Here is a 993,643-nt window from a genome sequence, read left to right on the forward strand (position 1 = left end):
AGTCTTGGTCCTGGGTCTGTTTTGCTCTTCTGTGCTCCTGCCTGTTAACCTTCACTCGAGACTCGACCCAACCTAAAAAGCTCACCACGTGGGTCTCGTCCCGTTGTCACTGTGTCTTTTTGGTTTTTTGTTTGTGTGAATGCTACTATTTATTTTTTTAAAACTTTATAAGGACAGTGAGGGTTCTGCTAAAAACAGAACCAAATAAAATAAAATCCTGGGTCAGACTGTCACAGATATATTTTCGTAAGAATCCATTCATTCATTCTTTCACATTTATTTACTCCCTCCATTCATTCACACCTGGTTGCGGAACAGCCTTCTTGTGCTCAACCTTTGTACTCCAGCTGGCGTTGCGATAGAGGTGAAATTTTCTTCCATTCTGCCCTTGGTTACCTGACAGGAAAGCATAATTCCATTGTGGGATGAATGCTACAATGCAGTTGTAGAGCAGGCCCTCCAGGAGCCCTGGGGGACATACCATTCCGGAAGGGGAGGGATGCCTTCCCAGACACAAGTATATTTGTGCTGAGCATGGTGGGTTCTATAGGGTTTGCATAGTGGGAAGGACAGAGTGGCTGCTGGGAAGACAGGATGGTGCAGGTTGGGGGGCAGCGACGTGGTTCATTGGAGAAAGTATAAGGAGTCAGGAATTGCCAGGATGGGGGATAAGGGAGGCACGTTGAAGCCAGGATCCTGGTCAGAAACAGGAAGGGGAATGTTTGCTGAGTGAAATGCTGTCCATTACAGAAGAGGCTGGAATTGGGGAGAAGGGCAAAGATGGAAGATCCTAGCTAAGACCTAATGCAGAAAACAGTTAAAAAAAAAAAAAATCTGGGGCCTGGGGTTTGGGAACTTAAAGGCAATAGTTGGCCATTTGTTCACTTATTCTCTAAGTTGCTTGTTAAATAGGTATTTATCAGACATCTGCTGTAGGCCAGTGATTGCTCTAGATGCTGGAAATACCACAGTGGATAAAGAGGCAAAGTTCCTGCTCTCGTGGAACTAGCATTCCAAGAGGGGTCGGACAAACAGTGGGCAAATACAAAAGCAAAGGAGTTCAGGTAGGAACAAAGAGTGCAAAAATAGAGTAACGTAACAGCGAGTAGCCGGATAGCAGGGCTGAATCAGGTTGTCAAAGCAGGCCTCTTTGAAGAAATGTCATTTGAGATGGAGCCAGAAAAATGAGAAGAGCGAGCAGTGCTGAGATAGTAGAAGATTATTTCAGGCCTGGAGAACAGCAGAAGCAAGAGGAACAAACCCAGCATGCTGGAGGGACAGAAACAAAGACCAGTGGAACTGGAGGCCAGGAGATGAAAAGGAGAGAGGACAGGGGTGAGGTTGGTGAGATCAGCAAGGACCAGGTAGGAGAAGGCCTTGTAAAATAGAAAGGCATTGAAAGTTCATTAATAAAGGGGTGATGTCACCCAAGCTGGGACTTTCTACACACATGGACTCCTGTACATGCCCACAGACCATCATTCAGTTGTCTGTGTTCCAACTTGCCAGCTTTATGACTATGGGAAAGCCATTAAGCATACTTACTCTACACCAGGCATACAGCCTAGAAACAGACATGGTTCTTACATCCATGCAGCCTTATCTCTCTGAACCTTGGGCGCCTGCCTCCCAAATGGGGGCAATGATAATTCTCATGTTGTAGATGTTATAATGACCAAACACCTAGATCAGTGCCCCGTACCTGAGTCTTGAGCTCTTCCGCCTTCCCTTATGGAAGCATCCTTCATGAGGCTCAAGGTATTTTTCTATCTTTAACTAGTGCTGTCTTAGTTCAAATCGGTTTCACTCTCCAGTAAAAGATCCCCCACTTGAAGAAATGATGCATCCACACTTGGGAATGCCCGTTAGTCCCTTAGACGTCCCGGGGCTACTAATTCACTCCCAAACCCAGTCCTGGTAACCCTAATTCCTTCTTTTAAAGGGCCTATTGCCAAGTTAGAAAGACAGTGAGGATGATCAGAGGTCAGCATGTCACTAGATACCCCTGTACTGATGGCCAAAAACAGTGGAACACAAGAACGTTCAGGGTCAAAGTTGAAGCTGTGGCGGGTGCCAGACGGAGCGTCTCTTTGACTATTAATTTTTGTTTATGCAGCCTCTGCTTGCTTCACTCACTGGAACCAGCATTATGCAGGGTCATGCTCCATATACCAGCTATTGGGAAAGGTTACTTATTACCAGCTCAGTGGGCAAAGAGGGGCATGTCATTTCCGATGGAAGCCATCTGAAGGCTTTTTCTCCGCTTACTTTCCCATGTTCAAGAATTCTTAGAAAAGTGAATGATTGCTGATGCATTGCAAGATTTCTTTGACTGGAGCAAGCTCCAAAGGCTTTTGGACGTTTCTCCCAGCCATGCTGGCTCCCAGATTTGGAAATCAGGGATCGTCAAGCAATCCCTTCTCAACTCCTACTATGTGCCAGATGTTATATGCCAGGAAGTGGTTCACAAAAATAATGTGAACTAGAATTCTGTCCTCAAATCATTGATATTCCGGTAAGCATGGCTCCCCACTGCCTTCAGGCTAAAGCATAAACCCTAGTAAGTCCCAGGAGGACCTTGGCGGGCTGTCTCGCCCCACCTTCACACTTCCTCTGGCCAAATGAAGGCGTTCCGTCGTGGATACTTCTTGTCCTTTACAGCTCCTGCCGTCATGCCTCTCTTTGAATTTGTCCCAAATGATTTCCCAGAAATAATCAGACATAGGGAAAGAAATGCCAGTATCAAATCCAGGCTCTGCAATTCACTTGCTGTGTGTTCTCCAGCAGGTCAGTTTCCCTCTCTGAGCCTCTGTCTCTCTAGCTGTTAAATGAGTGGGTAGGGCTACATAGCCTCTCTCCTCAACCTTCTCTCTCTTATCGTCTAGGATCCTGAAGCTAAGTGTAGATAGAGTGAACTAGACTTCTCAAGCAAGACCAAGAAAGAAGAAACGTTTTTCTTCTGCTCACTTACTTCTGTGTGCCCAGCGTAGCAAGGACGCCAGCGCCCTCTGCGTGCTATCTGCCTGCTTCGGCTTCCTGGTGGACACCCGAATACCTCTGATTGAAGGGTCACTAAATGTTGTCCACCAGTTCACACAGCCTCATGCTAATCCTGAGAGTGTGGATTATTTCCAGGTTACATGCATAGGGATGGAGCCTTACACATGACACTTCCATCGGAAATGACATGCCCCTCTTTGCCCACTGAGCTGGTAATAAGTAACCTTTCCCAATAGCTGGAAAGTGTCCCGTTACGTGAGGCCACGGGATCAGCAGGCAAACCCAAGTTCAGGCCCCTTATGGGAGAGTGTGAAGCCTCTCTGCTGAATCCCGGGGGCCTGGGGCGCAGAAGCTGCTGCAGGCGGAGAGTAGTCCGAGTCCGGGGCTGAGTCCGAGTCCGGGGCCGGGGCTGCGTCCGGGTCCGGGGCTGAGTCCGAGTCCGGGGCTGCGTCCGGGTCCGGGGCCGGGGCTGCGTCCGGGTCCGGGGCTGAGTCCGAGTCCGGGGCTGCGTCCGGGTCCGGGGCTGAGTGCTGCGCCAGCTCACGTTCACTCCGACTGGCTCCCCTCTCCACAGGGGGGAGCGGCGAGCTCTGTATGTGATATAGGGAAACCACAACAAGGCAATTCCCTGGAACTATAAAATCAAATTAAATCAGGGGTTCTGGCTGGGGATTTAAACATCTTAGCCGCTCTGATTTCTCTGGAGGAGCTGGGAAGCCGAGCCAGCTGCGGTCATGCACTCGCACTCGCTCTCCCCGCGCCTTGCGTGTTTTTGGCCCCAGGTTTTCAATCTGGTTTAAGTTGGTCATTTGGAGAGCACTTCTCAGGCTGGAAGGAAAAAAAGAGCTTTCTGGGCTTGAGGAGGACTCTCGCCTGCTCGGCTAACTGTGCTGGGAAAGGTGACAAGCTGGTGGGCTGCGAGGGTGAATATGGCCTGTGGGTCCTGTATACGGAGCACGGATGGCACCCCAAGCCCTGGGCACCTATTAATTCTCACGGCGGAGCTCCCACAGCATCTCCCCAAGCTGGGTACTGCCTGCCTTCCTGGTTTAAAGATGAGAGAACCGAGGTTCAAGGAGGTAAAATAACTAGTCTGCCATCAGGATGGCAAAGATGGAGCCATGTTTCAGATTCTGGATTGGAAGCCACGGACCACCTTTTGTCTTAAATTACATGAGGGTATCACCTCCACACACTGCCCATCCTAGAATGTTCTCTGGATCCCTGAAGAGGAATTAAAAAAGAATATAGTCTAACCTGCCCCAAAGGAGGTATTAGTTTATAGCTGCTGAATTTAACTTTCCGTTTCCTTTTCTTTTTCCTTTTCCGTTTTCTTAGGAGGAGGGAGTGCACACGGGTACTTACGACAGATTTTCAGAATGGCACGGACACTCCCATAAATAAAAACAAATCCATTGGCAGGAGAAAGTGTACAACCACAGCAGAAGGAAAGTGGGAGGAAGGAGGAAACACTGAGGTATGACATGAATTTTATAATTGATAAGAGGTGATGTAGCGCAAGAATTAAGCTTAGGGATGAGACCGCAATCTATCAAGATTAGAATCTCAGTCCTACCATGCCTTGTATAATCTTGGGCAAATTATCTAATCTGCCATCCTTTATCTTTCAAGAGAAAATAATAATATGGCTACCTAACCGGGTTGTAATGACGATTAAATAAATTCCTGTCTTATTAGATAAGATAGAGCTTAAGGGCACCTGGGTGGCTCAGTGGGTTAAGCCTCTGCCTTCAGCTCAGGTCATGATGTCAGGGTCCTGAGATTGAGCACCCCCATCAGGCTCTCTGCTCAGCAGGGAGCCTGCTGCCCCTTTTTCTCTGCCTGCCTCTCTGCCTACTTGTGATCTCTCTCTCTCTGTGTGTCATATAAATAAATAAAACCTTTAAAAAAAAAAGGATAGAGCTTAGAATGGTACCTGAGAAAGAGTTAATGGCATATATTCTGCTATATCATTTTTAATAGGATTGTTGATATATAATTCATATGCCATACAATCCACCTCTTTAAAATGAAAATGTGCTGGCTTCTAGTATATTTGCAGGGCTATGGAACCATCACCACAATCTGCGTTAGAATATTTCATCATCCCGAGAAAAAACTCTGTGCCCATTAGCAGTTAGTTCCCCACAACCACTAATTTGGTTTCTGTCTTTACAGATTGGCCTATTCCAGAGGTTTCCCTAAAACAGTCATACAATATGTGGTCTTTTGTGACTGGTTTCTTTCATTTACTCTACTGTTTTAATGGTTCATGTTGTAGCATCTGTCAGTACCTCATTCTGTTTTTGTTTTTGTTTTTGTCTTTTAAGATTTTATTTATTTGACAGAGCGAGAGAGCACAAGCAGGGGGAGCAGCAGAGGGAGAGGGAGAAGCAGGCTTCTCTCTGAGCTGGGAGCCTGAGGCAGGGCTCGATCCCAGGACCCCAGGATTATTACCTGAGCTGAAGGCAGATGCTTAACCATCTGAGCCACCCAGGCACCCCCTCATTCAATATTTTATGGCCGAATGATGTTCCATTGTTTAGCTCTATCCTATTTTATTTATTCATTTGTTAGTTGATGGACATTTGAGTGTCTTCTACTTTCTGTCTACTATGAATAATGTTGCAGTGGTCATTTGTGTACAAGGTTTTTTATGGTCAAATGTGTTTGTTTCTCTTGCGTATATAGCTAGGACGTGAGTTTCTGGGTCCTACAGTAACTCTGTTTTACGTCCTGAGATGATGCTAGACTGTTTTTCAAAGATGTTGCACCATTTCGTACTTCTACCAACAATGCATGCAGCCTCCAATTTCTCCACATCTTCACCAACACTTATTATTGTCTCTTTTATTTTAACCATGCTGGTACCCATGAAGTGGTAACTAAATGTGAATTGTCTTTCTCTAATGGCTAATGGCATCAAGGATCTTTTCATGTTGCTTAGCTGCTATTGTACATCTTCTTTGGACAAATGCGTGTTCAGAATCCTTGCCCATTTTTTAAAATTCAGGTTGTCTTTTACTCTTGAGTTTTAAGAGATCTTTCTATACTCTAGATAGGAGTTTTCTATCAGCTATATTATTTGCACATATGCATATTACCTAAGAGCGTGAGTTGCTGAAAGGTAAGGAGTTGTTCTTCCTTTGAATCGTGAGCTTTTGAGGCAGTTCTGAGTTTGAATACCCAAGATCACCAGTTGCTAGCGGTCTGACCTTGAACTGGCTAATTTGGGACTACTATTTCTGAAGCTTCAGGTGTGAGGATTAAAAGAGCTAATGTATGCATGGTGTATGGTGCAGTGCCAAGCATATAGGAGGCATAGAACCATCAATATCTGTTGCTCCTGTATTTTATCAGAATTCAAAGCACTTTTTGATAACTGTTTTATCTTATTGGGAATAAGACGATTGGGATATCTGATATCATTTTATAAAATAGATCACCTGCTTCAGGAGGTTAAGTAATAAAGCCTGAGAAAGATAGTAGTTACGTGATAGATCCAGAACTCAAACTGTTTTTCTGACTTGAAGTTTAACATGGTACTCAAAGGAGTTGGTAGGATGTATGTTGTTTTTATGCATAATCAGAAAATGAGAATTTCTGGGAATTAAAGCAGTCATCTAAATGTAAATTAATACATAATCAACCAATCAGATACCCTCTGGTCACAAAAATATCAACCACCCCTGTATACAAATTATACAAAGATATACAAATTCTATCTTGTAGTATAACCTTGCCATTTCCTCGTGAAGAGGGAGCATTCATGTCATTCCATTTACATCTGAACTGGCTCTTGAATTTGACCAAAACAGTTGATGCTGTGTAATTGCTATGAAGAAGCATAATTGGCCACATATTGCAACTCACATGAAGGAGAACCATGAGCCTTGGCTGGTAGCCCCAGATGAGCTTCTAGCCAGCCATCAGCACCACCTGCCAGCTGTGCAAGTGAGGCCATTTTGGACCAACCCCAGCCAATGCCAAGTGATACAAAAGAATCTGATCATGATCAGAATCATGATCAAATATTTGTTGTTTCAAACCACTCAGTTTTAGGATGAATTGTTACATGGTAATAGATTGACAAAACCACCTGAAAAGTCTCAGGTAAGGAAATAATGTCAGAATATTATTTATTCACAATTTGATTGAAATACATACATTTTCTGCTTTACTTAACTATAAAGGAAGGCCTTGTTTTTCTGTATCTCCAGGAATGCCCAAAGAAAATCGTATTCATCTAACCATACCTCCTTGCCTTCATTTCCTCCTCCAACAAATAGTTAATGAGTATCTACTAAATTTCTGACACTTAAGGTATAGAAGTGAGTGAGGAAACACAATTCCCTCCTCTTGAATATGACCTAGGAGACGGGGCAGACATCGAACAAGTAGCATAAGCTCACACACCGGAAAGAACCAGGGAGCAGAAGAGTCCATAAGAGAGAATTCTAGGCTTTTCTGCAGACCAGGAATACTTCCCCATATCCAGGGCTACCTGCTGCGCGTGCTGAGAGGGTGGCTATTTCTATTTTGGTTCCTATTACTGCGTGATAACAACCTCCTTCCTCATCCCTCCACACAAAAATAGTGGCATAAGACAAAAATTTGATTATACTCATGAATTCTGTGGGACAGAGCAAAGGGAGGATGACCTGTCTCTGCTCTACGATATCCGGAGTCTGAACAAATCTGGAGACATCGTCGCTCCTCGATCTTGCGTTTGTTGCTGTGTTGCATTTGTCAGCCAGGACCTCAGATGGGTTGTCAGGCACAACCCCTACCCATGGCCTCTCCACGTGCTCTCTCCTCATGGGCTAATTTACGCATCCTCCCAATATGGCAGCTGGATGTCAAGAGTAAATATCTTAAAGGAGAGCTTGTTAGCTGCAAGGGAACTTGCCTTCTGTGTCCTAGCCTCTGCCATGACAGATGTCACCTCTGTCACAGTGACATGCCACTCAGGTTCAAGGGGAGAGAACATAGGCCCACCAGTTGATCCGAGAAGTGTCACAGTTACACTACAGAAGAGATTTTAATTTGCAGAATGGGAGAGATTATTGTAACCGTCTTTGTTAAATATAGTCTGCCTAAACACATACCAAAATGATGCTGTTTTAGATACCCGGAGATTGGAAAAAACATATACGGTCCTTAACTTGAGTAGCCACTCATTTGCTGCAGCCACCTGAAGTTTTGAGAGCGTCCGTATCTCTAAACTCCAGAGTGCCTCCGGAGGAGATTGCAAGAGCAGTTATCAGTAGAGCCCCTTCCTGAGTTGAGGACAGAAGAAATCTGCCTCTTCATTAATGGGGAGATGAGAGACAGTTACAGATTCTTCTAACTGACCGTATCTCCCAAAAGAAAGCAACCACCCAAATTAAATTAAAAGAGAGAAGATCCTTGAAGATGTATGCGTACTTTGGGGGGAAAAAAATCTCAAACTTTATTAGATCAAGAGGCCTAAACGGCTTACTATGGATGTAAATTCCTCAAGTTGTTTGGCAGATTTACCTGTAAGAAACTCTTTTCAGTCTAGATTAGGTGACTCTTCAGTCCTCCCCTCTAATCCTTGGGTGACCTACACCCACCACAGCTCCTGCTCAGTGTGGTGTGGTTGTCTGCTTCTTTGTTTGCTTCCTTCATTAGACTGGGAGCTCTCAGAGAGTAAGTAGCACTGGGTCTTAGAAACTTCTGTATCCCCAACCTCTAATTATCTCACTTCTTGCAACATAGCAGTGTTCAAAAAATATTTGCTGAATAAATGCACAAAATTTTTAATATTAAACCATCAAAATCATAAAGCTATGCCTGTCTCTCTCACTACTTACTGTTCCTACCCATGACTCCTATATACCAGTGAGATTCCCACCAAAACTAAGACTGTGCTAGTCATTTCAAAATTCCCAGGGGAAATTACAGCTGATTATAGGACAGGAGAGGAAATATACAAGATGAGCTGGAACATTTGTTAGTGCTGGAAAGTAAGGAAATGTTCAATAAATAAGCAAACAAACAAATGCCTGAATGGTGACAGGATGTCCAAGGGACACAGAAGCCAGATGAAAGAGCCCCCAATGGTAGAGATGGAACAATTTGAGCAACAAAACAGAGTGGTACTGGATTACAACCCTAAATATAAAATATCCATGAAAATTAAAATAAAATATGAATAGCCATGGCCCATACTGATGCAAATAAATAGTTGCTAAATCAGTAAATTAGGGAGAAGAGACAAATTTTCCACGCAGGAGAATTTCAAATAATTTAAGTAGATCGCTAGGCCCTCGAGGACGTGGATCCTAATTCCCACTTTCTAAATGTGTGCCGATCAGCATGACTTCTTCTCAACGAGAACAGTATGAAGAGAGTAAACAAAGAGTAAATTACAGTGGAGAAACCCTGCAAACACTGCTTCAGCTTGGTGTACTGATATCATGTTGATAGCATGTGCCCTTAATATGATGGGATGGAATGGGCAACTTAACGCTCTGATTTTTCTCTCCAAAATATACAAGCTCAGGGTCTTATCATGAGAAAAAAAAAAATCTGATAAATCCCAACCAAGTAACGTTCTACAAAATACATTACCAAGACTCCTTGAAACTGTCAATGTCATCAAAAATAGAGTGAATGAATGAATAGAGTGTAAGAAACTGTGAAAGCCGGGGCACCTGGGTGGCTCAGTGGGTTAAAGCCTCATGCCTTCGGCTCGGGTCATGATCTCAGGGTCCTGGGATCGAGCCCCGTGTCTGGCTCCCTGCTCGGCAGGGAGCCTGCTTCCCTTCTCTCTCTGCCTGTGTCTCTGCCTACTTGTGATCTCTGTCTGCCAAATAAATAAATAAAATCTTAAAAAAAAAAAAAAAAGAAAGAAACTGTGAAAGCCAAGAGGAACCTAAGGAGACAAAAATCACTGAATGTAACTCAGTATCCCGGCTGAGATCCTGGAACAGAAAAGTATAGGGTACAATCTAAGAAAATTTAAATAAGGATATTCTTTAAAAGAACAAGTGTTGGCAAGGATGTGGAGAAAAAGGAACACCCGTGCACTGTTGGTGGGGATGCAAGCTGGTGCAGCCACTGTTGAGTATGGTATGGAAAACATTCCCAAAAAATGAAAAATTCAACTACCAGATGGCCCAGCAATCTCACATCTGAGTATGTTCCCAAAGAAAATGAAAGTACTAATTCAAAAAGATATATGCACCCCTATCTTTATGACTACGTTATTTATAACAGGATATGGAAACAGCACAAGTGTCCATCCACATGAACACATAAATAACACACACACGTACACACACAGAGATATTACTCAGCCATGAAAAAGAATAAAATCTTGCCATTCGCAACAGGGACGGATCTAGAGGGTATAATGCTAGGCGAAGTTAGTAAGAGAAAGACATCTGCTCTCAGTTATGTGGAATTTAAGAAACAAAACAAACCAATAAGCAACAAAAAGAACTCAACAAGCAGACTCAAATAGAACAAATCAGTGCTCTCCAGAGTGGAGGTAGGTGGGGGAAGGGTGAAACAGGTGACAGAGATGAAGAGTATTTATTGGGATGAGCACTGAGAAATGTATAGACTGTTGAATCATTATATTGTACACCTAAAACTATGTTAATTATACTTCAATGAGAATTGGAAACAAAGCACGGATTCTAGTCAATCTTAGTATGTCAATATTGGTTCATTAATTATAACAACTGTACCATATCCATGTCAGATATTAATAATAGGAGAAACTGGACATGGGCTATAAGGCAACCCCATAGTATCTTCATGTTCTATAAATCTCAAACCATTCTGAAATTTAAAATTTATTTTAAGAGAATTCGAAAGAAACATATATATTTTAAAACCCTGAGTTTCTCAGTTGCAAACAGGACCAATATAAACCACCATCACAGCAAAGCCAATAGATAAAGGACTCTTAATCGTCGAACACGCCCAAGCACAATTGGGCTACATTCTGATTCTCATGAATGAGATTGCAGCAGGGGAGTATAGGAGCTGGGCATGAAATTGTCTGAAAACTTTTGCCTGCAGGTCTAATGCAAAGGATCGTCTGAAGTCTGGAGCAAAAACCGTTTCCATCTATGTAAATATTAGGAAACTAAAGTCCATATGTTGCGTGCCGGCTGCTTTCAGCTGCCACAGCTGTGCGCAAACGGTGAGCAGACAGTGTGGATTGTCAAGAAGAAGTGTCATTCTTTGCCAAAGGGAAGGCTATGACTGCCAGTTGGAGGTCACGGGGTCATATGTATGAGTGACTTGATTCCAGCAATCTGACAAGTTAAATCACTGGACAGTTGGGAATTCCTTGTGAGGCTTAAAAGTTGGAAGGACTTGTTAAGGATGTCATAGTCTTTGGAGCCAGGGATTGTCTTTGAAACATGTTTATTCTAGAAGCCCCATTAAAAATGCACGTGTGTGATGAGGACAAGGATGGGGGGAAGATTTCCATTGTAATTAAATATGATTGGTCCTTGTAGGAAAAAAAAACCCATGAAATATAAAAAAGATCAAGACAATGAAGCATGATCACTACAGATAAAACTAACTCATGTGGGATAGCTTTACAGCTTTCAACAGGTATCCCAATCCTCTCTAATGGCTGTCCATTGGGTTTAAAATGCTTTTTAAATCTGCAGATAGCACAAAACCTGGAGCTGACTTATATTTCAGAAATGAGAGGGAGAGCATGAGCATTTAGGGATCAGACACATGAAATGATGTATAGGAGTTCTGGGTCCAGCCGTCTGGTGGAAGTTGAGGAGCTAGGGGAACCTAAGAAAGGTATTGCTTCAGCAGGAGTGCTCAGAATCAAGAGACATGAATTCTTCTTGGAGCTGTTCCGCTGGACTTCTAGACACGTTTCTGGGCTGTGGAGCCTAAAGCAGAGCTTAGGCATTGGTGTTTAAATTACTGAATTTGAATCCCATTTCTGTGCCTTGTTGAGTCTGACACTTGACAAATAACTTCATCTCTCAGTGCCTTGGTTTCTTCCTGTATAAAATGGGTACCACGTCTCTCTCAGGTGTTGTGTGGAGAATTCAATTAGTGAATGCATTTAACTGGAAAGCTAATCCGAAGCCAACAAGGATTTTTAAAGATTTGGGGACTCTAAATTTGATGTACAACTTATCAGTGGCACAAGGTGGGAATGAACTTGTGAATTTAGGTATGGGTTTGTGAACCAGGAAGCCTAAATCAAAGTCACATTTTGGAAGTTAATGCCACCCCCTTAGTCTAATAAGGTGTCCAATCATTTATGGAATCCAAACATACTTAGAGCTTGGCTCTGTTTCTGAACATCTCATTTTAGGAGGGATATTGACAACCTGGAGCTCTGTAGAAGACTGAGTAAGATCATAAAAATTTGTTACATAGGGTAGTTGCCAGAGAAGTCAGTCACCACATTGAACAGATGATTCATGAGGGACATGTCATGAAAGACATGAAGTGAGTGACCCTCTTCAAATATTTGGACAATACCTAGCTGGATAACTATGAGACCCAATGAGTGGAACTTTGAGTGACAAGTTTTAATTCCACACAAAACATTTTTCATATTTATCCTCTCCTGAAATATCCAAAACCACTTCCTCCAACCCTCACTCTCAACAGGCGGCCTTGGTTGATATTTCATGAGAAAATGGAACCAGAGACCATTTTCTCTATCTCCCACCTCACACCCACCAACCTCCTTATTTGTATACTAACAGTGTACATTTTGACCTATTATAGACTCCATGTTCTCAGATTTCATAGCCAAGGCCAACATTTCTCTGCCCCTCAGTACACCTTATTGTCTCTCATCCAATTGAATACTGTCTCAGGCAGTTATCCCCTCCTTCCGTCTCCATCATTAATTTTCCCTCTCACCAGGACTTTTCTTTTGAGTGTGCAAAATTGTTGCTATTTCTCCCAATACTTCTGTCAAAAAAAAAAAAAAAGCACAACAGTTTCTGTTTTTCCTTCCATCAAGGACCACATTTGCCCCTCCCCCTTTCACGGAAAAATGTGAAAGAGTTTGCAAATTCTCTCTTCCCATTCTCTCTTGAACCCACATCAGTCAAACGTTTACCCACGTACTCCGCCAAAGGCACTCTTATCAGAGTGACCCATGACTGCTGTCTTGCTAACTCCAGTGGTCAATTGTACACCTTTGTCTGGTGTGGCTTATCAGCAGCATTTGATCTCTTTGAAAACCCTGAGGCTGACCTCTTTGAAACCCTTTATTGTCTATCAGGACACTCCGTGCACCTGGTTTCCTTCCTTCTGCCCTGGCTATTCCTTGGTCTCCTTTGAAGATCATCCTAATCTCTTCCATTTCTAATCATTGAATGCCTAGGACTCAAATCTGGAATGCTTTTTTTTTTTTAAATCAATACTCACTCAGGAGTTAGGCTTGTCCCATTTTAGAGGACAAGGCCTTTAAAAGGCCATCCCTAGGATCCCTCTGGGACTTTACCTGCACCCTGCTGATACAGCTCCTAAACTGGATTTTTATAACCAGTGGTCAACCCAACATCTCCACACAGATGTCTCATTTGGCATTAAAATTAACCTGTCCAGAACTGAACTCATAATATTTCCTCACCATACCTGCATCATACCTGCCTTACTCATAATTTTCCACATTATAAATCATAGAAATGGCATCCTTGTCTTTCCCGAGGCCCAAAATACTCTTCACTTTATGATCTTGACCTCTCTCCCTCTCCCCATCCCTGCCCCTCTCTCTCTCTCTCGATTGCTCTACAACCCATCAGTCCTTATAGTTCTACCTTTATAATATAACTGCAATGAGATAACTTCTCACCATGTCCACTGTTATCTCCTTGGTCCAAGATTTATATCCTTTCAGTTGAGTTATTTCATTACATGGGACCTGTTAACCTGCCTCCACTTTTAACCCCTTCAGAATGTTCTCCCCATAGCAGCTAAAGCCATCTTCTTATGCTTAAGACAGATCAAGCCCCTCCCTACTGGGAATCACTTAAAAATGAACTCTCTCACTCAGAGAGTAGAAGCCAGTGTCCAACCATGACCTCTGGTTCTCTACATGGTCTGCTGCCCCAATGGCCCTTTGACCCTCTACCCTAATACTCTTTCTCTCTCTGTTTTCGTCATATTATCCTCTTCAGCACATCAAGTATCCTCTTACCTTTGAATCTTTGTGTTTGTTGTTCCATCTACTTTGAATGCTTTTCCTCCAAATAGTTTTATGGCTCACTTCCCTCAGGTATGAACACGATGGCATCTTCTCAATTTGACCCTCTCTGGCCATTTACCTCCCACACCTCCTACAATTCCTGTTCTCCTTTCCTGCTTTCTTTTGTTCTCTTTGATTTTTTTTTTTTTTTGACATTAACACATTATGTGTTTCACTTGAACATTTCCCTGGAATATAAATGCCCAAATGGGTAGCATTCTTTGTTGTTCACTGATATATCCCCAGCACTGAGACCAGCCCCTGGCAGATAGTATGTATTCAATAAATATTTAACATGTAAATGACTGGCTAGAAGGATAGATAAACCAACCTCTTATAAAACTGGTAGGCCCCCTGTCATCAGGCATACATCATTCAAGAAAGCTAATGACAGATCTGTAGTAGTGGATAGGTTATACCCAACTCTATGGTTATAGAAATGAGTTACAACTTAAGTGGTTCAGAGTTTTGGGTTCTACTCTGTGATGCTGACATAGAGGATAAACCAGCATGACATATGTTTACATTTTAAAATAACCAAGAAATCATGAGATGGGTATAACTCCATTTTATGGAGGAACGACTTGTGTCTGAGATGTTACAAGTAATCTGCTACATCCACATCACATGGCTGGCAAGTGACAGCAAAAAGAAGTAACGGAAATAGCTCTCTTCTCCAACAAACGTACTTAACCCTGGCTTAAAGTCTGGATTTATATAAAATCTTGTGGTAAATATATATATATATATATATATATATATATATATATATATATACAGTGTTTCTTTTTTTTTTTTTTTTAGATTTTATTTATTTATTTATTTGTCAGAGAGAGAGCGAGCGAGAGCGAGCACAGGCAGACAGTGGAAGGCAGAGTCAGAGGGAGAAGCAGGCTCCCTGCAGAGCAAGGATCCCGATGTGGGACTCGATCAGTGTTTCTTAAGAAAGAGGAAACATGGATCTGAAAGGAATGTTGTACTTTAAGTTAGTTTATATACGGAGGTGGGTAGAGCTTTTGAAAAACATTCTGCCTTACTGCCTGTAGTTGGAAGGTAAGCACTCAGTCCCTTTAGCCAGGGTGATAGATATGATCATAAGAAGGTGAAGCAGTGAGGTCTAAGGTGGCGGTAATTCAGCAGCTGAAACACAAACAACCTTACATACTCCTGAATGTGGCGACAGGGGAGTGACCTGGGGTTTGGATCTGAAAACCCTTGTCCTTTGGGACCTTGTGAGGAGCACACACAGCGGCAGTCTCTGAGTACCTGAGCCCTGGCGGGGGCAGAGATAACAATTAAATCCTCAGGTGGGGGTTCCTTCCCTTAGGTACAAAATACATTCTGCTGATGCTTTGAAATGGAAAGCAAACCACATCTTCAGCTTCCGAGGGAAATCCAGTATGTTTAAGGAACCGTCACATCCTGAGTATAGCCCCCAAAATCTTTAGGGGATTCAGCCAACCCTCTGGCCCCTGCTCCAGCCCCTCACATCTGGCTGGCAACATTGCTGGATAGAGCCAAGCTGGACTTGTACTCCAATGATAATTTAAGAATCACATCTCAACCTACATCATCCACGCTGAGACACTGACTATATCTTGCCCTGCTCCCTTTCCTTTTTATTTATTTTCAACCAACATGGATGATACTTTCTCTCAAAAAGGGAAATATCATGGGCCTCTCACATCATTATGGATCAGTGCAGGGGGGTGGGGGGGTCATAGTGTAAGGATTGTGATGCATTTGCTTACAGAAGTTTGGGAGGAACGAGAGGCGTGTATGTGAATCACTCAACACAAGGTGAAAATATTGGTGGAAAAATCCAGCCACCTGATGACTCTGAAATTTATTTAAATATAGTATCCATGACCCATGTTTCCAGGGAATTTAAAACAGTGGTTTCCATTGACCACACAATCCAAATTCCAAAGAATCACATACTTAAGTGTTCTTTTATGGACTTGACACCGGAGGAGGAGAAAGAGGAGGAGGAGAGAAGAGAGACCAAAATAGTTCAGAGTGATATGTAAATAGTTTAGGCATGCTTTGCATGTGCGTGTGTGTGTGCGTGTGTGTGTGTGTGTGTGTGTGTGTTTGTAGAAGCTTGTTGGCCTCGAGGGGAATACAAAATACTTGGGGCCTGCCAAAGTATATGGTTTCTTTTACATTACTTTATCATATTGGGAAATCTCTCGGCCTTCCCCTAGCATCCAAGACAAAAAGAGCTTAAGACACAACTTTGCCAACAAAAACTACCGTTTCCAATCTCACTCCTGTGGGGCCTAGATCAACACCACTTGTCAAAGTAGCTTCCTGCACCCATTGCTCACCAAACGGCCTCTGTCTTTGTTATGTGCTTGGCTCACAGTTTTGGAAGCCAGCTTTTTCTAAGGAGGGGCTTTCTGCTAATACTGGAGAGCAAAGGGGCCATACACCAAGGGAGGTTTTCTAAATGACTCAGAACTTGCAGTCTGCACTGGTCACAAGACCTGGGATTCTTCATCTCTTTTGTGCTACTTTGGAGTTTTACAAAAACCTTTCTTGGCCCTCCTCCAGTTTTATCTCTGTGTTGTTGGATGGGGGCAATCTGTTATTACAAAAGTTCCCAATTTCCTCTTCCCCCACCATCTTCGATGAATAGCCTAGTAGTGTTTACCTTTTGTATTTACCCCTTATATACCAGATCGGATTTATGAGATTTTTGGTTTTGTGGGTTCAGCTTTTTAGAACCCATTTCTTTTTTCAGTCAGGTGGTATGATTTTATGTCTGGATTTTTAAGAGTAATTGAGGTGGGGCTGGTGTAGTTGATCTCTCTGGGGGAAAAAAAAAAAGAAGTCATACTATCGTGGTCTACAGATTACATCCATTACCTTTTCTCCCTTCTGTTCAAGTTCTTCTAGAAAAGTTGATCCTTGCTTTTACTCTAACTTAATTATATGTAAAGTTTTATTTATCCATTCATTTATTCATTGGGATCCTATTATGAGTTTAATTTTTATTCTCCTTTGATGGTCCTTCTGCCTTGAACAAGTTTCTGTCTCAAATCTATTGCACTTAATAAATCTATATTCCTCCCTTCCCCCCGAGATAACCCATATCCCTCCAATAAATCAATATGTTTCTAGTTTAGAGTACTGAAATGTGACATTTGAGTTAATCTTGGTAACATGACTGAGAATGAATGTCTTATTCCCTAAGGCTTAGAATAATGAAAGTAATTGGTAAATCTGATATAATCTTCAATGGCCGCTGGCTTTCCAGCATGTCTAGGGGTAACTCTTGCAACATTCGTGTATTCAGTTATAGCATAAGGAAGTTTTAAAGGTGTCAATCCAAATTAAGTTCAATGAACACTTCTGTCTTGTCCGAATTGAAGTTTCTCACTCTGCTCTTTTGTATGAGTTCCAAAACTACACAGTCTCCTGTTTATTGGACAGCTCTAACTTGGATTCCCACAGGAATTTCTGACTCGGGATGTCTGAAACTGAGCTCATACTCCTCCTCCCTCTGTTCCCTATCCCATTGGATTTCCTATCTCAATGACTATCCACAAACCACTTAACCAGAGACCAGGAAGTTATTCTTAATATACCATTATCCCTTACCCCTCGTGCCCTACCATTCCCAGAATCCTATTAAGGCTACCTCTTCAAGCTTCCTTATATCTGGTACTTCTGCTGCATCTTGTAGGAACTGTGCATTTTCTACCATTTGCTTTTATTACACTGACCTCCTTACTGGTCTTCGCACTTACGGTTAATGCTCTTCTGCCGTATATAATAGCCACGGTGATATTTCTTAAGCACCAACTTGACTCTGCCACTCTACAGCTTAAAACCCTTAACTGAGAAGTTCTTCATTGTCCTCAAGAGAACTTCAAGTGATTCTTTGTATTAGATATAGACCCATCCGTCTCTTTGATCTCACTGCTTTCCATAATCATTCTCATTACCAACATACTAAACGTCTTTTAATTCTTTGTATCAGGCATGCTTTTTCCCATCAAAGGTATCCATACCTTTCCATCTACTACCTCTTTTGCCTTGGGACACTTTTCCAGGACACCACCCCTATCATCCGCTTAATACCTATGCGTTGAATTCATTCATCAGAAGATCACTTAGTCTCTCCTCCTTGTCAGGCACTAGGCTAGGCACTTGGGATAATGGATCAGATGTCATCGTTTTGCTTCCAGGTTCAGAGTGTAGAAGAGAAATAAGAGATGAGCATAAAAATTTTAATGGATAGTAAGCTGGAAAGAAGGGGCTGGCATAAAGAAAATACTTATGGTTGATAAAGAAATTGGCTTTTTAATGAACAAAGCTAAAAGGCACAAGAGACAAAAGGTTTTACAAGTTCAAACACAGGTTGGTCTTACACCCGAGGTAAATGCATCCTTGTTATAGTAACAGTTGGGAACATTGGTCCATGACCACAGTGTAGACATTTGTAGCAAGGGCTATTAAGGATTTTCTTGACACTTAGAAAAATAGGGAATCTTGAGATTAGACCAGAACTTGAAGTTCAGCTGTCTCATCTCCCAACAAATGCTTTAATTTCCTCAATACAATTCTCTCCATGTGGTCTTTCAATCTTTGCTTGAATATCTTCTATTAAGAGAATCCCACTCTAACTTTGATGAAACAGAGTGCTAGATGAAGAACCGATTGAATGTGTTCGTACCCTTTTCATGTGTTGTTCATCAGAATGATCAGTTTACCTCTCTATTTGTTCTTTATCTCTATATTAGAAATGAATGCTAGGTTACAGGGACACTTACTGAACAGCAGGGAGATGAAGTAGGGGAAATTCTCAGCAGTGCAACTGACATATAGTAGGTGCACAATAAACAGTAGTTTCTTGCACTGCGTGATGTTCTCTCCTTCAGAAAATACCTGTTAAGACTTCATTTTTGCATGGGATTTCTGCTTTCATATGTGGCTAGTAGCTATAAAGTTTGCCATCTTGCTTATTAAATCTAACTAACACCTCCCTGGAGATGCATAATCGAGTGATTTTGGCATGTGAAATAAAATACAGCAAATGTTATTGCTATGATCACTCAGCTGCCAGGATGTTTTACAGCGGTATTCAGATGATAGGTTACATAGGAAGCTCTGGGGTAAATAAAATGAGTTTTTGCAAACTTGTAAATGGTTCATTTAACCTTATTCTTTAGGGAGAGAGAAGAAAGCCTTCACCTTTCTCCCTTTTGAAAGAATGAATGTTAAAACACCCTGCCAAATTTTGCATTCAACAACTCAGGAAGTGGGTTTTTTTGGTTTGTTTTTTTATTTGACTTTTTAATAAAGTATATTTCTTCCTAGCCTCTGGACACATTCACAGAGATAAGAGAAAATAAAAATGTTGAAGTATTTCTATTGTCTTTCATAGATCTTACACTCGCTAGAATGTTAGCTTTGTAAAGATGAGAACAGTCTGTATACTCTTCAACGTACTCCTTCCAGCAGCCTGAATGGTGCTTTGCCTAGAGTAGCTGCTTGAGAATTCTTTAATAAAGCAATTCTTGTGAAATTGGCTGTCATTCTTATGCCAAGTGACTACTTTAACAAAGCAGTCTTCATTGTAAAAATGATTTAGATGGGATGGAAGGAAGGACAAGTGTTCAGACCTATGGACGAGGCTTTTTGTCACAGCATCTTGTAGTAAACAGAAGCATTTAAAAAGCAAATTGAAATGCCCAAATCAGAAGCTCATAGTGAACCTAGAAGATAGTTTTCAACGTTTAATATGAGGAGGTAGTAGATTCACAGACATGAAAGAATGCTGAAAACAGTTTTTTTTTTTTAAAGATTTTATTTATTTATTCGACAGACAGAGATCACGAGTAGGCAGAGAGAGAGAGAGGAGGAAGCAGGCTCCCTGCTGAGCAGAGAGCCCGATGCGGGACTCAATCCCAAGACCCTGAGATCATGACCTGAGCCGAAGGCAGCGGCTTAACCCACTGAGCCACCCAGGCGCCCCTGAAAACAGTTTTGATGGAGGAAAGGTGTTTATAGAATGGCATACCACATTTTCGTTTTGAGATGGTGGGGTGTGGATACTTTTATTTCTTTGCCTTTGATTATGTATAAGATTTATATTTTTAAAAAATATTTTTAAAAATAAATAAATCTTTTTACATGATATTGATTAGAGAAGGCTTTTCCATTGGAAGGAGAATGCTCTGTCTTTTGAATCTGTTGATTAAATACGAGTTTTGCGATTTGCAAAAATACAATTTTTGCAATTTGCACTCTCCCACACCAACTTCCCCCCAAACATTTTATTGACATATACCTTGTTAGACTACCCCACTTTTGCAAGATGACCTCAAAAACTTTTAAATATTTAGCTATTAGTAATCAGTTGCATTGTGTATAGTTGTCTTTGGAAAACTCTGTTTGAACACATGAGAAATGTCTTGGAAAATGACCTTTAATTGCCCTGTCCAAAACAGAAAAAAGTCATAAATTCCATCTCTCTCCCCACCTCAAACCACCCCCATTCTTTAGAATGGTGTTTGCATAAAACCCACATTGATTCTAAGGGAAGAAAAAAGAGAAAATTAGCTATTCTTTGGCAGAATGAGATACATATGTATTATGAAAAGTATCTCAAATTGTGTTTTCATCATAGAAGATACAGAAAAAATTTAGGTACATTTTTTTCTGGTGGCAGAAATGAAGTGTGACTTTTATTATTGGTGACACTCCTAAAAAAGTCAATTCCAAATTGAATGCTGGGGTTTGTGGGGCACATAGGGACAAATGTATCCCATCCTTGTTTCTAATACACTCTCATACTTCCTCCAGCCCTGGGAACCACCATTCTACGCTCTGTGTCTTTGAGTTTGACTCTGAGGTAGTTCCTGGAAGTAGCGTCATACAACATTTGTCCTTATTACATCCAGCAGGATGTCCTCCAGATGAATCTATGATGTTGCATGTGGCAGGATCGCTTTCTTTTTTAGCACTGAATAATATTTTATTTTGCTTTTTTTTTTTCCTAATTCATCCATCTGTCGATAAACATGTAAGTTGTTCGATGCTTTGTCTATGGTGGATAGTGCTGCAATGAACAGGAGAAAAAATGTATCTCTCTGAGCTCCTGATTTCAGTTGTTTTTGATACATACCGGGAAGCAGGATTGCTGGATCATATGGTCATTCTATTTTTTAAAAATTTGATGAATTGTTATACTGTTTCCTAGAGAAGCTGCACCACTTTACATACCCACCAATGGTGCACAAAGGTTCCAAACTCTCCATACCCTCACGAGCACCTGTTATTTTTGGTTTTTGTTTCGATAGTAGCTGTCCTAACACGTGTGAGGTGCTATCTCATTGTGGTTTTGATTTGCATTTCCCTGATGACCAGTGATGTTCAGCATCCTTTCATACACCTGTTGGCCATCTTTATGTCTTCTCCAGAGAAATGTCTATTCAACTCCTGTGCCCATTTTTAAAGTTGAGCTATTTGTATCTTTTGCTATTAGCTGTTAGGATCTGTTACATATATTGGATCATAACCCCTTATCACATACATAATTTCCAAATATTTTCTCCTATTCCATAGGTTTCCTTTTTCTCACGTTGATCATTTCCTTGTTGTGCAGAAGATTTTTAGCTGGATGTAGGCTCCCTTGCTTGTTTTTCAGTTCTTGCTTGCACTTTTGGTATCATCTCCATCATTGCCTAGATCAGAAGTTGTTTCCCCATGTTTTCTTCTAGGATAATCATGCTTTTAGTCAATAAATGTTAAGTGAGTCATCTGGTATCAGTTCTGTCCTTGATGGGTCATTATGGTAAGTATGGAAAGGGGCACTGTTATCTGACTCACACTGCTCAAGGTCATCTAGGATTTAATGAGATGCTGTCTGTAAGAATGTACTATAATCTGTGAAATGTTAGGGCAACACCACACTGAAACTAAACTGTTTGCTTTGTTGAAAGGAAGATAGCTTGGCTCCAGGGTGCTGTTAATGGCTGCTGCTTTTTAACTTTATGTTCGTGACAGTTTTTCAATAGTAAATTAAATCAGTTACCAAACTCAAGATGCCCTCTACCCCTCCCCAGTCATTCCCTATCAGACCACTCCTTGGTTTCTCTTCTCACACTTTTCACTCTGATGTTTCTTATTTATTCTTTTGCTGTGTCTATCTCCCTGCATTGTAATGTAGCCACCACGCAAGGGGCAACCCTGTGGAACATACCAGTGACACACCCTCAGTTCCCGAAGCAGTCATGGTCACGCAAAGTCAGCACCTCATTTCCAATTACAGAATATCCAAACAGGTGCCAGAATATAGAAACTCAGATTTTCAGGGCACTAAGAAAATCTGAAAGAATGAGGTTCTTATTTCTATTTTCCAGTTAAAACTCAAAGAGGATTAGTAACTTGCTCATCTGGGAAACTACCCTATCTCTCTTCTCTTTCAGCATTATCAGGAGAAGTTCTCGCCTTGGGTAGTATGTTAGTCTGTCAGGCCTGCCCTAAGGAAGAACCACAAACTCAGCCTCCTCAAAAACAAAACAAAAAAATTATTTTCTCAACATTCTGGAGGTCACAGGTCTAGGCCAATGTGTCAACAGGTTGATTTTTTTCTAGAGACTTCTCTCTAGTTCCTAGATGTGCCTCTTCTCCTTGTATCTTCACAAGGGTCTTCTCTCTGTAACTTTCTGTGTCCAAGGAAACCAGTCATAATGGATTAGAGCCCGCCCTGATGACCTCATTTTACCTTAATTACCTCTTCAAAGGCCATATCTCCAAATGCAGTGACATTCTGACATAGTGGGAGTTAAGGCTTTAATACATGAATGGGGGAACAATTTCATCCATAACAGGTGGTGATTTAAAATACTCTTTAAGAACTCTTTGATAGTCCTGGTCTGTCACCAATACACCTTACATGCTGATGTCTGATCATTTTGAAAGACTTTCTGAAAGCATGAGCATCCATGTCCCTTGTACCTATCATCTGAATATCCTGGGAAGATCTCCTTTTGAAAATGGAGCCAACTCTTCTTTCTTTTAAAAATACTACTGATCACCTGCTTTATTCCAGACATTGTCCTGATTAAGGGTCCAAAAGAATGAATAAGACAGGAAGAGCACTTCTTTCAGGGAGTATCCAGTCTAGTAGAGGAAGCAGGCAAGTTCACAGAGAAGGACGATACAGGGTTTTCTCTGCTGCAATAAAAAGAAACTGATCCTCTATGGAGCACAGAAGGGCAGCCAACATGGACTCATGGTGAGGTAAGCATTTCAAAAGAAAGTATTCCCTAAAGAGATCTAAAAGTTAAGTAGCCAGTAGGAAGGCAAGGGTAGAAAGGAATACGTATAGTGGACTGATTGGTCACCCCCCGCCAAATATATGTCCACTAGCAGCTCAGAATTTGATCTTATTGAGGAGAAGAGTCTTTGTAGATATAATTAAGGTAAGCATCTCAAGATGAGATTATCCTCAATTAGGGTGGGCCTTAAAATCAATGACAAATGTCCTTGCAAGAGACAGAAAAGGGGGAAGTAGAGGCAACAGAAGGAAATCCCATGTGAAGTCTGTGCAGGGAGATTGGAGTGATTTGTCTACAAGCCAAGAACACCAAGAATTGCTGGCAGTCACCAGAGGCTACGAGAGAAGCAGGAATGGATTTTCCATAAAAGTCTACAGAGGGAACCAGCCCTGCCAATAGTTTGGGTTTAGACTTCTGGATTTCTAAACTAGGAGAAAAATATATTTCTGTTGCTTTAAGCAATATAATTTTATGAGAACTTTCTACAGCAGCCCTAGGAAGCTAATACAATAAGCATTCTGGGTGGGGGATAGCATTGACAAGTCTGAGGGGGTAGAATCTTGTATGGAACTGTAAGTAGTCTGGAGTGACAGCGCAGTGTGGCTCAGTGGCGAAAAGTGACCAGATCTTGATCAGAAAGGCACTTGGAATAAGTCGTTTTCACTTTGCGGGTTGGGGGGTGGTTCTCAATTTCCTTTTTGATAAGGTAAGATGGTTGGATTCAATATACTTTAAGAACTCTTCAAATTAAAGTAATAGCAAAAAGTCAAATAAATACAGTAAATTTAGGTTTGGGGGTTTTTGTTTTGTTTTGTTTTGTTTTGCCTCCAGGAAGAGCATACCAAGAAGTCCAAAATAAGTTAAAATCTAAATTTTTACTAAGAAAATGAGACAATATCTGAGGCCTCTTGCCTTTCTTTCCTTTTCCATCTACCCACACTTTCCACTCCACCCAAATCTTCATTAAGACAAGCACTGGAATATAACAAGAGGAAGGGTAGGGGGCTGAACCAGCCCTCCCGGAATCAGATTTTCAGTTGTGCAGTGGCTCTTGAGAGAGCATGCATACTCCTCCGCTAGATTGCCAGACCCTGGGGAAGAATAGCATACCATCACTGGCTTGAAGGAGCTCAGAGTCTAGTAGGGAAGACAGGCACAGAGAGAGAATTGCAACCAAAAGGCGTACACAGGGTGCCATGGAGTGACATAGAAGGGGCAGGAGCAATCCAAGAAAGCTTCCCAGTAGAGGGGTCCCCTGAAGCCTGCAGTAGCATGGTGACTTGCAGGAACATTCAAGCAAGTGCCTTTAACAAGAAGACACAGCCACAGTAGGAAGTGGGAGACAGAGAAAGAGAATGGTTTTTCATGACTTCACTTGGCTATTGAAGACTTTCTGACTTTCTGACAACTTCCACACCATTAATGAGGACACTCTTTGTTCCCAGGGACAGAAAACCAACTTGAATTAACTTATGCAAAAGGAGAGAGGTGCTTGTTTGTTTTTGTCTGATGTAACTGAGAAGGACAGACGTTGAACTGGAAAAACTAGAAGAATGGTTTCTCCATGAAGCCACTGGAAGCTTTCGGGATCAAATCTTCTCAAGAAAAGAAAGGGAGGGGTTTTTTTTGTTTTTTTTGTTTCTTTCCTGGTTTCAGTTAGGGAAAAAAATATATATATATAGTCAAGAACCCTCACAGGCTCAGCATAAGCTGTGTCATTGTGTTGAGGAGCATTTCCTCTGGAGTGTGTCCTGTTGTGGGGAGGAAAGGCCGGAGCTGGGAGAAAGGAGGAATGTCAGATAGCCACATAAAGGAGGGCAGTATAGACACGGACTCTGGCATGATTGTTGCGAGCTGGGAAACCATCTTGATTTGTGTCGCTGTCCTGCTCCTACTCCCGCCCACAGCCAGTGTCTCTCTCCTCCTTTCTGACAGTGTAGTCTGTGTCTAAAGGCTGTAAATCCTGGCTGTAATTTTGAACATGGACTTTGAGATTAGGCTTGACCATAGTTACTAATCTGGAATGCTAGGAGAATAATAACTTAGAGGTACACAAGACAATGTCAGCAGTCCACGTACATTTTAATACCTTGGGTCCTCACAAAAAGCCTACTGCAAAGTCCCAGGAACCTTACTGAAGCACAACCCTAATGCGCATGGAAAGCTGCCTTTGTGGCCCACAATGAGTTAAGAGAAGACAACTAGAACTGGAGGTGAAGAATTGGGGGCGGTGGCGGGGAGGCAGGCAGGGACAAGGAAGAGAAGAGGAAACCACTATGGAAATGGAAACACCAGATCCCTATGAATAACTCTCTGCACCCCTCAGTAAGGTCCCACGAGCATACCTGTCTACTCTCCCTTTAAGACAGGACACTCAGTGATGCAGGCCGTGTTTGCAATTACAGAAGAATCTGTAGGTTCTGAGAAATCTCTTTGACCAAGGAAGTGATCATTGCCATCATTGCTGGCTCTGACAGTACCCCCACCTACACAGCAGGTAATCAGAGTCAGAGATGCCCTTTCTGGAGGGCAACACAAGGACACCCTGGCCTGCACTTGAGTTTAGACTGGGTTTGGGGAGTCAGATGGGCATATGTGGATATTTTTAAGCTACAAGACTCCCCATCACCGAGAGAGCCAAACACCTGAGCCTTTCTTCCAGTTTTCCGAAGGCACACGTCAGCATGCAGGTTTCAGTGAGGAGTATGTTCCCTTGGCCCTCAGCCCAGGCCCCTCTACGGCTGTGCCAGAGGTGGGGATGCGTGGGAGGACACAGCTCATTGTGGCGAACCTCAGCTCCCCGGCATGTCTGGCTCTGGCAACCACCAAAGGTTAAAATAATTTTAATAAAGTCTTAATGAACAGCTCAAAGCCTCAGAGTTATTCCTAGGTCAATGGAGTTTAAGGCAAAATTCTGGGATCTGTCCATCTTGGTACAGCCATTTACCGTCATGGTTCATGTCAACCACTCACCCATGAAACATTTCCAGAGCACTAAAATTAATATTAATAGTAAGTACAATCTTGCTCCCCATATGCCAAGAACTTTGCTGAGCACTCTGCCGACATCATCTTATTTAGTCCTCAAAGCAGTGCTGTGAGGATGTCATCATCCTGTTTTACAGAGGAGCAAACTAACCTTCCCCCATTGACCTACAGGGTAAAATGGCAGGGTGTGGACTTAAATCCAAGTCGCTCCAACTCCAAGCTTGTGTGTCTGGCCCCTTGTTAATTGTGAGGACTCCAAGATAAATTATATTTCTATCCTCAGATTGCTCACAGACTAATAGGATAGATCAATAAATAAATAATAAGAGTACAGTAGCATATGAACAATGTCCTAAGACGAACTTGGAGAGGCTGTGAACATATCGAGGAAGGGCAGTTACCCCAGTCTGGGGAATCAGAGGAGTTTTCCTGGTCAGGGGGTGATTCTTGGTAGGGTTTTAAGAAGAGTAAGTTGTTCCCACAAAAAAGAATGGACTGACCAAAGCATAAGGCATCAAGAATTTGGTGTAGTTAGGGAACTTCCAAGTAGTGTAGTGAATTTGCATTAAGCAACAGGAAGCCACTGGAAGAGTTTATTGGGAGAGAGCTCAAAGCTCTCATTTGGAAGCTCGCTCTGGCAGCACTGTGGGCCATGGGTTGACAGTGAGCAAAGGGCTGAGGGTCCCATTAGGCGCCAGGGAGCAGTACACAGTCCATCTGGGCATCTGTGAGCACACGGCCTGCGTGAGAAATGATGCTTGTGGGCCAGTGTTTTGGTCAGAAGCTACCTGTTTTCCATCTGCTCGTTTGCACCTTTGAGGGTCTGACTGGTCAGTAGGTAGATCCCTTCGAAGTTATTCAGGCATGGAAGCTGAAAAAAAAGTAATAATAATAACCTATGGTGTGGTTTTTTTGTTGTTGCAGCTGATTGAAACCATATTTGACAGAGTGTAAGGAGGGAAAATACCCCTTTATTTGAAGGCAGTGTGTCAGAAGGGAGGTGAGAGATTGGGTGCCCTTGTCTATACCCGTGTCCGGTGCTGATCCAGAATCCGGCCTGCTGCAATTCTCCATGGTGCTGGAAAGATAAGGACATATCCTTGGGAATCATGGGACGTCTCTCCCCAAAGCCATCCCTACCTCTGGTGGGACAGTTAAGCTCCCTGCATCTTCCCATGAGCGGAGCCCTGGGCTTTCCCCCACAATTCCATGACTGCAGTGGTGCCACATGCTACTTTGCCTCTGTTAGGGGAACAAGTAAAGCAAATCATTGTGATTGGTTTATAAGGATAGAAAGGTTAAAGGAACCATACATATATTTAGTACCTAGTTGGACAAAGACTTGAGGCAAACGACATAGCAGTGCACAGCTCTGGGAGCTGTTGGAGGAGGTAGTACAGATGACTGGAGACACGGAACTCAAAGATACATGGAGAGAAGTGAGCAGGCACTCCCCGTCTGCAGGGGGGACTTCATGTACATTGATTCTCTTAGTCCTTGTAGCGTGCTTGTGAGTGAGTATTATATTGTATTATTTGTGCCTTTTGTGGGGGCCGAAACTGACATGCACGGGCATTAAATTATTAGTCCCCCAAGTAAGGTAGCTATTAAATGACACAGGTGAGTTTAGAACTCAGGTCTTTCAGACTCCCCGCATCTTATTCTTGAACTTACCACATCATAAACAGGGAATCTGTATTTTTGAGGTTGGCTAATGAGTTATAGATCAACTGCCAAGTCAGATTTCAGAACTTTAACATTCATTCTACTTAGGAAACCAGGATTGAGTCCTTGCTCTGTGTTCAGCGAAATAAAATAGAAATGTCATTGAGGAATCATGGCAAGAGGGGAGTAAAAAAAAATCATCCTTCTCAAAGGCTCTTTATTGCCGAACAATGAAAAACAGCCTGGAAATCACCAGTCTCATCGTCTGGAAGAGGAAGTGTGATTCAGGGGGGGAGAATATCATATTGGCCTGAGCTGATGTCGAATCACTTCCCATTTTCAGGCTGGGTGATCTTGATCATGCTATGTATCTGTTTTTCCTCTCTCTCAGCTCAGTGATTTCATCTGTAAATGGAGATCATGTTTCCGGCCTCATGATTTGGCAACTAGAATTAAATGAGATAGTTTTGTAAAGAAGAAATGCTTGGTACAGGGCCTGGCATATAGCAGCTAGTCAGTAAATTCCTGGTGTCTTTCAATTGTCCCTGACAGGAGTAGGTGATGTGATGATTGTATTGTCACAATGACTGTTATCCCTATATCCAGGGCTACTCTTGTTGCTGCTTCAGAAGTCTTTTGCTTGTAGTAAAGAAATTTCCTGATTACCTCTAATGGAAGCTGAATGGCTAGCTCTTTCTTTGATTCTCCCCTCCCCCACACTCATTTGGCTTTTTTCCATGGAAACAGAAGGAGACCGTCGGAGAAGAAATACACACACACAACACACACAAACGTGCATGTGCATGCGCGCACACACACACACACACACACACACACACTTGACAGGCAAAATGGTAGAATGCATCTGCCAGAAATCTACAACTTTACTCCAGGGGCAAACATGTGACTTTACTTTCCCCCACCAGGGTGGACTTGTGCTGTCACAGCAAAAATTGATCTTCTGTTTGTGGAATATTATCCACAGTTCTCTCTCCTCTGTACTGGGAAAAATTCAAGTCCAAATCCTTGCTCACAGATTCTGCCAGAGGTTTCCTGCTTCCTGCTTTTATATCCGCTGATTTCGTTTCTCCACAAGTATTTACTGAGCACTTACTATGTATCAGGCACGGGGTTAGCCACGAAGAATGTCACTGAGAAGACGCAGGCACAACCTCTGCCTTCATGAGCCTTATAGTCTGGTGTGGGGAGGAGAAGATTAACATGGATCCAGTACTCATATGGAAATAGGACTATAGGGGGCATCTGGGGGGCTCAGTCAGTTAAGCGTCTGCCTTTGGCTCAGGTCGTGATCCCAGAGTCCTGGGATCCAGCCCTGCGTTGTGTTCCCTGCTGCTCAACGGGAAACCTGCTTCTCCCTCTCCTCCTCATTCATGGTTTCTCTCACTATATCTGTCACTATCTCTCTGTCTCTCTCTCTCACATATAAATAAATACTATCTTTAAAAAAGAAAAAAAGAAAGAAAATGGGACTAGAGCTGGGGATGAGAAAGACACGTAGGTCTTGAGTCAGTAATGGGAGAGAGGAAAATGTCTCAACCACAGGAAAATCCTCTGCTCTTTGCCCCATTGTAAAAAATGCTATATGGCCGAGAAGCTAAAAGATTGACAAACTAAGGAGAGGGGCTCTGGACTAGAAGGGACTTCAGGCTTTGATGTTGGCCTTGGGGCCCAAGCCCTATGTTGTTATCTATGGCTGAACTCAGTCTTTCTGAACCTCAGGTTTCTGATCTGGTCAATGGGAAGAATCCTGCTTTCTCTGTCAGCATAACTTCCACCCCTCTGCTCCATGGTTAATTCTCTTACACCTATAAGGTTTCCTTGTTTTGTTTTGTTTTTTTTAAGATTTATTTATTTATTTGAGAGAGAGAGAATTGGGGGAAGGGCAGAGGGAGAGAGAGAGAGAGAATCCCAAGCAGACTCCCTGCTGAGAGCAGAGCCCAAGGCGGGGCTCCACCTCACAACCCTGAGATCATGACCTGAGGTAAAACCAAGAGTGAGACGCTCAATGGACTGAGCCACCTAGGTGGGCCCTGTAAGGTGTAAGTTTAAATACTTCTTTTTCGGGAAAGTTTGCTTTGACCCTCCCAGACTCGGCTGGACCACTTTAACCTCAAAAGCACCATGACCTTTTTCCTTCCCCATTTACCTCAAATACAGTTTTATGTAGAGAACAGTTTAGTGTCCGTGGTACTCAACTTTATGTTGGGGACCTTGGGGACCAGGGACTGGGCCTGCTTTAGTTATCATTTGTACTCCCAGGTTTGGGTATACGGTTGGGCCTCAATAAATTTAAGTTTGGAATGAAGTAGAATAAAGCCCCTAACCCATGTCTGGCATAGAACAGGCCTTTGGTAAATGGAGCTTATAGTTATATATTCTTTGATGTCAGTGGTAGAGAATAATTTTCCATAATGAAAATCACTGTTAATAATAACTAAGTGTAACCCCAAATTAGGTTTATAAGGATGGTTCCCATATTCCCTTGCCATTTCCAACTTTTCTGCCACTGTCACCTTCTCAGAAGCAAATACTACCTGAACTTGCACCATTTTTACTGTGCTGTCCCCTCTTTCACTGGCCTTGCACCGCTGAATGGACCCTGAGACCCCTGAATGCAGAGGGTGCCCTGTTTGTTCCCATGCCCCGAGCACCTGACTCAGTAGCCTTGTGGGATGGAGTCTGAGTTACCCAAACTCACTGTCAGAAGCTGTTATAACCCTGGCCCGGGCTAGCACTTACACTTTCCAAGATACTCATACCCACCCTTTTACCTCACCTTCATACTGTACACATTGTGTTGGTAAAAGAACTGAGCTTCATCAATGAAGGCAGAGTGACTGTACACAAATCCCACTGCCATTGATTTAAATCAGGGATCTCGAATGAGATGGCTTTGGAAGCCCGGCAGGTAACTGAGAGGAACACGGTGTCCTGGGAGGGACTGGGGGACACACATTGGAAGAAATGCATTTCCCACTAATTGCTGGCAAGGCAACATTGCCAGATGCTCCATTTAAAAAAAAAAAAAACAGCAAGGAGAAACCTGGATTTTTCTATGAATCTCACCACTATTCAGTGTTGGCGTTCAACCCAGATTCTTTTAAAACACATTGTCGTCCAAACAAAACAGAGCCACGGGTCAGATTCAGCCTGTGGACCACCAATTTACAAGCCATGATTTCAACTTTAGAATCTTCAAAACTGTTTACACTGCCCTTCCGAACGGGGAGAATCTCAGAACCTTGGATCTTGAGAGTGGCTTCTAGGTACAGTTTACTGACGAGCAGAATGAGAATGGAATGTCGTGGGCATTTTAATGTCCTGACTTGGCAAAATTAAAAACATGCCACACTCCACTCTTACTTTTCTTAAATTGTGTTAGTGCATGAAATCTGGAAGTCTGGAAATGAGTGGTTTAGCACAACCCCTACACTTTATGGGGAAAAAAAGGGGGAGGGGGGCAAAAATCCCATGGCCATTAACCTTATGAGCCCAAACGTCAAGGTCAGGAGTGTTGGTCTTCTGTGTGAGACATTTCTAAACATGTTCGAGGCAGTCTCTGCTGCCTGCCTCTGACAGAAAAACTGTCACCTCCTTAGGGGCAGGAATCCTTTGCTGCTTGCCCAGTGTTTTCACACAGTAGGTGTTTTCTCAGTGCCCCTAGCACACATTTCTTCCCGTCTATGAAGCCCTGCTTCCGTGATCAAAATTTTACTGAAAAACTCACATCGTCCACACAGATTCTCAAATCCTCCGGTCAGTTAAAATTGTTTCTCTACCCTGAGCTCCTACAAAGTATTTTTGCCTCTTTATTATAAGCGCAGCCTTGTGCTAGAGGTACCGTTGATCTGTCTGTTCCCACAGAAAGATGGTGAGCCAGTGGAGGACAGCAGTCACATCGTACTCCGTTCTTACATCCCTCCCACTTCAACAAGATCAGAGCCCTGTCCGGGGAAGGGACTTAAAATATCTACTGACGTACGTTCCTTGCAGTGGCCTGGCGTAGTGCAGGCACACAGTGGGTGCTTAATAAGGTCTTTTGGGGACATCTGGGTGGCACAGTCGTTAAGCATCTGACTCTTGGTTTTGGCTCAGGTCATGATCTCAGGGTCCTAAGATTGAGCTGGGCATCTAGCTCCCTGCTCAGCATGGAGTCTGCTTGAGATGCTCACCCTCTCCCTCTGTGCCTCCTGCTCCTGCTCTCTCTCTTTCTCCCTCTCTCTCTCTCTTTCAATCTTAAATAAATAAGAAGTAAATCTTTAAACATATAGATAAGGCCTTTTTTTTTTTTAAGATTTTATTTATTTTTTTGACAGAGAGAGATCACAAGTAGGCAGAGAGAGAGGAGGAAGCAGGCTCCCTGCTGAGCAGAGAACCTGATGTGGGGCTCTATCCCAGGACCCTGGGATCATGACCTGAGCCGAAAGCAGAGGTCTTAACCCACTGAGCCACCCAGGCGCCCCTAGATAAGGCCTTTTGATTGCTCTTCTCTTTTAGAAGCTACCACAGTGCTCGGAACATGATAGATACTCAGTATAATTCTTTCAATGTACGAATGGGAAAAGACCCATCAGGCTAAACACAGATGTCTTTTGTGAGAAACTTCAGGGAGTTCCCAGAGACTTCGAATTCAGTGCAAATACCCTCATTGTCAGGTTTGAAGGGGGAGTTTGCTACTGCTAGGCAGTCTCTTGAGAGTTGCTGGAGACGAGCCTGGGACTTGGATGAGGCAATGAAGAGGTCTGAGGTAGAAACTGAAGAAAGCATCCATTCAGGGGGCTGTGCAAGCCCCAGTGGGGTCCCTGTGGTAACAGAGTGAGGCCTCACTTGCCTTGAACTCCCTACCCCCAGCCTCAGTCCGAGGTAAATCACTGGCCTCGGTGTCAGTCAGCAAAGATGATCAAAACAAAGGACTGCAGACGGCATAGCTTGAGCAATATTCTCACGATTCTGGAGGCTTGAAGTCCAAGTCCAAGACCACGGTGTCTGCAGGTTTCGTTTCTCCTGAGGCCTCTCTCCTTGTTTGTAGGTGGTTGTCTCCTTGCCACGTCTGGACACAGTTGTATGTCAGTGTGTTTTCTGTGTTCTAACCTTTTTGTATAAGGACGCCAGTCATATAGGATCTGGGTTACCATGTCACCTCCCTCTAAAGACTGTCACATTCTGAGATCCTAGGGGTGAGGACTTCAACCCATGGACTGGCATAGGGCACAGCTCAGCCCATTACAGCCCTCCAGGTGCCACAGTTAACAACTTGTTTGATTCTTGGAGATATTCTACCTTGGGAAAGCGGCAATTATAATAAAACCACTCACACTGTCCATAAAACAAAACAAAACAAAAACATACCAGTGTGTGGATTTTCATGCAACTAAACAGTTCTTACTCCTGCAAGAGATAGCAAAATCCTTTCTTGCTCTCATCCATCCTGTACTACAGCAGCACCCTTTCTAACATCCATCCCCTACCTACAGCATCAGGCAAAGAAAATTTACTATGGACTAGACATCTTTGGTGATGATATATGATTTGTTTGTGTGTATAAGATGAACAGAGAGGGAAAGAAAAGAAAAGACCCACAATCATTTATGTTGCCCATAAAGTATGGCTACAGACAGGACCTAGGTTTAAGTGCTCATAAATTCTTATAAAAATGATTTAAATTATTACAACTCCAGAAATAACTTTAACTGCAGGATGACCAAATGTTTAATTCACTGGTCAAGGTTGTCTGTGGATCCTGGCAGGTTGAAAGAGACAGAACGATTTACTTGGATCACTTTTAACTTGGACAATAATAACTATGCTAAAAAATATGTTTTTAAGTGGAAGGAGAGAACAGGGGACACTTTGAAGTTAAAGATTAATAGCTCTGTGTCATTCAGAATATTCCAGAAATGTGCTGGTGTGCCTCTTAGGACATGTATTACTCCCTTGCACTGTTGGAATATTTCTTGGACTCTCCAATGGGCCTGCTGCATTTTTGGCAGGAAGGATGGATTGGGCGAGCAGTAAAGGCAGTGTTAAGTAAGAAGAATGGCCAAAGAAGGGAGGTATTAGTTGCATAAAGAACATGGCAGCATAATGAAGCTGGGGGCGGGGGACGCTACCAAAGAGCTCACCTGCAGAGTTAAGCCTGTCGGGAGAGCATCACTGAGACAGGCCTTCCATCCGACCAAACCATACAGGCTCCCTACCTCACAACATTGCTTGCCTATTTTCTCAGTCTTTGAATTGTTGTGCTACATTCTGAAAGATTTTGTAAAATGTATTTTCTGTTTTACCATGTCTTTCTTCAGTTATGTCTAGACATCTGTTTAAAACTTGCTATTGGCTTTATACATTCAGATTATGTTTAATTCTCAGACTCTAAGTTCTCCTTTGAAAAATTCTTTTGCTTTTATAATACCAAATATAAAACACTGTGATCAAATGCTAGGATGTGTAATTACACACACACACACACACACACACACACACACATTCCCATGTACTCTCTGGGATTCATAATTATGTATGTGTGTGTATATACTTAAATTCAGACTGTTTTATTACCTTGTGTACTTGGGGTTCTATCTCCTTGTTTGATGTCTTTTATAGTGAGTGTTTTCTGCACAGTATTTTTAATACCTCACTCTCTGTGGAGATTTGTGCTTGTGTCCAAGGGGAAATTTTGAATGGTTGTTCTCAGGGCAGTGGAATCAAACGTAGTTTTGCTTTACATTTTCAACAACAATCTAAAGGAGGGCGATTCATAATGCTTCTCAGGTTTCTGAGATGGAAATTGGATAGGACTGGACTAGTGTTGGGTCCCCGATGATCCCCTTGGTCAAGTTCAACAAAATATGAATCAGCAAGAATACTTCACTCTAGCTGGGAAAAGCTGCCTGCCATTTACTAGCTTCTCAATTGCTTTTCTTCCTTTGGAGCTTAGCACATGTTTCCCTGGGCAGCCTTTCACCTTCCACTGGGTCGCTGCTGCTCAGCCATCAGGTCTATCCATTGCCAATGCCATTTGCATTGGATAGTCTTCTCTCATTCTCCCCCAGACTGGACTGGATATCTTTCATTACACCCTGCTGCAGGGGGTCCTCTTCCTTCCGCTGTCATAGTTGTTCATTGCTCTCACTGATCCTTTCTGTCTCTCCTATTATTCAGTAATTTCACGAGTAAGTAAAATTCTGAAGGCTAAGGATTATGTTTTGAAATGATGATTTAATCAGAGCCACAGCACTGAGCACTCATTATATACCAGAAAGCTAAAGCAAGATTTTCATATGTATTTTATTATGCACAACAAACTTGCAAAGTTAGGCATTTTTATCTGCACATCAAAGATGATTCAAAGGAGGCTCAGAAAGGTTAAGAAATGTTCTTAATATGAGTCAGCTGATTAAGTGGCAGAGACAGGATCCGAATCATGGTCTGCCCTTAAGACTTGTATTCTTAATAATGTCCTGTATTCTTAGGGTGCCTGCGTGATTCAGTTGGTTAAGCATCTGACTCTTGGTTTTAGCTCAGGTCATGATCTCAGGGTCGTCGGATCAAGCCTGGCATGGAGCCCTGCATCAGGCTCTGCACCTAGCACAAAGTCTGCTAGAGATTTTCTCTCTCCCCCTCCACCCCTGCCCATGCTCATGCGTGGGTTCTCACGTGTGTGCGCTCTCTCTCTCTCTCTCTCTCTCTCTCTCAAATAAATAAATAACATCTTCAAAAAAATAATGTCCTATATTCTTTCTTCCATATCTGTATCCCCAGTACCTCTGGAGTAGGTGTAAATCCATGTGAATTCCCGGGTCCTGAAATAACAAAACTTTCCAAAGGGGAAAGAATGCAGGGGAAATACAATGCTCTGGTTATATATTCCTGCATGTGAATCTACCCCCTACCACGACTTAACAAATAACTCTTCTATTACTTCTCATCATTTTGTGGGTCAAAAAATTTGCAGGGCTCAGCTGGGAAGTCCTTCCCCATGTGGCATCACTTAGGGTCACTTGATGGTGTTCAAGGGATGGCTGGTCTACTCTGCAGGACAAGCTGGTGGGAGTTCTGAAGGCTGGGCTCTGCTAGGTTCCTCTCCCTCTCTTTGTAAAAGACTTGAGAGTCTTTCCTGTCTGATCTCTCCTGCAGAGTAGTTAAACTTCTTACATGGCAGCTCAGAGATCCAGGAGACCAAGGCATCATCTGACAGTCATCTGCAAGGCTAGTCTTGGCATTAGTATAGCTTTACTTTCACTGTATCCCATTGGTCAAAGCACCCACAGACCAGTCCAGATTCCAGGGGAGGGAAATCACGTGATGCCTGGGTGGGAGAAATGTCATAGAATGTGTGGCCGTCTTTATTTAACTGCACATAATGAATTCAATGGCAAAAGTGAGTGGTATTGGACCGTTTAAAAAAAAGCTTTGAATTAGTGGTACATGGTGCTTATCTCTGAACTAAATCAGGTCACTTATCCTTCTTCACAAAACCCCAACCTTTTCTTCTGTTGTCTTCAACACAGACCGTAGTATGTTTTACTTGAGATTACTTACCTAGAGTCTGGTTCCTGTTCTAGACTGTTAGCTGCATGAGGACAGGGAGCCTTTCTGTTCTGTGTATCTTTCTGTTCTGTACACCCAGCATTCAGCACAGGGACATACATGCAGTGGGCACTCAAGAAATATTTGTTGAATGGATGGCTGGGTGGGTAGATGGGAAGAATTTATAGATGGTTCTTCTACCCACTGGACTAAGTGACTAGACCTCAGTTTCCCCTCTCTCAAAAATTATCTTTGAGGTTTCTTATAGACCCAGCATTTTGCAATTCACCAGCTTAGGGATATAAGATGACTGTAAGGAAAGCATACGCCAATGGCAGGATAATGCTGCCAAGAAAACTAATGGGATCAGGCTCTTATGAATGAGAATGCCAAGTTCAGGACAGAGTCCACTGTTCAGTGTTCTGGCTCTAACTGGAAACCACCTCTGCTTCCGACCTCAGCACTTTCAGAAAGCTATTAACAAATTGGAAACTACCTGGGGGTCACTGTATGGTAGGTTACATGTCATAGAGAGGTTGAAGAAACTGAGAATAGTTTGCTAAAGAGGGGGAAAAAAAACAACTTAAGGCTCATCATAAATGTATTTAAATGTTCAAGCTGCAACCTCCAGGCAAAGAAGCGGACTTGTTCTCTGTGAACCCCAGAGGACTATGACTGGTTGACAAGAGTTATATGAAAGGAAAGTTCTCCAGCAGAAATTTCTAACCAGGGAGCTGCCTGATAAATGCTATAATGTTTGGAGAAAGTTGTGAGTTCTCTAACACCAGAAATATTCAAGGAAAGACTTTCCATGTCTAAATATGGATGTAGAAAAAAAATCAAAGCACAACTAATAATGGACCAGATGACCTATATCGGCAAAGTACAACGCTGAATGGTATTTGTGGATTTGGAATCAGAGAACCAGAATTGTAATTGCAGCTCTAGCATTTTGATGTGATGTCAGGCACATGACTTTACCTCTCCAAGAAGAGGCTTGTGAAAATTAGCAGAATAATCCATATGGTACCTACCCCATCAAGTGGGGCATCGTAGACAGCTGTGGAATAAGTGGAAATACCCTTTTGTTACTTCTATAGTATTATTACATGAAGGGAAGAACACAGAGAATATTTCCTTGACATCTGTCTTAACCCAAACTCTACAGATAGAAGATAAATAGATCGATATCTCTCTCTCTCTCTCTCCTTATGTATATATATATATATGTACCTATATCTATATATATATAAATATGTAGACATATATAGGTATCTCTCTATATATCTAAGATAGATAGCTATCTCTCTATATTTCCATATGTACCTAAACTTCTTATCCTTTCATGATCCTATTATGTAATTTGTTCTTAAGATTCCCCTTTTACAGATGAGGAAACTGGGACTTAGAGAGTAGAAACAAGTCACCCAAAGTCACACACTTATTAAGTGGGTAAACAGAGTTTTAAATCCAGACATTCTCACCTCAATGTCCAATCTCTTTGCAAATAGCTGAAATAACCTTCTGTAACTATGTTCCTTTATTCTAATGATGCCATTTTTGTTAAGTGTTAAACAAGCATTTGTCTTGTTTTCTCCACTCGGCCAAGACCCTGGGGGCCAGGAACTGTATTTGTGTGCTGTATATACTCTGTTATTTCTAGGTCGGTTCATGGTACTTAAGAGAGCTCAGAATTTCTCATACACTGTTATTCTGCTGCAGATTTATTTCTGGAGAAAATGATTTCTTATAGTATTTATTTGGGGTTGTTGGATCTGAGACATCGAAAGTATAGAGTTCACATCCATAAATACTTTTTTCTTTGGGTCATCCTCAGCCCATCAACCCAACTCGAGTATCAAAACTGACCTCCCTCCAAGTTCATCTGTTTGTGCTTCCAATTCAAAGCATGGATAATTCAAGCTAATATGAGGAACACAAGCTTGTCTCTTGAGAACTGTGTGACTTTGAGCAAGTGACTTAAGAGTGCTCAGTCTCAGTTATCTCATTTGTAAAGTATGCATGATAAGCCCTCTCTTACAACATTTTTTGAAGATTAAAGGAGATAATATAGCACAGGAAAAATGCTGTGTTCAGCAAAATGCCTCATTTTTCTTCTGCAAACAAAAGTAGTCTTCCAGCTCTGTTGAAATGTAAGTAAAGGCATTGATGCTTAAATCTAAACAGAAGGATAGATCATTTGTGATGAAGGTCCTTTCCAGCTTGGGATCTCAGAACCTTCTACTCACTAATTTTTCCCTAGTTAACAGCTGGATATAAAAAGATTCAGTGGTAGACTCTGAGTTTCTAGAGACTAGAAACTCTAGAGGAGGTTTGAGATGAAGGATGCCATTCTGTAGGTGAAAAGTCACACTCAGCTGTGATAATAACAGTATATATAGCATATACAATAATTATTTGGGGATTGCTTATTACAGCAACTAGATTTACTTGCCCCGACTTATACAACTAATAAATGCACCTGGCACATGATAAGCACACTGTAATTGTTATGTCCTTATCTTCCTTTTCATTTAACACCACAATATGCCAGAGTAAGGACATTTTCAAATAGGAATATCATTATAATTTGTAAGGCTTCTCCCCTGTATGCAAAAATATATATTTATTTGAGTTTTACAACTCTCTAGAACTGGCAAAGAAATACTACCTTAATTCTTCAGTTAAAAAAAAATCCAGAAAAATTAGGAGCAAAAGAAAACTAGTCTTGTACGAGCATTGTCTGTGGACTTGATAGCTAAGGAAGTGTTTTGTCCAAAGTTCCTCATACCTGGTAACACAGGTGGTCAATACTACTAAAACATTTCAGATGAAGACACTGATGGTCAGAGCAGACCCCCAGTTTGTGAACCTGGTAAGTGGTCAAGTTGGAAATTTAACTTGAGCCAGCGTGTCTCCATAATCTGTGCCCTTCTGAACACTTGCACATTTTAGCTTCTCAAAGGTCACACAACCAGACTCCCACTAAGAGCACAGAAGAACAGAAAATTGTTGACACCTAACCCCCATGTTGCCTTCCTCTGCAGACACCTGATCTGCTCTGTTGTAAGTGGTTTGCCACCTATTCAAAAGAGCGACATCTTTTCTGTGTCTCTTTTCAATGAAAATACTGTAGCAGTGGTTGAGTGAATCAATCGATTTCAAATATTTAGAGTTAACCATGACTGTCCCTTAATGAAATCAAATAAACCAGAAGAAATCTGCTTTTTACAGCCCCCAAAATAAATGTATTTTTCACAAGGGAAAATATGGGTGTCATTTGCCATTGAGTAACATGGCAACAGATGGAACTCAGTGTGAGGCACAGAAATCCATGGGTGTTTCCTGGTGGAGATGCTGTTTGCCAGAAGAAAGCTGAATTGTGAGGCTGTTTTATAGCAATAAAAAATTGTTTTAAAAGTGATTCAAACATAATTAATCTTCCCCAAAATATTCTTCCTTCCTTGGTGTTTTTGTTCTCACCAGTGTTTGAGGAATCTCTCCCTAGGTTTGAGTCATCAAACACCTATTTTGATTTTTTTTTTTAATGTTTTATGTTTAGATACAGACATGTCATTACCCACTGACAGCTTAGTCATCCCTTTTTGGGGTCACATTAGTGCCTCCACCCATCCCCAAGTCTAGCTTTTCAGCCTCAGTTATCCTATACCCACCTTCAAATCCCGCTCCCCCAACTGCCAGCCAGTCCCCATAGATGGCTTAAACCCTCTCATCTCCATATCTTTGTGTTCCCCCCATTCTGGTTTTCTCCCCTCCATCTCCCCCTTCAAAAATCCTTCCATCTTCCCACATCCAGTCTCCTTTCTGCAAAAGCTTTTATTTTTGTGCTTGTTTTTCAAGTAAGCCTTTACCTATGATATTGCTGTAGAAGCTCATTTACTTTAATCCTTCCCATTGCATTAGTTTTGGACATGAGAAAAAGAAAAAGACACTTCTGAGATTTTCTGAAAGTCAGAAGGCAAGAAAGCAGGAAACCAACATCCTTGGAGTACTTATTCTGGGCCAGCACAATGCCATGCACTTTACAGACCTTACGTATTGGCTGCTCATGATGATCCTGTGAAGTAGACGGGAATGTTTCTATTGAAAAATTAAGAAACAAAGCTCAAAGAGCTTAAGGAGTTTCCCCAAAATTACCCAGCCGTGAAATAAATAAGAGTGTGGGAATTGAACTGAGTTCTCTTTGTCTCTAAATCCCTTATATCTCCCAGGACACTGTTATATTCAGCTTCCTTCACTGAGTAAACCAGGAACATAAATACTGTTAGGGTAGGATTGTTAAGAAAAGGAGAATCATACATGCATAACTCTCTAAATTTTATTATGAACCCCAGTGTCTATGCTTCATTTCATAGAGATTTGGATTCTAAATAGTGTCTGTGTGGCATATCTCTGCAGCTTGACAAGGCAAGCATCCATTTGTACCAAAAAAACCTGGAAAAGTTGGTGAATTCAGTGTCTCACAGAAAAACTGGCCAACTGCTTCTGTTACTTTGAAGTTTGTGTTTCATTAAACCCTAAGTAAATTCTTAACACTCAAACCCAAGAAGAAGAAAAAAGGAGGAATGGGAGAAAAAGCAGAGAGAGAAGAAAAACTGTACACTATTACTAATTTTCCTACAGCCAACAGGAACCTGAAGTATGTATCATCGAATAGAAAACAGACACTATGTAAGAAAGCATTGCCCAGTCAAAATGATAGAGACCCTGGAGCATAAGACTATTTTTTTTTTCTTCTGAAGCAGAGGTTTGCATTTCTATCTAGGAAAAAAAAATGTTACCAGTTACTACCTAGCAAGGTATTGCCTTTGCTGCTCCTGGCACTTATTAAATAAAAAATCAATTTATTTTTAAAAAAATTTTTAAAGGATTTTATTTATTTATTTGAGGGAGGGGAGAGAGAGAGAGAGAGAGAGAGAGAGAGTGTGTGTGTGTGTGTGTGTGTGTGTGTTTGTGTGTGTGCAGAGAGGGAGAGGGAGAAACATAGTCCCCATGCAGCAGAGAGCCTGATGCAAGGCTCGACTCCAGGACCCTGAGACAATGACCTGAGCCAAAGGCAGATGCTTAACTAACTGAGCCACCCAGGTGCCCTCAAACAATCAACTTCTTACCAGGGCCGTTGTTCAGGTAACTCTTGCACTGGCAAAGAATTAGTTTAGATGGTCTATCATTCTGTCAAACTCTGATAGAGATATATGACACAGGGATATCAACTCTTATGCAAAATCTATATGCCAGGTATGGTGCTATATGTTAAACATGAATTAACTAATCTCTCTCTCTCTCACACACACACACACACACACACACACATGCACACACACACACACACTAAGAAGCAGATATCTATCATGACCCTCATTTTAGACATGGAGGAAACTGAGGCTCAAAAAGTTTGGACACTTGTCCAAAGTGACAGAACTCATGAACAGAGGATTGAAATTTGGTGTTTGTGGTGAAAATTTCTAGGCTATACTGCTTAACATCCTCCAAAATACATAACAATCTTCTAGGCTATACTGCTATACAATTTCTGAACTATGCTGCTCAAGTTAACATCTCCATAAATGGTAAATGCATATATATAACAAAAATTACATATAAAATAAAACTATGTTAAAAATGTAAATGTATATAACAATATATATTGGCCCAAGGCCACCCAGCCACTAGATAACTAGATGATGGAGACAGAGGTTTGACCCAAGCAGTCTGATTGAAGAGACCTAACCTATATTCACTCCACTGTGAAGCTCTAAATAGAACAGCCTCTGGACCCCATTTTCCTTGTGAAATCAGGGAAGCATAACTCCGAAACGGAGAACAGAGATGACTAAGTAACGAAAAGAATACCTGGGAGTTAAGTGACCTCAGTTCTTATTCTGGTTCAGAAACTAGATTTCTGCATAACTGGGGCAAGCCATTTTCTCTTGATTCTCACTCTTCTTCAGTGATTTTCAAACTGCAAAGAGAGTATTAGGGGCTCCTGAGCTTTAGGGTCCCTGGAGGGGTAGGAGTGGAATCCATTAGATAATGCCATGAGAGAGATGAAGAGGGACTAATTAGCACTTGGTGAGGTCCCCCCCCCCCCCGAAGGCTTAATATCACGTGCTTCATGTATATCTCATTTAATCTTTTCATCAACCCAATGAAGAGGGTGTCAGCTTCCCATTTTACAGATTAGATAAGCAAGGCTTATGGAACCTGAATAAGAGTGTATCTGCGTCTTACTGACTTGAAAGTCATTTGACCCATGCCACTGCTGTGGAAGAGGATTCCTTCTTTCTGAGGAGTCAGAGGTAGAACTCTTCTGAACTATGAGAAACGGGCCTCCTGACACTGCATCCGTCATCTTAACAGTGCAATTCCTGGGTCCCACCACAGTCCTGCTGATTTGGGGCATCCTGCGTTGTGTCCCAGTGATCTGAATCTTAATGAGTTTTTTGGGTAGTACTTACCAGTACTGATCTTGTAAAACAACTTTGTGAGAGAACGGTTGAGTGGAGAACTGGTAGACTCATGTTGTGAATACAAAAGCAACCAGACTGATAGGGCTAAAGGAGGAAGGTAGGATGTGTGTGTGTGTGTGTGTGAGAGAGAGAGAGAGAGATGCACATATGTGTGTGTGTGTATAAGTATGAAGGTGGCTTGCGCATGTGTGTGAGTGTGGTGTTAAAAGATGCTGGGGAGAGGAGAGAAAAAGAAGCCCTTTGTCTCAAGGATTTCTTTTGAGGAGTGACTTTACTGTCAGGCCCTCCAGGGGACTTCCCGAACCATTCTATTCAAAGGTCATCTGCCATCACTCCCCATCCCTTTGTCCTGCTTTATTTTTCTTTCTAGCTCTCACCTCATCTTTCTTTACTTGTGTGAAGTCTTGGTGCATTTACTTCTTGTCTCTCTCCCTGTAGAATGTGAGCTGCATGAGGACAGGGATTCTGTTACGCCCGTGGCCCTACATCATGCCTAAGCAGAGCCCGTATGTTGTAGATTCTCAATAAGGGCTTGTTAAGTGAGTGAATAGTAAGACAAGCTTCCAAAGAGGTGTAATTCTGTGAGTTTTGAAAATCATTTGGAGTGGCCGTCAGAGAAAGATTAGGAAAATTTCCTGCCAGATCAGTGGGAGGAAGATGACGAGTAGGGGGTTCTGGAAGAAGTAGCCCAGTGAAAGAAAGCATTGAAGTCTCTCCACCGGGGAATCTTAACAAGTTGATTCTTCTCTCTGAAAATGAATTTTACCGTGAGAAACATGTTTACCCCCAGGGGTGATTTGGGGGGCGGGGGGAGGTTAAAGGTAAAAATGCCATAAAGGATCTAGTTCAGTGATAGACATGAAGGAGATACTTAGTACAAGTTCTTTTTTAAAAAAAAATTTTATGAACATATAATGAATTATTAGCCCCAGGGGTACAGGTCTGTGAATCACTAGGTTTACACTTCACAGCACTCACCGTAGCACATACCTTCCCCAATGTCCGTAACCCAACCACCCTCTCCCTACCTCCCCCCCCCGCCCCCCGGCAGCCCTCAGTACAAGTTCATTTTTGAGGAGACAGTATAATGAAATAATCAGTAGAGTATGGCTCTGGAATCATGCTGCTGACATATTTGTTCTGGCTTCCCTGCTTCTTTACTGTGGAACCTTTGGAAAGTGACTCAACCTCTCTGAGCCTTTGCCCTTTTATCTGTGAAATTTAATTAAAATGGTACCTACCTTACAGGTAATTGGGAAGAGTAAATGGCTCTGGCCAGGGAAGGTTTCCTTGACAGGTTAATAATATCCACTGAACCTCAAATGGTGAATTAGACTGAACCAGGTGAGGGGCTATAATATATTGCCCTAGGCAGAGATCACATTGGGAAAAGTATGGTTAGGAGAGTGAGGAGAAGCTGTTTGCCTAACCAGAAATAGTTCAGTGCAGTTAAAGCATTGGATTTAAAGGAAACACTGGTAGGATGTGAGGCTAAAATGGTGAGAATGGGCACAAATCTGAAGGACCTTTCTAGTGAGTCCAGCCAGGGAGGGAGCCTGCTCTATTATTGTAAGATCGGTGGAGTGCTCGTTGAGGTTTTGATGAGGAGAGTGATAGATTTCATTTTGGAGGACCACTCTGTGAGCAATGTGGAGTTACTAAAAAGACTAAAGGCTAAAGAACAGTTAGGGAGCGGCCATAGTGATCCAGGTGAGTGATGGACCATGGTGGCTAGAAAGAAGGTAGATACACTAGGGAGAAAGAAAGATGTGGATAGAGCCAGAAAGCATTTAGGAAATGGAATCGTAATCAAGATAGGTTGAGGACCACCTCTGTAGAGCTTACAGGGTCTTCCCAGAGAATTAACAACTCAAATTTTATCAACAAGACTTAAATGTTGGCAATAATTTGACTTGTTCAGGAGGAAAGATAAAAGAGCTCAAAAAATTCTTAGCGTCTTTTTCATGCTTGCTGAGGCTATAAAGTGCACTTTATGCAATATTCACTGCAACAGTATGTGGTAAAATATTCTTCATTTTACAGATAAGTTTGAAACTCAGGTAAATTAAATATAAATTTGCAAGATATGAATGGGGGAGCTGAAATTCATCCCTAACTTTCTTGGGCTCCAAAGCTTGTATTTTTGTGTTAGTGTCATATTTCAAAACACATTATAAACACCTTCAAGTTTCTAAGGTGCCAGTCATTTAACAAACATTATTAGCATCTGCTCTGTGCCAGTCTTTGTGCTTCATGTGGGTGTAGATAGTGATGAACTAGATAAATCCCATGACTTCAGAGAGCTTTTGAATGTGTACACATACAAAAAATAGGTGACTTAATATCTAAGAAGAATCGTGGTAAACAAAAGGAACAGATTGAGTTATAGGAAAGTCATGAATCGGTGATCTGCCATATTGAATATGAAATGCCATTCTCTGTGAGGATCTCTAGGATGTAGGAGTTATACACTTAGAAGTAAGCTGCATATCTGTGGCATTAGAGACCTTAAAAATAGATGGGTTTGCCAAGGGTAGGGTCTAGAGTAGTAAATTTCAACTTGCTCCAAAGTGTTTGTTGAGCTTTTTCAAGATAAGGATAGATTAGGTAGTGTTTTCCAGAGTTTGTTCACCATAGAATCCTCTTAACAGACAAACTCTCAGAACTAGTGTTCCAGACCACACACTCTGAGAAATTACAATCTAGTCTAACAAAGACTCCATTAATCAAAACAACTAGATTTTGCTGCAGTAACGACTAACCTGCTTCTCTCAGTGGTTTACAATAACAAAGGTTTTTTGGTTTTTTTTTTTTTTGATTGCTTATCCCTCATCAGTTGTCAAGGGGAACTTACTAAATGTTGTCACTCAGGAAGCCAGATTGATGGTACAGTCACCATCTTTAATGTTGTTGGTCTCTGCATGAGATGGAGGGAAAGAGCAAGAAAAGGGAGCTCTGGTGGGTTCCAAGTCCATCTAGTAAACGTCCTGGCATGGTAGAGATACCTATTATTTATCTTTATAACTCAGTGGCTAGGACTATTCACCTTTTCCACTTGAGCACAAGAGAGATTGGAAGTATGATCTTACCGTGTGCCCAGAAGGCTCATCCTATCATGTGATCAGAATTATTTAGTGAGCACAAGTTACATCTGTCCTAAGAAGACAATCTTAAGGAATTTCTCTACTTACAAAGCAAGAGAAAGAGTCTTGAACAAAAGGTAATGAAAGAGGTGATGAAGTATTTCAGAGTATTCTTTAAGACACAGGTTTCCGATCATTGAAATATCTTTTCAGACTTCTTTTTCAGAATCTTTTCAGACTTCTTTTTCAAATTTCTTTCTCTTTGAAGGTGGGATGAGGATTACTGGAAATTTTGTGCTGGCCTAAGTTTCGCTATGATATTCTAACTTTTCACCGTTACCCCTCTTTCCGATCTAAGGTCAGTTTATCTATTTATTTATTTATTTTGGATGGACTATTGATTCACCATGTCTGGGGCCATCAACCTGTGTCACTCTTTCTTCCTGAAATCCTTCCTGTCTCCTGACATGTTTCTGGTTGGTGATCAACTTTTCCTTTCTTTCATGGCTTAAGGAGGTTAGACAAGAATCATCCCATTTGACCTTTGTGGTTTCACTCCTGGTGTTCTCTTGCTCAGACTTTGGTGCCTACCTTTAAGGAGCCCCACCCCTGGGTGGGGAGTGAACTTTCCTCCTGTCTCGCCTACTGTCAATTCTTCTCTCAAAGGCAGCCACCCTGATCAACCCATAAGCCAACTTCCTCATCTTAAGGTAATACGACCAAATGAGATGTATACAGACAGGATTTGGAGTCTAGCAGACTTTGTCAAATCCTGTTTTTACCAATTCTAGCCATGTTGCCTTGCGTGAGTTACTTCTTACCTCACTCAATCTGCCTTTCCTCATCTCTAAAGGAAGTGACGCAAAACCTCACAGACCAGTTGTGACAGTTACAGGAGAAGATGGTAGGTAGTACATGAGTGTGGCTTCTTGTATCATTTGCATACGTTACCACCCAAAAACTTAATGACTCAAAACATAAACAACATGTCATGGCTCACAAGTCTTTAGATCTCTACGAAGTTCTGATGTGGCCCGGCTTAGATAATCTCAGGTGTGCTCACTTTTGGGCTAATAGCCTACTGGTGGGTCAGCTGGGGCTGGCTAGTCTAGAACAGCTTCGCTGATGGTTTGGCAGTTTGCTAACTGTGGGCTTGGGCAAAAAGGTGACTTGACTGAGTGTCTTTCAGCATCCAACTAGCTAGGGTGCATTTGCCTTCATGGAAGCCGACAAGGATCCAAGGGAGAAACTCTTAAGTGTTCAAGGCCTCTTGGACCTAAGATCAAAACTGGCACAAGGTCTCTTTTGCCACATTCTATTGGCACAGTCCCCAGGCTGTCTTAAATGTATGGGTTGGGAAAATAGACTCCACCTCTTGATGGGGGAAACTCCCAAGGAGCATCACAAAAGCTGTTGGGAGAGGAAGTTTTGGTACCTCAGAACCATTTTTGCAATCAGTCTAACACAGTTCCACTTTCTTTCTTCTGCTCTCAAGTCTTTCCTAACCTGCTTTAGTTCTGGTCCCACCTATTGCAAACTTCTTAAAGGCAGGGTGTTATACATCTCTACAGTCCCCATTTTCTGCGCACTGAATGAACACAACTATCATCACAGCATTCATTAAATTCTTAATTTATTCCAGACTGTTTTAATCGTTTTTCAATACATCATGTTGTCCTAACAACTATTCTCTTTATAATTGCAACTCTTAACTGTCTTCCCATTCTCATGCACTTAGTAGGTGCCCAGTAAAGAACCCATTAAATGTACGTATTTTTCTTCTGCCCCTGGCTATTTTGCGGGATTAACACCTGCTTTGTGGTTCCAGGAGATGGATCCAGAGTGAGACAGTGAGTCAATCATTCCCAACTCTGACTTCTCCCAATACCCACTTCTGGGGCTCACCTGTCTCACCTCCAGTTCACCCCACAGACTTGTTATCCTGGGTTGAATTCAGCCTCCCATGAACTCCTGTAATACTTCTCAAGCCCCGCAGCGCCCGTATTACTCATCTTGCTCACCCACACACCTCCCACTCCCCTCTGTTCATGTCTTTGCCCACAGTCCTCCCAGGCCTTTGCTTATGGGAGTTTATTACAAGTTATTTTTCAGAGAGAGATACCATAAACCTTTATGCTTAGTCATGGAGAGCAATAGTAATAACAAGGTCTTTGTGGTGCTAAGTACTTGTCCTGACATCTCATTGAATTTCTGGAACCATCCTGATAGAAACGTGATACAGGTACAATAGTCCCCATTCACAGACATCACCACTAAGGCACAGAGAGGGTTAGCAGCTTGCTCAAGGTCACATAATACAGTGATGTTTAAGGTGGGAAGAAAACTAAGGATTTATGATTTATAGGCCAGCAATAGCTCTGTCCTCTTCACCAAACTGATCTATTTTAAGTTTCATACATTTCTCCAGCTTTCTGGTCTGTTGTCCAGCTATGCTAACTGAGTAGGATCAGGGAACATCTAATGGGCGTCAGCTGTATGCCAGGCACAATTCCGAAACAGAAGGCATGCGTCTGTCCATCTCAGGGAAAACACTGTTGTGTTGTATAGGAGAGTGCTTTTATTTAAGTCGTCCTGGTTTCTAGTCAAGTTTCTATCCCTTCCTTGTTTTGAGATCTTGAGTAAATTTTATATACAGTTTATTTTCAGTTTCTTCATCCCCTACAAGTGTTAACCTTCACAACACAGGTTTCTTAGGACAATTAAATGAGATGATGGAACTAGAGCTCTGACACATAGAAGCCACTTCACAGGGTTACTGTTATTGTTGTTGTTATTAACAAATATAAACACGGTAAGAATGAGTCATACTAGTCACAATTGCCCAACCCTCCCCTATTAGATCTTCATCACTTTTATGTCTCTATTACTCATTCCTTGTTTGTCAACCGGAGATCTAAACCCTTTTTGTTTTATGTACCTGGTTCTAGGATGACTCTCTTAGGTCACAGTGGACATTTGAAACATTTATGACCTATTTGGGCCCCTTAAGTCTCTTTTTTTCCCTTATGCAAAGGTACATATGAGCTAGAATGGTAACCTTGGAAAGTAACTGGTATCCAAAAAAAAAAAAAAAAAAAAAAAAATTCTAGGGAAATGAAACAAAGATCTTCATGTCTAGACTCGCATGGGACCCATTTCTGAATAGTAAACATAGGAGCATGGACTATGAAGTTAAGAAGACTTGGTTCAAAACTTTATGATATACAATTCTTTAAAGTCAATTTTACATGTCTTAGAGCTTTCTTATGTTCTGAGATGTATTAAAAGTCCATAAAAGTTAAAGACAAATCAGACAAATCAGAATATTCTTCCTTCCAGTGTTTCATCCACTGTAGTGTTCTAATAAGAAGTGAATCAACATCTTTGCTGGATTCATTTTGTGCTTCTCTGTTTACAAGCATGTTTGAATTTCTTTCCTTCGACTTAGCCATCTCAACACCCACACAAGTTAAAGTTGTAACTCCTTTGGAAAGCTGGAGGTGAAGACCTTGGACTCAGAGGGCCAAAGTGGCATGCCCAAGTTTGTGAAGTTAGTGATAGGAAAACTGTAAACCATACCTCAATAAAGAAGTTAAAAAACCAACCCAGGAAGGAACTCTGATGCACGTTCCCTGGCACTGGTGCTTTCACCCCAACCCAGCCACCTGTGTACCCCAGTGGCTGTGCTGGCATAAGAAAAGAGGGGACCAAAGCTTATCTGATCAAGGCATTTCCTTCCACACTCAGCTGTGCAGGAGCACTTGTAAAGCATGACTTTCCACTTGAGATTGGAGAATTGGAAAAGAACTGAATGGAACCATAGGAGACAGATCACTCTGTGAAGGAGCAAGGAAGGGACTGAATTATTCAGTGAAATTTAATGGGCTTTTCAGAATATGCCAGCAATCTGTTCCCATTCTCAAATCAGATGCCACCGAGCCAGCACGCTTCCTGTCTGTCTGACCCACTGGAGCAGTCTCATTGGGGGTACAAATAATGGTTCCTCCTAGAAGGTGGAGGGCTGTCCTGATAAAAGTTGTCTTTTGAGAAACTCATTGTAGATGCTCGGGGTTGATATGTGTGGATATTGGTGGGGCTAAGTGAGGTAGTAAGATTCTTGAGGATTCCCTCTCTTTGGACCAATTGTTATACACTAGAGCAGCAGAGATGTACTAGGTAGAAGTTCCTGGCCCCGTCACAGCTAGCTCACTCCTGTGATGTAACTCTCCCAACAATCATTCTGTCAGCTTACCATCTGTAACATAAGGAGTTCAGACTCCTCCCAAGCATCCTTCGAATTATGAAATTTCATGGTTTTTGGTCACTTCGTAAAGAGCTTTCCTCAGGACTTACTTGGATGAGACAACCCCGTTGTATCACCCGCATTGGGCAGATTCATCTACTTGAGCCTCAGTTTCTTCATCTGGACAATGAGCACAAAAGATGGCACATCTTAGAGACTGTTGGAAAATGTTGAATCAGATCTTGCATGTGAAATTCTTTGTTGCTGACTTTAGCACCTAGCACTCAAATTTTAGCTGCCATTGTTATCATATCTAGTATTGTCTTTGTTCTGATTTTTCTTCCTGTCTCACTGACCCATGAACCTCCAAGGCCAGAGCAAGACGTAAAGTGAAATTGCATCCCTATGGATGTATTGGGCCGCCAAGAAAAATGAACACTTCACATCCTCAGGGCTATCAATTAGTAACATTTGCTATGGAAAATCAACTCCTGCAAAGAAAGAGAAGTATTCAGTTTCAAGCATGAGAAAAGAGAAGGAAACAAAGATTAGTCACAGCCCTAAAATGTTGAAATGCCATCGTGTTATTATCTCAGCGGCCAGGTATCTGGTGCTTCCACAGCTACTTAGCATAATGGAGAGTTGCTGACAAGCTTCTCAGCAGAGCTCTCACTTACAGGTGTAGAACCACAGTACTAGCCGGGACTCCATTGGAACAACATACTTTTCTCATGACTAAGTTGAAGGGCTTTTGCTCTCAGGGCACGCCAGCTGCTTAATATAGAAATGCCGGCTTTGGGCTGCTTATATGTCTGTGCTTAGATTACCCAAGAAGATTCAAGCTCCCCTTCTCCAATCCTTGGGATTGGAGCGGAGTCAGCCCCCCATTTAGGTTGGTCTCTCCTCTTATTCTGTTGTACTTTATCACCACATGGGTTCAGTTTCTCACTTGTCTCATGTCCTTCTATTCAGATGGTGGAAATAGTGAACTGAGATTGTGTATCTCCTTTTTCCATTTGATTACAAACATAAAACATACTCTATAAGAAAATTTAAGTAATAGATACAGTCATGAAAATGTGAAATTACTTACCCAACTATATACCTCAGTCTCTACAAGCTCATACTCTGAAGATCGGAACTCTTAATGATATAGATGCTTTTGTCTGTAATTTATAATTTAACTAGATGGGGAAAAGAATTCATCCAATGGAATTCATTGTATGAAGGGCATTTGTTTGTGAATATGAATTTCAGTTAGAAAATGAGCTCCTAAGCAAGAAAACAAGAGCCCTAGTTATGGTAAGAAGGGTTTTGGAGGGAATAAACGCAAGAGTTACATTGTTACTCTGGAGGTAGAGAAAGGGAGAGGAGAGGGCAGGATGAAGAGGCAGGAAGTGATGGGGAAGCCAGCAAGATGTCAGGAGGCCATAGCTGTTTTGATGCCACCCTAGATGCTTAAGAAAAACTCTACAAACCTTCAGCAGTGTCAACAAAATTAAGAAAAGACTTGGATGTGAGATAATTCTTAGAGAAACAGCAAAAAGGATTCAGTTTGGCATCACTTTCAAATGAGCTATAATGGAAGCAGCATAGAAACATGGATATGGAGTAGAACCTAAGGGGGAAAGTCCTGAAACCTGCAGATGTCACAGGAAGTCTTTTCAATATTAAGAGTAATTTGGGACCAAGATTAAGTAAGGTTTCCAGTGTGAAGATCCTCAACTACTGATAATCATATCTATCTGTAGGCTTTATTATTATGTGTGTGTGTGTGTGTACGTGCACATGTATATATATAAACATGTATGCACTTCCATATAGGCATATGATATATTTACACAACCATAAAAATATATACGCTATTGTTTTTGCAACTTACTCTTTTTTACTCAGACATATGTTAGGACATCAACTCATTGTATTTCAAAAATATCTTGTGATTATCTGCAATGATCCAGGCACTATGCTACAGGCACTAGAATCAGCCATGAAGAGTCTTTTCATGTCAACTGACCTATCATTTTTTTAATGACCACATCAAATTGCACAGTAGAAAGTTTTGTTTTGTTTTATTCTCTTTCATTTTGATAACAAGTCCTTCAGGGATAGACATTCAGGTCATTTATAGTCTTTGGACTATTACACAGAATGCTCCAGTGTACTGGTATATCTTTGCATATGTGCAAATACTTCTGGAGGTAATAGCTTCCTTGAAGAGTTTTGGAAGAGTTGGGGTGCATACATATGTTCAAATTAAATCTACTGCCAAATTCACCTCCAAAAGGCTAATGTCATGAACACTTTACTATATTAATTCTCAAATAACTGAAGACTATTTTAGAAGCAGAACCCTACCAGATCCTGTTGAGAATATTGACGATGATGTTAATAATGATGTTGGCAAGTATTAGGCTCAGTATCTTTCAAACCTTGCAGATATTACACATGAGGTAGACCCAGGAATGAATGTAACTGGTCCAAAGATACATGGTTAGCAAATGGTAGAGCCAGGATTTGAACACTTTTCTGTCATGCTCCAAAGCCCACTCTACTACTTCATTATATGCAGGGTTTGCCGAAAACGGGTATTATGAGGTGTTCCACTAGGAAACACTGCACAATAAATCTAAGGATTCTATGACCAAATGACTTTGGGAAACACTTTATAAAATCTGTACATTTTTGGAGATTTACAATATTCATTAACTAAATAAGTCCTCCGGGAAGATATGTAACCAAGCTAAGGAAACATTTCTCAAAGTTATTTGACTTAGGAACCCTTACATTAAAACAGGCCTTTTCTGAGGAACACACTTTGAGAAGTGCCCTCGTTGTATGGTATATCTCTGTGATTTATTCCTAGAATTACAGGCATTTTTTTGAAGATTTTTAAGTATCACCTACACTAAAAGTTTGATACGGATAACCTCCCTCCTTCCATTGTTGCTAGAAGATGTGCAGAGATGGGAACTTACTACTTAGCGGGAAAGCTAATTCCATTTTAGGACAGCCCTATTGTTAGAAAATTTTTTATATATATATTCAACCCTTATAGCCCTGTGAAACTTATTCAGTGACTCTAATTTCACCCATTTGCAGTTCCACAGAGTATGCTAAATCTCAAATTTCCCTTTAAATTTTTGAAGCCAGTAATTACATCTTAGTCCATCCATCATCATCTTATCCCATGTTTCATGGTCCAGATTTTCCTTTCACCTGGTCTTATCTCCTTACTCTCGAGATTGTTCTCTCTTTAATACACTGCTATGGGTCTGTATTGGGATCAAAGTGGGATACCCGGAACTAGACACTCCACTCCAGCCGGTTGACCAGCAAGAATGAGGACAGAACCTGTCTTTCCCTTGCTCCAAACATTCCATTTCTATCCACACACCCAAGGTTGGAACAATGTGATTTTGTAGTCATGGCATATTAGAACTCCAACTGCACTTAATAACAATTCAGTCTTCTAAACAGCTACTGATTTGGAAAGGGAGGGGGTTGTTGATGACTACAGCTTTTGAAGAAAGCAGACATACAAGTGATGATGAAGTTTTGTTCAGTGCAGCTCTGACTCCAAGGGAATATTTAACTTTGTGCTCCCCCTGCTTGACGTGCTCTCTCTCTACCCAGAGAAGTAGATAAGTTAAGGGATGTGGGCAGAGGGGAGCAATAAACAATATGAAGACTAAAGGATGAATTATAGCAGTTATTTGGCAAGTTTTGAAAGGAAGATAAAAATCTTTAAAGTATAGACCAGAGGAAAAGAATTAAAAATAATAGTAGGACGAAGGTATGACTATTAGGACAATGTTTTGCATATATCTTCTCTTGTTTGTTTTGTTCTGTTTTCTTTTGTTTTCATACATCTTTTCTCTTAAACTTTATAACATAAAGGAGACTATGACCCCTATCTTTAATAGGCAGAAACTAAGGATTTGAGAGATTAAAAGACTTGTCCAGTTCTAATCAGCTAGTCGAGTATAGAGTCAAGATTTCTGCCCAGGTATATTTGATGCTAACGTTCTAGAATTCTTTCATGCTAAGACTTCTCCCTCAAAAGCCCGAGATGAAGCCTGGTGGTGTTGGGATGGAGCAGCAAAGCCCAGTGAGCTCTGCTTCTGAGATGGGCTGGTGGGGAGGGCTGGGTGAGCAGCAGCATATGGGGACCCAAGACAGTCACAACTAACTGCCCAGTAAATTGGGCCCCCTTCAAGGCCTGCCAGAAAGAAAAAACAAAAACAAAAACAAACAAACAAACAAAAAAAACACCAACTCTCTCTGTTCCCCAGTACAAATTAACTATGAAAACCAAAATTCTTATACGAGAACAGGTTGCAGACCTCCTGTTAGGCTACCATGAACTTCATTTCTACCTTTGAAATTTTTTTATGGCTGTTTGTGATTTCCTCTGATCCTGAGGATACTTCTGCCCTGATGGAGAAAGAGTGAAACAGGCTTAGCTGGTATCCTTTTCCTGTGTACAGACTGGGGTTGGCCAACTTAATTCGCTTATGATTTTGATACTATCAATACAACCAATAGATATTAGTTATTGAACACTCATTGTGTTCCATGCATGATGCTAAGTGTTCTATCCACAACATCTCTTCCAATTATCAAATCTCCTATTTGGAAGTATTTTGTTATTTTAAACAGTTTTAACACAACAATAACAATTTAAAAACCAAAGGGGTGGGAGGAAGCTTTTGGAGGTAAATTTCTGTAGCACCTTGACGGAAGTTAAGTATTATTATCTCCATTTCTATCCATAGGGAAACTACAAAGGCAACTTGCCCAGAATCCCAGAGTGACTAGGGAGTGGAGCCAACATTCAAATACAAGTCTGTCTGAAATCAAAGCCTAGTTAACCCAGTCCTTAAATTGAAGCTGCTCAGGCTTTGGAATGTGTTGTAATTTCCTAAGTCTTAAACACACATCTCAGTCCAGATTCTGATTTAGTGGGTCTGTAGTGGGCCATGCACTCTCCATTCCAGTAATCACCACCAGGTATGTCTGAGCACCATATTTGCAAAGAAAGTTTTTTGAGACTGCAAGTAGTGCCCTTTCTCAGAATGAATTCCTCCCCTCACCCCAAAATGTGAATACAGTGTCCTTGTCATCAGAAAATAGTGAAAAGCCGGCAGGGAGGGGGTAGACCCATGTCTGAAGAGAGGAGGAGTGAGTGAGGTTGGAATGATGAAAGAGGATGAAACGGTCCATCCTGAAAATCCCGATCCTCAGTGATTTCCAGAAGTTTGATTTACACCATGAGTTCTAAGCCTGGTGATCTTCCTTCGCTTTGTCTCCTGGCTTCCTGAGTTACTGGTTAGAACGTTCCCTAGACCACAAACAACACAGCCTCAAGAAGGAAGGAAAGCAGTGACTGGGCAAGTGCTCGGTTTACAGATCGATTGCCTCTCCCCTCCTGCTCCTACCAGACCCCTGCGCCCGAGAGGAATGGACAGGATCATGCACAAAAGCGGCCAGAAAGCGAGCAGTTTCCAGAGGGATATGAAATGTATAACTTATGCATTGCCTGGAAATGCCATAAGAAATTAATATTTGTTACAGAAACAGTGGGGCTGCATTAATATTTTAATGGTGAATGAATATTTAATCCAAAACTCTGGATGGAAAGCAGACCAGACAACCATGGCAGGAACAGTTACAACCACCCGGTTAGAGATGTTAATGAATCATTGGCTCTGTCAGTAGTAATGTTGCCAAACAGTGTAGCCATTATATAATTTCTTTGAAATATTGGTAATTGACTCCTCAGAATCAAAATCAGAACTGTTGTTTATTCTTTGAGAGGCAGCATGAGGCGTTGGACAGTGTGAGTCTGTGGAATCACTTGGGATACCAAGTCTATGGTTTACGGGCTATTGCACTAGAAAGAAGTTCATTTACGTCTTCCAGCCTTATCTTCAAGATGAGACTAGCATTGACTTCATGGAGTTGTTGGCAGCATCCATTATTCACTCAACTGATGTTTCCTTTGTGGTTTCTCCTTATTTTTATAATGGGGGAAAAGGTGACTAAAACGTCTCTTAAATTAGTCCCGTAGCTATCTCTCAAAGGAAGACTGACATTTTTATTTTCCTCTTTGTTCTTGATAGTTGTACCTGTGATCATTTTACTTCAGTGGAGATTACTATGACTAGTTTGGAGAAAACTATTTATCTAATTAAAAATCCCATTCTAGGGTTGCCTGGGTGGCTCAGTGGGTTAAGCTCCTGCCTTCGGCTCAGGTCGTGATCTCAGGGTCCTGGGATCGAGCCCCGCATCGGGCTCTCTGCTTAGCAGGGAGCCTGCTTCCCTCTCTCTCTCTCTGCCTCTCTGCCTACTTATGATCTCTCTCTGTCAAATAAATAAATAAATAAATAAAATCTTTGGGAAAAAAATCCCATTCTATCCCTGACCCTTAAAAGTTCCTGGGATGCTTGGGTGGCTCAGTCAAGTGAAGCGTCTGCCTTCGGCTCAGGTCATGATCCCAGGGTCCTGGGCCGGAGGCCCATGTTGGGCTCCTTGCTCAATGGGGAGCCTGGTTTTCCCTTTGCCTGCCAAGCACCCTTCTTGTTCTCTCTCTCTCTCTCTCTCTTTCTCTGACAAATAAATAAATAAAAATTTAAAAAAATACGTTGATGATATGTTTAAATGCAGTGAGGTGTCTCCATATGGCCCCACTGTTAATGGTCCCATTTATAATATAATTGCAATAAATCAACAAGCTTCTCCTAGCAGGTAGTTCTTTTTCCTTAAGGGCTAGAATATAGTCTTGTAGTGCATGGTCCCTCTCATCCCTCCTCTGTGGTCCCACTATGCTTTGTTAGCTTCTTTATCCCACCTCTTAGAACTTCCTATATTTAAGCAGCTACACACACTGGCTTTAGAATCCAGTTAAGAGTAACTTAGATAATAGTCTCCGCTTGGCCTGTTACTAATAGCATAGTCTAGAGCAAAGCCATTAACCAACCTATAGGCCAGGGGCTCCTCATTTGCAAAACTGAGACAATAGCATTTATCTCACTGAATTACAAGGATCTGTGAAATATGTATAGAAACTGAAATATTTTTGACCACTCCCATTTTTTTAGATGAAGAAACTAATATCTGAAAATCGAGTTACTTACTCAAAGTCATTCTCTGAGGACTAAAACCATGTCTTCAAATGAAGTCTTCTCTTTTTTTATTAAGATTTTATTTATTTATTCTAGAGAGAGCACAGGGAGAAGGGGCGGAGGGAGAGAATGTCTCCAGCAGAATGCGCGCTGACTGAGGAGCCGGCGTGGGGCTTGATCTGAGGACCCTGAGATCATAACCTGAGCCAAGACCAAGAGTCAGAAGCTTAACCAATTATACTGCCCAGACGCCCCCAAGTGAAGTTTTCTTGAATCCAAACTGTGTGTAATAAACCTCTGTAATATGCTAAGACATATTTTTTAAAATTTTGTTTATTTATTTGACAGAGATCACAAGTAGGCAGAGAGGCAGGCAGAGTGAGGAGGAAGCAGGCTCCCTGCTGAGCAGAGACCCTGGTGTGGGCCTCAATCCCGGGACCTTGGGACCATGACCAGAGCCGAAGACAGAGGCTTTAACCCACTGAGGCTTTAACCCACTGAGCCACCCAGGCATTCACTAAGGACATTGCAAAAACAAAACCCCAGTGACTCTACAGAGGAGCTTCTGGAACTCTTAGCAATTTTGCAGGATACAAAGTCAACAGAAAAGAAAAATCTATTTCTGTATTCTAGCAATGAATAATTGCAAATCCCAATTCACAACACAATACTGAGGACCCCTGAGTGGCTCAGTTGGTTAGGTATCTGCCTTCAGATCAGGTCATGATGCCAAGGTCCTGCCCTGCTCTGCGAGGAGCCTGCTTCTCCCTCTCCCTCTGCTCTTTCCCCTGCTTGAGCTCCCTCACTCGTTCTCTCCCTCCCTCTGTCCAAATAAATAAAGTCTTCAAAAAATTTTTAAAATCTAAAAACACACTACTGAAAAACTTGATGTTTTACATGAGGTATAAATCTAACAAAATATTACAGGATCTCTATTAGAAGCTGAAAACTAAAAAACACTTGTAAAAATTTTTGAAGGAAATTTGAAGACGGTAGTAAGGAATGCCTTCAATAGAGAAACATGCTATGTCCATGTATTGGAAAACTTGACAAAGTAAAAATGTCAGTTCTTCCCAAACTGATCTATAGATTTAATGTAATTCCTATCCAAAGGAGAATTTTTTTAGATACGGACAAGCTATAACCGAAAATTTACATGAAAAAAACAAAAGAGGAATGCCTGGGTGGCTCAATGGGTTAAAGCCTCAGCCTTTGGCTTGGGTCATGGTCCCAGGGTCCTGGGATCAAGGCCCACATCGGGCTCTCTGCTCAGCAGGGAGCCTGCTTCCCTCTCTCTCTCTGCCTGCCTTTCTGCCTACTTGTGATCTCTGTCAAATAAATAATTTTTTTAAAGAAAAAAAAGAAAGACAAAAGACCTAAAATACCTAAAATCATCTTGAATAAAAGAAGTAAAGCTGGAGAAATAACACTACTTGATTTTAAAACTAACTTAAGGATAGCTCTATTTTTAACTTCTTGAGGAACCCCCATACCGTTTTCCAGAGTGGTTGCATCCGTTTGTATTCCCACCAACAGTGTAGGAGGGTTCCCCTTTCTATGGAAAGAGCCAAGATGTCCATCGACAGATGAATGGATAAAGAACAGGTGGTCCATAGATACAATGGAGTATTACTCAGCCATCAGAAAGGACGAAAACCCACCATCTACACTGATGTGGATGGAACTGGAGGGGATTATGCTGAGCGAAATAGGTCAGTCAGAGAAAGACAATTATCATATGGTTTCACTCATATGTGGAATATAAGAAACGGCATAGGAATGTAGGGGAACGGAGGGAAAAACTGAATGGGAAGTCATCAGAGAGGGAGAAAAACCATGAAAGCATCTTAACACTAGGAAACAAACTGAGGGTTGCTGGGGGGGAGGTGAGTGGGGGCAGGGATGGGGTGGCTGGGTGATGGGCACTAACTGATGTGATGAGCACTGGGTGTTATGTGCAACTGATGGAATCTTGATCACTACATCTGAAATTGATAATGTACTAGAAGTTGGCTAATTGAGTTTAAATATTAAAAAATAAATCTAACTTTATAGTTACCATAAGCTTTGCAGTATAGCACTAGTGGAGGGATAGGCACCTAGATCAATGGAACAGAATGAAGAAACTAGAAACAGAGCCACACAAATACGCTCAACTCATCTTAAACGAGCATGCAAAAGCAATTCAATAGAGAAAAGATATATTTTTCAACAAATGGTTTGGGGACAATTTGGGCATCCATAGACAAAAATAAATCGCACTTCACATCTTACACACGAATCAACTCAAAATGGAGTATAGCCTCTAAAGATAATAATGCAGGCGACCACAAAACTCTTAAAAGAATACATTAAAGATCTTTGTGACGTAGAGCCAGTTCAAGGATTCTTAGGTGTGATTCCAAAAGCACAATCCATAAAAGAACAAACAAATGTTAAATTAGACTTCAGAATAGTTTAAACGGTTTACTCTGTTAAAGACACAGTTAAGAGAATAAAGAGGCAAGCCACAGACTAGTAGAAAAGATACGTAAATCACTTATTAGACAAAGAAATTGTACCCAGAATATATAAAAAATAGTCCAAATGGAACAGTGAGAAAACAAGCAGTCCTCTTAGAAAACGACTAAAGACTTGGATAGTCATTTCCCCAAATAGGATATCTCGAAGACAAATAATCACAGAAGAAGTTGTTCAACACTGTTTGCCGTGAGAGAAGTGCAAATTAAAAACACAATGAGATGCCTCTTCACACTTATGAAAATGGCTACAAAGTCTGGTACTACCAAGTGCTGATGAGGTTGCAAAGCAAGGGGACATCTCATTTATAGCCGATGAGAATCTAAAATGTTCAGTCATTCTGGAAAACAGCTTCGCAGTTTCTTACAAAGTTAAACATAAACTTACCTTGTGACCCAGGAGTGGCCCTCCTGGGTATTTGCCCCAGAGAGATGTCTCCTTATGACACAAAAGCCTGCATATGAATGGTCGCAGCACCTTTGCAATTTCAAACCGCTGGAAACAACCCAGAAGTCCTTCAACAGAATGGAGAAACAAGCTGTCAGACATTGACACAGTGGAAAAGTAGTCAGCAATGAGAAGGAACATACTCTTGATACAGCCAGCAACTTGGATGAATCTTGAAGACATTAGGCTGAATTTTTTTTAAAAGTATCCTAAGATACTGTACATTGTACGATTCCATTTCTATACCATTCTCAAAGTGACAAAATAATATTGATGGATGGCAAGTCAATGGTCGCTGGATCAGTGTGGGGGGAAGCATATGCCTACTAAGGGGTAGAATGGGTGTTGGAACAGTTCTGTATCTTGAGTGTGGTAATATATACATTTATATATATGTAAAATATATGTATACCACATATATGTATATAATATATACATATACATATGATAAAAATCTCATGAAACTATATGCTTCAAGAAGTACATATAAAACCTGATGAAATGTGAAGGTCAGTAGTTTGGGAGTGCTGGGCCAACGTCAAGTGCCTGGCCTTTTTTTTTTTTTTTTTTTTTTTTTTAATATACTATGGTTATATAACGTGTAATCATTGAGAGAAACTGGGTGAATGGTATATCAGAACTCTCTGTACTACTTCTGGAATTCTGAAAATACAAGAATAAAGGCAAAATCAAGTATCTTTACTCATTGTCATTTTAAGTCCAGTTGATTTTTCTGACATCCCTGGCCCATGAGACCATGAGCTACTGTCCTTCTGAATGCCTCGGCAGTTTTCCCATCCTTTGCCAAATCGCTATAGAGAAGGCTTTTGTGCTTTTTAATATTTTATTTATTTATTTGACAGACAGAGATCACAAGTAGGCAGAGAGGCAGGCAGAGAAAGAGAGAGGAGGAAGCAGGCTCCCCACTGAGCAGAAAGCCTGATGTAAGGCTCGATCCCAGGACCCTGGCATCATGATTCGAGCCGAAGGCAGAGGCTCTAACCCACTGAGCCACCCAGGCACCCCGAGAAGGTTTTAAACAACAACAAAAACATGTTACTTTAGATTAAAATTCACTAGTAGCTAAGCTAAGAGCAAGAACAGTGCCTTATACCAATGGTGGCTCCTCTTCTTTGGTAAATCTTCACTGAATGTTTATTCCACACCTAATGCTATACCTCTGTACACTCGTACAGAGGAGAGTGAAGGGAGGCAGGAGGTTATCTAGATGAAGAACCACGAAAGTGCAATAAGAAAGAGCACAAATTACTGTAATACAAAGCAGGCAGTCATTTTTGGCCAAGAGAAGAATATATTGCAAAGCAGGGATAGAGTAGTAGCAAAGCAACTTTTAATTCCTATGTTGGGGTTCTGTGTAAGATTTCACTGGGAGAAGAAACAATGTGTCCACTGATAAGAAACAGGAACAAAGCGGGTGGGGCAAAACCTACTATGATGTCAATGAACTGTAACCAGACTTACCTGAAGAATGCATGACATATCTGCGGGAGAGAGGGCTTGGTGGATAGCTGCAAGACAGAGAAAAAGCCCACAGCCTGCACTCAGCATTAAGAGCTGCAGTTCTGTTCGAAAGTTTCTGCTTTGTCAAGGAGAGGAAGCAACCCTATGATTCCCTGCAAGGGGCTAAACAAAATTCCTTGCGTATCTAATTTCATTTACTCCCCACAAAAACCTTAGGTGGTGGGAATTGAATGAGCAATGGCAGAAGTAACCTCTCCTTGTCTCGAGCAACAGTCTGTTGACTACAGACGTGGAGGCCTCTATAGGTCCCCCACCAGCGGTGGATATCGATTCTTCGCCTAGATACTTCTGCTGCACCTGAGAATCCCCTCCCTCGTATTTTCCTACCTGAACTACTCACGCAGCTGCCGAAGTCCAAGTCAGGAGCCCCCGATCAGCCAGTTCCAGGTGTGGTCTTCCAGACCAGGATACCCAATGGGATACGTATCCCCACCCTTACCCAGGCTTTATTACTTTCCTTCCGGACTGACGGTGAAGTCCCCAAATTGGGAACAAGTCCATATCCACGGCAGACCAAATGGCAGTTACTTATTGTAGGTACCATCATACCAGTTTGATAATAAAAGCATCAAGGCTCAGAGAAGTATGAATTAGCCTAAGAATGCATAACCGTTTTTTTAACCCTTATCGAGGTATGATTGACATGTAAGAAACTGTACATGTTGAATGTATACAACTCGATGAGTCTGGGACTTACATATGCATCAGGGAAACTCTCAGCACCCTCAGAGCCATAAACCATAACCATCACTTCCCAGAGTTTCCTCTTGCTTTTATTATTATGATGATGATTATTTGTGGTAAGGATGTTTAACATAACACCTGCCTTCTTAGAAATGTTAAATATCTATTACAGTATTGTTAGCTATAGGCCCTATGCTGACTAGTAAATCTCCAAAATTTATTTCTTATGTAACTAAATTTCCGTACTCTTTGACCATGACTTTTCCATTTCCCCCCACCTCCAGCCCCCGCTAGTCTCTGGCAAGCACCATCATACTCACCTCCAATGTGAGGCTGGCTATTTTAGATCCCACAAGTCAGGGAGAGCATGCAGATGTGTCTTCTTGTGTCTGACTTGTTTCACGCAGCATAATGTCCTCCAGGTTCGTCTGGGCTGTCCCCATTGGCAGGATTTCAGTCTTTTTTAAGCCTGAATCATACTCTGCTTTGCAAGTATGTATATGTATACACACACACACATTTTCTTTATCCATTCATCAGCGTTAGACACTGGATTGTATCCACATTTGGTTATTGTGAATAATACTGTTGTGAATATGAATGTGCAGATATCTGTATCTGTTCGGGTCACTGCTTGTGGTTCTTGGGGATATATACCCAGCAGTAGAAGTACCGAATCATATAATAATTTGATTTTTCATATTTTAAGGAATTACCATACCATTTTCCCTAGTGACTGCCTCATTTTTACATTCCCACCAACAGTGCCCAAGGAGCCCAATTTCTCCACCTCCTCAACACTTGTTAGTTTCTGTTTTGTTTTGTTGTTGGCAGTAACCATCCCAACAAGCCTGAGCTGGGTTCCCTAGGAAGACTTTTAGCTCATGTTCAAAATGAACCAGAGTTCCACACCGGTAATTCGTTTTACTGGCTTCCCTCTCTTTGTTATCATGATCTCCTTTCCTCGGTTGTTTCCTCGGCTAACCTCCCAAATAAACTACTCACACCTCAAACTCGTGCCTCAGGGTCTGCTTCTGGGGAGCATGAACCAAGACAAATCCTTGAGATCATTCCTTATCCCCTATAGAATTTATTGACATCACCTACCTAGAAAAGTCACGCTAGATCAATCTGCTTCTCAGTCTTAGTTTTCCAGATTTATCTGTCCACACAAGCATCATGGGTTCAGTAGTATCCTAAACACGAATCAGGTCTGTGAACAGAATCCACACTCCTAAAGAAATACAGGATTCATTGAGCCTATGCCATGGATATCTTTCTGTCTTTGGTATACTCAGAACTTTTAAAACTTGACAACCTCAGAGGTACGTGGGTGTCATGGATCTACAGAGTCCTTGTTTTAGAACCATGTTCCATGGATCCCCAGTGTTCTGGGGACTCTGCACATGTTTACTATGTACAATATAATAAATGGTTCTACACCAAATCTTAATATGTTTCAAATGGTCTAACTTGGGTTGCCAAGGTCCTTGTTTTTGGTACAGAACTCTGGTCACAATTTCTACAGTCATCTCTTTTAATTAAAAATTATGCAGACTCTCCAAGGCAAGTTTTTATTTATTTTTTTACTGTTGTTATAGACATCCACATATCTTTGTCTATCAAGACTTTATCAGTGCCATCATATCATAACGGCAGAGTTTTAAACATTTTTATATGAATCAAAACAGTGAAAATATTTAATCATTTCCAGGAAAAAAATACATTGCTGCCTTTTTTTCCTATTTATATGCTGGGGATTCTAGTACAGTTTGATTAAGCATACACTAACTATCAGTTAAGGTTTCCATAGTCCTGCAAGTTTATAAACCATAGATCTGGGTCGAGCTCTCACCCAACTCCTAATTTCCCTCCACAGCATCTTGACATGTGTGCTTAAGCATGATGAGTTAAAGCTTCTATCTCCTGAGAAAGTCTGCTCTATTTCCGGGTCTTTCTAATTGCCATGAAGATTCATGGTTTTCCCTTATTTTTTTTTTTAAAGATTTTATTTATTTATTTGACATAGAGAGAGAGAGATCACAAGTAGGGAGAGAGGGGGAAGCAGGCTCCCTGCTGAGCAGAGTGCCTGATGCGGGGCTCGATCCCAGGACCCTGAGATCATGACCTGAGCTGAAGGCAGAGGCTTAACCCTCTGAGCCACCTAGGGCTCCCATGGTTTTCCCTTATTGAGCTGAAATCTGCCTCTCTGAAATTTCTACCCTTCCATCTAACAGAAATGAGCTTCTAGACCTTGGTGGAGTTACCTAGTCTTCTCACACAAGCAGGCAAGACCTTTGCAAGCATCTGAACTCCTGAATCTTTTGGCACCCAGCAAGGACAGGGTCCCCCTTCTTCGCCATTGGTTGGCAACAAGCCTTCCTTCTCCAGCCCATCTATAACATATAGGAAAGTGACGGCAAAGATATGGATTTCGCCAAACTTAATCAGAGCCTTAAGTGAATCAACAAGGGCAGGGGTGGGGGGGGGAGGTAGGGGTGCAGAGAAGAGGTGGGCAACTCTCCAGCCCCACAACATATGGCAATAGTTTCATTGAAAGCTCAAAACAGTATTTATTTCATGCAGTGACATTGCCTCAAGAAAGCACGCAGGCCAAATTTCTAATACATGAATCCTAAATCCAATTTTTCAGATCTCCTCCTCTTCCTCGGATTTTTTCCTCCCCCCCCCCCCCCCCCCCCGCCCCCAACTCAGTGCTAGTCCCTCCTCCTTATTTTTTGAAGACTCCCGGCTCTCCTTGAAAGCTGGGGCAGTATGAATGGAATGTTTTGATTTACTACAGCCCCCAACCCGAATTCTACTTTCGCGAATCAATTAATTTCTGCACATTCTGACAACTGAGCCATAGGAGCAAGGGCTGAGGTGGGCGACGGTTGGGTGGTGAGCTGAGCGGTTAGGGTATAGTCGGGGGGTGAGGCCAGTGGGAGATCAGAGCTCCCTGGAGGGGGTTGGCCAGGGGAAGATAAATTACCCTTGTGCTTGGTGTTGAGAGAAAAGGGCTGGGGGAGAGCTTGGGATCTGAGATGAGCACTGGGGGCAGGGGGATGGGCCGTCAATCAGAGGGCCTGAAAAAAATAGAAGAAAAAGGCAACTTCCTTCCAAGAAGAGAGGGAACTGGGGAATTCAAAGGCCTCCTGCACCTACAGCCTTGGGTTGCCTGGGGCCATCATTATGCTCTGTTGCCTGCCTCTTTAGTCCTGCAGCTGTATCCATCGGAGGTGGGCAGGGTGGTATTTCTCTAGAACAAATATTTAAGAATTCTGGAGGGGAAAAAATGAGAAGAGGAGCCTTTCCTTTTCCATCTCCCTTTGTTTCTCTATTTTAATCTCTTTTTTATCGTTCCTCCTTCCTTCTTTCTTCCCTTCCATTCCCTTCCACCGGCTCTCCCATCCTCCTGTCTCCCCCCCACCCCGGGCTCTCCCATCCTCCTGACTCCCCCCCCCACCGGCTCTCCCATCCTCCTGTCTCCCCCCACCGGCTCTCCCATCCTCCTGTCTCCCCCCCACCCCGGGCTCTCCCATCCTCCTGTCTCCCCCCCCACCGGCTCTCCCATCCTCCTGTCTCCCCCCCACCCCGGGCTCTCCCATCCTCCTGTCTCCCCCCACCGGCTCTCCCATCCTCCTGTCCCCCCCCCCCACCGGCTCTCCCATCCTCCTGTCCTCCCCCCCCCCCGGCTCTCCCATCCTCCTGTCTCCCCCCCCCCCCCCGGGCTCTCCCATCCTCCTGTCTCCCCCCCCCCTCCCGGCTCTCCCATCCCCCCTGTCTCCCCCCCCCCCCCCGGGCTCTCCCATCCTCCCTGTCTCCCCCCCCCCCCTCCCCCCTCCTGTCTCCCCCCCCCACCTCTCCATCCTCCTGTCCCCCCCCCCCCCACCGGCTCTCCCATCCTCCTGTCTCCCCCCCCCCCCCCCCCCCCCCCCCCCCCCCCCCCCCCCCCCCCCCCCCCCCCCCCCCGCCTCTCCCATCCTCCTGTCTCCCCCCCCACCGGCTCTCCCATCCTCCTGTCTCCCCCCCCCCACCGGCTCTCCCATCCTCCTGTCTCCCCCCCCCCCCCCCCCCGCTCTCCCATCCTCCTGTCTCCGCCCCCACCGGCTCTCCCATCCTCCTGTCTCCCCCCCCCCCCCCCCCCCCCCCCCCCGGGCTCTCCCCCCCCTCCTGTCTCCCCCCCCACCGGCTCTCCCATCCTCCTGTCTCCCCCCCCCCTGGGCTCTCCCATCCTCCTGTCTCCCCCCCCCCCCGGGCTCTCCCATCCTCCTGTCCCCCCCCCCCTGGGCTCTCCCATCCTCCTGTCTCTCCCCCCCCCTGGGGCTCTCTCCCATCCTCCTGTCTCTCCCCCTCCTTCTTTGCCTCCTTCCTTCTCTCCCTTCCCTCCACCATCCCCCTCCCACCCTCTCTTCCTGGATTCCTTCTTTCTTCCTGCAACCTTGCTTTTTTCCCTCATCTCTCTCTTGATCGTTCAGCCGTTCATTCTTCCAAGATGCACTAAACAGATATTCTGTGTGAGACTCTATGTTAATTATGATAAGAAAGACCAGACTTCTAAGATAGGATGCAATTCAATTGAAAAGACATTGACTCATCAAGCTTTGTGCTAGATGCTGCACATACTGGTTCTACAAAGAGGAGCACAGCCCTCACTGTGACCTCAAGAAATGCATTGCTATGTAGAGAGAGGCAGACATATCATTACTCATCTGTTTATTCATTGAATCCCTATGTGAGGTGCTAGAACTATTGACTATTTTTAAATCTGTAGCATGTAGGACGATGCCTGACCTCTGGCTGATGTGCAGTAAATATTCATGGATGGAAGCAACTACATTTATTAGAACACCTGTGATGTGTCAGATATTTTGCATGCTTTGCTGTTAATCCTTTCTCCAACCTCATAACAAAGTTATGGCTATTCCCATTTTATAGAGAGAAACCAAAGTAGAAGGATTAGGGTGCATAGGAGGCTTAGTTGGTTAAGTGTCTGACTCTTAATTTTGGCTCAGGTCACAATCTCAGGGTTGTGAGATCGAGCCCCACTTTGGGCTCTGTGCTGGGCATGGAGTCTGCTTAAGCTTTTCTCTCTCCCTCTCTCTGCCCTTCCCCTTCTCTCTCTCTCTCTCTCTCCCCATCTTGCCTCCCTTCTTTCTCTCTCTGGAAATATTAGACAATTTGACAATGTTAAACACCACTTAGCAGTAAAGTTGAGTTGCTTATTTAGGTCTGCCTGATGCTAGTGCAGAGTATTTTCCTGTTCTTCTGTGCTATTTGCAAAAATAGGTGAATAAAATACCACTAGGCATTTTTCAAGTTGATGAGATTAAAACCTTCCTAACTCCAGAAAGAAATCTTATCCTAACTGGTAGAAAATCTAGCTTGTATCATATTTTGCAATGTATGACCCAACACAGACAAATATGTAAATAAAGCTGGCATGTTTCTTGCTCTACCAGCCTGAGGACTCCATAGCACAAACATCCAAATTTTGTTCCAAATGCCCACCTGCATGATTATAGAACCTCAGCACCATCCCCTTAAAGTCCCTTTCCAATAATTTTTGGTATCACCATATGCTTGGTAGTAAGTTTACTCTTGTCCTTCTATCCTGGTGTCTTAGTGAGTTCTGCTCAAAATTACTTGGGACAGTTGGTCCTCATTGACATGGTACTTGGGACCCTGAAGGGAATAATGTGCTTCTGCTGAGGGTGCTTCATCCCAGGGTCCCTAAGAAGCACACTGCCAAAGATTATGTATATTCCTACCACATGCCCAAAGTAGAGCATCAAGGAGACTCTGCTCATGGCGTAACTGACTCTTCCCATGCTTCCACCACCATTTCAACAAGGAATAGAGAGCTCCTTGAGTTGCCAAACCCTGCTGCTCTTTCTACAGTGTCCATTGCATCAGAGCCAAGCTATGTTCTGTCAGCAGTGAGAATGCTTCACTCCTCAACTCCGCATGACTTTCTCACTGGAGCCTGAAGTTCGCTTATATACAATAGATTGCCAGCAAAAGCTTTCACTCCTCCCTGAACCTGTATCCTTTGATAGTAAGCCCACTGACTCTGGGCATAGGCTGGCTTTGTCCAATGAGATACTAACAAACAATGTAAGCAGAAGCTTGAAAAAGTCCTTGCAAGGGCACGCCTGGACTTGCAGACTGCTGGAGGGTGAGACATGTGAGACAGAGGTGGCTGGCCCAGCTAAGATCAGTGTAGATTTTCCAGCACTCAAGTGATCACATGAGTCCCAGGAAGACTGGAAGAACTGCCTGGTCAAGATCAGTTCAGTTCAGCACAACTGTCTGATCATCTTACAGACTTGTGAAAAATGGCCTATTGTTGTTTAAAGCACTACTTTTTTTTGGGGGGGGGGTAGTTTTTGTTATACAGCTGTAGCTAACTGACCTATTTATTGTAAGTCTCACAAATGATCTCATGAAAAGAGGTTGTTTAGTCCTTGCCCCAGCATTTCTCTCCAAAAGGTCAGAATCCACCCGAGAAAGAAGCATCATTTTCAACTTTCCATTCCCTATGCTCCTCCTTCCTCGCCGCCTTCTCCCTGAGAGCTACTCACAAAACTAATCTGTGGGGCTCTCGGGAAGCAGAGGACCTCTTACCCATTCTACTCTTCTGTTTTAACACCTCTACCTTCTTCCTGTCCCCTCTTTCTGAATTCATCAGGATGCTGACCTGCTCCCTCCTCCTTCACTAAGACAAAAAGCTAAACAGAAGGCTCTCATATAAATTAACTCATGCAAATAGGTGCCTCTGGGTTTACCAAATCTATTGCTTCATTAGGCATACATAGAGAAGGCTATATTCCCTTTAGATTAAGCCAAGATCTCACTACAGAGAAAAGAAATGAATGTAAATGTAATTGATACATACTAGAATATCACACACATGCACGCACACGGAGATGTGACTTGTGTGAATTACGCACCGAGATTAAATCAACGAGAATAAGTAAAATAGATTGTGAAGAATAAAGTCAGAGAAGATTGCATTATGTAATAATACATTGTTACCACTAAGAGCAGATGTCATTACTATTTTGGCCTCTATCATACATTAGCATCACACGTAACATCTCTTAATTATAGCAGATTAAATTAGCAGGACATGAATTAAAAATGGTTTTGTGCCTGCATCCTGCCTTCTGATTTTGCCAAGCACACGTGATGAGTCTTGACCTTTCAGAAACCCACTGTTGGTAGCAGGTAGCAGACCTGCCCCAGCTTTGCTAGGTCATCTTGGTGGCATCAGAGTAAATCAGTCCTGTGCTTTCTGGCATATTTCTAGGAAGCTCTTTCATATCTTCCTGATGCCTACTGACAGGCCCTTTTTTCCTTTGATCCGTACTTTCATTTTACCTATTACAACTCTCAACATCAAAAACAGCCTATCTTCTTTCTGTCAGCCAAAAAAAAAACAAAAAACAAAAAACAAAAAAACAGGTCTCTGCATTTCATGAGCAATGCGTTGCTTATGAAATACTTGACAAGGACCAACTCTGAGCATGTGAGTGCAGTGAAAGAGTCGTGAGCTACGTAGGGGCCAATAGATACAGGTCATAATCACAGCTTTGCCCCCGGCTTACTTGATGAACTTGGACTCCACACTGGATTTTAGTCTTCCTGTCTTATTGTCTCCGAAATGGAGAGTTGTATTAAATCATCTTCAGTATTCTAGCTTCAGAAACTAAATGGATTGGTCTTGAAGTTCTCAAATTGTACTATAAGATGAAGCTACAAGCTCGAGCGATAGACATTGAACTCTACCCTTGGACTCTCAAGGCACCGTGATCTTTTGCCTGGACCACTGCAAGAGATTCCCATTTGGTCTTCCTGTTTCCACTCTTGTGTTACTGTAATTCACTCCCCAGATAGAAGCTAGAGTGAGATCTATGAACAAGCCCCTTCCTTGCATCAGTGCTCCAGTTACTTTCCATGGAATTTAGAATAGAATTCAAACACCTACAAGGTGTGACCTGGCCCGCTTCTCTATCATCTCCAACTTCTCCCAACACTCCCACTACGGGCAGGGAAATAGGAGCTTCAGTCTTTCAACCACAAGGACCTAAATTTTTCCAGCATCTTGAATGAGACTGGATGTTGACCCTTACCTGACAGACCCAACAAAAGGATCACAGCCCTGTTGATCCCTGGATTTCATCATTGGGAGACCTTAAGCAGAGCCCACTGGGCTTTGTCTGAGACCCTGCCAGGCCAAACTGCACTTCTGACTTACAGAACTGTGGGATAATACATTGTGCTCTTTGAAGGCATGAAGGGAGTAATAATTTTTTTTATAGCAGCAACAGAAAACGAATATGATAACTGGCAGAACCCCATCTAGGAAGACTCCATGAAAACATCTATTCCCGCAGTCTTCTACCGTTTCTTATGCCTGGTTTTCCTCTCTTAAAGTCCATTATCCTTCTCTCAACTAATATGAACACTAAGACTCCAATTACTCCCAGCTTCTGGGTGAAGTCTTAATTGATAGTACTAAGCAGCCATCAGACATAGAGCTATCAAACTTGGGTTCTAGATGTGTCATGCTGATTTCCCCTGGAGTCTGCACTTGAAGAAGGTACAGACAGAGTTTGGAAGCAAGCCCAGTACAGAGAAGAGTCTGAGAATGGTGAAACAAGGAACTGGGTGGGTGTTGGTCCTTTTTAGCTAGGGAGAGGGGAACTCAGGGGAGACAAATGCGTGCAGGTTTCTTGGAGGGGTGAGCAAACAGACATCGTTTAGTGCCAGAGAAGTTACACTGAGGAGTAAATATTCTAGACAGTTTAGTGCTCAAGAGGAAAAAAAAAAAAAAAAAAGAAAGAAAAAACAGCTTCCCAAAGAAAGGGCTTCAGGACTGCCTTAGAAAGTGCTTATGCTGAGGATGTTGTGTTAGGGGGAGCTCAGCCAAATTGGCAGAAACTGGAGCAGCTCAGAAACGCTGGTCTGACATTTATCAATGAGTAAACCAAGGCCCAGGGAGCAAGACTTGTCACATGACCTTTAATCCTTTGCCACTCTGAAATTTTGTTTAAATCATTCTTGCTTTATGGAATTATGAAATAGGAAAGACTTTCCCCCTTTATCTCTGCTGCAGACTCTGGCTCGTGGTACCTTTGCCGTGACCTACTCCTGCTGCTCATTTGCTGAAAGGAAAACATTATGGGAATTCCAAGTTTTTGCCTTATATTTCCTTTTGTACTGTGTCCAAATCCTGCTTTTCCTACTGAGAGACATTCAAACTTTCCTTCCTTCGTTCATTTGAAAACCATTAGTTCCTTCCATGCTAAATACAAGTACTGTAGAAATGAATAAGATAAAATCCCCAGTATCTGGTAGCTCATAGGGAAATGGTATGGGAAGAGACCATATAACATATTGTATCATAAGTGTTGGAGTGAGGAACTCTCTAAGGTGAAAGTGGAAGGAACAGAAAGTGCAGAGCCCGAGGCATCAAGGGTAGAGCATGTTCCAAGTACAGTTTGGTTGTTACACAGGGAGCTTGGTGATGGACAGACTGACAACAGATGAGGCTGGGAAGGTTCATGGAGACCACGCAAGCCATGTTCAGGTACTTGTAGTTTATACTGAGGCTCATGTAGAATGGAGGGTATATTTAAAGGAGAGAAAAGACGTGGTTATATATATATATATATATATATATATATATATATATATATATATTTTTTTTTTTTTAAGATTTCTGGCACAAATGAGGACACCAATTTCCCAAAATCCCCTTAGCGACATCCAATTTCATGTTGTGCCAAAAATTATTCTCCTTATTACAATAGATTCAGTGGGTTCCTCTTTTGGCTTCATAAGGTAAGCTACTAATCCTTGCTTTCAAAAGATACATGTCAGCAGTGATTAAAAAACACTTCTTTAATATTTGCACATCCATATTCATAACAGCCGTGTTCACAATAGGCCAAAACTGGAAGCAACCCAAGTATCCATCCACAGAGGAATGGATAAACAAAACAGGATATATACATACAATGGAATACTATTCGGCTTTTAAAAAGGAAATCCTGGTACATGATGTAACATGGATGAACCTTGAAGATATTATGCTAAGTGAAATAAGTCAGGCACCAAGGGACAAATATGGTAAGGTTCCATTTATAGGAGCTAGCTAGAGTCATCAAATGCATAGATACAGAAAGGAAAATGGTGGTTGCCAGAGGTTGGGGGAGGGAGAAATGGAGAGCTATTGTTTACTAGATACTGAGTTTTAATTCGGGAAGATAAAAAAGTTCCGGAGATGGTTGGTGCTGATGGTCACACAACAAACAGTGTGAATACACTTCATGCCACAGAATTGTATGCTTGAAAACAATTAAAATGGCCAATGTGGTGTTATGCATATTTTACCATATTGAAAACCAATTCACAGGCACCTGGGTGGCTTAGTCGATGAGGCATCCAACTCCTGATTTCAGCTCAGGTCATGATCTCAGGGTCATGAGGTCAAGCCCTGTTCCCATCAGGCTTCATGGCACTCAGCAAGGGACTCAGATGAGATTCTCTCTCTCCCTCTGTCCCTCCCCCTGCACACGTGCTCTCTCCCTCTCTAAAATAAAGAAATATGTCTTTTTTAAAAACACAATTCAGTGAAATGAAGTAAGAGGCAAAATTCAAATCCAGTGCTGACAGAGTCCTGAGGAAGTGTTCTACACCATCCAGCCTGTGGTTGATTCTGAGGTGCTGCCTTCATTCCGTCTTCCTCTGGATTCCTTCTCAGATGCATGCCTTTCCTTAAATGGGATAGACTCATCCTCTTCTGGCCATATAAAATGGAGACCAGTTCTACTGCTCATCAAACCCAAAATGACAAGGGGGTTTATGAGATCATTCCATCCATCCCACGTCTTTATTTGTACCAGGAGACAAACTCAGGCCAACTCTTGTCCATTTCGTTCTGCTGAATCAGGGAAATTGCATCCCTCTTATGGTATATGATCACACGGTTAGAGCCTCAGGTAGTGGGACAGCCTGCCAGAAGTCTCTTTGTCTCTCGCCTTCTCTCTCATATTTGGCATGTAACCAGGAGCTCAGACATTTTCAGAGAGAGGGGGAGGGAACGCTGGTGAGCTGAGCCAGCCCAGAGATCCAGGTTGACAACTCTTAGTCAGAAACCAGAGAGGATCTTTGCTGCAGAATAAGACTCCAGAAACCCAGTGCCTGAAGATGAACCCCCTTTGAAAATGGGAGGTGTGGTCAGAAACAGACATAATGAAGAGTGAGAGGTCGGTAGAACGGTCCAAGTGCCACAGAAGAAGCGCTAAATGGGAGTTGGGTGGCCCGGGGTCAAGTCCCGCTCTGTGACCTTGGCCACTTCTCATCACCTCTCTGCACCACAGAAAATTTACTTATGAAAATGAACACATCACTCCATAGAGTTATGATGTGTAGTAAATAGGATAACAGAATGTAAACTGGTAGGTATGGTGTAAACACCCCGCAATGTTACTTCCCCTCCCTTGGACATGCTATCCAGAGGTGGTCCATTTCTACGACCTATATGGGTCTCCCCTCGACATGCATTTCTGCATCTCTCCTGCAAAAGATGACACTGAGCATTTCTCCTCACGCGTGTTGCCATCTTGTTAATGCTTACTGGATGCTGGGTGTTGTACCGACAGCATGTCTTAGATCTCATTCTAGCCTTTACTTCTGATGCCCAAATTGCTTTTGAGACTTTCCTCTGACTCCTTTCACACCCATCTTGCCTTGCTTGTTTTGGACCATACTTTGGGGGATGAATCGTTGCTAGAACCCTGACTAGAGCTAGGTGGTACCAAATGATGCTTTCAGGTCTCTCAGAGCTTGTCCTTTCCTTATTTACCTCAGTGAGCTTGTATTCCGAGTTTTCCTGCTACTTGCTACTCTCAGTTATCTGGTTCGTGGATCACATGGAGTGGGGAATAGCCAGGGCCTTGAAAGTCAGACAAAATAATCACTTAATTTTGCCACATGATTCCAACTCCCCCTTGAAGATTTCTTTAAGAGATATTGTCACAGGATGATTTTTTTAAATTTATATTTAAAAAGCATTTGTCCTTCTGTTTTTTACAGAGAGAGAGAGAGAGTGTGTGTGTGTGTGTGTGTGTGTGTGTGTGTGTCTGTGTCCCCAGGAAAGGAAGGGACAGAAGAGAGGGAGAGAGAATCTTAAGCAGGCTCCATGCCCAGTGTGGAGCCCAATATAGGGCTCGACCTCATGACCCTGAGATAATGACCTGAGATGAAATCAAGAGTTAGAAGCTCAAGCCACTAAGCCAACCCAGGACCCCCAAGCATTATCCTTTTGAGGAAAAAAGAGTCAATGGGTGATGTTTGCTCCCCATTATGTCACATAACCAGGGGCTGGCCTCCAGGGATTTTAAATATGAAAAGGCTCTTTGAGATCATTTGCTTCAGAGGTGACCAATGCAAATGTGCACCCAGGCCAGGGAGAGAAAGTGAATGAGTGACACCAGTCAGGATAGTGAATCAGGGAGGCTCAGCTCCATGTAAAGGGGAAGTTGCTTCTGAGGTCCCAAGATTGATGCCCTCTGTGATTAAAGAAGGCTCTCACACATCCGGATTTTAATGTATTAGCAATTAGGCTTTAAAAAATATTAATCTTGGCACTGAACCTAAGTGTTTTAAAAAATACTGCATAGGCCAAGCATAGCATGTTGGCACAGCCATGGACTACCAGTCTGTAGTTTCAAACTTCGTCCAAACCCATCATTTTATGAAGGTCCAGGAAGTAGAATTGAATGGCCCAACATTGCACCAAATCCTTCTGGCAGAACTGGAATGAGAACCCAGCTCTGAGGCAGAGCCAGATCTTTCTACACCTCCCAATGTTTGGCCCTGATGGTCCCTTCACCCCATTTGAGAAGCGCATGAAAAGAAGAGTGAGTCACGTTTAGAATGGAAAAGCAGAAGAGTCACTATTGTAGGAGATGCGATCGCTTTCTCAAAATTTCATGAACCCAACACATTTTCACTGAACGAATGCAGTCTGCTGACCCCATACTAAGCCTGGAGGACTCTGGGAGGAAATGGGGAGAAAGGGTCTCACCTGGTGGACCTCTCTCTTTAAAGAGAAAGAAGTTCAAGTGTTCAGGCAGTTGCAAAATGAAAGGATTTGTGAGACTGCAACGGTGGGACCCTACGCCCTCCTGGTGGTCACAAGTCTGAGGAAGGGAAGTCCAAAGGAGCACCAGGGACTGATGGGTACCAAGGAGGACACCATTCTCTGGAACATGCAACCCCGACAGCTGTCAGAGGAAGAGGAAAGGTATCACTCAACCACCCCAATGGGTGGCATTTTAATAAATTCCAGCTTGGAGTATCAGGAAGGGGCATTCCTCCCAGTTTATTTGCAACCTTCCTGTCTTTACATACATTGGAGAAACTGAAAGCCCATTTGTTGGGGTTATTGGGGTTGGTGTTGGGGGAACTCAGTCTCCAAATGGTGTTCAAAATGCTGTCACGGTTGACAGCTTTTTGGAAGCACAGACTTTGGAGCCAAACTCTGGGTGTGTGATTCCTAACTCTGCTACTTACCAGTTACGTGTTCTTCAGTGAGATACTTAAGTTCTCTGTGGGAATCATAATGGTACCTTATAAAGTGGGAATCATAATAGTACCACTTATAGGGTTGTTATGAGACTTAAATTGTAAAAATCTCAAAAAGCACTTAGAACGGTGCCTTTCCACCTGGCAAGCGTTTTAAATACTCACTAATACAACTATTAGGGAGGTGGGATTCAATGATCTTTTAAGTCTTAGATTTCACTTCCTCCAGGAAGCCTTCTGGGAATCCCCCTGAAATAAACACTCAAACACACTGAGACTTCTCAGTGCCCTATACTTCCCTAGTAAAACAGGAATCATAATGTATTCTAATGTCTTTGTCTCCAGTAGACACTAAGTGACAAGTGGGCACATACCATGACTGTCTTCTTCGGCACTTACTGCCAGCATGTCTAGCATGAAAACTGGTACTCAGAAAATGTTTGATGCCATGCCCCTCCTTCTAGGAATGGTGACAAAGACCGTATGAGCTCCCCAGTACAACCTCTTTGATGAACTTAGCACTGTTCCCCACCCCTGATCTCCTGAGAGTCCTATCTAATTCCCCTCCTGTGACACCCTCCTTCTGCCCAGATCTTTCTCTCTCCCTCTTACTCTCTCTCTCTCTTCCCCCGCCCCCAGTCTGTTTCACCTCCCATCAGTTCTGGAATTGGTCCCTGCTTCATTAGGCATGTGTTCACTTTGAAGCCGTGGCTACACATGGCCACACAGACTCTGGCATCTAGGCCTCCAATCATCCAGATCCTTGGTGACCTGACAACAAAACATCTGGGCGACTGACTCATCTTGGTTTTCTTTTCATCCACATGGTTTGGCATCGCTTAGGCACTGCCTGAAGGTTGGGCACTGAATCCCTGATGCCGTGACAATTTTCCTCTGGTCTCTTGAAGTCATCAAGGACTTGTATACATGGACAAGGCTTTTTTAATCAGGGACCAGCTGGTTGTGGTAGGGGATCTATTTGTCGCACCCACTATTAATTAGTAACATTTTGAAAAGCAGAACAAGTAATGGGAAGAAGGAAAGTTTACGGCTGGGAGGGAGAATTGGAAGCCATGTGTAAGAACGGTGGGCAATGAATGTCGGACCGACATGGCACGGTTGAGGATTCTCAGATGGAAGACACAGATTTCTCCTCTGTGGCTTGAGAGAGGGAAGCCGTGGTCAGAAGTTTCAGGGGTGATGATCTAGATGATTTCAGATATCGTCCTTTCAACAAGAGGGACGGAATCAGGAGATGTTCTTTTGTTGTTGTTTTTCAATAAGCATTTAGTAAACACCTAGATGTTCTGGGCCAGCCCCTGAGCAAGGCATATGGTGAGCAGTCATATAGCAAAGTTGTGGCTCGTAAGATTATAGTCAAGTGCAGGGGAAATGACACAAAATCAGGAAATCCTGGTGATGTGGTGTTTTCGTACAGCAGTGCATGTGGGCCTGTGGGAGCAGAGGAGCAGGGCACTTTGGGGGGTGTCAGACCAGCTTCTGCCACATCCTGCCGAGGTGGTCTTGAAATCTTATAACCTACCCAACATGATGGTAGCGAACCAGGAAGGATTTAACATAGGCAACAGCATTTCATAGATTGAAAATGGATTTATGTGTGTTAATGTCCACCTTGAACGTGCCCACAGTCTTATAAGTGATGGAGCTCCTAGCCATTGGCAGCATTTAAGGAGGTCAGATGGCTTCCTGGATAAGGAACATTTAGAGGGAGAGTCCTGCCCTGAGAAATACCTGAGGATTCTTATTTACAGCATTTAAGACTGGTGAACTTGATTCTTGGTGTAGAACATAGAGAATGTGTTGGAGTCAGGAAGCTATCAGCCATCGGGCACTGAAGAGTAGTTATCCACCCCGCCAGTGGGGTAGGAGAGGGCCGTGCCTGACTCTGTCATGGCCTTGGTTTCCTTATTAACAATATACAACCTAGGCCACCAGCAAGGATGAGGGGTGAGTTCCTCCTGCTTCCCCAGTGCCCCTTACTCTATAGTTTCTTCTTCTAAACTTTTACAATTCCTTCTCTGTTTCATCCTTCTCCTATCACCAAGTTCCACTGATCTTAATTCCTAAACAAATTTAAATTGTTCAACAGGCATTAGCTTTGTGCAGGGCTCATCATCCCTCATATCAGCCCTCTGGCCTCTAGCAATCACCATGGTCCCTTCTCCAACCAATAGCCAGACTGATCTTGTAAAAATGCAAATTTCATAATAGCAGCCCCTTATATAAAACCATTTATTGTCTCCCGCTGGCTTCAAGTTCAGGTCCAAGGTTGCTGAATGTCTCATAGGGGCACTTCTCCAGCTTTGGGATCAATGTGCATGTGACATTGGTCAGCCAAACCAACTGTACCTTTCAAATTGGCTATCTCAGACCTTCCACAGGACCTTTGCACATGCTGTTCCCTCTGCCTGGAAATGCCAATCCTGTCTGTATGATTAAAATTATGTTTCCTTCTTCTTTGAAACTTTCTCTAACTTTTGCCCTCTTTCCCCTCATCTAAGTTAGGGTTAATCATTTGTCACTAGAGGCCCCACAATATGGCACGTGCACCTCTTACAGAGCAGTTTTAATGCTGTTTTGTACTCATTTCTTTACAAAATTGTCTTCCTCTCTATACTGTGAAGTCTTTGATGGCAAAGACTGCATCCCAGTCTCTTGGCATGCAGTATTTTTAAACTAAGAATCTGAAACGGCCCAGATTACCACTTGGTGTTAAGAAGAAGAAAAAAAAATCAGCGAACTTATATATTCATTCTTAGGCTCTTTCATTCCTTAGGAAGTTCTAGGCACTGAGCATTGAGCCAGAGAAAATATCAAGCAACTTTCAAGACTTACCCTCATTCCTCAAGTAGTTCACAATCTCCGGACAGGAGCCTACTAATTAGACATATAATTAGTGTCATCATGGAGATCTGAAGAATAATCAAGTGAGGTGAGATTTTTCATTTTCTTCCACCACCTGGGGACATGGAAAGCATGACTATCAGAAGCCATATCATGAACAAAACACTTCTTCAAGCAGGAGATGGTCCCATTCCTGTTTCTGTGGCACAAGGGCACAGACTAAGGATTAGCTGTTGACCATTGACAAAATCACACACCCCCACCACAATCAAGGTTTGGATGGTGGCCATGCCCAGTAGCCAGGGCTCCCATCCTCCTTGGTGGAGGCTGTGAGCCAGTGGTGGTCTGTCCCACCGGGGACCATGAAGGAGGAAGATTTAAAGAGCATGTTCAGTCTCCGATGGATCGCCATCTGGAGCTGTCAGACTTCTTTCCCCCAGGAAACAAAGGTGTTGTTTGGAGCTTATTAACCCAGAAAAATAACAACAATGAAATATATAATTACCTCAAATTTTATCTGGGTGGGCAGGACCATGTATAACTTTCCTGAGAACATGACCATACCTTGAGAAAAATGCAAAGGGCATTAAGAGTCATCCTTCAAGGACAAGGAATACTAATGAGTACTTTTAAAATGGCGTGTTAGTCTGCATGGCAACATCTCTTCTGCGGGGTGGGGGTATACAACACCTTGGATTAGAATCACATCATTTTCAGAAGTCATGGAATTCTTCTCGGTGCTATTATTAAGGTAGACAGCCTATTGGGCTTTTTCATTGTCCTAAAAAAGTTTTAGACTTTATAAAATGTTTCATTACCATATCCCACCCATAAGATTCAGCTAAACTAGTGCTGTGCACAGGAATTATGATAGAGGGGGATTGGGCACTTATGTAGGACTCAGGAGACCAAAATCTTATCCCAGGAGAGCCCAGAGTAAGTTGACACCCACCTCTGTCCTTTTATCACCAAAATGGGGGTGGGAGCTACTGAGCAGGGTAGGCTTCTTTCTTGTCCTATTTCTCTCGGCACATATATTTCCATGGGTTTTATTAAGTCAGCTGCATCTCTCCCAATAATAATATGACAGTAGAATATTATAAAGAATTCTTCAGAGAAATTTCATTAGAACAAAAACTTCTCTACCGGTGAGAAAGAGATCTATAGCTCTAGGTTCTCGGGCACTTCTAAAGACACCGTAGTCAGGCTTAGTGAGGTCTGATGTCCACTGAAGTATTTGTAATGTCCCAGAAAGTACTGACAACTGCACCAAGGAGGTCATAGAAAACATCCACTGCACAGCTACCAAGACTGTAAAGTATCCAATCAAAGTAGTTCACTCATTGTACTTAAGAGGCCCACTGTGGCCTGGGTCAGTACTCAGATGGTTCATACCAAAAATAATAATAAGAGGTATCTAGCTCTGTGTTATGTCCAGAAAACTTTTAGATTTGTACATGGCCCCCTCTTATTGGCAAAAGAGCGCACGCTTCTCAAGGCTGAGTCCTCATCTGACGGTTACTGGCTCTGTGGCTGCAAGGGATAATGGTTTCGGGGCTTACAGCATGGTATCTGGCATGAAGTGAGTGGTCCCTAAGTGTGGGATTAACTGTTATCATTCCCATGAGACCTGTGAGGTAGGCACAACAGGAATGGTGAGCTCTGGGCCCCTAGTGGCCCATTACCAAGTCTGCGTTAGAGAAGAGGGCAGTAGGGAAGGGAAGGAGACGCAGAAAGGGGAGGGAATGGAAGGGGGAAAGGTGGAATCCAGTGGCATTCCTTGCCTGTGCTTCTTAAGGAAGCAGAATTTCATTCTTCAGATCTGAATGTCAGCCCCAATGGCAAAGGTCCTTCTGCCGTTATCGAACTAATATTTTTTAAAGATTTTATTTATTATACATTTGACAGACAGAGATCACAAGTGGGCAGAGACGCAGGCAGAGAGAGGGGGGAAGCAGGCTCCCTGCTGAGCAAAAAGCCCGATGCGATGCGGGGCTTGATCCCAGGATTCTGGGATCATGACCTGAGCTGAAGGCAGAGGCTCTAACCCACTGAGCCACCCAGGCACCCCTATCAAACTACTATTGAGCCTCCCTGAGATTAGCAGGGAAAAGGACAGACTTGTATATTGCCTTGGTATGTGTGATGCCTGGGCAGGGGCTTTGGGACCTATAGTAGTGGACATATCGAGGAGGTGACTCAGTTTCTTTCCCAGTTGCCTGGCATGGCAGACTCAAGTGATACGGCACACAGAGAGAGTGACAGCTAGAAATGCAAAATTTGCCTGTATACTTGCATCAGATCTTAGCTTCCCAGGTTATGTTCCCTAGTCCCTCAAGAGTCTGAAATGTAAGACAGAGAGAAAGTTCCAATGAAAATAGAGAATGTCATTTCTCTTTTTCCCTCATGAAATATAGACTGAGGATGAATGAGTCCATTTGGATAGAATGGGATCCCTTGGAACAAATCTCTCCAGTTGGAATCACTCCTTTAAAAGTTGTGTAACTCTGTCATTCCATGGGTTCCAAGCATTGGCAATAGGCTGGGTGTGGCGTGAGACACAGACACCTAACGCAGACAGCCACGTCTTGAAGCACGTACTCGGGACCAGGCACTCTGCCAGGGCTTTGAGTGAACTATCTCATCTCTGCTTCATAATAACACTGTGAAGCAGGTAATTCTAAGCCTATTTACAGATGAGGAAACGGAGACCAAGAGAGAGAGAGGTGAGGTAATTTGCCCAGGGGCATGCATCTTGTAAGTGACAGAGCCAGGAATCACACCCGTGCTTGCTTCCAAGACCTCTTCCACATCCCTGCATCATACTTGGCCAGAGAGGACATTTACGTAACACCACAAAGCCACGGAGCTGCTTCTGCAGGGGTGCTGCCTTGTGCGGGCACTTTGGCTGCCTGGGTCGCCTCATCTTTGGAAGCATGCTCTGTGAAGTGAAGGGGGCTTTGCTGCTTCCATTTCTCAGATGGTGAAACTGAGGTGCAGAGGGATCAAGCGATTGTCAGGCGGGGAGGGGCAGGACCACTTGCACAGGGTGTTCGAGGACATTTTTCCCAGGAGTCAGCCTTGACACCACGGTAGTGGGGATCTGTCTTCTCCTTCGGATGACTGAGGTGGACACATTATCAGAGAGCAGTTGGGAGCAGAGTCTCTGTGGTCTGTTGGCTTTGGCTGAAGCCCTCACACAACCTCCAGTGAGTTGCCTGACTTCTCCTGGAGAGCCTCAGGATCCCCATCTGGAAAGTGGGACTAAGAATAGTGCTGGCTTCAAATGGGTGTCGGGAAGATTTGATGAGTTAAAGCTTAGCAGAATTCATTGCCTTAGCACCCTAGCAATGTCAGCGACTGTAACCTCATTGTTGCTGTTGTGTTTTGCTGTTCAGCAATGATAGGGACGTGCTTTAGCCAAGATGGAGTAGCTCAGGGATCAAGGTGCACGTGAGAAACCCACAATCACCGCCTCTTGGCTGTTTTATTTCCCAGCAGCCCCTGGGCCCCCTGAGCTTCAAACTCCTCCCCTCGCACATGGGGCTAGTAAAAGACCCCTGTCTTCTCACCCCCTTTGCAGGGAGGCCCCGAGTCTCAAATGAGACCATGCAAGGGAAAACCTCCTTGCAAACTCTGAAGGGGCCTGGGTACAGAAAGAGCCCGTGTTTCCAATTCACTATTGTCCTCCTCTTTTTCATATCTAAAATTTCTACACACATATGGCTCCCTTGTAAAAGTAGAAGCCAAACAATACAGACAAAGCAAAAGTCCCCTTGACTCATTCCTGTTTGTCGGCCCGGGGCTCTTTTGATCTCCTCCCCCAGAGGTCACTCAGTGTGCACCATCCCAACCTGTTTCTATCACACTTGTTTTGTTTTCTAGTTATGTAATGTTTCGCCTCTCCGATGAGCTATGCACCCGAGTGGTTGAAGACTATGTTCAGAACCCAGACTGCCTGGGTTTGAACTGTGGTGCTCTCATATTTTAACAATGCAGCCAAATTGTTGATTCTTTCCGGGTCTCAGTGTCTTCCTCTGTTACGCGAGGGCAGCATCGGTACCCAGCGTGGGACTCTTTTGTGAGAACTGAAACAGGTTACTGCAGCAACGTTGTGAACAGCCCTTGCCATATGTGGTTCTCCATGTACATCGCTGGTGTTCTTACCAGACAGGCAAGCTCACAAACACATGTGTCAGAGTTGAGTCGTTGGCACTTAGCTCGTGCCTGCTACTCCGTGGGCAACTGGTAGGTATTCTTGAATGTGTGAAAGAATTCTACGTTCATTTTTCTCCGGTGAAGCTGGGAAGGAGGGGAAAGACTACTGAGCTGAGAAGAGCTCGCACTACTCGGGCATTCACTCTGCACCACACTAGCCCTTTATGCTCAATCCGTGTTGTCTCATTTAAGCCACAAAGAGAACCTACAGAGTAGATCTGACAGTTGCTGGCCTCCTTTTCCTGGTGAGGGAACTAAAGCACAGACATGTTAAGTCTCCCACGCACCGTACCGCCATGAGGTTTCCAGCCCAGCCCTTGTGGGCTTACCCAGAGTATTCCTTTCTCCTCCACCTTGCTTCTCTCTCCAAAAGGTTTGTTCCCTGGCTTCTCCCGAGACACTGCATGCCTCGGGCCGGTAACAATCACCCCATGGTTCCCCTGCTTATCTTTCTTGGCTGACAGCACTCGCGCCCCCGAACCATGAATGGAATGATGGAGGCAGGACATGAAGATATGTTAATATTTTCTTTGAGATCATTTGGACCAGAGTAGTCCGGGCAGTGTCAGAAAGGCATGGAGACTGTTTGGTGGCTTGAAACCTGGCAGGCCAGGTCAGGCTACTGTCCAGAGAACCATTCCCAACCTTAGAGTCTGTTTGAGCCCAGACACTGACGCACCCTTCTGACCTGCGACAAAAGGTAATGTGAAGTGAGTCCCGAGTCCTGATGAGAATCCAGGAAGAACTGAGTGGGCGGGACCACCAGGGGTACACCATCCAATTGGCTCTTAGCAGGATCCCCACTGGAATCAATAATGATGACGATCAACCCCCTGAGCTCAGATGTGAATTATCCACCTGGGGTGATGCTCAGAATCATTTACCAGCTCCTAGGTCAAAGACACCAGATAATCCGAAAGAACGTTGGCCCTAGATGATAGAATGGACAGTTGTCCTGGAGCCCAGCTGCGCCAGGGCATAATCCTTGGCTGTGAGACCCAGGGCTGAGTGGGTCTCTACTTCCGCAGTTTCTACAGGTTCTCAAAGGGAGAAAGGGTGAGCACTTGTCCACAGCAGGACAGGAGTTGGTGGCCTAAGTGAGAACAGAGTCTGGATCTTGGTCCCTAGGAGAGCTCCTGTCTATCTCCTTGTCCTCACTGAAGACCACAGGAGCACGGCCAAGGGGAGACTGATCATTTCTTTCCCTGCCGCTGTCTCTTTCTGCATGGGAGCACACAGCTCTCCACATCTCTAGATCTCTCCACATCCTACACTATGGTCCAAGGCTGTTGTGGCTGCCCTTGTTCTTCTTCTTAATTATTAATTAACTTTAAAATTAGCACTTTCTCATGTGGCCCGAGTCAGTGCATGTCTGTCTTCTCCCAGAACTGAATGGCGTCTTTCTCAAAGTTCATTTACGGGAGTTGCCCATCTATTTCTCGGGGAAGGGCTGGTCTCTGCTGCCTCTCTCCATCTGTGCGCTTAAGGACAGGCATGGAGCACTGCACAGCACATTTCCAGTTGTCTGATAGGAACTTCCAGATTTCCCATTGCCATAGTTAAGGTTAAGAAGTGGGCTCTGGGGGCACCTGAGTGGCTTGGTTGGGTGAGCGTCCAACTCTTGATTTCAGCTCAGGTCATGATCTCAGGGCTGTGAACTCCAGCCCCACATCAGGGTCTACACTGAGCATGGATGGAGCCTGCTTAAGCGTCTCTCTTTCTCCCTCTGAAACTCCCCACTTGGTGTTCTTTCTCTCTAACAACAACAACAACAACAAAACACAAGGAATATCAGTTCTGGAGGCAGGCATACCTGGTTTTTGGTTGTTATGAATTCATGCAGTGTTCTAAAGCTCTTTTTCTCCTCTGTAAAATGGAGATAATCACATTACTTGCCTCTTAGAGTTGTTATAAAGATTAAATGATATAATGTATAAGCACTCACCATGTAAAAGCAAGCAATAAATTTCAACTATTAGTGACAAAGATAATAATCTGGAGAGTGAAAAATCCTGTGAGGCATCTAGATAGACCTTGACACAGTACCGGGCGCGTAACTGAAAATTGATAAATAAGTGTTGAATGAACAAATGAAGTATCAGCACGTGCAATAAGAGAGGTAGCGCTATAGAAGAAAGAATGGTTTGGGTGGATGATTTTGGGAGAATCCCTTTCTTTCTGTGAGTTTTCATCTGCAAAGGGAGAGTGCTAGATTTAGCAGGCTATAAAGCACTTTCTACTTAAAACACACACACACACACACACATCGCACAACAGGTTGGTAGGGCACAAGCTGACATCATCCCCATTTAACGTCTACATAGGGTTATGTCCATATGACATGGTAAGTCAAGGCTATGCTGATAGTGTTGGTTGAATGACTTGAAGAGAAGACATGAGAGAGTTGTAGCTGTTGGGGAGATTAATTCTGACTGATGGAGGGCATGAATGAAGTTTCCTGGAAGAGCCAGAACTTCCTTTAACTGGGTTTTAAGAAACCAAAGAACGCAAGTTCAGGTGAAATCAAAGAAGCTGAGCATTATTCTGAATGTCACACCTACCTCGGAGCTACACAGGTCTCAAGGAGTTCACCAAATGTTCACTGAGCTCCTAGTCAGCATAAACCATAGAGGGTTAACCCCAAGGGGGAATCTCAAAAGGCAGAACACCCAGAGCTCCTCCTTAAGATGCTTAAGATCTGGCACAGAAAAGAAGACAAGGACATAAATCCAACAGTATAGGAGAGGAAAGAAAGCTAAATAATCCTCAGGGAATGATTTATTTTAATGTTTAATAAAGAATAATGTTATGGAGAAGGTGACATTTGCACTAGATTGGAGAAAAGCACATAAGTTAGACTTCTGATCTGGACGTATATCTCCTAGCTAGGTAATTTGGGGTAAATTGCTCCCTCTTTCTGAACTTGAATTTCCTTTGCTTTTAAAACAGACAAAGACCAACCTAATCAAGGTGTGGTCCCCCTGCATACCCATGGGTCCACACATAGCATTGGCAAGACAGTCAGCAAGTCATGTTGCTCTTAACTGGTATAAAGGAGGTTGGTCAGAAAACACCACTGGATTATTTCCCAAGGGAAGGTCTTCATTGCATACCTTCATTCTCAGTTGATATAAAAGGTGGCCAACTGGACAGTGATTCTGCAATTTCTGGGAGAATGAGTGTTGAAAGCATTGGCCATGACGTGGCTCAAGCCTCTTCTCAAAGAAGCCACAAGACACATTTGTCCTGGAAGTCAGTGGAAGGGGTTATCAAGCACTTTGCTTTCCATCAGGCAAACCGTGGTGATACGAAGAGAACACCCACCATTGCCCATTTCTGATTTCTCACAAAGCTTCCTCTTCCACAAGATTATGGAGATATTTTATTCCCATTTAAAACAATAGAAAGCTTACAGGTAGATTAGAGGCAGGCCAGCCAAGGAGTTAAGAATGTGGACTTTGGAGGGAGATATGCTTAGGTTCAAATGTGCCATAAAACCCAACCTACTGAGACTCGTTAAAAAAAAAAAAAAAAAAAAGCAAAAAACAAAAAAATGCAAAACAGGGCTAAAAAAAACTACCGATGATGGTTTTGTGCATGAAATGGTATTGACTATCCATAACCCCTGAAGGTTGACAAATCATAGTTAGTTATTAGAATTACTAGGATAAAAATAAACATTTATAAAATCATGTTTTGGTGCAAATTTAAAAAAAAAATGCAGCTTCAGTCAGTGATCTTCATCTTCAACTAAAACTCTAAGCAAAGAAATGTCTGGGGCACCTGAGTTGGGCAAAAGAGCACCTTGGCACGAGTCCGAGGACGAGGTCGGATGATGGAAGCTGCTCTTTTAGCTTCCAGTCACAAGCCTGCGGGGAGAGTAGGAGAGGACGTTCACTTTAGAGCCACCCACTTACAGACACAAAAGCTTCAAAAAATACAAAGGAAAATACCTGGAGCCCAGCCAGAGTGGTCCCTAACCTTGTCGTCTGCAACCCCACCTTGGGAAACTGTAGGCTCCCTTGCCCCTTTCCCCCACAGCTTTGGAGAACAGGCAATCATTACACCGCAGACTTAATTTTTTTTTTTTTCAGACAGAGCTTGGAGATGCTAAAAACAAGAAAAATTCAGGCTGAAAGTTATTTTTTTCTAATATGAGTTAAGACAGAATGATAGAAAGCTGAGAGCAATGTGGATATAGACTGGGTTAAAACCTACCTCTTGGTCTTGTGAAGAGAAAAGTTAAACCTTGGTGTCTGACACACAGTAGGTGTGCAGTACGGGCGGGCTGTTATTCCTGCCAGTGTCATTTCTTGCAGTTGTCAACTCTGGTCTGTGTGCTGAATTAATATAATCCAACTATTGTTGGGGAGGAAGTAAAGAAGCTAATATTTATCCAGCACCCACTGACATATGTACTAGTCACTGTGCAACATGATATCTTTCGTCTCATTTAATCTACCAGATAACCCCATGAAATCTATAAAAATGAAAAATGAGATTCGAAAGGTTAAGTGATTCTTCCTAGCCCCTGGAGCTAGAACACGGAGTGCTAGATCCAGATTGGCTGGGCTCTCCACTGTTTATTTAGTCTCTGAGATTCAGGGGTTTTTTTTGCCTTTTTTTTTTTTTTCTCCTGTAAAATGGGATGATTATTGGACTCCTCCCTAAGCTTATTATGAGCATTAAATAGAATCTTTCCTATAAAAATCATTTAAATACTGCTTGGAACCTACTGCACATTCAACAGAGGTAAACTGTTGTTAGAATTGTTCATTTAAGCAAAAAGAGAAGATTTGAATTGGATTTCTTTTACTCCAGATATATATGATATATATATATATTTCTTTTACTCCAGTCCCTATATATGGAATAATTAAATTGAATGGTTCAAAAGCAGCAGCTCTGTGCAAAGCGCTGGGCTAAGCATCATTTGGGGAAACAAAAATAGGAATGCAACAGAGTCTCTGTCCCACAGGGAAAGGGGAGACCAGCAGATGTGCAATTAAGTGTGATGGTTGGGTTTGGGGAGGTGCCCGGAGAAATTTAGAGGAAGTTCTCTGGAAGCCCAGAGGAGGGAGCCCTTCAGACTGGTGGGGGAGGGGTGTGGTAACAGAAAAGCTCCTGAAGATCCTTGCCCCAGGTGGGTTCTAATCTTGAAAGAAGGACATAAACAGGACACCAGGAACAATACAAGATCCTATCTCAGGGAGTTCCAGATTCCACCACACAGACAATGCTCTTGCCTAGGAATTCTGAGAAGAGTGTAATCCTGGCTTGGCCTAAGGTGGGGCTTGGCTGGAGATGAGAGGTGACACAGAAGGTCATAAAATGCAGAGCCCTGGAAAGGAAGAGCGGGTGTTCATTTATGGAGCACCTACTATGTGATATACAGCCCCTGGTCCTCACCATAGCTGTGTGATAAAACCACTGAGACTTAGGGAAATTCAGCACCATGCTGACGGTCATAGGAACCCAGGTCACAGTGATGTGTACTTTAAAAAAAAAAAAAAGATTTTATTTAGTTATTTGTCAGAGAGAGGGTACAAGCAGGGAGAGCAGCAGGCAGGAGAAGCAGACTCCCCACGGAGTAAGGAACCGCAGGTGGGACTCGATCCCAGGACACTGGGATCATGACCTGAGCCAAAGGCAGATGTTTAACTCACTGAGCCACCCAGTCATCCCTGAGGTATACTTTTTGATGTGTATATGAACCACTCTCACTCATTCAAACCCCTCCCAAACTTTAGGATGCCACTTAGATGTGACTCTCCTAACTTCCCATAGACCCTTACACCCTCCCTGGCAAAATATCTTGCTTTTAATTATTACCAAATAAAAGGAATAGTGAAGGTGTGTATCCTAAAAGTGAAGGAACAGAATTATTTTTGTTCTAAAAAGTAGTTTTTAGAACAAAACTTTTCCCCAAACAAGGAACTCCTCGAGTGGGAATTGGAATAGAATTGACTAAATATGGGATGATCCAATGGAAATTACTAGCATACTCTAATAATTGGCAGCCCCATTACATTTCAGATTTGGAAGCGATCTTAGGTACCTATCTTCAACTCCTGTTCTTTCATTTTATGTAAGAGCAAAGAAGTCAAATGTCCATACAGGTCAGAACTAAAACCCGAGTCCCCTAACTGTCCAGTGATTGCTCTTGGACTATAAATGATGAAAGGACAGGGGACAAATCTTGAAAGACCAAGGGATGTAGTAAAAGAGGGATAGTGGCAGGTGTTATGTTATGTATCTCATATAAAGAGATAAGAATGGCCTGCATTGACAGTGATTAGGGTGGGTCATAGACCAAGGGTTATAATTCATTCAGTCGTATTCACTCAATTAAAAGCAAACACATATATACATGCATGTATAAAAGTCAAACTGGCTAGGGTGCCTGGGTGGCTCAGTGGGTTAAGCCTCTGCCTTTGGCTTAGGTTGTGAACTCAGGGTCCTGGGATGGAGCCCCGCATAGGGCTCTCTGCTCAGCAGGGAGCCTGCCTCCCTCTCTCTCCCTCTGCCCGCTTCTCCATCTACTTGTCAAACAAATAAATAAAATCTTAAAAAAAAAAAAAAAAGTCAAACTGGCTTCTGAGACCGGTGTGATAGAATAGTAAATATTGTGCTCAATGAAAAGACAGATGAAAGGCTTTGCCACTTGCTCCAAAGCGCTTAGGGACTGAGAGCAAGACGCTCTGAGGTTGTGACACTTGGATCTGTCTCTTCGTCTTCATGTCTGCCACAGGAGAGAAAGGAACACTTGGCCTCCTGGATCTTCATGTGTCTTTAAGAACCCAAGGGCACTTGGCACTTGACAACGGCAGTGGATTAAATGGTATTCACAAAGCATGTTTATAGTTTACAAAGTATTACACCCCAGAGCTTATTTTGTTCTCAAATTGAATTTGTGAGATATTCCCATTTTAAAGGTAAAGCAGTGGAAGTTTCATGAAGCACATGGCTCACGCAGGGCAGAGCCCCGACATGTGTTGGAGTGACTGGGGACTTAGAACTGTGTCTTGTGTCGTGACTCTTTGCAGGAAAGTTGACAAAGTCCCAGACGTCTAGGAATATTCAAAATTATTGTATACAATGACTGAGAAGCCCCTGGAAGAAAGACAGTTTTCCAGTGCCTAATTGCCACAACTGAAGTGAATTCGTAGTCATGTTCCAACCTCTGTTGGGGAAAGAGGGGGTTTTTGCAGGATGTAATTTACGGAGTTCACCATAGATCTTTTTTTTTTTTTTCTTTTTTTTATTGAATGCCAACCTCCTGACTTTCATAAATGACTTGGAATTGCAGAAAGTGAATGATTTGCTCGGGCAAATTCCATTATCTATGCCATTGTACCTCCCAAGACCTTTTCCTTTCAGACTGGAAACATATTTAATATAATGTCATTTTCATTTCATAACTGGAGAAACTGAGTTCAAACATTTTTGGCCTTAGAGCCTATGGCAAGTACTTCCCAAACCAAGAAGATCTGAATCTGGGATCTCCTGTTTTCTGAATAATACCATAATCCCTGCATACCACATTCCGGCTTTTATAGAGGGGATGTCTGAGTCATTTGCTCATTCTACAAATCTGCATACTTTCACCAACACATATTCTCCACTGGTGTTCACTCTCCCTGAAGTGTCCAGGAATGATCCCAGCTCTCCGGAAGGATCTGGAGCAGCCCTGAGGACAGGAGTGTGTGGGGAGGAAAAGTCCCTGGTTTGTGGAGCAAATTTCGCCTCAGGCTCCTTAGCATGCTGTCCACACGCAAACCTCACACGGCATTTTTTTATCATGACATTATTTGAACATACTGGTAATTAATAATTTGTAATACCACTACTGCTAACTCATTTTGAGTTATTAAACACTTGGAAGGACCAAAAAAAAAAAAAGAGAGAGAGAGAGAGAGAACTATTTTGCCATAAGGGGGAGCTTTTGAGTTCCATAAAGAGGGGGGGAGAAAAAGAGCAAAAATATATTACATATATGTCCCAGTTCAAAACAGATCCACAAAGCAGCAAATGGTCAGATCCTTACCTGTGACTTGAACAGTTTCAGAAAACCTGAATTTCTTGGGTTGAAAACGGGCAAATTAATATTTTTCTCTCTCTCTTTTTTTTTAATAGAAAACTACAATCATTTCCAACAGCCATTAGAATATTTTTGAGTATTCAGGAGTATTTAAGAGACCTAGTTGTGCTGAGTGTAAGCTTTGGAAAGGCAAATGCCTTGGAAAATGCCTTTTCCCTGGTTGTCCCTGGTGATTCCGTGAGGATTTGGGGGACAACATTTGGACTCGCTGAAGCCAGCACCACTGGGGGCTCAGGGAGGAGAAGGGACATTCACCACTGCATAACTTTAAGGGAATTCTGAGCTGGGAAAAGGATAGGGAAGGCAAAAGACAGGGGAAAGGAGGAAGGAAAGAGGAAGCGGGCGAGAAAGGGAGTGGAGAGAGGGAGAAAAGGAAAGGGAGAGAGAGGGAGGGAGAGAGACGGAGGGAGAGAGGGAGAGACAGCACTACAACAAATTCAGAGAATCAAGTTTCAAGACCCTTTCTGTGCTACAGAGAAGGATGAGGTTTACCAGCAGACTGCAAAGGGGATCCTGAGTGAAGAGAGAGATTTTTCTCCCGCCAGGAGGAAAAATAATAATAATAATAATTAATAATAATAATAATAATAAGGGGGGGTGGGTGCTGAAGGAGGGGGGAAGAGCAAGCAAAACAAAACCAAAACAGGAATGTGTGTTTTGAGCAGGAATGAGGAGAGCTGGAAGGACGGAAAGGGGGTGTGTACAGAATTTCATTAAATTGTTACTTTAAGATTGTCTTCTTAAAAAAAAAAAAAAAAGAAAAAGAAAAAAAAAAAAGGAGGGGGTGGAGAAGCGGGAGCGAAGGAGGCAAACGGCGAAGTGGAGGAAGGCTGGGTAGCTCGGCCTCTCCAAACTGATTGATTAGTCATGATCCCCGCAGTTTGAACAGGGACTCATTCAATTGGGAAGGTGGAGCGCTCGGGAGCAGATTAGCATACGCTTGTTTACTCATCTTCTGAGGGCTTTTTTCCCCCCTCTTTCCTTTCATTTTGTGAAGAAGGAGGGAGGGGAGGGGGGACTGAGGGGGGGGGGGAGAAGGGGGCTGTGGCTTGTGTTATAAAGGACGCAAAAAATAAATAAATTAGAGCATCTTTTGGGGGGAGGGAATTCAGCGGATCAGTGTCTTAGAGGAGCTTTTTTTTTTATTATTATTTTTTTGAAGAGCGAGAAATCATATAAAATAAAATGAAATAAAACAAGGAGGAAGGCAACCAGCTGTTAGAGGGGAAAAAATAAGGCAGATAAAGGAGCGGGGAGAGAAATTAATTGCCAACCAGGAGGAGTTGGGCTGTATTTTTCAGAGGTGGGGGGAGTGGAGCACACACCTTGAGGAGGGAAGCGAGAAAGAAAAGAAAAAAGCAAGTGGAAGGGGGGGCTCGCCCAAGAAGGGTGAAGAAGCGAAGAAAGTCGAGGCGCCGAGGCTCCCAAAGCTGGCAGCTCCGGGCGGCGGTGCAGGGGCGAAGGGGGGGCGGGGGGGACCGTCGGACATGCGGCTCTGGAGTTGGGTGCTGCGCCTGGGGCTGCTGAGCGCCGCGCTGGGCTGCGGGCTGGCCGAGCGCCCCCGCCGGGCCCGGAGAGACCCGCGGGCCGGCCGCCCCCCGCGCCCCGCCGCCGGCCCGGCCACCTGCGCCACCCGGGCGGCCCGCGGCCGCCGCGCCTCGCCTCCGCCGCCGCCGCCGCCGCCGCCGCCGGGCGGTGCCTGGGAAGCCGTGCGCGTCCCCCGGCGGCGGCAGCAGCGGGAGGCGAGGGGCGCCGCCGAGGAGCCGAGCCCGCCGAGCCGGGCGCTCTATTTCAGCGGGCGAGGCGAGCAGCTGCGCCTCCGGGCCGACCTCGAGCTGCCCCGGGACGCGTTCACGCTGCAAGTGTGGCTGCGAGCGGAGGGGGGCCAGAGGTCTCCGGCGGTGATCACAGGTAGGCGAGGGCGCCCCGGCGGGTGCCCGGGCTCGGGTGGCGGGCCGGTTGGGGGCTTGCGGGTATGTCTGGGTGGGAGACTCCCTGACCGGAGGCACTGAGGCGCCCGGGCGAGCTGCGAGCCTCACTTTGCCCCATCTGCGGAATGGGCGCACTGGGAAAGCTTTTTGCCTAGCCCCCGGGGAGGAACTCAGGGAGTGCTCCTGGCGGCCCGAGACCGGGCTGGGGCACGCAGTGAGGGCTGGTCCCTGAAAAGCCTTGTGCCCGTACCTCGTATATTGTGTTCTAGATGGTCCCAGGGACCATCTCTGTTTGGGATGGAGGGGAGGGTGACCCAATAGGGAGGCATGAGAAAAGAGGCCTGGGGGTTATTGATTTCTTTGACTTTTTAATGGAGATGAGGTCCCCCCCCAACCTTCATTTGGGCCCTTTACCCTGAAAGCCTGCAAGAACGGGGTGGTTGTGATCAGAAGGACTTAGAAGTCCTCGAAGTGCCCCAAAGTTGCTTTCTGCTTGATGCCTGCCTGTGGGATGCACCCCCTTCTCCCCTGCCTCAAACACACATGCACACACACACACCCCTGCATCCCGTCCCCAGGCTTTTAAAGCCCAGTGCCTGTCACTCCGGGCTGGGGCAAGACCTTCCTAACGCACACCCAGCCAGTCTTCTCCAGGCTCTGCCGCGAAACGGGGCACTTTCCTCATTTGGGACTTTTAAGAGCCCGTAATGAATTTGAGTTCCCCTCTTCACCCTCCCCTTCCCTGTTCCACAGCAAAGCCCATAGTGAAACCGGACACTTTGCAAGGGTTGCAAACCTTAGAAATGCTCCAATATCCATTTTTCCCCCCTCTAAATGAATCTGTGGCAATGCTTTTAATTCAGCTGGGGTGGGGGGGACAGGAGGGGCGGCGCGGGTGGAGAGAAGGAAAGTTTGCCTCTTTGGACTGAGACTGGGAGATTCCCTTCCTGCACAAACAATTTTGCCATGTCCTAGGACGTCTTAAAGTGAGAGTAGGGGTTCCCCCTTTGCTGCAGCCAGGAAACATGTGGAGGCGGTTCGCGATCCCACCCCCTTAGACACACACACTTTCTTCGAAGGGAAAGCTGTGAGTTCTTCCGGCAGTTCTGCCTCATTCTGTCTTGCTGTGGACTTTCTCAGACGTTGTGCTGACGCTCTTCTCCTTCTGTGAACCCCATTTCGGGGGACCCAAACTCTGCTGCTATACCAAGAATCTAGCCCCAAAGCTCCCAGTCTCCGGATCCCAAACAGAGAGCAAGAAAGTCACTTTCCCCCACACCTGACGTCATCACATGCTATTTTTTTCTCTCTGACTCCCCCCCCCCCAAAGAGAGGGAAACTGAGCTCATTCACTCTTAGCTTCCAGGTCCTAGGTACCTGAAGTGGGGTATACTGTAGAATGGAGGTAAAGTGCTATTTATAATAATAACAATGATGGTGATTATTCAGGGCTATATGATATGTTTACTTCTCTTTCGGAACATCGGAAAAGCATAGAGCCTGATGCTTGGAGAGGATGGAAAAAAAAAAAAGGAGTAGATCTGATTTTTCCTGAGCTTTACCTGTCACGCTAGTGATTTGGAATGCTTTTCCTCAAGAGGGGAGGGCCCAAGGCTGTATAGGTATCATCAATGAAAAGATAGTAAATACATTTGTTTTTTTTTTTTTAAATAATATATATATATAACACCTGGGATTCCACAGGAGCCTGGCTTTATAAATGTCTGTAATTCAGACAAGGAGCCTCTCTTCACACGCGTTCTCTTGAGCACTCATTCACTCTCTCACACAAAGATTGTGCAGTAAAATATTTTAATTGGATGGGGGACGTTAAGTTATTATTGCTTGTATAAAATGCCTGGCCCATTTTATGTGTGGAAATAACATTCCTCTCAAAATGCAAAAAAAAAAAAAAGAAGAAGAAGAAGAAGAAAGAAAGGAAAGAAAAGAAAAAAGAGAAAGAAAGAATGGAAAGGCGCAGCTCTCGTATAGTACCAGAAAGCCAGGAGCTTTTCTCCCGAGGATTCTGGTGGATTTTTTTTTTCCCTCCCCTCCTTGAGTCTGAGCCAGAATTGGCGGTGTGTAAACACCTGGCCCTGAGCCAGAAAAGACTCATTCTGCGTATCCTCCACACGGTACAGACTGTTGGACTAAAAAGAACCTGCTTCTCCTTGAATTAAAAAGCAAACAAACAGAGGTTCTTTGCAGAAGCACTTTTTTTCGGCTTCTTCCTTCGTCCCTGTAAGTTCAGGCAGGGAGAGGCAGGGCCTAGGTGGGCAGCCCGGACGCCCAGTGCCCAGCCACGACCTCCGGACGCCCAGTTTGCCGCCTGACCTCCGCCGGCCACCTTTGGCTGGGCGTCGCCGTCACTTTAGTAGGAATCCCTGGTCCCCTATCTTGAGAGAGCAGGCGTTTCTCAGCGGGGAGCGCGCTGCTATTTCAGGCAGAGGGTTGCTGCCTGGCTTTCAGGCCAGGCTGCCTTACATCACTCTTTGCTGCGGGATTCAATTGGGTTTCGTAAAGGTCTAATTTTACGGTGCTGTTAACCGGGTCTGTCGTCTGGCAGAGGCAGGCCTTGCTGCTCCTGGTAGGCGGGCTGTGCTCCCAGATCCGCCCGGGATGCTATTTCTGCGCCGGTTCAAACTTCACTGACACCAGTTCAGACAGGCGTGCTCTGGAGAGGCAGGGGGAAGGAGGGAAGTAGCAGCGTGCTTCTGAAGCCCAGAAAACATGCCTTTTATTTTTCCAAAAGGGAAGAACAAAAAAAAAAAAATATATATATATATATATATATATATATATATATATTTATATATATAAATAAAAAGGGAAAAGCTGATGCAGAGAAAAACAAAGCCAAAGTTAGAAAGTGCTTGTGTCCAGGCTTCTCCTGTGGGCCCGCCAATGATGGAAGGTCTTGAGAATTGAAGAATCCTTTAAGACTACAGGGAAAGCGGTCCTCAGGGGTTAAACACACACACACACACACACACACACACACACTGTACGCACCCCAGTTCTCTCTGTAGTCAGGTAGGGAGACAGGGATGGGAGGGAGCGGTGCTGCTAGCTGACACAGCTCCTGGATGGCAGGAACTGGGCTTTAATCTTAGCCACGCGGCCTTCCAGGGCCTTCCCCCCCCCCCCCACGGCGGAGAAAATATGCCTAGTAAACAGCATCACCTCTTCCCTGTCCCTGGACCCACCGCCCGCCCAGGCCCAACCTTGCCTTCATGCACAGCCGCTTGGGCTCCCTTTCAAGTCCAGGACGGGGGGCTTTCTTCCACACTCCTTTGCTTTTGTCCTGTAGCAGCCAGGATCCAGACCCCTGCCCCTTATCCCCAAAGCCCCCCCCCCCCAAAAAAAAAACCCTCCAGTGCAAAGAAAGAGAAAGGAGAAGAAAAAGAAAACAATAGACTCAATTTGCTCCATCCAGCAGAGGCCCGGAGCAGCCGTTAATCTTGTTAAAGTTTCTCCTGACATGTTAGATAAGTGAAATGTGGACCCCACAAGTGGTGCCCTCCCCCCCCATCCCTTCCTGATCCAGAATTCCTGCTCTGAAGGCGAAAGGGATTTACCTGAATCCTGTCCAGCACCTCTGCTCGCCACACTTTTTTTCTTTTGTTCCAAATGCTGGGCTGTTGAGTGTGCTGGCTAGTTAGAGGAATCTTTTTGTTTCCTCCCTCCTCCAGCCCCCACTTCCTACTACCTACCCAAACCCCCCACAAAGAGTGCCTGAAGTTTCCCCACTTCAGAAGTGCTGGAAGAGGGACGGCTGGGTTTCAGGGAGTCCCTCTATTCATACAGCTCTCCCCTGGACTGTCGTAGTTACATGCGGAGTCTAGAATATTGCAAGGGTTAGAAGCCAGTTTCAGCCGTCAGGTTACCTACATGAGAATCCACCTCTGCCCTGAACTGGCTGGGTGACCTGGGGCAAGCTAGTTGACTCCCCTGGGCTTCAGCTTCATCTACAAGGTGAGGACAGCAGAAGTACCTGCTCATTAAATGAGCTCACGCAGGGAGAGAGTTCAGCATTGGACTTTGGTGGATCGTAAGTTCTCCATAAACTTCCCTCTTAGTATTGGACGTGATTTCCCAGAGCTCAGTCTTCCCCTTATGGACTGAGGACACCGAAAGGCAGGAAGGAAAGCCGCTCTTCCTGGATGCCTCCGAGGGGCCACACACAGCGGAGGTGACTTAGTGCACAGACCCACAGGCCGTCAGGCAGGCAGAGCCCAGATGTGAACTTGAGTTTTAATCATCCGTTCCCTCTTCAGCAGTCTTTCTGGGGAGAGGAGAAATAGCTCACATTCCCTTCTTTAGCCCTGCTGCAGAATGTCCCCATTCCTTTCCGCGTTTCTGGGTGCTGACCATGCCCCTACAGATTTAAGAGGATAGAAAATGAGTCTAAGTCTCACTGGGAACCCTGGCTTTGACCTAGCAGTTCTGTTTCTCCTTTTGCGCCAGATTAGGCAGACGGGCCTTGGACTATCTGTTGCCGGTTCTCCGCCGTGTGATTTGAATCCGGTCATTTTTTCAGCTCGCTATCCTTTCGTTTCCTCATCTGTAAAATGGGGATAGTGATCCCAGGACACTGTAATGCAGTAAACATGCAGAAAGTACCTGGCACAGTGTCAGCTCCTATTAGGGACTCGGTCAACGGTGACGGGATCCAGTAAGTAACCACATTCCCTTTTCCAGTTTGCTAACTTGGCCTTCTGCAAGCTGGGCCTGTTTGCACTGTTAGGGTGTCCCCTCTGGAGTTACAGGGGATTTTATCTAGAGTAGACCCCGTATCTCAGGGGACAGTTAGATAACCCCCCCCCCCAAATCCCTTCCTTGCACTTTCATTTCCTCTTCTTTGACCTACTTGGATGACCCCTTGGTGGTAAGAGCCAGAGGAAGTCTAGAACCACTGGACCAATGAATAAGAAATCCAGTTAGCACTGAAGAGAGTGTGCACCCTGGGGAACAAAAGGCAGACAGTGGTCATAGTGAGGTCCAGGTCACGGATCCAGTCACATGCCTCTCGCTCCTTCCCCGGATGCCCTCAACTTCCCCTTTTCCCCAAGCAGCCATTCACGTGGCCGGCTGGGGTGACAGAGTCTGCATCACCCTCGCTCCTCTGCAGGGAGGGGAGCAAACTTGAGGCTCAGAGGTGTGCAGCTTGGGAATGTGGGTCGTACGCTGTCAGCCTAGCATGGACCGGGACAGGCAGCTCATTGTGCAACAGGGAAACTGAGGGCCAGGGTTATACAAGGGCTAAGAATTAAACTATATTCACAACAGTGCCTTCTCAAAGGGGCCCGGGAGACCATATCATCCAGTAGTTCACGACCCTGGCAACACTTGGAATTATTAACCTTTCAAACATCCCAATGCCTGGGCCATATCCCAGGGATGCTGATGTCAGGGGTGTGGGGTTGGCCTGGGTGCTGGTGTATTTCAAAGCCTTCTCAGGTAACTTGGAAGGACCACCAGTGGGGAGAATCACTGATCCAGTTCAATGTGTCCTTGCTCTGCAGGAGGGGAAACTGAGGCCCAAAGGGGAAGCAGCATTTCCTAATTACTGAGATGGTTAGTGGCTAAGACTTCAGAGAATTTTACCTGTCTCCATTCTGAGTTGCCAAACGTGAGAAGCGACCCTTCATTCGCAGTTCCCCTCCCCAAACCCCTGGGTGCCATGGCCATGACATTCTTGTGTGTGAAACTACACTCTCTCCATCAGGGGTCACCTCTGAAGTGCTAACACACCTGTAGGGAGGTAATATGGAGTTCTGTGCATTTGAGTTTAAATGAAACTCCTCAGGTGGTTGGAAGGGGAGCCTGGCTGAGAAGGAACGGAAGCTCATTTCCGAGGCATTCTCCACTTTGCGCTGGGCTAGTTCCATAGGAAGGAGTATGTTCCTTTTGTTTCAGAGCCTCCCCTTTGAGACTACTCTGAAACCTGTACTGTCTGTAGCTGTCTCGAGGAAGAGGAGGGAGGATCCCTAATGCGCTGGGTAGGAGGACCCCATTGACAGCTGGCTTGTGCCTTGTGAACCTAAGGCCAAGGGTTCAGGAATCCAGCAAGTGCCTGTCTCCCCACTCAGCTGGTCCCCTTCCCTTCTCTCACTGAGCCTGTCTCTTCTTGCTGCACAAAGGCTCTGCTTCATGCCTTGATGCACTTACTGGAAATACTTAACTGAGAACTGACCTGTGGATCTTGGCCCCTTGGCTCCTTTGAAGACCTGAAATGGGGCCTCGGGAGCTCTGAGTTCAAGTACCGGTTTGGCCTCCTGAACTGTGGGACCCAGGGCTCAGGGGACAGAATTTCCAGTGTGGTTACATTCAACATCCCCCTGCCGCGGGTTGTCACAGAAACCCGGTGTGACAGTGGTGGCAGAAGCTCTTGGCCAAGATCCGAACCTGGTCCACATGTCTGCAGGAGGAGGAGGGGCTAGAAGGTGAGAGAAGTGAGGAATTGGTGCCATCCAGGTCATTCCTTCATTATCCTCATTCCCACTGCACATGATAAATAGTGATCGAGTTAGCAGATCTTTTCATACCTGTGATCTCACGGGAGCCCTTTGACGTTGGACCTTCACAGGTCCATGGAATCCTACTGCTTACTCGCTGCCTGACCTTGACAACTGCTCATTGGGCCTCCGTATTCTCAGGGTGCACAAGGCAGGGCTGGGATAGAACAGGAGCTTTCAAACTGTGCCGCACAATCTTAGGGATCCCCTGCAGAGATGCTGAAGGGCAGGTTTCTGCCCGTGCCCTCCCACTTTCCCTTTAGATTATTCTGTGTAAACTGCGCACTTCTACAAGATTCCATTTGAAGGACTGGAACAGAGCTGAACGGACGGGGAATGACATGGAAGAATTATTGTTAGTTCTGTTCATGTGTGATAATGGTAATGTTATTATGTATACTTAAGGCCCCTAATCAGTTAGAAATGCATCCCAAAGTATTTATGGGTTAAACTACATTATATCTGTTTTGTTTAAAATGTTCTAGAATGACCCAACCTCTCCCCCACCAAAAAAAAAAAAAAGGTATGGTGGTTGTGCTGGATGAGAGGAAGTCAGCAGACTGATAACAATTGTTGAGAATAGGTGATAGAAACAATGGGTTTCAGTACATTTTTCGTGTGTCCCTCCAGGTATGGTTAAGGATTTCCATAATAAAAAGTTAAAAATAAATTAAGAGTTTGACTGCTGTAGGAGGTGTTGAAAGTTGTAGATCCCTGCGTGTTCTGTGAGCTGATAGGTGTCCCAGTTCAGAGGTGCCAGCTTGGGGATGGTCAGGGACACTCCCAAGGTCACACAGAAGTCAAATGAAAGTCCTGATGCAGTCCAGGCTTTGGATACTAGGAGCTCCCTCTGCCTTCCTCTCTGCACTCTCCTGAGCTCAGGTGGCTGGCCATCCTGGAGAGCTCAAGGGGGCGCTTCCCAGGTGCCTCTAGGTGGGGCCACTGGAGCCCTGCTGGGCAGTAAGAAGCTTCTGAGTGAGGACATTCTTGGTTGTATAGAACCATCTCACACACTGGGAAGCATTTAGCGTCTTGATACCATGCCCAAGAATCCCCCAGGATCTTTAAGTCACTGTGACAGTCCAAAGCATATTGTGGCAATACACATGCATACACACAAACACACATTTCCACATATTCCTATTTCTCACTTTTCTGGCTCCTCATTTCTCTCCATCTCCAACTGCCCTGGGAGCCTTCTAGAAACTCCTCGATATCTGGGGGAAGGACCTATCTCTATCAAATCTCAGGAGAAGTTGACACTATCACGAAATAGGGGAAAGGAGCCTAAATTTACCAAGGCAGTATTTTGTAGTGCTTGATTGTAGGATGCCAGAGGAAGATGGCCTGAGTTTGATTTCCCAACTCTCCCACCTGCTAGATGCATGACTTTGGGCAAGTTACTTAACATCGCCAAACTTTTCCCACCTGTGAAATGCGAATAACACTGGCTCCTACTTCATGGGGTTGTTTTGAAGATTAACTGAGCCTCCATGTGGAAAATGCTTAGTAATGGAATCTAGACTGTGGGTAAGCCCAGTAAACGTTAACTCATGTTGGTGTTATGTGTGACCGACCCTTGCCACCTTGCCACACGTTAGTTCTAATTCTCTCAATAACTCTGAGTTGGAGGCTTATCTCCTTTGACAGAGCCTAGGATTGTCTTTCCCTTCCTTACCAAGCGGAAAGATATGTTACTTTCAGTCTTAACATCAAACATAAAGTTAAGTGAAAGGCAAAACTGTAAACACTCTATTGTTTTGTATTACGAAAGCATGTGTCCTCCTTATAGAGAGTCTAAGGGATACAGATCAAAGCAAGGAACACAGTAAGAATGTGTCCATCCCCTGCCCAGGCATCAGTCAGCAAGTCGTTATTGAGTTCTTGTTACATGCCAGGTTCCGTGTGGGGCCCTGCATCCAGAGCACTGAGCATATGAGGAAGATATAGGGATATCTCAAGAAGTTTGTGTTCAGGGATGGGGGAAGGAGGTGGACACAGAGTGTAAATGAGTGAGTGACTATATCACACATCGACCTGCTCATGAAGGAAAACAGAAGGAAGCCTGGGGCACATTGTAGGAGTGGGGTTACAGGAGGAGTGAGATTTAGTTGGGTGGTCAGGGGAGACGGTAATGAGAAGTGGCATTGGGGAAGTCTTGAGTAGACCCAAGGCTATCTAGAGAAGACCATGGTGTAATGGAGAAGGAAGAGCCATGGGCTAGGAGCTAGAAGGTGTCAGTTCTAGACCTGCCCAGTCATGAGCTCACTGTGTGACTTTGGACCAGTCACTTTCCCTCTGGGGGGCCAATTTTCCTCATCTGTACAGTTGGAGTAGGGATGAATTTATCTTTGCCATAGAGACCCTCCTAGCAGAGATCTCATAGGCTTCTATAATCCTAATCAGGACTGACCTAAGACAAAACTGTGAACTTGGCAATAATTTCAGTTTTCTTCCTGGTTTTGGTGCGTTTTCCTCCACTAGGTGGTGCCTATCCCCCTCAAGGCCCGGGTGCCCACACACTTTCTGCTTCCTCGCCCCTGGCAATACTCATTCTTGAATAATGACCCGGTATTCCTTCTTGCTAAGGTTTCATTGTTTCATTGACTGACAACAACTTAGAAGGTTGCTCTTCCATGGACATATATGCACTTTGATGTGTCCCCAGAAAGCTTTATATCAAAAAGCAAGGTACTGATGAGTAGAATTTTAGTCAAAGACTGACTAAAGACATTACTGATCTAATATTGGTACTTCTGAATAGCTGGAAGGCGTCTCAGTCATTTTGCTAATAATCAGTGCCACAAATACCCAAAAACTCACTGAGTCACCTTTCCAGTGGTCACTTACTTGGCTCATGGTTAAATTATTCACATTCCATAATTTCTTCCTATGCAAAAGCCATTTCAGATAAGTTCCTGGGCATCATGGTGGCTACTGACCTGTTAGTCTTGCTTATCATGTTAATCAGATTATTCCATGAAGTGAAATACTAAAACTCTGTGCTCCGTGACCGTCTGTTAGCCTGCTTTCCTTCTGCGAGTACCCAGCTGTCATTGATGAAGTACCTCTTATTCCTTCTTGTTCCCCTGCTTCCTCTCTCTCTTTCTCTTCCACACACCTAATGCAGTTTCTTTGTCCACTTAGATTTTTCTTAAACAAGAAAAATAGCATTTGTTCTTCAATATTATCTGCTATAGACCCAAGGTTCATGGGACCTAGAAGAGTAGAAGTGACCCTCTTTCAGTTTTAGAGAACCAGAAAAGGTCTCAGGTTTCAATTCATTTGGAGGAAACAGAGACAGAGAGTCTAGAAGGTGGGAGGTCATAGCTTGGCATCCATGGATATAATTATGGGGAGTATGTAAGGTCTTTTGCCTTCAGGAAATTCATGGGTCTAATGTGGACCTGTCTCCTTGGTCATCAAGAAGTTACTTCCGTATCTGTCGCATTCCATCTTAATTCCTGTTGCTCTGTCAACATGAAATGTGGCTGGGTAGAATATGACCATATATGTTCGTAAGAACACATGTGACATTGTAGATATTTCAGCTACAAAGGCTGATTTAAAAAAATGGAAAATGATACGATAACAGGTCAGTCAGGTACAAGATGGCCTTGTTCTAAGAGATGCAAAGTTCTTGAGAAGAGAACCCAAGAAATGAATCCAGACTATACTGTTTTGTGAACTAACAGTTGAGGTAGTCCCAAAAACCAAGGTTGGTGAGTCAGAAGGATACATCAAAGCCATTCTTTCCATAGATGAGAAGCTGAGGGTAGGTAGGGGAAAGACTGGTCCAAAGCAGTGGGCAAGCTGGGTAAGGTCCTCTGTCCTCTGAGTCTTAGGCCAGGTCTCTGTCAGCTTGTCCCCTGGCTTTGCATCCTTTCCCATCAAGTAATCACCATCTCTCTGACGATGAGCATCATTTATCTGCCAGCTCTTCTGGAGTCCAGACTCCTAGATTCACTAGACATGTTAACATGCTCTTCCAACTCAACGTGTCCAAAGCTGAATTATCATTTCTCCAAAATTCCTTGTGTTCTCATCTGGTGTCACCCACTCTAGATAGATCACTCACCATACTCGGTCATCCATTTCAGTCTTTCCTACCTCCTTAACGTTTTTATAGCCAACCTTCTGTCTTCCTGGCTTAGGTCTCCCTGCACCTTTTGCCTTGACTCTTTCCCTAGTATTGTAATGCCTGCCTCTCTGAGCCTCAATTTCCGCTCTGTGCCCCTTCAGTCTGTCCCCCATCATCCAACAATGTTTCGAAAATGTGAATCTCTAGCTAGAGGCCCTTTGATAACACTGGCGTTATCTGCAATTCACCCCAGATACCCTAGGCTTTCCCCACAACATCATTTTCTTTAGTTGGTGTGTTTCCTATATTCCCCTGAGCCGTTTTACAGACTTCTTCTGCCTCTACGGGGTCCTGCTCAAGGTTTTCTTCTTCTGCGAAACCCTCCCTGACTCTTTCCCACCTCTAATCCATCCGTCCCCGCTGTACCCTCTGCACACATATACTAAAACACCTACAGTTCTTTATTATATTGAATTGTGTGCCTATTTGGGGATATCTCGACGTCTCCACTGCCTATAACAGCCTCTGGCTTATAAAGGTACTATGTTCATTTCTGTTTAATGAATGCACAACTGGATTGGAAAACCAGCTACATGTCTAAAGATTCCGAGAGAGAGAACTCGGGAACCTCAGGCATGTTGCATTACGTAACCGAAGCACATGACCTAACCCGTGCGTCATACTCAAAAACATTACACAGTGGTTAATTCCATTTCCCCTTGAGCGAAGCAGTCAGAAAGGAAAAGAAATCTGGCCTTTCAAAACAGAGGGGGGAGGGGGCAGTGCATTTCAATGCCTCCTCAACTCACATTTCGTCTTCTCTAATCCAAGCCACATTTTAGCCTTGGTCTTCCCCCTCTCAGCCCCTCGCCTGTTTGCAAAGGATTTGTTTTGTGTGTGCACCGCAGCCCATAATCCCGAGCTTTGCTCTCCTCTCAGATTTCCCCCTCTCCCCCTTATCAGGTTCTTACTGGGCCTTGAGTACCCTGGAAGTCATATCTGTTGCTTGGGTTTTCATCCATTTCCCTCCTTCCTGATGGGGGGGACCTTTCCATCTGCTTCCCTTGATCTTGTGAGACCTTGTGGTGACCTCAGGATCTGGAATCCTCTATCTGCTGTTTGTATACCCTTGGGAGAAAGTACACATTCTCAGCGGTAAGAACAGTAATAAAAGCAGCAAGCTTATAATGAGCACTTACTATATGCTGGCCTGTGCTGAGTGCTACACTCGGAACCCTCTGAATTCGGTTGAGAGAGTTACAGGACTTGCTCAAAACCCCACAGTTAAAGGGTGGTGGGACTGGGGTTCAAACTCAGGCCAGTTTAATTTTATCTTTATCCACAGGCTTAGAGCATGGCGTGGAACACAGTCGTTGTCCAGTAAATGTTCCATGAGAGGGTAGATATGTGCATGGATACATGCATGAAGGAAGGAAGGAAGGAGCCAAAGGGGTACCCCTAGTGACTAACGAAAACATTTCGAGATTGGCTGTAGAATGAATAGGGCAGGAATGAAGGGTGGCAGATAGTAGGAGAATCTGAATGAACATTGTAAGGTTTCAAAGACAGTGGCTAAGAAATCTCTTTGGGATGCAAAATATATTTTATTTGCAGGTGACTTTTGAACAAAAGGCCATTGGCATCCATGAGAGCATTTCTCACCTATTAGTAGTCTTCTGGGAAATAGACAGTGACTTCAAGGCTGCTGCCTGCCAAAAACTTTTCTGAACCCCTTGTTTGGGAATCATAGCTTAGGTCCTTTCCCCAAGCTCTGCTCGACAGAGGCCCACCGTCACCCTCCGAGGAGCGACCTGGTACACCCTGAGCTGAATCTGGGCTGTATGCAGGTGATCATGCTACATGAACTATGGGGTTCTGAGTAGGAGAATGACCCTAGATTGTCATGGCTGATTTTGTGGTATGTTCTCACTGGCGCCGATTAAGGCTCTCAGGATGATGCCTTTATAGAACAGTCCCATTGCACCGATAAGATCTGATCCAGTAAAAACAAACACCACCTTTGGTTCATCCCTTTCCCAGTGATGATTACATTCTGCTTTATCAAATGTGCTCAATATATAGATGGAGATACTGAGGTCCAGGCACGGTAACTTGTCAAATTAAGCTGATATGATTAATGCGAGGCAGCAATTGGCAGCAAAATCTTAACTATAATTCAGATCTCTTGACGTTCAGATCAGTGCTCCTTGCACTGAATCACTTTAATTTCCTTTGCAGGAATGGTGGGGGTGGGAAGGATGACAGTTACATCTGTGGGTTCACATTAGTGACGTATTAGAAAACATCATACAGCTGTTTGGTTCCTTAAGCACTTCTTAGGTGCCAGGCTCTGTTCTCAGCATTTTAAGAGGTTCAGTAGGAAATGGCATTTTATTAGAAGTAAACCAACCAACCTTCCTGCCTGCCTGCCTTCTGTGCACCTATCCATCCAACCATCCATCCAACCATCCGTCCATCCATCCAACCATCCATCCATCCATCTATCCAACCATCCATCCAACCATCCGTCCATCCATCCAACCATCCATCCACCCATCTATCCAACCATCCATCCAACCATCCGTCCATCCATCCAACCATCCATCCACCCATCCATCCAACCATCCATCCATCCATCCATTCATCCAACCAAACATCCATCCATCCATCCAACCAAATATCCATCCATCCATCTATCCAACCATCCATCCAATCATCAATGGATGGTTGCTGTATATTATACATTGAACCAGGAGGGAGGGACGAAAACGAAGTACAGGGAGGGCACAGTTCCATCCCTTGAGGAGCTCCCAGTCGTAGCAGAGGAAGCAGACAGGTAAACAGATACATAACATCATGGTAACTGCTATAATGAAGCAATTAATAGCGTCCTGGGAAAGCAGAGAGGCAGAAACACTGTGTTCTTATACACCTATGTTTATTACAGGGCTAGAAAGTGCTCTGTGCTTCAGAGGCCTACGAGGTTCCTTCCATTGGGAAGGGGCAGAGACTTTCTCGTGAAGTAGATGGCATGTCTGTGTATGTGGAGTGTGTGCTTTGCCTTGCATGTGGGTCTGTCGTGGATGCCATTTTAGATGTAAAACCTTAAATCAAATTAGAACAATAAGCACTTTTTGATTCATGTCTCAGCTGAAGACATTGGCCCGGAGCAGCTTTGAGGAGCAGGACACTAGGAAATGATTAGACAATTCCATCCATCACCATCCGAATCAAGTCTAACAGCCCCTTACATCTGCCCCTCATCGCATTTATCACTCTGTTGTGTTTGCCTTCCTATATGTCTGCCTCTCCCCTTCTCTCCCCAAGCTCCTTAGGAGCAGAGACCATTTCTGTCTTCGTCTCTGTTTATTCTTTGCTTTAGCACAGCACCAGCCCCTCCCACCCATGCTCAGAACTTTGTTGAGTAAACTGGAAATGGCTCCCAATATGGGAGAAGATGAGGTGACTGGAAGTGGGTGCTGTGAAGGAAAGGAGCTTTGAGAAATGACCTCACGCATCCTTGTAAGGGCCAAGCAGTGAAGGCAAACATGTTTGAATGGCACCAGCCATTAGGTATTTCCTCATCTCTCTGGGCTGACCAGTTACCTGTGTGTGTTCTTCCCACCCTTCCCTACCACTCTGTCTCCCTTTCTGTGTGCTAAGCCAGCGTACCATTCTGTTAGCTTGAAGGACTTTTCCCCATGGTTTTCTGTCAGCTTCTCCATCCCTGGAGAGGGACGAACTGTGTGGGATGTGCCTGTGCTCCTCCTGCGACCGTCACCTGTGCTTTGGAGAGCTCTGCGATGGGAGGAATCATATCTGCTGTGCTCAGGGCACCTTCCCAGGGCCTGGCACATGGCAGCAGTTCAATAAGGATTTGTGGGGACATTTCTGGATGTGTAAATGATGTGAATTGAGAACACATCTGGGCCAGTTCCCTCAAGTCTGAGAGGAAGAATCAGGTGTCCAGATGGGGCAAGAAAATTATCCCAAGTTCTGTCCCAAATTAGAGCAGAGGAGCAGTCGAGCCCAATTTTCCTGACCCTTCCTTTCATCCTGTCATATTGTGCTGGGATTTGAGCTTGGCCCTCTGGAACTTGGTCACACAAGTTTCAGACCACCAAATCCTGCAGTTGGATAGGACCCAAACTATCCTTTTATGCCTGAGAAGTCTGAAGCCCAAAGAGGGGGAGAGATTTGCCTAGGGTCCCACAGCTGTGGTAGTGATAACACCAAAGCTTCCAGAAAACCTCTGTGTATTGCCACATAGTCAGTCAATAAAGAATATGTGCTTGACGCTGTTAAAGATACAGTAATGAGTAAAATAGAGCAGGTCCTTGCCCTCATAGACTTTATAAAATTGTAATGTCTTGTATACTAACAATGTTGAGTGATAAAAGTGAGTCATTAGAGAAGACTGGAGTAGAGAGACTTTGGTTTAGGTCTTCAGGCAGATGTTTGAATAACAGATGAGAAAGAAGTAAGCCATATGAAAAGATACATTAAGACAGTTCCAGAGAGAGGGGGAGAACACAGCTAGCAGGGAGACCATGAGGCAGCGAGAGTCAAAGATGCCGAGGGAACAGGTGTGTAAGCCACTGGGAGATAGGTGTCTGTGGTTTGAGGCAGTACAGGTCATGGAATCTGGATTATAATCCAGTTGAACTAGGAAGTTACAGGATATGGTGATCACTCTAACCTTGAGGTGGAGAATAAATGGCATGAGGCCAAGAGTAGAATCCCAGTTATATCACTATCAAGGTGTACATTTATTATTGGTTGTATTATTTTAGTAATGACTTAGTATTTTGGTTAATATCATTGCCATGCATTTCCTTGCTAATACCATTCCCAACTAAAATATCTGAATAGCACTGATATCTTAGATCAACAGAGAAGCAGGGTTTTCTTGAACCGTCTGGGAGAACTTGAACAGATTTATGAACCCTGAGACATTTTCTGTAAAAATTTGAAGGTGTGCATTTTTCTGGGGAGAGGTTGTCATCAGTTTCATAAAGGGGTCTACGGTGCCTAAATGATGACTTAAATGACTAATAGCAGGGGACACATGAGGTCATTTCCTGAAACCTGTACCCAGCTCTAAAATCTGAACACTCCAGGATATCTGTGAACATGAGAATGTTGATGTTGAGTTGTCATATCAGACTGAGGAATTGCACTTTCCTTCATCTGTATCCTTGTTGGTGTAAATAGAATTTAGGGCTTTTTTTTTTCCCTTGGAGAAGAAGTCAGTCTATTCCTTCGAAATATAATCTCCAACTGTGTTTATTCAAACTCTGGTCTGAGTTTCTCTGAGTTCTAAAATAGGCAAGTACACTTCCAAATGTAGCCTGAGGTGGCCCTAACCATAATTATTCACTGTGGACTTCACCCATGAGTCTGCAGATCCAGATAGCCACCCACCTTCTGTCCCTGCATCCATCCATGAATCCATCCATGAATCCATCCATCCATCCACCCACCCCCTCTTCCTTCCTCCTTCTTTTCCTCCCATCTGTGCAACCATGTATTCAACCACTCACCCAACCATCCACCCACCTCCCTTCTTCCCGTCCGTCTGTCCGTCCATCCATCCATCCCCCCTTCCTTTCATCCCTCTAACCTTCCATCTGTCCACACCCTCTCCTCCATCTACCCTTCTTCCCATACAATCTTCCATGTACCAGGCTGTGTGCTAGGGCCGGGGCAAGAGTTAGAAGACTCCAGTTCTTGCTCTTAGGCCACTCTGAGTCCTTGAGGGGGTAAAAAGAAAAAAAAAAAAAAATCCCCAGAGATACTTCCAGGGAGTCCTTTGCTTCTATTGGACTACAATTTGAAAACTCCACTTTAGCAGTTGAAAACGACTTTGAAAAAATTCAGCTGCTCTGCTTGCATAGTTACATAATTATAAGTATTCCCAGTCGTGCTCCGGATCTGCTTCTCGACTACTGGAGGCTCCTTTATCAACACTAATATTTTAGATCAATAACAGCTTCCACCCATAGGTCAGCAGGTGGTAGAAAACCAATAGAGAATGTGCAGTAGTGTCAGGGATCTTTGAAAAAGGGTAGGCTTCATAAGGGGGACAGAGAAGGGAGCTGCCAGTCACTTCGCACCTGGGACTCTACTTGCCCACAACCCCCAAAGCCCTTGGATAGTGATTCTGAGCCTTCAGCCTCCGCGTGTGCCCCTGGACGCATGAGGGAGCAGGAAGCCCTCGTGGCATGGGGTTGTTTCAGTTTCCGAAGCATTTTCGACATGTACCTATCATATTCCCACTCGCCTTGTAAAACAAGCATTCTCATTTAATACAGTGAGGTCTTTGTATTCTGAACAACAAACACATGCTCTAAGGCTCTCGGACACAACCTGCCTTTCTCTCCAGCACCACCCCCCTCCCCATTCTGTCCGCCCTTACAAAGCCCAGTGTCAGCAGAAATATCTGTTTACAAACAAGGACTCCAAGAGCACAGTATCAGGAGCTCAAACGAACCTCTAAAATATGTCTCCAACTCTGCCCTTGGCGTCCCTGTGAACAGTGTGTATCACTGGCAGCCGCTTTCATGGAAGGCTTTTCTGCCTTTCCATCTTTCCAACTGTCTTCGTGTCTGGCTTTCTCTGTCTCCTTCCACTTATTCATTAAAACCATGAGGAGCCTGGACTGGAGAGGCAGTCGGATGCTGGCCCGGGCTTTGTGGATATCTGGAAAACAGAGCCCAGACAGGGAATGCTCGCAGACGGTGAGATGAGCTCGGACACCTCTAGCCTGTAGTATCATCGGAAGCAGAAGCTGATTGAAGAAGGATTCTCAACTGGGTGGATGTAACAGTCACATGATCATGCAGTTCTAGGTCCTTTTTCAGGGAGTATTAGGATTATCAGTGGCTGAAGGAACTATTTTGCCTCTCTCTTGAACTTGAGTCTACCATAGCTCCCCATCACCTATACATAGTAAAGAGAATAGCTAATACAGTGAGCGTGTAATATGTGCCAGCTACTATTCTGAATACCTTCTGTGTTTTGTCTTTAGTCTTTGCAGTGACCCTCTGAAATAGATACTATTCCAGTGCTAGGGTTCCAGCTGAGGGAACTGAGGTACAGGGAGGTTAAGTGACCTGCCCAAGGTCACAGAGCAAGTAAAAATTGCAGAATCAGTTCTTAGATTGCATGTTCTAGCTACTCCCCCACATACAATTCAGATCAGGTCTGAATTTCTTAGCCCCACATTCAGCTTCTTCCCTAAACATTGTTGCTTACTGTAACTTCTGCTTGTTTCTAATATCTCCGTTTCTCAAACTCGGCACTATTGATGTCTTGGAACAGATAATTCTTTGTTGCAGGATGTTTGGTACTGTAGGACACTTAGCCTTGACCCACTAGATGCGGGTAGCGGCTTCCACCCCCACCCCCCCCGCCCCAGTTGTGATGATCAGAAATGTCTGCATAAGTATTACCAAATGTCCTCTGTGGGGCAAGATCTCTGCTGGTGAGAACCACTGGCTTACATGGGTTTTTTTGATTAAAGAGAATGTGTTCCTAGAACACATAGCACCACCTCCACGCTTTTTCACATTTGGTTTTCCCCTTGACCTTTCAGTGTCCTTAGCCTCCTCACCATCAGTCTTCTCTGTTCCAGAGTCTTTCGGTACCTCAGCATCTTTTATAGCCAGAGTGGAAATGCTAGCCTTTCTGGGTGACGGATCTGTTTTGTTTTTATACTTTTTTGTTTAAAAAAATGATCACCACCTCCAAACTTTCCATTTAAAATCTCCTAACACATGCACAGCAGTCTTGACTTAAAAACTCAATTCATTTCATGCGTTCAGTGATGTTTGTTGGGTCAGCCATGTGTCAGGTCCCAGGCTAAGCACTCAGAGTATGAAGTCAAAGACATAGACTACCTGTATGTGGGGAACTTATGTGGTGAGCGAATCTGAGCAGAAGGGAAAATTCAAGATAACTCTGTGCCTTCTCCCAGGGAAGAAGCTGGGGAAACAAAACCCCAGAAGGTTGATGGTATTTGATCAACACCAACCAGAGACCAAGCTCAAGGCTGAACTAGATCTTCCTGCACCTAGTGGAACAAAATTAAAATTTGGAAGTCCCAGGGAGATCTAACTACCATTTATCCTTCTAGAGCCTTAAAGAGGTCCCTTGGGTTCAATCATGAGGCACAATTTTCTGGTGGATATTAAAGCAGTAGGGGGAAAAAAAACCACATACAATAGAAAATTAGTATCTAAAAAATTTGTCAGCCTTCTCTCTTCAAAAGGTTGCTTACACTCCGTGCTTTCCAATATAGGTCTTAAGTCTGAATAACTCCAGATTGCCCCATGAGCACTGGGCAGGGAAGCATGAGGCATGAGTCCTGGCTCTTTCCTCAATATGACCCTACTGAAAGGAGCACCATATCCCCAAGCTAATGAATGCCCCCCAACCCAGCCCCACGCATGGACTCTTTTTCAAAACCACCAAAGATGCCCTGTTGTCCTTGGGATGAACTTCAGGTCTCTTGGCATGCCCTTCACAGTCCGTGGCGCTGTAACCTCAGGCAGACCTTGCAATTTCATTTCCCCCTGCTACTCTGAGCACCTTCAGCTCCATCAAGAACGGAGGCCTTTCCCCTTTTTCAGAGCCCCCTTCCGGTGACAGCGCAACTCCCAGTCTTTTCTCATGTTCCGCCTTCTCCTGGAAGGTCTTTGCCCGGCCTCTCCCACCCAGTTCCTTTTCCTCCTGCAAGGCCATTTCTGTGCTACTCATCTAGGAGTGGCCTTCTAGTCTCTAATGTTCCTTCCGTTGAGCTCTGTTTGCTCATACTTCTATGAAAACTTACTCTGTTATACTTCATTTATGGAAAATTAAGAACTGCCCCTTGTCCTCACACAGTCCGTTTTCCTCGAGCTGGGAAGCTAATTTAAAAGTTATGAACACAAACTCTCATGTCCGATTACCTAGGTTCCAGTGCCACCTGTGTTACTTGCCACCGAGTTACTCAGGCTTAGGCAAGATATCTGTGCTTCTCTGAGCCTCTGTTTGTTCATCTGTAAAATGGGAATAATAATTCTGCCTCCCTGCTTGGACTATTGTGAAGGCTGCCTGAGCTAATCCACGCAGTTGACCACAGTGCCTGGGACAGAGCAAGTGTTAATCCTGGATGACACCGGCCATGCAGAGCGGAGTGAAAGTCTGCCCGTCTGGCCGCGTCTCATTTTGCCATCGTGCGCCCTGCCTGAAAGGCTCACCCCTGGCTGTGTGGGCCAGAATGAGATGATGGCAGGCTCACCTGAGAGAGGAGCTTTTGTTTCCAGAGTTCAGCCCACACTGTCTGGGATGCATTTTTACATAACTTGCTGTGGGTCTGCGTCAGTTGCGAAATGTCTATCACTTGGCTCGTCCATGTGGGAACCTTCTCCATCCCTCTCAGCTCCTTAGGTTTGGCTACAGGTACTCAGAGACCCTCCTGGTGCTGTCTTGTAGATGAAGATCTAAGGTCCAGATGTGGACCCACAGCTGACTCTTCTACTAGGTGCAGCTGGCAGGGTGCCTGAAAAGCCAGGGACTTTTAGGGGCCAATATTTTCACAAGAAAATAGTCAATAATGTGAATAATGATGAATCCAGCCTCTTGATTGTATACATCTTTCTGCCACTATAATTGTAAAATATAATTCTATATATTTACGGAGGGAGGGAAAAGTGCCCAGGGCCAGAAAAGTCATGATGTGACCCTGGATGGAAAAGCATTTGCCCAAGATTACTCATATGTTAGTGGCAAACCAGGGCAAAAGTTCATGGCTTAATCACTCCCAACTTAGAAATCTTATCCCTGCATTGTTAACAAACTCCCTAGAAATGAGTTCACCATAGTCTTCTCTTTTCCCCGATGAGAAAGTGGACCAGAGAGGGGGCACAACTTGCCACAGGTCACACAGCTAAGTTATGCTCTCTTGACCCCACATGGTTACTTTTAGTATTTCACACAGCCAAACCTAGTGACTACGAACGCAACCTCCCATCATACAGGTGGAGAAGTTGAGGTCCAAGAAGTAGAAGGGGCTTCTGCCCAGTATCACAAAGATGCCGCTCCTGCCCCCAGCCACAGCTCTCGTTTCAGGGCTCTAATGATGGTCTGAAACTTCAAAATCTACTCAAACGGGGTATCCTTACAAGCCTGGGGCATATTTTTCTTTCATTCTTTCATTCATTTATTCATATCTACACTCATACATTCCACAAATGTATACTGAGTGCTTATGTTTTGGGTATTCTACAGAAGGCTCTAGAGGCAGAGTTGGGGAACAAACACGGACTCTCCACTCTCTCAGAGGCTCACTCTCTCCATCTGTATGAATAGAATCATAGTTTCTATCTTTCTTCTTTTAGCGAGTTCTGAGAAAAGCAAATGAAATAATTAAAACTCTGTACTCTTTGGAACTTCAGGGAAAAATGACTGTATGAAGAAATAGTCAACTGATTTTAAAAGAATGTTTTCTTATATTTATTCATCAAAAACATAAGGCATTGGTTAAGCAGTTGACTTTGGAGTTGGAGCTAGGTTCAAATAACCTTATTTATGTGATTACAAGTCAAAAGACCTTTGCCAAGTCAAGGAAGCTGAGTCTCATTTTCCTCATCCATAAAATGGGACCAAGAGAACTTATAGTCATACTAATTCAGTGAGATGATGCCCATAAAGTCCTTGTCCTTGAACATGACACATCATAAATGTTGGCTTTCTATTTATCGGTAGGTTCATGTGGCTCCAAGTGGCATTAGAACAAATCAGAATAGTGATCCTAGGGATAACATAAGGAGGCAGGTATGATGATAATAGATGTTCCTGACTGCATATTATTCTTAACCATAGCCACATTGCATCAATGGGAGGACAGGTACTACTAGCATCAGGGATTAGCGGTCTCTCGCAAGAGGGTATATCCTGTGTCTGGTCATGCTCCATACCCTGAATGCCTGGGTTGAACTTGCTACAGTAGATGCCCTGTGAAGATGTGTTGAATGAATCAGTGAATGGCCAAGTGGATGAACCAGCCAGGACCAGGGGACATTAACACGGGGCATAGAAGAGCCAGGAATAACGCAGTCAAATCCTCAGACCTCTTCCCAGCTGTCCTAGAGGGCACAGAATAACTCTGTGGGTCCCTGGAGACCAGATCCTGGAGCAGTGGGTGGCAAGGAGAGGGAGTTGATTTGGCTTCACCAAAGGAGAGCGTTGAGAAATGCTCAAAGGTACAGAGGCCTTCTTCATGTGACACAGAGTTCTCTAGTTTTGAAATATGAATGCTCTCTTGTCAAGACGTTGTACAGATGATTCAAACTGGGTTTGAATGGATGATATAATGCCCTTTGAGGGAACCTCCAGCCCTGACGATGTCCGATTCCACGAATGGTGAAGGGTAAAGGGCCTGGGAGTGCTGTGAAGAATATGGCGGGCAGGATGGTAAGGTCCTTGAGACCTCATGGTCCCTGAGGTTTGGTGAGTAAGCAGGAAACAGCCTGTAGGTCCTCAAGTCCTTAAAATGACCCAAAGTGGGCTCTCTTCTCCAGGATGGCTCCAGCATCACCACCTAAGTGTGCTAGGGCCTGGTTTGTGCTAGGGGAACGTTTCAGAGCCAGCAAACGGACAGTGCAGAGACCCCTCTCTCTCCCTCCTCCTCCTCTTCCTCCTCCTCTTATCTCTTTGTCTTTTTCCTCTCCCACTTTCTTTTTTAAAAACTTTGTATGCTCCAATATCATTGAGAACGTGTGAAAAAGAGAGCCAGGCACGTGCCTTTCTATTTCAGAGAAGACTGTCAGAAAGGATAAAGTTTAATAGCACAGAAGAAGAGGTGGGGAAAAACAAAACAAAAAAACAAAAAACCTGGTCCCAGTTCTGAGGGAAAGGAACAGACATTCTTATCAATAAAAAGTGTAGCTCCTGCGTCACATGCTATGCAGATGAGTGTTTGCATTCTCTCCCTAGATCCTCAAAATGGTACTGTGTGTTAAGTACTGTTATTATCAGTTTACAGTTGAGAAAACGATCAGGTGGGCAAAGGGATTTTGCCCACGGCTACCAGCCAGCAAGCAGCACAGCTGGGATTCCCACAGATAAGACTTCACAGCACACACGTGCTTAAGGCCTGTTATGACGCCTGTGCTCATGGGCCAAGTCCTGGTATGTTCATTATCTTATCAGTTCCCCCTACAAGGGGCAGAGGAAGACAGTGTGACTGTCACCCCACTTAATAATGGGAAGACTAATACTAGAAGAGGTGCCCTGACTTTCCCAAGGCACATAGTTAGTGAATGGTAGAGCCCGCAGTGATGCTGGTTTACTGCTCTGTGAAAGCCCTCCCCTTTTCCCATGTCCACAGAGCCTGCTTACGTAGGAGCAAAAGAGGCAAGCGGGAGAGTCAAGAACCCGAGGCAGACGCAGGCACACCTGGAGCCCCCAAGAGCAGGCTGCCAACCCAAACTCACCATGAAGTCTGTGTGTTCATAAAGCTTATGGGTTTCAGGAACCTGTAAGCATACTCTTCTCAACCTTGCCTTCCCCCTGGATAGTTTACAAGGAAATATGCGTTCATTGAACTCCTTTCGTTCTCCAATGAGTTCTGTGTGGGATATAGGATAAGGCTTTTTAATCCCCGAAGTACCTGTGGGAAGCCGAGGCTCAGAGAATTGAGCTCCCCCAAGGTCACCCAGCTAGTAAAGAAGGCCAGCAGACCCACGGAGTCAGAGGGCTTTCCGGTAATGGTTTCTAGAAAGAAAAACGAGTGCAGGTAGAAAGCAGACCTACCTGCCACGGCGGGCACTCTTCCCACTGTCCCGTGCCACCCTGCAAAGGCAGATCTGGTCCAACAGGCTCATGTGCATGGCCGACACATGGGGGACCCCTGAGAGAATCCTGATCTTGTGAATCCCTCCAGAGGGCTACTCTGGGTTCTCTTGTCTCTTATAGTAGGAGATGGGATGTCTAGAACTCAGTATAGTTTGGGATAAGCCTCCAGCCAGATACGATATATTTCAGACATCCTCCTTTTGAGCCTAAAATCAATCCTTTGAACTGAGGTGGGCCCGGAGGCAGGAGGATGCTGAGGAACGTTCCCTGGGGCCCCCACCTCGGTGATGTCCCGGCTCTCCTCTGAATGCCTGGGACCGTGGAGTCCTCTGGGCTCATTTTGGGGGTCCTCCCCCCGGCCGAACCAAGTGCAGGGACCATGGGTATACTTAACCCAAATCTGTCTGTTTTAATCACTGTCCTCTGGACAGATAAAAGCTTTCCATAGGATTGCTCTGTCAAGCATTTCTCTGTGGCTTTGATACCAGCCATTAAATCATGGAAGGGAAAACAAAACAAAACAAAACAAAACAAAATAGAATGGGGCCATCTCCAACCATTGGCTTTTAACTTTTTTAGCCTCCCGAAAAAAACAAAAAACAAAAAAACAAAACAAAACAAAAAACCAAGAAAACAAAAAACAACAGATTGCTGACCTGATTCTCCCCCTTTTGTACCCCTTACCTCTTACCTCCGCTTGTCTTCCTCTGGCAGTTGTCCCACAGCGAGTAGACATCCTTAAGTTGGGAGGTCCTGAGGCTGCCTTTCTTCCCTTTACCTCCTTCTCGATGACCATACCTCTCTCCACAGGATCCAAGGCTGGACTCTCTGAAGGACCTAGGATCTCAGAGTCACGGGGAGTCTAAGAGAGGGGGGTCCCTGTGGTCATCTGATGTAGCCCTCCTACTTCATAAGGCAGGGTTTGAGGATGCCCAGAGAGCGGGGCTGCATTCCCAACAACCCACAGCAGAGCAGTGGCAGATGGGACCGTGAGAACCTTGATCCCAAGCTAAGAGTTGTTCCCACCAAAGGAAAGCATCCTGGAGAAGAGCTCTGGCTTTAGAGTTAATCTGGCTGTGATTCTGCTACCGTCTCGCTGTGATCCTTGTGGGGAGATCACATAGCCTCTCTACACTTCAAGGTGCTTCTCTGTCAAAGGACTGTCAGGAAAGCCCACTTCATGGGGTCATTATGAGCACCGAATGGGATCTCTGTGCCTGGTACAGGAACTGCTACATAGAGGCTTTCAGCAAACATTCCTTATTCTTCTTATTATTTAGCTGAAAATGCTGGGTTTTTTTCCAGCCAGAAGGACCCAGGTAGAGTATCCATCTCTTCCCTTGTCCACTCACCCAATGAGAGAAAACCAATTAGTATAGACTTGATATACTTGCCCATGCGGTGCTAATAGTCCTCCCTGACAGTGCTGAAAGTAAAGTGTTACCACACCTCAGTTTGTGTTGGCTTAAACCATGCCCTGAGAACATCGTGGGTGGGGGGCGGGGGCGCACATAAAATGAAACAAAACACATGCACAGCACGGAGACATAGCTGAGGTCCCACTCCTCTGTGGGGGAACTGAACTTGAAATCAGGAGTCCTTAATTTCAATCCCTCCAACCACTTAGTGCTGTGTGACCTGAGGCAGGGGACCTCACCTCTCTGAGTCTCAGCTTCCTCAGCTATAAAGAGCATCTGTATAGAAGGTGGTCACGAGCATAAGACATCTTGGCGCAAAAGCCGCAACCCATCTGCTCAGCCCCCCCCCACAGGGCCTACGGATTTGCACATTCAGGCTGAGACACAGAAGCATCCCTCCCCCGTGAGGCACGTTTCCTGCACGTAGTGACCGCAACACCGTCTTTGTGTCCTCCTGATGCACCTCGCTTTGCTCCCTCTGAGAACTGAGTAAATTGAGGCGTATGTCCTAACCAGAAGAGGACTCTGAACTGGGCACGAGGCAGGGGACAGTGTGATTTTAGAGAATTTCGATGGGATTGCTTAGAAGATGTATGGAAGGGTGGTGTTCTAGACTGAAAGGGCTGCCCTAACAGAGTGCCGTCGAACAGACGACAACTTAAACAGAAATTGATTTTCTCACGGTTCGGAAGCTTGACATCTGAGAACCAAGTGGCCACCTTGTGGATTTCTTTTGAGTCCTCTCTTCTTGGCTTGTAGACGACCATTGTTGCCTCTGTGCGTGTCTGTGTCTCAGTTCCCTCTTCTAACAAGGACACTGGCTCTGCTGGATTAGGGCCCACCCGAAGGGCATCATTTGAGCTTGATCACCTCTGTATAGACCCTACCTCCAAAGAAGGTCACCTCCTAAGGTACTAAGAGTTAGGACTTCAACATACAAATTTTGAGGGGACACGATTCAGCCCATAACAAACAGAAAGGAAGCTGATAGCCAGCTAAGAATGTGACTGCAGCCTTGGGGATGGAGGGGGGGACAACATTTCTGTATAGACCCTGCAGGTTGGAACAAACCTGGGTCAGAAACAAACAGGTGGGAAAGCTGGGCATGGAAGTCCAAGTGCTAGAGACAAGCTCCAGAAGGTTCTCTGGACTCTGGAAAGACAGCAAGTTCCTGGCACGTCTTGGGTCCTGGGGAAGTTGAGTGAGCCAAGTGGAACAGATTAACCCCTGTATAAAGAATCATGGATTCTTAGTCAATTTTTTAGACCAGGCAGAAAGACATGAAAAGCAGCCTCCTGGCTTGCAGTTCAATTCAACATCCTTGTGTTGGCGCTGTGGGACTTACGGAAGTATTTTTGGTGGGGGCTGTGCCTTCAAACAGCCCACTTGGCTCTGGGGTGATGAGGCATCTGGCTGGAGGGGGGGGGATCCTATAGACTGGGATTCTGAGCTTTGTTGCCTTGGAATTCCTCTGAATTCCTTCCTCTGAAGAATGGGCAAAGCTGAGAGTTCCGTCGTGAAGGTTAAGTGGAAGAATTACTCTCGAACACACAGGACTTAGCGAGTTCTAAGTAAAGGGTACTATGCTCTTGTAAAGAACACACCAGTAGGGAAAACTCCCCTCCCTTCTTTTCCTTCCTTGATTTTTAATTTGCCATGACAAAGTCTCCAGAGCACCTGCAAGGTACCAGGGTCTGCCCTGCATGCTGGGCACTTTGAAATGAACCAGACAGACACACAGGTGGGAAACACAGACACTGGATGAGTCATTACAGAAGGGGAGAGTTCTCAGATAGGAAGGGATGTGATGGTTGGATGGAAGATTGGTCTGTTCCTGGAGTGGAATAGAGTGTGGTTGGACGGAGCTGCCCTGGGAGAGTGCCATGCAAGTGATCCCAAGAGGGTGAGCCCAGAGCCCAGTGGACACCTGGTAACAGCCCTGGCCAGGGTTTCTGGACACTCTGTACAAGCCTTCTGCCTTTGCGCTAGCCTCTTTTACGTATGCTCTGTGTCTCCAGGGTAAGGTTCAGTGGGTAGATGAGAAGAAAGAGCGTAAAAAGGAGGCAGCAAGCTTCTTGGGGGCATCTGAAGCCCTTTTCAAAGCAAGCCTAGCTGCGGGAGGATGACGGCCCATTAGAAGAGCTGCAGGACCAGGGTTCGAGGGGACCAGTGATTACCATGAGGCCCAGAGCAAGCCCTTTCCAGGTCTGGGGCCAGACCTGTCCATCTGTGCGTGCCCAGCACACCTCATGGGCTCGGCACATTTTTGGTGTCTGTTTCCACACGCTCATGGCCTTGAGGCGGGCTTATGCTAATTAGATGTAGATTGTGTGCAGGATTGCCCTGTAGCTTTCATCCTGTCACATGGGGATATGTCCCCTGGGATCAACTTCCAGCACCACACAGATGGTGCAGACTGCAGACAGCCTCTCTCTCTTTCCTTCACTACATCTCTGTCTTCCTGGACAACTATGGGGAGGGACAGGCTGGGCGTGGGGGTTCTCCCATGTCCTCTAGGGAACACCGTTCTTTGTCCTCTATGGAGATACACAGCGCAGAGGGGACCTGAGCACGCGAGCATCAGTAATGACACAGGGCATCCAACATTCAAATCAACACTTGTGCTGAGCTCCTTCTGCTTAAAAGGAACCCTTCTAGCAGTGAACAAAGGAGCTCTTCAATTGTAGGGGTAGGGGGATCATTTAATCCCAACCTCTCCTTTTTCCAAGAAGGGAAAGGCGGCGGCCTGGCAGCAAGAAGGGGTGGTGTGACTTGCTCCAGGCAAGGTCATCCAGATCTCTGGTTCCAGATCCCTGATTCTGGGCTGGTGGCAAAGCCCCCCGAGTATGACTACTGTCAAGTAGGTCATTTCCATACAGAAATAAGTCCCTGTCACCATTAGCCCCGCCCCCATCCCACCCCTGCTGAAGTTCACAGATTTCCTTTGGCCGCTTATACTCCAGATAAATATTTCCTTCTGAACTTCTGAAGCCACTGCTTCAAGGTTCTCATTTCCCTTAACGCGTTTCCTCTTGGTTCCACTGAAAAGTCTCTCTTTGCCCTTCCCCTCTGCCTCTGGGGGCGAAGCCAGCTCTTAGTCCTCGGCTCTGTGTGGCAGAGTCTGGCCTTTCTCACTGTGTCTCTCTTCTCTCTCAACTGCAAACAGAGGGGGCTTGAGCCGGGTCCCAAGCCCCAGGAAGGTTCTGAACTGAGGGCACCCTACAGATGTGTAAACATTTTACCTTGCTCACCCAGCTAGCCTCCTTCCAAAGGCAACAGGAAAACCAGGGATGGGAGAGCCCCTGGCAAAATAAAAAACCTGCAGGGAGAGAGAGGAAAAGAGAGAGAGGAAAAGAGGATCCTGTTTCAGATGTTAATTTTCTCATTAGAAGAATTTTCTCTTTAAGGGGGAGGCTTCACCAGGGGAGCGAGAGAAGGGGAGCTCAGAGGTGGGAGGGGGAGAGCAAGCCTGGTGGCTCCAGGAACTTTGCTCTCACTGATCCTCCTGGCAAGGAGCAACACATAGAGCTGGGGTAGCTCGTTCCAAATCTGGAGTCACAGGTTCCGCTTTGGAAGGGTCCATGGGGAGGTAGCTTTTCACACGCAGTGTCCTGACAGCAGCTAAGCAGATGGGGTTCGTGATTTCTAAGGAGGCTTTGCCAGTGGCTCTGGGGAGGACTCATGCTTTCTTTGAGCCTTCATCCTACCAACTCTTGCTGTGTTAGTCAAGATGCCCTCAGGATGCCTGCTCTCTCTGGCCTTTCTGTATTTTGTTTCTTGTCATTTCCTACTTGGTATCATTGACATCACTCCCAGACTCACCAGCGTCTTAAAAATGAGCTCCCACTTGGACGGCTACTGTATGCCAAGGATGGTGTACCCTCTGTGTCTCCTGAGTATGACAGCGTGCTGGAAGGGAGATCTAGGCAAGAGAAGACCTGCAGAAGTGAAGGGAGGTTGCCCCAATGTTCGACTTAGTAACACTTTCATCAGAACGACTCCTAGTCCAAAGATCCTGCTCTTTCTGTGGTACCGAGAACACACCCTCTCTTCTGACTCATAAAGACCTAAGTTAAGGCCTTTGATTCTGTTTGTCCTTTTTCCTTCTCTGGCTCTATTTGGAATCCTTCCTGTACTCCTTCATGAGACACTTGTTGAGCGCCTGCTGTAGGCAAGGCATGGTACAAGGTCCTAGGCAGGGGACAGATGGTCTAGCCAGAGTTTTCCCTTTCAAGAACCCTTCCATCTAGGGGGACTCCAAAACCAGAGAGCAAATGTCTAATTGCCTTCCAAGTAAAATGAGTTGAGAGGAAAGATGAACATTCTTTACAGGGCTATCATGGAGAGCTTCTTGGAAGAGGTGGTTTCTGTTTTAGGGGTAGAGAAAACCTGGAAATGCAGAGAAGCAGACTTCTACTAGGCATGCAAGGGGAACCTCATTCAGTCCCCTCCATCACCAGATAGAGAACCAAGACCCCAAAGATGTACTTAGTGCTTCACCAAGATTGCCCAGCCAGTGAGAGCAGGTTGACTTTGTGAGGCGACCCCAGCCATTGCCTGAGGGACTGTTGGGCAGGGAGTGGGAGGAGGGGTATAGGCGAACTCAGATGCCAGGCCAAAACTGCCCTCTGCATCAGATGCTAACAAAGATTTACACAAGTTCTGAGGCCCCGGTATAAAGGAGCAGATATCCTATGGGCCTCCTCCATTGATTTTGCTGGAAGCTGTCCATGCTCATTGATGAACGCTAATTGCAGATGCACGCTCAAAGTTATGGTGACCGCAACAGGTCTCCAGCTCAGAGTAGGGACTGTCCTCCTAAATGAGCATCTTGTATTCATTCTTATCTCCTTCTCTTTCTCCTCCCACCTGGCCTCGTACATCATCCCACACTTAAAACACACTGTTAATTAGAAAGTCCTCTTCCCCATCCAACAGCCTGTCTGTGCCAAGGACACTGGGTGTATTCCAGAAAAGCTGAGGAATGGGGGTTGGTGATTATAAAGATAATTCAATCCAGAGAGAATCTGCTAAGTGATTTCCTGGGGTTCCCAGAGTAAGTCTAGAGACATCAGCCATGGGACCTTCCTGAACACCCAACTTGTCCCCCACCCCTCACCAGTTGGAATGTTCTAGATCCCTGGTGGCTTTGGTAGGGGAGAAGGAAGCACCCACAGAGTTAGTGCACAGGGTGGTGAATGCCAGGGTCTGATGGATGGAGGAGCCACTGACCAGTCCGTTGACCTTTAACCCATCCACCTCTTTGCTTTCTTGAGAATCTCGTGTCTGTTAACATCATCGCCGTAAGGGTGTTACGTGGATTAAATGAATTCATACACAGACCTTAGTACAATACAGAGGCTTGGACGATTTTAAGTAATGAAGGAGTCCCCCACATCTTTTATATTAAGAGGATGCTTTTCATTTCATTCTTTTGAAAATACTAACATTAGTGTTGGAGAAAAGCAAGCTGAGTTGGGTCTCAGAAACTTGTCATCGACTCTGTGTAACCTGACAAATGCCTTTCATTTTCTGGGTCTGAGAGCCCTCACCTGTCAAGTGAAGAAGCTGGAAGCAGTGATCTTTAAAAATCTTTACAGCTCAGACAGTAAGCATGTCTGCGTTTCTCTGGGGCTAGATTTCAGGGCTAGCCAGGAAGGCCTCCTGTTAGAAGGTAGAAGCATTAGCTTTGTGGCCCCTGACTCTTGCTTCTCTGGGCCAACTTTGCTAACAGTTCACCACCACTGGCCATCTGATGACGGCCAGCGGTGATGTGTGCCCAAGGTTTTGGTGGCCGTAATAGGGGTGCTCCTTCTCAATGAACATCTTTACTCATTACTAACCCCATTCTCCTCTTGCCTCGTATATCTTCCCACACTTAAAATGCCCTCTTGGTTGTTTTTTAATGTTGGGGGTGATTTATTTATGTATTTGAGAGCGAACGAGCATGTGCACAAGTTGGGAGAAGGACAGAGACAGGATCCCAAGCAGACTTCCTGCTGAGCACAGAGCCTGACATGGGGCTCAGTCGTACCACCCATAAGATCATGATCTGAGTCGAAACCACCAGTTCGATGCTTAACCAACTGAGCCACCCAAGCACCCCTAAAATACCTTCTTTTTTTAAAAAACATTTTAAAAATCTATTTATTTGACAGAGGGAGAGATCACAAGTAGGCAGAGAGGCAGGCAGAGAGAAGGGAAGCAGACTCCCCACCGAGCAGAGAGCCCGATGCGGGGCTCCATCCCAGGACCCTGAGATCATGACCTGAGCTGAAGGCAGCAGCTTAACCCCCCCGAGGCATCCAGACGCCCCTAAAATACCCTCTTTATTAGAATATCCTCTTCCCCATTCAACAATTTTGCAAAATCAAAGGTGTTCAGATTTCCATTGTTGTTACTGTTGGTATTTTCTTTAGCCCAAGTACCCATTCTACAAACCGAAATCTTTCTCGTATGTTCCATGTTCAGAACCAATGGAAGTGAAACCACTTGGGCTAACATAGTGGGGAGAACCCCCCACCAAAACCAGCTCCTCCTGTTCCTCTTGCCCTTACCTTGTCCTAAGTCTGGTCCCAGAGGCTCCATTAAGAACTAGAGGACCCTGCGGGGCACAGTTTGAGAACCGCTGGTCTAGGACATCCTCATACTAATTTTAACAGAGAGAAGTAACTGAGTGCCCTCTTCCATCCTTTACTGACGCCTCTCTCTCTCTCTGGGCCACATAGGGCTGTATGACAAATGTTCTTATACCTCGCGTGACCGAGGATGGGTCGTGGGAATTCACACCGTCAGTGACCAAGGCAACAGAGACCCACGCTACTTTTTCTCCCTGAAGACAGACCGAGCCCGGCAAGTGACCACCATCAATGCCCACCGCAGCTACCTCCCAGGCCAGTGGGTGCACCTAGCCGCCACCTATGATGGGCGGCTGATGAAACTCTACATGAACGGTGCCCAGGTGGCCACCTCGGGGGAGCAGGTGGGCGGCATCTTCAGCCCGTTGACCCAGAAGTGTAAAGTGCTCATGTTGGGGGGCAGTGCTCTGAATCACAACTACCGGGGCTACATCGAGCGCTTCAGTCTGTGGAAGGTGGCCCGGACTCAGCGGGAGATACTGCTCGACATGGAAACCCATGGCCTCCATGCGCCTCTACCTCAGCTCCTCCTCCAGGAGAACTGGGACAACGTGAAGCACACCTGGTCCCCCATGAAGGACGGCAACATCCCCCAAGTGGAACTCAGCGGTGCCCACGGCTTCCTGCTGGACACGAGTCTGGAGCCTCCCTTGTGTGGGCAGACGTTGTGTGACAACACGGAGGTCATTGCCAGCTACAACCAGCTCCCGCGGTTCCGCCGGCCAAAGGTGGTGCGCTACCGTGTGGTCAACCTCCATGATGACAACCATGAGAACCCCACGGTGAGCCGTCAGCAGATCGACTTCCAGCACCGGCAGCTGGCCGAGGCCTTCAGACACTATAACATCTCCTGGGATCTGGAGGTGCTCGAGGTGAGCAACTCCTCCCTGCGCCACCGCCTCGTCCTGGCCAACTGCGACATCAGCAAGATCGGGGACGAGAGCTGCGACCTCGAGTGCAACCACACGCTGACCGGCCACGACGGCGGGGACTGCCGCCACCTACGCCACCCTGCCTTCGTGAAGAAACAGCACAACGGGGTGTGTGACATGGACTGTAATTATGAACGGTTCAACTTTGATGGCGGAGAGTGCTGCGACCCCGAAATCACGGATGTCACCAAGACTTGCTTCGACCCCGACTCTCCGCACAGGTAAGACCTGCTGGGCAGGCGATGCCCAGCTGTGAGCTGACTCGGTCCCCTCAGCATTGCATAGGCAAGGTGCCTGAAAGCCCTAGGGGTTCCAGAACTTTGCAGATTTTCTGGCTTGCACCGTAGCTTGGTGACTGAGGCCAACCTCTTACGCATCTCTTATGGGGACGATACACGGAGATAGTCCACCAAAACAGTATTCGCTGAGCCTCCGCTGTGGGCTGTGAGAGAGGACAACCCCGTCTTCTTAAAGAGCTCAGAATCAAAACTGGGTAATGTGAACCACATAATGGGTAACTGTCATAACACACGTGGTAGAGTGGGGTACAACGCGTTCCCTAGTCCACTGTGACTGTTTAAATTAGTTGAGATTAAATAAATTTAAAATCTGGCCTGAGTCCCATGAACAACATTTCCCGGACTCAGCAGCCTCATGGGCTGTAGTGGCTACCGTGCTGGACAGAGCATTATGGAACACGCTTCCCGGCCGAGTGTTCGTTCTGTTGCACTGTGCTGATAAATCCAGGATCAGCTGGGTCGCACAGCCTGAGTTCGGGTCTCAGCCGTACTGTTTCCTCGCTCTGTAACCTCTTAGAAGCCATGCCTTCCTCTGTAAAATGGGAGTGATAACAGCACCTGCTTTGTGAAGCTGCTCTGGAGTTGGAGAGGGGGTATATAATGCATGGTCTTCCTGCTCATGGCTGGTGGGCCATGAGGTCTCAGTAAGCATATTTGTCCTTACTTGTGTCAGGAAGGTGCTGTGTGCTGTACGCTGTGTTTAGGGAGTGCCAAGGGAGATCAAAGAGAAAAAAAGCTGACTTGGCACTCAACTATCTCCAGAAAAGCTCCGATCTGGTTTGGACATCCAAGATTGGGTTGGGGGAGAGAGGAGGGCACTCCGGGCAGAGGGACGTGTCATCCACTGCGGAGAAGAGGGCAGAAAGGGGACGCTTCTGTCCAAGGCTTCCCTTAGCCTCTGCTTGCACTGTCAACTCTAAACAGCACCCTCCAGGAAAAGCCCAGAGGTGAACCTGGGGGTGATCTATATTCAATATGGGACTCAGAGGAACTAGTTCCAAGCCAGAGAGACAGGCAGCATCCACTTTCCTGATCTCCCAGATTCACGCTGGACTTTTCCATTCTGTCCAGCGCACAGGACCCTGGACTTGCTGATAGCTCGAGCACATTTGCCGACCTCTGCAGGTTTTCTGCTGACTCTTCTCTTTATGTCTCTCTCAAAAAAGCAAGGGCCTCCCATGCACAGACAAAATACCTATGTGCAAAGGAATGGCGATGCTGGCAGGAGAATGTCGTGCCTGGCAGCAAGCCAGAAAGCACGTCAGCTCAGCCTGCTGGCACCAGGCGGGCTCTGGACTCCCACCTTGTTCAGAGACACGAGCGGCCCAAGTGGGAAGAAGCCTTGCTGTGTGGCTGGTTCCTTCCAGGTCACAGTGCACTTTCATCTCTGCTCTCCTTTGGGCTTTGACAGACTTTGGTAAGGCAGGCAAGACCGGGGTTAGTATTTGCATTTGACCGACAGGGAGCTCGAGGAGCTGAGGGGAGGCAATGACTCCGCCAAGGTCATGGGTCAGGAGAGCCATTCAGCTAAGTCACAAATGCAAGTCTCTGAGATTAAGGCAGCATGTGCTCTACAGAGCTGGACTCCCGGGACGTACCCGCGTGCTCAGGCAGAGTGGGCACAGAGGAGGGCAAAGTGCCGCGGATAGCCTCAAGTTCTTCACCCATTTCCATGTTCATTTGTTCCTTCGTTCCTGCTTTCATTCATTAGTTCATTCATTCATCCATTCCTACAACAATTGCTTCTTCAGCACCAGGAGGGTGGGTACCCTTAGCCCTATTGGGCCACAAGAAATTCAGGATCCAGACTGACCTAGGGATTTAGTCAAGGTCACTCAACTAATAAATGGAGAGCTCGGACTCACATCCAGGTCTGTTGACTCTAAAGCTCCCACGGAAGAGAAGGATTTTTAAGTCTGAGAAGCAGTAAGAGGCAGAGTTGAAGGGCAGGGTTGGTAGGCAGGGCGGCTTCACAAGGCCTTGGGGGAAAACTGCTGAGCTGATTGGGTCAGGACCGAGGGCAGCGGGCACTGTCCTGGTATGGAGGGGCCGTGGGGCCCCATCCCAGATACCTCACCATCAGCAGACAGAGTTGGCAGCCTCCAACGGCCTCCCCTTTTCTAAGTCACGGGACTGCCTGCCCAGAATGTCCGGGAGCAGCTGTGTGCCAGCTCTGTGACCACTCACGCCGGGGCACTTGTTGGCCAGCTGCGAAGGTCATGAGCCCCGGGTGAGCCCCATCAGGCAACGTGTCATCTCCTGATGGGGCCGGGGATGACGGTGTCCAGGCTGTTTTGGCTTTCCAGTGTGCAGAGAGGAACCTGGGGACGTTTGCAGAGAAATATTGGCTTTGTGACTTTAAGAAAAGGGAGGGAGGGGAGGAGGGAGGAAGACAGACAGAAAGGAGGGAGGGAGGCAGGCACCTTTAGTGGAAGCAGTGAAAATTTGATTGACGTTATCTAGGTGATTTTTAATAAAGAGCTGAACTTCATTCTCATCAGGGTCCTCTCTCTCTCTCTCCCCCTCCCCTCCTCCCTCTTTCTCTCCCCTCCTCTCTCTTTTTCTCTCTTAATGGGTAAAGATAATAAAACTATTGAATACTTCTCAGTCTATGGTAAGGCACCAGTTTTGGGTTTTTTTTCCCCCCCCTGTATATTGCAAACCAATACCTTTGAAATATACAGCACAAAATGAATCCATATAAAATGAAATACCACCAGAGTGTCGGTGTCAGAGTTCTTGAAAAGTTTCTCCATTCCTGCATGCACTGTGCCATAGCAGCCCGTGCCCTGCCTGCCTTGAGCGGCACTGATTAAAATTCACTGTTCTGACAATTTACGTAGCGAGTCCCTTGAGTATAATAAGATTCCTAGTAATGGAGCTGGACAGATTGGTGAATTCTGTCAGAGAAGTGTATCTTTTAACATGTTTGGACTCCAGGAGAGCACCTCATCCTGCGTCAAATGTTGGACCTAGAAACATCCTCAGAGATCATTGGTCCAAGCCCCTTCTTCTCTATAGAGGGAAACCGAGACCAGAGCTCACACTGTCCATTAGTAGTCACACTGGAGATAAGGTTGCTCTGGATTTCTGACTCCTGGTCATCTGCGGTGACACAGCTGTCCAGGACTGCCCTGACATTCTGGACAGTCACACATCCCTGCCCCTTCATGTTCTCTTCCTAATTATCCCTAAGAGCTTGGGATTATGGAGTGCCTGAATGAGTGAGTTTGGGTAAGAAGCTGATGATGGCCTTAGGCTTCCATGAACCCCTGTAGAACCATCAGAGCTATCTTGGCAGCCAGTTTTCCTTCTTAAGGGTCTAGAATAACAGCAACCAGTGGAGGAGGCACAAAAAAAGTGGGGGGGGGAGGGTAACTGGACAGTGAGAGGCAGGAGCTTATATCATAACCACATGAAGATGTTTGGCATGATGAGCAAATTCTCCTGGAGCCAAGACTATAGGGCAGCGGTATACACACTTCAAATCTCCAAAGGCCTGTCCTATAGGAAAGGGAGCAGGATTCCTTTACATGATTTCTAAGTCCTGCTTGGAACCAGAGTGTCAGAGTAACAGATGATGTCATCACCCTTCAGAGTGCTGCTCCCAGGGGAGCACCTCTCTGCGGATGAGTGAGCACCCCGTCACCTGAAGGAGGCACAGCGAGGACCGTGGCAATGCTGTAGAGAGTAGCCTTAATGGGCTTGGGGCTGAGCCCAGCACAGCCTGACTTTTTGCTGCTATCTTCCTCCAGTCATGTTAACGGAACCACACAGTAACATTTGCAAACAGACATTTCTTGGGTCTGTGCATCCTTGCCTGGCCCTCTGCTCTTCACTGGGGATACCGGAAGGGGTGGGAGGCACTCCTCACCATTAGGGAGCTTTCATTTTGGTGGGGGAACCATATTCACCCAAAAGAAAGTCTGATCCCATGACACACAGTGGGACAGAGCTCTGGAAGGCAGAGATCTGCTTGGACAAGGAGGACAAGGTGTGTTGGCTGGCAGAGGCATGCTTTGAGGGCAGCTGGAGATGGGCAACACTTTCAGAGGTAGAGATGCAGGCTCCAGACGCCAGGGCCTGGCAGAAAACAGGTGATACATTCAAACGGTACAGTTAAGGAGAGTTGAAGGAGGGATACAAGGGAAGGAGAAGCTATCTACAACAAGGTAGGCAGACCTTGACAATCGCCAAGGCCAAAGTCAGCAACAGTGGAGAGCCATTTGTATTCTTGGTCTAGAGGGACAAGAAGAGAGAGTGGTTCGGGAACCTCGAGAGTGACTGTGCGCAGAGGACCCCTGGGCAGTAGCGGCGACTCTCTCTAAAGAGGGGTGACCAACCTCCTGTAGCCCCCAGGCCAGAAGGGAGCCTGGAGAGTAAATGCTACATTGTCACTCCCTTCTGCTTCCCTGTCTTCTTCTAGAAGCCACAGGACAAAGGAACCCACAGACGCACCCCAATGAGGCCAGCCTCCGAGGGGCACGGAGCAGGGTGGAGGGGGATGGATGGTGGATGTGGATGGGCAGAGCACGGAGATAGACAACCCATGCAGAGAGTACAAGAGAAGCAAGGGCACAGGAGGGGAGGAAGCGCTTGGAGAACGAGTCTTCAGTATGGCCGGGACCCAGACATAAGCAGGGGAGGGTCTACTTGATCTCCTGGCAAACGAATATCAAGCTAAATCCTTCCTTCCTCCTCCTCTCCCTTTCTTTATTTCCTTCTGCCTTTTCCTCCCCTCGTTTGCTTTCCCCTCCTTGATTTCCGTCCCTTTCTTTCTTCTTTTCCTCTCCCAGTAAATGTTTGTTGAATGCTCCCTCTGTGCCGGCCCAGCCCCTGCCTTTTGGAGCTCACCATCTAGAGGAAAAGACAGACAAGAAAGCATGCCATTGTGATCACGGGAGTGAAGGAAGGCTCCCCAGTGTCAGCCAGGAGGACCCGTCTGTGTGAGCAGTGAACATTTTTCTATCAGACTGGCCATTTAGGAAAAAAAACAAAAAACAAAAAAAACATTCCAATGAACTTGGCTGTTCTTTACAAGTGGTGGAGATGAGCCAGGTAGGCAGAATTTCATCTGCAGCCATTAGAGATGTCTACTAACAAGTTAGAATGCACTTCACATGCCTTTCTATAGATAAAAGGGAAAACCTGGATATTAAGGGAAACCCCTGGCATCAGGAGCTCAGGGGGCATTTGACACTTTGGGCTGCATGCACCCCATTGCAAGAATACATTGCAACAAACTCACCAAGCTTCTGTTTGGATCCTCCAAACGCAAGCTAGGGCAAGGTTGGGTGAACTTGACCTTTATCTGTGAATATGTTCTTATATGCAATTGGAAGATAGAAAAAGACTTCCCTTGTACACTGTTGGCTCATAGGAAAACATTTTCTTTGTCTTCCCTTTATTATTATTATTTTTAATGGAACAAGGGCATTCCCCGGGGGCCATGTTATTTTTTTTGGACCCAAGCTGACATTGCTGGAAGTCTTTGGAAAGAACTGCAGTAAGCCTTAGGCAGGCTCCTCGACCCCTCTGCTGGCACTACAGCTGTCCTCAGTGGCCTCCCTGACTCCTTGTCAGAGACCATTAAATGGTTTGCCTTTGCATGTTGGGGTCTCTTCTTTTTTGGGATGATCTCATGAAACATACACTTCCTTCTCCCGAGTTCTCCCCAAATCGGGAGTCAGGGACTTTCTGAGCTGAAAGGGGTAGTGGCCGTGTCTGGCCTTTTCTTGCTATAGATCAGGAGGCCGAGCTCCCAAGAGGGGCCAGCACTGACCCAGGCCTCCCAGCGAGAGTGAGGCCAAGCCGAGGGCAAGACCCAGGATCTCATTTCTTAATTTCAAGGCCTTTCTACCCTTAGAAGCTTAGGATTTGCAACTTGGAAACTTTCTGTCAAGGATGGTCATGTTCTTCCCCATTGTCCATATTTTGCTAAGACACTTTCGTGCCCAGGAGACTGTGGTCAATGTCCTGGGGATCCAACATGTGATCTCTGTCCTGAAGGTGCTTATATTCTGTAGTTCAGTGACATTTTGTTACAGTCATTCAAGAGGTGGTGAGAAGGCAGATGATTAATTTCCCAGGGAACCACACGGACGATCAGGCTTACGTGAGCTCTGAGAAAAAGGCAGGATCCCTGTGGCGTGAGAAAGTCAGAAAAGGTTTTCTGGGAGAAGGAGGCACACAAATGGACCACCAGGATTCACAGGCTCTGTAATGACAGAAAGGAACAAAGAGATTGAGGTGGGAACGGGAGGGGAGGGTTCCAGAAAAAGGTAAGTCTACTTGGGCCTAAGCGGGGTTGAATGCCACGGTTTGTTTTTTCCGGCTGTGGAGCTCTGAGAATCAGACTAACACAGAATGGAGGGAGGATTCAGGGGGGATCGATCGGCCACATCTTAGCTGTGCAGTCGCGGACCAGTCTCGTAATCTCCTGGAACCCCCATTTCCACATCTGTGGAAAGGGAATCCTAATAGTATGTGACCGGCTGAATCACGTGATTGCCTTGAGGGTCACATAAAATACTATCCCAGCAAGAGTTCTGGGAAGAGTTAAGGAGCACACAGATGAAAGAGGGCTTTGTTATTTGTTCAGTAACTTTGTTCATTCTTTTCCAGTAATCGTGTAAGAGAAATTGCTTGGAATTTTATAATCAGAATATCAGAGTTTATTTAATGTGACTAATATTCATTAAAGCAATAACCGGAGTCAGGCCTGGTATAGTGGAAAAGTGATATGTGTTGGAGACTGACCAGGGTCCGTATCCTGGTTCCACTCTTCGTTAGCTGTCTGACCTTGGCTCATTTCTCAATAAGAGTTGCTGGTTTCTCTTCTGTAAGAATTGGGCAAGGACAGCTCTACGACCATGCGTTGTGCAATTTAGCCGAAGTCATCTGTATCAAGCCGCTGGTCATAGTGTGTGGCACATAGTAGGTCTAGAGTCCCCTCCCTTCTTGGGTACACACAGGGACCCCTCTAAATCAGCATTGTTTTCTGGAGACTGACTTTCTGCAGGCTCATTTAAAAAAAAAAAAAAAAAAGGGCCTGGATGGAACAGCAGGACACACACTGAGGGCATTTACACAGATTACTTTCATTCTTAAAATACTGACTTTTTTGTTTTTTTAGGACTAGCCACAGAATTGGTATTTTTAAATAAAGACCATATAACATATCCAACCCATTGAGCTCGCACACTAGTTTATTTTTGAAATGACCCAAATGCCGAACTGTGTTCGAGGACATATTTCCGCCTGAAACGATCCCAGGCGGTGTTGGCATTGGTCACCAGGGGTGGTGAGCCAATTTGATGGAGGGTCTTAGATTTTTTGACCGTCCCCAGCCTATGCGCCCGCTTGCGTGTGGACGCAGAAATACCTCTCTCCAGGCCACGCGTGGCGGGGTCCCATTCTCTGCTTCCGTCTGGATTACCTTCATGTTATTCATCTCAACAAAGTCCACCTCCCCTCAGAGGTCCCCTCTGTGACTCTGCGCAGGTGACTGTGGTCTTTGAGATCAAGATAGAGGGGGGAATGGAGCAAAGAGAGCGGTTGGTGGTTTCTCCATGCCAGGTTCAGGAGCTCAAAACAGGGACCCGTGAGAAGCTGTGGAGGATGGTGATAGTCTCGCAAAAAAACATAAGAATGTGAGTTTTGGACACCAAGTGTACTTGAAATCAAGCCATATAAACATGTCCATGACCTTGAGCAAGTCTCTAACTTTATCAGAGGCTCAGGTGCCTCTTCCTAAAGTCAGGGATGAAGGTATTGCAGGCTTCTGCCTTGAGGGGCTCAGAGGATTCGGTGAAATGTTGCAGGGGTCAGCCCTTTACCCCAGCGCCGGCCATTGAGTGAGCACTCAAAATAACAGTGGTGGTTGGGGATTTTCCATCGCTGGGAAATCTTCTGACCTCTTACACACATATTCCCTAATTCCCAGCCCCCTCTGGATCCTGAGCCCCCTCCCTGGAACCTTCGGGCTGCAGCGGGGGTTGTAGACAAGCTAGTCCTGCTCTTCTACCAAAGGCCCTTTGATTTTGGCTCCTGCAGGTTCCATTTTAAAAAGATTGTCCTGACTCCGAAAGCCCTGTGCATGCTAAATGATACCATACTCATTGTCCCAAGCAGCACGTTGCTGTGAGTTTAGGCATCCCCAGCATAAAGCCAAGGCGTGTCCGGGATCCCAGGATGGGGCTGGCTGTGTCACTCTCACACATCCTAGGGAAGGAGCTGGAAGCCAAGTGGGCACCCCAGGGGCTCTCGGAACCCTACCGGGCCATGTAAGAGGCAGCACAAGACGCCTGCTCATGCCTGTGACTCTGACCACAGCAGGATCTCTGTCTCAGAGTTTGTAGGTGAAATTTGCAGGTGCTCCCTGTCTCACCCTTTTTCCTGGAGGTGCATTTCCATCTCCAGCTTTCCGGATGGACGGATGGATGGGAGCGCTTGGTGCCCTCTCGGCCCCAGAGGGAGGCAGTTGGGGTTTTTCCACCCCGGTCTGACCTCATCAGCACCCTCCGGTTCCTTCCACCGTCCACTGGTGATGCTGACTACTCATGACAGCCTCAGCTGGGCCAGACGCCCATCCAGGGTGGGAAACAAAGCAGTGGGGGCTTGGGAGGGTGGAATGGGCAGACGCAGGCATGTTTTGCTTTAGGGAAACACATTCCCCTAAATTGTTTGTGGCTCAGCTTGTACCTGCGGACTCCCAGCTACCCAATTCTCCGTCTCCTGTGAGGGGACTTCAGCACTTTCACTTTCTGCTTTCACTTTCTGGAAGCACAAAACCCATGTGTGAACGACAGTGCGTTTTGCCCAAGTCCAACAGGCTTCCATCTCCCTGGTTTCTTTGTTTTGTTTTTGGAGCTGTGACTTCTTGTCTCCCTCTCTCTGTGCCTTTCTTTCTTTCTCTTTTCCGTGTTCTCAGTTAGTGGGTGATCTGGTGGTATAGGGCAGAGGGCGAGGAGATTAGGGTCTCCACTTCAGGGGTCCAACATTTGTGATGCCAGCCTTTTTCGAATTCAGACAAACAGCACAGCCCCCAGCCGTGAGCTTGAATCCCAACTCCCAAACTATGTTTGGCCACAGAGGGCAACGGTGGGTGACCAGAGCTCCACACAAGCATGGACAATCTCAGGCTCTTCCAGAGGGTGGTAGAGAGACTTGAGAGGGAGACAGCTCTTTCCCAGGAGGATTCATGGTAGAAAAACATAGTTTGCCCCGTGGCTTGGCAAAACATGAGGAAGGAAGTGACTAGCTATTTCCAGTAACTTTGTAGCCAGCATGGTTCAAGTCACTTCTTTTATTTTAAATTCTTCATCCATAAAATGGGAGGATTTGCATAGGATATTTCTAAGAGCTGTTACTATTCATACATTTTCAGATCAGATGTTGTAACGCAGTTTCCAGGCCTATGGGGACTGCAGCTGGAATACAGGTGCAGGGAGATTGATCCCGGGAAGGCATGAGCAAGGCTGTGTGTTGACACTGGGGACATCCAAGGACATAAGAGACCATCCCCCTGCCTTCAAAGTATTTGCCAGCCCCTCTGACCAATTGAGTCCGATGTGTTCAGTGTAGCCGTGAAGGAACAATTCTACTCTGACAACTGGAAAGATTCTGACTCCTGACTCTCAGATCTCTGTGACCCCCTGATGGTGGCAACTTGTCTTGGGTAGTCTGTGTGTCTGCCATCTCATTTTCCCTTAAACCTCGAGAGTGGCATCCTCTTTCCAAAAATCCATTTGAATTTCATTCTACTTCCCATAGCCTGTCAGACGACCTCATCACTCTTCAGCGTTATTTCCGCATGCTTAAACTCCTCCATCGTCACACGACCCTTCGAGAGCTCTCAGTTTTTAACCCCGGTCTGGACCCAAATTTGGGGACGTTATTAGACTTGTTCAGGTCATCCAGAGAGATCTCCACCTACTGTAGTGACCATATAGTTGTGTCTGTACATGATTCTGCTATTTGCCTACAATCAGGCAATTTGTATGAGGCCACAGTTCAGGCTAAAATCTAGAAATTGTCCTACGGACACACATCAGTGACGATGTTGAAATTCTTGCTCAGTCCTTCCCAAACACAATATTAGTCAGTCAGTCGTCACATAAGTTCTATGGTTTACGTGGCTCAGAATTAGAGCCAAACTACACAGCCTGCTGAAGTGTCTCCTGTACCCAGGACGTGGTAGCTGTTGCAACTTAGGAAAAGGGGTGACTTGGCTCTGTTTTGTTGTACTTCAACTGGATGACAAGCCGTAGGGCCGCTGGTGAGCTGTGTATTCTGCCGAATGTGGTCAGTTCTATTATTTATCAATTGTGGTTTCGATCCTCTAAGAAGAAAGGGAGGTGGCGAGAAGAGCTCACTTGTGGGCTCGGGAATGGCACACTTTGTGTTGTGAAAACAGTCGTTTGACGTGGGATGGTCACGTTACTGTTCTGATACTTCTGAACACACCGTCGTATTTTCTTATTTTCCTTGCTTATCACGGTGTTCTTCATGTTTCTTGGCTTTCTGAAAAGATGTTAACTCTGAGAATATGGGGCTATCAAAGCAGAGGTTAGAGAACCCCCAGAAAAGATCTTAGGGAGGTGACTGTTCCTTCCAGAGTGTTTGTGTGTGTGTGTGTGTGTGTGTGTCCGTGCACGCACGTGTGCACACACATGGGCGGGTGCAGTGCTAGGTGCTGGAGTTCCAGCAATGAATATTTCACAAGAAAGGTGTGATCTTGCACTTGCAGAATCTCCTGCAGGTAGATAAGTAGCTAGCTGGATAAATGCTTTATAGAGAAGTCCAAGGTCTGAGGGACGCAGAGGATGGGCACTTGACTCATCAGGGGTCAGAGTCACTTCTAGGCTGAGTCATGCTAACCAACGGAGTAGAGCGGTGCTTGCCAGGAACCAGGTGTTCTGACTCTTTGCCTTCTGCCCCAGCAGTCTCTGAAAGCCATTTCAAAAAGGCAAAATGAGAAAAATAGGAGCTGAGTGGATCCTAGTGAAAAGGTATTCATTGATCACTGGCATCCTCTCTTCTGACATTATCTTGTTCTTTCCTTGGGAGGACCACTCCACTCCAGGACAACTTATTTTATTATGTGAAGGCCATCTTAAGTGGTGTGGGTTTTTTTTTCGGGGGGTGGGAGGGCTCATCTTCACACCCTCTTTTACTTGCTACTTCCTCCCCATTTTTTTTAAATGATCCGGAGCTCTGAGAACCTCTCCATTGGCCTACTTACTTCTGAGTCAGCACCTTCTCCTGTATTTGAACTCCCAGGATTCTCCATCCCACTCCTCTCCAGGTCTCATCCTGATCCTATTCCGCAGAATGCTGCAGACCAGTGACTTTCCTGAGAGCTGACCTTGCACGTGACTCAGCAGAGGGCACAACCCCAGCGAGCCAAGTCTCCTGCGGGGCCTAGAGATTCAGGCAGCAATATGAGGGACTTTGATGTATAGAATCTGAACCTGATAAATGAGAAATGCTCCAGTGGCCCAAATGAGAATCCATCCATACCCATCATTTCACCTCCTCTTCCTCTGCCCCCACCCAGCAAGCACGTATGCGTACCTGTCTTTCTTCGATAGTCTCAGACCCATCTGCTTTTTTGTAAGCCACCACCAGGGCCTCTATTGCCATCCCTCCCTTGGTCCATCTTCCACATTCCTCCAGAAAGGAAAGAAAGGGTCTGCTCGGAGCCGTCAGGACACTATCCATCCTCTGTAACCTGGTATATAAGACCTGTCTGATGTGGCCATTGCTGAGCCCTCCAGACCTGCCCTGTGGAGTTGCTCCCATGTTCCCAGCTTTGCAAGGGCACCAGCCACCTTGCAAGGTTCCAACCTTTCCCTGCTCTTTCAGGCTTCCTGGCTTTCTGGAGCCTCTGCCTTTGACCCTGTCTCCTACACTTGGTCTGACACCCAGCCAAGGTTTTTTCTTCATCTAAAAAGCCCAGCGATGTCTTCGCCACCTTCAGCTGGGTAAGTGTCATTGTTCTTCTCTTCTCTCCCATTCAGCTCCTCCTCTGTGATAACACACATCATAAGAGAAGGTAAGACATTAATGATAGGGATGTGGTCTGCGGTAACCAACAGATGAGCAGCCATATCTCACCTCCCACACTCGTAACCAGGTAGAGGGACCTTGGAAAAATGGCGTCACCTCACTGGGTCTGGGTTTCTTCCCCTGTCAACTGGGGATACTCCTCCTGGACACATAGGGTTTTTTGTAAAGCTTCAAAGAGATCATTTTGAAAAGTACTTCAACGGTGCCAGTGTGTCATGAACTCCCCCAAATGGTGGGCTTTATTCGTATTATCATATTATGTTGTGATCGTCTGGTTATTTGTCTCATTTCCTTCATCAAACTGCTAACCCTTTGAGAGTGAAAATTGTTTCGATTTCATATTTGTGTGCCCAGTTGCTAGCTTAGGGCATGGTTATAATAGAATCTCTGTAAGGATTGGCGAACAAAAGAAGAGCCGACTGAATGAATGATTTGCAGAGGGGAGAGAAGAAAGGAAAACCAAGGCGAGCAGGGAGGGAGGGAGGGAGGAGGAGGGGAGGGATCGAACGAGTGACTTATTCAATAAATGAATGAAAGAATGATCGATTTTTCAATTGCTCTTTCATTGGTGCTGTTACATTTTTCTTAGACTGTGTGTCAGACTTCTGTGCAAGAGCTGTTATTTTGGAAACCAATCATTCAGGATTCTGAGAATTTAATAAACTCTCCAAAGCACTCTATTTTTTTTTTTTTTTCCGTGCCTCCTCTTACAAGAGAGGCAGATTTAGACATTTCTGACAGTGAAACTAAGCAAGAGAATAAACTCCAGATCATTAGGACCCTTGGGATAAAGACACAGAATCCAGGGTTCAGAACTGGCCACAGCTTGGGGAATGCTTGTTAATTGCAACAAGGATATGGATGCAATAAACATTCTGAGGTTTATCTTGCTTTAATGACTTGCCTTGAGTGGCTTTGATCTTTATATTTGATAATCACTTTCAAATGGTCTGGTGTGTGCTGAAATTGGAGTAGTGGTTCAGGGACTCAAGACCCTCCTGGGGAATGACAGGCTGCAATCAGAATTTGGAAATGGGCAGTGCTACAGGACTTGCCGTGTGAGTCATAGGAACAGGTCAACCACCTGTGGAGGAGAGAAGCACCCTGGTCCAATGGTGGGAGCAGGGTCCCCTGATGGGAGAGAGACAGCAGGCATTGGGAGCTAAGGGAGCGAGGGCCAGTTTCATGAGCAAGCTAAAAAGAGAATCATGCTTCTTGGGCCCTTTCTGTGAGTTGGGCTCACTTGTTGTTTTCTCACATGTTACCTCCTTAAGTTTTTATATTCTTCTGCCTGGGTTGAATTTTATAATCTGCATTTTACAGGTGAAGACAGGTTCAGAGAGGTTGAGTCCCTTCCCTAAGGTCACAGAGACACTTCTTGGCAGAAGAAATAGGACTTAAACCCTAGACTGTCTCTCTCAAGATGAGGTTTTTGCAAAAAATAGACAGTGATTACAACAACGAAGTATTTCTTGGTGTGGTAATGTTAGAATAAAATGGTAAATACAAAAACATGTACCATAAACATTGACGTACTTGTGCCCCGCACTTTTATATCAATTGAATGAAGAGCAGACTGTAGTCCAGAACAATTCTTTCTAGAACTGTCCCCAAGGATATTTAATTATGAAAGTAAGTAGCAAAGAGTCTCACCATGTAAGACGGTCTTCTATACGAATTACAAGTAGAATACGGTTCTAGGTCACTCTCTTTAAGTGTTATGCTGTCATATGTATGTATGTGTGTATGTATGTATGTATATGTGTATGTATATATATACACATATATATACGTGTGTGTGTGTGTGTGTGTGTACTTTCCCATTAAAAAAAAGACATTCGTGTTTCTATGGCACTCTGCTGCCTTTTCCTTTAATCTGAAAGAACCCTCACCAGCCTCTGGCTTGGAGATGGCCCACTCACAGCCAGGTTCAGCTCAAACAAATCTTCCTCAGGTGGAGGGCATCAGCACCTGGTCAGCACCATCGCCATGCCTGCACCTGTCAAGAGCCCAGGGGATGGAACTTGGGCAGGATACTTCTCAAAAATCTCCTTGGCTCTCACTTCAACAGTGGGCATGTCATTTGGCTTTAAGTGGGAGTAGAGACAAACACTGGGCAGTCTTGATCTGCACGTGCTGTGAGACATACCTCTGACCAACCGTCTGTAAAACAGGAGAGCCCGTGTATTCTGTTTCTAGAGCTGGAAAAAAACTTGAGCCTTCCATAATCTCACTTAAGGGATCTGTTGTTGCTCTCAGTTTTGAATGTAGTTCCCTTTTGCTTCCCTTTCAATAAAACAGGCCCCGACAGCCCCCTCATTGAGATTATTACAGAGTTGTACCATCTCAGGCCAGTGCATTTAGGAAATATGTTATTGGCACTCAGCAGTGAGTGAGATGCATAAAGAAAATATTCTAATGACAGTTGAGTTGAGAGAGCTTTGATCTCCCTCCAGAGCTGCTCTCATGGCTTTGAAATGCTGTTCTGGCAGAGAGGGAAAGTCTGGGCGCCTTGGCACTCTGGGGCTGGGCCTCCCTGCAACTGACATTCCAGGGGACCCACAGCCTTCATGGTAGGACCCAGGGGCATGGGCTGTGGAGGAAGCAAAGAGACTCTGAGACACCTCTCTTGAAAGGCAGCTTGGGGAGGGGGTCTAAGTTAGGAGGGGTTTGACAGTTTAGCCCAACATTTCCCCAAATCTATTAGTTGTGCTGTTATTTGATTTTTGGCAGAGCCAGAGATTAGGGTCGGGAGGAGTGGGGAGGATTATGGTCATGTGTGTTTGGGAACACTCATACCCTATCTGCTCTACTCCCATTTTGCATGTTAAAGGCTCTGATAACGCTTGCAATTAAAAAACCATATGTATTGAACATTGTTTAACAGAGCGTATCCTAAACCCATTTGAATCCAAAAAAATCTTTTCCTTTAAACATGCATCTGCTTCTTGTGGATTTAGCCCTCTGTAGACTGTGATTTGGAAAACACAGATCTGTGCTCACTTCGGCAGCACGTATACTGGAAAACATGGGTCTAATTCACATACTCACTAAACAGCTAGGGATTCTGGGCAGCAGAGTGTAGGGGGAGAGGCCAGACACTCAGGCAATACAGGCTCTGCACAGGGATGCTCAGCCGAGGAGGGTCCCTCCCGGGCTTGACTCTCGAGCCACATACCTTCACAGGAACTGTGTCCACCTGAATGAAGGGGCGACTTTACTGATTTGTGCAAAAGCGCTGCTACACACAGGCTGGTAAATGGAGGTTTGCTGTCAGGCCTTTCTGTGTCCCTCCTTTAATGCCTTGGGCAAGTCACTTCATTTCCCTGAGCCTGGACTTCTTCATCTTGTTTTGAAGTTACACAGTTTAAGTGGGTCATACTCCATGACTGCTAACCCGTGGTCCATCTCTGGATCGCTCGCTCGCTCTCTCACTCAAGTTTTAGGGAGCACGGAGATGTGAAGTCTTGGTCCCCACCTACTTGAAGCTCATAGTCTGATGGAGAAGACAGGGGCTCATGGAGAAGATAACACAAAGCAGGGTGATTAGTAGAGTCAGAACGGAGAGGCTCTGAGGACAGAGAAGTCGTTGTCAGCTAGAGGCGATGATGATCTTGGCCCTGCTAATAACTAGCAGTGTAATAACGATCATGTGACAACAATAGCCTGTGCTAATCAATGGGTGCCTTCTACCCATCAGGCACTGCGTGAGGCACTGTCTCTGGGTGGCCTCTAGACCCCCTGAGAGGTGACTGTCATCCTCCCATTTTACAGGTGAGAGTGGTCAGGAGCAGAGGCGAACTGGACTTTGCAGGGATGATAACATTTTAAGAGGCAGAGATGCAGGAAGGAAAGTCATGAGGCGGAGGAGAGAGACTGATGGGCATGTGTAAGGGGTGGGCATAATCTGGGGAACCCAGAGGCTCCAGGAATGAGGACACCATCAGAACTTGAGGTGCAGTTTTCTGGAGGGAGAAGAAGGTTGGGTGGTAGGGATGATACGTGGGAAGCTGAGTCCCCGAGAACCACCCAGAGGCAGACAGTTTAGGTTTTTTCCCAGTAGGAGAACAAAGGAGGCCAGGACCTGGAGGGGATGGTGTGCGCAGGCTGTACTGAGCTGTCCCATTGAATCCTGCTGGTCTGCTGGTCTTTCTGTCAAGAGAGGTAAAACAACTTGCCCATGGACGTGGTTTCTCCATCCAACTCTGAGTAGTACTGGGACTTAAATTAATAACACACTGAGATTTTGATTTGTATTGATTTTCATAGAGCATGGGTAATGATTTTTTTTTTTTTAATAGATTCGACTAGTCTGCAGTATACACATGAGGCTAATCTTCCCTAGGGGCAAAACGGAAAGCCGAGGGGCCCTGAGCACGTCTTTTTCCTTCCGTCTTTACCAGTCTCCTTAGACTCTAATGACCCTTTTCTTTTTGACCTTATGTGCTTTCACCACCATTCGTTGACAGGAGGGATTAAACATTCTTGAGGCAGGCGAAGAGAAGAAAATACCCACATGGAGTCCTGCCCCTGAGGAGACTTTCCCTTGATGCATGCAGGAGACACCCAGCTTGGCTCTGAATTGGTGGGAAGACCTCCGCCCACAGAAGGAAAGTTCTTAGCCACAGAGCTGTTTTCCTTTGGGTGGGTTCCCCCCCCCCACCCCCCAAAAAAGGGAGGGAGAGAAGAGAGGCCCAGGGGGCCAAAAACCTGGATGGCTGCCCTGGATTCTTCCTCTTGGGGGAAATGGAGGCTTCTCAAAGTGTGAAAAAAAAACCCACATACAAGCAAGGGAGAGGCTCCAACATCCCACATGTCTGCCTTGGGCCAGGATGAGTACCACCCCTTGAAAAGATTGGCTTCTGCAATTACAAGTGAATAAACAACCAATTAAAATGTCTCCCCCGCCCCACCTCACCCCACCTCTTCCTCTCACGAAGCTTTTCTCAGCCTAGAGCAGCAGGGCAGAGAGGTGACTTTGTCTAATAACATCTGTGTCCTCTGCCTGAGAGAATGCTTGATGGAAATGGACAAATCAATTAGAAAAAAATAAATAATGTGGAAAGGGCTGATCCAAGAAAATCTCGGCTTCTCTTTGTTTTCCTTCGCCTCCGCGTTGTTTCCCTTTGCACCGTGGCCCTGCGTGAGCCTGGAAATGAGGGAGAGGCTGTGGGAAGAATTGGACACATTGAGATTTGCGCTTGGCTTTGTCACTATTTATGTGATCTCTGAACCCTGTTCCGTCATCTGCGAGATGGGGATGAATGATGGGAATAGCTAAACGCGAACTGAGCCTTTCTACGTGCCAGGTGTTGTTCTAGGTCCTTTATACTTCCTTTATTACGTCCCCAATCCTCCGGGCAACCCGATGAGATAGATCGTTTTGTGTGTACAGACACACCGGGGCCCAGGCAGTGAGGTAAATTGCCCAGGACGACCCACACATCTGGTGGAGGAGCTGGATTTGTACCCAGGACTCTGGCTTGAGAACAAGGCATCCTACCCACTATGTTGCATGACTTCAGATACTGCAGAGATGGGACGAGAGGTGTTTGCTAGCATGGGGACGGGCATACAGCAAGCGCTTCATAAATGTTGATTTTCTCTTTCCTCTTTCCTTCTCTGATCACAGAGTAGACTGGCCAAAACTCCTTGTGCAGCTTCCAGGCTAAGAAGGTGAAGGTCAGGATTTCCAGGGAGAGAAAGCAAGGCAGCAAGATTGCGGGTCAATATCTGAGCATGTGGTCATCCTTGAAACTGTTCAGTTCAACCCAGATATAGCTATGACCTCTCTTGGCCTTGTCTGTATCTCTCACTCAAGTTCACCTTTTTTTTGAATAGCCAGGAAAGAATTATGGTCACATGATCAATTATAGGCTCTTGATGCTGTAGGGGATGAGGAGGGCTCTCTGGGTCTCCTATGTATCTATTCCCGTAGGAGCAGAGGTGTGGGCCCGTGACCCGTAGGAATGCTCTTTGGAGCACCAGGTAGCTGCTGCCAATCCCAGTGAATTAGCAAGGAAGCTGAGGCCTCATACAAAGGAGACTGGGACCCCAATATTTTAGCTTTGTTCTTTCCCAGGATAAATTTAACCCCTTCGATGTCTGCTGAGTGCTGGCTCCGGGGGCAAGCCCTATGCTGAGAACTGGGTAAACAGAAATGGATAAGGCATGTTCCCTGCCCCAGGGAGCCATGGATGGTGGTGGACATAGACAGGTGTCATGATGATTTGGAACAGTGTGAGGACGTTTACTTATGGGAGGTGGGTGAGTGTAGAGATGGCAATGGAGGTAGACGAGAAATGAGAGTCAGGGAAGCCTTCCTTGAGGAGCGGTACCAGTGTGGGCTTTGGATTTCTTCATCAGAGGACAAAATGCTAATCAGAGTCCCTAACAGAGGGAACCTCGCAAGTGAAGGCACCATGGATGGTGCATCATGGTGGGCGCCCCCAGCCCACAGTGGGAAATTCAGGAGAGGGAGCTAGGAGAAATGGTGCTGGAGAGGGAGGCAGCATATTGGAAGCCATGCTGGGGACCTTGGACTTATGTTTCACATACAGGAGCCCTTCTAAGACCCCAGGAAGGAAAGAGAAGGGAGCTATCACAAGTGTTCTACCAGCCAGGACTGTGTCAATCCCTTACGGACAGATGGACAGATAGCATTATGAAAAAGGAAACCACTTCCAACTCGCTGTGTGACCTAAGCAAGGTCTGAAGCTTAAGTCTCCTTTCCCTCCTCTGGAATAGAAGCCTCATAATACGGCCTACCTCAGTTTTGTTGGGGAGATTAAAGGAGATCATCCGCATAAAGTTGGACCACATAGAAGGGCCCATCAAACATAAATATCATTAGTCAGAGATGTCATCTTACCTGCTACATCAAGCTGCCTACTTGTGTATTTATATATGTTTTCATGCCTTTATTCATTGATTCATTTCCAACCTTACTCAAGAAATGATCTTCAGCTGCTCACAAGGGTACATGACAGCAGACAGAAAACGGAGGCTGAGACACTCAAGAGAGGGGAGCCAAATGCCTCCGTTATTTAGAAAATGATCCGTTGAGTAATATGCCTGTGACCGATGGAAAGCTTTAGCATTTCAGTGTTGATAGGGGAACCATACTCTGTGGAGGAGGAGTTCTTACTTACTGAGTGCCTAGGATGTGCCCAGCCTCTCACCAACATGCGTTCATTCTATCTGTTAAGGAGCTGCTGATGATAATGGGGAGTCGGTTCACTTTTCTGATCTGTCCGTCTAAAGTGGCAGCCACTCCAAATACAACATCCCACTCTAAGGGATTTTAGGTTCATTTTACAGGCAAATAAATAGAGGCTTACTGAATACTGAATCACCTGGGTGTAGGGACAGCATGATGCCCAGTGACAAGAGCGTAGGTTTCCAGGTAGACAGAATTGGCCTTGAAACCCTGTTCTACAACTTTGGGCAACCTGTTTAATCACATGTGGGCCACAGGTTCCCTATCTTGAAAACAGCAATAATGTGTCTCTGCATGGTTGGTACAGAGACACAGCGCAGGCCCCTAGTGCAGCTCTGTATTTGCCTCCCATAGTGAATGAGTGAAATAGAGAAGGAGCCAGGACTAGAATACATGTTGTCTTTTCCATGGTCGGCGTTCTTGATTTGCACCCTCATTATGTAGCCTCATCACTAGGCAAGATAGCAGAGTCCTTAAGGGCAAAGATGTTGACTTTAAGTAAATGTAGGTTGTGAACTGTTATAAGCCGAGGAATCTTGTTATGTCTCTTCAACTTACAAGGACTTGATTTTCTTAGCTGTAAAATGGGATCATCTCCACTTACCTTATATACTGTTGGGGGAAGTCATTGAGGTGATGTGTATAAAGTGTTTAGCAAAGTGCGTGGCACACAGTAGCTCTTAATCACTTGGGGGAATAGCTGTTATTTGAATAGTACCTTTTCTGGATGGTGATGACAGCCAAGGTTCTTTTTCTGTTACAGAGCATACTTGGATGTTAATGAACTGAAGAACATTCTTAGACTGGATGGATCAACACACCTTAATATCTTCTTTGCAAACTCCTCGGAGGAGGAATTGGCAGGAGTAGCAACTTGGCCATGGGACAAGGAGGCCCTAATGCACTTAGGTGAGAATTAGAAACTTCTTCAGGAGGAATTTGGATTAGCACAGGATTAACTTTAGTGATGATGGTAATGGTGGTGGTGATCATGACCTTGACAATGGTGATGGTGAATGATCTCTTCATTGCTTTTTTGAGTATAAAACCCCTTAGCATTTCTTATCTTATCTCATCTCAACCACCAGGCATTTCTCTGAAGAAAAGAACATGGTATCATTAACCCTGTTTTGCCAGTGGGGAAACTGAGATCCGCAGAAGGAACAGGGCTTATCCAAGGTCACAAACAAGTCCGTGGCTGGGCCCCATTTGGAGTTCAAGTCTCCAGCTGTGTCCCTTGATAGCTTCCTTCTTTTACCCCTTGCCTCTTAGTGCATGCTGTTGTCTTCCCAGCCTTTCAGCCACAGGGAGCTGACACAGCCTGTCAGAGCTTGGCTTGAGGGATACCAAAGAGACAGAGAGAGGGAGTGAGCTTGCTGAGAACTCCTTGTTCCTCCGTGGTCCACCAACACCACCAGGAACGCTTCTTACATCCAAAGTATTCATATCCATAAACCAGACATATGTTTATAGGAACCCATCACCAAGAGTCAGAAAAGACAATGGTTTCTGAACCAGACCCTGAAGTAAACAGCGTAGCTCTTTAATTTTCATTTTTCCGTGCTCTCTTCCAGCACATGTCTGTATATGCACGTGTGTTTCTGTAACTTGTGCATATTTGAAATCACAGCATAGATAAAAATTTTACATTTTGGGGGGGGGGTTTTGTTTGGGTTTTTTTGGGGGTGTTTTTGTTTTTGTTTTTGTATTTGTTTACTTCATATTATGCTACCTACGTTAGGAAGACTGGTAACAGTCTTCCTAATCACTTCCCATCCAACTCTTTCACTTAATATCACAAGAAAAAAAGCATCCTTCTGAGTCATTTCTATCTCTCTATAGGTGATGTTTTTAATTTCCACACAATATTCCATTGAGTGAGGGCACTACAATGTACTCAACCTTTTTTCCTTTGACAGAATGTTCTCAGTGTTTATACCCGTGGAGAGCAATGCCTTGCCTGTCGAGCATCTTCATCTGAGGAGGTTTGGGCTCAGGAGAGAGACAGTTTTCAGTGTTTCCTGAGGCCCCCTGCTCCCCCAGTGGTACAGCCCGGGTCCAGTCACCGTTTCAAATGGTGGTATTTTGGAAAGGACTCTGCAGCTTCACAGGACGGAGACCTCAAACTCTAAGAGTTAGTTCCCGCTAGACTGCTTTCCTTTTCCACTTGGTTTTAAGACAAGGAGACCAAAATATGGTGCATGCGTGTGTGCACGCAGGAGTGAACATGTGCAGGTGTGTGGTTGTGGTGTAAACAGAGCTGGAGAGAAAGAGGAATCTTTAGTAGTTCCCAACTGGGAGAATTTTATCCCCTAGGAGACATCTGGCCATGTCTGGAGATGGTTCTGGCTGTTACAAATGGGGGAATGCCACTGGCATCTAGTGGGTAGAGGACAGCGATGCTGCTCAGTCTATGGGTCTAGCAAGAATTATCCAGTCCAAAATGTCAGTAATACTGAGGTAGAGAAACCCTGAGATAGTTGATGGACGCATAAACAGACAGACAGAGGTTGGGCAGAAAAGAGCATGCAACTTAGACACACTTGAACGTAGACAATTTGTTTCTGTCACGTGCCTGGTATGACGTATGTGAGTCCTGCTGGCCCAGAGCGATACCTATGTTTGTTCTCAGCTGTGATTCTGCTTGGCCATATGGCCTTAGGCAAGTCTCCTTCCCCCTGTTTGCTCAGATTTTAAATGAACAGGTTAGACTAGATGGTCTCCAAAGAAGGTTCTCCACACTGAAATGCTGTCCTGTTGGAAAAGCAACAGAAAGGCTCTTGATGAGACTCTTAGAAGGAGTCTAACGTTAGAGAAAAATACTCCTGATGATTCCGTGAATTTCCGAGGCTGGCTCAGGGCCAGGAATACAGAAGGCCATAAATCCGCAGCATGTTATAGTGTTTCAGAATGATGTCAGGCCCCAGCTATTTCACCTTTTAAGAGAAGCAGTGAAACAAGACTCGGGCTCTGTGCTGTGGCTCCGTGCAGAGGGGTGAGTCGGGAGGGGATGAGGTAAAACGAACCAAGCTGGCCCGGACATTAAGTCTACAATCCCATCATTATCCCTGGAAATACCTGTGGGGGTCCCGCACCTTCCCATCCCCCTGCCCGGCACCTCCATGTTGAAGCCTCCTGGAGAAACAGAATCACTGGCGCTGTCGTAGCTGTTTATTTTAGAGCTCACCAGAGACGCAGAGTCACTGTTCCAAGATCACACAGCCGGGGTCAAGCGGAGTGAGGGTTGCATCTGATGTCAGGCTCACTGTCCCGGGCCCCTAGCCCCCAGCCTGCCATCTCCCCATCCCGAGACATGTTGGCCAGAAGCAATTTCTCCCCACTAACCCCAATCAAACCTAACTTATTAGAACCATACATATATTTTTACCGTCTTTTCCTGCCGTGATGCCATGATCTCTAGAAAAAGCCTTGGGTGGGAAGGGGATTATGTTTCATATTATGACTGACAGAAAATAATTGAGAGAGATTTCCTGTCTCAATTTCTCTTCCTCCCTGCCTCTCTGCCTGCCCCTTCTCACACACGTGCGTGTGTGCACACACACGCCCACACCCTCTCTCATACATCTTTATCTCTGTGCTAGAAGGCTCTGAGCAGTTCAGAATTAATAGACTCCGTGAGCCTCATGACTGAGCAAGCTCACCTCCCAGCAGTTCAACCCAAGATAAAACTCCCCCTCCACGCCCGCCAGTTCAAATCAACAAGGTCCTGCCTTATCACTATTCTTTAGAAGACCCTGCTCCGCACTTAAAATCACAACTTGCAGAGTGTTCGGACCTGAATGTTAACCTTCTCTTAAACACATTTGGATTTGTAAGTATAAATGTCTCCCCACCAGCCTATATCGTTTCTCCAGTGCCTCAAATGAACGTGAAAAATGCCATCCAGTGATTCTGTGGAAATCTGTTCCATCCATCTCCCTAGGCTAAGCCATACACAGTCACTGAAGACCTGTGGGGTAGACCATGGCTTCTGCAACTTAGAATGTACAGAAGAGCCATCTGGGACCCTTGTTAGAGCACAGATGCTGATTCTGTAGGTCTGTAGGGCCCGGGAGTGCATCTTTAATCTTTTCCAGGTGATGGTCATGCTGCTTATTCTCAGGACCTCTTCGACTCCTAAGCAGTTAGATACCCTCTGACCCACTTGGAGTCATGAATAGGGCACCTGCTAACTGTGAAGCTAGGCAAGGCTGCTTACGTGTGCTCAGGTGGACCTCAGAAAATGGCTTTCATTGGGTTAACGTTCAGCAAAGATTCAACACACTTGTAATGAGATGCCACCTTCCAGGCCCTGCGATTGGCACTCGTAGTAGAAGTCATTAAGAGGCCTGGCTCCGGAAATTAAGAACCTTGGGTTCAAATCCCAGCTTGTCACTTTCTGAACTCCCAGTCATGAGCCTGTCACTTTACCTGTCTGGGATTCATTGTCTCTGCTCTTGGGTTGTGAGTTGAGGAAGTGTGATTATACACAGGAAGCGCCAAGCACGTGGCCCGAGGACACATGCTAAGCACCCACAAGACGTTGGCTGTGATGACACCGTCATCATGAGATGCTCAACAGGATGATGGCCTCCATGAGAGCTAGATGAAGAAGTGGGATTCAGGGAGGGCAGTCAGCTCACTCAGCGTCCTAGTGTTGGGGAGGTCAGAGTGAGGACTGGCACCAAGGTATCTGATCACGAGGGCTTTGGTTGGACTAGACAGTGCGGAGTGTTTGTAAACCAGGGTGTGCCTTACTATTGAAGGACAAGGTGGCAGCAAAAATGTCCCCCAGCCCAGAAATCATGCCTGTTTGTAATATAGTTTGAGATCAGCTCAGTCAGGTTGCCTTGGTTCTTCAGACAGTAGGGTTTTCATCTGAAAAAGGAAGGGATTGCCCAGAATGACTCTTGAGACTCCTTCCTACCCAGTCAGTGCTGCGTATCACAAGTCCTAAGAGTTCTCAGAGCAGTGGAGCCCCAGCGTGGAGAAGCCTGTGGTTCCCTGGGGCAGCACCCCATTTGCCTGTGATTGGGGGATTTCTGCAGCAGGAAGCAGAGTGTCCCCACTTGCTTACGGCTCTGGTTTTCCCCTGCAGGTGGCATTGTCTTGAATCCGTCTTTCTACGGCATTCCTGGGCACACCCACACCATGATCCATGAGATCGGGCACAGCCTGGGCCTCTACCACATCTTTCGAGGCATCTCAGAGATCCAGTCTTGTAGTGATCCCTGCATGGAGACGGAACCCTCCTTTGAGACAGGAGACCTCTGCAGCGATACCAATCCAGCCCCAAAACACAAGTTCTGCGGTGATCCGGGACCAGGGAATGACACCTGTGGCTTCCATAGCTTCTTCAACACCCCTTACAACAACTTCATGAGCTACGCAGGTAGGGTTCCCCCGCCTGGCAGGATGAACACGGCTGGGTGTCCCACATGGGCTCCGGTCCTGGCTCAGAGGAGCCTTGGGAAGGCTGCTTTCTTTATCTAAGACTTCTTCATCCCAATTGTCCCTCATCCCTGATAATCAGGATGTGACAGTCCTTGTGTAAGATATCAGGGCTTCATGGGAGCTTTGTATCTGACGTCTCCTCAGAAAGACACACTTGAAGGGGCTGGCTGGGGCCCAAGGTCAGGAGACCTCCATAGAAGTTCTAGATCTACCACTGGGTTACCCAGTGCCTTTGGGTCAGTTAAACCCTATCTCTGGGTCTCCCTTCACTCAAGAAAATGGAATCTTTGGATCCGAGGAATCTTAGAGAAGTTTCCTCTAATTTTGCAGTTGTATTTTTCTAAGCTGGTGGTTACTGCAACTTTTTCTTTATCTTTTCTTTTTTTATTTTTAACTGCACCTTTTTCTTAAATATAAAGCTATTATACTCTCCTTTACTCTTTTATTATAAAAAAATAGAATGCTTTTGGTTTTGCAAATATGAAATTATGTGAGAGGGGTGCATTCTTTTCCTAACTGCATATATCCTGTCAAAGCCCTTTTTTATACCATCGGTAATAACTTTAAGGACTCGTGCTTTGGGTTCAAGGATGTCGTGTACTTCTTTTAGAATATATCAAGTCCACTTCTAACTTAGAGCATATTTGGAAAGTTAAAACAAGGCGTCCTTTTCTAAGGCAGTCTCAGCCCTCACCACTGGCCATTCAGACCAAGAACCCCAGTGTAGGACCCAATCTACAAACTGCACATGTTAGCCCAACATCGAATTCTATTATAATATTCTCTATAGGAGTCTCTTGCCCCTATAAAAGTAAGCGCGTTCTGTGAAAGCAGAGACTGTCTCTAATGAATCATTATATTCCTAGTGCCTAGCTCCTAGCACAGAGCTTAGTAAGTTTATTTGTTGAGAAGAAGGAAAGGGATGGAGGCAGGAGGGAAGAAAATAAATTCTCATAAAGATAGAAAAAGGTGATTCTTATCAATAGTAATATTTCTCCTTGTATAAAAGTTTATGGTTCCTAAAGGACATTAATACACACTATCTCATTCAACTCGCAACAGATCTGTAGGGTAGAAAGTGTCCCCATTTTACAGATGGCAGTACCGTGACTCACTAAAGTCATTTGCCCCAGATCACACATCTGACTCCACGCACTTTTTTTCTTCTACTCCTGTGTGGGGCTCTATGTCTCCATCTCTGCTTGAACTCGGAAAGCCCTCTTCCCACAGTTTTCCATTTCTTCTTTGACTTTGGCCTCAGACCACAGTTTTTTAATTAACATATATTATTTGTTTCAGGGGTACATGTCTGTGAATTGTCAAACTTACACATTTCACAGCACTCACCATAGCACATACCCTCCCCAAAGTCCATCACCCAGACACCCTGTGCCGACCCCCCTACCCTCCAACAACCCTCAAGTTGTTTTGTGAGATAAGAGTCTCTAATGGTTTGTTTTCCTCCCGATCCCATCTTGTTTCATTTCCACCCCCCACAGCCCCCCGCCCTGCCTCTCAAATTCCTTATATCAGAGAGATGATATAATAATTGTCTTTCTCTGATTGACTTATTTCACTCAGCATAATACCCCCTAGTTCCATCCATGTCATTACAAATGGCAAGATTTCTTTTCTTTTGATGACTGCATAGTATTCCATTGTGTGTGTGTGTGTGTGTGTGTGTGTGTGTGTGTATAAAACATGTCTTCTTTATCCATTTATCTGTTGATGGACATCTAGGTTCTTTCCATAGTTTGGCTATTGTGGACATTGCCGCTATAAACATTCAGGTGCACATGCCCCTTCAGATCACTACATTTGTATCTTTAGGGTAAATACCCAGTAGTATGATTGCTGGGTCATAGGGTAGCTCTATTCTCAACTTTTTGAGGAACTTCCATGCTGTTTTCCAGAGTGGCTGCACCAGCTTGCATTCCCACCAACAGCATAGGGGGTTCCCCTTTCTCCACATCCTTGCCAGCATCTGTCATTTACTGACTTGTTCATTTTAGCCATCTCAGATCACTTTTGAAAAGATTTTACCGCTGAAACCGAGTGAATCTGATAATCCCCATTAGGTCTTCCTGCTTTCCCACGTAGGCTGATGACCTCTGGGGGTTTCTACAGTTTAAGGTTCCTACTGTTCAAACCTGAGGTCTTTGAAAGGGTCAACAGCCCAACCTTGGCACCAGAAAGAGGTCATCAGGTTTAGGTCTTTTAAAAAGACCACAGTTCTGGGTATTTCCTCAAAAGCAGATTTCCCACTGGATTCCCATTTCCAGCCAAGCCGACATCCCACATCCGGTGCCCTGTCCCCTCACACAGCCCTGCTTACGTTCCATTTCTGTAGCACCTTTCCTTGGCCAGCTCAATGCACATGGAAAATAAACAATAACATGAATTTGGAAGGTTGCCGGACGCTTAGGAGCCTCGGAGCTGCCACTGGCTACCAGACCCCCATAAACTAAATCTTTTTTTTTTTTTTTTTGTTCCCTTTTGTACAGATCTAAAGGGTGATTGATTTACTGTTGTTTTTTTAAAGGAACCCCTCAGCTCAGTGACCCATTAACAGCAGAACTAATTCACTGAGCTACGATAACAAACTTACACCCGCAAAAGCATATTCAAGGCGACCACGAGCTTTGAAATGTTTGTTTTCCTTAGGATCTCTGATAGATGAGGTGACAAAAGCAGCTGGATGAAATTCAAAATGCAGAAGAGGATGGGGTTCTCAGGACCGGGAAGAGCTATGCACAGGGGCTGTGCGGTCAAGGCCAGAGGGTAGAGACCCTGCTGGGTCAGCTGCTCGGAGTTCCTTCCATCCTTCCTTCCTGGGTGCTTCTTTCTCGGGCCTGGCCACTCACGGAGTGAAGAGTCTAGAGCAGTGCCATCCAGTAGAACTTTCTGCAAAGATGGGCATGTCCCGTGTCCGTGGTGCCCAGTGTGATCACCACTGGTCTGGTGTGGCCTGTGAGTGCCTCGAGTATGGCTAGTAAGACTGAGGAGTTGAATTGTTCATCATTAGTAACTTTAATTAGTTCAAACTGAAATAACCCCACCTGGTCGGTGCTGCCATGGCGGTCAGCACAGGTCCACATTTTTTTAATCAATTGCCTGGGATACGGCACACACTGCAGGGAACACTTCATAGGATTCTCTTGTAGAATCCTCAAAGTGACCCTCTGAGGTAAGGACTATTCTTACTGAACCCATTTTACAGATGCAGAAAGTGCGGTTTCATGTAGCTTAGGCCACTTGTCTAGGGTCACACAAGAAAAAGGTAAGCCTTTTTCACTGCAGAGCCTGTGCTATTGATCGGTGAACAATCTGGCTCTCTCCCTCTCTCTCTGATGCTAAGGCAGGTGGGGAGGGCCCCCAGTGCTCAGCTCCAGCAAACACTGGACAGGTGACGGCGTTCAACCCCACATGCATAGGGTCATCTTGAGCCACTGGATAAGCCCCGGGCAGATGAAAAGCAGAAGCCCAGACTCTCCTTCCTGAAGATGATAGGCCACCCTCTAGTCAGGGCTTCCTCAAGAGTACGAAAACCAGGCCTTGTCCGGGCCGCAGGAGCAAGTGTCTGGTTACCATTGTTCTGCACGTTGGGGTCTTTCCAAATACACATCTGCTTCGACCGTGCAATCCCAGCTCTTAGGAATGTATCCGAGGGAAGGAAATCCATGCACTTGTTTCAGGACTCAGTCCTAAGGGTGTTCTTAGCAATGTTCATTGTTGAAATATCAAGGAGGTATTTACTCTCTGCCAGGGATGAAGAAAAAACGCTTATATGTGTGAAAAATTAGAAACTGCTTGCAAGTCCAATGAGCATGGATTGTTGAAATAAATCACAAGGCACCCATAGGATAGAATGTTGTGTGGCCACTAACGATAATGCAGAAGATGAAAGAGAGGAATAAACAGAAGCTGAGGGGCACAGGGGCACAGAGCACGAAGTTTGGGAGTGCGGCACCGAATGCGAATCCTCCATGCATTAGCCTTTGACGGTAGGTGAGATGCCTCTCCAGGCCTCCCTGGTTTCCTGCATCCTGTGGAGAGTCTTCCCACCGACCTTGTGTGATAGCAGGTGTACTCACACAGATAAAGGACTTAGAACTGTCCTTGGTACCATAACTAGTGCTCCGTAAGTGATAATTCCTAGGAGTATTTAACTCTTTAATGTGAAAATGGTCACAGAGCCTTGTACGGTGTAAGACCTGGCATATATACGTGTGTGTATATGTATATATATAAATGTATGTATATATATGGTGTAAATGTATTTCTGATAATGAGAATTATAAATATTCACATGCAAAATACATATATACACATAGATCTATATGCTAAATACTCATTGTATTATCTCTAGGGAATGAGTTTAGGGGGTATTTATTTCTCTGTAACATTTTTGGACATATTCTGCATGTTTTACAGTGAATAATCATTTATTGCTATTACTATTAGTATCACTATCATTATTTAATAAAAACCAAAAAGGCAGGAGCTCTTACAAAGGGCAGCTCCGTCATCCCTACACTAGAAACAGGTTTGCTTGTTAAATGCCCTTATTAGCTTTAGGAGGTGGTTACATCATTGTTCCCTGTGTTTCCGTGGGTGAAAACGAGGCTGGCCGGGGAGACAGCATCATGCTCCCAGTTCCACAGTACACGGCAGCACTGGCCCTGGCCTGACCCCCTGGCCTGACCCTCTGTGCTCTGTGGTCACCATGCTCCAGAGGGGAATGTGTTCTAGAGAACCAAGTTCAGTTAGCAAACTCAGGGCAGGGCCCCAAAAGCATGGGGCTGGTGCAGGCTTCCCCAGTGATGAGATCCCCAAAGTCCTCCCTGCTGAGGGCTAGGATGAGAACCGCAGAACAAGAAGGGCTGGTTGGTCCTGGAGCTCAGATGTCAGGAGGGGAAACATGTGGAGGCAGGAAGCCAAGAGGGGCTGACTCTAGACATGAGCTAATTGAGACAGCATTTGTGATAAACGGAAACCCTTTTGCCCCTCCCCCCAGGACTCTGAGAGCAGCTGAGTCTTTAAGCGACGCACCGTGGGACAGACGTTCACGGACTTCCGTGCTCAAGTTTAGATACATTTCTGTTCCCATACCAAGTTTTGTCACCTATCTGTTTTTCATACTCCTTTTTATTGACAAATGTAGAAATGGCTAATTTTTAAGTCGCCAAAGGAGAAATGCACTTCTTGGGGAAAAGAAAGAAACAAACAAACCAGAGTGGATGAAGGGGGAAAATGCTGATTTCCTCCTCCATTCGTCTTGATAAATGCTCTGTGTACTCCAGCTCACCGAGTCCCCACAGCAGCTCCATGGAGTGGGGTTGATTAAATGTTCCCAATTGTACCTGCGGGACCTGAGTTTGAGTTACTTCCTTCTTTTGAAATGACTGATTAGTATTCTCTTCGGTGCTGTGCCTTAACGTACATGGCCATTCCCCTCCTAATAGAAGGATGTGTTATTTCAGATATTTTTAAAAAAGATTTTATTTATTTATTTGACAGGCAAAGATCACAAGCAGGCAGAGAGGCAGACAGAGAGAGAGGGAGGAAGCAGACGCCCCACTGAGCAGAGAGCCCGATGCGGGGCTCGATCCCAGGACCCTGGGATCATGACTTGAGCCAAAGGCAGAGGCTTATCCCACTGAGCCACCCAAGCGCCCCTATTTCTGATATTTTTACCATTATAAATGATACTCCAAAAAATATCCTCATACCTCTATTTTCCCCATATTTGTTCATGAATATCTGTCTATTGCCAAATCAAAGAGAATGAATATTTTACATTCCGGTTATTATTTTTTTTTCCTGCTTCTGGTTCTCTCTCTCTCTCTCTCTCTCTCTCTCACACACACACACACACACACACACTCACACACACACACGCAGGCACTGTCCTGGTCCTGAGGCAGTGAGTCTTGACTGAGCATTACGGTTCCTTGTGCACTACTGCCCTTAACCTTCAGCTGAGTTCTGAGAGGAACATTCTCGATGTCCTCATCATCTCCATCTACAGTGGGAAGACAGAGACCCTGAGGGCATGAATTCACTTGCCCACTCGACTCTGCAGCCCTCACATGTTGGTCTAACTCTTTAGCCATACTTATTAGCCATTGTCTCTTCCCCTGCCTCTGGCCTATTCAATGGCTTTCCCAGGGGTGATTTTTGCACTAAGAATGCAAAGTTCCTAGGAACAAAGAAGAATTTACCCAATGGGCTGGCCCTTCTTAGGCTAGACGTTTGGACTCTATTCTCCAGGCAGTGGAGAGCCATAGAAAGTTTGTTATCCAAGGAGTTAGATGACTGCATGTGAACTTGAGAGAGATGTATGTGACTAAGAGAACTTGTTAAGGGAAGTGGGCTCTTCCAGTTTGTCCAGACCTATGAAAGATGTGCCTGGGTGCTGGACAAGGGACCAGCCTACAAAAATTACTAAGGGGATCAGAAGGAGCGTCTGTGTATAACTTTCTTTCACTCCTGTCCCTTCCCCAGACTGGATTCTCAAGGTCCCATCCAGCTAGCCAGCACCTGCTCAAACTTATTTTCTGTTTGTTTGATAAGGCGAAGTGAGTTTATGCTGCAGGATTCCCAGGGGCGGGTTTATTTTAAGATTTGGTGAGCCCCGTGCTCCTCCGTCTGGGGCCCAGCTGCGGAAACCCCAACCGGGCAGACACCTCTGGGAAGTGATATTTTTGGAAACCTATCCAAAACAGTGCCTTGTTCTGCCTCCAGGGCAGCCGAATGAAGCGGTTGGAGGGGTAGACAGGAGGCAGCCTCCTTCCTTGGGAGGTGAGTCTCAGACAGTCTTCAGTCCACATGGTAGAAAAGAGAGTAGGGTTGAAGGTCATTCGATCTAAAGACATTTAAGAGATTGTATTCCAGCCCACTCAGACTTGGGCTCACATTCTATTTATAAAGCACCTGCAGGATCCTTTTTCCATGCATGGTCTCACTTAGGCACAGAAAGAAGTTCTCACGTTGATTAGAAATATGCTCTTGGAGTCCAGTCTTGGTGCCTTTCTGAGCTCACGTGTATCCCTGGCATTGTGATCACAGAAAAGTTGCTTGGCCTCTCTCAGTCTTCCTTCCCTTCTCTGCAAAATGGAGCAAATGGTCTTATTTCCTCCCCAAACAGTGGGAATGTTAAATAGGTCCAAAGCACAGAGCACCACGCCTGGCTGATACTAAGCACTCAGTGAGTAACCAAGTGGCAGTACCGTCCTCGTTCCCAGGATGGACACTGAGCCTGGATTGTTCCTGAGCCTCCTGCCTCTCTAGCTGTGCTCCCTGCGAAGGACTGCAGCTCCCTCTCCTGCAGTGCCTGACCTTCTTCTCCCCATCTTAGCCATGCGGTCTGATTGACCTCAAGTACCTCCTTCAGGGGCCTCCCTGGGTCCCTCTCTTTGCCCACGGTGCTGTGTCTTGGTCTTCAGTGGTCAGCATCACAGACTTTCACTGTCTTCTGGTAACCTTGGCTCATATAAGAGGCTCGCCTTCACTCTCTAACTAGACTGGTCGCTCCTCGAGGGCAGGACCCTTTTTAAATTCTAATCTTCCTGTGGCCTTTGGCCCAGAGCAAACAACATGGGATAGATGCTCAGGGGTTAGTTTGAAGGACAGTATCACTGCCTCCGTGGACAGTGGAATGAACGAGCAGATGAGTGAATGGGAAGGAGTGAGGGAGTGACCGAACAAAGGAATGAATGAATGAATGAATGTCAAGGAATGAATGAATGTCAAGGAATGAATGAATGAATGTCAAGGAATGAATGAATAAGAGATTTGGGGTGACTGTTGAGGGAGGGACAGAATAAGGGAATGCATGGCTTACTCACCAGGGATTGGGGTGCCTGTGGAAAGGCATTTGTCTGGCCCTTGTCCTTAACTGTGACCTCTGGGCTGCTCCGTCCCATCCACCCTCCCCTTCCTCCTGTTCCCTCTTACCTGTCTCCAGAAGTGACGACTGCACTCATTTCTTCACAGACCATTAGCTCTTGAGCACTGGAAGAGGCCAGCTTTGCATTGGCAAGGGCTGGGGTGCTGGCTGGCTGGCCCCCGGGAGACGTCATGCAGCAGTGGGTTCTTATCTCTCCCTCTGCCCACTTGCAGATGACGACTGCACAGACTCCTTCACGCCCAATCAAGTCGCCAGAATGCACTGTTACCTGGACCTGGTCTACCAGAGCTGGCAGCCCTCCAGGAAGCCGGCGCCCGTCGCCCTAGCCCCCCAGATCGTGGGCCACACGAGCGACTCCGTGACACTGGAGTGGTTTCCGCCCATCGATGGCCACTTCTTTGAAAGGTGAGTGTGGCCTGTGCAGTGTCGATCCCTCTCTCTCCTGCCGAGAAGAGGGGAAATTCCAAAGGGAAGCTGGTTTTTCCGTCCCTGTTCTTGTTCATCTGGATCCCCTAACACCTAGCCATGACTAGTCTGTATAGACACAGGGCAGATTTGGGAGTCAGGGGGTAAATGAAGGAGTGCTCATTGGAATTAGTAAGTAAAGATGCATGCTTTCCATGAATGGATATTTAGCTTTATTTTCTTATGAAACACCTGGAAACTTACTGCCTCTGTCTTCTGGGAGAGAGGTACTGGCCTCATCTCCATGAGCTCGCAAACTGAAATTGCCTCTGGTCAATGCACAATTGTGATAGATGTATAATCTATATTATATATGAAGGTGGCTATGTGTGTATGTACATATTCATACATCATATGCAAATACACGTACTTGAATACACTTGAATATATAAATACATATCATTAGAATCTTTGTGCCTAGAACTTTATTGTAGAATGGAGGATAGGATTTTTAGAAGATCAGGGATGATAAACTGAGGCATGGGAGTTCTGCTCCCCGGTCTTTCACTTACTAACTGTATTACCTTGGGCAAGTCATTTTCACTCCTTAACTGGTCCTCTCTGGCAGCAAAGTGGGTCTAATAATGCCTCAGTGGCCTGAAGACGGGGGCATGAATCCGTTGGTCTCTCGTGGTGCCTTTCATCATTGACACCCCCTGAGGAGCTCAGGCTTTAAGGGAACAGATTCTGAAGAGTCAGGAAAGATGATGACAAGTCAAGATTAAGATGATGACATCTACACTTGCCTATAATTTAGGGCTTATTAGTGTATTACCCCCCCATCCCAACCCTTCTTGGCATTTTGTCCAACACTGATGATATACCATTGGTGATGGTGAAAGGAATAACCAGCTAATGATTAACTAATCATTCTCTGCAGTTGCGGTTGTTGCCATTGATAAAGTCCTTCCTCTAAGCCATATTCCGTATTAAGGCTTTATATGGAGAACAGAGATAACTATGAAAGGGAAATCATCAAGGAACATCTGGGTGGCTCAGTCGGCTGGACATCGGACTCCTGGTTTCATTCAGCTCAGGTCATGATCTCAGGGTTGCAAGACTGAGCCCCACATTGGGCTCTGCAATCAGCGCGGAGTCTGCTTGGAATTCTCTCCCTCTCCCTCCTCTTCTGCTCCCTGCGTTTGCATGTGTGCCTTCTCTCTCGCTCAAATAAATAAATAAAACCTTTTAAAAAAAAATAGGGGAATCATCTTCCTCATTTTCCAGATGAGGCATGAATTAGAGTGGAAGACACTAAGAAATTTGACCAAGAGCCTCACAGACGGTGCTGGGAGCCCAGCTCTGACTCACATTTTGCAATGTCTTGTCTCGGGCCCCCATGTGCTTTCATTAAGTCTTTACAAAACTTAATTTATGAAGGAGGTATTACCCCTCCCCTCAAAAGAACCAAGAAAGGTGGTAAGGAGCTCTCATTTGTGTATGTGTATGCATAAATACATATTCGATCACGGTACCACATTAAATTTAGGCTCCAATTTTCTCCACTACCAACAGTCCCTGAATCTAGAACCTTTATTTGGTAGCTGGGTGAATGTGTTCATGGTGGAAGGAAATGCATTCCCCGGCCTTCTATAAACCACCACACACACACCCCCGCCCCGCCTTCCCCTGCCCCAGCCTCCCTCACTGGGAGCTCAGAGCTGGGTTTGGGAAACGTCATGTGACACTTCAGAACAGACTTTCCAGCAGCCTGTAGATTTATTTATTTTTTCTGTGGCGATGAGAAGTATCAGACTTTTGGTCAAGCCTTGGCCTCAGTTCCACTTAAAAATGGAAGTTTTGTAAATGAAGCTTCCCGTGTATGTATTTAATTTGTATTTCATAAAGCAGTTATTGTCCATTAAATAAATACCATCTGATTGTTGGAAACCTATTGGAGGGTTAATTGTTGTGTAATGAGATATGTCTCTATTACATAGTACCCTCAGCTTCAATCAATATGTTTTTAATAACCTATAGTCAGTTGGTACTTGAGGCTCATACAATAGCTATTCTGTTCGGTCTGAAATTTCATAACGGAGTTATCATATGTTAAATTAAAACTGACATTTTAGAAACATGTCTAATTAGGGTTAACAGCTATGTAGACGATAGTCTATGGCTAAAGGAAGTCGATCCACAAGTTCTATAAATTGCCGTAAAGAAATGGAGCGATCAGTCTCCATACCCTCAGAGTTTGTACTCCTACAGACTGGCTTGGTACAAAGGGCACAAGTTTGCTGGCAAGTTGTCTGCACTCTGTCCTCAGCTCCACCACCCCTGGTCTTCCGGACCTTGCACAAGCTGTCTCATCTCCCTGGTTCTCTCTGACCTTCTGAATCTTCTTTCATAATTGTGCCCACTTCACGTGGAATTTGTGGGGAATTCAAGAAATGTGACATCCGTGATATGCTCGCACACGCACTCTTGTTCAAGAAATACTAGCTCCCCTCTTGTACAAAGTTTCCCTGAGCTGTTTAGCTACTTGAAAATTCTCTTTCCCTGCAAAATCTCTGGTGTTTTCCACTACATCCATCAATGCCAACCTCTCGCCCCTGGCCATCCTTACGTCCTCCTGCTGTTCCTCACATCTGTGGTCTAAGAGAATACAAGGGTTTTCCTTAAGAAAACATATTCAGATCCTCCCACAGCCTGTGTCCTCACACATGGGCAACTGAATAAATAATTCAAGGCCACCCCTGGCTTTTCTAACTCCTTTATTTTTATCTGTCTTGCAAACATGTGTTGACTGAATGGTTTCAGTTATCTGAACAATTGGCGGTGGTGTATTAGAAAGAATTCTGGACTCAGACCCAAAAGACCTGGGTCTGAAGTCTTTGCAACCTCATTTGTTTTCTGCTCCTCTTCAGCCTCAGTTTTCTGATCTGTAAACTGAAGGCCATCTGGCCTTTCTCCCTATTCCAAATCTCAGAACCCAGAAAATGACTTGATTAACCATTTTCTTAGTTTTCCCAAGAATGGTGCATGACAAGTACCATGCTAGATGCATGGGAGAGAAGTTAACTCATCACACACGGTAATCTAAAGAAGCACTGTTCATTAGGACTTCTGCAGTAATGGAAATGTTCTGTATTTCTGCTGTCCAATATGGTAGCCATTAGCCAACTGGCTACGGAACATTTGAAATGTGAAAAGTGTGAAATTGAATTTCTAAATTTATTCAATTTTCATTAATTGAAATTCAAAGACCCACATGTGGCTGCTGGGTGCTATATTATTAGCACAGACTTTAGGCTTTGATTCTGATAGAAGGTACGTAAGAAAGATGATCTTGTCCAGCGTTAGCATCTTGTACTACTGTGGTTTCAATGTGTGTGTGTGTGTGTGTGTGTGTGTGTGTGTGATTGTGTGTCTGTGTAGATACAGGCACAAATAAAAATCAAATAAATGCCAAACCCAAGAAAACATATACTCCCTGGATGTGTAGTATACTGTCTACTCTATGACTTTACAAGCTATAATCTCGGTATGATTACTTTGTTCTCATGATCTTCTATTTCTGAACCTGTGAAGTGGGAACATCACCCACTGCCCAGAATCACACCATTGCATTTACTTTGGCTTTACTTTTATCCTTCTTTTCTGAATCCATGTTTCATTCAGCATGAAGACCAGTCTTTTTAAAATGTAAATTAGATCATGTCACTCCCTGACTTAGAGTGACTCCAGTGGCTTCCCACCTCTTTTATGTGCAATCTGCGGGTGGTCTACTGGACCTCCCATGATCTGGTCCTTGCCTTCTTGTCCAGCTGCCTCTCTTAACACTCCTTCCTTCATTCATGACTCCTGTCACTCAGACTTGCTCTGGGATCCCTATAGACCAAGACTTTTCCTGTGCAGGCCCTTTACATACCTGAGATTACCCCTGGAATGCTTTATATCCACTCTTCATGTCATCCTTCAGCTCTCACCATAGATGGCTTCCCCTCACTAAGGTCTTTCATGACTGTTTCCATTTTAATTATCCCAGTGCACCTCCCCCACCAGTATTCTTGCTTACATCATCCATTTACTTTCTTTCTGGAACTTAATGAACCCATAATTTTATATCTGTTTACTTATCTGTTTAGGCACTATCCATCTGGCTGCAAGCTCTATGAGGTGTAGGTGGCATACCTGATTTCCTTCCCCTTGGATAGCTGAAGTCTGGAACTTGTACAGTCCTGGCAACTAGAGGCGGTTCAATGACTACCAGCAAAATGAACAGATGAAACAGTGAATGAATATGTGAATCAGTGGCTGAATATGAGGGAAAGTTCTTTGTGGAGCTCTGTGCAAACAAGGCATGTTTACTGTCAGGTGGATGATGGTTTAGTCACTCATCAAAGTATCTATTAGAAACCCAGGATGTGTGAAGAACTGATGTATAGGGGACTATAGGACTATCCTCTAAAACAAAGTGTCTAAAGAAACAGAAAGAAAGTCTCGGTGGCCATTAAGGTCCATGTGGTTCCTGACTCCATCCCAGAACTTTTATAATCTCATTGTCATCATAGAGCCAGTCATGTGACCCTGAGCTGTCATGCATGGGTTGTGGTTATTGTAATGGAACTCTGCCCTCAGAGTGAGGAAGTCTCTCTCTGCACTCCTCATTCCCTGCCTTCAAGTGTATTTCTGTAATTCTTACTATTGCTAGTCCAAGAGTAATTCATAGATATTCAAAATATATAGAAAGTTCAGAAAACCAGAAGGAATAAAAAGGAAGGGGTAATCATCCTATATTCATTCCACCACCCAGAAATTCGTGTTGATATTTTGTGATGTCAACGTTATTTGAACAGCATTGAGAAGCTGCTGTAAAGTCAGTTTTGAATAGGATTTTTCTCACTGAACATTGTAGCTTATGCATTTTTCATGAGATTTCATGGAATATTTTTGCAACGACTGCTTACCATTTCATTGAACATATTAATCTTGGGCTATTTCATCATTCTCCTTTCACTGGATATCAGTGTGCTTGCAGAATTTCTACCTATGTATGATTTCACATTAACAGCGATAAAGCAGGATGAAAATCCACAGTTTGAGAATCTAGACTAGGTTAGTTAAGAGTCATAGCAACATGTCTGAGTGACTGGTCTTCATCCATCTATCTACCCCCCAACCCACCACCCACTCACCTGTCCACCCATCCACTCATCTATCCATCATCCATCCCTCTACATACATTGGCCACCATATAAGTAGATAATCAGGAGAGTGATCTGTTCAGTTATAGGTTTGGGGATGAGCTTCCTGGCAGCTGTGTGGAAGAGGAATGGGGAACACCAGCAGACTGGGGTTCGCCAGCATAGTCCTTCTTACCAGGTGAACCCAAGAGCTACAGAGCTTCCCTTTGAAGGGAAGGCTGTCAAGCTCCCCCATTGCATCTTTCAGGTAGCTAAAGGATAATGATCCTTCTAGGAATGATGAAAGAGGTATTGGCAGGACCATTGCATTTTGAGAAATAATGGGCTGATCCCTCTCCCCTCCTGGCAGCTGCCTCCTAAACAGATGCCAAGTCTGGAGAACAAGCAAGATCCCAGAGGCCGTTGTGGCTAAAGGGAGATTGAATCCAGATACATAAGACACTTGAGAGTAGAGTAATATTCCACTTCTGGGGCTCTGCCTTTCAAGGGAAGGCTTGCCCTTTGGAAAGCTGCTAAAATGAATTAGATGCCATGGTAAGGAAGCTGCTTTTGACTGTTAAGTCAGAGGTGATTCATCCATCCCCAGAATGTCAGGCCTGGAAGGTTCTATGGGTGTCATCTGGGGGATCAGCCAGCTCATTTTCAGATGAAGGAACTGAATCGTGCCTTCTTTTTATTTAATACCTAGGACACAGAATGGTTCCTGGCACATGGGAGGTACCTGATAAACACTGTTCAAAGGATACAATTTGAGGTCAAATGGAAATAAAGATTTTTTTCACAACCACACATCAAATCCTTGGTAGGGCTTTGGATGTCTGATGAAACTAAGATTAATATGGGTGTGTAAGCCTTTGGACTGTTGATTCTGTACTGCTTGAAATTAAAGATGTGTCTACCAGTAGGACAGAAGCCTCATAAGCCCAAATAAGATCTTTCTCTGGGCCGTGGGGTAGAATTTCACTTATGGTCATAATCTGGAAACTTCAGCAAGGATAAGGAGGATAGGGGTAGCATGGAATTGTTGTGTCTTCTGCCCTGGTGCCTTTGGCCAAGCCAGATCAGGAGCTCCTTCAACTGTTCCTAAGTCGGTGCATCTCCCTTCTTTCCTTGGCCTCCTAGAGAATTGGGATCAGCATGTGACCTTTGCCTGGAAGGGAGAATCCTGGTGCAGTATGCCATCAACGCCTCCTCCCCAATGCCCTGTGGCCCATCAGGACACTGGAGTCCTCGAGAAGCAGAAGGTAAGCTAGCCTGGAAGTTCATTTACAAGTTGGGGGTGCAGAGAACAGCTCCTTTAATGTGGCCAGAGCCTTAGGATGGTAACCGTCTTCTCTATATACTGTCTCATTTGATCTTACAATAGCCTTGCAAGGCCAGTTTATTTTATTTTTGTCTTTTTCCTTAAGCTTTACTGAGACCTAATTAACATATAACATTGTATAGGTTTAAGGTGTACAAAGCGCTGATTTGATACAGGTGTCATGGCAAGTGATTATAGCACAATAAGGTTAATTAACACAACTGTCATCTCATATTTTTTGATTATCTGTGAGCTCACGTACAATCTACTCTCTGGGCGATTTTCAGGTATGTGATTGTTAACTACAGTCACCGTGGTGTAGGTGAGAACCCCAGAGTTTATTCATCATACAACTGGGAGTTTCTGCCCTCAGCCCAAGATCAAGGCCAGTATCCATGCATCAGTTCAGCACATGTCCTCTGAACTCCTGCACTGTCATAAGTATGTCACCCCACTTTACATACGAGGAAACAAAGATGCTGAGATACGGAATGAGTGCTTGAAGCCACACGCCCGATAAAGACATGGCGTGTGTGTCTGTGTGTTTATGTGTGCCTCCGGACCCTGGCGGCCTACTGATGCACAGAAAATCCCCTTACAGAAAATCACAGGTACTTGGGGAGGCGTCGAGGTTTCAGTAATCTGTGTCCTCTTCATTTGTTGTGGAGAATATCCAGGACACCCACACACACGGCACGACGGTCCTTCTCAAAGTCTTTTCGTCATGTACCCTCCTTGTTGAGATCTATCTGTCAGCAAGACACTGGAGGGAAGCACCTCACCATTGCTACTCTTGGTGGGCTCTCCCCATGAGGGAGCCCTCCTCTGCCCCGGGGGTCTCCCACACCCTCCAAGGGACCAGCAGTCTCTGTGCTTTCTTATGGCCCGGTTTGCTGCCAGACCTACTGGGTTTCCTATAGAATTTAAGAGCGTGCATTTCGCCCAATGCTTTGTTCCACTGGCACTTGGCCCTGACAGCCGCCACATGGAACCTAGAGAGTCTCGTGGAAAGTTGCCTTCTCAGTTTCCTTCCACGATCCCTATCCTTCTTTAGGGCTCAGTCCTAGTGCCCAAAGCCTGGCCAGCAGAAACCCTGTGTTCTGTGCCTTCCCTAGCCCCCAGAGACGTACTCCACCCATTGGACTCTCTTGCCCCTGTGCAGGGCAGCTCTCGTCCACGGTTCCTGGGTGGGGTCACCAGCCCATCAGAGAGGGCTGAATCGGATTCCTCCCTGAGGTTCAGCAAGAACTCCCCCCCCCCCCGTTTTCTTTTATATTTTTAGAAAGAAGGTTGAGAAGAAAAAGCCAGAGAATAAAGCAAGGGAGAGGGATCAGAGGAGAGTGAAGGAGAAAAATGACAGCACTGTGCTTTGTTATCTTCTAAAGTAGCTTAAAATAAAAATGAGAGAGCTGAACTCAGGAACTCTAAACAAATCCATCTGGAATGTAAAGCGAGAGGGATGTCTGGGAGAAGCCCTCAGGTCATCCCCCCACCCCCCATCACAGGCTGTCGGACTTGGAAGGGGGGCCTGGCTCATCTAGCCCCAGTTCCCACCCAGGGCAGGAATCCCCCTGGTGCCCTCCGTCACCCAGGCTCTCCTAGCACCCGCGCGTGCATTCCTGGGCCTTCCGTTCTAACTCCATTTGTTAGAAAGTTCTTTCTGACATCTACAGTCGTGACTTATCCATCCCAGAGGAACCCACGTTGGGTTCTCACAGAAGAAAGGGCATGTCCCTGCCAGCAGACAAACTGTGTCCGTGCAGGGTGACCCAGGCCCATCTGCGGCCACCGTAGGAGCTGTGTGCCAGACACTATGCTGGGTGTATGGCCAAGACAGAGCCGAGCATCTAACAGGGGAGTCGGATGAGCAAAAGGGTGGTTACCATCTACCATCGCGTGCAGTGAGGCCCATGATAACTGAAACACAGAGTGCCAGGGGAATCAGGAAGAAGCTGACCTCGTCCAGACCTGAGAATTTATCACTTTTATCACTGCCCCAGTGATTAAGGCACATTTGAGAACATGAAAGAAGTTTGGTAGGTTTAGAGCAGTGTTTTGGGGTGTGTGTGTGTGTGTGTGTGTGTGTGTGTGTGTGTTTTCCAGTGTGATCTGAGGGCTTATGGAGTTCCTGGAGACTTTTTAGGGTATCCTCAAAACCGAAAATTATTTTCATAATAATGCTATGGTAATTGCTTACCATTGTCACTCTCTTTCTCTCCCGGGAGAGCAGTGTTGCTTTCCAGTGGCTGCGTGGAATGTGATGTTATTACTGCTCTGATGGCTAATGGAGCACATGCTTATGTGTTCTCATGTTTGAAGTTTCTCAGTGTTCATTTGTACCATGATAACTACCAGTAGACGTAACCCACGTAAATGAAAGCTGTTCAGTAATGCTGAGAGCTTAAGTGGGTTTGGAGCATGAAACGTGAGGTGTGGAGTAGGGGGAGGTTGGACTGGGTGTTCCCTAATGACTGGATGAGGATGGGTTTATGCAGAGGGCAGCAAGGAGCCACCACATGTCTTGGTGGGGGCCTGGGCACACGTGACACACACATGGCACAATGGGTGTGTTATGAAGATTGCACGGGCTGATGTGTGGTGAAGAGCCTCGGGACGGCTGTGCTGGAGGAAAGGGAGCCACTGGGTGGCTGTTGCAAGAATCCAGGAAAGGGATGGTGATGGCCCTGGTGTGGCCCATGGCAGTGAGAGAGGGAGCGAAGTCAATGGAATCGAGAGATATTTGGGAGGTAGGATCAACAAGACTTTCCGCCAAGACTTCTCTGGCTAAAACCATCCTGGTTTGTTCTACTCGCTGCATGAATGAAATAATTTTCAGACGTCTCCCCACACCTCCATCCAACCCAGCTGTCAATTGGCTAAGTCAGTTCTTGGTTTGCTCCTGACCCTCTTAAAGCACGAGATGCAGAGTCGAGTTCATCGGGAAGTGCTGAGCCCCCCGGCTCCCTGAGCTGACTCAGGCATGCAAGGAAACCCAGCAGCCATGGGTTTTCCTTCAGGATATGTAAATTTAGTGCAATGCAGGCCAGGAAAAGACACTGTTCTTTTTTTAGAGCATCCTATTACAGGCTCTGTGATCCTTTTGGCTCAGGCCCTTTTAATATCCTTGAAGAAATAAACTTTTCCATGAGCCAAACTCTGCAATTTATTTCTCAACTCATTTTCATCCTATTTATCTTTGCGTGTTTAAGTTTTCGGACTTCCCAAACTAACATAAAACTCCCAAATCCATGAGCGATGCCAGACATATCTTTGGGGTTGGGGAGAGAGTATGGGATGGGGGGTGGGGTTGAAGAGGACCGGACCTTGGTTCGAGCCCTGCCATCAACGTGCTCTGTGCCCTTGAATGAGTCACTTAGCTTCTCTGAAGATAACATCTCGTGTACAGAATAAATATCCTCTGTAGCTCTAATATTCTGTGGAGCTGTGAATTCTTGAACTTCATATTAATAAGATAGAAGGTTGGGTTTTTTTTCTCATTTAACAAATACTTGCCGCACACTCACTATTTACTCCATTAAGCCCATTCCATGAAGTTCAGGTAAATACAGCCACAGAAATTCTTGCCTTTGGCCACAGAAAGTGGTTGGATGCAAAATAGACCCTGTTTTCCTATCTCTTGAGCAAAAACTCTTATTTCACAGATGAGTATTTCCTGAGGTGTTTGATACCACGGACACTCGTTACCTAGGGGGTGGGTAGCCAGACCTCATCAACTCAGATCTCAATTAAGATCACGTGCACAGGGGCGCCTGGGTGGCTCAGTGGGTTAAAGCCTCTGCCTTCGGCTCAGGTCATGATCTCAGGGTCCTGGGATCAAGTCCCGCATCGGGCTCTCTGCTCTGTGGGGAACCTGCTTCCCTTCCTGTCTCTCTGCCTGCCTCTGCCGACTTGTGATCTCTGTCTGTCAAATAAATAAATAAAATCTTTAAAGAAAAAAAGTCAAATTAAAAAAATAATCACATGCACAAACATATATAAAGCATTGCAAGGGCTGGGTTTTCCATGAGAGAGGAACACGTGGCACTAGCTATTTTCATTTTTATTATTTGTGTGAGGCCTTTCCCCCTTTTGGTGCCCAGAATATTTCAGGTGTGCTCAAGTATTCATCTGGAAGAAACTTGGCACCAAGGTTTTACAACTACATTTGTGTCAACAGCTGCAACGTCTGTACACAAAGATATGTGAGGGCTGTCTGTATGGATTTTCATAAACGTAAATCTGAATCAGTGTAAGTATGTCTAAATACATTTCACACACGTAGATGGCCTCACTTCCAGTGGACAGCTTCTATAAACACGTAACTTTTCATTTAGTTGCCATATATACAGAAGGGTATGTGTTAACAATGAGGTAACAGTCCCTTAGCGCCTTTCCTCCTTCCCGCTTCCTTCTTACTTGTCCCCTCCCTCCCTCTATGCTTCCCTTCCCAACCCCCCCCTCCATGTCTCCCCTACCCCTCCGTTGCCCTGTTCCCTGCCTCACAACCACACCATCCTTGTTCTCTTTTCCTCCTTAGTCACTTTGGTTAGTCCTCATCCCCTCTGACGTTCCCTTGTCTAAGCCACAGGTGTGACAAGCCATTTCTCCCCTGGTTTCAGTAGACTAGAAGCTCCATAGGGCCAGAGACCATGTGTGTAGAAACCTGTTGCCCCAGGGACGTGCCTAACATTAGACACAGACCAGGCAGTCAATAATTATTTTTTGGATGGATGGATGGATGGATGGATAGATGGATGGATGGATGGATGGATGGATGGTTGGACAGACAGATGGACAAATAGATGGATGAATACATAGATGGATAGATAATGTCTATGACTTTCAACAGTGGTTTTTCTAAAAGACAGTTCTCACTTGTTTGCTTACAGTTTTTCACTAGCCAGTCCCCCTTGGTATAAAATGCTGATTCCTTAAAATGACCCTGGAGCCCTTTGTGACCTGAGCTCTGTTTAGCTTGCGGGCCTCGTCTCCTGCCGCTGCCTCGTTGTGCTCAGAACCACAGTCATCTTCTTCCCCCGTTCTTTCTCAGCTCTTCTCTGTCTTGGACTACCTCTTCCTCCCAAGCTTTTCCCTATTAATTCCTCCCGATGTTTCATAACAAAGCTCAGTATTCATGAGCATGTGCTAATACCCCCCCCCATTCAAGTTCTACAGCACCCCTGTGACGTCAGTATCTTCAGAGTAGGTGGTACCATGAGAAGCTGTAGAGCTGATCCTCTAGCCCAGCCTCCATTGCTTCAAAGTTTGGCACGCTGCCTGGACCGCTGCTCCCCATCCGGGGTGGACTTAGGCACCGGACTCTCAGTTCCCCCTTTTGTGAAATGATTTTTGTTAAGACCTGTGTCCTAGACTCACTGCCAGGACCAACAGAGCAGAGGCAGGTAACGTGCTGGGCGCGGCGCCGCGCATGAGGGGATGGTCGGTTCGTGGAGCCTGGCATGGTCAGAGGGGTTGTGGCCTTGGTGATGGTTGGACTCAGCACACCCCCAAGGCTCTTTTTCACATGCAAGCTTTTATCTCTGATAGGCAGACAAGCACACACTTTGCTAAGATCTCCATTCCTGATTATGTACTTGAGTGTAATGTCCAGGCTCTTGTTCCTGTCTTTTGGAAAGCTTTTGGTCCCTCTGTTGCTTAACAAGAAACCAGGGAGAAGGCAGGAGCCAAACACGTTTGTCGCTTTTACTCTCTTGCGGCTGCCACCACTGGTAGTCATTTTCTTCAAGGAAGGGAGAAGGGTTCCTCCATCCCTTGACAGTCCCGGATAAAGAATGCGGAGGGGGAGGAATGCTCGCCGGGCACTCCCTACCAGCAGGCATCAGCGTTCCATGAAGCTCTCACTGTTTTAACTCCATATTAACAAGATAGAAGATTCTTCATTTCACAAATAGTTAGTGAATGTCCACTTTGGTTACTATCTACGGCTCAGGCGCTGTATTAAATAATGGTGCCTGGTATTGAGTGAAATAGAGGTCTAAGGGGCAAAAACAGTAACCATCTTATGGGATCTGGGTGACAATCAGGGGAATAAGTTAATGGCCAGGGAATGTGCTTCCCATGCATTAAAACGCTACCCTCACTAGAGCCCAGTGAGTAGGAAAGATGTATGTGCCAACAACCCACAAAGCTAAGAGAATCAGGAACTCCACTGAGTTGGAGAGTCTCTAGGAAGAAAAGCTTCAGCCTCCCTAAGGAGTCTTATTCGTGCCTTTGACTTAAACCAGTGGTCACTTCTAATCAGCCTTTGCTGCAAATAATGGATGAGCTTTGCCAAGGAGTACTAGAAGAATCCTGTAGTTCTGTCCATCTCGTCCTGCTCTGATGTGTTCTATCTAAAAAGCCTTTTGAATTTTCCTCACACTGTTCCCCTCCCTTTCTTTCCTTTCTCTTCTCTTCTCCATCTCCACTTGGTGTCTTCTCCCTTCTCCCTTGGCTGGGCAGAGGCACAGAGATTACAGGCATTGTCATAGCCTTCACTGTAATACCTGCCCCACCCAAAATCGTTTTCTGGTTTTCATATTTTGAATCCTGTGATGCTGTAACACTACCACAAAGCCATTTTAGACAGAGATTGCCTTTTCCTTTTTGCTTTACAAATGCCCAGTGCCCTACCTCCCACCAACCAGTGATGCAAAAGAAGAAGAAAAAAATGTGGCTAATAGGACAATTTGAGATCTTCCATGCTACCATCACCAGCTGATCTGTATCTCTTGCTAGACTCCCCTAAACAAATTAGAGCCAATGGCTGCACTGAGTCCTGATTACTTTCCTCAGCAGTGCAAAGGAGAGCTCTCTGAGGGTCTAGGGCTAATGATCTCAGCAGAGAAAAATTCAGAAGTTGCTGCAGGCTGAGATCAGTGGGGATGAGGCATTGTCTCCCCAGGGAAGGAGTAGAAGAATCCCTCCTTCCTTCTCCCCCCCCACCTCACCCAATACTCCTCTTCCTGAGTCAGACTGGACAGAGCTCTGAGGAGCTCAGTGGTATGGAATGACCTCATGTGGTGAAGAGGAGGAGAGATAAGATGGCTCCAGGACCGCCTTCCAGCGCTGTCATTCATGGTTCTAGACAGTTTCCTCCCAGAATCCTCAGTCCAAGGGGAGAAATGGTCTGTGCTCACCTCTTTTTTGCTGAAGGTTTCTGGTTCTTCTGTCATTTCAAGCAGGTTGTACTGAAAGCAGTACTGCAGGGATCCTAGTTTATTTTAGTGGCCTCTGCATGCAGTAGGGAGAATAAAGAGTATGAACTTCAAGATGACACAACACTGGGTTCTAATGCTGACCTTCACATCAAGCTGTGAGACTTTGATCAGTTCACTCCACATTTCTGAGCCTTAGTTGCCTTACCTCTGAGATGAGTCTTTGCAAGAAGTAAGCAAGTTCAGGGGATGTATGGGTATTTGGCAAATGTGTGTCCCTCCCTTCTTTCCATCTGAGGCAGCAAAGCCTACAAGTAGGATATGAAGAAAGAAAGTTGGGGCATTGACTCAAGAGTAAGGTACTCACTTGAATGTAGTTTTGACCAAATGTTTGGTGATTCATCCAAGAATGTATCGCAGGGGTGGAGACGAACTCTCTGTTGTCCCTATAGCTGATACACTAGAACGCTGAGAGTCTTCCTTCTCCTTCCCCTTTCTCTGAGCTCAGGTTAGGCCAGTCTCTCCTAGCGTCTACAGGGCTTTCAGGAACTCATACCCTCATCTCTTCTCCATAGGTCATCCAGATGTTGAACAGCCCTGTAAGTCCAGTGTCCGCACCTGGAGTCCAAATTCAGCTGTCAACCCACACACAGTCCCTCCAGCCTGCCCTGAGCCACAAGGCTGCTACCTTGAACTGGAATTCCGCTACCCCTTGGTCCCTGAGTCTTTAACCGTCTGGGTGACCTTTGTCTCCACTGATTGGGACTCTAGTGGGGCTGTCAATGACATCAAACTGTTAACTGTCAGTGGGAAGAACATCTCTCTGGGCCCTCAGAACGTCTTCTGCGATGTCCCACTGACCATCAAACTCCGGGATGTGGGTGAGGAGGTGTACGGCATCCAGATCTACACATTGGATGAGCACCTAGAGATTGATGCGGCCATGTTGACCTCCATTGCAGACAGCCCTCTCTGTCTAGAGTGTAAGCCACTGCAGTACAAGGTGGTCCGGGACCCTCCTCTCCACGTGGACGTGGCCTCCCTCCTATACCTCAATAGAAGATTCACGGACACGTAAGTGTGCTCTCTGGCTAGGGAGATGGTCAGGTGGGTGGGCTACAGAGAATGTAAGGAGGCTCAGAGAGGCCTACCCTAGAAGGAGGTCCATGACTTCTAGGGATTCATAACCTGGCATTGACTGTAGTACTGTCCTAACATGGCAGGGGCGATACGGTGGGAATCATAATACACAAGGAACCAGAAAGCCTGCCTGGGTTTTTGGTGAGAGCTCTAATGTAACGCTAAGACTCCCAGACCTCTCTTAGTTGTCTCAACAATAAAATGAAAGAGGATGAGTAAGATTAGCCACAAGAAAGCCATGTATTACTCATGAAATTGGAAGAGCTGAAGTTTGAAAAATACTTCCTTTTTATATTTAATTGAAGAAGATTTGTGCATTGTGATTGCTTTTCCAGTGAGTGAGAAGGGAGTGAAGTTATACCAGGATACCTAGAAATTGAGCATGTTTCCATGTATTTGCATGAGAATGTTCCTGGAAGGTGAATATAACCAGTCACAGTCTTTGTTTGGTTCCCTTTTCTGAAGTGGGAGAGAGGTTCAGACTCATTTGATCCTAAAGAGTCCATAAAGCTCTAGGTCTCCAGGAGCCTTCGGGGATACACACAACTTCTCTGTGAGATAGTGCTTGTCCCTAATATTCATTTCTCAAACCACCTCTTTCTCAGACTTCCTGGGATTTGTTTTAGGAAAGAGACCACCTTACGATGACCTCATTAATGCTTTGCTTATATGCCAGACAGTGGGCTGAGATCTTCACATCTTTTACTCATTTCGTCCTCTCCATAACCACAGCCCAATTATCCTTCTTGTTTTACAAAGAAGGGAATGACAGCTTAGAGATGTGAAGTCATTTGTCTAAGATCACATAGTTAGGGAGTGGTGAGATCAAGGTTCTATCCTGACTCCTAACCCAGTGTCTTCAACCAGTATTCAATTAAAGATGTGATTTCAACTTCAGCTTTAATCTAACCGACCTAACTTGGGTCCCAAGAATCTGTGAAGTTAATCACCAGACTTTGGTTGAACATCTACTATGCACAAGGAATATGGGCAGGGAACACTTGAACACTTGAATACTGGCAAGGACAATAGCTCAGAAGTCAGATACCTTGTGTTCAGCTCCAGCCAGTCCACCTACTAATTTTAGGTAAATCCGTCAATCTCTTTGAGCCTTGCTTCCCTCTTCTGTGTGATGAAAATGCTCAAGTCAGTGGCTTCTCTGCACCTTTTGTGGCACTTTCTTTGGTCCTAAGACGATATAAGGCCCAATCTCTGCTCTGTCTACTTGAATATACTCACTGAGCCAATCATTAATAGAAACCAAATTTTGGAGGAAACTTTTAATCTTTTTAAGAGACAGAACCACTTTCAAACACTTTACCAGCACTCCCTTTTACATGCCAGCAATTAACGTGCACATCACAAGCAGACCCGTGCCCATTCATTGACTCAGAGATGAAGAACATCTGGTCAACAACTCAGAGGGAGCACTTGGTTTGTGTTTGAGAATGTACTTAAAATTTAAAGGATCATCTTGCCTTGAAAATATTCCATAACTCTGTCTCTTTCATCTTCTTGCTCGTCTAGAGTGGTGAAGCTCTATAAATATGCATCCACTTAAAATTTCTTTATAAAACAATGGAGAGAAGAAGTCATAGATGCCTTAAACTCTCAGTTGAAACACAGCTTTCGTTTTCTGCCTGGAGTTGTGCGCCTGTAAGACCCGACATGGGCTGGCACGTGTGGAAGGGCAGAAATTCAACTGAAGACATGGGGGCCTCCTGAGTTCCATTCCCAGATCGTCATGAACTTGCTCTACAATCTTAGGCTAGTTGCTTACTTACCCTTTCCAGCTTACAGGGGCCTTAATATATAAAGAAGTCATACTAGACTAGGGGTTCTCCAAGTCAGTTGCATGTCATGGGAACTTGGAGCATTTTTAAATCCCTTGTGTTACCCAGCATCCCCTCTCTGACCCCTCCCCAACCCCCATCCCTCCCCCAGGTATTGAATTACCTGGTAAGGGGGATAAAGCCGGGCCATCAGAACTTTTAAAATCTCACTGGATTATTACAATGTGCAAACACGTTAAAGAGCCACTGCACTAAGGCAGGTTCTTAAAGTAGAGCCCCAGACCAGCAGCAGCAGGACCCAAGAACTTAGCGTAAGTCCTTAGATCCCAGTCCAGACAACTGAATCAGGAACTCAACTGTGGGGTCTTCCCAAACCACTCTAATGCAGGCTCCAGTTTAATAGCCACTGTTGTAAGTGATCTGGAAGGCTCAGGGATTTCTAGAGTCTCTTTCCCAGTACTTACTCAGTCTACAAATGTGTTTTGAGAACGTTCTGTGTGCCACAGTGTTCCCTGGGAGCTAGGCATTTCAGGGATGACCTGACCTCTTTCCTGTAGACATTCACTTTGGTACTGAGGACTTTAACCACGTGGTTAAAAACACCCAGTCCTGTGCCACTTTGCATCCAGAACCACCACTCTTCAGACCCACACTATCATATCCCATTCAGTCTTTCATTCACTCAACAAGTCTTTCTTAGGCCCCGCTACGGCATTTCAGACACACAGAGTAGACTGAAGCCTTCATGGACTTCCTCTATGTCTTTCTCGAGTCCCAAGGAATTTACTAGAGACCTAGACTGGACTACATTTCCTGACCTGAATGTTCTCTGAGACTCTAAAAAGAGTAAAACATCATTCCAAGTCAACCTACCATTTCAACTCCTTTATCTCTTGGTAATTTGAGTTCTGAACTCCAACACAAATACATCTGTGTGTGTGTGTGTGTGTGTGTGTGGTGCGGTATGGTGTGTGTGGTGCATTTTGCTGCTTTCACATTTTTTCCATATCAAATAAATTGGCTCTTATACAAGTTCTATATAAAGACTGTTTTGGAGAAAAAGAGGAGAGAGGGAAAAAATGCTTTCTTTTTCTTCCCTGACTCAACCCATTACATGGTTCCCTTTGACCTTTGTCTTCATTTTTTTCCCTCAACAAAAATATTTATTCTTTCCTTTATCTGTGCTGGAGATAGTTTCCCAAGGTATGACATTGATGAAGGGAGAGGCTTCTGTGCTTACCCAATGGACACTTCTAGAAGAGTGATTACTTTTGGCCAGGAAGAGGAGGAAATGTGGAACTTCTCTGTTCTATGGAAACCCATCCATTGAATGAGAAGGGACACTGGTGGAGGAAAAGGGGACCAGCATTGACTCTGCTACAAACTCACTATATGTTGTGCAGACACATTGTATCATGGCTTTGGGCTTTAGTTTCCCTCTTTGTAAAATGAGGGGGCAACACACTAAACTTTTCTCTGTGGGTAGACATTGTTTTTGGGTGACAGGTGATTCATTCACTTTTTGGTAGTAAAAAAGACTTAGCAGAGACTGTCTATAAGAATCAGTACCCAGAGGGCACCTCACTGATTGACTGTGATGGCCTAGTGCAGTGTGTAGTGTGTGGACAATAATAATAAAAATAACAATACCGCCAAACACTTGCTGAATATTCTCTCTGCTTTATGTGCCTTGCCAAATATCTATGAGGCAGCAAAGCTCAGAAGAAAAGCTGAAGCTCAGAAAAGTGATTTACTCGACCTAATACAGCTGGTAATGACAGAGGCAGGTTTAAAACTCATATCTAATTCCAAATAATACCCTCTCAACCATAGCACCATACTGCCTTCTACTTTAATAATGCAAAGGCAGAATTCTGGAGCTCTGACACTCATGCAAGCTGGCTCAAGTCTGAGATACAGCAAGTGGAAGAGAGGGTATGACTCACGAGCCACTCCATCAGCTACTGTGACCCACTCTGGGAGTGCAGCAATGCAAGTTACATAGCCAGTTCCTTATGCCTCTGGCTGGGAAAAAAGAGCAGAGAAGCTTCTGTTTCTCAACTTGACTGCCAAGTGCTTATGTACTGGCCACTGTGCAACTTGGGTCTATATGGAATCTTTAAATTACTCAGAGAAGGAAAAACTATGGGTAAAACTAAGACTTTTTTGTTTGTTTGTTTGTTTGTTCTTAGAAAGTGAGGTATAAAGCAAACCAGAAACAACAAATAGCAGTTCACTGTCTTCCGTTGTGCATCTCTCCATCTCTCCATCCTTAATTCATTCAGCAGGTATTTAGCCGTGTCTATCAGATAGCATACACTGTGTTAGGAAATGATGATATTGTGGTGCCAGGACAGGCATGGAGGCTGAGCTCTGGGTGCTCACACTGGGGGAGAAGAGATAGGGAAGCAGTGTCACCACAGGACAGTAGTGCCCTGAAGGCAGAGACAGAGACAAAAAGTGGCTTCTAACTCAAACTTGGAAGAACCAAGGTACAATTAAGGAATAAAGAGTGAGTGGATTTTTTTTTTTTCCTGTTGGGTCCGCTAGTGCTTTCCAAGTGCCTAGAACAATTATAGGCACCAAGTAGACAGTGAGTATTTTTGAGTGGCTGTTAAATGAAGAAGGGGAAGGAGTTTAGTGGTTGAAGAGAAATGGAGAAGCTAGGACTTACTCAGCACCTACTATATGTCAAGAACTTACTAAGGGTGTTACTCAAGTAATCTCATTTGATTTGATCTGCATAGCAGCTCCACAAAGTAGGTGGTCTTCTTCCCAGATTATAGATGAGGATCTGGCTCTCAGACTTTCAACAGCTGTCAACCTGCCTGCCTGGGGTTGTGTGTAAATCCATCAACTCCAAAGCTAGTGCTCTTAGTCCTTCATTCTCTGGTTGAACAGATATGTGTCTGTGCCTCTCTCTCAGAATTTTTGATGCAGAACTAGGAATATTCTTAGAAGTCACTTCTCCCAATTGGTTGTATGTGTATCTCAATTAATTATTCTACTGATTTTTCTGTCATGCTCAGACTTGGTAACCTGCAACCATAGTCTCTGTCTGTTTTGCCTCAGCTTCTTGGCATTCTTAATATAACTCTTAGGGGAAATGAATAAGCAAAAGGAAAGGATTCATTTATAAGACCTGAGTGGAATTTCTTAGGAATATGAGTCCAGATTTTACAAATCAGATCTCAGATCGGACTCTGGGCTCTACGTGCTGAGAACCCCACCAATCAGCTCAGAAGCTTCATTGAGCAATCCATTTACTCAGCAAATGTTTGTTCATTCCCATCAGGAGCCCAACTACTTCCTAGGCATTAGAGATGCAGTAGTGAACAGAGCAGGAAAGGTCCTTGTTCTCCTTGATTCCTGTAACGTAGCTAGGAGACACAAACCAGAAATGATTTCATCGTAACCAAGTTGGGTAGGATTTAGTGACTTCAGAGAAGTGGTAAGGGAGGGCCTCTGATGAGGTGATATTTGAACAGAGACCAGAAGTGTCTCTTAGTGCTTCATAATAAAGACTAACTGAGCTGCCATCACTGAGATTCGAGCCTGTTTGGAACATGGGGGTCTTATAAAGGATCCTTGGTCCTTGATCATTGTTTGGCTTGTTTTATAATTGACTGTGCTTCTGTATTTGTTCCTTTTCTCTCACTTGGTTCAGATTCTTAAGTACAAACTTTAACACACTCATATACGACAGAATCAGGGTTCCATTATTGGATGAATGAGTAAAGAACGAGTCAGCAGTAACACAAAGTGGAACCTCTTGGAATATGGGTCTCATGCTTCCAGATCTTAGCCATAACATTGACATGGGATCCCATATTAAGCCTCAGAGGACTGGGAAAGTTCAGACTAAATCAGGGTCAGCTGAAAGCACATGTGGCTCTCTCATGCTGTTTCTATGGCTCTCAAGCTGAGTCACCACTTCATTGTTTTTCTTAGTCCTGCTTCTTTTCCTGGCTTTCTGTATGTCACCCAGGCACCCATTCTTTGTTCTTATATGTGTCCATTTGTTAATTCATTCATCCACCAAAGAGTGCAAATCAAATATAATTGTATTCAGTAATGCTTGTTGTTTGGTTTAACAAGTATTTACAAGTGTCTGTTGTGTGCCATAGACTATGCTGGAATTAGGAACAGAGTCCTGATTCCTGGCTTTAGGAGCACCGAGTCTAAAGGGAATGAACAGGCAAAGAATCAGGTAACTATTCTGCAGCGTGGAAAGTTCTAGGGCAAGGAGCACAGGGGGTTGTGGGAAGACATAGGAGAGGTACCTCTCCCAGCTTGAGGTGGTTAATGAAGCTTCTTAGGAGAAGCAGTGTCTAAGCTGAGACCTTAAATGTGATTAAGCGTTGATCTTTGAAGAGGTTTGCCCTAGTACAGGTGATTGAAACTAGGTAGATTCTCAGCATACATTGATAAAGGAATGAATGAATGAATGAATGAACAGACCAACATACTACACTTTATGGGAGCAGTACATGTTCGGTCAGAGACCAAACGGAGTTTTGAGGGAGGAACATAGTAATCTGGGCTATTATCCACTTTGGTTCTTAAATCTGTTTCATCCCTTTTAAATACCGTAGAGTACTCCATAGTGGGAATGTGCTACAGGTTGTTTAGCTGTACCCCTAATGCTGGGCATTTGCATTATTTCATATCTCATTCTATTATAAGCCAGTGCTGTAGTCAGTATTCTTAGAGGAACCTCTTTGTGGGCACATGTGAACATTTCTCTAGAGTTGATACGGAGAAATGGTATTACTGGGCTGTAATACTGGGCCTTTGTCATTTTAAGGGGTACAACCTCTGGTATTCTGAGAGGGTGAACTAACTCACAGCCCGCCAGCAGTGTGCAGCAGCACCTACCATTCCTCAATGTCCCCCATGACCTGACAAAACAGAAGTGCTTTGTCTTGTCCATTTCATGATTGAAAACATGGATTCTGATCCATGGTCTGGTGACTGAACGTCTTGAGTGAGCATCTTTTCAAATTTATTGGATATCTACACTTCTCTTCTGTGACTTGTCTATGAATGCCTTTAATTGTCTGTTTTCCCATCTGTTAAACTGGGAATTTGATGTCAGCCCTCCTGCTTACCCACAATGGTATTGGGATCTAGGGTAAAATAGGTAGTCAAGAGAGAACCAGCATTTATGAAGAAGTTACTCTTTGTGTAATCATGTATACCTTGATATATTTTTCAAATGCTGACTTAGTATGTTCCCTGCCTGGGAACCATGTCGCTTTCTGAAAATACAATGGATAAGGAAATAAGGAACACCAAACCAGTTTCTCCCCTCTGTGGGGCCGAAATTTAGTCCCTGTGTTAACCACCGTCGCATATGCAGATAGCACCTAGTACTAGTAGCACTAACATCCCTGCTACTAACTAACATGTAGTGAATACTTCAGATATGCTTAGTATTATAAACCTACCAATGAGGTATAGGTATCAATAGGCCTTATTTTTAGATGGGGAAGCTGAGACTCCAAGAGGTAAAGCCATTTATTTAAGTAAGATCTCACCATTAATAGATGGTAGAGTCAAGTTTTACATCTCCTTGCCTGACCCCCAAAGGCTGTTCCTTGCAAATTACTGAGCACAGTTATTGCTGTGACAGGCAGAGCATAAGGTGGCATCTTGATGGATGGAGAAAGTCGATATTTCAATTAGCTTTTCTTGTTTCTAAGGTGCATTAGAATAAGTACACAAAAGAGAACAAACACAGTCCTTTGTGTTTTGAACATTTAAATAGATGAGGAGGGGGAGACTTGTTGAGTGTGGAGAGTGTCAGACCAGTGTGGTTTCCAGTCATGTTCTGCTGAAATGCACGCTTCAGGTCAGACCTCTTCCTGAGTAGGTCCTTCTCCCATGCCAACCCAAATGGTCTCATCTGCATTCTGATGTCCTGCCCACCAGTTTTGATGAACAGCAACAGGAGTAAGAGCTATCTCTCCAAACCCAGAGCAAATACCTCTGTTCCTTGCCCAGACTAGCAGGCTGTTTGGTCAGCACAATTTTACTCTATTTCTAGAAGCTGGGCATCATCTTCCTATGACTCCCTCTTGTCAGTCTTAGGCCAAGTACCTCTCAGAATGAAATATGGGTTCCGGGAATATTAGAGTAAGCAAAAGGTTTAGTAAAATCAACAGATCTCCACGGTCAGCAGTAGTGTCCATGGAGGTGCTGTCTCCATACCTTCATGATTTTGAAAGTGTGAAGGGTTCCTGTTTGGTGCTAACAGCACTGAAATGACTTATATGGATTTCTATGGTTCAGTCTGATGCACCACTGGACTTTAAAGTGAGTTGTTACAGTGTCTCTTCAACAGATGTTAAAAAAGACCCACAGAGGTTAAATGATAGACACAGGTCTCCAATGATAAATTTATTCATTCGCTCCTTCGAGAAAAGTGCCCTATTGCATTCGAGTCTCCATGCTGGTGCCGGGATTCTGAATCTTACAGCTGGATAGGAGGTCTGGACTGAATAATAGCTCAAATTAAAAGAGAATTATAAGTTAAAGATTATTATTGTGAGGTTATAATATGGTATAATCCCTCCTTAAATTAAGGGGGGGTATATAGAAGTCAAGACGGGAGAGGTAATCAGAGGCCAGATTATGAAGAAGGTGTGGTCAACGCTACAGAGTTTAGGTTTATTTGTTGGGAAATAAAGGAACAAGCCAATCAGACCTGTGTTTTTTTAAATAAAATTGCTCTGGGTGCTGTGTGAAGAAAGGACTGAGGGAGAATGAGAAAGTCCATCTAGAAGTTATTGCTAAGGTCTAAATCAGAGATTATGTTTATTTGCATAGTGAAGTGGATGGATTGGAGGTTTTGTTTTAAAGGTAGAATCAACAAAATTTGATGATGTATCAGATGCAAGGTTTCAAGAAGGAGCTGTCCAATGACTTTCAAGTTTCAGGTTTGAGTATTCGGAACGAGGGAAATATTATTTCTGGAAATCAAAGAACAGATTTTCATTTAGTATGTTATTAGAGGGCGGGGTAAGGTATGAGTCCCTTTGGAAAACAACGAGTTAGTGTAAGGGGATTTTGCAGTGGGTGTCTTGATAGCACCTACTCCTTTGTTCTTTCGCTGTTCGCCCTGAGGGTTGGTAGGTTGGAGTGGACTTAGTTGTACTGCTCTAATTCCTGATTTTTCAGAAAACAAATAAATGAATAGGAAGGAGAAGGAAAATAAGAGCCATCAGAGTAATTACAGATGTGGAAGGAATGGAGGAATTTATCGCGCACTGGACATTGGCAAGAAAAGTGGACAAAATCCATCCAGTCTGTGCTCAGAGATGATGAGAACCCTTAGGGCAGGTCTTAGTGGGTTTCTGTTGTGTCTGTTCTAAGGGGAACCTCAGACATTACTTTAGAGAGGCTGAATTCAAAATTAAGAGACCTGATTCCCAGGCCAGAACACAGCTGCTTTGCTGTGTAACCCTGACTGGGTCCTTCCAGTGGTTTGAGCCTCCGCTTCTTCCCCTGGAAAAAAAAAAAAAAAGGGTGACATTTCCTGTCCGTGCAGTCTCGCAAGGGGTATCCTGAGAAAACCAATGAGATAATGGGCATGCCAGAACACGATGCAACCCAGGGAACCGTAAAGCTTTAAATGTTCCTGATTCTTCCTATTGTTTGGTTTTCATTAGGCTTGTTCTTGGCCAGGGCCGGTCTGGAGAGTATGTGTGAAAGGCAAAAGCACAGGCGTGCACAGACACACACATGAAACAGTTTCCCATGAAACTCTAACCAGAGTTGCTAAGGGTCGATGTTGGATTAGAGGAAACGAAAGACAAATTGCACTATAATCTCTGTAACTCAGCTAAAGAAAAAAAAGAAAAAGAAGAAGAAGAAGAAGAAGGGGAAAAAACATCTCCCTGAAGTGCTGGCCATGGAATCAGACCTGGATTCCAGCACTGATCTCTTAAAATTTTTGCTGAGACCCTGGCCTGCGACTCCCCCTCTGTGGACCCAAGCTGCCCTTCTGTGAAATGAAGGCACAGGTAGATGACTCCACAGTACATTTTTGGCTCCGGCATTCTGTTCAGACCCTTCTTGAGCTCATCTGCCTTGAATGCATCTAATTCAATGAGGGTGAAGGGAGCAGGTCACATGTCACATGAGCGAATGGGTCTGCACTGTGAGCTCACAGACTGGGCATCTCTAGAGAAAGCCTTCTAGACACACGGGGCCTCTCAGAACTCCTCACAGACATCCTGTGTCTCAGAGCCTGCCAAGCTCCCTCTGCGACAATTTCAGAATGTATCCATGTGTTTTTCCTGTTTGGTGGCATTTTGACTTGACTGTGAGACCCCAGAGGTGGGGACTAGGTCGTACTTGTTACATGATCCTCAGCTTCTGTGTATGAGGCCAAGGCATCGAGTAGATGGTCAATAAATGTAGGTAAATTCGATGCATGTACGTGTGAGTCAACTCTGTGACAGATCGATAAATCAGAAGTTGGTGATAATACAGATGATGGACGGTCTAACGGAGGCCTGTCTTTTAACTTCTGAGGTGGATTAGTTACCAGAGAATCAGAAGGACAAAAGAGAATCTTCTAGCAGCGTCCTTTTTTCTCTTGGGTCCTCAGGTCCCCTATCCTTAAAGTGAAGGTCTTGGCCCAGATGATGTACGCCAGCCTTCCATTCATCCAGCAGGTGTTGATTGGGCACTGTCTTTATCACAGGCCATGGGCTAGGCAGCGGAGATTAATAAGCCAGTCAATGAAGGAGTCCTAGCCCTCTAGAAACTTCATCGAATTAGTATAAGACGTGAACACATCAACAAGTGGTCACAAACTAGTGAGAAAGGTGGTTGTGGTGAAAGAAGGAGATGGGTAGGAGCTCCTGACTGTCTTAAAGGGCTCAGTGAGCACCTCTGGGAGAAGGGTAGCACCTGAGCCAAGGCCGGGGTGTTTAGCAAGGGGTAGGAGTTCAAACTGCTGGCTCCTGGCAGGTTGGGGGCAGGGGAATGGAATTTGAGAAAGGGAGATGGGGAGAAGCCAGTAATGATGGCTCTAGAGTGCCCTGCCAAAGGGGTCTGGGCTTCATCCTGAGGGTGCTGGGGAGGGGCAAGAGGATCCTGACCAGATTTGGTTATAGGACAGGTCTTTGGGGTTGTGTGGCTCTCACGGGAAATGTAGGGCTAGAGGCACAGGTTGGAAATGGTCAGAGAAGTAAGACACTTGTCGGAACTGGAACAGTAGACCGGCAAGCTGGGCGCGGAGAGAACCGGACGCGCTGTGTACTGCAAGGGCAAGGATGTACCTGGTGACTGGCAGCGGGAGGAGGGGGGAGGGCGGGTCACAGCAGATAACGCTGGTGCTCACACCTCAGAAACCCGGAAAGCAGCGGAGAGGCATTGTTGAGTTGGGATGAGAGGAGACGCATTTCAAAGGACCTTCCCGTTGCCAGCGTTGAATCAGTGACAGGAAAAGAGCTAGAGTTCACTCTGAACCGTAAAATCTCTTCCCTGTGGAGAGAGGCAGGAGCAACTGAGGTGAGCTTGTGTGTGAACATGCATGTGTGAGTGCACATGTGTGAATGCTTGAGAGAGAGAGGTGTGTGTGTGTGTGTGTGTGGTGCCGGGGCCAGATAGGACCTGTGAGTCCACCTGTTTTCATCATCCACTGATTCTCAAAGTGTAGTCCGGTGTTCTGAAAAGGTCCCCTGGGGGGGTCGTGGGGTTAATCTTCTGTAGCACTAATACCTATAACATTACAAGGCATGGGCTTTGTTTTCTACCCGAGATTAATCATTCACTCATGGGCTTTAATACAAGCCAGACGCCACCTCACTGTGCCTCACGCAAAGCAGTGCCAGTCCCCACCCCACCCCCCATGCTACAGCTGGCTTTTGCATTCTTGTTGTCGGAGTGGGTAGTGGATTTGTTGTTGTTGTTGCTGGTTTTTTGGGTTTTTGGGTGTTTTTGTTTTTGTTTTTGTTTGGACCCGGCTTCAATATACTGTGAACTGAAAAGTTTGGAAACTTCCATCCAAGGATGTTAGTCCAAAATACCAGGAAAGCTGAACTCTGCCATTAATTATCTGTATGACTTGGGGCAACTCATTCCCCTTCTCTGGGCTCTAATGGCCATCCCACGATTAGAAACTTGGAATAAGTGATACCCGAAGCCATCCAGCTCTGTTCCTGCATTTTTGTGTTTCGTTCTTGAGCTAAGCTCCTTGTATACAAACCCAGTCTCCGAAAATCTGAAGCCGAGAACATTCTGAAGTGCTCAGCCCCACTGCCATCTAGGAGGTGGACTCAGAATCTCTCAGACCTGGAAGGAGCATCGAAACACTGACATTCTACCAGAGAGAGAATCGAGCCCAGAGAGGAGAGAACAGTTTCTTAGAGGACACTGTCATTTGACGGCAATTCAGGGAATTGAAACTCGGGCTCTGATTCCCAGTCCAGGAGCTCCTTCCCGCACGTAGCAGAGTGCTGGAGTTTGGCCAACCAAACCTGGGGACTCCACTTTGAGTCCGGCTCTCTGTGATCACGGAGAAGTCTCCGATGAAGCTCGGAGTGAAATCGTAGAAAGCTGACATCAGTAACGTCATGGCAGCTGGTGCTGGTGCGGGGGGTGATATAGGAAATGAGAGAACACATTTGGCCAAGCTCAGGGTCCATGTGACCGTCCGAGAGCCCTCATTTCAAAACAAACTCAACCTTTTAGGTTCAAGTTCTCCCTCTCGTCAGAAACGTGACTTCCTGCTTCTAAGAAGCCAGGCTTACAAAAGGGCTTAGGAGGCTTCGTGGACATCAAATAGCTCTTACAAAATAGCGTTTTGATGAGTTAAGTGTAAATGAATCAGAAACATAAGGATTACATTTTCCCCAAGTGCACATGGGTTTCAAAATTTGAGGGGAAATGTAGTTTGCTAACTGCACGCCGGCTTTCACCGAACCCAAAGCATTCATGGGGCGGGCGGGGGGGGGGGCGGAGAGAAAAAAGAGAAAGCCCAGCCCCCAAATGGTTTTAGATGTGGTGCCAAATTCAAAAATGCTGTTGGGCTTGCCCTCTGTCAGTAATAAAATTGCTGGCCACCCAGAGAGGCCACAGGGAGGAGAAAGGAGATTGCTTTCCCCACTGGCCCCTGGTCCTCAACAACTGTGTTCTGTTAGTGCCCCTCAATCACCAGCTGTCACTGGGTCCCTACTCTCTCGACTCACTGGCCCCTGCTTGGCCTCGATTTTCACACCATGCCGCATGCCTTGTTTACCTCCAGCCATAGCTGGTGTTTCAGCTCCCAGAGGCCTTGGCGCCCCATCAGCTTGTCACAGACCCCCAGCTCTGTAATCAAGAGACCTGTCCGTCACCAGCAGGGGTGTTTGGGGAAGCTGTCACACATCGCCTTTGGTTGCATTCAGGAAAAACAAGAGTCCCTTGTAGATCTTTCCTCTCCCCTCTCTTTAATGTTATCCAGGTGTGGCATTTTCCCCAAACTGGCAAATGTCTTCCCTTCCAGTCTATGCCTGACACAAACAGCCCGTTAAATCTCAGCACCTCTGTTACCTTAGCCCAGGATTTGAGGCTCTGGATCTTTTATAATTTCCACATTGTCCCTCTATTCTTTCCCTTGTATTTTATTTCATTGCACCAAGAAAGTAGAAAATCATTTCAATTGGTGGTAAAAGATGATTAAAACAAAATAACAAAGGCCTTGGCTGAAAACTGTTAGTTTTATTAAATTTGCTACTGTGTTTTAAATTGGTACCAGGGCAGCTCTTTAGACAATTATATCAAAGGCTGCTGGAATTAATCGGTTGCGTGTATGCATTTGCTCCTTCCTGAGCTGTGGACAGAGTGGAGGCAGCGTTGCAAGCAGGGAGAGAATGAATTTTGTGTTACCTGGGTGTGAGGGGCAGAGTCCGGCCCCACTGGGAGGGATCCGAATGCCCAGTGGACTTCAGAGCCCTGCCAACATACTCCCATTTGTTTCGTCAAGGCTGTGGGTTGGAGCTAGTAAATGATGGATGTTGTCCCCCAATAGCAAGACCAAAGTCCCAAGTCTCCCCCAAGCCTTTGGCATCCTTCCAGACACTACTTGGTCCCTGCTCTGTGTTGGGGCTCTGAGAACCCTACCTCAGGTACAAGCACCATTCAGTACTTGATTTATCCTTCCTTTTGCCCTTTGAACTCTTTGAGACCAATGATGTTGTCTTCCTCTTTGGGAATGACTCCTACCAGAAACTCCATACATGCTTTTTTTTTTCTTCCTTTTTCTTTCTCTTTTTCTCATTCTCTATCTTTTCTTCTTCCTTCATCCCTTCCTTCCTTTTTTCTATCCTTTCCTCCTTCTCTTTCTTTCCTTTTCTTTCTTCCCTTTTTTCCTTCCTTCCTTCCCTGCCTGCCTCCCTCCCTTTTTTTTCTTTCTGAATAGAAGAAAAATAGTTTGGTCCAAAGAGGAGAATGGATTCATCCAAAATCACTACCAAACTCAGGGGAAGAACTGCAGTCATTTCCTCTGACATGTAGTCCAGGTGGCCTCCACAGTGCTCCCAGACTCTGTCTTGCAGGCTGTTTTGTTCCCAAGGGCATGGGATGCTGTCCATCCCAAAACCTTAACAACCACTTTTGCCCATAAAAAGTAAAACCAAAGTGCCTCTCAGCCTAGAAAAAAAGTTAAGTGTTCTCTTAAGAATTCAAGGTGAGGAGTGCCCGGGGTGGGGGGGCTCGGGTTATGGTATCAGGGTCCTGGGATTGAGCCCTGAATGGGGCTTTTTGCTCAAGAGGGGGCCTGCTTCCCCCTCTGCACTTGCCCTGCTCGTGCTCGCTCGCTCTCTCGCTCTCTTTCATAAATAAATAAAATCTTTAAAAAAAAAAAAGAATTTAAGGTGATTTAAAAAAAAAAAAAAAGAATTCAGAGGGATACCCAGACAACACTGGGATTAAGGAATATATTGTTATGTATGACTGTTAAGGAATGAACTCTAGCACTCGGCTCCAGAGGCATTTAGTGAGGAAGGATGTTTTGTTGTAGGTTTGGTTCTCTTTAAAGAAAACAATATGGTGTCTCACATGGGCCAGAACTTGGCAGGGACTCATCTTGTTCCTGCCTCATGCACCTCAGGAGCGGCATTTGCTCTCCCTACCACCATGTACTCCATTTCTGCCTTTCCCCTTAAACCAATTATCTATACGGCTACCAAAACGGTCTTCCACAGAACAAATATGATTACATCATTTGTCTAGAAAGCCGGTGTTCTCCTCCTGTTCCTGAATTGGTTTGTCCTTCACTTCTCCAGTCAAGCCAGAAAGCCTTCTTTGGGAAGTCTTCTCAGATGCTCTCCTTCTCAGCCTGGGTCAATATCACTCCTCGATGCTCCCATAGCCCCTACCCTTTCTAGGCTGTGTTGAAGACATCTATTTGGATGTCTCTCTTTTCCCCCAGTGGCTTATTTGCATCCACAAGGCAGGACCATAGTCTTATTTGCATCCACAAAGCAGGACCATAGTTTGTTGGTCTTTGTGTCCCAGACCTGCTAGAACCTGGGAGGGCTCAGTGCTGTCTGCACAAATCAATGGATGAATGAATGAAATGATATAAACACATTTAGCCAGAATTTGAAAAATATAATTAGCATAAAACTAGCTAGCTGAATGTGTTTCTCCTATATCCCTTTTTCATGGACAGTAAAGATGGAGTGATATACACAGATTTGTGGTCTTATATTCATGGAACATAGTATGCATTACCGTTTATACATACAAAGATACAGGGAGGGTTGCCAACCAGCAAGTTCTTTGTAGCTGCCTCAAGGTAATAGAATTTGATATGATTTGACTTGATTTTCACTTCTTTTTTTATAGAGCTCTAACTTGTTAAAATAAACATGAGTGATCTTTATGGTTAGGAAAAAATAAAGCAATTATGATAATATGCTGTCATTTCTCAATTAAGAAGAAAGGTCAGCTCTCACCCTAAAAATATGTTAGAACTGAAGTGACTTTCCTCTACAGCTCCACAGAAGAAATAAAATATAATTTAGTCTGAGTTGCAGCTTCGTGAAAGACTTTAGGAGTATGAGGAGGAGCTTGACTTACCTTCATGTAGTCTTAGCCTTCTGCTTTTGGATTGGGTATTAATTGGATATTAATGTCTTGTGTACTAATGTGTGCATATCCAAGGAGTCAGCTCAGTGTCATGGAAAGGTCAAATGTTCCAGAGTCAAACAGCATGGTTTAAATTCTGCTTTATAATCTGTGACCTTGGACAGATCACTGCATTATGCTGGACCTCAACTGAACAATGTGAATAGTTTCTACTTTTCAAGTTTATATTAGAAATCGCATGCAGAAATTTGGCGAGATGGCTAATCTAAAGATATATCCAGTACAGAACATCTATCCAGATATTCTAGATGAAAACATAACTGATATTACAGTCATCCTTTAAAATGGGTGACTGAGATCAGAAAAGCAGAAAAATATGTGGCCAAAGACAAGACATAAAATGAAACAGAACTAGACAGGTAATTCTGAAGCTGATGTTTTACTGTTGTAGTTGGGATAAGGGAGAACCATCAGCTTTGGCAACCAAGTGGATTGAGATTTGGCCCTGTGAGTTTTCAAGGTGAGGAATGGTAACTACGGCTTTCAAAATCAGACAATTATATCAAAGCCTGCATGTTTAGTCTACATGTTTAGTGAAAAGGTTTACTAGAGGAGAAATATACATGTGTATGTTCTAAACCTCATGAAGATTGAGGTTTGAGTTTATACTGTGCAGTATGGTCTGGAAATGCCTGAGTTGGGCAACTACTGAGAAGAAAAAGAGACAGAGAGAGCAAGGAAAAGAGAGAGAGAAGAGAGAAAGTTCTAAATTAGTGACATTCCAGAGGTAGCTAGAAGTGAATATGAAATCACTCTGGAGGAGGATATAGATTTGACCCAGGGGGCATGGCATTCCCCCTGATTAAAACCTAAAAGGCATGAGGTCACATTTCAAAATTGAAAACACAAAAAAAGTAAACGAGACATCTAGAGAAGGGTCAGCAGTGAATACCAAGATTCTTATTAAAGTTAGATCTTGGTAACAAGTATGAATGTTAATTAGTACTTTAGGGTAAATGAAAAAAACAAATAAAATTAGGAAATATTGGTCTCCAAAGATTAGAAGGACTGAGAATGGGAAGGAAAGAGCAGAAATCAAGAAATCCAACGAATCCAGAAGAAGGCAAGAAAGGGAGAAAATAAATATGCAAAAAAAGAAAAGGAATGATAATTGGAAAGCACAAAGAAGATGTGAGAAATAAATCTAATACAATAGTCATTCCACTAATCAGATTAAAGTACCGATGAAGGTTTTCAGGTTGGAATTAACTAAAGATAAGTTCACTGAAAGGTAAAAGGTAATGGAGTGGAAAATATTTTCCAGGCAAATACTCAGAAAAATAAATTAATATTCATCAGACAAAGGAAATATCGAAGCAAAAATATTACTAAGATAAAGAGGTCACCATTTAAATGATGAAAGGAAATTATATAATAATTTTGAGTTTAAATATTCCAAATAACATGACCTGAAAAATGTATAAATCTGCTATGCTTCTTACCTAAAGTAGTGATAAATCCATAATGATATTAGGATATTTTAACACACCTTTCTCAATAATTAATAGATTGAGCAAACTAAAATAATGATCTGGAAGATTTTGAATAATACAAAAGTATGTTTCATCTGATAAAAGTATATAGAACTTTGCCAGTGAATTAAATTATATACATATTTATTTCTGAGATATGTAGAATATATTTTTTAAAAATTTTCCATATCATAGGCCAGAAGACATCAAATATTAAAAGAATCAGTATCACATAGAACATTATTTCTTTTTTTAAGAACATTATTTCTATGCTGCAACACATACATACATAAATAAGTTAATAAGAGAAAACTTTTTGGTAAATTAAATATATAACCAAGAAGCAAAGTCTTGTGTGAGATATTAGCAGACAGAATTCAGGAGTGTATTAAAACCCCCACACTAATGCAGACACAAACATTGTACGTAGTCTAGATTATCCCAGAATGAGAAGAGATTCTAATGTTAGAGGGTTTCTGGATTCCATTAATTCACAATACTAGCATATTAAATGATTTTTTAAACAAGGTTGTCTTAGTAAGATGCCAAATTTAAGTCTCTTGTTAAAAATCAGTCTCCCTTATGATCAAAACAAAACAAAGCAAACAAAACAAAATTATCTAGGAACATAAAGGAGCATCCTTAACCTGTTCAAGGGTCTGTACTGAAATACGGTTAGGTACCATGCTTAATGATAAAATGTGAGAGATATTCCTTTTGATCCCAGGGTCAAACCAAGAATGCCTAGTAACACCATTGGTCCTACCTGGCACGGGTGGACAAGAAATATAAATAAAAATTCTGAGCACCGTAAATGAAGAAACAGACTATTACTATCCTTACCTATAAGAGAATACATGGAGAAATTAATAAGGATCAGCAAAGTATCAGCATTAACAAAATAATCATGAGGACATCTAAATAGAACACCTATTTACAAAACTTAATTATTTTTATCAGCCCCCAAATAGGACAGTACAATTATAGAAATGCGTGTACAGGTGTGTATGTATGTGTATGAGTAGATAGACAGAGTAAAGCTACCATTTATTATAGCTCTGACATCTATAAATGCTTAAAGTTAGGAATATATTCCTAATAAAATATCGTCCCCATTTTTATGAGGAAGGATTTAAAACTTTACGGAAACCATAAAAGGAGACCTAAATAAATGAAAAGATAAACTCTATATAAAAAAGGGAGGACGCAATAAAATAAAGATGTCTTTCCTCCTCAAATACATCTATAAATTCAATGAAATTAGAAACGAAATCCCAACAGGCATTTAAAAAATGAAACTTTAAATTCACGTGGGAAGAGCATCGGCTTCTTTTGAAGGAGTAAACCAAAGTATAGAATGGAGTTGTAGCATAAATCAAGACTTTTATAAAAGTATGGAAATTAAGACAAAGTGCTGTTGATAAGATGATTAGAAAAAAAAAGTAGACCAATTAAACAAGATAACCCAAAAGCAAACTTACCTAAGTACAGAATGCTGTATGGGAAAGGTGGTATTACAGTTTAGTAATGAAAGGATTAGCTATTATATAAAAAAATGCTGGACAAATGGCCCATCCGTATTTGAAGGGAAAACAATCATTACCACACATCACTTTTTAAACTGTATTGTTTATGATCAAAGCCATATATGTGAAAATAAAACCCATAAAACTATCCAAATGAAATAGAGGTGATTATTTTATGACTTTGGAGAAAAGGAACATTTATTCAAGAACACATGAAAAGTGCAAATCGTGAATGACATGATTTAAAATTTCTATTCAACAAAGCAGCATAAACAGAATGAACAAAAGAGGAGTCCTAGACTTGGAAATGATATTTTCAATAACTTTAATTACAGAGGATTAGTATCCATTATATCTAGCAGTTAAAAGAAAAAGAACCCAATTTTATAAAGGCAAAAGTGATGAACAAGCAGGTAAGCTAGGAATCTACATGGTCAACAAACACATGAAATGATACTCAGGCCTGTTAGTAATCAGGGAAAGGGAAAAGGTCGCAGTAATTAAATGTCATTTAATATCCACTGGATTGGCAAAAAAATTAATATTAGGCAGACTCAAGTGCTGACCAGGACCTGGAGCATTGGGAAGTCTGTTGACAGTGTGTTAATTGCTACAACCTTTTGGGAGAATAATTTGGCAATAACTATAAAGTCGCAGATGCAGTTGCCTTCAACCGAACGACACCACTTTAGATAGATTTCTTTCGAAAATTCTTGCTCTCTACACAAAGGAAAATGAACACAATGTTTAAAAGTAACATTATTGGAAATAAACAAGCTTAATAATAATAATATTTGTATGTCTTCTTTGGAGAAATGTCTGTTCATGTCTTCTGCCCGTTTTTTTACTGGATTGTTTATTTTTGGAGTATTAAGGAGTATTAATTGTATTTGGAGTATTAATTGTTTATTTTTGGAGTATTCTTTATAGATCTTGGATTCTGGCCCTTTATCTGATATGCCATTTGGAGATATCTTCTCCCATTCCGTAGGGTTGCCTGTTTGTTTTGTTCACTATATCCCTTGTTGTGCAGAAGCAAGAACTTCCTGTGGTCAAAGTCAAAGACGTTGCTGCCTGTGTTCTCCTGTAGGATTTTGATGGATTCCTGTCTCATATTTATGTCTTTCACCCGTTTTGAGTTTATTTTTTGCGTGTGGTATAAGGAAATGGTCCAGATTCATTACTCTGCATGTGGCTGTCCAATTTTCTCAACACCGTTTATTGAAGAGACTGTCTTTTTTCCACTGGATGTTCTTCCTGCTTTGTTGAAGACTACTTGACCATAGAGTTGAGGGTCCAATTCTCGGTTCTCTGTTCTGTTCCATTGATCTCTGTTTTTTGTGCCAGTACCATACTATATTCATGATTACAGCTTTAAGTCTAGAATTCAGATGCCCCCAGCTTTGGCTTTCTTTTTCAACATTTCTTTGGCTATTTGGGGTCTTTTCTGGTTCCATACAAATTTTAGGATTGGGGGCACCTGCGTGGCTCAGTGGGTTAAGCCTCTGCCTTTGGTTCAGGTCGTGATCTCAGGGTCCTGGGATCGAGCCCCACGTCGGGCTCTCTGCCCAGCGGGGAGCCTGCTTCCCTCTCTCTCTCTGCCTGCCTCTGTGCCTACTTGTGATCTCTCTCTTTCTGTGTCAAATAAATAAAATTTAGGATTGTTTGTTCCAACTGTATGAAAAATGCTAATGGCATTTTGGTAAGGATTGCAATGAATGTGTAGATTGCTTTGGGTAGCATAGACATTTTAACAGAATTTGTTCTTTCAATCCATGAGCATGGAATGTTTCTCCATTTCTTTGTGTCTTCCTCAATTTCATTCATAATTGTTCTATAGTTTTCAAAATGTAGATACTTGACCTCTTTGGTTAGGTTTATTCCTAGGTATCTTGTGGTTTGGGGAATATTACTCAGCCATCACAAAGAATGAAATCTTGCCATTTGCAATGACGTGGTTGGAACAAGAGGGTATTACGCTAGGCAAAAGAAGTCAGTCAGGGAAAGACAAATACCATATGACTTTACTCATATGTGGAATTTAAGAAACAAAACACATGAACATAGAGGAAGGGAAGGAAAATAAAATAAGATGAAAATTGAGAGGGAGACAAACCATAAGAGACTCTGAACTCTAGAAAACAAAGGTTGCGGGGAGGGGTTGGTAGGTAGGGGGAAGAGATAATCGGGTGATGGGCATTAAGGAGGGCACTTGATGGAATGAGCACTGGGTGTTATATGCAACTGATGAACCACTATATTCTACCTCTGAAACTAATTTAAAAATTAATAGTAATAATAGGGACAACCTAGGTATCCATCTAGAAAAGAATGGTCAAATAAAATATGGTATATCCATACAATAAAGACATCAGTGAAAATAATGAGCTAGATTTGTATGTATCAATATGTGGGATCTCAAAAGTAATGCTGGGCAAAAGATATGCCAGCTGCATACTGATAAATATGGTATTAAAACATTTATGAAATTTAAAATAAGTAAAATGGTGCCTATGTATAAAAAGTACAAAAACATTCATGATAAAAAGGGAAGAACACACAGGTGGATTGAAAACAATTATATAGAACGGTGTATTTTGTTTCTTTTTACAACAGAAACAAGATGAAGAAAATAAGGCAGTGTTATAATTTGACAAATCTGGATAGTGAGCCTTCCAAGGACATTTTTTATAGTGTTTGCTCTGCTTGACTATATAACTGATATATTTGCTAATTAAGACAATAATAATGGTATGTGTAAAGTCATTTGGCACATCATCTCAGGTCCAGAAAATGACTGTTTTCCATCTCGTCCCATTCTTGGCTGGAAGTTGGCATACAAAGTGCCTGGGTATTACCCTCTGATTCACAGCCTAAGGCAGAACTGGAAGATTTGGGCTCTTCCTGAGCCAGAGGCATCCTAGGTGGTCCCCCCACCATGTCTTCCAGCTCAGACAGTCTGGGTGGTAAATCCTGAACTACACCCATTCTCAGTGCACAAGTCTAACTGCTGAGGCAGCTTCTAGCTGGTAGAAATGATGCTGCACTGCATTTCTCATGAAATTAGAACTGTGCACTGCAGAGCTGGTCATCTTCCCAGACTTCCATTTCACAGAAGAAGTGGATTGACAGAGAAAGGAAGTGGCTTGTGGTAGTGGTAGTGTTTAAAGCAGTGTTTATCTTTCTCCTAACTTTTAGAGCTTTCCAAATGGTCTTTGTATGTGGACTCGACTTGGTTCAAAACTAGGTCTTTTAACTTCTGTTCTGTAGTATTTTCTCATTCATAAACTCTAGAAGTGCTGTCTTGCAATGGAGTTTGATAGACCTGGCTCAGGTCCCTCTCCCCAAAGCAGTGTCACTGTAGGCCATAGAGTAACCTTCCCAAATAGGACTTTCTTCATTTGAAAGGGGCGATCATCATCATTATTCCAGAAAATGTTGTTTCGATTAAATGAGATGATTCACAGGTAGTACTGAGCTTAGTGCCTGGCATATGACAAGTAGGTAACAAATGGAAATGACAGTTGCTCTCATTATTGCAGAAGAAGGAGCTTCAAAACAGCATGACACAGTTACACAGACTATGTGGGGAGATAGTGTGTGATCAGTGAATGGTATGATATGGAAACAGTAGGGGATCAATAATGAGTGATGAAGAGGCTTTGGAGAGTGTTTCCTAGAAGTTACAAAATGAGATATTTCCATATTGCAGTGAGGTTCTCCATCCCTCTTTTCTTATATGGGACAGGAATCATATATCATAACTAGAAGGTAGAAAAACAGACCCAGAGAAGTGAAGTGACTTGCCCGTAGATTTCGGAGGGGCTTTAATGGACCAATTACAATACCAACTACACACCAACTCTTTAAGAAATATGCATTTTTGCCAAAAGCAAGGTCAGGTGGTCCTTATCCTCCTTATGGATATTTATGTGCAAAATAATATTTTTTAAGATAACGATTTTATAATCTGTAAGTAAATTTTACTGAAAGATTGGGCTCTAGGCACCACTGGCTGGCTCAGTTGGTTCAGTGTGTGACTCTTGATCTTGATGTAGGTTTGAGCCCCACATTGGACGTAGACATCACTTAAACATAAAACCTTTAAAAAATAAATAAATAATATAAACGTTTGGGCTCTAGATCGCATCTGTTACCATTAAGGTGACATTTCTGGGGATAAGTACTGAAAAATCATAGCACCTAAAAATGTTATATGTTTGTAATTGTCAGAAATGGAGAACTAAGGCTGATACATCACTTGAGACATTTGTGGAAGAATAGTTGTTAACAATTGTTTTTTTAAGTCATGCAAAAGATACATAAAACAACCACTCAAAAGTAGCCAAGCAATCTCACCCCATTTCAATACTGCAATTTAAGTTTATTAGCTGGACGTATGAAATTAATCTGAGAGGTAGTTTGAGGAGTTGACCAATAAGTCCCAATGGAGGTTTGCTTAAAAAAAATAATAATGAATAATGCTCAAAATTCTTTAAAGGTAACCGGAAGTGGTACAATTTATCATGTTTCAGATGAAGTGGTAACATTTTAGTTCCCCCCCAAAAAGAATAAATAGGGAGTATGGGCTTGGTAGTGTGCCCCCCATCACTGCTCTAGATGAGAAGATTTTGAGCTGGGGAGTGGGTTTGGACCTCAGAATATTCTGATGGCGTTGGCAAGCCTGGAAAGGGGAGATACCAGGGGCAGGTTCAGACGTCAAGGCCGAGATATTGGCAGCAGCAGGGGTGTAGAGGAAATGACATGGGAGATTTGGGGGTAGGGAAAAGTGACGCGGTTTAGGGTCTGCATGGAGGCAGGAGGTGCAGGAGAGGCAGGAATTCAAGTGACAGCGTAAGACTGTCCAGATGGTTTTAGGAGCAGCTAAAAGGCACAATTTGACATCAATGTCCCACTTCTAGACCATCCACAAAACAGGTCCTAACCTCCAGCAAAGCCTTCGGAGGCCCCTAGTGTGTCCTTCTGAAAGAATTGTATTCTCCTGAGATGACTGAGCAAAGAGATCCTCATTTGGCATTAATTTTAACTTCAACTTGAAGAAAATGTAGTTTTAGCACAAGGTTTCTTCAATGGAAAAACATAATATTTTTAATAGCAGTCGTACTGTGCCCCGTTCTCTGCCTTTTTACCAAGGGAGTGACTTGGGCTTCTATTGTCCTATCTGAAAATTTGGGGTAAAAACCCCTACTTCAGAGAGCTGCTGCCAGGCTTCCGTGAGTTAAGGATGCATAAGCCATGTGCACACAGTTGGAAGAAGGAAGCTTATCAGGGTCTTCCTACCAATCAGAGTGTTCTGTGTGATGCTAGTGGGTGAGAAAGAGGTGTGGGTGGAAGTTATGGGGAGACAGATTTTGCCCCAGGGTAAGTCAAACCTTCTGGGATCCAGAATTTTCAGAAATTGGAATAGCCACGTGGAGCGTGGAGCGAGAGCAAGCTGCAGGCACAGAGGGTCTTCTAGACAAATGACGTGGCAGGATGGAGACTTTCCACTCAGCTGTGGCGCACACCATAGGTGGTGTGGGCTTGGCTCACCGAGGTTACATGTAGCTATCTGTCACTCCATCCCTTCTACTAAAGAGAGCGTAGCTTAAGTCCAGTGAATGAGAATATTCATTGAAGCATTCGTTGTAATGGGTTAATATTTATTGACCATCCTAGGCTGGGCACGTATGGGCTTTCTCTGTGTTCTCACATTCAGCCTGGAGGAAACTGCTGTGAGGTCAGGTTGATGACGAATTTGAAATGGGCTCAGGGCTGTGAAACACCTGCCTGTGACTTCTCAGCTTGGCAGCGAAGAAGCCAGGTAGAAACACATGTTGGCTTGCCTCAGACTTGTGTTTATCGAGACACAGGAGGAGGATCAAGGAAGGAGGGAGGGCGGATGCGGGGAGGAGGGAAACATTCACAGATCTTAGCAGAGCACCTAAATAGGATCAGCCATAAATCATCTGTGACACGCAGTACAAATGAAAAACACAATGTAGAGAAGTACTTTTCACACCCTCCTGCGACCCACAGAAGTGCTCCATCTGCTTCAGACGGGGGCCATATGCCCCCGGTGGCCTGCGACATAGCCTGAAGAAAACGTCTTATTTTATTTCATAACACGGCCATATTTGTTTAATACAAAACATGCCTCCATATTTTAGAGGAAAATGAATAGACAGTAGAATCCACATCGTCTTTATCTTGGGCCTCTGTGTATCCGCCGGGAAAACCACTCTTCCCACTGTCAGGGTATTTCAGTTTTAGAAGAACCACCAGAAAAAGTATCCGTGTGCTAGTTGAGAGGTGGATTAAAATATCTAATAAACGTTTTAAACAGAAGAAAGCAAGCCTGTATCCACAAATTAACACCCCAGAAGTTTACAAGCCCACAGTTATTCATACATTCATACATATAATATCTCGAGATTTGTGTGCATTTTACATACTGAACTGTCATTGACAGAAGACTGACGGAATCCACAGGGACTTCTGGTCTACCCCCCAAAATTGCTTTCTGCTCCAGCACTGCCAAAACAAACTCTCTTGGGGGTAACAGGTCCGGCATTCTCCGGCAGGTTATATTCCTCCCTGGTGTCCTTCAGCGTTCATAAACTCGTACTCATCGCTGTGTTGAGAGTCAGGAGACATTGGCTGCCCATTGCCTCTGCACCTGTTACCTTCTTGGCCTTATCCAAACAGCCCCAGCCCTAACAGCAGCTGAAACCACAGATGGGTAGGAGAACTTGAGATTTTTTGACATCATCCTTTTGTGTATGAAATCCCACCCTCCCCCCAACTCTGGAATCGAGTAGGAATTCTCTTCATTATCATTTTGTGGGGTTTTTTTGCCCCCCATGGTACTTTTTTATTATTAAAAAGTAAATCATTAATGCAGAGGGAGATAAAAAGGGGAATAACATCACCCTTTGAAAACGGTCAAAAAGGAAACGGGCATTGTGATTTCGTGATGTGGAACTGACATAAATATATCTCTACCTTGGAGGATGATTGACAGCAGCCAGGGTTGATGGCAGGAGGGTTTCAAGCAGGGAGCTGAGAGGCGCTGAGGAAGGGGAGGGAGGAAAACAGGAGGAAGGCGGAGCATGAGGAAGTGGGAGCAGGCATTGCACTGGGGGGTCTTGTGAGCAGAGGGGAGATGCAGACTCGGCAAACTGAGGGTCTGGCAGCCACCAGCGCCTGGAATTGTAATTTCAGAATCCCTCTTTGCAAGGGATGAGATTATTAAAACAGGCCTAAACTAGGGATTAGGGAGGCAGAGTGCGGGCTCTTATTCAGTAGTGTATGATTGTAAGTTGATTAACCTTTCTATGTCTCAGATTTATCATCTGTAAAATAAACAGGAAAACATTAGGGCACATGTAGGGTTGCTTTGATTCTCGAATGAGAAAATACATGGGACGTGTGTCACCCCAAGCCTGACATTCAGTTAATAGCTGCTGCAATTGTTACTATTTTAGTCAAGAGTGAGAGACAGAGAAGAGCAGGGGTGGGGGACAGTTCTGGATGTGCAGCATAAGGAAGCATGGGGTTTCTGTTCATTGCGTGCAAAGCAGGGAAAAGATCAGACTGATGCCCACAGAATCTGGCATGGTACTTTCCCAGCTCTGTCTGCTTATCGCATTTTGTTTTCCTGGTTGACATTCTCCCAAACACCTTCATTATGGGCTGCATACCATCTGGTTCTTATCCACCAGGGTTATTATAAAGGTTAAATTAAAGATAAAAGTACCTGGTAATATTCACGGCTGTCTGTCATTTGATGCTAGTCATTATTGCTGTACATTTTGGTGTGGTCCGTCATGCATAGGAGAGTGCCTTAACCACAGGAGACAATTCATATTATTGGATAACTTAATGTGCATGTGATTTCAAACGCAAGCAAGACTGATAGAATGTACTTCAGGGGATCAGTTTTGTCTACCCCCGGGCATTGTGTCCGTATAGCTAATCGTCTTTGTGAATACCCTTCTTTGTTTTCCAGGGATCTCAGTCTTGGCAGTGTGTACCAGTACTGGGTCATCACTATTTCCGGAAGTGAAGAGAGTGAGCCATCGCCAGCTGCCATCTACATCCATGGAAGTGGATACTGTGGCGATGGCATTATCCAGAAGTAAGTAGGTGTGATTAAGGAAGGGGGAGGGAGTGATGCTTGTGAGGTCAAGAGATGGCCAGGAGAGCTTACAGGAGGTCTTCAGTGTGGGAGCTGTGAGCTACCAGCAATCGCTAGCAATCTGTCGATTTGTCTGCAGGTAGTTGCTGGCCTCAGAGGAAACGCAGTGGTTCTTTTTCAAACATGTATATTTCTCAAGTATGTAATACAATACGTGATTCTGACAGAACGACCATTGTGCACTTACGACGGGTAGGCTCTTTCTCTTCATCGTTTTGTGGGTACTGCAAGGATTCTGTTTGGCTTTTCCACTCCAGCCGACGATCCGTTAATGGGACCCAGGGCATCTGGGTCAAAACACTTCTACGTTCTTTGCTGGTTAACCATTTCGAGTTGTTAAAACTGCGTATTTCTTTGTTATTTCTGTTGTATCGTCTTATATGAACAATTTACAACATGGGTTAAAAGCTCATAAAGATAACAAAATACTCTAACTCACGGTAATGTTGAAGCCATAAATAGCAAACAGTACCCCAGAGTGAATACTGACTGTGAACATAAATAAGTACAGGGAGGCAAATGAACCAGAAAGTGAAAGACTCCACACGAGCAGCCGAAGAGGGAAAGTGTGAGTGGAGAATAGGAAGCTGTGTGTTTGCACCGTGGATGTTACTAGGACATCAGTCCATTTATCCCCTTGTCCACAGGGCAAGATATTGCGCAACTATGAAATGGGGGCAAGAAGCCATCCAGAGTCTTGCATTGTTTTTAAAAAAAAAAATTTTTTTTTTTTAAAGTAAACCTTTGGGTTCTTTCCTCCCAAATTAGCACAAAAATGTTGTCTGGCACAAAACAGAATAGTTTTGTCCCTGGAGGTGAAAACAAGACCAGAAACTGTTTGCAGTTAAGTTTCTTTTTGCTAAAATTGCGTTCCTTATTGCCCACGTGGTTGCAAGTTACACTATTGCTAAGAGACTTTTAAAACTATGGGCCGATTTAATGACGAACATCACACGTGGAGAGGGCAAACCAGCTATTGGCGAAATCCCTTCATTAAATGGCGCTGTTGGGTGTCGTATAATATCTGGGCCACGTGGCATTGCAGGGACTGTTTCAGGAGGGGGAGGGGTGCTGTAAAGAGAATCCGTTTCACAGTTGGATGGAACTGCTGATGTGTAGACCGTGAATCCTACAAGTGGTACGTACATGAAAGAGAAGTGGTCGATGACTCTTTCTGGTGCTGGATGGGAAGAGCAATTTCATTTGGTAACATTGATTTTGTGGCATGTGATATAAACTGGAAACCTGCTTTGGCATGAAAGGACCGGCCAGGAGTACAGCAAGGATAACACCGGTTGTGCAAGTAAAGCGTTGGCACGTGAATACCCGTCCACGCAGACGTCCAGAAGCCCTTTGCTTTCTGGTCCTGACTTCACATGGAAGGAGAGATCGAATGTTGCATATATGCCCAGGAGATGCCCAGCATGGTACAGCTTTTGAACCTGGCTGTGCAGAAAGGTGGTATGTACAAGTTCCTGCTGAGTGTGGAATTATGGAGCGAACCACATGATGGCCAAGAATCTGACTCGCCAAGCATAGAAGATAAAGCTCTTCCTTTGTCAGATAAGGAAACTCATGGTGTGCTGTTGTGTGCAGTTAAAATCATGTCCAGATGCAGCAACCAAACAGGACGATACAGTTTCTGGTGCTTAAGATAACACGACTGGGGAAAGGGGAACCACTCACCATTCTCTCCCACATGAAGACATCACCCTCTGGCTCTGGACACAGCTGTTGTCTGATGGAATACTGAGCAGCAGAGCAAGGCAGTCTCCAGGGAGCGTGCCCCATCATTTGTGGGCCCAAGACTGAGCTGCATGTCCAGAATATCCAGGAAACATTTGCGGTCATTGCTGACAACCCATAATTGTGATTTGGGATTTTCTAATTTAGCACAAAGAATACAAAAAAAAAAAAAAAAAGAAAGAAAGAAAGAAAGAAACGCACCAGATGTGGAACCTGACCTACAACTCAGTCTGTCCATTTTGGAGCCAGATATCGACGTATTGGTAGAACGCTGCAAACAATATCATTCTTGCTGATCTAGAACTATTCTTATTATTTTTTATTTTATTATTAATATAAGTAGTGTTTTCAACAAGGTTTTTAAAAAATTTTTAAAGATTTTATTTGTTTATTTGACAGATAGAGATCACAAGTAAGCAGAGAGGCAGGCGGCAGGGGGTGGGTGGTGGGGACAGGCTCCCCGCTGAGCAGAGAGCCCCGTGCAGAGCTTGATCCCAGGACCCTGAGATCATGACCTGAGATGAAGGCAGAGGCTTAACCCACTGAGCCAGCCAGGCACCCCTCTATAAGGCTTTTTTAGTATTTTACCTAGAGTTGGTATCCTACACAGAAATCACTTAGGTTTCCAAATAGTTGTTGACATGCTTTATAGAAAACCAAATGCAGCTTATGGGTGGTTCCCTCGGCAAAAACAAACAAACAAAAACTTTGAGGCAAAGGACGAATGTCATCTTAGCTAACTGGATTCTTCACGGGATGACATGTGCTGATTCGCTCTATGTATTTAAGGGAGTATACAAATATTCAGGATCAAAACTTAATGAGTCCCCAGTGGAGAAAAGCTTTGGATACATATGATGATAATATTCATAAATGTTTGTTGAGCCTTCACTGTGTGTTAGCATTGGGCTACACTATTATCTCCTTGGGTCCTTCCGACAATTATATGAAATCGGTTCTATTACTGCACTTTACAGAAGAGACAACTGATGTACAAAGGCTGATATGGCTTTCTTGAGCTCACACACCCAACAAAGCAGAACCAAGATGCGAATCCGGGGTCCCTGTTCTCATTTGGATACCCCATTGCCTCACCGGGTCACCAGTAGCCCTGCAGGACTGACAAGTGAAGGAGCAGCTCCATGCTTTCTGCCGTATTCCAGGCACTGTGCCCGGCATTGCGCTGCTAGGTTGACAAAGACTATCATTTCCTTTGGCATCTGGAAACCTGGTATAGGGAGCTGTCAGGCAAACACGTGAAGGTGGTCCGTTTGACAGGTGCTGGGGTGGATGGAGCCTAGTGTCTTTGATCGCAGAGAAAATGGCCACCCACTCCAGCTTGGGAGGTCAGAGAAGGTTTCTCAGGAGCTCTCTGTGTAATAATAGATCTGCCATACCTAGAAGATATTTGTGGTGACACTAACGTTTTGCTTGAACCAATACAACATACTGTTTGGCGGGTTAGATGTGTTCTTTGTGGCTTTGGGAAACCAGCTCAGGTTTAAAAAAAAAAAAAAAAAATATCCCTAGATAACCCATGAGATAGCTAAGTAACACAAGGCTATCACCAGTTTCCAACACTCGAGGTTCACTGGCAGAGATTGGAAATATGGGCTCAGCTTGGAATATGGACTTCTCTTCTCCTCAGTTCATGCATTTGCAGACAGGAGAGTTCAAAAACCCCTGCACTGGCAGGATTGATGGCGAGGCCCCCTCCTGCTACTCTGACATCTCCTTAAAGCAACAAACATTGCCCAGTGTTAATTGCCCGAGTGAAAGGAAAAGTCTTAGGCCTCTTCCCTGCTTCCACGGGTCCCAGCTGGTCCCTGGGGAGGGAGGGACAGCTGCCACACACTCTGCAGAGACCTCCTAGGACTGAGTGGGAACGGGAACCCTGACTCCCTGAGCATCTTCTATCTGTCATGCACCGTGCCCACCACGTCAATTTCCATTCCGTTCTTGCGCCGGCTCTAAGGAGCGGGTAGAGTTATCGCCATTTGAACCTGTGGGAACGCGGACACTTGGCGTCTGGAATAGCGTGGTCTGGGGGATTCTTCTGCCGGGATGGAAACCTATTCTGTGCTCTTCTGTTCAGTAGCCACTTGCTCCTGATCGCATACAAGGATCAAGGGCTTATGTTGTGGCGACTGCGACTGAAGAATGGAAGTTTACGTTATTTTTAGTCTTTATTGATTTAAATGGTCCAGTTGAGATTAGGAGACGTGTCTGAGATCATGCGGCGGGTTTGAAATAAGGGGATCTGCACCCAAGTTTTCTGTTTCTCAAAGGTTGGGTGTTTTCCAGGTCGTGATCATCTATTCGGTCTTTTCAGCACTTTCTCCTCCTCCTCGGCTCCTCGGTCCAGCATTGCTCAGTTTCTGTCCATCCCAACCTCTGCTGAACCGCCCTGAGCTGATAGGAATAATTCCTATCTAAACAAAACAAACAAACAAGAGAAGACACTTTAATTTCCTGATAGTGTACTTCCCATGGGCTTTGGAGTTCCTCACACCATGAAATGACACCCCGGATGGAGAAAGCAATACTTTCTCGTGAAAGGAAGACCAGACCCAGGCATGTGTCTGGGGGAAAAAAAAGAAATCTTTATTCTTAAATTCACGATTGGGAGCAGGGAGGAGGCTTAAGGTAAAGAACAGGATTTATGTTTCCGAAGCTCAGAAATTTCCTTCAAGTCCACCCATTTAAAACGGCTGAGATCTCCCAGACACGCCTGGGGTGGGGGGCCAGAGGGGGGGGCAAGGTTGTTTCCTTCATCCCATCCTCCGTGCCTTTCTCCCGTCTGCCTTAACCGGCAAGATCTCGGACAGCAGGTTTGAGGCGTGAACTCTGCTTCGTCGTGGCAAGCACAGGATAAGGCAGGGGTTGTAGGATTCTTACACATGTCTATCTTTATAGGTCTCATAGAAGAAGAAGAAATGGACACTGGGGCGTGAGAGACTTGCCTGAGGCCTCTTGGAAAGTTCCTGGCCTGGGGAGGGACTCTCCCATGGTCTGCTGTGGTTCTGCAGTTGCTCCCTCTCTCTCTCTCTCTCTGTCTGCCTGACACATCTCTCTCCGATCTCTTCTGCAGAAGCCAAGGGGAGGAATGTGATGACATGAACAAGCTCAGCGGTGACGGCTGCTCCCTCTTCTGCCGAAGGGAAGACTCCTTCAATTGCATTGGTAAGTCTGTGTCATTTCTTGGGGCTCAGCTGGAGAAGGGGACAGTGCGGCATGGTCAAGTCAACAACAGCAGTCCTGAGGACTGATGATGGTTTACTCCTTAGTCTTACAAACACTGACAGATCGCCTCCTGTGGGCCAGACCTTGTGGGGAGCACCGGGGCATAGAGCAATGGGAACCAAAGGAAAACCAGCAAATGCTCCTGCCCTCCCGGAACTTAGAGTCCCTCCCGTGGGTGACAGCAGTGGCTGCTGGTAACTTTTAAGCTAGCTTCGCATTGCTTACACCAACGCTCTTTTTCAGGCCAGCTCTCCAGGAGGGTGATTAGTATAGAATTTTAAAGGCTAGTATTCTCGCATTAGAGATAAGAAAACATCCCAAGCCAGAGAGATGATGACAGTAATCAGAAACTCTTGGGTTAGGGAGTGATTGGAGACAGAACCAGGGCTTGAACCTGATTCTGTCTGATTCTTAAGCACGCGCCCAGCTCTTTCTGCTGTACGACCTCCAGCCAAGGTCCCAGAACCCCCGTGGTCCCCTTCGCACACTCAGAACCTCTGGCCGCGTCTCTGACGGGAGAGTGGAGGAAGAGCAGACAAGCCTGTGTTGAGAAAGCAAATGTCCTTTTCCCACCTTTACGGAGTCAGATGGGAAATTTGTTTTCCTCTGGCTTCTCACTGGTCTTGTTGTTTTAGTCCCACTTGGGAGGCCCTGACCAGCCCGGGGCTGGTAAACAGACAGGGGTTGGGGGGCAGGGATGGAATTTTGAGCTGGCTCAGATGAGATCATACTTCCTTTAAGATGCAAATCGATACCTGAAGATCAAAGGTCCTCTGGCTAATCCCCTGGGCTAGAGGTGAAAAATAATCACAATCATTTGCAAGTACAAAAGACAGAGGTGCTCTATCCAAGGAGGGAAGGGGCAGCTACTGAGGGCATGAAAACACTGGCGGGAAGATTTCACCCTGAAAGGCAATTTTCTAGGAAGACTAAAGGGAAGGAAATGTCATCGGGTCCTCACATTCACAGTGCATTACAGGGAATGCATTTAGACCTTCCTTCTCCTGGGGGACTGTGAACACTGTGAGCTCTTCAGCCTGCACCCTTAGTCCGTCCTCAGCACACACGGGTCGAGCATCTCCTGTCTCCTTGGCACTAAGTGTGGGCTCAGCAACACAATAAGAGGTGTCCCACAGCTAACTGTGAATAGAAGAAAGGAAGATGTGGAGGAAGGAGAGAGAAGAATTTCCAGGCAGGACCTCGGGTTTTTAAACGATAGAAGGCTATTTTCTTGGCTCTGCTGATTTGAGCACGGTCCATGGTAAAAAACATGATGTTCACCTAGTGGTATGGCAGAAGGATTCTGGGCAGAAAGTTAGAAAAACCAGGCGTTGGTCCTCACTGTGCTGAGAAGTTGCCGTGTAACCCTGCCCAAGCTGCTTGCCTAGTCTGGGCCTCAGTTTACCTGGTGGAAAGGTCAAAGAATTGGGTTAGGTGGTCTCTAACAGCATTAGCTGTACTCGACTTGTGTTCTTTCCAAGGTGTGTAGCTGTTTGCCATTCCCACGAGCTACTTGCCTTTGTCTCCATGCTCGTGATACCCAGCAGCACTCCCAGATCGTGCTGGAAAATATCTACCTATTTTGCTTGCGCTAAGGTGGCATGCAACGGAGGTGCTTCTGGAAGGAAGGGAGGGTGTGGCGGTGAAGGTAGGATAGGGGACCTTCCAAGAGATGCTCGGGTGGCCTGATGCCTACATTCTGGGGTGCTTTGGAGCTGTGCAGCAATTCACGAAAAAAAGGGTCCCTCCTCCAGGGGGAAGTTCATCATGCACGGTAGGGGTCTGCAAACTACAGTCCATGGGCCAGACTGGCCCACTGCCTCTACTGGAAAGTAAAGTCCTACTGGAACAGAGCATGCTCGTTACTCTACCTATTGTCTGTGGTTGCTTTCCTGCTACAAGTTACTGAGCGGGTACAGCAGAGGCACTATGACCCAAAGAGCCTAAAATATTTACTATGCTGGCAGATCTTTGCTGGCCTCCTGGCTCATGGATTGGAAGTCTTTCATACTCTTGGTTTTCTGAGTCTGGTGCAGAGAGGAGGTGACAGTTACGACATGACTCGCCATTTCTAAGAGAAAGAACTGACTTTTAAGCAGACAGCGGTGGGGCCTGGGAGACTCTTAGATAGAGCACTGGGCAGCGAGTCCAGTCTTAGTGGGTCTAACTTTCCGCCTCAACTTTGGCCAGAATGACTGTTCGGGACTAGATCAGTGATTTGTTAACTGTGTTAACCGAGATGCTTAAACAGAAAGAGGCGAAGGTAAGGGAGGTGTCACAAAGGTGAGATCTGGGCCCTCCTAGGTCTCCTTCAGACACTATTGTTCGGTACTAGATGCTAAGTGTTCTACTGGCAATGACAATATTTATCAAACCCCCATGATGCACCCAGCACATTTATAAATTCCAATTTTCATAACAGTCTTTTATGGTCCTGTTTTTATGCAAGAGGCAGCTGAAGCCTGAGGGGTGAACCAAGGATACGCAGTTAAATGGTAGAACCAGGATGCAAACCCAGAGTCTGACTTCAGACGGTGGTGAGCTACCTGCAAAAAAAAAAAAAAAAAAAAAGTGACTCCTGGTCTTGTAGGGCTTTGAGGCGAGCAAGGAAGACTGTGCCTTAGAACAGTCTGTCTAGTGAATGAATGGACCGGGATACAGAGTGGCCAGTGGTGTGGATGGTGGATGGCGTCCAGGGAAGACTCTGTATTACCTGGTATGTGGAATATGGTTTGTGTTAGAGAAGCAACCTCAGCTACACCCCCGCCCTCACCAGTGAGAATTCCATTATAGAGACTCAGTGAGACACAGGACATTCCAAGAATTACGGAGTCTACCCGGAGATCCCAACTCCCGGGAACTACATTCCAAGGACAAACTCCATGCCTTTGAGTCTAGAAAACCATCGTCCCTTAAGAACAGCTGAAGAATAGACAGAGTCTTTTGGCTCCCACCGCAGGCAGCTTCAGTGAGTCAGAGAAATGGCACTGGCGTGTGGGAGGCTTTGCTGAGGTGGACTGGTTTCATCATTATGTTTGTCAAGACAAGCAGCTGAGGGAACCGGCTCGAGTGAGGCTGTCTCGGGCTCACGCTGTGGCTTAGACGTGCGACCTTAGCTGAATGTCGGTGTTCTCATCCAAAAACAATGGTGGAAGTCCTGGGACTCAACTGTGGAAGATATTAATCAATAATTTTGGAAACTTACTATCTGATTCTCCTTCCTAGATTTAGGAAATAACGCTCCTTGATGGAATAATAATGGGGCAGAGCCCAAGCCCTCTACCAAAGTTGAAAATCCAGAAGTCTCCTTCCCGGACTCCCCTTTACAGCTTGAGTGTAAAGAGCCACACTTTCCCCCAGTCATTCTGATAAGGATGGCTGTCATCCGTGTGTTCCCAAAGTACCAGTGACAGCATGTGGCTGGAGTGTGAAAGTGACCACGTTCTAATATCTTCACAAGACCAGTCTTGGGACCTGATCTTGAGCTTAGAATTGGGCTTCAGAGTGTGCAAGCCTGGCTCTCTGCCCCCCAACCCCACCCCCGAGAGTGTTCTGTAGCCTGTCAATATTCTCTGAATAGCTTTTGTTTGCTTGTTTTGCTTCAGTTGGCCAAAGTTGGTTTCTGTTGACTGTCACTTAGAATCCTGACCGAAAACTGAAATTGTCATAAGATGCTATAAGGTTTAGCCCCATTCTTAGCAAGTCGGATGTGCTTGATGTACACGAACTGTTACTTACGCCGTGCCTGTGGAAGTGTGGGGGTGGGGGTAGGGGCTGAGTAGCAGCAATGACCACCACTGACAGTCACCCATGAGGTGGGGTGTATGTCCTGTGTCAGGCCCCCTTTCGTTAGTGTGAGCCTGTGAAAGGACTCTTATACCCAGATGAGGGATCTAAGACCTATTATCGTGTCTTAGCCGGACCAAGGTAACAGGCCTCATAGAGGTGGGACCCCATCTCAGACTGCGTGGAGACCCCCTGCTTGTTCTACTCTGTTCCTCTGCCCACCGTCTAAATGGATGACTTCCTTCTCTCCTCCCTCCCTTCTTCCTTCCTTGCTCTTCTTCCCCTTCATTATTTTTTTGTCCCCGACTGTTTAGTTGGGCCAGTGTTTTCCCTGGGTTTGGTGACACTAGTGTGAGGGTGGGTGACAGATTTATGGTGGCATTCCCATTCACTTTTCAGAAGCCCACACATCCGGAAGTATTCCCAAGGTGCCGATGTGTGATTAGGCAACACCCCGGGACTTCCCTTTCCCACTTTCCCACCCCGGCGGCGGCGCCCTCATCCCCCAGCACATAATGGCTTGCTTGTTAAAAGGAACCACCCACAAGACCTCTTAGGCAATGTAGGCTGCATCCCCAGCGATGTGGAAATTATCTTGTCCTTTTCCCCCTTTTTAAAAAACATAGCATACACCAGGCCTTAGGTTTCAGTTAAAAAATGCGGTATCCGTCAAATGATAACTCCCCCCCGCACCCCCTCACCCCCACCCCAACAGACGCTGGCTGGAGGCAGTGTTCGGCAGCGCTGGGAATTCTGTTCCTACAGCACTGAGTCATAAACTACAGCCAGGCTGCTGATAAAAGCTGAAGGCGGGAAGGTAGTGTTCAAATTGGACAAAATGGGAAGCATCCGCAAAAGGGGCTCTACCCAAGGTTACATCTCAAGCCAGCCCTGGGAGTGAGCTACCTTCTGAGATGACACGCAGTCCCCTGCGAGAGATGTACTTGTGGAGGATTCCTCATGCTCCGTTTTCATTACTGCCCCTGTGTCCTTCAGGATGGCTGGTCCCAGGGAGGAATTTAGATGCGGGGGCCTGGGCTGCAGCTCAGCATCTAGCAGCCTCAGTTTCCCCCTCTGTGACAGGAGAGTGATCGGACTGAAGACTAGAGTCTTCTCCTAGGAAAAGGCTTCTTTTCCTGTCTTACATTGGCATCCTCTGTGTGTCCTTTGTTTAAAGACTTTGGGGTTTCAAATCCTACTTGATGCTGATACACAGTTAGGAAAACAACCCCACGTTGTTATTCCTGTATGTCTCTTTTTCTCGCTCCTTCCTGATTCCTCTCCTTCCCACCATGCCGGGGGCTGCCGTGAGCATGACGTCGTCTCTGGTCCCTGACATAGCATCTCCAGCCCTGTCCCGGAGCCAGGGCCAGTAACTCAATTATCTAGGAGGCAGCTGAGGCGGAGGAGGGGAAATCAGCCCTCCTCCCCACTCCCCAGTCCCTGGGAGGGGCGGGGGGTCACAGAGCCTTGTGGCCCCTGTGTCAGGCTGCCCTGGCCCGCTCTGAGCCAAGGCGAGAAAGAAAAACAAGAAGATGAATCGACATGTCTTTTCGGTGGATGTTCTAATGATACTTTAGAACAACAGTGACTGAAAAGAAAAACAGCATCTGGTTGGGGGGAGGGGAAGTGGAAAGGGGGGGGCAGAGAATGGGCTCTGCTGGGAGTTGCATTTATTATTATTTTTCTTTCTAACGAAGTGAAATCATAATAAGATGATCCACCTCTCACCTTACAAAAAAATTAAAATGAAAAAAAACAAAATTAAACCTTCTCCTGGATGCAGGTATTTCTTCAGACTTCCCTCTGTGGGAAGCGTAAGTTTCACCAAGTGACCCTCCTGAAATAAAGCTTCCCTTGACTTGAAGCCGTGCCTTGAAAAGAAGAGAAGAGAAATATGAGTGGTAGTCACAGTGGTGGTGGTGGTGGTGGTGGTGATCAAGGCATGAAGACAATCACTGTCAGGCTGGGTGGCGTGGTGACGTGGATTCTAGGCGCACCTGGGTGGCGTAGTCGATTGAACCTCTGACTCTTGGTTTCAGCCCAGGTCGTGTTCTTGGGGTGATGGCTCTGTGTTCAGCACAGTCTGCTTGAGATTTTCTCTCCCTCTCCCTCTCCTGTGTTTGTTCTCTTGTTGTCGCTCGCTTTCTCTCTCTCTCTCAAATAAATAAATCTTAAAACAAAAACAGAACATGGATTCTGGGTGACAAGCCTGGCTCAGCCACTTTGTAATCTGAGTTTCAGTTTTCTCATCAGTAAAATGGGCTATAATAGATCCTACCTCTTAGGGCTCTTGTGAGGATGGTATGAGGTTATATATGTAAAGATCTTTAAAACAGTAGCACATGGTAAGTGTTACCTATGTGTTTGCTACTACTGTATTTTTCCTGCCTTTGTTAATGCCATTGATTCAGAAGTTGTATCAATCCACCCCGGAATCCTATGAGATAAATGATGTTATTATCCCAGTTGCCTACAAGAGATCCTCTGAGTTTCAGAAAGGTTAAGTAACTTGTCCAAAGTCCCACAGTCAGAAATAGCAGAGGAGGGTGCACCTGGGTGGCTCAGTGGGTTGGGCCGCTGCCTTTGGCTTGGGTCGTGATCTCAGGGACCTGGGATCGAGTCCCACATCGGGCTCTCTGCTCAGCGGGGAGTCTGCTTCCCTCTTTCTCTCTCTGCCTGCATCTCTGCCTACTTGTGATCTCTGCCAAATAAATAAATAAAATCTTTTTAAAAAAAAAAAAGAAGAAGAAAAAGAAAGAAAGAAAGAAAGAAAGAAAGAAAGAAAGAAAGAAAGAAAGAAAGAAAGAAAGAAATAGCTGAGGAGGGGTTCACAGTGCTCCGGGACAGGGTCTGCACACTGAACCATGAAGTCATGTCATATGTAGGCACCTAAATGTCCTGGCTTCTGGGCTAAAAACCCTTTTCGTCCATGGTTTCATTCATTTTCCCATCAGTTCTGCACATTTGGACTCATAATGCCCACTTCACCGATGAGAAAAGAGAGGTCCTGAGAGTATCAGTGGCTTGTCCTAACTACCCCAGTGGAGTGGATCAGAAAAGACCTCAGACCCCATCTGCCTGCCTCTAAAGACCGTGTCCAGTATCCAGATGAACTCCCAAGAAACCACTCTTTCTGCTTTGGTGCCATTGGCACACGGCAGGACGTGAAAGGGAATGCGTAGGTCTTCTGTGCCTTTTTCATGAGTCATGAAAACTACAACTTTCGGTTATTATCACCCTATAAACATTCCATGGCATAAACCCCCTGCCCCCGACAAAAGGCCCTCCTCTGTTTCGGGCTATATTTTCATTTTTAAGAGCTCACCCTCCATGGACAGAAGCTACATTGTTTTTTAGCTTAGGAGGACTTTGACACTTAATCCTGTTGTCATGGCCAAGTGGCAGCGGCACAGGAGCCTGAGTTCAAACATCCCGTGTCTGTAATTACTCCCTAGGTCATCCTGGGCATCTCGCATGCTCTCTGTGGGTCTCGGTGCCCTCTCTGGAAAACGGGCATGATTATAACCCCCCGCTTGTGCTTAGAGGAAGATGGACATGACCATAGGGTGTTTAGCACAACGCATGGCAGTAAGTAGACCCTTGACAATGTCAGTCACTGCCGGGTCCTCTTCCCCTTCCTCACTCCCATGTCAGTAGTGACTGATACAAAGGCCTCTGATCCATGGGGTTGGGGGCGGGGAATGGTCCTGAGCCTGCCATAAAAATGTGGTGGTCCCTTGTGCCAAGGGACCGCCCCCTTGATCTCAGCTCCCCCAGCTATCAGGTGATGGGATGAGCCAGATGAGCTCCCAGGGCCCTTTCAACTCTGACTTCCAGAATTTAAATCCGGGATCATTATTGTTTTTAAACTGTGCATTTTAAAAGAAATGGAGGCTTGGGGAGGAGAAAGGAATTCCTTTAACCTGCAGGGTCAAAGAGGGTCACTAAGGGGACAAAGGAGCAGGAAAGGGAGGCGATGGGGCGGAAGGCTGCTGAGAGGGGCAGGACTGAAGATCTGAAGTCCTCAACTGGGAGGTCTGATGGATGCATTCAAACAGCCCAAGTGGAGTCAGCACCGGTTAGGATCAAGCTGACCATCCAGCCTCAGACCTCGCTCGGCTCGCCACCTCCTTCGGAAACCCGGGAGGCCTACCCCACAGAGAGGCCAGGCTGGCATGAAAAGAAACAGGACCGCTCTGACGCCAGAAGGGAGGAATTCTAGCCCTCAGCCCAGGTCGGCTTCCTGACTCGCGGGGAGGGGTCAGGCTCAGAAGGGCTTGGAGCTTGAGTTTGAGGAATCAACACCACACTTTGATGTGCCCCTTTGAAAGGCAGCCTGACTTCCAGGCAGGTGAATCCGGGGAGCCAAGAACAAGGGCTTCTTTATGGCCTTTAAAGTGTGACCAGAGACCTGCCTCACCTCCCTGTGCCTCACTGTGCTTCTGCGCCACCATCGTGGCCGAGGTCGCCGGGGAGAGCCAGAGAGAGACAGAGGCCTGGAAGGCCAGGTGTTGGGGCATTTTTCTAGCTGCTGGCTTTCTGCTCTTTCTTGGGGACCATGTTGTGTTGGAAGATACACTTAATATTCATGAGCTGTGATCTCCACTTGAAGGGAGTGCCCCGGGGGAAATTGAAATATTAAGCAAGTGAGAGATATAGACCTAATTGTATCCTCCTTTGCTTTTTGGGCAGAGAAGTAATATGCTTAAAATAAAATGATGGATGAGCAGTCAGGATTGTGTGAAAAGCCCAGTGCTATAGCCGGCAGAATAAATCCACTCTAACAGCCGCAGTCAGAACCAGGCAGGAGACCGTGCGAACTGGCTGCAGGATCCCACCACGTCATTCATTCACACGTGACTTGATGCCTGCTGTGTGCCTAGCCCGGTGCTAGGTGCAAGTGGACAAGGAAGCAGTGGTCAAGGAAGGCCAGGGGGATGGCACTAACAGTCATCTGAATGCGGTTGTTGCAAGTGCCTGTAAGTGGATGTGCTTGAAAGTGTGTCCATGAAGGGCGTCCTTTACATGGGCTAATAGTCAGGAAGAGCCTCCTTGAGAACACCTACATTTATGCTAGACTTGAAGGTCAAACAGGAAATGGACAAATTAGGGAGATGTGGAGCAGGGTGATGGGGTAAGGATTGCAAGAATTTCAGACTGTTAAATCCTCAAGGCAGAAAAGGTCATGCGAGGGGGTCAGAGAAAGGCACCATGGCCAGATGGGAGTGAAGGAGGGAGTTGAGCCTGGAACCTTGCAAGTTCTCATCCTTTGGGCCCTTGAAGCCCTCGGTGAGGCCGTTGCTCCTGGTCTGACGTTCTGTGTCAAGCCCTGAACCAGGCATCTGAGGCAAGTGCCTGCTTGCATCACTCAAGGGTTAGCCAGCTGCTGCCCTTGACCAAGCCTGACCTGCAGCCCATCTGGGTACATACAGTTTCATTGAAACCCACGTATACTTCTTGGTTTTGGTATTTGCCAATACAAAGACAGAGTTGAGTAGTTCCAACAGAGACCTTGGAGGGCCCACAGAGCCAAAATATTTACTGTCTGGCCCTGTCCAGAAAAAGTACAGCTTACCGCTGGCATAGACAAATGAGCATCTAGGCAGGTAAAAGGATAGCCACTTGGGGAAATCAAGGCACGGGGGAAATGAAGAGGTAAGGGTATCACCTCATTTCATCTTGCTCGTGGGCCTGGAGAAGCTTAGCTGTAATTGTACTGACCGCACATTTTCCCATTACACATGGGTCTCCCTTTACCCTTCGTGGAAGAAGTTAGCCTGTCCATTCTTGTGTACCCAGCATTCAGCTCCAGCCGGTCATTAACTGATGCACTGAACTGAGTGACACTCTGTGACAGAAAAGAGTGCCCAGATGAGCCCGAACTGCTCACCACCTCAAGGCATCCCTTGAGGGGCTGCAGAAGGGAGCCTGTGGATATTGACAGAGAACCTTCTACATGGTCTCATTTCAAACCAACAACACCCCCGGCAACCAGGCAATATTATCACCACTTTCCAAATGACACAACAGAGCCCCCAAATGTTTAAGTGACTTTTGAGAAAGTGGCCTTTGTTCAGTAAATATTTATCGAGCTGGAAAACCACCACACGGGGAAACAAACCTTCAGGAGCGATGCATCCCATGGCTGCTGGTGGCCTCACAGCCTACTTGACCTTGACTTTGGCTCTCCAGGAGGCAGCGGGAGGGCGGGGGTGGGGTGGAGTGAGGTGGGGTGGGTATTTGCTCCCATTCTACCCAAGGAGCAGCTGAAGCCTGGGGAGAGGAAGTCACTTGTCCTAAGCTGGTGATCCTTAAACAGCAGAGCCCTGATTAGAACCCAGATCTAATGTCTAGCTCTGCAAGCAGAGGAGCTGGGGCTGTCCTCCAAAATACCAGACTCTCAGAACAAGTAGGAGTGGCGAGACCTGTCTGTATATTTCCACTCTTCTTCCATCTCACCGTCCCTGACAGTAAACGTTGTAGTAGAAGTAGCTCATGATTAATTTCATTCGTTTTCATTAATTTAATGCTTTTTCTCTATTAACTCCCTTGATTAATTGCATTGACCCTCTGTGGTAGTTTTAATAGTATGCCAGCTAGAGGTGGCGGGATAAGAAAAAAGCACAGAGATGTTAAGTAATTTACTCAAGGCTTCCAGTAAAGGGAAGCCTGATTCTCAAGCCCTCGGGCTGAACTATTAATTTACACTACCTCTTGATCATTAAGGTTATCTAATAAAATGTGTCCTCTTGATCAAGTGTTGAACAGCCTGCCCGCAAACACATAATGAGAAGGAGAAACAATGCGTGTGCTGCAAAGGAATCTTCACATAACAAAAGGATCCCAGGGTCTCTTTAAGAAACACTATCTGAAGTGTTTGTTTACAGATCATTAAATACTTAACAGAGGGAGAAACTAGAAGCGACTTTCTTTTGGCTGCTACCGATTCAGTACCGAGAAGAAATTAAGATAAAGCAAATCTGAAATTATAATAATTTTTAAGGGATTGGGTTTTCAGTGTTCATTTGCCAGACGGAAAGATAAAACACTCCACACCCGGGGTCTAGTTCTGCTTACCCGAGCTAAGGTTCCCTTCTCCCCCGCCCCAGGCAGCAGCCACAGGGGTCTCCCAAAGACAGCTGGAAGCCAATGTGACCAATCTCACACTGGTTTTTGTTGTTGTTTGGGGGGGGGGGCGTTCTGTATTAAGCGCCTGCGGCATGCAAAGCTCTGTGCTAGGTAGCATGCAGATGGGAGTGACAAGTGGCAGCAGAAGTCCTTCACTGGAGGACTTCATAAGAGCGGTGTTGTTAAGGACGGGCAGAGACTCCGGAACGGGATCACAGGAGGAATGTGAAAGCTCCCTGGCTTGGGGGGAGTCTGTGAACCTTCCTGGGCACCTGGGCTCCTTAAGACCAGGTGCACAGCTCTGCTGCTATAAAGGTCCAGAATGAGGCTTCTTTTGGAGGGTGCAGTGAGTAAAGTGGTTCCAAAAAAAGCTACTCAGAGGAAGTCACTAGATAGGTGGGTGTCTGGGTGCGATTCTGCAGCAAGGCGTGGTTTCTGGGCAGAAGCCTAAGGTGCCTTGAGCAGTTTTGTTAGACCAACCTCCCTGCAGTGGGATACTCTTCAAGGGCCAACCAAGTACTCTTGGCAAACTGATCTGAAGAGAAATTAGAGTGAGTTTGGCTTTCAACACCAGTCAGAAACCCAGCCCAAGTTACCCATTAGATTGAACTACAGTTGCAGGCCACTGTGGGCAGGGCTGCAGAAGGTCCCAGCTGGGGCCGATCCCTCAGTCCAAAACCACGCCTATAACTTGAGCTCAGCCTCATTACCCGTGAGAGGGCTGCACAAGCATCCTAAACCCCTCTACCTTCCCATTTGTCGGTGTGCCCTTGGCCACGAGAACTCCTAAATGGAGAGAGAGAGAGAGAGACTGAAGAGACTGAATGACCTGACCCAAGAGCACAGGGGACTGCGTCTCTGCGCCATGCTCTGTCCACCAAACATCTTTTTCCATCTGTGAAATGGGAGTGCCGTTCCTCAGGTCTCCGGGAGCTGGGATGTATCCTTTCCATCCCTGATGAATGAGTTCATCCCAGATTTGTTGAGTGCCTTTTATGTGTCAGGTTCACGCTAGGCACTGAGGACGCCAGGTTGGTTTTTGTCCTTCAGAAAGTGTTCAGTAAATATCGATTACAATGACTATGAATAATCTAGTTCTTATAGGTATTGAACGCCCTGCCCCTGAAAGAGATCAAGCAGAAAGTTAAGAATCTTTACGCAGGGAAGCCATGAAGGGGATTCTATTAAATAGCATGATTTAATAAAACGATTTCAGTCTGTTTCTCCCCTAACTTATCTGGCTCTTTCTTGAAGTGTTGACATTTCCTCTGAAGTGTATCCCTTTCTAGTTTTCCTTCACCCCTCTGGCCACACCTACACAGTCCTTCTGTCCATGCTTTAAAATATTAGAGCAGTCCAGAGTCCCAAAAGGAGCTAGTTCTCATGCTACACTGTCTCCTTGAGCTCATCCTTACAAAACCAAAGACCCCAGAGTCTCTGTCTTCAGTCTGGGCTTTTCTCTGGACCTATGTCTGGACTTGTAGACCTAGTTGCTCTAACTGGATACCCCCACGGTACTCAAACTCATCGCATCTGATAGCAAGCATACTGATTTTTCTCCCCAGACCTGCTGCAACTCCTGTTTCTCTCCTTCTCAACTGGTGGCGCCACTCGCCAACCAGACATTTCCCCTAGAAGCTTGGGAAACATCCTTCTCTCTTCCCTCTTAGTCATTCCCCACATCCAGCCAATTACCATGGTGCCCATTTTACCTTGAAACCTAGCCCCCTCCCCAAATCAGTCCCTCCTCCCTCTCCCCACCTTCCTTGCTCTGCCCCAGCCCACACCACCCCCTCCCCCGCCACCGCACCCCCACATCCAGCTCCTGCCTGGACTTTTGCAAGAGAAAATGGTCCCAGGTTCCCCATCTCTGGCTTGCCTTCACCTAGACTCCCCTGTAGTGAGAGCAGACTTCCTAAATGCCTTACTTGGTCCTCCATCATTCAAGGTCGGAAGCAGGCATTTGTACTTCACGCCCCAGCGTCTTCTGTGCTTTACAGACTAGGCTGTTTCCAGCTTCTGTCCCTTGGCTCCCAGAGACTGGCAAGCATCCCCACTCCCTGTCCTAGGACCCTGCAGAGTTTCAGCCCCAGCGTTCCCTCCCAAGGGAAGCTTTCTCGAATCTGAAATCTGGGCAGCACTGAGGCTCTGTGTGTGTGGATGGGACGCCTTCCTCTGTGCTCCTGCAGTGTCTCCTGCCGCAGGCATGGACTTGCTGCCCCCCCCCAACCCCGAGTCCAGACTCTGGGCTCTTGGGGTGTTGAGAGCCTGTGTAATTCATCCGACTCCCCAGGATTCAGTCCTGGGCCTGGCAAAGAGTTTGCGGCTCAGTAAATACAGAATAAACGAGTGAAGGAAGGACATGTTTCTCAGCAGACAGTTTTATTATTCACGCAACAAAGCGGAGTAGAGCTTTGTTGGTCTTTAGAGGCAGACAAACCCCTGTTTAAATCACAGGCCCTTCTGGCTTCTGGGGATCCTCTCCGGGCCGGCAGGATGTCTCACTGTGATGGCCCCGGAGCGGAGTTGCTAGCGTTCCAATCCTATTTCTGCCTCAGAAGTGGGACGGAGGCTGCTACAGTTTCTTCATCTATAATGGGACCACGTCACGGGATTGACACGTCACGGGACTGACAGGCCACGGAGCCACAAAGCACTATTACAAGTGTTCGCCAATACTGTTCTTTCGAGCCTCTTTTTCCTTTGGTATAAAGGAGAGGAGGGCTCCGTGGCGGCAGCCCTCCTTCCCCATCTCAGTACTGACCGTGGCCCTAACTCTTTGACAAGGTCCAGGGGTTTTAGAACCTTAGCAGAAGGGATGTGCTGATCTGGGGGCCTTTGGTGGTTACTTCGATTCCGCCCCCCCCCCCCAGAACTGTCTGATAACCCCAAACTGAGCTGCTTTTCAAAAGCCAGGGCCAATGCCAGCTAGCTTCCTTTTTGGGAGGGAGCCTAATTCACCAGTAGCTGGAAAGGATTGCAGGTAGGCCACCCCCCAGGCAGAGAATTCAAAGGAAAGTGGATAGCTGTGTAAATCGCACTGCTTTACCCCGGCATTTAAGCCGGCGCTCTTTGTTAAGGAAATTGATGGCTTTGTAAGCACTGCCTCTGAAGGGAGTGCTTGAGTTGAAGGCTCCCCATCTGTCCTCGTAAATTCCCTAATGGACTGTGGGCCCGGAGGCTGGGCCCCGGTGTGTCCAGTCACCTGCCAACAAAAACTCAGATTCCATTTAAAAAAAAAAAAAATTAAAAAGGTTTAACCAAAACAGAAGTGATTGAGCCCATGCCATGTAACTGGCACAGAGTAGCAGAAACAGATCGCTTCCTTGAGGGAAAGAGGGACTCCTGATCCTTCACGGAATCTGTTTCCCTGCTGGACTCCACGCCAGGTGTTTTTTTTATACAGCTTCTCACTTCATCCCCTGCATGTCTGAAAGGCAGTCGTTATCTCATGAATTTGCCCAGGAGGGAACCGGGACTCAGAGGGGACCTGTGTTGTGTGCTGCTGGGGAACACCCAGCTCCTCAGCAGGGCAGGGATGTGGTGGCAGCCAGGCAGCTCCCTCCCCCAGACCCCGCATGGACCACAGCATCGCAGTCTAGGGCAGCCTCTGAAGAGCTTGTCTCTTTAGATCCCCCTCAGTGTCCACAGCCCCACAAAACACATAAATTAGGCAGCGTGGGTGGGCATGGACTATGGAATCCAGCTAGCCGGGATTGGATTCCAGCTTCAACTTGTGAAACCTCATGTGAATCTAATGACTTAACCTCTTTATACACAATTTCCTTGTCTATCAAGTGGAGATAGCAATAGCACCAAACACACAGGGCTCTTCTCGGATGGACATTGTATACTGAAAAATATTTAACATTTAACAAAGTACCCAGCATGTACCAAGTCATCCCTTTATCCATTCAGTCAATACGTTTATACCTGGTAGCTAATACTGTTATTGGAGACCTAGCGGATGCTATGGGAAGGCATAGGAGGGGGGGCAAGCAGGCTCCCAGAGTGGGGCAGAGAGAGGTTTTTTGCAGAGGAGTGGTTGGTCAAACTATGGGTAAAGATGATTGGAGACTAGTTAGAGGAAAAGCAGTGTTGGGAATTTGGGGCAATATGGTCCCTTTGGGAAGCAGCCATACTTGGAGGCTGTCAGCTGAGACTTGAGTAGGCTAGAGAAGAAAAGAGAAGACTACAGAAGCAGCAGGGACACGATTATGCCTTGTCCATGGTCATCGAGCCTCTGCTGGCAAATGTTGAATGGATACCAGTATCTTCTGAGGCGGCCAATTTCACTTTCAGCCCAGATTCTGTTGGCTAGAGGGGTTCTGATTGATGTTTTTAAATGTTCCAGGTTAACTCTTCAAATTTAGGACCAGTTTTCCCCTCCTTCCCTCATTCCTCCCCCTACCCTTCCTTCCTTCCTCTCTCCCTTCTGTCCTTCCCTATCTTTTTCCTTATTGGGAGGAGAGAGACACATACACATATATGCATTTCTGTAAGAACAAAATATCGTTCAGCAATACAGATCAAAGAGCATATATTCTAATTAACAGAAAATCCTCTTGCAAGGGCACAAGAGGAGCCCTGCCACCATGTAAGGTAAAGAAAACTTACCCGCGTACAGCTCAGCCCGCTGACTTGGCTTCCGCCCGTGAGCGCTGTGTTGCCCACCTCACCAACTTGGAGATGGAGGACACTGTGGCGTGAATGCCTCATCTTTCTGAACTTATCTGAACCATATGGCAGGAGGATGGTCTTTGAAGCGGGCCAAGCCAATCAGGGCTCGGGGGGGAGGGCTCCATTTGGACACTCTAGTTGCTTGCATGGGAACCCCACCAAGAACCCAAGCACACTGCGGTCACCTTAGTCATGACCAGCTGTGCCAGACTGGGGTGACTGGCTTGGTTTTCATGTGGTGCCCTGATTCATCCTCGGTTCCTTGGCGACATAGCATCCACTTGCCCAGAAGTCTCTCTTCTCTGGAAACTTGAGGACACCCTAACGGATTGCTAGGTGGCTTGTTTTACTGCACTGAAGAACAGACATGCGTATGTGCCCAAACTGCCTTTGTTTGGAGGCATGGTGTTTTCCTTATGCTTACGTATACACATTCCTCACAGACTGATTTCTATTTGAAATTGTATATCCCCGATATTTATAGAATGAGCCAGCCCAAACCCTTGGCCTGAAGCAATGAACCATACAGCTTTCCGCAACTTACCTAACCTTTCTGAATCTCTGTTCCCACATCTGCAAAAAGGAAGCACGTGGACTAGATAATTTCTAGAGACCCTTGCAAGGCTGACCCTTCATTTGTTCATTCATTTGGTGCTCCGTACTGACTGCCCTCGGTGTCCTGAAGTTAGGCGTGGAGTAAGTGGGCAGAACAGCCCATGTTTCTGTTCTCAAGAAACTGCCCCTCTGTGTTAGAGAGAATGCAGTCATCAAGGCCACTGATAGAGAAGCAATGGAATGCTCCAGTGAAATTGGTGAGTGCGATGCAGTCCGCAGAGATGGGAGTGGAGGCGTGTTTGGGAAGAGGCCCCACTGAGCCCTTGACGTGAGGCTAAGGCCAAACAGTGAGCTGAGCAAGCCATGTGATGGTTCGGGAGAGGCGTTCTGGATTGCATCTGCACCAAAGAAACGTGCAAACAATCACTTGTCTGAGTATTCGCCATGATATTTTATCTGATCATTGCAGCCACTTTCTGAAACGGGTGGGAGAAGCAGTCTTGTCATTTCCTTTTGACAGACACAAAGAACGGAGCCCAGAATGGCGATGTGTGTTACCTGGTCTTGGAGACCTGAGGTTCAGATTTGGATTTCCTGTCCTTTATTCCACCTGCTGTTGGCCAGAGTCCTCTCCTGTGTTTCTAGGAAGAGGTTCAACTGTGCCATTCTCAGGTTTCATTTTGCTGATGTTTCCCCATCTTCAGACTGAAAACCTGGTTTCATGATTAAAGAGTGGAACCTTAAGATCCAAATATGTGAGGTGCATGGGTGGCTCAGTCATTAAGCATCTGCCTTCGGCCCAGGCATGATCCCAGGGTGTGGGGATTGAGCCCAACATCAGGTTCCCTGCTCGGTGGGAAGCCTACTTCTCCCTCTCCCATTCCTCCTGCTTGTGTTCCTCTCTCTCAGTTTCTCTCTGTGTCAGGTAAATAAATAAAATCTTAAGAAAAAAAATACATTGTAGAATGACTCCTTGGAAGGGGATCCTAGTGCTACTTGGTGTAACTCCATCTGGAGAAGGGAGATCGCAGCCCAGAGAGGGGAATGAGAGAGCATCTCTTCTCGACTCCTGTGCGCTCTCTCTCTCTCTCTCTCTCTCTCTCGTTAAAGATTTTATTTATTTGAGAGACAGACAGTGAGAGAGAGCATGAGCGAAGAGAAGGTCAGAGGGAGAAGCAGATTCCCCATGGAGCTGGGAGACCAATGAGGGACTTGATTCTGGGTTTCCAGGATCATGACCTGAGCTGAAGGCAGTTGCTTAACCAACTGAGCCACCCAGGTACCCTCGACTCCTGGTCTCTTGACCAAGCTGCTGATTTTGAGAAAGAGTCTCATTCTCTGTCCTTTCTTTTTTTACCCCTTTATTTACTTATTTATTTTTGGTATGGGGCGACATTACATCCATGGACACCTGATTTGCGGTTGTCTCCCTTCATCACCCTTTTATGCCACTTTTGTACATTCTCTGCTTATGACTCCTTCAGATCCCTTTTCTCCATTTATTATTAGCTTATATTATCCCAGACAAATCTCATTCTGTTATTTCCTGCTCCTACTTTTAAAGGCCTTCGGGTCCTAGGCATCACTCTCCCTCCTGTCTGTGCTTAGAACGCCTGCCTGTTTCGTGGCTGCTACGTAATTCATTGTGGGACTGAATTTTACCTCCTCTCCCATATCATGAGATAGCACTGGAATCCAAAAGAGAGCCACCTGAAAATCATTCAGGGCTTTGAGCATTCTGCTCTATTGAATGCCTTGTCACTTATTAGGATCACTATCTTTGTATATCATCTTCTTAGGCCATTCAAATAACAGTACTAAATTCAAGGTGATGCAAATGTATCTCCAAGTTCTAAGTCATAAGACCATCAAATTTCTTTATTAAATTTCAGTCCAGTAAGCACTACCTTTTCTATTCAGATGTTTCACTGCTTTGCAAATTCAGTTAAGGAAGAAAATAAAACAATATTTAGGACAGATGGTGAGGCCTCATGTCTCATGGGAGGAAAATATTATGGGATGGTTTAGATAGAATTGGATTTTTCCCTCTAATATGTGCTTGGATTTATAATAGGATCTCATTCTAATTAATATTTTCATAAAAACCTTTCTATCGTACAATCTGATGAAACAGATTCAAGTCAGGTTTGCGGTCTCTTCAGTACAATCAATAACAGACATTCTGAAACTGCAAAAGATCCTTGTTAATTCATCATCTACTCAGCACCTGCTACGAGAATGGCTTTGTCCTAAGAATCAGAGATGTGAATAGAAGTAACACTGGAGACAGCCCAGAAATGTCTCACACAATCCAAGAACTGTGCATAGTCCACTCATTCATTCATCCTCAAATGTCAATTCCATAAGATGGTGAGACAATTTTCTTGATCCTAACGACAGGTGTCCACTTGGAAACGTGCTCCTTTGAAACCTGGGTGACATGGGGTGGGAGGACAGTGGGGAGGAGAAACAATAATACATAGGATTTAATTTTATATCATGAATAATGATATGAAGGAAATACTACAAGATGGTATGGATGCTCTGATGGGGACGGTGGAATGAGATGTGAGCTTAGTGTAAGTAGACGAGGTTGGTATTTGAGGAATTTATATTTTAACTGGGCCATAAATGATAAAAAGGAAGAGATTGTGAGAAAAGACAAAGAAGAAATATTGTAGGTAAGTGAACAGCAAGTTCAAGTTCCTGGAGAAATAGCAAATTTTGCTCATTTAAGAAATAGAGGCATGTGGGACGCCTGGGTGGCTCAGTTGGTTAAGCAGCTGCCTTCGGCTCAGGTCATGATCCCAGCGTCCTGGGATCGAGTCCCACATCGGGCTCCTTGCTCAGCAGGGAGCCTGCTTCTCCCTCTGCCTCTGCCTGCCATTCTGTCGCTCTCTACCCCCCTCTCCCTCTGATAAATAAATAAAATCTTTAAAAAAAAAAATAGAGGCATGTTAAACAGGGGGATGGGTGGATGGATGGATGTTTGGTTGGTTGGTAGTGAGCAAGGGGGCAGTAGTAAGAGAGTAGCTAGGGTGAGGACTTGTTGGCTGAGATAGAGACTGAATCTCATCTCACATGTTATGGGAAACCACTGAGGAGTTTTAGGCAGGAGGATGGCCTGAAAGTTTACATTTTGAAAAAGAGCACTCTGGCTGTGCTCTGGAGGAAGGGGGGTGGATCAGGAAACAGACTGAAGAAGCAAAAAGCCTTATTCGATGAGCGGTGGAAGAGTGACTGTAGCCTGGGTTATGGTGGCAGCGATGGAACAGAAGTGGATCTTTTGGAATACCCTGAGATGAACGGGTACACAGAACGTGCTCATGGGCTTTATGTGGGGTTGGAGGGCTGGCTGGAAAAATGGGAGACGTGACTCAGACAGTTTTGGTCTGGCCATTGTTGGGCAATGTTGTCATTTACTGAGATGGGCAAGAAAGGAATGTGGGAGAAAACATTACTTCTGCTTTAGAGATGATGATTTCGGGATGCTTTTAAGTAGATATTGAAGTAGGGATGTCACTGTAGGCTGTTAGGACTCAGAGAAGACGTCATTTCTAAAGAGACACATTGACACATAGATATTTTAACATTTTTATTATAAATGAGGACTGAAGGACCGAATGTAGGTAGATAGGAAAGGGGACCTAAGGCCTGTCCCTGAAGCCTGGCAACATTTAGCAGAGGTCTAGGGAAGCAGAAAGCAGCAAATAAGTGTATGTGGGATAAGCTGGGAGCCAGAAAGAAATGGGATAGCATGTGCCATGGAATCCATGAGAGAATGCTTCAGGAAGGAAGGAAGGGGCTGCTTCTTTATATGCTTCAAGGCAGTCTAGCAAGACAAGGATTTTGATGTTATGGTTTTAGCCACCTTGAGGTCAGTGGTGATCTGGACAAGACTGATTTTGGTAGAGTGGCGAGTACAGAAGTCAGATTGGAGAGAACTCAAGAGTGACTTGTAGGTGAGAAGGTTGGCAGTGTAAGTAAAGGTAACTCTGAATAAGCTCCATGAATTGTGGAAAGAGAAGAATGAAGGAGGAGACATGGTGGTAAGGAGATGTGGAATGAAAGGAGGTTATTATTATTTTTTTCAATTTTCATATTTCTTTAACTAACATCTTTATATAGGCCATATCCTGTTTTGCTGGTTTGGAAGGAGAGAAGAGTGATGCAGGAAGGAAAGCGGGTCAGGTTGTACTGGACAGGTAGCAGTATGAAAGAGTGACAGGTGAGGCTTCATAGAGTTAAAAATGTCTGAGTCAAATCCAGATGGGAGATTCAGACAGAGAGTAGCCTTCTCGGTTAAAGAAAAAAGGACAGAAGCTCTGAGCTGTGAATTCTGGGAAGAAACTCTGCATTTGAGGACAGAGATATGGTTGGGAATGAGGATAGACAAGACAGTGGAGCTAGCGTACGGAAGGATTTGAGTGCTAGGTGGGAGGTTCACATTTTGCAGAAGTCAACTAAGTATTCCAGACACCCTCATAGTTACACTCCTCATTGTTTAATCACTTTAGGTCATAACTCTTGGGAAATGGAGGAGACCCAAACCAGTTAAGAGAGTATCGTAAGGGCCAAGTGGACAGAGGACCAGGCTGTACCCCAGAGGGTGCTCTCCATGATAGGCCTGGGTGTGGGATGGGAGTGTTAATGTGAGACTATATGCACATCCATTCTTGTTTTCCTAGTTCTTTCTGTTCACTCGATGATGCCTGGTTGTCACAGTGAAACACGGGAAGGCATTTCTGGCCCACTTTGGTATATGGCCAACCCTTGGAGGAACCAGAAACCAACTTAAGCTCCTCCGATTCAGTAGACCTAACCAGCATCTGAAACTTGTTAGCGGATTCATGGTTCTTTAGAAGCCTTCACCACCCTGCCTTCTGTAGTCTGGATGGACTGATCCGGTTGAGGAGGTTAAGAACAAACCCTGGGTTGAATAGAATTAAATGAGGTCAGCAGTCTGGGTTTGCCATGAAGCCTTTGAAACATAGGCGATATAAAGTCCAGATATTTCTATTCCGGAGGCAACATATGCCAATATGCCACCCCCATCTCCCTGCCAAGCTTCGCCTTTGTAAACCTTTGGGAGTTAAGCACTCCAGTTTCCTATGTTCCAAGAAACTATTATTTGGATACAAAGATTGTGCATTTTTTGGTCGTTTGTTGTTGTTGTTTGGATGAACTGTTATGTGGCATGAAGCTTGTTGTGGTTGGACCCATCCCTAAACAAACAGCTGAATTTAAAAATACAATTTTTTCTGGTGTTTAAAAAAAATACAGAAAATAGTAATCATTTGGACTAACCGAATATCCTAATCCCAATCACTGTTCCCTCAGCTGGAAATAGAGATATGTACTAATTTCTCAAAAGCTGACCCATCTGCACAGACAAGAAGTTTAGAAAGACAGTTAAATCCTACCATCCTTTGGAAGGTAGCCCATATCACGAGAGCATGCATTCAAATTCTTTGCTTACTCCCTGGGTCTTATATTACATTTCCTATTTCTTAAAGCTCTCATCTGTGGAGAGCTTTGTTTTGTTTTTTGTTTGCTTGTTTATTTTTTTTCCTTGATGGGCTGGAGACTTGGTAACCCCCAAAGCTTCTTGGACTACTAATATTTGGACCACACCAGGGATGTTGTGAAAAGTGAAAATGGAGATTCCCAAAAGGAATACTGAAACTTGGTTAAGGGTAACAAATTATTTTGTTACCAGAATTATATACTGAAAACACGGTCTGGTAAATAGACATAGTGTAGTTGAAAGGCCATTGTGCATTATGAGTTCAAGAACCAATGATCTAGTCTTGTCTGTACTAGAGACATTCTCTAAAGGCTTCAGCAAATCACTTCAATTCTATGAACCTCAGCTTTCCGATACAGGAAATGACATTGCTTTCAACTCCAAGATCGTCATCATTGTCCTAGACCATTTACTGATCACCTATTAGGTCCTGAGTGCTTCACCTACATTTACACTAGACTATAAGTTCCATGAGGTGAAGGTCATGGTTGATTTATTTACTGCTCTGGACCTACAGTTTATCACAGTACCCAGCACACAGAAGAAACTAAGCAAATATTTTTGATTGTTATATAATCATATGTATTATTAGGTGATCTGAGCATCACAGTAAACATTCCTTCCTTCAACCGTTATTCAAACGGAGAAAGCAAGATCTAGAAATTCTAAATAATTTCCCCCAAAGTCATATAAGTAGTAAATGGCACATCTAGTAAACCAAATCAGGTCTTTTACCTCACTGCCTCTAAGAGTGTGAAAATCACAGGTATTCCTGTCAGAGAAACCTTCAAGTCTCTCCAGTTCTAAACAGTAAAATTCAAATGCCTCAATGTGGCATTGCCTCAGGTCAGCTTTTCAGATCATCAGTCCCAGGACTCATCCTTCTAATGTAACTCTAACCTTGACAGCTTCCTCATATACACACAATGATCCAGGCTCATCTGTTGCTCATACTCCGCCCTTCACATCCCCCAATTCTTTTCTTCCTCCAAGACGCTGCCCCAAACCGTCTTCTCAGGAAGCCTTTACCTGTTTTCCCAAGCAGTATTGATTCCACCCAGAAGGGAGGAGCCCAGTCTAATTTGTCAGTGTATCCCCAGTACCAGCACGGACACAGAGCAAATACTGAGTAGATAAATACTGATAACGAGGATTGACTCTCTTCTCCATTTCTCATCAGGCAGTGAAAAGCTATCTTAGCTGGGAATAATAATGACCCTCCCTTCTGAATCTTCAGAAAGCCTTAGTGCGTCTTGCTTGTTGTCTGCTGAAATGACTGTAAGAGGATTACTCCATTCGTAGTCCCACTGGATATTATGGATACATTTGTGAGACCACCCCTTGGGGTTTGTTTTAGAAAAACTGCAGTTAGTCCCCAAGTTTGAAGATTTAATTTCAAACTTTAAGAGTGAAGCTAGTTAATCTTTTTTTTTTTTTTTAAAGATTTTATATCTTTATTTGAAAGACAGAGATCACAAGTAGGCAGAGAAGCAGGCAGAGAGAGAGGAGGAAGCAGGCTCCCTGCTGAGCAGAGAGCCTGATGCAGGGCTCAATCCCAGTACGCTGGGATCATGACCTGAGCTGAAGGCAGAGGCTTTACCCACTGAGCCACCCAGGCACCCCTAGTCAATCTTTTTGACAAGATATGTCATTCCCCTGGAAGAAGATACCTCTGATTTGATGAAATCTGGTATGTAGTACTCTCATGACATCGCCAGCAATCACATCACAGAAAAGTATGCCAACACCTGGTTAGTTGAAGACATGCCTAAACTGGTAATAATCGATAGTAAATATAAAGCATCCATCGCTTTCATTTGTCATTCATCCACTCCTCTATTCCTCGCCCATTTGTCAGGCACCTCCTTTGTTCTAGATCCTGTGCTGTGAGTTGGAACTACAGGCATTAGGGTCAGCAATTTTGTACCCAAAGATACCTCTTGTCTGCTGGGATGGCTGAAAGAGGGTCTTGTTCACAGACAGGTTGGCCAAAGCTAGATGAGGTGAGTCTGGGAATTGTGAAAAGGGGCACAGAGGAAAATCATCTGATTGGGCTAGGATAGGAGCCAGTGAGAGAGAAGGGAGGTTGGAGACAGCCTGCCGGCGGAGACGCTCTTAGCTGTATAATGAAGACCCAGCAGGAGTTAGCAAAATGAAAAATGAGAAATAGATCCTAGGCAGAGGATTCTTCCCATGTGAGGACATGACGGAATGATGGGGAATGGCTGCTTTGGAAAATGGGAGGGGTTTGTTGTGGAGGATTGCATGCCAAGCTCGGGAAGATGATCTCCCTAAGCAGGGGAATCTGTCACAGCATTACATGTGAAGCACAGCATGGGCAGATATGTATTTGGGGTTAGAATAGTTACCCTTCAGTTCTACTAAATTATCCCACCATCCTGAGGAATATCCACTATCTCAGGTCTTGTTTGAAGAACACATTGGCTTGAGTTCCTTTTTGTGGTAGTTAATAGCTTATGATTATCTGGTCTTCAAGATTCTTGAGATGAGGGCTTGTGGAAATCCTCTTAAGATCTTGTACTAAGCTGACAAGAGCAATTTAAGTACCTGCTTCCTTTTTCAGCAATGAACTCTCAAGCTTTTTCTTTTATTCATTCACCTCAAGGATTCTAGTGGTGTTGCAAATTCACAATTTTCTAATCAAGCTGAAGTTCATTAGTGTCCCCCAGTTGGGTTGAAGTCATTCCACTATAAGTAAATCGATTCAAGATTACCTGGTAATCATGGACAGATTGAATCCAGGGTTTCTGACTTTAAGGACAAGAACTCTTGACAAAAGCCTAAACCCCAGGCTGTGCTTACATGCCAAGGTAAACTCATCTCATTTTCCTAAGACTTGGCTTCCAAGCTCTCAAGTAGGGGTACTAATCTCTGACCATCTCAAATAGTGTCCTTCAGACAAGCCTCAGGAATGCAGGGGCATAGCTTCATCCTGATGCTCCAGACAGATGGAAATTGAAAATTAAGTCAATAAGAAGCAGCATCATCTGTGTCTGTCCACTTAGAGAGAGCCCATCTGCCTCAGGCTCCTGGAGCTGAGTGCGCTTCTTCCAGAAGGAAAAGAAAGTAGCACAGGAAAGTTCAGCTGGGGATGACAGATTTGGCAATGCCTGCGCCCCACGTCAGGTCCTCTAGCTGGATAGAGCAGTTTCTAAATGTGTGACTGCCCAAGAGGGACTGAGTCTGAGACAAGTTCTCTTATGTCAGGGGAAGAAGGGGTGAGGTGGGGAAATCATACTGCCCAGCGCAAGCCCATTGTAAGCCAGTTGCCACCGGCATCTCAGCCCCTTTCCCTACACCCTAAGACCCTATCTAAAGAAACTTCTCCAAGGGTGTAGAGTGTGAACCATGCCTGGACAGGAACATGTGCATTGGGAGTGCTAGATTTTAGTCATTCATTCATTCAACAGTTATTTGCTGAGCGCTCCAGGGAACTGTATGATGATTAGTGCCACCTAGCTACTACAGGGAAGGCTGGTGGCAGGGTGATCATTTGACCTTGGTATTGACTTTAAACTCTTTTCACTATAACCTGCTCAGCTACCAGCATAAAGTATTCAAGGAGCACCAAGTCAATGGATGTAATGAAAACGGGAGGGACAGTTTTGTTTTATTGTGTTGTTGTTGCTGTCTTTGTTTTTCCTGGCCACGCATTTTTATTCCGTTCCTCCCTCTGTTCTCTACAGTGCTTGGGGCATGGGAGTAGAGAGGAAGAGAAAATTCCCCAGATGAAGACTGGCAGATGTAGCTGAAGGGCCCCCGGGACTCCAGTAGCAAGAGAAAACGAATAGCAGAGTACAGGCTGTTATTTCAAAAAGTGGCTCATGGTAGCCACTTTTTCTCCCTCAAGCAGAATCTTGAGGGAGAAACCAGGCATATTTATTCTGTCTCTCTCTGTCTCTCTCTTTCTCCACCACCTCCTATCTCTCTCTTAACTCTGTCTCTGCTTGCCTATCTATCTATCATCTACTGGAATACCTTCCCACTTATTTACCTACTGTGTCTACCCCTACCTCTCCTTCATTCCCTGGTTCATCTAAGTCCCAGAAGACAGAAATATGGAGGTCTTAAACATAATCAGGGAGAAGTTGGCCTTCATGAGAACTCAGCCCTAATTCCTAACTTAGCCCTAATTCCTGCCACTCTTGAGGTCTGTTTGCTGAGAATGTGAATTAAGTCATCTCAGAGAATAGATCTTCCATGATCTTATTATAATCTTACGTTCCCTGTCTTGGTGTTGGAAGGGAAGAATGTAGTTCCAGCAGGGAAGCAACCCCACGACCTTATCCTGCAAAGGACGTGGTTTCATTATTCTGTAGCTTGAACACGGGGCAAAGGGGGCATTTCCCTCTGAGGTCTAAAAAGGCCAGGCTCCTACTTCTAGCTCTGCCCCCCTCTCCCTCTGATCTGGAAGCAGGCTCCTTACTGCCTCTGGCTCTCAGCATCCCCTTAGCTAAAATGGGTGAAGTTGCTGGCATTGTACACATCATCTCGTGAAATCGTTGCAATAACACTGGGTAGATATGTTATTACCTCCCTTTCTTTGCTTGGATGAGAAAATAAAGTTCAGAGGGGTTAGGTTATTTAAGTCCTGTACAGCTTATATATGACCGAGCTAGGATCTGAACCTGTGCTTTTTGCAGTTCCCTTGATTGAATTTCAAAAGAGTAACATCTGGGTGAATGGCTGGTCACTCTGGGATCCAGTCTACATTTTATCATATATTAAGTTGGCCCCGTTCACCAAGAGGTTGGAGCTACTGAGAAGTGCTGAGTCTGTCTTCTCTTCATCCTTGAGCTGCCGGGCATGCTACTGGCCACTGGAGTCCTCAGCTGGCTCAGATGTATCCTTAAATAATTGAATTATAATGAATTGATTTATTCTGGCTCTTTTGATAGTGTTTCACTATATAAACTGTTTGCTGAAATAAACAAGGGATTTTGGAGCTTGGAAGGGGCTCAACATTCTGCTGCCCCTGAATTCACAGACTCCTTTTTCAGATAGTCAGTATCCTAGAATTCCAAGTTTTAATTCTACTTGACCCTAGCTCTTTCTCGGGTTGGGGGGGGGAGCGGGTTGCCACACAGAGCGTTTTAGGTGAATACTGATTTCACAAGGTGAGTTCATCCAGCCAGCTAGAAAGAAATTGACCCCTTAAAATAAGAATATTTTTTTTTCTCTTGACTGTTATTCTAGAATGTACAAAGCATGTTTATGTCCACGTCCTATGAGAGTTTTGTGGGTATCCTGAGAGGTTTTTCCTGGCTGGGGCAATCATTCCTTTCTTTTTGTTTTGTTGAAGTATAATTAACATACAATGTTATTTTAGTTTCAGGTGTACAACATACTGAGTCAACAATTCTGTACGTGAGTCAGTGCTCACCATGATAAGTGTAGTCACCATCCGTCACCATACAACATTACTACAGTGTTTAGGACCATCCTTTCTGTATTACAGATGGAAAGCCAGAGGCTGAAAGGTGAAGCTAATTGTGCAAGGTTAGATAGCCAGTAAGAGGGACAGAAGTCAGTTCCTGATCAGAAACGGGGCTCCACTCTATGGTTTTTGAGTATATAGGGGAAGGATGTCCTAGGCCAAGCAGTATCCTTAGGTTGACTCTATGTTCTGATATGCCTGGTATGTTCAGATTTTCCCTGGAAACGTACCTTTTACCTGGACATAGTTTCTCATAGCGTCTCCATCACTAGTTGAGATGATGACTTTAGGTTCACCCAAAGACACCGCGTACGAAGATCCATCTTTCAGAACAGCTGTAGAATGTAGCTAGGTTGGCACAGTTAAGTGTTGGACTAGGGATCTTCACAAAATAGAGGAGCCCACACAGAAAGGGGTATTTAATTTTTCCCAAAAGTATTGGGAAAAGAGCACAGACGACCTGACATTTGAGTTATTAACGGATGAGCAGAGGGCTCTCTTTCAGACAGCTGCATTCTGATTTCTCCTGGTATTGATCAGTGCTAAAACAGCGAGCCATGTGCATGGCTCCTGCCTCCTTGGAAGGCACCTGTCAGCTGCAGGCTTCCAGGATCTGTGTCCTGGCCACCAAGAGTCACAGTAGCCAGCTGCAGCTCTAAGTTGTCCCTGCTGCAAGAGAGGGAACACAAGTAGGGGGAGTGGGAGAGGGAGAAGCAGGCTTCCCACTGAGCAGAGAGCTGGATGGGAGCTCAAACCCAGGACCCTGGGATCATGACCTGAGCTGAAGGCAGACACTTAACGACTGAGCCACCCAGCCGCCCTTAGATTTGTCTTAAGTACCAGAGCAGTTGAGTTTACAGAGCTGGGAATGAAGCCAGTTAGGTTACACAGAACTCTCTTTGGAGGTCAGTAAACCTCAGTTTGCCACTGTGAAGTTCTGTGGTGTCAGATAATGTACCCAGGACTTGGAAGGTGAAAGCCTGAATTTGAAACTACGATCTGGCATGAAAATACCATGGGCACGTTATTATTATTTTTTTTAAGATTTTATTTATTTATTTGAGAGAGAGAGAGTGAGTGCCCATGAATTGGGGGGAAAGGCAAAGGGAGGGGGAAAAACAGACCCCCTACTGAACAGGGAACCCAAGTGAGGCCATCCCAGCACCCTGAGATCATGACCTGAGCCAAAGGCAGATGTTTAACCCACAGAGCAACGTGGGAGCCCCAACTTTGGGCAATAGTCTTAATCTGGAGGACTGAAAAAATTAGAACAGTAATGCCTTTGTCACTCGGGGTTTGTGTTTGTGAATGTGTGTGCTCGAATATATGTAGTACAAGATAGAGGCTCTAAATTCGCAAGTATGTATATACTCAATATAACCATATATTGGTATATATGCATATACTCAATATATATGCATATACTTGGTATAACCCTAAGCACAGGTTCGCCAGCAGTTTAGTGGTGTTTTACATCATCTTGTACAACGGCAACCTCATACCCACTGAACAGTAATTCTCAATGACTTCCCTTTCCTCCCAGCCCCTGGCAACCACCTCTGTAGTCTCTCCTCCTGTGAGTTTCACTACTTTCTAGTCCTCATTCAAGTGGAATCATCCACTAGTGGACTTTTTGTGTCTGGCTTACTTCACTTAGAATCATGTCCTGCAGGTTCATCATCTCGTCACAAATGGTGGGATCCCCTTTTTTAAGGGTGAATAATAATCCCTCGTGACCACTGAGGACAGGCTTTACAGTGCTGATAATTGTGCTGGTTTCATCCCACTACTGTGGATTTCAGCTGAGACCAAAGAACAAATATCTATCTGTTCTCTTTCTTCTCTGTCCACCTCCTGCAGATGAACCCAGCCGCTGCTATTTCCATGACGGTGATGGTGTGTGTGAGGAGTTTGAACAAAAAACTAGCATCAAGGACTGTGGGGTCTACACGCCCCAGGGGTTCCTGGATCAGTGGGCATCCAATGCTTCAGTTTCGCATCAGGACCAGCAGTGTCCAGGCTGGGTCATCATCGGTCAGCCGGCAGCCTCCCAGGTAAGCTCCCAGCCAGGTAGGACATTTCCTACAGATGTTCTGTGTCTCTGCTCTGTCCTGCTGGGCTGCCATCCTCAAATGTAATGTCATTGGATGTGGCCCCCTGACTGTATCTCGAACCAAATGTAATCCCCAGACCTCACGAGTACCATTTGTCAGGGATGAAACATGGATGGTTAAATGCAGGGACCGTGAGCACAGTATGGTAAAGCCTGTCCTCCTGTTTCTCTACCTGTTATAATTCATATTTGGTGAAGGAATTCCATTTTGGATACACTGGAATTCAATGGGGTAAGACCAAATTCTTTTGGGGGAGGGTCCTGCCTTTTTTTTTTTTTTCCTCCCTTGGAGGAGGCTGCTGAGTTGCGTGCTCTTTGAGCACTCACCTGTTAATTAACTCTATCATGAATATGCTGTGTGGCCTTGGGTTAATCTCCCCACTTCTCTGGGCCCCATTTTTAATTTTTTTTTTTTAATTTATTTGACAGACAGAGATCACAAATAGGCAGAGAGGCAGGCAGAAAGAGAGGAAAGAAAGCAGGCTCCCCCCTGAGCAGGGAGCCTGATGCAGGGCTCGATCCCAGGACCCTGGGATCATGACCCGAGCTGAAAGCAGAGGCTTTAACCCACTGAGCCACCCAGGCGCCCCCTCATTTCCCCCCATTTTTAAGTTAGAGGGTAGTTGAGCTTAATGATCTCCAGGGACCTCCCCACTCTAAAAAGCTGTGACTCACTCCTCAGTGCCCTAATGCACTATTTATGTTCCAGGATTTTTGCCCCAGGGGTCTGCCAGGTTTAGTTGAGGGAACAAGAGATTGGGGCCACCAGCGCTTGTGTGATTCTAGGGATGGCCGTGGTGTCCCCAGAGCCCCCTTTCCAATTATCCTGGTGAGCAAGCACCTGCCTTCTTCCGAGACTCCCATTTCCCAGAGACACGACCCAGTGCTTCCAACTGCCTGGCCCAGTGGCCATCTCAGAGGCGAACCTGCTCTTGGCCTCGCAGATGAGTCATGATTCCCAGCCATTCCTCTCTTGTGTTGTTTCCCTGACTCGGGCTGGATGGGCGAGGAGGGGTGGTGGTGGTTCTTTAGATGAAAGAGAGATGCGACCTTCCTCTGGAGCCCAGTGAAAAACCCCTGGACAAGGTACAGGATAGGTGCACCTCGTTTATAAGTCACAGTGTTTCTTTGGCCATTTTCTCATTTGTCTGTTTGCTTGTGTTTACACACATTAGATTATTTACGTGTTTGCATTCGTTTCTGATTGCCCTAAGTCAGGTGGAAGGGAGTTTGGCTTAGTGCCAGCCCGGTGAATGAATGAATCAAGGAACGAATGAAGAAGAGGGTGTCTAGGGTTCATCCTCCCCGTGCCACCTCTGTACTTGCTGAATTCTTCTTTGGTTGCACCTGTCACCTTGAACCTGAATTACCTGTGTGCACGTCTCACTCCCCTTAGGCTGCTTGTTCTTGGAGAACAGCTTTGGGTTACATTCATTTTTGTCTCATCTTCAAGCGCGAGCCTGACAAGACTAGATGCTCCAGAAACATGTGTTTAATTGACTATTGATTGACTGTTGATGCATGCATGCATGCACATGTGTGTGCGCGCACGTGCGCGTGTACACACACACACACGCACACACACAGGCAAATGAGCACCACCAAGCGAAGATGCTAGAGCATCACCTCTCTGTGGCACAGAAGGTCCTGCTCAAGAACAGCAGGGCCTGCCAGCAATAGCGCCAGGAATTCCCAATTCAGCACTAGCAGCCGGTTCTAGAAATGTTTAAAAAACGTCATTCAAACAAGGGAATTAACACGCTGGGAATCTCACATGAGCAAGAGCTGAGGTAGCAGCTGTGTTTCAAAACCACCCAAAGTGTTATTATGGCCGCTGAAGTAAGAGAAAGGAGAGAAGGAACTGTCCAGCCTTAGCATTCGAAAGCAGACTTCACCGGGCAATTATTCCAGTCCTGTAAGGAGGGGCTGTCAGGAATTATGGGTGATTATCTCTTCCTAAACAAAAATCCAATTTCAAAAAATCATTATAAATACTAGCTCTTCGATCTACAAAGAGGAGATGAGGAAACAAAATCATCCTATTGAATTATTCATTGTAACCAATTTTATTTTAATGAAATCGACTAGGTTCCATTACTCTGGGCTTGGACATAATCTTTGTTACAAGGAGACTTCAGCTGTAACTAAATTTGCCATAATGAGATCAGCTCGCTGGAGAATACAGGGTCAGGGGAGGGGGTATGTTGCTGGCTGGGTGCAGGGCCCGGCAGGCAGCCTGGAGGGCGGCAGAACAAAAGTCTCCTGAATTCCCCCGACTGAAAGCAAATGCCTAGAAGTCACTCACGCACTGTCCCCCCCCACAACCCCGCCATGCATAGTCATGCCCGTGCACCGGTGCACAGACAAACAGCCTGTGTGATTCTGGGTGAGGTTCTCCCTGGAATGTAAAGGCGGCTCCCTTCTGACCGCATGGAAGAGGAGGACATATGACCGTGGCCTTCATTATTACCCTGGGCACTGATTAGAGGGGGCTGCTGGTTAATTTTCACCCAGTCAGGGCGTCCAGTGAAGAGGTTGATGGCTTGAAAGAAGGAGCTGCAAGGTTCTTAGAGGCACCACGTGCCTCTTGCCTTCCCCCGATGGAATTAACCATCTCCTTTTCCTCTTCCTCCTTTCTTTTTCTGTCTCTCTTACACACACATGAATGTGCTTGCACACACACATGAAATTCCGATGTAGGGCCCTGGGTCCCAGGGAGAGTGGAAGGCGGTGCAAGTTCATGGGGGTGTACTGGCCATTACACTGGATCCTTCCATGCTCCACAGCCAAGCCCCTCTCTTGGAGACACTGAGAGACAGAGCGCCTTCCCCAGAGCCACACAGCCCAGAAAGGAAGACTCTAAGATTAGGATCTTGTAGAAGATGCCAGTGAGATTGGGAATATGCAGTCATCTCTGTAAATCAGAAGTCAGTGGACACCTGGGAAACTGCACTGGGAAACAAGCAGGGAAAAATGCAGCTGGGTAGATCCTATTATTGGTGTCACTGCAAATGCCCTGAGGCACTTGGATTCTCCTCTAGCAGATGCCTGAGCACTGCCCATATCTCTGAGTTCAGGCTGTTCCACTCCCTTCCAGGCAGACTGTTCTGAGGTCCCCTGGTGGGCATTCACTAGGACACTCCTTTAACTTGGGGGGAGGGATGAAGTGACCACAATTGTTCTTTGTTCCTCTTTAGAAGCTTTTTTTGTCCTACTCTCTGTCACTCCCCCTGATGCTATAAACATGGTAAAGGCAGGTGTTTGTAGGATAGGTGCCTACCTCTGTGCCACAGCCTTCAGGAGAAACCAGAGAGTGGAAGAACCAGCCCCTGGGCTTGTGAGGTATGAGAATTCTATCAAGAGGAGTGGCCCCATCAGAACAAGCTGGCAGATTCTCCCTGGAATGGCCTCAGAGCCACACTCATCATGCTTCGTGAGTCTTCAGAACTGCTAAAAACTTGAGTTTCAATTCTGTAAAAGCTCTTAGCTTCTAATAATTTCCAGTCTCTCGCATGTCCATTCTCCTCCAAGATCCCCAAATTTGGTTAGGGCTACGCTACTCCACCCCAAGCCCTGAGTCGTGTATCCAGACGTTATCAGAGCCATCAGAACTTCCAGTGTGCAAATTGGGCTGAACACCCTCTCATAAGAGACATTCTTTGGATATTTTGGCCATGCACCTTCCCGGCCCAGCTGGAATTCAAGAAGTCCCTGAGACAGAACAAAAATGGAAATGAACCGGAGGAATCAAGTTATCTCTCTTCAGGGAACCTCAGAAACAGTTTGGGTTAAGTGCTTGCAAAAATTTCATCTTGTCCTAATTTTGTGTCCATGTTTTGCATTTCTCTAGTGCTTTGCACCATAGGCTGCCAAAACGAGATGTAGATATTGCTTCCTCCTGCCCCCACCCCCAGCATTTCTACCCCAGCCCGTTTCCTCCTATCTGGACAGGCACCCCCCCTCCTGCAGTGGCCCAAGGAGGAAATGGAAATCCTGACTATCTGGAATGCACAGGGCTCTCCAGGGATTACAGACGATCAGCCATCCAACCAATTTATTTGGTTAATCCTTTGAGGGTAAAGCTTAGACCAAGCATTTCCAGGGCAGTAGTTTCAAGGCCAAAATAAAGAAAACCTTTCTAAGAACGAGAAGCATTCTACTAAGCTTCACCACAGTAAGGTGAAGGCTGTGCTGGTGGTCGAATGGGAGATCCTGGCCTTAGAAGGCCTGTGAGAGTCTAGACATCTCTCCTTCTTTTGAGATCGATTCTCTGACTTTCTGTTAATCATTGGGTCATTGGCCACATCGGTCCTTTGCCACTTTACCTTGAGTTGCTGTGACCAGCTTCCAGGCACGTTCATAATGCTTCAGGCCTCCATTAAAATAACAAATCATAATTTGTCTTGAATTATGTATGTATTCTCTTATTCATTGGCCTGAGCAGGAATCTATTTGACTCTTACACTGTGGAGCACGAGTAAGTAAGAGGGAGGGAGTTCATGGAAAACATGGGACTGTGGCTTTGCCCTCTTCACCTCTCCTCTGACTTAGGAACCTTGAGCAGATGACTCTTTGGGAACTTTAGTTTCCTCTTTTGGAAAGTGGGAATGACAGCGTCGACCTGGTGGACATTGAGAGAATAGATGTAGAGAAGACACCTAGCACCTCCACACCCCCTCCACTTTCTGGGTAGTTCAAATGTTAATTCTCTGTCCCACTCATGTAAGGCTTCTCCCCTTCCCCCTCCCCCAGAGGCCACAGGGACCCACCCTTCTGCAGAAGCTCAGTCAACATTCCCTTAAGTTAGACATTGCTGTGTTAGCACGTGTCTCCTGCAACCTCAGGACCATACCAGGCATGTTAAGAAACTCCAGAGAGGCGCTGGTCCTTTTGCTGCCCTCAGAGGGCTCACCATTTCATTGGAGGGGTGTGTCCGACTACAGACAGCAGCCAAAGACCCAGGAGTGGGAATCAGAGGGAGTTTCCCTGAGGAAGAAACCACAGTGCTATCAGCTTACTCAGCCAGCAGGGATGAGAGCCAGCAAGTGGGGAAGGAAAAGTCCTTCGCCCACTTTCTGAAGACCTTGCACAAATTATAAAAATAACATTTATCAAGTTCATCCAGCTTCTGCATCCAATTCCTTGAATCCTACTGAAACTGCTACAGACATAGGAATGAATCACTGGTCTCACTTTCCTGGTTCCGACAGCGAACCTCAGAGGGTCGGATGAGCAGCTTCGGGATTCACTCCCGAAGGGGCCAGAACTGGGGTGCTGGCCCCTGTGTTTGTCGTACGAGCTCAGGTGCAGGACGGAGCCACTCCTGCCTGCTGCCACGAGCGACCCTGGAGAAGCAGCCGGGAGAACCGATGTCTTCTGCATCTTTTCATACATAGTGTGCATTCAAGGAACACCCAGAATATGGAATTTGCTGCACCAATACCCGTATTGCTAGCCACCATTTCTAGCCTGCTGTGCAGACCACCCACTGTTTCTGCCATGTGGTGTAGACTCCGCATGTAGACACTCATCCTCTTAGGTGAAGCATTGCTCTCTCCAGAAGGTCATTTAAAATGTGTTTACGAAACTATGGGGGGTGGCTCTAGGACATGTCCTAAGTTGCTGACCCCAAAGTGTAAAAAAGATTTCTCAGGTCTATGCCTAGTTATTTCTAGGTTGTAGGTGCAAGCAAGAAGAAAGGCACAAAGAGGACAGCTGTGGATGGAAGAGGTAATTTTGCTCAGTTTCCAGGGTTGTTCCCAGGCGTGTTGCAAGCCCTGCGCTCTATGCAGGAAACCCAGCAGCTCAATAAGAGAATCACAGAGTAAGAGCTCTCCTCAGTGGCCACCAAGTCCAAGCCAGGAAGCAGGGGGCATTTCTCTGTGCATTCGCTATCCTCACGTTCAGAGCAGAGAGCAGATAACCATTGGGTTCTCTGAACACAAGAGTAACGGATCTGCACGAGCACTTATGATGCAGTATAGGGAGGGTGGGGGGGGGTCAGGAGATTGACACTGGAAGGAGGTGGAGACAGACAGACACCCAGCAAACCAATAAGAAATAGAAGGAACGCTGAGAAATGTGCTTATAATGGTGTGCAGGGACATCCTTCCGATGCTTGGATTTTAGATGTTATCTTAAGTGCAGGGGGGAGGTTTTCAGAGGCGAGAAGCATGGAGCTAACAGAATCAGATGTCTGTTTGAGGAAGAGGAGAGACCTCTGCCGGACACCTCCCGTGTGCGAGACCCTGTCCTGGGGCTTTAAAGCACATGGTCAAACTGAGAGGTTTCCCCTCCCTTTCGCAATGAAGAAACTGAGGCTTGGGGAGAGCTGAAGCAGCTCACCCATGGCCCTCCTCCCCCTTCCCTCTACCTTTCCATATACCACCCTATGGGCCCTCCACTGAAACAGCCCTCCCCGCACCCCCTCCCCGCCCCCAACCAGGACCAGCAGTTTCCAGAGCTCCTCAGATGATCTGATTTGCAAAGCACAGAGGGAAATTCTGGCACTCACCCCCAGCGGGGAGGTCACTTCCAAGAGTTCTCCTTTCCTAGCACGTACCTTCACCAAAGCGTGCCTGTCTTCTCGCTGGTGAAATGCGATGGCCTCTGCCCGTGGTGGCAGGAGGAGGACCAGCGGAAGGAACACACTGACATTTCAGAGAAGATTCCAAGCAGTTTCCCCAAATACCGATGGGATGTGCTTTCTCCCGGTGGTTTATGAATAATTTTTCAAGAGCACATGTGCAAGTCATCTAAGGAGACAGAACAGAAAGTCCCGTGGCTCGTTACAGCCTGGCCCATTGATGTGGGGCACCAGAATCCCCTCCAGGAGAATAAGAAACAGTGCCTGCATCAGAACGGAGCTCCTGGGCTGGTCGCTGTGACCGCCCCGAGTTTCTCATGGCAGCCTCGGCCTGGCAGGGACTTGAAGGCAGCAGAATTACTCACGATCCCGGCAGACGGGTCCACCACCAGACTCTCTTCCCCTCCCTCCTCACTCCTTCTCTCTGTTGGTATTTATTCGAACTTAAGAAATGCCAGGCATCATGACTGACCCTGAAAAACTTTGGATGAGGAGAGTCTTCAAGGAAAACAAGGTGAAATTTCGGGTCAGTTTCATGGGATTTCCAGCTCCGGGGCCCACCGCCTACCGGTCCCCTCACTTTGGGCAAGCCGGTTCTCTTGGCTTCTCCCCAGCTTCCTCCCCATGAACGAGGAGTAATAATACAGACACGACAGGTGCCTGTCAAGAGTGACCGTGGATCCCGAACTGTGGTGTTTCCTTCCAAGATCAGCTGAAAGATTTCCTAATGAAATGCTTCTTTCTGTCAATGAAGTTTCAGTGGTTGATGCATCCAATTAGGAACAACCAAGTTTGGTCTTTATTATTATTATCTTTTTTAAGCACACTCTTTGGGGCACAAGGAGAGAGAGACTTTGAGTCTCTCGGTCTTACTCCACTTAACAAAGATTTGACTTTGCTTAAGCAACTTCCCCTAAACCTCTCAAGCCCCTGTGTGCTATGAAACGATTCTGCTCTTCGGACTGAAAATCGGGAGGGGTGTGTTGCCCACCTACAACGTCCGAAGCATTGTGTTCAGCCGTGGGTGGAGGTGGAGACAAACCCGTGAACTTCAGCCCCGCCCTTGAGCAGCCTACGTGGAAGAAAGGACAGGAATCCTGAAATCTGAAATCGGGCAGAACGGAGGTCAGCAGGGTGCTGTGGCCCACGGACAAAGGCAGCTGGCCACGGAGAGCCGTGCACAGAGCAGGGTCCGTGCCCAGCCCTTGCAGGCACACACTAGCCACGTCCTCACCAGCCGGGACGGTGCCACGTGGAACATAGGGGGCCCGGTTTGGGGAATGAGTCCTTATTTCTTGCCTGCTAGTGGCCTCCTGACTCGGAGCCCAAGAACAAGCACAACTCTGTGGTTTAGGGCTGCTTGCACCGGTTCTCCGGGGAGAGCCGCTCTGGCCCTGCCAATCTAGCCCACTGCCCCTCTAGGAAGATTCTTTTTGTCTTCCCCCAAGCTTGCCCTGCTCGCGCCTCATTGGGTCTCCACATCTTCTTTCCCCACTCAGAATCAGGCCCAGACTCCTTCCTTCCGTCCCTGGCATTCACTCAGGACCCCTGAGGACCTTCTCCATTCCTGCTGTTCATTTTCTTTTCTTTCTTCTCTTCCCTTTTTTTTTTTTTTTTAATTGTTTCTGTTTTAAGTGGGGGCACCGGCGTGTAGCCAGCATGGCCTTTGCTGTGTAATTTAGTTTCATGTTCTGTACCCAAGAAACACGTAAAAAATGTAAACAGCGTTCACTCTCCGGGGTTGCAGTGCACTGAGGAAGCGAGAGCCAGTCCGGCTTGCTGAGCCCGCTGCTTTGGCGGTATTGAATTCTGTCCCCAAAACCACATGCTCATTTGCCTATGTCTGAAAGTAAACTTTCTCAAGCCAGGCCCAAAGGATGGGGTTCCGAGGAAAGCTGAGGTTTGGCTCCGCACTGGGATTTGTTTTTGTTTGTGTTTGTGTTGCAAGCCCCCTGCTCCCACCCCAACCCACCAGCCTTACTTCGTAAAGTCGCCTGGGCGGGTTATCTATAGACCTAGACCCAGAAAAGGCCCTTCCACCCTCTCTTCCTCCCCAGCCCTGGTTCTCTTCAAACTCCCCTGATGTTTCCACCAAATCCAAGTCCCAAGAGGTCCTAAGTGCACTTACACACAATCCTTTCAAGGGAGGGACGGGCTCCTTTGGGCTTGGGAGAGGTGCCCCTGCCGAGAGGCATGCTTTCGTGCCAGGCCAGTCCCGCAGAGATTTCCTGGGGTCCTGCCCTCCCCGGGGCCCTTGCCCACACTGGACTCATCTATGCTGTTGGTGAACGGGCACGCTTGGCTTGTATCTGCATTTCTCTCCAGCCTGGGCCTGGGATACAGCAGTGTGGTGAGAGAGCTGGTCTGCTGGCAGGATACAGCTTTCAGGAATGTGAGTGCTGCCTAAGTGATGTCCCTCCAGGTCTGTGGTGCTGCCTGGGAGCAAGGAGTCTGGGGAAAGAATACCAGTCCCGTGCAGTGCGAGCAAGCAGAGAAACTGGCAGGTGTCAGGGAGCTCGGGGCAGGGCCTTGACGTCCCAGAGAAGGCAGAACTGTTAGGAGTCCAGGCTTTAGAGCAGCTGTCCAGAGGAACTTCCAGTGAGTAGAAGTGTTCTGTAAATGCACTGTCCAACAGCCTAACCTCTAGCCGCCTGCTGAAACGTGGCTTGCAAAACCGAGCACCTGTTCGTTTCATTTAATTTCCACTGAAGTAGCCCTATGGGGGTAGTAGGCTACCTGTTGGACAGAGCTGATCTAGAGTCTGTCCCTTCCCAGAGCTGACACTTACAGGAAGGTCTCAGGGGGGTTACTCAGCCTTCTCATCTGTGCATTGGGGACAGTAAGCAGTAATTGTAATTCCAGAAAACAGCACAGATAATACAGTTGGAGCAATGCTTGACCTACAGTAACTGCCACCTAAATCTGTTCAGTTCAGTCATTGCATTTACCTCTTTTTAGCCAACCTGGGTAGTAGGAACCACATTCCCATTCCACAGAAGCCGAAGCAGAGGTTCACACGTGGTGGGACAGGGGCCAATCCAGTTCCTTCAGGGTCCACACCACCTTTCCAATCAATTGTTTAAAGATAGTATTTCTCTTTTCCAGAATGACCTAGGACACGTTAATCTTTTTTGTGAAAGTGTCTTAAATTCTTTTAAGTGTGCATATATCTTCAATGGAGAAATTTGGCCCTTAGTGTACATCATTCACCATAAACATGGATCCCTGTGGTCTCTCACCTGCCAAGCTTTCTCACCTGTGTGTCTTCCTACTTCCTTAACATCCAAAGGCCTGAGCAGGCAGGGCCATACATGGTCCTTGTCAGACCCTCTGCACCACTCACTGCTGGACGGGTGCACCCCAGGTAGAACGAGTGACTGGCAGCCCCCGGGCGGGTCTTGGGGTTTCCATTTCTCCTGCCCAAAGGAACCGTCATGCAACTGTCCACCACTTGGAGGCTGAACTGTCCTTCAAGGTCCAGCTCAAATGGCACCTGGCCATATGGCCCCCTCTGACCACCCACCCATGTGCAGTCTTAACCCTCCTGATAACACATAGCCCTTTTGGAACCATCCAGTGACCTACAGCGCAAGCTGCCTTCTACTTTGCGTTTCCTGCGTCCACACCTTTTCATACCAAATGCCCTGTGAGTGGCTAAGGATTTGGGCTCTATCTTTTAACATTTAGGGATTTTCTGTGCTGACCATAGGGTTTCCTGCCTGGGGAGAACTCAGAGGGTGCTTCTGACTTCATTGAATGAGGCCATTGGAAACAATGTCTGCTGAGCGATGTCTGATTGGCTTGAATGTACAAATCAGTGTCTGTAAGTGATTCCCTTGTGGAGCAGGGCAGAGTCCCCCTGATACATGCGGTGGATGACCAGAGTAAGCAGGGCCTTCTTAAGTCCCCTTCTTTGTCCCCTCCATGGCAGACAAGGTGCATGCCATCGTGTGAGTCGGGGAAAAGGGGTCCTGAAAGCACATCCTGGGCCCCAGCCTGACCTCTCTCCAGAGGAGGTTCCGGCATCTCATTTTGCAGTGGAGAAGTGTGACCTTCCCAAAGGATTCAAGGTCATCCTGTCAGCATGGGCCAGCAGCTGAGGTCCCAGCCCACATCCCTTTGACCTTAAAATGTGTGTGACTTCCGCTGCTCAGTGGAAGGTTCGGCGACGTGGCAGGTGGAGGGATGATCAAAGAGTTCACATTGTGGGTCCCAGATCGTGCTGCTGCTTCGACACCCTGCTTTCCTGCAGATGTGTGTTGCCTCGGCCAAGGGCACCCCCGGGGGCGGAAGCATCACTCTGTAAGGTCTGTGTCCCTCAGCAGAATCTGCCCGTGATGTGCTGGACATGTAAGTCAGCCATGCCCATGGGGCATTTGGTGGGCAAAGGCCCCAGATTACATGTCACAGTCACTAGCCCTGTCTCTGAAATCTGGAGGGACAGGCTGGAGAGCAATGCTGCCCTTGTCCTTGAGAATGAAAGCCCTTCTTTGCACTTCAGGCTCAGCAGGCCACTGTTAAAAGGCTAAAGCAATCCTTGTCCTCTTGTTCCTTGCATAAGTCAATGCCCCACATCCTTTGGGGCCTCTTTCTAGGAGAAATCAAGTTTGAGGCTGCCTGGGTAAAGAGCACTTCCTGCTCTTCCAAAGCAAAGACATGGGAGCCAATCCCTCCCCAGTTTCCAGCCCTGGCTCTCCAGGGTTCTAGGAAGGGATGAGGGAATCCTGAGCATGGCAGTGAGACCCCAAGGACAGTGCACTTGGCGTGGCCATCTTGGCACCAGGTGGGAGGGTTCCCTGCAGGGCACGTGACTCGGACATCTTGGTAGATGCAACTTGGAACACACAGATCTTCTTTGGGAAAGCTGGAGAAGAGGAGAAAGGAATGGGGAACGTGAGGAAAAACAAAAAGGGACAACCTGGAAACCCCTAGTTTTATGAACTCGAGAAAGTCTGGTTCTTTCAACCACAGATGTTTTTAAGTGAAAAATCACTCCTCTGACCTTTCGTGAATTGGCCTGTGTGGTTAAAACGGCCATTATAACCACTGTTCAGCTAGCTTGGATGTAGTCAGCACTTTTCTGGTTAACCCGTGAATGTCTCAGGACTCCCAGAAACAGAGCAAGAAGAGGTGTACGGGACACCTAAGACGCACAGCTTGGGTCCGTGCGACTCGGAGCTGAATGATGGAGCCTTCCGTGTCCCGGGGGTTAGCTCCAGAGCTGGCTGTGTTCTCCACTCTAGAGCCAGTGTAAAAGACTGGAGGGACTCTAACTGGAGTTGTGTTCTTCGGCTTTAATGTCTGATTCTCCGCAAGTGGTTTCCAGATGCCTGATTTAGAGCAGACAGCATTGCCTGGGCGCGCTCTAGAGTCACAGCAGCTCAGTATTCTGGGCTAGCGCTGGAAGGGTTTTAGTGCTCAGTGTGCTTCTCCAGAACTGGCGCTACCACTGGGCTCTGAAATAGAAATCGTGGTGTTTCTGGATTCCTGTCTAGAGTCAGCAGTGTCTCAAGATTTTCATCTTTCCGCCGGCAGCATCTCTGTGTTCTGATCTCGGGTTGAAGGAATGCTTCGGTTGAAGTTCACAGTGCCCTTTGATCTGATCCGGAGTCTACCCTGCTTTTATAGATCCTGATCTAGAATTCATGAAATTGCATGAGTGGCTCTCAGTACAAATGCTGAAAAGAGAGAGAGAGAGAGAAGGAGGTTTAGCAACTCAAAAAGATAACAGCGTGTTTTTAAAAAGCCATGTGCTCAGAACTGTGCTTGCAGCAAGAGATCTGCATCTCAAGCTTTGTCCTTCATGCCTCTGCTGTTGACATCATCTGGGAAGCCAGGGTTGTCGTGGCTCAGCTCTGGCCCGTTCTCTCCCTTCTCTCTTCTCTTCTCCGGCCTCCGCTCTCCAGAGCCCAGGTGATGTTAAGAGTTGGCGGCTCAGACCTGGCCCTCAGGCAGATTGCCCTGGCATCCTTTTTCTCTGTGCCCCTCCCTCAGCCTGAACATACCTCGAACCCAGATCCAACCACGCTGCTCTCTGGTGCTTCTAGAGCCTTTTACCTCCCCGCTCCCCCCACAGGGGGCTCCTTGTGAGAAGGAGCTTTACCTTTATGGTCTTTTACATCTGGGATCCATTTCCACCCTGTAGACCAAGGTGAATAAGGAACGTACATATAAATATAAATGGAATAAGTGAATGAATGAATGAATCAACGGACGAATGGAGAGAGAAATAGAAAAATTCGAGGTTTGGCTTGAAAAAAAATCTGAGTCTCCCTAAAGGAAAGAGATTTCTGGGAGCCCTTAAACCCCTGCCTCTCACCCTTAAGAATTTCCAGAAGGTCCCAGCACGCCCTCTCCCAACCCCGTCAGCATCTTACTGGGCTGTGAAGTCACCCACGGACCATCTGGTTGGGGATCCCGTGTCCCTCCTCTGTGCGGGGAGATCACGTAAGCTGGACAGCAGCCTCCAGATGTTAGCAGTTTCTGCTCATTTTCCCCCCCTCCCTTCTCAACAACAATAATAATAATTAAAACAAACAGAGGCCTCATCCCCTACCCACACCCCTGAAATTACAAACAGGTGGGCCTGATGCCCTTCCCCCTTCCAAAGGCTTCCCGGTCCCTAAAGCCCAGCCGCTGACCCTCCGCGAGGCCTGCCCTGGGCCGAGCTGGACAGGACAGTCAGGACAGCCGCCCCGGGGCTTGGGCCGCGGGCGTCAGGAAGGGGGACGTGGGCCATGTCATGAGAAGTCCCGGTGCTGGGCTTTCCCTCTCCCGGGCTCCCACCCCCAAAGCCTTGGCCTCCAAGTTAAATGGATGTATTTTGGAAGACTAGGTGGCTTAAGAGATTAGTAATGAGATCCCAAGTCTTTCACTGCTGGGTCAGGAGTTCAGAGGCGGGCCTGGGTGACTGGCGAATGGCATAATTAGGGAGCCGGGGGCAGGCCTACGGAGGGCCCGTGTGAAATGAGCCCAGCCAGGCCTTTCAAGGGAGGAGCTGTCAGCAGCACAAAAGCCGACCGCCACATCCGACACTAATCACTCTCCCTTGTTAGAGGATTTACTGGCTGGAGAAGCTCGAGCCCCTGCCCAGTGCCTCCTCAGAACGGCTGTCTGGGCTCCAGCGAGGGGCACGGCCTAACGCCTGGCTCCCCTGTGTGCGAGGTGGGGAGATGCCACCCACCCCTCCGAGTGGGATGGTGTGAACCGGCCCCTCACTCTGTACGAACCGGTGACCAGTGTCAGCATTCAGAATGATCATTGCTGCTGTGCTGATGATGTCTCCCTTGGCTGCACCTGGAAGCGGGTGAACGGGATTTTCCCCTGCCCGGTGACACAGGCTGAGTTTAACAGAGGTGAACGCAGCTGGGCCATCGCCCTCAGTGCCTCCTGATCGACGTCTGTGCTCTGGAGCCCTCCGTGTCCTCCCCTGTCCCACCGGAGATAGATGTGGAGTAACTGGGGCCGGCGGGTGTCCAGCCTGGACCTCACCGGCCTCGACAGGTGTGGCTTTGGCAGGCTCCGTATCTGTAGAGTGAGCGAGGGCGGAGATGCCAGCCTCCCAAGGATGCACGCATCCTTAGGTCTGCACGCATGTGGTTGCTGGTTTCAGCTTGGCCCTGCCACCTCTCCCAGATGCTTTCTCAGGTCTCTTGAGTACACTTCACCTTTAAAAGAAGGTTAGGGCATCCAGTCGGTGTCCCCTAGAACCATAGAATTGATCGTGAACCATTTCTCCTCCAAGACATGTAGTTTCACTGCAAAAGTGTTAATGTGCTTCAGGACACCGACATCTTCAGTGAGCTCCTTCATCTGTTCCGCTCCAAAGCCTGGCTGCTTCTCGGTGGTCATTTGGATTGGGCCAAGGGTTAGGACCCCAAACCTCAGGATTTTGGACATGTGGGGAGGTGTAGGCCTGAAGATCTTAGACCCTGGTAGAGTGTGGAATACTTAATGTGTTAGGGACAGACCTCGGGGGCATTGAGAGGCTCATCACCCCAAGACAGAGCCCCATGGCTGGAGGGCATCAAATGCCAAGTGATCTTATCTAGAAGTGTCTCCTGGGTGGGGGCCCTGAGGTCCGCAGCTGGGTACAAGGAAGTAGGCATCTCTCCGCTCTGCACACCTGCCCTTGTACACAGGAAATACGTCTTTGCTTGATTGTCTGTCCATGCCAAATAATAAGTCTCAAAATTGAAAGAAAGGCAGTCCATTTCTCCCCCTCCTCTCTATCTCTAGAAGGCAGGCATCAAAGGGGAAGGCTGTTTTGGAGGCCTGGGAAAAGTGATAATTGTTTCTAATGGTCACTATGAGAAAGCTCGGCTTTTCTTCCTCTCTGTGTCTCTTTCTGCGTCTCTCTGTTTCTATCTCTGTCTTTTCTCAGTGCTATTAAGTGTGTAAAAAAGAGGTCGGCGTGGAGGTTGGTGGTGTGTGTGTATCTGTCTGTCTGTCTTTCAAACCTCAGTTGTCCTTAAAGTGCTGTGTGTTCAGGGCGTCAGTTAGGAATGAGAGGCACAGGGAGAAGATGAAGACAGACATAGGAGTGAGGAGAATCCCGGGGTGGGGCGGGGGTACTCCAGGACTCCACAGCCAGGCAAATCTCCACATCTGGGTTTCCAGTGTCTGTATATGCATCGACTAAGACCAGGCACGTGAAACACTTGTTAGAATGTGAGAACCTCCGACAGGGTTCTCTCATGACATCTTTCTTAAGCTATATGGCATCAAGCAAAGGAGCAAATGCTGTTAATTTATAGGACAGAATTTTTGAGTGTTCCCAGACCCAAAAAATAATCTCTCTTTGGCTTTTCTGATACCTAATGAAGGCACTAAATAAGTTGAGATCAAGCACAGATGCTCACAGGCACGGATCAGGGAGCGCTGGTGGCCTGATACGGAGATGCTGAGTGTAGTTCTGGGGAAGCCGTGAGCGGGGTGCCTCTTGCTGCTTGGGGTACACGCTGCCTCTGCAGGACTTGCCACAAACAAACATTGAATGCTGTTTTTGCTTTTTGCCTTCTTTCATTAAAGCAGAAATCCTTCGATTTCTTTCAATTAGCAAAAATGGGTACTAATTTAGGCCTTTCGTTCATGCAAAGGGGTGCAAGATGAACTTTGGAAAAGCAGGGGATGCCTGTATGTAGTAGAAGACCAGTAACATTGTTATTGTTGGTAATTCATTCTTGTATTCAACTAGTCTTGGCTTGAGTGCTGACTTTTGGCTTTTCATCGCTCTTGATACCGAAGAGATCAGAAGCAAGTCCCCATGCTTGCCCTCAGTGAGCTAACAGCCAAGTTCAAGGATTGCAAATAGGTTCCTCTCCTGGGCCATTCCTGACCGATAGTGAGTGGCTTGTCACAGTGTTTTATTAAGATGGATTCTGAGGTCTATACTCAGAGGAGCAGTGTGCACCGCTTAATTAATGATGTCTGTCCTGAGCAAGGGCTTGGGAGGCAACACTGATGTGTGCCTCAACTGTTCCAGTGATCTTGAGGACCCACGTCCTCCCCATGAGCGACCAGCCTGTTTCTCATCGAGGAAGTAGAGGTAATGTTAATACCTTCCTCAGAGGGTGGTTGTAAGACCTAAGCGAAATAATGGACTTGGACAGATGCTGGTGGGCATGAAAGTAATGGGAAGAACCACTGCGAATACCAGTGACTACTCCCATCACTTATTTTGTTGTCCATCAAGCGCATGGGAGCCTGGTGATGGACGGGTCCAAACTTTCGGTGCTTACAAATGAATCCAAGGTCTCCTGGGGCCTTCTCTCTACCACGTGGCATTCTCATGTCCACACCCTGGTCTTTTGGATCAAATATGTCAACCCTGAACCACAAGTCTGGCCTTGGATAAGCCACCCTTAGTTCAATGTGGCAGCATTGCTGAGCCACAGCTGGCGACCTGCACTAGACACTGGTGAAGGGGAGAGAGAAATCGGATGCGGGCACTGCCCTTGATGCGTAAGCATGGAGACAGATGGACAGACAGGAAACCACAAGAGGGGTGACGAGAAGCTACTGGAGAGTCTCCACCCATGGGGTAAGAAGGACCACTTGGCTTTGACTCTTAAGCTGTGAGGAAGTCCCAGTGCCTTCTAAACCTTAGACTTCTTACCTCTAAAATGGGGACAAAAACTGCTTATTCCTCCTAATTATGGTGAGATGATACCTGGTCAGCACCAGTACTGTGGGCTGTCTGTGAGAGTAGGTGCCCTTTCCCTTCCCTAGCGGAGCACTGAGGAGGGAGCACCCTGTTCTGGAAGGGAGAGCCACGCCAGCTTCACAGGGGTGACTTTATTGCATCTGGCCCCTCGCTTGTGGTCTCCGAGGCTTGACCCATGGTCTCCCAACTGGGTTGCCCTCCCAGCGTCTTCGTCTCAAGGAGTCCTGCCTGTCCCTCTTACAACCTTGCAGCTCTTGGGGAAATACTTTGGCATTGGATCTGCATTGGATCTGCAAGCTTGGAAACTCTCCCTGGGGTGTGTGTGTGTGTGCATGTGTGTGTGCGCAGGCGTGTGCGTGCCCTGCACGTTTATGGGTATCATTAGTATCAGCGTGCTCCCCCACACTCCCCCTCCCCATTCCTTTTCCTCTTTTTTTCTGTGAGACCCATTCCCAGGTCCCTTTGGGTTGAAAGAGGAAATTGGAGAGGACGGGCCAGAGACTTGAAGAGCGCTCCCTCCCTCCTGTGACTGACAAGAGGGCAGGGAGATCTGTGAAAACGAAATTCAATAGAAACCTCATGGCATCTCCCCTGTGTGGGAAAATACCAGAACTCCCGCCCCCCCTCCCTCTGTCTCCCCGCCTTTGTGTACGACGTGTGTGGGTGGAAGATAAACTGGATTTAAAAAACCCTTTGAAAGCAAGACATCGTTAACTCCTCTAATTGAAAGCAGTCTTTGGCAAAGGAGGGGTTTGGAGGCGGGTGCTAGATGGGGTGGCAGGTGGTGCGTGGAGTGGATGGGAGCCCCCGAGTCCTGGGGCCACCGAGGCCACTGTGTCTGTCAGCCCATGCCACCCCAGTCACCGCCAGACATCCTGGCCCATCCCACAGGGGCTTACGGCCTGTCTCTACCATCCCCAGTGGGCCCAGTTCCTCATCTATCAGATGTGATGGCCAGAAGCAGATCGCTGAGGATGCCCCCAGCGCAAATATCCGATCTCAAGGCTTTGAGGGGAAGAGCTGCTCTTTGTCACATGCGTGAAAAGAAAAGAAAACAGAAAACACATTGCTGGAATGGCTACAGTAAATGTTTCTGTTACCCCTCTGGTGTTTGTGAAAAGGTGGCTATGGAATTAGCCTTCCAGAGACCAGAGGCCTGGGGTCCAGGCGTGGACTTGGGGGCTTCCAGAACAATCCCACTTCTTGATAGAGTCGACACTCTCTCCTGCCTCGTTCACCAGGAAAAGGCTGGGAGTGAAACGCTGGCAGATGGTCAGAACTGAAGAGCCTTTCAAGGCTTCATCTTCCTCTGTCCTGCACACGGGAAGGAGGAGTATCAGAGGAAGTCAGCAGGGGGGTCGGTTCTAGCAGGCAAGACTCTCGCTTGGCAACCCAGGACTCTTTCCACCCATCACCCGCCCTGGGGGCAGCCCTGAGGGGGCCTGCTCTGGGCTGCTGAAGCAGCTTCTGTTCAGGCAAAATCCCACCTCCATCCTCCCGGACAGTCCTGAGAGACAGGCGGACGGCCCTTTCCAAGGCGGCCTTCATCTACCATTAAGAGTGTGGGCTGAGTTTGAGCCTGAGAATTGAATCCTGGTTCCACTAATGAGCTGTGTGACCTTAGGCAAAGGACAGGAGCCTCAAGTCCTTATCTATAAAATGGGTATAATCCTAGTACCTCCCTGACAGAGCTGTCCTGAGGCCCGCATGATTTAGTGCACACGGAGACCTCAACGAAGCACCCAGCCTAGGACAGGGACCCTCTAGGTGCCACCGCTCTGGCTGTGACTCCTGGTCTTGGGGCACCTGCTGTGTTCTGCCGCCGGGTGACAGGAGCTAGGATTGATGGGAGCTTGAATAACGCACGCTTCTCACCTTGGAAGTCTTCAGAATTCCAAGGGAAAGACTGGGTTCTAAACAACCATTGTCCAACCTGACGGGCGCTGTAACTGAGGTACATAAAGACTGTGTGGACACAACAGAGAGCAGTTAATTCCGCCTAGGGGGGGAGCAGAGTCTCTCAGAGGAGGGGTGATATTTGAGACCGGCTTCTAAGGGTGTGTCACATTTCACAAAACGGGCAGCCAGTGCCTTGGAGGGAGGTGGCGGCGGGGGGGCAGGGGGGAAGTCCGGGCACAGACATCGTGGTGGTGGAGTCCAGGACCTGCAAGAGAAAGTGTCTCCCGGGGAGAAGGGAGCCCCGCTGTGCACATGTGGGGGTACCCACCAGCTGTGTGGGGAGGGGTGAGGCGGGGCAGTGGCTGGTAGTGAAAGTAGTGACAGGGTGGAAACCGGCTCCCAGAGGCCTTTGCAAGCTGTGTCCGGGAGACTCCCCATCCCATGGTCCGTGGTGGCATGGAGGGGATGGTAAGTAGCAGGGCCATGGGCTTAGTTCTGTGCTTTGGCAGGTGAAGTCTGAGGACCGTAGAGCAGGGAGAGCAAGAGGAGGCAAAGACAGTGGTAGCTGGTGCCTTCTTCTCCGTCAGCCAAAGGGGAGGTTTGAATGAGACCAGCACCAGCCCTGGTCCATTGTGACAGAACGCACAGAACATGGCGGCGGAGGGATCAGAGTCTGGCTGCTGACTGTCCTGCACGGCTGGGTAGATGACCTTAAAGGAGTTATTTAAAGCCTCTGTGCCTTGTTTCCTCATCAGAAAAATGGGACAATGATTCCAAGCTCTCAGAGGCTGACTGTGGGATAAATGATATTGTGACCTTGAGACCCGTGGTGGATGCTCTGGCTGTGGGCGTCCTCAAGCTACTTGAGGGCCATTCCATACGACCGCTGCATTTCACAGATGGGGAAATCGAGGGTGGGGGAGAGGTCCAGCTAGTAAGTGACGTAGCCAGAACTGACCCAGCTCCCCTGTTTCCTGTGGGGGTGTTTAGTGTAAGCCCATCCCTGAACATGACGGGATGTCTAAGGCATTCATGTTAAAGACCAAGCAGGAACACAGTCTCTAACCGCCGCCCTCCCCCCCACCCCCAGGTCCTGCAGGTGTTAAGATGGGACTGGAGGACAGTGGCTGCTCAGCTTCCTCAAAGACCTAGAGCTGGGCTTCTCTGGGAGAAAGGAGGGACATGGGCACCCCAATTCCTGTCTGCTCTTTCTGCCATGCATGCTTGGGGAAGAGGGAGACATCTCACTGGAGGTGGTCCTACACACAAAAAAGTAGGATTGAGGGGCTCCCAGCTGGCTCAGTCAGAAGAGCATGGAACTCTTGAGCTCAGGCCCATGAGTTTGAGACCCACACTGGGTATAGAGCTTACTAAAATAAATAATCTTTTTATGAAAAAAGTAGGATCGAGGGGGTGCCGAGCACAGGTAAGGAAAAAGCATCAGTTCTCGGAGCCAAGAAAAGTCTGCATTTAAATAACAGTTTTGCTACCTACTTGCTGTGTTATGTTATACAAGACAGCCCACTCTTCCTTGAGCCCAGCAAAAGTAATGGTTTCAGTAAATTACTCTTCAGTCCCTCTAAGTCTGGAACTCTAAATCAGAAAGCTTATAGACATTGTTGCTTAGAGGAAAAAGTAGGAGGAATTAGAGCCAGACATCTTCTCCTAGCTGTTGGGAAGAGCTGTCTAGAGTCCATTGAATTGCCTATAAGGGGGAATGAGTTCTCTGGTTCTGAAGTAATCAAGAAGATACTGGGTAACCCTTCCTCCAGCCCTGAGAATACCTAAGGGAGGATGCTCACCATCCCAGCCACATCTGCTCTTTGCCTAGCGTCATTATGTGACTTTCTCTCCCCCCACCTGAACTGGATCACTTCTTTTACTAATGTACACATTCGTTCAATGAATATCAGGATTTTACTCTTTCAAAACACTACTGTATCATGCTTTACTGTGACAAAAGAAGCTGCTGAAAGATCTACCGTTTTTTTAAAGATTTCATTTATTTTGGAGAGAGAGAGAAAAGGAGTGGGGGAGAGGGAGAGGAAGAGAGAATCCCAAGCAGACTCCCTGCAGAGCGGGAACCCTGATGTGGGTCTTGATCTCAGGACCCTGAGATGACAACCTAACCTGACCCAAAATCGAGACTCAGACTTAACTCACTGAGCCACCCAGGTGCCCTGAGACCTACCTTAACACACGTCTGGGTGTACAATAAGCTGGTGTTGACTACAGCTACAGCAGACTTCAGGAACGTCATCTTCTGGCTTACTGGAAACTTGATGTCTGCTGATCAGTAGCTACCTTTCCCACCCTCCCCCGGCCCTTGGCAACCACTATTCCACTCACTGATTCTGCGAATTTGACTACTTTAGATTCCCCATGGAAGTGGAGTAATATAATATTGGTCCTTTTGTGGCTGTCTTATTTCCCTTGGCTTGCTGTCCTCAGGGTTCATCCTTACCGTCACATATGACAGGGTTTTCGTTTTGAAGGCTGAGTGATATCCCACTGTGTCGATAGATCCCGTTTTGCTCACCCCCTGGCCTCTCGACGGACCTTGAGTTTGTTTCCACATCTCGGCTGTTGTCAGTAAAGCTGCACTGGGCATGCGTGTGCGCAACGCAGGTGCTAGCTGGGGAACCCCGTCTTCATCTGTCTAGAGGAGGCTGAAGTCTAGAGGCTGTCCGTGTTTTTAGAGCCCCCAGATGTGTTGTACAAAGTGGAATGAGTCAAAGGGACAGATCACAGAATGGCAGAGAAGGTAAACGGTTGCTGCGTCCAGCAAGGGTTTGTCGGCATCATCAGAAGGACCTGTGCCTAACGCATCATCGTGGGGGAGAGAAGAATGACTCACGTGGGGTCTGAGAGGCGCTGACTGGGAAGAGGGGGAGGTTGGGAGAGACACGGAGCTCACTGGAGCCAACGACACTGGAAAGACGGGAGGAATGGAGATGATGCGTGAGACGGAGCTTGCTTCCTGGGGCTGCTGGGGGAGCTTGAGGCCCCAAGGAGTGTGGGATGTGAGTTTCCTGCTTGTTCCCCCACCAGTGTTCAGGGAAATCTAAATTGCTCTGTAATCCTTCATGCGATCACACTTGCTTTTCTTGGAAGGTGCAAAGAAGTGAGTGGATGAAAACAGAGCATGCCCATCGAATCAGTCACCTTGGGATCACACTTGTATCCCTAGTGACCAATCTTGCGGCCAAGGGCAAAGCTCTTTCTCTCAGGGATGCGGAGTCCGGCGTACCACACCACATACCCCCAGTCAGTGACTGCTGAATGAGCAGAATCTGCAAGGTCTATAAAAGCAAGAGGCTTGTGAGCGTTTCCTTCAGCTCTCCCCTGCAACCCGCCCTCCCCACCCCCAGCCTCCCCCCAGGAACATAGATGGTTTTAAGATCAACTGGGGCTTTGGGCAAAGGTTCAGCTGGTTTTGTTTGTTCCTCTCTGATCTGCTCTGACTGTCCCTGGTCAGGATCGCAGCCCGCTTGGAACAAGCGCAATCTAAATAGGAAAACAGGAGAATAAAATAACAGCAGTGTGTACCTCTAAAACCCTGTCTAGTGCTGATAGAGCCGACGAGATAAGAGAAAATTGTATTTAAGCAATAAGAGGGCTTTGTTCATGTCTTAGACTTCTCTGACCGTGAATGTTTTAGATGCAGAGATAAGCCCTTGCCCTTCCCCTCTCCTCCCCAGCCCCCAGCACTCCAGAGATGCACTCCACCCCACTCTGCTGGGATCAGGCAGCTCAGAATACAGGGGAGAGAATTCCAGAACGATACAGGTCCAGTTGCTGGCCTGGGTTTCAAATGCCATGGAGAGTTTATGCAAAGTCTCGCACTGTTGTCAGATGTAACACAATCCACTGGCAGATCTGCCTGAGCTCTGTCCCAGTTGTTTTGTAGAAAAATAAATAAACTGGAAGACATCTTCCAGCCTAATAAAGTGGCTGCTTTGCCCATACTCTCCTTGGTATTAGGCTTCTAGAGATTTGAATAGCAGAAGCCTTCACCTGCTTCTGGCCAATGAGATGGTTGAATCTTGGCCCCTTCTTGTGCTTAAAGAGGTTACCTGTGATATTCGGGAAACTCATACCGTGTGCTCAGAACCCACTGGTTTCTCGGGGAAGGGTGAGGAATTTTGGCAATAAATAGGTTTCAATACTTTTCAGTGTTCTTCATGCAGTAAAGCTCTTTTCTTAAGGTAAACATTACATGGCAGCTGGGTATCTAAGACAGGTGAATGGAGATGCTACAGGTAAAGCAGTAGAGAGAGAACAAAGCAGATCTCACAGCCTGACTCACAACGGACACCTCCAGGGAACGCTGTGAATCCCTCAAAACCTATGACCTAATCTGACATTCAGATGTCAGAGGTAAACCAGGCTCTCCTTCAATGAGGCCAGCATGCCACCACAGAACTTTTGGGATGACTGATCTGTGATTCTCCAAAGCTGACTAAGCAAATCATCTTCCTCTGGGGTTTCGAGAATGAATTGATGAAAATATTAACAGTAAGGGACACAGGTGAAGCATACGTACAGGACTCCATGTTACTTTTGCAACTTTCCTGTAAATATAAAATCACCCCAGTACAAAAAAGAGCTCATTAAAAAAAAAAAAAAAAAAAAGCACTGAGATTGCAGTTGTAGATTACAACATAGGCATCACGTATTTTGTCTTGAGTTTGACTAATGAAATTGATATATGACTTTTCCACTCTGTGTTTCATCTGCACTCTGCACTCCTCTATAGGAATCTCTGGGCGATATATGGTCTTGCTTTGTGTGATTTTTATAAATGACATCATATTGTACCTGTCCATTTATACCTGGTTCCTTTCTCTGTCTTGTTTTTACTTGGTGTTAAGTTTTTACAATCTCTCCATTGAGGTCTTGAACTCAGGAGTAGGGCTTCTGTTTTCAGTGGCCGGGTCCCACACTGGACCTGACATTAAATATTTCTAGTGTCCTCCCTATATATGAATCTAATTCAGGCCTCGTAAGAGTTTTTTGCTATATAGAAAATCTGTCACGTGAATATTTCTTACCTGATGCATCCCTTCCCCAGCAGATGAACGTGTAAGCTAGTCCCAATTTTTTGCTACTACAAATATGGCTGGAATAGGTAGCCTTGATTCTTGTATATATATATATTTTTCCCCTCTTTTTAAATTTGTTTTACATGTACATGTGTTTATTAGGATTGATATTAGATTATCTTTCGGGTTTTTTTTTTTTTTAATAGCTTTCAAGAGTCTTAGAGTCGCTAGGTCAGCCTTTCTCCGATGAGTGTAGGGAGACCTGCCCAGGTATAGGATATAGGGAGACCCAGATCCACAGGGGAGGGTAACAAGAGGGGCCACATTCAACGTCAGAGGAAAAACACGAATGCCGAATGGCCTTCTGCGGAAGGTCTGACCAATCTCAAGAACAAGCCAGTTGCTTCTGACCTTTTCCATTGTAGAACTTTTCTGTTTTCTGCTGTACAATTTACAGTAGTACGTGCTGGTGTCGTGCCTCCATGGGTATCTATGCTCAGTGTTCCCTGCAAGTTCCTCGGCATCCATCTCGTCCCACAGTGCTCTGCAAAATGCTGTCTCCCAACAATAGGACTTGAATAAGTGAATGAACTGAAGGACGGAATAACATTTGGATACACAGTAGGCACACATAGACTCAGTGCGCGTGCATGTGCACACACACACACACACACGCACACACACACATTCTGTCTCTGGAGGATATGGTCATCCTGTCTGAGTCTTTTCTCTGTCCTTAATACAGCTCTGAGCACAATGCACAGATCTGTGCTAAAATGGTCTGCTTGCAGTTCAACACTCGGTGAGACCCCACCCCTTATCCTGCCTTTTCTGCCACCTTCCCCAAGCTCTAATAATACCAGGCAGCTTAGCACATTCTAGACTTCTCCGTTCCCCTGAGCCTTTGCTCCTGCTCCCTGCAACTGTACTGCCCTTCCCCTGTGTCCGCTCTGTTCTTCAGGATCCAGCTCAGAGGTTACCTCCTCCAGCATCTGTCCCCACGAGCATTTCTCTGTCACCTCTGCCGCCAAAACATGTTGTCTGTTCTGCCCTTCATGGTGTTAAGGGCTCCCTGTGCTACAGCAGAATGTGGGCTCCTGGGGCAGACTCCCGTCTGTGCACCCCTGTGTTCTCCTGTGGTGCTCAGAACAAAATAGGTAGGTAGGGAAGGTGCATCTGATTGAATTTAGTTTAGCTGTGGAGATCCTCTAAAACATTTGTTTTTTTTCTTTCTCTCTCCCCAGGTGTGTCGAACCAAGGTGATAGATCTCAGTGAAGGCATTTCCCAGCATGCCTGGTACCCTTGTACCTTCAGCTACCCATACTCCCAGATGGCTCAGACCACTTTCTGGCTCCGGGTAAGCCAAAGCCTCAGGATCTCCAGGAGTGGGCCCCAGGAAGCACCAGCTCCTGTGACCCTTTCGCAAGATGGTTTGTCTCCCCACCGAGGGTGTTAATTGTAAGGACAGAGAACAAAACACTTAGCAGTAGGAGGCTCCCTGAAATAGAATCCCTTTGATGCGCATGGAATGCCCCTCATCCTTCTTGTTTTGGCAAAGACTTTGGATATCTTTTGTCTGCCTGGAACCTTCTGTTCATCATTCAAGGCCTTTTAAGATTGTCTTCTCCTCCTTGAAGTCTTAACTGATCCCCACAGAGAAGTGACTGTTCTCTCTCTTCTAGTCCTGTACATGTCCGGTCGTCTGTCGGATGACGCTTGTCACGTGGTATTGTATCGCTGTCATTGGGTCCATCTTCCTGACTAAGGATTAGGGATTGTACTGACTTTTGATCTACATATCACTGACCCACTTTGAACTCCATGGTCTGCAGAAAGGCAAGGGCCACGTCTTCCTTACCTTTGTCTCCTTGATGCTTTGCACAGAGGCTAGGATAGAGAAGGGACAAATAATAATAATAATGCCTTTTTATGTGGTCTTAGGGTATGCCAGACCCTTTGTTCCCATTATCTTACTGGAGACTCACAGCCACCCTGCGATCCAGTTCTTTTACTTAATATATCACTTCGGAGTGAGGGAACTTAGGCCCAGAGAGGCAGAGCTGCCTTTCCCCATCACACAGCTCAGCAGGTGCAGAGCAATGTTGGAGCAGTTTCTGACTTCAGAGCCTGGGTTCCTCACGGCCTCCTTGTTCCCATTACGGACCCATGCCGAAAGGCCCAGGCCCTGCATGGAAGATGCTTCTTGCAGTCCCCGCCCGGTGGCCTGAGTGCATGAGTGACCCTCCTGTGCCTTCTGCATTTCAGGCATACTTTTCTCAGCCAATGGTTGCCGCAGCTGTCATCGTCCACCTGGTGACGGATGGCACCTATTATGGGGACCAGAAGCAAGAGACCATCAGCGTCCAGCTGTTTGATACCAAAGATCAGAGCCACGATCTCGGTGAGCACTCTATCATGCAGGTGGCTCTCGGGACCGTATCTGCCTAGGGTGGTTCAAGGAGCCACCAAGAGCTAGTTCTTCCTTCGTCTTTCCTCTTTCTTGCTTCTCTGTTTGAAGTTCTGCTTACCTTCAAATCAGGAGGCTTTCGTGTATCCCGAGAAGCCTGGATGTGGCAGATAGGGGGTTTGGGGGCCACAGTCCCAGTCCTCCCTTCAAGAGCTCCTTTCTACCAGGCATCCTTAATCTTGGGCACCCCTCTGATCCTCAAAAGGCCCTAGGATGGAGACTAAGCAAAGGCCCTTTCTGCAGATATCAGCATCTGAGGCCCCAAGAGAGGCACTGAAAGACCCCGGGTCACATGGCCAGGTCTCTGGAATCCTAGCCATGGCTCCTTCCCCACCCCAGCCCCCAACCCCGTACAGGGAGGTGTCCCGTAGCGCCCCACTGCGGCAGCCATGCCGTTCCTGCCGGCACCACCTGAGGAACTCCCCCACAGGAGGAGGAGTAAGGAAAGACCAGGAATGGGAAGGCAGGTCAACAGCCAGGTCCTGCGTGCTGAGAGGCTGCCTCCGCACCGGGCTGGGGTAAGGGACAAGGCCAGAGTCGTCAGGCAGTCACTTGCACACCCGTCTGTGCACCCATGTGTGCATGGGGCAGAGGAAAGAGCGCCAGCTCCAGGGCCGACAGCCTGGGCTTCCGTCCCGTCCCTGCCATACCCTCGGCTCAAGAAGGTACATGCTTTTCTTGACCTCAGAGCCCCTCATGTGGCATCTTGCTCTCCTCATAGACACAATGGGGCCAACGGTGCCACGTCATTGTCAGAGCGAGAAGGATTCCTCAGGGCTGTGGTGACAGTGCCCCGCGTGAGCGCCCGCACTGGGAAAGCCCTGTTGTCCCTCCCACATTTCCACTCGAACTCCGGGTAGCCATTGCCAGTGTCTGGAATCCCAGGCCAGCCCCGGAGGCCGGCCTCCCCAGCTATGGCTGCGCCATTCCACAGAGAGCTTGGTTCAAAGACCCGTATGAAGCCAGCAGGCACGGGGTCATCTCAGGGTCAAGCAGAAGCCCAGGGAGCAGGGAGAGGATTTTATTTTGTTTTTATGTTTACTTATTTAGTTAGTTTTAGAGGCAAGGGAAGTGATGGGGTTGGGGTGGGGTCGGGGGGGGGGGGGGTCATATGAATAAGGAAGAGAAAGAAAACCCCTCTGGACTTATCTGGATTCCAGAGAAAATTCCCTAAGTGAGAAGCAAATATTTTCCTAGCTGTCGTGCCATTGCGGCGGGCTCTGAGGCGTGGGGAAAGGTCTGGTTCCACAGAAGCGGCTGGGATCCCATGACCCAGTGTCTGAGGCTTCCACGTGTCCCCGTCCCTCCCCGCAGTGTCCCCCGGCCTCTGTCCTCCGATCCTGGCACCCCTTGGGGAGCCTTTGCTGTTCTGAGGGACCAGAGAAGGGCGCCTTCTGGATGGGGAACTGGACGTCCCCAACAGTGCAGGCCTGCCGGGATGCACACGGATTCAGCCCTGAGTTTGGTTGCAGGAAGTGAGTTTTGGGAGCTTGCCGGACTCCCATCATTAGGTAGGCTCAGCCGTGATGTGAACCGAGGTCCATCCGACCCCAGAGCCGGTGTCTGTTTCTCCGACTGTATCCCACACGCCAGCATTCCCTTCCCTCCTCTGGGCATGCCCTTCCTCTCTGCCTCCTCCCTTGCTCCTCGAAGCCTGGGGACCTGTTCCCCATTCTAGAAAGAACTGAGGGCTTTGGGATGGGGGCAAGCCCAGGCTCAGCACGGACTGTACATGGCTGGCTGTTGGGGGCCACTTCCTGTCCCTGGTTCCCAGGGTCACCTCTGCAGCCCGGCTACTGCGGTCCGGACCTTGCGGGACTGCTCTTGGGTTCCTGGACTAAAAATGAGGGCAGCCTGCTGCTGGGGCTGGTGTGCACCATCTCTGCGGCTGACTGGGAAGGCAGCCTGGAAACTAGCAGCTCGGACCATCCAGCACAAACTGCAGCGTGGGAGGGTGGTGCGGCCCGCCATGCTTCTGTGAGGGGTGGCCCCTGGGGGAGGGAGAGAGGCTGTGGGCGCTGGGTGAAGGGAAAGCTTAGGGGGCAGGGAGGCAAAGGGATTGGAAAGATTTGGAACCAAGAGAAAAAGGCAGACAAAGAAACTTTCAATCAAACTCAAAATCCCCACTGGCCACCCAATGGTGCTTTTGTGCAGTGACATGAAAGAGTCTGGGGGCTTCGGGAAGGGCCCGTTGGGGAGGGCGTGACTGGCCTTGAGTAATGAGCCTGGCCCCTCGGCCCTCTGTCTCTCCTGACAGGCCTCCATGTCCTGAGCTGCAGGAACAATCCCCTGATTATCCCTGTGGTACATGACCTCAGCCGGCCCTTCTACCATAGCCGGGCGGTTCGTGTGAGCTTCAGTTCACCCCTGGTCGCCATCTCGGGGGTGGCCCTCCGCTCCTTCGACAACTTTGACCCCGTCACCCTGAGCAGCTGCCAGAGAGGGGAGACCTACAGCTCTGCTGAGCAGAGGTAAGGGACCCTGTGTCGGAATACCCTGGGCCGTTTGCTAGCCAGAAGCAGATGGAGGAATTCCGGAACCGCGTAGACATGCGTGTGGCTGTGAAAAGTCTGTGTGTTTCTCCCTGCTCCATCCTCTGGCCTCTGGCCGGCTCTGCCTTTGGGCCTGGGAGGCCCACACGTGTCTCTGGATTCCAGGGGTGAGGGAGGGAAGCAGGAATGTGCGCTGGTGGAAACATTCCCTCACCTGGCTTGCAGTCCCAGTGCTGACGATGGCTCGCTTGCGAGGTAGACATTGCTTCCCCTCTCTGGGTCTCAGCATCCATATTTGGACAAAGAGAAGAGAGGTGGGTTAGCTGTCCTGCAGCTCGGAAATACTGGACTATTTATTTAGGGGATGGAGGGAGCCTGTATTTTCTGTGTCTCCGTTCACCGTATTCCAGCATTACCCCCACCCGTGCCTCTGATCTGGTGTCTGCTAATGCCCCTTGTCTGAGCTGAGAGAGGGTGGAATTTCCTGGAAAGAGTAAGAGTTTGGGGGATACTCTTATGTGGGTCTGAATGTGTCCCTTCTTGCGTGTGTGTCCATGACAACTTTTCTGAGTCTTGCTTTCCCATTTTTGGATAAACAGACGACCATCTCTACCCCACCGGTGGGTCATGGGGGTTCAATGGTGCGCCAGAGAGCAAGGCCCTCTCGTGGACCGTGAGGCACTATGCCAAGCTGCTCTATTAATACGGGGTATTTATGGCCACTTGCTGATCTGACAGGGGTGCTTCTCTGCCGAGAAGGCCCCATGAAGCACTTAAAGCCAAAAGAAGCTCTGGAGATCATCTAGGACATCCAGAGTGTCCACACTCCTGCATTGCCCTCTAGAATTCCAGGGCCCCCAAGGGAGAAAGAAGAGCTGGTCCCTGCTCCCACAGCAACTCTCACGTTTGTTTAATGAGATCCAGAAGGAGAAAGAGAGATTGAGGCATGGGGGGTGGGGGCCGTGGTCTTGGTGGGTTCCCCCCAGAGTGAGGCCCACTGAAAGGCAATCGCCCCCTGCCCTGTGTACCTGGGAGCAAGGAAGGGAGAGGATTGGGGGCGGGGCGGTGGGGGCAGAGCACAACACCGGCTTTCCCACGCCCCTGCCACCACAGGGGACACAAAAGGTGGTTGCAAAACCCGCATTGTTTTGCACCCACTGTCTCTAGCTTCTGTTGTGCAAAGTCTGTTGCAATCGTGCGGAGGCAAAAGAGCTCCTTAAATATCCCTCACTGTTCTATTTCACACTAAAGGGGCTTTTTCATCTCTGGCTCTCCAGACTATAAAAATAAGTCAATTCTCAGAACCCAGGGAAACAGTGTTGATGGGCAGCGTCAACCCATTAGACCTTTTCTGCAGCGCTTTCTTTCCCCGTCCTTAACCAGCCACCGGGACCACGGACGGGCAAGCTGACGGAGGCCAGCACTGGCTTCTTTGAATTCTTAATTAACAGTTCCTGTGCCCGAAGTAAACAGTTCAAAGTGTCTCAGCTCAGAAACAAATCAACTTTTTTGCAGCTGTTGGGTTCTCTGACTGGTGGCAGGAGAGCACCGGGAAGGGACAAAGGGTCTCACTGGTTATAGGACTAGGAGCCCGTCAGTCCGCCTCTCTGGGGCTCAGCTTCCCCACCCATGGGATGATGGCGGAGGATGGGGTATTCCAGTTCTGACATTCCGTGCTTTCCACGAGCCGGGAGGGAGAAGGAGGGGGAGGACACCGACAGGCACTTCATTACCTGAATCCATTATTTTATTTCATTATCACACCTGTCCTGTGAGGTGTGGACAAGAGACAGTGAGTCAAGGCCATCCGGGCAGTAGGAGGCAAAATCTTGCTTCGTCTGCCCCTGAAAGCCACGAGGTACTCATCAGAGGTACTCATCAGAGTCAAGCACGTCCAGGAGAGAAGGGGACTGCTCACGGGTGAGCATTTAGTGAGGGGAACAGCTCGAGGTGAGGGGCCCGTGGCCCTGAGGGCCTCCGTGGCTCCGCCCTGAGCGTGGACCTGGCTGAGATGGGCCGAGCCCCCAGGGCCACCGCTGCGGGGCTGGGGGGGGGGATGCTCCAGAGGCCAGGGGCTGGGGAAGGAGGCAGCGGCTCCTGTAGAGCTGGAGAGGCACTCACCCAAACAGTCAGGACCGCACAAATGTGCAAGTGCATTAAAACAAACAAACCAGGAGGCGAGAAAAGAAAAATAAGCAACAACTGTAAAAAGCCACGGGATGTTTTTCTTCATTCTCAAAACACCAAGGTAAATAGCATCACTTTTTATAGCCCGCGCTTCAGCTGGCTCTGGTAGAAACAGCCCACTTGACTCTCAGCTGGTTCCCGGGTCCTGAGAGGGGCCCGCCTCGCCTCCCCCGCCGCCAGCCCTCCAGCCCTCGCGTCCCCACGGATCCTCTTTCTTGCCGCTGCTGGCCCTTCCCCAATGTCCCCACCCACTCGGCCTCCTCTCCCACCCTTTCCCCTTCCCGTGCTCATTCTCTTCTCCGGAGAGCAGCGCGGTGCCTCGCGGGCTGCCTGGAGAGGAGCATCCCTAGAGCAAAATCAATCCGGGCCGTGGGTTCTGACCTAGAGTCAAGGCTCTCCAGTCCCCGGGGCAGCACTTGCACTGAATCCAGAGGCCCACGAAAACAGGATCGGGTTTCCAGGGAGAGGTCCAGTCCTGGAATTCTAGCCAAATCGCAGCACCACACCTAAGGGGAAGAGGGAACGGCGGGGGGCTTAGCCATGGCGGTGGGAAGTTAAGAGGCTAACTCCGTGAGGAAAGCAGCACTCACGGACTGAGGCTCCAGTGTGTCTGACACACACACACAGACACAGACACACACACACACACACACACACACTATCCTATGGTTCTAAACAGAGACTAACCAGCTTATTATAAAATCCAGTGGGCCATGTGCTTACACAATCAGTAAACTCCCGTCCCTCCTTCCTTCCTACCTTCCTTCCTTCCTCCAACCCCCTTTATTGTTTGTTTGCATTCTTTCTCCCTCTACCGCAAACTCGTCCCACTTCCCATGCCAGCCCACCCGGAGGAGGACAGTTCGGCCAGGGAGCTAACTGTGAGAAAGGCAGCTCTAGGAGGACATACATTCTTGAGTCATTTCAGCCCGCAAGGACTTGGATTGGGCGGGGTGGGGGTGAGGATAGGTGCCTACAGGAGCCCACCCAAGGAATATCCATCAGATAACCATATAGGAAAATCACGTGTGAGATTCGGAGCCCAGGAAGAAGCTTCTTGTGGCCAGAGACCACAGGCTTCCCTAAGTTATGCAGCCCACGTGAGGATCAGCCCCTCTCAGAACACCTGTTGGGAGTTGCTGGTCTGGGGGATACGCCTCATGGATGGAACTGAGCTGCCCGAGCCTGTGTCTCTTCAACGGGACCAGTTGCTCCTGATTCTTCTCCAAGATGTTGTTCAACTTCTGCTCCCATCAGAGGTCCCCTGGAGTTCCTCTGCTTCCACATCCTTGTCAATAATCAGGATTATCAAAATTTATTCTCGCTCTCCCCAAGAGCTCAGAGATTGTATGTCTCTGTTGTTTTGTCTTCATAAAACTGTGGTGGCTGAAAGCTGGGAGGCCTCCACCAGGTTCTCTGGTTCTGCATTCTCATCTGAGGTCCAAGCAAGGGACGTGAGCTCCCCCGAGCCACCCAGCCGCTCAGCAGCAGAAACGGCATTGGAATTCACTTCTCAGGCCTCCTGGGGCAAAGCACATTCCTCTTCATCAGAAGTTTCAAGACCGCTGTCGAATAGGCCAGAAAGGACCACACATAACTTGTGTCTGGCCCTCTCTTCTTTAATAAGTTGCCAACATTTAGCTACCAGGAGTGTTCGTAGTAAAGACATGGGTAGGTCTGGAGACACGACAGGGTCGGTGCTGTGGGCCACCTGAGCCAGGAGTGACCTGCTGCTGCTCTGCCGGCCCCCCTCCCTCCCTTGGGCACCCCAAGAGCTGCTCGCTGCCATCCTGACCCTGCAGACCTTGACTTTGCCTCATCACCATTGGGCCAGCGCCTCCCTGGCTCCAAGGATTCCAGGGTGTGAGACCCTTTCAGGGTCAGCAGCCGCTGCATTCCTGGGCAGAGAACCAGGAGTCCTATCTTGATCATTCTTTCTCTGTCTCACTTCCCAGGGACCCTGCGGCCCTCCTGCCAGGAGCATCTTCCCTCCCTTCCCAGCATGGACATGCTGTCTTATTCGCTGTCTCCATCTGAGCAGCCCAAAGTGACTTATAAACCCCCTTCGGGGGCACCTGAGTGGCTCAGTGGGTTAAGCCGCTGCCTTCAGCTCGGGTCATGATCTCAGGGTCCTAGGATCGAGTCCCACGTCGGGCTCTCTGCTCAGTGGGGAGCCTTCTTCCCTCCCTCTCTCTCTGCCTGCATCTCTGCCTACTTGTCCTACTTGTGATTTCTCTCTGTCAAATAAATAAAATCTTTAAAAAAAAAAAAAAAACCAAACCCCTTCTGTTACTTACTGTCCCCCACCCTGCCCCATAATGTAGTTGCAGCAAAGCAGCAGAATATGGGAGCTAAGCCAAGACTCAAGGGACACAGCCAGGAGTGGGACCCTCACCAGCCCTTTACCGCTGGTCTTCTGTATTCTGCCTGAGCAATACCCACCCATTCTGCTGTCTGTGTCTGGAGACCAGTGCCTTGGGCTGCCACTTCCAGTCGGTGATGGGAAAGAATTAGGCACAACCAAGTCAGCTGCAAGAGACTGGGAGCAGGGGACAACAGTCGAAAAGGACTGCTGCCACGAGCAACTCCACAGTCTCACTTTTATTAGATAGAAAACAATAGCGAATAGGAGGATTGATGAAGGTCAAACATTAATCCCGTCTTGCAGACAAGCAAGAAGGAGGATGAAGTTTATAGTTAAACACATTCAAAGGACTCATCTAACTAACACCGGGCGCTTCTGGGAAGAGAAAGGAGCACTAACGGATAAGGGGAGCAGGTGGTTTTCGTTCTACCCTGAGCTGACCGGGCATTCCCGGCTGCCCGGCTTCTGTGAAGGGGCAACCTTCCGCCCTGAGCAAGCCGGGCATCCCCAGCTGCCCTTCACGGGGCATCGTCCTTCTCCCCAAAGACCTGTTGCCAGTATATGTATTTCTTAAGGCCATATCTAAATGTGCTTGGTAACTAGCAAAATCCTCCAGGGGTTACAGTTTAAGTAACAAATTGTTCTGAGGGGCAGCAGCACTGGGCTGTGGGAACAGCAGTGGGGGGATTGGCTATTCAATCACTTAAGGATATGCCTCTATGTGGAACTTGAGTCTATAAAGAAATAAATATATTTATTTACATACAGGTGCACATATAAATATATTTGTGTGTCTATGTATGTGTGTGTATATACGTACATATATATACATACACATATACGGAAAAAAGACAATTTCTAAATATCTGATTATCTTTGTGTGGGGGGAGGGTGTCCCCATCTTTGCCCAGGTGTGAGAATTTCATTGACAAAAGCATCTATGTCCCCTCCCCCATCCCTCAGATCAGCCAGCTTCCTCCCTCTGAGAAGAGTCTTCTTTTTTTCCCCTTCCTTTGTTATTTTTTATTGCTCATCACTGGTATTAAATCCCCCCCCCCTTTTTTTTTAACGAAGCCAGAGGCTTTTCTTTTGTTCCTTGTTTTTGTGTTTCAGCAATGACAGGGCTGTGTCAGGGAGGTATTTGGGAGGGGCACGTGGGGGTAATGTTTATCATTTTTGGACAGTGTGTTCCCACCACCCTTCCAACTTCATTGGAAAGCAAAGAGAAGAGCAGGGGCTTGGAGGACAGGCAGGCAGACCTTACTGGTTTCTGTCCACACACAGGGCCTTTGGACAGGCAGCTAAGCTCACGGAGTCTCACATTCCTCTTCTCGAAAATGGGAGTAATTGTACTACCTCAAGGAGTTATGGTGAGGATGCAAGCCAGGTGATGCGGATAAAATGCAGTGGCTGATAGCTGGTACCCATGACCTTCCTTCCCCCTATCCTCCCTATTTTCAAGCCTATAAGCCAGGCACACACAGATGTGCTGAGCAAACAGGGATGTCCCGGTCCCCACAGTGTGTTCTGGAAGACACTAGCCCAGAAATCTCCTATTGGAAAAGGTTATCAGAGTTTGGAAAATCATAGCCCCTTTTAGAAATCCAATATGGGTATCAGAATATTGAAGGTTCTGAGAAGTCCTGCAATTGTGTGTGTAGGGTAGGGGAAGCTGATTTATTAATCCAGTACTACCAATTCTTTTGACTGTGAAAACTTTTGGTCAGATAATTCATGTGACCAGGAGATACTTTCCTTCTACAGCCCAGAGAGTCAGAGTAAAGAAACTACATTCTCTTACAGCATCATGGTTTCTAAAGTATTTCTCACCCATGGGCCCTTTGATTATACGAATATGCTGAGTTCCATTCTGTCCAGGACTTTCGTGCGTGCTCTTTACCCTGCTGGGGATCCCTGCATGGCATATCCCTTCATTTCATACAGGTTTTAGTTCAGATGTCCCTTCCTTGTGGAGGCTTCCTTCCATGACCCATCTGCACTTGGGTCACGGAAGTCATCTTCCAACAGTCATCCTCCATGATTTCACCTTTAGTGCCCTCTCTGTGCACACAACTATCTGAAACAGGCTTCTTTATGGCTTTTCTGGAGCGCATGTCCTTTCTCCTCAAATTTGCAGGTGGCAGGCATCTTCTATATAGTCCCATTGTCTAGAACAGTATAGCAAGGTTCCTCTTCAAGGTCTGTTGAATTGGTGAATGAGTGGCTGACATGCTATCCCGTTAACACTCCTGAGAGATGAATTGGCTTATTGCTTCCATTTTGCAGATGGGAAGACGGAGTCTCAGCATATGATGTAACTTGCCGAGGTCAAACAACCCATAAATGGCATTGCTGGGATAGGACTCTGATTTGCCCCGTTGCTAAGGCCTGTGCCCTTTCCACGTCAACAAATCCAGTTTTGTTTCCAGTCTATTCTTTTTCTTAGGAAGAACATTAACGTGCAGAGAAATGGGGGTGGGGAGCAGGCACATGCTGCTTTTCTCTTCATGGCCCCCACAGCCCAGGACAGCCCGGAGCCTCCCAGTCTTCATCTCAGGAGTGTAGAGCAAGCATGGCCACACTGGAAGGCATAGGTCAGAAGACTGGCTTGGGAGCTGGTAACTTGCGGAGTAAATCTGTTTAAATTGGAACCATGTGGCTCTTGCCCCCAGGCCTTACACATCATGAACAGATGCATTGTGTGGTGTCAGAGCCCTTGCTCTGAGTCCACAGAAATGCTCCTGGAGGCTTCCCCAGGGCACCGGACGCAGTTTGGGCGAGGCCATCAGGACCAGGAAGGAGGACAGAGAACTCAACATCTCCGCAGGTGTCACTTTTATCCCTCTCCGCTTCCGAAAGGGGGTATGTGGAGAGGCAAAGCCCACGTTGGTGTGGGACCAAGACCTTAATCAGGTGCTCCCCTCTCCTGAGTTTTTTGTTTTTTGTTTGTTTGTTTTTAAAGGCCATCTGTGATGTTTGGAGGCTTTTAGCTCCATGCCACTCCAACTGTGACTCTCAGCAGGCTCCTGAGCTAAAGCCCCCAGCAGGGTCTCCTGAAATGGGCACCATGAAAACAAATGGGGACTTTATTCTGAAGCTGGTTTGCCCAGCAATGGCTCGCTGTCCCCGAGCTCTGTGCGCACACCGTGTGCCAGGCGTTGGGGTAGACAGAGTCAGAGAGGCAAAGGTTAGCGAAAACTGGCCCCAGCACACTCTCACTCTTCCCAGTCAATGTCTCAACCTCCTCAAAGTGCTTTAAGTGCAAAGCGCTGCTGCCGCACACTGCCACCATTTAGGAAATCCCGACAGGAGGCCTAGCTGCTTTATTGCAATCAGAGGACAGGGAGATGAAACAGACATTATCTCTCTACCCTCAGGGAAGTTCTAGTCCAGGTGTGGGGCAAGGTTAACAACAAGGACTTTGGAGTCACACATCTGGGTGGGAGCTTAAACAGGTAACTTGATCTCCCTGGTCCCCGATTTTTCCAACTATAAAATGAGTAACACTTAGCTCATAGGGGTGTTGTAAGGACTGAGTGAGCTCATGTACCTAAGCGATCGGTGAACAGTCACTAAAGTTACTGCGTGTCTGTGTAACAGGAACAGGAGGGGAAAGATCATCTAGCTCAGGGATTTTAGATTTCCATTTCCTTAAGGATTAGCACACATTCTGGCACATGGTGGGCACCCAGGCCCTGTGCTTTCAGTGCATGAAGTGTGAGGCCATTTAGAGAAAGGAGGGCAGGAGGCCTGCCAGGGAGCCCCCCCCCTCCCCGGGGACACGGGGAAGCTTCCTGTAGACATTTACATGGGGCTGGGACTGAAGAGTGGGTAGCATTCAAATTGGCAGGAAGGTTAGAACGGCAGCCACAGCAAGAAGTAAGGCGTGATCTCTGTACGACCTTACTAACAGTTCATGCCTTGCTTTACAGTTTATAAGAGAGTTCTACCTTCAGCACGTCCGTTGAGTCTCACAACCCTTTGGTTTGGCCCCATATGAGCACTCTCTGAAGCTCAGAGAGGGGAGTACCTTGCCCAACGCCACCCAGGTGCTAGGTACTAGAGCACAGACTTGTTTACACTATGAGCGACCGCCTGTTGAGTGTTTCTGTGGGCCGGGAATTGTGCTCTGTGCTTGTCCTATGCTCTCTCTGTTTTCATGCTCACTGCACCCCTCTGAAATGAGTACTGTCACCAAATACAGAGGCTGGCGTTCAGCTTGGTGCCAGACGCATCAGCTTTGACCTTCCCGCCAGCGTGCGGTGGGTATGAAAGCCCCCACTTACCCTCTTGCTGCTTCCCCCCCACCAGCTGTGTGCACTTCGCATGTGAGGCCTCCGACTGCCCGGAGCTGGCCGTGGAGAACGCGTCTCTCAACTGCTCCAGCAGTGACCGCTACCACGGCGCCCGCTGCACCGTGAGCTGCCGGACGGGCTACGTGCTCCAGATACAGCGGGACGACGAGCTCATTAAGAGCCAGGTGTGTGCAGGTGCTGGGCTCGGAGCCCCTCTCCAGCCCCCAGGGTGGGGGGTGGCTGGCCTGGAGTGGAGCTTCTCGAAGAGTGCCCCCCACCCAGCAAAGACGCAATAAATACGTGTTGACAGAATGCATCCACCCGTGAACCTGGAATTTCCAAGACCACAGTTCCCGTGTGGAATAGTGTCCCACACAGCACGTGTCAGTCTTTGTTGGGGGTTGCAAATGTGGAAAGGCCCATGCGGAGCCCTCGGGAAGGAAACCCTCACAGGCCGAGCTCCGCTGCAGGGGAAGGAGCCGCGTTAGAAAGAGGGGAGCCCTCTGTCAATGAGGTGCTCACTCATTCACTGTCATCATAAAACAGATTGCAAAGCATCTGTTCGCCAGGAACCAGATGCCGTGGTAGGTGCTAGAGCAAAAAACAAATGTCACTGAGATAAACCCGCGTCCTCCTCCCAAGGAGGAGGACCGTTGCCGGGAACGGGCAGGGAGTGAGTCATGATGGCACCGTGTGATGAACGCCGGTCGAGGCAGGTGCCGGGTGTGGTGGAAGCCCGGGGGGACTCACCCTGGAAGTGACTGGGAAACAGAGAACCAGACGGATGGATGGGCACAGGGGTATGCCCTGAGGAGGGGCAAGAAATGGGTTCTGGGGGCACAGGTATGGGAAGGTATGGGAAGTGGTATGGGAAATGGTATGGGAAGGCCTGTGGCTAAGAAAGAGTATGCCCCAGACAGATCTTTTCCCCTCCCCTAAACTCACCCAAGCAGTGAGGCTGGCGGGGCAGGCAGGGTCTTCCGGTCAAGGCCTGGTTCGCTTGCCCAGGAGGTTTGGGGTCGATCTTTAGGGCCACGGGGAGCTTTTGAAGACAGTGACGTGGTCGGATGGTGGTGGATCAAGGTCCTTCTGGCTGTCCGCTTGGGTATGGCATGGCGTCCGGCGGTGAGACCAGCCACGGGAAGAGCCGTCACAAGCCATAGGAGTTGCTCATGGACCAGGGCAGTGTCAGGCACAAGGGGCATGGTGGAGTACTGCTGCAGCCAGACGCTGCCGTGGGGTCTCAGAGTGGGCACTGGGGCAATGAATCCCAGAGATCTGAGGGTTCCAGAGCTTTGCCACTAGAGGCAGCCTTTCCTGGGGCCCTGCCAGCAGGCTTCCCCTTCCTGCTGCAGACACACAGGGACACTCCTGTGGCATGGAGCTTCTGCGCTGAAACAGAGTCCCCTGTCGAGGCAGCCCCAGGGTCCCCAATTGCTTGTCTTAGACACCCACTTCCTTGTGTCGGACATGGCAGGTCTGAACTCCTGTGGAAACAATTAGGCTGTTTTGGCACGGAGGGACCTCTGCTGCCTTTGATGTGTGCTTAAGAGGGGAAAAATGTCCTTTGCTTTTAAAACCCCGGATCAACATTTGGCATCCCCCGTCCCCTGGGATCTGGCGGCTTCCTCCTTGAACAGCAGGCTGTGGGCTGCCCGTGGCGGTCCCTCCCTTGGCTCGGAAGCCCGGCCTCACCCTTCCACCCATGCACCACTGCCATCTTCTCCTTTGGATCCAATCCCTGTCGACCCTCATTGCTTTTCCCAGGCTTGTCCCAAGCTCACGTCTACCTCTCTCAACGATCTCAGAGCAGGGAGTGGCTCCTAGAGCAGCCCGGGGTTCAGTGCCAATGCAAGAGCTCAAGGAAGGAAAGGGACTTTTCTGTGGTGTCCAGCACAGGGGACAAACATATCCCATATCCCAGGGCACTGCCCACTCGATGCCAAACACTGAAGCAGCTCCCTGTTGCCTCCTGCAGAGCCAGGAAAAGGTATGATGATCAAGAGCCAGTGAATCAAATGTTGTGCCATTTTTCATGGGCCAGTTCATGAAAGAAGTCATCAGGCCCCAGGAGTCTGAGTCCCGAGATTCTCATCAGCACGATGGGAACGCTGATCTGGGAGACTCGGCAGGGAGCGGTTCGGAGTGCAGCTGTTAGGTTCGGTTCCCACGTACCCTCTTTACAGCCATGTCACTTGGAGCTAACCAGTGTCTCTGCGCCTCAGTGTCTGCATCTGAAGAATGGGAACCGAGACACCTAATTCATTAAAAGCCAGTTACAGTTCAGCATGGGTTTCCAGGAGGAGACTCCCAAGTTGTTGCGTGGGGTAGAAGAGGTGTCCCCCACATCTGGCGGCAGTCTGCTTATTATCCCCACCTCTGCCTTCCAGGTGGGACCCAGCGTGACGGTGACCTGCAGCGAGGGCAAGTGGAACAAACAGGTGGCTTGCGAGCCAGTGGACTGCGGCGTCCCGGACCAGCATCACGTCCACGCTGCGTCCTTCTCCTGCCTTCAAGGCACCACCTTTGGCAGCAAATGCTCCTTCCAGTGCCGTCACCCTGCGCAGCTGAAAGGTATGGAGGAGGAGCCTTCGGCTCGGTGGGCCCTGCTTCCTCTGTGGGACACCCGGAGGCTGCTCCCAGGCACTCCCCCAGGTCTCCGACACCCGGGGTTGGGCGGGCTTTTATCTGCCCTTCTGGTTTCCCTCTACCAATGGAGGGAACGCATGTGCACTGTTTTGCTCTGCAGCCAAGGAGAAAGCAGTGTGTGGCTAAGACGGCAGTGAATTCTCCTCCAGGGTCCTTGCAAGTCTTACAGAAGAGAGAAGGGAAGGAATGAAGCGGGGGAGGGAGGGAGGAATAAAAAGATTAGAAGAAGATTTGGAACAGACACGACTGGCTCACTACATAGGATTAGGGCCCAGTAAGCCTAAGAGATGCGTCTTATTATTACAGCCCTGTTCCCAGGGGAGGACACGAAGCCTCAGAGAGGTTAAAGAACTTGCCCAAGGCCACTCTCTCCACAGTGGCATCCACGTGGGGGCCCAGGTGTGTCTGTCACCAAAGCCATTGCTCCTCTTTAGGAGGAAAGAGGAAATGGGCAGGAAGCCCTTGCTGGAGAGCTCCTGGGCAAGGCCCCAAGGTGTTGGAGTGAGTGAGGCAGAGTCAGACATACGGGAGAAGAGGCCAGCCTGGCTGACCGAGGACGTCAGGACCAGAAGGGTTTTCAGAGCTCGTGTTGAATAACTGATTATTTGGAAACATGGGGAAACCAAGGTCCAGTGAGAGAGGAAGGAAGGAACATGGAGAGAATCACAGAGCAAGTTAGTGCTATTTCCAGAAAGAATGCTCTTGGCTTCCAGTCCAAACACTAGGGTTTGACATGACGTGACATGATCTCCAAGTTACAATGGTTCAACTTAACAAGTTTTTGGTGGTGTAGAAAGCGGTGTGTCTTCAGTCGACACCCGACTCTGAATTCTGAGCTGCCGATATGTGGTCCAGCACAGCCTCGGGGTGCTGGGCGGTGACCCTTCATAGCAGATACCCACACAGCCATTCTGTCTGCCACTTACAGTAGAGTAGTCCATAAATCACATGACATATTCCTCTCTTGATTATAACATATGCTTTGCATGAGACAATTTTGCCCCACTTTGTAGGCTAATAATGTAAGTCTTCTGAGCACGTTTAAGGTTCGCTGGGCTGAGCTAGGATGTTTAGTAGGTGAGGCATACAAATGCATTTTTGACTTGCAATATTTTCAACTTAGGATGGGTTTATTGGGAGGCCACCCCATTATATGTCGAGAAAGATCTATATCCTCTTTTCTCAGAGGTGCGCTCTCCTTTCCTTGTTTTATCAGAGGGACTGTCATCCCTTTATCAGACACCCCAGATGATATCTCCCTCAAGCAGGGGTCCTTCAGATGGGTCCAGCCACCAAGCAAAGGTCCCGCCGTCACTCTACTGTGTGGGAATAGTGGACTCCCATGGGGTTGGGGGACAGAGGGGAGGTCTATGAATTCTCTTGAACTTAGATATAATACTATGTATTCATGAGTTTCAGGCATTTTGATGATTAGAGAGAGTCCGTTGTTTCCCCAGATTTTCAGGGGGAGACAGAACTCCCAATGATTACTGGACATGAGTTCCTAGAAGGCAGTGGCTACATCTAATCCATTTTCCCATTGCTGTCAGCAAGCCCAGAATCTTCACTTAATAAGACTCAATAAAGTGTTTTGACTGGATGGCTGGATACATTGATAAAAGTCATACCACAGGAAATGTTTCTTTTGAGAGGTGAATGAAAGACCAAGTTATCTTCTTAAACAACCCCAAAAGAAAAACAGGAAGCACTCATGGGATGCAGCCTTTAGGTCCCCTCATTTTTAACCCAGTATGACTTGAGTACAGGAGCTATAGATGTTTCTGGTGAGGTACCTTAAAGATGCAGGCTCTGGAGAGGTGAAGACAGTGGGAACTGTTTTCCACCTTTCAGGCTTTCCGAGTCCTTCTGTTGGCCCAGAGGTGGGGTGTGTTCATGACTCCAGACCAAGTAATCACACTTCTCTTCTCAGGAAGAGACCTCTTGGAAGGAACAGTGTGTAAATTAGCATTGATTATCATAGACCCCATTGTCGCTAAAGGTGATTCTTTAAAAAAAATAATTATTGGGATGCCTGGGTGGCTCAGTTGGTTAAGCAGCTGCCTTCGGCTCAGGTCATGATCCCAGCGTCCTGGGATCGAGTCCCACATCGGGCTCCTTGCTCTGCAGGGAGCCTGCTTCTCCCTCTGACTCTGCCTGCCACTCTGTCTGCCTGTGCTTGCGCTCTCTCTCTCTCTCTCTCTCTGACAAATAAATAAATAAAATCTTTAAAAAAATAATAATAATTATTTATTTTGGAGAGAGAGAGAGCACATGCATGTGCTCATAAGCTGGGAGAAGGGGCATAGGGAAAGAGAGAGAGAAAATCTCAAGTAGACTCCACACTGAGTGCAGAGCCAAACACAGGGCTTGAACTCACAACCCTGAGACCATGACCAGAGCTGAAATCAAGGGTTGGACACTTAACTGACTGAGCCACCCAAGTGCCCTGTTATTAATGATTCTTTATCAAAGTGATTGAGACCCTTCTGCTGTTGCTTCTCTGCTGACTATGGTGGAAGGGGGGGTGACCCCGCTGTGGAGACGAGGCCCCAGGGGGATCATCATTTTGATAGCTGTTGATCTCAACTTTGTTCTTCCCTTGAGAATGCAGAGAAGCCTCATTCCAGTGGCCACGCTGACCCACTGGGACCCACTGGCATTTTTTTTTAAATTTTTAATTAATTTTTTAATTTTATTATTTATCTGAGAGAGAACAAAAGCAAGAGAGATCACAGAGGCAGAGGGAGAAGCAGACTACCCACCGAGCAGGGAGCCCGATGTCTGGACTCCATCTTAGGCCCCCCGGGATCATGACCTGAGCTGAAGGCAGTCGCTCAACCAACTGAGCCACGCAGGCGCCCCCCACTGGCATTTTGTGCACCTTGGCTGTCAGCATCATCCAGTGCTCGGATGCTTCTCCTAGGGTCTGCAGGCAGTGAGGGCTGGGTGAAGGCCCCGCCAGTGCTCTCTTGAGCTTGTTAACGCCCCTTCTCAACCCAGGGGTAAAGAGGTGAACAGTACAACTCTTTCCCTCCATTTATTGTTTGATTTCCTTTCCTCCCTTCAATTTGCTTTTCCTAGCAACATGATTGAAGCCAAAGAGCACTGTCTTAGAATCCGACAGACTGGGATTCCACTCCTGGCTCTGCCCTTGCTGTTGAGATTCAAAGAGCTAGTTCATGGCTCTGAGCTTCAGTGCTCTCATCTGTAAAATGGGTGGAGAAGGGCCCACTTTGAAGGGTCAAGATTGAGGCCTGAAAGAGAAGGTATGTGTAAGATTCCAGAACCAGAGAAAGTGCTTAATAAATACTGACCTACCCCAAGGGGCGCCCTTGTGAGCTGTGCCGCGGCCTCTCTCCCAGCCCTCACCTCCGTCTCATGGAGCCCTTAGTCCTGGGGGCTGTGGAGACACATTCCCTCCTCGGCACTCTGCCCAGGACCCAGAGGCTAAATGTTGGCAGCCAGGTAGCCAGCACCCAGGACAGGCAGTAACGTGTAGCCCCCAGGGAACTGGTAGACTGTGGGTAACCCCCCAAAATGACTCCCCCCTTCTATTTCCAGTGAATTTTTCTTGAATATCCCTACTTTCACTTAAATTCTGAGCCCTCTTCAAGATGTATGTAAAATATCCTGCTAACTCAAAGCCTCAGGGTCCCTTCTGCCAGGACCCTTTACCTAGGGAGCACTACCCGTATAGACAGAAGCTACAAAAACAGAGGGAAAATATGTTCTCAAGTTCAACAGCAACAACAAAACTTCAAAATCATAAATGTTTAATTAAAAGGCTGAATATACCACATTACTTACATCACTCGTCAACCTCAACTCAACTGTGTTGGGTGCACTTGAGTGTGGAGTAGGGCTAAAAGCAAGCATACCTTGGAGCTCTGGGCTGGCTCATTTGGAAGAGCAAGGAGCTCTCGGTCTTGAGGTTGTGAGTTTGAGCCCTGTGGTGGGTGCAGAGATCACCCAAATAAATAAGTAATCTTTAAAAAAAATGTAAAGTAAGCACATCTTCCTCCTTCAAAGATCTTTTTAAAAGGCCCACTGTGTGCTTCTGGTTCTTGTTGCCTTTTCTGTCTGCTTTGCCTCTCCAACCTCAGATTGAAAACTCAGCCTCTCCACTTGTTTCCAGAGGATACCCAACAGCAGTGGGCATTTCTTGGTTTCTCAGACTTTACCGAAGACAGGAATGTGAGCTGGGGGAACGCAGAGAGTGGCCACATCCCACAGTGCCCTGTGGGGAACCTTTGTGCCTGCTCTCAGCTCCTTTCCTCACCCAGCACTTCCCCCTGCAGAAACCTGTTATGACTTTCCTCGCTGCACATTTTCTCTTCTGTTCTTTCTCAAAAGCAGATAGCCAGGCCCTGAAGGTCCCTGAGGCATCTTCCCCACAAAAACAGGGTCATCCCTTGACCCCAACAGAAACTCTCGTACGACTCCTAAGAAACCGCTGCTTTCTCCATCTGTCACTCTAGTCTTTGGGATGGTGAGGGTCCAGGATGGTCTAGGATGTCACTGGGACCACAACACTGCCAAGTACTGATGAGAGACCACTTCTCAGATTATGCCAGGGGACCTGAGGGTCACAGTAGAGAGGGGGCTTGTCCATTGTGAGGCCGCTTTTTGATGTAAGCAGTGCTGAGATGTCATCTCTTAAGTAATTCTTCCTGTCTCTCTCACTCCAATCTTGAGCGATTGCTCAGGTTTCGAGAGTGGAATCTGTTCTTACCTGCTATCTCAGAAGCCCTTTAACCTTTCCTAAAGCCTGTCCCTGAACCCAGAACTCCATCAAAGTCTGGAACATCAGAGTTGGGAGGAGCCCAGGGTCATCAAGATGAATCATTTAATTTCGGGATGGGGAAACTGAGGCCTGAGAGAGGAAGACATTTACACAAGGATACATAGGAATTACCATTAGCACTGGGGCAAGGGTGCTTACTCTAGAAACGGTACCCCGTAGCTAGGCCTGCCATTCCCGCCAATATGGTGAATACACAATCATGTATTTGTGTCTCCCATGTGCATTCCCAAGCCTCTTCTTCGTGACAGGTGTCCAGCGTTGCAGGCACCTTTCTCTCTCTGCTTGGGAAGGTTTCCGTCACTTATCCCTGTCTGTGACTGTATCTGACAACAGCCACTTTCTCTTGAGCCTAAAGAGGAATGACAAATTGGGCCCCTTGGTAAAGAAATTTAGAAGTGAGAGGCACCATTCTGGACAGTGGGGAGGGGGTGGAGGTTCTGAAATCTTATTGTATGACCAGTTCTTGGTTTCGAGATTCTCCACTCATCCAAATTCTCCTGATTCCAAGAGACATTCTCTGGCTGTGCTCATGGGAAAAAGTTCCAAGAGAGCACTTAGGAGTCAGGCAGACCTGGAGGGAGCCCCGACTCTAGATCAAGCGACTCATGTTCCCTCCTACGGACTCAGTTTTCTCACCTACAAAATGGGGTTAATGACAAATTAGGTTATTAGGAGGGTCAAGGTGGCCCTGCCTCCTGGGCTGAATTATAAGCAGCTATTGGTAGCCTTCCTTTCAGACACTTAGGGGAGAACTGGACGATTAAATAATCAAAATATAACCCGATTCACCTCAGCTAGAGCTGGAAGAATCCAGTTCAGCTGAGCAAACGACATGCTTTCCTGGACTGCCAAGCCCAGCTCAGATTTTCTCTTTGACTCTTTGGCGTCCCGGGATCCTAGCAGTGTGCTTTCAGAACTAAAATCGGCAGAGGCTTTGCTTGCTTCTCCTGATGACTCCATCTCTTCTGCTTCGGCTTTCCCCTCTGAGTGCTGGGTGAAGGTCCAGTTGGCTATTGTTGGGAAAACAACCATCCTAAAATCCTCCATGGCCTCATTTCCTGCCTCACTTAGCCCAGGACCTTGTACACAAGGACTTCTTTACATGTCCTGTCTTTCTTCCTCTTCCTCTTCTGTAACTTCTGTTCAGGTCTATTTCCCATCAAGAGCAATGAAACTGAATCTACTCCCAGTTCTTGCAGTACTAGCCTTTGGCTGATGTAGCCTCCCGAGGGCTTGCATGTCCACTTCCAGTCCCTCTGGCTGCATCTGTGTTTTCTCAAAACAATACAGTGGCCAATGTTCATTCCCATCCTAAGATGTTAGAGCTGCAAGAACTCAAAGACCACTTTGGCTTCACGCCAGAGAGATTAGGTGACTTGTTCAAGGTCACATGTAGATCCATAATAGTTCATGCATTTTACAAATGGGTATTAAGGACCTATAGTGTGCTTGGCACTAGGCTAGGTGCTGGCACTAAAAGAATGAACTTAGTCCATTCCCTGGCCTTAGGATGCAGGCACACTGTGTACGAGGTATTAACAGAACCAGACGTTAGGTCTCCTGGTGTTTCTCTCCTTCTAATCTGCCCTTGGTTAATTTCTATCTTCAAGGCACTCCAAAGAGATTTGGTCTTCTGGGTAATCTTTTGAATAAAATAATAAAAATAGCCACATCTCTTTGACAGCACATTTACAATTATGTTAATGCTTGTTAGAGACCAGAATTTCTTGAGGCACATTCATAGACAGGCTGAGCACAATTTATTTTCCTGACTTTAGAAGATGAACAGATGAAGGTTCAGGGTCACATAACCTTTTGGAACCCCGTCTGTGACATCAGCACTGTTAGCCCCAACCAGAAACCCCGGGCTCAGAAATGTCTGCCCCTGTTGCCTGGAGTCATGTTCCCCCAGGAAATGCAGGTAGGGAATGAGGTAGGGAAGCTTGGACGTGACAGAAGCATCCAGAGTCTCTTTGAGAGCCAGGTCCTGCTGTAGGCAAGCAGAGCTCAGTCCCTTTGAGGAACTATGGAAGACAGGGTAGAATCTTACTCAGAACTAATGCCACTCCTGCAGCACTGAAGCCCCAGCACCGGGAGCTGTCCCTTTGGGACTACAGCAAAAGGCCTCTGGCACAGGGTTACAGGTACGGGGACCATCCTTTGGGGAAGAGAGGTCAGTGCCAAGGGGATGAGGGCAGGACATGGATAGCGTGTGGCATACCCGGCTTTCTTCAAAGCCACATGGTGAGTATAGAGTAGTGACTGTAGCTGGATCATGGAAATACCGATTCTGTGCAGCGAGGCGTCTGCATCTCCGGGATTTTGTTCATCGGTGGGGTGAGGGCATGTCCATGGTCCTGAACCACCAGAGGCTCCATTAGCGTGATTCTTCTGTGGACTGTGGTACACAGCCAGCTCCCACGTACCCTTTCCCAGAATTGACATTCTTGGCTTGCGTTTCCTCTCTCGATGACCATTTCACAATTTTTCTGTTCTCCTGCCACCGGAGGACCATGACTTCCACTCCACAATGTATAATTTGCGTAGCTGATGGGGTATGCTTTCAAGAGTCCTAACACATTTTCCACCGATATTTTATCCTTCTTGGGGAACTCAGAGAGGGTATGCACCCTGTATGTTTCATAACTTCTTTCCCCCTCTCTCTCCCTTAGTTTCTCCCATAGCTTTGGCTATGCCTACACACCCCAAAACACTACCCCAATCACAAAAGCAATTCAAAAATCCATTTGAAGTCTCTGGTGTTCTAGAAGCCTCTCTGCTTCTATGGAGCCCAAATGAATCATCCTCCATTTGACGTAGAAATCTCTGTAGTTTGCAGCATCACTGTTTATCAGCACGGAATCCTCTGTGGGGTTCACAGACACTAGGTTGGCTCGTGCTCACCAGATGGGTCACACTGACACAGAAGGAGAAAGAAGACCGTGAATGGGGTCAGGGAAGCAAGGAGCCTACAGGGAAGGGCGCAGCACTCCCTGCTTCATCTTCGTCCTGCTGTCTCTGTCTCCAGAGACCCTACTGCCTTCTAGCACACCCAACAGTGTATTTCTTTGTGCAGTTTCTTGGGTGTCTCCCTAGCATGCTAGAATCGAAGCTGCAAGAGGGCAAGGTCTGGGGGTTTTCTGTTTTGTTCATCGCTATGTCCCAGCACACAAAAGAGCCGCTGGCACATAGCCGGCATGCCTAGATGCTTTTTGGATGATAGTTCATCATTTTACTAACTACGAGGACTTGGTCAGGTCACTTGGCTTTCCGGGTCTCTGCTCCCAAATATGCGTCATCCAGCTATGAGCCCGCTGTGAGACTAACTCAGAGGACTAACTCAGAGGACACAGCTCATGTCAGCTTCACCCCTACCCCTGCACCCTTCCACTCCTCCCTCCTTCCCGTCCCACAGCCTCCCACGTGAATACAGCCCCACTTGTCAACACCGTTCAGTCATAACCGCGGAGAGGAGCGTTGGATTGAGAAAGGCAGGCTTTGGGTCCATCTCTGATTGTCTTGGGGCAGGGTTTTGGGGTAGGCTGCACATCGATAATATATGACCTGGCAATGAAAAGCCCCATGCCTCCTGGTTTTCTTTCCTTTGCACCATCCCCCATCAAGCTAGCTTCCCGGGAGGCAATCAGCATGTCTGCTGCAGCTGGCACAGGCTGCAGGGGAGCACCCGCTCTCAGCTGCTCCGGCACAACTTCGCTGAACACCGGGCCTGCAAAAAAGTATCAAGCCTCCAGATACCACGGTGCCATCGCTTCCAGGCACAAGGGGGGCTGGGAGCAATACAGGGGCGTGGGGCACGGGGAGGAGCAGCTGGCAGCTCCACGGCACACGGCATCCTGATGTCAGAACTCAGAGTTGATTCTGATGGGCGCCTGCTTCGTCAATCACTAGACGGAGTATGTACTTTCCCCTCCAGGCTCGGGCCCCCACCTGGCAGAGCCAGGAGGATGGATGGAAGGAGCATGAAGGTCTCTTTCCTATGCAGTAGAAGAGATTCTAGATCGGGAGTTGGGATCCTGGAATTTTAGTTTACTGCCTGTGGGGGGTGAGTTCCTCCCCAAGCTAGATCTTCTCTATGTCACAATGCCCTCCATCTCCTGGAGGCCCTCAGTTGTAATCTGAAGGGGCTGGAATTCCAAGAGCAAGACCCTCTGGCTTTTTCCAGTTTAGTGAAGCCCAGGTAGCTCGTAAATTAGCTTGGCTGTCCGCCCTGCCCCATCTGCTAACCCTGCCTGCCTGTGTCCTCTAGGCAACAACAGCCTCCTGACCTGTATGGAGGACGGCCTGTGGTCCTTCCCGGAGGCCCTGTGTGAGCTCATGTGCCTAGCTCCGCCCCCGGTGCCCAACGCCGACCTCCAGACGGCCCGGTGCCGTGAGAACAAGCACAAGGTGGGCTCTTTCTGCAAGTACAAGTGCAAACCTGGATATCATGTGCCTGGCTCCTCTCGGAAGTCAAAGAAGTAAGTTGGCTGGAAATACACTCTCACAGGTTCTGCCAGCCAGGAGAGCCAGGTCTGGATGTCTGATTATAAGGAAACACTCTTTCTTTTTTCTTTTCTTTTCTTTTCTTCCTTTCTTTCTTTCTTTTTTTTTTTTTTTTTTGCTGGAGGCAATACCTACTGTTCATCGTATGCAGCCCTGTAAGAGTTTATAGGGACATTGTTAGTAACTGCCTACTGGCTGTGTGACCTCAGGCAAGCGACTTCACTTCTCTGGGCCTCTACTTTTCAAGGATAAGGTGGGGATGATGATACCAGTTACTGTATAGTATTATTGTAAAGAACAAATGACGGTGTGTTTGCAAAGTGTTTGCAAAGTGCCTGGCACATAGTAATTGTTCAATAAATGGTAGGTATGATTATCATCATTAGCCGAGTAGCTACCATCAGAACACTCTAGAAGGAAGGGAAAAGACAAGAGTTTGCCGGAGTTGAGTTTATTTCAGCCCACATGGAACTGAGAGAATGTCTGAAACTCTTGCTTGCCCCAAGTTGATGAATTTTCTTTAATCTCTACGCATGGCGCTTACCAACAGATAGGGCGGTTAGGGGATCAGGAGTGCGAAAGAGAAATGAGAGGCCAGCTGGCTCAAGAAAACCTTGGGTGTTTGCATAGGGCATGAGTCTAGCCATCTAATCCTTAAGACATTTTTCTTTGATCTCTTCTTTGAAGACGGGCCTTCAAGATTCAGTGTACCCAAGATGGCAGCTGGCAGGAGGGAGCTTGCGTTCCTGTGACCTGTGACCCACCTCCGCCAAAATTCCATGGGCTCTACCAGTGCACCAATGGCTTCCAGTTCAACAGCGAGTGTCGAATCAAGTGCGAAGACAGCGATACTGCCCAGGTAAGACTCCTTGAACTTGAGGTTGGTGCTTGGGCCCTCTCCTGTCTGCTTATTGAAGAATAATATCCTTCAGGAGACTCTGCAGATATGACAGCCAGTCGCACCAGTGCGGAAGCTAAGAAACTGGGTTCTGATCATCTTCTTTGGGAATCTTCCTGAGCTTTGTTTTCCTCCCTAAATATCCTATTTTGATTCAGAGATTCTTAGCTTTGCGAAATGGTTAGTGTTAAAACTCTTACGAAGGGAAGCGTATATGGAGTCCCATGGCAGGAAAATGACCCCAGTTGAGTTACTGTGATAGGAGTGACCAGGGTGGTTTAGCCAACTTCCCACCACCATCAGCTGCGGTTGTTCCTGGAGTGTTTAAAAATGCAAGGTCACCATGTCCTCCAGACATCAGTTGACTCTGCCAGCATGAAGCAAAGGGGAACCACATTGTGATTAGGATAGAGTCTGGAGAACAGTAGGAAAGTATGGGAGACCAGAAGGAGATAGCAGGGTTTGGATCTTAGCTCCATCCCCTGGCATCTGAGAGGAAGTCTGGCACTCCCACCCATTCCTGCTGAAGGAATCCATGACTAAAGTTCTCTTACTCCTTCTAAGACAGGTAGGGAATCTTGAACGGAAAAGGGAAATGATAAATCCACCAGTGGTTCCACAGTGATAAACCAGCCATTTGGGGTTGATAGGCTGAGCCCTATATTTCAGGGGTATGCAAGGACCTTCATCCAGGTGGGGCTGGGGTGCAGCTGTGTGGGACTCAGGGCTGGCTTCACCTGCAGCCGGGCCTCAACCGTCTTTATTAACCCTGCCAAGGCCAGGCCTTGCCAAACAGCCACCTTTAAGCCCCCTTCACCTGCTCCTCACATGCAGACAATGGTCAAGTTCTACTCATTGTGCCTCCAGGATGTCTCCCAGAGCTGTTCTCATCTGTCCCTGGTATTGCCACAGTAACTCAGGCCACCGTCATCTCCTTACTGAGCTGCGTGCAGTCTTCCGATCACCTCCCTGCTCTTGCTTGGGTGGCTCAATCGGCTAAGCGTCCAGTGGACTCTCTGCATTTCAGCCCAAGCCATGTGTTCAGAGCACACATCTTATCACAATTCTCCTGCTTAAAGCTCCTCATGAACCAGTGACCCCTGTCTCCCGGGGGACAAACTCCCAACTCCTTGGGGTGGATCGCAGGCCTCCCGTGCAATTGCACACCATCTCACCTCTGCATTGTCAATGAAAGAGCCCCTCCCCCTTTGGTAGCTGCCTCGGTCCTCGTCTTCCTTCCCAGACCAGCCTGGGCACCCATTCCTCCAGGAACCCCCTTTTTTATTGAAAGATGGTCAACACACGATTCGTTGCAGGTGTACAACACAGTGATCAGACAAGTCTGTTTATATGTCGTCCTGTGCCCACCACCCGTGTTGCTACCATCTATCACCATGCAGTGCTGTCACACTACTGTAGACTATCGTCCCCGTGCTGCACCTCTCATTCTTGTGGCTTGTTCACTCCATAACTGGGAGCCTGTACCTCCCACTCCCCTGCACCTGTGTTGCCCATCCTCCCTCCCCTCTGGCGCCATCATTTTCATGAACTCTTTCCTGAGGTCCCTTCTATGGTTGGGCTCAGTGCCATTTTCCTGAAGTCTCCCACACCCTAGCACGGGCCACACTGCCCTGTAACACATTTCAGGTGCTCCCTTCCCCAGGCTGTGAAGTGCTTGACCACCTCTTTCATCGGCCCTGAGTTTTCAGCACTTGGGACAGTGCCAGACACCCAGTAGGTGCTCAGGGAACATCAAGCCGTGAGAGCCATGGGGAGTGTCCAAAACAACCTCATTTTCTAAATGAGAAAAACTCACACTCAGAGAAGTCACTCAACCACCCGAGGTGACACAGCTGGTGTCTCCTGAGTCAGAATCCGGATGCTCCCAGCTGTGGATGGACTGAATCCAACAGACACCCCCTGAAAACCCTTCGCCACGCACACTCGTAGATGTCTGCATCCCCCAGGTCACTGCCATCCTTGCCCGCCAGGGAAGCAGAAGCCGGTGTTGGGACAAGCAGAGGCCGGAGGTTACCATGGCCTCACGCAGGCTGCTCGGCTTCCCTCTTCCTCCCTTACATAAAACTGTTGCTAACAGTTACCCAAACTGCTGAGCCAAATACTATTCTGGCCGCGGTCATGTTATCAAACGAAACCCAGTCTGCCTGGGGCCTGCCAAGTACCTTTCATGGCCAGTTTGTATTTAAAGGAGAGGAAAATGTAAATTTATCAGACGACTCAAGCAGTTCTGTTTGGCAACTGGCAGAGAGGCTAGACGCAAAGGAGCGGGGTATTGCTTGTCGGCTCAAAGAATGAGGGGACGTGTGCCAAATGGGCTCCTAATACAATTGACGTTTCTAGTTTGTACCGAAAATGAATTTCTTCTACCCTCAGACCAGGGGCCTGAGAGCCAAATCTAGTATTCACCTCAGATCCCCTCTAGCTGCCTGTAAACACAGCAGAAATGTACGGCCCAGAGCATCTTGAATTAAACAGCTTGTATGGAGCCGGAATTCTTTGCTTTCCAAACAAGTTCCAGATCCTGGCAGAAGAGGACAGGGACTAGTCTAGGGGAAGTTCATGTACTCCCTCCCACTGCCTCTAAAAGCAAATTGACGAATGAAACCTCCAGTTCATTTGTTCCTTGGGAGCCAGAAGGATGCTGGATCTGGACTCTGAGTTCAAGTACTGACTTCACCACTTACCAGTGGGAGGACTTGGGCAAGTTGTTTAACCCTTCAACTTTCAGTTTTCTCATGGTGGGGGATATACTACTTCCTGCCTCATGGTTTGTCAGGATTAAATAAGGTAATGAAAGTATAGATAGGAGTATGCCTATGAGTAACCCCTGAAATTGTACAGTATACAACCTGTGCCACCATGCATGGCAGCCCTGGGGAAGAAAGACATAGGTGAACTAGCTTTCCTTTAAGGTCACTTCTAGTGGAGAGAATCCCTGATCCTCCACATAGGCTCCTATAGAAATAAAGGCAGTGGCCTGAAGGTTATCCCTCTGTTGGTGGGTAGCCCCAGAAAGTTAGAAAAGAAGGCATCTGTCATGTATGAAGCCACAGTGTGGGATGGAGAGACCCAATGTGAACCATAAGGAAACCTGATTTATTGCTCAAGGAAACCTGTACAATACAGGAACTCTCTAGTCTAGCAATGCCCAGAAGAACTTTCTGTTGGGATGAAAATTGTCCTGATCTGTGCTTTACAGTATGGCGGCCTCTGGCCACATCTGGCTTAGGGAATACTTGAACCGTGGCTGGAGCAACTGAGCAATGAGGTTTTAACCCTTTATTTAAAGCATTTTTTTTTTTTAAGATTTATTTATTTATTTATTTGACAGAGAGAAATCACAAGTAGGCAGAGAGGCAGGCAGAGAGAGAGAGAGGAGGAAGCAGGCTCCCTGCTGAGCAGAGAGCCCGATGCGGGACTCGATCCCAGGACCCTGAGATCATGACCTGAGCCGAAGGCAGCGGCTTAACCACTGAGCCACCCAGGCGCCCACCCTTTATTTAATTTTAAACAGTTCAAATTTAAATGCAAACAGCCACACTGATATGGTAGCTACCATACTGGCCAGTTCAGCTCTCGAATTTAGAGTGTTAGTATTTCTGTAAACCAAGATAGAGAACCTGGGTAATAATAGCTTCTTTACTTCAAGTGTTTCCGGGACTCCAGGCTGGTGAGCCAGACTTTCTCTCATTTTGACAATTCCCAGCAGACATTTGAAAAAGAAACCAACATCCCCTTTTCCGAATGAGGGAAGAAGTCTTGGAGGCTCAGGTCTTGCACACGGTTATGAATGAGCGGGTGGCGCTGACGGGCCCCACAGCTCCGCTTTTCCTAGCCCCTGAACACTTCCAGGGCAGGCTAGTGGCAAAGGGCAGGAGCTCTATCCCCAGATAGCCAGGGAGAAGTGCCAGTTGCCCCAACAGTTAATCCAGCTGAGATGCTTCTGAGCTGTCTGAGGCAGTAACTCAGGCTCAGTTCTATGCGAGAAGCACGGGGGCAGGTGGTATTTGTAGGTGATATGGGAACAGCCATCTTGTGATTGGGATGGAGTCTGTGGGGGATGCACACATGGGGACTGCAGCAGAGGAAGAGACTAAAGGTGCTTGTAGATGAAGTAATGCTCTTAATGGGGATTCCAGCTGCTCAGCCAGAGCAAGACAGAAAGGGTGGGCGCAGAGTCAGTAATACACCCAGGTGAGTGCACGGGTTGCACAGGTGGCCATAAAAGCCCTTCTGAAATGAGAAAGACTTTCTGCCCGTGGCGTGCGTCTGGCTCATGCCTTTAGGGGCTCTGCTGTGGATATGGGGAGTCCTCATACGCACGACGCCTCTCCAGGCAGGGGTGACTTCTGGTTGCAGCATTGTCAAGGGCGAGAGCCAGTTAGAAACTTGACAGGAGGTGGGCTTGACCGAGGAGATCCCCCCCTGCCACCCACTTGTTTTATAGATGGGACCTCTGGAGCCCAGAGAGGGGAAGAGACTCGCCCCAAGTCACACAGCAAGGCACCAGCAGAGTCTGATCTCCACACCTCTAATCTCCTAACCAAGTCATTGCCCACTCCCGATTTTCAGCCATTCCTTCCCCATACACGAAGGCTACATGTCACTTCGTATCTTACTTGGAAGATGCAAAGTGCATAAAGGGCACTGCCTGGGAATTACGTAATTAATAGCAGCAGCGACTTACTGAGCGTTTTCTACTTGCCAGTGCCTGGGCTGAGTGCTCTGCACAGACCACTTTATTTCAGCCCTGCGGCATCCGTCTGGCATTACTGCCCCATTCCGTAGAGGTGGAAGCTGAGGTTCCCTGAGTTAAGGTGGTTCGCCCCACGCTATGTAGCCAGGGGTGGGGGCCCTGAGATTCCTGTTCCTCCGTTAGCCCGCGTCCAAAGCTTAGCCCTTCATGTCCCGCTCTGAGGCTGCCATGGTCTCTCTGCCATTATTTTGTCTATTTCCATTTCTGCTAAGGAAGAAGAAGAAATCTAATTCTCCCTCTCCCCGCCTCTCCCCTCCAGTGTAGTAGAGGCACGGAGGCTTATGGTCAGAAGACCCGCCTCTAGCATTGGCCCTCCCCCTGTCACGGCCGTGCTGCCTTCCCACACCAGCTGCTGCCGTTTCTAAAATGTGGGTGTTCCTTGAGTGGATTCTAGAGATCACAGCCGCGGAGTGGCCTAGCACCTCCACTGACACTGGGAGAGCCCTCATGTGTGTTGAGCTCTTACTTACTTACTTATTCGGTCCTCGTGCCGACTCTGCAGGCAGTGCACCCCATGCCCATGTAACCGGGGAGGAAATTAAGGAACACAGAGAGGTTGAGAAGCCTCCCCAGGTACTCACAGCTAGGAAGTTGCAAGACCAGGATTTGAACCTGTGTAGTTTGGCTCGAGTCTATGCTTCTATTATAGTGGCATCTTTTTTTTTTTTTTTAAGATTTTATTTATTTATTTGACACAGGGAGAGAGATCACAAGTAGGCAGAGAGGCAGGCAGAGAGAGGGGGCGGGAAGCAGGCTCCCCGCTGAGCAGAGAGCCCGATGTGGGGCTTGATCCCAGGACTCTGGGATCATGACCTGAGCCGAAGGCAGAGACTTAACCCATTGAGCCACCCAGGCACCCCTACACTGGCATCATTTAAAAAACTCACTTGTTCACTTCCCAGCCGAGCCTCAGTTTCTTAATCTGCAACAAGGGTATGATTTCTACTCTATTGTGTTAATCAAAGGGGTTTTAAATGCCTGTAAAACAGTTGGCACCTAATGGGTATTTGATAATGGGATTATTATATGCCGTTAGCGCTCTGTGGATCTTTGTGACTAAAGAGAGTTTGAGAGAGTGCACATGCTTTTTTACAGACGGACTCCCAGGCACAGAGAGGCAGAATATTTTGGTGAGGGATGCTTAGCCCTCTGGGGTGAGATTTCACCTTAGCATGCAGAACCGTGCATTCAGAGCCACGTGTACCCGGTGGGCTCCTTGCCCAGTGCTCTTGGCTTCTCTCGGATGGCATCCTCAACATCAGGTCTTCGTGGTCACCCTAGATTAACACCAAGGGTTAATTCTGAGGCTCTGTACTAGCTGGTAGGTAAGCCCCGAGTGCACCAAGATCTAGTCTTAAAGGGGAATTCAGAAATCCAGACAGGCTCTGGAAAGTCTGCTGTGCGGAGGGCACAGCGAGGGCAAAGGTGCAGAGCTGGGAAGCAAGAGAAATGTGCAGGAGAGACGAGCTAACCGAGAGACTAGGAGGAAGGACAGGTGCGTGGCAAGAGATGGGGCTAGACTTGTCATCTGGGCTCCACTGTGGAGGCCTTGGAGGGCCAGGCCACAGATGTGACTTGTTTGGAAGGTGGCAGTGTCTTAGCAGAAGGGTGATGTACTTGTTTAAAGAAGATTTAATCAGCAGCCGAGAGTGCCTGATGAACTGGGCAGGAAGGAGAGAGGCTGGAGGCAGCAAGACCGGGCCCTTTACTCCCCTCTTCTCCGGTGGAACCTTCTACAGTGGATTTGTCTATGGCGAAATTCCCTGAGCAGATTCCAGCTAGTTCTAATACGTTCTCTGCTGCAAACCGAGGTCCCCAGCCAACTCTGGCCCACGTAGTGCTGAGGTCTGCAACCCTTCAGGGGCTGGAGGCCAAATGCATCATAGGCCCAGGCCAAGGCTCCAGGAAATTGGGGTCAATTTCCTATTCCCCCGAGGGCCCAGCAGAATCATGGGGCCTGGGGCCTGGGGCTCCAGGAGGGAGAGTCGCTTCTCTGAAGCCGCATGAAGTGGCCTGAACTCTCCGTGAGCTCTCACAGAACCTCGGGGGGGAGGACCGTGTAAGATGTCCCACAGCTTCCCGCGCGGGATGGACCACCCTTGTCCCGTGGCCACCGAGGCCCCCGCCGCAGACGGACAGGCGCGCGAGAGGCCCAAAGAGGGCCCCCCTTTCCCTTCGGAACCCTGTCTCCTTGCAGCTGTTTTCTCAGACAGGGCAGCTTCCGCCTCATCAGCCCTGTCGGCGGGCTGATTCACTTCCTCCTGCTTGCACTGGTTCTCCTAGTCCCTCGTCCCCCCGTGTCACCCTCTGCTCGCTCACGCGTGTGTCCCGTCACCCACACGTTCGTTTCTGCTCTTGCTTACGGAGCAGTCTCCGTCCATGACTCCCTGTCTGCTCACCCTGTCTTCTGTCAAGCGGTTCTTGAGGGAACACAAACACCTACCGAGTGATGAGTGAGTGGACCGGGGGGTCGGGACCTGTCATGTGCTGTGGCCCTGAGGAGGCGGGGCGAAGGGGGCACTGTCTGGGGCCTTGAGCAGTTGGTCCTCTAGGTGGGAATGGATGGGAAACAGAGAGGCAGAGCGTGTAGAGACCTGATGCGTGCACCCTGCGGTGCATCCTAGCAGGACTAGGACGGGGTCCTCTGGGCTAGGCAGGGGGTCTGGGCGGGGAGGGAACCCAGCAGCCAGGAGGAGCGGGTGTGCGGAAGCATGGCGGCAGGGGAGCACCTAGGGTGCACTTGAGAGTGTAGGTGGTTTAAGCCGACGTTCAAGGTTGGTGGTGGTGCTGTAGGGAGCAAAGCCATGGAGAGGGAGCCAGAGTTCAGGCCCTGCGGGCTCTGGAGGCCAGCCACGGGACTTTGGATGGAAGCTGCAGGGCATGGGAGCCAAGGCATAGATATTCGTCCTGGTGGAGCCCAGTCAGCGACTCCTATAGAGTTTCTCTGCTTATCTAAAAAGCTTGAAAGAGGGAGAGAATAGACAGCTTGTTCTGCAGTGGAGGGCCCCCCATCCGGATACCGCCCAGCGTTCTCCATTCTCAGGGGGTTGAGTCCAAACTCCATACGCTGACAGTGAAGGCCCCACCCTGCGTCTGCCCTACCAGCTCGTCCTCCCTTGGTTCGCCAGCCAAGAGCCCCTGGGAAGCTCTCTGCTGCTCACTGTACTTCCTTGCATTTGCCCATGCCCTTTGGCCTTCCAGAAAGGTCTTCCTATCCCTGTTCTGTCTGTGATTCTGTGCATCCTTGAAAACCCTTTTACCATTTAGCACCTCCTCTACGGGGCCTCTCTGCTTGTGCCTGACAACCCATTACTCTCCCCGTGACCTCCCAGCCCAGCACTGATGACCATCGTATTGACGTGGCTGGCTGGCTGCTCACGTGACTGTCTTTCTCACGCGGACCCATACTTGACTCCGATACGGCTCACTTGACTTTTGAACCCCACAGAGCCGGGCACAGACTGGGCACCAAGAAATGGTCCTTGGATTCAGGGGCTGGTCCGCAGAGCGAGACCTCCCATTAGAAACCCAGACTCTGGAAGTAGGCTCAGAGCAAGGACTGAACCTACACGTTGCGTGTGCCTACTGCCTTGCGGAAGATGGAGAAACTGTGTAACGCCTGTTCTAAAGAACTGGGGGAGGGGCACTGAGACAGCTCCAAGACCCATGTTCTTACCTACTGTATGAGCTGGGGTGCGTTTGGGAGTGTTTGGTCACCTTCTATCTCAGTTAAAAAAATAAATAAATAATCAACACAGAAATCTCTCTGACTGAAATCTCTGAAAGAGCTCGAAGCTAGGGTTCAGAAAACATGGGAGTTAGGCTCCCTGGAGCGCTCTGGACACGTTTCCTGACTTGAGTCCTCAGTTTCCCCATCTGTCAAGCAGAAATGTTAACAGTGCCTCTATTTTTGGATGATTGGGTTTCTAGCTAACACTTCCAGTGCTCTGGGGAGATGAGGAACAGTTTCCTCTGTTACTCTGAGGGGCTGATTACGGTGAGGGTGGCAGTCCCTCCAGTTCGCGCTGACTATTCTTCTGTGGTCTGTGCTGCTCAGGGACGTGGGAGCAACATCATCCACTGCCGGAAAGATGGCACCTGGAGTGGCTCCTTCCACATCTGCCAGGAGATGCAAGGCCAGTGCTCGGCCCCGGACCAGCTCAACGGCAACCTCAAACTGCAGTGCCCAGAAGGCTATGCCATAGGTACGGTGGGCGCGTGAGGGCGGCGGGGTGGCACAGGTCCTTCTCAAGCCTGGGGCCAGTGCTTCGCTGGCTGACGGGGCACCACTCCCGATGCCCTGTAGGAGGGAGACAGAGATGAAGGAGACTAGGTCCTGTGCTCCCAGAGAGAGAGTTGAGGGTACACGTGTTGGAGAAGAAATTTCGGGGAGTTTGGAGAGTCCCACGGGAGCACAGAAGAGCTGACCGCTGTGTCGGGGGACCTAGAAGGTTCCCAGGGGAAGGGACACTTCTATAGGGATTCGAAAGAGCTTGTTGGGCAGGAGATGGGCTTCCGGACAAGGAACCCTGTGGCGTGGAGGGGAAGAGCTGCAAAGGCACACACACCCTGTGTCAGAAAGCAGTGGTGGTCCCCGGTTCATCTTAAATTGTGCGTCCTACTAATCCTTCATGAGTACCTACAGCGGGCTAGGTCCTGCAGCCAGCACTTGAGAGGCACCTTCTCGTATCTGCTCAACGACCCATGACAGATGAGGAGATGGGCACGTGAAGGGATAACAGAGTCTCCCCGAAGCCAGACAGCGTTCCTCCTCTGGAGCCCCAGTTCTTCCTCTGGCGTCTCAGTGGCCTCCCACTGGGAGGATAAAGAATATGTTCAAACGGCTCTTTGTGTGGTGACAGGCTAGCTCACAGAGTGCCCACAGTGAGGGGAGACAACCTGGAGTTTGATGCCAGGGATTTGCCTGGTCGAAACCAGGCATCTGGACGGAGGCATTAATCACAGGCTCCGAGGCTTTCTGGGGGAACTGGGCGTGCATTGAGTCTGACCTCAGTGGAGGGCAGTGGTGCTGACCTCTTGGGCTGATTCCCTAATTGACCATGATGAAAAGCCCAGGGAATTGGATGTTCTTTCTCATGGCCAGCGTGATTTATGGGATAATCACCAGGGATGTCTGGAGCGGGAGGTTATCACGCACACACTCACTCCCAGTCACACAGAGCCAACAAGTTCTGCATCCAGCAAAACGGGAGCTGTCACTTCTTGTCCAGAAGCAAGGCCTGTGCTTGGGGAGGGGAGGTGTAGGGGGCCCCTGACCACCTCCTTTCAAAGACGGAAATGTAGAGCCTGAGAGCACACATGCGTTCTTCACCTAAAAGCAGACCAGGAATCGGTGCTCCTGCATTGAGCCCAGAGCACCAGCTCCTGTGTGGGTGAGAAAAGCTCTCTCTGATGATTCAGAAGGGACTTCAGGTTCCTACAGAGCCGCCATCTGAAGGACCCTGGCCCGACGTTTGCAGAGAGGGGTTATCTTGCGTGATCTGCCAATATAGGCATTCTAGAAGTTTAGGGCAGCAGGTGTCGCAATGGTCAGTAACATTGGATGCTCTATCCCAAAGCCAATGCTTTCTTCTGCCATCATTCCTGACAGGTGGTTCTAGACACTTAGGTCTGTGATAGGGTCCCTGCCCCCAACTCAGCCAGGATACACAAGTGAATATTCAGTTACACTCATGACTGGTATTAAGTGTTCCTGGGAGGGAAAACTTTGATGAAGTGACTTCTATTTAAAAGAAAAAAAAGAAACTTTTAGAAACAGACTTCCTGCCTGTCTACCTCCACGGATCTACTCAAATATATTCACACATGCAAAAATAAACACAAGCACAAATGTTCAATAACCGAACAGACCCAAATACATGCAGCATAAACTCATGCCTAGCACGTACACCTCAGCCAAATACTGCACAAACACATCACTTAACACGCACACACACATACACACGTGTGACATAGAGTCACACACGTCACAAGCACAGATGCATCTGAGGCCCTGAAACATGTTACATAGGCAGGAAGGTGCCCAGATACGCTGTGGGGCCCCCGGGTGCATACACCGCCCTCACAATCTTGCAGCACACGGCCCTGCTCTTCGCTCGCCCAGCAAGACAGAGGCACACGTATGGCCGTACCGTAGCATCCCTTTGCCCACTGAGCTTTCTCAAAGTCAAGCAGGAAGGGAAAGAAGTCAGTACGACACAGGAGCCTCAATGTCCTTCTCTTCCCTGTGCCCATGTCCCGTTGCCAGACAGATGTCCCTCTTATGGATATGGTGATCCGTGCATGGTGGTGGGCCTCTGGGGAAGGTGGCAGAGGTGGTTGCTAAGAGGGAAAAGGCACTGTGGGACCCTGGGAGGGAAGGCGGGAAAACAGGTTTCCCTCCTGACCTCCAGGTCCCTCCCCTTCGTCACCTCCAGAGACCCCCAGATCAGAAGCCCAGGCTGGGCCCTTCCCTGTGCACAGCCCCCCTCACCAAGGAGGGGATTTGACTCAAGGCCTTATAATCGGGGTGAAGTCCCTTCCTGTGGGCTCAGAGGCTGGAGGACACATTCTGGAGCCGCCCAGAGCAGTCCCCTCTGGGCTCCTCCGCCGGGCAGCACAGGCCAGCTTCTGTGGCAACCAAGAGCGCTCAGAAAGTTGCTACTGTCCCCTCTGCACCCCCGGGGCTGCCACCCTCCCTCCTTCTCCCAGGGAAGGAGAGGCAGAGGCCCGGTGAGATCACCCTCTGTAATGATGCCAGTTCCTGCTCATATATCACAACAGGGCAGCCTGGGCCTAAAGCCCCAGCCCTGTGTGTGTGGCGGGGGGTCGGGGGAGAGTGCAGGGGAGGGAGCTGCGGGGAAGGGGGGACAGGACTGCTGCTGAGCAGACCAGGGATGGCCTCACAGGCTACCTCCTGCTTTTGCAAAAGAGGATTTTATCATCACAGCCTTGTTTCTACCTCGCTCCCTAAATACTCCTTTAGAACTGATTTCATGATAAGCACGCAGCGCTGACTTTCTCCAGCTGCTTCGTGACTCCCCCCGCCTTATTCCCCTCACTCATCTTTTTGGTGCTTTTGCAGCGCTCCCCACCCCCGCCACCTCATTTCTTTTCCTTCCTCTATCTTCCTTTCTCTTTCCTCTGTTGGGCTCCCCTGTATCCACTGCTGGGCTCAGAAGGCAGAGGGACGTGGGTTTTAATTGATGGGGCCCAAGTCGTCTGCTTTGTAGCCTGAGCTCCGTGCACATCTCTAACCTGAGACATGGGTGTGATGGCAACCCGTCACACAGCACAGGGTATTCCAGAGAATGAGTGACAACCACCTGCAGGGCCAGGGGTCTGGCCCCCACCTTTTGGGCTCGGGGGCCCTGTGTTTAAAGTGAAGAGGTTTTAAACACTGTCCTAGGCCTGCCACTCCACCCCTGTCCCTCTTCAGTCCTGGTGAGTCTCTCAGAGGCCAAGATGGCAACAAGCAGGGCCCTCGTAGATAGACAGTGTATGTGTGTGTGTGGGTGGGGGGGTGGATATACACATAGACATCACACACACACATGCACACATGCGTGCACCTGGAAGGGAACCTTTGAATGGCTACTGGAATCAAGTTGGCTGTCTCTTGGGACTCACTTCATGTTCAGGGGTGGTCCTGGCATTCAGGCAAGGGAACGGCCTCCTTAGGGCCTTGGTCAGATTCTGTCACATCTGTCCTTTGCCCACAGGAATGAGCATGGCTTGAGAGTCCTGGGGACACCTCATGGGATAGGCTTGATTCTCAGGAGACTTCGCAGTGTGTGAGGGCAGGGTGGAGAGTGAATGCACCAAATTACAGTCAACTTGCCAGCCCGCAGCTTAAAGTTGCTGTGCCTCATCAAGGGCTGCTGTGTACCTGCCTGTCCCCGCTTATCATCAATGCCTTCATTCTTCCATTTCTTTATCCAAGATGCAGTCTTGTATTCATTCACTCCCCCATCGCGGTACGCATGTCCTCCTGCGCATTCCCTCACCCCTCAGTCCCTTGTCCACGGATGCATTCGCTCGCTCCCTGTCTCTCTCACTCGTTTCACAAATGCTTGCTGCCCTGCATGGTGCCAGGCTCTGGGTGGAGAACGGGGAGCACAGAGAGGGCTGGCTTCAGGAGTTTACAGTCTGGCAGGGAAGTGAGCCATCGAGAGAACCATTCCCAAGCCCGTGGGAAGGGGCTAGTGCCCTGTGACAGGGCCTGGTCTATCAGGAAAGCAGGGAGGGCTCCTCGGAGCAGGCACTTGGCAGCACTTGGGTGGAGGTCTGAGGGATCATTAATAGTGCGTTAGTTGAAGAAGAGTAGGAAGGGCCTAAAAGCACCGGGGAGGCATGTGGGGAAGCATCACGCAAGCAGGAAGTGAGGGGCTAGGGGGGGCTGATGCTTCCTGCACCGTCCCTGCATATCAGGCACCAGGCCAGGCTCACAAATGAGTCCCCCTCATCCCTGTCCATCTGGGGCATCACTGTAACCGTGGGAAGGCAGGCACAGGGAGGGCGTAAGGCCAGCCCTGAGAGACTCCTCGTTGCTGAACACTGCTCTCACTCAGGCGCAAAGATCAGGGCAGGCTTCTTGGAAGATGTGAAGTGGGCCATGAAGAACTGATAGGATTTGACCTTGAGAAGGCAGATGGGGGTGATTCTGGAGAAGGGGTGAATGGGAGCAGAAACATAGAGGAAAGGGGTTGTGGGACTCGGGTGGCAAACCTACGGCAATCTGGCTGGACCACCCAAAGCGTGAAGATGGTTAATGGGAGATGAAACTGACTAGACCATGGCAGCCCATGCATGCTGGGCGAAGGGGATTACGTTTTGTCCTGCTTTTGGGGAACCTTGAAAATGTTCTCAAGCAGAGGAGGGGCGTGACCAAAAGGGGCTCACGGCAGACGAACACGGTGATGGGTGTGGCCTGGACTAGAGACCGGAACAGAGTCGTTGAGAACAAAGGCTGCCCCTTTGGGAGTTTTCTTCTTTCCACTGTCTTCAAGGCCAGGGTGGCCTGGCCCACAGGGGACCAGGAGCAGGAGGGCCCTCGCTGTGCGAGAGCAGCCCATGGGCATCGGGGGATTGTGGGCTGAGCTGTGGCCTCACACTGTGCTTGCCCTCAGGGTCGGAGTGTGTCACCTCGTGCCTGGACCACAACAGCGAGTCCATCATCCTGCCAGTGAACGTGACCGTACGGGACATCCCGCACTGGCTGAACCCCACACGGGTAGAGGTGAGTGACGGGGCCGACCCTGGTGGATCGGGGAGGGAAATGACCCCCTTGGACACTTACTATGCCCTGGTCCTGAATTCGTTCTCTCACACATGATGCGCGCGCGTTACGGGTCACTGACTCATCACATCTGTTCGGGGGGGGGGGGCGGAGAGAGGGGGCTCTGTTCACCATCATTTCTCCAGGCCTCCAGCATGTCACACTTCCCCTTGACCAGGATTCACTGTTCCACTGAATCCTGATGGCAGGCCAGGAATAAGAGGACTGTTGTCCCCAGTTTAGAGGCGAGGGCACCGAGGCACTGAGAACACACAGAAAAACCTGTCTGTCTGACCGGGTCACAAACCCCTGTCTGTCTGACTGGGCCTGTATCTGTGAGTATAGTGCGATCTGGCTTCTCCAGACCAGCTCTTAGAAGGCCCTCCGCGTCCTATGGCCTAGATTTCTGGTATCCTCCCTGCTTTACTTGTTGGATGGAAAGCAGCTAATAGTGATCTGGGGAACACGTAACACCCACTGCTTAGGAAGCACCCACGGTGTTCCCGTGCCCAGCACTCAACACACGAGATAGTATTTAAGCCCCAGAATTATTGTACGGAGCAAGGGACATCTCCTGCAGTCCCTGCTTGGGGACACGGAGATCTTAGGAGTGAGCGACGGGCCCCAGCGCGAAGAAGGCTCGGGCCCAAGCCTGAGTCCAAAGGGAGTGCTTCTTCCGCAGAGTCAAGCTGGCGTGGCCCTGGCCAGAGACCTTATAGGCTCTGCCTCTCAACATCTGCTGTCCTTGCCCAGGTCCAGCTGGAGGCTGGCCACTCTCCTGGTCACCTGGTCCATCCATGACCCTGTGGTGAAGCAGGACCCCACTCTTGCCCTCAAGGGCAGTGTGGACCCTGGGCCTCATGTACCCATTCTGGGCACTGGCTCAACCTGGAGAATGTGAAACAGGGAAGCAGGGCACGCAGGGCACTGTTCAGCGATGTCCCTGTCGGCCAGCCTTTCTGCCTGGGGTGCGGGGGTGGGGCTCGCTGTATGCCCTCCTGCTGCGGATCGCGCTCCGGATAGCCAGGCAGAACCTGATACGAGGTGTACTATTTCTCAAATGAGCTGAGGGCATGATCGCGAGGGCTTACTCAGCACTGGCCCATGGCGCTGGCGCTGGCCTTGGACACCCACTCCGCTCCCCTGTGCACCCCAGCATTCTTCTTCTTCCCTCCGCTCCCCTTCCTCCTTCTCCCCGACGTTCTCTGCCCCATCTACCACTCGAGCCCCAGTTGCCTGCTTCTGTCTCCGCTGTTTCTCTGTCCCCTCTCCTAAGACCCCGATCACCTTGTCCCGCATCCCGCCCACCCATACGCTTTCCCCTCTGTCTGCCCCTGATTCTTCTGTGCATTCCCTAGACAGCGCTGTTTCCCCGACCTCGTGCTGCTCGTCTGTTTTCTGCCTTCGGCGCGCCTTACCCCACTGCTAACCCAGAGACCCACACAGACTCTCACGGAATAACCCCGGCGAATGCAGTTGTGCTGTCCACACCCAGGGGCACGCACAGAACCCCATGTCAGAAGCTCAAGGAAGTTGGAGATCAAGTATAAGCCCCTTATTGTACAGGCAGAGAAATGGAGGAGCGGCGAGGGAGGGGGTTAGGCCAGGGTCGCCCAGGAAGCAGAGCCAGAACAGTGCCACGCCTCAGCTCCATTCCCCTCCCTCTCCCCTGCCCTGCTTCCATATACCCGAAGGCAGGGGCATCACACTCCTACACAGAGCAGACACAGGAGACCTCCCTCATACCCCAGTAGCGGAGGTCTTCTCCGCCTGGGACTCAGACCAGTTTCCCCTGGCCCAGCTCCCACTCAGGCCTTTTCTCTGCGCCCTGGATGCATTCCTGCCCTTCCCTCTGCGAGCCCTGGGCACTATAGAGTTCAGTTATAATTCACTGTGAAATAAATCCAGGGATTGGAAAGCCCGCGAGCCCCCCTTCCCCAATTGCCCACCCGCCGCCGGCCCGTCCCAGCCCCCACCCAGTTCCCTGGTCTGCCGACCCTTTATTGATGCCGGCCTACGGAGAGAGCCATAACGAGGTTCAGACCTCCACCGGTCTCCGGAGGCCTCATTATCCAGGAGGAAAAAAATGTGGTAGAAACAGGGAGGAGGGTGAAGGGCAGAGATTGATGATTTCCAGGAATAAGGCAGAATAGCTGGCCTCTGCTGCACCCTTGCCCCCTTGGGTGGTGAGAGCTAGGCAGAAACAGAGCGGCCAGAGCGGCTAGAGCAGGCACAGCCCGGCCAGGCCAGAGCAGAGGCCTGGGGTTGGGCGGGGGCAGGGGAGTCCTATATTCTTAGGCCTGCCTCCCACCGGGGCCAGGCGCAGGGGTGGAGAGGTGCGGGGGTGGGGGCCTGCTGGGCTCTAGCTCCCCTTACCTTTGTCCCCAGGGAAGGAAGTGCGGGGTCCGAGCTGACATTTCCTGGATTCTGTGAATCTGGCACTGGGTCATGCTTCCTGCACACACACAGCCCACACCCCGTGAGTGGGTTTCAGTCTCTCCCCGGTTTACAGGGGAGGAAGTGGAACCTCAGCGAGGGGAGCCCCTTGCCTGAGAGGAAGGGAAGAGAGCCCCTGGGCAGTCTCATGGGCAGCTGTTCCTTTTTTTTTTTTTTAATTGAGGTATAATTGACATATAAAATGCAGTTTCTGCGGGATGTAGGACGATAATAATAAAAACCAACTGTTCACTGACCGCCTACCAGGGAGCATGCTGTGGGATAGTTCACCACTGGCTCTCTGCGCTCCCCCCGCACCCCCTCCCGACCCCACCCCCAGAAAACAGCCACCATCTAGAACTCTAACTTGTAGCATTTGCCAATTACCATGGTGTCAATATTCCCCCCATGGCAGATGTCCAGCTTCCCAAGTTGCCCTCACTGCACACACAGCTGGGACAGGGCAGGCACCGCTGCCTCTCCTGGGCCCACGTGAGCCGGCCGAAGCCCACAGTGGCACATGTCACACGACAGCCTGTTTTAAGTACTTTGCACGCATCGGCCTGTGTGACGAGAACAACGCCTACTTAGATGAGTGGGAGATGGACACGGAGATCACATGCCATGATGAGCGCAGCACGATGGTGACCTTTGTGCAGGCAGGCCACGGTGCTCCCTTTCGTGCCTAGCCCGCGGTGGGTGCTCGCCAAATACTTAGGGCTGCGGGGTCAAGTGACCAAGGTCCTCATTCAGGCTCAGGCATGTTCTTGCTGTCTGTCCTTGGGCAAATCCTATCAGGGCTATAAGCTGCAGTTTGCCTGTCTGTGGAAGGAGAGATAGTCCTGGATCAAGAGTCCCGAAGTCGGATCCCCACGGGAACCGGGCTGGTGGGACCAGTGCGTGAAGCAGGCCTGGGTGTCATTCTGTATATCACACACCTCGGATATTATTGATAATAGTAGCAGGATTTACTAGACATATTTCAGACACTTAAAATGCAATACAAACACCCATGTGTGTTATAATACAAACACCCAACTTAAGAAATGAGTCTCTAAATTTTCTTCTTACTGAGACTTAATGCACATGCTGATCTTCCGTGTAAGGTTGGATCCGTGTTTATGTTTGTGGCCACTCCTGAAACCACTCCCCAGGTCGGGATCTCTGGCTCCCCAGAGGTCATTCCCTCCCCATGCCAGGCAATGGTTGTGCCCCCAAGATCATGTCTATTGGGTTGGCTTTTTTTTTTTTTTAATTGAGGTATAATTGACATATAAAATTATATTGGTTTCAGGTGTACTAAAATTTTTAGGCTTAATTTCATAAAGAAAAACACTCTGTCCCTTTATTTTTTTCAAAGTTCTCCCCCTTTGAAAGCGCCCACTCCCCCCACCCCCGTCGCCCCACATGCACTGTTGGAAGCAATAGGGACATGGAGGAATCTTCCTCACATCTCATAAAGGATATGATACAAACTCAGTGACAGGTGGCAATATCTCTCGGGCTCTGAGCTGGAGAGACTGCAGGGAGAGGTGGAGACAGCGGTGAACTCTGGGAAGCACATCCTGCTTCCCAAGAGGGCAGCTTGAGCCCCGTGTGGCAGTATGGAAATGTGTGCTTAGTATGGCTAGAGTCCCCGCTTTGTCTTGAATATGAGAAATCTGGAGTCTTTAAAATATAAAATCTCTAATTTTTTTTTTAAAATATTGGCAAATAATTTTGAGGCCTGTCAAGCACACTGGGTGCTAGACTGAACATTTCTGTGGGTTGTGTAGCCTGGAAGCCTGGCTTGTAACCTTTGAATGAGGCAGACTCCTAGCCCCGGCATCTGGAATTCAGGGTAGCAGCTTCTCCATCCCCAGCTCCAAGGGAGCACCCCAGTCTCCCCTTTATCTCAACTTGTGCGTGGCAAAAGCAGCTCGCGGCCTCAGAGGCTTATATGATTCCTCTAGGCATCTGGGATCTTGGATTTTATAATGGCTTCTGGGAAGAGGATGAAAGCAGGGAGGAAAGAGAGGAGAAGAAAAAGAAAGGGAGGGAGGTATTTAAGGGGGGGGGAAAGGAAGTCCCCATTTACTGAGTACCTATGATATGTGGGCACCGATAGGCAGGTCCAAATGCTACCTCACTTTATCTCTACCATACTCCAATGAGATCAACAGTATCACCATTCTATACACGAAGCTGAAGTTCTCACTGGGTGTTCACTGCCCAGTTCATGTAGCTAATACATCTGAATCAGAATTTGAACCCAGGGCTAATTCTCCTGCATTTCGTCTTGCAAGGTAACCACCTTCTATATTATAAATCATAATGCGACACTTGCAGACAAAGGGTGCAGAATTCATTACTTGAAAGGAAGGCCACTCTGTGGAATGCCCTGTCAAGGGTCTGGAGTCAGAGGTAGAAGGGTTCTGAGTGAGCATGGAATCCAGTCTATCCGAGGTATAGAGGCGAGACAGCGTGTGCCCTGCAGGTGAAGCCCATGCCGGAGAGATGGGTCCAGAAGCCAGTGAGATCTCTCATTCACTCATTTGGTCACTGGTTCATTCGCTCACTCAGAAACACTGATGAGGTCCTTCTAAACGGCAGGCATTCTTTAAGCACAAGGCATTCAGGCTGAAGAGTGCCTGGGCTTTTCAAAGATTTTATTTATTTATTTGACAGAGATCACAAGTAGGCAGAGAGGCAGGCAGAGAGAGAGGGGAAAGCAGGCTCCCCGCTGAGCAGAGAGCCCGATGCGGGGCTTGATCCCAGGACCCTGGGACCATGATCTGAGCCGGATGCAGAGGCTTTAACCCACTGAGCCACCCAGGTGCCCCGAGTGCTTGGGCTTATAAAGAAAACCCCGAAGCTCTGTACGTGATAATGAATGGCAAACATAAGTTAAACGATATCATTCATTCACCGAAAGCCCTACACATCAAAGGGAGGATTAAGGAGAAGAGGGCTCATCGTACATGGCATCTGAAGGGGTGTTCAATCTGAGTCTTAGGATGGGGAGGCTCTCTTATGATGCTTTCTCACAGGTCTTAAACTCTGCCTGGGACCGCATCTTTCCTGGGATTCATCCTGGAATCTGGAGACACTCTGCCCACTCCCAGCCCCCTGCCTACTTTCCTCTGAAAGCCCTTCCACCTTCCTGAACTTTGGTCTTTCCGTCAGGCCAGAGAGTAAACTATTTTATATTTCTAGTTTTGGGGGCTAGGGGAATGTGAAGGAGAGCGTAGGGTTTAAATACAGATCTGGTAATCAGGGAGCTGCGGGCCTACTTCCCGATGGTCCTTGCCTACGTGCATGGCTTAGAGCAGGTTGGTCAATGCTCTGCGGTCCGTTTCCTCCCGTGTAGCCCAGACTCAAAAATAGTACCTCTCCTGTAGTTAGGGTAAGAATTAAATAAAGATCTGAGGACAGGGCGTGTGCGGATGAGGATGAGGATAATGATGACAGGGTTGGTGACGGTGCTGTGATGGTGATGAAGATGATGGTGGTGCTGGCCATGGCGATGCTGAAGGTCACTGCTGCTGGGAAGAAAGGACAATGTATTCTTCTTAGGCACCACGGCAGGAAACGAAAGCCGCCTTACAAAACCTGGCCTGAAAGCACTCTCACTGGGCTAGAGGTCTCCCTGGCACCCGAAGGAACAAGGCTGACATTGGAGGGCCCCCACCGGGGATCTCCCAATCTGCGGTGTAAACAGCCTAGCAGCTCTCGCTGCTTGCCCTCTGCCAGTTCTGCTCACATACAGAGGGGCCCTGTCGTAGGACAGGTAGGGCATGCAGCCCTAAGGAATAGTGGAAAATCCAAAAGCCTTGGAAAGATCAACAGGCTCATGCAGATAGTATAAAAGTCCTTTCTCTGAACTCACGTCCAGGTAAACCTCAGCTGACAGAGCCTTGTACAGCCACACCACAACACTCCTACAGGCGGATTAAATTAGCTCTCTCGGATAAACAGGGGGAGGGATGGGCATCAACTCCCTTGTGGATCCTGACCCTGCTGTGTTCGATTACTTGAGCCATTACCAAGGGCCCCTCCAGCACCCCTGGTTTTTGGCTGGGGACAGACTCTCAGAACCAAAGATGAAACCCTGGGTCAGGTCTCACAGAGGATGAAAGCAGGTGATTCTCTCCACCTCTGGCCCTGTGGCTGGGAAGCAGAGGGCACCAGAGTAGCTAAGCTGGAAGAAAGGAGCACCGGAAGCCACTCACACTCCCTCATCTGGTCAACATATACTTGTTTGCTCTGCTCCAGGCTGGATCCTGGGGAGACACAGAAATGTGTCAAACCCAGGTCCTCAGTTAATCAGTCCCGTACCATTTATCTCCGTGGATCATCACGACAAGCCCATGAGGTGATTTTCGGGACCCATTTCACAGACAGGAGAACCCAGCCTCACAGTGGAAATCCACAAAGCAATTTCAAGTCGAATTGCATCCACACCTGACACAGCCCATGCCCAAGGTCTTTCCCGCATGTCACCTTGTCTAGGTGTATTGGGAAAAGGTAGAAAGGGGCAGGGTGTAGTAGTGATGTAGTCTACGTAATAGACTTCCCATGGCAAGACTGGTTGGCAGATCTTCAGCTTAGGTTGGTTGTTTAAGACTCTAATTCTGCCTATGCTAAACCGGTTTTCTAGACATTGTGCTAGGCATGGTAAGGGCTCTTCTGATGTTCTAGAACAGAGGAATTCAAGTAAAGAAAACCCTGCCCATTGATAAAAATCATCTCTATTTTGATATGTCTTTATTCATTTATAACAAAAACATTTATGAGGCATCCTCCACGTGCCAGACGCCATTCTAGGCATGGATGACCCAAGGGTGAACCCCAGATGCTGTGTGGCAGGAAAGAAAGGCACCAACCCATCTTAGCCCGCTCTTGGAGTCACGTGATTCCCTTTGTTCCAAGCTCGCCAAGAAACTTAATTATGGTGGGGCTCCCATACAGGTCTGCCTTCGGGGAGAAACTGGGTTGGTCATGTGATTTTCCGTATTCTGACCCATATGACTGTTCATTTCTTAATGAAAATTAATCAGCTGGCAGTCATCCAGGAGAGCAAGACCTGATCACATAGCCCTCTACGGCTGGTCCCTGACACTAACTTTCATTGCAGATCTAAGCATTTGCCTCCAGGTTGTTTTCATTTTATTTTTTAAAGAAATCATTATAATTTTGGCATGACATGTAAGACATAGAGAAAGGAGCTTCTGGGAACATCACATTAGCCCCAGTCCTGATGCTACGGACCTTCCCAGTTTCATCTTTCTCTTTTCACCTCCTTTAAAAATTATCCTCCTATTGGATTTTATGTTATGAGCTTCCTTAAATAATTTCTAAAACGAGTGCTCAGTCTTGAGTCCTGGTTTCTTCCCGAAACAGCTACGGAGCCTGGGGTATTCATTCTCCATATCACCCAAGATTCGTGCCCAACTCACTGCATGGTAACGAGGAATAAATAAGATAATGCATAAAGTAATTAGCACCACAAATGAACTCCATATATTTTGGTTGTCATTATCATAGTAACAATTATTATTATTAAAGGAGGTTATAAATAAATACACACATGCAAACCTAGATGCTCCGAGGGGGGTTGGGGAAGGCACCACAGGGGAAGGAAGTCATGAGCAGCCAAGCAAAAGAGAACTAAATGTTCTCCAGGAGACAAGATGGGGAAGGGCATTTCAGTGAAGAAGAACAGCAAGGACAAGGTCACAGAGGTGTGGCAGTGTGGACAGTGTCAGGGAACTTGGAGTGGCCCATAGGGCATGGTGGCAGGTGGAGGCAAGAAAGGTTCTCTGTGTCTCCAAGGGTTCGGAAACAGGCCACTGCTCTCACACTGTAGTGCGTATCAGAGTCATCTGGCAGGCTTGTACTGCGGAGTCCTAGGCCCTGGCCTCAGAGATTTGGATGCATTAGATCCAAGGTGACTCTGAAGTATGTGCCTTCCTCATGAGCTCCCACAGGGACCCCGATGAACGTGGTCCTCAGCCCATGTGTAGGAAAACCCCGCTCCACACTATTCTCCCTTCTCCCTGCCGCAGCCGTATGTATCCTCTGCCCTTCCTCCTTCTTCCCACCTTGTTCCTAACTCCACCCATGGATCAAACATCAGCCAAGAATCTCCTGAAGGGCCTTTCTGACCGCGTCTTCATCCCCCAGTTCTGCTTTTCTTCAGCCCTCATTCCTGCCAGGGAGATACAGGATCATACCTACAGCAAACACAAATACTTTTGTAATCTTATGGCTCCTGTTACTGCAAGTACAATTATCCATGGGCAAATTATCCATGTAAATGCCAGGGTGAAGACAGGACTTGGAAGATCCAAGAAGATGTGGGGTGGTTGCGTGGGGTGCCAACAACGAGATGGCTTCCTCCCAGCCCCAAACCCATCTGACTGCTCTCTCCCTCTCTCTGCAGAGAGTTGTCTGCACGGCTGGTCTCAAGTGGTATCCTCATCCCGCCCTGATTCACTGTGTCAAAGGCTGTGAGGTGAGTCCCTAGAAGTGATCCTCTTGTTGTTAACATCCTGATCACTGGTCTTACATTGATCATGGCTTCCACTCACTTTGCCTACAAAGTGCTGTGAACAGCCCTTTAATAGGCTGATTGAGCAATCCCATTTTATAGATGGGGGAGTTGAGGCACGGAGATATCAACAAACATACTCAGAAATACATTTCATGGATAACAAAAGTAGGATTCCAAGGCATTCCTGCTCCCTCAGCTTATGTTCAACATGATGCTGCCTGTGGGAGGGACGGAGATCATCCTGATTTTGCATCTATAACATACCACGCATTTGACCCAAATGATCAGATTTAATGTTTAAAGAACCATAGGAGGCTTTTTTTTTTTTTTCCCTTTCCAGTTCCTACTTTACTGCTGACCATTACTTGCAGGTCACTTCCTTTTGCCACACATTTGTCATTCACTCATTCTTCAACCCGGGAAGCAGTATGGCTACTTTAGACCCTACCACAGAGCTGAATGGGAAGATCCTCTCTGACTTCACAGTTGAACCTTTCCCTGGCGCTTGGCTTCATGGAGATCTGTCTCTCTGTCTCAGTGAGCAGCCTGGGAAGGCACAGGGGCAGAGTACTTAGAAAGTCATCTGTATTCTCAAGGGGTCACACTGCCTCTGGAACTAGGAGATATTCTGTGCACCCCATGCACCCCGTGGGTCTTCTCATCTGACAATGAAAAGGAGGCCCCAAATCACATCCAGGTGGAGGCACAAATATTTGTGGTCTGCTCCCCGCTCCAGAGCCCGCTCAGGAAAATGCAGGTGAAAGGGACTAGTTTGCACTCTAGAAAACTTTGTATTTGATGAAATTCTTGGAATGTCAGAGTCAGAAATGCTCTTCAAGATGATCTAAACCTGACTTTTTAAAGCTGTAGCCAGATCTGAAATTTGATGGAATACTCAAACGGGAAGGATTCTTAGCGTGATCGAATCCTAATCAATGGTTATACGGAGTGGGAAAGGAGGATCAGAGAGGCGATGGACTGGCCCAGGATTGCACAGCATTAAAGCCACAGAGCCAAATTATGAACCTGGGTCTCCTGACTCTAGGCTGGTGCTTTTTCTCCTCCATGAGGCCACCTCCCACCCATGAATCACCCCCGTCAAGACAGGCCCTGGATCAAACTTTTCATTCTGTGTATGGACTAGGGGCTCCACGTGGCATCTTCTAAGGGCACTCGACACTGTAGTCTTTAAGAGCTCCCCCCCTCCCCCCGCCTTCTCCCAAGATTCAGCTGGGAATGGCCAAAACCAAGGCCAGGGCGCTGTGGCTATTGCTTCCTTCCATCTCTCTGGATCAGTCCAACGCTTGGAGGAAAGGAAGCTTGGATTACCGGGGCCCTCGTTCTGCTGAGTCGGCAGTCTGGGCAGCCAGTGTGACAGCAGAATTCGATCCCTCCTTTGACTCAGCACCGGGGCCTAGGAGCCCCTCACCTGTCAGGCTCTGAGTCCTGCCAACGATGCTTATCGCCTTTGCCCTTGCAGGTGATCTCCTCTCCTCCTTAACTTAAAGCTCAGAGTTTGCCTCATGTCTGGGGCGGAAAGGAATGCCTGGGAGAGATACCAATGCTGGGTGGAGGCAGGAGCCCTTAACCTGGAATGTCTGGAGTTAGCCAGGACTGAGGAAGGGTTTTGGGACTCTCGAGCGCTCTACCCCAAGCTGTGTCCAAAGTGGTCCCTTCACTCTTTCATACATCAGAGCCTCACTGATGCCTCTTAGGGGCCTGACACTACTCAAGGTTCTGGAAACACAGTGATCTTAGTCAAGTGAGAACAGTCACTGTGCCCCTCCTTCTTCCTGAGTCCAGACGTACGGTGTCTTCTTGCCCCTTGTGCATCCACGTGTCCACATATCTGTCCATGAAGAACTGAATTGTTTGACTGAATGAACATAAATGGTGAAGTTTTGCTCAAATCACCCCACGTTTTGCTAGGGAGTCCAGGCTACAGATATGGACAACACGCAGTCCTGTCCCTCGGGAACTCCCAGTCTAATGAAGGAGGTAGACAATTAAAGAATTCTAAACTATGGACCAAGAGCTGTAACCAGACCAAGTACAAGAAGCACAGAGCATCCTGGGGGGCTCAGAGAAGGCATTTCAGGGGTCTGAGATTGGAACTAGATCCCGAAGGGTGAGCTGCTCGCCCAAACACAGTAGTAGGAGCAGTAGCCATGAGAAGTACCAGGGATGGGAAAAATCCCTTCAGTGGCGGAGCTTTTCACATGTCACTCGCTCCCTCTCGAAATCCTCCGCTCTCCACCTTCCTCTAATTAACCCCTGCCCATCTTCCTGATCTCTGCTGAAAGGTCATTTCCCAAGGGACACCTTCACGGAGCTCCCTGATGAGGTCTAGTCCTCTTACTCTTTAACAGCCTCGTGATGCCTGTCCTCTGTCGCTCTTATCAGAGATGAAATTGGCCAATTAGATGTGTGACTATTTGATTAAAGTCTCCTCACTGAAGTGTGAGGTCTGAAGGAGTATGAGCTCCGTCTCACTGTCCTATCTTTGTCTGCGGTGCAACATGTGACCTGTACTAAGCGTTCAGTGAATGTGGTTAAGTACAGGACGGATGGGTTGAGGGGCGGATGGAGGCAAGAGTGTGGCTGCAGGAGAGGGGTGAAGGGTAGCTGGTGAGGGGACTGGAGGGTTTTTTTCAGGGGGAAAAAAAAGTTTCATTTATTTTTTTTCTCTTCTTCCTCACCTTTCCCAGCTACTCCTTTTACCAAGCCAGTTCCTTTCATTCTGAGGGACATTTGGTTTCCTTCCTTACTCTGTTTTATAGGATAGAAGAAAGATCATGAAGAACAGGTCCCACAATCTCCTCGGGCACAGAGCAAAACCAAGAGCTTATCCTTAGTTGTTTGTGCCTCTCTGCTCAGATATGGATGTAATAATTCCATTACGGCAAATACCCATCAGAGTCACACTTGTGTTCACAGCCATGCACGTATGCACATAGACACTTGGGCACAGCTGTTGCCTGTTCTTGGTTCTGCCTTGCTAAGTTATTTTTTTTTTTTTTTAAGACCCTAATAGGATAGTGATGAAATGGAATCTGGCATTGTGAGTTGGGAGCACAAAGCCTGGGTGAATCTGATGCAGAGATGAAAAAGCCAGGGATGCCACATGGGAGGGACTCCTTGTGAGCTTGGTTCTCTCCGTGATAGTCCGGATGGGAAGGAAAGACCATTGGGTCGCAGGAGTTGTGCTGAGATGCAGTGGTCTTAGCCAAGTGATGACATCTTTCCCATCAGTGAGTCAGCAAGTATTAGAGAGCCCAACGTGAACTTTGATCAGAGACGTCTTACCTTCCCTGCCTTCTATATTAAAGGGTCACACTGTATTGCTTTTGGTGGGTGAAGGGGTATGCTTATTGCTTTGAGCAACCAATGGACTAATCCTGTCTCTTTATTTCACAACTGGGATGCTCAAGGCCCAGAAAAGATAAGCTACTTAACCAAAATCACCAAGGAACCCCTCCAATTGGTTGAGGTTTGTTAGACTAGACCCCAGATTTTCTAAACCCCCTCACAACTACCTTTCCACTGTGTCAATACAATATGCCCCTATGCCATTTCAAAAACATCACTAAGAATTGTACCCAGCATTAAATTAGGTTGTACCCAGCATTAAATTAGGTAATAGGGAGACCAAGAGGAACTGGATATTGCCCTTGTGTTCAGCGAGCTCACAGTCTTCTACCAGCTGGAGGTTCATAAACAAACATTAGAATAAACAGTGTGCTTAGTGCTTATAGGGACAAAAAGTATCAGGGGGTTTGCAGACACTCCTGACTTTCCCATATGATTACTCTGGGTTCAGATCGGTAATGACTTAACTCTGTCATCTTTTCCTCATCTTTGGGGTACCATAGAGTTGGAGGGGCATGGGGAAGAAAAGCAACACATCTGTATGTGCTAGCTGTGGACCAGAATGGCAAAGAAAAGATAGGACGTCAACTTAGATTTAAATCACTGCTCTGGCCCTGCCAGGCTGATCTGGGCTCAGTCCCTGTCTCGCTCTGAGCCTCAGAATCTTCATCTGAAAAGTGGGAATATCAGTGCTTACCTCACATGTTATTTGGAGAACAAAGAAGATGACAAACATGTAAAGCATGTGACCTCAAGCACCTCCACTCCAGTGCTAGAGAAGAGGGAGCCCAAAGACCATTGTGTCAAATTCTGATGAGTTCTTACATTTAATCTTGACAATTCTTGGGCAGATTACGTTGTTTATATTGTACCATAAATTATGTTTTTCATTACCTACTACTGGGAAAAGTAGGGGAAGTCTGCTCAGATTTTCTCCTCATTTCTTCAAGTAAAACTGAGCCCGACCTTAGAGAGATGTAAGTGATCTCTCCCGTGGCTTTGCGTACCCCAGCCTACAAGTGTCCACCGGTGCAGCCCCAGCTGAGTTAGGGAAAAGTTGGCTAGGTAAGTCTTTACAAATGGCGGAAGTGATAACTTGGCCAAGGGGGTGTTGGCATTTGAAGCCAGGTAGGCGGTCTACAGGGGTTTTCAAAAGGATGAGAGATAGCTGAACAATGACCGGGCTATCCCCCCACCTAATATAGGATGCTAACGGGCCACCTTCCTTCTGCCTGTCTCCCCCCTTGCAGCCCTTCATGGGAGACAATTACTGTGATGCCATCAACAACCGAGCCTTCTGCAACTACGATGGTGGGGATTGCTGTGCCTCTACGGTGAAGACCAAGAAGGTAACACACCACCACCACCCCCCTAACCCCCGCTGGCAGCACCACCAGCTGGCCTCTCCCACTTCCCAGCCTGGAGCCACTGCACAACCCATTGTCCTGGCAGCGTCAGCATGTGCCCCCAAGCTGTGAGGCATTACGTTTTTTTTTAATTCTTTGAGGCAGTAGTTGAGCTAATATCATGGACTGATCTTTGCAGATGTTTCCTTACCCTCAGAGCTTGGGGCCAGACATGGAAGCAGACAAATATAAGTATAATCAATACTTTTAGAAGGAGAGGCTAGAGCACTGGGAGGGCCCAGGCCAGGGGCTGGAGAAAGGCTCTACCAGAGGATCAGCATTGAAACTGAAACTTAAGGGAGGAGAAGGAGCAGGAAGGTGGCCAGGAAAAGCTTTGGGGGCAAGAGACTTGCTTGTAAAATCCTAGAGAGAACTTGCATCTTTGGGATGTATGGCTAAAATATAGGGGCAGAGAGAAGATGGGACATTGCTACCAAGGTAAGACGTAGCCTTTGATTATTTTATAATCTCTCTGTAAAATTAGGGGGTGTGGTCTCGGTTGTGATTTTCTTCCTTTGCATATTAGAGTTTAGCAGGAGTGAATCAGGTGTCTCGAGTAAAACATTGGACTAGGGCACATACCCACTACTCATGGAAGAGTGACCACCCCCACTTTCTTCCTGATGAGAGCTGGGACCCCAGCCGAGAGCCGGGGAGAGGTGGTCAGACTGGCTGCCTGGGTTGAGGAGTGCTCTGGTGATGAATGAGTTAATGGGGAGCTATTTCTGGTTTTGTAGTCATCTACAATCTGAGCCAAAAAGTCTTTTGAGCTAATATCTCTCTCCTTAAAGAAAGGGGAACGGTGTTCCCAAGGCCGGTCATAGTCTGTCTTGACGGGAGTGCTGTCAGTGATTATCGGGTCCAAACTTCTCACTTCCTAATGGGGTAACTGAGGCCCCTAGAGGAAAACTGATTTGTCCATGGTGGCAGAGTGATAGAAACAGAGCAAGGTTTCTGGCTTGTTCAAAGTACCTTTATGTCGCACCATCCTTAAAAGAGTTAGTTCCTTAGGAAAGAGGTTCTGGCCTTAGAATACGGGGATGGACAGGGCAAGACCTAAGGAGCACAGTCAGACTGCATCTTTGATGACCAGGGCTGCTGGGGCTCCCTGGGGTCAGCTGGTCTTGTATGGGCAACCCTTCAGCCCACTTGCCCCCTCCCTTGATTTATGTATTAAACACCGAAAGTCAATACTTTCTGCTCAAATACAGTAGAATAAAATTCATTTCCTATTAATGAATTTTATCTTTCTCCCAATTATAAAACCACACAGACTCTACTTTTTGGAAAATCCAGAAAGCAGAGAGAACAACAGAATCGTTGCTTTTCTCACATCCCAGAAGCAGCCATTGTTTTTCCTTCTGCCGTATCTTACTGTGTGTGTAAGCGTGTGGGTATTTGTGCCTGTGTGTACCTCGCAGCATTTCTAGTGCAGGATCCTGTGTTGTTCTGTTTTGCCTTAGCACAGGAAATCGTATACAGAAGAATGATCTGATATTATTATAAACTTTCTGGTGATCGTTTTTGCTCTGTTGTTATTTATTAGAGGGTTGTGATGGATCATGATCTGTGGAACAACTCACCTTGGGCCGTTCTTTCTAACTTGTGGGTTATTTCAGTTTCTCACCATGATAAATAATCAGGCTGGTGAATATCTTTGCAGGTAAATATTTCTCCGGCTCTGTTCCTTCACAATTGCTATTTAGAACTGAAATGACTAGGATAAAAGGTGTGAGCATTTATAAGGCTCTTGACGCCTGGTGCCAGATGAATACAGAGTACAATAGCGTCAGTTTCATTTGTCGGCGTCTGTTTTCGAAAGTGAATGGACAATGAAGTGTGTGTTTTAAATAGAAGTTTGGGTAGAATTATGACGAAGTAGTCATGTGACACCATCCGTTGGAGCAAGAGCAGCTCCGATTAAAAGAATTTTCCTATGAACTATAACTTTATATACAAAAACATTAAAAAAAAAACTAATTTATTTTTATTGGGAGACTTCCTTAAATGGATTGCTGTTTCTACAGAGCGCGTGGTAGGAACATGAAGTCATGAGACTGAGCTTCAGGTGCAGATTCCAAATGATTACAGTCACTTGAAAAAACATCTATGTACACCAAATGGCCATTTTGACCCTCTGCTCCTTCTGGGTTCCGTTGCAACAATTTCAGACGTGTCCCGGCCCTTAGGTGCTGCCTCTTTAGGAAGGGACCCAGAGTTGTTCGTTCTTTGCCAGTTCTGAATATGCTTCCTAGTCTTTTTTTTTTTTTTCCTTTCTTTCCTTTTCTATCCACATTATGTATGTAATTTTGGCTTTGGGGGTGAAAAGATCCCCTTCTTCCACTTTACATTGGTGATCCTCTTTGTCGGCCCTGGCTGCGGAATGCAGAGAGCCAAGCTTCCTTCCCGCAGTAAGATGCGTGATCCTTGAGCGTCTATGAGGGCTCAGCACTGTACCGAGCTGCGTACCCGGGGCCCCGTCCAGACAGACTTGGCACCTGCCCCTGTGAAGTTCACGGGCTGTTAGGGGAGCCAGGCGTTAAGTGATGAGGTGTCCAGCCAGGCACTGTAGTGCCTTTGTCCAAGAGCAGTAAAGGAAAGGTGCGGGAGGTTACGGAGACCCGTGTGAAGGTCAGGAAAGGCTTCCCTAAGGAAGCGATGTTTACACTGAGCCCTGAAGAGTGAGTAGCTTTCCTGGAGAGGGTGAGTGGTGGTTGAAGACAGGCCGGGGAGGCCTGTGGCACTGCGTGGGAAGTGGGGGTGACCGGGCCTCCCGCTTCTCTTCTGGTACCTATGGCTTTGCCAGAGTTGTTCGTTACTCACAGCGTTGGAGGCTTTCTTCGGATTTGAGGTTCCTGGGAGTCTGACTTCCGGAGGAGAAAGGGATCTCAGATTAAGCTCATACTTCCTACCGTTTAAATTCCCCAGTTTAATTTCTAAATAGGCTCCCGCTTCTCGAATGCTTCAACACACTCTCTTAACACCCGCCCAGCTCCACTTCCCACCGTAGCTGGTTTACTGAGACAGAGACGGCAGGTGGAGAAACAGAGAAGGAAAGAGTCACCCCTCCGTGAGTTGCCGTGGCTCTCAGACATCCTGCCAGACAGGTGTCCTCCGTCAGCTTCTTGAATCCCCGTGGCCTCTCCGACAGGTCACTGTCAGGCCCCGTGCCCCGGTGAGCCAGTGTGGGCTCAGAGCTCTTGCAGGATGGGCTTGAGTTCACTTGGCCGCCAGTGCCGAGGTCCAAACGTGAACCCCAGGCCTGCCTGAGGCGAGAGCCCAGCTCGCTCTTGTGCAGGGGGCTGAGTCCTCTGTGTGCCTGGGCCTAACCCTCCCAGTTCTGGTTGGAGACCATTCACCGCAAGCCCCGACTGCCAGGGAACCTTGGATAGGGGACCCCTCCCCTTGGCAAAGGTGGAAGCAGCTTTTCCCAGCAGCAAAGACAGGGTGGGGAGTCGTTGAGGCGCCCAGCCTTGCCAGCCATCCCTGACGCCCCAGACAGCAGTTTCCTCTGAGTGGAAAAAAAGTCCTGGTTTCTGTCTCCAGCTTCCCCAGCAGGAAGCCTCTTAGCGGCAGGAGAGGGGCCAGAGGCTGGCTTCCGTCCTCTCATTCCCTGGTCTGTACTGCCGGGCCTGGTCAGTTCCTGCCTGAACTCTTGGCCCCGGGGTACCCGTCGTGGGGAGTTCCCTGCCCGTGGGGAACACAGCCTGGCACTCAGAAGCTCACTGAGAGGGCAGATTGGCTTCATGCACCTTCTTCAGTGACGGTCATGTCACTAGTGGAGCACATACTATGTGCCTGGCCATGGTTGGGAGTCTCTGTGCCTGTTGTCTCACTCTGAGACCCCAGGAAAACCCGACAAGGTAGACTCAGTGGAGGCTCAGAGAAGTGAACTCACTTGTACAGGGGGGCAGAACTGAGTGTAGGATTTAGGATTTCCGGGCTCCGAACGACGATCACTCCCGTTCATGGAGGGCTCGCGATACGCCAAGCATCATGGTAACTGCCTTTGCATGTGTCATCTCTCTTCATATTACAGTCGCCCTCTTGTAGGTGGTGTCTTATTGTCCTCATTTTATAGCCAAGGCCGCTGAGGCTGAGAAGGGCTGAGGTCCCACGGCCAGCAAGTAGTAGAGCTGAGAGGGGAACCTTGTGAGCCTAAGCCACGAGGCAGTCACCTCTAACCCCCATTGTAAACATCGAGCTGTTTACAGCTCGACATAAACCTCGAACTTGCATCTTGCCCAGGCATTTTGCCCTTCCCCTGGTGGGTGGACTTCTCCCTTCCTCGTTCGCCTGAACAGGAGTCGCGGGTGTGAACTCAAGGCTAAGGGGCAAGCACACAGCATCTTCTCCCAGACGTCCTTCTAGTCAACTCTCCCAGTCTCCGGGGCTCGGGCCTCCTGGTCACTTGGCCCAGAATGATGTCTGTCTGCTCCCTTCATCCTTCCTTCCTTGTTTGTCCAGACACCAGCTGTTCCCCACATCTGCCCCGTGGGGTGACCTGGGCCCGGCTGGCAGACAAGAGCAAGACAGTGCAGGAAACTCCGTCTGACAGGGGTGACCGTTTTCCCATCCAGACACCTGTCTGCAGCGCGAGGCAGACAGGAAGGGGCAGGACCCAGCTTCTCAGCATGTCAGTTTATTATTTTCCTGTTGGAGCCTTGAGGAGTCTCGAATACAGAGCAGATTTCCAGAATGGTTGCTTCAATGATTTACCCTCGTAGCAACAATGAAAAAATTCATTCACAACTGGAATCATCCTAAGGAAGCATGTGTTGGAGCTTTAAGGGAAGAAGGGGAAACAGCCTTAATCCATTCAACATAGCAAGATTTTGTAAGGCGGGGTGGCCTGGAACACTACTTTTGGTCATGTTTTAGACAGCTGCTAAGAGACTGATTCTGGATGATGTCTGGGAAGTTGGGGTGTAGTCCCAGCTCTGTGACTTAGTTCTGTGACCCTGGGCAGGCCCGGCTCACCTATGGCTTTTATCTGTTGACATTTGGATGATACTGATGTCTAAGGATTCTCCGTGTGGCATTGGGGAGAACCTGAAAGTTATTTGGGGTCAGGGGCCAGTAAAGATTAGGGAGAAATGAATCCCAGAAATGTCTCAGCACAAGACGGCATGCCTAACTGATGACATTAAGTGTAGGGTTGTAATATTTATTTGCTAAATCTAAGTGAAAACGGGGTTTATAGGAAAGGACATTAGACCGCAACATAGCCCACTGGTCTAAGGAGTCTGATCATTCTAACAATCGTTAGGTTAATGGCAGCCTTCCACACTGCTGGCTGGTCCAAACTAAAGGGTTGTGTTTTAGGCTGCAGAGCTGGTGATGTCCATCATTGCCTCTTAGACCTTAAATTAGCAACCAGAATGGTCCTCCTAAAGCAAGTCTACCTCCTAAAGCAAGGTGGTCTCACACCTCTGCGGAAAGCCCTTCAAGTGTCTCCCCATCGCACTCAGACTGAAAACCAGGCCTCCCCATGGTCTATAAGGCCGTGTGTGTTCTGCCTCCCCCCAACACTTCTCTGACCTTACCCCCTCCGATCAGTACCTTCCCTCACTTAACTCCAGTGGTCTGGCCAGGTGTCCTCCTATCTTACAGACTTTGTCACTGGCTCCTCCCTTAGCCGAGAACATTCTTCTCCATTCATCCACATGACTCATTCCCTCACCTCTTCCAAGTCTTTGCGCCAGTGTCAAGTTCTCAATGAACTGCATCCTGACCACCCACCTTACATTTTCCCTGGCACTCATGTACCCATTTGTTTTGGATTCCACTTTTCTTTCTTTTATAGCCCTGATCACCTTGGCTTATACTAGAAAAATGTATTTATTATCTCATAATCCCTACCCCCTTGCTGACCAAATGGAAATTTTGTGAGGTCAAGAATGTGCATCTGTTTGTTCAATACATTATTGAACAAACAGATGCACATAATGTATCCCTTGTTCCGAAGTATCCCACTGTTGAGCACTTGCTATGTGACAGACACTGTTCTAGGCCATAAGCAAGATGGACCTGGTCTCAGCCATGCTGTTCATGTCTTATGAACTAGTGGCCACATGTTTACAGTATATTAAGTGCGAACAGAGATAGAGCCAGTGAGGAGAGTCAACAAAGCTTCCTGCAGAAGGAAACACCCAAGGTGAGACATGAAAAGCATAGTAGGTCTTAGCTAGGTAAAAGGGGTAGGGGGGTGGAGGACCAGAGATTAGGATGCGAGAGAAAAGAGTGTTTCTGGCAGAGGGCACAGGTTGTGCAAAGGCCCTGTCATAAGGAAGCATATTCAAGAGACCACAATTCCCTGCCTGTGGCTAGAGCACAGAATGAGAAGGGATGTAAGTAGTAAGAGGTAAGAAAATGAGCCTTGAGCAGGCTTTTTAAACCAAGCCGGGGAATCTGAGCCTTATCCACAGAGCGCAGGAGTGTTCAATGATTCTAAGCACTGAACTAGTCTAGAGGATCCTAGAAGGCTTCGTGGAAGAGGGGCTGGACATATTTACCTTGGAAGATTAGTAAAAGACAACAGGAAGATGACTAAACAGACTGCACTAACTCTTCCTTGTCCCAAAAAATCACTGACTTCTGGAGTGTTGTGATTTTCCCTATTTGAGGTGTAGCTTTGACTTTTCCATGTGGCTGAATTAGACACTCGTTTTCATCTGACCCAGAGTTACCTTCCTCATAACCATCGTCAACATCATCATAACCACCGTCACCACCATTTCCTGAGCATACATTATATACCATGAACCATGCTAAGTGCTGTCTTTCAATTTTATGCTTTATCTCAAATATTTCCAATGGGCAGGACTATTACTACCTTCATTTTACAAATAGAGAGACTGAAGTCCCCCAAAGGAAAGGAACTTGTCTAAGAGCACACACTAAGTCACCAACAGGGAAAGGAATCAAACCCAAATCTCGTTCCTTTTTCTCCACCTTGCCCTCCCCGATCCACATTGAAACAAGCTTCTGCACTTACGGACTCCTCCATGCCCTGTGCCAGGCTGGTATCGATCCTACCTCCAAGGAGCTCACAAGGAGTCCTTGTACTTGACATCACACCTTGATCTACTTGATCTCATTAAACCTTTCCATTAATGTGATGAAGTCCCTGGGACTCAGAGTGGTGGAATGTCTTGCCCAAGCTCCCACAGTGGGCGGACGGACAGTCAGGCTTTCTGACATTTGGCATAGGATACATCTTGCTCCCCACAGGGCACATACTCTGCTTGTGACCTCCCTGTTGAGTCTGAGTCAGAGTCCCGCCCCTGCCTGCCTCCCAGCATCAGAGGACCTGCAGCCAGGTCCTAAGGTGGATTTGCCTGGGCTGCATTCCTGAGCTGCTCACACACACACACACATACACACACAAACCCACAGATGGAGGTGTTATCCTGGGCAACTCACCCAGAGGAGAAACCCCTGTGCCTGAGCACCATCTCCAGCACAGAGGGAAAAAAAGGAGAGAATCCCAGCCTTTAGTCATTGACCTGGGCTTATTGACAGAATCCTAGAGTGGGTGGCCAAGCCATTTATGGGATAGCCTAGCCGCATGGTGCTGGGAATCCCAGATGTAAACCGGCCACCACAGCGTTTGTGCTGTGGGTGGTAGGTTTCTTTGGGAGGCCATCTGGGGGAGATAGTGGGAAGCTGCTTGGGGAATCAGGGAATCTGGGAATTGGGCTCAGAGCTGACTTTACCAGGATGTGGCCCTTTTTTCTGTGCCTCAGTTTCTTCCTCTGTCAAAAGGGGACCCTGGCTCCCGGGGGATCAGCACCAAGAAGTGGTTACAAACAAGGATTCAGGTCACAGGCCACCTGCCAGCCGAGTGACTTACCTCCATGCCTCTTACCTTCCTCCGAGAATGGAAAAACGGGGCTAGCAGCTAGTAGCTAGTAGAATAGCTACCTTATTAGGGCTGCCGAGAAGAGTGAGTGAGATAATGTACACTGGGTTAACTCAGCCAGGCACATAATAAAGGGATAAAAGGCTATTGGCTGTAAAAAGACAAAGCCGCAGTCAGCCCAGCCAGGTTGTGAAGGAGGAGCCTTCTTACTCTCGCTGGCTGAAAAGCTCTCAGTGTTTGGAGTGGACTTTAGAATCCTACATCAGCTAGTTACTGATGGGTAATGAGGCCTGGGGCAAGTTCGTTTGTTCTAAACATTCTGAATCCTCAATTTTCTCATCTGCAAGATGGGTCGCTAACAACAGTAGCCTCATGGGGTTGTGCACAGCGGAATAGCTAGCAGGTAGGAATTACCCGGCACGTGGAAGGCCCTTGGAAGTGCTAGAGAGAGAGAGAGAGAAAGAGAGAGTGTGTGTGTGTGTGTGTTTTAAAGTGGTGTTCACAGGTGTGCACCTGCTTCTTCCAGGCCAGACTAAGGAACACCTGGGAAGTGGCTAGAGCTGCTTTAGTCTCTATCCTTCTGCTCCCACTCACAGGCCCTTGATCAGGGAGGAAGCTTGTGACAAGAGGAGGCCCTGGGGCAGGCTCTGAACAGGCACAGTTTGCTAAGACTCAAGAGGCCGGCAGGCGGCCGGAACAAGACGCTGTCCATCTCCTCTGCATGAGGACTTCTGTGAGCTGTTTGGAGACATTACTGCATTGGCTCCTCACCAGAATGCAGCGAGGTTTTTCCAAGGACTCTTGCCTTCCAGGTGGGGAGACCGAGTCCCCAGCGGGCCAAGGACTTGCCAAAAGCCAAGCAGTGCCTGTATGGAGCCCCCACCAGAAGCCAGGCTTGTCTCCCCAGTAAACTCCTAGCAAGAACTCAGGAGAGGCGGCTGCGTGTACAAGCAGGCGGGGAGGATAGGGAGGCTGCAGATCCACCTCCCGAGACTGGACCTTCCAGACTCTGTTATATTCTGATTTGGGGTTCCTTCCCTCAGTTTCCAGACATGTTTCTTTGGGAGAATGTTGAAACTGCCTGGGTTAACCGAGGGAGGGAAGAGAACGGTCATATCACGCACACTTGGCCAGGATGGCCAGACCGGCCAGAGAAGCTCACTGGTGGTGTGGCCTTCCCTGCTGATGACTTTGGAGAAGCTGAAGGAACTGGGGATGGCAGAAAGGGGAACACGCAAGACAGGGTTTGTGAGAGAAAGGCTCAAGTCCTGTATCCTTTCTGGCCAGACCTTTGGTCTTCTGCTTTTTTTTTGCTCAGGCTGAGAAGACCATTAAAATTAAATCTTAGTGTACAGGTAGGGAAACTGAAGCCCAGAGAAAGGAAGTAACCTATATGTAGTCACACAGTAAGCAAGGGCAAGAGCGGAGGCTCCCTACCTTGTGTTCTGGGTATGTGTGCTTGCGTTCATTTGTTCCTCCGTTCATGGGTCCACCGAGTGCCTGTTATGTGACATATAAAGTCCTGGGTCAGTAAGAGATAGGCTCCCTGCCCCCAGGGGAGCTGGCATCCAAGTACAGAGCATTCTAGGACAAGAAGGGTTTCCATGGGATGCTCTGAAGTGGCACGTAGGTGACGGTGCCATCTTTGGTCAGACCAGTGTGGGGGGAGGTGACATCTGAGATGAGACGTGAAGCGTGGAAGACGAGCTGCCCAGGCACGAGCACTGAGGGTAGAGGCATGGAAATGGCTGGACACTTGCCAGAGGGTGGTTCTTTGTGTGGGCTGGTCAACAGTGTCTGGCCAGCCGACAGAGGAAAGGCCAGACTCACAGAAGACGAAGCAACATTAATGATCTACACAACCTCCTGAATGTGGGTTCTATCCCAGAAAGCTTTGTCAGTTCAGTAATTCCAGTTAAAATCCCAACATAATGTAATTATGCTTTTGTAAGGTATACAGGAGTGATCTCTTACTTTGGTGTCAGTTTTTCAATAAAGTTTTGATTATGCCCCCGCCCAAAAGGTAGGAAAACACTTGGAGTATTTGAGGAACCAAGAAGTAAATAAGCCACAGAGAGTGAGAGGGAGAAGGGACCAGGAGAGGTCTGAGAAGTGGGCCTTGATTTCATGGTAAGGACTTTGGGTCTTATTCTAAGAGATCTGTTCAGTTTTTGCCTGTGTGCGGCAGAGCAGACAGCATGTGCACCAAATCAGAGTGAAACCATCTCTGAGGGGTCACGGAGATGGAGAGAATTGTGCACAGGACGTAGGAGGTGACTGGATCATTCTAATGCTAGAATGTGGGCAAGGGCAGGGGACGAGAACAGATACAGTGATGGGTTGAGTTGAGGACAAAGAAGCTGCTAAAGTCAGGGACGTGGAAGAGAAGGACAGCAGGCAGCAGAGGTGTCCCCAGATGGCTGTCCCCAGATGGAAATGAGAGCTGATTCAGCACATATGTACTCCGTGTCAGGCATCTCCTAGGGCTTCTGGATGTGTATTCTTGTTTGATCTTCGCAACCATATGAAATAGTGTTTTTTTAAAAATCGCCCTTTTATAGATGTAGATGCGAAGGATCAGGACAGTGGAGGGATTTTCCCAAAATTGTTCAGTGACTACGAGTCAAGCAAGGATCCCCATCCAGGCCTCCTGGCTGCCATGATGGTACCCTCCCCACTTGAACTTAGTTACTGGATTTAGACTTGGCTCTGCCATCGGTGTCCCCACTTGGACCAGGGGATTTCCTTCTCCGTCTCTTCCAATTCTAACATTCTCTGCTTCTCCTAGAGATACTGAGGTTGTGGAACATACTTTAGATCGGTAGGCATAGCCTCCGCCAAGACATGATGACTGGGAAATAAATGTCCTGAGCAGGGGATAGCAAGTAGTCCTAAGCAGAAGGACAGGCGTGGCATAGAAGGAGCATCTGTAAGAATGCTCCCTGTTCTTGTGAATGCTGTACTTTAATGCGAGGGAACACAGTTGTGCTCGTCATGTGTATAGTGAAAGGGTCAGTAAGAGATGGAGAAATGAACAGACATTCATTCATCCGATGGCTCAGGCCCTGAGAAAACAAGAAAGAACAAGACTGATGTGGTTCCTGCCTCACTGAGGGAGAAAGGAGGCGATATCTGTCGTTTGATTGATCTAAGTGAGGAGCCTATGCCAAGAACTGGGAGCTACATGGTTTTCGTCTGTTCCCTTACCCTGGATCACAACCTCAAGAGGTCTTTGCATTCATTATTCCCATTTAACAAATGAACTAACTGAGGCTTGGGGAAATCCTTGCAGGCTCAAGGTCACAGGAGTAGGTGAGAGAACTGGGGCTTATACTTTAATCTTCCCCTTTTCAATTATTGCAAAATTGCAGGACAGGGAGGGAGGGAGGGAGGGAAGGCAGACCGGCCAAGAAGCAGAGAGAAGAGTTCGATACAGAGAATGAGTCCACAAGCTTGGAGAACAAAGATGTTCTCAGGGATGGTGTGAGCACTTGGAGACCCTGGCCTAGGCAGGAGGCGAATGAGGTCATTAAACCCATCTGCGCAGATGGGGGACCCTCTGGGAAAAGTGATATGCAAATATCATGATGCAATGAGGTGAAATCTGAAATCCGCTTGCGTTAGCTCAGGCTGGGGCTCAAGCAGGGACTGCAGTGTGCTCTTTGGAAAGGTCATCGGCTGTGTGGAGAAGACATTTATTCTTTCAGTTTCTAGAAAGGAAAGCCAGCTCAAGGTCACAGAGCATGTGAAGGGATGGACGGGGACCAAAATTCAGGCTTCTTCCCCCACTGGTTTTTTTTTTTTCCCCCCCTTTGAGAGCGAGAATGAGAGTGTGCGCTTGAGGAGGGGGAGGGGCCGAGGGAGAAGCTCAAACAGACTCCACGCCCAGCACAGAGCCCTACCTGGGGCTGGATCCCAAGACCCTGAATCAAGATTCAGATGCTCAACTGACTGAGCCACCCAGGTGCCCCTCCCCACTTAAAAAAAGTTTTGTGTGTGTGTGTGTGTGTGTGTGTGTGTGTGTGTCTGTTTAATTTTTCCCCAGCTTTCATAACATTAGTGGATACCAAACCACATTGTACACTTCTAACCCTTTCTTACTCAAAATCGGCTCCTGAGAGCCTTCAAACCAAACCTTATGCAAAATCTCTACGTGAAACGTCCCCCACCCAGAGCTCAGGCTCCTGGAAAGCAGTCTGAGCTTGCTGGGACATGTTCTTCTTGCTTTCACCCTTGCCTCCCCAAATCAAAAATCCCAGCACACGTCTGTCTGTCTTTCTTTCTTTTTTTTTTTTTTAAAGATTTTATTTATTTATTTGACAGACAGAGATCACAAGTAGGCAGAGAGGCAGGCAGAGAAAGAGGGGGAAGCAGGCTCCCCGCTGAGCAGAGAGCCCGATGCGAGGCTCGATCCCAGGACCCTGAGATCATGACCTGAGCCGAAGGCAGCAGCTTAACCCACTGAGCCACCCAGGTGCCCCCACGTCTGTCTTTCTTAAAAGACACTTTCATATACCTTCTTTCACTTGACCACCCCAACGGCCCTGGAAGTTAAATATTCCATTGTGCTGATCTCACCAACCAGCTCTGGCACAGCGTGTTGTAATTTTTCACCCATGAGTTCCTTCAGCCCTTAGAGTTCCCAGGGCTAGGTAGGGCTGATAGATACCCATTCTACAGCTGGGAAGCTGGGGCTCAGGAGTAGCTTGCCTATACTAAATACCATGTCTGTCACCTGTTACTTTGGGCAACTGCCTGCTCCTTTCAGAGAGCCTCAGTTTCCCTGTCTGTAAAAGGTGATTGTTTTAGTACCTATCTTACAGAGTTGAGTGACCCATCATAAATGCCCTTGAAAATGAAAGTTGCTGTTCTAATGATTTTTATAAAAGTTATGACAGGGCTAGCCAGAAGCAGAGGTAGGACTTGAACTTCAATCTGCTGCCCACCCCCACCCCCTAGTCCAGTCACTGTCCTGCTCTGCCCTGCTTCTCTGAAAATTACTGTATCAGACCCCACCCTCTGGCTCACCTCTTTTTTCTTTGTCTCTGCAGGTCACCCCTTTCCCTATGTCCTGTGACCTACAAGGTGACTGTGCTTGTCGGGACCCCCAGGCCCAAGAACACAGCCGGAAAGACCTCCGGGGGTACAGCCATGGCTAAGGAAGGACAAGGAGTTGACAAAGAATTCCCAGCGCCAGGACCCGCATCCCTTTGGTATTGATTTCACAGTCAGCTGCTCAATGGAATGGCCTCCCCACACCAGGGATCCTTAGCACCCAACCGGTCTGCCTTTAATTTCACCCAGGAAGGACTCATAGTAGGGGCGCATGAACCAAGTCTCGCCATGTTGGATGATGAAATGGAATCCTATCCCAAAGTCTTAGAAGGATTGCATATACAAGTGTGCAGTCCCAGAGCCTACAATTCTCATCATTTGTCACACAACCACAGCAAGAAACATGTTCTATATTTAGGAGTGTGCACATATGTGGTTAGTACACACGCATGCATACGCACCCAAACAAACATCTGCGTTGAGGGAAGTTTGGGAGACTGAGCAGAGAGAGACTGGAACATACTCAGTCTTTCCTTTCCCAAGCTCCTAGCCAATACTGTCCTTGGGAGAAGGAGAGTTGCAGAAACTGCCAAGGCCAAGTGTTGAGATGTCAAGATAGCTTGCACTCGGAGGCTTGGAACATGTAGGGCATGCACAACCGTGCAGTCCTTTGGGATTAGAAGTGAAATGGTCTCTGACCACCTACCTTCTAGGGAAGTAGAACCCAGGACGAGGTAAAGAATCCAAGGTAGGCAAAGCCCCCTAATTCTTCTGCTGCCATGGGGGATTTTACCCCAACTCCAGGGTTTGAGGCCAAGCTGGAAATGGCATAGGGTTGCAGTGTCAAGGTATTATAACAGCCCCCTGCTTGAGGCCATAATACCCCTCCAGAACCTACCCATTCCCCCAGTCTTGCCTTGGGACCACATTCGCTGCTACTTTTCCTGCTGCTCTATCCTATACATTGAGTACCCCCAAGATGGTAGGACCAGGTTAGAAAAAACCCCACACAACCAAACAGTCTGCCTTAAAAGTGACCCACGGTTTCCCACAGCTCCTCACTTCTTAGCCCTTCTGCAAGAAATAAATCCTCATTGGCCCAATGGTGAGAAGTTAAATCCCCCATGGGTGGGCTTCTCATCCTGAAAGGGAGTAGAGGGACTGGAGATGCTGAAACCCTCACTGAGAGTCCAGAATGTCTGAGCCAGTGTTAGATGGACCAGTGTTAAATGTCTGTGATGCTGGGGCCACCCAGAGACTGCTGGGATAGTGCAGACTCTGGAGTTATTATTTTTATCCAAGCTTCCCTGGCCCTCCGGGTTAGATCAGGCTTTGGTGCTGAGGACGTCACTGTGGCCCTGAGAAGCTATAATTCTCGAACAGAGAATCATCTTGAGTAGGATCCATCTAAACTGTATTCTCAAGCGCCGTGAGAGGGAAGCCCAAGAGTTCACAGACTCAGTCCCCACCAACCCAACATGGTCTTCATCTTCTAGCTACCAGGACACCCAGCCAGACCTATGGTTGGTGAATCCGTCCCTCTTTCCCATGTTTAGCCTCTGAAAGTTGAGAGGAAGGTAGTCCAGTGCACAAGGAAGCCCCTCCCTCACTGGGGTCCTCTTTGCCTGTTCCACCAGTTGTCTGTCCACTCCTTTCAAATTAATATGGGAAGAAATTAATACAGAATGAGGTAGCAAGAATGGTCAAGCTGGACATAATCTCTGAGACCTGGAACTGAGACAGTGAGGCAATGGGAGGGTATCACACAAAGACTGCTGTAAATCAAGTCATCTCAAATCTCATGAAAACAATCAACCAAAACAAAGTCTAGCATAGGACTGGGGAACCCCAGGCATACATGCTGACCCTCCTCATTCCTGGCACATGAGGCAGGTGCTGTTTGTCAGTCATAGTCCTTTTCCCTATGGGGACCAAAAATAATTTCAGGACCCTTCTTAAAATACTCCCAACAGCTGCTGACCAAGAACACTTGAGAAGCCAACATACCAAGGTGCTTTTTGCACAGGTGCCCACAGATTAGGATGTAGGGCTTAGATTTGCATGGTTCATACCCTATTCGAAAACCCTGAGATCAGGTTCCAGAATGGAGAGGCTGCCACCATGGTTAAGGACAGGCTCAAATCCTTTATGTTTCTTTTACACACTCCTATCTCATGTATAGCCAGAGCATTTTCTTGTAGTTAGAGGGTCAATCCTAGCAAAATAATCATAAAAAGTGGAAGAACTGATTCCATTTTGTACTCCTTCCAGTACCTTAGAAATCTTGCCAACTAGTAATGCCCCTCTCTTGCCCTAGCTGAGTTACCAACGTGTGTGGGTAGCTGACAAGACACGAACTGAGAAAGGTAACTGTGGGGGCCCTCCCAGTTGCTCTATCACAAGAATAAGTAGTGCAAAAGCCCTTGGAGACCCAAAGATGCCATCGCTGATAATAGGGTTGCAGGAACCACAGAAAAACCTCACCATCTTCCCTTCAGTTGACCCGACCCTCACCCTTTTCTCTCACCCGGTCTGTGCCCACACTCTCCAGCTGAGCAAAGCTTCCTAGAGGCTGACTTCTATCTTCCGACTCAAGGACTGAGTCAAGTAAGGAGCCACCCAGTCTCCTCCTGACCATCATTCAAATCTGTTACTCATAAATTCATATTTGCCAAGGATATTAGTCAAGACAGGCTACTTGATGAATGGCCAGCCTCATGCCCACAGGGAAGGCCCTTCTCAAAACTTAGTGAAAGAGACTTCATTCTATTCAGGCAGTGCACTGATTTCTGGCTTCCTTTTCATTCTGGGAATAAACTCATTGTTTTATCCCTTCAATTCTCTCCTGTTCAGGATCATGGAGTACTCACAAGGAGACAGGTTGACCTGTTGTCTATCAGCAGCTCAGGGGCCCTAAAGCAGATGGGGGTTCTGGGTCTGCAGAAGTATTAGCCTGTTGGCAGCAAGAAAGAAAAGAGGAGGTAGACGGTTCTCCAAACCCTCGCTTAGGGAGCCTTTCCAAGCCACAACCCTAACTGCATGCCCAGAGGACTTGTACTACCCCCATATTCTGTGCCAACCACCTCTTAAGGGAAAGCAGTCCCTGGGAAGTCCATTTTGATGGCTGAATTAGGGTGTTAAGAAAGGGAGTGATCGATGGTCATAAAGAGCAGGGCTGTGAAGATGGAGGGTATCAGCTGCTACTCCTGCCTTCAGCATGTTGAGTTACTGCCTAGACAGTTCTCTTGGTCTTTTTCCCACCTTGGCCCATGCTTAAGTGCTATTTGTTGAAAATAATTCTTTGAGACAGATTTCAGCTACCTCCCTTCCAGGTTCAGTTTAACTTGGTTGTAACTGTCAATTTGTGATAGGTCTTACCTGTGTTTTAAAAAGAAAAAGAAAGAAAGAAAGAAAAAGACAGGAAGGAGGAAAGGAAGAAAGAAAACCATAAATCCAAGTTAACCGTTTTAGGTTTTGTGTTTTGTGTGTGTGTTGTTTGTTGTTTCTTTGTTTTCTGGAACTACTTCAAGTGGGAACATAAAAAGGAGAAATTAATGGTAACAAAGCTGTACAGATAGAGATTGATAGAAGACAAAGAGATGAAAAGGAAATAAAAATGCATGATTTAAAATAAGAATTAAAAAAAAATATGTTTGTGCTTCCTAAAGGGTACTCTTTATTCTACAGGCTGAGTAGGTAGACACAAGCACCAAAATTTCCCTAGCAGGAGAGATAAAGCAGGATTTTATAATGCTGGTATTTTCTGTGCATTGTGGTAGAGTCCAGGAAATAAGGCATCCTCTCCCTTGATACGTAGTTGTGGTTTGGGGAGCATTTTGTCTATATGTTTGGTGGCAATCGGTAGTAGTAGGGCATGGGGAGGGCTTGAAATCAGTTTTACCTGATATTAAGGGGACATAGTGTGTTGTGCTTTTCACGTTATAAAATGTTTGTATTTACCAGTAGAGCACTGGGCTTTCTAAAGACTGCACTTAGAATCACACTGCACGGTCCACTTTCCTAAAAAGCTGCTACATGACCAGACAGGTAATCCCCCTGGTTTTTGAGAAACGACACAAAAACAAACCAAGCAAAACAGCAACCATAAAAACTAAAGAACCAAGGAATAAAAGCCTATTCTTTTAACTTATTCAAGTTTTGCCAAATTCCTACCGATTGTTTGATCTTTCAAAGAACTGTAAAGATAGCCAAGAGAGGAGTTAGGTCTCCAGGGAAAGAACCTGGAATTCTTGATGCCAGGCTGCAGTTGGCTAGTGATCTTGAACAAGTCAACAAAGAGCGTCTCCATTTGCCTCAGTTTCTCCAGCTGCAAAATGGGGATGATATTACTTACCTACCTCACAGTGGGATGACAGGGGATGGTGAGGCCCTGAAGTTCTAAAGGGGCTGTGGCAATCTGTGAGAGACACAAAGTCCGTGGGTTACTTTTCAAGAATGCACGGGCCCAGTGGCCATTTACGAAAGACACGGAGTGCTCATTTGCTATTTCAAGGAATAAAGCTGGAATTCCTGGATTTTATAATCCACCTTAAGAGAGAGGCTTGTGTTTGGGAATATTTCACCCATAGGCAAATTGGATTTTCTCCCCCCTATTCTGGCCTTTACCAGTTCCAGAATTTGATTAAAAGCCAATTACATCTTCCAGTGTAAAAGTCAGTTTACTGTGTGGTCTATTCAAGACTTATGGGCCATTTCCAACCTCACAGAGGAAGGGAGTCACTAAAATCCCTCCTCCTTCTCAGACTTAAAATTCCACATCAAGTGTTCGATTAAAAGAAGATATGGCATTCTGAGTGCAAACAACTCGGGGCTTCTTAAACTAATACACCAGCAGTCAGTGAGGAGAATTTTGAACAATTCTTGAGTTGCTTTCTTGGGTCTCTATAATCAATAACCTGTCCGCAGATATCTATCTATATAAAGATATTATATATAAATATAAATTTACATATATATGCACATGTATATATAGTTGTACATATATGTGTGTATATATATACTTAAATGTAATATTTACAAAATAAAACTGTGATCTCGTCTAGAGAAAATGTATTCATATTACAAACTGCTCTTCCATATTTATGTATCATATTATGCCTTTTTATCATTGTTATAATTATTATGGGTATTTCTAATTATTATGATGTTGAAATCTGTTTGGCACCTTCTGGAAACAACCAAAAAAAATGACTCTCTATTGAAGTGCTTAAAATCTGTTCTCATGAGAATTCTACTGGCTTACTACTATAAAAAAAAAAAAGAAAAAAAATCTAAACACCAAAAACAAAACACGATTCCAATCCTTTTTCTGTACCTCACGCGCATAAATTTGCTGCTCCTATTTTGGGTTTTATTTTTTTTTCCTGTTTATGTGTTTTTATGGATCTAAGTTAAGTCTTTCAGCAATATATAAAATTGTAAATAGTAAACTTTATTTATTAAGAATGTCATCTTTTTTAATTTATATTTACACAATTGTTCATCTAATTTATTTTTTCTATACGGTTTTAAATACTCAGACATATTTTGCTGTTTGTGATATTTTTATCCTGTTCTTGTGGATTTGTTTTTCCATACTGTTTTCTCTGGTCTCAATTACAGGTTGGATCTCACAAAAAAAAAAAAAAAAATGATGTCAAAGACAAATATTTTGCCACTGTTGATTACTATACCTTAAAATTCTATATTATGAAAATATATAATAGCTTGTATGCTTCAATATGTAGCACTGTGGTTTCTGTCTGTTGGGGAAATTGACTCTCCTATGGGCACACTCATACAGAGGGAATCCCCAGGCCTCGAATGAGATCAATGGTAGCATGAGGTTGAATTCAATATACATCCAATCTTCTACACAAATAATAACTGGAAAACATCTATCTTTGCATATGCAAAAACTGCAAAATATTCTCACATGTTAAAAAAAAAAGTTCTGTCTTCAGGGAACTGAAATAAATACCACTACCAGCTTTATCCATCCTTTTGGATGTCTTCAACAGTGTACTTCCAACATATTCTTTACTTTCATTTTTTTTTTCTTGATCATTGAACTCTTAGTCATCCAGTCCATCCAATGAACCTGCAGCTCAAGTAGAAGTTTTGTTGTTTTTGATCTGCCTACTGGATCTCGTTTTTCATCTTATCACCACTTAGTAGCCATGTGATCTTTGGAAACTTATTCAATTAAGATCTAGTTTTCCCGTGTGTAAAATGGAAATAATAAAAGGACCCATCTCATGCTGTTGTTGATGATAGAATTAAATAAATATGTAATGTTTTTAGAACTAGAGCAGACAGAGTATATTAACTCCTGTTATGATGATGATGAGATGGGGGTTGCTCATGACAACTATTTGTAATACACAATTTTTTTTTTTTTTAGATCTCTTTATTTTTTTAAGAAAATAAAACCAAGTTGCATTAAAGCAGTCAGGCACTCATGCATGCATGGCCACGGAGTAAAGAGCTTCCCAAACACTGAGCTATTGGCCAGTCAAAATATGTATTGATCTGCTGGTACTTCAAAATTTTGAGTCTTCACAAAAGGGCAGTTTGGGGACATCAAGGTGAATATATGAAAGGATACGAGTAGAAAGGTCAAGAACTACCCCTAGTAGGTTTTCTGGACTCTCTGCACACAGTCCATTGAGAGACAGGAAGGAAGGCATTAAAGAGTAAAATCAAAGTCATTGCTAAATGCTGCCAGGCAAATGGTTATTTCCAAAGAGAACTAATGATTAAAGAGAACATTTTCCTCAGTTCTTTTCAATTCACTATGAAGACTGAAATAAGATTTAAGAATAGTTTCATGAAAAGAGGCAAATATTTTCCAAAGAGAGAAGAGAGAGAAAGTCTTCATATAGCTTTTTGGACTCCTTAGATTTGTCTGCAGAGATGAAGTCATGGGGCAGAGATTTCTCTTGGTAGACAGAAGATAGGAATTCTAGTGTCCTCTCTCCTCCTCTAACCCTAACACAACACACACACACACACACACACAGTAATGGAGATAGTTCACTGGGTTTTAGTTGCTTCATCTGTCAAATGGGAAAATGACTCCTTTCTCACTTCAAAACAGACAGGGACATTCAGCATTTACATCCTTTTATATTAACCCAATCAAGAAATAGGCAGAAGACATGAACTGACATTTCTGCAAGGAAGAAATCCAAATGGCCAATAGACACATGTAAAAGTGCTCAACATCACTTGGCATCAGGGAAATACAAATCAAAACCACAGTGAGACACCACCTCACATCAGTCAGAATGGCTAAAATTAGATAGTCAGGAAATGACAGGTGTTGGCAGGGAACTCTCCCACACTGCTGGTGGGAAGGCAAGCTGGTGCAACCACTCTAGAAAACAGTATGGAGGTTCCTCAAAAACTTGAAAATAGAGCTACCATAAGACCCAGCAGTTATACCACTGGGTATTAACCCCAAAGATATAAATGTAGTGATCCAAAGGGGCACGTACACCTGAATGCTTACAGTGGCCATGTCCACAATAGCCAAACTATGGAAAGAATCTAGATGTCCATCAACAAATGAATGGATAAAGAAGATGTGGTGTATATATATATAATGGGATACTATGCAGACATGAAAAAAATGAAATCCTGCCATTTGCAACAACACAGATGGAACTAGAGGGTATTGTGCTAAGCAAAATAAGTCAATCAAAGAAAGACAGTTATCATATGATCTCACTGATATGAGGAATTTGAAAAACAAGACAGAAGATCATAGGGGAAGGGAGGGAAAAATGAAACAAGATGAAACCAGTTTCATCAAACAAGATGAAACCAGAGACAAAATGTAAGAGACTCCTGATCTCAGGAAACCAACTTGGGTTGCTGGAGTGGAGGGAGGGATAGGGTGGCTGGTTGATGGACATTGGGGAGGGAATGTGCTGTGGTGAGTGCTGTGAATTGTATAAGACTGATGAATCACAGATATCCTATCACGGAAATGAAAGGGTAAGTGGCAGTATAAATGTTCTAGTTGCTTTTCTGTGTTTAGTCCAGTTTCTTTATTTGTCCAATGTAAACTGAAGATTGGGTGGGGGACAATACTCTCCAGGGCTACAGCTCATGGTAGACATAGAGCCCCCTCTTCTGCCTCCCTGGTCAATAGTCTCTCCTTGACCAGGATCCTCTTGTCTAATTTGATGAGAGACATCATCATCTTTGTACTATCTGGATCCCCCTGAACAAGTTACCAATTTGTATCATGATTGGTGCTAAGTGAGCATTTTTTTCCCAGAAGTTTCCATCCATGTCTTGTAGAGTCTTGTTTCTTGGAATGACACTGAGCTTGCCTCAAACCTATGAGAAGAACAGGTTATGTGTACTTCTCTAGCTACCCTATTGTCTACTGAGCAGTTAGGGTGGGGAAGACGGCCTATATAACAATTTTTAAATAAGGTTCCATTTACAGAGAAATAACCTTTATCCATTCTTTAATTTACTCCTAACACCAATGCTGTAAACACATATCTTTAAATCCATTTTATGGATGAGAATCTCAAGATCCATAGAAATGAGACACTTTGCCCAAATACACAGTAAGCAAGTAGTAGAGCCAGGATCTTGGCCCACACATGTCAAAGTTTTAAACCCACAATTTTATTTCTTATGTTATCCTTTCTTCCTATCATAATACAAATGGGAAAAGATTTGTTCCAGTATTTATTCTAGCTAGAGAAAATTTCTTTTCTCTGGTGCTTAGACTTCCCATTTCCAAAATGATAGTGTGAACTAAGGGCCTTTCTACTTCTTACAGTTAGTGATTCTGTGATGGATAGTCTGGAAAGTTCTGGACATAAAAGTACAGTTTATCTGAGGTAAGAGGAAGGGAGTACTTAAGCCATTCCAGTTCATTTGTAGAGCTGCTGCTTTTGAGAGCATAATTTATGCCATCTTTGGAAAGGATCAGTGTTAGTTTGTAGAATGAAGAAGCACAGTCGGCAGTTCAGGGGAATTGGGCTAGCAGTTAAAGCACTTAGTGGGGAAATGTTAAGTTTATTTCTAGCTCCCTCAATTTCCATATATCTTCCTTTTCCACTGTCTTACTTCCCATATTCAGTAAAAGTAGGTAGGGTGCCTATTCATAATTAGTATTTTCCTAATCAAGAAGATGTTATGACCGTATCTAATGCCAAAGAAAATGCCCTAAGACCTAGCAATTCCACTTCTAAGAGTACACCCAAAAGAAATGCATGCCTATATTCACCAAAAACAACTTCTAGAATGTTTAGAGTAGCACTACTGAACACAGCCCAAACTTGGAAACTCACCAAATGCCCATCAACAGTATGGTGGGCAAATAAGCAGTACATATTAATGCAATGAAATTCTATACAGCAATAAGAACAAATGATCTACAACTTTATGCAATACAAATAAATCCCACAAAAATGTTGTCAAGCAAAAGAAGTATGACATGAAAAATACATACTATGGGATTTCCATTTTATGAAGTACAAAAAGAAGCAGAGCACAATTAATGGTGCTAGGGCAACTGCCAAAGAATGAAACTGGACCCCTACCTCATACCATATACATGAAACTGACTCAAAATGGATCAACGGCCCAAATATGAAAGCTAAAAGTATAAAATTCTTAGAAGAACCCAATGACTTTGGATTTAGTGATAGATTTTTAGATATGACACCAAAGTACAAACAACCAATGAAAAAATAAATTAGACTTCATCAAAATTAAAAACTTTTGTGCCTCAAAGGACACTATCAAGGAACTGGAGAAAATATTTCTAAATCATTTATAAAGAATATACAAAGAACTACTACAAAAAGACAAAGAACCCAATTGAAGATGGAAAAAAAATAACTTGAGTAGACATTTCTCCAAAGATTAAAGACAAAGGATGGATATAATGAAACAATGGAAAATAACAAGGTTGGGTGATGATGTGAAGAAATTAAAACCCTTGTACACTACTGGTGGGCACATAAAATGGTGCAGCCACTGTGGAAAACTCTTTGTTGGTTCTTCAAAAAGTTAAATGTAGAACTGCTGTATGATCTCAAAATTCCCCTCTGTCCAAATAATTAAAAGCAGATACTCAAGAAGTACCTGTACACAAGTTTGTAGCTGCACTATTCACAATAGACAAAAGGTGAAACACCCCAAATATCCATCAACAAATGAAAGGACAAGCAAACTGTGGCAGACACAAACAAAAAGGCATTATTCAGTCATTAAAAAAATGAAATATTGATGTGTGCTGCAAAGTTGATCAGCCTCCAAAATATTGTGTTCAAAGCCACTAACCAAAAGGTTACATATTATATGATTCCATTTATATGAATTATCAGAATAGATAAGTTCATATAGAAAGACAAAGATTGTTGGTTGCCAGGGGCTTAAGGAGGGTCAAATGAGGAGAAGCTGATTACTGGGTAAAGGGTTTTACTTTGGTGTGATGGAAATTTTGGAACTAGATAAAGGTGGTGGTCTCCCAATCTTGTGAATATGTTAAATGATACCAAACTGTAGATTTTTAAAGTTGTTAATTTGGGGCACTTGTGTGGCTCAGTTAAGCATTTGCTTTCATCTCAGGTCATGATCCTAGATCAGGAGAAGGAGGAAAAGGTGAAGGAAGAGGAGGAGGAAAAGGAAGAGGAAAAGTAGGAGAAGGAGAAAAACTTCAGTGCCCTTAGAAGTCAGGATAGTGGGATCCCTCAGAGAGGCAAAAAGGGGGCTTTCTGGCAGGCTAGTAATGTCCTATATCTTGATTTGAGTGCTGGTTACACATTTCTAAGTTTATGAAATTCATCAAGTACTTATACTAAGTGTACATAGTTTTCTATATGTGTATTATGTCAATACCAAAGTTTTTAAGAAGATTCACTGGCAAAAATGCTCCCTTAGAAAGAAGATATTTTTCTAGAATATTTTTCTGAAATGGAGGAAGGCCCCACTTCGGTTCAGCAGCATGCACTGACATCCATATTTCCCCCCAAATTAGCAACAACTCTTTAAAGCACAACAGACTATACAATGGGTAGGGAGGGGAAGCAGTGCGCTGGTATTGTGGGAGAGTGGGTAGTCATGAGCCCCGAGCTCCAAAGCTCAAAGCTGTTCTGCTTTCTAGCACTATCTGACCACCAAGAAGCCACTTCAGGGCTGAATCTCAGGCTTCCTTCCTCATTTGGGCACTGGGCATAATAATGACCAAGAAGAAGATGAAATGAGCTGGTCTGAGTCTATTGCTCTCAAACTGAATAATGTGATAGAACTGATGCAAGAAATATCATGGAGAAGTGGGTGCAAAGGAGCCAAAAGAATGGAGCTTATTCCCTTGGGAAACACATCCTATCCCAAACAGAGCTAGAGGGGTTTGTAATCTGCTTTACCCAAGGAGATCTCCATATAACAGTAATGAACCTATGCCACCATCTATTCTGTTTGGATCTGCCTTTCCTTCCCTTGTCTCATATCCTTGGGAGACTGTCTAAGAAGAAAGCAGGTAAAAGATTCTCAAACATTTTGGCCAAGTGCAATATCACACGAAATACCGACAAGTCAAAAGAGCTTCTTTAATCAAAGAGAGGACGAGTGATTCCCCTAGTTGGCCCATGCCTATCTTCTTTAACTAGCTTTAACTTCCTAAAGCTTTGGGGTTCCAAAGAACCTGATGTAAATAGAACTAATCTAATCTAGTCTATTTTGCAGACAGGGAAATTGTCAGAGGCTCCATCAGAACTTGGACTTGTCACTTCCCCAGAGCCCTAGTAGAGGACAAAGTAGCATTGTTGTCTAACTTGCCCTGCTGCTACTTGGATCTTGAAGGGAGGCAGTCATTGGTGGGCTCTTGAAAGCCTGGGTTCCATGCCCAGAGACAAAATGAAGAGGGGTCTTGAGATGCTTTGTTTTTCCTCTCCTTGACATGCATGCAGCCTGGCCATTGTCCACTCCTGGGAATGAGGGATTTCTTATTCCCATATCGCTTTGAGGCTGCACCATGCATAACCCATCCTCGGCTACCTGCCTGGCTGAATGCTTTCATTTCCTTCTTTAACCTGTGGCTCCCTAAGCCCAGCAGAACTCCTCCCAGAGGATACAGCAATGGTGACCAAGTCCCCTGGACAAAGTCTGAATGCCATGTTGCTAAAGTCATTGTACAAATATCTCCTTCTACATATGCACTACTTAATACTTTACAAAATACATTTACTAACTTTTAAATATCATCATTTATCCAATTAAATGTTGAATAATTGTTTTATTAAGAATTACTATGTACACTGCATTAGACTGAGCACTGATAAGTCGGTCAAACCAGACAGCCACTGTCACAGCCCTGAGTTTATCATCCAACTATAGCCAGAGGCAAGCAATCAGCTCTTTGGAGTGCAGCACTATAAATGGGGGAAATCATTCCAGAAGGCAAATGACAATTGTTGCAGGCACAAGCAACAGAGTGTGTAAATACTGTGGGGGTAAAATGGCGCATGGCTTGTTTGGGGAATGCAAGTGTTCAGTACTGGGATCTGAACTGGGACTAAGGGTTAACCGAGAAGTCACATTCATGAAGAAAGGTGCCAGCTGATACCAGGGAGTTACACAGATAACAAATTGTCAAAACCTCAGTCAATGTGTGTCTTCATTTGGTTCCTTTAGAAGCAAATCGTGAATCAAGGATTCCAGTACAAGTAGTTCATCTGTATCATGATCCCGGGAACCCAGCAGAGAAGAGGGGATGTGAAACAACAATGGGAAGCCAACTGAAGGGGGTAACAAACATGTTACTACTGTGAGCAACTGAAGCTCAAGCCCCCTGGGAACTCCGAGCCAGGAGAGCACCACCCCTCAGAGTTACCATCCTTGAGGTGCCATGGGGAGTGAGGTATCTATCCACTCACTCCCATCACTCACTGGCTGAGGGATTCCCCTAGAGCATTAATCCTCCAACACATCCACGACAGCACTAACATGTTTGGACGTCATTCTGATGGTAATGGAAAGACATGGATATTTTCAGGGAAAAGGAGGTCAGGAACAAATTTTTTAATTCTGAGGTAGAGTTCTTGGTGTGGAACAAGAGTTACAGGAGAAAACTTGGACCAAGAGAGAGGCTGAAGCAGTGGTCCAGGTGAGAAATGACCTGGTGGTAGTGGGGCAATGATGGAAAATGCAGTTAGGATCAATAGGGTTGTAGGAAATAGTAGAAAAAAATTGTTGATTAATCTGATACCAAGGACTGGGGGAAAAAGAGCATGATTTACTCAGAATACACACATTTGGTGTGGACAACTATATATTCCAGGGTGTTTAAAAGCTAAAAAAAAAAAAAAAAAAAAAAATAGCCAGAAGAGATATAAGGACCATGAGGAGTCAAATACATAACAATTCATTTTTTATAGAAACAGGGAATTTAGTGCAGGGAATATGACAGACATGGATTTTACAGGAATCCTTTTAACAGTTTAAATCCATAGAAAACTGTCCAGAGTTCTCAGGATTAACCTCCAAGGAGAGTAAAAAAATTTTTGTCCCTTGAGTTCTACTAAAGCTAGGGTCAGTGGAACCTCTTAGGAAATACGCCACTCTTACCACCATTGTCCACGCCCCTCTTCTGATCAATGGTTCTCAAACTTCATCATGCATTAGGATCCCCTGAAAGGCTTTTTACTGGGCCCCACCGCAGATTTTCTGATTCAGTAGTCTGGAGTAGGACCCAAGAATTTGCATTTCTAAACATTTTCCATATGATATGGTGGGGCGGGAGGCAATCACCAGAGATAGAGCTGGAGAAGAACCTACGGGACTTCTTAGCGGAGGTAGCACTTGAGATGAGCCTTGAAGAACCAGCAGGACTTTAGAAAAAAGAAGGAAGGAGAGAGAAAACCTCATGTCCACCTGACTTTAGGACTCTTATGTTGTCTCCCTCATTTCTTCCTTCTCCTTCAAATATATGAAGAAGCAGACAAGTAGCATCCTTTCACAAAAGTTTGTCTAAGATTTGGTGCCCTCCCCTATGGCTCCTGCCAGGAGCCTGTCTGGGCTTTGCATGGAAAAGGAACAGCTCATTCTTGATACCCTGTGCCATAGGGAACACGTTCATTTCCAGGACTAAAAGCACATTAAGGTAACACACACCACATGTAGAAAGGGAAGTGACCAGACACCCTATTTTCTCCAATCTTTGTGGAAATAGATATAATTCATCTATCCATCCACTCATCTGTGTGTACACTCACATGCATACACACACACACACACACACACACACACACACACACATTCTCTACCACCACAGGTTAGGGAGGTACAATTTCCAACCTCAAAACCTCTTTCCAAGGAGCCAAAGAAGAACTTAGTCTCCAGAATTTTAGTGTACCATCTGAGACCTAAATCCAAACCCTGATATTTTTCCTCTGCTAGAAGAATGGCTTTTGGTTATTACACATTTTTCTCTGTGTTGATCTTTTTAAAAAATATTTCCATAAAGCTACCTGCCAAATGTTTTCATCTCAAACATGTGTAGCTTTCCTGTAATTCATGTTGTGGTTACATCAGTGGTTAGGACTCCATTCACCTGTTAATTTATGTTGTCTTCAAAGCCTGAAATTTGTCAACAGGCTCAATTCTTAGGAATACAGCTGGTCAAAGTTTAGCTTGCCTAAACCCTATACTGCAGATTCTGTCTGCCTTGCCAGACTTGTCTTTTGTTAGCATCCTTCCCATCACCTACCCACCCCTCCCTTTATGCTCTTGCCAATCCGGACTTCCTTTTGTTACTTGAGCGTGCCATGTTCTCTTAGGTCTCAGCTATGGACTTAGGCTCTACTCTTTACTTAGAACACCTTCCCTTAACTATTCATTGCTTACTCTTACTCATTCTCTACGTCTCAGCTTAGATGATCAGCATATTAATAATTATTATTATAGCTTAGATAGATGGCAGGCTCACTATGTGCCTGACACAAAAATAAGTACTTTACATGTAATCACTTATTTGATATATATATAAAATAACCCATAGAAGTAGATGTAATCATCAGTATTATCATTTCATAAATGAGGAAATCAAGGTAAGAGATTGTAAATAACTTCCCCAAGGCCATAGTGACTAGTCAGGGATAGAATATGAATCTGAACCCAGGCAATCTGAATACCCTGAAAATAACTGTCTATGTTCCTTAAAGCATTCTCCAAGTCCAGCTAAGCCTTTCACTAGACTTCACTGTGTGACCACTCCTGTGGGTCCCCACCAGACCCTATTACTTGCAAAACTGTCCTAAATATACACTAATTGTCCATTAATTTCTTCCATTCCTCAAAATCACATAGAAGCTGTTTTCCATTCAACATGTATCTCCTAGCTTACAGTAAGGTCTGTGATTGTTTAAGAAAGATAGGAATACATTTGAACAAGACAGAACCTGAGTCAACTTCCATCCATAAGAAAACATATGCTAATCCAATTAATCATACAAACCCCAGGTTGTAACTAAACCAATTAAAATTTAGAACAAAAATTTTCAGCACTTTTGACAATGCCTGCTAACATAAAAATAATACATCAATTACCAATCTTTTTCATTTATTCATGAAAGGAGGTGTCCCAAAGAATTCCTATTGTTAAGGCTTCCTATTATGGGCAGGTGCTTAGAGATAAGAAAGCTTAATTTAAAAAATAACAATCAGTAATTCCAATACTTAGTACATCTCAATTGCTTATGTTTAAAAATAGAGTCAGATCTGGGTAGGAGTTTGAATGACTGAATAGGAAACTATGTTAAAAGTTTGATGACAGGTGGGAAATTGGGCAAACATAAGGACATCTGAGACCAGGGAAAGGGGTTGGTAAAACCAAGACTACAGCCCACCAACCTAAGAGCTCTAGTGAGTTTTATATGAAGATGGGTCTCAGCCTCCCTAGGTTCAGATGCAAGGGATTGCCAAAGTCCTCTGCCTCCAATAGGGCGGGTTTTACAGCCTGAACATCCAACTGGCAGCAACAAAAATGAGGTGGTATCCTGGATTCACCTGCCCTTCCTTGCTTGACACCCATGGGTTCTGAAGGAGGGGGCTGCTGGTTACCACTTGGTTCAGAGAGCTGATGATTTCCCAGATTCCTAGGCTTAGACTTCACTGTGTGACCAGCTTTCCCCAGACACCAGACCTCCTTACCACACTCAATCTAGATCAGTTAAAAATCTGATTCCACCACAAAAGACACAGGATAGCTAAAGCAAGCCTGAAAAAAAAAATAAGAATCCTGGGTGTTCAGATGGTTAAGCATCTGCCTTCAGCTCAGGTCATGATCCCAGGGTCCTAGGACCTCCTCCTACTCATAGTCTCTTTCTCTCTCACTCAAATAAATAAAATCTTTAAAAAACATATCTTAAAGATATTTTTAAAAAAGAAAGAAAAAGAAACCTGGAGGCATCACAATTCCAGACTTCAAGCTATATCACAAAGCTGTAGTAATAAAAACAGTATGGTACCACAGAGATATGAAAAGATGTTCAACATCACTTATCCTCAGGGAAATGCAAATCATGACTACAATGAGATATCACCTCACACCTGTCAGAATCACTGAAATTAACACACACAAAAAAACACAAGAGGTGTTGGCAAGGATGTGGAGAAAAGGGAATCCTCCTGTACTATTAGTGGGAAAGCAAACTGCTACAGTCATTCTGAAAAAGAGTATGGAGGTTCCTCAAAAAGTTAAAATAAAACTACCCTATGATCCAACAATTGCACTACTAGTTATTTACCAAAGGAATACAAAAATACTAATTCAAAGGGATATATGCACCCTGATGTTTATGTCTATAGCAGCATTATCTATAATGGTCAAATTATGGAAAGTGTCCATTGATTGGTGAATGGATAAAGAAAATGTAGCATATATGTGTGTGTGTGTGCGTGTGTGTGTGTGTGTATGGACCCTGAGAAACAATCTGAAGGTTTCAGAGAGGAGGAGGGTCGGGGGAGGGGGTAACTGGGTGATGGGTATCGAGGAGGGTACGTGCTGTGGTGAGCACTGGGTGTTATACTTAACTAATGAATCACTGAACACTGCATCGAAAACTAATTATGTACTATATAGTGCTAACTGAACATAATAAAAAAAAAATCACATGTGACTCACACTGTATTTCTACCAGAAGTTCAGCCTCAATTCCTGTCACCCTTCCTACCATAGTCAAGGTTCCAGGTACACCGAATTCCTTTTAGTCCTTCTAACCTTAAAAGTGTCTGTCACTCTCCAGCCTTTATTCATCTAGAGCAGTTTTTTCACTTAATCTACTCTTACTCAACTTTTATGCCAGAGTTCCCATATCACTTCCTTGGAATAGTGTGGTATGTGGCTAGCCTTCCCAAATTTGAGTCTCTGCAATCTCATTATCCCATTTGTTTCCATCTATCACAGCACTGGTCCCACTGCTATAATGGATTCTTAAGCAACAAGAGTGAAGAAACTGTCACTGTACATGGTACACAGTAGGTGCTCAATAAGTACTTAGGAAGGAAGGAGGGAGATCTAATCTGATTGAACTGCATTAATGTCACCCAACACCTAACAACAGGGATTGGCAAACTATAGCCCACAGGCCAAATCCAGCCTACCATCAATTTTTGTAAATAAAACCTTACTGGAATAGTGCTATGCCCATTCATTTCCACACCAGAAGATAATAGTTGTGCTAGAGACCATGTGTCCCACAAAGACCAAAACCTGTACTCACCTGGGTGGCTCAGTCTATTTAGCGGCCGTCTCTGGCTCAGGTCATGATCCCGGGTTCCAGGGATTGAGCCCCACATTGGGCTCCTAGCACAGTGGGGATCTTGCTTCTCCCTCTCCCACTTCCCCTGCTTGTGTTCTGTGTCTCTCTATCTCTCTCTCTCTTAATAAATAAATTTTAAAAAGAAAGAAAGAAAGAAAGAAAGAAAGAAAGAAAGAAAGAAAGAAAGAAAAAGTTTGCTGATCTCTGTCCCATAAGACAATGTCCAACTCTTCAGCACACATCACTGCTTACCTGTCCAGCCTTATCTGATGGTACTCCACCTATAATACCTGTTTCAGGTGTGCTGAGCTACTGCCAGTGCCGGAAAACCTCCCACATTCACGCTCATCCATTCCATGTCCAGACCACACTGTAGCTCCCAACATTCTGTAACATACATAATATGTGATTATCATTATATAAGATATAATAAAAAGGAATATAGATCCCACCCATCAGTAGGTCTTCCTTAGACTGTCAACTAACTGCTTGCAAGCAGGGACAACTTACTCATTCAACACATATTGATGAAGGGTGCCTAGAATGAGCCATTAGGAGCTAGAGACAGAATGGTCACCATGCTCACGTCACTTACAACCAACTGGAATGGGATAGGAAAACCACTTTCCCTCAACTGTGTCCTCATGGTCCGACCTAGTGCCAGACATGCTATAGTCACCCAGCATATGTCTGAGTAAGTGGTTGTCTCTTATCAGAACCACACTTTGATCTTCATAAAATGCTACAAGTAGTGAAGTAAAATTAGGAGTCAGAACTGTTTCCCTTCCTAGCCTTAGCAGGCAGGAAGGCAAGACATGAGAGTTGAGGACACTGATCTGGGAGGCAAACTGCCTGGGTTTGAAACCTGACTCTGCCACTTGCTCTCTGTATGATCTTGGGAAAACTGCTGGGTCTTGTATAACTCATTCCCCTTGTCTCTAAAGTGGGGGTAAAAACGCCCATCTTGGAGAAATGCCATGTAGATTCAATGACGAACACTAGAGAGGCAAAATGCAACAGACCAGTACCTATCCCACAGCAAGTGCTTTGTAAGTACTGGCTACATTATCACTATCATTGCTCTTGTTATCATAGCCTAAAGCAAGGGGATTCAACAACTTTAGGAGCTTCATTGATCAAATGGGGCTAATGATATCTGCTCTGCCCACTTTGCTGTGGGAATCTGACTAGGGACATCAGTGGGAGGACTCCATGACCTGTAAAGTCCTCTCCAGATGTGAGCCGTGGTAATGATTAGCTCCCAGATGTGTGGGCCAAGCCATGTCTGACACATCTGCAAGGCACAGACATCTGGAGGCCTGGCATTCCATCATCTCAACCCCTGCTGCCCTTTCCTCTCCTGCTCTACTTTCTTTCCTCACACAGCCCCTTCTCCCACCCGGGGGCAGTTTGCCAGTTCCAGGGTTGGAGCAAAAGGAATAACATTCTTCTATTTTCTTTCCGGTGTGGAAATTCCATCTCTTTGCAGTTTCCATCATGTCAGGGTTTCACAGAGGGTCCATTGAGGCTTCTGATGGGAAGAGAGGAGGGTGTGGAGAGAGGGAGGGAATGGGAATCCCTTTCACTAAGATTTTTATAAGCACCTCTAGATGAAATCTTTCCATCCAGTCACCAAAGCCCTCGGTGGGTCACGGCTACTGCTAGAATGTGATTTTTTTTTTTAAAGGAGGCCAACAGCAAAAAAATTCTTCATTGAACCAAAACACACAACCATTGCAATTTTTTTCCCAACCACTTTTTCTCTTTGCTTTCCCAAACACAACACCGTCTGGGTTAGTTTACAAAGCAGTTTTGGATTTAAGGCTGAGGCTGTTTTGTAAGGAATCCCCCAAAACAAGTCAGTTTAGTTCAATACATATTTATTCAGCATCAGGCACCATGCTGGGCTCCAGAGGCCCAGAGGTGGGTGGAACACTGCACTGTTGTTGGAGACAGTGCAACCTTTGGGAAGATAGTCATAAAACCCAGACCTTTCTGATATGCTCTAGTAGGGCTAACACAGAAGAGATCCCCGGCACTTGGGGGTCAGAGCAGGGGACAAGTATCCATCCTTTGCATTGACTAACCTCAGCATAAAAGCAAATACATCCTAAGTCTTCCATAGCAATATCATGAATAAATAAGCCCTCTATGTGAAAGTTCAAGGAAGACTTCCCCTCAAAAATACTCATGGGGGACCTTCATAGCTCAGTGGGTTAAAGACTTTGCCTTCAGCTCGGGTCATGATCCCAGGGTCCTGGAATCGAGCCCTCTCTGCTCTGCAGAGAGCCTGTTTCCTCCTCTCTCTCTCTCTCTGCCTGCTTCTATGCCTACTTGTGATCTCTGTCTGTCAAATAAATAAATAAAATCTTTAAAAAAATACTCATGGACCACAGTTAAATATTTGTGCCAGGATTTGTAGGTTGCAAGTGACAGCAACAGAATTTGGCACAGAGAGAAATCACTGCAAGCACTTGGAAGAGCATGGCACATAAGTTTCTATATGTGAGGGAAGGCTGGAAACTAAGACCCAAAAGATTCTGAATGCCAGGCAGTTTCAGGGGCTCAGTGGCAAGAAGAGCTCAAAAATTGTGCCCATCAGCAAAGGAAACAGTCAACAAAATTAAGACGCAACTGGGAGGAGATATTTGCAAATGACATTACAGATAAAGGTCTTATATCCAAGATCAGTAAAGATCTGCTCAAACTCAACACCCAAAAACCAAGCAATCCAGTCAAGAAATGGGCAGAAGACATGAACAGATACTTCTCCAATGAAGACATAGAAATGGCTATCAGACACATGAAAAAATGTTCAACATCACTGGACATCAGGGGAATACAAATCAAAACCACAGTGAGATATTACCTTACACCAGTTAGAATGGCAAAAATTAACAAGACAGGAAACAACATGTGTTGGTGAGGGTGTGGAGGAAGGGGAACCTTCTTACACTGTTGATGGGAATGCAAGCTAGTGCAGCCACTTTGGAAAACAGTGTGGAAATTCCTCAAAAACTTAAAAATAGAGCTACCCCACGACCCAGTAATTGCATTACTAGGTATTTACCCCAAAGATACAGACATAGTGAAAAGAAGGGGCCCATGTATGCCAATGTTCATAGCAGCAGTGACCATGATAGCCAAACTATGTAAGGAGCCAAGATGCCCTTCAACAGATGAATAGATAAAGATGCGGTTCATATATACAATGGAATACTAATCAGCCATCAGAAAGGATGAATACCTAACATTTGCATCGATACAGATGGAACTAGAGGGCATTATGCTAAGTGAAGTAAGTCAAGAAGAGAAAAATAGTTATCATACAATTTCACTCATATGTGGAACATAAGGAATAACATGGAGGACCACAGGTGAAAGGAGGGAAAACCAAATGGTAAGAAATCAGACAGGGAGACAAACCATGAGAGAATCTAGACTCTGGGAACCAAACTGAGGGTTACAAAATGGAGGCAGGTGGGGGATGGGGTAACTGGGTGATGGATATTAAGGAGGGCACTTGAGGTGATGAGCACTGGGCGTTATACACAACTAATGAATCATCGAACATTAACAAAAATTATAATAATAAATTACTTTTTTAATGTGCCCAGGCTCTACAAACTCCAACTGTTCCTCTCTAGTACCACTCTGCTCAGGACTCGGAGTCCTGGGAATGAGACTCTAGTTGGTACCTGCAGGTCACATGTTTCCATCTTCAATGGGAGATATAGTGGGTTTTTAAAAAATTTTTTTATTTTTTATAAACATATATTTTTATCCCCAGGGGTACAGGTCTATGAATCACCAAATTTACACACTTCACAGTACTCACCATAGCGATATAGTGGTTTAATTCCACCAAGACCATACCCAGTAGGGCAGAGGTGGTTTCCCCCTTCTCCATGAAAAAAGAAGGGGAGATGTTGCTGAGGAGTAATTGCTGCTGAGCAACCAAAAAATATATTGCAACCACCTAACAGAGTTAGGCAGGGGGAAAAAAAAAAAAAGACGTGTTGAGAGTATGCCCTGATCATGGACACAAGATTAGCAAAAGTTATAGAGGTTTAGAAAAATAAGGAATGGACAGAGAATTTCCAGAAACTTGACATTATTTGGGTATAAAGCATGGGATTAAAAATAACATGTATGAACAGAGGCATAATATGGTAATATTTAAATTTGAAATTGCACTATGGAGTGCTTGGGACAATGAGAGAGGCTAGTGAGTCCAGTGTCAGTGTCACCTTTGCCTGTGTCACTGCTGCTTGGAAATAGTGTGTCATTTTTGCCCAGCATCAAGGGCTGTAGCCTGTTGCATGTCTGTTACATATCCCACTGATACTGGGACCAATAGATTAAACACATCCAAATATCATTAACCCAATTACAGATGTGCTGAGCTGGCTCTGAGCTTAGCCCATCCCCAACTGGAAGTTCCATTTAAAGACTTAAAAGGAATCAGGGTAAAAAAGTCTCATCTGTGGCCCATGCCCCAAGCCCCTAGCCAACCACAGAAACCTCTGCTGCCCAATAATCATCCTTTGCTAGTTTGTTTGTTGATTTTGTTAGTAGAGGCTCCAGTGTCTTATGTAACAGAACACATGGCTGGGTGAGAAGCTTTTTCCCTGAAGTTAGGTTTTCTTGGAGCTAATAGTGATGCCAAAGGAATGACCAATTGAAAATTCAAGGGGGGGAAAAATAAACCCACAAGACTTTACTGAGCACCTACTGTGTGCCTATGCCAGGCCCTTTATTATTTATTGATAAATGCCTTCTTTACAATGAATGTCCCAGTGAAGTAGATGAAACTGGCGATTCCTGTTTTTCTGGTGAGGAAACAGAATTCCAGGTCTGTAAAGTTCCCATGTTTGGGGAAGTTAGAATTTAATTCCAAGTTTGTTTGACTCCAGAGGCCAATATTCACTCCTCAGAATTACTTGATCCTTTAACAGTTCTTTCTGTAATTTTGTTCCTTGCCACAGGGACCCGAACCTCAACTTGGTTAACTGTCAACTTGTACATCTCTAGTGATGGACAGTTCACCCCCCTCACATACAAAAAACAGCCCTTTTTAAAATAGGGAGACAAAACTGGTCTCTCTGGGAAACCCTCTTGTCTCCATTCTGTTTTCTTGAACCCCAAAAAAAGGAGCCCATTCCTTCAGCTGCATGTTTACCATGACAAATCTGAAGGTGACATTGAGCTTCAGGGTATTCTCCATATAAACTCAAAAGGTCTCTCCCTTGGTTGCAAATGTTCTTAAAAATCATCTAGATCTATAGGTCTTAAACAAGGCAAACATCAAAGTCACCCTAGGAAACTTGGAAAATATAGATTTCCAAGCATCTCCCAAGACTTACTCAACTGGAGTCTCAATGAGTGGGGCCAGCAATCTGTATTTCCCCCAAGGTCCCAGGCATCCGGATGTTTCAGTCCAATGCTCCAAATTATATCGCATGGGAGATCAAGATCCAAAGAGGGGAAGAAATTAGCCCAAAGCCACGCAGTCAATCAGTCATGCTTTTATTTTCTGATAGGGCAGTGCCAGCCTTCCTGATCCCTGTAGACAGCCCCTCTAAACACATGCTTTCCCTCTGCCCTGGAGAAGGCCGATCGTGGACTGTGGAGTAGAATAGCTTACAAGTGAGTGAAGAAACTACGTCATCCCTGATCATAAAAGCTAGTGAACTGCAACCAGGCTGGTATTTGTACTACAAAATCTCCTGGGAAGGCTAGCTACCCTTGGCACTGGCCTTGCTTCTTGAGCAGAGGTTAAGACTTTCTTCCCTGGCCCTCCCAACCTGCGCAGATGTCAGGAAAGAGGATGTGCCTCAGTTGCTCAGGGGTCAGGAAAGCACTAGAGATAAAAATCAGGGAATATTTCACTCTTGGTTTTGCTAGATGCATGACCCTGGACAATTACTTTTTTCTTCCTGGTCCTCAATTTTCTTATATCTAAAATGGGAGAATTTTAGAAATGCTCCAGAGTGGTTCTAAGAACAGAGCTGCAGAGTCATGACCTCTTAAATGAGAACTCCATCCCAGTTCCTTATTAGTGGTATCACTCCAGGCACATCACCTACCTTCCCTGCACCTCAGGACTTGTTCTGTAAAATGGGGATGCCAACAGCTGGGTTACGGGACTAGAGTGACACCTAAATGAGATACTACAACTAACACGCTTGGCATAGAACCGAGCTGTGGAAAATACTCAAGAAATGGTAATTATTGCTCTTGTTGTTATCATAATTGGTCATTCTAATCCGAACCTCCAAGAGCCCAGCCTTCCTGACCAAATGTGAAAGCCTTACATTTGAACAGACTTCACCAGTTCTGTTCCCACATGGGCTCCTCAGATACCTCAGCCCCTCCCTCCAGGGCTTCTCACCTACCCCATGAGTGGACCTCTTGGTAGAGCCCAAAGGGGATTTCTCTCAGGGTCAGAAGAAAGATGCCCAAAGACCTGCTCTGGAATGAAGAGCCTGTGTGAACACAAGTCTGGGCTCAGTTTTCTATCTCCGAAGTACAAAGTGCATTGGACAGGCTTCATGAACCCTGTACTAGAAGACTCAAATTGGCACACAATTCCTGAGCATCTAACATCTGCTTCAACCTGACCTGGGCACCAGGGATATAAAACATGGCCCTACCAAGAAGGCAGTGTCTTAAGGGAAAACAGAACTTAAAGAGATAATTAGAATCCAATGGGTTAGGTAGAAGCATCGCAGATGTATAGGGATCGTAAGAACCGAACAGAGGAAGCCCTATCCCGAATTTGTGGTGTTTGGTCAGAGCAACTTGCCTGAAATAAATAACACTTCTCCTCTGGGAGTGTGTTTGGTAAACTTCAGTGTCTTCTACAAATATACAGGAATGTTTATTCCCTCCATTTCCAATTGTGGGCCTTGAGGACTGGAGAATCCTGGAATAATAGAGCAGAAGGATTTTTTGGAGAAGTCCTAGTCCCACCAATCTGCTTATGAAAAGATCCTGAGGGTAAGACCGAGGGGAGACTGTCCCAAGATACCCCAGTGTCAGAGCTGGGTGCAGAATCTGAATTCTTAACCTCCCATGGGACATTCACTGCTGCGTGAACTGACAACCTCCTCCCTTGCCTCTTGGTCTCCTTCCTCCCTCCCTCCCTCCCTTTTCCCCTCCTTCCTTCTCCTTTCTTTTCTTTCTTTCTGCATCTTTTTCTCTCCCTCCCTTCCTTTTCTTCCTTCTCTCTCTTCCCACCCTCACACACTTGTCCCACAGAGCACACCTGTGGTCCCTCATTCTCCCCGGCTGCCAACTCCTGTAAAACAGGAAAACAGAGCAGCCTGACTTCAGCTATAGCATGTACAAACACATGCAGTGACGTTTCCAAACGCAGACAGACAGTGAGAGCCTTTCAGGGTCTAGCAGTTTTATGGGCAGAGGTCAATTAAAAAGCACACCCCCACACAAAACGCATGAGTTTTGTTTGGCTGCAGTCTTCTCTCTGGGCCCTCAGATGCTGCAGTGATGGCAAATTGGAAGGTCACTTCTCTCAAGGGATATGCTTCCTGGGAGCCTCCTGAAGGGTCCCCTCATTCTAGGTATCAAGCTCAATTTTGACGGATGCTAGCCATGAACCAGGCCCAGTGCAAGACTCCAGGTAACAGAATCCTACCCAGACCATGCCCTGTATTGTTCATTGTCCTATGAGGGACAATGACATTGAGAGAGGAAAATGCTGGAATGGAGGCACAAATGCTGGAATGGAAGTCCTCACTATAAGACCCCAGAGGAAAGAGTTATCAACTCCTTCTGGGAGAGGCAAGAGGTATTAGGGAGGCAGTGAAAAGCATTTTAGCTGGATCTGCTTAAGCCGGAAGGGCATTCCCCACAGTGAGAACAGCACATGCATAGGCTAAGAGGGAAGGTGTGAGGGGATATTGAGGTTTTCTTCAGTGTGGCTGTAAATAGGATGTTGAATACAAGAAGGACAATAAGAACACTTGTATAGTACTTGTTATGTACCAGGTACAGTTCTAAGTATCTGACATATGTTGGCCCATCCTCACTAAAAGCTTATGAGTGCTGCTATTCTTTCCCCTAATTGGCAGAAGACAACACCAGGGCACAAAAGGGTGTCACTTGCCCAAGGCTACTGGACTCTTAACAACTAGTATCTTGTATGTTCTGGAGAGGGACTTGAGTTGTCTTTAGGCCAGGGAGTTGGCTGGGGATCCAGACTCTGCTCCAGACTTGCTGGGACCTTAAACCACTCCAGACTGGCCAGATGGAGCCATTCAGTCTCCCACTGTCAACTTCAATGGAAGGTAGTGAAGATAAAAGAAAGAGAGAAGTGAAAAATGTTATTCATACCTAAGTTATCATCTAATATAATCTCTCATGTCCATGATACATCTTCCTCTGTGTGGTGGGGGCATATGGAGAACCCAAGGCCCACAGAGAACAGCTTGCTAAAGGCCACACAGCCACTCTACCATAGAGGCAAGACTAGAAGTGAGAAAAAGGAAGAGGAGGAGGAAGAGGAAGTGGAGGAAGAGGAGGAGGAGGAAGAAGAACCAAGTACTCTTAAGTTTACATTCTTTTCCACAAATGTCTACACTGGCTTTACACAGCCCCTCAGTATGGTTCATAAACTGGCATTTGGAAGTCATTACACATTCATGCAGTTACACATAGGTCCATGCACGATTTCCACATAAAGCCAAATACCTTGGCATTCTTCTATTCTGATCACCACGATCTATATGATACAAATTACTACTCTTCCATGTACTGTCCATTGAGCCCAAGTGCATTAATTACTACTTCATGTCCCATATTCTGCCCCTTATAACACTCAGATACCAGAGAGGAAAGAGAAGATCCAAGTCCCCAGGCCTCTTAGTTATCAAGTTCTATTGAGCCAAGCTCCTTAATATCACTCATATCCAGCCTTACGATTGCAATGATCTAGCTTAGTCATCCTCATCTTCCTCCTAAACATTTATGAATTCTCTGCTCCCATCCCATTTTATCCTACTCTACCCTACACTACCCAGTCTCAGTGCTATTGGCATTTTCCTTTCTATTTTCTTATTCTGCAGCCAGAGATATCTTTTCAAAATGCTTATCTGCCTGTGTAAAATCCTGCTTTCAATCCCGTGCCTTCCAATGGCCAATATATTCTGCTCTGCCAACCTCTCCAAACACCCATCTTTCAGTCCAGAGTAGTTACTCGCAGTCTCTCAAATATGGTACACTCTTTCATAGATTGCTGTTTCTTACACATCCTTTGACTGTGAAGGCTTTCCTGATGCCTGCCTTTCAATGGCAGAGTTAATCTGGTCTATCCTTTCCTGTGTACATAAGCTGCTGTAATAACTATTTATTGAGAGCTTTTGTTTTCAAGCACCTACTGGCTACATTAGCCAATATAATCTTTCCAACAGTCCTTTGAGGCAATGTATTTATCTCCTTTATAGATGAAGACAGTGGGGCTTAGAGAGGTTAAGGTAATGTCAGTTAACTTCAGCTTCTTAATTAGCAAAACCTGTTGAGTTTGCCTTAGAAATTTCTCTCAACGTCCAACCCCTCCTTGCTATAAACTGTACAGCCAATATTTAAACCCAGATTGGCTTGACTCCAAAGTGTCTGGTTTTATCATATTATATTAAATTAGTTAAGTTCCAAGAGTTTCTTAAAGGCAGGCTCCGGGTCCTGTTCATCTCAGCACTCCAAATCTGGAAATCAGTCCTCGGGCAGTGGCTGGAAGGTAGAAGGACATAGCTTTCTACTTAGGATGTGAAAGAAGGGCACTGTATCCATTTGTTCTAGGAATCACAGTTATCACTGGTTTGAATTACTCCATCTGTCCAAGTATAGAAGGAAGTAACTCAGTATCATCACTAACTATGGGAGTTGGCACAGATTATTCAACTGTTTTATACCCAACTGGAAAATGGCAATACTAGCACATGGCTCTTCTGCACATGGTTACATGAGGTCAGTGTATAGTCCATGATGTGATGAGGATTCCCACATAGTAGTTGTCTGCATTTGTCTACGCAGATCCCTCTTTATCAGAACCCTGCCTGGGGAAGTACCTCCTCACCCCTACCAGAGGAGAAAGTCCTGCAGGGGTGACTTTCTGTGTACCTCTAACACAGGCTTTCTTTCTTCAGAGATGGAGACCACACAGAAAGTCCCATCTTTGTCAGCACAGTAGGGGCGGGGGCTCCCTGGGCATTTTCCACAATGACACATGGGTCAGTCCAGCCATGTGGATGCCAGGGAGCTCAATCCAGCAGCCTCATTTGCACTTCAAGAATTTTCCTGTTTCTTTTTCCCATGAAACATCTTAACAAATATTGGTCTGATCAATTGCCCTGACATGGTAGGGCACAAACACATGAACCTGTCTCTCCAAGCTTCTAGAATCCCACTCTGGAGAGACTTATGGTGGCTAGGAAGAACAAGGCTCTGCCAGGAAAAGGGGGTCAAAACCAAAGAGGGCATGAGCAGCTAAGTGAGTTGGGGATAGGCTGCTGGCACATATTCTCATGTGCCAGTCAACTTTAGCCAAATGGGTGGCATCCAGAGGCCAGAGCTGTCTGTGAGAGCCCTGGAGGAAGCCCCACACCTCTCCTTCGGGCTCCTGCATCATGTTAAGTTCTGCCATCACAGCCGCTTCTGATTTGAACCTTGGATACTATTTACAGTTCATGTACCACATAGGACTGTTAATCATTAATTCCTTCTCTTAATCAAAATTCTCTAAACCTCTCCCAGACAGAACTCCCATGTCATCTCTCTTAAGATCCAAAGCATGATGCCTATTGTCTAATAAAAGGAAAAAAGACCCTACTGTTTATTTTGCTGAACACATTACAGTTCCTATCTTGTTCAAGACTCACAATACCCCCAGAAGGTGGGACTATTACTAATCCCATTTTGTTGATGAGAAAACTGAGGTCCTGATGGCAGGTTACTTACCCAAGGTAATAGCTGGTGAATGGCGACAGAGACAGAGTCAACTTAATCAGGCTCAGACCACAGACCCAGCACATTGGGGAGTTTAATTTGCTGCAACTGTTGAACTAATTTTTTCCTCAGGATGGGCCAAGACAATGGAAAGCTACAACAATGGGGTAACTCAGCGAAGGCCAGGGACCTAGGGTTCAGGAAAGGGTATACATGAGAGGAATTTAGAATAGGGTTTGGCATGTGGCAATGATATATATCGAATATTGATGTTCCCCTGAAATTCCTATGTTGAAACCGAATCCCTAGTGTGATGGTATTAGGAGGTGGCACCTCTGGGAGGTGACGAGGTCATGAGGAGGGAGCCTCTTGAATGGGATTAGTGCCTTTACTGGAGAGACCCCAGGAGTCCTCCCTCCTCCCTTTTACCACGTGAAGACACAGCAAGAAGACAGCTGTTTATGAATCAGGAGGTTCTCACCAGACACTCAATCTGTCGGCACCCTGATCTTGGGACTTCCCAGTGCCAGAATTGCCAGAAACAAATCTGTGTTGTTTATACCAATATTCTATCATACCGAAACCAAGACAGGCAAGTAACAAAGATAGGCAAGTGTTCAATGAAAAAAAAAACTATTACTTTTCTTTCTTTTCAAGAAGTTGGTTCCTCTCTGACTATATTATGCCTAGGAGCAGAAGAGTCAGCAAGACTATAGGAGAAATTTATTCATCTAAAGTCTACCTCCATACTTGCAGAAATGTCAATCCAATAATAATAAAACTTCTTGAAAGAGTATCTTTGAGTTTAGATTGCTGGAGGTTGAGCAGATCTCTAGACACCTGACTTGTCTGGAAGAGGGTTCCTATGCTTTGTTTCCCCATGCTTAATAGAGTCGGGGGTGAGAGGGTGGTGGTCAGGACTCAGCATGTACATTTTCAGGAAGGGACCTTCCTTAAAGGGATTCATCAAAACTGAGAAGTAGGCATATTTGTAACTGCTTATATTTTACTGGTATTCAGTTTCTCTCCTCTTCTGAATTCCCACAGTGCCTTACTCTCTTCTAACAGGTGTCATCCTTGCATTATGGAATACCTAGACCTACATCCTTACCCTCTCAACCAAGCTAGCTCCTGGGATTTATTACCAGAATGCTAAGAATCTATAATGCCTCTTTGTACTCATTACCCTCTCAGGTAACACACTGGAAGCAGTTCATTCGCCTTTAAAAGGAGACTCCAGTGATGGAATGTCTCCCCATGACCTCAAGATCAAGCTGCCATCACTTCTTGCCTGGAAAATAACAACAGTCACAGTTCCGGGGAGCTTCTCCAGCCTCACTTCCACCCCTGTGGCCAAAACAACTTCTCTTTAAGAGCAAGCGTGGCATTTCACTCTGTTAACATCTGTGGTGGTGCTCAGTTACTTCTAATACCATCAAAGTTCCTGTCGAAACTTCCAATATCTTCCCTAGCTCCAGCTTTCCTTCCAGCCACTTGGGTCTCTATTGTCATTGATTAGGGACACCTGGGTAACACTTCGTTGGGTGGCCAACTCTTGATTTCAGCTCAGGTCATGATTTCAGGGTCCTGGGATTGAGCCCGTGTCAGGCTCTGAGCTCAGCGTAGAGTCGGCTTGAGGATCCCCTCTCTCCCTTCGCCCCTCTCCTGGCTCATCCATGCTGTCTCTCTCTATAGAGTAAGTAAACAAATATTAAAAGGAAAAAAGAAAAGAAAAATTCTGTCAGTCCATGGTGTCCCTAGGTGTCTCAGTTGGTTAAGCCTCGGACTCTTAATTTTCAATCAGGTCATGATCTCAGAGTTGCCAGATCAAGCCCCATGTAGGGCTCCACGCTCAGTGAGGAGTCCGTTTGAGATTCCTTCTCCTTCTGCCACTCCCCCTGCTCACACTCTCTCCATATCACTAAAATAAACAAACAAACAAACAAACAAACAAATATCTTTTTTAAAAAGTGCTTTCAGCCCTTCAATGGGTTCTTTTTTCTCTTATTTCTGGACTTTCGTCCATGGTGTCCCATCTTGTCTTTCCACATGCTCTCTGGTTGATTCCTCCCCATCTTCTGGGCTTCAGGCATCCCTTTCTCAAGGAGGCATTTCAGAGCTCCTATGGTTTGTCTCATGGCCCAGCGATGAGTGTAAATAACCCCCGTTCTTCCCCTACTACAGCCTGAAGTCGCTGAACTGCTTCTCTACAATTTCCATGGGACTGTAAGCTCCCTGAGAGCAGGGAGCTTCTCACTCCTCAGCTGCATGTCCGATGTCTGGTCTACAGTAAGTAATCAATAAATACCTGTGGCGTGAATAAACTGAGGTCCGCCAGTGGCAAGAAACACTCCCCAAGCAGAAAGAGAGACAATAAGAATTTTTAATGCATGGAAAGTCCTGCAGGGACTCTGGGCAGACCCACAGGTAGCAGGAAGAGGCAGGGATCCTGCAAACTCAATAACGTCTGGGAAAAAAAAAGTCATAAAGACCCAAGCTTCCTCACTGCACCGATTCTCGGGGCCTCCTTCCTGATGCTGAAGAGGTCAGATTGTCTCTCCAGAGGTTTCCTCCAGGGTCCATTGCAGGAAGGAAGCTGAGTGTGGCAGGAGGAAGGAAGAAGAGCAAAGGCCGCTTGGTCTCCACCTGAAAGCTCCTGCCTCGGGACTGACCGCCACCCATAAGAAAAAGTTTAAAAAGGAGAGACTTTGATAGAGTCAAATAATATCTTAGAAAAAATAAAAGAGAAAAACGGATAATTCCAGTGGTTACAAAGTTCTCTGTCGGCTATCCACAAGAGAAAGAGTTTGCTTTGGCCTTGCTGGCAAGCTCATCGGCCAGGCCCATCCTCAGCTGTCCCCTAGCCCCCCCAGGCCCCAGGATCCACGAGAGTACTGCTCCCCCTCCCACGGAGAGTCTCTGTGCTCACGGAGGGTGGCACCCTCCCTCACCGGCCCTTGGACTCCCCATAGGTGTTTCGGGCCATGGACACCATCTTCTCCTCGCATGTGATTTTGGTGTCCTTGAGGATGCTGTACCACACCATACCCGCGGGCCGGACCTCCTCGCTGCGGCAGAAAAGGTAGGGTACGGTGTCCACACGGCTCTGGATGTAAGCGCTTCTCAGGAGGCTGGAGCAGTGGCTGCTCACCCTGTCCAGTCGCCGCAAGATCAGGTGGGCCTTCCTGAAAAGGAAGATGAGACAGTGAGGAAGAATGAAGCCCAGATCAAGGGTTAAGCCTTTGAGTGGGGAATAAAAGTCAACAGAGAAATGGGAACTTCCGGCTCCAACAATCTCCTATCCGTTCCTGGCCTGAATGCGGTATTTCAAACACCTACTCAAAAATCACCTCCAAATTTGTCCTCTTCCACTGTCCAATGTGTAAAAACTGAAAGCGACGTATAACCTTTGACCCAGCATTTTCGTTTCTAAAATACGAAGAGTCCCAGGACTTACAAGGTCACCAGCCTTGGGACTCTGACCAAGAAGAAATCATTATAATAATGATACACAGCAACAGCAATCCCAGCTAAAATTTACCGACACCTGCCACACTAGACAGAAAATAAACGCTTTACCTACATTTAAAGATTTCATGTGCTGTCCATAACAGCCCTGGACATACTGTTCTTTCCACTCACACAGACGGACGTGGAACCCGCGGCTCAGAGAAATGACGTCGTGTGACCAAGGTCAAACAGCAAGGTGACCACTGGGGCTGAGCATTTGGATCTAGGTCTGAACGTCCCCAAAGTCCCTCTCTATGAGTGTTTTTCTCATCTATAAAATAGTGATGATGGTCTCAGCTTCATAAGTGGTGGTTAATGTCTAGCATGAGAAATGCCCAAGCCTGGCACAGAGTAAGCTCCCAATAAATGATACCTGTGATTATAAAGAATTGTTATGATGGTACCTTGGGGTTAAGGTCATTCAGAACACTGGTCTGAGCAAGAATCACCCTGTCCTGTGGTGATCATCATTAGTAACTTATCTAGATCCCTTTAACCAGTAAGAGAGAGGACCCCTGAGGTCATCTGATGGCTGCACAGAAAATTAAAGCTAACAAGGATCTCGGAGACCCTTGGGTTTCCCAATGATGGCACTGTTGACATCTGGGCCAGATAGTTCTATGTTGTGGGGAGTGTCTTGTAGGAAGTTCAGCAACATCCCTGGGCCTCTGCCTATTAAATACAAATAGCATTTCTTTGTCCTAGTCATAGCAGTGGAATTGTCCTCTTGGGGGGAAAAATCACCCTAACTGGGAACCAGTGACCTAGTCTGACCTATTCTTATTAAAGATGTGAAAACTGAGGCTCGGAGAGAGAAAGGGATATCCTTTTCCTGGGTCACACCACACGGTAGACATCATCGTCAAGGTGCTAGTCACCATGTGGAATCCAGTTTTCTCTACATTCCAGCATATTCAAGATACCCAAGGGCTAAATGAGCAGCTCTCTCCTGCTGTCCTCTCCATGCCCCTCTGAGACCCCAGGAGGGAGGGGGTTTTACAACAACAGACCCCACAAATGGGACACTGTGTTAGGCACCTGCATGACGGCTGGAAAAGGGCCGGGCTTCTATGTATGTTTTGTATGTTTTGTGGGCACGATTTATGAGGTACCTTTCAAAAAGTCCTCTTTGTATAGTTCACCACTTGGGTGGAATATTTCCTGAGGTGCCAAGAATTCATAGCTTCAGAATCGCACTCGAGTTGCCACTCTGCCCACAGTCCTCTCTCCCTGCCGGCAGCACCTCCCAACCAGAGGCTTGAGGAGTTCATTTCTCTGTCCTCCCGGTTTGAGCCCTTGCTCTGTTCCTTAATAGCTCTGTGTCCTTGGGAAATTTTCTTAATGTCTCTAAACCCGTTTCTTCTCTTGAAAAATGGGGCTGCTGTAAAGTAACAGGAGATAAAATCATCGACTGCTCATTTACTGAGCACTTATTTTATGGTAGGGCTCCCTCTTCAGTGTGAAAGACAGACAGATGGAAAATTACAGCACAGGTAGCTAGGGCAATGATAAGAGGTGTGCTGGGGAGGTGGGAGAGAAGAGGAAGGTAGGAATGGGAATATCCAAGAAGGCTTCCTAGTAGAAGGGCAGCTTGTGTTGAGTCTCAGAAATGAGTAGGGGTTAAAGATGACAAAGGCAAAACAGGAGGCAGAGGTAAAGGCATAAAGATATGGGATTATATAGAAGTTCTGAGGATTGGGGCACCCAGGTGGCTCAGTTTTTAGGTGTCTGCCTTTGGCTCAGGTCATGATCCCAGGGTCCTGGGAGGGAGCCCCACATCGGGCTCTCTGCTTGGCGGGAAGCCTGCGTCTCCCTCCCATCAAACATGACCTTTGATGTTCCCTCTCTTGCTGTCTCTCTCTCTGTCAAATAAATACATAAAATATTTTTTTAAAAAAAGAAGTTCTGAGGATTTATGGCAGGAATACCGGGACTACTGTGTGTAAGTGGGCACACAGTGGGGGACTGGAGAAGTGGCAGGGGCTAGGCCGTTGGAGCTTAGGAACTGGGGCGTGGGTTGTACAGAATAACGGTACAGCACCCAGGCTCTACAGCCTGACTGCTCAGGTTCAAATCCTGGCTCAGCCACTTATTAGCTCGGTGATATTGAGGGAATTGTTTAAGCAGGTGTGACCCAGTTTCCTTATCCATGAGATGGAAGTAACTGCTGTATCTACCACAAAGTCCTGTTAAAAAACAAAAAAAAGCCAGCATTGATGAATCTGTAACAAGCCTTCAATAAATGTTATCTACGAGAGTGGCCTGGAGGGCAAACCAGGGATTGCTCAAAGGGTTTCAAGCAGCAACATAATGGATTCAGAGCTGGACTATTTAAAAATGTTCCCGGCTGCCTTGAGGAGAATCAAACTGGGGGAAGGGCCAGAATGACAGCAAGAAACCTGGTCGGGCACACATCCAGGTGTTAAGTGTTTCCTATCGTCGTACTTAAAGGCGCTGGTTTGCTTTTTCGCTCTGTGTTTTTGAAAGCAATGTCCTCCTTCTGCTTCCTCATTTATAAAAAGGGAGTAACATTCACCAACCTCATAAAGTTATAGTGAGGATTATGTAAGTTAATACATGCAAAACTCTTAGAAACATGTTTGGCACATCCTAAGTCCTTGACAGAGGTTAGCAAGTATCACTACCAACACCTGTGCCCCCCCCACCCCCCACCGCCCCATCATCAGCCTTATTTGTGTTCTGGTGTAAGCCCAGAGCACATTTGTAAGTCAGTGGCAGGCAAAAGAAATGCTAACAGCCTCTAACTTGGGGCCAGAGTGCTGGGTTGGAGACATGCTGTGTACTCTGGGAATATATAAACTGAACACCTAATCCTGAATTTGGGAGCTCAGAAACCTTCCCAAGGGATGTAACATCTGCACCAAGACTTCACTGATGAGACAGGTTTTTCAGGTAGTTGGGGAGGCAGAGGAAAGTGCTCATGGGAAGTTAGATGAGAGGAAGCATGAGCACCCAGTTCTTTGCAATGGTTAGCACAAAGAATGGGTAAGAGACTACTCAGTCTGGCAGATATCAGGCCCCTGGGGCTCTTCAAAGTCATGGTGAAGTATTATATTTTAGGGGCAATGGAGAGTGATCACAAAAACAAACTATGAATATAAAATGAGGTGGGAAAGGGGAGTTCTTCCAACATTCCCAAATGCTTTGCCTCCAAAGTCCCAGCCATTTCCTCAAGAAGAATCTTAGGACTCAACTGAACCAAGTCTCCTTTTGAATGGATGGGGAAATGGAAGTTTGGAGTGAGAAAATAGTTAAGAGAACACTTTAAGTTAGTAACAAGGACAGAGCAAGAACCAGAGCTCCTGACCGTAGAGAGAATGAATTGGAAGTCACAGATGCAGATCTGAACTCTGTAACTCAACAGCTGTGTAGATCATCAGCAAGTTCTTCGATGCTGCTCTTAGTTACGGCCTCCATGAAATGGAAATAAGAGCGGTGTTTTGAGGGAGAGAGAGAGAACCTGGCTAACTGGCTCAGTACATGTTAACCAAGATTCAAAATAGCATACTGTGGTAGAAAGGACATAGGCTTCAGAGCCCATTAAGGAAGTCACTTCTCTGTAGTTCTGTTTGCCCATTTGTAAAATGGGATTAGAGATGCTTGTTTTGTAGGGCTGTTGTTAGGCTGAAATAAAATGACTGCCCTAGGCATCCAGTACAGATGTCTGTACACAATAGGCACTAAACCAGCGTCAGTTCACTTAACTGTCCCTGTTCTTTTTCCAACGCACACACTATCTACGACCTTGGCTTGCATTTAGCCAACAAAGACAGGAGAAGTCAGAAGGTGACGCCAAGGAGAGAAGGGTTGGAGATGCTTAAAGGCCTGGGAGGAGAAGGAGGGAGTGAGAGACTAAAGGCAAGAGTGCTGGGTAATAAATTTGTAGGCAACGGAGATGCATAAATCAAAGGCCAGGCATAATCCAGCTTTCCCTGTAGAGGGAATCATAGGTCAGAGTGACCACTTCTCTCAAATACTGGAAATGAAATCTTCCTCATTGGAGACAGGACCCAGAACCGCTGGCATAGGAAGCCAGAGGTGAAGGAGCCGCCACACATTAATTTATGATTGTATTAGCAGGCAAGACTGAGACAGGAATGGCTTGTGGAGGAGTCAGGGGCTGAGTTCTGATGCCACTTCTCCGGGAACTGTAGAACCTTTGACTGACCATTCTATTCCCAGCACCATTACCCAATCATCTGTTGACACAGTTAGTGGACAAAGACCTAATTTCCAGGGGGGCCTTGGAATGGAGGAGGGGAAAAAGAGGCAGTAAGGAAACATTCCTATTGGCCTCTCCCCCTCCTCCCTATCTCCTTGAGTTGAGCTTAAGTGTCTCTGTGTTAGCTGACCTCAAGCTTAATGAGAGTCGAGGGCATGACGTGGTTGCACAAAAATGGGACACAACCTCCAGAAGTAGACAGGGCAGATTAAGAGAAAGAATGACTTCATTCATATTGTCCCGGTCAGGCCACATCTGGAGTACCCCAGTCACTTCTGGTAAGAGGGACATGTGCAAACTGTAGCCAGATGCTGCTGCTGAAGGTTGTCTCAAAAGCAAGTCTTAGGAGGAAGTGTGGAAAGCAGGAATGGAATGTGTCCACTGAAGGGGGGATACTCAGGCAAATGGTTATGTTGTTCTAATAAATGAAGACTGGGAGGGGGGTAGGGGCTGAAACTAAATATAATCCTCGCCACAATCCTAGAGTCCGTACTTCAGTCCTAGTCTTTAGGTAGTAGAAGTGAGCCTCAGGCTGGTCATAGGTTTTGACCAGGGTTAACAGTGTGAGAATAGCATCTAGATCTCTGTTGCAAGGCATCCCAGTGTTATCAATGGTGTCACTTTAAAATTAACAGAAGGCAAATTTTGACTCAACATAATTAGAAAAAATTAAAACTAGAGTCCTCTATCTACAGAATGGATGCTTCCATATCTCCAATGGGCTTCCTTCACTGGGGATGGCCAAATCAAGTATCTTTTAGAAAGGAGTCTTAGTCTGTTTGGGTTTCTATAACAAAATACCACAGACTGGGTAGCTTATGAACAATATGGATTTCATTCTCCCAGTTCTGAAGGCTGGGAAGCCCAGGATCATGGCACTGGAAGATGTGGTGCAGTGGCTGTGAGAGCGAGCTTCCTGGTTCAGAGATGGTACTCTCTTGCTGTGCCTTCACATGGTGGAAGCAGCAAAGGATCTCTCTGGTCCCTCTTTTATAAGACTACTGATCCCATTCATAAGGGATCCACCCTCATAACCTAGTCACCTCCCAAAGGCCCCATCCTTTAATGTTATTATCTTGCACATTAGATTTTGGACCTATGACTTTTAGAAGATACAACATTTAGACCAAGGCAGAGCCTAATGGATATAGAAAATGGAGAAGATTTTTGTTGTTTTTGTTTTTAATCTAAAAGGAATTAGAGGCTTCATTCAGAGAAATACCACCTGACGGGCATCTGATGAGCACTTCACAACAGAACCTGGTGTGACACAACTGCCAAGGCATGGAGTTCCTGATGTGAGAAGTTCTACTCATGCTTCAAAGTCATGCTGAAATGTCATCTTCAGGAAGTCTTCCAGATCTCCCCAGGTATCATAAGTCATCTTTCCCCTTTGCTGCTAAAGCCTTTTATTTCTCTGTTGTGATATATATTATATTCTGCCTTCATCATGTATAAATCTTGGGATGCAATGTGTTACAATGGACAGGATATTGGTTTGGATTTTGGCATTTTTGAGGTTATTTTGAATTTGGCCTCTGATAGTTACTAGCTGTGTAACCTTCAACAATTTACTCAATTCCACTGATTCTCTGTTGTTTTATCTTCAAAATAGGTGGTTCAGGAGATGAAATGACCTATAAATGACTGGGCCCATAAGAGGTGCCCGTAATACCTCCCACCTGCTTCTAAGATAGTAGAGTACCCCTGTTGTCCAGCTCCTGACTGTGCAAGAAGAAGGAACTAATAGGGGTAAATTAACTTGAACCAAGGAAATCTCAGTCCCTAGCATTCCAAATCCAGTAATTCTCTAGCAGGAATTAATAAAGGGAATGAAATGGCATAAGAGCATCAATGTGGACCAAGGGAGATAATCTGGCAAGTGGGCAAAACATTTGTATTAATTTCTTTATAAGAGCATAGCATTTGGAAGAAACCTAATTGGATAAAAGACTCAAGTAACATATGATACATTCATATAATTGTATGGATAAAGGGCCCTCCCAGATAACATATCTACATATGCATCCACGAGAAAAGACTTGTTAAGTGTAAACAGGTAGATAACAGAATATAGTGTATATATTTACTGAAAATAGCAGAGTTGGTGGAAACAGGGCTGTGTCTATAGATGCACATGTATTCTTAAGCTTATATTGAGTCCCCATTCATGTGTATATCCATGTCATACCTGTATTTATATTTGGAAAGCAACCTAATAATGATTTTATCTCTGGGTTGGGATTATGGATTCAGAAGTGCAAAATTTTCCTTTCCATTTTATATACATCCACATCATGTAGATGTTATAGAGTAAGAATTACTTATAGAACAAAATACAATCAAGTAATTCCATTTTTAAAAACGTGAATTTGGGTGCCTGGGTGGTTCAGTGGGTTAAGCCTTTGCCTTCGCTCAGGTCATGATCCCAGAGTCCTGGGATGGAGTCCCACATCAGGCTCTCTGCTCAGCAGGGGGTCTGTCCCCCCCCCCAACCCCACCTGCTTCTTTCCAGACTTGTGATCTTTCTCTCTCTGTCAAATAAATAAAAATAAAATCTTTAAAATTTTTAAAAATGTGAATTTTTACACATATATTTTATAGTTGGTGTGATGATTTTGTGCAATGAAGCCATGGTTTTATGGCTTCCCAGTAGTTTCCTGGGATTATTTTCAGAATAAATCCACATCAAGTCTAGCCGTGGACAATTCCCACAGAACAGAAACCCAGCAAGTCAAATACGCCACCTGGATATTTATCTTCAACACCGGGTTTGACATGTAATTTGTAAGATAAACAGTGAAAATATTTACATTTTTTCTTCTTATTCTCTCACAAGAAAACATAATACCTTCCCAAGAATTCATTCCTTAACTGATGGTAAGTATGACAGAGTCTCAGCTAACCCAGTGATTTCAGTGCAGAACTGATACAGACTTCGAGATAAGAGCTAACCTTGTTATACTATCAGTGGGAACACTGATCCTTGGAACACTTGTTCAAAGTCATACTGTGTTTTGTTTTTGTACTTATTCACCCTAAGACATCTTAAGTTATAAGAATGCCACTGATTAATAATAGCCTTTTAAGAAGCATGTAGCACTAATGCACACATCCATTTGCACTGTCCATCCTGATTTCAGGAATGTCAAAATATGCAGAAAATTAAAAGTGCATCTGAGGTCCATAGGAATATGGCCCTAGAAGCCTAAGTTTGCTTTTGTTCTTAATATCCTGGAAACTCCAAAAGGATTAAGGTTTTTGGCATGATAGTTAAGGAAAGAGCTAATATATAATCTTGAACTGCAAGAATATACAGGGACATCAAATTTGCTTACTTTCATTCTGGATACAGCACAGGATATGGATACAGTTCACACCTGAGAAGCGTAGGAAAAGCTTCTTGCCTTGCTGTGGTGAGAAAAATCCCAGGCTAAACCAAGCCTGGGATGATTTCTGTGATCTATTAGTAATGTCTGCCATGGAAGCAAGAGAGGTTGAGATAGTACATATACAATCACCAGTCCAGAGAGATGAATTCACCAAAACAAAATCTCTTCAGTGCTCCCTCTCTTCTTCCTACTCTATCATTTCAGCCAAATGAAGCTGAGAGGATGGAGAAGCCCAAGAGTAGTCAAGGGTGTACTGACTGAAGCAAATTCTGGTCCTTAGCCACCTATGAGATCAGCTTCTCAGGTCTCCTAATAGGAACCATATGGCTGGGACAGCTGGGTAGCAGCAGGTCTTCTCTGAGCAGCTGTTTGCGGCACCTGTGGCTGTCACGGAAACTAGGCTCTGGAGGACAGTGGCCTCATAGACTCATGAGGCAGACGTAAAAGATGCCCTTTTGTCACTAAATTTTATGGGGGTATGTGACTACAGATACAGGGAGAAGTACAGAACATTTTGGGGTTTGGTGATTAGAGGAAAAGAGAATCCTAATAGAGTTCATCCCACGGTATGAGTCCTCCTGGGAAGAGCTCTTAACACCCTGGCCACCCTAGATCCTTGGGAATCAGGACACTATGAAGGAGAAAGGACAGTCAGAGCATGGCTGTTTTCTGGTCTTTATGAACTTCAGGGCTTTTTGGCTCCCTGGCTCCCCAGCTGGAAGGGACTTTGGAGTCCAGCCCTTTTATGCTACAGATGGGGACCAGAATGGCAATGGAATTTGTCCAAGGTCATGGCAAGTGGATGGCAAACCTAGGCCAGGAACCCAAGGACAGTGTCTCACTCTTTCTCCTTTACCATCTGACGCCATGCCCACTTGGGAACCCTTCAGAGTCATGGCACATTTACTCCAATGGCTCCTCTGGGTTTTGGGAGAAACAACAAACTCCTGGACAGAGCTCACAAGAGCCATCATGCTCTGCCCTCTGTTGAAGTCCCAACCTTGGTTTTTTTGTTTTGTTTTGTTTTCCCCTCTCACCTTGAACTCTGTCCCAATGAGATTTGTACTTCCTGACTCAAGTGTATCCTCTTAGCTACCCACCCCAACACTCATCCTTGCACTGGTTGTTCCTCTGGATGAGAACACCCTCCTCCTTCTGCCTGGAGGACTCCCATTCATCCTCTGATGCTAGGCCAAGACTTCGCTCTCTTCTCCACGGATCCTCCTTTGAGGTCCAGGTCTGGATTAGCTGTGACTGCTAATCTCATCTAGAACCTTGTCCCTCAAACTGTGCTTTTGGGACCAGCAACATGGACATCACCTGAGAGCTTATAAGAAATGCAGCCCATCCTAAACCACTAAGACAACTTAAATTTTAGCAAGACTCTCAGGGGGTTCTCATACACATTCAAATTGGAGAAGCACTGCCGGAAAACAAACTTCCCACCCCCCATTTTTGTAGTATGCTTCTTATAACATGTTTCACTGTAACTGCCCATAGACTTTCTCTCACTAGGTGCTGCCCCTTGTAAAGGCAGGATCTGTCTTCTTCATGCATACATTTCCAGCCCATAGTGCAGAGCCTGGCCCACAGTAAGAATATTAAATGAACCAATGAATAAATAAATTAATGAAATGTGGTCTCCTGGGGTCTCTTAATATTTGAAAGGACAATGTATTTTTTGATTATTATCTTTGAGCTGGAAAGAATTAGTTCATGGAATTCAGTTGTCTCTGTCACCCACAGACCTTTATGAGCTCAGAGAGACCCAAGAGTCCCTTGGGAATGGGGGAAAGGGGATTTGAAATGGAGACCCAGCAGGTGAGGCCCCAGGTCATCCTCTCTAGCTTCTTCCAGAACAACTGTGCACATCTGAGCCACACATCCACTCATCCCATTATCCAGTTATTTAACAAGTATTCAGCACCCACTTACAAGAGTGACTAGGACCTAAAGAATCACTAAGTACGCATAAGCTGATATTATAGTGCAGAAGAGAGATAGCACAACAGTAAATACCTAAGACACATGAGATATTGAAACTAGTAGGTACAATGCATTAAATTAAAATATGATGGTGTGATTGAGAGAACAGGTAGAACTTTTAGAGGATTCTCTGAGAAAGTAGCATTCTAGTTAAGACCTGCCGTTCTACTTAAGGCCTATTTAGGAAAAAAAGAAATCCACTGCTAAAAAGCTAAAGTACCACTGCCCTAGTTCATCCTGTTCATTTTATAGATGAGGAGACTGAGGACCAGAGAGAGTCAGAGCCCAGGGTTACATAGGTGAGTTCATTAGCAGTGTCAGGATAGATTAGGATGCAGCTATCTTGATTCCTGCTGACAACAGTGTGGGATGTTAGAGGAATATCATATCCCTCCAGAGACTAGCAAGACTGAGGAGGGAGGAAACTGGGTGACACCAGTTGGAGCTGGTGGACAGTGACTGGTGACGGGTTGGCTGGAGATTAAGTGGGTTATCACAGTCCATTACCAAGTGGGTTTTCCTGCCTCTGCGGGAGGCCAGGCAGGCTTTCCAGAAGATTTATGTCCTGGAAGGTCATAAAGGAACCCAGAAGGCTGTAAAGACAAAGTCAGGAGTGGAGCTCTGGTTTAGCTTCCACCCAAACTCTCTGAGCCCTGTGGGAAAACCCAATAAAGGGGGATGCCTTTCCCAGTCCATGGGCAAGATGGCAGCCCCAGTGACTCACACAGTCATCTGGGGCTTTCATCTGGGACTCTGTGCTTCTGCCTGTCTGCCCTCTTTTAGCTTTTATCTAAAGAAGCTTCCTTTCATGTGAAAGAGAAAAAGTTATAGTCCAGGACCCAATGGGCAGATAAGGTCTGTTCCAGGAAGAGATTCCTTTTATCTCTGACCAAGCTCTCCTCTGTTCCCCTGATGGCCTCAAATTCTCGGAGGGATATTGCAAGTGTTCTAAGGGCTCAGGGTGAGAGATCAGGGCAGAACCAGCCTCCATATCACACTGTGCAGCTATGTGCAGCTCATTTAACCTCCTGAGGCCTCTAATTCCTTATCATCCACAAAATGAGAGTACCCTACCTTGCCCAGTTTACGGTGTAACTTTAAAGCCTTTCAAAGCACAGAGTGCCTCCAACTAAGTATTTCAGGAAGTCTGGCAATTCTCTACAATGCTATCAGTACCACCCTGCTCCAGAACTGCCACCCTATCTCCCCTGGATTATTAAAAGAGCAGCCTCAAGGACCTCTCCACCTCCCTCCTGTCTTGACTCCTCTTGATCAACCCAGAGTCTTAAGCTTCCAACTGAGGTCAGAGGGATCTTTCTCCCCCTGAAGATCTGCCAACATCACCCTATTCTGAAAAACACTTGAAAAGCTTCCCATTACTCTAGGGAGATAATCCAAACTCTTTAACCCTACTTACAGGGCATTCAAGATTGGCCCCTGTTGACCTCTCTCTTCTTATCTCTTACCACTCCTGCTGTCATACACTTTGCTCCAACCACAGGGAAATTCTTTCAGTTCCTCTACACAATGTTTACCAAAGTGTGGAAGGAGTTCCCCAGGGGCAGGAGGAAGGATTTTAGGTGGTACTCCAGATGATCACAGACCCGGCATTAAATAACAATGAATCACACTGGGAAAGGCAGTCAAGATTCTCTTTTTCACGCTCTTCCCTTCCTCCAGATTACTTTAAAAAATAGTGTCCCTTTGAGACTGCGTCTTCAGTACTTCTCTAACACTTGCTAATCTCCTTTTTATTTATTTTTAAAGATTTTATTTATTTATTTAACAGAGAAAGAGAGCGAGGGGGAAAGCACAAGCAGGGGGAGCAGCAGGCAGAGGGAGAGGGAGAAGCAGGCTCCCCGCAGAGCGGGGAGCCCTCTCAGAGCCTCAGGCCTCAACTCGGATTGAAGAGCATTGTTTTCTGGTTTTGTTTGTTCTTCCCCTTCCATTGTATCAAATGTTTACATTTAATTGTCTATTAAAGGTAAATGGTGCTTATTTTCCCTTTATAAAATAATGCAGTGTTTTCAAATAGATTTTCAGTGAGAAGTGAATCTGAGAAATGCCAGAACGAAAAGTGTGTAGGGTATGGTGATATGTCAAAAATCATAAAAGTGGGGCGCCTGGGTGGCTCAGTGGGTTAAGCCGCTGCCTTCGGCTCAGGTTATGATCTCAGATCTCAGGTCTGCTCAGCAGGGAGCCTGCTTCCCTCTCTCTCTCTCTCTCTCTGCCTGCCTCTCCATCTACTTGTGATTTCTGTCAAATAAATAAATAAAATCTTAAAAAAATAATCGTAAAAGTGGCAAGCAAATGATGAAAATTTGAGGAAAACCCTGCCCTAGTAGAACATTATCTCCTCTGTGCATTCCCCTGGTCACTCTGCCCCAAACCCTCCGGTTCTCCTGTCCTTCCTCTTGTCTGACCTCTGTTCATTCTATCCGCCTCAGTCTCAGCCCTTGGGAAGGCTTCACTGGGTTACCTAGACCAGGTGTCTATGCCCTGCCTCCCCAAAGGGCCCTATTCTGTTATTGTTGATGTTGTTATGACTATTCTTTGCAACTGCTTGTTTAATTACCTCTAACAGTGAACTTCCACCTTTTTGTTACTGCATGGTTAGTGACTAACTGGTAAGAGGGACTACTAAGTAAGTGATGAGAGATAGAAAGAAAGAAAGAATGAATGAATGAATGTTGTTCCGTGCAAGGCATGAAACAGAGTCACCATCTCATATACTACTTTATGGAGCTTTAGAAGATAGTGATGTGTCTTAGTTACATCTGAATTCATGGAGCCCTGCACAGTGGTTGGTACAGTCATTGCTGGTGATAAAAATCATGTCTTAATACACACTGAATTTAGGAATGTATTTAGTCAGGGTCCCTAATGGACTTAACTCTTAAAAACCCCAGATTTCTTTCTTTTCTTTCTGTCTTTCTTTTCTTTTCTTTTGGAGAGAGAGGGAGAGAGAATGGAAAGGGAGTGAGTCAGGGGGTGAGGCAGAGGGAGAGGGAGAAAGGGAATCTTAAGCAGACTACATACCCAGTGCAGAGCCTGATGCAGGGATTGATATCATGACCCTAAGGTTATGACCTGAACCAAAATCAAGAGTCAGACCTTTAATAAACTGAGCCACTCAGGTGTCCTTAGAAAACCTCAGATTTCTTATGGAAGAATGGGAATAGCCCTAGATTTGGGGCCATGACCCTGCCACTATACACTTCCATGATTCTGGTTAGGACACATCTCCAGGAGTCCAAAATTCCTGTATCTAACACTGAAGATGGAAAGTGGGTGAGGGAAGTGATGGAGGGAAAGAGCGCTTATTCTCTCTCCTCTGACATTCCAGGAGGCCAAGAGCTAAAATTCCAAGATCCTGTCATTCTCCCTGCCCATTTCCCATCTCTAACCCTGACATGATTAAGTGTATGACACACTTATTAATTTGACAAAGCCTATTCCCAGTCTACGAAAAAAAGTGTCCAGTAAAATCAGATATAAGCAAGAAGAATCCATGACTCCACTCACACTCACACACTCATTCATACCTGGGCCCCAGCTCATCCTCACTCCTCCAGACAAAGTCGCCGAACTTCTCGTAGTGAGAGTTGTAGTGGTGTTGGACTCGGAACAGCATTGAGGCTGAGACTTCCATCAGCGTGTTGTAGGCAGTCTGCTGCTCCTTTCCACTTGTGTACCCATTGTACAGATTGTAGATCTTGTCTGCTATTTCTGAGGGGAAGAAGTGCAGGCACAGATCACTGGACAGCAGGAAAAAGTGAGGATGGAAACATGCCTTGCAACAGGAAAGGCACATTCATGCTGGACACACATTCATGCTTGGATACCACAGTCATGTGTGGTATCCAAGGGCAGACAGACCTAAATTGCATCCTGAACATCAATTGACTAGTTGGGTTCAGTTTTCCTAACCATCAGCTGAAAATAATGATGTCTATTCTGGAGACACACTTGGGAGGACGAAATTAAACAGTGACTGTAAAGCACTCAACACAGGGCCTGACACAAAGCTAGTGTTCATAATTTGCAGGCATCTTTATTAATCTATATTTGGTAACCATGATTTAACATAAAATCACAAAGAAGTACAGAGGCTTAAATCAACAGTCTTGGGCTCATCTCAAGAGCCTACTTCTGTCTCTCCTCCGGAATACTTCCAACACAGCTCTGTGTTCAGGTCTGCATTCAAAAATATATCAAAGAAAACCATGGTAATTCATGGCAATTTCTAGTCCTTCAATTATTTCTAGTAATCGATACAACTTGAAGTCATCATGGGTTGCTCCCTTGAATGGAAGGCCCATCCTTTCATCTGGAAAGACTCTAATCCAGATTTATGTACACCCCCAAGTCATTGCTAACAGTGATTGCCTCCAGAAGAATCTGGGGGACTTGGGTTTAGGATGGGAGGAGCATTTGGTTTTTCTTTTTTTAAACCACATGCACATGGTTTTTATTTGTTTTGTTTTTTTGTTGTTGTTGTTTTTTTTTTAATATGATGATGATAATAAGGAGGAGGAGGAGGAGGAGAAGGAGGAGGAGGAGGAGGAGAAATGACCAGGAAACCATCTCAAACTCTCTCACCTTTGAGACATGACAGTTCCACAATAAGAGGACTGTCTCCTCTTGTCTGATAGCAGGCAAAGTATGTATTTTGGGGCTTATTACTGAGCCATTCATAGAAATGTCAGTCTCTCTAGAGAGACTAGAATGTGAATTTCCGAAAGGTAAAGAGTGTGTCTCTTCTGCATTGCTCGTATACCAGTGCTCTTAGAAAATACTTGCTCAACTTGAAGTGAACCATTAGGACTCATGATCTATCACCACATTTTTGACAGTCCTGATGTAGAAACTATAGCTACATGTTGGCTAAGAACTAAGTACATGGTAGATCTGATTTATTGGTTCTATTTTTTTTTTTCCAGATACTTTGCCTGATGTTTACAACTTCATGGGCCAGGAGCATCAGGAACGTTTAATCTTGCACACTAACTCTGATAGTCACTGACTGTAGCTCTGTGCTGAGGATTCTGAGGCCACCCCGGGGCTAGATGGGGACGAATGATATGATGAGCTAATGATATCTGCCCTGGGCTTAGTGGTGGAGTGGTCTCCTCCTGTCACTGATATGCCAGCTCTAGCATAGACTAAAGTGGAAAAAAAAAGTGATAGGTCTCTGAGAAGTCTAGGCTACGGGGCAGGATATAGTCACGGGGCTCTGACCCTCTACTATTCCTTTCCTCTATGTCCGAGCATAGACAGATGCTATGAAAGAGGAACAAGTCTTTCCACTGGCTAAGGTACTGCTGGCCCATCTCAATTTCGTTCATGGCTTTGATTAAGTTAGCTCCGGCTTCCTCCTGTCCCCTTAGTCCCTTCACTTTCTCCTCTCAGTGCACATAGGTTTATGAGGCAGGAAAGGGGTCGTGGTTGGTGACTTCTGGGTACAGAACTTAAAGGAAATAGGGGAGTGACCTAGGAAGGGAGGAAACAGGGCACTTACCTTCTGCCTTGTTGTCATCCACCAGCGGACAGGCCGTCCTCAGGGTCACTGTGCTGAGCTCCGAGTGCCTCCCCCGTGTATCCACAGCATACAAAGTGAACCTGCCACACAGCAAGAAAACAGGGCACTGGGTTGTGACTTCAGCGAAGGTCCTGGAACTTGTAAGGTGGAATACAAAAGCATAGTACAGGAGCAGGTGTTAAAGGAAGTCAGGGATGCTTAGGCTGTGAGAGAGAAGATTTGGAAAAAAAAAAAAAAAAAAAAAAAAAAAAAAAACAATGGCAACAGTAAAGCATTTATTGGGCACCAACTGGCTGCTAGGCACTTTGCATTTATTCTCTTACTTTACCAGTACGCAAGCCTGGAAGGCAGGGATTTTGATCAGCTGCACTTCACCAATAAGGAAACTTAGACTCTGATTTTGTATCTTTCCACCAGTCTTGCAGTTACTTGGGGACAGAGCAGTCTGAGTCCTGGACTTCACAAGTGAACCCCAATGCTATCTGGCTTGGCTGAACATACTGATTTATATGTTCTTCCACTCATCCACTTGACAAACACTTCTTGAGCATTAAGTGTGTGCCAGCAGTTATTTTATTCATATTTTATATGAGCTGGGTACTACAAATGCATTCTCCAATGAGGACACTCATCCCAAAGCGGTCAACTCATTGACCTATTATTATATATTAAGTAAGTAGCAACGGGGGAATAGAACTTAGGTCTGCCTGAATCCAAAGATTATGTCTTTAACCACAATGTCAAATCTAATTTTACCTTTTGTCTTTCATTAGCTGGCTTGGAATGCTGGCAAGGGTAAGGAAATGTGGGTTTATACATAAAATATATGTCTTAAGAGGCCTAAACATGGGGTATATTGGCCCTATCTTCAGAAGGAAGCTCATCCATCCATCTGCTTTCTGGGGATTTTGGCTTCTGCCTTTGGTATAAGAGCAATAGGACTGTGATGGGAGTATTCTCTCTCTCCTTCTCTTGTATCTCAGCACTGGGAGTGGAACTCAGTTCCAGTGCTTACTCCATCCAGTACTGTTATGGTCAAGAGAAGCATGACAGAGGAAGGAGTCTGGTCTTAGAGGTGGAAAGGCTTGGGTTCATATTCTATTCTACTCCCTTGCTCTGTGACCTCAGTCACTTCACTTCTCTGTGCTTACTTCATCTCTCTGCATCAGGCATCTCTAAGTGCTATACAGGGAGAGTTATGATCGAAAAGCCTTGCAGAAGTGTTAGAAATAAGATCACAAAGAAACTCCAAAATGGGAGAAAAAGCAAGAGGCAGAGTAGGAAGGTAAGGACAGTACTGGGTATGCCCACAACCCATCTAGAACACGGCAGAGGCAAGATCCAAACCCTAGCCTGCAGATCCCAGAGGACCTATACTTCACAGCTTGAGTGCAAAGATCTCCCAGCATTTACCAGTACTGGGTACAGACAGTAGGCACTTCATAAATATTTGAGTCAATGAATGAACCTAAGTATCATATCTCATTTCTTAATCATTTCTCCCTCCACAAAATGGGGATACTTGCAGATGGAATGCATGACTGTCTCAAAGATTACAAAGACTGATACATGAGAAGTGGCTTAGAAGCTGCAGACTTTATAAAGACCATGTAAACAGCACTTATTTATACAAGAGTACACATTTTAAAAATGCTTTCTTGGAGAAGAGGAGATGCATTTCAACTGACGGAAACATGGCAGGATGCAGCGAATGGAATATGTGAGTTAGCCTCAAAACATGAGGAGCTGGAAAATTTTTTTAAACACTACCTTCCCATTGGCCACTTCTGTTTTCATGGTACTTCTGTAATACATTTCCTCCACCAAGAGGGTGTAGGGTCACCTCTCTGCTTAGCCAAGCAGCATGAATAACAGCATGCTGGGGAAGAAGCAGCCTTAGACTTTCAAGTTATAAAATCGAGGTAGAATCCTTGCTTTCCCCAACTGTTGGCTGAGTATTCTCTGGGACTCAGTCTCTGTAAATAAGATGAAATGATCCATCTCTTACAAGTTTGGGACCAAGACTCAATGATCCAACAACAGAACAGGCCTGACTCCATCTTTGCTCCCTCCAAGGTAGCTTCTATTTGTGTTATTAGAGGAACCAAACATGTCAGGGGAGACCTCGGGTTGGAGGAGGCCTCAGGCCACCCTGCCGGTGGGGGTGGAAGGGTGAACAAAGAGGAAGATGTCAACCTCACAGGCTTGGGTCAAAAGTCAAAAGGCCAAGCGCTTTCTGCCCGTCTCAGCTGTAATTGTAGAACTGTTCCAGAGACACATCTGAAAGCTGTTAGAGGACCAGGCAGGGCTTGAAGGGGCTTTTTGTGAGGGGAAGAAAGTGGAGACCCCTAATGTGGAGAAGTAAGGGGCGAGGGGGGAGCCTGAGAAGCAGACACAGGGACATACCCATAGAGCACAGTGAGAAGTGGGGACACAGAGAGAGACTGAGAGAGGGCAGAGGCAGACCTCAGTGTTCCTCAGGGAGTTCAATTTGTTGTTCAGTGTTCATTTCATGGATGGGTGCCAGCTACCTCCTGCTTGGTTCTTCCATCTTCTCTTTGCCCACTGAAGCAAAGATGCACTGATAATTTGAACTAGAACCCCTGAGCCCACACCAAATTCCACAACCTTATTTACAGGTAGGGAAATAGAGGCCCAGAGAGGAAAGATTCTTCATAAGTTCAGAGTAGACACTGGCTCTTCGAGCTCCTCCCCCAGTGCTCCTTCTCTACACTGCCCTGCTTCCGGTACAACTGGCTGATTTTGGTCCCCCTGCACCTATCAGATATTTTTATTACAAAAGAGGTGGCTCCAGGGACATGGTGCGATGGAGTCTTTAGGAACCTGAAGCTCCAGGCTCAAACCTTTGCTATTTCTTCCTCTGACTTTATTTTAGGAGAAAGAAACCTGGCCAAGGTGTCTGAAACAAACAAACAAACAAACAAACAGGAACACCAGTAAGTACACAGAACAAACCAGGGGTTGCCAGAGGGGTGGAGCAGAAGGGGATAAGCAAAATGGGTGATGGGAAGCAGCTGGTGGAGCCTTCCAGTTACAAACAGGTCAGGAGGGTGAAAGGTACAGGGACTATAGTCAATGGTTCGATGATAGACTTGTGTGGTGAGAAACAGTAGCTACACCAGTGTGAGCAGGGCACCAAGCAGAAAGTTGTCTAATCACTATGTCAGAAACCTAAAACTAATGTAATATAGTGTGTTAACTATACTTCAGTTAAAAGAAAAAACAACTGAGTTCATGTTTTCCAGGTTGTGGCCTGTGAGATTCTGGATGTCTAAAGCAATATGCTTTAGTGAATTGCATTTTCAATGTGGAGGGAAGTGCCTTGGGATTGACTGCACAAATGCAAACTATTTTTTTTAATTAATTTATTTTTTTCAGCCTAAGAGTAGTCATTGTTTTTGCACCACACCCAGTGCTCCATGCAATCCGTGCCCTCTCTAATACCCACCACCTGGTTCCCCCAACCTCCCACCCCCCACCCCTTCAAAACCCTCATCATCCTCAGGACTCAGCCCTTACTACCGGCTCCCAGTGCAGCTCCTTGACCGTCACTCACCTGATAAGACTGTATCACCGAACCTCAAATTAGCACTGGCCACACCTCCAGCCTGGTTTACCAATCTTTGCTTCCTATTCTGTTTCATAGTAGAAAAATAGCCAACTGCTAATGGTCCCCCTAGCAGTAGAACATGGATTCTACTTCTTGGCCTTTGCACATGCTATACCCTCTGCCTGGCTGGTCTTTCCCCTTCTCCACTTGACCCTCCCTACCCACCTCATCTGTGGAGGACCAGTCAAACCTCCTCTCCTCCAGTAAACCTTTCTCCACCCACGGTGCTCTGTGACTGCATATGCCGCACGACTGGGTCAGTGCTCGTACGCTTCTCTTTCGCCCCTGTGATATGTATATATCTTCAGAACCAGAATCTGGCTCTGCCTCTATCCACCCACCTACATCTGGTGCTCAGGCACCTAAATCATTCAATGCCCAGCAAATACTTTCCAAAATGAATGACAGACTGAACGAATGACTCAGTCAAGTATGAAGTAGTAGTCCCCTTGTCTGGGAATCCGCTTCCCCATCTGTGCAATGAACAAGAGGGGATTTGGTTGAAAGGTCATTATCAGAGATGGAATGACAGAAAGGCTAAAAGCATGAACCTAGAATTAGGCGATTTGGTTTTAAATTCTGGCTTCCCATTTATTGACTGTTTGAGGCCTTTTTATTCACCTGGAACATAGGAAGCATGGGATTAAACCCCAACGGTTAAGGTAGTTATCGGAATAAGGAGAGATGTGGGAAAGTGCTCGCTATGATGCTTGGCATGAGCTAATAGCCAATGAGAGATAGTCGTGGGTATTATCAATAGTATTGTTCTTATGACACTGCACAAGGCTCTAATCACCCCCCTCCCCCTGGACCCCCAAACATCCAGAAGAAGTTGTCCTAGTGGAAATCAGAGGAGAGTGGGTGGAGAGGAAGCTGTCGCTGGTCCCATCCAAGACCCCCAGACCCCCTCGCAGCAGGGGTGAGAGAATGAAACCGAGAAGTTAATTGGCGGTGAGAGCTTCTCACGGATCTGACAGGGGGTAAGAAGAGGGACAGAGCCCCAGAGGCCCACATCAGGACCAGGTCCCCGAGAGTACGGGAGAATGCATTTGAAGTCTCCAGGCCAACGCCTGCTCTTCCCCAGCCGCCACATGATTTAGGCATTCTGGGGAGGCAAAAGTCTCCTCGCTGATTTGAAGGGAAACAGATGTTTCCAGGCCAGAGGCCCTGGTCTTGTAAAATGCTCCTTCCCCCTACACGGCTTTGGCAAACAACTTCCCCTTAATTTAAACCCCACCCCCACCCCCCTGCCTGACACCCAACCCACCATCAGTCCCCTCCCTGCCATTCCCAGCATGATGTGGCAGCCAGCGTGGTGGGAAAACATGGAGTTGCAGCTCTGGCTCTGCATCTGAACAGCTGGGTGGCCAGGGACACCTAACTGCCCTCTCTGGCTCTCAGTCTCCTATCTCTGCAGTGAGGAAACTAAGCCAGTATCGCTTCTAAGGACAGGCTATATCTGACATGTTAGGGACTGAAGATTTTTTTTTTTTTTCCTCTGAAAGAGCTGGTATTATTCATTCCAGAGCCTTCTCCATTGCAGTCTATGGCAAAGAGCATGGGACAGCATATCGAACTGCTCTTTGAATCTAGCTCAACTCTATCAGCTACTGGGCAAGTAGTGACTTAACCACAGGTCTTGGTTTCTTTATCTGTAAAATGGGACAATGGTTCCATCTCATTGGGTTGTAAGAATTAAATAAGAATTCATTCCCCTCACCCACAGAGTTTAGGTTTCTTATGAATGAAATAGGGTGTCATACCTCTTCCCTTGGATTTCCCAAAAGGCAAAGAACAATTTGGATGCAGAATCGATGTACAATAATGTTTCTAAGCAATTATTGGCAGGAAGACTAGCTAGACACTGGGCAGTCCAAAGCCTCAGGTTCTTAATTCGGCTCTGCTCTAGCAACAGAAAGAGCATTCTCATTTTTGGGATCGAAATAAAGCAGAGTGTTTCATGGCTGGAGTGGATTTGGGAGCCCAACTCCTTAAGTTCAAATATTGGTTGTGTAACCTACTCTTTTTGACCCTGTGCGAGTTAGTTAACCTCTCTGTTCTTTAGTGTATCTTGTCTTTAAAATGTGGGTGATAGTAAAAAAATAAAGTGTGGATGCTAATATTACCACCTGCAGAGGGACGCTGCAGGACTGAAGGACTGCCTGGCACACTGTAAGTGCTAAGGAAATATTCACCACTATTTGATGTGTGTTTCACATTATCAATCTCTTCCACAATGGTTTTGAAAGGCGGCCCCCTTCCCCCGATTCTTTAGCATCGCTCTCATTGAGATTGTGGGGGTTCTATGTCCCTTGACCTTGAATGCTGATGGCTTCAGGAATGTTTTGACTAACAGAGCCCAGCAGAAGGATGCTGTGCAACTTTTGAGTCTGGATCATAAAACGTTATGCAACTTCTATCGGGCTCACTGAAATGTACTCGCTCACAGTCCTAAGCCCCCATGCAAGACATCCAGCTGCGCCAAGGCCGCTGCACAATGAGGAAGCCAGGCCACCTGGAGGGAGAGGCTACAGCAAACACTCCAGTCATCCAAACCCAGGCCCCAGTTGGGTAAGTAAAGGAACCTTCAGGTAATTTCAGCCCAAGCAGTCAGGTCACTCGTGCCGCAGCTGATGCTTCAGACTCCATGAAATAAAGAAAGCCAGGTCCAATGTGCCCTGCCTTGGTGCCTGACCCACAGAATCGTGAGCGTAATCAAACAGTTTGTTTTAAGCCACTCAGTTTTAGGGTCATTTATTACGTCATCAACAGTAACTCTAACAACTTCCAAGCATCTCCAGCCAGGGTCAGCAAACCACGGCCCATGGCCAAATCTGGCCGGCCGCATGTTTCTGTCAATAATGTTTTAATGGAGCACAGCCACACTCATTTTCTTAAAATGTATTTGCTGTGGATGCTTTCACACTATAGTGGCACAGCTGAGGAGCTCCAACAGAGACCCTATGACCCAGAGAGCCCAAAATATTTACTATCTGGACCTCTAGGGAGAAGGCTGTGGACCCCTGAGCTAAAGTTTTGCCATCAGTTCACATAAAATAGTTTGTTTAAATTATTCCATTTGATCCTGGGGTTAGATACCCTTCCTGTCTTACAGATAGGCTCAGAGAGGTCAGGTGGCCTACCCCAGCTCACATAGCTCTCCTGATCCCAGGTTTCCTGCCATGGCAGCTTGCAAAGGATCTGGACTCTGGTTTGGGTTCTGCCACTGAGTAAGCAGTGTGACCCTGGGCAAGTTCCACTGTGCTCTGTGCTCAGTTTCCTAGCCTGTGAAAAGAGGGCACTGGTGCAAACTGGCGGACGTAATTCCGATGTCCAAAGTTTTCCCCAGCCAGGTGGGGGCTGACAGGATCCATCAAAGTGAGACTTGAGAATGACTAGTAAGGGGCTGCTGTGGGTCCCTGATCTGTTCTGCATGCAGCCCACCTATTCCCCAGCACCAAAACCCAACCTTCATAGTGCCAGTAAATTCATAGTGCCAGTACCACTGGGGACTCACCAATGAACGATTATAGTAATGACTTTTAAAATTAAATAAATATAAATGGACTTAGAATTAAAGTGTGTTGAGCATGTCTTCAGTATCCAACTGAGGAATGAATGAATGTCACAGCTGCTCCACCCACTGTGGACAAAGGACTAAGCTTTGGATAAGTATTCAAGGACTGTCTGGATCCCTTGTCAGCTTCAACCCACAGGGAATGCCAACTACCTATGAAAATCCTATTTTCTCTTACTAAGAAAAAAACACTTCCCACCCTGGAAGCCTTAGAGGAGTGCATACCCAAGGATTACCCAAGTATTTGCACATATAAAACTAGGTAAATGGTCCATGTGAACTCACTCACCCATCAAGTATAACCTGACTTCTCTTGAAAGGGAAATTCAGGCTGGCCCTGGTCTTGGCTTCAACAGTAGTTCTTCTCTCTCTTCCTTCTCTTCTTCTTGTCTGTCCCTCACCTTTCTCCTCCTGCTCTTTTTTTTTCAGTGAGTGCCCTACATGGTCACACACAGTTAGACTGACCTTTGTTCTCAGTTGGAGGATGTTCACATCTTAACAGGTTGTTTTAGGGCAAAGCAGACACAAACTAATTTTCTGGTTTCAAATAAAGGAATGAATTAAGAATGGAATGCCTTAATTATTCCTTTTCAATTTATATTCCTGGAATCTTTAAAGCAAACTGTGCCCTTTTTCTTATATCTTCATTATACACTGGATAGCCGCTCTAATACCCAGATAAAATCAATAACTTTTAATTGACTTCAGTTATAGGAATTTTTTGCAGGAAAGTGTAACTTAGAAGTATGTTGCATTGAGAGCCAAAGGGCATGATTTGGAGGCTTGACCCTGTCTATAGCCAGCTATGCAGGCTTGGTCAGATTATTTGACCTCTCTGTAGTTCAAATACCATTGATAAGCCCACATGGAGGCCAAGAGGATCAAATGTTAATTATGGATGTGAAAGTGCCTTAGGATCACACACACGTTTCCTGGGCACTCACTCTGTTTCAATACACTGTATTGGGGGCTTTTACACAGCTGTCTTCTGTTTTCTTTAAATCTGCCTAAGGGGTGTGTGTTATTAAATCCATTTTACAAGGAGGCAAATGAGCCATGGAAATTTGAATTGACTTTTTCTGAGGCCGCACAGATAGTTCAGCCGGACCCTAGCACAGGTCTCCCAACTCAAAGTTCAGTGCTATTATTTCCAAATAGATAGGACTGGTAGGTATTCATTGGTCCCAACTGGGTCTTGAGTCACAGTTTGGAGGAAGTTAGAGTTAGGAGGATGAACTCCGTGTTCCCAACTTTTGACAAGGAAGAGCTCTTAGTACAACAACACCAACACCCATCATCCCCTTTCAACACTGACATTACTCCTCTTCCCTTGTCTGACTCTGGAGTCTTTTTCTTCTTCCTTGGTTCCTTTTGAAACTATATTTTGCCAAAGTCAAGCTCCGAGGAGAGGAAGCCAAGCAGAGTTCCCCAACTTGGATTTACCCTTGGACAGTAAGTCAGAACACATTATAGGCAGGATGGTTCTTAACTACTTCAAGTTGAGCTCAGTCTCCACCTGATCTGTGAGCAGTGTTTTCCCACAGGTGGGAGGACTGGGTGTGGACCAAAGGACCAAGCTCTGCACTTGGGAGTCTGAAGGACTGAGATTTTCTCATAGCTGTCTATTTCCTATTCCTACTTCCTTTGAGAACCTTGGTTTCCATACCTGTAAAATGGCGTTCACAGTATCTGCCTCCCAAAGATTGTTGTAAGAACTAAATACCAAGGAAAATACCTGATACAGTGAATATTATCTTGTTCATCTTGCTTATTTATGATACCTAAATGGACTAAAGTGGAAACAAGCCTTCTGGAAATCAAACCCCTGGGCAAAGGCAATCTTTTTGGAGGGTATTATGGCAATCAGACCACTGGCTTTCATAAGGTCTGGTTAGAACTCCAGCTCAGTTGCTGGGTGTGTAGGTAAATTACACCATATCTCAAGCTTCATTTTCCTCATCAGATAGCTGCTTTCTCTCCCCCAGGCAAGGGAAACAAAAGCATAAATAAACAATTGGGATTACATCAAACTGAAAAGCTTTTGCACAATGAAAAAGATTATCAACAAAATGGAAAAAAAGCAGCTTACTAAATGGGACAAGATATCTGCAAATGACATATCCAATAAGAGGTTAATATCCAAAATATCAAGAACTCAACCAACTCAACACCAAGAAAACAATCGGATTAGAAAATGGGCAGAGGACCTGAATAGACATTTTTCCAAAGAAGACATACAGATGGCCAACAGACACATGAAAAGATGTTTAACATCACTCATCATCAAAGACATGTAAATCAAAACCACAATGAAGTATCACCTCACATCCGTCGGAATGTCTAGTATCAAAAAGACATGGAATAACAAGTGTTGATGAGGATATGGAGAAAAGAACCCTTGTGCACTGTCAGTGGGAATGCCAACTGGTACAGACACTGTGGAAAATGCTAAGGAGCTTCCTCAAAAAATTAAAAATAAAACTACCATATAATCTAGTAATCACTTTTCTGAATATCTACCCAAGGAAAATGAAAACACTAATATGAAAGGATATATAGTACCCCTATGCTTATTGCAGCATTATTTATAATAACCAAAACACAGAAGCAACCTAAGTGTCCCCTGATAATGAATGGATAAAGATGTGGAATATTACTCAGTCATAATGAAGAACAAAATCTTGCCATTTGTGACAACATGAGTGAAACTAGAGGATGTTATGCTAAGCAAAAGAAGTTTGACCAAGAAAGGCAGAAACAAAACCAACCAACCAACCAATAGAAACAGACTCGTTAAGTACAGAGAATGAACTGGTATTTGCCAGATGGAGGGGATAGGGGGATGGACAAAAAAAGGTGAAGGGGATTAAGAGGAACAAAGTTGTAGTTATAAAATAAGTAAGTGATGAAGATGGAAAGTACAGTATGAGAAACATAGTCAATGATATTGTAATAGTGTTGTATGGTGACCGGTGGTGACTACACTTATCATGGTGAGCATTGAATAGTGTACAGAATCACTAACTCACTAAGTTGTATACCTAACTAATACACTATACTTCAATAGTGAAATTTAAACATTTTTGTGATAAGAAAAACAAATGATACTTTTTTTTTCCTTCTTCTTCATGGAATTGATCGCTCTAGCTAATCAACTGCAGTTTATTTTTAAAATTTTTAATTGAGTACAGTTACAACAGTATATTAGTTTCAGGTATACAATACAGTGACTCAACAATTTTATACATTACTCAGCGCTCCTCAAGATAAGTATACCCTTAATCCCTGTCCCCTGTTTTACCCATCTCCTACCCACCTTCCTTTACTCCGATAACCATCTGTTTGTCCTCTAGAGTTGAAAGTCTATTTTTTGGTTTGTCTCTTTTTTCCCCCCTTTGTTCATTTGTTTTGTTTCTTAAATTCCACATGTGAGTGAAATCATATGGTATTTGTCCTTCTCTGACCTATTTTGCTTAGTATTGTACTCTCTAGATCCATCCATGTTTCAAATGGTAAGATTTCATTCTTCTTCTTCTTTTTTTTAACTGCTGAGTAATAGAGTCAATTGATTTTCAATAAGAGTGAAAGAATAGTCATCTTTAACAAGAGCCTCTTCAGCTAATGATGCTGGGATAACTGGATAGCCACATGCAAAGGAATGGAATTGGACCCCTATCTCACAATATATATTTATAAATATATATGAATATATTTATATATATTCCATATATATATATTCCATATATATGTATGTGTGTGTATATATATACACATGGAACTTCAAAATGGATCAAAGGCCTAAACATAAAAGCAAAAACTAAAAAATTCTTAGAAAAAAATAAAGGAGAAAATCTTCATGACCTTAGAGACGATGATGATTTCTTAGATATACCCCCAAAAGTAAAACCAAAGAGAAAAAAATAAAAGACAAATTGGGTTTCATCAAAATTAAAACCTTTTGTGTTCTAAAGGACAATATCAAGAAAATGAAAAGACAACCCACAAAACAGGAGAAAATATCTGTAAATCATATATCTGATACAAGACTAATATTCAGAAGATATAAAGAAGCATTGCAACCCAACAATGAAAAGATAAATAGCCCAATTAATAAATGGATAAAACATCTGAATATGTTTTTCTCAGAGAAGACACAGAAATGACCAATAAACACATGAAAATGTGCTCACATCATTAACCTTAGGGAAATGCAAATCAAAACCATAATGAGACACTGTCTCTTACCCATGAAGATGGCTATAACAAAAAAGACAAAAAATAACAAGTGGCTGGCAAAGATGGGAGAAACTGGAACCCTTATACATTGTTGATGGGAGTATAAAATAGCACAGCCAGAGCAGAAAACACCTTTGCAATTCCTCTCAAAGTTAAACACGGAGTTAACATATGACCTACCAATTCTATTCCTAGGTATATACCCAAGAGAACTGAAAACATATGTCCATAAAAAAACAAAGTTTCATCGCTGTCTTATTCTTAACAGTCAAAAAGTGGAAAATAATTCAAATGTCCATCAACTGATGAATATACAGGATGTCCATACAACTGGATATTATTCAACCATAAAAAGAAATGGAGTCCTTATTCATACTACAGTATCACTGAACCTTGAAAAGATCAGGGGAAGTGAAAGAATTCAGACAGAAAGGCCCTATATTGTATGGTTCCATTTCTGTGAAATGTCCACAATAGGCAAATTCCTAGAGACAGAGATTTGTGGTGGCCAGAACCGGGAGGAGTGGGCAATGGGAGTGACCAATGGATACGGAGTTTCTTTTCCAACTGATTAAAATGTTCTGGAATTACTTGTGATGATCACACAACTTTCTGAATATCCTAAAATTCACTAATTCACTGCATTGTATATTTTTAAAAGGGGTGAATTTCCTGGTATATGAATTAGACCTCAAAAAAAAAAAAAAGCTGTATAAACAAACAAAACCAATGGTATCAATCTAGAAGAAGCCTGCGTCCATAAAGGTGGCCAGGCCATGAATTTGGGGCCTGGGCCTCTAATACCTGTAGCTTTCTGCTCTCTGAGTTTGAGCAAGCACCCCCTGCCTCAAGTCCTGTCCCATAGTCACTCGTATATGCAGAAAGGGGACACAGGGGACCTTCAATGAAAACATAAGTGGAGAGTATGGCTCTGGTTCACAGGTAGAGGGTCTGTGGACTGTAGCAGAAATGCTCAAAACTCCAGTGTGATGCGGCACTTAGGGACGCGGACTTGGAAGTGGGGAAAGTCATGCTGTTGCTTACAGGCTATGTGACGACCCTGAAGTCTTTTACCTCCTCCAGCCTCAGTTTGTGCTTGTCAATAAAATAAACATGGTTCCACCTGCCTCACAGCATTATCAGGAGGCGTCCTCCGGGTAGGCAAGATTCCCTTAGCTCAATTCCTCACAGATATTAACAATTCAATCCATAGTTAGAATTACTTTTTTAATGATCACCCCCTGTAATTCCTACGTCTCTGATAAAAAAAAAAAAAATAACTACTTTCAATCCAATGCAGCTTCACCTTGAACCTGGGGCTTATTCCCAACAACCGACCCTGGTTCCTCTCTCTGCTTGGAACGTTCTCTCCCCAGCTCCTTCGCTCACCTCCTTCAAATCTTTGTGCCTATGCCTCCCTCTCAATGAGGTCCTCTTTTAAATTTCAGCGTCATCCAAACGGCTACACCTAGAAGTGTATTGGAATCCCATTTACCCAGTTCCATTTTTTTTCTTCGAATCTATACAGTCTTGTAATATATTATATGATTTCCTTGTGTGTTATGTTTATCGATTTTGTCACTCCTGCTTGAATATAAAACTAACAAAAACAAGGACTTAGTCTGTTTTATTTACTGATATATCCCCAATGCCAAGTCACCAGGTAGGCCTTCAATAAAGGTTTATTGAATACGTGGATATGCACCTATGAATGTGTGTGTGTGTGTGTGTGTGTGTGTGTGTGTGTGTGTAGTTTAAGTAGAATGTGAGACATTGCATGTGCACTGCTCAGGGCAAGCGTGGGTCCTTTCTCCTACACTTAAGCACTGGAAAGCTAGGAGAAGGAAGAGGTAGAAAAAGAAGAGGAGAAGGGATTACAGTTTTCACAAACTCAGAGACTTAGGAAGGCTAGTCCCTCTGTGGCTATTTAAGCAGCTGTTTGCTTACTTTACCATAGTGTTAGAGACCTATGTGCACCCAGGTGCCTTGGCTGTAGCTATTATAAAAGGAGGTGCAGCCCAGCAACTCTATGCACCAATGGACATTATGTAAAACGAGATTAAAAAGAAATATAAAGTCATAGTCCGTGCCCATCAAGGGCTCCCAATTTATTCAACTCTGCACACACACACACATATTTCATATATACATATCATTTTTGCCAATCATTGACTATATGTTATCTAATTTACTCCTTATAATATCTTAAGTAGATTGAATTATCTACATTTATGTTTACAGATAAAGAAACAAGGTCTCAGGGATCAAATGAGAATGCCTGAATCACACTGGGAGTACTTCCAGAACAGGGCCCAAACCCAGAGCTGACCTGACCCCAAGTCTGCATTCTTTGTATTACACAATATGACCACCATGAGTTAACAACACTTCAGTCTTCATCCAAAAGGCACTAATAATCCTACTTGAACAGATATAACATGCCCTCACCAACCAATGATGAACAAGACAGTGTGGAAAGTTAGGCACTGGTAGAACTAGTCAGAGGGTGTAAGGGTTTGGCAAAGTCCTCCCCTATAGGGGAGCAATGAAAGCTATTCCCCGTCACCAGTTTGGGAAGGCCGAGCAATGGAGGGTGAAGTTCAGTGGTACGGACAGCATGGCTTAAAGATCGGTTCTTCAAGCCAGGCTGCCAAGAAACAGGTCAGAGATGATGAAAGCACACTAGACTTGGACGTGCAGTATCTCAGCAGCACTCCCAGCAGAGATGGCAGGCAGAAGAGCTGGCCACAGCTGCCCAGAGAGCCCTGAGGGAAGCCTTGCCTGTGTCAGTCCTGAGCTTTGCAGTGCACTCAGAACACTCTCAGGCTGTGAAATGCCTAGCGCCCGGACAGTCTTGTCAAGTGGCTTGGTCAACCTCCTGGTTTAACTAAGCCTGAGAGAGAGCAATCAACTTGTCCTAGGTCACACAGTAAGGTCAAAGCAAACCCAAGGTCTGAACCCAGACCGCCTGCCTCCAAGACAGGATGCAGTGTAGACACTTAGCAGAGTGAGCAGATTCACAGCGAAAACAGAGAACACGGCTGAGAGTGGGGTGCCTTCCCCAAAGGTGTCCTCCTGCCTCCATTCTACTTAGCATTGACCAGCCAGCAGGGTCCCCACACAGCCTTAACACTGGACCGTTTTTGCTCTGTTTTGATTTTATTTTGTCCTCTTCTCACTCCACTGATACTAGCTCTCTGGGCCACACTGCCTTATTCTCTGCTTGCCCATACAGACTAACTTACCGCTTCTTCCCAGCAGCCATGATGTCTGGTAAGTCAGTGTCAAAGACTATAGGCACTACAGGACTGATCCCTGTTTTCCCAAGAAAGGGATTCTGCAAATGGGCTTCAACCTCCCCCTTTGTGCACACTGCAATGCCAGGCTCAGGGTGGTGTGGTTCCTCTGGAAGGATGTGTGCCCCAGATAGAGCAGAGGCTACATCTGCGTTCAAACCTAGGGCCTTCTGCCTCTACCACTAGGACCACACACTCCCCAGCACGATGTCCCTCTTTGTTCTAGCCAGTGGGTCTGATCACTGCTGTGCACTCTGGCAACCTCACAGAGCCTCTGTTTACTATCTCAGAATCCCAGCCACCGTCCGGCTCCCTTTGCCCTGTAAAGATAAGCCTCTTTGGTCGACTGGACACATCGGCCTTAGAATCCTTGAGCTACTAGAATAAGGGCAACAGGCTGGCTGGGCACCGTGGGGGCATCCGGGCCTGATAAGACCTCGCCACGGCTGGACAAGCGCTCAGAGACGTAAGGCTTTGCGTAAGCACGAGATTAGAAGGATACATTATTAAAATATTTATTTTCTTATAGGTATTGACATAAAAAGTGGGGTGGGGGGGGAAGGTTCCCAGGAGAGATAAGACCCAGTGAGATTTTCAGTGCCTTGGTTTTGAATATACAGTTGTTACAGAAATTAAGATGATTAATAAATAAGAAATAACAAAAACTGTGTTGGTTGGAAGCTGCTGTACTTTCAATTTGCTCACACAGGAAACTAGGGATGCCAGTGGAGAGTAAAAAACAAAAATTCGAGCAAACAGATAAACATAAACTCACTTTGCTCTGTAGACGAGGCTGATATAGACTCAGGAGAGTGGTTGTATCTTAAGAGGGTTGGGAGAGCAGAATCAGGCTGGTGACGGGAAAAGGGTAATCATCAAGTCCATTTTTAATTTTAATTTCTTTTGGGATAAAAGAAAGAGCCCTGAAGCAAGTGCAGCAGGGCCCCGGCCGGTCTTAATCCTGTATGGTGGACACCCGGTGGCTTATGGAAGCATCTCCATATTTTCTGCATTTTATTTTCATTTTCATGATTAAAGCAAACAAATGAATACATCCCTGACACCTATCAATTTACACATTGCAAAGCTTATTACACAAATAACCTTGAAAGCAAGACAAAGCAGGGTTTATTGCCCACATTTTACATTCAGGGAATTTGATGTTTGCAGGGAGGGTGGAGAGGGGACGTTTTAATCAAGGACAGACACAGAGTGGCAGTGTGACAGAGCTGGCGCTTAACTCAACTCCTGGTGGAGGGCTCCTTGTGCTACATTCACCTTGACATGGAAGACACAACTACTCCCTCTTGCAAAAAAATCTCTACAAGGCTTGGGTTGGTCCAAGGACAAAGACGGCACCAAGACACTTCTGAGCTCCGGCTTCCCGGCCCGTCCACCCACCTTCAAATCACTCTGCTCTCCAACAATGAATCTTGATGTCACTGGTCCAGTAAATGTTTCCTAAAGCCAAGATAGAAGGCTGGGGCTCCCAGGCAGTTCTACCCAGCACCCTGCTTTGTAATCACACCAGCCCATTCTCCCCGTGAACCTTCTTGTCTATTTCCTCTTTGTGAGTTGGGGTGCTGCCCCCTGAGCAGGGTTTTCCATCTTCCCACCTCTCTGAGATAGAGCATAGACTATGAGGAAACACAGTATAAGTGCAAGACTGTGATTAAGAATCCGGGTGTTGGCATTAGAAAGACCTATACGTGGACCCTGGTCTGTTTCACTTCTGTGAGCCTCTATTTCCTTGACCGTATCAAGAGGATAATATTTATTCTTCTCCTACCCACTTAAGCCCCCATGTTGCATCACCAAGATGGGATTGGGAGGGAGACAAACCATAAGTGACTCTTAATCCCACAAAACAAACTGAGGGTTGCTGGGGGGAGGGGGTTTGGGAGAAGGGAGTGGGATTATGGACATTGGGGAAGATATGTGCTTTGGTGAGTGCTGTGAAGTGTGTAAACCTGGTGATTCACAGACCTGTACCCCTGGGGATAAAAATATATGTTTATAAAAAATAAAAATTATAAATTTCTCAGTTGGTAAAAAAAAAAAAAAAAAAAAGAAAGAAAGAGGATAATAAAACTCAAAGGACAACAGGATATTTTTGTTGTTGTTTTCAGTTTTGTTTCCCGTATTTTTTCTGGAAGCAGGGTGTCTGTGTCCACTTAAGAGACCTCTTACTGTAATTTGGATAGGAGCATCCATCTCATGTCCCTAATGTGGGGATATCACCCAAGCAAAACAACTAGAGTCCTTTCCTGGGGGTGGAGGAGGATGTAGGGAAGAGGTATGGCCCTCTTTTTCCAAGATCCCAGGCATGAAGGACCATCCAACCCTATGCCAGGGTCCACCTCCATCCATGCATGAGGAAAACCCAACTCAAAATGCAGCCCACACACATCAAGGTTAAGACAGAGACAGAATCTGTGAATATCACCTACACTTAGATTCGGCTGGGTCCGCAGTCAGCACGCCTGTTGAACTTCCCAGTTACGTAAGTCAATACATTCAATTTTTCCCATAAGCACTTCTGAGTTTCTGCTATTTGCATTCGTAAGTCCAGCTTCTCATATAATCCTGAACTATCCCTTAGAACATTATTATGACGATGAAACAAGATAACGTTTAATCACATACTTAATGTAGTATCTGGCGCATTCCTAAATGTCCCAGCAGTGGTGATGGTGACGGTGGGAGATCACCATTATTATTAATCAAACTGTAGTGGACCCTTGTCCCAGAAGGAGGACTGCCCTTCTGCTCGGCTCTCCAACTCAGCTTAGTGACGGGAAAATAAAACTTCTGCCACTGCCTGGTCATGTGACCTTGGCCAGATCTCTCTCCACCTGGAAGTTGGGAAGAACCAAACTTCGAGGCTCTGGGAAAGATCCATACCTGTTCTGATGGGGCCAAATGCTTCTTCCTCTGAGTGTCTCAGTACCTAGGCCATGAAGCTATAGCTGACACTGTCCTCTTCTGCCCTTGATCTTCTGTCCTTTACTTGCTGCCATCCCCACTGGGGCGTGAGCTCTCTGGGAGAAAGAAACCATATCCCGTTCTTCTTTCAACACTATCAGCCCCTCCTATGGTAGTGACATCCCTAAAGAATTTCATGCTATTTCACACACAGATGAGAACCAAGTACTCTTAAAAATTAAATGGGGATTTTTTTCCAACTCACAGAAGCTCACTTATTTTTTATCTTTCAGAGGATAGTTACAATTCACAGTATGGGCTTGGAAAAATGGTTTCTGGTTACCCACATTACTGCTCTCCCCGGGGCCAGCCTAGGAAGCAAGGGAGTGAAGTAGAGTTCTTACCAATAAGCATCAGACAGGACAAATTTGTGTCTGCTGAGGAGCTATGTCTGGCTCACCCCTCACCCTGTCTCAGTCCTGTTCATCGGACACTGTAAATTTCAACCACCCTCCTCTCTTCCAGTTCTAGTTACCACTAGAACTCACTGCCTCTCATTCAGGCCGTGGAAAGAGCTTCCTCATTTGCTTCCTACAGTTCTCTCCCACTTCCAACCTACTGCCGTTTTTATCAGCCAGAGTGAACTTTCTAAAGGGCAAATCTGACAATGTCTACTAAGCATCTGGTTTAAAAACTTAGTGACTTCCTTAAGATAAAGTCCACCCTTCTTAGCCTAGAAACAAGAATCCCTTTATGATCTGACCCCATCAATCTCTTCGGCCTCACCCACCAAAACCGTCCTGTTGCCTGACGGGAACTTGAGCAGGGCTTGTAAATTGCTCTGTTGCCTTGCTATGTTGCCTTCTTCCTATGTCGCCTTCAATAGCTTTCACCTATGACTCCCTCTCCATGGAAGATCATTCTCCTTTCTCTCCCTACCTGCATCGCACTGATCCTGCTCATCCTTAAAACAAAACTAAATTATGGCTCTTCCTGGCCAGGTTTCACTGGACTGAGAGGCATTCTCTCATCTGAGTTCTCACATCATGGGCCACGTTTTCTCATGGGCTCCATGGTGGCAGGGACATTGTTCATCTCTGGGTCCCCAGAATGCATGTCAGGGCCCTTCAGAGATGTAGAGACTCAAAACCCAATGGAATGATTAAATACCAGTGCTAACAAGGAGGATGTTACATTGGAGCACAGCCTTGGAGACAAAGTGTGCGCTGGCTAAGTAAGGAAAGGTTAAAGGACATCCTTCCCGACTGCCTCCCCAAATTCCTGTTTCTCCCCACCTTTTTCCATAGCTCCTAACTGGTACAATATCGTAGACCCAGCTCACCAATTTTAATTGCCTTTTGTATGGTGGTTTGCATACACACCCAGCTCGTCCCAGCAGAAGAGGGAGGTCTGATTCAGGGCAGCTGCCCCGCCTCATTTCTCTAGATGTCCCTCCTAGGGCTTCTCAGGAAGGAACACAGTATGCAGGTTTAGAGCATGAGCTCTGAGATCAGAAAAGACCTGTTTTCAAATAGTAGTTCTGCCATTGACTCCCTTAGTGACGTTGCCCACTTTACTAAACCTCTGCAAGCCTTCATTTCTTTACATCTAAGGTGAGGGGAGAAAACTGTCTGCCTCATAGGATTATAGCTTAACCTTACAGATTAAATGTAATATTACAAGCATTCATGTATCCAATGAATATTCACTGAATGCCTCCTGCATGTGTGCCATTGAGTATATGGAAATAAACACTATGTTGACTCTCACTGACAGTCAAGTCTCAGAGGTGACAGACCTTAATGCACACATAAATATGTCATCTCCCAGTTTAATAATTGCAATTAGGGAAAGGAGTAAGGAGGCATAATTTAGATTATGGGTTGGGGATGCCATTTGAAGAAGCAACATTTAGGCTGACGACTGAAGAATGAAAAAGACATGCAGCATGTGCCAAGGCCCTGTGATGGGCGGAGGGCACTATCTGGTGCGGAGCAGGCTCATTCAAGGCTGATACGACATCAGGAGAGTCTGGACTCATGAGCGATGAGGAGCTTGGGCTCCGGAACCAGCTAGTCTGAATTGAAATCCTGGCTCTGCTACTGACTACGGCATGACTTTAGGCAAATTTCTTAATTCTCTGGGCTCTGGTCATTTCATGTGTAAAATGGGAATAATAGAGCTCTGTCCTCATTGAGTTCCTAAGAGGACCAGACGAGGTGATTTATGTAAAGCATTTACAACAGCGTCTGGCATGTCGATAGCACTCTTTCAATAACAGCCATTCATATCACTGATTCTTCCTTTTTTTCTATGAAGTATTTACATGGATACTATCATAAAGGAAGAGGCAAAGGTCTTGTCTGAAGAAGACATATCCAAGCTAGGAAATGAAAAAGAATAATGGGAAATTATGGGAGGTTGTCCAATAAAATACCAGGAACTGGGGTTGCCTCTTTGTAAACGGCTTAATCCATGCCTCTAGGGTCAGCACATTTTATGTGCCAATGGCACTCCTGAGATGCCTCCGGGGGACTCCCTTTGGCCTGACATGCTTAGCTGGATTTGGACAAGGTTACTGAGATTCCTGGAAGAACGTATGATTCTGAGACAGTGCCTTATTTAAAAATTCACAGGATTAAAGCAAAAACAAACAAATAAAAAACCCTAGGGATTACCTCTTTTTTTAAAAAAGATGATTTGTTGATTTAATATCTATCTAGAAGCCAGCAAAAATTGCCGGTTTATTTATTCTGTAGCTTCTGAGTGTCTTCCTGGCCTGTGTGCGCTCTCTTTCTTCTACTGTTACAGGCCATAGATACAGTTAAGAAATAGCTATTTAGGTCTTAAGTTACTACACTCTTGAAGGAGAGAGTTCTGGGGCAGGCTTGTGATAAGGATGAGAAGGTTGGATGCCGTCCGTGGGAGTCAGGCAGGCAGCTCACCCAAGCACCGACTTCCCCACAAGTCAGACAGGCCCCTGGCCTTCCTTGCTTGTTTCAATCTGTGAATGTTTCCCAGAAAGAAATAGTAACTTCTCCTTTTTCTGGCAGGGGTGCCTGATGAAACTCCTTGAAAACAGGGCCTCTCCCTCTCCTTCAGGCCGGCCTCACACATGCTAATGCAAATGAGTCCTGACCCCGCCAGGGGTCTGCGGGAAGGCTGCCAGGAGCTTTAGAACAAACATGCAAAGAATGTTATTTCATTTCTGGCATCCTGGGGAAAGAGGGGTGCAGAGAGGGAAGTTGGGCAGTTGTGGGGGGGAGGGTAGGGAGGGTGGGGGTGGGGGGGTGTGCGGTGGGAGGGGTGGAGCGGGAGAATTAATGTGAATGCTTACTGCCATAAGACTGCAACAAATGGAAAGGATGAGAGGAAGTTAGTATAAACAAAAGGTCTATCGGGGGCAGGAATTGACATATAGAACAATGTTTTTCGTTTTTAATTTGACAGACACATTGTGAGGTTGATTTTTTTTTTTTTTTTTAAATTCCCCCTTTCTGGACAAAGGCTTGGTCTCAAAAGTTAGATGTATTTTTTCAAAGGTCACCTAACGATGAAATTTAAGGCAGATTTTAAAATGCTGAATTCTGTGCTGGATCCTCTAAAGGAGGCTGGCTTACAGACGTCCAAAACACCTGTGAGCACCACAAGCCCACTTCCTAGGACCTCCCCATCCGCTCCTCCCTTTCTGCCTCTCTTCTGATTCCAGATTCCTAATCTCTTACACCAAAACGATTACAACAGCTCTCTCAGCGTCCCTCCTCTAACCCACACACCATGGAGACCATTCTAGATCCCAATGTAGCCTTCTCACGGCTGCTCAGAATGAATCAGTCACTGGTTCCTTAGTCTGCCTTACAAGGCCTTGCAAGTTCTGCCTCTCGAACCTCATACAGTAAATATCTCAACTGTCCTGAACCTTCTGCTGTTCCTTTATGTGTCCCTTTACTTTCCAACCTTCTTGTCTTTATTTCAGCTGTTCCCTCTGTCCAGGATGCATTAACTTCCCTAATTCTAAATGGTCAACGCTATCCACTCGTCCAGACCCAGCTCCGACGCACTTCTCCCGAGGTACAATGCCTGTGAGAGATCACCAGGCCCTCAGAATTTCCGTGCCTTTATTATGGGGAAATCACCCCCCACCCCAGAATAACTAGCTGCTCACAAGTTTGTTTCCAACACTGGACAAAGCTCTCTTAATCTGAGCTGTAAGATTTCAAATTTCAGCCCCACCACAGCCTCTAAGAGGAATGCATAGGAACATGCCAAAGGGGACTCTGGAGCCAGGCATCTTGTGTTAGACTCATGGTCCTGCCATTCACCAGTTAGGTGGCCTGGAACAACACACTTAGCCTTTCTTAGTGTTCTTAGATATAACACAAGGATCCTATAGTACCTGCCTCAGAGAGTACCATATTGTGAAGGATCCAAGAGTTAGTGACAGAACTTGATAAGTGGTTGGTGATGACAGTGACTGGAAGGCTGTTATGCCATTGCTCTGGTCTTGACTAAGTCACGAATGCTTATGTGAAGTAGTGACTCCATCCATCTAACCTACAGTAGCCATTACTGTCCTTTGGTGTTTGCTGAATGGATAGCCTATTAAATACCTGGCCTTGTGTTAGGGGCTCACAGACTCCTAAAGCATGGGTTCTAAAACAGGTCCACTCTTGGAGCCCTGACAGTCTTAGCTCCCTCTCATCATGAGAGCTGTATTTGGGATGGGTTCAAGGAGCAGTAGAAGAAAAAGAGGAAAAGGGAAGGCGCCTCTTATTAGGTCAGATATCTGGTGAGAACAATCCCAAATTTGTTGCATCTTACATCCCCAAGGCTCCTGAAAGATGCTCAGAGAGAATAGAGAAAAGTGAGAAACTTCCAGGACAGTTAGCTGATCATGAGTCCCCTTTATGGTCATCCTTGAAGAAGATCTACTAAAGAAACATCTTGTACGCACTTGGTATATACTTGACAATGAGCACCTACTGTGTGCTCAGCACCCACGCCTGAGAGCTAGGCATGTGTTCCCCACTCCCTACTTGCCTCATAGTGAAACTAATGTAGTAAATAACAGTATCCTCACCTTACAGGCATGGACACTGAGACCCAGGGGAAATAAGTATCTTATATAGCCAGAAACTACCTGACATTTGAACTGACCCTAGGGCAACCTGACTCCAAACCCTAGGCTCTCTGCCTCTCAGACACCCCATTCGATAAGGGGCACGAGTATGCTTGGATCCAGGACAAGAAAGCAGCAGGTGGTCTGCATGGGAGTTGAGAGCCCTGTCTAGCCCAGCTCTGACACTGATTCTCTAAGAGAATCAGATGGACAGGCCTGGGCCCTCCCTGATCTTCAGTTTCTCCCATAAAAAGAGAAGGTTTAGGTCAATGACTTCTGAAGCCTTGAGCTCAATTATGTTGTATTTCAAATGTGAAAGCACGACGGGTTGTTGGTAAATGGGAGAGACTGTCCTTGGGGGAAAGAAGAACAGAGCAGAAAGAAAAATGCCAGAAATCTGGATTGTGTCTCGCGGCGGAGTTTCCACACATCACTCACGTGATCCCCCGCAGTCTGCTAACACCTTTCCAGCGAGGACTGCTCACAGCAACAGCCTCCTTTACAGGTGGAGGTGGCAGTCAGGGGGACAGACAGCCCTTTGGCATGCAGTGATGGACCCACACCTAAGACAATGGGAGCAGGGAAATGTCAGGATGTGCAGCTTCTAGCCTGGGTCCACTCCTCTCGTCAGTTCCTAGAGTCCTAGAAACCAGAGCAGGAAGGGGTTTCTCCATCCAGTCCCTTCCTTGTAATCAGGAAGAAACTGAAACTCAGGAAAAGGAAGCTCTTTGTCCAAGGTCCCTTGTGGATGGGCAGCAAAGCCGAACACAGAACCTAGAGTGGTGACTTGTGACCCCATCCCAGGATCCCCTCACATGCTGAACTGTCTCTGCACTTCCCGCTCCAGCAAGGTGAGCCTAAGGTAGAAGGCGGGGTCAAGGCTTGTTGGAAAGAATCCTGGATCAGCCCTCAGGATCATTCTCTCTTACTCCCGGCTCCTCTTTGATGGTGAAGTCTATGAGTCTCTCAGGGCCTCCGCTTCCACATCTGTACAGTGAGAGCGCTTACCTAGATTAGGCATTCTGAATTAACAACCTGCAGGCGAATTGTGACTTACAGAATTGGTCTCCGTGACCAATTTTAAATTGGTTGCCAGCAAGTACTAATTCAGAGATTTCACTTAAACTCCTAGATTTATGGCCTGGAATATTTTTTCAACACTGGGTCTATACACTCACATAGTAATAACTGTCTAGAGTTAAGTGTTCTCTGCTCCATTTCTAGTTTACCACAGTCCCCACCACTCCCTATTATAAATAACCATCGCTGACCCACTGACGTCACTTAAAAGTGCTCCCTACAAAGCCTAGCTGAGAGTTCACCCCATGTCCCTTAGCCTCCTGATACTCTGAACACGAGGCTCTCACTGCACCCGCACCCCCTCCCGAGATTACCATCTCAGTGAGGGCCAGCATTAGAATGTTTGCGGATAGGGCCCTAGCAAAATTCTAATGTCTGCCTCTGTCTTCACATGGTAGATACCAGAAACCATGCCAGATTTAGGAACCAATCTAATCCAGCATGAGCTCATCTTGATCCTTGTTCCATTTACAAAGACTTTATTTCTAATAAGGGCATATTCTGAGGTTTTGCACAGACACGGATTTTGGCAGGGGGATGGCGGTGGGAGCAGAGGTGGTGTACTCCTCAGCCCAGTGCAACCCCTCCTCTTACTTCCTCAGGAAGACTTGGCAGTAATCGGCAGAGCAGGCCTGCAGGAGACCTGACTGGATTAGCGGCCCTTCCAAGGGGTTCTCACAGCCCCTGGACATCTCCGTCAGAGCATGAATCATCATGGAAAGGTCTCGTCTCTTCTGCTTCCCCACTGTACCTGTGAGCTCTGTGAGGACAAGGCTGTATGTATTTGGCCTATTGACTTCTGCATCCCAAGTACCCAACCTAGTGTAAGACACATTGCAGATGCCCAACAAATACGTCCTTTTCCTGAGCACTCTGACTGTTCTTAGAGGTTTCTGGGACTGAGCTGAGCCCCTACTGCTTCAGTATGGCCCAACACATGCCCTACTCAGGGCACCACTCACTGGTTCCCCAAATGTGTGAGAACCCCACCCTCTCCCTTTCCACACATCAAATGTCACCTACCCCCGGACTCTCTACACACCACAGTCAAAGGGTCAGAGTGGTCATCAGAAAACACAGGTTTAAATATAACCTGCCTCTCCTCAAGCTTTTCTTCACTCCCCACCACCTGCAGGATAAAGTCTGGCTTCTCTGCCCGGCATTCAAGGCCTAACTTTCCAGCATGGCCTCAGTTCCCACCCACCTGCCCTCCATGAGTTCACACAAGCAGTCTGTGCCCTGTCCCTCCAGAGCTCTGGCTAGTGTCCCATTCCTGGATGAAATCTTGACGCAGATTCAGAAAAGAAACAGCCTGCCTGAGAGTCCCCAGCAGGTTTTAGGAGCCTCACTGTCTGTCAGCTGAAAAACAGCTTTATTTTTCCTCTACCGAGTCTCTCTTGGCTTGAGATGCATGGCTGTATATGCTTCTGGCTTGAGGACAGCCCTTCCCCTCTCTAGGGCCCCAACTGTGCACTGTGGAGAGGTCAATATGACCTGATGCTAGAGGGAACTGAGTCTTGAATCGCTAGGCTGCCTCTGTCACGACTCCCCACTCCACCTCCCAACCAACAGGACAGGGCACCACAGCCATGGAACGTCACATTCCATTCAGGTTTGGCGCATTAGAAGCCCTTGGCCCCTGCTTGGCTTTGAGACCCTTGGCCATACCTTGGCTGTTGGCTCCAGACCATATTATGGGCTCAGACTCTTGTATTTAGGCTGGGGTGGGGAGTCTATGGAAGGATGAAAGAACAGAGATCTTGGGACTGAGACAGAGACTGAAAAGTGGTAAGTAAAGGAGAAGTGACAAGACACGCACGTGCAGAGATGACAAGTAGAAGAGAAGGACACACGGACTGGTTAAAAAAAAAAAAAAAAGACAGACAGACAATGGGAAGTCCGAGTGACACCAAGAGAGAGGCAACATCTGTGACCAAGACAGAGAGAAAAGTAGAAAGTGAGAAGGAAAAAAGAGGGGGAAAGGAAAAGAGTCAAAGAATAAAGAAATGGACAAAGGGGAGGGAAAGATGAGATGTTAGAAAAACATGAGGGGAGAGCAGAAGAGACGGCGATGGAAGGAAGGTGGGTACGGAGGGAGGAAGAGAGAAAAGTCGAGAAAGCGAGGGAGAAGGGGAGCGGTGGGAGGGGCGGAGGCAGGGGCGGAGGGAAGAAGGATTGAAGAGGAGAAAAAAGAACTGAGACAGTATCACACTGGGAAGAAAAAGCCAGTAAAAGAGCAGGACAAGAATTATCAGGCCTGTCTTGGCTCTTTGCCTTGGTGTGTCCTGGATCAACCTTGGGCCTCCGCCTCAGCGTGCACTGGTCCAGGGGCTGTGGCCCAGGGCCCTGGTCAACATAGCAGGCTTCTTCCGTGCCTATCTTCCTTCTCCTAAATGCTGAAAGTCCCTTAAAAATTGGGCCTGGTCACACTGGGGACTTGGCTCAGGAGGCCCATTAATCAGACAGGGTTACTGAAACAGAGAGAGAAGCCTAGGGCCTTAAAGCTGAATGAAGCTTTTCCATTCAGACTCAAACTCTCCAGTCACCAGGGGCTTGAGTCTCTCCCTTTGCCTCCATTGTCTCTTAAGACACACAGCCTGTAAATTCACAAAATGGTTTTTTTGGGTTAGCCTCATTCAATCCCTCTTCTACAAATGGAGACCCGGAGGCCTCCAAAGGAGAACATCCTTGCCCCTGGCTTCACAGCAGCCCAGAGCCAGAAGCAAGATGACCCTTGGGTCTCTCGCCTCCCATCATCTGGGCAAGTACTTTTGGAAGCCAGCCTTAGAGGGCTCCTGATGACTTTCATGCTGTTTCCAGTAAAGTCTGTGCTGATTCTTGGCACGAAGAGAGGAAATGAAGAGGGTAGGGTAGGAATGTAAATAAAGGGAAACTTTGGGATTTCATCTAATATATAATTATAGTATTCATGGCGGTGGCCTTGGCTACTTCTGCAATGTGCTGCCCAAGCTGTGCCCAAGCAGGGGTGGTGTCCTGGGGGCATTGGGGGTCTGGCAATGCTCCCTCCATCCAAAGTCTCCAATCTCTCTGGGCTTTTGGAACAGCATCTTTGGGCCAGGAGTCTGGACTTGTTTGCAGAAACACATGGCAGTCTGGAGACACTGGGAAACGACTCGGCAGATGGGAGCTGGAGATCCTGGGTAGCTCCAAACGGCATGGGGAGCACATGGCTAAGAGAAGCAGAGGTCCCTGTACAGACTTGGAGTTCACCTGGGGCTGTGGCCACGCCAGGACTGCAGAGGCAGGAGGAAGTTTGGCCTTCGGTGGTTGTAGCCAAGTAGCTTTTGGTGTGAGGACTGCAGATCTATTTTCCATATTGCTTCCAACTCATCTGGGCACACATGGGTCTTTGCACAAAAGATCCCTTGGAATAGATTCTACCCCTTAACCCTCACCATTTCTACATGGCTAGTCCTTCTCATGATCTAGTGCAGAAACTTTGAGCTCAGGCTCTGGAAATAAATGAGCTGAATTCAAAGCTTGGCTTCTCCTCTATTACTGACTTTGAGGCTTTGGTCAAGTTACCTTAACTCTCTGTGCCTTAGTAGCCTAATCTCTTGGATAAGAATAATAGTAATTGTCTTAGAGAGTTCTTTGGAGGATTAAATGAGCTCAGGTTTATGGTAGGTTTGTAGGTAGATAGGCAGACAGACAAATCTCAAGGTAGATACAGAGACAAAGACATAGGGCACGAGGATGACCTAAGTACTTAGTACTAAGACAATGTCCCCTGCATATCTGGTAAGAAAGGCAGTTAGAGGTTGTGAGTGAGTGAAGGGGAAAAGTCAGTGTCTCTAGACTTGAGCACCGACTTGGAAACATATTCAAATCCTTCAACAACCATTTATGGGCTTCTTCATGGGCATCCGTCACTGTTCTAGGTGTCAGGGATAGAGGATAAAAAGGCAGACGCAGATCCTACTCTATGCAGCTGACAGTCTGGTCAGAAAAGATAGACAACGAAGGAGCAAACAGATACCAAACCATTAAGCTTTATAGTAAGTACATGGCTTTGTGTGTCTATATGTGTGGCAGGAAGGATCGACGGCGATCATGTGGTCAAGGAAGGCCTTTGTAAGAACATGACATGATATTTAATTGCAAACATGAAGGAGAAAGGGAACCATCATGGGAACCATCATGGGGAAAGCCAGGAGAAGTCCACCCTCAGAAAAGGGAAGAGGTAGGAGTAGAGACCTTGACGAAGGAAGGATTACTGCTACTGCCACGTTCTACCAAGTGCCTGGGGATGATGAGTAAACAGCCAGCGTGAGAGATAAAAGGTTAAACGTGTTCTCCCACTGGAATGCTGTGAACACAACAGGGTCAACATGCAACCCAGGCTCAACCGCTTGGGTGAAGACTGCTGTCACCAATGGTAATGACAGTGATGCTCCTTGTTCTGCCATTTATTAAGTCCCGACAATGAGTTAGACACCATCTTGTGCTCTTTCCCTGTTTCTGTCTATTGAATCCTCACAACCCTATGGAAAAAGCCCTCCTGTGATTCCATTTTACAGTTGAAAACCTGAAACTCAAGGAGGTTAAGAAATTTGCACAAGGTCACACTATGGGTAGGTGCTGGAGTGGAGGTAGAAACTTCCCTCTGCCTTAGTTCAAAGGCCTAATTTAAAAATATGGACATGAAGTGGGGAGTGGAGAGAGGCATGTGGATTCAAAATGCCTACTGCCCTCCCCATTGTTGATCTTTGACAAATGGGGTGACCGAGAAAACCCTTCAGGAAACCTTCGGAAAAATTCAAGCACTTCCGCATCTACTACTCCTTTTAATCTTTGTGACGACGCGAGGAGGTGGAAGTAATCATCTCGTTTTACGGATCAGATTACTCCGTTCCCAGATGAGACGGGTGAGTGTGAGGCATCCTCCCCGGGAGTCTGCAGGCTGCCGGCGGCGTCTGCCTGGCCCCAGTGGTCCTTCCACTGCAATCAGGGTTGCTTACAGCTCAAAGCCCCTCCCACTCCTATGCTCGGACAGCTCTGCACGTGTGGTGGACAAGGACCGGGAGAGCATGTGGGCGAGGGGAGGGGACGGTGGGTCTCAGAGTCAGCCTGGGTATGAATCTCAGGTCTATGTCTTCTTGTCATGTGATCTGGGGTGGAATGTGAACCCCTTTAAGGCCCAGTTTTCCCCACAATGAAATAGGAGGTGAGGAGGAGGAGGATGACATCAGCCCCACACGGTTCTGGCGAGGATTAAATGAGATAGCACATGTAAATCCCCACTGTGGTTCCTGGCACAGGGTGAATGCTCAGATGACTACTATTCCCCCCACTACTGCTATGATCCAGGGAGGAGGCACTGGGTATTAGGGTGTAGTCCACATCCCTGCCTCGGTGTGCCCGTCTCAGAGCACAGAGTTGAACGTTTCGATTTCATAAAAAACAACATCAAAGCCAGGGGAGAGGGAAGAACTGGCCCCAAGTCTCACTTGGGAGTCAGTGTGGGAATGGCTGTCTGACTCCTGACCTCAGGCTTTTTTTTTTTTCTTTTTTTCCCACAATGCCTTCTCTCCTCTAGGGCCCTGGTTTTTCTTTTCCTCATCTCCTCCGACTCCACCCATCCCTGCTAAGAAAGAGCCCCTCCTCCCCCCTTCCCTCTGGTCCCACCGTGGATGTTGGCACATGGTTGTAGTACCCAGGCTCCCTTGGCATTCTTTTCGCAGAGCTGAGGCCAGGGAGGTGAAGGACGGGCCCGGGGCAAGCCTCTGAGTGTGTGGGAATGCACCCCCCCTCCCCAGGAATTGGGCCTGGCCGCTGCTGCATGTTTGCTCAGGACCCTTTGGCAGGCAGCCACGATTAGAGAAAGGCAAGGCAGCCAAGACAAGACAGAGGCTAATTACCTTGGGTAATAGGAAATTGGGGAACGGCGACAAGAAGGGTGTCTAGGCCTTTAGTCAGGCAAGGACAGGGACCATGAGTGCCGAGCCTGGCCTGACCCATCCATCTTCAGTGGGAGATTCCTGCTCGGGGGTCACTCTCCAGTTCCAACAACCCAAGGGTGCAGGAGCTGGCCACACTCTCAGCCCTTCTGGGGACCCTCTCTCTGCTGTTCTTTGTTTGTTTTCATTCAAAAGCAAAACAAATGGAAGAAATAAGGAAATTCAATTTAAACAGGGCCCCAATGCTGATGTTTCTGTTTTGCTACACCCGGGTGAGCTTAGGACAGAAAATCGGCCTTGACTTTCACTCCTCCAATTGGTCTCAATCCTGTGGTGCTGTGTAAAATTACACGGATGGAGGGGCTGCAAAAGAAATTTGCCTTCCTAGGTGAAGTAGTGAGAGGGTTGGATACTCAGCACAAGAAAGAGAGCGAGAAACAGATAGAGAGGAATCCAAACTTAAGTAAGAAATAGGATAGAGACACTGAGTTAAACACAGACAAACAGAAGTTAAGAGAAAAGCAAATGGAAAGGCAAAGAAGAAGAATGGCTGGGAGAATGGCAGATAGACAGAGACCGTGAGCTACGCAGAGCAGATGTACACAGAGAGGCAATGAAAGGCATGAGAGCTGTCCAGAGACGCAGGGAGGCACACTGGGGTAAAACCAGAGAGAGAGAGAGAGAGAGAGAGAGAGAGAGAGGTAGAAGAGTAGGAAGAACAGGAGCCCAAGAGGAGAAGGAGAGACAGAATGAGAAGAAATCTTACAGCATAAGTATGCATTTTCTGAACCCTCAAGCTGGGACAGATCTAGCACATCTTCACTTTGAAGTGTTGAAACTGCAGAACAAGGAGACGACATCAATGTTTAGCCCAGGGTCCCAGAGACAGAAGTGGCAGTAGTGACATGTGAACTCAGACTACCTGCCTGAGAGACTGGCCCTCCATGCCTGGGTCACCTGAATCCTGTTATATCTCTGGCAGTGTCCGTGGGGGATCTGGTGCCCTGTGCTTAATGCAAACCTAGAGGTCTGGACCCATGATCTCTTTGCATACTATTTCCTTCCCAAAGGATCCTGAATGGTCCTTTTTTCCAGGGCTAGCACCACCCCAACCTGCCACACAGGGAATGACTCCTCTAGGACAGTCCTTGTCAAAGATACAGATAACCATCAATGGAGTCAGGGAGAACAAAAGAGTATATGCAAGGCATTCTGGTAAACCCTGTCCATGGAGTTTCTCCCTTAAGGCTTTCCCCTTTAACCTCATAAGACCAAAACAATTACCAGCTCCCTATTTCCAGAGAAGACCCTATGGGACAGAGCAGTGAGAACTGGCTTTCCCCAGGGCAGGTTCTGAGGACAGGGAAGAATCAGGATTTGTACTCGGCTCAGCCTGTCCTCCTCCTATTGCCACACACAGCCATTTCAACCCAAGAGTTAGAAAACTAATTTTGGTAAGGAACGAGCACGGAGAAAAGGAGAAAACCCAAGAACTGACAATGCAACTATTTTAAAACTCAAGACTGAGTTGGTCAGACTTCACGGAAGGAAAGCCACCAGCAGGATGAGAGATGGGTCCAAACCACACCCTGGGCTCCTTGTCAGAACTGCCCAGATTCCACAGCCATTAATAAAATCAATTTCAAAAATAAAATAAAGAAGTCTTCAGAGTTAGCGATGACAAGCTCATGACAAGCATATTTCCAGGACGGAAGAAGAAAGGATGGTCCTACTTCAAGAGGTGGGAAGGGGGGAGGGGTGTCAAGCAGAAGGAAAAGAGGTGAGGGAAAATGACATTTTAAATGTCATTTAAATGTCAACTGATTTGTCAGCTCTCATTGCTCTCTACATAATGGGCCTATAGGATTTCAGACTGGCTAATGTCAAGGCTCCACAATGTCACCCAGAGACAAGCTTACAACTTGTGTCTCAGTGGATAGGAACCACCTGCCAGGGCTCTGTCCCTCTCTGCTAGATGCTATCCCAGTAAGTTGGCAAAAGGAGGAGAAGGGAGTTAAAGTTAATTTTTTAGCCCAACAAGGACAGCAAGAACAACAGTGGTAATAGCTTACACTCTCACTGGGAGTTCATCACCAAGTAGAGAACTTTTGTGCACTATCTCGTCAAATCCTCTTGAGGTCCCAGTGAGTCAGACACCATCATTATCCCCATTTTCACACAGGAGGAAATGGAAGCCCAGAAGGTTGAGAAGCTCACGGGGTCACACAGTTGGTAAGTGCAGGATGGAGACTGGAACCCAGATCTGCCTCCCTCAAGTGTATGCGCATAACCGGGAACAGAGGAATCAGAAGTCAGCCATCATGAAACCTTCCAGAAATGCTACTTTCTTCACATAATCATAGTTTTTAGAGTTGGAAAAGACCTTATAGCTCTTAATTCAGTCACGTACTTGTATTTTATAGACGGAGTGATCCTAGAGCCCAAGAGGTTAGTGTAGCACTCACGGATTAAGAAGCTAGGGAGTCATGATCTCAAGATCTGGATCCCAAGTCACCACTTAAGGGCTAAGGCAAATGCTACCTTCTCTAGGAAGTTTGTCGAAATGTCTCACAAGAGAGATCTGATAGCCTGTGGTATTTTGGAGATTCCATTCCTGGAGCTCTCCGTGTCCCCAAATGATTTTGCGATTCTGACAAAATAAAATTCGGGCCTGCACATCTACGACACGGTCAGTTTCTAGCTTACAGTGATATTCCTGAGTTTGGTGTGTAATCTGTTGAGTGTTAACCAATGAGCCTGAATATGCTGGGTATTCAAAAGAGTGCCATGGTCTTTAGAAAAAAGTTTTATCTTCCAGAGGAAGTAGGGACAGGATATGGTTTGGAGGTGAAGGAGATTCACATTAATTCTCATGCAACTCTACAGCCTAGGTTTGATTATTACTTTTTTTACTGAGGCTTATAGAGGTAAAGGAACTTATTTAAGGTGACATAGCTAAAAATCTCAAAGCTCAATCTGATCCCACAGTCTGTGGTCTTTCATACGAAGTTATAAGTCATTGGAGAATAGAACCTTTGTCTTCATCACATTCATATGATTTCTTAACTTAGGACCAAGTCACAGAAAGTCCTCAGAAAATGTATGCTGAATAAGTGAGTTATGAAGAAGCAAAAATGTGAATGAATGAATGAATGAATGAAGAAGTGATGAATAAGTAAGTGAATGAATGATGGAGTAGAGGAATGAACAGATGAATGGATGGTTGGAGAAAGAGAGCAAAGGGGAGAGCAAAGGATAGGAGGAGGGAGGGACTCATGATTAGGTAAATGGGTAAGTAAGAGGATCACTGAGTAAATAAAAGAAAAACAAATGGTTTCAATAACTGGGGAAATTGGTTGCTAAGGGAAGTGGCCTGTAGTTTCATAATTAGGATACAAGAAGACAGCTTGTCTCTAGAACCCTATGTAATAGTTTATGATGGGTGCAACACAATGCAACCATACTCGCTGAGCGCAGAACAAAAGAAAGATGAGGCCCCTTTTCCTCTGAGATTAAGAGCTGAGCCTTGGAATGACTTCCTTTTGCATCTCTAGAAGTTCGAATGCAGTGACTCAAGTGTACTCTGTGAAGCATTGATAATGGCATCATTGCTAAGGGAAGCAGCTGAATCTAGTAAAACAAGCTAACAAATATATACACACACACACACACACACCCCATATATAATATATAACACACACACACACACACACACACACACATATATTTCGGATCACTAATGTAATCTTTTTCAGAGGAGATACCATAGAATCGAGAAAAGAACACCAGGCAGGCACTCCTGTTCCAGCCCTCCTTGCTAACTTGCCACGTTCCCCCTCTGGGTTACAGATTCTTCATCACTGGGAAAAATGATTTTGTGGGCCCTAGTCTCCCCGGACCCTTCAGCACTAACCCTGTATGATTCTCTGGCTTATTGTGGCCACACATCTCCAGTGGACTCTTCTAAACCTCAGATCTCAAGGAGCACATATAGGCTGGCCTATCAAATATCTGGTTGGCCTGGACAGATGACTCACACTTTGCCTCCCAGACTTAAAATCATCCTGTTTCACACTCCCCGCACACACAGCAATCTTACTTGTAGAGACCGTCGGGCTCCAGACACTTGAAGATGACGGAGTAGATACTGACTTCAGGGACCTCTCCATGGCTTCGACCAGCCGCTACACAAGATGTACCCAGGCCAGAGAGCAGGTCATCAGCAAAACTCAGGAACTCTCCTAGAGGGAGACAAAAAAAGATGAGCTCTCCAGCTCCAGCCTTGGTGAACAGACATTCTTGCTGCTGTCCAAACCCATGAAATGTCTGGATATCATTATCAGGAGGATTAGTGGACAAAACAAGCATAGCACATGAACATGACACAGATTAGTATCTAGCCCTAACGACTCTGTTTAAATCTATGCTGGAATCTTCTCAACTGGAGAGTGGTCATATCAATACCTACCTTTTTGAAATTGTAGCAAGGCTCAAATAAGGTAAATTACTGTGTACTAAAAATGCATGAAAAGACAACAGGGGAATAGTACTTACTGTCCAGAGAAAATTCCTGGTCTTGTTCCTGCTGTTAACTTCCTCTTAATTACTTGAGCAAGGCCCTTCCTTCCTGGGATTGCATTCTCCTTTCTGGTATAACAAAGTAGTTGGGCCAAGGGTGTAAGGTGGGTTTTCTATCACATGGTCACTCTTAATGCAGTGATATTAAATTCATCAAGTGTTATGTTGAGATGGACAGAAACCGGGTCCAACTAAGGAGGAAAGAGCTCCATGACTGATGAGTGATGAAGACTACGGGACAGGAAGGAACAGTGGAAAAGCAAGTGCCTTCAGCTCCATGATTTCTTTTTTTTTTTTTTTTTAAGATTTTATTTATTTGACAGACAGAGATCACAAGTAGGCAGAGAGGCAGGAGAGAGAAAGGAGAGAGAAAGGAAGGGAAGCGGGCTCCCTGCTGAGCAGAGAGCCCGATGCGGGGCTCGATCCCAGGACCCTGGGATCATGACCTGAGCTGAAGGCAGAGGCTTTAACACACTGAGCCAGCCAGGCGCCCCCAGCTCCATGATTTCTAAAAGTCGATTTAGCCACTGGATTTTTAGGAAGCAGCTGAAGTTTACTAGAAATGGGCCTGACTAAAAAGAATAACTGAATATTTTTAAATCTTGGGATCTAGTTTCAAGTCTGTTAAGAATTTGCTTGATATCTTGGGGCAATTGAATTTCCATCTCTGTGTCTTAGTTTTTCCTCTGCGGAATCAAAGGGTTAGAAACACTATTAGAATTTGAAAAAAAAATTAAATAAAAACACAGATGTACAGAAAGATTGAGTTATGCAGACAAACATTATGGTACTATTTAAACCAACAAGAATTTAGAAACAACTAAATGGTAATGATATAGAAATAGCAATATCATTTATGGTTCAATGATGCAATGGAATATTTTGTAGCTATTAAAAACAATATTGTGGAAGAATATGAAATTATATGAAAAGATATTAAGCTAAAAAACAGGCTATGCTATTACAGATTAATCTAATGTTTGGTGGAAATTTTACGTTTATATCCATTTCAAAAGAGAAGGAAGAAATTATAGCAAATACATAATAGTGGCTTTGTAAAGTGAGATAAGCAAAAATGAGAGAGGAAAAAACCCCCATTATTTCTGTTTTTTTAAAATTACCTACAATGAACATGTATTACTTTTGTAACAAAGAAAAAAAATCAATAAAAAATTACTTAAAAATAGATAAAATAAATGAGCCAGACTAAATGGCTTCTAAGTTCCCTTCCAGTTCTAAAATTGGATGATTTAGGGGCAAAACAAGCATGAGAGTTATTTTATACCACACAGTAAGGAATAACAAGAGGCCTCCGTACGGTTCATTCCTCCTCCTTCCTGTCTGATATGGAATGCTGCATACTCTCTCCTCACTTATTCTTAGTAACAAACAAGAAGAAGATGCCCACTCAACTAAATTCTCTCTATTTGACGTTAAGGGCAATCCAATATAATGGAACTAGCATGGAACAGTAATATTGGCCAAGCGTCCAAGAAGACTGTGACCCAAGGAGGCACTGAGAGGGCAGAATATACAGATCACCTCCTCTGGTCTTTCAAAGAAAAGTTTCATTCTGCACTCACAAGTAAATGAGGTTTAACACTTCTCTGACTGAACCATCTGGATGGGCCTGGGATTTCAGGTAAACAACAGTTCTACAAAGCATTTCTTCCTACGGTCCAGTATAGCAGAGCTGGTGTGCAGTGTTGTTCTCCACTGTTTACAATGACAACTACAGTTCATAGACTTGACCCATCGTGCCAGAGGAAGGGTCTGAATCAGGCTGATGTCAGGTTGACACACAGGTTTACCTGCTATTGTTGGGACAGACTTGGGACTGAATTCTATTTCCACCATTTACCGCAAATGTCTTAACCCCTCCAAGTCTCAGTTTTGCTTTCTGTAGTACAGGGTCAATAGCTCCTACTGAGTTTGGAGTCTAGGAAGAAAGGATGAGTTTCAGAAAAAATTCTTTGTCTTGAACCAGCAGTTATGCTAGAGAATGAAAAGGTAAATGAAAACCTGATTCATCAAAGATTTTGGTCTCCCCATTTCTTTCAGAGGCCCCTTATGTCAGCTTCTTTCATAGTAACATCATAAATCAAGAAAGTCACTCTGCCAATAGGTACTAAAACAGAACAATGTATAGGGTGAAAAAATGAAGAAAGGGGGAAAAACATGGAATTACTCACAAGAGGGAATAAGGGTTTTGTTTCTCTTGGTTTCTTAGGATTTCAAGTCTGGCAGCTTGCATTTGTTTTCTTTGAGCGTGGACCCATGTCTGTCTGCTTTTCAATTTGTTTCTAGATAGCCATTGAAAGAGTTGGCCCCTCATGAGGGAATTCAGTATTCCTGTGGCCTGGATTAACTATCTTCAAGCCAAAATATGGTTGACATTCATTTACAAATGGGCATAGCTTTCCAGATATTTCAATCCATTTCAGAATAATTTGGACCCTGGATAAAAGCCTCATAATATGTCTGAGAAGTCAGTAAGATAGGCACACTATCCTAAGGTTTATAGGTTTAGCTCAAGTGAAGAAACTGGATAGCATGGTGTATACAGCTAGTCATACCGGGGGCATTCTAAAGACATGTAGTGACCAGTTGTATTTGGGACTAAATACACATAATAATCTTCAAATGAAAAGAGTTAAAAGAAAGAAAACATTCTGTACCACATTTTCTTTTCTTTTTTTTTTTTTTCATTTATCACAATACTTAATCCTAATGAGTTAAATGTTAATATCTCTGTTGTAAAGCAGAGATGAAGCACGCAAATTTAGGGAGGGACCCAGCTGAGATTTGAACCCAGATCCTCCTAACTCCAAAGCCATACCTTTTCTTTTACACTACACTGCCTCCTAGAGAAAGTTCAAAAACAATAGTGTTAGAAAGTGAGCTTTCTCAGTTTTGTTCAGTCTGCAGCTGAATTCATGCCACTTTGAGTTCTACCGGCTTGGGGAATGAAACCATAAAAGAAACGGTCCCGGACCTTCTACAGTTTGTAATCTGACAACAGGAAGGATTCTGAAATACAAGAACAGACCCATAAAGTAAAATGTAAGAGTGCTTTTCTTGGCACTCTGTTCCAGAAGGTTTGAATGTAACTGAGGTGGAGACAGGTGATGAGGGAATGCTTCACTGTCCTTGCTCACTTAGGGAGGGGGGTCCTGAGAAAGGCCTGGAGGCTTCTCTACACACACATGCAAATCACTTACAATTCAACATATGTGTCAGGGTCCCACAATACACCATACCTCGAGTCTGGCGGTGGAACAATTCAACGAACAGTACCACAGTACAGTGGTGAAGAGGTTGAGCTCCGAATTTACGCTCCCTAGGATTACATCTTGGTTCACCCCCCTTTACAGTTTGCCTTGGACAGATTCTTTGACTCTACATCTACTTTCTCACATGTAAAACAGATGTGATATTTGTACCCAACCTACAGCATTGTGAATATCATATAATAATTGCATACACTGCTTACAAATCCATTAGCACCATGTCCGGCATACAAGAAGGGCTCAAAAAGATGTTAGCTATCATTACTATTTTTGTTATTATTTCATCGTAACAGAGAAGAGAGATAAGGACCCTTAGTTTTTGTTTTTGCTTTTGACCTAGGCTTTGGATAAAATCCTGTCCTTTTCCAGGTGACTCCTGAAGCCTAGAGAAGGAAAGCGGCATGTCCGTGGCCACATACAAAGCAGGAGGTTGACTTAGAACAAGAACCTCATCTCTTGACTCATAGCCTATGTGATGTTCCCCATCAGCCAGCCTATGAGAGAAAGTCGCTGAAAATTACAGACGTTGGTCTTGAATTTCTGGCCAGCTACAGTTGACACGAATATGAGCTTTATTTATTTACTATGTGCCAGGTGCTATGCGAGACGCATAGTTCCACCCGGCCACATCTTCTTAAACCTGGACTCTCTGAGAAAGATGAAAAGCCCCAGAGAGACATAAGTAGTTCAGTGGGTTTCCACTATGAAATATATTCTAGCAGTGGTCTGTGAAGTAGAATGTGCAGGACTCTGGGTTGAGAAGAAACGACAGAGGTGGTAGGTAGGGGCTGAAATCTGTCTCCTTCACCCACGCTAACGTTACACCAGAGCAACACCAACTAGTTAGATTTGTTTTATATACGGATGGTCCATGTTGTATTTAAGTTGGGAAAAAACTGTTTTAAAAATGTTGGCTCCTAAGTTTTATTGCTAAAAATATCCGAGTCCGAAAACCCTGCCACATTCCCTGATAGGAATACAGAGGTTCAGGAATGCTGCAGCCCCCCTCGAGGCTCCCTAGCTTCTCAGGGCAGAGTCCAGAATCAAACCTATCTCTTTTGCTTCCAAGTTGCATGCACCTTCCACCAGGATGCTGCCTGCGCTAGCTCTGTCCCCTCCTCTCTGGCATATCACGGCCCTGTGGCAGAATCCGCCCAGACCCGGGCTGCGGCCGCACTGCCTCGCCCATGCCTGTCCAAGAATCTAACATTCTTTCTCTGTTTTTCTTTCCTTGAAAACAGATAGGGAGTTGGGAGTCGCTGTACAGGAATGTGCCTGTTCCCCATTACGGCTCTTCTGGGGCTGTAACCCGAGTGGGCTCGGGCCAGACCCCCACACATTTCTTCATCCACTCAGACGCAAGCCTTGCTCTCATTACAATCCACAGAAAAGCTCAATCACGATTCTGGTGACGCTTCAGAACCGACCCAACAAAACAGAGTAATTTTCTAAAGGCTCACCCTCTGCCTCAGTTCCCTCTCCTTTTAGCACTCCATCAAATCCCCTGCCTCCTTGTTCTCTCTCTCTGTCTGTCTCTCTCTCTCTCTCTTTAAGCTTTCTCCCCTCACCCTCTCGCTTCTGATTGAGTTGAGGTCACAGTCAAAGCTGGCCACAAGAGAAAATTGAAAACAGGCTGGGAAAAAAGCAGCAAAGAATTCCAAACTACAAGAGGCAGGAGCAGTGAGTTATTCAGCCCAGGTGGGGAGAAAGGTCCCCGGCTCGGGCCTCCGTGCTCTTTTGAGGAAACACCAAGGGGATGCGGAGGCCACTCTGGGCCTGGCCTCTCTCTAACCTGTAGATGCTCGCTGCCGTGGTGCCAAGGAGAGGCAGGGCTCTGTGTCGCCCACCTTTCCTTTACGTGGGCAAATGCAGACTCATTCACAGACCTTGTCACGGGCGAGATGCATTTTTTGAGGGCCTCAGTGGCAGCCGGTCTGTTTCTGCCAAAACGCGTTATTTTAAACCTGAAGAACCAGTGTCTGATTCTCACCTTTGACGTGATGGCAGCTTGAGGTGGAGGAAAGAGAGTGGGTTTGGGGGAGTGGATAAGACCTGGTTTTGAAGCCGGCCTCTACCACCTGGGAAGTGTGCTATCTAGGGATGGATGATTAAACTCTCCGAGACTGTTGCTTCATCATCAGAAAAACAGGTAAGGGATCAATAAGTCATGCAGGATGCCTGCTACATGGATGGTGTACCGGTGTGAGTGCCCCCCCAACCCCGCCACCACATTTCTACCGGGTCTCATCCGTTCGTCTGATAGCGAAGTTTTTACTGCTGAAACTCAGCAGCTTTTAGATACATTATGCAATATCTAAGTCCCTAGAACTTTCTTTTTTTTTTTTTTCCTGCAAAAGGAAGTACTTTTTAAAAAGAAAGGAGAGAATGGGCATCTAAGTTACTCCGTGGGTTAAGCCTCTGCCTTCGGCTCAGGTCATGATCCCAAGGTCCTGGGATTGAGTCCCACATCGGGCGCTCTGCTCAACGGGGTGCCTGCTTCCCTCTCTCTCTGCCTACTTGTGATCTCTTTCTCTGTCAAATAAATAAAATCTAAAAAAAAAAAAAAAAAAGGGAGAGAGGACAGATGGAAGGTGGGCAAAGAGGAAAGGAGAGCAGGAAAGGGAATGTTTATTTATGGGGCGCCTGAATGGCTCAGTGGGTTAGGCCTCTGCCCTCGGCTCAGGTCATGATCCTAGGGTCTTGGGATTGAATCCCGCATCGGGCTCCTTCCTGGCAGGGACCCTGCTTCTTTCTCTGCCTCTGTCTGCTTCTGAGCACTCCCTCTCTCTGTGACAAATAACAAAATAAAATCTTAAAAAAAAAAAAAAAAAGAAATGTTTATTTCGTTCTTATCCTATGGCATCACACTTGTACTTATATTGTCTTGATTAAACATTCAAAAACAACCCTATCTTGATTCATATTTGGTACAATTTAAAGACTTAGGTTAACTGTGCTTTTACAAATGAGGAAACAGGTTGAGGGAAGGCTAAGTGACTTATCTACTGGGATCCCATGCTTCTCGTACTGCACCTGTACCCACAGACTGGGAGATGCTGTATCAGCAGGATTTGTGTTCTGGTCATGTCTGTGTTGTCAGGACCCAACAGAAGGCTGGCCATGCAGATATATGTGGCATGCTAGGAAACTGAACTTCAGCGGTCGAAGCCTAGGTTCACCCTGTCTCCCCTATACCAACACCATCCGCGAGAACACTCTTTTGGAAGAGCCAGGCTGCCTCCTGTGTGACCTCTTCGAGGAGTGCATGGTATAAAAGACAGGGGACTGCCAAAAACGACACAAAACAAAACAAAAAACCCTCCCCAAGAGGCAATGGTGTTCTAGCAAACACCTAGTGAGAGGTCTTATGTGCCACAAGTCATGCAAAAGGACTTCTGGCTCATCCACATACCAGTCCTCAAGTAGACATGTGTTGGTTGGACCTGCTCTGAACCCATGCCTCCTTCTACTGAGAGCTCCACAGTTTTCAACCAGGGAACCAGCTCTCCCCTGATTTTAATCTATACAATTTTGCTGAAGGTGAGGCCTACACCCTCTTCCAGAGATACATATGTGGTCTGCGACCTTCTGTGCCATGTCAGAGGCCCATGAGAGATGAACAAGAGACTCAGGCCTGATCAATCATGCTGACTGATGATGACATCATCGAAGACTTGGACCAGCGGGGTCTGAAGCTACATATACCCTTGGATATTTCAAACGCGTGAGTCAGTCTTTTCCCTTTTCTGCCAAAGGGCTTTCCATTTGTTTTCTGTTACTTCCAACTACGAGTCCTATCAGATTCAATTCCTATGAAGTAGATTTTATGATTGTTATTTTATAAATGAAAAAAAAATGCTCACAAGTCTCAAGCAGATTGCCTAAGGTCACACTCCATCTAAATAACAAGTCTGAACTTCCAATCCATGGATTTCAGACTCCAAAACCTGAGCCTTCCCATTTCCCTAGGGCAAGGGATACAAAGATTCTATTATTCAACAAAAACCACCAAGAATTCCCAATTCTTGCTTTCTTTAGCCCAGTCTTTTTACCTCCTTGCCTACCCTATTTTCCTCACTCACTCATTCCAGTGAAGCTGGCATTCTTCCTCCTCTTCTAACGTGCCACGGATGTTCCAACCACAGGGCCTTTGTACCTGTGGCTTCCATGCCTGAAGAGCTCTTCCCCATATTTTTGCATTATCACTCTTTTTCCTTGCCCAGAACATATTCTCTGTCCTGTCCTCAGAAAGGCCTTCTCCAGCTACTCAGTTTCATCTAATCATTCTCTAGCCTCTTTTTCTATTTTATTTCTCTTCATAAAACTTCTCAATCTTGCTCACATACTGATGAATGTGATTGTATCGCCCACTATGAGCTCCACAAGGAAAGGACTTCGTTCACTCACCACAGTGACTATGCACAGCAGATTCTCCATAAATATTTGTCTAGGGAGTGAGTGTGTTTACCGGGTACTGTAACCTGAGGTGAGGGCTGGGAACACAACATGAAGAAGAATGTCTTAGTTTTTGTTTCCTGAAAAGCAGAGGCTAAGAGAAGGGCTTGGGTACAGATGGTTTATTTGGGAGCTGATTCCAAGAAGTGGGCATGGGGGACAGGAAGGAATCAAAGAAGGAAAAGGAAACATCAATACAGAAGTGCGTCATGAAGTTTGCCGCCACGAGTGATGGGAAGTGGGAACTCTCTTCTACAGGGATCTTCTAAGAAGTGAAAGAGAGGTCTCCTAGAATTGTTTGGCTGAGAGCTAGGAGCTAGAGAACATATTCTCTGATTCCCGAGGACGACTGGTTGAGAGCGTCCCCACAAGTAAAAATTTCCCAACACTTTTTTCCCCCCCCAGCTGCGCATGCACATGGGTGTAGGTAGCTCTTAGTCTTGTACAATGTCCTGGGGCAGAAAGGGGAAACTTGCTTTTAAGGTCCCTGGCAGTACCAGGTGAGCTTTGGTAGCCCTGGGCCAAGAGGTTATGGCCTGGTCCAGACATATCTGCTATAGAGACCCAATCTCTGCCTTGGAGAAAGTCAGAGAAAGAGCAAGAAAGCAAGACAGCCCTGGTAATGCCACTGCTGAAACAGTCCACAAACAGTTATTAAACACCCGCTGGGTTTCAAGGAAAGGACTGCCCACTGTAGACGCAGCACAAAGCCACCCTTTCCCTGTGGAGCTCATGACGGAGCAAGGCAGAACTGCATGGTTGCTTTTATGAGCGACCCACCAAAGAGCCCTGCAACTTATTATTAATACAGAATTTAACAATATTAACCTCGGGATTAGTAGGCCCTTGGTTAATAGAGTCTGCACTTTGCTCCGGTTGGATTACTCAGGGCCGTGCAGGTCCTCGTCATCCCCACCAACCCGAGGACAAATGATGCTAATGTATTTGGCTGGCGTGGGTATTGCTAACATGTGTGAGGAGAGCCGGGCTCGGGACCGGCCGGGCTGTGCAGGAGGAGCAAGGTGGAAAGACAGCCAAAGCCCCCTCCACGGTCACTCTCCGAGAGCCCCGCGGTGTATTTACTGTCCTAGCCACACACATCTACGGAGGGTTCTTTTGTCTGCCTTTCCTTGTTTGACTTGCATTCCTCAGTGGTACACTATGGTGAACTGGAAAGAACTGAATGTACAAAATGTGCTTCTCATCAGAGGCTCAGTTCCTCTAACACTTCCAACTTTGTCTGGGCCGAGCGCTTCCTCCAGCGTCTCCCTCCCCGGGGAAAGAGGCAGGAACCTTGTGTGCCAGCGTTGGGCCTGTTGGGCCCCGCTGAAGGTGTGAGGAAACAGCACGCGGGCTGGTGGAGCCGGGGTTACTATCCTCACATCGTCCAGAAGAGAGGCTTGGAGAGTTGAGGCAAGTTGCCCAACCCCACAGCTACTACACAGTGAAGCTTGAACCTAGGCTGACCCCATTCTAGAGCCTGTGGGGCTTTGTCACCAGAACACACACTTCCTGATTAATCCATCTCTGTGGACCTCAGTCTCCTTGTCTCTTAGAGGAGGAGGTCAGTATCTACTCTGTAAGAGGGTCATGAGGGGTGCATTAAATTAAGTCCATATAAAGAATATAAAAGTGCTTTATGATCTGCAAAGTGTGGTTTAGGGATTGTTGCTGAGGTAAATCCACAGAGTGCCAGGCAAGGGGATTGAAAACGTCACATGGATGCTTCCACAGTTAGGAGGAGGGATAGGAGGCCATCCTTTGGGAGGAACTCGAGTATGTCAGTGTTCAGCCCCGAGGACATACAAAATGGGGTGATGAAGAACCTTTATCACCCTGGAAACATACCCATCCAGGGCACAGAGGAATTCCAGTGTCATAGGAAGGAGAAAGGCATGGCGGTCTGAGGATGCTGTAACACAGAGGCATTTAGGGCTAGCATCCTGGGACTGGAGCTTCCAGAATTCTTAGCTCTAGAAAGCCAGCTTCTCTTCCTTTAGTTCAGCCGAAGTCTACACCTCCTTGGAGCCCTCGCACTACCCTATCTAAAGCAGACCTTTTTGCCACCTACTCTCAGTTACTCCTCATCATAGGATTCTGCAAAGCACCTAGAGTTACCATGTTTATTAATTTACCTCCTTATTTTCATTTCGTTACTAAAATGTTAGCTCCGTGAGTTCAGAAGCTTTATCCATCGTGTTCCATCTTGTTCGTGGTTTCGTAGTGTCTAGCAAAGAGTGGGGAGGGGAGGGCACTGTAGCCATTCATTAAAGATCCACTCAATGAATCAGGGAGGGGTAAGGCCAGAGAGGTAACCAACTAATGACTCAGCCACGACTGTGCAAACTTGTGGAGACGACTTGTGTTTTCCCTCATATCTTTCCAAAACCTTTCCTTGGCCACCCTTTCGTCCAGCAGGGGTTAGGTACCACATGATGTGTTCCCACAATGCCTTCGCTTCCCACCAACGTAGTCCTTAACTCGCTGTCCTATAATGACCTGTTTAGTGTCTCCCTCCCCTAATGACCAAGAGGACTTATGGAAGGGCACCTGGCCTGGCTTATTCATCCTTTGAGTCCTGTGCCTGAATGTGTAGAATGATCAAGTAGATGAGCTACCATAGCTTCCTTCCCAGCTGGAAGAAGGCCCATGACGGAAAAGGTGGACTAGGGTTTCCCTGCGTACCAACTTGTGAATGGTGTTGGGAAGGGCAATCCCAAGAGGCCAGTGGATCTTGTATGAAAGAACACTGAATCCCTGGTCAAGGGGCATGAGCCGCACCCCATCTTCCCATAAGACTGTATAAATCTGTTCACATCTCTTCCAGAGGAAATGGCCATAATAGTGCATCAAGCACTTGCCCAGCCTTTAACTGACTTGGTCTTGTAACTAATCCCAATGTTGAGACCCTTTTTATTTTCCTCCATATTTGCCTATCACTTTGCTTTCTCAGTCTGAGCCTCCCTGGGCTTTGTCTAGGTGGCAGAGCCCCACACCTAAGGAAATTTCCCTCATTAGTAGTATTGCTTCTTGATCGCTGCCCCACCCTGGTGTTTCTGCCCAGCCAAGCCTTCTGCTGCAACACCTTAGCATTCACACTGGCTGCCCACGAGTCCTTTGACTCTTTTTTCTCTTTCTGATGAAGATTACCACTCTCTTCTTACGACCCTCTCCTCCGGAAAGCCCTTCACGCTTTACGACGTGTGCCCCAACCTCCTTTGCCTTGGTAGTTAGGCTTCACCAGTGCTCAGTGAGGTGGGCAAGATGGCATAGAAGTGAAAATTCCCATTTTACAGAAAGGAAAACTGAAGCTCAGAAAAGCAACGTGTCGACCAGAGAGGGACTGGAGCTGGATCCCCCATTTCCTGACTCATGATCCCATGTTTTAGTAGCCGGGCCATGGGCTCTTGTCTCCTCAACCAGACGGGGAGCCCAGCTGGGACCCTGAACTACCTCGTGAGGCAGTCGCCCTTACTGAGCCCTCCACACATATCCCGGGTGAGAAATTACATTTATGAAGACGTCGGTATCAAATCCCTGTTGGCGAGGAGAGGGTAGCAGAAAAGGCCACACTGTGCTCCTGGGTTTTAAATCCTGGGTTTGCTAAATGACTCCTCTAAGCAAAGCAACTTAATTTCTCTAATCCTTGTTTTCTTCAACTGAAAAATACATATGAAAATGCCTTCTTCAGCAGAATCACGCTGAGTTATTTTAGACAAGGTATGCAAATCACTTAGCACAGTGCCTGGCACACGGTGCACACTCAGTAAGTAGCGGCTTTATTGCTGTTATTCCTTTTATTATGGAAAACACCAATTCATAAAATATTTCATTCGAGGCTAGTGGAGAGGAGAAAATCGACCATCCAGGGAAAGTGAATTACCCTCCTGAATTTAGAACCTCTCACTCTGCCCCAAACCAGAACGGCATGAACTATGTGCCCCTCTGATTAAAATTTGCTGACTGCCCAAAGTCCCTCCCTTTTCTAAATATAATCGTCAAAGACTGCAGTTAGCAGATGGCCGGGGTATCTTCCATAGATAAGAGAGACTGTTTGTCTTTCTTCCTCTCTCCTGGGGTGGGACCAAGCTTCAAACCCAAATCTGACCCAAACTCTCCAAAGGTAGCCTCTGGGGACCCCAATAAGGCACCAGGAATGAATGAGTTTCCGAGGCCATTCCATACCCCCAGCCAACTTCCCCCAATACACACATTCTCTTTCTCTCTCTCTCTCTCTCTCTCTCACACACACACACACACACACACACATGTACATGCACAGATGCACATCTCTCTCCTCATCCCACCCCTGTGCCCAGCCCAATGGCAAGGAGACTCCAGGAAGGTGGAGAGAAGGCCAGCAAAGATGAGTCAGTTTTTCTAGTCGTGCAAGCAACACCATTCCACCAGGCTGAGGTGAATCACTGAGAATAGGTGGGGCCTGGGAGGTGGCGGAGAGAGGTAGATTTCCAAATGGAAGAGAGAGAGAGAGAAATAGGAAGGAACAGAGAAAGACTCAGAAAAAGAACCATAGCCAGGAAATACTCAAAGATAGAGAGGCTGAAGGAGAACTAGATAGCAATAGAAAGGGAGAGAGAGAGAGAGAGAGAGAGAGAGAGATAGATACACAGATGGAGAGAGTAAATGAGAGACAAAGAGACAGAAATCAAAACAAAGATGAAAAGAGATAGAAGGAGACCAAGACTGAGAGAAATGAGAAGGGAGGGAGGGACAGTTCTACCCCAAAAGGGAACGGGCTAATATGAAGACAGAAAAAAGCAACACGAGAGAACGAGGTAGAGAGTGACGTAGAGAGCGAGAGAGCTGGACACTGAGAACCACCCCTGCAGAGAAGCACCTCTGAGGAACACAGGACAAGTCCTGACCGCTGCTGAGGCACCATCTTGGCTCTCCCAAGGGCTGGCGAATGCTCCTTCTCACTCCATCCCCCCCGGCCTCATCTGGTCCCCTTTACGGAAGAGACAGACCCGAGGCCCCGAGGATGAATGCTGGTTCCTTCCCTTTCGGCTCTGAACCGGAAACCAAGACAGTCAAATGTCCCATCACTCCATAACCTGGCCAGAAGGGGGGCTCGGGGTCCCACTGAGATCCCACAGGAAGAGGCGACTTTCTGGAGATGCCCAGAGGCCAGAGGGGCCTCCACAAGAGATGGTGGCGCTCGAGCATTTGACGAGGGCAACTTGAGTGGCTTCACCTCTCCCAGGGGCAATGACCTGGGACGTACAGAAAGGAGAGTGCACCTCCCCTCATTTACCCCTCCCCCACACATACAGCACTTTTTTTTTCACTCTCTTAGAATGACCGCCTTGCTTCCCAATTTATATTAAATTTTTCCTTTAAATAGAGAAGGGGAAACAAGTTCTCTCTTCAACCCACAATGAAGGCTATAAAAGGGTTTTTAAGCTTGGAAAATTTGGCTGGTCAGTTTTTCCTACTGTTTAATACATGCCTTAGGTTACACTGAATGAGTAAACATGGTTTATAAGCTTCTAATTCATAACTAGCCTTGCAAGTTTACAGCACATATATATATGGTAAGTATGTGTGTATAAATAAGGTATACACACATATACACACACACCCATCATAGTATAGTATACATATGTAGTATTCACATATATAGCACACACATATAAATATATATGTGTATATATGCATGTAGATACATACATATATTGACATACACACACATTTAAACACTCACATATGTGTGCGTGCCTGTGTGTGTGTATGTGTGTGTAAGTAATCTCTCAAATTTGACATCTCATTGGGGTTTTACAAAACCTTCTCTCTTATTTGATCGCCCTAATAACCCTGGGAGGTAGGCAGGGTCGGATGTCGTCCCCAGTTTGCAGGTAACCAGAGTTAAGACAGAGGCTCCAGTGGCCCACGTATCTCCAAGGGGCCACACACAGCCCAGGATTCAGCTCTCCTCTGCAGCTCACAGACTGATTATTACATGAGCACAGGTCAGGCAATGCTTGCTTCTGGATTTTCAAGAATGAAAAGCTAAGGAGAGCACAAGGCATCATTTGCTTCATTTACAGACCAGAAGACAATCTCAGTGACTCTCTGTTTCCTTAATTGGTACCTCTGTATAAATCAGGAAAAAAAAGAAAGAAAAAAGACATCCCTTCCTTCCTTAAACACTTTCTTTCTACATATCTGAAAACTGTCCTAACATCCCAAGTTATTAGAACAAGAAACCTGACTGATGATTAACACATGACTATGATGTCTACAACTGGGATGATGAGTTTTTAGATGCAGTGTAAAGCCTATTCAACTGTACATGGGATTCCTGGGAGGGAGCTCAACCAAGGTCAGTGCAGAGAGGAGGACTAGAGAGAGGTTAAGGAAGGTCAGATGAGGGAGGAACCTAGACTGCTGAGGTCCAAGAACGTAACGCATTTCACTTAAAGTATAACAGGGGAAAAATAATAACTAGTGTTTATTAAGCACTTAATTATGTCTGAAAATTACAGTAACCCTTGAGTGGGACACATCTCTCTTGCTGCCTTGCCCTCTCTTTTCTTCCTCCTCATCTGAGCATTCGCGAACTATTAGTTAATATGCCTAGTATTTCATTGACTTCACCTCATTTCAGCTTCACGAGAACTCTAAGAGTGATCTCCCCACATTTAGAGATGAAGACTTCAAGACCAACAGAGGTACAGCAACTTGGCCAAATTCATGCAACAACCTTTGTTGCTGAGATTGAGTTTTGTGAGGAAAGGGTAGAGGTCAGATTCCTCCACATTCTCTGATGAGAACTGCAAGCCTCCACCTGCTCCTTTAGCATGGACTCTTGTAACACACCACGCACAACTTTGCATACAGGACATCAACATCCAGCAAGGGGGGTCTGATTCCCCAAAAGCCACATCACATGAAGCACCAGCTGAGATTGAAAGTGTTCCTCTGACTTCTCGCTCTGTGTGTCTGACAGTGTCCCACCGTCAAATCATCCCTTTCCTCTCACCAAGGCTGCTGAATAGAGTCACGTGGACCATGGACTCGTGGTCGTCTATGCTCTGAGGCCAGGATGGTGGCTCTGCCCCAGCTTGCCTCCTTGTTTCCACCTCTCCCTTACTAGCTTCCCAGTTTGGATGCAAACAGATGTGGCTAGTCACCAGAAATTTAAAAAAAAAAAAAAAAAAAAAGGCAAGGCAAAACAAAATTAAATTAAAGCCAGGAGTCTGCCATAACAAGCAAAGCAGAGTCTTTGGATACCAGTGGAAATGGGCTTTCTGTCTTCAGCATCCTCTCATATAAATGGGAACAAGTACTCCTGCTTTAATGAAGTGTTTTAAGGATTTAATGTGATGCAAAGCTTCTGGCCCGATGCTTGCCCGTGATGCATTCAGAGCTTCGTTTTACAGACGGGAAAATAAGGAGGAGTGGTTATGGCCAAGGTCACTCACACTGGACTAGAACTGTACGGTGCATACGGTACTTCTACCCGTCAACGCCTTAGCATGGTCTGTAAGACCGAAGTGATCCAGGGCCTTACGACCACTGCAGCTAGAGCCTGTCTGCTGGCCATGCTTCAATGACTTGGGAGTCACATCATCAGGGGTATGCCCTGATCACTTAACGACAGCGGCATCCCATAACCCCGATCCCCTGCCACGGAAACACAAGCTCAATGATAAGAAGCATTTGGGGGTTTTTTCGATGCTGTGTCTCAGCTTCTAAAACAGGTTTTTTGTTTTGTTTTGTTTTGTTTTGTTTTTTATTTATTTACTTGACAGAGACAGAGAGATCACAAGTAGGCAGAGAGGCAGGCAGAGAGAGAGGAGGAAGCAGGCTCCCTGCCTCACAGACAGCCCAATGCAGGGCTTGATCCCAGGACCCTGAGATCATGACCTGAGCAGAAGGCAGAGGCTTTAACCCACTGAGCCACCCAGGTGCCCCCTAAAACAGTTTTTGGTGCATCATAGGAGCTGGTAAGTGTTATTAAATGACTTAACTCATAATTCCTCACAAAACACCAAGAAGCTAACTAGGCTGAGATTCTGATTCCCATTTTGCACATAAGTACACTGAGGCCCAGGGAGGTAGAGAAATGTCTCCAAATTTCAGCTGCTGAGTGACAGAGGTGGGACGGGCACACTGAGTCCTCAGACTATAATCCAAATTTCTCTCTATCCCACCAAACCGAATGTCCTATCATCACTCCCCTCCATCTCCAAGTGTATGCTGGGGAGCGGCTGTTATTGGAGATTCCACTGCTGAAGTAGGAAGCCAGAGGAGATGGAGATGTTAGGAGTGATTTCCCCATGTGTTCTCCACCCAGACACAGGCCGTGCCAGGGCCCTGCTGCAGACAACCAGAGCACTGGTCCTCAGTGGGAAGCAGGCATCACCCATGGTCTAGAGCAGCCACAGCAGCCAAAAGGAGGAGGGGCTTGGTGTCAAATTGGAGGATGGTGTCACATTGGGAGAATGGAGGAAGAGGGTCGGAAGGGATCATGTAGTCATCTTTCAGGCTCCAGAGAGACAGAAGGGAGAAGTCCAATTTCCCTTTCGGAGCAATTTCCGCTCTGCCGGGAGGCGATGACTTTACTTCATTGCCCCAAGGTTTCTTTCCATTTGCCTCCTGGGGGCAGCCAAGTCCTGCAAGGGGAGGGAGGGCCACAGCAGCTCTTGGGTTCTCTGGAGAGGAAAAGCCTGGGCTGGGCCTTGGTTGGGATCTGACTTCCTCTGTGACTCACCTGCCCCCTCCAAACATTGGCTCACTCACCTATTAAAAGAAATCTTGGGCCTAGAGGAACGCTGGGGATTGGTTTGCAGAGCTGGTGTTGGGAAAACATGGGCAAGCTCTAGGCCCTTGTTGTGCTCCAGGCTCCATAGATGTGATCTCCTTCATTCTTACAGAAACACATGATGTTGGCATTATTGTAGTTGGAGAAAGAGCGGTGCAAGGTCAATGATTGTGTCCAAAATCTCACCAATAGTGAAAACAGTGTGGGGATCAGAACCAAGAGCTGCCCAGGATCTTAACAATTTGTCCTCCTCAAGTGTAGAGCTGGGGTATTGTCATTCTGGGGACACATATCTCCCTCTAGACCACAATATTCCCCCCGCCTAGCACAGTGCTGGTGCCTGGTGCATACTCAAGGTATTTTTGAATGAATGCATTCACCAACCAGAGTCACTCCTTTCATCTTTCCACAGCAGTACTTTGGTTCATACTCAACGACTTGCCTGAGACATTCTTCCTTTCCTACAAAGTCAATTTTCATGACCCAGGTTGGGCTCATGCCCATCCCCAATGCTCCCACTGTCCACATTTCACTTGAATTCACAGGGACCCTACCAGCATATAAACCTGGGCACTTGTGAGACTCAGTTTGCTTGCCTACACAATTGGGATGGGAGCAGAGTCCCCTGAGAGCTGCTGTGAGGATCCACGACATCGGGAGAGTTCTGTGAGGCAGACATGGCAGACTCGCTAACACGTGGTGGTGCTGTCATAGTCACAGCCTTTACCGCCTCACCTAGTCCTACCATATGGTGGGGTTTCAATACATTCCATTCACCTTCTAGAACCTCAATTTCCTTTCAATGCATTCATCCATCAACAGGACCATCAGCTGCCTGTGAAGTAGGGGTGTGTGGGTACACGTGTGCTAAACACCCTGTCCAGGACCCTGCCCTGATTCATGAAGGCATCATTGACACCCTTGCCCTCATGCAGGTCACTTTGTGGTTTACACAACACTTATCTTTTCTTTTTTTCTTGCAATCCTTACAGCGACACTTCCAAGCAAAGGATGTTACTTTTACCTTATAGATGAGGAAAGGTGAAGATCAGAAAGGGGAGTTGATCTACCACAGCAATAAATGCAAGATGGGGGGTTTAGGATCTGGACCCAGCTCTGCTAACCCCCTGTCAAGTGGCCTTTCCTTAGCATCTCCATGCACAAGCTACAGGCATGATTGGAAGACACAGAAGGGAGTGTTTCCATGGAAGAAAGTGCTAGGAAGATCAACAAAAGGCAGGGTGACAGCCACGGAAGGGGCAGTTTTGAAGACCTGCGCAAGATGGTTTCAGAAGACCCCGGGGGCAGTGAGATTTGGAACTCAGCCTCTAGAGCACCATTTCCATCCCACAGCCCTCCTCTACCTCTGAATTTTTTTTTTAAAGATTTTATTTATTTATTTGACAGAGAGAAATCACAAGTACACTGAGAGGCAGGCAGAGAGAGAGAGAGAAGGAAGCAGGCTCCCCGCTGAGCAGAGAGCCCGATGCAGGACTCGATCCCAGGACCCCGAGATCATGACCTGAGCCGAAGGCAGCGGCTTAACCCACTGAGCCACCCAGGCGCCCCATCTACCTCTGAATTTTTAAACACATCCCCTGGTAAGCTGAATTTTTAAATAGTTCCCATTTGGGTATTAATATGAATCTTGATTTCTCCCTTTTATCTAGGGACAGAATCCTGACTCTGACTAGAGGTCAGCCCCTCAGAAGACAGCAAAGCCTACATCAAGAGCCAATGGATATTTGGAAATAGTTGCTTTGGTGGGGGCCACGTGGGCCAAATGTAGTGAAAGTGTGCTGGAGGGCTTCTAGGAAAGGTTTCCCTTTCACTCTTAAGATGGAAACATGGGAGGAGAGTCCATTTTCTCTTTTGAATATATCTGAATATAATGCTGAGAAGCCTTGCAGCCATCTTGTGATCAGTGCCAGGTGGCCATTTTGCTAGGATCCTGAGGGAGGAGTCACAAACAAGGGCACTGCAGAGAACCAGAGCTGGATCTCTGTTGTGCCACATCTCTGGACTTCTGGTAACACAAGATAATGCATTCCTTATTGTTTAAACTGACTTCAGTTGAAATTACTGTTCCTGGCAGCCAAAGTCCCCCTGACTCCACCAGGTGGCTCTTCCGTGCAGCCTGCTTTGTGACCCAGTGAGGATCTCACCAGTGGGTGTTGTGACCTACTGAGTCAGATAGTCAGAAGTTATTAGTCACAAACTATAATGTTAAAATGTTTGAGAATGCTTGGCTTTTTAGATAATCTAAACCAATTTTTCTCAAACTTTATCATGCATCAGAATCACCTGTTGGGAAGTTGTTAAAACACAATTGTGGGACCCCCACCCCCCAGAGCTACTAATTTGGTAAGTCTGTGATGGGGTTCGAAAATTGAAATTTCTTTCAAGTTCCTAGATATTGCTGTTGCTGCTGGTCTGAGCACCACTTTTTGAGAACAAGAGATTTAGGTAATTTAGTATCTCTCACATTTGTCTGGACATAAATATGATTTCTTGCATAGAAGAAAAAAGAAGTGAAACTACAGCTAGTCCTCTTATACCTGGAAACATCTAGGGAAGCGTGTCTTGCATTGACTACATCTTTCATGGGTGTCATGTGGAAATGAAGTTTGAGATCTAAGGTTCCAGATGCCTAATACTTCAGACCCAGAAAGCCTAGGACATATGGTCAGTGACAGAGTGATAACATGGAATGAGATTCCTATCTTCACCTCCCAGCTAACATATCTATGAAATCAAAAAGGTACTACAGCTGTTACCAATGCTGTTATTGTCACCACCTAGACTTTATAAATTCCTTTCTCATCCATGATCTCATCTAATCTCCATAATGACACTGTGAGAAGGGATCTATCCTTATGAATATAAATAGGAAGAGAAGGAAGAAGGAGAAGAAAAGGGGGAAGACCAGAAGGGGAGTGAAGAAGATAACTCCCATTGTACAGATGTGGAAACTGAGGTTGAATGACTTGTCCTTGTCAAACAAGTAAATTCCTGAGCTAAAAATCAAACCTAGGTTGCTCCACCATTAAGTTGTGCATTCTTTCTAGCAAAGTGTAATATCTTCAGTAAGTTGGTACAGGATTTAACTAGGGATAAGAAACAGAAAGTTCAGGAATTCTAGAGCTATCTCACCTTCCGAAAGAAGGCTATAGCTTCTTGCTTCAGAAACACTAGCAAAGCAGATTCAGCCTATTGGGAGGGCATGATGTGGAAAAGAGCACGGTGATCTCGGGTGGGTGACCAAACTTCTCCAAGTATCAAGTTCGTTGGCTTTAAAGTTCAATGTCCTAACACGTTCCTTGCAGAACTCTGAAGACTTACAATCTTATACAGAAAGATCCTGACAGTTTGGGGCTCATAGTAGGCCCTAAATAATAGAAGGCTCTTATGATTTTGATAATGATGATTATTCAGGGAGATTCTCAGAATGAGCATGTATGAGGCAAGGAGGAGGCTCAGATCCATGACAACCAGGTTCAGCTTGGGTAGACACGGCACATCTTATCAAATCAGGCCTTGGGTGCCAGCTTCAAATATTAGCTTCCAAAGCTGTAATTGGCTAAACCAACCAGTTCACGGGCCTTACTTCACAAATGACTTCGCTGTTTCAAAGGCCTCTCATAACTAGAAGCAGCCCTCCACAAAGCAGGCAGAGAGTTGAGCTGAGTTCTACGAGGAAAGCATTGTCTCAGGGGCTGTAGATGTCTGGAATATATATTTTTGGCCAGTGCTGGCGGTTGGATTTTGAGCAAAGGGAGAAGGGCCAAAATGTTTTTTGTTTTTCAAGATCACATAGTTTAAATGCTTAGATTTGGACTGAAGTCTGTCTCACTCAAAAACTCTAAACATTATGGATACTGCCTCTGTTTCACTGCCAGGATATGTCTAACAGGGGAAGACACCTTGGTGGAGGTAAAAGAAAAATGATTCTGGGTGGGAGAAAGGCTGAGGGTCCTATTTTTGAGTGGCTTCTGCAAATGTCTGCATTCTCCGCCAGAGCAGGAAAAAAAAAAATTTGTTCTAGTTTTACCTAGTAGGTGCTACGAGAAACGTAACTGAGTTGACTAGGAGGCAAGTGAACTCCTGGAACACAGGGCTTTACTATTCGAGCCATAGATCTTAACCACCATGGGTAAACATGTTTCCATGGGAAAATGGGATCAGAGCTCCCTTCCGAGCTGAGGTGCCAGGAACACCTTTTCCTTGCAGCCTTTCACGGATTTCTGTGGGGCTGCACTGTGTAATGGAAAAGAGCTCTATATTTAGAACAAGATGACATGAGTTCCAGTCCCAGTTTTCCTGCTCTATTAGTTGAATGACCCTTGGACTCTCAGTCTCAGTTTCTTTATCTGTCAAGCAGGCATGAAATCTCTGACTTCTCTGGGGTCTTTTGAGCTTAAAGGAAAAATAATGTTTGCAGAATCACTTTGAAAACTGTAAAGCCCCTGTACAATTTTGAAGAGTTTTTAGTGACTCTCCGGTCTGTTAGGATGTGAGCCCCCCTACACACCGACACAACTTCGACATGAAAGCGGGCATTCACTTCTCAGGGCTTCATGGCCAAGGCCCCACTCCTCTCTGTGGAGACGCGCCCGCTTCTGTCTCTGTGCTGCCCGGGTATCTCTAAAGCCTTCAACTTCTACAATTCAGAAGCTCCTAGCTAAAGAAAACTGAAAAGGAGCTATCGCCGCAACACATGTGGACACTATGTGGTATAGATCATGCTCCTGCTTGGGTTCCTGCTGACAGAGCACACAGAAGAGAGTGGAAGGGGTGGCATAGGAGGGAGCATCAGAGTGAGGGCACAGGGACCACCCAGTTCAGGGGGTGGGATTTCATCACATTCTCTACCCTCATCCAGCCTGGGAACCGAAGTATCACTGACAGCTCCTGCCCTCTATGGCCACTTTAACAGATCTTAAGTAAAGTAAGCATCGGGTTAAAACTTGCATCCAGGGGTGCCTGGGTGGCTCACTGTGTTAAAGCCTCTGCCTTTGGCTCAGGTCATGATCCCAGGGTCCTGGGATCGAGCCTCACATCAGGGTCTATGCTCAGTGGGGAGCCTGCTTCCTCCTCTCTCTCTCTCTCTCTCTCTCTCTCCCTGCCTGCCTCTCTGCCTACTCGTGATCTCTTTCTGTCAAATAAATAAAATCTTTAAAAAAAAAAAAAAAAAACTTGTATCCAAAAGGTATTCATCTCATCTCTACCACTGGTTCTCAGATCGAGTGATAATGTTAGCACAGAGCGGTAAGCATAGGACAGTTATTAAAACAAGCCATGGCTGCATTCAGTAGCAGAGACAGAAGGAAGGCTTGAGAATTCCCGAGGGAGAAGGCAAGGCGGCCGTCTTGATCCTTTACCCTGCAGGTGCCAGCCCTAAGCAAAGCTCTTACTCTACTGCTTCCCTGCTGAAAGTTCTTTAATTATTCAAGGGCCTCAGAAAAAGGTCAAAACTCTTTAGAGTTGCCCTAAATGGAGTCCCAGCCACCATTCCAGGTCCACTTTTTCCACAATCCCTTCCGAATTTGTTCCCAAACGAGTCACAATTTCATATCCCCCTGCTTTAGTGCTGGCTGTTCCCCCCAACTTGGTAGACCAGTTCTCCCCATCTCCTTGCCTTTTACCAGCAGTCTTATTAAAACCCTACTCACTTCCAAGTCCCACCTGATTCAAAACCCCCTCCACAGGCCCCTCCATTCCTCCTTCTCTAATCTACAGAGACCATGGTGCTAATTTTATTCACACAAAGGACGAGACATCAGAAGGCTCAAGCTTGTGCACAATGTTCCAGCATCTCCTATATGCATGCCTGCCACATCACAGAAACCTCTAAAAGCCTCTCCTTCCTTATCGCTAATGGGGAGATAATCCTAATACCTATTTTGTGGAGGTGGTGTAAGCAGCAAAATAAATGGAAGTACGTTTCAATTTTGGAAATAGGATAAATTTGTCATTGTGATTTTTAGTGTGCCTCCTTGAGCTGTTTTGTTTTGTTTTGATTTTTAACTTCAGGGAGGCCAGTCTAATCTCTGTATGCTAGGTGCTCAGATCCAATTTTGACCCAGCACAAGTTAGAAATATCTGATGAACGAAAAAAATGAAGAAGCAACCCCTCCTCCCACACACACACACCCATAAACAACCTTGAATGAATCAAGTAAGAGTCAGGAAACATGACAGAAGACTCCTTTCAACTTGAGAATGACCTCTTTCCCATCAATTAAGTTAGGGTCCTCTGATACTCTTTTTCATTACACCAAATTGTTCTCTTCCCATCACCTACAACAACAGGAATTGTCTCTCTAGTCTCTTGATCTAATTCATTTCAGTTGCATTTGACAAGTCCCCCAGTGATGGGGACCATTTCTCTCTTGTCCACTGAACCCCTACCACCTAGGACAGCACTAAATAGTTACCTGTTAAATGAAAGAATACCTGTTAAATGAAGTGTTTGTACTTATAAAAACAGAAAATATTGTCCAGATGGAAGGTGAAAGCTTTCATTCAATAACTTCTAATAGAAGCAGAGATACCTTCTGTCTTGTCCCCATCCCATTCCCTAGTTGGAGGTCATGACGCCCAGTCTTTGTACCGATTGCCTCTTCCACTTTCCCCCATGGAAACACTTAGACTATACGGCATTTGTCATTGTCTGTTTTCCTTCTAGACCATACTCTCCAAAACAGAACCATCTCTCATTTGTCTTTATGTCCTCGCTACACAGCAATGAGTGCTGAGACACAGTGACAGGGCATAACCACAGCTGTGAGCTCTGTCTGACGTGTAGCTCAAGGCCCCTCTGCCCGCTGATGCTCACGTGCTGTTTCTTTCTTTTTTTTTTTTTTTTTAAAGATTTTATTTATTTATTTGACAGAGAGAAATCACAAGTAGGCAGAGAGGCAGGCAGAGAGAGAGAGAGAGAGGGAAGCAGGCTCCCTGCCGAGCAGAGAGCCCGATGCGGGACTCGATCCCAGGACCCTGAGATCATGACCTGAGCCGAAGGCAGCGGCCTAACCCACTGAGCCACCCAGGCACCCCGTGCTGTTTCTTTTATTTGCCCTCTCTGTTTGCCAGAATTTTCCACGTTTATACACAATGGAGGGACAAAGAGAACAGAAACATTGGTTTTATAATTTACATGAGTAACTTCATGTTCACTTGACAGTTCTACCATGATGGACTGGCGCACCTGACGGGTACATGTGGTAGGGACACTGAGAACTGCAGACACACAGGGAAGCCCAGGGAAGCCCTGGGAAGCCCAGAGAAGCCAGCAGGGACTCTTGGAGAAAAGTTTTAAAGATGTCTCGGGGTTTGGAAAAAGTGTCCTCTGCAAATGGGAGGAAGCAGAGAACTTCACCAAACATGATGGAATCAGAAGACCTGGGGCAGCGGCCGCATGGGGAATAGGATACTAAAGGAGAGGCAAAACATCAAATTTCAAGTCGTAGGTATGAGGGATAATGGGTAAGGACTGAAGCCAGAGAAGACCGGAGCCAGGGCAGCCGGGAATGGGAGAAATGTCACCTGTAAACATGATTTGCTGTAGTTACCGTGATAACCCTTCCCGGCCGCCACCGTCATACGGAGGACGCAACAGCGGATCAGGAGGCTTAGCACCCAAAGTCACACTGCTCCTGAGAGAGCCTGTCAGGACTGGGACCCAGACCTGTATCTCCCAAATGCATGACTAACCCTGCCCTATGACAATGCCTCCTGTTTGATGCTTGGGCTGCCTGGGGCTGATCCCTCCGGAATGAGTCAGAGCTGTGTTCCCATCTCAGATTAGCGTCTGTGAAAAATAAAAACAAAAACAAACAAAAAAAGGCAAGAAAGGAGGGAGGGAAGGGGCAAGAACGAAAGACAGGAGGGAGAGAAGAAAGACAAAGAAAGAAAAGAGTGAAAAGGGCAAGGGAGAGAGAAAAGGGATTCTGGCTCAGGGCCAGCCCTACTGAGAAAGGATAGTCCGGGTGGTGACCTGGTACTGTATATTTGAAACATTCTCTAGGTAATTTTTTTTAAGGTTTTATTTGTTTATTTGAGAGAGAGAGAGAGAGACAGAGAGTAAGCAAGCAGGAACAGGAGGAGCAAGAGAAGCAGACTCCCCCCTGAGCAGGGAGCCCAACACAGGGCTCAATCCCAGGACCCTGGGATTATGACCTGAGCAGACACTGAACTGACTGAGCCACCCCGGCCCAGTCTCCAGGTGATTCTTGTACCCCGGGGGACAGACAACCGTGGATCTGGAGGGGATTCCTGCTCTAGCTGTGGTGTTTGACTTGTGACCTCTAACATCCTTCCCAGTGTTTGGGCTTTTATGGCCCAAGTCTCTCTGCCTGCTGGTGCTCAGAGTGAAAGCTCTTCATATCAATTTAAGGAAAAGTACTGAAGATACATGCTTTATTAATTATAAAATGCATACTTTTCTTTTTGTCTTTCAGTATTTCTGAAATGGAGATGCGTCCTACAAATGATGATGACACACACACAGTTTCCATGAGCCAAGCACCAGATGTCACTGTGCGTGCCTTGGGTGAACTTGGCTGTCATTCCGGGTGCTAAAAACTGGATATCGACAGCCCTTGACGTTTCAGAACGCAAACTAGTTAAAAACGAATTGTGAAAGAAACAGGAGTTCTGACTATTGTCTGACAGCCTTCATTGACAACTGCCTGTAAGATCAGGAAAACACCAGCATGAAAATTGGAAGGATAATCCCAGAGACAATAATGGAGTCTTCTTTGAAGAAATGCATAAAAAAAAAAAAAAAAGTGACATATTCTATAGGCTGCACCACAGAAGAACAGTGAAAGAACCCCAGTCACGAAAGACCACTTACTGTTTAGATTTCATTAACCTGCAGTGTCCAGAACAGGCCAACCCATGGGGACAGAAAGTAGATCAGTGGTGTACGGGACTAGGGAAAGGAGAGGAAGAAGGGAGACGGTAGGAATAGGGATGGGGTTTATTTGGAGGGTGCTGACAGTGTCTTCAATATTGTGTTGATGGGGCACCTGGGTGGCTCAGTGGGTTAAGCCTCTGCCTTCGGCTCAGGTCATGATCCCAGGGTCCTGGGATCGAGCCCCGCATCGGGCTCTCTGCTCTGCACGGAGCCTGCTTCCTCCTCTCTCTCAGCCTGCCTCTCTGACTGCTTGTGATCTCTGTCAGATAAATAAAGAAAAAATCTTAAAAAAAAATATTGTGTTGATAGTCATAACCCTGTGAATGTACAAAAAAAAACCCCTATTAAATCATACACTTTATATAACAGTGATATAGTATGGTATGCAACTTATACATCAATATTGCTTAAAAAAAAAACCAAAAAACTATGGGGTGGGATGAGGAAGAAATGCAGTATAACCAATCCTCTGCCTGTCAAAGAGAACAACAGTATATGGAAAAACCCAGACTTCAATGACCTTGCACCAGAAAGTGATTCAGGAAAGTCAAGAGCTGAAGGTAAAGGAATTTTACGAATATCTGAACATTTATTTTACTCTTATATCACAGAAGTGAAATATAAAAACATAATCAAAATAAATGAGCTCTTTTAATAAGTCTAAAAATTTAATTGGTAGGAAAGCACTGGGTTAGAGTTTAGTTGGCAGCATTTTCTTTCCTAATGGCACCCAAAATAAAGTGATTCTTAAAATCAAGGACATGACAATGATGAAGATACAGTATTTGAGTCTCAGCCACTGGGGGCTGGTTTCTCTAGTCAGTGACCAGCTGTGAAATACTGGAAAGACCTTCCTCTATTCCCAAGCTCTCACATCTCTAGAGTGGATTTATGTCCAAGGATCCTCCTGGCTCTCAGTTGTTCTAGCTCTAATTTAAATTTCTATTCATGTCTGGTGGAAAATTCACCAATCATTTGATCCTGCACCAGAGAGCAGGCTTGAAATATAAGGAAGAGTGGAAACCATCACATCCACCTAAATTTAAATTTCCTTCTACTGAAAGAGAATATGCTGGAAGAGAAAGGTAAAATGACTTCTTGTACTTTTCCCTTGATTATCTGCAGAATTTCATTTCTTAATCCTCTCTGAATCCCAGGATCCCCAGAGATCTGACAGTGAATGGAATAACACATTAAGAGGGGAAACTCTGGGCCTGTGGTCAAATTGAGCTCACTGCGGCAGCCAACTGCTTGGGCGGCAGCTTTGGCCCCTGGATGAGTTCTTGGCGTGTGACTGTCCAGCCTGTAGGTGGCTTCCCGATGATCTGTGCACAGGGCAGCCACGAGGACACCTACAGCACTAACCCCAGCGGGAGCTCACATAGAGACAGGACTTTTTAAAAAGAAGAGAAACACGATGGAAGAGGAGAAAAGCTTCTAGGTGCCATCAGGGAAAATCGGTTCAAGAACTCCTTTAGTTACCAGACTGCACACTTGAGATTATTTTTGTCTAAAATGCAAAGGCCCCTCTTTATTGCAGCAGTCTTCAGAATAAGTGACAAAATGGAAAGGCCTAAAGGCCCAACACGGGCAAAATGGCAGATAAAATCTGGGCTATCCATATTCTCAAACTGTATACAGACACTAACATGTTTGCAAGTAGTTCGCAAAATTTTTTTTTTTTTTTGAATTTTCAGGAAAGGTTTGGATTCCACCATTGAATTAAAAAAAAATGTAAAATACATTGTTTTTCACTCTATAAAGAATATGCCTTGACTGGAAAGGAAATATATGAAAATTCTGATCATCTCAGACCTGTTTAGTTCTGAGAGCTTTTTTTTTTAAACTATTTCTGCATTCCCATTCTATAAGGAACATGAAACACCACATTTTTTGTTTGTTTGTTTTTAAGCAGGTTCCATGACCAGCATGGAGCCCAGTGTGGGGCTTGAACTCATGACCCTGAGATGAAGACCTGAGTTGAGATCAAGAGTTGGATGCTGGGGCACCTGGTTGGCTCAGTCAGTTGGGTGTCAGACTCGTGCCTTTTGCTCAAGGTCATGATCTCAGGGTTGTGAGATCAAGCAAGCATACTCAATCTGGAGTCTGCCTGATATTCTTTCCCTCTCCTCCGCCTCTCCCCCTGGTATGCATGCAGGTGTACACTCTCTTCTGTCTCTCTCAAAATAAATTTTAAAAATCTTTAAAGAAGTAGGGGGCACCTGTGTGGTACAATCAGCTGAGCCTCTGACCCTTGGTTTTAGCTCAGGTTGTAATCTCAGGGTCATGAGATTGAGCCTCTGTCGGGCTCCCTGCTCAGCGTGGAGCCTGCTTAAGTTTCTCTCTCTCCCTCTCTCTCTGCCCTTCCCCCGCCCCGAATAAATAAATAAATCTTAAAAAAAAAAAAAAGAGTTGGACCCTTAAAAAAATTAAATGCACTTATTATAGATAACTTAAGGAACGAGGAAGATATAAATTGCTAGAACTAACACTAAGAAAACAATTTATGGTGACCTTTTGGTATATACACTTACAGTCACTGTTGCTCAGATCAGGACACAGCACACACACGTGTATGCACGCACAGGGTAGTATGAACCACTGTGAAGTGCACCCGGCCTGTAACTCTGCTTTCCAAGAACTGGCCCGAATGCACACGGTGCTGAGCATGTTAGCTGTGGTTTTCCCAGGTAACCCTCCCTCTTTAATCGTAGCTGACTGAATCAAGAGTAAAGACTTAACCTAAGGTGGCCCAATCTGACTTTTTCTCCAAGGACCTAAAGCTGGCAAGACCAAGGGACTGGGAAGACAGGTGGCTGGCTAAGACCCTGAATCAGGGCAGTGACCCTACAGCACTACTAGAGGCAACAGATGATGGGCTTCTGGAAGAATGAGAGAATAGCACCCAATAACTCCCAGTTCCCAGGTCTTTTTGAATGATAGGATTCCCCTTTCAATTCTCAGTAAAGACATCCACACCCCTGCAGCCAAAAGTGCTTTAAAACATACCACAGAATAGTTTGAAACTGGCTTTCTTCAGTGGTAATATTCAGATGATTTCCTTTGTAGTTAACATTGCCCTGAATATCCTCACATGTAAATACTTTATGAGCATTTTTCCCAAATTGATAATTTGCCTTTAAGTTTTATTAATTTACATTACAATTACCAAACTATAATAAAGTCTAATAAACTTTACATAATTTTTAATAAGATAAAAAGGTGACATAAAATTTTAGTGGTTTATAAGGTCCTCTAAGATACATTGTTCACAAGAGAGCCTAATAAATCTTGCCACCTCAACTGAATAAACTGTCTTCAAATATGAACAATTCAAGTTGACAGGTTTATCATTTATGGTCAGAGATCATTGGAAGGGTGTTTGGAAAAAAAAAAAGATAAGTTCAATGTGAACTTTAAAAGTAACTTAGAAAAATCTGAACAAAGCCAAGTTCTAGATTCTTGGGAAAAGAGATAACAGTTTGGTGTTACTAAAGAGCATCATCAGTTTGCTCACCAAAGTGTTGCTTTAAGAATATTATTCTTGGAATAACCTTGATGTTTCATCTTTTGAATCATTCAATCCCCCTAAAAAGTCCTATAGAATGTGTGCTAGACAGCCATATAGCTTTCTTAGAACTATTTCATTTTTTAAATTTTTTTTAAAGATTTTATTTATTTATTTGACAGACAGGTCACAAGTAGGCAGAGAGGCAGGCAGAGAGGAGGAGGAAGCAGACTCTCCGTGGAGCAGAGAACCCGATGTGGGGCTCGATCCCAGGACCCTGGGACCATGATCTGAGCCGAAGGCAGAGGTTTTAACCCACTGAGCCACCCAGGCGCCCCCTGGGAACTATTTTAAACGGAATATTAATTAGCTCTACTATATAGGCATCCTAAGGAACACCTGGCAAGTTTTTTGATGGAAAGGAAGCTAAGGAGAAAATGCGGGAAGTTCTTCATCCTCATGGGTTTCAGGATTATAGCATAAAGGGAGATTACTACTCTCCTGCACTGATTATGACACAATTTTGAAACAGACTGTCCCTAAAAAAAAGAAGCTTAAGTGAATTAGGAGTTTTAATGTCTCTTCAAGATCCTGATTTCAACCCTTCTGGATATATAATCAGACATGAGATAGCTGAATAATATGGTATTTGAATTTTTAATTTTTTGAGGAACCTGTGTACTGTCCCAAAGTGGCAGCACCATTTTAGATCCCCGTGCACGGGGTACAAGACTTCCTATTTCTCCACATGCCCGCCAACCCTTGCTTCTTTGGTTCTTTTGATAAAAGCCATCTTAGCAGATGTGAGGTGATGACTCACTGTGGCTTTGATTTACAATAGCTGAGATGCCACCCCTGGGTAAAAACATAAGGGCATTATGGAATATACAAACCATGGAGTAGTAGTTTTAAAAAGAAAGAAATTCTGACATATGTGACAACATGAATGGGCCATGAGGACATTATGCTGAAGGAAATAAGTCAGTCACAGAAGGAAAATACGACATGATTCCACCTACAGGAGATACCAAAAATAGTCAAACACAATCAGAGAGGAGAAGGTGGTTTTGAGGGGCTCTGGGATGGGCTAATGAGGAGTTGCTAATCAACAGGCATAATGTTTCAATTTTGCAAGGAATAAGTTCTAGAGATCTGATGTACATCGTGTCTATAGTTAATAATATTGTATTGAACATTTAAAAATTCCCTAAGAGGGCAGAGCTCATATCGAGTGTTCTTACCACAATAAAATATTTTAAAAGACAAAAAAAAAAAAAAAAAGCTTAAAATTGCTTAAAAGTAAGGTAAGCTAACAAAGCACTAGGTCATATAATATTTGCTTAGTTGAACCAGTGCTCCCTTTTTAAATCATGTTCCCTTAAGACAATAGTCATTATTTTCCCTGTTCTCTTCTCCAGTGGCCTCTCTTGAAAAATCCTCCTCATCCACAGATGGTCAACATTATGATGGAATTTTGTTTTCCTCTCATGTGCATTTGGAGCTGATAGAAGCTTCTCAGCTCCTTGCTGGGACCCGCTGACAAACCCGCTGGCCCCAGAATGATCTGTGACGTCAGGATGATGCTTCTGAGGTTCCTGTTGGTACCTTCTGCTGAGCCACGGGGCCCAGCTGGACAGGCCGTGATGAGGACTTAGAGTTCACACTTTGTCACTGCTCCCACAAAGACCACATGACCTGGAATGGCTGACTGGATCCCTCACTGTCTTTTCCTCATTAAAATACGACAGAATCCAGTTATCACAGACAGAATTGGGGAATGGGTTAACAGTTTTAAACTCCCTTTGGAAGCCCACAGGAAGGAACTCCCAAACAAGATCTCTTTTGTATACGAAGGTGGTGGCACTCAGAGCTCTCCAAGGGCACTTCACGGCGGACGTTCTAATACTTGAGGAGGAACCCCACCCCGAACCTGTGCTGCGGCGGTCATACTCAGAATACAGCATCGGGGGGAAGTGAGATATCTGCATGAAAAATGGGTGACCCCAGACACTTGGGAGAAGGACACAGGAGACAACCTAATAGCCCTCCGCGGCTCATCAAGTGACTCAGCTGTGAGTGACAGGACCCCTCCCTCCCTCCAAAAATAGGTTTATCATCAAGATCATCACAGACCAAAAAACACAGATATCTTAGACAGGAGAGTGGTAGCCTTTCTCGGAAATGGTCACCTCCACCCACATTTATTTTTAAAGATTTTATTTATTTATTTGACAGACAGAGATCACAAGTAGACAGAGAGGCAGGCAGGGGGTGGTGGTGAGAAGCAGGCTCCCTGCTGAGCAGAGAGTCTGATGTGGGGCTCGATCCCAGGGCCCTGAAATCATGACCTGAGCTGAAGGCAGAGGCTTCAACCCACTGAGCCACCCAGGTGCCACTCTACCCCCATTTTTATGGATACTTTGCTACACTGACACATGCTAGAACACAGGAGGGGGTGGCTGCTGGGATTCCTCTATTTACACAGATTTGGAGTGACTTGGACCTTTCTATCACATACCTGGCAGTCTCATTTTTGTTCCTTGGTTGTTTGGTTAATCCATTTTTAGGGGTTTCAGAAGTTTACGCTGGCACATGGTACAAACACAAAGACCTATACTTTTGACATGAAAGGTCACACTTTGGAATAGGTGCTGGGGGCCAGGCCTCTAGACCACAGGAGCAAACACAACAGCAATTTTCCAGGAGCCAAATCAGTGGGAAACATGGCAAAGAAGATGAAACCAAGAGCTATTTCTGTGGCTGTCTTAAGGACATAAAAAGTCACACAGCATAAAAAGGTCTCAGAGGGATTTCCCCCATCCTTCTTCCCAGCTGCGGAAACATTCTCCCTAGCTTGTTTTGGAATCTGAGCCAGAAGACCCTAAGTGAGAATGCCAGCAGCCTCCTCCTAGCCCAGCTACCTGCTCCCTGGATGCCTGAGCAAACGTGGATGGGCCATGCTCCTCTGCAGGGTCTGGGACAGCTCCTTCCAGCTTCCCAGCGATGTTCTTGGACTGCACTAGTAGCTCCTGGCCCGGAGTTAGGCCAGGCCCTCAGATGTGCCAACTCACAGCTAGGGATGCCAGACCTGGCATGGGGGGCCGCCTGCCTGGGGCCATGGGCTATCCTCAAGAAAACAGAGAGCTTGAGAGGGCCTAAGGTTTCAGCCCTAAGCTGTGGTCCGATGCCAGTGGATTTCTGTACCTATTACACACCGTCTTATGGAAGGATCCTAAAGACTTATATAGAAAACCCTGCTCCCAACATTGGAGAAGGAAGTGCAGATTGGAATCTTCATATGTATCCCACTGTTCTACACTGAGTGCCTAATTTGCGATATCCCCAATTCCTTCTCATTATCTGAAATCATTCCTTTCTCAAACACTTCAAAGCAATAGACTCCGCCTTTTCAAAAAATCTTACCCATATAATCCCGTATAAACCCCAGCGAGAGTGGGGCCATCAAATTATCGGCAACACCTCCCTCAACCCACCATCTAGCCCACTCCGCAGCTTGTGGTCCCCTGAGGTCTAGCCACAGATCCCTTAAGCTCTGAGAAACATATTTGAAAGCCATGGTTTAAGGATTTTTATAAACAACTTAAATCTTTCTAAAATCCAATTTCAAAATTGCCCATTTTTAGCAAGGGAAAAAATGAAGTAAGTTTGCATGTAGTCAAGTGTCAGAAGGCACTCAACAAACATTTCCAGAGTATAGGGTACAGACCAGGCACTGTGCCAGGCAGTGGAGATGAAGAGACAAGTAAGACAAGATTCTGATACCGAATGGTTGCCGAGTGGCATTAGGAAAGCTACTTGCATCCTTTGTTTTATGTCCTTGGGAAGTAAATGCGCGAACAATGGGAGAGCTGACAAGCACCGTCATCTGGAGGCTCTTCAGTTGTCGCTAGAAGCAGCCGAGGTCGAGGGAGGGATATCACACTGAAGGCCAAGACTCCACTTCTGGTCTCCTGGCTTCCAAATGAGCAGTGTTTTCAGATTCCCTGACTGTGGAGTATGGGAGAGGTCAGCAAGGAGATACCGATGAAAAGGACTTGGGAAGAGCAGGGGTAGTGATAATGTCTGGTCACCCGAAGGTAAAGTATGAAAGAGAGTCAGTCTTAGATGATGCTGTGACTCCACGGGCAGGGTACCAGAGCCTAGCAGAAACGACATTGCCAAACCAAATATATCCGTGTTAAGAGACCATGACTTCCCAGTACAGATAACATTCCTTCTTACTTTCCAAATGTCTTACAATTTGCAAAACATCTTTCCTGGTAGAATCGCCTCTGATCCTTCTGGCAAGGATGTAGGTGCACAGGAGGGTTACCGTCCCCATGTCAGAGAGGCATAAGCTAAGTCTCAGAGATCGAAGAAGACTTCGTAAGGTCAGGCAACTGGAAAGTTGAGATCCTGGACATCTCAACAAGTCGGCAGTCTCCACACTTTCTGTTCCAGCTGAATAATGTACTAAGTGGAGAAATGGGATTGGGTCAAAATGTTGGCCTGGGGGTATGAAGATGGGAGGGGCTTTGAGAGAAGGAAAGAAGAAAGGGATCGACATTGAATATAACCATCACGTCAAGATGAGACCAGTGACTGCCAGGACCTTCGCAGCAGAATGTGAAAGGCAGGCATGTCGAGAGGTAACAGTATCCAGTGGGATAGATCCTAGACCAGAGATAGGTACAGGAGCTAGTTGAATTACAGCAGCCAGGGGATAGGTGTATTGTATTCCTAACTCGAGGAGGACACTGAGACTCAAAGAGGCTAAGGAACCAGGCCCCCCCAGTCATGCAGCCAGTACCTGGGAGGGAAAGGAGTTGAACTCTAGTCATCCTGACTCTCTTTTGGACTTCACTAGCTGCCCTTACCTTCCATGAAAGCATCTGCAGGCATCCTGGAGGGAGGGAATCAGGATAATATGATTTCATTTATGTTTTATTTATGTGGCGCTGTGATATTTATCTAGAAGCTTTCATCTGAGAGATGTGACGTGTTTAATCAACAGGTTCCTTTATTCCCTCTCTCCCCTTCTACTCCTCCACCTGAGTCCTTGGGAACCAAGAGGTTGCCAGGGATGGCCAAGGTCACAAGTATGGACAGGTGTATGTGTGATGGTAGCTCCCCAAGTGGGGACACAGCTGTGTTTGGTGTTAGCAGCAATAATCTCTTCCTTTGTATGCCTGTTATTTACTAACCTCTTTCATGTCCACCTCGGACTGGATCCCCTCCTCAGTCATGTGAAGGAAGCAGAGCCAACAATGTACAGAGGCCCAGAGACACCAATCTGTCTGAAGACACACAGCCTGTCATGAGAGGAGTGCAGACGGAAACCCAGGTCTGCTGATTTATACCAGAGTGGTGCTGAGTACTGGCTAAGAGGCTGAGTTTTGCAAGCAGGTAGACCTACCTAGAGGTCTGTACCTACTGTGTATGCCTGCCGTGGTAGACTTCACCTCTCCAAGGTTACTTCTTGATCTGAGAAGTGGACACACTCATTACCCCTACATCAGTAAGCTGTGCAGAATACATACACATGGGGACGACACGTCGAGTATAAGGAACTTACCATAGTGGCTGGCTTGAATGAAGATTCCAACTAAGACCTCCTCCCGCTATCACCACTGTCTGGAAGGAAGGAGCAGGGCTTGCATACACCAGAAGGGGTCTGTCTGGAGGCAGGTCAAGGTGCAGGGCTTACCTCCAGCTGCCACCCCAGCTGAGGCTCCCAGCCCCTTCTCCCCTCTCCCTCAGGCATCAGCCCGTGTGTGGGGTGCTTCTCAAGCACGTACTGCCTGGCTCACCCCCAAAGTGGCTCTGCCCACCTGTCTCCAGTCCTCCCCAGCTGGCAGCCCCACTTTGCTTGGGAGAAGAGCAGCAAACCTGCGTCCTCAGGTGCTCTCCTCCTAGCTCCCCCACCAGCAGATACAGCCAAAGAAAACCAAAGTACTCTGTTTGTTTTCTAAGCTGGAGCCAGGAGCGATTCCCGTAAGGCACGCCTGGCTTAATGGGGCTGTGTCTGGGCCTTGCCTCTAAGCCAGGCTCTGGCAGAGGTAGAAGGCGGCTCTCCTGCCTGGCCCCACTGTAAGCAGTGGCATTTGCTTAAGGTGATTCAAAGTCCAGGCCAAGGGGGTGGAGGGGGAGGGAGGCTTGGTTCTGGTTTTTTCTGCGATGCCTTACCACGTGACACCAGACATGCCCCTGTCTCTGCTCTAGACCTTAAGTTTTTTCCCTGTACCAAAAGTTGCTTCTTCTAAATCAGTAATTCTCTCCACCCTGGCTGCTTAACAGAAGCACATGGGGAGCTTTTAAAAAATAATTCCTCAGCCTCTCCCCCATAGATTTTCATGAGATTGGTCTGGGCAGCACAGTTTCAGAAGCTCAATAGGTGAATCCAGCAGGCGCCCAAGGTCCTGATCCATATCCCTAAGGAAACTTCGAGAGCCCTGTGAACTCTGCCACTCAACTGTTCTACGGGAGAGGGGAACGAGCACACGCAGAGAATTCTAGAAGGAGAAATCCTGATGGTTCTTTGTCTTTCAACCTCCATCTAAGCCAACTGCCTCATTGGACAGATGTGCAAATTGAGCCCCAAAGAGAATGGATAGGTCTAAAGCCATCTAGTGAGTCACTGGTAGCCCAGTTGAAACCTGGGCCTCCTGAGTCACATTACAAATACCACCATAAAGATAATAAAAGGATTCAAAGGAGGGAGGAGAAGAAGCTGCAAGTAAAGAAAGGAAAGGCGGAGGAGGGCAGATTTTCAAAGGGAGCGAAGGGCATAAAAGAATAGGAGGCCAGGGAGGAGAAGTGCGTGTGTAGAGGAGGAAGAAAGTGAAATGAAAGCGGCGGCAGAGGCACGAGCCACTCGGAGAGTTCCCAGTGAGTCAGGGCAGCTCTGAGCCACACTTGGCGGTCCAGCGCACATGCGGCAAATGCAACCAGGGCAAGAGCTCCAATCCCAGCTGGGGCCCCAGGCCCAGGCTGGAGCCTGCGTGGGGGCGGTCTGACTCACAGCTGCTGCTTCCTCACCCTGCTTCCAGCCTCTTGCTCAATCCAGGCAGCAGGCGGAACGGATGCTCTTTTGCAAGGTGATCCCAGCAGAGAGGGCCTTGAACCTTTAGGGAAGAATTCTGGCTCGGGGCAGCGAACAGATGGGACAGGGAGACCCTGGGCAACTTCCACAAAGGCCTACCCTTTTCTACTCTGAGCCGTTATCTAATGCGCACTTCCACTGGAGTGCCCTTCCCTAGAGACATCCTACTTAGCATGGTAGTCAAGGCCTCCGACCTCTGGTCCTGTGATAGATTTACTCAAGTCCTCCTCCATGCTTTTGACTTTACCTGGAAGGCTGGTTCTTCCCCCAAACATGAAGAGAAGTGCCTTGTCTCCATACCTTTTCCTACCATGTGTTCACTCTCCCGTCCTAATGAATCCATAGGCATCCCTCACACTCCAAATTTATAAAAATCTCACATGAAATACTCCTGTCTTAATTTCACTCCTTCCCAATGGCCTTCTCAAGATCTCCACAGTCAGAATCACTCTCTTCCTCCTCTGCATTTCCACATCAAGTGTCCTGTCCCTCTTCTGCAACACCCTGGGCTATTGGATCAGACCACAGAACTGAAAGTTCCCAGGAGACCTCATTATGCCCACATGATGTTTCTGGATAGTGGCACTGGACAGACCTCGGTGTCATTGGACTTGGACAGGCACCTGCTCTACGTGTGTGTTTGAGTCACAGCACGCTCATCTCCAAGACAAGGGTGTCAATTCTTACCTCCTAGGGTAGTTGTGGCCAGCACCAGCAGTGGTGTGGGTGAGATCAGAAGAGGAGAAAAAGAGGAAAGTAAAGATGAACTCTAAGAGTAAGGATGCTGTAAATATCTTTTAGTGACGAGGAAACTGGCTGGCAGATGTGAAGAAACATTCGACTCAACATTGAATGCTCTCTTCCTAATAGTACTGTGAGATGGGCAAAGCTTCCTGTCCCTTAAAATGGCAAAAGAATCTACGTAAGGTCAGAAAGCTTGGGCCAAGCCAGATTAGAACTTGGGCCCTCCTGACGTCTAAGCTGCCTTGTCTTGCTCTGTGGCTCTGCTGCCTGTCAGTAAGACAAGCAGGCTTGGCCCCACTGTCAGCAGATGTCAGCCTTTGGGCACAGTGGGACCTCACTGAGAGCCTAACGGAAGCAAAACACACTCAGGGAAACCTTGCCTGCTCTGCCTTTCACAGGAAGCCAGGATGTGGAGTGGGGAGAGGAGAAGGCACATTCCAAGGGCCTGCAGAACCCTTTGGGGAAACATTTCTTTGGTTTCGTCATCCCAAGTCAATTCTCCATCATGGTGACTCTCCAACATTATTAGACATGGAATCACTTGTGGGGGGCAAGTGAAAAATAGAGATTCCCAGAAATTCTGATTCAATAGCTTTGGAGTCAACCCTGTAATTTTCATTATTAACATGTTCTCCATGGTGATTCTGATATAAATGGACCACACACTACAAAACACTTTAGCCCATGCTCTGACCTAAACCATCTCTCCTTTCAGGCTAGCCTGCTGCCCGCTCAGAATTATCTTTTAGTGAGAACATTATTTAAATCAATATGTATATTCCCTTCCCTTTCTTCTCTTATCCTGTTTCGTCTGGGCCTGGACTAGAGGAAAAGAATATGATGCCCTCCACCTCAGTAAGGCCAGACCCTACCCATAGGCTTCAAGTCCTTGCAGCCCCGTATCTTGACTCTTTCGGGATTTATTTCTATCAGTTACTGTAGTTCCCTTCCTCCAGAGTTGTTTCGTCTTCTCTATACCTTTCCTCTTGGGAGACCGGCCCCAAGCTCCGCATAATCAGTGATCCTAGCTCAACCTTCAATGTCTAGATCCACGCTTCCCACTCAGGCTTCTGCTCCAGCAACCCTTTACCGAAACACACACACACACACACGCGCACCCCTCACCACCACCATCACCGCTACTGCTGCCACCTTCATTGTCCTGTGGGTTCTACCTCTCGGTGTCCTGCCCGCTCCACCCTCACTGCCGTGACTCTAGTTTAGTCCTTCTTTCTCCCAGGAGCACCACCGTCCAGTGAGACTGGAGAAGAGTATGGGGGCTGAGATCAAGGCGGGAGCAAGGGAGCCGGGTCTTCTCCTCTCAGCTTCTCATGAAATTGGAGGAGCCGTGGAGAATTAGGGGGGACTCAGAGAAAGGTAAGATGGTGTCTAACCAAGTTTGAAGCCTTATCCATAAAGATAGGGCCAACAAATGTTAAAATAGCTTGCCATACTGTACCTATATGTTATGCATACACATATACACATACATTGACATATGCATACACACAGAGATAATGTATACGTTAATATGTGTGTATACATACATGTGCACACATATATACACAAACATGTGCACATAAGATACATATGTATGTTTACATATACACTTTATTGTAACAAATTTTAGAGAAACAGAAGCATCCTCCAAGACTTTGCTCCCTTTCTTCCGCAGCTCCCAGAGTCCAGAGCTGGCCCACTGAACTCCTGTAACAGCAAAGACCCCAAGATTCTTCCATCGTGGGGTGTGTGAAGGTGTAGGTGAATGAACGAAGCAGTTTTTTAACCAATTTCCATGCCATGCCTCACTTAATCCATCTAAAATAGGCATATTATTAGGGAAATCATGTGTTTTGTTCATTTTTACTTCTTTTCTTTGGGGGTATTTGTGTGCTGGGGGGGATGTGTGCTTATCTTAGTAGAAAGTGAGTTTAGAAAGAAAAAAGGAGTGTTTTTCAAACTCCTTTACTTAAACAGTAAAGCACTTATTTCTAATAAGACTTTATGGGGAAACCCACCAGGTTAAGGCAAGGCTCTCCTGCCGGTAGCAGCAGGTCAGTGGGTACAATTTCCTCTCTATTCTAGTCTGCCTCCCTCAGGGGTTCTTGAGGTGCCTCAACGGACCCCTCAAGTTCTGATAACATAGTTTGGGAAACCGCTGATCTGGTTCAAACTCCTTATCTTGAGAATGAGAGAAAGAGGGAGACTTGCTGGAGCCACACAGCCACCGTAGCATGAGAACTGGAATCCCTGCGACCAACTCCCACGCCAGCGTTCCTCCAGCACAGTAGTTCTGCTATGTGTGCTGGGGTGACAGACCCAATTCAGGGGTCCCAGGAAAGATGAAGAAGATCCAAGGCCCGGTGCCCTGAAACTTGGCATCACCCGGGACTAAGTTTGGGTCCAGCCCCTCTGGTCCAAGGCACCATGGCCACAGCAAATGAACATACCCAGCCTCTGTAGGGAAGTCAAGGGCCTTCAGAATCTTTCAGGTTTCTATGGAAATGCATGAAATTATTTGCATCATGACAAGAATGGAAATGTTTGCTGGAGGGGAGGAGCATTAGGGTTGAAAGCAAGAGGCCCGGTATAGAGAAGACTGAGGCAGGGTCAGAGAATAAGGCTAAGTGACACGGGGAGGGTTTGAGGGATCCCCCTGGCTAACAGTCTTAAGAGACGTCTAAGGTCCTGTTAGGCAAATCCCTTCTCGAAGAACAAGTTTTTCTTCCCTCTCTTTGTTTTTTTGTTTCATATTTTTCTTTTTTTAACGGTCCGCAAATCTACAGACATGCCAGGGAAGAGGCCAGAGTGTCTACCTTTGACTCTAAAACAAGACTGATCAATAATCAGTCTTACCTCAGTTCACTTTAGTTCCCAAATTAAGAATAAATAAGAAGGATGCAACTTTAGATGTTTACGGCGTTTATCTACGAGGGACCCCAGGTGAGACAGTGAAGTGCAGACAGCAAGGGGCCAAAGGTCTGGGCTCATTTTCCTTCACTTTTCTCTTCTGAGCCTCAGCTTCTTCCATCTGTTTATCCCATTTTCCTCAGCACATATGTACTGAGCAGTAACTATGCGCAAGGCACAGTGGTAGGCCCTGAGAAATGAAGAGCACGTGAGAAAAAACAACAACAACAAAACAAAAAGCACAACCGTTCTCAAAGTGCTTACCAGCACAGAGCTCTGCAAAGCAGCAGAAAGAACGCTGGCTTTGGAATAGAAAAGGCCCGAGCCCGAGTCGAACTGCTACCTGCAACTGCTACCTCCAATTGCTACCTCCCCCTCTGACTTGGGCAGAGGGCTTCAGCTGGACCTCCACTGCTCCACGCCTGAGACAGAGCACAGCTCTGGGCACTCAACAAAAGTTACCATCTTTCCTCCTTCTCTTTGGAAAATCTGGGGAAGTCAAAGTTGGAATAAACTTATCTTTCAGTTCCTCGACCTTGAGCAAAAGTTGGAAGTTTAAGAAAGTTACTGTGGAAAACAGAACACCTAAGCCCCTACTTACATTTAGTTTTGTGCATTGAGCCTTTCTAAGTTATGTTTTAAGGAACGGTTTTGCTGGTATTAGAAGGAGGCAGCCGGGGGACGTAGGTGGCTCAGTCTGTTAAGCACCTGACTCTTGATTTCGACTCAGGTCATGATCTCAGTGTCGTGGGATTGAGCTCATGTTGGGCTCTGTGCTGGGCATGGAGCCTACTTAAGATTCTCTCTCTCTCTCTCTCCCTCTGCCTCTTACCCTGCTGGTGCTCTCACTCTCTAAAATACAATGAAATAAAATAAAGTAAAATAAAAGGACAAGGAAGGGGGGGTGGAGGGAAGGGAGGGATAGAAAGAGATATCAAAAAGAAAAGAAAAAGGGAAATTGAGAAGTCAAAAAAGAAAGAAATCAAGGAGGTTGATAAGCAAAGGGCCTTCTACTAGGGATAGATGGACATATCTAAAAGTGTAAGTTGTGGGCACCTGTGGGCGCCTGGGTTAAAGCCTCTGCTTTCGGCTTAGGTCATGATCTCAGGGTCCCGAGATCTAAGTCCCGCATCCTCTGTATCTGGCTCTCTGCTCAGCAGGGAGCCTGCTTCCCCCTCTCTCTCTGCCTCCCTCTCTGCGTACTTGTGATCTCTGTCTGTCAAATAAATAAATAAAATCTTTAAAAGTGTAAGTTGCTCCAGAGCACTGAATGATGGGTGAAGAAATGATTATTAATTGTCAGAGTTCAGCATGCCTGTGACTGATTTACTCTCAAGTTTTTATGATTTAGTACAAATTACCTTCTCACTAAAATAATCACTTAATTCCATTTCTTTTTTTTTTTAAAGATTTAATTTATTTATTGGACAGACAGAGATCACAAGTAGGCAGAGAGGCAGGCAGAGAGAGAGAGGAGGAAGCAGGCTCCCCGCTGAGCAGAGAGCCCGATGTGGGGCTCGATCCCAGGACCCTGGGATCATGACCTGAGCCGAAGGCAGAGGCTTTAACCCACTGAGCCACCCAGGCGCCCCTTAATTCCATTTCTTAAATAGGGTAGAAAAATACTCAGTAATAACCAGGAGGCTGAAAACCTAATACTTACCTTAATACCATAGACACAGAGTAGTGAGGTGGGAAAAAAAAAAATGACATAACCTTTTTCTCGACAAAATCCTTACCCAGTGAGGTCTTGTTCCTGAAAAGTGAATCTTTCCCTTCATAGAGGCAACCTAGTGTGTGTTCAGGGGGCAGTGGAAAACCCACTTTGGAGCCCATGGTCCTGGGTCTAATCTTGCCATTGTCACAGACTTACTGTGTGATCGGCAGCCCGTGGCTTCCTTGGTTGAAACCTTTCTACTGGGTTACATGGTGTTTACCAAAGTGTGGGACATAACTGAATTAAATCACTTAAGGGGAAAAAAATTTTTTTTAAGTTTTCTTTCAGTCCTTTTAATTCAGTCACGGAGCATGGCTTGGTTTCATACTGATGTTCTTTTGAAAATTCTGTAACATGTGGGAACCTCCCTTCTTTAAAAGAACAAGCCTCTAGCTCAGAACCTTCTAGAGGCAATGCTGTCTGTCCAGAATTAATATAAAATTGTTTTGTTTTCACTATATTGATTTTTAGAGTTAGCTTCTATTTATGGCACATAATCCTGGTTTTCCCTTTACCGGTAGTGACATAAATATCCATTTTGAAATCATTGATTTAACCAAAAATAAAAATAATAACAAAAAGAAAGGAGTCAATTTCAAGAAGAGCACATCAGGTTACTAATATCTCAGCTATGACAAAACTGTGACGGCGACGCTCAAACGAGGGCGGGGAGAAAGTATGCTTGGTGATTTTCTAGTGTCCTTTGAGGAGGGAAACTCTGGGATTATAGGAGCTCTTCCAACTCTGAAACTGCCAGCCAGGACGCTCTGAAGGGGATCAAATGAACTTTGGTGTTCAGGGAAACCAGGTTTTGGTTTCCTGGAAAACAATTTTGTATCAATAAAGTGATACCCGGGATGTTCAGGAGTATCTCTTCTCCTCAAACAGCCGCCCATCTGGGAGAGAAGAAGGGCTACAGAGGCCCTGGGAAGAATATAGGGCTCCTTAACTTTAGAGGCCACAGAAAACAGCCCCCAGCTGCCCAGAGGCCATCTCAGCAAGCGGCTGAGGCCCTGTGATTTCTCTGAGCTCCCCGGCCTGGGCCTCTCTACTCCCTGGCCAAGACGAGAGGCAAGGCCAGCTGCACAGGCCGGCCCACTCATGCACAGCTGGAATCTCAGAGCCAAGGCCAGTCCAGGGCCCGGATACAGTCCCCTTCTCCTGCACAGCTACCCCACCTCGATTTGAAATCCAGCAGAGCAAGCGGGTAAAACCAGGACAACCCCACACCGCAGAGAATGGGTTTCCGTGGGATGGGGGTGGGTTCTCCCCTCCCCCCTCAGTATATTCTGCCTTCCACTCCCCCCACGTCCCAGGCCATCCGAGTTCACCAAGACCTCTGGCTGGAGCTGACCTCAGAGAAAGGTACTGGATAGTGCACTGGAGGAGGAGGAGAAAAGGAAGGGGATGGATTTCTCCAAAGATTTAATATTCACTAAAGGATAAACATAGTCACCTGAATTTAAAAAAAAAAAAAAAAATCCCAATCCTGGACCTGACATTGAATGACAGAAGCAGCTGGTTATGGAATGAGGAGAGAGGCCTCAGGGTGTGAGAGCTTAGGGAGGGATGAATGATTACTCAGGTAATCGAGTTGGGGGCTGCCAGTTCGGTAAGTACATCGGCCCCTCAGTGGACACATCACAAACGCACAGCCTGACAGCACCGGGCGAAAAGGATCTCCGACGCTCGTCCTCCAGATCATCTACCCAGCAACACCAAAGTCGACACCTCCCGGCTGCGGGGCTCAGAGCTAGGTACTGGGAGGACAGCAGGGAACAGTCCAGATGCTGCCTCTGCCCTCCAAGTACTTTACCTTCCAGCGGGAAAAAAACAGAAAATTGGAATAAATAATTGCAATGACGTGTGGTGAAGAGAGCTCTGGGGTGAGCCAGCGCTCGAGTCCCACCTCACCTCTGCTGAGAAGTTTCGGAGAGACCTGGAGAAGGGTCTCTGCCTGCCTGGTCTGGAGTTTCCTTGCTGGTGGTAAGCATGGGGGTCTAGATTCATGACTTTCAAGTCCTAGAGACTCGAGAAGTGCCCAGGGCAGCTGGGGAGGAGGGGGCAGCCTGTTAGCCCTAAGCCCCTGCTTACATGTGGTTTTGTACATTGGGCCTTCCTAAGTTGTGTTTAAGGAAGGGAGGGTTCTGCTGCTATTAAAAGGAGGAGGGGGTGCCTGGGTGGCTCAGTGGGTTAAGCCTCTGCCTTCGGCTCAGATCATGATCTCAGGGTCCTGGGATCGAGTCCCACATCGGGCTCTCTGCTCAGCAGGGAGCTTACTTCCCTCTCTCTCTCTCTGCCTGCCTCTCTGCCTACTTGTGATCTGTCTCTGTCAAATAAAAAAATAAAATAAAAGGAAGGGGAATAGAAAAGGAGGGAAGGGAAGGAGGGAGAGACAGAGAGATCAAGAACTAAAGAAAAAAGAAAAAGAAAACCTGAGAAATCATGAAAGAAAGAAATCAAGGAGATTGGTAACTGAACAAGATGGTCACCAAGATTCCCTCCGGTTTTGGGTGTCCAGTGGTGACACAAATGTCCCAGACTGTAACTTAATGATGCTGGGTTCTATGAATATCTGTAACTATGACCAACTTCACACACTGAAAGAATTTTCTACCCAATTTATTCATTTTTTGGTAAGCACCCAGAAAGCTGAGGTCATCAGTATGTACGGACATACACACATACACACGTGACAGTTATAGCATACGTGTAATATATACACACCCCCATGATGAAGCATTGTTCAATTCAGCAATGTCAAAAGGCACAGTGTTTTGTGTCTAAATGACTATTTCCTGGATATGTATGTGACTTGGGAAACTGACTTAACTATTCCAAGGGTCAGTCTCTTTTTCTGCAAGGCAGGAAGAATACTATGTAACTTTGCAAGATTCTTGGGTGGATTGAACAGCAGCATAATTACAGCACTTGCCATAATAGGTATCAAGTAATAAAACCTGCCTCTTCCTCAATGTCCAGGCTTGGATGGCCAGCACGTTTCCTCTGTACTCTTCTTGCTCTCGATTCAGACAGGAGCACTGCTACTTGGAAATTGTCCTTAAGGAAACCCCAGGTTGGAATACAAGTGAAAGGACTGTAATTTGAATGATCTTAGCTTGAGTCCCTTCACGTTCCTACATAACTCATCTCGGTAATGCACGGTCCTCTTCTGGAATAGTGGGAAGCATATATAAGCAAAGATATAAAAAAATTAAAATTACCTGCAATCACTCCACTTCAAAATAACCACTGTTGCCATCTTGGTGTGCATTTCCCATACTTTTTTCTAAGTATATATAAACAAACGTAATATTTTCTAGGTCTCTGAGCAATTATCAACCCCCAGGATGAAAGAGGCACAGTGATGACACAGACAAACAAAACACCAAAACAAACACACACGCCCCTCTATTTTGTTCTCTAGTTCAACAGCTCTGAACTTGCATTCGCTTCAAGCTCTGTCCACATTCCAAGAGACTATGATTGAACATATGTTGCTAGATTTCTGCTTTGTTTTTTGCAGAAGTCCCATTAAAGAGCCCTAAACACAGAAACAGAATGACTGTGCCCACTGCACTGTGGATTAGTCTTTTAGCAAATGAGTCCTGGACTCTCACCACGAGCCATGTCCTGCATGATAAAGCCTGAGATGAAGGCCACCATCTCCATCCCCCCCCAGAGCTCTGAGACTGATGTCTGCACACAGCCACCACGCATCTTGGGTCCCAAATTCAGCAGGTGACATGGTGAACCAGCTGGACACCCTCAGATAAAGTAGTAACGTGAACAGCAGAAGTAAGGCACCTGGGTGGCTCAGTCGGTTAAGTGTTCAACTCCTGATTTCTGCTCAGGTCATGATCTCGGGCTCACAAGACAGAGCCCCAGGTGGAGCCCCACCTCTGTGCTAGGTGCATGGGTTGGGATTCTCTCTCTCCTCTCCTTCTGCCTCTCCTCACTCCCACTCTCGTGCATACGCACTGTCTCTCTCTTTCTCTCTCTCTCTGTCTCTCAAGACAACAATGACAGTAGTAGTGGCAGCTGGCACTTACGAGCTCATCACTCTAACAGAACTGTGCTAATCACTCTACATTCACTGTCTCCGAGTCTCTTTATACCTCTACAAGGGAAATAACACTCACCCCTTTAAGAGCTCTACTGAAGAGAAAAGCAAAACATAACTTGCCCCAGGTCACACAGTGAGTGAGGAGTTGAGCTGGAGTCATGGAAGCTCCCCTCCATCGCTTCTGTAGAGCAAAGCCTGTGCAAACACACTGGCCATTCTTCAGCAGGATCAGAGCCCACAGTCACAGGCCAATGATCTGGTATCCCTCTGGCCCAGGACACTCACCTCCGGGAGGAAGAATGAAGCAGCCCAGGGGTATCGGGTCTGAGGAAGTCACATCTCCTCAACTCACATCGCCAAGCCAAGGGTTCTGATTGGGCTGAACTTTCTCAGACTGCTCAGCTCAGCCTGCATATCAATCCTGAGCCTCATTACCCGCCCTGGTCTGCTTTGGCTGATGGAAGGCACCTGCTAGTTACCAAATTACCCTCTCTTTGTCAAGACGCCTCCTATTGTGGGACACAAAAGAATGAGCCAAGGCTAAGGCCAGGATGTGGGCCCTGATGATGTGAGCTTGTCTGAGCCTCAGTTTCCTCAGCTGTAAAACAGATGAAAATGCTACCTGCTACGGAAGACTGGTAGGTGGCTCAAACAAACTCTTTAAGATTGCCTGGCTTGTGGTAGATACTTAATAAAGGCTCATTTTTTTTCATTTAATTTCTTAAATTAAATTCTTGCAATTGCTCAAAATAGACCAGTCAACCAAACAAAGACAATAAAGTAAACAACAGATCGTTGCCTTTGTGGAGGTTACACTTGGGGAGTAGGGGATGCTCTTTCTTGCCAGCCAGGGACAGAGGACCTTGCCTCCTGGGGGAGGGCCTCCTGTAGGGCAGGCAGAGAGCCCCCTTCTCTTAAGTGTAAAAAGCTGCTCTTACACAGACCCTTGGAAACCCCCCATGAGACCTTCGTTCCAGCATAAGTCATTTGCCCTACCCTGACTCCGTTTCACAGACCAATACAGAAGGCTGAGACCTTGGAAATCTCATCAGACCAGATGGACAAGAAAATAACTTAGGGAGAGAGAATTCTACAGACACATGCTGAACACATCTTTCTGCCAGGTCCTGTGCTGCTGGTACTGAGAATCAAGCTGGAGCATGAGCACACACCCAGGGGTTGTTCCCCCCGCCCAATTTATTTAGGTGAAAATTCTGATCTGAATTAATTGTGAGCTATTTATGGTCTTTCCCCCCTGCCTTAATTCTACTTAACATGTTCATGTGTAAGTATATGTACAGCTGCAGAAAAAAGTAAGTTTGATGATAGGGGTGCTGTCGGAGAACCCAATCAGAACACTACAAAATATATGACATAGGCGCTGTGCTAGCTTTCTAAAAGTTCAGAAAAAAAAAAAAATCTGAATCCAGAAACACATCTAATACCAAGAATTCTTGATAAGGGATGATGGACTCGTAGTATTATTTTCTCTAGGATACAGATTTTAAAAGCTAAGCTGCAGGGAACCTAAGAACTTTGTCCAAGGTTACACAGCTATAACAGAATCAGAATTTGACCCCCTGGAAGGCTGATTTCAGAATGCATATTCTTGGTCTCTATACCATTTGACCTCTTGACTCCCTAAGTTATTTATGTGTGCCAGGCAGTGTATACTCTTTTTTTTCCCTCATTTAGTCCTCATGACAATCAACAGGTAATTATTACTATTGTCGGTACTTTTTTTATTGTGTTACATTAGTCACCATACAAGTACATCATTAGTTTTTGATGTAGTGTTCCATGGTTCATTGTTTGCATATAATACCCAGTGCTCCGTGCAATCCATGCCTTCCTTAATACCCATCACCAGGCTCACCCATCCCCTCAGCCCTCTTCCCTCTGAAACCGTCAGTTTGTTTCCCAGAATTCAGAGTCTCTCATGGTTTGTCTCCCACTCCAACTTGCCTCTCTTCATTTTACCTTTTCTTCTCCTAATGTCCTCCATGCTATTCCTTATGTTCCACAAATAATTGAAACCACATGATAATTGACCTTCTCTGCTTGACTTATCTCACCTAGCAGAATCTCCTCCAGTCCCCTCCATGTTGATGCAAAAGTTGGGTATTCATCCTTTCTGATGGCTGAGTAATATTCCATTGTATATATGAACCACATCTTCTTTATCAATTCTTCTGCTGAAGGGCATCTCAGGTCTTTCCACAGTTTGGCTATCATGGACACTGCTACTATGACACTGCTACTATGAACATTGCGGTGCATATGCCCCTTCTTTTCACTACATCTGTATCTTTGGGGTAAATACCCAGTAGGGCAATTCTGGGTCATAGGGTAGCTCTATTTTTAATTTTTTGAGACACCTCCACACTGTTTTCCAAAGTAGCTGCACCAACTTTCATTCCCATCAACAGTGTAAGAGGGTTCCCCTTTCTCCAACATTTGTTTTTTCTTTCCTTGTCAATTTTTGCCATTCTAACTGGTGTAAGGTGGTACTCAATGTGGTTTTGATTAGAATTTCCCTGATGGCTAATGATGAACATTTTTTTCATGTGTCTGCTAGCCATTTGTATGTCTTCACTGGAGAAGTGTCTATTCATGTCTTCTGCCCATTTTCTGACATGATTATCTGTTTTTTGGGTGTTTAGTTTGAGTTCTTTATAGATCTTGGATACAAGCCCTTTGTCTGTAGGGTCATATGCAAATATCTTCTCCCATTTTATGGGTTGCCTCTTTGTTTTGTTGACTACTTTCTTAGCTGTGCATAAGGCATTTTGTTGATAAGGTAATTAAAGCCAGCATATTTAAGGTCATGCTCTTAATAGGTGGCAGGACTGGGATTTGAACTTAGGACCATCTGGTTCTAATGCCCTTACTCTTTATCACCGTGTGTGTGTGTGTGTGTGTGTGTGTGTGTGTGTGTGTATTCTGCCATCCACATGGGCTAATTACATATCCCTGCATGTTCCTTTGGTTTATCTACATCTACTCTCTTGCTTCCTTGCAATTCATTCTCCACATAAGAGAATGGTAATATTTGTAAAATAAAATCTGATCATATCACTAATTCACTAACTCATTCATTCACTCAATAAACATTTGTTAAACTTTCATGCCTGGCATTTTTCTGGTCACCAGGAAGACAGTGACAAATAAAAAGAAGTCCAGCCCTTTATGAAGCATCTAAGTCTTCCCCATATTTCCATTATATTTAGAATAAAATCCCAAAGTCTTAACATTAGATCTGAACCTCCTCATCCTTCCTCCTCCTCTCTTGTTTTTCCCCCTCACTGTCTCTACCCACAGTTGCCTTCAGTGAGTTCATCTATCATTCCAGCTTCCCACAGCCTCAAATTTTTGGTATGTGAGAGTTCTCTTTTTTGGAAAATTTTTTCCTTATTAATGCATTAGTTTTATAATTCAATTAATGTTTTTGTCTCCCACTAAACAATAAGTGCCATGTGGGGATGGCTATGCTTTTTCTTGTTGACCTATATAGCTCTACCTCTAGCAACACGTATCTGGGGCTGAAGGGGCACTTAATAAACACTTATGGAATAAGTGAAGGTATAAATACTATGTTAGAGGTATGGAACTTTTTTTAATGCTGATCCAGGTGGTGTACTATTATGACTTTTCTTTTTTTCCCCTGTAGAACTTCTTTTAGTTTCCTGGGGCTAATTACTGATCATTTTTTTCTCCCAAACTTTGTTATTGACATACAATGTATGGAAGTTTAAGGTGTACAATGTGACAATATGATAACATTCATATATTGGGAAATGAGTAATGCAATAAGGTTAGTTGACAACCCCATCCCTCTTCAAAATTACCTTCTTGTGTGTGTGGTGAAAACTTTTACATCCTACAGCTGGATGTTTGTGACCTTTGACCAACCACTCCCCATGTCTCCCAACTCCCAGCTCCAAGCAATCTCCATTCTACTCTCTACTTTTCCAAGTTCAGTCTTTCTAGATTCTGCGTGTAAGTGAGAACATAAAGTATTTGTCTTTTCTGACTTAATTTGCTTAGCATTATGCCCTCAAAGTTCAGCTATGTTGCTGTAAAATATTTTCTTCTCCTTTAAAGCTGAATAATATCCCTTATAAATATGTATAAAGGGATATGTAGCATCAAGATATATATGTTATACATACCAGTATCACATATACATATACAATACACACACTCATACACACACATCCCATATTTTCTTTGTCCATACATCTACTAATGGAAGCTTAGGTTGTTTTAGAGGCACAGAACTTAAGTATTAACATTTGCACCTAGACACGAGGCAGAGAAAGAAGATAATAAGAAAGTTTCTTAGAGAAAATAAGACTGGGAATCATGACTGGGAATCATGACTGAGAATCATGACTGGGAATCATGACTGGTGTTTGACGGGGAAAGGAGGAGGGAAAGGACTACAAGAACAAAGAATGGGATGCTGGGAGGGCTGAACATAAGACTGTCTAGATGAATCCTGGGTTGTTTATAAAAGTGGAGCTGAGATAGTTCGGGAAAAATAAGTCTGAAGGCATCATACATGTTGAAAACCAATGCTCTAAAAAGAGAGAGACAGAGAGTATCTCTGCTTCAAATCCATCCCTTGAGCACAAATCCTCCAAACACTCCTGTCTCCCCTCCAGCCCAAAGTGCATCGTGATGCATTCAGTCGCCTTTCTGTCTTCCCCTATTAGGTGGGAAAGTTCTTGTGAAAAATGGCTCCAATTTATTCACCTTAGTTTCCCTAATGCCTATTATAGGGGCACTGGTAGAAGTTCAAGAAATGTTTGTTGACTTCAAATGAACTGAAGTAAAACAAAATAAGCTGAGGGAAAATCAGTTGCATTTTTCCCATCTCTCTACTGTACCAGCTGTCACTCTCCACTTACTAAACTTTAGCTCATCAGGTTCCAGAACAGAAAAAAGTCATTCCAACTTTAAGAGATGAGGAGACCACCAAAGAGAAAAACAGAAACCAAGAACGAATTTGAGAAAGACACAGACAAAATGAATCTGAGAAACCACAGGACTCTCCTTGTCAAAATCTGGAAGGGCCTGTTGGCATCTCCCATCAGCCCCAGGGAGTGAAGATAAAAATCCTATCCCTGTGGGTATCAAACTGCATCTACTACATACCGCCAGTAATTTAATTTTTACAGCATGGTCTGACTTGCCAAACTATTATTGTTGAGACTCCTTGAGAAGGCAGCTATAGAGGGTAGGAAAGAAAAAGCCATGCCCTCTTCTTCCACAGGCCTGGGTCATCCCCTTTCCATTCCCTTGGCTTTCTCCCAATTCTTGTAATTGTGACTCTTTATACTTCATTAGGGGTTCCCTATGGCCAGGAAAATTTTAAAGTCTGAGGTCATTTCTCCTTCCTGAACAGCCTTTTTCTCAGCAGGCAAGTAGGAGGTAGAAACCAAAACCAAGGTGGCTGCCTTGGGCCATGAAGCTAGAATGACAGAGGTCAGCTGAGGTTAAGCCAAAAAATATTCCAAAAGCTGGGAGAGCCCAACTAAATTTCAATCCAGTATTTCCCAGAGAGGGTTTCTGAAGATGGCTCCTTTAGGAAAAGGTACATCATAGTCAAATATATTTAGGAAACATGCCTTGTCAATCCCTCAAAGATTCACAATACCCTTATCATACTAAAGTCTCTGAGAAGTTGCTGAATACAGAAACTCACTTAGATTTGATTAACCAACAATTCTCCAAAATAGCTGATCCCAGAACTCTCATGTTCCATGTGGCTCACTAATTTGAATTCCATCAGACTAGTGTTCTCCTGTGTAGACTCTGTGGAGTTGAGGTCCAGGAGAGGTGAACATGACCTTGACAATAAAAGAATGCTTCTTAGAGAATGCAAGGTTTATGCAGGACCTTAAAGATAATGTATGAGGAGTCATTGATTAGGCAGAAATGGCAGGGAAAGTTCAGAAGGCCCATTTGTCCATTTGATAATGCACTTGGTAAATATCCATTCAGTGCCTATTCTGAGTCAGAGAGCATTCTTAGTGTTGAAGACAGAAATGAACAAGAAAAACATGAACTGTGACTTCATGGAACCTGTATTCTGCAGTGGAAGGAAAGATGTAAGCAGACCATTATAGACCAGTTCCTCTACCAAGATTGCCTAGGAAAAGGATCTAGGACCTGAAGGTTAATTAAGAATTCTCCCAACAGAGTGTCAGAAAAAGGAATTTAAAATAGAGCAAAACAAACAATGGTTCACTTGCCATCCCTCAAATACAGGAGGCACACTCCCACCTCAGGGCCTTTGCACTTGCTCTTCCCTCTGCCAAAACCCCTCTTCTTCCAGGTTCCTCACCTCGTTCAGGTATTCACTCAAATGTTTCCCTTTTCTGACCGCCTCATTTGAAATTATGTAGCCTCTCCTCATGCTAACACTTTTTCTATTTTACCCTTCAGTATCACTTATCAAAATCTGATAAATTATAAACACTTATATTTATTTACTTATTTTTACTCAGACTTCCTCTTCTTCTAGAGGGATATGTGAGGGTGACACCAGAGTTATGTGACATTGTGATGCCCCCACCCTCCAGAATGTTGGCTCTATAAAAGCAAGAAGTTTTGCTTCTTTGGTTCACTGCTATGTCCCCAGCACATAGTATCTGATACAGTAAGCATTCAATAAGTATTTGTTGAGCTAATGGATCGATGAACAAAGTGTGGGGAAACCTGAAGGACAAAAATGGGAGGGAGAGAATAAACATTAAGCATAAACTCTTTGCAAAGTACATGGATCATAAAAATACTGTAAAATCAAGGTGCCCAAGTGGTTTAGTTGGTTATGCATCTGATCTTGATTTCAGCTTGGGTCATGATCTTGGGGTTGTGAGACTGAGCACCACGTCTGGCTCTGCACTGAGCACAGGGTCTGCATGGGATTCTCTCTCTCCCTCTTCCTCTGCCCCTCCCCCTGCTCTGGTTCACATGCATGCTCTCTCTCTAAAATAAATAAATATTTTTTAAAAATACTATGAAATCAATATCTTATTCATTTTATAAATGAGTAAAATGAAGCTCAGAAAAGAAAAGTGATTTACCCAATGTCACACAGCACATAAAGAGAAAAGCCCAGATTCAAACCTAAATCTAATTCACATCATTAAAATGACTTAGACTTCCTATCTTTTGTGATCTCAGATGTTTCTTTGGATTCTTGGTCTTGACCTTAATGCACTTCTACTCTGAACTAAATGTACAGCTTTCTGAGGTGGCCCAGAATACATGGATCTGGTTGGCTCCTAGTCATGGGACCAATGAATAATGGCATGGCAGCCTTCAGGGCTGAGGATGACTCAGCAGACCAGAGCTGTAGAGCCCATCTCTCCCCACCCCAAACACCTCATTCATTCTGTGATGTCAGGCGCCTGACTACCCCCATGCTGAGCCAGTTAATAGCTCACCCTATAAACGGGTGCGTAACAAAGTCTACTGCAAGGCCGTCATCACTCGGTCAGATTTGGCTGATCTCTGGGCTGGCCACATGATTAATTCTAACTGGCTGTGGTCCCCTGCCTGGGGTCATTCAGAAATCCTTCCTTCCTTGGCTGGGAGTCTACAGACTCATAGTGTTTATTAGGGGATTTGAGAATTTCCTTTCTTCCTCCTTCATTTCCTCCCACATTTTTCTCCTTTTGTTAATTCATCCACCTAGTTTTTCACGCAGTTATATATTCATCTAGTCATTCATTCATGAATTCCTCTATTCTTTTATTTATTTACTCACATACTCACATACTGCTACTATATAATTTATAATCAAGTGTTCATTCATTCATTCATTCATTTATAAAGGCATACATTGATCCCTCATTCTCTTAATGAAACTGGGTATTGTAAATGATATGAGATTCATTTGATCTTGGAGATCTGACCTCACCTCTTCAAGCATCATTTTCTGACTGAAAGAGGCAGAGCAGGGGGTCTCAATAGCCCAAACTTCTAAACCAGTTGTGACCAAAGCCCTCCTCCAATTCTCTAATTCCACGAGTTTAAGATGTATAAGATACAAGCCCAGCTCTACAAGAGTTCAAATTTTTTTGACTGTGATTTGTGTATTTTACATCCCAACTTAGCTATACAGATTCATGCATATATGATTGACACAAAGATTTATGAAATAACACTGACGCTTGCTACACATGTAATATAATATGATATATTCATTTTTTTAAATGTTGGCCACAACCCAGTAAGTTCATTTCAATGACCCACTAACGGGTGACAACCTGAAGTTTGAACACTGTAGTCTAGAAGGTCTAGAGAAAGAGTCAAAGAACATATAATACCAGATTGCTAATTGAAAACCACTGTAGACTCTCTGCTCTCATAATCTTCCAAATCCAACAGCCATATATCTATTTGGATAGGTCCCATCTCTTAAATGCCTCTTGACTGTCTTTCCTTCCCTGCATACACTGTGCCGGCCACTGGGCCTGACTTCTTGCCTTCAGTCTTAACCCCTCTCCTCCATCCTCCAAACCGCAGGCAGGGATCATTCTAAAAGAAGCGTTTGATGAAAAGCCTGTAATATTCTTCACTTACCTGCACTCTACAAAATACATAAATGTATCTAATTCCTTAGGCTTCCCTGGCCTTGATTCTTTTGCCAGAGTCATTTCTCAGTAATTCCACTCTTGTATCTTATGCTGAATCCATGTTGAGTGGCTCACAACTCTTTGAATCTTCCATGCTCGTTCATGCCTCTGGGCCTTTGCTTTTGAAGATTTCTCTGTCTTCAAGAAGTCCCATTCCACTCAATATCAGGCTTATTCAAAGATTATCAGATCAAGTTTTTTTTTTTTTTTTTTTTTTTTCCTATTTGGTCTTTACTGAAGGGCCTCCTCAACCATCCTCTTTCTTTTACATTATCCTGAATATTTGTTTACTTGGCAGTCTGCCCTGTTTGGGTCAAGGCCCATGTTTCTCACTTCTCTTCATCCCCTTGACTCAGCACAATTTTTGGCAGAGAATGCTTAGGTGCTTAGAAAATATTTTTTAAGGTGTATGATGTGCTCTTGATTAGATGGGATTTGATGTGTTAATGTCCATGACAACCCTGGGAAGGAATCTTGGAAATCCAAATATAGGGGGATCAATTAACCAAGATCCCAGGTCAGAGTGCTCCAAATGCCATCATCACATTTGCACTAAGGCCACATTTCTGAGAGGCCCCTGCCAGCCAGTGAGAGGCCCATTCCCCGGAGACAGAAGACACCCCCCTCCGATGGTAGATGGTCTTCAAGACTCCTTGACAGCCTTGCCAAATATTACTTAAACCTCCCTTCTCTTTCTCTTCCATTAAGGGTCAGCTTTGCACCATAGTCTGATAGCTCTCCTAGCCTTTACAGCAATTGCCCATCTTCTCTCATACAGGTGTTTCCCCTAATAAAATCTTTGGTTGTTCCAGCCCATCTCAGTATCTACTTCCCAAAGGACCTGAACCAACATGCTCTCCTCAGTGTTTATATGAGAGGTGACATGACTTCTGAACAACTGATGTGACGGAGGTTCACTAGTGTGTGGTAAGTGCTTAACAGGCTCTCTGGAGGGGGAAAAAGGTGTTGGCTTGTAGCACTGGCTGATCTCAATAGCATAAATACTTTCACCATAACCAGTTTCACCCTGCCATTGTGGCATCATTGAACTGGACTTGGAAAGAGATGTGCACCGTTGTCTTCAGGACCGACTGCAAACTGCCTCCAGAGCACCAAAGTTTCTGTCTCCTTGATAGGCCTCTTTGGATAGTCCTCTGCAGTTCTGATCACTCCTGAGTTCCCTGTAGACAGCCCATTCCAGAAGTTTCTGTCAGCTCCCTGGGCTGGAAAATTTGTAGACCTGCAGCTTCTCCATGAGTCCAGGAGGTGGATGAGGGGGGCTCTACTGTTCCTAAAAGTGTAGGCTTTGCTAGGCATGCCTGGGTGGCTCAGCCTGTTAAAGGTCCAGCTCTTGATTTTGGCTCAGAGTGATCTCAGAGTCTGAGGATTAAGCCCTACGCCAGGCTCTGGAGTTTGCTTGAGATTCTCTATCTCTCTCTCTCCCCCTCCCTCCCTCTGTGCCTCTCCCCACTCATGCATGTGCACTCTCTCTCTCTCTTTCAAATGAATAAATAAATAAAATCTTTTTTAAAAAAATAAAAAGAGGGGCACTTGGGTGGCTCTGCCTTCAGCTTGGGTCATGATCCCAGGACCCTGGGATGGAGCCCCGTGTTGGGCTCTCTGCTCAGCGGGGAGCCTGCTTCCTCCTCTTTCTCTTTGCCTGCCTCTCTGCCAACTTGTGATCTCTATCTATCAAATAAATAAATAAAATCTTTTAAAAAAATAAAAAATAAAGAGAAATGTAGGCTCTGCTAGGTGGGAGCAGTCATGTGCTGTATTCTTTTTTTTTTTTTTTTTAAAGATTTATTTATTTATTTATTTGACAGAGAGAGAGATCACAAGTTAGGCAGAGAGGCAGGCAGAGAGAGAGGAGGAAGCAGGCTCCCTGCTGAGCAGAGAGCCCGATGTGGGACTCGATCCCAGGACTCTGAGATCATGACCTGAGACCAAGGCAGCGGCTTAACCCACTGAGCCACCCAGGCGTCCCCATGTGCTGTATTCCTATAGAAGACCTGTGACACAAAAATGGCCTTGGATGACCTTTCTAGTTGTGATGTGGAAGATGGTTTGAAGGAGAGAAGACAGTAAGACCAGTAAGAGGGAGTTTGAATGAGAGCTGTAAAGCTTGAATGGAAGATGGTGTTGCAGGGATTGCTTCATAAGGAAAATCAAAGAAGGAAGAAACAGAGGGAAGGAGAGAGGGAAAGAAGAAGGGAGAGAAGAATCGAGGGAGGAAGAAAGGAAGGAAGGGATGGGAGGGACAAAGAGAGGGAATAAAGACCAGTTACTAGTTCTTGAACCTTTATTACCTGCCAAGCTCATATTAAGCTTCCTATTTCACCACCTCCCATGCCAAGGTTTGTCTCCCATGTTACAGATGTAGAAAGTGAGCCTCAGTAATGAAAGAGATCACAGAAGTAATAGCTCACATTCCTGAGCCTTTACCGCATACAGTATCTCTCAAGAAACTCTAGGGCCATTGTTCCATCCCATTTTAAAGATGCCACTGGACTATGAACAAAAGCAAGAGCTGAAATTGTAATCCCCGTACTTTATCTCTTGACCAAGGTCTAAGTACCCTGCTCTAGATGCCATTAATAATGCAGATGAAGTCCCGCAGATCAGAAAATGCTCTTTTTCATTTCTCCTTCCTGAATGAGCACGGAGTTTAGGAAATGCGCAACATGAAAAGGGAAGATTCTGAGATCTGTCTTGCAGATGGCAAACTTGGGATGCTCTCCCTGCTGTGGTTAAGGATGCTTGGCATTTCAGCATAGGACTGTACAGTGGACCAGCCCACAGTGAACTCATCACATGAAAGAAGATTTGGAGATGTTTTATGCTAAGTAGACGAAAGACCAGGAATGGCTAGAAAGAAAATTAAATATATTTGAGAACAAAAGCAGCTACTGACCTCCCCATCCTGGGAATTGGAGTCTGTAGCCAAATCTCAGCAGACACAGCTGGATAATTCCAGTATAAATCCCCTTGCTGAGTAAGAGATCCCACCAGAATAAACAATAATTGAACACTATGGCCTCCTGGCTTTACCAGTCAGTCAGCCATTCTCAGCACACAGAGCCTTTGAGGGAAGACTCTGGGCCAGTTACTTTACCAGATGAGTCTGGTTGCCCTCTGAACATAGGGCCAACTACCACACAGTGCTTGCAAATGAAGACAGGTAATACCACCTAAGATGGAACAGAAACCCAACCAAAAGGAGCCAGGCAAGATTCAAGGGGTAGAGCGTCCCCCCTTCCCAAAGGAGCCAACTGGAAGACAGTAGCTAGGTGATATGCTAAAGAGAACTAGGACAGGGGGGATTCTACTTTATACTATGCCAAAAAGATCCCTTATAGACAAGGTGAGACCTTTTTTGACCCTGACATCTATTGCTTTACCAATCCAGAGAGCAGTAGGAAGGGAAGAGACAGGTTAGGGGCTCTGGGTCTTGATAATAAGCTCTGTTGACCTTGGACATGATAGTCTTCTTCTCAAACCTGAGTTCTTATCTCTCTAAATCAGAGGTAACTGCTCCTGACTGTGTTTCCATATTGGTCAGGAAGGTCATAGACCAGGGTAGTTGGGAGTGACTGGGAGTCAGACAGGCCTGGTTTGCATCTCAGTGCTGTCACTGCTAACTGTGCAACCCCTGGGAGGCCACTGCATGTCTCCGAGCCTTGGTTTGCTCGTGTGTGAAAATGACAAATACTTACTGTGGCACAGGGAGCATTTGATGAAACAACACATGCAAAATGCTTGGCAGGACATTAAATATTTTTTTTTTTTTTATTTTTTTTTTTTTTTTTTAGTAATTTAGTAATTGTTACTTTCTTTTTTTATTATTATGCTCAGTTAGGATGACATTAAGTATTTAATAAACAGTTGCTAATAGGATTGTTCACCAAAACACAGCAGTAGTAATTAAGATGTGTTACCAGAATTCAGCATTTCTACCCGTAAAATGACCAGTGGATCCCAAAAGTTCTTTCCACCCCTGCTGCTATCTGATAACCCACAACAGACATGTAGCAATATGAAAAAGAAATACATGCTCCAGACCATGCAAACTGGAGAACAGAATTCTGCTCTACTTCAATCCACATCCAGGCTCACGAATTTTCCCACCATTTCTCCTTTTCTCGACCTACTGACACCCAAGAAGCCAGAGATCCATCCCTGACACCCAGCTCACATACAGTGGGCAGCACGATGATGGGAACTGTGCGACCCAGCATGGCAGCACCCGTGTTGAGACCTGGTGCCTCGCCCAGACGCTGGAGGACAGAGGCCCTTGGGGAGTGAACAAAACATCACAACACCCGGGATTCCTCTAACTGGCAGGAGAGTCCAAACTGTGCCCTCATGCCATCTAACTCAGAGTCTTTTTTGCTGTGACTGTCTCTCTGTCTTTTCTTTTGGCTCTTGCTCAAGATCTGAAAAGCCAGAGGAAATACTTCATTATTACCATGAGTAGAAAAGACAGGGGCTTTGAAGTCAGACTGCTTGGTTTGAATCTGGAATTCCTAACTGTGTTGCTTTGGGCAGCTGGCTTCACATTTTCAGCCTTGGTTTCTTCATCTGCAGCAGGAGCTGTTAGTCCCTATTTTCCATAGCTTATTTTGGGAGCTCTAACTGAGATAACGGGCATCCGGTGCCCAGCACAGTACATGTAGTAGGCTTTCCATTAAGGGGTCGCACCCTTGACCCCCTTCCCTTATCAATGTAAAAAGAATCACACTCTATATATTAATGTAATCTTTTGCCCTTTGTTTTAAAAGTTTTACATTCTAGATCTCTGTCCCTCATTAGACTATATTTTGGAAGGTGGGTTTGGAGTCTCTTATTTCTATACTCCAGCACCCTGCGTGCGTCTGGACCAGGACAGTTGCTCAAGAGGGTTTGCTGATGAGAATCTGTTTCACTGAAAATCCTATGATTCCAAGAAGACAGTTTTATTTGCTTAGTTACATAATAAGCAAGCTTTGCCGAGTCCTGTACCTTCCTGACCTTCCCCATCTTCTCTGGAGGCACAACCCGTCTGAGGTTTCACTGACGTTTTCCCTTCTTATTTTTTTTAAAAAGTACACTTTTAAAAAGAGAATAGAATATATCCTGAGAGTTTGAGAAATAGTTTCTTTGCGATGCTGTGGCCTGGAGAAAGTCGGACTGTGGACTGCAGGCGATGCCCAGAGCAGGATTAAGTGAGAGCATTTGGTGCCCTATTGGGACTGAGGCCCCAGCCCTGGCCCCAGGCTGGTGGCTCACTCTCCTGGGGGCACTACCCGCCCCCACTGCAGATACCACATCTGTATGGCCTCCCCACAGGGGCCACCCCCAACCAGCTTTCTCTCTGCTATAGCGATGAGCGTGGAGAGGGGACAGGAGGCCATGCTGAGGACCAGCTCTGGTGTCCAGCCCTCCTCCCCTAGGTCAGCTCCTCACTCTGTCTGGCTTCACTGTGCTCATTTCCATCTGCCTCAACCCTCTCTTTCTTCTTCCACCCTACACTGGCCTCTCTCTGTTTGCTCTTAGACATTTACGAATTCCAAGTGCTTCTGATGTATGCGGACCCGTGCCCACACGGTGAGCGTGTGTATACGTGTGGCGGGGTGTGTGCTGTTGCGAGCAGATGACATGTCACGTGTTATGTGTTCCTGTCTGCATTGGGTGGATGGAGGCGGCACGTGGTACATAACGTTTGTCTGTGCAGTATGCCTGTGGGGACCCGACTCTGTCTATGCATCTTGTGTGTTTCTGTTGCTTATCTGCAATACGCTTCTGGGAGTGTCTATTGCGTGGGGTGGGCCATCCCTAAGCCGTGTGTCTCTGTATGTGCTGCGGGTCCGCTGTGTGTGTGGCACACTGTGTGTGACTGTGTGCTTACCGTGTGTGTCTTTGTTATCTGCTTTGTGTATACTGGACATGGCTGGCAAGTCCCTGTGGGGCAATGTGTTTACATATGTGTGTGTGTCTGTGTGTTCTCTCTGCTGTTGCTCAGACAGGCGAGATGACTTGTATTGTGTGTACTCGGGGGGGGATGAATGGCATTCATGTTGTGGTTCTGCACCCTGTGTGTTGCTGAAAAATCTCTTGGTTATATGCTATGTGCATGTCGGGTATGTTGTATGTGCTCCTTGGAGTTACAATGTGCATGCACTGCGTGCTTCTCTGTGTCCCTGTCTCTGTGAAATGTGTCTGTGTTTCCCCCGCCAGCTCTTCCTCCCCTTCGGGTGCCCCAGCCTCCCTCCCTCCCATCTCCTCCCTAGGCTGTGACCGGTCTCAGCTGACACCTCTGCTGCTCTGGCAACCCGAGAACAGCCTGGAGAAAGGTCAGCTGGCCACCTTCTCCCTGGGCCTGCCCAGAGCCCCAGACTCCAGTATTGTGTGGTGTGGGAGCGCCCTCTGTTGGCCGTGTGGACCCCGGATGTCCTTGCAATGGGGGCTTCATCTTTCCCTTCCAGATCACCGTGGAGAGACTTCCAGCCCCGTTTATAAAGGGCCTTAGAAGAGGGTAGGCCCATATAACTTCTCATTCAAAGAAAGACACTTGAGATTGAAAGAGGATGTTATTAAGTGCGCTGAGACACGGGTACACACCAGACGCATCCTGTAGATGGTAAAGACTTCGCTGAGCACCTACAGCAGGTCATAGTCCCACTGAAACAGGACTGAAAAATGTGTGCTGGCCCTCACTGGTGAAAGTAATAGCTATTTCCAACTTATGTTCAAGCAGGTGAGACTCTCAAACCTACACTTAATTGATAACATCATGCTTCCCCCCACTTTCCTAAGAATAATTTCCCAAGGGTTCAATTTCTTCTTTATAACAGGACCCGAGGTTGAAACCCAGCAATTCTGTTGCAGAAGGAGGGAGAGGCTAATGGTACAAGATAAACACTGAAGCTTCCAGTGGCGTGAACATAAGGAAGTTAAATATAAGGAAAGACACCCTTGTGAGAGGGTTACACTTAGTGGAAGAAAAGGGAATAGTCAACGCCCCAGGTATGTGATAATAAGAGCCTCAACAGGAAGAGGAAGGAGCCATAGGCATGCAGGCATGAATGCAATATCCACACCAAAATGCAGAATTTTCCAACAGCTTTTGTGGCAAATATCCCTGGGGTTTGGGGGCATGCGTATTTACTACTTCTTGACTTAGAGAACAGACAGATCTCAAGTGCATTATTTTACACAAAACCAAGAATTTTCACTGCATTCCTCGTGCTGGTGATTGAAAGGATTGCTGATAAGCAATGGTCATTCCTATAAACTCAGTATGAGAAGGTTGCAAGAGAACCTAAGGACTACATGGCCCAATCAGCCTAAAGTGTGTTTTTCAGAATATTACTTCTCATGAGATATTAATAGTTAGTTTCAAGGTGTAGTAAAATATATTTGAGGGTTAGGGATGCCTGGGTGACTCAGCTGGTTAAGTACCCGACTCTTGATTTGGACTAAGGACATGATCTCAGGGTCCTGAGACTGAGCCCTGTGTTGGGCTCCATACTCTGCATGAAGCCTACTTAAAATTCTCTCTCCCTTGCCATCTGCCCCTCAACTTGCTTGCACTCTCTAAATGAATGAATGAATGAATGAAAAAGACAGGTTTAAATAAAGACCAACAGATGTCTTCCCCACATATTTTCTCAGAGCCTTTAATATGATAATATATCTTACAAATTTCTGAAAAGGGGGGATATACATTTACTGCTTCTCAAAGTACAAAATAATAGAATTTTTTTTCTCTCCTAAACATTTAGAAAAAATTTAAATGTACACACTGGCAAAGCAAGATCCCAGATAGCATAAGTCAATTACTACTAAATTCCCATTTGCTGTAATAATGTGCTTTGTGTTTTCTTTTTAAATGTTTGTTTTAATTTATCTCTTTGGATCTTATAATGACTTGGGCAGGTAAGTACTATGTTATCACGCTAAAATACAGATGAGAAGACAGGCTCCAGGGGGTGAGCTGACTTGCTCCCAGTCAAGACGGTGGTCAATGATGAAATAAGACTTGGAAACAGACATGTCTCTTTCCAAAACACACACACTCCCACTTGGCTTCTATACTGCTGAGTACAACTTTACAGAAAGTTTTAAATGTGGTCCTTGTCCACAAGAGCTGGTCCTTGTCTTTCGACTGCTTAGTGCAAGAAAGGCACCTGAGTGGCTCAGTTGGTTAAGTGACTGACACCTAATTTCAGCTCAGGTCATGATCTCAGGATGGTGAGACCAATCCCGGGGTCGGGCTCTGTGCACTGGATGTGGACCTGCTTAAGACTCTTTCCATCTCCCTCTGTACCTCCTTCCTCTCTTTCTTAAAGAACAAAACAATAACAACCAGAACAAACTTTAAAAAAAAATATATATAGTGCTAAAAATTATGAGATAATGATTGGCATCACCTATGGGCAGTAAGGAAAAGAAAGAGACCTGGGAAGGTCAAGGAAAAGCTTCCTAGAGGAGGTGAATTTAAATCGTGCTTTGAAGGATGGAGAAGGCTTGGCTGGATCAGAGTCCAACAACTTTTATTCAAGGGAAAGGGCCATATAGTAAATATTTTCTGCATGTGAGCCATGCAATCTCCGTTATAAGTACTTGACATAGCCCTTAGAATGTGAAAAGAGCCATAGGCAATACATAAATGAATGGACACGGTTGTGTTCCAATAAAGTTTATTTGCAAAACAGGCAGCTAGTCCATGGAGCCTCGTTTACCAATCCCTGAGTTAGATGCAAGGAAGAGAGGAAGGAGACCTTTCCAGGCTAGGAAAAATCTCTTTAACAAATGAAGTCAGCAGTACACTCAAAACTGACCAGCTCAGAACTGTCCCCCCACCGCCACCACTCAATTGTGTTCTAAGCCCTGAGGGTGAGCTTCTGCAGCGATGCAAAGAGAAAGCTTGTCTGCATTTAGGATAAACTAAACAAATCACTAAACAATCACTAAACTAAACAGCTCACCCATCCCAGTGGAAGGTGCTTGTGAAATGTGTGCCTGGGTTGAGTCTGATGGGAAGGCAGAGGAAGCCAACAAACCTAGTCTCTTCTTGAGAAAAGGACCAGTGTTTTCTCCTTCCAAAAAGTCTAGGCTAATGCTTAAATGCTTGCCTTTTTCTAAATACTAGGCATGGACCACCTGCCCCTTTACAGAGAGCTAAGCTAATCTGCAGAGGTCCTAGGATTCATCAAATATAATATGACAGAATAATGTCTCTGTTCCTCTATCCCTAGGACAGGCCCAGTGGTGTTACTCCATTCACAATAAACTTTAGGAGCTCTCCACTTTGCGCAGGACCAAAATCAAGCACTCCCGTCTGGCCTCAAGGTTCTGTACATGTGACCTCAATTTAAGACTCAAGCCTTATTATTTCCAGCAACCACTCCAGCTAACCTTGGTTTGTCTCTGTGCCCTTGTGTGTGATTTATAAGCTCCACCCTTCCGGCCTTTGCACTTGTACCTGGAATGCCCTCCTTCTTCCTTCCTTTAACTCAAGTCCTATCCTGACCTGCAGGGCTCTACTCTTAAACCCTCCTGCTTGGTGAACACATCCCTTCTTCCCTCTAAATCACCACAACTCAGAAACTTGAGCTTATTATGAGTAGTATCACTTTCCTTGGCTTGTTTTTTGTTTTCCAAATTGAAACTAACTTGTTAATGATTATAAAAAAAAATATAAATCTACTGTTTAAAACACCCAAGCATTCTAGAAACTATAACGCCAGGGGAAAAAAAAGAAAGAAAGAAAGAAAGACGCTTAGAAGTGTGATAAAGTCTATAGAGGTGGGAAGGTGTAATATGGCACTATCTTTCAGGGAATGCAGCTGTTTTGGTATAGCTGAATAAAGGGTCTCTACAGTGGAATGACAAGAGAGAAACCTGGGAAGATGACAGGGGCCAGAGCACCTTAAGTTCTTTTTTGTTGTTGTTGTTATTTCCATAAATTCTACATTTCATTGAGTCTTGATATAGAGATTGCTGGAGGAAAAAAACAAGAAAACATATGGCATATCCCCAACTAAGCACCTAGGTTGACACATAGTAAATGATCAATAAATATTTGTTAAGTTTATACAAGACTGGATTTGGGGTCTTGGGCTGAGAAAACATCTCTAGCTGGATTTCCTAACACTATTCATATAGGAAAGGCACGGAGTGAGAGAGGCTACAGTAAAAGCTCAGGGGACCTGGCTCCCACAGGTGGTCCCATAAACTAATTCCTTAAGCATTTCCCCCTTAAAACACCAACTGCCTCCCCATCTATACCAGCATGTGTGTTGAAGCTAGGCAGGAGAATATGACTGGGTAAGTTCCACAGTGAGACACTGAGGGAAAGCAGAAAGACACAAGATGGCTAGTTGGCCAATGAAAGGGCTAATCTCTGGTGCCATGCTAGAAGGGGACAAGCTCAGGGCACCGGGGGTTAGAAGAAGTAAGGGGAACTAAAGGGGGGAAGAATGAGCATGAGTAGCCCCCTTGTCTGCACACTGACCTTTGCAACCTGGAAAGTATTTTACAGGGTAGCAGAATCCTAAGTTTGGAAGATCCCAGAAGTTTACTGAGGCCAGCCCCTCGGTCAACAATTCAGTGCCATTTGGCCCCACTTTGAACCCTTCCAGTTACAGAAAACGAACCCACCTATATCCAGGAAGCTGGTGCAGAGCAGTGTCTAGGAGGAAAGTGTAGACAATACAAAGAGGAAGGGGGACTAATCCCCTAAGAAGCACTTACTATCTGCCAGGGGCTGCCTGGGCATCCTACCTACATTGTTTTGTTTAACCCTCATGACAACCCCGTGAATGGGGATTAACATCCCTGTTTTACAGGCAAGAAGAGTGGGGCTCAGAAATATTGAGTCATTGGACCGAATTATAAATCTGGTAAGTAGGGAAGCTGGAATTCAAACTCAGTGCGGTTCACCATCAAGGTCCACGGTATTCTAGACAAAAAGAAGATTTTGCTCGGAATCAGAAAAGGCCAGATGATTTAGGTAGCCCCCAGAAAGGCCAGGATAGAGGGGGCGATGACCCAGTCAGTTGGCATGACTCTGGGGTGGGGGAGGGCACGTAAGAGGATTCCAGGCTGGGGCAGGAATGCAGGAAATGCTTCAGGACAGGATTAGGGCACATTGGCAAGTATGGCGCCAAAGGCTCACATGTTTTTGGTTCTGTGTGCCTGTGCCTGCCCCATGGTGAACATTTGAGCACTTTCCTCTTCTTGTCCCCTTCCCAAGCTTCAAACAAAAGAGGAAGAGAATAGGGCTCAGGGGAACAAGAGTGCCCTGGCCTGATGCCATAATCACATAGAATAAGCCCCACCCGGGATCTGTTACCAACTCTACTCTGAAAACCAGCAGAGAACTCATCCCACACTCTGCCTTGCTTATAAAGCCCTTTCATCCTTTCAGTAAGCGGTGCATCATCTCTGGGCCTGGCACGAGGGATACAGAAAGAATAACAGTCACAGCTCCAGTTCCTTCTGCGTGCCAGAAGCTCTGCTAAGTGCTTTATGAGCATTTTCTTACCGAATTCTACCGACAACCTTGTGAGGTAGATCCCGTCATTGTCCCCACTTTACCTGTTGGGTTGAGGCTCAGATCGATCCGTCCAAAGTGACAGACACTAGGTGGGGGAATGGGGATCTGAAATCTTGAGCATATGCAAGGTGCCCAAGGACTCTCAAGGAACCAGCTCACCGTCCAAAGAGAGGAAAACACAGGAAAGTGCTGTGTGTCCAACACGAAGCTTGTGAGCAGAGAGAATTTTAGTCGGAGGTGCTGTCTAGGAGGCAAGCAATGAGAAGAAAAAGAGGGAAGACTAACCCTATGGAAAGTACTTAATATACGCCATGCCAAACAATGCTAATGATGTTGGCTGTCTCGTTTAGTTCTTCCTTCAACCCTATAGAGAAGCAATTAACATGCCCATTTTAGAGATGGGCAATCTGGGGCTCAGAGAGTTGAGTTACTTGATCTAAGATGGAAGTCCAGTTATTAGGGTCTTGTACGTGAAGCTCCTCAAGCAGTTCCAAGTTGGGGGTGGGCTCTTCAAGAGGGTAGGTGTGGCATTTTTCACAGAGCTAGAACAAACAAACAACTAAAATGTGTATGGTACCATAAAAGACCCACAATAGGCAAAGCAATCTTGAAAAAGAAAAGCATGGGGTGTCTGGGTGGCTTGGTGGGTTAAGGCCTCTGCATTCATCTCAGGTCATGGTCTCAGGGCCCTGGGATCGAGCCCCGCGTCGGGCTCTCTGCTCACCGGGGAGCCTGCTTCCCCCTCTCTCTCTGCCTGCCTCTCTGCCTACTTATGATCTCTGTCTGTCAAAAAAACAAATAAAATCTTAAAAAAAAAAAAAAAGAAAGAAAACCTGGAGGCATGATGATTTTGGACTTAAAGCTGTATTACAAACTGTAATAGAGAGGGTATGGTACTGGCACAAAAACAGACACAGAGAGCAATGGAACAGAATAGGAAATCCAGAAATGGACCCAAAACCATTTGGGCAACTAATCTCCACAAAGCAGGAGAGAGTATCCAATGGAAAAAAAGACAGTCTCAACAAATGGTGTTGGGAAAACTGGACAGCCACATGCAGAATGAAACTGGACCAGTTCCTTACACCACACACAAAAATGAATTCAAAATGGAGGAAAGACCTAAATGTGAGACAGGAAACCATCAAAATCCTAGAGGAGAACACAGACAGCAACCTCTTTGACCTCAGTTGTACCAAGTTCTTACTAGACACGTTGCCAGAGACAAGGGAAACAAAAGCAAAGATGAACTACTAGAAACAGTCAACAAAACTAAAAGGAAACCTAGGGGATGGGAGAAGATATCTGCAAATGACATATCTGATAAAGAGTTAGTATCCAAAATCTATAAAGAACTTATCAAACTCAATACTCAAAAAACAAATAATCCAGTCAAGGAATGCACAGAAGACATGAACAGACAGTTCTCCAAAGAAGACATACATATAGCCAACAAACCCATGAAAAGTTGTTCAATGTCCCTTATCATTGGGGAAATATAAATCAAAACCATGATGAGATAACACCTCATACCTTTCAGAATGGCTAAAATAAACATAACAAGAAGCAACAGGTGTTGGTGAGGGTGTGGAGAAAGGGGAACCCTCTTAAACTGCTTGTGGGAATGCAAGCTGGTACAGCCAATGTGGGAAACAGTATGGAGGCTCCTCAAAGAGTTAAAAAGTAGAACTACCTTATCATCCAGCAATTGCATTACTAGGTATTTACCCAAAGGATACGAAAGTATCCTTTAAGGGGTATAGGCACCCCAGTGTTTGTAGCAGCATTATCAACAATAGCCAAACTATGGAAGGAGTCCAAGTGTCCACTGACTGATGAATGGATAAAGTAGATGTGGGGGTGTGTGTGTGTGTGTGTGTGTGTGTGTGTATACATACATAATGGAATATAACTCAGCCATCAAAAATAATGAAACCTTGCCATTAGAAATAAGGTAGATGGAGCTAGAGTGTATTATGTTAAGTGAAATAAGTCAGAGAAAGACAAATACCATATGATCTCACTCAAATGTGGAATTTAAGAAGGAAAACAGATGAACATGTGGGAAGGTGGGGGGAGGGTAGAAGAGAGAGGGAAACAAACCATAGGAGACTCTTGATAGAGAAGAGAGGGTTGTTGGAGGGAGGTGTGGTGGGATGGGCTAGATGGGTGATGAGTATCAAAAAGGGCACTTGTTGTATGAGCACTGTAATTGATGAATCACTGAATTCTACTCCAGAAACCAGTATTGTACTGCATGTTAACTAAGCAAAATTTAAATATTTTTTAAAAGATTTTATTTATTTATTTGACAGAGAGAAATCACAAGTAGTCGGAGAGGCAGGCAGAGAGAGAGAGAGGGAAGCAGGCTCCCTGCTGAGCAGAGAGCCCAATGCGGGACTCGATCTTAGGACCCTGAGATCATGACCTGAGCCGAAGGCAGCGGCCTAACCCACTGAGCCACCCAGGCGCCCCTAAATATTATTTTTAAAAAAGGTGGTGGGTATGGCGCAGTATCTCAGCAGAGGGATTACAGTGTGCAGAGGCTGAGGTAAGGGTATCAGGGCTGGATCGGGCAAATGAGGAGAGATGGGGCTGGAGAGACAAAACAGGATAAATTTTGGAGAACCTTATAAACCACACTAAGAGATGAAAAAAAAAATTGCTTCTCAGCCTGAAGGCAAAAGAGAATTATGATGGGTTTTAGCATATTCCCACTAACTACAAAGTGAAAATCAGAAGGATAATAGGGGAAGGATGGATGGAGATAGGGAGACTAATTAGGAAAACATCACAATAACCCAGGAGAGCAATGATGAGGACAGGGCCAAGGCTAAGCGTCAGTGTGCTCTGAAATGATGGCCATAAAATAATTTTATTAACGGGAAACTGAGGCTCAGAAAGGTAAGTCCTAGCCACTATTGGAACTGGGACACCGACTCTGGTCTTCTGACTTTGAGGGACTGTCCTACAATTGTATACATCCCTTTCCAAGAGTTCTCTCAAATAACGTGAGTATATTTTTTCATTACAGATATGACCTTTAGAATTCCCACTGTAAAAACATGAAATCATGAGCTCAGAAAAGTAAAGAAACAATTGTGTCTGAAATTATGTAGATAGAACATACCAGAGCAAGGATTTTAATTCAAAGCCTATACTTTTCCTCCACTCTGTCATGCTGATCCCCCAATACATTACCATTGTTTCTTCCTCCCCTCCCCTTACCTTCCTCTCCATCAACATTTTAGGTTGGGTTTTCTCAAATGGAAAAAATACACCAACTAGGAAATATAGTATGTAATACATTCTTGGATAAAGTTGTTTTTGTCCACGGTGATTTCTCCCCCTCAGAAAAATTACAGAAGGTTCAGATCAGCAGAAAAGCAGCCTGGAAATTTCATGCTTTAACAAGTTCCAAATATTTTTGAATTATTATTTACTTATTTTCTTAGGAAGTAAATTCCACACTTGGAGGAAGGGGGGGCCAAGAAATGGCCACATACACAGGTTTGGATTCACTCTCAAGAAGGAAAACACCTGGAAAAACCATAGCCTGCAATTATTGATCCCCTATTATGGGTCCATTATACCCACCTGCTCATTTAATTGTCCTGACAATCCCAACGAAGTGGTACTACAATCCCTGTTTTATAGAGGGAGTAACTGATTTCTAGAAAGATGAAGTCACTCGCCCATTCTCTCCTACATGGAAATGGAAGGACCTAAGACTTGAATACAGGATCTATTGCAAATGTTTTTCTCTTCTGATTGTAACTAACCACATCTACCTCGAGAGCCTAGCTCAAATCTTTGTTCTCCCATGACTGATTTTAAGAGAAGGTAGCAGATGTAAGCATCATCAGATTTTAATGTAAGGAAAAGGGCACATACCACTCCTCCAACCTAGAACTTTCTCTCCTACCATCTTATTTTAGAGTTCTCCCAATGAAAGATTGGAAAGATCATTGGGCTGAGAGTCAGGCACTGAGGTCTAACCCTGGCTCTGCTAGGCTACAGGTATGGAGGGGTCCATGGACAAATGGTCTCCCTAACTGGCCCTAGTCAGGCTCTACCTCCCTAACTGGTCTCTCTACTGGTCATCACCTGTAAAGTCAGGCTGTTAGAAGGCAACAAGTGGCCCTTTGTGGTTCCATATTCTAGGATGTTAATATCTCAGAAGAAGTGCAGTGGATCAGTTCTCAGAGCAAAGATGACCATACAAAGGGAAGAAGAGGCAGAGATGGTTCAGGGAGAAGCAGCAAGAGGGATTGGAATAGGAAGGAAGTCTCTAATAGTACGGGCAAGAGGCATCCACACTGACAACTCTGCCCCTTCCTCTAGATCCTTGCTAATAAGCTTCATCCCAAATCAAGGACCGATGGCCCTAGGAAGAACTCTGATCTGGGGGTGACTGGAATCTGGGATGGAGGAAAGGGAGAAAAGACAGCCAGTGACAGAGCCATTTACTTGAGATGCTATGCAAGACCAAGCTCTGTTCTAAATCAGCTCTTTGCTGCGGGACAGCTGAGTTGGTGGCATAGAAGGGCCAGATGTAATTGCAAAGCCAGCCTGGTCTTCCCTCTCTCTTTTCCCTGGTTGCCATTTTCACATGAAAACCATAAAAGATCCCAGAAATGGGAGGTGCACTTAATGGGTTTTTTTGGCACCAAGAAATTAATCTTTTTTAAAACCAAGGGGATTTTTTTTTTCTTTCCTAAAGATCTTTGGCAAACAGAAGCTAAATTGCTTCCAGACCTCATGAAAGGTATTTTGTGCAAACGAGGTGTGATTTACACTTCCTTTAATTAGTCTGAACCCTGGAAAAAGAGAAATAATAGAAAACAAGAGCTATGTAGAAAACAAGTCCAAACAGCCCTAAAATAACAGTTTTGTAAAAGCATCAGTTGAGGGTGTTAGAAGGAGACCAATAGCAAAAGCAAAACAAAACAAAACAAAAAAAACCCAAAACCACCACCAAAAAACAACACAACAAAAAACTCCTTCTAATCCTGGGAGTGGAGCAATTATAAGTGAATTGAAATTTTGCTGGACAGTTTTGCTGGACTCCTTTCCCTAGGGGTGGGTGAGGGGAGAAAGTCTGGCAGAAAGGAGCCTTGGTGTTCTCAGAATAAGTTTCAAGGGCTGGTTGACCTTCCTTCTGTTAAGCCTCAGTGTTTTCTGAGGGCATCTGGAGTCTAGGGAGCCAGAAAGTCAGGGAGGGAGAGGATAGTTCTGCTTGCAATCATGGATATTTTACCATACAGTCCGTCTCCTAGCTGAATTACAACATATGGCATCTGGGAACGGGATGGCTTCTGGAATCACAGACTTGCTCTCAAGTTTTGGCTGTGCCGTTTACCAGCAGAGTGATTCCGGACAACACCAGTCCACAATCTGTTGACCACTCCCTGACTTCTTGAAGCTCCAATCTCCTGGTTGCTTGATGCACCCCCACAACCTTCTTACTGTCCCACTGGGTTGCTCCTGCTTAATATCTTTCATGAATTCCAGCTCATCTACCTAGAGTTAACTGCCAGGGGTTGCTCAAGGCTCCGTCCCAAACACACTTCCACTGGTCAAGTGACTTTATCAAAATAATGTATCTACTTGCCTTGTTTCACCTCCCATCTGATGAACGTTCAGAGTCCTATTGCCTGGCCGCATCTCCTCCCTTGTTGGGTCCCCATACCCAACTGCGTTGCTCACCTTTATCTGAATGTTTCCGAGTATCTCATACATAACATACCCAAAACCGAACTTGGGATCTTGCACCTTCATCAGGTCCGTTCCCCAGAGAAGAACATCCCCATTCATGCACATTTTATCCGTGGCCACATTACCCTTCTTCACCTTCTATCTGGTGCAATGCCACATCCAGGTGATTTTTATCTCCGTCCCGTCATGGCATGATCTGGACCAATCTTGCTCCATCTCTGTGCAAAATGGGAAGGATGAGCGAGCTGGTCCCTGAGCAGGTCCTGGCTCTGACACTGTGCAGCAACTCAGTGGCGATCCTTCCCTCCTCAGCTCACCTACAGTCTATTACTGTCTAGTACTGTCTCTGGGTCCATCCACAGCAGGGGCCCAAGTGCCCTGAAGGGAGTTTAAGTTTAATGAGACCAGCAAGAGCAGCCCCTGGTGTGAATCTTCTCTTTATTTTCACTAATCCCATCCCTTATGACAACTCATGTCCCTCAAGGGGGGAAAAAAAAAGAAAACAAAACAAAACAAAAACAAAAATTATCACAACACCTTTTGGGTAAAAGGAATGGAATGGCCAACATGATGTACTGTACAAGCTAAAAGAATAATTTAATCTTAACTTGAGAATGCTTAAGGGCCTAAGGCTCCACTCTACCACTAGAATACTGTAATATTAAGGCGAGTTTCTTTGATAACTGCACTATCCATATATGACTGAAGAGTCAGAAACCAGAGGGAACTGGGCTCAAGTTCAGGTTCTGCATCTAACTCGCCACAGGGCCTGGGATGATCCCCTGCTCTCCAGGGCTTCCTCGTCTCCTCTATAAATAAAGGGGTCATACTGGCTGATTTACATGGGCTCTGGCAGCTCAAAGATTTACACTGTTATAAACTGTGCAGAGAATGAGAGTGAGGTCCAGGGGTTCTCCTCTGTAAATTCCCTATAAAATCATGCATCTTCCCCATGAAAGGAATGATACAAAAAACAACAGATAAAATTTACTGAGCACCCATAATATAATGTCCACAATTAAGAGACAAACGAAGAGAGAAAACAAACAAAAAATGTTGAAATAGTACAGTGGGTGGGAATGCAAACTGGTACAGCCCCCATGAAAGACAGTAGGGATGTTCCTCAGAAAGTTAAAGGAAGAAGTACCCTATGATCCAGCAATCATACCACTGGTTATTTACCTAAAGAATACAAGAGAATGAATTCAGAGGAATACATGCACTGCTGTGTCTACAGCAACATTATTTATAATAGCTGTCTTGTGGGAACATCCCAAGTGTCCACAGATTGATGAATGGAAGTCGCGGTATATACATACAATGGAATATTACTTATCTACAAAAAGGAATGCTATCTTGCCATTTCCAATAACATGGATGAAGCTAGAATGTATAATGCCAAGCAAAATAAGTCAGAGAAAGACAACTACCATATGATTTCACTCATATGTGGAATAAAATAAACAAAAAAATAAGCAAAGGGAAAAAAGAGAAATCAAGAAAAGGACTCTTGGGGCGCTTGGATGGCTCAGCTGGCCAAGCCTCTGCCTTTAGCTCAGGTCCTGGGATGGAGCCCTGCATTGGGCTCTCTGCTTAGCAGGGAGCCTGCTTCTCCCTCTGCCCCCCGCCCTTCCCTCTAACTCATGAGTTGCTCACACTCACTCACTCTCTCTCTCAAATAAATTAAAATACAATAAAATAAAATATAAAGAGACAGGGGCACCTGAGTGGTTTAGTCAGTTAAGTGTCTGCCTTCGGTTCAGATCATGAGGCCAGGACCCTGGGATGGAGCCCTGAGTCAGGCTCTATCCTGCTCGGTGGGGAACCTGCTTCTCCCTCTCCCTCTGTCTCCCGGCTTATGCTCTTCCTCTCTATCTCAAATAAATAAAATCTAAAATAAAATAAAATGAAGACAAGAAAAGAAAAAGAAAGAAAGGAATGGACTTTTAATTACAGAGAACAAGCTAAGCTGATGGCTACCAGAGGGGAGGGGAGTGTGTGGGGTTTGGGAAGCAATAAATGGGTGAGGGGGATTCAGGGGAAGACGTGTCGTGATGAGCACTGGGTGATGCACAGAATCGTTAAATCACTCCATTGTACACTCAAACCTAATAGAACACTGATGTTAATTGACTGGAATGAAAGTAAAAAACTTAAAAAGCCAAAAACAACAACAACAAATTGAGTATCGTACCCAGTGTCACGAACCTCATGGCGACTTATTTCGAGCCCCTGCTAGGCGCCACGCTCCCTATCTGTGCAGCCATATTTGTTGTTGTGCCTTTGTTTGTTCACTCATCCATTCGTTGGTGTCCCAAACACTCCCCGAGTGCTTTCTCTGTGCGTGGGACCATGCTAAGCATGGGGAAGCATGAGAAAAGATCCAACAAGAAGTTCACAGATTGGCTAAAGAAACAAGAAAGTGTGATCAGGACATTTAGAAAAATTCTTTCTTTCCAAAGTGCCACTCTGGTCATGCTTATGATCTTTCTCCAAAGGCTTCCAGGACTCCTCTCAGCCTACAGGATGAAGTCCAAACAGCTTAGCCTGTTGTTGAATCCCGCTGTGACCTGGCTCCTGTTTCATCTCCTTTCCAACACACTCATTCAACACTGGTTAAATAGTAGCCATGTGCCGGACATCGTAGTAGAGTGTCTGGAAGACAATGCAGAGTGACAAAGACGGGGAGGCCCTGCTCTCTTGGTGCTTACAGATATTAACCAAATTATCACATTCATGCAGACTTGGGCATTCCTTTAAGCTTCCTGCGGTCCAGCCTCACTAGATACAAGGTCTCCTATCCCATTCGATACTTCCTGCCCAATAAGCCTTATAAGGATGTAGTTCTCTGACTCATTCAATGATCAGATGGCCTTTGAACAATGTGATTTGTCCTACTCATTATGCATAAATATCTATACTTAAGGAGAGATTTTGTGTGTTTGTGTGCATAATAAATACATTTTTATTTTACCTCAAAATGGCTTTTCAACAATAGGTTAAAACTTCCTACTATAGGGATGCCTGGGTGGCTCAGCAGGTTAAGTGTCTGCCTTCGGCTCAAGTCATGATCCCAGGGTCCTAGAACTGAGTCCCGCATCAGGCTCCCTGCTCTGTGGGGAGCCTGCTTCTCACTCTGCCTGCTTCTCCCTCTTCCTCCGGCTCACCCTCTCTCACTTTCTCTCTCACAAATAAATAAGTAAAATCTTAAATAAAACAAATACCATAAGATGCTATGTTCGCCTCCCCAGGGGTTGCTGTACTTCAAGTCAATTGTTAGTTCTCTGTCTCCCCTGTCCAACTCTAAATTTCCAGGAGGCAGAGTTCTTGCCTATTTTTGTTCACCAATGAATTCCCAGCACTTAGCCCAGTGCTTGGCACACTGCTGACATTCAGAAAATATGTTGGTTACATTAAATCATCCTTAATAATTCTTAAAATCTTAATTCAAAAGGACACTGTGGCAGATAGACTCTTACCTATTTTTTTTTCCCCAGATCAGGAAATAGAACCTGAAATGAGAAACAACTTTCCAAAGGCTACAGAGTTGGTAGCTTAATTGAGGCCAGAACCAAAGAGAATCTGATGTCCAGAGCTCCTTCCATACCACACCCATTCATGAACCATGAGTCTAAAATGGCCAGGAAGATACAGCCTCAGGGGGAAAGAGCACATAACTGGAGACAGACACAATCCTCCAGACTTTGCTGTACATGTATTTATCTCAGAGTCCGTCACTGAGTGGGTTGTTCCAGGGTAAGAGGAGCCCATCTGTGTGGGAGAAACTCCAGTCTGCCCCCCAAAACAACCTCTGAATGAGAAAAAGAGTGAATCCCTCCCTCTAAACCAAACTCTCCAAAACTCTATTTTTCTATTATGTCTCAACAACCACACTTAACCCACCCGCATCTCAAGATTACATCTGTGAGCTCACAAAGGCTCCATCATTCAATTAAGAACAGGGAAAAATCTTATCCTCTCCAAACAAAGTGAAAGGTGACATAACCCAATTGTTAGAATTATGTCTCATCCAGGAAGAAGGGGAGGAGGGACAGGGAGAAAAATGGGTGGGTCATTCAATCTGGGGAATTTTCCAGGGTAATTTGAGTAGCATGGCCCTTCACATTTCAGTGTTCCAGTCCCTAAAACAATGGTGAAGTCAAGGGCCGGGCTTTAGGAGAGCCAGAAGGGGAAAGTGGCTCCTCTGCTCTTGCCCTGAAAACCTGAGTAATCTCTAGGAACATTCTGATTCCTCCTGGGATGACAGGCCTGGTGTTGTTGAAGATCTTTATACCCAGGCCCAGGGAATCCTGGAGGAAAGTTCCAGGCTCTAAAACCTACTTGATCAGGCCAATGCAGAATAAGAGACAATTCCTCTTAATATCTTAATGAATAATCCTTTTCCTTATCTAAGCCTTAACCTGCAACATCCTGAAAGTTGATAGAAGTTGACTTTGATAATATCTAAAGTCCCTTCCAACATCTATGGTCAGTGGTTCAATAACTGAAAGATGGTTTGTCATGCCAAAAAGGGCAGGGACTCTGGCCTTGTTCAACTCCCAATTCTGCATTGGACAAGTGGTTTCACTTCCTTGAGCACCTGCAGCTCACAGAATTGCTTTAAGGATAGGAGAAAATATTTTCAATGTCCTTAGCCCAGTATCTGACCTATAGACATATGCAGTAAATGGTAGTGATCATTCAGAGCAAGTCTTTGTGCTTTGACTAATTAATGACACTTCAAGATTGAGATACCACCTTACACCAGTTAGAATGGCCAAAATTAGCAAGACAAGAAACAACATGTGTTGGAGAGGATGTGGAGAAAGGGGAACCCTCTTCCACTGTTGGTGGGAATGCAAATTGGTGCAGCCACTTTGGAAAACAGCGTGGAGATTCCTCAAGAAATTAGAAATAGAGCTTCCCTATGACCCTGCAATTGCACTACTGGGTATTTACCCCAAAGATACAGATGTAGTGAAAAGAAGGGCCATCTGGCCCCCAGTGTTTATAGCAACAATGGCCACAGTCACCAAACTGTGGAAAGAACCAAGATGCCCTTCAACGGACGAATGGATAAGGAAGATGTGGTCCATATACACTATGGAGTATTATGTCTCCATCAGAAAGGATGAATACCCAACTTTTGTAGCAACATGGACGGGACTGGAAGAGATTATACTGAGTGAAGTAAGTCAAGCAGAGAGAGTCAATTATCATATGGTCTCACTTATTTGTGGAGCATAACAAATAGCATGGAGGACAAGGGGAGATGGAGAAGAGAAGGGAGTTGAGGGAAATTGGAAGGGGAGGTCAACCATGAGAGACTATGGACTCGGAAAAACAATCTGAGTGTTTTGAAGGGGTGGGGGGTAGGAGCTTGGGGGAACCAGGTCGTGGGTATTAGAGAGGGCACAGATTGCATGGAGCATGGGTGTGGTGCAAAAACAATGAATACTGTTATGCTGAAAAGAAATTTAAAAAGAAATTTTAAAAAATACATTATTAAAAAAAAAGAAGAAGAAGAAAAGAATGAGACCTTTATGAATAAAATCTTACAGGAGACTTTGACTTTAGACAGGAGCCATGTTCTCAAGTTAAAGATCCTTCTGATTTATCAGCAACTGCTTGTGTACTAGAGGCTACCCATTCACAGCTGATGAAACCTGCTTTCCTCAAATCAACTGGTCATATTAAAAAGAAATACAGTTACAGAGCATCCAGGTCTCGGGCCAGTTTGGGAGGCAACCATTCTTTCCATATGGAGGGTTACTGAGAGGCACACTGGTGCCATCTGGAATAATGGCTGCCAGGGACTGAGCCATGTAATTAACTTCGGACCACCCACATTATCATGCCAGATTTCAGTTTTTCCCACTTACATGGTAGGGATGATGACAGAAGCATCTAGGAGCTGCTGAAATGACCGACTGTGATAAGCCCAAGTCCTTACATGGCGGATGGCTGGCAATAAGAAGAGCAGGAGCCCTTAGTAGTCCTGTACCTCTTACCAGTTATGTATCCTTGGTCAAGTCACCTCCCCTCTTTGAGTCTCCATTTTATTATCTGGAAAATGAGTCCAAGGATACTCCACATCACAGAACTATTGGGAGCAATTGATGAGGCATGGTATAAAAAGGTTTTCCTGAAATAGAAGGCATTACCCAAAGGCAGAAGATGTTCATGGCTATGCCTGGGCCTCTTCAAACAAGCCTTCCAGCATCTCCCTTTTCTTCTTCCAGGTTGAAAGTGATTGTACTTCTATGTAAACAAGAATCTGAAGGTCCCATTTCCATCCGTGCCCTGTGAAAATGTTACCAGTATTTTTTCTTGTCCTTTAGATTGACCTGAGGGGAAATTGGCCAGACTGTTGTCCTAGGTCCAGAGTCTTACTACAAAACTAAAACTCCACCCAGAAACCTGAGTCAACTGAAGAATGAGGCACTGGGCATAAACCAGGCCAAAAATATCCACCCTCTGCTTTCCAGGATCCCAAATGACACTGGTCATTGAAAACCCATCCCTCTAATCCAGAGGGAAAATTCGTCTCTGCTTGAGATGAGTTTAATGCCCAGCATTAGTGTTAAAACCCAAAAAGGCCCTTCCAAAACTGTGACCTTCTATTCAAAGGCCTGCTTTTGTTTGGTTGTATCTTGTAAAACACTTTAGCAGCAAATTTAGGACTTACAAAATGGGGCCAGTTCACAGCCTCGGAAACCAAGAGTCTGTTTATTCACTGAGTACAGACAGTGGGGGCGGTAGCAACAGACGAGATGGTGCCTGTGCCAGGTTTTCTGGGGCAAAGATATCTCAGAACCCAGAGTCGTAATAGGTCCTGGGGTGAGAATGAAAGCCTTCATAGAAAAGGTAGAGCTAGTTAAAATGGCAGTAGGCTTTGCAACAACCGTGGTTAAAACCAGACACCACTTGACCTTGGATATGTTACTTAGCATCTCAGAACATGTGTGTCTTCACCGGTAAAATGGATGATACACTTCCTACTTCATTATTACTAATAAATACTATGATGCCAAGGATGCTATAAAACCCTCTCACATTGACTTTTTTTAAATTGAGGAATGTAATTTATATGCAATAAAATTCATGGATCTTAAGTACACAGTTCATACCTCAACGTTTTTGAAAAATGGTTAGTCTCCATTTTACATGGGTGCCTAACCCATGTCACAGACCCTGAGGCAAGACAGAGGAAAAGATATTATTTCCCTGGGTTCTAGGAAACACAGACCTATAAAGGAATTTATATATGAACTAGTGTAACAATTTTTTCTTTTTCTTTCAGTAAGAAAACTGAGGCATAGAGAATTGATTTGGGTAGGTGAATGTGGTAGAAGGTCATATACTTCTATGGTGATAAAAATGACCCCGATTATTAGCAAGTATCTATTCAGTGCTTAATAGGATTCAGGAAGATAGCTCTCCTCACTAAACGTTTCATCATTGGCCATATCAGAATTGCTGAGCAACAAGGAGACTTCTAACCATAGGATAACCTAACCAGTTACATTAAGAATGAATACTGAAGGGGACGCCTGGGTGGCTCAGTCGGTTGGGCCACTGCCTTTGGCTCGGGTCATGATCCCAGGATCCTGGGATGGAGTCCCATATGGGGTTCCTTGCTCAGCGGGGAGCCTGCTTCTCTCTCTGCCTCTGCCTGCTTGTGCTCTCTCTCTCTGACAAATGGATAAATACATAAAATCTTAAAAAAAAAAAAAGAATGAATACTGAAGGGACAGATAGATTGCATTAGAAGATGTATTACTTACATGAGTGCCAGATATACTGAAGAGACAGCTAAAAGAAACTCAATAAAACAAAAGCTGAATGAATGAATGACTTATAGACCACTTCCTCAACTTGGACTGCAAGCCCTTCTTTTAGCGTTTGGAATAATTGCTGTCTTAGACCCACATGCACACATTCCTGAGAAATCTAGTGTCTGCGTGAGCTCACTCCTCTGCCCTTGGATTGTAAAAGAATTGGAGAAAGAGAAGGGAGAAAAAGATCAGGTCCCCAGGAGGCCCCCTTCCTTCCTTGCCTGCAATTCCTACCACCACCACAGGATGCTACTTTGGAAAGCAGGTGTTCAGTAAGGCTCTATGCCAGACCACGGTGGGGAGGAGGGAGACAGACACATTGTCTGACATGGACCACTGTGGTCTTCCCTCCACCATACTCTTCAGCCACAAGAGGTCTGGGTGTGGGGGCGCCTGGGTGGCTCAGTGGGTTAAAGCCTCGGCCTTCAGCTCCGGTCATGATCTCAGGGTCCTGGGATCGAGCCCCGCATCAGGCTCTCTGCTCAGCGGGGAGCCTGCTTCCCTTCCTCTCTCTCTGTCTGCTTGTGATCTCTGTCTGTCAAATAAATATATAAAATCTTAAAAAAAAAAAAAAAAGAAAAGAAAAGAAAAAGAAAAAAAAAGAGGTCTGGGTATGGGCTCCCAAGTCTATAACTCTTTAGACTATGTTTCATTCCTAATTCTCGGGTCATGCCTACTGTGCCAATGGGGCTGCACATGCTGTGACTTTGAACCTGACACACCAGATTGGTCTTCCCTCATGCAGAGCTCCCCTACATGCTGAGACGATCTCACCTCACCCTGTAGGTTCTACACGGCACAAGGGGAGGTGGTCAGGATCTTCCACTCATTTCCAGCAGCGCTCGATTTAAAATCGCTCCTCTTGAGTGCTATGTATGAAATGTCACAGAAAGGGTAGCCTTTTTCAGGCCACAAAATGTCCCCATTAAATCCTTCCCCTGGAGTAATCACAACCAGACTTAGCTTCATATATTTAAGAGACACCACCTACAAGAGCTTTCTCGGACAGAAAAGTTCAGCTCCAATGTAACTTATGGTCTGTACATATGAAAACTGCTGCCAGCTTTTACAATGGCAGCTTCCCTTGAGAAGAAGATGAATGATAATAAACTACAACTCCCCCAACAGTATGAATGAATCTCACAATATGAGCAAAAGAACCCAGACACAACAGAATAGATATTGCATGTCTTATATATAGCTTTAAAAAAAAAAGCGTAAAATAGTCTGTAGACTAATAAAATAAAGAAAAAAATAAAATAAAATTCAGAACAGAGATTTACCCTTGAGGAGAGAGTCAATGCCTCAATGGAAACACAGGTGAGCTTCTGGGAGGATCACAATGTTCTGTTTCTTGATCTGGATACTGGCTACAGGACTGTGTTCACTTGTGAAAACGCATCAAGATACATACTTATGATTAGTATACTTTTGTGCATGAATGGTACACTTCCATAGAAATTTCGAAAAACAAAGGTACTCTGCCAAAAGTGAATGAAAGAAGAAAGGATAGTATATACATTTAATACCTTAGAGGCATGAAATCATAAAACTTCAAAGACAGAAAGGCCGCAGAGGTGATCAGTTTCAACCACCTCATTTTAGAGTCCCTACATCACATAGGACCTCAGTGTCAGATCATTTCTCCTGCAATCCAGCCATTGGCAACGTTCCTTTCTTTCTTCAGCTGATAAAGGGCGGGGGGGATATGAGGGAAGTCTAAAAATAAGGCATGCATCAGGATATCAAGGTATAAAATTTTTCAGACACTGATTAACATCTGCTTTGCAAACAGCCTCAGGCGGCTGGGACAAGGCAGACGTGGCCACATAAATGTGCTGGTTGTGACACAAGGGTTGGAAGAGTGAGGCAGAAGCAGTTCTAAAGGAACAAAAGAAAAGCTTGTCTGCCCAGAATGCACTGGGAATGAGAATTCCAAAGAGGTCATCTAGGGAGAAGCTGTGCTTGAACCCTAGAGAAGGCTGGGTGCATTTACTGGCATTCCAAACATCTGTGCTTTTGCAAGAAAGATAAAAGGGAGTCTGCTTCCCTGACTCGAGGTATGATATATGGGCTTCCGAGGCGCTGGGTGTGGGCTGCTGTTGAAGGCATGATGCAGTGTTTGATGGATGATGGCTGAGGAAACTCACTGGGCCACACATTAATAAAAATTATCAAACTGTCCTGGTTGGTGGAAGAGAATGCTAATGCCATTCTCCATGTGGACGTCAAAGGCAGAGAATGTCTGGAGGGAACTAACCTGCTTTGGATCTTTACCTTCATCCTACTTGTCCAAATTAGAATCTCAGTTCTGCTGCCAACACCTTGTGTAAGCCCAGACTGGGGGGAGGGGGGCAGTTGGCTCAATACAACCACCCATGATACCTCACCTGCACCTAGCCAGTCTTAACTGCCAATGAGAAGGTGTATTTCAATCACAATTTAGACCCATAGGTACTCTCCATCACTCTCTACTGCCCAGAGAAGAGAGTCCAAATTATCAGCCTGGCCTTTAAGGCACTCCTTCACTTGACCTCAAACTTCAGTCTCTGTCATGTTCTCATGTTCCTCAAGGCACCCTTCTTTCTTTCTCTTCATGTCTTTGTAACCACTCTTTCCTCATCTGGATTTCCCCTTACTCATTTCTACTACTGAAACTCTTCTCATCCTGCCAGGCTGAGGTCAGGGGCCACTCTTTTTACGATGGCCCCCTTGATCTCCAGTTCCCCAACCCAAACTAATTTTTCTTCCACTGTAACTTTTACTTATTTCATTTTTACCATATTATCATGTGGTTGTCCATTTTTTCATCTCTCTCCCCAGATGGAGCACTCCAAGAAAGAAGGAACAGTACTTGCTTACCCAGCACTATGATTGGCGAATGTGTTGTCCAATACACATATTTTCTGAATGAGTATAGAAAAGGTTCCTTTTGGGGTGATCACACAACCCTAGTCTCTGATTTTGGCTTCGAAAGCAAAAGACAGTTCCACTCTGAGTGCAGACTCACCGTTTGGTGCTCCCCCTCGAGTACACAGCAGGTGTACCTTTCTGCTTCTGGCCCTGAGGTCCTCCCTGATGCCACGGGCATTGGCTCATCTGGGCAAGCACAGCCCAGAAGTGTAACAAATGGAAATCTTCAAACAACAGGTAGGGAGCCAGAGCAGACATACTCCTGCTTTGCATTCTTAATTCTGGCAGCAATTCCGGGAGACATTTGTTTCCTCCTCAGGAGGTGTCAGGGAACTAGAGCCTCAATAACCTTGTGAACACACCTGTACTGGTTTTCTCTCCTTCGAGTGTCCCTGTCCAAGCTCCATCGTAAGTGCTTCCTGTGTGTCCCTACCTAGTAATCTACCTGCTCCCATTCCTTGGTCAGGCTCTGTTTTTAGGTTAATCAAAATGAAAAACAAAACTAAACCCAAAACAGGATGGATACATGTCCTCTACTCTGAATTACAGTTAACTAATACAAAACTATCCGTCTCTAGCATTTCCCTAGTGCCTGGAACCAACTATGGCATACGATAGATTGATCCATAATTATTAGTTAGCTAGAAATAAATTTAAAAATATGAGCCACTAGTGTCAAACTTAGCATGTGGAGAAAAGCCGTACCTACAAACATAATCATCAAGGCGGTTATCTATGTGGCTAATTCTGGGTGAGACATACGAGGAGAATTCAATCTCACTGACATTTGATTTTGCTCTCTCTTTAGGTTCAGTCAGCTGAGCGTGTTCACTGGATCTCAGTTTCAGTACCCCTGTTTCCTTGTGCTACAGGCCCAAAGCTCCCCCGGAGAGGTTCAGCTGCTGCAGAAGAGCCAGATCTGACCTTCCTAAGGTGTGATGCGTCATATGCACATGATGGCAGCACATCTGAACCCAATGCATAAAACAGGTCAACCCGCAGTCCCTGGCCCAGGATATAATCCAAGTAGCTCAGGGCTTACATTGTACCATGACTTCTGCCTTGAAAATAATGCTCAATCCTCCTCCACATCTGTAATAAAAAATTTTTATTTCTTTTTCATTACATATGCCTTCCCTTTCTTTCATTAAAATAATAATTGTAGTAGTAGTAGTAATGATAATTATCATCATCATCCTTCTCCCTTCAAGGATTCCTTGGAAGGTATCTCTACCAGGAGTAGAGATAAAGAACATGGACTTCTGAGCAAGAAAGAATTAGATTCAAATCCTAACCTCACTTAATAACTAGATATCCTAGGCAAGTGCTTCTGTCCCCATGAACCTTGAATTTCCTATCTGTGCTATAATGATAACTATTTTTCAGAACAATTCTGATGAGTAATATTCATACATGAGTCCTTGGTATATAAATGCTCCGCTGATGCTGGTTCTCTCTCCCTTTTGAACTTCCTACAACACCTGCAAAGTTCCTGGTGTAGAAAAGGTGCTTAATAAATGCTACTCCTCTTGCTTCATGCTTGCTTGGGCTCTCTTTATATTGGATATCTTTCTACTTCACTTGTGATTTGATTGTTTTGCTTTATGACTTCTGATAAGTGCATAATTTCTAGTTTTGGCACTAGGAATATAGCCTAGAATGAGATAGCTGAGGTGAGGTCCTCAGTCTTATACCATGTGCCCTTAGAAGTCTCCAGGCTCGGATTAGTCCACCAATTCCATCCCCAGTCTACATGAACTTCCTGCCATTGACCTTCTTTGCCCTGACTCATTCTATCATGTCTCTCAAGGTAAAGATTCGGGGTACATCTCTGGAGTCATGTAAGTTGAGATCAAGGGCTTGGGTTCACCTGACTCCAGACTCGCCAGGGAGAACTCAGTTATCCTGGCTTCTTGCCTCTAACTGATAATACACTGGCAGTGAGAAATGGGAAAACAAAAACAAAAACAAAAACGTAGATTAAATGATCAAAAGTCCAAAGTTCAATTCATGATCCCACTCTTCTTAGAAGTTGGACCTTCAACTACCAACTTCACAAGCCTGATCTTCAATTCCCTCACCTATAAATGGAGATAATTTCCTCCTACTTGGTAGGATTAATTTGTGGATAAGATAAGACACTAGATTTCAAGGTGGTTCAATTCGTCTTCCATTGAGCAGCCAGGGTAAAAAAAAAAAAAAAAAAATACATTCTTTAGCATGCCTTAAACAACTCACCATAATCTCACCCCTTCTGTTGTCTCCTTTACTTCTACCACTCAAAATTTAAACTCCAGCCACATCACCCTTTTATTCCTTCAGGCTATGGCACATGCTTTTCCCTATACCTGGAATATTCTCCCCACTCATTGTCCCCTCAATCTTCACTTCATCTCACTATTTCCTGCTCACACTTCAGGTCTTTAGGTGCCTACTATACATTTTACTAGGCCGTGGGGATGGAGTGATGAAAAAGAGGAACATAATTCTGCTTTGGAAGAGCTAATATTCTAGTGAGAAAAGTGAATGCTAAGCCCATCCCCCCAGTCAAAACGCATTCATTATAATTATAATAAGTGCTAGCAAGGGAATATTAAATGCTAAAAGTTCACATAATCAATGAGAGGGTCAAATAGGTTCTAAGGATTTAGATAAGTGACATTTAAGCTGAAATCTGAGTGTACAGACCCCAGTGGGAAGGAAAATTGGTGATATCAAGAATAGATAGAAGACTGGAGAAGGAGGTAAGAATAATTATTCATAACCTGGTAGGCCATGTCATTTTTTTTTCATTCGGTTAGAAGAGTTATGGAAAGCTCTTAAAGGTTTAAGTCAGGAGAGTAGTATTATAAATCAGGTATCTGTTCATCAAGTGTTAATTGAACATCCATGGTAAGCCAGGCACTGTGATAGGTACTGACTATGATCAAAAGTTGTATTTTGAAGGGTAGCTCTGGCTTTAGAGCTGAGAACTGAAAGGGATAAAAAGTGGCTAATATGAAAACTAATCAGAAGGTAGATGGATGGAGGAAGAGATGACGGTGGCTCACAACAGGCGGTAGGAAAGGAAGGAGTGTACTAAGAGACAACATTACAGGTCAATTATACCTCAATAAAGGTGGAAGAAAACACTGGAAATCAAAGCAAAATAACTTGGTTATGAATTGAATAGGAGGATGAACAAGAGAAAAGAATTGAACCTTGGAGTTCTGCTTCAAGGGATTCAGTTTACAGTGGTAGGAGTTACAGAGAGTAAATGAACACTGGGACAGGAGCACATCTGTGGGGAGATGGTAACAAGCTCAGTTTTGGATTGGTTGAGTTTGGACTGTTCGTGAGACATCAAACTGCACATGCCTTAGTTAGCTAGATATGGGTAGAGAGCTCAGAAGTATGAGGTGGAAATGCAAATGTAAGAGCAGAAAATGTACTGATTTTAACTATAGAGTGGATGTGGTAGCCTAGAGACAGTTTAAATTAAGAAGAGAAGATAGAAGACCAAGGTCTAAGGACTGTAAGATTTAAAGAGTAAACTGGAGGACCCAGCAAGGCAGGCTGAGTTAGAGTCAGAGAGGCTAGTAGAAAACCAGGAGCATGGGACCAAGGAAAGTAAGAAAAGCCAAGGTTTCAGAAGAGGATAGCCAACCCCAAAGAATGATTGAAAATATCAAGTAAGTTTACGACAAAAACAAAAAACAAAAACAAAAAACCAAGTCCTTGGACTTAATGACATGGGAGTCACAGACCTTTGCAGAGAAAAATATTTCAGTAACTTGGTGGTAGCAGGAGACAGAGTGAAGTGAAGGGAGGTGAGGAAGGAGTAGAAAGTAAAGAAATGGGGTCAACCACTACAGACTCTACTTTCAGAAGTATGTTTATTAAGAAGGGGAGAGAAACATATTGTATTGATCGTGTAAGATGGACCATTTTGTTTCCTTAGGAAGAAAAACCTATGAGCATATTTAAATTATGGTAAAAATAATCTACTGAAGGAAGAGAGACTGGGAATATAAAATACAGGGAGGTAATTAATAAGTAAAGTTTCCTAAGAATTTAGGAAATGCCATGTGAATAAATGAACTAATTCTAGAGAAGTAAAAGAGTGTCTCTTACCCTGTATCATGAGGGAAATGGAACAGTATGCAGAAAGGAGCATACAAATTTAAAATTGTTAGAGAGGGAAGTGGAAGTACTCCCTCTACTGTTTTCCCTGTGAATGAGGGAACAAGATCATCTGCTGAGAGAGGCGGGGAAAAGAGGGTGTCATGAGTTGAAAGATGGTTGAGAATAAAGTCAAGTGACAGAAGTCTAGTGGGATTGCGTGGTAGCATGAAGAGTCCAGCTGAAACTGGTGACAGATGATATACTGGTGACAAATATTCTCAACTGTGTGCTTTTCTCTAGCTGTTTGACTGTATGTACAAACAGCAGCAAAGAAGTAAGACCCAAAGAGCCGTCTTCTCAGCCAGTGGATGAGCTCCACATGGGAGGCTGATAGTCTCGAGTAAGATGGGTTGATCAGTACAATCAGAAGTGGGGCCAGAATCTCAAACAGTTGCCTCACTTCCTCTGGTCAGCCTTTACTGGTACCACTGGACTGATTCTGAAGCCCCTATTTTGTGCTCTTAGAGCATCTGAATGATCTCAACACCTAGCACGCTCGACTCTTGCTATATTCTATCTCTATCTGAATTGAGTAAAAGATCCCTAAGGACAGGAATCACACCTGTCTTACTACCCTTCCATGCCCAGCATGGTCTGCAGTACCTGGATCCCTGTAAGATCTCCATATACACCGATGGGATGAACAAGTGTACTTTATGAACTGTAAAATACTCTGATACAGAAAGCAGGCTGGGTGGCATATGGGAATGGAGAGAACTAAGACCCTCCAAGTACCTTTTCCCTTTGGAGGTGCTTGACTTTAGAAAGCTCTCATCCAAAAAGCAGCTGGAGTGACAGAAACATTTTCTGAGGACCTAATATCAGTTCCAGATGTTTGCAGTCATGTCGGTTTGTACCTCACCCTGTAAAACATATTTCCTTCATCCCCCCCGCCTCCACCACTCTAGCTGAGGGAATGAGGCCCAGTCTCCAATGACATCACCTTCCTCAAGCTGGTCCAGGGCCGGCAGAAGGCAGACGGGTGAGGGCCCCTCTAGATTCTCAGACAAAGGGTATGGCTAAGCCATGGCTCGCGCTGCTTGAGGAGCTATAAATAATTTCCCCAGTATTTTATCAACAGTTCCATAACAGCTGCTGCCCTCACGGTCCTCTCAGCTCCTAGGGAAATTGGGGCCATGCTGTCCCTTGCCTTCAGTTATTCCCCAACACAAATCCACCTCCCTAACTGTTTGCCTTTCCCTGAGAAGATCTTCAGTCTAAGGTCTAAGATGGCATGAGGTGCGTGTGGGTGGGGGTGTCTATCATTTGTAGATTAGACTTAATGGGAGCAGGGAGGAAGACGATACAGAATTGGTTGGGGTGGACAGAGGTGTCTTCTCACCATTCTGGACATCATCCTTGGCCCAGATAGATGACTCTAGATGAGCAGCTCATACCTAATTCAGTTCAGAGAGACAAACACAAGAGAAGATGGGGTGAGAAACAGAAGACACAGAGAGGGAGGAAAAAAAGGAGAGAGAGAGAGAGTGAGTCAGAAAGGACAGAGAAAGGAGGAGACCCAGACAAAAGCTGAGAGCTGGCAGAAGGGAAGCCTGGTATTGATCAGCTGGGGAACAGCCCAGCAGGCTCCCAGATGCCAGGGCAGAAAGGGGCACTGACCAGCTCCACATGTTGCTGCCTTCCATGAGGAGGTTGGGGGGATGGTGGAGAGGGCCTGCTGCCCCTGTGGGGGTCAAGAGAGTCCACTGGGCTTCCAGCCCTGAAACAAGTTGAAGTTGGAAAGCCCATGGTAAGACATAAGTCTCTGATTTTCAAAAGGTTAAAAAAAAAAAAAATTCCAGCAGATTACCAAAGAAAATGCAGGGGAGTGCGATGGGAGATTATGAGAGTGAGTGAGACCCTTCTGCTTCTTCCCTTCACTCTTCTGATCCTTCTAATCAGACTCAATGTCTGTGGTCCTACTCTCAACTTTCAGGGTTTATGGAAGCCAACATATATGAAAGTAGCCAAGAAGTGAGGAGTCTGAGGGGCTGCATTCCCTAGAAAGTCAGAGCCTTCCAGCTGCCATCAGGTGGCTAATTACTTCATCTTGCCCAGGCAGACAGATGACCTATATACCCTAGTTTCCCTCTGACTCTTGGTTATGTTTATTCTCAACAAGAGCATAGGATACTAGAGATAAGATGCACTGGGAGAAAGATGTCTGTATTTGGCAGAGAACGCAGGAAGAGAAACCAGAGTCTCCATTCTATCTCTAACTCTACCACTAACTCATCCTATGTGTGACCTCCAGGCAAGTCCCCACCCCTCCCCAGCTGGTTTCTTCATAAGTCAATCATGGGATTTGGCTTTATTAAATCTGCTGTGTCTCAGCCCCCACTTCATATTCCCACCCCCTGTCTCTACCCCTTCCCAAAAGGCTGAAACCTATGCCAATTGCTCTGATGAGGCCATGCGGGAGAACCAGACGTCTGTTTTTAATATCGATGACAGATTAGCATGTGGGGAATTTAGTCACCCCCCAAAACAAGCCCCATTTCTGCTCAAAACAACTGGAATAGGAGGCTACTTATGTTTGGCTTTCCCAATAGAGTCCCAGAACCGACAGTGCAATAGCTTCTCTGAAAGACACAGAGAGCGCCAAACTCAGGGATGGGGGGCAGGGAAAGAGCTAGTTCAAAAGGATGTTGAACAGATGGCAGCAATAAAGTGTGCGCGTTTGTGTGTGTGCAAGAGAGTGAAAGCGAGAAAGAGAGAGAACAAGTATGTATGCATGTAGATCTGTACATACACACGCTTGTGAGCCTGCAAATAAATAAACAATTCCAGCCCTGGACTCAGTTATTGGCAAAAATCCAGAGATCAAAGGAGAAAACCCACATTTCCCCTTTCTGGCCTCACCTGGCCAAATCTGTGAGTAATCCTCACTATTCTATCCAAAACAAGTTTTAAATACCTTGCTGTTTTCTTCCTAACATTTAATTTTCCTTTCATTTTATTTTAATTCATGGAAATGAGAAGTGACCAAAATTTATTAGTACCTATACTTTCCCAAGAACTATACTAAATTTGACCCTCAAGGCAACTTGTTAAGTGAGTGTTATCTCTCCCATTCCATGGATAAGGAAACCGAGACCTAGAAAAGATTATGACTACCCCTAGATCTCTCCGTGCTGAGTGGTGGAAACTGAAAGCAGAAGTCATGTTTTTTCAAAGCCCATATTCCCTCATAGACTTATAACTTCTAAGATAAAACTCAATCAAGTGAACAGATTTACTTATTTATTTATCTGGACTGTATTTCCTTGTTTCAGAGAGAGAGAGAGAAAGAAAGCAGGGGGTGGGGCAGAGGGAGAAGAAGAGAATCTCAAGCAGGTTCCTGGTGAGCATGGAACCTACTGATCCCATGGACACAAGATCACTACCTGAGCCAAAATCAAGAATCGGGCATCCAACCAACTGAGCTGCCCAGGCCCCCCTGTGCTGAAATACTTAAATATGGGCTGAGTGAACTTTTTAGATGTCTGAGACATGGTAAAGATGGTATAGTGGCAAAAATAAATAAATAAATTTTAAAATGTGGGTTTTGCTTCAGATGGGTACCCCCAATCATCCATAGCCTCAGTTGATCATCATACTTTTCAGAAGCCTTATGATGTATTCAGCTAGCCTGTAGGGCTACATAAGACCCTCTTAGGTCACACAGCACTTAAGGAGCTAATGTCATAGTCGTACACTTAAGATAACTATATCTATATATCTATATACTTATATATACAAATGTAGATTTCAATAGCTACCCATAGACCAATTCATTCAACTTTGAAAATCTATGTATGCCAGGCCTTGCGGGAGGATTGCAAGTCCTAAAGACACAAGGCCATTGCCCTTTAAAACTGCCCTTTAAAAAATTTAAGCATTGAGCAGTGGAAAGAATGAAAGTCAAGTCATACAAGAAAGGATTACAATCTGTAAAGATGGAGGTAGCTATGTCATCACCTTCAAACTTTTGAAAGAAGAAGAAAAAGAGGTGATATCTGTATGGGGTGACCTCAGTATATTACCTAAAAATAAGTAAATTTTATCTCTATTAAAAAAAATAAAAAAGGTAATGCTTGGATCAGAGCTCTGGTTCCTGGGTAATCAAGAGAAACAAGAGGAAATCAAGAGGATTTCCATTTCTGGATTAGATGGAGAAACAGGGACTAGATTAATTTCTCCAACTTCCGAGACAAAGAAATTAACAAAGAAAAGAGAATAGTACTTAAAAAAAAAAGTTCATACTGGAATTCAGGCAACAAAGGACAGAACAGAGATGCTGAAAGATGGGAAACAAATTATGTGAGCCCTAAAATTTCCCCAGATTATTGCTTTTAAAGGGTTTCTAGGTCATGGTGCAGAGAGAGGGATATTATAGATATACTCATGTACAATTCTCTACACTGGGAAGACAAGAGTTCTCAGTCTGGAGAGACCACAATGACTGTAGGGATAGAGGAATGAAGAAGAGAGAGCTACACAAAGAGAAAACTGAAGAGATCTGTGGAGGGTCCTGTTTCGATATTCAGCACAATACAGACTGATGAATTTTAAGTGAGGAAACTACCACCTCAAGAGGATTAGATGGAACAGTGCCAAGTGCTCATGTAGGGGCCAAAAATAGTGCCTGTTCCTACCAGTCATACTGGAAAATCTCATAATTCACAGGCCATTGTGTGGAGCACATAGAAAGGTCTAGCCTCAGTAGTAGGAAATAATTAGCCCTAGACTAAACACTGCTCTGGCTCCACCTAACAAATCTTAAAAGTGAGACCCAAAAGAATAAATCTATTTCCAAGAAACTTAACTGTGTCCCAGAACAGAGTTCAAAAATATTTATAGGAATACAAAAATACCCAGCACCCAACAAGGAAAAAAATCAAAATGTCTGGCATTCAGTCAAAAATTACCTGGCATATAAAGAAGCAGGAAAATGCAATCCATAACGAGGAGAGAAACCAATCCATTTAAACCGACCCAGACGTTAGAATTAGCATATAAAGACATTAAAACCCTTCTGACTCCATTCCATATGTCAAAAATGTTAAGGTGTGTGATATATTAACAAGATCCAAATTGAACTTCTAAAGATGAAAATTATAATGTCTGAGATGAAAAATTCACCAGATGGGGTTAACAACAGGGTAGACTTTGCAGAAGGTACTGAAGACACAGTGCTAGAAACAAATAAAGAAGAAATAATTAGATAAAATTAAAAAAAAAAAGAATCACTTCACATGGGCAAAAATACATGTAATTGGAATCACTGAAGGAGAAGAAGGATGGTCAGGAAGAAAAAAAAAAATATATATATATATATATATTTTTTTTTAATAATGGCCCCCAAATTTCCAAATATGATAGAATTACAAATCCATACAATCAAGAAACTCAATGAACCTCAAGCACAAGAAAAGAATACAATTACTCAAAATTGATATTAAACAGAAGATCTTACAAGGAACCACAGGACAAAAATGGTATGTATGTACAGGGCAACAAAGACAGGAATAAAGCAGATTGTTCTCAATGCAAACCATGCAACCAAGACAGAGGAGCAACACTTTTAAATTACTAAAAGAAAAGTCTGTCAAGCTAGAATTCTGTACCCAGCAATAACTTCTAAAAGCAAAAGCTGAAAGAATCAATCACTAATAGATCTAAAATACAAGCAATAGAAAAAGACATTCTTCAGACAGGACAATGAAATCACATGAAAATAGGTACGTGAAGGAATAATGAGCAGCAAAAATGGTAACTACCTGAGTAAATACATAAAATTGTTTTTCTTAAAAAGTAAAATTAATTTTCTTAAAAAAATAGTTTTCTTATTAAACATCTTTTAAAATATAATTTATTATTTAGGGAAAAACAGTAACAGAATTATGAAACACACACACACATATATAATGCAAAATATATGACAATACAGTAAAGGCTAGGAGGAGAAAAATAAAAGTATACTATTATAAGGTTCTCATACTATAAAGTGGTATAATAGCTTTAAAGGTATACTGTCATAAGTTGGATATGCATAGGTAAACACTAAACCAACCACTAAAATAAAATTTTAAAACATTCATAGTTAATAAGTCAACCAAAGAGATAAAATGGAATCATAAAAACACTCAATCCAAAAAAAAAAAAAAAGATAGAAAAAGAAAAAAAAGGAGCAAAGAAAGATGGGACAAGAGAAAACAAGTAGCAAGACGATAAACTTATATTGACTACAAAAATAACACGTTAAATATGAACAGTCTAAATATAGTCCAAAGTTAAATGTAATAATATCAGACAGGATTAAAAAAATTAAAAAGATCTACAGATATGTTGGCTATAAGAAATACATTTTAAATATAAAGACACAAATAATGCAAAAGTAAAAGAATGGAAAATTTTAGAACCATCTAACGCTAATTGGAAGAAAGCTGGAGTCGTTGTATCAATACCAAGACAGATTTTAGAGCAAGTAACAAGGATACAGACAACATTTTCACAGTAATAAAGGGATCAATTCATCAAGGGGATCTAGTGTTTCTAAATGTTTGTGCCCTTAATAACAGAGCTTCAAAATACATGGAGTAAGAACTGATAGACCTATAGAAAGAAACAGGTAAATTCAGAATTATTGTCAGAGGTTTCAATACCACTCTCTCAAGTATTGATACAACAAAACAGAAGATCAGAAAGCGTTTAGAAGACTTGAGAAACATAACCAGTTTGATCTGGTTGGCATTTATATTATTATCCCATTCACAAAGAGAAGAATATATGTTCTCTTAAAATGGACAGGCCAGATTCAGGTCCATAAAAGCAATCTCATTAGATTAAAAATGATTACAGTCATAAAAATTAAGTTCTTTGACATTGTGAAATCAAACCAAAATGCAAGAGCAAAAAGATGTTTGTAAAATTCCCAAATATTTGGAAAATAAGTACCGTTAAATAAATTACAGTAAAGAACCCATAAATCAAAGAAGAAAACAAAAGGGAAATTAAAATGTATTTTGAACTGAATGAAGATGAAAATGAAAACTTAACTTATCAAACATAGGTAAACCACTAAAGCAGTAGTTAAGGGGAATACTTATATTACAAGAAAAATGTCAAATCAACAACTTCACCTGCTACATTAAAAATCTGGAAAAAAAGAGGAGTGAACTAAATCCAAAGTCGGCCAAAGAAAAGAAATGACAAAGATCCCAACAGAACTCAGTGAAACAGAAAACAATAGTGAAAACTGATGAAATGAAAGCTGATTGGTTTGAAAAGGTAAATAAATTACATAACCTTCTATTCAGATCAGTCAGAAAATAAAAGAAAGATAAGTTAAACTACCAAAATCCAGAATGAGACAGCGATATTACTACACTTTTCACAGATATTAAAAGAATAATTATAGAATGTTACAAACAACTTCTTGCCAGTAAATTCTGTAACTTATATGGCAAATTCCTTCAAACATACAAGTCTCGACCTGAATAAGTCTGTATCTAATCAGACAATTAAACTGGTAGTTAAAACCTTCTGACAGGGAAAACTCTAAACCCAGATATTTTACTGGTGAATTCTACTAAATAATTAAGGAAGAAATATTATTAACTCTACCCAAATTCTTTTAGAAAACAGAAAAGGGGGGAAATATTTTGCAATTTACTTTCTGTGGCCAGAATTGACCCTGATCATGAAAACAGATAAAAGAATCACAAGAAAACTCAGAATCTCTCACAAACACAGATGCAAAAATTCTAAACAAAATTTTAACACATCATATCCAACAACGTATTAAAAGAGGATAATGCATCATGACCACATGGGATTTATTTACTCTGGGAATGTAAGTTTTTTTATCATTTGGAAATCGGTCAATGCAATTTATGACATTTTTAATGCAATTTGCCATATTAAACAAACTAAGAAACATAAATTGTATGATCATTTCAATAGACTCAGAAAATTCAAAATCCACTTCTAATTAAAACAAAACAAAAATCTCTCAGCAAACAAACATTCAGTCTTTCGTCATTAAGTATGATGGTACCTAAAGAACGAGCAGCACTGTGCTGGGAGTATAACCTGATTGTAAAGCCTGGCTTTACCAGATACTGGTTGTAGGACTTTGGGAAAGTCACACACCTCTTTGGGACTCACTTACTTGATCTCTAAAACCAGGCGAAGTTAGAAATCTGCAGAGCAAAGTTAGAAAAATAACGGCACTTGTTCCTTTGCCCCTCATTCTCCATAATCAATTTCAACAACTATCCATGCACACAAATACTTCCACAGAACTAAGGTTTATGGGTAAGGGATTATATTATAGCACCTGGGTGAAGCACAAAAAGTAGGAAAACCTATGGTAAGCAGGTTAAGAAAGACAGATCCACTATCCTAATCCTCCCTGTGGAAGGAGAGAGAAGTGTGTGCCTGACTTCCCTAGAAACCCTGCAGCTGCCCTGTTCTAGCACCTGGCCAACACCCTTGGATATAGGTGGCTCCCAGCAGACTCTTAAGATGCTAGGCCCCCAGCTAGGACCACCAGCTATTCAGGCTCCAGAAGCTTTCATGGCACCAGGCTCCCATGAACTCAGGTTCCCAACCCATCCTGGTGCCTGCCAGTTCCAACAGGCCCAGGGGGTGTCGCTGTGGCCTGGGCTCCCCTTGGCCCCAGTGCCAGACTAACTACCACAGACCCAGATTCCCAGGCTGCCTTAAAGCAACACCACCCCCCCCCACAGACTCCAGCTCCAGGACGACATAGCTTCTTGGCTATGTCCGACATCAGAACTTCTCTCAGACATTCTCAGACTTTCTCCTCAGGGAGAGCCCTCAGGAGTTACAACCTAGCGGAACTCTCTTAAAAGTCCCTTTTCTCATCTCATCATGATCCAGTGTGCCTGAATCATTTCCAAATCCCTCTTCCTCAGCACTGAATACGAAACCATCTCACTAGAGATAACAGGTCTCACTCTCACTAGAAAAGGCAATTCCTTCATTTTCTTGACTTCAGTCCTAGAGAGAATATATTTCAGATTCAGGTATTCAAATATGTGACATCTATGCCTTTCCAAGCAGAAAAGGTTAAATCCTCTTCTGAATTAACTAACCCTTTGATCATGGACTTTGAGGGTTGAACTCAGAGAATCAGAAAGTTTTTCAGTTACAATTTACTATCATTCCCTACTGAAAACCATAAACAAACAAACAAACAAAAAGAACCCCAGAGTACTGGGCATCAGGTGACCATCACTAAACAATGAAACCTCAAATGCCTTCCCGTGTCAGATGAGACTAAGTCTCCAAAGTCATTTGGAAAATCCATTTCTCTCCTCTGTCTCACTATCCTAACAAAATGGGAAGTCACGGGCTTCCTACTTACCTGTGTAGAGGTCCGTATCTGTGTACTCATCCACTTTCTTGTGCTGCAGAATATAGTCCGAGACCTTGGTCCCAATTGCTGGCTGAACGTCCACCCACTCCAAGGAGACAACCGTGCTGGATGGCTCTACTGTTGGGGACAGACGAAGCCTAGAAAGGGTGACAGGGAAAGCTGGTTGTTCTCTAGCAGTATGGTCTGCTCCCTCAAAGAGCCTGCATATCTCAAGATGAAAAGCCCAGGATTCAGGCTCACGTCCTGTTTTGACCCACCAACAAGCCTTTGTATGGACGCTGGCAATTCATTATACCTCTTTCAGCCTCCCCTTCCTTGTCCATAAAGCAGGGTTGAGAAGAGTTACCTTTCAGGATCAATGTGGGATCCAATAAATTAATCCAAGCCCATAATACATGCTCACAGAAAACTGATTAACTTTCCATTTGTCTAAACTGTATTCTCAGCAGTGCTTCATCATCAATTAAATTGATGATGCCTTCAAACACAGTAGCCTCAACCCTCTTGTCATTCTTTCCAATCCAATAGAGCAGTCACTCTTTAATATCCTTAAATCAATACTTCCTCAGAGAGGGTCGGAGTCCCAGAATATCCTTTTACATGCTAAGACAGAGCAGAATGATTGAAGGTTATAACTGGAAAGATGCTTCGAGGCTGGGACGTGCAATCACCTCATTTCAAAGATGGGAAAGTAAGGCCCAGAAAAGGAAAATTATTTGCAAAAAATCACCCAGCAAGTTGGGGACAGAACCATGATGGTAGTAATTTTGCTTTGCTTATACCCAGCCCAGATTCCTTCTCTGTTTCCACTACACATTATAGTACCTCTTCAAGAACTATCTTACAGTGTAATCTCCCCAACACACACACAGAGGGGTGTTAAAGGACTCTGGTCCCTCCATATTGGCTCCTGCCTCACTCGCCTATGCTCCTCGCAGCATTGTCTGTCTTAACCCTGCTCCATCAGTCCAGATGGCCTCCTTTACTGTCCTCAAATGGTTCATTTACTCAGGGATTTCACATGGGCTCTTCCGTTTGCCTGAACCATGACTGGTGCCATTTGTCATCTGGAAAACTACTCCCATTTAGGTCTTTTTAGAGAGACTTCCCTAACTCCCTCCCCTCCAGCGAACACCTATTCTTCTCTCTTCCAACACTTCTTTTTTTCTTTCATATTTTTATCAACTTTTTAAACTGTATCATTTTTTCCTGTTTTTGCCCAGCTGTCCCCTCACTAAATGGTCAACTCCCCAAGTGCACAGACTATCTTGCTCACTGATGAATTCTCAGTGTCTGACACATAGCAGGTATTCAAAAATTATGTGTTGAATGAATAAATGAAATGACATTTCTTTGAAAAGGTTCTACATTCTCTTTTTCTCAGTGGCCCCAATTTCCACCAGTAGTCAGTGCCCAGTAAACCCGTTCTGAACAGATGAGTGAAGAAGTAAACATAAACCCAGGGCATCATTTAAAAAAGCAGATTTGTATTCTGCCAAAACTTCCTGCTTTCTCAAAGAGGTAGGTTCCAGAGACTTTAGGGATCTGGTGACATGCTCTGGAAACAGAAGCAAGTCATGGCCTGGGCTGGAAGGATAGAACTGTGAGTCCATGGAAAAGGGTGGCCAAAGGAAGAGGGACCATACATACGTACACGGGCTGCGGGAGGGGGCTGCAGTTGGGGAGCCCATTGGCATCAAAGGCGCTGAGGTCACATCTGCACCAGTCATCGATTACGTCCCCTTTCCCCGAGCACCAGTAGGAGCTCATCAGTGCACTCTTGAAGGCCTGGAAAAAAGGAGGGCAGAAGAGATGATGATGACCATGGTGGAGATATTCAGAGTGAAGGTCCCAGCAACCATGACAGCAGCTGACCCAAACTTCACAGCGATCCACCTAGGCACAGGACACCAACTCCTGCCCAAACACCTAGCACTCTACCACCAGGTTCTCCCATTCTGGACCATTCTCTCCCCAGTAGCCGGAATGATCATTGAGGCAGGACGGTAGCAGCAGCAATGACTGAAAACCTCCTCTGGGGCCTGGTACTCTACCTGAATTAACTTTAATTTTCTCCACTCCCGTGCAATAGGTATTATCATTATTATCATCATTTCCCCTTCTACCAATTAAGACACATGGAGGTAACTGGCCTGAGGGTCACAACCAGTAAAGTGATGGTGCTGGGATCTGAGGAAAGCAGTGTGGCTCCAGAAACTCCCTCAAACTCTTTTTTTTAAATTGAAGTATAATTAACAGTGTCATAGTAGTCTCCAGTGTACAATAGGAGTATTCAATGATTCTATATACGACTCTGTGCTTTCATACCAAGTGTAGTCACTGCCTCTTGCTGTGCTGACCACACGCCTCCCTGCATAGAAACCTTCAGAGGTTCCTCGTGGCTCCCAGAATACAGTCTAAGCTTCTTACTTGAGCTCCTGACCACTTCTACAGCATCATCAGTCACCACTCTAATTTTTCCTTGCGTGTCAGCCCCTCCAACCTCATGCAACTACTAACATTCCCACCAACAGTAAATTCCTGCTTATGGAAACTGCGCTCTAAATTAGGACAACAGATGCTTCTGTAAAGGGCCAGATAGCAAATAATTTTGGCTTTGTTGCCAGGTAGTCTCTGCCACAGTTACTTAGCTCTGCCCTTGTAGCATGAAAGCGACATAGATAATACTTCAGATGAATGGGCATGATTGGGTTCTGATAAAATTTTATTTATAAAGACAGGAAGCAGGCTAAGTTTGGTCTAGGTCCACCGTTTGCTGACTCCTGCTCTAAATGATGATCAACATTCAATTAATGGCTTTTTTCATTAAGTTCAGTTAGCTACTGTATAGTACATTATTAGTTTTTGATGTAGTGTTCAATGATTCATTAGTTGCATGTAATACCCATCACAACACATGCCCTCCGTAATACCTATGCCCAGTTAATCCATTCCCCTACTAAAAACAAAACAAAAAAGTCCTAACATTCTATATAATTGCAATGTGTCTCATTGTCTTTCAAAAAAAAAAAAAATCTTTTCTCCCTGCTGGAATATTCCCTGCCTCCCTTTCTTATCCTCCATTTCACTCTCCTGGTCTTAAATGATACATGCCTTTGCTCCAGGAATCCGACACCTTGAGTTCCTTAAGCCTTGAACCACGCTCCTCTCCTGGACATCATAACACACTAGACCACGCCTACTGTCCCATTCTCTTGCCTGTCTCATTCAACAGATTCTGCTCACACCAAGGGTACAGGCCAGGCCTTATTCCAGCAAGTATTCTCAGAGGACTTGGCACAATTATCCAGTCAATATTTACTGAATAAATAAATGGACATTGAAAAACATCATTAGGCTCATGCTCGGGTTCAGGTGTGCGTCATGCTTTAGTCACTCCATTTATGCTGATGTTCAAGGCACTGGGATTCAGAATGTTTGACAGACCTTTCTTTGAACTTAGGGACATTAGAGAATATTGATCTCTTACCCCTTTATCAGGTAACAAACCCTAGGTCCTTTCTTTTTCTTTTATGTTTATTGCTGTGTACTTTTTTTTTTTTTTTAAGATTTTATTTATTTCTTTGACAGAGATCACAAGTAGGCAGAGCAGCAGGCAGAGAGAGAGGAGGAGGAAGGCTTCCCGCTAAGCAGAGAGCCCGATGCGGGGCTCGATCCAAGGACCTTGGGATCATGACTGAGCCGAAGGCAGAGGCTTCAACCCACTGAGCCACCCAGACGCCCCGCTGTGTACTTTTTAAATGAGAGTTTCATACTGCCTATATCCAAGGATACCTGGTTAGCCAGGTGTCACTTTTTCCCTCCGCCATTGTCAAGTCTCAGGTGTAACACATTTGTGCAAAGTGGGTCTGGGATCAACATCCTTAGCGACCCAAAACACAGATGTAGGGGGAGGTGTGTATCAAGAATGCTGTTACAGCAACGCACCCAGCCATCTTGAAAATGTCTTGCTTCAATAATGTTTGGGCAGATATGCAATGATGTGGAATGAACAAGAGGGTATTATGCTAAGTGAAATAAGACAATTAGAGAAAGACAATTATCATACGATCCCTCTGATATGAGGAATTTGAGAGACAGGACAGGGGGTCGTAGTGGGTAGGGAGAGAAAAAATGAAACAAGATGAGACCAGGGAGAGAGACAAACCATAAGAGACTCTAAATCCTGGGAAACAAACTGAGGGTTGTGGGCCGGGGAGGTGGGGGTGGGGGAGAGGGTGGCTGGCTTATGAACACTGGGGAGGGTATGTGCCATGGTGAGTGCTGTGAAATGTATAAGCCTGATGACTCAGACCTGTACCCCTGGGGGAAATAATACATTATATGTTATTTTTTTTTAAATGTGAAAAAAAAAAAAAAGTGGGCAGAACAGACCCAAGGACACCCCTCCTTCCAGCCTCTGACCACCCTCCAACCTCTTCCAGTCACAACCTTCAGAACCATCTGCTCAGCCATTCTCTATCTCCAGGACCAGCCAACACTATATTCTGAGCTTCGCTCCTCATTGCTGGTCAAATACGAGTTCCTAGACTCGTCAGTTACTGCACCAACGTGCAGGCTGTCATTAACTACCTGGTCAACCTGCGTCTGTGGGCCTCCGACACCTACCTCCCTCTGGGCTTCTCTTTCCACCTCGACAATGTGGCTCTGGAGGGGGTGGGTCACTTCTGTGAGTTCACTGAGGAGAAACGCAAAGGTACCGAGCATCTCTTGAAGGTGCAATACCAGCCCAGCAGCTGCGTCCTCCTCCAAAACATTCAAAAGCCTTCCCAGGATGAGTGGAGTAAAACTCTAGTGCCGCAGAAGCCACGGTAGTTCTGGAGAAGACGCTGAACCAGGCCCTTTTGGAGCTGAAAGCCCTGCGTTCTGCCCAAGAGGCTCCCAGCTTGGGGACTTCCTGGTGAACCACTTCCCAGATGAGGAGGTGAAACTCATCTAGAAGATGGAGACCACCTGACTCACCTTGTGGTTCTGCTGCCCCGCCCCTCCCCCACTGGGCTGGGCTCCTATCTCTTTGAAAGGCTCACCCACAAGCACAACTAGAAGCCTCTGGAGCCCTGCAGCCTTCGAGGACCCTCCATGGCACTGCACCCCCCCCCACCCCTGCAGGGGCTTCACCCTACGCCTCAACCTGTGGTTCCTCTCCCTGTGGCCACCAGGCAGCTTTTTAACCACCCCAGATCCCTTTCCCAAACTGTGGGCCAAAAGGAAACAAGAAAGGTTTTTAGAGGAAAAAAACAAAAGAGAATGCTATTGCGTGAGGAGCCTTCACCACTTTTCTCTCAGTGCCCCGATAAGGAAGCTCCAATATGCCCGCTGAATGAATAAGTGATCTCATTTCTCCTGAATTAAGTGTAGTGACGAAAGACATTTAAAAAAGAATTATAATAAAAGCTAATGCTCATGAAGCACCTATTACACAAGTGTAGATGCTTTAAGGCCATTAAAAAATTAAATTAAAAATCATGGTCTTCATTTACAGGTATAAGAACTAGGAATTAGAGCAGTGAAACGATTTTCCCCAGATGGCACAGCAATCCAAGTACTGGAAGCAGAATCCCAACCCAGATCTCTGTGACTCACAAACACGGGCCTTTTCTGTTAAACCATGTGAGGCAGTGGGGGAGACCCCAAGTAAGGCTGCCAGATTCTGTAAATACAAATACAGGAGGCCTAGTTAAAATCAAATGTCAAGTGAACAAGTTTTTTTTTTTTTTAAGATTTTATTTATTTGACACACAGAGAGAGATCACAAGTAGACAGAGAAGCAGATAGAGAGGGGTAAGTAGGCTCCCCGCTGAGCAGAGAGCCCGATGCGGGGCTCCATCCCAGGACCCTGAGATCATGACCTCAGCCGAAGGCAGAGGCTCAAACCACTGAGCCACCCAGGTGCCCCAAGATTTTTTTTTTTTTTTTTTAATTTAAGTACATCTCTTTCAGTGTTTGCATAAAGTATGTAGGCCAGAGTCTGGCACAGAGTCATAGCACTATTCCTACCACAAGCCAGAACCTATGTTGGAAACAAACGTCTGTTATTCAGCACTGGGGGGGGGTCCCATGACGACAGACACCAAATGGGATCGCATGAGGTCATGCTGACTGATGGATCTTCCTCTCCCTCCACATGCAGGTTCCCCTTGACTAAAATTAACGTGCAAAATGGCTCATGGCTTAACATTCTGTAACCTCTCCAGGCAGCACTAAGGGCTTAATACTATGTTGGTGAAATCCAGGGCCGTGGGTGAAAGTGACCCAGATGGTAAGAGACCGCTTTGACTCTAGCAAGGAGAGGAGAGAGAACATCCTGTTTTGTGTATGTGCTTTTGTTTTTGTGTGAGTGTATGTTTTGTAATCAATAGTCGCTTGAGCTTGTGGAAAACAAAACAGGAAATCTCTCTGGACTCTGTGAGTTTCACCATCCAAGCTGCTCTTGGGAAGAAATCCTGCCTGGGAGTCTCCACATCTACTGGCTCTTTCCCAGGCCAAGAGGAACAGAATGGGGACTGGTGCAATGGCCAGGCAAACCCTGGAGAGAGCACAAACACACCCTGATAAAAGGCCTACATCAAAGCAGGGGCCCTGGCTAGGCGGCAGAAGCCAGCATTGTGTCACGGCAGGATCACTCTTTCCTTCTGTCTCCAGCCCTTGCAACATCCCATCTTGAATCCAATTAGATCCCAGGGGAGGAGAATCATAGAATGTTCCAACTCCAAGGGACTCTGTAAATCATCTAATCTAATCCATTGGGCAGATCAGAGACAGTGGCTCAGAAAGGCTCGTGGGCTGGCCCAAGGTGAGAGAGCAACTTTGTGATGAAATGATTCTATTCCTCCATTTAATCCTAAAATTACCCTTGGAGATGGATGTCCGATCCCCATTCGCAAGTAAGAGTGGAAGAGGAGCGACTTGAACCGAAGTCCATCTGAATCCTGGCACCCTGGACCTTCCTGGGTCACACAGGAATAATAAATGCCAAGATTTCATCCAAAACATCCTTTTCAGCTGGTCTGTTTGGATCATGTGCTCATGTGTTTTTTGTGTGTGTCCATGAGTGCGTATGCATGTGTGTGTGTGTGTGTGTGTGTGTGTGTGTGTGTTCTCAGAGGAAAATGAAACCCTACACTGGAGGCATTGTTGACTCCTGGCTTTGGAGTCCGTGAAGGGACTTAAGAAACAAATGCTGTACTTAAACAAGGGTAAGGACTGCATTTGCATGATCATTGGTTTTCATAACAAAGAAATGCTTCCAACTTCTTGCTAATTAGCTAGCAAACCAAACTGGTCAGGAGGAGAAAACAGCCACAAAAATGTTAAGCAATCAAAATAAACTAGGATTTATTTCTGACTGGATGGTTACTTCCCTATTTGAACTTGCCTAGTTTAAATTATTGCGTTACTCCTTTCTTTAAGCCTTAGTTTCTCCATCTGTAAAATGAGGACAAGAAAGATGTATTTTTTTTTAAAGATTTTATTTATTTATTTGTCAGACAGAGATCACAAGTAGGCAGAGAGAAAGGGGGAAGCAGGCTCCCTGCTAAGCAGAGAACCCCATGTGGGGCTCTATCCCAGGACCCTGGGACCATCTGAAGGCACCCGATCTGAAGGCAGAGGCTTTAAACCACTGATCCACCCAGGTGCCCTTTTGAAAGTTTGGTGAATCTCACTAAACATTCACTGATCTTCCCACTCCACACCAACTGCTGCCTAGATGCTAAGAAATGAGATGAACAAGACACAGCAGCTAACTTCAAAGGGCTCACGGTTTAATGGTGAAGACACAAATAATCACCATGATGATTATGGTTCAAATGCTATGAAATAATTCACACAGATGGCTGTGGGAATACCGAGGAAGGGGTTCTTCCAGCTCTAAAATTCTGACAATGTCTTCAGAATGTTAAATTTAATACTCCTGTATTTGATTAAGAGAGTTGGGACCATCTATATAGAATGTCACTAAACCTGTGAATTAAATTCCATACTCCCATACTTACAATGCCTTAATTTTTACACTAAAAATCATATTCAGAGGCTGACCCCACGTCTGTTATTTTTGATATTGAAATGATTCTGGTCTGTCTGATGAAAAAGATGCCCTGAAGTCTTCATTCAAAGCTTAATGGATTTCGTTATTTCCACGGTGCCATTAGGGTTGGTCTCAGAGGCTGTTCAATCCTCTTCTCTAGGCAATTGTCATAGCCTCTGGACTGGCCTTGGAGCTCCAATGTCACCTTTTCCAGACCCTCCTTTCCCAGCTTTCTGAAACACTAATACTGATTCCACCCTCTATCTCCACCTCCTTCAAAGTCCCACCTCCTTCCGGTTAAAGCCTCTGCTTCTTAACCTGACATTCAAAACCCTTTGTTGTTCAGCACCTGGCTCCTCTCCAAGGAGAGGAGTGGCTTTTCCCACTGTACCCACTCTAGGGACCTGTACATACTAAGCCTTCTCTTATGCTGTGCTTTTGTTCTAAAATGCCCTTTCCCCATTTTTTCTCCTTGTTGAATTTGAGGAAACTGTCCACCAGGACCCTGCCACACTTGAGAAATGTTGTCTCTACCACCACTCAGTTTTGGCCCATTTCACATTTCCTTGTGATTTGCTTATTTCTATGTCCTTCTTGATTCTTATACTCTGAACTCCTCCAGTCCGAGGTAATGTATTTGACGAATATCTGTGCCCCCAACACTAAGCAAAAGAGCAACACATAGTAGGGTCCCAAAAATATGTGCTGAATTCCATAGATATGTAATAGGATGCTCTGCCAGGTATTAAAATTATACACTTGCCACTGTTATTCTTTTCTAGCAAAAAAGATTACAGAAATGCAACTGGTCACCATAAAAAGACTAAATATCCATGAAACCACTGAAGGTACATCGGGGTGGGATATGGAGGTAAAATCTCTTCTGAAGACATTTATAATTACTGCTTGAAGGAGGGTAGGTGGAAAGCTTTTCTCCAGGGGGTGCTTGGGTCAATAAGAATCTCTTGGGTCTCTAGAGAAAGATGATAGGAAGAGAGATGGGCCTCGCTGACATCCCCGTTTTGTAGGGAGACTAATTCCTGAGCCCGTGCCATACGTCGGATCGGTCCAAAGGGACTAGGATTGATGACCATAGGAAGGACTGAAGAGGACACCATGGCAGTGTTCATGTGGAGGCAGAACTAATGGTCTCCAGCTCAGCCTGGACCTCTGGGATAGACCCTACCTGGGTCATTTGCCATCCACACTCCCTAGCAGTGGCTGTAGGAGATGTCAACCACTCATTTCCCTGGTAGTTACAGGAGCTGGAGGCCAGGGACTGGAGCCCCCATTCTTTGAGAATAGAACCAAAAATATTGGTGTGCCCGGACCTTGAGGAGATTAGCTGGTCATTTTGTTGGAAATCAGCGACTGCATAATTAAGCAGCCTATGTCAGAACACATTTGGAAAGAAGTGAATCATGTTAGTTGACTTAAGTCTTCTTATTCTCAAACAGAGGAGGAAGGCAGGGATAGTGACTTTAAAACATGGCTCCAGACATCTCTGACATTTCCATCATCATGAAGTGTTCTAAGTTCTCTCCCCTTGGGTCCAGGCTCTACAAATGCAACCAAAAGAAGTACTACTGCTTCAACTTCTGGCCCCAAGCCTTAAGAAACTGGCAGCTTCCCCATCAGGTCACTGGGGATACTCACTCTTGGAGCCCAACCACCATGCTATGAGGAAGCCCAGACCACATGGACAGACCACATAAAGGTATTCCAGCCAAGAGACCTAACAGTCCCCAGCCAACATCCAGGGTCATCTGTTGGATATGTGAGCACAGAAGCCTTTAAGATAACTCCAGCCGTAGCCACCAACTGATTGCAACCACATGAGAGACCCAGGTAAGAACTATGAAGCTCAACCCATAGAACCATTAGAGAGACTAATAAAGTGATCACTGTTGTTTTAAGTCAACAATTTCTGGGATTACATGGCAATAAGTAACTGGGACAGGAGGTAATTCACCTCTGAACAATCCTGAAACATTGCTTAGAGGAGGTAGCAACTGGGGAAGAGCCCAGCAAAGAGATTTAGTAAACCTTAGATTACATACATATCTCAGGAGCTAGAGGGCTCATGACGTGCATACACACATGCACAATGTCACAGATCCCCAATATATCAGATCAGGAAGAGCCCTGAAAGGTGATACTAACCGTCACAATTTTGCAGACTAAGAGGCCCAAAGAGGGGAAGAGACTTGTCGAAATTTACATCACAAGAATCTGGCAGAAAATAAACCAAGTTTTTCGTATCAATAACATTCACTATATGAGGCTGCCTTCCTTTGGACCTGGTTTCAAGCCACTAATTGCTATGCTGCTGGACAGGAAACAACCTTAATAAAAATACTTACTGAGAACGTACTGAGCACTTTAATACACGTTATCTCATTTCATCTTACTGTTACCTTATGAGGCAGATTCTGTTACCATTCCCATTTTACAGATGAAGAAACTGAGATTCAAAGGGTACAATGGCCTATTCGAAGTCACCAGCTATACAGTGGTAGAACAACTTGATTTCAGGTTATTGGATCCTGAAGCCCAGTCTCTCAGTCTTGACCATTATGAGCAAGCAATATTCTCAGCAACTAGAGGATATCAGTAGTAGTACTTAACATTTACTGAGCGCTTACTCTAAGCCCAGCACTGTTACACTTTATCCTCACAATAACTCTAAGTATGTTAGATAAATTGGCTCATTTAATTTTCCCAACAACCTGTGACATTCCACTTTACATTTCTGCCCAAGGACATAGGGTTGATCAGTGACACAGTCAGTATTTGCACACAGGAAGTCTAGCTCTAGAGCCTGTGCTTCCAAAGATAACCTTTGATGGACACAACCCATGTTTTTTAATGTTATTTATACCCTGATTCCCTCCACCTTTGGTGTAGATTGTGATCTCTCACTGGATCCATGTGAATAGACCAGTGAAAATGCCATATGTAATTTCCATTTTTGTCCGTCAAATGTCAGCAATGTCTTATGGTTTAATGTAATAGGAGCCACAGGAATGAATACAATTCCACAGGAGGTGGATATAGAGCAGGAAAAAAGTCTAAGACAGCAGAATCCCAGGGACCCTAACTTTTCTGAATAACTTGCTATGTGACCTCAGTAAGTTATTTACTCTCTCTGGGCCTTCCTGTCACCTGGAATGTCTTCAGCTTGTAGAGCAGAGGAGACTCTGCATTTTGGAGGGGAGGAGGGGGCATGGGAACTCTTTGTACTTTATGCCCCATTTTGCTAGGAACCTAAAACTGACCAAAAGAAAATGAAGCCTATATTTAAAACCTCCTGCCAGCTAACATGCTTTCTGTAGAAGAGGTCTCACAGACTTTGAGCATGCCATGAATGGCTTCTGAAGAAAAAGCATTGTAGCATGAAAGGTAGAGACGCCTATTAAGCATATCCTAATTCTAGCCTGGTGCTAGGGCATCCATCTGTTAGCTCTCATAAGCCTCTCAACAACGTGTACCTGCTGTATGTGGCTCTTACTGTCTGCAGTGATCCTTACAGATGAGCCAGTGTAGAGTCAGAGAAAAGATGGCAGCCCAGTGTCCCCCAGATAGAACACAATAGAGCAGAGTCTCTAACTCTAAATCCCAAGCTTTGGCCCCTGACTTCCCCTGTCTCATGCATCATTTTCACCTGCTAAGTCAAATCGCTCTATGCACAAGGCCACACAGTGAAGGGACAGTAACTGGGAAGGACCCATTTCCTATATGAGAAATTGTGCAGCTCAATCTATGGCTCCATAAATCACAGAAATGACACCTAATTTCCCCTGTCAGGGTAAACTTCTCTTTGCAAGCCTTCTCCCCTGAATGATGAGAGCCCAACCGAACAGCTTGTTCATCTGGGTGATAAGGGAAGACATTTGAAGGCAGCCAAACCCCCCTTGTGCCACACTATTTCTGCTAATGAAAAAATATTAGAAAAATAAATAGACACCCCACTGAGATGCTCCTGTGTGGGGTACTGTCAGCTGTCTGTTTCTCACAATGTACAGAGACAAGATGATAAGGTTACATGATCCTCAAGAAAGGAGCTGTTTTTCTTGTCAGGTCACCACATATTTCAGTTCTCATCCATCTCATCTAGATGATGAAGCGCTAGGTTTCAAGGCTTCAATGCATGAAAAATAACAGGAAGCATTTTTGAGCGGTACCAATACACCAGACACAGAGCTCATTGTTTGCCAGGCAGAGAAGCATTTTATCGGTACTGCAATGCCATGATTTGGGTTCTCCTATCACTCTCCTTATACAGAGGACGAGACTGAGGCCACAGGGAATTTGGGCTCCTTTCCTTTGTGACATAAGTCAGTATTCGCCAAAGCAAAATTCAAACTCGAGCTCCTCCCATTCCTAAATGCATCACCACGATGAGGGAATTTAATCCTCAGACAAGCCCCTATATTACGTTGTGCTGTCTCCATGAAATCTTTGAAAAGGTTGAAACTTAAAAACGTTTGTGTCACGTAGGACTGAGGGACTTGAACAACGTCACAAACCTAGGATAATTCAGAGTTAGGATTCAAACACCAGACTGATTCCCAAGACTGAATGTCTCTTTTCTGCCCCATTTTTCCTAAAGGCTTAAGATAGGTGGGGCTTGAGGTGCCTGGCATAGTCTCCGAACAAGCCAGGGTGAATGGTTAACCTTGTTCTGTTCAGTCCTAAATCCTTACTGACCCAAACAACACTCCAAAGTGTGTTTCTAGGAATATGAATTCAATGGGATGTTAAATGATTTTAAAGTTTTTTAAAAAAAGCAGTGGAGAGTATTTGGAGAGTATTTGGAGAGTATTTGGTCTTTATGGTCAAATAATTTGGAAAAGACTATATTTAAAAAAAAGAAAGAAAGAAAGATTACTCTACATAGAACTTTCCAGAGCCATTCATATACTAATGGTTAATGGGAGACCCTAAGAAATGCAAAAAATACAGCATTTCCCAAACATCTGTGTCCGTGGAAATTATTTTCCCCCCACATGGCACCTGGGGATCTGGTGCTTGGCAGAGTCTTCTCCATATTATGCTCCTCTAGATTCTAGGCTGGACACAATGCTCTCTGCCAAGAGCTACTCAGGAAAGAGAGCTCATCCCAGCTCTGTCAGTAACTGCAACTTTGGCCAAGTCAGCCTTCCTCTCAGGGACTTAGCTATCTTGTCTATAAAATAAGGGTGTTGAATATTTTTATTGCAGAGGCTCTAACCTTCTGGCAATACTATGAGTGCTAGAAGTTTTTGTAACTCCCACAGATGCTACTCCAACTCCTGCTAACTCTTCCCCAGGCATGCAGCTCAGGTGCTTGCAGACTAAGCCCTGGACCACTGATGACCTGAGCCCCCCATGGCTGGCCTCCTGGCCACAGATTCGGCCACATCCCCGTAGGTGGCTAGGAGTCATTTGGAGGTCTTCATGCCCTTCACATCTCTGCTTCTCATTCCAGCATCACCTCTTGCCACCACTATTTTTAGACACTATTCTCCAGCCGTGCTATCTCACCTTTAGCCATTTATATGCTATTTCCACTCCTGGAACTCTTCCCCCATCCCATAATTTCCCCCAGTGCCTAATCTGTCAAGTCTCAGTTTGGAAACCACCTCCTTGACCACCACCCCCCCCCCAGCCAAAGCTGGGATAGAACTCTTCCTTTGTAACGCATCTTCGTCCACCTCCCCCTACCATAAAACTTATTTTACTGTGTGGAATTTTATTGTCTGTTTCATTGCTTATCTGTCTTTCCTTATAGATTGTGCACAAATTGAGGTTGGAGCCCTCCTGTCTGTTTTGTTTGTTATTTAATCCCTAGCACCTGACACAGAGCCGGAGCTGTAATTGATTAATCAATTGGTCTATCATAAAATAATGAATGTTAAGAAACTTAATCTTGTTGTATATCTTGTCCCTTTTGGCCTTAGCTTAGAAGATTCCTCTTCTGCCCAGGGCCTTAGGATAATTCTGTGTTTTTAACCTTTTCCATGCTTTTATCACAGGCTAACTTTACTTCTAAGACCAGTCCAGGAGATCTAAGAGCCAAAGCTCTCAACTTTTAAACCCCTCCATATCCTCCTGTAAAATATGGAAGGGTTTTTATCAGCTTTTCACACAAAACATAGCAAATACCAGAAGGGACCAGTGCAAAATTACTTTGAAGTATCTTTGTTAAATATTTATGCAAGCTGCATATTCTACTCTACAATACACTTGAGTCAGTTTTAATATTGAAACAATGAAATTTTCCCCCAAAAAATGTTTGTCACGTTTGATCTCTGGGCCTCTGCCTTTCGTAATGACCTGAAGTTCTTACCAGAAATTCAGATTCCCAGGCCAAACTTGGCCACACTGAAACAGAATCCTGGGAGTGCTTATCCAGAATTTGATTTCATATACTCCCAGGTGATTCTTATATATATTATTAGTTCAAGAATCTCCTATCTCCTTATCTTATGGCTTTGGATATATCTTGGCATATCAGAGTATATCCCCCTGGGTTAAGGTACTCCAGTTTGAGAATAAAAACCTATGGGATTTTATTTCAATAGATATCTTTCAGGTATCGGATACAGCAAACAGTTTGGCAGGCATATTTGAACAAAATAATCCTGTTGCTTTAGCCAAAGGTGGTGGGACCAAAATTCATTACTTGGCCTAAATTGGACCAATTAGGTCCATTTTTTCCCCTAATAATTAGATTCAAGTGGCTGTTCGTCTGTAAGTGCTTGAACGGGTATGAGATAAAAAGCTAGACTTGGCTATGGGGTTTTGACATCTTAAACTACATTCACAGAGACCAGAACATGTAAGGAGCAGAGAGTTAAAGAAAGAGAGAAAATCAGAGATGGCAGGCTCTGGAGTTACTGCTGAGAGTGGCTTCCTAGATCTTGGGAGTCTCTGTTTGTTCTCTGTTCTTGGGTTACATGAAAAATCAATATATCATTATAGTATTTTCTCCATTTGTTGCTTAGGATGTTTCAGTGGGTTTCTGCTTCTTACCAATAAAAGAGCCTTGACCAAGAGAAGTATACAGGCATACAGGGCCCTTCCCACGAGATGTCCAACAATCCCTCTAGCCTCATGTCCTACCACTGCAGTCTGCCCCAGTCCTATGTGCCAGCTACCCTAAACCACTTACAACAAGGACCAGACAAGCAGCAAACTTATGTCAGCCTAAAATGCTTTTCCTTCATCCTATGTTTGGTCAAGTCATACTCATACTTTAAGACCCACCACAACTGCAATCTTCTCTGGAAACTCGTTTTTTATTACCTTTCCCACCCCCGCAGAACTGAAGGCTATCATTGCACCTTCGACAACATATCTGCTAGTAAGATACAATATTTTACTGAATTATTGATCTGTATGCCTATTCACTCCACTGAACTTTTCCTTGCCTTATTTTACCAGAAGATCCTTGCACCAGACCTGGCGGAGAGTAGGTACTCCATAAATGTTCATTGCATGACAAAGTGTGGATGAGTGGCGAACTCTGAGAAACAGAAGATTGGGAGCTCTTCAGATGTCTAATCTGTGTTATCCTAGCAGGCCCTTCTCAGTCACCAGGGCAATAGATTCGCTTACATTGTTCTAAACTATCTCCAGATCATTTGTCCTGCCTGTCACTGAGCTGATAGCAGTTGTGAAAGTGATGAATAGCAGACCAATTATGAGCAACAGGAAACATCAGTTATAACTCCAGGGAGAAGACACAGCCATATCAGTAGCCTCATCCATCTAATCATGAGTCATCTTCCCAAGGCATCTTGCCTTGTGACCTTGAACTGCCAAGGGCTTCTTAGTCTTGTACAAATCCAAGTTCTTCAGAGAACGGCTCCGCCTCTCAGCCTGTCTCCTACAAGGCTTTGCTCCTGGCCCACTTAGTCTTAGAAGGGAAAACCTGGATGGAACTCACACTTTTCCTAAGGGAAGCTTTTAGCCAAGGCTCCCAGCTCCACCCATCAGGCAAGACCTGTCTTCTAAGGCCTGCTGTCCTTTAACAGATAGTAACTCCTCTCCCCTGTGGTGAGAACATCTGGAGATGAGAGGCGGGTGGGAAGGTTTCAATTGGAAGATTTGTCCAAAATTGTGGAGTTTATGTCACTAAATGTTAGCTTAAGTTAATGGTGAGAAAAGGACTGCAAAGTTTCCCTTCTGTGGCCACTGTGACCTCATTTTTCCAGTACGCCCATTTTCCCTTAGGAGGCATCTGAAGGAAGTAGTTGCCCCAGCTGCTGAGGCCTCCATTTTGGGGCCTGTGGGTGGGGGCAGGGAAAGAAAGGTCAGAGGACAAGAGGGGACATGCTTAGTCTAGACTCAAACTAAGCCCATCTTTGCCTTTGAAAGGGAGACTTGGAAATTTAGCTGGGGGGGGGTTATGAAAAGGGGGATACCTATCCCATTCACTGTAGTCACATTTCCATCATGGTATATTGGGACTCTGACGTCTAGATCCCTTAACCTATAAAATGATGTTATACATGCTGGAGGGACAACAGGACATGGAGGTTAAGAGTATGGTCTTTGGAACCAAACTCCTGGGTTCAAATTTGAGTGTTATCCCTAAGCAAACTGACAAAGTGACTTCAACTCCATGTTGCATTTCCACAAGTATAAAGTGGGGGTACATTAATGCCTACAGCAGTAAGGAATGTTTAAGGATCATTTGTGAAGTACCTAAAATGATGCCAGAGCTATACATGTCTCTACACGTGCGCACGCGCACACACACACACATATTTGACAATCATATGAATGTTGATAAAGCCCTAAACTTGGATATTCTCTACATGGAAGCAACATACTTCCTTGTGAATTATTATTATCTATTATGAACATAGTAAAGTTATTATTTACAATTACTTTTGGACAAAAGTTACTCTAGGCACATCTATCCTCAAAATAATTTTTATTCTTTTTAATATTTTTTCCATGGGGAAAAATAAATTACTAGAACTGCCAAAAAGACATTAAGATTATCTTTGCTTTTGGGGAGGTATGCCTTTCCTAGTTTCTGTGAAGTAACTACACGTCTGGTTTTTTAATCAAGGATGTCGGAGGGTAAGGCAATTACTATTAACTGTAAACCTACTCTGTGCTGAATGTTTTATCAATGGCAAGAGCAGAAGCAGAAGAGACAAGGAGGAAAAGAAAGAGAAGGAAGGGGAAGCTGAAGATGTAGAAAGAGGAAAGAAGCTGGAACTAGCATTGATCAAATTTTTAATCGTACTAGGCATTCCTAAAGTGATTTATATACATAACATTAGCTAAGATAACAATAATTCTATGAGTTACATCATCCCCAGATTATCATCATCGAGATTTAGAGTAATTAACTTATATCTCCATAGTGTGTGACAAAATAAGAATGTAAGCCTAGGTCTATCTCATTCTTGAACCTTCTTTCCTTTGCATCTATCATCTTATGTAGTATCCAGAACCATCCTAGGAAGCAAATCTTCTTATAGACTGGACACTGGAACTCAGGTAGGATAAGCTACTTGTACAATACTATCCAATAGGTAAGCACAAAATCTGAAAATCCAATCTAGATCTAGTTGACTCCTAAATGTGAACCTTCTCAATGACATTTCACTAAAATGCCTAAAATTTCAAAATTTCACTGATGTCTGTTTACCCCGAATATAGATAATACCACCTGAATATAAAACACATATTAACATATATACACACACACACACACACATACATACATACACACACCAATATATAACTACTACGTGAACATATCTATATCTATAGTTTCTCCAGATTCCTTCAAAATAAATATCGGAAAATTTGAGAAAAAACTATTAAAGTAACAATAGGGAGGGATGAGCAAAACCTCACTAATGTGTACTCCTCAATCCCAAAGCAGCGACCATGCTTCCTTTTCCTTGCATCCCCTCTATTATTGAAAGGAAATAATAACTTCTGGTAAAGATTTGGACTGAGCAAACTAAATTTGAAGGAGTCAGGCCCAAGCTCATTTAAGAGTAGACTGATACTTCTAAGAAAGAATTAAGAACAGGGTTTTGGATTGAGTTAACAAGGTCTTTGTTGAATCACTCCATAGCTGTCAGAATGGCTATTATCAAAAAAGGTTAAGAAGTAACAAGTGTTGGTGAGGATAGGAAGGAAAGGCAACACTTGTGCACTGTTAATGGGAATGTAAATTGGTGCAGTGCCTATGGAAAAAACAGTATAGAGTTCCCCTGAAAAACTAAAAACAGAACTACTGCATGAGCCAGCAATTTCACTTCTGGGTATTTATCCAAGAAAGTGAAAACACTAACTCAAAATAGATACGTGCATCCCAATGTTCACTGCAACATTATCTGTAATAACGAGATATGAAAAAAACCTAAGTGCCCACGATGGGGGAATGCATAAAGAAAGTGTAGGGTGTGTGTATATACAAACACACACACGAATATCATTTAGCCATAAAAAATAAAATCTTGCCAGACGAGCACGGATAGACCTTGAACACATTATGCTAAGTGAAATAAGTCAAGGAAAGAAAGACAAATACCATATGATCTCACTTGTATGCAGAATCTTAAGAAAAAAAAAAAAGCTCATAGATAAAAAGAGGCTGCTCAGAGGCAAGAGACTGGGGTGGGGAAAATGGATGAAAGAGGTCAAAAAGTAGAAGCGTGCAGTTATAAAACACTTAAGTTATGAGAATGTCATGTATAGGTTTGTGACTACAGTTAAGAATATTGAATTGTATACCTGAGAGACACTAAGAGAATAGATCTTAAAAGTTTCCATCACAAAAAAAATTATAACTATGTGATAATGGATGTTCATTATTAACTAGACTTATCATGGTGATTATTTTGCAATGTGCACAAATGTTGAATCATTATGTTGTGCACCTAGAACAATATACTGTTATCCATCTATTACATCTCACTGGAGGAGGATGAGGAGGACGAAGAGGTCTTTGTTGAGTTCTGAGACAAGAACTTCAATTAGGTAGTGGAATAACTTCCAAGAAGCTGAGAAGTGACTAAGAGTTGGAACCAGAGCAGAAGTTTCACCACCCAAGAAAAGTGAAGAAAAAGATAGTGACAGGAAAGACTGTAGAATCCAAGAAAGGTTATTTGATGACACAATAGGCTGGCCTATGTCAAAGTGCAGAGAAAGGAGCCAATGATGAGGCAGTCTCTACAGCCTACATATTGAAACTGCAGGCTATAGAACCTGAGAAACATGTTTAAATCCTGGTTCCAGAACTATTGGCTGTGGGACATTGACAAGAGATTTCTCCTTCTGAACCTCAGTACTTTCACCACTCAGAAGTTATGCTTTGTATGCTTACTATATACATGACACTAAAGACAGAAGCTATTGTGACCAAGACAAATCCAGAAGTCTGGAAGCAAGAGACCTGGATTTTATCCTTAATTCTGTAGGCAACTGAAGCAGCCTCTTGTGTTCTAACTTCTTTCTTCATAAATCATACATCATTAAGAAGGACAATAGACATACCGGAGTTCTTTCAGAGGCTAATAACCAAGATGGCTGGGGTAAAGCTGAGTCAGATTTAAGAACAGACTGATTTCATGGAAAGTTATTGAAGGAACAGAGGATGCTTACCAGAACTAAGACCTAAAACATCTCCAAATACCCAGAAAACTGTCACTTAGAACCAGGAGAGAGGACAGATTTTTACTGATCTACTTCTGTGTGCTAAACATTGCTACTAAGTAGCAATAGATTATTTTTCCTTAATAATTTGTTATTTTAGCTACCTTAGAAACAATTCTATAAAGTAAACATTGTGAAGCCCATTTTACTGGTGAGAAAACAGAATCCTAAAAACTTCAGTAATGTGACAAAAACACAAAGGAATTTTGTACCAAAGCTATTAGAACCCTCATCTCTTTGATTCTTAAGTATATGCTCTGTTCAGTAAGTCAGTGGGTAAGTCTATTTCAGTATAGTTTTGATGAATGGAACTAGAGACAAGAATAGGAAATATTTAGGAAAGTATTTTTACTCAATAAACAAAACATTCTAGTAGCAAGTGAACAAGCTGCTTAAGGGTTATTGGGCAGGCTTTACTTGGAATATTCAAATACAGACTCTTGTAGGGTCTGGTAGCAAAGAATTAATTGACTAGGATAGGACTAGATGCCTGGATAATCCCTTCCACTTCTGAGCCCACCTGCTCTTTCCTTCTTATAAGCATTATTTTGATCATAAAATAAAATAATGGAATGTGGAGAAGGAGAAAGGAAAGGAAGAGAAAGAACAGGACAGGAGGAGAAGACAAGTAAGAACTTGTCTATATTCAGCACTTACCATGTACCAGGCAGAAGGCTAAGTATGTTAGATGCCCATCTCATTTAATATAATAACCTCAGAAATTAGGTATTATTATTATTATTAACCCCACCTCACATCCGAGGGAGCTAAGGTTCAGAATTCCTTGCCAAAAGTCACATAGGAAACAAAGAGCAGCCAAGACTTGATGACAGATTTGACCAGCATCAAAAGCAAACTTTTAACTACTAGATTAGAAAGTTCAAGTTATTCTATTAGATCACATAGGTCTATGGGTATATCAATACTGGCTGTGGGAGACCGCCAAAAGATCAAACCTAGTCAACCTTCTAGACCTAACTACCAAGTTACAAGAAATACAGGAGCAGAAGAACATGTTAGATGATACCATAGGGATTTAATGAGCAAAATCTAGGCTGCGGGGATCTCCGCTGGACAAATGATGAGTTTCCTTAATAAAATAACACAAGGAATAAAAAGAGAAAGATATAAAGGAAGGAACGTATACGTTAAAAGAAACTTCCTTATCAACCAATGACAGTGTTTGTATCTTATTTAGATCCCACTTTGAACAAACTAGAACAAACTTAAAAATAATTCAGTAAATATGAACAATGATTAGATATTTGATGGTATCGAGGAGCTGTTAATTTGGAGAGCATGGTAATGGTAATGGTATTGACGCTATTTTTTTTCAGCCCTTATCTTTTGGAAATGTCGACTTGAACATTTACACATAAAATAACAATATCTGAGACGAGACAGAAGGTGACATGTTTTGTGTGAGTTGATCACTGTTGCAGCTGGAAGGTGAGAGGTATATGGGAAGTTCATTTCACTAGTTTCTCTGTTCTTGTATGCATTATAGTTTTCTAAACTGAATTGTTTTGGGCTGGGTAGCAGAAGACCCAGGGAATTTAACAGTGTCTTCCAAAATGAGAATATGTGGAGATGAAGCTGAACAAGGAAAGAAACATGTGGTCCCAGGAAAAGCCCTATTCTTCAAGGTTTTCTCTTGCTCCCTGGACCTGAGATTATAGACTGGAACCCTTTTACTCAGAAACACTAGGGATAACATCAGTCTGTTGACCGGAGAAGGCACTGCAGAGACGGACTCTGTAACCGTACAAACTCAACACTGCTTTCAGCTGCATCTGCCTGGTGAATTGGGAGACACATCTGGAACAACTTTTTGGTTCTTCGAGAGAAACAGAGGAGAGAGTAGAACTGTTTGTGAATTCTTTCTGGGTCCTTTGCATCACTGCTGACTGAAGTTGTCTAATGACCCAAGAGGAGCCCCCAGTGAACAGGGCTAAGCTCCAGAAGGGATGGGGCCTACAGCTTGTTCTGTTCCTGGAAGCCCAGCACCGCCCTGGCTGGGGCAGTCTCTACATGATCATGTGATGGATGAGTGGCTGTGGGTGAACTAGAAAGAGATTCCAGTCCTGGTTCTGATATGTGTTAGCCCTTTGAGGCTTCAGGGGGTACCTGTCCTTTATGAGCCTCAGTTTCCTTATCTGTAAAGTGGAAATAAACACTGCTACCATCATAGGCCTCCTGAGAGGATTAAGGGGGCCAGTGTATATGAAAGTAAATTGGTAACTCATTCACTTTTCACTCATTCATTCATCTATTCTCATTGAGAACTTACTGAATTTCTACTATGAGTCAGGCACGATATCAGAAGATGTTGGTGCAATGCTGAGCAAAAGTTTCCCCAGACCCTGGTCTCATGGAGTTCACCCCCGCAAGGTAGAGGACAACCATTTGACTCAATATCAAGAAGGATATTCTAGAAGTGAGGGAAAAGGATGCCTGGGGTCACAAAGCAAGCTGTTACTGGGAATGCTCAAACACAGAGTCCACTACCTTAGCAAAGCGAAGCAGAAAGGAATCAAGAAGTAGACTATGGTTGCACTACATGCTTGTCTAAATGCCTTCATCTCTGAGTTCACCTGCTCTTCCTCCCTCACTGGCAATCTGTCATCATAAAATAAAATAACAAAATATGAAGGAGGAGGAGACCCAGGCATTAATGAATTACAAAACATAAAAGTATAATTAGAAACTGAGGGGCTCCTGGTGGCTCAGTCGGTGAGGTGTCTGACTCTCATTTTTGGCTCAGGTCCTGGTCTCAGGGTTGGGAGACGGAGCCCGAGTGCGCGTGCATGGAACCTGCTTAAAATTCTCTCTCTCCGCTTCTCTCTTTGTTTCTCCCTCAACCCCTACCCCATTCGCAAGTGTTCACTCTCTCTAAAAAAATAATAATAAATAATAATAATAGTTAGAAACGTTGATAACCACTATGGAAGAAAGATAAAAAAGGACTCAAAGTACATAAATAAATGGGGAGCTTATCAAACCTGGAAGCTTCCGTGGCATTCTGGTATAGGAGTAGCAGTTAACTCAGAAAAGGAGGGGGATGGGTGACATGCATGCCAATTAGAGGGAATAGCATTTGCAAAGACTTTTTGGCATGACAAAGTATAGCCTTTCCAGAAACTGGAAGATTGCCAGTGACTAGAGAACAGAAAGCAAGGAGGGTAGAGGTAAGATGAGTTTTAAGAAGTTGGAAGGGCCAGTCTAAGGAGCTCCATGCAGGCCACAGTAAGCACCTCTGTCTTGATCCTAAAGAACTGGAAGGCAGTTAAGTGTTTGAATGAGAAAAGTGATAAAAGTATGTTTTAGTTTTTGAAAATTTCACTCTGGCTACAAGGAAGAAAATTAACTAGAAAGAGCAGGGATCATTATTAGCCCGTAGGGAGGCAATTACAATAGTCCAGGCAAAACCTGAACCAAACTGGGTAAAAATGAAGTTATTTGAGAAGTTCTTAAGAAAAAAAAAATCTATAGGATTTGATAATGGGTGGTAGTTTTGGGAGGATGAGTGCAGGAAGGAAAAAAGTATCAGGTATATCTCACTGGTTTCAGAATTACAAAAACTGAGATAGAAAACACTATCAAAAAAGACAGTCTTTTATGGCAACTGTAGTGTCTGCAAGACTTATAAATGAGAAGCCATTCTACTTCCATCACATGAAGGGATTCAACCCTGGAATGAATGCAAGTGAATCAGTATAGACAGTAGAAGTAGCCAATTTTTTCAAAAATTTTGGAAATTAGATAAAGAAATGAAGACACCGTAGCTGGAGAAGGTAATACGTAGTGACAGTGTCTTCAATATACATTAGACTTCTGTTTATGATCATTTAAAAAGCTGAAGGGAAGTAGCTAATAGAGAGTATAGCAAAATGAGAAAAAAGCTCAGGTGCACAGGTCAAACCATGGTTCTACCAGTTCCTATTTCTAGGAACTAGGGGCAAGTAGTCTAACTTCTCCATGCCTCAGTTTACACAATGGGGAAATAAAGACAGTAATAATACCCACCATATGGGGTTCATGAAAGGGTTCAATGAGCTAAGTAAATAAAGGGCTTGAGCTGAGTTCCTGGCACAACTGAAGTGCTCAGTAAATGATAGTTATGAAAAGTACAAGGGAAAGACATTATACCATTCCCTTTTTTATCACATTTGCTAACTGAATTCAATGTCCTATAGGGCACGGGTAGGGAGAGGACGCCCTGTGCTCTGACATGCAAAAATGTTTGCATTTGCTAAGTCTGTATGTCTCTGATGTCTTATTGAAGCTGGTAGTCTTCTGGTCGCATGAAAGAGCTACGTTTTCCAGCTTTGCAAGTAGGCAAGCCAAGCATTAAGTTCCTCTTTTGTAATTGACCATGAGCGTGTTGAGTAAGACATGGATTATTTCTCCCTCTTTTCTTTGATCTTCCCTCTTGCCAAGGACTGCCTGACAGTCTGGTTTCTGGCCAGGACACCTCCTCAGAATGCACAGAGATGGAGAGGAAGTGGCCCCACAATAGCAGAGATTTAGGCCAGATTAAAAGTACTTGACTTTCCTAATCCCTAAACAAGGAATTCCCTGAAGGAACTTCAGAATGAAAGGGATATATGAACCATGGTTTTAGTGAGTGGTTCTCAAGCTCAGAGTGTTTCAGAATCACCTAGGAAGCTTGTGAAAATGAAGATTCCCAGCCTCACCCCACCAGAGAAAAATAATCGTAGGATGAAGCCAGGAACCTGACTTTTTAACAAATGCCTCCTCCATCTCCATCCTGAGGGACTTGGCGATCCTCTGAAACCCAAGTCCCCACATCCCACTAGGTATCTTGATCTCACTTGTTCTGCTTTGCCTTTTTTCTTTTTTCTCTTCAGCTTCTAATATACAATATTATTTACTATTCTGATTGCTTTTTGTCTCCCAACCATGCCCCCATAGAAATTAAGTCTCCAGGTGGTGGAAATATATGCCTGTTCTGTTCTCTAATGTATCTCAAATGCCCAGAATAGTGCCTGACCTAGAGGAGACCCTCATAAATATTTGCTAAAATTATTTGAATTGAGTCCCCACACTCCCAGCCATCTCATAGATAAACTTCTGTAGTGGGAACCCTAACTGGTCATCTTATATAAGTCTTCTACCATGTTTGGGTCTAGAACATTTAGGAAGTGTGTGGATGCCATGGATCTTTTTTGCTGGGAAAAAGAATTTGAAAATATATAATTTGGCATAATTTTCTGAGAAGAGATCCAAAGACCCTTCAATATCAGAGACCTGCAGTCCCCAAATTAATACCCTTGGTTATTTTTTTTAATTATTATTAACATACAATGTATTATTTCTTTTAAGGGTACAGGTCCGTGATTCCACAGTTTTTCACAATTCACAACGCTCACTGTAGCACATACCCTCCCCAAGGTCCATCACCCAGCCCCCCATTCCGCCCTCCCCCTCCACTCTAGCAATCCTCAGTTTGTTTCCTGAGATTATGAGTCTCTTCTGGTTTGTCTCCCTCTCTGGTTTCATCTTATTTCATGTTCTCCTTTTTTCCCCTATGATCCTCTGCCTTGTTTCTCAAATTCCACATATCAGTGAGATCATATGATAATTGTGTTTCTCTGATTGATGCATTTAGCTTAGTATAATACCCTCTAGTTCCACATAGCTCTAGTCGCTGATACTCACCCTTCAATGGTTGTTGCAGTCAATCACCTAAAGTCACATTTATTTTTATTTTTTAAGATTTAGTAATCTCTACACCCAACACGGGTCTCTGAGTTGAGATCAAGAGTTGCCTGCTCCACTGACTGAGTCAGCCGGTGCCCTTCCAAGTCACATTTAGTGATGTCTTTCCTTTGATCCATATCTTGAAGGTGGACTCCCCATTGTTTATATGGTTCCCAACTCCCTTGATGCAGCATTCAAAGCTGCCCACAGCTCCGCCCCCTGCACATCATTTTTTCCAATTTGATCTCTTCCCAATTTCTCAGACTTTGTGCTACAGAGTAACTGATGAAACACATAAGCTTTAGAGGCACCTGGGAGGTTCAGTCAGTTAAGTGTCCCACTCTCAATTTCAGCTCAGGTCATGATCTCTGGGTCATGATATTGAGCCCTGAGTCAGGCTCAGCACTGAACGTGGACCCTGCTTGAGATTCTCTTTCCCTCTCTGCTCCCCCACCCCCACTTGCACACACACTCTCTCTCTTAACAACAAAAACATGCACATAATCATTAGGGACAGTCATTCCAAGCTTGAATTTTGACCGCACAAGTCACTAGCTAGGTGATCTCAGATAAATTACTTATCTCTGTAAAGCCTCAGGTTTTGCTTTCTAATTTGTAAAATGGGCATTAAAATACATACTCAAATGTGTTAGGAGGATAGAGTGAAATATTACTGATACAGAGAGAGTGCATATTAATACACACACAGCCCTTAAAAATGCCAGGCACAGAGTTAGCATTCAGGAACTGTTGAGTTTTGATCTTCTGTTCTATATGTTTGGCATATAGTATTTGACATAACTTTCTTTCCCCTTCCTTTCCAATATTCTTTGGTCTAGACCAAGGTTTGTCAAACTTTCTTGTAAAGTACCAAAAGTAAATATTTTTGGCTTTGTGTGCCATACTCTGTTCTGTGGCTCTTACTGTACCCTGCTGTTGTTGCAGAAAAACAGCCACAGATGATATGCAAATGCATAGCTACATTTCATAAATGTTATTTATAAAAACAGGTGGCATGCTGGATTTCACCCCTGGGTCACAGCTTTCCAACTCTGACCCGGGCTAGCTTTGGAACTTCATAGAACTGGGTTCAAGATTCTCTGAGTCTCAGTGTCCTTGTCTATTAAATAGAGATCATAATAGTACTTTCCTCATAAGGTGTTGGATGATTAAATGGGATAAAGCATATAAAGCCCTCGGCGCAGTGTTTGGCCTGTGATACGCATCTCATCTCATAGATGGTATTATTCTCCTTATCAACAGACTTGCCTCAAGCTGTTCCATGATCGGCCCATATCCACCTTGCCTGCCCCAAGAATCTTTTCCAGACTCTCTCTGAGTTTCTTTCTCCCACTTTCCTAACACTGTTGGAATGTCAATTGTATTATTTGAAAATAAGTCATGCATGGATGTAACATATGCAAGTAATTATAGTTACTTATGTGGCTCTTCTGCTTCATCCACTAGACTATGAGCTCCTTGAAGGCACAATCTGTGTCTTATTCCCCTTCTCTATCCTGTCTCCTAGCACAGAATCTGGCACACACCAAGCACCCAAGGCCAGGAGATGGTGGCAATGGTGCTACAGTAATGGTGACAGCGCTTGTGATAATGGTGGAGGTGACGGTGGCGGTGGTAATCATGGTGGGGGGAGGGGTGATCTTGGTTGTTAATTTCTTTTCAAAGAGCAGTCATTTGGAATTCTCTTCTCAGTGAGAGCCAAGAAGTGTAAATAGAGCAAACAAGTCCTTCTGGCAGAGAGAGAGGATCTGTTGGAAGGTCAGACAACCACAACAAGACCAAAATTATACATGGCTCTTCCTAGAGCAGCATGAAAAGAAAAAGAAAAAACAAAACAAAACAAAACTCACATGATTGGAAGTCAGGAGATCCGAGCACTAGGAATGAATCCATCTGTAGAGTATTTCACAGTGCTCAAGTTACCAGCAAAGGGTGTCTGGGTGTCTTAATCTTTCTGTGTGAGAGCCCTGTGGGGAAAGTTATGACTACCCATTTTACAGATGAGGAAACTAACTCTCAAGAGAGATGAAAGACACTGCTGAGGACAAAAACTGTGCCTAACTACTTCAAATTCAGAACTGGCTTTGTGACTAAGGGCAAACCATTCCTCATGTTTAGGTCTTATTTCTACTATTTGCAAAATAAAAAAGCTGGTCTGAAAAATAAATAGGATATGATTTTAATATCCCCTTTTACTCATAAATGTTGTCACTGCCCTAGTACACCTTCCTCTTCCTAATATTAATTTAAGGATAAAACTGTTACTGTCTCTGGATGGGAAATAAATTGTAGGTCACAGGATGATTCTTCTAACCTCCTTTCCCTTATTTTCAGGGTAAAAGTTAGGTCTGACCCTATCACAGCACCAAGAGATAGTAAGGGGATAAAGTGAAACCAGAATTCTCATTATACAGATAAAGAAACAAAGACCAAAACACAATGCATTTGTGTCCAATGTCATATAAGAGTCAAGGACAGAACCTAGTTCAGATTCCAGGTGTCCCAATCCTCTAGTTCTTCCTAAGAGAATTCCCAACCCCAACATGGATAGAGATTTATATGCGTACTCTACAAATAAGTAAAAGTAAGGTCACCCAGTAGTCAATGGCAGAGATGAATTTCCAATCCAGCTCTGTCTGGCTCTTCACCTTGACACCATCCTGTCTCCCCTACCGGAGCCTCTTCTTCTCCCTCACCCAAAGGCTAAGTTAATAGCCACACAAAGTCTTCTACATTAAGCACTAGCTGCACTATAGCTTTGGGCTATGTGGGGTCATTTAACAGGTGGAGGAGGAGGTTTATGTATTAATCAAACTGTCCATCACAAAGAATTTTTTCCTGCTTTCCTTGTTCTTTAAATCACAGCATGACATGTAATGAAGTGCTCCTTTCTGACTGGTACAAGGCATCATGTCTTGCATGCATTTATGGAGATGGACCCAAGGAGATCCCAACTGTTAAAGGATCTAGTGTCTCATGGCCCCCAGGGCTAGCCAGAGCACATTCTAACCCTGGTCCAGAATCAGAGGCCAGAACTGCCTCATAGACCTCATGCAAGTCACACCCCTCACCAACACTCCCTAACCATGCCGTAAAATGGGACTCAAGTTGAATGAGCACCTCAAATAACCCAAAGAGTCAGGAATTTTTACATAGAAAAATGGTTCCATTCTGCATCAGGAGGTCTGTAGGAGAAGAAAATCCTTTTACACATTTGTAACTCCACCTGTGGTATCCCTTACAACAGAATATGAACTCCAGCAATGTTTATAAAGTAATAAAATTTTCTTATAATCCCTCCATTCATGATCTGCACTTTTGGGTTAACCAGTGACCTTTCCCATGCAAAAACACAGCTCTTACTCTAAAATGTCATGTCCCTAGCACAGGGCATCTGTAAAGTTATTAAGTACTACTTAGAAGAGGACATACCAAAGGACTCATTTAAAAAAGAAGGGTCAAGTTTATTTTATTATTTATTATTTTTTAAAGATTTTATTTATTTATTTGACAGACAGAGACCAGAAGTGGACAGAGAGGCAGGCGGGGCGGGGGGGGGGGGGGCAGAAGCAGGCTCCTGCGAGCAGAAAGCCCAATGCGGGGCTTGACCCCAGGACCCTGAGATTATGACCTGAGCTGAAGGCAGAGGCTTTAACCCACTGAGCCGCCCAGGTGCCCCAAGAAGGGTCAAGTTTAGATAAACATCGTTTTTATCATTGTCACAGAAAATGTTTGTCCATCAGATGCTATGTGCCAGGTACTATGCATTTATGAACTCATTTTATCTCCATAAGGACCTCATTTCACAGATGTGGGAACTGAGGTTTGGAGAAATCACTCAGCATCACACAGGGAACAGGAGACTGAAGCAGGATTCTAAGTAGAGCACAAAGCCTGAGCGGCCTGCTTCCACTTAGAGAAAGTCTCTTGCAGGAAACTCAGAAAGTAACTCACTCAGCCTCTCTGCCTTCTCAGATAGGAAAAGAAAAACCCACACAGGAAACAAAGACTTGCCCCAGCCTTGTGTCTCAGTGTCAGAGCCCAGGCCAAGATTCTTTTGTGTTTTTATCCACATCCACTTTTGTGTTTGTGTCCACCCCTGGCTTCAGAAAAATGAGAAGAGATGGCGGAGCCATGGGAGAAGGAGTGATGGGGTCTGGGGAGGAGGCAGAAAACAATGATCCCAGGGACAGTGGCCGCCTTCTCATCACACCAGCCTCACTCAGCGGCCATATTGCCCTCCTCCACATAATTTCCACACCTACAGTTGGCCTGTCCCACCCACTCCTACCTTAGCCTTGCTCTACTGGAAAGGCCTAATGTAGCACAGCCCCTAGGCTGTCATGCACCTTTAAAAGGACCTACCATTGGGATCTGGAGCCAGGGAGTAGAAGCTGGAGCCTCAAGGAAGCCAGCTCATCAGCCAGCTCTAACGTTTCTGAGTGGGGATGACCCAGAGGAGGACAGCCTGTAGCCGAGAAGATGGCACTCCTGCCTGTCTACCTGCCCAAACTCTTCTCTGGCTTCCCACTGCTGGGGCCAAACTCCTCACCTCCATAGCCTCTGCAGCTCTGCCTCGCCGGGTCCTGCCTCTTGGTCCTCAGTACTGCTCATGGAGCTGCCCTTTAGTCTGGCCCCTGCCCCCATGGGATCTCAGTTTTTCAGGGAAATGGGCCATGCCTGCTCACTCTTCAGGCCTTCGCAGGAGTTGGGTCTTCAACCTTACTTGTGCTCTGGCTCCTCCCCCTCTCCCGTGACCCCCGCCAAATCTAGTCCTCTACTTTAATTTATGTAACTCAGTTACATAACTGACCCCTCAAAACTCAGTTTAAATGACACTTCCTCAGAGAAACCAACCCTAACTCCACAAGACCTCCTAACACACGCTTTTCAACCCACTGACCTGGCCTTCTCTTGGTACTTCACAGTCTGTCTTGATTTGTGTGATTGTTTCACTAATACCTGTCTGGTCCACAAGTCTGTAAACTCTATGAAGATAAAGACCAAGTCTACTCATCATCCACTTCACTTCTCAGGGCATGACATAGTAGCGGGCATATAGTAAGTTCTTACAAATACTGAATGAATGAATGAATGAATGACTAGTGCTCTAAGAATTCCAAATCTCCCGTAAGGAGAACAGTGACATCTAGTGACTGCATTCACACTGGGGCTTTTCTGATAACATCCCACCAAGTGGCCTTGAAAACATCTCCCTGGATTTCCGTAGAAATGGATGTTTTGATCATGCCGAGGAAGCTGGCATGGAATCCAGACATGGGGGAATCTGACTCCTACACAAGGAGGACGAGAACCGCCACTCCTCTTGCTACCACATGGGCCAAGAACACATCACAAAAGTCCTGTGACTTAGCTAGGCTGGTGCCATATTACAGATGAGAGGAGTGTGGCCCAGAAGGGCAGCACTAGGCCAAGATTTTGAAGCAGTAAATGAGGATTTTCATTAACTTCCCCCACCGAGTCCTGGAGAGCTCGGCCCCATGCAGCTAACCAAGAGGCTTTGCTCATCCACACTAACAGAACACTGGTCAGACAATCTTTGGTATTCATTGGAAGTTTCAACAGCCTCCTCACAGGTCTCCCTCTTTCCACACTTGCATCTTCACAGTCAACTCTCACCCTGAAGCCAGAGCGGGGAGATTTATTCATATTTGACTTTTTGTTTTAGTTAGCGTGGAGACCTCTGACGCATCGGATTAGATCATCCATGAGGCTTAGCTCGTGACTCAAGGTCATTATAGCACCATGCATGGTTAGGCTTTATATATTCATCTACTTTGTGTTCATTAACTAGCTAATTTTAATACTTCAAAAAAAAAAAAAAAAACCTCCCACAAATCCACCACCCAAAATGCCGGGTAGGAACATGATACCTCCATGTGATGAGGGCTCCCTCGTGCCATTGTCCTGCCTCCCCAACTCAAGACTGTCATTATCCTGAATCCTATGTTGACCATTTCCTTGATTCCTTTTTTAAATAGTTTATAGCACCTGTATTCATTCAAAAAATGTAGTTTATTTGGCACGCATCTGTTTTAATTTAAAACAGGGGAAATGGTTGGGAGGGAGACAAACCATAAGTGACTCTTAATCTCACAAAACAAACTGAGGGTTGCTGGGGGGAGGGGGGTTGGGAGAAGGGGGTGGGATTATGGACATTGGGGAGGGTATGTGCTTTGGTGAGTGCTGTGAAGTGTGTAAACCTGACGATTCACAGACCTGTACCCCTGGGTATAAAAATATATTATATGTTTATAAAAAATTAAAAATTAAAAAAAAGACAGGTGCTTAATGGATTGAGCCACTCAGACACTCCTGTAAGTCATATTCTAATAGTACCTAATAATCAGTTATATATACTAAAACAAACAAACAAACAAACAAAAAGCAGGGGAAATGGTATCACACTATATAAAATGTATCTTCGGGATTTACATTCTTCATTTAATATTATGTTCATTCATCTCATATTTAATGATACTGTAGTTCATTTGTTTTTGTCTCTTGTAGATTATTCCACTGCATGTATATTCCACTGTGCACTTATTTAACTGCTCTCCTACTGACAGTCATCTGGGCTATTTCCAGAGGGCTCCTTCTGCTGCATGAATCTATCCCTATCGAATCTGTCCTGCATATCCTAAGCATCTCACTCCCCTTCAAATGGGATCCACATTCAATGAGGTAGTTTACAATAACCCATATGAGCAGGTTCCTTCTGACCTCTCTGGCCTCATCCCTGCTTTCCTTCTATCTCTTCATCTTAGTCATGGAATGCCTTCCAGGCTTTGTACAGATCATGTTCTCTTCTGCTTCTGGTCATCTACCTGACACTCTCCCCAGGTCCTTACTCTCATCCCCCTCTCTCCTCTAGGAAGCCCTACCTGACCATTTACCACCTTCTAGCACTCAGAACACTATGGTAGGAAGGCATAATCCATAGCAGCCTGATGGTATTGGTCAGGGATCTACCAGACCATCTTCTTTGGGCCAAGGGCTATGAGAGATTTGCTGCAGAGGGAAGACTGGGGACAAAGTGGAGAAGCTTTATCCACCTTCCTCTCCCTAACTGAAGGGGTGGCATCACTATTCTTGGCTTTATGGATTGGGATTCCTGAAAGACTGCATTTAGAAAAAGTGTTCCATGAATACAATTTTGCAAACCAGTGAACAAATCATTTATATGGTCTCTTCAAGCCCAGACATGCTGCCATGGGATATGAAGCATGCAGGAAGAGGAAAAAGAGGAGATATAATTTCACAATTAAGCACCTAGGCTCTGAAGCAGACCAACTTTGAGCAAATCAGTAAACATCCTCAAGGTTTCCTCACTTGTAAAGTGGACATGACATTAGGATGAACCATATGGAATTACCATTTTTTAAAAAAGTATTTATTTGAGAGAGAGAGCGAGAGAGAGCAAGCAAGCATGTGCACAGGGAGGAGCAGAGAGAGAGTTTAGCAGACTCCTTGCTGAGCTCAGAGCCTAACACGGGGCTCCATCTCGTGACCCCAAGATTATGACCTGAGCCAAGACCAAGAGTTGAACAGTTAAACAATTGCACCGCCCAGGGGTCCCTGGAATTATCATTTTTTATAAATAAGAAAATGATCAAATGCTGGCAATTTCATATATGTTAAACCAATATTTATACATAAATCAGATCTGGATGGAAGATTAAATGAGATAATCCAAGTATAATATTGAGGCAGAGACCTTTAGGTTTTTAACAAACCCATGTATCTTCTTCCCCAGACCATCAGATAAAATATATTTCCCTGTTTTTGTTTGTAGACAGGTGTGCCCAATGAATGAGTTCGACCCAGTGGAAAGGAGCTGAAATGATATTTGTCACTTTCAGGCTTGGTGCATGTAAACTTCTCACATACGATCTCCCATGTACTTTCTTCTTCCACAGCAACTGTGGAAGCATCAGGTTGATGAGGGCACAGGATAGAATAATATGGGTCTTGAACCCCTTCTCAGAGTAATAACTTCAAGAAATAATAAGAAATAACTTCAAGAAATAACTTCTATTATATTAAGCCATTGAGATTAGAGGATTTATTGGTTATAACAGCTATATATGTACTTAAAATATGGTAAGGGATCAATAAATGTCAGCCATCACCATGACGGTGATGAAAGACAATCCCAATGGACAAAGGGCCCACAAGGGCAAGAGGGAGGAAGACTGGTACTTAGATGTGAATTAGTGGCTGTATCAGGGGAACTCACCTCCTTGGTACCATTGTCTTGGATCAGGGTATAAAGTGGTACCACACGGTTGATTTCCAGCAGCACTGGTGTGGGGCTCAGCTGCTCCTTGCCTGGTCGGCGGCAAAGGTGGCAGGTAGATGGACAACGGCCTTTCTCCTCACAGCGGATCTCCACACCTGAGATAAGCTGGTCATCCGACAGCATTTGGGCGGTCAGCAGCCCTGAGAGGTAGGTGATGAAGGGCATGGACTTGAGTTCCTTCTTGCTGCCCAGCTCTGTGGTCTCTAGAGAGAGAGAGAGAGAGAATTCAACATTGTTCAAAAGGGCAGACTCTTGAACCCATAGGGTCCAATGTGCCAAGGAGGTAGTATCCCATGGAAAAGAAAAAAGATGATAGAGTGGTTTACTCATGATGTCTTGGAAAGAGCACTGGCCTGATGACTCAGATGTCAGAATCGTGTCCTTTTTTATTCTTCCTATTAAGCAGTCCCTTACTTTCTCTGGGCCTCACATTTTCCATATTTAAAGTTGACTGGTTAGATAAGAGGACTCTTCAAGGACCCCGCAAGATGTAACAAATCAAAGATATTTTCTCAACAAGAAATTCCTATCTACTGTCAATTTAAACAAATTCTACCCTTCTTTTGAAAACTTGCCCCAGTCCTATATTTTCCATGAAGTTTCATGTGATGGGGGAAACACCAGCTAAAGTCAATTTCCATTTAAATCCCAATTCTGGGACGCCTGGGTGGCTCAGTTGGTTAAGCAGCTGCCTTCGGCTCAGGTCATGATACCAGCGTCCTGGGATCGAGTCCCACATCGGGCTCCTTGCTCCGCAGGGAGCCTGCTTCTCCCTCTGACTCTGCCTTCCACTCTGTCTGCCTGTGCTCGCTCTTGCTCGCTCTCTCTCTGACAAATAAATAAATAAAATCTTAAAAAAAAAAAAATCCCAATTCTGCTTGATAATAGTAAGCTACCTTGGGAAGGTCTCCTCATACCCCAAGGTCTGTGAGGATTAATTCTGTAAAATGGGGTTATAATACTCACTAAAACAGTTATAAGTGGTAAATGAGACAGAAGGAGGTGGACCTATCTGGAAAATCATTCATGAATTCCCCTTTCTGTCTGAGTTCATCTGTCCCTTGTTCAAACTTCTTTTTCTGCCTTCTTCATGTGCATGCTGAGATCTAATTATCCATGCTCCATTTTGTGCTATCTCTCTTGATCCATACCACCAGCATTTCCCACTTCTGTCTTTGCTCACCTGTCTTATTCTTCTCCTCTGCCTCTTCAAAGGTTCTCCACCCATCAGTGCTCCATTCCATCGTCACCCTCTTCAGGAAGTCTTTTCTCTCCTTGCTCTAGCCATTCTTCTCTGATTAAGTATTTCTGTTTATAAGACCTAATCTTGTTAAGCTCTTTTCTCATCCCATTTTCTGCTGACCTCTCCGGTGATATAATCTACTCTTGGAGATGGGACCATGTCTCCCACTCCTGCTTCCCACTCCCCAACCCCTGCTTCAGTGTTTAGCATAGTGCTAGGGAAGTACTTGTGACTCAATCAGAGAGGGAGATTATAGAAACCTGAATAGCTAGAATAACATTCATGATCTAGTCTAGAGGTTCTGAAATCCTTCTGGGGAATTCTGTGGATCTCAGGCAGCATTTCAACAGATGACTGCCGAGGGCAAGAGGGAAACTAGGTGGATGGAACTCAAAACCCACATTTCAGCTTCAATGAGAGCAGTTCTACTTATATCTCTTTTATTGACTGGCCTTCTATGTAAGACTTCGTAAGAAGAGAAGGGTGTATGACTATATAAAAAAGCTTGAAAAGCAAAGGGATTTGTACAACCCAGAGAGTTCCATTTGCACCAAACACTGTTTGAATGGTATTCTCAAACTTGTGCAATGCATAATCTGAGTGGCAAAACGGGGGGGGGGGGGGGGGCTGTGATAAGGGGCAGAACTTGGCCCAGACATCAGCTTCTTTCAAGGCTGGTAAAGTTAAGGCATGCTCCTGCCTCGGTGGAAACAGGGGTCCTGGGCACCAAGGCCTGAGAGAAAAAAAGTAGGGTTACCTCCTGCTCTAGCTCTCAGCTTGCAGTGACATGCAGCTGATCTGGAAATGGGCTTGCCAATGAGAAATACAAATAAATGCAGCCTTCATTCATTACTCTCTGGGCCCTCGGGCCTGGGATCTGGGCTCCACCTTTTCTGTCTGGCTGTCAGCAAATGCTTATGAGCATCAGATCAAAGGCTCTGAGGGAAGAAGACAAGGCAAATTCCAACTCACCAATCCTTCAGGGGGATTAAAGAAGGGTAGTTACTAAGATAAACAAAACAAAGCTGTGAAGAAGGCATCTCAGCAGCCGGGCAGACAGAGACAGTCCTGCATTCAGACAAGTTGAAAGAAGAAGATGATGATGACTTTTGGAAGGGCAGGCTGGAGGGACAGTTTTGGAGAAGGGTGACTTCGAACTTGGGAGAGAATAATCATTGAGGGGAGAAGCTCAGAGGGCAGTCAGAGATGCAAGGACATTAGGGGGGCAGTTAACTCACACTCTGACCCAGACGTCAGTAAATTAACTGGTCCATGAGTCAAATCCAGCCCTCTGCCTTTTTTTTGTAAAGAAATTTTTATTGGAATACTGGCATCTTCATTCACTTATGTATTGTGTATGACGATGATGGCACAATTGGGTAGTTGCAAAAAAAGATGCTATAGCCCACAAAGCCTAAAATATTTGCTACCTGAATAAGTTTGGGGACCTGTGCTCCAGGCCCAGGTTATAGCTGGGGCAGTGGAGCCTCAGAAGGAAAATCTATCTTTGGTCACACAGGAATGTGGCAATATAATAGATTAAAGTAAAAACACTGGAATCAATTAGGCCATTGATACACTTAAATTGTGAATCTCCAATAAGAAAAAATAGGGCGGGGCATCTTTTCTCCCTAAACCATCTTTCAAAAACTATTGAAAAAGCATATATTTGGAAACGCTACTCTGGTACAACCCTCCCATTTAAAAAATTTTTTTTCAGTGTTCCAAGATTCATTGTTTATGTATAACACCCAGTGCTCCACGCGATACATATCCTCCTTAATACCCACTACCAGGCTCACCCATCCCTCCACTCCCTTCCCCTCTAAAACCCTCAGGTTGTTTCTCAGAGTCCATAGTCTCTCATGGTTCATCTCCCCCTATAATTTCCCCCATTCACTTTTCCTTTCCTTCTAATGTCCTCCATGTTACTCCTTATGTTCCACAAGTAAGTGAAACCACATGATAATTGGCTCTCTCTGCTTGACTTATTTCACTCAGCATAATCTCCTCCAGTCCCATCCATGTTGATGCAAAAGTTGGGTATTCATCCCTTCTGATGGCTGAGTAATATTCCATTGCATATATGGATCACATCTTCTTTATGCATTCATCTGTTGAAGAGCATCTTGGCTCTTTCCACAGTTTGGCAATTGTGGCCATTGCTGCTATGAACACTGGAGTACAGATGGCCCTTCTTTTTACCCTGCAATTGCAGGGTCATAGGATAGCTCTATTTTTAATTTTTTGAGGTATCTCCACACTGTTTCCAAAGTGGCTGTACCAACTTGCATTCCCACCAACAGTGTAAGAGCGTTCCCCTTTCCCACGTCCTCGCCAACATTTATTGTTTCTTGCCTTGTTAATCTTTGTCATTCTAACTGGTGTAAAGTGGTATCTTAATTTCCCTGATAGCTAATGATGATGAACATTTTTTCATCTGTCTGCTAGCCATTTGTATGTCTTCATTGGAGAAGTGTCTGTTCATGTCTTCTGCCCATTTTTTTTGACATGATTATCTGTTTGGGGGGTATTGAGTTTGAGGAGTTCTTTATAGATCTTGGATATCAGCCCTTTGTCTATAGTGTGATTTGCAAATATCTTCTCCCATTCCATCCACCCTCCTATTTTGAACAAGGGGAAATAGTGTCCCAAAGAAAGACCTTCCAAAGTCGTATGTTGAGTTAGTGTTCCTTTCGGCACACGGTCCCAATCTCTTCTGTTAGCCAATTTATCACTTACACTACTATTTCAATCTCATATTTTAAAACATAGATGGCCTACTTCTCACAGAATCTTGCCATATGCATATAATTTAACTGGGAATGGAATGTGGTGCTGGGAGTAAAAATTCCCTTGATCAAACAAACATTCATAGCTACCGGGTTAAAGATATAACTAGCCATTTAACAACAAAACAGGCTATAGATCTTTGCTGTTCTGTTTTTTTCCCAATAAATCTTTTTTTTTTTTTTCAGTCTATCAATTCAATTGTGTTAAAAGCCCATAGTCTAGGCTGCCAACTGCCTTGCAGTAGCAATCTAGAACTCATAGCTGAACTTAGGGCTGGTTTTGCAAAAGGAGGACACTTGAGAGTCACCTGGTCTAACCCCATTGCTCAACAGTTGAAGAATCTGAGACCTAAACAAAGAAATTGATTTATGTCTATCTTCCAAGCATTTAATAACAATGATCCTTTTTGTAAAGATTGTATCATGCTTAAATTATGGTCTGGATGGGAGTTACAACAGGGAAAACCATTAACCATTCCATTAATTATTCCTCTGTAGACATCACAATTGTGAAAGTTAATTATTTCTGATCCAACCTCACTCTGTGCCTAAAGTCATCTTTAGTTCAATTGCCAGTTCTTCAGAAAAGGCTTCCCTGAACTCCATCCCCATGCCACCAATCTATATAGGGCTTCATATTAAAAAATCTTGTAGCATACTGTTCTGTTCTATCCATCATCTCTCAATGTCTTCAGACTATAAACTCCAAGAGGACAAAGACAGTATTAGTTGTGCTGATTTCCATATCCATTGTACACAGAACCTGGAACATGTTTAGCTTTCAGTAATAGTTTCAATAAATATTTGTTGGATATATATTTAAAGACCCTGATCACCAAGCTATCTTATCAGAGCATTGATAAGTCTAAGAGCCAAGCTTTGTGAATTTCAAGACTAACAATTAATTGATGGCTTGTAATCAAGTGACAACCTCTTCCCAAAGTAAAATTAGCTTTCTCAATGGGAAGGTTTACAGATGAATAGCTGATCAATTTGCCAGTTGTTCTGATCTCCTCTGGGTTTTCACATAGGCCCTTGCCATTGAGGGGATGGGAGAGTTCAGTTAAAACAGGCTGTCTTTAACAGGCAAGGATAAAGAGCATTTTTGAAGAGACTTATCCTCTGTTCACATTCCCCATCCCTCTGAACAATGCTTCCAAAATAGGATCATGTCTGGTTTTAAGCCCAATTCAGTTCCAATGACACTACAACCCATTCATTTGAGAACCTGCCAACTGAACTCTCTTTTTTCTCCTCCCAAATTCCTGCTGGGTATTATTTTGTTGCCACCAAAAAAAAAAAAAAAAAAAAAAGGCAGCCTCAGTTGAAGTGACAACTCCTTGTTGGGAGGGCAGCCAGGGCTTTCCGGCAGGAGGTGATGGCACCGCTTGCCCTCATCCAGAAAACAAAACAAAGGCAGCAGACTAAGGGCTCCTGGGAGAGCCAAAGCTGTGCGAATGTTTGTTCAATATTCGGCAACAGTGCAGGGCGCTGCCTCCCAAGTCAGACAGGCTTGCCTTGGCAATAGGCTTGCACTTGAAGCATTTAAAGGCTCCACAGGGACCAGAGGGGCTCAAATTAGAAACGTTAAGGGTGGGGGAAAGAGGGTGAGACTTTTATATCATAAAGAATGGCCTTTATTACAGCCATGGCCTCCCAGGAATTGCTGAGATGGGATCATTTCTTAGGCGGACTTACTGTCTCCTGCTGGAGGAAAGCGACTGCTCTGAGGCCTGACTCAAGGACCCACACAGATATCCTTAACAAAGGGAAAGTAGCCAGCTGAGAGGCCATCAGCGAGGTCTGCCCCTGTGCAGGGTCCAATCCAAACTTCCCAGCCTGACAGTCAAGGTCCTGCATCGTCAGTGCACCCTTCGTAACTCACGGCACCAACCCGACTGAGTAAGTTCTTGTGCGGATCAGATAAGGTGCCTGGCAAGGGTTAGGCACTCGATCCCCATTAGTTGTTGCTGTTGTTGCTGCTGCGGTAGTTATAATTCTTAGTCCCACTGTTGTGACAGGATGTTACAACTGAAATTTCCACTGAGACACCAAGATGGAATAGAAATGAAAGCCCCAAACCGAGCCCCAATATGCAGAACTTACAAAGGAGATGAATCCTAACTGGTTTCATAACTCCCAAAACCTCAGCCAGAACAAGGAAATAAAACAAGGTCAGAGAATAGGCAGGAGGGATTTAGGAGAGATTTGTCTGAGGCAGGCAGTGAGTTCCTGTTTAGGGTTTCCAGCACCCCAGGTGAGACACGTAGGACATGCTACCTTCTAATCCCGGTCTATAAGAAGGAGCCTCAAGATTGCCTCTCGGAGAACTTGCTATGTGTGCTTCTCTCAGTTTTTATTTTAATGGGCTAGTTCAATCAGTATCTCTCTTCCCAATGAAACTGTAAGCTCCATTAAAGTGAGGACCTTGGCCTGTTCTAAGCGATCATTTGCATCTCAGCACAGGTTTACTCTCTGATGTAGAGTAGATGGCTTGCAGGTAAATATCTGAATTAAGGAATAGATGGACATGAGCCTCTTGCCCTTGAATCCTTTCCATTCCTGTAACACTTATGAGACTTCAAACTCACTCTCTCAATTTATCACCATAGCCTCAAAGGTAGATGGTCTTAACCTTACTTTACTGATGTAGAAATGATAGCTTGTAGCACTAATTCTCACTCTTGCACAATGAGCTGTCTCTGTTGCAAACACTTGGCCTTTCTCTGTTCCTGCCACTCCCAGACACCACCTCCAGGCTCCCCCACCCCTTTCCAATGGGCTAAAGCATCTCAGGGGTAAAAGGCTTTTAAAGGTCACCTACTCAGAAATCCCACCTAATGTTTCCTTCAGCACCAAATCATCCTCTAACTTCTTCTTGGAAACTTCTAATGATGTAAAACTTACTATGTTTTTAGGCCTCCCCTTCCATATGGGACAGCTCTGTTAAGTCTAGGCGGCTTCCCATCCTGAAACTGCATTTCTCCTCCTAAGCATCAGACCCAGACTCAGAGCTACGCACTTCATGTTATTTGGACGCTCTATCTGAGGTGCTCAAGCCCGCTCCCTACCTGACAGTCATGCTAAGATTAATGCCCTGACAAGGTGCATGAACTCCTGATGCCAGGAAATGTGGGACAGTCTCAAGTGGCTTCTGATAAGGTTTATGTGTCTCAGTACGGATAAGTGTGTATGTGGGGGTGGAGGGTGCACGTGCACACATGTGCAGGCATATTTAAGGCACGGAAGGGAGGGCAACAGTGGAGACTCTAAAAAGAAGACAGGTCGGGGTGCCTGGGTGGCTCAGTGGGTTAAAGCCTCTGCCTTCGGCTCAGGTCATGATCTCAGGATCCTAGGATTGAGCCCCGCTTTGGGCTCTCTGCTCAGCAGGGAGCCTGCTTCCCCCTCCCTCTCAGCCTGCCTCTCTGCCTACTTGTGTCTCTGTCAAATAAATAAGTAAAATCTTTTTAAAGAAGAAGAAGAAGACAAGTCTACAAAACTGCTAAATCCTAGGACAACTGATCTCTTGATCTAGCCTAATTCACAGCTTCCCTCCCAAGTGCACAAGTTAATAAGCCTGATTGCAGAAGGGCAACTCTAGTACAGTGACTTGCCTGGGTTTAAATTTCACCTCTTCCATTGCCAGGTGGGTGACCTTGGACAAGTGACTTAACCTCTTCTCATCTGAAAAACATTGATAATGTTTGTATCTATATCTTGGAATATTTGGAAGATCAATGAGAAACAGAACCAATGAGGAATTTACAAATTCTAGGGTGTCCAGAGCATCAACAGAATCATTTGTTCTGGGGCACCTGGGTTGCTCAGTGCTTTAAAGCCTCTGCCTTCGGTTCAGGTCACAATCCAGGGTCCTGGGATTGAGCCCTGCATAGGGCTCTTTGCTCAGCAGGGAGCCTGTTTCCTCCTCTCTCTCTGCCTGCCTCTCTGCCTACTTGTGATCTCTGTCTGTCAAATAAATAAATAAAATCTTAAAAAAAAAAAGAATCGTTTGTTCTACTCTATGGCCAACTAATCTTTAACAGAGTAGGAAAGAATCGCCAATGGAAAAAGGATGGTCTCTTCAATAAAGGGTGCCGGGAAAACTGGACAGCCAGATAAGGAAGAATGAAACCGGACCTGTTTCTTACACCATACACAAACATTAAAATCAAAATGGATGAAGGACCTCAATGTGAGACAGGAATCCATTAAAATTCTAGAGAAGAACACACGCAACAACCTTTTCGACCTTGGCCACAGCAACTTCTTACTAGATAAGTCTCCAAAGGCAAGGCCAAAAAAAAAAAAAAAGTAAAAATGAACTATTGGGACTTCATCAAGATAAAATGCTTCTGCACAACAAAGGAAACAGTCAACAAAACTAAAAGGCAACCTACGGAATGGGAGAAGATATTCATAAATGACATATCAGATAAAGGGCTAGTATCCAAGAACTATAAAGCACTTACCAAACTCAGCAATCCAAAAGACAAATAATCCAGTCAAGAAATAGGCAGAAGACGTGAGCAGACATTTCTCCAAAGAAGACACACAAATAGCCAAAAGACATGTGAAAAAAATACTCCACTTCACTTGGCATCAGGGAAATACAAATCAAAATCACAATCACTAGTCAGAATGGCTACAATTAACAGGACAGGAAACAACAAGGATGGGAGGCAAGGATGGCGAGGATGCGGAGAAAGGGGAGCCTCCTACACTGTTGGGGGGAATGCAAGCTGGGGCAGCCACTCTGGAAAACAGCATGGAGGTTCCTCAAGACATTAAAAACAGAGCTTCCCTATGACCCTGCAATTGCACCATTGGGTATTTGCCCCAAAGATACAAATGAAGTGATCCAAAAGGGCACCTGCACCCCAATATTCATAGCACCAATGTCCACATGAGCCAAACTATGGAAAGAGCTCAGATGTCCATCAACAGATGACTGGATAAAAAAGATGTGATATATAGATATAGATATAGATATAGATATAGATATAGATATAGATATGACATATATGTGATATATATATGTATATATATCAAATAGCAAAAATATATATTTGCTATACGATAGCAAGAACCACATGAGATCATAGGTGTAAACCAGCTAGGGCTGCATCTTTTATCTGCCACTCAGAACAGTTCAATGAGGAATTAGTGTCCCTATTTTACAAATGAGGAATATTTTACAAATGAGAAATCACACACACACACACACACACACACACACACATACATGGGACTATTGCTCAGACATCAGAAAGAATGGATATTTACCATTTACATCAATGTGGATGGAACTGGAGGGTATTATGCTGAGCAAAATAGGTTAATAAGAGAAAAACAATTATCATATGATTTCACTCATATGTGGAATGTAAGAAACAGGGCAGAGGACCGTACAGGAGGTGAGGGAAAATAGAATGGGAAGTCATCAGAGAGGGAGAAAAGCCATGAGAGACTCTTAACTCTAAGAAACAAACAGGGTTGCAGAAGGGGAGGTAGTTGGAGGGATGGGGTAACTGGGTGATGAGCATTAAGGGGGGTACATAATGTGATGACCACTGGGTATTATATGCAACTGATAATTTATTGAACACTGTATCTGAAACTAATGGTGAGCTGTAAGTTGGCTAACTGAATGTAAATTAAAAGGAATTATCTGTTCTAGCCCTTGGTTTTCACCTCAGCATTATTCAATTCTTATGCAAGTCTGGATTTGTAAATGTTCCCTGGTTACCTGCTGGTGATTTAACCACAGTCAGGAATTCCTCTTCAAACTACCCACTTCCTAACTAGTGGAACACAGCAGACCAAGGTAGACAATTCAGTAGACAAAGGTAGAACTGCACACTTAAATCCAGAGCTACTGAGTTAAGCCTACCTGATTTAGGATCCTTCTGGGCAAGCCGCTACCTCTCCAAACTTAGTTTCCTCATTTGTAAAACAGGGACACTAATTCCTCATTGAACTGGGTGGCAGTAAAAGATGCAGCCCTACCTGCGTCTGAGAAATTTGATCTCATACGGTTCTTGCCGTCACGCTACAAAGTAGGGATCATTGCCCCCTTTTACAGATGAGGAGACTGAGGCTCAAAGTGACGTAGTATCACCTTACAAGTGACAATATAACCTTACCTATTTCTAGCGAAAGCTGTTAAATCTCTGGGGAAGCAGTTAAATATTCAGAAAGTCATACTCTCTGCCTGGCAGGGAGAGGGACCCCTGGATACTGCCTAGTACCCCATAGTAGTGGCTGATGTCATTTGTTTGCAAATTAGAATTCTTTGGATGATTTTTTTTTTTTTTTAAGTACTAACACACCAGCATGGCTCTGTTGTATTTGTCTTAAAGAAAGTAAAGGGCAGAGTGAAGAATCCCAGTATAGCACAGGGGACCCAGAAGTGGGACTTCCCACAGACTAAGGCATAACCAGGCATACCCCTCCCCTCCCCGACTTTTATCTTCTTGATGTTAAGGAACTAGTTTGCACCGAAGTTTATAATTTATTCCTGTCTCTAGTGAGATAAGGTGGGCTGCTGCGGGAAACGAGAAACTGGAAAAAGAAAAAAAAATAGTAAGAAGAAAGAAAGAAAGAAAGAAAAAAGGCCATGTGTGATCTCCTGCTGCCCTCTAGTGCCTGCTTAAGATGACTGCTCTTGGGGGGGGGGGAATTGTTCTTCCATGCCAAAGAATGATTACCGTGTGCAAAGTAACCTTCTAGGCTTTGAGGACAGTGGGTAGAACAGGTAACGGTTTGGCTTCCATACAAGGAAGCCTAGCGTAATGACTATGAGGGTTATGAACAAGCATTTGCTAAGAAGGTCTATTCAGTGCCAGGTTTGGAGCCAGGCACTGGTTGGGGCGGCGGGGGGGTTGCTGAAAGGGTGGAATTAGGAACAGTGATTTGTTCCACTCCTACTGGCACCCAAGTACAGAGACCTGATTCAGTGTATCTCCTGGGAACAAAAACCCAGAAGAGGAGGAGAAGGAAGAGACTGGAGATAAGACACAGAGAAAAGATAATCAGTGGAGCTGGATCCTATAAGAAGCAGGAAGAAGTGAACTCCCAGGAAATATTGGAAAGGATGTGGTCTGAATGTAAGACAAATCTAAGTGGAATTTTGCCATGAGACCAGGGACTCTGGGTATAGCTATGCACTCTGTGTACCGCACAACAGTGATGGGACAAGGGGGCGAGTGGGGACTGAATCCAGCCTTGCCCCACTAGTCGTGCCTGTGCCCATAGGATCGAATCCAAGTGGAGGAGCAGTACTTCCTAATTTATACAAAAGCTAACTTACGGGTTAGCTGAGGCCCTACGTATAACAAGCTCTCAGAGCCTCTACCCTATTATGTGCAAAGTAAGGCTAGTATCACCAATACTAATGCAAAGTTCTTAGGAATTTGAGATAATGAATACAGTAAGAAATTTCAGTTCTTATTGTATTCATAACAGCCTAATTTTATGTTTTATTTTATTTTTTTTTAGAGAGCGAGAAAGAGACTGAAAGAGAGGGAGGAGGGGGAGGGGCAGAGATGGAGGTAGAGAGAGAGAGAATGAACCCCAAGCAGAGTCCAAGCCCCGTGTGTGGAGCCCCACGTGGGGTTCAGGCTCACAACAATGATATCATCACCTGAACCAAAACTAAGAGTCAGACATTTAACTGGATGAGCTACCCAGGCACCATAACCTAGACATATATTTAAGATGTGGCGGGATAAGTGCTTGAAAAGGAGGAAAGGTAGAAAGGAAATTCACGTTTCCTGAGCTTTTATTCATCTTTGTCAAGCACAAGACATTATGAATCTCACTGGCTCCTCATAACAGTGCTTTGGACAAGGAATATAATTTTATAGCCATATTTTACAAGTGAGAAAACAGGTTCTGAGAGGTGACAGCCTTCGGCCGAAGTCCACTACATATTCAGGATGACTCCAAAGCCTCTTTTCTGTCCAAAGGAACACAGAAGCATCATTAACAGGAGGCCTGCCTTCATCTACTGGGATCCCATCATCCCTCTTTCTTAAAAACTCTGCTCAGAACTTGTCCCCTCCAGGAAGTATTCTGAGATTAGTTCTTCCTTAATTCCTTTCTCCTCCTTCCAGTAGCTTCTTAGGTTACAGGTGAAGGATGAAATGCTCAAAAGGAATCATTCCAGGGCAGAGTTCAGGGAACTGGAGGTCTCTGTGGGACGTCAATAACCTGCTTCAGATGGAGACTCCCAGATTACCCTGCTTGGGCATGACCTTGATGCAGAAGCCAAGCCAACCAGGCATGCCAGGCCATCCTGGGGCCCGTGGGAGGTTGCCAGATGTGAACATCAAGGAGGGTGTGACCTTGGGTGGGGTCAGTTGGAGGATTTGGTGTGAAGAGACAACAGAAAACAAACTTAAACTCTCTGGTCACTTCCTAGGACACTCCAGTCTTGTTGTCCTACTTCTAACTATTTCCACTGAAATTGTAATACTCAAATTAAAAGATCATCTTTAAACATATTGACAGACAGTGCTTTTGAAGAACAGATTCAAAGTGGGTTACTTCTCCCATTGGCATCCCCCCTTGCTGTAGCTGTGCAAATGAGCACACCCATCAAAAATATAAAACAAAATACCAGTAAAGGGCTAAGACCCATTAGGGACTCCCTGTCTTATTGCTGAGGAATAAGGAATATTGCTAATATTAATAATAGCTATGTTTTACGGGGATATATTCCAGGTCAGATGTTCTATTTGTTTTGCAAACTTCGTCTCCTGTAGTCTGTACTAGTCCTAACAACAGTGAGAGGTAGGTTTCCTTATCATCATTCATTCATTCATTCATTCACGCTTACATGCATTTATTTTAAGAAGTCCAATACAGGGCTGGAACTTACAACCCTAAGATCTGAACTCTAGACCTGAGCTAAGATCAAGAGTCCGATGCTTAAGCCAGGCACACCCCTTACTACTTCTTAGGGGTGAAGAAATGGAAGCTCATAGAGATGAAATCAGGGGTTGGAGTGAACTGGACATCAAGCCATTCTGATCTGTCTTACTTGCAAGCACTTTTCCACTATCTTAAGCTGCATCCAATCTGCTAGACTATTAGAGATTCAGGGCTAGACAGTTACAAATTCTGAGAATTTAAAGTGCAATTTCTGTTACTTATGCCCATTACATCATACTGATTAGCAATAAAAACCTTAAAATAAGAATCTATGGACAATCAATAGGTAATTGGTTGAAAAACTATGGTGTATCCACAGAGTGGAGTCCATGTACTTAAAAGGGAGTTAGGACGATCTTTATATGTAATACGGAGTAATCACAAATATATTTCAATTAAATGGAAAAAGCAAAGTACAGAGCAATAGTGATTTCTTTTGTACAAGAAAGGAATATAAATATATGTATATTATATAAATAGGTTTCTATATAATATGTATATGTCATCCATATACAAATTAGATAGATAGATACAATTTTTCACTAAGCAACACTGAAACAATTAACCAAAACTAAAAACAAAAACAAAAACAAAAAAGGATAACCACAGAGGGAGCAAGGAAATAGGGTCAAGGAGACAAAGATACAAGCCAAAGTTTTTTCTTGTTTTTTTTTTTTTTTTAAGTGAATCTTATTATAAGTTTTAGTTTGGACGCACATAAACTATTATACATTTTTTAAATCAAGAAAGACAAAAACAATCATTGAATTATATGCAAACTGAGGGGAAAAAACTAGCTACATGTCAATATGTTGGCATAACTACACAGAGAAAATAATTATTTTAAGTGGCTTTAAAATGCAGTATTTGATTGCAGATGTTTAGGGAGAAATATTCCAAAGGGAAAAAAAATGGTCTGCAAATAAATCTTAAAACTAAATGTAATGGATTTACTGCTAGCCATAATATCGGTATGGTTATTATGAAACTATTTGTATAGATTGTGGACTAGAGCAAACAAGCCATTACTATACCATCATTAGGAACTAAAATCAGAAGGGTAAAAAGCAACTAACTACCCCAGGTATAAAGTCAAAGAAGGTAAGGAAAATTCTGTACACTGAAATGTCAATTGGAAATCATATAAACTCATAATTCATTTTTATCATTTAAAAAATAAATGTTTCATAGTTCTTGCCACTGAAAAGACCTAGAAATAATGGCAATCTAATAGCAATAATATGCTTATGCCCAGACTCTTGTTTTGAAATACCATTTCCCACTAAGAGACACAAAAGATTCTTGGAAAAATTCCTTAGTCCAACTCTGGAATAGGTATGGTACAAGCTGAGCCTGGGACATCTTGCCGTGCCAAAAAGAGAGATCTGCCAAAGACTAATGTGGTCATTTCAAAAGGACATAGAAGCTCATCTAGAGGGGCTCACACTGGCCTAACATTGAATAAACTGAACATCAAAGAGAATAATGACTGCAATTGATTGAAATAGATCAAATAAATAAGTTTCACAATGTACTTCACACCAACACCAAAAGCCAAACCCAAAACCCCAAACCAAAAAGCAAACAAAGCCTATTGATCACCATTGGGGATGGTGAGGAAACTAAGTCATTATCTGAAAATTGAGTTAATCAGGCTTTAATCCTGTGACTTGGATTTCAGGATAACTACCTTTTTCTTGAGGGCAATTCCGCAGGCAGAAAGAATGACAGAATTAGGAAACTGCCATTTTGCAAGCTCTGATAAAACAAGCGATCTAGACAGCTATCATCAATGAATCCTAGAGCCTTTAGGAGAGGCTCTCTCCATTAGGAGAAAGGTTGATGGAAAAATGTCTAATCAGTGGATCAGACTTAACTACCTGACCTGCTGATCAACCCTAGTATCACTTAAAATAGTAAACCAGACAACTAAGTACCTTAATATGATGCCAGAGGACACACACAGAGTGGCCTGTATGCTGATGTTCATTGGATCCATGGATAAAATTCAAGGGTCTGTGAACTTGTATAGGGAAAACAATATATCTTTATTTTAAGTATCCTGAAATGTAATTTAAAATTTCCTTAAATTATGAATGCAGACAATGAACTATAGCACTGTACCACTTCCTAGGACTTTGTCACCTACATTTTTATCACATTACTGTTGCTATAAATTATAATTTTTTCTAAATATTTAGAAATATAAATATTTCTAAATACTTACATTCCATACTACTTAGCAATTACAAGTTGCTAGATTTTCCACTGGATCTTATCATTAATAATTAATAATAACATATATAACACAACAGATATGTTCTTAAAAACATTTTGATAACTCTAACTTGATATAGTTTTTCTTCTGTAGACTCCCTGAACTTAATTTTGTGAATTTAAAAAAAATTATGCTAATATAAGTGGGTCTATAGTCATCATCATTCTACAAAATGGGTCCATGGGACAAAAAAAGTGATGAATCCTAGGAGAAGAGTACAAATTAACACAAAGAGGGAGCCATTGGCTAAATATGCAAAGTAGACAATTGTAAAGAACAAATGAGTCAATGTCTTCAACTAATAATGGCATGGGCAAAATTTTAGATGTGGCTATTACAGACTAAGGAGACCTAGTACAACACATAGACATTTTGATCCTTTTTTAAAGACACCTACATATATATATATATATATGTATATGCAATTTATATGCATATATATACATATATATGCATATAATTGCGTATATATGCAATTTAAGGACATTAGAGTGAATTGCTAGATGTGATAATGATGCTGAGAGATTATGCTAAAAAATAATTGTCTGTTGGAGATAAATACTGCGGTATTTAAAGGAGGAGTGATATGATACCTGGGATTTATTTTAAAAGACTTCAGCAACAAAAAACAAATTGGGAGCGAGGGATAGTGAAACAAAATCAGCAAACGATTGACAATAATTATTGCAGGGTGATGGTCACACAGGGATCCACTATACCATTTTCTCTCCTTGCATGTGCACTTTTCTCAATAAAATACAGAAAAGAGAGGGCTGTCAGAGGATCACACAAAATCAGTAAGGCAGTTATTGCTGGGGATGAAGAGGAATTCTTCACCTCTATAGTATGTACTGCTCTGATGCTTTTTTCTAAATGCATTTTCACTTGTATTATGTTTACATTTTTTAAAGTAGCAATCAAATGTTCCCACTTTTGTAAAAATAAATTAGAATAATAGTTATCAGTGACATGAGAAGAATATAAAAGGTAGAGATGGGGGAGGGGTTTGGGAAAAGGAGACTGTCTCTTTGTCTGCTGCTACCCAGTCTTAAAGATACCAATGGATGCCGTGGGCAATGGCAGCCACCATAATTAGAAAGGTGAATGAAATCCTTGAGACGAGCTTAGCAGGTAATCTGGAATGGGGATGAGATATGAGACTTAGCAGAAATAAGGCCCATGGGAAATTTCCCAGCAACCCCCACTAAGCATTGTGTTGAGTTGAGGCTAATGACACTACACAGGAAATGTTCTTCGAATGCTACTAACATTTATCCAGCACCTACTTGGTCCGTGTTTGATTACTGCCGCCCTTGGACTACATGCACTAGTTCAAACTATTAGAAAGTGGGTCTGGCCAACACACAGAAATGCATATGATATTGAAATAACGTTTCAAAATTCTGAACCAGCTGTTTCCATATCAGTTCAACAAAATTAAAAAAAAAAATCCTCCCTGCACAAGAACATTTATGCAGCCTTTTTTGTGATGGTTAAATGTTCAATAATGGGCGTGTCAACCTGCGAAAGTCTTATGTAAGCCAATCTGACAACTATGACGGCCAGAAAAAAGTGATTTCAAACATATTCCTATATTAAATAAATATAAAAATTGATATTTATTAGAAAAATATTTGGGGGTGCCTGGGTGGCTCAGTCGGTTAAGCATCTGCCTTTAGCTCAGGTCATGATCCCAGGGTCCTGGGATGAAGCTCTGAGTCCTGCTCCCTGTTCAGTAGGGGGCCCGTTTCTCCTTCTCCCTCTGTGTGCCACACCCCTGCTTGCTCTCCCTCGCTGTCAAATAAATAAATAAAATCTTTCAAAAAAAAAAAAAAAGGAAGATACCCAACTTGGTCATAAGTATGCATGAACAGATTAAAGGAGAACCTTATAAATGTTTATATTTATATGAAGATAACCAATGTAATGGTTATATCAAGATAACAGATAAAGTTGACTCTTGACGTACTCTTTTATGCTGTAAATTTAAATTGAATTCAAACATCTATTGAACATATACCATGTCCTGGGTAAAAGTCAGATTGAGAAATAGACAGGTATTGAGTATGGCATTCGTAGATCAGAGTCAGAATTTCAGCAGAAAGTAGACTAATAACAGACAGACAGACGGTAGATAGGGAGATGCAAGAATAAAAGATTGAAGGAGGAAGGAAAGGAAAGTGTGGAAGATGGAAGGCAGGTGGGAGGGATGGGGCCTCTAAGAATGGCCTGGAATGATTTTATCTCCTAATATGCATGGCCTATTATAATCTCTTCCACGTGAGTAACTTGCTTTTACCCAACAGAATAGGACAATAAGGGATATCACTCTGTGACTAGGTTTCAAAAGACTGTGACTTCTGTCTTCCTCAGACTCTCTCTTGCTTTGCTGAAACAGGCTCTCATGGAGTGCTCCATGTGTCAAGGAATCATTCAAAGTCTCCAGCCAAAAGGCAGAAAGAGAGCCCTTCAGTCTAACAATCCTTGACGAACTGAATCCTACAATCAACACAGGCAGAGAAAGAGGAGGAAGCAGGTTCCCCGCTGAGCAGAGAGCCCCACGCGCAGCTCGATCCCAGGACCCTGGGATCATAACCTGAGCTGAAGGCAGAGGCTTTAACCCACAGAGCCACCCGGGCGCCTCCACCTCTCATAAGTCTTATGACAGATTGTGAAGTAGGGGATCCAGCCAGGCTGTGCTCAGATTCTGACTCACAGGGTCTGCTAAATAAGAAACGTGTGTTGTTTTGTTTCATGAACGTAGGGGAAAGGGACAGAACCATAAAATAAGATGAAAACAGAGAGGGAGGCAAACCATAAGAAACTCCTGACTCTAGGAAACAAGTAGAGGGTTGCTGGAGGGGAGTGGGTTGGGGAGATGGTGTAAGTGGGTGATGGGCATTAAGGAAGGCACTTGAAGTAATGAGCACTGGGTGTTATAGGCAACTGATGAATCACTAAATTCTACCCCTGAAACGAATAATACACTATATGTTAACTAAATTGAGTTTAAATTTAAAAAAAGAAAGAAAGAAATGTGCATTGTTTTAAACCACACCACCTTGGGATAATTTATTATTCAGTTTAGACGTAAGTAAGAGTGATAGATACAATTTTATTATACTGTTTCATGGAAATTTTAATAATTTTAAACCTCTAGGCTCAAACAGACTTGGTTAGGAAGTACTATTTTTAATTCTTTCCTTATTCTCCCTTAGACTCTATAAGCACAAATTCCTCTTCCTCTTTAGAATTGTTTTCCAATAATAGAAGAGGGGGGAAATATTTTTTTTCAAGAATAGTATAAATCACAGTAATGATAATAATTATGACAGTATCTAACCTTCCTAGAACATTCATTCTCTACCAGGCGGTGCTCTAAAAACTTGAGCTCTATTAAGTCATCCAACATTCACAACATTCCTGTTAGTCCCATTTTGCAGAGGTAGAAAGCAAAGTACAGCAAGGCTAAGTAAATTCTCCAAGGTTCCACAGCTTGTTGCTTGCAACAAGTTACCATGCTTTACTTCAAATCATCTTTTCATCTCTTCCTCAAAATAACCATCCTGGTAAAGGGGTTGGGGTTCCCACAAGGTCTGACTCCAAAGCCCTTTTTCTTTCTACCACACAGTGGTGGACTTAACAAAGCAAACTATCTTTATAATAATAATAAGTGCACTGAAATGATCATCTTTAAGAAAATAAAAGAGAGGTTAAACTAGAAATATTAGCAAATAGAGAAAATAGTGTGATTCTCATAGGATGATGCTCAACTATGTCCCCCAAAGACACAGGCTGATATCCTGTACACCAGAATGTGGCTTTATTTGGAAATAGGGTTATTACAGGTATAATTAGTTAAGATGAGGTCACACTGCAGTTTCAATTAGGTAAGATGGTAGTCACACTTAATCTGACTTTGCCCTTACATAGACACATCCATTGAGGAGAATGGCATGTGAAGATGGAGATACAGAGAGGGAAACTGACCACAAAAGATGGAGGCAGAGATATTGCAGTTATGCTACTGCAAGCCAAGGGATGCCTGTGGCCACCAGAAGCTGGAAGAGGAAAGGAAAGAGCCTGCCTTTGAGACTTCATAGAAATCCTGCTTCCACTTACACCTTGATCTCAGATTTCTAGCCTCCAGAACTGTGAAAGAATAAATTTCTCCCTGTGTTAAGCACCTAGTTTCTAATACTTTGTTATGACAGCCCTAGGAAACTGATATAGGTAGTTTAAAAGTTAAATGAAAAAAAAAAAAAGGTTAGTTAAAATGCTGAATAAAGAGTATTTCAAGTACTCCACAAAGAGTATTGTAAAAATGTCTCTGTGTATGAGGAATGCTAATATTGTGCCAGAGTATGCAAAGCCACAGAATTAAAATGAGTGCCTTTTCCCAGGGTATTTATTTTACTCTGAGATTTTTGTGGCAAGAGTGGTAATTAATTTAACTGGTAAGTAATTTAAACATTAAAAAAGGACAGTCAAACAAACAGATTTTTTAAAGAAGAAAAAGAAAGGGTTTTTCATTGTCATGATTGTTCTTTAAAGACTGCTTATTCGATATCCCCAGACTGTCAGAGGAGTACCCCTAGGCTTCTCTCTGAGTGGGGAAACATGGGTATAAAAATATGATGAGTTCTGAATTGAGATTTTGGGAGCCGGGAACTGTGTTTTTCAGCAAACAGAGTGGTAACTACCCATCTAATCTGAGAGGAGGGTCTGGGTGAGGTCTTAAGTTTGGGGAAAAGCTATTTGACAGCAATTCTCCCATCTCCCCAGCCTGCAGCACAGGGACTGGTAGAAGTACCCCCAGGTCCCTATCCAGAAAGGTTTCTTGCCATTCTGGTGAACAGGCCACTCGGACTTTCTTTCCATCATGGCAGAAACTCAGGAGAGAAGGCAACTCCTGCTGTTCCCTAGCAAGGCTGCCCAGAAGAGCTTGTTTGAGTGTCTTGGCTTCACAGTATCACACTTTGTGGTCATAATGACTGACAGCCAGGATTTACCCCATATTCCTTGACTTCTTAAGCACTGTCATATCTCCTCCTCTTTTGATCCTTATAAACATACTTCAACCAATAAAGTGAAAAGATGTCTGGGGTCATAAAATGGGAGTAGTCTTTGGATGGTTGTTCAGAGCATGTCCATGGGTCTAACTGGCCTAGGTACCTCAGCCCTACCAGTTCCTAGGAGGCCAAGGTAGACAAGTTAGTTAATCTTGCTGGGTTTCAGATGCCTCTTTGTAAGAGAAAGCTACTGGTATCTACTTAAATCATTACTGAGGGGATTATCTATGAAGTGCCTGGTATATTGCTGGTGTTCAAAAAACCGGCCCCTCTTACCCAGCTGACCCCTCTGAGTCATCTTGTAGCTAGAATAAGCATAAATCAGACAAAAAATGCAATCTGCTTAAAGTCACATTTCTGAGTCTGACTTTCTTACTCAGCAACTGTTCCGTCCTGGGCACAGCATTCCTCCTCCCTTGGCCCTAAAGGGTTTTGTTTGCACCCAGTGGCCAGCTGCCAGTTTTGAGCAAAATTCTGCCCCAGGGCCCTTCAGTCCTCAGCTGGGCTCTCTCTTCAGCCCACTCCTGATTCAACTTATTCCTGGTCAGTCAGGTCAAACTCTGGCTGGCCATGGACTACAAATGTATCCTTGAGGTCTAAATAGCTCCAGAGTTCTATCAGGCATCCGGAGCCCCCAGGTCTGTTCAAAGTATGCCGTAAGTATACCGACCCGAGCTCCCATTGACCTCACTATCGGAAAGGCTGGGGGCTAGGGCTTCAGAAATTGGCAATTTCGAGAGCTAGTTAAAATTTTTTTAATAAATTAGCGTTAATTAAATGCAAACCACTGTGTACTCATAATCTTAGCTAATCATCATAGCAAACAAACGTTATCTCTGTTTAGAAATAAAGAAATGGGCGGTGTAGAAGCTAAACAAGATAATCAGGGTGGATTCTCATCCAGTCTTGGGTCCCCAGGGGCTGGGCTTTAACCTCAAAGAACACGTGGCTTTGCTATTGCAGCGGGTGGGGGGGGGGGGTCAGTTGCTTATCTAAATAGGGTGGTTGTGAGAATTAAGGAGTTATGCATGGGAGGTGCTTAGCCCCAGCCAGACACTAAGTGCTCAAAGAGGGTAGTTCTGTTCTTGTTTCTGTTCATTGTGTTATGCTTGTGCAGGGTCACAAACCTAAATGGGATTTGCAGTTAGGGCCCATACTACCCCACCCCCGCCCTGCTCCTACGCTGTGCCACTCAGTCAGCTACAGGAGCAGGTACTCTGCCAGGCCTGGAACTACTTAAGGGGCCACAGGTGCTCAGCAGCCATAGGCCTGACCTCCTGCTCTTGGTTGCACTTGGGCGCCCCCGAGGGCTGAGGGCTTGGGTTTGGGTTCCAGCGGAGCTTCAGCTTCGCTACTGCAGAGACAGCAGGGGAGCAGGTGCACAGCGCGTTCCCCTATTTAGCTCTCCTGCGGCCTCCAGCGGTGCAGGGAAAAGACTCCTCGCTGGGGGGCTGCGTCCACCTCGGGCGTCTAGGCTGCGGGGCGTCCCAGGGAGCAACTTGGAGCCAGAGGAACTGCCTTTCTAGGCGAGTCCAGGCTCTGCGACTACCCGCTGGGTGGCATGTGGCGAGCGGCGGGCGGGGGTTCTTTCCCTGGCTACTCCTCACATGCGCAAGCTGCGTTTCCGGGAGACCCTTCTGCTGGATCCAAGGCTCCCCTGGCTGCTGCTGGACGTGAAGGGTTAACGAAGCGGGTATCTGCAGTCAGACACAGGAGATCAGATTTGGCCCCGGACTCGCTGAGGGAACTTGGGCAGCCTGCTTTTGCCTCGGTTTCCCAGTCTGCATAATGGGGACAGAAAGCTGCAGGCCGCGTTCCAAAGGCCGGGAGGTTCCCAGTTGAGAGCCCGCCCCTACCCAGCTGATGGGCCGCGAACCCTCCGGTCCGCGCGACTACAAGCCCCAGCATGCCTCTGGGGCGGGGCGCAGTGACGGACAGACGGCTCTACGAATTAGAGCCCGCCAAGGGGCGCGCGGCGGCGCGTGCGCAGAGGGCGGCGGGCGGGTGGGCTGGCGGCGGTGGAGTCGTCGAAGCCGCGGGCGGTCAGGTAAGGGGCGGGAAGGAGGGTCCGGGACCAAGGACCGCGGCCGGAGTCTCGGGCGGTGACTGAGTGGCGGGGGGGGGCTGCGCTGGCGCGGCCCACGCCCGGCTGGCAGGGTTTGGGGACCGGATCTGAGGGGTAGGACCGGGGTGGGGGTGGGGCTGCGAGAAGCAGGCTCGGGAGGGATTCGATGGGGCAGAGGAGCTCAAAAGAGATGCAGCTGTGCGGGGAGGGGAGAAAGGGGCTCCCACACAATCCGCGGTGCAGCGTCTCGGGAGGCCTGAGGTAATGTGGGGGCCCTGAGGAGAGAGGGTGCAGCATCCGGACGGTGGGAGGGCGTCCGAAGGCCCTGGAGACATCTGGGGGTGCAGAATTTCGGAAACAGGAAGGAATTGGGGCGGCCCTGATGAGACTTGGGGTGCCGCATCTCGGGAGGCTGAGGGAACTAGGCGTTTGAGGGGCAAAACCTGAGATGAGAGATCAGGGCCTGAGGATCTTCTTATTGCTAAGGAGGAAGCATCTTCCAGATGGGATCTGGAGAAAATTGAGGGGGTGAGTTCATGGGGGAGTCAGTGGGAGGCAGTGTCCTCTTAGTAAGAGGGGGCCTGGCTCAGGTTTGAAAAGGCAACCCGTGACATGAGGAGGATAAAAGGAAAAGGACCCAGGTTTGAGGACGGCATCTTGCCTGATGGAATGCAGGAGTTAGGGGCTCAGATTGGAGGGCAGAAGTCTGAGCTGTGTGACTGGGGTGTCGTGCTGGGATGCAGGGCTGAAGGCTGCAGAGGTTTGGAAACAGACATAAAAGGAGCTGTGCCAGGGATTTGGGGGGCATGGGCAAAGAACTGGCGAGGGCTGCAACGGAGAGCCCAAAAGGCTGAATTCTCGATTGTAAAAACGGTTGGGAACACAATTTAGGGGGGTTGCGGGGTAGGATGGAGACGTACTAACTGGGTTATAGAATAAGGGGACTCTGAAAAGATATGTGGATTGGTGTTGGGTTGCTAAAAGGATATTCCTGAAGTCTGCATGGGCAGCAAAGGAAGTGCTAGAGCTCTAAGGACCTGGAGATAAGGCATGCGCTGGATTTCAGTGTATGAAGTTTAGGAGAGTTCAGGGTTTCAGCAGCAAAGTCAGAAGTCTTCAGAGATGAGAACTCCTGAAAGAGCCGGACTTTCCCTGTTAGGGGCAGAATCTGCCTCCCTCACTAACCAAAGATCACTTATCACAAAGCAGCCATGGAACGGCCACTCGCTCTAAACCCTGGGCCTGCTGAAAGTTGTAGGCTTGGGAGGAGAAAAAAGAGTGGTTAAAAAGTCATAAAACGGGAAAACTATTCAAGGTCATCTGCCCAAGTATCCTTTTGGCTATCCCTCCAAGCTGTGACAGCACATAGTCTGTGAGACCTTCAGGGGATGAGTAGAACAAGATCTCAGGCCTGGTTTCCGTTACCAGTTATATAAGTAGATTGAATTAATCCTATATAAGGTCACTTATAGACCAACAGCTCAAGAGGCAGTGGCTCTGTGAGGGAAGTGTTTGGGCTGGGAGAGAGAGACAAGAAAGGGGGAACATTGAGTATTTAGTCCTGTGCCAAGTTCTAAAGAGATGACTCCTAATTAGGGAAGTGGTGTCCCCCAGGAGACATTTGGCAATGTCGGGAGACATTTTCGACTACAGTCGGGGTATGGGGATTACTGGCCTCTAGGAGATAGACACCAAGGATGCTGTTGAGCATTCTACAGTGCACTGGACAGCCCCTCAGAACAAAGAATTAGCTGGCCCAAACTGTCAGTAGTGCCAAAGCTGAGGAACTCTACTCCAGGATTCCAATCTTGCGTCTATCTCTACTTGGCTTTGTGATCTTGAGTGAGTTAACTTAACTTCCCTGTTGTTGGCCCTTCATCTATAAAGTATTAATAACAAGACTACGTCATAGAGTATTATGAAGATTCAGTGAAGCAAATCACGGGTGCTTAGTGTCTGGTGCACAGCACTCACATTTTAGTAATTTTAATTTTATCACAGCACTACTAAGCAAGTTCTGCTCTATTCAGTTTTAAACATAAGGAAACTCCGTCTTAGGAAGTGACTTGTTTAGCTAGGAATGGCAGAGCCAGGCTCATATTTAGATCTCTGTAACCCTGTATATTCCCTCTTTCTTTTTTTTCCCCCCCTTGCTGGGGTCCGCTTAGTCAAAATCTCAGTGCATTCCCCTCAGTGATAGGACTGCCCAGTGAGTATCACTGACTATCAATTTGAACTCTAAACGAGACAAAACTGTCTTATTACATAGGGAGTAACCCTGGACTTTGTTCGTGATTTGCTCTTAGACCAGGACCAGTAGGTAGATAGGGGGAGGAGCTTGAGGTTAGGATGAGGTGCTAGAGACTAAAGGGTAGGTGTAGAGGCCATTGGTTGAAAAAACACTTCATAGGGGGACTGAAGCTGAAGGTTCTCATCCTCTGGAAGATAACTCCTGCTTCTAAATGATCTCTTGGGCTTCTTTTCCCTGGGATAGAACAGCATTTGCTCTGTCTGCTCCAGGACTAGCCGTAGCACTGCTGAAGCCAGTTCAAAAACAAATTAGGGCATCAGAAGGCAGGAGATTTAGCTGGGACATCCAAACACCACCATGGAAAATATGTAATGGCAGTTGAATCACCCTGGGACTCAAGAGGCTTGAAGTCTAAAATCCCTCCTCTGCTGCTAATTTACCAGGTGACCTAGGACAGACACTTCTTATCAGCCTCAATCTATTAAAAATAAGAATAACCATTTATTGTTTATTATGTGCATTAACTCTATTAATCCTGCGAGTGATCCTGCCAACAATGTAGATATTCCATATTATGCAAATGAAAAACTAACAGATTAAATGCTTTACTCAAGGCTACACAGCAAGGGGCAAAGTGGGGATGTGAGCTCAGTTATGTCTGACTCCTACGCAGTATTATACTAGTTTTATTAGAAAGGCTTTTCCAACACTTAAAGCCCATACACCTATGTCTGGAGAGTTTGGTAGTCAAGTTTACAAAGCCCTTCAAGTAGGTCACTGTCCGAGCACACTGATGTGTGCTGCCTCTGTGACACTCCCTTTATTTTTCTTCCTTCTGCTATAACAAATAATTTGATTAGAAAATCATTCCTAGGTACCTTTACTAACCTCTCAGCCAAACTGCCAAGAGCTAACGGGAGCCTCACCAGCTATGGAAGAGTAACAGATTTTTTGAGTCAGTGTGGTTTTATCAGCTATGGAAGAGTAACAGATTTTTTGAGTCAGTGTGGTTTTATGACTGCGAGTTGACACGCCTGGATTTGAACCTCAGTTTCCACTACCTACCAGCTTTGAGACCTTAGGTTGCTTTTCTCTGAACCTTGGTTTCCTTATTTATAAAGAGGAATAACATACTTCACAAGGTTATTATGAGAATACAAGGTACCTGACATTCACTAAATGGTTGTTTTATAAGAGGCGGTAATTATAAGAGGAAGACATTGCTAGAACGAAACTGAAGGTTGTTTTGCCAAATTTCAGTGAGCTTAAGCAGCCCTCACCAGTCTGTCCCAAATTCCCATCCCCTCTTGTACCTTTCCCAGGATCTGCTTCCTGATCCTTTCATCAAAAGCTCATGATTAAGTGAGCATGTGTTGTATGCTGATGAAAGAACTGGAAGACAGGTGGGCAGGTGGAGATGAGTTGGAGGGAGAAAGGACTGAGAAAGGACTCTTTTTCCCCTTGTCCTAGATTCTCTAAGTCACGTTGGTAGCATTGATATTACCTAAGTGTTTATGGAAGATGCAAGGGAACCTTTCTAGCTCCTACAGTTTTAGAAGAAGAGACTGGCAAGTGTCTTTGCAGCAAACTAGTACTGATTTAACCTGTCCTTGACATATTGTTACTCAGGTTTCCTTTTCCACAAACTCTTCCTTCTGAGTGGTTTTGTTTGTCTAGACCAGTACACAGCTCTGTTGGTGATGCCTGTGTTTCCCTATAAGCTCCCACGTGAGTTTTTCTTAGCTGTTTGCATGTAACCTTAAATGCCCTGAGTAAAATTAAACTCCCAACTCTCTTCCACACGACAGAACTAGGTGAGTGTCAAGTGGGGGCCTCTCAGACTTTGTGAAAGTCACTCTTGCCAGCCACTCCACTGGGGAGATGGCTATGCACTTGGTTAGCATTCCATTCACGTGCAAGAGGAGTAAATAGAGTTTAGAAAGGGAATGGTATAAGCCTTGTAAAATCCCAGTCAAAGCAGAAATGTGACATGGTGGCATGGACCTTCATGTCTTAGGAAAGGAAATGTGGTACTGTTTTACATGTTTTCTAGTTTTTAGGTAAAGAGCTCTGTTTGTGTTTGGTTTGGTTTGAAAATTATATGCATAGTGTTTTATGGAGCTGGGCTGGTAGTATGTGGTCAGTAAAGGTTTGTGTGATTAATTGCTTAAAGCTCTTCAGTTCTGCTGATGGCCATCTCTAATCTTTAGATTCTGAGATCAGGTGAAACTCTCTAGTGAAGGCTCAGAATTTTTATATTTGAAATTTACATATCTGATATCTTGGGTACAGTATGCCTGTTGAAAAGTGCTGGTTTTTCTCTTTGGCTGGGTAGTGGCTGCCGCTACATATTGTATATCGCACAGTTAACTGTATGCCTCCGTTGGTGCTGTTCTAAGTGCGTTATACACATAATCCCACTTAAACCTTTACAGTAACCTTGTAAGGGAGATACTATTTTAAAGCCCTTCTGAGAACCAGAGAGGTTGGTTAACTTGTCCCAGTCTCCACAGTAAGCAGTAGAGCCAGGACTGAAATCCAAAAAGCTTGATTGCTGAACCCGCTTTCTTAATCTGTATAATACTGGTCACGGCTAGTGACCTGTCTTTTAGTCCTAGTTCTAGTCGTATGATTAATGAGTTCTTGATAGCTCTCTTCTGATCTCCATTTACTCATCTACCCTACCCTCTGAGATCACTACTAATTCTAGCATTCCATATTTAGTCCCTGCTAGAAGGAGCTTATTTTCTGGGCAAGAGACGTTGTGAATTCCTCTGCACATCAATTTCTAGCATGGATGCCTAGTGTTCTCAATCAAATTCTTTCAAAGCTGGCCAGTCCTTTTATTAATCTTGATGTGCTTTTATCTGCCATGAAAAGAAAGATTCTTCATCCCTTTGAAAATGTAGTTTGTAAACTGGATGCTTTGTTAATACTAGTACTAGTTGTTACTGTTAATACTGTTGCTGATTTTATTAAAATTATGATTAACCATTTTAAAGTTCACACCTGCTGTTTTCCATACTAGGCACTTGAAATGCATTATCCCTAGTTTCTTGCTTTTAGTAAAGTAAGAAGATAGGTTTAGTGAGGTTAAATAACTTTCCTCTTGTCCCACAACTTGTAAATGGCTGTGCTGATTTAATCCCAGTTCTGCCTAACTTCAGGGTTCACGGGGTTTTGGTTTTTATTTTTTTCTGCTCTCTTGGTTATTTAACTCATGGACCGGGGAAAGCATGGTAGGGGCCAGCAGTGGCTAGATCAGGTTAGGTAGTGACTATAGAATATTCCTGAGTCTTAGGGCAGCTGAAGTAAACACAACTTGAGGGGTAGATTCTTATCTGGAGCAGAAGAGCTGGGCTAGTATTGGTAGGGGAAGTGCGGTATTAATCGTGAGATCAGAGCAGTGAGGTGAGGGTTCAAGAATTGATGGTACAGAGCACTCAACAGGAAGCATCTTTAAGGTGTCATGAAGGCAGAGAAGATTATTATAACATGTTGAGGGTTCGTTCTGATTGGTTTTAGAGTTTATAGCTGACAGAAAATGCGTGGCTAATGGCAGGACTTGGAATGGTAAGACAATTCTTGTCACCCTCTGGTCCTTTGAGGGAAACTGAGTTCGAATTGACTTGCGAACTGAATCATTGTTAGTATTAACAGTGATGGCTAGATGTATGTTTCTTGATGAGAGGGACTGTATCTGCCTGTCGTATGGTTCTTTATCAGGCTGGGATCCTGCTGAAGGCCGTGTTGATGGGTCATAGACATGGGAGACATAGTTCAGGCCTTTCCCAAGTTTGAGGCCATTTACCTGATGCTTTAGTGATGAGAACTCATGTTTTCCTGGCAGAGCACACTGGCTTTAGAGTAGGAATCTTTGACATTCTCTTCTGCCTTAGGGAGCCTAGCGAAGCTGCAGATAGCTGAGATAATTTGGAATATGGATGTGGGCATAGTAAATTCATTTTTTAAAGTAGATAGCTTAGACGAGGAGGCAAGAAGCTTTTTAATTGAAGGAGGTGGTATGATATTCCAGAAAGCTGGGGAAAGAATTTGCTAGTATTTTTACAAGTTGGCAGACTTGTCTAATTAGCTGATCTGCAGTGCCAGCTTTGGGAAGAACAGATGTCCCTTGCATTGTAAGGTAGCACGCTCTGGATCTAAACACCAAATGTTGCCCTCAGTCTGTTGTGCCAGATGATGGAAGAAGGAGCTGAAGCTATTGGTTTAAAACCTAAAGTTTGCTTGGATTTTGAGTTAAGGTTTTCATCAGTATTTCTATAGTACTGTACCCAGACCTATGGCATCTAAGAATTCAGTAGTAAGTTTCACCTATAGGTTCATGATATTTGATGGTATGTTATTTTGTTGAGACATGAATTTGAGTCATAATGGGTTACAAGGTTGGTGTGTGAAAGTGGGTCGCCCAGCTAATAAATCAGAGTAGCCAACGACTCCACTGGGGCTAAATCTCATTAACAGTAGTATTGTTGGTTTTTGTGGAGAAACTTACATTCTACAAGGCAGCATCTCCCAAAGAATGGTCTAGGGAACACTTGTCAGCAAGTGTTACATGAGAGTGGGGAAAAAGCCCTAAAACTCGAAGTAATTCTGGGTTAAACAAAGTTAAAGATATCTGTACTGCAGGGTTTCAGCATGTTTGAGCTTTGTGACCTTGAATCACTTGTTTTGAGCCTTCGTTTCCTTACGAAATAATAAAAATAGTACCTGCTTTGTGGGGTCATTAGGAGGATTCAATGAGATTAAGTATAGAAAGCATCTAGTGCAGTATCCAGCACATGGAAGGTACTAGATGGTTACTGTTCCCTTCTGGTGGAAGAGAAGTCAGATTTCAGAGAGGTGGGATTGACTTGGGATAAATTATGTGTGTCTGCTATTGAATATTTGTCAGGACCCCGTGCAGAGTAAGTATGGGGAGACTCCGTAATATGTATCTCTGCATTGACTTCCTGTCTTCTATATGCATGGAGAAAGACGCTGATGACGTTCGCAAAGCTTTTCTCACCTTGCTGCGTTATCCTCAAACCAGGCTAACTTGCCCTCCTCTTCTCCTTGATGGCTGACAGTCTGCAAGGACACAGCTGTAGAATTTGCATTTGAGAAGGGCTGCACTTGGCCCCTGTGCCTCACCTTGCTAGATCTGTTCATTCTAATTTGGGGTATAAATTGACACGGACATAAATCTGCAGAGCACTGAGATCTCTGTTCTATTTTATGAGCATATGTGGATCAAGGTAGGTGGGAGTATTTATGGCTTGTACTTGGTGAAGTAGGGGGTGTTCCAGGCCAAATATAAACTGTCTTGATAAGGCAGTACTGTTTTTTAAATCACCAGGCTGGAGTCTCTGGCTTTCTTAGCTGTCCCACTTCCCCCTCTTTAATCGACTCATCTTGGTGATTGTACTTCTTAATCTTGCTCAAGTGCATCTTTCCATTGCCACCACCTGCTCCCTAGTTCAGGCTCCCCGTTTCCTCCCCCAGGCAATTTTACAGCAGTTTTCCAAACTAGTTTCTCAGCCTTTTCACCTACTGCATTCAAGCTTTGATCGTTATCACTTCCATGCTTGAAAACATGTGTTGCTTCACTGCGCCCATCAAAATGAAATCTGAAGGTCTCATTTCGGCTCTGAAGACTTCTTATCATCATTCTCCTAATCAAACCAGATAACTCTGGTCTCACTATATTCTCCCACAATTTTAACCGAAGAATGACAGAAAAGAGAACTAAAATTTACCCGAGACTTTTTTTGGTGCTGAGCCAAAACTTGGAAGTTTATACACTCCCTGTATTATCTCATTTAATCCTTGCATTCACCCTGTGAAGGCAGCATTATTTCATTTTCTATGGAAACAAACCTATAGAGGCTACATGTTCCCTGTTCTCTTTCTAATGCACTGAAGTTCTTGCTCTCCCTCGCTCTCTAACCTTTAGTAAGGCTGTCCTTGTTGGGTACGCCCCTTTCCCCCATCTCCAGGACCCTATCCATACCCTTCTGTTTCCCTTCAAATCACAGTGAATGCCTCTTAGCCTCCATCAAATTGAGTATGGATCTTATTTATGATACTGTTTTCTGCCTTGGTTATTATTTACTTACATGTCTTATGTCCTTTACTAAAGTTAGAGCATCTGAAGGGCAGGATCTGTGTCCTAGGAACTTAGTACAGTAAAATACATGGTACCTCGTCTTATTGGGTGAATCAGTGAGTAGATGGGACGATAGATGAATGAAAAATACATGTATTCCCTCACCTATTGTTTTACGGATCACCTAAAGCTAATCATCATAATTTTCTGCTTCCCTGTGTGCTTCCTAGGACCCCAAACATGGCACCATAAACTCTCTATAACATAATGAAAGTGGCTCTGTGTTTTAGTTCACATAGTTTTCTTTGCTTAAAATGCCTTTATCCCTCAAGGCCATGTTTCTTTCCGGACATATCTCAGAAGTGTCCGTGCATCCGGGGAGCCTCTGCAGTTCCTACAGGAACTGTTTATTCTATCCACTGTGCTCCCAGAGAACTTATGTATAATCCTTTCCTGTGTGTAATTTTCCTATGCTTTTTCCCTAATGTAAATTGAATCGTAGACGTCACTGATCACTAACATTTATCAAGCACACTGCTTGCCATGGGCTGTATGAGGTGCAGCATATTCATCATACTGTTAAACCCCTCTGAAAACTAAATAGACACCGTTATCACTTCGATTGTATGGACAGGTGATGGGCAGCTGACCTTTGGGAAGTTTAGGTTACTTCCTTAAGGTCACACAGCTAAATACCGGAGACTCCAGACCCTGATTCCTTACTCAATATGCAATGCTTTGTCTGCTTTACTTCCTTGTGTATCACCATCATCTAATGGAGTGGACTAAATACTTGTTAAATAAGTCAGCAGCTGAATGAATGATGGTAGCTATTCTCTTGATGTTTCTTGAGTGAATTAGCTCGTGCAGGCAGTGGAATAAACGCTTCTTATTCTCGTTAGCAGGATTTGACCCTCTGGAGCATGAATGCCAAGTTGGTTGGTTCTGGGCTGTATTAGCAGGCCCCTCAAGGGAAGCACGATGGCCACTGCAGCAGCAGCAGCTTCTCACCTGAACCTGGACGCCCTCCGGGAAGTGCTGGAATGCCCCATCTGCATGGAGTCCTTCACAGAGGAGCAGCTGCGGCCCAAGCTCCTGCACTGTGGCCACACCATCTGCCGCCAGTGCCTGGAGAAGCTCCTAGCCAGTAGCATCAATGGTGTACGCTGTCCGTTCTGCAGCAAGATTACCCGCATAACCAGCCTCACCCAGTTGACAGACAACCTGACAGTGCTGAAGATCATCGACACAGCTGGGCTCAGCGAGGCTGTGGGGCTGCTCATGTGCCGGTCCTGTGGCCGGCGGCTGCCCCGGCAGTTCTGCCGGAGCTGCGGCGTGGTGTTGTGTGAGCCCTGCCGGGAGGCGGACCACCAGCCCCCTGGCCACTGCACGCTTCCTGTCAAAGAAGCAGCTGAGGAGCGGCGTCAGGACTTTGGAGAGAAGCTGGCCCGCTTGCGGGAGCTCATGGGGGAGCTGCAACGCCGGAAGGTGGCCTTGGAAGGGGTCTCCAAGGACCTTCAAGCACGGTATAAAGCGGTTCTCCAGGAGTACGGCCATGAGGAACGCAGGGTCCAGGAGGAGCTGGCTCGCTCCCGGAAGTTCTTCACGGGCTCTTTGGCTGAGGTTGAGAAGGCCAACAGTCAGGTCGTCGAGGAGCAGAGCTACCTGCTTAACATTGCAGAGGTGCAGGCTGTGTCTCGCTGTGACTACTTCCTGGCCAAGATCAAGCAGGCAGATGTAGCGCTCCTGGAAGAGACCGCTGACGAGGAGGAGCCAGAGCTCACGGCCAGCCTGCCCCGGGAGCTAACCCTGCAGGATGTGGAGCTTCTCAAGGTTGGCCATGTCGGCCCCCTCCAAATCGGGCAGGCTGTTAAAAAGCCCCGGACAGTCAACATGGAAGATTCTTGGGCCATGGAGGCGGCAGCTTCTGCCGCCTCCACCTCCGTTACATTTAGAGAGATGGACATGAGCCCCGAGGAAGTGGTCGCCAGCCCTAGGGCCTCGCCTGCTAAGCAGCGGGGTTCCGAGACCGCTGCCAATATCCAGCAGTGCCTCTTTCTCAAGAAAATGGGGGCAAAAGGCAGCACGCCAGGCATGTTCAACCTTCCAGTCAGTCTCTACGTGACGAGTCAAGGCGAAGTGCTGGTTGCTGACCGAGGCAACTACCGTATCCAAGTCTTCACTCGGAAAGGCTTCTTGAAGGAGATCCGCCGCAGCCCTAGCGGCATTGACAGCTTTGTGCTGAGCTTCCTTGGGGCCGATCTGCCCAATCTCACTCCCCTCTCAGTGGCCATGAACTGCCATGGGCTCATCGGTGTGACTGACAGCTACGACAACTCCCTCAAGGTATACACCTTGGACGGTCACTGCGTGGCCTGTCACAGGAGCCAGCTAAGCAAACCCTGGGGCATCACAGCCCTTCCGTCTGGCCAATTTGTGGTCACTGATGTGGAAGGTGGAAAGCTCTGGTGCTTCACTGTTGACCGAGGAGCAGGGGTGGTCAAATACAGCTGCCTCTGCAGTGCCGTGCGACCCAAGTTTGTCACCTGTGATGCTGAGGGCACCGTCTACTTCACCCAGGGCTTGGGCCTCAATCTGGAGAATCGGCAGAATGAGCACCACCTGGAGGGTGGCTTCTCCATTGGCTCTGTGGGCCCCGATGGGCAGCTGGGTCGCCAGATTAGCCACTTCTTCTCAGAGAATGAGGATTTCCGCTGCATCGCTGGCATGTGTGTGGATGCTCGTGGGGATCTCATCGTGGCCGATAGCAGTCGAAAGGAAATTCTCCACTTTCCTAAGGGTGGGGGCTACAGTGTCCTTATTCGAGAGGGGCTCACGTGTCCAGTGGGCATCGCCCTCACTCCTAAAGGGCAGCTGTTGGTCTTGGACTGTTGGGATCACTGCATCAAGATTTACAGCTACCATCTGAGAAGATACTCGACCCCTTAGGGGATGAGAGAGAACTGTTTCTTCTGCTTCCCAGCCACTTTCCTCTCCCTTCTTCCTTGGTTGTCGGTGGTATTGTAGAGTGCACTTGGCCTGTGTTTTTATGCCAGCTGGCTAGTCCTAGAATTTTAGAAGCTGTATTTTAGTGGGGTTTTTTTTTTTTTTTTTTTTTTTGGTTTTGTTTTGTTTTGTTTCATTTTTTGCATTATTTCCCTCCTAAATTTAGAGCTTTAACAGATGTATTGCCCCAAATAGGACATCTGATATGGGGTTAGCTGAAGTTTGATTAGAACTTAGGCACTTCTGAGGCTTCAGTAGAAAGCCTTTTGCCCCCTATATTTGAAATTTGCCCTTGTACTGAGTCCTTGTTGATTTCCCTCTTTTGGCTTTGATAACCCTGGTCCCATATTTCCCTCTTATTGTAATGTGCTTCATATGTGACGTTTTCTCTTCACTTCTGCTGCATTTAGTATGCATGTTCCAGTGGGATCTGCTCCATCTTTCATTTCAGACCTCATGTCCCTGTGGCATGATGTCTCAGGTCTCTTCACCTTTACCAGAGTGAAAGCTCATTCAGTGCCACCAAGGGAGATAGACATTCCTTTCGGGAAGCAGTACCTCTTGGTTCTGGGGGTTTTGTGCCATCTTGGACTGGTCTCTAATTGCAGATGTGACAGAGAATGGATCGAACCCTAGCTGGTTGGTGTTGGAGACTTCAGCCTGGAAATCGCTTGCCTTTTATAGGATCGTATAGATTGGAATTATTTCAAAGCACAGAAAGATGGGAGTAAACAAACACAAATGCTAACGTAGTCAGTAAACACTTCTGAGTAGTCTCTAGAGCGTGTCATTTTTCATAGTACCTCTCTCCACGGACCTGTGCTAAGAGTGGACTACAGAAGCGTACAGCACACTCTGGGGTCAACAAACGGGGAGGTGGACACATCTCATTTTCGTCAGACAAAACTGTTTGGTCTTTATTCTGTATTTTCCTCAAGTGACTGCACAATATTTGGTTTTGAGATTTATTTCCATTCCTCTATCAGAATTAAATAATTGATAACTGTTTCTTCATTGCTGTTGTTGATGTCTTAATTAAATACGGGATTTGGGAGATGAGAGGGATAAATTGTACCATTGCTGTTTTGCTGCCATATGTAACACTGAATTCTTTGAGATCATTAAGGACCTACCCCAGTCAAAATTCAGCCTAAGGCACCATTATGTAAAGAAATCCAAATCTTACTTCCACACACATGTACAGCCCTAGCCCCCAAGGTCTATGTAGAATCACCAGCCCTGTGTTAGGAACTGAGCCTCTACCATTTGCTTTATCCTTGTAATCAGAGCTCAATGAAGGAAGAAGTCTTGTCCTTTTAAAAAGACCAGAAGTGGGCGAGGGAATTTGTGACAAGGATCCTCCAGCTTTAGTTTTACTAAGCAACATAGTTTGTTCCTTAGGTGCCGGGCTGATGGCAAGCCAAAGAACTATCACCTTGCTTTTTAAAAGAAAAAAAATCTGCTCAGCTGGGCTACTCAGAATTGTATTGTTTGTTTTTCGGTGGTGGCATTGTTTTTTTTGGCTTCTGTTGTAATAGCTGCCAAAGAATAGGAAGGGAAATAATTGGTGTGAGGTCCAACTAGCTTATCTTGCACTTTTTACCTGGAGAAAGCCCCATGTTCTGAAGATGAAATTGGTTTCATCATCTGCTTTCCGAGGACTGTATAATTGAGAGGAAATTGATCCAATTAAAAGTGCATCACAAAGAACAACACTAGTTATTAGAGCCACTTTATCTGTGATAGCACCTGGCATTCGGGATCTGTCCTTGCTGTCAGTGGGGGGCTTGCTAAGGTAATAACATTGGTTGAGGCTTCTAGCACAGAGTTTGCAGCACAGAAATGTTTATTGTGGACGTCATGGGGCCGGAATCCTTCTAGCCGATGCTTTTGGAAGACAGCGCCTTCGATCACTACGGGTATTCGTAGGGCTACCCACTGTTGAGCCACACTCGTGCCTCGGTCCTCGACTACAGCAGCCTCCGCTGACCCAAAAGGGTCATAAGTGTTGTCTGAATGTTTTTATTTCTTCCATGTGAATATTTTAGGCTGTGCTTAGTGCAATCACTTTTCAATTATCTACCATGTTGACTGCATTACATACATCGTACAGCCCCAGGAAACTAGTTTCCTCGATTATAGCAGTTTTTGTTGATTGTTTTTTATTTATAACAAATGGTGCCCTGATTCGAATAAAGTCTTAAGTGCAAGTCTATTATGTAAAGCAGATCAGAGACCAGCTTCTCTGGTTGAAGCAGGTTCATGGGCCTGCAGAGTGGGCTCCCTCACCTAGCCTGTGCACCCTTGCAAAACTCCTGTGAATCTACAGAACACTTTCTGAGAACCATTAAACTCTAGTGTTGCTTGTCTTCTGTGTGGTCCTGGGCCAGGCATTTCACCTTTCTCCTTCTGGGAAATGATGAAAATGATCTTCCAAAGGAAGGGTTTAAGATGTGAGATAAGAGATGGGAAAGGACGGGGCATACTCAGTAAGTAGTAGCTAGGACTCCCTTCTTTTCCTTGAGTTGTTCAAACAAGTGGTGTGAGGTTATCCAAGCCCTCCAAATGACACTTTCCCTCTTTCATGTTCCTTCCCTACTTGCCAATTGGAACTTTTCTCCAGGATTTCCTCCTCCTGGGCCACCTGTTCCTCTTTATTACCACTCTTCCCTATTTCACATTTCTATTACTGTATAAATTGCTGTGAGCAATTTGCATGCTACCTAACATAGAATATATATATCCTCAGGTATTGAATTGGCTCTCATTTACTTGACTTGCTAATGACGATAAGCGTCCACTAATCTTAGTTTTCTTAACACAGCTCCCTTACATTGGATAAAAAGGTATTCTTAGGTAAGTTCTTTAATAAGGTATTTGAGAAACTAAAGGCAAACAAATGACTTACAGGGGGGTTAAGTCCTGGCTTCCCTTTATCGTTCTGCATAATTATATAGAATTTACGGTTTTGGAGAAATGAGTCGTTCAATACTTGTTGAGTACCTACTGTGGGCCAGGCACTATGCCAAGTGCCCGGAAAAGAAAAAAAAAAGTAATATAATGATAAATGATGTTCATGTGCCTACTTTTTCAAATTATTTCCATTTTTCCTGTCTAAGATATTTGAAATCTAGTGTCATATTTACCTGGACTTCCTCAAAGGTCAGGGATAGGCACTACCCGAGTGGTTGTAAGGGTCACTACATGGGGTTGTAAGGGTCACCCAATGTGCTACAGCCTGAGATAGTCCACAGAGGGATGCTCTATTATTCCAGTCAGTAGGATAAACTTGGCTGGAGTCCTACAGTGTTCCTGTGGGTAAGGCAAGTCATGCTTAAGTAGCTGTACTTTTAATCTAGTACTAATTAATGGCCTCTTAAAAGTGAAGTGTTACCCAGCTCTGTAGGAGGGAAGTGGAAGGCAGAGCCTAGCAGGAAACTCCGGGCTTTCTCTTGCACCTGACTAGGCTGTTGATTTGTACTCGGGACATACAGCCCCTCAAGGGATCGCAAAACAAATTACAGCAGCTGCCTGGATGAATTTTACAAGCAGGGCAGTGGTGAGGAAGAGAGCTGTTCAGCAAAATGCGCACTTAGACTCCAGACCTATGGCTATATCTTGTCAATATCATTAATATTCATGCTACCTTGGCTAAGTCTGAAGTTAGTGAGCCAGCTCTGGGACTGGCAATATATTCTAGTGGAAAAGTCACTGGATTCGGTCTAGGTCAGAATCACAGCTCTGCCTCCAACCTACCTGTATGGCCTCAGGTGATCAACATACCTGTGCGTCAGTTTCCCTGTCTAGAAAGAGGTTAGACTACGATCATCAGAAAATTCCTTTTAGCTCTATGATTTTAATTGTTAACTAATTAGAATTGTTGAGTTTTGCCTCAGTGTTTTTGCATAATTCTTGCCAGAATTGTATTGTATTTCAAGTAGTAGAAAGAACCCGCACTTTGTAATAATCAGCCCCACTTTGGTCCAATCCCTTACTATACCCGACTTACTGTAACCGTGGGTCATTTACTAGCTATTGTCACTCTGTTGAACTATAGTTTCCTCATCTGGTAGAAGCCAAAGGCAGTTTGTGTTTTAAAGTGCTGTTGTAAGAATTAAAACCTATAAATGGGATAGCATATGTAAGAGTACCGAATTCAGAAAATGTGAGGGGCTCAGGAAACGGGACTTCCATTGTAGGAGGCAGACATCCCCTCATGGTGCACTGATGTAAAATTTTCAAGTTAATGCTGGGGGCAATTGCAGACCTGTGTTGGGGATACAGTGGCCCTGCTCAGCTTCTTAATGAAAAACCTACTGGAGGAAGAGTGGGATTGCTGGAGGGGCAGAGGCAAAACTCACAGTATTGTATCCCAGAAGGAAAGCTGCACAGAAAGCCTGAAAGCTTGTTATTTGATTAAAGTAGTCAGGATGCCATCTTGACACTTTTTGAGAAGTTAAATGGAGTCAAAATTTTATATATATAATTAAAAATATCTATGTATTTTATATATAATTATGTATATGTATATACATATGTATGTGAATTTTAAAACAAATAGTCTTGTTTAGCTATTCCTATAGATGGCTAGCATAAAATGATTTTTCCTCCAGGTCAATATTCATTAAATAATTACAAAAATTAACATAAGGCATTAGAGTACGAGTACTGGCTGCATGTTGGACTCTCCTAGAAACAAAGACTGGTTGTCACAGACACTGAGCCTGTGGCAGTCCGTCCCTAGCTGCCCGTTATGCCTTGGGTCATGGAAGCAGCACCCTGTAGGATAGTGTGCCCCTCCATCCTCAGTTCTCTGCCAGGTGCCATGGTGCTGGAGAAAGACCCTTCCTTTTCCAGACCCCTTGGCTATCTGAGGAGTTCCCTGGGATCAACCAAGTGAGAAGCAGTTTATATACTTCATAGGTGGTATCATCACCATCATATGTGATGGAGTTTGCTGGAAAGCTGCGACTTTTCCGGCCTTCACTGGAATGTTCCTGATAACGGGACAGGACCTGAGAGTCAGCACAAGTAGCCAGAATTCATGCCCTGAGTGTCTTCTTTCCCTGGGTGCCCTGGCCAACAGTCAGCCCCATCTCTACGGACTCTTGGGCCATTGCCAGTGATGTACTCTTTTGGTCCAGCCAATGGCAGCAACAATACCCTATCCAAGGTAGACTGTTCAGGGAAAAGATTTCTGGGAATTTCTTGTGTCACAGACAACCTAAAACATAAATCAAGATTGCACCTATCTTTACACATACTAAATCCATAATAAAATGCCTCACTAAGACACTTACCACCTTCAGAGTCCCAGACATTGATAGTGACCAACGCACTCGTTTCACTTCTCAAAATACATAATGTTGGGCTCTTAATACAAGGCATTTAGTAGAATTTTCATTTCCCCTACCACTTTCAGACTGCAGCCTTCACAGAGTACCATATTGCTTTACTTACACAAGTTCAAGTTCAGTTAAATGAAACATGGCACACTTCACTAGTCAAACATCCAGAGCGAACTGTAATAAAAATTCTGACTTCCATACTTGATGCTTGAATTCTGACAGCATTCAAGCCCGACCATTCTCCCCCCTTCCCCATTAACCCCTCATCTGGCAAACTTTGGTGCCAGAGGGAAGTTCGGACCATGGCAACCCACCTCAACCCTGCTCCACACCCCTACCCATTATACACCAGCCAAGCCCATGTCCCCTCCTTGTTTTCTCAAGCCACCTTGGACCTGCTTGGGAGCAGAAAGCTTCATTATGTGAGCATTAAATCCTTTTGTATCTGGGTGTGTTCCTTCCTCTGAACCACATTCCAGGCTGGAGTCCATCCCACTACTTTCAAGTGACCACACATGTTTGGAGATAAATGTTAAAACAACTTCACAATATGAAAAATTAGTTTTCATGAATGTAATTTATGAGCAACCACATGAATAAGACAATGTGTTTTTGTGAAAAGACACATCATATTTGAACTAAAAAACCTCTCAAGTCCAAGGATCTGGAACTTGCTGAATAAATCTAATGCTTCTGTTAATGTGTTAGAAATAAACTGGAAATATCATGGCTAGGAGGGAGGAAAGGGAACAGGTAGGTATGCCTGTCTCACCTGATCCTTGACTCAGGGGCTAGATACAGGAGAATGAAACTTACACTGATGGGAGGAAATGTGTGACGCGTGCACAAATGGGCACTATCTCTGGACCTTCCATAAAGGCTCACTATTGAACTCTAGGCCAAATAGAAGGTGCAAATAATGAAGCCAAAACCTTAGAAGTATATATTCATTCCTTCTGCTCTGGTGATGATGGCTGCCTAGGCCTGTTTCCCTCCGTGAACTGGGAGGTGTTAACTCCAGCCTATGTACTACGCACGAGGACTGTTCCTCCTCAGAGTCCCATAACATTTTATGTAAGTAAAAGCCGGCCAGAAAGGAGAAGTGTGGACAGCCTCTCTGAATGAAACAAAGCCTCTCTAAGTCAGAGGTCAGAAACAATACTGGGTGTGGAGTGTGTGTGTGTGTGTGTGTGTGTGTGTGTGTGTGTAAGTTGCTCCAGGAGGAAACAAGTTGCACAAGGGCAACAGGGGAACTGTATTTTTATACTGGGAGCTTTGTCTTCTGTGATGATTTACCTACACAACTAGGTCCCAAACCTGCATTTTCAGTTCTTACCTTTTTTTTTTCTTGGATCACCACACCAGTATATGTCCAGCTGCCCACATGGTATTGCCAACTACCTTGTCAGCTGTGGGCTGCTATGTTCAATGAAAATGTCCCTGAGAAACCTCAGACTCAACATACTCAAACCTGAGCTCAGCTCTCCAACACCTGCTGTTCTTTTGTTCTACTTTAAGAAACACTTCAGTGCCACCATTTCTCACCCGTATTTTTTTCCTTCCGCTGCATGACTACTAAATGTTAAGCTGCTATTATTTTTCTCCTGAAACAAGGCTGCGACTTCCTAACTGATCTTCCTGACTCCAATCTAGCATTCCTTCAAGCCCAAGTCAAGCCCTACCCTGCACCAGCCAGAATCAAATTTTAAAATGCAAATAATATTAATAGAATCTTTCAGTGACCTTAATTTGCTCCTAGTAAAGGACACTTTCTTAACGTGGTCCACACATTCAGTGGGATGTGGCCTCTGCCCCTCTCTCTTCCTGCGTTTATCTCGGTCCTGTTTCCTAGCAGACTGCTCCATACACTTTTTTTCCCCCTCTTATCTCAGGGCCCTTTTATGTACATGCTTTTCTTGCCCCCTGATACCTTCCCTCTCCTTAACCACCTAGGTTACCTAAATCTTGCCTCCTGCTGGTTTTCTGAGAGTCCCTTCCAGAGCCATCATCCCACAGTTTGAGTCGGGTGCCCGGGCCACACTCGGCGCTTCCTCCCGTCCTAGCGTTTACACATTGCATTGTGATTTCCTTATTACCTGTCTCTCTCCAAGTCTGGACTGAGCTCCGTGAAGGCAGAGCCACATTTAATTTACTGCTGCATTCACACGGAGAAGGCACTAAAACTTGCTGGACAAAACCAGGGCAGGCGGGGCAGCCTAGCTCATATATTGGTAAAAATGAACACTTTGTGTCACACTTAGCACCAGCTGGCTGTGCCACCTTGTGCCCCTCCCCCCAGCTGCCTCCCTGAATCACGGATAGCAAGCTGCAACAGAAAATGGGATGTAATTGAAATGACGGAGGAGTGGTTACCTCAGATTTCATTTTCCTTGGAGAATCTTCTCAACAATAAAGTCATGAAAAGTTGTGTTTCCTTCTGGAAACCCTAAATCTTATCTTTGTGCAAAACCACCACTGGTTTTGCAGAGAAGGCTCGAAAAGATACCTTCAATACCTGATGCATGGTATGTAAACTGTATCTCAATAAAGCAATCACAAATAAAAAGGAGATACCTTTGGTACAGGGCCTCCTGAATTGCCTCTTAGCACACCTTCGTGGAAGGAGGAGCGAGAAAGGGGAGCTGGTTTGATTCCTAACACTGTCACTGATTTATAGTTCCCTCTGAGCAAGTTTCTCATTACCTGTTTCACCATCTATATTAATAGATTTATTGAATTAAGGATCTTTCCAGCTGTAAATTTCAGTGATTCTGATGCTCCCGACCTCAGGGACTGCTTGGGCTAAGATCTCTAAAAGGACCCTTCTATCTCCTTGGGCACCTGTGAAATGTGAAACAGAGAAATACAGACCCCAAGGATCTCAAGGAGGAATGCTTGGGATCTAGGGCTTATGTGTCAGATAAAAACAACCAAGTGGATCAGTAGTCTAGTCAATCTCTAAGGCCTGGATCAAAGCCTGGACCCTGACCCAGAGCCAAGGGGTCGCCAGAAAACAAGGGTCTCAAGCCCACTGACCAACACCAGGCAGGCTGGAATCCTGCTGATCTGTCTGCCTCTTTTTTCACTCTTCCTGATCAACGACTTCTACCTGTTTTAGAAGGAAGAGAAATGCCTCTGAGACAGAACACTCTTTTTGGAGTGCCCACTGTGGTTAAGTAACAGCAAAATGTAAACGGTGAGAGGGCGGGAGCAAGGAAAGAAAGAAAGGAAACCAGCAAGTACCTCAACGGGCTGTATATGCCTTTGGGTTATATATATCCCCCTTCCCATCCAGCACCTCCTGATTCTCAGTTTCCCAGGCAGAAAGGCACCAGCTTTAGAGGGTCGCTGTGAGGAATAAATGAGATCATGCACCTGAAGTGCCCAGGGCGCCTGCTGGCACAGAGTGGTTCTCAGCATGTGGCACCTTTTCTTACAGGGATGGATCAGGGCATGGGGACCTTGGAGTCACACAGTCCTGGGATAGAATACTGCCTCTGCCTATTACCAGCCATGAGAGCTTAAGCTAGACCAGTTTTGTCCTTTGGAAGATAGACATGATACCCTGGACTTCATGGGGGTTCTTATGAAGCCCAAGATAAGATCATGTGATTAACTGGTCCATACTAAGAACGCCATACACATCAGACATTGGTGCCTGCTCCTCTACCATCCCCTTCCCCAACACACGCAGCCCTGCACATTCCTCGAGTGTATTCCGAACTCAGCATCCAGCTGTGCAAACAGGCAACCCCATGCCCCACTGCTGGGCTCCAGGCTGAGCTTTCTGATAAATCTGCTTTCTATTCCCACCCCCCAGGTTCAGGCAGGACTCAAATTCAAGTTGGCCAATCACTGAGTGAGAAATGGCCGTGACTTTAGGTTTATCTTAGGCTTCTGTATTCAGGACTGGAAAGAGCTACGCCATTATGCCTTTTGTTTCAGAAAACTGATGGTGATAATAATCGCCACTGACTAGATTGTGTCTCACAATAATAAATGATAATAATAATAGCTCGCACTTCCCGAGTATTTCTTGTATGCCAGGTGCAGCAGTAATCACTTTATAATCATTGTTTCAGTTCATTCTCATAACAATACTGTGAAGCAAGCATCACTATACCCATCTTAAAGATACACTGAGACTCAAAATCAACATGCCTTGTCCTGCGTCACATATCTGGCAAATGGGACAGATGACGCACACACATCTGATGTGCTGTTGGTATTTGGTGATGGGTACTCCTCTGATAAGGAGTGGGCAATGATGACTGATTTGTGTCGAGTTCCTACTATAACCCAACTAATCACATGATCTCATCCCATCTTCACGACAACCTGAAAGGGTCAGATGCTCTTCTGACTATTCCCCGGGGACTTCTGAAACGGGCCCGATGATTTGACTTCTCTGGAGGCATTTGGAGACGCAGCCTCTCCCGTGCATGAGAGTACTCAGCTGGGGACAGAGGCAATGGCACTTTCTCTGACGACTTGAAGACTGAGGCACAGAGACATTCGAAGATGGAAAAAAGAGGCCAGTGACATCCCTCAAAACACCTGATAACATCCAGGAACTACTGCTCCCAACCGGTCTGAGAGGACTCAGCATTCACCAGGCTTTTTCACACCTCCAGATTTGCGTCTTGTCCCCTGCAATCCACCCCCACCACCCGGGTGGTAAATACCCACACCCTCCAGGGCTCTGCCGAGATGTCTAGATGTCTTCTCCTCCGGGGAAATTCCCACCCACCCTACATGGTTAGGGACCAGTCTCCCAGCCTGGCTTCCTCCACTCCTAACCCGACACGCGCGCGCACACACACACACACACACACACACGCTTTCTTCTGTCATGGCCTTTATCAAAAGTTCGCTGGTTAGTCTTTCCCATTGGACTGTGAGCCTACTGAGACCAGGAAGTGGGTCTCATTCACCTTGACAGCCTCTGCCCCTAATCCAGACATACAGTAGGCGCTGGACACAGTAGCGTGGAAAGATGGAGTAATGGAAAGGGATGAAGGAAGGACAAGAGAGAGTGGCAAGGAAGGTGCCCTTGTGCAGTGGGCTCGGTGGGTGAGACTGCTCTCGGGGGGGGCGAGGTTCTGCCTGCTGCTGAGGCCCTGGGGAAGGCAAAAGCGCCCCTCTGTGCACCTGGGTTCCCTCCAGACCTTCTTCTCACTAAGGGGTTGAAGGCAGAGAAACGACAAAAGCCCCCATTCATCCCCAGGGAAATTCCACATTCTTAGTGCAAGACTGCTGAGAGAGAAGGGTCCCACCTGACTCCCTCAGTCCCTCTATCACTTTCCTGGGAATAGGACTGGGATAGGGGAACAAGAGTGTTTTTGGCTCCCGTCTGACGAGAATCAGAATAACTAGTTGACAACAGCATCAATCTCTTACGGTTCCCTAAGTGGAAGGACAAGAGGGGCAGCCTCTCATGCGTCAGGGAGTGATAGATCTGTGTGTGCATGTGGACCCTAAAATAAGAAAACGTGCGGTCTGTCAACCAGTGACGCTCCCATCGTTGAGGATGTGGGAGGCTTGGGGAACCAGGGTCTTTGAAAATGCTCTGAGTTTTCAGGAGGGTAAAGACCAAAACCAAAATAAAACAAAACAAAAACGCTGCTAATGGTTATTAAATTTCCCCCTTCGCCACTGCAGGTTCTAAGCGATTGCATAAGCTGACCTCAACTTTCCCATCTGTTGAATGGGAACAGCCAGCCTGGCTGAGGATAGGAAACACCTTACCCAAGCGTTTCTTCCTCTCACAGCCACGATTGGTGTTGCTAAGTGACCACTGCATTCTTGTCACCAAGCCTGGTCCTGCCTGACCCAGAATTTCTTTCAGGGAGCACTTCAGGTGGCTACTACCTTGTAATCAAAACTAGCCCACAAAGAGAAGCTCACCCTGGCTCAAGGAGTGCCAAGGTTCCTTCCAGCTCTGACGTTCTTGGGTTTGGCTCTGCCTCATAATGCTGCCTCTAAGTTAAGAGGGAGAAGCGAGTGACACAGAGGGGTATTGGTGAGTAGAGTATCTCCTCTCCTGCCCGCCCCGAGGGCCTATGCTCTGAGTCGGCTTCCTTCTGTTCTTTGGAGGGTGGATAAGAGAAACAGAACAGGAATGCAAACAGTGGCCTTGGGCCTGATAACAGCATCTAGAGAGTTCTCGGAGGCTGCAGTGGTAGGAACAAACACGGGTTCTCCTGATGAAAGCAGCCTGGGTTCAAATCCCTGCTGCCAAGCTCCCAGCTGGGAACTCCCTCAGGCCATCTCACCCTTCCAAGCCTCGCTCCCCTCAAGCACAAAATGCAGATAACAATGCCTCCCTTCCAGGCTTGTTGTGCGAGGAGTAAATTGGATGAAAAAATGTACGTGAAAGTGCTTTGTGAGCCGCTCTGCTCTGCGCGGAGCCCTGCGAAGGATTATTATTCTTGGTACGCACCAATAGGAAGACGACTGGGGTGTTCCGTTCCAGATGGACTCAATCTAAACCAGGGAACAAATGCTTTTTTTGGTAATTTCATCTGGTGGAAATGGCAGTCTCATGGGCCTATTTGTGTTTAATGAACCACATCCTGTATCGTCTTCTTGCAAGGTTCTGAGGAGAATTAAGTTAGTTCTCTCCTCTGGCGTGCTGCAGACAAGTGAGCGTCCAGCTCAGGTTTAACCTCCTCTGGCCTCCCCACTCTCCAAGGAAACACTACCTCAGAGCTAGATGCATCCTACTACACAGGGCTGCGTGGAAGCCATGAAGCCGGGGGAGGGAAAGAGCTCTGGGACCACCTCCCACCACTCGGCTGGGACCCTGGCCTAGAGGAATGTGGCCGGGCTCTGATCCCTGACTGCCGCCATAGTGAAGGGTTGTGTGAGGCTGAGTGTGACAGACAGACAGACAGCCTGGAGCAGACTGGCTGGGGACATGGCGGATCTGGAAGGGCACTGAGGCTATGGGGAAGATTTTGGAAATTAGCCTCAGAGCAATGGCAAAGGACCTGGGAGTTTTCATCCAAGAAGAAGCATGATGGTATTTCTGTTAATGGTTAATTGTCTTCATCAACTTGACTGGACCATGGGCTATTCAGAGATGTGGTCAAACACGACTCTGGAGGTGTCTGTGAGGGTGTCCGCGAGGGTGTTGTGGATGAGATCAGCAGCAGACTGAGTAAAGCAGAATGCCCTCCCTTATGTCACTGGGCCTCAGCCAATCAGGTAAAGGCCTGAATAGAATAGAAAGGCCGACCCCTCCCCCCACCCCAGGAGTAAGAAAGAATTCCTCCTGCTTGACTGTTGGAGCTAGAACAACATTCTCTTCTTGCCTTTGGGCTCAAACAGAAACATTGGTTCTTCTTGGGTCTCAAGCCTACTAGCTTTGGAATCGGAACGTACACCATCAGCTCTCCAGAATTTCCAGTTTGCTGAACAGATCTTGGCTTGAAACTTTTCAGCCTGCACAATCACATGAGCCAATTCCTCATAACAAATCTCTCTCTCTCTCTCTCTCTCATGTATGAATATTATATACAATAGAGACTTTTATCTACCCATCCATCCATCCATCCAACCATCCATCCTGTTGGTTCTGTCTCTCTGGAGAGCACCGACTGACCCGTGTCCTCGGGGCTGCTGTGTGGTTTGGACTGGGGAGACAAGAGTGCATGCCGAGGAATTGCACTACTGGGTATTTACCCCAAAGATACAGATGTAGTGGAAAGAAGGGCCATTGGGACCCCAATGTTCATAGCAGCAATGGCCACGGTCACCAAACTGTGGAAAGAACTAAGATGCCCTTCAATGGATGAATGGATAAGGAAGATGTGGTCCATATACACTATGGAGTATTATGCCTCCATCAGAAAGGATGAATACCCAACTTTTGTAGCAACATGGACGGGACTGGAAGAGATTATGCTGAGTGAAATAAGTCAAGCAGAGAGAGTCAATTATCATATGGTTTCACTTATTTGTGGAGCATAACAAATAGCATGGAGGACATGGGGAGATGGAGAGGAGAAGGGAGTTGAGGGAAATTGGAAGGGGAGGTGAACCATGAGAGACTATGGACTCTGAAAAACAATCTGAGGGTCATGAAGGGGTGGGGGGTGAGAGGTTGCGGTACCAGGTAGTGGGTATTAGGGAGGGCACGGGTTGCATGGAGCACTGGGTGTGGTGCAAAAACAATGAATACTATTATGCTGAAAAGAAATAAGAAAAAAATAAATAAAAATAAAAATTTCAAAAAAAAAAAAAAAAAAAGAGTGGATGCCAAGAGTCCAGGTAGAATGCCAGCACTAGAGTCTAGGCAAGCCACGATGGCCGCTTGATCCAGGGCCCAGGAGAGGGATGGAAAGAAGTGGGCAAATTCAATCCCTCATTGGGAATGAAAATGGGTAAGATTTGGGAAATGGGGGGGGGGGGATGCGAGGGAGGGAGGATGTGAAGAAAGACTCCGGTGTCTGGTTCTGCCTACAAACAGATCATGGCCCATTTCACTCGAACGCTGGGAAACCACCAGGTTGTGTGGGGCAGAGTTTGGGTGGGCAAGGGAGCTGCCATAATGGCAAATATTGGGGGAAGGCTTCGAGGCAGAGGTGTAAAGTGGGAGTCGACAATGTAGGGACAGTGACAGAATCCCCACAAGAGAAGGGTCCGGGAAGAGGGGGCCCAGGCCAGGGTCGTCTGAAGTCCCACGGATGGAGGTGGGTAGAAGAGGGTGAGCCGGCAAAGCAGACAGAGAAGAAGCCAGCAGGAAGGCAGGGGACTCACAAGGAAGATCTGGGACAATGGCAGCGAACACAGTGCCTCAAGCAGGAAGCGGTCAGCTCGGTCAAACGCTAACAGAAGGTCAAGCAAATGGGAACTGAAAATTGCCCCCTGATGATTCAATCTACAGAGAAGTAAACCAGTAGCCAGGCAGTCCCAGTTCTGAGAACAAGTGCTTTCATGTGGGGTTGCTGTCTTTGAAGCAAACTCCCTCAGGAAACTGAAAGCCCAGGAGAGTTCTCCAGCCCACATCAGCCCCTTGGCCACAACTGTCCTCAGAAAAGGAGGTGACATTTGACTATCATTTCCTTCTCCCCCCCCCCCAACTCCTGGGCTGCCTTTCAAGCAGTCAGAACTCCTTTAAAGAATAGTCTCGGAATGCTGAGCTGACAGTCAAACCTGCACTGTAATTCAAATGGAAATGTAGAAATTCATTCCCTCAGTCTTGGGAAATTATAATTGAGATAAAACATCTTTTAAAGGTGGCAACAGGCATTTATCTCTGAGGACATCTCTATAACATGGACTGCCCCAATCTTAACTCAAGAGCAGTGTAACCTTCACTAGAAAATATCATTTCACAGGGTCATGGAGTCTATAAACTAGGAAAAGTCGTATTAATTACATATCTTTTCTCTTCTACACTTTCTTTGTTTCTCCTTTGTGTGTGTGTGTGTGTGTGTGTGCTTTTGTGTGTGTGTTCTGTTTTGCACTTATCTACTTCTCTGTGCTTTGTTTTGTATTTAAGATTTTATTTATTTATTTGACAGACAGAGATCACAGTAGGCAGAGAGGCAGGCAGAGAGAGGGAGAGGGAAGCAGAGCAGAGAGCCTGACGCGTGGCTGGATTCCAGGACCCTGGGATCATGACCTGAGCTGAAGGCAGAGGCTTTAACCCATTGAGCCACCCAGGAGCCCTGACTTCTCTGTGTTTTCATGACCCCTCCTTGCCTCCCTCAGTTGGTCTCTCTCTCTCTCTCTCTCATACACACACACACACACACACACCCCTGGAAAGGAAACACAGTTACCACAGCAGATGTGGCAGCTGTGGTGGGAAGGAATGCATTGGATCAAGATAATAACTCTAGCTCAGTGCTAAAGGAGTTCACTGATGGGCTGTGCTGGAGCCTATATTTTGTATGGGAAGAAAGTGATCTAGAGAGTGATCAGTTTGCCCAAGATCCCACAGCTGGTAAGAGGCAGAGCTGGGATTTGAACCTGAGTCCATCTGACTGCAAAACCTCCACTTTACTTCCAAATGACAAAGTCTTTATCCAAGCTAGCTACAGGCTGGGTAACTTCTTATGTCATAATTAAGATAAAAAGACATGCATCAAGGTCACAGCTGGGCAGTGTATGTGACTATCAAGCCAAGAGTAAACTGGGAGAAAGGTAGCTTTTTAAAATACACACCTATCAGGAACACAGCAGCGTGCAGTGAAAGTATTAAGCTGAAAGTATTCAGCTGCCAGAGACTGAAAACTTCACATGGTGCTTGGGGCACGGCCTGGGAGCAGAGGCGAGGGCTAGAGGGGACTCACAGGCTAAAGCAGCTTCCACGCTAAGCACTGCTGTGCCTGGAGAGCCCAGGGATGACTTTGGCTACTTCTAAGGTCTTCCTGGCTTCTGCAGGCACCGTCCAACTGATCTGTTCAGTGCTCTGGTCCCCTCCAAACTGGCGAAATCCTGAGATGATCCACTCGGTGGTGGCAGACCCCACCTCCCTGCCTAGATCTTTCCAGTCCTGCTTGGCATGCCCAGCTTCCCCCTAAAATTAACGTCACAAGGTGGGTCTGCTCTTTCGGCTTCTGCCCTGCCCTGCTGCAAGGAAAATGATACACAGCCTCTCCCCGCCACTATCTGCGTCACAGCAGCCACTGCCAACGGATCCTAACGTTCTTGGCCAGTGGGCTCCATGATCTCCACACAGTGGCCTAGATAAGCCATTCCCTAACTGATCAGAATTAGTTGAACATGAAATAATAGATATGGGCCATCACCTGGCAGTGACTGGGTTCTTTACCATGAGCCTACCCCGCCCCTCTTTCCAGCTGTCTACCAGTGGGTTAAAAAAAAAAAAAAAAAAAAGGTGAAACACTGTAAGTCTAGAACAGACTGGGGAGCGAACAACACGGGGGACAGCGTCCACATCTCGTCTCCCGCAGTGCCCCAGCACCAGGCACAAGGTCTGCCCAGAAGCAGCACTGAAGAAATATTAATGAATTAAAGAATGAATGAAAGATAAATGGAACTTTCTTTCTCTTTCTTTCTTTCTTTCTTTCTCTTTTTTTTCTCCTGTGGAACACACACTGAGAAACACTTAGGGGAATAATAGTCTAATCGTCAAATAAACCTCTCATGGGAATATTTTGATCAGGCACATTCAGTCCCGAACCCCTGGGCTTTCCAACGATTTCTAGTGACTGCCCCGGATCACAGCAGGAGCAAGAGCCCCATCTTTAATAAACCTGGAAAGCCTGGGACATTTGTTTCTAATTTCTGTGGACACCAGATCTCGGGGGCAGGGAACACTGTGCTCAGGTTGGAATTCAAACACCATCCCTTTCACCCATACACTGTGACCCCAACGAGCTCCTCTTCTTCTCTAAGCTTCAGGTTTCCCAGGCGAAGATGAGGGGTAAGTGGGATTCTTGCCTTCTTTGCCTCAAGGGGTACATGGGAGAACCCACAGGACTACACTGTAATGTGCTGTGACTCACGCCCTATTGGGCCTCTTTTCCCGGAACTTCCTTCCAGCTTTGGTCCTTCCAATCAAGGACACGCCACCACCTGGAGCTAAACATAGATTTCAAAGACTCCAGGAAGCCCTCCCCACTCCACTCTCCGGGTTGAAAGAATATTTATCCTTTTCTAGTGACCCAGGTGCGTCTCCGAGAGATTAAGGAGCCCTGCCAGGACTAGACTCCTCAGCTGCGACCGATGAGTCTTGCTTTATTCTAAGCTATCATTTTGCATGTGCTGACTACATGCCAGACACTTTACCTGTATTATCTCATTTCGTTCTCCCAAAAAGCCACGCCAGGGAATTCCTATCCCCCATTTAACGCACGAGGACACAGAAACTTAGAAGTTCCTGCCTGAGGTTAGCCAGCAGGGAGGGAAGGGTAGACAGGGAGACTAGAACCCTTGTCTGTCCCACTCATAGCACCTCTTCCCGCAGCTCTGCCCCCCCCCGAGTGACCTGCTTCCAAACCCAGACCCACCCTGACCCACTTCCCAGGAGGCCCTCGTGTAGCCCATGTCCATGACACAGCAGATGGCTGTGGAGAGAAAGGTCACCCACTACCTCTGAGTTCAGAGTTCCTCCCTCCCCGGGAACATTCCCGGGCTTCTCAGCCTCCCCCTCGCAAACATCACTCCCACGTTTAAAAAACATACAACCGCAGTGCTTCATGGGTCATCTAGGTCACAGCAGGTGGTGAGAGTGAGAAGTGTTAAGGTGGCCTCCGCGGACCCCTGGGATCTTCTTGGGAGCAAGCATATGACAGAAGCAAGAAACATGCCTCCAGACAAGCTGCCCAGAGAGGAAAGCTACTGTGCCAAGTTTCCCCAGCAAGTTTGTGGCAACCCGGGGGGCTCTGGCGTCTTGAAGGGGCCCCAGCTGCTCTGTGGGCTTTCCTTCTGTCCCAACCCGTCTGACTTGCTACAGAGTCCATGCATCCCCTGCTTAAGGAGTGGGGCTTTCTGGAGGGAAACAGGCCAAGGTCTGGAAGCAGTTGAGGACAGAGATGACGTGGTATTTAGCATGACAGTGGTGTCCCTGGCCCCAAGTGTGGGCCGAGGCGGGTTAGTTCAGTGGCCACAGTGAGCGAAGGTTTTTATAAACATAACCTAATTGTATTACTTCAAAGTCCTGAAGCTTATTGCCCTGCTTAATGTTGTGTCACGTTATTTATAGGGTAGGACAACGAGACTTCTATTGATTTAATGCACTTCCTTAAAGACCGTCATTGTCGCAGCCATAAAAAACAGAGCTCTTCCCAGACAACTCAATTATGTCCCCCGCGTCTATAAACCACCCCGTGCCCCACACAGTTGCACACGGGAGGCAGGGAGGGGTGAGACCACGGTGGGGGCTGCAAGCCCCGGGGGGCAAGAAGGAAAGCTTCTGGAGACGGCAAAGGCAGGCGCACTGGGGCCGGCATGAAAAGCCCTGGAGGGGAGCGTGGAGCCGCACCCCACTTTGTCTTCGACCCCCCACCACAGTGGAGCTCAGTGACACTCAGCAAGCTTCCTCCTCCCTCTGGGCCTTCATTTTCCCAACTGCAAACTTGGGGTGCTAAGTCCAGGGAGACTCATAAGGTCTCTTGTGGCTCCCACAGTCTGTGGTTTAAGTTGATTTGGTTCCTTAGATCGGGGGAGGGGGGCTGGGCCACGTGAAGAAGGTGGGGAGCACATTTTTAACACTGCTCCTCACCCTCACCGTCCATCGAGAGCTCTCCTTTCTCAATTGATGGATAACAAGAACAGTAACAGTAACAGGAAGCCATGCGCACCCTGCTACTTACTAGCTGTGTATCTACGGGCACTCGGTTTGGTGTGGCTGAGACTCACCTTCTCCCCTGTGAATACACCGGCCTGTTAAAATACACAATGCAGGGATGGAATATTTCTGTCTTTCTCAAAATGCCGTGATAGTTAACTGCTTCCCTTCCGTGTGGAAGGTGGACAGGAATGGTTACTTAAGCGCCCATTTCACAGAAGGGAAAAACTGAGGTGGGAAGGGAATGACGCTCCCACGGTGAGTGGCGGGGACTGGTCTTCCCCATCGAGCCCGAGGAATGCCAGTTCTGATACAAGCTGAGGCTCCCAGGGACCTATGATCTGGTGACCCTCCCTGAGGACAGAAGCTTCTCCACGGGAGAGACAGGAAACTGTCCCCTCAGACCCAAAGTGAGCCCTACCAGAAGGGCCAGAGCTCCTCTTGGGCTCTTCCCAGAAGCCTGGAGAGAAGGAGGTGTCAAGGAGACGCCACTCCCATTCTTCCAACTCTTCCCCCATGGTGGTTTCAGAGGAGAGAGCTGGAAACAAGGAACCTGCCGTACCAGGCAGGAGTGTTGGAGTGCAGCCCACCACCTTAGGGTCTCAGAAAATGCCTGAACTGAAAGAATCCTGAGATAACATCACACAGCCCCTCGTCCTGTCTGTGGGGAAACTGAAGCCCAGAGAGGGGCAGGGAGCGCCGAAGGCCACACAGCTTCGGCATGGCCGAGTCAGGATCTAGCTTGTCGGAGCCTTACCTTTCTGGTACTGGAGCCACAGCTGTTGCTGGACCTTCTTGCTGGGGAAGTGGATGATGCAGGTGAGCTCGGAGCCGTAGAGGGCCTCTGCGATGTAGTGGGAGCCGTAGTGCTGGATGAAAGACAGCAGCTCCTCCCGACTGCTCTCCCTGGTCAGGATCTTGAGGACGTTGGTGAAGCCTGCACGGAGGAGGGGGACGTGGAGGTGGTCAGATCTGGGAGGGCGGTGGCTGGCGAGTTATAAGAGGCCAGGGGCTCTCTCCAGCCTGGAGCTGGTGTCATCCCACAATCAGCCTGGTGACTGGCACCTGAAGGGGCACAGCAACCTCCCCTCGCTCGCAAAGCAGAGGTTGTTCTCTCTGGTAGATGCACAAGACACTACAACCGAGAGGGAACCAACAGCAGAGGAAGGCCTCCAGCTTGGCAACCGAGGCCACGAGACCTGAAAGCAGCCATCAGGCAATTAAAGCTGACGTCTGTCCCTAGCAACTAATGGGCACCGAGCACATCGCCTGCGGTGTCCCCCATTGGTTCCAATTTAGCCTCAGCCCCAGTGCTGCAACCCCCACTGTGGATGAGCAAGTCCAAGCTCAGACTCCGGATGGTTTCCTTGGTCCCCCGGCTCACTCTACAATCAGTCTACAAGCTCAGTCTACAATCCCCTTCTGTTCTCACTCCAAAATAAATGCATTTTTCACAGCACCCAATCACCCAGGGTGTGAACTGCCTACAGCGGGAGCCCCGGGGCTTCCCTGACCCCGGATCAGCAGGTACTCCGACATCCTGGGATCGGATCCCTGGCTTGGCTTCCGAGAACACTACTTCCCTTTCTGCCTCTGCCTCCCTGGAACAGTGGTATGTTCTGGCTCCTGACTTTGTCAAGGGCCTCCCTGATGCTGCATTTTCCTTAGTCCTGTGCCAAGAAGACTTAGGTCATCAGGGCCTAGCACGGGACCTGCAAAGCTATCACTCTATAACCACAGCTCCCCACCGCACTCCTTCCTCCAACAGGTAGGTTACCAAGCTGTTCTTCCAAGAGCCTTAAGACCTGCCTGAGCTCCTTCCTGCTACCAACAACCAGCCTACCAGTGACCTTACCTGATGTTCCAGGCCTCCAAGGGCATCTCCAGTGAGCCTCCTTCATCAGGCTTTATATCCAGCCAAACCAGCTTTTTTAGGTCTCCTAGATATGACCTGAGGTTTCCACCTCCCTTTCCTCATTCACAGTCCCCAACCTGCAGCCTGCACACACATACACACCCCCGTTCACCGGAAATGGCCTCCCCAACTCTTCGCTAAGTCACTCCTATGCTCTAAGGCTCCAGAAAGCCATCCTCACCTTCCCAAGAAGCTGTTTGCACAATCCTGGCCAGGGGCACCTATGCTTTGCACCTTCAGTGGACACTACCTTGGAAGCAAAAGCTCTATTCCGCTTGTCTTTGACTGTGCACCTGCACCCTTCCCCACCTCCCGCTCTAACCAGGTACAAGAGCACAGTTCCCAGGACACAGAGGAAACACCAACCACCACTATCACCTGAGCAGTGGATTCTGTGTCACATCAAAGTAAACTGTAGGAGAGCAAGCACGCTCTCCTTCAACATTAAACATAAACTCCAATTTGCCAACATTTGATTTATAAGGGGTTTCTCAAGAGCATCATCATTGATTAATTAAAGCTGATCCACCTTTGTAATTCTAATGGATATATCGCAATCTGATTTGCAAGTGAGGTGCGAGGGTGTGGGTGGTGGGCAAAACAGAAACATGCCTCAAAGCATGGGTGTTTGATTAAGACAGCCCCTCTCCACCAATCCGTTAATATGCGCAACCGGGTAATTAACACAGCAGTGTTAATGATGAGACTGTTTCTCTTAACTAGTAAAGGACAACACCATGGAGATGACCTGGGACTCTTTCCCCAGGCAGATAAAACTGCAATCGAATCTCTGCTCTCTGGGCACCTGCGTGGCCCAGTTGGTTAAGCGACTGCCTTTGGCTTAGGTCATGATCCTGGAGTCCCGGAATCGAGTCCCGCATCGGGCTCCCAGCATGGGAGGGAGTCTGCTTCTCCCTCTGACCCTCCCCCTTCTCATGCTCTCTCTTTCTTTCTCTCTCTCTCTCAAATAAATAAAATCTTTAAAAAAAAATATATCTGCTCTCCTCCTGTTTGACCACTTACTAGCTGTGTGACCTTGGGGAAGTTACTTAACCTCTCTGACCTTGTTTCCTTATCTGAAAAAAGTATGGGATAAACGATGTCTTCCTTGTAGGACCGATGGACATCCTAAGATATGAAACATTATAAAGTGCTTGGCCAATGTCTGCAGTAATTACTATTGGCACTTCTTATATGGGAGAGTCCTCTGATTCTTGGGCTAAGAGAGTTTCATGTTGCTCATGAACCAAATGATACTGAAAAAGAGAAGATAATTAATGTGCTTACAAATACAGAGGAATCCCCTGGACAAGAATCCAGTGGCAGGGTTATGAGGAAGAACCAGGGTAAAACACCCCATCTTTCCAGATTCCTTCACTCATTCCGAATTTTTCAGTTTTCATTTTTTTTTATTCCTTTATCAAACAAGACTACCTACCCTGCATTGATTCTCTGTAACAGAGGCAACAGGAATACAGGCTACAGGGATATGGAAATGACCCACGGTTCTTGGGTCAGTGGGGGAACATATAGGGCTCAGATGTGAATCAAGCCCCCTGGTGCATTCATACAGGTGGTTGCTTGCACAGACTTCCTTGAGTTATTCTGGGGAGAGTAGAGAATGCAGCACGGGTCTCTCAGTATTACAGGACTACCCCAGCATTCTCTGGGCAAGGAGATCCAGGCAGAGGGAAGAGCATGTGCAAAGTCACAGAAGCATAAAAAAAAAATGTCCCATTCTGAGAATTACAAATTGTGCTCATCAGCTGACACACAGGATGTAGGCAGGTGGAGTGGGGGCCGTGTGTGTGTCTGTGTCTTGGAGGGGCGTGTGTTACTGCTGTCTAGGAGATGGGTAGGAAAGAAAACATCCAGAAGAGACCAGGAGAACTTACAATCCATAGCCTGAAATATATAGAACATAAATGTGACTTAGATTGTCATTTACCCCCTCTCCCATTCACTCTTCCCTGCACTGCTATGGTACCCCTTCCTCCAGGAAGCCCCTCTTGACTCCTCAGGGCAGCTCCCCGCTCTGGGGTTCCACTGTCCCACTATTGCGTAGAACCTACCCCAGTATGAGGATGTCCCTCTCTGCTTGTCCACCCACCCTCCCCATGAGCTCCTTCATGGCAGAGAAGGCTGGGCCTCATTCCCTCAGCATCCCAGCTCAGGGCCTGGCACAGCACAAGTCCTTGGGAACAAGTGCTGGGTTAGCGCCAGCCCCCTGCCTGCCCGGGAGGTGGTCCTCACCTGCGGACAGGGTGATGGTGTTGAGCTTCACACGGTAAAGGTTGCTTCGGACCCGCCACTGCTGCACCATAGGGTAACCCATGGCCTCGTCATACCTGACGTCTCCTGCAGGGCAGAAAGAGAAGGTCACGGGAGGCCAGCATTTACAGAACACTCACCAAAACTGGGCTCTGCAGAATGGCCACTGCTTCTAAACAGGCAGGTGCTCAGCCTTTGCGTGCAGGCTCTCACTGGAACCAACACCTTTACCTGGACCTGCCTCCAGGCTTCTTCCCAGCCTCTGATCTCAGCCCCCATCCTGCTTTTTCTCTTCCCAACAGCTTGCTAAAGCAAGCCAAGTAGATTTAGGATTCCGCTTACCCCTGCAGGCAACTGGCCATGGGTCATTAGACGGCTCTGTGCCTCAGTTTCCCCTTCGGATACTATGGCTACCTATGCTGACGTTACTTCACAGGTGCATTGTGAGACTCGAATAAGGCCACAGAAGTGGAAGTCTTGCAGCATGCAGAATGGGGGTCAGCAAACCACAGCCCATCCTCCACGTACCGCCTCTCGATGACAGCAGACATGAGCGGCTGTGCGCAGAGCCCAGTGCATTTAGGATCTGGTCCTTTGTGTTTGCTGACCCCTGTGTGGACCACTGTTTCCTAACACGGAAACATGGGATGCACATAGAGATCTCCTGAGATGCATGTGCTCATATAGAAAAGCTCACATTTCAAGTAAGACCGAGTTAAAGTGAAACAAGATCTTAAAAAATCTGTATAATTTCTAAGCACCTTATCTAGATTATTATGCATTCTAAAGCTCTATGAAGGTAGTGGCGTGGAGCGTTTTGCAAACTTTTTCAACTGAGGAATCCCGTTTTTCCAGAGGGTTCACTGGAATGCATGTTCCATGGAAAGTATTTTGGGAAACACAGGTATAGACAAAGAATAAACAAAAACAAAACAACACAATGTTAGCAAGCAGTTAACTCTGGGTGGTGGGGGTATCAACGATTCTTGTTTTCTAAATTTTCTGCTCTAAGCATTGAAAACTCTCTTTGTTTACAATCAGGAAGAAATACATGAAAAGGAAATGCTAGACACATCAGCAGTTAATATTGTTGTTTTGTATCCTCTGCAAATGGCAGGCACATTTTCTGTCCTTTTCTCTTGTCCCCTGGTGAGGAGGCACTTAAAGAGATATTTGATACCAAGATGAAAATGAGAATCTCATTGTAACAAATGATTTCTTCCTGGACATTACTGCAGTATTAAAGTTGTCCATTACTGTCAACTTTTTTTTTATTTTTTTTTCCCTCCTCAGCCTTTTCAGGAATAACGTAATTTTTTTTTAGAAGCTTTCATTTTAAAGTAAAATATTCATGATCTCCAAATATATATCTATTGGAGCAAGGTTGTTTTGTTATAAATATGTCTTCTCTGTTTATCTGCTCTGCTTGTCTCATCCTTTCCCTAGAAAGGCTGGGAAGGGTCGGGGAGGAAGGACAGGCCATGTTTTGAGTCAGGGAGGAGAAGCCAGATTGCACAGGATGGCCAAATGCTCGTGGCCCAGCAGCCTCTGCCCCAGCCTTTGTGCTAGTCCTGATGCACGGCAGGCTTGGTGTGGGTATTGGTAACTGGGACCCACCCTCAGAGAGGGCAGCAGAACAGTCTGATGGAGGCTATAGGTACCATTCATTCACTGGGGTATGATGTACAAATGAAAAAAACCAGGCTACCCCTTTTGATTACCAAGACATGTATAAAGCCATCATCTCTGCCCCTCACCCCCCAGAACTGGTTGTCACTCCACCCTTCACTTCTCTCCATCCCTGGTCCTTCCTGGATTCCAGCCTGGACTATAAGTTCCTCCAGTGGAATGCAAGCTTCCTGAGGTTGAGGCCATGGTCTTTATTATTCTCACTCCTGCAGAGCCTGGAATAGAGCCTGGTACATAGTAACAGGCTCCGAACAAATGCCGATTTGCTGGCTCACCTACTTACCTGCATCCTCGTCCCCATTCTAGGCCCATCCCTAGCGCTTACTCATCCTTGACCCCCACCTTACCTGACCCTATCCTAGATTTCCGCCCAAGATGAGAGATAAAATGAGGGAGGTATTTTTCCTGGTAATTATTATTATTTTTTTAATTCTAGAAATCCAACAGTGTCTTTATTAGGATGCCTCCGAAGATCCTTAAACCAAAACAAATAATCCTAACAATTTGTACTACTAACACAGAACCACAATGCACTGAGCATTCTATACCCGCAGTCTCCAGTAGTCGCCTACTGTTGACAAAGAACTGAAACCCCTTATTTCAGAAGAAAAAATGGAAGCTCAGAGGAGAAAGAGCTCAAGGACACACAAAGATTGGTGACAAATCCAGGGTCCTTCCCATTGGAGCACAGCACCTCCCCATGGACCATGGTGCTATCTGCTTTAAGGGGTGAGCTCCCTGTGACTGGGTGTATCCAAGAAGAACCATTACTCAGTAGGGCTATTATGGACCTGATTTCTCCATTGCTAAGGAGGATTAGAGTAGACACCCTTTATAGTCCCTGTCAGCTCTGAAATTCTGTGATTTATGAAAATTAAGGAAGGCACAGCAGGTTTTGGCAGATTTTACAAAGCATTTTTATTTCTGTGATTTCATTTGATCTACATCTGGGCCCTTTTTGAAGGAGGACACTTCAAGAAGGAGATGGAGGGTCATGGATACGGCATCAGCTTTGGGGTCAAGACCCAGCGGGCTTAAATCCTGACTCAATGACAGACTAGTCATGTGAACTTGGACTAACTGAATGATTTCTTTAATCTGTTTCAAGGGGGACAATAACCCTCACAGGGTTACATGGATTCAGACACGCAGGGTGCGTGGCTCCTAGGAGACGTGGGTCCTTCTGCCCTGTCTGTGCCTCTTTACAGGGAAGGCTCATGGAGCTTCCAAGGGCTAGCAAGCAGCAGAAGGGCCTTCCCTGGGGGTCAATTTCCCTCTCGGTGAGACCTCCATCATTCGCCAGGGGGGCCATTCTCCCTGGGCCATGGTTGAGATACCCAAGTACGGTATCACCAAAGCAGAGCCACGGCCCTCACATCTTAGGAAAATCCCTCCACATAGGACAGAAGAGGAACTGGGAGAAGATAAGGGGGAACAGAAGGGCATCCTGGGTGGGACAGAAGACAGGGAGCCCCAGGAGAGCCTGCAGAAGAGAGCTTCCCTGGGAGGGGGCGGGCAAGGAGCGAGGAGTAGGGGTGGGGAGCTGCAGAGCCAATGGAAAAGGCAGAAGACCTGGAGCCGTGGCACCTGGTTCTCGTCCTGGCCGGCTGCAGGGTCTTGCGCCACTCCTGTCCCCTCTCTGAGTCTAGATTCCTCGTCTCTAAAATGGGGAAAACGATACCCACCCCCCAAGACGGCTCAGCGCCCATATTCAAAATCAAGCTGTGTAACAAACCCTTTCAAGTAAGACAGGCTCCTGGTGGAGGGGTCCAGTGATTTTGCTTTAGAACGATATAAAAATAAACCTAGTGAAATAAGCCAGACACAGAAAGACAAATAACGTGTGATTGTACTTTTACGTAGAATCAAGAGGTCGGACTCATAAGAGCAGAGAGAAGAAAGGCTGGGGACGTGGGGAGGTGCGGGTCCGAAGGTCCAGTGATGTGGGATGCAGAAGTTCTGTGGGGCTGAGGCACAGCACAGTGACTACAGTCAAAATCCCAGAAATCTGCTGAAAGTCAATCTGGCCCAGCTCCGATTGTGGAATCTCAGAGAAGCCCCCCAGCTCTGCACAGCCCATACCAGGAGGCCCACCCCTGGCCAATAGCAGGTCCCTTCGTCCTTCTGTCCCTCAGGAAGGAGGAGGCCTGGACAGGCCCGTCTGGGATGTGCAGAGGCACCTGGAGAGGCCAGGGGTGCCGTGAGAGAGGCTGGGGGACGTCCGGCAGGTGTGTCTTACCAGTGAGCAGCTGGAGGTCCGGGAGGGGCTCGGAGAGGACGCCCCGACACTGCTCCTCCACCGGCAGCGGGATCACCAGCAGCCCATCGGCCAGCTGAGGGAAGTCCTTGATGAAGTTGTTCTCCCTGTGGAGAGGAGCACAGAGACTGCCAAATGAGGGCGTGGAGGCCGCTGGGGGCTGCAGGGTAGGAGGGCAGTGAGCTGGCAGCAGCATGGAGAGGCTCAGGAGAGGGCGCGCATCCCTGCTGCCGTGCGTCTGCTCCACGGGTCCCGCCTCAGAGAACAGAATGCTAACGATAGGCTCTAGAATCTGGCAGGCTAGGGCTCGGAGTCCTGGCCCGCCGTGTCCTGGCTGTGCAGTCCAGAGGAAACTCCCGCTCCTTAGAACCTTGATCTCCTTGCTATAAAGTGAGATCTCAGGGTAGTTGTAAACACTTAATGGGATAAAGCTTCCAATTGCTTAAGACACAGTCTGATGCTCTACAGACTGCGTATTTGGCTGCTAAGCATCCCCTTGCATAAGCAGTGACAACGGTGAGGGAACCGAGCAGAGCATGGAGTGCGTGCAGAGCAAGGGGCAGGAAGGCTTGAAAGAACAAGTGGGTGTTCAAGTGGAAAGGTCCTAAGGGATCTTTTGGCTCAGACTCCTCTTTTACAGATAGGGAAACTGATGCCTAGAGAAGAGGAATGGCCTGCTCCCAGAACCTCTCCCCCATCCCAGGCTAGTGCTCTTTCTCCTGCTCTCATCCTTCCTTATAATGCCATCCCAAGAAGCTCTGTTTCCAAGACAGTCCTTGGGGTGACCTCACGGAACTGAACCCTGAACAGAGGTAGTCTTTAGGGCAGGCGGGGGAGTAATGAGGCATCATATGGAGGCAGGCTTCAATCTTTTACACAACAGACCCGCCTCCAAATAGAACAGCCTGCCAGGAGAGGTGGTGAGCGTCCCGTTCCTGAAAGAGTGCAAGGAGGGAAACGGACAGCTTCGTGGTATGCAGGTATTGGAGGCATTTCCGTGTTAACATCTGACTTTTGAGGTCCCTTCATATTCAGGGACCCTCAGATTTTGAGGCAGTAATTACAGTCTGGAGAGGAAGAGGAGGGGGAGGAAGAAAAAGAAAGGGAGGAAGAGATTTGTCACTTCATCGTACCCCTTGGAATGGGCAACCTTGAAATGAAAATCAGAAAGAGGAAAACAAAAACAGGGGATGCCAAAACAATGCCTTTGGAGCCTGGATCTCGGGTCCAACAGAAGCAGCTGTGCAGACGTCATGGGGCCCGGAGCATTTCCTGGCTGTACTCCATGTCCCCACGGTGCGCACCTCCCCCAGGTACCCGTGAAGTGTCCCATGGATTCATTCATTTAGTGAACAGTCAGCCCCCCACATCTTGACCTCTGAGCACCTTGGAGTCCGGGGGAAGAGCCATTATCCCCATCTTCACCATCACCATCATCTCTTACAAAGTTCCGGATCCTCACCATTTACTGGGTCTGGCTAAGCACTTTGCATACACTGTATCATTCAATCTTTACAGCAAGAGAGCTGTAGATTACATCCTTTTTGCAGATGATAAAACATGTGGTACAGGATTAAGAGGAGGTGAATATTGGGATGTGTGCTGATTGCCCACTCGGTAACGTAGGCAGCTGGGCTGGGGAGTGCTGGGCAGGCGTGTGCATGACTGTGAGTTTCTGGGCCCACACGGGGGACACTGAGGCATGCTATCTCATGTGCCTGTGTGGGAGGACCACGGTCTGTCTGGCAAGCTGTACGTGCTTATGCCTATGTGTGTGTGCCTGTGATCACGGCTTCTTCTAGGTGTCTGTGCTTAGTATATGATCTGTTTGCAAGCCTGGGTGCGTGGAACAGCAATGTGAACAGAAAGAGAGAGCCTTCTGGAAAAGGGGAGTGCCCTTAAAGGACCATGTAACACTCGCCAGGGTTTGAGGGCGAGTTTCCTCCTATTTCCCTTCTGAGGTTGGCCTGTGAGGATACAGATCCTCCCACAAGGATATGGCCCAGGAGAGGGTGTCTCTCTGCTCTCATCAGCTAAATACATGTTCTGTGTGGAGCCCTGAGATGGATATAGGGATTCAGAGAGATTGGATTCTTCCCTGGTCCTCTAAATCTTCTCAGCGAGACAACAATGGAGCCACGCATAACAGCCAGTGGGACCCGGCTATCAGAAATACCGAGGGCTGGATGCTTCTGGGACCCTTCCCCATGAGACCCATGAATTGTTTCATGGGCAGGTGAGGTCAGGCATGACAAGATGCCAGCGTCTGTGAAGACTGGGCCCCAGTTCTGCCCACAGCACCCCCCAGCTGTACAGCCTGGAGTAGACCACTCAAACCTCAATTTTCTCATAGGTAAGATGAGGATCATAAAAGCTGTTCAGTCCGCCTTAATGAAATACCATTACCATGATGATAATAATAGCCATTTGTTGAGCACATACTGTGCACCTAGCACCGTTCCAGGCACTGTACATTGGTCCCCTCCCAACCCTGTGAAGCTAATGCCATTAAGACCCTCAGGTTAGAGGTTGCCCAGCACAACACAGCTGGAGATCCCGGCTGGTCTGACTCTGAAGTTCCCATTCCTCACCACTGCTCAGGTGTAGGGCACTGACTATGCCGAAAGAGCAGGAGCATGCATGGGGGCCCTGAGCCCAGACAGATCGCAGCTGAGAGAAGGAGCTTGCTGCCCATTTGGACCTGACCACACCAGGTGCTCGGTGTCCCTGGAGCTGGGTGCCCTCCCTCAGCCAACAGGGAAGCGGAGGCTCTGAGGGGAGCAGCGCCTTCCGGGACTGGCACAGAGTGCATTTGGGAAGAGGGATCTGAAAGCAAGCTTATGTTTTCCATTTTACCATCTGGGGGCTCCATTTCACACCTTCTCTGGCACTGCATTTAAAGAGAGAGCCCCCCTCTTCACCCCTCATCCCCCTGTCTTCTGGCTAAGCCAGGCTTCACTCCACGGGTAAATCTGACCCCACAGGACAATGGGAAACAGCACAATGGGCAACCTCAGGCTGGCTCATGATGCCCATCTTCTTAGGAGAAGGATTTTCCCCCTGAGCTTTCAGGGAGCAGGAAGGATCCCGAGGAAGCGCTTGAGAAGGAGGGGAAGGATGGAGGGGTGGGAGTTCGCAAGCCAGTGCCAAGGCTGGGAGGGAAGGAGGCAGTCACGAAGCAGGGGATGGCAAGGCAGGAAGAGCAAAGTCCGAGGATGGTCCCTCAGGACCTGGTCCCTTCGCGGCAGCCTGGGGATGGTCACGAGTCCTGCACGGCCGCTGCCAGCAGAGGGCGCCCAGGGCCTTCGCATCCACCTGCTCTCTGGGGAGGTGACAACACAGAGGGGAACGGCCACCGCCCGGGAAGTTCCACTGGGCCCAGAACCTCAGACAGAACCCAGACAGCAGCCTCAGAATCCACCAACCTGGGAAAGGGACGCGGAAGGCTGGCTAAATGCAGATGGCAGAAAGTGGATTCAGATTCTCAGAGCCTGTGTGTGCATGTGTGTAGAAAATACTATAAGGCGAAAAAGAAAAAAAAAAAGAAAAAACAAAAACTGTAAGGCAACTAATCCTAATAATAGGAGGACAGGAAGAATAATGAGTAATATTTATGTATCGATCATCTTGCTCGTCATCAGCTACATCCTAGACAGCATGTGTGCGTGCGCGTGTGTGCAATTTTAACTCCATGGGAACTCGAGCGGACAGCTACCGTTACGATTCCCATTTTATAAATAGAGAAAAAAGCACTCAGAGGGGTTAGGGAACTTGTCCAGCTGAGGTCCACAGTTAGAAGTCAGTTAGGAGTCCACAGTTAGGGGTTCCGCACTTAGTGCCCTGCACTCAGTCAGCATACGTTCAAGGGACCAATCCCAAGTCCGTGCTCCTGATCACTGGCGTAACCCGAGATCAGGCCGTTCTGCTGTTCAAGGCCAGAGCGCGTGCACTCTTGTGCCCACGAGGGGTCCATGTGTGTACATAAGAGCATGCCATGTTTCAAACAGCGACAGGGCCCTGTTTCTATACACAAACATCTCCCCCAAACTATCCATGAAAAAGAGTTGTAGCTCGGTTGATAGTCTATGAAAAGATGCATCACATTTTTAAAATAGCAGATCTGGACTCCAGGGACTCGGGAGAACTCTGGGAGTACGAGGTCTCACTCATTCCACGGACACTGCTTCTGCTCTCCCATTTGGCAGGGTTTGCTTTGCATCCCAGGGGCCCAGCAGGGGACAGGAAGGTATCCCATTCACCCATTCACGAGGACCAGGGTAGAAGGCAAGCAATGTAGCAAGGTCTGGGAGGCCTTCGAGATCTGGCCACTGCCTACTCCTCCCGCTGCATGTTTTGAGCCCCGTCCCCTGGTTGTCCAGCTGTGCTGACTGCCCTTGCGGGACATACTTGCTTCGTACAAAGGGTGCACTGGGGATTTTCCCTCTCTCTGGAAAGCCCTCACCCCTGCCCCCTGTACCTGGCCATCACCTACTCATCATTCAGACCACATGTTACTTTCCTGCCTTTGAGAAATCTGCCCGGAGCCAGTTCTCCCGCTATGTTCTCCCACAGCATCTGGCTCTTTTCTTCCATGAAGAGCTTCCCAGCTCCTAATGGTAGCTGTGCTATTGGGGACCCTATATGATAGGCATGTGGCCCACTAACCTGTGAGCTCCACGGGGACCAAGACCATGCCTGTCTCCTTTATGCCTCCTCGCCGGGGCCTAGCACAGTGCCATCTGCATACAGAGTGAGTGCTCCAAGAACTCTTGGATCTAAGGGATATTGGGAATTTGGGTCTAAAATTTCAGCTCTTCCACATGGAGCTTCAAACTCTACTTTCTTTCTCTTTCCAAGTGTACAGGCAGCCCAGCTCCTATGGAGCTTGGCTAGGAGCCAGGGGCCCCAGCTGCCCTGAGGTGGCAGGGACCAGAAGGGGAAAGGTGATCTCTTGAAGCAGGGGTTGGTGAGACCTCGCACTCTGAAAGAGCATGGGGTCCGTATGTGCATTTGCACAGGGGCGGAGAAGCGGGGGTGGGGGGGGCCTGGGGTGAGGAGCGCCAGCAGGAAGCAAGAGGCCCAGTTAAAAAACTACCTCCTCTTCCATGTCATCATCTTGACTTCCCCTGTTGGAACAAAACCTTCCTGTCACTCTGTCCTCATGCACCTTGCCTGTGATTAGATCCCAGAACTGGCCTTGGGGTCCGGTGGAGGAGGAAAAGGCAAAGGCTCAGAAGTCCTTCAGACATGGAAACAAATGCTGTCTGGCTTTGGGGAATGCAGTTCCATTATAGGAACCTTAGTTCCTAAACCTTAGTGACCTCACCCGCAAAAGTAATGAGTTTGGGACTTGAAGGGGTTGGGAGGAAGATTCGCACAAAGTTCTCTTGAGTGAGGGTCCCATTTCCCGAATCCCACACTAGATCCTGAATCTCTTCGTGAGCCTCAGAGAACTCAAGACAGTGGCTACTCTGTAGAAGCCCCCTAAGCATCATGCCTCCTCTCCCTCCAAGCCACCTGCACCAAACCTCCGAGTGACTCAAGCCTACAGAGCATTTCCACTGAGGATGTATCCTGTCTAGCTTCGCGCCCATCAGCCATGCTGACAAGAATGACAAGCAGGGAAGCTGGTCTCCTCCACATCCCCCCCCCCCCCAGGTCTTCCCTCCCTTCTGCCCCAATTTAAGAATATGTGTGAGTGTTTTGGATACATTAATACACAGCCACCAGCAAGCCTGAGCCGGATCACCCCTCAGTTCTGGGGAAATTAGCATTTAAATTGAGGTATTTCAGGGAAGTAAATCATCCCAGAGCCAGCCAGCGCTGTCTGCAGTCTTTCTTAGGGGAAGAAGCGCTGGGAGCTGTGGGCTGCAAGCTCTTGAGTCTGCAGGGAGTGGTCTATGGTTCCTGGCTCTCCTTAGGCTGCCCAAAGCCTCCTCCAGTGGTGGCCATAAGCTCCCAAGACCAATGAGGACATCTCTCCCAGTTTAAACCGTGCCCCATCCCTCACCTACAACTAGACTGAGTCTTTCCGCCAAGTAAGAGCTGAGATGTGGTTTCCTCTGTGGTCAGTGAGCGGGGACACCTGGTCTCATATTGGCTCTGTCACTGTCTCACTGTGGGGAGCTGGGGAAGCCACTCCCTACCTCTGGGACTGGGGGGGGGGGTGAACAGCTGGTACAAAATATTTGGGTTTCTCTGAGCCCCAGTTTGAGAGTGTTGGGCTCGATCCTATAGCCATTCCGTCGGTGCTGGAGTCACAGAGCCTGGTGTTTAAAATGAGGCTGATGTCTGTCCACGGCTACCTTCATGCCCTGCTCTTCTCCTAGAGCAGTCAGAAACTTGGTTCTCCTGGGGGCTGCTTTTTAATTATGGGTCTTTGTTTACACTCCCTGCTCAAGTGCTAGACTTAGTCATTCCTGCATTCAGCCATTCATTCATCATTCATTCATTCATTCAATCATTCAATCATTCAAATATCCAATAAATCTTTACTGTTATGTACCAGGCCTTGGCAATACAATGACAAAATAGATATTCTCTGCCCTTAAGCTCCCCACGCCTAGTAGGAGATACATGTGTACAAATGCTTCTACACACGTGTGTAAATGTGTGCAAAGGTGAATAATGGTTTTGAAAAGGTTAAAATGAAACATTTTTCATTCCCCATAAATCATATTTGTCTCGAATACCCGACCTACTAAATCAAAAGCATTCATCCCTTAGGTAGAAGGACAAATACCATCTAGAGAAGAAAGGGGGTTACTGCCCAGCTTTGCATCTCAAAGCTGACTTTGTAGTGTCTTGAGCTAGACAAGAGTTTGGAAAGCCAGCCTGTGCCGGAAGCGAAGGTCCCCTTCTGTATCAAAGCCAGGCCTGGCTGACTCAGATCATAGTGTCTTCTTTTAATGTAAGATGGTTCAGGGAATGACCTCGGGGGAGTTCCCACCAGACAGGAAAAGGAAGGAGAAAACCCTTCTTTCTGATACCAGTGCTGGGAGGGACTGCTGAGGAGAGAAGGCTAGGGGGCCAGGAGCTCAGATTCAAGGGTAGACACCCTCTTTCTGGACTATTAGAAGTCAGCGTCCCCTCCCCACTCACCCTAGCCTTGAGGGCAGCATCTACAAATGCTTAAGATACTGACAAGGGTTTGGGAAATGGTCCAGGGCAGGTAAGCGGGAACACGGGGGGCTGTCGCCCCAGATCAGGGATTAGTCTGAGGAGGTGGGGAGCCCCTTCATCCAATAAGCCAATGGAAACTCCCATGAGAGGGAAGCAGGAGGTGAGCTAGAGGCTGGCAGAAGTCAGCCTCCCATTCCTGCTCCCACAAGGTAGCGAGAAGAAAGTGGACATGACATCCTAGTACACCCTCCATGCCCCAAGGAGGCAGGGCTGGGGAAGGCTCCCTGAGATTAGCACAAGGGGAATTCAGAGGGTGGGGACCTTGTGAATTTGGACTTTGGCAGTGGATTCTTCTCTAAAGACAACCCAAGACCATCCACATCCTAATGGGTTGCCAGTGCAAAGGGGCTCGGAGCCAAGCTCAAGTAAGAAATCATAGAGGGACTCCAGCAAGGACCCAGAGGGCTAAGTTTATACCAACGTTTTCTGCTATCTGCAGCCCCTGTGCCCTGAGGCGGAGTGGAGGTGGGGGAGCCTGCTGGGTGAGGAAACCCAGGGTGAGTCCATAAGGAGCTCAACTTCCAATAGACTACACAGTTTCCCTAAAGAGGATGCTCTGTATCCTTAATTGGCAATTTGAAATACTTTTTTGCTATCCACAGAATGGAAAGTTGAGGAAAAGATTGTATCAGTGGTAGAAAAATCAGAAGACTACAGTGTTCTTGCATAACTGAGTTGTAGTGGTGAAAAAAAAAAGTCTGAATCTTTAACTGTTGAAAGAGGTGGTTAGAGGTTACAGTGATGAAGTTTAAGACTCAAAAAAGTTTAAGTTTCATAGGGGAGGTACAGAGACCAAGGGAGTAAAGAGGAGGGGTACCTAATACAGATGGGGTAGGGGAGGAAGGCTGCCTGGAGGTGGTGAGCCTTGACTGTTTGGGAGGGGTTATCCAGGGAAAGAGCAAGAAAAGAAGGTGGGAGTGGGGTCCAGGCAGAAAGAACAGCATGTGCAAAAGTCCAAAGTGCTCTGTGTGCGTGTGTGTGTGTGTGTGTGTGTGTGTGTCTGTGTCTGTGGGAGACGGGAGATGAAGCGAGAGAGAGAGAGAGAGAGAGAGATGGAACACTCAAATGCCACATTCTCGAAATTGAAAGAAGCTTAGATTCAGGATGTAAAAGCATTGAGTAAAAAAGCCAAGATGGGCTGGAGAGGGGAAGATAGAGCTCAGATCTTGCAAGTCTTCAAAGCGACGCTATGGAACACAGGCTTTCTTCTGAGGGCAAGGACACCCCCCCAAGGCAGGGGTTTCGGCGGGACAGCAATACTATCTGACCAGAGATTTTGAGCCTGGACGCAGCCTGGAGGGCAAGCCAAAAAAGGAACAAGGCTGGAGGGAGGGTGACGAGTTACAGGGTTTTTGCAGCCACCCAGACCAGCATGGTGGAGGAGCGGTGTGACGGAATTATCGAGAAGAGACACAGATTTGAGAGAGACCCAGCAAGGAGGCCCTGCATGTACCCTACTCCCCATCACCCACCGTGTGCACTGGGAGTGGAGGCTGACATAAGTGATGCCAGCAGGACTGACTCCGGGGCCCACCTCCCCTTACAGTGAAACCCCCAGAGCTCTCCAGACACCCTCCGTTTTCACCTGCCATGGCCGGAGAGCAGACTGCTGTGTCTTGGCCCATCAGGATGCTCTTGCCTTCTTCCTGAGCCTGCCAGCTGGCAGCCCATCTCAGCTCAGCTGCTACATGTGAGACTCACAGGAAGACTGCCAGATCTCCCTAAAATCCCCAGCATTTCGAGCAAGCTCGACCATCTTCAGGGGGAGGCTCCCAGGGCTGCCATCCCCTGCTGGGCAGGAGGAAGTTCATGACCCTACCCTCCATGCTGTTTCTCGGATCATGGGTGCAAAGTTGCTTCCCTGGCTCTGCAGAGGCCCAGGAGCAGCAGGCCATTGTTATCTCAGCTGAGTCTCCCAACAATGAAGAGCGAGGAGACAAAGGCAGGAGGCAGAGAAGTGACTTAGGTAAAGGCTCCCGGGTTTGCAAGACCAGAACAGGCTACACATCCATATTCTTGATTTCCAGCCCAGAGCTGCTTCCACCTGGTAAGTCCTGGCGGGTCGGTAAGAACGGCTACGTTAACCTGCCTGACCCCTTCTGTCTGACCTGTGGGCTCCTGCAAAGCCAGGGCTGCATTTGGTTCTTTTTGGTAACCTCCTCTGAGCCCTCTGGAGGGCCCCAGAGAGAGACTTCATGGTGTCATCTTCTCTGGAAGGTATCTCCGAGCCCCTTCTTTGGAAGTGAGGTCCTACTTCTACAGTATCTGATTTGGTCCTGACCGCAGCTTCCAGAAGGCGTGGTTCTTCTCTCCGGGTCTGTTTCCCATTCCAAGCTCTGTAGTTCTCGGCTGTAGGGATCTATTGGGCCGATTACCCTCTGAGCCTTCCTCATCTACACACCTTGCTTCCTGGGGCTGCACAATAGCCCGCTAACTATGTGGTCTGCATTCAGCCTTATCCCTCCAAGTCACTCACCATCCTGTGGCCAGAATGTTTTTCTAAATGGACGGTCCTGACTCCCATGTATCATTGGCTCTGAGTATTAGTGTTCTGTTGCCGCTATAACAAATCACCACCAATTTCGTGGCTTACACCAACTTATACCAACTTAACAGTCGTTATGTTTCTGAAGCTCAGATGTCTGACATGGGTTTCAGGGTTGCAGTCAGGAGTCAGCAGGGATGCATGCTTCCTGGAGGCTCCAGAGGAGAAACCACCCCCTTGCCTTTTCAGCTTTTGAGACGGCACACATTCCTGGGCTCTAGGCCCCTAGGCTCTGCCACCATCAGAGTGCGCCAAAGCAAGTCAAGTCCTTCTGCGATCACATCCCTCTGGCATCCTCTCTTATCTTACCTCCCCTTTCCGCTTTAAGGACCCTTAGGAATACATTAGGTCCACCTGAAGAATCTAGGTGATAATCTCTTTATCTCAAGATCAGCAGCTTCATTTCTACCTACACCCATAACCACCTTTGCCATGGAATTCACAGGTTCCAGGGATTAAAACATGCACATCTGGGGGGCATTATTCTGTCCACCACACTCCAACCCCCCACTCCAGGAGAGCTGTGCTGATGCCTCTCCCTTCATTTGGGGGTTTGATGCCCCTTCTCTGGGTTTCTACTACACCTCTCCCTCCCCTATTTTGGCATCTTCACACTGGACTGTTGGTCCCTGTCACTCACTGGTTCCCTTGTGGACCAAGGGCACTTGAAGGCAAGGACCATGTCTGTCTTATTTGCTGCTGTACATCCAGCCATGACATGGTGGCTGAAACACACACAAGGGGTTCTGTAAGCACTTATTCAGTGAATGAATGAATGAATGAATGAGTCCTATCTGAATGGCTATCAAGGGGAGATACCCCATCCAGCTGTGGTACTGCAATCTCCTTTCTGTGGGGCCTGAGTCAGAGTCTTATTCAGGTCTCCCTCCCTATTTTTTTTCTTCCTCATTATTTTTTCTTCCCTCGTTATCTAGTATCAAAATAATAAGCATCACTTTTAAGCTAACATCTACTGATTCTTTACAATGTCCTAGGCATCAATCTGAGGGTTTTACACACATCTCCTTTCACACAGCCACCGTGGGAGCTAAGTACTCTTGTTCTAAGGGCTTTGTTTGTTTGTTTGTTTGAAATAAGGGACCAGAAGAATAAAGAGATTAATAAGTGCACAAAACTACTCAGCTGGACTTTGAGCAATTAAACTCCATGTTCTTAAAGACGAGGCAAGAAGATGCTAGTAATGTTTAATTTTGCCCCTCAACGCAATGCTGGAAAGTGAAAGTTGACTCACTGAAAATACCAGCGCTAGCTGAATGTGCCAGATGGATGCCCGCGTTAATAACGTAACTGCTCTTTATTGAACGCCTGCCATGTGTTAAGGGCTCTGCAGGATGCCTTTCTCGCTTTTTTTTGTTTTTTGTTTTTTTTTTTTTTTGGCTATAGACTGAATGTCTGTGTCCTATCCCCCAAATCCATATGTTGAAACCTAATGCCCAATGTGATGGTATCTGGTGGTGGGGCCTTTGGGAGGTGACTAGGTTATGAGGATGGGCTCTTCGTGAATGGGATGAGTGCCCTTATGAAAGGCCCCAGAGAGCTCCTTGTCCTCTCCACCAAGTGAGGAAAGGTGCCATCTATGAACCAGGAAACAGATCCTAGGCAGACATTGAATCTGGCAATGCCTAGAACGTGAGCTTCCCAGCCTCCAGAGCTTGAAGAAATAAAACGTTTGTGGTTTGAGCCATGCAATCAATGGTTATTTTGTTAAAGCAGCGCCAACAGACAGAGACATTTCTAATACCTTGCAAAGTCATTATTAGGATCACAATGATGGAGGTGAGGAAGCTGGATCTCAGTGGGGTGGGGTCACTTTCCTAGGCTCACACACAACGAGGGCATCGATGCCACTCTCGCACCCCCCCCAACCAGGAACACACTTTCCCCTGCCCCACCCTCATGCATCTGCAGGTGTGCGTGAACACTCACACACACACACACACACACACACACACACACACAATGTGAAGCCTGGCTTACACCTTGCACAGGCCTCCATCTCTAAATGCAAAACCATTTCCACCAGTGGTACCAAACTCACTTAAGCATTCCAGGCATGGCCGCTACTAACTCCCGTCCTGGTAATTGCAATCCCTGAAATTGAAAGAAATTGCAGGCTAGAGAAACATTATCTTCTCTTCATCCCCTTCGCCCTCCATCTCCTTGCTGGTGTGTCAGCGCAGGGATTCCTCATTGTGTCCTAACACTGGAGCGCTGTCCCTGGGGCCTCTGGAGCTGCTTGCCGAACTTCTCCCTCCAGTTCTCCAGGGGGGGAATCAAAGGCCCTGAGACACCACCACGCCCCATCTTTGCTTTCCAGATGCTATAATGAGATCTGAAGAGAAGAGTTAGCTGTGTTGCAGATCCGCCAGAGATTTGGACCTAAAGGCTGCCTTGGAACCCCGATCTGTAGGGTCTGAGTGAAGAGTCCCTTGGTCCGAGGGGACGGCTGAGCCTCAGAGCCGAGATGGCTGGCCCCTACTGCATACTGAGGTTTCCCCCTCTCTGTTCCAGAAGGGTCTAGCTGCTTACACGATCACAGTCAAAGACAGAAGCCAATATCCCTGTGCCTTTAAAACCATTTCCATTGCATTTAGGATCTTCAATTTTTGGTGTTCAGGGCCTTCTCTGTTCTCAGGGCACCGCAACCTCCATACCTCTCTCCATTCACATCTGTCTCAAGGGCCTAGCTTAGCAAGAGATACAGAAGAGGTGTGCTAAACCCCTGGCTGCATGGGTCCAAAGGTTGACCAGGGACTCTGCCTGAATCCTGGCGTGCGCTCTCATCATTCCTCCTGTACCCCCAGTCCTACCCTGGACAGGAAGCCAGTTTTGTGAGGCTGCGCAAGTCCCTCCCCATCTCTGGGGGTCTTTGAAGCCCTGGGTCATTTCTTTGCCGAAAACATGTGTTCCCAAACGGCTCTAGCACAGAGGGCTAAGAAGGAGTCCTGGAGAAGGGGAGCCCTGTTCCCATGGGCAATCTGGGTCTCCTTTCTCCCCTCGGAAGTGGTCTCCCAGCCAGGCACACCTGAATTTATGTTGTAGTTGCAACTCCAATCCCCTACATGGCTCTGGTTGGACAGAACATTGAACATTTTGGGGGCCTCTGTTTGCTCGTCGGGAAAATGGGAATAATCATCATCACAGCCTTACATACTGGTTGTGAAGATTAGAAGAGCCCATAATCCAAACTGCTTAGCAGAAGGCCTGGCAAGAACAGGCCCTCGATAAAAGGTAGTTTTCTTTGCTGTGGAGCACAGTTTCATTTAACATTCTGGAAAGCCTGTCTTGATTAGGAGTAAGGGAGATGTAAATTTTAGAGCTGGGATGGTCCTCAAATTCTTTTCTTTTCCTTCTCTCCAGGCAGCAGACACAGCTTGTCCAAGTCACATGATAGGATTATAATGAGAACCCAGGACAGGTGGCTACTAATTTGGAGTTCTTTTCTTTCTATCCTGGGATTCTTTTTTTTTGGCTGGTGGATTTAATTTTTTTCCTTACCTCATACCATATCCCTGACATCGAGGAGAGTTATTAATGCTAAAGGCAATGTTCCCAGCACGGTATGTTGAACACCTCTTTTCCTATCACAGTATACACCAGAATTGTTGTGGGTCTGTCTTCCCCCCCAACACTGCGGGCAGAGACTGTGTCTTCTCTCTCCCCCAGTTCCCAAGAGCACATTAGGTACATAAGAGACTCACAGAAATGTTGGTGAAATTGAACCTCCAGTAGACTGGACTCCACATTAGATAAGAAATTTCAAAACTCCTAACTTAAAACAACAAATTTAAAAAAGAATAAAATAAAAGCCACATTTTAACTAACCACACAGCATCCATGCATTTATAACTTCCCGCCTGTTAGTAGTTAGAAACTTTTCGTATCTCTCTCGTTCCCTTTCCTCCCTCCCCTTCCTCCCTACTTTCTTTCCCTCTTTCCTGCCCTGTTAACATTTCAAACGAAGCCATGAGGTGCTTTTTAGAATCAGAACACATGGCCTAGGAACAGCTGCTTCTGGTGTGAATTTGTGGCAGGGGTCATCTCTCTGAAAAGTTTCTTCTTCCCTTTCGTCTTTCCCCTTCTCCCTGGGGCACCTGGCAAGTCTTTCCATATAGCCACCTCTAATGAGCTTTGCAAAATGAGAAACCTGCCGCAGTAGAAGAAAATCTAATAGCAATTGCTTTCTTGTTTGCTTCCTCTCCTCTTTCTCTCTCTTTTTTTATTAGTCATTAGCAATGGAGAAAGAAAACACCCAAAGGCAGTAGAAAAGCAGCAATATGTGCACGTGCTCTGCAACACTGAGCTAATGAGGAGACCTGACCATCTCTCACAGCCCTTCTTTTTCTATTTCAATAGATCTGACGTCAGTTGCAGTCAAATCCAGACCCCAGCCAGTGTGGACAGTAGCTAGTTTACATCATAATCGAAGTGAAGTGTGGGTTCTGTGATAGGACAACTGGAAATGGGTTTAAGTGCTCCTTAAAACCAATGGATGTCAAGACTTAAAAAGGGCCTAGCAAAACAAGAGTCTAAATAACACAATTTGGGATCTTTTCAAAATGTGATGCCAAAATATAATTCGATTCAGTTCCCAAGACCCTAGCTTTAGCTTCTAGCCTTGCTTGTTACTGATTAGGTTGTCATATGGCTGTATGACAGGGCCACGCTGAGCCCCGGGCTTGTCTGTAATAATTCTACCCGCCCTCAGTGAGAATGGGTATTAAACTCCACCCCTTACCGGGTGCATGATCCAGAATGAGTTATTTCATTTCAGGACCCTCAGTTCCCTCATTTGTAAAATGAATATCAGAATATTATCTACTCTTATAGACTCAATTACGAGAATCAGAAGGGGCAAGGCATCTGAACAGCCTGGTAGATATGTAACTATGTGCTAGTTTCTATTTATTTTCCAGTAAGAAGGATGGCTCAGTGGGTTAAAGCCTCTGCCTTCGGCTCAGGTCATGATCCCGGGGTCCTGGGATGAAGCCCTGCACTGGGCTCTCTGCACAGCAGGGGGTCTTCTTCCTCCCCTCTCTCTACCTGCTTTACCCCCTCTCTCTGCCTGCCTCTCTGCCTACTTGTGATCTCTGTCAAATAAATGAATAAAATTAAAAAAGAAAAAAGAAGAAGAAGAAGGATGGGGCAAAGTCTTGCCTCTGCCTTTTGGATAGACTTGCCTCGGTCATTGGATAAACTTCAGTTTCCTTATCTGTAGTAGGACTAAAAAGTGGTGCTGGTGGATCTCAGTTGTCATGGAATTAAATGAGGTGACAAATACAGAATGACACCTGCCACCTGCCACATCATACTATGTACTCCATAATGTTAACTACCATTATTATTATTGATAATAGGAATGTGATGTAGGTCTTTTAAAAATAATATACAGTGGGGGCACCTGGGTGGCTCAGTCAGTTAAGCATCCAACTCTTGACTTCGGTTCAGGTCACGATCTCAGGGTTGCGAGACTGAGCCCTACATCGGGCTCCTTGCTCAGCAGGGAGTCAGTCTGCTGGAGATCCTCTCTCTCCTTCTTCCTCTGCACCTTCCCCCACCCACACACTGGCATGCTCTCTCTCTCAAATAAACAAATAAATCTTAAAAGAATATTCTACAGTATTAAATCCCAAAGAATCAATGACAGTAGCAACAAACATTCTTGAAACTAACAAGTGAATATGGCAGAATTACAGAATACGAGGCTAATATATGAAAGTCAAATTCTTCCCTATACGACAGCCATGAACAATTGGATTTGAAATTAAAAATAAAAAACTATTCACAGTGGCATCCAAAAAAATGAAATAGGTATAAGTCTAACCAAATACATACAAGATCCATATAAGGAAAGCTTCAAAACTGATATAAGTGATAAAAAATATCTAAATGAATGGAAAGATAGTCCATGTTTGTTCTTGCATTGTTAAGATGTCAGTTCTTGCCAAATTGATCTACAGATTCAACACAATCCCAATCAAATTCCCACTAAGTTATTCTATAGAAATCAACAAACTAATTCTAAAGTTTTTACGGAAAGCTCAAAGACCCAAAACGACTAATATAAAATTGAACGAGAGTTAGAGAACTGCTATTATCCAACTTTAGGACTTATCATAAAGCCACAGTTATTAAAACAGTATGGTATTGGTGAAATCATAGACAAATAAATTAAGGAACAGAACAAAGAGCCAGAAATAGACCCCTACAAATCTAGTCGCTTAATCTTTGATAAAAGAGCAGAAGCTATTTAATGGAGAAAGGACAGTTAAAAAAAAAAATGGTACTGGAACAAATAGACATCCATGCCAGGAAAAAAAAAAATCTAGACACAGAACTTACACCTTTCACAAGAAACTTGACCCCAAATGAATCATAGAACTAAACGTAAAACACAACAGTATAAAACTTCTAGAAGATAACATCAAAGAAAATCATGGTGATCTTGGGTTGGTGGATACGTTTTCAGATATAATGCCAAAAAGCACAATCCATTAAAGAACAAGAGAGGATATGTTGGGCTTTATTAAAATTAAAAACTTCTGCTCTGTGAAAGACACTGTTAAGAAAACGAAAAGACAAGGCACAGATTGGGAGAAAATATTTGCAAAACACATAGCTGATAAAAGACTTGCATCTGAATTATACAGAGAACACTTAAAATTCCACAATAAGAAAACAAACAACCATATTTAAAAAGGGGCAAAAGAGCTGAGCAGACGTAGCACCAAAGTAGATCTAGAGATAGCGGAGAAGCTTATGAATTCATGCACAACACATGTCATTCCGTAATTGCAAATCAAATGACAATGAGATACCACTCCGTAACTGTTGGAAAGGCTACAGTCTAAAGCACTAACATGACCAAATGCCAGTAAGGATATGGACCAAAAGGAAGAGTTCATGGAGGGTAGGAATGCCAAATGGTACAGCCACTCCGGCAGGTAATCTGGTTTCTTACAAAGCCAAACATACCCTTACCACATAGTTCAGCAACCACTTACCCAGGTGAGTGGCAAACATGTCTACACAAAACCCCGCACACCAATGCTTATGGCAACCCCATTCATACCAGCCCAAACTGGGGAGCAACCAAGTTATCCTTCAGTAATGGATTGAATCAACAAACCAGAGTGCATCCCTAAACGCGATAGTTTGTAACAACAACCAGACATGAGCTATGGAGCCACAGAAAGATAGAGAAGAACTTAAAATGCATCTCGCCCCATGTAAAGAGCAGGTCTAAAATGGGCACATACTGTATGATTCCAAGTACACCGCATTTTGGAAAAGGTAAAGTTAGGAAAGCAGGGAAGAGATTGGTGACTGCCAGGTCTCTGGGAAGAGAGATGGAGGGCTGAGTAGGCCGCACCAGAGGTCAAACTATTTTGTATGAAACTGTAATGGAAGCTGCATGACATTATGCCTTTGTCAAAACCCACAGAATGTATAACACAAAGTATACTATGTACTTTACTGAATATTGTATCAATATTGGCCCTTCAATTGTAACAAATATAAGCCACCATTGCAAGATATTAATGATAGGAGGGACCGATATTAATGATAGGAGGGACCGTATGGTAGGTAGAGGAATATTGAGGGTAATGAGAATTCTCTACTTTGTCCTTAATTCTTCTGCAAATCTAAAACTGCTCTGGAAATTCTGTTAATTAAAATAATAATAATATGCATAGGCAAGAGAGCTGTGGCATTAACTTTTATTGGTCTGGTGGCCTCCACGTATTTTTGTAGCTAATGTTTAACTGGAACAAAGTTACATCTGTATATTTATATATTGTCTATGGTTGCTTTCCTATTAGAATGGCCCAGTGGAGTAGCCATGGTAAAAGTGTGTATTGCTCACAAAGCTGAAAATACTGGCTCTCTGACCCTTCAGAGAAAATTTTGCTGACTTGTGTTTAGAGTATAGACTGTTAGACAGAGACGTGCCCTGAGAAGTAGTTCAGTTCAATTACCTAATAAATTCTGGAATCCTTACTACCATAATATCATCCCAGGAGGAACAGTTGCCTAGTCTAACCTCTCCAGCTGGTGTGAACCTCTGCCCATTAATCTTGGCATTTAGAAACAAGCCTCTTTTCCTCTCTCTACTATTCCTCTGATTCACCAAGCCCACTCTTTCTGATCTAGAAATAGGACGTCAGAGTAGCCCTGGGGCATCCACACATCGCTCTCGGCCCTCTTTCGGAACCAGACTTTGACCCAGTCTCAGCCTCCTCCTGTACTTCCTGACTACTGGTGTTTCTGTTTATCCTCATACTCCCAGACCCTGCTTCTGATTTTTAGTTTCAACATGAGAACGAGGTGCCCCAGCTATGGCCCTGGTTCCGTTTGCTCCATTTAAATGGAAAAGTAAGTTGACCCTTGAACAGGTAGCAGGGGAAGGCACCAATCCTCTGCACAGTCAAATATCTACATATAAGTTTTGACTCCCAACTTAGCAAAATGTTGCAATAGCTTCCATTGACTACTGTTGGCTTACCTGTAACAAGTGAACACGTATTTTGTATGTTATCTGTACTATATTCTGTATTCTTACAATCAAGTAAGCTAGAGGAGGGGTGCCTGGGTGGCTCAGTGGAATAAAGCCTCTGCCTTCGGCTCAGGTCATGATCCTGGGGTCCTGGAATGAAGTTCCACATTGGGCTCTCTGCACAGCAGGGGGCCATCTTCCTCCCCTCTCTCTACCTGCTTCTCTGCCTACTTGTGATCTCTGTCAAATAAATAAATACAATCTTTTTTTTTTAAAGTAAGCTAGAGGAAACAAAATATTCCTAAAAAAAGCATAAGAAAGAGAAAATACATTTATAGTGCTGTATTGTATTTATTGGAAAAAAAAAACCAAAAAAAAAAAACCAAAAAAAAAAAACCTCGTATAAGTGGACCCACGCAGTTCAAACCCACGTTGTTCAAGGTTCCACCATGGCAAAATGATGGCCCCCGGTAATATTCAGATCTTAATTCCTGGAATCTGTGAATGTTACCTAATGCTATGGGCTGAACTGTGTCTCCCTACAAAATTCATCATTTAAAAGCTTCACAGTATCTCCCAGGACATCAGAGTATGTCTGCATTTGGAGATAGGATCTTGAAAGCAGCGATTAAGTTAAAATGGGGCTATTGGGGTGGGTCATAATCCAATCTGCCTAGTGTTCTAATTTTAAGAAGGGAAATTTTGGACACACAGAGACACCAGAGATGTGTGAGGAAGAGCATGTGAGGACACAGTGAGAAGGCGGTTGTCTACAAGCCAAGGAGAGAGGCCCAAGAAGAAACCAAATTTGCCAACACCTTAGTCTTCAACTTCCAGCTTCCAGAAGCAACCGTGAGGAGGTAAATATCTACTATTTCAGCCACCTGTTCTCTGGTATTGTGTAACGTCAGCCTCCTATGGCAAAAGGAACTTTTCAGAGCAACAGCTCCTAGTCTAACCTGCCTGTCTACATTAAATTAGGGACCCTAAAATGATTGTCCATCCTGGACGATCCGGGTGGACGCTCCTGTCTTCACACACGTCCCTGGAAGAAGGAGGCAGGGATGTGCCCACAGGAGGCACAGAAAGTGATTTGAAGATGAAAGGAGGGACTGCAGTGATGTGACCACAGGCCAAGGAATGCCTGCGTATGGAAAAGAAAGCACCCGATTCTCCCACAGAAGCTTCTAGAAGGAATTACTCCTCAATACCTTGACTTCAGTTTTAACGGACTCAGGTAGGAGTTCTGGCCTCCACAAGAGTGACAGAAGAAATGTATGTTGTTTTAACTACAAAGTTTGTGGTAATTTGTTACCGCAGCTGTGTGAAACTAATACCTGTACTTTCTCAGATAAATACCATTTTTGATCTAGCTTGGTCTCCAGACCCCTCTTTCTCCAAGACTACTCAGCTCTTAAGCAGAAGCTGGATAACTGCTTCCCCAATTCCTTCTCCAAGGAATGCAGCACGTTCAGAGAACCAGTATATCTAAGAGCTCTGAGGAACTTAGGCTTTGGTTTTAGCCAGCATTGTGTTTGAATCCCTACCCCACAAAGGGTTGGTCTACGTGGTCTTGCGCATAGTACCTAGCCCACTGAAACCTCCATTTCAGTCAGTGAATGGAGAACAACCTATCAGCTCTCTAGGGGGGTTGTGAATATTTTAAATGACAATAGTTAAAATGATGTGGAATAATATAGGCTCTCAATGTCCCCAGTAAGTTATAGTGATGGTTGCTATCATTAACTGTTGGACTCTCCATGAATTCGGAGTCTACCTGATTTCCTCTTCTCAAAGCTCATAAGGGACTTTGTAGACCATGGTTTGGAGCTGAGCTCAGGTACCAATCCCATGAGTTTGTATCGGCAACTTCCTCTTTCATTCATGGGTCTCCCCGACTATCTGTATAATGCTTAGAATCAAAAAAGCATGGTCATCAATGACTCCAGTTCTGCCTTTTGGCACTTAAGGGAGGTTGAATGGCTTCCCTTCAGAGAGGTTAAGCAACAAGTCCAAGGTCACACAGCTAATGAACCATCACCCTGGGATTTAAGTCTAGGTTTCCAAAGAGCTATCTGCTATGATACACTGCATCTCATCTGCTAGAACTGTGTCTCCAAATTCTAAACCCCAAAACACAGGGCTGCCCCCTACAATACCTCCTGAACTGGGGGCGGGTGTTTCCTGTTCCTAAGGCCAGACTCCCTCCTTCTGTCTTCCAGGGACTTCCTTCCCCAAGGCAGCTCCTAGTGAGGAGACAGCTGTGAAGACTCCAGGCAGGTGGTGGGAAGCCCTGAGGCTCTGTGTCCTTGTGTTGGGAGAAAGTGGTGACACACCTAATAGTCCTCCCTCCCCCCAGGAAACCAGGAAACCAGCACTTACCCAGAGTGCCTTCCCGCTCTGTCAGCAATCCAGACCATATGGTTAATTAGCTAAAATTTGCGACCGCATCTGTGATGCTATTTCTCTTTTTGGCATGTGTGAACTTAATTACTGAAGCCATGGGAAGCTCCTAGCCCCCTGGGAGTGTGGTGGGCACGAGGGTCACAGAGAATGCCCATGGCTCAGGAACGGGATGTGTGGGTGGTCGAGGGCCTGAGAAACGAGGAACAGAGAGGGCCACTTGATCCCTCCCGAGGATGAGGTTCTTATGTGGCTGCAATGAGGCAGGGACACAATGTCACAAGGCCCCATCTGTGTAGGCTGGCAAGCATCCTCGGAAAAAGGCCAGCCTCCTTGCACAGTGGAACACAGAGTTCATTCTCTGGTCACCCACTGTCCTTCAGTTCTCTCCTCAGTCACTCCACAGAACATCTGTCTCCCCAGAACACGGGAGAAGGTATCCGAGAAGAAGGCTAAGCAGTCTAATAGATGAGTGTGCTCTTCTGAGCCTTTGCTTCCTCTTCTGTAGAAGGGATCATAGAAGTCCTATTCTAGCATCCCATTTGGATGAGATAAAATCAGACATGCAGGGGCACCTGGGTGGCTCAGTGGAACAGTTAAGCCTCTGCCTTCGACTCGGGTCATGATCTCAGGGTCCTGGGATCGAGCCCCACATGGGGCTCTCTGCTCAGCGGGGAGCCTGCTTCCCCCTGCTTCTCTGCCTACTTGTGATCTCTCTCTGTCAAATAAATAAATAAAATATTTTTAAAACATGTTTAAAATCAGACATGCAGTAGGTAGCACAGTCCCTAAAATAATGATGGGTGGTCAGCAAGGACTCACTGAGTGAATGAATGGATGGCAGAATCAAAAAACCCCTCAATGTCAGCATTGGAAGAAGCCGAGGGATCCGAACCCAGTCCAGTCCTCCCACTGTGCCTCAGTTGTCTTATCTGTAGAATGGGGACAACAGAATCACCCCACTGATTAGGTTCCTTGAGGAGTAAAATATATAATGATATGCAGACCTTTTAGAAGGGAGCCTGGAATGGGACCAGATCGGGAAACCCTGCTGCTAGGGCGGGGAATGATAATAAAATGGGGAAGCTTGCCGCTGGCAGGGAGAGGGCTTTGCCCAAGCAACAGCGGTCTAGGGTCCACCTGGACTGTAATGCAGGGCTCCCCCTCTCCGCCCAAGCTGCTGTGTCTGAGCAGGATGGGCCGGCGCCATGCTCAGAGGGCCAGAGCTCAAATGACCAACACGTACCATCTCTTGGGGGTCACTGGTCTAAGGAGGGAGACAGAGCCGCACCCCCTGCCACTTTAGGGGACACTCAGACTAAGAAGGAAGTCGGGGCCCAGGGACAATCTCACCAATATTGACAGAAGAGCCTGGCCCTTCCTGGGGACTCTTGGGGCTCCCGCATACTGTTTCGTGGACCATGCCATTCAATGCTAAGAGGGCAAATAGAGAGTAACATCCAGTCCTGCTCGGCAAGCCACACTCGGTGTCCACACAGGCGTGTGTCTGCCCCGAGAAGGCTCCTTTTTTTTTTCTGATTGGCAAGTGCGGCCTTGGAGCTTTCTTGGGGTCAATGGAGAACTTGGGGCCTAGAGAACGGGAAGCCTCAGAACAGGGGGCAGACGTTCAGAAGAGCAGGACTAGTGTTTTTCTGACTCATGTTTCTACCCCTAGTGCCTGTACGGTGACCAGACTCGGGGACGCTGAAGCACATAGCTGTTGAATCCATGCACTGTACGTATCCCTCCCATCAGTGGTACAGGCTACTGGGCGCTATGAGCCCAGAGCACAAATGCTTGACTGAAGAAGCAGGAGAAGCAGCATGTGTGGGGATTTCCTAAGCTTGGCAGCACTCTAGAGTAATAGTAGCTAATTTATTGAGCAGCAACTCCGTCCAGGCATAGTACACTGAGTACCATGTGCATTATTCCTCCAAGTCCCACAGGGGCCTGACAGGAAGGTCCAATGACGGCGAGCATGGACAAGCGAGAGCACAGAGGCTCAAAGAGGCCGAGGGACTTGCCGGCGGCCACATCGCTCCCAAGGAGCAGCACTGACATTGTAAGTGGTATTTTATTGCCTCCATTTCTGTGCGGGTTCTGGAACTTTCCCGCCCCCACCGCTCTTTCCTCTAGGCTTCAAGATCTCTCTCCCTCTGGCCCAACCCAGACCTGATAGACCACGGGGCCCGTGTCTGACTCTGTGCCCCAGCCTCCCCTTCCCTGCCGGGGGCCGAGCCCCTCACAGCATCACTTGTGCACAAATGTTGCAGGGAGGAAGAGATGAACCAGGGAGTGAGGGGTGCTAGGAGGGCAGCACAGAGGAGATGAGAGCCCCTCCCCACCCCACACCCCTACTCATGGCAGCAAACTCCACTTGTATTTCTTTCTTTCTTTTTTTTTTTTTAGAGAGAGAGAGAGATCAAGTAAGCAGAGAGGCAGGCAGAGGGAGAGGGAGAAGCAGGCTCCCCGCTGAGCAGAGAGCCCGATGCGGGGCTCGATCCCAGGACCCCAAGATCATGACCTGAGCTGAAGGCAGAGGCTTTAACCCACTGAGCCACCCAGGCGCCCCTCCACTTATATTTCTTCCAAAGCCTGGTCTGCACACCCTCTTTGTCCTCTTGGGGGCGCCAGGTAAACGGATTCATTCATTGACTCACTCACAGGCCACCAGTGCTGTTTTTAACCATCAGGTTCTCCTCTCTGGGGACCTTGAAGGTGATGAGTGAGGACTCAGGAGACCTACCACTCCCTCTGTCTGCTACACTATTTCCCTCCACTGGCTCACCCCTTCACTTTATTCAGATCCGTGCTTTACCTCACCTCCTCCGAGAAGCCTGCCATGACTTAGATACAGTAAAACTTTCCAAATCCTTACCCTGCTTTCTTCTTCTTCTTATCCCTGACTACCACCAAAAATGCATGTTCACTTTTCTCTTGGCTGCCTTCACTTCCCCGAGCTTTCCCAGAAGGTTAGCTCTATGAGGGCAAAGACCTTCTCCGTCTTGTTAACTGCTGTTTTACCAATATCCAGAACCAGCATCTGACACAGAAAAGTGCCTGATATGTATTTATGAAATTGCCTGGAAGGATGGTTGGAGAGCCTCAGGTCTGTTATTTAAATGTCCATTTAGAGTCTGGCATTCTCTTTCTTTCTCATTCTATGGCGCTGGCTTCTTCATCAGTCAGGCAAGATACAGATACTAGACGTGACACCTCCCTGAATGTCTAAAAAGGGCCACTGGGATAAGTTCACGAACTTGCCAAAATTGAAGATGTTGTTGTTGTTCTTCTTCTTATTAAGCTCCTGTGGGCACATGTTGTAGACACAGGCCTTTTGTCTGAGCATTAAGAGCCCAGGTCCCTGCCAAAGGCTCCCCACCTTTTGAGGGCTGGGACGCACAGCCTAACCTCAGAGCACCAGCCTTTGCCATGCTCCGGACAAGGACCTTCCCTAAGACCAGTCTGTGCAAAGTACCATTAGAGCTGGTTTGGGACAGGCAAGCAGGGGACGGTTTTTTGGACAGCACCATTTGGTGGCCATGATGTCGTGTACATCATTTTGCCTTACTGCCTCTTACACAAAACCGATGTAACGCTAACACGCGTCGTAAAGAGCGCCTGTGAGGATGGCATGAAAGCACGTTGTGAAGTGTGAAGCTGAACACAGATGCAGGAGGAGAAAGCAGGGCTGGGCAGTTCGGAGTTGATTGACAGCTGGGAGCCATGGGAGGATTTGGAGCAGGGTGGAGAGAGCCACCCTACGAAATCATCTTTGGGGAGCAACTCCGGGCACGTGTGCAGCCCAGGCTGGGCCTCCGGGTTCCTTTTTCCCTTCTCGAGGGTGCCTTCGGAGGTGGGGAGGGGAGAGAGGTCGAGTCTGCAGGGTGGGAATCCCCTTGCACACATGCAGGAGGGAGTGGGGGCGGCGGGGAACGGGCCTGGGTGACAGGCACCACTTGTGCCACCCTGATTAGCTGGGAAAATGCAAATCTGCACTTCCTTCCCCGCCGCAGCTAACAAGATAATGAATATTTTCATCAGCTGCAGAGAATACAAACATCTGTAGGAACACCAAACCTACTCTCAGGGGTGGGGGAGGAGGGGAGGACGCGGAGGTGGGGAAACCAGCTTCTCAGCAGTTTTAGGGAAGAGATGTGTGGAGAGGCTGGAAGGGTGGCTGGGAACGAGGAGCCCTGGCTGGTGCCGACTGCGCAGGGCACAGCGAGAAATAGGTCAACTGTCCACTACATCCTATTCCTGCTGCCCTCTCGGGGATGGTGCCTGCTCCCGTGTGGCCTATCCATCCCCCCCGTCCATCTCTCCTCCTGCACCTGCAGCCATCCCCCCTGCCTGTCCAACACAGCTCTTCGACAAACATTTACCGGCTCCTACCGTGTGCCACGCAGGAACCTAGGCTCCAGGCGACAGAGGGAAATAAGACATCCCTCGCCCTCAAGAAGCTCATCCGTTCCACCAACCTAGCTGGAGAGACAGACATGGGAACACGTCCCCCAAATGAAGGAGAGCTCTGACAGAGCAGACAGCACAGAATGATTGCCTAAATCTTCCAGAGGAGTGGTGTTCAAGGAAGACTGGAGGAGGTGACACTCCTCTGGGGCAAATCAAGAACGAACTGGAGTATTTGAGGCAGAGAAAGTGGAAGAGCATTCCAGATACAGGGAACAGCATGTGCAAAATGAGGGAAGCAAGAGGAATCCCAGGGAACTCAGGGAGCCACAAGCTGCTCAGAAGAAACATATGACACCAAGCAAGGCAAGGGCCAGAAGCTATGAGACAGGAGAGGCAGGCTTGAGCCCATCTATGGGAGAGCCTGGCCACCATGCAAAGGAGCCGGATCTTATCCTGGGCACGACGCAAAACTGCTGGCAAGTTTTGAGCAGAGGAGTCACAGGATAAGGTGTTGCATTTGGGGAAGATCCCGCCGGCTGCAGCATGGGGAATGGATTCAGAGGGAAGAGTGGGAGGGCCATGAGGGGGCTGTTGAGGATTTTGCAGGAAGCCTGGCCCTTATGCAATATTCGCAGGGGCGTGTTCTCCGGGGGGCGGAAGGCATGGCAGGAGCAGATTCTCGCCTGCACCGGGGAGCTGGCTCTGACTGCCGTGCACTCGGAGTTCTACTGAAGAGCAAGGGAGATCTGCGTGTCACAGTGACCGACAAGGCCTAAAGCACTGCTGACACATGAGTTATTGGTTATTTAACTAGAACCATCCTATTGGGTCTGATCATTACTTCCTCCTTTTGTCTCTCATTCACATCACTGATACCCAGACACATACAGTAGTGCAACATCGAAGACTTCCAGCTCCAGGGTCGCCCTTCCCTGGCCATGAACTCGGAAGGTCCGTGGAAGCTCCCTGCTTCAGCTTCTGCATTTGGGAATAAGATTCTTCTCTGTACCTGTTCTTTAGGACTCAGGACGGCTGACATTTCAGTGTTTGACAAACATGTACCTTTAGCAACGTGAGTAGAAAGTGAGCGTGAACCCCTATCCAGTGAGCGCCCCCTGGGGCCCCACTTTGTAGGTTCATGGTTTGGTGTGCAGGTCAAATGGAGCCCTCTGCCTGGTTTTCATACAAGCCATGATGTTTTGTTGTTTTTGTTTTTCTTTTAATATTTATTTTGGAGAGAGAAAGAGGAATTGAGGAGACAGGATGAGGGAGAAGGAGAGAGAAACCTTAGCAGACATCGCACTGACCTCAGAACCCAATGCGGGGGCTTGACCTCAGGACCCCAAGATCATAACCTGAGCAGAAACCAAGAGTCAGATGATTAACTGACTGTACCACCCAGGGGCCCAGGCTAAGCGTGGTTTTTAATTCTCAAATGGCTGTGGGAAAAAATCAAAGAGAGAATAATATCTTGTGTGACATTGTGTGACAAAATTGTATGACCTTCAAAATTAAGGGTCCATAAACAGTGTCACAGGAACACACCCACGACACACAAAGCAGACAGGTGCCGGGATGCACTTGCTCGTCTAACGTCTGGGGCTGTTTTCCCCGATGCAGTCACAGAGCTGGTTACCTGACCAGCAGTGACCCAGCCGCAGAGATGAATAGAAGAGGGAATGGTGAACAGAATAGAGTCTAGATAAAGAATAGAATATTCACAGGGCACCTGGCGGGCTCAGTGATTAAAGCCTCTGCCTTCAGCTCAGGTCATGATCCCAGGGTCCTGGGATCAAGCCCCACATTGGGCTCTCAGCTCAGCGGGGAGCCTGCTTTTTCCTCTCTCTCTGCCTGCCTCTCTGCCTACTTGTTGTGATCTCTGTCTGTCAAATAAATAAATAAAATCTTAAAAAAAAAAAAAAAGAATAGAATATTCACTATCTGGCCCTTTACCCCAAAAGTTTTCTGACCCCCCCCCTTTAGGTGCACTAGCTTGAGCATTGCTGATTGTTGCAACCCTACGAGGCAGGGATTGTTTCTGCTCCACTTACAGATGGGGAAACGGAGGCCCCCCAAAAACCAAACCACTTGTCCAAAGAGACACAGAATAAAAACTGCCTCTGTTCCACGACTACTTCATTTCAGAGCCCATTCTCTTTTTGCACCATCCTGATTCTTCTCCCGTAAGGGGTCAAACCCCCTCCCCTTCTCTCAAGACACCCAGGAATCATGGGGTCTGAACTCACGGAGGGTAAAGACTAAGGCTGCCTTGTATCCCACGCCAGGCAATATCCACCCCAGTGCCTGACACACAGAAGACGCTCGTGAAGAACTCTTGCTACTCTGCAACACGTGGCTGGGGTGTCCGTTCTGTTTCAGCACATGCCGCTTACCCCAGCGCTCACAGTTCATCTGTATGATATATTCCTTTTCTCCTTTCTTGTTTGGCAGTGAGAATAAATCTGCCCCCAAGTGCAGCGAGCTGGAAACGTGTGCACACTCCGTTCACTTTCTCGAAAGGAGCCCAGGCGTGAGGGCCCGCTGCTTCATGGCAAACAGCTTCTGTATCAACACCAGCCTACCTCTTCCTCCGGCTGCAAGGCGGCTGAGGGCCCCTGATGGCCATCTTTGAATATCCCCATCTCCTCCTTCTCTAGGCAACCCTCCCCATTTGGACTTCCTGGGAACAGGCCCGAGAAGACACCCACCGAGGGTAGTGCACAGAGAGGAAACAATGTGTTTGGGGACGTGGTGTCGATCAGCGGGACCTGGTTTCTCCCTGCCTCCCAACGATCTGCATGTGACCTCGGGCAAGATTTCCTTGCCTTCCTGAGATTCGGTTTCCTTGCAAGGAAAGTGTGGCTGCCAAAGCCAGGCTGTCTGGGTCATAGAGAGGACTGGACAGGAAAGAGTAGGCAGAGAAAGTGCCTCGCAGCCCATGGCCCACAGGGGATACTCCGTGAGCTCTACTGCCCCGCAGTTCCCCTTCCTACAACATGCAAAGCTCTACACCAGCCCTGGGGAGTGGGGGTGTGGGATGGAGGTAGGGAGAAAACCAGTTTACAGCAGCTCCAGGCACGGTAAGAGGGAGCCTGGAGGAAGAGAAACAAGAATGTAACTTTTACTGAAGATCCCTGGGGCCAAATCTCCTCTTATAGAACCTCTTCAGGCTCCCAGGGTCCCCAGTACGTAAGGAGCATTCTCTCTGTGTCGTGGATAGGAAAGCTGATCAAAGAAAGAATGTGACTGTCCAGGGCCATATGGTTAGTATATCAGGCCCTGTGAGGTTCCTCGCAGGTTCCCCTTTAGCAAAGGTCCTGTCCCAGCTCTGGACATGCTGTTAGTAATCAGCCTTCAGCTGTCAGCCCCTTCCAGGGCTGTTTTGGCCGCATAGAGCTGCCTCGGCCAAGCTCCACCCCCACCTGGGATGGCCTGTACCCACAGCTGCTCACTGCAGGGCTGTAAAACTCTAGAAATCTCGGCCCACTGGGGGCCGATGCCAAGGGGCCAGCCCAGCCCAGCACCGCCCCCGGATCAGCCAAAGCTGTGGACACCTGCAGGACAGAGCCTGACTCCTGCCTCATCCAGTTTCCCCACAGGTCAATCCAAAGCCACGCCCTCGTACGCACGCTGAACCCAGATTCTGCTTCCTTAGCAAACCCACGTGCAAGGACAGCTAGCAAGTGATGGAGACAACACCTGGACCACACGATCCCGGGGGGGACATCGTTCTGAGGATAACTGCACAACGAAGGCCATTCGCCCGTTCACGTCTTCAGCTGTCCACGGGACTTCCTGAGAACTGGGATCCTTCAAGGCGCTTAGAGGACCATAAACTTACATTTCCTGTTTCTGAGATTACGGTCCCCCCACCTTTATGGGAGCTCTGACCTCTGGGGATCTCACCTACGCTCTGTTTTTCCATTAGCAGTTGAGGGCTTTGTGTATAATAACCATCCTGCACAGACATCGATCTGCTCCTCAGTTTCTTTGGGCTCTTCAGTCTCAGCCCCACCACGCTGGCTCTGCCTGCCTTTTCCCCCTCATTTAGTTCTGCAACAATCCTCTTTATCTTTGAGAGCCCCTGCGTGAGATGCAGATGCCTTTCCAGCCTGCTTGCTAATGACAGATTTGAGGATCAAGACAGCATGGGGCGGAATTAGGGTAATTCAGCCCAAGAGGGTTCCATTTGAGCGGAGGCCAACTTCTACCTGGGAGCACCTGATGTGGAAGAGCGACCTAATATACCCCTCCTTGCAGAGCAAGCCGCTTATCCTGTGCTTGTATTTGTCTTCCAGGAATCCTGTGGCAGAACCACCCGAAGCTTCCGGCCTGAGTCCTGGACCCGCCAAGGTCCAGACAATAATGCAAGGCTCGCTCCCTACAACGATGTGTGGAGTTAGATCAGGACCCCAAACAACACCAGCTGTATCGCCTCTGGCTAGCTCACTGCTCTGCTAAGCTACTGCACCCAGAACGTCAAGTGTAAAGGCAGGCTCTTTCTCAAGGCTGTGGGGCACAGGGTATCAACAGTTCAGTGTGCAAACCTCTTGCCCAAGAGGTTCCGCTTCCTAGATTTATCCTGAGGAGACAACCAGTCAAATGTGCACAGCTGTATTTACAAAGATGCTCATCACAACATAGTTTATGACAGTGAGGAGCTGGCAAACATCTCAATGTCTATCAATAAATAAATGAATTATATAACGCCTGGGCAATGAAATACTGCACAGACATTGAAAAACATATCGCTGATCTTTACAAATTAGAGGAGAAAGATGTTTAGGGGAAATGTTAGAATGCAACAGGCATATACCGTGTCATCCAGTCATATCAATTTTTCAACATGTAATATGTGACTATAAGCACGGGGAGCATTTGGAAGGAGTTTCACTAAAATGTGAAGGAGGTCATACACAGTGGAGACCTTGGGTGATTTTAAACTTGTGTTGTTGTTGTTGTTTTAATATTACTTGGGTCTTCTATGGAAACATTTATTAACTTTAAGGGGGTGGGCAATAAAGACTGTGTGGCCGTGGGTGAATAGTTTTCCCTTGCAATCCACAGTGGAAAGGGGTCTAATATTACCTATTAATGAGGCTATTCAATATTATGTTAAAATGTACCTAACGTAGGTGCCTAACACAAAGCCTAAAAATGATAAGCTTCAAAAATGGTCCCTGGTTATAGTTGTTATAAAGAAGCAGGGATGGGTCAGACATCCCGGATCAATGGCCTGGGGCAGTTCCAGAGATGACCACCCAATGGGCCAGTCTTCCTCTCTTCTGCTCTTGCAGGGCAATGCTCACACACACACATAAACACACAAACACACACACACACTCTCACATACATTCAAACACACAAACACACACACACACATTCATCTCCATTCCCATCAGTACACACATGCATACATCCACACATTCACACTCACACATAACCTGCACCAAGATGTGTTCACATGTACCTATAAGCACACACGCCAACACATATTCATGCTCATATGTGCGCAACAACACACATTCACGCTTATATACACCAAGGCACACAGAGACGGGCACAGAGATTCTAGGTCTGCACACCTATGCTTGGGGCACACACAGACACACACCTACATACACGCACACACACAGGCACGCTCACAACACTGAACTCGAAGCACACACACAGCGGAGACCAAGGGGATGAAGCCAGCAGAGTCGATGGAGCTGGCACCCTTCCCCCTGCCCACCAGTCCGCTCGCGCCCCGTGTCCCCACTGCACACTCTGGCCGCCCTCTGCTGGCTCCCAGAGCCCGTCTCCCTGCAAGGAGAGGGAGGGGTAGTTCAGGAGAGGCGAGGGTGATTGTTCGAGTTGAATTAAGCATGATGCCCAGAGACAGCTCGAAGGATGCACGGGGAGAGACACGCCGCTGAACTCGGAACCCCTGTTCTCCAGGCGTGCGTAGGCCTGACAAAACATTTCAAAGCGGAGGAGAGCATTAGGAAGGGAGGAGCTGACAGCTCCTAATAGCCCAGTAACAAGGAGACACTAATGAAAGAGCGCGTTGGTGCGCTGAGCCGCTCCAAGGACAGACACTACAAGGCTTCTTCAAAGGCGTGTTGGCAATGCATGGCCTTTCCTCCGGCATCTTCTGCACCCCACGCCTCCAAGTCGCGGGACAGAAACCCCTGGGGAGTTGTGCTCAGATTTTCCTCTGTGGACAGGGGCCCCTGTAGCTCGCACTGTCCGGTATGTCCTTGAGGGCCCCAGAGGTCAAAAACAGTGGAGACACGGCACAACAGGGTCCTGCGGTACCGAGACCTCTGCGACAAGGAAAGGAGGTCGGGGAGAGAGAGGCGGAGAGGAGGAGGGATGCAAGAGGAGAAGGAAGAAGCTCCTCTGTTTCCTACTGTAGATCTGTAGTAAAAGCTCATTAGCTTGATAAATAATGTTTGCAAATGTTGAGGGTTCTAGTTACAAAGGACAAAACTTGCTAATGACCTACTTTCCTCAGACCCTAAGTATTGAAGATGAAAACAAAACCAAGCAGAGGCACGGGGACCCTGTCTTCAAGCACTTGGCATTCTAGTAGGGGAGCCATACGGGTGAAGAGACAATTGTAACATGTATGAACTCCTCAAGTCCCACGTTCTGTCTCCCTTCTCTAGTAAAACCCCTCCTTGAAGAAGGCGTCATCCACCTTCCATGCACACACACACACACACACACACACACACACACACTCCATTTTCTCACCTCTTATCCTCACTTAACTCATCCCAAGAGCCTTCTGTCTCATTCACGCACACCCATCCCCCACTCTCCACCATCACCGACAACCGCCCGTTTGCCAAACCCCCGGGGTCTCCGTCCTCATCTTAGGTGACCTCCAAGGGGCTTGTGCCACAGACAGCAGCATTCTCCTCGGGAAGCGTGTTCTGGGGACTCCACGGCATCCCCATCACCTGCTGTTTCCTCTCTCTCTCCTGCCTCACCTGCCTGGCTGCTCTGTCCCTGTCCCTTGGCTGGTTTCCCTTGTTCTCACCCCTAAATCATCTGTCCCATGTCTCTTCACTATCTGTACTCTCTCTGGACAAATCCCCTACAGTGACTTTTGAACTCATCTATGTCTCGGAGACTACAAGTGAGTTGGTTTAGAACTCAACTCGGAGGTATCTTCGCTCACCAAGGAGAGGTCCACTCAGCCAGGGGAGACATGCCTGACTTTTGCTCTCAAGAAAAACCCAGGCTTTGGAAGAGAACACGCAGGGAGAGCTGTGGGGGAGAGAAGACCCGGGGCTAACCATCCAGCCCCAGGAAGGCTGGGAAGCGGCTGTGGAGGGGAGGAGCCAACCAGGGGCGCGCTGTGCACAAAATCCAGGGAAGACACTGTCAGGAGAGAGTAGACAGTGGTGCTACATAAAGAGAAGCATAGGCGGGAGAGCGAGAGAGAAGCGTGTCTTCTGTATCTGACCCCAAAGGGTGCACTTCTGGCCTTGAGGAGAGCAGTTTCTGTGGGTGATGGGTGCAGCAGCCGGGCTGCGGTGGGCGGGGAAGCAAGTGGGAAGTGAGGAAGCGGAGACCATTTGCATAGACTTCTCTTTCTAGAATGCTGGCTGCGAAGGGAGGACATACGGTGGCAGCTGAAGGGGACTCCAAGTGTGGGGAGGGGACGAGATGGGAGAGATGAACACATTTGGGCTGAGGCATAGGGTCAGGAGGGAGGGAGCCATTTCAGGAAAGGGGAGGGAGTTCACTGATGACATCAGGTTTCTAAAAGATTGGAGGGGATGCCACCCGCATGTGACGGCAGAAGAACACCCCTTCCCCTAAGACAGGAGTGGGGGTGCGTGCAGGTACGTGCAAAGACGTTTGGAAGGTGTGCTCTACCTTACGTTCTGGTTTCACGTTCTATCTTTAAAAGAGTCGAACAGAAAGGAAGGTAGAGCTGAGTGTGTTAGAGGCTACAACAAGGAGGCTTTGAAGGTTCAATGGATCCACTGCAGCGATGGGGACAAGGAAGAGAGCATTAAGGGACTGTCTGCTTGTGTCGAGAACCCAGCTGACGCTGGGACCATGGTGCCAGTCTGCACTGTGGTGTGGCTTACACAAACCACCGGGGCTGTCCCCAGGTTGGAAGGAGGGGAGCCGATTGGGTGGATTCAGGGCAAGGGTCTACATAAGACTGGTCCTCCACTGACCTGTGTCTCCCGGACAATAATTACTGCGGCAGCAGCTACCATTTTGTGCTGTGTTGGTTGGGTTCCAGGAGCCTTGTAGACTACATCTCTGATTCTCAGGAGAGCACCACAAAACTACGAAGCGTTCTCCCTTTTACCCAGGGGAACTGGGTCCCAGAGAAGTGATGCAATTTTCCCAACGCTTCCCAAGCCTGCCTGACTCCAAAGCCCGGGCTCTTCTCCATATCCTGTATCTTGTCACAGCCTCTGAGACTTGACTTCCGCTCTTATCTTCCCCAAGTGTTTGCTTCGCTGGGATAAACAACTTGCACCTTTGAACACTTCCTTTGGGGACTTCATTTCCAGTGCCCTCACTCTCCCATCGTCCCCTGCAGTTTCTGAGTTTCCCCGACCCTGAACACGTGTTCACACATGTGCTTTTTTCAAGGTGGTAATGAGTTCCCTATGGGAAAGCCAAGACTCCTCTGTAAGAAGTTCTTGAAGACCCTGGAGGGTTTTCCCCAAGGAAATGTGCCTATGCTTCCATCTACCTTTCTCCCTAAACCCGTCTACCAACTAAGGTGTCCTTCAAGGAGCCAGAGGCGTAGAGCTGCCCAGCATTCCACATCCCTGCTCACCTCTCTACTCCCCTACCAAACCCCGACACCCAAGCCTACTGATCTCTGCCTGAAAGATCCTTTCCTTAGTCCTTTCCTAGCAAACACTCGCCCTTCAAGATTCAACTCAGGCATTGCCTTTGAGAAACATTGTCAGGTGGCCTTCCTACATCAGGTGCCCCCTAGGTTTTGTGCTTCTTTGATCATGACAGAGGACAGGCAGGGGACAATGATGACGTGACTGGTTTAGCAGTTCTCAGTCAGACTAGACAAAACCGGGTTGAAGGCACTTACTACTTGTGTCACTTAAACTTCTGATGTCCCCATTTTCTCAGCTGTAGGGTGAGGGTAGCATATACCTACCCCATAGGGTTGCTGTGAAGAAGCAAGCAAAAGCACTTGGCACAGTGCTCAGCACAGAATGAATGGCAGCTGTTCCTGGGAACATTTGTCAAACAGGACTATATTTAGTTTATGCGTACATCCCCCCACCAGCCCATGAGTACCAAGAGGCCAGAGACAGCATCTGATTCATGTTTCCATCTCTAGCACCTTGCTCACAGTGTAGCACACAATAGAGACTCATGAATAAATGAGCAGATGAATCTAAGTTCCCTTCAGTGTATATCGTCCCTGTAATCCTATTATCTGGAATTACCTATTTTATTTCCATATGTTTTGAGAGAAGATAAGGGATAAGAAGTATCTTCTTCATTTGAAAGGCAGGAGAGCTCCCCAAGGATTGACTTGATGGTGGGGAGACTGATGGGTCGAGGACCAGGCTCCATGTAGGACCATGAGCAGTGGGATGGCCATCCCCCACCAGAATTCACTCACGACCATTTAGAAGAGGTGAAAACCAAAGGCTAGGCAGTCAACAGTGAAAGTTGGCAAGAAAAAGATCTAAGCCCCATGGAGAGATGGGAGCTCTGCATTGAGGCTAACACCCAGTGGCATTCATGCAAACAACCTTGCTTGTTTATGGCTCCATAGTCAATAGGATAACTCCAGGGTCCATTCTGATGGACTGGCCTCCCCGCCATCACATTCACAAAATATATTAAATATTACCCTTTCCCTGAAACACTGGGATCCTCAGTTCCCAGCAGGACTGGGGAAAGTAATGAAGAACACAGTTAGAGGATTGTGAACCCAAAGACTGGATTTCAAGTGGCCACAAGCTAAGAGCAAAGGACGGAGTTCAGGTCAGGGAAGGGCTAGCCATCTTGTCGAGTCAATGAATTAGCAATCTGAGCCTTGCATAGAAGCTGTCTCTTAGAAACCTCTGCCTCCCCCTCGACCACCATCCCCCCAGCTGTCTTCTCCCTACACCAGAGCCACGTGACTCCGGCCAGCTGCCTCATCTTGGCTGCAGTCACTGGGACCTGAGTCCAGTCAAAGGAAATTTATGAACCTCTAGGTCAGAGCTTGGGGGGCTTAGCTTCACATTAGCACTTGGTACTTAGGTCTACTAAGCATGTACCTAGTGGTACCGTCAGTATTTCTTTACAGATGTGTCTTTCCTGCTAGCCTGAGGCTTTCCTAGAAGAAGTAAGATTAAAAAAAAAAAAAAAAGGAAAGAAAGAAAAGAAGAAGGAAGAAAGAAGGAGGGAAGGAGAAATAAAGGAAAGAAAGGAAGGAGAAGAAATTAGGCCAGCTTCTGGTTTTGCTCTCATCTTATTTGTTTTTTTAAGATTTTTTTTTTTTTTTTTGAGAGAGAGAAAAAGTGTCAGTAGTGAGGGGCACAAGAAGATGGAGAGAGAATTTCCTGCCCCAGGGCTCGATCTCAGTCTCATTCTGAGACTCTGACCTGAGTTGAAATCGAGAGACAGACACTTTACTGACTGAGCCACCCAGGTGCCCCGGTCTTGCTCTCATTTTAGGAACCAGTTTTATCCAGTGGGACTCTATCCTATTTACTCAGTGATGCTCTTCATAACCTCCCCAGCAAGCTACGTTCTTTTGATCCTGATGCTTTCCCTCCAGGATGTAGAACGCTCTCCCAAGATTTTCATTCCGTATCTGGGGCCTTTCGTCTTTGAAACATTCCTAACCCCCACTGCAGAGTTCTGAGCCCTGACGAAGAGACAGCTTCTACTTTCTCTGCCCAAGGGAGGACCTACTGGATTTTCCAATGGGCTCCAGTCATGTTTCTTCCTTTCTCGAAGTTTCCTGAGAAGACTTTGCCCCCAGAGATCTGTGGATTTGAAGAAGAAAATACAGTAGGCTAGTGGGGATGTCATGTGGAAGAAGAGGGATCAGAGAGAAGACCCCTAATGATGGGGAAGGGAGAAGGAACCAGGTCTCCTTCGTGAGGGAGTACCTCACTCAAAGACAGGCTTCTGAGGAGCAGGGATCATTACAGGATTCAGAACTCAGGTGGGGAGGCGGGGAGGAGAAAACACACACCAAGTGTATACCACAAACCAAACACTGTGAGATGATATATTATCTCATTTAATAGCCCCATCCGTCCTTGCAATAGGAGCCATTGCCCCCATTTTACAGAGAAGAACACCCAGGTTCAGAAGGTTAAGAATCTTCTTCAGTATCACCAACCAAGTCAAGGGAAGAGCCCAGAACTGAATGAGCTCTGTCTCACTGTAAAGTCATTTCCCCCCTCCTAGAAAATGAATCCCCTAGGTAAATAGACTCAGGATGTCCTCAGACTTTTAAAACAGGTCTTTCCCCCAGACTAGCCAGAAATCCCCAGGATAACTGTCTTTTATAGTTGAAGTGAGCAATCACTGTCCCTTCTGCTTGTCTGGCTCCTTCCATGAAGAAATTATAGAACCACGGGCCACTGAAACCATAAGCAAATTAGGAATCTACCAAAGCAATACTTTTCAAATTTCTTTTGTTTGCGATAGAATCTGAACTCAGAACTCTCATGTATGAAGCACATAACAGAGAACTCTCTAGCCCCTCTAGATTCCCCACTGGAAGGGATTCTTGAGGCTCTCCTGAGGACCCCATGCCCCTTGAGGAAAGGCAGTCTGACCTACTTTGGCTCCGCATTTATGGAAGAGGCAGACTAAGGTCAGGAAGGGGCTCACCCAAGGTTATCCAATGACCTTGAGGCAGCCCCGGGGCAGGACTCTCCACCCATGCTGTTAGTACTCTCTTTTCTATAAATGGCTGACTCATCTATGTCAGCGGGTGAGAAAATACTCTGGGGCCTATGCAAGCAGGCAAAGGGGGAGTGGGTTGTGGAGACAGGAACTTCCTTCTGGCAGGAGGAGTAATCATTAATAACAGTGACCAACTTAACTGAGTGTCTTCCATGGTGCTAGGTGCAGGGCAGACAGCCTTGCCTTCATTACCCTACTGAATCCCTGCAACAGATTATGATCGCATTATGGGGATAAGGAAGCTGGGTCTTAATTCCTAGGTGTTCCGGCCAGTAAACGGCTGCGGTGGGATTTGATCCCAAGCCATCTTGCTCCAAAGCCCAGTTCTTAACCAGTCTGCTGCACTGGCTTCCTAGCAAAGGCTAGACTCCTTGGTATTTACCAACATGTCCTTCCCTCCCCTCCTGCCAATCTCCCAGCAAACGCTCTGCACGATCAGACATCTCATTTTCTTCACCGTGACCGCCTATGTGCAAGGTCTTGGGTATAAATGCGCATCGCCCTCCCTCCCTCCAACAAACCCGCAGGCACGCGTACCCAGGTGCGGGCGCGCGCTCATGCATAATGCATGGCACCACGGTCTCAAATCCTGCTAAATTGAGATTCAGCCGGCTGTTGGGTCTGGAGACACCTCAGTGCCTGCGTCATTAGCTGAGCTCTGAAAGCCATCATTACTGCAGCCACTGTGGCTGAGTCACGGAGACCGCGGGCAGGTAATAGAATTGCGGGGACACATAATAAAAGGGAATGGAATGGGACTCAGGCCGGAAAGGAGGACTATCTGTTATCCGTCCTGAAGGGTGATATGTAAACAAGAGGCTCCAGGTCCCCGAGATACTGGTTCCGGCAGGTCCCTCAGCAAGGGATAATAAACGGCACAATTATAACCTCCGCACTCTGAGGTTTCAAAGGAGAGGGAGAAAAAAAAAATCAATGAAATTAATTTAATGGGGTCCCATTCTTTATGTTTGTTTTGCTTCAGCAGTTGTATCAGATACCCCTATAGACTTGCTCATCTTTTCTCCACCCACTGTCTTTGTCCATAAGAGCAAAGGGAGGGGAAAAAAAAGAACAGCCAGGACTTCGGGCATATTTGTCTATGACATCTCAGAGCAGAGAAGCAGTTCAGAGAATCTCAAGCTGGAAAAAAGGCTTTAGAATGGTATCTCTCGTGAGATAGAGGAAGAGGCAGGGTCTCTATGTACACTTGTGCAGGTTGTGCACTGTACAAGGGTGCCTCATGGAGCAGTGAGTAGAGACTGCCATCTAGTCTATGCTATCCTGGACCAATGGAGCCTTACACTGAGTTGCATCCACCTCTACATAATGAAACGGGGGGAGCCATAGGCAGGTCTAGGGAATGACACTGAACAAGGTCTCAGAGACATGTGTTCTGTGAGGTTCACATTCTGTGATCATTTTTACATCCCTTCCTAGATATAGTCCCTCTTTGTAAAGGGCGGGCACGAGATAAGGTGCAGGGGAGGGGGCTACCGTGAAAACACTAATTCCCAGCAGGTACAGTGCTGAGAGGATGAAGCATCCACTTTATTTAATACTTTGCAGTAATCCCTTGAGGTTTATTTAATGCCATTTTATAGATGGGGGGGGGGGGATGAAGCTCAGAGAGTTGTGCTCACCTGCCCCAGGTCACAAAACAGCTGAGCAGAGAAGCAGGGTTTGCAACCTGAGTATATCTGGGCAACATGCTTCTTCTTGAGGCTGTTTCCACCTCTAGTTTTCTGTGATTCTGTATGAAAAATCACCTTGGCTATTGCAGTCTCAGGGGCAGGGGGCAAGAAACCCTACTGCTATCCAAATCACACAGCAGCAAACATCACCTGACAGGAGTGGAATGTCTGTACGGCGGGAGGCAGAAGGTCGGGGCGTGGTGGCAGTGAAACTGACCGAATGTGCAACTGGTCTTCCAAGAAGGTTAATGAGAGGTAATCCGCAAAATCACTGTCCAGTAAGCCTGGTGTCAATATTTAGTAAAATAATTGGACAAATGTGCCCGGAGAAAATCTGCAAGCATTCGAGAGATAATGGAATACTGAGCGATAAGGAGCACTGGAGGTTCCTGTAGAACAAATCATCCTGGACAACTTGATAGCTTTTCCTGACAAAATTACAAAATTAGGGGATGAAGGAGATGTAGTAAAGGTTATGGATCTGAGCTCCAGCAAAATATTGAATAGTGTCACATGTGATGTTCAACTTGCCAAATTAATTCAAATTGCCTCTGATTCAAGCTGTGTTAGGCAGATTCACGCTATTACTACATCTGGTGGAAGAACAGAGCCATCGGGGGCTGATACAGAGTACTGCTCCAAGGGCCGGGCCCGGAGATGTTCCCACCCTTGTCTGTGGTCTGGAAGGGAGTGGCAGCAGGGCCACTGGGATCCCAGGCAAGACACGCAAGACATCTTTAAAACAGGGGAAGACCCCCGTGCATCCCGGTGTTTTAGAGATAATTTGATGATCACAACCTCCCTATGGGGCAAGTGTCATTACCATCGTCATCGTTATCATCATATCAATTGTCATCATCCTACTTTAGCTCCTAATGAACTCAGGGTCCAAGAAGGAGTGGCTGACCATATACATAAGACCCGAAAGCACCTGCTTCTGATTCTAATGACTGGTATCATTTCCTCAGAGGTTTTCAACTCTGCATACAACAGAATCACCAGGGCTGTGGGTAGGGGAAGGGTGGGGTGGGGGAGGCTTGTTAAAGATTGCTGGCCCCACTCCCAGAGTTTCTGATTCAATAGGTCTGGAGTGGGGAGTGAGGACTTGAATCTCCAGCAAGTTCCCAGGGGATGCTGATGTTGTTAGTCCAAGGACCACGCTTGGACTACTGCTCTATTCCAGATGTTTTGAGTTCGCAAATGACTGACCTAGAAATCTTGTTAAAATGCAGATAGAGCAGAGAGAGAATCTTAAGCAGGCTCCACCCCCCAGCACAGAGCCAGACTCTGGGCTCCCTCTCACAACCCTGAGATCACGACCTGAGCTGAAATCAAGAGTCAGGTGCCTAATCAATTGAGCCACCCATATGCCACCTGATCGGTAGATCTTCTGAAGAATGGGGGATTGGGCATTTCTAACGAGCTCCCCGGTGGTACCCAATCTGTTAGGCACAGCATACCTTGGGCAGCCAATGCCTGTGCACCTAGGCCATGACACGGGGAAATGAGAAATCTAGAACAGCAGCACCGAGACTGAAGAATCTATTCTAGCACCTAATGCAAAAGAAAGAGGTCTTAAATGTACAGAAAAATGATTTGTAGAAAAGACATAATTTGGAAGATCTGAATTCCAAGTGAGGCCTTGCCTTCATTTCATTTCCTTTACGGCTAGAGCAATTTCTTTAACTTCTTTGGGCATCAGTTTGCTTGTTTTCAAAGTAACACTCATTATTCTTCTTATAATGATTTTTGTTCTTTAATGTCAAGACTTCGGTTCGATGGTCAATTTATAAACATGTTTGTAGAGAAAAATACGTGTGCACTTATCCAAACAATTGCTGTAGACACACCCCGTGGTATTGCTCAGCATTCTGGGGTGGGCAGTCACCTATTACACTATTCTCAGGGTGCAGGGCTAACTCATCTCTCTCTGCCCTGATAACTGACTGTACCTCCTTCTACAGGCAAATGGGACCCAGTATACTTCCCATTACCAAAACGTTCCCTGGAGCCACCTACAGTGATTTTAGTACAGTTCTAGAACCGCTCCATTATACAATATACCCCTTTGCTTTAAATATCTTGATACATGTACGCAACTTATCGCCACTCATCTACAGTCGTTTAGAAGGGCAGAGAGGTCCTCCATCAGAACCACTGAGGCAGCGAATGCAGATGGATGGAGTGAGGGCTCTCTCTTGCCCACCCTTTTCTTGAGCCATGTATTGAGCTCAAGAGAGAGAAATCTAAGGACTATTGCAGATGGACAGGGACAGGAGGGATGGAATGGCTAATTATTGTTCTGATTGTCATTATCACACACTAAAAAGCCAGTTGTACTTTCAACTCGATATTTGAGGGCCGGTGACAAACAGAACTCCCCTCTGCGCAGTCTCCCTGCCTCAGTGAATTCCTCCCATTCTCCCCTCCTTACCTACCTGTCGGGTCTCCTCCAGCATTCCCTGACCAGTGCCTACCACAACTGCAAATTCTTAAACACTGATTTCTTTCTTTTTTTTTTTTTTAAGATTTTATTTATTTATTTGACAGAGAGAAATCACAAGTAGATGGAGAGGCAGGCAGAGAGAGAGAGAAAGAGGGAAGCAGGCTCCCCGCCGAACAGAGAGCCCGATGCGGGACTCGATCCCAGGACCCTGAGATCATGACCTGAGCCGAAGGCAGCGGCTTAACCCACTGAGCCACCCAGGCGCCCCTCCACTGATTTATTTCTTAATGTTCCTAAAACACCAGGAAAGAAATCACTAGTTTTGGTTTATATCCCAGTCTCTTCTTTCCACTTGCCCAGACTAACACGAATTTCCCCCACAGCCATGTACCTTTTATGGCTCCCCTTGGCCAACATCAAGATGAGATTCCTTCTAAGTCTACCTGGGGTCAATAATTAATGTATTCATTCATTCATTCATTCATTCTCCTTCTGATTTGATCACTTTTTTCATTTCAGTAACATTCCTGTCCTCAGCCCCTCCTTCATCTACTCCACCATTCAGTGAACACATCACTAATCCATTCATGGGTTCTCCCACTAAGTACTGTGGATATTAAGGTATAATTCCTATAGTAATGAATATGTATACGTTCATATAAATTAACGTACACATGTGTGCATCCACTGAACGGTCCGTTCCACTTTCCGTTCACATCAGTTCTCTACTCATATGTTCTTTCTTTCACTCATTCATTCATTGAACCTCCACAGTACTTACTGGGCGCTCACTTGGTCAGGATCTGACTTAGACACTGACTTGCAGAAGCAATGGCTGTTGCTTTTGAGAACTTCCCAAACCAATGAAGAAGACAGAGAGACAAACACAAAATTACAAATGCTGTGTGGCCAGGGTAGAGCAGAGGAGGGTAAGATGTTGAAAAGAAAGGTAACAGTGGTGCGCCTGGGTGGCTCAGTGGGTTAAAGCCTCTGCCTTCAGCTCAGGTCATGATCCCAGGGTCCTGGGGTCGAGCCCCACATCAGGCTCTCTGCTCAGCAGGGACCCTGCTTCCCCCCCTCTCTTTGCCTGCTTCTCTGCCTACTTATTATCACTGTCTGTCAAATAGACAAATAAAATCTAAAAAAAGAAAGAAAGAAAGAAAATAGTAACTTCATGCCTACTCTGCCCCCAGTACTTTTTATGCCTTTTCTGATTTAATACCCCCTTCCTTTTAATAGATGATGAAACTACATTTATGCGGTCAATACACCTAGTTGAGATCTGCACCCAGACCGTTCCTTTGTGCTCCCCCCAAACCTCTTAAGCACTCAGCTGTATTCACTGGTAATATCACTGGCAACCTTAGTTGAGACTCGAATTTCTGGAGAGTGATGTGGGAGAAATCCAATTAGAAAGGTGTGAGAAGCAATTGGAAAGTGAAGAAGTGGAAGCGATGAGTTTCCATCAAGGAGTTTGTCCTTCAAAGTGAGGAGAGAAAAGGTCGTAACTGAAGAGGAGATGACGATTGAGTCCCAGCCAGGACGTCGGGAGAATCCCATGCATAAAGACAAGCGTGTCCCTTCCATAACCTTCCCTTAGTTGTCTTCATTCCCGCCACTCTCACCTTCCGTAAATACCAGGACTTAGCACAGAGCCTGCCGGAGTGCAGCTGCCGTATCAATGCCTACGGAGTGAACGTCCAATACTCTACAGTCGATGCACATGTGGCCTCGAATTGGACTTTGGAGAGAAGAGAAGAATAGGTCTGCGGAACAGGGCTGCCCACTAAGCAAGGAGTGGAAGGAACTGGATGCCGGAAGGCTGGTGATGTGGAGGGAGTGACTGTGATAACCAGAAATAGAAGCGAAGTCAACGTTGCTAAGAAAAGTGTAGAATCAAGCACACGGTAAAACTGAATTCAGGCACACGCAGGGGGCGGGATCCAGGTGGGAGACACGGACAAGCGTGTACGACTGTCTTAGAGCACACAGGAGACTGGCCACAGAATCAAATCCAGGGAGTGAATGCCAGGCGCATATAATGTTTGGATATTTGCACAATTCCCTAGCAATTTACATGGGTTCAGGAGCCCCAGCAGAGACAAGTCCTTCAGATGTGGAGAAAATAAAGGTTTTAGCTCCAGTGGATTGGGTTTTATCAGGATCGTTCTTAGTCTGTGGTGCAAAAAGCTCATTAGAGACTCACCAGGGCTCTTGAAAGTGTTGCACATTTGTTATAATTACATTCCTTCTGATTCCTCTATGGGTTTCTTGATACTGTCTGAGCACGGGATCTATTAAAGGTCTATGGGAAGGGATAGTCTCTGACTCACTTGCCTTTGAATCCAAGGCCTGACACCTGCAGCCCATGCCACACATATTGTTGAAAGGAAGAAGGAGACCTGGCCACTCGTGAATTACAGTACGTGTTTTGACATGTATTATTTTATATCACGACAACCAGTGGAACCAGAAAATCAGATACCTCAAGTAGCTTCCACAAGGCCACACAGCTAGCCAGTAGCAGAATTGGCATTCATACCCCAGTGGGTCTAACTGCAAACCCCAAATCCCTTCCAGGGCCCCACACAGACCTCAACAATGGTCTCTCTCTTGTAAGAGAAAGGGTTTCTTTCTTTCTTTCTTTCTTTCTTTTTTTTTTTTTTAGATTTTATTTATTTATTTGACAGAGAGAGATCACAAGTAGGCAGAGAGGCAGGCAGAGAGAGAGAGAGAGGAGGAAGCAGACTCCCCGCTGAGCAGAGAGCCCAATGCGGGACTCGATCCCAGGACCCTGAGATCATGACCTGAGCCGAAGGCAGCGGCTTAACCCACTGAGCCACCCAGGCGCCCTAAGAGAAAGGGTTTCTCACTTCAGGTTGGCAGCCTTTTTGAGAAAGGGAGGGGGCAGGAGGAAAAAGGGAGAGTAGAAAGAATCATTTCATGCCAGTTTCAGACTCAAAGATCACTCTCCAGCTGTCAGCTGAGCCCACAATCACTGTGGAGTTTTATTAAGGAGCAAGAGTCGCAGAAGAGTGAAGTGACAGATTGAAAATTAACTTGCCAAACTCCCCATCAATATTGTGACAGTCCCCAAGTACCAGTTCAGCGGCCCAGTGCACCAACTTGACAATATTAACATAACTTTGTCGGAACAGAAGCTTCCCCTGGGTCTTTTCAAGAGAAGCTAATTTGGGGGAGGTGGGCGTTCTTCTTTCTGCCTGTTTTGGCACCTCTGTGGCTTGTCCCTTTAGGCCAACCCAAGAGTGCATGTTCCATACACTTCCATTCTTCTTCCCTCTCTCTGGGGACTGCCACCACGGCAGGATGGCAGGAAGGCAACGAGGTCCTTCTCCTCTTTAGGGACCTACTGAGTGAGGGAAGACCAGGAAAGAGATCCCCACATATCTGACGCTTTCTGAACACCAAGGCGAGTTCTCCTTAGTCTTTATATTTGGCGTGATCTGCCCTCTGTACCAACTCTTAGGAGCTCACCAGTCTCCCCGCCTTGCCTCCTTTTACCTAAGGAGCTCTAACTCACCCTGCACATCTCAGCTTAGACATTACTTCCTGCGGAGCAGCTACCTGGGTTCCTAAACTCCAGGTGGGTCCCTGGCATTTGCTCCTAGAGTACCCAAACTACTGTATGTCACACCCCCAGATCACGAGTCTGGATTTCACTAGACTAAGCCTCTTTCTCATGTGATCTAGGAACTCGACAGGTAGAGAGACTACGGAAGTTAGCATCTAATCCAGGTGACTTTTACGTGGGATAAATGCTCAACTAGACACGACTTGGAGGCAAATGGCATAAACTAGAACACTCCTAGGATAACTGGGATATATTGCAATGCTTTGTATCGCCATCCCTTTGATTAAAATTTACTGAGAGCAGGGTACTCATTTAATGAGTGAATGGGTTCTTTTAAGGAGTCCTAATGAAGCTCACAGAACCTTTCCGACTTCCTTCTTTTGATCCTTCTGTCCTCTGACTCTCTCTCCTTCATCCTGCCCTGCTCCTTCCTTTTCTTTCTTCCTGCCTTCCAACTTGTAAGTCACCTTCTATTGATCAAGCCCTGTTTATTATTATTTTTCTAATCACCAGGCATGTCAATAAACATGGTTTCTGGCTTGAGGGTGAGAAGCGAAAATAATCAGAATATCCTGAGCATCTACCCTGGGTCAGCTGATTTAACCACCGGCCTGTTTAGCCACCCGACCAATGAGGTAGTTAATATATTCACCTTGTGCAAAGGAGGACAGTGAAGTCCTGAGAGGTCAGGGGACTTGACCAAGGTCATACAACTAATAACAGCAGAGACTGCATTTAATTCCAGGTCTGCCGGAGTCTCATCTTTAAACTATACTCCTACCTTTGTGGAGGGAAACTAAAGTAGAAAATGGCACAGTGTGTGGAGACCATGACTGAGAAAGGCTCATCAGTCTGCAGATGGGTACAAAAGCATCTTTGGCCCACAGCTCTCCTGCACTTTATCCATAAGCTTAAAAAAAAAAAAAATCAACTTCAAACTTACAGCTACCATATGTCAAAACCTTCGTCGTGTAGACACTTTGCTAGGCCCTGGGGATTTACACTGACAAACAGTCAAAGATGCTCTGGGTCTCATCTCAGCAGGGAAGATAGAGGCTGAATAAATGATCATACCAAGATTAATTTAATTTAGGTTTTTACAAGTATTTCAGTAGAAAAAAATAGTAGAAGAACAAGATAGGATTTTTTTTCATCTTTGTTTTCATGGATAAAAAAATAGGCTGAGTCGGTTAATAATGAAGATCATATTTCGGAGAGCTAGGATTTGAACTCGTATCTACTTGACTGCGAAGCCTGTCTTCCTTCCCTCCTTTCCTTCTGGACAGTGTGATCATAAAGCCCTTGGTGGAAGACAGCAAATCCCTCATCACCACTTTCTAAGCTTTTTAACCTCAATGTCTGTCTATGCAGAATGGATATAAGGTTGGCTCATCTCCATGAGCTTGTTGTGAGGATGAAACAAGATAAGCCTTTGAAGCACTTTGCAGAGTTTCTGACCCATACATGTGTGCTCAGTAAATAGCAATTATCAGCATTGTTAATATTATTACGCGGCGCTGAATTATTGACTAAGGTAATTCGGTGGCCCATAATAGACATCGTGATTTGTGTGGCTGGTTAACTTTGAACGTGGGCATATTTTTATAACATTCTCCCACTCCCCAGCTGCCACCACCCTCTTGTCCCTCCGCCTAGCGCAGTGATGTGAATGGAGCAGGAGGTGTGACCGTGTGGTGTAAGCAGAGGGGAAGAACGGGTATTTGGGGATGGGCTTGGAACCACACACACTTAGATTCCAATCCTGGCTCCACCAGTTCCAAGCTGAATGACGCTGAGAAAATTAGCCTCTATCTGGACATCACCCTGTTGTGAGAGCTGAGTGGTTTTCAATGGGTGAAGCTACAACTTGGGCTCTCCTCTCATGTCACTGGGAGCTCATTCTCATCACCCTCTTTTGCTGGTGACTCTTCATCCATCTGACCTATAAGTATGGCAAACCACCCCCCCCCATCGCCCCCTGGGGCTCAGGGCCTGGGCTCATCTCTTCTCTCTCTACTCAGGTAAGTATGTCTCTTTTCACTTTTGTATTATTCATATGCCGAATCATCTGAAATTGGCATTTTGAGTCTGGTCTCTTTTCTGGGTTGGTATACACAACTGGCTTCCCGATCTCTCCGTGAAGAAATCTATTAGACATGGCCCAATGATGGGCTACCGAAGCAGGATGCTGAGGACCTGGGGGTGATGGCACTGTTGTCCACTTTTATAAATGACTGGAATTTTCCACAAACGAGTTCATTTTTTCATATGGCTGAAACTAAATTTCTGTTTGTGCTCCCCTCCCTAATGTCTACTCTTCCTATCTCCACCCATGGGACTTCCATCTATCCAGTGGCTTAGGGACCCAAAAAACAGGGAGCCAACCTTGACCCCTGCTTTGTCTTCTGCATCCGCAAATTCTGTCGCCCTGCCTTTAGAATACACCCAGAGCCTGCCCACTTCTCACCGTGTCAACTCATCCAACCGTGCTCCATTGTCTTCCACCTGAACCACTGCACAAGCTCTGGATCTGCTTTCCCTGCTTCCATCCTGGCCAGTGCAGTCTATCTTCACACCCCAGATGGAGTGGTCTTTTAAAAATACGAGTGAGATTATAGCCCTCTTCTGCTCAAACCATGCACTGGCTTCTTTCTCTTCTCACTCAGGATAAAATCCAAAGTATTGCACTTACGTGACTCATAGAACTCGACATAGATTGCCGCATTGCTCCACTCAACACCCATTATTTTTTTAATTTAGAACATTTTCTCCTACTACTTACCACCTCTTTCACTATGTTCCATCTACTTGGGCTCCTTTTTTTTTTTTATTTTTTATGAACATATATTTTTATCCCCAGGGGTACAGGTCTGTGAATCACCAGGTTTACACACTTCACAGCACTCACCAAAGCACATACCCTCCCCAATGTCCATAATCCCACCCCATTCTCCCAACCCCCCTCCCCCCAGCTACCCTCAGTTTGTTTTGTGAGATTAAGAGTCACTTATGGTTTGTCTCCCTCCCAATTCCATCTTGTTTGGGCTCCTTTTTTAAAAAAAGATTTATTTATTTGTTATTTGAGAGAGAGAGAGAGAGAATGAGGGGAGGGACAGAGGGAGAGAATCTCCAGCAAACTCCCCCTTAACATGGGACTTGATCTCATGACTCTGAGATTGTGACCTGAGCTGAAACCAAGGGTTGGGCGCTCAACCAACTGAGCCACCCTGGCGCGCATCCCTGGGCTCCTTCTTTTTCATGGAACATGCCAAGGGTCTGTGAACATGCTGTGTCCTCCACCTGCAAACTCTTCCTTCCATGCCTGCAAGGCTCACTGTCTCACCTAAGATCCATGCACCAGTGTGACCTTATCGAAGAGGTCTTTCCTGCTCAGCTTGTATTAGACAGGGGCCCTGGCCTAGCACTCACTAACCCTCTTGTTCTTCTTTCCTCCATAGTGTGTACACTTGACAGTCTGTATTTATTTGTAGATTGTCTCCCACCCTAGAACTCACCAGGACAGCTATTTTAGAAGTGTTTTGTTCACTGTTGTACTTCTGGCTTCCCAAAACACTGAGAGACATATAACCAGGTACTCAGTAAATGTTTTGGTTAGAGAAAAAAGGTGGTGACTGGTGTAGGGTAAGTACCATAGGTTTGCCCCTGCTAACCCTGTTACTATTATTACTGCTATTGCTACTGTTTATTAGAAATAAACTCTTTTTTTTATTTTTAATATTCAGAGAGCTGCTTTCTCATAGCCACTGAAATTCTTTTTTTTATTTTTTTTTTTTTTGGTCAATATTTTATTTATTTGATAGAGCACAGAGGGAGAGGGAGAAGCAGACTCCCTGCTAAGCAGGGAGTCTGACATGGGCTCAACCCCAAGACCCCGAGATCATGACCTGATCCAAAGGCAGATGCTTAAGTGATTGAGCCACCCAGGCGCCCTTTGGACTGAACACCTTGCATTTATCTTATTGTCTTACAACAACACAGGGAGATGTAAGAACCTTATTGTGCAGATGAGGGGATGAGGCTGAGAAGGGAGAAACCACCTGCGAGACTCATGGCAGTCCAAGGGGAAGAACCACAGTCTCCAAAACCCAGTTCTCTCCACCTCTCGGGGGCCCCTACTTTACCATGGCAGCACCCTATATGACCAATGGGATTCCTATATTAGAATGGTCTCTGTGTCACTTTTTAAAAGTTCATTGTCTCTGGGAAGACCTTTAAGAGCTCTCGCTAAGTGGTGGGGGGAAGACGATATACTTACTGTATCTATTTTTTTTTTTTTAAGATTTTATTTGGTTATTTGAGGGAGAGGAGGTCAGAGAGAGCATGAGCAAGGAGAAGGTCAGAGGGAGAAGCAGACTCCCCGTGGAGCCGGGAGCTGGATGTGGAACTCGATCCCGGGACTCCAGGACCACAACCTGAGCGTAAAGCAGTCGTCCAACCAACTGAGCCACCCAGGCGTCCCACTTACTGTATCTTTTATGAGAGAAGGGGAAGGAGTAATTTTTAATCTTACTTGCTTAGAAAAAAAAAATGGAAAGATACCTCAGAAAGTCGTAACAGTGGAGTAGAGACAGGGGAAAGGGATGATAGTAAGAGCACAGAGAGTGGACACTATCATTGGCCGTCTTTAATCCTGCTTTTGTTTTTGAACTTTGTGAATTCAATGTGCATAAAAAATATATGCCATCCAAATTGTCCCAGCCCAGAAGAGCCCAGGAGACAGACAACCAAAGGTACGGTAGTGACCAAGCTGGCCTTAAGATTCCCTCAGCTTGACCAAACTGTAAAGGGGCTTCTTTCTGGCTTTAGGTCCCTGACTTCCATGTTCTTAGACTGCTGCCTTTAGACAAGTGTCACTGGAAATTCTTTCTCTTTCCCTTTCACATGTAAATTTTTTTAAAAACCTCTGGCCAGTTCTACAACCCAGGAATGTCTTTCCCAAGGACCTTGAAGCCATCTCTTTGAAATGTAATCACCCAGGAAAGTAGTAGAGAAATATGCCTGTGGATTTGGAATAATTCAACTTGTAGGATGTATCCCATTAGTGAACTTTCCCCTGAACTCTTTCGGTACCTTCCCAGCTGCTCACTCCAGCCATAAAAACCCTCTTGCCCTTGGTCTGGATGGAATTGAGTTCAGACCTCTCTCCCATGTTGCAACAGCCTTGAATAAAGTCTTCCTTGCCTGTTTGACACTGTCCAGGGAAATTTTTGCTATGCAAGTCACAGCACTGGTTAAGCTTCCAAACCAGAACAAAAGAACATTAGTAAAAACTAAGGTAATCCAGGTAACTGACTTATTCAAGGTTACTGCAATACGGGAAAGCAGTCTGAACACAATTCCATTGAGATATGAGGCAGAAGGATTTTTGAGGCTGGGATGAGTAGGTGGTAAAAGTCTGGAGAACTTCAAGGCAAGGAGGGGTGGGGGTTGGCTGATGGGTATGTCCTGTACATTGAGTTATTCTGAATTTTCCAATGTATTTACCTTGCTCAATGGTTACATTTCAAAGAGATGGCTCCCAGGTCTTTGAGAAAGAAAAAAGAAAGTCAAGATACACAAACCCAGATAATACCAATAAAAACAAAAAACAAAACAAAACAAAACAAAAAAAACATGATATCCTTTTGCCCTTTACACAAACATGGGCCTCTGTGAATTTTATCCAGTTTTATTTCCAGAACCTGGCACATGATAAGTACTCAGTGTATATTTATTGGTTGAATCACACAGCTGAAGGAGAATTTAATTGCTATGTAGTTTAATTTCAAGCTAGGTTTCCATCTCCTTTGCAAACACAGCTGCGAGATTGCCTATAGACTTGTATTTTCCCAGTGGCCCGGTCATCATAAACTCCTCAGAAGTACTTTGGGGATTCATACAAACTTGTAGGTGTAACTCTAGTGTTACAACTTTGGTGCAACTTTAGTTCTCTGAACCACGAGTAGGCGAGGAAGACCAATCCCTTTATCCTATGTCTTTCTTCCTACTCTAGAAAGCACGCCAGACAAGCTGGAGCATCTTCAAGGTCACAACAAATGACAGGACCCTCATGGAGAATGGGGGAGGTGGCTAGCTGATTTGGGGATGAAGGTTCTTGCAACATGGTCAGGAATATCCTGAATAAACCAGGACTGGGCTACCCCAATGCCTGCAGTATTGGCTCCTGGCTTATGCCTGCTAATTAATTGCCTGCTTAATGGGTTCCTCTGAGGATCTTATGAGACATAAAAATAAATGCTCATTTTGGACTCTTAAAAGCCACCTTTGAGGTGTTTCACTAGATTATCATTAATAGAAATTATTCAGTGGTGATGTTACATAAAACCCCAGCCACTGCCCTTGGAGCTTTCTGTATTAATTCACATCCAATAAACTATAATCATATCTTTCATTAGAACTGTTACTAAATACATTTCTATTCAGGGCATCTCCCTGAAATGGAAATATTTCCCTAAAAATTAATTTTCTTGATACACATGCGTAGGCTTATTAATGTGCACTTAGAATAGACTTACTTTCTCAATTCTCTGGAAGGAGCACAAAGAAAGTAATGCTGGTTAATTTGCATCTCACATGATCTCAAGTGTGCCAGGATGTACACTCCAGCACAAAATTTCAGAGTAAGTGGCATCTCACAGCTCCTCTGATTCGTGTTGGGAAAATGTCACTAACATCTACACGTGTCTTCACACTTTAGAGCATTTTAACCGGACTTTTCTCATCACCTCTCCCTCCCCACCATAATTCTCCTGTAGGATGGTATTATCATGTTCTCTGATTTAGTGGTGAGCACACCGGCCTCAGAAGGTTAGAAGACCGGGCAAAGTCTCACAGCCAGTAATGGTCCCGTTACTGTGGCACTTCAATAAACCTTCCTGGTTGAATGCCCGTGCTTCTCTGTGGTTTATCTCTACAATCCCATTCCCTCACCCTCTTCACAGTCCCCTGATGTTCACACCTGCAGATGCCCTATGCTCCTACTTGCCTGGGCTACTCTCCCACCTAGCTAACTCCTAATCACATCCTCCAGGTTTCAGCCAGCAGCTTGGAGGACGCCTTCCCTACTTCTGCTCACCCACACCAACACTGGGCCCATGGTCCACCTGCCTAAGAGTAGAGACCTGGACTGTCTCCTTCATCTTCTCATCCTCAAAGCTTATGTGTCATAGGTGCTCGACAAAAAGTTGCTAAGTAACAAAGGAGAAGGAGAGGTACAGCCAGGACTGGCATCTCTGCCCTCAAGTGCAGCCCTCGGCCACCTTATTCCCTCCTGTAATTAACAAAATGACAAGAACAACAAAAAATGACTTGAGAGGTGTGACTTCTTCGGAGAGTAATATACCTAATGTTGCCTTTGCATAATGCAAATACAGTGAAATTTCAGCACTGTGGACTCCGTTAATTAAGGATGCATAAGGCTTGGCCAGGGGCTGGGCTGGCTTGTACCTTTGGAGTGTTTATTTATAAAAGAGATTGCTAAGCACATTAGTACATTCGCAGTGTAAACAAGACCACCAGGGATAAGGGAAGATACTTAAGAGGACAAAGTGCCTGGAGTCACTTTGGAAGCACCCATTATGAACAAACAATCGCTGTGCTAATTACAATTGCTCTGCTAATTACAATTACTGTGCTAATTACAATCTATCCTTATCTGTTCCCTAGGTTCCCTGTGGACCTTTCCTTCTGAGCACTTAGACCAGCCTGAGTTACTGCCTGCATTTGAGTATAATGAAATGGTGCTTCTTTAAAAATGGTCTCTGCTTTAAGACAGCTTGATGGTTCCGATAGGCTTCCCCCTCCTGGAAAAAAGGACAGAGTCAGGGATTCTGAAGCCAGAAAACTAAAAGCCAAACCACAAAAAAAGGGGGAAGGAGAGCGAGAGAAGAAGTGAAACGAACCTGGTTGGCTCTGTTGCTTTAGCAACTTTTGCAGACCAGACACACATTTTTAGGTTAGTCGGAGAACACTCAAAATGTGCAATGTGTAATTTGTTTTCCTCATAAAATGACCACGTTTGGTATATTTAGAGATGTGAACATTGAGAATAATTTTGTTTTTTAAATTAAATCTTTTACTATAATTAGGGAGAGAGATGAGAGAGGCCTTGTTGAAAAATGGAATGCAATTCCCTGCTCCCCACATGCAAGAAGTAAAAAGCATCTTTCCCCAGGTCTTAATTTTACTCTTTTCTTTCTATCCCTAATTATACTAATGAGTGTTGACGGTATGAGATTTTTGTCCAAGCACTTAAGAATAATAAAGCTTCACTTAGGCCAGTGTCCCTTCCCAAATGGACTTCTCACTACTTTTTTGGGTGTCTGTCTTCGACCTGTGCCCCTGATGCTGACGGCTGCCCAGCCTTCTGCTGCATCCAATGATGGAGGAATGACAGTGTGGCAAACAGGAGGCTCTGATCAGGGCACTCGACCTGGGCACTGGACTCAGGATAAATGCCTCCTCTCCCACTGGGACTGATGCTCAGAGTATCTCATAACCATCATTAAGCAGAGCCAATGGATAGATGGATGGATGGATAGATGGATGGATGGAGAAAATAAGTTGTGCTACATTACGCCCAAGGGGCCTGTTGGATGACAGGGCAGAACTGTCACCCTGACTGCTACAAATCCAAAATACAGGCTCTGTGCTTGATTGGTCTGGAAAGAGACACCTCTGTGACTGCATAGCCTTTAAATGCCACTGGCCTTGGACTTGGTTCTCGCAATCCAATAGGCAAATGGAGAAGTAACAATCCTTCTCCATTTTCAGGTCTCATCTGGGCTCATATCTCACAAAAAGTTTAGTTTCACACCTTGCTATACAAAAATGGTCTTCAGACCCAAGAACTCATTTGAAAAGCAGAGTCTCAGGTCTTATCTGCAACCCACTGAACCAGAGCTTGTATTTTAGCAGGATTCCGTGGCACTTTGTGTGCCTATTAGAGACTGAGAATCACTAGTGTATTTCATGTATATTGTATCCTGGCTATAAGCAGACATAGGGAAAAGTCCTACCTTTAGATAGGGTTTTTGTACAGAATAATGATGAGGAGCCACTACTTGCTTTCCTGCTCTTTGAGGATCATATGGTTTGAGCCATATGTACAGGCATTTGCACACATTATCTAGAGGCTATAGAGTGGAGACAAGGGCAGGCTGTGGCTCCAGCTCTTGGCTCTGTCACGTATTAGCTGCTTGATCTTGGATGCCACCCGTCACCTCTCTGAGTTTCCGTTCTCTCGTTTAAAAAGTATGGCATTCAGCCTGCTCTGTCCACATGTATCATGGGAGAAATACCTGCCTATGCCCCTTAAAGTCCAGCTTTGAAAAGAAAAAATAGTTTTACACTATCAATCATACATAAGGATATTGGGAAATTTACCAGAAGGAAAAGTAGTTGCTGAGCAAGACTGATGGGCAGACCATAGGACATACTGGTTAATCTTCATTGTGTTTGGATGGATATCCTTTCCTACAGGTGAGGGTCACTTCTAAGCTAGTTATTACATATTTTTAATATTAACACAGACACATTCCACACTTCTAAAACTTTTGGACATAAGCCCCTGGTCCATTATCAAATTCTGCAGTCATGAGCATCTAAATCCCACATTCCTGATTTGATGTATTTCCCTGTAGGTCATTTACACAGAAACAAAGGGGCTACAATATAGGATACATATGATACAACACATGAGAAAGACAATGTCTTCCCAAAAGAAGGTGACCTTGAACTGCTGCCTATTCCACACTGTTGGCTGAACTGTCCACCTCGCATAGACCCACAGAGCATGAAGGGCTGTGCTTCTGACCTTACTCTAGGCATTTCACCAAAGCAATACATTCACCAAAACATGTTGGTTGGAGTAAGTTATGAAGATGATGATAGCCCTTTGAGGATATTTTCAGGTTAAAAGCCCACTTTATGGTTGAAGATCTTGAGGTTCGTAGAGGTTAAAAGCTTTGCCCAAAGCCACACAGCTACAATATGGCAGATTTGGGATTTAGATCTCATTATTTTACATGGTAGCAGCCTGACACATTGTGTTGGGTCCCAGCTAGAAACTGGATCAAGTTCCTGCAGAATCATGCACATGGGGCTGGCCTTTTCAGTAAGATTCTTCACAGTTATTGATTTGGCAGCCCCCATGGCACCTGGGTCCTGCTTGTCTGATGAGAATGGGGATAAGGAATGGGGATAAGGTGCCAATTTCATTTAATCATCACAAAACCATTGAGAAGCGGGTAGAGTCATTATTCCCAATTTAGAGATGAGAAAACTGAGGTTTAATGCACGAATGTGCCCAAGGTCACACAGTTGACAGGTGGCAAGCTACGACCAGATTCTAGAGCCTAATATCTTAGACACCAGGCCAATATATCTCAAATTTCTAGATAATTTGAGTCACCTGGGAACATGAAGACAACTCACTTTCCCAGGCCCCTTATCTGGGAGGAAAAAAAGAAAAAAAAAAAAAAAGATTGGTAAGTCTCAGGGCCGCCCAGGTGAGTCTTATGATCAGGTGATAGGAATGGCCTCACTAATCCCATGGCCATAGGGGTTGAGTAGAAAGAGGCTGTATTCCTTAGTCTTCACCCAAGCTCTGCCTTAACCTTAATTTATAGAAACGGCAACAGAAATCAGGAGAGAATGACCAAGGGTGATCCAATAGGAAGAGGCAGAACAGGAATAGAAACTCAGCTTTTTGGATTTCAGGACCTATAGTTCATGGGGCACATTGGCCTTGACTCCCTCAGAGTATGTCCGAAAACCTTGGAAAACTGGAGATATCAAAGGGAAAGTCTTCTCCAGCCAACCTAAGAGTCAGAGCTCTAGGGAAAATCACCCCTTAACTCCTCTGATCTAGCCTCTAATTTCTGTCCTCTAATTTCTGAGTTGATACCCCAGAGAAGGTAGCGTACAGCTGCGTCTGCAGGTGGCAAGTTGAGGATTTTGTTAAGAGTTGGGATATCACCGTACAGAGAGGCTTGGGAGTTGCCTTGCAAATCAGAAGTTAATTCTACTTTTAATTAATGATCTCTCCACCATTGGCCTCATTTGCTTTCTCCTGTTAAAATAAAATCATGGTGTATCACAAAACACCCAGACCTGAAAATTCAGAAAAACAGGTTCCAGTCCTAGCTCTACCATTAATTCTTTATGGAACCTTGACCTTAATGTTGCCAACTATATAGTGTGGGAGTTGGATCATAAATTTCTAAGCCTTCAGAGTGGATATAGTGCAGTCCAATAGACTGGGATTTATAAGTTAAAACTTATTCACTTATTAGTTATATGATTTTAAATAATTCTTTTAAATACTGTTAAGACTCAGGCATCTCATCTACCAAACGGGGATGTAGAAACTGTTCTCCAAGGTTCATCCCTCTACAAAGTCTATGATTCTTTGGGAGTTGAATGAAAGAAATGGTAGAGAAGAGACTAGAAGGTATTACTACAGTTCCCAGAGGTGGTGATGGAAAAAGGCTAGGATCCCAAAAGGTACGCTGCTAGATGGGATTTGTTATTAGACTTGAGATTTATCACATGATAGCTATACAACTATTGGGCTAGTTGGCTCAACATCTCTGTACCTCAATGTAGTAAATCATATTGACGCCCCACATATTTCTGGGTCTTTTCAGCACTTGATAGGGTTTCATGTCCTGACCAACACTTTGAGGGCTGCTGTGACCACAGGACTGGACATGACCAGTGGAATCTGAGCAGAATGTCATCCCTAGGAGGAAGTGATGAGAGCCAAATTTTGTTCCCATTACCAGAGTGTTCATGGGAGCACATGAAGATGATGCTTCTGTCAGCTCAGACTCCCAAATGCCAGAATGAACAGGACCCCTGCAATTCCATACAGGGCATTCGGTAGGGGCACGACCAAATGAATTCTGGCTGATACATTCCTTTCCTTTTTTAGAAAACCAAGTTGTTAAGGGCCCTTTTGTGATAGGTATTGGGAAGATTAGATGAGAAAATTAAAGTATGGGATACAGGACCTGGCACATAACAAAAATGCACATAGCTCAATGCAGAGGACAAGAGAAAGAGGGAGAAGGCAGGGAAGGGAAGGATCTAGAAGCAGCATGTATCATTAATCATCACCCAGAAAGGCACTAGAAAAATAGCTGTGGAGGCCACTTAATAAGATGTGACTCAGGACCCTCTACTGGGAAACAAGTGGGTGCCAAATCCTTAAAGAGAACCCTTCTGTCTCACCAGGCGTGGGTTGGTGGTACCTCATCCTGAAATCCCACATCTTATCCCAAACTCTCCTCTTACCCTGTACAATATGCACATCTGATAAGCGGACCCGATTGAAAGCGCCTAACAAATCTTCCAGGAGCAACCCATGCTCTTTCAAGGTCATCCTTGAAGGCCTATGGGAAACAGCCACTGGTGGCAGAACCATTCTTATTTTCAATGAGGCTTTTGCAAAATCTACAACCGTCATTTGCTGAGCCCTCATTCCCAAGCAACTTCTCACTGTGCACAGGAATAGAAAGATCTGGGCTCAATAAGAGCTCTTGACTGATGTTTATCTAAATCCGCACAATCTATAACCAAAGTTGACCTTTCTTTCTTACAGGAATGAAGTAGGATGGATGAGGATGGGGGTAGGAGGGAAATGAAAAACAAACAAAACATCAAATACCACCAACCTTTGATACGTTTATCTCACGCTGGCGGTCTTTACCAATCCCCTCACTGATGGAGAGCTAGGAGGAGGGAATTCTAATGGTGACCCTGCCTGAGTCCTTAAAACCAATACAGTGCACGGAAAGGGATTAGAACCAGGAAGGCTTGACATTGCTTCCTGGGTTTGGGGGTCATTCTGAAAAAAAGATCTTTGATCTTTTTTGTTTGTACAGAACCTGAGTGTTTCACAAAGTTTTATGTCCCCTCATGTCCCTCTGATTAGGAAACGGACTCGTAATCAAGGGGTCTCTCCAGACACCAGGTTCTTAAAACAACTTCCATCCATCCTGCAAATAACTTCTGTTGTGACTTGAGGGTGAGGGTCTCTCCTCCAAATCTTCCCGTCTCCCCCACCTTTCCTCTCTGCTTGGCCTCTCTAACAGCTTGTCTTTATCATGCTTGTCTTACCTCTGCCTTTCTGTATGGCCTCCCAGTGCGTACCACATTTAATCTTCATACACAGCAGATAACTTCCAGGCCCACCAGGGTCCTAAGCATCACCCCATGCTCATCTCTCAGTGGAGAATGCAGCCTACACATGGCCACGTGAGAAGGTGACCGCCGATGGCATCAAGTTCCTGCAGAATCATGTACTCAAGGGGTGGCTCTTGCCTAAGCTCCCCACTTAATTAAGAACCTGTTATTCCCCTATGGCACCTGTGTCCTCCCTCTCTGCAGACCACATGATGTTAAAGGGAGATGAAGAAGTGATATACATCCCTTAGAACAGAACCAGAAACCACAGAACACTGGTTTGAGAGTCACAGACTCTAACTTTGAGTCTCAGAGGGGCCCCAGATCATGGTGAACGGAGGATAAGTTGTATCCTTCTCTGGGTCTCAGTTTCTCCATGTGTATAATAAAGGGTTATGTCTGTGCTGATTGTTAAATGCTAGTCCAATTTAGATACTTGTAATGGGAGGCCTTTAGTAGAATAGAAATCCAGGCTGCTCTTTTGGGGATTGGAAAGAGGAAATGAAAAGGCACACCTGTCTTCTACCTGCTGTTGCTAGGCAGGAGGCTTGAGGTGGGGGCAGAAAAGAGAACACAGCAGAGTGGTGGCTGTCACACTGGAGACTCTAGCTGGTAGGTACAGTTTGAAATCCCGGGCCAGGCAGTTGTCAGGAAATGTGGCATATGGCAGGACGGCTGGTGGGGAGCCTGTTGGCTACTCTGGAGGGTTGGACCGAACATTACTTGGAGGAGAGAGAGAAAAGGAACAAAGGAGAGGCGAGAAATGACAACTGCCTTTGATACTGAAACATTTGCAGGCCTGCCTTCTGGAACTTGGGAGGACAAAGGAGCAGCAGCCTCCTCCTGGTCTGAGGCTCTGTGAGGGAGACTTGAAAGAGATAAATTTAGATTCATCAGAAGCACTCACCTTCCCACCATGGGAAGTCAACTGCCTTGGCATGTGGCTCCAGGAGGGGACATAGTCTAAGGATGGAAATTATTGTAAAGAAAGTTCAACTGAAGCCAAGGATAAGAGAGCTTACGTGAAATGGGCCACTCGAGCACAATGGTAGTCTGGGGAGCTCCCTAAATCTTGAGGCTGTTGTCAAAAGAGATTGTGGTCTGTTCACTATACTCTTTCCAATGAGCAAATCAGGGCAGACACAGACCCTGGCTATTTTGAAACAACCCAAGATTGAAGGGTTGGGAACAATGAGCAGAGGGTCTGAGCCAGAATGAGGATTCCTGATGGGGCTAAAATTCTGTATGAGTCTGGGGACTTCGAGGCCAGCCTTTACGGCACCATGCTCTCTCTTAATGACCAGTTTTTTGGGAGTAGAAGCATGCTGGGATCTGATCTGAGGGTATGAGGTAGCTCTGCAATGACTTTTTTTTTGTGACGTTGGCCAAGTCCCTTCCCCATACGTAAGTGAGATCAGGGAACCCATGAATCTCCTTCAGAATCTAGCATCTTACTATGCAGTTTGGATCCTTCTTTTGGACCAAGCTAATCTTCACATGAGAGAATGAGAATGACAAGTACATTTGATCACTTATCACATATATGCCGGCCAGTCTGAGAGCTGCCGTGAGGGCCAGAATCTGATAAAACACCTCTTTTTAAACAGGAGGCAATGCCTCTCTGCCTGCTTATGATCTCTCTCCCTCTCTCTCTCTGTCAAATAAATAAATAAATAAATAATCTTTAAAAAAAAGAAAAAAAACAACAGGAGGCAATATGGGGTGGCAATATGGGGTCAGTTGTCTGCCTCTGGCTCAGGTCATGATCCCGGGGTCCTGGGATGGAGCCCTTCATTGGGCCCCCTACTCAGTGGGGAATCTGCTTCTCCCTCTCCCGCTACCCCTGATCATCATACTCTCTCTCTTACTCTCTCTAATAAATAAATAAATGAATAAATAAATAAAATCTTTTTAAAAAATAAACAAGCAGAAGGCAATAGTACTATGCATGTCACCAGTGGGGCCAGATTTGGAGCCAGGTCCTGCTGGAGACCTGTTCTGCTGATTCCCCACTCCTGCCTATCTGTGTCTAGGCTTCTACAGACTCCTTCCCAGACAAGAAAATGCCCTTCCAGCTCTTAACCCTCCCAAGAGACACTGTTCTTGGCTATCACTTCCAACTCCAGTTCACAAGCCTCATCTTTTGAGAAACTCCTTAACATTCCTTCTAATTCTTCTCAAAAAGCTTTGAAAACTACTGGAATGCCAATTTGGAAATTAAATTTTCACATATTTTTGGCAATTGTATGTCATTGTGAGAGCCTGTAAATTTCCTTCTCAGAAACAAGGGTCTTTCTTTCTTTCTTTCTTTCTTTCTTTCTCTTTCTTCTTTTGAATTCCACACAGCATTATGTTAGCCATCATGATGCTGAAGAAAGAATTTCATGGAGCATTAAAACTACAGAAAGTCAGCATTGTGGTTCTCAGTATGGAGTAGTTCATCTGGATTTTCCTTAAATTTCTCCCAGAGTTTTCCAGTAAAGTAGCATTCAATTGCTCTTTGAGCATCTGCATGGCAGAAAGGAAACTCCACTGGGATTTGAAGGACTCAACTACCAACCACTAATTTGCTGAGTAGCCACCAGTCACTCTCATTACTTTCAAACCCTCCCTTGACCCTACCCTCTGCCTACTACGCTCACTGGCCTGGTGAACCATGCTTCACGACTACCTCACAAAATCGCCCTCTCTCTCCAAACGGTTCCCATCATCCTGGTTGAAGCCACCAACACTTTCACATGGCTTCCACAGTAAAGCCCCAACCGAGCCCCCATTCCACCCTGTCCTGGGCAACCCTCATTGCCATTTATTTCCCATTGCAGCCCCCATGAGGTTGGAAAATAACAATGCAGCCATGGCACACTCCACTTCTTCAACCATTTTGAGTTCTCCTGTTTGCTCCTAGAATAGAGACCTGACCTGCAAGACCCCCATGATGATCTGCTATTATGGACTGTTCTAGCTTTACCTCCCACCACTCTTCCCTTACTTGTTTGACCAAAACCACACCAGACTTCTCCATTACTTAAAGCAGAACATGTTGTTTTTCTTCTTAAAACATCTGTTTCTGCTTGATATTTTCCCAAAGCTAAGTCCCATACCTAATACCTAAGTTTAGGTATTAGTTAAATAACACTTCATCTGAAAAGTAGGCTCCAAAGCCTTATTGCTTTGTAACCCAGTACATGCAAACCTACTATTCTGCTCCAACTGAATTAGATCCCACTGTTAATTGTTATCTTGGAACAATAATGTTCCTTTATTTCATAGTGCCTAGCACAAATTAAGTAAGTCCATAAGTTTACAAACACATGTGCATGCGCATACACACACACACACACACACACACAACAAAGCACCACAGGGTCTTGGGCCACTTTTATCTCACTTTTCATTGTATCTCAAGTAAGCAGCATGGCACCTGGGACATGGTCAGTGCTCAAGCAGCCTGTGATAACTACATAGGCGAATGGTTTCAGGGAATTCACATTTCCATTCTTATTCTATGAAATAAGAATTAATGAGGCATGTCGGCTTAAAAAAAAAAAAAAAGAGCAAGGCTTGGGAATCCGTCAGATTGACACCTGATTCTTTACTCTGCCTCTCACCAGATGGGGACCTTGGGAGAGTCACTTTACCTCTGATGTTGACTTCTCAGCTGTAAAAGGGAGGCCACGGTGCCTCGAAGAGTTTTAATAGTGAAGCTAAAATGCTTTTATCCTGGCTCTCTCACTTCCTAGAAGGGAGAGGTGGAAGAGTCACTTCCCAGGGCCATTGGGGGGGAATCACTTGAATTAGTAGATGGCAAGTGTTTGGAATGCCCTCAGCTTGTGCTGAATTAATGTCATCATTATCATCATTATTTGATTATTACTAAAAGTACTTGGTAAAGAGTCTGACATGGAGTAATTCTTAATAAATAGCGGTCATTATTACCACTCCCACTACAAACATCACTATTATTAATTAGGTGATGGTGGGATGGGGATGATGATGATTAGATGAAGATATTCTTTCCCAGTTCTGACTTTTGTTGACATGATCTCACAGGCTGGGGTGAGCCCTGCTTTGTAATAATATCCTTTTACAGTTTCATGCAAAACTGTCTAAACATATAGCTTTTTTAATTTTTTAAGATAATCATTTCTTATACAGGGAACAATTCTACTCAGTCTACCATCTTATGGTTCTTCAGATTTTGAGGCATGAATAAATCCAGCTTCTCTGACTCTCCCAGGGAGCCTTTCATAATGAGATTGCATGCCTAATCTTTATATAATTTGGTCAACCCAGTCCCCATTCTGTTTGCTCTCATATGAGAGTAGCCTTATCTTTTAATTTCGCAGGTACCTCTGTATTTATTAACAGAGAATGAGGTCTTTGACATACTGTTGAGCAAAAAACAGCAATTTCTAAACAGCTTTACTGAGATGTGGCATGTCTGTGTGTGTGTGCATGCGTGCACGTGTGCATGTGTGTGTGTGTGTGTGTGTGTAGACAGAGAGAGAGAGGCATTTTAAGAATGTTCAAGAAAATGTTAATTCTGGGTATTTCTGGGTGATGGGAATTTTATTTTCTACTTCATTAAATGTCTTTATTTTTGAACTGCCTGAATAGCCTACATAAGATACTTATTTTTTAATAGACTGAAAGATTAATTTAAACATTTTAAAATTCCATTAACCATACTTACAGGATGATTTAAGACTGATTTTTTAAAATGTGGCTAGAATTAGAAAAATGGAAGAGCAGGATAAATAAGGACTAGGTCAGTGGAAAAGGAAACTCATGGAATGAATTTTGCTGACTTCTAACACCCTGTTGGATAGGCATCAGTGAGCCCGGGGAGATGCTAACCAGTCTAAAACCACTCAACTCCATGGTGCCCATGGCTTCCTCCCCCTGTCCAGATTTTGGGTCAGTGATTCAACAGTGAAGTGCAAGTGTCTTCCCCATACCTAAAGGTCATCTGGAAGACTTGGCCTTGGTTCACATGCTGGGTCCGGTTGTTGTAACCATGCAGCATCTCTCCAAAGAGGGTGTCGTTGAATTTGGAGTCAGGTTTGAGGCATTTGGGGCCCTCGCAGACATCTGAGAGCATTAGGCAGGATTTTCCATCAGGAGCCAGCTTGTACTCCTCCACACAACTGCGTGATAAAACAGAGCCGAGAGTTAGCTCCACATGCTGGATGCCCCCATTGTGGGTGACCTAAAACCAAGCCTCCTTTGCCTGCAAAGCAGGTCAGAGTTTAGGAATGGAGACAGCTATTCTGTCTGGAATCTCTCTAGGGCCCAGGTGTCTAGAGAAAAGCACATTAATCCTGCAAATGGTAAATTCAGGGAAAGTCATTTGTGACATTTTGGAGGAGTCGAGGGGGAAACCAGAGTGCACATCTACGCCCAAAGCAAATTTAAAAACTGTTTTCCATGAACACACAGATTTTAAAAAGCATGACAGACCAATTCGCAGGGAATTATCAACTAGTTTCTCAAACCAGAATCTATTCCCAGTGTATCTGTCGACCAAGGCTGAAGACTGTAGCAAAAGCAACATTGTTATTGCCCTTGTAACTCAGAGCTGATCCATCCAGCACCATGGACAGCTCATAGAGCCATAGCCACTGCTTATGCTCAATTAGCGATGTTAGCAGCCTCTGTTGGCCTCTAACTACCCAATCCTTAACATGCTTCTGAGGCAGGGACCAAACAAACCCTCCTCTATGGACCAAACAGGCATCTAAATGGGGTATTGAAATAGCATTTGCAATCTGGGGGAGTTTGCAGTGAAAAAATCTATCTCTTAAGCATGGGGGAGGGGAGAAAGCAGAGGTCTCTGCCCTTGAAAAATCAGTCCAAAAGCTGGAATTCTTCCAGTGTCTACCTGCCCATGCTCCTTTGCTAGGCACTGGGAATAGAGTATACATAATAGATAAGACACACAAGGGAACAGGCTGCTCAACTGGAAAAACTTGTATAAATGTCATCTTTGCTCCTTTGGACCTATGTGAACCCTAGCAAGTCATTTAATTTATTTGATCTTCAGTTTCCTCATCTGTAAAATGGGGTAGAAATGCTTATCCTATCTTAATTCACTAGGCAGCTACAAGGTCCTATGATCCAAAAAACAGGAACTCAAGGTAGTTCACACACACACAAAAATAATAATATATTAACAGCAGCAATGATGGTGTTTTTGTTTACTGAGCATATATTTTTCATGGGCACTTATTATATTTATTTTGTAACCAAAAAAACAAGTAATATCATCATTCCTGCTTTACCCAGAATCAAAATGAGGAGCAAAGAACTATAAAGCATGTCACACTGTGAGTGAGTGGCAAAATGGCATTCAAATTCAGGTCTGTTAATCAACAAAGGTACCTTTTTCTACTCTTGTTTTTTCCAACTCTAGTTGTTTCTCTTTGCATGATCTGACCCTGGTTGGGCTGTGACAGCTGGAGGAAGTAGAAGGCAGGCAGTCTTTTATTTGTCTTTTCTCTGGGAGGTAGAGTGAAACATCTGTTGAATCTGACTGCAGAGATACTCAGGTACTCATTTGGAAGAAGGGAGAGTCTGTTTTAAATGGTTTGGGTTGAAAATATTCCTGGGTTAAAGGAGCCAGTAGCTGATGTTAGAGATGTGGAACCCAACTGAAGGCAGGAAGTAAAGAGGCAGGGCTGAAAAGCTAACCTAGATCACTCTTGTGAAAAGTTTTCACTTTGCTCCTCCCTATGTTCCCCACATACTCTTCCCTTGTTACTCTCTAACCTCCAGTGTGTTGCATGGGAGCACCAATCGTCTTTCTCATGCTGACATGCTCCTGCCCAAGCACAATGGAAAGTTCTTGAAAGAAGGGCTGTTTTGGTACCTTCACCAAGTCTATCCCCACTTCTTTTTGCATTTGTTAAATGCAATTAAACTCTCCCTTGATAAAGTTGCAGTACACATAATATGAGTTGTATGAATGGGGAAAGTAAATGGTAAGTTCTTAATAAAGTCTAGTTCCATCCATTTATCCTAGTAGGTTCCCAGGAAGTATAAGAAATGGTTTCCCAAAGTAGAGCTTTCTCCCTCTCTTCACATACATACATGTATGCCTGTGAATACCTACTTTTGTTATAAATGATTAAACATTACCAAAGTCTATAGAGTGAAATGTGGAAGTTCTTCATTTCCACTCTACACATATTCTTACTTCATATTTTGGTAATCATTACTATTATAGATTCTTCTACAGTATTTCAATGCATTTAGAAATACAATATCATGTATATAATAAAAAATATATTATACATAAATTTTTCATAATAAACTCGTAAGTGCACCATATGTTGCTGTAAGATATGCATTTGTACCTAATACCATTTCTTAGAGATCTCTTCAAATCAGTATTCATACAGATCTACCTTTCTGCTGGTTATTTGGCATTGCAGAGTGTAAGTGTACCTTAATGTTTTTCGCTGATCTTTATGGATGGACATTTTGGTGGTTTATAGCTGTTTGTTATTACAAATGGTGTCATAATGAAGATCTTTGTGCCTACATCATTGTGTACATGTGTGTTTTCTATAACAAAATCTTAGAAGAGGAATTGCTGGGTCAGTGGTTCATGAATTCAAAAATTTTGGTAGATCTCCTGAATAGATGTCTGTAGAGTCTCGACCCGTTCACAGTCCTATCACTGATAAATGAGAGAGCCCACTTCCCTGTATCTTTCATGGTAATTATCATCAACCTTGGATGGGAAAAGTAACTCATTTTAAAAACATTTTATTTATTTATTTATATTTATTTGGAGGGGGGGGTGAAGAGGGAGAGGGAGATTCCCAAGCTGACTTCATGCTGAGTGCAGAGCCAGATGTGGGGCTCGATTCCAGGACCCTAAGATCATGACCTGAGCTGAAATCAAGAGTCAGATGATCAACCAACTGAGGCATCCAGGCGCTCTGAGTCATTTTTTGTTTCGGTTTGCATTTCCTGATTAGTGCTGAGGTTCACCGTCTTTTCGTGTCACGGGTCTATCTATTTCTTCTTGTGTAATTGTCCATTCATGTGCTTTGACCATTTTTTCCATTGTCATACTTGTCTTTTTCCTCATTGGCTTGTATATGCTTTGCATATTTTCTGGATAGTTATCCTTGGCCTGCCATATATATTGAAATTTTCTTCTAGTCTGCACTTGTATTTTAATCTTACTTTTGATACCTTATAACTTTTCTGTCCTGGCCCTTTATTGCTTCTGAATTTGCGGCAATGCTTAGGAAGCCACGAGATGATAAAATATATTTCTGTATATTATTCTCATTACAAAAAAATCTTTTCATCTTCAGTTGTTTAACCTGTATGGATTTAATTTTGTACATGGCGGGAGTGGTTATTTTTAAAATAGTAACCATTACCTGAAGGTTCCTTCCCGTTCACTAATGTAAAATGCTCTTTTGTCATATACTAAATCACTATGTATACCATATATACAGGGTTGGAATTTTTCCTACTTTAGTTGTTTGTATGTTTCTGCAAAAAATTCTATACTCTTTGAATTATTGTAGCTTTATAGCATCGTTTGCATATAGTAAAGTAAGTTTCCTCCCCATCGCAAAGACTGATTTTCTATCTCAATACTTCCTCACTCTTCTAAACTATTTTTCCCTTCAAATGAATTTTGGAGTTAACTTGTCAAATTCCATATAAAACCCAAGTGGAATTGCGGGTGGTATTGCATTTTACTGGTAGACCAATTTGGGGGAAGATATAAATTTAAGAGTTATAAATATCGAGAGTCAGCTCTGTGCTGGGCACTGCCACCAGCTGTGGCAGAGATGTCTTCTATTCACCACGCTGGGTCTTCCTCCTGGGTATGCACCATAGCCTCTGCATCCAGGCTTCCCTTGCAGTGGTGGGATCCCATGTGACAGGATTCTGAATATTGGAATCTGTGCTGATGTGATATGTTGCTGCTAGACTCAACCCTTCAAAACATCCTGTGTGACTGATTCTCAAGCCCTCTCCTCTCTTGCTATGGCGAACTTGGAAACCACAGGTTCCAAGTGCATACTGCAGGATGGAAGAGGGGAGCCTCGGTCACATGGATTTTGCATGAAAAATGTATAATAAACTTTTGTGTATATGCTTCTGGCTTGGAAGGCTTCATTTGTTATGGCAACCTAGCTTATCTTATTTTAACATCTTTATAGTTGTGAGTTTGCTAATTCAGTTACATAGTCTGCATCTCCATGTGTATGGTGTTCCTTTAAAACCTTCGCTGAAGTTTTAGACCTTGGGTCTTCCACGTATCATGTCAGGGCTTATTCACAGGTATTAAGGCAACGTAGGATGCTACAGGGGTTACAGACATGCATTTGGATCCAGACCACCAGATGACGAATCCTGATTCTGTCTCCTATTGGCTGTGTGGCTTTGGACAAAATGCTTACCCTCTCTGTACCTTCTTTGCTTATCTATAAGGAAGTTCCACCTCATGGAGTTACTGTGAGGATTAAATGAGTTACGTCTGGAATTTGGCATACCCAAACATACAGTCAGTGATAGCTGTTACTATTACAGTCTTTTCCCCATCAGGAAGAGGATCAGTTTTTCACTTATGTTTTCCCGTATGTTTTCTAGTTAATTGTTGCCGATATTGAGGGAATCTATGACTGATTTCTGTAACTTGATTTTTCATCCTACCACATAAGGAGCTCATCAGTTCTCATACATCTACCAGATTTTTCTAAATGGATGAGTATATATTTGTCAAGTTTGGGTATTAGGACTTCACTAGGATTTTGGAATAAATTAGAAAACTGCCCATTTATTTTCTTTCTCTGATTCAGTTTATACAAGATAGTGGTTATACATTCCTTAATGATTTGATAGGACCCGCCTATAAATCCCCTGAGCTCATGTCTTTTCAATTGCAGATAGTTGGCTCTCTGATCATTTTATTTTATATTATTGGTCTGTTTAGATTTTCTACGCCATCATAACTCAAACTTGGTAATTTATATATTCTAAGAAAATAATGCATTTTATCAAGACTTTCAAATTTATTGGTATAAAGTTGTACACAGTATTCTCATTAAATTTGTTTTATCTTCTGTGCTTCCATGGTTATGTCCCCAGCTCATTCTTAATGTGTTTATTTGGGTTCTCTCTCTCTCTCTCTCTCTCTTTCTCATTTGAACAGTGTTTTGCATTTTATTGATGAGGCTCTCTCTCTTTTTTCTCTTTCATTTATTTCAGTTTTCATTTATATTAATTCTTTCCTGCTGCTTTGACTTTGCTTTATAATTCTTTTTCTGGCTTCTTGATTTGAATGCTTTATTTGTTTATTTTCAATTTGTCTTGCTTCTCAATAAATGACATGGAGCTTCTGACTGCTTTCCTCATATTCCACGAATTGGATATGCAGTCTCTCTGCACTTATTCATTTTTAAAGAAGTGGTCATTTGAGTTTGATTTTTTTTCCCCACCCAAGTAAGTGTTACTTCACTTTGTTTTTATTTTTGTTTTTTAGTTCTCAAGGGGAGACCTTTATCTGTTAGCTAGATTGTAATTAATACATACTAATATTGCATTCTAGTCTCAGAATATAGCTTGTATAATTTCTACTTTGGTGAATTTATTGAGATTTCATGCCTCCTTATTTAAGGGAGACACAGATGTCAAGTTCAGGGTTTGGATCTCATTAAACCCAGGTTCAAATAGAGGCTATGCCCCCTATCAGCCATCTGACCCTGATCCTATCTGTTAATTTCTCTAGGCCTCAGTGTCACAATCTAGTAAATGGGGATAATAGTTACCTTGATCACAGAGCTGATGTGAGGACGGAGAGAACTTACATAAAGGACAACATCGCATGTGTCATAAAGTAGACAATGTGTTACACATGGTGCCATTTCAACACTGCTGCTTCCCGATTGTTCATGTTACTATGGTCATGTATTACTCTACCATTATTTCATCTGTTAGCCCATTTGCATTCACCACAGAGCATAAAATCATTTCTAGTGCTTCTCAAATACTACTCGTGGAGTTCTCTCTAGATCCAGATTTCTTAAAATCAACAGAGTAATCCTTCTTTGACTCTATTATTATTATTATTGTTATATTATTATTCAAACTACATAATTGGGAACTTTGATGTGCCATTCATTGGAAATACATATATCATTCATGTATTTTAAATATATGAATGCATACATATGTAATTATTACATATAAATTAAACATATACATCACATGCATATGCATGTATATGTATTTATACGTATACATGTATACACAACCACTCCTACACACATGCATATGCAAAGCTCAGCCCTCAAATCAAGTTCCACAGTCTACAGAATATTTTTTCTGTAGACGAACTGACTTGCTCCTTAATACAACCTGTGGTAGGTAGAATAATGGTGCCCCCAGGGCACCTGGATGGCTCAGTTGGTTAAGCATCTGTTTTAGGCTCAGGTCATAATCCCAGGACCCTGGGATCAAGTCCTGTATGGGGGCGGGGGCGGGGGTGGGGGTGGGGGGGTGGTCCCTGCTCAGCAGGGAGCCTGCTTCTCCCTCTCCTTCTGTCTGCTCCTCCGCCTACTTGTGCTGTCTGTCAAATAAATAAATAAAATCTAAAAAAAAAAAAAGAATAACAGCGCCCTCAAAATGTTTGTGTTGTAGTCAGCAGAGCCTATGAATATGCTATCATACACAGCAAAAGGAACTTTGCAGATGTGATTTAAGACTTTTGAAAATGGGACGATTGTTCTGGATTATCTGGGTTGGGCTCAGTATAATAAGGGTCCTTGTAAGAGCATAAGAAGTAGACAAATGTGTCAAGAGAAGGAGATACCATGTGGAAATAGAAGAGAGACAGGGATAGAAACCAGCTGTTCTCTAGCCTCAAAGTCTTACAGAGCCTTGATTCTAGGAATTCTGACCTCCACAGCCGTAAATAATGAATCTATGATATTTTAAACCAATAAATTTGTGGTGATCCATTATCAAAGAACTAGGAAACTAATATAAGATCCTAACAGGGAGGCATGGCTCCCTTTTTCAGATGAGAAAACTATTTTAGAATAGTTAAGTGACTTGCCCATGAAGAAGTACCTTACTGTTAGTGGTGTTAAGTTATAGATCTTGGAGTTCATATTCCAAAACGTGTGTGTGTGTGTGTGTGTATGATTTTAGCCATATTATAACTATAGGTTCATGGTGATTTTTTTTTTTTTTTTTTTTTTTTTTTGGTCTGGAGGTAAGAAAGGATTGTGTTTCAGTAGTAGAGGAAGGAGGGGAGACAAAAAGGCCTGGGGTATGCTTATTAAGACTCTTAGAGATACAGGGAAGAAGAAGAAGAAAAAAAAAACAGAAACTCATAAAAACATAGGGACTCAGAGGTAAATGATCCACTGAGTTTTGAAACATGAGGAACTCACTCCCGCAAGCCACCTCAGGGAACAAGATGGATGATTTATGCAAAGGTCTGTTTAGTTGTTGGTTTCTGTTCTTTTTTTTTTTTTTTTTTTTTTTACCACGCGACATAATTATACAGTTTCTTTAGAACATTCTGTCGTCTGGGAGAATTTCTTGCAGAAATTCTAAAGCGTGTAGGCTCACAGGAAACCAGCCAAGATCTGCATGAAACTATATTTATACATATGCCAAAACGAAAAACATAAAATAAGTACAAAGATACAAACTGGGCATTTTAGCTGAAGGCAATGAATGTGTTACCCTTAACACACCTATCACATTATAGAGAATACTAGAAATAGATAGGCCTTCAGAGATTGCACCATAAAACCTGTACGTGTTTAGCCAAGAGCATGTTTTAGTTAATCCTTAGAGCAACATCACAGGTGGGGAGTTTCATTCCAACAGTGCCACCAAGGACCCCGAGGCTTAGCACTTTAAAATTCCTCCACCAAGATCAAACGAGCACTTAAAAAAAAACAGTACCTTGACCTGGACTGTCCCATTTCAAATCTAGTGCCCATTCTACTTCAGCGCCAATGGCTATTTCCAAGTTGTTTGTCTTTCAAGAGAGGAAACCAGGACCTTATAGAGATATGGCATTTACACAGATTCTCAGAGCAGAGTGTTTATTCCTGTATTTATTTGCTTGGTTATTCATTCATTCCTCAATGGTTTACGGAACCACAAATTATATATATTAAAATACATAGACTAGAGAGCGTTTTTTGTTTTTTGTTTTGTTTTGAAAAGGAAAAAGAATCAAATCCTGGGGGTGGGGGAGGGGCAATAGAAACAGAGAAAAGGTCAGGTAAGAAGAGCTCAAGGAACTGCACGCCACACAGACTTGGACCAATGCCAGGGTGAATCTGATACCCTAACAGCAAAGCAAGAAAGCAACAGGTGCTTTTCCAGCTTTCCTGAATATGACACCTATGAGAAATCCCACCCTGGGGCTCTCAGGACCACGACTCTCTGTGGCCTAGAAGCTAAGATCCTCAACCACACAAACCCTGCTAACCAACGTCATGGGGTCTTTCTCATGAAGGCCCTTGGGCTTGTCCCAACATTAATTAATACACAGATGACTAAGATTGTTCTCAGGGTGGTCTCCATCTGAAGGTTTCATTCAAAGGAAAATTTTAGTTTTTGGAAAATCCATTTTGAATATAGGATACCCAAGGGTATTCCTCAGAAAAGAAGAAATAAGAAAAAGAAAGGAAAGGAAACAGAATTCCATGGGGAATTCTGGTTAAATTATGCAACAATGTATCTATCCTAAGACCCTCAACACTTACAAGAAACATTAGCATTTACCTAACACTGAGAAGGAAAAACATTTTTTTTAAACTCTGTCAAAGCATTGATGGTAAGATGCATCCTAATTTCAGAGATTTGAATGTGGTCAGTTTAGAACCAGTGACATACGATGTTTCACCACTACAGGGCTTGTCAAAGCCTTTACTATCCCTAGGTGCATGGTGAACCTTCAAGGCAGTTCTAGAGTACGGACTTTTTTCCATGTGGGCATGACCACCGAGCTGTCCCTTTTTGCCTTTCAGCTGCATATGGGACTAATGTTTCACAGAGCCCACATGGAAAAAAATCCTCTCTGAGCAAATGCATGAACTTCTGGGTGCTTCCGTCAACTGTCCGTGAATATGTCTTACACCGGAGCTTTTGCAAAATGTTTCAAGTGCCTGGGAGCATGAGGTTGTAATGTTTGACAAGAACGTGGCATGCGGATGTTCTGTGTTAACTGTGGGAGGTAAAATCCTCTTCCTTCAATCAGAACTCGGGGAGGGGGTGCGGGGAGGAGGGATGAATGCAGGCCCTAGCCTAAAAGTCAGGAACCACAATGAAACAAGGTCTTGAAACCTCGCACACGTCTGTAACTTGTTACTCATGGTCAAAAGCAAGATCAGCGTCTCCCTTCCTGAGGTCAGTGGTTTCCCCTACTAGAGAGCATGCAAAGCCTTGACCGTGAAAGTGAGCGGCTTCCAGTTCACCGTGAGTATCAAATGCATGTATTATCTCCTCTCCCTCCTAAAATCACATAAAAATGACATTAAAAAAGATATTCTGGTAAGGACTATGTGAGGCTAGACGTGCTCTTTGAGCCCACGTTTTTAAATACATTTTCATTACATTTTAAATTAAATTACATTTAAATACATTAAATACATCCACCTCTGAAGAGAGAACCACGGGATATCTTCTGTCCCAACTTCACCTCCTACGTGGCTGTGAGATCTTTCCAGGCCTCAGTTTCCTGTTCTGAAAGATCTGAGAAAATACCTGAAACTTCAAAAAAATTAACGGACTTGATCACGATTTATTTACAAATATACAGGGAACATCTCTCTTAGAATATTCTATCAAGAAAAGATGTTTGCCCGTTAAAACACACAAAACAACAAAACCACAACATTCCTTTTGTCAAACCAGGACAACTATATAATCCACCACGGTTTTCTTTTTCTTTCTTTCTTTTTTTTTTTTTTTTCCTGTTTACTTCAGTTGCCAAGAAGCACAGAGCTAAATTTATCTCCCATTGAGTAAGATCCCCCATGTCAGGCTTCTGAAACCATTTCCTCCCTTTCTGTTTCTCTCCTTACAAATGGCTCTGGTCAGTCCTATCTTTATATTATCTGTTTTTTGTTTTTTTTTTTAATAGGTTGGATTTATGCAGATAATACTAAGTTCTCAGAGAAGAATGAATAGAATACATTATAAACACACTATACAAAGGATACAAACTTGGTTGCTGGGTAACCTACCGAGACCTTCGGGGGAGGTGCCGCTCCCTCACCTCTAAGACTCATTCTAAATGCTTCAGCTGATTTTCCAAGGTCTTCTCCACCTCTCTCCAATTCACCTGCTTGTCTCCACCACACTGGTACCTGTGCTCTATCAACATCATCTGGGACCACGTGAGGCTCAGCCACCTGTCCTCCGTGTCCCCTCTGCCCTGGGTGGGCAAGAACTCCTGCTCAATGCTCTTTGCGTTCTCAGCATCCCACAAAGGGCCAGGCACAGAGTAGGCACAAGAAATCCTAGGTAGATGAATTCCCTAATTCAACAAATACAGTGTTGAAGAAGTTCTCAGGTCTAATAGTGGGGAGTGACAAGAAGGGGACCTAGTCCCTGACCATGAGGCACTCACAGTGGGATGAGGACCACACAGGAGAGCAGGTAAGTCAGAAGAGCAGGTGGGGTGACCACAGAGAGACGCTCAGGGCAGCAGCCGTGGTGGGCTAGGTGTGTGACCCCAGAGAAAGGTACTTTACTTAGTGGTGCAGACCTTGGCCTGACCAGGGGCTGATGATCACGGCAGCTGGCTATAGGTCCAGTCTGCAAATGGTGTCCAGGCTTCACTGGGATAAACTAGAATTCAAGGCTACGTGCAAATGGGTCTGTCCCTTGGAAGAGGGTCTTGTGGGTAGAAAGGAAAAAATACAAACCAAAATATAACAAGAAAAGAAAGTCCTTTCTTTGCATTCCCTAACACTCTTTGGTAAATACTGAGTGAATATTTAATTTGTATCCCCTTGAAAGGGTGAAGTGTTCTATTGCCCAGCTCTGAGGTACCTGCACACCTCTTTCCTGCACCCCTTAGTGCTCAGAGAAGACTCGTTGGAGAAGGTTCCACGTACACTGAATCTGGAGGATGAAACAGCTGTCTAAGCTAAATGCCCACAGGCAGGGGGCAGAGATTGATGGTGTAGGAGAGGAGGAGAGGAGAAGCAGAAGGAACAACACTGTCAAAATTCCAGAAGCTGAAGCCACAGGCCCTAATTCAGGAAAAGAGAAACAGCTGGAATTATAGCTGGAAAGACGAGACCAGGAACACATTCTTTGGCCACACTGACTGAGGAACATCATTCCACAATGATTACTTGAGCACCTACTATGTTCCAGGTGCTAGAGCTGGTAAACAAGACCTCAGTTCAGTCACTGAATGATGAAATTAGATGGCTTAATACCTCTTTGACTAACTGTAACTACCATTTCCTGGCTGCTCATGTGTGTTGGCCCCTGCGCATGCATAATTTCATTTTTCCTCACAGTCCTATCTGATTCCACTTGAAAGGGAATGCTCAGGGAAGTTCAGTGACTTGCTTAAGACCACACAGTGCTAGAAGTGTCCAGCAGTGACCCAGATTAGAGCCACACAGCCTGGGTGGAAATCTCAAAGCCTCCGTTTACCGGCTATGTGACCTTGGCCAAGTCACACAGTCACCATGTGCCCGCTTTTCTTGAGGGTAACTGGAGCTCCTCACAGTACCTCCCTTATAGAGTCCTTATAAGAATTAAACAGCCTGTTGTAATCAAAGCACTTCCCAGTCATGGCCCGTAGGAGGCACTTTATAAGACTTAGCTATTGGGACTATCCTGGCTGTAGAGAGGTTTATTATACCTGCCCCTACCCAGGACGTTCAGAGAGGTCACAGAGGTCTGAGTAAGTTTGGAAGGTCTCTTTGAGCAAAGGTTTGTTTTCCTTGCTTAATTCAAGGCTTGCCACTTCTCTCCACCAACTTTCTCACAAGTACCTGCTAATGGCTTTCATTGTTTTGTTTATAGTGCTTCTAACAAGTGTGGGTAACTTCTCATTTGCATACTTAATAGGCAATTTCCAAAACACATTGACACTGCAGTTGGTTTTAGGAGACCTGGATTTTCTTTTCTTTTTTGTCCTGTTTATCAGCCTTTGGATGGGTTCAACAGCTCTCAGCAAACTCCCCCATCTCTTTCCATCTTATTGAGGACTTGCAGAATTCTTCATATATTTTGGATATTAACCCCTTATTGGATATATCAATACCCCAAAAAAAAACAACAAACAATCCAAATAAAAAATGGCCAGAGGACCTGAATTAGACATATTCCCTAAGGAGACATACCAGTGGGCAATAGACACAGGAAAAGATATTCAACATCACTAAATATCAGAAAAAAATGCACATCAAAACCACAGTGAGATATCCCCTCAAACCCGTGAGAATGGCTAGTATCAAAAAGGCAGGAAAGAGCGGGTGTTGGCAAGGAAGTAGAGAAAAGGGAGCCTCAGTGCCCTGTTGCTGGGAATGTAAATTGGGATGAATGGATACAGAAGGGTGTGTGTGTGCACGCGCGCACGCGCGCGCGCAATGGGATAGTACTCAGCCATCAAAACGCTGAAAAAAAAAATCTTGCCATTTGCAACATGGATAGATCTAGAGTGTCTTACATTTGGTGAAAGAAGTCAGACAGAGAAAGAAAAATACCAAATGATTTCCCTTACCTGTGGAATCTAAATATCAAAACAAACAAAATGAAACAGACACAGACCCACAAATACAGAGAACAAACTGGTGGTTGCCGGAGGGGTGGGGAGGTGGAGGGCCAGCTGAAATAGAAGGGGATCGAGGGGAAGAAACTTCCAGTCGTAACTAAGTCGTGGGTTGCAAAGCATGACATAGCAAATATAGTCAATAACAGTGTAATAACTTTGTATGGTGACAGATGGTAACTGCACCTATGGTGGTGAGCACTGCATAATGTATATAAATGTCCAATCCCCACATTATACATCTGAAACTGATGTTATATTGTTTCTCAACTATACTTCAGAAAGGCCCTTCAGAAGCACTTTACAGATACTCATATAAGTTGTAACGTAATGCATTTTAGTCCTCACCATAGGTCCATAAAGAGATAACTATTACCATCACCATTTTACAGATGAGGAAAGGGAGGCACAGAGATGTTAAGTGACTTGCTCAAGGTCACACAGCAAAAAGGCAGTGAGTCACGTAAGGTCTCATGACTTAGCCTTAATAGAGTAACAAAGGATAAATATGTTGCATTCTTCCCGACCATTTTCATATTGAGTTAAATATTATTAAAAGTTTAGAGACCAGGAAACTGAAGAGCAGGGGTCCTCAGAGGCATGCCCATTCTCGAATGGGAACCAAAGTCTGCTGACTCCCCTTGACCTCTGCACTGTGCTGTGGATGGAGGAAGGTGCTGACGGTTTCTGTGCCCAAGTCCATTACTGCTGTCCCTGCTGCTGTTACTGCTGTGATTTGCAACAGAAGGACTCCCCCCCCCACCGCCAAACACATACCAAGTACACAGGGAGAAAAATAATGATAAGAGCACAGCTGATTCTGTATTCCAGCCTCAGATCTAAGCCCATGCATAATTTACTCCACACTGCCCTGCAGTCACTTAAGCTGAGGAGAGACAGCTATAAATTCAGGTCTGCATACACTAATTTATTTCTTATTTATTTTACTGATACATATCTAGGGCCTCCAGCAAGCTGCTCCAACACCTGCTCAAAGGCACCTGCAGCCCCAGTGTAACTGGGGCAGAGGGGGAGACCCAAATATGTCCCAGAAGGAACAGTGGAGCCACAGACTAGAACTGAGCAGGTAAAATCGTTTTCTGTTAAACTGGGATTAAACTCATACGCGCTCCCCTATCCTCTTTTGCATAAGATGTAGGCCTGAAAATTTCTTGTTAAATCTCATTCTGTTTCTCTATCTCAGTAGAGCACAGAGCATATTTCAATGACCAACATTTTTGCACAAGCACGGGGTTATTTGTCTGAGTCCCAGAGTGTCAGAGGACGAGCACATTTTTAAAAGACGAAGATGTCACCAGCAGGAAAGTGAAGCAGAGAAGAAAAGGTGCATCCGTTCCCTTGAGTAAGTGCTGAGGACCAAGCCCTCCGCGGGATGCCATTCGGGACAGCAGGACAGAGGTTAACTCCCAGTGCAGTCCTCTGCACGGAAAACAAGGTAAACTGGAAGAAATGGTCAGTGTCCTTGTCCAAAGCTCTCATTTTACAGGTGATCAGACCACAGCTGGAGAGGAAAAGTGACTTGTCCAGGGCCACTCAGTGACCTGGTCCCAAGGTGCCCCTTCTTTCAGTCTCAGGAGAATTTTAAAATGCCCTGACTTCTTGGCATTGGCTGCACGGTCCCCTTCCCACCTCCCTGCCCCCCACTTGGTTCTCCTTGCAGATAGGGCAGTAGGGCACAGAGAGGCCTTCCCTGAATGGGCAAATCAAGAATGAGGACTGCTAAATTCCTGCAGGAACAGGGTTGAAAGCCTGGCCCAAGGCCGTATCCTTAAATGAACACCTGTTTGTTTCTCAGTGACACTTTTCAGGTGCCTGCTCTGGTCTCCAGACTACACTGGCCGGGACTGTAGTGGAGAGGCAGAAGGGGCAGGGGCTTCAGCAGAACACAGTCGTGACCCTAGGACACAGGCTGAGCATGGATTCCATTTAGTGTAACTATTAATCAATTATTTATTTTGCTTTTTCCTTTCTTCTTCCCAATGCCCGAGAGAAGGTTATCCTGCTGCCTTTTGCTTCTTGGGCTAAAAGAGCAGACACAGAAAGGCATTTTGTTGAAGGTCAAGGCCGGCTTGGCCTGACTGCAGCTCCTGACCTTTTCCCCACATCTCCCGCTGCTGTGAGGGGAGTGGCTGGGCCACGGGGACCAAGACTCACCCGCAGAACATGAAGATGGTGCTGGATGTGGCGTCATAGGGTAAAGGGAGCGTCTGCTGCAGACATAGCTGCTCACAGCCACCGTTGAAGCCGTCCGAGCAGTCGATGCCTTTCGAGTGGTCGTAGCATCCAGAGCCGTCCTTCATGGGCCTCAGCTCCTCGGGGCACTGCTCGGGGGAGAGAGAGCAACAGGGTGGTCATGGCCGAGGAGGCAGTGGGATCCTGCAAGCCCTCTCCTCCCACCTTCTGAAAAGGGGCATGAGGCAGGGACCACAGACAGTTTCAATCAGAGTCTTGCTTGGCCCATTCATTGCTATACGGCCTCTTTGACCCTCAGTGTGCCCACCTGTGGAATGGGACTTTTGTCAGTACCTGCCCGGTAGATGTGTGAGAATACAAGGTCCCGTCAGCAAAGTGCTCAGAACACTGCGGCTCGCACGACAGCTGTACGGCAAGGGTTAGCTGCTTTTCCTGTTGACAACACTGGAACCGTCATCATCACTGCATTTATTATGGACCAGTAGGGTCTGCCATTGATAAAGAATCCCTCTGGCCAGCAGCCAGGTGTATTTTAAAGAGTTCCTACTGATGCAAATTTACATTCCAGCTCTTCTTCTTCTTCTCCTTCTGTGATCTGGGGCAAGTTATTCACCTTCTCTGAGCCTCGGTCTCTTCATCTGTTAAATGGGCATGGAACCTGCCTATATGGATTTCTTGTCAAGCTTAAATTGGATCCTGGGAGTGTGCACCTTACTTCAGAATTCTGGACACCATTCGGTACTTGTCACATGTGAGTTCTCTTCCTGTCTGTCGTGAATTTGTCTCTTTGTCTCCATCCCTGTCTCCGGGGTCCTGAACGGGACTCCTGCATGCCCACAGCAAGAGCCGGCACTCTCCAGCCTGGTCTCTTCCACACCGTCCTCCTGACGGTCAACAGAACGCTATTGCTAAATCATCCTTCCCCACCTTAAATAAATGAATGCATTTTCCACAACAACAACAACAACAACAACAACAACAACAGCAACCATAACACCTCCAATCTCCCTTACACTGACAGGTAACGTCCTTTGCAGGTGCCTCAGATCCAGCCATGGGCACCTCTCTCCAGGTCACCAAACCAGCAGCCCTCCGGTCCCTAAAAAACCCCAATGACTCCAATCTTGAGTGACCTAGTCAAATGCTCTTATCAGGGTGCCTGGTATCCGCTAAGCACACCGTAAATGGAAGATCCTATACTGCAGGGACAACCGGCTATTTGAGCTAGTCTTTTTCCATCCGGCACACCAGCTCTCCTGCATCGGGGACAGAAAACGAGGTATGAGGTTTTTTAATTTTGGTCACTCTACTGGCATTTCCTGTCCACAGAGATGAACACCCAGAGCTCAGCCCTCCTCATCCATCACTGGACGTCATCCATTAAAATGGCTCCATAGTGCACGCCCCCACCCCCCACCCCCGGTCCCTTGCCCAAGCCACAACCTGAAGAACATCAATAACAAACACACACAAAGCCATTTACAAAGACTACTGTAACCCACAACAACAAAAGGTCAATCCTCCTGAAAATTAAAGTTTGCCTAAGAAGAATTCATAATTACAAACGCACAAGAGTTCTTCGGGACATTTAAGACTGGCGCCAGAGAGGGTGACAGAGAAAGTGGGTTACAAATGGCCTTTATCAAGCTGCAGAAAGGTTATAAAACTGGCTACATTTTGTGCTTAAGAAGAAAAATCAATTTTCCATGTGAGTGAAGTGCCGTAAATATTCATACAAGCTCTGAGGAAACCCCTGCTCGTCTCGGAACACTCACAGTCAGACAGGAGGGCACCTGGTCACGGGGCCATTTACGGGTACTTGGGTACTCGGGGCTGGGTCTGTCTGTCTGCAGAGACTCAGGGATAAGCGCTAGAAAAAAAATGTCTGACCTTCTCATCAGGTGACAGGAGGGATAGAGACACGGAATTCACTCCTAGTTCTTCCCCATCCCCAGCTGATTCCCTGCCACTTTTATTCTTTAAAAATGTATGTTCTGTAATCCAGGCAAGATCTAAACACTTAACCTGCTTTTACTTAGTTGGTCTTTACAGCAAGCCTATGAGGTAGTGTGGTAGGCTGATAATGGCTCCCCAAGATACGTTTCTGACCTAACCCTTGAAACCTATGAATGTCACCTTCGACGGTAAAATTTGGCAGATGTGATAAAACTAAAGTCCTTGTATTATGCGAACCAGCTGGATTATCGAGGTAGATCTGAATGTGGTCATGGAAGTCTCATAAGATAAAGGCACAGAGAGGACACGCACGGATGAGAAGGCCAGGTGAAGGCAGAGCAGAGATTTCAGCCATGGGGCCATGACTCAGTCAATCCTGTAACCTCCAGAAGCCGGAAAGCAGCAAGCGAGGCCCTGGGAGGGAACACGACCCTGAGATCACCACGACTTCGGACCTTTGCGCTCTGGAACTGAGAGAGACTACATTTCCATCGTCCTCGGCCACAGAGTTCGTGGTGATTGGTACAGTGCCCACAGGACCCAGTTCAGGTGCGAAGTATCTTGAGTCCCATTTTACAGATCAGGAAACTGAGAAGAAGTGGTAGGGGTGGGGCTGTGCAGGCTTTCTGGCTCTGTAGCTCTTAGCTAACTCCCAGGCAATGCACTCCACTCCCCTGTCACTGACTGATGGGTTTCCCATCTCAGGACATTGGAGCAAAGATAGATTTAGAGCTGATTTAATCTCCTTACGTTAAAATTGGGAGAGGTGTTCTGAGGAGATGAAGTGGGTTTTCCAATCACCCCCACATGACTATCCCTTCATCCGGCGTGGACGTCATGCCCCGAGTCCTTGCGGGTGGGCGAGGGCAGACTAGATCTAGTAGTATCACTGTTCGAGATTATTAACATATTATTTCAATTACTTGACTGCTCATCATCTGTCTTCCTCACCAAAATGCGAAGTTTATAATACAATGGACCCTCCTGTCTTGTCCCCACCTGCAGGGCACACTTAGCATAGCGTTGGTAACAGTGTAGTCACTTGCTACTTTTCGAATGAGCCATCTGAGTGCCAGACAGGATGTACGATGTGTCTGTATGTTAACTTTGGGTCTGAGTCCAAACTCGGCTTCTTACAAGCTTCACGACCTCTTGCCAGTGACTCAACCTCATCTGTCTTCATAGGATTGCTGTAAGGAGTAAACAGAATTGCATCCAGCATCGAAGATGGTCCCCAACGGTTCCTGCCTCCTGGCATTCACACCCGGTAGAGTGGCCTCCCACACTGCACCAGGGCTGGTCCGCATGACCAACAGCATATGGCGGAACTGATGGCAGAGCCCTTCCAAGATTAGATTATTAAAGGCTGAAGCTTCCCTCTGTTTCCCTCCCTCTCTTTCAGATCACTGGCTGTGGTGAAATCAAGCTGCCATGTTGTGAGCAGCGCTAGAGGGAGTCCCGTGGGGCAAGGAATGGAAGCTTCTGGCCAACAGCCAGCATGGCTGCCCTGCCAACAGCCCCTGAGTAAGCTCAGAAACAGACCCTCCCACTGGTCAGCTGACACCTTGACTAGCACCTCAGAGGGTCCAGACTTGCCCAGCTAAGCCACTCTTGAATTTCTAACCCTCAGAGATGATGTCAGACAGTAAAATCTTTTCGTTTTCTGCTGCTCCGTTTTGGGATGACTTGTTAGGCGGCAATAGGTAACCGATACAGGGAGCTAAGTGCCTCAGATGCCCAGCACAGCATTCGATGAGGGGCAGCTGCTGTCGTGGGTAATTTGAAGACACTTAGAGTTTACTTTGAGAGCTAAGGAATATTATGTCTCTGTCAGAAAGAGGGCTAGTAATAGAACAAAAAAGAAACACGGAATAATTCGAAAGGGAAACTCAAAACCCTGGCAGCGTGAGTGACCAGCAGTTACTGGAGTAGGGATGCCTTGATCAGAGAAGTATTTCTCTTAGGAGACGATGTCCCTGAGTAAAAGAGAGACATGCCACCATCCTGGAAAGAGGAAGATCAGAACTCTTGCCCAAGCACTTCTGCTAGCTTGCCTGGTGTGCCGGGCAAGTCCTTGAACCCAGCTGGGCCTCAGTTTCCTTTATCTCAATGGTGGGGGGAAGCTTGGAGGCAAGAGCATGGGGACTGATGTCAGGCATGATTCCACACAGGTTTCGTGAGCCCAGAACAACATGACGACAACTGTTTAATCTCAGAGAGCCCCTCAGTTTCCTCAGCTGGAAAATGGGAGTAACGGTGCCTCTCTTGGAGACATTTCTGGAGACTTCACGAGAAAACACACTGTAAGTGCCTGGCTCAGAACTTAACACATAGTAAGCACTTCATAAACGAAGGGGAAATGAACAAATGGTAAATGAATGAACCCAATCCCTCAAAAGGAAACCTAACTACAACTATCAGCTTCTTTCTTTCTTACCTAGGCAAGCCCTTCATTGGACGGCTCAAGAAATATTGATTGGACGCCTACTCAGCACTAGCCAAATGTGCTGGGTGCTGAAAATGTCGCGGTAAACACAACAGACAACACCTTGATCTCATGGAGTTTAAATTCTAGAGAGGAAAATGACTGATGAGTAAATAAATAAGACAGTTATTCCATGGTGTGAAAAAAGAAGAAGAAAGAACCAAGTGAACAGGGAATGGAGTAAAAGAGGCATCCCGGGAAACTCTGAGGGAAGTCGGAATAATGAGTGGGGTCTTCTGGGGGAATATGAGTGGGAGGCGTATCCAAGAAGGAGCCGGAAGTATGAAAGTCCTGAAGGAGGGAACAGTGTGGACCTATGGAACTGAGAAGGCCAGACAGTCAAAGTTCAGTGAGCCAGGAGAAAACAAGTTCAGCTCGTACAAGGCAAGGTGTGAGAGGAAGGCAGTGCTCACATCCCGTAAGCCAGAGTTGTGCACTATGATCTGCAAGCCAAATCCCATCTGAAACCTGTTAGTTTGCTTTTTTAAAAATTATTTTTTTAAAATTTTGAGATAATTGTAGATTTGCATGCAGTTGTTAGAAATAATATGATAACAGAGAAATCCTGTGTACCTTTTGCCCAGTCTCCTTCAATGGAAACATCTTGGAAAACAATAGAAAGAATATCACAGCCAGAATATATACATTGATCACCAAGATACAGAGCATGTGCATCGCTACAGAAATTCTTCCTGTTGCCCTTTTAAAATCCCACCCATTTCCCACCTGACTCCTTTTCTTTATGCCCAGAAACCACCATGGTCTCCATTCCTTTACAGGTTAGAATTCAATAGAAAGCATTATAGAATTTCTGTCATTTCAGGAATATAACATTTACAAAATCATATAGTATGTGACCTTTGGGGATTGGCTTTTTTCCCCTTCACTCAGCATCCTTCTCGTGTTCATCCAGATTGCTGATGTAGCAACATTTAGTTCCTTTTTCACTGCATAGTAGTAGTCCATGGTATGGACAGGTCATAGTGTGTTTAACCATTCACCTGCTGGAGAACATGAGGGTTGTTTCTATTTCTTAGCTATAATGAACAGATGCTATAAATATCTGCCTACAAGTTTTTGTGTAAACATAAATTTTCACTTCTTAAAAAAAAAATGCCAAGAAATAGAATTCCTGGGTCATAGGAAGGTTGTATATTTAATTTCTTTTTTTAGGAAGCTGCCAAACTGTTTTCAAGAGTGGTTGTCCTATTTTAAATTCCCACAAGTAAATGTATGAGTGATTCACTCTCAACAGCATTTGATGTTGTCCATATATACATATGGACACCCTGATCTGTGTGTAGTCACACCCTCACTGTGGTTTTAATTTGAATTTCCCTAGTAGTTAGTGGTGCTGAATATCTCTTAAGCTCCATTTCCATCCTTATATCCTTTTCAGTGAGATGTCTCTTAATGTTTTTTTGCCCATTTTCTGATTGAATGATTTGGGGTTTGTTTTGTTTTTTACGAGTAAGGCTTGAGAGTTCTTTATATATTCTAGACATTAGACTTTTGTCAGAGATATGGCTTGCAAATGTATTTTCTCTCCCAGTTTGTAACTTGTCTTCCCATCTTCAAATGAGCTTTCACAGAGCAAATGTTTTTAATTTTGATGAAATCCAAGTTACCATTTTTTCTTTTATGGATCGTACTTTTAGAATCTCAGAACATTTTGCCAAGCCCAAATCTCAAAGATTTTCTCTTGTGTGTGTGTGTATTTTCCTAGAAGTGTTATGGCTTTATGCTTCACAATTAATTCTGTGATACATTTTTAGTTAATTTTTGCATGAGGTGTGAGACTTCACTGAGGTTTGTTTTCTTGCCTGTGAATGTGCAATTGTAGGAGCGCCCTTTGTTGAAGACTCCCTTTTCCCCATTAAATTGTTTTTGCCTCTTTGTAAAACAAAAACAAAAACAAAACCACACACATACACAAAAACCCATAACAAAACAGCACACACACACAAAACAAAACAAAACAAAACCCAAATTGAGCTTATCTGTGTGGGTCATTTCTGTGTGTGTGTTTTTAAGATTATTTATTTATTTATTTGATGGACAGAGATCACAAATAGGCAGAAGAAGACAGAGAGTCAGACAGAGAGAGAGGAGGAAGCAGCCTCTCTGCTGAGCAGAGAGCCCAAAGAGGGACTTGATCCCAGGACCCTGGGATCATGACCTGGGCCAAAGGCAGAGGCTCAACCCACTGAGCCACCCAGGCGCCCTCTGTGTTTTTTTTATTCTGTCTGTTCATCTATAGGTCTATCCTTCTGTTAACACCACAGTCTTGATTACCATAGCTATATGCATCTTGAGATAGGGTAGACTGACTCCTTCTACTTTATTCTACTTTTTCCAAAGAAGTTTTGTTTCTCCTAGTTCCATCACCCTTCCATATAAATTTTAGGAAAGTCTTGTCTCTATCTATTAAAAAAAAAAAATCACCATGCTGAGGTTTTAATAGGAATTATCCTAAAACTTTGCATCAGTTTGAAGGGAAAGGAGATCTTTATGACGTTGAGTCTTCCAATCCGTGAACACAGGTTGTCTCTTCATTTACTTAGATCTTTTAAAAATATCTTTCATGAGGGCACCCTGGGTGGCTCAGTCAGTTAAGCACCTGCCTTTGGCTCAGGTGATGATCCAGGGTTCCTGGAATTGAGCCCCATGTTGGACTCCCTGCTTTGTGGGGAGTCTGCTTTTCCCTCTCCCTCTGCCCCTCTCCTCATTCATGCTCCCTTTCTAAAATAAAATAAATAAAATCTTAAAAAAAATATCTTTCATCAGCATTCTGTAGTTTTCAGCATACATGTCTCACATGTTTTGTTAGATTTACATCAAAGTATTTCATTATTTTTTTAGACATTGTAAATGGTATTGTGTATTGAGAACTTGTATCTTCTCTCCCTTTAATCAGTTTTGCTAGTTTCCCCCTCACCCAATTTGCTTGATGTTTTCAAGGTATCAGTTTTTTACTTCATTGACTTTTGTGTATTTTTTTCTTTCTGTTTTTAAGTACATTGATTTCCTATCTTCTGCGTGCTTTGGGTTCATTTTGTCCTCTTTTTTTTGGTAGGCTCTTAAGGTGGAAGCTTATTATAGATTATTAACTGAAACTTTTTCTCTAATATATACATTCATGGCAATAACTTTCCTCCTCATTAAATATAAAGACACAGAGAAATTACAAGGAAAGGATAGATCACTATGCTAGTTGTGTCCCATAAATTCTGATATACTCTATTTTTATTTCTTTCAGATCAGCATATTGTTTTTTATAACCAGTGAGACTTCCTCTTTAATCCATGGTTTATTTAGAAATGTGCTGTGAGGACTCCAAGTATTTAAAGATTTTTCTGTTATTTGTTATTGCTTTGTAGTTCCATGCTATTGTATTTAGAGAATACACTCTGTATGATGAATTTCTTAAATTTATTGAGTTATTTTTCCATGGCCCAGGATATGGTCTATATTGGTATGTGCTCCATAAGCACTTGAAAAGAATGTGTATTCTGTTGTGGCTGGGCAGTGTGTTCTATAAATGTTAACTAGATCCTTTCAGTTGATGACATCATTGAGTTACATTATAGCATTGGTAATTTTCTAACTGTTATATCAGTTGCTGAGAGAGGAAGGTTGGTGCATCCAACCATAATTGTGGATTTCTCTTATTTTTCCTTTCAGTTCTATTGGTTTTTGCTTTACACATTTTACAGCTCTGTTGTTTGATGCATAAACATTCGGGACTGCTATGACTTCTTGGTGGATGACACTTTCATTATTATGTGATTTCCCTCTGACTTACTTTATGTGATATGAATATATATACTCCTACTTTTGTTTGATTTGCACGTCTTTTTATTTACTTTCAATCTGCCTAAATCATTATATGTTATGTGAATTTCTTGTGAACAGCATATAACTGGGTCATATTTTTAAACCAAATCTGCCAATTTCTGTCTTCTAATTTGTATTTTTAGACCATTTACATTTAATGTGATTACTGGTATTTTAGAGCTTAAGTTGGATGTTTTATTTTGTTTCCTGATCTCCATTTTTCATTTTTCTTTCTCTTGCAACATTTTAAAATTCCATTTTGATTTATCTGTAGTGTTTTAAGTATATCTCCTTGCATAATTTTTAGTGTTAGCTTTTGGTATGCATGACTTATCACAGTCTACTTATGCCATCATTTTACCCATTTAAATGATGTATAGAAACCTGACCTCCCTTTATGTCCCTTTACCTTCTCCCATCTGTGGTGTATTTAAAAAAAAAAAAATTTCCTCTAAATACATTTAGGACCTCATCAGATAGTGCTAGCATTTTCACTTTAACTGTCTAACATAATGTAGGAAGTTCAAGAAGAAAGGGAAGCTCTATTGCATTTACTCATATTTGTGTTGTATTCTTTCTTCCTTCCCACTGTTCCAAAATCCCTTCTTCTATTGTTCCTTTCCTGTTTCAAGAACTTCCTTTAGCCAGTCTTTAGAATAAGTCTCCTGGCAACCAATTCTCTTAGTTTTCCTTCATATGAGAATGTCTTGATTTCTTCCTCATTCCAAAAAGATGTCTGCTGGGCACAGGATTCTGAGTTCACAGTTTTTGTTCTTGTTTTCGTTTTTCATCCAACACTAAAAAAATGCTGTGCCACTTCCTCCTGGCCTCCATGATTTCTCCTGAGAATTCCACCATCATTCATGTTGTGCTTCTCCTATAAATAAGATGTCATTTCTCTCTACTTGCTTTCAAGAATTTTTTCTTGAAAAACCAAAATTTGACTATTAATTGTTGGTATGGATTTCTTTGTGTTTATTCTGGAATTTTCTCAGCTTTTCAAATATGTATATTTATGTATTTTACCAAATTTGAGAAGTTTTCAGCCATTATTTCTTTGAGCACTTTTTCAGTTCCACTCTTTCTTATTTCCTTCTGGCCCTTGAGACTGTGTTTATTTTCTTTATTGGTCTTGTCTCTCGATGTTCTGAGTGGGTGATTTCTATTTCTATCTTTATTTTCTCTGTCCTATCTGCTAGTAAAGTTAATCCACGGAGTTTTCAAAACATTTTTTTGATTATTGCATTTTTCAGTTCTATAATTTTCATCTGTTTCTCCTTTATATCTTCTACTTCCTTGATAAGACTTTGTTTTTCTCATATGTGCTTATAATTGCTTGTTTAAGCATTTTTATGATGACTATTTTAACATATTTGTCATTAACTTCCGATATATATTCTTTGTTACCTTCATAATGGCATCTATTGGCAATGTTTTGTTTGTTTGTTTGTTTGTTTGTTTGTATTCTGTCTGAGATCCTTCAGGCTCTTGGTGCAATAAGTGATTTGGTGGAAACCTGGATAAACTTGAGGCATTATGTTATGTCATTATGTTTTAACTCTGGACCTTATTTAATCCTTCTATTTTATCTGGATTCTTCCGACACTGTTCCAGTAGGGCAGAGTGGAGGCATAGCTCATTACTGTCGGGGGAAGTAAAATCCCAGTTTTCCCACTTAGCCCTCTCTCTGACATCACTGCAGTAAAGAAAGGGGGAGGTACTGTATTATCAGACTGTAGCATTATAGTCTGGTACAAATGAAAGTCTAGTTCCCTACCTGGCCTTTGTTAGAATGGGCTGGGGTTGGACCATGATGTCTCGCTAGAGTGATTATTGTCTAAAAATTTTCTGTCTTTATAGGCTGCAGTTTTCCTTTTGCTGAGGAGAGTAAGCTTTGGGTTTTGGGTTGTTTTTGTTTTATTTTCTTTGGTCTTTACCTATTGGCATTTCTGACTTGGTGGCTCCTTCAGTTCCAAGCTTGGAACATATAAAGCAAAAAGAACACCCAAGGTACTGACCACCAATATCTCCATGGGCCCCCAAATTCCTAGCTGGTCTGCCTTTTTCTCTTCACCTTTCACAGACTTATGTTTGTTTTATATGTAATCTCCAGCATTTTTGTTGTGTTTAGCAAAAAAAAAAAGAGGGAAAAGACATCTATTTCCCCACAAACTGTTTTGCACAGGACTATTTATGTTTACATTTTTAAAGTTCTGTTTTTATTTTTTTAGAAGGAAGACTATGAGGGGCGCCTGGGGTGGCTCAGTGGATTAACGCCTCTGCCTTCCACTCAGGTCATGATCCCAGGGTCCTGGGATGAAGCCCGGCATCCGCTCTCTGCTCAGCAGGGAGCCTGCTTTCCTTCCTCTCTCTGCCTGCCTCTCTGCCTACTTGTGATCTCTGTCAAATGAATAAATAAAAGTCTTAAAGAAATAAAAGGAAGACTAGGAGACAAACAACAATAACAACAACAACACATGCATGTGACTTGCAAAGCCTAAAATATTTACTACATGGTTCTTTACACAAAAAAGTTGCTGACTCCTGACTTCAACCCTGGGAAGTCACCTTGATATTCTAAGTACAACTGGAAGGCATTGAAGGTTGTGAAGTGATTCGGTTTGCTATCTTGAAGAGATTACTGAAGTCAGTAAATTTGGTTATCTGTAAGTACTTTAAGGTCTTACAAAAAGAAGCCAGGGAGGCAGACTCTGTGGGTCTAGGAGTGGGCAGAAGGAAAGGGGCAGGTCCACCTCCTAATGACCCCATTCCTTGGAAGGCCGCTCTTTGGCAGAATTTTTCAGTAAGTGGATGAGAAACCCAGTTCCGCTGAGCTCCAGAGCCTCACAGCCTCCACTCTGCTCTGCTTCAGGCGAGGACCCACAGGAAGACCCTGAGCCTGAATCCGTGAGCCTTGAAGTCTTGAGGATTTTAGTGGGGAAGAGGTACCAAGGGGAGTCTCAGCTGCTCCTACAACACACTGGCCCTGCTGTACTCCTCCCAGCCCCCCCTCTCATCCCCTGAGCCTTCTTCCACTCCTTCCCAAGCCCTGTTTTCAACATCACCAAGCCATTTGTTTCCATTTGTAATTATGCATTTTAATGTTCATTAATTATAGAATGCAAATTGCTTCAAGTACAAAATTTGTAATGAGCTGCTCCACTACCCCACCCCCAGGTCTAGAAGGTGGGCCAGCTGCTCTGAGCAGAAGGAAAAACAACCAGCTTACAAGACAAAATAACTTTTCCTGGGGCCTGAGTGACTCCTATGGCAAGCAATCCTGGGGGATTTCCAGGGTGGTGAGGACAGAAGAGCCCTGCCCCTCCCTTGGGCCCTGGGAGATGACAGGTGTGGCACCTTCCTTCTCTTCTACAACCTTGGACCTGAGAGGCAGGGTGGATAATGGAAAGGACTCCAGCCTCAGACCCAGCCTCTTAACTATCGCCTAAAGCTAGTCATGCTTGTCTGAGCCTCAGTTTCCCCACCTGGAAGACCTGTCTCAAAGTGGGTGTGGCAGGCAAATTGGCTGATGGAGACAAGTAGCCAAATTCTAGCAAACCCTCAATTTAAAAAAAACACAGGGGCTGTTGGCAGCAGCGTCTTGATGTACAGATCAGATAGCATCTCAAGAAAAAGAAAACAGAGGAAAGGAAACGATGATGCACCATTTGCTAGACATTTTCTCCTATGCCTCTCCTCAAATTCTCCCAGCAAAAAACTCAGGGACACCTCTAAGATACTCTCATTTGGCAGGCGAGGTTATGGAGGATCATGGGAGCGAAGCAGGGCTGCAGAGTCCTTCATTAGGGGCCATCCCTTTGATCGGAGGCTGAGTGGGCCTGAGTGCCCTCGTCCCAGGAGGCCTCTGGAGTACAGCCAGGAAAGGGAGTGTGTGGGGAAGACCCTGCCGTTGCCCATCCCCCGCACCTCCCCCACTCAGCCTCAATCTGTCAACAAGGCCAGCTAGCCTGCCTATTACTGGAGACATTGATTTGGACAACCAGGCCAGTCGAGAGCCCATAATTACAGGGAGTTTTAATCAACTCATGCCAATTCAGCCGTCGCTCAATCCAATGCCGACATGGAGGAAGGGGGTGGGCATGCAAAAAAAGATTACAGGGATCAATAGCGGGTAATTTAGGACTGCAGCTACAGGGGCTCTGGGAGGCCCCAGACCTCGGAGTGGAAAAGGAGTCCCCAGGATTGCTCCGGGGCTCACTGGCCAAACCACGACCCTATTTCATGTGCCCCTCCACCCGGATGTGGAAGCTACGGAGGCAAACAGCCAATGGCCCCTGCCGGGTCTGACCTCAGTACCTTTGTCCATGCCTTGCCCCTGAGCGAGGCCTACCTTCTTCTTCCTAAAAAATCCTATATACCTTCTAAGTGACAGCTTAAACAGTCTCCCTCTGCAGATGCCCTCCCAACTCCAGAAGCAGAAGGATGCTGAAGAGACAAAAAAGAGAGAGAGAGAGAGAAAGAAAAGTCTAATCCAGATGCTGCTCATTATTCTTGGCTGTATGACTTTGGGCAAGTCACCATACATTTCTGATCATTGTTTCCCCATTTAAAAATGGACCTGAGACCCACAGGAACCCTGGGTGTGCTGGGAACCCTCAGGGCCATGATGGACAAACAACCATCTTGTATGAAAGTTTGCTATGTCCTTCTGATGCCCAGAGTCAGCCGGCGCCATTTTTCCTTCTCTCCTATGTTAAGAATTGCTCTAGAACAAACACCGCTCTAGCAGGTCCATGGCTTCTGGTTCACAGTCTATCTCCCCAGGCATCTGTGCGCTATTTGAGGAGAGAGAGTAGAAGACACACAGCTTCCTCTTTCCAGCACCATCCCAGGGCCCAGCACGGGGGATGGAGACGCTGGCATGGCCTTTGGCTTCGGGCCAGCCCTGGCTAGACTCCCACCTTGCTCTGCCGCTCACCAGCCTCGTAATACCAGCCAGTAACTTCAGTAACCCTTTAAGACTCAAGCCTCTCATTGTAAACTGAGACTACAGACGTACACCTCAGTAGAACTGCCATGGGGGTGGGAAAGCCTTAGACATCGAATATCCCTAGCACAGTGCCTGGGCATGATAAAACATCAAGCGTTACAAAAGTCGTCACTGTGATCATCATCACTTTAATATCTGATACCCGGAAAATATTTTTGGAATGCCATAAGATGTCTGGTCACGTTGCTTAGTTGTGTCTTGAGTTCCCTTGAAAGAGCGACAGGCCTCTCTCCCCACGGACCCGTCATCTGTGCCGTGTTCAACACACACTTCCCAGAGACGTGAGAAAGGAAACTCGCGCGCTCTGAGCACCTACTGTGAGCCAGACATCCCACTGGGTGCTCTCCTCAGTCTGCTTTGCTCGAGGCCCACGATTCTACGAGCTCGCTGTTACCAGCCCCACATTGCAAAAGAGGGAACAGACTTTGAAAAGTCCAGAAGGGCTTTTCCTCTGTCACTCAGTTTTCTAGGAGTAGAGCCAGGGGAGGGGGAGTGGCAGACATGGGTGTGTCTGGCTTTAATCCCAGGCTCTCAGCACCACACAGCTCCTTTCTGATAGAGACACAAAAGAGTACAAGGGGTAGTGGGTGCCTGACCTCCAGGAGAATCTAGACCGACAAGAGGCGCTGGGTAAACCCCCAGAGGGAGGTGAGTCATGGTTCAAGATGGCTTATGCTCCAGACTAGTAGTAGGCTCAAGAATGTTGGCAGTGTTGAAAGGTGTGGCTGGCTTCCCTGGCACACACGTCGATCACGGCTAACTGTCTGAAGTTATGGCCACCAGCCTTTCCCATGAGAGGAGCACAGGTAGTTAGAAGCCTCTGTTTGGGGCATCTCCATTCCCTTCTCATGCCTCAGCCTTCCTCTCTGTTACACGAGCAAGGTGGCAGCTGGTTTCCAAGGGCCTTACAGCTCGGGCATCCTACAATTCTCTGCCGGAGGCTCACAGAAATTCCAAGAGAGGTCAGGTGCTGGATTCAGGTAGCCAGAGGCACCTGAGCTGGGAACCACGGAGAAAGACTGCTCTTGTAGGAGAGGCTTAAGGCTATTGTTTGCAGCCCACCCCTCCAGCCCCTTCCCTCCTTCTGGCTGGAGTCACGAAACCTTCCACCTCTCTCTCTGGAGCTCCCCAGAACACCGCACGGAGTAGGGATTCAGTTCAGCATGTGCCTATTCAAAGCCTACTGTCCTCCAGGCCACTGAGTCCACAAGGGTTTAGCCCAGCCTTCAAAAAGCATCTAGTCTAGGGCGCCTGGGTGGCTCAGTGGGTTTAGTGGCTGCCTTCGGCTCGGGTCATGATCTCAGGGTCCTGGGATCGAGTCCCGCATCGGGCTCTCTGCTCAGCAGGGAGCCTGCTTCCCTCTCGCTCTCTCTGCCTGCCTCTCCGCCTACATGTGATTTCTCTCTGTCGATTAAATAAATAAAATTAAATTTAAAAAGCCTCTAGTCTAACTTAGGGCGAAGAATAAGTAATAATATTCTTACAGGACTTACAGGTTTTTAATATGGCACAAATAAGCACAGGGAGCTGAGGTAAGGGAAAACAGCAAACACCTTCCCAAGAAAATCCTGCAGGAGTCCTGCTCAACGTCTCTTTGGTAACTGTCTAGGGATTATAATAAATAGCCTTTGTGTAGTTCATTAATAATAATAACAGCTAAGAGCGTTTACTATGTGCCAGCTAACACTTAATAGCGTTTACTATGTGCCAGGCACTATTCTAAATGTGTTTAGAACATTAACTCATAATGGGGCGCCTGGATGGCTCAGTGGGTTAATCCTCTGCCTTCAGTTCAGGTCATGATCCCAGGGTCCTGGGATAGAGCCCCGAATAGGGCTCTCTGCTCAGCGGGGAGCCTGCGTTCTCCACCCCCAACCCCCGGCTGCCTCTCTGCCTGCTTGGGACCTCTCTCTTTCTGTCAAATAAATAAATAAAATCTAAAAAAAAAAAAAATTAGAACATGAACTCATAATGTTGGTGCACCTGGGTGGCTCGGTGGGTTAAACATCCAACTCTTGATTTCCGCTCAGGTCAGGATCTCAGGGTCCTGGGATCGAGTCCCATATTGGGCCCCATGCTCAATGGGGACTCTGCTTGAAGTTCTCTCTCCCCCTCCCTCTCTGCCCCTCTCCTTTGCTCGCGTTTTCTCTCTCTCTCAGATAAATAAACAAATCTTAAGAAAAAAACAAAACAGAAAATTAACTCATACTGTTAACTACAGCCGATGGCATAGGCATTACTGTTCTCATTTTTCAGAGGGGGAAACCGAGGCACAGGCAGCTTTGGTAACTTGTCCCCAGGCTGTAGGGCAAGTACGTGGCCGAGCCAGGATATCAGGTCATGGTCCTTTCCTGTGTGTGTCAAGGTTGCTAAAGGTCTTCCCCATGCGTTCTATTGTTCCAGCCTCCTGTGACTGCCAGACAGACTCAGCTCGCCCTTGGAAGAAGAGGACCCCAAGACTCAGAGAAGAGGGGCCTTCCCAAGGCCATGCAGTGAGCAGCTGGAACTGAGGTTCAGCTCAGGCCTGCCCCATTCCTAAGCTGTGCCTTCTGGGCTAAAGACAGTCCCCAGTGAAGGAGCCCTCTGCTGCCGAGACCAGATTTGAACCACCTTGCCCTAGGTCAAGCACTTGGTGGTGCTAGGGTGCTGGGAGGGAAGGGGACATGGGTGGCACAGTGCCCCGATGCCAGGCATATCCTTCCCTCTTCCCAGCTGCTCAGAAAAGGGTACACTAGTGGGCAGCTGAGGCTTGGGACAGGACTTGCTTCAAGTCACCATTACAGATAAACTTAAGATTTTAGTGTTAAGAAGCCTTACGTCCTTTCTCTCTGGGTGTGGCACAGAGCCATGAGACCCTGGACAAGGTACACATGCTACCGACTGATGTGCAAGATGACACTGGCCAAGAAATGGCTTTCTAACATTATTTGAGCACTTCCTGTGAAGCCAGGTCCCATTTTAGGAGCTGAATGCCCAAAGATCGCAGCCTTTCCTCAAAGTAACCCGAGGTGGTGGATATTATTACCATGCTCACTTACCAGATGGGGAATCTGAGGCACAGCAAGGTTCACTAACCTGCCCAACATCACACAGACAGTCAATGGCAGACCCAGGAAAGCTGAAACCAGGATTTGGTTTCCTTAACTCTTTGGTGACACCCGCTCCTTACAATCATGTAAAGTAGGTACTATTATTGTACCCATTTTTTGGATACTAAGAGACTAAGATACAAAATGGTTTAAAGCAACCTATCTCAGTATTACACAGTAAGTGGCAGAGCCAGGATTTGAACCCATAGACCCTGATCCCCAAATGCTCCTTCTCACCCACTGCTGTGCCTAGCGGTGAGCCATTGGTTTCAGAGGCCAGAGCCAGGCTTTTATCAGGACAGGCGGAAGGCGTGGTCTTTCCGATCCCTGCCCCGTCGCTGGCTCCTTCCCTTCCCCATTCTTTGTAACTAAAATCTCTATTTGCAGCTTGTGGCTGTGTCCTCATACCGCACCTTCTCATCGATCGCCCGGGCTCTGCGTGAGAAATGATTTTATAAGCTCGTTGGCTTTGAAAAGCACGGTGCAGCAGCCATTGAACATATGCTTCTGTGGGTATATATTTATTCAGCGTATGTTGAGTGTAATTTTGGGTGGTTTGCATATTTTAATTTTTTTTTGTTGTTGCAGAGAGCAATTTAAGAGAAGGAAGAAAAAAAAAAATCTACCCCTGAATGGAGACAGATGCCATAGACACTGGACCTTGAGGAATGGAGGTGGGTGAGAAGAAACGCATGAGCTGCGGACTAAGGACCACCTCTAAGACTCACAGCCCTGCCAGCCACCGCCAGCGCTAACCATCCAGCCCCCGGGGGAATGGTGCTTTATCTTCCTTTTTTTTTTTTTTCCAAGGCCTCCCCGGCATCTTGTCCTACTCTCTTCTAGCTGCTCTGTCCTGCATACTAAGTATCAGCCAGACTCTGGGCTGAGTGCACACCCCTCCCCTCGCTCTCCAGGCAACCCCACGTTGAGGTGCTGTTGTGCGTACGAGAAGGTTAATACATCACTGAGCAGTGTCACCAACTAGCTCAGCGTGGGTCTGACCCCACACCAGGGCTCTCAACCGTTCCAACAAGGTTACTGGAACCCTTGCAGTTGGGGTTCTGATCCCAAGGCCGTCAATCCCAATGTGAGTGGCACTAGGCATGCCACTCCCCTCCCTGGGTTGGCTTCTACACATGCAGAACGGGGATGGTGATACCATTTGCCTGGTGTGCTGGGTGGATCCCAAGATCCGAAGTTACACTTCACTGTAGCTCAAGAGACATCGGTTCCCTTTCTCTCTCTACCCCCACCCCTTGCCTAAAAGGTTTTTCTCTTACCCAGGATGAACTCAGGATGTAACATTTAAAAATATGCCTTAGAAAAAGCCTGCAAGGTTTAGACCAGCTGGGGAAAAAAAAATATATGCTCCTGTAGGTGCCAAAAACTCAAAGGACAGGAAGAGGCAGCCCATCCCAGGCCCGAGTCTACACCAGAGGGAATCATTCGAAAGGGAGAGTTTACTCTGTATATGTGCTGAAAAGAGGCATCCACGTGTGATCCTGGGTGGTGGGACCCGAAGTTATCAATTCCTGGCTGGGTAAATAGACCGAGCTCTTTGTCAGCGACGGACACCATTCACTCCTGTGACTTTGGGGTCTAACAGAGGGTCCAACTACATTAGGAACTCACGTGTAGTGTTAGGAATGCAGTTTAGATTTAAATGAAGCTGTGGACCAGCTGATAAGTGGTTTTTGCTTCAACTAAAAGAGAAGACGGGTTTTTAGCTAGCTTAATGAAATGTGTTGAATGTCAGAGAATCTGCCACTAAAAGGCAAAAATAAAATAAAATTGTTGTTCTTTGTACATATACATGGAGAAACTATATAGAACAGATAAGGGGCATGATTCTCATAAAAGTCAAGGTTGTGGCTACTTCTGGAAAGGGAGAAAGTGCTAAAATGGGAAATAGAGTCATAGTGGGTGTGTTAAGAACAGGCTTCTGGAATGCAGGCAATATTCTAATTCTTGACCTGGTGATGATTGGAATGGCATCCCATATTTACTACTGATGAAACTGCTTGTGATGTTTTTTACACATTTTTCTACATGTATTTGATACTCCACAATAAAACTGGTAAATATATATCACACGGGAAAACTACTAAAAGGAAATACCAATACTTTAAAATGGTGGTTATTGGAGATGGCATGACTCTGGGTGATATTTTCCTTTCTTCCTCCTTCTCTGTATTCTAAACATGCTTATGTGTATATATAATAACTTTATAATTGAAAAAGGAAAAGTCAGTTGAAATGCCTCATTATCTAAACAAGGCAACAACAAAATCACGGGGGTTGGTTACAATGCTTCTGCCGGAAATCCCACCATCTGGAGAACTCCGTCTTCTCCCCAAGGTTTACTGTGTATGAAGGAAGAGCTCTCAGGGGACACAGGGGTGGGGGGAGCACAAGCCCCATTGCCTGCCATAGAAGCTCATCTTCAGGGTCTTCCCTCTCGAGATCCAAGAGATTTGACTTGTAGGATGTTGCAGGGGAAGAAGGAGCCCAGAAAAAATCAAGTTCAACACTTGTCATTTTTAGAAGGCTTAAGGGGTTTAAGTAAGAATACACAGTGAGCAGAGCCAGGTTGAAGAACAGGGTCATTTTATTACCTAGGTCTGTATCATCCGCATGAGAGTGGGCTTCTAGAATTACCTTTCCCCCACGTGGATGGTAAGAAAAATTACTGAAGATCAATGAAAGCCAGAAAAAGATCCTGTGGGTGATATTGTGATTTATAATAAGACATATAGATATTTTATCTTTATTCTTACTTCTAGACAGAGTTCCTAAAACCCTTGGAATTTCCTAAAGTGATAAGAGCTAATAAGGTTTCTTGATATTTATAAGAAACTCCTTTCAATCATACCTGAGTTTATGTTAATGAGGTGATTTTTGGAAAGAACTTAAGGTTGGGGTACTCACTGCCAGGAGAACTGACCATTTGATTAGAGGGCTGGAACCTTTGGGATCCAGTAAGAAGATAGTGGCTGGAGGTTGCACCATCTGTTAATGGCCCATGATTTAATCATTTATGCCTATGTAAATAAAGCCTCCATAAAAACCCAAAGGGATAGAGTTGGGAGAACTTCCCAGGTAGTGAATACTGAACACATAGAGGTGCAAGAATATCATGCTTCTTTCCCTTTACCTTGTCCTATGTACCCCTTCCCCTGGTTGGTCATCTCTATCCTTTACAATAAAATGGTAAACAAAAGGCAATGTTTCTCTCAGCTCCGCGAGCCACTCTAGCAAATGCACAGAATCCAAGGAGAGGGTCATGGAAACCTCCAAACTATACCTGGTCAGTCAAGAAGTACAGGTGACAAGCTGTGATTGGCCTCTGAAGTTGAAGGGCAATCTTGTGGGACTGACCCTTTGACTTAGGATCTGATGCTATCTCTAGGTGCGCCGTGTGCAAGTTCAGGTGGATTGTCTCCAGAGTTACTGCCCACTGAGAACTGGAGAACTGCCAGGCGGTATCAAAAAGCAAGCACCCATTGGACCCTGTTTCCTAGCTCACCAAGCTCCTCTCTACCTATAGGAACTGGCCCTGGAAAGGAAGGTTCCAGAACTGTGTCCAGCTCATGCGTGTCTATACGCACTGAACTTGGCCTATACCCTAAGGTGTGGGGCTCATTCCCAGTTTATGGACAATGGAACAGAGACTCAGGCACATTTAGCTGTTACCCACAGTCACACAGCTTCCCGGCGACAGGGATGGGAAGTGACCCCAACTCTGTCTCACGGCCAAGTCTGCTCTTTGCACTGGAAAAATTCTGATGAACCAGCCCACTGTCCTAGGAATGTGTATAATGCTATTCAGATGCTATCTTCTCAGTGAGAAGAAATGGGCTAGTGAGGGCTTTAGGAACCCTTACTGTCTGCTACCCGAAGGCTAAAAGGTTTCAAGAGAGGCTGGTGGCCTGGGTTCCAAGCTGACTGTTTCCCATCCCTGGATGACCTCTACAGCCTCCAAGAGTATCTGGGCCGGTGGTGAAGATGTACAAGGCAGGGCTCAGGGAGAAGCTGGAGAACCCAGGGAAAAGGCTAACTTTTCAGATTAATAATAATGATGCTGATGACACAATTTCTCGTCCACTTACCCCAAGACCCATGATAAAAATAAAAGAAGTTTGTGGAAATCTGTGGAAGACAGATTTGTAGCCTGGGGTTTAGGACACTTAGGTTAAGCCAAGCATAGTTCCTGTGCTTTTGGCTTCAATTTATTCATCTTCATCTTTGACAGAAGGAAGGAGGTTTACATACGGTTAAGATCAAGTTAAAAAGCCAGTTGTCTTGAAAAAAGGGAAAAGTTTGTATAAAGACATGCAGTTCTGACACAGTAAGTTGCCTCAAGGAAACACAACTACTGTATGCTTTTTATGCTTCTATTTTTAAACTTACGGATATAAATTCTTATTTAGATTTGCATATGCATGGAGGAAAATCTATAGAAAGATATATAGAGAGGGACCAAAGTGAACGGGAAAGAGGACAGTGGTTTGTGTTTTTTCTTTATATACTTCAGCAGAGTGTCCATTTGTTTTATTTTAGTTTACATAGAGCCTGAGCTATTTAGAACAAACAAAAATTAAAAGAAGATTGAAGACTGACGGGGAGAAGACCTTATAAATGGAGACAGTTCTACCACCACAATTAAGATGAACAGAATTGTTCCAGGTTTTCATTTCAGAGCTAAGACAAACGTGTTTAACTGACAGCATTCCAACAGCCAGGGAGTGGTTCTTCCCAGGTGCGGGGCACAGCCACGGGGACCCTTGTGGTCACCGTCCCCCACCCGCTGGTGTCCTCAAGGAGACACCAGTCCTGCCCGCTCGCTTCCTTCTACCTGCCAGCTCCTCTGTGTTGGTGCTCTCTCCCCCATGCATCGAGCACACACTGTGCTCGAGGCCCTGAGGCTTCCTTTTGACTGGCTCACTGCCCTCCTCAAGGGGACGCTTTCAGCCCAACACCCTAGCCTGCCCTTGAACTGCATGAACTGCATCTTGAAAGAAAGCCAGCACCCCTGACTCAGGGGGTAGTCCTGAAAACCAGAGATGGTCCTGCCCCTCTTTATTTATTTATTTACTTTTAAAAAGATTTTATTTATTTATTTACAGAGATCACAAGTAGGCGGAGAGGCAGGCAGAGAGAGAGAGGGAGGAGGAAGCAGGCTCTCTACCAAGCAGAGAGCCCGACGCAGGGCTCGATCCCAGGACCCTGAGATCATGACCTGAGCCAAAGGCAGAGGCTTTAACCCACTGAGCCACACAGGCTCCCCACTCTTCATTTTTTATTTATTTATTTATTTATATTTTTAAAAGATTTTATTTACTTATATGCCAGTGAGCGAGGTCACAATTAGGCAGAGAGAGAGAGGGCAGCAGGCTCCCCGCTGAGCAGAGAGCCCTATGTGGGGTTCGATCCCAGGACCCTGAGATCATGACCAGAGCCGAAGGCAGCAGTTTAATCCCACTGATCCCCCCAGGCGCACCCACCCCCCTTTATTTTAATCCACCCCACACCCTCACCCAAATCGTGGAATTTGAAAACTGTCCTCACAGACTTCTGGGAATCTATGCGGAAGAAGTAACTCGGAACACAAAGCAGCCTCTGCCCCAAGATGCTCGGAGCAACACTACAATAGATTAAAGCTGAAAGCACTCAAAATGCCCACCAATCAGACGAAGTCAGAGATCCAACATTCTTTCCGTGAAATACTAGCCAACCAGGGCAAAGAATGAAGAAGGGGCTCTAAGGGCAGAGGGTCCTGGCACCAGGCTGCTTTGCTTCAACTCCCCGTTCTAGAACTCAGAAGCTGTTTGACCCTGAGTGAGGAGCCCAGGTTCACTCTGCTTTAGTTCTCCCATCTGTAAGACAGGGGTAAGAATGAGACCCACATCAGAGGCTCTGGAACAGAGCGACCACCCGACCATCTCAGGCCTCATCATCCCCATCATCCCCGCAGGAAATATCCAGTAATAGTAGCAGCAACTGTGCTCTGTGCCTTCTTAGGGCCAGGGGCTGGCCCACTGTGAACGCATTATCCCAGTTAGTGCCCAGAGCAGCTGCGGCGGGTATGATAAGCCCCATTTTACTCAACAGAAGCTTGAGACTCAGAGGTTGAATTGTCCCTAGGTCACAGGGCTAATGAGAGACAGAGCGGATTCGGGGCCCGGGTTTGTCTGAAGCCGGAAACAGTGCTCTTCAACACTTTACTGACCCCTTGAAGGTAGGGATCGTGGTGGGAGTAAACGCTCTCCCGGGGACACCGTTGGGAAGGGAAGCAAAAGCATGGAGAACTATTCCCCCTGTATATTTGCTTTCCCACCAAACGATGAGTTAAGCCTCACCCTCCAACCCACGCCGCCCTTCCCAACTCTCAGAGGCTTCCAGCCTAGCAATCTGCCCTCAGAGCACATATATCCTGAGGTCAGGATTTCGGACATTGAAAGGAAGCTCAGCATTTCATTGGCCCCTCCCCAGGCAGGCGGGTCTGAAGTGCCCTTTCAGGCTCCAGCACAGTCCCTCCAAATGGCTGCTGCCTTCCCTGAAGAGATTTGCTCCTCTCCTGCAGCTAACAGGTGGCCAAACCAGGGCTGCAGCTCCCATTCTATGTCCCCCCCACCCCCGCTTCCCCCACCTCTGGGGCTCCTCTCCTCTCCCCCACCCCAGCCATTCTTCCAGGAATCAAAGGGTAAAACCCATCCCTTTAGAAGGGCAAGGGCTGCTCCCGGACTTGAACAGATAATGACTTCCACGCAATAAAACCAGCTTACCAGAAATACCATCAGACCCAGCAAATCTGGGTCCCCAAGAAATAAAATGACAGGGAAAAAGTAGAGAAGGCTTCAAATGTCACTGGAAGAATAAAATATTTAATATCATAAAGAGGTGCAGAAGCTTTACGAGAAAGCCACACATTATAATCTAGGAAAACCCAAGTCCCACCTCCACCCCCCTCCGAAGGGAGGAGGGGCCCTTTGGGGGTTCACAGAGGAAAGAGGCAAAGGCACAGCTCCGGGCTGAGGGACCCAGGGAGGGGCAACTCCCTTCCTTTTCACACCCTAAAGTTTGATCCTTCTGAGCAGGCTCTGAGTCAACAGGCTCAGTTCCATTCTCCTTCTTTTCTGACTATCCTACCCAATCTGCCAGTACTCATTCTTTTTTATCTTCCTGCAGCTCTCTTGGATACAGAGAAAGAAGAAGAAATCTTGGACATTGAAAAAAGGATAGGGAGAAGGAAGTGTCCCCTTCCTCAATGCTCCCTGACATCGAGGACTTTTGCTTTTGGGAATGATCCTCAGTTTCCAGAAGTTGCCATCTGAGGAGGTAAGGGAATAGGCTTTGGAGTTAGATACACCTGGGTTTGAATTTCTTCTCTGCCTTTATCTTGCTTGTTGGACTTGGGCAAGTTTCTCATGCTTTCTAAATCTGTTTCCTCGTTGGGGCGCCTGGGTGGCTCCATCGGTTAAGCATCTGCCTTCAGCTTGGGTCATGATCTCTGGGACCTGGATCTCCCTGCTCTGCAGAGAGCCTGCTTCTCCTTCTCCCTCTGCTGCTCCCTCTGCTTGTGGCTCTCTCTCTGTCAAATAAATAAAATCTTTAAAACTAAATTAAAAATAAATCTGTTTCTTCGTGGACAAAGCAGAAGTAACAACAGGGCTCACCTCATAAGCTTGCTCTAAGGATCCAATGGGATGATGCATTTCAAATATTTATCTCGGGGACTGGCATGAAATCAGCTCTCAAAAACTCTTGATATGTATCCCTGTCAGTAATATTACTGATATTATTGATAGCACTAATCCATTTATCAATAGCATCAACCAAGTCATGCTTTCAATGATACTATCAGGACCACTATTACTGATGAAGGGGTATATAGAGAATTCTCAGTCTCTCGACCTGTTTGATCAGAGGGTACTTTGATGGGGACACGGTATAGGAGATAATCTACCCTTGAAAAAGACTTGAGTTCCCATAAAGATATGTTGCCCCCTGACTTTGCATATTTGTAAAAATTTTTAAGAGAAAAAAGGTGGCCAGCATCATTCCTCCTAGTATGGACATCAAACCTCCTAGTTTGGGGAGGAAAAACCACTCTCCAGGGGCCAGACCCCTCCGTGGCTCAGCCTTTCTCGCCGCTGTCCAGGAGGGCAGAATGCCAAGCACATGGGCTCGGGCTTCCCCTGGTCAGCAGAGCCTGGGCTGGGCTCCAAAGTGATTTCTCACTCAGCTGATTCTCCCTCCATGCCTTCCCCACCCTTCTTGAGTTTCATTTCTTTTAATCACAGCCCAACTGAGTCATTAAAGGGGGGAGAAAGATGAGAAATGGAGAGAAGCAGCCTCTCTCTCCCTGTATGATCGTAGTTTTTGCCTCCTTCTGAGTGGTGCCAAGAAGGTGCCTGGCCTATAATAAGTGGTCATTCCTATCCTAATTCATCTTGACCTGAAAAAAGGCAGCATGTTTTGGTTGCCACTCAGCATCTTGTGACCAACAGGGGTCCTGCAGCTCTTCCTAATATCTGGGAGACCAGATGGCTTTTTAGGTCAAAATGGAAAAAGCATGAGAGGGAGAAGGAGAATACGGCTGGGTGATTTCTAGGGGGTGAGGCAGAGTGGGATGGGTCTGGAATTTAAAGGGAGGACTGGGGACTGACAGTGGACACACATCCTAAAAGACGCCACCCCTCGTTAGGATCTCACCAGTGTGCAAATCCCCGCACCTCTAGTCCTAACTTACTTTTTTTTTTAATAAATAAGTTTTTTTTTTTTAAGATTTTATTTATTTATTTGACAGAGAAAGAGATCACAAGTAGGCAGAGAGTCAGGCAAAGAGAGAGAGAAGCAGGATCCCTGCTGAGCAAAGAGCCCGATGCGGGGCTCAATCCCAGGACACTGAGATCATGACCTGAGCTGAAGGCAGCGGCTTAATCCACTGAGCCACCCAGGCACCCCCAGTCTTAACTTTCTATGAAGGCCCCGGATGGTCTGGCACCTGCCCTCCTCCCCACCCTCCCTTCTCTGTGCTTCTCCACATATCCTGCGCCCCCCCTCCCCCACTCCTCCCAGGCCATTCAGTTTTTCTCAAGTGTCAAGCGAAGATAATCGTACAACCTAGCTCACAGGGCAGCTGAGAAAATTACATTGTTTAAAACCAGCTCAGCACTCAGAATCCTGTCCTCACACCGGTCACCATGCGGGCCCCCATTCTTATGGTACTAGGCTTTGTCTTTCATCAAACGGATACAGCAATGCCCATCTAGGGGAAGACTTAGCAGCACTGACTGCCAGGAGCTTGCGTGCACTGGGGTGCGGTGTTCATGCAGGGATGGGGGGACTTGTCCAAGGTCACATGGCAGTTCTAGTAAGTAAAGCTCCTCTCGTCTTCTGAGCTACCTTATCAAACACAGTGGGGCTCTTGTTCTGGCACTCCCTATGCCATTCATGGCACTGGGCACAGGACGGCTGCTAAAGAACTCTCTGGACCACTGCAACTGCTCTAGGGCCAGGACCTCAGCAGGAGCAAGGGGGTGGAGGGAGTCTTAGGATCAGACCTTGATTCTGTCACTCCTTCCCTCCATGCACTTGACCCATTTCTGCATCTTTTGAGGCCTTTGCTTTTCTGTCTGTATAATGGGAGAGGTGCTGGCCTGATGAGATCTCTAGGGTGCCTTCCTGCTCTAGGAGCCCCAGCCTGGGTGTCCCTGCTGTAGGTCAAGGATAGATTAAAGAGGGCCATGCCTTCCCTGCTAGTCTTCTCATCCACAGTTGAAGTCCAGGTCCCTCTCCTTGAATCCACACTGACTTTAAGGACCTGCCTGACAAGTAGAAAGGGGTAGAAATGATATCCTGGGACTTCTGAGGCTGGGTGCTATGGAAGTTAGCAGCTTCTGCCTGTGCTCTTGGAATACTTGATCCTGAGATGCTCCCTTTGCAAACCTAGCCTCTGTGGCCTGAAAAGTCCAGCCAAATGGAGAGGTCATGGGTAGGCACTCTAGTTGACAGCCCCTGCTAAGCTGTGGGGCAGAACGGCCAAGGGTCAACTCCCAGCCATTCCAGCCCCTTCTGGGTAAGTGAAGGGACCCTCTTGAAAGACACCTTCTAGCTCCAGATGGCCCACCTGTCGTGAATGAGAGACAAGTCACCCAGCAGAATGAATCCTTCCCATGTGCCCGACTCATGAAATGTGAGCAAAACATTGGAAAAAGGAAGGTGAGCTGTGAATTGTTCTTTCAAAAGGGACTGAGAACAGATTTTGATCACCTGATTGTCCGAGACTGACTCCATCAAATGGCCACTTCCCAAGCGGGGGTGGGGGGGGGGGGCACGGGGAACACAAAGGAACAGCATGAGCCGAAAGCTTCAGGCGGCAGCAGCGACAGAGATGGTGAAAGTGTCCTCCACACAATATGATGATGAAATACCTCTAGTTTTCTTTGGTTTCATCCTCTATCTTGATTAAAATTTCGCCATGTTTATCCTGCTACACAGAATAAATGGAAACACAGCTTACTTTTCAAACCGTGCCTTGCTGACATCGTTATGCTTGCCAGATTTATACCGCTTCTAATAGATAACAATCTTTCCTGTTTAGCACATTGAAGGGGAGCACGAGGCCCCCCCCTTCTGATGCTTCAATCACGGGGACTTCCTCCATCATTGGCCAGGAGGGGAGGGTCTCCCTGGAAAAAACTGAAAATCTAAATAGCAAGGTAATTCTTTATATGGTATCTCTTGGATCACTCTCCCTCCCCCTCTTACTGTTCACCCTGCATTAATTTCCTATCCCTGCTGTAACAGATGACCATGGACTTGGTGGTTTAAAACAACACACACATTTATTAGTTTACGGTTCTATAGGTTAGAAGTCTAGCAAAATTATCACTTGGCTAAAATCAAGGTATTGGCAGGGTTTCATTACTTTCTGGAGGCTTTAGGGGTGAATCCATTTGCTTGCCCTCCAAGTGTTATAGAATTTCCTTAGCTTGTAACCCTCCTCCCTCTTCAATAGTAGCAATGTTGTAAGGCTCTGAATTCCTCTGCTGTCTCCCTCTTCCACATTAAAGGGCCCTGTGATTACACTGGGCTCACACTGATTAACCAGGACCATCTCCGTCTTTAAAAATTGGCTTATGAGCAACCTTAATTCCATATGCAAATTTAGTTTTCACCTTGGGTCGTGTAAGGTAAAATATTCACAGGTCACAGTCATTAAGATGTGGAACTCCAGAGTTCCTGGATGGTTCAGTGGTTAAGTGTCAGCCTTCGACTCAGGTCATGATCCCAGGGTCCTGGGATTGAGGCCCGCATCGGGCTCCCTGCACAGTGAGAAGCCTGCTTCTCCTTCTCCCACTAACCCCACTTGTGTTCTCTCTCTCACTGTGTCTCTCTCTGTCAAATAAATAAATAAAATCTTAAAAAAGAAAAAAAAGGACGTGGAATTCCTCATGGGAGCTATTATTCTGCCTGTGCCATACATCCAGTGGCCATCCCCAATTGGTCAAACTATAAACCTGAGGACTGCAGTATCCCGGGGAAAGCTCACCACAGAAGACCCAGAAAACCAAGCCAACACCAAGCCAATTTTTTTTTTTTAATTTTTAAATTTGGAGGTTCAGAAGTTGAGGTCTAAATTGAAGGTAAAATATAATGATAATAATAGTCATGGGAAATCTGTGATGTGTTAGAGAATTGGCTTCTCCACCCCTCACCTCCCATGCCCCAGCGCTAAGGATCAGTTGAGCTTGGAAAGAGAGGAATGTTGGAACTCAAACTAGATGGTCTTGCCAACGCTAGAGAATGTCCTTAAAAGAGATCCTATGCTCTGTTCGCACCAGCCTTGTCTACAGGGTGGCTGAAGAGGATGAGAGGCTAGAGAAAATCAGGTGTATCGGAGGGATTGGAAAGAAAGAGTGTCTCTGCCTCACTGCTGGACAGCATCTGTAGGATGGCAAGCATCAGGTGCTCTTCCTTGGCATGACAGGAGCCGACCACAAGTGGCTTCCTGGTCTACTCCCCATCAAGAGGTCTTTGGCTAGTTCCCCTCAGATCCCCAGGCCCTCAGTGTGACAGAGAAGAGCTGATAGCCTCAGAGAAGAGTGATGGCCTCAGTAGGGCAGGAAATCTATCTGATAGATAGAGCCAGCTGGCCTCAAATGGCCTTATGACGGGGATGGAGAGAGCAAGGCAGCAGAAGCCAGGATACACCACATGCCTATAAATCACCTGGGAACCAAGAGGACTTGGCACAATACCATAAAGGAAAGAGAGTGATGGACAGGTGCCAGGCAAGACAGCAGGCACTAGAACTCACAGGCAGTGGCCCGGGGCCAAATCTCCTCTTACTCCCGTGCTTAGATGTACATCGGCCTCCTTTGAACTTAGACATTTAGGAAGAGGTAGGAAGCAGAAAACCTAAGTGGAACTAGAAGTATGTTTCCGCTACCAATGGATGGAGCAGGCCAGAAATGAAATTCAGTTACAGAAACATTACAGAAAATTAAATATGCTTGAATCTCTGTGGCCCCGAACATCCTCTCCACTGCATAAAACCATCTGCAATCGTGGTCTCGTCTGCTTGCACATAAATGGGTGTATTGTAAATCCCTAATCATTTGCAATTGTGTTCTCTGATTTTCAGAAAACCTATGAGTTCTAGCTGCTGCTCCCTTCTGAACGACTAGGAAACAGGCTAATAAAGTCCACGTAGATTTGAAAGCTCACCAATGACCAAACCAGAGCTTACACCCAGTTCACTCAGCCCAGCCTTTGTTCTCAGCTTCTCTCCCACTATCTCTTCTCCTCTCTGGGTCACAGGAAAGCAAGCCACAATGGTTCCAGCAAGAATATTGAAAACATGTCCTTGGACCTCTACCTGGCCACCCTGTGGTGGTTTTGGGAAGTCACTCTGCTCCCCACAGGGGTGAGGGACCTGCTGCTGGGTTTGTTGAGACGGTGAGTTATTGGATGCAGACGTGCCTTGAAAACTCTAAAGGGCTCCAAAACTAGAAGGTATTATTACTATTTATTTTTCTTTTTCCATATGGAGTTTCTTAGAAGAGGGGCTGTAAGAAAAAGTTTCCCTCTGCAGTTATGACAAAGAGTCTACCGAGAAATAAGAGAGATTTTAAAGTTCAGAGTAGAAGTGGGTGTCTCCCCATCCACTCTGAAGGTGCAGAAAAGAGCTTACCTGAGCTCCATGGAGCCCTGAAGTTGCAGTTTTAACATCAGATCCTTAATCTAGAGAGGAAGGTCTCTGACAACCTCATTAGACTGCTGAATTTTCTCTTAACCTCCAGGGAAGGAATGTTCTTTTGCTCTCTCTCTATATTTTCCCAATTTCCACTGATGAGAGGGAGAAAGAGACACAGCCCATCTGGGTACATGCTTGTGCGTGCATACCTCTGCATTCTGAGGTTTCTTTCTTCTGGGACAGCTATCTTCGAGGAGAGGGAGTTTAATTAGTTCAGGAAATGGAACTGATGGGAAAAGGAAATAGAGGCAGAAAACTTGTGTCTCAGAAATGCCAGCTTCATGTTTTGGGGACCACACTGCTGATCCGGGACATCTTTTTGAGTTGTGCGTCCACTGCCTAGCTTGAAGACTTGGGCAGATCCTCCCCTCTCTCACTGGGCCTCACTTTTCTATCATGCAAAATGGAGGGCTAGGTTGCAGTACTCCTAGACAGCTGCTGATACCCACGCCTGTTTCCTGGTGCTTGCACCCGACTTTTCCTTGAAAGTCTGGGCCTCCCCACAACTCACTACTGTGCATTTATGTGCAGGTGCCACCTGGCCCAAGACCCAGGTACGACTGGGTCTCAGACAAGCCCAGTCCTTCCCCCACACTCCCACCACAGTGACTGGCACCGTGATGAGCATGAGGCCCAGGCTGGCTCAGTGGGTTGAAATCCAGTGACGGTAGCTGGAGGGACTGGGAAGAAAGATGTTCTCAGTGAGTGGGCAAGCCAGAGTTGTCCAGAGGATGGCATGGAGCTGAGAAAAGCAGAGAGAGGAGAAGAGGGATCCCAAGGACACTGTTTGATCCCCTTAATCCTACTGTCCCTTGACTTCTGTTTGATGTATTTCTTCTTTTTACCTAAACTAGTCCCGAGTTTCTATCACTTATAATCTTAAGAATTCTAATTAAAACATCTCCACTTGCCCATCTACATTTGAAGATCTGTTGATCTTTGCTACAATACAGTTGAATGGCATTATCTCATTCTCTAGAAGTTTTCTTCTTCGTATTGCTCTCCCAGTCACGGTCTATTTCCCTACCTTTGGAACAGGTACATTAAGAACTGACTGTGTATTCTGTTTCCTGTGGTCTCCCCCAGAGACACAGCCCTGGCCCCATTCCTCCCTCCATCCCTCCTTTCTTTCTTTCTTTCTTTCTTTCTTTTTTTTTTTTAAGATTTTATTTATTCATTTGACAAACGAGATCACAAGTAGGCAGAGAGGCAGGCAGGGAGAGAGAGGAGGAAGCAGGCTCCCCGCTAATCAGAGAGCCCGATGTGGGGCTCAATCCCAGGACCCTGAGATCATGACCAGAGCCAAAGGCAGAGGCTTAACCCACTGAGCCACCCAGGCACCCCCATCCCTTATTTCTTTCTTATTTACTGAGATCATTGGGGTGCTAAGTTGAATCCACGGATTCCCTGGGTGGGAACTGATTCCCTCAGTTTACTGGGTGGGATAAATTGGAAAAAAGCCAGTTTGTGCTAGAAATGATCACAGGGGCTATAACAAATGTATGTAGCAGGGAGTGAAAACAGTAACGATCTTTAGAAGAGGATGGTCACTTTTCCAAGATGAGGAGGGAAAAGAAGACATCGGGAAAGAGGTCTACTTGTTGGCTACATAGGCTGGTGGGGAACAACTCACTCTAGGCTAATAGACGGTAGGAACGAAGGCTCTGAGTCATTACACGGGGGAATAGGTTCAGAGAACCACATTTAATTCACTCCACTGGCTTTAATGTAGAAGAAAGTAAAGTGATGGAGAGGTTAGAAAGGGCCAAATCAAGAAGGCATAGAATGCCAGCTGAAGAAGTTCAACTTGCAGGGTGATATCTACCAAGTGAGCTTCCATGAGCTCTGCCTCCCCAGACATAGAATGCTCACCAAACCGTTACAAATTCAGGTTCCTGGGACCTAACCTCCTCTGCACAAGCAACATGACTGCATGGGATCCTGGAACCTACATCTGAAACAAACATCCTAGGCCATTCCTACAACATAAACCATTCAGTCCAAAAGCCTCTTCTATGGGCAACAAAGTTCCTCAAAGAGCCTCTGTGTCCTTGTGTCTATCCCCAATTCTGGAGCCTTAGGCAGATAAGCCTGCCATCCCTACTCTTACCCTAATGTAAATTGACCCATTTTTGAAGCCAGTAAAAACCAACTTGCCCAACTTCAATCAACATTAAGGTCTCCACTGAAACCTCTTCTGGACATCTCATTGACATGATCCCACTGGGTCCACAGAGATAAGACATGCTCTATCTCACCCTCAAATGGACAGTCACCCTCTTGTGGCCAGAAGCTCTCAAGGACCTATTGCATATTGGGCACTAAAGTTCTGATGTCTCATTTCATTCTTCCAACAATTCCACAAAATAGGTTTATGTATCTCACTTTACAGATGAAGAAACCAAGGGAGCCTAGTGTTCTGAAGGCCACAGAGGCAGTAGTTATGAGTGAGTTTCCCCTCAGAGGGAGGGGCCTCTAGCAAGCAGTCTTGGTGTCTGGGCCAGCACCACAGTCATGGGCCAATGGCACTTACCACACATCCTGAGGAGTCCACCTGGCGGTCAGACACGCACTTGAAGTTCCGAGTGCAGCCCCCATTGTTCCGAGAGCAGTCACGAACTGGCCCAAAGGAGGACAGCAGGTCATTGATGGTTTCGAAGTATGTGGACAGCATCGCTTCTTCCCTTAGACACAAAGAGGATGGTTAAACCCCAGAGACATGTGTATCATTAGATTAAAAGAAGTTAAACATGCATTCATTACAGTTAAGAGCACCATTTATGATATCTGTAATCAAGATGATACAAATACATATTTAAATACATATTTTTTAAATACATATTTAAAAAGAAAATAGTAAAAAAAAAACATCCATATGCTATCATATGACTTGATGTGTGTCTACTTGTGATGATGAGGAATAATGAAATAAAGAGTGCCAAGTTTCCTGTCTACTTGTGATGGAACTTGGCGTTCTTTATTTCATTAATCCTCCTCATTTGGGAAGATAGGCTTGAGATTTCCATTTACCAATAAGTAAACTGTGGCTCTGAAAGGTAAGGAGTCTTGTTAAAGTCCATCAGCCTGTAATGTGGCAGAATTGAGATTGGTGCCAAGCTCCCTCTGAGTCCAAAAGAGAAAGCTCCTCCTGCTATACCACTCTTAATTCACAATTTGTCTGTTTCTACAGATTCTAGACCTCCTCATAGCAACTCTGCAAAATGGGCACATTCCTATTATCCCAACTTTGGTTATATATTGAAACTATTAAAGGTATGGAACGTCCCCGATTTCCAAAGCCTATAAACAGCAGAGCCAAGATACAAACACAGGACTGTCTGACTCTAGAATCTTAGAGCTTTATTTTTCATACTATTGCATAAAAGTGACCCCATCCAGACTGACAGCAACAGTGGTTGGAACAGTCACAGGATTCTAGACAAACGCATTCTTCCTCCAGAGGAGACTGGACCAGGTACCATAATCCACAGTTTCACAGTTCTGCCAAGGTTTTATGAGAGAAGATATACAGACAGGAGTTTTTGGAGCCTGCTTCCTGGCAAAAGGACCACAAATAAGGACATCCCACCACTGGAGTATCTGTGATGCGCACAGCTGTAGGAGATACTAGAGGGACACCACAGGCACTGAGTAGTGACACACAGTCTCCCATGATATAGGACTCATGGGGTCCAGAATTGTGAAAGAAGGGAGATGATTGTTGCACAAAGAGGCCAGAGAGTACCCTTGGTATTGCCTCTGGACCATCCTTCATCATCCTCCCACTGTTTCCCTCCAGAGGCGTGGAGTTCGAGGTTTGGGTGTTGTAGCTTATTTTCTACCTCCAGTATCATCCCCTTCTGTATTATCATTCATACTGACTGCCAGTGAACCTCATACACTCCAGCTCTAATTCGATATGCCACTTATCAATAATAGCCCCCCATTACTTACAGAAGAAAATCCAAATTAGTTTCCTTGGCATTTGAGGTCCTTCACAATTTGGTCCCCCCTACCCCCTGCCTGTCCAGCTTCTTCTACCCTGTCCTCATAGCCACAGGTCTCTTCTCATTCCCTAAACCCACAATCTTAATTTAGATTCTCTGAGAACGGACTCTGAAACAGACTTGCACAGAGCAGGTGTTTCAAGGATCCCTCTTACACAGTTGTAGGAAGTAAGCAAGGCAGGACTGGACAAGGGAGAGGCTGAGTCACCATGTGGTTAATGCATTTAGATCTGAAGCTTCAGTTTGTTGTTCCGGAGCTCTAGAGTTGGGTGGCCCTTTAAGAATATCCTGATTAAAGACAAGGGACCCCACCCTCTGTATCACTATATCGTCACTGGCCAAGGGCTGCCATCCAGAAGGTGGTATCATTGGATGAGGCAGTTTCCTGTGGCTGAAGGCAATAGCCAGTGAGGGACACATTGATGGGCCATGAGTCACAATCTAGGGGATGGGCAGGTCAGCCGTGAAAAGGGGATCTGAGTATAGCATGTACCTTCACTTCTCAGAAGCCTTAATCATGCTTTTGGGTCTGGGATGCTCATCTCTAATTTTTCTCCCTGATAAAATCCCAAGAATCCCTCAAAACTATTCAAATTCATCCACCCATCCATTCATTCATATACTGCAGTGCTTACTGAATGCTTACCCCGTAGCAGGCACTATTCTAAGTACTGGGGATGCAGAAACGACATAGGACAAAGCCCTGACCTCCAAAGAGCTTGCTATGACCTTCTTAGGAACCCCTGTCTCCATCCCCCAACTAGAACTAATTTCTTTTCCCTCTGAACACACTGTTTAAATCTATGATCCCACGGATCTTAATCATCAGCTCTATGGTTGCTCAGAAAGCCCATCAGCTTTTTGAGCAAATGCTTCAAGAGTTACTCATCCCTTTCCAGCCTCCAGCACAAGGCTGGCAAAAACCTGTGGTAAGTAAATGTTTTCTAGAAGAAACACAACACCAGAAGGCATGGATACAGGCAGGCTCCACCTGTCACTGGTCTCACCAAGAGTCTCTCCAATGGGATCTGCCCCTGCCAAGCCTCAGCTCTAGGTTTCTGACCCAAGTCCTTCATGCTTAGGTCTGTAGTAGAAGGACAACAGAGAAGATGGCAGGAGAGCTGCCAGACTGGCCCTCCCTTTTCAACTTGACACAGAATGAGGTCAGGGTGGCAGGTGGATGGGGGAAAAGAATGAACAGTTCCTGAACGGAGGCTCTTGGGAAGCTTGTTGTTTTGTTTTGTTTCGTTTTTAAGATTTATTTATTTATTTGACAGACAGAGATCACAAGTAGGCAGAGAGGCAGGCAGAGAGAGAGGAAGGGAGGCAGGCTCCCTGCTAAGCAGAGCCTGATGCAGGGCTCGATCCCAAGATCCTGGAATCATGGCCTGAGCTGAAGGCGGAGGATTTAACCCACTGAGCCACCCAGGTGCCCCGAAGCTTGCCACTTTTCAATCACAGAAAGAATTGAGGATTCTGAGAAGACACTAAGGCTATTAAAATATTAATATCCTTAGAGGGAGAAGAAAAAGTGAGAATTAAAAGGAGGAGATAAAGACAGAGGGAGAGACAAGTTGAGAAAGTGTGAGACCACATAAAGAAATAAACATGGAGAGAAATTGCTAGAAAGGAGAGAAATGGATAGATGGATGGATGTGTGGGCAGATGGTTTGGTGGGTGGGAGTTTGGGTGGGTGAGTGAATGGATGGCAGACAGACAGAAAAGCACAGAGACAGAGAGAAAATCCAGAGGAGTATCATATAGAAAGAGATTAAAAGAGGAAAATATGGAGGCAGAGAAACTATGTGAAAAGAGACAGAAATGAGCTAGAATAGGGAGAAACAGGAGTAAGAAACACAGAGATTTAAAAGGAGAAAACATAAAGGTAAACAGAACAAGGGCGTCCTGTATGGAGCACAGGGAGAGGGGACGGGTTGAGGAGGGGGCAAGGGGTGGGGGCTGGGGAAGGAGACAGCCTCAGAAACAGAGAATGAAAGTGAAGAAAAAGACCCTGAGTGAGTGGAAGAGAACACACACAGGGACACAGAGAGCAGTCAGAGAATGACAAAGAAAAACAAAGAAAGAGGAGAGAAAAACAAGCAAAAAATGTCACCTTGCAGTGGAACCTGGCGACAGCTCAGGCTATACAAATAAGGAGGCTGTTAGCTTTTAAAAGGATTGATTCTGCATAAACATCAGTTACATGAGGGGAACATTATTTCAAACACAAAGACCTGACACTGGGGCTGTTACTGAGTCTAGCAGTGATTGTGTCAGGCTGGAGAAATGAAGAATCATCAGGCACAAGCCAGAGAAGTAGCTCAAGGCAGACTCTGACATTTTCTTAACTTCAGACTTAATCCCTCATCCCAGGCTGAGTTCAGGATTCGGGGTCTGTTGGAGCTTAAAGCTGCCCCAGTAGCTGGGGGCAAAGGATCAGGGGACTAGCCCTCCAGGTGGAGGTGGGCTGGGGTGACAGAGAGATCTGGGTGACTCACAGCTTTGCGAGAAATCACCATCAGTCCCAACATCTTCACCAGCTCTAATTTCCTGAGCATCTGCTGTGCATGGGCACTGTGCTAGGTTCCTTCCCTGTGCTCTGTCCTTTGACTTTCACCATTGGCCTAGGAAGTATACCTTTTTGTTCCTACCCTGAAGCTGGAGATTGGGTCTTAGGGGGAGGGGAGTTCTGTCACTCGCCCTGGTCCATGAGACAGAGAGGCCAGGGTGTGCATCCAAGCTGGCTTGATGCCAAGTCCTGAGCTTTCTCTGTGCAATGGGTGAGCTGGGCCAACTTGCTCTATGCCCCTGGGCAAGTCAGAGCTCTCGTAACAGGACAGCTGGTAGAAATCTACATCTAATCGCTCTGTGTCTTTGAGGAGGAAGAACTGGAAGGGCAGAACCTGGACAACATCTGCATTCCTCCCAGCACTGTCTCCTGGCCTGGGTAAATGCTGTAATAGCCTAGATGCATGCTGGAGTAGGAGGAAGAACCTCATTTCCCAGCGCTGCCATAACAAGCACCTTGAACTGGATGCTTTCGAAGAAGAGAAACTTATTTCCTCCCAGTTCTGAAGGTTTGAAGTCCAAACTCAAGGTGTCAGCAGAGCTATATTTCTTCTATAGGCTCTAGGGGAGAATCCTTGCTTCCCATGGCTCCTGGCAACTCCTGGCATCCCTTGGCTTATAGCAAATCACTCTAACTCACATGACCTTCTTCCTGCATGTTTTTCCCTCTTCTTACAATGACACCATCCATTGGATTTAGCACGCCCCTAATCCATTATGATCTTATCTTGGTTATCTCCGCAAACACCCAATTTCCAAAGAAGGTCACATTCTGAGAATCTGGGTGGACACAGATTTTGGAGTTACATGAATCAACCCAGTGATCCATGGCTCAGAGGAAAGTCTTCAAGCTCACACAGTAGGAGAGAGCCAGGATTAGAACATTCTGGTCCTTGGCTCTGACTCCAGTGCTCCTAACACCACACCAGCCCTTCCACTCCAGACCCTGCATGCTACACTGCGGTATCTATAGGCCTGGAAAGTCTTAGAAAAAGGAGCATGGTGAGGCCACTTCTCCTGCGTTTGAGGGGAGAAAAGACCCACTTTAATTAAGTACATCATATCCCAGGCAGAACAGGGGTCAGCAAGTTTCTCTTTATAGGAGTCCATAGTAAATATCTTGGGCTCTGGAAGCCATACAGCCTCTGACCCAACGACTCAACTCTGCCTTTGTAATGCTCAATCAGCCAGAGAGAGTATGTGGTGATGATATGGAAATACAATGAGTTAGCATGGTATGTTTCAATAAGATTGTGTGTACGAGGAGACACAGCAGGCTGGATTGCTATTTCTCGGTGTTTGTTTTAATGGGAACACCCACAGGTCAGTGTTGGAAGTTAAGATCTGAACCCAGATATGCCTGACTCTACAACCCGCATTCTTGCTCCTGCATGAAGTTTCATCTGCACCTCAGTCTTCCCATCTGTAAAGTGGAAACAGTATGTTTTCAGCTCCCAACCATGTAGTATCATTGTGAAAACACAATGACACGATGTGCAGAAGCCCAATGCAAATCTATTCAACATCCATTCACTTAAGACACCTTTGGACACCTGCTGCAGGCAAGGTACTGAGCTGATCTTGACTCTGGCTCCCCTCTGGCCTCTCCAGGCCCTGTTCTTGCACCTGCGGGATCCAGGTGCTGTCCATGGTGCTGCCAAGTGTCTCTCCAACTCTGGCATCTGAATTCTTTCTTTCTGATAATCCTGGTTTCAAAACGGAGTCAATCAGACCCCAGGAGGCCAAGTGAGGCTGCCATCCCCCACCCTAGCTGATTGCTCCAGCACAAATACATCACCTGGGTCCCATTTGGCTGAGTCAGCAGAGCCTCACACAGGATGAGCATGAGGCTGGGCAGCTGGGGACAGATGCTGACATGGCCTTCTCTTAATAAACACCAGGGGAGGTCTGTGTCACTCACAGAGAGGTGTGAACAGGTGACTCAGGGCCCAGACACTGACATGGCCCCACGCATGTGGACTAATCATTCTCTGATAACAGTGGCAACCTGGTCTCCTGAGCTCCTGGGGAGGGAGGAACCTTGGACAGGCACTTCCACCCCAGCAGCATGAGCAACAGTGCAGACCAGGGGATATGCAGCAGCTTTGTTTCCTGGCTTCACTCATTATGAGATGCTGGACAAGTCCCTTATATGCTGAGCCTCTACTTCCTCATCTGAAAAATGGATATATGAACATGTGGCTGGCAGAGTTAGCATGAGAATTAATGCAGACAATATATATATGAGAAAGTGCCCAATGGCTAGTAGTGATTAGCACCACCTTAGTGTCCCTCAAAGTTGTAAGAACCATGGCTTGAGAATGTAAGGAGCTCAATAATGGAGAAGGGAAGGTCTGTTTACTCATTCAGATTTTTTATTGATGCCTAATTTCTTTCAGGGCCCTGACCTGATTCCTGGGGCACATAAGCATAGATGTGACATAGCATGAGTTAGGGAGGTAGAAAAGAAAAACAAAAGTTAACTTCGCAATATAACTGGGGCCATAGGATCATAAAGAGATTTCCCTCATCCAGACCTTAGAAGTGGGGGTGGGTGCAGTCAGACAAGGCTTTTTGGAGGGAATAGTATTGAACCTGAGACATAAAGGAGGGGGAGGAATTGGCCAGATAAAGGAGAGTGGTATGGGGTAAGAGTATTCTAGGCAGAGAGAACAGAATATATTATTAAGTCCCAGAGAGGTAGGGGAGACATGCCTTGGTTCAGGGAACATTAAGCAATGCAAGGAAGCAGGAGTGCTGGGATGCGGTGGGGTATGACAAAGGGCGGGGCAGCACCGGCGGCCGGCAGTCAGGCCTGGCAAGGTTTGGTGTGCCAGGCCTTGGCAATTCTGGACTTCACCCTGGGAGCCATGGATAGCCCCCAGAGGTTTCTAAAAGCAGATCCCACTTTTGTTTAGTAATGTAGATTGGTATTTTCTACAAATCCTATGGCAATAAAACAACAATAACAGTGAAAGCTTCTCGGGCATCCATCCCAGGCCCTGAAAAAATGTAGCAAGGGTTGCTTGTGTCCGCTTACTTCACCCTCATAAAAAACCAAAACCAAAACCAAAACCAAACCAAACCAAACCAAAACAGAGAAGCACAATAATGTAAATGCTATGATATCTCCATTGTACAGAGAGAGAAACTGAGGCAACATTTTGAGGATGAAGGCTGTTTTGAGACCAACTAAAGATAATGTAGGTAACAGTCCCAGGACAGTGGCCAGCCCGCAGCAACTGCTTTATCCTAAAAGGCTTCCGGGCAGAGGTGAGCTGGAGCAAGCCACAGGGAGGCAGATTTGGGCTTTTCTAACATCAGAGCCAATGAGCAAGGTCCTGCTGCTGCCGGCCATGGCGGGGATGCAAACGGAGGGGGGATGGCCATTTTCGGGGCTGGCTGTGGGGCAGAGCCCAGCTTCCGGGGAGGGCTGTACAGTACCATCGTGATGGGGAAAAACAACGGATACTACCTATTGCGCCCTGAAGACATGAAAGCTTTGATGTGACATGACTTCATGGGTTACTTCTTGCCACAGTCCTGTGGGGTGGTGCTATTCCCATGGCCCCTTCTGTCCATTAAAAAAGAAATCCACACCCTCACGTACAGGAACCTGCGCTCACGGTGGTGGGGGCGGGCCCCATGTCACACACTAAGTCAGTACTGGGGAGCCAGGGCCCCGCCCTGGGGTGTCTGAATCCGAGCCAACACTGTCCTGTCTTCCTCCTTCCGATCGCATCCCAGCTGGAGATTCTGGGGCTGGTGTTCCAGCTGATACTTCTCATTTCCCTTCCTCTAGCAATTACGCTTTGCCCTAATTTAGGTCAAGGATATACACTGCCGTGCAGAGTGGGCTCTGAGTTTCCTGTGAGTGCCTGTGCCTTTGAGTAGCTCTCGAGCTTCCTGTGAGCTGAGATTCCCCTCACTTCTGTACCTCCCGCCACGCCCCCCGTGGGCTGGGTGTGCTGCAGCTGTTTGGTGAGTGAACCCAGCCGGTGAAGAAAGAAGAGGCACAAAGGGGGCCATCAGCTGCACGGTCTTGGGGACAAAGAGAAAATGTCTGTGAGTGTCCACTGCCCCCTGTGAGATGGGGACAACAGCATTCGGCTCACAGGGCTGAGGTCAGGACTCCAGGAGATGAAAGCCATCAGGGCTAGTCCTCGGCACCTGGCCCAAACAGGGGTTCCCAGTAAGGGGCTGTTGTGTTTCAGAAGTGCATTTGTCCGTCTCGTGAATATTTCCCCGGCACTTGCCATGGGGGCTGGAGGTTTGGGAAGCAGAGAGGAGAGGAGAGGGCAAAGGCTTTGTTTGTTGGATCACACGGCTCACTTGATGGCACAGAGTCACCCTGCGAGTCTCTGCGTCCATGCCCACTTCTGAATCTGCGCCTCTGTCCGTGTCTACATCTGTAACTACAAACTCTGGCAGATGCTGAAAGAAGACAGGTGGTCAGAGAGTCCAGGTCAGAGGGGCCAGTCTCACCTAAGGAGTGGACGATGGGAGTTGGGACACTGGGGGAAGCTGGTTTCCTCAAAGAGCATCAGGCCCAGAAGCCAAACCAGCCAGCAGCCTGGTAAAGTTTTGTCAACCCACGGCTCTCCCTAGGAGTGTCGAGACAAGGTGTGACCCTCACCCCCACATGCCCAAGGACCATGGAATCCATCCGATCTCTGAGACCATCATTCCTTGGAAAAAGCTACTACCTCATTTGGACGGCTCTGTCATAGAAATTCACCTCACCCCATCCCCCTTTCTCCTGCCCCTATGAATCCCATCATCATATTTAAAATATTTTATTTATTTATTTGACAGACAGAGATCACAAGTAGGCAGAGAGGCAGGCAGAGAGAGAGGAGGAAACAGGGTCCCTGCTGAGCAGAGAGCCCGATGCGGGGCTCGATCCCAGGACCCTGGGATCATGACCTGAGCCGAAAGCAGAGGCTTTAACCCACTGAGCCACCCAGGCGCCCCCCCATCATCATATTTAAAAGGAACCATTATTTTAAAAGTTCCGTGAGAAATGCTGAGGACTGAGGATTATTTATTTATGAAATACCCACATGGACTCATGGAGAGCTCCTTACAGTTCTCATCCCGGAGAGAAGCTCATTAAGATGGGCCCCAGGGGTGGGAGGGCACAGGGTTCTCAGGAGCAGCTGTTCAGAAGCCCAGCTGGGAGTGCACAGGCTCCCCAGGGAGCGCAGAAGGCCACGGTGACCTGGGATGGCAGACGGGGCTGCCTAGAAACAGGAGAGCTCACCAGCAGAGCGTCCATGGAGCCGTGTCCTCCGGCAGGAAGATACAGGCTGGAGGCTCCAGGCAGGGGACCCGGGTCTAGCTCTGCCTCACTCTGCTGTGTGTCCCCAGGAGACTTAACATCCTCTCTGAGCCTCTCAGGTTCCACATCTATACAACAACTGGGTGATCTAGAAGACTCTTATCCGCTCAGATTTCTAATTACATGATGTGGCTTCGAGAAACAAGAAAGACAGCACGGAAAGGTAAGAATGGGGTAGTGGGGAGAGACAATACCCATTCCTGCCACTGTACCTGTCATTGCCATTGTTTAGCACCTAAGGGAATCAAGAGACGTATACAATCAGCAGGGAAATCAGAAAGTGTTACCCTTTGTTACCAAGAAGAAGCCACAGGCTCAAAACAGGCCCTGCCACTTCTCAGCAGAGAAAACCGTCCAGCTCATTTCTCCCTCTCTGAGGCTCACCTTCCTCAAGCATGAATCATGAGCCACGGCGCTTAACTCTTAGGTAACCGGGAGGGTCGCGAGATGGTAAAAGCTCCGTGAGGACAGGGCTCTGATGCCCTCACTGCAGTCCAGCACCTGAAACCCTAGACAGCCTTTCAGATTGTTGTCAGAAAGATGAATGAGTCCCTGAAGGAATGAATGAATGAAGGCAAACTGCTGTCCACTTCCCCACCCATGTACTGGTTGTCCTTGCTGAGTCACTACCCATAGCAGGATTTTCCTCCAGCCTGAAAGTTACTCAAACCAGAGAACGGGGGCTCCCAACTCAGGGCCCAGGACCCCTTTGTTAGCCTGCCAAAACATACGGGTCGCATCTTAAAATAACGTTTTTAAATGCAAAAAAAAAAAAATCAAATGCAGAAAACATTACAAAAGAAACCACTTACCAAAAGAGTTTTTTTGTAAAAAGTGAGCTACAATAATATATATGCTGCTTTGTTGACACATTAAATAAAAAGACCCAGTAACAGATGCAATAATGACCATAAATTGGAAGTAGTGATGAGCAGAAACTAGACGTTACGATCTGCAACAAACGAAAGATGATAGACTACTGCGTGTGATTTCTTTTAGCGGCAAAGTCATAGGGGCTATTAACACGTCAGTGTCTACAATAGGAGAAAATGCTGACTTTCAATGAGCGGTTGGCGAAAGTAAAAAAATGTATTATTTTTCCGTGTGATTTCATGGACCTCCAGCATGGACCCCAGGTTGAAAGCCTCTGTCTAGCCCAGCACTTTGATAGAGAAAGTTGGTCCCCGAATATCTGCTGGGGAGGGAGTAGAACCAAAAGCTTGGGTCTAGAGAAGAAGAGGCAGGACACGAAAACTCAGCTATGAGCACACCAACATCATTCCTTCTTGCAGGGGTACAGGCGGTATGCTGAAGAAAGAAGAGACTTGGATGACAGACAAAAATTTTACAAAGCTCTCAAGGGCATGTCCTGGCATGAGTGACCTCCTCCCTGAGCTTTTGTTTGCTCAGATGTAAATGCATTATTAAATGCATCATTGCTGTGTTTCCTGCAGGGTGGCTGCAGGACCCGGCGAAATAAACAAGGCAGTGCACCTGTGCATAGCTACAAATGCGAGCGCCTCTCTGCCGCTCATCTGTTCCTCCCAGGGTAAGACAAGTTTACTGCAGCCACCCGCACTTAGAGCTGCCCCATGTACCACGGTGGGGAAGCATTTCTGCATTCCTTTGCACCTACTGAGTACCAGGCCCTCTGCTAGATACAGCACCCAGAGGTGCCCAGACAGAACCCAACCCTCAAGCAGTGTGTAGGCTGGGGCAAGGGACAGCAGGATTTACAACAGGAAGCCGAGGGAACACTTACAGTATAGATGCATAAAAATACATGAGATCCCCAGCAGGAAGCAATGAATTCTTCCTGCCCTGCTTAAGGAAGCCTTTCAGAGGAGGCAGCAATCGATTGGCTCTTTAAGGAGATGAACACAGTGATGAGGAAGAGGGAAGGAACAAAGGAGGAGAAGAAAGGCAGGGACTGGTGTTAGAGGCTGGCCCAAAGCAGAGCATCTAAAATGTGTTAGGGAGTGGGGAGGGAGGATTGTTCATGGAACAAGTGGAGGAAATAAGAAGAGAGCCCATTATTAAAGAGAGGGGTGAGCAGGAGAAAAGGAAACTCACCAGTTCAAGCCCAGAAGGCAGCTCTTACGACCTCATTTTATAGAGAAAAAAGCCGAGGATCAGAGTGGTAAAGTCATATACGATCCCATCGTTCCTAAAAAGTGGAGCCACAGCAGGAATCCAGCCAATCTCCAAAGTCCATGCTCTCCCGAGCGTGGCACTGGATGCTGCCTTGTAGAAGACCGTGCTTTCAGGAAATCCACCCAACATCAGAATCCGGAACCGGAAAGCTTGAGGACTAGGACTTTGGTGATGGGGGAAGAACTGCTTTCCCGCAAAGGCAGCCCTCACCCCCCTTTCCTTGCCTTATACACTCCATCTTTGCCTCCTCTGGCCCTGGCAGTTTGGGCCACTAGCCTGCAGGGGATGCCTGAGTGCTGGTGAACACAGGGACTGTTTGGTTTCAGCTGGGATTCTGGCTATCTCCAGACAGCTATCCCCCTACACCCAGGCTACGTGGACCTTGGGGGCTTCTTGTCCGCCCTCTGCGTCCCCACTCGGCCAGGGGCCTTTGCTTCTGGCTACTGTGCCAGCCAAGCTGCCTCTGCCACGTGCTGGCAAGCGGGTCCCAGGGCCAGCACAGGTGGGAGGGAGCCAGCACCTGCTTCCCTCCCAGGGCACTGGCCTGTACCTATAGAAAGCCCTAGGGCATCGGCATTTAGCCCTAGGGCAAAAGCCCTGGCCATTGCTGAGATGGGGAGAAGTTCCTAAAAAGCATCTGGAGGACAGGAACAGGCAGCAACTTTGTTTTCCAACTCATGAGTTTTCCTTAGACTCACCCTCATTGGCTTTGAAGACTTTCTCCTTCATTTAGCCAAGCCAGATTTGTCGTGTTCTCTGTGGCCTCACTGAATGCTGAGTCTGCTTTCTTAGTATTAATAATAGTGTGGAAGCCAACAGCCTGAGCCCTCCACCCACACCATCTCCTGCAATCCTCACGGCACCCTTGCCAGAGAGGCCAACGCAACCCCACGGTACAGATACACAACTGAGTCCAAGGGAAGTGCGGAGACCTGACAGAGGTCATGATCAAGTACATACCTAGCTCTGTCCGACTTCAAAGCTGGAGGCATGTTTCACTTCCATGCCAGCCCAGCACCAATTTCAACCTGTTTCATGAAGGAAGTGTGCATACAGCCCAGCCTGTCTGGGAACAACCCCGTCGACCGCACAGGGCTTGGCTTGGAAATGGGTACTGGGGACGTTGAAGCAAGGAGGGCTTCGGGAGAGATGAGGGAAGGAAGGAGCAGAGGCGGGTTTACGTTCCCGTCACACTGTGTGTTTCTAAAGGCAGGCGTCTGCTCCCAGAGGGCCCAGAGCAGGGATATTTGACAGGGAGTGGTGCAGATTTGTTGAATATTTAAATGAATGGATGGATGCGTAAATAGACAACAGGAGAATTCACTGAGGAGTTCCTCGAAGAACAAATACACTAGCCTGATTTCCTGGGAAATTGGTCTTTGAAAGAATTTGAGCTTTCAAGAGCCCTAGGCTCCATATTCTTAATGGCTTCTCTGGTGGTAATTAGAGGGTCATGATTTAGAAAGACGAAGAGAGAAAAATGCAGATCACTGTGGCCCCCTCTGCTGACTAGGGCTCTTGAAATGGGAGCCATCCTTTAGCCAGTGATCCGCGACACAGCACACGGCCTGGTGCTGACAACATGGTGTCGTGCAGTTTAGAATTTTGTTAAGATGGTAAATCTCATGTTCAGTGTTCTTACCACAAACAGGCCGACAGACTAATGAAAACAACAACAGAGAAGGAAGAGGCAGGAGGAAACTTCCAGAAGTGATGCCAACGTTCAGTACCTTGATGGCGCGAACGGTTTCACAGGTGTGTACACGTGTCCAAACGCATCCAACTGCATACATTGAAAATGTGCTGTTTCTTGGTATATCAATTATTTCAATCCAACTGCTAATCACTAAAATAAAAACTGCCCTTGGCGGGGTCCTGCGTGGCACAGCTGGTTCAGTGTCCAGCTCTTGATTTCAGCTCAGATCATGATCTCAGGGTCATGAGATTGAGCTCTGTATCGGGCTCCATTCTTAGAGTGTAGCCTGCTTAAAATCCTCTCCCTTGCCTTCTGCCCTTCCCTTGGCTTGTGCACTCACTCTTTCCCTTAAAAAAAAAAGAAAGAAAGAAAGAAAGAAAGAGAAAAAGAAAAGAATAAAAAAGAGCTCTTGGAATCCCAAGCCGCTGACAAGGTCAGGGTGTTCCCCAGATCTCACAGTTACAGAGTGGTCTCCAGCCAAGAAATTCTCTCTCTACATGTGTCCTTTGAAGTGGCTTCCTTATATCACCCCTCATGCTTTGATTACCTTCTGACCCCATAGGTGGCCACAGGCCCTTTGCTCTCCCAGCTCCTGGACATAGCCAGCTTCCATGTGGCGAGCAGAGGTGCAAGGAGAAATTCAGCCAGGTTGCAGGAAGGGAGTGGACTGAAGCCCAGAGGGAAATGTAGGGGAGCAGGGACTTCTAGAACCAGAAGCACATTGTCATTCCAAAATGCTTCTTGGCCAAACAAACCCAGAGCTAGTTGCATTTTCAAGGTGATGTATCACTTTATTAGGCTGTCACAGTTGTATCTGGTCTTGTTTCCATTTTACAGATGAACAAACTGAGTCCCTGAGTCCCTTAAAATCAGACCCCCTGATATTTTGAGCAGTGTCCATGTTCTGTGGTGTTGCTGCTGCTTGGAGGAGAGAGGGTTTGAGAGGTTTTGAGTGTGGCTTTAGGATAAAACGCATGCATCCAGGGTAGTATGTATGGGGCAGGGTAGTATGTATGGAGGAGACCGTGTGTCAACACAGGGACAGGAATGCTGGAGTATGAAATCCTGTTCTAAGGGGAATCTATTCTACAATACAGATGGAGGAAGGAGACAAAATCCAAGTGGTGTTAGAACAAAGGAAAGAAAGAAATGTTTAAGGAGAACAGTTTGGAAGACTGGACAGCATTCAGGACCCCAGTTAGGAAAGTCAAAGCTGGAATTCCAGCTCTGCCAGCAACCTCACTGCATGACCTTGAGTCACACAGTCTCTCTGATCCTGGCTTCCTCCTTTGCCAAATGGATATTATAGCCCCTACCTCCCAAGACAATGATATGGACATGAAATGACATAAACCACCAAAAGCAGCCCACATGTGGCCTGGTGCAGAGTAAGAGTCTAGCCAGTGTAAGGTCCCTTTCAGCTGCACCTCTCAGCCAGGACCCGGGGTGGCTGCTGTCCTTGCATCGTGACGGCAGATTTGAAGAAAACACAATTGCAAGAGACTCCATCTTACGTAGAATACAAAGCGCTTCTAGCTATCTACTCAAATGTTACTTTCATCTATACAACAGAAATTCCAGGCAGGAAGAGGCTGTGTCCAGTCTATCAGCTATTGGGGGGGTGGGGGGGGGGAAGAAAAAGAAAAAAGAAAAAGTTGCAGTGGATAGTGAGTAATGGTAATTAAATAGTTCATTCACTGGTTGAACAAGAACTTGTTACTTTGAAGCATCAGGATTCTCTGTAGCACAGTTTAACAAATGGGGTTTTTACGTGGTGAAAATCAGCAGGTAATTTCCTACAGATCATTCATAATAATAAGACCGTTAGGTATCCAAAGCCTAAAAGGATGATTCTTAATTTCTTTAGAAGCAACAAAATAATAATCCATCTCTCTATCCATCCATCTGTCCATCCGTCCATCCCTCTGCTCATCATTCCATTCACCTGTCCATTGCAAAGCTACTTAATTAATGAGCACCTGCTACACCCATCCCTGTGCTAGAAGCAGTCAGAAATACAGACAAGAGAAGCCACGGCCTCTGCCCTCAACAAAGCCACCGATCTCGAAGAGCAGAAAAGACCTGGGAAGGAGGTCTATGGGAGGTCAGAAAGGAAGGAGGATGCTTCCAATGTGGGGTTAGGGGAGTGGGTGAGAGCTGGGTCTGCAAATTAAGCACGACTTCAACCTTGGTATTATGAGCCACGCATATGTAAGTTTATTAAAAGATAAATATATTATTTACCAAAAAAAATCAGTGGTGACACTGGGGTAAGAGAAAGAGAAGGCGAAAGAAGAAGGGGGAGATTATGGATGGAAAATAAGGTCCCTGTATTTGAGTGTGAAGGCAAAAAGAAAATAAAATATCAGAAGACTGGATTCAAAGAAAATGGGATTGAGCAAGTGAAACCTAAACGCCAACTCTTCTCCAGAAGCTTGCGTATGTTTTACTTTGCACTTATTTGATAAGAAGTTACTAGTTTTTACCAACCAAGTTGTCAAATATTTTTGTCAAATGATAACTCTCAGTGCTGACGAGGATACAGTGAAATATTTTTTCCTATTCAACTTGTACTGGTATAAAGTTTATGAAAAGCAATTTGGCAAAATAATCAAAACTCCTGAAATGTTCGTACAATCAGACCCAGTGATCAAAGTAGTACTTTTTGAAGGAGAGTCAGCAATGCACTTAAGGATGGGTCCACGAACATGCTCTTATCCATATCATTCAAACACGGCTGAAAGTTGGAATGTTCTAAATGTTCCACAGTGACAATATGGTGATAAACATTATGGTTCATTCATAGGATATGTGAAAATTAAAAAAAAAAAAATCAGGACCTCTAGGAAGAGTGAATAGTATGGAAAATATTATAATAATTATTTTTTTTCCAGGAAATAAAAAGCAATGAAACATGACATATATGTAAATACTCATATATTTGGGGGGAAAAATCAAGAAGTAGGTCCCATTTCACTGGGTTGGGTGTGTGGCCATGAGAGTAAGAGTGTGAAGGAGAGAGCCCTTAGATGTGTTCACCGTATCCATGTTCCTTTGTGGTAACAACACCCTGTTAGTTTTGTGGAAATTTTCACCAATCTCCCCACAGATGTATATAGACTGGATATGGTCTCGTTGATGCATCCGTCAGGGTGCCTTGCAGTCCTCCGGCCTTTGGGTGAGCAAATAACCTGAGAACTAGGCCAATTAGATGTTGACCTCTGGAATCTGAATCTTAAGCCAAATGGCATAAAGGGTGAGAATCATAAAGGTTGGAAATCAATTGCTTATAAAATATCCATGCTCCTGTACCTTGTGGAAGTTCTTCTAGGTACCCCCATGGGGCATGTCTACTTTAGTTTGCTGACTGTTGTCATAAACACTGGAAGTTTCTGGACAGGGGAATGACACAAACACAGCTGTGTCTACAAGTGGTTAAGGGGCATTTAGTGCACAGTGTTTGGATTCAGTTTACTGTATCCCGAGTTTTGCCGAAAGAAGATCAAGACAGAGATTCAGGATTTTTGAAGGGTGTGGGGAGAGGATACAGAGATACAGGCAGTCGTGACCAGTAGGGATGCCCATCTTGTGCCTTCCGAGAGAGTGAGCCACAGAAGGTAGCAGGCGAGGGAATGAAGGCCTCCGTCAAGTTCCTGCCTCCACCTGCAAGACCACTGAGGAAGGAGGAGGAAAGGAGAAAAAGCAGAGAATGTCCTTTGAATCCAATGTTCATAGCGTCCCTTGGTAAAGTCACTCTCACAGCCGGGCAGCCAGCCAGGCAGGCCTTCCCTGTAAGCACTGTGTCTTACAAATCTAGGGCTAAGCTTGGGGGCCTATGATAACTGGGAGGCCTTGGGTATGGAAGAAAGCCAATAAGCCTGGAATTGAGAGAAGTAGGCTCAAGTTGCCCACTTGCTGCTAATGTGAGAGATCTTTGTTGCTCCCTTTCCTAAGCCTCAGTTGTCCTATTGTCAAGAGGGTGTTTACTTATTCATAACAAGCATGCCCATTCATTCATTCATTCATTCATTTCACACATCTCTCAAGTGCCTACGACTATCATTTACTGCCGGTCTCAGTTTACGTCAGAAGGGTGCGTAGGCTATGGGACCACCCAGAAAAGCCGGCGGAGCTGTGCACCCCTCACTTCTGCACTCATCCCCTCATTTCCAGCTCTTAAGGGTCAGAGCACACAACCACAGGCAGAAATAGCTTGATTCTGGCCACAGATGTACTGTCAAGAGAGATCCACGGCACCAGGAAGATGCAATTATCCACCCCCGGGCATGTTTGCCCTTCTTGCTCCAAACAAGGCCACTATGGGGTGGGCCTGCTGGGTGCTTCAGAAAGAAGGAGAGTGGAGGAGGGAGCAGGTGGAGACTGTGCTCACGGGCTTCTTCCTGGGTCTGTGGAAAACTCAGGGGCACACTGTACATATGCAGGGAGTTAAGGTTGACTTCTTCTCCAAGTTGGGCTCCTTCTCCCATGAGGGAAAGAATCAAAAGGTATTTACTTAGCATCTACTGCATGTTAGGCATTGTCAAAAGGTATTTGACAATGTCAAAGGTATTTACTGAGCATCTACTGCATGCTAGGCATTGCTCTAGGTGGAACAAAGGAGGTGGTATATTAGACCCAAAAAAAAAAAAAAAAGTCCTCTCTCTCTCCCAGTGTTTATATTCTAGTAGGGGGACATAAAAGTCTGACAAACGAAGGATGAATCCAAGAGTTAAAGAGTAAAACAATTATTGAGGTAGATGGGGGTTCAACAGTACTGGGAAGGCTGAGAGAATCCTGGCCCAGTTCAAGAAGGTGGTCGGGGAAGCTTGGTATGGCCCTTAATATCATAAAATGGGATAATGGATGCAGAGTGATTAACACAGCACCGGGCCAGAGCCAAGTGCTCAATATATTGCTGTTGTTATTGTTCTTGTTAATTACGCTCGAAGTCCCTTTTCTGAATATGCAGACATCAATGCCTATTTCACAGGATCCCTGAATAGATTGAATGTGGAAATATATAAAAATAAATTTAATGATAAATTCAATGAGTGATTTTTGAGAGTCTGCTATGTTTCAGGGGAGGCAGCCAGACACAAACAATAAATACACAGTGTAAAGTCAGACGAATGAGTAAAGGAAAAGAAGGTAAGGACTGAGGGAGAGAGGCTGTGTTGGTCTGGGGACAGTGGGAGAGGCAAGGGCCACCTGAGGCCTGAGGAGATGAACTTTAGCAAAAGCAGGAAGGAAGTGCTGGAGAGAAGCAGGCTGAGGACATCATGGTGCAAGTGGAGAGAATAGCAGGTGCAAAGATCCGGAGGCAGGGCTGGGGTTGGCCCTGCAGGAACAGCAGAGGGCAGACCACAAAGCATCCTGAAGGCAATGGGAAGGACTGTGGGTTTTATTACAGGTAAAATGCGAAGGCATTGGAGGGTTTTGCGTAGAGTGCACTAATCTGATTTATAGGTTGAAAAGGATAACCACTCTGTGCAGGTAATAGTGTCTATCATCTTATTCATCTGTGATGGTTGTACCATGAGATCAGAGGTAACATATGCAAAGTGTCTGGCCACTCATTCTAATTTTTTTTTTTAAGATTTTATTTATTTGTCAGAGAGAGAGAGAGGGAGAGCGAGCGAGCACAGGCAGACAAAATGGCAGGCAGAGGCAGAGGGAGAAGCAGGCTCCCTGCCGAGCAAGGAGCCCGATGTGGGACTCGATCCCAGGACCCTGGGATCATGACCTGAGCTGAAGGCAGCTGCTTAACCAACTGAGCCACCCAGGCGTCCCTGGCCACTCATTCTAAAATAAATATATTCATTACACGCTTACTACATGTAGGCTTCTGGGTACAGCAGTGCACATAGAGGCAGCGACTACTTCTTGTCCTTATGGATCTTCTGATGATTTTACTGGCATGGTGTAGATACTCAATGTTATTATCACCTCATAGGAACTATTATATTTTATATTATATGAATACCGTAGCATTCATATTTTTCTCTCTTTTGCTCCATAAATGACAGTATCAAAAATCTATCAGAAGATCATTCTCAGAAATAAAGAAGCAGCAAAAGAAAAAAAAATGAGAATGAAATAATGCAGGAAGGAGCAAGGACATGCCATTTCTCACCCCTGTGTCCTTGAGGTTGTGGCTGTGACCCTCTTCTCCAATCAGTCTCTGGAGGACTCCTAGTCCCATTCCAGAGCCCAGCTCACTTATTTCGGCCTCCATGAAATCAGAAGCCCGCCATCCACCATACCACTCGGGCTGAACCTCTGTCTGCCTGCCTGTCCACCTTCCTAGATCCCATGTCCATCTCCACGGAGGTGCAACCCAGAGCACGTGCATACACTGTTTGCTCATGACATTCCTTGCTCTCATTTATTTCTGTATCCTCAGTGATGGGCACAGGGTCTGACCCATGACTGGTGTAATCAACATTTGCAGAACACAGAAAAGAAAGCAGGAAGAGAGGAAGGGGAAGAGGAGGAATCCAGCTTCCTCCTCCTTTTCCAGGTCACGCGGAAGCTCATTTCAGCCAACAAGGGCGGTGAGTTTATCGGTCCACATTTCTGAGGTATTGAACTCAGTTCCTATTGACAGAAATAACTACCAACAAGGCTGGGGGAGAGAGAAACGTGCTGACAGCGAGCAAATCATACCCCTGGTAGTGGAGTGCCTGTCTATGCCAAGGGGGACAATCATTAATTTCCTGTTCCTTCACAGTTACATTTTTTGGGTTGACTGACAAGTTCATTTTGGGGATTCATCAGGCCCTTTAGAAATAAACTCCCTTCTTATTCCATGTTTCTAACTGCACCTGCCACCCACATGATCGGCTGCCTGGGACTCACATAAACATTTCAAATTGCAAGCAATAGCTCAACATGGTAGTTAGAGCAAATCTTCCAGTTTCTGCATGATATAATCAAGACAGCCCACTTTCCCTGGCATCTCAATTCCACATACAGAACCAAAGAGGACTCCATTCACTGCCCCTGCCTCCCTGCCTTTAAGTCAATGATACCCCAGCATTTGCTGTGAAATGGTTTGTTGGCAGACGGAACTTGAGATTACGTCTCTTGCAAAAGCTGTGTGAGGCTGAGTGAGTCACGTGACCTCTCTGGGCTTTAGAGTTCTTGCCCAGAAAAAGACGGCTATGCTGTGCCTGGCACTGTCAATGAGGGAAACGTGAAGTAACAGAAGCGAACATGTTCCAGCTCTGTAAAGGGGAAGGACACTCGTCATATTCACTCATTAACTCTCGGAATGAGCCTTGTGATGGCCATCTCCCTCTCACAGACAAAAAAACAACAGCTCCTGCAAAGGAAGTCACCCGTGGCAGGCTGACGAGTCCCAGAATTGTGACAGGGACCCAGCTCTCCTGGAGGCGGCAGTTTACAGAAAGATAATTTATCATTGATATTATTAGTGAGTTTGCTCCTATGCCAGCCCTAAAATTCCATTTGCTGTCAGTGGCCTCGAAGTTAGCAAAGGTAGAGGGTAGCAGAACTTTCTGCTGGCCTTCAGACTGTCCCCAAAAGACATAACAGGCCCCAAAACAAAGTCACCTGTGCTAAGCCCAAGTCACCAAACCAAATCTAATACCTAAGCTAATGGCAGTTTCAATCTCCTCTAGGAATGTCATCTTAACCAGTCATTCTAGAATTTTCTGGTCAGCACCAGGGAAGTAATCTGCCTAACAGATACTTTTGTCACTGAGAGGAAGGTTACCTTGCCCGATATAATCTTATTTTTTTTTTCCTTCTCATTTATGACTTCCTGGACCCATCCCCTCTCAACCTTTAAAGACCTTTCCTTTTCTATAGCTCTCTGGCGCTCCTTGGGATTTGCTAGGCAGATGCTGACCTATTCATGAATCATTAAATAAAGCCAATTAGATCTTCAAATTTACCCAGTTGAATTTTGTTTTTTGTTTTTTGTTTTTAACCACATAAACAGAGCACTTCCAGTCCATCTAGAAATAATTCTTCAAGCTCCGAGTCATCAAAGCCCAATTTTTAGAACCCAAATGCCTGGTGTTGATTATCTAATGTATCCACTGTTGAGTTTATTTTGCTAACCCTAGCCCGAGGTACCCTGACATTTGCATTAATATACAATTTCTCTTCAAGACTGTTTATATTTCGAAAAGGTTTTGTGTAGTTCTAACTATTAACTCCGGCAGGAAAATTTCTCTGTTGAAAGACAAGGAGCCACATGCCGGGGAGCTTTTGGGCTGAGACATAAGATATTTTGCTTTCATTTACTCACAGACATTTACTGAATACCTATTGTTGCGTGGCATTCAGGTGCTGGGTGCCTCTTGAGGCTTCCGCTAGAGTGGGGAAGACCGACACTAATCCAATAACGTTGTTTCCTACGTGTCCAAGAGTGAGCGTGGCACTTCTCGTGGGCTCGATTACTGCAAATCTGTGAACTAGCCACCATGTCACTACTCCCATGTTACAGACGAGGGGACAGGCCTAGGGAAGCACAGGAAGGGACAGGCCCCATGTCACCCAGTGTGCGAGTGGAGGACCTGGGATTTTAAGATAGGCTGTGAAGAGCCTAGTGATGTCATCTGACTGACAGCTGGGCTCCGTGCCACGAGGTGTGCTTCTGACAGCTGGGTGCACATTTTTTTCTCCTTTTGTATATGTTTGACATTTTCCTAATAAAATATGTATTTTTTTTAAATGAGGGCAGGCTTTGGGGGTGCTTGGGGGTATGGTCATTCAAGGATCTTACTCTTTATTTGGGCTCAGGTCATGATCTCGGGATCGTGAGATCCAGTCCCGCGTCTGGCTCCGCACTGGGCTTGGAGCCTGCTGGAGATTCTCCCTCTGCCTCTGCCCTTCCCTACTGCAGCTCTGTCTCCCTGCCTGAAATAAATAAATAAATAAAAATTTTAAAAGGTGAGCCAGACTGGAGCCAGACTGGAGCCAGACTGCCTGAGGTCTTACCTGTGGCATAACCATACCATCGTGGACATGGGATTGCTGTCAGGATAAAACGAATTAATGCCAAGCATTTAGAACCAGTCCTACCATAAGTATTTAAGGCATGCTGGCTGTTATCTATTGCTGTATCTAAGAGGGAAAGCCTGCAGCGCTCAAATGGTCTAGCATGCCCTTCCCCACACATTCCTGAATATAAGGCAAACCCCTCCCACCTCCTCGGAAAGATTTTAAGAGTCAGTTATTCTATCTGCCTAAGCTTGGCTTAGAAATGTAAGTGAACCAGTCACAGACCTACTTAGAGGATTTCATTTATTACTTTGGTAATACTCATGCCTATTGGAAAGCACAGATTACACACAAGGATAAACATATATAGGAATACTTCTCTTGCCCACTCTTTTGGCTGAATTAAAAATTACTATAGTCTAACTCTTCACCTATTATTCCTGACCTAATGTATCTTCTCGGGCAGTTATTGTTTAAAAGAAATTAGCTGAGAAAATACCCTTCCTGTGTGAGAAATCCACACCCACGGGGATAGCCTCTTCTCTGAGGGGTGGCTTTGTGGAGTACATCTACAGGACAGGCAGTTAGGGTTACAGGGTGGCTGCTTTGTTCAGGAGGCAAAGGGCAGGGAACTGGTCGTCGAACTGGGTGGGACACTGGGATCTTGGTTTGCTGGAAGCTCTGAGAAGGACTGGAGAAGAAACAGATCAAGAAATGTCAGTCCTGGTCAGACCAGGCAGCCCTCCATCCAGCTCATCAACTTTTAATCTACTTTTTTTTTTTAATGAGAGAACTCATACATTGCTGTTGTATTTAGACAACAGTGAAAAATAAAGAGAAAACCAAATCCACTAATCCTACTGCCCAGAGAGAGCTACCACTGTCAGTTCGCCATCTTTGATCCAAGCATGAATGCTCTTTCCCCATATAGTCTACCGGCACAGATGTCTCCTGCTCAATGTCATTGGGTGGCTGCCTAATATTAGGCTTGCCAGATTTAGTGAATAAAAATACAGAACAACCAGTTACATTTGGATCTCAGGTGAACAGCGCATAACCTTCCCTTTAAACAGGTCCCCAATGTTGCAACTCTCCACTACCAGGAAATCACACTTCTCACTGGCAACTCCTGGACAGCGATGGCCAGGCTTCCTTGCTCTCTTCCAGGAGTCTTCCCTACCAAGAGCCTCCTCTGGGCTGACCCAGCTCAGATGCAGTCTAGACAGGAATCCCAATATCAGAGCAAGTATATTCCCTTTCCAGGTCCTAGAAAGAAAACGGTCGCAGCCCTTTTTCCCCAGACCTGGGGCTACGTTGGACTTTAAGGTGATTTTTCAAAAGGAAGCCCTCAGGAGGAACATAGGGTGGATAACTGACATTTGGAGGTGCCCAAAGTAATTATAAATTGTTCTTTTAAAAAGCAGAATGGGGGGCGCCTGGGTGGCTCAGTGGGTTAAAGCCTCTGCCTTAGGCTGGAGTCATGATCTCAGGGTCCTGGGATCGAGTCCCACATTGGGCTCTCTGCTCAGCAGGGAGCCTGCTTCCCTTCCCCCCCAACCCCGACTTCTCTGCCTACCTGTGATCTCTCTCGCTCTGTCAAATAAATACATAAAATCTTTTAAAAGCACAATGGTTCCATTAAAAAAAAAATGGTTCCAAAAAAAAAAAAAAAGAGCCCAGTAGTAGTTATCCCATAATTAATTACTGGAGCCCATGCTCTGCTGTGAGCTTTCCCTGCATTAAATAATTCCAACAAAAATCCCAAATCCTCATTTTACAGGAGAGTAAACAGAAGGTCAAAGGTTAGGGAATTCACCCAAGGTCTCATTTAATCAGGAGGGAAACTGGGATTCGAATCAGAGGTCTGTTTGACACAAACACTCCCACAGCAAGTACAGACTTGAGGCCACCCGCCAGTTGCTAGAATGTGAAAGCAACTGGCTTTTCAGAAGTGTTACTTATTTACTGCAGAGGCATTTTACCTCCCTGAGCATTTATGAAAGTGGCTGTGTAACGAGGAGGCCAGAGCTCTCAGAGACCCAGCACATTCTGGAAGCAAACTTAATGCATTTATTTGGACTTACGAAGCATGGGGAATGGAGTTGCGGCTGCCTCTATTCTTCTGGAGGTGGGATGGCCGGAGGTCAATTACGGCCGGACCCCGGAAGGCTTTCTGGAGTCTGTGGTGCCCGCTCAAGGCCTCGGTAATGTGGACAGACTTTGCACAGAATCAAATTCGCTCGAATTAAACAGGACGGCAAATGAAGACTATATTGATTTTCTGCTCGGGTCAATAAACAAGATAAATTGACCCAAAGAGCTAAATACTGATCAGGGTGAACTGAACATCAACATTTACTAAGAGCAAAGGGAGGAGAACCATATATCAGAAAAATGGATATGCCGATAAGAGCATCAGGGCTCCTGCTTGGTTTCCAGTTAAGGTCTGTGTTTAAGGATTAATATTTTAGTCAAGTCTTCACACACATACGTATAAGGCAGTGGAATTAAGTTATTACAATAAAACTTCATTTAGTCAGACTGATTGCTGGGAAGACTGATTGATTTTTTTTTTTTTTAAAAGAACGTCGCTGAATTAAAATGCACATATCATATGGCAGAAGGAGGACTGTGTTGGGAATCAGAAGACTTCGGTCACTGGCCTGGCTTGTTAAGAGGACACAGTCATACATTGTACATTTTTTTGTATCCCCTTTGCCTAGCACAGACCCTGGCATATAGCTAGAGTCTTTAACTGAGTTCTATGAAGAACAGAGCTGAGTCAAAGATTTGGGGACCTGTAGTAGACTTGGGAGGTGATCCCAGGAAGCAAGGGAGAGACTGAGAGGTGAGGTAAGAAAAGGGGTTTCAAAAGCCAAAAGAGTATGTTCACGAATGGGCCACCATGTGGGACACAGGGGCTCAGTCCTGCTGGAGGGAGGAGGTAGGATATGCCCAGAATCTTTCCACCAAGGGGCAAGGAACCTGGGGTGATTTCCCACCAAACTGGCTTGAGCTATTTGTGACATGTGATGAGGATCTTGACCTCCCCCGCCCACCCTTTTTTTTTTTTCAACCCTAAAGGAAGAAAGATTCAGGTCTTCTGCTAAGGGTTGCACTATTTGTTGATGGTACTACCCAAAACCCCCACCCTTTTTTTTAACCCTAAGCAAGAGGTTTGGGGATGGTCCACTCCTGAAGCTGCAGGTGATGACAACTGAGATCCAACTGGAGAGGAGAAGGACCCAGCTAGGGAGTCATTCTAGCTAAGAGACAGCAAGAAGGATCTCTGGGTGTGGTGACCACCGTCAAGTCCTCCACTTCTCATAGCATCCAAACAGAACTCTGACGAGTGAGACAGTCCCTCTGAGACTGAGTGTCAGTAACTCTGGAGACCAGATGGTCAAACACAGACTTGAGGATTAGAAGCCCTTGAGGAAACCACTTCTCACACAGATAAAAATGATCTATAATGAGCATTCCACTTGTTAGCTTATAAGTGTGAGCCTTCCAAGCATTTGAATATACCCACGGAGATATATATGAACAAGACAATCACTGAGGCATTGTTTGGAACAGCAAAAACTTTGAAACAACCTAAATAGTCTTCAATCAGGGCAGAGCAGAATAAAATTGGTATCTCCGTGTGCTGGAATGTTCTCTGCAGTTAAAAGGAATGAACTGAATCTATATGTGTCAACATGGGTAGAGCTCAAAGACGATTCTGAGGTTTTGAAAAAGCAAGATGCAGAATGTTATATATAGTACGGCACCATTTAAGAAAACATGCACGCGTTACAGCTTTCCTGCTGGGTAGGTTACATATATGGAAAAGTATTTTTAAAGGACTGAAAAGGGACAACACAAACTCATTTAAAGTTATTTCGGAAAGACTTGGAAAGATGCATGAGAAAGCATGAGGGGTTACTTCTGGGGAGGAGAAGTTGGGATAAGAAAGGGATGTGAGTCGCAGTGATGAGTACGGGCGGGAGAGAGTGATTTTAGCTTTGGTGGTATTATCCTAATTTTTAAAGCCAAATCGATTCGTGCATTTTTAAGTGAGCTGAAAAAGAAGCTATGTCTAGTACACAGGCTGGTGTGACAACACTACATGGCAATGTGGGAAGAGTTCAGCAAATGGAATCAGTCCTAGAAATCCTCGTAAAAGCTCCTCTGCTAAGAGTCTCTGACTCTCCAGTTTCAAGACAGACACGAGATACTGACTTCATAAAGCTGAACGCCAATAACGTGGCATGTCGTGTTGTCCCTCTGGGGCAGAATTTGCAGTCACCTCCTGTTTGTTCCCCGCTCTCTAGAAAACAAGTGCCTTCTTTTCTGTTGTTTTGTTTTGCTGTGTTTCTTATACTTAGGGGAAAAAGAAGTGATTCCTTTATCGAGCTGCAATGTGAGGTTCCTGCCTAATTTCCATGGAACCAGGAATCTGATTTAATGGACTCAGAACGAATGAAGTTTTGATTTCTTAATTGTCATAGTGTCAGTCAGTGTTGGAACTAAGCTGAGTTGGAGTGCACCTTATCCTCACAGGTATCAGTGTCAATGAGGGGCCACTCGCCCACCCTTCCTGCCCCCCCCACCCCCGTAACCATATCAGGGGGTGGGAACAAGTCAAAGAGTCACTTGATGGCCCTGAGTTAAAACTGTTAGGGTCAAGCTCAACCAGAAGAAGATCTCAGGGCATAGGAGCATCTTCTACAAGAGCTCTAGGCTTTGGGGACCCTGTGCTCTCACTCAGCTGGTCTTCCACCTAGAATTCTATCTTCTCCCACAGGGTTCACTTGCCCACATCCTAAGTCTCTTTATGCCATCTCCTCCATGTAGCCTTCATGGATCTCCCTCTGCACGCCTGCCCATCATAATGGCCATAATCATGATCATGATGTTGATAACAGCTGCCATCTACAGAAAGCAAATTAGTTCCCATGGACCAAACTTGGGTTCTCACTGAATCTCCACGGGGCAATCCTGAGAACTAAGCATTCATGTTCTCATTTTATAGATGAAGAAACCAAGGGTCAGTGAATATGAAGATGGAAGCGGGGGGATCACCAATCTCCAAGGGCTTTACTTTGGACACTTTCTCCCCCTTATCATGTTCATGGCTTTCTGGGGTCTGTGGTTTCTGGATTATGTGATTTATATATAGAGAGAAATCCTTTTCAAAGGTCTTCCTTACTGGGGACTGGACTCCTTGGGCTTACCCTTCAGAAACAAAAAGTTTCAAAGCTAAGGCACCAGTCAGAGAGAAAGAAGGGGCCCTATGAAATGACCTAAAGTAAGATCCATTCTTCAGACCTGGGGTATATACAAAGCAGAAGACCCAGGGAAAAGACAAGGCTGAAGGCCTGGGGGTGGACAAGGTAGGAGACCCAGGATGTGTAGACACTATAGGAGACCAGGGGTGTAAACAAAGCAGGAGACCCCGGGTATAGACATAGCATGAGACCTAAGAAGTAGACAAGTAGATAAGACAAGAGGCTCACCATTCCCACTGGTGAACCCTCGGGAGGAAGACTGGACATCTGCCTACCCACGCCACACCTCACAGCTATACACAGAGGGATGGGCAGGGGCCTCTAGAAGCTTCCAGAGGAGCATCCATCTTCACGTCCCAAGGGGCTCTTTCTCTGTCTACCTGGGGGAGCTCTCCAGTAGGTAAGGTCTCTGGATAGCAGCTTAAGTGGGTCCTCACCTGCTCCTCCCTTCCTCTGTCTAGCCCTCCTCTCTCCTTCCTTCCTCTCTTCTCCCCTCACACCTTCTTAAAAGGAAGTAGGAGGGAGGAGACCATCAATTTACTTTGTGAGGGAACCAGGAGCTTGGCTCTTTTCATCAGACTCCTTTGCCTTAGGTTTGCTCCTGGCTTGCCAGGGGGTAAAACTGCTTACCACATCAAAGATTTTTTTTTTTTTTTAAACTGGATTTTCTGAAAACCAAGATAGAAGTATGAAGAGATTTGTCCAAGGTCAGACGCAGTGGCTGTGGCTGCAATTTGAAGGAAGTTCTGAATCCAAAACCCTCTTCTGGCTACCGATACTGCTGTGTGTGTGTGTGTGTGTGTGTGTGTGTGTGTGCATGTGTGTTGAAAGTTGCATTATTTTCAGAGTAAGTTTTGCTTTATCTTCCCTTAATGACCACTACTGGTGACAGGAGCCACATCGAAAGCAGGACCCGATTTCAATTCCTCTCTCTGTCCTGCAGCTCACTTAGTGTCGTGCCAGGCCCAGAGAAAGTGCCAGCGAATAACTCAGGACAGCTGGAATGCCTAGGGCCAAGCTTGCTGCACTGACCCCTAAGCCTGCCTTCACGCCACATTTCAGGGCAGAGGGCAGTGAGCATGCAGTATTGTCCTCCGGCTAAAGGGCAGCATTGGCAGGACGTCCCAGGCAAGGAGACGGTGTGCAGGAGTCCAGAAAGGCCAGAGCAGCCTCTTCAAAATGGGCTCGGGTAGGTGTCTCCAAATCACACAGACAGCAGAGACCTGGATGCTTTGACGACCCCCCCTCTTGAGAAGACGGTCTGTGAGTGAAATGAGACCAGCCCTTCTGAACCTGTTCAGAGGAAGGATGCTAGTGCCAAAAGTTCCTGGAGTCAGAAATATTTAAGAAATGATTTGTTGAACTAAGTTCAGCAAGGTCTTCAACATCAAGACTTTTCAGAGCAAGCACACATTGTAAATATTCACAAGGAGAAAAATGAAGGTAGGATTTTTCCCATTTAGGTAACCATAGAAACTGAAGTCCCAGAGCATAGCACAGGGCTCCTGTTCCGTAGGAAATGAAATGGATAGGACACAAGTCAGGGGGAAAGAAAAAAAGAGTCTAATGAAATTATCTGGAAAAAAAAAAAAGTAAGAACTGTTGCTTAAGGAAGATGCCAAGAGTGAGCCGAGACAAGAAGCCTGCCTTCTTTCCTCTGCAAAGTCAGCCAGTTTCACAGGGTGGATGAGGGGGCCCTATGGGGTCACACCAGACACCCTCCTTTCTCTCTAAGGAGATCTAAACATCAAAATGCTTCCTGACTCTCCACCTTTCTCCCCGCTTCCAGTGCCACCATCGTGATGCAAGCCATCACCTCCTCTCTCCTGGGATATCAAAATACTCTCCTGCCTGACCTCCTGACTTCTGTCCCTGCTCCCCTCCTGGCTATTCTCAACAAAGCTGCCAGAGTGTGGGTTCTGAAACTTCAACTGGAACCCTCCAGGAGTTCCCACTTCTTCCAGGGGAAAACCTAAGCTCTCCTATCATCTGGCCAACTATTTGCTTTCTTGACCCGACCTTTTACTATCCTTATTCCCTCCTCAAGGACACTGATGTCATCTTTCTTCAAACACCCGAGGGTATTCTGTGCCTCAGGTCCCTTGCACTGAAGGTTAATTTTTTTTTTTTTTTAAGAATGCTCTTTTCCCAGATACACACACATTGTTTCCTCTTCAATTTTTGTGTTCAAATGTCATATTCCTGGGGAAACTCCCCCAATTACCTTACTCAAAATCGCCACTTTAGCCCCAACCTCAGGACTTCAGACCCCTTTAATTTCCTTTCTCTCTTTTTAACAGCATTTATCACTTCTGACTTACTAGAGAATATATTTATTTATCATGTTACTGACTGTCTTCCCCCTAGATTGTAAGCTCCATGCTGGTAGAAGTCTTTGCTCTATTTTCTGAAGTATACAGAGCCCCTAGAGGGGTACCTAACACAGAGCAGATATTGGTGATGGAGAACATTTTCCAAAGCTCCCCCATCCCACATGCACTTCCTACAGTGGGTCCAGACACCAATTGGGCTATTTACATCCAGAAGGCCAAACGGTGCTCTGGCTTAGACCTCATCCTGGGAACCAGACCACCTGTTCTCTGATCTTGACTGTGTCCCACACCAGCTGTAGGACCTCCAACCATATGCTTAAGTCTTCTGGGCCTCAGTTTCTTCAACTGTAAAATGGGAATAATGACATCATCTCTCCCAGAGGGTTAAGACCATGGGCATTAAATGAATTCATGAGAAAGACTCTGGACACAGGTTAAGCATCTCCGCCCACTGACCAGGAACATTATCTGCTCTCCAGAAAAGAAAGACCTGGGCCACTCCCCTTCCTCAAAAAATTCACATGACAAACAGAATTATAAAAACATTAAAAAAAAAAAAAACAACCAAAACCACAAAAAGGAAAAAACAAAACAAAAATAAACTCAAGATCAAGGTTGTGTGATGAACATCTTTCAGCTCTCCAGGTGCTCCAGAGCCTCAAGGGGTAGTAATGGCAGGACTGGTGTCTGTGGTCTGTGCCTATGAGGCTCAGGCCACATGCCCTCCAGCAGTCCTGCCTCCAGATCTCCCCAAAGCCCTTCAACGCCCCCTCTATGGTCCTATCTTCTGCAGAGAAGGAAGAACAAGCCCAGACCTTGGAAACTTTCCCCACCTGGAGGCCTCATACCACCACCTCCTTCCTTCTTGGCTATTTCAGGAAACCGAAAAGACCACCTAGGGAACTAATCTTGGGCTTCACTTCCAGGGGGCCCAGGGGTGGGTGGGGGAGGTAGATTTTCCCGTACAGAAGAGCCCGTGCTCCTTTTGAAAAGCCCTAGCGGAAATAAATGCGCAGCCTATTGTAAACTGTGAGAAGCCACCAGCAGGAGTTGGTGTGATACAAAAGGGGCATTTGTAACGGCACAAAACACTTAGCACTTTACCAAGACAGGCACGGGATATAAAAGGAGACGAAGGGCTCAAGGAATCTGCCAGGAAAAAAACGTGCCCTGAATGCAGGCTGGCCCATTGCTATACCCCAACAGTCTTTATCCTCTGATGCCACCAGTGGCTCCAGCATGGACAGAACGTCCGCATGAATGCAGGTGTGAAAGGCCCGTGAAAGGTGTGAAAGGTGTGAAAGGTCCTTCTGGGCTTCCCACTCAGGCAGGTCCCTGCCTTTGTCTTCCTAGGCAGATGGGCCTGCCCCTAACATTCACAGTGCCCAGAGCAAGAACACAAATAGAAACCCAAAAGTAATAAGACTGAGTAGTAAGAAGTTACAGTACGTTAAAATAACAAGACACTCGATACCTGTGTTTTATCCTTCTAAACTGACGAATATACGTTCAGAACAATCTGGAAGGCAAGGCTCAAATTTAGCTTCCTCAGATTTTCTTGGAAGAGTGGGGGGGCTGGGCTGACCGCCCCTCCCCCTCCAATATTTATGGTGCCCAGAGCAGCTAGAGGCATGATTATGGGAAGTATGGGGCTAAGAAAGTCCTCGGGTTTCTTTTCTTTCCCTTTCCTCTTTTCTTTTCTTTTCTCTTCTTTTAGCTTTGAGAGCCTAGGAATCACATGTCCCCACGAGGAGACACAGGAAATGCTTCATGCCCTTGGTCCCAAATCTTTATCTCTAAAGCTTTACCCTTTTCACATTTTGACTCTTGCCCTTCACAGTCATGCAGAAGAAAGAGATCTCTGTTCTCCTCTGACCCGCTGAAGTCCAGGAGACACCTCTGTGCCAGGTTCTGCCCTGCAGACCAAAGACTACCACAGGAGGGGCTGCCCAGACCCTGCCCCCCAGAGCTCACAGGCTAACGGCAGACACGGAACAGCCAGATCCGTGTGAGATCCAAGTTGATGATATGTGAAGCAGACACAGCTGGGGAGCAAATCCTGGGATGCCAGCCCAGAGAGGGACCCCAGGAATGTTCTTGTTCAATGTCAGAAAAAAGAAAGAGCAGTAGAATCTTCTCATCAAATGTTGCTTTGTGTGGAATTTGGACTCATGGAACTGAAGAAAGCCCGGCTGCTCTCTTGGGTTGTAGAAGGCTAGAGCAGGGCATGGAGCTCTCACCCTCCCCTCTTCCCTCTCTCCTCCTTCCCATGGGCAGAGGACCTGCCACCATGGAACGCCAAGTTCAGTACTGTTGCTCTGGTCCAACCTCTTCACTTCGAGGGACAGTGATTTGATATGTACCCTCCCTACTGTAGAGTTTCCAGCTTTGGGGTGATACAGCCTTGTTCCCTTCCACACCCTGGAGTCTGGAGCACTGTGGCTGCTCAGGGACTGAGCTGGAATGGACCAGAGCAGAGGTGCCAGGATGTGATGGGGCTTATATGAGATCATTCAGTTAGTGGGATGCTCAAGATCCTTTTTAGAAAAAGATTTCCTGGTAAGAAATCTATGAAAGACAGAAACCAGAGAGAAAAAAGGATGAGTAGGAAGCTAAAAATATCTTGACATGAAAGCCTCATATTATTATTATTATATCAATAAACAGAGTAAATATCTATAGGCTTTGAAAATTTCTCTATTTCAGTATTTTTTAAATGTCATTTCTCTATTAGCGTTTCTCTGCTAATCGTCTTATTGACTTGCAGTAGTAATAATTGCTAGCATTTATTGAGCAACTATTACACAGTCTTTATGAAGAGCATTGCTGCACTTTTCTCATCTAACACCCAGAACCACTGTTTCTGCTCAGACCATGATTTCCTTTACACAAACGAGAAAACTGACAACTTAGAGAAATTAAAAGATGTGTCTAGGATCACTCAGCCACAAAGTGATGAAGTGTGCGTGGGAACCCGCGGCACGTATTTGCTGATTGCTGACCAAGAGTATGGGGAAGGATTCGGTGCTTGGGAGATCCAGTTCCCTTTTCCTTTGGCCTGTCACAGAGCTGGGTAACGCACTTCTCTCAGTTCAGCTTAGAAGCCTTGGAGATTAGGGCTCCCTGTGCTCCAGGCTCTTCTTAGGGCCAAGACACCTGAGTCTTCACTCTGGGCCCCGAAGGGTACCAGAGAGTGAGCGGCAGGCCCACGGAAAGGTCTCTGAGCAGGCTCCAAGAAGTGACAGCTCGCCCAAATCCCAGACCCAGGAAAATCTTCCATCTGCTGTTTTGGAGTGTGCCGCACCATCATCTGGAAAAGCAGGCCTGCCTTCATGGGCTCTCCCATTGGCGTTATGCACTGCTAAATGGGGGCCATATTTCACCCTAGAAGTGGCTGCATTTCAGAAGCAGAGTGTGATTAAGAAAGACGGATGGCGGGTAATATCCGTTACCAACACCTGTACAGTGCACAGGGATCTCTTTGGCAGAAAGGGGCTATGTAAGAGCAAGATCATTACCATTTGAACTAGAAAACAGGATGTGGTGAAGAATGGGAGGGGTGGGAGTGGGGGGGCAGAGAGATGGGGAAGAAAGGCACTGCAGGAAAACGCACGGTCCCTGGAAGCACAGGACTAGGTCCCAAGCCCCCGCTGACTCAGAAGAAGGCTGGGCGAGTTGGCCCCTCCCCTGGGCCTTGGTCTCCCCCCTCCCCACCAATGAGAGAGAGCCTCAGAGGTATCCTCTCACTTGCATACCCTGCAGGAGGCACGATTTGGAGGCAACCATAGTCCAGGGCAAGACTGGCTCGGACTCTGAGAACGCCCAGACTAGAGTCTTTAGCCAAGTACTAAAGTACCCCCCGCCCATTTCTGACAGGCAGGGGCTTCTGGCCACGAAAGCTCAAAATGGAGGCACACAGACATGCAGGCTGCGGTGCACAGGTAATGGGAAGGACAGATGTTACCGGGTAGATAGACTTTTGTCCCAGTGCTTCTACAGATCCTACAGGTCAATCATTTAGATCTGACATTTTCAGAAAGGGAGAGAAAGAGGAGAGGGGCTAGGAGAAGACAGAAGCTGACTTTTAGGCAGAGCAGCATCAGGGCACCTGCTCTGCCATTGGTTGGCTCTGTACACCCAGGCAAGGTTACACTTCCTCTCAGAGCCAGCCTCATCTGTAAAAGGGGGATCTTTGTAGGGCTACTAGGAGTATTAAATGGAATAATGCTTTTTTCCACTCTTGGCACAGAGCCTGGCATACAACTGACCCCATCCACAGAGCCTATCACCACCATACTCCACCTCCTCCCCACCAAAAGCATCACCACCACCATCACCAGCCTCAGCCTGGACAAGGACACTTCTCTTCTTCTTTTGGCAGTTTTGTCTCTCTAAAGGCCCTCACAGAGAAGAAGGAGAGCCCTGTGCTGTGTGGCCCCAGAGGGACCTGGGATCAACTCTGACAAAGGATACGGGGAAGGAAGGGGGAAAAGCACACGTTTGGCACCTCCTCTCTGTTTGTGCAAAGCAGCCGCGACATATTGTTTTAGGGGCTGGGTATACGGAACTGAATACAGCGTAATGTTATAATAACATACATATCCTACATTAACAGCACACAGATTCTACAGACCCGGGTGAAGCGAGGCAACGAGCTACTCAAACATCTGGGAGACGTGCATCCCCTAAAGGGGGATGAGTGAGGGCAGAGGAGAGGCAGGGGGTGTCAGGGTAATGCACAGATGAGCAAGGGCCAGAGCTGAGAGGGTCCAGGTAGTGGAGAGGATGCTGGATTCATTCCAAGTCTGCTGGAACAGGGTGTGACAAGATCTGATTCTTATCTTAAAGGTAATTCCAGCTGTTGCGTGGAGAATGGATGGGGTGGGGAGGAGTGAAGCCCGTCTTGAGGCCCCTGCCATCCCCCACATGAGTGATGGTGCTGGCTTGAACCAGGAGGTCGATTAAGGGTGAGAAATTTGGAATAATGGATATATTTTCAAGGTGGAGCACACAGAATTGGCTGACAGTCTGGACGCGGCTTTGAGAGGCAGAGCTCGTAAGGAATGGCTGCACATGCTCCGGTCTGAGCAACAGGACACACGCTGGTGCCTTTTCCAGGATGGGACAGACCGCAGGAGGAGCAGCTTGGGGGAATGAGGATTTTGGTTTCCGCCATGCGATGCTGGAGATGTCCATTAGCCATTCAAATGGAGGCATTTACGAGGCTGGGGCTGGAGTGATCTGGCATTTAAAACCACGGGCCGGCTGAAATCGCCACGGGAATGAGCAGTCTGAAGGCTAGCCGTGGTACCCGGTAACATTTAGAGGTCGGGAACTAGGGAGGATCCAGCCGGGGGAGAGTGAGTGAGAGCTGCCTCTGATGCAGGCAGAGAACCAGGAGAAAGCGTTATCTCAGAAGCCCAACAAAGCAAATGTTTCTAGCCTGAAGAGGGGCCAGCTCTGTTAGAGATGATAAAGCGTCCAGCAAATGAAGATGGGGAATTAGTCATTGAAATCTGGCAAGATGGAAGTTCCTGGGGACGCTGGCAATGGGATTTCAGTGTGCAGCTGGGATGGGGATGAGGTTCTGGTGGAAGTGGATTCAAGAGAGAAGGAAGGTCAGGGACTCGAGGGGGCGGCGGATACACCCAGGTGACTCTCTAGAGGATTACGCTCTAAAAGGAGGACAGAGAAGTGGAGAGAGGCAATTCACCCAGAGGGTCAAGGAAAGCATTTTGCTTTGTTTTGTAACACGGGAGATCTTAAATCCTGCTTGTATGGACGGACTTGACCCAGAAGAGGGGAGACACCACATGAGCAAAGCCTATAATGGGAAGATGGGAACCCAGCGCATGTGTGCCAGGACGGCCCAAATGCTGTGACGCCTGAACTAATAAGGCAATTCGGAGAAGCCTCTTTGACCCAAAGAATCCAAGATGATGAGTTCAAAATTAGGGATGGAAATGAATATCACTTAGTACAAGAAAAGATGCCATAACAGATAAATGGCGCTTTAAAGAGGCACATATGTTTTTTTCTGAAATCTACTTGGGCCAGGATTTCTCGGTCTCTGCAAGATTGATATTTTAGGCCAGATGTTTGTTGTAGGGAACTGTCCTGTGCCTTGTGGGATGTTTTGTAGAATCCCCGGCATCTACCCATGAGAGGCTAGTACTACCCATCTCCCCTGACTGTGACAACCCAAAATGCCTCGGGACTTTGCCCACTACCTCTTTGAGAACCATGTTCTAAGAAACTTCCTTGAAATGCTTGTATGCAAATATTGATGGTTACGATCCCATCTCAAACATTCTACAAGCCCCAGAAGCCGTCAGCACAGACAGAGGCCAGGCCAGTGAACGTCTCAGAAGCTTGGGCTTCCTCTGCTTCTGATAAATCCACGTCTGCTCTAGCCTAGGCCTTGTACTGGGACCTAGGCAGCAAAAACAGCCATTCCCAGAAGAGGCAAGGCCGAGTATGGGCTGCAGGCACCGGTGAGCTCACAGACTTGAATTTTCTCATTGCTTAGGTTTTCTCGGCATTGTAAAAAGCAAGGGCATCCGTCGGGAAGGTGAGAGCAGGAGACAGTGTCAAGAGTTTTGCGGGGAGGGGAGGGGAGGGCTGAAACAGTCCTCCCATAGAGTAAGACAGGGAGTAGACTAGGATTCTTAGAAGTCCCACCATGGATCAGAAGTAGGGTACAGAAAGACCAGTCCCAGGAGCTGGGGGGTGGCCTGAGGGCCTTGTAAAGCAGTGTGTGTCTTATCACCAGAGCTATGTGCGCTGTAACAGGCATCTAATAAGCAAACGACCAAACGAGTCTACTGGTCCTCTTTGTTCTGCGATTCTGTGATTTTACAGCAAAGCAACCTGAAGCCCTGGAGTATACTGTGCAGAATCACTCCACGGCGCCTTCACGCACAAGAGACTAGGATCGGTCTAGTAAAATAATGGTCGTGCTGGCTGAGAGCGCGGGCTGGGGGGGAGCTTTCCACCCTTAGCTTCGGTGAACACTCACAATAACACAAGAGAGTTTAAGAAAGTCTCAGCCACTGTCGCACAGCTGGCAGAAACACTACAACCCACCCTAAGGAACCATCCACAAAATGCCTGACTGTCAAGGTCATGACGGACAAATCAAGTTCGAGAACCCTTCCCTCAAGAGAAGAGACAGAGGAAACATCATCACTAAAACCAGAAGTGCCTTCTGGACTGGGTTCTGGAGCCGAAAGAGGCTTCTCCTGGAACAACTGGTGAGTTGTGAATGACTAGTCCAGCGTTCAGTTTACAGTAACGTACCGGTGCTGGGTTCTTAGTTGTGAAAAACGGGTCACCATAAGGTGAGAGGTGCACCGTAGAAGAACACAGATGACATGCAAATGACAAATCCCTGTGTTATCCCTGCAATTTTCTGGGTAAAACTAAAATCAGTTCAAAATAAAAGCTTACCCAGAAGGAACAATGACATCGTGACTGACTTCCCCAGCATTCTGACTCCAGGAGCTCTGCTTCTACGTGTGGGGCACTGCGATTTGTAGGTCCCTATCCTGACTCAGTGGGATGTGTCTAAGGGCTCTGTTTTCTGTTTTTACACCCACGTGTGTCCTCCAGCTGAGCGGGAGGCTAGCACGGCGGCCAGGGACGGCTCTGAATCCAGGCAAATGTTGCTTTAACCTTGACTCCTCTCTTTAAGTGTGAGTTTATAGAGACTCACAGCTCGGCTCAGCTCAAACGTTTGTTCCCCGTGTCTGTGAAATGCAACCGATAGTCTCTGCCTCTCCTGGGCTTCGTGCGAGACTCCACACAGAAACAGGGGAAAACACAGCACTTGGTACACAGTAGGTGCTCAGTAAATGCGAGGTCAGCCTACTTTCTTCTTAAGAGCTAGGAACCGAGAGCGAACTCAGCCTCCTTCTTTCTGACAAGAACCTTTCATGTTTAATTTATAGGCTGGTTTAGGTAGTTGAATTTTAAATAATTCATAGCCTTGCTGTTAATATTTGTAGTTGCTGAATTCCTGTAATAAAACATTTAGGGATTTCTTCCCTCCCTGAAGTCTATTTCGCCGGGAGAGTGATTTGTTTTCTGAGATCTAGGACTTGGCTGCCCTCTCTTTCTTTTTGCTCCCCGTGTCTCGTTTGGTCCAACTCTGCAGCCGGGGTGAGAGATGCCGGCCTTGGTGGTGCTTGGGAGGTATGGTGGAGCTAACGGGATGTTAGTTCCCCCGTGGCTGGGGCTCGTGGGGTGGGTTCATTTTTTAGGGTCTACATACCATCCACTTCCTTACTGGAACTGGGTTGAAATGCTGCCATTTCCTTGCTTTGTGTGTCCATACTGGTAACCTAAACTCCCTGAGTCTGTTTCCTTGTGTTCAAAAATGGCATTAACCCTCAGGTTACATCGCCTGACATGCTTCTGGGTCCTTATATTCTGTCAGTGTCCATGGAGGCTGCTCTATCTAACCTCTCTCTGCCTCAACCCCAACTCGTGTATCTGATGGGACACACAGACTCCCCTCCATCCATTTACTCTGTTTCCTTCTCATCTTGGCTTGGTCCATTTCTACAAGAACCCCGGGCTCTTTCTCACAAAACCTTGTCTCTGGCTTTGTCACATCTCGGTAGCCCTGGGTTTGAGGGAAAAAGGGTGGGGGGTGATTTGGGCACGCTGTGGTATTTTCTTGAAGGAGGCTCTGGCTCCCTCTCGAAGATGCGGGAGAGTCTGAAACACAAGGCCAGCTTCACAGGTGCCAACTGTATTGTTCAAAGAATATACTCCCTTTTATAGCACTTATATTTCATTCTCTACTGCCAGAATGGAGACACATGCTGGGTTTCTGCATTTGTAATTGAGGACGAACAGATGGGAGAGATGCAGTTGGAAGTAATACTGTCATTAAAATAATCTATACTGCTCGTAACTCTCGGGCGTGTACAAGAAGGTGAGTGGAGCCACGTGGACCCAGTTCTTCAGATCCATTCCTCATGGAAATTATGGGGGGCTCGAGGCTCGCTGAGATCTGAATATTCCTTCTCTCGTGGTATACCTCTGTGGGTGTATCTCTAGTTCCAAAGGCAAAAGAGGGAACAGATGGGTGGAAATGTTTCCTTAGGTAAAGCGTGGGGTGGGCACTCTAGAGAGGGAGAACACCAGGGGCCAAAGGTGGCAAGGCTGGTAGATATAGAGTGTTCTCAATTAATAGTAAATAGCGCAGCCTGCAGAGGTCTTTTTAAGGAAAAGTGTATGGGATTATGGCTAGAAGAAGAACGCAGGTCATGGTGATGATGTTCTTGAATGGCATGGGAGCCGCTGGCGGAAAGAACACTGGGTTGTGAGTCAGGCTCAGTTCAGGCTAATACTAACTGGTTATGTGAACACAGGAAAGACACTTCTCTTTGCCGAGCCTCGGATCTTCATCTGCAAAATGGAACTAGAATACAGTGTCCAAGTAAACATTCAGTGACTTGAGGGATGGTAGCTCTGAACTTCCACAGAATACATCCGGTTCCTGAATTTTTCTTCTGGACACGTAGGTTCAACTAAGCTTATCCCACCCCCTATTGTTTGATTAGTAATAATATTAATAGTAACCAAAATAAAAATACCATTTATAAAATAATATCAATATCCTTTCCTGAGGGCCTACACGTTTCAGTCACTGTGAACTGCTAGAGCGACACACCTGGATCTTGACCACCATCATCAGAGGCCCATCATGCAGCAGTTGTCAACCCTTCCCATCCGAGGTGCAGAGAGGTAAGAGGATATGCTTGTGTCACCCCTTGCTGGGTGGTAGGACCAGGAGTCATGTCTGCCTTCAACAGCTGACCTCTTCATGTTAGTCTCCTTGTCACAGCAATAATGGCTTCTCCTAAGTCCAAGAACACTGTGGAGATGCCTAACGTCCACAGATGACCCTTCAAGGTAGATCCTGGGATCCCCATTGTATAGATGGGTAAGCTAAGTTTCTATGAGGAGAAATACACCAGCATGGGGTGTAGCTGGGCTTCAGCCTCAGATCTGCCTAGTAGCAAAACTCCAGACACTGCCTTGGGAGATTTCTGTGTTCAGTTTCATAGAAGGTTCAGGAAAGCACCACTACCCTTCCCCCAAAGTATGGGATATTCATTGCAAACTTCCCATGAGGATGCCCCATTTTGCCAAACTTCCATACTGTTCTCTCCTGCCCTGGGGAGCACTGTTCACATAAACACATCAATGCCATTGTCACAAGATGGATACTTGGACTGACATCTTAACATTCATGTAGCAGCAGCCTCACACTTGTAGAAGGCCAAGGAGTTCCCGTGTCTGGGACTCCCCCATCCCCTTATGGAAAAAGTTTCAGACCAGCAGATGAACACATCAATACAAGATCCAGAAGTTGAGTTTTCACTATCGATTCTTCAGAGGCCACTTCATTTCTCTACTTTGGGGTTTCTTACTGCTGCCTCCCCTGCTACTGATGGTCTACCACCAATTCCAAGTGCTGGTGAAGGCCACTAGACATCACTTTGGGGCGTCTGAGGTTGGAAAGCAGGGAGGGAGCAGGGAAAATCAGCTGCTTTATACAAGTTAGCTCAAAAATGTCCAATCATAGGTCACCTGGGTGGCTCAGTCAAATGTCTGCCTTCAGCTCAGGTCATGATCTCAAGGTCCTGGGATCGAGACCCACATGGGTTCCCTGCTCAGCGGGGAATCTACTTTTCCTTCTCCCTCTGTCTGTCGCTCCCCCTGCTTGTGCTCTCTATCAAATAAAATATTTTTTAAAAATCTCTAATAACGACCCTGAAAGTAGATATTGCATTATTATCCCTATATTACAAGATGAAAAAATGAAGTTCAGAAAGGTTTAAATGACCTTCCCAAGATAAGTGATAGAAGTGAGATTTGAATACTGGTCTTTATTCTTTCTGACATCAAAAACCTATGTCCTTTCTGGCTATTGCACATGTCCTCCTACACTAGGAAAATATATTTGGTTCTTGCTCTCTCACCTCTATCTTCAGCTTTCTCACTGACCCAAGATTTCTCAGTAACTTTAGGAAATGCCATTATTATAGCCATTTGGGTAGCAAAAGTGCTAATTTCTCTAGAGAGACTTTTAAAATTATTTTTATTTATTTTTTACTTTTGGTTTTTGCTCAAGTCACTAGGAATTCTGTAGGCTTCTGTGGATTGCAAAACCCCCAGTGGAAATGACTTTGTTCTTGCTACACACAGTCTTTGCAATGCTGTTCCCTCTGTCTGAAATGCTTTTCCCTTACCTGTTTTTCTCTTTAACTCTGTTTATCTTTTACATCTCCTACCAACTGTGACTTTCTCAGAGAAGCTGCCCTAACCCCCTGCTGAGATCACAACCCCTCCCTTCCCACCAGCTCCCAGTCTGCCCCCAGTCCAAGTCTCTCTCACAGCACTGCAGTTCTTTCCTCTCTGGCAGCTGGCTCGGTTTGCAGGTGTTGATGAATTAGGAGTTGTTGATTAATACCAGCCTCTCTCACTAAACCATAAGCTCTGAGAGGATGGGGGCCACATCTACTTGGATCATGACTGAGGCCTCAGTTCTAAGCACAGAACTTGGGACATAGTAGATGCTCAATCAGTATTTACTGAATGAATGCATTAAAAAAAAAAAACTGGGTCTGAAGACAATATTTCCTAATTCGTGCTTTTTTAGGAGGCATAGCTTTCTCCTTGGCGCTTATTAGGAATGCAGAATCTCAGGTTCTATCCCAAATCATCAGAATCAAAATCTGCATTTTAACATGGTCCACCAGTGATTCCTATGCTCATGAATAATTGATCAGCATTTCCAAGGAGAAAGGAAGGTAGAGGGGTCAGGTAACCCACATTAATGAATCAGTTAACTGGTTCACCAATTAATTCAGTAAAATTACCTAGTGCTGCATTAGGCCATGGGACTCTGGCATGAACACAGTAGATATGGTGTCTGCCTAAAGGGAGTGGTCTGTGCCTGCTTGGATGGGTAAGAAATTAAGGGAAGGGGGTGCTCATCATCGAGGGAGGCCTTCCTGCAGGTGGTGACTGGGAGTGATAGGTAGACGAGAAGCCTCATGCTCAGTGGGTTCTCCTGTCTGTGTAGCACCAAACTGAGGCTGGTGGATGGGTCGGGAGGTTGTTGCCACAATCCAGACTAGCAATGCAAGCAGGTCTTGATTTCCCTCTGGCTCTCCATCCAGCTCTCTCCTGCATGCACATGGCTTTCTGCAAACCCTCCCTAAAAATACCCTGTGAATTAAATAATGGCCAATCTCATGGCCAAGACCTCCCCTGCTCTTTCCTCATCTACATTCTGCCTCCCAGGGTCAACCCTGCACCTTCTCCTCTCCCTCTGTGTTTTCTTCCCCCATCCCCCTACTTCCCTTCCTAGATTTCCTCTGGCACATCCATTAAGCATATTACCATGCAGCTATTAGAAATGATGTTTACAAAGAGTGTGTAATAACATGGAACATGCTTAGGTTACAGTCGGAAGCAGGGAGCAAAATCCGATAGATAGATGATCATAGTCTTATAAAAATAAAAACACTATGTATAATAAAAAAAAAAAAAAAAAACAAAGCAAAACTCGAGAATGCCTCAACCGATATTTATTGTGCATGGGGTCTTCCAATACATTAAAACTTTCCCTATTTTCCTCTTTCTAATGATTTCATTCATAAACAGGAACATAAATAAATACCACAACTTTAAAACTGCTGCTGTTTATTTACGATGTCATTTTGGGCAAGCTTGTTCATTTCCCTGAGCCTTGGTTTTCTCATCTCTAAAAGAGGGCCAAGAACTGTACTTGCCACACGGGCTGTTTTGAGATTGTGTTCATCAAGCAGTCGGCCTGGATCTCGGCAGGAGTAGGAAAGCTAAACCCATACTAGTTAAACATCACTTGCAGGTAGGTGATCAGTTCCCCAGCTTACCTGTTCAGAAAGAACAGGGCAAATTGGAAATGGTAGGGACGGAGGATGGAGCCAGGAAGTCACTGTTCAGAAATCCTGAACTTTGAGTTAATTTTGCTTTTAACTGACTGTGTGATCTTGGTAGTAAGTCTCTTCTCATGTCCGGGCTTTGGTTTTTCTAAATATCGAAGAGGAACACAGCCTCTATGGTTGGCAGAATTTATCATCATATATCTGTAAGGCAATATCTCAACTCCCTTGGAACCCATTTGTCCTAAAAATTCTACCAGACAAGTGCCATGACCTCTTTCAAACGTCCCTGAGTTCTCTGCCAGATGCTGACCTAAGAATAAAGGTCCAGCTCTGTTAAGGTCTCCCCGACTTGCTTCCTATGAGCTACAAGATCCCTTCTCCCCTGCTGACCACGGAACAATTCCTGGAGTTTCTTAGATTGTGTCATTTTTATATGTGAGGAACTAGGGGAGCGAGGTCTATGTGATTTGTTCACTGTTCTGTCCCCACTGTCTAGAACGCCACCAAGACCCCTTCTGTGTGTTAAGTCTTTGTTGCTATGATAAGCGACCACTCTGTGAGAATCATGAGGATGACTACCTCCATTTTACAGATGAATAAACTGCAGTTCCTGATGGTGGTTACTTGTCCTGAGTCATGCTGCTGGTTGGGCCATGGAGCCAGGATTCTGGTCTAACTGAGCTTAAAGCCTGCCCTACTTCAGATCCAATGCCCACCCCTCTCCACATCCCTATTCAATGCTCCAGAACCACCTCCTTCTGGCAGTCCTCCTGGGTCACTTCCTTGATCACCTCTAGGAATGATACGACCCACAGCCCTCCTGTCTTTCCCCAAAAGGCCCCTTATTATGGACCCTCAGCTGTGCCTGACTGAGTACTTTATACCTGGAATTCCAAGTACTTTATACCTGCAATTTAGTGTGTACCCATAACAAATTACAAGCGTTTCAAGGAAATCTCTGTGTCTGATTAATTTTGTATGTTTCCAGAATGCCTGACTCATAGTGGGTTTTTAGTCGATATCTGTTCAATAATGGCTAGTTTAACTCTTGGGATCATAGATTCAGAGAGCAGTCTGGGGGTGCTCGTCAAAATCTGAAGTAACGTCCCTCTTTTTTAATATAATTTCACTTGAAGGAACGTAAAAACACTCAGATGTAGCCACAAAAACACATGCACGGGGCTGATTACTGTAGCATTATTTCTAACAGTTAAAAAAATACAGTAACATCAAACAATACAATAACTTAAAGGTCCGTGGTTGGTGGGTGGTTAAACAGACTTGTACCATGGAGTATAATCAACTGCGAAAAAGAACATTGTAGATTGGTGTGCATTGACATGGAGACATCTTTAAAATTTTGTACTAAGCAGAAAAGGCAAATTTCAGAAGAAGTATACAGTGTGATCCCATTTGAGTTAAAATTTACCTATGTAAATGCATGTCAACCTTTCTGGAAGTATGCATTTCAATTTGCTGAGCAGGGGGCGCTTTTGGGGTAGGCTGTAAGTTTGGTGAGTGAAGACTTCTGCCTTTTGACTCAGAAAATGCTTCCCTAAAAAAATAATTTGGGTTGATTTTTAAAAGAACAGATTCATAGGGCCTGGCTTGGAAGGGACTCTATAAGGGGCAGAGGTGGTGCAGGAAGGGGCTTACGTTCATTGAGTGTTTATTGTCTGCCCTAGATGGGTAAGGCCTTTTGCACATCTACCTTACTGACACATCCTAGTAGAGCCTGTGAGGTCAGCAATGGCGATGGCACTTTCTAGAAAAGGACACTGAAGTCCAGACTCTAAATGTCAGGCTTGCCCTCAGCACTACAATTCTAACCCCAGTGTGTTTCTCGGATGGAGATGTGGAGCTATGTGCGTGCAGGCTCGCCCCACTGGGGGTCAGCCGCTGGGAAGGTCTCCCCGGCCCTCACCTCCCTCCACTGCCTCTCACACCTGGAGGTTATCCCCTCAACCTGCCACTCTGCTCTCTGGAAGGTAGGGGCTGTGCGTTTTGTTTCTTTGCCGCCAGGTCTGGGCTGACCACTTTTCCACAATGGTATGTTCACTCCTCATTTGTCTCTATCAGCACTCACGTGGCTTCTCTGGACTCCTTTGTGGTTAGAGGGAGTTCTCCTGGCCAACTCAGGTTCTGCCCTTAGAATGGTGGCACCATCTGATTTTTGTAGAAGAGGGGAGGGGCAGGAAGGAACGGTAGGAAGCTAGTTTGTGATGAGAGCCAGCTTTTGGCAATGAAGCTGGGCAGAGCCCATCACCAGCTTTCCCCCACCCTGGGGGAAGGGGTTTGCTCCCCATGCCCAGCTGGTCTGCACTGAGCATGGGGACATCTCAACAGGAGCCACAGTGGGAAGCAAGGATTCAGACTCGAGTCCTTATATCTCAAACTCTTAGCAGAGGTGACTTAATCCCACTTCTGACCCAGGTAGGGAGCTCTCTGGAGCAGCCCCGGAGCAGCTGCCATCCACTGCTCCAGGGCTGGGGAGCTCACCACTCACAAAGGACCATGCTGCAGTGGTGAACAGGTGCCACCAGCAGCACACGCATGCAATCCTCTCTTGAAACCTCAACCCATGGGATGAAGGGCAAGATTTCAAGGTCAAAGGGCTGGATGCTTTGCCCTTGACTAGTATAAGATTCTGGAAAAGTTGCCCAGGGTAGTTAGAATCCTTAGAACCTAATACCTCATTTTGCAAATGGGAAAGACAAGGTCTAGCGAGTGAATGTTTTAATGAAATCCAAGTGTCTTAATCCTCAGAGCAAAGAATATACCCATGTTTACTTCCTCAATATAAAAAAAATAAGGAGTCATTCCATTAACTCTGTTTCCCAAAATACTGGATGTTTCTTTTTAAGTAGATTTTGCTGACAGACACAGCCCCTGCTTAATCACCACCACCACCACCATCATCACCACCACCATCACTATCACAACCATCATCATCACCACCATCATCACTACCATCTACACCACCATCATCACTATCACAACCATCATAATCACCACCATCATCACTATCACAACCATCATCACCACCACCATCTACACCACCATTATCACCACTACAACCACCACCAGAATCATCACCACCACCACAACCATCATCACCACCATCATCACTATCACAACCATCATCACCACTACCATCACCACCACCACCACCATCATCATCACTATCACCATCATCATGACAATAGTGTCTACTATGTGTTAGCCATTCTGCGAAGTGTTTCACACTTACTTACTAGTTACTTTTAAGGAACCTTGTAGGAGAGCTAAGGAATCTCCCAGTGAGGAGAGGAATGTCCACCCAAAATGAAAGTTGTCTTTCAAAGAGCTTTTTAATGAAGCAGAAGGTGAGCTTCTTCTTGCCAGATCTCATCATCTGGGGCTTGTTGTCTCAGAGCAATAGGAAAGTCACACTGCCTTTCCTATACCAAAAAGGAAATGCAGATGTATGTGTGTGCACACAAACACACATGCGCTCATACAGGCTCCCTGATTCACTGATAACGACAGCTCGCGGCTGGCTCAGGAACTGCCTTCTCATTTGGAATCATCTACAGTCTCTGAGCACTTCTTTCAGTTTCCCAAACAGGCCCAAATCTGGCTCTCTGTCTTTATATATATTATATATTATAGGCCGTGATTAATAATTAAGGAAAACCAAGCTTCCTGATGTTTAGCCTGGATCATGAGGACCTCTCGTTCCCTGAAATACCTTCTTTTCTCCCACCCAAGCCTGGAAATAAGGTCCTTTCTAATTAAGTCCCATTCTTCTTTCCTAAATTCCTTCCTCCATTCTTTGTCATGCTGCATCCAAAGTGGTCTCTTGGCCTTTGCCCCTTGTCCGAAATGCCATCCCCTTTTCCAGCACCAAGGCTTACCTCGCATACCACAACATCAATGAAACTGGCAACGATATTCCGAGGATTCCTGCTGTAAATGATCTCTCTCATCAGAGCTCTTAAAACCATTTTCAAAAAATTGCCTCAAAACACATATTGATCTCAACAAGTGGCACAGGTGTCTGCACTGTTACCATCCATCACCCCCACTCTTCAGCTCAGAGATTTCTTTTTGGTGCACGTTTCTCACTGGTACATCCTATAGCCTTAGGCAGCTTCGTCTGCTCCCACAGGATTCTCTGCCCCCTTCTGTCTTCTTTCTGTTCCTTGTGTTATTAGCTTCAGGTCCCATTTCAACATTGGCCTTCATAAAACAAATGTAGGTAACTTGGCATTGCTATTATTTTTCACTGGTGTTATAAGAAATGTTGGATCAACTCTCTTAACAATATCCCCAGGCATGCTGATAATAAGAAGCTGAATAAGGCATATGATTACTGAGCTCCAGGTACTATCCGAAGAGCTTTATATGCATTGGCTGATTTGAGTATCTTGCAGAATCGATGAGCTGGGAACTCTTTTTGTATTCCCATTTTGTGGATGAGAAAACCAAGGTTTGGAGAAGTTAGCTCACTTGTACAAGGTCCCCCAGAGTAACAGAGTTGGGATTTGTACCCACGTATGGCTAACTCGGAAGCCCCAACTATTAATTAGAGTCTAACCCTAAAATCTGTAGGTACTTACACGCAGTTTCCTGGGAAGGGAGACAGCCACAAGGCCATTATTTAGAAATGAAAGCAAAGACAGGATTCAGAAGACAGCAGGGGAGGGGGCGGGGAGAACGGTCGGAGGGAGCAGTCAGAAAACAATGAATTGTGCTTTATAGGGTTTGGGTAAACTAGTCAGTTTGGAATACAGCAAAGAGGTCAGCCTGTAGCCTACCCTTGAGTGGGCCAAACAGGAATACCAAAGAAACTCATTTTCACTGTGGATGGTTCCGAAAACCTTGAGCATTAACTGCGTGATGTCTGTGTCTTCCATCAGAACCTCCCCTATCCTTAGGCCGGGTCACCCCGGCTTCCCTCCTCAGAACCACACCCTGGGGCGCACGCCCCAATGATGGCTCGCTTCTGCTCAGGAGGTAATGCCCTCACGTAGAGCCCATCCACGTGAACCCATCATGTGGTCATACATGGTACATGTAGCTCTGCGTTAAGCTGTAGCCATCATGGGGTGTGGCATTTTTATATTCATTGTCACTCACAGGAAGCTAATGGGTTTTGTTTTTCTGGCTTCCTCTGGTGCTCAGACTCCTTCTCCAGCCGGCTCCAGGAACTCACTTGGGCAACAACATACTCATGAGTATTCATAAAGCATGTTGCTTTGGGTTGATTGGCTCTATTAGAATCGTCTTGGCCACAGTGACTATAGAGTTCCAAAGGAAATCTGTACCAGAGAGTCCTCCCTTTGACACTTGTGGGCTCCCAAGCACGGTGTCTGGGCTCTGTGAGGCACTACCCCCTAGTCTACTCAAGGGTTATCTCCTCCTCGAACATAAATATCTCAGGGTAGGGGGCTTGCTTCCCACAGAGCCCCTGTTCTAGGATGCTGCCTGCAGCCGATGCTTAGGGAATGTTCTCGGAGGAAGTGAGTGGGTGATTGAAAACGCCACTGTACTGCTCTACTGCTACAGAAAACTGGCTGTCAGTGCCGATAGCCCCCTGCCGTGTGTTTGCCTTCCCCACACACCTTAACAACCCAACTCTGGCCGCAGCCCTCTCCACACACCTTTTCATGCTTGTGTGACACTGCGGGGACTCTCCTCCCTGCTTCCCGCCTGCGGAGACTCAGCCTTCCCCATGCCCTCTACAGCCCCCATCAGCTTCTCTCCCCACCAGCATCGCCCTCCAGTTTCCCACTGCCTCTGCCTCTTTATTTTTTTTTTTTTAAAGATTAATCTATTTATTTGAGGAGAGAGAGCATGTGAGCAAGTTGTGGGCGAGGGCCAGAGGGAGTCTCCAGCCCACCCATGCTGAGCGCAGAGCCCAGTGCTGCAGGGCTCCATCCCATGACCTTGAGATCATGACCTGAGCTGAAACCAGGAGTCAGAGGCTTAACCGACTGAGCCACCCAGGCGCCCCTGCTCACAAATCATCACGCTGCAACAGCTCTTCCTCCTCCAACCTCCAACACACTCGCAGCTTCTGCAACCCCGGTACTCCAGCCTCCCACATGCAAGCGGAAGGCGGGACACCGTGTGGGGTGCAGGCTGGATGTCACAGGAATCGTGCCCTCCCTGAGTTGACAGAGGGATGGGGCGATGAGGAATGAAGAAAGGAAGGAAGAAGAAAACCACATTAAAAGAGCTATTAGAATGCTCTTATTGAAACGAAGACTGTCGAAATGCCAAGGAGTATGTCGGGAAGGGTAAAGACACTAACACGGACTGTAAGCTTGGCACTGTATTAAGTGCATTAATAAAACAGGAGCTGTTTTAAAGCACTTATTTTTTCAGATTTATTTATTTATTTGAGAGAGAGAGTGCATGGTGCCCTTGGGTGAGCAGGGGAGGGGCCGAGGGAGAAAGAATCTCAAGCAGACTCCCCCTCCCAGACCAAGGCCCAGGCAGGGCTCAATCTCATGACCCTGAGATCATGACCTGAGCCGAAGTCAAGAGTCAGATGCTTAATTGACTGAGTCCCCCAGGCACCCCTAGCGCACCTACTATGTGCAATAGACTTTGTCTACATTCTCTATCAGCCTCACAAGAAGCAAGCACAGTCAGAGTTCTTGTCTCTGTTTTATAAATGAAGACACAGAGAGGTGGAAGCAATCGTGTGAGGGCACACAGCCACGTTTCGTGGCAGAAAAAAATCAGAGTCCCAGCCTGTCTGAGTCCAAAGCAGGTGTTCTTCCTGCTAGACTCGCTTGCTGCCTGTATTTCTCAGGCTCCTTAGCATCCAGTAGGACCTGCCGTGTCACTGCATTTATAGGTAAAGATGGGAGAAAGAAGGCTTGACCTAGCTGAAGCCTGGGCTGGACCCAAAGGATTCAGCACACAGAGACTGCGGCGTGGGAAGGCATTCCCAAGAGAATGGTCTGCACAAGCACAGGCTAGGAGGTGTGCAAGTGACACACCGGAGAAAAGAGAAAGCCACTGGCCAGTGTGACTGCAGTGGGAAGCTGCATGACCAGAATCCTGTTAGGGCAAGCTGGAATTCTTGACTTTGGCAGACTGTTAGCTTTCAATCAAGGGTGTTGACATGGCTGAGCTCACTGTGTAAAAAGTAAACCCCAAGGAGAGGCACTGATCCTGCTTTGGGGGGCGACCCTGAGAAAGCAAGCCTACTCACACCAACCGCTAGGCTGACTTGATCCCCAGACACAGCCTCTGTGCAGGGTCTTGGAATGTTTGGTAGGGACCTTTTCCAAACCCTGGGAAACAAAGTCCACAGCACCTTCTGGAGAGAAATGGCACTTGTTCCCCACTGTCTAATCTGAACAGCCCTTTGCTGACTAATTGAATTACGCTGGCCCGCAAACTGATAGACAGCTGCTAAAAATGGTTATTGCATTATTAATTTGCTCCAGCAATTTCACATTAAACCTATACTGTTAATAATTTTTCCCCTTCTATTTCTTCCCTCTTAATTAGACTATTTAAAACTTAGAAGGAATAGTCTTCCCATGCTAAATGGAGGCATCGGGCAAATTACATTTTTGATTGAATACTTCTCTGATAGGCCAGCAAATGAGACTGTTGAGTTGTTAATTATTTGTCAGAGTTCCACACGACGCCTGCTAATGAGGCAGTCAATCTTAGTTGTCAGTCCCTGAATATTAATGGAAGCCAATGGGATGTACTGGGAAGGACGCTTGCTGGAGGTCGAGGGTGTCCAGTTCACTGGCTGTACAAGCGAGGGTGGTGACTTCCTGTTGGCTGAGCTAATGGGAACCTGTGATGAGTGTAGAAAGGGGTGGGCAGTGAACGCAGAGCTGAGGGCAGCCCAGAACACCTTCATGGCACCAAGAGGGTACCACTGGGGTTGCCCACCTGGTTGACTGTCAGCATTTATCACTGCTGGCCTAGCCCTGGAGAGCTTTCCAACAAGGCTGTATGTCTGGACTTTGGAGGGCTGCCAGGTGGGAGGACATGGTTGCCGAGGACCCAGGAGGAGGTATACAACTTAAGACTACTCATCTGAGCTCATGATGCCCCAACCTCAGGCTCCCATGCTGGCTGACATCTCGGGGTTTAGTCCTGACTCTGACATCCCTATGCTGTGGGTCAGGAGAGGAGTCAGATTCCATTTAGCAAGACTTGGGGTGACAAAGAGGAGATGTCAGCCAAGACTGGACATCACGGAACCCTATGTTTAGTCTGGGACAAAGCAAAAGCTTAGGAGAAGGGCAGAGAAGCAACAGAAATTGGACTCGATTCAAAAAATATTTACTGAGCACGTTGTATGCACGATAAAGACTTGAGTTTCCAGTGCAGACTCCCAGGACAGACATTGTGGGGGCATCATCCTTGACTTTTACTTCTTTTTCACAGTTGCGCACTTCTCCCTCCCCTCCACTGGACTGTTCCCTGAGGCTCAGATTCTCCTTCACAAATGCTTCAAGAATTCATTTTCTTCTCCATCCCCATTTCGCTTTCCCCTAGATCCTGATCACTGGGTTACTGCCCGCAGGATAGTCAGGACTGGATCTTCACTCTCCCGCCTTTCCCTGCTGTGACCTCTTCGACTTCATCTTCTACTATGCCTTCCAGTTCACCCTGTTCCCCAAATACACCAGCCAGACTCCCTGGTTCCACACTGAGCTTTTGTTTCAGCTTCTCTCAAACAGGGCATCCACCTGCTCTGACCTGTCTGTCCAACGCACGCTGGTTTCCATCTCCCCGAGAGGCATCATTCCAACTGATGTCTCATCTTTACTCATGCATCCATCTGCCTACCTCTCTGACCCTCTTCATTTTATGGTGACATCAATGGGCACTGCAGACGAGGATGGGAAGGCTGGCCTGGCAACAGGTGGGAAGCTGACCCCCGAAACAGACTTTCCTTCCATCTCATCGGAAAGGCATGAAGCCAGATTCTTCACCTGGGAGGGGCTGTGGGCAACTTTGTGAACTCACCTAGGTTTTAAGGTTGATTTTTGGGTTTTTCTTGGTGACTTTGTGGAGGGATATAATGAACAAAAAGAATACAATTTATCTCCTGAAGATAGAATCTCACCAACACTGCTAACTGAACAATGAAAAGTTACCAATGTTTATTAACAGCTTGTAAGGAGGTACTAGACACCATTTTAGGTGTCCAGGATACTATGGACAAAAAATAGGCAAGATCTTGGGCCACCTGGGTGGCTCAGTGGGTTAAGCCTCTGCCTTCAGCTCGGGTCATGATCCCAGGGTCCTGGGATTGAGCCCCACATAGGGGTCTCTGCTCGGCGGGGAGCCCGCTTCCTCCTCTCTCTCTCTGCCTGCCTCTCTGCCTACTTGTGATCTATCTCTCTCTCTGTCAAATACATAAATAAAATCTTTTAAAAAAATGCAAGATCTCTGTCCACCAGGAACTTATATTCTAATCTGGGAGGCAGTCATCCAACACGTAAATCAGTACATACATATATACATACAAACAAGCATACATCCATATAAGGATTTCAGATACTGGTAAGAAATACAAAAACCACATCTCAGCATAAGGAGACATAACAGTGATGGTAAGACAGGCATATGTAGGGTCGGCCATGTTAGGAAGATATTAAGAGGTAGATCTGAGCCAAGATCTTCATAAAGAAAAGCCAGCTGAAGAAATGGGAGCCAGGGAAAGACCTTCCAGGCACAACGGTCCTGAGCAGGAACATAGTTTGGCAAGTTGGAGGAACAGAAATAACACTGGTTTGGTTGAATCCTACTAATGAAGGGTGGGAGTATGGTGCATGAGTTTAGAGAGGAGGGACCTTATAAGGTCATGGTGATAAGCTTGGATTCCACACCAAGGATAATGGGAAGCAGTTGCAGAATTTAAGAGATGTGATGGCCACCAATGGGTCAACATTCCTCTCATGCACTTCTCCTAGGTGAAACCCAGTGCCAGACGCTGATTGTATAACAATGCAGTAGAAGGAGTTACCACCTTCTTAGAGTTCAGTCTCATGGCGGAGGCAGACACACAGCCCAGTTCGTGATATGACGGAAGGGTACACAGACGGACGCTGACGCCCAGTGGCTGCTCCCTCCTCCTATAGTAAGAGACACTGGCATTTGGCTTCAAGCTCCCTAGAAGGATTATCAGGTTCCCCAATCTTCCTTGAAGCTGGGTGTGGCCATGAGATGATTTTGGAGGTAAATGACAGCCACTCTGGGATTCCTCCTTGGGAGACAGCTGGGTTTAGGTTCTGCTGCTCTTCCTGTCAGCTTCCATCCTACCGGGGGACCTGAGGATGCAGTGGCCTCATGTCCTCTCAGCACACGCCGGTGAGAGCTAGACCCCAGGGAGGGAGAGGCAGGAAGACGGCAGGAGCCCCCCCGGAATCAAGAGCTACCATTCCAGACCTGGATTCCTACCTCTGAACTTCTACCCAACAGACAAACTTACAGCCGCTTCATGTAGATTGTACTCTGGGTTTCTGTTTGTGCAGCGTGACTGAATCCTAAGAGTTACCTGTACTGATAAAGGGTGGAGGGCATTCAGAGATAAGAAACTGAATTCTACCTCCTTTAGAACAAACTGTCTCCATTTACTCGAGCTTCAATTCTAGTTCTTTCTCATTACCCACCCTCCGCTCCTCCCAGCTCAGGGCTGCAGGGGTGGGTAAGCCTGGCTCTCTGAGACCTCAGGGCGGTTTGGTTCCTGCTTCCTTGATTCCCTTCAGGCCCCCTTCTGGCAGACAGGACAGAAGCCTGAGCAAAGCTCAGCAGGAGGCAGTCCGTTCCTGCGGACAAGTCAGGAGGGTCTGTCTCATGCTTCTGAGACAGGAAGGCCAAGACAAGTCTAGATTAGAAATAGGGGCACTTTAGCGATTAAATCTGAGCATTCATTTCACAAGGGGGGAGAGGAACCGGATGAAAACACAACGAAAGAGCAGGAGACGGCCACCCTTTTGAAGCTATTCCTTATTCACAAAGATCATTCCTAAATTGCATTAAGGAAAAAAAAGAAAGGCTTAGAAAAATTCAACATTGACTAACACGGCACCATTTAAACACAAGAGATAGAACATACCAATTATGTTGGAATCCATGTGAATCTGTACAAAGTGTTAGACGAGGCAAAAAACCATACTGAGGAGAAATGGTATGCATGGTCTGACTGTTAGGGACTGCTCTGTCTTCTAGCTATAGAAGGTCTTTAGGCAGGCATTAACAGTCAAAGATTTTAACACCCCCAATCAGCCGGTGTGAATATGGTGGGTCCAGGAGTCCTCTGTTGGGTCAAGTGTTTGTCCTTTATTTCCTGGATCAAAGTCCCAGCAGAGAAGCTGAGATGGTCAGAGCTACTTGGGTTCTCAAAAAGCAACTATTTAAGAATTGGTCCAAATGCACTTCATTATTTCAGCAGCGTCAACAGTGTCCTAGGGGGCACCTGCTAAATATTAGCCTTGCTTCCATAAATGAGAAGTGATTGCTCCAATGAGGTGGCTTGATGCTTTGGATCAAAGTAGCCCCGTTTCTTTTGTCAACGGCTGCAGAGGAGCTGCTGTTCCGGAAGTTTTCTTCCCAGCCCCAACCCTAGAGCACCCATCAAGAACAGTGCCAGCTGCAGCTAAAGCACGTAAAACACTCCGCAATTAACAGAGCCAAGTGTGCCATTAAGACAACCTTACGAGGAAGGCGATACCCCCAAGTAAGCGTCAGAGCGTAATGAAGTTAGTCAGGCTGGTAAACACCTAAGAGATGGTCTTGGAAAAAAAATGGCTTTTGAACTCATTTAGCTCCACAGGCTGAGGCATGGTGCAGAAGAATGATGGCTGTTCCATTATTTTCTGTTGACATTTATACGCACTCCCGCATACGGCAGCTTTTGGAGAAATAGGTTCAAGTTTCTGGAGTCAGGCTGTGAGGCATGCACGTTCCAGGTCTTAGCCTGTTTTAACTGCACAAACTCGGGGAAGTTACTTAAATTCCCTGAGTTTTTATTTTGCTCATCTCTGAAAAGGTGGGGGGTTGGATAATACCCCGCTAGGTTCTTATTATGAGTAATTATAAAAGGTGCCAATGGGCAGTGATTCTCTTAGCGATGCTCACATCTGTTCTGGTTGAATATACACTTCTACGTCTTGCACGTTAAATAAAACAAGATGGACTGGATTATGTTCCCAGAAGTGCATCTCATTGTTCAATCGCCCTTTGGGGGATTAAGGCTGAAAGTGTCAGGTACGCAAGAGCGTGGGTTTTCAAGTTTTCTAGACCTGAATTTGAATCCTAGTCCTGCTATTTATAACAGCTGTGTGATCTGGGGCAAGTAGCATAACCTCTCTGACCCTCACTTGTCTTCATCTTTAACATGGGAATAATACTATCAAGCTAAAAAATTTGCCGTGAGAATCAAATGATGGAATGTACAGACCTACTTCACAAAAGATTCTCCGTAAATGTGAGCTTTTAAAGAGATTTCCATTATTCCAGAAGCATGTTCCTCTTCGGGTCACAATTGGGAAAAAAATGAAAGCTTCTAGGCAGACAGTCTAAAAGCACCAGTATTGTCTTTGGCAGAACAGGATTCAAATTCCATTTCCATTCTTTACGGGGCTGTGTGACAGGGACAAGTTATGTTATCTTTCTGTTTCAGTCTTTTATCTATATGATAAAGGAACAACTTTTCTTCTCTGGGGCTTACAATTGCAACCTTGAGGCACTGAGCCGTCATTAGCTGACATGTGTGTTTCATATTTATGCCTACCATGTTCCAGGCACTAGCCTCACACTTTATAGGTGTAAGTCATTCAATGGAAACTTCATATCAACCCGTTGATGTAAGTACTATTCTTATCCCCCTTTTACAGACAGGAAACTGAGTGAGATATTGACTTGCCGAGCGTCCTGTGGTTTGAGGACAGCAGACCTGGGATTTGATCCTACTATATTATGGCTTTGCGACTGGTGAGCTGAATCACCGTGTTGTGGGGCCACTACCATCGCCAAGGCCACAGCCACCACAAAAGCTACTATAACCACTACAACAACCACATTTATCATGTGCTGATTAAGTACCAGGCACTTCACAGGCACAGCCTCACTGTATTCTCAGGCCACCCAGATGGCGATGGGTTAGGTGACATGCTCAAAGTCACTCAGTTAGCAAGTGTCAGCGCTTACACTTGATTTCAGACCCTCTGGCCCCAAGTCCCGGCTCTTCAGTGTTTTAATTAGACTGTTGAGACTGGGAAGATACCTGGCACGTCACGGGGCACAAAACTGACATCCTCCAAGAGGCATTTCTCTCTTCCAGGAATTTTCAAGCTGTAAAGATTGCATTTTCTGACAGCCCATGAGTCCTTCGGTATCACTCTTTCCTCCCTGTCTAATTTGAAGGGTGAATCTGGTGGTTTCAGATAACAAATGAACCCACACACATCTCCTCCTTGCTCTCACTTAGCACAGCTCTACCCAAAGCCTGGCACCTTGTTTATGTCTTTCAAAGAAGAAAAATCAGCAACAGTGGGGGTGGCAGAGGCCTGCCTATCTCTTTAGGAGCTGGACAAATGGATGGATGACAGAACACATTCGTATGACTTTCAGGACCTTGACTATAAGAAAAGGTATAAATAACCCGTCATGGTTTGGATCATGTGTGTCGGATTTCTAATTTGGTTTAATTTTATAAACACAGGCCAAGTACCTCACAGGAGAACACTGGGCTCAGCCAATTCTAAGATAGCGACCTTGCTTTCCCTCTCGATCCGTCTTCTACACTGAGCCAGAGTAATGCTTCTAGAATGGAAACCAAGTAATGATTCCTCCTCCTTAATATCCTTTTGTGGCTTCCAGTTGCCTTCAGGAGAAAAGACGGGACCCCGGGAATATGATCTCCCAGGCTCTTCATGATTGATCCCTGCACCAGCCACTCCCTCCTGTCTTCTCCCCATCCTCCACCCCCCGCCCCCCCCGACCACTGGTCTCCACTCCAAGGATCAAAAATCGCTTGCCTTTCCGTGCATTTGCTAAGTATCCTTTCCCTATCCCCCCTGGTCCTTCACAATTCAGTTGGGACTCCGCTTTTCTCTGCAAAGCCAGCAAGGAGAGTTTGAATCTGTCCATCCCCAAATCCCTTATTTGCTGGCACTCTTTATCATCTCTTATCGGCCAGGGACCGGGTAAAGTTGTGTGCCATGTGGCTCAGAGTCTGACACAGTGGGTGGGTCAGGTCTTATACAAATATTTACTGGCTGAATGAACAAGTAAATGAGCCTTATCAGGATTAAGAACTACCTTCCTTTATTTTTTTTTAAGATTTTATTTATTTATTTGACAGGGAGAGACACAGTGAGAGGGAACACAAGCAGAGAGAGAGGGAGAAGCAGGTTTCCCACCAAGCAGGGAGCCTGATGTGGGCCTCAATCCCATGACCCTGGGATCATGACCCGAGCCAAAGGCAGACGCTTAAAGATTGAGCCCCCCAGGCACCCCACAACTACCTTCCTTAAAAAAAAAATATTTTAGTGAGGTGTGGTGAAGGGTGAAGAGCAGAGGGAGAGAGAGAATCTCAAGCAGACTCCTCACTTAGCACAGGACCAACCACTGGGCTCGATCTTATGACCCCAAGATCATGATCTGAGCTAAAACCAAGAGTCAGACACTTAACTGACTGAGCCACCCAGGTGCCCGAACAACTAGCTTACCTTTTGGAAGGTGGGCAGAAAAGAAGAAATATAGTCAAGGTTTGGAACAAGGTAAAAATGCAAATGGAATAGAAATTTTTAAAATGATATTAACTGCTTTTTTTCTTTCATTCCTAGTTGATCTCGGTACTATACCTATCTCATTTTATAAATAGTTGTTAGATTTTTATTGAATTGTCAAGCGATGTGATAGACTCAGCTGCGAAGATAAATATATCTTTTTGCCCTCACACAGCTCACAGTCTGATGGAGGAGGGAGCCACCCAAATGAAACTCACAAAATACATATCAGCTGTTGGAGGACATACACTGAACCAATCTCTTTCACAAGTTTCACAGATTTCATTTGAAATTTTCTCTGCAACTTACAAGACAGGCACTGAAATTGTTTATTTTTTCAGATGAGGAAGGGTTCTGAAGTTCAGAGAGGTTTAAGGAGGGACCTTGTCTCTGTTCCCTCATGCACTGGCGTCCTAGAAATGAACCGGCACTCGACACCTGTGCTCTTTTTGTTGTCCTATCTCAATTCACACTCCACTCTGCTGTGAATACACTTGAACATCACTTTGTACGGAGGCCACCCTTTTTATACATATTACTTCATTTTAGTCTCGCAGAGCACTGCTTGTGATGTAGAGAAGGACCATATGACAATCTGCAATTTGTGAATGAAAAAAGCTGAGACCCTGAGGTTAGGTGACAATCTCCCAGGTCACACATAAAGGCAAACAGGAACAGAAGTCATGTTTCTTGACCATGGGGTCTTCTCCTTGTCACTTTTCAAATATAGTTGATCCTTGAACAACCACACCGGGGTTGGGGTGCCCACCCACAAGCAGTGTTGCAAACTGCATGTCACTTTTGACTCGCCTCCCAAACTTAACTCCTAAGAGCCTACTGTTGACCGGAATCTTTATCAATGACATTGGCAGTGGATTCATGCATACCATGTAGGTTATCTGAATTCTTTTTTTTTTTTAAGATTTTATTTATTTATTTGACAGACAGGGATCACAGGTAGGCAGAGAGGTAGGCAGAAAGAGAGGAGGAAACAGGATCCCTGCTGAGCAGAGAGCCCCATGCACGGAGCTCAATCCCAGGACTCTGGGATCGTGACCTGAGCTGAAGGCAGAAGATTTAACCCACTGAGCCGCCACCCAGGTGCCCCAGTTATCTGGATTCTTTACTATATTCTTACAATAAAGTAGGCTAGAGAGCAGGAAGTGTTATTAAGAAAGGCATAAGGAAGAGGAAAAACATTTACACTACTGTCTTATAGTTATTGAAGGAAATCTGCCCCTAAGTGGACCTGGCCGTCCAACTTTCCAAATCCCTGTAGTTCAAGAGCTCATTGTACATCCTCCAAAATCATGCCCTTCCAAACCCAAACATGTGACTCCTTTTGTCCACCAGAAACACCGACATTTCTTTCTCAGGGTAGATGGATGGCACTGCCCTAGAGCTGGATGATTCGAGTTTTACAGGCCCCAGGAGTTCTCACCAAGCACCCCCGGTCCCCAAGCAGTCCTTACATTAAGTTTGCTTTCAGGCCTTTCTCCATTGCTCCCCATTTGGCTGAAATATGACAGGGCCCCGGAGAATTTGGTCCCATTTGAGGATAACACATTGGCCCAAACCACAGCATACCATCTGGGTCTCCATATATTATCACAGTCTGGTCTTCAGAATGATAGTGAAGCATTACTTTAAGTACACAGGGGGATAATTCCAGAGGAGAATTGATCATCTCCCTCAGATATTTCTTGCTATTAAAAATAAAAATAATAATACTAAAACAGGAGAATACTATTCCCAGGAAGGGATTCCCTCTGTCTCTCATTGTTTTTCAAGGCTTTATTTCTCCTAATTCAACTCAACAGGCATTTTTTTTTTTTTCTTTACTGTGTTGCCCAGCTGTGTTAATATTTGAAAGAACAGGGCGCCTAGGTGACTCTGTGGGTCGAAGCCTCTGCCTTCGGCTCAGGTCGTGATCTCAGGGTCCTGGGATCGAGCCTCGCATCGGGCTCTCTTCTCAGCAGGGAGCCTGCTTCCTCCTCTCTCTGCCTGCTTCTCTGCCTACTTGTGATCTCTGTCTGTCAAATGAATAAATAAAATCTTTAAAAAAGAAAAATATTTGAAAGAACAAAGATGAATACAACTGAGACCCTTCCTCTTAGAGTGCCCACTGTATTAGAGAAAACAGATGTGTGAAAAAAGACTGTGATTTGAGTCATTCACTCAAAATGACTGTGTAGTATAGTCAGGTGAAAAGATCAGGCTCTGTTGGCAGGCGTATCAAGAGTTCAAATCTCAGTTGGCAACTTAATTGGCATCATGTCCTTGGGTCAGTCACTTAATCTCAGTCTTGCTTTTCTTGTCTGGCATAATGAAGACAGTGACAGTACTAACATCAATGCCCCATGGAAGGTTGACACAAGATAGCATATAGAAAATTCTAGATAGTAGCTAGCATATAGTATACGCTCAATAAACATGATGGTTTCAGTCATATTTTCCAACTCCTCTGGCCCTCCACAGCACGGTCCACCCTTCGAGGATAAGGATTGCACGCTTTTCTTCTTTGTTACCCCCTCATCTCTCATATACAGCAAAAAGCTCATTACGCATTTGACTCTTGATTTAAAAAAAAAAGTTTATTTTAGACATACAGACAGAAACGAAATCATTCATGTCATTCTTTTCAAACTAAGTTAAGCAAAATTCTTTAGTGCAAGCCTACTGTATGCAGGCCCAGTACTGAGTGCTAGAGAGAGAAAAATAAAACATGGTCCCTTTAGCTGTCCTAAAGCTTATGGCTTCAAGGTGCCACGGGGAAGGGAAGAAACAAGAAGAAACAGCATTTAGTCTTCCCGATGATTCAGATGGAAAATTATAGCACATATAAGAAAACTTAGACTACTGGGCAGGGATCCAGAAGTTGTGGTTATAGCATATTGATTGGCATTGAATTTGACTCTTTTGCCCTCTTAGGACTTTGAAGCCCGTTTTACTGGGAATTATTATAATCAGGGATACTGGGATTCTGGTCTGGCTGGTGTTTTGGGAAACCTTTTATTGTAGAATAATTTTAGATTTAGAGAAGAGTTTCAAAGCCAGTACAGAAACCTTCTGGACATCCTTGATCCCTTAAATAACCATACGTATCAGTTAGGGTTCTCTGGAGAAACGGAACAAGTAGACTTATATATTCTGCATAAAGAGATATAAAGAACTGGCTCACTTGATGAGAGAGGCTGACAAGTCCAAAGTCTACAGAGCCAATGGCCCACTTTGAATTCCAAGGCTGGCAGGTTGCCTTAGGACCACAAAAAGCTGATGTCTCAGCACAAGGGCTATTGAGCAGGAAAATTCTCTTACTTGGGGAAGGGTCAGGACTTTGTTCTACTCAGACCATCAACAGATTGGATGAGGCCCACCCACACTAGAGAAGGCAATCTGCTTTACTCAGTCTACCGATGTCAATGCTAATCTCATCCAAAAACACACTCCAAGAAACACCCAGAATAGTGTTTGACCAAATATCCAGGCACTCTATGGCCCAAACAAGTTGAGACATACAATTAACCACCATGTACCATAGTACATATACCAAAACAAAGAAATGAACACTGAAACCATCTTATTTACAAACTGAAGACATTATTGGGACAACAATTGCCTTTTCATTAGAACACCCTTAATGCACACTAAATGATATCATTGTTAGGCACTTGAGTCAGGACCCTTGGGTCTGCACTACCAACACAGAGCAAGATGTTCAGCGATACACCATGAACAGAGGAATCGAAAAAAATTGGTCCTGTAGGCTAAATACTTGGATTCCCAACCTAGCTTTGCTATTAAAAGGCTCTACGTCATTGTGAAAATTGTATCTGATTCTTTATATATATATATAAACTAAACTAGATAAACCAAAAAAAAAAAAAAACCCTCCCTTCAATCTCTAAAAGTCTACAGAGATTTAAGGAAGAGGATATCATACACACACACACACACACACACACACACACGTACACATATGTATGCACACACAAACCCAGTGTGGTCCTGTGGCTCTGAGGTCGCCTCCTTATCCAGTGTAGAGGGCCAACTTGGGAGTAAGAGGACTGCGCTTGTGCCCTGAGCTCTCAGTGCCGGTAAGTTCATTCTACATATCGGCCCCTCTCCAGCCATAGCTAACCATCCTCTCGGCTCACCTTGAACTCACCTTGAACTCATGCCTCTCATCTCCCATGGCTGTGGTCTGATCCACCCCTCTTCTCGGACTCCTGGCCCTCCACCTTCCTGTTGGGGTCTGTGGCTTCCCACCCTCTCTGCCAGTTTTCAAGACTTGGCCCTTTGCCCTGGACTACTTGGGTACCAGACCTAGATAGCCCTCTGGGGTTCAGGCTCCCGGCCCCGTGCTTCCCCTAGCTTCAAACTGCTTTTCTCATCATCGTTTTTATTTTAGGATTATGCGCCAGCAATGAACACAGTGCCCTTCTCGCAATGCTGATTTATGGCTCAGATGCATGTGCGTGCGCACACACACTCCACCTGTCAGGGACAGCTTGCGAGGGCTTTTCTTGAGCCGGTCTCCTTTCTATACTGAAGAAGCTAGCCAGAGACAAGTGGCGTGACATTTAGAAATCACTTCTTGATGCCTCACAGAGTGAAGAACATTGAAAAAATGAGAGGCCAAGTTTAGCACAACACAAAGCAGAGAGGCTCAGGAAATAGCCAGGTGACCTTCATTTAGAGGCAAGAATTGCAAGACAGGGGAGCCGGTGCACTTGACCTGTAATTGCTAAATGGGCAATAATAACTTACACTGTTTACATTCCAAGCTCTCCTGTCCATTGTACCATTTCCACACCCTCTCTTGGATGGGTGCACCCTACAGGAATGCCAGCCCATTTCCACAGTGGAGTCAAAGCCAAAATTACAACTAATGATGTGCTTGCATTGTTCAGCCATCGTAACTCTCTACCTACCAAGTGTCAGGTCCTGCTGCTACTAGGAATGAACTGGGGAGAAAAAAGTCAACTAGCCATGACTCTAAACATCAAGGAGCTTGAAGACTGGGAAGAAGGGCGAATGGAAAAAAAGGTATGTAATGAATTATGTAGAATGCTGGAGCTCAGAGGGAAAGGGGAAGGCTGAAGGGGACCAAACTCATGACATACCCGCAGGAAGAGGTCATGGTTCACACTTTTCTAGGGCTAAAGTGGGAGTGAAGAGAGATACTCATGCCTCATTTCTGGCCTCAGCTACAAGACTGGCCTCCCAAGTGCCCTGCTCCCGGAAGAGTATCTAGAGTTCAACCTACCCTGCTAAAGAAGCCAGATTCAAATGTTCCAAAATTGGATTTTGGTGATGGCTATAGAACACTGTAAACTTACCAAGACTCAGTGAAATGTACACTCAAAATGAGTGAGTATCATGGCATGTAAATTACATCTCGACACCCACTAAAAACCAAAGGTTGGACTTCGCTTCTGGATATATGTGTTTGTTCTGTGGATCCCAGTCATCAATGCTTCCCTAATTTCCTCAAGATAAAATCCATACCTTCGGCCTGACATTCAAAACACTAGCAACAGTAAGGCTTAGCTCTGCACAGTGTATTTTGCTCTAGATGGACTGGCCTCCCATGTGGTCTGCGGGCTGCCTCCCATTCCATCGCAGCCCACTTTCCATATCACCACATTCCACGCCAGCCCATCCCACAGGACTGTGTGTTTTTGTTTAAGCCTTCACTCTAATAATGCATGGCTCTATGATGGGTGTGGAGGAGAGAGAAATGAACACATGCTCGGCCCTCAGGGGAGTGTGTGGACTCCTCTATCTGGTGTGAAGACACATATGAAAACAGACAAAGTGAACAGTTATATAGTGCCTACTATGTGCCAGGCACTGTTCTCAGTCCTTTGTACATGTATGGGCTCATCTCATTTTTTACAACGACCCTATAGGGGAGGTACTATGATTATTTCCATTTCACAGAGGAAGGAACCCAAGCAGGAAAGGGTCAAGCAGGTCACAACACTAGTCAGTGGCAAAGTTGGAATTCAAAACCAGGCATCTCATGTCCTGAGCTCAGACACTTAAGCTTCACACTGTAGACATAAAGAGATCAGCGGCAGAAAGGCTCTCTGAGGAGGTGACATCTCAGTTGGTCCTGGGAGAGGAGGTGTAATCTGTCCTATGGACACGCTGAAGGGGAGACGGAATGAAAAGCAGGTAAGAAGCTATGAACTCATATGGTGGGGTGTGTTCTGCAAATCTGCACAACTTGATGGGGCTGGACTCCAAGTAGAGCAGTGGGGGGCAGCGCCGGCTGGAGATGGGGATTGGCACATGGTGAGGAAGTGCACCATGGCAGGTTGAGGTGCCGTATCGCTTAGCATGGCTTTGCCTCCAAGAAGCAGAAAGCATGACTGAAATTCATTGAAACTGTAAACACATGTATTGTTGCTTATATCAAAAAGTCCGGAGATAGGGAAGATTTCAGAGTTGTTCAATTCAGCGGCTCAGCTATGTTATCAGGCATCTCCGTTTTCCATCTCTTCTCTCTGGCGGGCCGGCTGTTGACTAATCTCTCAGGATGACTCGCTTCATGGTCTCAAAATGCAAAACATTTTCGGCCTTCCTGGCCAGATACAGCCAAGTCCAAAATCGGAAAGCAACCGTCGCTTACAGGGTCTCTTTCTTAAAGACAAGGGTATACTTTTCCAGAAGACCTTCCCTCTTATTTCTCACTGGCCAAAACTAAGGTTCACCTACCAAACCTGATCAGTCACTGCCAAGGAGACTTCACCATATTGGTTTAGTCAAATCATGACTTAGCTCCTAGAAAGGGATGGGGCTCACCTTTCCCTGAGTCCTGGGGGTTTGGGAGCAAAGAAAGGGGCACTGAATGTCAAGTAGGCAGTCAGTATATCTCAGAGAAAAGCTCAGCCTTTTTCCTGAAGGTGGGGATGTACAGAGCGGGGTAGTCCAAGTTAAGGCACAGCCACACTGATGTTTAGAAGCAGTCTTTCGATCATACTCCCACGGTCTTTTACCAGTCAGTCCTGCAATCATGCCCCTCCTCTTCTTCCCTTCCTTCCTCCCTTCTTCCCAGTTTCCTTCCACTGAACACCAACTACTGAGGATTCTATTATACTCCATTCAATATTATTCTTAGCGATGGAATCACAGTTCTGAGCAGCGTGCTTGCGCATGCGCGCGCGCGCGCGCACACACACACACACACACACACACACACAGGTCCTTGCTGCATTTTACGTGATCAAGGGTCTTTGTTTCCCTGCGATCCCTCCACACACCCCTGCCAACACACACCCACACGAAGCCTTCTCTGAGCACCCCAGCCCTGGTGATCTCTCTCCTATCAAGTGTTTTTGCCATCCCTGAGGCTGCTTGCCAAATCATGTGGAACCCTGTGTGAGAAAATGGGAAGATGTCCTAGGGGAGATTCTGTGGACATTAAATGCATCTTGGAACTACACAGTGTCTGTTTATTTGCTCTACCCCCAATCTAAACCCTCTCTCCTCCTTCCACTCTCTTTTAAAATTCCCTGGTAATGATTATTGGTTTTCTGTAGCCAAAGGGCAAAATTAATAAATTCCTCAGCCACACAACTTTCTTGGAATCTAATAATGATCTTCGACCGTTAGCACTGGGACGAAGGATACAGACAATAAAGTAGAAGCGGGGAAGCAAGGAGAGGAAGGAGCAACGTGGGTGTGGGGTGATCAAAACCTATCCACTCCCAGAGTGCTGTTCAGTGAGACTGGGGAATGGAGCCTTCAAGAAAAGGAGAGAGATCTTGTCTCCAGATCTTGAGATAGAAAGGATGTAAGGCAGGAACGGTGGGGTACCTCAGTGAGTGACCCAGAGGATTACGCATCACCTTTATCTGCAAAGCCTTTTCCCTACCCCACTCCCCACCTCCATTCCTAGAATTGGGATGTAACCTTCAACTAGACCGAGGGATCAGCTGCTGGCATATATTTTACAAAAATGACACTGCCTTTACATTTCAGGGTGGGACACAGCGGGACAAAGCTCTCCAACTCATATTGAGCTAATAATACAGGATATGGGAAAAAAAGAGGGCAATGATGCCTCTCTAGTAGGTAGAGACCGACCAATTTCTTTGAGGGAGACTATCGGATGTATTATCTTGGAAGGCAGTAGGTGAGCTCTAAAAGGTCTTTGGAATCAGACAGTTCTGAGTCTGATTCACTGGAACCATTATCTGCCAGATGTGTGGTATTGGGAAGTCACTTAACTTCTGGGGGGAGTTAGTTTCTTACTGTGTAAAATGGGATCCATATTCTCTGTGCATTCTGCCTCTATGGGCTGTTTGAGGAACAAATGGGATAATGAATGTGGAAGTCTCATAGAGACATCTGAGTTAAGTTGATGAGGTTGTTATTTCTTCTGGGAAGATACTTCCCACTTCCCAAAGGGACCACACAGCAGATCTCACTGAGTAATTAACGTGTAAACAACTTTGATTTTCCATTTCAATGACTCCCTCTCTTCTCTGCCTCTGTGTATCTTATATCTCTAGATCCTGCTAAAAGAAGGGAGTAGGGGGAGATAGGCCGCATCTTTGTTACTCTGGAAGATACCCAGAAAGAGATTTCTTTGGTCCAAATTTGGCCCGCTGAAAACCAGACTCATTTGCAAGTCATAGAATTTTGATTCAGGCAATCCTTTCACATTCTTGTCAGATGAAAGCATCGTTTTCTATGAACCACTGGAGAGGAAGTTGCTGGCCAGGTTCTCCATTGCCCCAAATACTCAGGTCATACTTCCCACAAAGGAAAATGGTCTCATGTATAACAACATAATCATCAAAATCAGGAAATTAACATGGAAATCACTACTACAGAAATCTCAAGCACCATTCAAGTTTTGCTAAATGCCCCCAAAAAAATAGTCTTGGGGGGAAGGGAACCAGGTCAGAATCAGGTGTCATCTTTATGGGTCATGTCTTCTAGTCTTCAATCCAGACTGTGTCCTCATTTTTTTCTTATCCTTTGTAATCTTGAAGCTTTTGAATACCACCCCCTTACAGTCTGGGTATGTCTGGTGCTTCTTCCTGATCAGGTGCTACATCTCTGGATAAGAATATCACAGAAGTCACGTTCCAATGTCAGGGCATCTTATCAGGTGACACAGGACTTCGATTTGTCTCATTTAGGGTGATCCTCACTTTATACATTGCATTAAAATTTGTCTGCCTGTGTTCTCTACTGAAGTAAGCTTTTCCCCTTCGTAATTATTAAGTCTTTCACGGAGATGTACTTTGAAACTATAGCAATATGTCTTTCCTCATCAAATTTTCAAGTATTAATTTGTTAATGGCTATTCATATTGAATAGTGGTTTCCTATATTATGGACTGGGTTATATGTTACCATAATTTTAAAATTTATATTGATGGTCAAATTGTACAAGATTTGACCAGTAGAATCTTCTTGAAGCTGGCTCCTATGACTATGAACATATCCTCCAACTTTCGGACTTGCCTCCTCACACAGGATGTTTTGTTTTCCTTTTCGAGGTTCCTTTTAGTGAAAGTGGTATTTAGAAATCAAGGTCAGGATATTAGGTGTGTTCATCGTGCTCCTGTTGTGTGCATGTGGAGAGAAGGGTGTTACCCTGTGTGTTTTTTGTGGAAGGGGAGGCCCTGAGGGATGTTATCCTGTGTGTTATATATTGGGGGGAGGAGTGTTATCTTGTGTGTTGTGTGTGGCAGGGAGGAGTGTTATCCTGTGTGTTATGTGTGTGTGGGGGGAGGGGTGTTATCCTGTGTGTTGTGTGTGTGTGTGTGGGGGGGTATTGCTGTCCCCAGGTCCCTTCACCTTCAGTAGCTGGAGTTTTATATTTGCTTGTATGCATGCGGTATTTGTGTCAAAGTGGGAGAGAGACAGAGAGGAGTATTTTGGTTTATTTTTGTATTATAACAACCTTAATTAGATTACAGCACTTCTCATATAGATTCCAATAAACTGTTAATAAATACTCTATGAAAAAGAGGGATCCAAGGTCAACTGAGTCTGCCAAACACCAGTAGGCTGCTACACTTGGGGGCCATCCAAGAGACTATGGAGTATGAAGTATCTATTTATACAGGAGTCCCCGTGCTGGGCTCATTTGTTGCTTTTAAGTAATATAAACGGATACTATTTTTTTTTAATTTTACTTGAGTTCTAACATATTTATTATCACTATTTGAAAATATCCTAGAGAACTATTCATTCCGTTCTCTTCCCCATCCCAGACCCCTGCTGCATACAAAGCTGAGATCACCATTCTTCTGGGAGGGTGGGGAGGAGAAGCCAATGAGCTGAGACTATACCAGAGTCCGTGCAGGTGGCCCGAGGGCCTGGGAGCAGGATCAACACCTATGCAGTTCTGGAAAGTATTAAAATCCAAGTGGACAAGGTGAGGAGGAGGAAGGAGGAAGCTTACCCTCATAGCTACAGAGTGGTTCCAGGAGTGATGGAGCCTTTATTGCTCAGCGGTTAAAGACACAGACATTGGAATCAGATTTGCATGTGATTCTTGGCTTGTCTGTTTGACTTCACGTGCAACGACAGTACCCATCTTACAATGCCTTTGTGAGGATTAGACATGGCAGCTGCATGAAACATACTTAGCCCATTGCCTGGCATATGGTAAATGTTCAATAATTGGCATTTCTTTTTTGGGTGACGGTTGTTATGTCAGCACCAGTTGAGAGTTTGGATGGTCTCTCAGGGAGGCCTACAAGAGGATATGCATGGCAATCAGAAATAAAGGAGATAGAGCTAAGAGAAGAGCCTAGGATTTTCAGTCTCTGCACCAATAATACTTTGGGCTATTTAATTCTTTGTTGTGAAGGACTGTTCTGTGTACTGTACATAGCTTAGCTGTGACCCTGGTTTCTATCCACTAGATGCTGGAGCACCTCCCAGTTGTGACCACCGAAGTCATTTCCAGGCATTGCCAAATGTCCTGCGGGGTGGGCAGGGGAAGGAGACAAAACGGTCCCTGGTTAAGAACTACACAGCTCTATATAGGAAGCTATTTTCCACTCAGCTGAGGATGTTTCAGAATTACCACTGACATCACCATGGCTGTGAGGGGAGGGGGGAGTTATGTGAGCACCTTATGGTCCTGGCCACAGCATATGCCAGACTGGACCAATCAGAGCACCCAAGCCCCTTTAGCAGGACTCATCCCAGAAAAGAGAGTATGCACCTGGCCGGGCCAATACCAATTCTTCCCTGGGATTTTATACAGCAACCAGAAGAAAAGAAATTCTGTTTCCTTTATGTTCCAGAAGTAAGCATATGTCTCCAGAGTTTCTGGTGCTCATGTCCCATACCTTATGGAGGACATGGGCATATGTGGTCAGCACAGAGACAGGAGATGAGATAAGAAAGGGAGGGAGAGAGAGACCTTGTCTCTCTGGATACGGCCATATGTGAGCCCATCTCTCAGTCATCTCCCAGCCAGGAGAACCCCTAGGTTCCCACTTACAGTCAAGCTGTTCAGGGCTGGCTTGTAGACTGACTGTGAGGCCAGACAGGGTCCTATTGCAAAGATCAAGGACACGGAGGGCACGATCAGCAGGACAAGGACGTTCAATAGACCTGAGGGCATGGGATCCAGAACCATGCGAGCAGAAGGACTTGCCTTAAGCAGGAAGGGCCATATCCTGGGGATCACGGAGAAAGGGGTGGATGCGGACGAAGCCCAGGGGTTGATTTAGGGGCATAGGTTCAGGGACGTAGGGAGTTCAGTGGGGAACTGTGTGTGCAAGTTTTCATCAGCAAGTGAACTACAATCCCACTTTTCTCTCTTCCACTCCAGAAAGCACTTCTGAATTCAAGTGAGGACTGGGATTTTACTTTTAACTTTAAATACAGTATATTCTTTAAAAAAACCCATTAGGAAAGAAGATATTTTCAAGCTTGAGTAATTTGACTGTTATTAGGGCTGGGCTTTTTTGGTTGTTTTTTTTCGGGTTTTTTGTTTTTGTTTTGCAAATTATCTAAAACCTGGGTTGAGACCAGGCAGTTTCAAATATTACAAGCCAGAACAACTTCAGCGACTGGACTGGTATTTGTAGAACATTTCTTGCAACTTAGCAAGGAATTTCTCTGGACAAACCCGGGGGTTGTGCTTCAGTGGGGGAGAGCTGTGACATGGCTGGATAGAAGAATGTGTTAAGTGCTCATTAACTGTCCATTATGCATTCGCCATTATTAACTGCCTTCTAGTTCACTCCCAGGGCCATGGAGCATCTGAGAGAATTTGAGAGTTGTATGACAATAGTCCTACCATCTCTGGAGGGAGGGTTACACGCAGTTTATGTCTGACTTCCTATTCTAGACCCACTGCACACATCACCCAGCGATTATGGCTTTCACTTTCATTGAGCCCACATGCAGCTTCAGAATCCTTCTCAACATCATGCTCTAACAAGTCCAAGTCTGGCCTTAAAGATGTAACTTAGTTGCTCTTGTTGTTTGCTTCCAAAGCCCCTGAGATTTGTTCTTCTTCATTTGCCGGTGGAAGAGAAATGGCCCCTGGGGTTCTGGGCAGGCAAAGAAGGACCCCGGAGCAGCCTTGAGAATCCGACGCTCTATTTCAGCATCCTTGCCCTCCCATTAAGAAGAGGTGAGATGTGATGAGAGGCACAGGCTGTGAGGCCTCGGGCTTTTATCTCTGGCGATGACATGGGCAGTGTGACATGCAGGGTAATGAATTGCCCTCTTTGCAGAAATGAATAAGTTGTGGTCGGTGATGCAATGATCAATTTGCTCCATCACGTTAAGCTGCCCATTCATCATCCACACCTGCTGTCAGGAGCCCAGGGCTGCTGATACTGGCCTCAAGCCTCTGCCTCAGCCGGCGGAGCAACAGTCTTCGCAACCGCCTTCCCAAGGCTCAAGGCTGCTTTTGATTACAACCTCACATGAAGGGCCCAGTTCCTGCTCAGCCTCTGGTGACTCCAGAAAACAGGACATCTCTGCTGACCTGGGCCATGGAGATGCCACCTCATGCAATGCAAAAGGCCCCTTGACAGGGACCACTGTTCCACTATTCCACCATATGACCGTGGGCCAGCCCCACGTCATCTGAGTCCCTCAGCATCCCTGCTCTGAAGAGAAGGGACAGAGTCGTCTATCATATCTCCTCCATCTCCGGCCCCATAGGCCCTCCACAAATACTTTCTCCTGGAAGGGCAGTTTATGGCTTCAACCCTTCTGCTCACCAAGGCAAATAACAACATTTATTAGCCGCCGGTTGTGTGACATCGGTGTGCAGGGTCATTGACTTTTCACAGCTGAAAGGAAGGTATCATTATCCCATTTCCCTGATGAAGGAAGAGGAGGCAGAGCAAGGTTAAGTGAAGTGCCCATGGCCACAGAGAAGCTGCATTAGAGTCTGAACTGCATCCAAATCTGCTCGATGCTAGAACCCTTGCCTTTCCTGCTAGGAATCATTCTGGCTAGAGAGCAGACCATTAAGACACTCCAACCAAGCCAACCTCCCAATATTTCAGGTGGTCCCAGGGGTTTTCAAGGGCCTGGTACCTGCTCAGAAGAAGGCAAAGGAGGCCCAGAGGAGTTTGGGGCTCATGTCTGCATCCCCAGTTTCAGTGTGACTTTTTCAAGCCCTGCTTAGGGCCCAAATCCTAGAGTCTGGGTGTGGTTGGCCAATAGGCATGTTGAGATGCTTCTTAGGGTCCTGTATGGGAGTTGCCGCCCATGGGATGTTTCTCTTTCTTTCTTAACAAAGACATTCAGTGTCCTGTTTAAGATGTCCTGAGTGCCCTGCGCTGTGTTCTCTGCACTGCGTGGTGGATCTTCGGTCATTTGTGCCTCATAAGTACCGGGTGGGGTGAGTCATTCACAGTTTTGAATGGGGGAAACTGAAACTCAGGTATTTCTGGCAGGCCATGAAATGGGCTCAGAGTCAGACATTCTTGTGTTTATCCACGTTCTTGACTTGGCCACTGTGGGAGCCTGGAGAGGTCACGTGTCCCCCCAGGTGTGTGATTGAGACCCCATTAGGTAATGGTGGAATGGGCCACAGCTTTGGATCCGTGTGGGCACAGACGCGAACCCACCTCCGCTCTATGATCAAAGCTAGTGTGATCTTTCAGTAAGTTGCTTGCCCTTGCTAAGCCTCACTTTTTCTTCCATAAAATGGGCCAGTGTTACAATTTGCAGGGGGTTGAGGTGAGGGTTACCAACTGTCATTTCTTCCCCCAGTCTACTCTTCACTAGGTATTATTGCTGTGGATATAATGGTGAGCAAGAAAAAACCATCCCTGCTCATACAGGATTTGCAATTTAATTGGAAGCCTGAGTAAGTAATCAGTCAACTAGGACACATGCTATGGCAGGGGGACAAGGCCTCTTTTCCGAGAGGCTGATCCAGAACTTCTCAATCCTGGCCGTACATTCCTATCAACTGGAAGCTTTTCAAAGGGACTGTTGCCTGACTGCCAACCCAGACCCAACAGATCAGGATTCCTAAAGTAGGGCCTTCAAAATTTATGTTTTTAAAAACTTTACATTAGCATAATATCAGACCTGCAGAAAAGTTTAAGAATTAACTCTCACTGCTTCCATTTAGCATTGTAGTGAAGGTTGTAGTCAGAGAAATTAGCCATGAAGAAATGAAATAAAAGGCATCCCAATTGGAGAAAAAATAAAACTGTATTGACAGATGTCATGATTTTACATATAGAAAATCCTAAGGAATTCTCTCTTTCCTCTCTCTCTCTCTCTCTCTCTCTCACACACACACACACACAGTTTGAATTAATGATGAGCTCAGTAAGGTTTCAGGAGACAAAGTCAATGTCCAAAAGCTAATTGTATTTCTATACACTAGCAACAAAAACTTTGAAAATGAAATTAAGGATAGGATTCCATTTCCCACAGCACAGGAAAGAATAAAATACTTAGAAGTAGACTTCACAAAAGTGTAAACATTTGTGCACTGAAAACTAAAATAACGCTGAAAGAAAATAAAGAAGGTCTAAATAAATGGTAAAATATCCCATATTCATGGATTAAGACATTTGATGCTGTTACGGTAGCAACATTCACCAAACTTATCTACAGAGTCAGTGAGTCCCTATCATATCCCAGTTGATTTTTTTTTTTTTTTTTTAAGAAAAGTACAAGCTCGGGGAACCTGGGTAGCTCAGTGGGTTAAAGCCTCTGCCTTTAGCTCGGGTCATGATTCGAATCCCATATCTGGCTCTCTGCTCAGCGGGAAGCCTGCTTCCCCCTCTCTCTCTGCCTGCCTCTCTGCCTACTTGTTATCTTTGTCAAATAAATAAATAAATAAATAAATAAATGGAATGTACAAGCTCACCCCAGAATTCATTCAAAAATATCAGGAACCTAGAATAATTGAAACAATCTTGAAAAGGAGGCATGAAGCTGTAGGACTCCTATATCCCAACTTTTCTCATCTTTTCCTCTTTCCACTCTCTCTCGCTCTCTGGATGCAGAATGTGTGCAAGTGTGAATATGTGTGATCTGTATATTCACATGGTAGAGACATACATTATTTCTTCTTAACTATTTGAGAGTAAGTTAAAGACATGATGTCCTTTTGCTCTTAATACTTAAATGTACATTTTCCAAACCCAAAGATACTGTCTTCTGTAACTTTTCTAATACAATTATTTACAGCAGATTATCTTGATGCCTTATTATCACCTAATATACACAATTCTTCAAGTATTCCACTGATTTTTTTGAAGATTTTATTTTTAAGTCATCTCTATACCCAACATGGGGCTCAAACTCACAACCCCAAGATCAAGAGCCATATACTCCACTGACTGAGCCAGCCAGGCACCCACCCACTAATGTTCTTTATAGCAGAAGAAAATCCCAGCTTGGTGGGCATCCTTTCATATGTAAATGTGTTTCAACTCATTATGTGTACACTTTTCAATATACCACAATTTTATTTGTTGATTATACCTCATTAAAGCTGAAAGAAAGAGAGAGAGAGAATCCTAGCTCACACACTGCACTCAGTTGTCAGTCTCTTGGGGTTCTCTTAATTTGGAACAGCTCCTCAGCCAGCTGTGTCTTTGGTGACCTACACATTCTTAAAGACATAAGACAGCTCTTTTGTGGAACGCCCCTCCATGTGGGTCTGTCTCATGTTTCCTCATGATGACATTCAGGTTGTGTGTTTTTGGTAGGAATACCCCGGAAGTGACTTCTGGTCTTCTCAGTGTGTTGTATTAGGAGCTTACTTCTGGAGAGATACTTTCAAGATTATGCAAATATCCTACTCCTCTCTCTCTCTTTTTTTTTTTTAAAGGTTTAAATATTTGAGAGAGAGTGAGTGAGTGGGTAGAAAGGAACGGGAGGGAGAATCTGAAGTAGACCCTGCTCTGAGCACAGAGCTGGACAGGGGGCTCGATCCCACAACCAGGGAGATCATAACCTGAGCCAAAACCAAGTCAGATGCTTAACTGACTGAACCACCCAGGTGCCCTATCCTCTTCCTCTTCCACCAGTTAGTTCTGGCATGCATCCATGATAAAAAAAAAAAAATCACCAGGTTACATGCATTAGTCAGTGTTGAAAGCCACTCACCCTTATCTAAAGAGGTTAATACCTGGCCTTCTGGAATAAGAACCATATAGGCAAAAGCCTGAGGGATGAGTAGAAGTAGCTGTATTCATTGGAAACTGGTGGGGAGGGGCAGATATTCTGGGTTCAATAAAGGCCTGAGACAAGCGTGCATACAAGACACCTAGAAATGAGCCAAAGCCAGGCAGCCAGGCGCAGAGTACGGTGGGGGTGTCGGCTGGAGGTGCAGGCAGAGAGAACACAAGGAGTTTGGGCTTCTTAAAAGGGTTATGAGGGGGGCACCTGGGTGGCTCAGTGGGTTAAAGCCTCTGCCTTCAGCACAGGTCATGATCCCAGAGTCCTGGGTTCAAGCCCCACATCGGACTCTCTGCTCAGCGGCGAGCCTGCTTCCCTTCCTCTCTCTCTGCCTGCTTCTTTGCCTACTTGTGATCTCTCTGTCAAATAAATAAAAAAATAAAGATCTAAAAAAAAAAAAAAAAGGCGGGGTTATGAGGGACCCATAGAATGGGTTCAATCAAGGTAATGACATAACCAGATTTCTGTGTTGGGGGAAAAAAAATATCCCTTGGGTACCATGTGGAGCCTTAACCTAAGAATCTCAGAAGTGAAAGAAGTGATGTGAGGAGGGGACAGCAGCACCCAGAGAAGGAAATGGTGACTGGACAATGGAGTAGGGCTCACTGAACAGCAGTGGCACTGTATGAAGTTGAGTGCGACATGGGGGAGATGTCAGGTGCTGTGGACATGCATGGAGAAAGGGCCTGCAGGATCAGAAAAGGCTTCCTGGAGGAGGTGGCCTACACCAGTTCTCTTGGATGAGTACAAGACAGCCAGATGAAGGGGCAGCTGATGCCGGTGTTCTAGGCAGGAAGAACAAGAAGCGTGGGGAACCGAAAACACTCTAGAAGGCTGGAGCCTGGAGAAGGGACCTTGGGGCTGTGGCTGGAGACAGAAGCAGGGCCAGACGCCCAAGGCTGTGGGTCACACTGAGAAGTTTGGGCTCTACCTTCCTGACGACAGGCAAGGGGAACAAGGGGGGGGGTCTGAAGCAGGTTTGTAATTCCAAGGAATCCACTCCAGCTGCATGCAGAGGACGACTGACTCGGAGGGCAGGCTTAGGGAGGCGGGAAGAAAATCCAAGAGACCTATTTGCCAGTGTTGTGGAGGAAATGCTTACAAGGTGCCCATAGGGCCTGGTGCTCGACATGTGGGAGCTATCCTGACAGCTCCCGGTTCTGGGTGGGGGTGGGGCGGGAGGGGTAGGGCTGGCCAGGAGGACCCGTCGGGGTCTTTGAAGGCTCTAACTGGGGTCTTTCCTGCAAGCCTTTGGGAGCATAGGTTAAAAAGGAGAAAACCCCTTCCCACGCCGAGGAGAGGGAGGAAAACCACCTGTTGGCTGGGGATGGGGATAGGAGAGAAAGAGAAGGGGCTCGCTCCGGTGTGGAATGAAGACAAATGGGCAGTGAGTTCCGGAGAATACATCCTTTCTCCGGAACACTTGCCTCTCCATCAGGGCCCCGCACAGGCCTGTCAGGCGGGAGCAGCGCTTTTGTGTGTGTGTGCAGGCTGTGCTCCCGTTGCCATGGCGATGGGGCCATAAGTCACGTCTGCGGCTGCTGCACAGAGGCGCGGTGATTTATGCCTGCCCGGCTGGGATTGTAAACTTTTTTTTAATGTTCAAAATCCGTCACAGCCGGGGAGGGTGGGATGCGTCTGGCCCACTTTGGAGGAGCAGGTTGCTGTCAGACCTGCCTGCGATGCTCCTCCTCGCCCCACAGGCACCGTGCCCCGGGCGCTGGACCCTGCGGCCCAGCCCGGCTCTGCAGAGCTCCTTTTAGACCAGCGGGAAGGGTTCCAAAAGCCTGGGGCTGATGCTCATTCCGGGGACTAGAACACTGTCTTATTCCTGAGGCCAGTTCTTCCTCCTGTCTCCCTGGGCTACAGCTATGCATATGGGCGTGTCTCTATGCTTAATATAGGGGCTTCCTAATCCGCACTGTATAGACCCTTGCCCCTTTGGAACCGGGTCTCTAGAAGGGTACAATGGAAGGACCATGAATTTGAAATTCTACCCCCTGAGCCTCAGTTTCTCATCTGTTCAATGGGGATAATATAACTTCATCTAAGGTACGGCTTCCCAATCTTGGCACTATTAAAATTCAGGTTTGGAGAATTCTTTATGGACATTGGGAGTTGGGCAACTCCTTATGAGAAGGGATAAGCTGTGCATCGTCGATGATGAGTAACGCCCTTGCCTCTACCTACTACATGCCAGTAATACTTTTCAACTGTGGCCACCAAAAATAGTCCCAGAGATTGCCAAACGCCCCCCCTGCGTGCTGAATCATGCCTTTACAGCCCATTTTGCAGATCAGGGAAGCGAGCTTTTCTCTTTTGACCTCTAGTAGCTCAGCTTTCAAGGGCAACCGGAGTCTTTCACTAAGCCCAGGCCCTTCTGGGATATGCAGATTCCCTTACTACCTCCTGTCAAGCCTTCCAGGCAGCGTATTCACCCCACTGGACTGGACACCCTTACAGTGGTGGACTCATTCCTCCTACAGCACCTGTGCGACCCCAGTGTGTAAATGTCAGGCACCTTCTGAGGCTGTTCCATTTCCGTGTGGCTAACCCAGCCTTGTTGTACATGGGAGGATGCTGGCAGGGCTAAAAGATGCCCTGGAGAGGAGGAGGGTGGGAGAGATGTACTGAGGACCCTTACTCTGCTCCCAGAACTCTCTACCTAAGATGCCTGGCATGTCAGGTGTCTGTCTAGGACGGGCTGGGAGGGCCGTGCATGCTTCTCCCTTCCCCCCAAAACCATTCTCTCTCATTTCCTTATTCTTTTTTTCCTTAAAGAAAAAAAAAAAACCAACACTGTAGTAATCTATGCTTATCATTTACTGTCTTCATCTTTTTTTGAGTACACAGCTCAGTGACATCCCGTATACTCACTGTGTTACGGTCCCTGCCATCCACCTCCAGAATTCTTCATCATGGAAACGGAAGCTCGAAAACCTCTGTAACAATCACGCCCTCCTCACTCCCCTCTCCACTCAGCCCTTGGCAACCACCATTCTCCTTCCCTCTCTAGGATTTTTGGCTATTCTAAGTACCTTGTAGAAGTGGGGCTGTATAGTATGTGTCCTTTTGTGATAGGCTTATTTCACTTAGTATATCCTGTGGGTTCAGCCATGTAGCAGGTGTCAGAATTTTCTTTTTTAAGGCTGAATAATAGCCCATTCTATGCATGTACCACTTTTGCTTATCTATTCAACTATGGATGGGTGCTTGAGTTGTTTCCAGGTCTTAGCTGTTGTGCACAACGATATGAATCTCTGATCCCTTTCTGAAGCAACGTTGGGTTACATTCCAATGACTCAATCATTATGCACTTACTGAGTAGTTACTGAAGGCAAAGTCCCAAGAAGGGAAGATGGGGTTTGGAAAGAGCATGAATCACAACCCCTTTTGAATTGGCAACATTTTCTTAAAAAGCCTCACGGAGGATCCCTACGATAGTCAAGATTTTTGGTGCCAAACTCATCTTAAGTTGACTCACTTGATTCTCAAAGCGATCTGATGGGATGGGCAACTACATTTATTTTGTAAATATGGAAACAGGCAGAGAAAGGTAAAACAAAACAAAACAAAACAAACAAACAAAAACAAAAAACCCTGCCCACACTTACCCAGATGGGGTTGCACTGCTGGGATTTGAGTGAGAGCATCCAGCAGTAGTACAGCCTGGGCCATGAATATCTGGGCTATTGTGAATGAGAGTTCCAAAAAGGCTAGATTGTTATGAAGGTAGAAAACCAGAAGAAATCTTTTCCACTGCTTTTTCTCGTTGCTATTTCCTTTTCCTCCCCTGCCAGTTCTAGGGGATCCTATAGCTCTACTCACCCAGGATTTGTCCCTCTTCTGAAGTATCCGAACATGCCCTTTCTATCCAATCTTGCACCTTCCATAAGGGCTGGGTGCCTTCTACAGGGTCGAGGAGACAGGATGTAGAACTCAGCAGCAGTTGACCTGACTCAGCAGTTGGCTGGAGACCAGCTTTCTTCCGCTCTGCCCTTCCCAAAGAATGTGTGTGCCATCACCCCCCCCCACCCCCTTCTCTGATATTTGGTGTCATTTGTGTAGTTTGTGAACCTCAGTGGGCCAATGTGGTACTACCTGAAGTACCAAGGAACTCTGGTACTGAGCCTGCACCTCATGAGATAACCACTGAGGAGACTGTGTGCAGACCATACTTCCTGAAGACTTTTGATGCTCCTTAACATCTTAATGTCCTCAGGAACGCTTCTGCCAAGGGAATCAATATAGCAACTTCACTTATCATAGGATTTCTTAAAACTTTCAAATTAGAGAAATCTCCTTTTTTTTTTTTTTAATTTTGTTACATTTCCTAACCCCAAAGTACTGGTATTATTTGGAACCCCTCTAAGACAAGATGGATTTTTATAATAAACAACAAACACAAAAAGGCAGGAAGTTCTGTAGGGATGTTTGACACTAAGGATATTTATGTGTCAGGGGGTTGGGTCATGCTCAGAGGCAATACCAAAAAATTGTTGAGCAATTTATGGGTAATGTGAAAATATCCCCCTGACTGTGCCACTGTAGCCACATGAACCTCAGGTCATCAAAATGTTCTGTGTCCTTTCTCTGAGGCACTGACTGTGCCTAGAACTGGCTAAGATTCAGGCCTTGACCTCCAGGATCACATACCAGATACAAGGTAGGGGTAGGCTGGGAGTACTCCCCTATAATTAACTATAATGCAAAGCAATAGGCCATCCTATAATTGGCTGGCACAATGGGAGAAGGGGGTCATGACTCCAGTAGATGGAAGGAGGACATGTTCTGGAAAGCTTGCTCAGAGGAAGTGCCACTTCTGCAAGGTTGTAGTGGATGAGGTGTAATGTGCCACGCACATGGCGGGCTATAGGGATATGACGACGTTTTAGGAAGAGGAAAAACGTGGGTGAAGACAATGAGACAGGAAAATGTCTGGCATTTTGAGGGAATGGCAAATGAGGACATGGTGGGACATGCGATCCCAAGGGGACGGTGGCCAGATTCTGAAGTGTTATGTGCCTGGTGAAACGGTTTGAATTTTGATTCTGGTTGAAATGGTTTGATCTTGAAACTGTGGGAAGGAAGGTTGAGGAGCTCTAAATCATTTTAGCAGCAGAGAGGCCCTGACCCAATCTGAGCAGAGGTTGAATTGAGCATGTATGTATATGGGGATCCAGTGGGGACTGAAAGCATGGAGACTCTTTGGGCGGGTCTGAGCCTGGGAGTGTCAGGGAAGATAGACACGCCATTTTGAGGATATTGAAGGCCGAATGGAAAGGTCGTCCATCTGACCCTGAGTAATTTCCATTTCTTCCTCCACGTCAGCCCTCAGCTCATCCTTACCCTGCCAGGGCCTCAGGAGGCTGACTTTGGTGGACAGACCCAATGCACTCTCTTCTCTGGGATCCCATCATGTCAGCCAATGGCAGGGTTGAGGGCAGGGAACATCAGCAAAAGGTCTAATGGGAAGTGGTGGAGCAACGTTGGGACATTCCTTCCCCTGGTTTTTTTCCTGTCTGTTTCTTGAATGAAGGCCATAGTTCCTGTCAGGCAGGATTTTCCATGCGATTCTTTCTCCAGGTTCTGGTAACTACACCCTAACCTTAACCCACTGACACCAGCCAATCTACTGCATACCCCTTGTTGCTTTTCTAGAATTTCCCCCTGTGAATAGCCCCCTTTTAAACTTTCCCTACCTTGAGCAACCCACCTGCTTTTGCTGGGACCCTCTTTGATATTGGTTTCCTTGGTGAGTGAGGCGGGGGGGAAGTTAAGCCTAATATCCATATCAGTTCATTAGAGAAATATCCTAATCATCTTCCTGACCAGACTGCATTGGTGCATGTATAGGCTTGTTGGATAAAAGGGGGGATTGGGACTTATCTGGCAGAAAAAGATGCACTAAGAGAAATGGGTGATCCTACTCAACTCCAATGAGTGGGTCTTAAAAGGCAAAATGATTGCTTAATTTAGTTTATCTTGGTGATCAGTATCCCTGAGTTGCTGCTTGAGTAATTTAAAGCCTGGCTAATTTAGGTGAAACCAGAGCAAGGACATGAAAGAGAATATTGTGATCCCATTGTGAGAACATGGCAGACAACACATTGGGGGGCCATGAGACGCGTGTAGGCAGAGGGTGGATTCTGTTGACCTAGAACCGTCCATGTAAGGGCATGGGGATGGCAAAAATGACTCAGAAGGTCACTTCCATTGGTGAGCTTATGATTATGTCAACATGCCCTTGGAATTAGAAGATGAAGTTTGAGACCCTTGTAATGTGGGTGGTTTGTTTACAGCTTAAATTAGAGTGTTCCATTTTTAATACATTACAAGTGACAATGAGAGTGCCAGATAGCATCTAGGAAGCACCTATAGGGAGGCCTCAACTCTGCCTCAAGCCAGAAATCTATTTCAGGAAACTTGTTGGAACCAAGATGAAATTATCCAAATATACTCCCCGAGATAACAGATAGATGGATAAAAGCAGATAGACAGAGTACACTCCATTTCTAATTCATCCTCAATATCTCCACCCACAAGACATATCTAACTCCTACATCTCAGTAACCAGAAATCTCTCTTCATTTTACTGGGGGACGCAACCCTCAAGTCATCAGACGTAGAACTGGGAGGACCTCTAAACACCGCCAAGTTCAGAGTTGGCAAACTCCTGACCCTTCTGTCACAACTCCCATCCAATACTGAAGGCTGGCGTTATACGCTGATCATGACCCTCTTCCCAGCTGAGTCTGGTCTGTACCCTCGGAAATCTTTCTACTGTAATATTGTAGGCAGCCCTAGCCCATTAACTGGAGTTTGTAGGTGAGTGAGATGTCCCATAGCTACCATCTGTGATTCAGTCCAGTCTGTAGAGGAGGTGAAGCCCAGGGAAGGTTCTGAAGATATGGACTGGAGTAGATGTCAGTTCATGGTCCTCACCTCCTTGCTTCCATGGCTGTGTCTGTACTTTGTGATCCCACTCCCCAAACAGAGATGGCTCATCTGGAGGGGAGCTCTAACCCGTGCCAGGCCAATAAGGTTTCTTCTCTAGGATTTTTCAAACTGCAACTCACAGAAGAGAAGCATTCACTGGTTGGGGGTAAGAGCACAAAAGTCTGGGGACTCATGGTTCTCATGACCCCTGCCAATGGCAGGAGGGATAGTAGGGAGGATGAAGCTGTTCAGGAGGAGAGAAAGAAGCCATCATAGGATGAGGCAGAAGCAAGACAGAATCCTCACGTCATGTTATGCCTCAATCCCCCTCCCTCTGTGCCTCAGCTAATCTCCCTCTCTTCCCATGGTACGCTTCCAATACCACTGTCATTAAGCTCATTTGAATTGAGATTCTGTCTCCTGAAACAAAAAACATGCTAGCTGATAGTAAGCAGAGAGGGTTTCAACACAGGGCAGTAGACGAGGGAGGCATCATGGCTGTCATAGGTTCCTGAGATCAGAGGCTTTGTGTTCAAATCCCACCATCCATGCTGCTTAAGATCTTAGAATGTCAACTCCTCCTCTGTGAAATGGGGGAGGTGGGGACAAAAGGGGCAATGACCTTGGAAGATGGCTCTATAGACCACATATGAGATGTTGTGCAGAGAGCCTCTGGCTGGGCAGGCATGCCCAGTGTGAAGTCAGGACTCAGACCCAGGTATCCTGACCCCCAGCGCAGCGAGCTTGCCAAATATTGCACTTTCATGTTTCTCTGTCTCTCTTTTCATCGAAAAAGCCGTAGTCCCCTTTCAACATCGGAAGTCCCATTTGAAAAGTGTTTAACTTCTAATGCAGATATAACAAGTCGTTTCTCAGATTCACTGTATCTGCAAAGCCTTCTATAATTCAACATCAAATATTTATTATTACATTTATTAAAGTTTTAATAATTTAGCATCTCCTGCATGTAAGAGAGAAGCTTAGCTAACTGGTTCCCCTTTATCCAACCTGGGTCACTTCAATATTTATATTCCAAAGTCTCCATTTGAGTTTCATTTAGCAGAGGCTATGTCATGGGCCCTCCACCTGAGCTCACCGTTGGTGCGAGCTACAGCCTCCCCAGTGGCAAAGACTAACAGAAATCTGGTGCTGAATGGTGTTTGAAGAGATTTACCGAGCCTGGGCAGAAACTCATTCTAATAGACTTCACTTTTATTATGATCGCTAAACTGAAATGGGGGAAAATATATATGTCTCCAGGCTCGCTGGCTGAGTGACAGGCAGCCAGGATGTGAAAAGATGTGGGGATGGAGTAGGTCCATTTGTGGGAGTGTGGAGGCCTTTAAAATAATGCTTCTCATAGGGGCTTCATCCTTCTAGAAGGAGGCAGGGAGGTGGTGGTGCAGGGCAAATGCTAGTGGAAGATTCCATGAACCCAGCTGTGAGTGCCAGACAGACTCACCCCTGCTCCCACAGACCCCCTTTTCCCATTTCATATTTCATCTTTCACTAGTACACAGTGGATCTCCACACACATAAACACACACACACACACACACACACACACACACACAATCTCAATGCATGAAATGGTCAACAAAGATGCAGACAGAACATTCAATGGGCCCAGCCCTCAGTCTTACAGAGAGTCCCCCAATCAATAATTCTGAGCAGTCACCAGATAGTTTGAGTCCTGATTTTGCCACTCACTACTCATAATATTTTGGACAAAGAGATTAAATGTTTTGTGCCTCAGTTTCTTCCTCTGTAAATAACAGTGGCCCCATCCTTGAGTTGTTGTGGGAAGTCAGAACTAGCGCATAAAGGGCTTAGACAGGGCGTGGCACAAAGGGTTCAATACCATAGGCATTATTCTTGATGACTGTGGGCTAAGGGTTTAATGGTTATTCAGTTCTCAAAAACATCCAAAGATACACTAGCAATTCTCATTTACATTTATAGGCAGGAAACAGCGACTCAGAAAGTTTAAGTCACTTGCCCAAGGGCAGCTAGTGAGTAGTGGGGCTGGGATTTGAACTCAGGCAGTTTGGCTCCAGAACCCACACTATTCCCTTTGGTCAGTATCCTCTCATCTGTGTTTCAAGTGGGGAAGGAGCCTGCCTACTGAAATTGTCCTGCCCTTTAGGAAAGGACACCCTGTGACTAATCGGTGAGAAGGGGAAGTGGGTGAAGTATGATGGGCTAGATTCTACATACTGAGGACTGGAGAAGCCCATTCCTGTCTCAATGTCCCCACTGGGATGCACTCCAAGGCCATGCATATACACACACCACCATGATTAATAAAATCTTCTGAGGTTATGAGGAAGGCAAAGGCAAGAAGTCTGAGTCTTACCCACCTACAACAGGAGGAAGGCACCTTGAGTTCTGAACAATATAAAGCCTACATCAAGGGACTCCGCCCAACCTCTGCTTTGCCAGGCCTTCCCTTCCAGGTGCCCCATTGTAATGTGTCACCTGTCTTGCTCCTGCCTACCCTCCATATCCCAATGCCCTGCTGCTCTTAACCTCCCCTGCCCACACAGCCTTGGCCACTGATGGCTACCTGATCCAGTATGCACACCTCTCCCTTCTCTGTACTGCTCCTGTACCGCGAACTACGTCTTTTGTCACCTGATCCCACTGCATTGTATGGTTTCTCCCTTATTTATAATATAATGTCTATAAAACGCCCTTATTTATATATAATGTCTATAAAACTTCTAAAACACTTGACTCATTGAATACCAGTTGCATATAAGGGGCTGTACTAGTTACCCTATACTAGTTGTCATCTTCACAACCATGTGAGGAAAACACAACCCTGTCTATCTTCCAGGTTCAGAGATGGAAATGGCAGGGAAGAAGGAAAGTTACTTGACCCAAAGAACTCTGGTCACAGATAGTGCACCAAGATTCACATCTGGCTCTGTAGAATTCCAGCCCTGCTCTCTTTCTAACTGCTTCTTTCCTTTGAGATCTTTTTATTTCTAGAACCAGCACAGGGTCCATCACACAGGGAAGCATCTGGAGTGCTTCTGTTGAGGGAGTCACTTTAGGACGCCCGTCCCGCATTTCCAGAGCACACTGCATCTGACCGGGGGTCCTGGTCTGGGCAAAAACCAGATTCTGGGATCTGGAGCATTCACACAGGAGCTCCTGCAGGGGGCGCACTCTTCAAGTGCCCTGGGGATTCTGCTGATTCTGCCAAGCGAGGTCCACAGAGGAGAGAGAGAGGAGGAGGAAGATAGCGCAGCTTTTCTTCTCCCTGCCACTTGGCACCACACTCCAGAGACAGCGAGCCAAAGGCATGCCACTCCCAGACCCCATGCTTTGTCCAGGAGAGAACACCTGTGGGTTTTGTCCAGCATCCATCCACTGCCTGTCCTGATCTCCCTCTAGGGAACCATCCAACCTATACTCTCTCGATCCACGTGGTCAAGTGCCCGCACTCTCGCCAGACTCAAGGGTGGGTCAGTGGCCCAGGTCTGGCTACTTGGAGCGCTCTGCCACTGGTTCGGAATACCGCCAGATGTTGTCAAACAGGATAAACAGGGAATCACAGCCTGGAGAAGAGCAGCATGGAGTCAGGTGTCAGACTCTCTGGATTCGAATCGCAAGTCTGCTGCTTCGGTTGGCAAGTTACGTGACCTCTTTGTGCCTTAGCTTCCTGCTGCATTAACTGGAGCTAATAATGGGTAAAAATTCAATGAGCTGGTTTCAGTAAAGCACTTACAACATTGCCGTCTTATAAGGATACTTGTTATGGTACTTTGGACCCATCCACAGAATCCAGGATGATCAGCCTACCTTACTTAAGGGGCTTAAACCTTTTTTCCAAATAAGGTGGCATTTACAGGTGCTGGGAATTGCTGCTGATACGCTGGGGGGCATTATCAGTCTCTAAGATTGGAGTCAGAAAATGTGTCTTCCCAACAAGTTTCCACGTATTCTGATGCTCCCTGGTCCAGGGACCACACACTGAGAACAAGTGACCCCATGACTTCCTGCCCATACTTCCCAGTGTGGCTCAGGGGTCAGTCCTCTGTACGACTTTCCTTTTCATTCTCAGGGGAGCTTACTCCCCTCCACCCCTGTGGTCTTCCTCTGTCCTGATCTTTCCCTCTATCCTCTTCCACTGTCACCAAGCATGACATCTTTTTGTTTGCGATTTTGTCACAGCAAATGCACTGGGATCTCTGTTAGAACATTTTTCTAGCTCCAATACTTAGCCTGGTGTATAGTAGGTGTTCAGTAAGCTCTTAGGGCTTGGAACTGAAAGGCCAAAGGAACAAGGAACCATTCCTAATTTCATTCTGAACTAATTCAATGTGGAAACCATCACCAAGTGAGCGGCGTGAGCGTTCATTCTGATATCCCATTATTCTTTCAAAATTGTGCAGGAATTAACAGTAGTTCACTGTTTCATTTCCATTGATTTGAGATCATAGAAAAATCACTGAGGGGCTCCGGAAGCTGGGCTTTGTGGATGATTATTATTCCAACTATAATAGCTATTCTTGTATCTCCCATAGAAGAAGAATCAGCTCTGGGTGAAATTGTGAAGAAGGCTCAGTGTGTAGAAATAAGTGTTGTTTGCCATGCTTCTCTCTCCACGAGGATCTTTTATTTCATCTCTTAAGTCAGTATCTTGTTCTGTGCTCCTGGCTAGAGAGATTCCCAAAAGCAGAGGTGGGCCTTATTATCTCCGTATTCCTAGGGTACCTGACACAGTGCCTGGCACACAGGTTTTTAGAATTGAAAGGAGGCCGTATGCAATTTAACTAGCCCTCCCCTGTCCACCTTTGAGGCTAACCTCGTTAGTGTCTGAAAATCTCATTGCCAGCAGCTTCCCGCTGGGACAGGCTGGAGCAAGGGAGCTGTGCCCCTGGGGACAGTTCTCTTCTTTGGCCCTTCAACTCCTCAGACTTGAAAGCCTTCCCTCTTGCCTTAGATACCGCATAGCCCAAATCTCTCCACAATTCAAGGTTAATTGCTAATGTTCTCTCCTGCAAATATGTTCTTAATTCCTTTGGTCAGGAATTGCTTCCTCCTTCTGCAAACCAACCCACCCCCACGCACCCTGTGTGTACTGTCCATGTGCCCCGTCATTCCTTCTGCACGCATATCCATACCCATAAAGCCATCAGCCCTCCCACACCATACCAGACCTTGGAAGTCCCGTTAAATCTTCCTCAAACATGGCAAAGGAATTAATGTGAGTTTTCAAAACTAAGACACTATGGGTTTTAAGACTGGATGTAGCCTTTTAGCAAAAGGAGGAGAAAAGAATTAAAAAGACAGAGAACAAAAATCTGTTAGACTATGCTATGGTAACAACCAACATAATACTAATGCTTCTAGAAAATTCCCCAAGTGCCAACCTCAGTGTTTACAATGTATCATGTCATTTGATTTTCAACACACCCCTGCGTGGTATAATCTTCTGGCTACATAATCCACAAGGAGAAACACATCTCCAGAAGCCTCTTCCATTAGAGTGGTAGCTGTGGGATTTGGACTCAGGCAGTTCAGTTAGGCTCCTGTAGCCTATGCTTTAAAAAGAAAACTGCCTCACATAATAAGCTGTATGTTTAATCAAAATACAGCATATATAGAAAAAAGTATATAAATCGTATCTGTACAGCTTGGTGAATGCTTACCGGTGAAAACACCCATAAAACCACCACCCAGATCAAGAGATCAAACATTGTCAGCATCACATAAACTGCCATGCTTCTCACAAATCACTGCCCTTTCTCTCACCCAAAAGTAATCCTTATCATTTCTTCTAACGGCACAGATTTATTTTTACTGTTTTTGATCTTCACGCAAACACGCTTTTTATGTACCTTCCGTAACTCCGTATTACGTTTGTGAGATTCAGGGACGACTATGGGTGGGGTTGTTGTTCTGGGTAATACTCACCATTAGTAGTATTCCATTGTATGACCATTTCATGACTTAGTTTCTGTTTTGTCGCCGATGGGTATTCATGGGTTTTTTTCCCCACCCTTTTCTGGCAGTATAAATGAATGCTACTATTAGCATTCTTGAATGTATTACTTGTGGTACATATACACACATTTCTGCTAGTTATGTTTACTAGAGGTGGAACTGACAGGTTACACCGTATGTGGCTATTCAACTCCAGGAGATTCTGCCCATATTTACATACTGGACATACTAACTTACATCCCCACTATAAATGTCTGAGAGTTCCAGGTGCTCTACTGCTCACAAAACATTTATTATCATTATTGTTTTAAATTTAGCCACCCAACTGGAAAGAGCCTATATATTTTTTTTTAATTTCATTTATTTATTTGAGAGAAAGAGAGACAGAGACAGAGATAGAGCACCAGTGGGGAGGGGAGGGGGAAGCAGACTCCCACTGAGCACGGAGCCTGAGGCAAGGCTCCATCCCAGAACCCTGGGATCATGACCTGAGCCTAAGGCAGATGTTTAACTGACTGAGCCACCCAGGGCTCCCAGAGCCCATACGTTTGACTGCGAAATGGCTCTGCCTTCCGTAGTGTGAGATTCTGTACTTTTCAAATAACTTGCCATAAACTAAAACATAACAACAACAAAAATCAATAGGCAAAGCATCTTTAAGTTTTCCTTCCAATTCTGTTATATGCTTATCTTTTTCCTTTCTGACTTGGCTTTGGGACAGTCTTTCTTCTGATCTCTTGGTTGTGATTCTCTGGCTTATTATTGGCTATCTATAATTATGATCTATTATTTATTAATTTCTAACACATCATCTGACTGGAACTTATTAATTCTTTAAACACCGATGATCACTTGCCTGGCCAATGTCATGTCAAACGAGCTTTATTAGTGCAGCTTGGAAAACTCAACCTCCATAGCACGATTTCTTTTGAATGGTAATGATTACAGCCTTTTATCCTCCCTTGCAGGGAAGCCAATGGGCATTGGTGGGAGGTGAGATGAAGGTATGACATAAAGGGCTGTCTGCTCTTGCTCGAACACCAGAAGAATGCATGTGGACACCCCTAAGCAGGATAACAATCTAGTGCCCTAATCAAACCAAATATTCTTCAAATATCTGTGTACTTTTTTTAAGGAGAAGCTTAGTGGTTTTTAAAGAAAGGGTTGAGAGGGATTACCCACTGCTGCAAAACACCATCCCTCCCTCCCAACCTGAACAGCTCTATTCTGGCCCCAAGTTGGTGCGAGGGTGTGCTCCATGTAACCAGGCACAACGTTCTTAGCAGGAGTTGAGAAGAAGCATCTTGTTGTTACTGGCTCGTGCCCCTTGAAGCTCTTAACTCTTTCAACTTACTGCTATATTTCCTTCCGAAGACATAAAATACTCTCTCTGAAATGTATGCTAGTACTAAACACTTTTTTCAATTTTTTTTTTTTACATTTCCAAAGATGTTTTATAGTCACTACAAATGAATATTCTGGGCCCTATTTTGCCTGGCTTGCCATTCGGGATAATTCAGATTGAATCAGAAAAAGCAGCTGAGTCATGCTGTGGATTATGGTCATTCTCTACAGACCTCCATAGCATAAACCTCCCCGAATCTGCCTTCCCCACCATCACCAGTTTCTACCTGAACTCTACTGTAGTTGGAATTCAATTCAGTGAACCTTGGCATAATGCCAAGGGAAAACATTATATACCAGTGTTTATGTATCTTAAGTTATTCAATCATTACAATTCTTGGGAGATGTTTCAATAAAATAGTTAAGAACATGGGTTCTAGAGCTGAAGAGGTGATGAGTTGAACCTTGGCTTTATCACTTACTGGTGAAGGCATTGCCCTTATGCCTCAGATTTTTTTTTAATCTGGATTAAAATAATAATCACATCACAGCACCCTAAGGGGTTGTTATAAGAATATCATGGATAATGTTAGCAAAATGTTTGGCAGGTAGTAAATAATTAATGGCTAGGGGTTATTATTATTGTTACACTATGTGAAAAAGGCACTATTAATATCCGCATGTTGTTAAGAAAATGGAAAGTTAGCAAGTTGGATTTGGCCAGTCCATACATAGTAGAGATGGAATTCTAAGCCAGACCCATTCAACTCCAGAGGGAGTGTTATCATCAGCCAGTCTAATATTTGTAGCTTCACGGAAACTACAAATTCAACGTCAACAGTACAGAACTCAGAAGAGAGCTAGGGGAGACCTCAATCAAGGTCACTGGGTCTCCTTGAGAGTAGTTCCTCAACCAGATGGTCTTTGCTCCATCTTTGAAAATATGCAATGCAGATAAACCACAGCCCATGCTTTACTGAAGCCTCACTATCCAAAATAGAAATAATAGTAATTTGCCATGAAAATGTGTGTGGTAAAACCACCTTAGTTCTTAATAATTATCACTTCATTTCCTAAGCACTACCCCTTAACAAACTATCTTTTTTAAAACTACCTCTTTTGGGAAATATCAACAACCTGAAAAATCATGCTAGGTTCATCTGTCCATGAACAGTTGAGAAGGTGGGGATAAACAGATTGCAAAGCAGAGACTAATCCAAACACAACCCAAGGTGTTGGGTTTGACAGCTTCCTATCAAGATGCCACAGACATACTGATAACATCCTGATTCAGAACGGCCCAAAGCCAGCGGAGCACAATTGCAAGAAGTAGTGTGGTAAGGCATGATTCTCAGTTCCAAATGAGGGGCTGTTTATAAGCCAATTTTTTTTATAAAATTTTTTTTTAATTTTAAGATTTTTTAATTTATTTGTCAGAGAGAGAGAGAGCGAGAGCAAGCACAGGTAGACAGAGTGGCAGGCAGAGTCAGAGGGAGAAGCAGGCTCCCTGCTGAGCAAGGAGCCTGGTGTGGCACTCCATCCCAGGACGCTGGGATCATGACCTGAGCCAAAGGCAGCTGCTTAACCAACTGAGCCACCCAGGCGTCCCTATAAGCCAATTTTAAAAGGAAAATTGGAGGGGCGCTTGGATGGCTCAGTCAGTTAAGCGTCTGACTATTGATTTTGGCTCATGTCATGACCTTAGGGTCATGAGTTCAAGCCCCGTATCAGGCTCCATGTTGGGCATGGAGTCTGCTTAAGATTCTCTCTCTCCCTCTGTCCCTACACATACCCTGACCTCCTTTTATGCATTCTCTCTCTCTCACTCAAAAAAGAAAAAAAAAAAAAAAAGGAAAATCAGAGTCCATTTTTGGTAACATCAAAATTTTTGGACTGCTTCCCCTAATCAAACTGGAAGAGAGGGCACCCAAAACCACCTCCACTAGAAAGCTCCAGAATAGCGATGGGATCAGATCTAAGACCACTAGTTTAATTAAATCAATAAACATCTAGTAGTTGTCCAATATGTACTTGGAACTGGAGATTAGAAATCTAAGTAAGTTATTTGCTTTGACCTTGAGAGATTCACCACATAATGGGACAGAATGATATGTAAGCAACTAATTACAACACAGTAGAGTAAGTCTATAATGAAGTTAACTACAAGGTGCAAAACGTGTAAGAAAAGATGTAGTCTCCATCCCTTCATGAATAAAGAACAAATAAATTTGACCCTGACATCAAGAACCTATGGATTAGCCCAAAGTCTGCTCCCAGTACCAGAGTCATAATAGAAAGCATCTCATTCTCTAATCTTTCACCTTCATGATTCTCCAGTATACTATTAAGTAATGTTCTTTTATAAGACATAATCATTAATAATCCCAGGATGAGCCAGATAATGTGTTAGCCTTGCTCATATTTTATATAAACCCAGAAGGAATGCAATAATGTTGAAATATAAGGCACTGAGGCCCACCAATGGAGCACATTTCTTGGACGGTGAACCTACAGGGGACAGTTCTTCACATCACCTGCTAAGCAGGTGCCTACTTCAACAATACGAGGACCACTTCTTTGCCTGAGTCCCCATGATGCTGAAACAGAGAGGCTTCCAGTGTGCCCAAGAGTCCTCGATATAGGACCCAGGGGATGACTTCCCTACCTGACATCCGCAGGGTCTTCCGTGACGAGCACATCTGTCTTGCAGCTGGCCAGCGGGTTGATGGACAGCTCCACAGGAGGAACCACGAAGCTTTTGCTGACAGGAAGCCAGAGTCCTTGGCCCAAGCTGAAAGTAGACCTGCAATGTAAGAGTTTCCATTGGGGAACTCCCTGGGAAGCAGAGAGAAAAACAGCATATAGGGGCCCCTCTCCCACCCTTCTAGGGCCACTTCTGACCTCCCCACCCAACTGAGTCCCCTGCCTTCTCTCAGGTGCAATTTTGGCCAACCTGGCCCACACCTGGATGGTCATCTCTTAAACCGATTAATCGTTCAGCCCATGCATTGCATTGCCCTGCTGGTTTTCTTTTCCTGACCACCTGTCCCGACTCCCAATAAACTGTGGGCTCTGTGAAGCCAGCGGCCATTTCAGCTTTGCTTTCCCAAGCAATGCTCAGAGCCAACAGGGGCTCTATAAGTGACTGCTAAGTCAGCCGGCACAGTCTGCACAAAGGTGAAGAGCACGGACTCTGAATCAATTTGAACCAAAATCTGATTCCCAGTTCTGCCACTTAATCCGCTGTATGTCTTTATCAGCTGAAGTACTAAGGTTTCACATACCATTCCGTGGAGGTGGCGGGAAGAAGTTCTATGGCTGGAGAATATTTTTAAAGCACTGGACTGGATAATCAGCCATGTCTTCCCCTGTTCAAATATCTGAGTCCATAAGTCTAGATGCCAGACAAATGGGAATTCGATTCCCATAGCAACCCGGGCCATGATGGTCCATTCACGCCCAATGAGAGTTCCTCTGCACTCAGCACAGCCTAAAGCTCACAGGCACCACTGACTAAGGATGCATGACTATGGCTCCCCAGACTCTCCTCCACTCCCCAGCAGCATGTCCCAACAAGACTGTCAACTCACCTGAGAATCTTTTCAGGGGCTTGTTCTCCTGTTACTAGGTCGTAGCCCCTCTCCAGTGTGGTGTAAGGCCAAGGTCTTCAGGAAGAATAGGAGGGAAAGAAAAGGGAACAGGAGATGATATGAGTCAGATGGGATTCACAGAGGGGCACTGCTCAAACGTAGCTTTACAGACAACCAAATTTCACAGAAGTAATTGCATTTGACCCTTAAACAGCACAGGGCTTGGGAGCTCTGACTTCCCACATGGTCAAAAATCTACCTATCACTTTTGATTCCCCCAAACCCTAACTACGAATAGCCTACTGTTTTATTTTGTTGTTGTTGTTGTTAAGTAAGCTCCACAATCTTGCCTATGACCTTGAGACCAAGAGTCATGTGCTCTACCGACTGAGCCAGCCAGGCCCCCCACTAATAGCCTACTGTTGGCTGGAGGCCTTACTGATAGCATAATCAGTTGATTAACACATATTTCATAGGTTATATGTATTACGTTCTTTATTGTTATAATAAAGTAGGCTAGGTAAGAGAAAATGTTAGGAAAAATCATAAAGAAAATACATTTACAGTCCTGTACTGTATTTATTGGGGAAAAAAATCTGCACGTAAGTAGACCCATGTGGTTTAAACTCCTGTTGTTCACACTCACGTATTGGGCAAAACTCTTTATAAGAGAATGTCTCCATCTCACAGAAGGACTCAGTCTTTTAAAGACCACTTGTCTGTTTTTGGAGTTTATGGACGAAAACCCCATTTTCTTTCTGCATCAGTCCAGTGAAGAAAGTGTCCGTTGATTACCTACGGTCTGGGAGGGGGAGTTCAATTTGAGACTTTGTTCTCTACAATAGTCATCGATCGTGTACCTTTACTACTAAATTGTGATTCAGTGGAAAATAGGGTTCATCGCCCATCAAGCCTTTACAAGAACACCACTTGTAGAGAAAAGTTCTCTTTCTGGAGCAGTTTTGTGGCCTGGAGTCACAGAGCCGAGGAGTGGGGACGGCCCTCCACTGCCCCCGTTGCGTGGCCTGGAGTCACAGAGCCGAGGAGTGGGGACGGCCCTCCACTGCCCCCGCTGCAACATCCTTTGCTACTCACCCTTCACTCTGCCCCCAGTCGCTGCGCACACACAGGTGTCTGTGCACCGGGTCGGGGGCGTAGCCTTCGTGACAGCTGCACTCTCCTGCAGGCAAGAAGAGAAAGGGGTGTGTGAATTACTACCTGCCCCAAACAGCATTCTCCCCCTGGCTTCCTTGTTTTCTCAGTGGGCTGCCTGGTTTGAGAAAAGCCCCAGGGGAAGAGCCTGTTCTGGTTGACCCACCACGGAGGTTCCTAGTTCATTCCATTTGTTCATCTGGCCATGGATTCATTCAGCAAGTCCGGACCCTTGTGGGGTTCTCGGGCCCACGCTGAGGATGCAGAGATACGACACTGACAGGCCTCACAGGTTAAGGAGGGGCACAGGAAGTGACCTGGTGGCCACAAATGGAGGTCCTAATTTCAAATATTTAAATGATCATAAAGTACATTCGCACTAAGAGTATAATCAGACAATTGAATTCTCTCCATTTGAATGAACAATTCATGTTCAACCATGAGCCCCAAATCAAATGTCCCCTCCTCCAAGGTATCTTTGATTTCCCCTTCTAGACGGTTTGTTCTCATCTATCATTTCCAGATTTTATTTTGTTGTCTTGGTTAGCTTTCCTTTCCTCCTCTTCCCCCCACCTTTCCCCTCTTGTTCCCTTCTTCTTCATCCATCTTTCCATCCATCTGTCCATCCATCCATCTATCCATTCATGTATCCAGGCATCATTTTATTATGGCCATCTCATATGCCTGATTGCAAGGATGCTTGCTAGTATCCCACACTGCCTTTAGTGTCTTCTCCCTTGGGCCAAGCTCACTTCACGTGGCCGGCCTATGTCTAGTTTCCTTGTACATCTTCAGAGTTCAGAATTCTGGAAGGGTTTTCCAAAGCTCTCTGTCCTACCCTCTTCAATTATCAGTCCTGCTTCACTGTACACTCCTTAAGGTTGAGATGAATAAGGTTCAATTTGTTAATGGCTTTTCCTAAGTTGTATTTGTGGAATGTTGACAGATGCCTTACCAAACATAGATTCTATTTAAAAAGAGAGAGAGAGAGAGAGAAACACTAGACTATATGTAGAGCCAGTGGTATGTGATTCTTCATGAAAATGATACCTAAGAGGTTTCCCAAAACCTATTTCACCTTGGGACACTTGCTGGTGGAACAGGTGGACCTATTATGGACCACAGACCATGTCCACAGCTTAGGAGATGCTGGTAGGAACTGCCCTGCCTTAGCCCACTGCCTAGAACTGAGTAGATGCTCAATATTGTGAGTTGAATGAATAATTAACTATCTGTGATGGCTCATAAATTCCTAGACTATTGCTGTCAGGTTGCCTTCTTTTTTGTCTTCAGGTGATCACGCTTATACACTCATGGGCATACACACACACACACACACACACACACACACACACACACACACAGATGAACCTGCAACTCTTCAAACCTACAGTAATTCTGATTGGCCTTACCTGAGAGTTTTTGAACCATGCTTCCTGGAAACGTATAATTCCGTGGGAGAGAGTTAAGAAATTTGCAACTTTTAGATTTTAATTCCCCCTAAAAATTTTTAAGTCTCATTAATAGTAAAAAAAAAAAAAAAAAAAAAAATGAAGGCTAAACGTTCATATGTTACATACTAGAATTTAGGACATGGGAGAGCATAGTCACATTCAGTTCATTTGCCAGGTAAATACATTTTATGCAAACCTCATTTAAAACCACCACCACCAAGCAAGCCCACAAAAATACCTTCTCTTATCATCTCTGTTTCATCGAGGAAGATACAATAAACTAGGAGCCATCGGAACCGAAGAGCTTACAAGCCCATGCTTTCTATAACTACCCATCTTGCAAATTGAGGCTTTTTTTTTTTTTTTTCAATCTTGGGTTACCAAAACAAAACACAGCAGGGAATAGATATTAGGGCAACAGAACTATTACCCATAACTCCTGATTTCAAGACGTTTGTATTCATCAACAAACCTTAATGTTTTCACTGATTCACTAAAAATGTTATGTGTTTGACCTTATACAAAGCATTCTGACTGTTAAAAAAAAAAACCCTCTCTAATTTGTTTTATACATTATGATGATGCTTAATCTTTGTAACCCCGGCATCAGCAAGTATCTGGCAAAGAGCCTGGGATTGATAAATGTTGGCTGAACTGAAATGGTGGTAAGGCAGAAGGAGTGAAGGACGGGTCAGAGGTAGCACCGAAAATGTTCAGAATAGGATTGCTGGAAGGAGAGAGAGAGGGGGGATCTACCTTTCCTCTTCTCTGGATACCTGGTAAAGAGAGCATCAGTGGGGCTGCTCTCCGACAGGAATGCTCTCTGTAACTCTCCTCTCCAATAACAAGTTCAAGTCTTCCAACAAAAGTGTGTGCTTTAAGTGTGTGCAAGCTGGTGAGCTGACTGTTGCCCGAGATGAGGAGAATGGAGGAAAGGGGCTGAGATCCTTGAAATCTGGGTGAGAATAATTTACCAAAAAGCGGGTGGGGGTAGGAGTCACTCAAGATGTGTTAAAATGGGACAGCCCCATCATGAAATATTCACCACTTTGAATACGTCTAATATTAAATATTAAAAGTCCTGGCATTTGTCCTCGAGGCTCTCAGGGCTGATTTATGATCTGCCAAAACCGCAGACCTCGTGATTCATAATGGAAGAGGTATATGGTTGCCTCTGGTCCAGGGACAGGAAATCAGGCTGGAGTGGGCAAGACCGGACGGGAAAGGAGAGGCTTTCCTCTTCAGGGAAAGGGCACAGCTTGGGTTCCTAGTTCTCCAATCTGTGACTGCAGAAAGGGGCACAGGTCCACTCTCCTCTTCCCCTCCTCTGGGAATAAGACTGAGAATGAGGAATCTGTACAAAGAAAGCGTGCTGGTGTCCTCTGCATTTCTTTCTTCTTTGCTTACCAGGCAGGTTTCTCAGCTCTCAGAACAGACCATTCATTACTGTCACTCATTATATAACAAATATGTATTTTGGAAATGAGACGCGTCCACCCCGGAGGGCCCTCAAGGCTGCCTGGAGAAGAGGAAGTGAGGCAGGCGGAAAAGAGGGTTGAAGACAGACGGGCCTGTGTTCCAATCCTCCCTTTCTCTCTCCATGGACGTGTGGTCTTGGGGAAGTCACTTCAGCTTCGTGGGTCTCAGTTCTCTCATTAACAGAATGGAAAATGTTAGTAATGTCGACCTCACAGAGCTGACTCTAAAAATAAATGGAAGAGTTGAAGGGTGAGGCTCGTGGCTTAGGCAGCCAGTGAGTAGATCCGCAATACGTTTCTCCTCTTTCCCTTGTGTTCCAAGACAGAACTCCGTCTGATATATGCTGGACTCAACTCTAGAGACAGTGAGTAAGTAATCTCCTTCTTGCTGGGCCTTAACTTCCCCATCTGCAAAATGGAATGTTGGGAGTGGAAGTTCATCAATTCTGAGTGCCAGTGAGAATCAGCCTTTCTACATCCCTCAACTCTGTTTTCCGGACACTGTGGGAGAGTTAGCTGTGATCACTCTTAGCAGTTGGGCTGGGTGTCTCCAGTAAGATTTCCATCAATGCCACGGCTATTGGCGTTATTGACTCCCATTTCTTATTTTGCTGGCTCAGCAAACTCACCACTATTTGCAACCAAGCATTTCCTTCTTGCAAGATGCAAACTTCTGATAGCCAGACCTGAGGATTAACCCCTTCCTTCGACGGGTCCTTTCCTCAGCCCTGCCTCTACATACCCAGAGCCGCCAGGCTAGCAAAGAATAGCTTTCCCGGGACACAGGTTTGCATGGTTTCCACGTGCTGACTACCATCACCCAGGCTCCTTTACTCCTGTCACTACAGAAGTTCTCTGAATGAGGGGACTATACGCTTCTTGCTGACTGCCACAGTACCTGCTGTGCTGTCTGGTACATCAATAAATGAGGGGGTATATTTTACAATAGTAATGTCTATGCCAATGGGGGTGAAGAACCTTTTTTTTTTTTTTTAATTTGCTCATTCTCCCCACCAAATTGGGAACTTCCTGTTTGCAGCCATCTTTTTATAATCATCCTCATATGCAAGTAGTAAGTATAATGCTGGATGAAGGGTAGACAACTCACTTGCTGAGTGAATGAATGAACGAACAAATGAATATATAAAAACATTGTAGTTTTCACGAATTCAGGCTGAGTTCATTTAGAATAATGACAGTTCTGCTGAAGAGTAGAAGAAACTTTCTTATAACGACGACAGGTATTTGCCAAGGAAATGGAAAGTGTAAGCATGAGTGTTGATGAAATGTCTAATAGAATTCTATTTCACATCAGAGCAGAGACAGCTCTTAAAGGTCATCGAGGTCACATCTTCTCAGCTTCATTGTTCAGAAGGGAAAATACAAGCTCAGAAAGTGAAGATGTTTGGCCAGATCACTAGACTAGCCTCAGGGACAGCCAAGATTAGAGCCCAGGGCTACTGGCCATTCCAGTAGCCTTCTTCCCACTGCATGGGTGGTCTCAATGCTTCAATACACCTGGCAATATTTTCAAGGATTTTTTTTTCCCCTTTGTATCCCACAGACATCTCTGACTTTCCTTTAATGAGAATTTATGACATTTACAAACAGGGATTATTTTTTAATATAATGAATCTGAGACATCCTTAACAGATTGAAAATACACATTTCGATGGGATTGATAATAGAGACCTTAAAAAAGAGTTTAATCTCTTCATTAAAGTGGCTCCCATAAGGGAATTCAGTTAGGTGGATTTTCATCGTGCTAGGTCCTGAAACTCTGTATTATCAGCTCCAGATGAGCTGCACTGGTTTTAAAATATTTACTCTTCATGTCTCCTAGGTCCCATTAGTCGGTTCTCATTTTATGTTACATACATCCTCACTCCAGAAACCCTTGGGTAAAAACAACAAAATCCCTCAATTATGAGCGATCTTGAGTGTGGCTTGTGTGAACTCTTCAAAACCGCTTCACAGTGGACATCGCCTCCATGTCAATCACATAAGATTATGGGAAAGTAGTTCAGAGTGTGGGCCCTGGAATCATCTTGTTTTGGATTCAGATCCTGGATCTTGCCACTTCAAATTTTGCATGAATTTGATCCTGTGGCTTCACCTGTCTGCATCTGTTTCCTAATCTGGAACAACGCTGGTATCACCCATCTGCTAGAAAGATCAGTGATGTCTTTGAAAAACCCGCAGTACAGTCCCTGGCACATTTCTTCTCGCCAAAAACATCATCAATGTTTGTGTTTTTGTAATTATCGTTCCTGGATAGGAGAGGCCAACTTAACATCTTGTTTTGAGTGGAAAGAAAAAGTGCTTTCTAGATGAAAGATGATCGTAATTTCAAGGCAGGGCCTGCGCAAAGCCAAGGGGGTCTCAGTGTCTTGATCTGTGTATTTGGGGCAGCTTGAATGAAATCGTCTCCGAGGTCGGTTACGGTATTCCCAGAACCAGCCAACACCTGACGCCTTTGTCTTCACTCCTCCTGCTGAAGGACACGGGAGCATGAACGAGGGTATCAGCCAGAGGGTACCGCCCCCTCTGTCCGCCACAGCTCAGAGGAGCTCATCACCTGCCCAGGACAGCTAGATAAGTGCAAAGCCTTCTTCCCGAGCCTGCCTGCTGTCCGGCTCCTCTCCTCCTACCTTGTCATCCTCTTACAATTCCATTTTCACTTGCTTCTGACTCAGTCATCACTTATCATCACAGGCCAGGGACACTGGCTGCTGTTCACTTTCCTATTTATTCTTGTCACTGCAGCTTGGAAAGATATCTCCCTGGGCCCTCAGAGCAATAAGCGTGCATGGCATCCGTTCTTGTTCTGACTCTGAGCAGTCCACTGTGGGCTTCTTCACTGCCAGCTCTGGCCCTGGAGCTCAACCCAGGGCCAGGCATGCAGTGCGAGGGGCATGGGCTGAGCACAACATCACTGGGAGCCTGCTTCACGTTGGAGTGGTGGAACCCGCCGTAGGTCACTGTGGGTCATCTCACAAGTCACACCCATGACTAGCACCAGGAGGAAGGTACTAGCATCCTCATGGTAAAATAAGGAAACAAAAGCTCAGACTCAACTTGTCATTTGTCCAAGGTCACAGAGTCAGGTCTTCAAAACGCGTGCTCCCTCACATCATCCCAAACATCATAACAACAGCCGTGACCACCAGGACAAGAGCCAGGATGGCCGCCTGTAGTGTGACAAGTCTCAGTTGCTAGACAATAAGCATTAGGAAGATGAGGAATCTCCGATTCACTCACACCGAAATTCACATCAGGCTGATTTCTAAAACCCAACTATAACTAAAGATTAGAAATCACTCTTCCAAACACCCCCTGTTCAAATGTAAATAGTTTATGTGTGGATTACACTGAATCCTACGTAATGAAGGTGGATTTCCTGCTAGTAAGGCTGAGCTGCAGGGGAAGCATCATACGTTCTAATTGAGCACCTACTCTGTGCTGACCTCGCTCAAATCACTTTTGGTATCTATGATAATACTGGGAGAATGATGATGTTGGTTCCACTGTGAAAACCATGAAGCTGAGGTCTGGAGAGGGTGAGTAAGCTGCCCAGGGTTGTGAATATCTAAGCTCAGGCTCCTTCTGAGACCCGTCAAGCTTTGTGATGGCTCTCTGAGGCTGTGCTTCAATAGAGTGTGGAAAATTGGGTACCTGGGTGGCTCAGTCAGTTAAACATCTGCCTTTGGCTCAGGTCATGATCCCAGGGTCCTGGGAAAAAGCCCCACATCGGGCTCTCTGCTCAATGGCGAATCAGCTTCTCCCTTTGTCCCCCTTCCCCTGCTCATACTCTCTCTTTCTCTCTCTCAAATAAATATTTTTTAAAAGAGAGTGTTGAAAAAAAAGCATGTGAAGAGGAGACTGGGGTGAAGGTAAATGCACGCTGTAATAGAATGAATTATTGATGTCAAGTCATTTCCTACAGTAGTATGCAGTAGTAGTATCACCACTGCCATGGCCAATGGTGGGAAGGGTGAGATTTCTTTCCTGGCCCTTGTATTCAGGCTTAGCCTGTTACTTGCTCTGGCCAATGGGATGACAGGAGACATGATGTGAACCGAGATCTGAAATGTGCTGTTGGGCTGGGCTTGCTCTCTGGGATTCCTGCTTCTTTCCAGGAGAAAACCAGGCTCTAAGTAGGCGGCCAGTACAAGGAGGAAGAGGGCCACGTGGAACAAACTGGAGGCCGCCTGAGCTTAGAGACAAGCGCAGCTGAGCCCTGGCTAGCCTGGTCCACCCAGGATGTGTAATAATGGGTAAAAAACACTTGTAGTGGTTGACACTAACCCACTGTGGTTGTCTGTTATGCACCATTAGTATCACAAAAGCTGATGCATCGCCAACCTGCATCCCCCCCCCTTCTATGAATAATGTTCTCACTTTCTTCCCAAAATAAAAACCTTAGAAACATCACCAACCTGACTTCATTTTCATCCTCGACATCTGAATGGCAGCGGAATCTCCCCGATTCTACCACTGTGCTGTCCTTCACACCCAGCCCTTCCCATCTTTCCCACCATCCCTGCCCTGGGGAAGGCCCTCAACGCTGTCCATGCACATGGTTGAAGAAGTCTCATCACTGATGGCAAGCTTTCAGTGTCTTCCCATCAATCTGAGTGATGGACAGTCACCTCTTCAAAGAGCAGCTACACCCGTGGATTGTCCCCAAAACTGTCAGTGGCCCCCAGGTGCTCTCACGATAAAGTTCACATGGCCTAGTCTAACATCCAAAGCTCTCCATGACTGGTCATAGCCTTATCAATCGCTCCCCCCGCCTTGGGCCTTTCCTTCCCTAACATCTTGGGTTTACTGATAATAACCGGCTATCTGAGACCCACCTGCTGACCAAGGTCTGCTTCTTGTAGTAGGTTCGCCCTGATCCCACTCCTTGAGCCTGAGAACTGGAGACAGAGATGTTCAACAGAGGAGAAACCAGGGTTGCGAGGGAGTAGGAGGTCAAGGGAAAACTAAGTGGCAAAATGGTATTTAGAAGAGGAATGAGCTCATGCGGGCAGTTTTGAATGCCAGCAGTATCCTCAGGGAATATGTTTTACAATGTAGACGCCTCTGCAACCTTGAGCAAATCTTTCTGCTTTGCTTGGCTGCAGTCTTCCCATCTGTAAAATGGCCAGCTAATACTCAGAAATTCCCAAACACCCTTCCAAGCCTTATTCAAATCCTAGGCCTTGACTCTTCTTCTAACATGCTCTGGTCTTACCTCTTGAGGTTAGTGTTTCCCTAGGCACTAAGGGGGAGTGGAGGAGCATTAGGGAGGGAAGGGGGAGGCAGAAAAGTATGAGTGGAGTGAAGTAACAAGGGGATATGATGGGGATCTTCACAAAGTGAGGAAGACTTCTCCAGAAGTCTGCTCAGCCAATGGTGTTGTGTGACCTAGGGTGAGTCCCCACCCTCCCTGGGACTCGGTCTCTCTCTCCCTGTGCACTGAGAAGGTTGATCTGGATGACATCCAGGCAACCTCACAAGGGCGCCTCTGCTGTCCCTTTCTTCCTCACATTCTGAAGTGACAGGTTTCAGCCTTGTTCTTCCCCAAGCCTTTGAGAGATATCTGGATGCCTGCATAGGGCTGCCGGCCCCTCATTGCCATTCATCATCACGCCTCTGAGCGCAAGAAGAAAAAAAAAAATAGAGGCCAATGGGTTCTGGTGGCACAGGCTGGTGATCAGGCCTGATGGAGATCAGAGTCCTTAATCAAGGCCACCTGGGGGCTAATTGGCTCTGACTCAGCTCATGTAACAGCCCACGTGGAAAGGCCTGGGCTCCGGAAAGCCAGCAGCCAGGCCACACCAGGGCTCCCACTTCAGGCGGCCCCTTTCTCCTTAGCCTCATCTACCCCTGAGTGCATGATTATCTATAAATTTGGGTCTGGGAGAAAAGCACATGGGTAATAGACTCTCAAAACTTGGGCTGACTGCGGATGGTGGGGGTTGAGGCAGTCTCACCGGCAGCCTGGGGCAGACACAGAGGCAGACCGCGCCCCCACCCCCTGCCCCACTAGGAAGGATCATGGGATTCCTGAGCAGAATGCAAAGAGCAGGGCCGCCAAGGGCAGGGGTGGGGGGGGTGGGCGTGGTGTGTGCCCCCCACTGCCCCGCCCCCACCCCAGCCTGCATCACCCATGCTTCTCAAGTCACCCTGGAAGGGGCCAGGGGGGGAGGGTAACAAGCCAAAGGGAAGCCGGCATCAGCACGGGAAGAAGAGCCATCTGGGGCTGGCCCCTCAGCTTACCACTCACAGACCAAGCGGCCTCCATAGGCTGCCGCACTACTCTGGGCCTCAGTTTCCTCATCAGGAAGCAGACATCTTAACCCCCATTTTCAAAACTGTCACAAGGGGTGGAGGTAACATATTACACACGCTTACCAGGGCACCTGGGTGGGCTCAGTCAGGTTAAGCCTTGGACTCTTGAGTTCGGTTCAGGTCATGATCTCAGGGTCGTGACGCAGAGCCCCGTGTCAGGCTCCGCGCTCAGTGTGGATCTGCTTGGGAGCCTCTCCCTCCTTCTGCCCGCCCCCGCCTGCGCATGCGCACTCTCTCCCTCCCGCAAAAAAAAAAAAAAAAAAGATTACCATGTCTCCAGCCCTGCAGATAGCATTCAGTGTGGGTCCTTATCATTACTGTTGGGGTCACTGCTGGCACTGCCAAGGCTGCACCCGCACCCCACCATACTTCTTCTCTGGCTTGGTGACCTTGCACCTCTTGGTGGCAGTCCCTCCCTGAGCTTCCTGCTGTGTCAGTCCTTTCCTCCCTCTGTCCTCCCCCCATGGTTCTTGCCTCGTGTCTGGTCCAGATCTTACTTTTTCCGACCATTTCTCATTCTTCATACAATCCCGGTGTGACTGCGGCACTGAGGCAAATTCATCTGATTCTCTGTCACAAGCAGCTGACTCTCAGGTGTCGCAGGAAAGAAAATACATCCCTGCCCGGGCTGGGGAGGCCTTGGAGTGCACGCAGAGAGCCACAGGATCACAGGAAAGAGCATCCGACTGTGCCCCTAAGGTCGGGGACATGCCAGCGAAGAGAGAAGATAATAATAACAAGAGTGGACCCAGAGGCCTAACTGCTGCGTGGTTTGGGAAGTTCCCTATTTACACTGACTCATGCGACCCTCACAATCCACGCAAGATGCAGGTTCTAGTTTCAACCCCATTATACAGATGAGGAGACTGAGGCCCGGGGGTTAAGCAAGTTACTGGCCTGATGTCATAGACAGAAGAGTTGCCAAGGCCAGGCCTGGAATCAAAGACAGTGCTGCGGGCCCCAGGCTGAACCACCTCTTTCGCAAGGGGGTGCAGGAGTTTCCCAGACAGAGGAAAGTGTGGAGGCAAAGGAAGGTCACAGCACTGTGGGGAATCCTGGGCCCTACCGCTTCTCAGATCAACAGAGCCAGAGGACTTAGCAGGCCCTGAAGAACACAGCCTTATCCCACAGGTGTGGAAAAACTTCTGGAAGCCTCTACATCCCCTCTACAGCGTCCTGTCCAGATGCTGACTCCACGCACTGGGCATGGAGAGAGGGCGTTTCAAGCAGAGAAGACAGGCAATGGAGTCAGGACCGGCTCTGAGCTCTGCATTTGTCACCCAGTGGCTCCATGACTTTGCACAATTTTGTGTCTCTGGCTTTTCTCAGTTCTACAACAAGCTTGGTCACCCCCTCACTGAACAACGTCCACAATGTTCTATCCCCAGTATGGGCTCCATAAACACGGCCTGGTTTGCTATGATTATTATTAGGCAGTTGGCTACCTTCACGTTCTCTCGTGCCCATAGCTCTTATCTTGGACCCCTCAGCTGTAATTTGGGAAGAGGGAAAGGCTAAGAGCCGCATGATGTGTTTGATCGGCCTTCTCAACTTTAATCCACCCAGCCACTCTGTGAAGCAAGGGGATATGCCCTGACTCTACAGATGAGGAAACTGAAGCCCCCAGGGTTTAAACAATCAGCCTTCCGTTTGCACCACGAAAAAGTAACAGGATCAGGATTCGAATCTCATTCTGCCTCGCTCTGGAGCCACAGCTCCCTGGCACTGTCCCAAGTAGGAAGGAGGAGCTCAGCGCCGTCCTGCATGTCACTTGGCCTGACCCACTATGGTGGCTCTGCCTGGCCACCGACCACGCCTCTACCAGAGTTTACAGGGGTGTACATGAGATGAGGCTATGTGGTTGTCATTCTGTGGGCCCCTCGGCTCTGTGTCTCCACTAGCTGTTAGGAGAACTTGTTCAAGATCCTGCGTCTCTCTGAGCCTCATCCTTCTTCCCCAGAAGATGGGAAACATAAGTCCTGTCCTGTCCCATTCACGAGGATGCGGTAAGGATAAAATATACGCTATTCTATTCAGGACACATGATGATTAATAATGCAGTTGTTCCCCATTTGCACAGAACCCGAACTGGCCAAGTGAAATATACAAAATAGATTAAGCAGAGGGTAATTATTCATTTTGCAAAAGAGTTCTTCACTCTACAAAAGAGACGCACTGATAGTTGTTTTTTTTTTTTTCCAAGCACCAGCTATCTTCGTGGTTTAAAATCAAATCTCATTTATAATATTAAAGTGAGCAGGAATAATGATTTTCCAGATGTGCACCGAGTACAATGGGCCACACACACGGATGTGTCCTGCCCCAGACATCCACGCCCTAAAGCAAAGTGGACCGGATACCAGGAGGTTGGAGCCTTTGCCTCTGGCTAGTGACGAACTGGGGCGGGGGAAACCAAGAGAACTGGAGGACAGCTTGTGACTTCTGCACTCTGTTCAGAGGGGTCTCTTCCTCAGAGTGACCTCAGCCTCGGTTCTAGGCAGATGGTCAGGGTCACAGCTAGAGCTTCTCTGGGAAACTAGAGGACTGTCATTTCCAGTACTTCCATCTGGAATATTATACCGTTTTACATAATGTGTATGTTCAGCTGAACCCAGCTCATTTCCATTTTGCTAATCTCACTCCTGATTATATTCATGTTCACGATCTTGGCCGCCACCCCCCACCCCGCGCTTTCTTGGCTCTCTCTCGGATTGACGGTTCTCTCTTCCCCTCTTCTCTGTCTCCCTTTTCATTTCTCCATCTTTGTGCATGGACTCCTGCCTCAGTTTCCCTCTTTGGTCTCAGCTTTTCTGCCTTTGCCCTTCTCTCTGTGTGTGCCTCGATAGTCCTCACTGGCCACCTTTCTATAAGCCCCTTTCCTGTGTAGCCCTCTACAGTGGAAAGAACTTAAATTTAAGTCAGACAGGTGCAGGCGAAATCCCCACATCCACTTCGTCCATGAAAGAGACCAGAAAAGGACAGTGTCTACTTCAAGGGTTAATGTAATGATCAGAGAAGATACAGTAGGCAAAGGCGCCTAGAGCAAAGAATACATTCACAGCCTGTTAATTCCGCTCCCCCTACTTTTCTTCCTCTTTTTTTTTTTTAATTTTTCTTATTCTCCATCTTTCCCTTCCCTTCCCATGTTCTGCTCTCTTAGTCACAATCTCACACAAGCACAGACACCGCAGCCTCCACCCCCTCCCCTTGCCCCAGGCCCTGCTCCTTATCCTGCCCCAGTTCCCCGTCCCCCCTCTACCCCTACCCAGGACCCACCTCTTTACCCTTCTTCAGGCCCTGGCCCTCTACCCCGCTCCAAGGGTCCCCCTCCTCATCCCACCCCAGGTCCTGCTTCCTCCTCCCTACCCAGGCTGCTCCCCTTCACCTCCCCCACATTCTACCCCCTCAGCCACCCCCACCCCAGGAAACCCCCTCAATCCCTGACTCAGTCTCTGCCCCTCACCCCCTATGCCAGGCAGCCCCCACGTTCCGGCAAGGATTTAATTACAGAATGGCACAGGTTCCCATTACTAAGACACACATTCTTTCACAAAATGTTTTTACGGTACATTTACTGGTATATGATGGAGAATCATCATGAATCATTAAAATTAAGCAATGTGTGTCCAAGTGGCCCACACCAGGCTTCACTAGGGAGTCAGGCTTTACTACTAAGTCCATTTGGGGGCATTTGAAAGATGGCAGTGGACCATTTGCACTGTACACAGTGAGGCCACCTGACCTCACCTGCCTTGCCTGAAGCATCTTGAATTCCTGGATGCCCTGTCCTGAGGGACAGTCTTGGTGTGATCAGCATAAAATCCATACACCTCCCCACGACCCCTGTTGTCTGGTAGAAACCCATCTATTGAAATTTTAATTAAAAGACCATTTAACAAAAAATAACCAAAAGGCTGGGCTGATATATGCACACACACACACACACACACACACACACCCTTCTCTTTTTCAGAGTCCTTAATCACCTGCACTGAAATGGAAGCTGCCTTCAGTCTAGGAGAAGAGAAGGGGCAGTGGTGTAAAAGGCAGGCTCTCATCTAATAACCAGAAAAGGCTAGAGCTATTACTAAGTGCTGTGTTTAACATGGTTTTGTGGAGGCTGCTTCTGTTCAGAAATCTGTCACCATGCCTTCCATTCCATCATGATTAAGACTTTTGTGACTTAAGTGTTGTCAACACTGGGGGGTTCTTTTTGCCCCTGATTCAATAATTCCCATTTGTTGAACACATATATTTGCCATATTATGTAGCAGTTACTTTGTACTGATTACAATCATCACAATAACCTAGCAAAGGTGAATACCAAGCAGGAAATTGAAGCTTGGGGGAAAATTAAGCAATTTGCTCAAAACCACACCAATAGTTTCAGACAGAGCCAAGATTTTAACCCAGGTCAGCCTGACTTTAGTGCTTTCCCTTTTCCTCTGACTGCCTTTCCGAAAACAAAACAGCCCACTCTGGGGGCAGCTTGATTTTGAGCAAATGGAGGTGGTAGCAAGTGTCTCATTTGCTTCCCTCCCTGGTGACTGATTCAGCTTTGGGTCTCAGTCAAGGTTTGTGAAAGAAAGACGCTAATGAAGCTGACGGGAAATTCACGATGCCCCACATGGCCTGCATGGAAACACTTCTTTGCATGAATGGGTGCATAGGATCAAAAGCCTGGAAGAAAAAACTGAAACAAAACAAAACAAAACAAAAACTGGGGTGCCTGGGTGGCTCAGTGGGTTGAGCCGCTGCCTTCGGCTCGGGTCATGATCCCAGGATCCGGGGATCGAGTCCCACATCCGGCTCTCTGCTCGGCAGGAAGCCTGCTTCTCTCTCTCTCTCTCTCTGCCTGCTTCTCTGTCTACTTGTGGTCTCTGTCTGTCAAATAAACAAATAAAATCTTTTAAAAAAAAAACCAAAAAAACAAAAAACAAAAGCCCCAACACTGCCAGAAGCTGATACCACCTTCAGATGTTGTAAAAGACTCCTGAAGGCCTTGGCTCAGCTGGGGGCCTCCACTCCAAGGATAAAAAAAGACTGACTGCTTATGTTGTTCTCAGGAGATGGAGAAATCAAGCTTCAGCAAGCACTGTGGTCGGGAGACCTCTACTCTGTCATGAACTTCCTGAGTGAGCGAATCCTTGACCCTATAGGAACCCCAACCTCATCTACTATAGAAAGAGGGGGTTCCACTGGATGGTCTTCATGGTTCTTCCCAGCCTGGACCTCTTTGCTCTTTGACTCCCCAACAGGCCCCTGCAGGAAAATCTTCAAGGCTTCCTAGGAGGAAAGTTGGAGAGGCCACTGTCACGAGTTAACACGCCCTCCAAGTTTAAGGGGCACTCAGGGCTGTGCAATGCAGGGTTGATACCCTTGGATGTCTGCCTCCTTTCATTTGTGCCAAAGCCACCTCCGTCACCTCCCTGAGTCCCAGCCCCACTCGGCACAATGCCCAGAAACCCTCTGCTCAGTCCTCACTTATAATGCATATTTGTGTCACTTGCTCACATCTGTCACCCCAGGTCATTGGTGTTCGTCACCGTCCAAATGATTGTGTCTGCCCAAATTCATACGTTGAAGCCCCTAACACCCAACATGATGGTATTGGAGGTGGGGCCTTTGGGAGGCAATCAGGGTTAGATGAGGTCCTGAAGCAGGGACCTGTGATGGGATTATAGGAAACAGAGAAGAGGCAGATCTCACACTCTCTGCACACACACACACTGCAGAAAGGTCATGTGAGGTCACAGATAGAAGTCAAGAAGTCCACAAGCAGGAGAAGTACTCTCACCAGGAAACAATTCGGGGGCATCTCAAAGCAGGACTTCCCAGCCTCCTGAGCTGTGAGATTGGAAGATTCTTTTGTTCAAGTCACCAGTCTGTGATACTTTGTTATGACAGTCCAAGCAGATTAAGACAGTGTCATCCTCTCCTGGGTCTTTAGAAACAGTGTGAAAACTGGTCCTGGATCCCAAACACATATGGGGACATAGCATTGGATTCCTCATTTCTGATGTTGAAAGTAAGAAACCAATTTGTTAGAAAACTCCAAGGGACAGAGATGGCAGCTTCTTTTGCTCATTATCCCCAACACTGGGCACAATGCCTGGCATGTAATTGGTGCTCACTAAATCACTGCAATGAATGAAATGCAATATCTTAATTCTAGTAACTTCTTTTCACCACCATGGCTACTACCCCGGCCCACGCCACCACCATCTCTAGCCTGGCTAATCATATGGGTCTCCTAAGCAGCCCTCTGCTCTCACTTTTGCCTACTCCCTGTAGATTTTTCTCAATGGAGTGGCCAGAGAGATCCTTTTAAGAGTAAGTAAAATTATATCAGTCCTCAGGTCAAAATGCCCCTGTGGCTCCTCACTGAGCTCAGGTTGAAAGCCAATGTTCTTACAATGTCCTACAAGGCTCTGGTTCTCCGGTCCGTCTCTGACCCCAGCTCCTAATAGTCACTTAGTATCCACTGAAGCCTGCGGACCTTCTCCTACATAATCTTCCTCAAATGTATGAGGCATAATCTGCTCTTGGAGCCTGTGCCCTGGCAATTTCCTCAACCTGGATTCCACTTTCCCCAGATATCCAAAGGATGCTTTCCTTCCTCACTTCCGCAGTCATGCCTACTGTGAACACCCTGCTTAAATCCACAACCACCCCTCTCCTTCTCATTCACAGCCCACTCTTCCTGCAGCCTCTTTATTTAAAAAAATCATCTTCTAACACAGGATACGATTTATCTGTTATTACTCTTATTAGAGTTATTTACTCTAATTATCTGTGTATTCCCTGCCCTCACTAGAATATGAGCTCTAGGAGAGCCACAGTTTTTAATCTATTGTGTTCATTTTGTCAGTGGCATACATCCTGCTTAAATTAGATGATTGAGAAATAAATACCAGTTAAATGTTAAAAACACAAACATATGAATGAATGAATGAATGAATGAATGAATGAATGAATACTAAAACCAGTTCTTTAACTCAGATGCCAGTCAATCTACCAGACTGACCAGGGGCTGGCAAATTTTTCCTGTAAAGTCCCACTTGGTAAATATTTAAGGTTTTGCAAGCCACAGAGTCATGACTTCTCAACCCTGCTACTGTAGCAAATAGTCATAGGCAATATGTAAACTAATGAGCATGGCTGTGTTTCAACAAAACTTTATGAGAAACAGCAGTTGACCTGTGGGCTGTACTTTGCAGACCCTTAGACTAAGCTCCATCAGTGCACAGCACCACACTTAGCCCAGCCCTGTCACTCAATAAATAATTTCAAGTGACATATATATGAAATGTAGTTCTACTCTTCACTCTGTCACAGCCCAAGTTCACAGTCCAAGTGAACTTGCTTTACTAGAAATACTCTATATCTACAGTCTCTAATATGGTGGCCACACGTGGCTAGTGGACACTTGAAATGTTATGTGAATTAATTTACATGTTAATTTAAATAGCCACATATAGTTAGTAGGTACCATATTGGACACAGCAGCTCCATCACAAACATTGTTTTGTTTCATGGTCCAAGTCTAGCCCCTCTAGGAAGCCCTACCTGACTGCTAAGGTTCATAGTAACTGTCCTGTTTTGTTTTGCATTTTTAATCCCACACTTCTCATTTCATTCAATTCATGTTTTGACCACAGCTATAACAATACTTAATGTTCATTGAGCTTTGTGTACCAGGCATTATGCTAACATTAATATGTTTTATCTAGTTTAATGCTGGGCAGAGCACTGGCTTTTAATGCATATTTGCAATACACATTCAAAGTTGGAGACCACTCAGAGAAAACCAATGTACAGCTGATCCTTGAACAACATGAGGGATAGGGTTGCCAGCCCCTAGGCACAGTTAAAAAATCCATGTGTAATTTCCGACTCTCCAAAAACTTAATTGTGAGAAGCCTTACTAATTAAATACAGTCAAGTAATGCATATTTTGCATGTTATATGCATTATATATTGTATTTTTATAATAAACAAGAGAAAAGAAAATGTTATTAAGAAAATCATAAGAGAAAATACATCTAGAGTACCATATTGCATTTCTCAAAAAAAAAAAAAAATCTGCATGTAAGCAGACCTGCACAGTTCAAACCTGTGTTGTTCAAGGTCAACTGTAATTTCCTCTTGTATTATAAATAGAGAAACAGAGGCCCAGAGAACAAAGTGACATGTCAAAGGTCACACTATTAGTCAAAACTGCAAATCCAGTAGTGAAGCCCAAGGAATTTGTTTCTAAACCCAATGTCTCTTCTTTCATTCACTCATTCCATCATTCATTATTAAACATTGACAGTGTATTACACAATGTGCTGGGCTTGGGGGTCAGCAGTATAACCGCAGGTGCCATCTTTGTCTTTAAAAAGCATATGGTCTCTTGGAGAGCTAGGACTTGAACACAGAATCATACAAATAAATATTAATTAGATATTGTGATTCTGTACTGATAACACAGATCAGGAGTTAAGAGGATACACTCTCAAGCCCAAGTTCTAGGATTCCAATCTAGACTCACCACTTCCTAGTTATGTAGCATTGGGAAAATCCATTAACTAAGGTGATTCAGTCTCCTCATCTGTAAAATGGTAATAATAAGGTATTATACCAAGTCTTTTTTTTTTTTAAGATTTTTTATTTGTTTGACACAGAAAGAGAAACAGCAAGAGAGGGAACACAAGCAGGGGAAGTGGAAGAGGGAGAAGCAGGCTTTCCACCAAGCAAGATGCCCGATGTAGGGCTTGATCCCAGGACCCTGGGATCATGACCTGAGCCAAAGGCAGACCCTTAACGATTGAGCCACCCAGGCACCTCAATTACACCAAATCTAAGACCTATGGTTTTCCATATTTTCATATCCTTGAAATGAAGACTTGTGTGTTATTAATATCTTAATGGGTTTTTTTCTTCATGGTATGCAAAATATTGGCACATGTATCTGATTGTGTCTTGCTCAGTTAAAATATGATTGTATCTATCTCCTAGGGCTATTAAAGGGATTAAATGGTACTTTCAAAGTCCACAGAGACATATTTTGTACTGTACAATAGCAGTATTATTATCATTATTATTATATTATTATCATTATTTAAAGGAAAATAAAGTATACTAATATTGCATAAAACATAGGGAAAACTAAGTCTAGAAGGTCAGCAAAAACCTTAAGGATGAGACATTTGAGCTGAACCATGAAGGATAAGGAGTGAAGAAAGGGAAGAATAAGGCTTATAAGGAGTGAGGGCAGGTGGAGACCAGACTGCTGCATGCAAAGGGAAAAGAACCTGCAAAGACCTGCCAAAATGGCTGCTGGACATGACCGACCACTACCCAGTGCAGAACACTTCACAGCATGGCTCTGAACACTCCCAGCCCCCACCTCTATTTTACCATCATCTTCCTTTTTCCATACTTTTGTTTCTTGGTAGTTCACTAGTCATAAGGTATACATTTACAGATATATTTAGAAGTTTCTGGCTTTTTTTAAATAGTAGGGCAGCTGCCATTTATAGAGAAACCGATTTATTTTTGTAATATTCTTGTTGAATAAAATTAAATATAGTCTCAAATTTAAATGCCAGTAAATTATATTTTTGACGATGAAACTACTCTTAAAAGTGGAGAGCTTCCCTTCTTTTTGGCACATGCATCCCAGCAGTCATAATCAGAGATACCACAAGTTATTTTCCCATTTGCAACTTTACCAGATGACACTTGTAATCTCTCACAACCTCCTTCTTTCAAGTTCAGAAGCAAAGGTTACCTTGGACTTTCAGTGAGGCTGGCAAGTTCCCAGTGAGAAAACATTTTCAGTCTCTTCTGCAGCCCATTCTAACCTTCTTGTCCTTCCAAATTTGTGAACAGTCGGTCCCGCTGCTTTCTGTTGTGGGCTTTCTGAGATTTTATGACCTCATCTTTGACACAGATTGTCCTTCTTCAAAAGACCTCAACCCTCTTCTACAACATAACATTTTACAACACATCTAGACCAAATATAGCAAGACTCCTGAATAGAAATATAAAATAGTTTCCCTACAACTCATAAATGCTGTCACAGTTCCAACCCTGACTTCTGCATGTCTCCCTTGTCCCCAATCCAATTGGGTCCTTTTATTTTTTCAAGTCAACTTATTCTAAATTCTTTGTCCAAAGGATTCATGCCTACCTCTGAGAATTCTCTGCAAATACCTATCAAGGAAAGAATGCCAAAATGCCTCTCTCTTCTCAGTGCTAAGCAAACTTCTCAAACACGGATTCCTCCTCAAACAGTAGCTTTTTACCCAGTTTGGGTCCAAATCCCAGCTGTGATACTTAGCAAATATATGACCTTGGGAGTTTCATCCAACCAACTTTAAGACATAGTTTCTTGTATGGAAAGTGGAAGCAACAATAACTACATAGATGTGTTGTTATTAAGTCCAAGATAGTTATAGAAAGCTGCAGAAATTATGCTTGGTACCCCATAAAGGTATAATAAATTGCAGATGTTGTCACTGTTAGCCCAATATTCATGCATTCCTGGGTATCGTACCAAAACTCCACCGTGCCTCTCTTAACTGTAAGCTATCTCTAGCCATTGTCTAACACCCCCATCTATAATATATTGGCAATAACTGACATCAAATGAATCAATCTGATGAAATAAATGGGATTTTACGGCTAACATTCATTTCATGGCCTTTAAACAAGAAAAAAAAAAAAACACCTCAGTTTGTTGTTGTTTGAATGGCTTCTGTTGGAAATTTTATTTTTTAAGTTTGATTTCATTATCTCACATGTCTGAATAATGAGGCACAAGGTTCATTAATTGACAATAAGTTTAGATGAGTTTTGTTTAATTTGGGGTCTATTAAAGTTCAGGACAAAGAATGGTAATGTAGAGAGCATTATGAATTCTGAGGATAAGAGTGACTCACTTCATGGAGGTTTGACTTCCCTAGTTGAGACCCACTGGAGTTGGAACATAGTTGTACTAATCCGGAACCAATAAAGGTTAGAGCTTACTTTACCTGAGTTCAAAAAAGATTAATGGTACCCATCTCAAAGGAGAAGGTGACGTTCAGAAGAGAGCTGTACCAGATAAAAGTTTAGCAAAAACCCTTAACCAAATATCACTGCCAAAGCCTAGAGAGCTATCTATGGTCCTGACACCAGAACAATGCACTAAGCCCATTGATCAAGTCCTGACATTTCACCAAATAAAACTTGCTTTTCTCTCATTCATTCATGCATGCACGTACTCATTCATTCATTCATCCAAGAAAAGATGTATTGATCCAGGAACTGTTTCAGTGACTGAGCTACAGCAATAAGTACAATGAACATATGACAAGATTTAATAAGACTTTTCTCATATACAAATCTCTCCTCTCTGCCAGGAATCTGATTCTCTATAGATAAATCTCAATTTATTTAACTGTGAACCTCACCTATGTACTAATTTACTTAAATCCTACATGTCTGGTACTTGGAAATACCCATGCTACAATCTCCTTCAAGGAGGGACATTCTCCATCTCTGTAAATTCTCGAATTTACAACTTCATAAAGTCCTTGTGTCCTATTAAACTTTAATAATACAAGGCTTAGGGATGTGGGGGTGGCACAGTTGGTTAGGTGACTGCCTTCAGCTCAGGTCATGATCCTGGAGTCCTGGGATCTAGTCCAGCATCAGGCTCCCTGCTCAGCAGGAAGTTTGCTTCTCCTGCTGACCTCTTTCCTCTCATGTTCTCTCTCTCTTTCTTTCTCAAATAAATAAATAAATAAATAATAATAATAATATAAGGCTTAGTAAATAACAGGAGTAATCTATAAACATTAGAAATATTTAGTACAGTCTACGGCCATACCACCCTGAACGCGCCTGATCTCGTCTGATCTCGGAAGCTAAGCAGGGTCGGGCCTGGTTAGTACTTGGATGGGAGAAATATTTAGTACAATATAAGACATATGGGGTGCCTGGGTGGCTCAGTGGGTTAAGCCTCTGCCTTCAGCTTTGGCCATGATCTCAGGGTCTGGGATTGAGCCCCGCATCGGGCTCTCTGCTCAGTGGGGAGCCTGTTTCCCCCTTTCTCTCTGCCTGTCTCTCTGCCTACTTGTGATCACTCTCTCTCTCTCTCTCTCAAGTAAATAAATAAAATCTTTTAAAAAAATATAAGACATATATATAACATAACCACACTCAGCGTATTCTCATTTGATATCTTATTGCAAATGAAAAGTGGCCGCTGAAGACATGAAAATAAACTGAATATGATGGGGAACATGACTGAAGTTCATAACAATTTGAAAAGAAAATTCAATCTGCTTTAAATGCCATTTACAAATTGTTTCAATCATACTTATGCTGTAAGTTATTAGTGCTCAAAAGGTCATAGAAACATGAATTTTGAGCTGAGAAGTATCTTAGGAATTATTCAGGTTGTAAATCACATCTTGCCACTAATTTACTGAGCAACACTGGGCAACTTGCTTAGCCTCAGTGGCCTTCAGTCTCCTCATTAGATCAGACTAGATAACCACTAGGGATCTTTCTTGCATTAAAAGTTGTTTCCACTAATTTCTTTGTTGAAGAGAATGAATATGAAGTTCAGAGCATATGCCATACTCAAGGTCAAGTGACAAATTTGTGGCCAAGCTGGCACCAGGATTGAGACCCTGGACTTTTCTCGTTGCACTAATTTAAAAAGTAACACAAGGACTAAATAAAAGGCAGCAGACAGGAATGTCCATGTTATGCTAAGTTTCTCTATCAGGTGGCCAACTCCTAGAGGTCAGAGACAACATCCTACTTTCTTCTTAAATAATTTAGCCCAGTGCACAATGCTGGGTTAGGGGTGTCTCATGAAAAATTTATCAATTTAATTGAAAAATATATTGAATTAATTACATGAAGGCCCTAGAGACTGCATAACTGATTACAGAATTAATAGCACACACTATGTTCTGAGTGCCCACCATACATTATGTGTACTGCGTGTATTTGAAATGTGATTTTTCAGCACCCTGCCAAATAAGACTTATTCTTATTATATATATATATATATATATATATATATATATATATATATATCAAGGTTTGAATATATTAAATGACTCTCCCAAAGCCCTACTACCAGTAAAGAGAGAAGAAAAGATTTAAACCTGGTCTGACTCAAAAGGTTATTCCAATTTTACTCCGGTTCACTAAATGCTTGAATGAATAAATAAAGAGATTAATGAATTAGTGACTAAATGTACTACTGTTCTGCCCTTACTTGCTTTGTGTGGTTTGAAGCCATACTGTCAAAAATTTTTTATATACAGCATTTAGCATGATACTACACATGTGCAGAGCTTTAGTAAAGCTGTTTCACCAAAGGTTTACCCATGATGACATTCTGAAGAACCAAAGTCTGATCATTTCAACATTCTGGCGCTGCATTGTATGGGACCATTGCAAGTAGTTCTTGAATATTTGCTTCTGTCCTCAGAGATGAAGTGTGATGGTAGCCACCCTCTGGCAACACTGTCAGGCCTTCTCTAAATCTTCAATGAAGCTCTTCCTTGCCTTGGTCCTGAATCAGTTTGCTCTCAATCCATTCACCATCATGAAGGTAAACATTTAATGACTCACTTTCCAAAGAACATCAGCCATGATTTTCATTAACCAATTTTGTTGATATAAATACCTTTATCATAACCAATTTTCAGGCTATGTACATGACATCACCAGACAAGGAGTTGGGAAAAGATGGTAACAGTCAACTCTCTTGAGTTTCATGAGCTGTCATACAGGCCAGCTCCAGCACACCACATATCCAATTCCATCATCAGCCCTGTGGGTGGTACTAATTATTGAAATCCCTTGAAGAACACACTTGAGCTGGGCTATGGCACACGGCCAGGAAAACTTGGCCAGGTTTGTCCATGCATCATCACAATTAAATGTTCCTCAGCAGCACTACATCCCCACTTCTCTCTTTCTTCTTGGTCAATTTAGAGGAATTATCTTTCTTAGTGTCACATCCCCTAAAGCTTTAAGACATGATGAACAATGTTGGGACTCTATGACTTTGTTCAGTCCAAAGAATCCCACCTGCAGAAGAAGGAGCTTACTGCAAAGTTACTTTTGACAGATCTAAGGCCTGAGGGTGTAGAGGGGTTTGGGGTTTATTTTTCCCATGACTTCCCCATAATCTCATTCCCAATGGGAGGCAAGGGAGCGGAGGCCCAGCTAATTACTTGGACAGTTAGATGTTCCCCAACCGTTAGACAGATATGGAAGGCAGTTCCCCTTTTCCAATGACCAATATAGGCTAACTAAATCCCTTACTGGTTTTCAGAATCTTCTGGTTGTTATCTCTCTGTGAATTCTCTTCATCTTACCTTTCCAACTTCATCACCTGTCTCTTCCCTAATTCTCCTCCACCACCACATGTGTAAGACATTCTCTAGATGCCAGCCCATATATACTGATTTCTGGCTCCTGGAATAATTTTAAACTTTTTTTCTTCTTGATTTCAATCATTAAGATCTCTCTGTGAAAGGACCACTCCTACTAATCCTCCCCCCTGATTCTACCAGGTTCAGCTAAAAGGTCATGCCCTCCATGATATATCACCTGAAATCCCCATGCAGAATACATTTCTCCCTTTTTTCCAGGCATGAGCTACTTTGTTAATGCTTGTTTTTGATTTATCCCACATTTTGTCTTTTATAATAGCTATATATGAGCATATTATTTTTATCCCTGTGAAAATGTGAAATCCATGAAGGCAGGAACATTGTCCAATTTGTCTGTGATTTCCCATAGCACTTAACACACAAGACTTATGAGTTGTGGAATTAAGAAAATCTTGCTTGAATTGAATCTAACAAATTGAAATAAATTTTTCAAAATGGGCCAGAGTCAAGACCCATGAAAATATATTCAGGGATCTAATGTTCCCTTTCTACTCCTTACCTGTATATAGTCCCATCCATTTATGCCTTGAGTGACTTGTAAGAGTAGGGTGCTTTGTTGGACATTGGGGTGGGAAGAATTCTGAAGTAAATGAGATACAGTCCCTGCTTTAAAGAGCTTACATTTTAGCAGGATAGGCAAATTTCCAAACAATAACTCAAGTTTTAATCAGATTTTTGGTCAACAGAGAACTCTGATGATACTGTGGAAGTCATCCATTCTACCAAGAGGAAAGGAGAGGTAATCAGTGAGTAGAATTTTTACAAAGTAGATTATTAAAGAATGGGAGACATTTCAGGTAGAGGGAACTCTAGTCAGAAGGTCTAACTTTGCACGAGGTGTTTGAGAGGACTATTGTGAAGATGTGTAGAGTGAAGACTACAAGGACCGGGCTCTCAGGGGTGTGGCTGAAAGCAAGGATGAAGCCAGAGCCTTCTAGCTCATCTGGCTACTGGATGGTTCCTAATTTCTCTAGAGCTGGGAAATACTTAATCTGAGTTTATATGTAAGTGGATATGAAGGAACAAACGAAAAACTGGTATATAAAATTATTTCAAGGGGTACCTGGGTGGCTCAGTGGGTTCAAGCCTCTGTCTTCAGCTCGGGTTCTGATCCCAGGGTCCTGGGATTGAGCCCTGCATCAGGCTCTCTGCTCAGCAGGGAGCCTACTTCCCCACTCTCTCTCTCTCTCTCTGCCTGCCTCTCTGCCTACTTGTGATCTCTATCAAATGAAGAAAATCTTAAAAATAAATAAATAAATAAATAAAATTATTTCAAGCATATAAATTTCCTTCCTTTCTAAATCCTTTCACGATTTTCTGTGCAGTAATTATATGTCAGCAATAGGCTAAGTTTTATTATTTTTAAAAGATTTTATTTATTTATTTGACAGAGAGAGATCACAAGTAGGCAGAGAGGCAGGCAGAGAGAGAGGAGGAAGCAGAGAGCCCGATGTGGGGCTCAATCCCAGGACCCTGGGATCACGACCTGAGCTGAAGGCAGAGGGTTAACCCACTGAGCCACCCAGGTGTACCAGCAATAGGCTAAGTTTTAAAGACACAGGAATAAGCAAGACACATGTTTTGAATCCCTTTTACCAGCCATTAACAAAGCTTACAGTCTGATGACAGATCCAGACAAGGAACGAACAATGACAAGAACTATGACACAGGAAAGTACAGAGGGTATGAGAGCAGAGAGGAGGGCTCCTCGTATAGTCACGGATTTGGGCTGAATGGGATGGAAATAAAAAAAGAACCCTTGATCTCCCAGGAAAGGGTGGAGAAAGACATTTCAAGAGAGAGGAAACTGCTCGTCAAAGGAATGTAGTCATGAAAGGGTATGGTACCTCCAGGGAATTACAGGTCTCCATGTACTTAGAGTCCAAGGCATGGGACAAACAGAGGTAGAAAATAAAGTGACAGACATGAGCACAACTTTGTCACATAAATAAATTAACAAATATGGCAGCTGGGACTTCTCCTGTTCATGTGGAAAATAAGAGGACTATTTGGGAGGAAGAGGAAGGACTATTCAGAGTCTCGGTGCATCAAGAGTTGTGCTTGGCCAGAAGCATCAGCAATAGCTTGTACCTTTTTAGAAATGTGCAGTCTTAAACCCACACTAGAGCCGCAGAAACTTAGGAAGCAATGGTTAAGAGCACAGGGTCCTGAGTTGGAATCCTGGCTCTCTATCTGCTAGCTATGAAACTTTGATTCTCTCACTTTTCTTCTCTGGTGTCAATATTACCAGTGATAAAGTTGAGAAGGTCAACCCAGTGGATTCTAGTAGCATTTTAAGCTTTGCAGGGGGTGTGTGTGTGTGTGTGTGTGTGTGTGTGTGTGTGTGTGTAATTTTAGGGGATATTTGTGGGAGAGTTGATCATTTCCAAAACTGGCTAACACATGCCTCCTTCCCGAATGATCCACTGTTTGGAATTGTAGCCTCAAGCTTCAAGCTAACAGGAAAGATCAGAAACAATGAAGCTGCCCCTGAAGGCAGATCAGCTGGGAAACCAAAAGGTCAGACCTTCAGGAATTTACCACTCTACTGGGGTGGGGGTGGGGCACTTTGTGTGGGGCAGAGAAGGTAGTGAGCCCTCCCACCAATAATCTTGCTTGCTTTTTAAGGAAAGGAAAAGAAAAAAAAAAAAGAGGATATACAAGATCAAATCCAGAGGCACATAATTCCATAAGAGCTTCCCTGGCTGTTGTGTGAGGATAATCAAGAGTGTGTTTGTGGGTGTGCGCTTGCATGTGTATATGTGTATGTGTTTATGTCTGTGTTTTGGGAATAAAGAGGTACTACTTAGGGTGACAGTGTCTTAAAGCTTAAATGTTTTAATTAAGAGAAAGAAGATTCAGCTCTCTGGTCAAATGGTACACTAGAGCTACATTGCTTTTTCCAAATGGCTTCCCCAATAGGCCTATGAAAAGGCTGCAGAAATGTGTCTAAACAGGCTCCCAACTAAAAGATAAGAGGGGATGGTGGTTAGAAAGCCAAATCCTTGCCTAGCTCTGCAGGGACTCAAGAGTTAGCCTGGAGAAGCCCTGTCTTCACTCCTAAACTGTTGCCCCATGAAGAAGTGCAGGAGAGCTAGGGGAGAGGGAGCACACCCTTGACCTGGGACACTGGGAGCCCACCCATGGGCAATGTGCAATGGATTTTCCAGGCAAGATGGCCAGACTCTTGTTAATGAAGAAAGGGATGAAGTTCCAGAGAGACTATAGCAATGTAAGTTGTAAGGAGGAGCGCAGGACTGGGAGCAAGAACAGTTTATTTCTAACTTGTTCTGGTACCTTGACAACTCTCTTCCAACTCCTATTTCCCTATTCGTAGACATTAGTAGCCAGCCACCATTTACCGAACAAGGATGAAGAAGAGATGGTCCATTTTCTAAGCATTTACTATAAATAAGAGAGTGTCTTCTGAGTTTAAATACCAAGTCTATGCTGTTGACTCACATATTTCTACCTCCAGCTAAAACTTCTTTGAATTGGACTTTTGGACCCCGGTGTCTATTTTCTATCTCTACTTGATGTTTAGTTGTCATCTTGAACTCACATCCCAAATGGTACCCTTCATCCCCCACACCTCAATCCTGGCCCTCTTACGGCATCCTCTGACTCAATGGAAGAGATGTCCATTCATGCACTTCCAGAATGAATCATCTGGAATCATTTCTGACCCCTCTCTACTTCTCACCTTTCATATCCAATAACAAGCCCTGTCATATCTATCCTCTGAACATGTCCTGAATTTGACCATCTTCCCCGCTTAACTCTTTCGGTCAAGCCATTGCCCACTCCTGCCTACACTGGGATAAAATAGCACCTTTGAATGTGTAGTCAATTTGTCATGCACCAACCAGAGTAGTTCTGTTAAAATGCAGGCCACATGATGTCACTCCTTAAGCTCAGAATCCTCCAATGACATCCTATCACACTCAGAGTGAATCCTAAGTTCTTGTCAGCCTAGATAACTCCCTGCAGCCACCCCCAGGCAATCTTCTGCTTTTCCTATTTGCCTCCACTCCTCTCCCCTCTCAGCTCCATCCAACCACACTCTTCTTCCTGTTGAACCAAAGGCACCCTCCTGAACTCCTGCTACAACATGCTGACCCTTGTCATTGGCTCCGCCTAGAATCCCCCCCCCATAGTCACGATGGCTTCCTCCATCTTAGCCTCGAGGTGTCCCGACTCAAATGTCAAGGGAGAAGCCTCCCCTGACCAGTGCATGTAACCATGGCTCCACTCCCACTCCCACCTCAGCATCCCCTATGCTGCACCATCACCTGACAGAGTACATATACTTTCCCGTTTGTCTGTTGCAGCACTGTCCAACAGAACTTTCAGCAGGGCTGGGGATGTTCTACATCTGAGTTGTCCAGCAGGTAGCCGTTGGTCACAGGGAGTTACACAGCACTTGATAGATGGCTAATGTGACTGGGGAAGTGAATGCTGAATTAATTTAATTCTACTTAATTTAAATTTAAATAGCCATCTGCGGCTACTGGCTATCCCTGTTAGACAGTGCAGATTGAATGTCTCCTTAGAATATAAACTCAATCAGGGCATAGATTATGCCTGTTTTGTCCACTGCTATATCCTCAATGCCAAGGCAAGTATCTGCCTACTCAATATATACCTGGCAAAGTAAATAAATATACTAGGGGCTTTCCACACATGATCTCACTTAATCCTAATAACAGCCTTGTGAGTTAGATGCTATTTTTCACTCTCTGGTACTCACAGGAAGTGTCTTTCTGAAGAACACCCAGCTAGTGTGTACTCTATGACCAACACCTCCCATTCAAGGGGAGTAAGTCCTGGGGATCTTATGTACAACACAGTAAACAATTAACAATTCTGTTTTATGTGCTTGAAAGTTGTTAAGAGGGTAGATCTTAAACATTCTCACTATTTAAAAAATGGTATATGAAATGATGGGGGTGTCAATAAATCTTAAGACGGTAATCATTATACAGTATATACATGTATTAAATCATCACAGCACACACCTTAAACTTACAGAATGCTCTATGTCACTTATATCTCAGTAAAGCTGGAAAAAATACCAAAGGACATCTAGCTAGTAAGAGGTGGATAGGATCTGAGCTCAGGGATGCTGAGGATGTTCAGATACCTTGCATTGCTAAAACCAGACCAGATGCTCTCTGTGGTCCTTTCTACTTCTGGGATCCTGTGGTTCTGTAGAACTTTCTCCCTGGCCCAGTGATGGCAGCACAGAATTTAACTGCCTATGGAACTGATGGGCCTTCAGGTAAAACCCCTCATCCATGGCTCAGAAGCCGTGATTCTTCAGGTACAAGGTGTGCAAGCCATCTTGCAGCCTGGCTCCTCTCTCCCTCCAGCCTAAGCCATGACTCACCAGTTTCTGGGTCGCAGAGCTGCTCACAGGCATCTGTCGTCCTCTGTCCGCAGAGGTCTCTCACCCATGGGGAGGTGGCGTTGATCTGGTAATACAGGGACAGCTTGGCCGGGTTTAACCAGTCTGAGACATCCAGGTAGCTCCCTTCACTCACCACAAAGCTGCTCCCTGTGGGTGAACAGAGAGAAAGACAGCTACTTTCTCCTCGACTGGAGGATGCAGATGTATCTTGCTGCTGATGTGCAGGCTGGGAAAACGGGCAGGTGCATGCAAGCGATCCCCCATCCCAGGTCCCCTATTCTCATTTGTCTACCCACACTGACAAAGCATTTTTACAATATTCCTGTCATGGTATTGGCAGCCAGGAGAGAAAGAGACAAATCATACACAGAGACAGTTCAGCCTAGTGGAAAGAAGTTGGGCCCTTAGGACTGACAGAGACTTGGGTTCAAATCCACTATCCACCCTTATCTGCCATTGACTCTGTGTGAGCCACTCAATACTTCTGGGTCTTGGTGACATCATCTGTAAATAGGAACATCAATGGAACCCACCTCATTGTTGTAAAAATGGAATAAATTATTATAGATAAAATGTTATGCTTAGCCGAGGCCTGACTTGTTTTAGTAAAGAATGCTTAAAAATTAAAAAAAAAATTTTTGACTATGGGCTCTGAAAAACAATCTGAGGGGTTTGAAGTGGCGGGGGGTGGGAGGTCGGGGTACCAGGTGGTGGGTATTACAGAGGGCACGGATTGCATGGAGCACTGGGTGTGGTACAAAAATAATGAATACTGTTATGCTGAAAATCAATAAATTTAATCTAAAAAATAAAAGATTTTTTAAAAAATTTATTTGACGGAGTGACAGCAAGAGCAGGAACACAAGCAGGGGGGATGGGAGAGGGACAGGAGGCTCCCTGCTGAGCAAGAAGCCCAGAGTGGGGCTCGATCCCAGGCCCCTGGGATCATGACCTGAGCCGAGGGCAGACGTCTAATGACTGAGCCACCCAGGCGCCCCAAAAGAAATTTTTAAAAAAGATTTTATTTAGTTCTTTGACAGAGTAACAGCAAGAACAGGACGAGCAGGGAGAGTGGTAGAGGGAGGAGCAGGCTTCCTGCTGAGCAGGGAGCTGATGTGGGGCTCAAGCCCAGGATCCTGGGATCACAACCTGAGCCAAAGGCAGATGCTTAACAACTAAGTCACCCAGGTGCCCCTAAACATTAAAACGTAAAAGAAAAAAAAAATGTGCTAATATCTCTATTACCCAGGCATACTCTCCCCTCCACCCCCACCATCCATAACAGGGGTCATTAATGCCCACAGGGGCCGAATGTGTGATTATTAATGGGAGAGAATAGCTGAGCAGCTTCTTGGCCTCCTGGCCTAGATTTTGTTTTTTATTCTATTAGAGAGAAAGTCAAGGAAATTCATAGCGCCTCTAAGAAAAAAAGCTGCACTTGTGCCATAGAAAATGCCTTAATGTTGGGGAATGATGGAGTTTGGGGTGACCTGGCACTGCAGGTTCTCTCAAACTGGGAATGGCTGTGGGCCGGCTCCAGCCAGCTCTTGTCAAACGGATCTAAAAGCCAGCGGTACAAGAACATCAGTTTTCTTTAAGAGAGGCTGCAAATTCAGACTTTGATTGTAATCAAGCAATTTGATATAATGACTTAAATTTGTTCTTAAATTTGTGTAAGTCAGGGGCATCTGGGGGGCTCAGTCGGTTAGGCAGCCAACTCTTGATTTCAGCTCAGGTCATGATCTCAGGGTCTTGGGATTGAACCCCGTGTCAGGCTCCCAGCTCAGCAGAGAACCTGCTTTAGGATTCTCTCTCTCTACGTCTCCCTCTACCCCTTCCCCTGCTTGCTTACACACCCTGGCTCTTAAAAAAATAAAGAGAGGGACGCCTGGGTGGCTCAGTTGGTTAAGCAGCTGCCTTCGGCTCAGGTCATGATCCCAGCGTCCTGGGATGGAGTCCCACATCGGGCTCCTTGCTCAGCAGGGAGCCTGCTTCTCCCTCTGCCTCTGCCTGCCATTCTGTCTGCCTGTGCTCGCTCTCTCCCCCTCTCTCTCTGATAAATAAATAAAATCTTTAAAAAAAAATAAAGAGATATTAAAAGAAAAAAAAACAACAACTTGTATAAGTCAAAAACCCTGCCTTGCAATCTACACTCTAAAATATTCCCTTGAACATACACATATATGTATACACATACATATACATCTATACACACATATATACATACATGAACACACACATGCATACATATATGGATAACATTACACACACACACACACTTTGAGGGCAAGGAACAGAAGCCTCTGCAGGGTGGCTGCATACTAGGTATGAATGGTGAGTGTGTGAATGCAGTAATACACAACGGTAGCCCACAACTGTTAGACAACAAAATGAATAAAAAGGCATCCAAACTGATAAAGAAGAAGTAAGACTTCTGCTATTTACAGATGACGTGATGCTCTATATAGAAAATGCGAAAGACACCACTAAAACTACCAGAACTGATAAATGAATTCAGTAAAGTCACAGGATACAAAATCAATATACAGAAATATGTCCCATTCCTATACACTAATAATGAAGCAGCAGAAAGGGAAACTAAGAAAACAATTCCATTTACAATTGCACCAAACCCTATAAAATACCAGAAATAAACTTAACCAAAAAGAGTTGAAAGACCTGTACTCTGTCAAAGATGATTTGACCATATAGTTGAGGGTCCATATCTGGGCTGTCTACTCTGTTCCACTGGTCTATGTGTCTGTTTTTGTGCCAGTATCATGCTGTCTTGGTGATCACAGTTTTGTAGTAAAGCTTAAAATCAGAATCCTAGAGGAGAACATAGGCAGTAACCTCTTCGACATTGGCCACAGCAACTTCTTTCAAGATATGTCTCCAAAGGCAAAAGAAACAAAAGTGAAAATGAACTTTTGGGACTTCATCAAGATCAAAAGCTTCTGCACACAAAGGAAACAGTCAACAAATCAAAGAGGCAACCCACAGTATGGGAGAGGATATTTGCAAATGACAATACAAAGGGGTGATATCCAAGATTTATAAAGAACTCCTCAAACTCAAAACACACAAAACAGATAATCATGTCAAAAAATGGGCAGAAGACCTGAACAGACACTTCCCCCAAAGAGGACATGCAAATGGCTAACAGACACATGAAAAAATGTTCATCATCATTAGCCATCAGGGATATTCAAATCAAAACCACACTGAGATACCACCTTACACCAGTTAGAATGGCCAAAATTAACAAGATAGTAAACAACATGTGTTGGAGAGGATGTGGAGAAAGGGGAACCCTCATACACTGTTGGTGGGAATGCAAGTTGGTGCAGCCACTTTGGAAAACAGTGTGGAAATGCCTTAAGAAATTAAAAATAGAGCTTCCCTATGACCCTGCAATTGCACTGCTGGGTATTTACCCCAAAGATACTGATATAGTGAAAAGAAGGGCCATCTGTACCCCAATGTTCATAGCAGTAATGGCCACAGTCGACAAACTGTGGAAAGAACCAAGATGCCCTTCACTGGATGAATGGATAAAGAAGATATGGTCCATATATACAATGGAGTATTATGCCTCCATCAGAAAGGATGAATACCCAACTTTGGGTATTCATGGACGGGACCAGTAGAGAGTGTGCTGAGTGAAATAAGTCAAGCAGAGAGAGCCAATTATCATATGGTTTCACTTATTTTTGGAGCGTAAGGAATAACATGGAGGACATGGGGAGATGGAGAGGAGAAGAGAGTTGGGGGAAATTGGAAGGGGGAGATGAACTATGAGAGATTGTGGACTCTGAGAAACAAACTGAGGGTTTTGGAGGGGTTTGGGGGGTTGGGTGAGCCTGGTGGTGGGTATTATGGACGGTACATATTGCATGGAACACTGGGTGTGGTGCATAAACAATGAATTCTGGAACACAGAGAAGAAATAAAAAATAAATAATTTTTAAAAAGACCTGTACTCTGAAAACTATAAAACACTGATGAAAGAAATTCAAGAAGATACAAAGAAATGGAAAGATTCTCCATGCTCATGTGTTGGAAGAACAAATGTTAAAATATCTATACTACCCAAAGCAATATACAGATTTAATGTAATCCCTATCAAAACACCAATAGCATTTTTCACACTACTAGAACAAACAATCCTAAAATTTTTATGGGACTACAAAAGACTGTGAGTAGCCAAAGCAATCTTGAAAAAGAATTACAAAACTGGAGGCATCACAATTCCAGACTTCAAGTTATATTAAAGGGGGTTGGGGTAAATTGGAAGGGGAGGTGAATCATGAGAGACTATGGACTCTGAAAAACAATCTGAGGGGTCTGAAGTTGCAGGGGGGTGGGAGGTCGGGGTACCAGGTGGTGGGTATTATAGAGGGCACGGATTGCATGGAGCACTGGGTGTGGTGAAAAAATAATGATACTGTTATGCTGAAAATAAATAAATGGAAAAAAAAGCTATAGTAATCAAAACAGTATGGTATTGGCACAAAAATAGACAGGTGGATCAATAGAACAGAATAGAAAACTCAGAAATAAAGCCACAAGTATATACAAATTAATCTTCAGTGCTGGAGGAAAGAACATAAAATGGGAAAGACAAGTCTCTTTAAATGGTGTTGGGAAAACTGGGCACCTACATGCAAAGAATGAAACTGGACCTCTTTCTTAAACCATACACAAAATTAAACTCAAGTTGGATTGAAGACCTAACTAAATGTGAAACCTGAAACCACAAAAATCCTAGAAGAGAGCACAGGTAGTAATTTCTCTGATACTGGCTATAACTTCTTTCTAGCGGAAAAAAGCAAAAATAAACTTTTGGGACTATATCAAAATAAAAAGTTTCTTCACAACAAAGGAAATAATCAACAAAACTAAAAAGTAACCTACTGAGTGGGAGAAGATATTGGCAAATGACATAACTGATAAAGGGTTAGTATCTAAAATATATAAAAAATTTATTAAACTCAATACCCCCAAAATGAATAATCCAATTGAAAAGCAGGCAGAAGACAGGAACAGACATTTTTTTCAAAGAAGACATACAGATGGCCAACGGGCACATGAAAAGATGCTCGACATCACTCATCATCAGAGAAATGCAAATCAAAACCACAATGAGATATCACTTCACACCTGTCAGAATGGCGAGAATCAAAAACACAAGAAACAACAAGTGTTGGCAAGGACATGGAGAAAAGTTACCCCTCTTACGCTTTTGGTGGGAATGCAAACTGGTACAGCCACTCTGGAAAACAGAGTGGACGTTCCTCAAAAAGATTAACTAGAATTACCTTATGATTCAACAATCTCACTATTGGGTATTTACCCAAAGAATATAAGAACCCTAATTTAAAGAAATATGTGCACCTGATATTTATTCCAACATAATTTACAACAGTCGAACTATGGAAGCAGCCCGAGGCTCCATCAATGGATGAATGGATTAAGAAGATATGGTGTGTGTATGTATGTATGTGTATATGTATGTACATGTATATATACATATATATGCACACACATATACAGTGGGATATTACTCAGCCATTAAAAAAAGTGAAATCTTGCCATTTGCAACAATACAGATGGAGCTACAGAGTATTAAGTTAAGTGAAGTAAGTTAAAGACAAACACCATATGATTTCACTAATATGCAAAATTTAAGAAAGAAAGCAATCAATCAAAGAAAAAAGAGAGAGAGGCCAAGAAACAGACTCTTAACTACGGAGAACAAACTGATGGACACCAGAAGGGAAGTGGTGGGGGGGTGGGTGAAACAGGTGAAGGGGATTAGAAATACACTTATGATGAGTACCGAGAAACGTACAGAATTGTTGAGTCATCATACTGTGCACCCGAAACTAATATAACAGCGTATGTTAACTATACTGAAATTGAAGTTTTAAAAACTTAATAAATGAAACAAATAATAAAAACAGAGAAAATGTACATTAAATATAGTAAAAGTCAAATTTCCCAGGGGTAAAGAAAAAACAAAAAGTTCAGTTAGGACCAAGCTCCACAATGCTGGACTTGGAGAGTAGTTCTAGATTTATGGCAGATCTACAGACCTCACCAGCAGGAGACCTTAAATTGTTTCACAAAGGGGCACCTGGGTGGCTCCGTGGGTTAAGCCTCTGCCTTTGGCTCAGGTCATGGTCTCAGGGTCCTGGGATCGAGCCCCAAATCAGGCTCTCTGCTTGGCAGGGAGCCTACATCATCCCCTCTCCCTCTGCCTGCCTCTCTGTGTACTTGTGATCTCTCTCTCTCTCTGTCAAATAAATAAATAAAATCTTAAAAAAAATTTGTTTCACAAATAACATGACTCAGCTTCTCTCCCTGCATTTGCTTCTCTCTACTTCACTATCAACCAATAAAATCTTTCCTTGTATGCAATTTAAGAGGAACTCAGCTACAGAGCATCATATGGGTTTGACAGCAGCCTCTCTGTCAGGTCACAAGAGACCTTGCTGGCTGACCAATGGCTGGACTCTTGTTGGCCTTGGTGACTAGATGTGGTCTAATGGGCAATGGCCAGGGAGGTAGGACCATGTCAGACCCTACCTGAATGCCCTGAGGACCTCAGATTCCCAGAAAGGGTAAGGGCATGGCAGGCAACATTACCTTCCCTAACTCACACAGATGATGAGATTTCTATCATTTCATAGAAAGAGTTCCCCAGTTGAAGCACAGTGGACAATATGACTTTTGGTGGGGAAGAAAGAGGACTCGATGTGAAAAGCATAAGGGATTGATAGCATCAAGCTCAGAGATGAGGAAATGACCACATTTGAAGTTGGCCTTAAAATCTTTGGCAACTAAAGCAAATAAAAAGGAAAAAAGAAGAAGAAGTCTGCTGGATTCCATATTTCAAATTTCTGGCAAGGGAAGATATGCAAATCTATCTGCAAAGCCATATTTTCCCCTCTGGAACTAAGCCCAAGCAGAAACATGTCACATGGGTCCCTGTGCAAGGCACCGCACATCAGTATCAACCACAGATTTTTCTTTTAAAAAGCACAGTCATGCTGTTTAAATGGATAATTCTTGTATTTATTCTCACTAAAGACTGAGGGATGGATATTGAATTGTGTCCCAGGGCTGAGTTTGGCTAATCCCACTACTTCAGGAAAGCTACGCAGTGCAGTGATGCAGAGAAGAGAGTCTGCAAGACATGTGTTCAGATCTTCCTTCTGCTACTCACAAGCTCTGTAAACCTGGACCATCCTCAGTCATCTCCCGTGAAACACATGGTTACGGACTTTTCCTTCGTAGGGCTGATATAAAGATTAAATGAGACGATGCACGTGTCTAAGTCAGGTTTACCAGAAATGACACTCAAAGGCAGAGACTGGCATTTGGGAGGTTTGCTGGGACTGCCTGGTAAGGAACAAAGAGGAACTGAGCAGAGGGAGAGCGAATCACCATGCAGTTTGAGCAAAGCCCTTAGCTGACCCCAGGGGAAGTTCTGGACCTGGGATGGTCCTTCAGAGTTGTCCTGAATCAAGACAAAGTGTCAGGCCTTTGTACCCCCATATTAGCCAGGCATAGGCTGTGGGCTATCCCTGGGGAAGGGTCATGTGCTTAGGTGAAGTGGTCTTTTTCAATGAAGGACATTTCTCCCAGAAAGATGCAGAGCCAGTGGTTGACCACCAACATTCCTGGAAGCTGGAGAAAAAGTGCCTACGTTCTAATGAGAGATTTGGACCCAGCGCGATGCCATCCACTATAGTATGTGACATTCACCAACACATTTTGAAATCTCAACTAACAGGAGCTATTTTAGTTATTATTTGGATTTCTTACAAACTTACAGAGCACTGAATTCAATACTGGTTAACAGATCTCTCTTAAACATGAGAAAAGCATCTCTGTAAAACAGAGTGACTCAGGGCACCTGGGTGGCTCAATCGGTTAGGCATCCAGCTCTTGATTTCAGCTCAGGTCATGGTCTCAGAGTTGTGAGTTTGAGCCCCAAGTTGGGCTCCATGCTGGACATAGACCCTGGTTAAGATTTGCTCTCTCCCCATCTCCCTTAGTTCCTCCCCCTGCTTCTACGCATGCCCCCCTCAAAGAAATACATATTTTTTTTTTTAAGGGAGTAACTCAGGGCACCTGGGTGGCTCAGTGGGTTAACACCTCTGTTTTCAGCTCAGGTCATGATCCCAGCGTCCTAAGATCAAACCCCGCCTGCATCGGGCTCTCTGCTCGGCAGGGAACCAGCTTCCTCCTCTCTCTCTCTGTCTACTTGTGATCTCTGTCCGTCAAATAAATACATAAAATCTTAAAAATAAATAAATGAAATAAAAGGGAGTGACTCAAAAGTAAGTTATCATCAACTGCTTTTAAAAAGGTAGTCTACCAAGCTAACTGTTGGTTTAATGGCAGAAGGGAGTTACCACCCCTTGAACACCCTCTCTGTTCCAGACCCTGGGATGAATGTGTTACAAATCCTGTTCGTTTAATTCTTATAACAGCCTTATGGGGTAGGTGTTTCCCCCATTTTAGAAAAGGACAACATGAAGTTCAGAGAGAAACTGAATTAACCAAATTTACAACTAGTAAGTGGCTAAAGTAGAAACTGACTCTAGATTTTTCAGCATCCCAAGATGGGACCTGTCCATTATTCCAGGCTGTCTTGAGAGCTGGGGCTCTGGTTGGGTATCAGGCAGAGCTGCCCTCAGTGGTGGTATTGCTTCTTTTCTGATAGTCTGTGCATCCCCAATTAGGGTGTATCTTTAGTGTGGGGTTTTTTGCTTTCTCTGATAGATAGTGCTTTCCTACAGGGAAGAGGTCATGACTCATTCATTAGTCCTTATCAGTCCGGCCCTGGGTAAAGTGCCCGGCACATATTAGGAGTTTAGAGAATGTCTGTTGAATGAATTAATGATCCCATAGGCTTTGGACTGAAGTGTTTTGGTTCTCATTAGTTTCCATGAGTGGTTTTAATGAAATCAGAGTTCTGTGCTTGACTAGAAGGGATTTCAACTAACCACGGGATCGTGAGGCAGGAATGCCTTCATGCTGACCCCAGCGTTTTCTGTTTCTTTGCTTTGACTTTTTGTTTTTATCCAGCAAGAGCCAGCATACAAGATTAGCTCTTCAGTGTCTCCCCAGTCCCAAACAAAAACTTGAATTGACATTCAGAGCCCCTGAGCTCTCATTCAGCCCATGGGCTTGCGATGTGGATTACCAAAGTAGGGATGTTAGAGGGACTCAGTGTGAAGGGGCAAGGACATGTGGCAGGGAGATGATACCACATCAGATAGTGAGAGGAAGCAACTTCACAAAATGTAATTGTCAAGACTTAATCCCCGCATGTTCATTTAACCAACATTTATCAAGCCCCTCCTTGTATAAGAAACAGGCACAGAGAATGATTAATGAATCCATCAAGAAAATTACAGACTAACAAGGGAGATCAAATGTGTGCACAGATAGACACAATACAACCTAGAGTGCTGGGTACACCGCATGACAAGGACGGGCATCTCTGCATCTAAGCAGAAGGAAAAAGGTGTCAGAGAGGAATCGCTAAAGAGTATTTGGCTTTTAAGCTACATCTGGAAGGAGACAAAGGAGAACAATACACTTGGCAAAAGTTAAGGTGGCATTTGCCCCTTCAGCCTCGCCTTCAGACCTGGCTTGCGCTCCTCTTCATCTCTCTCATACTTACAAGGTGTTGCACACAACTACCAGCGGTATCTGCCATATCAGAGATTTAGTCATGCATCCATAGATTTATGCATTTAACAAATAAAATGGCACACTATGTGCTGGCTTCTGTCTCAGCCTCTGGATGAACAAAATATGGTGTCTGTCCACTGAGTGCCCATCGTCCAGGAAGGGAGATCGGATTTAGCAAATCTAAAGCAAGTCATGAATTGTTTTTTAATTTCCCCTTTCTTATTCTCCCATCTAGGTTGTACAGTACTTGAAAGCAGACTATGTCTTATCTAACTCTGAAAACACCATAGTGCTTAGGGTTTGGTAGAGGTTATAAGATGACTGGGGAGTGTGTCCATGCAAAGAATGGAGCAGGGGAGACAGAGAGACAGAGCTCAGTAAGACCAAGCTCAGTAAGGCCAAAGAGGGGCAAGCGGCTCTCTATGGGTAAGTTCTAGCATTACTTTGATAATAAAAACACAGGAAAGGAATATAAATGCATTATTCCATGTGTCTCATGTATCTCTAGTTTTCCAATGGACCCTGTTTTATTTTCTTGGTTTTGGATCGAAAGGACCCCCATTTTCTGGGTGCTCTAAGATTCCTCTTTGTGCTCAAATCAATCTCTCCAGAGAGCAGTGACTCTGAAATGAATCTTTGCCAAAATCTCAACTTCAAAATGTCATGTTTCCTTATTTTTCAATATATATATATATATTTTTCTTCCACTGGCTTGTGGGAATATACATCATCTAATTAGCCAAATGGATTTTCAGTTCAGCCCAATCGTTTCCTTATCTAGCATCTGAAGCTCAGCATTGCTCAGGGGACTGCCTGGGCACGGAGGTCCTCATTAACTCTGATCTTCAATTACATTGATTATAAGCCTGCTTCTGTAATTGTGCAGCATAGATCAGAGGTGAGCTGCAGAGCTCAGGCCACTCCGTAGTGTTCTCTGAAAAGCCAGAGGCATATCGGCCCCTAAAGAAACAGAAAGCTACAGATGAGAACTAAAAATACCATGGAAGGAGGTATCACCAGACAAAATTGCCTGGCGAGCCAGACGGCAGCTGCAAATCCCTTTCATTATACCTCGAATCATGAGACAGACCTCTGAGAACCATGGATGGAAGATTTCAAAAGAAGGCTCTGGTCACAGTGGTGAATGAGAAGCAGAGGAAATCAAAGGTTATATGGTGGAAAGATGGTCATCACAAATGACGATCAGGGAATTTTTTGGCCAAATGAATTCAGCTCTTCCCTCCCCCTGTTCTTTGGGAATATGTGATAAATAATTAAAGGTTTATTTCCTAATGTTACATCATGTTTCCCCATGATGATCCCATCTGTCAGGGGCTTAGACCTGGGAGAAAGGTCTTCTCACAATCACAGGATAGAAAACAAAACCAAGACAAAGCAGAATGAAGGAACTCACCTAACCTCCCCTCAACAGACCCATGAAGATGGCACCCACTCCCACCTTCCTCCCCTGTCCCCAGAGCTTTGAATACATCCTACCACCTGCCATTGACTAAAAGCCATTTAAGGAGCAAGTGACCAAACTCCAAATATATGAGGTTAGAAAGAGCTGTTTGAGTGTTTGTGAGCAAGGGCAGAGACAACCTGGAGGGCTGGGAGCTCTTACTCCCTGAGAACAGCAACAATCTAGAGTCACGGGGCAGGTGTTGGGGGAAGGTTCTCTTACACCTATTTCTGATAGAGTCATCAGTCATTTTCCCCTATGTTGTCATCTCCTGATCTTAAAGCTCCGATCCCTTCTGCGATTTTCTTCCCCCTTTCCTTGGATCAACTTCAACCTATTCCTCTGTACTATCTACCTATCCTTGAATGATTAGCACCCTCCCCAAAATTTGTATGTTGGAAGTCCTAATGCCCAGTGCCTCTGAGTAGGACTGTCTTTGGAGGTGAGTTCTTTAAAGAGGTAATTAGGGTTAAATGGCGCTGTTAGGTTTAAGCCCTAATCCAAGAAGACTGGTGTCCTTATAAGAAGAGGAGATTAGGATACAAACACAGAAGGAAGACCATGTGAAGACCCAGGGAGAAGATAACCATATACAAAGGAAGAATAGAGGTCCTCAGAAGAAACCAACCTTGCCAACACCTTGATCGCAGACTTCCAGCCTCGAGAACTGGGAGGAAATAGATTTCTCTTGTTTAACCACACAGTCACAGTACTTTGCTACAATAGCCCTTGCGAACTAAGGTACTCTCTGTTTTATTTGACAACAACGACTTCTTAATCCCAGCATTTGCTCTGTTTATTAACCTTTATTTTTGTCATGGATCCCTATGGATCACTTTTCAGAAGAGAGTTTTCAAATGCATGGTATTACAAAGGGAACTGATAGCTGAAACACAGTTCTGTCCATGGATTCCCCACACCCCGCCCCCCCCAAAGATCGTGAACCCCGGGATAAAAACCCTAGTCTGAGCTAAGCTATTTCCATCCATTCCATGGATGCCCAGTCTGCTATCTGACCTGGTTCCAAACACTTGAACATCACTGGATGGACGAGGGAGTGGCAGCCAGATTATGATGAATATGCAATCCTGCTGAAACATGTGAATGAGATGCAAATGACAAAGAGAAGAAAACACGGAGAAGAAGTTCCACTGGCTATTTTAAAGAGGGTCGGCTTCTTTCTTTTTGTCCAAATACTATTTTTTTTTAAAGCTCTGAAGAAGATAGAAACTTGGTTAAAAGTAGAACTTTCTTAGAACAATCACACAATAAGTCATAATTTTATGAAGCTAAGTATATATTTAATTTTAAAGAAGGTTCCAAAACTTTGACTTCCTTTATTCCAGAGGATCTCAGCCTTTTTTCTTTTCTTTTTTTTTCATTATCACCTGTTTAGACAATCTATTCTTCAATCATTCTCAATCCACAGATATGTTGTGTATATGTGTATGCACTATGTTTTTGCTGTACATAAAAAAAAAAAAAGAGCAATAGATTCTCACCTCCAGAATCAATTTTCAAATCTTTGGAGGTATTCTTGTCCTCACTGAGAGTGGATGGTCTAGTTAGAGATAAACTGAAGGTCAAGAAAGGAAAGGGTTGTGCCCAAGATCCACTGGGTCTAGTGGAATAGACACTAGTAGCTGGGAGTGAGGTAAGGGTTGGAGATGGACTGGCTTCCCCAAGGCAACAGAGCTGGAAGGTGTTGGGACGGCCAGAGCCCAAGTGTGGTGACCCACGTATGCACAGTTTGTCCCAGGATTCCACACTGATAATCGAGAATAGATCCTAAGGAAGTGAGTTGTCTTGAGGCTAATAATTCTCCCTCACTGGGGGTGTCAAATGGTAGGTAATAAGTTTGAGAGGTCCATGTCAGAGAACATGGAAGGACTCATCACCAAATATCCCTTAAAAAGGAGCATGGAGATGGACAGGTCACTGGTATTTAGAGAGTTACTTCCCAGCAAAGCTGTATCAAAGGTTTGTTTTCTCTCCCCAAATGGAGGTTTCCTTGATTTCCTCCAGGCAATTGTGTTTCTACTGTTTTCTGTCTTCCCCACTTCATATTGTGATCAAAGTCTGGCTAAAACAGATTGCCACCAAATTCCACATGTCTTTATGTATCACCACAGTCTCACTTCAAAGTTGAGTTAGGGGTGTTTGAATCTGGACGAAAGAGGTTTGAAGTATTGCAATTTCAAATAATTATTTTTCTCCCGGGATGTAACAATTTGGTAGCAGGCTGGGCAGGAGAAGAAAAGAACAAAGTCTCATGAAATACCTCTTGTTTTATTCTAGGTTATTTAACTTTTTTTAAAAGAATTGCTAAAGATTGAAGGCAACTATTTGCTTTTAATTTAGAATTTTTTTTTTTTTTTTTTTTTTTTTTTTTTAGTTTTCTTCATGACTTCATTGGGAATACATGCATCAAACCAATCTCAGTGTTGGATTTCTTTTTGATCTAAGATCAATGCCTCTTGAATGAACGTGGTAGATAGTTGTCCCGGAAACCCAAAGGTCCTGTAGCTCTGATTTGCTAATATATTAGTGACCTATTATGCACAGAGGAAGCATTCCAAGACCTACTACGAATGCACAAGACCACAGGTAATGCCAAATGCTACATATGTTTTTTTTCCTATACATACCTACCTATGATAAAATTTAATTTATAAACTAGACAGAGTAAGAGATTAATAATAGGGGCACCTGGGTGGCTCAGTGGGTTAAGCCTCTGCCTTCGGCTCAGGTCATGATCTCAGGATCCTGGGATCAAGCCTCACATCAGGCTCTCTGCTCAGCAGGGAGCCTGCTTCCTCCTCTCTCTGGCTGCCTCTCTGCCTACTTGTGATCTCTCTCTCTCTGTCAAATAAATAAATAAAATCTTTTTTAAAAAGAGAGATTAATAATAATAAAATAGAACTATAACAATATACTTAATATAATTTATGTGAATGTTGTCTCTAAATATCTTACTTTACTCTATCACCCTTCTTCTTGTGATGATGTAAGATGATAAAATGCCTATGTGATGAGATGAAGTGAGATGAAGGACACACGCATTGTGATAATGTGAGGCTACCCTTGACCTTCTGATGATACATCAGGAGGAGAATCATCTGCTTCTGAACTGTGGTTGACTGGGAGCAGCTGAAACCAAGGATAAGTGAAACCACCACCAAGGGGCCTCCTGTGTTGAAAAACTTCCCTCTCTATCGGTTGCCCAAGTAAGCTCAGATCTCACATGGGAGGCAGTGGGCTGGACTACAGGATTAAACAGGTATAGTGTAAATCCTAATCTAGGCCTTCTGTGTGACCCAAGAACCAATCATTTAATCTTGGTAAGTCCTCCTCCATTTTCTTATCTGTACAACGGAAATACTTACTTCATAGAGATTCTATGACCATTACAGAAAATGCATTTGAGTTGTCTAAGGACAGGACCATGCCTGGGTAGGGCCTCTGTGTTGTCCTACTCTGGGGGACAAAACTGACATAGCCAACCATGCACTCTACGTATAATTACATGCCTAACCCATATAGATCTATATGTTTGTGTATTTCATACATGTACATAAAACTGGTAATCACGAGATCATGTATATATGTATACATGTGTATACATACACATAAGCACAGATAATTCTGCAAGTAATTGTGTTGTATGCGGATGGTACTTCCTGGAGCTATGGCCCATGACAGTCCTGCCTGGGACACACACAACAGTTTCATTAAAAAAATGATAAGCACCTTTCTTGTCCAAGCAAGTATGCTCATTTCCCCCATGCTGAGCCACGGCCTGTCCCAGGAGCACCACCGATCCGATTTTCACCATATCCCAGGGTTAGTTGCGGAATACAGGAATGAGGGATACAACTCGACCATGCAGGTCAGAAGTGAAGGGACACGGTGGAGAAGAATGTCTGGCACACATTAGGTTCAGTAAATCCCTAACGAGCATACTGTGTGTGTGTGGCTAAGACAGGCCCGCCTGACTGCACGACCCAATGAACAGACGTAGCCCAAGACCTTCCAGATCCATTAGCTTAAATTTATCACTCAATCTGCCCTGCCTCTCCCTCTTGGGGTTCACCGTCTTCTACGACATCCATGCCTTTCTGCTTTTCCCAAAGAATCTGCACACACGTCAGGGGCTGTTTGGCAAAGATGGCTCACAACTGCGGGCGCTAAGAATAACCATATTAGTAATTCCTCCCGGATCTGTTTCATTACTACACTGTGGGTTCGATGCCAACCGACCAAATTAGGCCCAGGCACCTGCCTGCTTTCGCGTCTCTCACTGTCAGTGTGCATGTGTGCGTGTGTGTGTGTGTGTTCCTCTCTCTCTAGTTCTCTGGCCTTCTCTTCTCTCTGTCTAGAAATCAATTCTGTGGGAAAAGCACAGACCCTGGGATTGGCAAAGCTGGAATTAACAAGTACCCTTCCCGCTTATTATTTGAGTGACCTCAGTAAATGCTTAATATTTCTCTTCTCAGCTTCCTCCTCAAAGAGGGAATGAATACTACTTCCCCTGGAGGCTTCGCATGCATATGAAATGTGACTGCCTGGGAACCCGACTTATTGGACGTGCTTATCAAATGGGAAGTTTTACTGCTGCCACTGTCGCTAATCGAATTGATCCTAGAAATAGCTCTGGAGGGCAGGTGTTCTTTTTATCCCCATTTCATAGATAAGGAAACTCAAGCTGAAGGAGGTTAAAGGGATGTGTCTTCAGTTGCATGGCTAGAAAGTTGATGATTCTCAAGGAGAACTCCTCTTCCTGTCTCTGAGGCTCAAGCTCTGTCTGTAACAGCAGGCTGCCTCCTATCCCTCTCCTTACTGGATGTGCGAGTGTGTGCATGTGTGTGTGATGATGTGTGCATGTGTGTGTGTTCAGCTTCTGTCAATATGCATCTCTAGTGATTTCTCTGAGTGCTAAACTTCTCACGGTGGCGGCTGAAACATAAATCAGACCATGTTGAGTGTGTAGAGAGAGAGATGGCAGGGAAAGGTGACACAGTCTTGTAATTCAATACTTAATATCTCCAAAGACATGTAATACATCCTCTTGACATTTCCAGAAGATATTTTCTGGAAACTGGACAATAACTCAAATTAATGCTAAGCCTAAATCTAATTGTTTTATGAGGCTACAAAGGACTACATAGGATAAAGCTTCCCAAAATGCAGAGGCTTCCACAGTCATGTTGATGGAACAGATTTCACTGTCAGGCCCAGATGAGAACAGCTGCCTAAATATAGAATATTGGTACCTAGAGCAACATAACAAAGGAGATGTGCAGCTTAGCCACACCATAATGTTCACTACCATGAGCCCTTTGCCAGCCAAACCCTACAATGAATTATGGCAAAGATAAGGAGAGTAAAGATGAAATTTTACATGAAGGCTAAAAGAAGGCCTTGAGGCTCAAGCAGGACTTGGGATGGCTGAGATCCACATTTCTGGTATGTGACAGGTGAACAGGTGAAGGATGAGTTATTTCATTCTGCTCCCAGAGGGAAATGGGGGTGCTTCAGGGAGCCCGGTCCTGGAGCCAGCCGGCACGCACGGGACCCCATCCTGACATTTATCTGCTGACTTAGGTCCCTTACCTGATTCTGTAAGCCTAAGGGTTCCTACTGTATCAAATGGGGACACTAGTACCTACCACATAACTCTTGTGTATATAAAGGGACATTGTGATATCCACGGTTGAGGAGGAAAGCAAGGTGGCCAAGAATATATACGACCTTATCTCAAGTTTCCAACAAACATCCAAAGGGCAATTCAGTGTGTGTGTATGTGTGTGTGTGTGTGTGTGCGCGCGCGCGCGCGCGCGCGCGCGTGTGTTTGGGAGTCACAAAAATTCTGGAAGGATATACACAAAAAAAGAGCCAATAACCCAACAGACTATGAAAAAGAGCATATTTGGTATTTTCCTCATTCACTCCTCTGGTACTTTTGCATTATAGAGGGCACGGATTGCATGGAGCACGGGGTGTGGTGCAAAAATAATGAATACTGTTATGCTGAAAATAAATTAAAAATTAAAAATTAAAAAAAAAAAGAATGCTGCTGCTGCTCCTACTATTACTACTACTGCTGTTATTACTACTGTCACCACCACTACCCGTATTAACACCAACTATCTCAGAAGGTTCAGGAGGAATAAAGGATAGAATATATATAAAGTTCCAGTATCAAGTCCAACACATAGGAGGTGACCAAGATGTGTTTGTTCTTTCTTTCTTTGTCCCTGGCAACTAAGGACTGTGAAGGGGCACTGGATGAGGACTGGATGGGGCTACTCCTCTCTCCCACGCATGTCCTTCCTAGCCCACACCCCTGGCTTTGTGCAGACTGTTCCCCTACCCTGGATGTCCTCTTTACCATACCCACCCTGCCAGCACCCAGCCAAAGCCAAACTTGTCCTCTCACCAGGAAGTGACCTGTCTGTCCTTCAGTCCCCAATGCCCTGGCCTCTGAACCTCTCTCCTCACATCAGTATCACTGCTAATGCGCATGCTTACCGAGTACCCCCCACGCCCCACCATGTGGCCAGGTTTGGGGCATGCCAGATGGTTCATCCACCTTAAAAAAGACTGAGCTTTCTGAGAGACAATCCATGTCTAACACATCTTCAAATTACTGTTCCTTGCCCCAGGGTTGGGGACTTCGTGGGCAATCAGGAGACATTCTAAGGGGATGGACAGATGAAGTGAGAGATGGCGCTTTGTGTGAGGAACACGACCTTAGAGGCTATCACATGGAGAGAAAAGAGGGAAACCACACAGCTCTCCCCACCCACTCTCCAAAGGTGCTTCAAATCTCACTTGAGACTCACAAATGAGCCTCAGTGGCAGGCAGTTTTTGTTTAGTATGTAAGGTGCCCTATGACACCTTCACCACCAATGTCTCACACGGTCCTCAAGCAAGAACTAGGGAGGCTTCTGGGGTCAGACTCTTGCTCGGCAGCTGTGCGAGCTTGGATAAACCTACTGCTCTCGTTGGGACTCAGTTTTCCTCATTTGAAAAAAAGAAAGAGGAAAATAATAGTCACTTCCTCTAGGATCACTGTCCGGAAGAAGTAAGTTAATGAATATAAAATATTTTTAGAGTCGTTGGCATTCAATCATACTATACTCTGTGTGTAAGCACATATGTTCTATGAATCATCCTCATCCCCCGTCACAAACAAAGATGCTGAAGGTATGAAAGGTGTTTCTTGCCCAAGTTACATACAATTACTTAATGGCAAACCTGGGACTACAGTCTGGATATCCAGACTCTGGGGGATGGGCTTTGTCTACTGTCACTTAGCCTCTCAGCAGGGTGGTTATTATGCTGACGTCTGAATGTATTTATCTGTACATTCAACCCATGTTTATCGAGGACTGTATGTGTCCCGGGCCTGGCCGTAAGTCCTGGATGTCTAGCAGGGAGTGAAAAAGACATGGTCCCACAGCACTTGGCTATAAAAAGTGCTCAGCGCTGAGCTGGAAATGGGCATTAAACAAAAAATGCACCAACACTTACAGGACTACAAATAAGAAAGGAGAGCCATGGGTTAGGAAACAGGGTGTTGTGAGTACACAACTCTGTGCGTGTGTGTGTGTGTGTGTGTGTGTATTGGAGAAGAGGAGGGAAAGTGGTGATATCCACGAAATAGTGTCCCCTGCAAAGAAAATAAGACATGTGAAGTTTCTGAGATCACACAGATCGGTGAGGTTCTGTTCCCAGTTGGAACAAACAGCAGCAAATGATGCAAGATGGCCCAGGGGATAGGGAGGACTTTGGCATATGGATATGATTTTGTTTTCAAACTTCATTGTCCTTTCTGGAGGGCTTAATATCTGAGAGAACCCAGTTTGAAGACCCAAAGCGCAATTTTTGTGAATCCAAACCAAATCCTTCACTGTAGCCTCATGGTTTACACAAGAGGAATGAGTATTAGCAGAGGTCACATAGAAGACCACATATAAAACTAACATCATTTCGACTTTGGCCACGAACTAGTCAATTTTCCACATTTTTGGTTGTTAATTTCATTGCGACGCTGAAGCCCTTCTGTCTCCTCATAGACAGCGTTGTCTCCTATGGTGCTTAAGGGCAGGAATACAGTCAGGTGGTCAGTATTCATGCTCTGGCCCTGCCAGGAACTAACCAAGTGGTAATGATCCACTTAAATGGGCCTGGGTTTCTCAGCTATAAAAATGGTAGATAATAATCTCATAGGAATGTGGGAGGTAATACATGTAAATTAAATTTCTGTTGTTTCAAATTACTCAGTTTTAATGTAAATGAGCTAATACATGTAAAGTATTTAAAACAGTACCTAGTACGTAATAAAAGCTCAATAAGTGTTAGCTATTCTTATGTTATTTCTACCTACATAAGTTGATGATCCTCTTGTGGAATACAAGGGAACGTTGCCTAGTTCAAATATGGTTTGGCAAAAACAAACACAATAGCCCAGATTCCCGTTTAAACAACATATTAGCTCTGGATGCAACCATGTAAACAAAAGCTCATTCTTGACTCATTTCTATTTTCTTAATTGCCTGCTCTTGCTCTGGACCCCAGCCAGGAGTCCGTCTTTAGCCATGCCACGGACACACACACATCAGATTATGTGTGTGCGTAAACAAGAACACACAGCTTCTGGGGGCTGCAAAGAAATGACATTAAAAGTGAGTGATTTGAAACAACTGAAATTTAATTAAAAACAAAATTAAAAGTTGTTCCAAGCCCAGTGCTTCAGCCAGCAAGGCTCAGAGGAAATTAGTAAGTGGGACTAATAGCTGGAACCAATTCACAAACCTCTATGAAGAGATAGTCAGAGGGAAGAAGATGCATACTCTTTAGATGAAACAATTAAAGATCACTTCTGAGAAATAATCATGAACAGTATCCCAGGGCAAAAAGGAATATTATTAGCTGGTGTGTTTCTTTTTTGACTTTCTCATTTCCATTACAGGAAAGTGCCCTGAAATTCCCCAAGTAGCATCTTCTATGGCAACAGACAAGGATACTGATTTTGAAAACCAGACTTAAATGAGTGGGAGGTGGGGCAAAAAATTCCCTTTAAAAAATAATTATCACCCACTGCTTGACATTCCGAAACCTTACCAATGTATCTATCCTTTATAATTTCAAGAACTCGGGTTGCTTAGTAAAACTCCAATCCTCTTCAAATTATGGGTCTCAAACAATGAGCTGACAAGCGTCGACTGGAAATTGGGGACGGGGTTCCAAGACGATTACACATGCTGGTTTCTGGGGCGCCATCACGGATGGATTCAGAGTGGGAAGGAAGGCTGTGTTTGAGACAGAGTAGAGTGGCAGGTCCAAGAGAAAGGTCAGTCTGTCCCTGGTTCTTAGTGCAGCGTGGAGATGGGCAGAGGAAAAGAAGCACAAACACTGTCAGGAACCAGGAGGATGCAGGGGACGAGCTGAAGGTGATTAAGAAGGCAAGGGGATTGGGGGAAGTCCAGGAGAGAAGTAACCAGAGCCGGGACGCTGAGAGTTCCTGTGGGTGTCAGCTGGTTGGACGTGGGGTGGACCAGTTGAATTTAAACACACAAAGTTGGGGCATAGAGCAAATGCCCCTGAACAAAGGACACGCATCAGAACCTGACCTGCTGAACACCAGCTCCCTTGCCGGGGGAAAGGAAACAAGAATGCTTCCTCCGTAGAAGATCAGGTCACTGGTCTCCTCTGCAATCCTCCCTCACCCCGCCCCTCCCCCCCAAAACTGGGCAGACCTCATTCCGGATGTCCCATTGCTCTAGAGGATTTGGATGCACTCTGGCTGGGACACACTTTCCTCCCCCGCACCCCACCTGTCTCGGCGTAAATGGCACCTCCTCAGAGGTCTTCTCTAACCACTGTATCTGGGCTTGACATCCCAACGTGCCTCCTAGTTTCCCACCATTTCTGTTATTTTCCCAGCAGCTCTCACTCATTTCACTGCCATGGTAGATTTCATTATTTTGCTAATTTTCTTAGCCAAGTGTCTGTCTCTTGCTGAGAATGAAAGCATTATGAAGGCAGGGCCACTCATAATGCCTTTTCCAGGATAGCATCTCTATCACTCCAGGACACATAAGGATACATGAAATAAATATTTGTTCAATGTATGAGTAAGTTCTGTAGAGACTAAAGAAGACACTGCTGGTCAAACATCTAGCACACTGCCTATCATGTCAGAGGCACATGATGACTTCTAGCTGATACCTTTATAATCATCTAATATATTGATTCAGATTCTCACAGTGAGTTTGATCCCAGGTGGGCAGAAGGCTGGAAAGACTGAGAAGGCACCTGGAGGGCTCCAAATTCCAAGTTGCTGTCCTCATTTTGTGTCTGGAACACCAAATATGACACAAGAATGTGCTCCTTGTATATATGGATCTTGCTGGGGCGTCCAAGGATGGGGAAGGGGTGATGCTGAAGGCTGATGAAGCAGGTCCATTATGGAAAGGGGAGAAGCTGAGACCCATTCTCTTTTGCCCAAACCAGTTCTACCCTATCTTCAAACAAATTCTTTGAGGAGGAGGATGGATCTCTCCAAGATCAACCTTCCTTGACGCTCAACTCAACGCCTACTTTCTCTAGGAATCTTTGAGATCTAGGGCACCTAGGTGGTTCAGCTGGTTAAGTGTCTGACTTTTGGTCTTGGCTTAGGTCATGGTCTCAGGGTCATGAGATCTGCACTGGGCATAGAGCCTGCCTGGCATTCTTTCTCTCCCTCTCCCCCTCCCCCCAAAACCTGCTTATGTGAACTCACACACTCTCTCTTTCTCAAAAAAAAAAAAAAAAAGCCACCTGGGTGGCTTAGTCATTGAACGTCTGCCTTCAGCTCAGGTCATGATCTCAGGACCCTGGGATTGAGACCCACATCGTGCTCCCTGCTTAGCTTGCTTCTCCCTTTTCGACTCCCCTGGCTTGTGTTCCCTCTTTTGTTGTCTCTCTCTGTCAAATAAATAAATAAAGTCTTAAAAAAAAAAAAAGAATCCTTTGAGATCTGTCTCAATGAGAACTGTCCTCTCCACCTTCCTTTCTGTTCTGGATAGAGCTTTGTGAACCACGCAGCTTATATTTCCTGTGTTCAGAAGTCCATCTCATTGGCACACCATGTGCCCTGATTTTATGTCTTGAATGGGAAATAGATCTAATACGAGGCTCCACTCTATGTTGGAGATTCTGACAAAATTTGGAGCCCCTGAAAGTGGAAGAGACAGTGTCTGCCTGACAGTAGCCTATGGTTCAGCCGGTAGGTAACGGGGCAGACCCGTATCACAGAGCATCACCGGCGTTGTGATGAGGCCGGATCAGAAACCTCTGGGCACACAGAGCAGGGGCCCTGCCTCCTGGGGAAGGTCCCCCTGGCCACACCTGAGCTAAATGCCCAAGCATTAGAAGGTGACGGCTAGGAGGAATGGAGGGAAAAGAGAATCCTGGCAAAAAGAAAGGGCTGTTTGTTAAGCAGCTAAAAAGAATGTTTGGGGCCTTCAGGAAACAGCCACTTTGTTTGGCTGGCATGTATATGAGATGGGAAACAGGCAAAGAGAGGCTGGGACGTAGCTCTGGGCGCTCACAATTTAGAAAATTGCTATGCTGGCTACCTTGCAACAGACCCACGGTGTGCCCTCACCTCTGCACCAAATTCTCCCTCTTGACATGGCAGAAGCTGCCATTTTTAATTGATTCCATATTTCAAATGTGACAGCGGTTAAAGTCGCTAGGCTGCTGGGCCCCTGGGCCCAGGCCTCTGCTTCCGCAGCCGGTCCCATGCCCAGCACATTCATGTGGCATCTGCGTCCGGGCAGGAAACGGCCACCCCGAGAGTCTTCACGCTCACAGGGCACAGCAGCAACAGTGCGGGGGCCCGGAATGGTCGCACACCAGCCTCCGCCTCAGCCTGAATCTTTGGAATCCCTCAGGGGATTCCAAAGGCATCACCTAAAATATCACGCACACAATCAGACCTTTGGGAGGGCAGCCCTCAGAAATCTGGTGCATTAATTTTGTTCACAGAACACAGTGACATCTCTTACTAGTAATTTTCATCCAGGCAGGATCTGTACTGGTCCAAAAATTCTGTATTCCTCACATTTGCTTGTGACTTTTTTTTTCCTATACATGTAGCCAAGAAGTGGGCATCTGCTTCCTCATCCTCACGCAGGTGAGCTGGTAGCTGAGCACAGCAGTCAGAACGGCGAGCCCGCAAGAGTGTTTACGAACGGTCAGGCTCTAGCATTTAGCCACCCGTTAATCATTTAATCATACTTACAGGGTGGTCTGATTCCCGCATCATGGCATCCCCATTTTTCAGAAGATGAACCAGGGCCATGGGAAAGGTGGCGTCAGGATTTGAAACCCCGTACTCTGCCTCTGGCATTCGTGGTCTTTACCACCGCACTTCAAGGCTTGGCAGAAGACGTTCTTATTTTGATGTCTGGGGTCACCAGGCTCTCAGGGGTGTTGGGAGGCAGGCGCCGAACCGTCTCTGACTCCTTTCCCTCCTCAGTGCCTCCTTGCTGTGAATTACTAAATGTCCACAGTTCCAGCCTTATAGGAACTCCCTGTCTTCTCTGTCACTGCCAATGCCCTAGTTTAGACATCATCTTGCACACAAACGTTTAACAGCCCCTTAACAGCTTCCTCCTTCCACGCTGTAGTCCATCCGCCCACGAGTCTTTATTGAACACCCACTGACTTACCAGAGCGTTCACAGGAACAAGCGAGCTACACTCTGGGCCCTTAAGGGGCTGAAGGCGGCATTAGCCGGTGTGTACTGAGCACTGACTGTGTGCCCTGCCTGCCATCCGCTTCGTATTCAGTCACTCGACTGTTCCTGGAGGTGCTTTACTGCTGTCATCGCCATTTCACAGATGAGCAGACAGAGGCTTTGGAATTAAATAACTAGTTCAGTGCGACATAGCTAGGAAAAACCAGAGCCAAGTATCGAACCTGGGGAGTGCGATTCTACATCTCAGACTCTTAACCAAATTAGACATCAAATAAGCAATTGTAAAATGTGCTGAGTGCACATTTAACAGGGGAACCAACTTAGATGAGGAGGGTGAACTGTCAGTGAAAATGAGTATTAGTGAGTGCCCCCTGATTGCCAGACATTCTGCTGAAGGCTTGACAGATAGTATCTCATTTAATTTTCCCAAGAGGAAGCCATTATTATCATCGTGCCCACTCTGTAGATTAAGAAACAGGCTAGAAAGGTTCAGTAACATCTGTGATATCAACTAGCTACTCATTCACAGGGTCAGCATTTGAACCCAGATGCAGCTAACTCCACAGCCTGAACTCTTAATTACCACCCTGCATTGCCTTTTGTAAGAGCAGCTGTGACCTCGGCACCCTCTGGTTTACACCCTTCAGTGGCTCCACGCCTTCCGGTCACTTCCAGGAGGGAAGCCCCACAAAGAGACCCTGCTCTTTCATATACGCCTCCCATTAGTCCCCATCATGCCCCTTGGAGCCTGGGGCGCTCTGGATGTTTTCTGTTCTGGCCACACCTTTTCTCCTCTTGGTCCGAAATATTGTCCTTCTCATTCTCACTCCCTCCTGGATCTCTAACAGGGCACCCTCTCACTCCCCATCCTGCCCATCCAGCTCCTTCCCATGGGACAAACCGTCTCACTCCCAAAGGCGTTACCCAGATCTGGCATGTGGAAAATACTCCAGGTTTCCCTGGCAACCTTGCTGACTCCTGTCTCTATGTCCTACCTGGTCCATTTATGATTTGCCTTCTATTGTAGTCTTCTGCTTTATAGTTACCCTGTCACTTTAAATAACAGGTGTGATCCCTTTGAGGATATGATTAGCATTTACGGAGCACCTGTTGGGGGATATTTTCCTATCACCCTCTATTTTATCTTCACCATCACCTCCTGAAGTAGGGGCTAAGGGCTTTACTTTTATAGATAGTGAAATTGCCGGCTCAGAGCAGGGAGGTGACTCACCCAAGACCCACAGTTTGTAAGCAGAGAACTGCAGACTTGAACCTGTGGTTTTCCCATTCTAAATTTCTCGTGCTTTTCCTCATTTCACCCTGAGACGTGAGGGCACAACTGACTCAGGAACACGACTGACTGTGTCCCAGGGGGCAACTTCTTACCCTGCACAGACGCTCAGCAAGGGTCAGCTGAAAGCCTTAGTATCTCGATCTACCAATGAATCCCAAATGCGAGTTAGGTTTAAAGCAGAAGATGGAACACATGGAAAGATCAGGGGTGCTCCGGGCTCTGGGGGGCATTCAAGCTGCAGGTAAAGATGTCCAGGTCTTTAACAAAGGTTTAGAAAGTTGCCAACGGCTGCCCCCAAAACTGTGCAGCTGCAGACAGATTTGGCTTAGATCATCCATAGGGATGGCTGGGGAGGGAAGTCAAACAGCGAGGCTCTGCTGGGTACCAGGAGCCTGATGGAAGGAGTACAAGGAGGCAGGAGGGATATACAGGTTTTAATTATTCCTCCCATCTCTACCCTGTGAATAGGATGCATTCTCTCCCTCCCAGACTCTTTCTGGCATCCAAGATGCTCAAGGTCCCTTGGCAGCTGAAGCTGGGAGCTGGAGATGGGGAGGCATCTTTCCCACCATGGCCCGGCTCCCCACCCCTTCTTTTTTCATCCCAGCAGCCTTGGGAGCCCACAGTCCCTGCCCAAGCTTGGCTGTGATCCTTCTAAGCTTTCTTCAAATGGCAACTTGTGGGCTGTGAAAAGTTTGCTCAGCTGCCTTTGCTCCCAAGATCCTTGCTCAGGGGGCTGCGAGACCCAGACAGAGAGGTCCAGACAAGAGTCAGAAGAGACAGGGCTGCTAATGGGTGGTTGCATAAAGACTCCAGAGGCCATGCACACAACGGGATGAGTAAAAGGGGACTTTGAATCGTAGGGTTTTTCATTCCGCTTTTAGAATGTTAGGGCAGAAAGGAATTTTAAGTACCATCTTGTTCCCTTCCCAGATTGTGCAAGGAAAAAACCCGAGGCCTGGGGAAGCAGAGATTGCCAAAGTCCCGGAGAATTCGTGGCAGGGCCACACCCCAAGTGAAGGCATCTCATTCTCTGTCTACCACATTCTTCAGCTGCTAGTTTGAAATAATTTTGCTCAACCCCTTCCTGCCTTTGTGACATTCAGGTGGTCCCCTAAACTGCCTGGGCTTCAGTTTCCCTTAAATTGACAATAGTTAGGAGAATGTCTGGATCTCCTTCATGAGGTATTAGAAGTAAATGAGGTAACCCTTTTCGTGCTTAGCAAAGGGCCTGGCACTTAGCAGTGTTCTGTAAATGCTACCAATTATTAGTGTTGATCGTAGCTCATCGTCAGAAGACTTAACCAGCAGGGTCTGGATGTATGTACTGGGAAGAGCCCATGCCTCTCTGATAATCCTGCTATCATCTAGCTTCCAGCTCTAAATAACCAGCAGTGGTTCTGAGTTCTAGCTCAGGTAGCACCCTTCAAGACATCCTCCCCTTAGTGGCACTCTCCTTGGGGTAGTTGGCTGCCCTTCTTCTCTGTCCCCACAGCATCCAGTACAACTTTCTCTCTGTAGGAGAAGTCAGAGTCTGTTCTATTCATGTCTGCACCCCTGACATCTACACATGCCACGGAGAAGGGGATGTGCAGTATTTGTTGATCACAGGAAGGGAGGAAGGAAGAGAGGGAAGAAAACCGGTATTGTATGTGAATAAGGAAGTATTGTAATGAACTAATTCTTAACTATTTAATTTCTTCCCTTTGGCCCAGCTAACCTTTGACTGATGTGGCCATACCCACTAAGAGCTCTTCCCAACTCTTTTATTGTCTTTATAAATAATAACCTTATGAACAACAGAAAGGGATTACACCCCATTCTCATTATCAGACCTATTCTCCCAGTTGGCCAAGTGAGCCCACGCACATTCATCAGCCCTCTGACACTCATTTGAAGCAGGGAGTATTAACAATGCTTCTGGGTGAGGAAACTGAGGCTCAGGGGGATGAATTAATATACCTAAGGCAGGGGGTGAGGAAGACAACCTAGAAAGCAGACTATCTGGGAGTAGAACTCACGTCTCCTGGGTCACAGATCAATGCACTTAGCCACTGCACCATGTTACCATCTTTCTCCCAGCACTGCCCCTCTGCCTCACCCCTACACCACTCTGCAGACACCAGGCCAACAAGGATGGAACAACCAATATAATCTCAAGCTCCCTCTCATCAAGGCTCCCATCCATCACTCTCCCCTCCTTGTCGCAAAGTCAACGTGGTCCTCTGCCCACAGCAGCAGAATGGAATTTTAATGAGAAGAAATTAAATCTCCCTACCCCTTTCAACCCCAGCTCCTAGGAATGTATTTTTGGACTCAATGTGCTATCAAAACACAGAAATTAGTCTCCAATTTTGGACGTCAAACTCAGTTATCCCTTTTGTTAAGAAAGGAAATTAATAACAATTCCTCCTGGTCAGACGCCAAGCTAACATCTTAGCACAGAGTGTCATTAAAAATCCCAACCCAACGGGCTGTTGTGGTATCTTTAAAAGCCTAAACATGGACAGCAGCTGAAAACGGGTTTCGGGGGTTTATTCTCCCTCAAGTCCTTTGTCACTTCTAACCTGGGGATCAGTTACTATTTAAAGAAGAAACGGCTTGAAGCTTTTTTTTTTTTTCTTCCATGGTTTTGTGGATTCAGAATTTTCTAATGAAGAGGTTTGATGGTGGGTGGGGAAGCAGATTCCACTCTAGGGGGTATGCTCTGCTCCGAGCACCAGCTCCAGGCCATTGCTGAGCGAGCTGCCCATTAAGTACAAGAAGAGGGAGAAGGGAAAAAAAAAGTTTTCACAGTTTATAATTATATTACCCGTTTCATTACAGATCTCATTTTAATTCTGACTGAAACCTAGCCTTGCCTTCTCTCTGCACTCTCTCATGTATAGTTATTAAATCTGGGTTGGAGTTCAACCTATTCTTCCTGATTTCAGCATATTAATATAGTTTATTGGTATTTCATTGCCACCTCCCCCTCTGGGTGTTCTGAATCTCAGCTCAATTTATATTTTCCCCTCTGCCTGGGCTTCTGGATAAAGCTTGCTTCCTTTTGGTGCTGGGGGAGAAATGGGATTTTGATTGGAGTTTCTTATCTTTGGGGATGGGAACAAAAACCCTGGGGAGTGAAGTCAATCACAGAAGGAGAGGCAACCTCAGATTTTGTGTACCGTCCTTCCCCAGGATATATCTTCTGAGGGCCTCTGGGTCCACCTGCTTCCCTGCCCTCCCGTCATTCATTTCACAGACACAATTTATTCTATGTCTACTGAAGCCTCTGCTAGGTTTCACAATAGGTTAGGACATGAATAAGCTGTGGCCCTTGACCTTGAGAAAATTTAAGTCTAGCTATGGAAATCACTTCATTTGTTTTTTCATTTCTTTTCCTTTCTTCCTTCTTCTCTCCCTCCCTCCCTCCCACCCTCTCTCCTTCTTTCCTTCCTTCCTTCCTTCCTTCTTTCTTTCTTTTCCCCTTTTCCCTTTTTTTCATCCCATAAGTGCTTTTTGGTGACACAAACTCTGTTTTGGACACTGTCCTAGGTGTTGGATATAATGAGCAAAACAAATAGCATCTCTAGCCTTATGGAGCTTCCAACTTAGTGGGGAATCCCCACATTAACTGGATAATATATAATTATCAACTGAAATAAAAATCAAGGAATAGAGCAGGGCTGGTAGAGAATGATAGTAAGAGACCAGGATGTGAAAAGGGGAATTCAGTAACTTTAGAGTAAATAAATTTGTCCAGGGGAAACCAAGTAAGTCGGGAGAAATTTTTTCAAGCAGTAGGAAAAACTTGTGCAAAGGACCTGAGGCAGGAGGCAGCCAAGTTTATCTACAGAACCCATGTAGAGACAGTGGAGTAAGTTGAAGCTGGATAGAGAGGTAGGCAGGGACCTTGATTCTTGCAGGGACTTAAAAGGCATGTTATGAAGTTCAGCCTTTACAACAATTATCATAAGAGGTACTTAAACAAGTTTTATGGGAAGATGCAGTATGTCGAGACAGTTCATTTTAAAATATTACTCCATTTGTACTGTTGAGGACAGGCTGGAGGGAATCCATATTTAACACTGGAGGCCAGTTCTTAGGACCGTGGCAATTGTCCCAACAACACATTCACAACAGTAACAGTGATGAAAGGTAGACTGTGGGGTTATTAAAATGGTACAAATACAGTTCTATGCGGTTTTCAAGGAAGGAGAGATTATTTCTGACTGGAATTTTCTTTAAAAAGTTTTGGGGGTTTTGCTAAAGAAGGTTTTCTGGAGGAAGGAAAAAATTAAGTTAGGCCTTAGAGATGGGAGGATTGCAGTATATGGAAATTGGGAAGGGTACTGGTGGAAGGCAATGTTTAAGCAAATGCATAGAGGGAGGAAGATACAAGATAAGGTAGCCCATCTGTTGTAACAGCATGGAACGTGTGCAAAGCAGTGATGGAACGTGTGCAAAGCAGTGAAGGACAAACAAGGCAGAGACCCTGCTCCAGAGAATTTTTATACCTGAATATGTTCTATGGTGCTCCAAGGTTTGCAATCAACACAGAATATTTTAAAACAGCCCCAGATCATCCCAAGGAGCAGAAGGACCAAGGAACTACACTCTTTAGACAAATTTCTTTGCACTTTGTGACTCAGCAGCCACCTTCAATGTGGTATCAGTTTTCCTTCTAAGAGCTGAAAATACTCCTTCCATGTATTGAAATCCCTGCAAACGAGCTCTGAAGTCGGGTATAACCTCATTCTTCATCAACGGCACAAAGCCACACATTAGCTCACTCCCTTGGGTTGAAAGACATGAAGTAGGGGTGGAAGCAAGTATAGACTGTGACTCACTGTATACAATTTTTTGTGTCCAAAAGCAGCTACACATATGGCTTATTAATAAACTAGGCCAACCTAATGACGGATAATTCCACTTCAGGATTTCATAGGCTGGTAAGGAACCTTCAGACCTCAAATTCCTCAGTCATAGAAAACAAAGAGGATTTGAGTATCACCTAGCCTATCTCAAAAGGTGATGCTAGCAACTTGATCTTAACACATACATAGTTGGGCATGAATGTTTTGATGCAGTGAACATAACAACATAAACCGCTGTGTGTCTGTGCATGTGTTTGTGTGTGTGTGTGTTTATTTAAATACAGTATTCAAGAGATGTCCCTAGCCTTCACTCATTCCTGAGTTTTACTCCATTTATGAGCCTAGGCAAAGATAGGGACACCCTGGGATGAGGTAGTATAGAATAAATAAACACACTTTGAAAGTCCTAAAAAATTAAGTGTTTTAAAAAATTTATAATCTGATGAGATGGCTCTGAATCAAAATATCATGTACCCAAGTCAACTTGACTTTTCTTCTATGGCTTCACAGAAATGTGGTCATCTCTTCTCAGGAAGTTTCCTGTGATGGGGAACTCCTTACCTTGAAATGACCCCCTTCCAACATTAAACAAAAATGATCACAGCTACTAACATTTATACGATTTACTGAGCCATTACCAGATCTCCAGAACTGAGCTAAAAGCTTTACAAGCACTATTTCATTTATTCTTCACAATAACTCTATGAGATAAGTATTGCGATTATCCCCACTTTATAGATAATGAGGTTGAAGCTCAGAAAGTAAAGACATTTTCAGACTAAAGATAAATTTTACCTCATCTCTGACCATGCTCATCACCTGGCTATCTCTAGTTTTGCTTCCTGGGGACTTGCAAGCCTGTCCCCCTTTTCAAGATAAATAATAATGGCTATGGTAATATTTGTCAAAGAGTGGAACATGGAAGGACCTTGGGCCAGGGGTTCAGCCAGGCTTGGGCTCTCACACCTTGCTTCATTCTGTGTCAGTCTGGCGAAGTCACTTAACATCTTTGTGACCTACCTTCCATGTATGCAAAACAGGGATGCTAAATGCTGCCTCACAATTTTGCTATGACACTTGAATGAGTAAATAATTCCATGAAAGTATACAAACACTGCCATATTTACAACAGATTTGCTTAATAATATTAGGTTCACTTTTCATTTGGGTTCTTTCAACTCTTCTTATAGAATGATTGTCCTCTACCCTTTCCTTAAGAGGTCATTGGGTAACCACAACATTCTTCCAGTCTCAACTACAAAGCCTCTCTTTTGGACGACTTCTAATATATCACCCATCTTCTCAAAGCATGACTCCCAGAACAGAACAGAATGTAACAGAGAACTCTAGGTCTAGTGTTATTTGTCTACACTAGAATGGAACCATCTCACCCACTTAATTGAAACACATTATTCCTTTAAAAGTTGTCTTTTCTGGGGCACCTGGGTGGCTCAGTCAGTTAAGCATCCAACTCTTGATTTTGACTCAGGTCATGATCTCAGGTTTGTGGGATATTCTCTCTCTCTCTCTCACTCCGAAAAAAGTTGTCTCTTCTACTGGCTTGCTGTAGGGGCAGATTATTTGGGTAAATATATCCTGACTTATACTGGGAGGCTCAAGGATCACACAAACCAACATCTCAAATAAGATAACTTTTAAAATTAACCAATAACCACTCATCCATAATGCCACTTACAGGACAATTTGCATGAAACCCAAGCCCATATTACCAGGGCTGCTTTGTTATAAAATTCATAGTCGGCCATTCATATTGTATTTGATGCTATGGACAACCACTGTAGCTATAGCATGAGGCAGCGCCATTAATATGACATTGATAAAAACCAAAGATGGAAGAAACTAAATCCCCTTAGAGGAACACAGGGGGTCTCAAGGAGTTATTATATCTGTTTGAATGAAAAAAAAACCTGTAATATTTACAGAGATATTAATGTATTAACACAGCCCTCAAACTTCTGTTAACTGATCACAGAGTTCTCATTAAGAATATTAATACTTGTGCTCCACCCCTGGAGAATGTGATTCACTAGTTCTGAAGCTTATCAGCCCAAAAGACCTAAATGCAGATGACTTACAAGCCACAGCTGAAAAAACAGCTAAATTCAGTAAGTTTGGACACAAACTTAGTCTATATCTTCACTGTGTACTTAGCAAGGCAAAAAGCCACTACTGGCCCTGAGAAGACCCAGACAAAGAAAGGGGTGATATTTGCCAAGGGTTTGGATGCGGGCTGTCAGGATTTATTGCTTGTGCCAACTGGTGTCTGGACAAGTGTTATATTGTGCTGACCTTTACCTATAATGGGCAGTAAGCATCAAGTATAACACAAGTGCAGAATTCATTTTCTTTTTGAAGACTAGCCTCATATTCAGCTTCCCCTCCCCATGCTTCAGCACCATGGACAGCTCAGCCTACATGGTTGGATGCAGGCTCTCTAAAGGCTGGCAGGCTGACAGCTTAAGGTTTCTGGGTTAAGATAAGAAACGTGAACACTGTCTTGGCCAAGGTCCTTGGGTGGCTTTGTCTTGTGCAGTCCTTCCTATCTGATGGGGGCTGCTTTCATCCTGATAGTTCTTATTATGATGTTGTTTATAACTCTCAGCCAGGGGTCTTAGGTGAGAGCCTATATTATGATATGTGGATATATATATATATATATATATATATAAAATCATTGAATTATATACCTTCATTCTGTTTTCTTACGGTATTTATGTTATATATTAATACATTTACAAAAATTAATGCAAAATGGTAATAAGGGTTCAGGAAAATAGACACCAGCATCACTTCCCCTTTTGCCTTCCTGCATAACACTCCTGGATCTCTAGCTACATCAAATCAGATCTAGCTAAAAATAAATCAAAGCTAGAATTTCCACTAGTCCGATTCTATAAACGGTTCTTTGTTAGGCCCAGCTCTACCACCATTAAAAAAAAAGGGATTCCACCCTTTTTCAAGTCCTAGTTTTCTTATGCGTGAAATGGGGATAATAAATATCAATTTGGAGAGCTGGTGGGGGAATGGAAGGTAAAATACACATAGATTATCCACCCACTGGAGGCATTGGGATCATGCTGGGAAAGGTCTGCTTGCTGAGAACTATTAGACAGCCATCTACCTAACCTTAAGTATTCATTGCTCTCTGAATTCCTGCTGATCCCCAGAAGAATCAGTAAAATCTGCTAGATTGTTTTAGAACAGAAGAATCTCATCTACTTAGTTTCTTATGCCTTCTTGTTCCACCATGTCCCAGCTTCTGATGTCTCTTCTTTATGGGTCATTTTAGGAATAAAAGCAGTAACTACTACCACTTATTGGGCAATCATCATGTTTTAGATACTTTACTGGTATTTTATATATGTGATGCCACTTGATCTTTTCAAAATAATCTCCGTTTTACAGATGAGAAAAATTGAGACTCAGGGTGCTTAACTGACTCTCTTCTATTTTACAGCAATTAAATAAGGAACCTGAGATTTGAAACCAAACATACTCATTTCAAAGGACACATTCCTAACCAAAACAATGCAGCATTGTTTTAGAGGAAAGGGGTTCCATTAAACCTTGAGACTGAGACTCGGTCTTTGGGCTATGTCTCCCAGCTTTGTCTGCCATGTTTGCACTCTCTAGTACTTGTATACTCCATGGTCATTTTCAATTATCCTTGATCTGTATGCATTCTCTACTTTACTTATCCTTGCCTCAGTCCCCCCTTTCTTCATAGTGATCTACTAGAAGAATCCCAAATAACCATTTATAAGTCTACTTTAATTTAGGTTTCATTCATTCATTCAACACATATTTACTGAGCATCCACCATGGGTCAGTCAGTGTGCTTGTTATCAGGGAGACGGTATCTCTACCAAAAGACACAACTCCTCCCACAACTCTAGACTCCAGTCTAGAGTCAGAAATACACAACTCTGTAGGAAGTTGTAAGGTTTTAAATTTATGATAGAGGACAGAATAAGGACCACTGGGGAAGGGCACCTTTTAATTCACCACATTTTTGTCTATCTTTCAGAGCCATCACAAGTTTTAGAGTTTTCTTGAGTGACCCCTTGATTTTGTCACTTCCCAACTTCATGTTATCTGAAAATCTGGTAAATGTGGAATTGTAAGCTTTATAATAATCCAAAGAAATAGATATTATTATCATACCCATTTTATAGACACAGGGACTGAGGCCCAGAGAGATAAGTCTTTCACTTAGCTATAGAAATGGCAGTTAACAGAAAAACTATTTGAATCCATGTTTGTATTATTTTATAGTTTCTGCGGTTAGCCATTAAGGTATTTACCATGACGCTGAACAGGTTACCTAGACTCTTAGGAGCTCTATATCTACGTGCATGAAAATATTCAAAATGTGAATGTTGCTAAGGCTCATCAATCTACAGTTAAAGAGTAGGAGCTTGTAAAGCTAAATAAGGTCACATGCCTTCAACAGTGGCCAACATTTATCCCTTTGGTCTTTCCAAACTCAGTGTTTATTACTCCTAGTCTTTCATCTCTAATATCCCAACCATACCTAGGTTCTTGCAATTCTTCCAATCTGAATTTTCATCAGCCTATATGACCTAAGTGCTTCTGTAAATTCAGTTCCTTCTGCTTCCCTCGCTATCCCTTTTGTTATCTCACGCTCACAGTTTTGCCTGTTACATGTGCCTTCACGATTTGATAGGAATGAACCAAAAGTATTGTGCTTAGGTCAGAAAATCAGCTATTCAGAAATACTGAACTTACTAGCAGTTCAGGCGAAACACAAGCAGAGGCTAGATCACATGGTGAAGTGGGAGCAATCACAGAATGCATTAATAGAAGTCTGAGTGTTTCAGAAAAACGAGATAAAAGGTTCACTTTGGAGAAGACATATTGAAGGGATTGGTGCTAAGTTCTGAACAGGAACTTAAAAATTTAAAGATAAAAATGAGTTACGTTGAGATAAGGTGGACAAATATCGAGGAAGGATGTCAAAAACATTCAATACACACCCAACTGGAAAAAGTTCTAAACAAATAATGGTGCTAATATGGTGCCAGAAGTCAGAGGGTGGTCACCTCTGGGAGGGCATTAACAGGGAGGGAGTATAAGGAAGCTGAAGGTACTGGGAATGTTGTGTGGTTTAATCTGAGCGGACTTCTGTAAAAATTTATTAAGCTACACATTTAATATGTCTCCTGCATTGTATCGCTGAAAGCCTTCAATACACTTATGAACAGGAATGCCAAGCACTTTAACCCACTGAGCCACCCAGGTGCCCCGGAATGCCAAGCTCTTGAGCAAGCATTTAGGAAAACAGGTGCCATCATACCCCGCTGAAGTATGTAAAGAGGAAGGACTTTCTGGAGGGCACTTTAACAATAGATCTCAAGCACCTTAATCAGTTTCTTGGGCCACGCTTTGCAAATGATTATAGTGACTACAGTGTCTCATTAACTCAAATGAATTGGGTGAAGAGTAGGAGATAACATACTAAAAAGTACATTTACAAGGAATGAAATGTGAATATTCTCTAGGATATTCAGGAAATACCAACAAAGCTCCTATGATCTTGTCTGTCATATTTTTAAATTAGCGAATAGTATTTTGGGGGAATATTTTTAGTTAGGAATAGGATTCAGAAGCATAATAAGAAACAGTAGGTTCTCTGAAGTAGCTCAATCTTTCTACACTCATGTTTGAATTCTTCCTTTATTTAACAAATCTCATCCTTGCCCATGGCAAAAATCAGTGTAATTCCATTCATATAATACAGGATTCCAAATCATAAGGGCCTCTTTAAGGTCTTTGGATTTGAATGCTCTTTAAAAAAAAAAAAAAAAATCTGATTGTGAAGTTTGGCCGTGCACGGAGGATGTCTGACCAGCGGGGGCTGCAAGGTGATGAACGTATATGGGGTTATCTTTTATGCTTGCTTCTTACCGTCTGCAATGAAGTGCTCAGGCACATGCAGAGTCACCTTCACGGTAAGTGGACAGGACATCTGACTGCCGCACACCATCGCCAGGATGCAGGAGCTCACAGCAATCAGCGTCAAGGCTGTCTTGTTCACTGGGCTTTTTAGCAAACCTGGTAACAAAAATACACACAGAGATACATAAGTCCATGGGGTGAGAAAATAGGCATCGCATGGAATTTGGAAACCCTGCTTTTTTCCAAATGAGAAACTGGAAAAGAAACTGTACTTTCTAACTTCTGTGCCCATCACGACATCTCAGCAGCTCTTGTTGGGTTTCAACTTAACTCTCTAGAAAATGGAATTATTATGCCCTTTGATGTAGATGAAAGAAACAAGCTTCATGGAAACTGTGGCAATTCTCCCTCCCACCCTCTCAATTAGGCTGGTTATTCCTGATAATTATTTGGATGGCTAAACTCTCTACTGGCCTTAGAGGCAAGCAGAAATAAAAAAGAAGCGTTGAATTCATTGAGCCTCGAGGAATGAGCATGGTCTTTGGAGTTCGACATCCATGGGTTAAACTTTGAGCTTTAGCCCTCGTTGGTTGTGTGATTGTTCCCTTCTGTGAGCCTCAGTTTTCATACATGTATGATGAGGGTAGTAGGAAACAGTGCATAGGTTGTGATGACATGGTATAATGTATACACAATGTCTGTCACCTAACTGGCTTTCACAGAATGGTGGAAGCTAATCAGTTCAAATTAATTTCACAGGCTTTTACTGAGCACCTATTATGTAGATACACATAGAGCAGGAGCAGAATAGTTTCTGATCTTCAGGAACTTGGAGACTAGGGAACAAAGGCAGGCTTACCCACAGCTAGTTAGAATCCAAGGCAAGTTGTGCTAGAAACTAATAGAAAGGGCACAGGATGGGGAAGAGAGTTTTGCCTGGGAAAATGAGAGACAATTTCATGGGTGCAGTAGAATGAGTAGATTGGAGGTGCGTGGCCAGCAGAGTGTTGGGCCGGCAAAGAAATTCTGTGGACTGTGTCCTAAGTCCCCACTGGTCTCATTCTTTTTTTTTTTTTTAAAGTTTATTTATTTATTTGACAGAGAGAGATCACAAGTAGGCAGAGAGGCAGTCAGAGAGAGAGGAGGAAGCAGGCTCCCTGCTGAGCAGAGAGCCAGACTCGGGGGTCTATCCCAGGACCCTGGGATCCACTGGTCTCCTTCTTAAGCCTTGTTATTCATACCAACTTTCAAGGTTTCAATCACTGTTTTTAGAGCAACGGCTCCCACATTTCTATCGCCCACAAGGCTCTTCTTTTGAGCAAATCATTCTCCCCAAACCTCCCCAGACACCTTCCTATGGAAGTCCCAAGGGATAAACATATTCAAAACAGCACATGTTATTTTCTCTTTAATCCTGTGCTTCCCCTCTACCTCCTCCTCCCGGGCTCCCCAACTTATTGAAAATGCCTTCGTTCACCTAGATGTCCATCACACGTCTGTTTTCTTCCTTTATAGTTCCTACTGACTCTGCATCCTTAGCACTTACACCTCTTTCCTCTCCTCTCCTCTATTGTCTGATTGCATGTGGAGTGAGCAAGCTATGGACACATCTTCCCATCTCGTTCCCCGCTGGAACCCCTTGAGATGTTTTATAGTATCTGGGCACAGGATGCCATCCACGCTCATCAGCCTGGCGTCCGAGGCCTTTCATGGTGGGTCTCAGCACTTACACCTCCTGGTGCTCTCCACTTCCTGGCCTAGATGAGAGCAGAGCTGCCTAACCACAGTGCCACCCCAGTCAACACTTCATCATGCTAACATGACCATAGGTATTATTTCCTTTGCATAGAAATCCACTTGTTTCTGTGTTCCTTATCACACAGTGAAATTAACCACAAACGTAGATTCCTCTCCCTCTAGGCAACCGAACAGCCTACATTTGCGGTGTTTCTCCAAGTATCTCATTCAAACACTAGATTCTAGTAACTAGATGGTAACCTCCTGATGGCAGGCGCCATGCTCTTTGCTAACCATTGTATCCCGATGTCTAGCACAGGGTCTGGGACATGTTAGAATCTCAACAAATGCATCCAAACTCCCATGGATGATAGTAAAATATTAGTAAACAGACCTAGGGGCTGAACAATCAAAAAGCAGGCCAATCACAAATGAGCAACATTGCCAGGCTGGTGAATCCTAATGGAACAAGAACCCCAAGAAGAGCTGAATTTGGATTTTTTTCTATGGATATTTCTTTTTCTTAATAAACAGTGAGCTTTTTTTTTAAAGAAAGATTTTGTTTACTTATTTGTCAGAGAGAGAGGGAGAAGCCACAAGCAGGGGGAGTAGCAGGCAAGGGAGAAGCAGACTCCCCACTGAGCAAGGACCCCGATGCAGACTCCATCCCAGGGATCATGACCTGAGCTGAAGGCAGATGCTTAACTGACTGAACCACCCAGGCATGCCCCAAACCGTGAGCTTCCTGAAGAAAGGAATCCTATCTTCACTATCTTTACTTTTCTCACCCTGAGTTCAGTGCCTGGCACCTAGAAATTCCTTACTTTAAGAACAGCATCCCGATCTTCATCGCTAGTCCTAGGACAAGGCAAAGCTTATGGTATGGACTATTCCTCTATTTGTGGTTACAGTATTTGTTGAATATTTGTTAAATGGCATAGCAAATATAAAATTTAAAGAGTTGATCCTGGTGTCAGGTAGATAGGAAATCTCTAAGTCTAAAATGACCACCCAAAATAGGGGAACACACTTTCCCTCTCCCTTAGGAACCACAAAAAAGCTGTTTCAAACTCTGAAATATAAAGTTTAGTACCAAATAACATAAGCAAGCTAACATCAGTGTTTTCTCCTAGAAAGGGTACGGACTAGGAGTTGGTACTTTGGGTAAGTCTCTCCTTAAAAAGTCAACATACTATCCCATGTCTACGTCCTTAACAAAACCCCCAAAGAGCAGTCAGTGAGAGCACTGAGTTTCCACTCAAGATTCTGTGGAGTCCATTCTGAGGGGACAAACCTATAAGGATGATTCCAGCATGAACACATTCTTGGGAAGGTGACCTGGAGAGTGAGATGTGGAATGCTCCTGGCATTGGGAAGTCAGGAGTCATGGGCGGACACTAGCACACCGTGGGGCTCTGGGAAGGCATCTCTCAGATGTGGCCCACACAGCAGCAGAGATGGAAGTGACCAAGACATTCCTTTCACTAACTAACCAACTACCAGAAATCCCATCCAGGCCTCACAGGGCTGGTTTCTGGTTGGGAGAAGAGAGCTGATGGGCAGGTGCGGGACTGCTCACACCCTCTCCCTGGACTCACGCTGGCCTAGCTGTCCTAGGTCCTATGTCATTTAAACCTTCACAGTCAACCACAGTCTATTAAGAGTCATTGGGGGTTGGGGGTGAAGCCACCTTAGTATATTGCCTCTGAGTTTTCTCATCTGGAAAACGGGAATAAGATGATGCATCCCTTAAGAGTGTGGTGAGAGCTAAATGAGACAGCAAATGTCAAATGCCTAGCTTAGTTCTTAGGACATGGTAGGCCCTTGGTAAATAATCACTTCCAAGCCGAGTATCAGTATTTAATCATCGATGGCAGAAACCAGGACTCATTTACTTCTTTGTCCAACACATTAGCAGAACATATTAGGAACTGAAGTACCCTTTAAGGAACTGAAGACAAAAAGAGTGGAGAGTAAGGGCAAGTCAGAGCAAGAGGGAGGAAGTAGAAGGGAGAACGTGAATGAACAGTGTCCTGGGGTAGCCATTCACTCAGTGAAAACCTGAAATCAGCACAGTTGTCTCTGAAGTTCAGGAAGAAAAAAGCATGCAGGTCAAGTCTACACTTAGGCCAGATGCCTGTGGAGCCGCCCATGGGGCTTGGGGAGTTTCCATGGCAACTAGATCTGGCAGGAACTTCGCAATGGAACTCAAACAGAGGTGACTTCTTAAGAGTTCCTGGCCCAGGGAACTGATCGTCAGCATTTAGCTCTGAGTAGAAGCTGTAGACAGCAGCAAGGTAGAAACTATCTCTCCCAAAAAACCCACCTTCTTCTCATCCAGGTTCTGTATTGCATTGCAGGAAGCAGACACAGGGAAGAGAACCAACCTTTGCAAAATGCTTACTATGATCCTGGCACTACGCCTAGCACTCACATCTATCCATCCATCCATCCATCCATCTATCCATCCATCCATCCACCCACCCACCCATCCATCCATCCATCCATCCATCCAACCAATTTTGATTGAACATCACCTTTTCTTCACATTGTTCTAGGCAAGGAGGAAATGACAGTGAACAAAGCCAAGGTCCCCAAGGCTTACACTTTAGTGGAGAATTACCTCATTTACCTCTTTAAAGGAAGTGTCACCACTGTCCCCATTTTACACATGAACAAGGGGACAGAGCAATCAAATGACTTTCTAAGGTCAAGATCACCCAACTTGTATGTGGCAGAGGAGAGATTAGAACCAGTTCTTTCCATCTTCTCCCCCATATCATACTACCTTCCACCTTACTCCAGAACAAAGGTCCCACAATGGCATCATGTAGTTGCAGAAAGAGCATGACCTCTGACGCTAGACATGGTGTGTTTAGGTCCTGGCTTAACTACAAACATCTCCACAGGATGCTTGCCAGTTAATCTAACACTAATAAAACAAAATATTCCCAACGGGAAAATGGAAAGAGTGCTCTTCTTTCAGAGTTGATTGGAGGATAAAAGAGAACACTTGCAATTGGCCAAAAAAATTAAAAAATCAATAAATGAGAGCTCCAGATCAATAAATGATATCTCCAAGTCATAACGTGAGCATTGTCAGATGGCTAGGGTCATAGTTGTTTCTGTATTGCATCTTGGTTCATAGTTCCCTCCCTGTCACTTTCAAGAGAGAGAGAGAGAGAGCTGTGCTGTAGGAATAGAATTACACCAGGGTGTATTGATTGCTGGAACTGGAGAAAGTTAATAATCTAATTTCCCTTTCATTTCCCCTCCCTCTTACCCCTCAACTTCTCTCATGGCAACAGAGAATGGCATAAAATGCATTGCTTGAGAAATTCGACCGGAAATCACTCGGCATTGTTGAGCCACACGCTGCCTATAATTTGGGGTTTGATTGATTCTCAGTTTGGAGATGCCAGGTTGAGAGAAGACAATCAAATCTAGGCTAAATTTGGAATTGAATCAATCACATTTTACAATGAAAAAAAAAATAAAAAAGAGAGAGAGAGATCTAACCCCATCAGGCCACTGTGTTCCAAAAACTTAAAGCAGCCATAGCTCCATTGATTCCTTCCTCCTGGTATCTCTGGGGGACAAGAGACTAGGTCCCCGGCTGTGAAGTCATTTCTTCCTTCAAATGACATATGGGGTTGGGGTGAGGGGCAAGGATTCTAGGACCCCAGGATATTAGGATGGAGGAGCCCAACAGGTAAAAAAGCCACTTGGAAAAGGAGGAAGAGGCTGGGTTTGGGTTTTAAACATAGAAATTGAAATCCAGACTCTTCCAATTAATAGCTAACTTGTGGCAAGTTACCTACACTCTCAGAGCCTCAGTGTTCTGATCTCTGAAATGGCAGTTATAGCCCATAACTAGCGGACAAGCTATTTCGATGAAATGGGAGAGTGTATTTGTAATGCTAGACACATGCACTTGATCTTTCCTTTCTTCTCAGTTCTTCAAACCCCCGCTGCTTGCAGATACCAGCAGGATATATGACTCTTTGGCTCAAGGCGGGATTCTGGCCATTGTACTTAGGTGGTGGCCCCCATGGGCAAGTCACCTTACTCCTCTAAGCCTCAATGACCTTATCTGAGAATTAATTCATTCAATAACTAGTTACTTATTATGCATCTGTTACATGGCAGGCCTCATAGTTTGTGCCTTCCTAGTATTTCTGGGGTCTGTGTGTCTGAGTAAATTAGGTGCTCAATAAATATCAGTTGAATGAATGAATGAATGAATGAATGCTTAAATATTGTTCTCCATTCTACCAAGAGGTTGTCAGCACTGAAATATTGCTACTGGTTTTTTTTCTAGTCAAATGTATTCATTTACTGTCTTTGGTAAAGATGAGTCACCCCAACCCCCACCCTCGCACCTCTCTGGGAAGAAATCATACAAAAACCTAACTGAAGGCTGCTAAGTCTCTCACACACCGCATGAGGTTCCTACCATGAACCTTATTGAATGCCTCATGCGATCCCTGCCACATCTGGGCTCTAGCACCTCTGCACTTCTTTGTGTATTTCTGGAAGCTAAATCAGGGCACATTGTCTGACAAGTGCAAGTGTCACGTTGGAGGCAGGAGGAATGAATACTTAACATTGTGACTGTCTCAGAACTCTACGAAAGGTGGCCCCCTATCCTCGGGCTGCCTCATGGCTGAACTGTGCACATACTACTTCAAGAGGAGGCATTCTTCTCCCCCTCAACCCCTACCTTGCCTACCTGGGGCCAGGTCCCTCCTCATCGCCTTCTCTCTATCTTTGGCATGAACCAGTTTCTCGCATTCTTTGGCTCTTTGACCTTGGCACTTTCACATCTGCGGTATCCTTTAAAGCACGTGTAGTTTTCCCAATCTTCCACAGGGCCTTCCTTTATTAGCCCGTGCAAGGGTTCATCCAGCCTAGGCATACCTCCAGAGACAGCAAACTCAACCCCGAGGAAGCCCCAATTCTCCTCTCAGACAGTTGTTCTCAGGGTGCTGGGTGCTCTCTCTACGAGCCAGCTTCTGCTTTCCAGGTCAAATAAGCTACACCTAATACCTCCTCTTTGGGGGAAGCTCTATAGCGAGTGAAAGGTGGCAGTTAGGTTGTCTTGAGCCTTCTGTCCTCCACACCAAAGGCTGCTAGCCTGACTTTCTATCTCAAATCATATTTTGAGGTTCTTTATTATGCTTTGTATGTATTTTACTTTTCTTTTTTTTTTTAACAATGACTTTTCCTAGCAAAGAATATCACCTTACCACCACCACCATCATCATCATATAGCATCATCATCACTACTATTTACAAAAACATCTATGTGCCATATAACATAAATATTTTTCATGTAGTATCTCACTTAATCTTCACAGAAACTTCATGAGATGTTCTCTATTATCACTCATATTTTACGCTCATATTTTACACAGGAGGAAACTGAACTCACCACTCACCAAGGATCATGCAGCTCAAAGTTTATAACCATTTGACTTCAGAGTCCAAGTTCTCAGCCACTACCCTCCACAACTTCTCTATCAACATGCTAGATATGGCCTGAGCAGAGAATAATCAGCCCAACTGGCAAGATGCTTACAGACCTCAGCTTGCCCTAGAGCCCTGTGGCAACTATGACGGGACTCACAGTGGTCTCATCATGCCACCTGATACTGACCACAGGTCTTCAAGAGCACACGCCTTCAAGGGAACACCCCACATCACCAGAGGGGACTTTACAAGGAGAGCAGATGGTGAGTGAGATGAACTAGATGGCTCTCTCTCTTCCTTTCTGAGCTTCAGAAAATACTACCTGGCCTCAACTAGTTCAGTGTCCTCCTGGGGCCACTAGGAAACAAGATTGGCTGGCTCTTCTCCATAGACAAATGTTGGACGGTGGCACTTTATTGAAGATAAAGCCCCTGGTGGCAGACGTGGCATGGGGCTCCAGACGGCTGATCTTTGGAGTTCTCTATAACAGCTGCAGATGCCAGAGCCTGGACGTATGAATGTCACTTTCAGCTGATGACAGTGGAGATGTAACAGTGGTGTTGGTGACAAAGATGGTACCACATTTTTTCAGTTCTTATTAGTTTACAAATTATTCTCAAATATCTCATTCACTTTTCACCAAAATTCTATGTCATAAGCATTGCTACTATCTTCAGCGTACAAAGAAGCCTGAGACTTCATGGTGTACTCTTATCTAGAAATCAGAGGAATAACTGGGCCTGGGAACCAAATCTTCTGAGCCACAGCCTAGTGCCCTTTTCACGACACTACACCCAGGCCTCGATGGCAAGGTGTGAAGTTAGGATGAGAATCTGTGTCTCCATCTATGGACCCACTGACCACATAAATGTATCTGAATGTCCCAAAGAGCCATAGAAGTATTTCCCATCAAACAAAATGTATCTTGAGCACAAAATTTCCATTTTCAAAGAATTTGGGGACATGCTACATTCTATATTCACCTCTTAAAGTACCAGAGTTTCTGTATTTATATATCAGGTATTAAAATCTCTGAAAAGGCCTACACTGGATTCTCTTTAGCAAAATCTAACCTGATGTTTCCCAAAAGTATTATTATATTACAGAGCCATTATCCCATGAAACAAAGTAGGAAAAAATAATGAGCTACTTTAAAAAAGTACACAAAAGTTGCTATTAATCATGTCTGCAGTTCCCAATGATTAACTGTTTCCTCTATGCCAGGAACGGCGTTAAAGATTCTAGTTACATTTGCCTGTACGCTTCTCAACAGCCTCACAAGGCAGAGGCTATTACCTCTAGCTAAAAATGGGAACGCCAAGAAATGACAGAGGAAAATCTCATGGTCAGTCTTGTCTGACTCCAACGTCTATATGCTTCTGGTTCCCATGCTTAAAAAGAACATGGAAACTCATCATAACCTCAAAAGATATCTGTACCCCTATGCTTAAAATAGCATATTTATTCCAGCCAAAACATGAAACAACCTATCTATCCATCGTATGTGTGCACATATACCTACATACATGCATACGTACAATGGAATATTATTCAGCCATAAAAATGAAAAAAAAATCCTGCCATTTGTGACAAGATGGATGGACCCTGAAGACATAAGTCAGAGAAAGGCAAATGCTGTATGATCTTACTTATATGTGGGATCTAAAAGAGAACAGAAATGAAAACAGACTCCAGGGGAAGAGATCAGCTTTGTGCTTAGCAGAGGGAGGGGGGGTGGAGAAGAGGAGGAAAAGGAGGAAGTTGGTCAAAATGTACAAACTTGCAGTTATAAGGTAAGTAAGTATTAGGAGTGCAATGGACAACTTGATGACTATAGTTAACATTGCTGTATGGCATATACAAATGCTATTAAGAGAGCCAATCCCAAGGGTTCTCATCACTATGAAAGCATTTTTTCTTCCTTTTTTTTTTTTTTTTTTGCTTTTTCTATTCATTGCATTTATATGAGATGATGGATGCTGACTCTATTTATGGCAATAATCATTTCACAAAATGTGTAAGTCAAACCAATGTGCACTGTGCACCTTAAACCTATACAGCGATGTATGTCAATTATATCTCAATTGGAAAAAGATTGTTTACAGAAAATGGAATTTTAGAATCTCAGAAAAATACATGCAAAGAAGTAAAAGAATAGGTACAAGGGGTCAGCTTGAAAGGTTAAAGACTATTCAACTGGTATTTATCAGTCTGATGGAGTGCATTTCGAGAAGGAAAGACACGCTGTCCTTAGAACATGAAACTACAGTGTGTGGAAGAAACCACGGTGACAATTCTGAGAGCTAAAGCTCTAGAAAGGCTCAGAAATAAATAGGAAAGAAGGCAGGAAGGAAAGGTGGCCCTTGATTTTCAGAGCCACAGGTGATCATCAGCTGGTAATGACTTACAAAATAAAAATGTTTTTAAGACACTAGTGCTTGACCCCCATGTTCGCCCTCTTAGACTACAGGCTGTTGAACAGTACCATCGCATTCAGCCCATGCCCTTGATGGAATGGGGAGTGGCAGAGAAGGCTTGGGGACAAAGTACTGGGTGCAGAGGGACAGAGCAAAGAGCAGCCACACGTTTCTATGGCTACCAAGGAACATCAGACCACTCGTCTCCCATTTCCATGAAAGGGACATTTTAGCTGCTTTTTCTCAGAGCTTGACAAAAAAGTCACTGTTCTGTTCTCTGAGAAGATGTCACTGGAAATTGGCCCAAGGTCTGTGAAAGCAGGAGGACATGAACAATGTTTATTGTGCATTTAATATGTACTGGGTCTGCTGTGTTTTCTTTTATCTACAGAATCTCTTCTGTTCCACATGTCCAATGTAAACTCTAGGCAATGCTGCCATTTTTGATACTGGAGGAAATGGAAACTCTGAGAGTTTAATTCATCTCTCCAAACACTCATAACAAGTAAAGGCAGAGAGGGACTCTAAACCAATCTGTTGACCTCCATTCTCAATGTTTCTTCCATTATATCACACTGCCTCTAAAAGAAGGGGGTTCCATCAAATCTCTGTGCTCCTTCCTCCACCAGTCTTTGTCCTGAATCTCAAAGGGCACTTGAGAAATAATGGGAAACAAGGTTTTGTCTGATGGCCCATAAACCCTTGAATACACTTCAACTTGCCTGTACCTTTCCTTGTGACAAGATGCACGCATTCCTCATGGCTATGCAGTGCTCTTCCTACTTTTATCAACATGTCTAAGGCAGACCTACTTGTTAAGGCCAGAGAATTCCCATCTCTTAGAAGCTACCCTAACTCACAGAAACCTCAGACCCCTCTTAAGTCCTGTCCCATGTATCACATGTTCTAATGGGAGTCACAGAATCTCAGATTAATTGGAAACGAAACAGGCTTTCACCCTAACAAATTACACAATACAGGTACCTCCCTACAATGCTCTATCCCATGGTCATCCAACCTGTGTTGGAACATCACCGAAACTGGGAGCTTGTTAGCTCAAAAGAAGACCCATTTCATTGTTGTTGATGATGATGGTGGTGGTGGTGGTGATGGTAATCTTTTATTTTTGGAGCATTTAATACATACAACATGTTACATTAAATATTTTAGATATTCCTTTGTTTGATCAATCATAAATTTTTGTTAGCACTTCATTTTTCAAATAAGGAAACTGAGTCTAGCCCAAGGTGGGAAGGCTACTGAGCAGCAAAACCAGGATTCAAATCCAGATGTAGATCCCAAAGCTCTTAACTATGTACTAGGAAATCTCCCTTCACTCTTAACCTTCCAAATGTGGACTATGTGTAAAATGAAAGTCAACTCCTAGAACTATAAGCAGCTAGACATGTTCCTATCCTTAAGATTCCATAGTCTTGGGGCACCCGGATGGCTCTGTCATTAAATGTCTGCCTTCAGCTCAGGTCATGATCCTTGGATCCTAGGATCAAGCCCTGTGTCAGGCTCCCTGCTCAATGGGAAGCCTGCTTCCCCCTCTCCCATACCCCTACTTGTAGTCCCTTCTCTCTCACTATCTCTCTATAAAATCTTAAGAAAAAAAAAAAAAAGATTCCATAGTCTTATCTCCATTCCTCTATCTCAGGTAGCCCTTTGGTTTGAGGTTGGAAAGTAGATTTCCCATATCCTTTCACCTCAAACACATTTTCTGTCCCTTGACTCCCACTAGCAGTAAATAATCCTAGAGCCAGAAAAGAGAGCTGGAGGAGTGCCTTTAGATTAGTGAGCCCAATCGATCATGCTCAAGGTTAGAAAGAGGCGAGGAGAAGAGTTCTGTCCAGAGTCCTCATGTTCAGAGCCAAACCTAGATCCCACTGGTCCCAGTTCCCACAGCAATGTTTCTCAGTTCACCACCTGGGATGTTTGTCACTTGCTAACAAATATTCCTACCTTAACCAGAATCTCCTGGAATAGATAGCACATTCTACACTCTCTGTCCATATGACCCTGGCCATAGGGTCACATAAACGACTGTAAGTCAGGTGGGCTCAACTATGGTACTTCGGTCAAACATACAAACAAAATGAACCATACCCAAATACTCCCACCAACAACCCGAACAGACTGGTGCGAAGTCTATAGCTTAGTAGACTAAGGTAATGGGAAGAACATGGACTTCGGAGTTAGAGAAACTTGGGTTCACGCCCCAGTCCTGTTATTTTTTTGATTGACCTTTGGCAAGTCTCATTATCCTAACTGGCAAAATGTGAAGGGCATCGACTCCACAGCATTGCTAGAAAGATAAAATGGGAAAACATATATTGCATAGTAGATGCTCGATGAATAGTAGCCTTCATCATCATCATCATCATTGTCATCATCATCATTAAAGGTAGGACCAGTAAATACACAGCCTGGCCTTTGCACCCAGAAAACTATCTGCATACATTCAGGATAGCTCAAAAGTGGAAGAAAGACCATATGGCTGGAAGGATAGTGAAGTTCAGCAAGAGCAGGTTCCCACGCACGCAGAGTGCCTGCTACATCACTAAACCTCCACAGGAACCCTTTGTATCCATTATTCAGTTTTCTCTTGACCCACTCCTCAGGTTCCCATTGTGTGGATCAGAGAAGTGAAGCTCAGAGAAAAGAAGAGTTTTGCTCAAGGATACTTACCTCACAAGCTGCAGAGCTGGTCATGTAACTGGGGTCTATGTGATGCTGGAAAGAGAACACAGACAAGTAGTCCATGTTCCAAGAAGAGTAACCAGGGTTGGGCTAGAGGTGACGTCAAAAGAGGACAGTAGATAAAAGACATGGGACACTTAGCCTTGACGCAAAGAAGACTCAGGCAGAGGGACCTCTTGAGGGAGATGTCACAGAAGACACCCAAACATAGAAAAAAGAAAAGAAAACAGATAATCCACAAGAGCAACTTTGAGAACCAAGGCCCTGGTCAAGGTGCCTGTTGCCTTGTTGCACCTAATCCTTGAAACAACCTTCTGGGTTCAGCACCATGATCTCCATTTTACAAAATGAGGAAAACAAAGCGCAAGGAGATCATACCCTTGTCCCAAGTTGCACAAACAACCTAGATTCCAACTGGGTCTGCGTGACCCTGGCAACATCTGCGTTCATCTCACATCACACTGGGGCTCCCTTACCATCAGGATCTCCTGCAGATCTAGGGAACTAGATGGAGCTTTGGCCTGAGAAGCATATTGTAAGCCCTAGTATCTTCTCGGCATCCAAAGCCTCACCCTTACCAAGGAAGGCACTGAGGCCCTGCAGAGGATAGAGGACTCTGTCCTTTTCTGGATGGAGGAGTTTGGCTGCTAAGCACCTGGGAGCTTGATTAAAATAAACACACCTGCTTCCAGCCCTTTCACTGGAGGGACATTTTTCCCTGGGTTTTCCAATCCATTGCCTCTTCTTCAGACCACTAACATTTCAGCAAAAGTACATTTGCATTGTGTTTAAACAGCCATTTGGAGATAAACAGCTTTGCCTTTGGACCTTTGAGGAGGGAATATAAAGGAGAACAAAAAAGAAAAAAAAATGAGAGCGAGGAAATATTCCTATGCAGCATTTCTGCCCAAGCCCATTTCCATACAGAGGCTTCTATCCATTTCAGGCTGACATTCTGGGCCTAAACCTTTCAAGCTTGCTGGTTTGAATGTGTCACCGCCAGAAGAACAATAGTGGTCTTAGCCCAAGGGACATGCTAAGGTCTGGTCCTTCAGTGGCAAGGGAATGCCTGGGGCCAGTGGCAAAAGTGCTGTCTTGGGGGGACTAGAGAGCAGACCCGAATACCGCACAGCCACGGGTCACCACACAACCTTCGGCAAAGCCCCTCCCCTCTCTGGACATCAGTCTCCTCGTCTGTAGCAGGAAGAAATCCATGCATTCAACAGAGATTTCTTGAGGGCCCATTCTGCACTGACCTGGGGATACAGAGATGAGAGCCACTAAGAGTCTCAGTGTCCAGTTGGGTAGGAGGCTCGAAACAGAGAATGTAATGCAAGGAGACTGCCACGGTGGCAGAGGTCAGTGCAGAAGAAGGGACCCCTAATCCAGGTCTGGGCGTCCTGAGAGCTGAGGCTGGTAAGATGAGAGTTAGCTGAGTGGAAAAACAGATCCGCAATCCAGGAGATGTGCGAAGAACACCGCCTGTGAACTGGAGCGTGGGCAGGGGGGCAGCAGGCACATGCAGCACAAGGCCGGCAGAGGAGGCCAGACAGGCCAGGAGGGAGCAGCTTCTGAAGGAAATTATGGCCCACTACAAAGACAGAGGGCTTTCTCCTAGATGGTACATCATGTCTTTTCAGGCCGGCACTCCCGGCACCGTGCAAAGCTCAGACACACCTTCACTCATTCGCCTTGTCAGCAAAGATGAGGTAAGTATCCCTAAGCACCAGACACGGTGTCGGGTGCTGAGGACCCTTCAGGGACGTCATCATCCCAAGGAGTGGGGTCCGAAGACCTCATGACAAAGGAAAACCGACAAGTGTACCTCTGGGGCGCAAAACGAGGAGAGGCACTTGGGTTAGAGGCAGAAATCTTTTTCTGCAAAGACAGTCTATAAGAAAATGAGAGGCTGTTCACACCAGGAGGCTGAAGAACATTCTGGAAAGAACACGAGAACCTGAAGTTTGGCGATCAATCATTCTGCAAGTCTACAGACATGAAAAAGCATGAGTCACCCGAAATGAAAGAGAGATCTGGTTTGAAGAAAAGGAAAGAGGGCAGGGGACCAAGGTCAGCTGCTTCTAAAATGGCTTCCTGATGGTCCTGGCGTCCTCATGTTCACATCCTCATATGCTGCCCTCTCCTAGCAACTCTTTCTGTCACATGGAATACAGGGCACGTGTGGGATGTCAGTTCCGTGACAGGGGCACAGAAGGTTGTGACCCCCGTCTTGCTCACACGCTCTCTGCTCCTCTCACTTTCTTGCTCTGGTGAAGTCAGATGCCATGTTGTCAAGCTGCCAGACAGAGAGGTCCCCAGGACAAGGATATGAGGGTGGCCTCTGGCTCACAGCCCCTGTGGAAAGGAATCCTGCCACCACTTGAGGGGACTGGGAAGCAGATCCTTCCCCGGTCAAGCCTTGAGAGGGGACCATAGCTCTGGCTGACAACCTGACTTGAAGTCTCACGAGAAACCCTAGGCAGAGGGCGCCTGGGTGGCTCCACCAGGGAAGCGTCTGCCTTCGGCTCAGGTCATGATCTCGGGGTCCTGGGATGAAGCCCCATGTAAGGCTCCCTGCTCAGTGGGGAACCTGCTTCTCCCTTTCCCTCAACCCCTCCCCCTGTTCATTCTCTCTCTCTCTCTCTCTCTCTCTCTCTCTCTCTGTTAAATAAATAAATAAATAAAATCTTCGAAAAGAGAGAGAGAGAGAGAAGAAACCTTAGCCTACAGGAACAGTTACATGGTATCTGGGTCTCTGACCCACAGAATAAACGTCTGCCAAGGTAAGAAATGTTAATAAACCCATGTTTGTTGAGATAATAAATATATAATGTTTCTTGTCTTGATCTGCAAATTCGGGGACCATTTATGACACAGCAATAGAGAACTAGAAACTGGGACCTACTTAAATGAATACATGAGAAAGACTGAAAAGACTTCATCCCCAGAAGAAGACTCAGGGACTTTCAAGTTTAGGAGAGACTCCCTTTCATTGACAGTACGGTTCCCTGTGCACCAAGTGTGTGCTATGATCTAGGCAAGCAGTTGGACTCACTGAGGAGGCAGGGCCCAGCCCAGACCTGGAGGGACCACAGTCAGGTAGACAAGAAGGTCTGGAGGAGACGTAATTGCACAGTCCCAGGAAAACTGCCAGGTTGCTTTAATGAAGACTTCCCACATGGTGAGGGCTGAGAGGAAGGAGACACCGAGTGCACTTGACAAAACCAGGTCTGGCTTCCCAGTGGAAGTAGTTCCCTTTATCTCTAGTATGGCATTTCTCTCTGGGCGATCCTACATTCGCACATAATCCCAAAGGCGAAGTTGGTGTGGTATGGAAGGCTTCTGAGCTCTGCAATCAGACAGAAGGAGCTTAAAACCCAGCTCAGTCATTTCTTAACACTGTGAGCTCACTTAGTTAATAAAAAGGAAGAGTTCGGGGCATAGCCCTTAGCATCGCGCAGAGCTGGGACCCAGCACCAGCACTGCCCATTCCTATTTGAGATGCTGGTCCAAGTAATCTGATCTTTCTAAGTCTCAGGGCTGCCATTTATAAACAAGAATAATTAAAATACCTACTTCACAAGATTACTTGAGCTAAAGCAACAAGTATCCAGCACAGTGGCGGATGGTAAGAAAGGTTTGGTCATTGTTAGCTAATATCCCTGGGTAAGCGCCTTCATTTCTTGATGTCTCTATGAATTTCAAGCCCTCAGCCCATTGCCTGGCATGTCCTGAACACTCAGGGACTGTTGGCTGCTCTACTTATAGTCAGCGGTGCTCTGGATCCCGTGAATGGTCACGGCTCCTCCTAGATGAGGGGCTGGCCAGCAATGGTGTTTCCAACTCACACATCCTTGTATATCTGTGAAAATGCTCCCTACAGCACCCCCAGGAGCACTCGGCCCCCTGTGCTAGGATGGAAGGGTATGGGTTATTTCTGCAGTAGGAGCCATAGAGACACATCACTCGGGTAGACATGGCCGGGGCACAGTGGATGTGGTTCCCTAAGCAACTGTAATTCAGGTGCCCCACACACCGGGAGCTTCCTGCATGCACTGTTAAATTTATGGGACAGCAATAATAGTAACAACATTAGTGCATATTTATTTATAAAATGCCCACACCTGAACAGCCTGAAGAGCTAAAACAGAAGCCCTACTAAATTTTATAGGAAACGATGTGCATGTATAGGGATGTGAATATATGTGCAAGTGTAGAAGAATTGAGATCAGGATGTAGGTGTGCTTACAGTGGAAGTAACAACAGCCCTGGGAATCATAACTATGAATTTCGTCTTCCATTTCAATCGTCAACCAGGACCAGCATTAGCAACATTGCTTCCTTCTCAGTGTCCCGGGTAGTCGGCAGCTCAAAGAAGGGAAAATACCATTGTGAGAGGCAGTAGAGTTCAAATTCCCCAATTCACCAGTTTCTGGCTGCATGACCTGGGATGACCATTTTTCTCTCTTTCTTTTTTTTTTTTTTTTGTTTTTGTTGTTTTTGTTGTTGCTGCTGTTTTGCTTGTTTGTTTTTTGTTTTTGTTTTGTTTTGTTTTGTTTTTGTTTTTGTTTTATCGGGTGGCTCAAATGATAAAATGGGCATAACAGAGCCTCGGTCCTACCCAAAGCCTAACACGGGAGATGTGCACTCTCTCCCTCATTTTCTCCTTTCCCTCCTATTTCAAACTACAGACAACAAGTCAAATCAAAGGTTACTGTTTCTCTAGACCAATATCCCAACTGACTACTTGCAAAGCATATGTAGTGAAGTCCTATAAGCAGGGAGAGAGGAAAGGTGACCTGTCCTACTCCTTCCAGGGCATGGACCCTGCCTTATTTTCTCTAGCACTGGAGCTGGTACTAGATAGTAGGTAAATCAGTATTTGATTAACAAATAAGTGGATAAATGATGCATAGACAGAGTCTGCCATTAATCACTTTTTTCTAGAGAGAAGGAGCAGACACCATGGGATTTTTCTGAGAAAAGTAAAACACAGTCATTAAGTGTGAATTTCAGCTGAGGCATCACTCTGTTTCACAATAAAAATAATAATAACTTCCACGATTAAGTACTTAACTCTGCTGAGTCCTGGACTAAATGCTGTACATCAGATTATGCAATCCTTATGATACCGTGTCAAGGGGTTACTGTTACCATATCCAATTTGCAGAGGAGAAAATTAAGCCCAAAGGAATGCAGTTGCCTACCTAACGTCACAGAGCTAAAAAATTGGAACTGAAGACTGACCCCAGAGTGCCCCTTCAAAACTCTTTGCCACACTGCCTGCCAGGTGACAGCCTTCGGACCCAGGGGAGGAGACCTCCCAACCAACATGGCCAGTTCCCCAACAATGCTAGGCAAAGGGGGCCAGCCAGAAAGAGAGGTGGCCCTTCCCTCATGATTGTTTCAATATGTAAGGGAATTTGCAGAGGTGAATATATGATTTTGTACTCTGATTCATGCGAGGACAACGAAGGACAGGATGGGACAAGGGACCATGGTACAAAGACCTCCTCTAGAAAGGGAGGGTGAAGCCTGGTCCCAGCAGCGGGAAGAAAGGGCATGGCAAGCATCAGGATGCATATTCCAGGGTGGAATGTAGTAGAAAAATAAATGTTGAGTGACATGGGCTGAGGCTGGGGAGGTGGCCAGGGACACGTGAGAGAGCTACCAAAGGACAATGAGAAAGGAGACGGCCTGATGGAATTAGGTGTTAACGATGCTCAGTCTGTCTGCTGGGGGACAACGGTGTTGCTACCAGAGTGGCAGCGAGGACCCAGAGGTGACATGGCTTGATTGTGGTGGCTACACCAGGGATGTCCCCGATGCGGGTGCATTTGGAAGGGCTTTGCTGGCTCAGGGCAGATTGATCTTCTGGGAAGCGGGAACAAAAGGGCATCAGTATTGCTCCAAATTCTATACCCAAACTCCACATCAACAGATCATCTCAAGGCCACAGACCAGCTCAGACAAGTGCACAGTAAGAGGATGTTGTGTCCTTCTTACTTTAGGGCTGAAGATACAGTTCCCATCCTCCTTCCCAGTTTTGGTTATTCACTTATTATTCAATTTTTTTTTTAATTCCTCAATCAACAAATACGTATTGCTATATTCCCTACGTAGGCTGGACTATGCCAGGTACTGGAGATAACACAGAAAGATGGGACAGTAACTCCTAAGAGATGCACTCTGGTTTGTTGGAGGGTCTGGGGCAGCGAGTGCTGGAACCAGCTCCAGCTGGCTCCCAAGGGCTAACTGTTAAATACTCAGGGGTGTTACTTTGTAGCTATTAAATCTAATGCCCTAAAATTGGACATGATAGGAGAATTTACATCATGGAAATTGGAAAATGCTAAAAATAAGGCTTTTTACATGACTTTTTTTTTTTTTCTGTAACCCAGCTTGCCAGCATACTACTGGATTGGATCAATTTGCCTCGATGGGATGGACATTTGGATAGTTTCTCTTCAAAATTCAGAGAAATCAAAACCATGTGAGGGTTAAATACCACACACCAGTCCTTTTGGAAAAAACTAAGAATTCTAGGGCCAAATTGTAGACTTTGGAGTCAGACAGAGCTGGGTCTGTATCCTGCCATGAGCAGTGACATGGTCCAGATCCGGCAACTTACTTTATCGTTCTGACCCTCGTTCCCCTGCCTTTTGCAGTGGAGACCACAAAAATGTACTATGATGTTTACGAGTGCTTGACACAGTGCCCAGGACTTAGTAAGCACTCAACGACTGAGAGGCATTATCATTTGTTTTGCTCAAGAACTGTTTTCTGTGTGTCTTTGAAAAGAAAGGTTTCTTTATTTGAATTTATATTTAAAATTTAATTGAATTTATTTTAATTCCAGGATAGTTAATGGACGGCATCATATAAATACTAGTTTCTGGTGTATCGTGCAGTGCCTCGACAATTCCATATGTTACTCAGCGCTCATCACGGTAAGTGTTCTCTTCCTCTCTTTCACCTGTATCACCACCCGCCACCGCCACCCCCTCCCACCCTAGTAACCATCAGTTTGCTCTCTATAGTTAAGAATCTATTTCTTTGTTTTTTTCCCCCTTGTTCATTGTTCTGTTTCTTAAATTCCACATGCGAGTGAAATCATACGACATTTTTCTCTCTGTGCCTTATTTCACTTAGCATTATACCCTCCAGATCCAGCCATAGTGTTCCACATCCTACTTCATTTTTTATGGCTGAGTAATATTCCATCCTGTGTGTGTGTGTGTGTGTGTGTGTGTGTGTGCACGCACGTACACATGTATATTACATACATCTACCAGATCTGCTTCATGCATTCATTTATTGATCGGCACTTGGGCTGCGCCCATAATTTGGCTCTCGTAAACAATACTGCAGTAAACATAAGAGTGCATGTATCTTTTTGAATCAGTGTTTTCCTATTTGGGTAGATATCCAGTAGTGGAATTATAGGATCAAATGGTATTTGTATTTTTAACTTTTGGGGGAAACTCCATACTTTTGCACATGGGCTGCACTAGCGTGCCTTCTCCAGCAGCAACGTCTAGAACCCTTGACACACATTATCATTACTGCTCTTCTTTTCCTACTATTTCCCAGTGTATACACTCATCCCACGTTACCCTTGGTTATTCTCAGTAGTATCCAGCCTTCCATTACGCACTTCCTACACTTACATATAGGGATCGTACAACTCTCAGTGCAACCCTTTCCACCTCTAATCAGTGCTGGGTAAAACAAAGACGTCTGTTAACCAGAAAACAGTATAATTTCTACCAATTGTTTTCACATATTTAACAATGTGCTGGGCAAACATTTACTACAAGCATATTAAATTATTCAAGGCCCATCAAGGTCAGAGACCAAAACAATCAATGCTGCAATACAAATTCTGTCTACTCTACTGATGAACTTGTGCGAGAGAACAGGGGCTCTGGAACCAAAGAACCGAATTTAAATTCCAGCCCGATGTTTACCAACTGTGTGGCTTGGGGCAACTTACATAACCTCTCTTTGCCTCAATGTCCTCATTTGTCTATTTGTACTCTGAACAGTTTTGTCAAAGATCAGATTGATTAATATGTCCTCCATGCTCAAAAGAGGTATCTGGCCAACCCAAGGGAAAAACCCCTCATGGCACAGGGGAGGTGATACTGTTTCTGAGTGTCCCTGCCATGCTTTGTGGTGAGTACTAGGAGCATGAAAATGAATAAAAAACAAGACTGCATTCCCCAGCCATGTTGGAAAAGCTACATTGGTTACAGATCCCATTTTTTTTTAAAGATTTACTTATTTATTTGACAGACTGAAATCAAAAGGAGGCAGAGAGACAGGCAGAGAGAGAGGAGGAAGCAGGCTCCCTGCTGAGCAGAGAGCCCCAATGTGGGGCTCGATCCCAGGATCCTGGGATCATGGCCTGAGCTGAAGGTAGTCGCCTCCTTCGCCTGTTCCCTCCCCTACAAAATGAGGACTAATAGCTGTGTCTATGTCCTAGGCTGTTGTGTAGATGCATGACATAATGTTTCTGATACAGGGTCTGGCACATGGCGGGTGTTCGACAAGTTAGTGGTTAAGAAGCAATAAACGTGACTTCTCTGGAGTCTGCCCAGAACCGGACCGCGTGGCAGCCTGGGAGCAGGACAGCCCATTTCCATGCTTGCTTCCTTTCCTCCACTGCTCCCTCCCCTTTACCAAGCATCACTATTTGCTTCCTCCAATTCAGCTCAATTCCTGTTTAATTTCTTCCTCCTCCTCCTCCTCTTCTTTTGCAGCCTCTTCTTCTTCCTTTTTTTTAATGGAAAGCTAACTTCCTACCCCACCCCACCCCCATCAGCTTTGCTGATCCGTAGTTTAGTTTTATTATTTCAAACATTTACATAGGCTCATCAGGGAGAGGCTACCTGTCTGTTCCTAGGTGGTGTCTTGGCACACAGATAATTTAAATGCATCTTAAGTGTCCAGCTTGAGCCCTTGACACACGGGAGGGAGTCGAGTGGGTAAATCCTGAAGTTAGTGGGAGGCTATAAATCGTGTATTCCAAATGCACATTATGTGACTTGTTGTATAAATTATTAATGCCGGTCCAGGCTGTGGCTTGTTTACATTCTGGGAACAGAGAAATAAATACTGTCATCCTTGAACTTTCAATGGGAGAATGAAGAGGGACAAAAGGCTCCTAACTCCATCCTCAGAAGATTTCCTTGTCCCTGTGCAAGGAGAGACAGAGGAAGGAAGAGAGGGGGAGGAAACATGTGGAAACCTACTATGTGCCACATTGGACAGTGCCTTCTTACCTCCATTGTCTTCCTAAGCCTCATGACTACACTCGCAGTACTTCTATAGATCAAGACAAGGGGCTCAGGCATCCCGTGTTACTTGCCCAGGGCCATGCGGCTCATACTGGGGGAGCCGGGGCCTCAAGGCAGCTCTGAGTTGCAAGGATGAGCCCTCCCTTGTGCAGCATATGGAACTCTGCAAGGCCAGAAGCATGACTCCATTAGCAGCCAGTTCCATCCAGTAGGACTGACTGGCCCACCAGTGAGGCTTCCGAGTGGCCCAGTCTGCCCACATCTCTGTGCCCGTGGATTTATGAAGGTGTCTTCCACCCCTGTCTACTGCCTGATCCGGTTACCCAGAGAGCCTCTCTTCTTGGGTAAGAACAAGGCCACCACTACCACCAATAACCAGAATTATCTACCATTGTTCCTGTAGATGGAAAATCTGAAAGGTTGCTTCACAACCACATAGAGATCAGCTATACACATTCAGTGGAACCTCTGTTCAGGTTTCAACCTATGCCCTTGGGTACCCACAGACGCTGATGCCTTCAGATCAATGGTGATGGTGTGAGTGTGTGTGCACACATGCACATGTACGTACATGCACCCCTGCTCTTTAGGACACTAGAGAAATACAGATGTACTTCTTGAAAATTAACTTCATAAGGGATATTTATATGTAGGGAATGCAATGCTATCCGTATTTCTCACTTATAACAGGTTACTTAGGCTTGTAGGTAAGACTGGAAACGTAATCCTTACTCAAACTCCTATCAACAAGCAGGAAGACTATGGATCCAGAAAACCTTTCAAGGGGCTAGCCTTGGCCCCAAACCACCACTTTTACTATTGCCGGTAAACTCAGGGTCACCAGGCTAGAGACTACATAGAATGCTCTGGGCAGCTTCAGAAGCTAACAAGCTCCGTTGTGTTCTGGTACTTTAAGTGTATTCTAGAGTAAGTACAATTTTTATAAAATAGCCTTAAAGCCCAACCACATGAGTTCATGCAGATTTCTGTTACATACTTGATATGTTAAGTATAATTCTAATTCAAATCTGTCACATGGTAAAGAGCCAACTCGTGCTATTCTTTGAAATAACCACATTTTAAAGACTTTATTTATTTGAGAAAGAGACAATGAGAGAGAGAGAGCATGAGAAGGGGGAGGGTCAGAGGGAGCAGCAGACTCTCTGCCTGATGTGGGACTCGATCCCAGGACTCCAGGATCATGACCTGAGCTGAAGGTAGTCGCCTAACCAACTGAACCACCCAGGCACTCCAAAAAAAAAAAAAAAAAAAAAAGCAAAACACATTTTATAACCTTGTCACACTTTGGGTACATTTCTTCAACTTAAAGAACAATTTAGGGGATCACCTGGGTAGCTGCGGGGCCCCTCGACTGTGCTATAATGTTGCTGTCCTCCAGGAGGTTAAGTCAACGTCTGTGGGCCAGCCTAGGAATTCTGCCCTTGTCCATGTTTGTTCTTATGAGACAGCGTACTCTGCATGCCAAAAGATCTCACAAACAAATTGCTGTCATCCCAGTGGGCTCCTGGCCTGGGCAGCTAGGGGCTGCAGCAGAAACTTGGTGGGGGAGGGGCAGTTCACAAGCCACAGGACCACCACAGCAGGATTAAGGCAACGCTAGCTGAAAGCTATAAATAGTGTGCCAGGTGACCCGAACAAGCTCTTCTATCCACTGGGGCTGCTCCAACAGCTTTCTCTTTCGGATACATGAAAACAGCTGAAAGGATTGTTTTCCCGAGAGCTTTTTGGCTGCCCTGAGCGTGTCAAGGGACTTTGCTGTTTCTAATTATCTCCCTTTATGTTCAGGGCGAGACTTGTTAATACAATAAACCAGCGTCTCCAGGATGCGCTCACAACGCAGAAACATCTCAAGGTGTTTTACAAGCAGAAGATCATGTTAAATCAAATCAAATACCAATTAAAGATTAACAGCGGTGTTAGAGAGCTGTTAGTGCAGTCCAGCCAGGGCCGCTGGGACAAAACCGCTCTCTCCTCCAAGCTGCTGTGGTCCGGCGCCCATCCAGACTGCTATTTGGGGATCGGTTAAGCAAAATGGTCTTTGCCTGAGGCCCAAGGTCCCAGGACATCAACACCGAAAAGATGTTAAATATCATCTTCACTGAGCGCTCTTGTTTGAAATGGGGAAATTGAGGTCTCAAGGAAAGGGGTGGCCCAGTATCACCCAACAAGCATCCAATCTCCCTGAGACACTCCAAAGAGCCCCTTGTCATTGTCAGAGGACCCCACCTAGCTGCCTTCTAACATCTAGGAACCTTTTCTCACTTGCAGTGGTTGGATGGTAGCCCCCCAAAGACACATCCATCTCATAAATCCTTCTTGTGAAGAAAAAGGGTCTTTGCAGATGTATTTAAGTTCAGGATCTGAACATGAGATCATCCTGGACTTAGGCTAGACCCTAGATCTCATGACTCAGGTCCTTAAAAGAGAAAGACAAAGGGAGATGTGAGACATTCAGAGGAGAAGGCCACGTGAAGGCGGAGGCAGAGACTGGAAGGATACAGCCACAACGGAGCCGGCAGCCCCAAGACGGTGGGAGAGAGGCATGGAACGGCTTCTCTGTCAGAGCTTCCAGAAGAAATGCATTCAGCCAACACCCTGAGTTTGGACTCCTGGCCTCCAGAACTAGGACAGAGTAAGTTTCTGTTGTTTAAAGCCACCAACTTGGGGTCTCTGGGTGGCTCAGTGGGTTGAAGTCTCTGCCTTTGGCTCAGGTCATGGGTCCGGGGTCCTGGGATCAACCCCAGAGTCCAGTTCTCTGCTCGGCAGGGAGCCTGCTTCCCCCTCTCTCTCTGCCTGCCTCTCTGCCTACTTGTGATCTCTGTCTGTCAAATAAATAAATAAAATCCTTAAAAAAAAAAAAAAGCTGCCAACTTGGAGGTAATTTATTTCAGCAGCCTCAGAAAACTGATACCCGACCCCACCTGGAACATCCTTCCTCACCACCTCCATAGGGCAAGTACCGACTTCTCTTGTTTGATCCCATTATAAGGTTGCTGCCAGGCTGTGTGTGAGCCTCCTTGACTTAGTCTCCAACTAGAACGGGCCCCAACTTCCTCGGTCTCCCCCAGGGTACACGTCCAGAAATTTCTGCCACCATCTGCAACTCGCTATTGTAATGACTGGTCCCTTTCCCCTCCCGGGGTCCAGGGCGGTCTAGAGCACGGGCCATGTCTCATTCAGGAACCAGTCATGCCTGTAGGAGGGCTTAGGAAATGTCAGTAGGAATAGTGTGAGCATAAGTGAATGACATCATCCTTGCTCTTCTTCCCTTTCTGGTGAGAGAAACCCATTCCCAGGGCATCTCCATGCCCACCTGCCCTTTCCCTACCCCCTACCTTGAAGGCTATTAAAATGTAAATTTAGAGATTTTCCAGGCCCAGACAAGCTTGGCAGTATAATGGCAAAGATCTAAATAGCAGCTTTGGGGTCAAACACACCCAAATCTATGCCCTGACTCCATCACTTTCAAGCAAGTAAATTAACCTTTCTGAACTTCAGAGCACTCAACTTTACAATGTGGGGAAAAGATTAAATAAGTGAATGCAAGTAATCTACACGACAACCCCCTTTCCAAAGCACCATAGCCCCTGTTTCACAGATGAAGACCTTGAAACCAAAAGAAGTGAATTGTTCTGAGTGACAAAGGCAGTAAGTGCCACGGGAAGATCTGAACTCAGGACCAGTGAGGCCCAAGCTCTTCAACAACACATTCTACAGAATCCCTGGGCTCCCTATCACCCCATCAAGATTCCCCAAATCTACTTACCGAGCGATAAAAAATACATATATTTTTATTGTTTCCAAAAAGCAAAGCCTCCCCAGAATATCACACATCCTTGAATTTATCTTGTTCAGTCTCGGGCTCCTTGGGAGGCCTCTAAATCCGCATCTAATACAGTCTCCAGAGTCTCAGCTGGTTTGAGACACTGTGAATCGTAATGCCAGGAGTATGAAAACAAATGCCTTCTGCCCAAACCATCCTTTTTCAATTACAGATCACCCTCTCCATTTGGAAGCGCCTCCCTTTGCACATAGACGTGTTGCCGTCTGGCACGACTTAGAACTGAGAAGAGATGGAGGACAGGGGACACAGGGCGGGTAGGGAGGGGGGGACGGGGGACAGGAGAGAGGCCAAGGGGAAGGGCATCACCAGTGCGAACTGGTGCGTGGAGCTCATCCAGCTCAGGGCCCTTGTAGCCCAGTCCCAGGGGCCTGTCTCTCACAGGTCTGTCAAGGGCTGTGACCCAAGGAACTCGACGGTGGCTCCCGGAGTTGTGGAGAATGGTAACACACAGTCCAGCTTGTTTCATTTCTTTTCAACGGTGGATGAAACTCGGGTACAGAGAAGTTAAGCAGCTTCACATTACCTGCCAGGTAATGGCAGGAGCAGGAACTCTGACCTCACCTCTCAGGTATCCAGATTAAAAGCAGAGGCACGCCCCAAGAGGCTTTGCGGGGAAGGCAGAACGGAATTAAGACTTAAAAGATGGCAAATGAGAGGAAGGAGGAATAGAGAGATGGACGTAGAACGAGAGGCATCTACGAAGAAGACAGCTGAGAAACGCGAAGATGGTGGCACAGAAGAGGTGAGATGGGGGAGGGGGGGCGAAAATGACCTATACAGCGAAAATTCAAAGAGAAGGGGCTTGACAGCCTATGTCTCACCCTCTGATGATGCTTTAGCACATCCCCATGGCAAGTGTGTGTGGGTCTCAGGCCTCTGTGACCTGCTTGGCTGACCTTGCCCGGTGTCTCCAGCCCAGCTTCCTGCCTCCAGGGGGTGCATTCCTCTCCACTGCCCTTTTTGCTCTGCTCTACTCCAGATATGCCTGGGTTCCCTTCACCTCCTGCTTGAACACCTCCAGGAAGTTCTCCCCTCACCTCTGCCTGCTGTCCACCCTCAGGTCTAGAGTTGGAAGCCTCTCCTCTGTGTTTCCACCACACCCCATAACCACCTCCCCCATCGTGTTGTTTATCACACTGCACTTTACATTTGTTTTGACTTCCCCCTCCCCCCGCCAGGAGATGAAATCTCCTGGGGCCAGGAACTAGGTTTGACTCATCTCACCTCTCCAGCACCTCCCACCGGGGGAGGCACGTATTACACACTCAAGTGCTGAGCCCTGGAAACCGAGCTGGCGAGCACGTGATTGGACAAACTGCTCCCTCTCAGGGCAGTGAACAATTACACCTGCGGCCACTGGGGGGCGCTCCTGGGTAACTCCAGCCCTGGACCCCGCGGGGGATGGGGAGAGCACAGAGCAGAATTTGTCTCCACCGGACACCTCCAAACAGAGAAGGCAAGAGTAATTCAAAACTGGAGAGATCCTTTCCAGACTTCACCAGGGGAGGCTGAGACAGGAGCAAAGCCTGCCCTGGCGGATGAAAGACTAAAGTGAAAGTCAGAAGAAGGGGACTCCAGTCTGTGGAACTGGTTATCTCTGTGGCCTCGGGAAGTCACTCGTCACCAAAGGACAACAGTCTGTACCATGCACACCAGCCCAGGCCATGGCCACTATTATCACCGCCCTCATAATAGAGCGATGAAGGAGCATCAGAGCATTCTGATCTATTAGGGGGGAAAAAATGACCTTAACGCTACAAGCAGTTGACGTCATCTTGGATTCTTTCTCTAACTGGTGACATGGATTGCATACCTATGATGCAAACGGGGCTTCAGACACTCCTACTGCTGGTGTGAGCAAGTCACCACCCCGGTCTCCAGTTCCCCAGAGGGGAGTAGAGACACCATTTTAAAAGAGTTTTTGTTTTTTAAGATTTTATTTATTTATTTGACAGAGATCACAAATAGGCAGAGAGAGAGGGGGAAGCAGGCTCCCTGCTGAGCAGAGAGCCCAATGTGGGGCTTGATCCCAGGACCCTGAGATCATGACCTGAGCTGAAGGCAGCGGCTTAACCCAGAGCCACCCAGGTGCCCCTGAAAGAGATTTTGAAAGATTTTAAAAGTGACAAAGACTTGATCACAAAAGAAACATATAGGTACCAGGCTGCGCAGACATTTTGACCAGGGGCATCAGGTCAAAGCTCCCATGGTGATGTTCATTCCAACCAGATCTAGAAGGACTGTCAGGTTTTCCTAGACAGAGCTGAGATACGTGGTGACCCGGATAGGACAGGACGGCAAACACTTGCAAGTGAAGGTGTGCAGGGTGTGTCTGTGGGGGTTCAAACAGAAGACGGAATCCAAGGTAAGGCCTGAGAGGCAGCTTTGGCCACTACTGCCGCCAGGTAATCGCAGTGGGGACAGGAGAAGTGGTGAGAGCAGGGGGGGATGGTCGTTCCGGCAGGAGGTCTGACAGCTACTGCCGTCACGGAGCAGAGCGGCCAGGCCATACTGGACAGAGCTGGCCAACGACGCATCCCTGGGCCCTGAATATGGACATGCACACATCCGCATCCGTGTGTGTGGACAGCTACGGTCAGGTGAACGTCAGGCCTAGCTACACTAGGCTCTGTCTCCAAAGGCAAAGCTTGCAAACGCTCCCCTCCATCTCAGCCCATGTCAGGACAACTGGAGAATTTCTCACAAAGGCCAAGGGGGAGCCATGAAAGGAGTAAGAGGGAGTGACCATCTAGCAGAGGCTTTCGGAAGCTGACACCAGGGCCGACGGTTCCCCATCAGCTTTGGGTGATTCCTATGTTCCTTGTCCTAATGAAGCTCCTTCTGGGGGTGACTAGGGGCGGACATGGTCCATTTATAGCAATCCCCAAGCCCCCCAGGGGAGGGCAGGATGGGCCCAGCCCCTCTGACAGATGCTCCAGCCTCCCCTGGCCCCAGGGAGTGATTTATCTGAGCAGCCGTCAGCGCCTCTGCCCAGCAGCCTCCGATCCAAGGCTGGCGGCCCAGCCTGGGGTTTTTAATTAGCTGAGAGAGGAAAGAGTCAAGCCCTCTCGGATGGAAAGAAAGACACCAAGAAGGCTCATAAATCCAGAACCAAGGATCCGTGGACTGGAGGCTGGCAGTGCTTGTGGGGGGGAAGGGGAGAGACAGACTGGCTATCTTGTTTTCTCTGTCAGTCTCCCCTGATTTCTGGTCCAGACACTACAGAGAGGATGGGAACCTCTACGACCATTTACACAGGAATGTCTGGAGATGCACCTTCTTCTAGCACGGCCGTGGAACCAGAGTCAGGGAACCTCATTCCCTGCCCCACATCTACCAGTAAGTCGCTGTGCAATTTGAGGCAAATGTTGCAACACAAAAGCTTGCAGCCCTTGCAGGTACACATGAGTTTAAATCTCTATTCTCTAATCCTCATTACAACTGTGACGTGGGCAAGCTCCTTTCCTTCTTTGTATCTCAGTTTTCTCATCTATAAAGCCAGGATCAGACCTTGTATTGCAAGGATTAAATGAGATAATACAGGCAAAGCGTTTGACCGATAATGGATATTCAATAAATAACAGCTATTTTTAAAATTTCTTTTCCTCCCTCTGGGCCTCAGCTTCCCCAAACTGGTGCCACATGACATATAAGGGCTTTTCTAGCACTGATCACCTCCGGGTATTTTGAGCTAGAAATGAGAAGTCTTATGTGTGAGGATAAACACTATTATTTCCATATCCAAATCTGAGGGGGAGAAGGCTCACTTAGAAAAAGGTACTGAATTTACTTTTTGCTGGCATCCAGAAGGCAGGGCAGAGGCTAAACTAGGATAGAAATTTCGAGGGGTACATATTTCACACCCATATAAGCAAGACACTTCTGAGAGCCAGAGCTATTGGGCTGCCTCAGTAGTGAGTGAGCTCTCCATCTTTGGAGGGATGCAAGCAAAAGCCAGACAATATTCTGGAGTGGATGTGCTGAAAGAAATTAAACTTTGGATGGAGGGGGCAGACTTTTTCCTTGAAGGTCCCTATGAGTGCTGAAAATATCACAGGATAATGCTTAGAGGGGATATTAACTTACTATGTAGTTTCTTATTTAATTCTCAACATCTGTCCAGGTAGGGGGTATTAACATCCCTGCTTTACAGATTGGAAACTTAAGATGCAGAAGAGTTGCAGAGCCTGCTCGGGGTGGCACCCAGATTGAAGAAGGCAGAGCAAGGACAGAAGCTCTGGGGAACCTAGCACTGAAACCGCTCTCTTTGTGTTGCATAGCCTGCTTCCCATCTCTGATCCCGCACCTGATGGCAGACCCCCAGCTTAGTGCACATTGATTGTAGCTGTCCTTTCCTTCCTCCCTAACCCTTGTCTCTGTCCCCTGCCTGCTCCTCCTGTCCCCTGCCTGCTCCTCCACATGTATTTACGCGGGGCTGCCTGGTAACAAACGGCTCGTTACCATGCGGAAGGCGACAGCCGGGCGATTAGTGAAATTTGTTACCCATGCGTCTCCGAACAAAATTAAATTAAAAGTGCTGCTTCGCTGTCAAGATAAGGGCCAAGCTGCTGAGATAATTTTTCACTCTCAAACACTCAATTACCCAGTGAAGCTGGATCAGATACAATCAAAGGGGCAAAAAAAAGAAGAAAAAAAAAAAAAGAGAGAGAGAGAGAGAGAGAGGCAGGACCTCCTGGAACAGATGTAAGTGTTGTTATCCTTCTCTCTGGCCAGGGATGTGAAAGAGGTTGTTGCCATGGTGATGGGGCTGGACCACATGAGGCAGGTAGGTGGGTGTGGCCTGTGAGTCCATCCTGTAATAAAGGAGATGCTCCTGCCTTAGGCCAGATGGTATCATTTTTCACTTGGATTATTCTAACAGTCTCTTACCTGGTCTCCCTTACACCATCTTGTCCCTCTCCATTCCAGCTTCCACAAGAGCTAGAGTGACCTTTCCACAAAGCATATCTGAAAACATCACTTCTTTATTGAAATCCTGTGATGGCTTCTCATCGTCATCCTGATCAAGCCCAAATCACGTAGCCAATGTCACCCCTGGCTCTCTCTCCTCAAACTTCTTATGTCAGTGAGATGAACTAGACAATCTCTTCTTCTTCCCTCCATTCCTCCCTCCCTTTCTTCTTTCCTTCCTTCTTTCTCAACAGGAATTATTTTGAGGGCCTACAGTATGCTAGGCATTCTGCTCAGTCTCTCTCTATTCCCAGTTTCCTCTGTCTGGAATAATCTCCTACCTTCTTTCAACCACCAATACCGTCTTGTTCTTCAAAACTCAGCCACCACACCTATTATATAGTAGGGATTGCACCAACCGGTCTGGTGTTCTTCCTCTGTGCTATCATGGAATTCATTACCTCTTCCCCTCATCAAGTGTTTTCCACACTCCGGTGGATTGCTTCCCTCTACCAGACTGTGAGACCCACCAGTGCTTCCCATGTCTCCCTATTCCCAGAGTCCACAGAGCAGGCTTTCAGGAAGAGTTTTGGGAACCTAAATTACCTTGAACTTAAATGGTGAGAGGCCTCTTGTAGGTCTTTTGGGAGGATTGGAAAAGGCTCTTTTCTTCTTGTTTTCAGATCGTTCCCATTATTTCTTTATGTGTTGGTTTGCCCCTCTGGAGAGCCATCCATGATTTACAGTCTCTATGTATCTCAAGACTCCCAAACCTAACCTCCTCAGTCCTGAGCACATGGCTTCCACTACTTTATCTTACCTCTGTTCAGAGAACAAAAACAACAATGAAAATTACATTGCAATTGGAATCACAGAATTGTAGAGCCAAGAAAGTCATCAGAGAAGTATCATCTGACTGAAGCCACTGAATTTGACTGATCTGGTATTTTCCATTACTTCTTACTACTGAGACATTGACTGAAAGCCATCTTGAAAATGCCCTCAGAGTGGTGGTCCCCAGTTCTGGCCATCTTTGAGGTAGCTCCCTAAAGCAGTAATTCTCAATGATAGCTACCCCCCGGAGATCTTCCCTGAAACACTGGAGATGCCCAGGCTCCACCCAAAACCTATTAAATCGATCTCTGAAGGGAAGTCCAAACATAAGCATTTGGTTTTGAAAGCCCACACGTGCTTCCTAAGTACACAGGGTTGTGAACCATGCCAAGAGGGAAAAGTAACCTTTACTCAAAACATCCTTCAAGGAAAGAACACAAAGAGCTCATTCTTAAGGCCCAGGTCTCTTTCCACCTGGATATTTAGTTTTTATTCTTTTTTTTTTTTAAGATTTTTTAATTTATTTATTTGACAGACAGATCACAAGTAGGCAGAGAGGCAGGCAAAGAGAGAGAGAGGAGGAAGCAGGCTCTCCGCGGAGCAGAGAGCCCAATGTGGAGCTCGATCCCAGGACCCTGAGATCATGACCTGAGCCGAAGGCAGAGGCTTTAACCCACTGAGCCACCCAAGTGCCCCTAGTTTTTATTCTTCTTTATCTTCTTTTATTTTTACCTCATTAGGTTAAAATGAAATACTTTCAGGCCTTCAAGGGTTTCAAGACCAGACACACAATGGTTTTGAATGAGTAACGAAAGAGGGACAATCTTTTTCAAGATTTCAAATCAATTTATACACTTTTGAGATCATCTGACCTAGCTACTTGAGATAGTCTCCTAGTATATAACCTGGACAAGCCAGACCTGATGCTGCTACCATCTCATCATCACTTATCACCTGCCATGAACTGTGCTGAGTGCTTTCCTTGTACTATTCCATTTCAACCTCAAGACCGTTCTTAGCAGAAGAAACCATGCATATGCTATTACATAGTTGAGAAAAGCAGGGGCCAAAAGGATAGAGTGACCTTCCCAAGGTCACTCTTCCAAGACTCATAACTAGCTGTGTTTGGCTCCAAAGACCAGACATTAGACACCATACAATGGGCTACCTTCAGCAACTGTTTTGAGGACAGGCAAGGTAAAAATGATAACCAGAAAATAACCAGACATATATAACCTATTGTGATTCACCCACATGTTTTTTAAAACAAATTGTTCTGTTTGTCTTCGAAAGTACTTATTGTGGCTTATAAATACCACCCTTCCTAAAAAAATCATTCTTCACAATTATCTGGTTGCATAATATTCCATCAAGTTGATGCGTCTAGTTTACTTAGCCATTCCCCTACTGTTGGATACTTATGCTCATTCTAATTTTTCAATATTACAGATTATGCTACAATGACTATCTTCAGGTTTACAGCATCATGAAAAATGGGTAGTGTCATGGAAAAAATATGGTCATGATAAAATGTCAAGTAAAAAAAATGAAATGCAAATGTGTGTGTTGATTATAGTTACAATGATGGGGAAGAATATATATGTAAATGAGGATGGGGAAAAATGATATGAGCTCTTTCTTCTAGGAGGTTCTTGCTCAATTCTATTTTTCTATTTTCCTCCAGTGGTATTACTATGGGTTTATATTAGTGGAAAAATGTAAAAAAAAAAAAAAAAAGTATGTCACCCATAATGGGGTTAAAACATCTTAGTTCCCTGGATGTCCTCAGAACGAAGAGATGAGCTTAAAGGTCAGTGGTCTTGACTTACTCTGTGGACAGCAACCATAGAGAGAGCTTCTGAAAGGCTGGGAACCATGTCTTATTAACCTATGATTCCTAAGAAAGTCACACTGTTCTTGGAATCTATAATGTGTGTTAAGGGATAAAAGGAAAAGCCAATCAGAGAAAGACCATTATCATATGATCTCTCTGATATGAGGAATTTGAGAGGCAGGGTGGGGGATTGTGGGGGTTAAGGAAGGAAAAAATGAAACCAAATGGGATCAGAAGGGAGACAAACCATAAAAGACTCTTAATCTTACAAAACAGAGGGTTGCTGGGGGGAGGGAGGTAGGGAGAAGGTGTTTGGGTGATGCACACTGGGGAGGGTATACGCTATGGTGACTGCAGTGAAATGTGTAAGCTTGACGATTCCCAGACATGCACCCCTGGGGCAAACAATACATTATACATTAATAACAAATTTTAGAAATAGTAATAAAAATAAAATTCAGTTAGTATATATCACAAAAAAGGACAGAATTTCATAGCTTCAAAAGGCCTCATATATAATTTATTCAAATGTATTCAAATACCATATCCCAGCTGAATGGATGGAAAGCCAAAAAGCCAAAAAGACTTGCCCAAGGTTCCCCCAACACTTGAGTGCAAGAGCTGTGGTTGATGCCATTTTTTTCTAAAATCTACTGTAATTAGAAGAAGAATATAGTTAGCAGATTTGCTCAGTGGAAGCCATGGAGGAGACATCCTTCACCAGTCCAACCCAGAACGGGTATGAGTCAGTGACCTGGGGTACTGTACGGCGTCATGTGTCTTGAGCTAATTACTGATCTCTCCCAAATCCCTACGGCCTGCAGCCTCGAAGCTGCTCTTATCCAACAGCTCTGACCTGGGGCATCTGCTTCTTCTCATGGAGCACCTAGGGGTTTGACTGTACCTGGGATACTGACTGAAGAACATTTTCAAACCAGGACACATGACTGAGGGGAGCGCCCTGGGCCTTTTCAGTTTCTGGTTTGCACCTTCTCCTAGGATAGTCTCTTCCTGCCATGACTTCATTGATCACCCAGTGGCGGCTTCAAATCTAAAATGGCCCGGAGATTGCCACCCCCTAAACACACTGTACATTCCCCTCCTCTTGAATGCAGGTGGGACTGTGAATATGATGTGATACCTCTTCCAGATTACGTGACCTGTTATCTGACAAAAGTGAAGGGATTTATCAGATGTAGTTAAGGAACCAAATCAGTTGACTGTAAATTGCCATCAAGGAATTTACCCTGGATGGGTCCAGCCAAATAAAACGAGCCCAAAAACCAGACTGAGGCTGGGGCACCTGGGTGGCTCATTTGGTTGAGCATCAAACTCTTGGTTTCAGCTCAGGTCATGATCTCAGGGTCATGAGATTGAGCTCCACATTGGGCTCTGTGCTGGGCGTGGAGCCTGCTTAAGATTCTCTTTCTCCCTCTGCCCCTCCCCTCTTGCTCTCAAATGCTCACATGCACTTCCCCCCTTCTTTCTTTCTCTAAAAAGAAAAGAGACTGGAGCCTTGAAAGAAGAGAGTCTAATCCTAAGAGATGCCTTCCTGCAGGCCTTGAAGGAGCCAACAGTCATGCAGAGAGCTGCCCCATAGGACCACAATAAAGGGCCAGAATGTGCCTCTGAGCCCTGGGAGGGTCCCTGGCTGACAGCAGCAGCGGAAACAGGCATGTCCATCAGATAGCAGCAAGAAAGGACTTCTGCCAACAGTCCCGTGCTTTTGGAAGAGGGCCCTCAGCTGAGGAAAGCCCCAGCCGACTCCTGGGTATCAGAGCCTGAGCAGAGAACCCAGTTTTGACCTTACAAGACGTCTGGCCTACAGAACCACTGTGAGACAATAAATGTGTGTTGCTTGGAGCTGCCATGTTTGTGGCAATGCATCACACAGAAGGAGAGAGTGAATACACAGCCATGGAGTGTGGAGGCCTTCTTTCCTTTCCTAGTGAGTGCTCTGCTGTGCTCAGAGCTGGCTAGCAAGGTCTTGGTCTGGTAGTCCTACAGGCACCTCCAAGGCAGCAGCTCTAACACCAAGCTTATCCCCTTCTCTCCTGAAGGTCTGCTGCCCTGCCCTTCCCTAGCTCTGTGATTCTCCCTCTAACCCCTATGCCAGAATCCCACGCTCGTCATCCGCAATCCTCCCCGGCTCACCTAGTCAGAGCCAGACAGCCATGGGGTTCTCACTGGGTTTCCACATGTCCCCGATAGACAGCCCTTCCCACGGATTCCAAGTGAGCTCCCTCAACAGCCTCCCAACGGGTCTACCACCTCTAGTCTGTCTTCCTTCCGGTTCTTATTCCACGGTGGACTGACTTTGTTAAAACGGACACAGGATAATGGTTCTCTCTTCTTCAAAAGCCGTCTTGGGCTCCCCATTTCACGTAGGTTCAAGTGCAGGTTCTCTCTGGCTCACAGAGGGATGCGTTCATTCAGCACCTGGCCACCCCCATGCATTCATCCCTCAAGTAGAAGCTTTAATATGGGTTCTTCAAGGAGGCCTTTTAGCCTTCCACCAATTTCCTCATTATCTTAGCTCCCCCTCTCTTTTCTTTTTCAAAGGCAATTCTCAACATTTGAAATGATATATTCATTTGTGTGTTTACTTGGGAAATAGTCTCTTCCTCCCCCTTTCTCCCTTGCAAGACTGGAGGATTCACGAAGGTGGTCACGCCATGGGTCTATTTGCCATTATATATCTGGTTCTTAGCCTGGATTCTCACCAGAATTAGGTACGTAGTCAATGTTAGTGGATTAAATGAGGGACTAAAATGAGTGAACTTGGCATTCGATGTTTCTCTTGATCCCTTCCCAATCTTTTTTCCTCACTATCTTCATTCATATTTCTTAGACTCTAGTGACACGCACTTCTGCTTAGTAATCATATAAATCCTGTAAAGTGGGATTATAACCTTCATTTTTGAGAGGAAAGAAACCGAGACCTGGAAAGTAAACCAATTTGTCCAAGATCACCCAAAGTGAGCATAAGGTCATGCGTGCAAACCTCTTGCAATGCACCCGACACACAGCGGGCAGTCACGACCGGCACGTTCACCTCTTTATCTGGGAAAAAGTTTTGCAAAGGTAAGAGAATCTTGGCCATCCCAGAGGATTACAAAAAAAAATGGGGATGACAGAGTGTTGGTGCTTGGGGCGGGAAGCAGAGAGTCACAGTCTTTTACTGTAAGGAAAAGGGGGGGAAATCCTGCTGAGCCTAGTTGAAAAACAAGAAAGCAAGAGAGACTGATTATTCCTTCTCGCTAGTGTAAGCAACTAAAAACGACATGTTTGCTTTATCGCCTTTGGTCTCCCATTTGATTCCTGACAGCCGTCTCCCTCCCTTCGATGCAGGGCTGGGCTGTCAGGTGCTGAGCTGGTTGGCATCACAAGGGAGGAGGAGAACAGAGAACAGTTTAAACAATATTTCAGGGACCATCACTGGATTGTTGGGGGGAAGGGGTTGGAAGTTGTCTGCCTCCCTCGCTGCATTCAAGGACCCCCTCCTTTGCCAACATGATGTTTGGCATACTTGATGTTTCTGGGGGTTTGGGGAGAGGTAGTCTGGGAGGAATCATTAAAAGAAAAAAAGAAACCCATCAACAAAAAAACAATGTCTATTTCTTCTGAGGTGTGAGAGAAGGTAGAAAAGGGAGACATCAGACAGAAGGCTTCGTAGCCCGTAACAATTCTGAATGCATAATTTTCTCTTCTCTAATGTCTCCCTAAATAGGGCCAAACTCTGGTGTAGATCAAAGCGAGGTTTCTGCATTTGACTGTTCTTTCAGGAAGAGAAGTCCAAACTCCCAGTCTCATCCTTCCATGAGGGAAACTAGAATCTCCTCCAGAAAGCCTGCGTGAGCTACCAGAATCTTCCAGAAGAAGGTATCCACCTCCTGCACATTACAAACAGCTAACTACCAGGGCAACAGTTACGATAAGAGGCAAGATTTCCCTGGAGGCCGATACTTGGGTGTGGTGACATGGGATTTGGGAGCCAAACAAAATGGCGGACAAGCCTCAGACCCGAAAGGTCATTTTGATTCTGTGACCTTGGAGAAATCACTCTGCCTGGTGTTGGTTTCATTCTTTTACATTCACAAACCAGGACAGTAACTGATCATGTAGGAAGATGAATGACTAAGCAAGGGACCAGGCACAAACGCAGAACTGGACAGATACATGGTTGCTGGAGCGTCTCCTCCTTCCTCCTACAATTGTTATTCAAGTTCCCAGCCTGGGAAAGATGGGTGTGGGGTGCATTCCATGGGGGCCCAATGCCCAAAGAGGAACAGGTGTGTGTGCTGGCGGCTAATAGGTCAAGGAAAGTGTAGATTGGTTTTCTCAACTGTGGCTGAAAATGAGAAGCTGAAAAGGATTGTATACAGATACTCACACCCCTTGACTAGACATTCCCAGGTAATGGGTCTGAGATAAGTGTTATTTGCAAATGGTGCTTTTAAAAAATCTTTCCAAGTGATTTTGAGATTCATCTGGGTCACAGAACTACGTCGCTCCAACAGCCTTTCTCACCGCACAGCTGAGGACGCCTCTCCTGCTGTTGACTCTGACCTGGCCCAGGTCCTAGGACTGTCCCTCCCTCGAGTGGGTAGCACCAGAGGGTCCAACCTCCTGCTCGGACCCTAAACATTCAGTCTCCCCAGCAGACCCTGTCCTCTATTTCTGATTAGAGACCCAGGGCACGGACCCTTGGACTTTGGGGTTTGCTTTATCCCACTCCCAGTGCACTGGCCCCTAGGAAAATATCTGAAGGTTTAGACTCTTTCTACAACATGGTCCTCACAGCCCAGCCTCTGGCTAAATTATTCCTTTTTTTTTTTTTTTTAAAGATGTTTTATTTGTTTATTTGACAGACGGAGATCACAAGTAGGCAGAGAAACAGGCAGAAAGAGAGGAGGAAGCAGGCTCCCTACTGAGCAGAGACCCTGATGAGGGCTTGATCCTAGGACTCTGGGATCATGACCTGAGCCTAAGGCAGAGGCTTTAACTCACTGAGCCACCCAGGTGCCCCTAAATTCTTCCTTCTTACTGACAGTTCTTCTCAATGGGGAGCTGGTAAATGCTTAACAACGGGCTCTCTGAGGAGGAAGGGGAAGCTCGCACTGCTGTGTTGGCTGATGTCCATGGTGTGAATCCTTTTACAGTGGCTGATGATAAGTGACCAATGTGACCTCACTCAGAGCGGCGTTGGGAATGAAAAGCACAGGATGCTCTTACAAACTGGTACGGGATGGCTAGAATAGAGCACTAAAGTTCTACCATGTTTTCCTCCTTGGACCTGATATCAGAACCTTTATTGTTGGCGGCGCCCGGGAAGGTCGCTCCCCATGGAAACCACCTTTGTCCTCCATACTGAGCTCACTTCCTAGCACCTGAGCTGGTTCTGACCACTCTTGTTCCTGGCCCTTGCTCTTGTCAGAGCAGGTGATCCATGGAGGGCTTAGAGTGGAAACCAGAAAGCTGTCTGGGATCTGATGAGGCTTTCTGCACCAGCACAGATGCGGGTGTCGACCTCCTGTCCTGGCACACACCTTGTTCCAGGTACTATGATACGTACGTTCCACGCATCTCCTCAATCACATAATGGTCTGACCGGATTTTGAAGCCAAACTACTTACGTTCAAATCCCAGCTCCCCTTCCTTCATGGCTGTCTAGAACTCAGTATCCTTATCTGTAAAATGAAGATGAAAATCTTCCCTTCTCAGTCCTGTTCTGAAGCTATGGGACGATGCATATCAGGAGCACAGACTGGCATAGTCAGAGCTCAAGAAATCCCATGCCGTTTCTTCTGTTCTTCTCCTCTTCCTCCCTCCTGGTTGTCTACATCTCTACCACGGACACTCAGCATGGTATCGCCAACAAGAACGTAGAGAGCATCACGTTTTGCGCCCCTCACTGACAGACAAGAACCAGAGGCTCAAAACCTTGCTCAAGTCTCATAAACAAGCAAACACTTGGGATGGGAAACTTCTAGTAGTCATGGTATAGTTTTGCTTGGTGCTTCCTTCCTCCGTCTCTGTCTTCCTACTTCCCTCCCAGCTCACCCAACACCCCCGCTTCCTGGCTTTCCACCCCATCCTAACCTGTCCCTGCTTTCCCCGTGTCCATGTCCACGTCCTGGATCACCTGACAATCCTACCGCTGATGGCCAGCTCTCACGTCTGAGCCCCCAGCTGAGACTTTGTCATGCCATCCTCGTTAGGAGGCTCCGTGCTGGGCAGGGAGGAGGAGGCCCGCTGGGCCAATGGGGTTGAGAGAAATACGGACTTTGGAGCCTTGCTTCTCAGTCCTGGATCCCCTGCATCCCAGGAACACCGAACCCCCGTCCCTGCCACCACTCCCTCCCTCCAGAGCCTGGGCACCGGAGGCCTTCTTTCCAGGTCACTCTAGCTACAAAGGCTTAGAGAATGATTAAATACCAATCCTTCTGTCTTTTGGTGTTTATCTGGCCTTTTCTAGCAGCAGGTCCTAGGGATGTGCCCTGAAGGCTGGCTTCGAGGGAGCAGCCCGCAGATGGGCCTGCCATAGGGGCTGACCGGAGGCGAGGGGACGAGGATGGCAAAGGGAAACCCCATATCCCGACGTCCCCAGGAAGTCATCCCCATCAGATTTATGTTCTTACTGAAAATGTTTAGTCTTGTTTTTGTGTCTGTTTAGTTTTGTTTTTCTCAGAAGCAAGACCGATGTGCAGATCAGCACATTGGAAAAAAGGCCATCACGTCTTTCTGCTGTGCCTCACTGGTTACCATTGAGTGAGCAGTGATCACGAGGCAGGCCCTCTCAGTAAACAGGGCCTGTGCACACATCATCTCCTCTAATCCTCACGCCGAGCTTAAGGGAGAGTAGAAGGATGAATACTAGATTTGTTCTCCTCTATGCAGGACAAACAGGCTCAGAGAAGGAAAGTGCCTTTCCCTAAGTCACACAGCTAGGCAACAGCGGAGCAAGGGTTTGGACTCCTGCCTGCTGTTTCAGAATCCTACCTACCATTACCCTACAAGGGCAACTGTTGACTTCATCTTTTAGTCTAGAAGGAATTTCAAGCCGACGGAAAAGCGGCAAGGAGAGGAATGGTACAAGGAACATCCATAGACCCTTTGCCCGGATTCAATAAAAATGTTGACCCATTTGCTTTGCCATTTGAAAAGGCAACATTGTAAACTTGAGGAAAATGCTTCCCTTTCCTGAGCTTTGGTTTCTCCCTACATAAAATGTTACAAGTCCTGGGGCGCCTGGGTGGCTCAGTGGGTTAAAGCCTCTGCCTTTGGCTCAGATAATGATCCCAGGGTCCTGGGATTGAGCCCCACATCGGGCTCTCTGCGTAGCAGGGAGCCTGTTTCCTCCCTCTCTCTCTGCCTGCCTCTCTGCCTACTTGTGATCTCTATCTGTCAAATAAATAAATAAAAAAATTTTAAAAATGTTACAAGTCCTTTCCTTAGGACTAGAAAAATCCTGTGGTTTGATAGCAAAGGACAGATAAAGGGTGGAGTGGAGTGGGGTGGGGACCACAGCCATCAGGGCATGTCTCCTGCTCCCGTCTCCAGCCCATCTGCATTATTCCCTAAACCACAGACTCAGGCTCTTCCCAGTTCTTGCCATGTATGCCCCTCCCACCCCCCTTCCCCACTGCACCACGTAGCCTCTGCCATCACACGATGCAGGTCCTGTTCTGCCAAACTTTCACTCCACCCCATGCCCATTCCCCAGAGTCTCCACACCATGCCCACCCACCTCCCACCGCCGCCCGCGCAGTCTCCTACCCTCAATCCCAAAGGCCTCCTTTCCTGCAGACAGGGCTTGAATTTTCCCTCGCCTGCCGTCTTTCTCTAAAAGAGGATTAAACCGTGTGTGTGTGTGTGTGTGTGTGTGTGTGTGTGTGTGTGTGTTGTGTTGCTGGGGAGAAGCACAAAGAAAAAACATCATACATCCATACAATGAGCACAAGGTTTTGTTAACAATTCAAGAGTTTTCAGTTCTCAGTTTAAGAACTGCCGAATTAAAACAAGTAACTAAAATAAAGAAAGAGGCAAAACCAGGGTGGGGGCACTTGTGCTCTCATGGTCTCTGCTGGGGAGCTAATTGGCAAAGCCTAGAGGAAAATGCATAAGATTGGGAATAGGAAGATGTGGGTTTCTAAAACTGGCTGGGCAACCAGCGGATGAGAAGAGCAAGGTTCAGAAAGGGAGAGACAGTAGCCCAAGGCCACAGAGCCACCCACGCAGAGCTAGGCGGGGAGGCCCACGCTGGGTACTTGCGCTGCTGGAATCATCCAGCAGCTGTGGCAGCTCTGTCTGCAGCTTAGTACTGTGCCTGGGGCTGGACAGGCCATCTGGCCTTCTCATCTGGACCTCCTATTATACACTAGCTTCTCCTGATCAGCGCCGCTTCTCTGTGTGAACCGCGGCACCCCCCGCAGGAGTTTATGACCACCTTGAGGCTTGGCGGCCCAGGCCCCTGTTTCCCACAATGCCCAGCATCCTGCTTAGTAAGGTTGTTGATTCCATAAATATGAGTTAGACTACAATGAGCTTCAGACTGGATGGCAAGAGGCGCCCGTATCCTTGTTTGACAGATGGGGAAACTGAGGCCCTCAGAGGGCACATGCTTCACAAGGGTCACTGAGCAAGTTACAGTAGGGCTACAGACTTCAGTACACTTCCCCTACCTCTGATTCATAAAGGTGAAATTCTGCCCAGCGGGAATCTATCATCTCCAGCTACTTCATTAGTTAATCCTGTGGGACACGGGCAGAACTGCCGGCACCCAGACAAGTGATGGATTGAATGGTTATTTCCTTGACCATACACAGACCTCTGTGCTTGACAAATAGACTCCTTTAGGTAGCAAGATCATGCATGAAATGAAATCAGATTCATTTCACAAGGCATTGTGAGATTTCACTCATGCTTCTTGCAGCGGTCCTACGGATGAGGGTCCCCTGTATGGTGTGGAGGTTTTGGGGCAGGAGTCAGCAAACTGTGAACCACAGGTGAAATCTGGACCCACATCTGTTTTGGAAACAACATTTCCTTGGGACACATGTATGTTCCTCCATTTACGTGTTATCTTTGGAAGCTTTCAAGGGACAATGGCAGAGTTGAGGAGTTCCAACAGTAACTACAAGACCTGCAAAGATGACCATGTGTATGAATCAGCCCTTTACAGAAAGAGGTGGCTGACTCTTGATTGTGGAGACCCTACCAGACCCAAAGAGACTCTGTTTCTTAGTTTCTTTGTCTCTCTTTTTGCCCACTCGCCATATCGATTACGATGGCTCTCTGCTCATGGTGTTCTACCTGGCTATACCAGACGCCTTTGAATGACTGTCTCAGTTCCCTTATGAAAAAAAAAAAAAAAAAAAAAAAAAAAAAAAAAAAAAAACCCAAGACTCACGGAAGCCAGGGTTGAGTCTCAGAATGTATCACAAATCTCTTTCCAGGAGCTCCTATTGCCAAAAATGAAATTTCAGCTGACTTAATTTTGGGCTCAGGATGCTTTCAAGGAAAGGGAAATTTCAGGAGAAAGAAGAGAATTTCAGAGTCCTGGAACCTCCCATCTCTGGAGTTGTTCCCTCTGGGAGGTGGGTGTTGACAGCTCTATTTTATACAGAAGGACGTGCTCAGGAATGAAAAGCCCACCATGGCCACACCAAGGGGATGGGGCAAAGCCAGGATTCACAGCCAGATTGAGCTGAATCTGATGCCACTTATACGTCTCTTGTGGGACATGCTACAGAGAAACCGAGGTAGGAAAGCCCCATTAGATGTTCTCCTTCTCCTCCTACTCCATGTCCTTGCTCTACCTCACCCCTGGGTGTATCCCTCTCTGCTGGGGAACTTCCTGAACTTGTGACATCCCTTCAAATTGCACAAACTCCAAGTATGCTCAAAGAACCAGACAGAGTGGGTTTCCAATCTCAGTACTCAAGCCTTCCTCCCACTACCCGGCACGTTCTTCCCTAGGGCCTTGAAGTGGAAGAACAGACAGGGCTGAGGCCTCATTTCTGCTCACCAGGAGCAGAAAAGAGAAGAGGAAATGAGTGCAGACTCTGTTCTTGCAAGTGGAAATGGAGTGAGCAAAGGTATGAGGGGCAGACAGAAAAGCAGCATGTGCTCTGGGCACTTATAATAATAAAGACACCGGGACAGGACTTTCTTTCATTCATTCGTTAACCATTCATTTAAAAATATTAGCCCAGTGCCTACCCTGGACCCATCCCTGTGTTTGTTGCTGGAGATGGACATCTAGGTACAAATGGCCATGTGCCTATCCTTGTGATGCTTCCAGCTCTTTGGAGGATACAAACATCCCCCCAGAGAACATGCTGGTAAATTACAATGATGAGGAAGTCTGCAGAAGGGTAAGATCACAACCGCTACTGTAGAGTGAAACAGAAATCAAGGTGGGATGACATGACTGAAGACAGGCCGTGCTATGTGTTAGTGGAGATGTCACAGTGAAACAGAGGGCAGGGGCACAGGAGGTGGAGAGTGCATTCCAGGAAAGAACGTCTGCGGAAGTTCTTGTGGGACAGGTATGGGAGTGCTGGAGAAGAAGCCTGGGTGGCAGGAGGACACAGAGCCCTGGGGAAATGGGCGACTGACCACTCCACACATCCACTGAAATGCAAAAGGAAGGACTGAAACTTCCAAGCAGAGAAGCAACATGACCCCTGTGTACATTTTTAAAATGGTCACTCTGGCTGCAGGGTTGAGACTGGGCTAGAATGCAGTAAGTGAGATGGTTGAGAAGGGGATTTTAGTGGGTAGCGACAAAGGATGGAGGTGACAGGGACTGGGATGACAGTGATGGTGGAGGGAGATCGATGCTAGGCACTGTAGTTGCAAAGGACCTGCGCATGGTCCCATTTAATCCACACAGTTACCCCAAGGGGGTGCTATGGCCACCCCATTTTAAAACCAAGACTATGGAGACTACTGGCTCCTGTCCCATGGAAGGATACACAGCAACAAAGACAGGGCTGAGCCCTAGGTCAGCTTCCAGTTCCCACTCTTCCAGGAAGCCCTCCCAGATTTCTCAAGCATTCCTCTCTCTCTCCTTTTTCCCAAAGCTGGAACAGTCAGAACCATCCAGAGAATGAGTTCTACTTTGTCTTCCCACATATCTACTATCAGCACCTCTTGTGGCCCTCGGGAAGACTTTCACCAACGTTCACTGACTTGCTTTTGAGCACGCCTTTCAACCTCTACTTGTCAACGGGGGAGGTAAGACTCATACACAGGCAGTGACTTGGCCAAGGTGATGGCCAACGTCATACTGAGAACTGCTGGCAAATCCATCCAGGACTGGAAACCACAGCTCCTGATGCTATCAGATGACCCCACAGTATGGACCCCCTTCCGAATCCTTCAGAGGTGGCAACAGTTTAACACCCTAATTGCAGTCTGCCTACCCCTAGATTCGGGCTTGTTTGCAGCTGGAACTGAAGGGGGGAGGGTGAATGAATATGGATTCCCAACGCTCTGAGGTCACACTTTTCCAACACCTGGTATGTAGAGATGTGCCCTTCCTGGATGTTCTAGCTCTTTCTTCCCCGGCCTCATTGCACTTTAGCACCTTCTCCCTGTGACCGTCCGGATGGCCTGCATGGTCTCAGGGAGTCTGCAGGGAGCTGCTGCAGCCTGTGGAAAGAAGAGCTGCTGGGATGGCGGTGGCAGAGGCCGGGGAGAGGGCTGGCACGCAGAGCTCGGGCAGGCCTGGCGGTGAAGGCACAGGCCAACGGGATGACAGAAGTCACTCGAAGGTGAGGGACAGACAACCTCTCCAAAGAGAAAACCAGGCAAGAAGAGAGGCATGTGGGAGGGGGAAGACAAGGTGCAAGTGAGGCCAGGTGCCCGGGTGCATTTCATGAACAGGGGATTCTCGAACATACACAGCCAGTCCTACCAGCATGACGAAGAAGGGACCTCAGAGACGTGGGCTCCCCCAGGTCTCAGAGAAAAGACCAAACACCTGGACAGGTGGAAGGACTTGCATGGGGTCTCACAGCGCTGGCCCAGATTGGGGATCTGCCCACACACCTGTCCCGGTGCTCCTTCCCGGGCCACTTAGCTCCCTTTACCACCTACACATCTCGTCTCGCTCCTTCACCCCTGCCTGCGAGCTCGAATGACACGAACTGATTTTAAACCTCACAACACCCCCTCGAGCTTTAATTTCCCTAGCCTCACTTGTCAGAGGAGGACACTGATGTGCAGAGAGATTAAGGTTCATGTTCAAGAAGGCGCCGCTTGTTGGTGGCGTGGCTGGGACTGGAACCCCGGCAGCTCCCTGTAAGCACCAAGTTCTCACTCCTCCGATCCAAGGCTCTCTCACCCCCACGGGCTCCCAAACTTTCCCCAGCTCACTTCTGTGTTGTGCATTTTCCCCGTGAGGGCAGGGAGTGCTGAAGGTGCTTCAACTCTCTCACACACACAAGAAACCGCAAGGAAGGGTCACAGCCCTTGGAGGGGAGGACCGTGCTGTCTGCAGAAACAGGCACGGGGCCCCGGATTCACTGTGCTGCACAAAGAACCCGAGCACCAGCAGAACTGATAACCGTGACGCTACCACACACAGCATCGGGAAGGCTTTCCTGTGACCTTGAAAAGAGGGCAGAGGAGCCTATGCGAAGGGCGTTGAAACTGGAAGCTCCTTCGGACTCTCTCAACTCCCTTCCCTGCTGCAGTGTTCTTCCTGAGCATCTGTCCCCATCTAACATTTTTATATTTTGATACAATGCAAGCTCCACAAGGATCAGTCTGTTAAAAACTGTTGTTTGATTTGTGTCCCCAATGCCTAGAAGAGTGTCAGACACACCGTTGGGGCTTGACAGATATTTGAAGTCGTGAGGGAAGGAGGGAGGGAGGAAGGAAGGATCCACCGGGAAACAGTTGGCGAGAAGAGGAGGGAGCGGTAGGAACGGGGGACGAGAGACAAAGGTAAGGAAGAGAGAAGAAGAAAGAGTGAATGCGGAAGAGAACAAAGGGAAGAGAAGACTGAAGAGAAGGAAGCCCTGATGCAGGAGAGAAAGGGAAGGAGAGAGGAAAAGCAGACGACAGGAACAGGAGCAAGAGCAAGAACATGCAACAAGCAGGCCAGCAAGCATCCCAGGGGCCTGAGAAGCAAGAGGAAGACATGGCTGGAACCACAGGCAAAGGGAGAAGGACTCAGCCCTGTGGACAATCAGAGGGACAAAGCAGCAGCACTCAGCTGGCAGGAGAGCTGGAGGGAGGTCGGGGGAGGTGCGGGGAGAGGGGATGCATCACAGCCCTGACTCCCCCCACCACTCAGCCAAGAAGCACAGCCTGGCCTTCTGCAGCCTTTGGAGGCATCGGGCCAAACCGTTTATCTGGAGTCCTGGGGCTTGCTTTTGCTTTTCTTTTCAAAGTTTAGCTCCGATTTACGAGGGGCGTGCTCCGTGATGGATGTTTTTCCAATTAGCTGTAAACAGCCCAGTCTTGCAGAGGAGATCTACCAACTTCCCCAGCTCTAATTCTGGCTGCTGGACTGGGGGAGGGAGAAGACAGGTCAAGAATCATCCATCACCAACTCGGAAATCAACGCAGCAGATACCAGGGGGCCAAGGCTGGGGGAGGAGGGAGGGGCAGGCCCGATTGTTCCAATCACTGCAGAGGCTGCAGAACTTTCCCAGTTGATGGGTCGTAAGAGCTACTCCCCGCACAGGGTCTTTTCAGTGAAAGGTACCAGGAGTGGGCACACAGGGAAACCCACAACGAGAACTGAATTGGCATTACTAAGGTCTATTTTATTTGCCCTTAGTATGCACCTGGTACCATGACAAGTTTTTTAAAGATTTATTTATTTGAGAGAGAGAGGAAGAGAGTGCACACAAGAGGGTAGGGAGAGGGACAAAGGGAGAGAGTCCCCAAGCCGACTCCCCGCTGAGCACAGAGACCCACACAGGGCTCAGTCCCAAAGCCCTGAGATCAGGACCTGAGCTGAAACCAAGAGGTGGACGCTCAACGGACTGAGCCACCCAGGTGCCCGCATCGCAGATATTTTATATAGCTTAACCAAAATCCATCCCTGAGTATATGAGGCGATTATGAGGCCCATTTCACAGATGATAAAATTGAGGTGTAGGGGAGATAGATAACTTGCCCAAGAGCAAAAGTGGCCCAGGGCAGCTATGTGACCGATGTCCTTTAAGTGTCCACCAGGCATGCGTGGAACACACGCAGAAGTGTTCTACAAGAGCGATTCTTTCCCTCTTCCCTACCCCAGGAACTTCTTCAGCCCCATGTGTGCAGAGGTGAGAGGGCCACATGTCTTGATGAATTGCCTTCATGTTTGCCAGAGGACCCTGACTTCTTTCTGGGTCTAAACCTTCAATGGTCTAAGCCCTCGGAGCTCTCGTTAATCACTGACATGGAATACATGTTTTACCCCCCACCTCCCACTCCCCGTTCCCTTCCAAGACTGCAACCTTGAACTAGCTGTTTCCCCATCCATACTCAGGGATGAGCAACGACATTCACAGGTGATTGCCTGAAATATACTCTATTTTCCCTTCGGAGTATGTGCAATCATCAGAGAACTGTGGACCTCAGCCCCAAGGCGTAGCCCTTTATGGAGTCCTGCACCCGCTTCTGATGACTCCTTACCCGGTCATTGTAAGAGAGAAGGATATGGATTTCACCTGGTGAAAACACTCTCACGAAAATCAAAAGGAGTCGCCTTTAGAGGAACCTACTGGAGAACCTGCCCTCTGGTCTTGGTGGCCCGTAAGAAGAGTTTCCTGCACAAATGCTTCTATCCCATAGATGCTGCACGTTTTTCCGCTGAGCCCATTTCCCTTTGCACGTTGACTGTTAAAGCTCTGCCTTAAACGGCCAGCCCCTTCTAAGAACGACGCACCACAGTACGCCAGAGATCACCCTGCATCGATCCAACCTGGGTTTGAATCATGTTCCTTATTCCTATTTTACTTTCCATCTGATTCCTTTACTTACTTCATTCCGGTGCTGGATTTTTTTTTTCCTTTCACTGCATAAACTTAAAAAAACCTTCCCCAAATCCGTTGAGGAAGGAGGTAGGACGGAGAGCAAATAAAGAACGGAAGGGGAGGCCATAAACCACCAACACGAGTCTAGAGGGGGTTTCGGATGCCAGACTGTGTTAACTGCATCGGGACGGGGTCGAGGACAAGCTGAGGTTTGTCACGGGGCACGGAGTCTGCTTTCCAGGCTTTCCTCCTACAAACACTGGTTCTGGAACCTGCCCCAGGACTCCTTACCTTTGCTGCGGCGACGACTCCTGTACTGCTCCGTATAGAAGGTCAGCTGCGTTTCGTCGTCTGCCTCTGAACCGGAAGTCCCCTTGGTTCTCCCAAAGCTGATTCCCCCTGAAAGGAAGAGCAACCCATTAGTCACGTAAGCCTCCTAGAGCTTGTTAAATCCCTCATCCGACCCAAAGATCAGCAGCCCCATCCCCAGGCTTCTTTCTGTAAATCCCAAGTGACACAGGAGCTAGCATGATTTATGGACAGAGGTCGGCTCTGCGGTGAGGCAGATCTGGGTTCTAACCATGGCCTGGCAGCCGTGAGCTCTGTGACCTTGAGGGGACACCTTCTTTAGCTGAGCCCTGGGTTCTCTCTTAATAAAATGGGGACAATAACTATTGACTTTGTAGGGTTTCTATGAAGATAAAAGGAGATAGGATACATAAAATACCTGGTTTGTGGTGGGTCTTAACTAACTGATAGCTATATTGTCACTTAGTAGTGATGAGCCTGCCTCTAAGAAAACACTTCGGGCAACTTAATTTCACATACATTTCAAGCAAGTGCTTCCTGGATGCCAAGCCCAGAGCCAGACACTGGAGGTACAAAGATAGATACAGCCCAGTTCTTGCCAGCCGGCAGATCATAAGCTAGTCCAGGAGACAAATGGGATCCTAAGGAGGCTTTAACCTAATTCATGGTTATGTTTTTCCCCACAATGAGATGCTGAGAATATGGGGGAAAGCAATCCATCCCAACACGGAGCACCTGAGAAGGTTTTATGAAGGAAGTGGGATTTAAGTCAGGGCCGGAAGGATGAATGGGGCTACGGTGGCAGAGAATGGAGTTCCAGGGAAAGGTAAGAGTTGAGCAACCCCGGGGGGGAAGGGGCGTGTGGGCTGGGGAAGGGCGGGGGAACAGCGAGTAGAGAGATGACGGGAAGGACCCCGGGAGCCTCATGATCGACGCTCCACTGCCACACGGAGGTCGGCTTTTGGGCCTCACGAAGGGTCCCAGGGCAAGAGGATGTGTTGGTTAGTCACATACAACGTGAAGGACAGGACAATGGCACCCACGCCTCAGAGTGGGTGCCGTGGAGGGCAGGAAGCTGGAGGCTCAGGGATCCCTTGGTGAGAGGCATGAGGCTCTGGCTGAGGCAGGGGGCAGCGTGGATAGAAAAGAGAGGGGAGCGACAGGGGGTTCAGAGACACACTCAGGATGTGGGGCCACAGGGGACGCACTGACACGCAACGGACAGTGGCTTCCAAAAATGATCAAGATTAGAGGCCAGAAAGAAATATGCCAAAATATGAATAGCAGTTAATTCTGCAGAGAGGAATACATATATATATATATTTTAATTTTCTCTGTGCATTTATTTATTTACTTACTTACTTAATTATTGTTAATGAAAAAGCACAGGATGTGGGAAGAGAGGCATTAAAGCATTGGTAAAGTCTTGGCCCTAGAGAGGGGACAGTGCAGGGAGAGCTTCAGAGCATGGTGGGGCGCATCGTGGGCAGGCAAACAGGGGGCCTTGGGTTTGGGTACAGATCTTCGGACACTGACGTCGACATCCATAGCCTGTGTTTGGGAGGAGACTCACAGCGGAAGCGGATAAGCTGGATGAAAAAGTAGTTGAAGGCAGGGCAGAGAGGGAGACCACTCTCCCCTCCAAATATTTTGTATCTTCTGAATCAAGCCCCATACCCACCTATTACCTGATTGAAAATTCTACCCGAGGAAACGACAAACATAGATCAGTGGGGAACATGGCTCAACTCAAAGACGCGTTCCCTATGCCACTTCTCTGGGAGGGCCTTCAGTCTACAGAAATCCCACGTGCAGACACTCCGCCTGCAATATGGTCATTGTGCCTTCATTGTTTCATTCCAGCAGCACGTTGAGCAAGGGGCTACGTGCCTAGAAGATGCCGATGCATTACTGCCTACAATCCTCATCACGATATCCTCAGAGCAAAAGTGCCATTAACGACCTGGATAATAAAGACACAAAGACACGCATGGGCAGAGTCACACAGCTGATGAGTCCTAAAATTGGGATTCAGGACTAGTCTGTCCAGCTCCACATTTGAGCTTTCTAGGATGCAAAGTGCTTTCCTGGAAATAACTCAAGAGGGAACTTCAGGGAGGGCAGGCTGTCCATTCAGCATCAGGGCACCAAGTTCTCATCCTCCCATTCCGAACCTACACCCTTGGAGGGAAGTATACTGTGGCCCATTTTATAGATGAAACCCCCATGTTTCAGAAAACAAAAGGGATTTGGTAATAATGAGTGAAGTTGGACTCAGTATCCACATATGACCAACAGCCAAGTTCAAATTTTTAACCACTTTCGACACTGCCTCTCAAAGTAATGCTCTGTAACATGGCAAGATTAATAACCGCCCTCTCCCTTCCCTGAGACAGTGTGTTGCCATCGATGGGAAAGTATAGGAGACAACAATGTCTGATCTTTGTCCTGGAAGGTGTCTTTGGCCTGTCCCCTGTCCCAACCTCCAGCAATGGAGGGTAGGGCCTGGAGACAGCAGGAGACTCCAGGTTCTACAAAATGCAGCCCTTTCTTTAAAGGCTCTCTGCTTTGAAGTGGTGTTGGCCGAGGCCCCATGGACATTCTGGAAACAAGGAAAGAGCAAAGATCTCAAAGGTCAGGAGGGCTTTTTAAACTTCCATTAACATATTCTACTGTTATGGGAAAAAGGACAGAGAGAAGGAAGGGGGAGAGGAAGGGAGGGGAGGGGAGGGGAGGAGGAAGGGGGAGGAAGTGAGGGAGAAGGAAGGAAACAGAATGGAACTGGGAAGGGAGGATTTTTGTTCATCTACACATAATTCTTGGCCAAGGGGAAAAGGAAGGCATTGGATAAAATCGTTACTTTATGCTCAGAGAGCACCTGTCATTCTTCCTACTATGTTTTGGGCAGCAGAGACAAAGGGGAGGTTCTATCCCTAGCAGGAGTCTACCTCAGACTCCCCCACACCCCCTTCAATCTCCACCACCCCCCGCTTAATTAAAACATTCCAAGGAGGGCGCCTGGGTGGCTCCGTGGGTTGAGCCTCTGCCATCAGCTCGGGTCATGATCTCGGGGTCCTGGGATCGAGCCCCGCATCGGGCTCTCTGCTCCAGGGGGAGCCTGCTTCCTCCTCTCTCTGCCTGCCTCTGCCTACTTGTGATCTCTCTCTCTCTGTCAAATAAATAAATAAAATCTTTTGAAAAAAAACCAAAACAACAACAACAAAAAAACATTCCAAGGAAATCCTTTCTCCCCGCTTTCTCATTTTCCTTCCTCTCCCAAACAAATGACCTACTATGCTCCTGCCCTGGTGAACATGACAGGCACTCAGACAGGATCCTTTCCCTCGTGGGACAGTCCAGCTGGGGTGAGAGAAAGTCACCAGACATTTCAAACACAATTGAAAAAAAAAGAAAGAAAGAAAAGAAAAGCTCACCATTGCCTAACACTCTCTCTGCCAGGCACTGTTGTAACCCTTACACATATCGACTTGTTTAATTCTTAAATAACCCTAAGAAGGAGGTTACTACTTTTATTCACTTTTTAATGGATGAGGAAATGAAGACATGAGGAAATTAAGTAATTTGCCCAGGGTCACACAGCTTGTCAGTAGCAGAACCACAATTCACATCCCAGCAATGACTGTAGAGTCTATTCCCTTGGTCTCTAAACCCGCGCACAATAAAATATGCAGATAGCTCCCTGAATGTCCACAGCCACGCCTGTAAGGAAGGCATTACGTGCCTTGTCTTCCACATGAATAAGCTGCGTCTTGGAGCTGCTGTGAGGCGGGAAGCGAGGGAGTGGAGACAGAATCGGGTCTGCTTCCCTGCAAAGCCAGCCTCGTGGCTAAAACAGTCTGGGACACTGTGTGTGCACACGCATGTGTGTGCGTGTGTGCATGTGTGTGCACATAGGCAGAGCAGTGGCAAAGCTTGATTTCACCTGCAAGGATTAGCAGGTGTGTAATGTGCCCCCCCACCAAAAAAAAAACTCAAGGAACATTTTCCTCTTCTCGAAGCTCCTCGCTTGGACCTCTGTACTTGTACTATTGGTAGGAACTCCATTCAGGCTTAGCTAGATCTCTCTTTTTTGTTTTTTTTCTTTAGAAACTTTATTTGACAGACAGATGACAAGTAGGCAGAGAGGCAGGCAGAGAGAGAGTGGGGGAAGCAGGCTCCCCGCTGAGCAGAGAGCCTGATGCGGTGCTCGATCCCAGGACCCTAGATCATAAGCTAAGCCAAAGGCAGAGGCTTAACCCACTGAGCCACCCAGACACCCCCAGGCTTAACTCGTTCTTAGGGCCATCTCCACCATTCCACATGCCCAAGCACATGGACATCACACCCCTGACTACCATGAAGGCTTCTCCAGTCCTTCTCCACTCCCATGCTTTTGACCTCAGCTCCTTCCTGTAGGTAGCAAGCAACCATTTCCAGAGTGGAAGCTGAAACTCAGAGAGGTTGCTGCTACACCAACCTGTCCGACAGAAGTAGAATGCAAGCTGCATATGTCATTTTAAATGTCCTAGCAGCCACATGAGAAGGGGAAAAAAAACAGGGGCACCTGGGTGGCTCCGTGGGTTAAGCATCTGACTCTTGATTTCAGCTCAGATCATGATCTCAGGGTTGTGAGATCAAGCCCCACATTGGGTTCACACTCAGCAGGGAGTCTGCTTGAGATTCTCCCTCCTTTCTCTCTTCCTCCACACCCCTCCCCTGCTCGAGCTCACTCTCTCAGTCTCTCTTAAATAAATAAATAAATAAATAAATAAATCTTTAAAAAAAAGGAATGGGAAAAAACAAATAGGTAAAATCAATTTTCAGAATATATTATATTTAACCCAATACACTAAAAATACTATCATTTTAATATGTAATTCACACAAAAAATGATCCACATTAAAATACCTTATAAATTTTTTTCATGACAGGTTTTCAAAATGCAGTCTGTATGTTGGGCGTGCAGCACCCCTCAATCCAGAGTATCTGCAGCAAATGCCTATCAGGGAACACACTTCCGGGTGCATTGGACCATGGATATCATGGAGCATAATTAAGGGCCGGGATCGGGGCACAGAGAGAGATGAGTAAGTCACAGACCCCACTAAAGTACTGCATCTTTTTTTAAAGATGTGAATTGCAATAAATGGGATAGCTCAGATTCCACTAGAAGAAGAACCATTGGTTGTATCTTCAGGCCCCTAGGGGTCCAGCAGTTCTCTACAGGAGTGTCATCAATGAGCCACGGCGGTAATGCCCTTGTGTAGAAAGACGAGACTGTGCTGGGGTCAGACCTGAGTCCTAATCTGAGGTCTCACTTCTTGGCTGTGTGAGTTTGGGCGTGCACCTACCCTCTCTGAGTTCATCTTTAAAAGGAGAGACAGTACTCCTTAGCCTGCATGGTCACTATGAGGAAAATGACAGAATGTATGTAAAGAGCATAAACACCAGAAAAGTGATGGTGAGGGCACAGGCCTCATCCATTAGATGTCTACCTGAGTTTCACAGGAGAAAAGAAATGCTGCTGGGGATGGGGGAGGGGGGGTTCTCCGCTTTCTGTGACATCCTGGGGAGGTGGCAGGCCCCCAAGTCCTATAGCCTCTCGGCGTCCATCTAGTCCAAAAGGGCCACAGGCCAATTACACACGGACTTGGAGATGATTCAGACAGATAGAAAAGGGCCCCCTCTGCTAGTATTTTAATATGAAATTGGTGATTTAGTGAAGTAAAGTGCAGCCATTAATTATACAGGACTCCTCCTGTCTTTCCATTTCAGGCTGAGGGAATGTGAGAAGGGCCCGAGACGGGCAAGAGGAGAGGAGAGGAGACGCCCTTCGTCCTCCTTCCGCGGGCCCCGGTCCTCTGGTCCTGAACCATCCGGAACGGAGCCTGAAGTAGACGGGCGAGGCCCCTGCTCTAGTGTGGTGAGCACTGCGTAGGGCCCTTCAGATGCAGTGGCCTGTCCACACGTCACAAGGGGCCCAGGAGGGAAGCATCGCCTCGATTTTATTGCGGGGCACGCCGACCCGCAGGTTCTCAATGCTGCTTCTCAGAGATCACACAAATGACGAATGGCGGAGTCCCCAGCTTTGAGTGACTTTCCTGTGATGCTCTAACCCTGTGCTCTCGTGAAAAGACAAGTCCTTGGTCTGTAGGGAAATGCAAACCCAAGCCACAATGAGATATCATTACATAGCCAGGAGGTGGGCCATCATCAAAAAAAAAAAAAAAAAAAAAAAAAAAGAAAGAAAAAGAAAGAAAATACCAAGTGTTAGAGAAGCTGTAGAGGACCGGGAACCCGCCTACATGGCTGGTGAGATACCAAATGGTACAGCCACTGTGAGAACTGGTCTGACAGCTCCTCACGAAGCTAACCCCACAATCACCACGGGGCCCAGCAATTCTGCCCATAGGCATGCCGTAAAAGAACTGAAGACAGGGCCTTCAAATAAACCCGTGCACACGAACGTTGATAACAGCACTATTTATACTAGCCAAAGGGTAGAAACAACACAAATGTTCATCAGCTTGTGTACGGAAAAACAAAATGTGGTGTAGCCACACGAGGGCATATTGAGGCAATGTTACTCAGCCCTAAAGGAATGCTGACACCTGCTAAACATGGACGGACCTTGCAGACATCGTGCTAAGGGAAAGAAGCCAGACACAAAAGGTCATGTTGTACATGTTTCTATTTATGCAAAACATCCAAAATGAGTAAATCCATTGAGACCAAAAGCAGTGGCTGCCTGGGCTGGGTCGATGGCGGAGAAGAGTGGAGAGTGATTGCCCATGAATGTATGGTTTCCTTTTGGGGTGATGGGAATGTCTCGGAACCAGACGCAGGTGGTGGTTACACAAACTTGTCAGTGTGGGAAATGACAATGAATTACGCACTTTAAAATAGTTTGTGGTTGATTTTATGTTGTATGAATGCTACCCCAACAAATAAAATGCTAAAACAAAGAGGCCCTCTGTAACATCACAAGACTGGGGGTAGAACCGTAGAACGGGGAACCTGGGACCAGTGAGAGACAGCGAGAAGGCACGGTGGGACACAGAGTAGGGACTTAGAAAGCCATGCTGCCCAGGGCTGAATCGAGGCATTCCAATCCCTACCCAAGTAATCACGGCACTCCCTCATTCATTTATTCATTCACCTCGCAACTACTGACCGTGACCCCACTCTGTGCCAGTGTTCTAGACACTGAGGATTACAACAGTGAATGCAGCAGGCAAAACCTTCCTGGCTTCAGCAGCTTCCTTTCTGGGGAGGAAGCAATTAGGATATTCCAGGCACGATGCAAAGCCCTCTCTACATAAGAATCATTTCAATTTTACTGATAAATAAATGAAGATATGCAGAGGTATTTAGAGGCTTTCCCAAGAGGGGAGAGATATTTGATGGCAAACAAAGGACCTGATGATAGGTTTGCTCTGGGGCAAATCAAGGCATCTGAACAAATTGAAAGTCACATTATGGGAAAGTCTAGAGCAGGATCGGGGGTGCCTGGTCTTTCCAGGCCCTGTGAGAATTAACTCATTGCTCTTCTTTGCAAAGCTACCGTCTCTGACTGTGCTGCCCTTCCACAAGCCTGCTGTGCCAGTCCCTGGGAGAGCCACCCCTCCACACTCCATCTCCCGCGCTCTTGGTATCATGATGGATGGTGGTGACATGTTAAATTATTCAGGCTCCGTGTCTTCCTCGAGCTGGTGACAGTGATATTGCATTTTTAGATTGCCCAGAACTGCACCAGATAGAGAAATATGTAGCTTGGGAATGCAAAAACCCATCTGACCCCCAACCGTCCGGGGAATACAAATGGTGCCAGTTGTGGGAAGAAGACAAAGGCGGCTAAAACGTCCCACGCCCCCTAAACCACACAACTCATGATTGCTTTGAGCTCTAGGGCTAGACCACAGATGTTCATATGCATCTACCACTTGAAGAGGCTCTGACCACAATCGCTACCTGTCACGGGGTGTTGCTATAGGCCAGGCACTTTGCCCAGAGGTGACTATCCCATCGCCATCCTTCCAAATGTGCCAGCTAGAGGCTGAGGACACGATGCTCCTCATCTGCAGTCACACGGCCAGCAAGTGGAGGACCCAGATGCCAACTCTGGTTTACCTGATGCCCCAGGAAGGAGGACTGGGAAATATTCTTGGGGTTCATGTTGAATTTGTAAAATTGATCATTATGGTTAATAAAATCCTTATGGTAAGGTATAATTAAACATGATAGTTGATTATTTCAGAAAAAAATGGAAATGACCTAGAGGCCCATTTTTAGGGGACTGATTTTTAAAAAATGGTATACTCTTAAAATAGACTTACATGAGGCTGTTAAATACAGTGACATAAATGTATATTTATTGATGTGTAGACCTCTCCATGATACATCATTGAGGGAAAAAATATACAGCAAAGAATGCAACGCGAGATTCCACTTGTGTAAATTTATACACATTTTGCTATTTAGTGTGGATTCCACTGAGTGTGCGTAATAAAAAATATATTAATTTAAAAATTTTAATTTAAAAAATAAAGACGTAAGTCAATCTGAGATGTTTATGATCTAGAGCTAGATCATAAACATCTCAGATTGACTTACGTCTTTATTATAAACTTTACTATAAACTTTATGTTAAACTGAATTTCAAAATCATACCATAAAACTATTTGGTATAAAAGAACCCTATTCTGTATGAAAAATACATAGCCACTAAGTATATAAATGTATGCATATACATACACTTTTATGCAGAAAAAGATACTGAAAGAAATATATTAAAGTGCTTCAGTGGTTATTCTCTGGGTAGTTAAGATTTGGAGTATTTAAAATGTTTTTCTTATTGTTGTTGTTCTGCATTTTAGAATTTTCCTCCTATGAGAATGTAATGCTGGGTAATTTTAAGAAACACTTAATAAAAGTTATGTTTATTTTCTTTTTTAATAAATGGTTTTACTGCTGCATTGTAAGCTCATTCTTCACTCAAACTTGAGAGTAATACGGCCATCCCAGAGGTAATCATCCCATCACCCAAGAATGGAAATATCTCAATTTGTCTCCAAATTTTGGCCCAAAGAAATATCTAGGCAAGAGACAAGCTCTCCAATCAAACTTAACTCAGTCCCTCATGAAAATAAAGCTTTGCCTTTATTTTCCCTGTGGGAGCCTGCAGTTTGCCAAGATGCCAGTCCCAGAATCTCTGGCCCCACACTCCAGCCTTTGGTACCCACTATCAAAGGTGGACACTGCTTTGCCTCCCCTTGAATCTGGGCTGCCTTAAGGATGTGTTTTTTTTTTTATAATTTTTTTAAAAAACTTTTAATAAACATATGATGTATTATTAGCCCCAGGGGTACAGGTCTGTGAATCACCAGGTTTACACACTTCACAGCACTCACCATAGCACATACCCTCCCCAATGTCCATAACACACCACCCTCTCCCTACCCCCCTCCCCCTGGCCCCCCTCAGTTTGTTTTGTGACATTAAGAGTCTCTTATGGTTTGTCTCCCAACTGATCCCATCTTGTTTCATTTATTCTTTTCCAACCCCCCAAATCCCCCACGTTGTATCTCCACTTCCTCGTATCAGGGAGATCATATGATAGTTGTCTTTCTCCGATTGACTTACTTTGCTAAGCATAATATCCTCTAGCTCCATCCATGTCATCGCAAATGGCAGGATTTCATTTCTTTTGATGGCTGCATAGTATTCCATTGTGTGTGTGTAGACATATATATATAGTGTATATATATTGTGTATATGTGTGTGTATATATATACATATATGTATATGTGTGTGTGTGTGTGTGTGTGTATATATATATATATATATATATATATATATATATACCCTCTTCTTTAAAGAAAGTGTTTTTTAATAAACAATCACCCGAGGAAGTGACTCTGCATTAGGAATGGGTCATAAAAGGCCATGCAGCTTCTGCCTGGCTTTCTTAAAACACTAACTTTCAAATGTTTACCTCCTCGTTGGAAACCTGCCCCTGCACCGTGAGAGATCTTAACCACATGAAGAGGCCCCCATGTAAGTGGTGCCACCAACAGTCTCAGATGAGCTGGGAGAGAAGTTTCTAGATGATCCCCACCCCACACCCTCCGAACCCCTGGGTCACCCACAGATGTTGGGACTATTCCCAGCTGAGACCCAGTCCTTGTAGAGCTGGGACAACTCCTCTGTCTTCCCTTTGTCATTTATGGATTCCTGACTCCTAGGTAGCATGAGCATAGGGTTGTTGTTGTTGTAAGGCAATAAGTTTAGAGTGATGTTTTATGCAGCAGGAGGTAACCAGAAACCTCCCCTTGTCCAGTCTTACAAAAATACCCACATTCCTTCCCACCTGTCATCATATGGCAGCCCTAAGCCCTAAAGATGAACTGGGTGTCCAGAGACCCAGGTCCGAGCCTGTCCTGTTACTAACATGCTGTATGCCTGGAAAAGGCATTAACACCTAGCAAGCATCACAGAACGCTTAGCACCTTTACTGGCTTCCCTGCAATGGTAGGCAGCTTCTTTGGCCCTCACAATGACTGGCTGAGATAGGCATTGCTACCCCCATTTGCAATATGAGGAGACTTCAGGTCAGAGATACCACAAGCAACTTGTTCAAGGCCACACAGTTCATAGATGGCAGAACAGACTGTGAGGTTGGCCAAGAATCAAGTTCCCTGTAATTTCCAACCTCTAGACTGTCTACCTTTGGGAATTACAGACTCAGGCTATTCCATAACTCCAAATGATGGACCTTCAGCTGCGTGGTATTTCCCTCCAAACTAAATATCCCTCCTAATGCCGTTCCTTACACCATATGTTTTATACAAACTATGACTGTTTTGGGGTTCCAAAATCAATGCATATATATTGTAGAAAATTAGAAAGAAACAAGTTAGAAGACACAAAGAGGAAAATAATAATCAAGCTAATAACTCTCCCTCCCACCGGATTTCCCTTATTTCTAGTTTTTAACCATGCATTTATACTAGACTTTGTTGTCTTATAACATGAGCACATATTGTTTTAAAATATCTAAGCTTAAATTAATTCATTCATTTATATCAGACATACATGTTAGTTATAGGCATCTGAGGTGTTCAGTGTGTTGGTGTGATATATTTATATATAGCAATATGATTATTAAAGTAGTGTTAGTTAATACTTTAAAAAAAAGAAAAGAAATACATGTTAGGATCTAGCTATATGCTTAGATCTCCTGACATTATATAAATTATATATATCATGTATGTCTGTATATATACACATCTAGTCTGTATCTAGGTGCAGGTGTATACCAGTATCTTCATCTGTAAACATACCTACACCTTTATCCACCAAAGTATTCATAGTGAGTTTCTCTGAATACTGAGTTTTCCTTCTTTTTGTTGACCTTTCTTATTTTCCTTTTTTTCTTGAAAATGAATAGCGATTGCTTACGGAATTAAAATGAAGCTACATAAAACATGTCACATACATCCTTTCATGTCATTAAGTATTGACTGCAGTATCATTTAATGTCCGCGATATATTCCATTACACCAATGTATCATCATGCACTTCATCAATTCCCTATTGTTTGAATTTTATATTGTTTCCAATTTTTCACTATAATACTGCACCACATGTTCCTAAAGATAAATCTTTCTACACATTCCTGTGCATCCATGTGTAGAATTTTCTTGAGAGTAAAAAGATAAATGACTGGGACGAGGGGTATTGACATATTCAAAGTTTTGGTCCATACCGCCAAGATGTCCTCCAGGAAGGTGAGACCAATTCCACTCTGATCAGCTACATACAGGGTGATTATTTCACTCTATAATGCTGGGTGTTACATCACAGTTTTCCAGTCTTAGTGCTTTTGATATGCATCTCAGATTTCAAATTTGTTTTGTCATATTCTTTTCAACCTACTCCGGGGGGCTCAAATCCTTTTTGATTTGTGATGTCTAGACTGACATGGGATAATCCAGGTGTGCTCTGACCCACCCAGAGCAGAAATGGACTCCCGCCTCCATTTCTCTGGACACAAGTTTTATAATAATGCAGCGCAGGACTGGCCCCCGCTTCAGTGGCAGCTGACTGGTACTCAGTATGCTCTCAGTTTTTTGTTCCCATGCACTGCAAATAAATCTGGTCTTTCCTATCATGTGTTTGTAGAACTGATTTCTTCTAAACCAAAGCAAAGAACGTTTATACTACCAAATGTGTCTATATATTTTGGCCCTCTCTTCCTAGTGTCTCAAGATATTTTTTCATCCAAGTCCTGTGATCTCATGTTTTCACTATTCCCTGACTAGCACACCCTCATTGAACTGGATAAATATGAAAAGGAACAGGATATAAGAAAAGGAATGAATAGTGACTGGATGTTTGCAACATGTCAAGCATATACTATAAATCAATGCTGATACCTTTGTTTTAAATATTAAGAAATTGATGTTTATAGGGATGATTTGTCTTGGGGAAGGCCACATAGCCAGGAGGGAGGAAGAGTGGGTGGGGAAGCTTATTTTTGTGGTTCTTGCTATTGTTGGTATCTGATGCCAAGTCTTCCCCTGATGTAAGGCAAGGAGACAGGTGTTGAAGAGAACTAGACAAAGAACAAAACCTGGTAGCTTATAGTTAGAGGACTCGCTTGAACTGACATCAGTCCCTTAATGAAAGCTCTTTGAGGCCATGTAATTGAATAAAGGTGAGCAATCTGACTATACTGTCAAACACTCTACAATTTCCTCCTTTGGAAACAACAGCAACAAAATACTGTTAATTCAATAAATATATGTTGAAAGCTTATAATCTGCCAGAAAGTATGCCGGGGAGTAAGACAGAAATATTCTATTGTCATAAAGGTTGCACTTAATTGGGATGATAGACTATTCAGATAAAGACATATAAAACAATCAATACACCTATGAGAAGCTTTGACAAATAGTTTGCTGACATTCAGATATCCTGTGCCTATACTATCTCCCTGATCTACCTGCACCACAAAGCAACCCGAAGTAGAAATGTAGTCTGCTTGCCATGATTTTCTTTTAGTGAACCCACGATGGCTCCCTGAGCTTCCAGCTTCCCTTCACGCATGCTCACTATGTTAATTTGACCAAATGACCTTACCCTGTTGAGAATCAAGATCAAGTTTCAAAAGTGTTTCACCGCCTATTTGAAAGGAGGATATGATTTGTCCTTCAGAACTGTGGAAGCCTCTCGACTTACCCTTGATTCCTCTATGAATATCACTACTCTGTGATTAAACACATACCATCAACTCATGTTAGCCCTGGAAAAGTAATTTGCTTGAGTCTAAGGACTGAAATTGAGGCAGACACTTCAAGTAAACACTCAGTACTTCCTCTGTACATTGGAGCTGCATGTCTTATGAAATATCTTTATTCTCCCTTTTCTACTTTTCAGATTTTTCCTTGATGTAAATGACGGATCTGACAGATTCAGAATGAATTTTGTTTATACTTTTATCTGGTAATAAGGTTTCAGTTGTTTCAGGCAATGGGACAATCATTTGCTTCTTCTTATTGTTCCAAAGGCAATTTTAAAAGCTTGTTTTCTTCCTTCCTTTCTTTTTTTTTTGCTTTTCGTTTTTTGTTTTTTCTCAAAATTTCCCACCATGAACTGACAAATCTGAAAGCTCAGCCTTTCTGGAAGTATTTTCAGAAGTTTAAGCTAAACTTTTATGTATTTTTGGCCTGTTTATCATCTTTGAGTTTCCTGTGCAAGTATATTTTATCTCTCTATGCTTCCCAAATTCCTCCCTCATTGTAATTCTCTGTGATTATTTGCTCAGAATTTCATTTTTTAGAGTCTTCCTCCCTGTCATACATCTATTTCATTTTAAAGTCTCTGGTCATAGAACGAGAAAAAAAAATCTATTCTCTGACATTAAAATATCACATGTATATGTGTTCATCAATTCTTGGTTATAATTTTTCACCTTTTGAAATACAAGTGTTATTTCTTGGTTTCATAATATCCAGTACCGGCAAAGATTTTATGAAATAATCATTTTCTTAAATTGTTGCAAGCAGTGCAAATTTGTATGGCCCTTTGGGGAAGCAATTTGGCAATATAAAAAAGAGCCTTAAAAAAATATGCATCCTTTTTGACCGACTTCTGGGAATTCACCCTAAGGAGACCACCTTAAATATAGGAAAGGCTTTATGTAGCATTACACTCATTGCAATGTTATTTATAAATACAGGAAAGTGGAAAATAATGCCCAACTTGAAGCAAATGGTTAATTATGCTGGAACATTAAAGGGGGCATGATGATAATGAGATACATAGAAAATACTTGTATCCAATACTAATTTTAAGAATGGGGGTAAAAATGATAAATTTGTAAATAAGGATTTACTATTAAATATAGAAGAGCTTCTGCTTATAGACTGGAGGAGTAAGATATGAACAGACCTACTCTCCTCCAGAGAGCAATAAATTTTAGACAAAATGCAAAACAGACAGACAAACAAAAACACCTAAGGGCTCTGGAAAGTAAATCAAGCAGGTATGTTTGGAAAGGAGTTGAAACATGGAGAAAACAGGCAGCACAGGTGAATTTCTCAAGTTTCAAGCTTTACCCTGAGTGTCGTCATAATTTCGGTCTGGCTCAGGGACCCTGAAATGGCAAGAAAAACTACAATCTTCATGGACAGGATTCAGATCAACCCCTGTCACCAGGAAGGGAAGGACGAATCCCAAGAAGAGATCCAGAGAGGGTCTCATAGTCTGTGTGTAAACCTTGTGCACACCTCTGGTTGACCTCTGAACCACACACTCAGGGTGAATTATATGCAGCACAGAGAAGGGAAGAAGAAATGACTGGGATTGGAGTCCCTGCTCAGGACTCCAGAGACAGCCAGATGGACGAGGATTTTAACACAACTACTGTAACTGTGCTCACAAGGGTAAAGAAGAAGAAGACTATAATGAATAAAAAAAATACAAAGATTATTAGCAGAAAAATCACACACACAGTAAGCTAATCAAGATTTTAGAACTGAAATATAGAACAACTATATGAAGTTAAAAAAAAAAATCCTTGGATAGGCTTAGGAGAGAGAACAGAAGAAACAGCCATTGACCTTGTAGATAGATTAATAAAATGCTCTAATCTGACGACATGAGAGAAGAAACATTGAAAAACATTTAACAGTGTCTAAGGGATCTATGGGGTCATATCAAAAGCTCTAAATACAGATAAGTGGAGTTGCAGAAGGCAAGGAGAGAGAACAAGGGAGGAAGGAAGGAAGGAAGGAAAGAAAGAAAGAGAGAGAAAGAAAGAACAAGAAATTTTTAAAAAGGAAAGGAAAGGAGAAAGAGAGAGAAAAAGAAAGACTGACAATTGACCAAATTTGGTATAAGAAAGTCATAAGCTAGCAAATTCACAAAGCTCAGAGAACACGGAATGGGATAAGCATCGGGGGGAAAGGTCTCTGCTGATAGTCAAACTGCTGGAAATCAAACTTTGAGAAACAGCCTTGCTCTAGACATTTCTATATGGTAAGAAAAAGGAAAAGGCATAAAGCTTGGAAAGGAAATGTTTGTTTGCAGGTGACATGATCATGTAGAAAAATAATCACAAAGAATCTGCAAAACAATTGGAAGAATAAGTAACTTTGGCATGGTTGAAAGATAAAAGGTTAATTAATATAGGAAAGGTGATTGCATTTCTATATAGAAGCAGCACACACATGAAAAATGAAATTTAAAAATAATTCCATTTACAAGAATGCAAGAAACTACTTAGTAAGTTTAACAAGAGACATACAAGATTTTTTTTTTATGAAAACAGCAGAAAACTGCTAAGAGAAATTTAAGAAAACCTAAATAAATGGAATGATATGCCATGTTGGTGGACTTCAAGACTCAATACCATTAAGATGTCATTACCCCCCCAGATATAGCGACAGGTTAAATGCAATCCTATTTACAATGCCCCAGGGTTTGGGAGTTTCTGTTTGTTTGTTTAGTAGAAATTGACAAGTTGATTTAAAAATTTATAGTGAAGTGTAAGTAACCAAGGACTGCCAAGCAATTTTAAAAGAGGACAATATTGGAGGGCTTACACTACTTGTTTTCAAGACTTGTAATAAAACTATAGTAACCAAGACAGTGTATTGTTAGTGAAAGCAGAGGCATACAGATCAATGAAAGAGTTCAGAATCACACAGAACAGATTTTTTACAAAGTTGTCAAAGGAAAGCCTTTTCAACAAATGGTCAAAGGAAAGCCTTTTCAGCAAATGGTGCTGGAACAAGTGGAGAGCCATATGCTAAAAGAAAGGAACGCAGGCCCTAGATCATGTCAAATACACATATTAACTCAAAACAGGTCATAGAACTAAAGTTAAATACTAAAGCTATTAAACTTCCAGTAGAAAACAGGAGAAACATCTTAGTGGCTTTGGGATAGGCAAAGATCTAAGGTTAAGACCAAATGCATGAATCATAAAAGAAAAAAATACTATATACATATATAAACAAATTATATAAAGGTGAAAAAATTTTGCTATTCTAAAGACATCACTAATAAAAGTAAAAGCAAACCATTAAATGGGAGAAAATGTCTGTAACACATTAGTTCTCTCCTTATCCACAGGGAATACGTTCCAAGACAGCCAGCGGATGCCTGAAACCACAGAGAGTACTGAATCCTATATACAGGATGTGTTTTATTATACATACCTACCTATGATAAAGTTTAATTTATAAATTGGGCACAGTAAGAGATGAATCATTACTACTCATAAAACGGGGCAGTAATAAATGTTATGTGAATGTGCTCTCTCTTGCTCATAAAATCTATCTGTACTATACTCACCCTTGTTGTGATGATGTGAGATGGTAAGATGCCTACATGATGAGACAGGCTGGGGAATGACGCACAGTGACGTACTGGGAGGTTACCTGAGAGCTGATGTCGCATTAGAAGCAGAGGGTCTGCCTGGAAGGAGGAGCACCAGCCTGGGACTGCTGTCAATCATGGATAACAGAAACCACGGAAAACAAGACCATGGGAAAGAGGGGCGTAACGTACATTTATCTGACAAATGACTTGTGTTGAGAATATTTGAAGACTTCTCATAATTTTTTAAGAAGACAAAAAAAAAAAAAAAAAAAAAAACCTTGGTTAAAAATTTGCAAATTAGGGCATGTGGGTGGCTCAGTCGGTTAAGCAACTGCCTTCGGCTCAGGTCATGATCCTGGAGTCCGAGGATCGAGTCCCGCATCGGGCTTCCAGCTCGTCGGGGAGTCTGCTTCTCCCTCTGACCTCTCCCCTCTCATGCTCTTTCTCTCACGCTCTCTCTAATAAATAAATAAAATCTTATTAAAAAATTTGCAAATTATTTGAAGAAAGAAATACTTTAACAAAGAATGGCAATAGGCACATGAGAAGATGATCAACCTTTTTAGTCATCAGGGAAATACAAATTAAGCCACAATGAGGTACCACTATGTAATCATTGAAATGGTGTTTTGTTTTGTTTTGTTTTTGTTTTTGTTTTTTTGGTTTGTTTGTTTTGTTTTGTTTTGTTTTAAGGCTGGGTAAATTTAAAAGAACAAATTTCAGTCTTACCAATTTCAACAAGGCTTGGGAGCAGGTAAAATTCTTTTTTTTTTTTAAGATTTTTTATTTATTTATTTGACAGAGAGAGATTACAAGTAGGCAAAGAGGCAGGCAGAGAGAGAGAGAGGAGGAAGCAGGTTCCCTGCTGAGCAGAGAGCCCGATGCGGGACTCGATCCCAGGACCCTGAGATCATGACCTGAGCCGAAGGCAGTGGCTTAACCCACTGAGCCACCCAGGCGCCCGGGAGCAGGTAAAATTCTCATACACTGTTAATGAGAATGTATATTGTGCACCTACTTTGGAAAACAAAACAAAACTTAGGGGTGCCTGGGTGGCCCAGGGCATTAGGCATCAGATTCTTGACTTTTGCTCAGGTCATGATCTCAGGGTCCTGGGATCAAGCCCCACTTCTAGCTCCACAGTCAGCACAGAGTCTGCTTGAGATTCTCTATATCCCTCTCCCTCTGCCCCTCCCCAAACTTGTACATGCATATTTTCTTTCTCTCTAAAATAACTAAATAAATAAAATATTTTTTAAAAAAGAATCTATATCATGCATCTACTTTAAAAACAAAACAGGGGCACCTTGGTAGCTCAGAGGGTTAAGCCTCTGCCTTCAGCTCAGGTCATGATCCCAGGGTCCTGGGATTGAGCCCCATATCAAACTCTCTGCTCAGCAGGGAGCCTGCTTCCTCCTCTCTCTCTGTCTGCCTCTGCCTACTTGTGATCTCTCTCTCTCCCTCTGTCAAATAAATAAATAAGTAATAAACTCTTTAAAAAAAAAAAACAAAACAAAAAACTATGGGGCACTTTGGTGGGTCAGTTGGTTAAGCATCTATCTGACTCTTGATTTTGGCTTAAGTCTTGATCTCAGGGTCCTGAGATTGAGCCCATGATTGATCTGAGCTCAGGTTGGAGTCTGCTTGAGATTCATTCTCTCTCTCTCTCTTCCTCTGCCCCTCCCACTGCTCAAATAAATAAATAAATAAAATCTTTTTTAAGAAAAGAAAAAAACTACTTTCTCACAAACTTACACCTACAACCTTATGTCCCACATATCCTGTTCCTAACTATTGATAAAGAGAAATAAAATCATATATCCACACAAAAACTTGTGCATGAATGTTCATAGCAGTCTTACTCAGAGTAGTAAAAAATTGAAATCAACTCAAATGTCCACTCATCAAGTGAGTAGATAAGGCATATCCACATAATGGAATACTATTCTGCATTAAAAAAGGAACTCCTGGGGCACCTGGGTGGCTCAGTGGGTTAAACCTCTGCCTTTGGCTCAGGTCATCTCAGGGTCCTGGGATCGAGGCCTGCATTGGGCTCTCTGCTCAGTGGGGAGCCTGCTTCCTCCTCTCTCTCTGCCTGCTTCTCTGCCTACTTGTGATCTCTCTCTCTGTGTGTGCCAAGTAAATAAATAAAATCTTTTAAAAAAAGGAACTCCTGATATACGCAACAATATATATGAATCTCAGAAACACTGAGTTAAAGACACCAAACACAAAGAATGCATACTGTCTGAGTCCACTTACGTAGAATTCTAGAAAAGGTAAATCCAGTCTATATGAGATAAAAGCAGATCTGTGATTGCCTGATGTTGGTGTGTATAAGGATGAATTTACTATGAAAACATCGCAAGGAATTGGGGGGGTGATGGAAATGATCACACAACTTCCAAAAACTCACTGGATTGTAAACTCTAAATGGATGCGATTTATTGTACATAAAGTACACCTCATGAAAGCTGATTTTTAAATTGCATATAGAAGGAGATAATTCAAGCTTGGAAGGAAATTAGAGCAAAATTTAAAAGTTAGTAGCATTTGGATGATGAGGTTACAATAAATTTTCATTTATTATGGTTTTACTTCTAGTAACTTTACAAACTTTCTTTAATGAGCATAAATCATTTTAAATTAAAAAAAATAATAAACCAGTCCATGGCATATTAGATTAAGCCAGCATCATTTTCCTGGTTAAATGTATAACTAAAATATGCATTTCTGTCTAAGAAATATCCTTTGCAAATAATACTATTCTTGTCTATCACACTTAAGGACAGAGAGGTAATCCCAGAGGGATATGTGTTTTCCCTTCTCCTCTACATTTCAGGCATGAAATTGGAACAAAGACAATTCAATAATTTACCATAAATTGTGTTTTTAGTGAAATAATTCTTTCTGCGGCTATGTGGCGAACTGAGGCCCGTGCTGATACACTGCATTAGCTCTGAATTGTTTCGTGTATGGGAAATTCATTTTACATACACACACACACACACACACATCATGGACTAGCAAAATATGATTGGATTTGTAGTCAGAATCCCTGAGTTTGAGTTTTAGTCCTTTGATTACACGATTATGGTAGTTTCAGACATAGCCCCCCCTACAATCTCTTGGGCACACCTCCTATTTAGAGGTGGGATCTCCTATCCTTGAACCTGGAGGGGCCTGTTGCTGTTTGGGCTGAAAGAGAATGGCAGAGGTAAGCCATTCTTCCAGGGCTAAGTCAAAAAGGACCGTGGAGTTTTACATGGTTCTCTTGGGAAGATTACACTATCCAAAAAATCTGACCTTCTAGAGACTACCATGTTGGAGAGGCCACTTGCAGAAGCACGGGTCACCAGCCCCAGCTGAATCCCTAGCCAACGCCTAGCATCCCCAGCTGTCAGTGGGCCATTTTGAAAACCCAGCCCAGCTGAGTCCCCAGAAGACTGCAGCCAGCCTGATGTCTGACTGTAACCACAGGAGAGACTCCAAGACAGACTTGCTCAACCGAGCCCTTCCCAAACTCCTGACCCACAAAACTGTGTAAAATAAAATGTTTTTCTTTTTTTTTTAAGCCACCGACATGTTGGAGTAATTTATTAGGCAGCAATGATAATTTGCAACAGTGACCTTGGGTGAATCACTGACCTCCTTTGACTCTACACTCTTACAGCTCTAATAGGAGTATCATCCGCTCTCAGTACTGCTGCAAGGCCTAAAAGAATCTTTCAAACCTCAGAATACTGAGCAAATACTTGTTTCATTTTATTCATTTATTTGTATGTTTACATGGCACACTTAGTGAGCACCTACTATATGTGAAACCTGTACAATAGGCTAGGGATCTGTTAATGAGACACAGTCCCTCCAGGCAAGCAACTTGGATCCTGATGGAGGCAGGGATCAAGAAGGCAGGTGATGGAATGAAGTGTGTAAGACTATCACATAAGTCAGTGCAGAAACTGTGAGGATACCTTGTAGGGGTCGCTCCCGCTGTCCTGGGACTGGTGCCAAGAATGATCAGGTTTCCAGCTGGGGTGCATGGAAGTGGAGGGAGGCAGGAGAGTGGAGAGAGGTCATGGTGGAGAAAAGAAAAGGCATCTGGCTTAGCTGTGTAGCAGGTGAGTGGAAACTAACCAAGGTGTGGGGACTGCTGTACTCAGGGAAGGGTTCACCATGGACTCTGTGGATCTTGGTGAAAACAGATCCTCCTGACGCAGGATGGAAGCACTGGAGTGTCTACCTTCCAGGCACCTTTCTGGGCACACAAAAATAAAAAAATAAATAGACAAACAGTCTAGAACAGCAGGTGCCAAGTAACTGCTACCTTAAATGATCTTTGTCACTTTGGAAGAGCAAAGCAGGAGACAAGGGGAAGGTACAAGAGTTCACCAGAAACGTCTCATCCTGCTCAATGTGAATGGGGTCTTGGGAGGCAGCCATCAAAGGCTGAAGCCAACACCTTGGCCAAGCCCCTCTTCCCAAGTCAGGCTTGCACAGGGATCTGCTTGCCTGCTGTAGCTTAGTTGTTGTCCTGTGGCCCGTGTAAGTGTTCCTCGATGGTCAGACGACCACGATCACTGATGTGTATGTGTGTGTGTGTGTGTGTGTGTGTTTGGGAGTCAGGCATCAGCACAATACAAACAAAAACAGCACTTTCCGTACATCATTTAAGTAGATCCAATTAATAAGTCCATGACATAAAGAGGATGAGCAGAGGATCTTAGAAGTAACGTGCCAGGCCATGTGTCCAGATGACTATGAAACATCTGATTCACAGTCAGCCCTGGTTCCCTCCACCCCGGGCTCCTTCTGGGTACCTCTTGAGGACAGAAGCTTTCAGAGCGAGCAAGGCCCGGAACAGGTGAAAAAGAGACAAAGGGAAACCCTGTTAGGAATAAGGAAACTCCGTGTCCCTTTTGCAGTGGAAAGTCCACCGCTGTCATGTGCTGGACACAGGAAGGGGCCTATGCAAATGCCAAATTTAATTAGCTCAGATCCCAGTGAAATGAACTAAATTCAATTTGCTATTTGCACTCCTTCTTTTCTCCCTTGGAGAAGTTTAGGGTTTTAAATAGCTCAGGGAGAGGGGGAAAAGAAGTAAAGTTAAAAAAAGAAAGAAAGAAAGACAAAGAAAAGCAAAGCAGTCTAATGCCCAAAGTGGTGCCAATCAAGCTGTTTTTGGTAAGTTTGGGCGACTTTAGGAGCTGGGAACAGCTTTCCCCAGAGCCTCTCAAAACGTGGACAGGGGCACTGCCTGTCTGAGTGGTGCCTGGTACCCAGTAGGCACTGCCTCTCAGTGTGGTCACAGGTACCTGGTAGGCTCTATCAAGAGTTGGCTAGAAGGAATGGAGCAGGAGGGGTTGTTCTCACCAGCAACCCCCATGGTGTTGTGCTACAGAGCCTCTGAAGAGATGTTCTCTAATTAACCTCATTGGCTGCGTTACTAGTCTGTTCATCTCCAACAAATACCCTACCTACCGTGTACTCAGAGTCTGCTTTTCCCTTTCCGCTCACCACCACTCCCCACTCAAGCCTCCCACATTCCCATCCCGGGAGAAAACAGGATTTCTTCGAAGCAGAAACCACAGTGCATCTTTCATCTTTCCTCCAGACATAGCAATCCTGGGGTGAACGGCATCCCCTCTGGAGCAAGATCCCCCCCAAAGGTTCTCACCTCCTAGGACAGCAGGGCAGAATATGGGCGAAAGCCCCTTTTTTAAAAAAACACTGTTTTGGGAAAAAAAAAATCATTTCCAACTTCTGCCTCCCTCCTACAAGAGCGCAAGTGCCAAATAATTTCACTGTCATTCAGAAACGGATTCACTGACAACTTTTATACACGCGTCAGCTAGAACGTAGGATCCCTGGGTCCTCATTCAATCACTTACCACGTGGCTTAGGTACGTCATTTACCTTCTCTGTTTTCTCATTAAAGAAAAATAATTATATCCTTCCCCCGCGTATTCTGCAAAGCCACTACGCAAATCAGATGAGAAATTCTCACATGGCCAAGTCAGAATTCTTCTTGGTTCCTCCTGACCCCGGCGACTTTCCCAGCCTGCCCCATCCAGGCAAACAACAACCTGCAGTCATGCCCTTAATCAGGACAAACCATGGCAGCCATATTGGTCCCTTTCATTCTCTTCCAGAGAACAGACAATCCATCCTTCTTTCTTTCTGTCCTTTTCACTCACAATGCATCCTTCACCCTGTCCATTTTGCTGGTCATCAAACACATCATCCTTGTTCTTGTCTCAGGCTCAAGACGTTGCTCCTTTCTGGAATGTTCTTTCTCGACTTCATGCAGGTCCCTACTCAGTATCATGTCAGAGAAGCCTTCCCTTACTACCCCGCCTGAGATGCCCTCTTATTCCACTCCCACATAGTCTCTAACCTGCTTCATTTTCCTTCAGAGCATTTATTACTATCTGAGATGATGCTGTGTCTTGGTTGCCTCTCACTTCCATCACTACAGACCCATCAGGAGATTAGAATTTCTGTCTTTCCATCACGGTGCGCTCACTCGAGTGCCTGGCTTACAGCAGGGCACTCCATAAATATCTGCGGAATGAATGAATAGATAATGGGAAAACATGTAGAAAAGTTCAAAGCTCCAGGGATAAAGGGAAAATCCCACATTATCAGCCATCCTGCCTTTGGAAAGAGAGGATTTACAGGTCTGGAAATCACTTACAAACATATCTCCATGTCAGGAACTCACCTATTTGGTTATATGAGGAGCTCACTGGGGAAATGAAGGGAAAGAAAGGATAAATTTCATTTTGCTGGGCACAGTGTGTCATTTCCCAAATTGCTCTGAATTTCCCAGGGAATGGCTTCAGGCTAAGGGAGTGAGGGTGCCAAGGCCTGGGGAAGCCAGGGCAGGAAGGGTCCCATGGAGGACCAGGTGGGCTTGTGTGATCAGGGGACGGCAGACCAGGGCGTGTTCTCAAGGGCCCTTGCCCCTTTGCCTCCACCATACCCCCTCATCCACCAGTTCCAGAAGTTTTCACTCCACAATAGCCAAGTTAATAGCAAAGTTTACCCTTCCTGAGGCGAGGAAGAAACCACGACGGGGGACGAGATTTACTCTTAGATTCTTCCTCGCTGTGCGATTATGACAAAATCTCTTTGACTCTTGAAAAAAAAAAATTGTTTTTTTTTTTGAACACGAAAAACACGGATGCCAATTCCCGCCTCACTAGGTCTTCTCTGAGATAAGGTATCTATGAGTAACAAAAATTAAGGGACCCTCTGTGACATGCCTGTTACCCTCCATTTCCCAGGAAGGTGATGAAGCCTGACTTGTGAATCCTTTCTGCAGGTAGAATTTGCTAGGTGGAGGGGAACAGATGCATGGCACTGGAATGGGAAAAGATAATTCATAACACCGCACAGCTATTACTTCACATTAAAGGAAGTGATTCGTATTCAGAGATTATGTAACTGTGAAGTGCTGAACAATTACAAAATATTTTGGCTCCTTTTGGGTATGAGGGAGGGAGGCAAAACCTTGAAATAGAAGAAAGTGGTGGCTCATAGGAAAATTTTATCCTATCTGTTTGTGAATGACTGGAAACTCCACCTTCCTACACACAGGCTGAACACTTCCGGCAAAATGAGTCATCGTGTTAGGACGGCAAGTGTTTGCTGAGCCTCTACGGTATACCCAGTTTCTAGCCCTGAACCAGCTCTCAGGCTGCACCCACTGACTGAAGCAGAGGGTACCCACAAGGAAGGGTGTAACACTACAGCAAATGTACATAGTAGGTCAGGTGCTCCTCAGAGAGACTTCCGGTCTTGTATTTGGGGAGCCATGTGCCCAGGTAAGAGGAATATCCAGATTTTTCAAAGCTAGTTGGAGACAAGTTGACTCTGATACCAGGGACCCATGGCATACTTCGAATGGGGGTCAGGTAACCAGTTGGGAGTTCTCACCTAGGTCTACGTCATGTGAGATAATCATGTCCCCAGTCCCCAAGTGCATAATATACACAGACATACGTAATGAGAGACAGAGCCCTCTTCCCATTGCTCTCTTGCTTCTTTCCCATTGTTCCTCTCTGATAAACTGTCCTGGGGGGCATGTGCATATCCACTTCCAAGTAGATTTCCATCCCCAGCCAAGAGAGGAAACCGAAACCAGTCTCTCATGCTGAGGGTTATAGATGTGGTAAGTAATGTGGTTAAAGACCCTAAAGAGGCAGGGGTAGTGGTCTATCTTATCTCCATTTAATTCACCAACCTGGTCCTTTAACAACAAAGATGGATCCAGAAGGATGGCAGGGAGCGACCACAAACTCAAACAAATGGTTGGCTCAGTTGCGGCTGCCAGATGTGGTGTCGAGGCTACAACCAATTAACACAGCCTTGGGCATAGAGTCTGTGGCCGTTGATCTGGAAAATAAGGTTTTTCCCAACCCTATCTGGAAGGAGGATCAGAAGCAGTTTCCATTCATATGGGGTAGGCAACACTATACATTTCTAGTCTTGCCCCAGGGCTGCATTAACTATCCTACGCTCCACAGTAACAGTTGGAAGGGACATGGATCATGCAGACAGTCTGCAGAATATTACATTGGTTTGCTCTCTCTGTTGATGCATCATGCTAATCGGACCAGATGAACACGGAAGGGAAAGCACAGTCAAGCACGTGCTAAGATAGACATGCTCTGATAGGTCCAAGATAAATCCTAGGAAGAATCGGGGCATTGCCACGTCAGTGAAGAGTTTAGGTTTCTGTGGTCTGTGGCACGAATAAATGAGAAATCCCTACATCTTACCGTTCACCCCTCCAGGAAAGAAGCAGAACGCTTGGGGCGTCTTCTTTGGGTTCTGAAGGCAGCATGTTTAAGACCGGGGGACACTGCCCGGACCCATTTCCCCAGTGGCATGGAAGGATGTCAGCCGCAAGTAGGCCACAGATTAGCAAAATGATCTGGAGCAGGTCAGTCTGTGGTGTAAACCACCTTACCATCTGCACCATTTGATCCAGCGGACCCCAAAATGTAGGAGTCACTGGTCTGAATAAATCCTGTGTGGAGCTTAGGATGAGTGTTTATTAGGAGACTCAGAAAGTAGATCCCCAAGCTTCGAGAATAAGGCCATGCCACCCGCAGTGGAGAGGTCTGCAATTGCAGGGGTGAGGGGAGCTCCTGGTAATGTTACTTGGTCCTATCAAGAGCCCAGGCAGACAGAGCTGCCTATTGCGAGCTACGTTCTGTCGGATTCAGCAAGTCATGTAAGGAGAGATGACATAAGGAAGTGGCCATCTAGGAGCAGGTCTAAGCAAGATCAGTACGAGTAAATGACACCAGTAAATGGCCCAGACCCCCATCAGCCCCCACTGGCACCTGTTACACTTATGGCCACCCAGGGGTGGCGTGGGAAGCCACGCAAACTTCACAAAGAGGTACTGGCTCTATATGATGCCTACAAGCCAAAAATGCTTCTGTACCGTGTCCAAGACGTCCAAGGGTACCCTTGGCCATTTACACTATGAAAGAAAGGGAGAGGGCCAAGGTACGATATCCATGGATACATGACTCCATTGGCTTGTCAGGGGTCCCAGGAGAGAAAGACACCTTGCTTGTTCAACACCAACTTCAACAAAGGCCTTTGAGAAGTCCACAAGGCATCCTTGGCAGTGATTAGTAATTGGTGATGGGTTCATTGAGGAGAGGACGGAGAGATGACTATGAAACGTGTCCTTTCACATGTAACGGTTCACATATATGCCAGAGCTCCACACTCCACACAATACATGGCCTGGCTCCCTAGATCCTGCTTATAAAGCTTCCGGCCATTCACCTCTATTAAGCTGACGATGACTACTCACTCACGTCGAAGAGATTCACATCGTAAACAAGAGAGACCAGACGGGTGGGACAAAGCTCCAAAAGGGGCTGGGAGCGGTGACCCACAGTTCCCTCTGGCTCTGAGAGTCCATGACAAAGGAGCCAAGCTTGGGAATATTTCCCTTCTGTCCTGCCTCTCTCGCTAAAAGAAAACTGTTAAAATGCAGATTTCTGGGCTCTGCCATGGGGTGGCAGGGTCTGAGAGCCTGTATCTCTAGAAAGTTCCCAGAGGATGTGAAGCTGCCTGTTCAGAAACCACCCTCCAAGGGTCCCTGTCCCAGAGCAGCATGGACCCAGAGGCTGACCTCAGGGGCAGCCCTCCAGCCTCCCACACGCAGGGTTCTCACGGCCAGCCTCAATGATGGAGGCCGGATGCACTGGGCTTCAGAGCCTAGGCTTGGCGGTTCTACTGATCTACGTTCAAATCCAGACCCTGTCACTGGGCAGCTACGTGACCTTCACCTTGTGATCCTCAAGTTTCTCACTTAAAATGAGAGTCATCATAATATCAACCTTACAGGGATATTGTGAAGATTTAATTAGATATATCGGAAAAGAAAATGGGCATGGTGCCTGGCACAAAGTAAGCCCGTGGTAAATAAGAACCCAGCGGTGGCAGAAATGCTAGTGTTCTATAAACTGTAAAGTGCCAGCAAAGATAAGAGGCTGCCTTCCACTGGCAGGTCGCCTTTGTCTTTCAGCTCAAACTCTCATCTTCCGGGACACAGAGGGGTAACATGAGGAGGGAAGCTAAGGAAAGAGACCATGCACTGGGGGGCGAGGACTCCTCCCCCCACACCCCTCTCCACTCTTCTCTGCACTTTTCCCCAGGCTCATCGTTTATAGTCAGACTTGGGACTTCCCCAGGAAACAGTTTCCCATTTCCTTCCCCACAGGGCCAAGCCAAGGGTAAGCAGCCAAATTCTCTCCTCCCATTTCTATAGCACACGGGTCTGTGTTTTCGTGGGATGACGCGCTCCCTGCCGTCAGCGCCACGCCTGGCCCAGAATACTCACACAGACAATTTTTGCTGAATTGAATGGAATTCACAGAAATGAAGGAGAGAGGGTTTGGGGAGGCCCTGGTATCGCATCTGGGTCAGCACATGGCCCTAAATAAACCTCACCCTTATACAGGCCCCAGTTTCCATCAAAAAGGAGATTTCCCTGACCTCTTCCAGCTTAAGGTTACCGCTGGAGCATCCTAGACAGAGATCTGAGTGGGGAGTTGGTACACCAGGGTGGCAGGCCCAGGTGGGCCACTAACTCACAGGGGCAAAGTCACATCCCCTCCCTGGGCCTCAGCCTTCTCATCTGCATTATGGGGTGATGTCTAAGGACCCTTCTCTCATTCGCAAGTCATGAATTTCTAGAATATTTTATTCTAGGCCTCTTTGGGGCTCAAGATCAAGGCATCCAAGTAGTGTCTGACACGATGGGGAAGGAGTGTGTTTCCTTTTACCCTGAAGTGACCGCACTCTGTACTAGAGGCCTCTCAGATCTTAGTGGGCGGAATCTCCCATAAAAAAACACACAGTAATAATGACCATTAATAATGTATGCAATCACTAACGTTGCATCATATTATTCTCAACTCAGACGGTATCTTTTAAACAGGAGTGCACTGATCCTTTAGCAAGACAAATGAAGGCAAAGAGGGACTATTGTCTCCACCACGCACTCGAATCTTCTCTGCATGCATTTGAACCCTAAAGCGAAGTAGCATAAGGTAGTGAAGACAGAACTGGATTTGGCTTTAAAAGCTATGGTTTCACGGCCAGATTCTTTTACTTTCTAGCTGTGTGACCGTGGGCAAGTGACTCAACCTCTCTGAGCCTCTGTCTCATCAGTGAATGCTTCTCCTCCCTCTTCCCAGAGTCGTTGCAAAGATCACCTAAGATAATGGATGTGAAAATCCATTGTAAACTGTAAAGCTCTCAGCAAACACAAGGCACTGCCATTATGGTAATAAAAAGCAAATGACACATGAATATTTCACAAGCAGACTGGGACAGATTACTTGTAACATACCCCCATCTAATGGGGTTTTATAAATATATACTCCCTGCCCTTATTACGAACTTCCTAATAATCTCTTTCTAAAGCTCATCTTCCAACTCCTTTTTTCTCCTGTGTTTTCTTCTTAATATCTCCTTTCTCACACAGCTACTTATTACTGAATGTTGGGTGGCAGGTGGGGAGAGAGTAGGTCAGAAAAAACCCCACACATCCGTATTTTCTGTGGAGACGTAAACAGAATGAAGCAAGGGACACCTCGACGCTAAGGTATTAAAAAATAATGCATCTTCCTTGTGGGTCTGCCACAGTTACTCCTATTAGTAATACTTAGTCTGAAATTAGGTTTAACAACCCCCTCCCCCACTATAGCCTCAAATCCATTCACAGGTGGCATTAATATGGAAGGGGAAGAAATAAGCTCAGATGCATTTTTTTTCTTTTTTTTTTCCTCTTAAAAAAAAGTATAAATTTTATAAAGCCTTTTGGAGTCTCTCTTGGCTAAAGGAGAAATCCTTTTGCTATTAACTGCTCCTGCAGAGAGAGCTCGCTAGTTGCAAGATCATGATGAGGGTAAGCATTAATTAAATCTAACTGCGAGAGAATAATTGTGTACACATATCCATCAGGGCAAGTTGTCACTATCCAGTAACAAAGTTGGATACAAACTCCATCAGCTGAACTGTCAGGCGGCTGTTAAAAGGATATAAATGTGTCCCAAAAGGATCATTTCGTTTAGGGGGGGAAAAATTGGATTGCAAAGGATTAATGAGGCGAGGGGTTTGTGTTTTCAATTGAATGTAAAATGCAAACCGAGAAAGTTGTGATATCATCATTTAACCTTAATGTTTAGCTACATTTGGATTTCTAACACGTGATGGGGACAATTAGACCTTGTGCATCAAACCAGCATTTCAGTCATGCCGTGAGATGAAAGGCTGGATATCTTCAAGTTACACTGCACGAGAGTTTACAACAAAACCATAACATCTCGTTTACACAGATGGCATATTCTTAATAATAATTAGGCAAGAAAAATGCATGCAAATTCCACCAGGGTAATTTGGGGATTCAGGAGAGTGCCCTTTTGGTGTGGCTGCCTCTATGTCTACTGGATTTTAGTCCAAACCCTATCTGTATGTGTGCAGAGGCCCCACGCAGATGACAGGACAGCAAGTCCTGCCTGCAGGTGCTGCAAATAGGCCCAGCTACAATGTAGGAGCAGAGACAGTGGTGTTGAAAGCATGTCCAAGTGGCCATCCAGGCTCCACCACTGACTGGCCATGTGGGCTTGAGCTACTGACTTCATGTCTCTGAATACCAACTTCCTTTATGAAATCATGTTCCAAAAGAGTGGCTACAATAAGATATTTGGAAGCACCTACAACAGTGACTGGCACAAAATAGGTAGGTGGCCAATTCTTGCTCCTGTTTCTACCAGATCTATGTCCCAAGGTAGGAAATAAACCACAACCTCAGGATCCGTTCCTCCCTCCTGGCCATCCTGGCTGGGGCAGTCATGGGTAGTGATGGTTTCCAGCCAAGGCAGGGAATAGGAAGCCCACCTGGTTTCACTGCATGCTTGATGGACAACGATCCTGGTCAACACCAAGGTCGTTTATTCCAATGCACTTAGGACAATTTGTAATTGTTGGTTGACTGCCTACCTGTATCTTCCTCCATAACTTGAGCCCCATAGGGGTGAGGACCTCGTGTGTCTGGTTTTCCTCTGGCATCTCAGGACCTACAATGATGGCTCAACTTGGTAGGAAGTCAGGTTGGAAACCCTGGGCAGGGATGAAGCAGGAAGGGCTGGAATCGGGAAATGGGAATCAGGTGCAGCAGCAAGGAGACCAGCTAGGGAGGGACTCTATGCTGGAGACGACACCATAAGGAAGGATGATCTGACTCATTTGACTGTACTGGGACCACAGAAGCTAATCTTAGAATGAGGCCACAGTCTATCAAAGAGCCTAGACATTCTGGGATGCTGTAATTATCGGGTAATGACCTAGTCTTGAGTTCTCAAGATCTTGTCAAGTTATTTTTAGGTAGTCCTGACTGAAAGCATGACTTCTTCAAGACCTTTCCCCATCTTGGGATGTACGCAGATTGCTATAAATGCCACAACATTCTGCTGAAAGGGACTGCGCCGCCAGTCTCAGCCAACGTCTTTGGCAAGGTAATCCGGCTAACGCAGATAGAGAAGCTGGGCAATACAGCTATTCCCTGGAACTCTATCTTTTCAATGAGACCATACATAGGGCCTTTATATTTCCGGAAGAGATCCTGACAGAATGGACTATTTCTATGGCCTGAAGAAGAAATATGAAGAATATCGATTGTAACAAAAGATTACTACTTTATCGTGACAGTGAACATTTTTCTGGAACTATTCCACTACAACCTCACCTACACACACTCTCATTTCCTTCCCCACAAGTAAAACAAAACAAAAACACAAAAAATAAAATCAGCACGCACAGATTGCTTCTCCCTATTTCCAACTCTGATTGAAAGAACTATCTTTCAGTGGGGTAAAAATTAAACCACGTTTAGTCATAAATTGCAAAGAATCATCATTTAAAATAAAATAAAATTTCAGGAAATTGGGCCGAAGCCAGAAAACTGAGATCATAAAATGTCAAGACCCATAAAAAGAATTTCTTACTTCTTGTGAAAAATCGTTAAGCTCTAATTCTTGGGTATAGAATTTTATATACGTTCATTTGACTGTATTTTTAATAGTATCATTTAATATTCTGTATACTGATTTTGCCAACCTGATCTAACAGGAAGATTTCTGTAAAAACATTCCTCTTTGATTATGCATTAGTCAACCTGTCATTGTGCTTCCCTCCATTTTTTTCTTTATATAATTTGAAGCTTTGTTGTTTCTGTATGTAAGTACAGATTTCATTTGTCTCCCGGTGAACTGTTCCTTTTATGATTAATGACCCTCTTTATTCCTAAGAATTTTTTTGTTTCTTGTTGTAAAGTTTACTTTGCCGTATATTTCTACTTCTCCCCAAGCTTCCATTTGATTAGTATTTGTCTAGTAGATATTTTTCCTTTCCCTTCCCTATCAAAAATCTTTATGTTTTAGGAAGATCTCTGGTAGAAGGCGAGCAATTAGATTTTCCTTAGTGTAATCTGTCTCTGAATTTTACTTTCCAAATTGTATTTATTATAATTATTAATGTTTTAGGTCTTATTTCTCCCATGTTACATTTTTGTCTCTTCTCTCTCTCTCTTTTTTCTTTTTGTTATTGTTTTTTGTGGTTTTTTTTTTTTTTTTTTTTTTTTTTTAATTCCAGTTAGTTAACATACCATATATTGGTTTCAGGTGTAGAATTTAGTGACTCAATACTTCCACATAACACCCAGTGCTCATAAAATGCACTCAATCCCCACCACCTATTAAACCCATCTCCCCATCCCTTCTGGTACCATCGGATCATTCTCTACAGTTAAGAGTCTGTTTTCTTGCTTAGAATCACTCATCATTAGGAAAACACAAATCAAATCTATAATGAGATACCACCTCACTCCTGTCAGAATGACTAAAATTAACAACTCAGGAAACAACAGATGTTAGCGAGGATGCGGAGAAAGGGGAACCCTCTTACACTTTTCATGGGAATGCAAGCTGGGGCAGCCACTTTGGAAAACAATATGGAGGTTCCTCAACAAATTAAAAATAGAACTACCTTATCATGCAGCAACATTATCTACAAGAGCCAAATTACAGAAACAGCCCAAGTGTCCATGGATTGATGAATGAGTAAAGAAGATGTGGTATATAGAGAGAGAATGGACTATTACTCAGCCATAAAGAAGATCAAAACCTTGGCATTTGCCATATCGTGGATGGAGCTAGAGAGTAAAACGGTAAGCGAAATCAGTCAGTCAGAGAAAAACATATACCGTATGAACTCACTCACACGTGGCATTTAAGGAACAACAACAACAACAAAATCCTAGGGAACAGAAGAGAGAGGCCAACCGTTCTCTTCATGCTCTTGCTTTCTCTTTACCTTTATCCCACCACACCCTAGTGCCTGCGGGAATTACCATAGCATCAGCTTCTAAGCTTGAACCCCGAGCTCTTTGTTTCCTTCTCATTCTTTACACCTGAGGAGTCTCCTCTCTGGATCTTTGACAAATCTGCATTGTTTCAAAAGTTCCACTTTATTCAACGTGGGCATGCACGTGCACAGGTGGGCAAGCATATGGGTATGGAGCAGGAAAAAGGTGGGCTTCATGTGCCGTTCTGTTGAAAATTTATCACATGCTTCCGCAGCGTTCTTTTCACTTAGATATAGGAGCTTTTGTTATAAACAGAAACATGTTCTTTTTAAAAATATTCTAGGATTGGGATGTCCCCCCAAAGTATTGAAGTTCAATATATAAATATGAAGCAGGAGCTTGATGGGAGAGTCCTACCTACTCAACCACACTCCCCTGCCTGCTCCCTGAATGCCTCTTTGGAGCACTGCTTGACAACTCTTGCTTGTGGTCCCCGAGCTCTACCTTGTACCCTCAGGATGTTTAACATGTCTGTCTCAAAAATGGGAAAATGCAAAGGCTTCTCTTTACAAAAATCTTCTAAGTGATTTACCCATTCGATTAAAGTTGATTCAGAAAAAGGCACAAGCTGCCAGCTTCTATGTGTTTTATCCAAATTCCCCAACAGTCAGTCTTGGTTGCAGGGTATATGGCCCACGTGATTCCACACATTCAAATGGCGTGGAAAGAGGACAATGTTGTAAGTCAGAGGACTTGGAATTCCATTCCTGGGTCTCCTAATTTCTTTCTGCGGCATGGATGAGGTCTTCCTATCCATCATTTTCTGTATCTATGGGCAGGACTGGATGACCTTGAAATTCATTTCCATCACTGGTAGACTAAGACAACCTAATGGGTTATTTCCCCCAATTGTGTGCCTGAAAGCCTGGGACAACAATGCTTTTGAGACATACAGGGTTACCTGTAGTCATCCAGCAAGTAGACAGTCAAGGCGTTAAATCTAAGATTCTCTCATTCCACGTCTAAGATGTTCCCTTACACCAGGGAGTACAGGTCAACTCCAATCTGCTGCCTGTTTTTGGTGTGGTCCAGGCACGAACTACAGGTTTTTTTGCATCTTTCAGTGGTTCAAACGAATCAAAAGAATATGTTAAGATGTGAAAATCATACAAAATTCACACTTTTAAAAAGTATCCATAAATGCATTCCATTGTTTTGATTAGTAGAACTCCATTGGAAAAAAAATGGTACTTGGTTATTATTATTATATTTTGAACTTAGAATTGTGGAAAATTTTTTCTCATTGTGTAAGTGCCTATGTAATTCTCAAGTTTGTCTCTTGGTCAGCAAAGCTTAAAATATTTCCTGTCTAGCTCTTTGCTGAAAAAATCTGCTGACCCTGCATTAGACCATAGGGCCTTGCAAGGATGTAGCCAGGGCCCAAAATTGACTACCTTTCATATACCACAAGCCAGGCTGGATCAAACAGTGGCTTGTGATCCAAATCTCTTCAGCCCTGTTAAAAAAGACTGGTTAGCAGAGGTGCAAAAACTGTATGTAGTCTTTTAATCAGCTATAGATACATTTGAATCTGGGATGTGATTCTCCCAGAACAGCTGTATCACATTATATAAGTTCCCGTACAGATCTGAGCCTCCATTTTACCATCATCAAATTGGGAATAATTATGCTTGCCTCAGGGGATTGTGCAGATCAGCCCAGGCTTTGATGTAAGACAGAGGCTTAATAAAATATCAATACTGGTAGAGATTGGAAGAAACAGCCCAATACGGGTATCTGGGTAGCTCAGTCGGTTAACGTCTGACTCCTGGTTTTGGCTCAGGTCAGGAATTTAGGGCTGGGAGGTTGAGCCTGGCATCAGGCTCTGTGCTGGGTGTGGAGCCTGCCTGAGATTCTTTCTCTCCTCTTCCTCTGCCCCTCCCTCACTCTCTCTTTCTAAAATAAATTAAAAAGAAAAAATGCAGTCCAGTATTTTGCTCCTTCATCCTGTAAGAGGTGAACTCTTACTTCCCCAGCCCTTGAATCCATGATGATCCTGTGACTTGCTTTGAGCAACAGAATGAAGCAGAAGGAATGACATGTACCTTCCAGGTTCGGGCCTCAAAAAAAACCTTGTATCTCCTATTCTTGCTGTTTCTGGAACCCTCTGCCATTTGACCACGCCTCTGATAGTTAGCTGACCACATGTACATGACTGAGGTCAGCTTAGCCTACCCTACCCAGACCAGAAGAACTGCCCAGCTGAACCCAGTCCAAATGCTCAACTTGGATTAAAAGCCCCATAAATGGTGGCTGTCCTAAGTCACAGAGTTAGGGGTGTGTTATCATGCCATGACTCTAACACACCATCTATGCCATTCTGATAAAAGAAATATCCTAGAGTTGTGACCTCAGGCCCTACCAGCACCGCACACACAGCCTCGTGCTAAGGCCACTTATGATTGCCTCTCTATCCTGCCAGGCCAGCCAGAATCGACTAAAAGTCCTCTGACATATTTCAGGCAGACAAGAAAAACTGCCTGGAGGAGACATACACTTTCAGCAACACAAACTTCTCCGAAAGACACACCAGAGATTTATGGAGGTGGCTGTGTTACTCTGATTACAGATTAGCTCTCCCAGACCTCAGCCCAACACAGGAATCACTGGGCTGCTGGTGGCACTGGCCCTCTTGGGATGGGCCTGAGGCCAAGAAAAGGAAAATCAGAGGAAAAGGGGAAAAGGGTTCTGCATCAAATAGGCATGGTATTCCCTGTCTCTGAAGAGGCCAAGACTCTGATTTCAGGATGTAGCTACTCCAGAGTCCTTAAAGGAGCATGTCCACAACAAACAGCACATTCTCACGATGGCCCTGGGACATAAGAATGGCTAGTATCCTCACGTCTGTAGGTGCTGGGGGTGGAGACCGAATGAGATTAAGCCATTTCCCTGAGGACCCAACTGCATGCACTTAAGAGCTGGGGTTCCAGCCAGGGTTTTCTGAGTTCAAATACTGGACTTTTTAATAGACAACCACGCTTCCCCATCAGACTTATCATCAAAGACCTTTTAAGTCAGAGGAGACCTGTGGAAATTATCCAGCACATCACCTCTGCTTTCCAAATTAAAAACAACAAAGATTTATTGGGTAGTTGGCATGTTTGGTCTGGCCTGCTGAGCACATTACATGCATTAACTCGAATCCCCCGGCTCCCCTGGGAGGTGGCTGACTATACAAATTCTAGGTTAGGTGACACCACTTTAGCCCACAAAGTCACTTCCCAAAGTTGAGTGAATCAGAGGCAGACCTGGGATATGGATTCAATATCCACCTGACTTCCGAACCTGAGCTTGTTTCCACAAAAACACACAGCCTCTTAGATGGGGACACTGAGGCCCGGAGGGCTGAAGGTCCTGTCCAAGATCACACGGCCCATGTGATTAATTGTCCATTAATCCATCAAGCATTAACTGAGCATCTGCTATTTGTCAGGAGCTAGGCTAGTCAATGAAAACACAGGCATGACCTGGACATAGCCACTGCACTTCATGAGTTTAATTAAGGGAGAAGAGAGGTGGCCATAAATTACTCTAATAAAAGGTAATAAATGACAAATATCACAAGGCAGACAGAGAAGAGGTTATCAGAGCTTCTGGCTCCTTTATTCTCCCTGACAGATACATCCTGACACACTTTTTCAGTGCAAGACACTGTCCTCAGAAGGTGGGCTTACAAAATAAATATATATGTATTTTTCTGTTTATTGGTGACTGGCAATAAATTATTCACTTAGTTGGAGGAAAATATTCAGAAACATTAATGGCTTTAAATTATCTGCCATCCTGGGTTGTTGTGATGCTTAAATATTGAGCAGGCAGCCCCAGGTTCCATCTTTATGTCTCTGGTTTGCATCTTTGTTCCCTAAACCTCTCTTCCCACTTAGCAGCCTTCCCTTTCCACCAGGAAAGTTTGGGTGGAGGTCCTTCCCTTTTTGCCAAAGCAAGTCTTGAAGCTGCATAATCAGAATGAATGAAGTTCTGCTGGAAACCATGAGATTGTCACAGGAAGACGGAGAGGACTGGACAGATGTCAGCTCTCTGGGATCGGGACCTTTGTCTGGGATGAAACTATTCTTTTTTCCTCCACCTCCATGCCATGTCTTGTGCTGGCTGTTCCTCCCTATCCCCACGGCCACATGCCAAAAGCCCATTCGCCCTTCCAAACAATGCCTTAAGGGAACTTTCTTTGTAAAGTCTTCAAATTTGTCCCAAATGAAAAGCGTACATACTTTCTGCAAGCCCAAAAGGACAGGGCATGGCTCCGTAAGGTCAGAGGACATCCTGACTCTTGTCCTGACGCAGAGAGAGATGCCTCACCTTCCAGAGTCTTCTAGCTCCGGAACACCCTCACAGCAGCACTGATGATACAGAAACACTCGTCAATGCACGATAAGCTACAACTGTTTCCTTCCAGGAGCTAGACTAGACTGATACTATTTCAAAGCTTGAGGACGTTACCCAGACTAGTTGGGAGTAAAATCCAAGTCATCTGGCAACTGCAATGTGGGATCTGTCTGGGCCCTGAGGGTACAGTTCCATCATCTACTAGCTGGATAAACTTGGGCAAGTCACTTAACCAAAGTTTGAACTTCCTCATTTGTAGATGGATACAATTACATCCTTACCTATGGGATCTGGGGAAGCTTTTCAATGAGATAATAATATGTGATGAGCACAGTCCTTTACTATATTTAGTAAAATATACTAAATGCTCAGGAGATGCCCGTGCACTACATCTCATTAACCATTTGTATTCTACGATACTCCCATCTATCTGGGAGCTCTTTGCTACTCTATGCCCATTCCGTTACACATTGGAGCTACAGAGAGACATAAATCACTGTCTTTCCCATCATGGGACTGTCAGAGCTGGGGAGAAAGACAGATGTGTCCACACCTATTTACAATGGATTGTGATAAAGGCAGAGACAGAAAGCAGCACGGGGCTGCATGTGCCCAGACAAAGGAGTGGCTCACTGAGCAAGAGGTGATGGCTGAGGGCGGGCCAAGGGTATCTTCTTCACAGAGGAGACTTTGAAACCGAATTCTGAAAAATGAGTAGACACTTGCTGCCCGGGGTAGAAAGAGGGGAGAAAGGAGGGAGTTTTAGGCAGAACATGATCTGTGCACAGACTTGGAAAGCAAAGCAGGTCGGCTAAATGGAAATATGGCCAGTGTGCCGGAAGCCATAGGATGCAGAGGCTTGAACTTGGAGCGAGCTAGGAGCAGGCTGGATCCAGGCCAGGAATGAGCCTGGGTAGCAGACTGTGGCAACTTGTTACCATGTTCCCTTCACCTTCCAGATTCTGACTTCTAAAATGAAGTAAGTGTACTCCTAATGGGTAAGGATACTGATATAAATTAAAAAAATAATGAAACAGTTATGATAAAGATAAAACAATGGAGGAACACATGTTCAATGTGCACCTTTTGCTGGGCTCTGTGCTCACCACTGTACAAGCATTGTTTCATTTGTTCTTATAGAAACCCTTTGAAGGTGGTATTGTATAAGCTTGGTTCTTCTTCCTGGAGCATCACTATTGCCTAAAGACTTGAGAAAATGTTAAATAGTGTAACTGAAAAAAATAAGGTAACATATTTATGAAATTGAATGCCGTGGTTTTTTTGGTTTTTGGTTTTAGGTGTCTGGTTTTGGAATTTGGGGCTTACGACTAATGTCTTTTGAGTGCAGCTATGGGATCCTTTGGGGAGTGTGCTGATTCTCACCTGTCTTCAGGAAGTCTTCATCACAAACCTTGAGATGCCCCCAATGGCAAGTGACAGCCGATTAGGGGAAACGTTGTAGGCAGGAGAGTGACATGGCCAGATTTAGTGTGTTGGCAAAAGATTGCTCCAGTCGCCAGGGTGGAAGATGGATTTGTGGATGAAGGGGCTGTTGTAGGACTCCAGACGAAGAATAATGGAACCTCAGCCAGCTCGGTGGCAGAGACCCAAAGAGCATGGTGCAGAGCTGGGAGCTGGGAGTGGGGAGATGGGAGCTGGGAGCCTCTGCAGGCCGTGTGTGCAGAACCCTGATGAATGATAACATTAGCTACTCCTTATTAAGTCAGTCGCCCAAGTGCCAGGCCCTGAGCTACACATTTTGCAGGTATTATCCCACAACCCGTCTATGACGTTGGCATAACTAGCACCATTTTACAGATGGGAAAACTGAGGCTAACACAGCTTCACTTGCTTAAGCTCATTCAGTGAGCCCATGAAAGGTAATTCCAGTTCAAACACAAAAGTCCCACTTTTAAAGCACTATCTACACTTTAGAAACCCCGAGAAGCTCTTCGTCACATCACAAATAATCTCCCCCTGCTTTATTTTAGCTCCAACCCATTCACTGTTCACTTCCTGTGGACGTGGGGGTCTGTCTGCCCAACAGCTGCCTCATAAAACCCTGCCGGAGTCCCCCACTGCCTTCCTCATCCGCCTAAGGAAGATGCACTTGAGCACCTGCGAGGGCTCTTGGGAGGAAGCCAGAGCCACAGAAACACATTGGTGCTGCGTTGAACCATGTGCTCCACTCCACAACCCCGGTTCTCCACTGCCCACTCCATCTGCTGCGAACCGCTGTGAAGCCCATGGAGGCTAAGAGAGGTCAGGTGCTCCCACTCTGGGCCAGAAGGCCTGATGCTTCTCCGCAGGCAGAGGAAAGAGCCGGTCAGAGAAAGAAAGACTGAGATTCCAGACCCTCATACCGCATCTGGGGCTTCTGACAGTCCACACAGCTGGACGGAGCACTTCCAACACCACATGTCTAGGGTCGTTTCTGTTCTTCAAGATGAGAGTAAATGTCCCAAGGAGAAATACAGAGTCTGTTGTCAAGATGGTTGCACAGACGTGGAGGTAAACAAAGAAGCCCAGCTCTCTGTTCTGTAGGACTTCCCAGGATCTTCAAAAGTCACAGATGCATTCGTGAGTTTCCAAGAGGCAGAAGGACGATGCAGCATTTCTATCACTTTTATAGGCCATGGAGTTCTTCAGTCCAGGAAAACCTTGAGGAGCTGTGGTGGTAAGTGTATGAGCTGGGAACTGCAGGGCTGGCTCATGCTATCCTTAGTCTCTCTTGCAAAAAAAAAAAAAAAACCTTACCCAATAGTGGCAGTAAAATCACAAGCACAATGTTATTAAGCCATTTTGAAAATTGCCTTAACAGCATCCACTTGAGCACATTTAATGTGCTATCCATCAGTGAGTCTATCTCTAGGGGAAACAAGATTCCCTGGAGGTCTGTACCAAGAGGCTCTGGTTTATCCTGGATCCCTCCTACCTCGGTAATTCAAAAGTTAGAAAACTGAGGCACTCTCGAATGATCTTTGAGGTTAATACACTCATTCATTCCACAAATATTTATTAAGCACGTTCTGCACGTTCTCTGTGTTAGGTTTATGAATATGAAACACATTTTTTAAGAAGAAGATAGTAAATAAGCAAACAGACCAAAATAATTTTAGACCACAATATTCTGGAACGAGTGGAAAAAAGGGCTAGAAAGGGGTAGAAAGCATGAGGCTGGGTGGTCATGGAAGATGGTTTGGAGGAGCTTGTATCCGAGCTAAGAGCTGAACGGTGGGAGAAGAGCCAGGAGAGCAGCCGGGGCGGGGGGTGTAAAGAGACACAGCAAGGGGAAGACAGCAAGTTGTCAGAGTCAAAAGTGGGGAGACATTTGCTGGGTTCCTGCAATCAGAAGGAAGGCAGTACGGCTGGATCACGAGGAAATGCAAAGTGAGTCAAGAGACCAGGAGCCAGATCCAGATGGAACAGGAGATTGGCAAGGAGTTTGGGTTGTAATCTAAGGACAACAGGAAACCACTGAATGATTTAATCAGCAAGAGATCTTATCTGGTATATGTCTCTAAAAAGATTACTCTGGCAACTTGGAGCAGACGGAATCCCAAGGAGGGCTCAGTTGCAAGCAAGGGGTGAGAGGTGGCAATGGTCATAATGGTAGTGGAGAAAGGGTGACAGATTCGAGATACATTTAGGGAAAAAAAATGCATTTCTTCTCACTTCAGTTCTCTTATGCCCAATTTGATTTGCAAATTGAAATAACTTGATATCCAATCATCATCTAAGTCAAGCAGATTTTCATTAATAAGCAAATTCTGAAATTCTGCCCAAAGAGTGAAGGCCAAGGTGGATGGCCAAGTTTGATGCCCCACCACCACCAAAAAAATGTCCATGTGGCATCGTGTATGGCACTGTTTAATGGTAAAATGATCAGAAACAGCGCAAATGTCCAAGAGTAGAAGAGTAGAGGCCTCATTAAGACAGTTATGGTGCAAAAGAGGGACTTGAGGGGGAAGAATTCGGTAGTATAACTAGTGTTTCCGATAGGACACTAAGGAAATGAATTCAGACTGGCAGTGAGAACAGAGGGGAGGTTATGGACTGGGAGTCACTTGTACTCATGGGAGCTGTATTTGCAGGGAGGATCTAAGGGTGATTTCTTGGTGAATGATGGAAGACAAAAGATGGATACGTAAGGCTGAATGAAACTACACGTGACCCAGAACAAATATAAGATAGGACAAATACAGGACAGTATTTATTCCGCTCCCAACACGCATTAGCTGAGCTTTCCGTGCTGTCTGCATTCACCGCCTCATCTGACCTTCACAGCAGCACTCTGGAGTAGGGATTGACAACCCATTGTGCAGAACAGGAGACTGAGCCTCAGAGACATCCAGGGACTCTTTGAAAGCCACGCATGTTGAAGTTGACTGGTCTGGGGTTAGCAATGGACGCTGCTGAAACCTCAAAGCAACTCACTCACCATTATGCCTCAGTTCAACCTGGCGTTTATCATGTGAATTCCTAAAAGCAACTCCATCACCAACTTCTGCCTTGATTTCTGACCTCAGTTTAATGGGTAGATGCTTGGTTTTTCACAGGACTCAGGATTTCACAGGATGGTTTGGAAATACAGGTAGGACCTTGCTGGTTCAGAATACAGTGGTTTAGTTAAAAAGTTTGGAACTCAGCCAGATTAGCTCTTTCTGGCTCTCGTATTTACTAGGGCATCCCCTGGGACAAGTTATAGCAGCTCCTTATGCCTTTGTGATAGCATCTGTAAAATGGGAATTACCACGGTACCCCCTACACAGCGTTGCTGGGAATCAAGTATAAAAAGAGGTATACAGCACATAGCCTGCTGCCTAGAGTAAATAAGTGTCCATAAATGAAAAGAGTTTCTCGTAGGGTTAGATGGGTCATTTAAGGCAGGGAGAATAGGATGGAAGGGAACATAGAAGTGGAACACACAGATTTAGGTGACACAGCAGAGAGACGAGAACTCGGCAATGGTCTTGAATGTCCTCTCCACAAGCCCAAAGACTTCGGAAGGCACTGGACAGCCACGAAAGCTCTGGGAGAAGAGGAGTGACATCATCAGAACTAAGTTCACAGGAACTAGAGACAGGAGAGGCCAGAAGAAGAGAGGAGCTGGTGGTTACTGAGTCAATGTAAAGAGAACGGAAGGGATTTGGACGCCAAGCAATGATAAGGGGGTTCATCCCACCCACAAAGTCATACAGATGACCAGAAAGAAAAAAAAAAAAAAGGAGGTGATGACAGAGATGATGAGGAAGAGGAGGAGGAGATGGAGAAGGAAGGAAGGACCTGCTTTTTGTTGCATGCTGGGTTGTGCACTGGGTTAAGATACCATAACACTCCTGCGAGAGAGGAGTGGCCGGGAGAAATACAGCGGCCTGCCCACGGTGACGTGACGGTCCATTCCCACCTCAGATGAGGCAGCAGGGGCTCAGAGACACTGGCTCCCCACCCAGGGGCACAGGTCTGCTGTCTGCAAGCCTCAGCTGAGATGACTGATCGGGGACATCACCGCATGACTCTGGGAGTCCAGGGCAGCATGGGAAGGGGGCGCAGCTCTTCCTGGTGCCTCCGGAACCTGGGGACAGCCCGCTGACACCGTGGCAAGCGGTGCTGGGAGGGCCTACCTCGAGACTTGCTCCTCCGCTTCCGCTTCCCTGCCGAGGCCCTGCGCGGGGCTGGCTGCAGCTGACCGATCTCGATGGGCGTGTTAGCGCGGAAACTCTCCTTGAACTTCTGCATCAGGGACTCCACTGTCTCCTGCGTCGCCTCAGCTGCGGCTACAGGGTGGGCAATGGGGCTGAGGTTAGGGCTTGGCCCACCCCCCAGCCCATGGAGGACTGGGCCTGACCACCCTGAGTCCCTGGAGCTCCCTCCCTGACCCACGATGATACGGAAGCCCACAGGTGCCAGTAGCTGTTGGCAACCTCACTTATGCATTCAACACACACTGTGTTCCAGGCAGCGCCCAAGCCCTTGAGATGGGGTGATGGAGAAAGTCAGACACAATCCATAATTCAAGGGATATAGCTTGGAAGGACACATATTGAGGCATTCCCAACGTTGCAATACTTTTGGGATAGGAGAGTACAGAGTATCAGAGTGGCACCAAAAAGAGTCCTTTCACCCATCTGGGGAGTCAAGGCAGGCTTCCTGGAGGAGGCACTATTTATACAGACATCTTAAGGGTGAATAGGAATTAGCAAAGAGCATAGAAATCAGGGTAGTTTACTGAAGAGATGTGATAAGAAAGATTGTCTGGATGGGAGAAGACGCAGGAGCAAAGATCTGAAGCCACAAAAAACATGGTGCTTAAGCAAGTGACGGGAGTTCAGTGTGGCTCCCAAAGGGAGCAGGCGAAGACTATCAGTCACAGAGGAGTGACTATCAGTCACTATCACTATCAGTCACAGAGGAGTTTGGAACACATCCTAATGGTGAAAGTTGTTCACTGGAAATTCACAGAAAACTGGCATGTTCAACGTAAGTCCTTTTGATAATAATTCCTAACGAGAGTGTGGAGAATGTACGCAGAGGCCTTCTCCTTGCTCCTGCGGTAGCCAGCCAAAGGCCATGACAGCCTGAACCAGAGCAGTGGCAGTGAAGGAAGGGGGCAGCCCACGGATCAAATAACGTTTGAGGAGATAAAACTAGGGTACTGTGACATGGAGATCACTGGGTACAACAGCCCAACTTCACTGTAGGGAAACTAAGCCCCACCCCCCAAACAAGGTGTACGACTCACTCCAAGCAAGCAGTTGGCAAAGTCAAGCCTTCTAACTCCCAGTCCAATGCTCCATTTTTATCAATACCCTTGGTGGATTTTGTGACTAGCCTCATTCCTGTCAAAGTTTCAAAATCAAGACTGGTGGAAAGTTCCAGAGAATGGTAACAGTGAGGTCGGAAGGGCCGAGAGAAAAAGGTGGAAGATAAAAGGAGGGAAAAAAAAGGCAGAAAAGCTCAAGAAGGAAGGAGAGGAGCAACATAAAAGGCAAGGAGAGGAAATGGGAAAGAAGCAAAGGAAACGGTCTACGCGGCCTCGCTGCCTTTGTTCTGAGAAATTCCCAAAGAGAGTCCCAACTTTGAAATCTTCAAGCTCAGCCCTCCCTCCATCTATGTCTCCAGAGGCAAGGACGCTTCTTCAGTTTGAGCTACCCACTGTCTGAGGCCAGGAGATGGTATGTGCAAAAGATTCCTGTTCCTTTGAAGGGATTTCACCAGACTGGACAAAGAAGGCTTCTGAACATCCCCACCCCAATTTCTACGGAGCTCCTGCTTTCCCAGGGAAGGTTTTTGGTTTAGACAGATGCATTTGGGGCATAGCTCAGATCCAGGCAGCTGGTTTGGGCACAGGGCTCTGTGAAAAGCTCTGTCTTTGAGCAGAGAGGGGGAATCTATGTTTACCTAAGGAAAAGACGATTGATAATGCAAATGGACCATCGAGTGGGATTTATATCCTCACCTGCCTGTCTTGCTATCTTCCTAGATATCTCCGTTAGGTCTACCTAAAGGTGAACGGAGAAGAATGACCCGGACATGGGACACCTACTCCGAGCCCACCATGCACAGCTCTCCAGCAAGAGACACAAGACACCCTCCAATTCTGAGAAGCACTTCTACGCCCAACCCTGATGGGTTAAACCCAGATAGGAGTATGATTGGCCCCAAACTGTAAGAGTTAGATTAATTGTAGTTAAACATTTAGAGCAAACCGTAATCTGGAATCCTCCAAGGTAGGGGTGCACACGGGTCTGCCCACCTGCATGCCTTTATTCATCTTCTTATCCGTTCATGCATCCATTCGACAATGTTTTCAGAAAAAAACCGTAATGTGTCTGTGACAAGTGCAGGAGGCATTGTCTTTAACAAAAATCATAGATTGGGGGCGCCTGGGTGGCTCAGCGGGTTAAAGCCTCTGCTTTCGGCTCAGGTCGTGATCCCGGGGTCCTGGGATCGAGCCCCGCATCCGGCTCTCTGCTCAGCACGGAGCCTGCTTCCCTCTCTCTCTCTCTCCCAGCCTCTCTGCCTACTTGTGCTCTCAATCTGTCAAATAAATTAAAAAAAAAAATCATAGATTGGGTGGCTTAACAATTTATTTATGTTCTCACAGCTCTGGAGGAGGGGGGATGTCTGAGATCAGGGTGCCAGGATGCTTGGGTTCTAGTGAGGTCTCTCTCCTTGGCTTACAGGCAGTCATCTTCTCACTGTGTGCTCACACAGTAGGGAGAGAGAACCCAAGGTAGGGAGACAGAGAGAGAAAGAGAGAGGGAAAGAGAGAGATCTTCCTCTTTTTCTGACACCCAGTCCTATCCTATTAGGGTCCCACCTCAATGATCTTATTTAATTTTAATTACCTCTTAAAGATCTTATCTCCAAATACAGTCTGCTGTAGACTGAACTGTGTCCCTCCGACTTCTTATGTCGGAAGCCCTAACCCCCAGTGTGACTGTATTTGGAGAAAGGAATTTTAGTAGTTAATTAAAGTTAAATGAGGTCATAAAGGTGAGGTCCTAATCCAATAGGATCCGTGTCTTTATAAGAAGAGGAAGAAATCATTCTCTCCCTCCCCTTGCTTTCCCCACGTACATGTATACACTAAGGAAAGGTCACGTGAGCACACGGTGAGAAGGCAGCCATCTGTAAGCCCGACCCCCACTGTGCTGGCATCCTGATCTTGGACTTCTAGCCTGCAGAACTATGAGAAAATAAAGGCCTGTTGTTTAAGTCACCCTATCTATGATATCTTGTTATGTTAGTCCAAGTAGACAAACAGAGTTTGTCTGAGGTTAAGATTTCAACATAGGATTCTGTGGGGGACACAAACATACAGTCCATGACAAGGTATGATGGTGAAAAGACAAACACCTCCCCCACCCCCATAATGCTCACCATGTAGACGGGATGGACCAAGATGAATGAAATGGTTGACAGATACATGTAAAAAGTCTTAGGTGACATATACCACAAAGGAAAGGTGAAAAGAGACTCTCTTAGCAGAATATGACCTAGTTTAGGAAAATCATGAAAACTTGCTTCGAGGAGTGTGTAGTGGGACTAAGGGCTGAAAAGAGTAGGGGTTAACCAGGTGATGGGGAAGTGGTTGGGGAGGAAGGAGGCTCAGAGAACACAGGAGGAGGGGAAGAATTCAAACAAAGACCCTTTGAGGAGATGGAGTCAGGATGGGGCAGCACCACCACTCACGGGGCCCGAAACACTGAAAGCAAGTGGCATGAGATCATGCTGGAGAGGTAGGAAGTCCTAACCCCAACCCCAACCCCGATCCTTCTGGGCCTTATTAAGGACAGAACACGCTGATGGTTTTAGACAGGAGAGTGGCTTAATCAGATTTTCATGTAGGGAAGATCGTTTCAGCAGCTGACAGCAGAATTCACTGAAGACGGACAGAAATAGAAGGAAGAAGACCAACCAGGAGGACGGGACATTTGTGCAGAAGTCCACATCCGAGAGGATGATCCCCAGGAGAGGGCAGCGGAGGTCGAGATAGAGAAGTAGACAGCAGAGCAGAAAGAACAGAGGGAAATAGTGCAGACGGAGAAGTGGGAACGTCTGAGCGCTATCTTACAGGCACAGTTCCCTCAGGAGGCGGTGGCTGACTGGAAAATGTGGATGAGGGAGGGGCAGGTGTGGAAGATGGCTCCTGGCCTGGCTTCCACAGAGACGTCCTGAAGGCACCTCTCAAGGAGAATGGGAGCTCTAGAAGAGAAGACATTCCAGAAGACCGAAAACACGAGTCGGGTCTGAGATATGAATGCACGGTATCTTGCAGACATCTAAGGAGAGGTGCCCGAGGAGACGGCAGGTTACGCGGGTCTCACACTCACAGGAGAAGAGTGGGACCCCTGGAGACTCTGCACATGCCCTCCTTGGAAGAGCTACAGAAGCCGTGTGTGTGGTGGTTCAGAACACGAGCTTCTGGCACAGTGCAGACCATGGGACCCATGTTCATTCCTGGTCTGTACTGGCTGTTCTCCATTTGCTCCCCGTGATCCAGCCCCACCCCAGGGCCACTGGGCCCCACACCAGGTCCTGGAGGCAGACCTTCTACGGACTAGTTCCCGTGCTCCTCGTTACTTGCCTACCAGTTGGCTTTGCCCATTAAGGTGCTCTGGCCGGATCCAGGAGGAGGATTTGGACACAGGTCAGCCCTTGCTCCTTTGCTGTCTCCGTACCCTCGTCCTCAGAATCTGGGAGTCTTGACAATCCCAGCTTCTGCCAGGGGTCCCTGTTCACAGACCCAGTCCTCAGTGCCTCCAGGAAAACCATGTCCTGTCCCTTCCTCCTCAGTTATAATAATAGTGGTTTCCTGTTATTCTTTGTCCCAGGTTCTTCAGTACCCCCTTGGGACTTCTCTGCACTCTGCCTAAGTCCCTCTAAGTAACCGCTTCCTTGAATTTCTCCACAAAGGCCCATCTGAAGGTGCCTTCTTTGTCCAGCTGAGACCTCGACAGATCCATCATTCCTTTTTGTTGCCTCTAACATTCACCGATTCTAAAGACCAGCCTCTCCCCATCCTGCTATTTCTGCTTCACTTTCTCCTAAACCGATGCGGACAGGACTGGCTAGAAGTAGAGGAAGACGCAGAGAGGGAAGGTTTGCTCCTCTGAGCTGCAAGGGTTTCTGATCCCGGCGGCAGCAAATCCCATCCATCTGTTTGGCGGCTCTCGCCGCGGCAGCAGTGCCAAGAGCCCAGACTTACAGGGCAGGTGCCTGCGTGAGCCCCTCCACGGCCCACCTCGCTCTCCCTCCCGCTCTCCCCCACCCCCATGCCTCCGATCCCTTTCGGTAGCTCTATCAATATCAATATATCAAGTTGTCCAAACAAGCCACACTCCCTCCTGGTACCCACTGAGCTCTGCCTCCCCAGAGCAGCAAAATGCTCACCCGTCGCCTGGATGAATGCAACAGATGGTGCCTGATCTGAGCATCGCGGCAGACCCAGGAAGGGAGGGGGATGAGGGGGAAGCTGCCTCTTTCCACCATATGAGAGACTGTCAAGTTTAATGGGTATGAACCACTGGGGCCTGAGCAGAGGAGCCCCAGCCCCCCAAGACAGAGAGAGGGACACGGAGGGAGGCAAGAGAAACAAGAATGAGAAGAGAAAAGCATGGTCAGTCGTAACAGCAGGGGCATGAGAGGGGAGGCAGGGGAGAGGGGAAGACAGGAGAGAGTGGGATCACAGGCGGAGGAAATGGAAGGGGGAGTGCCAAGAACAGGAGAGGAGACAGAGAAGGCAGGAGAAGGGAAAGGAGAGGCAGAAGAGAGGGCAGACCTTGAGGGCCTTTGCAAAGGCCTACGGCTCCCAGATACCAGGCAAGCTCCAGCGTGGTCCTCCGCCCTGCACGCTGTGTCTACCCTAGAACCCAGCAGTTCTGCATTCGAACTCCCCCCACACACAGCCTGCAACGTCCTACCACCGACCCTTGCGTAAGTTCAGGTTCAAGTTCCTGAACCACCTTCATCACCCTCTTTACTTTTTCTAGACTCCTCTAGCCTCCGTAAAAAGAAAATTCACCATTCTTGAATACCGACTCTTTGCTAAGCAAGGAGCCAGGCATCTCCTTACGGTTTCTCGTTTATTCCTCCTAACAGGCTTGAAGGGAAAGCACCGATAGCTGGTGTTTAGAAATGAAGAAACTGAGGCTCAGAGAAGGTAAATCATCTGCTAGGGTCACACAGCTTAGGAATGCCAGAGCTGGATGGGGACCCAGGATACGGTGACACTGATGATCCTGGCTCCATCCTCTGTACCATGCTACATGTCTTCTTTCTGATTTGTTGGGGGAGGAAGATGGATAGTCCAGTCTTGGGGTTTGGAGGTTAGTTCTCAGGGCCTGGAAAAGTGACTCTGACAGCCCAGCCCCTCTTAAATCATCCAGGCAAGGAGCCCCAGGCAACCTGACCCTGGCTGAAGCCAGGGGCTCACCTTGACTGGAGACTGGTCAACTATGATGGAGGGATCTTGCTCAGTGTTGATGGTCTAGACTGTACAGCCTGGAGATCTTAGGTTCAACTCATGACCCATTTGTCACCTTTATCTCACTAAGGACTATGTTCAGAGAAACAAGCCGCAGGTGACTAGTGATACTGACTAGCAACTAGTAACTGACTAGTAACTAGTAACTGACTAGTGACTAGTAACTGAATAGCGCTAGTAACTAGTAATACTGACTAGCGCAAGTGACAAAGCCAACTCAGGTTCCAGGGTCAGGTTCTAATGTCCGCTCTATGCCCGCGTGACCTGGAGTCACTCCCTTCTCTTTCACAAGGCTCAGTTTCTTTCTTTGTAAATGTCTGTAGGGCAGTGGGAGAACTGAATGTAACTATGTATATAAATTGTCTAACAGAGTTCCTGGAACCTAGTAGGTGCTCAAGAACAAGCACTCATTACCTCTTCCTAAATTCCCTAAATACCTCTCACTACCTCTCACTGAATTCCTCTCCCTTACCCTTTGGCTTCATGATTGGTCAATCATTTCATCGATCATCCATCCACTCATGTGTTCACTCATTCATTTTGAAAGTCACCTGCATTATAAAATATCCACTTTGAAAATTCTTTCAGAGAATATATAATTCCTCTTTTATTCACATGTGAAAACAAAGGCACCGAGAGACAAAGTCATGACAAAAATCTGCAGAAGACCAAGGTCCAGCCCTCAAGTCTCCTGTTTCTACCACTCTTCTCTAATTCCCCAAATTCTAAGACCATTTTAACCTCAGATCTAGTGATGTTTAATTTTATATATCAACTTGTCTAGGCCATGGAACAGAGAGAGTTGGTCAAGCATTATTCTTGATGTTTCTGTGATGGTTTGTTTTGTTGTTGTTGCTTTGGTTTTTTTGTTTTTTGTTTTGTTTTGTTTTGTTTTTTGTTTTTTGTTTTTTTTTAGATAAGACTAATATTTAACTCAGTAGACCTTAAATAAGGCAGATAACCCTCTATCATGAGCCTCGGCTTCATGCAACTTGCTGAAGGCCTTCACAGAAAAAAGACTGACCTCCCCAAGGGATGAAGAACTCCACCAGCAAATCATCTTCAGACTTGAGCTGCAACATTTAAGCGTTCCCCACATCTCTAGCCTAAAGGTTTACCCTGAAGATTTTGGATTTGTCAGCTTCCAAAATCATAGGTGCCATTTCCTTAAAACAAATTAACAGAGAAATGAACAAATCTCTAGACAGATGCTGATAGAGATAGAAAGTGGTAGAAAGATATAGAGATAGAAAAATATATATAATCAATAGGTGATAGAGATATAAGTACCTCCTATTGGTTCTGTTTGTCTGGACAACCCTGACTAACAGTCTGTGTCCTGAGGCTTTGGACTGGGCATACTTAGATACCAGGATTGTGGGGGACAGTATTAAGACATTCCTGCTCTAAAGCACATACCAGCTGGGAAGACCTGGTACAAAAACAAAGAACCATCACAGTTGGAAGTTGTGAGAATCGAGTCACTGAATCTAACATTGCGTCTCCTACAGCAGCCACCTCTTCATGAAAAGAAAAAAAAAGGAAAAAAGAAAATAGTCCATATTCCTTAGCCAGATGACAATATTCCACAAGTAGAACAAATTCAAAACAAAATCCATATACACATTTTTTTTAAAATGGCCACCTCTTCCCCATTCTCAGGGTTAAAAAGTTGATGGATAGAATTTTCTCACTTTTAGTTTTTTTTTTTTTTTTCTCCCTCCCACACATTTTCTTAAACCTTTGATGCCTGCTATGGCTTATCTTCAAGCAAGCGCCTACAGGCAAGACAAATGAACAAACAGCAGCAAATATAAATTGGAAAACTTGGGAACAGCCTTTTTTTATGAACACGATCTTGGGCCCATCAGCTAACACGGCAGACTTGGAGGGTGGTCATAATTTCTGCTGGAGAACTACATCAAGCTGGAATGGTGGAATAAAAAAAATTAGTGCTATTTGCCTCAGCTCTCTTCAAAACACAATACCTTCCAGTTTCTCTGCAGCTGGTTCCACAGTCCCTAGCCAGGACACAGATGGTCTCGAAGATTCTTTCCTGCTCCATGGCCCTGTAGTTCTAAATGTAAATGAAACTGGGCTTTCAGTAAGATGAATGCAGTAACCACAAGGACTGCAGTCACGACTTCACGGGGCCTTCTTATCTCCGGAGAATGCTCTCCTTACAATCTCCTGTTTTCATAGAGCCCAGAGAGGCACAGGAGACTTCCAGAGTTTGGGCTGAAGCTGAAACAGTAGGCCAACAAGTCCTGTGCAAGAGAGAGCAAGGCATGGCTGCGGGAAAGCTTTGGAATCAGTTGCAGTTTGGAATGTTAAGCTCTATTCCTTACCAGCTGCGAGATGGGGGCAAACCCCTTAACCACACAAAGTCTCAGCCTTCCCAAGTGTTAAGCTGAGGTTTGCAATTCCAAATTCATAAAGCTGTTTGGGGGTTAAATGAGATCCTAAGATGCTTACCCCGGTGCCTGATGCAGAGTAAGCATTTAAGAAATGAGAGTTAATACTATTATTTTCATGGCCAAAAAGATCTTAAACCATCAGTCATGGCGAATCCAGATCCTCTGCCCAAACCTGCAGGGTATAGAGAAGTCCAGAATCTGTGGGGACTCACAGACACCAGCCAGAGTCCTCTCCCAGAGTCCTCCTTTCTGTAACTGCATAGGAAGGCCAAGTGTGTGGTTCTGCACGGCCTGGGGCTGCGGGGCAACCTGTGTCCTACAACTGGGATTCTGCAGCCAACAGTAGTCCTGGGTGTTGCATCCAGACGCAGGTGCTGGGCAGACAGGGATGAAATGTACATTGTCCCTTCTTTCAACCGCAAAGCTCTTTAGTGCAAGAGACAAGTAAACATAATGAAAAGAGTGCGTGCGAAACACCCAGAGAAGTGTGACAAGAACACTGAGAGCGTGCCCTCCAATTCCTTTTGCAAGTGGAAAGGCTCTTGAAAATTCCTGGAGATGCCAGCTAGTCCCGAACCTTAAAGAATGCAGAACTAGGTAAAGGAGACTGTAAAAAGAGAGCCATCCGCAGGTGACAGGGACAATGACTGTAGAGAAAATCCCACACAGTTTGGTTCTTCTAGAGATTCCAGTGGGAGATGATTCCATTACCGAGAGAATCCATCTTCAGCTAGGAAGAATGATCGCTCTAGCTATACACTTCTAACTCTTTTCCTAACCCTCATTCGAAGAGCCCCTCTACTTGAGAGCCCCGCTCTCTAGCCCCATGACCCTTTCCAGTGCCTCGCCCTGCCAGTTCAGAAGGAGTCTGCAGAGTAGGAATCCCAGAGACCTGGCTTTCACCTTCCTCCTCTCACTGATGCACTCTCTGGCTTTAGGTGTGTTTCTCCACGGCCCTAAGCCCCGGTTCTTCACCTGTAAAACCCTGAGCATAAATCTCCCTCAAGAAGCGTGTGGTTTTGTGGGTTTTTTTCTGGTTGAAATTTAATGCCATAATACATGCAAAGTGCTTAGCTCAGTACCCAAAACGGATTAAGCACTCAACGAAGTACAGCCTTTATTATCATTATTGTTCCCGGGGCTTAAGTGAGATAAGCTTGCAGAGGGCCTTGCCCTGAGTCAAAGCTTAATGCCTGCTGCTTTCTTCCCTTCCCTTTTGGCTAACTCATAGCCTTTGACTAAGGACCGTGGCCTCGAACTCCCCGTTGTCCTCTCATGGATAAACTTTACTGTCATGCCTGGCTTGGGGCCTTCTATCTCCACTCTACTTCAGCCCAGGTCCATGGTTACCCCATGCCTGTAGCCAAAACCTGGAACCTGGATACCACTGCAACATTAATCCTGGATCCTGAACTTCTTTCTGCTCTTGGCCCTCCGTCTACCCTCACGCCTCACTCTGTCAGACTCATCAAGTTTTTGCTCTGACCTCCAAGGGATTCCTAGGTCTAAAAAAAAAAAGTGTGTGTGTGTGTGTGTGTGTGTGTGTGCGTGTGTTGCCAGGGAAGATTGAACTCCACCATCATGAGCCGGAAGCAGCTGTTTTCTAGCAGCAGGAGGGGAGATGCCCACCTTCTTATCCGTACCCCCTTCCTCCCCAGAAATTTAACCTTTTCATGGTTTCACTTTTTCCCCCCAGAGAGTTAGCTTGGACTTCCCTGGTTGATCTCGGTTGTGACCGAGATTCACTCAAATTTCCATTCCAATTTGTCAAGGACATCTCCTTAGTCATATAATCCTAACAGCAGTAATAATAACACTTACCATTTATGGAGTGTTTATAATGTGACAGATATTAAGGTAAACAGTTATGATCTAATATGATTCTCATAATGACTGGCGTGCATGAAATAATTAGCTTCCTTTCATCGCCCCATCCCCCCACCTACACCCTTGCTATACCCTCTTGGTAGATGGAAGGTACTTCACTGTACCTTGATTTTCTCTTGGCTGTGTGACTTGCTACAGCCAATGGTATGTGGGTGAAGGTCAGCGTATGTCAGTTACAAGCACAGGCTTCAAGAGGTACCACATTCTTCTGCTCCCTCATTTACACCCGCCACCACCGTGAGGAGGACCGGTCTCAGCCAGCCCGCTGGGCACCAACGGAGGATGAATGACATGTGGGGGATTCACAGCTCTGCAGCACGGAGCCGTCACCCAACTCCTATCACCTGGGGCACGGACCCCTCCCCGCCCCCAGTCTGACAATTACGAGCAAACCCATCTAAGATGAGCACAACACTCCATCTAATCCCCACACACATGACAAATTGATGTTTCTTGTTGGATGCCACTGAGATGTTGCAGCTGTTTGTTATGTAGCACTATTGTAGCAATGATTGACTGGTAGGCAACCTGACAAGATGCGTATTATTATTTCCATCTTACAAATGGGTAAGTGAGGCACAGCAAGATTAATTACTTTTCAAGCGTCATCTAACCTATGTAGAGCGGGGTTGGACAAGTATCTCCCAATGCTACCCCAAGGATTGTTTTGGAGCGCGACCAATAAACAATGATTTAATGAACTGACCTGCATATTGGAATAGATGAAAGTAACCCCTCTTAGCCAGCTTCCCTTTGATCGCATTAATGGTAATTATGAAGGCTATCCTAGAAATAACAATGACCTGAAACTGAGGTGTCCCTCTTCAGGGGCATAAAGACTATTAGCCCATCCATTCAGAGCTTGCAGCGTTGGGCTGTGGTTGGTGAATGAGTGGACAAAGGTTCTGAGGGGTGGATGACTGGCCACTGAATGAGCGGTGTGTGAGAATACACATCGTGACTTAAGTCCATTACGAAGCCATGCAATGGCGGGGGGAGGGGTACACCAGAGCGCAGACTATGGGATTTGTACAATCTTACTATTCAACTGGCAGATTTTCCACGCGTCTTCCTTTAAACTAAGGGCCTATCTCCCCAGTGCAAAAGGGTGGTTGTAAATTTAAACACATGTAAGTCAACTATAGCAAATAGCAGGGATTTTGCAGCGAAATTAATGCAGCTGCATTATAAATATGTCCTATTTCTCAATATTAAACTCTTAAAAATAGACTAGCTAAATATATAGGCAGTAATGGATTGAGGCTGAGTTGGCGTTACTGTAAGGCTGGGGATTTTCCATTTAATGACTTATAATTTCAATTTCCCATTCCTGCATGACAGTGAGAGCAGGCTTGCTTTATTATTCGTGATTACATGCCACCACCACACTAAAACGGGTGGAGAGACTGTTGAGAGCAATATCGGTGGGAGGGGAGAACAGAGATTCTCCCCTCAGATTGAAAACTCAGCAGATCTGGCAGAAGAAGACCCGCCCATGAGCTCCAGCTCAGCTGCTGTGTGACTTCGGACACACACCAAGCCTCTCTGAGCCTCAGGAAATTCCAGTTTCTGTGAGACGCACGTTAAAGCATTTTAGATAAACTGGGCCACCATGAACTTTGCAATACTGACACTTCACTATAGCTCAGTAAAGACGGGGGGGGGCTTCTAAGTCCTGTTTTTCACATCCTTAATCATAGTGCCAGGGTCCATGCCAAGAAGTGAGACAAAACAACGTGCTAGAGGGGCGCGCCTGGCTGGCTCAGTGGGTTTAAAGCCTCTGTCTTCGGCTCAGGTCATGATCCAAGGGTCCTGGGATTGAGCCCAACATCAGGCTCTCTGCTCAGCAGGGAGCCTGCTTCCCCCCTAACCCTGCCTGCCTGTCTACTTGTGATCTCTGTCTGTCAAATAAATAAATAAAAATAATCTTTAAAAAAATGCTAGAAACACTGTGCAAAATTATCTTATTACCCTAGGGTTCAAAACCTGGGCCTGCCAATTCATACACGCTCACCACGGAACACAGCGGACCCTGCCTCTCTGTCCTCTGATGTTCTACATTTACTAAATGGAGAGGAGGCGACCTACAGGACAGGTTTACATAGGCACACTAGTGACACCACCACTTCATATGGGCTGACTTCCTGAGTGTTTACTCTATGCTGGACGCCATGGCCTCATATCCTACTCCCCACGAGCTTGGAGAACAGGTGACATTAGTATCATCCAAGGCTGACACAGCTTGACCTGGAGCCCAGGCTGGTCTGAGGCCTGTCGTTTTAACCACTGTTGAAATGATGCAGACAGTCGGAGGAACGAAAGAAGGATGTGGGGAGAGCAGAAAGGGGACCAAACTACGGTATGATGGAGCTGTCCCACGCACCTATGGGGGGCTAATGTGTGGGTATGGGGGTCACACATACATCTGAGGATTTGTTCTGTTCCATGGCTCGATAATCCTTTATTATCTCTGTCTTCCCTTATTCAGTCCCAGTTAAACGAGCTCAGCTAAGGATGATAGATACCTCCTCTATTCTCTCCATCCTTTTCCCAGGGAGCAGTCAAAAAACTAAGCTAAGACAGTAGAAAGAACTGGAAATCATGTCTTTAGCAGAGCAGAACAAATTCCTCCTCTGATGTTTTTTGGTGAAATAATAGAGATCCATCCTAGGGAGCCATTTGCACAGGGATTCTGTGTGCACGGGCGGATGGGTCTTGAGGAATGCTCTCATTTTGCTCGATGTGCACAATGAGGTAGAGAAATGTGATAAAAGAAAGAGAGAGAGAGACGGTGAGGCTGAGATCGAACCTCAAACCAAGCTCATGTAGTTGCAACACTGGGAGTTCTGAGAGCCCTGGGAGGAGTCCCATGCTCCTGTCATTGTTCTGATGAGAAGTATTACGGGATTAAAAACCATAAGTGCTACCTGTCTCCTTTTGAGTGTTCTTTCATCCTCACCTTTTAGCTCCTGATTTCAACCTCCAGAAGCTGGACCCAAAAGCCTGGGTTAGACAGAAATGTCCAGGTAGTGTTTTTTTGGATTCCTCATCAAAAATGTACATTTTAATTTTTAAAATTTTTTTTAAAGATTTATTTGACACAGAGAGAGAGAGAGAGAGAGCACACAAGCAGGGAGAGTCGGAGAGGGAGAAGCAGGTTCCCTGCTTAGCAAGGAGCCTGATGCGTGGCTCGATCCCAGGATCCTGGGATCATGACCTGAGCCAAAGGCAGACACTAAACCGACTGAGCCACCCAGGTGCTCCCCAAAATGCACATTTTATAAACACACGTTCAGCCAGGAGTTCTTCCTTCCTCTCCTTCCTTATGTCATTTCCATTCAGCAATTTGGGCATCAGAGATCGCAGTGCAAGTTAACAGTAAGAGGACCACTAAGAAAGCAACATGAATAGAAACAGAATGAATAGAAACACAAGGGCGACAGCTCCGCCATGCATTGCTCAGACCATGCCTAGGGGACTCTGTTGAGATCTGAATGTCACGTGAAAAATAAAACTAACAAAACAGACCAGGCCAGGTATGAAAAGCTGGTCTGATATGAAGGCTTGGACTGGTATCATGAGGAACAACAAGATAATAGGAAAGAGTAAAATTAACCTATCTTCTGTTATCTGAAGGGCTGCAGTAGTAGTAGTACTGCTAGTACTAATGTTTACCCCCTTATTACTGTAGCTAAGTCCCAAGCAACATGATGCATGCTTTTTATAGGTTATAATTACAAGAACTATTTTCCCTAAGTGCTTACACTGGGCCAGGCACCTGCTAAAATATCCAAGATAGAATTCCACGTAATTTTCAAGATGCTGTGAAGCCAACTCTAGTTATATCTCTTGTTACAGATGGGAAGACTGACCCCGAGATAGTTCAGGTTCTTGATGAAGGGAAGGTTTCTCCGCCTCAACATTACTCACATGTGAGGATTGCCTTATGTATTGTGGGATGTTCAGAAGCATCCTTGGCCTCTGCCAGTTAGATGCTACTAGTCCCTTCCCCACGTTGTGACATCCCAAAGTGTCTGCAGATAACGCCCAATATCCCTGGAGAGGCAAAATCACCCCTGGTTGAGAATCACTGCCCAAAGGTAATTGGGAGGACTGGGATTCAAATTTAGATATATCTGGTTCTAAGATCCATAATCTTGAGAGCTGTAGCATCATAACAAGTATAATAGTAAGAGTAATTATCTTAAGAGTCCACTGTATGGCAGGAGCTTTCTAACTATGGAAAAAATAGCTGGTGGAGGCGCCCAGTCCTCAGAAACTGGAAGTAACCAGACAGAGGCGCTACATTCCAAAAACAACATAGAAGAGATCCAAATATCAAATAACCGGTGAACTAAAAGGCTACACCCATGATAACCCTAAAAGTCTTTTATTTGGTAAATTTAAAGCATGGGCTTCTAATTTTTATTCTAAATCTGTTTCAATAATTATGGAGGAGGAAAAAAAATCTTCATATGAATTGTCTGTCCCTTCGCAGACACTCAAAGAAATTCACCTTGCTTCCATAGGTACAAGAACAAGAAGATGCCTCCTTCCAGCTCTCTGCCTTGATCTCTCCAACACACACACACATAGGCATGAACCCTCTTGTCCATGCATCTGGGCTCAGAATCAATTGATCCTTTGTCTGGCTGTAGGTAGAAGGTAGCTAAGATCCAATAGCAAGTCATCAGCTGTGCAGCAGATTGGCAAATCTTCACCTGTTTGTAGTAAATTAATGATGCCCAAGCAAGGAAGACATTGACAAGAAGGAAGCCCATTAACCTCCTGCCTGCCTCTCTTCATGGTCAGAGCATCTACTCTTCAGATGTATTTGAATGCAGAGGATGAAAATGGAGGGCAGACATGTAAATCTCTAGCAATTAAGGCTGGGATGAAAAAAAAAAAAACACACGGATTTGGGTCAGTGAGAAATCTGCTGGAAGCCATTCAACCAGGCGAAATTTCACAGTCAGTCCTCAAAAGAGCCTGATGATGCAGTGAATTACACCAAGATGAAGTTAAATTAAAGGTGAACTGAATTGGGCTAAACACAAAAAAAGAGTATCTCAATTAACTCAGGACTCAAGCACCTATTTTAAAGAAAAAAGAAAGACAAGAGGAAGATATGGAACTCCCATATCCACAAAGCCAAGTGGACAGAGAAGTCCACCTGTCTGGTTGACTTCAGCATTCACCTGCAAAGCGCTGGGACTAAAGCAACACTCTGAGGCAGGATATGGTATATAAAAGAAGGAGGAGAGAGTTTTCCAAAGTGACATATGCAAAGATGCAGAAGTTCAAAGTCATCTTCCGTTCAAAAAATGACAAGTCGTTTATAATGCCTGGAGTTCAGCATTCCTGGAGGGGTAATGCTGCAGATGAGGTGAGAACAGGGTTGTGGACACATCAGGGAGAAATTCGAATGCCAAGTTGAACTTGAACTTTAGTCTATATAATAGGGAAGAGTATACATATATGCATTATGAGATATATAGATACATGGGAAGATTCTGATCAGAAGTGTGGCACTGTCAGAGATGTACTTAAGAAAGATTAATGTGACTGCCAGTTTGGAAGAGGGAAACAAATGGATAATGATAATCATGATAAAAAGAGCTGAAATGTATTGAGCCACTTGGCATGTGCCAGTAACTGTGCTAAACATTTTGCCTGAATTTTCCAGTATATTACTCACAACAGCCATATGAGGTAAGCACTTCAATAAATTGCTTTTTGTAGAGGAATTTAAACTTGGAATTCAAATCATATTCGGGGTCCCAAAACAAATTATCAGTTGAGTCAAAATACTAACCCTGGTCCAATTTTAGTGACTATGCATTTATTCAAGAGGCTGTGTAAGTCTAGACAAAAGAAGATACAGATCTTGACTATGGCAATATCAAAGAAAACAAGATGTATATTTGAAATCTATCTATCTATCTATATGGATTAGAATAGACAGGAATGATTGGACTTAGATCTAAAGTGGAGAAGATAAAGAGAAATCAAGAATGAACCCTAGCTCCACTCCCCCTTCTACCTAGGAATGGCATCCAACTACGATGTGAGAGGTAACTATCCTTCAGTATATCTAAAAGTTACCTGAACGATCCCCTTTTCAATTACAAAAGGGTGACACATCAGTGATGCTTTCTTTACTGTAGCTAACTTGCCTACAAAACCTAATCAAGATACTCATTGTGGAAAAGACAAAATAAAATCATGGCATGAAGACATTTCTTCATCTTACCATCAACCAAAGTAAGTAAGTGGCAGCAGGGCAGAGACTGTTGGTCAAGACCATGACCCTGACTCTGGGATTTGCAGAGGACTAGAGGGTTCAGACAGATAGCCAAGGAGGGCACTGGTTTAATGAGCGGGAGGGCTTGTAGACAGCTGAACTTGAAACTGAGGTAAACTCAACTATGCAAATATTTGCACTCACCTGTTCAATGAGCTTATCATGAAGACTTTCATGGTTTGGACCTGTAAGTCCAATCACTGGAATCTCAGGTCTCAGTCTCTGCTTTTCCCAGGTACCAGGTATATGGCCTTCTCTGATTTTCACTGTTTTCCCACCTTCACTCTCATCCTTCTGGATGGGCCTGACCTTCCCTACCTCACCCTCTCTCCAGTCAGAGCCGTCATTCACTTCCAAGCTAATTGTCTCCATCGATGTGTGCAAACCAACCATTTATGGGAAATGCCACGGAATGTTAATTTCATTTGGAACTGGGTAATTGCAGAAAGTGCTCCCATTTTTTTATAATATAGAATGAATAAGTATTGTATTAATAGTGCCATTTCCAATTACAACCCCAATCACAGGCCTGTCGTCCCCTAACTGTGGGTTATTTTTCATGGAGCACTTTTCTGAACAGTTTCCTTTTTCAATCCTTCCCCCCAACTCCCCTCCTCACATCATTATAATTAAGATAATGCGGCATAATTATAAACACATACTGGAAACTCAAATGCCAGCATGGCTATCCAACCAGTGCTACATGCTTATTGAAATTTCTCAAGCAAAAAAAGGAAAAAAAATGTGTTGGAGTCACTATTGAAAGAGAAGAATGAAGACTGGGGAAGTCAGCAACTCAAAAAACCTGGCCAGGGTCCATGTCTGGGAGCTGAGCTTTCTTGGATATTTCTAGAAGGCAACCAGAAAACATGTGCAATGCTTTCAGATGTTGAGAGAAAAAAGTTGCTGAGCACTAACCAGGTGCTTCACCTTTATCAACCGATTCCCTCATCAAAACATACCCATGGAGTTTGGTTTGTATAACCATTTTACAGATGAAGAAACTGAGTCTCAGGAGTTAAGAAAGTTGGCCAATGTGAAGAATGAGAATGGACAAGATGAGATGGAATCCCTGATTCCAGTATTAGCTAATGACTACCATGAAGCAACACTCCAAAAACACTTTTTTTTTTTTCTTCCCACATTCAAAACTGTATTTGTTTATGGGTCTGCGGCTCAAGTCAGGGTCAAGTTGTTCAGACTGGGCTTTGCTTGCTGCAAGCTGGAGGCTGGTTTCAGGTCTACTTTATGGGTCTTTCATCATCTTTGGACCAGCGGGCTCTCTGGGGCATAGTCCCGCAGAGATGTGAGAAGGCGTGAGAAGGAAACTCCACCATATAAGTACATTTCAAGCTTTTGTCTGTGTCATATGGGCTAACGTCTCAGTGGTCCAAGTCAGCGAGATGGCCAAGCCCAGGACCACTGGGACAGGGAAGCACACTCCACTCACAGTGGCAGATGGAAAGTGGATATTTGCTGAACAGGATCTGAGCAATGACACATGTACATCTTTCCATGTTCATTATACCTTGAAAACCATACCACTTAGAGTCTAAGTTCCTAGAGTGCAGGGGGTCAGGTCAAAGAGGCAACCATGGTGACACAGAAGTGAGCATGAATTATATGACCTGGAGATTTCCTTATTCGTATGAATGGTGGTTTTAATACAATGGAAGGGCTCCCGAGATGTCTGTAACAGAATTTTTAAATGTACACTGCTTCTTTGTAGCCTCGTGTTTTATCCCCCATTCTGCTTTATTTTTCTCCGTTAAACATATCACTCCTGACCTTGTGTTATATATTTATTTTGATTATTATCTGCTCTTTCAAATCTAAGTTAAATGAATAAAGATTTTGTTGATTTTGTTAACTGTAATATCACCAACACCTATGGTATTGACTGGAATGTAGTAGCATATAATAAAGATTTTTTTTAAAAAAAGATTTTATTTATTTGACAGAGAAAGAGATCACAAGTAGGCAGAGAGAAGGCAGGGGGATGGGGGAGCAGGCTCCCCACTGAGAAGAGAGCCCAATGCGGGGCTCCATTCCAGGACAGGATCATGACCTGAGCTGAAGGCAGAGGCTTAACCCACTGAGCCACCCAGGCACCCCAAAGATTTTTTTTTAAGTAAATGAATGGAAGTATGGAACCCCAGCTTCTAAAAACTCCATCCATACAACAGAATAAAATCGACCCATACCAATGTAGGTACTAGCTTATGTTTCAAAGAAGGGACAGGTTTTAAGAGGTACAGGGGACCGATGATGATGAGCAGTCTCTTACCGTTTTTTAAGGAAAGGTAGATAAAACAGCTCTTGCAGAAGTAAGCAGAATCAAACCTCACAACAGGTTCCGTGAAGGGCTGGGGTTAAAAGCTGGAGAAAGTTTCATGGAGCAAGAGCCTTTTGAACTAGTTTTTAAAGGCCATGTTAGATTCACACATGGGGGAACGGGGGAGTAAAATCCCAGGAAGGAAAAACAACACAAGAAAACTCATAGAAGGAAGAAAAGGTGCAGGTCACTGTTACAACTGATCAAGTAAGTTTCACATTGCCTTTAGAATATTTTGTTTTATCTAAGCAACGCCAGATTTCTTAGTTGATCTATATTGTAACGATATATAATATACAGGAGATTTATTATCATTATATGTTCTAGGTGGAAAAAACAAAACAAAACAGAGGCTCCAAGACAGTCTGTAATTCAACTTTGCAACTGGACGAGAAATGGAAACTTTAGATGAGACCCCAATGTGACATACACAGACTCCAAAATGAGTTTGAAGATGGAATCACCCAGTAGATCCTAGGAATAGTGAGTAGTCAAGAACCGATTAGTGAACTAGTAAACTCCTCAACACCATGAAGGGACAAATGATTTTTGAAGAAAGGGTCCTTAGGTGATTGCTTGGGAAACAGCATCACTGCGAGCCCATCTCCTCCTGCCCGGAGGATAAGGAAAGATGATGGTAGGAGCACCTGCTCCCAGATAAGCCTAATGAGAAGGACTCCCAAGGCACCACTTAGAGAATTTCACATGTGGCTCTTGCCCAGTGGGCTGGTGTCCAGAGAGAGATGGGCTGGCCCGCTGCTCTGGTGATGGCAAAGCAGAGATGCCTGGTGTGGGATCAGCCTGCACCCCCAGAATGTTCTCTGTATCCTAGATAGGATGATGAGCCAGAGAAGACCCGCACAGGTTGAAATACGCAACAGCCGTTAAGAGAAGGATGCTGAGCTAGACTGTCGACTCACATCCTGGCCCCTCCACATTCCAGCTGGGAGAGCTTGGGCAAGTTCCTTAAGTTTTCTAACTTTCGGGTTCTTTACTGTAAAGCAGGGATAATCATCATACTAACAAGGGGCATGATGAGGGTTAAATGAATCCATCTAGGGAAAACATTTAACACGTTGTAAATGTGGTGTAAGTACTAACTGCCCAAATTATGTCAAATTAGAAGGAATGCTACGGCCTGGAAGGGTGAACACACGGCACCAGAGGGGAGCTGGAGGAAATTCTAAAGACACAGTAGAAGTGAATGGACATGGGGAAACAGGGATATATCCAAACACGTTAAGGGACTTCAGAGGAGAGGTCTTTAGGAATGGGTAGGGGTGGGGGAGAGGGGTCTCTGAGGAAATCATAAAAATGCCTTCAAAGAGCCAGCACTCACTCTATCAAGCCCACTGTCACTGAAGCCAAGTCAGGACAATGCCATCAAGTCAGACCTTCCCTGATGCTCTTATGTTTCCTCCCTCCTCATCCACACCCCAGCCCTGGAGGGGTTAGAAACCATAGCTAAAAGGTAAGGGGAAGAGATAAGCAGAAAAGAGAAATCAGGAGTCACCCATCTTTCTCAGCTGCCAAGGTAAATCCACTCTGGTTGGGAGAGCAGAACTGGAGAGGAAGGCTCACCTTTTTTTCTTTTTTTTCCCCACATGTATATATTTAGTTTATTCCTACATCATAATGAGGAAGTTCCTCTAAATAATGTCATTTATACATAATTTTCATATTAACACTTAGAATTTAGTTTAAAACATTTGATAATCATGATGAATATCACAGATACTCTGTTTCCCATGTTCCTATCCAAGTGCAAATAAGACTTGAAAAACCTCTCACTTTATTGATTCACACATTTACAGAATAAAGCGATTTTTCAAATATAGGATCATTATGATAAAGATTAAAAGTGGATTCCATGTGATGAGAAGTAATTTAGTTACAACTATACAGTGATCCGGGGGCAAATCTGGAAATGTGTCCTCTAGATACCAGACCATGTAGAATTTTCTTTTGAAGCAAACGAATCTCAAAAAAAGATCATTCGGATCACTAAATAAGTCTGGTTGCAGTCAATTTTGTCTGATTTTTGCATAGTTGCAACAAGAATGTGCATTTAACAAAGAAATTTTATCGTTTAGAAAGGCTCACCTTTTAATGGAGACTAAAGGGTCACTTATTACATGATGCTGGGCATCCAAGAGTTGAGACTGTTTTGCTACATTAAATAAATGTTGGACTTTGCATTACCTAATGTTTACAGAAAAGTCATTCTGCTTTTCATACAGGGGCAGAGGAGATATTAATACAAATATAAAGGGGTAATAAAAGAATCCTTAAGATGCTTTGTGACTGTGTCTTATAGGGCCATTCTTGGCAACCATTCTTGGCAACATACTAGGTTATACGTTTCTAATACTATTTTTGTACCATTTACTATTGCATTACACTAATACAGCTTTTTCCCATTCCAAACAGGGTTTTCTTTTTGTTTTTAATTTAATAGAATCATTGTAACACATCCAGATAAAAATTACTTAGCAGGGAAGTGGCAGAATTTGACTTTAGTGTTTTTCTCCTAACTTACGAGCCATTCTCTGTACCATGATTCAATCAGTGTATACAACTTACGGTTCCGAATAATGCATCTCCCCTCTTTGGTTCAAACTTGGATTGATCATTATTTCTTATTCACATTGGGTTAGGTGCTTTTTTCCTACTCATTCCCATCTTATCATGGGCTCCTTGCTTTTGTAACACTTCTCATATTTGCATTGAAGCAGGATTGTTCCCTTCAATGGAAAGGAGTTTCGCATTGACACAGACCATAGTTTACTACTCTTAGCTACCATTGACTATTTCTCTAGTATTTCTCCACTGGATAGTACCTGACACACAGTAGACATTCAGTGCACACCAGGTAAAGGAATGAATGAATGGATTAATTAGCAGGGGCAGAGCACTGATCTTCATGGGTTAAGTAATTTTTTTTTTTTAGATTTCTAAACAGCTGGTTTAATACAAAAAATTCTGGCTTAAATATATTCCCAATTAAAATACCACCTCTGTTGGTTTTTTTAAAATTTTTTTATTTAAATTCAATTTAGTTAACATATACTGGATTATTCATTTCAGAGGTAGAATTAGTGATTCATCAGTGGCATCTAATACCCAGTGCTCATTACAATCCTGTGCCCTCCTTAATGCTCGTCACCCAGTGGTCCTATCCTCTCCCCGCCCCCACCCCTCCAGTAACCCTCAGTTTGTTTCCTAGAGTTAAGAGTCTCTTCAGATTGTCTCCTTCTCTGGTGTCCTCTCATTTTTTTTTTTCCTTCCCTTTCCCTGTGTTCACCTGTTTTGTTTCTTAAATTCCACGTGAGGGAGATCATATGGTATGCGTCTTTCTGCTGGTTTTGAAAATGAATTTTACAAGTATCACCTTTTAGAAGTACCCAAAACCTTCAAAGCCATTGGTTACTAAAGATGCCAAGACAGAGTCCGAGACAGAGGGGACGACATCTGAGCCGGGGGTCAGAACAGAACAGGAAGGCAGCTGGGCTGAGGGAGCCGAAGAGCCCTGTGGCCCTGTGTCTCTGATTGTTTTTATGGATTCGCACTCCAGGGCATCACCTGGTGAGGCTGTCACTGGGTGTAAATGAAAAATGAAAATCGAGGAAGTCTCTACTCCAACGTTAATGAACACAAGGCAGAATCCAGCCTAATGTTGCGTGAAGTTTGGAAAAAGATCAATAACCATCAAGCCAAAACAGCTCTTCAGCCTCCTGGTCTCCCTAGACCACCCCCTCCCACAGCCCCTCTAGGCAGCCAGTGGGCCCTGAAGTCTGTTATTCATGGCTGGATTTGAGCTGTTAGTGAAACATCTTTATGAGAACAGAACTCAGGGATTCCTGACTTTGCTGTACATAGGGTTGGTCTTTGGTACCACTGCCCTGGCACGGGCTTCACCCCTTGTGCATGAAACCTGCGGGGAGCCTCACCCTTCCCCCTCGGGCAGATTACGCAAGAGGACAATGGTGATGGCCAAGGTGGGCTCAGTGCTTTCTCTGTGTGGACACTGTGCTGAGCACATCTATGGACTGCCTTTTTGTTCCCACTATCATCCTGTGAGTTAATAACGTATCACAGCCATTTTACAGATGAAGAAACTGCAAGCAGCTCAAGAAAGTTCACTAACTCTCCCCAAGGTCACAGGGCTGCCCCAGGATGGAGGAAGTGCTGAAATGCACAGTCTGACTCCAGAGCCCAGGCTGACAAGCACTAAACTTCACAACTCCCATGGCCCACATGGTGGCCACACAGCTTGGCGAGGTCACGGCTCCTCAAAATGCCTGCCCTCTGCTGGCTTCCCCATTTCCTGTCTCTTCCGCCATATGCATTTACACTCACACAGAGAGCATGTGTTAATGTGCTGAACACGTAACACATGTCTTGTACGACCTGAATGCATTACACTTTATATTCGACTTCAGTCTCTGCGAGGTAGGTATTGTTACCCCTGCCTCACAGTTGAGCCAGCGGAGGCTCAGGCAGTTGGAGCAACTTGGCCTCGCCGACAAGAGGCAAGGTGGGGTTCCGGGCGGGAGGCTTCAGCTCCTTTCTGAGTGTGTTTGCATAGCTCTGCCTGGCTCTGCCAAATCAAAGAAGAGATTCCCTCACCTCTCAAATGCCACTCAAATGTCCCTTCCCCCCCAACCTGGAACACAGCACTCCATCACATGAACTTTCCATAGTCCCTCACGCTAATGCTCTATATGTGTCATAACACTGTGGGTTCCTGAGCGCGAAGGCCACGACTTTATTCCCCAGGAGCCCCGAGCCCAGCACCCTGCTCACCACAGGGATTTGAAATCCCAGGGGCACACATCAAACATCACCCCTCTTCTGCCCACAATCAGCTGTGAGTTGCCGAGCACATCACCTCATGCTTCTTGAACTCTATACTATGTCCATCAAAATAGATAATACCACTTCCCTACCAAACTGGTTGGAAGATAAAATGAGAAACTAGATACAAAACATCCAGTGTAATGTCTAACACATAGTAAGTATCCTGTTTAAAAAAGTTATTGTCACAAGAACACCATCATGCAATAGAAAGTATCACTTTAGCACTTCAAACACCTATAACAAACAGTTCTTAACGTAGTTAACTGGTTATCCAATACGCATCAAACACCTATAACAAACAGTTCTTAACGTAGTTAACTGGTTATCCAATATGCAGGGATTGGGTCTTAACAACAGAAACAAAATCAGCCACCTGGGTGGCTTAGTCAGTTAAGCAGCCCGTGATTTTAGCTCAGGTCATGACCTCCAGGTCCTAGATGGCGCCCTGAAGCGGTGGGCTCTGTGCTCAGCATGGGTCAGCTTGAGGATTCTCTCTCTCCCTTTGCCCCTCCCCCCCCTCTCTCACACACACACACACACACACACACTCTCTCTCTCTCTCAAAAATAAAAAAATAAATATTAAAAAAAAAAAAAGACACTGCTGAAGAATGGAAAGAGGGAGACCAAAAACAAACCTGCAGATATGGAGTCTGAGGGTCAAGTCACCAGGAAGAAGAGCCTAGGCCATGTGGAACTGTTCTCTGCCTTGGCTCCACTGTCTCGCCCCTTTCCAACCTATCCCCTCATTACAGTCAGTTGGATCTGCTGAAAACAGAAATGATTTACCAGCTCGAACTGTTAATGGTTCCCCACTGCCCTGAGGCCAAAGTCATACGCTTGCACATGGCTTACAAGGAAAGCCCTGTATAACCCGGTTTATAACGGCCTCCCCATCACTTGCCACGATCCTTTCCTCTTTGACCACCACAGCCCAGCCAATCCAGACTTCCTACAGCACCTTCCATCCGCCATGTTTCCCTAGCTAGCTGCTCCTTGGCCACCACATCTCCAGGCAGCGCTCTCTCAGTCGGAGAAACCCTCACGGACCTTCTGGACGAGGTGGGTCTCTCTGCTCAATGACCCATAGGACCACCTCTTTCCCCTCTCACCATATATGCTTATTTTTCATTATCTTTCTCTCCACAGGCTGCAAAATCTCCTAGAATCAAAGAAGGCGGCCCCTGTCTCAGAACCCAGCTGGTAGCAGGCACATAATGGGATGTCTGACTCCAGCCCTCTCTCTGCCTCAGTTTTCTCCAAGGCTAATGATGCTGAAACATCCATTCTTCCTGAGACACTGGGTTGGTGGGGAGATAAAAGAACACATCTGAGAGAGGGATATTAACACTTCCATTACTGTCCACAGAGATCTTTTTCTTCTTCTTATTTTTTTTTAAATTTGGAAAGATGACCTAAAAAGGCAAAAACAAACTTAAGTCAAAACATAACTCAGGATTTTGAAAGCTCAAACTGACAAAGAAAAATACCACCAGTTGGAACCCTGAAAAATCCCCAAATTTCATGACTAGTGCAATGCACTATTTGTACTTGTTTCTCTCTGTCTCTGTCTGTCTGTCCTGTGTTTGATCATATTCATTTTTTTCCCCCTGAAAACATCAATCCTTAAATGCTAAATTCTTAGGAGTTTAAGGAGAATAGAAATCTGTATAGTTCTGAATCATCCACAATTAAATCACTAAAACATTATTTGGCAATTACATTCGAATATCCAAGAGACTTTGGAATGGTTTAAGTAAGGTCCTTAAAACCACTGTTTTTCTTCCTTCACCTTAATCACCTTTCCCAAATACAATGCCATGCTAAGAAAAAAGCAATCCCCAAAATCAAATTATAGTAAATGCTGAAAATAATGTGGAGGCATGAACTCATAAACCAAGAAATTACTTTCTGGGAGTTTGAAAATTTGGCTGAAAATGCTATTGTCTCTGTTGAACCTGAGTAGTGGACGAAATTGACTATTAGGGGGAAAAAAAAGTCATCCATTTATTAAATATTAAGCACTTATTATATACTAGGTTCTGAACAAGGAGGACACTGACACCCTGCCCTTATGGGACTTAAATTCTTGAAAAGGGAGACAGACAACAACTCAGGTAATTTCAGGAATGGCGTGTACTGCAGAGGAGGGCTCGTGAGCAAGTAACATGGAAATCTGATGTGCTCTGGGAGCTCAGGAAACTTCCTCGAGACTGAGTTTCCTCACCTTTAAAATAAGGGTTATGCTTAATCTAAAAGGATATACACACTGCTATGCTTATTGCAATATTATGTATAATAGCCAAGATATGCATGCCATATATATACATGATGGAATATATATATTAAATTATATATAATTACATATATTATATTAAGTTACATATAATTACATATTATATTATATATTAAGTTATATATAATTACATATAAGATACTTATATTATTATAATATAATAATACTATATTATATATTATGATATTATAATCATTATATTTATATTATTTATAATATTTATATATGTGTGTGTATATACACACACATATATGATGGGATAGTACTCAGCCAGAAAAAAAATACCATCTTGCCATTTACAACAGTACAGATGGAGCTAGGGAGTATAATGCTACATGAAATAAGTCAGAGAAAGACAAATACCTTCTGATTTCACTCAGCTGCAATTTAAGAAATGAGACAAATGAACAAAGAAAACAGAGACAGACCAAAAACAGACTCTTAATTATAGAGAACAAAGAGGTGGTCACCAGAGGGGCAGGGAGGTGGTGAAACAGGGGATGGGGGTTAAAGCGTGCACTTGGCCTGATGAGCACAGGATAATATAAAGATTTGAGGAATCACTATATTGTACACCTGAAACTAATATTACACTGTATGTTAACTATACTAGAATTGTTTAAAGTCGGGGAAAAAAGTCAAAGTAAAACAAAGTGGGGATTATAATCTTTCTGCCGCTGTTGCAAAGACACTGGGAGCAGCTAAGGGGGTAGTGTGGATGACGAAGGAGCTGGAAAGTGTTTAGTGTGCTAACACTTCATGACCCGAACATGCTGTGCACATTAGACTAATGGGAAGCAAGGGGGCTTCGTCAATACCTTCCTGTCCACAGGAAATGGACAGTGTGCTCGCTTACGCTCACAGTCCCTCGAGGGCAGCCTGATGAACTATTGGAGTCCTTACCACGTACGAGCAGGTGGGACAGCGACATCCTTGAGTACGTGATGAAAGAGCCTTTGCTTGGGAAACACTAGCTTAGCACGATGGTCTGCCATTTCCACTGGTTTTCAGGCACCTCTACTAAGAAGTCCATCCACAGACCTCAGGCTCATTAGCCCAAGGGTAAAAGAAAGGACTGTCATCCCCGGGGCACTGTTCTAATGTGTCAGACTGGAACCCATAAGGAAACATGCATTTCCTACTGTCACCCAAATGAACAAAAGTTGCATGAGGCAAGATGAATGTGATCATTCTATGATGTTGGCTATCCTCCCCTACTCTGTTGTTTTTGTTCAATTGTATTGTAGTTCGTTTTTTTTCACGTTTTCAAATGCTGACAGCAACTCAGTAAGCTGATCTTCCTCGCAATTTGAGTAACACTGTCGAAAGAATGACAGGCACACTTCTGAGTCTGGCCTCTTTAATTCAGGGCTGGTCTGGTCATGGACAAGACACATCCACTCTGAGCCTTAGTTTTCTCAACCGGGAAATGGGCATCATAACACCTGCTTTAAGGGTTGAGCAAATTGAGGTCACACCAGGGGAAAGCGCCACATAGACTTCCTGGCACAGAGTAAGTGTTCAATAAAAGGCAGTGATTATTGAGGCTGCTCCTGGGGGATTTAGAGCATAGCTAAATCCCTCTTGCCTGGGGGGGGGGGGCTGGGAAGGAAGAAGAAGAAAAAAATCCCAGTCATTTTCTACCCAGGGGGTCTTCCTGTTTTCAGAATGTAGCTATTTGCTGTGGGGAGGGGAAACTCGTCCAAGTGCCTCTGTTTGCTGTGACAGGCTTTATAAATAAGTAAAATGCTTCATCAAACATTTATAGTTGTGTGTGAGAGTCAAAAAAAAAAAAAGGGGGCACGTGAGCTTGGGTTTATTTATAGTGACTCCCTGTTTTCTTTTCCACCACAATTTCACAGCTTCGCTTTCATTTGCTTATGATTGTTCTTGGATGAACTTCACTTCCAAGCAGAAGGTATTAATTATTAAAACACAGACCAGAAAAAAACAGCCCACGCTGCTCCCCCAAACAATGATAGGATGATGCAGCAGAAGGAAGTCACCAGAGAGAAGGACCCAGGATTGCCAGCACAGGCTTTCCCACACAGCCAACCCTTGGCAAAACTCATTTAAACACATATGCTGTGGGCACCCACTGTGCTCCGCCCAGGGGCTGTGCCAACCACAGGGAGGGGTCAACCATGAATTAGATCTTTTCTAACTCATCTCGGAGTGAAGGGTGGGGAGCTCCCAGCCAAGGGGGTGGTGTATGTAAATATCAAAGCACAACTGAAGGGAGCAAGTGGCCTTGCACTAAGCATGCTGGGAATGGAAGAACAGAAAAAAAAAAAAAAAAAAAGGAAAAAAAAAAATCCCTCTCAGGAGGCATCCTGGTCTGGGGAAAGAGCAGCTTTGGGAAGGGAGGTGATGGGAAGTTCAGAGCCCTTGCTCCTGTGCCTTCTGGCTCTGTGATCTTGGATATGCCACAGCCATTCCACTGGTGACAACAGTGTGATCCTACCTCTCTGGAAAAGGTTGTTGCTAGGATTAAATATGAAAATTCATGGGAATGGCTAGACATATTATAACCTCCATTAAATAATACATATTTAAAAATATATTTAATAGTAATAATATGGATGCATATTTAGCATATAGTCGGTGCTAAATATATAGTACTTCTCTTCCTCCTTTCCTTACTTGAGAGTATTAACTAGGTGCTACATTGCACCCACGTCCTGGCCACCCAACAGCAATATTGTTATAGATCACTGCTGCTACCCTCCATCCCCTGGTAAGCGTGTTCTCTTTACCTGACCCCAGTCTCAGTTGGCTTCATAATTTGTCCACTAACTTGCTGATTAAGCAGCTAATATCATTAATATTGATTCATTAATACTGATTGAGCATCTGCTCTGTGACAACAGTGGTGCAGGCACTGGGAATTCAAAGAGAGATGATACCTTCATGAACATTCTCATGGGTGAAAAATGGCAACATGTGCATCAGTGAGTCCAACATAGGCTCTCTCTGATGGTGTTAACACGATAGAAAAAGGGAAGGCCAGGAAGAGGAGCAGGGATTTCTGGGGAAGGAAGATGTGCTTAAAACTCGTAGCTTAGTTGAAAACAGAGCTACCCTATGACCCAGCAATTGCACTACTGGGTATTTACCCTAAATATACAATGTAGTGATCCGAAGGGGCACGTGCTCCCAAATATTTATACCAGCAATGTCCACGATAGCCAAACTATGGAAAGAACCTAGATGTTCATCCACAGATGAATGGATAAAGAAGATGTGGTACACACACACACACACACACACACACACAAAATGGAATACTATGCAGCCATCAAAAGAAATGAAATCTTGCCATTTGCGATGACGTGGATGGAACTAGAGGGTATTATGCTTAGCAAAATAAGTCAATGGGATAAAGACAACTATCATATCATCTCCCTGATATGAGGAAGTGGAGATGCAACGTGGAGGGTTTGGGGGGTAGGAAAGGAATAAATGAAACAAGAAGGGATCGGGAGGGAGACAAACCGGTTATAAGAGACTCTTAATCTCACAAAACAAACTGAGGGTTGCCGGGGGTAGGGGGGTAGGGAGAGATTGGTGGGGTTATGGACATTGGGGAGGGTATGTGCTATGGTGAGTGCTGTGAAGTGTGCAAATCTGGCGATTCACAAAACTGTAGCCCTGGAGTTAATAATACATTATCTGTTTATAAAAAAATTATTTAAAAAAATAAATAAAATAAAATAAGGGTGAAAACAAAACAAAACAAACAAACAAACAAAAACCAAAAAAACTCGTAGCTTATGAAGAAAATGGTATCTGTACAGGGACCCCGCGGTGGTCATCGAGAAGCTAGGCGGTTGTCTGAGGGAAGAGAATGCAAGGACACAGAACAGCAGGTGAAGAACCCCGCCCTGAGCGGGCTGCACACTGGGCCTCAGACCATCTTGCACTTTGGCCTTCTGGAGGGGAGGAAGGAGCAGACTGGTCTAATTTTGCAACACAACTGCTCACCCCCACCCCCAGTCCTATAAGCAGTCTGTACCTTAACAGTGTCCACATTAGATCCCACAAATACATGCACAAAGAGAGAAATGGTTGGCTGTGTGTTCTGCCCTGGTTTCCCAGAGGAAGGAGTGTGGCCCTAGGCTTGGCGACTGCACCGTCACCACCAGTCACATCACTCTTTGGCTCTGAGCTCTACCAAGGGCAAGGACCCCACAGCAATATCCAAGAGCATGGACTGGAATGATCTCTGACGGTGTTGGGCTCTTGTGGAGAAATTCAAACTAAGCAAAATCAGGAAACACAAGCAGAAAAAGAGAAAGGAACACGGAATGAAAGTAGTTCTTTTAGACCAATTAATTGAAATGTTCACAAGTATGAGAGGGGGAATGTCATGTTATGAAGAGTAAAGCCTGCAGGGGAAACCTGTCTGCCTGAGTTCCCGGCCTAGCTGTGTGACTTAGAACAGTCTGTTTAACTTCTCTGTGCATGAATTCCTCCACTGATAGAATGGGACGAATGCGGGCCCCTGGGTGGCACAGTTAGTTGAGCAACTGACTCTTAATGTCAGCCGGAGTCATGAACTCAGGGTCCTGGGATAAAGCCCTGGGTCGGGCTCCACACTCAACACGAAGACGCTGGAGATTCCCTAGCTCCCCTGCCGCTCCCCACTGCTTACACTAAATAAATAAATAAAATCTTTAAAAACAAACGGGAATAATAATAAACTTCAAGACAAACTTATCTTGAAGGATTTATGTTAGAGTAAAATGAATTCATCTAGGTAAATGTGTAGGCAGCGTACCTGTTTACAGTAATGCTCATAAAAGTTCGTTAATGTTTGGGAGAATGGATACATACATTTCTATAAAAACCATATATACAACACTGCACAGCAATAAAATAAAGTGAATTATGAGTACCTGTAAGAACATGGATAGATCTCAGGGATGATATCTGAACAAGAGGGAAGCTAGACCCCAAAGAAGGCACACCGTAGGATTCCACCATTTGTGAAGAACAGGAAAAGCCAACTGATGGGAAAGGTCAGAATATAAGTTTGCTTTTTGAGAGATGGGTATCTCCTAGGAAGGTACAAGAAGGAAACTTCAGGAGTGCTGGAAGCGTGCTAATCGTAAAGCTGACCACTAGAACCTTCTGGGGTAAGAGTGTTGCTCATTTTCTGAATCGTTGCCATGTACTTCAACCGTACAATACAAAAGGCGCATATAACTACTAGGTATTTGGAATGCGGCTTAGATGATCAAAGGAATAGATGTTTAGTTAAATTTACTTTTTTTTTTTTTTTAAATTTTTTTAGAGAGAGGGAGAGAGCCAGTGAGCGCAAGTGGTCAGTGGAAGCAGCAGAGGGCGAGGGAGAGAGAATTCCCAAGGACACTCCCTGCCAAGCTCAGAGCCCCACCTGAGGCTCGAGCCCAGGACCCTGAGGTCATGGCCTGAGCTGAAATCAAGAGTCAGTCACTCAACCAACTGAGCCACCCACATGCCCCTGGGGAAGCGCAGTTCTGAATCTCAGACTGGATGGTGGTAATGTGAATATACGTATAGGTTAAAAAAAAAAAAAAAAAACGTATCACAGATACACTGGAGATTTTGTGCAATTTTTTAGACTTTACTGTATATGTGTGCTAGCCTTCTAAAGTTAGCTATGAAGATTATTCATGTACATATATAACCTCCCTTTTTTTCCTCACAAACTCAGTGCAATGTGGGAGAACAACCCCTATTGTGTCCCTTGCTATCGGGGGCTAAACGGAGGCTCACGGGACAGGTGGCTGTGTCCCCACAGAGCTTATAAATAGCAGTTGTGTAGGGGACCAGTGTACCCAAGCCCCTTCTTGCAAATGGGAAAAGGGCAATACAAAATGACCCTGCAGAGATGATTCCATGCAACACTTCATGAATTCAATCCATGCTTTTTTGGAGCACCTGCTAAATGCCGGGCACTATTCTGAGTGCTGGGCATGGAGCAGTTGGATAAACCTGAGGCAAAAGCCCCTTCTTTCATGGCAGCTGACAGTAGAAATCTTTGGGTCACTGTGTTATTCTGATCACCCTGCAAGAATCCCTTACCTAAGGTGACTGAAAAGGTGGTTGTGACCATGGGACCAAAATGTGTGAAATCGAACTCCACTAAGCATCTATCAGCTGTTTTCTGTCAAAAGAATCCCAGACTTGAATCTTGATTCTTTTCGGAGGCTAACTAGTCGACTCGGTTGTCTGTGCCCTAGCTCCTTCATTTATAAAATAAATGGGATGGAAGAAGACATAAGCAAGCAGAAAAAATACTAACTAAAAAGAAAAGGCAACAAAATCATTATTAGTAGCAAAGACATTCTTACAGAAAGGTAACAGGTCAGTTCCCTACAAAAATGCCAGCGATCCACAACTTTACGCAATTAGCGCAAACGTCTCGTCCAAAACAGAAAAAAACAAAAGGTGCCAGAAATAAGTGAAACCCTTACCAGTCTAGATATTTCAATGGAAGACTTTTAGCACAACGTATCTCAGAAAACAACAGTAACACTACAAATAATTAAGCAGACAAAACTTAGATATAGACATTTTGGTCAATAAAATTAACAAGCAGGATCTAATGGTTATACATGAAATCTTCTGTCTGATAATCAGAAAATGTACCATGTTTCTCAAACACATAGGAATCATTTTATAAAGTATCCCATGTCCCAGAGTACAAATCGAGCCTAAACAAAGAACTTAGAATTGAACAAGTATCTAGATCATACTAAGAAAACTCAAATAAATGAATGTCCATAACCAAAACCTTTTAAAATGTATGTTTAGATTTGGTGGAGGGAGGGGTGGCTTGGTGGGTGGGTCAGTGAAATTGAACATTGGATTCCTTCATTTTGGCTAGGGGGTCATGGTCTCAAGGTCATGGTGTCTCTGGGTCCTGGGATCAAGCAGGGCTCGAGCTTAGTGTGGAGTCTGCTCAGAATTCTCTCCACCCTCTCCCTCTCTTTCAGCCTCTCCCCTGACTTGCATACTCTAAGTAAGTGAGTAAGTAAAATAGATAAATCAATTAAATAAAATCTTAAAAAAATATATTTGATGGGGGGGTAGGTGAAATGACAGAAGTGATGGCGACTGAGAAGCACACGATTGTGATAAGTACAACATAATGTACATAAGTACTGAATCACTATATCATACACATGAAGCTAATACTACAGTGTATGCTAACTAACTGGGATTACAACAAAAACTTTAAAATATTGTTTGATATAATTAGTGGTTCAAAGAGAAACAAACGAGATTTGAAAAACATTTAGAACTAAATGCACACCATACAGAAAGTGATGTCTACAAATAAAGCAACACCTAAAAAAGCGTTAAATATTTAATGGAAATATTAGTCATCGGGGGGACAAGATTGAAAATTAATGAGCTAGGGACTTTTAATTCAAGAGTCTTAAAAGAATAATTGTGATAATAAAGGATAGTTGTAGAAAGAAGAAAATGATTAAGATGGAAATTAATGTTGCCTAGTGAAAAGAAACAGTCTAGAGTATCAACCAAACCATGACCTAATTTAAAATACTAATGAATATCAACAAGAATTGTGAGAAAGGCCCAAATAAACCAATAGGTGGAAATAAAAATAAGGACAGGATATATTAAGTACCAGTCCGCGTTAGGCATACACACACAAGAGGCACATATTGATATATGGCTGATTCACCCCACAAATATTTATATAGTTTTGTAAAGATTTATTTATTTTTGGGGGGGGCCGAAAGGAGAGGGAAGTAGAAGGAAGAAGAAGAAGAAGCTTGAGCAGGGAAGCTGACCTGGGGCTTGATTCTAGGGACCCTGAGATCATGATCCAAGCCAAAGGCAGACAATGAGATCTGAAGCCAACCAGTCACTCTCAAATATGTTTAATGTGGGACACCTAATATTGAAAAACATAAAACTATATGGCCAGAAATGGGGCAATTAAGGACAAAAATCACTTCTCGACTCTAAGTTCAAGTACCCAAAGGACCCCAAACTGACCCAAAGAAGAAAACAGATAACTAAATAGTGCCATCAGAAAATAATTGAATCGACGGAAATTTGCCATCTAACAAAGAGACCAAACAAAATATCCGCTCCATACCGATTGATTACATTAAAATAAATACAGAAGAGAGTCGGCAATTTCATGCAAGTAGTAGCTAATCATTTCTAATAGTTTGATTAAACAAGTCATGAGAGTTTATATGAGGAAAGCTGCTCAAAACTCATGTTTTGTTACCTGTAATGTTGCTAATGTTGATTTTTTAAAGTTGTGCAAAGAAAAGAATTAGAAGAAAGTAAGTGCTCTGGGGCCCCTAGGTGGCCTTCAGTTGTTGAACATCGACCTTCAGTTCAGGTCATGATCGGTGAGCCCCCAGGATTCACAAAGTCCTGGCAGCAGTCTCCCAGCGTCTGGAGGGGAATCTGCGGGCCCTCTGCGGCCTGGCCCAACTTGGTGCTCTCTTTCGGCGCGCGTCTCCAATATAAATAGATGAATGAAAATGAAAAATAAATGTAAGTCTATTTCTTGAATAGACTAGATAATATCGTATACACCCACACAATCAGAAGATAAAACTGATCATCTTACGTCATCAGTAAGAGTGTTTAATAAAATGTAAACCCCAAACATGATTTTTTTAAAATTCTTAATACCATAGGAATAGAGGAGACATTTTAGTATGAACTCTAATGCAAAAAAACATATACTTATTATAGAATTTTGGATTCTTCCCTTTATAAGTCATAGCAACAATACCCACTTTACACCCCTGGCTTACGTCATTACTTTTAACGCAAAGCACTGAGTAACAGGACCGACCTTATAAGGGCCATGAAAAGAGAGGAAAACAAATACAAGCTACACAGATTTGCCAAAATGACTGTTCTTATAAATTATATGATTTTTTTTCATATGGAAATAAAAAAAGAAAGAGCAAGGTAATAAAATAATACTCTTATTTCTGTGACTTTATGATCAATGAGAAAACTACCTTCTTTCCACAAGCAACAGCAATTAAAAGATGTATTAAAAATGGAAAGATACAATTTGCTCTAGTTACAGAAATTGTGATGCCCCTAGGAATTACATATAA

The 993,643-nt window shown here is 45.4% G+C and overlaps 3 protein-coding genes across 6 annotated transcripts; 2 read left to right on the top strand and 1 right to left on the bottom strand.

The window, feature by feature from the left end:
* The first annotated feature begins 92,464 nt into the window (after positions 1-92,464).
* Positions 92,465-326,988, top strand: PAPPA (pappalysin 1). The gene is made up of 22 exons (XM_004774071.2): positions 92,465-93,557; positions 125,163-126,225; positions 146,358-146,503; positions 150,693-150,986; positions 159,173-159,365; positions 165,698-165,819; positions 173,611-174,109; positions 201,126-201,254; positions 206,152-206,243; positions 235,301-235,494; positions 260,493-260,606; positions 261,515-261,650; positions 263,974-264,187; positions 273,072-273,240; positions 275,446-275,629; positions 284,776-284,986; positions 285,699-285,870; positions 294,744-294,891; positions 299,815-299,924; positions 308,824-308,895; positions 313,554-313,652; positions 326,625-326,988. Exons 1-22 carry the CDS (start codon positions 93,134-93,136, stop codon positions 326,730-326,732), a joined length of 4,893 nt encoding a protein of 1,630 aa, XP_004774128.2. The 5' UTR covers positions 92,465-93,133; the 3' UTR covers positions 326,733-326,988.
* Positions 326,989-357,757: 30,769 nt separating this feature from the next.
* Positions 357,758-958,213, bottom strand: ASTN2 (astrotactin 2). Of its 2 annotated transcripts, none has more exons than XM_045074025.1 (20): positions 958,065-958,213; positions 915,225-915,332; positions 866,881-867,027; positions 830,827-830,994; positions 801,651-801,735; positions 800,556-800,630; positions 799,631-799,756; positions 708,528-708,678; positions 676,314-676,480; positions 661,297-661,485; positions 598,409-598,533; positions 594,463-594,567; positions 591,052-591,231; positions 537,870-538,135; positions 505,796-505,929; positions 504,130-504,278; positions 407,946-408,087; positions 374,041-374,141; positions 372,065-372,248; positions 357,758-358,573 (listed from the first exon to the last, which is right to left on the bottom strand). In XM_045074025.1, the coding sequence occupies exons 1-20, from the start codon at positions 958,177-958,179 to the stop codon at positions 358,336-358,338; spliced, it is 2,955 nt and encodes a 984-aa protein (XP_044929960.1). In that variant the 5' UTR covers positions 958,180-958,213; the 3' UTR covers positions 357,758-358,335. The 2 variants fall into 2 exon arrangements, with proteins under 2 accessions (XP_044929960.1, XP_044929959.1); XM_045074024.1 differs by having other exon boundaries at positions 799,631-799,768.
* TRIM32 (tripartite motif containing 32) lies at positions 560,204-572,693 on the top strand. Of its 3 annotated transcripts, none has more exons than XM_004774064.3 (2): positions 560,204-560,298; positions 569,579-572,693. In XM_004774064.3, the coding sequence occupies exon 2, from the start codon at positions 569,601-569,603 to the stop codon at positions 571,620-571,622; it is 2,022 nt and encodes a 673-aa protein (XP_004774121.1). In that variant the 5' UTR covers positions 560,204-560,298; positions 569,579-569,600; the 3' UTR covers positions 571,623-572,693. The 3 variants fall into 3 exon arrangements, with proteins under 3 accessions (XP_004774121.1, XP_004774122.1, XP_044929961.1); XM_004774065.3 differs by having other exon boundaries at positions 560,212-560,298; positions 569,576-572,693; XM_045074026.1 differs by lacking the exon at positions 560,204-560,298 and adding an exon at positions 560,466-560,577.
* Positions 958,214-993,643: the final 35,430 nt, after the last annotated feature.

Source organism: Mustela putorius, unplaced genomic scaffold (assembly GCF_011764305.1).
Source record: "Mustela putorius furo isolate JIRA1106 unplaced genomic scaffold, ASM1176430v1.1 tig00537301_pilon_pilon_pilon, whole genome shotgun sequence".
Classification (NCBI taxonomy): domain Eukaryota; kingdom Metazoa; phylum Chordata; class Mammalia; order Carnivora; family Mustelidae; genus Mustela; species Mustela putorius.

What these genes read in the sequence shown, in the direction of transcription:
- TRIM32 (XM_004774064.3), top strand. Translation starts at nt 569,601, where the DNA reads ATGCCAAGTTGGTTGGTTCTGGGCTGTATTAGCAGGCCCCTCAAGGGA.
- ASTN2 (XM_045074024.1), bottom strand. Translation starts at nt 958,179, where the DNA reads ATGCAGAAGTTCAAGGAGAGTTTCCGCGCTAACACGCCCATCGAGATC. An exon ending in GCCCCTGAAAAGATTCTCAG is followed by an intron (nt 799,769 to 800,555) that starts GTGAGTTGACAG and finishes CTTACATTGCAG; the next exon opens with GTCTACTTTCAGCTTGGGCC. An exon ending in AGCCCCCTCCCGCAGCCCGT is followed by an intron (nt 504,279 to 505,795) that starts GTACGTATGTAT and finishes CACCCTTTCTAG; the next exon opens with GCTTCGTCTGTCCCCAACAG.
- PAPPA (XM_004774071.2), top strand. Translation starts at nt 93,134, where the DNA reads ATGCGGCTCTGGAGTTGGGTGCTGCGCCTGGGGCTGCTGAGCGCCGCG. An exon ending in GATGGCCACTTCTTTGAAAG is followed by an intron (nt 159,366 to 165,697) that starts GTGAGTGTGGCC and finishes TTGGCCTCCTAG; the next exon opens with AGAATTGGGATCAGCATGTG. An exon ending in GGCGATGGCATTATCCAGAA is followed by an intron (nt 201,255 to 206,151) that starts GTAAGTAGGTGT and finishes TCTCTTCTGCAG; the next exon opens with AAGCCAAGGGGAGGAATGTG.